The 1130464-nt window shown below is 29.1% G+C and overlaps 12 protein-coding genes across 29 annotated transcripts; 4 read left to right on the forward strand and 8 right to left on the reverse strand.

Moving 5' to 3' along the window:
* Positions 1-8782: 8782 nt before the first annotated feature.
* On the reverse strand, positions 8783-116163 carry DAAM (disheveled-associated activator of morphogenesis-like protein). 3 transcript variants are annotated; one of them, XM_043044586.3, is made up of 25 exons: positions 116007-116163; positions 63643-63858; positions 56345-56434; positions 54673-54738; positions 50046-50134; positions 49004-49139; positions 46703-46900; positions 46410-46624; positions 41514-41580; positions 41297-41414; positions 39915-40047; positions 37759-37885; positions 37565-37687; positions 33822-34017; positions 32648-32751; positions 32452-32559; positions 31680-31877; positions 27868-27974; positions 24759-24847; positions 19756-19970; positions 17698-17759; positions 13813-13873; positions 11241-11372; positions 10968-11138; positions 8783-10122 (listed from the first exon to the last, which is right to left on the reverse strand). In XM_043044586.3, exons 2-25 carry the CDS (start codon positions 63835-63837, stop codon positions 9805-9807), a joined length of 3318 nt encoding a protein of 1105 aa, XP_042900520.1. In that variant the 5' UTR covers positions 63838-63858; positions 116007-116163; the 3' UTR covers positions 8783-9804. The 3 variants fall into 3 exon arrangements, with proteins under 3 accessions (XP_042900520.1, XP_042900514.1, XP_042900512.1); XM_043044580.3 differs by lacking the exon at positions 116007-116163 and adding an exon at positions 107709-107834; XM_043044578.3 differs by lacking the exon at positions 116007-116163 and adding an exon at positions 82342-82469.
* Positions 116164-132601: 16438 nt separating this feature from the next.
* LOC107440008 (BTB/POZ domain-containing protein KCTD9) lies at positions 132602-183010 on the reverse strand. Of its 7 annotated transcripts, none has more exons than XM_043044628.3 (12): positions 182773-183010; positions 167311-167418; positions 157757-157878; positions 154222-154265; positions 151204-151348; positions 145238-145434; positions 141124-141191; positions 139097-139195; positions 137961-138110; positions 135450-135555; positions 133869-134002; positions 132602-132911 (listed from the first exon to the last, which is right to left on the reverse strand). In XM_043044628.3, the coding sequence occupies exons 2-12, from the start codon at positions 167356-167358 to the stop codon at positions 132795-132797; spliced, it is 1230 nt and encodes a 409-aa protein (XP_042900562.1). In that variant the 5' UTR covers positions 167359-167418; positions 182773-183010; the 3' UTR covers positions 132602-132794. The 7 variants fall into 7 exon arrangements, with proteins under 7 accessions (XP_042900562.1, XP_015908287.1, XP_042900566.1 ...); XM_016052801.3 differs by lacking the exon at positions 182773-183010 and adding an exon at positions 168564-168638; XM_043044632.3 differs by lacking the exon at positions 182773-183010 and adding an exon at positions 168204-168561 and having other exon boundaries at positions 133869-133987.
* A 21206-nt stretch (positions 183011-204216) lies between these two features.
* Positions 204217-437138, forward strand: LOC107439832 (1-phosphatidylinositol 4,5-bisphosphate phosphodiesterase epsilon-1). Its single transcript, XM_087155060.1, has 47 exons — positions 204217-204280; positions 252517-252579; positions 273119-274090; positions 282717-282780; positions 293238-293431; positions 305230-305516; positions 310173-310320; positions 313125-313365; positions 327134-327240; positions 327324-327348; positions 331669-331946; positions 334973-335248; positions 342463-342516; positions 342891-342998; positions 353245-353364; positions 353440-353577; positions 362955-363243; positions 364467-364711; positions 366982-367127; positions 367211-367457; positions 372303-372487; positions 374824-375427; positions 376758-376868; positions 377354-377427; positions 377946-378181; positions 380414-380619; positions 381417-381539; positions 383855-383959; positions 386404-386511; positions 396649-396765; positions 398421-398573; positions 400868-400982; positions 402391-402486; positions 403305-403406; positions 403485-403593; positions 406252-406379; positions 410218-410381; positions 413073-413231; positions 414409-414511; positions 415991-416121; positions 416588-416704; positions 417995-418180; positions 427080-427130; positions 427202-427342; positions 428566-428727; positions 431290-431353; positions 436773-437138. Exons 2-47 carry the CDS (start codon positions 252547-252549, stop codon positions 436883-436885), a joined length of 7935 nt encoding a protein of 2644 aa, XP_087011186.1. The 5' UTR covers positions 204217-204280; positions 252517-252546; the 3' UTR covers positions 436886-437138.
* Positions 437139-444001: 6863 nt separating this feature from the next.
* On the reverse strand, positions 444002-459745 carry LOC107440031 (uncharacterized). The gene is made up of 2 exons (XM_016052811.4): positions 459524-459745; positions 444002-445156 (listed from the first exon to the last, which is right to left on the reverse strand). Exons 1-2 carry the CDS (start codon positions 459624-459626, stop codon positions 444144-444146), a joined length of 1116 nt encoding a protein of 371 aa, XP_015908297.1. The 5' UTR covers positions 459627-459745; the 3' UTR covers positions 444002-444143.
* A 13496-nt stretch (positions 459746-473241) lies between these two features.
* LOC147801849 (uncharacterized) lies at positions 473242-474457 on the forward strand. The gene is made up of 3 exons (XM_087154514.1): positions 473242-473635; positions 473783-474084; positions 474179-474457. Exons 1-3 carry the CDS (start codon positions 473242-473244, stop codon positions 474455-474457), a joined length of 975 nt encoding a protein of 324 aa, XP_087010640.1.
* Positions 474458-498389: 23932 nt separating this feature from the next.
* Positions 498390-690624, reverse strand: LOC107455833 (uncharacterized). The gene is made up of 12 exons (XM_043044639.3): positions 690482-690624; positions 593985-594518; positions 592835-592994; positions 544579-544629; positions 539481-539621; positions 515952-516046; positions 514102-514210; positions 513943-514027; positions 513014-513151; positions 504583-504750; positions 503068-503275; positions 498390-498681 (listed from the first exon to the last, which is right to left on the reverse strand). Exons 1-12 carry the CDS (start codon positions 690490-690492, stop codon positions 498531-498533), a joined length of 1851 nt encoding a protein of 616 aa, XP_042900573.2. The 5' UTR covers positions 690493-690624; the 3' UTR covers positions 498390-498530.
* Positions 690625-747294: 56670 nt separating this feature from the next.
* Positions 747295-772467, forward strand: LOC147801850 (uncharacterized). The gene is made up of 2 exons (XM_087155023.1): positions 747295-747450; positions 771076-772467. Exons 1-2 carry the CDS (start codon positions 747413-747415, stop codon positions 771344-771346), a joined length of 309 nt encoding a protein of 102 aa, XP_087011149.1. The 5' UTR covers positions 747295-747412; the 3' UTR covers positions 771347-772467.
* Positions 772468-795680: 23213 nt separating this feature from the next.
* Positions 795681-853256, reverse strand: LOC107455839 (MFS-type transporter SLC18B1). Of its 6 annotated transcripts, none has more exons than XM_016073552.3 (14): positions 852919-853256; positions 845882-846070; positions 841142-841237; positions 839091-839164; positions 837515-837662; positions 834049-834117; positions 831824-831911; positions 825793-825938; positions 821619-821717; positions 811540-811631; positions 807331-807426; positions 805447-805521; positions 802770-802863; positions 795681-796227 (listed from the first exon to the last, which is right to left on the reverse strand). In XM_016073552.3, exons 2-14 carry the CDS (start codon positions 846065-846067, stop codon positions 796084-796086), a joined length of 1407 nt encoding a protein of 468 aa, XP_015929038.1. In that variant the 5' UTR covers positions 846068-846070; positions 852919-853256; the 3' UTR covers positions 795681-796083. The 6 variants fall into 6 exon arrangements, with proteins under 6 accessions (XP_015929038.1, XP_015929039.1, XP_015929037.1 ...); XM_016073553.3 differs by having other exon boundaries at positions 852699-852967; XM_016073551.3 differs by lacking the exon at positions 852919-853256 and adding an exon at positions 849628-849767.
* Positions 848107-848481, reverse strand: LOC147801851 (uncharacterized). The gene has a single exon (XM_087154515.1). The coding sequence runs from the start codon at positions 848479-848481 to the stop codon at positions 848107-848109; it is 375 nt and encodes a 124-aa protein (XP_087010641.1).
* Positions 853257-861349: 8093 nt separating the features above from the next.
* On the reverse strand, positions 861350-941449 carry brun (trafficking protein particle complex subunit brun). Of its 2 annotated transcripts, none has more exons than XM_016073546.3 (25): positions 941312-941449; positions 940971-941084; positions 930155-930343; positions 925517-926234; positions 920535-920797; positions 918338-918465; positions 914688-914756; positions 906754-906825; positions 898174-898302; positions 898024-898093; positions 895374-895467; positions 894600-894776; positions 889579-889730; positions 887717-887802; positions 885723-885849; positions 883142-883352; positions 882357-882442; positions 880181-880318; positions 880038-880108; positions 874381-874523; positions 870675-870975; positions 868380-868473; positions 865647-865745; positions 864647-864771; positions 861350-862718 (listed from the first exon to the last, which is right to left on the reverse strand). In XM_016073546.3, exons 2-25 carry the CDS (start codon positions 941038-941040, stop codon positions 862479-862481), a joined length of 3852 nt encoding a protein of 1283 aa, XP_015929032.1. In that variant the 5' UTR covers positions 941041-941084; positions 941312-941449; the 3' UTR covers positions 861350-862478. The 2 variants fall into 2 exon arrangements, with proteins under 2 accessions (XP_015929032.1, XP_071043905.1); XM_071187804.2 differs by having other exon boundaries at positions 940971-941063; positions 941312-941437.
* Positions 941450-943583: 2134 nt separating this feature from the next.
* On the forward strand, positions 943584-1015138 carry LOC107455835 (protein FAM91A1). The gene is made up of 22 exons (XM_016073548.3): positions 943584-943897; positions 949823-949907; positions 955382-955533; positions 955610-955667; positions 958337-958404; positions 967891-968013; positions 968380-968470; positions 971669-971731; positions 972394-972500; positions 975502-975540; positions 976658-976767; positions 980309-980409; positions 982528-982619; positions 985772-985858; positions 987458-987675; positions 992706-992793; positions 994244-994354; positions 997083-997196; positions 1001727-1001781; positions 1006344-1006770; positions 1012374-1012443; positions 1014872-1015138. The coding sequence occupies exons 1-22, from the start codon at positions 943826-943828 to the stop codon at positions 1015007-1015009; spliced, it is 2469 nt and encodes an 822-aa protein (XP_015929034.1). The 5' UTR covers positions 943584-943825; the 3' UTR covers positions 1015010-1015138.
* Positions 1015139-1018940: 3802 nt separating this feature from the next.
* LOC107455837 (uncharacterized) lies at positions 1018941-1125722 on the reverse strand. 4 transcript variants are annotated; one of them, XM_043044692.2, is made up of 27 exons: positions 1125492-1125722; positions 1099696-1099969; positions 1092793-1092982; positions 1087046-1087110; positions 1086151-1086260; positions 1083610-1083796; positions 1079600-1079783; positions 1073671-1074318; positions 1070472-1070572; positions 1067652-1067852; positions 1062862-1063060; positions 1058837-1059018; positions 1054855-1055145; positions 1053263-1053388; positions 1049765-1050017; positions 1046289-1046568; positions 1045253-1045418; positions 1041911-1042279; positions 1040644-1040781; positions 1037479-1037700; positions 1037211-1037408; positions 1033473-1033707; positions 1032396-1032586; positions 1030925-1032312; positions 1023260-1023327; positions 1019218-1019286; positions 1018941-1019129 (listed from the first exon to the last, which is right to left on the reverse strand). In XM_043044692.2, exons 2-27 carry the CDS (start codon positions 1099874-1099876, stop codon positions 1019042-1019044), a joined length of 6330 nt encoding a protein of 2109 aa, XP_042900626.1. In that variant the 5' UTR covers positions 1099877-1099969; positions 1125492-1125722; the 3' UTR covers positions 1018941-1019041. The 4 variants fall into 4 exon arrangements, with proteins under 4 accessions (XP_042900626.1, XP_071043759.1, XP_042900631.1 ...); XM_071187658.2 differs by lacking the exon at positions 1125492-1125722 and adding an exon at positions 1115212-1115322 and having other exon boundaries at positions 1032399-1032586; XM_043044697.2 differs by lacking the exon at positions 1125492-1125722 and adding an exon at positions 1115212-1115322.
* Positions 1125723-1130464: the final 4742 nt, after the last annotated feature.

Consider the following 1130464-nt stretch of genomic DNA (forward strand, 5'->3'; position numbering starts at 1 on the left):
TTTATTTGTGTGGTTGTGGTTTATTTACGTCTCACTAGAGCTGCACAATGGGCTATTGGCGATGGTCTGGGAAACATCCCTGAGGATGATCCGAAGACATACCATCACAATTTAGATGGCACTCCCGCTTCGGTAGCCCAACAATCTGAGCGCGAACTCGAGCACTTTACGGTAGAACAGTTTAACGAGGACCAATACCGCACACCCTCGGTCCTTTCGTAGACTGATCTAAGAGATCACCCACCCGCAACCAGTGATGCTTGACTTCGGTGTTCTGCTGGGAACCGCATCTTAATGATCAGCCCACTGAGTGCGGAACTTATTTATTTATTTATTTTTTGGCATCATACTTACTTAGTTAACAGAATCCACTGATCAACTTAGATAGCTTGGTATATTCTTGTATTTTTTACGTTTTACGTTGATAAAACTTATCCCTTGCATCAGGAATGGTATTCAAATTGAATCTGGGATCTGGCATTGAAAACTTCATTAATTCAGGAAAGAATCATTATAGACCCGTCGATCCTCGAGGGATTTTCTGTATTCAATTATAATTACTCTTCAAATTTTTTTTCGATTTTTTTCAACAAAAAAATCGATTTTATTTATTGGTAAAATATAAAAAGTTGATTTGATAATTTCAATTAATGTGCCTGAAATTCCTTTTATAATATTTAATAATTACTATTGATACTTGAGAGCATGAGTTGAAGGCGTAGGAAACCACCCAGGAAATATTCTTTGCTTGGCTTGTCGGCCTTGGCTACTTGATAAGAAGAATATTCTTTTCTTTTGCAACTGCTGTCGATTATATTTCTTTCAAATGTCTACAAAACCAAATAATCAAAACATATTATAGCATTTACTCATACTCATTAGCTAAAAGCAAATTTAGTATGAGAGTAATACTTGAATTTTATTCTTTAGATTTTCATTGACTTTAAGCAATTCTCTAATTAATTCCATAGTTTTGTTTTTATTTAACTATTATATTTATTTAGTTAAAACAATTTTCTTTCTCTTTAGCGAACATATTTCTCAGACCTGTTTATTTTCCCCGAGATTTCCTTGAATTAAAATTCGATATAAAACTAAATAATTATTTCAGCTTGTTTATAGCTGTTATAGTGGTATACATGCATTTCCATAACTACAAATCTGAATGTTATACTTGGCACTAAGTGGATGGTTAACAGTGTAAAGAGGGTTTCGTCTTAAGACTTCCGATTGATTGTTATGCCATAGCTTGAAAAAGGGCGCCATCAAATATTATTTATGCTTGCAGTGTTAACGTTATTTTTTAATTTCAATGAAACAAACAGCATAAGACTCCACAAGCATGGCTATACCCTGCAAGATGCAACCCAAAAAATAATTAATGGTGGTATTTTACACAAATATAGGCGATCGCAACGCTCGAATCTGGGGAGAAGACCGGTTCCTTTCCTCCTCTTTTCAGTTGTATAAGAATGTACTATCATATTTTTCCTTTTTAATTAATAAAAATGTTTTTTGAAATTTCCATCATGCTTTCTTTTAGAGCTATCTTTAATGTGGTTTTCAGTTTCATATAATTTTTCGATTTTAATCTATATGAAAATCAAGACAGAAACTAACTTACTTCTTCTATGACTCTCCACACGCTACTGGTGAAAGTGTTGCCATTGGTAGAGAGTTCTGCTCTACGCCACCTGTAGCTCATTTCGATCGCCAATAGACAAATAAGGGATAACACTCGAAACATGGTATACCCTACACTTTATGTTGGGTTATTAATTTTCTTAAGTTTGTTTTACGCTCGCAACCAGTTACAATTTATAAATTACTCTTATGAATGATTAAATTACGCGCAAATTTTTAAACATAAATCGCATTAATAAGATTAATTAATATTAAGCCTGTTTCTACAGCGCCTCGTGAGCATCGAAAGTTTTCTAAATTTCTTCCAGTTTTAGGAAGCTAGTTAATGTTTAAATTCAGTCAACCATCCATACCTGGTAAAATTGAGTGGGTGTCTTGAGACAAGAAAATGGGTTCAGGGTTCCCGGTAATGAAACTCTTTGACCGGTAACCCGGTACATCTTTACAAATAACATAATTAAATTTAAGCGCAATAAACAATTTGGTTCATAGATCTTCTCTTGATCTGTTTACAAAATCTTGACCTATTTTATAATGAAAAAAATACTAAATTTGATAATTGATATGAAGCCTTTAATGTTTTAAGTCTGGATAAAAACTTGGAACTAATTAAGAAATATATAGCATTTAATATCAAACATCTATTGGGTCAATTCTTTTTAAAAGCATTTTTAATTTTGTATGCTTTTACTCATAAAGTAGGAATTAATAATATAGTACCAGTTAAAAAGTTTGGTACCTTTAATAGGTACTATGTTAATAATTCCTATTAATATAGCACCTAATAAAGATACCTATTAAAAGGAGTATAGTACCTATTAAAGAGTTCAAAACAGTAGTACCTAATATCACCATTGAATAAAGATCAATGGCATACATAATAGTGTGGCGAATTTATAACATCCCTCCTCATCCAAAAAAAAAAAAAATTATAATAATAATAATAATAAGATAATTACCTTATATTTTATATTTTTCCAAATTTATGCAGCAGTTAGTTAAGTGTTAAAAATAAGTATTTTAAATTTGATTGTCTTGAAACAATTGCAATACATAAAATGTCTAAATTTAAAAAAAATTATAATTTATTATCATAATGCTTGTTAAAACATGATTTTTGTAGTTCATCTAATTGAATTTTGGAATCTTAAGTGTTTAGTAAGTGAATTTCATAAAAAACAAGCAACAAAAAGTTCGTTAAAACCTTTTTTAACAGTAAATTGAGAAGGTAATTGCTTATTTAAATTCATACTGCATAATAAAATTGATGTACCAAATTTAATGCTTTAATTTTTAAAACAACCAATTATGTTTAAAACTAAAAAAGTGAAATATATTTGTTAACCAATTTCTTGTACAGTAAGGAACCGATTATCCGGAACGATCGGGACCATCGCTATTCTGGATAACTGATTTTTCCGGTTTTCTGAATCGCTACAAAAAGCCGTTTTTTTATTGTTAAACCCAACTAAAAAGAAAAAATTATTTTTAGAAATAATCTTAAAAAGAAGAAAAAACGATGAAGTAATACACTAATGATTAATTCCAAAATGATGGTAAGGTGAACAGCTTTCAAAAAAGAAAGAAAAATCCTAAAAGTTTATGAGGAAAAAAAAAAAAATTTTAAAAATGGCGGGAAAATTTATCGAATTTCGTTCCGGTAATTTGGTTTTCCGGTTTTCTGATTTCCGGATAACGGGTTCTGTACTGTATTAATAATTTTAAAAGATTTATTACAAATTATTACTTAATATTTTTTAAATGAAAATATAATTGAAATTTGCTCGTTCACAAAACTGCTGAAAAAGTGATAACTAATTGATTTAGATAGATTAAAAGTATTTACACAAAATTAAGTATTTTCTTGGTGTATAAATATCTTCATTACTCTTTCCTCCATTCTATATTATATATATATATATATAATGTTGTGGCTACTTATCCAATAAAATTTGTATTTGATCATTTAAATGAAATATATGTATATTTATCAGCAAATGAGGCATCTATTTTAAAATTTAAGATTCAAATAAACATTTTTTTTTAAATTTGAGAAAGAAAATCTTTCAATATTAAAAATAGAGCTGCATAATTTTTGCTACAAACCAACATTGAAATAAAGGAGAGTACAATAAGGAAATCAATATTTTTATTAGAAGCCCTTTTTCATGCTAAATGTAAACAGATAATTCATAAAAATGTATAACTACAAGAAAAGGAACTATAGTTTGACTTGACTCCATTTACAAGTTAATGGCCCAATCAGTTCATTTGATATGTTTACCTAAAACAACTATATCAGAGATACAAAATTTTTAAAATTCAAGCTTAAAAAATGGCATGTTATCATATGCTTCATAACAAACAGTGCGATTGTAGAAAATCAAATATTTCAGAAAGCAATCTTACAGTACACTATCATGTTTTATTTTTCTATGTAAACATTTCTTGAGGTTATTCATCAATAAAAATTTATTTAAATAAAAATTTAACGAAAAAAGTGAAAAATATTTTGTATTTTGAAAACAAAATGAATTAGTGACAAAAAGTATTCCATTCCCATTTTACAGATTTTAACAAAGAATTTTATCACTATTTTACTTTGAAATTATGTATAACAGTAACCTTTTTATAATCAAAAAAAAATTTAGGATTCGAAGGGAAACTTGAAAATTTTTTGATATGAATTGTTTAGTTACTAAACTTATTAAGCTTTATACAGTAATTTTTTACTTTTACAAAAAATACATTTATTACAGAGACTTGTTATGTTTGCATGTTACAGACATGCAAACTGTTCCTTTATACATTTTTTGCAGGATAAACAGAGAAAACTACTCCTCACAGAAGCTATTATTTAGATTAAAAATTAATCTCTCAATTTTTATCAAGTTAAGTATCAAATTTAAAGTATCAGGTAAATACTGCATGACTAAGATTACATTTGCATCATTGTCTGAAATAATAACACGATAACTTCTTTAAAAAATTTATTTTACTGCTGTAAAAGTTTTAGAAAAAATCTCTTAGGATTTTAATTTTAAAAATTGCCTTATTACTGTTTATTGTTATGCCCCTTCCCTTTAAAAAAAGGAATAAACAAGTTATAAATTTTTATTTACACAATAAAGTTTTTAATTGCAATATTTAGTTTGGAATTTTCAATAAACAATCTTTCTTGAAATAAAGTTAAGAATGAAATCTTAAAGTATATAATACATATTTGTTCATTATAAGCTGTGTATATTTACATTTCATCATAAAGTCTATGAAATATATACAATTCCAATTTGTAAATAATTTAAAAGCTTAAAAAAAAGCTTGGAAATTAAAAACAGAAATTTTTATCATTACATATTTTTATCATTACATAAATGACATAACCTTTCATTTACCTTAAGAAAATGGGTAATGCATAAAATTATGAGTATTAAGTATTATGTAATAATTTAATTTTCAGATAAAAACATGCATAGTTTATTATGATTTTGACCTCTAGTAAAGTGTAAGCTGTTTCTGTACCTGTGTTTAAATATATGAATACAAATACATATTTTTATAAAAATGTTCTGTTATAAGACTAAAAAAACATGTTATACAGAAGATGGTGTATAAAAAGATTGATCACAGGTATTTATTATGAAAGAGCACTTTAATAAAAAAAGTGAAGGAAAAAAAACAATGAATTTCCTCAGAGTTGCAAATGTCTTCACCCATTAAATACCAGCTCTAACAAGAAAATCATACTATCTCTAACTATTCAAAGACTAAACTTAAATACACAAACAAATTACATACATATTTATATATATGCACCGAACAAAAGGCAGGAACATTCATTTAATCAAACTAGTCATAAGCATTAAAGTGTTTAAAGCACATTTGATTTGAAATGCATATTTAAATATATTGCATGTAAAGATGTAAAAATTTAATTCAACTATTGTAAATAATTAAAAATATTGCAACATTGAAAAAATTTCTTTTCACAAAATGCGTATAAATATATATATAAAAAAACTTATAGTAATCTAAAATTATAAATAATAATAAGAAGGCTATTCTTTCAAATTTCATGTGGCCAAATAGCTTTGCAACACTCGGATCAAAAAGCGGAAATTGTAGGCTCTTCTAATTGTTCTCAAAATTCCATTTAAGACAAATATTTTTTTTTAAAATCTTGCTTGCCTAAATTTTTTTTTTAAATCTTTCTTGCCTTAGAATAATATTTATGGAAGTTATGGTTAAATATAATTTTAAAGCTCTAGCCCACATTTCATACAAAAATTAGCTTTTAGTGGAATGTTTCGAAAACATAATGGAATGTAATTTTGTTTGAAAGTTTCATTTGTTCAGACAAAATATCCAAATAAATGTTTTTTAGATCTACTATTACGTTATTGCCTAAATATAATAATCATATAAAATTTTAACTTGGTCAAAAGTTTGAAATATTGTCTTTAAAAGTCCCTTTGAACAATGTATAAGCAAACTCATCTTTACATAGTACAGTGTAATATACATAATGCAAATCTAGAAATATGAGGTTTAGGGTTATATAGATCATGTCATATACCATTAAGTTTTACCTTTTAAACATTGTGATACATATCTAGAACAGATCAATATTTAAATGTTCTAAAATAATTTTTAAATGCAAATTATTTTAAAGCATAAAGACTCACACTTAAAATACACTTAAATACTTCTTGATTACACAAAAAAATTAACAAAAAAATTTAAATTAATAACAAATAAAATTTTTAATTTTGGTTTGCTATAGAAATTTTAACCTCATAGCAAATAATTTTTCTTCCAGCCAGTGAATAGTTAATAGTTCCTAATCAGTTTCAGAATTGTCTTTAATGGAATTTCCATTGCTTACACCTACAATATTAATGTAGTTAAGGAGAATTGCAGTTTATATAATTACGTATTACTGATCTTCTGTAGTTAAAAAAAGTGCTTTAGCTTGTATGAAAAGTTCTTTCTTGTGGACTTCTCAGGAAAAATATAAATTAATTTTTAAAAAAATATGTCTAAAAAATCTATAACATTAGCTGATATTTATGATAAATAAAAAGTATAAAAAGCATAGGATTGCATTTTTAAAACTTAAAATTAAATTTGCTTTCGTCTTACAGAATTAAGAACTTTTAATTTATTTTTTTATTTTATTTATAGTTTATGGCTAGTGAGGATCTCCTGACGAGGAACTTTTGCACTACATAACATGACTGGATATATTCCATTCATAAGGGTGTATTAGTCAAAAATCAAATGCTAATTTTTTTGAATTTCCAATTAGATCTCTCAACTAAATTTGAAATTAGAGCAAAATTAAATATTTAATTTTTTTAATAAACAAACTTTTTTTGTTATATAAGAATTCATCCTGTTAACTACTTTAGCAGTTTTTCTGACCCTGATATGCTAAAAATTGATATAAAGCTCAACAAAAGTAAACATTTTTTCTAATTTGCATACTTAGAAAATAAAAGAAAAAAGAATTCAATTCAAATATTTTCTAAAAGATTAACAATTTTATCAACTTCTGAAAATATTTTTAAATTATCATAAATCAAAATTATACGGAAATTATACTTGAGATAAATGCTATAAAGTACCTTGAAAGCATTTTCTCATTTACTCAAAATTACAAAGGTTATACAAACCAGACAGTAATATACTCTACAAATTTAAAAGAAAAAAACTCATACAAAATTAAAACTTAACACTAATCATACCATAACCGGCCAAAAGACCAAGTTTTTGTCAGTAGCATTGTATTGTATTGAAAAGTGTTGGTATGTTTAGTGTTAAAATATGTATCTAAATTTAGCTTCTTAGTCTTAATTCAAACTTTTAATTTTATAAATATAACTAAGTTTTAATTCTTATTTTTCTTCAATGTATCATATCAATTTTATATAGATTAATGTATAGATTTTATATCAAGATCAGAAAGCAATACTCTCAAATAAAAATAGAAAATTATGTAACAAAAAAATTAGAATTAAGAATAAGGTTTTAGGCAATAAAATGAAGAAATTTTAGAGAAATGCTATACAAAATAAATTGTTTAAGTTTGAAAGAAGTAGGAAATAAAAGATTCAATAATTGTTTGTACTATAATGCATAAAATAACAAGATATAATTAATTAAATATTATAATTACTTTCAATTAGCTTCATAGAAAATTTAAAATATTGATCTCTAAAACAATTGCACATCTTTGACTCAATAAAATAAATATTTTTACTTGTAAACTTAACAAAAATCTTCACAAATGTAAAATAAAGATGAATTCAATAAAATGCAAATTTTTACACAAAAACACTTTACACATAAGTGGAATGAAAGATATATTTACAGCAATAATATATATACAACGGTGAAATGATCAACAAAAATTCATCATGCATGCAAAAGAAAAAAATCGTAGAACATGGGAGATATTACATCACATGGATAAACACATAAGGTTTAAAGTGCTTCTACATTATTTAACATTATTAAATTACATTATTAAACAGAACTTTGAATTATAAGGACAAATCTTGAATGATTAATATTATTTCATGATTAAATCTTTAAAATAAATATTTTAATTGATATCATAATCAAAATCATAAGTATTTTATTGAACTTAAAAATGAAGAATGCTTATTTTGCTCTTATTTTCCAAGATGTCCTATTTTTATTTTTTTATAACTTATTTCTTAAGCGAAAATATTTTATAAATTATTACTAAAATAATTTTTACCGAATTTTAAAATAATTCCTGAAGTATAAATGATAAAGCTCTGACCTGAAAATGTAATGCCATAGTAATATAAAATTTCAGATTTTAGATTCTTTTTTTAATTTATGTGCTTAAATTTCTCTAATTTCGATACAAAAACAATAAATTCTTTAAAATTACAATTTAAAACATTTTTTCCTTATTTAAAATAAATCCGGAATAACAAATTTTGATAAATGAGAGGAATAATAGTTATATCCTCTAGTTCATTCCTGTTATATTTTCAGTTAATTTTTAACACAGTAAATGTATTTTAATAATATTTTATTTGGAATGACGTTATTTTTAAACTTGTGTATGTTTTTTATATTTTTAAAATAATTTTTTCATATGTTTCATAAAATGATTTAATGCATAGCTTAAATCATTTTTTATAATGTTTCTAAAAAAATGAATAAAATGACTTTGTTTTTATTGCAAGCAATTTAAATTGATTAGGCACTTAGCTGAGGGATTGGGTTCATAATTTTGCAGAATTCCATCTAAATTTATTTTTGTTTTATTACTTTGATTATTATTGTGCTGTTTTACTGCATGTTACACTATTTTATATCCTGCATTGTAGCTTTTTATTATGAATGATCTGATTTCAGAAAATTCGTGAAATTACATACTCATATCTTTTTGGAGCTAGTGTGTATAATAATGATTCTTTTTGAAAATAAACATTTCCATTTTCGTCAAAATTTAGACAGCAAAACATAAAATAAGTCAAATTAGCAGTTAATCCCAATTGTAAATTTGGATACTCATATTTCTGGTCAAAAAGAATTAAAAGGAATAATATATTCTATACACAAACAGTACAAAAAAGTGTTTTAATAACAAAGTAAAACTATATTTTGAGTAATTGTTAAACAAAGTTTTATTTTGTAACGTAAGAATTCTTAATTTTTTTACCCTTTTCTTAATCTTAGTACCTAGCGCTGTTCTTGTTTCTAGCTGTGTTCCTAGTACCTGCTTTTGATTTAAAAAAGAAAAAGAAACACCATTATGATTAAAGTGAAAGGCAGTTTTGAAAAAAGGATTACATTATAATTTTTTTTAAATGTCTTCATGAATTAGTGGTATATGAACTGCAAATTACAAAAAAAGGATTGGTATCTAGATCACTTTTAGTAATTAAAAACTCATTTAATAATGGGATGATTCACAACATCTGACTAGAAAATTTGAGGTATATAGCACCCAATAATTTAACATTCTTGATAATAATTTACAATACATTCAGTTAATCTTTCATATTCACAATTATTTAATTCTTCGTTCTTAAAAAAATGAAACATTGTTGTTTACATCACAATTTATATGCAAGATTTACTGCAATAAAAAATTCTTATGAAAAAGGAAATAATTTAAACTTTGAGTTTCTGACTAACAACTCGATCTCTACTAGACTCTCTTTGCATGCTTCTCCACTGCAAGTTATCACCAGTAGAATTACTTGAATGATGTACTAGCATTGTTTGACTTCCTTTCCTTCGGTTTCTCCGGCTTTTTGTAAAATCTTCCCCAAATACATCACCAGTTCTGAGAGCTGATATTAAATCATCAAATTCTCCTTTTTCAGAGCCAGCTTTAATTGCTTTTATTCCATTAATACTGCCATTTCGAACTCCTGATGATCCTTTGGATCCATTTTCTTTATTTGATCTATCAGAATGGATTTTACGCTGAAAGAACAAATTTATGCTATTAACTAAATAGATTATTAGCAGATTAATATAACTGAGAATAATGTACCCTACACATATAACTACACTTATGTGTACTGATTCAAATTGGGCAAAGATTATTATAGAACAGTATTTAAATAATTTCTAAAGGAATAATCTATAATTTGTATTCAATATAGTTACTTAAATAAATTCATGATCAGATTAATGTAAACAAATATTTCAGATATTATTCATATTCATCTCCGTTGACGATTTCATTTTTAAACAATTTCACTCATGGTTGACATTTAGTCAGGAAAAAACCTATATCTTCTAGGACACTGGAAAAAACTGGTCGGAATACCTTTTCTCATTCAAGATATCTCTGCGATATTGAATAAGAACATCTGTGAGATATCCAGATAATATATAAAATAGATATCTGGGTGAGGTCCTTTTATCAATGTGATAAAAGGACCTCAATGTGATAAAAGGAATGTGCTGAATATCTCATGATTATCTATGATAAGTCATATATATTTGTCAGATGTCTCTGGGATGTACAGCAGATAGCACAATACAAAAATATCTATTGGACATCACACAGTTGCAATCCCTGGACTTATAGCATACTTCCTAAATATTCAGATATCTTCCAGATCTCTGTTGGACTTGAGAAAATTCAGCTCTTTTTTGTATAAAAGATTTCTCAAAAATTACTTTGGGATATATACAGCTTTGTGGATTATAAGGAAAATAACTTTAATTCAACTTTACTAAACAAAGAATCATACTTTAAAATATCAAGAAATTTTCTCAGAAAGCGTAGAAAGTTGGCAGCCGTGAAACACTTATTTTACCTCAGTGTCTTGTTTTGCTCTTTTTACTTCGTCTTCTCGTTTGCGACGAAATGCTTCATTGTCTTGACGAGCTTCATTAAATGAAGTTAGAAAAATATCGAAGATAGCAAAGAATTCATCAGGTTGCATGTGAGATGGATCTTCACCAAAATGCTTCACAACTTGATCATACTGAAATTTTAAAAAGTGAAAATAAACACAAAACCTTTACAAAATCTGATTGATAGTGCTATTAGAAATTTTTATTATTCATATGAACCTTTCCTTACTTACCCTTTGTTTCATTTCTTGAAAAGCATCTTCTAATTCAGATATTCTATATGTTGCGGTTGTAATGAATTCCTTCATAACTGGGACAAATTTATCACCATGTTGAGGGGGCTGAGAACGGTGAAACTCAAGTTCCTGGAAACAGAAACATGTCATTTAGAACATTGTGGTTTTAAGAGAGGTTTGATAAGTTTCCTGCCAGATTGTAACACCAAAAATGTTCCTAATCTTTGAGACATTTACAAAAGCATTGTCAAATTTTTGCTTACTTCAAAACCAAAAATCAAATTTATGATTTCTACTAATCATCCCAAAAACTTTTCATTAGTATTTCTGATTTATATTTCATAGCAAAAGTCTTCATATGCTACAATGAAAAAAATTTCCTATCAATTAATTACCAAGATAAAGCTATTATATCAGAGATTAAAGACTAAGAAAAATAAATAACTGCTAAACAAATTCTAGATTACATTTTATTAATAAATAGGATATCCTAACATGATAATTAAAATAAAAGAAAAATTGCATAATTCTACTGCTATATAATTTTAAAAGTAAGAATCTTTAAAACTTTGCATTTACAGCTCAAAATATAGCAACAGAATTATAAAATTTTTCTTTTGTGATAAATGTGATCTTAGGATATCACACATATTAGTAAAATGCAATTATCACATCTTTTTTCTGAAGCAATTTTCTTCTACCGAAAGATATTCATACACACTCCTACATCCTCAGAAATTCTACCACTCATTTTCTAGTTTGCAGTGCATGCATATATGTCTTCACCCAAAGAGCATGAAAATGCAAAGTGGCAAATTTGAAACTCACTCGACTGGTCAGGTGAAAATTTACTATAATAAAGCAGTTTTTTAGAACCCAGAAATTGAATTTCAAAAAAACTTGTAAACTTCAAGTGTGTTTTTGGCACAAACTACTTAATTTAATAAATTTTTATGCAAAGTTGAAAATTTTAAAGTGAAATTTTCATTAATGTATCTTAATTATTGAAACTACATTAAAAGCAAATCTTGTAACATTCTTACATAAGTTTAGTAAAAAACATTTTTTAATGTAAAAGATGATGGAGGAATCTGATGTTTTATATTTATTTAAGCTTTAATATTTGACTTAAAGTTAATCAGGCTTTACCATAAATTTTCTCAACTAGTATTAAAAATGTGTTATTTTATGAAAAATGTTGGCAGCTGCAGTGAAACCCTTTATGAGAGACATGAAATTTAAAGCTATTCTTGTGATAGTCAATAACTGTTATAGATAAGTAACAATTATATCTCTTGAAATTTAGAATCCCTAATAAGCCTTTTAAGACTATAACTTTTTTTATCATTTATCCCAAGAAGTTCTTGGATTGGTAAACTACTGTTTTATTTCTAGAGTCAAAATATCCTCAAGACTGGTTTGAAAGGCTGTATAAAAGTTCTTTAAATAAAAGAGCAATACAACAAACTCAAGAAGTTTAAAAAATATATTAGTAGGACTTTAACATAATCATGATCTTTGTATAATCAATGAACTCTAAAAAAACAAATTTTTTTATTTTGTCAAATAAAAAATATATTACTTTGGTTCACTATTTATTTAAATATTTTATACCTTCCCTTAAATATAGACAATGAATGTGCAATACAAATATTCTAAGAGTGAGCTGCTTATTTATAAAACTTGAGTATACAGTATATAAAGAATAGAATGTTTTCACCTGAACTCAATCAGATTCCAGAATTTAGAGGTGTCACAGAGAGATTTTTAGGACTTACAAGAAAGGCTAGGCAAGTACTCTTTGAGCTGCCAAGTTCAATGTACTGTAAGAAGTTGTAGCTTTTAACTATCAACAATTTGTGATACAAAGATGAAATTTGATAGAATACTCAGCTTTTGGACTAGCTTCTTATATAATCACTGGGAAGATGAATATTGATATGAAGTAACTTCAATAAAATCTTTACTGTTGTATTTGAAAAAGCGAAATTAAAACAAAGAAAATAAAAAAAGTTTGTGTTTTCTGCTTTAGTTAATTTCTAGGTCATAAAATCATAATTTAAAAAAAACTCTTGGACTCTTATCACATAATTTATAAAATATTATTCAAAATAATTCACATTTTATAAAATTAAACAACTTCCAATTCTCCCAGAAAATTTTATTCCGTGGTTGGAACTTGTAATGGAGAATTTATGTCTGAATGTCCTTCCTGCTTAGGAAGCATTCATACTGCATGCGATAGCCCTAGACACATGTCTTAAAGTTTAGAAACTACGTGTAAGATGCCAATTGCACTGATTTAAGGTCACATATGTGGGTCCCATGCAGTGAGAATGTTCAATTCTTTATATCTGTTTATGTTCTTATGAATATGGGGTCTAATGCAATGACTAACCAGTTACAATAAGAAACAACAAATTATAAACTATTTGTACTAGATAATATCTATTTTGGTTGACAATAACAATTCAAGTAATTAAATAGATTAGTTTAAAACAAAATTTGTGTGGAAATATTTGACTGGAAATAACAACAAAAACAAAATATATTTTAAGAAACTGTGTACCTTTTGCACTTCCTGCAACCCAAATTTCAGGCTCTGTATTTCTTTTGTGAGCTCATTGAGGCTAGATATATAAGAAAGGAATTATGAACACTGAATAGTTATTTACATTTGCAGAAGTAAATACTACTTAAGATTTAATTAAAAATATTTGCGAAAATAAATGAAAAAACCAAATTGTACATTTTTTGAAATTTTTTTTTAAGAAAGCATGAGAATAAAAGATTATTTTGAATATGTTTTAAGAAAGACATATTCAATACAAAAGTATTCCAAACTTGAAGTTTGAGAGGACAAAACTTATTTTGTGGTGCGCTATATGTAAATGCTTTTTAAATAATGATTTCTCAAAATAACTTTTCCTATATTTAATGAAAACCCTGCTTCACTTGAATAAAAGTCTGTGTATAAAGGTTCAAGAAGAATTTCCTTATAAGAATAAGGCATTTTAAAAACTACAGAGAGAATGGAAGGGTTGGGGCAGAGAGTGCCTTAGCCCCCTCACATTTTGTATGCAAGCCTTTTAAAGACTACAATTTTTCAATAAATATTCTTGTATAACTAAATAGATAATTTTTGTATATAAAAATAGATAAGTTTTTTGTCGTAATTAGAGAAAAAGAAAAATGACTGTTTCATGAGAGCTTTCAAATCATCCCATACATCCTTATGCTGAATGGGGGGAAAATTCTTAATTTCAAATATCATAGCAGAAAAAAAGTGCATTGTTTGAAGGAGGGAAAGTGGAACATGGTCTGCCATTCGGGATGAGTTCGAGCTCACTTATGAAGGTCCTGACCTGAATTATATTCCAAACGCACCAGAGTCTGAGATACATAGGATTATTTAGAGCCAGAGCCATTAGGTCTTACCATTTGGCCTTTGATGCCTAAATAAGGAAATTAGTCATTAAAACCTTTTTCTCCTCTAATCTGTAAAACAAAATACAAAGAGAAAAACTGAATCAACTGAAACTTTCGGATGACTAAAACAAAAATTATGAAAGAAGATCAAAAAGTAATTTGACAATTAGTGTTACCCTCACAAAGCAAAAGTAGATCATTAATTTTTTTACGTATAAATTTTACATTTATTGAGCCCAACCAAAACCTTTTTTCAATAACCAAACTACCTAGATGCTGAGCGTATCACATCTTTATCTCCCATATACGAATTTTAACCCATAGAATACAATTATGAGAGTCATATGAAGTTTTGTTTAGCACTGTCAAACACTTTTGATTCCAGGTGTCTTAAGTGAACTATATACAGCGCCTACTTTAGATTTCTTACTGAAGGTAAGTAAATACAATATGAAATTTAATTACCAATATTATAATATGGGATTTATGTATAGTATTATTTGATTTATTTTTCTGGTTTTCTAATGTACAGTGCACATAAGATTTAGGCATTTTTTCTTTTACAAAATTAAAACATAAGTTCGCATATTACCATATAATATTTCTATTTTGTGTGTATTAGTACACCTAAATTTCTATCTTATGTCTCTTTATCTTTGAAAAGTAAAAAAAAAAAAGTAAAATTAGATAATTTTTGTATTTAATTTTTTTGTACAATTCTAAAAGAAAAAAAAAGACTATTTCAAGAGAGCTTTAAAGTTTCCTTAGCTGGAACTGCAACCAAATCATCCCTTACTCATTCCCCGCAAAAGGCAATTGGCTTCCCTATATTGACTGATGGGAATATTCTTAGTTTCAAATGCCTAAGCAGAGAGAAAAAGCATGGGAAGAAGAGGACGTGGAACAAGGTTTCTTATTAAGGACTTGTTTGAAACCAGGCAAAGCAAATCAAAGCCAGAGATAAATAGAATTACTTGGAGCCTGGGACATACTTCAGATGAAGGTTTAAAAGGAAATTAGTATCAAATTTCTTCATCTATTCTTTGTGCATGGTTAATATTATAATTTTTAAAGCTTAAATGAATATCATTGTGCAAATAGTTTATCTAATCATTGTCACTCTATGTCATTGTTCTAAAAACTTTTTATGGAGTTATTCTAAAAACATCCTAAACAATTGTTATTCTTAAAACAATTTCTGGTGTTATTAATGTACCCCTCCTGTAAATGGACAACCCTTGTCAGAAGAAAATTTTTTCCCATTGGACAATTTTATCCCGAGAGTGTCCACTTAATCAAGGTTTCCTTAGATATCATATATTAACTATACCTTGAAAATTTGAACAATTGCCAGTAGAAAAACAAGCTGTTAGATAAAACATAGGTAAAAATATGCCTTCAGAGAAGATATTTTAAATTAAATTTATTTAAGTTATATAGAAAGGAATCCACAAAAAAACTCTAAAGCTTAGCTCGAGGGCAACTCTAACTCATGGTTTATCAATCACTGAAAATATTTTACATCACTACTGTGAACAGCTTGAACCAGTCATTACCGGGATTAGGATTTGCCAATGGTTTTCCTCTCTTTGTCATTTTTCTTCCTTTTTCTGTCACTTTACAATATTTAATTTTTTTGAGATAGCTAAAAAACTACAGCATGCCAAAAACTTTTTACAATACGAAGTAAAAGTTATATGTGAGGTAAAAGTAGTTGTTTTTAATACGAAATGAATTTAGAGGAATATAATTTTAAACAAATCAATTTATATGATAAGGATTGAGATGTGGTACTGACAACTTAGCTTTTTTTTTAACTGGATTACTAAAGAATGATTTGCTTTTTTTTGTAAAGTAATAAATTTTACTATTCATCAGAGATCATTTTCTTCAATTGTCTGAAATTAAGAAATAATAAATTTCTTTAAATGTTTCATACAATTTTTATTTACTAAAAGCATCTTTATCAAAGAAAAAGCGCTATTATTGAAAAAAATTCAAAAATATTGCCTGCTATACAGTTTTTTTATATGATAAAATCAGAAATTAAAATGAAATTATTTTTCAAGAATAATGAGAAATTTAGAATAAAAAAAATTGTGAGAAAAGGATATTTACTTTTTTTTAATTTCGCAAAAAGTAAACATTTTCAAAGCGTGCAGTTAAAAAAATTAATAAAATTTATATCAATTAGATAAAATAATATATTTCATTTTAAACCTATGTACTAATTTTGGCTCATGAAATTAATTGATAACTAAATTAATTAGTCAGTATTGAAACTGGCTAATTTCAATTTCATACATTTATTAAATTCATCATAATCTCATTTTAACCAAGATGGTGAAGATTAATACTGTGGTAGATTTATAGCTTGATTTAATTTCAAGTAGTATGTCTTCTTTGTCTTAAATCACCAGAGTAATAGAAAAAATTTAAAATTTTCTTGCACAAAATTCCTCAATGATCCAGTAGTTGAAAAAAAGAATTTCCTTTTTTTTCATCAACTTTAAATTTTTGTATCCTTGTCACTCTATTGTTTCTGAATTTCTTATACACCACTGTGGATAATTTTAACTTTAATAAACAAGATCAACATATTTTAATAGCTTTAATAGAGCACACCTTGAAGTTACAGTTGCCAGACAAGGACAGAAATATAGTATGTCTGCTTTTCTAGAGAATAGTTAGTACAATTCTATATTAATTTTTGTTATGATAGAAATTCTGCAGAGTGATTATCTTGAAATATCTAATTTTATTCAACAAAAAATTATTCAATATGTTAGAATCATTATATCAAATAATTATGTTCTTACTCTTACTTTAAAGTAATTAATTTGGAATGAAATAAGCAATAGTAAAATACATTTTGACATACAAATTAAGTTACATATAATTCGGAAACTCATATTAACTTAAAAAGAGCATAAGGATTTTAAGGAATTTAAAATTTAAAGAAAGAATCTTTAGTTAAGAAAATTGAGAAATTTCTCACGAAATAAAATATATGAGTAATACACACTTGACTTTTGCTGCCAGTCTAACATGATGAATATCTTCTTCAATTTTTAAAACGTCTTTAAACTGTAAAAAAAAATTATTTTACTTGTTTAATCGTTTCACAAATTTTGGGAGAATATTTCTTCTTTAATAATATTTCTCTTGCTAATTACATGAAAAAAAATTATTTTCTAACTCAGAGAAGACTACAGATTAAATCTTAAAAGGTTAATAAATAAATAAATGAAATATAAAGTTTACTTTAATTTGATTATGATTTTAAACCAATCAATTAGAAGCAAAAATTTTGATACTGTTCTATTTGCTATTATCAAAAAATGTACCTTACATTCTTAGTAATCACACACTGAAAAAATTTGCTACTTTTAACTCTGGTTACTGCCTGAAAATCCGATTACTAGATGATCAAAAGTTATTAACGTGTTCTCTTTTTTTTAGCTCTGTGCATTCATTAGAAACCTGATAAAATACATAGAAAAAAAACTGCTGCTTTAAAGGAAATGCCAGATTCAGCTGCAATCATTACAAAGTCAAAATCTACACTGTTAAAAATTTGGAGAACTTTATAGATTTGGTCATTAATCTCTGGAACTTATAGGAAAATTTTAATGAAATTCGTTTTGGATAAGTTGATATAATATTTAAAAAAAACATTCGATGGTTATAATATACATCATGACTATGAGTTACATTATATGGATGAAACAGTGATTATAATACGTATAAAATGAAAAAGTGGTTAATTAAGAACACGTTTCACTTTTACACAGATACAGGCTGATGTACTGATTTCATAATGGAAATAAAGCAGTTTAAGAGTTTCTGCGGAAACTGGTTCTACTATCTCATTAAAGCTGTTTTTAGGCCCTGGGTAGTAGCAAGGATTGCGGGGTTCTATTTTAATTGTTCTCAATTCTAAACATGTACTACTATAAGTTATATTCTTTAAAGTTATGATCCATAAAGTTTATGTTCCATAAAACTATGTTCCATAAAGCTGAAGATCAGAGTGGCCAATTCATCTGGCGAATATCTTCAATTTCTAGAAAATTGCGTGATCAGACAACTCTGAGTGGGTGTCTATTGTTGGTTAAGGCAATCATAGAGCACTTAGATTTTATCCACATGTCACACACTAGCTAATTGCCCTCTCTAAAGAACATCGAAAGATTTATGATCACTTAGTATGATGCTAGCTAAGAAGACTTCCTCTGCTATAGCAATTGATTATTTAGTTGGTAGGTAGATAGTGAGCGCCTGGCTTGAATAATTCATAATTATACATGTGGAAAGAGCCAGGAATTTTATGCCACCAGATATCCAAAAAAATTGGACATTAAAGCAAAAGAGGTTTGATTGTCTTGATAGGCATAATGTTGAATGGTCATTGACCCATTCATGTCTTTGAAAAAGGTATGTGGAGGAAGTCTTAAAGTTCAATGTTAACCTTTACAGAATGGAATCAGGGGGCGATTTCATTTTAATGGAAAGTGAACAGCCATCAAGCTCGCCTAGTTGACACTTTTTTAAAAAGAGGGGACATTTGTCAAATCGATTTTCTAGCCAGATCTCAACTTTTTTGTTGTATTAAAATCTGGTCAGTTATAAACTGGGCAACCAAATATGAAAATTCTCTTATTTTTGACCACTAGTGTATTCATCTCAAAATTTACAGAAGTGACTAAAGCAATTGCTGTTTTAAAATTGACTAAAATTTGAACAAATATCATTTATCTAACTTAAAAAAATCGAGTTCTAATATTTTTACATTAATATTTCTAATACATACAGCCTTTATTTAAAAGAAAATTTTTTTCAATGCCTCAAATCATAGTATACCTATATTTTCAAGTATAACTGTGATCCTTTTTGCAACTTTAAGGTTCTTTCCTTTGCTTGCAATGCAGTAAGAAGTTGTACATAAATTTTTAAGTTCAATAGAGCTTGATTTGGATTTTTTTAGTTTAATTAAGGGGGACGTTGTTTTTCATCTTTGTAAAAGTAAAGATTACAATAAAAGCAACCATGAATCTGCGTTAAAGTAAATACAAATACCTACTTTTTTCTCTAAAGTATCAATAATATAATGTAGTAAAGTCATATTCCGGTTTATGCTTGATTTTGTATCAGCAATTCTGTTTAAGCTAGATAAATGGAAACCAGAAGCATTTCCTCGTGCACCACGATTCATGTAGTTTCCAAATGCCAGAATTAATTCAAGAAGTCTTTTTAGTCGTTTGCTTCTCTGAAGCTCTTTGGATGCCTCAGAAACAGCTGAAAAATTTTGAATTTTGATTTCACTTTAATGGAAAAGATTTTATAAAGACTATATTATATTAAAAAAAATTTAAAGCAGTAAGAAAACTATTAATTCTAAATCAATTAAAGCTGTTTCAAAAACTAATGTAATGGTACAAAAAAATAAGAAAACAAATTATGTGTGCACTACATGTATTTAAAATGAATGTTGCAAAGACATTCATGCATTTTTCAAACAAAGAGAAAAACTTATCAAACCAGCTATTTCAGATTTAAAAATAAGAATATCAAAGGTTTATAAATAAAATTTAATCGTCCTAATTGTTTAAGATTTTAGAATCTAATAAATAGAAAACTAAAACTAGAACTAATAGAAAACTAAAAACACAAACAAAGACTTTCAATTGAAAAAATAAACTCTAAATGGGGGTAAATTCACAAAAAGATATATTAAACAAACAAGATTTTTCTTTAATTAAAAGAAAGATTTCTTAAAAATAGAAATACTAAAAAATATAAACATTGTTGCTTTTTTGGATAAAGAATGAAAATTTATTTATTAACAATTATTATTTTTTAATTTCGCTTTACCTAAAGATTATAGAGATGTTTACGTTAAAGGATAATGGTAAGAATATATTGCTTTTATAATTGGATGACGTTTATTTCATTGTATGTTTAGTTTTAATATTAAATAGTTATGTAGTGAAATATTTGTAATGCTTATCATGATTTTTTGGTTCTTATTCATTGTTAACTCAAATAAGAATTCAAAAATTCAGAAAAAAATAAATTCAAGTATTTATTCTACAACTTTGTAATAAATCTTCAGAATATTAGAAAATGGGAGTTGGCAGATATATGTGCATTTATAAAACTTTATAACATATAATACTGAAAAAACTTTATGCTACTTAAGTTTAACGAAAGCGGTTGAATGTATTTAAAATTTGGTTACTTTTAATTTTCGAGAATTTATGGATTTTTATCTTTAGCCTGATACAAAACAAAACTTTTTTTTTATGCAAAAATATCAAAAGAATTTCCTTTTACATTTAATAAAGGACAAGTCTTTTGTATTAACAATAATGTGCACTAAGATTCATTTCTCTCATAAATATTTTTTTCTTCATATTTTCCTCCTTGTATCTGTTTTCTTCTCTCATATATGATAAAGGTCACCATTCATTGCATTAATAGATTAGTTACAAAATATTTTTCTTTTCGTTTAATTGCATCAAAATGTAAGGACATGATATTAGAAGCAATTTTCTTTGAATAACACTGACAATAAACAATATTTTAAGCTTGTGAGTACTTATATTATAAGCGTTGTGTTTATTACATTAATTTTGAATTATTTGACTGAAATTTGGGACAAGTATCTGCATTTTTTAATTTTTATTATGTTTAAAATAATATAATGGTAAAATAATGATAATGGCAAAAAAATTCTTTGATTGACTTAATGTTTAAAATTTAGCTGAAAAACATCGACATTATGGTTAAAAAAAATGGAAATCAATGTAGAAAAGAATGTGTAAATTTTCATCTGAAAACTCCTGTATATTTTTTGTAAAAACAAGACTTGTAAATACCTAATACAGCTTTTTCTATGGCTTATTCATCAATAACAGAATATCAGAAATTTGACTTTAGCATCAGAAATTTGACTTTTTTTCAATTTTTGTTTTTTTTTCCTTTTAAAATGCCCATTAAAATGTTCACATGTTACACCTTTGTTTGTAAACCTTTTTACTATGCTTGTAACACACAATCTCTAATCAGCAAATACAGGCAATGGTATAGGTTTGGTTTAAACAAAAATAAATGTTGTGATAGCATTCTGAAAATAGTAACTGATAGTCAAATTTTGACCTTTAATACTAAATACAGGTTTTTAAGTTAATGTTAAAAAGTATGTTTTTTCATCTGATTTGTGTGCAATTACATAATTGTGTAAATTTATTTTGAGATAAAACAATGTTTATTATCCTTATTTTGGCATTTTAATTTAAATGTTATGTAAATTCCTTTGCAAATATTGTTGGTGTAGAACTAAATAATTATAGTTAACTGTTAAAAATTTCTGATGCCCTCACATAAAATTATTTTTACAATAAAATAAAATATTGACAATTTTTAAAATATTTGATGTTTTCCTGGTTTTAACCCTTAAAAATTTCCTTTCGGTGCCTTCGGATTTTGTTTCAGATTTTTTGTTTAGTAGAAACTGAAAGAATAAAGTTAAATCTTTCTCCATTGAAAAAAGTTAAAGAAAATTTTTGGAAGTATCTTTAAAAAAATTTTAAATTATTTTCTTTATTGATACAATCATTACAGAAAATGATAATTTAAAGATTCAAACAATTTTATTTCAATCTTGAATAAACCCTTAATAAAGCTACAGTTTTATTTTTTAGAAATAAATGACATATAGCTATATTTAAAATAGTAAGAAAAAATATATTTCTCTTAAGTTGAAATTTCCACTCAATTCAAATGAAAATATAACTTTATAATTATATAGTGTGGTTTTCATAATATAATTTTAGATAACGAATATTGTATGATAATTGTGAAATTACAAATGATTAGAGTAAAATAATAGACGACTTGAGATGAGAGTTTAATAAAACATGTTTTATAAAGGAACAAATTCAATTGAAATTCTGATAAAAAGGGCTCATTTCCAAAAAGAATGGGAATGTGTTTAAAATTACAAATAAACACTTGAAAAAGAAAAATTATATAAAAGTTAGCAGAAAACTCTTTGTATAAATAAAAGAATTATCAATAAAAGTTTAACTACAAGTATTTCTTCGTTAAATTGGAAATATTCATTTATGATGGAAATATTTTTATTCCAGTTTTTGTGATGAGACATTGGGTCTAGTTTTTATAGAAAAAATAATTATCGCAGTAGTGGTAATGTTCTGTTGTACGTATGTCTTTTGTAAAGAACATTTATTGCCTATATAGAGAGCATTTTGAAATTTACTTCCTTGGCCATAAAAAAAAAACAAAATAAAAGGCTGCTCCCCTTAAAGGGAACAAGAGATGCCTTAGTAAAAATGGTGAAAAATTTGGTCAATAATGGACTGAGGGGCAAAACTCCCTAGTCCTAACTTCAATAATTTAAAATAAGCAGTTACTGAATTGTTCCCAATGGAAAGTTAGGAGCATAGGAAGAGATCCATAGTTATAGATTTATCAAGAGATAAAAATAGCCAAAAACAAAGTCAACCCTGCCTTAATAATATTACATTTTAACTAATTTGGTTGCAGCTAAATCACCAAAAAGACCATGAGAATTAATATAACCCTGAAACTGAAACATTTTTGTTGTAAAAGAAATAAAATAGCTTAAGGAATAAAGAGTTAAAATTAGATTTTGATATTCAATTTAGTCACAACAATGAATTAAGGAGTTATGCATTTGTATTGAATTAAAACATCAGCCGTTACATTGATTGTTAAGAAGAGTATAATATATATTTACTTTTTATAAAATGTAATAAAAATTAAATAATTGGTTTGATTTAATTACAATTGACTAAAGACTAATTGACTAAGAATGACTAAAAAAATTACATTTATGAAATTAAACAAATTTTAAATGCTAAGAAATATGCACTGCCTAAAATGGCACCACATCATTCATAAAAAACCAGCTGGACACAAAGTATAATTTGCAGTAAGAGGAAGAAAAATAGATGATAGCAGAATTCAGTAATATAATTTTATTTAGTATATACTGCTAAGTAAACAATGAGTGAATGACATCATAAAGCTACTGATACACGTTGTATTTTACTGCTTCACAACAATACAGAAAATTAAGTAAATTTATAATGCTGAAATATTATACTACCATCCAAATCTTCCTCTTGTTTATTCCAAAAATAATAATTGATGCAAGATAATAACAGAATATATAAATTAGATAGCATCAAAACTTATGCAAAATATTACAACAAACTCTAAATAATATTATTTTGTACAGAACCTAACATTACACGATGCAAAGAAAACAGTGACTATTTTGACTTTCTAATATTTGAAAGTTGTGAGAAAGTTGGATTTTCTGGCTTTCTAATGTCGAAGTGGCATATAAAAGTTAAGAAGGAAGCTCAAAGTGAAATATAAAAGTTAAGAACATTAACTTAAATAAATAAAAAGAAACAGTTGAATATCAAAACTTTTAAAAACAGGCTTATTTAATAATTTGGCAGAAGAAAATTAAGTTCTATACATACATCAGACTATAAATTGTTAATTATTCATACTATATTCCACTTAAGTCTTTATATTCTGCAAATTTTGGAGTTTGGTAAACATAAATTAAAAATTTGTAATAGACTATTTTTTATTGATCAAAACTTTATACTAGAACTTTATATATAGACAGGTTATGTCTATGAAAATCTGAATAAAATATCAATTCCAAAGCAGGGTTTAAATGAGAAAATTTAAACATCGTAAAAAATGAGTATTGAGAATAAAATTAGAATTACATCACATGCTCACTTATTCCATCAGCAAATATAAAAATTAATGTTATGCATATTTCTATGAGAAGATTTTTTTGTTAATGACCTAATATAAAATATTTAATTTTGAAGAATTTTTTTATAACTTCAAATTTAAAAAAAAAAATATCCTTATCATCAAAACAAATTACTTTGAACAAAAATTAGAAATACGTTCTTAACAAAAATTAAAATAATCATAAAAACGCATGGAAATAATTTTAAATACAAATTATGCATTTTTTGACAATAAAGTATAATAAGAAAATACCTTCTATTTTTGGTTTTGAGTCGCTCACTCTTTCTTGAAATTTTTTTTTATAGAATAAAGTTCGAATTCTTTGTTCATAATGAACAATTCTGAAAAAGAAAATTTTTTAAAGTGAATGAAATTAGTCATTGCTATTTATTTATTAGAAAAATAACAGCATAAATAAAATAACAGTTAAACACTCACAGCCTGACAAAGGCAGGGGCATACGGGGCAGTTGCGCTGGTCCCCAAATCGAATTGAAACTTTATTTTAGGTTACCTTCATTAATAAACTTTTTTTAAACAAAATATCTGTACAGTGTAGAATCCATCAGTTTTATGTTAGCTTATTGGCTTAAGTGAGCCATCGTAATTGCAAAAATGAATTCTGCCCTAATGTCAGCAAGGATATGAATTTATTTTGTGTAGCTAGATGACGAAGTCAACAATCAAAAAACTGCATTTGGCATGGACATAGAATTGTCAGAAAATGAATATCATGGACAGAACGATATTTCGTCTGACCATTGGAGGGGGGGGACTTTATAGCTATTTTAGGTTCTAGTCAATTTTCTTGTTATAAAAAGTATAATGAGGTGAAAAGTTTAAATATCTCCATAAAGTTCAATTCTTCATTAGTGAAGTAGTGAAGCAGAGGAGGGCCCCTAAAGAAGTTTTTGCCCCAGGCCCCAATTAGGCTAAGTCCGGCCCTGCAAACACTTTAAACATTATGAATCTGCTAGATGACTAAATGTACAGAAATCTAGTAGTCACAGAGTTATGCAAAAATTTAACAAAGAAAAACTGTCAGCTAATTCTCTCAAAAACATAATTCTGCAGACAAAATAAAATTTGATCTAATGATCAGATTTTCAAATTTAAGTGATAATATTTGGTTTGATAAACACATAGGATATGATAATAAAGGATAATAATTAACAAAATTATACAGACACATGAAAACATTTTCTTTGAAAAAAAGATCTTTTATTGATGATTGAGGATACTTACAGTGACATATAGGTGGTATGGTGAATTGGGTATTGTTAAGAGAATTGTCAAAATTTTTAACTAATTTTACTTTTTTCATCTTAGGGGTACTGACACTTGTACTATTACTAAACGAAACTCAGTGTCACTACAGCCCATAGAGGGCTGTAGTGCCACGGGCGTCCATGTACTATTACATACTCCTTAAATTTTTTAATACATCGTTCCCATACTAATTTGAGAAATTTTAGCATGTGTTGTGCTTTAAGAATATCAATAGAAAAGAATACTTAATAGAATACCAATAATTTTAAATTTAATCATTGACAAATATTATTCTGCTAAAAGCTTTTGCTTCAATGCATTTTAAAATGAACAAACTGAGAGTATTTTAGTTAATTAATTTAGCATGATTTCATTTTTGTTTCATAAAGCTGCAGAAATGGTTTAAAATAAAGTCAGCTAATTGACTATTTAAATAATTACAAATATTTCAAGTACATTTAATTTAAATAAACTATAACTTTAATCATAACATTAAAAAAGTTGAAAAAGGAGATTCCTGATTGAGATGTACAGGACCTGTAAATTGTGATGAACTAAAAAAAAAACATTTTCTACTTAAAAATCTAAGGTGAATGACACTATTTTAAAAATATATATGATTTTATTTTGATGGCAAAAAAAAAATCTTTATTTGGTAAGGAGCCACAATAAAACAATTTGTATATTTTATCACCTTCAAATAAACTGTACATTTAAAACAATTACATAACATATTTTTAATAAAAAAAATTTCCTTATGTTAAAAAAAACAAGCTACTATGATTTTCTCATTTAAATTAGTTTTTAAACTTATTATTAAATTTTGATAAAATCCAAACTGCTTTGAGCTATTATTAAAAGTTGCTTCGATGTAAAAGTTAAATTAATTTTAGCTATTATCTCATTTGTCTTTAAGTGATTAATATGTATTTCTTACAAACTTTATTTTTACATGCAGTAAAGCATTATTTATGTTTCTCAAACATTTCTTTCACTTATTCATTTATTATTATCATTTATCATCATTTCTTTGATTATAACTTTTATTTATTATAACTGCTATTTATTATTTATCTCTTTCATTTATTTGTCATTTCAATAGTAGTCCCAGTTTATTCTTAATCTACGCAATAAAAAAAAATTTTTCATGATAAAAACTATTGGTTATAAGTTTTATTTTTTGAAGTATATAATTGTTTCACCTGGATTTAAAAATTTCTAAGCAAGGCTCTGAAAAAGAATCCCAGCCCCACAGTTTCACCTGAGTGAGTACCATAAAAAGGTAAGGGTTAAGGATAGGGATTTGTCATTTCAGAATAATTAAATTGTTCCTGGAAAAGGAATGGGGTATGCATAAAAGATCAGTACTATCGAGAAACTTTTTGCAGTTTTATTTAAAAATAACTTCATTCTTGAAATTTCACATCTCTGAGTGCAATTTTTAGAGATATTCCTACAAATCAAAAATTGTTTTAAAAGCACAAAGCAATTTCACTAAAAGCACAAAGCAATTGTAATAGGTGTTTCGCTAACTATATTAATAACTACCCTGATTAATAACTACTTACATCAATAATATTAAATTTAAAACTAATACTTATTATTTTATAATGAATTTATATTTTGTTTACTTTTAAGTTATATGTCCTTTGGCTTATACATTATATTATATCAGTCCCCTGAAAGACATAAAAGATGCTTTACTGTTCTATAATTATTTATTTTGCCTTTCTTTAAAAATGGTAATTTAATGCAAAAAAAAGTTAAGAAAATTTTCTTAACAAGGAACTTTAATTATTAACTGAGACTACAAAAAAAAATTATTTTCTAATATTAAGTCACAAGGAATTTAATATTAAATTGAGGAATGAAGGGAAAATTTCATTCAATGTGAGGCTGGTAATTTTCAGTAAAAATAAATTTTCATTTCGGCAAACAGTTGGATTTTCATGCTATTTCAAGCTTTATTGTATTACAATTCAATTTTAAATATTGTAGAAATAATTATATTAAGTTCTTATTTTCTGTAAAGAAAAATATACCTTAAGTTAAGCTTTAAACAAAATCACTGAAGAGAAAAAAATAAGACATACTTGCTTATTTCAAATAAAAATCTATCAGCTCTAGCCATATTATCAATTTCCATGCTATGTTCTTCCAAAAGGACTTTTTCCTCATGACTAGGCATAAACTTCAAAAGCTTTAAAACAAAAATAATGATATGAAATAAAAGATTATAAGAAAAAGAATAACATACATGTTGTTACGTAATTCCCATACTTAATAAATAGTTTTAAAATCCTTGTAAAAATGAAGCTAAAAAAATATATGCAATATGAGTTGCACAGGGTTCCCACTCTTTTATCAAAGCAAAAATTAAGCACTTTTAAGGACTTTTATCAAAAAAATTAAGGACTTTTTTTGTAGAAATTAAGGACCTTAAAAATGATTATTTATCATCAAATAAAACATCATAGATTAATAATAATAGATTAAAAAAATGGAATAGCTTTTCTTCAACTCAGTCATGCTTTAAAAAATTTAAAAAAAAACTAAATAAAGAAATGTTTAATACAAATAATCTGTATTTAATTAAGATTAAATTGCATTTAATCACCTCACATAGCTTTTAAGAATATAAAGAAAAACTCAAAGAATTCAGATTAAACATTAAAATTTTCTATTTTAAAAATAGGAAGAAATTGTGTTAACAGATAGAAATATATAAATTAAGATGGTAAATTCATTAAATTAATAAAAAGAAACTAACATTAAAGAAACTAACAAATATAAGTTTATTGAGGTTAAGACAATTATTTTAAACCAAGTAAAATCTAATTATAATAAGCTAAAGATTTATTAAAATCACAAAATATAAAAAATTTAATGATTAAAATCAGAATATATTCAGTACCTAATAATCAGGAAAAAAGAAATAAATAAACTACAAGGAAAACTTATTAATTAAAATTAAGAATTGAGAAACAGAAATGATAATTAAAATAAGTGCTAACATAAATATTGAAACACAGGACAAGGCAGGATGTAATGATCAATTGAAATAAAAATGAAAAAATTCCATCTAAAAATTGAAAATGAAATGAAATAATTCATTAAGTACAAAATGTATTGTGAATGAAGGGGAAAAAACAGCAAAACATAGTGGAATCAGAAACATCATTCATAAAAAAAGATGGAATTAGAATTTCTCCAATTAAAAAGTATTGTGTCTTGTATAGAAATTAAAGGAACTAAATTAATCGACGATAAAAAAAATTTGTTCTTAATAAAGTATTGTCTGAAATTATAAAACAATAATTTGTCAAATAAATCAAAGGCAATGAAAATTGGATGCAAATATGGTTTATATATATATATATTACTTATTATAAAATAGGGAATAATGAATAGTGATTTGGTCAAATAGTCAAATATCTGGCCAAATAAAACGGCCACCTACCCAGTGATCAAACAACATTTTTAAAAAAAAATCCTTAAGAATTTTTATTGTTTATGTAAAAATAGGCCTGGGCATTGTAAGAAATTTTATATCGTGATTGATCGTCAGTCAGACATCGCGATGTATCGCAATTTAACATATGTTTGAAATTTATCAATGAGAGATCTTAAAACCAATCAAAAATAAATTTATAACAAAAGAAAATGCTAATTCTAAAAAAAAAATTTATTCTATAACATCAATAGCATTGCTTAATTTTTTCAATTAAAATAAAGATGGATTGACTTAAGACTGTCTTAAGGATTGACTTGCCTTAAAGTAAAAACAAACACAAGCTTTATTTAAATTTTTTTTTAAATTAAAAACAACTTAGATTTTTTAAAAATAATAATAAAACTGTTACAAAATATTTTACATACATTACAAATTAAAAAAAAAAGAAAATGTCCACTTAAATAAAACATTTTTTAAATTATTTGTTGAAAAAAAAATGTGCTTTTGAAACATTGTTAGGCTTTTGTTAATTACTTATTTAAAATAATAAAGTTGTATTGACTAATGGTCAAATGGTTTTAATGTAAGTTTTTTTATTTATTTATTATTATTTTCCTTTCTGAAAATGAAATAGACTAAAGATTTAAATGTTTAAAAATAATACTCACTATCTGACAAATTATTAAACGAATATGTATTGAAGGAATTTTTAAAAAAAATATAGATATATATTCTATATTTAAGAGCACTATTGCTAAATTATTGAAAAGCGTTAAAATATTGCTTAACTTTTTATTTATTTTAAAAAAATTTAGTCATTTTAACTAACAACCAAATTAAAAAAAAAAGAAAGAAAGAAAGAACACAAACTCTGTTTCAATTTCTTCAAAAATAAAAGCAAATTAATTAAATGTAGGCTTTGTTCTAATTTTTTTAAACTAAAAGCGACTGAAGCTTTATTGGTTTAAAAGCTTATCAAATTATTATACTTAAAAAACTAAACTGAATGGCGCGACAGCCCATAGAGGACCAAGGCCTACTATGCCCAGATTAGTTTTCTTAACCTTGGGCTCTGGGGTGCAACGTGAATTAAATATATTTTTTAAAAAAAATTACTTTTTATGACAAAATATAAATTACTTAAATACAAAATATATAAAATAATAAATTGTATCACTTTTAAAAAAATTGTGGATATTTTCCCAAGATAAAAAAATTGTTCCAACCAACTAGTGATACTAGAAATTAAGGACTTTTAAGGACCGTGAATCAAAATTAAGTACTTTTAAGGGCCCTTAATTTTCAAAATAAAAACTAAGCAGTTTTTAAGGACTTTTAAGGACCGTGGGAACCCTGTTGCAACTTAAAATTTAAGTTAAACAGTGAGGTCACTTAAATGGTGGAAAAACCAGCATTACTTGAGAACTTTTTTCAGGGTGATAACTGAATTAAACAACATTCTGAAAAGAGCCTTTTTGTACAAGTAATGTACTGTAATTTTTTTTTCTTCTTAAGCGTTGCTACACAAAATGGCTAGTGTACAGTTTTTTTTTCGCTGAAGACTTACTTCTTGAAGGGTATACGGCTGGACCGGTAGAACAGAGAATTTTTAAGTTAGGATGAAAAAACCTTTTTAATTTACCGCTGGTGCATTATAAGAAAACATTCAAAATTCCCTGGAACAATCTCTAAAAAAAACAGTTTATAGCAAGAAATCAATGCAATCAAATGAAGCAATCATTTATACTTCTGTAAGGAATATAATTTTGAATGCACAGTTTAAATTTGAACTCAATAGGTGGCGAGCTGTTATTATAATAAGTAAGTAAAATATAGTCTTAGGAAAAATGCTTTTAAAAATTTCAAGTTATCATGCTTATATATTTTACCAGCTTATAAACTTCTAGGTACATCCTTCTAGTGAATTTAGGCATCTCTTAAAGAAACCATTTTTACTAAATTCCGAAACTCCAACATTTTTTTAAAATATTCAAATTCTATGTAAACATGTTTTGCAGAAACATTAAAGAAAAAATTAAGAAACAGCAAAGAAAAGAAGCTTATTGTTATAAACCTAAAAAAGAATCAGACTGATTAGAAAATATTTGTGAATTCATAGCAAATAGCTGAATTTTTCAACTGATCTATGACATATGAAACCCACAAGGGAAGAACGGTTTAAGAGAAATGAGAAAGCTGATTCAGAGAAAAATGATTTTTTCAATTTTCTCGGAAAGATAGGGTTTTTTCATAGTACCGTCCAGCCTCACTGTATAATAACACTCAGAAAGAGACTATTTTTCACGTTATTACTTTGTCAAAATTAAGTAATGCTCAAAATGCAACAGATGGAGATCCAATTGTCCTTTTTTGAGAAAAATTGACTTAAACTGATCTTCCCCCTTTGGTCTTCATATACATACTTATATAATAAAAATAAATAATAAATACCTGCTCAACCATATCTTTTGGTAACTGTTCCTTATTATCCATACTTAGAATTGTTCTACAAATTTCTTCATTTGAGAGTCTTAATTTTGATAACAATATTGTACAATTTTGAGCACGCCTACCATCAATGACAGAGAGTTCTCTTGATTTGGCTTTAGTCACCACTGCTGGTATATCTTCTTCAACTGAACCAATGCACTACAAATTTCACAAGTACATTAATCACAAGTACTTAAGAAAAACATAATGTGCATTCATTTAAAAAAATGCAAAATGCTGATTTTTTTTCAGAGAAGGTGGAGACTTGTTAATTAGGGTGTATTTAAAAGTTTTTTCATAATTTTGAAACTAAACTAATGTAGAAAAGCTGTTTCAAAGAAAAACTGACTGGTTTAATTTTGACAAACCAAATGTCAAAAATGTTCTTTTATAATTACCAATAATGTTGAGAAATTCATATTTCACTACTATATATATATATATATATATATATTTCATCACAGTTTTCAGATCAGATTAGAAATAAACAGAAAATCTCAATATTTACAATCATACAAAAGTTGTACAACGAGAAGAAATTTTAGTACAAACCAAAATCTGAAATACTTCATAGCTTAAAAGGAATATTACATATGAACGTACACAAAAAAATTGAGAAAAAAACACGGAATATCTTTTTAATTTTACCTTAAGTTTAATTTTATACATTAAATTCAACCCAATAAAAAAAAAATTTTTTTTCAAATTTTTATGAAATTGAAAAAAATGTTACCTGTTGTTTTTGATAAGCAGAAAATGTCTTATCAAATTCTTGCAAATCAATATCTTTGTACAGTTTTGTGTCATCAAGTTCTTCCCAAACTGTTCCCTCCAACTTGCTCTACAACAAAATAATTACAAAACATTGGTTATATCCTTATAAATTATTTTTTGAAATGTATATTAATAAGCAAGTTTGTTTTTCTTACTTCTGGTAGTTTACACCAATTAAAAGATTTCAATGGATTTGATGGTTGAGGAATATTTTTAGACATCACTCTTGACAAATTTAAAGGTTTGTCATTTAATGAACCTAAAAAATTTACATAATTCTTACAGAAAATAATCACAATGAATCAATTAATAATAAATCAAAGAAGATACACAAAAACATAATATTCAATAAAGTTTCTACAAATTAAAATCATTGAAAAGTTACCATACTAAAATATTTGTTTAAAATTCATTTAATCCTATAAGCATTGAGCTCCTGGGTAAAATTGTTCAAAAGTTTCCTTGTAATACACTAATAACAAGGGGAACTGATTTTCTGATGCAGTTAAGTTTGCAGCTAAGAAATCAGAAAAAGCCAGGACTAACGCACATAAAACTCGATGAAGCTAAGAAGAAAACCTAGATTTCATTGAAATCATCTCTAATGCCTGCTTTTTACATGAATGTTTCTTTATTTCTACCAAGAAAAAATTTTTAAATCTAAAGATTGTCATTTATGTGCAGAGTTGTCAGAGAGTGCAGTTTTAAAATTTAGGAATTTTGTTAACTTTATAACAGATTTTTTTACATTTGTATAAATGGAAAACTAAGTTAATAAATATATAATTTTCCCCTTATTTTTTTTTTACCTAACATGTCATTTTCAGAAAATTCAACATTTATCAACAACTTTATATGCCTCGATATACTTCTGGTTTTATATCATAGTCAACAACTTGGGGTTAAGATATTGTTATTGATGTGCATCGTCAGCGAGAGAAACTTTGGATTAGATTATTATTTAAGTGCGCGATTGACAGAGAGTATAATTTTAAAAATTGCCTGCTTTATAATGGTAGTTCCTGAGATTGGAAAAAGTTTTAGTTAATATACGTAAAATTTTCACCTCAAAACTGTGCTGTCTTTTATCTTACGTATCATTCTTACAAAATTCAATATTTACCAACAATCTTATTTGCCCTAGCGTACTTATGGTTGTATGTAAAACCATTTCAAAGCATATAAATACTTTTAAAATTTTCATATAACTACTAAAAAGCATGACAGAGTTTTGTGTATCCTGACTGCATAACAATGATAACAGAATATTATATTGAAATTGAATGCATTAATATATATTGTATTTATGAGAAATAAAGGCTGTATTACCAATACGAAGTGGAGGTGGTGGTGGAGGTCCAGGTGGTGCTGGAGGGGGATTTGGGGGTAACGCATGTGGAGGTGGTGGTGGAGGACATGGTACTATTCCAGGTGCTGGGGTTATTCCAGCTTTAGCATCATCAGATAAGCATCCAGCTTTAGCCAAATTTTCCACTTGAGTCCTTTGTTGTTTTTCCATCTCAAGCTACATTTAAAAAAAAATATGAATTAAATGAAGGGTATAGAAAAGTTTTGATTATGAAATCTTAAAATCAAAAAATAAAGTGTCTTAATAGGTTTGAACACTCAGGGATTTTAAATTTATGAGTTTTATTTATTTATTTTTTGTTTGAAAATTGCCTCAATACTCAAAATGATGTAACAAAAAGTATATAAGCAAGAGATATGTCCAAGTAAATTAATCTTGTATTTATGCAAATCCACTCAGAGATCACTGAATGTATCCATAAAGTTTCAAAATAATTTATTGGAGCTATATCTTTTATGGTGACTAGACTGAAAACTCGATGAAAAGGAATCATTGGAGGAGAAAAAAAAAATTTAAAAAAGCCCACATTTTAACATGTATGAATATATATATATACCGTAATTTCGCAGAGATAGGCCACGGCGTAATTGACTTAAAACTTGAAAATTTAGTAGGAAGGCGCATCTAACGGGGTGGCCTATATAGTATTACTTTTTTTTTCTTTAAAACATTTTCTTCCCAGAAACCACACAGGAAATTTCATCATCATTTTTTCCACCTGTTACTGTGCTTTCTATTTATTTTTTCATGCTTAATGTTACTCCAAAGAATGGTCAGAGCACCTGGAATTTTCCCCTCCCTACACTCCCCAATCCTTTCTTAGAATCACTTTCTGGAGATCACTATCCACAAGAGAACAAAGTCTCTCTTTCCCTTCTGCCATATGAACAGCTATTGAGTGTAGAAAATGGAGTGGAGAAGTGTAAATCAGAAAGGAATGAATGAAGGAAATCAGGGTGGGGACAGTGATAACTTAAACTGTAAAACAAACGCTCCCCCCCCCCCCGCATTTCTTAGGAAATATTACTCCCACTTGTCATAAATGCCTCTCTCCACTCCCCTTTTTTCTTCAGCTGCTTGTTAAAAACATGTGAATGTTTGATGAACAAAGGGTGCTGAAGAGCTTGGGATAACCTTGAATAATCTTACAATTAAAATGTTCCAGATGAATTTCAAACTTTCAACTGAGGGTCAGTGAAGAGGGGGAAAAGCAAAGTGTGTGAGAATTTTAGACAGGGATAAAAGAAATACCGTCCTAGGGGAGTCATTTAAAAAAAATTGATTTGAGAAGCAAAAATAGGGGGAGGAATTGCTAAAAATAGAAACTTGTTTTAAATGCTTTGGAGAGCGCTTTTTATTGTTGATTTTTCATTGCTCATATTTCTATCTGATTTAGACCATCTTCCTCAGCTTATTATTATTTTTTTTAATCCATTTATCTTCAATTCTGATGTGTTTTTGTTTTATTAATGTTTTTTTTTTCGATAATATTTTTGTTTCGTTTATACTATTTTCGTTTTGTTTTAACATAAAGTTATCCATTTTAAATGCCTCGGATCAAAAAGAAAAATTATGCAGCTGCGTTTAAGCTGTCAGCATTTAAAAGAGAAAAAGAAATTGTGATAAATGACTTCAAAAAAGCGGAAATCATCTAGGGACAAAACGAAACCGAAAGGGAGGCTGAAAGTGTGAGTAACGGAGATTAACCCGAAATAAACAATGTACTAGTAAACCTAATTTGCTCTGTTACAGAGAGTTCTGATTTTGAGGAATTTTTAAGTGCAATGATATGAATATATAGTGATAGGTGATATCTAAATAAATAATTCTTTAGTTCTTCTTTGAACAAAATTTGTTTGGATTTATCTTTTATATCTAAAACAGGATTTTGGATTGTTGATTTAAAGGTATGATCGTTTTATTTTTAACAATTTTCAATCTTCTTTTAATGGTTTTTGATGTATTATTTTATTTATATTTTAATGGTTACTTCACATTAAAATTAGAAAATGCTATATTTTACTTAGAAAGTTATTGAAATCTATTTTAAATACTAGGATTGCTTCTATTTTTTTTTTTTTTTGTATATTCAATACCCTTTTATTGGTTCTTATTTAACTATTTAAATTATATAAATATGTGCATTTAGAGCATGTGTTAACTCTTTAATCAATACCTGCGTTAAGTTCAAAATTCGTTAATTGCTAAAAATTTGGCACGGCGTGTACGATGGTGTTGCGTATCCGGGGAAAATCTTTTTCCTTCCTGCCAATTTTTGAGGGTGCGGCGTTTCTCCGCGAAATTACTGTAATTTGTTTTGGTGAATTATATTATTTTAATAAACAATTTAGCTTTAATCATTTCAAATATGTGGAACATCAAGCTAACAAACCAGATAAGTTGCATGTCTTTATTTATTATCATATCTAGTATTTATCTCCTATAAAAAATTTCTATGGTAAGGTTGATAGGACTTTAGAATTTCATGCAAAGAGTTTCATAATGATCACATTTAATATATATTTTTAGAATCATAGTCAAAAATTTAGTAAAAATATATACATATTTTAGTGGTTGCAAATTAATATTTAGAAAAAGAAGCAACAGACACTATCAAAATTTGAAGAATCACTATTGAGTATATCAGAATTCATAAAATTTATTGCCAAATAAATAGAGACAAATTTAAGTTAATTATTACAACCATGTTCTAGTTTTATTTGGTAATTCATAGGTTTTGATGTTTCAGTCTAATATTCTCCAACATTAATTTCTCAGACTTTGAGAGCTTTTTTTTATATTTTTTTTCCTGCTTAAATAATAATTTAGCTATGTTCAAATCTTGCAGTTTTTTAACTTTTTTTGGCAAGGATTCTAAAAATACGGATTAGGGGTGAGCATTGCAAAATTCCTTACAGAGTTTGAAGTATTTTTTTTTCTGTTTGGTGATTTTAGTTTTTTATTAAATTTTTAAAACTACAGAGGAAGGTGGTATTTTTTTGCAGAATTAGTTACTAAATAATAAAAAAATATAATGATAGAAATAAAATCATTTGAGGTATATTTTGTTAAGTATATACAATGCATGCATACAGAAAACTTCTTTCGCACCAATTTAGAGAGAGATGAATTCAATAAATTAACTTACAGTTTAAAAGTAAAATAATATTGAAATAAATAATTTTAAACAAAAGCTTGTGAAAGGTTGTGCACACTTAGAAAACAAAAGTAACATATTAAACACATTTTAAAATAAATTAAGGCAAGAATAAGTTCACATTAGAAAAGCCAAGTTAAGCTTACTTCAATAACATTACTTTTTATTAAGCTGATGCACATAAATTATACATAAATGAATTCAAAAACATATTATAAACCTTTTTATTTAACAAATTATTTATAGTGATTCAGATAAAGAAAAAGTTTAAAATCCTAAATTTTCAAAAAAATAAATCTGGGATTTATGAAAGAAAATTTATTTTCTTAAATTTACAAGGATAAGCAAGAAAAATGCATTGTAAATGCCGAGACATAAAAAAAATTTGTCTTTTTAATTCTTTTATGCATCTGTTTCTCTTCTCATACAGAAAAACTTATATATTTAATATTATTTTAGAGTAATAAATTCTTTAAATTAAAAAAAAGATTTAAAAAATCTGATACATGGTTTATTGAAATATCTATATTTTAAAGATAAACATACCACTAGATTCAACTCATTCATTCGATATTCTAATTCTGAAATTTTTTGTTTGGCCTCTAAGTGTCCCACAGTCTCTTTTTCGAGCTTCATTTTCATTTTATTTAAAGATGACTGTAGATCCTCCTAAAAAAAAATTATTTTCATTAGCTCTGGCAATTTATAAATAAATTTTACAAGTAGCAAATATAGCTTACTTTTTCTTGTGAAGATTGCTCCAGTTCTTGTTCTTTTTTGGATAATTGATTAGATAATTCAATATTTTCTTGTTCTAAGGTTTCAGCTTTACCGTTAGCTAGCTTTACTTCTTCTTCAGTTGCTAACCTTTAACATTCAAAATTATTCAAAGATTTAACATTTATTTTAATATATATTTACCTTACTATACTAATAATTGGTATACTTCCTCATCAATTACTATACTAATAACTATACTAATAGTTGGTATAATGATAGGTATACTTCCTCGCGTGCCCTTTAATAGGGCAGGTCGAGGCAAATCTTTACCTTACCTTACTATACTGCATTTGAAATACATTGTGATCATTAATAAAATGGAAAACATAAGCTATATTGCTTAATAATATGGCCCTAGACTTTGTGACATAGGCAACCCTAAGTTATATTTTTGAGAGGAAGAAATTCTCCTTTTACCGAAGGAAATTTCTAATTTGACTGAATCATTAAAAAGTATGTAATATCTTAGCTTCAATAAAAAAAAAAAATTTCTTACTAATATTTTTCCATTATGTTAATTTTTTCCACCAATATATAACTGAATTAATGACTTAATTCTTAATTATTCTAGTCAATGAGATGTGATTGGTCAGTAGGTTGGCATTGAACTGTTGTGAAGAACTGGGGTTCAATCCCCAGTAGCAGTTTGAACCCCACCCAGCTTCAGATTGATGGTTGCCAGTTTTTTTGGGAAGTAAAGGCTGTCTTAGTATGTTGCTGACCATATTGCTACAATCAGCAATCACCATATTGTGGAACCCTAATATCTGTGAACCCTCTTGCACACAAAGAGCTAATCTAGAAACGATTTACTTTTATTCTAGTCAATAAAGAAAATAACGAACCATTTAATAAATATATATAAAAAGATAGAAATTAATTCAAAGCTAAGATGAAGACAATTTTTCACTCTCTCAGGTATCGAATAACATAATTTAGTAATCAGCAAATCTCATCCAAAACTGGATATAAATAAAAAATGTATTCTGAGAATCTTCAAAATGAAAATATAGTTTCAGTAGTTAAAAATTTAAAAAATAAAGAATAAAAATTAATTGTAAATAAAAAAAATTGCTGACTTATTCAAAATATCTTCATGTGTTGAATTTAAAAAGTTAACAATAATAAAGTAGGTACAGAAATAGTAAACGTGAATTTATGCCTAATACTTCCAGTTAATAAACACAATAATTAATAATTATTCCATAATTAAATAAAACCAGCATATAAACAGAAGAAATAAAAATGATTTTTTAAAAATTGTATTGATAATTTGAAGTATGAATTACTAATTTTTATTCTTTTTCTAATATTTTCTGATACATTATACCAGTTAGTTGATACTAAAATAGTAGTTATAAACAATTTTTTTAAGTTTTTTTACAAATACTTCAAATTAAAATAGTATAAACATTTAAAGAAAATTAAAAACAATTATCTATATATTTATTTGCCTTTGTTGATATACAATTTAAACTGTAAAAAAGCATGTACTATTGGTAGTATTTGTAACACAAAGCATACTAAAACCAGTCAATACCTTTCTATCCAAATTACTTTTTTAATTTATGTAAATATATAAATTATGGACGTCAGCTCTTTCTGAAATCATTTTCATAAATTCAAATGCTTAAATGAGAGTTTTTTTTCACAACTGATACTGTCAACACCACACCAAAATCATAATTCTTTAAAAAATGTTATTTTATAAAACATCTTAAAGTTTACTATTCTATATACTGTACAACGTAAGGCATAAAAGCATATACCTTGTATTTTAGACTATGTGTGACATTCACATTTTGATTGTTATGTGTGGCATTCCTTATCATATGTATGACATAGATAAAGAATGATACAGTTGATCAAGGAGTAATTAAAAAATATGTTCAAGTAAAGGTTGCCAAATTTGCAGATTTGTGTTTTTGTTACAAAAGGCTTTGTTTGCTTGTAAATATCCAATGAAGTGGTTATAAACATACTTCATTAAGCATGTAAAGAACAAATAAAATATTTTCTTGTACTGTTTATTCCGCCCAAAAAAGACAATATTTTGAATGACAATAATTAATATTCATAAAACTTTCAAAATTTTCCATGAAATGAAATAACTTACAAGTGAACTATTTCTCGGACATTGATGTTAATAGGTGAAACATCTGGATTTTCTCCATTTTCTCCTTGAAGTATAATTTGTTGCACAATTCTATCAAATAATAACCAATGTTGAGGGCAGGCACTGAAATCCACTGCAAAGGATAAAAAAATTGCTGTGTAAAAGTATAATATAAAAAAATTGTAATAACTTAGAGCATTTTTTTACTTACAAAAGAGCGGCTTGATAAAAGCAATTTCAAATTTTTGTTAACAATTGTATTTATTTTATTTTTGAAATAGCTTAAGTTATTAGAAGTGTGTGTTTTTTGCAAATACAGCACAAAATAAAATATTTCCCAACCAAATTAATATGTTTTGTTTCTATTAACAATATAAAATCTTTACCATGGTTTATATGTTTTTGATGATAAAAACTATTTTAATGCAAACTGTTTTGATAAAAACTATTTTGATAAAAATTATTCTGATGAAAACTATTTTGATGGATTTTGGCTCTTTACAGCATTTACCAAAATTAGATGAGTTCCCAAACAATCTTTGAAAAATAGATCGATCTGATCATAAAATGTCTCAATTTACAGCATCTACATATATTAAATAGAGTGTAGAAGGAAGAAAAATTAAATCAGGGCAGTTCTTATGTCTCAAAGGGCCCATGACAAAATTTGCATTAAATAATTTTCATCTAAACTATATTGATAATATGTAATGATTTTTTACAGAACTCTGAAAAGAAAAATATTCAATACGTTCTGAAGAACACAGAACTGATTTTTTTAAAATTTATTGCTATTCACCTCATTTCAATAATCATTATATTGATTTTTGACACATCATTTATTTCCAACGAATATTTTAAACATGATTGCAGGGATGGGATAGACTGGCCCACCAGGACAATTCTCAATGCACCCTTTTCAACTGGCACCTTGCAGCCTGGTTACTTTTAGTTGGAAAAAAAAACTAAAAATAGTAATTTATATCAATTATGTTTTGAATCTTCGTTTTTCAGAAGAAGAAAAAAGAAAATAATGATTTTTAATATTTTTCATTTATCTACATTCTTTGTTGTTTGCTACCCTTCGCTGAGGAAAAATCTTTTTTTTTCTTTTTGCTCCATCACACCACAATGGGAAAGCATAGAGAGAAAGCAATTTTTGTTTTGTTTTTTCTTAGCTAAAATATTTATTTAAATCTCGAATGTTAAATACCTTTCTAAAAATATATCAAGAATGGCCATTCTAAAACATCCTGTAAACTAAAAGTTTCATAGCAAAAATGCATTTTCTGGCAAAGAGAATTATGCAAGGAAAATGCATGACAAATATATTTAAAGATATACTCTTAATGCAAGACAAATACATTTGAAGGTATACTTACAAGGTAGTTGAATGCAATGATACAACAATGAAAGCAAATGAGGATAAGCGGGTGTATGAGATAATTTCTTTTTCAGCAATTCTAACATGCTTTTAACACTCTTGGTATCAATATGAACCTGTTTTAAAGAAGTAATTTAAAATATAAATCCTAGAATTTAAATTTTTTGAATTAAATTTTAATCAAACCTTTATATATATTATTTTAATATACTTACACATTCAAATTTCCGAGCCATTTCTTTCTCATCTTCATTTCGCACCATTTCAAAAATATCTAAATGCCTAAAACATTTAATAATTTATTTATCGATTATTCAAATTCAGTCATTGAATGCAAGAGTTTTGAAAGTCATTTATTTTACACTCACCATTTTTGATTTGATAAGGTTTCAGTATTTACCTCATAACTTCTTCCCAAACCAAACACATCTGCCTAATGCGCCACTAAAATTTGTTTAGTTTTGTTTTTCTTAATGAGGAATTTGTTAACCTTTTCAGCATAACTATTGGTCATAAATATTATACCATAACTATTATAATTATTATAACATTATTATTAGCCAACATATAGCTATTAACCATTGATTTTTTTCTAGCATTATTGGTTCAATTTACAGGAATTGATCCTACAATCTAATAAATATTTCAATTTTTAACTCTAAAGATTTGATTATTTAACAACATGATCAAAGATCCGGTTCCCAAATTACTAAAAATTTAAGAGATCAGGAGATAGTTATTTCTAACTTGCTAATAAGATAAATTTTACTAATCTTTAACCAATTTATTCACGAGAAAATTAATTGAAGGCATTCACTGAATCGCTTGACATTATGGGCTTTCTTATACTATTGGTCAAATCAAATGTGTTCTTAAACCTCATCTATATTAAAGATGCATGCAAAATCAAGATATTAGATCTCTTTTGAACATCTAGCATTATTGGAACATTAAGGATCACTTGAGTTTTTCAGCAACATTCCAAAATTCCTCTTTTTCTTTTGGCCTGAACTTCTAGGAATATTTTTTATTCTATTTTTACTTTTGCATTATTTTTACAACTAATTATCTCATTTGTTAAACGTTAAAAAATCTGCTTTCTTTTTAAATCCTTTTCATTTTTTTTTCAGATTAATTTCTTAACCCATTTATACACTTGTTTTCTGTTTTTACTTCAACTCAAATGATTCTATATTTCCTTTTCATTTTGTTGTTTGGAACTGATGATGGTACTCATTAATAGTAGTTAGTCTTATTAGTACTTATAATAGTCTTTCCAACTTGTTTATTTGATCTTATTAACCCCCAATGCCTGGAAGAGTGGTCCTCATGCCCGTCAACGGGGGGGGGGGGGGGTCTCGCCCCCCTCCAGCGATATCATCCAGGCGGCATTTTTTTCTCTTCTCTTTTTTTTTTACAAGCCAAAATTACGACTTTTCCGAAATTCTTTCACTGTCGGATTTTTCATCGATGATGAGATTTAAACGGATTTCAAAGTTATTTAAGTTTCGTCCATTTCGGGATTTTGTCCCAGACCCGACTTGTCAAATCTTGCTGTGAAATGTGTTTTCAAATTTAGCTTTTTTTTTCTCCTCCAAGAGTAACCATTTATGATAATTCGAAGCAAGATGACTGATAATACTAGCCAAAATCCCAACTTTGCCGAAATTCTTTCGTTGTCAGATATTTCATCGGTGATGAGATTTAAGCGGATTTCAATGTTATCTGAGTTTCGTCCATTTCAGGATTTTGCCCCAGACCCGATTCGGCAAACCTTGCTGTGAAATGTGAGTTTTCCAATTCAGTTTTTTTTCTTTCCTTCAAGAGTAACCATTTATGATAATTTGAGGCAAGATGACCAATATTACAAGCCAAAATCTCAAAAACCATTTCTCTCGTATTATTATTTCCATGACACAGTCTTAAATTTTAAAAAAATTTAGTGATCTTAATTTTTAGTTAGTTATTAATGTATCATAAAATTCAGATATTAATTCTCTGAATAATATTAACTCTTAATTAGAGGTTTAAGTATTTTTTAAGGGAAGTGTGATGAACTTACATGAGTCTTTTTGAAAGAATTAATAAATTTTAAATGAAATAATCATGGCAGTGATGTAAGCTTTTTTTTTCTTTTACTTTCAAAATATTGGGAAAAAATTACAAATAAGAGTACCTATTAAAAAGGATTCTTTATTATTCAAAATATCTTATTTATATTGTTAAATTCTGTTTAAATAGCACAAATTATTAAATAATTTATATTTTCAATTGGTATATATAAAAGCTATTTTTCTACTATGAATTTTTTTACTAATTCCAAATGACTTTAACATTTAAAAAAAAAAAAAAAAAAACATTTAATTTGTTAACTACCCTTCAGCTCATAATTTTTGAAATTCTCTGATGATTGGATTATTATTTGAGTTAAAATGTTTTTAACCTAAAATAAATTGTTCAGGGCTCAATTCACATCTTTAGAACAATTAATCATCACAACAAAATTTGATATTCTCTATGGAAAATAGTAAACATATATGTGATCCTCAATTCACCTTTATGAAAGTTTCTGTTTTAAAAATAAAATATTATATTTTACTTTTAGATTTTTTTTTTCAAGAATCCTAAGAATTCTGAAACAGTAAATTGAGCTACACTCAGTCGAATCGACACTTCAATCATTTTATTTGGATGGTTGCCGAGTTCAAAGTATTAAATGTTGTAATATTGGATTCATTAATTATTTCAATACAAATATGGTAAAAATAGAGGAATTCTTCAATTCCGAGTATTCACGGAAAAGTGGCAAGTCTGTTTGATCAAGCCGTTACCGGCACTATGACCTTGTGAAGCTCAGACAAAACCCCGGAGATTTCTGTCAAGTTAAAAAATCGAGGATGTTTTAAAAGTGGTTAGCTAGAAATGCCTCAAGCTATATTTTCTCACGTTCTCTCTTACTGTTTCTAAGAAGAAAGACAATATCTTTGTCCATGTCGTTAAGAAGGAGAAGAAAGGGGCTCAATGCACATGCTTATAACTCATCGAAATTATTTCAAAATAAACTTTGGAAGCTCAAGTTTTGTGGCACATTTGAACTCTTTTATTTGTTATGTTTTACCTTTGATTATCAAGCTTTAGCCAAATACAAATTGTATATATATATATATATATATATATATATATATATATATATATATATATATATATATATATATATATATATATATATATATATATATATATATATATATATATATATATATACACATATATATATACATATATTTACATATATACATATATATACATACATATATATATACATATATACATATATACATATATATACATACATATATATATACATATATACATACATATATACATATTACATATATACACATAGATATATATACATACATATATATATACATACATTCCGGTTTTTTTAAATAAAATTTTATCCTTTTTTTGTTGTTATTTTTTACTTATTATTTCCCCCCCTTTTTCATATGTCTATAATTTTTCTTTGCTTTATCTTCATTTTGAACTTATCTAATGAGTTCTGTTTACTTGCAGCTTATGCGCAATAAATGAAACTTATTGTTTTTCTTAACTTTCTTCGTGTTTTCTTGTATTTATTTATTTATTATATATACATATATATATATATGTATATATATATGTATGTATGTATATGACAGTCAGCAAAATAAACTTCAACACCCCCCCTCTCAAATCAGTTAGCGACGGGCCTGATGGTCCTTACATAAAAAAAACCCTATTTTTGAAAAATGTGTTAGTTATACCAGGTGAACACTTTTTCTGTTATCCTCACTCTACAATTAAAAAAGCACTGTGCTTGAACTTCAAAGTCAACTAAAATTTAAAAGATCAATATGCTATGCATAATGAATTCATAAAGATCTAGCTACAATTAATAGTAATTCAAATTCATCCTTCGCTGTAACAACTAATAGTAATCAAAACTTGTCTTTAACTGCAATCGTTCTTTTTCAACCAAGCGAACTATTATGTTTTCAATTGTTACCAACACATCTGTCTTTCTACTAGGCTGACTTAATGACAATAAACTAAGATTTATTAATCTTCAGTTGTATTTATAAATCATTTCATAAAATAAATTAAATGTTTTTCAGAGAGTTTCAGACAGATCATATTTCTGCAAAATAAATCCTAATATGGAGATGCTTAGGCTACAACATCTTTATTTTTTTTATTTTGAAAAATAAAAAAGAACCATAACTTAAAAGAATATATAATTCAATTTCCTTTTCTCTTTAGTTGCAAAAAATTCATTTTATAAAAACTTTTACTTCAATAACTGTGCCTTTAATTTTTTTCTATCCACACGGCTTAAGCAAATGCTGTGTAGAGAGTCCCTCTAGCACACGATTGTTACATTGGAAATTGTATAGGTTCGTCTCAAGAATTTGACGGCACAAGATTTGTACAAACTGCATTGGCCAGTTTATTAAGGGGCCGCCATATTAAATGTTTTAAATTTTTATGGGCAGGGAAAAGACCTATTCACCTTGCCCTTGTTCGTGTCCTGCTTTTTCTGCTCATATCATTAATTGTATTAGTGTCTCTCTATGAGGCTGTTGTGGAGTGGGGAGGATGATGGACTAACAGATAATGAACGGATGGTATCATGGACATGATCTAGGTGTTCCTGGACCAGAGGGCCCCAAAACAACATGTCCTTGAAAACCTTTATTTTAAAAAAACGTTTCTTAGAAAAGAAACTGCAGTTTTAAGAGGATACTAGGCACTAATGGGTTCAGCTTTATTGCCATTATTCAAACCTTTTCTACTGCTTTATATGAAACCAGGTTTTTTGAGAGGCAGAATTGGAGCAACATTTATATTTTCTATCTTCTTTCACATTTACATTTCACAATCTTTGCTTATTATCACTTTTGAAAACACTAGCTCATTCACAGAAGTATAAATACAGAAAACTACACATTAACTTTGCTCACTTGTACCTTTTTGCTTTTAATATGCTTTTTAAATTTAGTCCTTTAACTGTCAGTCTTAATTCAATAAATACAAAATCCCATTAAATTTTTTAAAAATATTCTTACCTATCAAGGGTTGCATTTTCATGACGCTTGAGACTCTCCATAATTGGTTGTATTCCTAACATTAAAAATTCGTATCGCAGATGCAACCGGAATTCCAAATGATCTTCACCTGGTCCGTAATTGATGATTGCATTAATAAAAGACATGATGGCTGTTTTCAAGCTAACCTCATCATGGTACATACTAGTTTTTCGTCCCAAATCATTTACAATAGTCTGGAATGAAAATGTTAAAGGGATTCATGCCGATTAACATTAATGAACACAATAATAAAATGATTAATAAAATTGTACCTGGAAACGAGTTCTTTCAGCAGCGAACTTTTGAAAGTGGAGCATAGACTCTAAAACTTTTTTATGTCCACCAGGAACTAAGCACATAGCTCCTAAAATTTCTAAAACAGCAGTTTTGGTTTTCATGTTTTCAGTACTGAGACTTTGAGCAATAGTATTTATGGCAGTTGGATGAGCAAGTACATAAGCCCGACCATTCTAAAATGAAAAAAAATAAAGCATTTTGTAAAGATTAAAAATTAGCCAAGCATAAAAAAGTTTTTAATTATAATTGCTAAATAATATTAAAAACATTTTGTTCAGTTTGAGAAGTGTATTAATATAAACCTTTGCCATTATGTGTGTGATTACATTCCCGCCTTATTACTTCAAGATATTCATCTCAAACTTAAGAGATTCTAGTTTGTATTTAATTTTATGCACTCTTTGATATTGAAACTTTAATACTAGTTCTAACCAAAACTTAAGATTTTTTTTTACTTTTTGCATTTTATATAATGTGTTGAAGTAATTAAATGAGTCAAAAAATTTGGGGACTGTTTATCATACTAGCTTATTTTAAGCATAGAAAATTTTATTAATTTCATTAAAAAAAAGTTTATAATGTTGGTTTAGTAATAGTCTAATGATGGTTGAAAAACAGTTTACTGAATTGAATAGAAATTATTGTATCTTCTTAAATTGTGCAATTTTAAATAATCAAAGTTAAATGTAATCAATTGTATACTTGCCTTGCTCTTCTGCTTTCAAGGAAATTTTTCTATAGTGTTTAAAGTGGTAGCAAAATTTATGTTTTGAACATTTCATTTTAAGTTTAATAAATTTAATTTTAAATCATTTTCACTACAACTATTTAAGAAAAATGTATACATAATATTGTATGAAATTCACTAATCAAGTTAACATTCTTTTAAGTCCTGACAGAAGTTTAAAAATACTATCTATTTCAGTTATTATTTTACTACCAGTTCAAAGAGTGTAGAAAATTAGAACTTCCAAGCTAGCAAGTATGCAGTTGAATAGTTTGTAATATTATTATTATTATTATTATTTTAGAAAAGAGCTATATTTATGAAATTTTATATTTCAAGAGCTAGCTTTCTGTCTAATTTTCAGATTTTGTCATATAAAATTAAATTGTTTAAGATGTTAAAGCTCATGTACTTAAAAATTTAACATTTTTCATTATTTAATGAAGTAAATATTTTCCCCTGAAATAGATAAGTGAATTTTCTAAACAAGTGCAAAAGTTTTGTGATTTGTTTTACTAGTTTCAGAGATATGACAAAGAACTTTAAAAATAAATATAGCATTAATGGTCACTAAGATTTAACTGCTCTTCTGACAACACTATTCTGATCCTTTTCTCCTGATTGAAAATCTGTATCGGTAAAAGAGAAGACATGTTTATTCCAAGATAGCGCCAATTAGATTTTAATTTGGTAACTTAAATCACGCACAATAGCTACTCAATACATTTAAGATTAGAAATTAAAGCATTTTTCAACTGACATTGGTTGTGAGCGAGGAGGTGATGATTGTTAAGACTCAAAAATTTTGTGATCAATAGCATGATGGTGGCAATTTGGTCAGCATAACACATACAGTTACCTCCTCCTAGATAAACTGGAACCCATCAATTTTAAGCTAAGTGAGCTTCAAGGTGCCAACAGAGATATCCATCAGAATTACTAAATAGAAACTGCAATACTAAGTATTTTCCTTCCTAAATGATTAAAAAATTTAAAAAAAACTTTTTTTTTATATTCAATTTCTGAATTTTTCTAAAATTTGCATATAGATTGCTTAAATCAATTATTATATATTAAGGACCACTTTAATTTTTAACATGTTTTAATTACTAAGATCTCGTTAAAATTATCAAATAATATAATTGTTTGCAAATATGAAAAAATTTTTTTTTCGTTTTCATTTTAATAGGAGAAAATTTATTTATCTGTACTAATCCAATACTTTCAAAATTATGTATTTTTTTGTTGAAAAAAAAAGTATTTCTGCCTTAATATTTAGGTACCTTCATTAACAATGACTATTTCCTAAATAATTAACACTTTAGAGGACTAAACTCTAGTGAATAAATCAAAAGATTTTTCTACATGTCCACTCAAAAAGCTCCTTAAAACATTTCAAGAAAAGATTATCTCTTTGTAAAATATGATAGATTTATTTGTACTGTTAATTGGTATAAAAAATATCCTCCATTCTTTTTTAGCAGTTGAACTTTTTATTCAACTTTTTTGAAATGTTAAAATTTTTCATTATAATACACAATATACTTACTGAATTATTCATGAGAGCTTTAACACACCCTATTAGTGAGGTGTGAATAGGACTTTCTGCTGTATTGTAATCCATACTGAGTAAAAAGTTCAATATTCCAGACAATCCATTTTGTTCTAAAAACCTCGTCACGAAGCTGAAAATAAAGTTATCTTTAAAACTATATGATAATTTAGAAAAAAATTAGTTTTTCTAAGCAATTTTATAAACATAAATCCTTATCAGCATATATTAGCCTTATTATCAGATTGTATTAGCTTTATTATCAGATTATAAAAAAAATATTACAATAACGAATATTTTAAAAGAAAAAAAATTAAATTAAAGAAAGCTTGAACAATTAAAAGGTTGTTGATAACAGTATTATCTAATGACCCCTCATAATTTATATATTTGGAATTCTTGATAAATGCTATAAAAAATCTGATGAATAACAGTCGATGAAGGCAGGATAAAAATACAAGTAGTTTTTTTGTTTGATGAAATTTGAAAAGCTCTTTTTCAAATTTCAATCTTCTTTTAAATTCTCTGTTAACTCAACAAGTTGTGTTTTTTAATCTTCCATTCTTTGTTAATAATTTGTCAAGTTTTGATGACAATTTTCCTTTCTAATAACTAAATACAATTACTTTCCAACCTCAAAAGCTCAAGACATCTCAACCTCTATTTTTCAATAATTTCTCATGGGAATTCTATATGTATAAATTTATCAAGTGTAGTGGTTGCAAAACAACCTGTTTCATATTATATACATGGACTTTGCGTTACTTACCTAATTTATTTCAAGTAACCATGTGACTATGTGATTACAGTATTCACAAGACATTTACATTTGGGAACAAATTGTAATAAAAAATGTAATGAAATGAATTTAAATTCATATTGGAGCAGTTTAGGAATGTGCTACAGCCCATAAATTTTTAAAATTGGAACAGAATTACTAAAGAGGTCAAACACCTTTTTGGGATTTGTTGTAGATGCTCTAGTCCCATGCCATTAAATGTCACCACAATACTTATGCAAAAAGGATTTTAACTTTTACCTATTTGGTTGCGTCCTTAATGCAGTTTTTAAGTTGTCTAAAAGTTTTGCACGGGCTATTATTTCATCTTCTTCTCGTGGAAACAATAACTGAAATATACAATAATAAAATTTTTTATCCTGTTGACTGAAGCATAGGGATAAATACTTAAAAAACTAACTATAATGTAAATTTTGTGAATGGAACAATAACATATATTTCAAAACTTACTTTAAATATTATAGGGTGATTCAATAGAGATACCAACTGTTTTTAAAAATACTGTCTTAAACATGAATTTCAATTGTAACTAAATAGATTATATGGTTGGTAATGTTACTGATACAAGTACCAGAAGTTATCAAATTTAACATTTTTATAAAAAGAAAACCCCATGTTATTTTAGAATTTTTTTTTTAAATGAAACCGGCAGCATTGAGAATCACCAAATGAAATAGAGGTAAATTAAATGTACTTAATTCATATATACTACAAAATATTAAAAAACAGTTAATGCAAGATAAACAAGATACATTTTATTGTCAGGCATTTGCAAATAAATTTTTGAAAGTTCAATTTTTGCACTGAAACTTTAATCTATGTTTCAAATTTAACATAACTAGTTATAGTTCATGTTTAATAAGCTTTGTATTTCTAAAATAGGGTTGATGTTTGTTGCAATTACATAATAGAATTTATTATGAACTGTTCAGCATGAAGACAGATGCTTAATTTAATGCTAAAAAATAAAATTTAGTTTTCGAAATAAGTTCAGAATAAATTTAATCTGAATGATTATTTACATGCAAATTAAGTCTTTATTCATTATGTAAAAAAATTAATACAAATTTTTGAATAATGGTTGATAAATAAATTCATTAGTGTTGTGATTAATTCTTCTGAATAAAGTTTTGAAAAACAGGAGCAAAATCTAAAAACTATGCATTTTCATTAAAAATTGTGAACCAATTACAGTAATTGATTACAAATATGATTAATTGCAGGGATTAATTACATAGTAATCAACTACTACTTATTATCATAAATATATAAGCAATGGCAAACCAAATAATCTTACTTTCTCATTATAGCTGTTTTGTTTATTAGTAATTATAACAAAAAGTGAATCAAGATTATAAAAGATCATGGCCTACTACTACACGTAATCCTGACTACTGTTTTAAGCATAAAATAAGATTACAAGAAATCAATTCTCAGTAATCATAATATAATGGTTATTAGTAGGCTTAAATACAAGTAATTATAATGTACGGCTACAGCAGAAATAAACATAATTATAATTTCAAGTGAAATTGATTGCATCGTAACATTATTTGGTTTATTGGATTGAAACTTTTAAACATTGTATTACATACAAAAATACATGCATAAATATAATGTACAAACTCAAATATATATGCAAATTGTATATACATGTTCAATGAAAGCATTAAATATATCATTTGTACAATTTTAAAATAAAATAAAAAGGAATTCTGGTCTTTAGGAACAGATATTGAATAGTCTTTTAATCGAATAAGGGAATAAAATTACCTTTTAAGCAAACAAAAAAACTTTTTCAATGAGCTTTATTTTTAATTGACTAAAAAATTGTTTATTTTTAAATGATTTATTAATATTCAAATTTCTTAAATGATTCCCATCTATTGACAATGAAGTGTTTTAATTCATTCAGTCATTTATTTTTTTGTTTGTTTTATTTATTTATTAATTTTATTTTATTAAAATAAATGCACTCGTTTAAAATGAAAACAATGCTGTCCAAGTTTCATAAACAGTTGAAAGTTTCGATTTACAATTTTGAGAAGTAGATCCCACTTCAAATTAAAAATTTAAAAGCCTTATTAAATATAAATTTAGAAGTCTTATTAAAGACAAATTTAGAAGCCTTATTAATTTAACTTTACGCATAATGACAAAAATCAAGGATTCATAGCTAACAAAATAAATTAATTTGGTGTATGAAATATAATATTACAAATTAAAAATATTCCATATTTAGGGGAAACATGGAAAATCGATCATATGGGAGGTTGAACAATTCTTTTTTTTTCATATTTAAATATTTATTTAACTAAATTGCAACGCTATATCAAGCAGAATCACATATTCTATCTGCCTATTAGTAGTTTCCAAGTAAAATCAAAATAAAATAGAAATATTGCTAATATATTTAAGTATCCCATGCTTGTTAGACTATTTTAATTACCTAAATAAATTCTCATCAATGATTTAATTTTTTAGGTTAGAGAAACATTTTAGAAAAAATATAAATTAACCAACTTTTTGTTATTTTTTCATCACTCATTATGTTAAATGAGAATAATTCTGAAACAAACATGGGGGTGGTAGCACATTGAGTTCCACCTACACCCTACACAATCAACCATCCAATATCCAACCATTCAATTTTTATAGGGTTTTTACATAATATTTAAAGCTATTTACAAAAATTATCAATAGAATAGGATTATTTTGCTCACTGCATTCTTATGGTTCCTTTTTTATATTAACAATACATTTAAAGGCTGATTTTTAGAGAAATGAGATTTAACTGATCTAGATCTTAGTGTTGGTTGGATCTCTAGTTTCATGTTCACATATTTTATTTGAAGCATTTGTGACAAGTTTGACAAACCTTTTCAAAACACGGGACTGAAAGAGAACCTTTGGTATTTTTCTGTGAATGGTACCAGAACTTATGAGTGATTTAATATTATCCTCATTTTATTGTCACAGTATTAAGGGGAGGATATACAACACAAGAAATCCAATTAAGGATTTCAAAGTAATCCAAAGCTTTAAATTTTATCTTCCTAAGTACGAAATTTGGTCTTTGCTTAACATATTTCTGTCAACCAACAATATCTGCTGAACATCTTAATTGCAATCACCTTAGATCATTGTCCAGAAGCCTTAGCAAATTATGCTCTGGTTCCTTTGTCCTATTCTCGACTGCTCACTGTTGTCAACCCAGTCCTTAGGTTACATAGAAAAATCATCTTAATATTAAGACAAACTGTCCCCAAAAAAGACTGTTCGAAATTTCAAACTACTGAAAATAAATTTTAACCTTCGGTTTTCTTTAAAATAATTAATTGGGATTCTTGTGTGTTCTCCTTCCCTAATGCTGCACCACTTAAGTGAAGATGATATTAAAAACACATTATAAATGACACTAATTGCAGTACCAAAATAACATAATTTATCAATCACTTTCATTTACTGTGGAAAAGTGCGTAAAACTTGTGACAGAGGCTTTAAATAAAATGTGTTAACAGAAGCTAGAAATGGATATATTCATGTAAGTCTAGATCAGTTAGGCCTCATTTCTCCAAAAAAATTAGACTTTAGATGTGTAGTAGATATAAAAAGGGAAATTTAGCAATGCAGTAAACCAAAGAATTTAACTTTATTGAAAACTTTTGTTGTCACTGCAAATTTAGTAAAAATACTTCACCAAAAATTGGATTGTTAGTTAGGAAGAATGTGGGTAGAACTTACTCTATGCGCAACCATCTTCGTGTGGTGAGTTTCAGGTTGTTCTGATCTTACATATTGAGCAAAGAAAAATTATGCAGGAAAAATTATGAAAAATTAATAAACTTCTGATTTTTTTCAAAAATTGTCATACACCATTGTTAACACCATTTGCAAACATAAAAGATTAAATTATTAATCAGAATTTAATTTGTTTAGTTTATTCAAACTATCAAACAAGCTTAAAAAATTAAACAGCGTTTCTTTCAAAAGTAGTAATCAACTTAAAAACACAAATAAAGATGTGATTTTTTTAAAGTTTTCATTTAATTTTAAGTACGATGTGTAAATGGAAGACATTAAACAATTATAAAATTTTTTATGCTGCTTCTGTTCTTATTACAATGGGAACACTTTCGGCTTTAAAACGTTACAAATTTCAGGTTGATTTTTTTTTGATCCACTGTATTATGCATATGCTACCCAATTCACTATTTTTAGATTTAGCTCTATGTTGTAGACATTTTCATAACATATTTACAGTTGACTTTCAAAAAGTTTTATACTCACAGTTTAAAAGTTATAGTTTTAATAAGTCTTGTTAAACGTACTTCAAATAACAAATATAAAATATTTTGAAATCATAATTCAATAGTATTCATAAATAATTGCAAAAACTTTGTAAAGCAATTCAATTTCTATGAACATTTAACTACATGTCCTGTTTACCCACTAATGTTAAGAACACATAATTTTTTTAAATAGACTATAACTTACTCTCTTCTTAAATTAAGGATCAAAGCACTATCTTATTGCTCTCAATATATGTTGTATCTTCTCAACTCTATAACATCCAACTTACTTAGTGTTATTTTTAATTCATAAAAAAAATTATGTATATTTATTAATAGAAAGTACATGTTTCTGAGTTGGACTTCAAAACTGTAATAATCTACACTTATCAATGAAAATATCTAAAATAGGCCTCTCAAACATCAAAGATATTTGTACATATGAAGATTCTCTACAGACTCATGTTGTTTTATGGTATTTAAATAAAATAATTCATGTTAAATAAAATAAATATTAGAAATTTAAATAAAAGTACTTTTTGAGAAGTATATCAATATATATATTGAATGTATACCTTGGCCATTGATGTAACTTTTTCTATGTAATAATCTGGATAATGGGTAGTGGGTTCATTTTGCTCCTGCAATGAATAAAAATATATAATCTCAATTCCTTTTAATAAATTTGATAAAATACATAACATGTTTTACAAAGCAATATATTTAAAATAGTAATTTTTTATACATGATGCAAAAATTCATGCGGGGTTTGTCAAAAAATAATAATTTTGATTTACTTTATCTTGAAAACATGTAAGCAAGTCTGAGTTTTATAAAAGTTTATCAGTATCTTGTTAAAGAACAAACTTGACTAAAGATAAAATATTTTCCAAGTATAAAACCCTCCAGGATTTAAAAAGTTTTTAAAATAATATGTTCAAAATCTTACCACCTGGGAAAATGAATAAGCACTTAAAATTTTGTACAGTCCCTAACAATCCAGTATTTTGACAAAAAAACAAAAAACAAATTTATATTCAAAATTAAAAAATGAAATGCTTAGATAAAATAACATTCTTTGTGGAAGTTCATTAGACTGTTCATTTTATTGGATGCTTTCTTTTGTGCGTGTGTTCTAATAAATTTTTTGGGGTGGAAACTTTAACTTGCATTTTAAAAAAAAATCATGATTTTTTTTTTTTTCAAAAATTGGTTAATAAAAAACCCTGCATTCTTTCATAACTGCACTTATCGAAAAATATTTAGTTTTTCATGGTAACTTAAAAACTTTAGTTTCAGATGTACAACCTCTAAGAATATGCCTTTCTAAAAATAAAAATAAAAACTTTCTCAAGAAAGACGCAAAAAGTTGAAGACTGAATAAATTTGAAAGAGATGTTCTAGAATAACAAACAAGTTCATGTAAACAGGAATAAATATTTCTAAATAATTCTTTATGTTTAATATATGCCATTTTCTTTTTATTAAAATCCATTTTAAACATGATGTGTGAATTATACAGATGTAAATTAATTTTTATAGCAAAGTGTGGTTTCTTAAAATAGTGAAGTAGTCACTAAATTTTCAAAGTAGTTTGTAGTCCCTACATTTAAAAAAAAGTAGTAGCAGTTAACTAAATTTGTCACAAAGTAGTTGTAGTAAACTACAAAAATAATGTAGTTTTTCTGACCACTCTTTTACTTCATCTTTTTGAAAGAATTTTAAAATTACATTTTGAAAAGCAGCAACTATAGAATACTCTAAACATGGTTAGTTTCTCTATTTATTTTTTGTAAAACCTAATCTAAGGATTTTATTCAAACTCTTTATAGTTCAGCAATGTTTCTAAACTCATCTATACAGGATATTTCTTGATGATCTCCCCTTAATACGTATTTTTAGAATTCTTGTCAAAAGTGAAGTAAAAAACTCAAGATGAAGATGTAGTATTTCAGTTAAAAGAAAAACGGTAATAAGATGGGATTAAAATGCAACGAAACCTGTAACGTTTCTAATACCACCTTATTTGACAGTGATTTACAGACTTCAATGGAGATTTTTTTCTTTCTTGAATAAATATTTAATTGCGTTCATCAAGATGTATATTTTTACAACGTCATATTTGACAAGGATTGAAAAATATGCATTAAACTTTTTCTTTAAAAAACATTTTATAAAAAAACTATGACTGCACAATTCTTTAATTTATCCACTTTTTAGAAACAATACAAAAAACTTTTAACTTACCATTTTTTTGCTTAAATAAAGCTGCCATTTTTTCTCTGGTGGTAGATTAAACATAACTTCTTTTTTGGGTGCTGTAAGGTCGAGTTCTTCCTATAAAAATTAATAACACAAATTTAAATTTTAAAAAGGTTTAAATAAAGAAATTATGTGTTTTATCAATTAAAAATATTAACTGAACAACTTAAAAATAACTTTCATAAATTGGGTGAAATAGCATAAATTTAAAATAAAAAAAAGGTAAACATATTTTTATCATTCTTTGATTTATTTTATATAAAATTAACATGTGGTTAAAGCATAATTTTAAAGTGCAAAAGAATTTTCTGAAAAGGGAATTTTAAATTTGCTTAAAATCCCATAAATCATTGATTTTATTTAAATTTTTAAGAAAACAAAAGACAGTTGTTTTAGCACTCAAAGGCAATATAAAAAACTTCTACGATTACCAGGAACACCCATATGTTTGAATTTAAGGGGAGGGGGCTCATTAAAGAAAACGACAAATAGCTTAATGAATTAAAAAATTAATGAAAGGAAATTTTATCTATTTAAATATTTTTAACTTAATTAGCTGAATAACTACTAATTAATTTAAATTAATTTCACTTTTAATTATACATGATTAATCAAATACGTATATGTTTCATTAAGCATATATTCTCTGGTGGAAGGCGGGCCCCTTCGGCCCTCCCCTATGGGCTCCCATGACGATTACCTTTATTAAATATTCTACTATGCTTTTGTTCTTTGTGAAACTATAAAAAAAAAACATAAAATAGGAAGAAAAAAATGAATAAACTGCCCACAAATTCCCTTATTAAATAACTAATGCTTTTAATATGGGAATTTTAGTTATAATACAAAAAAAAAAGTTTAAGGAATGAGAAATTAAAAAAAAAAGAAGCGAGTTAAAATATATGAAAAAAAAAAGGAAGATTACAGATAGGATGAAGGAGGCAATGTGGACAAACTGCCCATATAAGTTCTCACACAAAGCATGTTGTGCCACTAATATTTAAATATCAAAAATAAGGAAAATATTTACATGTCCATTTTTTGTAACGTAGAATGATAATAAGGAAAAGACAATTTTAGAAATCCTCCCTTACATACCCATATATCGAAAATAGAAAAGGTGAAAAAATCTGTAGCAGTAAATTTAAAATATTTTAGATTTCACTTATCTTTCAGCTTATTAAAAAAAAATCAACATTAAAAAATAAAATTCTTTAAAAAGGTATAAACATCGAGTAAACAAAATGAAGTATTTAAGACAATGAAGATTATAACAAGATAATTCTTTCTAAACCATCAGGTCATTATAAAAGCGAGTATATTTCTTTGCAGCAAAAAGAAGAAAAAAAAGTTTCTGAAATTTTAAGCTAAAAATCGTATTATTGCTTGATTTGGACCTTTGAAAAAATTTGCGTGCCTTAATAACATTGATTTTATTTAATTTTATAACCGTCGTTGAACAGTCGACCGGATTTTTAGGTTTACGACTATTAATGTTCAACTACGTATCCTTGTAATTTTGAACCCAATTCAGAAGACAAGGGAACTCCTGGATCAAGTATTGGGAGAAACTTGCCTTCGTGGAGGAATTTTTGATAGAATTAACCCGCATTTGCGTTACATGGCGAGAAAGACCACGAGACTCTCCCACGGTTAGCCTGACGGCAAGGGGACTCTAACCCATGATCCATCTACTACTGAGGATATTTCACGTCAGCACTGTGGTCGGTGCAAGCCGGATGTGGATTCGCATCGATCAGTCATCGCTGGGAATAACGCTGTAACAAAATAAAAAATTGCTAAAGATTTCCACATCAATTTTGAATTCTCATTTTTCATTTTTAATAACATTTAGTAAAAAAAATGAGAATTCAAAATTGATGTGGAAATCCTTAGCAATACTTTAGTCTAAAAGGACAAAATAAATCTTCAGTTCCCACCGCCACGACACGTAAATTTTGTTGACATATAACTAATAAATATTGGGGATCGAAATGGGCTGCAGGTGGCGTAGAGCAGAACTCTCTACCTATGGCAACACTTCGCATGCTTTCCCCATTAGCTTGTAGAAAGTCATAGAGGTAGGAAGTACGTTAGTTTCTCTCTTGATTTTCATATAGATTAAAATCTTTTAAGTTGGAAAACTATATAGAACTGAAAACTACATTAAACATAGTTCTAATGAAAAGTATCACGGAAATTTTAAAAAATATTTTTATTAAATAAAAAGGAAAAATATTAAGAAAAGGTAAAATATCGTAGTACATTCCTATACAACTGAAAAGAGGAGGAGAGGGAAGGGAGAAGGGTTAAAGGCATGAAACCGGTCTTTCCCCAGATGGCGTATTCGAGTCTGGTTTAAGGTGTAAGCCCAGTAAGCGGTTGTGCTGGGCACCTATTAAGAAGGACGAAAGAATGTGGTAAGGCTAGATTAAAAGGAAAACAAAAACTATATTTTCCCCTTTTAACAGTTTTTTCTTCACTTGTTTGTAGAAAAAAGCTAAAATGCACTAAAATAAAATATTGAAATACATTTAATATTTTGGCAACAAAATAACCTTAAACTGTATAACATTTCTTGTCTTTTCATCATGAATTGTAGCGTAACTACCACTATAAATATTAAATACCAAATCACTAGTATATAAGACATGTTAATTAGACTCTATCATGAGGTACCTTTTGATAGATGAAGGTTGACAAGGTCGATTAAAACATTCCCCTCAATGGTGACCTGAGGACGTGATATGACCTCGGCAACATCGATGGATGGTCCACATTAAACAGTTGATTTGCTTAAAATATAGCGCTCAAAAAAAAAAAAAAAAAAAAAAAAAAAAAATTATAATAATAATCATAATAATAAAAATAATCCGGTGAAGTAAATAAGTCTCCCAGCCAATAAACAAAAATGAAGAAAAAAATAAGGAGCGAAATGATATAAATAAACAAAAATGAAGAAAAAATATGAGCAAAAAAATAAATAAAATAATAATAAAAAAAAATAAATCAATCAACTAGTGGTATTCGTTCATCGAATTCTATCACAGATAAAATTCCAGAAGGGGAATAATATGGCGTAACTACCACTATAAATATTAACTACCAAATCACTAGTATATAAAACATGTTAACTTGAAAATCGACATCCCAAATCTTCGCGGCAGTGTACCGAGCTGCGAAGAATTTTTAACGTTCTTACTAACTTGACTCTACATTCCCCGAAAAATCCAGCCCTGTGATAATTTACGATTTGCAGGTGCAGATGATATAGAAACTCATTGAGTTTCCTTCTACGTTTATTCAAGAAAACCCTTTGGGGGTCATCAACTTGCCTTTAATAATTTAACCTTTCACAAGTTTCTAAGAAAAATTTGTTTGTGAAGGTAGGCGGTTCCTCTGTAGAGAAAAATGGAAATATTAGTGTTATTCACAAGTACCATTGATGCAAATTTTATAAGAAAAAGAAATAAGCAAAAGGTGGTTTCTGAGTTGTCAGAAAAATTAACAAATTTCTATATGTTAGAAGAAGGGAAAACCCTCCTTGAATTTCCTGCTGGACAGAGCTTTTAAAGAAAGTATCCCACAAAAGTTTTGATTATCTTTCAAATTATAAAAGTATATCAGCAATTACAGGTTACTCTTTGTTTCATCCTAAAAGTAAGAACAAAGTTTATCATTTTCCTTCAGTTAAATAATTTTATACATTTTTCACTCTTCAAAATGTAACTATTAAGTATTTTATAATATTTTTATTTTATTTTATCAGTACATGATTTGCTTAGAATGCTTTACTTTTAGTTAATTTTAAAATACATAAAATTGCTTTCCTTTTAATTATTATAAAATAATGTGAACTTGTTAGATTATAATTTTTTTTCTTTGAAATTAGTTATTAAATTTTAACTTTTTTGCCCACTTTTCTATTGCATTTTCTTTCATTTTTTGGTGATTTAAAATGTTTCCAATTTAAATTAAAATCATAAGTTAATTATGCTTCAATTTTATTCACCAAATTTGTTAACACAGACTTTAAAAGAATTATATATGTTCAAAATTTTTGATTTCAAAATTTTATATGTTTCTATATTTTTGTTACTTTCTTATTCCTTTTCTTATTTATATATTTTTGTTACTTATTTTTGTTACTGGTTTGTATTCGTTGTTATTTTTTCTATATTTAACTTAATATGTTAAATTTGAACAAAATTGAAAGTAATAACATTGTTTACCGTCTTTCGATAAGTAATATAAATCTAATAAAGTAAATTATAATCTTAAGTCTATGCTATTTATTCAAAAAAGAAATTAAAAATACTGGTTTCCCTTCTTATTCTTATTTTTTTTAAATTTAGTGACTACATTTATATATTAGCTCATTTTAGCTCTCTTTCTGAATTTTTTAAAATAGTAATTAATTCAAAAATTTCTTAAATATTAACAAATTAAAAAATATATCATATTTAGTTTTTTTTCTAAAGTCCTACAAAAATTTTTAAATATTTTTAAAGCGTTAATTTTTTACTTAATTTCTAAGCATTAAATTTATAGTAATTTTTAATTTTCAAGTTTTATGATTAATCTAATCTTTTTTTGCTAATGCAGTAGGTGAAATGGAAAGTAATGTTTTCACTTAATTGTAAAATATATTTAAAGAAGATTTTTTTTGTTTGTTTTAATCTATAATGTCACGTTATCTGAAACCTATTGCAAGCTAGCTTGCTTTGACCCAGGGCTAAAGAGAATAGAAGGGCTAGTTCACTCCGCTTTTAGAGCTGAAGCTACTATTTCCCTCCTCATGACGTCACTGTGTTCACAGATCTCGGAAGATCGCACGCAAAGATATTATGATAACTTTGCATCTTTCTCTTTGTAAAAATAAGTTAGACTTTTTCTGGTTATTAGCTTTCAAACTTTACATAATTAACACATTATTTCCATTCATAAACATAGTTTAAAAAAACTTTCTTGGCCATTATATTAAGAAAATACAATTTTAAACTTATAAAAATATTTTTCTAGTTGGCGAAAATGACACTATAAATACTTTATTTTAAAAAGTTCAGTTTTAACTTCAATTATTAAGAAAAATGAAAGCATATATCGACACTTTTTTATCTACATATTCTTTTATAACAATAAGTTGAGTTAAATTTAGAATCCCCGATTTTAAAACATGCCGTTAATAGCAATTTGTTCATACTTAATCATTAGGAAACATCAACCTTAAACGCTAATTACTGAAACAAAATAATAATTTAGGTACATAACGACATTAGAAATTTCACAATCGTTTATAGATATTTAAATTTAAGATGATATAATTTATAGATATTTAAATTCAAGAGAATATAATTTTTAAAAGAATCATAAATATTTAGAATAACTACATTAAAAAAATAAGTTATGAAATTAGGAGAATTTCAACTGTACACTATATATTTTATTTATACTTTTTACTTACGTTTTAATTTTCTTTGACTTTATCCATTTTTTTTCACATGCCTTTCTTTTTGAAGTAACGAGGCGGTTTCTATTTAGATAACGAATTTTTATAAAAGTTCTTAACGATAGAAAAAACGTATTGCTGTTTTATATTAACTGTGTCATTTCGGAATCCATTCTTTACATAGTTGTTCATTTACTTTAGGGAACAAGCGGAAAATTTTATTTTTTCCCTTTGTTTTACTATCAGTTATCAATAATTTTTGCAAGTTGCAATCGCGCAACTGGCATTTCGTTAATAGTTTTAAAATTTTGTAAATTCACGGCAAAAACTGAGGAAAGTCATTATAGAAAATAACAAATGTCTTAGAATATGTCTCAAAAAGAAATGCTCCAATATTAGTTAGAGCTAGTAAGGCCGAACGTTCTGTTCTTGAAGTAAAAGTGCGAGCTTTGCGCCAAAGTGACGTCACTAGAGAAAATCGGAGGATTGGCGCGGAGAGAGTTTCTTCAAAGGAGTGAACCAGCCCTTCTATTCTCTTTAGCCCTGGCTTTGACCCACAAAGGGCTGTTATGTCAATAGAAGAAGAATAAAGGGTGTTTTACTCCGTACATATTTATTACTATTATCCTTAATGGAGAGAATGTCAAAAATATTTTGGTTTCTACTTGAAAATCAGCTCGAACTGGCCCTGTAATATGAAAGTTCTAACTATATTTTTAATATAAAAATGTTTTCAAAGTTAAGAGGGCGCTATATAGCAGTTGAAATCCTCTATGGCAAATTCTCTTTCACTTACATAATTAATTTGAAAATATAAAAAAAAATGAATTAAGTTTCAAATGTAAAAAAAAGCATCTTCAGATTAAAATGCAAACAAATTATAAAAGGTATATGCAAACAAATGCAATGTAATGCAAACAAATTATAAAGGTATATAAATTATATTAGAATTACACAGTGGGGAAGTTATCTTGCAATGTATTTTGAAAACATTTCTTCAGCACTTTATCTTGTTAACTCTAGGTTTACTTGAACAGACCATTTTCTAAACTTAAATTTTAATATATGTGAAACAAAATTTGCCTTGAAAAGTTTCTGTATAGCTTCCTCTTAAGTCTTCCAATTGTAAAATCAATCGACAAAGAATCTTTATTAGATAGCGTAAAAAGAGCGCTAACAAATTATGTTAGGAAATTACATAAAAAGTGACTAAGCCATGAAGTTTCAAATACTGAAAAGAAAATATACAAATGAAAATAAATTGTTGAATGATAACTTAGGATTAAGCAAGGAAGAAGTTCTCTTCTAATAATCTGTTTGCATTTTAATGGTTAGAAGTATTTTTGTTCAGCAATTGTAACTTCATGACTTATTCTAGGTTTGCCTCAACTTACTTTTTCTTTCTATTAAATTTTAAATCAGTTACGCAGGAAAAAGATAATTTTCTTCCGCGGTATAGCGTCTTCCGTCCGCAATCAAGCCGGTTTTCAGTCTCGCCATCCTTATTAGTAATCCATTAGATCTTAATAGCGTTTTGCTTCTTCCTGGCATAAATATTAATTAGCGATTCTTCATGTGGAAAGATCAAAAATGGTTACTATTTGTGGACAAATATCTTATTGGTTAAACCTTTTCAAGAAGATTGTTGTTTTTTTATTTATTTTAGACACACTCTTTTTCAGCTGCTGGTAGGACAAATACATCAACTAGGACTATAGGATATTTGTGCATACAGTCGAGATGCGTTAAAAAACATCAAGGACATGAAAACTTAAAAGATCACGTGGGAATGAGATGTGCAGAATATGTTTTTGATACAAAATATGATACTTACCACTAACTCGGCAAATTTTGAATTCAATTCTTCTTCTTCAGGCATTGGCTGTGTAGGAGTAAGAGGATGTGGTTGTAAGTTAATAATGCCACCATTTTCTACTACATGGTAAGTTATTTCTGGAGGTTCATTGCTGCCAAAACAGCCACAGAAGCCTTTGCTTCTTCGTTGCGCAGGCATTGTTGTTTGGGGCATTGGAAAAGTAACAAGGAGTTGCTAGGGAAAAAAAATTAATGTCAAAATATCGTATGTTCAAATATCGTATATACAGATATCGTGTGTATTGTCAAAATATCGTATGTAGGATGTTTTGTAAGGATTAATTTCTTTTTTCAGAATGTTTTAAAAATGTAAAGAGCTATGCAGATTAAGGATTGCAAATTATTATACAAGTGAAAAGGAAAAAAAAAACATTTCAAAACTATAACCAATCACTATTGAGGTGGGAAGAGTGAAGAAGGGATTAAAATAAATAAAAACCACTTAGTCTAGAGGGATATGTTCACCTTTCATTCGGAACTCTCTTTTTTTATCATCACATAAACTGGTTTTAAATCATTTTAATTCCTCATTTGCTCTTTATAAATAGTCGCCTGATAGTTAATTCTTTTCTCGCTTAAATATTGTTCTTCAATCCCTAATGTACGTAGCTTTTTACTAAATTCTTAAAATTAATTCTAAAAATACGCATTAAGGGCGGTTATTATGAAACACAGACAGAACTGTATTAAAAATAATGTTTTTTGGTTCATTCAAAAACTACGCTTGTTAACTAATATCAATTACGTTGATTACCAGATCGAATAACTGCACAAAATTTCGTAAATCTAGCTTAAAAACATTCATGGAGATAGAGACATTTTTATAAAATTTTTTCGATTACGTTTTCTTATAACAACAGCAGAAATATTCAATAAAATTAAACAAAATTTTCAGAATACGTTTTCATTAATAATAAAAATATTTTGAAATTAGAAAAAAAAATCGTTACAAATTGCGCAAGCTATGACTATCTATAGTGATATTTTCATACGGCGCTTGCGCGTTAAACATTAAAAAACGTTTTTTTTTTTTTTAAATTTGCTTTAAATTGTATTTGATAACTTATGAAAAAAAGTCTGAATTCAATGTCCTGAAATTTTGAAAAGTTTCTAGCAATTTTTTAAGAAGTTTTTGTTAATTTAGAAAATAAGCTTTCGATAGCAAGGGATTTTTCACAAATTTAATTTTGTACTAATAAAGAAGATCTATTAAAAAATGACATGGGCATTATATAGAACCACACTCTATTTAATTATGTTTTATTTCACATGTTTCCTAATACCATTATATTATTGTAGGGCATTATAGTTTGTTTCACAAAATGAAATTTGTGGAAAACCCCTTTATATATTTAAAGCTTTTTATTAAAAAAAAGTACAAGAGCTACTTATAAATTTGCGAGAAACTTTTTAAATTTTTAAGATATTCAAATCTGACTTTTTTCATAGGTTACCAAATACGATTCTAAATAAAATTATGAAAAATTTTGTTTAAATGTTTTCAGCGCATGCGCAGTACGAATGGACACAATACACATACACACAAGGGTTGGACAAAAGCATGGAAAGACTTCGATGTTAACTCATTTTTTCATATTTCTCAAGAAATAATCCGATAATTATTTTATAACTTAAAAAAAATTTAAGTCGCGCGATTTCTCATATATATCAATAAAGCTTTCATAGGTTTGAGGGACAGACAATAAATGACGAACGGAAAAGAATGTTTTTGAACTTCTTATGCCAAAAAATAAAGAGATATGCCTTATATTATTTACTATGGATATGTGCAATAACTGAACAAAATTTCGCAAACCTAGCTTAAATATTCATGGATCTAAGGACATTTTTATAAAAAAAAATTATTATTTCGCCTTACATTTTCTTACTGCTGAAATATCCAACAAATTAAAACAATGTTTTTGGAGTAACTTTTAATTAATAATAAAAATATATTTTGAAAAAAAAATATAATAATTTCGGAAAGTATGAGTATTTAAAGTTATTCTTTCATCATACGCATGAGTGAAAAAAAAAATTTTTTTTCCTCATAATTTTGTTTTGAATCGTATTTGGTAACTTATGGAAAAAGTCCGATTTCTTGAAAATGTAAAAAGTTTATAGCAATTTTTAAAGTAGCTTTTGTACTTCGAAATGATAAGAGGTTTTTTTTCGAATTTTTTTTTGTTTCTTAAAACAAAATTAAATAAAAAATAATAGCCTAAAATGATGGTCCGGACAACATAACGGGATGGTATTAGGAAAGAAAAACAGTTTAATAGAAGCCATATAATGTCATTTTTAACAAATCTTGTTTAATGGTACAGAAAACCATTCACAGCTTTCTTTCCAAATTTACAAACTGCAAGAAGCCTTTTAACATTTTCAAGATATTCAAATCGGACACTTTTCATAAGTTACCAAAAATACGATTCAGAACGAAATTAAGAAGAAAAAAAAAATTAAATGTTTTCCGCGCATGCGCTGAATGAGGAAAACTTTAAATGCTCATATCTTTTGCATAATTTTTAAAGATTTTTTTTTTCAAATTTCAAAATATTTTTGTTTCTAATTAAAAATTACGCTAAAAATTTCGTTTAATGTTATTGAATATTTCTGCAGTAACAGTAAGTATATATATATATACATATATATATATTTTTCATACATAATGTGCACATGTTTGGCGTTTGGAATATTCATACACAATTTCCAAAGTATGAAAAACAACACTGAAAATTAAAAATGAGAACACTTTTATAGCATTTTTCAAAACATTTTTGTTAATAAAACACTAGGTATAAAATTCTTGTTTGCACAAAAAAGTTTAGAAAAAAGTTTTAAAATAATCAAAGAAAAAATATTTTCTTTTTCTTGAAATACTATAAATCGCGTTAAAATCGATTCACTATTTGCTGAGATGAATGTGCCATAATATTTTCTTCCGTGAAGTAAGTAAACTCAAAGACGAGACGCTAATTTTTGACGAAAGTTCTATTAACATGAATAGGTATAAAACTGAAGTCACGAAATTACGTAGCGATTAAATTATTTCTGGTGCAAACAACAAGTTACGTTCATTACTGGTTAAAACTTTTTTAAAAAAGATTATATCTTAAACAGCGAAGTTAACTCAAAAGCATGAAATTGCATATAGTATTAGTTATTGAAAATAATGTACAATACAATAATAATAAAATTATGGAAAAAATGTTGAAGCCAAGCCAAAAAAAAATTTCATTTTAAAACGACAGGTCTACGATAAATTTATCACAGTTGAACATTAAATAAAATAACTAGACCTAAAAAGAAATAACTTACCTACAATTCAAAGAGAAAATGACACTTCGTAATGTTAGTCCGTTCAGATTTTAAATTAAATGTTATTTTGGATGCATTTGAATAAATGGCTACACACCACTGAATGCGGTTGGACTATTTTTATTTTTGGAACAAAATTACTCATCTGAAACCTTTAGGTTTAACAACTAATTAACTTCCTCGTTGGTCACAATAATAGATATTTGCGCTGATTTTTTTTCTCCGAATGTACTACAAAAATCACACCTTCAAATAATTGCGATTTATGTAAAGTCTGTTTTTAAATTAAGTCAAAGTTTATTAAAACGCTGTTTCTTAATGAGAAACGACCAAATTACTCTGTCAAAATAAAAAGGCATTTATGAGTCATTATTTTTGAAATTCCGTTTTTTTTAATATATATCGAGATATATAAGGGTTTGAATAAATTTAAAAATATTGGCAAAAATTAATCAATTTGGGCGGATATAAAATAGGAGTTAAAAGACGAGAAATACCCCCAAGTTTTATTGGGTAATAATACTAGTTTTTATGTTTTACAATTCTACATTGCAATTTAAGTGTTAGATTTTGATAGCTTTTCTTTTGCATTATTTTCAACCATGTAATAATTTTTTTAAATATCGTTTTCAACAAGGATATTAGAACAGAAATAAAACTTTTTATTTCTTTAACTAATCGACAAATTTGTATTTTGTTTAAAAATTCATAGCTTAAAATGGTGTCAAAATTTGCATACCTTACGATTTTTGAGCAATTAAATAAAATAAACAATTATAAAATTTTTTTTGCATGTCATTAAGATAAATTAATTTGATTGTGTGCAAACATTTTTTAATTACCTTAACATTAAGGGGTCCAAGCTCTCTTAACAAAACTATGACCATTTGTTTTGGATTGCGATTAATACCCCTTATTTAAATGGTCAAAAGTTCTCATCCATTGAAAAAGAAAAGGGATGTTTATTTAGAAAAAATACTTTTTTTGTAGATGATTCCGAAACATAAATTATCGTCTGCTCTAAATAATTAGCATATTTGAGGTCACCTCTCTGATTCATTAAGGTTGGCTCTTAGCTCGTGAAAATCCGATTATTAGAACAAAAGTTTTCTGGGTAACATTTTGTTTTTTTTGTGTATATAAGGGGGGAGGCACCATTCCCAACGATTGCGGGAAACAATAGTTAAATTATTTACATTTTTCAATGCTTTGTATTATCACATTTAATAACAAGTTAATTTGCTTATTTATGATTTCAACAAAAAATTATTAAAATTATTGTGAAAAATACAAATACCTTGCTTGATTGACTGAATAAATTCTCAATAATTGGCGGGGGGGGGGGGGGAATGTAACTCTAATAACACTCTTCATATAAATACTCTCTGTAAAATCTTCATATAAATATTGGGACTTCACGTCCAAGCGCAACTGTCTAAGTGCATGTAATGAATACGAGTGACACATGCTAAATATGCTAAATAATTACTGTGACGATGATTTAAGTTACGAAATCAGACACTGAAACATTCTTTTTGCGAATTCCTCTTTTTCGAAGATTTTGGATCGCAAAATATGGTCTCACTAGTTAAATAAGGAAATCAGTTTAAAATTTAAGCCCCGTAATGTAATTTTTACTTTTAGGTTTTTCGTTATAAATTGAAAAATCATTGCATGGATTAAAAGATTTTCTTTTTTACAATTTAACGATAAAATATATATATATATATCTGCAATCTGCTCTAATATATAGTATATATATACAGAGATGCCAACTTGCTCCGGACGCACGATTCCAGAACTTTCTCGATGTAAATTAAGAGTTAGTCAGTTGGAATTGTCTGTTGAAGTAGTTTCTAAGTGAAACTGATTATCTTAGTGTTTAAAATCTATGTGACTATGTTATTAGTTAATTGAAGTTTGTTTCTGTGTGAAACTTGGAACCTGTGTGGTTCGATCCTGTGAAACTAAATGTTTCTGTGTGAAACTGGGAACCTGTGTGGTTCGATCTTAATTGTTTAAGAGTCTGTGTGACTCATGTTATCGTTAAAGAATAAGCATAATCATTAAATGTCTTGATTGACTTTATTAATGGTAACCAAGGCATTTACATATATATATATATATATATATATATATATATATATATATATATATATATATATATATATATATATATATATATATATATATATATATATGAATACACACTCGAGAGCAGATTGCTCCATTTACAGTGCTCCTCAAAAAGTTATGGCAAGAACAAAATTTTAAAAAAAAGTAATAAAACATTTTTTGTTGAATGATATGATATGTGATAAAAAATGATCAATCATTTATAACCGTTGAGGTGACTTTATAAAAAAGGAAGTCAGCATTAAATCTGTCAGTTATTGGGCAAAAGAAATTCATAATATAATCTGCATTTTCTCATTAAAATTTATGTTTAAAGGGTACTTATCGGTTGTAAGGACAATGAGTTGACTGCTTTTTCGAGGTATCGCCGAAACGAACATGAATCCTTACAACTAACAAGTACAAATTTTAACATCATGATGTTTGTCAAAAAATATCGATATTTTCCAATTTAACATTGGTAATTATTTGCAGGATATTAACTTTCTTAAATGTTTTCGTTACCCAACAAAATTACCCGACTAATTTAACAATGGAGATAATTTGTTGGATATTAACATTGCTAAGAATTTTCGTTTCACTTTGGAATCGTATTAAATAAAGATCGCTGTATCATCGTATTCGATCATTACAGTTATCAATGATGATCACGATTTTGATGCCCCTATATATGCAGGGGTGTCCCCCCATTTTCGCAAAAATACATGTAAAATTATTTTTAAACAAAAATTTGTTAGCTATACTTGTTGTCTACCTCAACTCGGTTCACTAATTAAAATATTTTGTTAACATTTTAAAATTAATATTTTGAGAGAAAAAAAATAGATTGCTATGTCAAATTGACAAGTGTTGTTCTCTTTAAAAATTATATCAATTTAATAATCAGTTCGATTTAGGGTGTTAGCCCAAATTTACTGTAACTAAGCAATGTTCAAATTTGACAAGATATCTTTAAAAAAAATAAATTTATATACAACGATTAATTTGAAGTGGGCGGAATGAATTTTATAAAATCTTAGATTTCTTTTAATTATACATGTCCTACGATAGTATATATTATTCATCAATTAGCAATACAATCTCTGGCAGCCGTGATGGTTCAGGGAATAGAACATTCGCCTTCCAATGAGGTGAACCTGGTTTGAATCCCAGCGATGGCTGATCGATACGAATTCCGCATCAGGCTTACACTGATCACAGTGCTGACGTGAAATATCCTCAGTGGTAGACGGATCATGGGTTAGAGTCCCCTTACCGTCAGGCTAACAGTGGGAGGAATTCGTGATTTTTCTCTCCATGTAACGGCAAATGCGGCTTAGTTCCATTAAAAAGTCCTTCACAAGGACAAATTCCTTCCAATACTTGACACAGGAGTTCCCTTGTCTTCTGTACTGGGTTCAAAATTACAAGGCTATGGAGTTTATCATTGGTAGTCGTAAACCCAATTTTTTGGGTCTGCTGTTCAACGACTATTATAAAATAAAAGTTCTGGGTGTTAATAAGCTACAAGTATTTTCAAACATGATGAAATATTTCCTCACAATACAGTTTTTTTTCTTTAAACAAATCACTTTTTAAAAAAGTATCTTTTCTTTTAGGATTATCATATCATAATACGGTAAGTGTTAATATTGACATTTTTAAAACTCATTTAAGAGTATGAAATATAAACATTAAAAAGTATAAAACGTCTACCTAATCCTTGTATTATTTACTATTTGTGTCTCCTGAGTATTCCTAAATAAATTTATAACAGTTGAAGTTCGCTTCGTGTAGGCGAAAAAGAACGCCTTAACACAACGCTAACAAAGTTGCTAGTTTGTTTTATTATCCATTAAATGCGTCATTGAGCTAATTAGCATACTTGGTTTGCTTATTTGTTTTGAAAATTTGAATAATAAATTTATCAGTTATACCCTTTTCGTCAAAATTTCTTGTAAAGGGCCGGTATAGCCTAGTTGGTAGGGCACTGGGCCCATGTCAAGAGGTCGTAGGTTCGATCCCCGCCGAAGATTCCCCGTGTAGTAAATGGTGACTGATGCACGTTAAATCTGTCGAGTCCAAGTCCTCCATGTTCCCAGAACAAATCAGACCTCTTGGGGTACTGATCCAGGAGTTTCCTTGTCTTCTGAATTGGTTCAAATTACGAGGCTACATTAGTTGAACATTAGTAGTCGTAACCCCAAAATCGGGTCGGCTCTTTAACGACGGTTATAAAATAAAATATAAAATTAAAAAAAAAAATTCTCGTAACGGCCAAGAACTGAAAGTTAGAACAAGCAAGAAGCAAAAGAAAAAAAATATTTCAATATAAATAAATGACTTAACTCAAGCGCATCAGATTATTTTCCTGTTATCTTCAGAATGTTCTTAAGAAGAGTAGTTCGTTCTTTAGTTTAAATTTATTATATTTTATTTTCTTAAGAGCAGAGAGTTTTGTGTTTTTAAAGGCTTTCGTTCATGCGTTTAAAATTGAAAAGCAAAGTTCAAACACCCGCCTGTCTAAATGTTGAACAGTGCGAAAAAATATTTATATTGAAAGACATAATGATAATAATAAGAAACTAAATACATAATCCTTTGAAAGCAGAAGGATGATCTTTTGAAAAAATAATAATAAAAAATGGCAAAAGCCTTAACTAAAAGAGTTGCTGCAGACAATTTATGAGGATTTTCTAAATCATCCAACAGTAGATGTTATGAGCATTTTTATTAAATGATAAAAAAAAAAAAAACTATTAATTCAAATACGATGAGATTTAGTAATAAAACATTCGAAACTATGAAGAGTGCTTAAATGATTTCTATTTTTTTTCCAGTACTACTGCGCAAACAATAATTTAAAAAAATTTTTTTTTAAACTCTCATTTACTTAATAAAATTTTTCACTTCAAGTAACGCAAGAAATTCTTTATTATATTTGAGAGTTAAAAGTACAATAAAAAAATGCATTTATGGAAATAATTTATTTTGAATATGCTCCAGTTATTCGGCTAAGTATACTAAAACTTGAAATAAAATTATTTTTTAAAATGTAGTCAAATTTTTAATAGATAAATATTTGGCTCAATATTTTATAAAGAACAAAATAGGATTTTCAAACAACTTTCATAGTAATTATGTTTCCGATCATTTAAATATTCTATACATTTAAGAATAATTCGTCAGAAATACACAATGGTGGACCCAACTACAATAAACAGTGGTTAACTAAATCCAAAATCTTTGAAAAGATATTAGCCCATTGCAATAGTATTGCAGAAAATAATAATTGTACAGCACATACTTTTTCTTCATAAATTCCTCTACAACGAAGTTTCCTTACCACGAATTTCCAGAAATGCTCCGGCGAAATATTTTAAACAACTAAAATGTGCAAATTTTTGGTTAATTATGCTTAACACAGCTTAAAAGGACGCCATACAGCGGAAGAATTCTCTTCAGCCTTCATTACTAATTTGAAAGAAAGAAGTTCAGTCAAAGTTTCAGCTGCTAAAAAAAATACTTGAAAATAGAAATTATTAGAAGAGAATTTCACCGTTGCGTAATCCTAAGTTACCTTTTCATAATTTATTTTCTTCTGTATATTTAAAAATTTTCTTTTCAGCATTTGAAACTTCATGGCTCTAGGTTTGCCTGAAATCACTTTTTCTACACTTTATATTTTAAATTAGTAATGAAGAAAAAAGAGAATTTGTGAGGAAAATTTATGGCGTCCTCTTAACTGTAACGAAGTGGTGTATCACATTCTGTGAATCATTTAGAAGTAGTGGTAAGTAAAAACCCTATATAATCCCTGGCAAAATTATTAGACACACTGTAAGATTCCATGTAAAATCTTAATTATCAGGTGATACTATACAGCTTTATTGTTTTTACGCGGTTGAAACCGGTTTCCACTTGTTTAAGTTCGTGTATCAATTGGTGACACTAGACGATATATAATATAAATTCGACAATTTGATAAATTAGACGATATATTATATAAATATAAAATATTTATTGTATCAGGTATAATATTATTATATTTTTATAATTAGACCAAATTATTAGACGCGCTGTAGTGTTTTAATAATTACATGTTTTGCGCGAGTTTATACGCAATACTCTTATATTTAAACATAAATGTAATGGGTTTTTATAGAAATTTTCTATATACTTCCTATTTGTATTTATTTTTAACGTATTGCATTACAATGTTAACCAATTAATACATGGACATAAACCGGTTTCAGTCGCATAAAAACAATAAAGCCCTTACAATAAGATTTTACATAGAGTGCGTTTAATAATTTGGACAGGGACTGTAAATCGAATTTTCTGAACCAAGAATGATCCATTAAAAGACTCGAAAATATTTATTCGCTGTCCGGATCAATATCTGAATTTCGTCCTGTAACGAAATTTTTAATCTGAACAGTAAATAACATCCAAAATATTCACAACGAAGCGAATGTTTCTCTGTAGCGAATTTTTTAGACGTTCATCTTTTCCGATATTTATCTTTTTTATTTTCATTATTTATGAAGAAAGTTTCATTTCAAAATTCTTGAGCAAACAATTCACTCTCTTATATACCTGTTTTCGGAAATACTTTTGTATTATTAATTCTATAGAACTGACTAATTTTAAACATTCCTTTATAAAGAATTTATTTTAATTATAAGTCATCTTATCACTTGGGTCAAAAATTATGTCATTTGAATACCTGCATAAAGGAGCTCTATATAAACAAATTAACAGAATATGAAATTTTGTTAGTTGAATAACAGTTTGGATTGCTAAATACGTCTATTACAACAGAGTTTTCACCCGTTTAACTATAATACATTTTTTATCATTCTACCTTCATCAAAATTAATTTAAAATATTTATTTTCGCTCATTTTTTTTTCTACGGCAGGCCTTTACCTCGGAAGATGCCAGAACTGATATACAGATATTAATTACTATTATTAATTAATAAATTTGTCATTCTCCTTTGCCCTCCATTGTGCGAGACTGTATATTTCTATATCTTAAAATAAAGGTAGAAGTAAATACTTATTCGAATTTATTATGATACCTTCAAATAAATTTTTCACAGTTTGTTTTTATCAAAATTTAAAATGTTGAAAGTCCTTCAGAATAACACCAAATGAGCGAGAGGCGCCAATTTCGGTGTATCATCTGGTAACCCCCTTGAACAAAAATATGACGGCAGCGCATGCGCTTTTGGGTTTTGTCATCACTCTTTTTAATACAGGCACTCTAACGCTACCCAGTGTGCACCTGTAAACCTGAATCACGGAGGCGAGCAACATTGCCCACTCGACACTGCCACAGATACCCGTTTATAGGGTGGGCCTCATTCACATTTCACGCAACACCCAGAAACATTCATGTCAGAATTCGAACCCTCTATGATTGGCTTTACAGTCAGACACGCTGACCGATCGGCCACCTGGCCGACGAATTTAAAATTAGGGATAAATAATTACGTATGTATATTCTTTTTTTTTCCTTCTTTTTTTAGGGATCGAGGAGTTGGCCCCGAGCATGCACACACCTCTGCTGTTAGTAAAAATACATTTCTACAAACAGAAAATGGTATAATTTTATCAAATATTTACCCCCTAAATTAGTCCCTGGTGCCCGGTGACTGATTGGTAGCGCTTCGAGCTTTCGTGCCACAGATCCTGGGTTCGATCTTCGGACGGGGCAAGGTTGAATCAGCCTTTCATTTCTTCAGTAGGTCACTAAAATGACTACCAAGCATACTTGGGCACTAAACATTGGAAGTTCCGCTTCCGGCTGACCACCCAACCGGAACATCTGCCCCTGCATCCCCAGAGTCCAAGGTCAAGAAAACTGAGATGACCTTTGTCCTCTATGGGCAGCAATAGAAAAGTTATAATTTACTGTGTGAAAGATTTAGATAAATCAATTTAACGAACCATAATAGATAAGTTATAATTTACTATGTGAAAGATTTAGATAAATCAATTTTACGAACCATAATAGATAAGTTATAATTTACTATGTGAAAGATTTAGATAAATCAATTTAACGAACCATAATAAATAAGTTATAATTTATTATGTGAAAGATTTAGATAAATCAATTTAACGAACCATAATAGATAAGTCATAATTTATTATGAGAAAGATTTAGATAAATCAATTTAATGTTTTGATAAATGTCAAAAAAGCAACGTATGGAACCGCGCTATTATTTTAATAGAAAATAGGTAAGAGGCGGTAATTTAAATTTATAAACCAATCTACCCTAACAATAATATTTCAGCTATTGGAGTAATTTCTCATATTTTAATGAAATATTTCTGTAATAAAATGCCACGTATAACATACACAATACTGATAGTTATTCCCAGAAATTTATTGTGATTAGTTTATTAGAAAAGTATATTGCATAAGGGGTCGTTCAAAAAGTACGTACATCTCGAAGGTGTACGTACTTTTTGAACGTAACCTTCGTACGGAAGTGTAACGATGAATCCTGTTGTTCGAAATTTCGGAGTTCAATTCTTAAACTTGTGCCTAACAGATTTTTATCAGCGCCTGTGCCCATAGCACAAACTGATGATGAACGGTAATGTACGAAGGGGGGGGGAGGGAGTTAAAATTTCTCCATTTTTGTGTACGTACTTCTTGAAGTAGTGAATATTTAGTGAATAAAATTCCGAATTAACTGCTGTTATTGTTTCTATCTTATGAAAAAAGCCCTAAAGGATTCGAAAAAGGATTATTCTTTTCAAAAAAAGAAAAATATTTACAATGAAATATTTTTGGAAGTTATTAGCTAAATAAACTAAACGTTTTGTGCAATAAAATCAATTTCCGTCGCACTATTTAAATAATAAAGTTTGAAACTGAAATAGCGTCAGTGATGATTGCTGTCATTTAAAAACAAAATTCCAAAACTATAATATCTAATTTTTCCATTTGTTTAAGTTTTCAGTTTCGATTTAAAAAAAAAAGAAAGAAAAATTGCAATTCGATTTTAAGTACTTTAAAGAACCCTTGCTTAGCGGAAGTGATTTTGAAATGATACACTCAAGTTGCATTCAAACAAATAATAATTAATGTTCTGTTACGTAGAGTTCTTATAAAAGTAAATAGATTTACTTGATTCATTTAACTAAAGAAATTTTATAGGCCAGCAATGTGAAGAAAAAAAATTTGTTTTTCTGTTCTTCCTTTTTAATGAATAAAAAATCTGGACATAACTTCAGTTTCATTCACTCATAGTTAAAGCAGTCATTGGATGTTGTATTTAAATTATTTGCAATATATTACAGCAAATATAATCGTTTAACTCAAAACATTATTTTTCAAATGTGATTACCATTTGTTGTTATTCATTGCCACTTTATTTAAGTTAATTATTTAAGTTTATTAAATTAATTAAGTTTATTAAATTAATTAAGTTTATTAAGTTCTTTAAGATTTTTTTCCCAGTCGTTACAAACTCTTAATATTAGATTATTGGTCGGATAAATTTATTTTTAAATGATTGTATACGACAGCATACAATTTTAAACACACATATATAGTGCCCCACAAAATTTTCAATTTACTACCTATAATATTCCAAGGAAACCTTGAATTATTATTTATAGCAGAGATTGATGAGATTTCTTTATCTGAAACTAATTATTCTTTATTTAAATCGATATACAGTCCCTCACCAAATTATTAGACGCACTATAAGATTCTAAGTAAAATCTTAATTATCCGGTGATACTATACAGCTTTATTGTTTTTACGGGACTGAAACCGGTTTGCACTTGTTTAAGTTCGGGTATCAAGTGGTTCAATTAGGCGATATATAATATAAATTCGACGATTAGATAAATTAGACGATATATTCTATAAATACAGAATATTTATTATATCGGGTATTATATTAGCATATTATAATAATTAGACCAAATTATTAGACGCACTGTAGTGTTTTAAACATTACATGTTTTGCACAAGTTAATGTGCAATACTTTTATATTTAAACATACAGATAATGGGTTTTTATTCAAAAGATTTTTTATATACTTCCTATTTGTGTTTATTTTTAGCGTATTTCATTATAATGTTAACCAATTGATACAAGAACGTAAGCAAGTGTAAATCGGTTTCAGCCGCTTAAAAGCAATAATGATGTTTAGTATCACCTGTTAATTAAGATTTTACATAGAATCCTACAGTGCGTTTAATAATTTGGCCAGGAACTGTATATATAGCCAGAGATAATTCAAATGTTAAGAAAAATTAAATACAATACCTTAAATTGTAACTTTACTAGATTTTTCTTTTGTCAATATATTTTATAAAACTAATTTTTAGAATTAGCTAATTTCGATTTATGAGAATATTGAAAATGACGCTTAGTGGGTAGAGGGAAAAAGTCGAAAACTTACATTTTAACTAAAAGGAAAGGGATGTATTTTTTTAAAAGTCTAATAATATTTTCTTTATGTGTAGTTTAAGAAAACGAATAGATTAAATTAGGCATAAATAAGAATTCTAAATACGAACTAGAGCTTCCCAACAAATTTAAAACAACAAACTAATTTCTTAGTGCTGCCAATCATTTTTTGATGATGCTGTAGAGCTGAAGAATTTTTATAAAATGTAATCAAGTAGCTTTACTTATTTTTATGAAATGAAAGAATAAATTTAATGACAAATTATACTTTTTTTTTTAATTTTAAAAACACTTACGAAAGCTAAGAGTATTCAAATGATTGTATACAATTATAAATTTTTGGAAAGTTATAACGTTGTGTAGTAAATATAAATACCCAAGAGAAAATTCCGAATGATCTGCTTTCAATTTTGTTTCTTTTTTTCCCGACTTTTTTTATAGTTAGTCAGTACTTTCACCTGTTCGAACATGAAAGGGGAGAGGGACGAACTCTCTATTTACTCTGTTATTACATAGATTTATAAGCTTTTCTCTCTAGTTATACGCAATACAAATAAATCTGAACTCAAATCAAGTACTGCTAGCACCAAATTTACAAAAATAAGAAAATGTTGAAAAAAAAGAGCAATTAAAAAAAAACCGTAACGAATGTAACGAAGAAAAAGGATAAAATAGAATAATAATTTTTTTGCTTGCTTCTGCACAAAAAAATAAGAAATAAAATATTAAGTGTAACTTAAAATAATCTAGTTGATACAGTCTCAGTTAATTTTCCAAATACTACAACTTATATCTTAAAATGTGTTGCCAGAATTTCTAAATGTTTTTTTTTTCTATTTTATTTTTATTTTTAAGTAAGTAGATGTAAAGACGGAGATTTTCAAATAGCACTAATAACGAAACAGTAATAATAAATAACAGCCGGCTTTGCATCCATTTTCCTAAAAAAACTAAGAAATTGATGCAACGCATTTTAAAATAAATTTTAGAAAAATTGACATATGTGGGAAATTAACTGAAATTATATCAACTTGATTCGTTACACCAAATATTTTATTACTTATTTTTCGTACAAAAATATAGAAAAGTGTTTTTTTTTAAAAAAAAAAAATTGTTTTATCTGAAATTCTTGACAATGCAGCATGAAAGTTGTTAAAGCACAGGATGTTCTGCAATGGTCAAGTATAATGCGTTCTTTAATGATAAAGTATATGTTTAGAATTCTTGTCGGAAATAAGTAAAAAAAAGTATTCAGATTAGGAGACCACTTTTCAGACAAAATCAAATTTCCTGAGATTTCCAGAGTAAAATTAGAAAACTTTTACAGCTCTCCAAAGCTTAAAATGTACTTGTTTTTAAGTAATTTATATAAACACTGCATTAAGTGGGGGAAAAAAAAAGAGTCCATTAAACCTTTATTTTATGCTTAAAAATATCAAATTATTTAACAAAAACTTATCTTTTTTGCAAGCTTAAAATAGATTAAATGATTTAAAAAAATTTAACGCTTGGAAAGAAATTTAATTAAATTGAAGAAAATATTTTCCTCAAAGAAAGTAACAGCAAGGCTAGTTAATTAGAAGCAAATTATTGAATAGAAATGATGACAAGAAAATCATAGTACCCCAGTATAATGGCAATAAACAGAATTAATGCTTAGTATGCAGATTGAAAACCTGAGAAATAATACAGAGTGAAATGGTAGCAATGAACTGTTACATTCACAGAAATTTAACAGCAGTTTATAACAGCAGTTTAACAGCACCTGGTAGCAGTGCTGTAACATTTGCTGTAAAATACAAAGGATTTTTTTATAATGTGGCCATCCTGTAAACAGTATTCAAACCAGGTAAAAACCTGTTATGGAAATCTAAGGAAGGCGGTTCTGAAAACATCAAATAATGTCTAAGTGAAACGGAGCAATTGAAAGGTTATTAGAAGAAACACATCAAGCAATCGAACTAGTTCTTATTTTCTATGCCCCGCTATCTTTAATAGCCGTAACAAAGATTATGTTTTTTCCTGCTTAAATACTAATTTGCCTACAATGATTACTTTTGTTTTTAATGATGATTCTAAAATTCGATATTTAACCCTTTGCTTACATGTGTGATGAAGTCCGTCATTCTGGTCCACCTGTTATAATAGCCATAAGCAAAAAAGATGATTGATGGTTACTAAAAACCTTGTTTATTAAACAATAATACAGTTCGCCTGTCGTCCTTGCAAAAAAAGACGTTATATCGGGACGTCTGAAAATATAATAAATATTTAATCATAGTTAAGTTTGTTTTAATATAATACTTTACAGGAAGATAATGGAATGGTTCCTGATAAACAACGCGAAATTATGTATTTTTTATTTTATAACCGTCGTTGAAAGCCGACCCAATTTTCGGGTTTACGACTACTAATGTACAATTCCGTAGTCATGTAATTTTGAACCAAGTCCAGAAGACAAGGAAACTCCTGGATCAAGTATAGGGAGAAATTTGCCTTCGTGGAAGACTTTCTTTGATGGAACTAACCCGCATTTGCGTTACATGGAGAGGAAGACCACAAGAACCTGCCATGGTTAGCCTGACGGCAAAGGTACTATAACTCATGATCCGTCTACCACTGAGGATATTTCAATTCAGCACTGTGATCGGTGGATTCATATCGACCAGCAATTGCTGGGATTCGAACCCGATTCACCTCATTGGAAGGTAAACGCTCTATCCCCTGAGCCATCGCAGCTCTGAAGTAATGTATAATTTGACCATAGATCACTATCCCCTAGGATTCCTGCACTATAAGAAAATTCAAGTTAACATCTCGTGCACGATAAACAAATAAATTTCTTCAAAACTTGCTAAACAAAAGATCATATCTCTTGGCCACTGTATTCGAACCTTTTAATGGGAGTTAAGATACTTCCATGGAATAGAAAACGGGACTTGCTGTACATGCCGCTTATGGGTGATCGTATTATACAACGTATGAGAAAAATAAATATTGTTTATAATTCTGTATTTGTAAAGTTTCATCATTTGGTAACATTTTCTGCTATATGATATCTTAAAAGTAGAGTAACGTTTAAAAGGACATATGAATGTACGTTTCTACATCTTTTCAAGCAAACAAACATCACATTTTCATGCAACAATAACAAGAAGTTGTTTAAATACATCAAACTTAATCATGAAACTAATATTTGAAATTGAAAATAAAAAAAAGATTTCGAAAACTCAACATTTTACAAAACAGATTACTTAAGCAACTAGAATACATTATTATTATATATATATATATTTTTTTTTGAAAAATATATAATATGAAAGCATATTTGATAGACAGCAAATTATTTAACACAATTATAGAGGTATTTGTGCAGAACAATGTTAAGGAGTCTGTAGTTAAAAAGTTCTGAGACGCGTTTTCACAATTAAAGAATGAAATTTCAAAAAATATATTTGTACAAAATCATAAGATATCTGGGACTCCTATATATATATATATATATATATATATATAAACATTTTGTGAATCGGACGTAAAGGATACCAAGTCGCAAAAATGTAAATTTTAGGAGAGCAGATTTTAATATCTTTTACTCCTAGAGGAAGTTAAACAGTCTTTTCTCTAATTGCTTAACTTGTTTATTTATTATGACAGGATATAGTGTTCTATCACAAGATAGGGTGAAAAACCTACAACCTGGACATAGCATCAACCATTTCAGAAACAAATGGACTTAGTGATTGTTTAGTGTTATTTCTAATTGCCTAACCTCATTGTTTATTATGACAGGACATAGTGTTCTATATCACTAGATAGGGTGAAAAACCTACACATAGTATAAACAATTTTAGAAATAAATGGACTTAGTCTTCGATACCGCCTTCATACAACATTGTTTAATGTTGTATGAAGATGTAATGTTAACTAAGAAACTATTACAAATGTAATATATTAATTTGCATTATATTAACTCGTATCTAAACAAATTCGGATTTGGAATTTATGAGTTAAAAGATAAATTATTTATTAATATGACAATTTAATCAAATGAAACATTCAATAAATCATTTATAAGCTCAAAAACGTAATAGTTTGTGATAAGTTAAAATTAAAAAATATTTGAGTAATAATTATAATTACAAATATTTGTCGAAATAATTTTTTATAAGATTCAAAATCTTTTTTTTTTTCTTTTTAAACCTAATCGATACTTTTTCTTCTTTATACCATTCTGAGGTATAATTTAAAGAAAAGAAGTTACCAATGTATAAGCTTAACATTATCTGAAATAGGTTTACATAAAAATTTTTATTGAAGACAATTGTCGTATATTTCGCATTCATATTCGATAATAAATTATAAATAAAATACAATTGTAAAAAAAAAAAAATATATACAATTATTTAATCATTTAAAGACTTCTACATGTTTCAACACCAATATTTTTCCAACTAAATATTATTTTTCTTCAAATAAAAAAAAAGGGCTAATTTTATTCTGAAAAAATTTATATAAATAGATGGCGCTTAAATGTTAATAAAATATTGAAATCAAAATGCTCAAAAAAGAGGAAAAATGTGTTTTTAGCGGCTTTCCTTAAAAGAAAAAGATGTTTAATCTATATCATTTCTAAGTATCATCTATTTTAAATACAAAATTAAATTGACAATCATTGCATTCGATAATAATAACATAATTGTAACGGAATAAGTTGAAACCAAACACATTTTCCTAGGTTAGAAACGTGCCATGCCAAATAGTAAAAGTAAACTAACCTTAATGTGGGACTGTTCCATGGTTGTGTTTCATATAACATACACAAGCCATTCTTCCTTCAATTGACGCATGCGTCATCTCATGGTCACGTGATGTTCGATCCGCAGCTTTTTCCCGTTTAATTCATAGCACGCGAATCTTCCCTATAAGGGGGGAGTTTCTTCCCAAAATAAAATAATTGATGAAACGCTTACATTTATGTATCGCACCGTCAGTGCTAATTGTTATGAATCATCAAAAATAATAGGATTTCTTTTTCAATTTAAATAGAAATTTTTAATTCCTTAAATAAAATATTTAAATTCATTAAAAAGTTTCTTTGAAAAATTATTTTAAGAGTAATTAAAAAAATTTTTTCTTCAGAATTTTAAAATATTACTTTCAAATTTTTAACAAATGTAAATTATTTGTTTGCCTTTTAATTTGAAATGAAGCAAAAGAAAAACTTTTAATGGCAGGGTTATTTTGTTTTCGTTCGCCTTTTTAATTTAAATGTAGAAAGATTATTTCCTAAAATCGCGGGTTAAAAAACAATCTAACACATAAATATAGAAACGTTTGTGTTATTCTTACATATTGTTAGCTTACATTAGACGCATGGATATTGATTTTAATGCATAAAATGCAATTTTTTTTATTAAGTCGAAAAAAAACTTAGTGATATTACAACAAAGAAAAATAATTTTACATTCACTAAACATATTGTAAAATGTAAATTCCCTAAATGAATCTAATAATGCTATAAGATTTAAACATAACCACAATTTTACGTGAACTGAACAAATGCTAAGCTGAAAACTTCTCTCTGGTTAATTTTTTTTTCAGAAAAAAATCGTATTATATTTACATTATATAAATGAATTTTTAATAAAAAATTGCCTATTGCAAATGTCCATACATATTTTTTATGCAATAAATGATCATGAGCAGGGCAACAAATTTCAAGTTTTATTGATTATACTTTATTAATTAAATTTGGACGTATTTGTAATACTTAAAAATTGTATAAAGTACAAGAAATAATAATGTAAAATATAACCATACTGATAGTTTAAATTGTATTTTTTAAAAATTACACCATAATTTTACAATGAACATACAACTAATTTAAAGGGTATTTAAAAAAAAAATGCCACAATTTCACATTGTTTTGATAAGAAATGTTAGGGAAATCAAAAATTTTAAGTTAGGGAAAATTATAAAATAGGGAAAATTATAAAATAGGGAAAATTATAAATTTATTCCAAGCGATAGTTCTCCACCGTTTTTATAAAATAACGATGAGGTTTAGTATAAACACATACATGATTTATCAGCAGTTTTATTGGAGGGGAGAGAAAGAGGGTAATGTCCCCTCCCCGAACAGCTGTTCCCTATTGCATAGTCGACATAGAAGAGTTTTATTTCTAAATAATTTTGGCACAAATCCAAACAAATAATCAAAAATTGACGAATATGAAGGAAAAAAAAATTGAATTTGAATACTCTGTGTTAAAGCTGCCAAAGCATAACAGTGGAGTACATAAAGATTTTTATTATTTTATATTTCAGGACTTATTTTATATTTCAGCGAGAAAATGGAATCAATAAATAATTTAATCAATAACATACATTTAACACACAAATACCTATTATAATATTTTTCAAAAATTTCAAAATTCCCACTGTTTTGAAATTTGGTGATAAATAAGTCAATTACATCTCTATTGGTTCTAGTAGTAAAACAGTTACTAGCTAACGCAATAGTTTTCTGTATCACACAAATGAACTACCGTCATTCGGGGCTACTTTGTGCAGGATTTCGCAGTTTTTGAACTTTGACATGTAAAAAAACTATGTTAACTCAAACTTTAGTAAAATTTATCGATATTATATTCATAACTGGACTCAGACGAGTGAATTTGATCAATATTGGCATTATTTGTATGTAATATTTACGAATAATAAGTCAAAACATACCTTGCACAAAAACATCAAGATATGTAAAGATATTAGTTTGAAAATAATTTTCAGCGTTAAAAAACCATTTTTTTTTGAAGAATTTTTTCTTAAAAAGAATGTTTATTTCAAAACATTTGAGTTTAAACAAAAGGAAACCATATACATTTTTAAACATTGAAATGGATGAAATTTTAAAAATAATAATTATAACATATTCATTAACATTTATAATATTGTTAAATTTGAACATAACATCCTTGAATGAACATGACAGAACTTGCTCTTCAGTTTCTGTCAAAATCACCTGATGTCCTATAAAATATATTTTTATGTGTTAAATCGTTTGATTAATTCATTAGAAAAATCTTTGCAGAAGAAAAATAATAGTTTACCAAGAAGTTTCACGTGTTTCTTGTGAATTTTATTTGAGATAGTATTTCTGTGGATTTTGTACTTCCGAGAAGCTTCTGCAATCGACATACCACCAGCAACTGCTTGCAAACATTGTTGCAGCTTTTCTAAAGTGTAATTACGGTAGTTTCTCGTTCCAGGTATTTTTTTATAACGTCTGAAAATTTTTCTGTCGAAAAAAAAACGAATGAAACTTTGCACAAAGTAGCCCCAAAGTGCATTTTTTTTCATTTTCAGTTTATTTGTTATTCATTTTCAAATTTTTTTAACGCTAACATGATATTATTGTTTATTAATATATAAATAAAAAAAATTTCACTTACGACAATTATTTTATCAACGTCTTTGCATTTCACAGCTAAAGTTTTCACGCACACTTTTCGACATCCGACGTCCTCGGAAAGTTGCTGACAATGGATGAACGAAACACACTCTGAGATTGTTTTAAAATTCGAAAAAATGTTTGTAGTAATAGAAGAGACATCTATCTTCAAATTCCACACATTTTTAACGTGAAATGAACTTAATACTGAATAGCAGCACTTGAAAAATGCCAAATTCGAATTTGCACAAAGTAGCCCCGAATGACGGTATAATGAATACGTATTCTATTCACTAAGTAAATTGCAGACAAATGCGTTAGCAGAAATTTCTCAGGGGGGCTTCTTGTAAACAGGGAAAATATTAATTAAAATTTTTCAAAAGTGGTGCACAAAAATTCTTTTTATTTTATTATTTATTTGTGAAAAATATTTTTACATATGGGCCTCAAAAGTTTTCGCAATCAATTCACTTATTCAATGAAAGATACTGAACCAATTTTTGACAAAAAAATTTACTTATAATAACTTTTAAAACATAAAAAATGAATGAAACTTAAGTTTTATTTAAATTATGCTTTGAGGAGAAACGAAAATACAGTGAGTTTTAAATACTAACATTTTATCAACTATGAGATTACTTTTTTCGATTACAAAAAACAAAAATAAAATTATTGATTACTGCATTAAAATCTTTTTCGTCCTTTTAATGAATCGGGGTCTATTTTAAGAGGAATAAGTTGAGCTTTTTATGAATCGGAGTCTATTTAAAAGCTTAACTTATTTCTCTTTAAAAAAAAGATATTTAAATAAAAATATATTACAGAAGAAAGTAAACCCATAAAAACAGCAATTTTTTTTCGAAAAAATTCAATTAATTAAGCTTTATTGTTACATTAAATTATTACATAAAAAGATATAATTTAATAGTTAGCTTTTGTTTTACTTTCTGTAGGATACTTTTATGATATATTTCTTCCCGTTTTGTAATAAATTTTTTTTTCACTAGATTCCAATCAGATGTGCCAGATAAATGTCCAAAAATTACGCAACTCAAATTTCTTACCATCCTCTTAATTTTTCATTGTAATCAAAAATTCCGATCTACGATAGCAAAACCAATTATATATTTTACATAGACGATAAAGAAAGAAAATCATAAAATATTTTCTAAAAGATAAAATTAATTATACGAAGGAAGGCTCATTGTCTGTCACGTGATGACCACTTTCAGAAAACGTTTTCGGTTGATGTTCGTGTTTCATATTTAGAATGTGGTTTAGAATTATCGTTTGCAAAAACATGTTTAGAAAACAATACAATTAAGAACAGAAATAAAATAATCAAATAAAACAAGTGAAAAGAATTTGTTATAGAATAAAAATTATTTGTTTGTCTGGAGCATTTTTTTTTATTTTTAATGTTCAATATATAGTATTTTCAAATAATAATTTTTATTATTGATATAGATTGAATTATGTCTTTTTTGATTAAGTATAATTATAAAGTAATATTTTTTAATGCAACAATTTTTTTCAACGATACTAAATAAAAGTTTTATTAGAAATTTCTACAACGATAAATGTGTGTATTTTGGAGAGTATTTTTAACCGCTCCACTGATAATGCCGAATAATCTCGGATTCACATAGAATGCCATTTATTATCATTGCAAGAAAACTCAGGCTTCTTAGAAATTTTCAGTGTAATTTGCTTACTTTTACTCAGCGAAAGAAAATATTCTCATTTTATTGGTTATTTGTGAAGTTTTGGTTGAGAAATTTCGCCTTCACCTCTAAAAAATTTTAATGTTAACCTTTAATGACTAATAGCGAAAATTGATTCAAAATAAAAAAGAAGTATACTTGTAGCTTTATGTTGCTTAAAGAACAATGGTTTCCAAAAAAAAAAAGCTGAAAAATTTAGCTGTCTTACATTTTCAAAGATTTATAATATTTTTGAAGTAAGCAAAGAAAGTATATCAGTTTAAGTCTTTATATTTAAAAATCGAAATTTCTTCCGATTTTTCTACTTTCAAAAGATAGGTCAAGGAATAATTTTTGATTTTTTTAAGAATTTACAAGAATAATATTTATTTTTTTAAGAATTATTTTACTATTATTTTTTTAGGAATTACTTTATTATTATTTTATTATACATTTCCAGCGATTTATATTTCTTAAATAAGCAAATAAAGTATATCAGCTTAGGTTCTTATACTTAAAAATCGAAATTTTTCCGGTTTTTCTACTTTCAAAAGATAGGTCACAGAATATTTTTTTTTATTTCTTTAAGAATTTATAAGAATTCTTAAGAATAATTTTTTAAAGAATTATTTTATTATTATTATCACATAAATTATGCAGATTAGGAGTATTTGTGCCCCCTGATGATAAGTTGGAAATTTATTACTTATTTTATACCATCAAAATTAACTTTATTTCTGCCGCTACTTGTAAAAGTGGAATAAGTTCATTTTTTGTTTCTTCCAATATCGAGATTTTTAAGTGTTTGAATGAATTCAAAAATATTGGTAACGATTAACTATTTTGGGAAATATTTTTAACACTATGATTTGATAAACATAAAAATACAACAATTATTATTTAAATAGTTAATAAATAAATAATAAATAGACTATTTTTTATCTCTCAATGCACATCCTATCATCATCAATGGCTCGCCAGCCCAGGGTGGGCCTTCTTAAGAAGTTTCTCCAGACTAACCTTTTTCCTGCTAGCGTTTTCCAGTTTTTAGTTTTTGAGACCTAAAGGTCTTTTTCTAGGCCAATGGCTCATATACTTAAACATTAATTTGCGACCCCAAATCTGCATATATGTTTAGCTTCATTTTTACAAGGATTCTGAAAATACAGTGAAACTTGCGCGAGTTGTCAACTTATGGAGCATCGCTTTTATGTTCAACTTAGACAGGTGGGTAACTCATAAAGGAAAATTTTTTAAAGTCTTATATTATTGTATTCATATTACCAACCAATATATAGATAGCTCAAGTTGCAAAGGGTTTGTCGTTTCCTCTTATTGGACACTTTACAATAAATTTAGACAGGTTTCACTGTATTAGTATACTTACTGTATTAATTATGCTTCTTTCACTCCTTTCATTTTTACTTTTTATTTTAAAACCATCGTTGAACAGCTGACGACTACTCCTGTTCAACTCCATAGCTTTGTCATTTTGAACAAAATCCGGAAGACAAGGGAACTCCTGGATCAAGTATTGGAAGAAATTTGCCTTCCTGGAGGAATTTTTGATGGAACTAACCTGCATTTGCATTACATGGAGACCACGAGAACCTACCACGGTTAGCCTGAAGGCAAGTGAACTCTAACCTATGATCCAATAACCACTGAGGATTTTCCACGTGAGCACTGTGGTCGGTGCGAGCCGGATGCGGATTCAATCATCTCAAAAATAATCCTTCAAATTTAAAAATTTCATTCTACTGCTTTAAGTCACAAATTTACGTCATCTTGAAGCTCGGCTTAGATTTTTCTTTTACATTTTCTTTCTCAGAACATCTGTTTAAACTTAAAGTAATTTTTAAATAAGTTCATCAATTTTTGACCCGCAAGTAAGAAGTTCATCTATTCCCTGTTAAAAGACTTATGACAAAGTCGAAAAAAAGAAATCGCGATGTATGACTGTTTATTCTACGAAATCGTAATTGGTATCTCTTGCGAAATTACTCAAACCGACATCGTTAAAATTACAAAAGTTTTGTCACATGAACAATAATGCGAATAATTTTATCATAATGTGAGCATCGAGCCAAATTCTTAGGTCTCATACTATTGATATATATTCAATGATTTCATTTAATTGTTTAGCTTAAGCAGCGATGGCTCAGGGTATAGAGCGTTCGTCTTCCAATGAGGTGAACGGGGTTCGAATCCCAGCGATGGCTGGTCGATACAAATTCCGCACCCGACTTGCACCGACCTCAGTGCTGACGTGAAATATCCTCAGTGGTAGACGAATCATGGGTTAGAGTCCCCTTGCCGTCAGGCTAACCGTGGTTGGTTCTCGTGGTCTTCCTCTCCATGTAACGCAAGTGCGGGTTAGGTCCATCAAAAAGTTCTCCGCGAAGACCAATTTGTCCCAATACTTGATCCAGGATTTCCCTTGTCTTCCGGATTAGGTTCAAAATTATAAGGCTACGGAGTTGAACATTAGTAGTCGTAAACCCAAATTTGGGTCGGCAGCTCAACGACGGTTATAAAATTAAATATGAAATAAAATTATTTAGCTTATCTACATCCTAATAAAAAAAAAAACTGCATTCGAGTAAAAATAAATAAATACGATCATTGAATTTAAAGTTTATAAAGGTATATGTTTATTATTATTATTATTTTTTGCCTAGTAGGAAGTTAAATAATATTAAATAACAGTTTTTATATCAGAATAAAACTTTAAAAAAAAATCTCTAATTACAGTTCTTCGTTTAAAAAGAAAATAAATTGCATAATTACCCCCAACGCTAAATTAATATTTTTTAAAACAATAATGTAAAAGGCATCATTAAATAGCTACACATTAATATTTAAGTTAGGAAAGAAGAAACTACCGAACAACTGCCTAAGTTAATAGGAGAAACTAAGGATTCAAGTAATCAAAAACCAGTTTGTTAGAGCAGCTAAGAAAGCCTTTTAGTTTCATAACAGAAATAAACTCATTATTTCCTTTTGGTAGCTTATTTTGATAACATTCATTTTTTCCACTTCATTTGGATGTATAATTATTTTATTCTTAAAATCTCCAACAAATTAGAAGAGATTTATCAATAGATAGTTTAAAAAATTATTAAGAAGTCCGATCTTTAAAAGGTTTTTGAAGAAAGTTCTGGAAGGAAAAAATAAATTTATGAATCATACTTTTCTTGTTTGAAAATTCTCTATTTTTGTTTCTACAATTTGAGATAAAACATGTGGTATTCTTGTTGGTTATATTTTGGTCTTTTCAGTTCGCATATGTTATTTATCGAAGGCATGCTGATTATGTTACTTAATTACTATTAGCTTGGTTTGGTATAGTTATTTTCATACTCGTACACTCAACTCTTATAACGCCCTTTTTCGTTCTTTACATTCAACCCTAAAATGTAGTCAGAAATTTAATAGTTAAAATGTGATTTATCAAACGATGAATATTAATTATTTTACAACATTTATCAGAACTTGCACAACTTATATATACTTTTACAATTTCTCCCTTATTCACGCATTAACAGGAAGTGAAGACTTTTACAATTTCTCCCTTATTCACGCATTAACAGGAAGTGAAGAGTTTTTATCGTAATTTCGTTTTATATATAACGTGATATTTTTAAATATATTGAATATAAAAAGCATTTTAAGGCTTTGTTATTTCTAATAATCATTCAGTATTAATATAAATTTAATTTGAGAAAAACTTGACAGAAAATAAAATTTGAACTAGAGAGTCGAAGTGAAAATTTTATTTACCTTTTATTTTATAATCAGCTTTGAACCGTCGAATCAATTCTGAGTTGACCACTTTTAACCTTCAACTCCGTAGCATTGTAATTTTGAATCAAACGCAGAAAACAAAGGAACTTCTGATTCAAGCATTGGGAAAAACTAACCTCCGTGGAGAACTCTTTGATGGAACTAACACGCATTAGCGTTACATGGAGAGGAAAACTACGAAAACATTCAACGGCTATCGCGATAACAAGGATGCTAACCAATAATACGTCTACCACTGAGGTCGCAGTGAGCCGGGTGCAGAATTCATCTCGTCCAGTCATCGCTGAGATTCGAACCTGCATCACCTCATTGGGAGACGAGCACTTTAACCCCTGAGGCACACGAATTAAAAATGACAAATGGATTAGATTCGCTTCTGTTTCTTTTATTCACGTTTCCTAAATCTTGAAAATGGGCACCTATTTTTAAGAGCTTCCTTATTAGTATTTTCTTGAAGAGAATGAAGTTTTTATTCAGGTAACATCTTATCGCTTCAGTTTTTGGGATTACTTATTTAATAAATGATTTATTATAGTGAGGTTTAGTCTTTTTGAATTTATTTTTAAATGATGAAAGAATAATAACCATTTACCCTATCCAATTATGTGTTATTCATTTAATATTAGTTATCCTATTCTAGTTACTTTTACCTATTCAGTACCATGATCACATGTACAGAAAGACCTAACTTTTCATCTAATGATTGGTTCTTCATTCTTAATGGTTCGAAGGGGTGAGATATGCTAATTAATTAGAATAGACGATATTTTAAGTTACGAAACTAAACACAAAAGCTTACTTTCTCTGAATAAGCATACCTTTTTTTCGACGGATTTCTGATATCCAAAATATAGGGGATAGCCGCAATATGGAGAATAGGGTCCCCATAGTTTGGTCAGGCGAATGATCCGATGTTTGAACTCCAATGTTAATTTTGATTTTTACGTATTTCACCATATCTCGAGAAATTTCATAGGGAATTGAAAAAACTTTAGCACGCAATTCATTTATCCAAAGATTATTCCATTCAAAAAGTAAATGTTAGTAAATATTTATTATTTTTTGTTATTTTATAAAATAACAGTTAAAAAAATTTTAAATTGTAAGGAATACAATTTTTTGCAGAATAAGAATGAATCCTAATACGTGAGGATCCTATCATTAGATCATAAGTTATTTAGAAGTTTCGTTTAGCTTTCTTCTTTTTTTTTGAGGGGACTTAACTAAATCGCACTAATTAAGCGAGCACCTTCATAATTTTTGATTTAAAATTACTGCATTTTCTCGCACTATGACACAATCTCAATGGGACTCATCTTAAACTTTCGAATTAAATTACAAAATCAGACACAAAAATGAACTTTCTCAAAATAAGTATACTTTCATGTTTTGCTGTTGACGGATTCTTGAGATATGGAATTAGCCTCCCAATAGTTTGAGCGAGCTTATTAATGGAACTTCACTTTATGTGGAATTTTCTTTTTTTTTTTTTAAGTATATCCTTTCTTCTTACGACATCAACGGTGCGCATGCGCATTGAAGCTACAAGACATCTCTGTTTATTTCACTTTTATTTAACTTTTAGAGAGAAAAAATATACCGAGACACACCACTTTTAAGTAAAATGCTACACTTCCTTATTTTCTATTGAGAAAATATACTACCTTCGCTGGGTTGTCCTTTCTTCAAAAATCGTCATTACATTGACTCCCAATGCTAAAACGGGTTTTACGTTGAAGATTATCGGTTTTCATTGGACTGCTAAGGTTACGTTACCCAACTAGTCGTCTTTGTTAAGGTTAAAACTTTGATATAGGCGATCGCAACATTCGAATATAGTTTGTCTAAAGTAAGAGCTCCCTGAGCCATTCGTCTGGACCGGTGCCTATCGTAACGAGGTATTTCAAGTAGGGTGTAGGGTCATTGTTTAGGACAGGTTTAGACTCGGATCGGAGTGAGAATCTTTTTCATCGGTCTAGTGTGTTGTGATGAGAAGTCGCCCTCCCTGAAATACACTGGTATTGTTTCCATGGCAGCAGACGGTGTGTCAGGAGTTCTTACCGTAGACAAACTATACGCCATCCGGTTCCATGTCTTTAGCCCTTCTTCCTTTCCTCTTTTTTTCAGTTTTATATGAACTACGATATTTTTCCTTTTCTTAACATTTTTTGTTTTTAACTAATAAAAATATTTTTAAAATTTTCACGATGCTTTCTTATAGAGCTATGTTTAATGTAGTTTTCAGTTCCAGATAGTTTCCCAACTTAAAAGAATTTAATCAATTTAAAAATCAAGACAGAAACTAACGTACTTCTTTCTTCTATGACTGTCCACACGCTACTGTTAAGAGCATGCGAAGTGCTGCTCTACGCCACCTGTAGCCCATTTCTATCACCAATAAACACTAAAGCAGTAGGTAAATTAGCGTTGTTACATTTTGTGCATAGATAGATTGGCTTCAGAATTTCAGCATTAATTGTTATTCCTACTATGGATTTCAGCGTCTGCTTACACATTCAGTCTCAATATTTAAAATTTGGATAGTAATAAATTAAACATTTAGTGCTAATTTTTTTTTCTTTTTTAATAATTATTTTTCACACGTCATGTCTGTGCACATCTTTACCTTAACAGCATAATTTCATGAGGTAAAAAAAAAAAACATTCAATAAAGTATACTCTCAAATAAAGCATACTCTAGTATAAAGTATATATCTCAAAGTTGAAGGGAAATTTCGAGTTAGCGAGTTTTCGTAAAAATTAGCTAGGAACTAAAAGTGTTCTAAAAAGTAAAAAATATATTCTGAAATATTACTCTAAAAAGAACATAATGAAAAATAAACGTATGAAAAACTACTAATAAATATGTATATAATGATAGTTGCGACTAAGTATAAATACAGCAATCATCATATTGTTTTTAAAAGTAAAACAAAAATAATTATGCAGAAGTAGAAAAGAATTGGTTTATAATAAACTTAAATTGTGATTCTACTGAAAAATTTCAATTTCGAAAAAAAAAAAAGATCGGCTTAACAAGGTTTTGAGAAAATAGGAATTCAAATTAACATTAAATAATGCCATGGAAAAAATATTTTAATGACATATCAAGGTTTTTGAGATATCGAGAGTATCTATAATTATGTATTTACAGTTCCTGGCCAAATTATTCGAAACATTTTCTTATCAGGTGATACCATACAGGTTTTGACGCGAATGAAACTGGCTTGCACTTGTTTGCTTTCGTGTATCAATTGGTTAACATTGTAATGCAATACGCTGAAAATAAATACAAATAGGAAGTATATAAGAAATCTCCCGAATAAAAACCCATTACATGTATGTTTAAATAGAAAAGTATCGCGTATAAACTCGTGCAAAACATACAATTATTAAAACACTACAGCGCGTCTAATAATTTGGTCTAGTTATTACAATATACTAATACAATACCCGGTATAACAAATATTTTATATTTATATAATATATCGTCTAATTTATCCAATCGTTGAATTTATATTATAAATCGCCTAATTTAACCCATTGATACACGAACTTAAACAAGCGCAAACCGGTTTCAGTCGCGTCAAAACAATAAAGCTGTTGAGTATCACCTTACAATTAAGATTTTACATAGAATCTTAAAGTGCGTCTAATAATTTGGTCTAGTTATTACAATATACTAATACAATATCCGGTATAACAAATATTTTATATTTATATAATATATCGTCTCATTTATCCAATCGTTGAATTTATATTATAAATCGCCTAATTTAACCCATTGATACACGAACTTAAACAAGCGCAAACCGGTTTCAGTCGCGTCAAAACAATAAAGCTGTTGAGTATCACCTTACAATTAAGATTTTACATAGAATCTTAAAGTGCGTCTAATAATTTGGTCTAGTTATTACAATATACTAATACAATATCCGGTATAACAAATATTTTATATTTATATAATATATCGTCTCATTTATCCAATCGTTGAATTTATATTATAAATCGCCTAATTTAACCCATTGATACACGAACTTAAACAAGCGCAAACCGGTTTCAGTCGCGTCAAAACAATAAAGCTGTTGAGTATCACCTTACAATTAAGATTTTACATAGAATCTTAAAGTGCGTCTAATAATTTGGTCTAGTTATTACAATATACTAATACAATATCCGGTATAACAAATATTTTATATTTATATAATATATCGTCTCATTTATCCAATCGTTGAATTTATATTATAAATCGCCTAATTTAACCCATTGATACACGAACTTAAACAAGCGCAAACCGGTTTCCGTCGCGTCAAAACAATAAAGCTGTTGAGTATCACCTTACAATTAAGATTTTACATAGAATCTTAAAGTGCGTCTAATAATTTGGTCTAGTTATTACAATATACTAATACAATATCCAGTATAACAAATATTTTATATTTATATAATATATCGTCTCATATATCCAATCGTTGAATTTATATTATAAATCGCCTAATTTAACCCATTGATACACGAACTTAAACAAGCGCAAACCGGTTTCCGTCGCGTCAAAACAATAAAGCTGTTGAGTATCACCTTACAATTAAGATTTTACATAGAATCTTAAAGTGCGTCTAATAATTTGGTCTAGTTATTACAATATACTAATACAATATCCAGTATAACAAATATTTTATATTTATATAATATATCGTCTCATTTATCCAATCGTTGAATTTATATTATAAATCGCCTAATTTAACCCATTGATACACGAACTTAAACAAGCGCAAACCGGTTTCAGTCGCGTCAAAGCAATAAAGCTGTTGAGTATCACCTTACAATTAAGATTTTACATAGAATCTTAAAGTGCGTCTAATAATTTGGTCTAGTTATTACAATATACTAATACAATATCCAGTATAACAAATATTTTATATTTATATAATATATCGTCTCATTTATCCAATCGTTGAATTTATATTATAAATCGCCTAATTTAACCCATTGATACACGAACTTAAACAAGCGCAAACCGGTTTCAGTCGCGTCAAAACAATAAAGCTGTTGAGTATCACCTTACAATTAAGATTTTACATAGAATCTTAAAGTGCGTCTAATAATTTGGTCTAGTTATTACAATATACTAATACAATATCCGGTATAACAAATATTTTATATTTATATAATATATCGTCTCATTTATCCAATCGTTGAATTTATATTATAAATCGCCTAATTTAACCCATTGATACACGAACTTAAACAAGCGCAAACCGGTTTCCGTCGCGTCAAAACAATAAAGCTGTTGAGTATCACCTTACAATTAAGATTTTACATAGAATCTTAAAGTGCGTCTAATAATTTGGTCTAGTTATTACAATATACTAATACAATATCCAGTATAACAAATATTTTATATTTATATAATATATCGTCTCATTTATCCAATCGTTGAATTTATATTATAAATCGCCTAATTTAACCCATTGATACACGAACTTAAACAAGCGCAAACCGGTTTCCGTCGCGTCAAAACAATAAAGCTGTTGAGTATCACCTTACAATTAAGATTTTACATAGAATCTTAAAGTGCGTCTAATAATTTGGTCTAGTTATTACAATATACTAATACAATATCCAGTATAACAAATATTTTATATTTATATAATATATCGTCTCATTTATCCAATCGTTGAATTTATATTATAAATCGCCTAATTTAACCCATTGATACACGAACTTAAACAAGCGCAAACCGGTTTCCGTCGCGTCAAAACAATAAAGCTGTTGAGTATCACCTTACAATTAAGATTTTACATAGAATCTTAAAGTGCGTCTAATAATTTGGTCTAGTTATTACAATATACTAATACAATATCCAGTATAACAAATATTTTATATTTATATAATATATCGTCTCATTTATCCAATCGTTGAATTTATATTATAAATCGCCTAATTTAACCCATTGATACACGAACTTAAACAAGCGCAAACCGGTTTCAGTCGCGTCAAAGCAATAAAGCTGTTGAGTATCACCTTACAATTAAGATTTTACATAGAATCTTAAAGTGCGTCTAATAATTTGGTCTAGTTATTACAATATACTAATACAATATCCAGTATAACAAATATTTTATATTTATATAATATATCGTCTCATTTATCCAATCGTTGAATTTATATTATAAATCGCCTAATTTAACCCATTGATACACGAACTTAAACAAGCGCAAACCGGTTTCAGTCGCGTCAAAGCAATAAAGCTGTTGAGTATCACCTTACAATTAAGATTTTACATAGAATCTTAAAGTGCGTCTAATAATTTGGTCTAGTTATTACAATATACTAATACAATATCCAGTATAACAAATATTTTATATTTATATAATATATCGTCTCATTTATCCAATCGTTGAATTTATATTATAAATCGCCTAATTTAACCCATTGATACACGAACTTAAACAAGCGCAAACCGGTTTCAGTCGCGTCAAAGCAATAAAGCTGTTGAGTATCACCTTACAATTAAGATTTTACATAGAATCTTAAAGTGCGTCTAATAATTTGGTCTAGTTATTACAATATACTAATACAATATCTGGTATAACAAATATTTTATATTTATAAAATATATCGTCTCATTTATCCAATCGTTGAATTTATATTATAAATCGCCTAATTTAACCCATTGATACACGAACTTAAACAAGCGCAAACCGGTTTCCGTCGCGTCAAAACAATAAAGCTGTTGAGTATCACCTTACAATTAAGATTTTACATAGAATCTTAAAGTGCGTCTAATAATTTGGTCTAGTTATTACAATATACTAATACAATATCCAGTATAACAAATATTTTATATTTATATAATATATCGTCTCATTTATCCAATCGTTGAATTTATATTATAAATCGCCTAATTTAACCCATTGATACACGAACTTAAACAAGCGCAAACCGGTTTCAGTCGCGTCAAAGCAATAAAGCTGTTGAGTATCACCTTACAATTAAGATTTTACATAGAATCTTAAAGTGCGTCTAATAATTTGGTCTAGTTATTACAATATACTAATACAATATCCAGTATAACAAATATTTTATATTTATATAATATATCGTCTCATTTATCCAATCGTTGAATTTATATTATAAATCGCCTAATTTAACCCATTGATACACGAACTTAAACAAGCGCAAACCGGTTTCCGTCGCGTCAAAACAATAAAGCTGTTGAGTATCACCTTACAATTAAGATTTTACATAGAATCTTAAAGTGCGTCTAATAATTTGGTCTAGTTATTACAATATACTAATACAATATCCAGTATAACAAATATTTTATATTTATATAATATATCGTCTCATTTATCCAATCGTTGAATTTATATTATAAATCGCCTAATTTAACCCATTGATACACGAACTTAAACAAGCGCAAACCGGTTTCAGTCGCGTCAAAGCAATAAAGCTGTTGAGTATCACCTTACAATTAAGATTTTACATAGAATCTTAAAGTGCGTCTAATAATTTGGTCTAGTTATTACAATATACTAATACAATATCCAGTATAACAAATATTTTATATTTATATAATATATCGTCTCATTTATCCAATCGTTGAATTTATATTATAAATCGCCTAATTTAACCCATTGATACACGAACTTAAACAAGCGCAAACCGGTTTCAGTCGCGTCAAAGCAATAAAGCTGTTGAGTATCACCTTACAATTAAGATTTTACATAGAATCTTAAAGTGCGTCTAATAATTTGGTCTAGTTATTACAATATACTAATACAATATCCAGTATAACAAATATTTTATATTTATATAATATATCGTCTCATTTATCCAATCGTTGAATTTATATTATAAATCGCCTAATTTAACCCATTGATACACGAACTTAAACAAGCGCAAACCGGTTTCAGTCGCGTCAAAGCAATAAAGCTGTTGAGTATCACCTTACAATTAAGATTTTACATAGAATCTTAAAGTGCGTCTAATAATTTGGTCTAGTTATTACAATATACTAATACAATATCCAGTATAACAAATATTTTATATTTATATAATATATCGTCTCATTTATCCAATCGTTGAATTTATATTATAAATCGCCTAATTTAACCCATTGATACACGAACTTAAACAAGCGCAAACCGGTTTCAGTCGCGTCAAAGCAATAAAGCTGTTGAGTATCACCTTACAATTAAGATTTTACATAGAATCTTAAAGTGCGTCTAATAATTTGGTCTAGTTATTACAATATACTAATACAATATCCAGTATAACAAATATTTTATATTTATATAATATATCGTCTCATTTATCCAATCGTTGAATTTATATTATAAATCGCCTAATTTAACCCATTGATACACGAACTTAAACAAGCGCAAACCGGTTTCAGTCGCGTCAAAGCAATAAAGCTGTTGAGTATCACCTTACAATTAAGATTTTACATAGAATCTTAAAGTGCGTCTAATAATTTGGTCTAGTTATTACAATATACTAATACAATATCTGGTATAACAAATATTTTATATTTATAAAATATATCGTCTCATTTATCCAATCGTTGAATTTATATTATGAATCGCCTAATTTAACCCATTGATACACGAACTTAAAGAAGCGCAAACCGGTTTCAGTCGCGTCAAAGCAATAAAGCTGTTGAGTATCACCTTACAATTAAGATTTTACATAGAATCTTAAAGTGCGTCTAATAATTTGGTCTAGTTATTACAATATACTAATACAATATCTGGTATAACAAATATTTTATATTTATAAAATATATCGTCTCATTTATCCAATCGTTGAATTTATATTATGAATCGCCTAATTTAACCCATTGATACACGAACTTAAACAAGCGCAAACCGGTTTCAGTCGCGTCAAAGCAATAAAGCTGTTGAGTATCACCTTACAATTAAGATTTTACATAGAATCTTAAAGTGCGTCTAATAATTAGGCCAGGGACTATATATTTGATCATCTATTTTTGAATAAATTGGAGCTTACTTTAAAGTAAAAATTCAAATATATTATAACAGAGTTCATTCATAATATAAAAAAAATATCAATAAGGAATTGTCTTTAGTTTTATATAGTATTAGATTAGATTTAAGTTTTTTAAAAACAAAAATTATGTTGATATCTACCTACTGTTTTTTTTTTTAATGATAGAAATTCTATTTGGATTTAAAGTAAGAAAATATTTTTGTTGAAAGATTTGTACGATAAAAATAGTTTTGTAATGGTTCCTCATAGAGAGGTCAATATAGGTTAAATAGTCTTTTCCTGCCAATTGTCTCATAAACCACTGGGTGACATTCACTTCAAAACTCTTTATTGAGAAAAGCAAATAATTAAATGATCCCTTTAAGTTGATTTGCATAAAACGAATCGATCAGATTTGATTCATTCCATTTGAATCAATTAAACATAATTTAACCGGTCATGAACTTATGCATTGAAAATGCGCCTATAATCTTATCGCTTTTGCACTTTTGCCTTCGTGACTTTTCTATTACTTTATTTGTATTTTGTTTATTTTAAGTAATACTTGTTGCATACCGTTATCTACCACAAAAAAATGTATAGCTTTATAAGGTTATCGGATCAGAAATTATAAGTACAGTGCGCGAAATAAAAAAAAACCTGGCCAACCTGAATAACTTTTGATCTAATGAACGGATCTTCACGTTTTAGGACTCAATCTTAAAAGGTTTGATAGGGTGACCTTAAATAAGCTTATTAATTACTGCAGACGATATTTTAAATTAAGAAATTAGACGCAAAAACGTACTCTCTCTGAATAAACACACCTCGAAGAATTCGAATTTTTGAATCTCAAAATATAGCAATAATTTGGGAAATGGGTCCCAATAGCTCGGTCCCCTTAATCTTAATTTTACTTTTTGCGTATTCCGCTATGTCTCGAGAACTTTTTAAGTGAGTTGAAAAATGTTTGCAAACAATTATAAGGTTCATTTATCCAAACATAATGTCATGCAAACAATAACTTTTAGTAAATATTTATTGCTTTTTATTATTTTAATTAATAATGCTAAAAAAAATTTGAATTGTAAGGTATACAAATTTTTGCATAATTTTAAATAATATTTAAAATTATGCAAAATATATTTAAAACATGGCAAAATATAAAATTTGAGCAAAATCGGTCGAATAGTTCCTGAGAAATTAAATTTTTAATATCTTACTCTTTCGAAGTTCAATTTCTCAGGAATTATTCGACCGATTTTGCTCAAATTTCGTGTTTTATAATGTATAATAGCGCAAATGATGCGAAAAATTTTATACCTTACAATTAAAAAAATTTTTCGACTGTTATTAAATGATATAAAAATAAATATTTACTAAAAGTTTTTTTTTTGCATTGAATTATCTTCGGATAAACAAGCTTCATAATTGTTTGCTACAATTTTTCAATTTGCTTAAAAAGTTCTCGAGCGAAACACGCAGAAAACAAAATTAAGATTAAACTTTGGAATGCTCTCCTGACCAAACTATTAGTACTATATATCAAAGATTGCACCTACCCCCTATATTTTGGGGGTCAGAAATTCAAATCCATCAAAAAAAAGAAAAAAAGGTATGTTTATTCCGAGAAAGTATATTTTTGCATCTAATTTCGTAACTTAAAATATCGTCTGCACATATTAATAAGCATATTTGAATTTACCTCCTTGAGCCATTAAGATTGAGTCCTGGAACATGAAGATCCGATGATTAGATAAAAAGTTATTCAGAGTGATCCATTTTTTTTGGTGCACCGTACTTGCGCATTCAATGTATTGTATTCAGTCATAGTTGTTTATTTCTGCAAAGACTGTTGCGTAGTTAATTCGAAATAACTGTGTTTTACAATTTAAAGAAAGTATCTAAAATTTTGGTATTTCTCAAAGTATTTTTCAATATTCTTGAGTTTGCTGGCATAAATGCCGGATTTTGTGCAATAGAAAATATCTCCAGAGAAGAGTTTTTACTACAGTTAGTAAAACTTGCCGAGAAATCCGTTAACAACCAAAAGAAAGAACCAATACAAAACGCCTAAATATACTACAGATTCTTATCCTCAAGACGTGTCTTCAGTAAGAACTGCTGCTATGGAAACAAGAATAGCGCATTTCAGGGAGGGTCTCTTCACTTTAGGGCTAACACAATAGACCGAAGAAAAAGATACTAAACAATGACCCCTACTTCAAATACACTGGTTATCATAAATTAAGGAAAAATCACAAAAATAGCGATAACTCTTTCAAAAGTAAGCCAAACCGTGCAAAATTTGCATATGTTGTCCACTAAGAGTAGCTGAGTAAAATTGCAATATGCAAATTAGTGGCGCTGCACTCGGCTTACGTCATCTGCCTGGAGCATAAAAGTCCAAGTTTGAGAGAAAGCACACAAATTTTACTGTGATTGCGACATTGAAAATCTGAGATAGCCAATTCGTAATAATGACCTCTAGGCATCATTTGCCTGAAGAACAACGATGGAGAGCCATCGGGAGACTAGAGGCAGGGCAGAGTCAATCAGAAGTGGCCAGATGGCTAAATGTGAGTCCATCTGTGGTTCATAGACTTTGGAGGCAATTTCAAACCACAGATTCGGCATCTAGGAGGTTCAGTCAAGGACGGCCAACTGTTACGACCAGTGCCGATGACCGATATTTGACATTAAGTGCACGCAGGAATAGAACCGCTACTCCGACACATCTTAGATCCTCTCTTGCTGCAGCCACCGGAAGGTTGGTGTCAACGTCAACTGTGCGCAGAAGGCTCCACGAAGGTGGTCTGTATGCGAGACGACCAGCCATTTGCGTGCCGCTCACATCACGCCATAGGAGAGACCGTTTGCAGTGGGCCCGACAACATGTCCACTGGACGTCAGATCAATGGAGGCCTGTTCTCTTTACGGATGAGTCCAGGTTTAGTCTAGAAAGTGACAGTAGACGTTATTTGATATGGAGAGAACCTGGGACCCGTTATCATCCATCAAACATCCGTGAAAGAGATGCATACGGAAGAGGCAGTGTCTGTGTTTGGGGAGGCATATCCTTAGGAGGGCGCACATACCTCCATGTCTTTCCAAGGGGAACCGTGAATGCTCAGGTTTATCGAGACAACATCCTTGATGCTTATGTGCGCCCATATGCCGGGGCAATTGGTGATTGCTTCCTGTTACAGGACGATAATGCAAGACCACACAGAGCTCGCATTGTTGATGATTATCTTCAACAGGAAACAATTACTCGCATGGAGTGGCCAGCTCGATCCCCGGACTTGAATCCTATCGAGCACGTTTGGGATGCTCTAGGGAGGCGTGTATCTGCCATCAATCCGCCCCCTCAGACCCTTGCCACGCTTGCAACTGCTTTACAAGAGCAATGGCTCTCACTTCCTATTGAACTGATAGACCGCATAATTGAAAGCATCACACATCGCTGTTTGTGCTGTATTGCTTCTAGAGGCAATCATATTCCATATTAAAGGTACTTTTTCTATTGCAAACCGATACTTCCAATTTGTTTATTTTATACATGTGCTAATTTCTATACTACTATTAATGTCTGATAATTTCTTTTTATGTTGTTTAATACCTTACTATGTGTTGTATATTGTGGGTAAGTTTCATAAAATTCCATGTGTAATTTCTTGAGTTATCGCGATTTTTGTGAATTTTCCTTAATTTATGATAACCAGTGTAGTTATACCTCGTTACCATAGTCACCGCCACAGACGAATGGCTAGGGGAGTTCTTACTTCAGACAAACTATACACAAAATACCGTAACATTAAATCAATAACAGGTAACGAGAGCTATACCTTAGATATGCTAATTAATTAAAGACGATCCTTAAGTTACGAAATCAGACAAAAATTTTATTTCCCTATCTCTAGAAATAATAAAGAGAACTTCTGCTCATAATTATAAACTTAATTATGAAACGATAATTCCGCGTACATTTTTTTTACAATTACTTTATTACTTTCTTTATTAATGGCCTAAATCGATTGAACACTTTAAGAAAAATTTTCACACATAAAACTTTTTAAAATTTGATAATTCAGAAACTATTCGACCGATTATGTTCAAATTTAGTATTTTGTCATTTATAATTAATTACATATTAAAAAAATATGCAAAAAAATTTTTTATCTTGCAATTAAACATTTTTCGACTATTAAGTAAAATAATATTTTTTTAACGTGGAATTAGCTTTTGATAAACAAATTTTATAATTGTTCGGAAGAATTTTTCGATTCACTTCAAAATTTCTCGAAATATAGCGCAATACATAGAAATTAAGAAAAAAAAATCTTTCGACTGTTAACCTTATTTTTTTGGTTACGTCTACCTCTCATATTTAGAGTTATAATTTGTTTTATTTAATTTTATAACCGTCGTTGAACAGCCGACCCAACGACTACTAATGTTCAACTCCGTAGCCTTGTATTTTTGAACCCCATCCCGAAGACAAGGGAACTCTTTGATCAAGTATTGGGAGAAATTTGACTTTTTGATGCGTTACATGAAGAGGAAGACCACGAGAGCCTCCCACGGTTAGCCTGGCGGCAAGGAGACTAACCCATGATCCGTCTACCACTGAAGATATTTCACGTCAGCACTGTGGTCGGTGCAAGCCGGGTACCAGTCCTCGCTTTGATTCGAACCCAGTTCACCTCATAGGAAGGCGAACGCTCAAGCCAAATTTTTTTTTTTTTTTTTTTTTTTTTTTAAATTTTTTTATTTTTTTTTTTATTTTTAAAAAGGCATTCAGAGAAGTATATTATTGAAGTTGGTTTTGTCTGAACTAAACAATTAACTGATTTAAGGCCATCGGACCATTAAGATTGATCCGATCACTAAATCAAAAGTTATTTAGGTTTTTTAGCGTATTATAAAATTCTTCAATGATGGCAGTTTAAAAAAAAAATTCCCGCTGGCAAACATCTTTCGAGCCTTCAGAATTAAGTTTTGGGTTTCAAAGAAACATTGATTTGCTCTCATTTGGTAACTCTAGGGAGATTGTCTGAAAAGGTAACACTGATCTCCTGTCCCATAATCTTTATTCAGTGATGGAACATGCATCTAAAATATAAAAATAGGGAAGTAATTTAATTCGATATTAATCACTTTCTTAAATTTACTACTTACTCATAACTATCACTGAATATTAACATTATCAAGTATTTATATGTAAAACGAAAATCTTCCGAATATTCGTTTAATAATAAACTGAAAGAAATCAGTAACAATATCTCACTAATTTTTATTTCTATTTTAAAAGTTTTAAGCACTGTTCAATCACTGGTACTGTTTTAAAAAGAGTAAACGAAATTTCAAATTGATTTGGTCTTGATATATAACATGGTTTCACTTGATTAACAAACATTTTATGAAACATTAGCATTGAAAGGAAACTTTGATAAATTAAAAAGTGGCATTCTGAGCTATGTAAACACGCGTTTCAAGCTTTGCCCGTTTTCTTAAACAGGCATTTCTTGTCCGTTTTCTAAAATATGAATTTCAAGCTATGCCCGTTTTCTGAAACAGGCATTTCATGTCCGTTTTCTAAAACACGCATTTCAAGCTATGTCCGTTTTCGAAAACAGGCATTTTTTAAGCTACGCTTGTTTTTTCAAACGTATTTCAAGCTATGCCCAAAATAAAAAGCTCAACGACGAACCTTTCAGAACTAACTTATTCAAGTCTTCGAATCAATGGATTCAAATCAATTGCTCAAACCAAACGACTTAGCAATAAATCAAACGCTCATTCACATGATTTGAAAAGACTGAATTCCCGACTAATTTAGTTTATCGAAGTAGATTTCGAATTTTTTTTTTCCTTCCCCTTTTACTCGCATTTTTCTCTTTCCAATTTCAGTGTTCTTTCCCTTCCCCCGCCTAATTTCCCATGTTCAAAGCTGTCTCAATTTAACTACGCATGAGGTATTCCCAATAAAAAAAAAACTCTTTCTTCTGCTTTACTACATAGAATCAGGACTTTGGAGTAGGAGTAAAAGAATATTTTGCAGTCAGAAGTATTAGCTAGACTGCTTAAAAGTTAGATTCTATAAGTTAAAAGAATCTTGCGAAAATTATTTAGAAAAATATTTATAATTAGTATGCTAAAAAAATATCCCCCAAACGAATATTATGTCGATTATTTAAATTGTAACTTCAAAATTAATTTATCACATTTGAACGTTTTTGAGCCAATGTTTGTTACAGCTATTGAAAAAGTACATAAATTCCAAAATCAAAATTATTCAAATTAGTTGAAAAGTTAGTCAGAAAAGATATATAATTTTATATAACATACAGTCGGACTTCTATTTAAATAACTTCCCTTTTGCGAATGTTTCAATTTTGCGATTTTTTTTTTCAGGGAACCATTTGGAAATTTTTTTCATAAAATAACTTCCAAATAGCGAAGTGAATTTTCTAATTAACGAACTTTTCTTTAAGATCCACTTTCCCTATTTCCCAAAATATTTGGGAACATTTCAAACGTGTTAATGCATTTTATGGGGGAAATGACCTTGACTGGATTTTCGAAACCACTTAGCTTTTAAGAGTAAACGGTAAAATCCCTTTTCTTTTTTGCTTGCATTTCAAACGAAAAACTCTGATAAAATGAACGGATTTTATCAGTAGCAATTAAACTTAAGAACGCATGTGGTAATGTACGTTTAAAATTATTTTTATAATAAATGTAGCTATAATTTTATGCATAAATTTACCTTTTTTTTGTTGAAAATGTATGTAGCGTGATAGTGTAACACTGGATAATGTCTTGCTCTATTCTTGCTTTCCATACAGATTTCTTTTATATGGTTAAGATTTATAAAATAAATAGTAGATACTAGTTTACAAGATAAACGTGTATTAATTGCGATTTTATTTATGTCTATATTGAAGCTTGTTTTGAGTTATTTAAAGATTTCAAAACGTGATTTTTTTTATTTAACGAATTTTCCATACAACGAACAACGATTATCGGGATTTAGCGACATCGTAAAATAGAAGTCATACTGTATTTGTAATAGTTCCTAGTTTCAGAATACTCTTTAGGGAATCTTCTCGTCATACGATGTTTAAGCTGTGCTCGTGAGGAAGTCTTCAAAAGCTTTTAAAGAAATATAAATCAATGAAATCAGCTCAGAATTAGATGATGCTTTGTACAAATGGTCTATTCAAAAAAGGAGAAAAACCGATTCCGAGAAAGGTGACTTGACAACTTTTTGTTTTATTTTGCTCTTTGTATCTTTGCTTCTTTTATCTCTGTTGTATCTTTGCATGCAAAGTTATTGCTAATGTTATGAACGCTAAAATAGAATTTCAAAAAACTGATACAACAGAATTTAGTTTTTAATTTTTTTTTGCAATCTGTAGCTTACCATATAAAGATGCCAAATTTACAAAAATCCTAATTTTGAAATTTTTGTCGCTTACGTTAATTTTTTAATTGCACGGCTATATATCTGTCTGAGGCAATAGTGCAAATGAATTTTAAAATAGTTGATAAAAAAGACGCTTACTTGAATAGTATATTTTTACTACCACTACAATATTTGTTTATTCAAATTACTCATAGAACAAACTATTTTGACAAAACCTTATGACTAACTGGAAACAGAGTCAAAATGCATCAGCAATTTTTTTTTATTCTACTCTTTGAAAAAATAGATTCATAAATTATATTCTAATTAACGGATTTGTATCAATCGCCACGAGTTATAATTTTGATCAACTGATTTGGACTAATTAGTTAAAATCGATAGTTTCTAATTAAAATCACAGAAAAGAGACACTTATTCGAACTAGCACAATAATAGATAAACAGTCTACCATCGAATTAACATTCGATTAATCGATTCGAATTAACAGTGAAGTAAATATTCGAATATACAAGTCTTAGTGATTCGAAAAATTTTCTTTCTTACATTGTCTTCTCTTCAATTAATTAGTTAAATCAAAACAAAAGTTTTCCAATTTGTAACATTACTAATTTGGTACCAGTAATCTGCTTTACTTTGCTGATTGGGTAAAAACAAACATGATAAACGTTTGCACCAAGCTACACTTGTTTGTCTAAAACTGTAATTTTAAAATCTTAAATCAAACAATAATAGAAGTACATTATCAAAACAAAATACCTGACATTATAAAGAGAAGTTTGCGGTGATTCCGTTAGAGCAACAAATCTTATACCGAAAGAATAAAATTTGGAACAAGATTACTTTTTTCTCAACTAACTACAATTTCAACAGACAGGCCAAATGAGAGTCCTATAGCGCATGCGCATAATAAATACGCGCTTCTTGCACAAAAAACAGGATTTATATTTTTAACTACATATTATTGTTTTTAATTATATATTACTATTTCTAATTATGTATTACTATTTTTAATTATTATATATTAGACAAAATACCCAACTTAGTGAACAACGTTTGGACCAACTTAAAAAATATATATATTTAAAATTTTTTTTCGTATACCTTTACAAAGCGATTGCCTGTGTAAAAATATAATTGCGTACTACTTGGTGCTGTCTCTCCTATCTGTCCTCTTCTACTTGACGAAGGTTTATAAGTCTATTTTGAGTACTGAAAATTTATGTAATTGCAATAACCAATAAATCTATCCTTGTTGGATGGAATTTTTAATTAAAAGGAAATTTGATTAGGATTTGAACCGTAAATAATAATAAATAACCGATAATAAAACAGTTTTATTATTCCTTGTGAATTTCGTTTCACAGTAAAAATGCACATTAAAAATATTTTTCAATAAGTAAAAAAATGCTAAAAATTAAAATTTATCTTTTTTACTGCAATAAATAAAAAATTATGACTAAGCTCAGTAAACCGAAGTTTTGTTTAGATTTTTTTTCCTAAATTTCTAAAAATTTTCTTTAATTTCTAAAATTTCTTCTAAAATTATTTTGAGTTTACTTTCTTCTAAGCTTCTTGGCAAAAATAAAATTTTTCTGTCATTTTTTGAAGCTTTGGGCGTAGCAAGATATATTGTCTCTTTACTGGGTAAATCATTACAAAAGTTCTTCAATGAGAAACATTACCTATATTATATATAAGACCTACAAAATTCTTAATTTCACAGGTATAATTGAAGAAATGATTCATTCTCCTTCAAGAATTCATTTTTAGGTTAGCGTATGACGTAGAATAGGAAGTACAACAATTTGGCGATTTAATCTCAAAATGGGTGGCATTTCAATATCATTCTATAATTTATTTGTTAAATTAGTTCTGAAACACTTTTTTATTGATTAAATAGAGCGTTTGCTTTCCAATGAAGTGAACCGAGTTCGAATCCCAGCGATGGCTGGTCGATAAGAATCCACATCCGGCTTGCAGATTCTGACGTGAAATATCCTCAGTGGATCATGGGTTAGAGTCCCTTTGCCGTCAGGCTAACCGTGGGAGGTTCACGTGATGTAACGTAGATGCGTTTCATAAAAAAAAACCTTCACGAAGGCTCCCAATACTTGATTCAGGACTTTTCTGGATTGGGTTCAAAATTTCAAGGCTACGGAGTTTAACACTAGTAACCGTAAACACACTTGTTCAACGACGGTTATGTATTAAAAAAAAAAAATTTGAACGTATAAAAATTTTTATGCTTTACAAGTTTTTCATCTTTAACAAATTAATTAACAACAGTTATATTTAATTCATATAAATTCCCCGTTGTATTATATATTTGCCTTTGAGTTGAAGGTTTAGAACTTTTTGTGTAAGAATTATTGTATTTTAACCAATCATTCAAAAGTTATGATGAGAAAATATGACGTATTAAAATAATTCGTATAATATAGTATATATAGAGAGAGTATAGTATATATGAGTAGAGTATTGCTTTTTGAACATATGTATGTATATGAACAATATATGTATGCATGTGCAATGTATGCATGTAAAATAAGCTTAAGAAATAAAAAAATTGTTTGCTATTATAACTTTTGATTGGTCGGATTTTCATCTTGTAAAGTGTCTAACAAATCTCCTAAAGTATTCGTGGCGAAATATGCTGGCCAAAAACGTACTTTTTCAGAAAAAAAAATTTTTTTTTCCTTCTAAAGTTCGGATTTATCACCGTCCAGGATAGGGGAATAAATAAAAATTTGAAGCTTTCATAGTTTAACCTCTATAACGGTTCAAAAATTTATTGCTCTAAAGTTATGTGTCACGTTTCTATTTATATCTTTTCAATGTTTGCTTAAACTACAGTAATTTTTTCACATTAAACCCTCAAAACAAAGACACATATATGTTGAATTTTCATTCATTAATTTGTTAGTGATGAAAAAAATTTGAAGTCTTTTTGGAGGAATTGGTGTTTCGTTTAGAAGAACAAATTTAGAGCGTTATCACTCATATAATGAACCTGACAATGACTCATATAATGACGACAAAGAATAAAATGGACATGCCACGTTATCAGAATGAATGAAGACCACAAAAAGAGTTTTCAATGCCAGACCAGTTGGCATACGAAAAAGAGGCAGGCCGAATTTGAGATGTATAGATGACCTCGAAAAATACCTTTTGTTCTTAAAAACTAAAAACTGGAAAACGCTAGCAGGAAAAAGGCTTGCCTAGAAAACCTTCTTGAGAAGGCCCACCCTGGACTGAAGAACCATTGATGATGAGGAGGAGGACTTCATGTTATACGTCATATGAGTTAACCCATAAATGAAAGAGCGAAATTATGAAACATTTTTTAGTTTTTGTAGGCAGGAAACTGGCAGATCTATTTTTTTTAAATTCGATGTACTGTTAAATTATGTGTTTTATTTTGAGAATATAGTTCCAATCTTCTTCACACTAGCAACAGATTCAATGAAGTTGTTTTTTTCTTTGTTTACAATAAAGCTTTTAAATTTAACAGGTTCCAGTTTCTATATTAACTAAAATTAATAAAGAAGGGAAATCTTAACTATAAAATTCTAAATAATTCAGCTCTTTTAATGTTTTGAAATAAATGCTAATGAAATATTGAAGAAAGTCGTGTTAATGGAACTTAGTGATGCAGCTACTGCGGAAATATGCCTTCCGTGAGTGGGGAAAAATGACAACTAAGTGATTTCTCCGTATATAAAAAGCACTACCGTATTCAGTACAATATTCAGTTGTTTGTAAACATGTTTAATAATTTCAAGGGTGAATAAAAGGCTGCTATTAATTTTAAAAAAAGAAAGAAAAAAAACTACTCATGATAATGTCATTCTAGCTTTCACTTAGTCTTAGGAAATTCGCTCATTTAAAGAATATAGATTATGAATAAATCAAATTACAATTTTTTCTTTTAAAAATGATTAATGAAGCGAAAATGATTATTTAGTGTTGGTATCTACAGTGTACCAGTGTAGTTATCTATCGCCTGTAGTCACACAATTAGGACTGGGCTATAAATCGATATATCGCGACATATCGATTTAACGCCTATATCGGCAAACCGATACAGCAACTTTCATTCCAAGCGATGCATCTGAAATTTGATTTAAGCCGTCGAGTGAAGAAGACGATATAACGATATAGCGATACACGCAAGGACTTTCTCTTTCGTTCCGATGCCAACTCGCGCTGTGGAAGACGATATTGTTTCGTTATGTTGAGACGGCCTTGACTGATGAGCGGTAGAATCAGAATCACTTTTGAGACTTTATATCGTTATATCACATGTTCGTTTTTGCACCTTCGCGATTTGAAATCGTTTCTTGTAGATTATTTTCAATGGGATTAACTTCGTGATCGCTGTCGTAACCTTGTTCTGAACGCAATCTATTATTGAAAAGAATTTATAAAGAAAAGTTTCTTCATTAATTAGATAAGTTTTTTATTTATTTTCTGACAAAACTTTTTTTATATTTTTAAATGTGAAAATTATCGGAAATCTAATTTAGGGCACCCATAAGGAATTAAATTACAAAGTAAATAAATTTGTTAGGTTATTTTTTTACTTTCTTTTAATTTATTAAAAACCTTTCGGATAAAACTTCTAATAATTTAATGGGCTTCTATTACTGATTTTAAATTTATAAATCTTGAGTTGTTTTTATTTTTAGAAATAAAGTTAAAACAAAACTTATTTTTTGGACATAAGTCAATAAACTTTATTTGTTCAAAAGAATTTGAAAAGTTTGCGAATTTTATTCATTTCTTTTTTTTTTTATCAATTACTACTTCGTTTTATTAGAGAGTAAAATCATTATTTTTTTTAATTTTCGTTTTATATTATTAGTTAATTAGCTAAATATATTACCGAATGTCACAATTCTTTTGTTTCTATTTTTAAGAATTTAATTAAGAAACTTTGCCTTACTTTGTTTTTCGTTCGTTCATTATTTAATTTAATTTAATTATTTATATGAAATAATAATAAAAATAGTGTTTAAGAAGCATTTTTTTTCTAAAATTTATTTAGCTCTTTGTTTTAAGCATACAAATAATTTTTTAACGAACTTATTTTTTAAATTTTGTTCCTATGCTGTTAGGTAAATATATTGATAAATTTCACTTTTATTTATTTTTTTATTTTTAAACTAAGAAATCTTTTGTTATTTGCGTGATCATTTTTAGAAAATATAACAAAACTTGTGTTTACTTCTTTATTAAGAATTTGAACATTACGATCGAACTTAATAATTCTGTAATTATTTACGCATAATAGTACAAGCAAATATTGATTTGTTAAAAAAGGTTTCTTTTTTTTAAAAAAAAAAAAAATATTTTTAACACTTTGTTTTAAGTGTATAATGAATTTCTTAACAAACTTTTTTTTTAATTTTTTAAATTTTCTTTCAATAATTTCAGCTAGATATCTTTATAAAATTCCCTTTTTATTTTTAAACTGAGAAATCTTTCAGAGAACGAAAATTTTAAGAAATTATTACAATTCTTATGTTTACTTTTTAGTTTAAAATTCGAACATTTTTAATTTTAAACTTCGGCTTTTAGTCAATCTAACTTTTATTTTAATTAAAATATATTTTGAAATTTTAAAATCAGCTTTTGTTTAATAACAATATTTTTTTTCATTAAGGGTGTTTTAAGGGTTAACTTAAATTAAGACTGCTTATACCTTATAAACGATAAAGAAGTGCAAATATTTCATTCTGTATCTACACACATTTTTTCAATAAATATTTTAAGTAAGATTTGTACATCTTAGTCAATTTATTTAATATCTTTCTTTAGCAAAACATATATATTTTCAAATTTATAAATTGATTTAAATCAATATGCGTATGAAGTCTTGATAGAAATCTGACTTTCTGTGCCTTAAAGTAAATGAAATTCAAAAATACTATATCGCGATACATCGCTATATCGCGATGCAAAACTGACGATATATCACGATATATAATTTCTAATATCGCCCATTCCTACACACAATATATAATTTTGTGCACTTTATTTTATATGTTAAAAGCTAATCATTAAATAATTACGCTATCAGTTTTCAGTTTTTTTTTTAATAACTGAACCTTAGTAGGATGGAGGAGCAATTGTGATAACTTCTCTCTTTAAAATCATATTACTTTCAAGACAAAAAAAAATTGCAAATATTAAGTTTTGTTTTTTAGTTCTTATGAATTAAAAAGGAAAGAATTATCTCGGAAATGGAATGTTATGTTAAGGCAAAACTGTTCCGGTCACTTAAACTCAAACAGCCAGAAATAAAAGAAGTAAAATACTTTCTTTTTCGAGCTTTTATTGAGGAAGTACAATCTTACTACCACTTTTAATTTCTTTTATTAATATGAGGTCAGAATTACTTCATAGCGTGGATAGTTCACGCAATGAATAACTTAAAAAAGCACTTCAACCAATTTTCTTAAATTCGGGATCATATTTTACTTCACTATACGAATTGAAAGATTTTTTTTTTCGCGATGGGCACCGAACTTCCGTTCTTTACCTTGGAAGAGGCCAGAAGTGTTGCTCATTTAACATTACCCAGTGGGCACCTGTGAATCTAAATCACGGAGGCGAGCAGCATTACCCACTCCACGCTGCCACAGATACCTGTTCATAGGGTGGGCCACATTCACACAACAGAGAACGACACACAGAGAGAGAAACATCCATCCTAAGCGGGATTCGTACCCGTAGTCACTGGCTGCCGCTCGACCATCTGGCCGGCTACTAATTGAAAGTTTACACTATGAATTACTTAAATTCCGAATTGATGTTTTACGGAAATTTCATTCTACCGATGCCAAAAATTGGTGACATTCCATTTTATATGCATTATGTTCATTTTTCTTTGCAAGCTCCCTTAATTGTCAGAAAATAACGAATATCTTAAAATTGAAATAAAAAAGACTACAATTCTCCTGTTTTGAATGACTATTTTGACTTGCCTTGTAGACTCAACGGGGAATTTTTGCAAGGAAAAAAAATTAAATAAAGTGCAATAACTTTTGATGTTACTGAACAGAAATTTCAACAGTGAGCTGTCAATAAGGCAGTATGTTGTAGATTGTCACCAAAAGGGGTGACATAATCCATAAAAAGAACCGAATTTTTCTTACGTAAAGAGGAAGATAACTTAGCCGATGGTCACACACATACGTTTATTTTTTAATTATAAAAAGGGCTGAAATTTTAAGAAAGAAAAATTATGTTCAATTTTATTGTTTTATTTTGATATCAGATACAAATAAAAGTGTTTTCAATTATGCCTTGTTTCTAATAATATTGCTCACTCAAACACCAGAAAAATGCAGATACAGTCAGACTTCTATTTAACGAAATTCCATATTGCAAATTTCTCTATTTTGCGATTTTTTTCGAGAAACCAAGAACAATTTGGAAATTTCTTCGTAAAATAACTTCCAAATAGCAAAGTAAATTTTATATTTACGAACTTTTCTTTGAGATCCACTTTCCCTATTTCCCAAAATATCTCAAACTTACATTTTATGGGGAAAATGACCTCAAATTGATTTTCGCAGCCCTTTAACTTTTAGAGAAAGCAGTAAAATCCCTTTCCCTTTTTGTTTGCATTTCATAAGGAAATTTAGCTTTCATTAGTTGAAAGTGTATGTAGCATGATAGTGTAACACTGGATAATGTTTTGTTCTATTATCAATTTCCATGCAGATTTCTTTTATGGTCAAGATTTATAAAATAAAGAGAAGGTAATAATTTACAATTGCTATCTTAATTATGTCTAGTGTTTATGAATTTAAAACATGTTTTGTGTTGTTTAAGTATTTTAAATGGGGATTTTCTATTTAACGAATTTTCCACATAGCGAACTTTTTATCGGGATTTAGTGACTTCGTTAAATAAAGGTTCGACTGTATTTCTCACAAAAAACATATCGTAATTGCAAATTTTTCGTAACATACCGTACTATATACAGTAACATCGAGCTTTTATTGTAACTGCCCTGAAATCCGTTATCTTGCAACTTTTCCCAGAAGACAAGGGAACTTATGAGTCACCTAATGAAGGACTTTTTGAATAAAGCAAATCCACATAAGAGTAATTAAAACATATTTTTTTAAAACAAATTAAAGGAAGAGCAGTTCCTTTAATTTGTTCAACAAGAAAAATTAGCTTTTCACATAGGATTGAATAGATAAAAAACTTAAAAATAAAACATAAGATAAACATAGATAAAATAAAAAACTTATCAATAGCTAATTTTTATTTTATTTAATTTTGACGATATTCAAACTGGACAGCTATCCTAAGTTGTCTATTAAAATGAAAAATCAAACTACCAAGCAAACAAGTCTTTTTTTAAATTTCTTTACGCAAGCGCAGAATAAATTTTAAATAATTTTTTTCAAATTTTATCAATATTTAAGTCATAATTAGCAACAAAAGAAAAAGTAAACCTTTCTGAGTGTAGAAAACGAAATGCATTACATAATAATGAAAATTTTGCAGATTACAAAAAAAGGGGTCAAGAAAATATTATTTTGTTTTTCCTTCTTTCAAACCTTCTCGAGACTAAATCAAGGGTAACTAATTGCATAATCCTTAGCATACTCAAAGTTACAAAACAATTTGTTCAATATTTACGAAATTTGAGAAAAATGTCAAAAACGGAAACTGACTGTCTATGTAACGGTATCATGGATACATCGGTTAAAAATCTTGAAAAATCCTTGTCGCCCCGCAATTCATCCGTTTAACCCGGCTCTAGCCCCTTCGCCTGAACGTGCCTGGACATGTCCCTGCGCACATGCGCTCTAGCTGTGCTTAATTAAAAATACTGAATGCTGCACCGTTTTCTTAGTTTAATTGGTACAAAATCACAGTTCTAAAATAAAAAACTAAATCAAATTAAATTTTATTGAATACTTTCTGCCTTAAATGTTCTTAATTCATTTGAGAATTTTTTACAATTCTAATAAAATTCTAAGCTATTATTTCTTAAGTTTAAATTTAATTAAAATTTCTATTTACCTGATCAACGCTCCAAATAGGGCATTGCTGAGAAGATAAATTCTTTGATTTTCCCAGTTTGTACGGGGGTACGATAACGGGAGATCAACTTAATGATGCTGAGGAAGATTCGCTTCTCCTCTTCAGCATCCTCCTCTAGTTTTCAAATGTAGGAAACGATTAGCGCCCTCTATCGGAATCAAATAGCTTAAAAACGAATCTTCTCTGAAAATCTATCTGTTATCTCTTAGACGCAGAATTTTTATTTAACTTATTTTTCACATTTTTTTTCTTCATTATTTTCAGTTAAAATAAGAGAAAAATATTAGATTTACCATTGTAAAAATGTATGGCTATAAAATACAGCATAAAACACTGGTGTCTTTTTCTGCGTTAAAGGTAAAATCTGTCCAACACGGTTCACTTTAAAACAATAAGTTTTCAAATTTGCAATTATTTGGATCTCAAAGAAACAGTTATTCATTATTGATTTCTTTTTCATTTACAAAATCAATTATTGATACATTTTTGAATATGAATGATTTTTTTTCAAACTACTTTTACAGATTTTATATTTTAGTACTACCTAATTTTATTTCGATAATCTAACAAATTTTTAATAACTATTAAAATATTTTTTTTTTATATTAAAACGCACCAAAATATATTTTTGATTGTAATTTGAGCGTCAGAAAAAAATACATAAAAGGGGCACCGTTGTTTTATCTGCATCAAGGGGTTAAAAGGAATTTTTTTTTCAAACTACTTTAACGGATTTTATATTTTACTATTAATTCAATTCCTATAATCTTACAAATTTTTAACACCTATTAGACTGTTTTTTTTTTTAAATTGAAACGTACCAAAATATATTTTTAATTGTAAATTGAGCCTGAGAAAAAAAATGCATAAAAGGGGCACCATTGTGTTATCTGAGTCAAAGGGTTAAAAACTGTTTATCTCTCTCGTTAACCTTTTATTGCTATGCTTGGTTTCAAACAAAGACAAATAATTTTAATAAAAAGCGAAAAATGATCAATCAAGCTACAAGAGCTTATTGATATCAACTGAGATTGTTTAGAAAAAATATAGTGAAATTCAGTGTCGTAACCTCGGGGCCCTTTCATAAACTTTCCATCTTTAACAGTCATTTTAGCATATTAGTATCATGTTAGCGAATATATTTATGAAAACAAGTTACTTTTTCACATATAAATTGGATTACAATATATCGTAAGTTTTCCACCTGGTAAAATACAAAATTTGTGCGATATCGAATCCTGAGAAATTAAATTTTAAAAAAGGCGTAAAAATAAAATTCGATTTCTCAGGAACTATTCAACCAATTTCGCTCAAATTTGTATTTTTTCATGTCGAATTAAATACTTTAAAATGATGTAAAAAACTGTATACCTCACAATTCAAACTTTTTTTAGACTATTATTAAATAATAAATATGTACTAAAAGTTATTTTTTGCATGAAATTATCTTTGGATAAAAAAATTTCATGATCTTGTGCAAACTTTTTTCAGTTACCTGAAAAAGATCTCGAGCTGTGACAAAATACGAAAAAATAAAATTAACATTTGGGGGTACAAAATATGAATCGCTCACCCGACCAATCTATTGGGACCATATTTCCCAGATTACGGCTACCCCTATATACGGGGGGTTAGAAAATCGAAAAGTTATGTTTATTCAGAGAAAGTATGTTTTTGTGTCTGATTACGTAACTTAATATAGAGTATTGTCTGCACCAATTAATTAGCATATTTAAGGTCACACCACCTTTTAAATTGAAATGGCCATGTAAAAAACGGAAAACAAAGTTATTCAATTGATAAATAGAAATGTCCCCATTTTGAAGAAATGATAATTTATAATTCTGATGGTCGGATAAATTCTTTTCATCCATCAAATGCATACCTTAAACTCAGAAAAAAAAAAAACATATACAGAGTTCGCAAAGAGTTAATTAGCACAAATAATTACTTTGATTATCCTATATGATTTTGATTAAAAAAACCAATACTAGGGTAGTGTTGAGCGTCCTAAAAATATGTTGTTTTTTTCTAATTAAAGCAGCTTCTATTATTGATAATAATAACATTTTGTAGAATTTCTTAATGAAACTTTTGTATTAAAAATATTTTTTCGTTATTTTAATTATAGTATAAGTTAAGGTTAATTTTTTTGTATTGGAACCTTTGTTTATATAAATTATTGTTGGTGTATAAATGATATTTTATATGGTTTATTTCAAATAAAAGAAAATAAATGTGTAACGGATTTAGTGTTTCAGCTCTGCTTTACATAAAGATAAGAATAAAGTTGTAAATTTAAACGATTATTAATTACTCAACCCAATCGTGATGTTTTGTTTTTTAAATTAAGAGTTTTTCTTCTTCTTAAGTATAAAAAACTGCAATATGTACCATTTTTTGTCAATGAAAGCAAAGGACATGAAACTAGTTTAATTTCAATAAAATAAAGATAATGCTGACCCTGAAGAATCTATATAAGAAAATCTCTCGTAAAAGAATTATCGAAACAACGAAATAAAATATTTTTTCTTTATTTTTTATCGACTGAGAAACAGTGATTTTTTTTATGTAACAGTGAACTAAAATACTTTAAATGATGACATCGTTTCGGTTATTTTCATAGCTTTTTTATTAAATTAAATGCATTTTCTTATAAAATTAAAAAAGATTTTTTTTTTATAAAATTAAAGGTTGTATTTCATTTTTGAATGAAAACAAAGTTGTTAAAAAACCTAAAAAATTCGTTCCAATTTAAAAAATTTAAAGGTCTTAATTTGAAAAATATTAAAAAAGAACAAAATCCATGCACACAATAAACAGTAAAATCATGAACTAAAGTATACTGAATAAATAAAATTTGATTCACGAACATAAAAAAAAGCAATTTTTATGTGACCATTCTTATCAAACAATTCTAACATTACATAAATACACAATTTTAAATGTATTAAATAAGTTAATGCAAACATTTGCTTACCTCCTTAGAAATAAATTTACTTTTGGTTTTCTTGTTTTCCGAAGAAAAAGTTTATTAAGAACTGGAATTATGGATATTACGATTTATGTTTTAAAAAAAAGACAATTGCAAAAAGTTTTAATTAGTCTAAATTAAAGTTGAATTTTAATTTCAAAAATCGAACAAAATAAAAATTAACAGAAAATTTATATCTGAATTAAAAATAGTTAATTTAAATAATGCAATTAAATGAGCTAAAACCCGGAATTTAACAGAGAATGATAGAACGTCTCAGAAAAAGTCTCTTGATAAAATGACCAAAGTAAATGTCAACAAGAGTCATCCCCTTGGATCCCTTAAAAGCTCACATCTGTTTTCTTAGAACATTTAGACAATTGCTTGTTTAAGACAACTTATCGGACATATAGATGGTTCTGTAAATATATGACATTTTATAAAAGTACAAAACAGCCTAGGGTCATAAAAATGATGAAAAGGCAATTTAAAGAAGCAAAAGGACATTTTCCCATAGCGTAAAATGAGATGGCTATTTTTCGAGAGCTCAGATTACTGTCTCGGTTGGCGGTCTGAAGGTGTTGAGAGTCAAATGTATATATTTGTCAGTAAAGGATGCATTTTATCATAGCTCTATCCAGGGAAGGGTAAAAGAGAGGCAATTATTTTAGTTTTCTAAACACTTGTTATATTTTTTTCTGCTGAGCCCTTCTTTTGGGTGTATTTTAGTTTTAAATTTTTTTTTAAAATAAATTAAAAGTTGTCATATGTAGAAAAAAATGTAAACAAAATAGACGTATTTGTCTCGGGTCGGGAGGGGGGGGGGGTTAAATTTCACTTGAAACAAAAGGTGAAAAAAAACAGTAGTTTCTTTTTCTGAAATTACCAATTCTATTTTACTTTATTGTTGAGAATGTCAAAGTTTCAGAAGGGATGACGCACATTATTTTCCCCCTCAATCAAATTTCAGAGGAAAATAAAGTTTCCCTCTGAAAAGTTTCCGTCAGGGCTCCGGGTCAAAAATATGGAGAAAACATGAAAAGTATTAAAGAGTTATATAAATAGAAGAAGAAAAATAATTAAAATAATTTTTTTATTTAAAAAAATATTAAAAAGCTGGAAAACAAAATAATAAAAAATATATAATCTCTTCATCAGATCGCACGATTATATATTGCATCGATATAGCCAAAGCACAATATATTTATAAAATAGTGCGAGTGTATATATATATATATATATATAGTCAAAACTTGAGCAGTTTTCAACGCATTTTTTTTTTTAAATTTTAAAACAATAATTTTCCAATTATTTTTAAGTTGCTTCAAACATTTTGTATAATGTTATTTAATACTTTTAAATTAGTAGCAAAAACACTTAAGGCAAAAAAGTTAGTTTTTATAAAAGTGCTCTTAAGTTCATAAATATTTAAACGAAGTCTATGAAATTTTATGCAGTTACTGAAAATAACTACTAAAATAATCGATACAAGTTACAAGCTTATTGCTTGATTCTTTAACACAGGGTGTTCAAAAATACGTTATTTTTTGTTTGTCCCTCAAACCTGTGAAAGCTTGAAACCTTATAGCTAAGTATGAAAAATCACATTAACCAAACACCTTTAAAGTTACAAAATAATTTTCTTAAACATAGAGGATAAGGAATAAATAATGGCAAAAAAACTTATTACCATTTTTCTTTTTAGATATGTTTACGTTGTTCATTCATACCTCACCCAAAGTATATCTTTGGATCATTAAGTATTTCTTTTGAATAAATAAAACATGAGGAACAAAATAGTTTATTTTAGAATGCTTTTATATCTACGACATCATATAAATGATCACTTTTTGATGCTCCAGTTAGATAATGAGTTCTAACTCCGCTTACCATTTTCACTACTCATTTATATGAGCTTTTAACTTTCACATTTTAATTTATTTTATAAAATGGAACATGGTATTTTAAAGGTAAAAACGAATTTTAGATAATATTTGGATTCTTATGTCATAATTATTAAATATTAGAATGGAAATTAATACTGCATAACCCAATTGAAAACAAAATTAAGTAAAATATTTCTGCTTGATACAAATTATCTGTATTAAAAACACGAAAATCTTTCTTTTTTAATGTTAAGCCTGAAAGATTAAAAAGACTGAAAATAGGTTACTACTAAAAATAAAAATAAAAACTAAAAGTGCTAAATAAGAGCTCCGAATCGATTGATTTGGTTCTGTGTAAATGACAATGTATTTATTGCAAGTATGAAGCAATTATTTCACCTATATGAGAGGTGCAAAACAGTAGAAACTCTTCATGGGCTGAAGGAATGGAGTAAATATTGTGGTGTCAATGGTGGGATTTGAACCCCTGATTAGCTGGTCATGAGATTGACATCTCGCAGCTAAAGTATATACCCAGCTTCAAGGAGCTAAGTGGCTTTGTAAGGGGTTCACCAATCACTTACAAAGAGCCGCGATGGCTCGGGGGGTAAAGCGTTCGCCTTCCAATGAGGTGAGCCGGGTTTGAATCCCAGTGATTACTGGTTGATAGGAATTTCGCATCTGGCTTGAACCGAGTACAGTGCTGACTTAAAATATATTCAGTGGTTGATGGATCATGGGTTAGAGTCCCCTAGCCGTCGGGCTGACTGTGGGAGGTTTTCATGGTTTTCCTCTCCATGTAACGCAAATGCGGGTTAGTTCAATCAGAAAGTCCTCCATGAAGGCAGATTTCGCCTTTTACTTGATCCAGGAGTTAACTTGTCTTCTGGATCGGGTTCAAAATTACAAGGCTAAGGAGTTGAACGTTAGCTGTCGTAAACCCAAAAATTGGATCTGCTGTTTAACGACGGTTATAAAATAAAATAAAATCACTTACCTTTAACTGCACGCTTCCACCATTAAAAGCACAAATCTTTCCCTTGTCTGCTGTATATATAATATCCTTATGACATTGACAGTGTGACAAGATTGTGACCATAAGCTTTGTCGGATCCAATGGTATGTTACAGTGGATATTTGCGTGTTTGCATTCAGAGTTCGTTCAAGATGAATTTTGTTATATATGACCACTAACTATAAAAAAAATATTTTTAAATTTTTTTTTATAACATGAAATTTTAACTATTGTCCAACGCTTTAACTTCGTAAATTAAAAAAATTTAATAATATAGTCGCATTTACTTATGATTTTTACCCGTTGGCTAAATGGGTGTCGTTTTGAGTTTGATGACGTGCACACCTTATTTGGACGTCAGCACATAATAACACATGTTAGTAAACAGTGCGCATGCGTCGTCATTGCATGCGTTGCTATGGCGACCGCAGCTGTTTGATAATTTTTTTTAGAATTTTATTTTCACCAACAGTCATTCTTAATGTATTTACATAATAATAATTTAAGGTATTTTTATATTATTTTTATCATTAACTTATAATTAGTGTCTTGACGGTGATTTTAATATAAATAGGAATACTGAGGAAAGAAAAGTATTGTGTGACGTCTTGAAACACGTACATAGGCAGGATATATGAAAATCAATCCGACGACAAACATCAACTGAGACTGTTTTTGCAACCCATGACTTGAAATGTGGCGTTTATCTGAGTCAAACCAGATAAAAAAAAGCATTTGACCAATGGGTTCAAAATTGACCAATTGAAGTGTGGTTAAATTTAAAATTGGGGTCTAATACTTATGCTTTATAGATATTTAAATAGACGTAGGTTGCGTTAAAATATTTAAAACTTAGAAATGCATTAATAGATTTAAAACTGTATTTGATTTCCAACTTGCAATGGAAAGTGAATTGACGTTGGAGGAAAATATTGGGAATGCGATTTTCTTATACCATATCTCTTCATAGTCCAATAAAATTAAGACTTTTTCGTCGGAAAGATATGCCTAATATTTTAGTTCTATAGGAAGCTTTTTATGTTATTATAAATAATAATTAAAACTCCCCCCTTTTTTTTTCTTTTTTGTTGTTGAAGGAAATAGTGGTGATTTGTAGGGAAGAATGCAATTTCTTCTTGACTACAAAATGAAGCATGTTTTCTGATCTAAGCTTTCCCACTGAATTCAATGAGACCAATCCCGAGACAATCGGACTAGTGACTTAGAAGTTATAAGCTTTTCATGTACAAAAAGTATATTCTTGTAAGTGTATATATTTACGCGTTTTGCATTGTTGTACAGACAAGAGAGGTATTGTGTATTTTTTCTCATTTAATCGAATGAGGTCAAAAACAAATAAAAGAACGCTAATATTTCAAAAGTTGAATTTTTTATATGTATAAAATGCACTATTTTTGAATTATACCTATTATGGAGAAAGCCTTGTAACTTCGAAATTACTTATGAAATCTTCTCAAATTTTTTCTCATTCAATTATGTAAAAAACAAAAATCATCAAAAAATGTACCTCATGCGTTCAGATAGCCCTTGCATAGCAAAAGAAAAAGTGTACAAAACAATGACAAAAAATAACACTTTTTATGTATAAAACTGCCTTTAAAGCATTTGTTTTACAGACGAGCGTAGAGTTTCATTCGATTCAGCGCAAAATAATACATAGAAGACAATGTTCAACTTATTTAAATTCACAATATCAGATGCGTTAATAGATACAAGCACAAATTTGTACTTTTTGTACATAAAGCCTTTATAATTTCCAAAACTGTAATTTGTAAACTATTAGTTAAATCGTCTCGGGATTGTTGCCATTCAATTCAACGTGAAAATATACATAAGAAAAGAATGCCCCACTTGCCTGTTTAAAATGCATGAATGAAAAATGAGGCAAAGGGAAATCAGACTTAAGGTTTTTGGAAATTAAAAAGTCATCGACAAATGGACGGGGAAAATTAAATATGGCACCATATATACAGGGTGTCTCAGTTAAATGTTTCAGAACTCCTAAGAGGGGTAGAGTGCATCCTGACTACTCGAAGTCATATAGCAATGTGGGGTCGAAATTTTTTCCAGTGGCGGTAGATGGCGTTGTACGAAAGTTCCGAGCTTTCCAGTGCGTTGGCCTCCTCAGTCACCCGACCTATCATGTCTTGCTTTTTATTTCTGGGGTCATATGAAAACACTGGCTTATGGCACCCCTGTTGACAATGCTGAGGAGCTGGTTGTAAGAATCGTAGTAGCTGCCGGAGAAATTCGAGATATGCCTGGAGTATTGCAGAATGTTCGGATGTCCATGCGCCGGAGATGTGAGGTGTGCATTGTAGCCGGTGGCAGAAACTTCGAACACTTACTTTGACCCATGTACCTTATGCTTATTTCAATGCATTATTAAAACGATTTTTCACTACGGTCGATTACGGTTACAACGATTACGGTCTCTTTTCTTTATGGTGCTTCTATGTACATTACCGCTTCGGGAATGCATTTCCGACCCCGCATTGCTATATGATTTCGAGTCGTCAGGATGCACCCTACCACTCTTAGTAGTTCTGAAACGCTTAACTGAGACGCCCTGTATGTATGTATATATATATACACTGAGTGGCCAAATTATTATGAACACCCCTTCAGTACGCTGTTGGGCCACCTTTTGCCCGTATTACTGCCTTAATTCGTCTGGGCATGGATTCTATGAGATGTTTGTAGATGGTAGAAGGTATGCCAGACCATGCTCGCTGAACTGCACTTGCCAATTTCTGCAAATTTCATTGTACTGGATCCATCTGTCTGAGCGCCCGTTCAATTTCATCGCACAAATTCTCAATTGGATTGAGATCTGGGGATTGTGCTGGCCAACGAAGCAAGTTAAATTCTCCGTCATGCTCTTCGAACCATCTGAGGACAATGCCAGCTTCATGACAAGGAGCGTTGTCCTGCTGGAAGTATCCATTCCCGCCAGAGCACACCATTGACATAAACTTATGTACTTGATCTGCGATGATACTTAAATACCCTTGGTCATTAAGGCGTCGTGGTACAGGAATTAAAGAACCCATACAATACCAAGAGAACAGTCCCCATACCATAACATTGCCACCACCAGCTTGAAGTGTCGTGGCAATGCAGTTGGGATCTATGCTTTCGTGCTGTTTTCTCCATATTCTTATCATGCCATCTGCGCGATGCATTTGAAATCGCTATTCATCGGACCACATAACCCTCTTCCAGTCATCTACTGTCCAATGTTTGTGCTCCTTTGCAAATTGGAGACGTCTGCGCTTATTTAAAGCAGACAGTAGAAGCTTACGAACAGGTCTTCTGCTTCCATACCCTATACGGCGCAATGTGCGTCGAACAGTCCGTTCAGAGACGTTCACAGTTGCTCCTTGATTAAGATCACTTGCAATTTGTCACACTGTTCATCTCCTGTTTCGCAGCACAACCCTGGCCTGCCTTCTCTCTGATCGAGCATTCAGTACCCCTGTGACGAACACAAGTCTGACGTTGAGACCCGGTTTTTTGCTTGATTGTCCATTCTTTGTACACATTAACAACTGATGCTCCAGAACACTTCACAAGTGCAGCCGATTTGCTGATACTCGTTCCGACACATCTCGCACCCACAATCATTCCACGTTGAAATTCAGTTAAATCACTTTTCTTTCCCATATCTGAGCAAGCAACACAGTATAACTGATTACTCACTTGTCCAGCATTCTCGTGTTATAGTTATCTTGCCGTCTAGCGGCAGCTCTGTGACGCAGTAACTCATTTGCATAAAACTCAGAGGTGGTCATAATAATTTGGCCACTCAGTGTATATATATATATAATCTTACTTACCAACATAAATAATAGACATTTTGTTCAATAACCAAACCGGATAAAAATTTCAAGAAGGTATGGGGCCCACAATTAGCGAATGAAACTGGTGATATTTATCTGAGAAACTCTGGAATAAATTTTTAATTCTTATTTATGACTTTCTAGACCCTCTAAGACTACGAAAAGACCCTACACCGCTGAGCGGAATGGCTATAACATGAGTCTCATATTTAAATGAATTTTTCATTCTGAAAAAAAAAAAAAAAAAAATAAACAATCTTTAAATCAGTTCTAGTAAAGACAGTTTTTAAGGATTGCAAAAAAAAATTTTTTTATTCTCAATTTCTTAAAAAAAAACAAGTTCATTTTGAAACTTTTACGTTTCTTATAAGGAACTAATTCTTAATAAAAATATGCTACCTTTGAATTTTCCTACGCAGTGATTAATTCAAGAACAGTGCAAGAATCTAAAACACACAATAGTTTTACAAAACATATGGTATCTGTACGCCCGCCCTTTAAATATATCTTTAGAATTAAGGGGGAAATATATGTAAATTACAACTGTAAAATAGTATTCAAGCGAAAAATAATAGATGACGTGTCACTATTGAGGAAGCCGATATTAAAATCATCTAACAGGTGTTTCTAATACAATCATCTCAATTTTCTTTGGCTATAAACAGGCTCCCGATAACTTAAATCTAGACTACTTTGTATCATTTGGCTGGTAGTATTTTCTTTCCTGCTCGGTTAAATATTATTTTGCGTTTAAGTGTAAATTTTTTTTTTACCTCCCTCTTACACAAGGATTATAAAAAGATATATTAAGGGTAGGACTGGGCTATAAATCGATGTATCGAGACATATCGATTTAACGCATATATCGGCAAGACGATACAGCGACTTTCATTCAAGGCGATGCATCAGAAATCTGATTTAAGCCGTCGAGTAAAGACAACGAGAGCAAAACGATATAGCGATATAAGAACGATATAGCAATATAAGACTCTTCTCTTACGTTCTGATGTCGACTCGCGCTGTGGAAAACGATGTTCGTTTCGTTATGTTGAAATGGCCTTGATTGGTGAGCAGTAGAATCAGAGTTTTGAGAACACATATCGTTATATCGCATGTTCCTTTTCGCACCACTTAGCTTTTTTTTTTCGTTGTCGCGACTTTACTAGTAGATTATTTTCAGTGGGACTAACTTCGTGATCGCCGATGTTACCTTGTTCTGAAGGCAATCTATTATTGAAAAGAATATATAAAGAAGAGTTTCTTCATTAATTAGATAAGTTTTTTTTTAAAAAAAACTTCTTTTTATTTTTAAATGTGAAAATTATCGGCAATCTAATTTAGGCTCCCATAAAGAATTGTATTTGTTAGGTTATTTTTTTACTTTCTTTCAATTTATTAAAAACTTTTTGGATGAAACTTCTAATAATTTAATGAGTTTTTATTACTGATTTCAAATTTATAAATCTTGTTGTTTTTATTTTTAGAAATAAAGTTAAAACAAAATTTATTTTTGTCATTTGGATTTGGACATAAGTCAATTAACTTTGTTTATACAAAAAAAATTGAAAGGTTTGCGTATTTTATTCATTTTTTTAAATTATTTAGCACTTCGTTTTATTTTTTAAAAATATTATTATTTTTTATTTCTAAGAAATTAAATCTTACTTTGTTTTTCGGTCATTATTTAATTTAATTTAATTATTTATCTGAAATGATAAGGTCCCGCAGTGGACTGATCGTTAAGACACGATTCCCTGCAGATCACCGAAGGCAAGCGTCACTGGCTGCGGTCAGTGTGCTGGTGAGTGACCACTTGGATCAGCCTGCGTAGGGACCGAGGGTGTGCGGTATTGGTCCTCGTTAAACTGTCCTAACGTAAAGTGCTCGACTTCGCGTGCAGGTCGTCGAGCTACCGAAGCTGGGGTGCCATCCCATCTGCAGAGGATCAAAATTGTGATGGCATGTCTTCGGATCATCCTCAGGGATGTTTCCCAGACCGTCGCCAATAGCCCATTGCGTAGCTCTAGTGTGACGTAAATGAACTATAATAACTGAAATGATAATAATAAAAAATAGTGTTTTAAAAGCGTTTCTTTTTCTAAAATTTATTTAGCACTTTGTTTTAAACATACAAAAAATTTTTAACGTTTCATTTAGAAATTGAACATTACGATCGAACTTAATAATTATGTAATTATTCATGCATAATAGTACAAGAAAATATTAATTTGTAAAAAACGCTTTAAAAAAAGTTTTTAACACTTTGTTTTACTCGTATTATGAATTTCTAAGCAAACAATTCAATAAATATTTTAAGTAAGATTTGTACATTGTAGTCAATTTATTTAATATCTTTCTTAAGCAAAACATATATATCTTCAAATTTATAAATTGATTTAAATCAATCTGAGTATGAAGTTTTAATAGAAATCTGACTTTCTGTGCCTTACAAGTAAATGAAATTCAAAAATACTATATCGCGATGCAAAACTGACGATGCATCACGATATATAATTTCTAATATCGCCCAGTCCTAATTAAGGGTGATGATTGAAAACATCCTGTATATATAAATTAGTAGGTTAGGCTTACAATCAAGAGCTCCCATGTGATGAATAGGTCATTATAAAATATTTCTTTTTTTTTTCTTTTACGAGAATAGCATATGCAGACTTTCAAGGTCATGTTTAGAATTTTTTCTGTTTACAGTGTAAACAAATTTGTTTTATATTATGATTTTATTCATTTTAGTAATATTTTCAAAATGCATTTAAAAATAACAAAACACTTCCAACAAAAGGTATGCCGAATTCATTGTCAATATTTTCAATGCATTTCATTTAATTTAAAACTGTATTATAATAAGCAAATTGCAGTCCCCTTAGTGGACTTAAGAAAACATCAGGACACTCCTTGGTACAGTGTATATGTATCAGATTAATTTTAAAAATAACAAATAACTGACAAAAAATAATAAAATATACTATTTTTAATTCTAGACCTATTTATTTCATTCTGAAAAAAACAAACAGATTCAGCAATTTTTCTAGCAGAATTCTTCGATTAATAAAGCACGCAGCAACTCATAACAGTTTGAGATCATCAATATATAGGAAATTTTAATGGTACTGTTCATTAGAAAAATAATCAGTATCAATTACTTCATATTCCTTTATACGAATATCTATTTAAAATTTGTAATCAAGTTCATGACTTTTAAATCAAATGTTTTAAAGTGGGGTTTCAATAATTTCGAAACCAAAATATAGTGATTATATGTCTTATTATTCGTGTTAAAAGTAATTTTCTGGATGAACAAATAATGAAAATAAAAAGATTTTAGTAGTAATCCTAATCATTCGATTATTCAAACCGATTATTTTAGAACTACATAAGTATTCACAGAAAATGGGATGTTCTAAAAACATAAATATCAAGACAAAAAGCTAATAATAAAGACAAATTATTTTTTATCAGAAAAATCAGGACCACTACAAACTTTTATATTATTAAATTTTAAGCTCTATTATATTTAAGTAAATAAAAAAGCAGATTATTAACTCATTAGTACTGAAACTTACTTTTACTACTTTATATGCAATCCATGTCATTTTTGCACCTTTTATCATTTAAGTAATTTTTAACTATTATTAACATAAAATATATAAGACATGGTGCCTTAAATATATTAAAATTTCTATTGATTCAATGGGTTAAAAAAAACAAGAAATGTATGTAGCATAAAATTTAATTAATACTAATATTATAAATTGTATACAGCTATTGTTTGAAAACCAAAACCTCTGCTTAAACGAAAAAAAAAGGGGGGTATTTTTGGTAAAACTAGGTATTTCGTTTCCTTTTTTTTTTTTTTAAAAAAAAAAGCTGTTTTTTTTTTATTCATCCTGGTTATTTTACATCCGAACAGTTAACCCAAATTTCTTTAAGAAAATGTTAGCTTAAATTCAGTTTTTAATAAAAATCAAAAAATAAAAATTATATTTCCATCTACGTTGGAGCAGGTTCTCGTTTTACACATGTGCAATCGTTTTGTTATTCTAATCATTTGCATGTTTTGCCTCACTTTGCATTTCTTGGAAGTTAGGTTCAATTAGCATAATTCTTTCAGGGTATTATAATTTTCCGAGGTATGAGTGTATAAAAATTTGTGAACAATTATTGTTCCTATCATTAAAGAAACTCAAATTTTTACATTCATCCCAGGTGTTTGCTTCGGTTTTAAAATTATAAAAGGCTACAAATACTAGCAGCATTTTTTTTTAATTCTACAATACATTACTCAAGTAATGAATGTAAAAGCAAAACATAAGTTTAAAATAAAACTTCTTTTTTTGAAATCTTATTTTTTCTATTTATAATTATATTCCAAAGAATGTAAGAAATTTTTTTTTCAAAAATGCCTACCCTAATTATGAGAGTTCACCTATGGTTTTATTACACTATAGATAATAAAACCAAATAGTATGCAAATCAAAGGATTTAAAACTGAACTCTACCAGAATAACACACTCATCATTGATTTGTATAAATGATACCTCTTTCTGTACTCTGTAATTCTGTTTCCTTTCTGAAAATCCTTTTATATGTACAGCTGTCATACATTTTGAAAGGCTCTAAAAACAGGAGAATAAAAGACCCTGCTGTTAAGAACTTTTTTAAATAAAAAAAAAAAAAAATAAAGTAAAAAGAAAAATCTACTAAAATCATATTGATAAAAGGATACAGGATATTGAACTTAAATAGGATACAGGATATAAGAACTTATTTAAATAAAAAAAAAAGTAAAAAAGCCCCTACTAAAATCATATTGCTTAAATTTCAACATAAATAAATCATAAATATAAGAAAGAAAATTAGGAAGCAAAAAAAATATATATATAACAATCACTATTTAATGGGCCCCAATAACAGGTGATATGAAACCCCTTTGTGAGTGCCAATGACTTTGTTGGAATTATCAATGCAACATTCAACATCAATAAATCCTAAGTATAAAAAAAATAATAATTTAGAAAACTAAAAAAAAGAATTTATTTAACGGGCATCAATAAAACTCTGCTTTAGGGGCTATGAACCCTTTTTGAGTGTGTCAATAATGCACCTTGTTAGATGTTATCAAGGCAACTTTGAACATTTCATTTTGTTCAGTTTAATATGATGTGTTGAGATTTCCACAGCTATTTGCATATTGCCTTATAATGTTGTCTTGCATCTGCATAATGAGATGCCCTTTTTAATAAGCTTCTCAAATTGAAACATCATTGATTGTTCAATACAGTATCTTCCCCATTGTGGACTATAAATGCTCAATGCATGGCAGACTTAACATCAAATTATGTAGTTAGATGAATACTCAGCAAGGTAGAAATATCAAATGCCTGTTAATGTTGCGCAATATTTTGAATAAAAGTATAAGCTTCAAAAAGTGTTTTGATTATAAAAAAGCAAAAATCTTTTTGATTTTATTGCTTCAATAAAGTTTAAAGCAAAAGTTATTAAAATATTGATATAATTAGAGAAATGTTTCTCTAAATATTTTTAAATTATCAAAACAAATCGTAATCAATACTTTTAACTTATTGGCAGTATCGTAAATGAAATTTTTTAAATTATTATTTAATATATTAGGGTACTTTGCATACTCTACTCCCCTAATTTGTATGGTGCTTAGCTTTATATCCTTTAACAAATTGCATTGTTTGTTAAATGAACTTTAAAAAAAAGTATCATCAGCTAGGAAATAATTTTATTTCAATTCGACAATGTGTTAAAATAAACAAAAAATAATATTTTGATAACATAAAAGCACACAATAAGTATGCTCATTTTAAAAAAAATAATTTAAAGTAAAATTTATTTAAAATTATTAGTTAAAAATTATTAGCATAATTATTCAAGAATAAAAACTTACTAAAAATTATTTAAATTAGACAAACAAATCTAAGCATTAATAATAACTTTTTTGACATTGAATAGTAACATAGCAAACATAAATCTCATTGCAAGCAAGTATAAAATTCATTCCTCGTCCATCTTTATCCATTTAATTAAATTTAACACTAAACTATGTAATAACAAAAATTTGTATAGCATAAAATGCAAAAAACGAAAGAATAATTATAAATATCTCAAGTAAGGAAACAATAATTAAACATAATTTTGAAAAAAACATTATTTTCTATAACAGAAACAAAATATATAAAAGATGTTTCATTTAAAAAAATGTTTATGTAAACAATACTCCCATCAAGTTTGTAAAATTATTTTGCTGGAATATTGCATATATTTTTACTTAATACTTTTAATTAAAGATTTTTTAGGAGTACAGATAAATAGGAATCTTTCACTATTTATTGTTATACTTTCACTGTTCGTTAATAAAGAGAACATGAGGCAGGCAGCAACATTGTTAAAAGTGTGACACCCAAAAAGGAAGTAACATGATTATTTCTGGAGGGTAGTTATTTGTCTTGTCTGATACTGCAAGTCGTTATATCCACTTATATCCTTGAGTTACAAAGATTTCAAAGTTTCCAGTTATTTTAATAATAGTTTACACAAGAATAACAATATTTTTAGTATTATTTTAATAAATGCCTTTTAAGTTTAAAAGGTGTTTATTTAAACGTTAATTTAATGCAACAAAACAACCAGAGCAAATGTTTTTTTATTCCTTTGATCAAACATCTAAGTTAAGAGCCAACTTGAAAAAAAAGTTAAAAATATAAAATGATGTACACAAACAAAAATCAAAGCCACAACAATATTTCAGTCTATGAAGTAAATATTGTAAAGCAAAAAATATGCTCTAAAAATTGTGAAAAAACTAATTTATTTTGAGTAAATTGTATGTACAAAATTTTTACAATGTGATCTGAAACAGAAAAGCATCAAATAAACTATTTATGTAAGATAATTGCAGAAAACCAAATATTTTATGAATGAAAGAATGAAGCAATTATAAGTAGTTAAATATACTAGATAAGTAAATTACACATCATTAGTCTTTTATCGTATTGCTTGTGACATATGAAGAGGAGTCAACATAAGTTCAAAAGCTGTATCTTTTAAATTAGCTCCTCTAAGATTGGCTTCATGTAAGTCACTACCAGAAAGATCACAATTCTAAAAAACAAGTAAAATAAAAAGGTTAGAAAAAATTAAAATAGAGTTAGATATCAAATAGTCTATAAATTATTAGGTGGTTAAGAATGAAATTTATAGATTATAATATAGCAAACATTAACAGTTTATAATTTGAAATGGGCTTATTATTTTACTATTTATTTTTCTAGATAGAAAGTCCAAATCTGATTGTCACTTGTGATGAAAATATCTCCAATATGATAACCACAAACAATCAGCACAGTGGATGGACCAGAATGAATCACCAAAACATACTCCAAAGCATGATATTCTTCAAAAGATCCATTATGAAAAGATTAAAAAAGGTGGGATCTATTACGATTTCATGAAATCTTGGCTCATCGCCAATACATCAACTCTTATCTTATTGCACAACAATGTGCTAGAATACACAATTCACAAATAGCTGTGTCAAAACTACACGTATTGAAACTTCTGAACCTATATTTATCCTCACCGGGCCAAGTCTCAAATGATGCTACAAAGCCACTTCTATAATTTGGACAACTTCTTAATAATAAAATAATTTCATTATGACAGAGTTATAATTTGAATATTCCGGAAATTCATCGACCACCATGGTATTAAAACACAGGCATAGACAACCCACTATTTAAATAGCAAAAGAGTGCAAACAATAATTAATACTTTGATGAATAAAATAATTATTATATTTGTAAGTTATCAAGCAACTTTGCCTTTTCTCTAAAATGTTATATATGTATAATATAAAAACAAAAAGAAAAATCGAATTTGTAAATCATAAAAATTATAAATAGAAAAACATCTTAAATGTCTTCACAATGAATTATAATTATTCATTAGCTTAAGAATAAATAGAAATCCTAAAAATTTGATAAAATTAATTAAATTTGATAAACTAAAACTAGTTAGAGCATATTAAGTTTCTGATAACCAAAATAATAATGATCATACTTCAAGATCAGCACCAGCTAGAACAGCACCCCGAAGATCACAGTTCTGTAAATTTGCATTTTTCAGAGTAGCTACTCTCAAGTTGACACCCGCCATTTGACTTCCTTCCAAAACTGCACCTTTCAAGTTTACACCTACATAATTAGAAATCTAAGACTAGTTTGAAGCATATTTGTTTATTATGTGATGTATGTAAAGGAAAAATTTCATGACCTCTTAATAACAGGGTGCGTAGTCAGATTTTTTCAACAAAAAATAAGCACCGTTTAAGTATTTTTTAAGCACTCAAAAAGTATTTTTAATCACTTTCCAAAAAAAAAATCATAATTAGGATCTGTGCAGTAATAAAAATTATTTTTTAAGTTCGTAATTTATAAACATAAAATCAATAAAATTCAAAAATATTTCCAAAAACTTTACGTAATCACAATAAAAAAACTAGTTTCTGTTAAATATTGCAGAGAAAATTTTGAAAATCAAGCATATTTCGTAATTTAGAACAACAATCAACACGGCAAAGAAAATTACTTTTCAGAAGATAGAAAATTAAGCTGTTTTTACAAACCCTTTTAAAAAACGCTATGCACCCTACCTCCTTATAATATCTTTTCAAAATTCTTGCAAAATATGAAGCAAACATCTATACACAACAGAGCCTCAAATAAATATTTTAGTGAAATGTCTGTAAATTTTGATAATCATTGAGTTCGTAAGAAGCAAAAGGTAGATTGTAATCATCATTAATCGTCACATGGCAATGTAAAATCGTTATGGATCTTGATTTAATTTTCAAGTGGGCAATTTTTAAATTTCATACACAAAACTCCTTGCTGATCAGAATAATGAAAATTACTCTGACCAGTAAAGAAATTTAAGAATAATGAAAATAAAAACATTATACAAAAGGGATAATCTAATATAATCACAAGGTGATCTGCCTGTCATAGGTTGCCAATCACAGCTTTAAACTTAGTGATTGGCACAGTGAACTAGGAGTGTTTGACAGGTTTTTAAATTTCATTGATAGTATAGGTCATTCCGTTTCTGGAGTAAGAGTACTTTAGTCTGTGTTGAAGGTTGTGACGTATTTTCTTTTTGTCTTCCAGTATTCATAAAGTTATTACGATGGCATGATTTATGGCATTCGGTACTAATGTAAAATTTAATATGTATGATCAAAATACTCATAATATATGATTTGAATGATTATTTACATGGTAATACTGGTTTGAGTTACTAGTTAAGTACAGTTAAAGACTAGTTTCAGTTACCTAAAGGCATTAAAAGGTATACAAGGAAAAATAAAATAGGCATAAAATTAAGTATGTAAAGTAATATTCAAAACATGTAACCACATACACAGCTTTCACAATTACTGTACAAGGCTTGGTCAAACTGGGCTTAATCTATGCTTTTGAATCAAACGTACAAAAGAGTTTACTATGCATACACTTAAAGGGGAAACTAAACACCACTCCTATTTTGAATGATTATTTCAAATTTCTCTTTAACTATCGACAAGAATAATACTTATACAAATGATATTAGAGCAAACAAAAAATTAGCAATTCTGTAACCTACCTTCCATATTAGCTCTATTTCCGGCAGGGTCTTCCATATTACAAGACCTTAAATTTGCACCTTCAAGATTTGCACAAAGCATTTTTACACCTAGTAAAATTGCACCCTACAAATTCACAATATTATTACTCATGTTATCACTTAATGTATTCAACAATACACGAAATTAAAAAAAATATTAAACTAGTTATTACAAATAAAATACAAAATATATTTTCCCCTTTACATCAGGCGCTTAGTCTATAATAACTTTTAGAAAATATTACATTGCTTTGTATTTGTATTTTCTTTTGGATAATTAAATACACTAAGTGGACAAATTTGTTAAAATTTTTTTAAAGAATTGTCTGTACATATAGCCCACAAGTAACCCACTTTTTCTCTTAACACACTCAACACAATACATACCACCTTCTAAAAATAAAGCACATTTTATAAACCTAACATAAGATAAAGCAAGGAGGCTTTGAAATTAACTTAAGAAACCAAAAATTTATTAAACTGTAAAAGATGAACAGTAACTTGAACTTTGTAAACAGAATAATTAATGTATAAATAAAATATAAATTAGTATTTTATTAACAATAAAAACAAATTCTAATGCCATTGAAAGTTGGTATAAAAAGTGAACAAACCATATCAAGGAAATGGTAAGCTCCAAAATTATTGAAATGTTTATATTAGATACAGAAACTTCAAAAAATTACAGTGGCCTCTTTTTACTCTCAAGGGGGAACATTTATAACTTTATAGACTGATATCTGCACTTTAATTTAATGAAAATATTTTAAGTTTTGCGTAAAGCATTTTATGTAGGGTTACAAGATTGTTACAGAAAAAAAAAATTCTCAGAAGATTTATGAAATGTTTTAAAAATTTAATGAGAATACAATTAAAAAGATATACAACATACACACTAAAAAACATATGCATGGTACAAAAATTAAAATAATACCATGTAAAACACCTGAAAAATTATTTCTGTTTTCTGTAAAATAATACTAATACTGTATATTATACAGTATTAGTATTATTTTACATGTAAACAGAATTTCAGTACGAAATATTGAACATTGATATATTAATTGTTGTTTATATTTTATCTTTCACTTCATTTTATTATGTTCTAACACAATTTTATAATTCAAAAATGATCTATGAGTGTCCATGCTGTTTGCAGGCACTAAAATGCAACTTAGGTCAATTTGGATAATATTCTGTCATAAATTTACAAAACTGGATCAATTTCCATCCCTCAGCATGTAATTCATTGACTGTTGCATTGTCATTATTAAATTTGTACGTCCTTAATTATCTGGGTACTCTAAAAATGTAATTTTATTATTGATCTACTTTCCTTAAATGTTTCCACATTTTGAATTTTTAAATTTTGGAAAAGTACTGATTGCCATTATAATGTAAGTAATAAATTAAAAAGAAAAGGCAAAACTCAAATTTTAAAAACATTCCCTGCAAATTTATCCGCATTAAAAAATGCTTTTTACCAACTTGATTTGCACAATTTCAATAATGTAAATTGCACAGATTGATAATTTGTGCAAAATTGTACCACAATCTTAGGAAAAAAAATGTATTTGTTGCAATAAAAAAAAAAAATTCCTTATACATTAAATAATGGCATTTTTTAAAAATTGACAATTAAATTTTTTTTTAAATAAAAACAATATGTTCCAGAACAGGAAATAAGATATGTCTTCATGCCACAGAATTAGCTAATTTATATTTATTACAGTATTCTTATGGATATTTTTGATGTCAATGTAACTTAATTTGAATAAATGTACAAAACCAGCCATTTGCATTAAAAAAAAAAGACTTCACATATTGCTGAATAAAAAAACTAAACTTAACTCAGTTGAGCATCAGCCCACTGAATAAAGGTGGAGAGTAAAGTTCTTGAATGAGTTTTGATAGAAGAAACCTTACCCACTTTTTAAAATATTTCTCAATTGAATTTATGGGGACAAAATTTTGTCCCAAGATTTTTAATTGTAAAAAAACTGTGTTATGTGAAATTGCTCTGCTTGTGGCTGTAGTTAAAGAGGCACATTATCTAATGAGTTTTATCCACATTATCTAATGAGTATACCAACACATTAAGTGTCGCACCAAATAAATGACTGTTAGGAACAGTGAAAAAACCATAAATTAATGTGTTAACTGGAGATTTGGAACTGAAGAACATGTTAACTGGAGATTTGTATTAAACATATCCACATTAATGTAAGACCACCAAATTTTACAGTTTTAAATCTTGCTATTTTAAAATAATATGTGATGATTAAAATGTGATGAATTTGAAAAAATTCAATTTATAAAAATTGCTAAAAGATTATTTTTTTTTATCTCTGAGTGGGTGGGTGTATATACAAGTTAAATTAGATTTTAAAAAAATTAATTAGATTTTATACAAATAAATATATTAAAAACCAAATTAAACTTCCCCAGCATCTACTGGAAAGTTAATAAATGAGGAAAGAAATGACCTACTTCAAGATTAGCATGAGATAAATCTGTTCGTTCTAGACAACAGTAACTGAGATTTGCTCCAGATAGCTTTGCTTCATGAAGGTTTGCATATTTAAAATTTATGTGCCTTAGATCTAATCGAGACAAATCAGCATGGGATAAATTTACACCCTATATACAAAAGATATAAAATTAACAAGCAGGATAAAAATTATGGCTCACAAATAAAACACGTAAACTCAGAGAATATAGTAATCTCTCACATACAACATTTTTTGAACCTAATACTTTACTTTCATAATTATGTACCACACTAATAATATTTCTGCACTTAAATACACAAGACTATTTTATTATTTAACAATGTTTAGAGACAAAGGTGCAACATTTCTGCTAGATTTCATTTTATTTGCTAAATACCTCAATAAGGAGTCATGAAGTGAATTAACTATCATTTATAATCATTGATGTTTTTTGTTTCTTTTAATTTATATTATTGTACGTTATAAATAATAAAACCACCAAAATTTAAGCTTTTTACATTAATTCCTTTTGTCAATTTATGTTTTTATTTAAGTATTATATTCATTTACTTGAAACAGTTGACAGCATTATATTTCTCAATTAGCCTGTCGCAAGAACAACAGTAACACTTTTGTAAACATGCAGTAAACAATTTTTGTTCATGAGGATGCCTGCTATGCAAAGGTTCAATTTTTAAGAAAGAAAAAAAATACTTATGCATATTTGTAAGTTCATGATCACACATAAAACAAACACTTCCCTGAATGTTTGTAATCACTTAGAAAACGAATGATTTTTTGAAGTTTGTTTCAAACCAAATTACAGTGCTCCTGAGCATAAAACTACTTAGAAAATGAATAAAAAATTTCATTGAGAGTTTTTAAATAAATAAAAGTTTTACTATTATTTTTCCCTTCTTGCACTATGTTTCTTAATTAGGCTTCTCATTAATTTATTCAGATCCTTTATAGTTATCAATGCATAGTCAGAAACGGTAAGTATTAATGTTAAACAGCACACACCATATTTCTTTAATAACTTATGGATGAAGTCAGTCCGAAAAATGTGAAATATAATAATTTAATTTATTAGTGATAAACTAGAATATAAATTATCAATTCAAAATTACATACCTGAAATCTCAGTTCAGTTGCATAAGACGTAGATATTAATGCATTTATAACATCTCGGCGAGTAAGAGCTGCACCATCAGAAAAAGAATGTTGCTCTTCCTTCAAAAGAAATTAAATTAGCAATTATTATAGAAACTAATTTCTACAGTACATAGAATTTTATCTATTTTTCATCATATCACTTAAGTATGTTAAGTACTTAATTTTTTATTAAGTGCCACTTAATTAAGCTGCAAATAAGCTAGAATAAATATTTTATTAAATGTTACATGTAGTTTAGCGAAGCTTTGATGAAATAAATCAGAGATTTCTTTTGTCGAATTATGCTCAAGATAAAAATCCATTTAAATAATAAATTTATTTTTAAAAATCGTTTATGTGATCATACAGAAAAACTGTTTGATAATACAATAAAAGAGTAAAAAAAAAGATTTAAAAAAAATAAATCATATTTTGTTTATTACTTTGTTTATCTAAATTTAATTATTAAAGGAATATCAAGTATAATATATTTTTAAGCCATTAAATATTTCCTTTTTAAAGCATAATTTATACACAATTAAGATTAAGGGGTTACAGCACCCTCAAAACAATTGTTTTTTTTTTTTTTTTTTTTTTTAATAAACAAATGATTTTTTGGCTGCCTTACATGCAATACTTAACTTCCCAATTTCTTAATTGTCATAAAATTTTTATCTTTGCATCTTTATTTTAATTTTCCTTCAGTCTTTTTTTCTAAATATCTACAATTAACGCAGCTAAAATTTTAAGCATTCATTTGCTTATTATATCAATAAGAACATTATCTAAGGCTGGTTACAGGTTACAAGCAGAATCAAACATTATCTAAGGTTAGTTATGAGAAAAAACAAATATAATTGCAGGAGAGTTTATTTCAAAGCCTATCTTTAATTGACTAGGAATTTAAATTAAATGTTAATGTAACATTCACCAAAAATAGTTCAAATGAAAAAACCTAGGCAAGTTCTTAAATTATAATTTTGCTCTTGGCTTAAAAGACAATTACCCTTTCGCTTAAATATTTATAATTTGTAAATAATGCAGATAGAGATGAATTTTCTTCAATGTGTTTCAAGTGCTAATATAAGTATAGAATGTTTTCAATACTTTAGTTTTCTAGTTAATGCGACATCTTAAATTTGTATAATTATCAAGTTTCGAATAAGTCACTTAAGGTAGAAAAGACAAAATTGAAGTCTTGATATTAAATATATTTTCATACATGACATTTCCTATTTCGCTAGAAATGATGTATTTAATATTAATATATTCTAACAGCAAAAATAAAATATAGCAACGTATTCCAAGAGCAATCAATTGTCAGACAATTGGTCATGGAGGTTAAGGAAGGCTTCATAATTCTTCAAGGCTATTGACATGATAGTGGCAATGTGACCAGCAAAGAACAGGGACACTGGCTGCCTTATTTCTCAGACAAACTGGTAACTATCGACTGGAAGTTGGACATGATATTGAAAAAAAGCATATAAAAGTAGTTATGTGTATATTTTTATCACTAAACTTTGCATTAGTAAATAAAAAGTTCTAAATTATTTTATTACTTTAGAAAGATTCTGTTCTTTGTAATTATTACTCAAGATCTCTCTAAAAGCATAATAAATTATTTTTAATTATAATAAATGTTATTTTAATTATTTGAACCAATGATTTTTTTTTAAATATCAAGTGTTGAAAATGATGATTTTAATTGTTGGCACACTGAATAGGGGAAAAAAAAAACAATATTCAAAGTTTCTTTTAAGTAACAAATACAAAATATATTTTTAATTATAATTTTCCTTGTTGCATACTGCATTTAATGTTCCATTTGAGTGCTTTTATTAAATTTATTTTTTAATTTGTAATCTAATTAATTCAAAATTGAATGATTTCAACTCTATTCTATTTTAACTATTTGTATCAAACAGTTATAACTGAACAGAGGAATATCGTAACATTTTGAAAAATAATGAGAGAAAAAATGTGAAACAAAGAAAAGCTATAACCTGCACATTCTTTTCTAGTATTTTAACCAAACTTTCAATGCCAAAAAATCTTGCTTCTTCTAAAACACCTATAACAAAACACATCATTATTTCATGGAATTCTCTAATTCTTAAGCGCAGTATAGAATCTTCGCTCAAAAAGTATTTTAAAATTTAGTTACACATAAGCAATAGTTATTTGAAGTTTTAATAAAGAATTATTGTTTTCAAATATAATTATTTGATTTATTTTATTAAAATAATTTTTTATTTAAATTGATACCTAGTAAATACCTTATGAGTAACTGAAGTCATTAAATATTTAATTAGATTTATTTTAGGCGTCACAATTTAAATATAGTTAAATGTATAGTGGAAAAAATTACACCCTGAATAACTTCTGATCTAATAATTGAATTGTTGTATCTCTGAAACAATTTACAAATAAAAACATTTTTGCACACATTTATAAACCTGAAATAAGCTAAAATAGCTTGGAAAGAGCATAAATAATGTCACACAAATAATCACATGATCATTTTGGTACTCTAAAGAAGCACTTTCTTCAGTGTCAAAACATAGAATAAAAAGAGAGAAGCGCAAAGATGAAAAAAAAAAATTACAAACACATGCATTAAAACAAAGAAAAATGGGATTAGCCAAGTTCAAAAAGGACAATCAACAATTGAGCCACCCGAAAGAAAGTATGGTGGTAAGTAGTAATGCCTGATATTACAAGAAGGGTTGGAGATTAAGTAGCGGTGCTATATACCGAACAAAAATAATTATATGTCTGTCTATACAACATTATTTACACCCTCTTTTTAGTTTAATTCATACACATCATAAAGTTAACATTCTTTATATGGATTACTAGCCACCTGATGTAGCCAGTTGGTTTACCAACACAAACTCAAAACTACACAGTTCCTCATTGTCATCTACCTGCAAAAACTACCAGCCTTGCAGATACATGTTATCTCCTGTAGCCTTTAGTATCATTGTTCTAAATCTGTAATAATTGCAATGAATGCATTGCTGTGATAATTGCATTTGATATGCAAATCAGAAAGACAGAAATTGTCTATGTGTAATATTTTAGGCGAAATTATTCCTAAAAATATTACTAAGAGTGAAAATGGGAAAAGTAAAAATAGTGTGAGACATAATAAATAGCATTTATATTTTTAGTTTCTTAAATATATTGACCAAGGGTCATTCAACTGGTAGTTATTTTGCCTACACAAAATCCCCACTTCATGTTCCATATTGTTCATTATCAACACAAATTTACTTATACGTTTATTTGTGGCTCCATACTGACTGTGCTACATTTCTCCAAATCCATGGCATTTATATTGTTAGAGAAAATAGGAAGAGTAGAAATTGCCCCCAGAGAGTTTAATATGCATAGAGTACATACATAAAATCATCTGCAGAATTTTAAAAATGTGTATAGATCCATACGTTGATATTACAGGGAATATATGAACACTTCAAACTCTCAACAAACATATAGTACACACAATAGTACCTTTTACACTGTACAACATATAATAACAAACAATAGTACCTTTTACATAGTACAACACCTTTAGTACAAACATATAAACAAACATATAGTACCCACACCACATCTTTAACATTAGCTCACTGACAGTGATGCATGTTGAATATGTAATACTCATTATTTTGAGTTTTTTAGTGTAGTCTCTGTGGTGAAAATAGATTTTTGAGAAAATGATTCAATAAAAAGAGGCTTTTGAAAATTCTTTTCTAATTTTTATTTTTAAGCTTTAATCCTTGAATTAAAATTAGACGATAAGGAATTACATAACTTACAATTTGCATTACTAGATAGTTGGTACAGTGAGAATTGAAAGCTATTTACAGTTTTTGTATGCTTTTGCAAAATTTTAAGTAGAGCCTGTGAATTTTTCTGTAGTCTAATTAATTAAAGACAAAATTAATAATTAAATGTTATTCAAATAAAATACTTCATACTAAATGCCTATATACAAAAAATTATTTATTTAGAATCCAGGAACCCTTTCAAAATTTTGATGAAGAATTATGTAACATTTGAGAGGCACTTAAATGGTAGCAAGGAAAAATGCAAATTGCATCAAAGAAAATTGACCATATTCAGGGCTCACGCTAAGGACTTCAAATTATTAGCCAGTAAATTAGCCAAATATCAAAAATATGACTAAAATTTCAAAATTCTTAGTTAAAAATTTTTTTCTAATAATTCTTTCCCCCATAGAAAACTTCAAAACAAAATACACATTTACTAAAAATTAAATTATTTAACAAAATTAAATCATTTCGAGTCATTTTAGAGCTGAGGAGGAGTAAATGAGCAATGAATGGGAGAGACAATAAAAAAAGTAGATGTTTTATCATTGAGGAAATGAAATACATATAGGTTGGAGTTAATTTTTAATAACTACTTAGACTAGAGCAGTAATATAAAGTTAAACCTAAAGCAACATTACATTATTGTATATAAGAAAATACAATATGTATATGAGAAATATTGTACATATATTTGAAGAAACATATCTTCTGCAAAAATGGTTGTTAATATGAACCTGACTACCACTTAATTTTGTTTTATCGACGCAAACTGTATGGAAGAATTTTGTCACGTCATATCACATGATCCGGCAATGAATGAGGTAATCTGTGTTTTATGGTAGTTTGTCTCATGCTTACATAAACGCTCTTGTTGCTTACATTATCTGGACTATTAGTTCAGATAATGATAATTTTAGTGATTATGCAACGTATTGTATCTAACAAAAATTACTGAAATCAAATAAAAATATACAGGATTTGTACAGAATAATTTTTTCAGGATTGAGGGGGATATATATTTTTCATTTGATAGAAGAAATCATTCACAAACACACAAATTTACGATTTTATTGGCTTTCACGAGGCGGAGAATGTTCAGCGCAGGCTCTGCATATTTCTAAAAGTTATATTTTTTATTGATTTCATTACATGTTAAACAAGATTAAGTAGAACCAAATAATAAAGTAGAATTGAAGGAACTAGCATGGAAGCATGCTTTACATTATTAAAATCATAATTTTACATAAGGAGTTGAAAATATTCAAATCGCTAAACCCTCCAGGAATGGAAAAGATCTCCCTTCTCACTTTCTGTGAAATCAACTGACAGAATTAAAATAGAATACTTTAAAAACCAACTTTTATTTATAATAAAAAATGTTATAGAGCATTTTTCAGACTGTATTTCTAAACAGAACTCTTTTGTTGAAATGAAAATTCAATTCAAATATGCACAAGGAAATTTAGAATCTGATAGGCACATTTTAAGCAGACCTGTTGAATTATATGTAGTGGGAATGGTCCTCAAGTATCTGAAAATGATGTGAAAATTAATATTTATTGATTTTTTAACATGCTTTTTTTCCAAACAGAATTATTTTAAATATTGAAAACAAAATATAGCCAAATAATGATCTCATGAGGAAACTATGAACTGAATGTTTGTAAAGTGAGCAATTGAGTGAATATTTACAACATAAATGTTACAAATGAATGCTGTTAAACACTTATATTATAAACGTTAAAAGTAAAAGCGATTCAAAACATTCTTTGCTGATTTTGAGATACAGAACTCATCCAATGAAACTTTTTATTATTATTTTTTATATAAATTACAATCATTTAAAAGCACACTATTTTTCGAAGTATTCAAAATGTATCATTTTCTCTCTTAATAATTTTTTTCTCCATTACACACTGATTATGATATTGCAATAAAAATATAATACTTTTATTTTTCTTTCCTGTTTCTGAAAAACTTTGTTCTCTCAGATTAATTACTTCTATGCCATCTAAAATTAATAATCCATAGCAAGAGGGCTCAACCAAGCATGAACTCCTGTTCTATTTTTTTATAATAGATTATCAGTAATGAGGAAAGTAAGTGTCATAGGGAAAAAAAGAAAATGCGACCTTTCCTGAATACTCTGTGTGGTTCCTAATAAACCGCAAAATTGAGTAAAAATTATTAAGTTTAAACAAGAATCTGTTTTAGGGGGAACTTTATAAATGAAGAAAAATTATACATGAAAAACTAAGAAAGACAATATTTGTACCTCTTGGATTAGTGGTTTTATCAAGTATTAATTGACCATGCCTCAAATAATTCAGTATAGGTTCAAAATAGACAGGACTACGGTCAATAAGAAAAGCACCATAGTTATCAACTGAACTTGGGCGAAGAAGTGAGCTCTCTTCAGATGCTATCATACAGGCAAGCATAGAGTTTGGTTCTTTGGTCAGTAATGTACTTCTAAACATAAAAACAATAATAATAATTAACTAATTGAAGTTTTAAAGACTATGTAAGTAAGCAAAGACATAACTCGTAAGAACATAAAAAGCCCTTCATGATAAATATTTATTTATAAATGTATTATTTATTACACTAGAGGGTGAATTTAAAATCCTATACATCAAAATTTAATGGCTAATAATTCAGTAAAAACACATTAAATTTTGATTTCCTTGAAGTAGCTAATAGCTTAGATAGTTTTGAATGTATTTCAACTGGCATCTGTGACCTAGTGCTCAGGTTTTTGAAATCTGTCAGTAGTGTGTCAGGCAATGTCTAATGTGATTTTTGTTCAAGGGCATAATAATTTTTTATTTTTTACCAGAATCAATAAATATACATTTTGGAGGGTTGTTTTTCAAGTCAGATTCTTATGTCATTAAAGAATGACTGTTAAAAATGAAAGGTGTCATATTTCAACTAAGAATGTTGCACCTTTGTCTTTGTTGCACTTTCATTTGAACTCACAATTTGGTGCTACTTATATGGACTTTTAAATTTTTGTGCCCCTTTAAACTCAGCTTATACATTTGATAAATATAAAAATATGAATATGCACACTATATATTCCAATAATATATATCCAATATGAATACTTAGCTTAAAACATTTGAAATCATGAAACTAATTAACTTATGAGGAATTTATACTAATAATTTGTATCAACAGAACATCATGAATTTTATCATGATAATTTATATCATCAGAACATTTGTATCATGTTATTTTGGCAAAAAGTCATTAACAAGCTTCATTAACAGCAATGATGTTAACAATTAGAAAATAAAAAATGCTGAGAAAATTTCAAGGTGTGCCTACTTTTTGCATTTCTTCATACTCACTAGTTTTTTTTTAAACATTTTTTAGAAGAAAAAATTCTGAAGTTTACTTTAAAGTATGAATTTCCTCACGACTCTACATGCAGTCCAAGTTTGTACAGTAAAAAATGCTGCCATTAAAAAGCTTATTCAAAATCTAAAGTAATATACTGTAAGAGTATATAACAATCAAAAAGTAATATACTGTAAAAGTATATAACAATAAAAAAGTAATATACTGTAAAAGTATATAACAATCAATAAGTAAACTAAACTCAGCGGCGCGACAGCCCTTAAGGGCCAAGGCCTACTGTGCCCATCTCAGTTTTCTTGACCTTGGGCTCTGGGGTGCAGGAGCAGATGCTCCGGTCAGGTGGTCAGCCGAACGCAGAACCCCCAGTGCTTAGTTCCCAAGCATGCTTGGTACTCATTTATCGACCCACTGAAGGGATGAAAGGCTGAGTCAACCTTGCCCGGCCAGAGAATCGAACCAGGGATCTGTGGCACGGCAGCGCGAAGCACTACCGCTCAGCCACCGGGCGTGTCAAAAAGTAATATACTGTAAAAGTATACAACTTTTTACTTTATTTCATAAAAATATACACGGTCAAAAATTGAGAGTATAAAAGTAACAATTTTCGAAAAAGTCAAAGAATAGAAATTTGGGATCACATTTTATAAGAAGCAAAGCTGTGATGAGTTCTTTAATTATTTGCATAAAGTTATAAATGAATATGGGAAAAGATTTGAGCTTTTCTGTAATAAATGAGTTGATAGTTGCATAGAAATGTAAAAATTAATAAAAAAACATTTTGGAATATTTTTTTTATTACTTGAGATCTTATTTTAGGGACACTTATTCTGGTACATTCAAGTTTCCAATTATATTCTATCTCAAGATGCTACTCTTGCTTTGTTTACATTCTGTTCTATGTCATATTTTCATTTTTTATTATTATTTGTTTTATTCATTAATATGTGCTCCTTATTACTGTAGTATCATGATTATCCAAAATTATTCCATCAGAATAACTCTGTTAAATGTAGTTAATTCACAATTTTTCAGACACTTGGTTTTTCTTTTTATCTCCTTTTCTCAATTAATAATATGCAGTGATGTATTGAGTATTCTAAATAACTTCCAAGTTGTTATGCTCATAATAATATAGTAAGGCAAAACCTCTTTTGTTATTTAAAGATATCCAAAGAGGATTAACTATTGCAACTCACAGAGATAAAAGAGCTGTTAATTATGATAAAAAATTTTCATTGCTGAATATATGAACGGAAGAAAGGGAATTACTATTTGGCACAACAATATGTGGGGCATTTATAATAGGAAACATATTTTGTAGTGCTTGTCTCACAAGCTAGTAATTGAAGTTTGCTTTGATTTTTGTTAAAGAATCTAATAATTATTACTTAAAAATTTTTTGTATCTACTAATCTAGTTTCACCATCATGGTTTTCAATTCTGCTAACAGGAAACATGCAACATTATACATAATTATCCCAACTTTTGAAATTTATTAATATGTGATGATTATAACAATAAATTTTTAATATTCAAAGCAGATTTTATTCAAAAGTTTTCAAAGAATCCAGGTTTTGCTGTATTTGTCTGTTCAGTAACCCATATCATTTCCATAGACCAGGGATGGTGAACCAATGGCACGCGACACAATATTTTGGGCACTCCACCAATCACAATTGTTGTTACACTATGAATTGTTATTACACAAATGTTATTACGCTATGAAGCATATATAACAATTTAATTAAAATTCACAAACAAACAAAATAATAAACAATTATCAATAAAAAATTAATACTAAAAAACAATTAATAACCGTAAAAAACAAACTAACAATAAAAAACAAGCAAAAAAAAAAAAAAAAATCAACAGTCCTGCTTAAACTAACATCTTACAATCTAATATAAGTTATTGGTCATCTAATCTGCAACAACAGAAGTCACACTGATGTTACTTTAAGTTGAATCACGTGTATAACTGAGACATTGCAAAATGTATTTTTTTTCAATGTAAATAAAGAGTTTTGAGTTGATAGTATTTAGTATTATTATTTTCTCACTAATCATGAAGTAAAATTTTTTTGACGGCACGTCTATGACCTCATTAAGCAATTTTTTTAGAGAAAATGGCACGTTGGTGTATAAAGGTTCGCCACCCCTGCCATAGACTTTAATACCAGTAGTTAGAAAAATAAAAGCAAACACAGCTAATTCACTAAGTGATGTGTCATTACGACAAGTAATAGATGATTTGATGGGATGGAAAAACATGCTTTTAGAATTTAAGATATACTATACAAGTTTAAATCCATGAAGATTTCATCAAAATTTAGGTAAAATAAAAGAGATTTCATTTCAAGTATCTTCAAGAAAGTGCTAAGATAAGAATCAACTAAATGGGATGCCTAAAAACAATTTACCATACTTGTTGAATTTCTGGAAAATCTCATCAAAAGAATAATTGTTGAATCATGTAAATATATAATAGTTTCTCTATCAGGTACTTTTATCTTATTTCATAGTCATTTTTTAATATTCCAGGTGTGAAATAAAATTAAATCCTTGAATATAATTAATAATTTGTACCGTAATTTATGGAAGAAACGCCGCACCTATCGTAAAAGCCGCACTTGTGATAATGAGACTTAAAAGAAAAAAATCATGGTAAACGCCGCACATGTAAACGCCGCACCCATAATAACGATTTAGCGGCAAAAGTGAATATATAACATTAATTCCTTATAAATACTACTAATGTTTTAAATTAAAATATAAATTAAAATTTATAAATGTATAATTATAATAAAATCAATAATGAAATCTGCTATTGTATATTTTGGACAAACTGCTCAGAACAACATGTTACAATCGGCTGTTGGTGCCATCGTTAGGTAAAAAATTTAAATAACTATATTTATATTACTTTAATATAAATGATTTTTTTTACATCACAGTATAGGACCCAAAATTCGACACTCACGGGACCGACGAAATTCCGTATTTCGGAATTTGCAGAATTTTGGATCTCTTCCGGAAATTCCAATATGGCGCCCGTATATTACGATAATTCAATTACGCTGTTAATTTCAGAAGAACCAATAAATTTAGCTAAGCTTCAATTGTAGATTTTGATGGGGTGAATTTAAAACTGTCCCATCTTTAGAAATTTCATTGATTAAAATAATAATCTATAAGATATAATCAAGAAGAAATAATCCGAAGGATAAATAATTCAAGATGAAATAATCCGAAAAAGAAATAATCGTTTCTTCTTCAGAGCGCGATCATTGTTCTCGTTTTTTCTTTTACATAACATTTTATTTTAACAAAAGATGCTCACCTCGGAAGAAAAAAAAAGCTAACAAGGAACTACAAAAAAAGTAACAATTAATGGCAAGAACCTAACAATGAATAACTACAAAAAAGAAGCAAACAACTAATAACGATAAAAAAAAACCAAGTTAACAAGTGTAGCAAAAAAAAATAACAGTTAATGAGCAATAAAAGGATAAATAAATCGAATTTTTAAAAAAAAAAAAAGCAGCAAAAGGGATAGAATTCATTTTGTACACCAAGTGAGAAAGAAGTTTCAATGTCAAAAGGGTGTGGCTAATTTATGGTCAAACAGAAGAGGGAAATGGGGGAGGGGGACAAAACCAGTAAAGCACTTGTCAAGATTGATTCATCAGTTTCTCCCAACTAGCATTTCTTTATTTTGTTCATTGGAAATGCAGATGTTTTTACTTTTCAATTATGTTTTGTTTGATACAGATTTATTATTTTTTCTCTTCATGTTTTTATTTTTAAAAGATAAAATATAGTTACTTCCTTCAAGAGAAAAAAAATCCAAATAAAACGAAATATTACTTTTTTTTTTCCTCTTATCATTAAAATTTCTTTAAAAGAAAAAATTTTGGTCGGATTAAGTGCCGAATTTCGGGTTCCATACTGTACTACATATTTATATTTTATAAATGTTTTTTTTAATTTATTTATTTTTTGGAAATATACCTCTTTTTATTTAAATAAGAAGATATCAGTTTATAAGTCGCGTCCATAACAACGATGTATAAATATTAGCAAATACTAAAAAGAAAACTTTCCTCAATTTAATTTCTCCACAAAGCACGTTGTAACAAAGTGAGAAAAATGTGAAAGAGCTATCAACCATGCGGTTTGGTGGGAACTAGATCGAGATCAACCCACTTTCTTTAAGGGGTGGTTAGTTATCAATAGTGACGCCATCTTTTGCCATAATTCGCAACTATTTTGATTAAAAAAATGTTTTTCTTTTGAAAAATTTATTTTTAAAATATCGTAAAAGCCGCAATTAAAATTTTAAAACTTTTAAACACGTAAGCGCCGCGGCCTTTCTTCCATAAATTACGGTAGTTTATTTATTGTCTTTAAATCCAGGAGATGAATACATTTTGAAATTTCCTTATTTCTTAAGATATTTATCAGAACTTGCTGATTTTTTAATAATTTTGGGAATGAGTTAATATCATTTCCAATAATAAAGTAGCTTTTATTAAGCACATTATAACTTTCTTTTAATTTCTCTCTCTCTCTTAAGAGAGTTTAAAGACTAGTAATAATAAAAACAAAGGCTGTTTCCTACACAGAAAACTTTATCAAGCATAGTTTAAGAATTTATTTGCAATTTTTATATGAAACTTAAATGACATGCGAGAGTAACAAGCTTTTTATTACATAAAGCTTTGGTAAACATTTTAAACTTTTAATCCACTGTGATATACCATCAAAAATATTACAAAATCGTGCAAGAGACAACTGTTTCAACCTTTCGTAAATTTCACGAATCATTAAAACTCCAGCAGGTAAATGATAGATTTAGAATAAGAATAGTTTTAACCTTGTAGTTGCAAAATGTCTTCCACCAACATTTAAGAGCAGCCAATCTGGATTTGAAACAGTTTCCTTAGAAATCAAGGCAGCAGGAGGCCTATGTGAAGCAAACTGTTTGGAAATTGGTTCATTTGAAGTTGATTGCACAATCTCTGTAACAAAATTACAACTGCAAGGATTACATTAAAGTATAAATTTTTTTAACATAAAATTAGAATGAAAATTTAAACAATAAATGAGATTTTCCATTCTTAACATAATAAACATGTTATACAATTGACAATATTTTAAGATAATACCAATAACTATATTTTAAGAATAACTGTTACTATCGGATAGCTTTACAGGCAAATTTTAAAACATGCTTTGTAATCTAAGATTAATAAAAAGTGAATGAAGAAAAATTGCGAAATTCATCTAGTAATATGCTATCAGTCCTATACTGGAAAGTAGCAAATAAGTGTACAATAAAGAAACTAAAATTATATTGATAAGATTACTTTTCTCTGAAAACTCCAGTATAAAATGCTTCTTTAATATTTTTTTTAAAATTTGAGTATAACAGGGACTTTACAGATAAAACTTTTCACATTTTACCTGGGGTTATCCATATAATATATCATTATCACTTTTTGAGTGATTCCGAACCCTTCTCCTTTAAAAAAAAAACATTGTTATCAATGACCAAAAGTTCCCTTTTTGCCATTTTAGAAGAATTTCTTTCGTTCATAATTTTAATTCAATTATTAAAAGTTATTAAACTTAAAATACACCTTTCTCAATTATTTAAATAATTTTTGGATATTTTTAATAAAATTTAACACATTAAATATGAAAATATTATTCCAGGAATAAACTGATATAGGTATCAATAACAAACTTCCACTACTAACATTAAACAAAGTTGTTTTCAACTTCCTTTATGTTAATAGAAAAGCAATACTTTGAATAGTATTATTAACACTAAAAAAGGAAGTAAATTTTTTCTTCCAATAAATAATTTTGAGTAAGGATTTTTCAATTGAAACTCTTATTTACAAATAGTTTTCTGTTGTTGTCAAAAGGCTGTTCATACATCGTACTAACCAAAATTTTTATGTTAAAAAAATTCAATTTTAAAATCTAATAAAAAAACTGATTTTAAAAAAATTGAATAAAATAGTTGCTTATTCTAAAAATTAACCCAAATTCAATAAGTACAATATAGAATAGTGGATTAACTAAATTCTTCAAAAAATTTTTTTAAAAATTATTTTACTCATTGATATTTTTTAAAAAATGTTCAAAATGTTTTACATTCTCAATGAATGCAAAAAATTAATTAGCAGTTATTTTAATTTAGAAAAAATACAAGTTTATACTTCAATTTTTTTTAAATAAAACTTTTTAAACATAATAACTATTTATTAGCTAAATATTAGAAAATGCAAACCTCATTACAACATAAGAAAAAATTAATAAGCAAAAGTAAAAATGGACAGGGCATGTACTAAGAATGCCAAGTAAAAATTTATCACACATTTCTCTCTCTTGAACCCTTGATAGCAAGAGCAAAAGGAGGGGGGGGGGGCAAGAATTACTTGGCAGAGACAAATACAGACAGATTTCAACAGAGTAAAATTTAAAGGATTAGAAGACGTCAGATCTTAAGTCAAAGATCTGCAGGGTTGCCACTCAAATCTGGAAAAAAAATCCCTGTTTTCCCTGTATGTATTATACACAATATGTTAAGAGGAAAAACACAATCACTGTGTTCTTGTATAAGCTGTATTGGAAAAACTATATTAGTTGTAATTGCTGAAAAAATTTAAGGAAAAAAGGAATAGTTGAACATACTTAAAGCAAATAATGCTATAGTAAATGAACTAGTTTAATATAGCTGAAATATCATCCTTAAATGTCCCATAGATTGCACTTAGAGTGGTTACTATTTTTTAAAAGATGGGAAAAAGAAACAAAATTCCCTGTATTTTCCTAGTTTCAAAAGAGAAACTCAAAATTCCCCGCATTTTCCCTGTTATTTTAGGTAATTTTTAAATTCCCTGTGTTTTCCGTATTTTCTCTGTTCTCCCTGTGGAGTGGCAACCCTACCAAAGGCATGACAAAGAAGGCTAGATGCCTTGTGCGCCAAATAGTTTGAAGAGCCTAAGTAAATAACTGATTTATGTCAATTTATTGAAGTGCACATGTGCAATTAGTATTAAATGTAGAACAGCACTTGTTCACTTCTGGCAGCATTTTAAAAAAGGAAAAAAAATTTCTCGTTCAACAAAGGCACTTTAATTGACTTTCAAGATAATAAATAAGTTGCCATAATCGCAGAATAATTTATTTTGGGAAAAAAATGCACACAAGTTTAGAAATTTAGCTGCAATGAAACTGAGTAGAGATTTTCTGTAAACAAAACTATTTATTATAAAACTTATTCAGAATAATGCTTGATGAGAAAAATTATTATTTTAAATAAACAGTATAATGAAAACACGCCCAATTTCAGCTTTAAATGTTGCAGTTAGCAACAAAAATGCACTGGTAGGGATGCCTTGTTTATACTTTTTAACTCATCTCCTGCATTAAAATTAATAATGTTGCAGAAAAAAATTATTAAAATTAATAATGTTGTAGAGCCCATGTGTAGCTCAGCCCTTCTATAAAGTTCTAAAACTCTGTTGCTAATTTGTTGTTGCAAAAAAGTGTAACAGGGCTTATCCCATTTCCAGCTTTTTATGAGAAAAGTAAAAAACTAAAAAACATAATATTTTCACAGGTAAATTTTGAATATTTAATTATACTTTAATTAAACAATTCAAAAGAAAGTGAGAAATTCATTTTATTTAAAAATACATAACAAAGTAACTTTTTTTAAGTGATTCCACAATTATGAAATTACATATAAATTATTTTAATTAAGTAATTGAGTGAAAATTTATAGAAGGTTTATTTTGAAGAAAAACTACTTCTTCAAAGGAAAAAAAAAAGAAATAACAATACTACTACAAATTAAAATTTATAACTGTATACATACCAATAAATGGTTCTCCAGAGGACACATACAGCACATCAGCATCTCTAAAAAAGGTAAAATTGGTTTTTAAATTAAATGAAAGCAAATATTCAACCACAAATATGAGAGTTTTAAATGATAGAGTGGCAACACAGCCCAGAAAGTTGCAGATCATTTGATATATGGAACAAGGATATTGAAGTAGTGATGTATACTTAATACAGTGAAATATTGTATTACAAATTATTATTTTAATTTAAATGTCAACATTTATTCTCCAATATGGCTTAGATTAAAAATTAATTTCATTTTGGATTTAGATATACTTTTCTGAGTTGTAGTATATGATTAGTTAAGTTATCAAGTTTTTCCACACAAGCCCTGTGTAATGGGGATAATGAGGACAAAAACAATTTTTCTTAAAAAAATTATTATGGAAAAAAGAAACAATTTTCTAATTCCAAATAAAAACCAGTATGTGTTTCAAAATAAATTATTTCAAATTTCAATCTATGAAAACGAGTTAAAAATATAAAGCCGTGACAATAGAGATTTTCAACAATTTTCAGTAGCTCTTAAAAATAAATAACATTTTAATAAAATACTGCATATTAAACACCTTAGCATATTAGGTTGAGTCATTAATAACTACAAATATTCTTTGTAGTTTCTTTTCCTATTTCAAGAGAACATTATAAACTTTAAACCTAAAGCAAGGCTTCAAAAATATCAAATTTTGCCTTACCAACAAGTTACACGCTCAAACATTCTTTTCAAATGAATATTAATAAAAGCATATGAATATAACTATTATTAATCTGTCAATACATAGGTATTTCAGCTTTTATATTAATATTTTTAGTGCATTACCATCGAGATTATTTTTTAAAAAAAATAAGCATGATAAGTGGAATAAAAATTTTGAACTTTTTTCATATAATCTATGTTCTTTAGAACAATTATTTAATGACCATTAGAACATCCAAATAGAACTTCTCATTCAATATATTAACCAAACTTTTGTTTCATTTTTCTTAATTCTACCAAAACTACTCTGAAAATAGGTGTTCAACATTGTTGAGCTTAAAAAGCAAAAATTTTTTTCAAGAACAATGAATAGTTAAAGTCATCATAAAATTATTCACATCACTTTTTTAAGCTACCGCCAAAAAATTTGAAATATCTTGAATTCTCTATGAATTAAAATGAGTGACAGGACCTAGTATACCGATACTAAATGGTCCTAAGGATAATCTATGGTGAAATATTAACTATTTATCATTATTGGGAATTAGACGTGCACGAAATCCTCACATGGAAATCAATGCCTCCTGTACATATTCATAACCTTTGTAATTTTCTTCACAAAAGATTAAAAAAATTCAGTAATTATATTTCCCTTGTTTAAAATTGTATTCATTCTTTTTCTGAAGTGTCATATTTGTGATTGTAATTCTAAAGGCAGAAGAGTAAAATAAAGTAAACTCTGAATTATCTGCCAGGGGATTATCCAGTTTACAAATCATTCAAGCTCTACTTTTTTTTTTTGCAATGATAAACAACATAGCATTTAGAATTGAAAATAAATAAATTCATAATGTTGGAACTATTTTAAGAGTTTTGACAACAACATACTAGTAAACATTCATGCTCGTAGCCCAGGTGTTCAGAATTAATCAAATAATGAATCTATACTTAAACATCGCAGCATAAAAAACAATACCTAAGTAAAAACGAGCCCTCTTCTTCCTTGTCAGCGCAACAGTCCCTTGCAGGCCTTGGCTGCCTCAACAGCTGACAAACGTGAGCGCCTCCTATACATGGCATTTCCCCTCCAATTTTCAAGTCATTTTTGATATCGTTGAGACATCTAGTAGGGGGTCTACCTCTGGGACGGGATCCCTCGAGGTTCTTGAAGGTAACGATTCTCATGGCACTATTTTCAGGGCTTCTTCATAGATGACCCAGCCACCTCAGCCTATTGCTGTGGATTATTTGCGTAATTTGGGGCAGCTTATAGAGTCCGTAGAGCTCAAAGTTATATTTAGTTTGCCAGCATCCCCTTTCTCGAATTGCGCCAAAGATAGCTCTGAGGAACTTTCTTTTTGAATGTGTTCAGTAACTGCTGTATATCTGAATTTAGGGTCCAAGTTTTGCTTCCGTAAAGCGAGTATTGAACATGTGAAAATGGGGAGATATTCATAAATAGTAAGACAACATGAGTCATGTCACCTTCTCATGATTATGTTGAACTACAAATGCAGAATGAAGTTCAAATTTCGATGAATCAAAACACCCATCAAAGCAGTATCTTCTACTGGATCATATTGTTATTATTCAAAGCAGTGATATTAATAGCAAGTACAGAAACTTATTTTTTTCCATTTAGCTTTCATATGATGAATAGGAATGAATTATCCTCAGTCATTTATTTAGTCAACATGTAACACATTATTGGAACTCTTATCAGTTATAAAATTGATAAATGACAAATAAGTATGGTCCCCACACAACCTTTGATACACCTGAAGGAAAAAGAATGAATCAAAGGTTTGAATAATTTATGGGCCATATGCAGGATTTTAAAATTGTTACTGACAAAAGTCTCTAAAAATTGTGTATGTACAGTAACTCTTTATAAGAACTAATTCTCATGTTTCAGACATTGTTTTGTGTATTCTTTTTTCAATAGTGTATGAACTCCCGAGTTAGACGTTTGTTTGTGCCTGTTTTATTTCAGCTTCCTGCCTTTCCAGCACCAAGAAACAAAGTTGATAGGCTTTTTCATACAGCAATAATAAAAAAATGTAAAAGAAGAAAATGTGAAGAAAACTGCAGATAATAAAATACATGATTTACATTAAAAAAATTGATGACGTGTGTCTTTTTTAAGCATTTGCAGATTATATGCGAATTCGCTTGTACAGGTTAGGTGGGCCACTCAATTCTGAGGATAATTGGGAGTCTACTGTATTCCACTATCCCTCTATTGTTTCGGTGAAGAAAAAAATTTAAAAAGCTAGTAAAGTACTGAATAACTGGCTAAAGTTAATATGTAGTATTAAAAAATATCCTTAAAAAAACTTAAATGTATATGAGATCGTACTTTATTCACACATACAAAAAAAAAAAAAAAAAAAAAAAAACTGTATAAATGTCAATATTCCACCAGTTTCATAATTCTTTTTAAAGTGTAGCATGTTTTTGCCAAATAAAATCCAGTACTTGAGTAATTTACAAAAGCTCAAAATTTACAAATTCTCAAAATTACTCACAATATAGCAACTTTACATTATAACATCAGTTTTAATTGACCTACTAGAACAGTTGTAACAAGTCTCTTTATAAATAATACATTTTAATGAGCTACATTGGATGTATTCAAATGATAATTTATATTATGATTTATCATATAATAAAGCTAATAATTAAAAGTATAACTATATAACTTACTAAATGATTTCAGTAAAGCAATCTGGGCAAAATCAGTTTACTATGTATTAAAACATTGCATAATTTAAATTGTATTAGCACATATTTACAATGTATATCTTACCTTATCAAATTAATATCATCTACTTCTCCTCCTTGAGCAGTGTACATTATTTTAGCGTCGACATTTAGTTTTTTCCCAGCAGTTTCCAGAAGAGAATTAAAAGAACTTGTTACTAGAATAACCTTCAGAAAGAAAAAGTAAAAATTACAAGAAAATTTAATTAAAAAAAATATTATTTTTTAATTAGCATGGAAATAACATAAAACTTATACTCAGAATATATTGTATACATAAAATAAAAAAAGAGGACATGCACTAAACATTATGGAGAGAGATATTAAATTACGAGGTAAAGTGGTTTAAAAATAAGTAGAAATTTATAATGAGTATAAAACAAACTTTCAATTAAGCGAAAATTTGTAAACATTAAAAAGTAGTATGTACCTTCAATAAGAAATTTTTTTATTTCAAGACATTCATACAAAGAAAAGTATTGTTTTGGGTATTAATCCAGACAGAAATTACAGACTTAAATCATTAATAACAAAATTTAAGACCTTTAAATTGGAGCACAATCAGGGTATCTGTTACAATTTAGACTTTCAAATCCATGACTGATTCCAAGAATTTTTCATCACTTAAGGAAGTTACTATTTTCTCCGACAAATACACAATAATAAATTTAAAAAAGCATAATAATAACATTAATTGAAATGATAGGTAAAACCAAAACTGTTATACTTTACATTTTCATATTTATAGATTTTAAATTTAAAGAATAGAGTAAAGAAAGAGTTGAAGCAATAAAATAGCTGGAAAAAAAAAGTAAATAATAATTTTTTCTTTTTTTCTTCAGAATTATATTTCAAAGATACTTTTCTTTTTCATCGGAAAAGAAAGAAATACTCCCGATTTTTTCTGTTCTCATTTCGGAATAAATAAAAAATTCGCCAAAGACTGGCTTGCTTCAGCTAGAATTTAAAAATGATAAAAATTCTGAAATCACAGAAGTTTAAAAGATAATTTGCTCTAGAAATGATATTTTTTCTTTCATTTCTTGAAAGAACAGCATAATTTTTTAAAGAACATGATAAAAACATTTTATATTTTAATACAATATGATTGTGAGTGGGGATTTCGTTACAAATTACTATATTTGGAACACCATGAAATGGGGCGGGGGGGGGGGGAATTCCATTTTAAAAATTAGATTTTTCGGCGACCTAAATCCATGACTTTCCATGATTTAAAAAAAAAAAAAAAAATAGTTAAAATCATGACATTTCATGGCAAATTTTGCTCAATACCGAAATTCATGACTTTCAGGTGCGCGGATACCCTGACAATGTTCACTTGGAAGAACGTTAAGAATTGTTCGATGAAAAAATATCACAAGAATGCCATTTTTATTGATAGAGTATGATTTTTAACATATTATGAGAAACCTTGTGGCAGAATTTTTTTTAGCTGTCCGTGACAAAACTCTTTAGCACTAATATCTTCTGCAAGATACTTTCAATGATAACAAACATATTATAATTTTTTTTAAAATTAAACATCTAATAATATGGGTGATATTTTTCCATTTTGTTGGGGGAGGGGGGTCCGCACAAATTATTTCCTCCTTTGCATTTCGTAAACACTCATTAGGACTGGGCAATACATCGATTAATAGGAAAACATTGATGTTGTGTAATCATCGCCCATCTGATGCTTAGGTTAGCGTCTTTTACGAAGCATTGGAAATTCCGATGTACGCGTGATGAGTACGATGTTTCCCGATGCCGCGAAGAGCGATTCCTCAGATTCAACATCGATGTTCACAAGTGCGAGCGAAAAGCATTCCCCCCGATCCCAAGGCAACATCGATTGCCGTGACGATCTTTTCCCGTGTGTTTCTTCCTTCGCGAATTATCAAGTAACGATCTGCTGACACGATGAATTCCAATGTGACTAGGAGTGAAACTAACTCATCGCCAATGAAAGATGAAGATGTATTTTCTTCAATTTGTGAAAATCCAAGAAAAGAAAGGATTCTCTGAGGATTATTTATGGTTTGCTATTTGATAATAATTTGAGATCATTTTTGTCTTGTTGAAGAAAAGATCGTTTTTGATCTGTTAAAATAAGACTTTCTGTTTAATTATTTTTTTACCTATTTATTTTTCTTTGTTAAATCTGAAGAATCGCATTCCTTCAATATGGATAAAATGTTTTCATTAATAATTTTGCATAAAGCTGCAATTTTGCATATTGACCACGTTTTCAATTATTAAAAAATTATTATTATTGTTAGAAAATATAAAAAAATCTAATAATTTTGCAAAAAATTTTGGCAAACGAGTTTTTAAAAGCAAATTTTCTTTTTAAGACAGTCGTTTCGTTTTTATCTCTTAAGCATTTTCTTTTTCGACTTGACTGCTTTTCGATCTTCTTTATTTATAACGATTTTTATAAGAGTGTACAGTTAAATTTTATTTTCGCGAAATACAGTTAATAATACATTAGGTTAGCAATAATTCCGAAATTTTTTTTAAAAATAGTTGATTTTTACAAAATTGAAGCCATAATAATTTCCATCGTATCTTTTTCCAAGAAATTTTGTTTTTATACTAGTTTTTCGCTATTTCTTCTAAAATATTGAAGGTTACTACTTTCAATATTTCTACTGCCTTCAATAAATTATTGAAGGATATTCCTCAAGAAATTCTGGAGAATGAAAGGCCAAAAGGCTATGCACATCGGCTGTTCTAAGTTTTCTATCCTTCTCAATCCATAATTTTTTTTTTACCTTTTTCTATTACGTTTTTTATTTTTCTGTTAATGACGATTTTTTAATTGTTGGCTCAAAGCGCATTTTGAATTTGATTTTTATAATCTTTATTTTAATTTTATTGTTACAGTTGGCTGATATACTTTACGGCAGGCTAATACTTTTGGTCTATTGATATGATTTTTGCGTATTAGGACTTAATCTTTAGTGGTTTGAGGGAGAGACCTCAAATATTCTAATTAGTTTAAGCAGACGATATTTTAAATTACAAAGTGAGGCACAAAAACTTACTTATCTGAATAAATTTTTTGACGGATTATAATTCCTGACCCTCAAAATATAAGGTGCAGTCGTAATCTGAGAAATATAGTCCTAATAATTTGGTCAGGAGAGCGATCGAAAGTTAGGATCTCTTGAAGTTAATGCTACATTTTGCATATTTCGTCATATCTTGAGAACTTTTTACTCGAATTGAAAAGTTTTAGCACAAAATTATAAAATTCATTTATCCAAAGATACTTTTATGCAAAAATGATTTTTTATTCATTTTTTTATCAGTAGTAGTCGAAAAAAGTTTGAATTGTAAGGTGTACAATTTTTTTTAAAGAAAATAATTTCTTATTTCAAAATAAAAAGGTTGAAAGAAATTAGTTGAATAGTTTTTGAAAAATAAATTTCAAAAAAATCTGACTTTTTTAAAACCGATTACTAAGTCAAAAGTAATTTTTTTTTCATGCACTACACTCTATCCACAAATATTAATTGCTAAAATATTCATGTTAAGATAAATTTATTACTATATAAAAGCTGAAAAAAATGCACCAATTTCTTCTAATTTTATTTTCTAGAAAAATTATTTCTTAATGTAATAATTTTTTAATGTGTTTTTGTCTAAGATACCTAACCATCTTTAAGAATGTAGAAAATGAACAATAATTTTTGTTTGACCAAGGTTGAAATACTATTCTTTTTTTTTACCCTTCTTAATTCATCCTTAAAGATAATTTATCATTTTTTTCAAAGCTGCATGTAAAATTTTAATGAATTATTCGTTTCACTAGTCAATTATTTATTATTATCTTCTTTCTTTAATTTAAAGATGTGTTGTGCTTAAATGAAAAAGACAGTCTATTGAATTATTTTAATCCAAAAGAAGAAAATAATCAAAATAAAAATAATAAATAAAAAATAGAAAAAAACACATTACAAAAAATATTTTTTACTAAACATTGATATACTAGGCTATAAAGTCATACATTTAATTTACTCCTATCCTTACATTTTTGCTAATGATTATATTTTTTATATAACTTTATTGAAATTAAATACAACATTAAATTATAAATCACTTAGTTGTTTATATATACCTATAAAATGAATATAATTCATATAATGTTAGTTTAATGCATTTTGGCAGACTTTCACTTTTTATAAATTTTATCTGTATGTCCCTCTCTTGAAATCTTACTCTCTTTTTTCCCCAAACACACAAAGTTTAAATTCTAAAAATCCAATATATATATTTAAAATTTCAGTTTTAGTCTTACTTTACAGTAGCATCAAATAAATAAAAAGCTAAGTTATGCAAAAATGCAAAATTTGGCAAAACCAAATGTAAAACAGTAACGTGACATCGTAAAGTATCGAAACATTGTGATGTTTGAGTGGCGATGCATCACGATGCTGAAATCCTAACATTGCCCAGTCCTAATACTCATCACAGTAAAAAATTGAAAGCGTCAAAAAGTGATTACCTATATGCAGAATTCAAATATTATGAGTACATTTCTGGTGAAAGGTAATTATTTTCACTTTTTAAAAAGAAAAATCATTCTGCAAGAGCTCTAATGTTCTGCGACAATGTCGCCGGGTCGCCGCGATTCTGCCACGGGGATGAGAAATATTACATTAACTAAACATCAGCTAAATTCTTTATTCTTATAAATTTTTTAGGATGAAATTTTAATTCTTTTTTTTTCTTTTTATTATTTAAAAATATTTTTTAAAAGCATTTTAGCAAAGAGATCTAAATGCTTATACTGCAAATAACATATTATTACATGCCCGTGAAATCATCCACCTTTCATTAACCTTCGTAAAAAAAAAAAAAAAAAAAAAAAAATACAGCCTATTCTCAGACGTGCCAACCTAGCAAAATTAACATTCAGGAGTTTCCCTAACAAGAATTCAGGAGATTTCAGGAGGGGTAAAAAAAGGTGCATGGTATGCAACATTTGGCACTTCTAAGGAATTTTAAGTAAAAAATTTATTAAATATAAGAATGCAAGAAATTTTACACACTAATAGAGCAATAATTGTTTAAAAATATTAAATGGAAATAAAATAATTAAAGACAGATTTAGCAACACAAAACTATATTAGGTAGATACTCTTTAAATAAATACCATTTCCTTAATAAAACATTATTCAAAAACCCGACACTGTAATAAAAATACACAAAAACTTTTAAAAAATAAACAAATTGAATAAGTATTTTATTTTAAAAAACCAATTCAATACTAATGTCTGTACAATAAAGAACCAATTATCCGGGATGCTCGGGACCATCGCTATCCCGGATGTCTTAATTTCCCGGTTTCCTGGATCGACAAAAAAGTGTCGTTAATCGATGTTTTATCAAACCCAAATTACAAGGAAAAAATGTAAACACATTTTAAAGTAAGAGAAAAAAGAAAAGCACTCCTAAATCTAAAAAGGAAAAAAATTGTAGAAAAATAAAATTTAAAAGAATAAAAAAATTTGCAAGTTTAGACAAGAAAAACAAGTTTAAAAAATAATTACGATTCCTAAATCAACTAATAAACAAAACCAATGATTAAATAACGCAATATATTTCATGGGGGGGGGGCGAAAATAAAAGGAAAACCTATTAATCTAAATAAAAACAACACTTGAAAATTATCGAACCGAAACGATAGTTAAAAAACGGCACTAGCATAAATATTAAAACCTAGAACAAGGCAAGATCAACGGACTTTAAAAAAAAAAATAATAAAACTAATGAAAAAATTTGGTAATACAAATAATTTTATTGAATGCAAAATTTATCATGAAAAAGAAAAAAAAAACGTAGTGGAATCAGAAAAACGAAACTGCAATCTGCTTCATAAAATAATTGTATGCTTAAATTAATAAACAATTCTCCTTTTTTTTTTTTTTTTATAAAAACGCGATTTTTAATTAAAGCAGGTGTGATTCCACATCAAGAAAAACTTGCGAATGATACCGCACTTCCAAAGAATCAGAATTTATTCAAAAGAAAAACATTTTATTTTTATTAATCGATGTCAAATAGATAAATATATTTTTCTCTTTCATCTTCTGTTCACTGATATGCATGTGCAATGCATTTTCCCACCCCCTCGTAAATCAAACTAGCAAACGAAATCATCATGCCACTCCTTTGAGTTTAACGACCTAAAAGAGAATAAAGATCTAAAATCTTCAAGGTCGCGGAAGAAATGACGTTTCTCTGGGTAAACGGGGAAAAAAATTCTTCCCTTCCTCACATTTTCCTCTACTCAACTTCAAGGATTAGTCCAGTTTCCGCTTTTTTTTTCATATCGTTTTAGTTCAAAATGGCGGGAGAAACGAGCAAATTTTTTTTCCGGATTATCTGGATACCAGATAAATGGTTCTCTACTGTATGCATGAAAAAAAGAGTTGCAGACTTAGCTCTCCGCAATTAAGTCTTGCTAAAGTCATTGGTACATGATTTGTTGAAATTGATCCATACTTCCGTTTCGACTTATGACATCCTTGAATTTTTTTTTTTTTTTAAATATACGAAGACTAAACGAATAATTGATATCACGTTGCTAGTTTACGAGCTTGTTGCCAACCGTGGAAAAATACGCATTAAAAACTATAAAAACAGCAAGATACAATATCAATTCCAACTATCGAGAGTACGAGTTTCCCCACTCCTGAACGGACGTCACTCGATAACGACATGTGACGTCATTGCATTCAACTCCACACGAAAGAAGAGGAAGATTTCACCCGCCCCCAGTGTAAGGGGGCGGGTGAAATAGGAGTGTTTTTAGAGGTAACGTTGAAGAGGGGGGGGAAATAAAGCATGTTCAGCTACGCTTCAGGCAGATGGTAGTTTGATAAGAGGGGATGGAATTCAAGCTGAAAGAAAAACTTACCTTCGCACTCGCGGAAAAATTAGGTAATTTTGAGTTTGGCCGTCGATCGCAGTAAAATTCGGGAGTTTTTCAAATCAATTCCGGAGGGCGGGAGAATAACTCAAAATTCGGGAGACTCCCGCAAAATGCGGGAGAGTTGGCACGTCTGCTATTCTTGAAGAATGCGACTAAAAGCCCTATTTAGGAAACAAAAATTATTTCTTTAGAAAAAGGTGAAAATTTATCTCTCAATTTATCTCTAATTATTCTTCATTTAATAGATTTTTTATTGCTAAAAGGCAGTTACATTCTAGAGCTCCCTGACCTATAAATACTAAATAATGTTGAAAGCAAATATCAGTAATTCATTTAGTCATTAATTTGACTTGAAATTCACAATTTCATTAATTTTCTTTTTTTTTTTAAAAAAAAAGGATCAGTAATAAATGTTTATAATTTATGAATAAAAGGCTTTTTAAGGCATGTTTTAACTCTGACAAATAAGCATACAGAGGTTTTTTTGTGGGAAGTCAGTTCATGTTAAATGGCCTTTTCTTAGAAAATACAGAATCAATTTTCACATTTTTTTGTTTCTCATTATGTTGCAAATTATTATTAAATTATGGAATAATAGAAGAAGTTTCAAAATTTAAATTTCTTATTATATACTTCTTATGATATAAAAATGTATACAACTCATTAAAATAATAAAGGAAATCTAATAAGGAAAGAATGACTTTCCAATCAATTCAAATGAAATTAATAAAAATACATTGAATTTTAATTGGTATAGAAAATAACTGAACTTGCAAAGAAAATTGAATAAGTTTTAATTTTTTAAATATTTTAAAATATAAAGTCAACTCTTTTAAATTTGAACTCAAAAGGAAAATATACAAAATTCATAAATAAGGTTAACAGTAGGAGTGGCTAAAATAAATCAATGCTATGTTGAAGTTGAAAGGATATTTGCCTAGTATAAAATAATTTTTCAGCAGAAAAATCTGTGTTATTAGAAGAAATTATTAGGACTTCTTACAAATAATTAATGACAAAATCAGACTTTCTATCATTGTAGAAAATTAAAATCTCAACAAGGCTTAGTTAAACATGGAAAGTGTAACACAATTTTATTTCTGAATATTGTTGTAGATATTAAAGTGACCAAGAAAAAAGATGTCAACCCCTTCTCAAATATGGTCAACCAGTAGGAAGGAAAGAGGGTATGGCTTGAAGATGTTTACAAAATTGATTGTTTTTCAGACCCTGTGGCAGAATTTTTCGAGCTATCTGTAACAAAACTCTCTAGCACAAATATTTCTCTGTAAGATACTTTTAATAATAACGAACATATATGATACTAATTTAAAATAACAAATGCACTGGTTTACAAACAAAAAACTATATAATTTGCTTTTAGTTGCACATGTAATAATTTCTTATTCTTATATTATGATTGATATTCCAGCATTGTGCTGAGGAGGAAACACACAAATTACTCCATTCTTCACATTTTGCAAATAATCATTACAATAAAAAAAAAAAAAAATCATGAAATCTGTAGAAGTAATTGCCGAAAAAAATTGACGATGAAATCACGCGAGTTGAACTCCTCAAATGCTTGTCTCATTTCGAGATTAGGTTGCTGTAATAAAAACTATCGTATAAAAAATATCGGACTTAAAAACTCTGGAGAAATCAATAGATATAGGTGTCAAAAATTCAATAGAATTATTGCCTTAAAAAGTAAATACTCAAATGCACGATTTGAATTTTCTATATTGTTTGAAATATATCGGGATATTTAAAAACCACTTGAAAATCAATATCAATAATTGCCAAAAATATAATTGAAACATTAGATTGCTTTACGATACTATCTGCGTAAATTGAGCCTCTCAAAAAGTGATAATCTAAATGCACGATTCAAATATTAGGTGTAGATTTCTGAAGAAAAGAAAAGTAATTGTTTTTCTTTTACTTTGCAAAAGAAAAATCATTTAGCGAGAACTCTGCAACGTTCTGCGACAATGTTGCTGCGCTTTTGTCACAGGGTTTTCAGGAAACATTTACGATAGAGTGGTGCTTAAAAAAGGATTTTACAGCAAAGTTGTATGGTGAATAGTTCCTGAAAATAAATGAGTTTTTGTTAAAACCTACATTTTTAACTGATTTTGCAGGACTTAAAGAGAGTTTAGCAAACATGAAGACGAACACAATTTACTTTTTATTATTGTCCGAGCCACTTTATTATCATAAAAAACCGATGTCTCTCCATCCCCAATCACAGTCTACGAATTGGACAGGGGGGAAGGGACATGAGAAAGACCAGTTCCCAAGAAGTTAAATATAGAAATAATTAAGCCAAAACTAGAAATTATTTAAAAGTTGTGTTTTAGACAAAATATGGTTACTGCCAATCTAAGATTGGCAGTAAAAATTTTTTTTAAAAATCTGTTGGTAAAAAATTATATTTATCAAAAATGATCATTATTTATCAAAATCTTTGAATCAAAATTTAAAGTTTATCCTATTACAGTAGATAATTTTTTTTTCTGTTTAAAATATTAATTTAATAAACCAAAATTTGCATATGGATACTTAGAATCAGGATTATATTGTACTAATTTTTTTTATTTTTTAAATTTGAATTCTTAGTTCAGAAGATATAGTATAGAAATAATTTTTACCTTGCCATTTGTAGAAGAACCATTTTTAAAAATATTAACTCTCTTCATGCTGTCTTGAATCTTCTTTTTTGTTCATGCTACACAATTTAGACAACAATTTTAATTTATCTAGAATAAAAGAAAATGTAGCCATTTTTAATATGACATAGACTCTAATTGTAAACAAATGATGATATATATATATATATATATATATATATATATATATATATATATATATATATATATATATATATATATATATATATATATATATATATAAATTCAAATAAATTTAATTTCAAGTAAAAAAAAAATTTTACTTTTTATTCACAATTGAAAAAGAAGATACAATAAAAAATAAGAATTGTATAAGAAAATACAGATTAAAACATGAGAGTCAAACTACAAAACTAAATCAGCATACCATCCCATTACATCAATTGGTGGTCTGGAGGATTACTGATAACTATTCTATGGTGGCCATAATGAAATTTTAGTGGTCATATACCTACGTTAATTTTGAGCCTTGACTTTAATGGTCATGGTGTATTATTTCTGCTAATTTGAATTTAATCAAGGACCTAGGACCAAACCAGAACACTGTTTTCCTTGGAGCTCTAAATTTTCCTATGCTCCGGGGCTTATTTAGTTTTTTTAGGCGATGCTATTGATGTTATAGCACTTTTGATAATAATGATTTTGATCTCAATATCCATATCAATACACCTGCCAATAAAATTAAAAAAAAGTTTTCAAGATATGGCATGCATGCCAGATCTGGCAAAAGCATGCCAGAAACCAAACAAAGAGAGAAAAAAAAACACCACATGTAGAAGCAATTGAACATAACTTTTTTAGGTTTATACATTTTCATTAATCAAATGTAAGACTTTATAAATAGTAATAATTACTTATTTTTAAAATCCTCAAGATTTAATTATTTTCTGAATAATTACTCAGGATAATATAGAATAATTTCAAAGGATTAAAGCATAATGTCAAACGAAACATGTTGAACTGCACGTATTCATCATATATTATGTCAAACACAATGCATTTGAGTAAGCAAATTGTGATAACATTTTGAATCCTTGAAGGAGTTTAACACAGAAGTAAATAAAGATTGATAAATTACAAGAATTTTGATTTCTAATTCATATCATCATTGCAGCATAAATCTGTTTTAGCAATTCGATTACCGCTATCGATAACATTACCATGGTGATAATTTAATAAAAACAATTTGCCCAAATAAAATAGAGTTTGGTTACCTATTTTTGTTCAACTAAAGGGAACTCATTCTTTAAAGATAGGCCTACAAAGGTTCCTCTTTATATGCCAAGGTCTAGACAGAGAATGTTTATAACATGAGCATTCTCGCTGCATTATCATTTTAAAAGAGCGATTTTTACTTTATACAAAAATCGTATTTATAGAAATCGTAGTGAACTCAATGATGCCGACTAGAACCTGCTGATTTATGACTTTTCCGTTAGTAAATATTCGAGATCGCAACGCTTGAATAGTATATTTTCTGGCTTTTATTCACTAAGTTTTCATTTAGTTCTATCAGAGTCATTGGAGGACGTCATTTTTTTTTTAAGCAGCAAAATTTCCCTAAGGAAAATGCAGAGAAACTGCAGAATATTGGAACTGCAGAATTTTGCAGAATATTGGTAAATTTTTCTGAAACAGAACACGCCAAACATTTGAAGAACAACTTCTCAATAATTTTTACCTTTCTATTATCAACATTTCGATTTCTCATACTGTTGCAGATGTGCGTATTACGGTAAAATAAATTTTTTTTTTGTGTCTTCCATTACAAATTAAAGTGAAGTCAACATTGCTGATTTTATTCCAATGAATAAATATGATTTCAGAACGTGCAGAACTGCAATATAAAATAATTTTCTATAATAGTTTTCTACGTCTGATTAAGAACTTTAAGACTTAAAAAAAGAAAAAATATGAAAGTTTTTTATTTCAAAATGAGGAATTTTTAGAATCGTTTTTTTAATCATAATTATTCTTTGCACATCCACATGACCCGTTGCATCGCATCCGCGGAGGATTGATTTGCAAACATAATCTGCTGTAACAAAATTTTTTTTCTTTCAAACAATAAAATTTTCCAATCTCAGAAATACAAGTGTTGCAAAACAATGGTGTGTCCAAGTTATTTACAAATAAATCTTACAAATCACAATCACTTTTTAGCCACCAGCGGTATGCATAAATTTTGGAATTTCTACAATTGTCCATTATCAGTATTTGGTGGTGTCCACAGGACATGAATGTATCACTCCAAGAATGTATTAAATAGAATCGTGGACACCCCGACACCACTTTTTCAATGTCCGCAAAGGGTATACCCAGGTTTCGTAATATTATATTTGTATACTACCTGATATCTATATATATATATATTCTAAAGGTTTATAAAATGAAAAATGAAAACTTTTTTATATCTACATTCTACTTACCGTACAATAGTTCATTAATCAAGCAATGTTTAATTTCGAAGGGGGTTTAGTTCCCCAAACCATCCCCAAAAATACGCCACTAACTTGTACCCTTTGATCGCCACACGGTTACTAGCAGGATGTAATTGCAGCATTTTTAAATACACGTTGAGCAATATTGGTTTTACATCCCTTATGAAAAAATGGAGGTATAAATGAGGTATAAACGAGGTATATTTTAAAGGTATAAAGGAGGTTGTTGTTTAAATACGTCGTAAAGGTTGAAAAGGGTGCAAATGAATACCTCAAAATCAACCTCAAATATACCTTAAATATACCTCCAGAGGTATACATGTTTCAGCCTGAAGTATATTTTTTTACACTTGTGGAAGTATTTATTCAACAACCTAAGGTGTGTCATTTTACACTTCAGGTTATTATAAATCAACCTAAGGTGTATTTTGTTCGACTTCAGGTAATTATTTTTCAACCTCAGGTATCTAATTTTATGCTTGTAGAGGTAGATATTTTTCAACCTATGGTGTGTCATTTTACACTTCAGCTTATTATAAATCTACCTCACGTGTATTTTGTTCGACATCAGGTAATTGTTTTTCAACCTCAGGTATATAATTTTGTGCTTGTAGAGGTATATATTTATCAACCTGTGGTGTGTCGTTTTACACTTCTGGTTGTTATAAATCAACCTCAAATGTATTTTGTTCTACCTCAGGTAATTATTCTTCAACCTCATGTATATAATTTTATGCTTGTAGAGGTATATATATTTCAACCTAAGGTGGGCCATTTTACACTTCTGGTTATTATAAATCAACCTGAAGTGTATTTTCAACAATTGGAAAGGTTATTTTTAATTAGCGCCATGTGTTCCATGTTCTACCTTAAGTTATTATTTCGTAACCTCAAGTATATATTTTTGTATATTTAGAAGTATTAATTTATCAACAAAAGATGTTTTTTTTAGCACTTACGAAGGTGAGGTGTTATACGGACCACCTAGTTTATAAATTTTTAGACTCACTATATAAAAAATATAATATATATATAAAGATATTATATATATTATATGAAGAATAATGTACATTACATTTTTTTCACTAGTAGAGATCATTTATCAACCTGAAATTTTTAATATTAAACCTTCGGCAGTAATTGCTTCTTTTGTTAAGCTATAAAAGAAAGTTTCAAATGCATAATTCTTCTATAATTTTAATAGATTGATTTAAATCATCTTAAAATAACACTTATCCAAATTCTACAGTTAGTAAAAATTATTTATGGGAACTCATACTCGTATTTTTAGAAGATAGTTGTCTAAGGTGCTTGAATTTTTAAAGCTATAAAACTACAAATTTAAATAATTAGTCAGCTGAAATTCAAAGTACTTTTATTTAAAACTAAAATTTTTACTTTTTTTACAAATCAATAAAATTATTTTAAATACTGTTTCCGTCTACATGCTGAAACTTGTAATTATTGGAACCTAAAAGGAAAAAAAAAAAAATCAGTAAGAAAGTCATATTTACAATAATAGTGGCAGGTCTTAAAATATTAGAAAGTATTTTTTTTATCATTTAAATTAACTGGATGAAATTAATTTTCCTTTTCAGATAAATATCTTCTGCCATTTCTATTCAATCCTCGTAGCTAAAAAGCATGACATGTATCACAGCCACAAAATAAAATACACTGAAGACAGTATTACCATTAACAACATTTACAGAAATTAAGTCTCGGACCCATTTTGATGTTTAATAACTCATAAAATAATAAAGATAGATTAAAATTAATAACATAAATGGTTAGATAGACTCAAAAACTTTCATGAACCTTGTCAATGAACTTCCACGTGTGCCCCCTTCGTCGCACGGAGAATATCAAGTCGATAGTCAATTTCACGCCAGGTAGCGGCAAGCATGTCGGCATCCACAGAGGCTGTAGCGGTTGTAATTCTGGCTTTTAGGCCATCAATGTTCGACACGATCCTACTGTAAACATTGTCCTTTATAAATCCCCCAAAAAAAAAAGTCCAGCGGCGTAATATCAGGTGATCTGGGTGGCCAAGGAATTGGACCTCCTCGCCCAATCCATCTTCCTGTAAAATGGTCATTCAAAGAACTACGAACGATGATACCCCAATGAGGTGGTGCACCATCTTGTTGCAAAAAGACATGTGGCTGAAGCTCTTCTAGTTGTGGAAATACGAAGTTTTCCAACATATCTAAGTATACGACTGATGAGATTGTCTTTTCTGTAAAAAAGAAAGCTACCTCTCGTGAAATTGACTATCGACTTGACCCCCTCCGTGCGACGAAGGGGGCACACGTGGAAGTTCATTGACAAGGGTCATGAAACTTTTTGAGTCTATCTAACCATTAAAGTTATTAATTTTAATCTATCTTTATTATTTTATGAGTTATTAAGCATCAAAATGGGTCCGGGACTTTATAAACACCCTGTATAATTCCACATCTGTAACATTATGGTACTTGTAAGTTTAATAATTAGATTTCCTTCCCTTTCTGTTTTAAAAATCTTTAAACTCAATAAACTTAGTCTATATTTTTCAACTTTTTGTCAGACTTCATGAAACTAGCAGCTTTTTTTTAAATTTTTGACGCTGATTCTGAAAAGGATTTATGTTATTGTCAATGACATCAGAGTTTCTTAAAAAATAGTTATTTTAATAATTTTTAATCAATGTAATCAAGAATCTACAATCGTTTAATAAATTAAAATTTTAAAGTAATGTACCAATTTTTATTCTTTTTTTACACTCACTCGAATAGAACAAATTACAAGCTGATAAGGAGCATTTATTTTAAAGTTGTGAGTAATTTTGTGAGGAAAATGTCTAAGAGAGAATGATTTGAAGTAATACTTTTAAAATAAGTTGAGTATAATATCTCCTATATAACTTATAATACCGAGCAGAATAAAACTAATAGTTAGTTCTTACGAAGACTTGTTTAAATATAAATACACATCCCATAGGATGAAACTCAAAATAATGCATATTACTTTCAACAATAAATGTTTTTATTTGCAATTGATTTTATTCAATTCAGGATTAAAATTGCATACTATACTGACTTATTTCTGAAATATTTAAGATTTCCGAAATTCGCACATTTTTGAAGTAGTGAACCATAAACAGCTGCATGAAAAAGCTCATAACCTTGAAACAAATTGTTATATAAACTTGAAATCGGACTTAATTTCATTCTGCCCAATATTCTAATAAGTAATAACAATCTGCTTAGTAAATAATTAACGTGGGTAAAATGCGAGAAAATAACATGTAGTGAAAATAGCAGTTTTGTGATCAAACAAGAAGAAGTGAGCTAGCACAGTTACTAGTTTTCAATTATCAAATATCTAGCAAACTATTGTTATCAACAATTACATAAATTCTGTAGTTTATTAGGAGAGATTACTTTTTCTTTTAGGTATAAATTCAGAACTATATCCCAGGGGAAGGCTGAGCAGTAGCTTGCTTGTCTCTTCTTCTGCGCCGCCGCGCATGTGCTATTTACAGCCTAGGCCATCTCAGTAATATCAGGGAACTGTGGATAAGCTCTGTAAATATATATATATATATATATATAAGTTCAAAATGAAGAATAAAACAAAGAAAAAATATAGACACATAAAAAGAAAGGGGGGGGGGAATAATAAGTAAAAAAATAACAAACAATAGTTTATATAAATATATAATAAAAAAAAGAATGAAATTTTATTAAAAAAACCGGAAAAAAAAGAGATATAATCTTTTCTTCAGCTCACACGATTATATCCGCAAAAACAGAGTGCTTTCTGATATTGTATCAATAAAGCCAAAGCAAAATATATTAATACAATAGTGTGAGGAGCACTCAAAAAATTTTTTATAAAAATAACAATAAGTAAAAAAGATCACAAAAAGTAAAAATAACATGTAAAAACAGAAAATAAAATGAAATAAAAGGAAAAACATTAAAAGGGGGCTATAATATATTTTGCGGATATAATCGTGTGAGCTGAAGAAAAGATTATATCTCTTTTTTTCTGGTTTTTTTAATAAAATTTCATTCTTTTTTTTTTTTTTTTATTATTATATATTTATATAAACTATTGTTTGTTATTTTTTTACTTATTATTCCCCCCCTTTCTATTTATAAAATATTTTTTTTTTCTTTTTATATATGTCTTCTTTGTTTTATTCTTCATTTTGAACTTATCTAATGAGTTCTGTTTACTTGCAGCTTAAGCGCAATAAATGAAACTCATTGTTTTTCTTAACTTTCTTCCTGTTTTCTTGTATTTACTTATGTATTATATATATATATATATATATATATATATATATATATATATATATATATATATATATATATATATATATATATATATATATATATATATATATGTATATAAACTTTGTATATATATATATATATGCATATAAACTTTGTATATATATATATGCATATAAACTTTGTATATATATATATATATGCATATAAACTTTGTATATATATATATATATGCATATAAACTTTTTATATATATAAACAATAATATAAACTTTGCAACAAATATATAAACGATAAGCATACAGCTATAGTAGAATTTCAAAGCAAAATTGCTAGTATAAAAAATTTTCAATTTTCAATGATTTATTTATAAGAGAAATTGTGAACATTTTTCTCAATTAATCAGCGTGCATACTGCTACGTTAAAACATATACAGTTAAGCAAAATAAAAAGAATAGTTCTATTTGACTGAACTACAAACAATAAAATATACTGTGCATAACCTGCTGTAACGATTCACCAGTAATGTTACCCAAAACAGTGACGAGAAATATTTCGGTTATTCTCTCTTATTGCTAAGCCTACAACGATAGCCTCTAAGAATATCCTCCAACTTAAATTATTTAAGATCAGGACGCGTCGTTAAAACAAAAATAATAAAATTTAAGTTTCAAAATTGAAGCATATGTGATTAAAAGTGATAAAACTAAATTAATAAATGTCAAGCACACTTACCGAATTTCGAATAGACTTTCGATTGTCAACACACACGCCATTTGCCGGCTCGCATGGAACTCTGGGAAGTGAGTTAGTTAATATGAAGTGTACTTTAAGCAACCTTAAAACAAGCTTAGGTATAAATAAAATGACTTCAACACCTCAATAAATACCTCACTCTCTTTAGTTGAAATAAGGTATATTTTTTTATACCTCATAAATACCTCAATATCGTTAGTAGAAAAAAGGTATATTTTTTATACCTCGTAATTACCTCACTCTCGTTAGTTGAAATAAGGTTGATTTTTTTATACCTCATAAATACCTCTTTTGTTACAAGTGTAAGAGAAACAACCTCGTATACCTTAAAAATCATCTTATCAGTCTGGATGATTTGGAGTGAATTTAAAACAACCTCAAAACAAGCTGAAGTATTTATAAATCAACCTCGTACACCTTAATTACATTCTTAACGAGGTATAATTTTTATTGCTGTTTTCTCTGCAACCTTAAATATACCTCAAATATACCTCAAAACAACCTTAATACCTCAAAAATACCTCAAATCAACCTTAAATATACCTTAAATTTTCATAAGGGATCCTTTTGCTCTTGAGGAAACTCTGTCGGTTTTGAAAAAAGTGCATGCATATTTTCAAATACAAACTTGGCAGACTGAATGTGCTTTGTGCACTTGGGGTGGCCCATTGATAATTTGATATAAAGTGGCTCCTCCTCGTCCATCAAGGAAATGGCAGCCATTTCACGAACGTGGAATTTTTCATCGATGACAAATCCATAGAGTTGGAGGATTTCGCAAATGTCTCGACTATTGACCATGATTGCTAAAAAAGACAATAGCTTTCTTCAAGAAATGACTTGAAGAACAAGATGCTCTGGCACTGAATCGTTGCTTGGTATACCCTTTGTGTGACATTGGAAAATGGGGAAGTCGACGATTCGATTTAATAAATTCTTGGAGTGATACATTCAAATCCTGTGGACACCACCAAAGACTGATGATGGACAATTGCGGAAATTCCAAAATTTCGGTATATCGCAGGTGACTTAAAAATGATTGTGATTTTTAAGGTTTTTCCATCCCTTTTCTTTTGTTCTGAAAAATTTATTTAAAAATATCTATTTGGAATAATTAATAGTTTTTTTTAATTGTATTTAATTTTTTAAATATTCTTTTTAAGTTTTTTTTTCCTATAAACGTCATAGGGGTTTTGTTCTTTGTCCAGGTTTTGAGTTTAATTTTGTTCAATTGATTATTTGCTTTTCAGGTCAAATTTAATTCTATGCAAAGTACAATTAATAATTATTTCATGGTGCATGGCTCGTCGCGCGCCCAAACAAGAAGCACTGATGTTAATCTTGACTTGGGGAATACTTCGGATAAAAAGATACTAAGTCAAATTTTGTGTTTAAATAAATTAAAAAATATAAAAAAAATTTAAAAATTTAAAAATAAAAATTGCAAGACTTGTCCTTTAGTTGATAATTCACAAATTGACTGCCATTTCAATGTTTTATCTTGTAAATGTCTTAATATAGTTTATTTAATTCAATGTAATTGTTGCAATTTATGTTATATATTGGTCAAACTAGTTTAGAATTTCATAAGAAAATCAATTCTCATAGATCTGATATAAAACATTTCAATAATAATAATAATAGTAGTACAACAGATTATGAAATTTACATTTTCAATTTCATGATTGTGATAATGTTACTCTTTTTATTTTGGATTTTATGGATAATTTAGATAATAGGCTTGATTTGGAAATTATTTATATTAGAAGTCTTAAAACCCTTTTTCCTTATGGTTTAAATAGTAAATTTAATTATGAAGGTACTATTGATATCGATAATTATTGTGTTTACGATAAATTTAAAGTTTTTAATTTACGTAGAGCTTTTAGTTCTATATATAAATATAAAAGTGGTGTATAGGTAAGGGGACTGGAAAAAGTTTTGAATTTGATGAATTTTCGAAAATTTGTAATTTTTATGTTAACCTGAATAATACTTTTTTTTATTAGGAAATATATTTTCGGCTTTAAAAATAAAGTTCTTAAAAATTTCTTTTTTAAATTTGGGAATAAAATTAAATTTGATATTGAACTTATTAAATTTATTGTTTTTGATTTGGTTAAATCAAAGCTTGGGATTGATAAAACTGATTTGCTTCTCAAAAAGGTTTCTAATGTTCAGAAAGTTTTTTGTACAATTAATTTTCATGATAAAAAATGTGAAAATGTTAGGATTTCACAGGCTATTCATTGTTTTTCCGATATTTTTCCTTTAAAACAACTTAATGTTTCAGCTGCCTATAAATATTCCTCCACTTTAATAAAAAAGGTTTGTAACTATAATTTTTTAAGTCGGAATTTAAATTATATTTCATTGTCTGATTGTCATTGTAATGATGAAGAATTTTCTCAATATATTGATAAAGATTATGGTCACGTTATTACAGGAAATTTAGATTGTTGGAGATCAAGATTTAATTAGTATTTTGAGAAGGGGTTCAAAATTCAGAACAATGTGTAAAATGAAAAACCATGATTTTATTTTATCGTTTAAAAGAGATCTTGATTTTTTCATAGCTAAAATTTCTAGGAAATATCATTGGCCTGTTGAAGATTTTACAGAATGGAAAACAAAAATATTGGAAGAAATTAAATATAATTTCTTTAATTCCAGGTTTTGTACTTATCCCAGTGATACCATTATTGATTATGAATTGTTTGAAAAGATTAAAATTCTTAAAAATAAGTTTATTATTACTGCTGTTGATAAAGCATCGAATAATTTTCGTATTGTGCGTAAATATTTTTTAAAAAAATTAATCATTGGGGAATATAATGCTAATAATACTTATTTTAAATTAAAGGAAGATAAAAAGTTATTGAAAAAAGGATAATTGCTTTTAGTAAAAAATTAAAGTTTAAATTGAATAGAATTACAACGAAGAGCCATCACATTATGACCACCCTGCTAATAACGTGTAGGACCACCTTTAGCTCTCAAAACTGTTAGCACCCGCCGTGGCATTAATTCCACAAGGTGCTGATAGGTAGTCTGGGGTATCTGGTACCAAGCGCTCACCAACTAGTCCTGCAATTCCCTCACATTGCGAGGGGGTAGCGTGGCAGCACGATTTTGGTTTTCCAAGTAGGACCACAAATGCTCTATTGGATTAAGGTCAGGTAAATTTGGGGGCCAAGACATGACTTGAAAGTTACTGGAATGCTCCTCGACGATTCGACCTTTATGACATGGTGCATTATCCTGTTGGTAAACATCATCCCCCGCAGGAAAAACTGTTGCCACGAATAGGTGAACCTGGTCTGCAACTTTGTTCAAGTAGCTTACAGACGTCAGGGATTGTTCTATGAGGATGATGGGTCCTAATATGCTACATGAAAACATTGTTCCTGAGCGAGAAACCATGAAAACCTGGGCGAGCCCATTGTTATAGATGGAGGGTAGTCATAATGTAATGGCTCTTCGTTGTACTTTTCCATATTTATTTCCTATAGTTAAATTTCATAGAGTAAAATTTAGATTTATTACTTGTGGTATAAATTGTTATAATTCTAGTATTAATAAAAAGTTTTTTAATTTTCTTAAAATTATTTTACTTAAGATTAAAGAAGAGGAAAATATTGTTATTGATAGTAACGTTGATGTTTTGAATTTTATTAATAATAATGTGGTTTTTAATATTAATACTTTTGACTTTGAAAATTTGCACACCAGTATATCACATGCACAAATAATTGATGTTTGTAGTGGCATTTTTGATAAATATTTATTTAATGAAAATATTGATAAATCTTATTGGATGGATATTTGTAGGTTTAATTTTCTTTGAAAATGTACTTTTTAATGGCCTTAATTTTTATATACAAAATGTAAGGATTCTGCAAGGTGATTCTTTTTCTGGTGCTTTTGCTAATATTTTTTTTGCATTTTTTTGAAGCTAAATCTAGCGAGTTTAATGATTTTAAAGCTTTTAGATATATTGATGATTTAATTTTGTTTAATTGTGATAATTATGATTTTATTTTTAATATTTATCCTAAAGAATTGGTTTTGAAGAAGACAAATGAAAATTGCTTAAATGTTGAATATTTAGATTTTAAAATTGATATTGTTGATAAACAAATTATAATTGGAGTTTTTGATAAAAGAAAAGCATTCAATTTTAAAGTTATTTTTTTCTGTAATTTTGAAACTAATTTGTGCAGTAAAACTTTCAAAAATTTAGTTTTTTTCTCAATTGTTTAGAATTAATAAAATTTTTAATTTTTCTTCTGAATTCAAGAAGCAACCAATAATTTTTTAAGAAATTTAGAAAATAATGGTTTTCCTTTTAATTTTTGTAATATTGATTTTAAAATTAAGAAAATGATTGAGAATTATTAGTTTTTTCATTCAATAAGCCAAGATCCAAGTCTTAATTGAGTTGCCACGGTCAAGCTTTACTTGATGTCACTAATTTCTGGCTCTTTTTTAACTTCTTTTTTCTTCTTCCTTTTTTTCCTTCTTTCTACAGCGCAGGTTAGGGAGCGTTGCTTTCATTTTTATTTAAATTTAGTTATGTCTCGCAGTCAGCTGTGTTATTGGATTTTTGTTTCAAGTAAGATTTTGTAAGTACTATTCTTATGTATTTGTTTTGTTTTTATTCCTCAGTATTTGCTTTATGTATTTTATATTATGTAATATATCCTTTTCCTGGACTTTGGCAAAACCTTTGGGGTACAGAAGAGAGAGCAATTTTAGACTTTTTGTCGTGCTTCCTCGATAGAAAAGGTTTTGCTTTTATGACTTCCGGAGCTGGTACCCCCTGAAGACGTCAGCTTCGGTTATCATATTTATCCAATTTTTTTTTCATATTTCAATGCTTCTTTTGTTTCAACTCCTTTCGGATTCACTGCTGCTTCGCGCGTTTTACCACAGGAAGTATAATTATTTTTAATAGCTTTTAAAATAGGGAATTCTTTTCTTAATTTAAAGACAACTAACTTCATTAAGCACAATTAAATTTTAAAACTTTACAAGCATGATATAGTTAAAAAAAGTTTTGCTTTGAGAGGAATACAATTTAGAAATAAATATCTCTCATTAAAAAAATTATATTAAAGAAAGCTTATATTTGAAAAATAATAATTTTTTATTAAGAGCAAGACAGTATAAGTTTAGTTAGTTATACGCATTCTGCAATAATCAATAAAATAAAATTCTCAAAATAAAATGTATTAATTAAAGAGCCAAATGATTGAGATTAATTATTTCTAATAAAATTATAACAATTAAGTTGCATAGTTTGGTTATTCATTCAAAAAATTAGTGGTTAAGAAAAATCATTGATAGAGTTACATAATGTTGCACTGTCCTGGAATTCAATAAAAAAAAACTTCTGCTTTCTTTCATAAATTTTCAAAATATTAAAACGCTATTAATTAAAATTGTATTGCAAACTATGTTTGTATGTATAGTATTCTATGCATAGAACAATTAAAAAAATAAACCGATAATAATAAAAATTTGCACACTGACTAAAAACTCTTCTTTTTATTATTTTTTATTCATATTATGTATATAAGTTACATTATAAGCTCATTATACTATATTTAGTAAAATAATAGTTACAAAAACGAAGTATTCTAAATAACTTTTGATATAACGAACGACTTATTAAACAACGGATAATTTTAAAATTGTCTTATAAAAAATAGTGTTCTTTTTCTTTATTTCAATCTCGTAATTCATAGTAAATTGCATAATAAAAAGTACATTTTGTTAAGTGGAGTGGAATTTTAAAGGTTAATTACACTTAATGGTTGAAGTTGATATACAAATAAAACATAAATTTATAAGTTAAAAAAAACGACTAACTTTGAAGCTAGAAATTTGTAATTAAAATTTTAGATAATTTTGTTTCTTGTATTTTTTTACAATATTTTGTTATTAATAAATAAATAACAAATTTACTGAAGCTAATTATTCTCTCGCAAACAAAGCTGTTCATAATATTTTTAAAAAATATAATACATAACAATCTAAGAATATATGGAAAAATTTATCTATTTTAAGGATAAAATTGGTCAGTTTTTTCTAGTACTATAGCCGAATTAGTTCAGCTTCATAGTTAAAATATCCACAAAAACTTGATAAAAAAAAAGATGATTCAAAGTGATGATTTTTGCAAAAACAATTTCTAGAAAAACAAACAAACATGCAATCTGTTTAAAAAGAAAACTATGCAAAATTATAGCTAAACATTATGAAATTTTTTTTAACAATTTTCTGCAATTGTAACAGTTAAACTGGAATGATCAACTGCAATGAATTCTATCTCTTCAGACCTTCAAAAACTTTAATAGTGTTTTTAGAATTTTGTAACAAGCTGGCAAATTGTTGAAAAGATTAAAATAAAACAATGGTATGGTTAAGTGTAAGCTTCCAAAATAAATAAATTAATTAATAAATAAACAAATAAAGGAAATCATATAGGCTCATAGAGCTATACAGGATTAGTAACTTCTGATTTCAGAATTAATTCCCATGAAATTTTTAAAGATGTTTTGCTTTTCCATTATTCGTTATTTCGAATTTAATTTTTTAATTAATGGAGCGAAAAAACTTTTCTCAGCACTCTTAATAGCATCTCTTAGCACTTCATGTAATAAATAAAATTAAAAGTTAAAATATTTTTGTAAGAAATTTAAAAACCTGGTTCTCAACATTTTAAAGTTTGCTGCTTTCTTTATGCTTTTAATTACAATAACAATACAATGACAAGTATTTAATTACACAACGTTAACTAATTGTTTTTGATCTATCAATGCCCAAATTTAAAATAATTTAATTTGTCTTAAAGATAATGGCTTGTTGCGATAACATTTTTAAGCCAAATTAATGATTAAAATCACAACATATATGATGTTAATAATATCTCCAGAAATTTTTGCATTGTGGGGGTGCAAGTATGCAAATAGAAAAATCTAATAAAAATATTTCAAAGAAATCAAGTTTTTTTTTTAAATAAAAAAGTATTGTGTGTGAGCTATCAGAAATTTTCAAATACAAATTCAATACTACCAAACCGAAGGTCCTTAGCTTGAAATTTATATTTTTAACATTATATAAACTTAAGTGGTAAAACAAATAATTAAAATAATAATCATTTAAACTATTTGCAATGTTTTGCAAAAAAAAAAAAAAAAAAATAGGCTTTACTGTTGTATTAATATTTTGCGGAAAGCAAACTTTTTAGTTGTTTATAATATTTTAAATTTACTAATGTAATCTTTATGTCATGACATAAATAATAAAAATATCACAAAAGAATTTTTACCTTTTAAAATATAAGTAAAGCAACATTTAACGAAACATAATTTTTAATTTACTAGATTTTACGTAAGCGTTCTTTTAATCTCTATCATTGCAGTCACAATTTTGAATATATCTGTCGGATGGAAAGAAATTAATGCATTAATTTAAATAGTTAGAAAATGATTACTTACAATTGAGGTGACTCAAGTGAATGGTAACAACGACTGTTACGATCAAGAACTTGAACTCTCTCTTTTCATTAGCCGGAACAATCTAAGCTGTCTCTGTAGTACGACGCGATGTGCTAATTCACATTCACCTTCTTTATACTTTAAAATTTTCGATGTTTATTAAATAAAAGAATATAAATTTTAATGATTAGTCTCCTGAACATTAACCAACCACCACAGCGGTGACAGCCGGATGTTAAAATATTAAGGAGATTATGTTTTAGAAGGAATATCTTGTTTCATTTTGGATTTCGGAAGTTTCATAAAAACGGTACTGTGGCTTTTCAATTTTTGTTTCTTAATTTCTGTCGGAATGCATACTTTACATTAATTTAATTGCATGATATAGGCATTATTACATAGTTAATATGCAGCCAAATAGTATTGAAAATACTTACACAGATAAGGTAGCACTTAAATTACCCTTTCATCCCCTACGACAAATGCGAGAAGTTTCTACAGATTCTTTAACTGGAGATTTTCTTAAAACAATATGGCTGCAACTTTTACCCTCCAATGTACAATCTATTTTATCAATTTTAACTGATCAAACGCTGGTTAAATTGGCTTTATTAGCTGATAAAATACTAGAATCTTCCCTACCCAGCAAATAAATTTCATTTAACAAAACGAAGCTAAGACCGATATAAAAAATGATTCACTTGTAACTCTTGAAAATCAAATTTCAGAGCTCAGCTTACAAGTAGCGAGAATGTCAACACAGTAATACAGTCTCCGATCAATTTCTCGAGGTCGTTCAAACTCAAGGGTAAGTAATAAATCAGCAAAACGTTCATTTTATTTTTATCATTTTCGGTTTGTAAAAGAAGCGGTAAAATGTAAACAGCTTTGTTCTTTTAATTCAGGAAACGAATAAGCGCCTTCTGTTTTGCCTACAGATTCCATGGCTAATAAATTAGGCAACAGATTATTCATTTATGATAAATATGCAAATTTAAACTTTCTTATGGATTCGGGAAGCTCTTGCTGTGTTCTGCCTATATCTAACTGTAAAGATAAATATACGCCTAGCAGCATAATGTTATATGCCGCAAATAATTCAATCATTAAAACATACGGAACGAAACATTTAAAATTATCATTTAACCTCCGTCATTTATTTGGATGGATTTCATTCTCCCCAATTTTTGGGGCAGATTTTTTTAATGCATTACTTGTTGATCTTAAGAATAAACGTCTTATTAGTACGAACACTTCTTTAAAGTCAATCGGCTATTTTGATAACTATTCTTTATAGTTCAAACTATATCTAATAATATGCCTTTTCAAAATTTACTACAAGAATTCTCGGATACAACTAACCAAGCACAAGAAAGAAAATCTATTAAACATTCTACCGTTCATCACATTGAAACACAAGTCCACCTGTACATTGTAAGGCACGTCGCTTACATTCGAAAGTTTTCGAAGCAGTTACGTGTGAGCTTTCAACAAAATGCGCGAAAAGGAGGCATGTCGTCCTTCAAAAAGTCCTTTGTCACATGTTGTTATTAAAATTTTTAATCTAAGACCAGTTGGAGATTATCGACTCTTAATCTCAAAAACCGTCCCGGATGGATATGGCATTCCTTATTTGCATGATTTTGCACATGCTCTCTATGGAAAATTAATATTTTCAAAATAGGATATTCTCCGAGCATGCTATCATATCCCAGTTCATGAGGCTGATATGCCTAAAACCGCAATAGTCACCCATTTTCACTCGAGACATTTCAGCGTTTTATGGATGTATTTCGTGATCTACTTTTCTGCTATTTGGTACTTAAATGATATTTTAGTCTTTAGCAATTCAGAACAAGAACTTATTCAGCATCTTACAGAAGTTCTTAAAAGACTCCGAAATTAGGGTCTCACAAAATTTTCACATTAAATGTATAACTGGGGATACTTGAAATTTCTTTTCTAGGGCATTCAGTGAACGATAAAGTTATCACTTTTCTTGCTGAACGCATCGAAGTAATCGACCAGTTTCATAAACCAACAACGATCGAACAATTTAAGCGATTTTTAGGCATATTAAATTTTTATCGTAGGCATCTACCTAATCAAAGCTTAACCCCGTCCGGAGAAAGACATCTACCTAATAAAGTTAACAGTAGTTCAAGAACCTTTACATGATCTGTTAAGAGGTCACCCAGCTAGAAACAAAATTATATAAGGGACCGCTACCTAAGGGTTCGAGAGCTGTAAGGGGTTACTTCAAGGTCCACCCGTCTCCCGACACTCACCTCTGCAGACTTCATTGTTGGTGGGGCATTGCACTAACTGTTTGGTAGCGATTTTCAACCTCTCGGGTTTTCTCTAAAAATCTTATTTCTAGGGAAACGCGTTACAGCGCTTATGATCGGGAATTGCTCGCGGTATATTTGTCATTTACATAACGTTTTAGACATATGCTTGAGGCACGTTTGTTCACTATATATACTTATGATAAACCCTTAACTTATGCTCTGTGGCAGAAATGGGACAAATATTTGCCATGTCAACACCGTCATCTTGTTCATTAGTCAGCACCGACATTCCTTTTATTAAAGGGAGCAGAAAATATATCTGCTAACCTTTTATCTCGAGTTGAAACAATTCGTACTCCTACTGCCGCGGACTATGACGAAATCGCCGATTTGCAACGAGAAGATCCTGAACTAAAATTCATTTTGAGTACGAACGCGTCACTAAAATTACAAGAAGTTCTCATTCCTGTCTCCTCCAAAAAACTTTTTTGTGACACAAAATTTCAAATCATTCGGCCATACATTCCACATTCTCATCATCATGCTATTTTCAATACATTCCACAAATTGCCACATCCTGGCACTCGTGCTTCATCCAACCTTGAACTACATCTAAACTAATTCGTTACAAATTTGTGTGACCTTCTTCTAACAAAAATTGTGTAAAGTGGATTCGAGAATGTCTTGCCTATCAGCTATCGAAAATTAATAAACATACTTGTAGTCGGGTTGAATCAATACCCATTCCTTCGAAAAGATTTGATCGTGTACATTTGGATCTCATCGGGCCACTTCCGCAATTTAAAGAATTTCGCGTGATAAACCGTTATACACGTTGGCCAGAAGTTTTTCCTGTAACAGACGTGTCAGCAACCACATTGCATCAACATTTTTGACTGGCTGGGTTGCACATTTTGGCATACCAACCAACCAGGGGCGGATCCAGAAATTTTCCCTGGGGGGGGGTCATAGACTCAGATTCCCCCTTATGCCCCCTTAAATAATTTTTAAAATATTTTATTTCTTTTGTAAACTATTAAAAAAATAATAATATTAATTATTATTATTTTTTGGGGGAAAGGGGGGTCATGACCCCTATGACCCCCCCCCCCCTGTATCCGCCACTGCAATCAACATCACGACTGATAGAGGAACAAATTTCGAATCATCGTTATACACCCTGATGAAATTAATTGGAATTGAACGTTGTCGAACGACAAGCTTTCACCCACAAAGCAATGGCCTGATAGAATATTTTCATCGGTTGCTCAAAACAGCTTTGAAATGCCATGCGACAACAGAATGGATAGGTGTTCTACCAGTGCTTCACCTCGGTTTGCGTTCCACAGTAAAAGAGAGCATCGATGCATCCCCAGCTGAACTAGTCTATGGTGAAACTTTACGCTTACCAGGTGATTTCTTCCTTCCAACTCCAAATGATGATCCTCCAAAAGAATTTGTCTATGAATTACGACGTCTATTCCAAGACTTGCGACCTCAAACTATGTTACACCATGATAATCGTTGAATTTTTAGACATCCTGAACTTAAAACTTGTTCTTACGTATTCGTCCGTTCGGACTCAGCTAGAAAATCTTTACAACCTCCTTATAACGGACCATTCAAAGTCAACCGGAGACACTCTCCTCATACGTGACAAAAAAACAGACTATTTCTATTGACCATCTCCAACCAGCATTTGGAATATTTCCATCCGAACCAAACAAGATCTAAACTCCTCCCTTAATAGAAAAGAATCTATCAAAGGAGCCTCCGGACAATTTAAAGAAACCCGAACAACGGACTCATCTGGCCGCCTTGTTAGTTTCCCTGTTAGATTCATATCTGTTCCCTGATACTGGCAAGGGAGTGTGCGGTGAATTAACTTAATCGTAAACACGACCATTACGATCAAGAACTTGAAATTTCACTTTTCATTCGCCAGAACAATCTAAGCTGCCTGTGTTGTATGACGCTCTGTGTTGATTTAGATTCACCTTTATAATTTAATATTTTCGATGTTTATAAAATAAAATAGAAAATCTAATGTCTCCTGAACATTAACCACCACATAATCAACGAAGGTCGTTTATCACTCTAATAGAAATCCAGTTTTTTTTTTCTTCGAAAAACAGAAACTATTTCTTTAACTGATCATCTTTCATTTATTTTTCTTATGTTTACATTCTTAATTATTTCTGCTCTACAAGCTAACATGAATAGCTTCAACATAAATTCCGTTTTTCTCAACTAATTTTGGCTAATCAGCAAAAGAATTAATGAAATTGGACGAAAAGCGAGTTAGGAGTTAAATTTTGTGAGATTAATAGGGTAAAAATCTTAATCATCTTTCGTAACCAAACATATAAGTAAGCAAACTCAATGACCAATCTTCCCTTTTTTAAATTCTTAATTTTTTTTTTTGATATATAATTTAACTAGCCTTAAACTAAAAATCAATGATGCTGTTATATCAAACCAATTATTTTCCATTCAAACCAGACCCTTATTATATTTAAATGGACAATTTTGTTATTAAAATTCAACGAAAAACATACTACTTCAGAATCAACGGGAAACGTCATATATGGACGTCAGTTCGGTTTTAGGAAAATTCCAGACTACGATTCAGTAGTCTAGCGTTTTTTAGCAGGACAATATGATAGCGCATCTACTATCTGATATTAATGAACGTTGTTTTGCTACCTGGGAACAGTTGTTATTCATCAAATCTTAATTACTCTTTTTTTTCTTTGTTACACCATCGCAGCTTAATCAACTAAGTTAGGGAAAACGTCGATCCCCGTAAGAGTTCGTATGGGGATCCATCCAAAACAGAAAATAAAACTTTTATCTGATAAAAAGGAAATCATTTTCAGTATAGACTTAAAAATAGATGGCAGCACTATTCGAAAGAAAAGGACATTTTAAAACTTAAAGAGAAACTATTACTAAAGCAGATGATAGAATTATTTCACTAGGTTAAATGAAATAGTTCTGATACAAAAAAAAAAAAAAAAAAAAAAAGGAAAAACTTCTTTTCGTTAAAAATTTACAAAATTTTGAAGAATAAAGGATAAAAAAAAATTTAAGTGCCCAAATAGTTCTTGAGCGGTAAAATTTCAAAAATATAAATTTTTAAAAATTCTATAACTCATAAATAATTTAACCGATTACGTTGAAGTTTTGTATTTTGTCCTTTAAAATTACTTTATTTAGAATGATATAAAAACTTGTGTATATCATACAAATTTTAAACAATATTTGACAAGCTAAATCTTCTGTGCTTAATTTTTAAACACTTTTGATTTTAAACTTATCTATATTTTTAAACAATCTGAGGATATTTACTGAAACAAAATGAAAAAATATCTACCCACTTTGACATCGAATTTCGCAAGCTATAGGTGGCATTCATTTTATAAGGCTGGATCGTTCCAAATTTTCGTGAAATAATACTATTATATATACATGCATACATATATATATATATATATATATATATATATATATATATATATATATATATATATATATATATATATATATATATATATATATATATATATATATATATATATATATATATATACATAATAATAAATGCGGCTGTGTGTCTGTCTGTCTGTCTGTAATCACAATATATCGCCCCAGAAGCTTCGCCCAGGCACGAAACTCGGCACATAATTGTGTTTTGACATAATGAAGAAGTACTTTTTTTCTTTTTCAAAAATTTTGATTAGTTATTTAGTTATCAGTCATTTTGTAAGTCTATGCTTTTCGTCTGCTTTTTCGTCTTCAAAGAGCCATATTCAAAAAACTATTAAAAATGCATATACTTTTCCCCACTCTTATAAATGTATGCTAATGCGAACCTCACAATTGAAATATTAATTTTCGACAACTTAAACCAATAATATACGAAGGAATTAATAATTTAATTGTAAAGTTCGCATTAGTTTACATTTATTAAAGTGGAGAAAAGTTTAACTTCTGTATTAAAAATGTGGCAACATATTCGATACGTAAATAGAACGCTTCGCTTTGATATATTTGTCGCTGCTCATAATTGTTATAATAAGTTTTTCTTCTTCTTTCCACGCTCTATTTTTTTTTTCTTAAGCGAAGACGATAATTTTTATAGCGATATTGTAGTACTTTGTACAACTAAAAATTCTTTTCACAACACTTTAAAAATATTTACTTTATTTTCTTTATATATACAGAGAACAGTCGGCAAAGAATTCGATTAGGTTGAAAAACATTTCGCTAAAAAGGAACGAATTCCAAAAGAAAAAATAAACAACTTAAAGAATAAAAATGCTGATGCCAGCCAATTTTTTGAAAGTTAACTTAGAAATAACAAACCAAACGATGTTAAATAACAAACCAAACGATGTTAACAAAATGACGTAGAAAGCGCAACTAGATCAAAATTATACAAGCACAACTAGATCAAATTATAATACCTGAGTGCTTGACGTAACAGATATAGAAATAGAATTTGATACTATAAAAAATTATATAGAAATAGAAATTGATACCATAAAAAATTTATTCGTTTTCGTGTTCTTTTCATGTATTTAGCATTTTAGTTTTTTTTTCTTAAGCGTTGTAGCTATATAATTTCAAACATCCTCAAGAGCTATAACACATCTGCAGCAGAACTGGATATGAAGACAAAATTGCTGGACAGGAACACTTTAATTGTCCACTAATCTTCAGATTTCCGGCTATGTTTTAAAAAACTTTATTTGTGAAAACCTTTAGCTTGGCGAACAGCTGGGCGCCTTTGGCGGCTAGTATATATATATATATAAAAGAACAGAAAAAAATTCGAAGAAAATTAAGAAAAACAATAAGTTTTATTTACTGCGCGCATAAGCTGCAAGTAAATAGAGCTCATAAAATAGTTCAAAATGTAGAGAAAGCATGGAAAAAATTACAGAACAATGATAAAAGGGGGAAAAAGAAAAATAATAATAAAAATAAAAATAATAAGAAACCGGAAAAAAATCCGAAAAAAAAAAATTAATAAAAATCCGGAAAATAAAAGATATAATCTTTTCATCAGCTCACACGATTATATCTGTAAAAAGGAGTGCTTTGTATTAATAAAGCCGAAGCAAAATATATCAATGTAGTGTGAGAAGCACTAAAAAAAAATTTTTTTTTTGCAAAAAATTTACAACAAATAAAATAGAACAGATTAAGTAAAAATATCACGTAAAAACAGAAAATAAGATATGAAGAAAAAACAGAATAAAACATGAAACGAAATCCATAAAGCGAGTAGCGAATTCAAATGAACTTACATGAACAGGAAATTTCTCAAGAATGATTTAAAATATTTTCGTAACAAGATTGTCAGATTGCAAAATATGAAACCAAAAGCGTAAATAGAGAGGTTTTGCATTAAATTGCCCGTTCATGTAAGTTCATTTGAATTCGCTACTCGCTTTATAGATTTCGCTACTCGCTTTATAGATTTTTGCAGATGAAAAGATTATATCTTTTATTTTCCGGATTTTTATTATTTTTTTTTCCTTTTTTTCAGATATTGTTCCGGTTTCTTATTATTTTTCTTTTTTCCCCTTTTTCATTGCTCTGTAATTTTTTCCATGTTTTCTCTACATTTTGAAATTAAAGTGACGAATATGAAAGGTAAATAATAAATAAAGTGAAATGAAGACAATACTTTCTTGAACTTCAGAATAACAAGCACGGTATAATTTTTTATTTTATTTTGTTTCCAAACAAGGTAAACAATATTCTAAGTATAATTTCAGATTTAAATTTTTCCTGTAAAACTGTTTTTTGTATTTTATGTTTTATAATTTAACTTACACATTTTCAAAAAAATGTTTATAAATTTTTATCATCTTGATTGAAGAGTTAAGTTAAATTGCGTTATTATGAGGAATACTTCTTGGAGAATAACTTCGTTGTGATCTTCAAACAAAAGACTTGGAACTGAAAAAAATTTTAAGTCATAAAAACTGTTGAAAATGAAAATCTTAAATTTGCTGATAACGCTACCACAGATTTTTAATTGTGTTATATTTTTACCAAAAGTACAAATGTGTGTTTTTTTTTTATAATTCATATTACTTTTATATAGTGCTAACGTTACAAATTTTATTCTTTTCATTTTATTTGTGCTTCTATCGTAGGGAAGATTTTGCAAATAGATAATAATTTTAAAATTTTTGGATTGTAATTAAAATTTTCGGGGAGGGGGGATGTAACATCAAAAGCTTCAATTAATCTTTTTATGTTATTCCATTTCTGTAAATCCTTTTCTTAATTTTTATTCAGAACAAAATGCTTTCTCACAGTTTTAAATTCACATCTGTCCTTTAATCTATTTTTGGCTCAAGTATGCATTAATTAAAAGCAAGACAATTTCCCCTTTGCTCATTGTGGGAATCGCGCGACGTATTTAATAAACCAATTGTAATTACTAAATTTCCCCTATTCCCTAAAACGAAGCATTTTGTGGATTTACTTTGCAAGATTTTCCCTAACTTATATCGAGGAGTAAAACTTTTCATGACCCCTTTTATAGTTCTACTTATGTAAGTAAAAATGCAAAGGATTGAATTTTCTATAATGCTTAAAGCTACTTGAGGTTCATAAAATTTCGTGAGACAGACAACAATCCATGCTTATAGCACAAATAGTATGACCAAAAAAATACACTGTAAAAAAACTCGGTAAATCTTTAACCAGCATTTAGTGCTAAGTTTCTCATTATCTGAAAATTTAGTTAAATGAAGGATCATTTTATTTCAGTTACACCATAAATTGTGAAGTATGATCGAGAAATATTTCCACGAAGCAACTGATTGCACCAAAATTTGATAAAAGTCCCAAAACTTTGACGGTGGCTGTAAACTAAACTATATTTGTTTACGACAGCATGTTTTCTTTAGAACTCGGTGTATCGGGACGACTAATGCATGTTGTTTCAAGTTTCTACTTATTTAGTTTTGTAAGTGGCTTATTTGCATGAATTCATTTCTTTTATGTTTTAAACTTGGCTGGAAGTATAAAATTTAATTTGTTTGGCCATAGTAGAGGTAAGTCATAAAATAACTTCTTACGGTAAATAGCTTCTTTGGCGTCGCTATGGCTTTACCTTCAGATCAGGTGAGCTGGCTTCGAATACTACCAATGGTTGGTCAATACGAATCTTACCACTGTGCTCACTTGAAATATCCTCAGTGAATCATGGATTAGACTCCCTTTGCCGTCAGGCTAACCGTGGGAAGTTCTCGTCGTATTTTTCTCCATGTAACGCAAACTCGGGTTAGATTCATCAAAAAGTCCTCCACGAAGGCAAATTTCTCTCAATATTTGATCCAGGAGCTCCCTGGTCTTCTGTATTGGGTTCAAAATTACAAGGCTACTGAGTTGAACATTAGTAGTCGTAAATCGCAAAATTGGGTCGGCTGTTCAACTGCGGTTATAATATAGCTTCCATGACCTGCATTTGAGGTTTTTAAAAATAACCAGAATCCCAGGCCTAGCATGATTGTTTCTTTCTCTCTCTCTCTGTGTTCTATGTCCTTTCTCCTTCGTGTGTGGATGTGACCCACCCTATAAACGGCTTGTGGTTGTGAGAATGGCGTAGCAGAAGTCGAATTCCTAGCCATAGATGGCGCCGCTGAAAAACAGGAACAATCGCACCCCCACTGCCTAAACAGGCATACGACTAAAAAAAAAAAAAAAAAAAAAAAAAAAAAAAAAAAAAAAAACAGTAATGGTGCAACCTTCCTCTGCTTTTATAAAAGAAAAAAAAAGAAAGAATGAAAATCGGTGTTTTGTTTCTTCAAAACACCTGCTTTTGGTGCAATCTTCTACTGTTATTTGGAGCTAGTAAAAATATCATCAAAATATGGTAAAATTTAGCTCCATTTTATGCAGTCAGCAAATGAATACTAATTTTTAGTGCAACGAAGCACAGAATTTTTAATAGTGCAAAAACTGTATTTTATAATTAAAATAATTGTCAGTTCTTTATGAGCAAAATTCAGATGAGAAAAGTAGCACAACAACTTTCCTCTAGGACTAAAAATATTTATGGAATACTTTGAAATATAAGTAATTTTGTTGAAAACATGTTAAAGATTTTGAAAAGCCATAGGGACATTTAATGAATTTTTTTAATAAAATTTTTTCACCCAAAAGACATTAAAATCGGTTTTTATATGAAGGAATATGCGTCATACATTTCATAAATGTTATATAATATTTATACGTCATATATTTTTTATGATATTTTGTAAACATTTACCAATAAAAATATTTAAAACATTCAAAAAAATTTTGTTCTGTAGAAATTTTATTTTTATTGAAAATAATATTGACAATTTATGAATTTTTCAAAATTTTCTACACCTCAGGATTTCTTAAAAATCGATTTCTTATGAAAAAAAATGGGAGTCATACTTTCGCAAAATAATGACATATGACTAAAAATATATTTGTAACTGCTGTAAAAATTTGTTCAAAACTCATAAAATCTGAGGAAAATTATGTGTGTCAGATTAATTTGAAATTTTTTATTCATTTAAAACTGATTTGAAGTGAAATATTTAATATCATATTTTTCAAAAATACCATAATGATAAATAACAAACTAATTTTCCATTTTCCCCCATAATATTAAAAAATGTAAAAAATGCTTTGATGGTGTTTAGAAAATACCTTAGGGGAATAAAAAATACGTCAGGGGAATGGTTTGATCAGATTTGAACATGGGATCTTTTTTATCAAAGAAAGAATTTATCCTACTAACTGGCTTACTGTTTCTGGCTAGGAAATCTTTATTAACCTTTTTAAATTGAAGACAATTGAAGGTTGTCTAATAAATGAGTTCAACTATTACGTAAAAGGGGCTACAACTTATAAACAAGACTAAAATCCCTAATTTTTTAAAAAACATTTTCAATTTCAAATGTAACAAAATTTAAATACAGCAAACTTAAAATATAGGTTAAATTTGGGAATTAGAGAAAAATTCTTCAGACAATTTCAAGCTTCAAGAATTTTAACCACATAAGAAAAACACGAAAGATTTTTAAAGAACATTCAACTCAAAATTTTAAATATTAAATTAAAATGTAATTTGGTTAAATGTAACATCTTTTGTTTGAATTTCATCTTAAAATTGGATTACTAAAATCGAAGTTAAGATGGCCCCTTGAGAATTAATTAAGCATGCAAAAAGGGAAGGTGTCTGAAATGTTCAAAAACATGCTTATGTAATAATTGAAGGACTCAATACTTAACAGCCTCCTATTTAATCTATAGCATTAATGTGAAATATCTCGAAGTGTGATTAATAAATATGATTCAGTTTGAGAAATAATATATTTTTTTTACTTCAATTAAAGAAAAAGGAGAAATTATAAATTTTTATGCATTTTAGCTGACACATGGGAACAAAATTTTTTTAAGAATACATTTGTACAGAAAGTATTTACTGAAAAATACAACTTCAAAAATTTCATTTCTGCAGTTGGTTTGTTACTGACATTCAAATAAAAGAAAAAGCAAAAGTTGGCAAATTTCGAAAATCAATTTTCTTTGTATGATAATAGTCATTCAATTTCTACCGTCTTACATGACATATATATATATATATATACAATACATATATATATATATATATATATATATATATATATATATATTCGATACTCCAAACATTGATGTTTCTTCTGATCTATCGTCAGTAAGTAATAAAATATCGAATAAATGTAATTATATCCACGAAAAAATTAATATCAAATCGAGTGTAATAAATATTTCGGACATTCACGAAAGCGACTCTGTGATTGTTGACATTCACCGGTGGAAGTCAGAAATAAGGGTATTTAGCAAATATTTCGACCATACACCAAGCGACTACGTGAATGTCGACATTTTCGAGACTTCGGTCACTCACCGTAACATATATATATATATATATATATATATATATATATATATATATATATATATATATATATATATATATATATATATATATATCATTCAGTTCTCATTTCTAATATGATAATAGTCATTCAGTATCTCACGAGATGGTCCAAAATTATTTTTACATTATGTTTAAAAATATCATAAAGGTACCAGGTTTGAACCTGAGACTTTTCGCAACACCTTCTAGGCATCTTTCCAACTGAACTCTTTCTTCTGATTTGGTGAAGAATAGACACTTTATTAAAAACTTTTTCATTGTTTCCAGCAACTTTCTTGAAAAAATATTTATTTTTTCAATCTAAAAAGAAAAAAAAACACAATTACAAGAGCCACCTTCCTGGTTTTAAGAATTAGAGAAAAAAATTACTCTACCAGTGCCGAGATTTGAACCTGGAATCAGTCCTATCACAATGAGATATTTTTGAAAGAGGACTGAGTCTTAGAGATCTTGGAAGACAGATTGAGGTATAAGGTAAGACTTATTTTTTTAAAATTGTTGATTGTTACAATTTCTCTACTTTATAGGCTTTGCATAAGAAAACAGAATTAAGTGTGAGGTATGGTAAGAGGGCATATTTTACCAAGTTTTTTTTATTTATTCTTTATAACCGTTGTTGGGCTTACGACTACTAATGTTCAACTCCGTAGCTCTGTAATTTTGAACCAATCCAGAAGACAAGGAAACTTCTGGATCACTACCCCCAGAGGAAGGATTTGTTATGGGAACATGGAGGTATGACTCGACAGATTTAACGTGCACCACTCACCATTTACTGCACAGGAAAGGGTATACTTTTTTAAGTACTTTTCAATCAAAAAAGTATTTTTGATAAAAATGCAATAATTTTTCTGTATGTGTAGCAGTTTTTATTTTACATTTTATAAGAGTTCAGCAGTGGGCTGATCGTAAGGACACGGTTCCCAGTAGAACACCGAAGTCAATCATGACAGGTTGCAATCAGTAACCACTTTGATCAGCCTGCGAAGGGAACGAGGGTGTGTGGCATCGTTCCTCGTGAAACTGTTCTACCGTGAAGTGATCGACTACGCTCGTTGGTCGTTGGGCTACGCAAGCAGGGGAGCCATCCCCTCTGTAGAGGATCAAAATTGCGGTGCCATGTCTTCGGATCATTCCCAGGGATGTATCTCAGACAGTTGCCAATAGCCCATCGTGCAGCTCTAGTGAGATGTAAATAAGGAACCGACCTACATTATATAAGAAAAAAGTAATGGAAAAATGCAATTAAAATAAAGCATAAAAAAACTATAATAATCAAGAAAAGTTTTAAATGAAATTTAATTTTCTTTTATTTAATAATAAAGTTGCTTGCTACATGGCCTCGCATTAAAATTTTTTAATTGAAAAAAGTAATAAAATGAAATTATAATAAAATAGAATAATGATAAAACAATAATAAAATAATAATAAAATCGTTGTTGTTGTTTCTTATCCTCTAATTTTCTGACGAAGTCAGACAAGATCCAGTAGGTTGTTGACCCTCAAAATGTCGATGACAAGAAGTGGAGAAGCATATAAGTCCTCCTTGGAAAGGCTTAAGCAGTCGAGGATATGTTCGGCTGAGGCCTGCTGGGCTTCACATTTGGAGCAGACTGCATAACTCTTTCTTCCTTTAAAGTACGAGAGACTATTCGTGTGTCCACTTGCCAATCTGGAAATAGCTGTTTGAGATGCTCTATCACCTATATGAACAAGTGAAGAGCCCGCTTCCTTGGACGCATACCAATGATGAGTTTTTGATAGATGGCTTTTGATTTTGGACTGATACTCTGAAAAGGTAAGGGCTGAGGACGAAGATGTTAAATGACTGCAGCCCTCCTTGGTCAAGCGATCTGCTTGCTCTTTTCCAAAGATGTCAACGTGGGATGGTATCCATTGAAGATGAACGTCGTGGTGCTTTGAAATAAGTTGAAGTTTAAGAAGGATGGAGATGCTTGTTTTGTCTCCAACTTTAGTCCAGTTGTGTAGGTGCTGAAGGGAGCTGCGACTGTCCGACAGGATCCAAAGATCTCCGAAGTCACTCTCGTTGATTATAGCATCGATGCCCTGTTCAATTGCGATTAATTCACTTCGAAAGACTGAAGTGAAATCAGGATTACGGAGAAAGATGGAGTAATTTTGCCCAGATTTTTCAATGAAGACGCCGCTACCAGCTAGGTTTCCCAGTCCACTACCGTCTGTGTAATTTTTTACGGCGTTTTGTGTAAATTTCCAAAGCTAGCTGCCTAAGTTCAGCTAGAATATGATCTTTCTTTGTGACCGGAGCAGAAAAGCTGAAGTGGAAATGGACTCGTGGGATTCCCTCTGAAGGATTCAGACAAGATTTTAAGGAGTGGGGCTCAACGTCTTCAGAAGGCAAATGCAGAAGTTCAGCATGACTGAATGGACTGTTTTTCTTCAGTCGCTGATTGTTGCGCCAGTTGTTAAGGTAAAGAGTGGTTCTATTGTGCTGACCATAGCTAGAAAGTTTGTTGAAATAATTGGTGAGATAAGCCTTTCTTCTAGTTTTATAATAGTAAAATAAATATAATAATAAATATAATAGTAACTAATAAATATAATAGAAAAATAAATATAGTAATAAAATGAAATAATAATGAAATAAAATAATAATAAAATAAAGTAATAATAAAACAAAATAATAATAAAATAAAATAATAATAAAATAATTATAAAATAATAAAATAATCCTAAAAAGCTGAATAATTTTTTAAAAAACAAATTTTTTTTTGAACAAAGCATTTTCAACTCTTTTTAAAAAGAATTTTTTAAAAAGTAGGACCAACCCGCCCTTTCATTGTGTTTTTTCAACTTTGTTGAAAAATCGATCTATATAGGATATTCTCAGCTCCATAAACAGGTATTTTGGAATCTAACCCAAAAGAAAAAAGAACTCTTGCAAACATTGTGATAAAAACTCTTTTGAGGAGTACTTCTTAAGCTAGAGTAACTGAAACGTGATTCGCAATTAAAAACTTTAATGTTTAAGATTGAAAATATTTTCTGACGTTAAAAATTTTTTTAAACATATTCCTTCCCCTTTAAAAATTTAAATTTTTTTTGAAAAATTCCAATTTTTGAAACTAAGAATTGCGTTTGTTTATTTGAATTCATCTGGTGTACGATTTGAGGATAATTTTTTCCAACGTGGGGTGCTTGTGTAAGAATGGAAATTATATTTCTCAACATTTTCATATCTTTTGAAATATTTATAGAACAGCTTTAAAAATTTTTTACTTCTACATAAAATAGCCAAAAATAGTAAATAGGAATCATATTTTTTACAAATCTCCTTATGTCTAGAAATATTTATCGAACGGATTTAAAATTATTTTACTTTTACATAAAATAGAAAAAAATAGCAAGAAAGAATCATATTTTTTACAAATCTCCTTATGTCTAGAAATATTTATCGAACGGATTTAAAATTATTTTACTTTTACATAAAATAGAAAAAAATAGCAGGAAAGAATCATATTTTTTACAAATCTCCTTATGTCTAGAAATATTTATCGAACGGATTTAAACTTATTTTACTTTCACATAAAATAGAAAAAAATAGCAAGAAAGAATCATATTTTTTACAAATCTCTTTATGTCTAGAAATATTTATCGAACGGATTTCAAATTATTTTACTTTTACATAAAATAGAAAAAAATAGCAAGAAAGAATCATATTTTTTACAAATCTTCTTATGTCTCGAAATATTTATCGAACGGATTTAAAATTATTTTACTTTTACATAAAATAGAAAAAAATAGCAAGAAAGAATCATATTTTTTACAAATCTCCTAATGTCTAGAAATATTTATCGAACGGATTTAAAATTATTTTACTTTTACATAAAATAGAAAAAAATAGCAAGAAAGAATCATATTTTTTACAAATCTCCTTATGTCTAGAAATATTTATCGAACGGATTTAAAATTATTTTACTTTTACATAAAATAGAAAAAAATAGCAAGAAAGAATCATATTTTTTACAAATCTCCTTATGTCTAGAAATATTTATCGAACGGATTTAAAATTATTTTACTTTTACATAAAATAGAAAAAAATAGCAAGAAAGAATCATATTTTTTAAAAATATCCTTACGAAAGGAAATTTTATAGAACGTCATAATAATTCATTTTAATTCTTCCAAAAATAGCAAAAATAGCTATATACTTTTGCAGATTCGTTATACAGGATTTCAGTCAAATAAATAGTGCAGAAAAACTACTTTCCGTGAGCTTCTTATGCTGTTTAAAATTCATTCCTAAGAAGGGACTTCAAGCAATAAAATGTTAAAACAAACATCTATATATTTTTGTAGATTCGTTACACAGGATTTCAGTCAAATAAATAATTCCGAAAAACTACTTCCCGTGAGCTTCGCAGGCTTTTTAAAATTCATTCCTAAGAAGGGGCTTCTAGCAATAAAATATTAGAACAAGCATCTTTGTACTTTTGTAGATTCGAAATACAGGATTTCAGTCAAATAAATATTGCGGATAAACTACTTCCCGTGAGCTTCCTATGCTGTTTAAAATTCATTCCTATGAAGGGACTTTTAGCAATAAAATGTTAAAACAAACATCTATATACTTTTGTAGATTCGTTATATAAGATTTCAGTCAAATAAATAATTCAGAAGAACTACTTCCCGTGAGCTTCTTATGCTGTTTAAAATTCATTTCTAAGATGGGACTTCTAGCAATAAAATATTAAAACAAGCATCTATGTACTTTTATAGATTCGAAATACAGGATTTCAGTCAAATAAATAATGCAGATAAACTACTTCCCGTGAGCTTCTTATGCTGTTTAAAATTCATTCCTAAGAAGGGACTTTTAGCAATAAACTATTAGAACAAGCATCTTTGTACTTTTGTAGATTCGAAATACAGGATTTCAGTCAAATAAATATTGCGGATAAACTACTTCCCGTGAGCTTCCTATGCTGTTTCAAATTCATTCCTAAGAAGGGACTTCTGGCAATAAAATGTTAAAACAAACATCTATATATTTTTGTAGATTCGTTACACAGGATTTCAGTCAAAAAAATAATTCAGAAGAACTACTTCCCGTGAGCTTCTTATGCTGTTTAAAATTCATTTCTAAGATGGGACTTCTAGCAATAAAATATTAAAACAAGCATCTATGTACTTTTATAGATTCGAAATACAGGATTTCAGTCAAATAAATAATGCAGATAAACTACTTCCCGTGAGCTTCTTATGCTGTTTAAAATTCATTCCTAAGAAGGGACTTTTAGCAATAAACTATTAGAACAAGCATCTTTGTACTTTTGTAGATTCGAAATACAGGATTTCAGTCAAATAAATATTGCGGATAAACTACTTCCCGTGAGCTTCCTATGCTGTTTCAAATTCATTCCTAAGAAGGGACTTCTGGCAATAAAATGTTAAAACAAACATCTATATATTTTTGTAGATTCGTTACACAGGATTTCAGTCAAAAAAATAATTCAGAAGAACTACTTCCCGTGAGCTTCTTTTGCTGTTTAAAATTCATTCCTAAGATGGGACCTCTAGCAATAAAATATTAAAACAAGCATCTATGTACTTTTGTAGATTCGAAATACAGGATTTCAGTCAAATAAATATTGCGGATAAACTACTTCCCGTGAGCTTCCTATGCTGTTTAAAATTTATTCCTAAGAAGGGACTTCTAGCAATAAAACATTAAAACAAGCATCTATGTACTTTTGTAGATTCGAAATACAGGATTTCAGTCAAATAATTAATGCAGATAAACTACTTCCCGTGAGCTTCTTATGCTGTTTAAAATTATCCTAAGAAGGGACTTCTAGCAATAAAATGTTAAAACAAACATCTATATACTTTTGTAGATTCGTTATACAGGATTTCAGTCAAATAAATAATTCAGAAAAACTACTTCCCGTGAGCTTCTTATTCTGTTTATAATTCATTCCTAAGATGGGACCTCTAGCAATAAAATATTAAAACAAGCAGCTATGTACTTTTGTAGATTCGAAATACAGGATTTCAGTCAAATAAATATTGCGGATAAACTACTTCCCGTGAGCTTCCTATACTGTTTAAAATTTATTCCTAAGAAGAGACTTCTAGCAATAAAACATTAAAACAAGCATCTATGTACTTTTGTAGATTCAAAATACAGGATTTCAGTCAAATAATTAATGCAGAAAAACTACTTCCCGTGCGCTTCTTATGCTTTTTAAAATTTATTCCTAAGAAGGGACTTTTAGCAATAAAAATATTAAAACAAGCATCTATGTACCTTTGTAGATTCGAAATACAGGATTTCAGTCAAATAAAAAATACAGAAAAACTTTTTCCCGTGAGCTTCTTATGCCTTTTAAAATTCATTTCTAAGATGGAACTTCCAGCAATAAAATATTAAAACAAGCATCTATGTACTTTCGTAGATTCGAAATACAGGATTTCAGTCAAATAAGTAATGCAGATAAACTACTTCCCCTGAGCTTCTTATGCTGTTTAAAATTCATTCCTAAGAAGGGACTTCTAACAATTAATTGTTAAAATAAACATCAATATACTTTTGTAGATTCGTTATATAGAATTTCAGTCAAATAAATAATTCCGAAAAACTACTTCCCGTGAGCTTCTCATGCTTTTTAAAATTCATTCCTAAGAAGGGACTTCTAGCAATAAAATATTAGAACAAGCATCTTTGCACTTTTGTAGATTCGAAATATAGGATTTCAGTCAAATAAATAATGAAGATAAACTACTTCCCGTGAGCTTCCTATGCTGTATAAAATTCATTCCTATGAAGGGACTTTTAGCAATAAAATGTTAAAACAAACATCTATATACATTTGTAGATTCGTTATACAAGATTTCAGTCAAATAAATAATTCAGAAAAACTACTTCCCGAGAGCTTCTTATGCTGTTTAAAATTCATTCCTAAGAAGGGACTTCTAGCAATAAAATATTAAAACAAGCATCTATGCACTTATGTAGATTCGAAATACAGAATATCAGTCAAATAAATAATGCAGATAAACTACTTCCCGTGAGCTTCTTATGCTGTTTAAAATTCATTCCTACGAGGGGACTTCTAGCAGTAAACTATTAAAACATGCATCTATGTACTTTTGTAGATTCGAAATACAGGATTTCAGTAAATAAATAATGCCGAAAAACTACTTCCCGTGAACTTTTTATGCTGTTTGATATTCATTCCTGAGAAATGACTTCTAGCAATAAAATGTTAAAACAAACATCTGTATACTTTTGTAGATTCGTTATACAGGATTTCAGTCAAACAAATAATACAGATAAACTACTTCCCGTGCGCTTCTTATGCTTTTTAGAATTCATTCCTAAGAAGGGACTTTTAGCAATAAAATATTAAAACAAGCATATATGTACTTTTGTAGATTCGAAATACAGGACTTTAGTCAAATGAATAATTCAGAAAAACTCTTTCCCGTGAGCTTCTTATGCTTTTTAAAATTCATTCCTAAGAAGGGACTTCTAGCAATAAACTATTAAAACAAGCATCTATGTAGTTTTGTAGATTCGAAATTCAGGATTTCAGTCAAATAAATAATGCAGATAAACTACTTCCCGTGAGCTTCTAATGCTTTTTAAAATTCATTCTTAAGAAGGGACTTCTAGCAATAAAATGTTAAAACAAACATCTATATACTTTTGTAGATTCGTTATACAGAATTTCAGTCAAATAAATAATTCAGAAAAACTCCTTCCCGTGAGCTTTTTATGGTGCTTAAAATTCATTCCTAAGATGGGACTTTTAGCAATAAAATATTAAAACAAGCATCTATGTACTTTTTTAGATTCGAAATACAGGATTTCAGTCAAATAAATAATGCAGAAAAACAACTTCCCGTGCGCTTCTTATACTTTTTAAAATTCATTCCTAAGAAGGGACTTCTAGCAATAAAATATTAAAACAAGCATCTGTGTACTTTTGTAGATTCGAAATACAGGATTTCAGTCAAATAAATAATGCAGATAAACCACTTTCCGTGAGCTTCTAATGCTGTTTAAAATTCTTTCTTAAGAAGGGACTTCTAGCAAAAAAATGTTAAAACAAACATCTATATACTTTCGTAGATTCGTTATACAGGATTTCAGTCAAATAAATTATGTAGAAATAATACCCTTTTGAAATATTGTTTGAATATTGTTGAAATATTGTCCTTTTGAAGTATTGCTTAATGCAACATCAGAGTTGAAGAAATTGGAAAAATTTGCTCGAGTTCGGATATTTATTATTTGTTCTATTGATTAAACGAACTAGTTGATCTCATGAAAATTATTAAAGAAAATATTTATAATTATTGCATGAACAAAAATATTACTCTAATGAATAATGTGAAAATTATTTGAATTGTTACTGATCACAACATTAATGTATCATATTTGAACATTTGTGAGCTTATATTTGATTTCAACATTGAAAAAGTACACAAATTCTAAAAGCAAATATATTAGCTCGATTAAAAATTTATTTAATAAGATATGTAAATGAACTTGATGCATCATTTGAACTAGTTTTCTAGTTCCCAAATATTCCTTAAAGAATTTTTTTGAAAAAGATTTTTCTAAATGTGTGAGTCTGCTTCTGAGCTATCTAGTTCTTTTCTTTCTTCTAGCTTCGTACAATTTCAATATTTTGTACAAATATATTTCGTTACGTTCATTTCTTGAACTGTTATGTTATAATGGGAAATGTAATTTTAAATACTCGTGCATTATAAGTTTAAATCAATATTTATTAGAAAATATACTTTATCTTATCAAATTTCAATATTTTTATTAGAAAATATATTTTATTTTATCAAATTTCTATGTTTTGTACAAATATAATTCGTAAAGTTTATTTCTTGGACTGTTATGTTGTAATAATAAATGTTATTTTAAATACTCGTGCATTACAAGTTGAAATCAATATTTACTTAGAAATTTTACTTTTACTTTATCAAAATTCAATATTTTGTACATATGTAATTCGTAAAGTTTATATCTTAAACTGTTATGTTATAATGGGAAATGTATAAGTTGAAATCAATATTTATTAGAAAATATACTTTATTTTATCAAATTTCACTTTTTTGTACAAATATAATTCGCAAAGTTTACTTCTTGAACTGTTGTGCTGTAATAGAAAATGTTAGTTTAAATAATCGCGCATTAAAAGTTGAAATCAATATTTACTATAAAGTAAGTAAATTATACTTTTAAAGTAAATTATACTTTCATTTTATCAAATTTAAATATTTTGTACAAATATAATTCGTAAAGTTTATTTCTTTAACTGTTAAGTTATAATAGGAAATGTAATTTTAAATACTCGTGCATTATAAATTGAAATCAATTTTTACTTAGAAATAATTGGAATATTTTTATCTCTAAAAATGGTAATAAATTAAAAGTCTATTGGTCTGAATGCAATCTGATCGAGTCAAGTATTTATAACATTTTATTAAATGTATTGATAGAAGTGTTCTTATAATCCATCTAATGATGTAGGGAAGATTACATTTCCGCTAGGGAAACCATGCCAGGGTTTATTCGGGTAACCCTGTTGACCGTCTTACCCGGTCGCCAAATCTCGCAGAAACTGTATCGACCGAGCAGCGGCTCGCAGCTCTACAAGATCGGTGAGTTCCACCCTTTTCTTCATTATCCATCTTCTTACTTACTTTCCTTCACTGAATGTCAGATGCCACTTTTTTATAGCACTCATTAAACCAATTAAGATTTATTATTTAATTAGTACAAATGCGAGTAATAATAGTTTGCAGAAAAACCCAGGGAACAACTTATTTTTGCTTGCACTTTATTTCTATCTATAAATAAACATTACAAAATCTTCAAATCGTTATTACGTTATTTTTAGTAAAATTTAAAGCTATTCAGATAAATAAGAGAGACAAACATTTTCTTACACTTGTAAAGAAGTAACAAATAAGAACTCCATAATTATTGATTATGATTTTTTCCCCCAAAACAATAAAACTTTTGAAATGTTCAAGATTCTTTTTTTTACATAGAAAAACTTGAGTAAAGTTTAAGTGTTCTAATCATTAAGTAGTAGAAATCACTAGACATTTTTTTAGCAATTTTTATCTCGTAACAATATCAAAATAGTTCTCTTTTATCTTATAAATGAATTTTAAAATAAGTTATAAGTTAAACACTTTCCATGTTTGGAATATTTACTGTCTTAAAATTTTTTTAATTCAAATAAAAATATTATGGTTTATTAAATGATGTTATAAGACATTTTCTTCGGTATTTAATTAAAGTAGTGAGATACATAAATTATTTAGCATGTTTTCCTCAGGATTTTGGTTTCAAAAAATAAACAAATTACATGAAATTGATTTTAAATTTGGTTGCATGAGAAATATATAAATTATTCGACAAAACATTTGTTGTATCTATTGTGTTATAAATTTTTTTAGGATATGACATAATACTTAAATGATAGGAAATTTATATAGTTATTTTGCTCAATGTTGCTATCACCACCTTAGAAATACCTTTAAATAGTATTTAAGATAATATTCGTTGTAATCCAATTATTATTGAAAAAAATATAGGAGAACGAAACTAGTTAGCATAGTGTTTTTTTATATTTCGATCAATTAATAATTGATTAATTTCTTTAATTTTTGATTTATCGATATTTGATTGATCGGTAATGATATTGTAATTAATTGAGATTTAACAGATTGATAATAATATTTCGATTAATTTGATTTTGGAAAAAAATACTTAGGGAAAATATGGCTTGAAACGCTTAACTACATTTAAAATGTATTGATGAATTTATAAATAACATAACTGTTTTAACTGTGCAACGGGGTCAATAACCCCCCCCCCGAGTAAGTTTACGTAGTATAGTGATTTAAAGGAAAAAAACTCACAAGTTGCAAATTAAAATTATGATAAGTACTAGAAAACAAGCACTTTCATTGCTAACTTAGTTGCTAAAACTTTACTTTAAGCACCGTAAATAATTAATAAAATGAATATAAAAAATTAAAATTATGTGTAAAAATTAGAATTATGTTTTAAAAGATAATTGATTTCTAAAATACTTTAAACCAGCCCTATAGCTTGATGTTTCTCAGCCAAAATGCCAACTTGCCACGTTTGTTTCACCTAAATGATTGCCTCCCTGTTTTTCAAACATAGCTCAAACACTCATGCAATTATTATCATCCATTTCATCTAATTTGTTGCAACTAATGGGACAGCTGAAAATTTTTTTTTCAGGCGATACAAAATAAATTGCTGCAGGGTTGGCATGATTTATTAAAATCTCGATTTAAATCACTTGATTTTTTTTAAAAAAAAATAGTTGATGATCAACAGTGATTATTTAAAAAAATTCACTGAATTTTCGACTGAAAAACTAATTTTTTTAAGTATTAATTCATACAATATAATTAATATATAGTGCATTCATTGTATTAATCATACCCATTTTGTTTTATGCTTATTTAAACACAAGTGCTTTAAAACCTATTACATTTGTAATCATATGTTGTATTACATGTGTTACATGTGTTGTGCATATCAAATTAATGAAAAGACTTGTTCAGCTCATAGTGACTTAAAATAATTGCTTCTTTTTTCAGTTATGTTTTCTGATCTAAGCTAATTTATTCTTCATTAGATATCCAATTGACAAAATGTTACCCAATATTTATGATTCATTAAGTGCTTGAAAAAAATAACTATGATTTTATTAATTCTTTGATTAGTTAGTAGCAATTAAATGATAATTTTAACCATTTTCGTGAGAAATATAAAACCGATATAAAAAAAAAAGAAAAATCATGATTTTTTGCAAACTCTGCTTCGCTGTTAGGAAATCAGAAAAATTGCCCTTGGAAGTTGTCATCTTAATGAAACGACATTAAGTGAGGAAACATCAAGCAAAATAATAGTAACGGTAATAGCCCAGAAGGTAGATATGAGTTTTCTTTTATATTAAAATGCTCCCCTTTCACGTAATTTTGCATTATGTTTTATGCGCAGTCAAATGTTGAAACGTACTATAAAATTACACTATGCATGACTCGAATCAAACGATAAAATTAAGATTTAATTCTTTGCGCTAAATATGATGTTATGGATTATATATATTTTTTAATAAAGTTAGTGCCTATAATGTTTTGCTATACACATGTATGTTTTATTGAATCACAAAACTATATACACCAAGTACAGCTTCCACAATTAAAGAAAAGAACAACTTTATATATTTTGATCTAATAATCGGATATTTGTGTACGTTGAAGTCTAAGAGGCGTAATGGTATAAGTTTCGAAATCTGACAAAAAACATACTTTTTCTAAATAAACATATTTCTTCTTCGACATATTTGGATTTTTAAGCCTCAAAATATGGGGGGAGTCTCAATCTGAAAAATATGGTCCCAAATATTTTTTTTGGAGGATCGTCCAAAATTTTGTCTTCTTTTGTTTTACTGTTTGTATAATTATCTCTGAAACTATTTAAGCGAACAAAAAGTTTTACACACATTTATAAAATTGTTTTTTTTAAAGATAATTCTTCTAAAAAGTAATTTTTAATAATTATTTAATTTTTTTAGTTTACTTTATTGATGTACGAAACCTTTTGGTATTTTGTAAAGTGAATTTTGTAAGGTGTACAAATTTTTCTCTAATTTTAAACTGTCATATCAAATATCTAAGTTTTGAGCGGAATTAATGAAGTGTTTTCTGATTTTAAAAAAGTTTTATTTCTTCAGAACTATTCTACAAATTCCATATAAACTTATGGTCTTATTGGTGAAGCTTTCAAAGCTGGATCTGAACTTTTAACCCTGACAGCAATTTGGTTTAAATTTAATTCGCAATCATTTTAGAGTAAATAAATAACTCTGTTTTGTGACAATTAACACAAATTGTTGAAAATGTTTCAAAAGTACCTTCCAATCATAAGAGGCAATTTTGAACAGTCATGCTATTAACAGAGCCAGTTTAACACCAAACAGCATTTTTAGACTAATGTTTGGATGTTTACTAATAAAAACAAGAGTATAATTTTCGAATAGGATTGATACTATCCTTAACAAATGATATCAATAGATAGTTATATTTTACTGCTTTACCAGAATATTTATTGCAATCATAATTTTTTACTCTTCTAAAGAATTGAGTTTAGAAAAAGTGCCAACAATCTTTCAAACAAAGATGGCAGTTAACGTGATAAATTGCTTTGATTCGATAAAAAAAAACTGAAGCTTTAGCACGTCATTTAATCATTTAATTTGATGCGTGATCAAAATATAGTTTGCAATAATAAATAAATGCTTTCGGATCTGATATCGATATCTACTGAAGATTTTCTTTCGAATGTTTTCTTTTTACGCTTGAAAATAAACTAGTGTCTAAAACTAGATTTTATTTGACAAGTCTGTATATAGTAATTAATTTATTTCACAGTAATTTATTTAAAATACAGTAATTAATTTATTGTATGAAATGTTTTATCTCAAATATTTTCCTTTCTTTTTATTTTATCTGAATACTTATAAAGATGAAATAATATTTCAAACCTAGTTTTCGTGATCCGAGCCTTTGACGAAGTTATATAGACTTCCAATGAATTTTCCTAAAAGCCTGGAAAGCTCGGAGGGTCTATGTTTGAAACCCTGCAACGGCTTGTCTCTCCCTCAAGGATTCTGGTATAATTAACGTACTGTATGATAATGACATTTCTGAAACGAGACGTAATTCTTGTTAATAAAACCAAAATATACTGTATTTGAAATATTCATTTGGTAATTCATAGGGAGGCGGTTTATTAGAAATTCTGATTTCACACTTCTTATTACCATCATTTAATAAAAAACACAAAACTGAAAATTAAATTTCACCAATAATAAATGATTTTTATGTCATGCTCTAAAATATCTTTATAAAATTACCAAATTTTATCACATATTTTTCCTGACAGCATGGTAGAGATACAATATTTTATTGTTAATTTTACCAAGAATCATTACCGAAGCTGTTTGGTAAGAATTTTCGTGCTTTTTGGTACTCGCATAGAGAAACAACACGGTTAATCTTACCATAATTTGGCTGCTTAGACTATACTTTCTTTCTCAATGCATCGTTCTCAGTTCTGGCGAAAATATTTCCAGTTGTAGACGGATCGCATTTTTGAGTCCCTGTGCCTTCAGAAGAACCATGAAGGTTTGCGTGGTTTTCCTCTCTATGTAACGCAAACTCTGGTTAGTTTCACTTCAAAGGCAGTTAGGTGATGAGTTTTCTTTTGTTCAGCATAGGTTCCAAGATATAAGGTTTTCAGAAATGAAAATGGATAATGCAGCAACATATGAATCAGCTGAGCCCGGCTCCATGGACAGTGCACTTGCCTCCTAATGAGCCAAGCTTGAATCCCAGTGATGGTAGGGCGATGCTAATTATCCCCCTAGCTCACACCAACAGCAGAAAATATCCTCAGTCCACGCATAATGGTTTAGAGTCTCTTGCCGTCAGGTTAACCGGGAAAAGTTTTGGTGGTTTTCCTCTCCGTGTAAATCAAATGCTGATTAATTCCATCAAAAGTTCTCAATGAAGGCTAGTGTGCCCCAATGCTAGAACCAGTAGTTTCATTGTCTTCTGGGGTGGAATCAAGATTACAAAGCTATGGGAGTTGAACACTGATTATCGTAAACCTAAAAATATCAGCAATTTAACGCATTTACCTCCAAAAAATATTTACTGAAAATTTTCTTTCGAAATTTTAAAAATTAGATTTCTATTTAGTTTTTATAAAATTATAGAAAGTGAAAGATTACTAAATTTTATATAGTGTTTTAAACTTTCTCTTTTTGTGCTTTCAATAAGTTTTATAATTTATATCATACGCACGATTATATCATACACATGATCTTAAATTTCAAGCTTTTTTTGATAAACTGAGATCTACAGTAAAAAATAAGTATAGTCAAACTACCTGAATGAGAACTCAGTAATCTTTAAAGAAACGATTTGAAAACGGTAAAATTAAAAATAAAAAAGATTTTGTAATACGTGATAAAATCATTTTATCCTGATACCTTAAAGCAGGGTCAGATAGTGGGTGTGACAGTCAGCCATTAATGGCATCTACATGGTTTTTCCTAACTGCCAAAACGGTTCCACTAGGTGTAATTTTTATAGTAGTAAAAATCTTTTTCATGGTACATTTCAGATCTTTTAAGTGTCTATGAAGAAAAAAGAGCCACGAAAGGCTCAGGGGATAGAGCGTTCGTCCCATCGATGGCTGGTCAATACGAATCCGCATCCGGCTTGCACCGACCACAGTGCTGGCGAGAAATATCCTCAGTGGTAGACGGATCATGGGATAGAGTCCCTTTACCTTCAAGCGAACCGTGGGAGGTTCTCGTGGTTTTCCTATCCGTGTAACTCAAATGTGGGTTAGTTCCATCAAAAAGTCCTTCACGAAGGAAAATTTCTCCCAATAGTTGATTCAGGAGTTTACCTTCTCTTCTGGATTGGGTTCAAAATTACAAGGCTACGGAGTTGAACACTAGTTGTCGTGATCCCAAAAAAATGGGTCGGCTGTTCAACGACCGTTATAAAATTTAAAAAAAAGTATTTTGAAATCCAAAACATACTAAGTTCTTAAGATTATCATTAAAAAAATCTTTTTCGTTTCAAAGAGAAATAGCTTAGCTTAAAAGTAATTCCTCAGTAAATTCGATGATTGTATAAATCGTCGGTTTTAAACTAAGCGTAATTCTCGAAACTTAAAATGTTGCGGGTTGAAATAGTAATGCATTATAAATATCGGAATTTTAAAAGAAATGTCGAATTGTCTGAAAAAAGTGAACTGTCAAAAAACTTCAAAAAAGCGATCGAAATTAATCTAAATCGAGCTTACTTAAAAAGTGATTTCTAAAATACGAAACTTCCTAGCTATAGCTATGGCCATGAAATCGTAATAAAAATATCGGAATTGAAAAAAAAAAAATACTTGGAAATAGCCGAGAAACGACAAATAGTTGCCTGCAGAGAATAAAGACTATCGAATAAGAGGAAACAAGTGACCGAAAAAACGATTGGAAAATGAAAGGATCGTTGCCAGTCGAATGTGTCAAACAGAGTAAACTCGAAATTCGTGTGTTGTAATTAAAATATCGTATTTCTAAAATTTATGTGGAATGGGTTGAAAAAAAGAACCGAATAAACTATCAACCGTTAAGTTACGAATCGGATAACTCTAATTCGAATGTCGTAATAAAATCGTCGTATTTGAATTTGAGCGTGAAAGGGGCCGTAAGAAATTATAAATAACTTTCGAAAAATCTATCATCAAATGACTTACAAGTGTGATGTAATCATACTAATAGAAAGTGTCAAAAAGTGATAACTAAAATTCGAAATTCGGACGACGCTATCGCATTAAAAATATCGCAGTAAATCGAATGTATCGCATTTAAATATCACATTAATGGAAATCGCATTTTAACTATCCGAATTTGGAAAACCCTGTGAATGGGGCCAAAAATATTTGGTTAGATTTACACTGGTGTAAGAAATTAATGACTAACGATCACTTATTTCGAATTCTGCTTTAGAGTGTAGGATAAGAACCATTTATTTGGTTAGATTTACACTGGTGTAAGAAATTAATAACTAACGATCACTTATTTCGAATTCTGCTTTAGAGTGTAGGATAAGAACCATTTATTTGGTTAGATTTACACTGGTGTAAGAAATTAATGACTAACGATCACTTATTTCGAATTCTGCTTTAGAGTGTAGGATAAGAACCATTTATTTGGTTAGATTTACACTGGTGTAAGAAATTAATGACTAACGATCACTTATTTCGAATTCTGCTTTAGAGTGTAGGATAAGAACCATTTATTTGGTTAGATTTACACTGGTGTAAGAAATTAATAACTAACGATCACTTATTTCGAATTCTGCTTTAAAGTGTAGGATAAGAACCATTTATTTGGTTAGATTTACACTGGTGTAAGAAATTAATAACTAACGATCACTTATTTCGAATTCTGCTTTAGAGTGTAGGATAAGAACCATTTATTTGGTTAGATTTACACTGGTGTAAGAAATTAATGACTAACGATCACTTATTTCGAATTCTGCTTTAGAGTGTAGGATAAGAACCATTTATTTGGTTAGATTTACACTGGTGTAAGAAATTAATAACTAACGATCACTTATTTCGAATTCTGCTTTAGAGTGTAGGATAAGAACCATTTATTTGGTTAGATTTACACTGGTGTAAGAAATTAATGACTAACGATCACTTATTTCGAATTCTGCTTTAGAGTGTAGGATAAGAACCATTTATTTGGTTAGATTTACACTGGTGTAAGAAATTAATAACTAACGATCACTTATTTCGAATTCTGCTTTAAAGTGTAGGATAAGAACCATTTATTTGGTTAGATTTACACTGGTGTAAGAAATTAATGACTAACGATCACTTATTTCGAATTCTGCTTTAGAGTGTGGGATAAGAACCATTTATTTGGTTAGATTTACACTGGTGTAAGAAATTAATGACTAACGATCACTTATTTCGAATTCTGCTTTAGAGTGTGGGATAAGAACCATTTATTTGGTTAGATTTACACTGGTGTAAGAAATTAAGAAAATTTGCAAACTTGGTCGATCATCTCTAGAACTACTGAACCGATTTTAATGAAATTTGATATGCACATACATTGATACAATACAAAACAAATAACCATTCAACAATTGTAATACACACGCATGATCGTGAGTAACATTCGTTGGAGTCGGAAGGTATGAAATGGTCATTAGACAATTCAGGCCAATTCCCAGGGGAAATAATCTATATCTATAAGAGGGGACCATATCCCCTATCAATCCATTTTTTTGTTTATTCTGCAACCACTGTTTCATACTTTCTGAGTCCAACGAGTGCTGCGTACGATCATGCGTGTGTATTACAATTGTTGAATGGTTATTTGATTTGTATTGCATCAATGTATGTACATATCAAATTTCATTAAAATCGGTTCAGTAGTTCTAGAGATAATACAATCCAAACAATTTTAGTCCGTCCGAATTCACTCATTTCATTGTTATTAGTGACATCAAATATCTATTGCTTTAAGATTAGAATTGATAAAACCATATCGATATTTTTCTAGGAAGTGTATTATCTTTATGTTTATTATTTTACAGATTAAAATTGTAAGGATTTTAAAATTTATATGATTATTTTATATAGGAATATAAGAGTAACCCATTGTAAGAAATCTTATTATAGTAAAAATTCATTACAAAGGTATATAAAATTTCCTAGAATTTTTTTGGGAGCTTTATTTAATTATAGATGTAAACAGTGGATGGAAGATACTCCAAGAGTCGTCTTAGCTTATAGGAGTCTGCATGTTTATAGGGGGTGATTCCCAAAGTACAGACTTTTTCGACTTTTTTCTTCTAATAACTTTTCGGTTATGATGCAAAAATGAGCTCCGTTTTTGTTCATTCTTTTTAGTTTTCTTCAAATCCTCAGTTTACATTTTTCAAATATTTTTACTACAGTAAAATATTACCTATTTCATTTAATCTGTGTTTCATTTATTTTTGTTTTTAACAAGTTGCTTGCAATAGTTTTATTTCAATTATATATTATTTGATTTTTATAAATAATTGCATTCTTAAATCTATTCACGACACTTCGCTGCAAAAATATTTATTTATTAAATAATTTATTAAAAAATTCAATTGAAATTTTCATCTAAATTAAATTTTATTCATTAAAGTGTATATTTAATTCAATTGTATGTGCATATTTATGTACTAAACTTCAAAAACTCCGTAAAATTTCAATAATCGATTTATTTAATAAGTTAGTGATCTCTACAATTTTTAATATCATTCTATTATTATATTGACTATAAAATAATTATCAATAACAATGAGAAGGATGTCTAATTTCCCAAAATTTAATAATTCTAAACTTATTCCTTACACCCTATGTTTAAAAAAATAAAACTAATTTGTTTTCGTTCAATAACTGAATAAATTAAGTTAAACTAAAAGTTAGCGTTAAAATAAAATAAAGTTAACTGAAATTCTGCTTTGATTTAAATAATTTCAACTTAATGAATTTAAAATTGAAATACATTTATTAGATACTTAAAAAGAGTTAAAAATAGCTCTGTGAAATAAAATAAGTTATTTCCACACTAAATTGTTTCATTTCAAAGTCTTTGATTTTTACATTTGACAGTTGAAGAAATAACAGGCATTAATAGTGGATGCTGGGTTAAAAATTGACCATAAGCAGTCAGTATTATGTTATAGAAATTAAGTTAATTTGAATTTTTTTTTTTTTTTTTACAAAAGCTAGTTTATTTTTTGTAAACAGTTTTATACATTAAATTTTCGATTAAAATACCTAAAAGTTTTGATTTGAAGAAAATTAAGTGATGATCAGTAAGAGAGAATTTAATTAAATGCGAGTGTCTTTTTTATTTTTTTTTAAATTCTTTTTATACTATTTAATTTCTTATATGATGATTTCTACTACAATAGAAAAGAAAAATGTTACAGATTAAGCAGCACTGAAAAAATAGCATTAAATATATATTTCATTAAACATTAATTTATTCTGCTAAACTTATGTTTTAAGAATACTCTGTTAGAATTTTCATTCTCAAATTATGGTAAAATAACCGGCAGCAGTCTGTCCCTCCGATTAACCGTAAAGTTTACAGTAAAGAATATTTATCGCTTTTGCGGTTTTGAAACAGTTTACAACTAGTAGGGTTATAAAATCAGGAATACAAAACTGTACGGTATTTTAACCATTTACAGCTACCATGGTTTCAAAGCCGTAAAAAAAGAAATTTAACTGAACATAGGAGCTCGTTAGATGATGGGCATTGCAGTACACTGGAAATTCCTTATGTGTGTTAAAGGGTCAACGCTGGGACTCGAACCCCGGCTCCGTCGGTCATGACAGATTAACTCTCTCGGCTATAATATGCAAGCAGTTTCAATGAACTAAGTTGCTTCATTAGGTGGGATTAGTTGGTACAATAAAATTCTTGTTATTTAACCGTTTTAGGTAAAAATAGTTAATAAACGATTTTTCTCACTTTCAATAGTTTCATTACCATCTTATTCATTGTTTATGGCTATTTGACTGCTCTGTTTAACTATGGCAAAATAAAAATCAAATAGATTGTTATTTAGCTATTTTTTCCGAGAAATTTCTAACAGTATATAACTCAAAAGTAAAAAATAAAACGACATTAAAAAAATACAGTATTTCATGCTTCAAAAAAATTAATTATATAGATTTATTTTTCTGAAAATAGTCATATCAATACGGATTGAATTTTGGATTAATTTAAAGTAACTATGTATTTTTCTTCTTTTAATAATTTTTATAAAATGCTCATATGCTTACATGCAAAACTGAACGTTTCGATACTAACGCTTTGCCCTCATTTTCAAAGTATAGCAATCAAGCGTATTTAAATACTAAAATTGACGTAAAAAAGGAAAGCGAAATTGAACAAAGTGAAAAAAAAGAAAAGATTACTGGGGTTACTCGGGGCTTTTGGATCCTTATCGACAGGAAGTAAATTAACTCTTTGAAGAAACAAAAATATCTGAATGTATAACACAGTTTTAATAAAATTCTCAGTTTAATATATCACTATAAAATTATTTGTCAACAATATTTACACCAACATTTAAACCAAATGTTTAATTTTTTTGATATTGCAGTTATATTTGTTGCAAAATGTTTTTGTTAAATAATTAATTCTGCTTGTTGCTGAGTAGAATAGAGAGAAATTCAAAAGCGATTTTTATTGAAACCTCCGTGTTTTCTCTTGTAATCAAATACGTTTTGATATTTTCAATCCCGCTTTTATAATTTTGATAATGTTTTGTCTTTGTCTACATATTAATGTACAACCTCTAATGTGTATGTACTTTCTCTAGGATTTTGAAAACATAAATTAAGGGGACATTTTTTTTCTTCAAAAATTGGAAAGCAATCAGTTGAAGACATTATTATGGGTAAATCATTGTCCTCAAATTCTAATCTTGAACGGATAAAAACATTCTGGTAAAATTACCGCGATGTATGGTAATGACATTTCTGGTGAAAAAAACCCATAATTCTGGTTAATAAAATTAAAATATACGGTACCATTCCTTTTATAGTTTTCCCGTTCATTTTATAGTGTTTTCCCGGAAATTCTGCTTTTCAAAATTATACTTCTGATTACCACACATTTAGTAAAAAATATAAAACTGGAAAGTAATAAATGGTTTTTATGCCATACTTTCACATATCATGGTAAAACCATCAAATTTTACAAAATTTTATCTCATATTATAAAACCAGATTTTATTGTTAATGCTACTAAATTAATTACGAAAAAATTTCGTTTAAAAATACGGAGCTATTTGGTGCTCCCAGAGACTCAGAAACACTACAAATTTTACCACATTCTAGTAATTTTGACCATATATTTTTTCATTGTATTTTATTTCACTATTTCTACTAATAAAAATATTATTATTAATCATATTTTACTATCAGTTAAGAAAAAAAATTACGTGTCTTCCAGCTTAGAGTTTTGTTACGGGATATTTCGAAAATTTATCTCAAAAGTAAGCATTTATTCTTCAAATTTGTGAATGAATGCATCGTTTTGAAAATGCATTGTCTTAATCTCTTAGAAACTCAATTTCAAGAACAGAATTTTTTCTTGATAATTCATTTCGATTTTAAATGCAATAATTCTTGAACATGCTTTAAAAATGATTTATTTTCTTACATTTATAATTTTTTTAAGAACTGATAATCATCAGAAATATGAAGATGAATAAGGAAATTTCTTCAAATCCCGCCCCTCCAAATTTCACAAACTTGCTATGTGTATGTGAGTAGGAGTTTTTCTCTAAAAGGAGAAAAAAAATGTAGGGGACAACATTTTTAAGAAAGAAGTAAAAATTCTGAAAATTTTCGCGTTTAAACTCTGTTGATAAGTAAAAATACCAATTACCACTGCTTTTAATACTGCAAAGCTAACTGTAAAGTTGATTTATTATCGAGTAATATTTAACAAAGAGTAAAATAATCACTTAAACGGAGAATAAAAAGTCATCCTGTGAGAAAAGGAAAACCAATAAAGGGATTTATTTCTAGTTTACGTTTGTATGTCAAGCTCTACAAATATTACTTATTTGAATGTTTTTTTTAAAAATGATTTTACAATTCAAATAGTTCTTCTTATGGATCTTGCTGCTTACATTTTCATAGATAGCAGCACTCAAATGTAATTTGCTTTATATATTTATACCAATTAGTTTGTACGATAAAAGCTGAAAGCACATCCATTATATTTTTTCGACTTAATTTTTTTTAACTGTTAAATTAGTATATCTAATTTTAACGCAAGATTAGTTTATTTTACTTCATATTGGTAAGTTTGCTTTCTTTTCTTCTTTCATCTTAAAATTCATTTACAATTACACATTTTTCAAATTTTCAGAGGCATAGACATTATAAAGAGTTATTTTTATCATAGGATAATTATTCTTTCTTTTGAAATGGCTCTCTCTCTGTCATAAAAAAATGCGTCCTGGTGAGAAGCTTTACGTTTTTTAATCATTTTTTAAAATTTTTATTTTCTAATTATATTATGTTATTTCTTGTTATACATATGCATATACATATATACATATACATATATATGTAACGCAATAAAGAAATAAAGACAAAAAGAATAAAAAAGAAAAAAAGCGAAAAAATTAAAAAGTTTTATTTACTGCTCATAAGCTGCATGTCTATAGAACTCATAAGATAAGTCCAAAATATCGAGAAAACATTTTCTATCACTTATTTGTCTTCATTCCCGTCATTCGAGTCTTAAGAAAGGACATTTATTTTCTTCATATTTTTTGAAGCCAATGAAGTTTTTACCGTCAAGTAGAATGGATCTTTCTTGATTATTATTTTGATCACAATCTTATGCTGAACGAAGCCAACATCTGTAAATTATTATTTCAACAGGGACCTTCAAACATTTAAAAAACCATGGCACCTACATTAAAATATATAAGTTATTTTTAACTTCAAAATCAAAGTTTCAAAACTTACCAGATATTTTAAGTTATACATTGAAATTGATTATTTAATACTGTGGTGAATATAACAGTAATAAAATAGATTTATCTTCTTAGTTTTTCTACCTTCTTAAGGATCTTACGAATTCTGTTTCACAGGAGACTATTTTATATATATATATATATATATATATATATATATATATATATATATATATATATATATATATATATATATATATATATATATATATATATATATATATATATATATATATATATATATATGAATACTTTTATACCATGTTTGAATTTCTTAAAAAATACTTTAAAGACTATTTTATAACTTTTTTAGAAGTTATGCATTTTTGCACTTTGCAATAAAGTTTTAAGCTCTTTCAGAGGTTTGAGGCATCGACAATAAATAACGAAAGAAAGCAAATATTTTTGAACACCCTATGCCAAAAAATCAGGCAATAAGATTGTAAGTTGTATCAACTATTTTGTTAGTTATGTGGTCAAATTTCGAAAATCTATCTTAAATATTTATGGAAATATGATTATTTTTATAAAAAACTTTCTTTGTCTCATGTTTTTTTTGTTATAACTTTAAAAATAATCAATAGAATTCAAAATTTTTTTTGGAGCAAGTTAAAATGAATTGCAAAATTATCGTTGTAAAACTTAAAACAAATTTGTTTCAAAATGAGCAAAAAAAGAGGTATTTAAAGTAGTTCTTTTGTACAGTGCATGTGCGAAAAAATTTTCAAGCAATTTCAATGTTAAAAGTTACAAGCAATCAAATATATATATATATATATTTTTTTTAACGGCAGGCACTGAACTTTCGATGCCGGAGTTGTTACTCATTTAACGTTACCCAGTGGGCACCTGTGAACCTAAGTCACGGAGCAACATTACCCACGCCACACAGCCACATACCCGTCTATAGGGTGGGCCACATTCACACAATAGAGAACACACACAGAGAGAAACATCCATGCCCTGAGCGGGATTCGAACCCGTAACCATTGGCTTCACAGTCAGGCACGCTGACCGCTCGGCCACCTGGCCGGCACAATCAAATATATTATGTAGTATTAATAATTACCCTTCTTTATAGAACCGAACAGCAAGAACAAAATAAAATGTCATCAAAAACCCCGTATCGTTTATACTATCTTTTAAAAAGTACAAAAAACTACTTAAAATATTGTTTGAAACTTTTTACATTTTTAAGTTATTTAAATCAAATTTTTTCCATTAATTGAAAAATATGTATTACTATAAAATTATGAAAAAATAATTATGAATTGCACAGTTAAAATTTTTATATATTTAAAAAAACATGCTATCAAATACTAATTACAAGAGGAAATATTTACTTTAATCTTCATTTTTAGTTTTTCATCACCCCAAAAACTAAAAATTTTTTCGCATCTCAAATTCCAAAAAACTAGAAATAAAAAGTTAAAGTTGAAAATTAATTAAGCACTTTTTTGCAATATGAATTAGATGGCTTATTAATTTCGCTTATTCTAAATAAAGAAAACTGCATTGTTAATTTGTTTATTACGTGTCGCAGTGTAATTAGTTTTAGGATATGTGACAATATAATAGCTTATGTCAAATTTACTTGACGCATACAATTTGAATTTGACGATTTTGATGAAAACATACATATTTTTGTAACAGAGAAAGAACTGTCTTTTTGAGACAAAAATGTAATTTTTTTATTCGTTCCTTATACAGCCATGAAACCATTTATTTCTCCGCGATTAAAATATTGTCTTTCTGAAAATCCAATATATTAGACAACATTTCGAATAATTCAATCATTTTAAAAATGATGTATTAAATTTTTCTTTCGATTAATATGCTTTTAGAAAGCCTATGTAAAAATATAATTGGATTCATCCTCGTAAGTTGAAGATTTTAATGACTATGTAAAATAATAAGAAAGAATTCGATTTAAGTTACCTTTTAGACGATTTTATGGCACATGAATATCGTATTATTTAAATCTGGTGGATTATGTTTCATGTTCGAAATGTAAAGAAAGGCACTAAAAATATCCTGCTATTGGTCTGGAAATTAAAATTTACAGGGGTGATTGTATTCCGGGTGTATCTCGGAATTCCCGGGGTATTCGTATCATCGTTCTAGGTTTAGAAAGTGGAGCATTTAATTTTTCTGCGAATTTCGCACAATTCCGCGTATTTGAAGACTGTTGATTCACGAATTTCCGCGAATCAAAACTAATCAAACATATGAAGTCAAAATTAGATGAAATTTTCCCTGAGTTCGGCAATCTAAAATTAAAATTTGAAACTTTCACTAGGGCACGTTAAAGAAACGTTTTTATACACGTGACCGCCAATTTTATTCTTTTAGTTTATCAGAATGTTTGTCATTTTTAATCTTTGAAAATACGCCGAAAACCTCTAATATCGCGATTTATATTCACACCGATTTTAATATCATATATAGATTTTCGTATTTGCCTGAAGTTACTCATTGTGAATCGTATTCAAAAGATTACAAAAGCATTCACCGTGATTCGCATAAAAATCAAATATCGCAATTTGTATGCACGCGTTATAAAAATCCAGCATTGCTATTTGCATCCACACGTTTTTAAAACTCAATATTGCGATTCTTATTCGCGCATTTGTAAAATATCGAAAATCGATTTTCATATTTATACGTGATTTTAAAATGACACTTTGCGAGATTTGTATTCTAAAAATCGCATCCCGATTTTAAATTCCATAGTCACGATTCTTTTTCTTAAAAGAGTTACTATAAAAGTGTGAATTGGTTGGTCATCTTAGTTCAAAAACATGTAGAGTAAATAAATTGAGTTTTTGCTCATTAAAGTTTTAGGGTTTCTCACTTTGTGTCGCAATCACTCCTGAATTTAGCATTTTTACGTGTAATAATTGAAAATAAATAAAAAATTTCAATTACAATTTAATAATTGTCTTGCAAATGAAATTTTTTGTATCACATTTATGATTATAAAAAAGGAAATATGTTCTAGGTAGGAAAAAAATCGCATTTTCTATTATTATTTAAAGGATCTGAGGAGGATAATAAGAGACGCATGATAAAAAGAAATTGATTTTCAGCAGTTTTTTTAAAGGCTTCAAACCTTATCGCTTTCTTCAGTCATAAGCTCTTATCAAACACAACTGATAAAAAGCGCTACTTTATAAAATAATCCATTGTTATTTACCATTTAAATTTTAATGATCCTGTTCTTTTATAGATTCAATTTTTGTAAGAAACAAGAAATGAGTGACAGTTCCGGGCATTCTAATAAATTAAAATTAATTAATAACAGCTGTATACATATTAAAAAAAGAAAAATATTTAATCCATTTGACAATTATGATACTGTATCGATATATTTTGCACCGTTTCCCGAAAATCCTATAATTTAATATTCAAATTTATATGTACGTTAACCGTAATAAATTAAAGCTGGTGAACAATTTTTTTTCCTTCTTTTCAGTCGAATTTTTAAATATAAATTTTAAAAATAAAAGGGACAAAAAGAAAAAAAGAGAAAAATGAAGAAAATTAATAAGTTTTATTTACTTCGCATAAGTTGCAAGTATATAGAACTCTTAAAATAAGTTCAAAATGTAGAGAAAACATGGAAAAAATTTCAGAATAATGAAAACAGAGAAAAAGAAAATTAATTAATCAATAAATCTAAAAACAAATTTAATATTACGAGTATAATTTCTTTCATAATAGTGCAAAATTAAGTTAGCTAAAAGAGATGAAGAAGAAGATCCTTGTGGTATTCCATCAATTTTAAGAAAAATATCTTTCCCATTGTAAAGATAATTATTAAGAAGTCAAAAATTAATTAGAATTTCCCAATATTCAAAATCTTAACTAAGGATATTTTTAAAATGGTACTAATTAAAAACGGCATCTTTTTGTTTAGAAAGGGGGATGTTATAGAAATGATCCTAGAGAAGGATCCAGATTATCTATTATGATGCTTTAATAATCTATTTTCAAGATTATACAATTTTATTAAGTAATATTTACCCCGAGAAATTAATCTTGCTTCGTAATCATGATGATAATATTTATTATAATTTTTTTTAATTTGGGTATTATAAAAGAAGAAAACATCTGCTTTGTTGATTTATACGATAAAGGAAATAATTTTAATATAAATAAACTAATTGCTTGGAAATTCTAAAAACATCTATTTAAATACCATTTTTAATCAAATGAATAGAATTAAAAGAATATGTAGTAATGTTTATTTATCCAAAAAACAAATAGATAAACTCTTTCAAAATTTGATAAAAAAACAATGGATGCCCAACTAAAGAAATTAAATTCTATATAAAGTCATTGAGCTAATTATATGTTATTGTATATAAATTTACTAAAAGCTTTTATATTAGTTTACATAATTTTTGAAATGTGCAATCCATTTCAGGCAAATTCGTGGCAAAAAATATGTGCAAAACAGGCAATTCATGTTTCTCTCTCTCTCTTTTTCTTAAATAAAAGTTAATTTTCTAAAATCAGTAAAATTGTATAATTAAATATCAAATTAATTAATTATAAACTTCTTTAAATTATCCAGTATAATATTACCTTGCACACATCCATTTTAAGCCCATCCTTGTTAACTAAGAATCAAACGTGCTTTAGTACTGCAGTAAGAACTCGCTGTAAAACGAAATTCCTCTATTTACGCTTTCATCTCAATTTGCGCTTATGTTTTCGTATTTTGTAATATGGCAATCTTATTACGAAAGTATTTTAAATCATTCTTGAAAATTTACGCCTTCATGTAAGTTAATTTGAATTCGCTACTTGCTTTATGGATTTCGTTTTATGTTTTGTTCTATTCTTTTCTTTACATTTTATTTTCTGATTTTGTACGTGATATTTATTACTTGATGAGTTCGATTCTATTTTGTTTCAAAAATTTTCAAATGCTCCTCATACTATTGTATTCATATATTTTGCATTGGCCATATTGATACAATATTCGAAAGCACTCCTTTTTGCGGATATAATCGCGCGAGCTGATGAAGAGATTAGATCTTTTTTTTTCCGGATTTTTATAATTTTTTTAAATAATTTTCTTCTTCTTTTCTTTATTATTCTGCAATTTTTTCCATGCTTTCTCTACATTTTGAACTACAATATATGCATATATATATATATATATATATATATATATATATATATATATATATATATATATATATATATATATATATATATATATATATGTTACGGCCATTTCGCGAAGTGGCCACGATGTTCCAGCCAAAACGTGATGTGCTCATTGAACATGGCCATTTTGCTACTTTTTTCATATCTTTTGTATTTCTAATAACTTTTACGTTACAGAAAAAAAATGGTAGTGGTATGTTTTTTCACATACCAGGTGGTACGGTGGGACCACAATTTCTTAATATTTGTTTTATAGAAGAATAATATTGCCCCTTTTGTTTTCTTTTTTAATTTAAAAATATAAATCTTCTAATTTAAAAATATAAAAAAATTGACTAGTTTTTAAATTAAAATTTTAAAAATTTAATTTCTTACTTTGTCTCAAATGGCCACATCCCACCGCAGCTAGTAATTTTTAAAGAATGAAGTTATGGTTATACAGAGCCAATAATACGTGTCAATGATTTTTTCTTCCAACTTTGGCTGATCCTCCCATGCCACTTCGTGATCTGGCCGGCCAATTCACGAAATCAGGAAAAATCGGACATTGGCCAGCCAATTTACAGCGTTCTTAGCCATTTCGCGATTTGGCCGTAACATACATATATATATATATATATATATATATATATATATATATATATATATATATATATATATATATATATATATATATATATATATATATATATATATATATATTGAATAATTTTTCATCCAGGGTAAGCGTTCACGGTGCTTTTCTATATATTTATAGAATTCTTGTCAAAAATGAAAAAAAAAAAGAAAACCGCTAATGAAATCTAACGAATCACCAGTAATGAAGTAATAGATTGAAACATCTATTACTTTTTTGAAAAAAAGAGTAAAGCACTAATGAAATCTAACGAATTACCAGTAATGAAGTAATAGATTGAAACTTCTATTACTTTATTGAAAGAAAGAGTAAAACACTAATGAAATCTAACGAACCACCAGTAATGAAGTAATAGGTTGAAACTTCTATTACTTTATAGAAAAAAAAGAGTCAAATATTAATGAAATCTAACGAATCACCAGTGATGAAGTAATAGATTGAAACTTCTATTACTTTATTGAAAAAAAGAGTAAAACACTAATGAAATCTAACGAATCACCAGTAATGAAGTAATAGATTGAAACTTCTATTACTTTATTGAAAAAAAGAGTAAAACTCTAATGAAATCTAACGAATCACCAGTAATGAAGTAATGGGTTGAAAACGTCTGAACCAGTTTGATTGCTAGATAAAATGCTGAACTTGTTTCTAATTATCACCATTAAAGGATCATCAAGGAAGACTAATAGGGATATATTTTGAATTCATTTTTTACTCTTAAAAAAATAATGATAAATAATGATTAATAATGAATAAATAATGAATAAATAATGAATAAATAATGAATAAATAATGAATAAATAAGGATAAATATTGAATTTTACTCTTTGAAAAAATAATGATAAATAATGATTCTCTTAGGAAATGTAAATAAATCAAGCTTTTTCTCAGTTTTAGTGAAAGATAAGTTTTACACTTTAAATGCTCAATGATGATTCTAGAAAAATATATTTTTAATTAAAAATTTTTATATGAATTTGATATAAAAATGACTTTATTTTTTAAAAAAAGTATAAAGTGAACAAAATAATTTCGAAATGTATAAAAAAATTCATATTTTAAATGCAGAAATTCATATTTTATTTTAAATCCATATTTTAAAATTTAAAGAAAAAATATTAATGAAGAGCTATTTTTATTTTAAATAAAGAAAAAGTTTAATTTTACTATTGTAAGTTTAAGCTAGCAGTTTAATAATTAATTTATTTACTTTGCATTGGTGCCTAAAAAATATTACAGGATAATTTCATTTCTTGCTTAAAAATATTGTATAGAACAATTCTGACTAAAATCTTTTAATGTAATATAGGAACAAGGGGGAAAATCAATTTTTTAATAAGTAAGAAAATAAATTGAAATATTAAACATCTAATCATTGACCCAGATTTGGCATAGGTAGAAAAAAATTAAATTATTTTAAGCTCTTCCTTTAGTTTCTGAATGACTTTTCAAAATATGTGGGGAATTCAGATAGTGTTTAATGTTTAACAAATTCCTACCTTAGGTAAACATAAAAGAAATTCACAATCATATTCTTTGATGAGGGGAAAGGATCAAAATATTATTAAACATAACCCCCCGAAATCTTTTCTCAAAGTAAATGAATATAAACTAATATACTTTTCAGGTATATAATCCAATCAGATAATATTATTTGAGATTTCTTTTTATTTGCAGCTATGATTAATTTATTTTAATGTAATATCATTGGAAATCCTGCAGGAAAAATTAAAATAAACATTTCCATGTGCCATCATCTAATTTGTAGATTTAGCAACTGTCAATTCTATAGTTAGAAGAATATCAACTCATTCGGCCAAAAAATTACGTTTATAATTGAAATTTCAAAAGTCGAATATGAAAATGGAATGTCCCCTAGCACTAGGAATCGAAATTAAATAGTTATAAGCTATTTCAAGCAAGTTAGCGTTTTCCTCATACTCGAAATTGTTTGAAAAGGTATTTTTTATTTATCGATTCCTAAGTTTATTCTACGTATATTTCAGGCTATACTTTAGGCATATTTCGATCGAGTTTATTTTTACATCTTTATTTGCTTAAAATTATTGAATAATTTGCTTAAAATAAATTATTCAAGCTGTATGATTTATTGCATTTTTAGCATACTAGTAAAAAGGGCTTCCATCACATATCCTTAACTTCGATACCGCTATCATTGAATAAATGGAATAAGCTTAGATAAATAATAATAGTTAAAATTTTTCTCGTTTTAGCTTTCAAGGAAGGAATAATCTGTTTCATCCAAACAGATTTCAATTCTGGACATAACGAAATTATTGAGTAGGTTCCTTGGAGCGATATCATTCTTATCCTCTTTTGACGAAATATATGAAAAATTGGTTTTCACAGTTTCTGTAAAAAGTATGTTAATCTTCACGCTGCATATTTTTTCTATCAAACTAAGGTTCAAAATTGTGTATTTTTTATTCCTTTTTTTAAATCAAATGCAATTGTAAAATTGGCACGGCTTCGGAATCTTTTTACAAATTTCAATTTTTAATATTTGCTGTTTAACAAAATAAGGCATTTTCCTAATAAAAAATCATGCTATAATAATATCCTGGAAATCGTGCTGAAGTTGAAAAATAATTTAACAAAAGTAAATTTTTTCAACATCTTTTTCTTAAAAGAGCAACTTTCTTAAAATTAACTGTGTAATATATAAGTTTAAAACTTAAAAAAAAAATTGGGTTCGAACTAGTTCTTATGAAAAACAAAGCAAACAGTTGTGGTTTTTTGAGTTGAACTAATATGTATTTACTTTTCACAAACCAAACAAATAAGAAACAATAAAGTAAATAAATAAATAAAATTTGTTTTTTCAATCTTGGAGAAAAGGGTGGACTTATTTACTACGATCAGTCAGACGTTTTGCACTGAGTAACCTAAACATAGAAAATGATTTTAAAATTTTATCGGCTAACTGGCTACAGTTCTGAGACTTAAAAAAAGAACTTAGCAATTACTTACAACCAGTGTTAATTTTAAGAAAACTTCTAAGTACCAATAAAAATTAAGCAAAATAGTTTAGGATATTATCTGGAAAAAATTTACGTGGTATCATAAAGAAGGATTAGAAGATATAATGAAATAATTAGTTGGATAGTTTTGCGAATCACATGCGGCCAGATAATTAAAAATTTAATTTCGCGATTGAGATGTTATTTCGACATTTAAGATACTGAGATATTTTAAGACACTTAAAAATTTTGGCTACGTATTCGACAGCTTTTTATGTTCGGTATCTTTATACTCTTTGTAGTGACTTATAAAACATCAACCCTATTTTAGATAAACTATGAAGTCACAGGAAACAAAAAAAGCAAAAAAAGACAATCAATAATTTATATTCTTTTTTCGAAAAAAATGGTATGCGTAGTAAATATTCAGCTGTTTTGCATCAAATAATTTTAAACAGCGGAATGTTTTTAATTTCTTAACAAGATTTTATTCTCAGTTAGCAGGCAATCATTCTAAGTTTTCTTTTAATAAAAACTTGCGAATAATTTAAGGAACTTTACTTTAAAGGAAAACCAAAATTAAAGTACCAAAAAATTAATAAGTATATTAATGAAAAAATAATATACGTGGTGGCGTAAGGAATAAGATTTTTAAAAATGTTGAAATTTAATTCAATAATTGGTTCTGCGAAACAAGCGCGGACAGTAGATTAAAAAATTTATTTTAAGATTAAGACAATATATAAGATGTTGAGAAATTTCAAGAAGCTTAAAAAAGTTCTCTACGTTTTTATATTTATAATTATAAAACATATATTGAAGAAATTATAAATATATTATCCCAAATCTATGCATACGTATATAATTGAAATCGTATGGATTTTTGAAAAAAAAAACAAGCTAAAAAACAAAATATAATCACATTAAATATAAGCTCAATCTGATGTATAATCATATTCTATCAGAAGCAAGTTTTTATAAAACTCGACATTTGTTGAATAAAATGCTTTTTATTCCATAAAATGTTTCTTATTCACTAATATGTTTTATTCTAATTTCTTTACTAAATTACCAATAAATTTTTAGACAACTAAAGAAGAAACATCGTATTTTATATGAAAAAAAAAGATTACAATCGGTTATCAGTGAAAAAAATATGAATGAAATTTTACTCTATGCGCGTAAGTCAAGTTCCTCTTGTAAGTTAACCACATTTTAATATTAATCGCCCCAATTAAATATTTCTTCATTGTCAAATTTTTTTTTTTTAAATAATCAATTTTAGTTTTTCTCAGTTTCTGCTAAATAAAAACAGTTGAAACTTTAGGTATTTCAATAGAAAAATATGTAGATTAATATGATATGAAAAAATTCACACCTCATGATTCAATACTTTTTTCATTCCCAATTAAATAACAAAAAAATAATAAATAATTATTAAAAATTATTTGTTGCATGAAACTGTCTTTGAGTATATGAGTTTTATGAGTGGCTGAAATTTATTTTGAATTGTTTAATTAGTTTTAAAAATATGAATAAAAACGCAAAAAGTGAAATTAATACTAAGGGGTCCAAACTTTGAATCGCCCTCCTGATCAAACTATGGGAACCATATTTCCCAGATTGCGGCTACTCCCTATATTTTAAAGATTAAGAATCCAAATATGTGGAAAAATATATGTTTATTCAGGGAAAGTATGTTATTGTGTCCGATTTCAGAATTTATAATAGTTAGCACTAAATAATTAACAATTGAAGTCACCCTCGGGAGACATTAAGATAGATATTTAGTACGAGAAAATCCGATCATTAGTACGAAAGTTATTCAGGGTGATATCTTTTTTTTGTCGACTGTACATATGTACAATATATAGATATCCATTCAATGTATGTCTAGTGTATGTTCAATATACTTCTGTGCTTATTTACAATATATACATGTACAATTATTGTATCTAAGAATATACACGCAATGTTTGCATGAATACTATTTATGCACACTATAGATTATACATTTATGAGGTAGATAAAGTTATCTTATAAAAATAAATTTAAAGAAAGGGTAAACTAATTCAGCATTCTTTCTGTTAGTTACGAAACTGCTTGTAAAATGATATTTTCAAACATAAACCGAAACTTGAAAAATAGCGCAATTAAAATGAATAAAACTATAAATAAAATAGTCTTTATTTTAATTATCTATTTTAACAATATTAATCTTTATTTTAAATAAATTACTAAATTATTATTTATTCGGCTAAATTATTTAATGTTACTATGTCTTCTTAAATTTATTAACTTTCGATCGAAAAAAATATTTTCACTAATAATAATCCGTTTTATTTTCAAAAAGAATTCGAGAGCAGTGCAGCAATTTTATTAAATCGAACAAGCTCACAAGATGTTTCGAAAAAGTAAACAAAAACCGTAAAAGAATTGTCTGAAACGCATTTTCCAGCAATGCACCGTCTACCTCATTATCCACTAAATATAAATTATCCACTAATTTATCCACTAATATAAATTATCCACTAAATATAAATTATCCACTAAATATAAATTATCCAATAATAATTATCCACTAAATATAATTATAAATTATCCACTAATTTTTATAACCGTCGTTGAGCAGCCGACCCAATTTTTGAGTTTAAGATTACTAATGTTCAACTATGCAGCCATTTAATTTTTTACCCAATGCAGAAGACAAAGGAACTCCTGGATCAAGCATTGGGAGAAATTTTTCCTTCGTGGAGGACTTTTTGATGGAACTAACCAGCATTTGCTTTTCATGGAGAGGAAGACCACGAGAACCTCCCACAGTTAGTCTAACGGCAAGGGGACTCTAACCCATGATCCGTCTATCACTGAAGATATTGCACGTCAGCACTGTGGTCCGTGGGAGCCAGATGCAGAATTCGTATCGACTGGGATTCGAATCTGGTTCACCTCATTGGAAGGCTAACGCTCTATTCCCTGAGCCATCGAGGCGAAAATTATATATTTTGTAGTTACGCCTCTGATATAGTCTATGGCACAGATTTTTATGATAACTTTCTTAACAAAACTGCTTTCTGGAAGTTCGTCGTTTTAAAAAAGTCGCATAGTTAAAATTCGATTTCTCTGGATCTATTATCTGGATCAAATTTTGTACTTAGGCAAATGAAATTGAATTCTTCAAAATGATGTAAAAACACCTTATATTTCAAAATTTTTCCATCTGTTATTAAATAAAATAATAAAAATAATAAATATTTACTAAAATTTATTTTTTGCATGGATTTATCTTTGAATAAACGAATTTTATAATTGTGTGCAAAATGTTTTCATTTCGCTTAAAAAGTTTTCGAGATATGGGGAAATACCCAAAAAGTAAAATTAACATTGAGGGGTCCAAACTTTGGATCGCTCTCTAGACATTTCACAGATTGCGGCTACCCCCTTATATTTTAGAGGCTAGAAATCAGTCGAGAAGAAGGTATGTTTACCCAGAGAAAGAACGCTTTTGTGTCTGATTTCATAACTTAAAATATGGTCTGCATTAATTAGATAGCATATTTGAAAACACTCTTTCAAACAATTAAGATTGAGTCCTAAAACGTAAAGATCCGATCATTAGATCAAAAGTTATTCAGGGTAATCCGTTTTTTTTGGTGCACTGTACATCCTGTTTTCTGTGTTTTAGTCTAAATGAACAAAAAACTTTGAGTTTTCCATTAGTAAAAATTGACATAAATCCAAATATGGCCAAGAATTACAAATTAATAATTAAATATTCATATTATGTTCTTTCTCAAAGAAAACAGTAAATGTTGTAGAAAATTGTCTTTGAAGCAAAAATGGGCTCTAGTAAGGAATGAGTTAATCTTTAACTGCAATGCATCGGGAAACGAAAACTAAACTTGAAATTGTTCTATCTAATGTAACACGTCAACTGAAGATTTAGTGCAGAATATTCTCTCCAGAATTCAGGATCTGTCAATCTCATTTTTAATCAAATAATTATATATAATTTGCAGTAATATTTTTCTATCAAAAAACAACAAGATAAACTCTTCCAAAATTTGATTAAAACAATTCATAATATGTCAAAGCATTGAGCTAATTATGTGCTAAAATTATCAGTTAATTTATTTACACACAAATTTTTTTGTTATCTAAATTTATACATCTACCTTACGCATATCCAATTCGGGCAAATCCATGGCTAAGATTGTTCTAGTATTTAATGAAAGAATTTTCAATAAATAGTAATAATTTCTCTAAAAATCATCATACTTAAAATTGAACCTCTTATTAATTATAAATTTTATATTATCCAGAGTTATATATAATTACCTTGCTCAAATCCACTGACGGGCCAATCCAAGGTAAGAGACAAATCATATGTGATTCTGTACTTTAGTAAAAAGGCATCTTAAAAATATATATCTCACTACCCTCTATTTACGCGTTAATTTCATATTTTGTAATCTGGCAAATTATTTAGGAAAGTATTTCAAGATGTCTTTAAATCGTTTCTTGAAGATTTCTGTAAGTAAATCTTTTTTCTTGCTCATTGGTTTATATGTGTGTTATTTGATGTTTTATTTCGTATTTTGTGTTGCAATGGTTGAGTCATTTTTTCAAAATGACCTTTAGGAAATGAAGTCTGATCTTGCTCATTGGTTTGTATGTCTGATAATTGGTGCTTTGTTTTGTATTTTGTGTTGTAATAGTGTTATTTGGTGTTTTATTTTGTATTTTACTTGAAATTGCTTTGTTGGGTTATGTTTCGTGCTTGGTATGCTTTATTTTAGTATCGATTTCTTGGTGTTCATCAGACTATTGTATTTATATATTTTGTTTCGAATATTTTAATACAATATTAGAAAATACTCTAATTTGAGGATATAATTGTGTGAGCTAACAATGAGATTATATCGTTCCGTTTTTGTTTTCTGACTTTTTAATTTTTTTTGTATCTAAATTATTTTTTAACAATTTTTCAATCTTCTCTTTTTAAAAATGCTTTTCCTTTTTTATTCCTTTCCTTGTTTTCCTTATATTTTATGATATGGGTTCGATGTACTTACAGCTCTTGCGCAGTTAATAAAACTTATTAAATCATAATTTTTTTGTAAATTTCTCTTTTCTCTAATTTTTTCAGTCTCTTTTTTTGTGTTTATATAACTATATCTATCTATCTATCTAAATATGTATATATAAGCTGATGAGAATTTTTTTTCTCCGTATACACCGTAATACATTCCTCCAATTAAACATATTTTTTGGTAAAAAGAAGAAGAAAGACGCAATTTCTTAGCAATTGTTTTAATAAAAATAGCCTAGAAAATAGTTCGGTTGAAGGAACAACAAATGATCCCCAAAGGTAAAAGACCCAACTACAAATATAGAACAGACATTTATTGATTTATGGAAATTGTGGTATTATTTTACGTCTTTTCTTAGAATGTTTTTGAGAAATGATTTCAATTATTTCCGCAGACAATTTTTCAACATTTTTCTTTACTTAATCAAATAGTTCGTAGAAAAATAATGTATTTGGAAAATATGATCCCTAAAGGAATTAAAGATATCAAAACGAAAAATATTTCTGTAGAAATGAATTATAATATTTAATTAATTTTAAAAATTTTACTTTAATACTAATTTTATTTCTCTTCTCATATGTTGTTTAGATTTTAATTGAATATATATATATATATATATATATATATATATATATATATATATATATATATATATATATATATATATATATATATATATATATATATATATATATATATATATATATATATATATATATATATATAGCTCTATTCTTTATACGTGGCTGAAACCGGTTTGCACTCGTTTACGTTCGTGTATCAATTGGTTAACATTGTGATGCAATGCGTTAAAAATAAAATAGGAAGTATATAAAAATCTCCTTAATAAAAACCCATTACATGTCTGTTTAAATATAAAAGTATTGCACATAAACTCGCTCAAAACATTATTAAAAAATAATTATTAAAAAACTACAGTGTGTCCCATAATTTGGTCATTTGGTCCAATTATTATATTAGTATAATACCTGATTTAATAATTGTTCTATATTTATGTATAATATATCATCAAATTTATCCAATCGTCTAATTCATTTTATATATCTTTTAATTTAACCAATTTGTACACGAACGTAAGCCATTGCAAACTGGTTTCAGTCGTGTAAAAAGAATAAAGCTGTATATTATCACCTGATATTTAAGATTGAGACATAGAATCTTATTCTTACACACTCACACACACATGTATATATATATATATATATATATATATATATATATATATATATATATATATATATATATATATATATATATATATATATATATATATATATATATATATATATATATATATATATATATATATATATCATTGACTTCAGAAAATAATCTTTTAATTGGCATCTTGACTTTTTATGGCTCTTTGTGAAAGTACGAGTTGTACGTCTTAAAATCAATAACAGAAATCTATTTTAAGCTTATGATTTACCATAGAAAGACTCGTATGAGACATTCTATATAAATATGTAGCCTGATTATTATGTATTATATGCATATATATAGCCTGACTGCGAAGCTAATGGCTGCGGGTTCGATTCCCGCTCAGGGCATGGATGTTTCTCTCTGTGTGTTGTTCTATATTGTGTGTTGTTCTATATTGTGTGTTGGGTGAATGTGGCCCACCCTATAAACGGGTATCTGAGGCAGTGTGGCGTGGGTAATGTTGATCGCCTCCGTGACTTAAGTTCACAGGTCCACTGGGTAACGTTAAATGAGTGATACTTCCAACATCTACCTAGGTGAAGAACGAATGTTCAGTGCCTGCCATTAGCATAATATACAGGGTGATTCAAAAAAGATGGGCAAAATTTTAGTAAGTGATAGTACACATCCAAGCAAACAATTTTTATCAAAGAATGCATGGTCAAAAACAAAACGTAAAGGTGCTGGCGCATTTGGAAAGTTGTTAGATGCAAACGTGAAGACTCCATTCCTGTTGCGAATCTTGACTTGATATGTTTTTAAACAGAGTACCTGTATCTCACTCCTTCATCTAATAATCTGGTATAATGAGACTAAATGGCTTTGGTTTGGAATAGATTCGAGTGTTGGCCGAGAAGCCTCTATAAAAATTATAGTCATATCTGAGCATCCTGTTGCGAGTTACTGCGCTGCGTTACTTGCTGCCAAGCTTTCGGCCGCTGCGAACACTTATTGTAATCACACACCATTAAATTTGCTTTTATAACTTAACTTCTTTGATAAAAATTGTTTGCTTTGGTGTGTACTATCACTTCCTAAAATTTTGCCCATCTTTTTAGAATCACCCTGTATATATATATATATATATATATATATATATATATATATATATATATATATATATATATATATATATATATATATATATATATATATATATATATATATATATATATATATATATATATATATATATATTACTATAAGTAGAGAATACCTACTCTTATGATCAATATTGAATAATTACATTCACAACTAAAAAATATTGAGAATGATAATGTCTTGGATATGTATAGATTATATATCGCGAGTGTTGATATTTTCTTAATTAGTTACAAAAGTAATGATCTATGTAAAAATAATAGAAATAAATTAGATCGGAAAAATATCGTGAAATATTGGTATATCCTGACTTTATAACATGATATTTATTAATCAACCAGCTATACTGAATATAACATGTTTGTAGTATCTTTAATGTGATCGCTATTAGTAGAGTAAGTGTAGGCTATATACACGTGAATCCGAAACTGAATGCAGATTTCTGTTGAGAATGGGAATTTATCAACCCACACGATAGCATCATCTTATGATTTTAATGAATTCAAGATATATCGCTACGAATGTTTCAATTTTGATCATTAGAGATGATATTCTTGAGCAGGGCCGGATTTAAGCTTGGTGGGGCCCTAAGCTACTGAAAATGATGGGGTCCTTATAAGTTCAATTCCATTTCTATACACCTAAAGTAAACTGCCACTATTTTTTATTATTGAGTATTAACATTATATTATTAAAAAATTTTATAATATTACTTTACTGTTAAATATATTAATTGTGATTAGACTATTATGTAGAACCTTTTTTTTATTGCACATATTTTTTGAACGAAGGGTGGAAAAAGTTACGAAAGAAACACATTTTAAGCACAGAGTAAAAATTTCGCGTGCTGGGCCACTATATATTTAACAGAGGTTTTTTTTTTAGATTCATTTTGAATATATTTTATTTGCAATTTTTAATGATTTTTTTGCGAATTTTTTTCTCAATTGTTTTTTCTTTACGTTACAAAATCTATAAGACTTAGAAACATGAAATTTTGAATGTGCGTAGAAAATATGCAAAGAGTTAGAAAGAAAACAAGAAAATACAATTTGACTATTAGTTTTATTTTTTTTTATATCCGCCGTTGAACAACCAAATCAATTTTGAGTTTACGCCCTATCAACCAGGCTATCCCGGCCAAATTTATTAGTTTATTTTATAACAGTCATTGCACAGCCGACCCAAAGTCGAGTTTACGACTGCTAATATTCAACTCCGTAGCCTTGTCATTTTGAACCCAATCCAGAAGACAAGGGAACTACTAGATTAGTACCCAGAGATATTTATTTGGTATGAGAACTTGGAGAACTTTGTGACCCCAACAGATTTAACATGCACCAGTCACCATTTTACACATGGGTATTCTTCTGCCGGCTGGATTCAAACTCCCATTCTCACGAACACGAGTCCATTGCCCTATCAACCAGGCTATCCCGGCCAAATTTATTAGTTTATTTTATAACAGTCATTGCACAGCCGACCCAATTTCAAGTTTACGACTACTAATATTCAACTCCGTAGCCTTGTCATTTTGAACCCAATCCAGCAGTCCCTGGAGCAGGTGAGGGCCGTTACATTAATACTGTTTGTAAAAATAAAAAGAACATTTCGAAAGCTGATATTATTTAATTGATGTTTATATTGAAAATATTTCTTCATTATTTTTGCTTTCTTTTTAATTATTTTAAGTACATTTGTTAAATTTTACTGCAAGAAAAAAAATTGTCATTATTTATGTAAATTTTTGGCTTATATTATTATATCTCATTAGTGATTCAGCATATTTCTAAACTGCTGTTTGTAGAAAATGCAACACCATGAAGGAATCATCAGAATCAAATGAAATTCGCAGCAAATGTCAATTATAGGATATTATGCAAATTAATAAAGTTTCAGAGCCATCGCGCGTGCGTGGCGCGCGCAGCGCCCTCTGAATTGATGCTGAAAGCGTATAAATAAAGTGCTGTAGCGGGACGTTGAAAATAGTCTATGATTATTTGTTAGTGGCAAACGTTTAGTGAGACCTGAGTATGCCTCCACGACGGAAGAATAAGAAATTCAAGCAACTTACGGAGTTTGAACGAGGGAGGATAATCGGCCTTCGAGAAGGAGGATTTTCCTATCGCGCAATAGCAGCTCGTATGCAGCGGAACAGTTCCACAGTGATGCGAGTTTGGAAGCAGTGGACCGACGAGCACCGAACAACTCGAAAAACAGGCACTGGACGACAGAAGGTGACGTCAGAGCGCGATGATCGACACCTGCTCCGCATGGCGGTGAATGATCGCACAGCTTCCTCCAGGCAGCTGGCAGCACATTGGTCTACTGCTACAGGTGTACAATTGTCGGCTTCGTCAATTCGTCGTCGTCTGCTGCGCCGTGGATTGCGTGCAAGGGTGCCATTATACAGGATTCCCCTCACGGCGGATCATCGACGGCTGCGTCGGCAGTGGGCTCTTGAGCACAGAGACTGGCGAGCTGATTGGCTCCAAGTTGTCTTTTCAGATGAATCACGCTTCAATTTGTGGACCCATGATGGCCGTGTTCGTGTTAGACGTTATGCCGGTCAACGCTGCCTTCCTGAGTGTATTATTGAACGACATAGTGGTCGAACATCCGGAGTTATGGTCTGGGGTGCGATTTCGTATCATGGACGATCCAATTTGATACGAATTGAGGGTAATCTCAATAGCAACAGATACGTCCGTGAAGTGCTACAGCCCGAAGTCGTTCCTTTCCTTCAAGGCATCCCTGGAGCTATCTTTCAGCAGGATAATGCACGCCCACATGTTGCGCGGACTGTTAGAGACTTCTGTTCAGCACAACGCATGCAACTTCTTCCTTGGCCTGCTTATTCGCCGGATATGTCGCCTATTGAGCACGTGTGGGATATGGTTGGTCGGCGTCTCACTCGTGATCCGCGTCCTGCAGTTTCCAAAGACGAACTTTGGTTGCGCATACAAGCGATATGGAATTCTCTTCCTCAAGCAGATATTCAACATCTGTTTGACTCCATGCCACGTCGTATAGCAGCACTTATTGCAGCGCGTGGTGGCTGCACCAAATACTGATTTCGGACGCTTAATTTGTTTCTTTTGTTTTGAAAATTTCATCATTTATTTGTATCAGTACAAGTCGTTTCTGCATTAAATTTCATTTGATTCTGATGATTCTTTCATGGTGTTGCATTTTCTACAAACAGCAGTTTATATCATTTTTGTTTCGTTCTTAATTAATATTAATTGGTTTGCGACAGTTAATTTGTATACCTCTTTTACTACATTTTCGAAAAGTTTAAATATATAATATTGAGGATTTTAACTGAAATGAAATTTGCTTTTTTTGTACGCCTCTTTTATTGCGTCATCATCACACCCACACGCAACTGTCTACTCTAAATAATGCTATATAGAATGAGATAGCAAAACAAACGTGTGTAGTTATTTAAATTCTTATTCAAAAGTATTAGTTAATTTTTTTTTTGAACTGACAATTTCGGTCCTTTTTTAGATATTTTAAAGTGCTATTTAAAACTGCTGCATATCACATGAAAGCATTAAATATATCATTTGAACAATTTTAAAGTAAAATAAAAGGGAATTCTGATCCTTAGAAACAGATATTAAATAGTCTGATGATCGAATGATGGGGCAAAAAAAAAAAACTTTTTTACCTTTTAAACTGAAAAATTGTTTATTTATAAATAATTTATTAATACTCAAATTGCTTGAAAGATGATGTGTTCCCTACTGATGACAACGAAGTTTTTTGTTTTATTCAGTCATTTATTTATATTTATTATGTCCGACAATGTAAAAAAGAAAAAAAAAATGCATTTTGTGCTTCTAAGGCCCCAGCTCTGAATAAAAGTTTAAAAAAAGAGGGGGAAAAGTAGGATCTGGGGACCCTTGTCATCTCGGGGCCCCAAGCTACAGCTTATACGTAAATCCGGCCTTGTATTCTTGGCATATAGTTGTATTGCAATGTTTAAAAAAAATCGCTACATCTCCCAGCTCAGAAAATAAGTCTATTTTTGTTTGCATTTATTCTCATTTGAGGGGAAATTAGCAGAAATATGTGAAATTTGCATAGGGCGGAAGCAGATTGACGAATTGTTTAATATTAAGCTGCTTTAGATTCTTTTTTAGAAACACGCGCATCATCAAATTTATTCAGAATTTTTTATTCAATTTAATCTTATAATATAAATAAATAAGAATTTACATTTTCGGAACCTGATCTCAAATGTTCTCAAGTATTCATTTAACTAGGTACTTGAAAATCGTAATAAAACTTTGTTAAGCAAAAGTTATTCTTTTTTTGAAAATTATTATTAACAATATGTTTGATTTTACATTGTTGAAAAAGGAATCAGGCCTTTTTTTCGCTTACTTTTTATTCTTAACGTATGTATATGTTAATTTATATTATTGATATTAATGATATTTTTGAGTAAATTTATGCATCAGAAGTCTGTTATTGCGACAAAATGTAATATGAAAAGTACTGTAAGTAAAACTGCCTATAATACGTTACCATCTTATTATTGCAGATACTACTATAGAAATAATGGCTAGGAAAAACAATTCATTCAATATGTTATATCATTTAATGTTTCTAAGACTGCATATTTGTGGTAATAAGAATAAAAATGTGTGGTAATAAGAAATTTAGTTTTGAAAACCATAACGTTAACTATACCTCCAGAGGCATAATTTGTTGTGGGAGCATGGAGGACTTTGTGGCCAGACAGCTTTACCGTGCACCAATCACCATTTACTACATGCGGAGTCTTTGGCCGGCTAGATTCGAACTCCCATTCTCACGAACGCGAGTCTAGCGCTTTGCCAACTAGGCTATGCCGACCTATTTTTCTTTGTATTAAGATTGTTTTTATTAAACAATTACTAAATAAGTCCAAATAAATTCGTAATATCTAAAATATTCCATTTGCAAGAGTAACTTTTGTTATTTTGTCTTTATACAAAAGACTTGAAGGGTCTTTTCTAAATAGCTGCGGGTTTACCAGTAAGGGTTTTATTAGTTTATAATTGTAATTAAACAATAAAACTTGAAGGAAGTTTCACTTTATCGCTTAGAGATCTGAAAAAATCCGTCGAAAAATTTTATCTGTAATATTCTGAAGTATCTGATCCTGTAGTCCAAGACTTTGTTTTATAATGATTATGCTTAAATAGTTTTAAAAAAGTAAACAAAATGCTGGTTTAGTTTAACATTCAGTAGGCTCACTTTATGTTCATTTTCTCACATTTTAAGTTATGTCCACTTTCTTATATACGCATTTTGAGCTGTGTCTATTTACTTAAAAACGGATTTTAAGCTAAGTTTATTTTCTGAAATATGCTTTTTGAGCTATGCCCATTTTCTTAAATACTTTTTTTGAGCTGTGACTATTTTTCTTGAAAATAATAAATATTTATTAAAAGTTATTTTAAGAATAGAATTATCTTTGGATAAATGAATTTTAATAATGAGTGGAAAAAGTTTATAATTCGCTTAAAAATATTTCGAGAAATGGAGAAATACTCAAAAAGCAAAGTTAACATAAAGGGGTCCAAGCTTAAGTCGCTCTCTTGACTAAACAATTGGGACCATATATCAAAGAATGCGGGTACCACCTGCATTTTGAGGGTCAGAAATTCGAATCCGTCGAAATAAAGGCATATTTATTCAGAAAAAGTACGTTTTTGTGTTTGATTTAATAATATAGATCTTAAAATATCGTCAAGATCCGATCATTCGATCAAAAGTTATTAAGAGTGGTCCATTTTTTTATTTTACGCTTTGTACATTTCCTTAGATGTAATTTTGTGATTTTTTTAATTAATCCTACAGCTTTATTGCCCTTAATTGATAAACTAAAACAACACATTTTCCTATTTGTTTTAGCACCATAGAATTTTTTTTACAGAATTTCTAAATAATAGGAATGTCTTGAAAATTGAAATTTAACTGAGATCAATAAAACTCATACAAGTGAGTATAAGAGTATGCAAAGGATATATTAAAAAGAACCGTTAAAATTACCCCCAGGAGAATAAGTTTAAAATTTTAAATGCTTTTGAGAATAACTTAAAAATTTAGCAAAACACGTAAGAAGATGACTCAAAACTTTGTTTTATTTAACGTTTGGGAAGAATTATCATCGATACATAAAAATATGTTTTGATTTACACAAGCAACGACAGAAACTTTTGTGATTACTGATACGAAACAGATTATGATTGTGAATTTTTTTTTAAAAATTGTCAATTTGGCGTGTTTTTATCTACGAGATGAACATTTTAAAATTCTATGCATAATTTTCAATTTCTAGGAAATTTTTATGAGCATAAATAATAGAGTGAAGTAACTTTTTAAATATTAGCAATTAAGGTAACTAATGCTTTTGCAAAATTGCATCTTTTTTTCATATTAATGTTTTAAGCCATTTTTAGAATTAGCATAGACTGCGCTAATACATATTGGTTAACTTGTCCTAATAGTCATGAATAACTGTTGCATTAATTATTCTTATCAGTATCAGCATTTTAGTATAAGCTTCTTTAACGATATTCTTCTATAAGAGTAAGTTATTAATTGACAATAAATCCACCATACAATTGAATCAGAATAATACTTTGTTTGAGACACACCCAATACAAAGAATAAAGACTCTTTATTTTCGACTTTAATTTGATCAATTTCTGTTACTCATTCTATTCATTTGCATTCCCGTTTTGGTTTTACTTTCGTTTTTCTTTTTTCTTACAGTGAAGTTCTTTTTTATTTATAGGTTAAGTAAATAAAATAATTTAAAAATAAAAAGGGGAAAATTTTCTATTTATATTTTAGGTAAAAACTCTGCAGATTTTAGTCCTATTTTGAGACAATTATTAAAATTGTTTAATTATTAAAAATTGTTATATTCAGTAGTAAATTCTTGATAAGTTGCTTATTAATATTAGTTACTTTCAACGCTATTGGCAAGCAAGAAGTTTAATGGCCTAACGTCTAATGTAACTGGCATTTGACAAATAAAATAAAATATTAGTTACTAGCGTGTAAAAATTTTATATCTTATATAAAAGCGCTAATTTGCTAACTCGTAATGATATTAATTAATTAATATGGATTTTTACAATTGCTGTGTTTCTTAAAATCTAACCTAATCTAATCTAACCTAACTTTTCTTAAATCTAACCTAACCTTAAAATCTAATTTATTTTTTCAGAATTCTTGTTAAAAGTGAAGTAATAAGTACAATTTTTAGGAGTCATAAATTAATGCAAGATAAAAAATGCTATTGAAATCTTGGGAGCCACTACTGTGGAAGGTGGGACTAAAAATGAGAAAACGTAATTGCAGGAAGAAAAAAAAAGAATTATTAATTGATAATAATTCGAAACACTTCAAAATTTAATCCTGGTTAAAAAGGTTTTTATGTCCCTTTTCACAAGAATTAGTTGTCAGATTTCTTTTTGTTTATTTTTCCCCAAATTAATGTCAATTTGTTTTAACTGTATAGAAAAATTGTATCACACTGTATTGAACTGTATGGCAAAAAACAAATTTTTGTCAATTTTTAATTAAAAAAAACACTAAACTAATGATTTAATAACTTATTATTAATAAATTTTCTATTTTGTGTGAGTAAAGCTTTAAATTTTTTTTGAAATTTAAATATTAATCTTGTAATTATTATTTTTTTTCTCGATAAGTAAAAAGTTTGCTGCCCTAGCCTTATTAGGGCTTATGGATGGATAATGCCCGGCTGACCAACCATTTCGGCTAGACCGTGGCATTTATTAAAAACTACATACAAAATTACAAGTGAAAAGAAATTATTGCTCCGGGATGCCCATCTTGTAATGCATGTGCCGATTGGATCATCCCTTATAGTGAACCGAAAATGAGACAAAATCATATAAAACATTAAAAGTCATTGTTGTATAGATGTTACCGGCAAAGTTTGAAATCCGGCATTCTACAGAATGCCTAGGCATTGCATATAATGCCTAAAACTAGCCGTCAATGTATGAAATGAGTTATATTTCACACATTTCCAAGGCATTCTATAGAATGCCAAATGAGAAATCGGCAAAGTATAAAATACATCTCCGATTTCAATTCAGTTCTGTAATTCAAAATGTCATTCAAGCCTGCCATGTTGCATCAAGTAGGTTAAATTCTTATTTTTTATATGAAAAATTTGTTTCTCGTAATAAGAAAGGCATAAATTATGCTTTGTACAACTTTCGTTTTTCTTTACGCATTTTGAATAAATTATTTTAATGCCACTCTCATTATTTTTACAGAGTAACATTTTTATTTTTGAGAAATTCACATTATTTACATAATAAACTCATCAGGACATTTTTTTCATACTTTGCCTAAATATCATTTGCCATTCTATAGAATGCCTAGGCATTATATACAATGCCTAGGGAAAGTATGTAATACTTCTCATACTTCATACCTTGCCTAAAAACATCCGGCACTATATGCAATGCCTAGGCAATCTATAGAATGCCGGGGTTTCGTACTTTACCGGTAACATATACATAATCAATTGGATACTGTTTTAACAAATCCACAGTTAACAAATAAAATTACAAGTAAACAGTGTCCCCGTTGAAGAATTGTAAAACAGTAAAGATTATAACTGAAATCCCATCTAAAAAAGGCAGTAGGCCAAAAATAGTATAAAATTTTTGAAATAGTAAAGTAGTAAAATTTAAAATAGAAGTAAATACTAAAAAGGCAAAGGCCAGGTTATAAAATAAATTAAATTGTCAAAAATGAAATACACTGAAGAGCAAAAAAAAACTGGTACGGGCATGAGTATGCAAATAAAGGGCTATGAAGCCAATAAAAGTACAGTGCGGCGATCGGCAACGCGTATATAAGACAACGAGTGTCTAGCACAGTTCTTAGATCTGTCACTGCTGCTACAATGCCAGGTTATACAGATTTAAGTGAGTTTGAACGTGGTGTTATAGTCGGCGCACGGGAGATGGGACATAGCATCTCCGAGATAGCAATGAAATTTGGATTTCCACGTAATTCCATTTTACGAGTATACCGTGAGTATTGGAAATCCACCAAAATCCCCAGACCTGAACATTATTGAACATATTTGGTATGCCTTGCAACGTGATGTTCAGAAGATATCCCCACCCCCTCTTACTCCCACTGGTTTATGGATAGCCCTGTAGGATTCATGGTGTCAATTATCTCCAGCACTACTTTACACATTGATCGAATCCATGCCACGTCGTGTTGCGGCACTTCTGCGTGCTCGCGGGGGCCCTACACGATATTAGGCAGGTATACCAGTTTTTTTGGCTCTTCAGTGTAGTATTGATAACAAGAATTAAGAAATCATTAAAATTATAGTGTAAACATTGAAAGGAAAAAAGATAGGCGAGGTGTGATATAAGGAGAGAATATGGGGTCCATATAGTCGTCAGGTGCTATAGTGTCTTCAAAACTTCTTTTTATGATAGTTTTAATGACCAGCATCTGTTTTTTTTTGTTTTGCACCAAATCTCCATAGCTCCTCTTTTATTAAGATAATGAGAATTATTCCCATTCAGTTAACAGATGTGTAATGGTTTGAAATTTGCCATGGTGTTTGCAACTAGCTGATTTCTGAAATATTCTTGATTGCTGTTGGCCAAACTCTCCGTTTAAATAAAAGTCACAGCTAAGCAGTTAATCATTGGGTATGTTTGCCTCCCATTGAGTGAATTATCCTGAAATAACGCTCTGCTGACCGTCCTTAGTCTAGTTTTAATCTAGGGCTTAGTGAAAGGACAATTAATGTCCACCCGATTGACCGTTGTACCATCTTTCGCAAGAGCTTTCTCGTTTCTTGCCTTTCTCGAATGAGCCTTCATCCAATAAAAACTATAATTCTGTTCAACCAGTTCTTTTTATCTCTTCGACCAGTTTAACTGTTTGTATTGGATTTTCGAGCAAGTTTAACGAGAATTTGCAATCAGTAAATATGGCCGAATCTTTGATATTAGGATTTTTGAGCCTGTTTGTAGCCATTTTAGTGCAGTTAGCTCAGCGGGGTAGACACTAGCGTCATCATTGAGCCTTGCTGATTTTTGATGAATGGTGCGGTTGTTGAGTTTCACCACAAACCATATCCCACCTTGCTCTCAATTTCTGATGTTGTTGCATTTTGCGTGATTGTTTTGCTTCCATCTGTATAAATCTCGCAATCTTTACCACTCTGTGACCTATGCCCGCAGGTGATCATTCTATATTGTACTGGGTTATATTTGTGAACTGGGTTCGTGTTATATTCTTTCAGATTACTGATTTGATAAGCAGCATCAAAAACATTTGTTTGGTGGGTAATCCAGTTTTGCTTTCAATTGTTTCTCTGATCTTAAGGTGTATGAGTATGATGCCGGAGAGTAAGCCTCCATACTGGTTGTTGAATAGCATATAGTGATTTTTAGCAGTGGAATTCTCTGTATAGTATTTAATTTATTATTCATCTTAACATTATTGACATGCCAGACGGAGGCTCAATATGTGATTTAACGTTCTATGGCCTGAATGTAAAACAATTTCAGTATACTCAGTCCCCAGGTTGCTATATTGTTTTAGTTTGCGATAGAAAATTGTGATTTTGGTTCGAAGGTCGTTTAGATGTGGGGTCTCCAGCTCAACTGAGGGTCCAGGATGACCTCTAGATATTTGAGAATCTTTTCATTTTTAATATAGGCCGTCGGAATGCTTTTCATTTTGATGCAAGGTAGTCTTCGTACAATATTGGTATTTTTAGGGAAGGTGATAACCTTTGTTTTGTCTGGTGCAAAAGTGAGTCTGTGGTCCTTGACCCTGTCAGTTAAGGCCTCAATGATTTCCGTCCCAATTTTATCAACTCTATATAGAACTAAATTTTTAGTAAGGAGAAAGACGTCCTCGGCAAAGGCCAGCAGTTTGGATTATGGAAATATAAAATTGTCTAAAATGGAATTAATTAAAATTAGCCACAATATGGGTCAATAGGAAGAACCCTGAGGAACATCAATATTTGTTGGAATCGAAAGGTTGAAATCTTTAAAACAATAACCGAAGCGACGGTTGTTCAAAAAGTCTAAAATTAAAGTTAGTGCCGAGTCGCCGAGACCCAAACAGTTGATCTTATTTTTAAGTTTACTCCAGCTGGCAGAGTTAAAAGCATTCTTGATGTCCATGGCTACCCCCACAGAGTGTTTTCCCTCTTGTTTTGCCTCCCTGATGTATTTTACGACGTTTCTTGGAGCATTTTCTGTTCCCCTGGCCCTCTTGAAGCCGTATTGTTCGTTGTTGTTCTCCAGCAAATAAGATAATCTTTGTGTGATCAATTTATACAATATTTTGCCCCAGGTGGGAGGCAGGGAAATCGGTCTATAGTTCTGCGGTTGTGTATGATCATTGTTAGATTTTCGTATCAGGCATATTATTGCTGATTTCCAGTTGTCTGGATAACACTCAAATTCCATGCATTTGTTTAACACCGCTCCAAACCAATATTTGTTACAGTAGAGGAGATCTTTATAGACCTCAGCGGGTACTCCGTCCGGTCCTGGTGATTTTTTTGACCTGATCCTCTTCATGAAAATCTTGATTTCCGGAATCGAAAACGGTGTATCCCTGGCACCCGTTCTAATAATGTCGATCTCTTCTAATAATGTCCTGTATCCATGAAAAGTAGTAAGTTAGAATGTTATTAATCAATTCCCCGAAATCTTCAGTAGAAGTACCGTCTTGACGTTCAGTGAGTAAGTTATAAGGTTTTTTTGTGTTTAGGTTCCTAGCTATTTTATAGGGTTTTCCAAATGCCGAATTAAAGGTAAGTGCACTAACATATGTTTTCATTGTATTTCTTTTTTCAAATCTTATCATACGTCTGTATTTGGCAAGGTTTTATTTGAATTCAGTTTTGAGTTTAATTCTTTGGTCTTCGTTGAGTTCTGGTTGATATCTTCTTCTATGTACAACACTCAAGATACTCTTCTATATACAAAGATGTGTACAACTCTTCTTCTGTACAACTCTCTTTCTCATTGTATTTAGTTGAACGGACCACCATAAGTTCTTTGAGCTGGTATTTCCTCCGGTAAAATTAAATTTTACGGGCTTACAGATGGTAATAATATCATTCGCACAGTTATTTATGAACTCGTCTAGACCGCCTTTGTCAGTAACAGAGTTAACCTTATATTTATTAGTTAAAGTGTTGAGTACGGTTTTCAGTTCAATCCAGTTTAGTTTATTGTAGTGGCGTCTATTAGATGCCTGTGTATTAGGTATGGTCGTCATATTTCCATCAGGGACGAAGTCACATACTAGTAGTTCGTGATCTGATCCGGTTGTTTGATCCATAACTCGATAATTTCTGAATTGGTAGTCATTTGCGATCATGAGGTCTATCCAACTTTTCCCTAGAGTAGAATTGTAGGTAGGTAGTCCGTTTGGTTCATTGAGAATAATCAAATCAAATTGTTAGACCAATTGGTCCGAAGCGGTGTGTAACAGATCCTTCCCATAATGGGGATTATGTGTTGAGATCTCCACAGAAGAGGAATTTGCGTTTATCGTAGCTGATGACCATGGATTCAAGTTTTAAAATATAGAGTTCTATCGGATCACTTGGGGGGACGCAAATCGAAACGAAAGCGTGGTCTGAGGAGTTGAACGTGTAGCCGATAGCCTGTATGCATTTCTCTTTTATGATACTAAACTCCTCTAGGTGATCATAGTTGACTAAAATAGCGGCCTTTTCCCGCTGATCAGTGGCATAGATACTGATGTTTCCTGAGAAGTCGGTGATTCAATTAAATTGGTTAAAATATCGTTCGTTTAAGCCTAATATATTGAGGCTTTGCTGTTCATTGTCATAATTCAGCTGAGTATTAACAGCCCTTGAGTGGTGTAGATTTAGATGTCCGTATGTTTAACTACCTCGATTGCGTCTAGCCATAATTTGTTCTTTTCTTCTGTAGTTCTCTGGCTCCTTCTATTTGCCTGCAGCTTCTGTCGTAAGGGTCGTGGTTAGTGCCATATGTCAATTCGAAGCGTCTGTTGGCTGCTTCGCATAATTTACAGCACGTGCTGATGTGGCAATCCCTGTCGTAGTGTCCAGTTTTGGAGCAATTCTTACATACCTTCTCTGCCTTGCAGTCTCTTGCAAGATGACCAAGAACTGCACATTTGAAGCATTGCTTCACTCTGAAGTGATTCTAGAAATTGTGTCTTCTCCATTTCATATTGATTCTGTCCAGGTTCATGATCTTGTTAAATGATTCTGGGAGGATCCAATTGTTTTTTCTCTCTGCCAGCTCTTAGAGGAAATTTAACATCGATGTCTTCTCTGTCTATAATATCGTTTTGGTTGATAATGGTGTCAGTTAGGTATTCCTTGTCACATTCTCCATCAATACCAAAAATGATGACAGAAAGGTTAATTAATTTTGGTCTGCCGATTGTGCAGTTTTCCGCTAATTCATTGCTGTTTAATTCTTGTCCCAAGATTTGTAAATCTCTTTCATTGGACGATTGTATAAGTATGCCACAATCTCTGATTTTTGATATTCTTTTGATACCGCTCTTAAGTTTATTGGGGTAAAGTGAATTAATGGAATCCGATTTAGTTTTATCTGACAGGATATCTCTCGAAGTTGGTTTGAGCAGTTTAATGTAATTCCTGTCTCTTTGCTGGTGGAACGGCAGGTAAGTGCCCTTTTTACTCTGCCTTAAAACATCAGCTTCCTCTACTAAAGCAGTAATTTAAAGCTAGATCAATTAAAATAAAATCTAAGTAGAGTTTAAAACGTTAGGTAAAAGTAGACAGTCAAAATCAAACAGAGAATAAAAAAGTAAATTGATAAATTAAATCTTACCAATTTCGATTGATAAAAATCAAACGAATAATTGAATGAATGATATTGATAAATATCAAAAGTTAAAAGTAAAGCGTAAGGTAAAAAAAAACACAGTTAAAACATTTAAAATCTTACTGAGAATAAAGAAGGTAAATTGATAAAAAATATACAGTCAAGATATAAAATTAAAGCACTAAATGAATACAATCAAAGTTAATATTGATATAGGAAGACGAGCTGCTTCTCAATCAGCACTGGATCGCTGGTTAGCAGGATCTTCTACGCATGCGCACAAAGTCGTCAATAACAGATCGATAAATACACAGTCGGGACACAGCAATAGAGTCACAATGAGCGTAAAATAATTATCAAAATGAGTACCCCAGTAACATTTGAAACACCAATGTACATCACCTGTCTCACCAAAACAGTCGGCATAATATGCCGATCAGTATCAATTTAGATTGGAGAAAAGTACCTTTTTATCCACAATTGAAGTTATCAGAATTAGTTGATCACAGTTGCATTCGATCAGTGTTTCCTTATCTTATTAATGCCACAAAAATGGAACTTTTCAGTTAAAATTCACTCCAATTTCAAAACACTCAAAATGAAGAATAAATACTCCTTAATTAACGTTATAAATCTAAGCTCAAAAGCAAACAAACCACAGCCACCCTTTTTTTACTCAATAAAACTAAATTGTGCTACTGTATAGTTTATAAATGTCCCTAGCAGACATCGGAAAACATTCTTATACTAACTTAATGTTAATCACTAGCAATTTTCAACCCATTAAGCTTTATTAGGGCGTCTTGAAGTTGAACCCAACTTCAATTTGAGGGGTACCAGTTTGTCTGGGTCAGTGCACAATGTCTCCATCATACTGTTAGTCTCGAAATGGTGGATCCTTAATCTCCATGGTCCTCATGGCTCATAACGGATGGTTGTGGGATAGTTTTACCTTTTTTTAATGTATATGTTACTATAAAACCCCGAAGTCTGGTAAACCCAAGGTTTTACCGGTAAAATCTGAGATTTACCAAAGTGGCTACCTTCTGGTTAACGCCCTATCGATGGACTAGTTATTATAGGATTTTCCATTCACACACCTATTGGGTACTGTCCGGTGAAAGAGGGCGTTAAAATATCGGCAAATGGCGGTGAGGGAATTTGAGACTACAAGGCGACGATTATAACGGGAAAATATATACCGGATAGTGGCCCTTAACCTTATTTATTGATTATTATGTTTGGTGTTTGATTTGTCGAAAAAATAAAAAAAAAAACATCACTAACGGCCCATAATTTAAATTTTTTATTGATAATATAAATTATAAAAGTGATATGATTTAAGATTATGTCAATGGAACTATCTTACAATTATTTTTCAAAGACTTGTAAGAGTTAAAAAGAAGTTATATTTTTGCCAGTTTATAAATAAAATCTAAACGTAACTAATGCACTGAAATAAAAACTGACACCAATGAACAGGTTTCCCGATAACTGCTGAAGAATAATTTCTAAAAATAATTTTTAGCTGTAATTTAAAAAAAACAAACCTAATATCGAGCTTCTACCGGAAGGCAATTCCTAGGTTTCACAGCAAAGATCTTATGGCAAAAATTAAGTTTGATCGGTAAAATATAGGATTTACTGTACTTAAGGCTTTTGCGGTAACATATATTTTGCTTCGTGTGCCATTTTATGCTACCAAACATTGGTAAAAAAAAGCAAAGCATAAGTGAGAGTATTTACACTGATGAGATATGCCTGTTTTTTAGTGCAGACGATAATTTATGTTACGAAATCATACTCAAAAAATACATATTAATTATACCTTCACTGTAAAAAATTCTGGATCAATTTATTATAAAAAGTATTGGCATCCCGGGTACACCATCCATAAAATTTACTTTACCATAAAATTTTAAACCGTAATTTTTACAATAATATTAATTTCATTATAATGACGAGTGAATTTATAGTAAATACTACTGTATATAAAAATTACAGTATACCAGATTCTTCGTTTCTTAAAATTTTACGGTAAAAATTGATTTTCTCATAAAAAGTACCATGGTAAATGTACCCGCGGACCAGTACTTTTTGAAGTAATTTAAATATTTTCAGAGTAGAAGTCAAAAAGGGCATTGAAAATTTTGGTGCGCTTTCAGTTATTATTACTCTTTGAGTATTTTGCCATAGATCTATTGCTATAGCGCTGAGGAAATATTGTTGCACAAAATTATAAAATTCGTTACCATGCACATTTATTCATTTAAAAATTACTTATTAATTATCATTAGTTATACTCAAAACTAAGCAAATACTATTGTATAAAAATTATTGTGTACCAGATTCTTCGACCCCCTGAAATTTCATGGTAAAAATGAATTTTATGATAAAAAGTATCGTGGTAAATCTACCTGAGGGCCAGTACTTTTTAACGTAATTTATGTATTTTACAGAGAAGAATTTATTCATTTATGGTCTTCTGCTAGAAGTAGAATTTATTCATTTAAAAATGACTTTATTATTAGTTATAACTAAAGGAAGAAATAAAATTTTGTAGAGAATTATTACTTTAAAGAAATCGCTATCAAGCATAGTAGTCAAAATGATTAAATAACCGTTTTAGATTTTATACTGAATGTTATAAATATAAACTTATATTATAAACTTATATTATAAACTTATGTTATATTATAAACTTATTTTTTAATCTATAGTTACTTACACTGAAGAGCCAAAAAAACTGGTATACCTGCCTAATATCGTGTAGGGCCCCCGCGAGCACGCAGAAGTGCCGCAACACGACGTGGCATGGATTCGATCAATGTGTGAAGTAGTGCTGGAGATAATTGACACCATGTATCCTGCAGGGCTATCCATAAACCAGTGGGAGTAAGAGGGGGTGGGGATATCTTCTGAACATCACGTTGCAAGGCATACCAAATATGTTCAATAATGCTCAGGTCTGGGGATTTTGGTGGATTTCCAATACACACGGTATACTCGTGAAATGGTCGTACGTGGAAATCCAAATTTCATTGCTATCTCGGAGATGCTATGTCCCATCTCCCGTGCGCCGACTATAACACCACGTTCAAACTCACTTAAATCTCTTTAACTTGGCATTGTAGCAGCAGTAACAGATCTAAGAACTGTGCTAGACACTCGTTGTCTTATATACGCGTTGCCGATCGCCGCGCTGTACTTTGATTGGCTCCATAGCCCTTTATTCGCATACTCATGCCTGTACCAGTTTTTTTGGCTCTTCAGTGTATTAGAAAAACAAATAAATTTTGAAATGGAACTAATTTTTGTCCAGAAATGCAGTCTTGAGTAAATTACCTTAAAAATCCTAATGCTTAGTTAAATTCTACTACATTTAGCGAGAGATTTTTCTAGAATATTAAAGTGGTAGCAAAAGTTACTCTTTGCTATTAAATTTTCGGTATAATAAAATTGAGTCACAATGATTTCTCTACAACGATAACTAACAATTTACACAAATATATAAAACCTGATAGTGGTGCGTTGAAATTCTTATTTTATTTTAAAATGACGTTGAACAGATAACTCAATTTTGAATTTATGACTATCAAAGTCCAGCTTCGTAGCCTTGTAATTTCGAACTAAATTTTGAAGAAAAGGGAACGTATAGCTCAAGCATTGGGACAAATCTGCATTCATGTTTTGATGGAACTAACCAGTTTTAGATAGAGAGGAAACGCTTCGCCGATTGCAAGATGATTCGAACGTATGATCTATTTTAGCACTGATGATGTTTATGTCAGCGCAGTGGTTGGTGCGAGACGGGAGCACAATTCGTATAAACAAACCATCGCTGGGATTCGAACCTGGATCATTTGGATCGAGCACTCTATCTCCTGAGCCAGAATGGCTCGTTAAGTGATTGCAGAATTAAACAAACCTTACTTATCTTAATTGATATCACAATAGCTCTTTAAATATTGTAGGACTCTTCCACCTTTTTACATTTTTTATCAGGGTTCCTAAAGTTGATAGAAAAATTTATTAGTGACAACAAAAATAAGTTGAATCATTTAATAAATTAGTGCCCTCCACTATATGTTATTTTATATATAAAAAGAGTAAAGTCGTAAGGAAATGCATCAACGTACCACTAAGAGACTGTGTTAATATGGACTCATACTTAATGTTCACACTATTCTCGTGGAGGCATTAGCTCGTGTAAACTCCTTATTGGTAAATTAATAAAGAACAAATCAAGTATGATTGTTAAAATAAGCACATTCATTCATCATATAATAGTTTCTATTATTTAAAACGAGTAAAAATAGTCAAAGGTAGCAATTAAAGTGAAAATTAAGAAGTTACTTTTCCACCATTTTTTTTTAAAATTTGGTGCTTAACGGAATAGTATTCAGTATTACATGAAACACAGTTTTGCCATCCTGCCAAATTTTGACTGATTTCACTTGTCAACTCGAGACCAATGTCCAAGCAAGTTAGAGCACCTTTTTTAGTATTAGTAATAATTATTAAATTGGAAAATACTCTAAAATTAATGAATGCTGTTGATGTTTTTTAGAGAAATGTCTCCGTATGTTCTGAATGTGCCATGAGAAGTGATGACGAAGAGGAGATTCAAGAAGTAAGAACATTTTCTGTCTCTTTTAATGCTTGAGAAATTTATTTAGTATACCTACCACGGCTATCAAATACTGACCCCTTCTGATCACTGTCTTGAAATAAAACCTTCATAACACAAGTATATGACTAAGAGATTCTCTTCAATTGCTCACTCTTAGAATTTTCATTTTTAAATTATGGTGAAATAACCGGCAGCAGTCTGTTCATCCAATTAACTGTAAAGTATACAGTAAACAACATTTGTTAACTTAACGGTTTTGAAACCGTTTACAACTAGTATGGTTAAAAAAACCATGAATACGAAATTATACGGTTATTGAACTCTTTACAATTAGCATGGTTCTAAAACTGCAAAAACAGAAATTTTATTGGACATAGGAGATAGTTTAGCAGCTTTATGGTGTTGCCATCTTTGCGTATCGTATTCTAACAGGCCGCCAGGGCCACAAATTGCGGAGTGCAAGCCACTTGAAACTTTTCATGCGGAGGAAATATAGTGATGTCAAAGCCGGGATTCGTACACCCGTTCTGTCTATCACGAGATTGACACCTTAGACGTCTCGGCTATAATGTGTACCCATTTATAAGGAGCTAAGTGGCTTCATTTGGTGAGTCAAGTTGGTGTGATAGAATTCTGGTTGTTCCGTATTAAGTGAAAACAGTTAATAAACGATTTCTCTCACAGTTAACAATTTAAATACTATCAATTTATGATTCTTTGACTGCTTTATTTGAATATGGTAAAATAACAATTAAATAAATTGTTATATAACGATTTTTTTCTGAGAAATTTTTAACAGTTTAGAATCCTTAATAATATTTTGTAAATTAAATGATCAGACATAAACTAGAATATTTTTGTTAAAATTTTGTTTATTAGGAATAATTTCGTTTTGTTGGAAAAAGTTGATAAGTTCGTAAAATTTTAAAACGTAATACAAAATGTTAAAATTTGAAGTAATGCGAGGTTTTAAAAACTATTGCTACAATTGTATTCAATAATATATTCTCTGAATTCAGATTAACTAAATAAATAATAACAATATGCATCACTTTTTTTCGTTTATTGTCTGTTTCGCAAATGAGAAATGTCTATATCCAAACGCTTTATAAACAATAAGATTGAAAAAATAATTCGAGTTGAAAAATAATTCCGGCTAGCTAACCTAAAAAAGTATTAAATCATTAATAAACAAAACAACTGTACTTCACCGTTCCTTAAAATTAGATGTTATTGGGATCTAATTATTTTGTATTCGGTCTCTTAAAAATGCATACTCCAAGTTATTCATTTTAAGCGTATAATATTTAAACGTCACTTTTACCTTTTAATTTTTTAATAAGGTAGAAAAAGGAGTTAGATTTTTTAGTTTTTCATTAAAGTTTTATTTGTGTAGGGTATTGTTTTAAACATATAAAAGTGTTAATTTTTTCTTAGGGAGCGATGAATTTTGCAACGATATTTCATTAAAAAAATAATTTATTCACTGGGCAATAAATCTCCTATATCTAGTACTAATCTAATATCTGATCTAGTAATCTCTAAGAATAAAGAGTAAAATAATTATATAATAAAATATAAATTAATCATAATAATCATAATAAAATAAATTATAATAAATTGCAAATAATATAAATATAAATTAATATAGTAATGAAAATATAAATTAATCTCTAAGAATAAAGAGTGCACTTTTTTGAGAGACTAATTTATATTTCTTATTTTAACAGTTTTATCTTTTTTCATAAACTCACAGGTTCTTCGTTCATTTCCGATTTCACTGCTCTTCCTTAACTTTTAGTCAGCATAGCAATTTACAAAATTCAATGATGAATCCATGGAGATTTACAAAATTCATTGATGAATCTCTGGCGATTAATAAAATCTATGGGGATTTGCAAAATTCATTGAAGAATCCATCTTGATTTACAAAATTCATTGGTAAATCCATAGCAATTTACGAAATTCATTGGTGACTGCATAACAATTTGAAAAATCCCACACAAAATCTTACTTTTTATTAACAATCATACATTATGTTTAACAAATTTTTGACTTTTAAAACATGCATCACTTAGTTCGAAAGGTAATCGAAAATTCTGGATAGTCAGAAAATAGTTTAGTTACAAGAATAGCCGATTAATGTTAATTTCACTCTGGAGTCATTTTTCTTCAAATCAAAACATTTTACACATACGTAGTTTTAATACTAGTCTATACAAATATATTTCTATGCAAAAAATATCTTATAATCATTAATTATATATAATTGTTTGGTTAATAATGTTTGTACACTGTTAAAATTTTCATTCTGAAATTATGGTAAAATAACTGGCAGCTGTCTGCCCATCCAATTAACCGTAAAGTTTACGATAAAAAGCATTTTTTTCCTTTATGGTTTTGAAACCATTTACAGAAAGTATGGTTATAAAGCCATGAATACGAAACTATACGGATTTTTAACCATTTACAACTAGGATTTTTCAAAAACGTAATTTTTTTTTATTTATTTAACTAGACGTAGGAGCTCGGCTTTTCGTAAAATAATGGGCATTGGAGAGTGCCGGACACTGGAAATTCTTCATGTGTTGAAGGGTATGGAGGAAATATTGTGGTGTCAACACTAGGATTCGAACTCCAAATCTGCAGGTCGTGAGATTGACAGATAAGCCCTCTCGGCTATGATATGTAAGCATTTGCAAAGAACTAAGTAGCTTCATTAGGTCGTTCTATTTGGTGCGATATTAGGTGAAAGTAGTAAATAAACAGTTTTTCTCAAACTTACCATTTTATTTATGGTTACTTGACTGTTTTGATTAAATATGTAAAATAACCATTCAATAAATTGCTATTTAACCATTTTTTCCGAGAAATTTCCAACAGAGCAAAAATTTTAAACTGTATGGTTAAAAAAAAGTATATTTTACCGTACATCCTTCAGGAAGAGATGAACAAGTAAATTTTTTAACTTCTTAAAAATTTCAGATAGGGAAGAAAAAATAAGCATTTTCTGATTTTTTTTAAACTGATTTTCATTATTTCATTTAACTTCGATTAAAGAAATATCCTTTTGTAAAGAAGTGCTAAATACAAAGATGGTGAGTCTGCAAGCATCAAAATAGCATACCTGAAAGAGAGAGTTGATGAAAGAATTGAGACGAAACACGTGCTTTAACTTCCTGCCTCTTTACTTACTTTCTATCGAAGCTTGTATTGTACTTTCTTTCAACACTCTTTGTCTAGATATTAGTTTAAGAGAGAACAGTAAAAGCCTGGAAAAAAAGAAGCATTTTTCTTATGAATTTTGCAGCGATGAGGATAAACTTAACTTAATAATTTTTTTAAATCTTATTGTACGCATTTTAATCTTCATTTTATCATTATTCAAATAGAAATAATAAAAAAAAATATCAAATATATAATACAATGCTTATAGCTTATTTTTAAAATTATCCATAACTTGCTGTAATCATAAGTTGAAAAAAATCATCCAAATTTGATTATGTTCTAATTTTTTATAAACTACATGAATGTAACTCTTGTTACACGTAAGATTTTTTCAAAAAAGGTTTTTTTCACAAAATGGTGATGCTTTTTAAAAAAAACTAAAAAATGACAAAGAATAAATTGCATTTTTGTAAATTACTCAATACTAGTTAACCCAAATAAACAATCCCTTCGTACAACGAAAACTATACTTGTTGTGAACATTGTGTCAAAATTTCAAGAACTTGGGGGTGAAAATTGTACTAACTAGAGATACAGGAAGTAAGAGAAGCATAGTTTCGAATAAATTGCTTTCAAAGTTTTGTGTTTAGTTGTTGGAGCTTATTTTTAAAATTATGCATAACTTGCTGTGCTTATAAGTTGAAAAAAAGTCATCCAAAATTTTTACGTTTTGATTTTTTTTAAAACTACATGAATCTAATTTTCGTTGCACTTAGGATTTTTAAGAAATAAATATTTTTCACACAATGGCGGGGTAGTGAAAAAAAATGACACTAAATAAATTACATTTTTGTAAATTACTCAATACCATTTAATCCAAATAAACAATCCTTTTGTACAACGAAAACTATACTTGCAAACATTGTGACAAAATTTCAAGAAAATTGGTTGAAAATTGTATTAACTAGAGATACAGTAAGTAAGAGAAACATAGTTTCGAATAAATTGCGTTCTAAGTTTTGTGATCAATGTTTATAGCTTATTTTTTAAATTATCCATAACTTATTAATAGCCATAAGTAGAAAAAAAAAGTCATCCAAATTCGATTTTTTTAAAACAATATGAATGTAATTTTCGTTGCTCTTAGGATTTTTAAAAAATAAATTTTTTTCACAAAATGGAGCTGTTTCGAAAAAAATGACCCAAAATAAATTACATTTGTGTGTCATTTTACTCAATACCAGTTTACCCAATTAAACAATGCCTTCATAAAACGAAAATTATACTTATTGTGAACATTGTGTCAAAATTTCAAGAAAATTGGTTAAAAATTGCTAGAGATACAGCAAGTAAGAGAAATATATTTTCGACTATATATAACGTTCAAAGTTTTGTGATCAATATTCCATACAAATATATAACATTTTACAACTAACTATAATGCATCAATATCAGGTCCATAAGATGCTTCTTAATCATTTTCAGCAGTTTGAAGCGTTAGTTTACACCTTTTCTTGTAGATTTACCCTTGTTGAAGCCTCATATGTTTTTAGAGTGCACTTATCTTTATTTTGAGCATATTTGTTTAGCTGCTTCTCTTACATTTATTTCGAACTGATAAAAAGTAGCCAATAACCTTTGGCAACATTCATGCTAAACTATTACAGTTAAATAAGTTGCAATTTTAGCTATTTATATTGAAAGTACCATTATTTCTTTTTTTGTCACATAATCCAATTTAATAAAATATTAAAAATGATAGTATTTTACTAAAATGTTTTGATAGGGGTGAGAAAATCCATTAATGGACTGAGCGCAAAAGTTGCTTGTTCTTACATGTCACAGCGCGCACATTCGACATATTATGCTGCAACTTCTATATTTATGCAAAAATCAATTCAATAATTTGGTTCAATAATCTTAAAACAATAAACTACTGAGAAATGCAATAAATGTTTTTTTTTAATGTTTTGAAAATTTTATTGCGTTGTTATTCCTTAAAGTTTTAAGAAAACTTCCAAAAAAATGTTTAAATCAGTTATTCTACGTGAAAATATTTTTTTAACTTGAATCATTTGTAAATGCTGAAATTTCAAAGATTTTAATTGAAATTTTAAAAGATCATTAAGAGCCAAAGCGTATCAAAATTTTTAATATCTTCAATAACTAATTGTAAGAGAAAAATTTCGCAAAATTTATTCTTTTGTTTAAAAAAATATCGACAAAAGCGAAATAAGAATTATCAATAATTTGTTTTAAATGGAAATGAATAAAAATTATTTTTCTTCTTTTAAATCGGGGTTTAAAAAAGTTTCGCTTAATCACAATTTTTCTTTAATTTTCTTTGTCATTGTTTCAGAATAACAATGTTTCTATTTCTAGTAATAATATTTTATTACTGAAACCTCATATTGTGAACAACGATAACTATTTAACTCATCCTTTACGAAAGAATTAAGAACAAGTTATATTCCTTCGTAGTTGTAGTTTTTGATATACTCATCACTGTGTTTAAAAGAAAGATAGAAAATAATTAAAAAGTATTTTTTCATTATTTATTTCCTTTTCATTTTTCTTTAAATATTCTAGTCGTGGTTTGTCATTGTTTTAGAATAACAATGTTTCTATTTCTAGTAATAATATTTAATAACTGAAACCTTATATTGTGAACAACTATAACTATTAAACTCATCCTTTACAAAAGAATTAAAAATAAGTTATATTTCTCCGTAGCTGTAGTTTTAGATATACTCATCACTGTGTTGAAAAGAAAGGTAGAAAATAATTATAAAGTATGTTTTCATTGTTCAAGGGCATTTTACATTTCGAAGAATTTAAGAAATTATTGCTCCAATAAATAAAAGAAGATGATTTTGAGATAGTTGGCTGTGAATTTATGGTTGAATTCCTTTACTTTTCGCTTTAGTGAATATTCAGTTTTTGTAACGCTAGCTGTTTTCAATATTTTTTGAATTCTTTCAGGAACTTTCATTTAATTCTTATAGAGTTATATTAATATATTAGTTATAAAAAAGAATTATTCTTGATTTATATTATTGTATCCACTTTCACTGTAGCGAAAATTTAGTTTCTTTAACATTAGTTACGTTTAATGCTTTATGATTTTTTTAACAAGCGTGTTTTAATTTTTAGTGATAAAAAGTTAATTATTTTCTATCTAATTACCGGATCTACTAAGAACACTTTTTACTAGAGATTAGGTACCAACTTTTTTTGGTGTCAATTACGAGTTTACACAATTGTTTATCAGTAACAAACTGATGCTAATTTAATAGATTATAAATTATAGGAAATTGATTATTTTTATAGAACGGATACGAAATGCAATGAAACTGTTTAATTCAATGTTTCTAATAATTATGGTATTAGATATTAAGTCGTCTAGTATGAACAGTCAAAGTTTGTTAGGAGCATCATGCAACCAACAATTTTTCCTTTCGGGAGTCACTGATTTTATTGAATTTTCGGAATTAAATTCCAGAAAACATGTAACATTACGGCTACCTTGTGTCAAAATTTTCTTCTATTGTCACAAAAATGTTTGTACGAAAAACCTTTTTCCAATAAAGCAAAAATATTGCAGTCTCAAACCTTTAATCCTAAAAGGGTTAAAAATTATTTTTTGAAGTTTTTTTAAAAAGTATCGTCACTCTACCATAATGACGTTTTAGGTGACGTTACTCTAGTGATAGGATCAAATTGCATTGCCCATTAAAATTTCATTTCAGGTAGATTTTAGCTGAGCATACGAGACTTTGCGAAAAGAAACCTTATAATTACCTAGATTTAACATTATTTTCACCTTGAGACTAGCTTTATTAAAGGTTTTTTTCACGCTTGAAAACCCTAAGCCAACCTCAATTTAAGGTTTTTATATAAAAGTTTGCTTCCATGGTTCTGGATTAGGGTAATGTGCGTAGAATAGAGCAGATTGTCACAGATCTTGTTTTAAGGTTTTTAAGGTTTACACGTAAACCGCATTACAAACCTTTTTAGGTATACATTAAAAGGTTTTTGCTTAATGGAAATAAATCTTATTTTGCTATCTGAGAATTGTTTTTGCATTAAAAATTTAGAAAGAAGTCAGCCTAGTGAGGATGATGTTCTCGTAGCTTTGCCAATCTCATTTGGGCAGTGTGTTGTTTGTCAAAGTCATGCAATAAGACGACTAATCTAGGCTATTTTTCTTTTAGCTTTCGCATCATTTCGCATTTTTATTGTGTCTGGCAAACCATAGGTTTCATAAAATAATAATGGATTACACTTGCGCTAGAGCACCAAATACCCACAATCAACTTTTTATCTGGTGAATATTAGGATTTGGAATGGGTTTTTTGTTCAACAAACAGTAAAGTTAACTAACACCAGACCTGAATATACTATTAGTATTTCGCAGTTCTGGAGAAGCTCACAGTGGGAACTCACGCTTCACAATAGTGGAAATTTCCGATCATTCCCTTATGGCAGAGCTCAACAGATGACTCTAACTGGTCAACATTAGATGGCACTGCGTGCGCCAGAGACATAAACTACAACTTTCACTTCGAACTCCTGCTAACAGTGGAAAAGTGACACTCTCTCCTGACATCAGGCTCGACATACACACGTAGAAGGGGGCCGTTCTTTTATCTAATATTTTGTTTATGTGCATCCCAGAAATTACTTTCATTAAATTTTATATTTGTTTAATGCATTCTTAAGCTACATGGGCACCATTTTCAATAAAATAAATTTGTAAAGAAATATTTATGAAATTTTAGAGATTATGATTAGGACTGGGCGATATAAGAAATTTTATATCGTGATGCATCGTCAGTCTTGCATCGCGATATGGCGATGTATCGCGATATAGTATTTGTGAAATTCATTTACTTGTAAGGCGCAGAAAGTCGGATTTCCATTAAAACTTCTTACTCAGATTGATTTAAACCCATTTATGAATTTGATGTATATGTTTTGCTTAATAGAGATATTAATGTTATATTTTTTAAAAATGATAGCGCAATTAACGAAAGATTTCTTAGTTTAAAAATAAATAATAAAAAAATAAATAAAATTGAAATTTATCAATATATTTACCTAACAATATAGAGAGAAAATTTTAAAAATAAGTTCATTAAAAATTATTTGTATGCTTAAAACAAATTGCTAAATAAATTAAGCAAAAAAAAAACACTTTTAAAACAACACTATTTTCACATAAATAATAAAGTTAAATTGAATAATTACCGAATTCTGAACGAAAAAACAAAGTAAGGTTTAATTTCTTAAAAATAAAAACAAAAGAATTATGATATTCGATAATATATTCAGCAGACAATATTGAAAGAAAATTAAAAAACACGATTATACTCTTTAATAAAACGAAGTGCTAAATGATTTTAAAAAAAGAAGTCGCAATCGCAAACATTACTAATTTTTTTGAATAAACAAAGTTGATTGACTTATGTCCAAATCCAAAAGTTTTTATTAAATTAAAATAAAGTAAGAAATAGCCTAACAAATTTAATTACTTTTTAATTTAATTCTTTATGGGCACCTTAAATTAGATTTCCGTTTGTAATAAATTCAATGATGTAAAATAATACTTGAACATATAATATCAAAATTAATTTTCACATTTAAAAATAAAAAAGAAATTTTTGTTTCAAAGAAAAAATTTACCTAATTAATTAAGAAACACTTCTTTATGTATTCTTTTCAATAATAGATTACATTCAGAATAAGGTAACGACGGCGATCCTAAAGTCCGTCCCACTGAAAATAATCTACAAGAAACGATATCAAGTCGCGACAAAGAAGAAAAAAAAACTAAGAGGTGCGGAAACGAACATGCGAGATCACGATATATGTTCTCAAAACTGATTCTGATTCTACCGCGCATCAATCAAGGCCGTTTTAATATAATGATACGTACATCGTCTTCCCCAGCTCGAGTTGGCATCGGAACATAAGAGATCCTTGCGTGTCTTGCATCGCTATATCGTATATCGCTATATCGTTCGTCTTCATTACTCGACGGCTTAAATCAGATTTCTGATGCATCGCCTGGAACGAAAGTAGCTGTATCGGCCTGCCGATACAGGCGTTAAATCGATATGTCGCAATACATAGATTTATAGCCCAGTCTTAATTATGATAATCTTTTTAAGCTGGTGAGGTATGTAGCATTTCAACAACAGAAAAAGAACAGTAAAAACTATGCCAATGTCAAATGATGAGCCGTTAAATTTGACGTATTCAAAATAAAAATTTTCTCTTTGATGACTTTAAATGTGTTTTTGAAGCACATTCGCAAAAATAAAGATAAAACATTTTGAGTTCCTTCGACCTGAAGCAGAATTTTGAGATCTATATAGCTGAAATGAATTGTCCGAAATAACGTTCTAACCTCCAGGAAAGACCACCTCCATGTAGCCTCTATTTTCGACCACTTTTGGTGTTGAAGAAAACCTCTCCCAGGGGACGTTTTAATGATCTCTTCTAGCTGCAAAGGGAAAACTTCTGCATCAAATGCGGAAAAAGTCTATAAATATGGAAACAAAAAATAAGTAGATTAAAGTGAATTCGAAATATTTTTCTCTTACTCAGAATCTCTTATTCAGAAAGCTCCTTTTGACAATACAACCTCATGCTGCAGTCATAGTGCATAATGCCATCAATGATTTACTTCAAGAGTTGAAAGATAAATAAGAAAGAAACAAACGCATCTCTTCTCATCTTGTAAAGCCAACTAATTTTTATGATATAAAATTAACTTAATAAAAAAACATTATTGTTTATTTATTTAAAATAGCTTCATCATTCATAATTGGTAAATTTCGTTTTACACATAATTATATCAGTTGGGATAATTTTTATGGACGCTAGATTTTGATAAGACTTTTCATGACGCCAGCAGATGTGGCATTTCCGCACCAAGGAAATGATACTGACGAAAAGGCGTTTGTGAAAATCATGTACCCTCGATTAAAAGTTTGAAGTCTATGAGGGTAATCTCTAAGAACGACCAACCTCCATCAACAACTATTTTGCTGTGGAACAGAAACGCTCCCGAGAGGTTTCACTGTATCAAATTTTTTAAAAAATATCTAATTTTTCAAAAAATCTTCAGTTTGACGAGTTTTTCCTGTTAGATAAAAATCTAAGGACATCGGAAGATATTCCAATAGCGGTCTCAGGAAAGGTTTAGGAGTGTCTTTAACTAAATAAGAACGTAATTCCTCATGTTTTAAAAAGGAAGAGAAGCCGTATCTTAACGAGCTGTGATTTCCTTCAACAGCGTCTCAATAGAATCGGTGCAACATTTTCCTCCTCATGCCCTGAGATGGTTCTATGAATGGACAACATCTCCTTATTTGTCCCAAATTCAAAGACTCTGGAGGTTGCTTTATTTATTCAAATGTTTGCTTATTATATAATAAATTTCATATAATATTTCATAGTCTTAACCTTTATGTCTACATATGCGTAGAGTAAGAACTACATTAACTTGTACAAAAAGTAAAATTGACAAATTTGATGACTTTATTTGTTTAATAGGTTTATGGATCGCAACCTTTGCGAAAGAGGCGTGGCAGCTCAGGGGACAGAGCACTCGCCTCCCAATGAGGTGACCCGGGTTCGATCCCTGCGACAGTGGGTCAATTAGAATTCCGCACCCGGCTCGCACCGACCACAGTGCTTACGTAAAATATCCTCAGAGGAAGATGGATCATGGGTCAGAGTCTCCTTGCCGTCAGGCAAACTGTGGGAGATTCTCAGGGTCTTCCTCTCCATGTAACGCAAATGCGGGTTAGTTCCATCAAAAAGTCCTTCACGAAGGAAAATTTCTCCCAATAGTTGATCCAGGAGTTTACTTTGCCTTCTGGATTGGGGTCAAAATTACAAGACTACGGAGTTGAACACTAGTAGTCCTAAATCAAAAAATTGGGTCAGCTGTTCAACGATGGTTATAATATAAAATAAAAAATACCTCGAAATAAACTTTTTACAATAAGCATTATCTCTCAAAAATAATAAAATAACAAAATATAAATTTCAGATCATTTCAAAACCTATAAAAAGCGCACATTTTCCAATATTTAAATTGTTTTCATAAATATTTAAATTTAGTAACGATCTGTTTTGGTTGTTTTTACTGGAAGTTATAGTTCTGAGTGGTGTGTAAACCCATTCGAGTAAAAATTTTTTTTTCAAAAACTGTTTTCAAATTTGTCTAGCGTAAAACTATTTAATAAACTGTTAAAAATAATTTATAAAATTTATAAATATTGCAGCTCGAATACCTCGATAGCACAACGAAAATTCAATAAAAATCATTAATACTACAAAAAATAGTAATAATGTAAGAAATTTTTTTTTCTCTAACTTGATATGCTTTTTCTTTAACTCGTTGTTTTTTTACTATCAGAGAGCTAAGAGGATGAAGGGGTATAGTAAAATTTTTGAATAAAATTGAAATTCTTAAAAAAAAAGTTCTTATTTAGTCTTATTAACTATATTTAGTATTCCGTGCAGATTGCCTTTTTGTACATTTTTTTCCATCAAAAATGAAAACAAAAAAGTATACATATTGAAAGTCTCAAGTGAATATTAAAGCAAAGAAAAAAAAACGCTTTCTAAATCAAGTTACAGCAACAGAATTCAGATGGAACAGAGAAATTGCAAATTATAGCAGAATGAATTCATTTTAATGCAAGCACGCAAAATCTTTAAGTAAAGGCTACTTTCATAAAAAATTTGCAAAAAGAAGAAAAAAAAATTCAATTATTAAGGTACACGGTTAAAAATTCCGAACCACGTAGCACCAAAAATTAGTATTCATTTGCTGGCTACGTAAAATGGAGCTCAATTTCTCCATATTTTGGTATTTTTACTCAGCGAAAGATTGCACGAAAAGTAGGTGTTTTAATGAAACAAAAAACTACTTTCTTTTCCCAAATTTTGGTGCAGTCAATTGCACTGTGGAAAAATTTCTCGATCATACTTCACAATTTATGGTGTAACTGAAATAAAATGATCTTTCTTTAACTAAACCTTGGGAAACTAAGAAACATTGCACCAAATACTGGTTAAAGATTTACCATGTTTTTTTTACAGTGAAGGAATTTAGTAGGTCAATAGGAATTTTCAATAAGTTAAAAGTATGATCAAAATTGTATTAGATCGAAAATACTAAATAATTTCAAAAAGTTCCTTATTAAATTGTTTAATAAATGTTTCTTATGGGTGTTGAAAGGTCTTGCAAAGCTGGCAGAAAGACACAGAATGTTTGAGAACTTATGATTTGCATCATAATAGACATATCTCTTTGATATGTATTTCGAAATTAAAAAAAAGAAGTTATAATAATAGAGGAATAGTAATAATAATAAAAGAATTGCACCTGATGGAGAAGACATAGGGTTTCTTTCAAACTTCTCTGTGAAAATTGTCACTGTAATGGATTTGAAATTCGCTGTGCAATTTGCGTTGAATTATAATTTAAATGAAACCTAAACAAACCTCATCAAGAACATCTGACGGTAATATAAATGAAATGGAGGTTAATAAACATCTGCATTCGTCATTTGTTTCCTCGTTATAAATCGTCTGCGTTCACAAAATGTATCTTTTTTTAAATATGACCTGCGTTTTTTTTTACCTTCCTAATTTAAAAAAAAATTGTAAGGAAATATTATTTATCTCTTTTAAAAAACTTGATTATTGTATGTTTTTCCTTCGAAAGTTTTTTTTTTCAACTTATTATCTAGTTTCAATGTTTAAAAAATGTGTTTGAAACGTCGCGTTCTTTTGCTTTTCTTTTAAATTATTATTCCTCTGCTGACAAATAATCCTAAATATAATGAAAGATGATGTGAGATTCATGAAAAGAGGAAAATTAGTTAAATTTATTCCTCTTTATTTCCATGCTTGTACAACTACTCTCTGATTTACTCATTGTATGATAAAAAGCATCAACAAGCCTAAAATATAGAATTAATTGTTAGGTTATGCAAACAATTTCATAACCAACAACGGCTGCCATCTAGTGGTATAATTCCAAGTCGAATAATAATCCAAACGGGCCCAGGATATGGCTTGTTTTCGAATTAAATTGAGATTTCACAGAATAAAATATACTATACCAAGTAAGAGGACATGAATTTTTATTAATCCTAACTACGTATCTACGTCATCTAAACTAAGAAAATGCAAGAAGCTCAATTTTTAGAAAAAAAGTAGATACGACAGGTTTTCGGGTTAATCGACTCATTTGAAAAAGCGAAAACTTGCTGAACGATGGCAAACGCTTCTGATTCCTTAAAAAATGACTAAATAAATTCATATTTACATTCTAAATATGAATAAAAAATAGAAATTTTTTTAATTATCATGAATTACCGACTAGCTTTTGAGAAAGACTTCGTCATTTTGGTCTTTGGTTTCTTAATTAGAAGTTTTAAATTAGCGATTATATAATTAATACTCACTTTTGCGTAATTCTTCAACAAAAGAATGAAACAAATACAGTCTCTGGCGAAAATATTAGACACACTGTAATAATTACATGTTTTGCAATACTTTTATATTTAAACGTGCATGTAATGGGTTTTTATTCAGGAGATTTTTTATATACTTCCTATTTGTATTTATTTTTATTGTACTGCATTACAATGTTAACCGGTTGAAAGACGAACGTAAACCAGTGCAAATCAGTTCCAGTCGCGTGCGTCAGTTGCGGACGTGTTTCTGTGGCTGTGCTTGTTTCGCAGATTTATACTACGCAGTTATTTCTTTATTATGAGTGCAGTGTATAAATAATCAATTGGAACATTTTTAACATGGGTGAAAGAGGCAATCTTTCACCATGTAAAAAAGCTGAAGTAAAGGTGTATTACAGTAGAATATTTTTTAAGAATTTTTAGAAAATGAAACTATGGAGAAAATCTAAAACTTATAGCTTCCCTTCATTAAGAAGGAATGTTGATTCTTTGCAAATCAATAATTAAAAAATAGAAATAAAAAATATCCCTTAAAAATCCTCTAAATTAATCAACCTCAGATCATGAAATTTCCACTCATAAACTCGCCATTGGCGACCAAATATTTAGGATTGGCGAGTAAGTTTTGTCTTATCAAAGTATCATTCTTTTCCTAGAGTTGTGAGTTTTCAGTTGACAAATATCAAAAATGAGAAGTAATTGTTTCAGACTTAAATAAAGGGAGATTAATTAAATGTGAAAATATGTAAAGTGCACAAAAAAACAAGATATGCCACCCTGAATTACATTTGATCTAATGATCAGATTTTCACTTTCTCGGATTCATTCTTAATGGCTCGAGAGGGTTAACCTCAAATATTCTAGATAATAAGCGCATGTGATATTTTAAGTTACAAAATTAGACACAAAAACGTACTTTCTCTGAATATACATGCTTTTTTTATTTTGACGGATTCGAATTTCTGACCCCCAAAATATAGGCCGTAATCTGGGAAATAGGGTCCCAATATTTTGGTCAGAAGACAGCTTCAAAATTTAGACCCCTTAATGTTAATTAACATTTGAGCAAACTCGGTCGAATAGTTCCCGAGAAATCAAATTCTAAATATCTTTCTCTTTCGAAATTAAATTTCTCAGGAGCTATTCGACCGATTTTGCACAAATTTTGTATTTTGCTGTATAAAATCACTTTCTTTAAAATCATGGAAAAATTTGTATACCTTAGAATTAAAATATTTTTCGGTCATTTTTGAATAAATAAAAGAAAATAATAAATATTTACTAAAAGTTATTTTTGGCCTGGAATTATCTTTGAATAAATGAATTTTATATTTGTGTGTAAAAAATTTTGAGTTCGCTTAAAAAATTCTCGAAATATAGCGAAATACGCAAAAAATAAAATTAACCTTTAGGGGTCCGAACTATTAATTTATCTTTTTCTACGTCCTTTTATGGTTTGGATCAACAGAAATTTCTTTAAATTACATTTGTTAACATATTCTGTGGGCTTGGAAACAACAATATAAAATATGTTTTTAAAAAGCAGTTTAAAAAAATCTCTTTTTATGTATAAAGTTGCATAGTAAAAGAAAAATGATTCATTTTTCTTTTGACATTTATTCAGCCGTATTATTAAGACATTTATTCAGCCGTAATTGTACCCTTAATTGCAAAAAAAAAACAAAAAAAAAAAAAAAAAAAAAAAAAAACCCAGAAAATTTCAAAGAAAAATTAAATTTTTATGATTTGGTTTTTGTTAACTGCGCTTAAACTGAAAGTAAAGTACATAGAACATGTGAAGTAAGATGAAAACACACACACAAAAAAAAAAAAAAATCTCGGGAGTAAGTTCTACAGTAAAATCATGATTGATAAAGGTTAGTCGTTCTTAGAGATTACCTTTATTGACTTCAAAATTGTTATCGAAGGTACCTAATTTTTTTCAAACGATTTAAATTTTAGTCAGTGTCATTTTCCTGGTGTGGAAATGCCACTTCTGTTTGCGTTATGAAAAGACGATCGATGAATAAAATTTAGCATCAATAAAGATAATCCTAACCGATATAATTACGTACAAAAACAAATTTACAAATTATGAATGATAAAGCTACTTGAACTAAATAAACAATTATGTTTTTTGTCAAGTTGGCTTTATATCATAAAAATTAGATAGCTTTAAAAAATTAGAAGAGATTTGCTTATTTTGTTCTAAATTCTTTTCTAATTTAACTTCGAAAAGTAAATCATCAGCTTTAATGCACATCAGTAGGTTGTATCGTCAAAAAGAGCTCTATAAATAAGAGCCTCATACAAATATTTTGAATTTACTTATTTGCTTCGTTAATTTTTTTTTTCGCCTTTCCTTACTTTATCATTTGATGCAGATGTTTGTCTGCAGCTAGGAGAGACCATTAAATCTTTCCTTTTAATGGTCTCTTCTAAAGGTTTTCTTCAACTCAAAGTATATGGAAAAAAGTGGTCGTAAATAGAAGTGGTCGCTACATGGAGGTTTCTCTGTATTTAGCTATTTGAACGTTATTTCGGACTATTTATTTCCAGGGCTAAGGAGAATAGAAGGGCTAGTTCACTCCTTTGAAGAAACTCTCGCCGCGTCAATCCTCCGATTTTCTCTAGTAGCGTCACTTTGGCACGAAGATCGCACTTTTACTTCAAGAACAGAGTGTTCGGCCTTACTAGCTCTAACTAATATTGGAGCATTTCCTTTTGTGACATATTCTAAGACATTTGTTATTTTCTATAATGACTTTCCTCAGTTTATGCAGTGAATTTATAAAAATTTAAAACTATTATCGAAATGCCAGTTCACGCGATTAAAACATGCAAAAATTCTGATAGAAAAACAAGAGGAAAAAATATAATTTTCCGCGTGTTCCCTAAAGTAAATGAACTACTATGTAAAGAATGAATTCCGAAATGACAAAGTTAATGTACAACAGCAATACGTTTTTTCTATCGTTAAGAACTTTTATAAAAATTCATTATCTAAATAGAAACCGCTTCGTTACTTCAAAAAGAAAGGCAGGTGAAACAAATTAAAAAATGGATAAAGCCAAAAAAAATTTCAACGTAAATAAAAAGTATAAATAAAATATATAATGTATAGTTGAAATTCTCCTAATTTCATAACATATTTTTTAATGTAGTTATTCTAAATATTTATGATTTTTTAAAAAATTATATTCTCTTAAATTTAATTATCTATAAATTATATAGTCTTAAATTTAAATATCTATAAACAATTGTAAAATTTCTAATATCATTATGAACCTAAATTATTGTTTTGTTTCAGTAATTAGCGTTTAAGGTTGATGTTTCCTAATGATTAAGTATGAACAAATTACTATTAACGGCATATTTTAAAATCAGGGATTCTAAATTTAACTCAACTTATTGTTATAAAAGAATTTATAGATAAAAAAGTGTCGATATATGCTTTCATTTTTCTTAATAATTAAAGTTAAAACTGAACTTTTTAAAATAAAGTATTTATAGTGTTATTTTCGCCAAGTAGTAAAATATTTTTATAAGTTTAAAATGGTATTTTTTTAATATAATGGCCAAGAAAGTTTTTTTGAACTATGTTTATGAACGGAAATATTGTGTTAATTACGTAAAGTTTGAAAGCTAATAACCAAAAAAAGTCTAACTTATTTTTACAAAGAGAAAGGTGCAAAGTTATCATAATATCTTTGCTTGCGATCTCCGAGATCTGTGGACACAGTGACGTCATGAGGAGAGAAATCGTAGCTTCAGCTCTAAGAGCGGAATGAACTAGCCCTTCTATTCTCTTTAGCCCTGATTTATTTCAGCATTATTGTATATAGATTTAAAAATTAAAGCTCAGCTTCAAGGCACTCAAAATGGGCCTCTTTTATGTTTACTTTTGCTTCAAAAACACATCCAAAGTTAGATGATCAAGGAGGCAATTTTTATGTTTCAAATTTAACTGTTCACGATTTGATATTGGCTATTTACCGTTTTTTTCTTTTGTTGAAATATCTCACCTGCTTAAAAAGATTATCATAATCTCTAAAATTTTAAAAATATTTTTTTCCAATTTTGACATTTCCATTTTTGACATTTTTTTGTGTTTCCTCATTTGACTTTTTCCGAATTTGGTGCAGATGTTTGTCCGGTCACTGGGAGAGGTTTTAATGGCCTCTCCAAAAGGTATTCTTCAACACAAAGTTTTTTTGGAAAGAATTCCGTGCCTCATATATATATATATATATATATATATATGTTTTTGTATAATTTTATTACTTAAAAAACAATATTTTAACTTTTTTCTTGCTGTTTGTATGCCTTACCATAGTCATGCATAAATATAATTGGATTTATCCTCGTTTGTCGAAGTTTTAAATCACAATGAAAAATTATAAGAAGGAGGAGAAATTTGATTCAAAGTACGTATTTAATTGGGCAGTTTAATGACGTATAAAACATCTTATTATTTGAGTTTAGGGGATTCTTTTTCCTTATTAAATTGTAAAATATTAACTATAAAATTACCCAACAATATACAAAAAGTGCTAAAAATTAAGGTTTATTATTTTTATGTAATAATTAAAAAAACTATAAATTGTGTATTATGTTTTTTGTAAATTATTTAAAAAAATATTTTGTTTCATATAGGAATTTACTTTTTTATATATTTCATATTACATGTTCCATATTTCCTACTAAAAATTGCATTTTCTCTTATTATTAAAAGCTTGAATCTTAGGAGAATATAAATATACCGTCAATTGATTTTAATACAAATAAACTTAGTTGAAAATATTGAGTGTCAAATAAATTAAAGAAGTGATTCACTCTAAATATTTTTTTTCATAATAAATCATTTCCTTAATAAAAATACTATCTTAATTATTCGAAGGGCATGCCTTAATAATTTTGAAAATTTAGAGCCATTTTTTTAAAGAAGCATCAGAGAGGTATGGGGGGTTAGAATACTCGATTATGTACTCGATTATGTTGGAATTTTCAGGCTAGACAAATGTTTCTACGGTTAATTATTCGACTTTTATATAATATGATCTTGAATTTTGAGGCCTGCACTCGAGTAATTGTATAAAAGAAGTAATTGCGGAAAAGCTGTAAATTGTTTCGAAAAATGTATAGTTGTAGTTTATTTATGTCACATTAGAGCTGCCCAAGGGGCTATTGGCGACGGTCACGGAAACATCCCTGAGGATGATCCGAAGACATGCCATAACAAATTTGATCCAGCAGAGGGGGTGGTACCCCCGCTTCGGTAGCCCGATGACCTGCGCGCCAAGTCGAGCACTTTACGATAGAATAGTTTAACGAGGATCAATACCGCACATCCTCGGTCCCTTCGTAAACTGATCCAAGTGGTCACCCACCCGCACACTGACCGCAGCCAGTGATGCTTGATTTCGTGTCTTAACGATCAGTGCACTGCGGGACTTAAAAAATTTGATTCAGGCCTAATAAGAATACATAAAGTTCACGCTCCCCCCCCGAGGTGATCTGTTGTCTTAATCTAGGATTTACTGAGGAGGAAGGGGCAAAGAGTGGCAAAACTTACACGTTGCTATCTAAAAAAGTGATATAATATCTACTGTTTGCAAAAAAAAAAAAGAAAAAAAGAAAAGAAAAAAACACGTGTCTTATACTTTTACATAAAGAACGTACTCTGAAAATTTCAAGAAAATCAAAAATGTCAAGTATATCCAACTCTGATTTGATTGATTTGCCAGATATTTAAAAAAAAAACTATTTCTTAATCAGCTCTGGCCATATTTTAAATACAAAATTATAAATAAAGAACGCACTTTCTCTTAATAAACTTACCTATTTTTTAGTGGATTTATGTTTCACCCTTAGATTATGGAAGATCAAAAATTGCACTTTCACTATGACACTTATTCATTGCACATGAGACTCAATTACGTAAGGATAAATCTAAACAAAAAAAAAAAACTTAAATCCATAATTTTTTTAAATTTTTTTAATGAGAATTAAAATTTCATTCAATAATCAAACTAATTTTAAAGTGTTTAATTCTGCGTTTATCAATTCTGATTGAGATTTTGATATAATTTGTGTTTATGCCAAACATGAATTATAAAGTTCGAAGCCATAAAGCCTTTCTTCATTTCATATATGAGAGGGATTCTAAAACGGTCTAATGACTATGGAACATATTTTCAAATTAGAATTTTGGTTAATTATTAGCTTTAGAAATTTCACGTTTCTATACAAGATTAAATATTGTCATAAAAATTTATATTTTTTTTCATTAATTCTTTGACACGGACACTGAAAAATCTGAAATTTTAGCCTGACAGACACGCCCAGTTATGTATAAAATAGATTTTAGGTAATCAAGGGGCAGAATTCTTATACTCTCAAAATATCCTTTTCAAGGAATATCTCTTAAGTTGACAATATACATACAAGCTCTGATTAAAAAACTAATGCAAACTCTTTCAATTATTTAAGGAGAATTATGTGGAAAATTTGATTCTATTTTTTAAATAAATGTTTAACATTGCAGAAAAACTTTTGAAAATACAGCAAATCATCACAATTTTATTGACAATGGCAAAATGTTTATTGAAAGAGCAACTTGCAAGACACGTTTTTACTTGAAGGGGTATTTTAAATTGTTGATTTTGTATATAGTTGTAGCTTAAATTTTTTTTGTTTTGAAAAAAGCTGTAGCTTTAATTCTTGTTTTTTGAAAAAGTTGCAGCTTAAATTGTTGTTATTTGAAAAAGTTGTAACTTAAATTGCTGTGTTTTTCCAAAAGTTGTAGCTTAAATTGCTGTTTTTTTGAAGAAGTTGTAGCTGAAATTGTTTTTTATTTTCAGGAGAGTTCTTTTATGACCGTCCAAAATGAGCATCCGTCCTATGAATGGCTCCTTCTAGGGAGCTCTGCATCGGATTCGCCACAAAACTTTGAGCAATTGTATAGTGCTATCAGAAGAAATGATGTTAAAGCGGTACAGAAGATTTTAGAAAATCCTTTAAATTCCGAAAGCCTTTGTGAAATTTCGGATGATGAGAAAAAGTCGCATAAGATTTTAGATCGAAAATTGTCTCCTGGGAAAGAGCTTCCACCTATCTTTGCAAATGCACTTTTCTTAGCTATAGAATTTGAATCATTTGATGTTGCACAATCTCTTTTAGAATATGGTGTAGATCCCAATTGTTCCATTTTAGAAGGCAGCTATCATTCAAACCGTTCTCAAAATAGCGGGTACGTGTGCTCACGTCAGTGCCTGGATTCATATTTTAGAACAGTATTTGTTACACCAGAAGGAAAGACTATATTTTACGACGAGCATTATACTCAAGAAATATTTTTTTCCCTCGCACCTTTATTTTTAGCCGTAGCAAAAGGAAATGCTATAATGGTTCACTTACTTTTACAGTATGGTGCATCTCCCAAAATTAACGACAAACATGGTGTTACACCTTTACATATTGCTGCTTTACAAAACAAAGTCTCCTGGTCATGTATTCGTCTTTTATTGGAAAGAGGAGCCCCCATTGAAGTAGCAAATAATCATGGAGTTACTCCTGCTCAGCTTTTAAATCCTGATCTTAGTTTACTGCAGAGATCTTTAATAGAAGATGCATTTAGTTGTTTCTTAGCTCATCCTGTCTCCAAGGTAGAAGGAGAAGAATCTTTTCTCAGTACGGGAAATACATTTCGGAATCATTTCCTTTTAAAACGCTTTCAAGACAACAAATCCAAAATTTCGAAGGATGAGGATAGTCATTCTTCTGTACAGCGTAGCAGTATAGAAACAAGTTCTCATATCGAAGAAGAAGAAACGGTAAGATTTAACATGTTTAATCTCTTGCATTGAAAAGACGTGCCACACACGTCAACCATACTTTTAGGCACAAATCACGTTGTTCCGCCGTGCAACTGAAAAAAGAACAGTGTAAGTTTTTTAAGAAAGATTTCGAGAAAAGCGTCTCGTAGCCGTTTGTCTTAGCCATTTTAATGACATAAACTCGAAAATAGCTTAACGTACAAAAATGTTAAATTACAAAAAAGTCTTACATTTTTGTCTGTTACACTGTTTTTTTTTATTGCATGGCAGTCTACTTCTTGGTAGGAAAAAAAAAGAAAAAAGACAGAAATAAAAAAGGCGTTTGTCTTAAAGGAGTAGAAAATATTGTTTCAATATTTATATAGTCATCGAACGCATCAGTTGCAATCGAATGTTTTTTAATATATTTTTCTTGAACGGTAATGAATTTCTAGCCAGTGCAAATGGTGCTTTTTCGAAAAGCCGCATTTTAAGCAAAATTTTAGTTTTAAATAATGCCCAGCTGAAAAGAATTGTAGACTTTAAAATGGATTTTAATTTCTTAAGATAAAAATAACGGATAATACCTACACTGGTGCAAGAAGTTAAGATAATTTGCAGACTTGGTCGATAATCTCTAGAACTACGGTCTGTCCTGTTCGTAGAAGTGAGCAGGGCGTAAATAGCAGGTCTTCTTGCAAACAACCCTCTCTCATGAAGTCATTTGGAGACAGTCACCCTTGATACATGGGTTCCTGTGGCAGCATACAAGTCACGAGGAAGCTGAGAAGCTGTAGCCCCTCTGTTACACTTAGCTATTATGGACAATTGGTTATCTTCTCCGGCCGTCGTGGCTCTTGGACGACCTTGACCAGGCTTTCTCTCAATGGATCCGATATCCTGGAACTGTTTTCATAAGTTACACACGACGCTGGGCGTTAAATTGAACTCTCTATAAATCTGGACCTGAGATTGGCCTGCTTCTCGCCTCCCTACAATTCGCCACATCATTCCATCATCTAAACGTTAGTGGCTACTCATTTTTACTGCCAATTTGAATTTATCCCATTGCTGCAAAATAACACCAAGAAATTCGCCGAGGTGTACTAACGAGCGAAATGCGTCTTAACTTACGCTCACTTATAAAGCCTGTTTCTCTACCGGTTCCACCTAAACACACGTGTACTCTTACGTATTTGATTTACAAGATTTGCATTTTTGTCTAGAAGCAATGGTTTTACATTCAGTTCAGTTCTTTTTATGAAATTCGATAAAGTGTGCAAATTCTCTTAATTTATTTCACCAATGTAGATAAAAAAATCATTATCAGAGTTTTTCGAAGCACTTTCACCAAAAACTAAATAAATCAAAATTTGTTATCGACTTAAATTATAAACTGTCCTAAGGTACATAACAAGGCATTGATCTGGGTAAGTCAGTTTTATAAAAGTAATTTTAAGCCAATAATAAAACACTCTATTTTTTAAAGTGCCAAATTAAGAAAATACACATAAATTAAAAAGAATTAAGAATATACACACATACCGATGAACGTGGACATTACAGATATGTTTTGTTTCACACCAAGTAATATATTCTGCGTGAATGATTGTCTGGAAATTTCGAAATTTTGATTAAAAACAACAAAATTTTCACTAATTTTAGTTAGATAAGGTACTTTAGGTACTTTTATTTACTTCACACTAGAGCTGCACAATGGGCTATCGGCGACGATTTGGGTAACATTCGTGAGGATGATCCAAAGACATACCATAGCATTTTTGATCTTCTGCAGAGGCTGCTTTGGTAGCTGGAAGACCTGCGCGCGAAATCGAGCACTTTGCGGTTGAACAGTTTAACGAGCACCAATACCGCAAACTCCTACGCAGGCTGATCAAAGTGGTCACCCACCCGTTTACTGAGCACAGCCAGTGATGCTTGACTGAAAACCGTGTCTTTCGATTAGTCCACTGCGGCCATCTAAAGATTCTCCATTTCCCCCCCCTTCCCTTCAAACTAACTACATAGATGACTCGGGGGGATAGAACCTTCTAATGAGGTGAACCGGGTTCCAATCCCAGCGATGGCTGGTTGATACGAATTCTGCATCCGGCTTGTTCCGACCACAGGGTTGACATCAAATATCCTCACTGGTAGACGGATCATGGGTTAGAGTCCCTTTGCCGATAGGCAAACCGTGGGAGGTCTCGTGATCTTTCTCTCCATGTAACTCAAATGCTGGTTAGTTCCATCAAAATGTCCTCCATGATGGCAAATTTCTCTTAATACTTGATCCAGAAGTTTCATTGTCTTAGCACATTTGGATTTTGCTTACAATTTTAATAGATAAAGAAGTAAAGTTTATACCATTTCCAGCGTCGCATACGCATGCTCTAAAGGTTTTTCTGATCCACTTCAGAAGAGCAAAATGTAGTAAACTGTAACTACTTCGTTAAAAATGAAGTGAACTGTTTTTTAAAAGTAGTTATTGCAAACTACTTTCGAAATGTATTAACTACATCACTACTTTAAGGAGACGAACTTAACTGGAGAACTTAATTTACAACTGCATTCAAAATGGTTTTGAGTAAAAAATTGGCTTCTATTAAACATGAAGAATTATTAAGAAATATTTATTCATGCTTACATGAGCCAGTTCATGGACGTCGTAACCAGAGCTGTCTGAATTCTTCAGAAATTAGGGACCATTATTTTGAGAAAATATTATCTATATAATTTCTCAAAGCACTGCATAAAAAATTTAACAAGTGTTTGGAGAACTACAAGAATTTTCCCCCTTTGCTTTATTAGTAAATTTCCTTTGATGGGCAATCTAACGCTCAATTCTTTTTCTCCATGCACTTAACTGATTGAGATTAATTCTAAGGTATCCCTTAACTTTCAACAACACCCAAGGAAAGTCATTTGATACCTCAAACATAGTGGCCTCAGTTTAAGTTATGGGAAAATGTTCTTCGCGTTTTGAAATACTCTATTTCTGGAATTCGCATTTCTGGAACCCTATGTTATCTTTTAAAAATGTTGGATATCGACAGAACCATCCCTTTATTGGATATCTCTTAATAAATTATCTCAAGCAGGAAATAATCTAGAATTTCTAGGAAAACAGACGTATTTACATTTTAGGGAATGGGGAGACTCGTGCTAATATTTTTTATTTTTCGGTGATTTTGTGAGGAAAATTTCTCTGACATTCTAAATCTTCGCCTACAAAGCGTTCAGATTTCGATTCCACCATCATTTAAATTAGATATTCCCAGTCATTTATTAAAACTAATCTTTTGATTTCAAGAACTCATTAAATAAATCCATTTCTTGGAAGATAAGCCGGATGTTTGTGCTAAATTATGTTGTCTGTTTATGTTTCATAGTTTATATACCAAATATATTTATATCGTACATTAGTTGATGAATTTACATTTCATTGTTCGCATTTTTAATGCATGGAGTTTGTTCATATTTTATATTTATGAAATTAATGTAACGTTTAAATTTTTTAAATTATAAACAAAAAATGAGAATTTTTAGGATTTTTCAAAAACTTTGTTTTCTTTCATATATTAAATGTCGCGTGTAAAATTAATTTAGTTAAAAATTAGTTTCACTACTTCGTGTGCTCTACTCACAACCACTGGTGTTGAAGGATTATTCTAGTTCTTACAATATTGTAGGAATATGAAAGTTTGTCAATAAGCCTTTTTATGCATTCTTTTATATTATACTTTAAACTGGAGCAGTGATGCCTCGTTTAGCCGGGGCTGTGATGTGTCGTTGGGGATAAAGCGTTTGACTTCGAATCAGGCGAACTGAGTTCGAATCCCAGCAATGGCTGGTCGATATGAATTCCGCACCCGGCTTGCACCGACCACAGTGCTGGCGTAAAAGATCCTCAGTGGTAGACGAATCTAGGGTTAGAGTCCTTTTTGCCGTCAGGTTAACCGTGGGAGGTTTTCGTGGTTTTCCTCTCCATGTCACGCTAATGCGGGTTAGTTCGATTAAAAAGTCCTCCACGAAGGCAAATTTCTCCCAATACTTTATCCAGGAGTTCTCTTGTCTTCTGGATTGGATTCAAAATTACAAGTCTACGTTGTTCAACATTAGTAGTCGTAAACGTGAAACACTGGGTCTACTGTTCAACGACGGTGAAATACTTTCAACTTTTGGTATAGTAATAGACATTGTTTTCCATTGAATTATGTATGCGCACTTCTTCGATTCAAAGCTATTTAGTGTATCTTGGAGGACAGCAAGTCAAAACTCAATCTTCTTGGAGAGAAGAATATCACTGTTTGGGCGAAGTACATACTTAGCTGACTGAACTGCGTCAGAATGTTAATTTTATTGCTAAAAATATAGAAGTGACGAGATCATAAGCATTGGACTACTAGCATATTGACACATCAACTCCCCATGAAAAGCTTCCAGTAGCGTCCTTTAAATTATTACAATGTAAATTATTTCATTTGGAAGAAAACTAGTCCAGTTGTAAGTAACAAGCAGGGGAATTCTTTTTGTGATAAGGCCATTAAGTTCAGAGAAAGCCGTATATCCTCTACAAACACTGGAAAACTGAACTAAGCTTAGGGTTGAGCGGTGCAAACAGAATTCTAAGATAGCATCTGAGCACAAACTGTAACTAGTTTACATCAAAGTGGTGTTTCACTAAGTTTTTCACTACAAGGATAGTTCTTAGTGTAGAGAAACATCCTAGAAAGTTTATTTACACTACTTGGTGTAAAGTCTCTATGTTTGTTATTCAGTAAAACATATAATAAGATATGATAGACATAAGAATCAGTAAAGTTACTTTTATAATTTCAATCTGAAGCAAGAATAGTCCCGCAGAGGACTGATCGTTAAGACACGATTCCCAGCAGATCACCGAAGTCAAGCATCACTGGCTCTGTAGTCAGTATAGACTTAGAACAGACTGGTCCCATAGCAGACTGATCTTAAAGACACCATTCCCAGTAGATCACCGAAGTTAAGTCTATTTGGCAGCTGTCAGTGAGCGGATGAGTGACAACTCTCATCAACCTGTGAATGACCGTACTTTCACTACATAAACAGTGGGTGGGTGAGGACTTGTATCAGTCTACGAAGGGACCGAGGATGTGCGGTATTGATCCCCGTCAAACTGTTCTACCATAAAGTGCTCGACTGTCTACTCTGCAGAGGATCGAAATTGTGATGTCTTTAGATCAGGAATTTTTCCCAGACCATTGTGCAGCTCTAGTGCTACACAACAACAACTGTAGCAAGAATCATAAGTTCAGGATGAATATACAATATTTCAGTTTGTTTACCAAACACACATATAAAACAGACAGAATATTAATATGAATTTGAACAAAGTTAAAGTAAATCGAATACAATTGAAAGATTAATGCAAAACATCTGTGGACATAAATATTTTTATTATGCAAACAATAAAGCATATATAACAACATAACAAAAAATATACTTGCATTTTATTAAAGTTTTAATGAGTAGTTTGTCAAATGAATGCGACTGTTGTTGTTGTTAATTTACGTCGCACTAGAGCTGCACAATGGGCTATTGGGGACGGTCTGGGAAACACCCCGGAGGATGATCCGAAGACATGCCATCACAATTTTGATCCTCTGCGGAGGGGATGGCACCTCCGCTTCGGTAGCCTGACGATCTGTAAATAAATGCGACAAAAAAATTTAAATTACTTTGCAAATTATCATCCGTACTCAATATTTTCTATAAATCATTAAAGAGAATTTATAATTACTTGGCTATAACCGATTTCTCAATTAAATTCTGACAAGAAACACTCATATTTCTCCGATACACTTCATGTAATTAAACCGCCATAATGGCAGTATCTTGAAATCGCATAATCTTTAACTTCTAAAAAATGTCCCAAAAGACTCGTTACACGTTAGAAACAGGCCTTCCCTTCATTTCACACAAGAATTCAGTTAAATAGTTTAAATATACACTAACTATTCGCTAAATTTACAGAGCCCCGAAAATCACCATTTTATGCAGTTGTTTTTTGTTTCAAATATGGGTGATTCTTTTTAAACATGACAATTCGGACCAAAACATTTCTTCAAATGCAAAGTCTTCAAAATAATCTAAAATTTTTTTTGTATACTTCTTTAGTTACACTTATTAATATCTTACAGACAGCAGTATAGTTTATTGACATTTGCTCGAGAAGAAAAATAAAATGGAAATTCACCAAATCTTGAATGCCAGGAAAATGACATACTAGCTTAGAAGTTTAAAAAACAGTCATTTTAAGTTAATAGTAAGCAACTCAACTTAGGCCTTTATGTTAGATGGACCATAAATTGCTTAAATTAGTTCTTTATATCCACTGTAGGAAGAATAAAAAAAATTTTGTTGCTGATATGTACAGAATAAAATTGTGTATGATAATCAATCATTAGATAAATAAATAACTTCCATTACACTCAAGCATATTACAATCATACATAAACTTGGTAATAGGTTAATATTTGCTTTCCCTCCTTACAGTATTAGCAGTTTAAAAAAATCTGGTAACACTTCAATGTTCTGGCATTCATAAGCCAGGAAATTGACAGCCAGGATAATGACAAATTCGCCATTTTATAGCATATAACTTTACTTTAATTTAATATTTTGGCCCAAGACGTTTATATTCTGCAGAAAACAACAGGATTTCTTAAAATAACTCAGACAAATCTATGTAGTTTATGGTATTAATGATTTCAAGAAGACAGGAAAATGACAACACAAAAACCTACTCACCCTGAAGAATTTTTTGAAGTAGATTTTGAACCAGAAAATTGGTTCTTTATTCATGCAACAAGACATGTTCATATAGGAGGGTATTTAATTAATTTATTAACATTAGATATTGATCGCTGGCTCTATCTATTTTGGTTATAAACCACTAAATAAAAGTAGCCAGGAAAATGACAGATTTTCTAGGGACAAACAAATTATTGACAGAACAAATTATTTTAAGCGAATTTTTTGTAAATAATAACCCCTGCGTATATTCTAGAAATGCTTACACCGGTTGAGATAAAAAAAAACTAGATATTGAAAAATTTATGGGAAGTTTTGAAGCTAGTCATTACTAGAAACATTGTTTGGGACATGCCAGGAAAATGACATTTTGAAGTTCAATTAAATTTTTTAACTATACAAAACAGTCAATGCTAGTGCAAAGTCATTTTAAAATGCTAACCGCAATGCTGTTTATTAATTTTTTGAAAAAAGTTCTTTTAGTATTTTAGTTATAGATCTTAGAGCAAGGGACAATGAATTGTCATATTTCGTGAGAATTACCCATATATATATAACGGCCGACCCAATTTTCAACTTCGTTGCCTTGTAATTTTGAACCCAATCCAGAAGGCAAGGGAACTCCCGGATCAAGTATAAAGAGAATTTTACCTTCGTCGAGGACTTTTTGCTAGAACTAGCCCGCATGTGCGTTACATGGAGAGGAAGACTACGAAACCCTCCCTCAGTTAGTCCGACGGTAAGGGGACCCATGATCCGTCTACCACTGTGGTCGGGGCAAGTCGAATCATTGCTGGGACTCGGTTCACCTCAATGTAAGGCCATCACAGCTCATGAGTTGCAGATTAGTGTAATCAATTATTGGTGTTAAGATTTAACTTTGAAGTGTTAAAGACAAGGTTCGGTTTTAACTGGAAATTAAGTAATTCACAATTGTTTAGAGCTTTTCAACTCGAATAGATATTACACCTCAGTTTTCAAAGCGTTTAATAATAAGTGCTGAAATAAAATCAAATAAATCATCGATTCAAACATTGTCGAAAATGTTAAAAAAATTTTCTCGACAGAAAAGTCGATTAAACTAGTATCAGGTTAGAGCAAATATGATTTTAAAAATTGCCCACCTGTTTCATTGAAATTCCTTTGATAAATATATTTATTTAAGCCAGTTATTTTTTTCCTGAAATAAGGTTTCCCTTTGATTTCTTTTTATTTTTCCATCTATCTCAGTGGGGCAATTTTCTGATTCGCTAGATTTTACAAATTGAATTTTTTTTTTTTAAATAAAACTTCTCTTTTAGTCTGTTGAATAGTTTTATGCTCGGAAAATAAAAACAAAAATTCTTTTCAGTGATAAAATTTTCTTTCGTTCATCCAGATCTAACTTTTGCTGTGATTGGCTAAGTTCGTCGCGAAAAATAAAAATAATGTGAGTGTTGCTATTTTGTTTTTAGAAATGGAGGTACAACAAGATGTTTGGAAACGGAATCCTTTTAAAAGCTTGTTTCTCAGATCTTTAGAAATGATTAAAAAAAATCAATAAGTAAAATCGGCGGAATGATAGGTGTTCAAGGCCACTTTACTTTAGCTTGAAGCAACACTTGCATTCAATATTTATTACACTATATATATGAAATATTGAGGATATAAAATGTTTTTTTAAAGTCTCATTTTGAGGTTGTGGTGAAACGATATTCTGGTAAAACACTTTTCAAAAACCAACTTTCAAGAGGGCTCTTAATAGAAAGTGTCAAATTTTAAAAAAAAAATTATTTCTCTTTTTCATCTTTGTGTGATTAAATATTTATAGCGAATTATTCATTATTAATGCAAAAATATATTTTTTCAGATTGAAAGTGTTGATCAAAGGCGACGAAGTAATACTAAGTTTAAATTAAAAGGCTGTACTTCAAGTAAGAATGTTTTTTTATTTATTGAAAAAAGAATTGTTGAATAAACACTAATGCACATTTTTAAAAATTAAAAGAATTGATTTTCTCCTGGGAGTTTTGCTAACAATGCTTTTCATGAATGTTTTTATAATTTTTGTCAAAAATGAATGGGAAAAAGTATACTCCTTAGGGACCGTTGATACATATTGAAGCAAGGAGGAAACAAAAACGATCAAAAATTTGTAATATTTGAAAATTTGAAAATTTGTTCCAGTAAAGAAGATGGGCGGTATAAAAACATAAAACTAAGTTTGATGACTTCATAAGACTTCGAGATGTTTCGAATAACCACTTTTCAATTTTTCTTTGTTTCCTCTGGCAATCAAACAGGTTTTGTAGATAGTGTTTTGCTTTAATGTTAATTAGCGACCCTTGACGTGCATATTTGCTTTTACTTCAGATTTGACTATACTCTTTTTAAACAGACTAAACATCACAAGTTTGCGTGATTTTCCTACTCTCCACATTTCCCCCCTCTTCGTCACCAGTTTACTTGACTTTTCCACTCTCCACATTTTTTTTCTCTTCACTTCCATTGTTCGAGAAAATCTCGTTTTGTTCTCACGGTATTACGGTTCAGTTAAAAGATGAATATATTTTAAAAAATCTAGACTTACCTAAAGGATGGAAGGAGAGAGGGAAACGTAAGAAGAGTGGGAAACCTAGAGACGAATATTCTATTTACAAAAAGTATAGTCATTTAAAACTGTGATAATTAGGGAACATCCGATAGAAGGGAACACTTTGCTTTTCGAATTGATTGTAAAAGTCTATTCTAAAACATAACGCTATAATGACTGAAAAGCTTTTGTCTCGATACACATTGTGTGCGTCTCTCAGGGATTATTTTATTTTATTTTCTAATCCTTTCATTAATAATAAGCCTATTTTATTTATGCTGAAAAATTATACCATTTTATAATTTTTAAAATTTTATTGCATTGCAAATGAATCAGATTTTAAAATACCTTTTATTAATTGAATACTTATGAATTTTGAAATCGTTTTTAAAAAATTCATTTGGATGTCATAAATGAAGTGTTCGAAATAAAAAGTAGTTTATAATATTTGAGAAGAATTATTTTAATTTTTTCTTATTGTAGCTATTTTGTTTCTTTAAACAGGCAAAATCACTAGATTTTTTTTTCTAAGACCCAGCGACCCATATTTTGGACAATATTTGGTATAATGTTGAAGAAATATTATTTTATTTCCTGTTTCGTGTATGCCTTCACGAATCAATTGCCTATATAAAAATGCTTTATTCTTGTTTATCTAATTTTATAATTAAAATTTATAAGATAAGTCTCGTAACAGAGTGTAAGGTGTGAAAAATAAAAAAAAGGACAACCCTGAATAACTTTTGATCCCTAATGATCAAACGTTGTAGGACTCAATCATGTTTTTCGAATCTCTGTTGGCAAGGAAAATAAAAAAGCCTCAGTTTAAGTACCTTACACTTGAAGCAATGTGATGACTACGTATATCCTCATGCCGTGGTGAATTATCCCGACTTTAGAATGAACAAATACAGAGCCGGATTATACCTTTCGTAGGCTCTATGCATAGCCCTTTTTTGGCCCTTCCCCCACTCCTCCCCTCTTTTCAAAATATATGCTAAAATTTTCTTGCATATTTTTTTAAACATTTTTTTAAACATTTTTATTAATATGGATTTTAATTTACAAATTTGTTTATCGAACTTTATCTGCAATACCGACATACTGCCGATATTGCAGTTGATATCGATAATACCGTTATGATTTGTTCGCTCGATAACTATGTAAACACTTTACGTCAACAATACAACAACAAACCAGCAAAGAAAACAGTGAAATTGATAGTGATATTTGTCGATTCTTGAATCAAATGCAGAAGGAGAAAGATCTTTCTCCAGATAAAAATTGATAAAAAATTATTTGCGTTCAACAATGAATCAAGATCGTTTGGCATCGCTCGAACTTATGTCTATTGAATACGACATTTTGCTTAGTTTGGAATTCGACAGCATAATACAAGATTTCGTTGAATCCAAAAATCGCAAAAAAGTAATATCATAAGATTCTGCAAAATAATTTAATACCGAAAAATATTATATTTTTATTTGTATCTTCATAATTTTGTGCAAAATACACTTGTTGTTTTTAAAGCTAAATTATTTTTGTCAACAAAATTTTTTCTCCCAAGTTTTTCGTAGGCCCCTGAATTTCGTAGGCCCTAGGCACGTGCCTAGTGTGCCTATAGTTTAATCCGGCCCTGAACAAATAGCTTAAATATATTTAAAGTTATTTAAATTTTTAAAAATCTCCAATTAGGCGACATTTTCCCACCTAGATGAAAATTATCAAAATCACTGTCACTATTTTTGCAAACTTTTATGAGCCTAGGTAATGCAGCATTGGAGTAAGTTTATTAGACCAAAAACGCTTTTCATTTTCCAAAAAGTGTTTTGCGCCATTTTCAAAATAAGTATTTACACCGATAGCTTTAAATAGGCTAAACTTGACCTAACAGTGATGAGATCGTAACAAATCATCATTTTATATGACGACAGAGCCATCGAAGAACAACTGTTCGAGGGGGTGATATCAATAATGCTAATTAATTAGGGAAGACGATATTCTAAGTAGCGAAATCAGACACGTACTTTCTCTGAATAAACATACTTCTTTTTCAACGGATTCGGTCATCTGACCCCTAATATATGGGAAGTAATTTCAATCTGAAAAATATGCTTACAACAGTTTCTTCAGGAGAGTGCTCCAAAGTTTGGCTCTAAGTTAATTATACTTTTTGCGAATTACACTCGGGAACTCTTTAAACGAATTGAAAAATTTTTGCACACAGTTATAAAATTCGTTTATCGAAAGCCAATTTCATGGAAAATATAATAAAAGTTACATAAAAATAGTCATTTTAGTAAATATTTCTTATTTTTTATTAGTCTATTTAATAATGGCTAGAAACGTTTTGAATAGTAAATAATAAAAATTTTTAAATCATTTTAAGAAAGGCAATTTTAAATGGCAAAATATAAAATTTATGCGAAATTAATCGAATAGTTTTATCGAATTTTGAAGAAGTCGTATGTTTAAAATTCGCAGGAACTATTCGACCGATTTCGCATAAATTTCGTATTTTGCCATTTAAAACCTCATTTTGTGCGATATCGGTCGAATAGTTCCTGAGAAATTGAATTTTAAATATACGGCTTTTTCGAAATTGGATAAAACTTTGTATTTTGCCATTCAAAATTTCATTTTCTTAAATGATGTAAAAACTTATATACCTCACAATTTAAAAGTTTGTGGAATATTATTAAATAAAATAATAAAAATTAATAAATACTTTCTAAAAGTTAATTTTTGCACGTGTAAACAAATTTTATAATTGAATGCAGTTTTTCCTAATTCATTTAAAAAGTTCACGAGATATGGCGAAATATGCAAAAAATTTAATTAACATGAAGAGACTTTGGATTGCTCTCCTGACCAAACTATTTATTTTATAATCGTCGTTGAACAGTTGACCCAAGTTTTTGGGCTTTTGACTACAAATGTTCAACTCCATCGCTTTGAAATTTTGAACCCAAATCAGAAGGCAAGGGAACCCCTGGATCAAATATTGGGAGAAGTTTGCCTTCGTGGAGGACGTTTTAATGGAACTAACCCGCACTACATCCAGAGGAAAAACACGAAATTTTTTCACGGTTAGTGTGACGGTAAGGGGACTCTAACCCATGATCATTGAGGATAGTCAGCACTGTTGTCGATCGGGATTCGTATCGACCAGCCATCACTGGGATATTAACCCGGATCCCCTCATAGGAAGGCGAACTTTCTATCCCATGAGCTAAAATAAAAAAAAGTATTTGCCATGAATCATTAATATCAATCTTGATATAAAAATAAATTTAATAAAACTTTCAAAAGACCTGACATCAACGATAAGAAATCGCCTTATTTTATGGGATTGGCCGGCTTTTTTCAGTTGTCATTTGTTTAGTGAATATTTTGGTAAATATATCCACGATATATATTTATTTTAATAATAAATTCATCGACTCTGACCTTAAAAGTACTTCGATCCTGTAAGATCATTTAATTTTTTTTTTTTTAAAATATTATTACAACAGCGATTGAAATTGATGGAATAAATTCAAAATGGAAATTAACATTCTTATTAATAAAATAATATTACTATAATTATAATTATAAAGATGTACTAAATCTAAGAAATCAAAGAAAATACGACACTTTTCGGAAAAGGAAATTTAAAATCTTCGGAATAGTTTAATTTAGAAAAAATCATTTATGAGACTTATATTAATACCTTATAGAGAGCAGATGTTTAATCGGGAAATATTTAAAATCAAAGTTAATAAAATGTTTAGTGCTAGGAAAATGACAAAGAAGTATAGAATTAGAATTAGCAAATTCATGATCATCGCACATAGAACATATATAATTATAGGAGACAATGAAAACAATTTTCAACTATATAATACACACTTATATTGGATTTTTTCGAATATAACATCTTTGTGAAATTATAACAATTTTAGTAAAAAACGCTGAGATTTGAGGATATTGTATTGCAGACACGTTTCTACATTGTTAAAAAAAAGGTTCAACGTTTCACCCGAAAATTGGTTCCAATATAATAAAACACTCGGTGAGAAGTTCTACCAATGTTTTGGTGCAGTAAGAAATATTACTTTTATAGTTAAACATTGAAATAAATCCAAGGTTTTTCTTTATACCCATTTTTCTGTGAAAGGTCGAACCAGGTTCAAGGTTTGACTAACAGACAAACCTTGAATCTGGTTCGTACGGAATTTTCGGTGAAAGATTGAACCAAGTCTTATGTTTTTGTTGCGGCTAATTTAAACGGTGAGAGGTTGAATCAATAGGTTGACGTTGCAGTCAAGGTGCGTGGTATGATCATGAGAGTGTAATAAGATATATGACTGATGTCTCCCCAAACCATAACTCCAGGAGTAGGTTCAGTGTGTCTAGGCCGGAGACAGGTCAATAGCAGGTGCTCACCTGTCCTCCTTTTAACCAATATACGGGTATCACTGGTACTAAGACATTCCCGTTCTTTTACTTTATAACTGTTTGTAGCTATTTAAATAGAATTATAAATTATTTTCAGCTTTTTAACAAATGATAAAGTTATTTAGATGAAAAATGTAGATTAAATGGGCAACTTCAAAGTTAGAGCATTCAAGTAATCCAATGTCAAGTTTAAACTTGTTCTTAGTTTAATTCACCTAATTTTATCTTTCGTATTTAATTTTTGTTTATAAAATATACTTTTTTAAAGTTTAAAACTCAAAAACAAGACTATTTCTACCTTATCGTCAGTTTCCTGGCATTTGAGGGCCATTTGTAATTGTATATCTCTTTATCTTCTATTTTTGGGCCCTTTTAATTTCAGTAGTTAACCGCTCCTTTAAGAGCTCACATTATATAATATATTAATAATTTATAGTAAGCAGGAAAATAACAGCCTTAAACGCTTTTTAAAACCGCTTTTAATTGATTTTTTACTGAAACTCTCCTTTCGGTTTCTACTGGCAGACATATATTGGGAGATTTAATGTCATAGAATATTTTTTCAGAACAATTCATAATCTAATATTCCTCTAGTGCTAAGTGAGATATTATTATATTCCGGTCAGTAAAATAATTCATTTAGTGGCTGAAAGTCCTTCATTAGAAAGCTTACTGGAAAACTAACTGTATTCTTACTCACGAAACATATGGATGCATCCAAGTTTTCGTGGCCAGTATTTCGATGAAATTTGTTTCAAGATTTGGGGATTTTTATTTCGGGGTTTTTATGTGCAGGTAAATTGAATTCATAGTTAAAATTTTGAAATACACTAAAAATACGCAAAATAACAAAATGGCGGCTGAAATATGGCGAGCAAAAAAAAAAAAAAAAATTATGTAGTGCGCTTAAATAATTAAATATAGCAATTAAAATTCAATAATTTTCGTAATTTTGTATTAAAAATGAAAAGCAAATTATATTTCCGAAGTAATATTACAAAATAACGCGAAAACATGAAGAAAAAAACATAATTTTTGTTTTTCGGTATATTTAGTCCACCTTTGCAAAGTGGGGCAGGTTTTTTCGAAAGAAGAAACATCAAAGAAGACAACAAAAAAAAAGTTTAGCTAATTACGGAACTTTTTGGAACTAATTTTCGAAAGTCATTCAAGCATTGCAAAATGTCAAATGATAAGATATAAACTATAAGTTTGTCAAGAGTATTATCTAATCCAACAAATTGAAAAGTTGTATTATTATTTAACACTAATTACTCTGATAAAATTGTAACAGTAAGGTGAAATTCCCATATATATTTCTGAAATAAAAATTTAAAAGTTACATTTAAAACAATTTTTTTAACACATTTTTCATTAAATTGTACTCTTGTTGGTCCAAAAAGTAAATTATAATGTTTGGAATGATTATGAATACTTAATTTGGGATATATTAAAACTGCCTACACATATTTTAGTTGAAAAATTAATTATTTACTCTTGGCCAAAGATCATAGTCTTCTGGCCCACAGTGGAATGAAGTGCGAGAATAACGTGGGTCGGAAAAATAATTTTCTGTTTCGGATCACTTAGTGAAAATAAGTTGCCTATTGTTATAAGAATAAAAACGACTAACAAAATAAAAATCAGTTCATATCGTCCATTCGCGCATCCTTCTCAAAATTAAGAAAATCTTGAAAAAATCGCGACTTTTTAATTTCTTTACGTTGGCTAAAACTTTTGAAACAAACTTGCTTTTTATGCTCGTTTTGATAATTTTAAAATCCTAGAAAATTAATTTCTGATCAATAATTTAATTTTCCAATGTGCAACTCTTTGCTAGTTTTTCTAGATTAGAACTACTCAGAACAGACCACGTGACATCACTTTTATGAGGCATTGTTTCAAATAAATTTCTGGAAACGCGATATCTTTCAAAACAAGTAACTCATCGAAGGTAGTTTTTTAAAAGACTTACCTGTCTAGTGCAGGCAGTTCATGCAATATATAAAAATTCCCATAGAATGGGCAAAAAAAAAGTGTAGTTTCGAAACGCTTTAGTGCGGAAAAGTTGTCTTTTGTAATAAGAATAAAAATAGCATGAAGGATTTAAAATCAACCAATATTTTCCGTTCTCACATTCTACTTAAAAATAATGAAAACTTTAAAAAAAATCCCACATATTTGAATTTTAAATTGGCTAAAACTTGAAATAACTAAGCTTTACTTTCTTATGCTTGTTTGCTATTATTATATTAAGCTGTAGGTAATAGCTGTAAATATAATGTAAATACCACACTAAAAAGGACGATTGGTTGGGTAGGTTGTAAGTTGAACTTGACTTGCAAACGTGGCTTGCATTTTCACGTGGGAAGCTCTGGGTAGTATGCTCTGGATAAGCTGGGTTCCTTTGTGTCACACATCGCTCTGACACAAAGGAAATAAAGAAAAATTAGTAAACTTTTCTTGGATCTAAGTTTAATACCTTGGATTTTCAAACCCATCTGACAAGTATAAAAAACTAAGCTTGATTTTTTCAAAAGTTTTATCAAATTTTAAAATAAAAATAAAAATGTGGAATTTTTTCAAGTTTTCTTTAATTTTAAGTAGAATGCGCGAACGGAAAATATTGGACGATTTTAAAATTCTTCATGTCATCTTTATCCTTGTTACAAAAGGCAACTTTTCCACTCTAAAGCATCTTGATCCACTCTATTGGTTATTTAAGATATTGCATGAACTGCCTGCTTACTCGCTGGATGAGTTAGTCTTTTAAAAAGCTACCATCGATAAGTTTTATGTTTTCAAATATATCATAGAGGTTTTCGTTTCTAGAAATTTTTTGAAATAATGACAAGACTTTATAAAAATGGTGATTAAGTATTCTTCCTTTTAATTAGTTTCTCAGCTATATAAAGAAGCATTTTACAAGCTTTACTATAACAGAATATTTATATTAAAGGAAATATTATAAAGTTAAAATTTCTTAATGATTTACATTTTAAATCAGTCACTAGACACTACCTTTCTTTTTATGCTTAATGTTGATTTTTAAACTATTTTAACAAATCTCTGGGTTTTATCCTTTACCTAAATTTCCAATAATTTGTAGAACAGAGCATTGGTGTTAAGAAAAGTAGACATGAATTGTTTATTTAAGGTGGAAAGTTTTCTTTTGGAGGTCCCATTGTAGAGCTTCTATTAACTGCCATTTCTTTTAAGCAAATGTTTTTTTTTCTTTGAAAATATTGGTTGACTCGTAATTTCCCCTCTCACTTGAAGTGCTTCTCTTTGATATTTCTAGAAGATTTTTCCTTCAAGGTCTTATTTTGGAGATTTTCGGAATCTTTTGATGAATGGAGTTATTTTAGGCTCATGATTTTTATGTACTGAAATTCTGATGGCTTCGTTTCTTGCAATCGTTTTTGTTTCTTATTTGGCTTTGTTTCTTTGTTTTGTTATTCTCGTTTATGTACCTTACAAGCGAGAGGCAAAGCATTTTCCCAACTTATTTCCTTTTTTCCTGACTTCCATTCTTATATTTCAAGGTTCAATAAAAATTATATATATATATATATATATATATATATATATATATATATATATATTATCACCCACTTCATGCGCACCTCATCATGCCTACCATTGCGCACCTCCTAACCCTTTAACTAAACAGTGGTTAGATGAGATATTCTAGTTGTTCCCGGGCAGCTAAAGTGTTTGGAGTCAGACGGCCTCATCATTCGTGCTAATTGATTTGTGTTCTGTCCTTTGTGATTTATAAGATCTAACTTGAAGAAAAAACAAGTCATTTCCATCCATAGACGAAGCCGAGGTAGCTTGGTTTCTCTTGGATGATTGGTTCTCGAGGTTGGTTGGTTCTTTATTTAACATCTTAGAATGATTTCTTTATGGAAAAGATTTCCCCTATCAGGGTCTTGCTATTTGGGCCGCAGTTTTGCTAGCTGTTACCTCATGAAAAAACGATGGTTTTTCGATAACTTTTTAACCAGGGATTCTGAAAGGGAATATCCTTCACTTAATCAAACGTCATCCGAATGGGATCTTTGATTTATTTTAACAGATGATGCTATGCAGACTTTAAAGAAATTTTGGCATTTCCTTAATCAACATATTTCCAACAATAACCCATTAACTTCAGAAAATTATTTTTTAATTCGCATATTCACTTTTTATGGCTCTTTATGAAAGAGCGATTTCTACGTCTTCAAATAATTAAGAGAATGTATTTTTATCTATGAATTAATGTAGAAAGACTCGTATGAGACTCTATATTACACACACGCACCATATATATATATATATAACTCACAATTTGCTAAGAGGTTCTTACTGACGTTTCAACATCATCGACAAATCAAAATACATTGATACAATAGTTAGGAGATCACCAAAATATGAGATTGATTTTTTTCGTTAATGTAATTTAAACAAGTGTAAACCAAATAATAAATACGAAAACACATGTAAAATATAGAAATGTATAAAAAGTCGGAGAAAAAAAGCATGTTTCCTACAATAAATGGTTTAAAAATATATATCAATAACTATCCCTGTTTATAAAATACCTATCTCATTACTTGATTAGCTTGGTTTTGCCTGACTTGAATACGAGCATAGAAGCAACGGTTAAATTAAGTTGAATAACTCAATTTTTTTTATCTTATTTTGAATATAACTTTTTAATTGAATGGTTTTTATGGAATTTAATATCATTAATTTTATTTTAATTAAATGCTGCAGGAGTTGATTATTTGTTAAATTTCCAAGTGTTCACACTGAAGTTTAGGGACTAATTTAATTTATTGGTTGCCAGGAATTTGCTTGAATTAGATTCGCACATGATAACTATTATATTAAACCAGATTATTCAAACATTTTTACTAGGAATACTCCCATTAATATTTCATTTCAATTCAATGTTTTTCCTTGGAATTTAACTACATTTGTTGTACAATCATTGTTTCAAACGAATTGTGGAATTGATGGTCAATTTGTCTTAAGATAAAAAAATAATGCTGCGAATTTCTTTAATTCTATTAATTTGGCTAAAAATATTATTTATTTAGACGCTATTAAAAATATTACAAACCCATTCAGTTAGTTCCCTGATTAATACTCATTCAATTTGGAAATTTTTTTTTTATTTAGATGCTATTAGAATATTACAAACCCATTCAATTAGTTACCCCATTAATACCCATTCAATTTGGCCAAAAATATTATTTCCTTAAATGCTATTTAAAATGATACAAACCCATTCAATTAGTTTATTTAGATTAAACCTATAAAATAATTATTTAATTTTGAGTGTAATTTAAAATGTTATTTGATTTTTAGACGGATCATGTCGAATAACTCAAGCTAAAGTAAATTTGGAGGTTTTGACAAAGATGGCTACAAACGCAGAATGTCTTGCCACACTAATATCGAACTTTCATCTTCATTTACCTTCTATTATTGAACTTTCGGACAATGTAGGTGGTCATTCTCTTGAAAAACCTCTAGCTGTATTTCTTGAGCAACTTTTACAGGTACGTAAAAGATTTTAAAATACTCCAAATTTACAATTTATATCATAACCGTCGTTGAATTTTTTGGGTTTACGAGTACTAAAGTTCAACTCCGCAGCCTTGTAAGTGTGAACCAATTCAGAAGACAAGGACACTCCTGGATCAGTAACCCCAGAGGTATGATTTGTTATGGGGATATGGAGGATTTTATGACTCGACAGATTTAGCATGCATCAGCTACCATTTACCACATGAGAAGTCTTCGGTCGGCGGGGTTGGAATCCACGTACTCTTGAACATGGGCTCAGTGCCCTACAAACTAAGCTATCCCTGCCCAAGCAAGATTTATTAATCATTTTGAAAAGATTGCTATGTCAAATTGGCATTGATAATGTGCTGTTCTCTTTAAAAATTATATCAGTTTAATAATCAGTTCGATTCAGGCTGCTGAGCCCAAATTTACTGTAACTAAACATTCCTCAAATTTTACAACATATCTTTTAAATAATTAATATATATACAAGGATTAATTTGAAGTGGGCGAAATGAAATTTTTAAAATTTTATATTTGTTTTAGTTATACATTTCCTATAATATACATTATTCAGCAATTAGCGATCCAATGAGGCGAACCTGGTTCGAATCCCAGTCGATACGAATTCCGCATCCGGCTTGCACCTACCACAGTGCTAGCGTGAAATATCCTCAGTGGTAGACGAATCATGGGTTACTGTCTCCTTGCCGTGAGGCTAACCGTGGTAAGTTCTCGTGGTCCTCCTCTCCATGTAACGCAAATGCGGGTTAGCTCCATCAAAGAGTCCGCCACAAAGGCAAATTTCTCCCAATACTCGATCTAAGAGTTTATCTGATCTTCTGTATTGAGTTCAAAATCACAAGGCTACGGAGTTGAACATTAGTAGTCGTAAAGCCACAAAGTTGGGTCAGCTGTTCAACGCCGGTTATAAAATAATATAAAATATAAAACAAAATGAAAAATCATTAAGAGAATATTAAATTCCAAAGGAAAATCTGAAATAAACACGCACTGTTTTGCTATTTAGTCAGCAAATGTTTCGCCCGAATCAAACTTTTTCAGGCCCAAACATTGTTTTCGAAAAAGGAAAATATATGAATCCTTCTTGGTAAAGTAAAAATTTCATTTTCTTTTAAAATTGGACAAAGTAGGTGGTCATTCTATTGAAAATCCTCTAGCTGTATTTCTTGAGCAGCTTTTACAGGTACGTAAAGCTTTTTAAAATACTCCAAATTTACAATTTTATTTTATTTTTGTGATCGTCGTTGAACAGCCGACCCATTTTTTGGGGATTACGGCTACTAATGTTCAACCCCGTAACCTCGTAATTTTGAACCCAATTCAGAAGACAAGAGAAATCCTGGATCGAGTATTGGGAGGAATTTCCCTTCGTGGAGGTCTTTTTGATGGAATTAACCAGCATTTGCATTACATGGAGAGGATGACCACGAGAACCTCCCACGGTTATCCTGACGACAAGGGAACTCTGACCCATGATCCGTTTACCACTGAGGATATTTCACGTCAGCACTGTGGTCGGAGCAAGCCGGATGCGTAATTCGAATCGACCAGCCATCACTGGGATTCGAACCCAGTTCATCTCATTGGATGGCGAGCACTCTATCCCCTAAACCATCGCGGTTCCAGAAATTTGCAATTTATACCAATCATTAAAAGAATATTAAATTCCAAAGAAAATCTGAAATAAACATGCTCTGTCTTGCTATTTAGTCAGAAAATGCTTCACCCGAATCGAATTTTTCAGGCTCAAACATTGTTTTCGAAAAATGAAAATATATGAATACATCTTGGTAATGTAAAAATGTCATTTTCTTCCAAAATTGTAAAAAAAAAAAAAAATTTTAAAGATTGAAAATTTTCAGAAACTCTATTGCCCATTCGCAAGACTTGCCTGACAAGGAAAAAAAAAAAAAAAAGCAGATTTTAAACTGAAAATTGGCAACGAAAAATTCAAAAATAATTAAGGGGGAAAATTGAAGCTAGAAAAACCGGGTAAGCTAGAGAGTATCAGGTTCTAATTTGCCTGCCGTGTTAAGTCTCTCCAATTTGCCAACAGATTAAACATTTAACTGCTCTAAAAACGATCAGTTTGGCCTATATTTTTTCCCTGTATCAAAAATTCATCTAAAATTTATAATCCATGAATAATTTTTAATTTATAAACATTTTTATAATCCCTGATAATGCAGCGTTAAAGTCGTTTTACAAATATTAAAAAATTGAATCACAAAGTCCCGCAGTGAACTGATCGTTAAGACACGGTTCTCAGCAGATCACCGAAGTCAAGCATCACTGGCTACGGTCAGTGTGCGGGTGGGTGACCACTTGGATCAGTCTGCGTAGGAACCGAGGGTGTGCGGTATTGGTCCTCGTTAAACTGTGCTACCTTAAAGTGCTCGACTTCGCGCGCAGGTCGTCGGGCTACCGAAGCAGGGGTGTCATTCCCTCTGCAGAGGATCAAAATTGTGATGGCATGTCTTCGGATCATCCTCCGGGATGTTTCCCAGACCGTCGCCAATAGCTCATTGTGCAACTCTAGTGCGACGTAAATTAACAACAACAACAACAAAATCACAAACGCTTTTCAATTTTACATGAGAGTAGCTTTCATTCGCAATCTCATTTTGCGCCATTTTCACAATTAGCATACACTGTAAAAAATGTAACTTAGCACCCAAAATGATGGCAACCATTTTACATCAAAGTAGTGTAAATAAAACGCCAGAAGGGCTTCCTTCGCCGAGCGATATCACCCGCCAAACGCAATGTGAAGCGTGGAGGTGACGGGTTTGAATCCAGTCGTAACCCTGAATGTATTTATTGTGATGTCCTTCTCTAAATTGTTCTATCTGACTTTCTACTTGACAAAGGTTTATAAGCCGAAATTGAGCAAGCAAGTCTGCAAATGCATGTAATTTTAATAAAGAATTAAAGCCAGACACTGAAAAAACAGTATTGTAATATTTCTTCAAATTCAATGTTGATTAACCCTAAAAATTACGTAAAGGAGAAATTGTTTTAAGTTAACACCAATTTAAACTTTCACATATAATTTAAATGGCACATGAAAGCTCTAAACACCTATAATGTTAAAATAAAATAGTTTACACCAAGATCACGTGTCCTTCTCACACCAAACGGTAAAGGGGCCTCCCTGGCCGAGCGGTATCATCGGTCCAAACGCTCTGTTAAGCGTGGAGGTAGCGGGTTCGAATCCCGCCGTAACCCTGGATGTATTCTTTGTGATGTCTTTCTCTGAATTATTCTATCTGTATTTTCTACTTCACAATGACTTATAAGCCTATGTTGAGCACACAAGTCAGCAAATGTATGTAATTTCAATAAATCAATAAATCAATAAATCAATCAACCAAACGGTAAATATTTCAGTTTCCGAAAACTCCAACATTATTGGACATAATTCGTAATTGTGTCAAATCGACTGTTGGCGAGTGTTTCTTTTCAATACTGCTTTTCATCTTCAGAAACTCAAGTGTGCAGTTAAAATATGCACAGTAAAACATTTTCTTGGGCACCATCTTTTTGGGTAAGTTGAAGTTAGCTAAATGCATTTTTACTGCAGTTATCGGGTAAAAAATTATATCAAATTAACAAAATAATAATTTTTTAAAAGAATTAGAGAGAAAAATAGAACTGAAAATGTTTTTTAAGGTAAATATTTCTGCAATGGAGCATTTAAATTGATTCTAATTCGTATGAAAATATGTGTTTTCAAGTAAATAACTAAACAGAAAGAATAAATACTGATAAAACTAAATTATAATAGAGAAAAAGTAAATAAAAAATGTACTCTGCAAAAATGTTTTGTTTACCTTAACACCAAAAATGATGGCAAATTTTTGTATGTATGTATGATTTCAGTTGTGTAATAAAAATATTTATTTTTGTTTGATTTTCATGTGTTTGTAAACTTTATTAAATCTTAAGCCTAGTTCGAATTCAGCTCTATGTGATACGCGTATATTTGATTTACCAACCAATTTTATTTTAAGAATCAATGTATACATGCAGCATAAATTACTGATGCCCACTTAATATTGAAACTTTTCTTACTGAAATTATAAATTTAAAATTTTTATTTTATTTTAAATTTATTAAAATTATATTAAGTGTCAAATTCTTTCTGAAGCAGTCTTGCACTTAATTTCTCCTATGCATCATTAAATCAGACTTTACTTTAGTGTGGTGTAGAAATTGAGAATATAATCATCTAGTGGCATTAGTTGATTCATAAGATAATGATTTGATGTTGTACTGTCCGCTAAAAAAAGATATCACCCTGAATAACTTTCGTTCTAATGATCGGATTTTCACGTACTAAGTGCCAATCTTAATGGTTTCTAGGGGTGACTTCAAATATGCTAATTGTTTATTGCTAACTATTAATTAAGTTACGAAATCGGACACAAAAACGTACTTTCTCTGAATAAACACATATTTTTTTCCTCACATATTTGGATTTTTAATCTTCAATCTGGGTTATGTGGTCTCCATAGTTTGGTCAGGAGAGCCTTTCAAAGTTTGGACCCCTGAATGTTAATTTCACTTTTTGCGTTTTTAGTCATATTTTAAAAACTGATTATGCAATTCAAAAAAAAACTTGCCCCCTCTCATAAAGCTCATTTACCCAAAGATAATTTCATGCAAAACATTTTTTTAATAACTATTTATTATTTTTTAATATTTAATTAAATTGAGGATGAAAAAATTTTGAATAATAAGGTATGCATTTTTTTATATTATTAATCTGCGTATTTTTCAATTTAAAAATCTAAAATTTCAACTGTTTTTATTCAGTAACAGCTGAGAAAAATTAAAATTAATTATTTTTAAAAAAAATAATTTGGCTACAATGAAGAAATATTTAAATGGGGTGATTAATATTAAAATGTGATTAACTGACGAGGAACTTGAATTCGCGAGCGTAGCGTAAAATTCCATTCATATTTCTTTCGTTGATTACCGATAGTTAATCTTTTTATTTTTAATTTTTTGAGACAATAAAATACGATGTTTCTTTTTTAGTCGTCTAAAAATTTATTTGCAATTTAGTAAAGAAATTTGAATGAAAAAGTTTACTGAATAAAAACATTTTATTCAACGAATGTCTAGTTTTATAAAAGCATGCTTCAGACAGAATATGATTATACACCAGATTGTGCCTATTTAATGCGATTATATTTTATTTTTTAATTTGTTTTCTCAATAATTGATACACTTTGAATAATATACATGCGTATGCATAGATTTGGAATAATATATTTATCAATTTCTTCAATATGTATTTTATAATTATTAATACGAAAACGTAGTCAACATTTTTAAGCATCTTAAAATTTCTCAACATCTTATATATCGTCTTAATCTTAAAATAAATATTTTAATCACCTGTCCGGGAATGTTTCGCAGGACTATTTTACCAACGATTTATTCTTTACGCTACTACGTATATTATTTCTTGATTAATATACTAATCAATTTTAGTACTTTAATTTAGGTTTTCTTTAAAGTAAAGTTCCTTTTTATATTATTGTCAAGTTTTCTTAAAAAGAAAACTTAAAATTATTGTCTGATAGCTAAGAATAAAACCTTGTTAAGAAATTAAAAACATTCTGCTGTTTAAAATAATTTGATGCAAAACAGCTGATTGCTTACAAAGCACACTATTTTTTTCTAAAACAAAATTCTTGATTGCCTTTCTTAGTTTTGTTTTTTGTTTCTTATGACTTAAACATAGATCATCTAAAATAATGGTGATGTTTTATAAGTCACTAAAAAGAGTATAAAGATACCAAACATAAAAAGCTGTCGAATACGTAGCCAAAATTTTTAAGTGTCTTAAAATATCTCAGTATCTTAAATGTCGTAATAACATCTTAGTTGTGAAATTACATTTTTAATTAGTATCTGACCACTTGTGAATCACAGAACTATCCAACTAATTACTTCATTATATCTTTTACTCTTTCTTTATGATACTATGTAGATTTTTTTCCGGATAATATACTAAACTATTTTGTTTAATTTTTGACTTTAGCACGATTTCCAAGATATTATTATAGTATAATTTGTTGTTAGGAAAATGCCTTATTCTGTTAAGCAGCAAATACTAAAAATTGAAATTTGTAAAAAAGATTCCGAAGACGAGCCACTTTTAGAATCATCTGATTTAAAAAAAATGCAATAAAAAATACGCAATTTTCGAACTTATTTTGATTAAAAGAAAAAAAAACGCGGTGAGAAGGTTAACATACTTTTTACAGAAACTGTGAAAGTCAATTTTTCCTATATTTCGTCATAAGAGGATAAGAATGATATTGCTCCAACGCAACGACTCAATAATTTCGTTATTTCCAGAAGGAAATCTGTTTGATCGAAACATATTATTCGTTGAAAACTAAAACGAGAAAAAAATTAACTTTTATTATTCATCTAAGCTTATTCAATTTATTTAATGATAGCTGTATCAAAGTAAGGGATATGCCATGGAAGCCCCGTTTACTTTTATACTATAAATACTATAAATAATATAAATTGAATAACTTATTTTAAGCAAATTATTTAATAATTTTAAGCAAATAAGTGTGTAAAAATAAACTTGATCAAAATGCTCCTAAGGTATATCCTAAAATATATGTAGAATGTAGATGTGCTTTATGTCAGATGTGTTTAATGTAGATGTGTTTTCTAGACTATCGTCAAATATATAAACCTTTATTGCGACCCAATTTAAGAACAAAATTTTTTCAAAATTGTGTCTACCCCCTCCCTATTTCAAGGGTCAGGATTTCAAATATGTAAAAAAAAAAATCATGTTTATTCAGAGATAGTACGTTTTTGTGTCTGATTTCGTAACTTAACTAATAGTAGCACTAATTAATTGACATATTTAAGGTCACCCCCAGAAACCATTAAGATTGACACTTAGTTCGTAAAAATCCGATTATTGGAGCGAAAGCTATTCAGGGTGATATATTTTTTTTCTTTTTTTTTGCGGACTGAACACTAGCCAATCTAAAACTAAATAGACAAAATTAATTGTTTTAATTAGGAGTCTAGCACTTAATATCCAATGCATCATTAAAACCTGACTTTACTTTAGTGTGGTAAAGAAATTGAGAATATAATCATCTTGTGGCATTAGTTGATTCATAAGATAATGATTTGATGTTGTACTCTAACCAGTTTAAAACTAAATGAACGGAACTAAAATATATATGTTATCTTAGTGTGTATCTTAGTGTAACTAATAAAACTTAGTGTAATTTCTCAAAAATTTTCGTTATAAAAGGATAAACACGTGGCAAAAGATTATACTATCTAATTAAAAGACAGCATCAACAATTAATGCCTTGCACCGATTTCTAAAAATAGGGAGACTAATGGTAAATACATGCAATAGTTTGGGGATTATTTCATTGCAGTTCTCCATGCCCCCCCCCTTTTCAAATTTTGTATGAGAAAATAGAAGCATATTGAACTGTTTTTCATTTTCAGTTTTTGTAACAATATTTCATGGTAAAAAATGAGTGATTATTAATTACCAAGAAAAAAAAGATATTTGATTTATTACCAATTCATTCCATCTAAATTTTTTATAATATTAATATGATTTATCAGGTCATCAAGAAAACGTCTAGTAACTTTTTTGAAAGGTTACACTTTTAACCTGTCTAAACAAATTATTGTAAATATTAAAAATAACCTTTTTTTCTTTTTTGAAAATTGATTTTGTAGAAATGGAATGGTCAGAAATTCGTTCTACACTGTAAAAAATCTCGGTAAATCCTTAAGCAGTATTTGGTGCATAGTTTCTTATTATCCCAAACTTTAGTTAAATGAAAGACCATTTTATTTCAGTTACACCATAAATTGTGAAGTATGATCGAGAAATATTTCTACGGTGCAACTGACTGCACCAAAATTTGGTAGAAGAATTAAAACTTTGACGGTGACTGTAAACTAAACGATATTTGTTTACGACGCTATGTTTTCCTTACAACTCGAACTCGGTGTATCGGGACGACTCATGCATGTTGCTTCCCCTTATTTAGTTAGGTAAATGGTTTATTTGCATGAATGAAAGTTCATTTCTTTTATGCTGCCTTTTGAAATTTGGTTGGTAGTATAAATGGTTAGAGGTATGTCATAAAATAACTGTTGTTGTTGCTTATCCCCTTGGTCTAGAGCCCTAGACCAAGTCCAGAAGATCATGTCGCATCAGCAAGTCATGGACAGTCTCACCATCACTCATCAGTTGCCTCACAGAGGCAACAATGCAATCCAAAAGATGAGAAGCGATGGACAAGCAATGACAATAGGCATAAGTCTTTTCTTTCACTCTGAAGGACAAACACTTTATATGGCCGGTCCTAAGTCTTGACGAAGCTGTTTGAGCAAATCTAGGACAAGTGCACTGCAGGGATAATCCGGGGCATTTGGCGGCATACCAATCTTGATCTGATGGGTGCTTCCACGCTGAATTTACCCTAGCTAACTTCAGGGAGTGAACCTCAGACACTAGTAGTTTAGAGGAAGGGGGAGTAGCAAGTTCACTCCCTTCCTTGGCAAGCCGATCTGCAATCTCATTCCCATAAATACCCACATGGGAGGGGATCTACTGCAAGTGCACCGATCTGATCTGAGACAAAGTAGTCAATTTGATAACGATTTCCTGTCCCAAATTTCCCAAGCTACTTGGCCAGTTCTTCAAATATTAAATTGAACTCTTGCTATCTGTTAATATCCATATGTCAGGTACGCCAGAGTCCATGGCTATAGACTCAAGGCCTCATTTATGGCAATTAACTCTGATCGAAAGACCGAGGCATGGTCCAGGTTTCTAAGTCGGCGGTTGAGCTCTCCTTCGCCTGTTCACGTAAAAACACCACTGCTCGTTCTACCGGAATCAGACTTGCTTCCGTCCGTATAGACGACCAAGGCTCCGGGAGGGATGTTATTGATTACTTCTAGAGCCAGCTGACGTAGCAACTCCGGATGTTCAATTTGCTTGGTAGAATCGATATTTAAGTCATCTTTAAAAACTACATTAGTAAGAGAAGTATTAGGTGTCAATAGATTAAAAAGAGGGCATGACTCGACATCAATGTCAGTCAGGCCCTGTCTCTCCATCAAACTAAGAGGGCTGTCCCTTTTCAGCCACTGATTGTTTGTCCAGTTTGATAAAAATAATGCCGTTCTATATAAAGTAACTTTTTACGGTAAATAGTTTTGTTTGAAGAAACAAAACACCTACTTTTGGTGCAATCTTCTACTGATATTTCGAGTCAGTAAAAATAATAAAATATGTTAAAATTAAGCTCCATTGTATGTAGCCAGCAACTAATACTAATTTTTGAAGCAACGGGGTTCGGAATTTTTAACAGTGTACTATAAAGTTCATACGTTGAATTGCAGACTGAAAAAAACTTTAATAGTGCATTAAATTTTAGTGTTTGTTGATTGTATGATTAGTCAGACAAAGAATAATCATTAAAACACAATACAAAGAGAAATATGCATCAAAAGAAATTTATTTTTTGTTTGGCTATCAACTTTATAAATCCTGAATCATCGATCATAGTAGAAATTACAACAAACTGGACGAATTGATGTAAAAACTTGAAGGACCATATTGATAAACAGATTGACTCCTACCTTAACACGTTCACGCCGTGAAAAGTGAAAATACTGGTAGAAGAACTATCTCAATATTAGATAATATTCGGGAGGAGTTAATCTATTCTCAACAATAACAATTCACTTATCACGGCGAAGAAGCAATTCAATATAAAAATTGCATCCGTTGAAAACAATTGGTAGTTATGGATTTTTATTATTCCCGGAAAAAAGCTAAAAAATGAAATTCATTTGTTACCAGTTTTTACTCCGGTGAGCCGCCAAGATGAGAAAATCTAGCGTGACCCACCGGTGGGTCACCCCGGCTTGAACATGTTAATGCAAGCCAATACTAGACGACGCATTTCACAAAGAACTGTGGCAGAAGAATCGGAGCATTCTTTGTAATTTATCAGCCCTCTCTGACTACCATTTCTTCTCCAATTTTGGCCATTTTTTTGATAAAATGAAAACAGTTTAATTTTAAAAAAAAATGCTTTTCATTGATTCTTGTCCACCAGGGTTTAATCTCCCCATTTAAATGACAAAAGTGAATAGATAATATGGAGGCAATAAAGCAGTATCCCATCATGTGTAAGCTACAAACAGACTTCGTATTTTCCTTCTAATTATATTATTTCTTTATAATATTAATTTGCTGTTAATGCTGCTACTAATTTGAGTAAATATCTAAAATTAAAATCAAGTAAATCATTAAAGAAAAAAAATTCAGTTTCAAAATGTAAAATAATGGTATAATAAGATGGCGCATAATCTGTTCTCTTGACTTATGTGTATAGAACAGATTTCAAATGAATTGCACCAACAGATGTAAGGATATTGCATTTAAAATGAAGAAAAATGATGAATAAACACAAAATATTTTTAGTACTATAATGAATCAACTTCTTCATTGCAACACACAGAATAAAAAGGACAAGTGCTATCAAAATCTGACAAATCACTGTACACTGTTAAAAATTAAATAAATATTACTGTAAAAAATATGATATTAAATTTTACGGTAAAATGGATTTTTACGAATGCTGAGTTGAATAGGCCAGTACTTTTTAACGTAATTTTAATCAGAATTTTTTACAGTATAGGATTTAACCAGGGGATGTAAACTATTATTTTAGAGAGGAAATAGTTTTTTTTTTATCTGGATTTATTTCATTACTTTTTGAACAATTAAATTAGTTAAATATATAATAAAACAAAGCATTAGTCGATTATCACCAACACTCAAAGTATTCAATAGTTTTAAAGGGACTATTTCATGCTGTAATCTAGATAAGACAAGGAATCCAATCAAGTATATCCATAGAGCCCACCTACACTGTTAAAAATTCCAAGCCACGTTGCACCAAAAATTAGTTTTCATTTGCTGGCTACATGAAATGGAGCTCAGTTTTACCATATTTTGGTATTTTTACTAGCTCCAAATATCAGTAGAAGATTTCACCAAAAGTAGGTGTTTTGCTGAAACAAAACACCTATTTTCATTCTTTCTTTTTTTTCTTCCTTTTATAAAAGCAAAGAAAGGTTTCATCATTATTTATTATTTTTAAAGCGTTTAAATGCAGGCCAAGTTTGCTATTTACCGTAACAAAACTATTTACCATAAGTAGGTAATTTTATGACATTCCCCTAACCATTTTTATACACCCAATCAAATTTAAAAAGGCAACATAAAAGGAATGACTTCTAATTAATGCAAATAAGACATTTACCTACCTAAATGAGTTGATATTTGAAACAAATTGAATGAGTCGTCTCGATACACCAAGACGGAGTTGCAAAGAAAACAAGTTGTAAACAAATATCGTTTAGTTTATAGTCACCGTCAAAGTTTCAAGTCTTTTACCAAATTTTAGTGCAGTCAGTTGCACCGTGGAAATATTTCTCGATCATACTTCACAATTTATGGTGTAACTAAAATAAAATGATCTTTCATGAACAAAACTTTGGGATAGTGAGAAACTTTGCACCAAATACTGGTTAAAGATTTATTAAATTCTTTTTTTACAGTGTACTCCGAGAAGTTTTTTTATTCAGTGTTTGGACATTGTGTACGTGATTGAATGTGTTTCATAAAATATTTAACGATATTTTTCTTTTTTAGACAACTCATGAAAGCATCAAGAAAAGCAGAAATTCTCAAATTTTATGCATGGTACTTCGTATTTCTATCGGTTGTCTTCGTGGTGCTCAGTCAATGCAATTCTCAGGATTACTAGTCATGAATAAATTAATTGATATTTGTATAGAATATAAACTGTCTTTAGGAAATGAACAAGATGGAATTGAAAATGTCTTATCGGGATCATGCGTCACCTTACTACTAAATACCTTGAATAATGGAATTACTTTACACAAAAGACAAAAAAGAAATTGTTCTCCATACAAAAGGTAATTTCTATTGCAGTGGCGAGCATTTACTAATTATTTTGATATTGTTGCTTATTTAGAAAATGCCTCGCAATGCGCATTCCGTACGCATTTCATGAGATGTCTGTTTGAGTGAAAAATTTAAGGACAGAAAATAATTAAGATTTGTTTTCTTATTCATATAATGCTGAGCGTTCAAATGGTGAACTAATTATCTCAATTCGGATAAGCGAGATAAGACTTGCTGCACTGAGTTTTAAATACACTGTTGGAAGAAATTAAGAGAATTTGCAGACTTGGTCGATGATCTCTAGAACTACTGGACCAATTTTAATAAAATTTGATCTGTACATACATTGATACAATACAAAACAAATAACCAGTCAATAATTGTAATACACGCGCATGATCGTGAGTAACACTCGTTGGAGTCGGAAGGTATGAAATTGCCCCAGGACAAGTCAGGCAAATTGCCAAAGGAAATTAAAAACTGCCTTATTTCAAGTATGAAATCATAGGCAAGTATGAATCATATCAAGGCATGTATATCACGCTGTTTTGTTTATTCTGCAACCGCTGTTTCATACCTTCCGACTCCAACGAGTGTTACGCACGATCATACGCATGTATTACAATTGTTGAATGGTTATTTGTTTTGTATTGTATCAATGTATGTACAGATCAAATTTCGTTAAAATCGGTCGAGTTGTTTTTGAGATAATCGACCAAGTCTGCAAATTCTCTTAATTTCTTGCACCAGCGGAATACGGAAAATTTAAATGCTCTTTTTCTTGAAAAATGTTTTCTTTGTGTTTTTCTAACTATAACATCTGAAAAAACTAGAAACAAAAACTGCATAAAATTTGGACTATATGTACTCCGAAGAATTTAGATAAACATATTTTTTAGAAAATAATAAAGAAAAGAAATCTGCATTTTTTTTTACGATCAGTAAACTTGATCATCATAATATAATAAAATTTTAAAGTATGAAAAATAAAACAAGCTTTGTAAAACTAGTAAAAATAAATTAAACTTTAATAATATGATATCATTCTATTTTCGTTTAAATCAAAAATTAAAATTTCTTTGAAATCATATGCATTTTAACTCGTTTTTAAATAACTCATAGAAAATTTTTGGGTAATTTTTTTGTATATTTATTAAATTGTATAACTGTAAAAATAATTTTAAAAAACCCATTACTTTTCTCTTAAAAAAAGTATCTCAGATAGTCTTAAATTCCAAGCAAGAAGGGGCGATAACTGTTCCGATATTTTCCACCTTTTCCTGAGACGTCGATTCCGACTTATATCCGATGAAAATATTCTGAATCGTAGGAAAATATTAATATTACTAAGCAAATTTTATTTATAAATAATATATTTCTATGTTTCATGTACGATTAACAATTAAGAGAATTTTATTCAAAATTACATCTAATAATGTGACATACTAAATAAAATAAAAAATTTAAAAAATGTGTTTGTATAAAACATTAAAAATGCATAAAATCATTATAAGAAAAGAGTCACATACCTCACACGTGAATTCCAACTTATATAAGCCTTTCAATACAAGAAAATTCTTTAGAGAATATTCATAAATTAGAAATCCATGAATTAGTGAATTACAACATATATAAGCCTCTTAATACAAGAAGATTTCATAGAGAATATTCATAAAGTAGAAACCTATTACAAATGATGCATTAAATAAATTGTATATCTTTTTAATTGACTTTCCAACTTAGTTTTGGAATTTATGAATCTAAAGATAATTTACTATTTATTAATATTGATTTTTTAAAAGTTTCAGATTTTTTCTCCTTTCTTTTTGAATAATTCAATAAATTTCCAAAATTTTAAAATGTGGTAAGTTATGCTTGTGAGAAGTTACAAAAGATATAATGGTCAAAATATGCTTTACAGAAAATTTGAACAATATTTTTGTTTACTCAATTGTAAAACGTTAAGTACCCTTAACAGTGACATATATTCCAGAAATATGGATCAAAATTGACATTTTTTTTACTGTTTTATTTTGTTCTTTATATTATTATAAAAGTTAGAAAATGGTTTTTTATTGCAAAAATAAAATTTTAAATGCAATAGCATAATTTTTTACATTCACAAAAAAAAGTAATGGATTACACACACATCTTATTAAATTAGAGCAAATGAAACAAAATTTTGAAGTTAAATATAATCTTACTAGTATAATATAAAAACACAACTATATGAGTTTCAATACATAAATTTTACATATCTTTTGCAGTTTGGTATATCCCGAAACTAATTAATAAGTATTGTATTTTCAGTAAGGAATTTTGGTTGAGCCCTCAGCATTCCTGAGCCCCCCTCTCTCCTCCTCCTTCAGTTCAACCTTGACTATATCACATATAAATCACATGCATAATTTTCTTAAGTAGTAAATTAAAATTTTCCATAATGTTGATATGTGTACCCAGTCTGACCGGCGATTTGACTTTTTCCAGAAAAATTCTTTTTTGAAAAAAAAGTAGTTCCTCAATAACTTTTCAGGAATGATATACTTTACACCACTAAACAATTAATGTCGCGATTAAATCTGACAGTTCCTAGGGTTGAACAGTTTTGTTCCAACAGGCCTTCGAATCTTAATTACCCGGTCTCACCCCACTTTCCCCGGCATTTTTTTTTATTTATTAATTTGTATTCAGTCAAATAAAACAATTTTTTCAATGTATTTAATAGAGGTTTTATGTTTTTTAATAATTTTTAACAACCACATTAGAGTTGTTATTGGTTTCAAATAATTAATGACATAATGCATACTGACGGAAGAAAACTAACTTATGCCCAGAGCGCCAAAATAAATAAATGAACAGACCACCCTGAATAACTTTTGATCTAATGACCGGATCGTCACTCAATCTTAAGGGGCGACCTCGAATATGCTAATTAATTAGTGCAGACGATATTTTAAGTTACGTAATCATACACAACAACGTACTTTGCTCTAAATAAACATACCTCTTTTTCGAGGGATTCGGATTTTTGACCCCGAAATATAGGAGGTAACCGTTATCTGGGAAATATGATCGCCATAGTTTGATCAGGAGAGATCAGGATTTTGGACCCCTTAATGTCTATTTTAATTTTTGCGTATTTCGCCATACATCGAGAACTTTTAACACGAAATGAAAACTCTTTCAAAAATTATGAAACTCGTTTATCCAAAGATAATTTCATGCAAAAAATAAATTTCAATAAATATTTACTATTTTTTATTATTTTATTTAACAATAGCCGAAAGAGTTTTGAATTGTATAATGCGTACAATTTACTTCTTCATTTTAAAGTATCCAATTTTACATGGCAGAATACAAAACGTGAGAGAAATCGGTAGAATTGTTTCTGAGAAATTGAATTTTAAATATACGACTTGATTATTATAATATTTATATTTTAAAACTATATTTCAAAACTAGATTTCTCAGAAACTATTCAATCGATTTCGCTCAAATTCTGCATTTTGCAATGCAAAATTAAACACTTTAAAATGATGTAAAAAATTGTATACCTAACAATGCAAAACTTTTAATAATTTTGTAAGACTTTTTGATCATCATTAAGCATGAGGTCGTCACCCATTAGTGAAGCTCTAGTGCGAAGTTAACAACTGCCATTAGTGAAGCTCTAGTGCGAAGTTAACAACTGAAGCTAAATTAAATAAACTTTTCATTTATCTCTGACGCTAAATTAAATAAACTGAAGCTAAATTAAATAAACTTTTCAGTTAACTGACGTTGCGGTAATTCCACAACTACAATTTCTGAGATTCTGTTCCCAAACAATCTAATAGACAAGGATTTCGACAAACTGGCTTTATGAAGGTCATTTTGAGGAACTCTCGTTTGCGTTACATGGGGATGAAAACTTTCCATGTCTTACATGGAAGTCGAGTTTTCGAATGAATTTTTAATATTCGTATCCATTGCGTGCTACTCAACTCTGCTCTAGTTGATGTAGTGTTTTTAAAACGATCTTTTTTAAACGATATTTTTACTTTCGAAATAATTTAACAAAATGTTTACATACTATGCGGGTTCTGAAAAGATAAGAAAAATGTTTTTCGGAAAAGTTTCTTAAATAACAACCATTAACCATGGCCAGAAAATGAGAACTCATAAGAAATTGTTTTATAAAAAATTATGAGAAAACATTTATTTCATGTGGTTATCGTAAACTGAAATAACAGCTTATTTTCGAACTCGTCTGTTTGTATCTTGAAAAATGAAATTTTCTTGAAGATTTATGTACCATATTAATAAAACTGATCTTTTTTTTTTCATAGCTCATATAAACTATTTGAATAGTTCACTTAATGGCCACCCATAAAATACTTGAAACCTAACTTAAAATTTTTAAACTTAACACTTAAGAAATGGTCTCAATTCCATGTTTTTGCAGTCATCCTATTTTAAAATTAGTGCACTTCCACCTTATTTTTTGCTCCCAAACGGAGACGAATCAAACTAGAGAAATAAAGAAAAATACCTTCATTAGGGTATCTTAAAAATAAAAAAAAGCAAACCATTAAATCAAACAAGAATTTGAAGTATTCTGTTTTGTATAAATAGTAATTCTTTTTTTTTTAAAAACAGTTTTAAAATTGTTTTGAATAATTCCATAGATCCCGACCATGTCACTATCATTGTCTACAGATTTTAAGTGGAAGAGCATTGCTATATTGTTGTCATCTCGAGTCTGTGCAGAAAAAACTAATGGAAGAAGCAAACCTCAAAATTCTAGTCTCTGCAACTGAAGCCACTTTGGATCCAGTGAGTATTTAAAACTTGTCTAGAATTTCATTCATTTCGGTTTTTCCTTTTTAAATGCTTCAATACTAAATGAAAAGAACACAATTTTTAAACTCTACCTTGCGAGTTTTATCTTTGATGAGAACAATTGTAGCATTTAAAAATTTTTTTAAACTGTAGCGTTTTTCTGTATCAAGCAATAAGTTCTTTTACTTCTCATTTACACGAGGCCAACATCAGGCGCATGACGTCACAAGAGGAACGAAAACCTGATTTTTCGTGTCCTAGCTTGATTTCAAGTAAGCATTATCGGGTGAAGAATCAGAGTCAGGCTAACCTTGAAAAGTGGGATTCGTAACTTCAGAAATGATGTAAGTTTGATATACCTTTTTTCAGTCTTTTTTTTTCTAACAAGCTTGTGACGTCAGAAGACTGTTTGTTGGCGTCTGTTTTTAATCCTCGTGTAAATGGAGTGTTACAGGGATTAATGTATTAGTATCAGTATGGGAATGTAAAGGGGAATCGACTGATTATGTTTATTATTTTTATCAGTCAAACCCCGTTATAGTGAACATACAAGGGACCGAAATTTTGGTTCATTATAACCGGGAGTTCACTATATCCGCACTGTAAACAATTTTAACTAATTTTATCAAGCTGCTCCCTTTTATTACATATTATTTAAATAAATGATCAATAAAAAGAAATACAAAAATGATTAAAAAACAATATGTAGTTACAAAAAATGTGTTAACTTTTTATGGATTTTTAGGGAAAACATCTGGGATTTGCTGGGATTTCGTATTCGCTACGCTACCGAGAGTTTGCTAGAGCGGCAAGACTTTTTGACCCGGGAGTTTATTGATTATGTATTCAAAAATTAGATTTGTTGATTCAAAGGAAAACTTTCATTGACTTGAAACTCATCATTTTTGGCATAATAGTCCAGGGTCGGCAAAGGCTCTATTTGGAAGATTTCGCCAAGACAAGTTATTTTTTGACCTGTACTATCAGTCTTTTTCCCAGATCACTCTAAAATCTGATTCCACAGAATCAAGTCATTGTTGTTCAGGCCTCCTTCTGTTTTGGCTAGTGAAATTAGTAGTTCTTTTTTGGCTTTCGCGTGTGTGTACAAAATTTTTCTTTCCTGGATTTGTTTTGTCGATTACAACAATATCAACAGTCCAGTTTATACGTTTAATTTTTGGGGGAAAATATCGGAATCTTTAAAAGCTTTATAAACAGTTTTAGGTAAAGGCCATTTCCTTTGAAACCGTTTAGAATTTATTTTATAACCGTTGCTGAATAGCCGACCCAACTTCGGTTTTACGACTACTAATGTTCAACTCCGTAGCCTTGTAACTTTGAACCCAATCCAGAAGACAACGGAACTCCTGGATTAAGCATTAGTAGAGATTTGTCTTCGTGGAGGATTTTTTGATGAAACTAACCTGCGTTGCATGGAGAGGAAGACCACGAAAGCCTCCCACGGTTAGCCTCACGGCAAGGGGACTCTAACCCATGAACCACTGAGGATATTTCATGTGGTCGTTGCAAGCCGTATTGACCAGCCATTGGTGGGATTCGAGCCCGTTTCACCTCATTGGAAGGCTCTATCCCCTGATCCATTGCAGATCGTTTGGAATGCTAATGAGAACTTTTGTTGTAATGATTTTAACGATTTTTAGTTAGAGGCCATGTTTTTGAGCCATACAGTAGGATTGGCCTAATAAGAGTTTTATAGATTAGAATTTTTTTTTAATGATAAAATCTCAATAAAGTCCAAAAACCGTTTTTTTTTTTTGGACAACGAATTGTAATTTTGAATATTGCTTTTCGAGTTAACCAAAGTTCCAAGGTAGTTAAAACCATGCATCGTTTCAATCTCATACTGGCTTTATAACTAGTTTTTGAGAAGCGGAATGCTTCTCCGTAATTTAAAAAAATATTGAATATTTGAATAGAATAGAAGTACTAGGAAACGTATTTAATTAACACTAAACATACCAACACTTAATCAAATAACCGGACTTCATGTTTCTTGATTGAATGTGTGAAATACGGATGTTAGGAAGGAAATAAACTAAAAAAACTTTATTATAATTAATTAAAATTGTATATTGCCAATTTTTATGTATTACAAACACAAAGAATAAGAATTTTTATTTCATTGCTCAACGTTTTTTTTAGGTATACAGGGTGTTTATATTGTACATTTTTCTTCTAATTGTTATTATTTCTATAATTATTATAATTATTCTTATAATTATAAGAATATATAAGAATTATAATTATTCTTATAATTAATATTATTTCTTCTAAGAACTTGTGTCGTCTTGATTGTTTCGACATTTTTCTGGGTAAAAACTAACGATTAGTTAGAAATGTAGTAAAGCTATCAAAATAAAACATAAGCTACTTACCAAAACATTTAGTTTTTGTCACTTTTTCTTACACAAAAATGCCAATCTAAAATTTTAGGTACTTTCTTGAAGTTTGAGTTCGCAGTTATTCTGATTGAACTAACTACTCATGTCTTTGCAGAAATGCGTAACTCATTGAATGCAATACGTTGAACACGCATTACATCGTAATTTTTGATCCGATAACCTTATAAAGAAATAATTTGTTTTCCCGGTCAAACGAAGGATTGTGGTAGAAATAGGTATATGACAAGTATTATTCGAAACAAAAAAAGAATAATAGAATATAATTGTTAGTCACAAAAACGATACGATGATAATTGCATTTTCGATGCAAAAGTTCTTCATTTGAGCGGTTATGGTGTTAATCAAATATGATATTAATTAGTGATATTATTTCAGGAACTTTTGTGCCTCGCCCTTCAAGCATTAGCTATTTTATGCATGAATCCAGATTTCCATAAAGATCTCTTGGAGTGTGATTTAATTGAAAACTTGACGCAGTTAATATTACCATCTGATGAATGGTTTCATGAAGGTCAACCATTTCTTTATGCTCGTTATGTTAAACATCATGCAACAAGGATTTTAGTCTATTTAGATCAAGATAGTCATATAAGAAATAATCTTTTTCAATTATTAGGTAAGTATTTCCTTATTTTATATTTAATTGCCTTCGTGTATGTCTGTTCGGGTGGAATTTTATAATCGAACTAGCTACAGACTTCAAATTTAGCACATTCTTCAGATTTGGATGAAAATGAAGAGAAAGAAGACATACAAAGTAAAATAAAATTAAAGAAAAATTTATATTTTCGCGATTGTCTTTTGTTTGTAGATTCGATTATTTCAAATTAGTTGAAAGGTTTTGTGTACAGTGAGGGAAAAAAATTGAGATTTTGGAAGTGAGTACAAAAAAAGAAGAAAAAAAAATCAAAATAGAAAATATTTTTAAAAACCACGTTTTTGTAATGGAGAATATTAATTAAAAAATAAAAATTTGAAAAACGAAAAACGTGGGGCGCATGAAATACATAACAGTACATATACACATTTTCTTACTCATACACATGCACAGCCACATACCCATGCATATATTCCACATACACATCCACAAACATATTCCACATACCGATACAATTGCAATTACAGACATACATTCACATATTCTCATGAGCACACATACGCACACTAATATAACATTACTGTTGTGTATTTCATGCTCCCCGCGTTTTTCGTTTTTCAAATTTTTATTTTTCAGTTATTATTCTCCACTACAAAAACGTGATTTTTAAAAATATTATTTTTTATTTAGATCATCATGGACAAGAAAGTAAAATTAAAAAATACTGTTTTTGATTACTTAAGGCTACAGCGGACTCTTTATAGGTTTTTCTCAAAAAAATTAATTCATTGCTGTAACTTACAGCAATTTTTTAGCAATAATTTGCAACAAACTTTAACTTTATATTTTGATAGAAAACATAAAAAAAATATAATTTGATTCATAATTCATGGTATAACATCAAAAGTTTAAGTGAGCTGCTTACACTAAACTTTTCCTTAAATTCTATAATTATTTATTAATTATTTACATTTCCCTTCAAATTGTAGGAAAAAAATTTACACATTTACAAAAATTCACAAATTTCATAGAGAGTAGAAAAATCAAGTTTCGACAAAAAAGGAAAAAAAAGAACCTGAAAACTGTCCCTCAATGAACATTTTGGAACATTGAGCTGACTATAAAATATGTTGTGACACTCTATTTTGAAATTTTCTCTCTAGAAATTTTTTTTATTGATCTAGAGAGTGTGTCAAAAAAATTCATGGGATAGTCATCAAAATTACAGCGCATGGAATTATGTCAATTTCCAGTTAGATGCAAAATTTTTGTTTTGAAAGCGAAAGCAAAATAACACTAATATTGTCAAATGTTTAACAAATTCTTATGATTCTAATAATTAATATGTGCACCATGTTTGTGTATCGACTTTTAATAGATGACTAATATTCGTAGAATCACTTTTTTACGTACCCTCTTTATCCGATATGTGAAGTTTCTAAATAAAATTTACATAACATAGAAAAATGCTTCATGATTTCGCACTAACTGAAAAATAACTTTGCGAGAATGTGTGCGAAAATTAAATAACTTTCTGAATTGTGAGAATGTGTGTAAAAATTTTTTGAATTGGTAAAGCTAACGCTCTTTCTGTCGTATAGTGAATTCGTAGAAAACTTTACATTTAAAAACTTCATATTTTTATGGATTAAAAAACTTAATATTTTCAATTTTATTTTCTGGAAAGAAATATGATTTTAAAGAGAGAAATTAAACGCATGCTTCTCCATTCATCTAAAGAAAAAAGATTAAAAACTGATAGTATAATTATTTTATGATATTATGATTATGGCCTCTATGATAAAAATGAAGAGAGCAAAACTATATGATGAGGGATCATTGAGATAGATAATTAATATAAAGATTTGGAATTGTAAATATGTGGTTATTAATTTTTGAAGAATAATAATGAAATTCTATTATCATTCCTTTCATTCATCACGGTCTATATCATTGGTGTGTAAAAAATATTTATTGTGGGTAGAAAGTTTTCAGATTTCTACATCCATTCAGAACAGACGGTTTTTTTTTTATCAAACGTGACTTAATTTAATTTTAAAACCATCGTTGAACCGCCGACCCAATTTTTGGGACTACTAATGTTCAACTCCGTAGCCTTGTCATTTTGACCCCAATTCAGAAGACAAGGGATCAAGGGTTGGGAGAAATTTTCCTTCGTGGAGGATGGAACTAACCCGCATTTATGTGGAGAGGAAGACGATGAGAACCAACCACGGTTAACCTAACGGCAAAGGGACTCTAACCCATGATTCGTCTACCACTAAGGATATTTCACGTCAGCACTGTGGTCGGTGCAAGCCGGATGCAGATTCGTTTTCGCCAGCCATCGCTGGGGATTCGAACCCGGTTTACCACATTGGAAGGAGAATGTTCTATCCCCTGAGCCATTATGGCTCAACATAACTTTATTATTCACATTTTTCTTAGTTGAGCAAATTATTTGTATTCACAGTAAAATATTTATTATAATAACTTATATAACTGTAAAAAATTATGCACACATTTTTCTTTTTTAATTTAAAGTGAAAGCTAATATTCACTTAGTTTAAATGTAAACATATAATTTCTTTTATAATGGTCCCGCAGTGAACTAATCGTAAAGACACGGTTCCTACTGGAACTCCGAAGTAAAGCATCGTAATCGAATTAAAGGTCAGTAAGCGGGTGGATGACGACTTTGATCAGCCTGCGTAGGGACCTCGGGTGCCCGGTACCGGTCCTCTTATAACTGTTTTACCATAAAGTTCTCGACTTCACGCACAGGTATTCGAGCTGCCAAAGCAGGAGAGCCATCCCCTCTGCAAAGGATCAAAATTGCGATGGCATGTCTTCGGATCATCCTCCGGGATGTTTCCCAGACCGTTGCCAATAGCCCATTGTGCAGCTCTAGTGCGACGTACACGCCTACCTTCTTTTATAATGCGAAAAAAAATTTCGTGACTTCAATGTTCAAATTCGAGCGCTAATGTGTGAAATACGACCGGAATTTATTTTATTTCTTAAGTTGCATAATTTGAATAAAAAAATATCGTAATCGCTAACTGTCTCTCATTTGTCACGAAATATCTTTATCAATGTCAATTTATCTTTTATAGGTTCCAATAATTGTCTCTATTTTATTTATTTTGATATCATTATTATAAATTTCTATCTACGGAAGATCCTCTTGAACTAAGACATTTTAAGGAATTAATAGTTAAAAATATGTTATCTGATAGAATTAAGATGAGTGAAGCTACGGAGCCCTTGGGCAACTGAAGTGCTGTCGTTAGTAGGTTATTCCGGAGTAGAAGCTCTAATAGACTTAGAGTCGGGCTTTAATCTAAATTTGTGGAGCGAAAAGCTCCAGAATAGGATCGCATGTCGCATCCATAGCAGGAAAAGAAGCATATCGGATAAGTATTTGGTGATCTGAATTATTAAAAAGTTAGGGATGGAATACTCCCGAGTCAGTGAAAGGTAGATTACTTATAATGTTTGGAAGGAATTCCATCTAAGAAGAGGAATGGGATTATGGTCTCGGATATCAAGGAGTAAATCTTTAATAATTGGATGCCAGCTTGAGCAGAATCTTTGACTTTACTGAAAAATGAGGCATTTAATTTATTGATGTATTCGTGTTAAAATCTTTCCTAATGGCTTTATCTGGTAGATAATAGAGGAGCCTCTGTAAAGCGACTTCGGAGTTTATTTTGTATTGTTTCCACTTCTTTATTTGCGTTTGCTTAACGCATCCCCAGGCTGGGTATGCATACGTCAAGATTTGAAGCTAAATGTGATGAAGAATTTATTATTGGCCTTAACTGTAAGCTGCATACTCCTTATTTATGACTTTTTTTTTAACTTTGAGGTTCCAAGTAAGTCTATCGTTTTATGATAGTCTGCTTGGTTAACTAGTGGGATAACTTGATTAAATACTATCACATTATCCTTGATACCTCTGTTCCTCTTTTTACCACGAATCAGAGTCAGCTCTGATTTGTCTGCATTAAGTAATATTTTAGTATCGGCACACCAGGATTCCGTCATAAGGTTATAGATATTATTCACAGCAAGATTTTTGCATTTAGAGATCTGATAGCTATAGCTGTATCATCTGCATAATAGGCAATAAGATAGTTTCTTTGACTGTTGCAGGATGGGAAATCGCTTGTAAAGATTAGGTAGAGCAGTGTTTCCCAAAGTGTGGTACGCGTACCCCCAGTTTAGCGGGGGTACGTGCTCTTATGCGAAATATCTTGCAACAAACAAGAATTTCAACAAATTTTACTTAAAAACAAAGCTAGCCATGAAAATTTACGATTACGTATTTTTCTATAGGCTAATTTTTTTTCCAGATTTGACAATTAATAATTAGTGGTGTCAACAGTCAGTTGGGATTTTTAACTTTTGTGCAATTTTTTTTCTAGTAAAAAATGCATTCATTTTTTTATTGGTGGTACACAGCGTTACAAAAAATTTAGAAAGGGTACACAAAGGCCATAAGTTTGGGAAACACTGAGGTAGAGTATTGGTCTCAATATAGTACCTTGCAGGACTTCTGCATGTATATTTCTTTTATCAGAGAGGTGGTCGTTTAGGCGGATTTAAAATGTTCTAATGTTTCAGTACGAATCTATAACTTTGAATATTGAAAGGGAGGTTTTGATTAATTAATTTAGTTATGAAGGCACTATGTCAGCCTTGGTCAAAGGCTTTGGCCACGTCTAGCATGAGCAGGGCGGTGGTTTCTCTTTTGAAGATCCCATCACTAATAAAGTCGATGAGGTGTATGAGCTGTTTCGTTGTGGAGTTTCTTCCTATATCCATATTGTTCCTTTTTTATAAGGGTAAGTAAGGGTTCGAGCCTGGTAAGAATGATTTTTTCTAGCATTTTGCCTAAAGTAGGTAGGAGGCTTATGGGTCAAAAGTTCTCCGGGTGTCTAGAGTCTTTTCCTGGCTTTGGTATAAAGGTAAGTATAGGTTCGAGCCTGGTAAGGATGATTCTTTCTAGCATTTTGCCTAAAGTAGGCAAGAAGCTTCTGGGTCGAAAAATCTCCGGGTGTCTAGAGTCCTTTCCTAGCTTTGGTATGAAGGTAAGTAATTGTTCGAGCTTGGTAAGGATGATGACTTCTAGCATTTTGCCTAAAGCAGGTAGGAGGCATATGGGTTGAAAGTTCTACGGGTGTCTAGAGTCCTTTCCTGGCGTTGGAAACAGCATTATAATGGCGTTTTTCCAATTGCTAGGATAGTAGTTGTGATTTAGGCATACGTTATAAATTACTATAATGTCACTGATATAATTCATTGGAAGGTATTTTATCATTTTGTGATTAATATTGTCTTGGCCTGGGGATGTTCTGTTATTTAGTATCTTGATGATATTGCTGATCTCATCGGGATTTACTTGGTTAGTGGGATTTCGACTGCTATTGCTATTGAAATAATTGTTATAAGCTAAGTTGACTCGGTCTTCTTGTTGCTTGTTACTTGGAAAGGTATTTAAGAAAAACTGTTTTTCGATAGTATCGGCAAAGATGTTGATTTTCTCGTCATCGCTGTATACATTTTTATTGTTGTAGATAATAGGTTTTTTAATAGCTTTGGTTGATTTTAGTTATTTTGTCATTTTCCATATTGCCTGGTCACTTATATTTAGGTTGGAGACTTTATTATACCAGCTTTCACTTCGAAAATTTTCGCACAAGTTTTTTATTTCTTTGGTGAGCTTGTCAAACTCTCTTTTATCTGCAAGATTTCTATATTTTTGCCTCTGCTTCCTAACGATGCAGTTTTTGTAGCAGATTTTTCTCTTTCATGTCTTTAGGGAGTTTGTGATAGTATTATTAGTGATTGTTGTGGCTTCATTCTGGATGTTCCTTTTCACTATTCTTGTACTACAAGGTACTTTTTTGAACTATTGATTACTTCGTTTTGGTGAGAGAATTTGAAAGGATCAGTCAGAGTGAGATGTTTATTAGAAAGACATGGCGATGAAAGGGAAAATAAGCGGGTTCAGTTGGATGCTTTCATTCTTGTTGTTCACTCTCCATATGGTATTTTTAACATTGAGATAACAGTTCGTATTTTCAGGAATTTTGATTTATTTCCAGGTTTATTGCATATAGCTGTAAATTTAATGAAATTCTTATCGTTCCGGTATAATGGAATGGACAACTCTTCCATCTCTAGAAGTGGAGCTGTAAAACGTGATGCCGAGACTTCTTTTTACGAAAATGGCAGTACCGCCACAGTTTGTATCTTAATTGCATATTTTGCGCGAGTTTATGGGCAATATACTTTTACATTTAAACAAACATGTAATGGGTTTTTGTAGGAGATTTTTTTTATTTACCTCTTATTTGTATTTATTTTTAACGTATTGCATTACAATACTAACCAATTGATACTCAAACATAAACTAGTATAATCCGGTTTCAGCAGCAGCGTCAAAACAATAAAGCTATAGAGTGTCGCCTTATTATTAAGATTTTACATAGAATCTTCCAGTGCGTCTAAGAACTTATCCAGTTGATCTTTGCCTCACTTAATGCTTCTCGTTGGGAGATGGCAAGCTGAGGCCGAGTGAAAGAAATTTTGACAATGGGCCACTGTGCCTCATCTATTTTTGTAGTTCTCGAATCAGACAGGTGCATTGGTCAGGTGTCCAAGGATGTATATATCCTTGTAATTAGCCTCTCTTTTCAGCGTCACCAGACAAAGATAAAGCTTCATTGTTTTACCGTCATTCTTCTGACTTTGATAACTTGAGGGAATTTTTCTAACAAAATTTTATGTACATCTTCATCAGAGAAAATTAATGGAACATATCTTATAATCTCTCTAAGGTGGCGTTCGGAGGGGAGTGAATAGATATAGAAGCCTATTTCCTTATCTTGTTGGACTTCTATTTAACGAACTTCCATTTTGCGAATTTCTCAATTTTGAGAATTTTTTACAGGAACCAAGAACATTTTGGAAATTTCTTTGTAAAATAACTTGCAAATAGCGAAGTCAATTTTCTATTGAACGAAATTTTCTTTGAGATCCACTTTCCCTATTTTCCAAAATATTTCGGAACATTTCAAACTTGTTTACGCATTTTATGGGGAAAATGACCTTAAATTGATTTCTGAAGCCACTTCACTTTTAGAGAAAGAGGTGAAATTCCTTTCCCTTTCTGTTTACATTTCAAACAAAAAACTCATACAAAAGTAACGGATTTTATCAGTAACAATTAAACTTAAGAAAGCATGTGGTTATGTATGTTTAAAATTACTTTACAGTTATAATTTTATACAGAAAATGAATGCGGCTTTAATTTTATACATAAATTTTGTTTTTTTTTTAGTTGAAAATGTATGTAGCATGATAGTGTAACACTGGATAATATTTTGCTCTATTCTTGCTTTCAATGCAGATTTCTTTTATGGTTAAGATTTATAAAATAAATAGTAGATACTAGTTAACAAGATAAAGGTGCATCAATTGCTATTTTAGTTATGTCTGGTGTTTTTGAATTTAAAACCTGTTTTGTGTTGTTTAAGTATTTCAAAAGAGGATTTTCTACTTAACGAATTTTCCATATAACGAACTTATTATCGGGATTTAGCGACTTCGTTACATAGAGGTCCGATTCTGAATAGTTTTATGAGCTATTTCCGTCCTAGGTTTAATAGTAAACTTAGCATACGACTTTTTTGCTGTATAGTCATCAGTAATGTTATTTTCTTTGGCATATTCGTAGAAGGCCTTATAGTCAAATAATTATTGGAGGATGTTTTACATTTTTCTTTGTAGACTGGAAAAATGTTTCATTTGTGGCAGTTTCCACGTGATCGTCCATGTCCTCAGGTGTAAATGTAACGTACGTTTTGCTTGTAGCATTTAGTTTTTCGGGTGATGCCTTTCTCTTTTTGTGGATGTTTTCCACTGAGTTATCTGTTTCCATTAGCATCCTGATCTTGACATACCTTCGTCTAGGTTGATCCGTTGACTTCTTCGTCTAATCCTAGCTTGTTCTTAAGAGTGAAGCTATATTCATTGCCATTCCTAACCTTATTGGACACTCCCAGGCCGCCCGTGCGGCTCCGGCGTCCCTGTCGATGCCGCAAGGGTGCCGGATAGTCCCGCAACTCATGAACGTGGCTCGGCCGCTTCCCCCATTTCCGGTTCGAAGAGCCCTGATAAGGGCTGAGGTGAATGGGCGGAGAAGGAACTGCATGCCCGACTGCCCGGAAGACTGAACCCGCGACACTCGGACTGGCTCACGGTCTCATAAGCTGATGTTTATTCAAATGAATATAATTCTTCTAAAATGGGTGAATTCATAATTATATTATTATTATAATAAATTCGAAACACTTCTAAACCAAATTAGGCAAGTTATTATTATTTTTTTTTAACTTTATGCGTGATGTTTAATTTTATATGTTTTGGTTTTAATCTTATGTGTTTATGTTTTAATTTTATGCGCTTTATTTAATTTTATTTGTAATTGCCCTTTTACACAATTTAGTTTAAAAGTTTTAGATAATGCTTCTTAAAAACTATAATATTATACGATATTCACTCTAAGCGTGAACCAACGATTGTGCTCTGTACGACAAGAAGTGAAAATTAAATTTTGAAACAAATGTTTAAACCTTTGCTAACGGTTGGTACTATAAATGGACTAGAATAACTTCATCAGGCTAAACGCCGTGAGCAAAAGGTTAGCCTGACTCTTAAAATGGACAAATTTCTAAAGACTACGTGAAAACTAGAATTAAATTAGCACGTACTCCTTGAAGTAAAGTTTCAATGTTTTTTTATTCAATAGCAGCCCTTTATTTACCCTTTAAATAATTAAACCTATTTACAAACAATTTAATATTGTGCTTAAAACAGTAGTACTTTTTTTTCAGATACAAAGAAAGCACATAGTCTCCAATTTCTGCAAATATTTTTCTGCGATACTAAATTCCTCAATTACGGCAGAAATTAACTTATTTTTGCTCTCATTTATAAACATAAATACATAAGTATCAGATTATTTACATGTTTTATTAGTTTATATATTCTGATGGTTAAAATCCTTTTAAAACACATTCTTAATCGAAGAACCAAAAAAATTGCTTTTTTTTGCTACATAGTGACTGTTGGTTGGCACGTAGAAGAAAAAATAGCGTTGCTTTGTTAAGATTTAAAATTGATATACAGTGTTTTCTTTAATATTTTATTCGAATTTAATTTAAAGCATTAAAACAGCTGATTGCGAATTGTCAGGAATTTTATAGTAAAAATTTCAATTTCTCCGCCTTTTAACAATTTTGCCTGATCCAGAATCGTAAAATTTGTGCTGTAAAATTTGAAAGCAACGCAACTTTTTCAGGAATAAACTGTGTTGTTGCTTAAATACTCATGAATACGGTTAGAGTATATTCTAAAAAAACTAGTTAAAAAAAAAAAAGAGTTATCTATCAGTTTTTTATCAGAAAAATTCTTGAAAATATATTCCTTTTTTATTTTCCCAGGTGTAAATGATCAAAGAAAATATTATTTCATTTATGGGCTAAGTAGGTACTTTTATTTACGTCGCTCTAGAGCTGCACAATGGGCTATTGGCGACGATCTGGGAAACATCCCTGATATGTTCCGAAGACTTCCCATTGCAATTTCGATTCTTTTCAGAGGGGATGGCGCCTCTGCTTTGGTAGAAAGACGACCTGCGCGCAAAGTCGATCACTTTACAGTAGAACAGTTTTACGAGGACGAATACCGCTCACCCTCGGTCCCTACGCAGACTAATTAAAGTGATCACCCACTCGCTCACTGTCCTTTGCTAGTGATGCTTAATTTCGATGCTCTAATGGGAACAGCGATCATTCCACTGTGAGTATTTCGAAATTTCATTGACAAAAGCAAAAGCCAGTGTCACCCCCTCGTTTCGGTAAATTCTCTAGTTAAGGTCCTTTTTGCATTCTTATTGCACTTGACCACCTAACTTAATAGAATTTGGATTATCTCTGAACTATTTTCTTGCGATTTTGTTATTGATCGATTCTCTGAAATATTTCATCAATTATACGGGAGTTATTTTAAAGCTTGAAAAAAAATGCCGTAAAAATGTTAATGAAAAATTTAAGTAAAAAAAAAAATTACATTTTAAAAAATTTTCGCGAATCGCAGCCTTTCGAAAAATGAACGCTTTATAAAAAAAAAAATAGTTACAATTTTACTGAAATTCGCCTCCCAACAAATCCTTTAGTATGTTTAACTAATACACGTTTCCATCATACAATTTTTCATAAAGTAGATAAAATCTTTTCCCGAAATTTGTAAATATTTTTTTTCAAAATAAAAGAACGTTAAAAAAATGTGAATAAAACACAACTGAAAGTACATAAATAGACAGATTTATCCACGTTATTTTATGCTACACAAAATATATTCTTTGTTGAAATCATTTCAGATAAAATTCTTTTATATCGTCTAAGAGACGTGAATGAAAGATGCACTTTAATATAAATTTTACTCATTTTTATAAATATCTGAAACATATTTATTCAATACAGGGTGTCCTAAATTAAATTAAGATTTTCAAAAATTATAACTAGATAACGATAAGAATCAAGGTAAGATTTCCTAAGAAAACAAATTTTGCAATAAATGCATGTGATGAGCCATACATTTTCCCATTTAGAATTCCAGCTTTTAGTTCGAAAATTTTCTGAAAGAAGGCGCTGTGACCTATTTTTTTTCATTTTGTTTTGACTGGATTGATTTCATGAAGCGTTTATGATAGCTGAATTCTGATCGAGAGTATTTGTGTATTCTTTTGCTCAGTTGTCCAATTGTTGTTGGTTTTACAACTGATAGTGGACATTTTGAAAGTTTTATAATGTCATTCATTAAAAGATTTCGAAATTCTCAAATTTCTGATTTTCAAGCCTTTTTTAAGACAGTATTTTATAGCATTTCTATCTGCTGCGCTATTAGTTGAAAACTAGTTGTCCACTAAAATTCGACTTTTTTTTTTCTTTGGAAAGTATAAACTCAAGATTTTTTTTATGAAAAGCTTAGTTATATTATTATAGAAGATAGCTGAAAACTCCTCACCTCTCCTCTATACGCTTATCTGTTTCATTCTTTTTTCTTTCTTTTTTTTTAAAAAAAACTTTTTTAACCGTCGTTGAGCAGCGGACCCAATATTTGGGTTTCCGAATACTAATGTTCAACTACGTAGACTTGTATTTTTGAACCCCATCCCGAAGACAAGGGAACTCCTGGATCATGTATTGGGAGAAATTTGCCTTCGTGGAGGACTTTTTGATGGAACTAACCCGCATTTGCGTTACATGAAGAGGAAGACCACGAGAACCTTCTACGTTTAGCCTGACGGCTAGGAGACTCTTACCCATGATCCTTCTACCACTGAGGATATTTCAAGTCAGCACTGTGATCAGTGCAAGCCGGAAGCGGATCTACCAGCCATCGTTGGGATTCGAAACGCTCTATCCCCTGAGCACGACTTTTGAGGAAAATGGGGGAGAATTGAATTTTTTCCAGACAAGCAAGTAATGCCGTTGTATTGAATGAGACTGATTTCGAGACGATCGGATTATTGGAGTTATAAGAGTTTTAGGAATAAGAAGTGCAAATTTGTACTTTTATCAATTTACTTATCTGATATTTCTATTGAAACAAGTAAGACATTGACTCTGCATCAAATGAAACTATACATTAGTCAATGAAACAAATTGTTTAAAAATTGCAATTTTACTTCATTTGACACTTAAGTATTGACTTTACATTGCTCCCCAAGGACTATCAAAGCATTTAAGGTGCAAATGAGAAGGTGAATAAATTTTGAGCAGACTAAATATGCCATTCTCATTTTATTCCCATTTAAATCTGAAAGAGTTTAAGCAAACAAGCTTTAAAAAATAATGTAAGTTTATACATATGCTTGCATATTCCTTCAAATGTATCTTATGTAAATTATATTAATTAATGAGATGTAATTTATTGAGTAAAAGGAAAAATGACTTTAAATGCTTTTATATTGTTTCTATCTTAATTTTTTTTTAAATTACGATTTAACAAAAACTTGTCGGCAATTTCAAATTTAGTTCATAAAAAAATATCAATATTTTCTTGTCTTTTGCAGTGCGTAATTTTTTTAATTATTAAACCAGAGCAATTTCTTATTCTGGAGCAATTTCTGCCCCAGAATATTATACTTATAATTTTCCAGAGAAATCTCTATTTTGGGATATTTTTTTTAACAAATTTTATAAGAAAGATTGACATCAATAAATTAATATGTTAGAAAATTTAAGATTTGGAAGTATTTTACTTTTTTATAATAATCAGCAAAAAATAAAAGGTGCATTTATTTATGAAATTTATGAATACAATTTTAAAGTTTTACAATCTTAAAGATCGAAATACTTTGCAAAATTACTTATAATTTATTTATTATTATTACTTTATAATTATTACTGAGCTAAATTTTTTTGTCCTATTTTAATATTATATGCGTTGTTTATTTGTAAATAATTGCAGTGTTTGTGTTTAGATTATTTCCGCTTTGACTTTAAATGTATATCATGCGATTCTGAATGAATTCTTTACAACCTATTCTAAAATAAAAATGTTATGAATGTGCCAATAAATTATAATTTCTTTATTTGATTCTTTTCTGCAATGATATAACATATTTTTATTTGTCTCTTATTCGTTTCCGCATTAACATGTATCATTTCTTATTTTCAAATGTATGATTAAATCTAATATTTGATTACATATTAGAAAATAATATATTATATACTTAAACAAGCTTTATTCTTTTGATGTTAAAAATAGTTATGATGAATCAAGATTTAGAATTAAAAGAAAAAAAATTCTTATTAAATCATTTTCTATTATGAAATACACATATATTGCATCATAAAAAGCATCTAAGAGTCCTCCTACATGTTCATGTTATTGAGTTATAACGTGATAAATAACATTGATTTATTCTAATAAAAAGCTAAAAATTCACCCCTTAAAAGTATTTAAGTGCTATTAAATTAGTTAAAGCAAAAATATTTTACGTCGCTCAAAAATTTGAACTATTTTTTAAAGTTTTCTCTTAATGCAAATCTGAATACCGCGTTATCATATGGTTCGATAACAGTTCCGATGATGACGTCACAAACCTACTGAGAAGCCTTGATTCTCGGGGGCTATGGTTATGTTCGGTAGAGAATCAGTGGTGTCATCTATATTTGAATGTAAGAAATATAAATTTTAAATTTCGGAAAAAAGGAAAATAATTAGGTCTATAAGTATTTATGAAGCAGAACAAATGTTGATTTATAAATTATAGTAATTTAAATTAGTGAATATAAATAATAAAGAGGTATTACCATTAATAAAATTAATCTTTGGTAATATGATTTAAAAATAAATTAAAATATATTTAAATAATAAACTGTCATTTTTTTAACATTAGATACGAATCGTATCTAATAATATAAAAATAATAATTTAATATTTAAATATATTTTAATTTATTTTTAAAACATATTACTAAATATTAATTGAATTAATATAAAAACCTTTTTATTACATTAATAAGGTTAATTTATTTTTATTTCATGTAACTAAACATTAATTTAATAACTCCGGCTACTAATACATATTAAAATATATATTTTATGAATCATATCTAATGTTATAACAATGCATTTATTTAGCATTATTATATATTTATTTATCCAACTATTATTTTCAAAAATAATTTTAATCAACATAGAGAATGAAGTGAAAGATCCAGATATTGAATATATTGAGCAAACAACTATAGCAAAAGATACAACTGAGTCTACTTCATTAGAAAACATCATGCTCTGGATACTCAAAGTATGCATACAATTATTATTTTTTTTTCATTGCATACAATTATTATTTGAATAGCAAAAATCTATTTGAAATTTCTTTTTCAGATTTCACAAAAAGATCACTCCCATAGTAAGTTTCATTTTGTTATTTTTTTTTTAAATTTATTCAATAAATAATATTTGAAACTATACTTAAAATGATTGTTGAATTTCGTTAAGGTCGGAATCAAGGACCTCAAATGATTGTTATATATCATTTATAAAATCAGAATGAAAGTATAAAGTGACGGAGTATAAAATGAGGAATTTCAGTCTCGTATTGGAAAAATTAGCTCAAAATAGTTCATTGTAAAAATAAAAATAAAAAACATTATATGAAAGAGGAACTCTAGGGCTAACATAGCAGACTGAAGTCCTTCGCTGATCCGAGCCGAAACCTTTCCTAATCAATGACCCCTACTTTAAATGGTTATATCTCGTCTGAACCTGTAACGGTGACTATAATGAGGTATAACTATTTAAAGTAGGGGTGAGGGGTCACTGTCTAGGACAGTTTTCAATTCACGTCAGCGAAAGAAACTGAATCTTTTTCATCTGTCTAGAGTGAAGAGAGGATACCTTCCCTCACTATTCTTGTTTCCATTCTTGTATTCTTGCCTCAGACTTTGTGGACGGGGGGAGTTCTTGCCGTAGACAAACAATAGCGAAACTTTAAAATATCTTTGATCTGGGGATTGCGGGGTCCTGGCTTCGTCAACATTGTATAGCCACCCCAAAACCAAAAAAAAAAAAAAAAAAAAAAAGGATTTGTCCATCTGCTGGTTTAGTTATTAATTTTTCAATCTTAATAATCTAACTAAATTTTTGTGTTTTTTTGCTTAAAATGGGAATCCAATGGAAGATTTGATTGATTATGCTAATGATCACTTTCCGTTGGGAAATTATTATTACTCTTTGAGTAAGGTTGCTTTCGATTAATTTTTTTTAATAATATCGATTAAGTGCTTTATTGGTTTTTTGTTAAAATTTTATTTTTATTTTAAAGTTAGTTAAAATTTTAAAAATACCGGCTATCTTTGAATTTTGCTATTTAAAAATTTTCGGCTAATTTAGTTTACATTTTTATTTTCTTTTAATTTTAATTTCTTCAGTTTAAAATAAAAATGTGTGTCCCTTACTCTCAAATTCTTTCGACAGCAATTATATTTAATAATAATAAATAACTAACTAAAAAAATTCTTTGTATAAATTCGCGTTTAGATTAAAAAAATGTATACTTGCATGAAAAACTGTTTTGATCCTCTTGAATAGTTCCAATGATGAAGTATACTATAATTGAAAGCTATACTGCAGCTATATATTTCGATCACTCTTATGAGCAGCCTATAATGTACTTATTTTCTAAATTGCAGCAAAATCGTTCTCCAAATTACAATTCGATTGCCATAGAATGCACATTAAGTTGCTCAATCTGTCGAATGCTCATAAGTATAAACTATTGTGTACTAATTTCACAAAATGCAGTTACCAATTTCCATGTTTTTAGGGTCCAAAGCGTCCAATTCCCTAAATTCATCGGAGGGAAATATATATATTCAAAGAAATTAAGATTTGTGTCAGATTTCTAAATTTAAAATGTAATCTGTAGAATTAAATTTTTATTTAATTTTATAACTGTTGTCGATTCAATTTTTCGGATTTCTGACAACTCCAACACCATAGCCTTGTAATTTTCAACTCTATCAAGTGAACTCCTAGATCAAGTACTGGGAGAAATTTACCTTCGTGGAGGACTTTTTGATGGAACTAACTCGCGTTACACAGTGAGGAAAGCCACGGAAACTTGCCACGGTTAGTCTGAAAGCAAGAAGACTAACTCATGATCCGTCTACCATTGAAAATATATTACTTCAGCACTGTGGTTGGTGCAAGCCGAGTGCGGAATTCGAATTGACCTGCCATTATTGGGATGCGAACCCGGTTCACCTCTTTGGAACGCAAACGCCTGGTTGGCAAGGCGCTGGACTCGCGTTTGTGAGAATAGGAGTTCGAATCCAGCCAGTTGAAGAATCCCCGGTGCAGTAAACGGTGATTGGTGCACCTTGAATCTGTCGGGTAACAAAGTCCTCCATGTTTCCATTATAAATGATGCTTCTGGGATTACAGAATAGGAGACACGTCGTTCTCTGGTTTAGGTCGAAATTACAATCTTTGGATGAATGAATGGTTGAATGTATGAGTCCGCTCTATTGGGTGTGATGTATGGGTGTGGTAGAAGTCAAATTCTTGGCTACAGATGGAGCCACTAGAAAACAAAAACATCTGCTGCCCTTTCCGTAATGACCTACGATAACAGCAACAAGGTTTCGAACCATTAGAACTACTGAAATTCTTCGATTAATAATAAGTAATAAATAATCATTATTACTGCATCGATGTCTTTGAATAAAAGACAATTATATCAAAACAGTTTTTTGATTCGTTAAAAAAATCTTTAAAATTTTGAGAAATAGACAAAATGTAAAATTAATATTAAAGAGTCAAAAGTTTTGACCGCTCATCTGAATAACTCTTGGAATCATATAATAATATTTATCGCTAATCCCTTCCCTATTTTCATGGTCAAAAATTTAAAACCGTGGATAAAAGTAGGTGTGTATTATAAAAATAAGAGTGTTTTTGTGTCTAGTTTCATAACTTATCTAAAATATGGTTTTTATGAATTAGCATATTAATTGTCATCCATTTGCATTTAATTTATAAAAATCCGATCATTATATTAAAAGTTATTTAAGGCACATTTTTTTGACCCGTTGAGTCTCATATCATTCACTTTTTGAGCCATTATTTTTGAAAGTTACGCAAATTTATTTGGAGCTAAAAAAGTAGTTTATTTATTTGTTATTTTTTTTAACGATATTAATGATCATTTTTGCATTTTCATATTTTATCAAATTATAATGTTAAAAACATCATCCAAATTGAGTTACCATTTCCAGTTTCTTCAATTTCATTCAAACACTAAAACTTAAAGCAAATCGGTTATATAGCACTTTTCAAGTGAAATTAGTCCACTTTCAGAAATAATGGCACATTTCTGAATGGCACTTACCAAAAAACATTGAAAAAATCTTAACTATTCATTACTCCATGTTAAGAATATTTTTTCAAAACTCGTAGAAAAAAGTATAAATAAGAGCGATTATTTATCAATATTCTTTAAAAAGAAAATAAAACATTCACAAGGCGTCCCGTAATCGCCACTCACTATGTAAATTTTTGGAATTCTAGTCTTAAAAAGGGTAAAAGAGAAATATATACACATTAATGATAGGAAATCAATATATTTAAATAGTAAAAGTAATTTTTTTTTTAATCTGACAAAATAGTTACGAAATAAGCAGGATACAAAAATGTTTGCCAATTATCGGACACATCTTCAAGTTTCATCCGCATTTAAGAGCATCCTGGAAAACTCTCGTTGCCAACTTGAATTTGAAACATCATACTAATCCATCTCCCTCAGTGTTGATATTGGGTACTTAAGCATACGATGACATCTTGTTCGTATTTCTGGCATTTTGATCACTAACCATAACATTTCAGATTTGTTATGATCCAGGGCTTTTCCTATCCTATTTCATACCTATATAAGCTGTCCAACTGTATGTTGTCCGTACTGTCCTGACCTTCTTAGATACAAAACAATCCTCGCAGTTGCCTTGGCCAACACATTGATCTTTAAAACATTGAAAGTAGTTAATGGTTGCCTAGTGATTGACTCGTAACTACTTGCCAATTACAACAACCAACCACAGTGCTGACGGGAAATATCCTCATTAGTAGACGGATCATGGGTTAGTCTCCTTGCCTTAAAGCTAACAGTGGAAGGTTTTCGTTTTTTTCCTCTCCCTGTAACGTAAATGCGGGTTAGTTCTCACAAAAAGTCCTCCACAAAGGCAAATTTCTTCCAATACTTGATCCACGAGTTCCCTTATCTTCTGGATTGGGTTCAAAATTACAAGGCAACGTAGTTGAACATTTGTAGTCGTAAACCCAAACATTGGGTCGGCTGTTCAACGACGGTTATAAAAGATAAAATTATAAAGCATTCCATACAACCTTTGTTTAACTTCTTGTACAGACGGAAAAATGCTATTATTATATATATATATATACGTTATGTTTGAGAGAAAAAAATGTATGTTTAACTATATGTTCAATAACTACCATTCTGATATTTGTATTCCTTTTTTAATGCAGTAATTTTAGTGTTCAGCAGTGTATATTTAGAGTGGTAATAACGAAACTTCATGCTATTTTGCAATAACATTCTTTATTTCTTCTCTTCGATCTAAGGATTGGTTATATTATTAAAAAGTGATTCAGTTAGAAACAATTTTAAACGAGCGTTTAAGTAGAGTATAAAAACTCTCTTTTTTTTTTCCAGATTCAGAAGAAGGGGTTTATTTTTATTTATCAGCCTTACCCCTTTTTGCCAGTCCTATTATACTATTTAGGCTTTTAAAACATCACTTTTTGACCTGCCGTAGTCGTACCACTGTATCAACTTTAAAAGGAACATTATCTCAAAAAGAAATATCATTTCGAAGGCGTCGAGGGAAGTTACTTTTCTCTAGTTTACGCAGAAAAGAAAACTCTGGTGAAGCTGCTGATATTCTTGCTTTTCAAAGAGAACTTCTCAACTTGCCAACATATGATACAAAGGTTAGTAAATATTATAGAGATTTCAATCATTATTCGAATCAAATATTTGAAATTAGGTTTCATCAGTTTTTAGGAAAGTTGGATTTTTGTCACATAAAATATGTGAGATCTGTCTAACCAGAATGATTTCACGAGCCACTTTGATCACAGCGGTCTTACTTATGGTTAACATGCTTTTAAAAAAGTGTAATATAAATGATACCGGATAAATATGAAATGGTGGCAGTTTATGGAATGCCTAGGTATTGTATGTAATGCCGGATGTTTTTAGGCAAGGTATGAAATGTTACATACTTTCCCTAGGGATTGTATACAATACCTAAGCATTCTATAGAATGACAAAAGCTATTTAGGCAAAGTATGAAAAAAAAAACGTCCTGATGAGGTTATTATGTAAATGATGTGCATTTCTCAAAAATAAAAATGTTATTCTGAAAAAATAATGAGATTGCCATTAAAAAAAATTATTCAAAATGCGTAAAGAAAAATGAAAGTTGTACAAAACGTAATTTATGTCTTTCTTATTAAGGGAAATCGTGATATTCGAAACAAATCGGAGATGTATTTTATACTTGCCGGTTTCTCATTTGGAGAGTGCCTAGGAAATGTGCGAAATATAAATTGTTTCATACATTGCCGGCCAGTTTTAGGCATTCTATACAATGCCTAGGCATTCTATAGAGTGCCGGATTTCAAACTTTGCCAGTAACATGAACGCTAAATACTGTCATTCAAAGATAATGAAATTTCGAGTTGTGTTGAGTTAAATGTTTGTTTTTCCTTTCCTTCTCTCAATTTTTGTAAATATGTATTTGAGTTGACTCCCACATCTTTGATGGTTTTCTTCTTTGGCATCAGGTAAGAAAGTCTTTTGTAAATTCTTCGTAAATTTTGTAATTAAAAAAAATGTTTTGCAAACATATATGGATCCAAAAAAACTTAAAGCTCGTTCAGAAAAATATTTTAATTTGAAATAGTAGTTAGAAATAGTGATAAAACTAGTTTTTGACGCATTCTCGCGGCAAACCCAACCTTCCAGTATTGTTTGTATTATGATGAGTAATCTTCCACTATTATAAAACAGTTTGCAATTGTTTACAATTTTGTCGAAATAGGAGGCGATAAAGATTCTATTGACGAGAATAGTAGCAATTATAAAGAATTAATTAGATAGGACATGAAAATCCTAAAATTATAAATTATGAAAAATAATTTAAGAAGGTACTGGTGAAAATAAAAATAAAAACCATCTTGGCTTACTTTTTTGTTGTAATCCTTCTATGTAATTTTTCCTGCTGAATCGTATTGCTACACTTTTATACTTTTTATGATAAATGGATATACTAAGGAAATGATTTTAGTACAGGTTCTTAAGTATAAATTTAAAGAGTCAGCTTCCAGTGAATTCGGAATAAATGTAAGTAGTGAATATTGATTTATATTTAAAATTTATTTTGTATAAGTGTTATATATAAATTAAATATATTTAATATGCATAATTTCTAATTTAAAGAAGTTGTTAAAATTAGTAATAATAAAACTAAAAAATATTAGAAAATGTTATAAACAGGCTTTAATAATGCTTAAAGGTTAGCTTTATAGTAAGCACTGATCTCTGCTTGGTATCTGGATTGCTTCAAGTCCATTTTGGTGACAAATGGGGTAAGAGGGAGAATAGGATTACCAGAATTCTAGCTCTATCACTCTTCCTAGAGTGATATTAGGTTCTGGATTGCTGATTTAATGCTTGAAGCCCGTTTTGGTGAAGAATGGGGTAAGAAGGAAAGCAGGGTAACTAGAATTCTCTTCCGTGGGCCCGCCTTATTTCTTGGCGATACCAATAAAAGAAAAGTAGCCAAAATTTATTCATTATAATAAATAAATTTGAAGCATAGTTTCGTTTAACAGTGTGAGAGGTGGAAATCTTAATTAAAAGAATTTCCTAAAATTCAGTTATTTTTTTAGTTAAAATGATTCGGTAGTTTTAAAATAATTCTCTGAGAGTGCTGTCATTTTCATGGAGATCATTGCTAAACACAAACCTGGTGAGTTAGTAAATTTGGCAGGCTTCTCTTCTTACAATTAGATTGTACTATGTTAGCAATCCTTTAGAAAACAGTGGTCAAAATTTGTTTCATATCATTGTTGCTTTCATGGACTATTATGGAGCTCAGAATAACGAAAGGATGATGGACCATAAACTTGTGTTCCCAATTAACCTTAATTTCGGTTTCCATGCACAAACCAAGGCAAAACATTGGCCAAACTTCACCAGAAGGTACAGCTTAAATTTAAGAAAATTATTCTTAATTTTAAATTCAATTTTTTATCGTAATTTAAATTTTTTTTATTTAATATTGTTGTAAACATGTAGTGAAGAGCAAATGCTTCTATAAAAATAAAAGATACGCATGTAGATATGCATGTAGATATTTAACAGCAAAGTCGTGCTAAACATGAATTATTTCAGAACAAAATAGTGAGTAATAGCACGATATTTAGTGGCGTTTATGTGAATGTAATGTTTGTATTAATCATCAAATTGGGGTTGTTTATAGTGACAGTCAAGGGCTGCTGTGAAGAAAAAAAAATGTTTTTGCAAAGGGCAGTATCAATAATTGATCTGCCAAGACCAGAACATGATCTCCAATAAATCTATTGCTGTTTATTGATAGAATGTAATCGACGAGTTAAGTCTTTTGACGCAATTCGAGTAACCCAATTGTGGCGTCACATTATGCCCTGAAAATGAAACACGTTGTTATATTCTAGAGAATGTATTTTTAGAACGACTTTACTCTAACTTTAAATGCTATTATGTGATCTGGTAGATACTCTATCTGTAAATGATGATATCCACACTGTTGTTCTTGCGCCGTTTCGCGTGTCCTCTTTTCAATTGGGTAACTCTTCGCCACTACAATTTTCGAAACTGGTCGTATTAAAATTGTTTACACACACAATTAAAAGACTTAAAGTTTTGAAAATGTATTTCTTATGCTGAAAATAATAATTGTCTTCCTTAGCCACCCGTAGAACGACCTCGCTCCTGCTCAGTACCTAGAGTGGATAACACACATTTACTATCAAGTTATAATACTGTGAACAGCCTTTTTCGAAGTACTATCTCTGAAGAAGAAGAATCCATTTTTGATTTATTTCTAGAATTATCTAAATATTGTAAAGGAGAATTACTTACCCACGCATCTGGAGAATTAAGAGACTTTCTTAATATACTTACTTCACTAGGAGAACACTATGGTGATAAGGCAAGACAACTTTTTTCTGCCTTTGATTTGCAGGTAATTATTTCTATTTTCCCTTCCTCTAACTTATCATTGAGTTAAAACAATATTAAGGCTACAGTGGACACCCAAAATCGTAAATATCCCTCGAAAAATCGATTTTCTAATTTTGAACATTTTATATTAATTAAATGATGCTCTATCACATACAAAAAGAATTTTTCATATTTGAGCAATTACGAGCAAGCTGTAGGCTAGTTTCGTTTTCTTACTTTCATGCCGCACCCCACCCCTTTGTTTACATTTCTACTGTCACCTGAAACCTCATAATTTTTAGTATTTTTACTCATTATTACTCATAATTCAGCATTTCTTACTCATAATTTTTTAATTTCTTTTTATTAGTTTTATAAGTTCTGTGTATATGTTATCAAAATTGATCATTTCAATGAGCAAATTTATGAAAAATAAAATAATTGCATATTTTATGGCAATTTTTTTTAATTCTTTTTATTGTAATAATGTATTCTCAAACAAAAATTTCACATCGAACTGGAAATTTACGTAGTTCTATGCGATATAATTTTGATGACTATCCTATGAAACTTTTTTTGACGCACTCTGTAGATCAATAAAAGAAAAAAACTTGTAGAGAGAAAATTTCAAAATTGGGTGTCACAACTTATTTTATAGTCCTTTCAATGATCCAAAATGTTAATTGGGGGACGATTTCGTGTTTTTTTCTTCCTTTTTTGCCGAAATTTTCTTTTTTTACTCTGTAAGGAAAAATGCGTAAATTTTTTCCCTACAATTTGAAGAGAAACGTAAATCGAGTTGAAATTAGCAAATTATCTTTGAATTTAAGGAAAAATTTAGCTTAAGGACCTTATTTAAACTTGGAAATAAATTATATATGTTCTTTTAAAAAAATTTAAATTTTTCATGTTATACTATGAAAATATGAACGGTACAGTTATGTGTCAAACTATTTTTTTATGATCTCTAATGAAATAGAAACAATCCCTGCTAGTTACAGCAATGTACATTACACTCTGGCCGTAAATGGAGAATTTGTTAGAAAATTTAATTATAAAATAAATGATCTTTCTTTTGTTATTATTTTCAAGCAACATACTAAAAACGCTACCACTAATTTCAGATAAAAGAAACGGAATTTTTTTAACTTATGAATTTAAAAAGTACACGGAGCTTCTAAAATGTAACTGTACAACATGCGCTCATGCACTTCGTTTGAAACACATATTTTAAAAGTAATATCTATATGTTTCACTTATTTTTTACCTTTTCATAATAAAATTTATTTTGTGCGTTTCTGATACATTGATGTTTTGTTTCATTATCGGCACTAGCTAGAGATGGATAACGCTGAAGCTAATTGGTATAAATAAATGTTACGAACTTAGAGCAGATAACAAATTATTCCAACTTTGTTGAATATGATGAAAAGGCTCATATGTTGTAATAATGACATAACGTGATATATTACCTCCTCTCTGTTTTATTCTTTTTTAACTACACAACTTTAATTTCACTAAGAGATGTATAGTTCACTCCTGCTTTTTTTAAATTTAATTTTTTTTAAAAATTAATTTTGTTCTAGGATTACTGAGTGGGACATTCTATACAAAACGTGATTCTAAATAATCAGAAAAGAAAAAAAGAACATGATGTTTTTCATTTTTACAATACATACTTCCCCAGTGTTCAAGAAAGGCGATAATGATTTTATTAAACGATAGTTATAATTTGATTTGGTATTACAATGATTCCGTTCTTTCAGGTTTGATTTCAAAAAGCGGCTAATTTTATAAACCAGTGAGTCTTTTAAATAAATAAAGAAATAAAAATACCTCAAACGATCTTCTTTGAACTGGCAATTTCTTGAACGAAAAAGTTAGTTTAGTAAAAAAAGTTAGCATAGTTTTTTTTTAAAGCTTTTTTTGCGTTATTAAAATCTTCTAATGTCTGATATATATATTTTCTTTGATGTCTGCTATCTTTTGTGCAACATAAGTTTTTTTATGCAACATACAAGTTTTTTTTCCGAATAACTTAGCGGTTATTCCAGTTTCCTCAAAATAAATAGCATATGCGAATTCAGTCTTTCAAAATCTATAAAAATTTGGTTTTGTTTGATAAAAAGATTTTATGTTACAAAAGGTTGCATTTTCCCGCAAGACCTTGAGTATTTCCTAAATGCACTGTATAAACTTTTAATATATCTCAACGCTAAAAATGGTGGCAACTACTTTACATAAAAATGGTTCTCCGTTACACCAAGATTCCAAAAGCCAAAGAGAGTTCTTGGTGGGTGTTTAAAAACACCAAGAGTATTCTTTTGCACTTCTTGTTATATAGTACCTGTTTAGTGTTCGTGATGTATCGATCTATTAATCAGAGGACTGTAACACACATAATAATTTATTTACAAAATTAATGATATAAAAATTGACAAGATCATTGTAAAGTGACAAGGAGATGCGCCCTGCTCCAGAGCTGAATGGCAACAGAATTCTGACAATTGAATTCTGAATAGCAACTGATATTGACTTGAGCGCCGCCTTATGGCTTAATTCTTAACAGTACCATTTTTGTTATTCAGTTCCATTAAAATGTATAATTGCAGTTAGAAATGATACAAAGAGTCAGTAAAGTTAATTTTACGATACAATGTAAAGTAAGAATCATTCCGTTGGGATGCATGTATGCAATATTTCTTAAAATAAAATTAGTTTGACACACAGGACTGAGAGAACATTAATTTGAATTCAGTCAAGGCTTAACGGAAATTACTTAAAGTTAAATATTATAAAAATATTTGATATAATTGAGAGATTTAGGTAATACTAATGAGAACATAAATATCTTATACAACTAAACAACAGATACAACTATACAACTATGTAACATTCTACAACTAAAAACATGCATGTATTTTGTAACAGTTTGTATGAGTAGTTTGTCAAATCAGTTGAACAAGAAGAATGAAATTACTTGACCAATAATTGAACACAATCGATATTCTTGATTAATCAGTAAAGAGGGTTAAAAATTACTAGGAATTAAATAGTCTATGACCAGTCTGTCAATTCAATCAGACAAGAAGAACTCATATTTCACCACTGCAAACGCCATCCTGGCCGCCATATTGTCATTGTCTTGAAATCGCACAATTATTCGCCTTTAAACTTTTAATAAGGTTCGCAATCATTTGTAAGGAGTTTAAGACATGCCCTACCATCATTTCTCTCTTTAGTTAAAAAGTTTAAGTATACAATAATTATTCACCAAATTTACGGACCCCCGAAAAACACAGCCTATTTCACCACCGAATTATTAGCGATGAAGGGAGTAAAAAAAGCATCTGAAATTGGTTATGCGTTATCAATTATTGGTGTTATTTACTCCCTTTAAAATGGGTGTATGAGAGTTTGTTTCGGTATTAACTTGGAATAAAATTATCATACATACAATTGTTAGAGTTTTTCAACACTAGATTCAGATAAGCATCGTTTTTACGGGATAGAAAAAAAATTCAAAGCAATATTCAAAGCAATAATTCAAATGTTAAGAAAATAACAAGTATATTTCTATCATTTCGTATACTTTTACAAATATATTAAAAACAGTACAGTAACCATAGATTCAGTAGAGCAACTAAAAAACACCGTGTACTTTCATGAAATTATTTCTGTTTTCTGGTGGACAAACTCTGAATTACACTTTACAAGTCAAGAAGCCTACCATACTGGTGTCTTGTTGATTAATTAACGGCGCCTCTGTAGATAAGTTTGTTTACAATGTAAACTCTCTAACGTTCTTTTATTTTTAAGCTATCTTTATTTATAGGACAGTATAGTTATAAAAATTATTTTTACTCCAGCTTATTATACGTTTACTCATACCGTTCAAACAATAATGATTTAGCCAGACAAGTAGCGCTGCTCTATTTAGTTTCGATAACCTCTGCTTACAGTGTAAAACCGGGTACTACGTGTTCCGGAATCTTTCCCCCTTGATGTGTATTTATGCTGGGCCCATGAAAGCTGCAGTACTGCGGAGGAAGAAGATAGCTACATAAGAATGTGATCAAAGGTTTTTCGGGCCTCAAGCCAAAGTTTATTACGCGTCCCATCCTCAAAGTACAAAAAGCCTCATTTCGTATTTTGTAATATTTTAAAAGACCCTTAATTCCAAATTGTAGTTTTGATATACTTTATTTTATACTTTATAACTATGGTTGAAGAGCCGACAGAATTCTCAGTTTACGGTTATCAATGTTCAACTCCGTAGCCATGCAATTTTGAACCCAATCCAGGGGACAAGGGAACTCCTGGATCAAGTATTGGGAGAAATTTGTTTTCGTATATGAATGTTTGATAGAATTAACCCGCATTTGTGTTTCATGGAGAAGAAAACCATGAAGACCTCCCACGGTTAGCCTGACGGCAAAGGGACTCTAACCCATGATCAGTCTTCCACTGAGGATATTTTACGTCAGCACTGTGGTCGGTGCGAGCCGGGTGCGAATTCGAATAAACCAGCCTTCGCCGGGATTCGAATCCGGGTCACCTCATTGGGAGGCGAGCGCTCTATCTCCTGAGCCATCATGCTTCTAGTTTTGATATAGATAAAAAGAAGTTATTTTCTTTTGAAAAAACACTAATTTTTTATAGAGAATTTTGGTCAGCCTTTTTTCTCTTCCACGTGAGTCAGCCTTGACTACAACACGTGTAAATTATACATATAATTTTCTTAAATATAAATTTGAAATTTCTGCTAAAATTTTACGGAAATTCTAGTATTTCTAAATTTCCTATAGAGTCATTAAGTATTCCCGGTTTGTTTCACTTTTTCTGAAAAAAAATTCTATTTTAAGAAGGTCTTTTCGAAACTGATATTTTACACACAACTAAACAACAAATATCGTAGGTTAAATGAAATAGGTCTGCTTTAACAGGCCTTCTAAACCCTGTATTACTCAACCTTTCCCTATGCGTACTAACTCGATACAATAGAAAACATAATACGAATTCTATGATACCGTGAAAGGAGAATCCTGTAATCACGATCCTGAACAGGCTAAGACACCAATCTTTTAACATCTCATTTATTATCCATAAAACTATGGGGACATTCAAATTTGGATTCCTTTGTCAACAAAAATAAGCAAATCATTCTCCCATAAGAAAGTCCCCTGTTTTCTGTTCATTTTGGGATTCAAATGGGATGTAACATTGCATTAATTGAATTTTGAAAAGGATATTATTTATAAAACTTTTGTGTTTTTTCTTCAGTGGTAAATTTTCTTGTCCTCTACACTCTTAAAAATTCCTAATCACATTGCACCAAAAATTAGTATCCATTTGTTGGCTATATAAAATGAAGCTCAATTTTATCATATTTTGGTATTTTTACTAGCTCCAATATCAGTAAAATATTGCACCAAAAGTAGGTGTTCTGAAAAAATGAAACACCTATTTTCATTCTTTCTTTTTTTTCTTTTATAAAAGAAAAGGAAGGCTGCACCATTATTAAGTATTTTTAAAGCGCAGGCCGAGGTAGCTATTTACCGTAACAAAACTATTTACCGTAAGAAGTTATTTCATGACATACCTCTAACCATTTTATACCGCCAATCAAATTTTAAAAAGCAACATAAGAGAAATGATATTTAAATAATGCAAATAAGTCATTTACCTACCTAAAAAAGTAGAAACTTGATACAACATGCATTAATCGTCCCGATAAAGCGAGACCGAGTTGTAAAGAAAACATGGCGTCATAAAAAAATATCGTTCAGTTTACAGTCACTGTCAAAGTTTTGTGTCTTTTGCTAAATTTTGATGCAGTCAGTTGCACCATGGAAGTATTTCTCGATCATACAGCAAAATGTATGGTGTAACTGAAATAAAATTATCTTTCATTTAACTAAACTTCGGAACAATGAGAAACACTGCACCAAATACTGGTTAGAGATTTACCAAGTTTTTTTTACAGTGTACTGATTTTACTTTGAAATCAAAATTAAAAATTTTCCAATTGTAATTTCTTTTCACATTTTTTTTGTATTTAAAAACATGAAAGATTAGGGAGTTTTAATATCCTACTTAAATATTGCTTAAATCTCTCGTCAGCAAAAATTAACAAATCACAAAACCCTTAAGTGCTTTCAAAATATTATCCTACTAATATAAAGTTATGAGTAGATATAAAGTTGAAGTATAAATCAGTTAGAAATGAGTACAGGCTTATTGTTAATAAAACGATAAGCATTATTTTTCGTTTATGAAAATTTTATAATAATCTTAAGAATTCTGGAAAATAAAATTACTAATATTTTTTGTATCTGTTCTATAAAGGTGATTATAGATTCGACAATAACATAAATTATACACGCTGATTTACTGATTTTTTTTTCATTTTTATTTAGAATATTTGTTTTTCTATATTATGCCTTACACCTTTTTCATAATTTCCAACCTATAAGAGGTGTTTTGATGCAATTATGCATTTCACTCAATAGTTAACAGAACCATTTTTAACTTCATTTTCTTCATCGGCTTTAATTTCTTCCTTGTTGGTTTTACGTTACTTGATTATTACACCCTCTTTTAACAAAAGTTATGACATTTAAAAGTGTAAATATATTACTTTTGGATAAAGGATTCATTTTAGCTAAAAATTTGTGTTACATTTATAAGTGCCCAATAATATTGTGTTTAAAGCATCAAAAAGTAGGGAAAAAATGTGCTATTTGAACCTCCAAACGTTTTGAATTAAAAATCAATCAACCATTTGCAATTTTTAAAAATACATTTATTCAATGCGAAAATACAATATTCAATGCGATTTACATGCCATATTGTGAAGAGTGTTTTTCTTTTAAGCTTCGGGATCAATTAATTTATGGGGAGAAAATTACGTTTTAAATTTACCGAACATATTTTTTATGATTTTCAGACACCTAAATGACAAATAATTTGACGGAAAAGAACAGAAATCGAATTTTAGCAATTATATGACATCTTTTGCGAAACAATCAAAAGACGAAAATCAAAACATTTCGTTGCGTAGTTTTTTATTTAATGTTTTTATCGTTATTTTATTATCTAAAAAAATTATAATTCTTATATTTTATCTATAGTTCAATATTGCTGGCATAAGCAGGTTAAAGCTGTAAAAAAAAGTAATAATCTTACCATTTTATTTAAAGTATGTAAATTAATAAAGTAAATTCCATTTGGAAGGAAAATGAAAAAGAAGATATAGAAGCAGACGAGATTTGTGAAGAATATGAAAGAGTGAGTATAAATTCTTTTTCTTTATAAATATGAAAACAAAATGGTATTTATGATGAAGCACACTTATTTTAACGGATACATTTACAGTTAAGCGAAACAATATTCTGTTAAGAGATTGATGAACGCGCATTGCACTCGATGTTACAAAAGGCTCTTTCTTTTACTCGGGTTAAGACGAAAACGGAGTTTTGATTGGCCGACGTATTACTAAAGTGAAGTTTTTTTTTAACTGATAATATAAGTGGTTGTCTACATGACGCCTAAAAACATAGTTTGTTTTCGCTGAGGATTAAATAAGTCACCATTCTATGGTAAAATATTCTCTTAATATTTATTTTATACATGAGAGACATCATCTAAATAATATTTTTCAGTTGCAGAGATTAGTGGTGAGCGGGGATTTACCATGTTCCAAAGAAGAAGCAACACTATTAGCCGGTATTCAATTAAGAATCGAAGAAACATCCGACCAACGGACCGAAGTAAGCATTTTTATCTTAACACACAATATTCATATTATAATAATTTTCATATAAGTCGAGTCTTTAATTCCTTAATATGTTAAGACCCAGCACTTAATATACATTTGGTACGTCACTCTCTCTATATATATATATTTATAAATTCATATATATATATATATATATATATATATATATATATATATATATATATATATATATATATATATATATATATATATATATATATATATATATATATATATATATATATATATATATATATATATATATATATATATATATATATATGGGTTATTCTCACAAAAACAGTCATTTTCATGTCCCCAGTACATTTTATGTTTGTTTCACAACTTACGAAAAAAAAAAATTTCAGGGAAAGTGTTATTCACAATGCAGGCTAACAAAAGAATAAAAATAAAATTATCAATTTTTATTTTTTATTTGTTTTAGGTAACTAAAATATACCAATATGTCATTCCCTCACTTGTCCCCACTGTTGATTTGAAAAAAGAAAAAATTGTTTCCGAAATTCAAAAAAAAAAAATAGTTTACAAATTCGCATTTTTTATTTCAGAATATTAAAATGTAGAATTCAGAAAATCAGTTTTAAATGTAATTTCTGATAAAAATATTAACACAGCACTATTTTAAACTTTGTCCCTAGTGTTTCGCATCATTCCTTCACAACAAAGTTCTTATCACTTGCATTCTTCTTAGAATAAAAATATTGTAATAGAAACTTTAGCAGTTAACAACTGGCATCATAGAACAAAATTGCAGTATGTTTCCATCTTCAACTTAAAGAAGCTTTGCTGTGGAATAAATTTGAATGAATCAAACCAGGTAAAATTTTTTACATTTGTCATTCCCTCATGTCGTTTTTTAGAGTAAAATAAAATACAATTTCATCGAGAAAGTGGATAATTATATGTTGCTTTCTTCTATGAATATATGTGATTGATTTCAGAAATTAATTAGGCCTAACTGTTATTTTTAAATTTTATTAAATTTGTCATTCCCTCACTAGTGTATAAGGTGAGGGAATGATTCAAAATGAGTATACTTTTAAATTTTTTTTGTTCAATCGTGCCAGCCAATTTTATTTCCCAAGCCTGTAAAAACTATTAAATATATAAAACTGAATTATAATAAATATTAGATATACTTAGTATGTTATTTTCAAACTTAGTCATTTTCAAACTTGAGGTAGCTGTAACTTAGAGAAAAACATGTATTAAAATAAAATGTCATTCTCTCACTTTTTAAATAGTCAAATTAATTAATTAATTTAAATATTAAGTATAATTTATAGGATATATACTTTCTTTATAATGCCATTACATATTTCTATTAATATAAAGAGTTTCAGAGCTTTTTATTCACTTTACTTTTTTAGGATTTTATGAACTGAAATTGACAGGTCCCGCAGTGGACTGATCGTTAAGACACGGTTCCCAGCAGATCACCAAATTCAAGCATCACTGACTACGGTCAGTGTGCGGGTGGGTGACCACTTGGATCAGTCTGCGTGGGGACCGAGGGTGTGCGGTATTGGTCCTCGTTAAACTGTGCTACCGTAAAATGTTCGACTTCGCGCGCAGGTCGTCGGGCTACCAAAGCGGGGGTGCCATTCCCTCCGCAGAGGATCAAAATTGTGATGGCATGTCTTCGGATAATCCTCAGGAATGTTTCTCAGACCGTCGCCAATAGCCCAATGTGTAGCTCTAGTGCGACGTAAATTAACAACAACAACGAAAATGACAGTTTTCGTGAGAATGACCTATATATATATACATACATATATATATATATATATATATATATATATATATATATATATATATATATATATATATATATATATATATATATATATATATATATATATATATATATATATATATATATATATATATGGGTGATTCTCTTTAAACATGACAATTCGGACCAAAAAATTTCTTCAAATTTAAAGTCTTCAAAATAATCTAAAAAATTTTTTTGTATACTTCATTTCATTTATTAATATCTTACAGACAGCAGTGTAGTGTATTGACATTTACTTGAGAAAAAAAATAAAATAGAAATTCACCAAATTTTGAATGCCAGGAAAATGACATATTAGCTTGGAAGTTTAAAAAACAGTCATTTTAAGTTAATAGTAAGTAACTCAACTTAAGCCTTTATGTTAGAAGAACCATAAATTACTTAAATTAATTTTTTTTATCCACTGTAGAAGGAATCAATTTTTTTTTTGTTGCTGATAAGTACAGAATAAAATTGTGTATAATAATCAATCATTAAATAAATAAATAACTTTGATTACATCCAACCATATTACAATCATACATAAACTTGGTACTAGGTGATTATTTGCTTTTCCTCTTTAGAGTATTTGCAGTTAAAAAAAATTTTGGTATCACTTCATTGTTCTGGAATTCATAAGCCATTTGCCATTTTATAGCAATTCGCAACAAATTTGCCATTATATAGCATATAACTTTACTTTAATTTAATATTTCGGCCTAAGACGTTTACATTCTGCAGAAAACAACAGGATTTCTAAAAATAACTCAGATAAATTTATGTAGTTCGTGTTATTAATGAATTCAAGAAGCCAGGAAAATGACAACACCAAAACCTACTTATCTTGAAAAATTTTTTGAAATAGAATTTGAACCAGAAAATTGGTTCTTTATTCATGCAACAAGACATGTTCATATAGGAGGGCATCTAATCATTCTATTAACATAAGATATTGATTGCTGGCTCTATCTATTTTGGTTACAAACCACTAAATAAAAGTAGCCAGGAAAATGACAGATTTTCTTGGGACAAACATGTTATTGACAGAAAAAATTACTTTAAACGAAGTTTTTGTAAATGACACCCTCTGCGTATATTCTAGAAATGCTTACACCGGTTGAGGTAAAAAAAAATTAGATATTGAAAAATTTATGGGAAGTTTTGAAGCTTGTTATTATTGGAAACGTTGTTTGCGACTTGGCAGGAAAATGACACTTTGAAGTTCAATAAAAAAATTTTTACTATGCAAAGCAGTCAATGTTAGTGCAAAGTCATTTTAAAATGCTAACAGCAATGCAATTTATTATTTTTTTTAAAAGAAAAGTTCTTTTTGAATTATAGTATTAGATCTTGGAGCAAGGGACAGTGAATTGTCATGTTTCGTGAGAATCACCCATATATATATATATATATATATATATATATATATATATATATATATATATATATATATATAATCATCTTGTTATCAGGTAATACTATACAGCTTTATTAATTTTCAGCGACTGAAGCAGGTTTGTACTTGTTTATGTTCGTGTATCAATTAATTAACATTGTAATGTAATACGTTAAAAATAAATACAAATAGAAAGTATATAAAAGATCTCCCGAATTAAACCTATTACATGTATGTTTAAATATATAAGCATTGCAAATAAACTCGTGCAAAGCATGTCTTTATTAAAACACCACAGTGCGTCCAGTAATTTGGTCTAATTATTATAATATACTAATATAATACCTGATATAATAAATATTTTATTTTTATATAATATATCGTCTAATTTATCCAATCGTCGAATTTAGATTATATATCACCTAATTCAGCCAATTGATACACGAACGTAAACAAGGGCAAACCAACGCAAACAAGGGCTATAAAAATATTCAACAATGTGCAGAAAATGCTAAGAATTAAAGTTTATTATTGGTTAAGAAATAATTAAAATAGCTTAAAAAGTTAATTGAGTGATTTTCAAATGTTGATACAAATCGCTTTAAAAATTAAATTTATCATTGTTGGTGATTAAAGATGATTCTTGTATATGTCCTGCACATCTTCGAATAGTAAGAGTGAAAATTGAATTTAAATTTAGACCTGTAACTATGTTATAAGGTATTAAACTAAAAAACAAATTAACAGGTAACAAACCGTATAAGTTTCACATAATTGAATAATTTTAACTACAACATGTAAATTTCTTAAGCTTATGTTATCATTACTCAAACGTGGTTTACATGCATGAAGTAGTCAATAAAGTTTCACCAATTAACTTTCAAATGTTGAGACCTTTTGAAATCTTCAAAAGTAATTTTTCATTTAATGATTGTTTATTCCTTTATAAAAGTAATATTTAAAAGTGGTGGTTTCATGAATGATTCTCTTTGAGTAACACAAAATAATGTGCCAGAAAGTTTTAAAATTAAATATAATCTGGACGTATTATAAAATGCATTTTTTTCAAAAACATAAGTGTTTTCAAATTATTTTACTGTTTGGAAATTGATTAAACATATAAAGAATCCTATTTTCCTTGATTACTTTATATGAAAATTTTAATTAGAAAATAAAACGTTCGAAAATTTTTTATAATATTATAACTCTTAATCGTGCGTATGTATTTTTTGGAAAAAACTTAAGCCAACAGTTTATTAAATTCTACAATAAAAAAAAAGTATTCTTCTGTTGGATATCAAAATTTGAAATCTTCCCAAATAAATTTACTTGGTTAATTTTTTTTAGTTTTATTATAGTTTATAAACTTCTTCTAAGTTTCATTAAGAAATTTTTCTGCCATTATTTGGAGAAACAATGACCTGTTATACGCTGTCGTACAGGAAATGCCCCCTTTCCTCTTTCAACGGATAGATTAACAGGTGTTGAACAGTTGACCCAATTTTCAATTTACAACTATTAGTATTTCGTATCCTTGTAATTTTTAACCCAATACAGAAGACAAAGAAACTCTTGCATCAAGTATTGTGAGAAAGTTTGCCTTCGTGGAGGACTTTTTGATGGAACTCATTTACGTTACATGGAGAGGGAAACGATCAAAGCCTCTTACGGTTAGCCTGACGGCAAGGGGACTCTAACCCATGAACAGTCTACCACTAAGGATATTTTTACGTCAGCACTGTGATTGGTGCTTGCAGGGTGCGAACCCGGTTCACCTCATTGGAAGGCGAGCACTCTTGAGCCACCTCGGCTCAACAGAGACTAAAGTACACACCGGGAATAATTTTATTATTTATTGGCCAAATATTGTCAGAGAAATATCGTAGAATAACAACATTGATGTACAGTGCAACATAAAAAAGGTATCACCATGAATAACTTTTGATCTAATGATCAGAGTATTACGCTTCGAGGGGGTGGTCTCATATATGCTAATTAATTAGTGGCAGAGGTTATTTGAATTATGAAATCAGACTCAAAAACGTACTTTCTCTGAATAAACCTCCAAAGTATGGGCCGCTATCTGAGAAATAGGGTCCCCATAGTTTGGTATGGATCCCCTTAATGTTAATGAGAACATTTTAAGCGGACTTTTGCACGCATTTATAAAATTTGTTTATCCAGTGATAATGTCATGCAAAAAATTTTTTTACTTCATATTAATTATTTTTTACCATTTCCTTTAACAATAGTAGAAAAATTTTGAATTGTAAGGTATACAATTCTTTACGTATTTTAAAGTATGCAGTTTTTTCATAGCAAAATACAAAATTGCCACCATATATTTTGAACTTGCCCAGATTGGAGATTTTATAATTATTAAGTTTGGAAAGTACATATGACCAAACAAAATCCCCTTAATACATAATTTCATAATCCTTGTCAAAAATAGAGTAAAAAAATGTAAAATCGAGAGTCATAAATAAATATCCAAGAGAGGAATCATTACTGAATAACTCAAAACCTGTTTAATCATAGAAAAACAACAACAGAGGAGAGGCAAGAAACACTTTTCTAAGCTAATCAAACAGGGATTGAAAACTGAAACTACTCTGTCTGATTTGTATGATATGAATTAAAAACAATAATAGAATCGTTGTCGGACAGCATGAAACAGTTTAAAATCAGAACTTATTTTTATGTTATTCTCTGCTTCTATTTAGACTTTCCTTAATTTTTAGTGGGGTCTTATTCTATTTTAAAAATTGAGATTAGTAAAAATTTAAAAAGGAAAAACTGAATTTATATAAGTTTGTTTTTAAAAACATGAAATATATAATAAAATTGCTTTTGACATAATTTAGTGAAATACAATTCAAATTAATATGAGCAGAATTTACGTGTTAATTATGGGGGAACTAATGTAGACACGGGGTTAATGTCTACAGTTGGAACGCGATGGCTCAGGGGATAGAACGTTCGCCTTCCAATGAGGCGAACCGGATTATAATCCCAGTGATGGCTGATCGATACGAATTCCGCATCCGGCTTGCACCGACCACAGTACTGACGTGAAATATCCTCAGTGATAAACGGCTTATGGGTTAGAGTCCCTTTGCCGTGAGGCTAACAGTGGAAAGTTCTCGTGGTCTTCCTCTCCATGTAACGCAAATGCAGGTCATTTCCATCAAAAAGTTCTCCACGAAGGCAAATTTCTCCCAATACTTGATCCAAAAGTTCCCTTGTCTTCTGGATAGGGTTCAAAATTACAAGGCTGAGTTGAAGAATAGTAGTCGAAAACCCTAAAATTGGGTCTGTTGTTCAACGACGGTAATAAAATAAAATATTTCTCAGTAAATGTTTGCAGATTGCCAAAACTGTGTTCGTATGCAGTTGCATGTTTACACACTTGATCAATAAACGATCAATAAAATTTAAAAAGTTTTATGGGTATAGTGTCTATAGTTATGGGTATAGTTTTTATGGGATGAAGATAAATTCAAATTAAACATTCTGATTACCACAAATGTTAGACTTCTATTTTTTCATAAAGCGTTTTTAATAATACAGAGTGGCCGAGATAAGAAGAGGCCCGGTGTGAAATATAGAAAGCTCGACATCACATACAGTATGACTCGTGGTCACTTTTATCTTGGCCACTCAGTTATTCATGAATTACATATCTTAATAGTCACTTTTCAGTTGCAGTTTTTTTAAGTAACTGATAATCAGATCTGACAGACAAATGATTCTGCGACTTTAGTGTGAACATGATAATTTTGTGGACAATTCTGTGAAAATAATGTGGGTTAATTACTAAAACTCATTTTTTACTTGATTATATTTATTTTCTTAATTTGATTATTTTTGTAAAGTATTTAATCTATTTTACAAAATCTTACATATTTCCGCTTTACTTTTTCAATGCATAGTTTATGTATTTTTTTTTACATATTATACTTTTTTGTGCTTATTTTAGCTTTGCTTTACTATTTTAGCTCTACTTTTTTGAATTCCATCAATTTTTGTACAGCGGAAAATTTAGTATTTTATGGAATTTTGTCCGCACTTCTAAAATTCTATTAATGCAACTAACATTAAATAAGGATTTGTCATTAAATATTGGTTTGGTTTTTGTTTCATTATGTTGACAAGCTACTTTATAAAATATAAACTAAATTTATTCTCAATTCCAAGTAATAAAATGATGCTGTACTAAATAAATATTAAAAATGCACTTCAAACGAAGTAGAATCTTTGAAACAATTTTTTTTATAAAAGAAATTAGATTCATTTGTTAAATTAAAATTTGTTAGGCTTTGACATTAATTGAAATAAACATTGTTAAGATTTTTTTTATTCAATTTAAGATTAAAATTAGAGTCATTTTAATGTTTTGGAAGAAGTTAATTAAAATCTAACTTAAGGTGAGAAAGTTTAAAATGACTCGTTAATTAAGAAAGAAAAAAAATAATAAAATAATAAATTTTTAGATTGAGACCCTAGAAGATAAGACATGGCTGTATTCTGAAGGCTTATTTATTTTTAAAGAATACTAGCTAAAATAAAAATTCATTTAATTGGATTTTATATGTTAGTTTTTAATAGTCCACAAAAATTTCATCTAAAAAGCTGACATATAATTAATTAGTTGTCATGGAGCTATAAAATGTCCTCCATTTTAAGATGCCTTATATTTTGTATAGAACGGTTAATTTTGTTTTGTGGGCTATTAAACAATCATTTTGTATTATTAACAATGACACCGGCATTATCGGGGATCAACACCATAAAAATACGTTTTTTTTCACATGTTTCCTTTTACCATCACATTTTAATGTACGGAAGATTATTTTCAAATCGAACTTTTTTCATTAGATACCAAATATGATTCATTATAAAATTTTGAAAACAAAAATTAAATGTTTTCCGGGCATGCACAGTATGAAAAAACTACTTTAAATACTCATATCTTGAGCTCTTTTTAACGAATTTCTTCATGTTTCATAATGATATTAATTAAAAATTGCTTAAAAAAAGTTTTGTTTAACATTATTGAATATTTTTAAAGCTTCAGGGAAATGAAAAAACAAAATTTAGTTGTTTTTTTTATTAAAAAAAGAAAAAAAAACGTCTGAAATTCTATAAATTTAACCAGTCTTGTGAAATTTTATGCAATTATTGCATGCAATAACCAAAGTAATAGTTACAAGATAAGTTTATAGCTGTACTTTCTGACATAGGGCGCCAAATCCACATGAGGGTAATTACTTTGTTTTTCCGTGCAGATTTGTATTTTGAAATCATAGAGATAGAATTATTTAGGAAATTATTCTAGGAAAATAAAGGAAATACCGATGGACCTAAACGAAATGTATCAGTATAGAAAGATTCAGAACTTGACATTTGCGATGCGCCTATATCGTTCTGTTAAAAATATGAATAAAACCAGACACACAAATTAATGAAATATTTTTGATTTAAACCCAAAACGCACACGAGGGCAATTATTTTGTTTTTCCATGCAGATTAATACACTGGTGTAAGAAAGAGATTTTGCAGACTTGGTCGATTATCTCTAGAACTAATGAAATTTGATATGTATATACATTGATACAATACAAAACAAATAACCTTTTAACAATTGTAATACACACGCATGATCTAACACTCGTTGGAGTCGGAAGGTATGAAACAGCGGTTGCAGAATAAGTAAAAATGAAAATGAGTTAATAGGGCCATGATCCCTCTTACAGATATACAGGCCTTGAAGCGTGATTTCATACTTGAAATAAGTTTATCATTTCCTGTGGCAATTTGTCCCACTCGGTCAGCAACGCTGTTTTCATTCCCTGGATGCTTCTCGGAAGGGGGTAACGAGCTGCAATTCCCCTTCCCAATGCGTTCCATACGAGCTCTATAGGGTTGAAGTCTGGAGATCTGACTGGCCAATCCATCCGGTGAATATCCTCACACTCTAGAAATTCGTCAACCAGAAGAGCTCTATGTGGTCTCGCGTTATTGTCCATTAAAATGAACTCACGTCCAACTGCACCCTTGAAAAAGAGAACATAGGGCTCCAAGACCTCCCCCATGCCTCACACCAGTCACAGAGTCTCTTTTTAAGACATGGAGAGGTGTGCGGCCATCCAACATGATGACTGCCCAGACCATTAAACCTGCTCCGCCATAATGGTTGATTTCGCGGACATTGGAGGATAGGTAGCGGGTAGTTGGTTCTCTCCATATGAACGGACGGTGAGAATCGGTGTTTAGGCAGAACCGGGACTCATCAATGACGAAAACGGTTTCCCATTGATTCATGCTCCAATCTCTATGCTCTCTGCACCACGCTGAACGGACTCTTCCGTTCGTAGAAGTGAGCGCGAAGCCAAAAGCAGGTCTTCTTACAAACAACGTTCTCTCAAGAAGTCGTTTGGAAACAGTCACATTTGATTCACGGGTTCCTGTGGCAGTCACGAGTAGGTCACGGAAGTCACGAGTAAGCTGAGAAGCTGTAGCCGCTGGATTATGCCTCTCTATAATGGACAAATGGCGATCTTCTCTGGTCCCCGTGGCTCTTGGACGACCTTGCCCAGGATTTCTCACGATGGATCCGGTATCCTGGAAATGTTTTCATAAGTTTTACACACGGCATTAAGTTGAACTCTCTACAAATCTGGACCTGAGATTGGCCTGCTTCTCGTCTCCCTATAATTCGCCACCTCATTCCATCATCTAGATGTTGGTGGTTACTCATTTTTATTATTACAATTTTAATTTAACATATTGCTGAAAAATAAAACTAGAAATTCGTCGAGGGAACTTACGCGCACTTATAAAGCCTGTTTCTTTACTAGCTCCGCCTACACACACGCGTAAGCTTACGTTTTTGATGTACAAGATTTGCATTTTTGTCTAGAAACAGTGGTTTTTCATTCAGTTAAGTTCTTTTTGTGATATTCAATAAAATATGCAAATTCTTTTAATTTATTTCCCCAGTGTATTTGGAAAGCGAAACGATAGACTTATTTCTGATTCTAGGGAAATGAAGGGAATACCGATGGACCAAAACCAAAAGGATCAGTATGGAAAGATTCGGATCTTGATATTTGCGTTGCCCCTATGTATCGCTCTGTTAAAAATATGAATAAAGCCATAAAGGTATGTTGATTTCATAGTTTTCTTCTTAACTTTAAAGAATGCACATTTTGAATGATTTTTATTTTTTAATTTTAGGATCAAAGAAGAAAGTTATTTCATTCTCATGTTTATGAGAATGAGTTTCATTTAAAGAAATTGTACATACAAAATTGTAAGAGGTTACCTGCTTATGGATGCCGAGTGTATCAAGTAAAAGAAAAATCCAAGAAAAAGGTAGACAAACAAGGTTTGAAAGATGATTAAATTTGATTTCCAAATTATGAGCTATCTTATTGATTTATACCAGGACAATTGTTAAATATATAAAAATTTCGAGAAAATGTCTTTTTTAAATAGCCTCCAGAAGAGAGCTCCAATATTTAGGAGAAATTTTTAGAAGCACTTTGCTTTGAACCTTTAAGAGAAGCAGTGATCGAGCAAACATCTCCACCAAATGCCCAAAATGTCAAACAAGGAAACACGAAAAAAGCAAAAAAAAAAAAAAAACATATAAAAAGATTAAAATGTTTTCAAAATATTTGCGTGAGGCTGTTATTTAGAAAGCTCTTTTCGACGATACAACCTCATGTTGTAGTCATGTTGCACTAAAGACGATACTATCAATGATTTACTTCTAGAGTTGAAAGTAAAATTAGAAAAAAAAAGTTCTTTTAGAAGAAACAAACAAACTTCTTCTCATCTTTTAAAGCTAAACTAATTTTTGTGTTATAAATTAAATGCAAACTTAAACAAAAAGCATACCGTAAACCGGGGCGAGTCTACCCATCCTGGGGCGAGTCTACCCATTTTAGTTTTATTTAATTTTCACTATTTTAAATTGCAAATAAAAAAATTTTTACCGACGGAGGACTTAGTTCAGACTCTAAGGAAGATGGCGCTGTAGTAGTTTGATCCGTTTTTATTTATTTGGTGTCTTTTTAACCGACCTGTTCAAACGTCTTTTGAGAGATTTGTATTGAAAATCAGGAAACTTTAAGTTCGTGCTCCGTAAGTATATTATTATTGTTACTATTTTCACTTTGGTTAAGTGATAAACTTATCTAAGACTAAGATTACATTAATTTTATATGAAAAAAAACAAGAAGAATGTAAGTTTTGCTGTTGTAAACAAAAGGCCAGAATTCGCGGGGCGAGACCACCCATTCGTATTTAGTTTTAATAAAGCATAATAATATAATTTAGAACTTTGTTTATATTAAAATTAAGTCATTTTAAATGAATTTGAGCATATTATTTTTATTCTGCATTGATAAATTTATCATTAATCAGAAAATTTATAGGTTAAATATAAATGTAAATATAAAATATGTTCATTTTACCTATTTTTTCAATTTTTATATTACAAGATTTTTATATTTCAATTTTTATATTACGAGAGCTCATTCAACGAGAAAACATTGTAAGAAAAATCACACCTCCCAGAAGAATGGGAAAAGGATTTTTCATGATTCCCAATGTTTGAATTTCGATTTTGTTAATAATCTTTAATTATTATTATTTATTAATTATTTAATTGTAAATTCATATTAATTTTAATTTATTTTTTATCAACAGTAATCAGAAAATTTTTTTATTTTATAATGTTAATGATTATAAAAACAAAACTGTGATCAAAATGTGATAATCGATCAAATACTCAATTTGTGTTATTTTATGAATGAAAAAATGGAATATACACTGGTTATCATAAATTAAGGAAAAATCACAAAAATAGCGATAACTCTTTCAAAAGTAAGCCAAACCGTGCAAAATTTGCATATGTTGTCCACTAAGAGTAGCTGAGTAAAATTGCAATATGCAAATTAGTGGCGCTGCACTCGGCTTACGTCATCTGCCTGGAGCATAAAAGTCCAAGTTTGAGAGAAAGCACACAAATTTTACTGTGATTGCGACATTGAAAATCTGAGATAGCCAATTCGTAATAATGACCTCTAGGCATCATTTGCCTGAAGAACTACGATGGAGAGCCATCGGGAGACTAGAGGCAGGGCAGAGTCAATCAGAAGTGGCCAGATGGCTAAATGTGAGTCCATCTGTGGTTCATAGACTTTGGAGGCAATTTCAAACCACAGATTCGGCATCTAGGAGGTTCAGTCAAGGACGGCCAACTGTTACGACCAGTGCCGATGACCGATATTTGACATTAAGTGCACGCAGGAATAGAACCGCTACTCCGACACATCTTAGATCCTCTCTTGCTGCAGCCACCGGAAGGTTGGTGTCAACGTCAACTGTGCGCAGAAGGCTCCACGAAGGTGGTCTGTATGCGAGACGACCAGCCATTTGCGTGCCGCTCACATCACGCCATAGGAGAGACCGTTTGCAGTGGGCCCGACAACATGTCCACTGGACGTCAGATCAATGGAGGCCTGTTCTCTTTACGGATGAGTCCAGGTTTAGTCTAGAAAGTGACAGTAGACGTTATTTGATATGGAGAGAACCTGGGACCCGTTATCATCCATCAAACATCCGTGAAAGAGATGCATACGGAAGAGGCAGTGTCTGTGTTTGGGGAGGCATATCCTTAGGAGGGCGCACATACCTCCATGTCTTTCCAAGGGGAACCGTGAATGCTCAGGTTTATCGAGACAACATCCTTGATGCTTATGTGCGCCCATATGCCGGGGCAATTGGTGATTGCTTCCTGTTACAGGACGATAATGCAAGACCACACAGAGCTCGCATTGTTGATGATTATCTTCAACAGGAAACAATTACTCGCATGGAGTGGCCAGCTCGATCCCCGGACTTGAATCCTATCGAGCACGTTTGGGATGCTCTAGGGAGGCGTGTATCTGCCATCAATCCGCCCCCTCAGACCCTTGCCACGCTTGCAACTGCTTTACAAGAGCAATGGCTCTCACTTCCTATTGAACTGATAGACCGCATAATTGAAAGCATCACACATCGCTGTTTGTGCTGTATTGCTTCTAGAGGCAATCATATTCCATATTAAAGGTACTTTTTCTATTGCAAACCGATATTTCCAATTTGTTTATTTTATACATGTGCTAATTTCTATACTACTATTAATGTCTGATAATTTCTTTTTATGTTGTTTAATACCTTACTATGTGTTGTATATTGTGGGTAAGTTTCATAAAATTCCATGTGTAATTTCTTGAGTTATCGCGATTTTTGTGAATTTTCCTTAATTTATGATAACCAGTGTATAATAAAGTTATGAATTTTACTTCATAAATATCCTATATAGTAACTAAAATAACAATTTAATAGTAAAATTTGATTATTTACAATGTTAACATTCATTTTTAGTAGAATGGGTAGACTCGCCCCATACGAGAGATTTGTCAGCAGTTCTATAAAAATATACAGTAACAGCTTAGCTGTTAATATTTTCTAAAATCGATTTCACAGCTTTAAAGAGGGATAAATAGCGATTCCGAAACACCTATTAAAAGCCTTTTTTCTTTAATATTTACAAAAGTTTGACCACTTGAAAGTTGACAAACTGAAAAAATGGGTAGACTCGCCCCAGTTTACGGTAATTGTTCATTTATTTTAAATTCATAAATTTGTCTTTACACATAATAATATCAGTAGGGATAATTTTTATAGACGCTAAATTTTATTCTTTTTCATAACGCCAACAAAATGACTAAAATAAAAAGCTTTCTCGAAAATTCCTTCGATAAGAGTTAATGGAGGTAACCTCTAAGAACGAGAAACCTCCTTTACTATGGGACGGAGAGTTGACGCTCCACAGACCTTTCATTCTATAGTATTCCTTTGTAAAAATGAAAAACATGCATCTTAGATGTCCAATGAAAAGCGAGATTGATCAAAGCAAAGGCAGCATTAAAATATTCAATTTATTTTACAATGCAGGAAGATATCCCACTAGATAAACAAACTTTTTTTTGCTTAAGTCGAAATTTTATGCAGCTTCACTTAAATATTAATTTGTAACCACTAATGAGAGATTACTTTATATTTTAAAAAACATTCTAAAAAATCGTATTGAACAGAGAGCGGTTCAATACGAATTCAATTCGTAATTACTGAGTGATTTGTGTAAAAAAAAACGGACGGAAAAGTTAGTATATAAAATATTGTAATTAGATAAATTAGAAGAAATAATATGGAATATAAATACTCTTAATGCTTCACAACGCATACGTGAACATTTCCCAACAAATTGCAGTGTCGCTATACTCCGTTTCATTTTAAGTTGGCACTGGACAGAAACATAGAGGACAGAAAGGCAATGTGGACAGAAAGGCAAGTAGATAGGAGTGCAGCCGTTGTCATGGAAACTGGGTTACTCTTTAAGTTAGTTGGGGGCATAAGGTAGCAAAAATGGAGAGAAAGTGGCCAACATTGGCGTTAAAGAAAACCAAGTGCCGATTTTTTTTAAAGAAAAAAGAATCTTACTAAAATTTTGAACACAATACAGAAGAGAACAAGATTTTTTTAGAGCATTTCTAATAATAATTGATTTGAGATATTAATTGTAAGCTGATTTCTTATTATGATCTTTAAAAAACAGATATTCTTATTAATAATTCTAAACCAAACGAAACAAGTTTTAAACGAAACAAAATTATATTTGAAAAGGTAATTTTTTTTATTAAATCTAAATTTAAAAAAATACACAGACGCTCATAAATATTTTACTTTGGATACTTATTTTTTTATTCAATTTTTTTATTATAGATTTCTGTATATTAATTTATCCCACATTGGTATTTCGTGGGGAAAGGAAAAGTCAACATAGACATGAAATCATTGATCATGAAAAAAGAAATACGTATGTTTTATAATATTTACCGTTCACACTCTTTTCTGAAATGTTTTTTTTTTATTATGAAAGTAATTTTTTTTCCTGAAATATATTCGCTTCAATGAAACAAAAGAACTTACCCAAAAAGCCTCTCTATTAGAAATCTCTCTATAAAAACCTCTCTTTAAGAGAAGATTGCCTTTTTCTTTTCTCGAAAGAAAATCGCAAATCTTTTAGAATCAGATATAAAGCGTAATTGATAGCTACAAGAACGAACTAACAAGGGATAACTAACAAAAAAAAAGCAAAAAATAACAATTAATAAGTATTAAAAAAACAAGCCAGCAATAAATAACTAGAAAAACCAAATAACAGTTCATAACAAATAAAAAAAAACAAGACAAAAAAACAATTGAGCGATGCAAGCTGGCTGACCAGTGTGGAAACATAGCCAACGCGCCAGTTCCTCGTACTCGGAAACTAATTCATCGCCAAACTAAAACATCTTCTTCTTTGTACATTCGCTTTCCTGACAAAGTATTTATAAGTTAAATACATGTAAACATGATGAAACTTCTAATACATGTTTCAAGATAAACTTTTCTTATTATACAATATTTATTTATATTTGTACGCACATTTAAACTGTAATAAATTCCGAAATAGCGAGGAACTACTTTTCAAATGCGTAGTATTACATTTCCTACCTTTCCCCGTCGAGTCAATTGGCGCCTGTTCTGTTTTTTTTTACTTCCTATGCTGATAAACTAAAAAAGCTGAAATTATATACAATTTCGCTCTAGAAAATAAAACGCTCTCTTTTATATCTCAAGAAAACGCTTTAAACTCAACATTTTATCACGATCAGGGTGAAAATGTTAATCTAAAGAAAAATCTTTTTTACATGTCAGATCTTTTCCAATTATAATTATATATTTTATAGAAGTTTTTTTCGTTAGAAATATTATATTTTGCAGATTAATCTCTTACGGTTCCATGCTAATTATTCTAATGGCATCAGCCTTTTACTTTGTATTTCGAATGCTTAGTGTATCAAATCTCATAATGATCGGTATTAAACTATGAAATTGTATATAAGTATCTTGATGTTTATAAAATGGATATGAAATAATACTTAATGTTTTTAAACCTTTAAAGCGTTAACAATTTTAAAATTTTTATATTAAGTATGGCGATTAATAAAAGGAACTAATTTTGAAAATTAACCAATTTTAATAATATAAATCTTCTATTGTTATAAAAAGTCATTAATTGATTTCTTAATAATCTTACTTTCGCAGATCATTTAACTAGAAATTGAATTGAAAAAAATGTAAGTCAGAAGGTGATCAACTCAAATTTCACCAAAAATCTCCCTTTTTTGCATATCTTAAGATATAACAAGATGCATAATTAGAATATATAATGAAATGCATATTAAGATGAATAAACTAATGCGCCAAGGGAATATTCAAAACTGAATAACTTTTGGAGAAATTGCGCAGCACAGAGTTTCGTAGACAGAAACAATATAGAGTTGTGTAGTCCATTATAGAATTGCACACTTTAATGCAGAGTTGTGTGGACCAATATAGAGTTGTGAGGACAAATACAGAATTGCGTATATCAATATTGAGTTTGGAAATTAGATAAAGAGTTGTGTAGGCGATGGAAATTTGTTTCAACCAATATAGAGTTGCGTAGACGTAACTTTATAGACTTAATAATACTTTAATGTGACTTTTGCGTAATTCTATAGACTAATTCAAAATTCTGTAAGCCATTACAAAGTTGTGTAGATTATTACAGATTTGCGTAGATGTTTACGGAATTTTTAGAGTATTTAAATGCGTTACCTTAGAAACCAAATTTTTTAACCTCGTTCCAATGAAATGTCAGAAACTTTTCTTATTATTTCTATTTTGTTTTTATGAGTTTATAAGTAATGTCATTTTCAAGAATGTGGAGTAAGGTGTTTTGATATCGTTGTTTTGAAATGTTTATAATCTTCAAATAATTCTTGTTTTTCTATCTACATTAAAATAAATAAATAAAAGGAAAAAAGTTAACTTTTGAAAAGTGTTTCCCTCTACATCATAGAAAATCCAAAAACTTTTTTTTTCCCCCACAAATGATTAGGTATATTTTGTAATATGTAACCAAGGCACAAAAAAACTCTTTCTTTTCTATAATCATTTGGTGTTTAGACATTAAAAAAGAGCCCATCTTCAATGAGTTCTCAATCCACTTCTTTGAAGTGAAACTCCTTGATTTATTAGTTCCCTTTATGTTTCTTTTTTCATAGATGACGTGTCGACGATTTATTCCCATTAACAGACAATATTGACGTCTCAATATTATGAATTCTATAGATCCTTGCATATAATTTACGTTCGTAGAGGAAAATAATAACCTTTCTAAGACCTCGTAATTTCACAGTTCTGTTTATCGGAAGCGATCCCTTCTCATAATCTTTCACCTCATCTCTAACCAAAAGATGCTGCTTTACGCGTTTACTGCCTCTAAAATTTGCTCGCCTTCTCAATGAAGCCTCTATCTTTACCTTAAAGCAATCGCTGTAGTGTGCTTTCTAACATTAGTGATTCAATCCATAGAAAATTAATCTCACAATCTACTAAACTCTCGAATTCGAACTTCAATAATTTATTTTATCCGAAAATCTCCCAAGTTTGAGTTTTAAATCTTTTTTCACCTGTAAATAAACTAAATTTTATCAACTTTTAAGACCCTGTTGCTGATATTAATTTCGGGAGCATTATTAAATTCCGCGTCCTTGTGGTCTTGCGTATATTCTACATACTAAACGGACCCTTAACATTAAAGAACACGAAAAGAAATAATTAAAATCAGGAGTTTATCTGATCTTACATCGCTATACATAGTTGGAATTCTAATCACACGTTTGAGTTTTCTTCTGCTAAAATCCTTCAACAATACTCTTCGTCTACCGAAACTGATTTTTTGAGAGTAATTCCATATTTTAAAAAAGTCTAATAATTTAGTTTATTAGCTTTCTAATGTCTCATCGTTTCCCAACAAAGTCTTTTCTAATTTAATCTGTTGAGCATTGGGGTTACCGCTAATTCTCCTCAAACCTGTTTCATATCTTTTTATTATATTGTTCAAACTTATTCCTCTGTCCCTATTGGTTAAAAAAATTTTCACCTGTTTGTCTCTTTAATTCTCTATCATCATTTAGAGAGCACCTTTTGACCATACAACCTCAGGTTGCAAAAAGAAATGCACTATCAAGGATTTACTTTTAGAGTTAAACGTAAAAGTTATTTCAGAAAAAAACAAGCATCTTAAACAAACAATCCACTTTTCAGTCTTTTGGGTACGTCTTTTTCATGAAGCCGACAGAAGTGGCATTGCCCCATCAAGAAAATGACAGACTAAAATTAAAAGCGTTTGCGAAAAATCATGTACCTTCTATAACAAGTCAATGGAGGTAACTTCTAAGTACAACCAACCTTCATTAACTCCTATTTTACTGTGGATAGTGGTCACTCCCTAGAGGTTTCACTGTATATATTATATATATATATAAACACGAAAACAAAATATAAAATAAAATAAAATATATACATATATTTTTTTTATGTGAAAACATAAAGGTTCTCTTCAGAACTCATTCCTTTACGATGGTAAATGAAATATTTCAAAATAAAGAATAATTGTACAACTATCCTAAGATAAAAATTACTCCTTACAATGCGTCTATATTGCTAAAAAATAAAAATGCAATTGAAAATGAGTTTGAAAGAAAAGAAAGCAGAAAACAAACTTACTGACCTGGAGTAAAAATTAAAATGTTTTAAAAATCGATATACTAATCTAACATTTAACAAAAATTTCCACTTTCAAATAGGTAATCGTTGTAGGAAGCTGTAGGCAGATGTCATTTATATATATAAATATATATATATATATATATATATATATATATATATATATATATATATATATATATATATATATATATATATATATATATATATATATACGAGGGTTGTAAATTAAATAGTGGCAACTTAACCTTGAAACTCATAGAAGGGCGGGCATGAGCAAATAGGATATGGGAACGGTGAGGTGGCGCTGTTGTCGATGTGTAGAGTGCAAAATACAAGCGATCTGCTTAGAAGGGTAGTTGTTGTGTGGCGTTAAAGTGAAGAGTTTCGTTTCTATCACTCTAAAGCATGTTTTCAAAAGGTGATCAGCTGTTGTCGCTTAAAATCGAGGTTGCCCGTGGTAAAAATGCAACAGAATGCTATCGAGGATTAGTGGAAGCCTGTGGGGCAAATGCTTTACCGTATTGGACAGTAGCACGATGGGTTCAAGCATCTCGTCTTTTTCGTAATTAAGCCTTTTGAAAACATGCTTTAGAGCGAGGGAAACGAAACTCCTCACTTTGACGCCACACAACAACTACCCTTCTAAGCAGAACGACTGTTTTTTGCACTCTACACATCGACAACAGCGCCACCTCACCGTTCCCATATCCTATTTGCGCATGCCCACCCTTCTGTGAGTTTCAAGGTTAAGTTGCCACTATTTAATTTACAATCCTCGTGTATATATATATATATATATATATATATATATATATATATATATATATATATATATATATATATATATATATATATATATATATATATATATATATATATATATATATATATATATAGTGCTAAAAACATTAAACATTATGCAGTGTTGTGTTTTTTTATTTTAAAATTTATTCTTGAGATCTTCAAAGTGAGTTTGATTACAGGCCAACATATTTAAAGTTATATGAATAATTGGTTATTTTGATTTTCAGGTTAATCGGCTTTTAGGTATTGGCGTGGAAAAGTTTGTACTTCTGGACAGTAAAAGTCTTCTACTCAGTAAAAGTCAATTGTCTAGAGATTTGGAACAATGGCGAATTGGTGGTGGTCGATCACATGACCAAATTCTCCTGGAATTCCGAGCAACCAAATGGTCTTTCTCAGCTGCCTCAACTAGTACCCTTCAGTCTATTAGCAGAGAATTGTGGGAAGTCATGCATGATGTAGATACTCGTTTTGTTCAAGACCATATCCTATTATCTAGATGCGATATTGATACAGGTTTATTCATCTAAATCATTTCTTATGCATATTTTCAAACAATTAATAATTTTTTTTTTAAGTTACGCTTCCGAATTATCTTTCCGACTTTGGTGTGTAATTACGTCTTAAATAAGTAAGCTGTTTTACTTGATGATTTATGAACTTCAAAATGTTTAAGATGACAATGAAAGATTTTGGTCTAATAAAAGTCATAGAAAATAATTTTAGATCTGACGAAAGTCTTTGGGACGGGCGAGTCTTAAATGCATTCTCAGGGTGGCTCATAATTTGAGTAAAAAATATGAAACAGATAGACAAACTATTTCGTTGGAAGTTAATTTATGGATGGGGTAATAATAGTTTGGCTTATTTTGTTCGCCACTACTTTGTTCAAAATAAAATATTATATGGTTACACTTTGAACTATCTTGAATAAGATATGTTAGAATCAAAGTGAAAGCAAAAATAAGTCTATCAAATTAGCCACATCCGCATTTAAACGACAGTTTATATTTTTTCCTTCCTGAATCAGATTCGGCTCCTTATGCATTTATGACTCTCCCGTCTCGAAGAAGAGGTTAAATGTATGTTACTTAGACCGTGCTTGTAAACATAACTGCAAATTGGCAAAACCCGAAAGCAAAAAGGGTCAATTTTGCAACATATTTTTAAGTACTCTCCTCGTAGTAAGTTGTACAACCTATCGATATTTTCAGCTGTCATCACAAACTTTACCAGTTTTCTCAAACTTGCGAATCAAATTCTTGAATGTTAGCAAACTTTGACCGGTTGTCTTTGGCTTGTACTCGGTCGCTAACTTACTTTGAGGCGTAATCCGGCTGTTATTGTTCACACAGAGGCCTTCAAAACTGATATACGCTCAGGCACGCTGTACCATAACATTTTCACTTGCAAATGTCTGACAACATCGAGTTGCGTGCGCATATTGATTCCCATCATGCCCTGCGGCTAATCACGAAGCTTCAACGTTAACCGTTCAGAAGTTATGATGATCTTATTACATATAGCTCAATAATTGTTACCCGGTATTTAACACATACTATGAAGAAGGTTGGAACTTTTTTTTCTCCGGAAAACTGTGTTTTGTCAATTTTTTAGCTATTTTCACTACACAATTATCATGCTTTGGGAATCTTTTTTTTTTTGACTAATTAATCATTTCATATGTTTCGACAGTTCAAGCATTAAGATTCCTGAAATTATATTGTATTTATTTCTAGAAATCCGCAGGTCGGTTCTGTTGAAACCTCAAACTGATTCCTATATTGTACATAAAGAAGAATTAGATTCCCTTCAAAAAATTCTTCATTTTCCTGAAATGGTAGCTTTACAAATGGGTCAAGTGGAATCTGATATGTTTTACAGTGTTCCTCCTTTTCATTATGTTCATCAGTTGACTCTTCCTTTATGTTTAAATTCATCATCTGAAAATGCTGTTCAGCAACTAGTCAAAAGATTCCAAGAGGTATGGTTGACTCATTTGTTTGGTTCCTGTATATAATGTTACTTTTTTGCTTATTCATGATAATTCGCATCATATAACATAATTTTAAACAGTAGTAGACTGATCATAGGTTAGAATCTTGCCATCAGGCTAATCGTGGGAGGTTTACGTTGTTTTCCTCACCATGCAACGCAAATATGGGTTAGTTCCATCAAAAAGTCCCCCACGAAGACAAATTCTTCCCAATACTTGATCCAGGAGTTCCCTTGTCTACTTACCTTGTCGAAATTTTTTCGGCTGACCCTTAAAATCGTTCATTTTGATCATATTAACATGTATAAAGTTTTATATCTCTTGGTAGAAAAAAAACCCATCCTTACTTGAGGTATAATTGTCGATTTTACAGTGGATTGGTGGTTTAGATGATGGATTTGAAGCAACGAAAGCTTTAACGAATGTAATTTAAACATTTTATTTAATAAATCTACAAATCATAAATAATTTGATATGTTCGATGCTACATAATATCAATATCATGTGCATGGATCCATGGTGACTCAGGGGACAGAGCGTTCACCTTCCAAAGAGGTGAACCGCGTTCGAATCACAGCGATGCATGGTTGATACTAATTCCGCACCCGACTCGCACCGACCACAGCGCTGAGGTAAAATATCCTCAGTGGTTGACGGTTCATGGGTTAGAATCCCCTTACCACCAGGCTAACCGTAGGAGGTTCTCGTAGTTTTCCTCTCCATGTAACGAAAATGTTGGTTAGTTCCATGAAATAGTCCTCCACTATAGACAAATTTCTCCCAATACTTAATCCTGGAGTTCCCTTGTCTTCCGGATTGGGTTCAAAATGACAAGGCTACGGAGTTGAACAATAGTAGCCGTAAACCCAAAAATTGGGTCGACTCTTCAGCGACTGTTATAAAATAACAATCTTTCATCATCCTTAATGTCTGAGACTTATAATTTTGAATTCCGTTAGTTCTCGAATCGATAACATTCTTACTTATTTCTCTAAAGTGTGCTACAAAATTATAACATCATATAATTTTTTTTATAGTTAAAAATAAATAAATGAAATACTTTTATAATTATTTTCGCCTTCAGAATTTTAAACTATATTGCCATGTACTAAGTCTAACAATATTTGATTTCAATTAAGCTGATTTTATGACAAAAATAATAAAAGTGTAAAAAATGTCAAAAATTAGCTTCAGCCTCAAATTCGATAATTTTATTTATTGTAGTTCTAATTAAGGTTAACTATGATTGAAATTGAATGATCCTAATTCTAACTTGCGCTGTGGCATTAGTTTTCTTTCTGCCAGAAGTTTCGGGATTGGTAATGAGAATCATGTATAAGCACTCGATGAATTAAAATACCCAAAACATTTTCAGTGGATTAAAGATTAGGCTATGAGCTTAAGTAGTCCATCTGTTTAGCTTAATCTGTTATTGGTGTTAGTAAGTTTATGCTATGATAGATCCATGAACTTGAAAAATTACTTAAAATATCCTAGCTCTTCGATATGAAAATGATAATAAGTTATCTTAGAAGTCTCCAAATCATTATCTAATCTTTCACCCAAACTCATCATTTAAAGCGTGCTAGAATCTTCTTGTAATTTTTATTAATCTGTGTCATAATAGCTGGAATTATATCATTACTTCTTTTGTCACTCCAAGTAGCAAAAATGCATTTTTATAAAAAAAAAATATTACGCAAAGCAAAATTATTATTTCAATTCGATGAATTTAAGACTATCACCGGTATTGCTGAGTGTTTAAGGGATTGAACTATTATAGTGAAAAATTGGGACTCGATCTTCCGTGGCGGAAGTCCACTTTTTTCTTTAATCTAAAGAGTATTATTTTAATTAAAGATGAACTCTTAAATTACACATGATTGTTTTCTAACCCAATGTTTCCTCCTTTCTGGATAATTATTCAGGGTATAGTTAAGTGGAATAAACCTTTTCGTTAGAATATTTTTTCCGAAGAGTACTATTTTAATTGAAGATGAGCTTTTGGATAGCACAGATTGTTTCCAAACCAAATTTTTCTTCAGGGTTTATTTAAATGCAATAAACTGTTTTATTAAAAGATTTTTTTTATCTAAAGGATATTATTTAATTTGAAGATGAGCTCTTGAATATATGATCTTGAACAATGTTGATGAACATGATCTTGAACATGATCTTGATGAGCTCTTGAACATGATTGTTTCCTAACCTAATTTTTGTTAATCAAAGAGAATAAAAAAAAATTATTTGAATTGCAGGTGAGCTCTTGGATAACGCACATGATTGTTTCCCAACCAACTCATAGTGATAGAAAAGCTATCTTGTCTTGTATTCTGAGAGTCGCGGCTACTTGTTGGAATATGAATAATTTTAATTCAGCGGTGGAAATTTTAGCTGGTCTAAAGTTGGTACATAATTCTCATACATGAAAATTTGATTTGTGTTTGCATAATTGGTAATACAAAAAGCATATTTTTCTTTCCACAGATCCGAAAAACTCAAACCATTTTGGCTTTCCCTACCCGAGAAAGAAAACATCAAGTGCTTGGAAAAATTAAGTAATATTTTTCTTCAGCACCAAATATCTGATGAATATGAATCAGCTTTACAAAAAGCATCTTCTGCTGGCAGAATCATACCTTTCTTTGGAGCATTTCTACAGGATTTGAGGAATATCCTTAAAAGCACACCAAGCTTAGTTGTCTTTTCTCCTAGTGAACCAGGAAAATTATCAGTAAGTAAAATATCTTTTGTTTTTTACACACTTTGGTATAATACCTATTCGAATTTGGTGTATAAAACTCAAAAAATTGTGTGAATGAATACACTGGTTTAAGAAATTAAGAGAATTTGCTGACTTGGTCGATTATCTCTAGAACTACAGAACCGATTTTAATGAAATTTGATATGCACATACATCGATACACTACAAAACAAATAACCATTCAACAATTGTAGTACACACGCTTGATCGCGCTTAACAGTCGTTGGAGTCGGAAGCTGTGAGACAGCGGTTGAAGGATGAACAAACTGTGACATTGTGTTTTTCAATTTCATTGTGTTAACAATTCAATAATTTTTAGATTGGAAATATATATAGTACCTGCAATCAGTTTTGTATTTTTGCGCTTTCCCTTTTGAAGTGCTTTGGAATGTTCTCTCCCCTTCAATTCCTAGAATCGCAGGTAGTCGGCTTTCTTTGTAGTTTCCACGCGGGACCATTTACTTCTACACTTTTTCTTATTTCATAACCGTAACTACTTTAATTTTTAAAAACTTTTACTTTACCTTTCTACTCCTGTCCTAACCGCAACTTCTAATTTTCATTAACTGCAACTCATCTTTAGCATTTTCCCGTAAAAAGACACCACTTTTCTCAATTCGTGACATTCGATTCTTGTATAGCTTCGGCTCCGTGTTCCCCCCTCTTGGGTGTTGAAAGAAATGATGCAGATCACAGTTTTTTTTAATTTTTTTGAACCTAAAATGATTTCTCGACATCACTCTCGCCATTATGCTAATGAATACAATTTCTGATGCGACTGCATAGTGTCACGTAGACCATTTTTACCAAACATCAATCCCACCATTATTCTGAGGGAAGCCATTGTTTCTGAATGTCTCTCGTAGACGGTTTCTCATCGAAATGATCCAGCTAAGCTTCCTCGGTAGCTTTGTTTTTTTCTCTGAAATCCTGAACCAAAATGATTTTCCGGAGGTAAGGTTTTTTTCAAGCGTCGTATAGTCCATTCAAATACGAAATGCTTTAGCAGTGCATGCTAGAGATTCCCGATCATCACTCTACCACCGTGACTTTTGTGTTGTGCTTCATATGATGCTTTTAGGACACCAATAAATGAATTTTCTGACATCATCAAAAATGTTGCTATCCTAGACTCTAGGTATTATATTTTCATTCCTTTTTTTTTAGATTGTGATGATTTTTTGGGATCATTGTAGCGCAACTGTTTGTCTTATATACGTAACTGGTTAAATTCAGTTTATCATTTTTAAGATAGTTCATTTTTTTAAACTTTTACCCAGCATTATGACACAAACAAAATTGCTTAATATAGGGTATGGTTCCCTCTTACAGATATACTGGTCTTGCAGCGTGATTTCATACTTGAAATAGGGGCAGTTTATCATTTCTTGTGACAATTTCAAACTTTCCAACTCCAACGTGTGTTACGCACGATCATGAGTGTGAATTAAAATTGCTGAATGGTTATTTGTTTTGTATTGTATCAATGTATGTACACATCAAATTTCATTAAATTCTGCCCAGTAGTTCTAAATGTAAACGAAAAAGTCTGCAAATTCTCTTTATTACTTACTCCAGTGTATTTTATTTCAAGTTAATACCGAATCAAACTTACACGCTGTGTGTTGAGCTGTTTTTAAAGGGTGTAGTAGAATTTAAATATAAATTATCGAAATACTTATGCAATTCATTTATTCTTCTCATGAATATTACTTTTACTTTACTATTTTAAACTTAGCTGATTTTATTTACTGACTTTAGCTTTCACTAGCCTTTTTACTGTTTTTTAAACTTTTAATATTGGTTGCTTCCTTTAAAATTCACGGTTGTGTTGATTATACGCAATTTTAGCCTTCGTGATTTTAGTTGGATCCCGGACACTTCTGTGGGTTTATTTTTAAAATGGATTTTAACGTTTTTTTTTCTACTTAATATTAGTTTTATAAGATTATTTACTTAGTATTAACTTAATATAATATTAAACTTTTTATGGGTCATTTGACCTATCGACATACAACAAGTTAATGCCAATTTACAATAACAACATTTGCCATAAATATTCCTTATTTTTTAATACCGTCGCTAAACAACCGTCCCAATTTTTTTGGATTTATGACTGCTAATGTTCAACTCCGTTGACTTGTCATTTTGAACCCAATCCAGAAGACAAGGGAATTACTAGATCAAGTATAGGGAGAAATTTACCTTCGAGGAAGATTTTTTTGAGGAAACTAACATACTTTTGAGTTACATGAGGAGGAAAACCACGAAAATCCCCACGTTTAGCCTGACGGTAAGGAAACTCAATTTGGTTTTATCTTGAAATAAAGTGCTGCTGCATACAATTGCTTGCGTCAAACAGAATTAAAATAAAAGAGGTGGTACATCACAGTTTTTACAGTTGATTGTTTCAGCTGCTTTTGATAATGGTATAATCGACACCAGTTTAACATCAAATGAAGTTTTAAAACTATGCTATTTAAATGGAACTGTCCTTTTTTTAATACTCTTAATTATCATAAAATTGGAACAGACTTCTGAGTAGTCACAAAAACCATGATTTTGCTTAACATGGCAAATAATTTTAGTTGTAAAACGAAATGTTTTCTGAATTAATTTTTTTCTGTAAGCAAAATGTTTTAACGATTTAAATTAGTAATTTGTAGTTATCCTACATGGAGAGCAACTGATAATAGGCTTGAAACTTTTTAATGTAGCAAACAGAGCCACAGTGACTCAGGCGATAAAACATTCACCTCCCTCTGAGGTGAACAATGTTCGAATTCCAACGATGGCTGGTTGATACGAATTCTGCTCCCGGATCTCACCGAATGCAGTGCTAGCGTAAAATATCCTCAGTGTTGGTTTAGAATCCACCCCTTGCCGTTTGGCTAACCTAGGGAGGTTTCGTGGATTTTCCCTCTATGTAATGCAAATACGGGTTAGTTCCACTGAGTCCTTCACTAAGGCTAGTTTGTTTTAATATTTGATCCAGTTCCCTTGACTTCTGGGTTAGGTTAAAAATTACAAGGCTTTTTAGTTGATCACTAATAGTCGTATACTGAGAATTGGGTCAGCTGTTCAACTTTGGTTATAAAATAAAGCAAAAAATCATTCAATATATATATATATATATATATACCAGTTTCAACTGTGCAAATTAATTAACAATTGATATTAATAAAGTTACTCAATAAGATACAAAAGTGTCTAGAATCAAAACAAACTTAACTTTGCTTTAGTAGATTTTGTCCACCAGAGTTACATAAAATGAAATTACCGAACTTTCTGCAATTTATTGATTAACTTTTGGCAATCCTTTTGTCACCACCTCATTTTAGCAAAATTCGTTTGAAAATCACTGATTATTTTATAAATGTTTGATTTTTATAGAACCCTATATTGCTTATACTATAGGGATCAGTTCTGAAAAATCAAAAGAGCTGGAAATAGAAATTCAAAAACATTATGTGCAGAAACCTTTTTTTAAATAACTGAAAAAATCTCTGAAATTTAAGCAAGAACGAAAAAGTGAATGTAGGAGGCATTTATAATCCGAAGAATGTTATCAACGTTTTAATAAAAATATTAAAGCGGGATTTTATTTATTTATTTGAATTGTGTGAATCTCAACGTGTAATTTTTAAATAATGTGGATACGAATTTCGACATTTAATTTTAAAATCATGTAAATACGAATCTCGTTGTTTCATTTTAAAATGACATGAATTCTGATGTAAAACTGTTACGTCACTTGTCATAATAGTAGTGTTTTAAATAACGTGAATACGAAGCGCGATATTTGATATAAAATCGTGAAAATACGAAACACGATTCGTGATCTCGTAAATAGAAATAGTGACGTATGATTTTTGATCATGTGAATGCAATTTCAAATCACGTTTGCATTGGTAGGTAAAAGCGTATAAACTAATAATTTTTTTTCCTCTGTAAGTCGAAAAATCGAAACTTTATTTGAAGAGACAGATTATAAATTTTTTCTTCTTTAGTAATAGTAGAAAATTTTATCATGAATTAATTTTAATTATATAGGTTATTAAAATTAAAACTAAACTAAAATTAAATTCTACAGGTATACACGGTAATTATATTCTTGTGTATAATATACAGTTGTGTTGACTGCCAAACATGGGGAGTAACTGCAATTTGGAAATTATGGTTCTGATATTTTGGTTAGAAGAGCTATAGAAAGTTTGGGCCCCTTAATTTTAGCTTCACATTTTAGATATTTAAGGAGGAAATTAAAAAAGAAGTCATATTTTAATTTTTTTTTAATCAATTTTCGACCAATTTCCATCAAATTCATGTTTTTGTTTCATTATAGTTTAAAATGGTCTAGCAATTTCTCTTAGAATTTAAGAGCTTTTTTTTAACTAGAACTAAAAAACTTAAAGGAACAATTAGAAAAATCATTATTTCTGTGAAATTATCTCTAAGTAAATAAAATTCACAAGTGCAATAATTTTTTGAATAGCGCAATTAGCTTTAGAGACATAACCAAACATTATAAAGGGAACAAATGACAGTACCAAACATTTGACTGCTGTGTGTAAACATGCGCAGTCATATTTTCCAGATTACGGCAACCGTCATGCATTGACGATCGAAAAAAAAGACTTAATCAGAGAATGTGCATTTTTATATCTGATTCCGTAACTCAATTAAGAATATTTCAGGTTAACCCATTGAATTAGTAAGATTGATTTTAAGTTCATGAAAATCTGATTATAGAACAATAATTATTCAGGATGACTGCTTACTGTACAATTTTTGATTATGTATGTTTCGTTACAGTTCATATCAGATTTTCAAGGAGAAGATCACTTTTCATCTCGTATCGGTGTGGGAGGATTAATAAATAAGGATAAAATCAGAAAAATACACAATGTGTTAGAGAAAATCGATACCTTTCACAAATACCAATCAGAGGAAAAGAATTCTAAACATTCTGAAACAACTGAGACTATGAAAATACGTTGGTAAATATATACATTTTAAATATTTTTTACATTTAATAAAATGCATTTTTATTCTATCATGATTTTTAGTTGGAGAATACTGTTTTTGTTAGCACTTTAGAATAAAAGTGATGATTCAAATATGAATTCAACAAAATTAATACATTATTTTTATTAATTTGATTTACGGTAACAGGGCTGATTTGCCAATAGAACAGTATTACGGAGAGCTTCTCCTTTTTGACGCAGCTAAAAATGCGTGTTTACAAAAATGGGCCTTCTACAAAATGCGTGTTGAAGTAAATCGATGAAGTTCGAAATGCGTGTTAACGAAAATGAACAGAGACCAATATTCGTGTTCAAGGAAATGAAAAAACTCGGAAAGCATTTTTTTTTTAAGAAACGACATAACTATTTAAAGAAATGGACTTTTGATTGCTGGCATTCGTCATAAGATTTGATTGATTCTATTTTTCAAACTTCCATTATGAATATAGTTTTTTTTGTTTTGTTAAGAATCATTCAATGGCAGTTCACAATATTTAATGTAATATCATGATTTGAAAGCGCAAAATTACTTCTTTATTTCTCCCAGTTAAATCGCTCATCACAAGGAATCCCCGGCTAAAGTGTAAGTAGTAGTAGTAGTTATTGTTCGGTAGCGCTTTTTATTTTTGTCAATAGGTGCTGTACCGCAGTATGACAAGGTTACCTACCCGACAGATCCAAATAAATTAGTAATTCATGCGATTCCTTTGCCTCCTATATTATTTAGAACATTTTTTATAAAGTTATTTTTTCTGAAAAGATATTAAAAATAAACTTTTTATAATGTTGTCACGCGTTCAATAAATTTATAGTGGTTTAAATAGAATTTTACAAACTGCTTTCACTATACTGAATACGATAAGATGTCTGAATAGTTACGCCTGGAATATTATAGACCCCGAAGTCCTGAACATTGCCCTGTAATGATTATGCCTAATGTTTAAAAAAGTAAGCACGAAATTCCTCGTTTAGTTGTTAAATTTTGGTCGGGCATTTTATTTTCATTTTATAACCGTCGTTGAACAGCCGACCCAATTCTTGGGTTAACGACAACTAATGTTCAACTCTGTAGCCTTGTAATTTTGAACCCAATCCAGAAGACAAGGGAACGGAAGAAATTTGCCTTTGAGGAAGACTTTTTTCATGAGACTAACCCACCTTTGTGTTACATGGAGAGGAAAACCACAGAAACCTCAGACGGTTAGCCTGACGGTAAGGGAACTCAATTTGGTTTTACCTTGAAATAAAATGTTTCTTCATATAATTGTTTGCATCAAGCAGAGCCAAAATAAGAGAGATGGCACACCACAGTTTTTACAGTTAGTTTTTACGTTTTGCTGCTAAATTTGGGTTGAAAATTTTATTTTATTTTATAACCGTCGTTGAACAACAGACCCAATTCTTGGGCTTACGACTACTAATATTCAACTACGTAGCCTTGTGATTTCGAACACAATCCAGAAGACAAGGGAACTCCTGGATCAAGTAGAGGGAGAAATTTGCCTTCGTGGAAGACTTTTTGATGGAACTAACCCTCATTTGCGGGTCATGGATAGGAAGAGCACGAGAACCTCTCACGGTTAGCCTGATGGCAGGGGGATTCAAACCCGTGATTCCCTTACCGCTGAGGATATTTCACGTCAGAACTGTTGTCGATACAAGCTGGATGCGGAATTCGTATCGAATAGCCATTGCCGGGATTCGAACCCACTTGACTTCATTGGAAGACAAACGCTCTATCCCCTGAGCCATCGCGGCTCTGGTTTGAACATTTTTGTTTTATTGTAAAACAGTCGTTGAACAGTCGACCCAATTCTTGGCTTACGACTACCAATAATCAACTCCGTATCTTTGTAATTTGATCCCGATATAAAAGACAAGGGAGCTCCTAGATCAGTACTCCCAGAGGTATTGATTTGTTATGGGAACATGGAGGACTTTATGTCCCGACAGATTTAACATGCCTCAGTCGCTATTTACTACACAGGGAGTCTTCGGCCTTCGGGGATCGAACCACCCGCGATCATTTCAACATGGGCCCAGCCTTTGGGTTGAACATTAAAAAAAGAAAATGTATTTTTTTTATTTATTTATTAATTTTTTTTTTTGCTTAGTCCTTTTGCTTAAGCACACATTTTGAGCTGAGTCACAGATTTTGAGCATTTTGTTAAACACGCATCTCAAGTTGCGTCCTAAATAAAAAGCTCATCGAATACTTATTGTTTTATTTCAGACATTGGGTATAAATAATATGAATAAAGAAAAATTCAAATATAAGTGTATAATTAATATGAAACATATTTTTCTAGTATGTGCTATGAAGGAAGTCTTTATGAAGTATCTTCTAACAGTTTCTTGACTAGCTGTGAAGATTATTTAGCCATACTACATCATGGCTGTACTGTTATTCATTGGGAAGAAGATCGATCCGCTTTAGTGTGTTTGAGACTGGAGAAAAATAATGGAACATTGACATGGTCCAAACCTCTTTGGAGTTCATTAAGATGCAGTGGCATTCAGGATTATAATTTGGCACATTCGGAATATGAACCTGTTCTGGATGTTGTTTATAATTCAATCGAAGAAGGATTTCTTGATTTATTTAAAGTAAAAGAAATTTATTTAGTTGATAGAGATATGGGTGATGTTTCTAAACGACATGGAATTCCAGAAAATATTGATAAAAGCTGCCTTCGAATATTGTATGGAAACAGCCTATCCGAAAATCATTTTATGAATTTTGTCGCCCCAACATTAATTATACATCAATGCCACGAACGTCTTAATTATGTAGTTAGAGAATTAAGAAAGCAGAAAGCCTTATGTGATCGAAGGATATTATGGTTGAAAGAAAAGTATTTTCATCTCTTTTACGCTGTCTCTAGAGGACCAATGCCTGCTGAAGCTATTCAGGTTAGTAACAGGCTTTATTTGCTGCTTTGACTTATTAGAAAAAAAAACGACCAAGTACGCCAGGTTTTTTTTTACCTGGTCTAAAACTGTTAAAATCATTAAATAATTCTTAATTTTGTTAACCGTGAATATAAGCGAATCCGTGTACAAACTCTAAATGCTCATTTTCATTGAAAATTTATCCAACATGCGTAACTCAAATATAAGCTGATTTAAAATAATAATATACGTATACTCTGAAATGCCATCTTTTTAAGTAACATTCAATTTTACGTTTGGACTTTTCAATTCTTTACTATTTTACTTAGCCATCTTAGTTTATTTGTTTATCTTTTTTAAGAAATGTATTTTGTCTACGGTAAGAACTCTCCCCACCACAAAGTCCGATGCTTCTATGGAAACAAGAATAGCTCATTTCAGGGAAAGTAGCTTCTCTTCACTCTAGGGCTAACGCAATAGACCGAAGAAAAATATTCTCTCTTCCTATTCTAATTCCGAGCCAAAACCTGTCCTAAACAATAACCTCACACCCTTACTGTGAAATAGTTATACCTCGTTACTATAGTCACCGCCATAGATCCAGACAAATAGCTTGGGGAGCTCTTACTATAGACAAACTATAAAAAATCCACTTTTGTTACCCTCCTCTCTTCTCAAGTCCTTCAACTTACCAAGCCGAAATGATGTCAATCAGCAATTCAAAGTTAATGTGAATCGAGCAGCGAGCGCTATCTATATTCTGAAGCTGGCATGTATATCTTTTTAAATTTGTTTACTGTATTCAGAGAGAACATAGTATTAAAAATTATTTTCCTCTCCTGCATGTTATTTTCTGACAACTGTTATTTTATGTACCCTTTGTATTGTATCGTTTTTGTGATATTTAGTGATAAAGGATCAACTAACCGAAAAATAAACGAGATTTCAGCCGATCTTATGCTTTTGAAAATTATCTATAAATATTCGGCATTTATTCGGAAATATACGCTACTTTTATGAGACCTAAAAATACAGAAATGAAGTAATAATTAAAATACATGCACTATTTAAATTAACATAATTTAATTCTAAAACTCTTCCTTTAAGAAAAAAAAAACTGTTAATTTTCCTGATATTAAAACTTTGTGCCATTTTTATTATCAGCGTAGAATGCGCTGGTCTAAGTTGGACATTATCACCTATGACTTAAAAAAAAATATCGCTTTGTTCTTTAAAAAGCGTTCTAAAACACAGCTTTAATACAAAATACCATTGGGAAATATTCAAAAATCATTTTTATCAGTATCCATACAAAAAATTGCTTGAAAAAGTTTTTTTTAAATGATTTTAGGTTTTTGGAGGAAGAAAATGGACACTTGGAGCTATTGACTCATTGGGACAAAAACGCATGACTGCGAATTCTGGAAAACTCAGAAAGAAAAAGTCCCAATCAACAATACGGGTAAAATAAGTTCTGAAAAAATATATCTCTATTAAATCTAATATATATGCATATAATATCGATATTATATATATATATAGATATTATATATATATATATATATATATATATAGATATTATATATATATATATATATAATATCTAATATATATATATATATATATATATATATATATATATATATATATATATATATATATATATATATATATATATATATATATATATATATATATATATATATATATATATATATATAATATCTAATATCTAATATATATATATATATATATATATATATATATTAGATATTATATATATATTAGATATTATATATATATATATATATATATATATATATATATATATATTAGATATTATATATATATTAGATATTATATATATATATATATATATATATATATATATATATATATATATATATATATATATATATATATATATATATTGATTTTTATTTCTAGGATTTCAATCTTCAAGCAAGTATAACTTCTTCGCCTAAATTAAAAAGCTCAAGTGAATTTTCTTCTTCAATGAGGTTAGTTTTATTTTTATCTCTTCCATTATTTCATAATGTCAAATTTTAAGAATTAAATTCAGCTAAAACTATCTAAATTTAGCCATTATCGAGATGATGCCATGAGGTTGCTAATAATGGTCTCATTATTTGAGTGAAAAAAACTAGAGCAGTATCCTATAAGGACCATCATAAAACTAAAATAAATGATAGATTTTCATAGTCATTAAAAAGTTTTTAGTGTAACACATTTTTTAACAAAGACTGAATTTATTTCGTGAAAACATTAAAAGGTTAAAAAAAAAAATCCAAGTAAATGTTGGTAGAAAGTTTGAGGAGATCATGAGGCATAGAAAACAGAAACATGTTTGAAGTGTTCAAACCTCTATTACTCGGTATATAATAATTATTGCAGTTTTTTAATACTAGCCTAGTAAATATTTATCCTGTTAAAATTTAATCGAATTTCGTCTTTTTAAGGCACTTAAAGTATGTTTTACGATTCTTTTTATACCATTATTAATTTTAATTTGTTTTAGGGACAGTAAAGATTCTCCCCCACGTATTCCAGCAATAACTCATTCCAGTGAAATGGATTTAATTCAATTTGTGGAATTATTTCGGTCTTTTATGGTAAGATCGAGAAAAGACATACATTCACTCTTTGAACAAATTGCAGCTTCTAAACCAAATTTTCCTGACTCAAATGATTCTCCTGAACCTAAAGTTGAATCCATAGACGAGCCTAAATCTGATGAAAAGAAAAGTTATTTAGGTATAAATCAAATTATTCATAATTTTTTAAACTGCAAATTCAAACTGCAGCGAAACTTATCTTTTAATAAGGAAAAGAGGAAAACCAACAGATTCACATTTAAAATCACTAATTTTTAATTTATGAAGAAATTATTTTATATTGAGGCATATTTTTAGTAAATAATAATTTTTTAATTCATAAATTAGGAATTTGAAACTTGCGAAGCTGCTGCAGACAATGACAGAGTTAATTTTATTATTATCTACTCTATTTGAAAATTTTCATCTTAATATTAAATGAAACTTAACTTAAAATGTTGCTCATGTTGACCCATTTACTCATGTAGCAAACTTAAATTCGATCTCTAGAGGACACTGATTTTAACGTCTGCATGGAATTGATTTAGTTTAGGATTAAAAAAGTTGAAAAGAAGGCCTTGACTTAAAAAATATCATGTTTTTTACGTTTTGTAAAATATTTTAAGTATAAAAATAAAAATGCAAGCCGGTTTTTACGTGTTATAGCTAGAACATCACTTATATATCATTCATATTTTCATTCATCAGTTCATATTTTTTGTCATATTTTTAAATTACAGTTTTTAGATTGATTTTTTTTGTATTTAAACTTAATAATAAAATTTTTTTTGCTGTTGATACAGATCCTATAATAAGATAAAAAGGTCACGTTAATAATAAAACGAATTAAAATGGATGTTATTTTAAAATAGTTATTTTTAATGAAAAATATTCATAACAGTATTTCTCCTGAGATATTGATTTATTTTGGCCAATTAATTAACAACTTTAAATGAAAGAAGAGAAGTAATTAATTATAAAGAATGCATGTCAAATATTTATTTGGAGACCATCTTTAATTAAATATCGATTCCGATTAAGATTCCCAGTTAACAAAATTAAATATATTACAATGAAGATGCGATTCCTTTGAAAAACTTTCCTGTTTATCTGGCTATCAAGTAGGTTTTGAGGTTTTTCATTTCCTCCTTTTAAACAATGCTTCGTCAAAATTTGATAACGTTTTTTTTATATTGTGAGATCTAATATGAAAAGACTTATAAAAGACATATATGTACACTCTATAACAAAAAAATCGACGCACCACGAAGGAGTTGTCCGATTGAAACGGAAATTGGTGGATAGGAAGACAACGTACAGAATAGTAAATGATTAAAATTTCAGAACAATTGAATAATTTATTACAGAGTTACAATAACAAGTTCAATAAGGTGTTGACCCGCCTCTAGCCCGGATACAAGCTGCCACACGGCGCGGCTTAGACCGATAAAGTTCCCGGATGGTCTCTTGCGGTATTTCCTGCCACATTCGATCCAATTGTCGAACGAGGTCATCAACATTCCGTGCCAGATACAATCGCCTTCCCATCATATCCCAGACATGCTCGATGGGAGAGAGATCTGGTGATCTGTCAGGTCAAGGAAGAGTTTGACAAACTTGCAGACAGTTCATAGCAACACGTGCCGTAGGTGGTCTGGCATTGTCCTGCTGAAAAACCAGCCCAGGGAGCTGCAAAAGGAACGGTAGCAAAACAGGTCTTAGAATGTCGTCGACGTACCGCCGTGCAGTAAGTGTACCTCTAATGACGACCAAAGGGGCATGGCTGTCAAAGGAAATGGCACCCCAGACCATAATGCCTTGTTGAGGGCCGATATGGCGTGCAATAGTAAAGGCAGGATCCCCCCCTCTGCCCTGTGCTTCTCCAAACACGTCTTCGATGTACGTCAGGACACAGTTGGAAGCGGGATTCGTCGCTAGATACTATACGTCCCTAGTCGGCATCATTCCAGCCTGATCTGTTCAAAACATTCATGCATACGAAATTTCAAAGCAATCAGATGATTGCTTCCAGGTGCGTCGATTTTTTTGTAATAGAGTGTATATCATAAAGATTTTAAAAATATATATTGAAGGGGAAAATTTTGTGCACAAAAAAATCCCTTAATGAATCAAATTCTGTTAACTGTCTTTCTATTCTTAATTCGGTTTTAAAATCAAATATATTATCTATATTATTTCAATAATTAATATGTATTGAAGGTGAATAATTAATATACATTGAATATATATTGAAGGGAAAGATTCTTTAATAAATCAAGAAAGAAAATCTTTAATAAATCAAATTCTGTCTTCTGTCTTTCTATTCTTCATGTAATAAAATCAAATATATTATCTATATTACTTCAATAATTAGACGAAGAATTGTTTATAGGCCTACTAACTAGAAACACGTCAATGGATTTAAAAGATCAGCACAAGAAGATCTTAGATGCAATAGCTACAGCCAGCATTGTCAGCAATAGCGCTGGTGTAGATACATCAAAAACATTAATTTTGGATCTTCAACAATTTAAATACTTTCTAAGAGAAGAACAAGGTGAAAAAAAATGTGATCAAGAAGTTATCCTTCTCATACAAGTAGGAGTTTTATTTTAATTAAATAGATAGAAATTCTCTTTGTAAATAGAATACACTGTTAGAAATTTCTTGGAAAAAATGGTTAAATAACAATCTATTTAATTGCTATTTTACCATATTTAAACAAAGCAGTCGAATAACCATAAATAAGATGGTAATGAAACAGTGAGAAAAATGGTTTATTAAATATTTTGTTTTAAGCCTAAAACGGTTAAATAAAAAGATTGCAGAAACTAAGCCCACCTAATAAAGCAACTGCGTACATATTATAGCCGAAAGAGCTAATCTCATAACCGACAAAGTCCCACCTTTGGCATTCTTTCCAGTGTCTCCAATGCCCATTATCTAACGAGAAGTCTAAATTTCTTTTTTTACGCTTTTGAAACCATGGTAGCTGCAAATGGTTAAAAATCCGTTTTGTGTTCATGATTTTATAACCCTACTAGTTGTAAACGATTTCAAAACGGTAAGGGGGATAAATATTCTTAACATTTACGGTTTATAGGATAGACAGACTGCTACCGGTTATTTCACTATAATTTTGGAATGAAAATTCTAACGGTGTAGACGTCTCAAACATTCACCACTCTTTTCCCCTCTTCGTTAACATGCTACCCACAAATCGTGTTTTTCCTCCACACTAATATAGTCGCACTTCTTACTGAAACATACGGCCATGGGGAAAAAGCAATAATTTGCCTAACAGTGATAACAAAAGGGGGAAAAGTGTGAAGAGTTTGAAAAGTGAGATGCCTATTTAATTTTCACAGAGTATAATAATTTATTCTTTTCTAAAGTGTCACGAGCCAGATATTGAACTAAGACGAAGGAATTGTCTTTCGTTTGAAGGATTTGCAAGATATTTGATGGATAAACGTAATTTTATGTTTGTTCCTGAACATTTAGAACCAAATGAAGAAGTAAGTTGTCTTAAATTTGGATTTATACTACAATTTAAGTTTAGAATAATATTCGTGTATCTTATGGAATCTGTTTCGAAAATATGATTTTTGAATATGCAGAGAATATTTTTATTTACTGTACTGAGATTAGTAGTCAATTCAAATAAGGCAAGTAAGGTTTTCTAAAAATTGCATGGCTCATTTCATATTTTTTTCACGCTTTGTAATTTGATTGACGAATCAATTAACAGATTGTCTAGTTACTGCTACCTGGAAAAATCTTGCCTGTTCATTAAATTCGTTAATCTGTTAAACAATGAGTACTACTTGGTTCAAAATTCAATCAAATAAAAATATTTAAAATGATAAATTAAAATACTAGATACTAAGTAGTTTTTATTCCTGCTTCAGCGTTTGTTCAAAAGTACATTTTTTATATACGTTTCACTTGTCACAATTATTAATCTAATAATAACTATAATAATAATAAGAAGAAAAAAATTGTTTTATTTAGGAGTTAAATCAATTATTTTTTTAAATATTTCTAAGAATTAAATATTGTTTAAATTTGAATTCCTCAGATTATGTTGCGTTCACAACTTGCGATTTTTTTAAAAACTTTTTTAAAAGTTTTAAGTTGGGATAATTCCCTTTTCTTTGTCAGTTTCCTCGTTATTTGATGTGAATTTTAGTATAAATGTTGTTTTAATCGCTCTTCATAGACAAATATCTGCCCAAAATCTGCTGACGAATTCTGACGAAATATCTGCCAGATCACGGAGAGTCTTTGAAGTCAAAATTATGCTTTTTAATTCGGCACACCAATCACGAGCGCTTCTTTCAGTTATAGCATCCTCTCCATGCACAGCTCAAATGTCTTGCGACATTAGAATTATGATTAAAACAAAAAGATGCCTAAAATGCTGAAAAAATAAATAAAAAAAAACATGGATTTTGCGGTAGATTAAAATATACTTTGCGGTTTGTTAAACTTAAGGAAAGAAAATGGTGATGACTTACAGTCCCTTGCCAAATTATAGACGCACTATAAACTTCCATGTAAAATCTTAATTATTAGGTGATACTCTACAGCTTTATTGCTTTCATACGACTGAAACTGGTTTGCTATCGTTACGTTCGTGTATCAATTGGTTAAATTAGACGAAATACAGGGTCTTTATAATTAAAGTTCCATTTTGAAATGGCTATAAAAATAAAACTACCCGATCAAATGTCATCAAACATGGTAAATGTCTATAAAAGGTCATGGGATTTTAGTTCGCGCAAAAAAAAAAGAAAAAAAAATCAAAAATTCACCACCAGCGGAGATTGGCGCTGTATGCAATAGTGTTAAACAAATGTGAAATATGCAAATTTGTTTTACACATCATGTGACCTTGCAGTTATAAAAGTGAGGCGCCTTGTCTGAGCTGTCAGTGTTCTGAGTCGACTATGTCTGTTACCATGCAACACCGTGCTTTGCTCGTGAAATGTTACTATGAATGCGACAGCAATGAACGGAGGGCTTTACAGAAGTTCCGTACTGTAAGAGGAAAACGCCGAGGTCCAATGACACAGCATGGTTTACAGCAAATTTACGGTAAAAGACGTGTAAAACAAATTTGCATATTTCACTTTTGTTTAACACTATTGCATACAGCGCCAATCTCCACTGGTGGTGAATTTTTGAACTTTTTTTTTTTTTTTGCGGGAACTAAAATCCCATGACCTCTTATAGACATTTACCATGCTTGATGACATTTGGTCAGGTAGTTTTATTTTTATAGCCATTTCAAAGTGGAACTTTAATTATAAAGACCCTTTATAATATAAATTCGACGATATGTTATATAAATATAGAATATTTATTATATCAGGTATTATATTAGTATATTATAATAATTAGAATAAATTATTAGACGCACTGTAGTTTTTTAATAATGACATGTTTTGCACGAGTTTCTATGCAATATTTTTCTATTTAAGCAAACATGTAATGGGGTCGTGAGATAATTCATATGCTTCCTATTTGTATTTAGTTTTAACGTATTGCATTACAATGTTAACCAGTTGATACACGAGCGTTAACAACTGTTTCAGCCTCGTAAAAACTCTAGTTTATTCTTTAAAAGCATTATTCCATTTCTGTTCAGAGATGGTAAGTGTGGACCAACGCATACTTATAGCATGAATCACCATTTTATTTATTACATACCCCGTTAACAATTATTTGCGCTTTTTTTGTTGCCATAATCTTCTTTTATGACAATAATTTGTTCTTTAGATAGTGAGTAAGTTTAAATGAAATTCGAATGAAATGTAATATTTTTCAGATTATGGATGAACCATTGTCTCATTATTTTATTGCTTCTTCTCATAATACTTATTTGACTGGCCATCAATTGAAAGGAGAATCTTCTGTTGAACTCTACAGTCAGGTATTAAATATAATTATTAAATCTTTAAGGGGTCTTTCGATCTCATCGAGGGGATATAAATGTACAGAGCACAAGAAAAAAAATGGACCAGTCTGAATGACTTTTGATCTAATAATCGGATCTTCTAGAGTTTTAAATATACGACTTTTTTAACATTTGATTTCTCAGGAACTATTAAACCAATTACGCTCAAATTTCGTATTTTGCCAAATAAAATTTGATACATTAAAATGAAGTGAAAAATGGTATACCTTACAATTGAATTTTTTTTAACTATTAAATAAAATAATAAAAAGTATTAAATATGTATTAAAATTAATTTTTTTCGTGGAATTAATCTTGGATAAACGAATTTTATTATTGTGTGCAAAAATTGTTCTATTCACTTAAAGATTTTTCGCTCTCCTGACCAAGCTATTAGGACCATATTTCCCAGATTGCAGCTACCCCTACAATTAAGGGGTCAGAAATCCGTTGAGGGTATGTTTGTTCAGTACGTTTTTGTGTCAGATTTCGTGACTTAAAATATCGTCTGCACTAAATAATTAGCATATTTAAATACACCCCCTCGAACCATTAGGAATAAGTCCTAAAACGTGTTCTTTTTTTCTCCTTTGGTGAGCTGTACAACTTTTATCAACCTTCTGTAGATTGTCTTTTACAGGAGTTTAACATTAACACAGACATTTTTAAAGTGTAAATATTTTTTTGGAAAAATGCTGAAATGTTTATAATTAAATTGTCTTTGGAGATAAAATTTAAAGAAAAATTTATCTGGAGCGTACGTTATATGTTCTAAATCTCATTTTAATGACTTGAAATAATGACAGCCAAATATGTATTTTTTTAAAAAATCTGAATTAGCTTAAAGATATTGAAACATAAAAAATATTTTTATATTCCAAAATTAATTTTAAAAAAATATTGGATCTCTATGAAAAAAAATTTTTTTTGACCACTAAAAATTAAACATCCAATATTCAAATGTTAGAATAAATTTAAGCGACATACAAATTTAAATGATCAATATGCGCTCATAAATGATGCTATAATTTTACTTTATAATCGTCGTTGAGCTGCCGACCCAATTTTGGGTTTAGGACTACTTATGCTCAATTCCGTAGCCTTGTAATTTTGAACCCAAGACAGAAGACAAAGGAACAACTGGATCAAGTGTTGGGAGGACTTTTTGATGGAACTAACTCGCCATTGTGTTACACAGTGAGGAAAACCCCGAAAATCTCTTACCGTTAGCCTGAAGGCGAGGGGACTATAGCTCATGATCCGTGTACCACCGAGGATATTTTACGTCGGCACTGTGGTCGGTGCGAACCGGGTGCGGAATTCTGATTGAACTGCCATCTCTGAGATTCGAACCCGGTTTACCTCATTGGAAGGCGAACGCTCTATCCCCGGAGCTACCATGACTCAAATGCTATACTTTAAAACTTTTACCGGAAATTCGACAAGAATTACCTATACTCAAAAAAGAAGGAAAAAATCTTAAATATGCTGGGATTTTACTGCAAAGGCTTCATTGAATCTCATCAATGGTCCAAGAGTTATCAAATTTTAATCTTTATCCACTATCATATTGTTTAATCTTTGTCATCTTGTAACTTCTATTTTTGTAAATTTTATAAGAGATAATCTCGTTAATATTTTCATTGAAATAAACCGATAATCGCTTAAATATTTTAAAAGTTCTTAAAGAGTGTATTTTTTTGTATACTTTGATACGAGACGTACCTAAACCACTAGTCTTAGTAAAAGAACTTAGCAAGTTGTTGTTTTAAAAACATGTCACTGTAAGTACAAAATACACTGGTGTAAAAAATTAGGAGCAGACTTGGCCGATTATCTCTAGAACTACTGGGCCAGTTTTAATGAAATTCGATTTTGATACAATACAAAACAAGTAACCATTCAACAATTGTAATACACATGCTTGATCGTGCGTAACACTCGTTTGAGTGGGAAGGTATGAAATTGCCCCAGGACAATTCGTTCCAGTTGCCACAGGAAATGATAAAATGCCTTATTTCAAGTATGAAATCACGCTACAACACCTGTAAGAGGGGACCATACCCCCCTATAAACCCATTTTTTTAAATTCTTTAACCGCTGTTTCATACCTTCAGACTCCAACGACGTTTGCGCATGATCATGCGTGTGTATTGAATAATTATTTGTTTTATATTGTATCAATGTATGTACAGATCAAATCGTTCCACTATTTCTAGAGATAAGTGTGCAAATTCTTTTAATTTCCTTCTCCAGTGTACTAATTAACCTCACTAAGCCCTTTTATAAAAGTATTAGTAAATGTAATTTACGATACATAGTAAATTTAAAGCTATGTAATCTACTCCAAATATTACGTACCAAATATTATCTATAAACTGTGTTAATAACTCTAAATGCATCTTATCTTTAAATTTCAGGTCCTTCTAACAGGGTGTAGATGCGTGGAGTTGGACTGCTGGGATGGAGATGATGGAATGCCAGTTATATATCATGGTCATACATTAACAACCAAAATTCCTTTTAAAGTGAATATTTTTTGATTTCAAATGGTTTGCATTTTTTAAATATTTCCTCGGGGGAATTTCTTTTCTGGACATAGCGTGAAATGCGTATTTAAGAAAAGAGACGCAATTAAAAAAAAAACAAGCTAACATTTAGTAATTAGCAAAGAAAAACCTGACATGGAATTACAAAAAAAATTAACAATTGATGCAGAAAAATAAAATTAATAATTATAAAAACAAGCTAACAATGAATAAAAAGCAAAAAATTAACAGTTAATAATAAATTAAAAGTTAATAACTAATAAAAACATAAGGACAATTAAGAAACACGAGTGAAAGAAATTGATATAAAGATCTAAGGCAGTGTTTCCCAAAGTGTGGTACGCGTACCCCCAGGGGTTCAGGAACAGTTTAGTGGGGGTACGCGTTCTAATGCAAAATATCTTGCAACAAACGAAAATTTCATTTAAAAACAAAGCTAGCCATGAAAATTTTCGATTACGTATTTTTCTATTGGCTATTTTTGCAGAGTTAGCAGGTAATAATTAGTGGTGTCAACAGCCAGTTGTGGTTTTTAACTTTTGTGCAATTTTTTCATAGTTAAAAAATGCATTAATTTTTGTATTAGTGGAACGAAAAATGTAGAAATGGTAGACAAAAGTTTGGGAAACACTGCCCTAAGGCAAGGGGACTCGAAAGAGCTAGTTGACCAGTGCTAAAACATAGCGCCAATTCCTCGGAAACTAATTCCTCGCCAAACACCTTCTTTGTACATTCGCTTTCCTTAGAAGGTATTTATAAATTAAATACATTTAAACATGATAAAACTTCTAAAACAAGATACACATTTCTTATTATTACACTCATTTAAACTGCAATTTATTCCAAAATAGCAAAGAACTACTTTTCAAAGGTTTCCTACCTTTCCCTGTAAGATGAAAAGAAGTATAGTGTTGACATGGAGCTTGAGTAGCTTCTTTATTTATTGGTTTCTGTGAGATATTGTAAATCTGCAATACTTATTTACACTTCCATGTGCAATTGCACAATGAATATTTCAGGGGAAATTTATAAAAGAAGTAACTTTCTCTTTTTTTTCCCAACATATTTTAGTTTCAGAATTTCAGCAAAATATTATAATTAGTCTGAATTTTTGCATCATTCCTTTACAACTAGTGGTATCAATCTCAATAAAAAATTTAGCCTTCATATTAATTAACTTTTTATAGGTTTTAGAAAATTTAAAGTAAATGTTCGATTAAATTTGTTAAAATAATATAATTCAATATAAATTAATTAAAAAAGAAAATAAAGTTTTTAACATAAATTTATTTTTGGCCGTATTTAAAACTACAAAAAAACATCGGCGCACTCTGCCGTCTTTTCGCTTGTTAATTTTTTACACTGCTCCAGTAAAAAAACTTCGCTAAGGCCAAGAATATAGAAAGGGGAAGAAGTTCAGCTTTTCGAATACGTAATCAACTCGGGGAACTGCTCGGTTCGTCATGCTATACCAGGAAAACAACTTACAAGGTCTCATTACTTACATTATTTCAAACATGCTAATCAAATAGTACTAACTATTAATTAAGCTACGAAATCAGTCACAAAAAAGTACTTTCTCTGAATAAACATATACATATCTATATATTTTAACATGTTTGGAATCCTGTCCCTTAAAATTGAGGGAGTAGACAAAATTTCGAAAAAATTGGGTCGCAATGAAGGTTTATATATTTGGCGATAGTCCCAGAAAATAGCCAAGTAAAGTCACCACCGTAAATGAATATTTTAAGATAACCTGTAGACTATTCGTTGTTAAGCAACCAAGTCCAGAATATAAGAAAAAAATTTAAAGTTCTGTGATTGCTCAGAGAATTAATAAGAGTTAATAGGAAATATCTCGAAGTTTCTAGAGAATAGAAGATTTTTAAGCTGATTTCTGTACAAAAAGTAAAGAATTTTACTGTTTAATCTCCCTTGGAGGAAAATTTGAAACGATTTATTAATTATTTATAATTTTCCAAGCTTTTAGAATTTGAACACATGATTTATGTTGTTTCTATTTAATTTATACGAGGATTTCATACAAAAATCAAATTTACATAACTTATTATAACTATGTACAAAACTTTAGGGATAATCATTTTTACAGCTTTCATCGAGTCTTCTAGGCAAAAAAAAGTGAATAAAAAATAAAATATACCGTAAACCGGGGCGAGTCTACCCATCCAGGGGCGAGTCTACCCATTTTAGTTTTATTTAATTTTCACTATTTTAAATTGCAAATAAAAAAATTTTTACCGTCGGAGGACTTAGTTCAGACTCTAAGGAAGATGGCGCTGTAGTAGTTTGATCCGTTTTTATTTATTTGGTGTCTTTTTAACCGACCTGTTCAAACGTCTTTTGAGAGATTTGTACTGAAAATCAGCAAACTTTTAGTTGGTGCTCCGTAAGTATATTATTATTATTACTATTTTAACTTTGGTTAAGTGATAAACTTATCTAAGACTAAGATTACATTAATTTTATATGAAAAAAACAAAACAAAAAGAATGTGAGTTTTGCTGTTGTAAACAAAAAGCCTGAATTCGAGGGGCGAGTCTGCCCATTCGTATTTAGTTTTAATAAAGCATAATAATATAATTTAGCACTTTGTTTATATTAAAATTAAGTCATTTTAAATGAATTTGAGTATATTATTTTAATTCTGCATTGATAAATTTATCATTAATAAGAAAATTTATAGGTTAAATATAAACATAAATATAAAATATGTTTATTTTACCTATTTTTTCAATTTTTATATTACAAAATTAACTTTTTTTATTTAATGCAAGTTAAATAAATTATTATTTATAAATTGTTATTACCTCCCAAAAGAATGGGAAAAGGATTTTTCATGATTCCCAATGTTTGAATTTCGATTTTGTTAATAATCTTTAATTATTATTATTTATTAATTATTTAATTGTAAATTTATATTAATTTTAATTTATTTTTATCAACAATAATCAGAAAAAAAATTTATTTTATAATGTTAATGATTATAAAAACAAAACTGTGATCAAAATGTGATAATCGATCAAATACTCAATTTGTGTTATTTTATGAATAAAAAAATTGAATATATAATAAAGTTATGAATTTTACTTCATAAATATCTTATATAGTAACTAAAATAACAATTTAATAGTAAAATTTGATTATTTACAATGTTAACATTCATTTTAGTAGAATGGGTAGACTCGCCCCATACGAGAAATTTGTCAGCAGTTCTATAAAAATATACAGTAACAGCGTAACTGTGAATATTTTCTAAAATGGATTTCACAGCTTTAAAGAGGGATAAATAGCGATTCCGAAACACTTATTAAAAGCCTTTTTTCTTTAATATTTTCAAAAGTTTGACCACTTGAAAGTTGACAAACTGAAAAAATGGGTATAGACACGCCCCGGTTTACGGTAGTAATTTTTATGTACATTCACAAGGTATAATATAATTTTCACAAAGTTTACGATATTTATTTTTTCTATAAAACAAGAAACTGCTGAATGTTTAGTGGCATTTTAAAATACATTGTAATATGTTATGTTTAGGAATAACATATTGAAATAATATGCTGCATATTGTATGATTCTTTGTTTAAAAAATTACTTCATTCTGCCAGATATTTAAGTTACATGGCTTTCTTTGGATAAAGATGACTTGCAAATGGCTTATGTTTCGATAAACATTCTAAAACTTTATTTCTCAAATTCATCATAAAATGTCGCACAGCATGCTCTTCGAATACGATAAGCTACATTTATCACCGAATATTGCTACTATGATTTCTTTGTTTTCTTATGTACACCTGATAAGATACTCTCCTTTTTCGTAAGGTCCTTAAGATACTGAAATGGAGGCACAAAAGCTTAAAACATGAAGTATGTAATTTCATTAACTCAAAATATTTGGTCTCATAATTTTAATTTTAAAGTTAAAGATAACTTTTATAGATACAATATTGATGGTACGGTTCTCTTACGTTTTTAAAGTCCACGTGAATCCTGTTAAAATATTAAAATGCAAATACTTTTACCAGCATAAAATCCTTATCAAAATAATTATCAAGACCAAAAGGTAAAATAGTATAATTCATGATAAAAACTTCACTGGCTTCAAAAAATATGATGCAGGAAATGAAAGTCGACATGTTTGGAGAGCTCAAATATAACTTTCAGTTTACTTTACTTAGCTTTAACTTTAACTTTAACTTTACTTAGAACTTTAGAGTGTTCAAATATAACTTGTGACTTTAATTATTGGACGCTCAAAACATGTCTACTTTTATTATCTATTAGTTCTTAAATCAATGAAGTTATCTTTTCGATTCAGTTTCTTGGTATTATTCATTTAGTAACACAATATATTAAATTACTTCACTCGATATTAAAAAAAACTTTTACTTAATATATAGGCATAGGTTCTAATATTGAAAAAATAATAATTAGTCAATACGTTCTAAAAAAAATCAATGCAGTACAATTTTTTTTTACTGCGAGCCTTAATAAAATTTTTAAGGGCATAAAAAAATTCTGTTTACAATTGGAATTTCAAAAGTCGATTGTAAAAATGGAATGTCCCATAGAACCAAGAATCAAAATTAAATAGTTACAACGACAGTTATTTCAAACAAGTTAGCGTTTCCGTCCGACTCGAAGTTGTTCGTAAAGGTATTTTTTATTTATCGATTCCAAAGTTTATTCTACCTATATTTTAGGTTATACTTTAGGCGTATTTCGATCGAGTTTATTTCCACACCCTTATTTGCTTAAAATTATTAAATAATTTGCTTAAAATAAATTATTCAAGCTGTATGATTTAATGCATTTATAGTATAATAGTAAATGGGGCTTCCATCGCTTATCCTAACTTTGATACCGCTATCTTTGAATAAATGGAATAAACTTAAATAAAAAATTATAGTTGAATTTTTTCTCGTTTTAGCTTTCAAGGAAGGAATAATCTGTTTCATCCAAACAGATTTTAAATCTGGATATAACGAAATTATTGAGTAGGTTCCTTAGAGCAATATCATTCTTATCTTTATGACGAAATATATGAAAAATTGGTTTTCACAGTTTCTGTAAAAAGTATATTAATCTTCTCGCTACGTAATTTTTTCTATCAAAATAAGTTCAAAAATTGCGTTTTTTAAAATAGTATTTGCGAAAATTCAGTATTTTTTGCAATCTGGTGTATAATCATATTCTATCAGAAAGCGAGCTTCTATAAAACTCGACATTCATTGAATAAATTATTTTTTATTCAATAAAATAATTTATTCAATAAAATATTTTATTCAAATTTCTTTACTAAATTACGAATAAATTTTTAGACAATTGAAAAAGAAACATCGTATTTTACGCTAAAAAAAAAATAAAAAAAAGATTAGCAATCGGTTATTAGCAAAAAAAATATGACTAAAAATTTTCGCTATGCACGCGTAAGTCAGGTTTCTCATTAGTTAACCACATTTTAATATTAATAGCCCCATTTAAGTATTTCTTCATTGTCGCTGAATTATTTTTCTTAGAAATAATTAATTTTAACTTTTCTTTCTTTCTTCTACTAAATAAAAACAAATGAAACTAGAAAAATATGTAGATAAATATGGTATAAAAAATTCGTACCTCATAATTCAACAATTTTCATTCTCAATTAAATTAAATAATAAAAAATAATGAATAATTATTAAATATTATTTTATTAATAATTACTAATAATAATTATTTGAGAAATAATTATAAAATTTTTTTTTTCCTTTTGCATACGTCAACAACAACATTAAGCATGCGTCAAATATTATTTTTTGAATGAAATTATCTTTGGATAAATGAGTTTTATGAGTGGGTGAATTTTATTTTGAATTGCTTAATTAGTTTCAAAAATATGACAACAAAAAATAAACGCAAACAGTGAAATTAAGATTAAGGGGTCCAAACTTTGAATTGCTCTTCTGACCAAACTATGAGGACCCTATTTCCGAGATAGCGGCTACTCCCTATATTTTGAAGATTAGAAATCCAAATATGTAAAGAAATATCTATGTTTATTCAGATAAAGTCTGTTTTTGTGTCCGATTTCATTACTTATTTAATAGTTAGCGCTAAATAAATAACATATTTGATGTCACTCTCAAGAACCATTAAGACTAACACTTAGTACGTAAAAATCCGATCATTAGAACGAAAGTTATTCAGGGTGATAGCTTTTTTTTGCCGACTGTACATTACCTGCAAACCGGTCATTGGACAATTTTACATGCTGCTTCCCAGTCATTTTGTTCTTCCTTTCTAATATCAAAATGTGTTTATTACAGATTTAATTATCATGGATAATATAAATGTATTCTCAAAGAAAAATCTTAATTAATAGTAAAGTACTGCTTAGCCATCGTGTAAAAATAAAGAATAAACCATCGATAAAAAAAAAGAGAAAACTTTTTTTTCTTCACCGCAACGCTTTCCCAGTATTGGTTAGGAGGAGAGGAGGGCACTTACCCATTTATAGAATCTCTACTATTGTTCCTTTATACATAGGAACCACAAATAACCTTGGAGGTCTAGTTTGCATTAGGTTAATGAAAGCTAGACTTGTATAGTTTGTCTGCGGTAAAAACTCCCCCGTCACAAAGCCTGAGGCCGTCTACTGCTATGGAAACAAGAATAGCGCATTTCACTCTAAGGAATACACAATAGACCGAAGATTCCCTTTCTCTCTAACCGAAACCTGCCCTAAACAGCGACCTCACATCCCTACTTGAAATAGTCATTTTTCGTTACCGTAATCACCGCCACGAGTCCAGGCGAATGGCTAGGGGCTTTAGACAAACCATATATTCTTTAGCTAAGGTATGCAGTTTGTCCATTAGGACTATTGTATCATCAAGTTAAAGTTATGTTAACTAAAAGTAATTCAACCTAAAATTGCTTTCATATAAATCAAATTGAATAATAGTCTTCTAAGTGGATACCATTTTGTTTTAACGGAACACAGTTGAAGCAATAGTAACCACCGTCAATGAAAAAAGCCCCGCTAAATGACGAAGTTAAAATGGAACATACTTAATTGATTGTCTTTAAAGTCTCTTAAATTGTAAATTTGCGAAATTTTATGTTATTTATCCCTTTTTCAAATCGGCATTTGAACGGTTAAATACGCATTTTGATCGGTATCCATTTTATGAATTATGAACAATATCCATTTTCTTAAGTGCGCTTTGAAGATAAGTCCAGATCCGATGCGTTTTTATTTTCTCATTAATTTCACAACGCACTGTGAAACTAAATCACAAATTTATTGAGAACGTTACTCACTATCACTAAATTACTGAGTGCGTACGTTACTATCAATATTTTGCAGTAAATGGGAAAAAGAAGGTTATACAGTAAATAAGAAATACAATAAAATACACTCTATAACAAAAAAATCGACGCACCAGGAACCAATCATCCGATTGCTATGAAATTTCGTTTGCATGAATGTTTTGAACAGATCAGGCTGGAATGATGCCGACTGGGGACGTATAGTCTTTAGCGACGAATCCCGCTTCCAACTGTGTCCTGACGTACATCGAAGACGTGTTTGGAGACGCACAGGGCAGAGGGGGGATCCTGCCTTCACTATTGCGCGCCACACCGGCCCTCAGCAAGGCATTATGGTCTGGGGTGCCATTTCCTTTGACAGCCGTACCCCTTTGGTCGTCATTAGAGGTACACTTACTGCACAGCGGTACGTCGGAGACATCCTAAGACCTGTTTTACTACCGTTCCTTTTGCAGCGCCATGGGCTGATTTTTCAGCAGGACAATGCCAGACCACATACGGCACGTGTTGCTATGAACTGTCTGCAAGCTTGTCAAACTCTTCCTTGGCCTGCCAGATCATCAGATCTCTCTCCCATCGAGTATGTCTGGGATATGATGGGAAGGCGATTGCATCTGACACTGAATGTTGATGACCTCGTTCGACAATTGGATTGAATTTGGCAGGAAATTCCGAAAGAGACCATCCGGGAGCTGTATTGGTCTATGTCACGCCGTGTGGCAGCTTGTATCCAGGCTAGAGGCGGGTCAACACCTTATTGAACTTGTTATTGTAACTCTGTAATAAATTATTCAATTGTTCTGAAATTTTAATCATTTACTATTCTGTACATTGTCTTCCTATCCACCAATTTTCGTTTCAATCGGACAGCTCCTTCTCGGTGCGTTGATTTTTTTGTTATAGAGTGTAATTAGTTTTAATTTCGATCGCCGTATGAAAAATAGGCATTCATGTAGAAAACGAATTGTAGCCTCGAAAATTCATTTAATTATAGCACATATACGCATTTCCTTTTTGTCAAGCATATGTTCAAAACGTTCATGTGTTCATCTCCACTATAGGAGAACTGGAGATTGTGAGTTCGATCCTAGCTGCCAACTAAACAACTGACTCCTAGACGCATTACACTGCACGCTAAATCTACTGTGGCTGAAAGTCTTTTCGTTGTTTGTGAAGAAACAGCTCCTGTTCGTGTGCTACAACGTCGTCTGGCAGTGGTCAAAATTATGTGACATACTCTCCATGTCTGTTGTCATGAAAAACGGGGCTACATGCTTGAATATGGGTGTTTAAAACTTGTAGTGAATTCAACTGTAATATTTCTCAATCTATTGCAGCAACATGACTCAATGCTTGCTTTCAATGCAGTTTTATGTGAAAAGCATTTCCATCTAGCCTTCCAGTTTAATTCTGAATTAATCTCTTTTTCAGCTCTTTGGTTGGTAATGACATGTATGATTTTATACCAGTAATAATCACTCAAAATTGCATTGAATTATTTTTGTTAAAGAGAAGCGGTTGGTGAAAATGTAAAAAATTGTTTTGTGTAAGGAAAAGTGAGAGACTGAGATTATATTTTTTTATTAGTGAAAAAAATTAAATTATAAATTGTTTTAAAACTGTTTCAATGCAACCGTCAAATATATAATGCACAGTAAAACATCCAGGTACGATGACTTCTATGTAGCGACCTCCGTTATTTACGACCGCTTTTGGGAGGCAGGGAATTTTTTCCATGGACTGAAAAAAACCTTTAGAAGAAACCTCTCCCAGTGACCGGGCAAACCTCTGTACCAACAATGGAGGAAAAGGTCAAATAAGGAAACACGACAAACATATCAAGACAAAAAATATTAACAAAACAAATAAGTAGACATTTAAAATATTTATGTGAGTCTCTTATTTAGTGAGCTCTCTTCATACAACCTCTGGAAGAGGTTGTATGAAAAGATTGAGAGGTTGTATGATTCGGACTTCATCTTGCAATCCACGAAAGATGATACTATCAATGATTTATTTTTAAAGTTGAGAGCTAAATTTAAAAAAAAATATTTTACGAAAAGCATCTCAAACAAACTAACCACATCTTTTAAAGCTAACTAATTTCTATGATGTAAAATTAATTGCAAATTTAAACAAAAAACAGTTCTATTATTCATAATTGGTAAATTAGTTTTTACGCATAATTATAGTAAGGATAATTTTTAGTGACGCTAAAATTTATTCATCGAACCGGTTTTAATAACACATACACAAGAGGCATTTTCGCACTAAGAAAATGACGCTAGTAAATATTAAAATCGTTAGGGAAAAAGACTAAGATTAAAATAGTTAGCGAAAGCGACTGAAATGAAAATCTTAAGTGAAAGCGACTAAAATTAATATCGTTAGCGAAAACGACTAAAATTAAAATCTTAAGCGAAAACGACTAAAATTAAAATCGTTAGCGGAAACGACTTAAATTAAAATCGTTAGTGAAAATGACTGAATTTAAAATCATTTGCGAAAACGACTAAAATTAAAATCGGTAGCGAAAAATCGTATGTTCGATAACATTTTGAATTGAATGGAGGTAATCCCTAAGAACGACCAACCTCCATTACTGTGGAACAGAGAAGTGTCGCTCCTGAGTGGTTTCACTGTATCTGATTATAACTTTCCAGTTCAAATATTGAAATTTTCAAAGAAGACTTCCATGAGCATGTTTGAATATGGTTTTGCAATAACCATGTCTTTCCTTATTTACATTCAAAATATATAAATAAATTGTTTAACTTCTTTCAGAATGTAGTGGAAGCAATCAACAAAAGCGCATTTGTAACATCCCCCTATCCAATTATATTATCTCTTGAAAACCATTGTTCTCTCAACCAGCAAGCAAAAATGGCATACATATTTAAGGTAAAAATTTTAAAATTTCAGAAATTTCATTGAGCTAAAAAAATCAATTGATATTAAATTTTCATTAATTCTATTTTGTTATTGACATTTTCAGGGAAAAAGTTGCTTTAAATTATCCTCTTGTTTTCTTTAAAGTGATAAAAAAATCATGTACATGATAAAAAAATTAATGAAATTTTCTAGATTAAGGTACTGTAGATACTTCAGAAAGAAAAATGTTACCAAATAGGTCACATAAAATGTAATCAAAGTCATTAACTGAAATACATCATCATCATAGCTGACCAGACAGCCCAATGTGGACCAATGCCTTCCTCTGAAGATTTTTCCATTAAGACTTCCGATTTATCGTTAATCACTAATTCCTTTCATTAATTGCAAGAAAATCAGACTTCACCGAATCAGCTCATCTCAACCGCAACCTTCCCCTCTTTCTAAAATGCAATATCTTTTTTTTATTATATTGTCATCACTTATTCGAATCACTTGGGCCATCAGATTCATTCTATTTATTTTTATGTATTTAATAATATCAGGTTGTATATAAATCTTGCTCAGTTTAAAGTTAAATTTCCTTCTCCATTTATTGTTTACACCACCAAATATCCGCAAAACCTTTCCCTCAAATATTGCGATATAACTTTCTTCCAGTCTTATTATTCATGCGTTAGAAGCATATGTCAAGACCAGCTTCACAAGAGTTATGTGAAATAAGTACTTTGTTTTTCTAGATTTGATAAATCTTCTTTCACACCCTAAACAGTCTATTTGCCCTAAAAATTTTATTTTCTTTCAAGAGACATTCTGTTGTCAATTAACTGAAATACACTTCCCATTAACTGCAATAAATACTTTTAATATTATATTCTGGGCAATGAAGAAAAATATTTCTAAAAATAATAGTTTTAAATAATTCTCTTAATTAAATATATTTTTTATCATTTAGTATTTAAAAAAGGTAAAAGGAATCGGCTCACTGCAATATGCTGCTTTCAAATTAGTGAAGTAATTTAAAGTTTCTGTTAAAGTATTCTGCATACTATCATAGCCGTCATCATAGATAGGAAAAAATCCAGTAGATTGTACAAAATAAAATGAAGTTCATGAAAATTGTTAAATAATGTATTAAATATTTTACACATAGGGAATTTTAGGGATTTTTAGAATCATCAAAAGTAGAAAAACTGCAATATTTTCCAGTTATGATTATTATTAAATAAATTTCAAATGTTACGCATTATGTTTACACATAATTTTGAATAGCGATAGGCGTTTAATTCATTCAAGATAATTAAAAAATTTTTTAATTAATCTAAAAAGGGAATTCTGGATAAAAATGAACTAAAAATTTTAGAACAAAAAAAGGTTTAAACTGATTTCTATAAATGAGGCTCGCTTTATTATGTATTAGTAATACTTATTTAAGTACTTAAGCAAGCAATATTCCGAACAAAAATTCTATTTCAAAGGGCGATTTTTTCAGAAAACTTATTCAATTATAGGGAATTTTGTAAAATGTACAAAAAGCAGGAGAATTTTAAATAAACCAGTAGACCAAGAGAAACTGGCAAAATCCAGTAGTCTACTGGAAAATCTATTAGAGTTGATAGCTATGATAATATTTTTTTTGTATTAACTTTTATTTTGTTTTTTAGAGTGTTTTCAAAGATCGACTTGTTACAAGATTTCTCTTTGATACAGATTATTCAGATGATCCTCCACTCCCTTCTCCTAATCAACTGCGTTATAAAATTCTTATAAAAAATAAAAAGATGCACGCAACAATTACACTTTCTTCTAGATTTCGAGTAAGTCATTAACATATTTCTTTAGCTTTGTCAAAACTGTTTCTTTTATTAATAAGCTACTTCTAAAACCTACAGATAATTATGAATATATATCTTACTGTAAATAACCGAAATTGGTGGTTCCTTCCATCGGGGAATGTTGACAATCGCATAGTCGCTTTGGTAAACATATAATTCGTTCACCAGGAGTTGGCTCCGTCTTCATCACGTGGTATGCTATATCGCTATTTTTGGGAGAAGGATGCCAGGGCTAAAGAGAATAGAAGGGCTGGTTCACTCCTTTGAAGTATCTCTCGCCACTCCGATCCTCCGACGTCACTCTAGTGACGTCACTTTGCCTCAAAGCTCGCACTTTTACTTCAAGAACGGAGCATTTGGCCTTACTAGCTCTAACTAATATTGGATCATTTCTTTTTGCGAGATATTCTAAGACATTTGTTATTTTCTATAATGACTTTCCTCAGTTTTTGCAGTGAATTTAAAAGAATATAAAACTATTATCGAAATGCCAGTTTGCGCGATTGCAACTTGCAAAAATGCCAGTTTGCGCGATTGCAACTTGCAAAAATTCTGATATAAAAACAAAAGGAAAAAGTATAATTTTTCGCGTGTTCCCTAAAGTAAATGAACAACTATGTAAAGAATGGATTCCGAAATGACACAGTTAATATAAAACAGCAATACGTTTATTCTGTCGTAAGGAACTTTTATAAAAATTCCTTATCTAAATAGAAACCGCCTCGTTACTTCATAAAGAAAGGCAGGTGAAAAGAATTAAAAAATAGATAAAGTCAAAGAAAATTAAAATGTAAGTAAAAAGTATAAATAAAATACATAGTATATAGTTGAAATTCTCCTAATTTTATAACATATTTTTTAATGTAGTTATTCTAAATATTTATGATTTTTTTTAAAAATTATATTCTCTTCAATTTAAATATCTATAAATTATATCATCGTAAATTTAAATGTCTATAAGCAATTGTAAAATTTCTAATGTCATTATGAACCTAAATTATTATTTTGTTTCAGTAATTAGCGTTTAAGGTTGATGTTTCCTAATGATTAAGTTTGAACAAATTGCTATTAACGACATATTTTAAAATCAGGGATTCTAAATTTAACTTAACTTATCTTTATAAAAGAATATGTAGATAAAAAAAAGTGTCGATATATGCCTTCATTTTTCTTTATAGTTAAAGTTAAAACTGAACTTTTTAAAATAAAGTAATTATCGTGTCATTTTCACCAATTAGCAAAACATTTTTATAAGTTTAAAATGGTATTTTTTTAATATAATAACCAAGAAAGTTTTTTTTTTGAACTATGTTTATGAACGGAAATAATGTGTTAATTACGTAAAGTTTGAAGGCTAATAACCAGAAAAAGTCTAACTTATTTTTACAAAGAGAAAGATGCAAAGTTATCATATCTTTGCTTGCGATCTCCGAGATTTGTGGACACAGTGACGTCATGAGGAGGGAAATCGTAGCTTCAGCTCTAAGAGCGGAGTGAACTAGCCCTTGTATTCTCTTTAGCCCTGGAAGGATGCGACCAATCCTGAACAAGGTTGCTATATGGCGATCGCATAGCAAAAATATTTATTTCTTTATGTGAATTTTTTTAACATTAAATATGTCATAAATTCGATATTTCTCTATTTTGAGAGAATAGTTTGTCCCTTTTGAGACATTTCGCTGGGAAAACAGCAGTTTTTAAATTAAAAATATATGTAATTACCTAGAGTGACGAATGGTATAATAGCAGATGATAAAGCGTAGTAAGGGACTTGAATGTTTGCTCTTGACACTGATTAAGGGTTGTCTCAATTTCAAGGGCGGATACGTTTCACTTCTTACTCCCGCGTTGAAATGAACACTCCATCCGAACGAACTATACAAGTTCTAGTTAAGTGACACTGCCCGGTATGTCCTACTTCAGGTCAAGGGCCACTGCCTTGTATGCATTTAACCGTACTTTGAAGATCTATTCTCAGCAGATTTCGAATAAATGAATGTCAAATCGGATATAACACATATTTTGGACGTTGATATTCACTTGATTTCGGTCATTCACGCTGACATCAAAAAACTTGAATCTACGCATATCATCCTCCACAGTCATTAAAATGTTCATTTTTAAAATTGATTCTTTTATTTATTCAGTAACCTCTAAAGCCTAAAAATGGACATCCGATGAAGAGGATGATTATGAACATATATTTATCATCCTCTTCAAATATTTCTTTAACCATGTCTATTGTTTATTCATTATTATAACTTTTATTTTTTCAGCAACCTCTAAAGCCTAAAGGTGGACGTACAGACAGTATCATATCAACAGCTAGTACCGATGAAGAGGAAGATGACGATGAAGAGGATGATGATGATTATGAATATATACTTGATGGTATATAATTTCTTAATGCATATTATTTGTTATTGTACAAAATGGCAAAATTGGTAGTTTTCTATGAATTCTTCATAAATTTAAATGACTTCTAGGATGGAAAAATGTTTTAGCACGTTTTCAAATAAATACCAACAGATTTTGCAGGCTTTTTTCCAAATCTCATTCACCAAGAGAAATGAAATACTGGAGAACTCGAAGGAAATGTAGAATTTTAAATAATAATGAATTAAATGGACTTAAGAAAAGACAAATATTTTAAATATAAACAAAACATTTTTTAAAAAAATTGCTAATTATTTTAATTTAATATATCTATATATATATATATGAATATGTAAATATATATACCAAGATTATTTTACTTAGATGACAATCAGGCTAGTAAATAGGAATTGGCTGGACTTTAAAGTGGACAAATATTTTAAACGTTTAAAGTATTTTTTTAAGAAGGTAGATATTTTGTCAGTAGACAATGCTGAGATTTTTTAACCTGGAAGAAAATTATTAAAATTAGTTGATGCACATTTCGATTGAGCCCCGATAATGCAGTATCAAAGTCATAAAATTTTAAAGTATATACTCACGCTTTCAATTTTCAAAACTCTGGGGGTTTCTTTGTTGTATTGGTTCATAAAATTATAACCTTACTCAAGTTTTCCTTCATTTTATATAAATAAAATACTTTTATTAATACCTTCTCTGATACAACTTTAAATTACATTCTTATGAACTAGATCTAACAATTTTTGTATTTCAATTAGTTATACTTTGTAGCAAGAAAAATAAAAGGGTAAAAAAAGTGAGACATTCCTGACAGGAAATCACGGCCTCACAGTAGATAATTTCATTTATTTTAATTTTAGAAAATGTAGAAAATTTAAATTTTGATTTAAACCGTATTACCTTTGTTCTGACCAAACACAAAATTATAAATACACGTACAAAGAAGGATTTATAAGTAGGAGCAAGTTTTTTTCAATAGATTTTTAAGTGAGGACTTTTATGAATTACTTGACGAATTAAAAATACTTACTATTAATTATACTTACTGTAAAATTACAAATAGACGTACAAAGAAAGAATTAAAATTTATAAGCAGACTCCAAGTTTTTTTCAAAGCATTTTTAAATTAGGATTTTTATGAATTACTTGACGAATTAATATTACTTGCTAAACAAATTTCGAAAGTTATATTTTACTTGAACTAATGATTGGAAAAGCAATTTTTGATTTTGTGGATTTTTTTTATTTATTTTATTTTTTATTTCGTTTAAATGACTCACAGCACAGCATTGTAATTAAAAATATTGTATTTTTCTTAGATCTGAATAATATTATGAATAAATATTACTTTTCCATATATAATATGATTTAATAAATAGATTAACTGGAATTTATATTTCAGATCAGGATAAACAAGGAAAGGTTGAAGATGAAAGAAGTCAGATTTGTCCCGAATTATCTGATTTAGTCGTATACTGCCAAGCAATCAAATTTCGAGGTATCATTTTCTGCCTAATTTATATAACAAGAAATTTACCTGAAGTATCTATAACAAATCATGCAAAAAAAATTTTTACTGCTTGGTTTTTTTTTGTAAAATAATATTTAAAAAGCAATTTATATATATAAATTTAAAAATAGAATTGTATTGTTTTAATTTTCCTGAATTGAATTGTTTTATTAATCCTGACACTATTGTATTAATATATTTTGTTTAGGCTATATATTTATTGTGCTATATATATATATATATATATATATATATATATATATGTATATGTAATTGGCGGTAATATTGGGTGGCTCATCTGCGTGATGGCAAAATATTTCCATGCTGTGAATATCTGCTATGAGACTGTGGAGGAAATGAAAAGTCAAAGAAAGCCAACATTCTTCAAATGAGTGTTAATCTCAATTCTTTTTCTAACAATATTATTGGAAAAATAATTTGAAAAAAAGTTTATTGGTGGAATTTTGGACCCTCCGTTATAGTCTTCGTTACTGACCATCACTATCTATTAAAACATCTGATAAACATTGTCCCAATTTGCCAATTGAGTAACTGAAACGGATGTCCTTCACTTGAGTTGTTGTCTTGCACTCAATGAGGTAAAATCTTTGTGACAAATATTAGGAGGCTGGAAACTAATTAGATTATGGACCATACTGTAAACTGACTTTTTGTTTACTAGTTCATTGTTATTTTTTATTGTTTTTTCTGCCTTTCTGTTGTTTTGTTTCTGATGCTTGTCTTTGTAATTTGACATGAGAAATAAATGATAATAGAAATGTTAATGGAATTGTTGTAAATTAAAGGATTTGTGCAAGAAACCAGTCCAACAAATTCTATGAAAGTTAAGAAAATGAACAGTCGCAAAAGTCTTTTATCACTACCTGGAACACCCCCTTTGGCTTCTGGTAAGAATTGTATTTTGCGTATGTGTTTTATTCAATAATATGACTTTTTTCAATTATTTGTTCCAATATTTATTTTAGAATTAAAGACGGATTCTTTGAAGAAACATACTGCTCCATGTCATAAGGTTTGCTCCATGAATGAAAACAAAGCCAAAGCTCTTTGCAAAAGACATCCCTTAATGCTCATTACATATCCTTTTTAATATCAAATTATTAATCTTAGAAATAATACAAAATGCGTTGAATATGTGAGTACAAATCATTCCGTAAAATCATAGCGCTTAAAACTTGTAGATTAAAATTTTGTGAAAATGTGAAATCTTTAGCAACTTAAGTACAAGTGTAAAACTAGGATAGGTTTCAAGTGGTTTTATCAATTTAAACTTGAGAACACTCTATGCCCATTAAGTTTAAGATACTCCATTATAATTAAGTTTTACATGAATTTGTAAAATACTTCGATAAAAATATTAAAAATGTCTTGAATGCGTTTAAGCGCTTAATTATTTATTGCAATAATAGAAAGTTTTAAAAATGTTATATAATAGACCAGTGTTTCCCAAAGTGTGGTACGCGTACCCCCAAGGGTACGGGAACAGTACGCGTTCTTATGCGAAATATCTTGTAACAAACAAAAATTTCAAAAATTTTTATTTAAAAGCAAAGCTAGCCATAAAAATTTACAATTACGTATTTTTCTATTGGCTATTTTTTGCTGAGTTAACAGTTAATAATTAGTGGTGTCAATAGCCAATTGTGATTTTTAACTTTTATGCAATTTTTTATAGTAAAAAATGCATTCATTTTTGTATTAGTGGTGCACTAATACAAAAAAATACAGTTAATAATTAGTGGTGTCAATAGCCAGTTGTGATTTTAAACTTTTGTGCAATTTTTTATACAAAAAAATGCATTCATTTTTGTACTAGTGGTACACTAATACAAGGTTACGAAAATTTAGAAAGGGTACACAAAAGTCATAAGTTAGGGAAACACTGTAATAGACGGATTGACGAAAAAGTAAATTTTTGATCTACCAAAACTTTAAGATAACCATTTAAATTTGCAGTTTCACTGTTGTTAATGTTACATTTCCAAATGCAAATCTTTTTGTGCAAATTTAAAGGATAACATTGAAACGAAGATTTATCACTTAATAGATACCTACGGGTTAGTATTTAACTCCAGATAATAACAATCATCTTTTTTCCTAACCTTTTGCTTATGGCTGGTACAACATATGGACCACATGTGATGGTACACCGTAAGCAAAGTGTTAATTATTTCATTTAAGAAATCTAAGTTTTGGTTTTCACTTTTCTGATTTTCTTTATAATAATTGACTTCAACATATTAAATTTTAAAAAACCTTTTTCTTTTAAATCTATTCTTCTACATCTAATTCTACGAAATCCATTTTTAACACAGATTTTGAAAAACAATATTTGAAACAACTGTTTCCGATACACCGTGACATCGTTTTTTCTTTTCTTTTAAAAATGTAATGTTGTGAATTTTAAATAGTATTGAGTTGGCAATTAAGTTCTCGGAGAATTTTTTTTCTACAGTTTAAAGTATTTCAATTTCGCTGCAGTTCCTCTTGTCATCTCTAAGCAAGTTTTCGTGCAGAAATTAACTCTTCATCGAACTTAACTGGTCGGACAAAACGACATGCGTCTTTGAGGAGAAAATTTTTATTTTAAAATTTGATGTACCAACCACAAGAGGTCCTTTCAACTATGGCTGTCTCCATACACTGTTAAAAGTCCCAATCCACGTCGCACCAAAAATTGGTATTCATTTGCTGGCTACATAAAATGGAGCTCAATTTAACCATATTGTGTTATTTTCACTAGCTCCAAATATCAGTTGAAGATTGCACCAAAAAAGGTATTTTGAAGAAATAAGGCACTGATTTGTATTCTTTTTTTTCTTAATAAAAGCAGAGGAAAGTTTCACCCTTATTAGGTATTTTTAAAGCGTTCAAATGCAAGCCAATGTTGCTATTTACCGTAACAAGACTATTTACCGGAAGTAGGTTATTTTATGACATGCCTCTAACCTTTTTATACAGCCAACCAAATTTGAAAATTCAGCATAAGAGAAATGAGCTCTAATTATTGCAAATAAATCATTTACCTACCTAAATGAGTTGATACTTGAAACAACATGAATGAGTCGTCCCGAAACACCGAGGCCGAGTTATAAAGAAAACATAGCGACGTAAACAAATATCGTTCAGTTTGCAGTCACCGTCAAAGTTTTATGTCTTTTACCAAATTTTAGTGCAGTTAGTTGCACCATGGAAGTATTTCTCGATCATACTTCACAATTTATGGTGTAACTAAAATAAAATGATCTTCCATTTAACTAAACTTTGGGATAATGAGAAACATTGCACCAAATACTGGTTGAAGTTTTGCTGAGTTTTTTTACAGAATTCAACATAAATACTATAGCCAACTTTTGCGACCTTAAGAGCTTTATTTAAAAGCAAAAAGAATGAGGTATCGTCGAAAATGTTCAGTTTTCAAAGCATGATATTCCATTTCAGTGATCTGAAAGTTTATAAAAATTACCTAGAACAAAAAAAATGGGTAGAACAAAACATCTTTTTATAAATGAGCTGAAAGCAGTATGCAAAAAAAAAAAACAGTTATTGACTTGCAGAATGTTGAAATTAAAAAAAAAATGGCGGGAGCTTAGCTGCCAACTCAATACAATAAACTATTTTTAAATATTTTAGTTATTCTATTGTATTCCAATGTGCCAAAACTCATTTAAATTGTAATATAGAGCATGTATGTGAATTTATTCTAATAAGCGGAACTTCTTTAACCTCGCATACTCATTGTGAATCACATTTGATGAGAGCTTATCCAGCAGGAATACGTATTGATTCGTCCAATTTTAATCCTGTTGTGTTTTGGTCTTTTGGGATCCAGATGGTAGCGTTAAATTATCAAACAGAGGGTAAATTTGAGTATTTAAAATATTATATCAACAATAAGTGAAAAAAGATATCATCCTGAATAACTTTTGATTTGTTTTTCTATCTCTCTCTTTCAAAAGCAAGAGGAAATGGAAAAACTAAACCCAAATTATTCAATATTACAAGGTGCGCAAAACACCATATCGCGTAATATTATGTCAAAAGAATAAGTAACGAGTTAATGATTCAATTTATATGCCTTAAAACATGATTTCTTAGATTCAGCATCTAATATATTAGACAATGTTTGGTATTACTTAAAAAGTAATATTTTATGATTTTTCTGTTTATGTACTTCTGCAAAGCGATTGCCTCTGTAAAATGTAATTGGTTTTAACTTTGGAACTTTTAATTCCTTATTTCTCGACAACTTTCTCAAGGAGCTTTGTCCAGACCAGCCTTCTGTTCCAATTTCTCGGGGAGTGAAGACAGGTGCTTCCTTCCTGCAATGTGGTTTGCCCATTTTGTTTGTTGTCGATTCATCAAAATAAGGTTGATTATAATAGCGATTGAGTTCCAAATTTGATCTTCTTAGTCACGTGTCTTTTCTTTTGAAAGCCAAAAAAATTGTTCTTAAAACTTTCCTTTCAAAGATACCAATCATATTCTCCTCAGACCGATCAAAGCATAAATTAATATTGATTTTATAAGACTCTTGTACAATAAAACCTTTGCTTTTCTCTTGATTGCATTCGTTTACAGATGCTTTCGTATTCCATTTCTGTTGTTGATTTCTTAGTCTAAATAAGTGAAGTTGTCAACAGCTTCAAAACTATACTGTCCGGTTTTAAACTAGATATTGTTATAACAAGATTTTATGCAAGGTATTATTTTCGTTAATTTTCATGCCTTCCTCGAAAGCCTCCTTTTTTAAAGATAAAAAAGCTTGTCTTAATGCTGTAGGGCAATAATATCTATACCATCAGCCTAACAATTGTACTGATTTATTAAAGATGTATCCTCGGATATTGATGATCTTATAATTTTTTCTATTTCTAGAATAAAGAGAAAACACGCATTTTATCGAACACCGTTATTACCATAAATCCTTCTGTATTTTGACATATCATGTCATCAATCTTAATAACTCTGAAAATTATAAGAAATTTGATAACAAATATTGGTTGGCATATCTTATTATTTGAGTCGAATCGATTTTGTTGCATGACCAAAATTTGAAAAAACATATTTTCATCGTTCAATACGTAAAAAAAAAAATTGCCAAATATAAAAACTTATCGTTGTTCTATGCAGTAATTAAAAATAATTCTAATGTAATAAAATTTAATTAAATGCAAGTTTTTTTTAAAAAAATCTATCGCATTTACTCAAGTTACATATTTTTAATTGAAATTTGCATTATTTAAGGCTCAGGTTAAACAAATACGTTATTAATAAAGTTACGAAATGCGTTTTTCTCTAAATAATCATACTACTTTGGTCATTTTCTTAACCACTAAAATGGGGCAAAGTTGCTGCATTTAATAATTTAGGCTGATAATTTAGTTAATAACTGGCCCCCAATAATCTAGTAAAGAGAGCTGAGAAGTATTTGGACACGATAATTGTTAATTTAACTATTTGTATTTTTGATCGTATCATACAACTAATACAGAAAAATATAAAGTTCATACAGTCACTTGTGAATCTGGTTCACCCACAGATCAAGAAATAATACAGATAAGAAGTAGTTCTATACAATTATTCACTTAATTTTATAATGGTCAATTTTTTTTAAAAATTTTTTTCTTTGTTTAAAGAATGATTTTTTTTTAATATCATATTCATATTATGTACTTTGTTATAATGAAATCTGAACTGAAAAATATTTCCATTGTTTAGATATTGAGAAGAAGTAAAATTAAAAATAGTTCTCTAAAATAAAAATTTACGAAAAGGGAAAAAAAGTGAAAGATTCATTCCTGTGATCTTTTACTTTCAAATTTGAAAGTTAAGTATAGACAGAACTGTGAAATATTGACGACGGTTATTTACCAGACGTGGATGTATAAACAAACAATTTCAATGTTTCTCTTAAGCTCATAATTTTCAAAGAAAAAGCCTATATTTTTTTTTATCTTTATCTAAAAAATAAAGCAGTAGAAATGGTGATATATACTGACATTCTATTGGCAGCATGTTTTTAACGAATATTAGTTGAATATAATACAGTCTGACCTCTATTTAACGAAGTTGCTGAATCCAAATAATAAGTTCGTTATATAGAAATTCGTTAAATAGAAAATCACCTTTTGAAATACTTATTCATAAACACTAGACATAATTAAAATAGCAATTGATACACCTTTATCTCGTAAACTAGTATCTACTATTTATTTTATAAATGTTAGCCATAAAAGAAATCTGCACGGAAAGCAGAACATTATCCAGCATTGCACTATCATGCTACATACATTTTCAACTAAAGAAACAAAATTTACCTATAAAATTATAGCTGCAAAGTAATTTTAAACATACATTACCACATTCGTTCTTAAGTTTGATTGCTGCTGATAAAATCCGTTAATTTTGTTTACGTTTTTGTTTGAAATGCAAACAAAAAGGGAAAAGGATTTCACTGTTTTCTCTAAAAGTTAAATGGCTTTGAAAATCAATTCAAGGTCATTTCCCTCATAAAATGCGATAACAAGTTTGAAATATTCAGAAATATTTTTCGAAGTAGAGAAAGTGGAGCTCAAAGAAAATTTCGTTAAATAGATAATTTGCTTCGCTAAATTATTTTACCAAGAAATTCCCAAGATGATCTTGGTTCCTCGAAAAAATTTACAAAATAGAGAAATTGGCAAAATGGAAGTTCGTTAAATAGATGTCTGACTGTATTTGTTCAAATCTCTAAACTTAAGTAAGATTAGACCAGCAGACAGCTCGAACTTCTAAGACTTAAAAGGAAATAATATAGAATACTAAAAATTTTAAGGAATTATGATGTCGCTTAAATATAAATTCTTTCTTCATCCTCTTTCCTACTTACACCTAATTAATAAAAAAAAGATAATTTAGGTTTTTCTCCTCATGTTCAATAAAATCAGTTGATTGCTTTATAGAAAAATACGTATATTTAATAATGGATAAAAATAATTTATTCTTCGAAATTCAAAAATATTTCTGCCCTTTTTAAATTAAATAATAAAATAATACTTTTTGATAGTATATTTTATGTGCATTTTTTAAATCTTTTCTTTTTAATTGATCCGATGGCTACCCTATACTATATCGATGGCTAGTCCATTGTATAGTCATTTATAAAGAGCATATCAGGAAAAATAACAAGAAAATATTTTTGCAAAAAAATATCTTTTTTCAAATAAATAATAATAAAAGTTTTGAACTGTAATTCAGACATTTCAGTCTTTTTTTTTTCTTTTTGCTTCATCACCAACTAAAGGCAAATAATAATAATTTGTCTAGGTTACTCCTTATTGTTGGGTACTTAAGACAAACCACTATATTTTTTGTCTGTAGATCTAAGTTTTATAACAATATATATAGATGATAAATATACAACAATAAATATAGACAATAAATATTTCTCTAAAATGAACGGTCTTAAAATAATAGATGTCTTATTGGAAAATTTTCCTATGTAACCCCAAATGACTGTATGCTTATTTAGAGAAAATAAGTTTTTCGATCGGATTTCGTTACATAATAAATGAATTAACTCTAATTAGTTAACACATTTAATGTCCAGTTTTCGAAAAATTTTATATATAGACTTTTGAACCTTAGTACTTAAAAATGCGTTTCTGGGTGACATTTGTTCACTGTACCAACAATATTTTTTAAATGATTTTACAGACGGCTGTTTGCATATTAATTCTGCCATGTTTGAACAAAATGGCTCTTGTGGATATGTATTGAAACCTCGAACTTTATGGGACAAAACACATATGATGTATGGACGATTCAATCCATGGGAAAAGAATTTTGATGGATTTCATGCTATAAATTATTCAATCACGGTAGGTATAAATTCTATAATATTTCACTTTCTTCTGGGTGTACAGACTGACTGCTTTCAAGATATCAGAATCAAAGGATGATAGGTTAATAATACAAACGGTATATCTATTGTGAGAGCTGTAAAAATTATATACAGTAATTTTGGAATTTATGTGAAAAAGTTACCAACTGGAGGCGAGGTAAGGAATTCTCGAAAAAAATACAAAAGCCTTAAAACTGTAATCAATCCTGCTATTTGAGTACCAGAAACACCCGTAGTTCCATAGAATCGACAGTTTAAACCTCCTAATCCTGTACGAAAAACTCCTTTCAAGTTTTAACGCTAGAAATGATCGGTCTGGCACCGATGGTTTGAGGCGCCATCTTTCGGCAACCTTTCTATTGCGACTAAATTTCAAAATTTTTACAATTTTCTTAGTATATAAATAGCATGTGTTAAATTCCCTCATCGTTCTTTATTTTCGAGATTATTTATATTTCGAAATAGTCACTCATCTTCTTAACACATTGTACCATGTTTTTAGAGTTTTTTTTTCTATATGTCTCTTACTCGTGTATTTTTTTTTTTTTTTTTTTTTTTTTTTTTGCTGAACAGGTTTAATAACTCTACTAAATATATAATACAAAGCACTAATGTAACTTTGATGACAGCAATAAAGCTTTGCCCAAATGAAAAATGGAGATGTTTGATAGCATCAAAAATACAGTAACTATAGCAGCAGAGCCACCTTTCACGGTTTCAAAATAAGACAAGAGAAGTAGTAGCAGACTGCCTGTCTTTGATAAACCAGTTCAAAGCGGAAGTAGAGTCAGACAAAATCGTCTTCTTAACAGTTTGTGCTAAACATTGTTCGCTATAGACAGCAATCACGCTATGATTTATTTTCGTATTTTTCTCTCTTTCTGACATTAAAAATTGCTCCGCTATGCGTTGCTTTCGTGACCCCTTCTCTTACGTGAATTGATTTATCATTTAAACGCTATCTAGAGCACTTATTTTGCCTGTTATATTGCTGTTATCGATAGTGAATTTTCAAGTGTATTTATTCTTCATTTGAACAGCCCTTATATTTATGATGAATAAAGCTTTGACCTTATATTTAAGGATTTCTATAAATTGGAAAGGTAAACTCACATTAATTTTTTTAAAGTAGTAGTTTGGTGACGAAGCGAACGTATTGTTTTGTTTCAAAATGTTGATTCAATTGTTAACACAAATACATTAGTTGGGTATCCATCGTTTTTTATTAAATTTTGAAAGAATATGTCTATTTGTTTTTTGGATAAATAAACATTATTACACATTCATTTTATTAAAATTGGTATTTAAATAAATGTTTTTAAATAGTATTAAATAGTGTTTTCTTTTCTTTTAATTTTTTAAATATTTTTGAAAATATTTCATTAATAGTTTTTCTTCTCATCCTTAAAAATTATTTAAATATTTTTTTATTGTTTTCTTGGTATTTTAATATATATAGATAATCTTTTTTTCTTTTTAAAAGATGACCCACGTGGGAGAGTAACGACATTATGTATGCTTGTCCTTCAGAGCTAGAACACCATCGACCGGTATATACGCTAAATAGATCTTATTTTTTTCTTAATTTAACTTTTTAAAAACTGTCTAGGTGTTACTTACTTAGCATAAAATTGGGTTTATATGGCAATTTTTCTTAAAAGAGGGGGGAAAACTGAACCTAGGTGTTCCAGCAGAAAGACTGCAGCAATTTCTAAAATGAGAATTCTTCTGATACCGATCCACACTACGCATCAGTCAAGAAAACTACTAACGGTTACAGTTAAATTAAAGAATTCTAAATTTGAAAAACTCGAGTCAATAAAAGGTTAAATTTCACTGTTGTTAGAAATGAAAAAAAGTTCAATTTAACGAATTATTTCAATTAGTTAAAAATTTATCTAAAGTGAGATGCGACAATAATTTTAAAAAATTCCAAAAAAAAGTCTAAAACTCATTCTTCTTTCATATAATGCAAATTTGTAATCGAAAATTAAAGTTTTTGAAGCTCTTTTAAAAGTTCTGCCACCATTAAAAATAAAAGGCCACAGTTTGAGTGTACCAAACTCACATGCACACCATTTATTTCTGAAAAATATTTACTTTATTTTAAAAGTGAAAAATATTTGAAATATTTCAAACATTGTTTTTATTTTTAATTACAAATTTATTGATTAGATTTTTTAGCACTATGTAAAAATCATAAAAATCAATTGATAACCCTAAATTTATGCATACTTTTGTGAACATAACGAATGCAGTGGCGGAATAATTTCTGAAATATTTCTCTTCTTTTCTTCATATTGGTATTTTGTGCCATTTTAATATCTATCATATAGAGCACTGGCTAGAAATGGTCAAAACTTATCTCAACAGTTATCTTATGGCCAGAAGTGGCAAAAAAAATTCTCAAACATTCACCTTGTTTTTGGTTAAAATTTGTCATAACTTGTATCAACTGTTCAACCTATTAGAGAAGAAATTGTAAAAACTTAACAAAATATTTGCTAAAAAATATTTGCTAATTTCATAGAACGTGTTTAAATAAATTTTTCCATTAGTTACAAAATAATATGTAATATAATTTTAATCGTATAAACATCTAAATGTATTTATACTATCCAAAATGATCCTTTTGTTCATAAAACGTATTAAAAATAAGTGTTTTTAGATTATATCAGGACAATATGTTTGTCCAAATAACTTTGCTGGCAGTCCTGTTGTTGAAATAGAAATAACTGGAATTCCAACTGATTGTAATCGCTTCAAGACTAAATTAGTTCAGAGAAATTCAGCAAATCCTATATGGCATGAAGTATTAAGTTTTCGAGTAAGTATTTTCTTTGTTTGTTGACCAGCCGTTTAATTTTAACCCTTTAACCCACGTGTATTTAATTTTCTAGGATATTTTTGATGTCAAAATTAGAAATTAAATATATATATATATATATATATATATATATATATATATATATATATATATATATATATATATATATATATCTGCGTGTGTGACCAAAATCAAGAGAGCGTCGACTTTCACCTTTGAATGTCAACTATCACATAGTCGTTTTGGTGAATGTCCAAAATATTTGTTATATCCGATTTGATATTAATTTATTAGTGGATATTATTGCATCTATTCGATATTTTAATATCTGCCGAGAATAGATTAGAAGAAGCATAAATGTTTGGAGTACCAGTTAAATGCATATCGGGCAGTGGCACCTAACTTTTAAAAAAAAGTGTATTACACGAGCGAGTGTATTACAATAGTTGACTCGTTTTGTATTCTATCAATGTATGTTCAATTGATCCAGTTGTTCTAGAGATAATCGTCTGTAAATTTTCTTCATTTCTTGCACCAGTGTCATTTTGAAAAACAATGGATATTTTTCTTGTTAACTAAAAAAAATAAAATGGAAAAAAATAATTTTTTTAAAATTAATCAGAAATCTTCCGAAAAAAATAATTCACTTAAAACATAAAAAATTTCTATGTTCAATTAAAATAGCATATTCTTCATTTTAAACAAAATGTTTATTTTAAATCCTCTGTAATTATATTCAAATGTCATCCCTACAATATTCAAAAGAATATGAAATTTTTTAAAAAAAAATTGATTAACAAATAAAATAGAATGCAGTTTTTAAAATATACTGCCTATTTATTCTTATTACAAATGGATATTTTTTAACAATTTCGAAACAAAAGAGCAAATAGCTTAATAAAAACAGGCTATTTAAATAAAAAATTGTAGTACAACAACTTTAATCATTATTTAGAATTTTAACTGAAAAATTTATTGAAGTAGCATTTTTTACAACGTGTGCAAAGCAGCAAATAAAAGCAAAACTTTTCCTATTTTTAAATTTGCTTACAATTTTTACTTCATTTTCAGTTTACTACGAGAATAAATTTGTTTTTAAAAGTATGTTTATTAAGTTTTATAAAAACAAAGAAAATTTCCCTTCTGAATTGTAATTAACTATGTCAATAAATTACAGGTAACATTTGTTGAGCTTGCTTTTCTTCGTTTCGTTGTCATGGATATGGGATCCAATCATTTGACAGCTCAGAGAGTTATACCTTTATCCAAACTTAAACAGGGTAATATTTTTAGTTATATTAACGTATTTAATACATTTTCTTACTCATACTTCATAGACTATATATGACAGTGGCATTGATTCATGTACACTCCTCAAAAAATAAGTGGATTACGCTGAATAAATTTTGATCTAATAATCGGATCTTCACGTCTTAGGACTTAATAGTTCGAGGGGTTGCCCTCAAATAAGCTGTTTCTGAAATTTTTCCGAATTTTTTCTGAAAATTTCAAAGCAATAATTTAATAATTAATTTAAAACTGATCCAAAAGTGTTGTTTAATTTAATTAAGTTATAGCAAAAAAAAAATAAGAGAAAAAAAATAGCTTTTTATAAAAACGTCCATATTTTCATAAATGTTTATGCCAGATTTACGAAATTTTGTGTAATTATTGCATATTTATTTATGAAATATTTACCCCGACCTGCCCCAATTTAGGGCATACAGGTAGTAATTATTGCATATATTAACCAAGATAATTGTTACAAGTTACGAACTTATTGCTATATTTTTTTTGACATAGTAGATTTAAAAACACTATTTACCGTTTGTAATTTATTGTCAGTCCCTCAAAACTCTCAAAGCTTTAAACTTTATTGATACATATGAAAAATCGCTCGATATAAATATTTTTGATTTTATAAAATGATTCTTTAAGTATTTCTTGAGAAATAGAAAAAAATTTATTAATATAGAAGTGTTTCCATTATTTGTCCACCCCCTGTAGAACAGAACTACATGAAAGGACACCATTCATGTGAAAGCTTTCCATTGAATAACTGTTAAAACCAAAAAAGAAAAATTATTAGTAACATTTACAAATACATTTGGGCTCTAGAATATCTAATTAAAAAATATTTAATTACTCTAAAAATAGAAAAATTAAAAAAAAATTCAAACAGAATTGCTCAGAACAGTAAATATAGACTTATCTTCTATATTTCATATATTTGATCTTCGAGAAACAAACAATACTTTTGTTTTATGAAACAGTAATACACAGAAAAGCTCTGACATGAATGCATGCTAGGAGTTCTTTAAAGAAGCTCAGTATTGCATTCCTGTTTCTTTGGTTTTAATTTTAATTAAAATTCTTTAATGTGTTTATAAATTTAATATTACATGCTAATAATTATAATACTTTCAATACATAATAGTCTGAAGTATAACACCATAATCAATTATAATACTTTCAATACATAATGGTCTGAAGTATAACACCATAATTTGGATCAATTTTTCTTACTGTAGAATATTTTTTGAAGTGCATGACAAAATTCATGCTCAAAAAAATCATTTTGATAGACAAGCGTATGATATATTTTCCGAAAATGTATCATTTCCTTCATAAAAGAAAAAAAAAGTTAAGACTGATCTATATATAATGCATAATGTATCATTACCTTCGAAATGTATCATGTCCTTTGTAAAAAAAAAAGTTAAAATTTATCTCTACGTAATGTATATTCTCACATTTAGGTTATCGTCACTTGAGACTAAGAAGTCCACAAAATCAACCATTACCAATATCTACTCTTTTTATTTATTCCACGTGGGAAGAAGAAGGTCTTAATATACCAGAGAAGGATGCCACTGGCCCACCATCGAAGGTTTTTATCATTTTCATTATTTACAAATTAGTACTAATATTTATCATTTCTATTTGCCTAACTAATACGTTGCTTAATTCCATGCATTGATTTATACGTCATCATCAATCGCAGTTTAAAATTGAAATTTTAGCAAACTTTTATAAAATTGTAATTATTGTAAATTGTAAAGTAAATAATTTACGTTGCAAAATTTGGCTATGCATCACAACACTTTTGCCACTGAGAGTTTTTGTTTTCTTTTTCCTTTTTTTCAAAATAAAGGGTCAGATTTTTAATTTTTTTTAAAGAAAGTGACTGCAACTTTGATAATAAAAGAAAGCTTTAAACAATTCAGCTTGAAAGATTTCTTTATTAAAAAATATTATTATACCGAAATTATTATATTTCTATTCCATGTATTTCCTAAAATAAACATCAAGTCTGCATTTTTATGGGACAGTATAGCGATTTTTCACTTTTTTAGCCTTTACCAGTGAAGAGAAAAATGTTTTTCCTCGTCGTATTTGACGTTGTACCTGATCAACCAAACACAATACTTAAAATTACTCAAGAAAGCACAACAAGAGACGTTTTAATTCAGGTAAGATAATATTCTTACTTTCATTATTTTCAAGGATAGTAATTTATCGTTTAAATGTCATTTCAATTTCCATCTTTTAAAATGACATCAAATGTGTTTGTCAAAGATTTCTGATGAATAACTTTTGATCTAACAATCGGGTTTTCATGTTCTAAGGTATAGCGCGAGGAGTAGACCGTTAAAATATATTAACTAATTAGAGAAATAGATAATTTGAGATAGAAAATCAGACAGAATCTCCTCTATGTACACACCTTCCAATGAGGTAACCTAGTCGCGATGGCTGGTCATTATGACTGGTCGATATGGCTGGTTGATATGAACCCGGTCCAGTGTACACCTCCTTGATGTGTGCCTATGCTGTATCTGCGAGAACTTCAGTACAGCGAGGGAAGAAGATAAGTACATCCAAGGTCTAACAAAGGTCTTATGAGCACCAGGACAAAATTTATTGAGGTTCCCATCCTCAAAACACAAAAGGCCTCATCTTCATATTTTGTAGAATGTTTGAAGATCCTTTGTAGTTTTTATACAAATATAAAGAAATCATCTGCCTTTTTCTTTTGAAAAACATTAGTAAAAATTTTATTTTTTGTATTAACTTTCGTGGGGGCTCTTAGCCATTCCGGGGCTCGGGACAATTGTGCCCCTCTTGAGTGCAGTCTTGAGTACATCACATATAAATTACATGCATAATTTTCTTATACAATGGAAATGTCTACTACATTTTGATTGAATTTCTAGTATTTCATAATTTTCCATAGAGTTAACGCGTGTATCCGGTTTTACCCTGCTACTGGGTAAGTTTGAGATATGAATGGTTTGACATTTCCTAGAAAAAATCTTTTATATAAAAAGGATTACATCTGAGAGTTTTTAAGAATGATATATTGTATACAACTATACAATAATATCTTAGTTAAATCAGATAGTTTCTAAGTCGAACAGTTTAGCCCCAGCAGGCCTTTGAATCTTAACTACCTGGTATTAACCTACTTTCCACTATATTTCGGTAGCCTTATCTTTTTTTTTCTTATTTTCTTATAAAAATTGAATGGAGTGTAGTTGTTTTTAAATATGTTTCTTCTTAATTAATGTTTGTACTTTAAATGACGCTTGACCGTTAATAAAACATATTTTTCTGAGTATATTTTTAAAAAATCATTTTTTAAAAAAAAAATATGTTTTGCTGTGTCTTATAAAAGTATGATTTGGTTAAGCCTCATTTTTCTAAACTGATTTCGTTTAGATATATGTTTGTCCAACTCTGATAATTGAGTGATTTATTAGGCACTAAGTAAACGTAATAGTACAGATAGTGTGGAAGATTTTGTATTAATTGAAGAAGTACAATCTGGTTGGGAAAAGAAAAGTACTGGAAAAAGCCGTCGCATTCTTGATATGAACGAAAGACCGCTGGAAGCACAAGCAAAATGGAAAGGAGAAGGCCGATTTATTTTGAAGAAGTTGACGGACGTAAGTTTTTGTCTATTACAAAACATTCATGTTCATTCATTTCATTTTCATGTACATTCATTTGTTCAATCTCAATGAGTAGCTGGTAGTTAGTGGTCTTTTAACACCAAAAATGGTGTCAACTACTTAACACCAAAAGTGCAGTTCTGCAACTTAACTGGTGTAAAAAATTAAGAGAATTTGCAGACTCTATAACTACAGGACCGATTTTAATGAAATTTGATCTGTACATATGTTGATACAATACAAAACAAATTCAACAATTGTAATACAGTTGCATGATCGTGCGTAACAGGTCAGCAGTTTTAGAATTAACAAAAAAAAAATGAGTTAATAGGGACCCCTCTTACAGACCTTGCGGCGTGATTTCATGCTTAAGATAAAGAAGTTTATCGCTTCTTGTGGCAATTTCATGCCTTCCGACTTCAGTGAGTGTTACGCACAATCATGCGTGTGTATTACAATTGTTGAATGGTTATTTGTTTTGTATTGTATCAATGTATGTACATATCAAATTTCATTAAAATCGGTCCTGTAGTTCTAGAGATAAAGTCTGCAAATTCTCTTAATTTCTTACACCAGTGTATTTCTTTGCAATACCTTGTGCAAAGCAGTAGTCGGTAAAAGCTGCATTATTTGTGTAGTTTACTACATTTACAACTATTTTGTTACAAAATTTGTAGCGACTACTTCTCTACTTTAAGAAATCGAACTTTGTTGGAGAAATTGATTTGCGCATTATGTTCAAAATGGTTTTGAATAAATTAAAATTGACTTATATTAAGCATGAATTATTTAGAAATATTTATTCATTTTTACATGAGCCATTTTGTAGTTCTGAAACATTTTTTTTTCTATTTTAATTGATTTAGTCTTCAAATTTTTATGCCCTTCTTGACAGTGAATATTTAATTTAGGAAATGCTAGGAAATTATCCTATAATTGCAATTTCGTTAAGTGCGTGTTTAATGTTCTTTTATTTCCTTTCTTTGAAATAACACTGATTTACTAGTGTACATTCGCATGTGAAAGTGTAACTAAAGTGATAAATTGTCTATTATTTATAATGGTTAACTTAAATATTAGTTATATGTGACTCTATATACCCAATATTTGTTAACTCACAGAACTGGGGCATTTGAAATTGCTTTCTTTGACAGACCCGCGAAGATTTGTAGTCATCAAATTCGAAAAGTTGTTGCGTTGGAACCCTGTTCATATACTAAACGAACATAAAAGTAGTCAAAGTCAAATCTCTACAATCTCACTAATGGCCAGAAAAGAAATTAATGAAATACTTAATACCTAGTTTTTATTTGAGGAAAGAAAATCTTACTCCCACTTGCTTATTTTATTTTTTTTCTTCTTAATCCTGGAACAGATATACTTCACAACGCGAATTGATAAATTTACACAAATAGTAATTTGGAAACATTTGCTACTATTTTTCATTTATTTCATAAATTTGAGTCACCCTACTGTACTAATTAGTAGGTTTTCATGCAATGAAAAGCAGCAGTGTGAGTGATGCTTGCATAAACCAGTTACTACCAATGCCAAAAAATATCCCATTTTTTATGCCAAATGTTCGTTTGTCTTTGTAGACGACCTCCTTTAATTCACACAATTTTGGGAAATTCAGTTTCGGGGGTTATTTTTCTAAGCTAAATCGAATGCAATGAAAAATTAATAGGTTTCTTCAGAAATATTGCGTTTTTGCGTCAAGTTTGTTCAGAAATAGTGGGTCAAAATAAGCATACTCTGAAACAGTTACAGCTAACTGTTATACATATTTCAGGAGATATCATCAAGGAACTCATTCGAAAGGTGTTTCTCCCTCTTTCATTATATCAGAAACAAAGATTGGTGTAGTCAAACACTCTTTTAAAATACTTGGTATTAGTCACCATTTTTGAAATTCAGTCAAACTAAAATATAGAATTACTGTAAGATATGATACACATAAGAATCAGTTAAGTTATTTTTTTGCGATGAAGTAAGAATCATTAATTTAAGGCGCATATACAGTCCCTGGACAAGACGCACTCTAGGATTCTACGTAAAATCTTAATTATCAGGTGGTACTATACAGCTTTATTGTTTTTTTGGGACTCAAACCGGTTTGCACTTGTTTACGTTCGTGTATCAATTTGTTAATTTAAGCGCTATATAATATAAATTAGACTATAGAATATTTAATATATCAAGTATTATATTGTAATAATTAGATCAAATTATTTGACGCGCTGTAGTTTTTAAATAATGACATGTTTTGCACGAGTTTATAGGCAATATTTTTCTATTTAAGCATACATGTTATTCGGGAGATACTTCCTATTTGTATTTATTTTTAGCATATTACATTACAATGTTGATACACGAACGTAAACAAGTGCAAACCGGTTTCAGTCGCGTAAAAACAATAAAGGTGTATAGTATCACCTGATAATTAAGATTTTACATAGAATAGTCTAAGAATTTGGCCAGACACTGTATATGCAGTCATTTTTAAAATAGAGTTAGTTTGTTAATCAATCATACACTCACATAGCACAGAGAGAACGTTAAAATGAATTCAAACCAGAAGCGAATAGAAATTGATTATGATAAAATTATTGAATACAATCGCAGATTTATGTAAATCTTTTTATAAGTGGATCTTTTTCATACGTACCAGCATTTTATAACAGTTTACTTCTGATTCTTTGAAATAGGCAGAGTAAGGGCGAAAAAAATTTTATCTTCCTCTCGCGCTCGATAGTAAATAATCAAAATTTTTCATCTAATGCAGGGATGGGCAAACTACGGCCCGCGGGTCAACTGTGGCCCTCTGGAAGGTTTTTTCCGGCTCGCGGATAGAATTTTTATTTGCCGATCAGTGGCAAATATAAACAATATACATCCATTTTCTTGTCGACTATGTTTAAAATTATTTCTGTTTTTACTTTTTCAATAAAGTACTGATGAAGTATTTGCTTTCTCTATTTTTGTTCCACAAAACATAAATTGATGGAAGTAGTTAGCTCAGACAGCTTCAATTGGTAAAATGTTGAAAGCAGAAGTTCTTTATAGAATAGCCGTAGATTGACTCCAACTAGCGCTTGTCTCTCTCGAGGAGCTGACTTATGGAATCTAATATAGGTAAATTGCACTTCACATTTGGCAGACTGCGCATTTTCCGCTCCAAAGAGCGGACAATCTAACAATCATCTGAAGCGCTGTCTTATAGATCTCGCCTAAAAGTTTCTCCCCTACCTGAATGATTGAGGAGGTGGGCGGAGGAGCTCTATTGAAAAACCGCACCTGTTCCTGTAGATGATTACTCGCCAAATTTTTATGATGCCAATGACGATAAAGGGTCTCAAATGGAAAACCGATTTCCCTCCGTTTTGAGAGACATAGTTGATTAATTCTTCCTTTAGTGGGAGAGTGAAACTTGTGGAATTTTTCGGATACGCAAGGGATTTTTAGGGATTTGAGTTAAAACATTACACGACATTTCCGAGTGTTTTTTTATGGGTACCGTTCAAATGACAAGGGGGGGGGTGTACTCCGATGCTAACTTTTTGAAGATTATCTATACATATCGTGTGTCTTCGTGCATTTTTTATACTTAAATTTGAAGGGCATACTGCATTGCATTATCCGATTGAAAATGCTGGGAATAATCAAACTGTAGCATTTGCTTTTTTTTTTTTTTTTTTTTTGAAACCTCAAAATGATAGTAAAAAATAATCAGTATACCACAATGATAGTTATTTATGGAATTCAAGTGAAGATGCTTTATGATTAAAATTTTCTTACTATGTAATATTCAAAAAACTCATGAACATTAAAAGACTCGATTAAATTTTTTTTTTTTTACAAAATCATAAAAAAAGAGCTAATAGTGGCACTTCTGTTTTATAAAGTAATGCTTTCAATTTTTTTTTTTTTTTTTAATGAATGCTTTTGTTGCTGTTGATTCATTTGTCGTCGTCGTAAAGTGTAGGCGAAAAATTACAAAGGTAGCATATTAATAATCTTTTGACGTAGATTGGAGAGTGGTGTCCGTTTTAAATTTTTTTTTCCTGACACTCTAATTATAAGCAAAAATATATTTAGGTATTTTTTAACTTTAAAAAATACTCGAATAGTTACTAAAAATTTGTTTAGATTATCAGGAAAAAACTTGTGCATTTTTTTAAAAGCGTTATTCGAAAGTTTTTTTTATAAAATTGTATCAATAATTCTTACTCAAAAGTACATCAATAATTAATTTTGTAATTTCAATAATCCTAAAGGCCTTTCACACAAAAATTAGTTCTGAAATTAAGGGTTTCCTTGTCTTCTGAGTTGGCTTCCTTGATAAAATAGCAATCACATGGTATATCTTTTCCCTAATCTACATGATGATTAGTTTGGAGTGGAGACGTGATTTTCATTACTTTTTAAAGAATGCATTAAATTCTTAATCACCTGTTTAATATATAATAAATATATAAAAATTATAAATGGATGAAAATGTTACATTTCTAAAATTATTCAGCGCATGCATAGAGGGAAGAAACTACTTTAAAAGCTCATATCTTGAGAAATTGTTAACAAATTTTTTATATAAACTTTAAAATAGCAATTTCAATAGTAATTGAAAATAGTTCCGAAAATGTCGTTGATTATCTACAGAGTTATAGCCCAAAAAGATGCAAGAAAAAAATTACTATTTTATTAAAATTTTAAGTATGGAGGGGTTTGCAAACAACAACAAAAGTAATCAATGCAAAATCTTTTACTTCATCTATCCATCATCAATCTTTTTTTAATCTTTCATTCAAATTAATTGCTTTATTTTTTGGCATAGGGGGCTCAAAAATACTTGTTTTCGTTTGTAATTCATTGCTGTTTTTTGAAAGCTTTGAAACATTTTTTTTAAGTATGGGAAATTTCATGACCTAAACACGACTAAAGTATTTCTTGAGAAATAATTATAATTGGATTTAAACTACTTTCTTTTAATTCTGCTATTCAAACTTTTTTCAATGTCTCCTACCTCATAAATTATTGGTCCAGTTTTTAGTAGATTTTTCCATGATTCAATGTTATTTTGTGACATCTAATAAAAACTAAAAGTTCAACTTTACTTTTAAAAGAATTTTAAAAATGTAGTTTACAGGCGTTGTTTATTGGGATATTCTATGTGTAAAAAAAGTTTTCTGTACATTTTTTTTTCTTTTTGTATAAAATATAATTTCATTTCAATTTTAAAAATTTTTTGGATTGATCAAATTGATTTACATTCCTTCATTTCGTATGACAAAAACCAACTAACTATATTTAATTTATTTTAGTAAAAGGTGATTTTTCTGAAAGCTAATAAATTGTCGAAAAATTTATTTGCGAAAAAGAACAATTAAGTTTTAAAAAGAAAATCTTCAGGATCAAGATTTTTGAAAAAGTAAGAAAGAAACTTTGGGTTTGGGAAAAAAAGAGAGTGAATTATAAAACCGCATTTAACAATGTTGTGCTTAATAATAATAAATAAAATTGTAGTGAAAATATTTTGTTAATACCATTAAAGACTATTGAATAATTTCTCAGTTCTGACATGATTCCTCAGTACTGAACATGAATTTAATTTAGTTCTTTAGTTCGCAAGTCTGTATCACGGCTTGAATATCAATACATAGAAATAATTTCAATCATTATCCCATAAAATCTTGAAAAAAATTTATTATTTCTAATTGGGTATAATATAAAAAAAGACAACTACTTCCACTTAGTAGGGATAACATTTACCATGACGCAATGCTAAATTCTATGCCACTATCCACATAAATCAGTTATTAATCAAAAATCGAATATCAATTACTTTTCTTTATAATGCAATAAAATCTGGCGAGCAGCTATTTAAACGATCAAACACTTCGTTTGTTTATTTGGGGCTTGAAGTTAGGCTCGCAGAAAATGCCGTTCATGGGTTAAATTTAGTAGGAATAACACAACCTGTGACGTAGGCTATAGTATACCCAATTATGTTTTTACGGTGCAGTTACTATATTATGTTAAATTCTTATATGTCATTCCTCCATAAACCTCATTCATACAGACGATAAATTTTATGGTTTAAAATTATTAATCATAATACACTGGTTATCATAAATTAAGGAAAAATCACAAAAATAGCGATAACTCTTTCAAAAGTAAGCCAAACCGTGCAAAATTTGCATATGTTGTCCACTAAGAGTAGCTGAGTAAAATTGCAATATGCAAATTAGTGGCGCTGCACTCGGCTTACGTCATCTGCCTGGAGCATAAAAGTCCAAGTTTGAGAGAAAGCACACAAATTTTACTGTGATTGCGACATTGAAAATCTGAGATAGCCAATTCGTAATAATGACCTCTAGGCATCATTTGCCTGAAGAACTACGATGGAGAGCCATCGGGAGACTAGAGGCAGGGCAGAGTCAATCAGAAGTGGCCAGATGGCTAAATGTGAGTCCATCTGTGGTTCATAGACTTTGGAGGCAATTTCAAACCACAGATTCGGCATCTAGGAGGTTCAGTCAAGGACGGCCAACTGTTACGACCAGTGCCGATGACCGATATTTGACATTAAGTGCACGCAGGAATAGAACCGCTACTCCGACACATCTTAGATCCTCTCTTGCTGCAGCCACCGGAAGGTTGGTGTCAACGTCAACTGTGCGCAGAAGGCTCCACGAAGGTGGTCTGTATGCGAGACGACCAGCCATTTGCGTGCCGCTCACATCACGCCATAGGAGAGACCCTTTGCAGTGGGCCCGACAACATGTCCACTGGACGTCAGATCAATGGAGGCCTGTTCTCTTTACGGATGAGTCCAGGTTTAGTCTAGAAAGTGACAGTAGACGTTATTTGATATGGAGAGAACCTGGGACCCGTTATCATCCATCAAACATCCGTGAAAGAGATGCATACGGAAGAGGCAGTGTCTGTGTTTGGGGAGGCATATCCTTAGGAGGGCGCACATACCTCCATGTCTTTCCAAGGGGAACCGTGAATGCTCAGGTTTATCGAGACAACATCCTTGATGCTTATGTGCGCCCATATGCCGGGGCAATTGGTGATTGCTTCCTGTTACAGGACGATAATGCAAGACCACACAGAGCTCGCATTGTTGATGATTATCTTCAACAGGAAACAATTACTCGCATGGAGTGGCCAGCTCGATCCCCGGACTTGAATCCTATCGAGCACGTTTGGGATGCTCTAGGGAGGCGTGTATCTGCCATCAATCCGCCCCCTCAGACCCTTGCCACGCTTGCAACTGCTTTACAAGAGCAATGGCTCTCACTTCCTATTGAACTGATAGACCGCATAATTGAAAGCATCACACATCGCTGTTTGTGCTGTATTGCTTCTAGAGGCAATCATATTCCATATTAAAGGTACTTTTTCTATTGCAAACCGATACTTCCAATTTGTTTATTTTATACATGTGCTAATTTCTATACTACTATTAATGTCTGATAATTTCTTTTTATGTTGTTTAATACCTTACTATGTGTTGTATATTGTGGGTAAGTTTCATAAAATTCCATGTGTAATTTCTTGAGTTATCGCGATTTTTGTGAATTTTCCTTAATTTATGATAACCAGTGTAGTAATAACATTATGATCGATTTCATTAAATTTAATTGACGTAATAATTGTACTCAATGAAAAATTAGATTTGAACTACAATTAAAAAAATTCTTAAAGATTTCAAATATTTATTTAATGCGATTGTTAATAACGACTTCCAATGCTTAAAAAAAATGTTCTGATAATTGAAATTTTATAGTTTATTTAAAATTGCAGAAACACTACATAAATCTATTTCACTTCGCTAGACAAGATAAGCTATTCATGAAATGGTGGTAAGTCAAGGTCAAGCTTCTTTCATTCTTAGAAAATTTTCCCTCTGATAGCTGAGACTTTTTCCCTCTCATGACTAAGACTTCGATTATACACTTGCGGACAGGAAAAATCCTTCTTCATACCAGGAGAAATAGTAACCTTGTTATAAGAAAAGCGCCAAGAGAAATAAACTATATCATGCCAAGAGAGTATTAAGCCAAGCCCGTTCTAGGGGGGCTTTTTAACGCACCTGAAAGCAATTATCCTTATCTTGACAGCTTAACTTTAGGCGAGGTCTACAATGAACCATCTGAAGCAGTCGTTTCTAAATACTATTCCAAAGTTTTACAAATCATTACCAAAAGCTAGTTTCCGAAATTTAATATTTCTTGCTCAGAAAATCAGTGCATGTTTGCTTAATCTTATATATGTGAGCAAGAGTTTTCAACTATGAACCTTAGAAAAAATCATTTCAGAAGTAGACTAACAGCAAAGCAGTTAGCCTTGTTCCTTAAAATAAGCATATCTCACTTCCAACCTTAATGCAAGGAACTTTTAGAAATGAAATCGCAATTTCCTTCATCTCACTAAATATTTAAATTAAAACTTGCATATCACCTTTTTTTCTTAAATTTTGAAGTTTTTACTTGGCCCACCAAACATTTTTTTTTCCTTGATTTTTGGCCCCTCGACCAAAAAAGTTTGCCCATCCCTGATCTAATGATTTCCATAAATTCACTAACATAGGAAAAAATAATTCATTAATGGAGTAAATGCGTATGATTTTTGGTGCAAAATTTTTCCAATTAGTATAATAACTACACCCTTAAAAGTGAGTATGAATGCGGGATACGGTATTAACTTAAAATAAAGCATTCATTCACAGAATTCAACACCTAAGTTAGATAGGTATTGCACCACAGTTTTTGTTATATTCAGCAAAATGAGCTCAGTTTTTTTGAAAAATTGTAAAAATGTGCATTAAAAACAACCCAATATTTTATTGTGAGATTAACAAGTAAAGTGAATGTAATTCGCCTAGGATCCGAGTACTAGAGCATGGATGAGCACTCTCTGTGGAACGATACATAAGGTGAGTAGTAATATTTCATTCTTTGATATGAAGTCATTATTCTGGCTTTGGTTACAGTTCTGTGTTTCTAGGTATCTAGTGGAAATGAAATTCAGGGCTGGACAGATGGTAAAGAAGTTTTTTTAGTTTGCATTTACAACGTAGCTCCTGATCAACCTTATGCTGTTTTAAAAGCACCTGTTACAAGTACGGCTCAGGATATTATAGCGCAGGTAAAGGTTTAGTGGATAGCTTTAGAATGCTTACAAAATATTCTCCCGATTTAAGTTATTTTCGTATGCCTCTTTTCTTACGAACATTTTGCTTTTTTCGAGTTAAACCTATTTTTAGCCACTATACTATTCTGAAAATAGCGCCAAAAGACAGTTTGAAAAAAAAAGCCAGAGTTTTGTAAAACTTAAAATCGTTTGTTATCTAACATTTCAATATTTAAGAAGTTATTTTAACATTATAGTATCTGGACTTGTAGAAATTTTCAAAAATTGAGAATTATTCATTGATTTTGATAATTTCTATCTAGGTGGAAAAATCTCGCTAAATTGGCGACTATTAAATGAGTTCAGCTGTTTTTAAGATATTCAAATTAATTGTCTGTTTGAGAACCAGAATAATTCATTAGGTTTCCCATGCCTCAAGTATAAGGCACTTAAATTATGGGTTTTTTTTTCTTTTTTTTTTTTTTTTTAAGTTTTCTTGGTGAAAGAGCTCAGCGTGTTGAAGATTTTTTAAAATAGATTTTTTTAGGTATGATGTATTAGATGAAATATTTTTAAGCTTTTTGTCTAAACTTTTAAAGATTAACTAAATCTGTTGTAAACTTATCTTAAGTTGTTTTTATTAAAAATAAAATATAAATCCATTTTTTCCTCCTTTTTTGCTAAAATGTCACTTAAGTGATATCGTTTGTGTACATTATACTCTTGAAAATTATGAAAAATATATATTAACACTAATTGTTATCTATTCATAGACTGATGGATGTTCATTTCTAAGCAAATTATGCCATTTTTGCCCTTGACACAATCTATAATCACGGTATGATCAAATACTTAGACCTTAACATAGTCATATGCTATACTGGAGAAGTTAAATTTTTTTACAGATTTAGATAAAAATTAGCTTAAAACTTAAGTTATTACTTAGTATTTAACTTAATACTTAAGTTAAATACTTAAGTTACTGTAAGTTATTCTTAGATGAGGGATAGTCTTTCAATCAAAAATATTTTTAGATGAGGGATAGTCTTTCAATGTAAGTGTTTCTTAGATGAGAGATAGTGTTTTAGTGTAAGTTATTCTTAGATGAGGAATATTGTTTCAATGTAAGTTCTTCTTAGATGAGGAATATTGTTTCAATGTAAGTGTTTCTTAGATGAGAGATAGTGTTTTAGTATAAGTTATTCTTAGATGAGGAATAATTAATTTCTTTCTTCTAGGCTCTGATGAAAGCGAGACGCATTGAGAATCCAAATGAATTTGTTTTACTTGAAGTGCGGCCAGGGTCAGAAGGACGGGTGTTAGAAGATTCTGAGAATGTATTCTTAGTACAACAGAAATGGAAAAGCAAGGAATGGTTTGATATGAAAGAAAAAGAACAGGTAATAATCTCTACTTCTTAAGTGTCAAGAATCACTATCAAAATATGTCGAATGAATAGTGAGAAAACTCTTTTACAATAATCTTTTAAAAGGACGCCATACAACGGAACAAAATTTTCCTCCTTTATTTCTAATTTAAAATTTGAAGTTTAGTTTCAAATACTGAAAAGAAGTTTCAAATACTGAAAAGAAAATTATTAAATATACAAAGGAAAATAAATTATTAGGAGATCGGTGAAGTTCTCTACGAATAATTTGCTTGCATTTTAATATATTGAAGTATTTTTTTCAGTAACTGAAACTGTGACTTACTCTGCTGATTTACTGCTGATAAAGTCACTTCTTCTGATTTACTTCAGCAATGACTTCCTTTATGTTTGCCTACTTTATCATTCTTTTAAATTTTAAATTAATAATGAAGGAGAAACGAAAATTTTCTTCCGCAATATGGCGTCCTTTTAAGAGGGTGTTATAACCTTTTCCTTACGGCTGCTACAATATGTGGACCAGAATGACATAATCATGATCAGCGCCGTAAGCAAAAGGTTAAATCAAAATTTTTCAACAAAAAATACAAATTTGACACCAAAATTTTGTTGATACCTCAAAAACTTACAAAGTTATTAATTTTTATTCTAAATCACTGTCCGACTAGCCAAAACTCTTTTTTCTTAAAATCAATATTTTGAGCTTTCGTGTAAGATATTTGTACAGTATCAGACTATCGCCGGTGGCAACACCCGGTGGCAGAGTGGTAGCGCTTCGCGCTCCCGTGCCACAGGTCCTGGGTTCGATCCTCGGGCCGGGCGAAGATGACTCAGCCTTTCATCCCTTCAGTGGGTCGATAAATGAGTACCAAGCATGCTTGGCAACTAAACACTGGGGGTTCCGCGTTCAGCTGACCACCTGACCGGAACATCTGCTCCTGCACCCCAGAGCCCAAGGTCAAGAAAACTGAGAAGGGCACAGTAGGCCTTGGCCCTCTATGGGCTGTCGTGCCACTGAGTACAGTTTTTTTTTTCAGACTATCGCAGCTACAGCCTAAAATTTTGTGTATGCTTAAGTTACAACGATGGATTTATTCGATTAAAGTAAATTTTACGATTTCGAGTAATATTATAATATTAATTAATTTATATAAAACGATTAGTTTTAAAAAAGTCAAGTTTGATAATTTTAAAAAGTTTAAAAAAATATTTAGTTTCATAATATATCTATGAATTTATTTCAATAAGTTGTTTTAATAACAGGTAGTTCTAAACATTTTAAAGCATTTTGCGCTGTGCGCAAAATGATGGTAACCATTAAAATGAAGTAGATATATTTAAAATTTTTGAATCTGTAAGAAATAATTAATTTTCAAAATTTTATAACTCGAGAATATCTATTTATATATATGTTCCTACTTATAGATATTTATTGATATTTCTAAAAGAATCTAAATTTTAATAATCTTTTTTTAAACGAGACCCCTTTACGTCTCCTTCTTATCTTCAGCAATCAAACAAGTTTTGATATTTTCAGCCCTCCCTATGTCATTAGGGATTTTGATAGCTTTTTCCTATTTTCAAAGCTGAAATAGTAGTTTTCGCATTTTTGACATTATTTTTAAAAAGTTTTTTTTAACAAAATATACTAATAGCGGTAATTTCTTCTAATAGTGAACTGTAAACGATATATTTAAACTTTTTATCGTTAAGGAAAAAGTAATAATCATATTTTTTTAAGCAAGCCGACTTTTCCGGCAAATATTGCCCAGTATCGAATTTACAGTCCAGCAGAGAAATGAAACATCTGATTTTAAAATTAGAAAGGCTGATTGAGGAATAAAATAAATGGCATTAGATTTACAAAATCTGTCAATATTGATACAAAAATTTTGTAAATTAGTTACAAAATTTGCCAACAAATGGCGCATATCCTCATTGAAAAGAGCGACCAGTTTTAGCGTTGAAACCGGATTAGGAGGTACCGTATTATTGTCGTACCGGATAAAAAGGAACTATGTACTCTGTGTGAAACATCGGTATCTGGTATACTAAAATAGATTTCAGGCATTTATATTCTTTTCGAGATCTCTGTAAACTGTTTAACACGAAAAGTCCAGTATTTTCCCTCTCTCACGATAGATTTTACCAGTAGATAAACTAATTAAACCACATCCCACAGCTCATTTGACAAAGCACTACTCAACCAAAACATAACTCTAGTGTCCATAACCTAACGAAAAGATCAACGGAAATTGTCATTACCTAACGAAAAGTCTAAATTTCATGTCCAGTCAAATTTCCTTTTTAGAATTTTGAAAACCATTCTAGTTGTAAATGGTTTTAAAACCGCAAAAGTAAAAAATATTCTTAACTTCGCAGTTAATTGGATAAAAAAAGATCTACTGGTTCTGTAATTTTCGGATAAATTTCTAAGAGTGTGTGCATTAAATTCTTTTTGATAGGTTATCATAACTTTTACACATTATATATATTATTAATAATTATAAAAGATATTATTATATCTTTTACTCAGAAGTTCTTCTTTCTCATGATGAATAAATTTTGTTTTTAGCTAAAACACGATAAAATCGTTAAAAAGAAATCTGCTTTCAGCAAATTCAGACATTCAGAAAGAGGTAAGACAATTTTCTTAACTGTTATTTTTAATTATTGGAAATAAAAATCAGCACTAATTTTTAATTTAAAAATCTGAAACTGCAGTTTGTATGCATATAACTGAATCTCACATATATCTCCAAATTGTTTATTAAAAATATCAATTATTAGTGAAATGGTTCTGTTACTTTTTATTTCAGGCTTAAAATGTTATTTATATTTCTGTTTTAAAAAAGTAACTGGTTGATACAAAAAAAAATTATTTAAAGCGATTTTCTTCCTGACCCTAGACAAAACTTTTTTTCTAACTGTTTTTTAACAACTTTGGATACCTCATTTGTTAGTAAGTAACTCGAATAAATGATGTAAATTTACCTAAAACAAAATTTACGATTTAATTCATCTCAAATTATTTTGAAGCACATTAAAAATAAATTTTTTTAGACTTTTCGTTTCCCACTTCTTTTAAATTTCAATTTCAACTTCTTACGAGTTTGATTTCTTCCAAATCCTTTTTTTCTTTCTTTTTCTGCATTTAAAAGACTGAAAACAAGTAGAATTTATCAAGGCATTGCATACAACACTCCATCCCCCTTGTTAATAAAACTAAGCAAATCGCAAACCCTTTCACGCCCTCAAGAGGTTAAAAAACAAAATCGAGTTTAAATATATACAAAATAAGCCCAAAATAAGACAATTTAAACATTATAAATCATTCGTATTCGCCACTAATTACCGTTTTAATTGAAATACCCCTTGTCTTGAAAGGATGATTTGGCAAAAACGAGTCAGTAGAAAATAGCAAATAAAACTTTATTTTCACAATAAATACCTTCTGAAGCAATTTTTTTCAAAACAATGATATAAAAAGTGATCTATTTTTACTTTATTTTAAAACCGTCGTTAAACAGTCGACCCAATTTCGGTTTACGGCTACTAGTGTTCAACTCCGCAGACTTGTAATTTTGAACTCAATTCAGAAGACAAGGGAACGTTTGTGAAAAATGTAAGGGAGGCACTGTTTACAAAAGGCCAGGAGCTATATTCTGTTCATCGAGAACTGATAGCGTAAGCAATCGAAAAGATTTGCTGTTTATCGCCAATATTCTGCCGCTTTCTCGCTTAGTCGGGGAGGGATTCTTTTCATATTGATTATTATTCAAATTAGTGCTATTTGTCATGATCTTAGCACCAATCAGCCAGCTAAAGATAATATTTACTTTGCTTAATTTCATTGTCATTTCTTGTTGAGCAGAGTATAGAGTCAATGATTGGGGGTATTTGAAAATGCCAACAGAGCAATTTAATCGAAACGACCCTGTAAATATTCTTGTGGAGTTATTCTGTTGCCCAACAACACTAGATCACATACAGCTAAGACAATGAAGGAGCTTTGGTAATTATATCCTACACTGTTGAAAATTCCGAGCCACGTTGCACCATAAATCGGTATTCATTGGCTGGCTGCATAAATGGAGCTCATTTTTACCAAATTTTGGTATTTTTACAACTTCAAATATCAATAGAAGGTTGCACCAAAAGTAGGTGTTTTGAACAAACAAAACACCGATTTTTATTCTTTCTTTTATAAAAGCGGGGGAAGATTGCACCATAATTAGGAGTTTTAAAAGATCTCAAATGCCAAGGTTGCTATTTACCCTAACAAAATTATTTATCGTAAGTAGGTTATTTTATGATATACCTTATGGTGAAGGTAGGTTCAGGGTGCCATAGATATGTTGAGATGGTGGAATATTAAGGTGTGGGTGGAAGCTTGTACAGTATAGTGGGCCAGTTGAGGAATATTAACAAATTGAAGATTGTGAAGAAAACAGAAGATGATGAAAATTAACAGTTGAACCGGATCAGAATTAATAAAAAGCTTTTATTTCATATAGTTGCAGAGCTCGAGATACAAGATATAAATAATATTCAAAGGAATTTCAGTTGAATAAGTTTTGCATAACAATATTAAAATAGGACAGGCCATGGGAGACAAATCCCCACGACCTGCCTAATTAAGAGCCAAATTAAAAAAGTACGTGTAATTTGTTCCCAACGGACACCGAAGCATGGGTAGGAGATCCAAAATTGGCGAATTAACAAAATATAGCCAAAACAAAGCCAACCAGCATATCAATATTGGGGCTGAAATAATACCTTGGCGATCACGAGTCGCCAACAAATTTATGAGAATTATTACAACCATGCAACTGAAACATTTTTGCGGTTAGAAATTAGAATTAAAAAGTTATAAATAGATTTTTGTTTTGATTAGAGGCGACAGTGAATTAATAAGTCTGCATTAGTAATGAAATAAAAAGTATCCGTTACATTGATCTATAAGAGAAGGATATATATTATATGTTCATGTTCGTTTTTAAAAGGATAAGTCTTTGATTTATTTTAAATGTAATTCTATTAATAAAAGAAAGCTTAAGTAATGAAAGATATTTTAAAAGATAGAAAATAAATATGTAATGCCAATTGTGGCATCACATACCTCTAACCATTTTATGCAACCAACTAAATTTAAAGAAGTAACTTAAAAGAAATGAAGTTTAATTAATGCAAATAAAACATTTGCCTATCGAAATTAGTTGATACTTGAAACAACATGCATGAGTCGTCACGATACACCGAATCCGAGTTGTAAAGAAAACAAGGCGCCGTAAACATATATCGTTCAGTTTACAGTCACCGTCAGTTTTGTGCCTTTTACCAAATTTTGGTGCAGTCAGTTGCAGCGTGGAAGTATTCCTCGATCATACTTCACAATTTATGGTGTAACTGGAATAAAATGATCTTTCATTTAATTAAACTTTTGGATAATGAGAAACTTTGCACCAAATACTGGTAAAAAAGATTTACCGAGTTTTTTTTACAGTGTATTATGGCTATTATTATTCATTAAATAGGAATTCTGAAATTCACATTTAAATTAGGTGATTTTTCTCGTATCCAGTGATCGGCCCGAACAGCAACAAATTTAGTTATCAAACGCAAAGGGAAACTGAACATAAGCCTTTGACGCAGATTTTTTATTAAACATATTTTCATTATTTTGAATTAATTTAGGTCAAAATAAATTTAAAAATTATTATATTTAGCTATTTAATAATTTATTGTTATGAAATACGACATGTCTTTTTCTGTGTTGAAGGTAAAATCTTCTAAAAAAAAATTTTTTTTCAAATTTGAAGTTATTTATATTTAAAAGAACTGTTATTCATTGTTAATTTTTTTTTAATTTTCAAAATCAATTATTGACAGATTTTTCAATATGAATGAAAAATAAAACATTTTCAAACTATTGTTCTTTATATTTTAGTATAAATATGGATTCCAATAATCTAAATAGATGTTTTTAGTAACTATTGCACTATTTTTATAATTAAAAAGTACTAAAATATATTTTTGCTTGTAATTAGAGAGTCAGAAAATAAAATGTATAAAAGGAACATCGGCGTACCATCTGCGTCAATGAGTTAACTACTGTTGACATTACTTTTGATATTGTATTTATTGAAATAGACTGGTTATTAATTGACAGTATAAATTGATTTATCAATTTCTAACCTAAGAATACACTGCAGTTTTTCTACAGAACTGAAGTAGTTTTTCTAGATTCAGCTGCAGATTTTCTGTAGTGCAATCTTAACTGCAAAAACACTGCAGTTATTTTGAAGCTAATGTGAAGTAAACTATCAGTAATTTATTTCCAAAAAACTTTTAGCTACTGTCTACAAAATTACTGTACTTTAAGTGAAGTCACTTTAATATCATAAATTTAAAAAAAACTGAAACATTAAATTCGTAGTTGTTCTGCAGTAAATTTGAAGTAATTATGCAGACAATGTTTCAGAAGAATATTTTTTGATGAATCTGCAGAAAAACTACAGTTACTTTGTATTGTTGTAAAATTGAAAGAGTTTGATGTCTTCAATCTTGCTTTCCTCGTTAGTAAATCAACTTTTTATAATCTTTACGTCTTTTTTTATAATATATTAATATCTTATATTGAGTTAATAATTCTGAACATATATATTAATAACGGAGATAACGTACACTGTCTATATTCATAAAAGAAAAATTCATAAAATACATACTTGATTTAATGGTAATTATTGATAGTTCAGAAGGCGTCGAAAACTTTTAAGTAAACTTTTGACACAATTCAATTAGTTTAAAATATGTCTAAAATTAAGTATTTAAATATTTCTGTATTTTAGTAATTTTATTACTAATTTTATTTTCATTAATTTTCATTATTTATTTTTGACTTAATAAAGCTGATTTTGCCCAAAGTTTATGGTAAAAACAATATCAAAGTAAAGGTAAGTAGTTAATGTTAATTAGTTAATTTTTTTTATTCGAATTCTTACTAAACTAGGATTATTGCCGAACAAAAATTATACTTATTTTATCTAATCAAAACGAATTTTTCGTTTGGATTTTAAACAAATTTATATCTAAAGAGATTGCAAAATTGAATTTTAAACTGGATTTCAGCTTCAAACCTCTCCTTCAATAATTTATTAATTTCAGTCTGTTCTTGATTAATCTTGATTTGTCTTAAATTAATTTAAAACAATATGCCTTCTTTATTACTTGAAAATAAAGCTTTTTAAATTAAACAAATAATTTTGTTTAAAAAAAATAACTCATAGTATTTTCAATTCAACCTAAATGAACATAAGAGTTATAGAACTGCTTACTTTAAAAACTCGTTTAGAGCTTCTTGCTTTTAAAAATTAAACTTAAAAGAGAATTAAACTTAGGGAGAAAGATACTCAAATCTACATTGTTAGGAATTTTTGGCAAAAAAGGGTTAAATAATAATTCATTTAATTGTTATTCTACAGTGTACCGTTTAGATTACCATAAAATGACGCTATTCAAACTCTGAGAAAATTTATTAACTGTGTTTTCACCTAATATGATTAAACCAACAAAAACTTTATCCGTGCCAAGACGGCATTTAGTTCCTTACTTGTGAGAGGGATAATCAGTCAATCTCACGTCAGACAGGTTGGGAGTTCGAAACCCAGGATTCAATGTGGTGACATATTCACAACATAAACGTTTCACGAGTGTTATACTCCCTAATTTATACATCTGATCATGAAAATAGATCAAATTTCGAAACAAAAACTACAGTTTTTCCGATACGATGGGTGGTACCACTAAATACTGACATTTCTGTACATTTACTGTAAAAAGTTTGAGGTTGGTACTTCTACAAAACTACTGCAGTTTACAAACTGCAGTAATTTTGTAGTGTTTCCACTTCTGTAGCGGAATTGGCCAAATCACCAATGTATTCGAATTGCTTTTTTTCTTTCTAGATTTTCTGCAGTTTATTTTTAGCTGGGTTCTGATTAAACATATTTGTAAGTAAAGGTAAAAAATAATTTTATTTTCTATAATTTATTTTAGCATCAAGTAGTGGATTCCACTCTTCTTGGAGACAAGTACACAGTGAAGGAGAGGATGATTATAGAGAAAGTGTGAAAAGATTTTCGTTAAAAAAACTTAAAACTTGGAGATGACATAAAAAGTGAATGTTCCTATGAGCACAAAATAGCACAGCTTCTTCCACAGAAACTTGTAGAAACAACGCACCACCTATTTATTTTATAAAATATCACAGACAAAGTATAGTAATCATAGTAAAACACAAAGTTTATACATGTAACAACAGAATTTTTTGTACTTTTAAGTCTCCAAAGGAGAATCTTTAAATAGAAAGTATATTTCATAAGCTGTCCTAAAAGGGAAATCTAAAAATTAACATATCAAAAATGTAAAACAATTTTATATTTAAGTGTACATTTTGTTAAAATAATTTTTTCATCTTTATAAATTCGTCATTTCAAAGTTTGAAACATTTTTAAGCCTTTTTTCATAACAGAATTGAAAGACTTGGGGACAATAACGACACCTTTTCAAATGCGCCATTTTCCTTAATATTGTTTTCAGATAAGTACGTTTTGATATTCTGGTATTTCCACCAGATGGCAGCACAATACACCGAAACATCTTATTTGCAACATTAAATTGATTTTCCTGAATTTCCTCCAGATGGCAGCATAATACACCGAAACATCTTGTTTGCAACATTGAATTTTTTTCCTCATTGAAACACTCTTTAAAGAAAACTTAATATTGCGCGACTTAATATTTTGTTGTCCCAAGTCCTGCAATCAAAGGATTTTAATTTTATAATTCTGTAAGAAGGGAATAAACCACGAGACATTGATTATAAGGCAGATATGAGTAAACAATTTAGTAAATTATAAATTAAGTGATAATTATTTACATATTTTCAGTTACAACTTAAAACAAAAGTTCATAAATAAATATTTGTTTTTAAGATGTGATTTTAAAAAATCGTCCGAAATTTCCAACTTGTAATTGTGATCACTTGTATTTAACTTTTATATTTCTTCGAGGGTTAAATCAAGAAAAAAGTTATTGTTAAGAATGAAGTTCTGTAGTGTGTACTGGATATATATTCTTACAATACATATATTTAACTCTGAAAATAATGTTGTGTGTGTAAATAATATTGTTTATATAAGCTTAATATCCTCTATTAATTAAGGAAATACTTTAGATCTCGTAATATAATTTATTTAATGCATGAAAGACTTGAGACGGTAGTTTACAAACAATAATGGAACTGACTATTTTAAAAACAGGCTGTTCCCAAATGACTACCTTTTAGAATCCTTGTCAAAAAACATATGTAAAAATGTATATACATTACGAATTAATATTTAAGTGATGGAAATTCAACGACCTTATTTAATGTCGCTGTTGAGGGAACCGGGACTACAAAATATTAAAGCCTATTTGATTAAGAAAGCAATCGAAAAGGTTTTAATGTTTTGTAGCCCACATTCTTTAATAATAATTCTACACATGTCAGCAACGTTTTTTTTCTTGACTTAAATATTAATTTGTGACCTGATATTTTATTTTTGATTCTAAAGTCTATATCAAGAGTGGTCATTTAAGAACACCTTGTGTATTTAGTGCTTAAAAACTGCAAATGGGAGAATATTTAAAAACTTTCCTTCAGTTCCTTTTTTTGCAAATTTTTCATTGAAATTTAACTGTTTATACCTCATAAATTGATTATTAATTAAAGATTATTTAAATAATTAATTAATTTATTAATTAAATAATTAATCAATTTATTAATTAAATAATTAATCAATTTATAAAAAACTAAAATTATTCCTGGTAAAAAATACATTCAGCTCACAAACAGTAAAACAATTCAAATGAGTTATACCAGTTATTTTTAAGACATTATTATATAATTTAATTTAAAACGTTGACTTTTTTCACAAATTATTTTTAGTAACAAAATGTTTCTACTTGCATGTGAGAAAAAATAATTAATTTAAAAATAAAAACCAAAAATATTAATAAAAAAAGAGGCGTTATAACAGATATAAATAACGAATTTGAACTTTTAATGCATTGTCGATAAATTATTTTGTCATATAAAATTCATTACCACAAAAGTATTAAATTGTGCCAAATTACATTTTTGAGCATTTTTTTACAAAATAAAAATAAATTTATTTCATATCTGATTTTTATAAATAACTTGCGTAAATTTTATCATATGTTTTCAATGTCAAGAGAAATATTATTGCTTTACCTCTTTCCCTAAAAATACGCATAAATTTATAGTAAATAAAATTTTTAATAATGCCCAAAAATATATTTTTAAAAATGAACATCAATTCAATGATTTACAATTTTATATATTTTTATATATTTTTTATATGTTATTATATATTTTTTTTCAAAAATATTTACAATGATTTATAGTTTCTCTTATTTATTCAGTGACATAATTTTTAATTTTATACTGTAGGAGTAAAGTTTATAGATTTTAATTGATTCTGAAAACATCTGCATATAAAACAAGAAATTATTAAAACAATTGTAAATCACACAATTTTTTTAAAAAATTTGCACATAATCTTTCATTTAAATTGCATGAATTTTTAAAAAAAAACAAATATAACTATTAATGTTGTGAGTAAATGAAAAATAAGCATCAATTTAAAAAGTGATTTTAAAATATTTCACTTTATATAAGTTTATTTACTTTTAAACACAGTTTGGTGAATTTGTTGTAAAGAAAATAAGTTGTTTACTACAAACTTATTAATAAATATGTTTTAAATATTAAGCATCTTGTTGTTGTGGGTGCAAATGTATACTTTTTTAATTGTGAATAAAACTTCTCAAGAATAAATTCTTGAGATTTGAATGTTAAATATTGTATTTGTGGCATGAAGAAAAATTTCAATGAAATAATCATCAAAATATTCCGAATAAAATTTTATATATTTAAAAAGTTTTGTGTCTCAATACACAATTATATAAAGCAATATCATTTAATAGATGTTGCAGTTTCTCAGTTCTATACAAATACTTAAATTACGTTTTCTCATAAACACTGTCCAAAGCATTCGGTGGCCATCTAACGATGATTTTAAATCTTAAATCAACTAATATTAAACTTAAAAAACTTTAAATCAACTAATATTTATTTAGGAGAAGAAAAACATTTTATAGACATGATATTATTTTAAAACAAGTAGTTTAGTTTAAAATATTTAATTATAAAAATGAATTTGCTTGTAGGAGGAAAAATATTTTATGGACATTATGATATTATTTTTAAGCAAATTTACTTATCAGATATTAGGATGCTTAAATTCTACCAATATTCTTTCTACATACGAAAGATAATACAAACACTTTATCGTACATTATTCTTTTTTACCATACATTAATTTTCATTTACATAAAATATAGATTAAGATTTTTTGAGAATTATATATAGTCTTCTTCTTCTAGTGAAATAGGGTATTTTTTTATCCTTCAAGTGATTACAGTCCTCATTTTAAGAACATCTAATCGAGGAATTCTCCCTTGTAATCCACATCTACATGCCACTACACATGTCTTATACTCTTTGTAAATAGAATAGTGTCTCAAGGTTGCACAATTTTCCCACACTCCACACTTTTCCCCTCTCCGTTTCGATGGTAACGGAAAATCATTTTATTTCTCCACGGCAGAACGTTTCAGTTCGAAGTGGAAATATATTAAAAATCACCAAGATTTGGGGATGCCATGGTAACGAAGAGGAGAAAAGTGTAGAGAGTGGGAAAATCACGTAAACTTGAAGAGCATAATTCCTTACCGAGAGAAAATGAATTATGTGTCTCTGTGGGAGAACTGTATATTAAATTAAAAAGGAAATATTTGAGTTTCCAAGTCTCTAACATATTTTGATTATATAGTTATATTCTACTGATATAGTTATATTCTACTTGATATAGTTATATTCTACTGTGGACAGAGAAAATAAGCTATAATGATAATTATTGAAAAATATTTATGCTATATAGTAACTTTAAGAAATAATCCTTATTCTTATTACAAAGTTTTTAATTCTTATTTTAAAGTTATAAAACTATTTAAGTGAAATTACATAAATCAAAACGCACTTTTGCAATAAGAAAAAAAAATTGTCTTCCATTTATTTTTTAAACTTTCCGACATCTTTCATAAAGCATGCAGGCTTATGAAAGAATTATTATAAAACAAATAACCAACGGCTATTTACATCGATTTTCAGAAAAAATAACTAAAATATAGAATATTAACTAACAATCCTAGTTATTTAAACAGCTGTTTTGTTATTTACTCAAAAAGTAGAAAATTAATTAATTCTCTTGGCTTTTAGATTTCTGAAAAACTTTGGTCCGTATATTTTAATACCTTTAGCGTTTTAAAGGTAAGTTTATCATAATATTTCATTAATAATCATAATAAATAATTTTATGCATTTTATAACTTAAACAAAAATTTCATCTTGCATTTAAATACTTAAACAATAGCATTCTCAATTTTGAAGGAGAAATTTTTAGTTTAGTTATGTTTTAATTTATTGGTAGTTTTTTCATTTTGAAATAGTTGCAGATTCTGTTTGAAGTATCAAAACCCTCAAAACACCAGCAATTCTATTATATTTCAGAAATAGAACTTTAACTATAGTACACTGAAATATGCACGATTTAAAGTGTGAATAAATTAGTTGCAAAAATAAAAAATTTGCACTTTAAAAGCAAAATAATAATAATTATAATAATTTTTATTAAAACTTTTGATTTTTTGGGTTGCTATTTTTACATCAATTTTAGCCCTTATGAGTATCGTTATCGCATCGTTTACCAGCTTAAGATGACAATGTACATTCATGACAATGTACAATGTACTAATCATGACAATGTACATTGAATTTTTACTGCTTGTTTTCATCACTTCATATTTGCTTCTTTGTTAACTTTGGAATGTGTTCGAAAATATTGTCATTTTAAAACTTTTGTTTGACTCAAGCACTTGCTTAAAATTTGTTAACACTCAGTTTACATACATTCAAACAATTGTAATTTACTATTTTTACATATAAGGTTTAAATCATGACACTGTAAAAAAAGGTAGGTTAAACATTAACTATGTACAAATAAAGCTGTTAAACTGTAAATAAAAGCGATTGCTTTAACAAAAAATATTAAGCTCTGTAAAAAACAACGTTAAATAAACAGAAAATGTTAATATTTACATATTATTCTCACTTTCAAATGACAAAAAGTAATTAAAAAATATGCCCAAAAATTTGCTTCCCAGAAGGGAATCAATCAAAATTTCTGGTGTTTTTCTCAAACGTAATATAAAAATCTGAGAAATGGCCTAATATGACAAGAAACAACTATTTAAAAACCAACTGTATTGTAATTGGTTCAACACTCTGAACCAATTAAAATAAAGTTGTTTCACTGTAGTTACAATTACAATATGGCTACTATAGTTACAATATGGATCGATCATCTTAAATTAGTTACAGATGAATATTTGCTGACTCACATTATAAGAAATAAGGAAAAAGAAACGTTCGCAAATGTATATATTTGTATGTTTTATATTAAAATTATTATTGTTTGTTATTTAACGAACAATAGTGGGAGTTTATTATATGACTCTCTTTTTCACACACTTCAATTTGATTTCTGGATGACGAGATTCAAAATCAAACAGGTTTTGATCCCCCGTTCCTTCCAAATGAATCGTAATAATTCGCCACATTTTTTTATCTTGTATGTTTTGTTTTGTTTTTCCTCAGTAAGGCATTAATTTGCGATTGCTATTTTTTTCTAATTGTTAAAAATTAAAAAAAGAATACTTTGATAAGAATTTTAAAAAGACTTGCTTTAGAGGGAAGATTTATAAAGATTTTTTTACTTAGTAAATTTACAATGCTTATTTTACTTGACATTTCCAAGCGATGGCTTGTTATGTTGGAACCTAAGACCTGTTTTGTTATTCAGTAATAACAGTACAACACATTTCTAAAGTTAAACTTACCCCTGGTTATATTTAAATAAAAACTGTAATTTATTAATCATTAGATTATCAGTTAGGATTATTTACGAAAATTAACAAAAACAATTACAACATGTAGAAACACTCTAATAAAATCATTTAAATAACCACATTTTAGTCAACAGTTAAAATAACGAATTTTTGTTATTTTTCAGTATAAATTCTACATCCCCTGATTGTTCATGGACAGCAAACCATAATACCTTGTTGCAACCATAGTACACATGAAAATATGGTATAAACCGACAAAAATCTGTGCTAATAGCCAGAACGTAAATCAAGTTTTTATATTATATTGAAAGTAATAATTTCAAATACTAATAAATAAATATATGCTAATATATAAATATTAAATAATAATGATTATGCTAAAATAAAATGTAAGTTATAGGCAGTAAGTATAGTACTTCATCTATTTTTGTTGCTATTTTATTTTATTTGAGAGATTATCTTTTCTGAACAAATTTTGAAATAGACTTATTGAAATTCTTACATAGTGCAATTATTATTTTAATTTTTATATTACTAAATTTGATATATTTTGTTCAGAAGGAAAAATAATATTTTTTTTCAGCTCTCAAAAACGTGCATTAAATTCCAATTATAACATTGAATTAATTTAGAGACGGAATGGACACAAGGCATTAAAGTTTTTTACAAAAGGCATTAAAGTTTTTATATAATACAATAACAAAGAGTTCTTGCACTTCTAAGTAATTCAACTTTAAATTTGCCTTTTTTCTGTAAGGTAATTATAACATAAATAATTATTAGATATTCGTTTTCTCTTTTTTCGAGAAACTTAACAACTAAAGAGTTAATAGCTTTTGCTAGCATGCAGTGATCTAAATTTTGAGTATAGTTATGTATTAATAGGGCATTTTATTTTTAAAATTTGTTGATTTATGCAAAAAAAGAAGTAATTTAATATTTAACATAGACTATTATATATGAGAATAATAATAGTAATACCAATACATAAATGCAACTTTTTATATTTTTAACAGTTTTCGAAGCAGTTTTTGACGTAACGGTTTTATCTATGGTTGACACAGTCAGAAACTTGCCAACCATGAACCATAAGAAAGTTAACTCGTATTTTCGTTCAACGTTCGTTCATACTATGGTTTGAACAAAAATATGGTTTAAGCTTGCAACAAATTTGCACTATGTAGACTGATGTTATGATTCAATCTTTAAGGACGTGTCGAGATATTGTTACGCAAATATACAATTTTTAATATATTTTTATCACAGAATTTGCTTCAAAAAAAATCCTTCGGGTTGGTTAGTTCTATGATTTTGTTGAGAAGCATGGTATATTAATTATGATAACAACATTCCATTTCCATCAGGATTGTTGTCATTTACAGAACGTCCATATTTTTTTGTCTTTTGTTTCAAATGAACTTTCGCGTGACGTTTTTTTTCGTCACTTCTGGCAAATTTTCTCCCACATATATCACATGAAAAAGGTTTTTCTCCAGTGTGTGTGCGTATATGTGTAGTTAAATGATCGGATCGACTAAAAGATCGCATGCAAACTTGACATTGGAATGGTTTTTGTCCAGTATGAATTCGAATGTGCCTCGTTAATTCATCGCTTCGGGAAAATCTTCTGTCACAGGGATTGATTGGACAAGCGTATGGCCTTTCATGAACTGGTGTCTTACTAGGGCGATTAGGATATTTCCGTGGCTTTACTGGAAGAAGTTTGAGTGGAACTGGACTGTTCTGGTAAGCTTGATTTAATATCTCATGCCCTTTACTTGTAGATTGATTGTATTCCGCAAGTGTGGCTGACCCTCTTACAGATACCGTAGAATCTAATTTAAACGGCGTTTCAGACACACTAGGACAAAGGTCACTTTGGGTCCATTGTTGTTTCGTTAAAAAATGCAATTCATCTGGACTAGGATTTATGAGTGATTGTGCTGATGAGGTGGTAAAAAGGGCATCTGTTGTAGATATGGAACATGAGCTATACATTGGGGGATCGAAATGTGCATTTAAGTGCAAAAGCAACTCTTGCGACATCGGATCTGGAGCTAATGAAAAAGCTGATTGCGTAAGGGCTGATTCATTAGTTTGAAAAGAAGTTGTAGCCTCGGGCAATGGGTATTGTGATAGTATTGCACCAGTGGTACTTAAATTTGTAAGAGGTGGCATAATATTTAATGATTTCTCTGAACTCAGCCACAGATTACTTTCTTCCGCTCTAATTGATCTTGAATTGCTGGGGTATGCTTCTCGATAAGATGTGCTGGCAATTTGTGGTTGAGAAACGCTACCAGGGAACATAATAGAATCAGATTTAGCTTTATCATCCAATTCTTCACCTGAAAGTTAAAGAAAACTATTAGAACTAAATGTCAAAAACATATTATTAATATTATTCAAAGCATTTATAAGAAATCAGTCATATTTATTTTCAGATATCGGTGTAAACTATGGATATAAAAACAAGAAAAAATATTAAAATTTATTCCGTTCTTTTAAAATTTAGCTAAAACATTAAAATGGCATATATTTTAAATTATTTAGCAGCTAGGATATTGCTTTAGATTTCGGCTAAAAAAATTTCTAATCATTTTCTCAGTTCAAAATTTATTATTATTCCTTCATGAGTTAACTTTTTTAATAACCTAGAATCGAAGCTATCAGGTTTTTTTCAATAAATAATTACAAAAATTTAAACAACTAGCATCTATTGAAATTTCTTCAGCAAAAATCCTTCAAAAACCTTAGAAAACAAATTAATAAATTTAAAATTTATAAATGTGAACAATTTATTGTTCTATCTATAATATCCATTCCTCGATTTTGTTGCATTGTCACATCTTAGTCTATCATCCATCCAATGTTTTCCCTATTTCAGCTTGAACGGATACCACTAGTTGATTCATAGCTGTTCTGTGAGAAGCCGGGAGAGCTGTATTAAGATCACCGTACTTTTGAGTGCTGATCGTGAAAGCTGTATTAAGTTCACGGCCGTTTCCGCTCCTGCATTGCCATTAGCAGTCGAGTGTATACAGGCAACTGGTGTGTGTTTGAGCGAGACTTAGTGGCAACAGCGTGAGTGGGACAATGTCACAGTCACAAATAGCGAATCAACTGTTCAATGTGGACCATCTATTCATGTAGGCGTGTTCAAATCGAAGAGTCTGTCGCGGTAGGCGTGCTCAGTGGAGATACCAATGTGGAGAGAGTCACATCGATAATGTAACATTATGAAAAGCTAATTCAATATAGAATCGAGTTAACATGTCTTATATACTAGTGAATTGGAATTGTATTTTTGTAGTGGTAGACACACTACAAAGAGTGTTGAAAAGCTATTGAATTAAAGTTCAAATATGGATACTAAAATAAAGTCGAAGCTGCCGATTTTCACCGAGTCGGATACCTTAATGTTAATTTATTTTGCATATTGAGAGTACAAATTAGTTAAGTCCGTTTTTTTGTGGTCAAAAATACATTTATTTCAGGACAATCAAATTATTGTCTATCGCTGGCTACTACTTTTTCCCACCTCTCAGGCAATTTTCGAATTCCATCTTGAAAAAATGTCTCGTCTTTTGAGGCGATCCAAGTTAGGAACCAATTTTCAATTTCTGCGAAAGAAGTGAACCGGTGACCTTCGAAATCGTGCTGCATCAGTCGGAACAACTAGTAATCAGAAGGAACAATGTCCGGCGAATACGGCGGGTGCGGTAAAATATCCCCTTTGAGCGTTTCCAAATAATTTTTTATGACTTATGCGACATGAGCCTATACCGATCACCCGTAATGGAATCGCCGGGTTGTAGCAGCTGATAGTATACAACACCATTCTTGAAACGTCTAAACCATTCCCTACTTGGAGCACTGTCACCACAAGCATTCGATGCGCTTCAGCAGCACTTTTCTTGCAATTAAAGTAGAAACATAAAACCTCCCGCAAATGCTCCTAGTTACCACAAAATTTGACATATTCAACAAAGTAAAAAAAAACAGGGTTTTTGTATGAAACTCAAAGCGATATAAACTGAATATTATTGACAGATATCTAACCTCTCTGAAACCACCGAAACCAGCTGTCAATATGAAACATTCATAACAGCCAGAGCTATCTTTTGAAAACAGACCGAACTAATTTGTACTCCCAATATTTCACTATATCTCTGAGACTAATTGAGTAATCAAAAAGAAATTTCTCGCAATTTTCAGTCACGTTTATCCGAAGATGACTCAGTATAAACAAGTTATTTATTTTTTATAGTTCAACGAATTAACAATTAAGTAAACTTTGAATTGAAACGTATATAAAATTTTATCTTGTTTTATTATGTCATCGAAAATAAAAATGACTTTTTTGAAATTTATTTCCTCAACATCAATTCGCTTGATTTCATTCAAGTTTTGTATTTTATTTAAAATTAACTTGTTTAAATCAACGGTAATATCGTATATCGTATGATCCAAATATATCGCATGATCCAAACAATTTTTCATCATTATTAATTCAAAATTTATTATTATTTTAATTCAAAATTAATATTTTTATACGTGAAAATATTTTTTGATAAGCAAAGTTTATATTTGAGTGCAAAAGGTACTAGATTTGCTTAAACGTTTCTAGAGGTAAAAATAAATTAACATTTATTTTGAAGTCTAAACTTTCGAACGATCTTTTGCCTTTACTATTTTAAAGATATATTCATCAGATTTAAGCTATCCTTCATATTTTGAAATTAACGAATCTCAATTTGTAGAAAAAAAAATTTGAAAAAAAAAGTTCATTTTTGCTTCTATTTTTTAACGTATTCTGCACAACTTAACTTATTTAAGATTAAACCCACAAATCATAAGAATTTCATTTCAGTATGTAAAACTTATAATAATCAGATGAAAAACTTCGCGCTCTGTACAATGAAAGCTCTCTACATTTTTATTTAATAATGCCAGCACTGTATATTTTCATTTAACAATAAATGCATAATTGCAATTCAGTTCTTTAAAAAACATATTCCATTTTGCTTTGTCTCTTAACAAACTGTGACATAATCTTCGGGAAATGTACAGAAAATATTTTTCTTGTGTATCTTGAACAGTTTAAAGTAGCCTTAAATGTATCAACAAGATATATAAATAAGATATGTTTGCGATCATTTATTGAAATTATGCAAACATTAACTTGCATGTGCATATTCACTAAAAGCTTACGGCTATATCACAGAGACCAAATAACTTGTGACCTTCTACTTTTCTTTATTTTGTAATCCTTATATTGTAATTATAGAACACATTCATTAATATCTTTCACAAAGTTAAGTAAACGACTCTGTTAGTCAAATTTAAGATTAAACAGACTTTGTAAAGTTTATTTTATATTTGTGATTTATTTGTATATTTATATGGGAGATTCTTTTTAAATATGATAATTCGGACCAAAAAATTTCTTCACATTTAAAGTCTTCAAAATAATCAAAAAAAAATTTTCGTATACTTCTTTAGTTACATTTATTAATATCTTACAGACAGCAGTGTAGTTTATTGACATTTACTCGAGAAAAAAAATAAAATAGAAATTCACCAAATCTTGAATGCCAGGAAAATGACATACTAGCTTAGAAGTTTAAAAAACAGTCATTTTAAGTTAATAGTAAGTAACTCAACTTAGGCCTTTATGTTAGATGGACCATAAATTGCTTAAATTAATTCTTTTTATCCACTGTAGGAAGAATCAAAAATTTTTTTGTTACTGCTATGTACAGAATAAAATTGTGTATTATAATCAATTATTAGATAAATAAATAACTTCGATTACACTCAAGCATATTACAATCATACATAAACTTGGTATTGGGTTAATATTTGCTTTCCCTCCTTACAGTATTAGCAGTTAAAAAAAAATTTGGTAACACTTCAATGTTCTGGCATTCATAAGCCAGGAAAATGACAGCCAGGTTAATGACAAATTCGCCATTTTATAGCATATAACTTTACTTTAATTTAATATTTTGGCCTAAGACGTTTATATTCTGCTGAAAACAACAGGATTTCTTAAAATAACTCAGATAAATCTATGTAGTTTATGTTTTTAATGATTTCATGAAGCCAGAAAAATAACAACATAAAAACCTACTCACCTTGAAAAATTTTTTTAAATAGATTTTGAACCAGAAAATTGGTTCTTTATTCATGCAACAAGACATGTTCATATAAGAGGGCATTTAATCAATCTTTTAACATAAGATATTGATTGCTGGCTCTATCTATTTTGGTTATAAATCACAAAATAAAAGTAGCCAGGAAAATGACAGACTTTCTTGGGACAAACAAATTATTGACAGAGAAAATTATTTTAAACGAAGTTTTTGTAAATAATACCCTCTGTGTACATTCTAGAAATGCTTACACCGGTTGAGATAAAAAAAATTAGATATTGAAAACATTGTTTAGGACATACCAGGAAAATGACATTTTGAAGTTCAATTAAATTTCTTAACTATACAAAACAGTCAATGCTAGTGCAATGTCCTTTTAAAATGCTAACAGCAATGTCATTTATAATTTTTTTTTAAAATGTTCTTTTAGTATTATAGTATTAGATCTTGGAGCAAGGGACAGTGAATTGTCATATTTCGTGAGAATCACCCATATACGCTAAAAAACGATTATTCAACCTCCAATTATACCTATTTTGATGCTTGCTTCCTACATCAGCCTTCCAACATTGTTGATTCTTTTGCGAATTTATTTTTTCCTCTATGAACTATTAATTTGAAACACCCAATGCCGCAAATTTTTTTTTTGCATTTCCGATAAGGATTTGAAAAGTACATAATAAGGGAGGATTATACAGAACACCCAGTACATTGTGTGGGAGTGGAAAAGGATTTTTCTTTCAGAAAAGAAACCGAAGAATTGTAGAGAAACCTAGTTAGTTAGTTATTTTAAATGAAACCAGAGAAGTTTTGAATTAAGATTTAATAAAAACAAAGTATTTGAATTTATTGAATAATAGCGCAAAAATATGGCTTAATTCACTCCGTTAAGGCAGTTCGTAGCCCTGTTTCTATAATTTTAATTTGTTTCTGAATTCGATTGCTTCTGTTTATTGTCATTAAAAAAATATTACTTCTTATTGAAAACCAAACGGTAAGATTGCTTACTAAATCTGGATCATCTATTTTCATACCCAACTATCAATTAAAAATATACTTTTATTAACTATTTCTTATAAGTTCTAAATAAAAAAAAAACGTATTCTTAAAAAGGGAATTTAATGTTCTGATTATATAGTTTTGAAGAATAAGTAAAATCATTAAATCTAAATTCTTTTTATACATACATGAAATTTTTCAAACAAAAATAGTAAGGGAAAATTATCAAAATTTGACATCCTCTAATCTATTAAGTTTTTTTCTCCTAATATTCACCTGCATTTGTCTCTGCCAAATCATTCTTGGTCCTCCCCTTTCTCTTCTGCAATCAGGGGGCCAAGAGAGAAGAATATATCTTAATTTTTATTGGATTAATGGATTGACTAGGCCATTGTAAGATATCAATCTTTTCATGTATAAACCGTTCTTTCACAAGCTTTGTGGTGCTATTGTCCTGCCAGAATTTCTAATTTTGGTGCATAATTTGGTGTGCGTTCGATAGAAGACTGTTTAATAAAATGCATCGTTATACGAAGCAATCCATGATGATATCGCAATAATGCCAAGAGATTTGAAAGACACTCCAAGCCATAATACTGATTTCACAGTGTTTCTCAGTAAAAATTTAATATTTAACATTATTCTTGTTTCTGCTGGACATCGAATATTTTTCCTGCCATCCCTATAATTTAGTCAGGGGTCTGTCCAGGCATTTTGTGAAAGGTACGTTTTTGTAAAATTATGAAAAAATTACGCGGAATTTGTGAATATAAAATAAACGTTAAGTCACATTCTTTCAACCAGGGTCCGTTTTTGTGAATTTGTGCAAATAAGGTCCGTTATTGCAAGAAAACTTTTTCAAGGAGTTTTTAAATTGTAAAGACATACAAGATTATGCTCAACACTGTAAAATTATGAATAAAAAAATTAAATTTTAAAAAATAAACAGCAATTGCAGCTACTAAATTAGCGATGCAACATATAAATATTTGGTATTTAGCCTATACTGCTGAACGCAGAATATTCATTTCGGACGAATAAAGGAAGAAGCGTCTGCCGAAGACAAAATTTAGTTCGTTTACATCTGTCTTTCTGTCCCCCTCCCCTTCCTGGGAAGGGTTTATTCGATTAACAGAACAATAATGAAGATAAACAAATTTGTGAAGGGTCCGATTAAAAGATAAATTATTTTGTGAAGGGTCCGTTTTTAAGTTAAAATATTTTGTGAAGGGTCTGTTTTTATGAAAAGATATTTTGTGAAGGGTCCGTTAACGGACCCACATTTCTTCTAAACAGACCCCTGATTTAGTATTCCGAATAAATTGAATTTGTATTCATCTTCTACTTTTTTTGAAAATTTTAGATTTTATTTAAAAAATCTTGAAAGTCCAGTTCAAGTTCACTTGTACTAATATTTACAACACTTTCTTTGCGTAACTCCATTGTAATTTGAGCTACGGTTTTTCTTGAAGTCCTACAGTGCTTTACTATAGGGCTCTCTTTTTCCATTATTTTTCGTTTTCTACTAGTTTTAGATTTGCATTTTAAACTATATGAACTTTCATTATTATTTAACAGAGTATATATAGTATAGTTTTCAATTGATAATTAAAACGAAATTTGTGGAGGAACCACCTTCTTCTGATAACTTTATTAATCTTTACGTAACTCAAATATACGTAATGGTAATTTCGTTAAAACAATTTAAATGTTAGTGATAGAAATATTTAGGGCTCACTAGATTATGGTGACATAACGAAAATAATTTCCAAATCTAACATTAAAAAAAACATTGTCGGAGAGAACTTTTCCCTTAAACATGCATTTTTACCGTAAAATTTTAAGGAGCAAAAAGTCCGATAAACCATAATTTTTACAATAAGTTTTACCGAATCACTGCCATTAAATAAATATTACTGTAAGCATTACAGTACAAATTTTCCTATCAAAATTTGATTTTACGGTGAAATGATTCTTACGGAAGTTGTAGTTAGGGTGCCAGTACTTTATACTGCAATTTGAACCAGATTTTTTTTACAGTGTAGTTTAATTTAGTTTTTATGTAAACATGTGTTTTTACAGTGCGCAATGAAAAAACGGACCACGCTGAATAACTTTTAATCTAATATGTTCGGATCTTCACGTTCTAGGACTCAAACTTATAAGCTCGAGGGGGTGACTTTAAATATGGTAATTAATAAGTGCAGACAAAATTATAAGTTACGAAATCAGACCAAAAACGTAATTTCTTTGAATAAACATACCTTCTTTTGGATGGAATCGGATTTCTGATCACCAAAATATAGGGGGTAACCCAATAGTTTGAAGAAGAGAGCGCTCGAAAATTTCAACCCCTTAATTTTACTTTTTGCGTATTACACTACATCTTGAGAACTTCGTAAGCAAATTGAAAAATATTTGCACACAATTATAAAATTCGATAATCAAAAGATATTTCCCTGCAAAATATAACTTTTAGTAAAAATTTACAAATTTTTATTATTTTATTTAATAATAGTCGAATAAATTTTGAATTGTAGGGTATAACATTTTTTACGTCATTTTAAAAACTGCAATTTTGAAAATACAAAAATACAAAATTTTAGCAAAATTGGTCGAATAGTTCCTGAGAAATGGAATTTTAAACATCTGACTGTTTTGAAATTCAATTTCTTAGGATCTTTTCGACCAATTTTTCCAAAATTTTGAATTTTGTCATGTAAAAATATGTTTTTTAAAAGTTCTCGAAATAAAACGAAATACGCAAAAAGTAAAATCAACCAAACCGAAAACGTATCAACCAAAAAGGAAATGGAAGATTCCTTTGTTAACCAATGATTTCTACAAAACTTCTAGACTATAATTTCTTCCCTCATCTCTAGACGAATTTTTTAATGAAGACTTCACGGATTCCCAACCTTATTTAGCTCACTTTGCAAGTCAAATATTTTTCACTGCCCTCCAATATAGTTTCTTAACAAAAGTTTATTAAACATTAATTTCAGTCAGAAAATTTAGTCAAAGAAATCAAAGAGAATTGCAATGTAGCTTTTCTTGAGATTTTTCAAAATAAGAAGTAGTTGATAAAAAAACCGCATTGTTCAAGAGACAAACACTATTAAAAATTAAGTGGTTTATATTACGTATTGTCCAAAATAAGTCGGACTGTTTTTATTCCACCATGAAAGAGAAGAAAAAAATTTTTAAGAAAACTATATTGTATATATATATATATATATATATATATATATATATATAACGTCGTTGCCGAGTGGAAGGATTAAAACAGGTCTTAGGCCGGGAAGGAGGGTACAAAATTTATTTATTAATTATTAGATAGAACAGTCATGAGAGTGTAAAAGTGAACACGAAAAATTGCGCTCCTTGGTTATATGTTAGGGAAAATCTTGCAAAGTAAAAACTGTAAAATGTTTCAATTTAGGCAAAGAGGGAAATCTTAGTAATTGCTATTGGTTTCTGAAATATATCGAGCGTTTCCCACAGAGAGCAAAAGGAAAAATGTCCTGCTTTTAATTAAATGCATACTTAAGCCAAAAATATATTTAAGAACAGGATGTGGCCTTTAAAAAGTGTGAGAAAGGATTCGATTAGAATAATAATTAGGATAACATAAAAAGATTAATTGAAGCTTTTTATGTTACATCCCCCCTCGCCAAAAATATCCAATTACAATCCAAAAATTTTAAAAATTATCAATTTGCAAAATCTTCCCTATGGTAAAAGCACCATTAAAATTAAAATAATCAAATTTGTAACTTTAACAATATATAAAGTAATATGAATTAACATTTGTACTCATTGTAAAAATTTTAACACAACTAAAAATCTGTAGTAGCATTATCAGCAAATTTAAGATTTTCATTATCAACAGTTTTTATGAATTAACAGTTTTTTTAGATCCAAGTCTTTATTTGAAGATTACACCGAAGTTATTCTCCAAGAAGTACCACAGTACCTCATAATACCGCAATTTTTGAATTAACTCTTCAATCAAGATGACAAAAATTTATAAACATTTGTTAGAAATGTGTAATTTAAAATGTAAAACACAAAATACAAAAAACAGTTTTACAGGAAAAATTTCAGTCTGAAATTAAATTTGAGTATTGTTTACCTTGTTTGAAAACAAAATAAAATTAAAAAATGACACAGTGGTTGTTATTCTCCAGACCAAGACTTCAGTATTGTCTTTTTTTTTCACCTTATTTATTATTTACCTTTCATATTTACCACTTTAATAGCAAAATATCCACACAAAAAAAAAAAAAAAAAAATTTCTGTTTTATGTCCAAAATTTGCCTTCTGTAACATTTTTTCTTTTCTTTCTCTCTTATTTTTATTTCTACTTTCTGTATTTTTTATACTTTTATTTTCTTTCTTGGTATTTTTATTGCAATTATTAACCTGGATTTCAGGAGAAATGTGTAAAGACAAGTTGCTTTTATAATCCGAAAAAGTGATCAGTTTTCTCCGATTTTGCATAACACAACCCGTTTAACACAATTTATCAGTAAGTGAAACCCATAACAAAGCTTTCAAATTTAATATGGTATTAAGGTAAATCAGTTTTTAATTTTTGACTGACCTAGCTATTTTCCTTATTTTTAATCTGAAGTACAAGTTTGGTTAATTTGCAAATTACCTTTTATTTCTTCTTTTTAATTTTTTTTTTTTTCATTTATCTTTCTTTCTGGACATAATTTTATTTTTAAAAATTTTAGTTCGGATATTTTTTAAAATAATTTTTGTGCAGATATCTTAATAGGTAATTTAATTTGTCACAATCGGGTGTTAGGAAATTCTAATATTTTCATTTCTTTTAAACGTGTTTTTGAAGTGTATTTCGTTATTAAATTTTTCAATTTGTGTTTGATCATTTTCCTATCTGTATGCTGGAATTAAAGTTCAGAAATAAAGAAACGATTCGTTTATGGAAATTACTGAGCTAGAACAGAGCTATGAACTAATTACCAACGTTGGACTAAAACATTAATGTCTGGCTTCACATTTCAATTCAAATTCTAAAAACAAGTATTTTATTCATTTTCCAAAGTATTTGTATGAGTTTTAACTTTTTATAATTCAATTTATAATTTTTGTCACACCGCAATTGCATTCATATATCAATATCAACAATTATTGTAGTTGCATTTAGAAGAGAAAATTTTTAATGGCATTTTCATCTTAACCCTACACACTATATAGTAAAACAAAAATATAAATTCTACCAATTAATAAATCATAAAAACTGTAACACATTCAACAATAAATATGGAAATAATTTCTCGAAACATTTTTTATGCCAATCAATTCACTGAAAATAAAAATTTCAAGAAAAAAAAATTAAACAATAAATATAATCAATGTTTAAAAAAAAAATTGCTTCAATTGAAACATCAAGTATGAGGGGAAAAAAATTTAAAATCATAATCTAAGATTTTTGCTATTCACATGAGTACCTTTTTCTTTATTAATCAATAAAAATTCAAGAAATTGTTTTATGAGAATAGTAAAAAAAATTAACAAAAAGGAAACATGAAAAAGTTCGAATTAGTTCAAAAAGATATTTTGAAAACCGCAACATCAGAGATGAAACTTGATAGGAAAAAAAATTGTTTCTTCGATTCCAAAACACATTTTGAAAATCACAACATCAGATGAAAGTTGTTTTGTTTCTTTGTTAAGAGGAATCATAAATTAACACCGATAGTAAAGGAGAAATTGAAGCTTATTTTTCTTTGAGTTGTACACCATTCCGGGGTGTGAGATATAAAATGCTACAATTTCCGGAAGGGATAAGGTTTCAAATCGAAAACTTTTTAACTTCTATCAGGAGTCCAATGCAGATTTTCTTTTTTGTCCAAGAGAGGAGAAAAAGATCGAATTCAGCTTACAGATAACATAAAAGCTTTTTATGTTTTATATATATATATATATATATATATATATATATATATATATATATTAACATAAAATAAAGATTAATGTTTTGTAACATGACTTATAATAAAAGTCTTACAAGCGTAATTTTGAACATATGTTATTGATAATTTTTTTTATTCAAAAATACAAGAAATTTTACTTTAAAATATCAAAAAATACTTATTTCATTAAAGTTTCCTTTTAAAACTTTTTAAGGCTGTGTTGTTCCATACTAGACAGTTGCTCCATATCATGAACAAAGATTTGAAAATTTAATCAATTGTATTTATAAAACAGCATAAACCACAAAACGTCGCAAAAAAAAAATCCAAAATGAAAATAAATTTAATCCAAAACTAAATTCGTAATTGACCAATTAATGCATTAAGTATTCACTACAATGATAATTTAAATGAATGTTAGGTCTCATGTATATTCATTTATAATTAAGAAATGAACTATTCCAACTATGCTAAAATCTATACTGCAACCACATTTGAATTTTTTTTTAAATAGTTATTCAGAGGAAAAAAATATTAAATAACATTTAACTTCTGTTTTATTAAGTATTTAGAAAAATCAATAAATTTAACGAAAGAAACGGGATAGGTTAATCACAGTAACGATTTAATAAGAGAAGTATGAAAGTGCACAGTTTTATGATTAATTAAAAATTAGTTTAAGATAATTAAAAAAATTAATTTCCATAGATAATTATCATTTTTGATACACATAAAATAACATTAAATTTTTCACTGCTAAGAAATAAATCGAATTGGATATGAAAATGACAGTTAATTTCGAGGAAAAATGCAAGTAGTAGTTGCGTTTCAAAATCAAGCTAATTTAATTAATGAATATCTAGCCCATATTATTACGGAACGATGTATAAGGAATACATCGTATCCTTATCCACTGAGCCGTTGAAACCATTTGTTCATTAATCTATTAATGGTTAAAACAATACAAGTGAAAGTTTTAAAAAAGGTAGCAAGAATAAATGACGTGTCTCCTTTTCATTAAAGTTATGAATATCAAACTTTTAAAGTAGCAATGAAAAAACAAATTACAGTACAGAACCCGTTATCCGGAAATCAGAAAACCGGAAAACCAAAAAACCGGAACGAAATTTGATAAATTTTCCCGCTATTTTTTTTTTTTTTTTAAATTTTTTTTTCCTCATAAGATTTTAGGATTTTTCTTTCTTTTTTGAAAGATGTTTACCCTAGCATCATTTTGGAAATAATCATTAGTGTATTACTTCGTTTTTTCAAGATTATTTCCAAATATTTTTTTTTTTAGTTGGGTTTAACAATAAAAAAAACGACTTTTTGTTGCGATTCAGAAAACCGGAAAAATCAGTTATCCGGAATAGCGATGGTCCCGATCGTTCCGGATAATCGGTTTCCTACTGTAGTAATTTTAATATAAAACCCTTCTTTTTTAATTTACTGTCGCTTAACAAATAAAAAGTTTTTCGTGTGACTGTACGTGCAAGTGTAAAACAGTTTTGTTAAAAAATATGTTGAACTTATAAAGTGACATAGTTAAAAAACATGTTAGACTCATTAAATAAAGTGATTTTCAGTTAAGAAAATATTTTGCAATTTACTTCTTGTTTTTTATACATTTTAAGATGTTCCCATTACCTTTTAAGCTATCTAAAAATAAAAAGGGGATTCTAATTTTTATTTATTTATTTTGCTTTTGTGCCCGCTGTACAAAATGTCTTATTTTAATCAGATGATAAAACTTAACCTCTCGAGATCAGAACTTTAAATAAGAATGGAAAATGCGATTCTTTTTTCAAATATCTTAATAAGCTCATAAATATGATACAATATAATTTTTTCAGAAGAATTCGATTCATTGAACTTAATTAACTTTTTAGTGATTTTTAATTATTAGATTAAAAGTTTCACTTTTTTCCATAATGATATTTTTAATATGTATCTCTTAAAAATTTGTTCACGCATACGATAGACTCACAATATGCCATATAATTGTCCGAAAGGTTACTTGAATTCAAACATTTCTGAAACTTTTTCATCGTGAATAAAAACTTCAATTTACGAAGGCAAATAAAATTATGCTTTTAGATAGACAATCAATTTGTAATGGCACAAACAGAAAAAAAAACATTAAATAAAATTTTTGGTATGATACGAGTGCATTAAATATTGCTCAATATATTGGACGCAGGGATATTGTAATTTCGCATAATTAAAAATATCTCTTATAGTTCAATATTTCTAAAAATAATTTTAATTACCAAACTTTTGATCGCAAATAAGATGTAAGATATATGTTCCATAAAATGAGTTTAAAAATATGTGTGCTACACAATTATAAAGCTTTTTTAATTACGTGTCATTAAAGAAGAGAGTTAATTTACATCTTATAGTTAATTAAATTTTTATTTACATCAATTAATTAGTAATTATTTACATTGTCATTATTATCTATTAATTAATTTACTAATGATAAAAAATTTTGAATTGTAAGGTAGTAAAATTTTTTCATATTCTGACTCTTCAAATTTTTTGAAAATACTTCTTATTTTTAATGCTATTTGATTGGTGAAAAATTGATTAAAATATTAGTTTGAAGAGCTAATTATTGAATGGTTATGAGATAGTACTTCATTGTATCATTATATTGCCAAAATTTCAGTTATTTGCAGCAGTTATTTATTGTAGTTTATAAATAATTATTTACATTTTTGTTACAAAACAATTTTCTGAATTAATTCATTAATCATAAAAATTTTTGAATTGTAAGGTATTAAAATTTTTTCAGAATTTACAAATTTTTTGCAGAATTTTCAAGTCTTCAATGAATGATTATGAGATGGTATTTTATTTTATCATTACATTGCCAAAATTTTAATTATTTACAGCAGTTATTTATTGTAGTTTTATAAATAATTATTTACATTTTTGTTACAAAACAATCCTTTTTGGGAAGCTTAATACATAAATTCCTTTGCAGATGTGTAGATAACTCACAAAAAAATTTGCATAAGAATAGCATAAATAGCATAAGAAAAAAAATCTTAATTTTTTAAGATTTGTGAGGATTTTCTTAAAAAATAAGCACTTTTTCAGAGAGTCTGAGCTAAAAAAATAAAATAAAGAAAGAAAAAACAGAACAAAATTAAAAAATTAAATACGTTAATTATACATAACTCTGCGTGTTTAATGCATGCAATTGAATGCCAAGACTATTGATTAAAAAAGAATGAATCATCGTTGATCATCTACCATGTATCGTTGATCATTTATCATATCATCGTTGATCGTATGTTGAGCTCGGAAAGACTTTAATTTAACTTTTGCATATTTCGGAAAATGAAGAGTTTAGTTGAAAACATCGACTTTATTTAGTTTTGCATAGAAGAAAATCTCGTTCGATATCTTTACCAATGAAACATATGTTTGACATTTTAAATTTTCTTAACAAAACAAAATTAAATTTAAGCATTTTTTTTAGATAAAAATAAATAAGGTTAAATTAATTTCAACCATACTATTAAAAATAATTATTTTAAAATCTAAATTCATATAAAAAACTTTTTTGTTCGGAAATAGAAAAAAAAATTAATTTTTGACTCACCTGTTGAAAAAAGTGTGAGTAAAGCCTCCCCACTCGGAATACCCGAGCAGGAAGGTCCGTCCCATCGGGGGTCCCCCGTTGTCACAAATTCCTCAAGAATCATTATAAGGTATCCTAATATTTATCATTTTATTAATCACTCAATATCTTACCCTATCATCAGAAAAGAAATATTATGAACTGTTTTCGCTCAGACTGAAAGTTCATGAATGAACAACAGTTCCAGCCCACTTTCCGTATTTGGAAAGTGTTCTGTAAATGTGACCAATCACAATCTTTACGTTTATAAGTGACGTTTTGAAACGTAGAACTTCGTCAAAAGACGCGTTACTATTTATTTGATGTCGTGTATGGTATCTAAAATTGTTTTAACTCTTTTATTCTAAAACAGAAACTTACCAATCAACGTTTTTTGAGCATTTTATTGAGTAATATAATATTTGTGTAAGAGAGAAACCTAAAAACGCGAAATGAATAAACTTTTTAGAAAAGAGTGCATCGACTCTCTTCGTGTCGTTGAAGTCCATATATGGTAGCCGAAGATCTCCGAAGAAAGCCGAATGCATACGTCATAAGTATAGCGAGGGATGAAAGGTGAAATTTTTTCTTTATTTTAATTACTCTTTAGGAGTGGCTCAGTTGCGTTGGAGAATTGTGTGGGCGATTAGACAGCGAAGAGTTCTCTACTTAAACTTCGGTGATAGAAACCCCAATAATTTAACAAACAAATGATTTCAGAAAACGTTTTACATGCTTGTTTTGTTTTTGTTGCTTAATTTAAGAAAATTTAAAAATTGTATTATGCTTGGAAACTTTACTTTTGTTTTGTTTAAAAACAATTATGTTTAATACCTCATAATACATTTTTATATAGTTATTGTTTTTCAAAAGGTAGCGTTAAATTAGTATGAACAAAAAAAAATACTTCCGAAAGTTTTTATCACTAGAATTTTTATTTTTAAATGAAATTTAGTTGTTGTTTTGCCGCATATCTCTCTAAGATGTTAATTTTCAGGTAAATACGAGATACTTGTGAACTTTTCCTGCATTTTTAGTTCTCGTTTAGATTGTTAACACTGTAGTTCTTGCTTCAGACATAGTTTTTAGCACCGTTTGTTACCTCGAATAGATATTATCGTATATTCCTCTTAAATTTTTCTTCTTCATGCTATTACAATACAGTATTCAGAGTACAAACAGTGAGTAGAAAAAGAGGGACCACCCTGAATAACTTTTGATTCAATAATCCAATCTACGCGTTTTAGGTTTTTATAGGTTCGAGGGGGTGACCTCAAATATAATAATAAATTAGTACAGATGATATTTTAAGTTGTGAAATCAAACTCAAAAAAGTACTTTCTCTGTATAAGCATACCCTTTGTTTGTGTTTGATGGATTCGGCTTTCTGACCTCAAAAATATAGGGGTTAGCAGCAATCTGGGAAATATGGTCCCGATAGTTTGGATCCCTTAATGTTAATTTTCCTTTTCATCACCATATCTCGAGAAGTTTTTAAGAGAATTGAAAAATATTTGAGCACTATTATAAAATTCGATATTCGGTATTGTAAAATTCACACAATTATAAATATCCAAAAATAATTCCCTCCAAAATTTAACTTTTAGTAAATATTTATTATTTTATTTTATAACAGTTTAAAATAATTTGAATAGTAAGATCTCTAATTTGTTTACATATTTTTAAAATTCTTATTTTACATGGCTAAATACAATTGAGCGAAATCGATCGAATAGTTAAGGAGAAATTGAATTATAAACGTTGGAATTTTTTAAAATTTGATTTCTAAGGAACTATTCGATCAATTTCGCTCAAATCTTGAATTTTATCGTGCAAATTTCGATTCTTTAAATTGATGTAAAAATTGCATACCTTACACTTAAAAAGTTTTTCGACTTTTTCTAAATAAAATAATAAAAAAATATTAAATACTTACAAAAAGGTAATTTTTGCACTGAACTACCTTTGGATAAACGAATTGTATAATCGTGTGAAAAAAATTGTTTGATTCGCTTAAAAAGTTCCCTAGATGTGGCGCAGCAAAGCGTAAAATTAACATTCAGGGGTCCAAACTTTGGACAGCTCTACTCACCAAACAATTAGGACCCTATTTCTCACATTGAGACTACCCCTTACCATATATGGCTTTCTAAAAAAAAAGAGATTAAAAAAAGAAAAAAAATGCTTATGTTTTTTTAATTTATAAAATTAATGTGACATATATATGCATTCGCAGCTAACTTCGTGTTTAAATACTTTTATCTTTTAAAATTGTCATTCCTGAAAGGAAAAAGACGGCTCTTTTGAAGAAGAGCTTCATAGTAACAATATTAAAACAACAGTTTGTAAACCTTAAACAAAGCTCTTTTAGATGGCGGGTGCGAAAGGTCTCGTGATGTGAAATCGCAGGAAGATTTATTATATGATGCAGGTTATATGATGTAGGTATATTTTATTTTAAATTACATTATACGATTATATTATAAAATTATATTATAATATTCTTCCGAATTTAAAAATAAATTAATGTCCATAACTTTCAAAATTAAAAATAATTAAATAAATAACAACAATTTTACAAAAACATTAAAGAACATAAGAATATTATTCAATAAAATTTTAGGTTACTTTGAATTTTCGATTTCCTAGAAATGTACTTTTAAATCGTTACTTTTTTTTGTTTAGAACTTGTACTTTTACTTGTACTTTTTACTCGTTACTTTTTAAAATAAGAACTTTTTACTTTTTACTCGTTACTTTCTTTAAAAATACTTGTACTTTTACTCGTTACTTTTTAAAAGTAACGTTGCCATATATGCCCCTTACATACAAAAGTTGCAATCCATCGAGAGAAAAAAGAAAAAGTCCGTGTTTTTGTTTGATTTCGTAACTTCAAATATCGTCTGTACTAATTGATTAGCATATTTGAATCCGTCCCCCCTAACCATTAGGTTCTGGAACGTAAATATCCAATCATTAGATCAAAAGTTATTTAGAATGGTATTTTTTGCGCACTATACTATTTTTGTGCAGCAGAAAAGGTTCAACTCGCCTTGAGTTTACTGTCTCTCCATTACGTTTCAATGATAGGATGTACTAAGTGACAAATGATTCATCTTAAATTTGCAGACCGAATAACTTTGATCTAATAATCGGATTTGAAAGCTCTTTATTCTTTGAGAGCCTTGCGTAAAATATGCTATTTAATTAGAGCAGACAATATTTTTTTATGTTACAAAATCGGACACTAAAACTCACGTTCTTTGAATAAGGACTTTTTTTTTTTTGACTGACTGACTGACTTAAATTTTGTACAAAAGTGATCGAATAGATTTTAGCGAATCAATTTTTAAAAAAATCGATGGCAATAGGGAATAATTTGATATTTCATTTTCATCGTCCTTTTCCTTTCTAATGTGTTTATAAATTTCATCTACATGTTTTAAGTCAGTGTTAAACCATTTTCACCGCAGCTGAAAAAATTCGTTAATAATTTTTGGTGAATGTAAACTTAATTGGCTAAATACAAAGTTTGAACGTAATCAATCGAACAATTCCTTTTTTAACTCAGAAACTATTCAGCAAATTTTGTTCAAATTTTGTATTTTGCCATTTGAAATAAGTTTCTTTAGATTAATGTAAAAATATTTATACCTTTAATTTGTAAAAATTATTTTGCTAAGATTATATAAAATAATTAGGAAAAAAAAACTAATAACTATTAAAAATTATTCTTTGCAAATGAAATTATCTTTGGATAAATTAATTTTATAACTGTGTTCAAAAACTTTTCGATATACCTAAAAAGTTATCGAGATATGGCGAAATGCGTAAAGAGTGAAATTAATAGTAAGAGATTCAAACTTCCACCAACCTCGTGACCACATTATCGGAATTTTATTTTCGAGATTGTGGCTACCTACCTAATTTTGAGAGTCGTAAAGTCATTTTTCTCTTAATTTCGTTTTCAATACCTTTGTCATTCTGTTTACTATACTCTTAACCAAATCCATACTCATCATAAGATTATAATTTCAAAATCATTTTTCTCTTAATTTCTTTTTCAATACCTTTGTCATTCTGTTTACTATACTCTTAACCAAATCTATGCTCATCATAAGATTAAAATTTCAAAGTCATTTTTCTCTTAATTTCTTTTTCAATACCTTTGTCATTCTGTTTACAATACTCTTAACCAAATCCATGCTCATCATAAGATTACAATTTCAAAGTCATTTTTCTCTTAATTTCTTTTTCAATACCTTTGTCATTCTGTTTACTATACTCTTAACCAAATCTATGCTCATCATAAGATTATAATTTCAAAATCATTTTTCTCTTAATTTCTTTTTCAATACCTTTGTCATTCTGTTTACTATACTCTTAACCAAATCTATGCTCATCATAAGATTATAATTTCAAAATCATTTTTTTCTTAATTTCTTTTTCAATACCTTTGTCATTCTGTTTACTATACTCTTAACCAAATCCATACTCATCATAAGATTATAATTTCAAAATCATTTTTCTCTTAATTTCTTTTTCAATACCTTTGTCATTCTGTTTACTATACTCTTAACCAAATCTATGCTCATCATAAGATTATAATTTCAAAATCATTTTTTTCTTAATTTCGTTTTCAATACCTTTGTCATTCTGTTTACTATACTCTTAACCAAATCCATACTCATCATAAGATTATAATTTCAAAATCATTTTTCTCTTAATTTCTTTTTCAATACCTTTGTCATTCTGTTTACTATACTCTTAACCAAATCTATGCTCATCATAAGATTAAAATTTCAAAGTCATTTTTCTCTTAATTTCTTTTTCAATACCTTTGTCATTCTGTTTACAATACTCTTAACCAAATCCATGCTCATCATAAGATTACAATTTCAAAGTCATTTTTCTCTTAATTTCTTTTTCAATACCTTTGTCATTCTGTTTACTATACTCTTAACCAAATCTATGCTCATCATAAGATTATAATTTCAAAATCATTTTTCTCTTAATTTCTTTTTCAATACCTTTGTCATTCTGTTTACTATACTCTTAACCAAATCTATGCTCATCATAAGATTATAATTTCAAAATCATTTTTTTCTTAATTTCTTTTTCAATACCTTTGTCATTCTGTTTACTATACTCTTAACCAAATCCATACTCATCATAAGATTATAATTTCAAAATCATTTTTCTCTTAATTTCTTTTTCAATACCTTTGTCATTCTGTTTACTATACTCTTAACCAAATCTATGCTCATCATAAGATTATAATTTCAAAATCATTTTTTTCTTAATTTCGTTTTCAATACCTTTGTCATTCTGTTTACTATACTCTTAACCAAATCCATACTCATCATAAGATTATAATTTCAAAATCATTTTTCTCTTAATTTCTTTTTCAATACCTTTGTCATTCTGTTTACTATACTCTTAACCAAATCTATGCTCATCATAAGATTAAAATTTCAAAGTCATTTTTCTCTTAATTTCTTTTTCAATACCTTTGTCATTCTGTTTACAATACTCTTAACCAAATCCATGCTCATCATAAGATTACAATTTCAAAGTCATTTTTCTCTTAATTTCTTTTTCAATACCTTTGTCATTCTGTTTACTAAACTCTTAACCAAATCTATGCTCATCATAAGATTATAATTTCAAAATCATTTTTCTCTTAATTTCTTTTTCAATACCTTTGTCATTCTGTTTACTATACTCTTAACCAAATCTATGCTCATCATAAGATTATAATTTCAAAATCATTTTTTTCTTAATTTCTTTTTCAATACCTTTGTCATTCTGTTTACTATACTCTTAACCAAATCCATACTCATCATAAGATTATAATTTCAAAATCATTTTTCTCTTAATTTCTTTTTCAATACCTTTGTCATTCTGTTTACTATACTCTTAACCAAATCCATACTCATCATAAGATTATAATTTCAAAATCATTTTTCTCTTAATTTCTTTTTCAATACCTTTGTCATTCTGTTTACTATACTCTTAACCAAATCCATACTCATCATAAGATTATAATTTCAAAATCATTTTTTTCTTAATTTCTTTTTCAATACCTTTGTCATTCTGTTTACTATACTCTTAACCAAATCCATACTCATCATAAGATTATAATTTCAAAATCATTTTTCTCTTAATTTCTTTTTCAATACCTTTGTCATTCTGTTTACTATACTCTTAACCAAATCCATACTCATCATAAGATTATAATTTCAAAATCATTTTTCTCTTAATTTCTTTTTCAATACCTTTGTCATTCTGTTTACTATACTCTTAACCAAATCCATACTCATCATAAGATTATAATTTCAAAATCATTTTTTTCTTAATTTCTTTTTCAATACCTTTGTCATTCTGTTTACTATACTCTTAACCAAATCCATACTCATCATAAGATTATAATTTCAAAATCATTTTTCTCTTAATTTCTTTTTCAATACCTTTGTCATTCTGTTTACTATACTCTTAACCAAATCCATACTCATCATAAGATTATAATTTCAAAATCATTTTTCTCTTAATTTCTTTTTCAATACCTTTGTCATTCTGTTTACTATACTCTTAACCAAATCCATACTCATCATAAGATTATAATTTCAAAATCATTTTTTTCTTAATTTCTTTTTCAATACCTTTGTCATTCTGTTTACTATACTCTTAACCAAATCCATACTCATCATAAGATTATAATTTCAAAATCATTTTTCTCTTAATTTCTTTTTCAATACCTTTGTCATTCTGTTTACTATACTCTTAACCAAATCCATACTCATCGTAAGATTATAATTTCAAAATCATTTTTCTCTTAATTTCTTTTTCAATACCTTTGTCATTCTGTTTACTATACTCTTAACCAAATCCATGTTCATCATAAGATTAAAATTTCAAAGTCATTTTTCTCTTAATTTCTTTTTCAATACCTTTGTCATTCTGTTTACTATACTCTTAACCAAATCCATACTCATCATAAGATTATAATTTCAAAATCATTTTTCTCTTAATTTCTTTTTCAATACCTTTGTCATTCTGTTTACTATACTCTTAACCAAATCTATGCTCATCATAAGATTATAATTTCAAAATCATTTTTCTCTTAATTTCTTTTTCAATACCTTTGTCATTCTGTTTACAATACTCTTAACCAAATCCATGTTCATCATAAGATTAAAATTTCAAAGTCTTTTTTCTCTTAATTTCTTTTTCAATCCCTTTGTCAGTTTCAATACCTTTGTCAGCAAATTCTTTTAATTTCTTACACCAGTATATAACCAAGCATTATGAGCTCCAATTGCAACTCTTCATTTTTAATTATTTAGTTTTTATTTTAATTGTGTCAAAACATATTTCAAATACAGAAAGCAAATTACTTTCAAGAAAATAATTTTTTCTTCGCATTTCACTTTGAATAAACATCATTTGATAGTATACAGTTTCAGTGGCGTACGCAGAATTTTTTCTAGGGGGTGGGTTCATAATTTTCTGAAACTACTAAAAGAAATTGGAGTATGTAATAAAGCACTATTATTTCCCTAATTTAGACAGCTAGACAATTTTGACTTTTTATTTCGACAACATTGTTTAGTTAAATTTTGTTTTAATTTTTAAAGCTTAAGAATATATTTTTTTTTATAATAAGAGGTAAAATATTTTATTTTTATTAAAAAGTAGGGATACTGTAACAGCAACCTAAATAATAACCGTATAAATGTGAATATTCCATAGAAAACCAATGAATTTAACCAAAAAATAACTTACCAACAAATAGGGAATTAAACCAGTATACAAACACGATAAAAATTTATTGATTTATACAGTAATATCCAAACGACGGGGTTTTTTTGCAAGTTCGTTTAAAATGTCTTCTACAGCTGGGTTAATTTTCTATGAATGCTTAAGAGCGCCAATCCATTCATTCTATTATTTCCCGTAGAGTTGCGTAAATAAGTCTTCAAACAGCGTTAAGTCGAAAAGGATCTTTCGTTTGCACTCGTTGAAACAGGTAGAACGACCAATATTTCTAGGAGTTTGAAAAAATTTGGTGTTATATCTTTATTGCACATTCCAAGAGCATCCGCCGCAGTTTTTGGAACACTACCTCCGTCTTCACTATTCCTTTTTAATCTTTTATACCAGAGTTTTAGTTCAGACTTAAGGCTTTCTTTACAGGTATCCAAATCTTGAGCGTAAAATTCCACTAATGCTTCAAAAGCCTTTATGTTTGAAGGTTGGCAAATGAAAGGATCGGCAGGTAGGAGACACTGAAATCCTTTCAAAATATCACAATGCGATACAAGTCTAATTGTGTTATAAAATTTTCTGTAAATGGAATAAAAACACTAACTCTGAAATATGTTTAGGATGTCGATCAGGGAAAATTATCGCGTCTTCTAGGGATTTGCATGGAAATGGATCTATCAAATCTATGCTTGTTTTTTGCAGGTATCTACAGAGATGGATTGTTATGAAGAAAACTTTGTAAATGCACAAAAGAGATATTACGAACTGGCAATTAGATACAGTAAAGAATTAGTCTGGGTAGCTGATTCCTTCCATTTTGATATTTTTTGTAGTGTTTCGGCGATAGGCTCGAAAAGTTCCACCACAGCGGTTACTGAGTCGTATCTTTCCATCCAACGGGTTGCACATAGCTGTTTAATTTTCTCCCTCTTAGATAGAGCTGGTTTCCATCTCCTCTATTGCTGAAGATAGGACATACTGTCTTTTTGGCCTATTTAAAAAGTCTTATAATGTTTTAATTGTCCCTAAGCAATTTCTAATGCCAGTTATCTCGCATGAATTTGATGCAGCCAAATTGAGGCTATGAGCAGAGCAATATACATAGAGTGCTGATGGGACAATACTTCTTACGTGGGCTTGTACACCATTAATTTCCCCACTCATTGATGCAGCACCATCGTACCCCTCTCCACGTAACTTTTTATATCAACTTTCATAGACTGTAATTGGTCTAATATTGTTGTTGCTATTGCTTTTCTGGTTAAGTCATGCATCGAAATGAATTGCAAAAACTGTTCGGTGATGTTAAAATTTTCTTTATCGACATATCGAGAGCATAACGATAATTGCTCTATACCTGCAATATCAGTTGTTTCATCTGCAAGAATGGAAAAGCAAGTTGCATCATTAATCTTGCTGACTAGTTTTTGCAGGATTAAAATATTGCAAACCTCAATAACTTCGTTCTGAAATCGAGGGCTGGTATACTGAGCACTTTTTCTGCTTGACTCTAAAATGTTCTTAAGAGTCGAATCGTTCTTACTCCGGAAACGAAGCAATGCCCGAAAATTTCCGTCGTTCTCTTCACCTGGTTGTTCAGCAATTATTCCCGAATCCTTATGTCCTCTTAGAGCGAGACCTTGATTTCGACAAAATAGGATGGTTTCAATGATTGGAGTAATGTTTTTTCTATTTTCTAATTTTCTTCTGCTTGCTACAGGTTTCATCTTTCCAGGTAAAATATCGTTTAATGTCCCAGCAGTTTCGATCGATTTTTTGTGATAAAGACATTTCTCGTGTTCAGAAAATCGCTCTACAGCATTTTTCCAGTTGTTAAATTTTGCATTGCACAGTTGGCCTAAAGGTTGCTTTCCAGAACCGGCACCACTTTGGGCGTAAAATACACAAAATTTGCAAAAAGCACCACCCTTAACCTCTGAATATGCAAGCCATTTCCAGCGATAAAGACATTTGTACTGAAATTTCAATTTTCTTTTTCCTTTTTCAGGAAAAAACAAATGCTGGATTGGGTTCCCAAACATTTTTAAGTATATCCAGTTTTTTATTCTCGCATGTATTATCTTATGAGAAAAAGTCCAATGTCATATGGGTGGGAAGTAACACTTTGAGGGCCGCTTTCACATTCATCAGATTCTGTTACGCTAGAAACGTTTTCTTCAACGGAAGTATCACATTTCTGTTCAACAGAAAAGCTTACATTGGTACTAGATTCTGTCACCTTGTTAATAATATTTCTCCATATTAATTATAATTTCTAAAACTCAATAGATGGCGCTCTGCGCAGTAATGTAAAATCATATCTATGTAATAATAAATCATTTCTATGTAAAATCTAATCAGTTTCCTCCATGACACTGTACCATTATCATCATCCTTTTGTTATTAAATATATATATTATGTTAAAAGGCGTTTGTTATGATTGAAACCCCGAGATCTGAGATCACATCACCGTATTTAATATTGGCGCCCAACGTGGGACTAAGAATTTGATTAAAGGTGAGTGCACTTGATTTAAATAATGGATTCATACGATGATTTGAAGAATAAAAGGAAAACAATTCGCTCTTTAACAACTCGATTGATAACAAAAATGGAAAATTTAATAAATGATGATAATGTGGAATCTAAAGAAAAAATCGAGGAATTAATAGATTGTAAGGAACAGTTAATTGATAAAAATAAAAGTTTAAAAGCAATAAAAAATCGAATTGAACCACTAATTAAAAGTGAGGAAATAGAAACTGAAATTACTGGAATTGAAGAATATTCTGAAAAAATAATAATGTGGCAATCTCGAATCGCAAGATTTTTGAGAGAAAACAATAAAGAAAGTAGAAGAGGAGAAGAATCATTTAACAGCGCACAATACGAAAAATCTAAATTTGTTCCAGACAGTAATGCAGTTAAACTTCCAAAATTAAACATAAATAAATTTTACGGGGAAACAACATTATGGCTTGAGTTTTGGAATCAATTTCAAATCGTGACCCATGAAAACGAAAGTTTAAGTGAGGTACAAAAATTTACTTATTTAAAAAGCTTACTTGGTGGAATTGCATTAAATGCTATTAAAGGGTTTGCTTTGACTAAAGAAAATTATATGAAAAGTATAGAATTGTTAACAGATAGATTTGGGTGTGAAGATTTAGTGATTAATAATCATATGAATCGTCTATTAAATCCTAATCCCGTAAAAAATTCTAGTGATATTAGAGCATTACGGAATTTATATGATAATTTAGAAGTAAACATTAGATCTTTAGAAAGCTTAAATGTAGTCTCAGGAACATATGTACACTTATTATGCCCTATATTATTAAAACTAAAACCAGAAGAATTAACTTAAGAATACAACAGCAAACGAAAATCAAAATCAGAATTTAATGTTTCGGAATTAATTCAATTTATTAAGGAAGAAATTCAAGTACGCGAATCATCTACATTATTCCATGATAATGCTAAGAAAAATAAACACTATAATTATTATAATTCCAGGGAAGTAATAAATAACAAAAAAACAGTTCAGATCGAATATTCCCACAGCTTCAGCATTGGCTACTCATGTAAAATTTAATTGCGTATTTTGTAAATCAGAACATGATTCATTTATTTGTGAAAAAATGTCGGTTTCTGAAAAAAGAGATAGATTAATGCGCGAAGGTCGTTGCTTTAAATGTTTCCGTAAATCACAATCACATTTAAGTTCACAATGTAGGAGTAAAATTAGTCCTTGTAAAAAATGTAATAGTAAATCTCATCACGAAATAATTTGTTTTGGAATTCCGAAAACTCAAAACGAAAGTTCGCAAGAAACCGCAAAGAAAAATACAGTTGTAGCCAGTGTTTCTGATGTCGAAGAGGGACAAAAAGGGGAATTTCAATCAGTGTTTTTACAAACATGTGTCGCGAATTTGCATTTGGCAGACGAAACGCAGGAGATAAATATTTTATTTGATTCCGCATCGATAAGGTCATTCATTACTAGAGAATTAGCTAAAAAGCTTAATCTCCCGATAATTAGAAAGGAAAATTTATTAGTTTATACTTTTGGAATCCGTGAACCGCAAGAAAAAACATATGATATAATAAAGGCGAGTATAAGCAATAAAAAATAGTCTACTCGAAGGTCAGAGTTCGAATTATTGGTTACAAGTACCATAACACGTGCATCTTTCCCACCGCATAATAATAAAATAAAGTTGCTGCTTAAGGATTTAGCGCTTACTGATTTATGTCTTTCGAAAGGAATAAATTCCATTGATATATTAATTGGAGCAGATTATTATTGGAAACTCCATACTGGGTACATAAAGGAGTTGACTAAAGATTTGTTTTATGTCGAAACATTACTCGGAGGAAGCATAACTGGGATTACTCATTCAGATTTAAGAAATGACTCTATCATTGAAAATTTGTGTTATTGTAAGGAAAAATTTAATTGTGAGGAATTAACTAGCGAAAATAATTCTTGTGATGATAAAAATTTACAGTTACGGAAATTTTGGGATATTGAAAGCTTAGGCATAAATGATAAAATTCAGAATACACCTTTAGAGCAAGAAACTTTAAAACAGTTTGAACAAAATATAAAATTTCAGGATGGCAGATACGTAGTTAAATTACCATTTAAAGATGAGGTAAACATTTCTGACAATTTTAATTTATCTAAAAGAAGGTTAATTAGTTTAACATCGCGTTTTAATAAAAATCCTTCTTTGCATGATAATTATGCTAGTATTTTTAAAGAGCAATTATCGGAAAGAATAATAGAACCTGTTAATGATAAATCAATAGTTCCAAATATGGTTTATTACTTACGTCATCATCCAGTAATTAGAAATGATAAACTACAAAGTTACGGATAGTTTTTGATGCTTCGGCAAAAGAAAAAAATTGCTACTCTCTAAATGATAACTTATTATCGGGTCCCAATCTAAACCCTAATCTTTTAATTTTACTATTAAAATTTCCCGAGTTTAAAAATAGGATAGCAGCAAGGTAGGAATAATTGCTGATTGTGAAAAGGCTTTCCTACAATTGTTAATTGATGAACATGATAGGGACTATCTTAGATTTCTTTGGTCAGAGCAATTCCCTCCCAAGAAAATTGAGGTTTTTCGCAATAGAACCGTAACTTTCGGAGTAAAATCATCAAAATTTTTACTGGCTGGAACAATAAAGTATCATATCAAAAATTATAAAGAATCTCATCCTTTGGTATGTAAGGTTTTAAATGAAAATTTGTATGTCGACGATCTTATTACTGGTACAAATACGATTGAAGATGGACTACTATTATCCAGGGACACTAAATTAATATTAAAGGATGCATCAATAAATCTTAGGAAGTGGAAGAGTAATTCTAAGGAGTTATGCCAAAAATGGCAAGACACAAAATTTGAAAAATATCCTAGTGAAGAAATTTAGGATTAATTTGGAATACTTTAAGGGATGAATTTAATTTAGATTTAAGTTCTTTAATTGATTCTTTGGAAAATGTGAAAAATACTAAAAGAGGCGTATTACGCATATCGTCGAAATTATTTGATCCAATAGGATATATAACAGTATTCACGATTAGAATTAAAATTCTTCTTCAAGAAATATGGGAACAAGGCTTAGAATGGGATGAGGAATTCGCAGATATTTTAAGACTGAAATGGGAAAAATGGTATAAGGAAGTAAATGTATTAAAGAAACTTTCACTACCAAGATATTATTTTCATGAAGAAGATAGCTGTTCCGAAGTAGGGAATTATAAGATAATTGTATTTTGTGACGCAAGTGAGAAGGCATATGGAGCGATTGCATGTATTCGATATGAAAGAAATCAAAATTTTTACGCAAGCTTTGTTCTTCAAAGGCACGCGTTGCACCATTGAGGAAGTTGAGTTAACCAAGATTAGAACTGATGGCCACTCTTATAGGTTCCAGATTATTGGATACTTTAAGGAAAACGTTTCAAATAAATAACAACTATATTCGATATTCTGACTCAACCATAGCCCTTAGTTGGATTCGAGGAAATGCAAATCAGTGGAAGACATTTATTTCAAACAGAGTAAGTGAGATCCAAACTTTAACAGATCCTACTAATTGGAAGTACATAAAGGGAAATGATAATCCAGCTGATACCATATCAAGAGGATGCAGTGCTAATGATTTGCTCTCAAGTGCAATTATTTTTAATGAACCAACATGGTTGACATTAAGCGAAGAAAAATGGCCGAAAAATGAAGAAAATTTTAGAAGAGCAGATGTAGATGAAGAAAAGAGATCGAAATTTATTGCAGTTAATTATGCAAGTGAAAATAATGTTCAAGATTCAATTTTCGATATCCACAAATTTAGTTCTATTAGGAAGGTTTTCCGAATAACAGCCTGGATTAGAAGATTTATAACAAATTTGAGACTGAAGAAAGAAAATAGAATCAAAAATGTTTTAACTGCAGAAGAATTAGAAGAAGCTGAAAACCTTTGGTTGAGACACGTACAAGCAAGGAACTACAGTAAGGATATAGATTACTTAAAGGAAGGGCAAAATTTATCGAAGTGCTCAAAAATCAGAGACTTAAATCCGTTCATTTCTACCAAAAGGATTCTACTTGTCGGTGGAAGACTACAGCACTCCAATTTGAACTATTATGAAAAACATCCAATACTATTACCATCAAAAACTAAATTTACAGAACTGATTGTGAAAGAAGCACACGAAAAGACCCTACACTCTGGTATTTCAGACACACTAACACAGGTACGAGAGAAATTTTGGATTCCGAAAGGTCGGCAATTTATTAAGTAAATAATTGGAAGATGCGTCGTATGTAAAAGATTCAATGTTCGATCAGGAAGAGAAATTTCCTAAAGACAGAATAGAACAGTCACCTCCGTTTTCAGTTACTGGCCTGGATTTTGCTGGAGCCTTATTTGTGAAAGAGTCTGACATCATGCTATGTACCTGTGCAGTTACACGAGCGATACATCTGGAAATAGTTCCTAGTTTAACAACTGAAGCATTTTTACTTGCTTTTTGTCGCTTCATTTCCAGAAGAGGACTTTGTTCTGTTATTTATTCAGACAATGCTCAGACGTTCAAACGAGCAGAGTTTGAATTGAAAAAAATGTGAACTATTTTGAGCAGCTATGAGGTGAGTAATTTTATTCCTCAAAAGGAATAAGGTGGAAATTCATCGTTGAAAGAGCACCCTGGTGGGGTGGATTCTACGAGCGAATGGTTCGTTCAATGAAAATCATTCTTCGGAAATTACTGAGGAAAACATCTTTGACTAGTGAAGAACTCGAAACAGTTCTATGTGAAATAGAAGTTGTGATTAACTCGAGGCCTATTACTTACGTGATACAGACTCTCCAGATACTTTTCCCACATGCTACTTGGAAGACGATTAATAAGTTTACCGTCAGTCAAGTTACCCAGTACTGACTGCATGATTGACAAAAAAATGATAATTAAAAAATTTAAATATCGAGAAAGACTTATAAATCAATTTTGGAAGAAATGGAAAAGGGATTATCTTTTAAATTTAAGAGCTGTCAATTATGTAAATTTGGATAAAGGTAATCAAAAATTTAAGGTAAATGATATTGTTTTGCTTCATGATGACAAACTTCCAAGGAGCATGTGGAAACTTGGAAAAATTGTGGAAACATTTCAAGGACGTGATAACAAAATAAGAGCATGTGCTTCGAAAACAGATACGTCAATAATAAAACGTCCTATAAATTTATTATATAATTTAGAAGTGAACAATTAAATTAATATGAACATTCTATTTGAACTTTAAATTCACATTTATTATTATTTGAACATTTTATTTTACAATATTACTTAAGATAATTATTTAACTTGCAAATTAAGTTTATCTTAAGATATTATTTGAACTTTTTTGATTTAAAGAAAATATGCATACATATATATTTTCTTGTTTAAATGCATGTTTGTTAAAAATTGAAATATTTTGCATGTGAAAGAATTTGTGTTGTGAAAATTGCTTGATTTATTATTCATGATATGATAATTTAATTTCATCAATTGATATTTACTTAAATTTCAATAATTTCATTTATAAGGTAATAATTTGTTAAAGGTTTGAACTAGTGCTCATGAAACATATTATTTTTAAGAATTCGATTAATATTGTTGCATTATAATCTTTATATAATTAAGAAGGGCTCATATTGTAGAAAAGTAAGATTATATTATTTTTTAAATATTGGTACCTTACATTTGAGAAAAATAACTTTGATTAATATATGAAATGACTAAATTGTATGAGAAATGACTAATCAGGGGGAAGTGTGTTAATAATATTTCTCCATATTAATTATAATTTCTAAAACTCAATAGATGGCGCTCTGCGCAGTAATGTAAAATCATTAGTTTTCTAATCAGTTTTCTCCATGAAACTGTACCATTATCATCATCCTTTTGTTATTAAATATATATTATGTTAAAAGGCGTTTGTTATGATTGAAACCCCGAGATCTGAGATCATATCACCGTATTTAATACACCTCACTAATTTCAGGTCGTGATTTTTTCTCAAAGTAATTAAAAATTGTTAAATTCTTGAGTTTTGACATCCTAAAGATCCAAGAACAGCAAAAATATATACATATATATTGGCACAGAAATATCCGCTAAGCTACGATCTCAAAGTTTCTGGGCTGGAATGAATAACCTCAACGAGCACAGTATCTCCAAAACAAAACAGATTTAGCGACGAGTTCCGAAAGACAAGCGGCAGAGATAATTCTTAGTCTGACTAACTAACTCCACTGTTCCCCCTTTCATCTAATTTTTTTACCGCATCTACAAAATTCTCGAATTGTCTCAAAGACGACAGAACGTCTAGGATTCCAGACCTCGCGAATGCCAGCCAGTCTCGAAAACTATGGTGACTGGCAGGACAGAAAGGAACCAGCGATCGGGGTTCGCCCGTAACAGTATCACGTGAATTTGGTTTCAAAAGTACAACCCTATTATAGTAAATGTTTTTTCAGTATTCTGAGAAATACCGTGAGAAAAAAAAGTAGGCATGAAGCAAATAAAAATATATAGTCTTAAAAAATAATAGCCAGCATAATTTCCACTAAAATTTTTATTTCTGTCTGTATTATTTTGTAAATTCACTTTGTCTGAGCTCAAGGGGGGTGTTTAAACCCCTAAACCACCACCCCCCTTTCGTACGCCCCTGTACAGTTTGAAATTTATAAAATTGTTAAGCACGTTGATTTTGAATCGTTGAAAGTTTTTCAGAACATGAACATCTTGTGTGTTTCGTTTAATGATGGACATCCCAAAAAGTGTTGGTAAATGTATACTTTTTTTTATTTTAAATAAATAACTATTTTTTGCATGAAAGTATCCTTGGAATCACGAATTTTACAATTTATTATAATTCTATTTTAGATTCGCTTAAAAATTTTCTTCAGATATGGCAAAATGCGTAAACAGTAATAATTACAAGAAGGGGTCCAAGCATTCGACCCTTCTCTTGGCCAAACTATTTTGATCCTATTTTCTAGATTGCGGCTACCACTCAAGTTTGAGCCGCGATGGCTCAGAGGATAGAGCGTTCGCCTTCCAATGAGGTGAAACGGGTTCGAATTCCAACGATAACTGCTCGATTCGAATTCCGCATCCGGCTAACACTGACCACAGTGCCGACGTAAAATGTCTCCAGTGGTAGACGAATCATGGGTTAGAGTCCCCTTTTTTGTCTGGCTAACCATGGGAGGTTCTTGTGGTCTTCCTTTCTATGTAACGCAAATGCCAGTTAGTTCCAACCAAAGTCCTCCTCAAATGCAAATTTCTCCCAATACTTGATCCAGGAGTTCCCTTGTCTTCTGGATTGGGTTCAAAATTACAAGGTTAGCTGTCATAAACCCACAAATTGGGTCTGCTGTTCAACAGCGGTTATAATACCGCTCAATTTTGCGATTCATGAATTCAAATCCATGAAGCAAAAAAAAAAAGGTGTCTTCATTTTAATGAAAGTACGTTTTTATGTTTAGTTTCGAAACTTAAAATATCATCTGCGCTAATTAATTAGTAAATTTTAAACTCGAGCCATTAAGAGAGAGAAGGTGATTTTTAGATCCTCTTTCAATCTATACAACTGCTGTCTGCAATACAAGAGAATGTTTTCACGAATCTTTGTTTAAAGGCTTGTTTTTGTGATAAAATAAAGTTGTAGGGAATAGTTCGACAGTCGGACCTTTATTTAACGAAGTCGCTAAATTCCGATAAAAAGTTCATTATACGGAAAATTCGTTGAATAGAAAATCACCATATGAAATACTTAAATAACACAAAACAGGTTTCATGAACACTAGACGTAATTAAACTAGCAATTGATCTTGAAAATTATTATCGACTATCGAATTGTTTCAAATGATTTTATCTTATGAATGTTTGGTGATTCCTTCATCATTTCTGTCTTCATCTTTACAATTTAACAATGCTTTGGTCTTTTCAATTTTCACACTGTCCAAAATGTAAGATTCACTTAATGTTTCTGTGGTTGCAGAATCAATAAAAAGAAAACCATTAATCAGTACATCATCGTTAATTTCGTGGTTCTCTCTTAGCCACATTTTTCTTCTATAAGAATGCCATCCTCGTCCTCCGAGCTAAGAATCTTTCTTTCGCAAAACTGTTACGAATAGTACGATCTGCAACATCATAGTTTCATGCTTTAGAAGTTTCTGTTATGCTTTCTCGTAAATTGATTTTTGGCATGGATTCCTGTATGAAAGGCTAATAAAAAGGGATTTTACCGCTTTCACTAAGAGTTAAGATGCGAAAATCAATTCGAGGTCATTTCCTCCATAAAATGCGTTTGAAATATTCCGAAATATTTTGGGAAATAGGGAAAGTGGCTCTCAAAGAAAAGTTCCTTAAATAGACAATTTACTTCGCTATTTTACGAAGAAATTTCCTAAATGCTCTTTGTTCTTGGAAAAAAGTATCAAAATAGAGAAATTCGCAAAATAGAAGTTCGACTGTAGTTAGAATTGTAGTCTTACCCATCTTCTAATATTACCCGTCTCACTTTCAAGGAGCCGACTGGCCTGTGTAGGGGTTAGGGAACTGCCCTTGCATCAGGAAGGTTCTCGGTTCGAATCTCGGGCAAGGCATGGATGTTCTTTCCTTCTCTGTACTATCTGTCCTTATTGTGGGAGCAGCGTTGGTCCACCTAATATGGTGCCCCTGAAAGAGAGGCCAACAAATCTGCCCTGTGAATGCCTGAATTGACGAAAAAATATTAACACAGGTGGTCATTGGAAAAAAAAATTAGTGAAAAACTTACCTCAATTTTGCCGCCCAGGTGATCGAGTGGTTAGCGTGCCCGACTGCGGAGCCGATGGTTGCGGATTCGAATCCCGCTCAGGACATGGATGGTTCTTTCTCTCTCTCTGTGTTCTATGTCCTTTCTTCTTTGTGTGAATGTGACCCGCCCTATAAACGGGTTTGTGGCTGTGTGACGTGGACGACACTGCTCCCACTGGGTAACGAGAAGAGAGTAGCAGTCCTGGCATATGAGGCCAATGGGACAATACATCCCAAGTGCCCACCATTAAAAAAGAATTTAAAAAAAAATAAAACTTATAAGACTGTGGATTAATTGCAGCCAATCTTTTCAGTAATCCCTTATGTTGAATATTGCTTATTTAGCAATACCAACAACTTTCCTTGGCGAACCCATCCCTTGATTACTCGAAGAACTAGACAAATAGCTATTTTTCCCTTTAACTACACTTTCTAATAGTAATCAAGAGATGCAATAGAATAAGAATGTGGCATGTTCTAATATCTTTCACAATAAGAAAGTAGAATATTCTCATATCTTGAGTTTCACTAATTATGCCATTTTTATGTGCTTAAGGGGTCTCAAGGGTGCTGAGGTTTAAGAAAAAGCAAAATATTTTAATAGTTTTCGACAGGATGCAGTTAGTTTAGAAAAAGTATTTTGTTTAATTTTTTATTTTATATATTTATTCTAAGATGCATAAATAAACTGGTGTAAGAAACTAAGAGAATTTACAGACTTCGTCGATTACATACATTGAAACAAAACAATACAAATAACTATTCAACAATTGTAATCCACACGCATGATCGTGCATAGCACTCGTTGGAGTCGGAAGGTATGAAACAGCGGTACCAAAATATGTTAATAGGAGGTATAGTCCCCTCTCACAGGCCTTGCAGCGTGATTTCATACTTGAAGTAAGGCAGTTTATCATTTTTGTGACAAGTATAGTCCCCTCTCACAGGCCTTGCAGCGTGATTTCATACTTGAAGTAAGGCAGTTTATCATTTTTGTGACAAGTATAGTCCCCTCTCACAGGCCTTGCAGCGTGATTTCATACTTGAAGTAAGGCAGTTTATCATTTTTGTGACAAGTATAGTCCCCTCTCACAGGCCTTGCAGCGTGATTTCATACTTGAAGTAAGGCAGTTTATCATTTTTGTGACAAGTATAGTCCCCTCTCACAGGCCTTGCAGCGTGATTTCATACTTGAAGTAAGGCAGTTTATCATTTTTGTGACAAGTATAGTCCCCTCTCACAGGCCTTGCAGCGTGATTTCATACTTGAAGTAAGGCAGTTTATCATTTTTGTGACAAGTATAGTCCCCTCTCACAGGCCTTGCAGCGTGATTTCATACTTGAAGTAAGGCAGTTTATCATTTTTGTGACAAGTATAGTCCCCTCTCACAGGCCTTGCAGCGTGATTTCATACTTGAAGTAAGGCAGTTTATCATTTTTGTGACAAGTATAGTCCCCTCTCACAGGCCTTGCAGCGTGATTTCATACTTGAAATAAGGCAGTTTATCATTTTTGTGACAATTTTATACCTTCCGACTCCAGCGAGTGTTACGCACGATCATGCGTGTGGATTACAATAGTTGTATGATTATTTATTTTGTATTGTATAATGTATGTACACATCAAATTTCATTAAAATCGGTTCTGTAGTTTTAGAGATAATCAACCAAGTCTGCAAATTATCTTTATTTCTTACTCCAGCCGATTTATAAGACTGCACAATTATAATCGCAATTTTTAAAATCTCATTTAACCAATAATTAGTTTAAAATTCAAAGTTAATCAAAGTTTAAAATTTTAGTAAACATCTATCTTATTTTTAAAGTGAACATAATTTTCCACGCCGTAAAAGATTGTTGAAAAGTTTAAAACTACTTGTCTACTTGTACAAATTTTTTGATTAAACAAACTCATAGGTTGTTTAGGAAAATAATTCTTTTTAAACCTCAAGAATTATTTTTTTTAAATAATAAAAATCAAAATATGCCTATCATAACATATGATAAATAAAGTACATACGAAATTTTAGGGCTGTAGCTGCATTTAAACTGAAAATATTTAGCACGAAAACTAAAAATATTGATTTTGAGGAACATGAGTTTAACGTTTGTGGATTGGCTTAATTCTGTGAATACGTGCTTCAGATAAAATTCAATAGTCACTCCAAAAGTTTACTTATAACTTATTAAAATGATAGTTTTCTTTAAAACTGGTCTATAAGAATACAAATTTTATTTATTGTTTACGCTAAATAATGTTTCAATATATTTTGAATAATATGTGTATAGTAATTACTTTCAACCTTAAATCTATAGCAATAAAATGCAATAAAATCAATTAAAGTAATATTTTTGAATAATTAGACATATATTTTATTTTGGCATTTAAATACCGCCATTTTGAATTGTATTCTGATTAGCAAATTGTATTCTGATTGCAAAAAATCTATGTTAAAACGAAAATATTCACACTAATTTTACAACCGTCGTTGAACAGCCGACCTAGTTTTTTGTGTTCACAACTACTAACCTTCAACTCCGCAGCCTTGTCATTTTGAACCCAATCCAGAAGACGAGGAAACTCTTGGATCAAGTATGGGGAGAACTTTGCCTTCGTGGAGGACTTTTGGATGGAACTAACCCGCATTTGCGTGATATGTAGAGGAAAGCCACGAAACCCTCCCACGGTTAGACTGACGGCAAGGGAACTTTAACCCATGTTCCGTCTACCACTGAGGATATTTTACTTCACCGCTATGGTCGGTGCAAGCTGGGTGCGGAATTCGTATCAATCAGAGATCGCTGGGATTCGTTCCCAGTTCACCTTATTAGAAGGTAAACGCTCTTTCCCCTGAACTATCACGGCACACTAATTAATGTTATGTAGCATCGAGCATATGAAAGTATTTTTGATTTGCAGATTTATTAAATAAAATGTTTAAATTATATTGCTGGAAACCATCAGTCCACTGTAAAATCGAAAATAATAGCTCAAATCAGCTTTTCAACCAAGAGAAAACTTTATACATCTTAATATGATCAAAATGAACAATTTTAGGGGTCAGCTGGAAAAAATTCCTTGACCTAAAATTAAAGATTCCCAGATATATATGTTCCAAAAGAATTTATTTTAATTTCTTTCATTTACTATTTAATGTTTCGTTTCAGAAAACAACGAAAAATTATTCTACTTTACTTTGATCATTGAAAATATCTATAAGGGTTTTTAATTTTCAAAACAATAGTGCCTTTCAATTAATTTCAATAATAAAAATTTTTAAAAATAATAAATTAGCTAAACAAAAAAGTATAGACGTTAAATCACACACAAAAAAAAGGTAAGTTGTTTCTTAAGAGTCAGCATTATAAATGAATATTTATCTTATTGTTTAAAGCCATCAGTTTCACTTAATTTAGAACTTGCGGCGGCTCAAAACATTTCTCAGATAGTCTAAAAACACAAATTATTAAAATATTTTTTCCCAAAATGTATTAAGTTTTCCCTTTTGCAGAACGTGTAGTGCTGCCATCTATGGGAAAAAGTGGACTTAGGAGAATAGGAAAAATTAAAGATAAGGTAGAAAATATATATATATATATATATATTAACAATAGGATGGAAACTCTTTCAAAGCATCAATTCAATTAATGTATTAGAGACCTATCAATAAAATTCAATCGATTTCACCATATATTTTCACAAACTTAAGCAATTTATTACAGAAATGTAGAAAAGAAAAGTGAAAAGATATAATTTTTTAGATTTTTTTCCCCTTTTTCTTTTGCCCCAATGAAACTATAATAATTTAACACACACTTACAAAACAGATCATTTTATATCCTGATAACTTTTATTATTTTTATTTATTTATTATTTATTTATTTTTTTCACACTTGATGTTGCAAGTGAAACTACTTTTATACATCGATCGCATTTACTGTTGAAAATTTTTTTTCTCTTGAGAAATTTTTATTTCCAGTGAATTGATTGTTTTGATTGGCATAAAAAATGTTTCAAGAAATTATTTTCATATTTATTGTTTTATGTGTTACAGTTTCCATGAATCAGTGATTAGTAGAATTTATATTTTTGTTTTACTGGTGTTTAGGGTTAAGATAAAAATACCATCTAAAAAATTTTTCTTTAAATGCAATTACAATAATTATTGAAATTCAATTTTAATATATGAATGCAATTGCGGTGTGGCAGAAATTTTAAATTAAATCAAGAAATGTTGAAACTAATGAAAATAATTTGGAAAATTAGTAAAATACTTGTTTTTAGAATTTGAATTGAGTCCAATGTTGGTAAATAGTTCATAGCTCAGTTCTAGCTCAGTAATTTCCATTAACAAACAAAGCTTCTTATTGCTGAGAGTGAATCCCAACATAAAGATAAAGTGACCAATCACAAATTGAAAAGTAATAGTAATCAAATACCCTTAAAAATACGTTTAAAGTAGAAATGAAAATATTTGAATTTCCTAACACTCGATTGTGACAAATTAAATTACCAAAGATCTCTATACAAAAATTACTTTAAAAAATATCCGAACTAAAATTTTTTGAAAAAAAAAATTATGTCCAAGAAGAAAGAAAGATATAAAGTAAACAAACAAAAGATAACTTGAAAAAATTAACCAAACTTGCACTTCAGATTAAAAATAAAGGAAAATAGCTAGATCAGTCAGAAATTAAAAACTGATTTACCTTAGTACCATATTAAATTTAAAAAGCTTGTTTTGGATTTCAGTTAGACATAATCTGTGTTAAACGGGTTGTAATGTAAAATCTGAGAAGACTGATCACCTTTTCTGATTATAAAAGCAATTTGCATTTACACATTTCCTGAAATCGGGGCTAATAATAGCAATAAAAATACAGAGAAAGAAAATAAAGGTATAAAAAATATAGAAAGTAGAAAGAAAATAAAAGAGAGAAAAGAAAAAATGTTATAGAAAGCAAATTTTGGACATAAAAATAAAAAAAATAAATAAAAGATTTTTTCCCCCGGATATTTTGCTATTAAAGTGATAAATATGAAAGTTTAATAATAAATAAAGTAAAGTAAAAAAAACAATACTGAAGTCTTGGACTTCAGAATAACTACCACTGTGTGATTTTTTTTTTTTTTGATTTTTTTTTCAAACAAGGTAAACAATACTCAAGTTTAATTTCAGATTGAAATTTTTCCTGTTCAACTGTTTTTTTTTTTGTTTTTTTTTTGCATTATAATTTACACATTTTTAAAAATGTTTATAATTTTTATCATGTTCGAAGAGTTAACTTAATTGTGTTATTATGAAGAATACTTCTTATAGTGAAAAAACTGTGTTGTGATCTTTAAACAAAATACTTTTGAAACTGAAAAAACTATAAAGTCAAAAAAACTGTTGAAAATGAAAATCTTAAATTTCCTGATAATGATACAACAGATTTTTTATCGTGTCAAAATCTTTACCATGAGTACATATGTAAATGTTTTATAATTCATATTACTTTTATATATTGTTAATATTACAAATTTGATTATTTTGACTGTGCTTCTATCGCAGGGAAAATTTTGCAAATAGAAAATAATTTTTAAAACTTTTGGACTGTAGTTAAAACTTTTCGGCGAATGGGGATGTAACATAAAACGCTTCAATTGATCTTTTTATGTTATTCTGTTCCGTAAATCCTTTTATTTTATTTTATTATTTTAATCGAAATTCTTTCTCACAATTTCAAAAGCCACATCCTGTCCTTAAATCTATTTTTGGTACAAGTATGCATTTAATTAAAAGCAGGATATTTTTCCCCTTTGCTCTCTGTGGGAATCGTTCGACCTATTTCATAAACCAATTACATTTACTAGATTTCCCTCTTTCCCCAAATTGAAACATTTTACGGATTTTACAGTGTAAGATTTTCCCTAACATATAATGAAGGAACATAACTTTTCGTGTACACTTTTATGACTGCTCCGTCTAATAATTAATAAATAAATTTTGTACCCTCCTTCCCGGCCTAAGACCTGTTTTAATCCTTCCACTCGGCAACGACGCTATATACATACATACATAATATTATATATAGACACACATCACCCTACAATAATGGAGAATTTTTTTTTTTTGGAATTTCTCAAGAAATACTTAGAGGACATATTTTTAATTTTAGAAGTGTTTGGTTCATGCTATTTTTGATGCTTTCCAATAAAGTTTAAAGCTTTCAGAAGTTTTAGGGATAGACAATAAATTACAAAAGAAAACAAGTATTTTTGAACATCCTATGCCCAAAAATAAAGCAATAAGCTTGTAACTTGTATTGATTACATTGATTGTTATTTGTACTGACTGCATAAAATTTCGTTAATCTAGCTTTATGGAGATATAAAAAATTTTACAAAAAAAAATTTCATTCTTTTTTTATTTTTCTATTATTATATAAACTGTTGTTTGTTATTTTTTACTTACTATTTCCCCCCTTTTTTTTCATATGTCTATAATTTTTCTTTGTTTTATTCTTCATTTTGAACAACACAGCCTTAAAAAAGTTTTAAAAGGAAACTTTAATGAAATAAGTACTTTTGATATTTTAAAGTAAAATTTCTTGTATTTTTGAATAAAAAAAGGTATCAATAACATATGTTCAAAATTACGCTTGTAAGACTTTTATTATAAGTCATGTTAAAAAACATTAATCTTTATTTTATGTTAATATATATATATATATATATATATATATATATATATATATATATATATATATATATATATATATATATATATATATATATATATATATATATATATATATATATATATATATATATATATATTTTCTTATTGCTGTTCAGTCATTATAAGGAAGCGTGATTTGCAATATGACATAATAAAATTTGTGAAAAACCCTAGATCATTTCGAGTTTTTTTTAAATAGTACAAATACTTCTTAGAATATTGCTTAAACTTTTTTTCAATTTTGAAATATTTAAGTCATATTTTTTCCATTAGTTGCCTAATACAATTTACTACAAAATTATTAAAAAAATTAATTTTTTTTCTGTGCAAACGCAGTACAAAAGAATTACTTTAACCACTCATATCTTGCGCAATTCGTAACTTTTTTTTTTCAAATTTTAAAACAATAATTTTGTAGTTAATTTTAAATTTCTTCAAAATTTTTGTTTAATTTCACTGAATTATTTGAAAGTTATAGCGAAAAAACATTCGATAAAAGAATTAGTTTTTTTTTGTATGATTATATTTCATAAGATGATAAGATTAATTTTTTTTTTTTTTAAGATTAATAAAATTTGTACAGTCATTGCAAGTAACAGCCAAAGTAATCGATATAAGTTACAAGCTTATTGCTTAATTTTCTAGCATGGGATGTTAAAAAATACTTATTTTTCTTTCGCTATTTATTGTCAGTCTCTCAAATCTATTAAAGCTTTAACCATATGCATGAAAAATCGCATACACTTGTAAATTTATAAAACGATTCTCTAAATATTTTTTGAGAAAGATCGAAAAATGTAGTACAGAAGTGCTTCAATTATTTTGTCCAACCCTTTTATATTATTTTCTAGAAAACTCAAACTAGTAAGTAGTGCCATCTATGTTTACAAAATGATAATAATGGTTAAAATGGTAAATAAAGAAGTTTTACTCGTAGTATTCTCTCTGTCGAAGTTTATACATCGAAAAACATTCAAATACTAATTTATCTCTTGCAATAACTGTGTTTTAACAACAATTTTGGATCAATTAAAAATTAAATACACAATTACACGCATCTTGGATAATTAAATATAATTTGATGAGATATTTGTCGTGTAACATAGTTTTTACTTATTATTTTATCTTTTTTTATAATTGGCGTAGAACAGACCAGGGCTAAAGAGAGTAGAAGGGCTGGTTCACTACTTTGAAGAAACTCTCACCGCGCCATTCCTCCGACTTTCTCTAGTGACGTCACTTTGGCGCAAAGCTCGCACTTTTACTTCAAGAACGGAGCGTTCGGCCTTGCTAGCTCTAACTAATATGGGAGCATTTTTTTGTGACATATTCTAAGACATTTGTTATTTTCTATAATGACTTTGCTCAGTTTTTGCAGTGAATTTACAAAAATTTAAAACTATTATCGAAATGCCAGTTTGCGCGATTCCAACTTGCAAAAATTCTGATAAAAAAACAAAAGGAAAAATGCGTTTCCTAAAGTAAATGAACAACTATGTAAAGAATGGATTCCGAAATGACACAGCTAATATACAACAGCAATACGTTTATTCTATCGTTAAGAACTTTTATAAAAATTCATTATCTAAATAGAAACCGCCTTGTTACTTCAAAAAGAAAGGCAGGTGAAAAAAATTAAAAAATAGATAAAGTCAGAGAAAATTAAAATGTAAATAACAAGTATAAATAAAGTATATAGTATATAGCTGAAATTCTCCTAATTTCATAAAATATTTTTAATGTAGTTATTCTAAATATTTACGATTTCTTTAAAAATTATATTCTCTCAAATTTAAATATCTATAAATTATATCATCGTAAATTTAAATATTTATAAACAATTGTAAAATTTCTAATGTCATTATGAACTTAAATTATTATTTTGTTTCAGTAATTAGCGTATAAGGTTGATGTTTCCTAATGATTAAGTATGAACAAATTGCTTTTAACGGCATATTTAAAAATTAGGGATTCTAAATTTAACCTAACTTATTGTTATAACAGAATATGTAGATAAGAAAGTGCCAATATATGCTTTAATTTTTCTTAATAATTAAAGTTAAAACAGAACTTTTTAAAATAAAGTATTTATAGTGTAATTTTCGCCAACTAGTAAAATATTTTTATAAGTTTAAAATGGTATTTTTATAATATAATGGCCAAGAAAGTTTTTTTGAACTATGTTTATGAACGGAAATAAAGTGTTAATTACGTAAAGTTTGAAAGCTAATAACCAGATTTTTACAAAGAGAAAGATGCAAAGTTATCATAATATCTCTTCTTGCGATCTCCGAGATCTGTGGACACAGTGACGTCATGAGAAGATAAATCAACTCTAAGAGCGGAGTGAACTAGCTCTGAGAACAGCCGACCTAATTCTGAATTCGTATCAACCAGCATCCACTTTGATTTGAGCCTAGGTCACAGTAATTCTGAATGAAACAAGAAATAAACATTATCTTTCCACTCGCAAAGTATATCACAAACAAGTTAGATGATTATTTTAATAGACCTGATATTGGCGATTTTTAAATTTTTAAGTTAAAAGTAAATATTTACAGACTTATTTATTAAAGAGATCAAAGTGTAATGTATGATATGACATCGAAATAAATGTAGATATTTTTTTTTTCTTTCTGGATTTTATAATGTAACATGAATTTTACAAATTCCTAGGTACGCCACTGCTAAGAAATGTATATTCCGCAGTGTATTTGATGAAAGCTAAGATAATAAATGATAATAAACTGATCGTAAATAAATGATTATTCTATCGTAAAGTTAGCTTTACTGACTCCCATGTGTATCATATCATTATTGTAATTATAGAATTTAGCGTTACTGATAATTAAAACAGACACGTAAAAAAAAATTCTTGTAAAATTATCGAACTGTATAGTAATGACATTTCTGATAAAAAATAAATAAATTATTTAAAAAATAAGTAAATGAAAAAACATAGTTCTGGTAAATAAAACCAAAATATACGGTATTTAAACGATTCATGTTGTAATTTTTGAATTCATATGGTAACGGTTTACCAGAAACTCTGGTTTTCAAAATAATAGATCTTACCACCACACATTTAGTCCAAAATGCAAAACTAAAAAGAAAATTTAACCGAATAAATAGTTTGTATGCCACGCTCTAAGGTATGAGAAAGTTACCACATTTTATCTCAAATTATAAAACCACATTTTATTGCTAATTTTACCAAAATCATTACCGAAGCGTTTCGATAAAGATTACTGAACGTTTTGCTGTTCCCATTGAGCCAGCAACACGATAAATTTAACCACATTTTCGTAGTTTTGACCATACTTTTTTTCTCGGTGCAATTAGTTTATAGTTCGTTCACCAGGAGTTGGTACTTGGCTCCGCCTTCATCACGTGGTATCCGAGGTATTTCGCTACTTTTGTGAGAAGGACGTGAGCAATCCTGAACAAGGTTGCTATTTGGCGATCATGTAACAAAAATATTTATATCGCAATTTTTGTGAGCAATTTTTAACATTAAATATTTCATAAATTTGATGGTACTTCTCTCTTTTGAGTGTGAATAGTTTGTCCTTTTTGAGACGTTTTACTGCAATATATTTAACGTAACGAAAGGTGTAATAGCAGATGTTAAAACGAAGTAAGTGACTGAAAAATAATTCACTGTTTGCATTTGGCGCGTGTTAAGGGTTGTCTCAATTTCAAGCGAGGAGATAGAAAAGATATTTTCGTCCGAGGAAATGGAGCCGGTGAACGAACTATACTAGATCTAGTTAAGATCGAGTTGGTGGACGAACTATATATATACATTCTTGTTTTATCAGGAACTATCTCTTGGTATAATAAAACACCAAAAGTCGCTACACCCTTTTCATATAAAGTAGTTACCACCACTTTTCATGTTGAGATATACTTTTCAACTGTGTTGTAAATGAACACATCCCTGCAAGAACTGTTGGTCGAAACATGTTATGCAGTAAAATAAAGATTGATTTTTGTTATGCATCACCTGCATTAAGGGCTCTGGATAGCCTGCTTTTCCCTTTTTATGCAAAATTTGTCATTTCATGTTAGCTGTGAATTTTTTCACTCTGTGCCACACTTGCCGTCAGGCTATAATCGTGGGAGGTTTTCCTCTCCATTGGACGCAAATACGGGTTAGTACCACGAAAAAGTCCTCCAAGAAGGCAAATTTCTCCCACTATTTGATCCAGGAATTCCCTTGTCTTCTGGATTAGCTTCAAAATGGCAAGACTACGCGGTTGAACATTGGTAGTCTTAAACTCAAAAATTGGGACCTCTGTTCAACGACGGTTATAAAATATTACTTAATAAAATTGACTCTGTGGGGAGCCACGGTAGCTCGGAGGGTAGAGTGTTCATTCAGGTGACCCAGATATGAATCCCGGTGAGGGCTGATTGTTGTGAATTCTATTAAAGGTTTTTATCGACCACAGTGCTGACGTAAAATAGCTTCACGGGTAGACAGATCATAGGTTAGAGTTTTCCTTGCCATTGGGCTAACCGTGGGAGGTTTCCGTGCTTTTGTAATGCAAAATCAAATTAGTTTCATCAAATTATCCTCCTCGAAGACTAGTTTGTCCCAACCACCAATGGGATTGCGGAAAAGTTTTCTCTTTTTATTTATTTTTAGTTTGCTCCGTAAGTGGCTGGGTGGCGCAGTTGGTTTGTCGTCGGCCTCCTGAGCCTAAGTCTGCGGGTTCGATCCCCGGCCCAGACACCGGATTTTTGGGATGCAGAAAATCCTTAGCGACCATGTCGTATGATTATGCGGCATGTAAAAGATCCCTGGAGTGCCTTATTGGCTCTTGGCATTTCTGGCAAAATTGAATTCCTAGTGCACTTTAGCATCCAAATAGAGTCTCGGTGCTGCCATCTAGTGTGGCAGAAACTAGACGTCCAAATTAACATGACCAACGGTATCTCACCCATTGTGGTGGTCTCTGAAAGAGTGGATACCACCATTGGAGAACGCACTAGGTCTGCTCATCGGCAAGACCGATTGTGCAGCTCATTGGAAAGAAAAGTTTGCTCCGCATTTTGACACTATTGACAAACGGCACTGTACTGTTAATAAGGATATTCTTTTGAAAATACATAATATCATACACGTTGATTAAATATGCTAACATATTTTGTTTGAGAAAGAAAAAATAATAAAATGGCCTTGCGGAAAGGTAATGTACCCAAAGATAAATGTAGAGTTGCCCAACAACCGGTTCGCAGGTGACGTACCTCCTGACAGTAACTTAGGTCACTTACGCGCATGAGCTGGATCTTAGTTAAATCTGTTGCTCACCCTGTAAGTTGTTTTTCTGATAGCGCACTGAGCAGTTCCTTGCCTTAGTTATGGATTCTGGACTTATTCTTAGACAATGGTGTTGAACATTAATTTAGATTGACTGTTCAACACCAGTTATAATTTAGCCTTGTTTGATTTTTGACATTTATTTTGTCTGACATTCTAGTCTGATATTTATATAAAGCAAAAATATGTCACTAACATCCCATATGTCATTAACATTGATAAACAAAGAGGCCTCTCGACAGAACTCCTTTTAATTATACAAATAAAATGACACAATTCACCTGTAATCATCGAAATATGTAAAATCACCATCGAATTAATAGAAATCGGTTTTAGATTCTAGATCGTTAAGACACGATTCCGAAATCAAGCATCACTGGCTGCGGTGTATCCACTTGGATCAGTCAGCGAAGGGACCAAGGGTGCGCGATATTGCTTCTCGTTCTACCGAAAAGTGCTCTACTTCGAGCGCAGGTCTACTGAAGTGGGGGTGCAGAGAATCAAAATTGCGATGGTATATGTCTTCGGATCATCCTCAGGGATGTTTCCCAGACCAATAGCCTTTTGTGCGGCTCTAGCGAGACTTTAATAAACTTGAACAAAATTATGCCACTACAATTCAGAAATCAGTGATTTTCGAAGAATAGTTGAATAGTATACAATTGTCGGTCTTCATATATATCTTTGTTTTTGTGCAGAATTTTTTAGCATCATTTTAAAAAAATCTCAAAAATAACAATAGCGTTGTTTTAAACTCCTTCACAAATCGCATTATTATATTATTTAGAAGTTATAAAAATTATCAAGCCCTAACCCTAAAGCTCAATGGATGTGCATAAAGAAGCGATCTAATCTATGAAAAAAGAATCTCTTAATTTTTCACTTTTTTTAAAAGTTATCAAATAATATTATATCATCGAAAGTTTATTAAGTATTATATATATATATATATATATATATATATATATATATATATATATATATATATATATATATATATATATATATATATATATATAAGGAAAGTTAAAATCAGAAATTCAAACTAAAGTTCAAAATTGCGAGGGCAGGGGCCTCTTAAGTTATTTGAATGAATATATCTTTAATCAAAAACTTAATGTAGTTTTTAATTCAGTTGTATGTTTTTTATCTGATTTTTTAAATAACGAGCTGTCAGCGAGCCTGCTTGTGTAAGAAATGGTTTACGAGTTCGAATCCCGGTCAGGGCATGGATGTTTCTCTCTATGGGTTGTTCTCTATTGCGTGATATGTGAATGTGGCCCACCCTATGAACGGGTATGTGCGGCAGTGTGGCTTGGGTAATGATACTCGCCTCCGAGTACGATACGCCGTTAAACGAGCAACACTTCCGGCATCTTCTTAGGTGAGTCAGTGCGTGCCATTTTAAAAAAAAAAAAATTAAAAAGAGTCTTTAATGCAATTGGCCTCAAACCATGGTATCCTTTTATTTAATCAAGAAATTTAGATTTGATAAATATAAGGTTTTTTACACTAGTTTTCGTATTAAAATAAGATATAAAAAGAATACAAAAGGAATGGAAAAAAGCAAAATTTGGCAGACTATTTTCTTAAATTGCGTTACTTTTGCAGTATGACCTAAATAATTAAAAGTTAATTTTCAATAGCATCTTATGTATGTCATTGAGTTACTAGTATACTCGAATATCAGTATATCGAAGTATATCGTATTTTATAACTAAACTAAACTCAGTGGCGCGACAGCTCATAGAGGGCCAAGGGCTACTGTGCCCATCTCAGTTTTCTTGACCTTGAGCTCTGGGGTGCAGAAGCAGATGCTCCGGTCAGGTGGTCAGCCGAATGCGGAACCCCCAGTGTTTAGTTCCCAAACATGCTTGGTACTCATTTATCGACCCACTGAAGGGATGAAAGGCTGAGTCAACTTTGCCCGGCCCCAGGATCGAACCAGGGACCTATGTCACGACAGCGTGAAGCGCTACCGCTCAGCCACAGGTCATCGTTTTTTATATCGTATCTAATATATCGAATTTTGCAGCATGACCTAAATATTTATAAGTTAATTTTCAATAATATCTTAGGTATTTTATTGTTATTAACTACTTGTATACTCAAATATCAGTACATCGTAATATATCGTATCTTGTTTCTCGAATTTCGCAGTATGACCTAAAAAATTAAAAGTTAATTTTTTATAATATCTAATATATTTTATTGTTATTAAGTTACTAGTAAACTCGAATATCAGCATATCGAAGTATATCTAGTATATCGAATTTTGCAGTATGACCTAAATCATTAAAAGTTAATTTTTAATAATATCTTACATATTTTATTGTTATTAAGTTACTAGTATACTCGAGTATTGCTTTTATTTTCAGACAACTGAATAGGGCAATAAAGAAAAAAAAATGTCGTATTGCAGTGAATCTCGTGTTTTTGAATTCGTCCATCCTGGTATGTATTTTTTAATGTAAAGAAAAAGACAAAGACTAAAGAAATTTCGGAAGCAATTTATTCGAATGGTCTTTGTGCCAGAACTACTGCCTAAGTTTGCTAACACATTTCATTTCATCAATAACACATTAACTAACTATACACATGAAGAATAAAGAGTCTCAACTTGAGCAATATTTTTTTTCTTTTAATTTAACAAAAAATGACAAGGTTGACAGTTTCACATTTTATTTAAAAATCAATTTTCTTCTTTAATCGTTTTGTATCTCATGTATTCTTATAGATTTATTTTGTCAAGCTATTGGTCAAACTGATCACACACAGAGTTGTCAAAAGGACAATCGAGTACTTTGATAATAAAAAATTATAGGGGTCAATTTTCATGGTGTGAAAAATTCGTTGATAAGTGACCGACGCCACACGTGTATTCTCAACGAACATGACGTTATTATGACGCAACCTATAACTGAGACTTAATTTTGGCTGCGGAAAAAATTCACGTAATGATGATGCTTAAAAATGGCGCCTCATTGAATATTGATTGATTCCTTATCTTTCTGGCTATAGTTTAGACTCTAAAGTATCGTTATTTGGTCTACATCAACTTCGAATTGATATTTTTAACTCTGTATCAAGGATTTATTCAAATAAAAGATACGGTTGTATTAAAAATGAATATTTGTCTTATTTCGAACTAGTAGTTTGAATTTTGCAAGATAAAATTAGTCCTAATCAAAAGCATTATTGCTTAAAATGTATGATTTTGAAAGTTAAATTCAAGGATAATTTGACCATAAATTTTAAGTTTCTTATTAAAAAATATTAAATTTGATGTATAATAATTTAATATATAATAACAAAGAAACAATATAAAGATGCGGATGAACGAAATAAAGTAAATAAAACTTCGTTTTACTTGTAGTTTTTAAAATCCGAAGAACATCCTTGATTTTTTTAAAGTTAAATAAGTGTTTTTTTATTTTATTTATTTCTTCTTTTTTTTTTGAAAATATAGTTGAAAAATTTAGTAACTTTTTTACTATTTGAATAAATAATTTAGTAACTTTTTTACTGATTAAATAAATTTTTACTATTTTGAGAAAATAAGACGTTTTTGGTAAATATGAAATTCCTTCATCCTTATATCTAATAAATGTATAGATTTAGGAAACTTAATTCGATACATTAATTTAAAATCTCAGTGGTTAAGGATTAATCAAGTCAAAATATTTCATAAGATTAAAGAAAATAAAAAAAAATAAATTCTTTTATACAATAAGTTAAAGTTGCGTTATAAAAGATTTTGGTGTACAGTCGCCACCTTTTTTATTGCTGAAATTTTTTACAGTCTACACAGTGTGTAGTCACATTTTTTATTTAACTTTTTCACTGCTATAGTTTTATTTATTTATTCAATTTTTGCTTGTTTGCTTACTGACAACACGTATTTTTATATGAATTAGAATCAATTTAGTTACTTCATTGCAAAAAACATTCGTTTAAAAAACAGCATATTTTTAGTAATATATTTGCATTAATTCTTTCAAATAATTTTTTTTTTTCATTTTTATGTAATTAAATAACGATAACCACAGCTCTGAAGTTAAAAATGTATTCAGTTTAAATGATCCCTTAAAATGGTTGCAGCTATACACCAAAATATTTTACTACAGTGTATTTCAATAAAATTTAATCATAGCACAGTTAAGCCTTACACTTCCATAAACTTATTAATAATTAAAATAAAACTATATTTAAAAACAGAAGTTTGAAATATAGAAAAAATTTTCATATAGAACTATTTAACGAATTGTACCAAAATGCACTATTTACATGAATATTTTTTTCACGTTAATAATTTATTTAAAAGAGGCATGCTTAGTGATCATTATGTTACTTAGAAAAATTACTATTACCCTCTGTATCGAAATCAATAGATTTTATTTTTATTTGTTTGATTTAGTAGAACTTTAATTATACAAACTGATTTTAAAACACAGTCGTAAATAATAAACATTACTTCACTGACAATGCAAAGAAATAAATAATGTATTAGAGGAACTGCTTATTAAAATTACTCTTAAATTTTAATAATTAACAAAGTAAAGTGAAAAAATTAGAAAAAAAAAATTAATATAGGTTGCAAAATGTCTTTTATTTTTATCGTTTTACCTATTTTGAACGACGCAAGGCTCAGTTTAGTGTTATAGAGTATTTAAAAACAAAAAGACCATATGGTTACCAAATGGTAAAAAGTACAAAAACTCAGGTAAAACTTTTATAGATTTCATTTCGATAACGTAAGCCAGTTTCGTCTTGAACATTAATTTCGATACAGAAGGAGTAATAAGCAATTAAATTATAAAAAAAACTGCACATTTCCAAAAGCTTTTAAAATATAAATTTTTGCTCTTCGGGTTTAATTCATTGTGATCATCAAATCTCAGACACCACTATAATTAATTATTAATAATACGTGACCACAAAAAGTTTATTAAGAGTTAAATTCAAAAGTTTTCTGAAATATTGTTTAAAAATATTTCATGGAACGGTTCAGAATAGACTTAGTAGCAAAAGAGTTCTAAAAGTATTTTTAATCTTTTAAGAGAATTCAAGATATTTTTAATGCGAAAAATTAATAAATTTTATCTTTATCAAATGAAAATTTCAGCAGATAATTTTAATATGTTAATTATAGCTACGTATATAAAGGTTGCTATTTATACATCCGGAACAATAAAAACAATGAAACACATTTAATTTTTTTCTAAATGTCCTCTGTATTGATTGATACACATTTGCATATTTTTTAACCATTTTTCATAACATTGTTCCCGTTGAAAAACGATTAATAATAAAATAAAATTTAATGTTTAGCAAAATATTTCTGCTCTGAACGCTACACTTTTGCACATGTTTAAGCTGATTTTCATAGCATTGTTCCAAATGCAAAACGTGCGTTTATTAATAAAAATATTTATTCTCTTTAAAAAAATATTCTCTGTGATAACAGATGCTTTTTTTGCATACGTTTAAGTCAATTTTCTGATATCAAAAGAAAGAAAAAAAAATTGCGACGAATGTTAAGCACTAAATACCAGTTTCGGGTACAAGGAAAGCAACCTAAGAATAACAATTTCAGCTAGGGACACGATATCAACGCATTTAATAACGCCAATTCAAAAATATTTATAACAGAAAGAAATGTGTTTTTTTAAATATTAAAAATACTTTTGTGGCTACTTTTGCAAAGAAGTCAATCGGAAGCAAAATACAATAAAAGAATATTGCAGTATTTGAGTAATATTTAAAAATAATTCAAGATACAAATTATAACTAAAAATAACAGCAAAAAATATAATTCCATTAATTCTCTTCTATCTGTTCCTTCGCATTTGATGATGAGGATTATGGGCAGTCTTATTTATCTCCAGTTGTCCTATTTATTTTAGAGAACATTACATTAATTTATAATATGAAACAAATAACAGTCACCAAGAAATGTTAAAGCAACAATGTATACTTCCACTCATTAAAGAAAATTGTACGTAACGAAGCATTTTTTATACAACTTTGTTTTCTTTTGATGAGATAGTTAATCTTTTGTATGAATGCAAAAAGTTCAAAGGTTTATCAATTTAAGAAATAATTATACAAGGGTATTTAGAGGTTTATTCACCAAAACAATTTAACTTATTTGAAATAATTGGTGAATAAAAGAAAGTTTGTTTTCTTTTTCTTTATTCCATGACACGTATGCTATCCAGTATGACAGCAGTAGACCTATAATATTTATTTATTTAGAAATAACTGTGTGTATGCATCCATTTGAGATGCTGCCTAGACTGAAAAGAGTGACCTATTTGGGTTAGTATTTGGGTTTTTCTGAAATCCTAGAAATTGCTTCAGTATATTGAAACCTGTATCGGTACACTAAAACCTGTGTAAGTTGACCACTTACATTGCTTTAGCGGTTGATGAGTGGATGTTTTTCAATATCCCATTTTTCATTTAATGTTATTTTAAGACAGATTAGATGCACTGTGTTATTCAGACATTTCTCATATATTATCATTAAAAATAAAAATAAATGTTATTACTTTTTTTTTAATTACAGAGAGAATTACTATTTGTTACATAAATTTAATATTAAACTTATTAGTTTCAGACAAACAGATATGCATATTTTTTAAGTTTGCTAAAATATCATATTTGATACTCTCTTAAAATATTAAAAATAATATTTAGGTATACGTACTGCATATGCAGAAGAACGCATATGCAATTATGAAACTTTGTATTATAATCATTTCAACATTTAAAATTAATTTAGTACTTCAAAACTTAATTCTTACAAAAGCTCTGAATAGTTTTCTATAAGGTCAACTCATGAAAAGATTTTGATTAACTTTTCATAATATTTCACTAATGCATGAAAATTTTAACATAAAAGCATAGAAATTATCTGAAAAAGTATTTTTTCCAATCTACTTATGAGTTCGATATCACCCTTATGCAAATATGACATATTTTACAAGATAGACGAGTGGTGAGGTTAAAAAGATAAATTTGATAGTTTAAAGATAAATTTGATTGATTAGATAAATTTGGTTCTTGACAATAGAGATCAACTTAAACAGGTCAATTCAGAAGAGTGATCAACTTAAACAGGTCAATTCAGAAGAGTGATCAACTTAACAGGCTTCACTTTACTGGTAGTGTAAACATAAAACGTGTAAGGTTGTAAATTGAAAGTTTAGTGCTCAGAGAAACTGGAGATGGGTGTTCCATTAATGTAGTAATTTCAACGATGGATTTTACCCGACAAAAAACCTAATTCGATTCCTTGGATCATTCGTTTCAGTCTAACTGAAATTCCAGTCTGGATGGCAGGACTAATTGAAATTTTTCTGGGTATAGATAATGTAGATTTCCGGTTAAACAACTATAAGCCACAATATAAGCAATCCATTTCTTTTTCAAAATCCTTCTCAAAACAAAAATGTTTGAAATTCACCGGTTTGAAACTGACGATATGTATTTTCTAAAATTTACTGACTCACAAAATGATATATTCACAAAACAACTAAAATTCGCACATTTCTAACAAGTAGAGAAAATCTTCGCTATCAAATATTACTCTTAGCAGCAACTAAATTGATCAATAAATTTAAAGAAATAGTTCATGAAACAGTGATGAAATATTCTTTTTTTACATTTAGAATCACAGGAAGTTTTTTAATCGTGCTCAATACTGTGGTAAGCAACATTTTTCGTTCATAGAAAATTACCACTTCTGTTCATTTGGCACAAAGTGTCCTTGGAGTTCAAATAAAAACGGTTTTTATGTGGCTTTAGCAGAAGTATTGTTTGGTGGCGGTTGGTCTGATAGACCATTTGAAGTTCCTGGATGATTGGTACTAGATGAAAGAAGTGGAGATATACTAGCAGGATTGACTGACGATTCAAGCAAACCAAGTCCCCCTTCTCTGTACCTGAAAATAAAATTTCTTTTATATTTTATGAATTATATTTTATTAAGGGATTTAACTCGTCCCTGCTCAAATTATTAAACTCACTATAAGATTCAATGTAAAATCTTAATTATCAGGGTGATACTATACAGTTTTGACGCGGCTGAAACCGGTTTGCACTTGTTAAAGTTCGTGTATCAATTGGTTAACAATGTACGTTAAAAATAAATACAAGTAGAAAGCATATAAAAAACCCATTACATGTATGTTTAAATATGAAAGTATCGCTTACAAACTAGTGCAAAACATGCAATTATTAAAACACTACAGTGCGTCTAATAATTTGCTCGAATAATTATAATATACTTATGTATGTTATGTGTATAATTATAATATGTTATGTTAAGGAAACTGTAACATTTATGTTCTCAAATTAAAATTAAAAAAACCATCTTTTCCACATTAACTTGTATCATATTATTGTACCTAGTAACAACTGAAACACCCTTTAACAAAATCATAACATATTGGTAGAATTGAAATTAAATCAATTGACATTATTTTTATTTTAATGAAAGAGAGTGAAAGTACTAAGAAAATTAATGGTGTATTATTAATAGCACTGGAAAGAGTTAAGAATTTGTTACTTATTACGTTACAGCTACTACGATACGAAACCATGTTTGTTACAAATTTATAGAAATGTCTGGAGAGGTTATAGTTATCCACTAAAAACAGCATTTGTGCCTTTTTGTCTTGTACAAATAAACGAACAAGATATTTTTCTTTCAACAGCAGAGTTTACCGTTAGTGCTATTGCTCTTTGGCATTTTCCGTATTCCAAGTGCAAGGTTAGCGGCATTTGTCAGTATGGTAGCGGTAGCCAAACATAAAATGATAATAGCAATATTTTCTTTTTTCATTGAATCGCTTCCTGCGATTTTTGTTTCTTGACCGGGAAAGTACAAAACCTGGATTTTTTGTGTCTTTAAATGTAATGAACGAATGCAGCTAAATTTCGAAATCTGTACTTCCAATGGCTTGATTCTCTCTAAAAGCTCATCGTTTGAATCGGAGCAATGACATCGTTCTTGAGTTGCCATTTTCTTTACCCTAAAAATTTCATTCCTTGAGCTCATATCATTTATTCTATCCGCCATTTCGACCAGTTTTGAAATTTTTCTTCACCTACAAGTAATATGTTTCTAATAGAATCGGGCAGTTTTTACAGTTAAAGAGTTCTAATTAAATTTTCTGAAATATCAGACCTAGCAATTGATTTTAGTTTCTGAAGAAGCTGGCTTTTTTTCATATCGCCAAGTTTAATTCTGGTAATTAATCTGCGTATTTTAACAACTGCAATATTCTGTAACAATATCATAAGATATTAGTAGAATTAAAATTAAATCAATTAACTTTATTATCATTTCAGTGAAAAGGGGCGGAACTACTTAGAAAATTAAAAGTGTGTTGGTAATAGCAATGTAAAGAGTTAAGCTTTTGTTACATATTATGTTACAGCTACAGCGATACGAAACCATGTTTGTTACAAATTAATAGAAAGTCTCGGATAGTTTTAACATTTATGTTCTCAAATTTAAATAAGAACAACCATTTTTTCCTCATTGACTTGCATCATGTTACGGTATTTAGAAGCAACTGAAACAGTCTTTAATAATAGTTTAATATATTGGTAGAATGAGATATATTTTAAAATTACGTTTATAGAAACAAAAAGTGAAAAAATATTATGCCTACTAAGCCTACTAAGATGGATGATCCACACTGAACAGTTGACTTGCTACTTGTGACTGCAACATTACCCACCTCCTCGTGTTGTTGCTACTCAGTCTCGATCAACACAACGTTGGCCTGTATCCACTCGACTGCTAATGGTAACACAGGAGCAACCACGACCGTGAGCGTAATACAACTCTCACGATTAGCAAAAATACGGTGATCTTAATACAGCTCTCCCGGTTTCTCACAAAACAGCAATGAATCAACTAGTGGAATTTGTTCATCAAATTCTATCACAGATATAATTCTGGTGGGGGAGTACTGTAGTGTATCTACCACTACAAAAATACAATTCCAATTCACTAGTATATAAGACATGTTAACTCGATTCTATGTTGAGGTACCTTTTCATATATGAAGGTGGACTTTGTCGAAATCTACTCTCCCCTCACGTTCATAGTTCAGCAACGTATTTCATTATATTTCACGAGCGATGTTTGCAACGTTTCACAAGCGATGCAACAAATGCTTTTTTTTTTTTTAAGTAATAACTTTAATTTTCAGCGAATTGTTAAAATAGAAAGAAACGTACTTCATTGCAAGGTAATATTTGTTTCATAGCTTTTGCTTCTTCATATATAACTTTAATTTTTTAACTGAAATAATATTTTTGATTCAATATGAACATGAGCATATTCCATAATCATCACTTGAATGAAATGCTAGCTTAAACAAGAAATCGACACTATTCAACTAGTGAGCACAAAAGTCGAGAGATTAAACTGGATACAAACAACCCAGAAGGAACGAGGACAGTTGCTGTAGAAATCACTATCATGTCACAGATTTACCGTCTTCAAAATTCCATCAAATACTAGGAGCACGGAGTCTTTCAAAGACAATGCATTCAACAACATTTGATACAATTTTATTACTCAAAAAATTTAATTTCGAGATTATTTTTTCTATTTGCATGCCTTTACAAAGCGAATATCAAAGTAAGAATAGAATTGGATCGGTGCTTTGTCGTGGGTTGGAGATTTGAATGACAATGAAAAATCAGAAGAAAGTTAAGAAATTCGATTTAAGTGACCTATTAAAAAGTTTTATAGCATACAAATATCGTAATAATTAAGTCTAATGGATTTTATTTCATGACTAAAAGGACTAAATACTTACAAATATCTTAATAATTAAGTCTGATGGATTTTATTTCATGACTAAAAGGACTAAATACAAACAAATATCTTAATAATTAAGTCTAATGAATTTTATTTCATGACTAAAGGGACTAAATGTAAAATTATCTTTCAATATGGGAAAAATTATAAAAATTAAAATTATAATTTTTTATGCAATAATTGAAATTAACTAGAAAATCCAAACAAGCTGAAGTATTTAAATTTTTTTTCAAAAAAAAAAAAAAAAAAAAAATATTGCATTTATGAGTTTAAATTCTTCTAAGCTAAAATCGCATTTTGTGCTATAATTAAAACTCGGGTCTCATGAAGCTATTATGCGATCTATCTATTCTAAATAAAGTGAATGTGTAATATTTTTTAAAAAAAGAACAGATTCATAATGTATCAAAAAATAGGAAGTTGTCAGTGATGTGTTGTCATTTATGGACAATAATAGAAAAAGCAAAAGTACCACCCTGAAGATTGACCCTCCTAAATTACTTATCTGTCGGTGAATTGAAATCAATGGACAACAACACTATGTTGATAGTAAAGTATTATTCTCAAGATTGATACTCCCAAATTGCTTATACTTCGGTGTGTTGTTATCAAGGGTAAATAACACAATAATTTAAATACAAAGTATCATTCTCAATATTGGCATTCTTGCTGCTGTTGTCGTCCTAGGCCATTAAGGCAAGTGGTGCGATCACTTGTTTTCCAGTGGCGCCATCTATGGCCAAGAATTAGACTTCTGCCAGAACAATAGTCACGCATGCTTATAGGGCGGACCCATTCATACATCCATTTATTCATCCACAGATAATGTACTGTTTACCTGAGACAGAGAACGATCAATCTCCAATTCAGTACCCCCAAAGGAATAATTTGTTATGGGAGCATGAAGGACTTTGCGACAAAACAGATTTAGTGTGCACCAGTCACCATCCGTTGTAAACTTACTTATCCATTTACTTATCCGTCCGGATCCATTCATACATTCATTCACTTATCCACAGATAGTAATTTTGACCTGAACAAGAGAACGATCCATGTCCAATTCAGCACCCCCAGAGGTATAATTTGTTATGGGAACATGGAGGACTTTGCAACCAGACAGATTTAGCGTGCAACAGTCACCATTTACTTCACGGGAAATCTTCAGCCGGCTGGATTCAAACTCCCGTCCTCACGAACGTGAGTCCAGCGCCCTGCCAACTAGGCTATCCCGGCCCCATTTACATTCCTAAATTGCTTTTACGCTGCTCTGCTGCAGTCAATGAACCACAATGCATTTGGTCAAAATCAAAGAACCATTACTCCTCTAAGAAAAAATGAATGTCATTTCAGAAAAAAATAAAAAGATAAAAAAAGGTTTCCTTATGCTTTTTTTCCGTGTTGGCTTTCATGTGCTGATCAGAACAGAAAAATTTAAATTATGAAATAGCGATATATATTTATTAAATTAAAAAGAAATATGTCGTACCACATATTCCTCATTTCTTGTCGCCTTGCTCTCATTAGCTGTTTATATTCTGAAATGCGAAGTTTTTTGCCATCAACAATACACGTTCTTTTGGGTCGAGGTCTATACCTGTAATCTGGATGTTTTTCCATATGTAATCGACTTAAACGGGATTGTTCTTCATAATATGGTTGTTTTTCAGAATTTGTCATTGCTTTCCATCTTGCACCTACAAAAATCAATCATATTTAAAGGCAAACAAAAACTTGAATCATAACCGAATAACAAAACCATTTTGATTGCTACATGAAGTCACTCATTATAGTTTATCAAAGCAATTAATATAGATCTAAATGCATTTAGATTTTTGAAGCAGGCAGAAAGTAATTTCGACAATATTAGATAATGAAAGTTTTAACAGGAAATCCTCTTACTGGGGCACCCGACCATCAGAAACACGAAACCAATCAAGGTCTGTAGCTGCACATGTCTATACTGTGGTGTAATAGCTCTTCTGAATTTGATATTGAACAACTCGTTTTATTTCGATTTAACATTAAATCAAATGTTTACTATAGAGGGAGCTGTTAAATCTAAATACCCATAATGGAGAACACCAAAATCAACAGAATTCACACCATTCATAAATAATTTCGCTATCGAAAACACCAATTTTGGGATACTTTGAACATCGTCACTAGGTTCTTCTTAATCGAGAATGAAGAGGTGTGAATTTGTCAAACGTTTGAACACTGCTTTGTTATGAAAAGACATATCGATGAATAAAATTTAGCAGCTATAAAAATGATCAAAACTGATATAATTATGTGTAAAAACAAATTTACCAATTATGTAAAAACCAATTATGTAAAAACAATTATGTTAAATTAATGTAAAAACAAATTTACCAATTATAAAGCTATTTTAAATAAATAAACAAATACTATTTTTGCATTAAGAGGCATTTAATAGTTTCATAGTTATGATGCATTTAATTTTATATCATGAAAATTAGTTAGCTTTAAAAAATGAGAAGATGTTTGTTTGAAGTGCTTGTCTTTTTTTCTAAAATAACTTTTTTCTCTAATTTAACTAGAAGCAAATCATTGATAGCATCGTCTTTAGAGCACTCTGATTGCAACATGAGGTTGTATCGTCAAAAAGAGCTCACTAAATAAGAGCCTCACGTAATTATTTTGAATGTAATTTAATCTACTTATTTCTTTTGTTCAATTTTTTGTTTTTATATTTTTTCGTGTTTCCTTATTACGCATTTGGTGTAGATGTTTGCCCGGTTGCTGGGAGAGGTTTTGGCGTCCTCGCCTAAAGGTTTTCTATTCAAAAATTTCCGTGTCTCTCAAACCGGTCGTTACGTAGAGGTGGTCCCTTCTGAAGGTTTAACTGTATGTTAAAGTTCGTCATTAAGGATTTGGGATATTTTAAACACCTTATGAGTGATCACGTGACAAAATCTGGCACAAAGTTTTAAAATTATTTACAAAAAAAAAAACGTTAAAAATTTAGGACACAAATTACCTAAAATTTTGGATATATTTGAATTGTGCATGTCTGGACAAGCTTTAAGAATTTTTCGCCTTTCGTCCTTCGCCCATACCATAAACGCATTCATTGGTCGTTTAATGTGTGGTTTACCATCGCCTTCTTTTTTAGCTTGACGAATAATTTTTGCACCAAGTAGTTTGCCTAGAAAAGAATGCTCATTAAGTAAATCACATAAAATAATTAGAAAGGGGAATGACATTATAATTTAGTTTTGTAATATTCACTTCTATGTCAGTTTTGCAGATTTCGGAGAATTTTTTTTTTTTTTTGCATCAACAGTAAGACTCGGAAGTGAGAAAGGTATATTGTATTTTTCGTCGACGCACTTGTGAATGAAATGTTGATTCGCAAACTATACACTTCAACCCGAATAAATCAGGTTTAACCCAGTTGTGCCTAGCGTTCTTTCATAGAAATGGTTTGCTTTTTTCAAATACGAAAAAAAGAAATGGTAGCACAAGTGGTTCATTTTTAGGGTTAATTTTGCAGAAACAAAAGTAACTCTGTCTACCATTATATATTAACAATATAAACTTTTATAATTAGATCTGAAGTAAGGATATTATTTCCTTTGAAATTAAAGTGGTTGGTAACAGAAAGAAATATCCACTTTGTATAAATAAATATATACTACCACTATTTTCAGATCGTAGTTTTTCATATAAAGACCACTTTCTGTGTCTGGGCATAAATGGGAAAACTTAAGTGTTACGACGCAGAAAAAGAGTGCTTTATTATAGTACTGAAACTATCTACGTCTACATGTCATTATTTGTGATTTATTCATATTAAAAGAACAAACACATTTAACAACTTTAAAGTGAGTGGTAACAGAAAAAAATATCGATTTGGTATAAATAAATATGTACTACCACTTTTTTCAGATAGTAGTTTTACATTTAAAGACCACTTTCTGTGACTGGGCATAACTTAAGAGTTACGATACAGAAAAAAGGGTTTTATTATAGTACCGAAACTATCGTACGTCTACATGTCGTTATTTGTACTTTATTCATGTTCAGGGAGCAAACACCTTGAATAACATTTGATCTAATGATCGGATTTTCACGTACTAAAACTCACTCTTAATGATTCGAGAGTTAAGCCTTAAATATACAATTTAATGAATGCAGACGACAATTTAAGTTGTCATCGGTATTCCATTCAAACATATCTTTCAGAATCAAACACAAAAACGTACTTTTGTGAAAAACATATCCTTTTTACGACGGGTTCCTGACTCTCAAAGTATGGGCCTCGATCTGAAAAATATTGTTCCAATAGTTTAGGAAAGCAATCGAAAGTTTAGATCCATTAATGCTAAATTCACTTTCTTTTGAATTTTCTCTATATCTCGAGAATTTGAAGCGAATCAAACACACAATTACAAAATTTTTTAATCCAAACAAAATTTCATATGCATTTTCAAGTATGCAGTTTTTTTATGAGGGAAAAAAAACAAAATTTCAACGAAATCAGTCAATTTGTTTCTTAGTGGACAAATTTTAAAAAGTCTTATATATAAAATTTGATTTTCAACTATTCGATCGATTTAATTTAAATATTGAAATTCATCATTCGAAATTGAACATTTTGAAATTATGTAGAAATTTGTATACTTTAAAATTAAAAGTTTTCATGAACAATAAATAATTTAATATATATATATATATATATATATATATATATATATATTGCATGCTATCATTTTTGGGAAGGCGAATATTATAACTGCGTGCAAAGATTCGCTATAAGAGTGTTTGATATTTAGGGTTTGATATAAAAGTGTCAAACGATTTCTCCCTTACTTGTTGGGACCTCATTCTCGAGATTGAAGCTAATTCACCCCTCATATATCGGGAGTGAGAAATGTGTTTAAAAAAAAAGTGTTTATTCAGAGAAATTGCGTTTTTTCTTTTATTAATTTAATGACTTTAAGTATTGCCACTCTAACTAGTTTGCATATTTTAGTTTAAGCACTTGAACCATCAAGAGTCAGTGAATAGTTATATAGGAAGTTTTCCTTCTTTTTTTCGCACTGTTCTTTCCTACATTAACTCTCCCGGAATCAAGTCAGTCATTTTCTTAATAATCTGAAGAAAAAAAAAAGACCTTCCACCTCATGTGTTAAATATTTTTTTCAATTGTCCTCAAAAAAAGATAAGGGTGCAATTTAATTAAATCAAAGTGAATTGTGAACAATTCTGATTTTCGCATAAAAGCAAGATTGCTGCGTTAATAATTCCTGTTTATTCCTGTTTCCATTAGCGATTTCGTCAAAAATAGTTCAGAAAATTAAAGTGCATCGTGAAAAGAATGCGAAAAAAATTCATTTTTTAAAAATTCTTTTGGTTACTTAATAAATAATTCATTAAAAGTAAATTTATGCGTTATTTAATTAAACGATAAGAGTTAAATATAAAATAAACATAAATGACTTCGATCAAAATTATTTTTATGAAAAAATTATTTATCATTTAAAAAATTTTTTCCAGAAATAATTATTAGAAAATACATTTTCAAGAACATTTCAAGAATTTATTCTCGACTTTGGTGTATAATAAAAAGTTGTCGGATATTTAATTTATCTCAGCGTTATTAAGTTTCAATAAAATTTATTTAGATTTACTTACTGTACTTTACTACTAATAATTACAAATATAACCCTTATTAAAGATTTAAAATATCAAGATGAATTTATATTAACTACTATTAGAATGAGGTAAAATATTGTGCAGTAAAAAACAAGTCAATGATACTTGTATGATAAAATTAATCCAATAAATTATATTTTGTTATTGATTGTGAATTTTTATTTTATTTTAAATTGTGATAGTGACGCGCTTCCAAATTAGAAAACTGTCTTTTTAATTTTAATGATATTATGAAATAATAATGTTTACAAATGTTAGAAATATTTTTATTCCTTTATGCTCATATACCGTTTAATTTGTACAAAGCAAAATGATGATTTCTTTTTCAACTTCAATGTTAAAAGTTTTAATTTCATGATAAAATCTTTTGATATGGCGGCAGTAAATATGATACTGATAATAATATAATACGTATATAACGTATACTAATAATAAATATAATACGTTACAAATTATAAAAATTGAAAATTAGTAACACATTTCAGCAAATCTGTTGTATCAAAAATTAAACTACAATATATTAATCGGGCGTGTTGCTTTCAGAGAAATTCTCAGCTGCTATTCCTTTTCAATTTATATTGAATTGAATTGTTATAGTTCATTACTTATTTGAAATCATAAATTGCGGCTGAAACAAAACGAAGAAAAGTTAACTAAAACTAACCTTAGCAATGAGTTTGACTGACAAGATTTTTTTATTATCCTCACTTGACTCTACAGTTTCATTGTTTTTATAATTTAAACACATTAGTATAACTTAACTTAATTTCATGATAAAACCTTTTGATTTGGCGGCAGTAAATATAATACTGACAATAATATAATGCGTATATAACGTATACTAATAGTAAATATAATACGTTACAAATTATAAAAATTGAAAATTAGTAACACATTTCAGCAAACCTGTTGTATCAAAAATTAAACTACAATATATTAATCGGGCGTGTTGCTTTCAGAGAAATTCTCAGCTGCTATTCCTTTTAAATTTATATTGAATTGAATTGTTATAGTTCATTACTTATTTGAAATCATAAATTGCGGCTGAAACAAAACGAGGAAAAGTTAACTAAAACTAACCTTAGCAATGAGTTTGACTGACAAGATTTTTTTATAATCCTCACTTGACTCTACAGTTTCATTGTTTTTATAATTTAAACACATTAGTATAACTTAACTTAATTTCATGATAAAACCTTTTGATTTGGCGGCAGTAAATATAATACTGACAATAATATAATGCGTATATAACGTATACTAATAGTAAATATAATACGTTACAAATTATAAAAATTGAAAATTAGTAACATATTTCAGCAAACCTGTTGTATCAAAAATTAAACTACAATATATTAATCGGGCGTGTTGCTTTCAGAGAAATTCTTAGCTGCTATTCCTTTTAAATTTATATTGAATTGAATTGTTATAGTTCATTACTTATTTGAAATCATAAATTGCGGCTGAAACAAAACGAGGAAAAGTTAACTAAAACTAACCTTAGCAATGAGTTTGACTGACAAGATTTTTTTATAATCCTCACTTGACTCTACAGTTTCATTGTTTTTATAATTTAAACACATTAGTATAACTTAACTTAATTTCATGATAAAACCTTTTGATTTGGCGGCAGTAAATATAATACTGACAATAATATAATGCGTATATAACGTATACTAATAGTAAATATAATACGTTACAAATTATAAAAATTGAAAATTAGTAACATATTTCAGCAAACCTGTTGTATCAAAAATTAAACTACAATATATTAATCGGGCGTGTTGCTTTCAGAGAAATTCTTAGCTGCTATTCCTTTTAAATTTATATTGAATTGAATTGTTATAGTTCATTACTTATTTGAAATCATAAATTGCGGCTGAAACAAAACGAGGAAAAGTTAACTAAAACTAACCTTAGCAATGAGTTTGACTGACAAGATTTTTTTATAATCCTCACTTGACTCTACAGTTTCATTGTTTTTATAATTTAAACACATTAGTATAACTTAACTTAATTTCATGATAAAACCTTTTGATTTGGCGGCAGTAAATATAATACTGACAATAATATAATGCGTATATAACGTATACTAATAGTAAATATAATACGTTACAAATTATAAAAATTGAAAATTAGTAACATATTTCAGCAAACCTGTTGTATCAAAAATTAAACTACAATATATTAATCGGGCGTGTTGCTTTCAGAGAAATTCTTAGCTGCTATTCCTTTTAAATTTATATTGAATTGAATTGTTATAGTTCATTACTTATTTGAAATCATAAATTGCGGCTGAAACAAAACGAAAAAAAGTGAACTAAAACTAACCTTAGCAATGAGTTTGACTGACAAGATTTTTTTATTATCCTCACGTGACTCTACAGTTTCATTGTTTTTATTGTTTAAACACATTAGTATAACTTAACTTAGATTTCCATTGGAAGAAAAGTCGTTTTCTAAAGAAAAAAAAAGAAATAAACTCCCTTAAACATTTTCTACCCTTGATTGCGAAAAAATGTAAAATGTTTCAATGCTACCATCTATGAGCAGTTTTGAAAGCTAATTCAGTTATTAAGTTTCTAATATTTAAATCTATTACGGCGATTTTCTTCAAAATTTTAATTTTCTGCTGAACGATTTATGCACAGTATTTCATTGAAACAAACTCCCTTAAACATTTTCTGCTCTTGATTCCGAAAACATGTAAAATGTTTGAGTGTCATGCTGCCATCTATTGGCCGTTCTGAAATCTAATTCAGTTATTAATCTTTTTATACTTAAATCCATTACGGCGATTTTCTTTAAATTTTAATTTTCTGCGCAACGATTTATGCATCGTATTGAAAGTTAATTCTATCATTAAGATGTTAGTTCAGTTATTAAGATTCAGTTATTAAGATTTCCATACATTTTTCTACTCCTCGTGTCAATTTTAACATGAACGTTCATACATTTAAGATAACGGAAGGTTTCTTTACATTCCTTCTTTTCTCTTCAATACTTGATCAATATTTATTTGATATTTAATATTTGTTAAAAATATTATTCTAACAAATAAAAAGATTTCCATACATTTTTCTACTCCTCATGTCAATTTTAACATGAATGTTCATACATTTAAGATAATGGAAAGTTTCTTTACATTCCTTCTTTTCTCTTCAATACTTGATCAATATATATTTGATATTTAATATTTGTTAAAAATATTATTCTTACAAATAAAGAGCGGTGTTTACAGCAGTATAAAAAATAGAATTTCGATTAAAAATAGCCTATTTTTTGACTCATCGTTTTGTTTAGAAAAAAAAATGAGAAAAAAAATGAATTCTACTAAAAAATGAAATAATTTATGTATATTGATTCCTTTAAATTCGATGAGGTGGTGCAGCTAGGAAGTTTTTCTAAGTTGGGCTTTTAAATTGTACATCCTTCAGTTTTCAATAAATGAAAATTAAACGGTTTACCACTTTTAAGTATAAATATTGAATATAAATTAATAAGTATAAGAGCGTGAGAAATATTTGGAGGTTTCCTAAAAAATATATTCACTAAACATCATTTTGAAAACATCTAGTATTTATTTTATTTTATTTATTCATTCGTTATTTTCTTTATGCACAACTGACCTAACTTCTTAAAATTTAGTATACATATATTCAGTATAAATATATATATATATATATATATATATAATATACATACAGAGCCGGATTACACCTTAGGCACAGCCGTTTTTGGGCCCTCCCCTCCTACCCCCACTCCTCCCCTCTTTTCAAAATATATGCTAAAATTTTCTTGCATACTTTTTTTTACATTTTTATTAATATGGATTTTAATTTACAAATTTGTTTATCGAACTTTATCTTCAATTCGACAGCATAATACAAGATTTCGTTAAATTCAAAAATCGCAAAAAAAGTAATATATTAGATCATAAGATTCTGCAAAATAATTTATTACCAAAAAATATTATATTTTTATTTGTATCTTCATAATTTTGTGCAAAATACACCTGTTGTTTTTAAAGCTAAATTATTTTTGTCAACAAATTTTTTTCTCCCAAGTTTTTCGTAGGCCCTAGGCACGTGTCTAGTGTGCCTATAGGTTAATCCGGCCCTGTATACATACATTATATTATATATTTATATATATATATATTTGAATACCTTTAATATTTAAAAAATTTCTAGCGATTTTCTAAGTAGTTTTCGTATTTTTTAAAGGAATGCTCATAATGACTAGGGGTTTTCCACATATTTCATTTTGTGCTATTAACATGATTTATTAAAAATGATAAAAATGATTTTGTACTATTTACAAGATTTATGAAAAGTATTTTCTTTTCTTCTATTTTCTTTTCTTATTGAATAACATTCTGGTGTATGAACGTTCTTTGTAAGGTATTATCATTTGTTTTTAAATTCTTTTGATACTGAATAATTTTTGTTGAAAACCACCTAATCATTTTGAGCTTTCTTTTGAAAGTATGAAAACTTTTAAAATTGCTTGAAGCCTTTTAAATTTTTAAGATATTCAAATTGGTTTTGTTCAATGTTCATTAGTTGCCAAATACGAGTCACTACAAAATCATGAAGTTTTTCTTTCTTTATTTCTAGCCGAACTACTTTAACTACTCATATCTTTACTGCTCATATCATATCTTACATAGTTTTAAATGATTTAAAGCAAAAAAATCATATTGAATTTTAAATTGCTATAATTTTTTTTTTTACTTTTATTGAATACTTTTAAAGTTATAGCAAAAAAACGTAAGAAAAAAAAAATAGACATTTATAAAAAATTTCCATATTTCCATAAATATTTAAGCTAGGCTTACGACATTCTGTTTAATTATTGCATATAATAATAATAAAAGGGTGATTAAAAACATTATTTTCCATTTGTAATTAATTGTTGGTCTATCAAACCTCTAAAAGTTTAAACTTCATTGATATGTATGAGAAATCGCATGATCTAAACACATCAGAAGTTAAAAAATAATTCGTTAACTATTTCTGGAGAAATAGGAAAAAATTTATTAGCATAGAAGTGTTTCCATCATTTTGTCCCCCCCCCTATTATATATATATATATATATATATATATATATATATATATATATATATATATATATATATATATATATATATATATATATATATATATATATACACTGAATGTTATTTGCTTCATATTTTTCCTATCAAATCTATTTTTAAAATTATTTTGTACGATTTAAGCTATAAGCCCTGTTTTTTATTGCTAAGTTTTGTTTCTTTGCTAAGTTTTGTTAACTGTTAAATTAGTATAACACACGTAAAATTAGTATGCTACACGCCGGTAAGTTTGTTTTCTGTTTTCTTTTATTTCATACTTATTTTCAACTGCATTTTTTTTTCTCACCAATATAGAAGCATCATAAAAGAGTAATTTTTATCTTAGGATAATTGTTCTTAATTCAGAAATATAGAATATATTGTAAAGGATGTGTCGTGATGAAGACCTTTACGTTTTCTCATTAAAGGTTTTTCTATTTCATCTTATTTTATTCTTCTTCTTTGTGTTTATATATATGGATTATTTTTTAAAATTGCTTTTATATATTTTTTTATATTTTATATATTTTTTGCTTTAGTATATTTTTTAAAATTGCTTTCACTGTATTTATGTCTAAAATAGATATGATCGATGCTGTTTATGTATTGATGGGTATTGAGTTGACTTTGAAGTCAACAGCAGGGAGGACGTACTCTGACAGGTGATGATGCTTTCACCTTTCTTGTCTGTATCACTGGATTCACTGTTGTCTTTACGAACAGGTGGTAGATACATGTGTAAAGGAAATTGTTTTTCTCCCAATGGAAGACTGCTTTCTTTCATCAGAGGACCTGAAATCACAGAAAATAATCTTTCAATTTCTCAATTGTAACATTTCTCATGAAACGCGTTTCACAAATGGTACAAGTAGGACAGATATGATTTAATCCGATAGAGACAATCTGCCACACCAAAGAGATACGGTTAAAGATAAAACATTAAATGGACAGAAAATAAAAATAAAAAATTAATGATTTAGAAATATTTTAAAAATATGATATAGTAGCCAGATCATTGAAAATAGAGTGATAGAGGATGTGGACTGTCTCCCACATTCATAAATATATTTCATGCATTGTCATGAAATTCTGGGTTTAACTTAAATGGTAATGATCTTGCTGCTATAGTAGCAATAGTGATATAATTGAGCTATAGTAGCTTCAATAACGAGAAATTAGTTCAATTTTAATATAATCAGTCGTATTATATTGTCTTCAAAGTGACTATGAAATGTCTACGACTAATTTGCAGACGTTTTAAAGGCAAATTATCCTGAAAATTAAAAAATGACTATGAAATGTGTCCTCAAAACATATGCAGATATTTTAAAGAAAAAGTAAAATTTTCGAAATATTTGAAGATTTCTGAAGAAACTCTTAAAATAAATTTATCAAAAGATATTTTTAAATTATTTTTTAGTGAGGAAACTCTGTCGGGCTAAATTTTCTCTGTTTTGACATCTTTGTCATTTTTTCTTACCGAAAGAATTACAAAAAAATCTTTTATCGAATATTTACTTTTAGTACCAAATTTCTATTTTTATCAGAAGTTATATTTGAAAACTAATCATAAACATTCTTACCAACAGATAAAGCAGCAGGATGAGCTACTAAATGACTATTGCCTCTTGCTTGAAAGAATGGATTTGCCAGGAATGATTGTGCCATCTATAAAAAGAAGAGATTCTCAGAAAATGTGCTCTCATTTTATTTTTTGCTTTAAATTAGCAGAATAAACTTACGGGATAGGAAGGTGGTAAAAGTCCAGCTACTGTCGAGCCTGCTAAAGACACTACTGAATGGGATGATGTAAAAACTGGAGCAGTAGATGCAGAATCCAGAGCTTGAGAACTAGAATAGACAAAATGTTATGATATAACATTTGGCTGCTTCATATGCTAACCTTTAACCCGTTCTAGATCGGAAAAGCAGAAAAGTTCTTTTCCAGGCTCTCTCAGAGCCTCCGAGTATTTACTAATACGAGATGTAATACGAAAGTACCAAACTGAAATCACTTCTGTGTGGCGCGGTAGTAGGAAAGATTCGTCTCATAAATGATACAGTGGGGCATGAAGGGAGAATCACGGATATGAGATTACGATCCTGGAGGGTTTAAGTATTAGTAAGGTTGCAGAAACCTGTTTGCATTATTTTCTAAGGGTTTTACGAAATGACGCTTTCTATCGATAAATTTGGAGTCTTTTTGGACGAACTATTCGAGTATAATAAGAATATTTTACCCAAGTCAAAGTTTTTAATGGTTTTCTATTGATGGACTAACATAATCTTGATGGTAACCATCATGAACCATTATATTTTTTGATGGTAACTAACATAAGTAACCATCACCTCAATGTAGGAATTCGGATTGATTCGTCCCACATAAAAATAGCAACTTGTTTTGATGCTTTGTTCATGTTAAACCATCACGAATATTCATCATAGTATCTTAGAAATCAAATATTGGAACGATCATGAACAAACATCATCCCAATGTAGGAATTCGGACTGATTTATGATAATTCAATATAAAAGAAAACTATTTTGATGGTATATTCCAAGAAAAACTTCCCTTAAGCCATCATGAAGTGTATAGTTGGAACTATCATGAACCATCACGGATTGTTGGTCCATGAAAGTCAAACTTCTTTTGATGGTTAATCATCGTCGTATTAAAGTAGTATTTTTCATCATGAATAGCACTGAAACCAACATAAACCATCAAAATGTTTTGATGGGACCATCTGGAATTTTGTCTTGGGAAGAGTCAAATACAAGTATATTTAAATAACCCTTAAAGAATATGACCGCTAGAACTGCTAATTAAAAAAAAACTCACTCGCTCGTGTGACACTTGAAGTAACTTCCATATACATATTTGAATTATTCATGTTATTGTAGAGTAAATTATAATTAGATGCTGAACTTTCTTCCCGAACTTGTGACTTTCGGTTTTATTTCGGACTTAATTTAAATTAAAGATTGATTTCACTTCACTATTTCACACATAATGAATTTTTAACTGGCTGATTCATAACCTATCTCATTTCTCGAACCTGCGATTTCTGATCGAGTTTCCTTCCCGTAGAATTTATATATTTCTGCTTCGACTATCTGAGTTTCGTTGTATAGGATTCCTTTGACATTATTCTTAATTCTTGTTACTTTTTATGAAGACGATCATAGGTGTATTACTGTTTGTGGTATTTTGCCAATGGTCTGCAGAAACTGCTCTTGCACTGATTGCATGGTAAGGTTACCCTGATGAAACTGTCATACATGTTAATACATTCAAGCCTTCTATTCAGAGCAATTATATATGATATGCAATTTACAATAATATAAAAAGATAAAAATAATAAAAAGTTTGTTTGCATGCAGATGTATATTAGTTATTATTAATAGTGTAGGGTCCAGTTAATAGCAACATGGCCTACAGTTTTTGCTGTTTGCCACGTTTGTATATTTCTCGTATAAATATTAATTTTCGATCATTAATGATGTTTTTTCTTAGATAGATTTGAAAAATATAGATTTAAGGTAATCAATATGGAACACTATGTAAATTTAATTCGCATCTTTAAGAACTCACCTATTTTTTGGCTTACTGAGGTTAAGCGGCGTGTCACTTCCACTTGAAGGTGCATAATTGGTCAAAGGACTTGGAATTAGACCCCAATGCTGCATCTAGATAAATATTAAAAGATTCAATAATATACCGGGAGTCAAACAATTTATCACATTAAATTCCTTCTAATCAAACTATCAGGGTTTCAGTTTTAGTCAAGAGCATATTTTACCCATTCTAATTAGTTACTTCAACCTACAATTAAAGTTTCAAAAATATAAGATAAATGACCCAAATATAGGCATCTCTAGGAATTTTAATTATTCCAATTTTTCTATCATCAGATTAAAAATTTGTAAGAAGGTCCATGCATTTATCTTGCAGAGGCTAACAGGAAGAAGAAGAGAAACACCAGAATGGAAAACGTTTATTAGTTACAATAATGGATACTGGGAACTTCATGTCGGGAACTTATGCTTATGTTTGGAATCCTTATACCTAATAAATTTTAAAATGATGTAAACAAAGCTTAAAATCAACTTAAAATGGAATTTAGATTTGTCACAAGATGGACACATAAATAATAGATTTCCCTTTCTTAGAAGGTAATCTTCGTGGGTTTTGAACCAAGACCTTCTAGAAAAGGGAAGGCCTCTGCATGGATCAATTTAGTAGTCAGACGTAGTCAATTTAGTAGTTTAGTAGTAACATAAAATGTGCAATGGAGGGAGATACGAAATGTGTCACAACCCAAGTCAAAATTTTTGATGGTTTGTTAATTTTGAACCATCAGAAATTTCCATCATAATTTTTTAGAAATCAAATGTTGGAATGATCATAAAGCACAATCATCCCAATGTAGGAATTGGAACTGATTTTTGATGGTCCAACATTAAAAAAACAAAAAAAAAAAACAAAAAAATTTTTTTTTGATGGTATATTTCTGACAACCAACAAGAATTCCCATTAAACCTGTGGAAATAAGTATAGAGTACTGCCAGTAACTATAGAGTATGCTTTTGAAGGTTTTGTCGAGAAATCAGTTAATTGATTCCTTCTGCTCTGGATACGAATTACGAAATTGAAACTTCTAAAAACACACTTAAGAGGTGTTTTCTCGCAGCATCTTGTATTTTAGGTGAAAGTTTTGATGTTTTTTGCACGTTTGATGATGGAGTGTCGTACAATATAAGCAATAACCTTTCTTAAAAATATAAAATATAGGGGTCACTTTATTGCATTAGGAGAAATAGTGCTTGATAATTTTTATAGCATCTTTAGATTTTTTTCTCTAAAATTTAAAGCAAGAAAGGGATGTGATTTCAATATTTGAGTAAGAGATTTAATTCTGCACATTTGCCTGTTTTTAGATTTTTAAAAATTAAATTTTATTACAATTTAAACAGGCTGCTAAAATTTTTTTTAACGTAAATTACTCAAAAACAAGCATATTTATCAATACCTTAAAAGCAAACAAATATATAATGCTAAACTACTTTTAAAAAAACGCTAATTGCAAAAATTATAGTTTAAATCTTATTTTATAACCGTCGTTGAACAGCCGACCCAATTATTTGGGTTTACGACTACTAATGCTCAACTCCGTAACCTTGTAATTTTGAACCTAATCCAGAGGACAAGGGAACTCTCGGATCAAGTATTGGGAGAAATTGCTCTTTGTGAAGGACTTTTTGATGGAACTAACCGGTATTTGTGTTACAGGCAGAGGAAGACCACGAAAACCTCTCACGGTTAGCCTAACGGCAAAGGGACTCTAGCCTATGATCCGTCTACCACTGAGGATATTTCACGTCAGCACTGTGGTCAGTGCAGGCCGGATTCATTCCGACCAGCCATCGCTGGGGATTCGAACCCGGTTCACCTCATTGGAAGGCAAACGCTCGATCCCCTGAGTCATTTGGACTAAAAAAAAGAAAAAATTATATTTGAATTGTTTTGTCAGAAAAAAAAGGAATCTCTAATACAGCACACATTATATTATCTGAAATTATGATTGGATGACTGTCTTGTATTTAAAATATTTCAAAAGATAATGCCAAATATAGTAAATAAATATCCATCAGCAGGTCATTTGTGAAAATTAAATGAAAATGATTAAAATCTTTTTGTCTCTACCCCTACGACACTTGACCTCAGTTAGAATGAATAAAAAAAGATTCTGTTTAATCTATCTTAAAACAGATAACGCAGTTAGTAATTTGAAATCTATAAGAAAAAGGCTTTTGTCCGATATTAAAATTACATTTCCTACTTAGAATCATTTACTTAAGTTTCTGCCCCCCCCCTCCCCGTGTGGTAGGTGCAATTATTTAAGCAACTTGGTGAAAAGATTTTAATTTCAATAAAGAAACAATAAAACTAGTTGGTATCTTTCATTTGAATTCCTTTTAATAATGTATTTTTCTTTTCGCCGTCAAGAAATAATTATGATTGTAGCAATTGTGGGGACTAGCGAATGAAGCGAGAAGGGGTGGACCATTTTATTTATAAGTTTTAATCACACAATAATATAAATCACACAATTTATTTATAAAATAAATTGTGTGATTTCTAAATTCATATTATAGTACATTTCTTTTAAGGTGTAAGTTTTTTAAAACCGTATATTATAATTCCAATTTAGTATATTCCATTTCGATTTCAGTGTAATAAATTTCATTTTGATTCCAATTTAATACTTTCCATTTTGATTCCAATTTAATACATTCCATTTTGATTTTAATTTAATACTTTCCCTTTTGATTCCAATTTGATACATTCCATTTTGATACCAATTTAATACATGCCATTTTGATTCTAATTTAATACTTTCCATTTTGATTCCAATTTAATACATTGCAAAACTATTTACAAGCTTACAAGATATTGATTAACTGTTGTTTGTTTATAAAGCGAAATATATCCCTTAAAAATAATACTAATTTGATATATGCTCTAACGTGCTTTTGCAATAGAGCAAAAATATTTTTTAAAAAAAGGAATAAAAAAAAGCTGAAAAATATACGCATTAGTTCACATTTATAGAAAAAAAAAGAGATTGAAAAGAAAAGTTGCAAAAAAATTCATTTTTTTTAAGTGTTTGTAAGGGACTTGCTTAAATCAAGTTAAAACATTCAACTAAAATAAAACTTTCTTTCCTAATGAGAATCAATTAAATCCATCAATATATTAATAAAATGGATCAGACATTATTCCACAGATAAATTCCTACTTAATCATAAATTTTATTGTGAATTTGACGATTTTAAAATACTTTCTATTATAATCTTTTCAACCAATTTTGCATTACGAGCCATTGAATTTCTTCCAACGAAGCGCTAAAAAAAAAAAAAAAAACACTGCTTTTTCGAACAAATGCTTTAAATTGCAAAACACTCCCCCTCGATTCTTTTATTCACCGTTCGTTGTCATTTATGTACAAAAAAAATTGTCTTTATCACGCTATATTTTCTTGTTGTATAAAGATTGGAAACTGAATTATCGTTGTAATGAAAAATAAAAGCTAAAGAAAGAAAGAAAGAAAAAAAAAGCAAAACAATTGGAAGCCTATATAAGAAAAGAATGAAAGAATAATTCGAAGTCGAGCATGAATAATGAAAAAAGAAATTAATTAAATTTTTATTGAATGGTAGGCGCCGAGATGTATAGAACAAAAGCAAATGATAAAAGGTTTTGAAAATGGGAGAGATTAAAAAAAATTGCTTTCACCTTAGCATTAAGTTAACAGCTAAGTGACATGAATAATATATTCGAGAGAAAGGCTTTTCCAACTATTCTGTCGGGACACGGTTAAATGAAGACCGTAGATATAAATGGTCAGGAATGACTACTCTAAAAAGAAAAATCTTTCTTTTCTAACTTCAAATTTCCACTTAAGATCTAATGATTCATTCTCCCTTGGTACGCCTTCCTAAAAATGCCTGATTATCACTAAAGATATTAACTTTTATTTCTTACTATAATTAAAGCTCAATCAGAGCTTATTTATTATCAGTTTATATTTCCCACATGTGTTCTTAAAATATTTCTTCGAATAATAGAAGATGTAATTCATTAATTCAATTGCAGCAGACTGCTTCAGAATTTTTAGTCTTTCGTGCTAATGACACTGCTTTTATAAATGTTGAAAATGATTTTAAATGATTTTCAAAGTTGAAATGTATACTTTTTATTGATATAGGTCACTGCATTGACATCGAGGATACTGATACATTTCGAATCTTTCTATTTGCTAACTATAATTTTTCTCCAGCGATAAAAATAATTAAAAAGAAATAGCATTTTTTTTTTTGCAGTTCAAGCTGTGATATATATCTTTACATCTAATCGGCCGTCAAAATAGTTTTTTTTTTTGAATTAAACGGTTTAACTTTTTTAAACTTTTGTAGTCATATTTAATTACATATTTCATCAAAAGCCTAATTGATTTAAATGAACAGTATTGCTCTATACTTGTGATGCCAACATAATATTTCCTAGCTTTTAAATTTCCTTCCTTTCATGAAATCCTACACACATACATATTCCTTTTCACTCCGAGGATAGGGCTTCTATCATAGCTTTCTATCTCACTCTTTTTATGACCAGATATTTTGCCTCTCTCCAAATCTTTCCTATTGTTTTTAATTCGTTTATAGTCATCCTGCGGTAAGTATTTTTGGGCCTTCCTCTTTTTCTATTGCCCTGAGGGTTCCAATCAAAAACTAGTTTTACTTTAAATTTTCCAGTTTTACGTAGAGCATAACCAATCCATTTCTATTTACGTTTCTTAATTTTCTGATCAATTGGTTTCTGTTTTGCTTTTCCAAGGATTTCTACAATACAAATTTTATGAAACCAATTGATACGCAAGATTCTTCTTAAACAGTTGTTATTGCGAAGTTTTTTCACGGTATTTTTATTGTCGTGCCCTGTCTCAGATCCATATAGTAGGACAGATTTAACATTAGTATTGAAAATTCTAATTTTTGTTGAATTTGGTATGTTTTTGTTTTTTCCGAATTTATTGAGAATAGCGTAACTGCTTCGGCTTTGTTTAATCTAATATAGTATAAAATATAATAAATTATAATTTAATGAGCTCTCCCCTTCGTTGTTATTTATACTTCCAAGATACGTAAAACTGCTTACCTCCTCTAGTTTATTATTTTCTAAGAATATGAATGTAGTGAGTCTACCACTACAAAAATACATTTCCAAATCACTAGTATATAAGACATGTCTACTCACTTCTATGTTGAGGTACCTTTAGATATATGAAGGTTGGCATTGTCGATATCCATTCTCCCCACATTGGTGACCTTCGAACTTGATATAAACACGCCTACTTTGGCACAAACTCCCACTTCGAATTGAACACGTTTATTTCGATGGATGGTCTATATTGAAAAGTTGACTTGCTACTTGTGACTGCAAACTTATCCACCTCCCAGCTCTGTTGCTACTCAGTCTCAATCACAAACAGCGTTGGCCTGTATACACTCGACTGCTAATGGCAACACAAGAGCGACCTCGACCGTGAGCTTAAAACAGCTCTCACGATCAGCACTCAAAGTCCGGTGATCTTAATACAGATCTCCCGGCTTCTCACAAAACAGGCGTGAATTAAATAGTGGCATCCTTTCATCGAATTCTATCACAGATATAATTCTGGTAGGGGAGTACTGTAGTGTGTCTACCACTACAGAAATACATTTCCACTTCACTAGTATATAAGACATGTTAACTCGATTCTATGTTGAGGTACCTTTAGATAGATGAAGTTTTGCATGGTCAATAATTACTATCCCCACAATGTAATTTAATTGCTTAGGATTATTTTTTAAAATTTTAGTTTCATTTTGGTTGATACCAAGCCCCATTTTTAATCAATACGGCGTTATTATTTCATTATTATAAGTGTTATATATATATATATATATATATATATATATATATATATATATATATATATATATATATATATATATATATATATATATATATATATATATATATATATATATATATATATATATATGTATGTATGTATGTATGCATGTATGTATGTATGTAAAACAAATTGGTATTCCTAGATAAATCAATAAATCCTGTCAATTTTGTGTATAGAAAAATAAATATTTCAAAAAGTGATCTAATTGAGGCGAAGTACTTAAAGATACTTGCATTTACATGGCTTATTTCCATAATGCTTGTCCTTCAAAATCAAAAAGATTTCGGAAAAAAAGTTTGCCATCGAAAAAGTGAATTAATCTGGAATTAAACTTTTTTTTCAAACAGGATCAAAAGTGTTTTCCTTTAGTTTTATAATAGATCAAACTCCCAAGTCACGTGGCAAAATAAAATGCTAAAAAAATGCAAATAATTTTGCGAGACGAAATGCAAATTATGAATGCTGACACAAGACTTCTTGGTTGAGTATAGTTAAGGTTATGATAGAAAAGGGAATCCAATTTATGCACACAAACAACGAACACATTAGGCAAATTTCGTTCACTTTCTAAAAAAAGAGGAGGAAAGTTTCAAATAACTAAACAATATTGAGCATAATAAATGCGTGCACAAAAACCATCAATAATAAAAAAGGAGAAAGTAATAAAGTCTTTGCTTCAATTCTTCTGAAAATATCTCTATGCCTTCCTCTGACTGTTTTACCGAATAAAGTTATGAGAGGCAACGCCGCTTATTATGCTTTTCCAAAGACGACGCCAACTTTAATGCACATCTAAGAGAAAATTCCATTTTCTAAGATGACCGTGTTCTAGAAAAACTTGGGGAGAGAAAGAAAGAAAAAAACTCTCGTTCATCTGTTTGAGCCTATTTACTTCTATGAACATTTTTTTTTCCCCTTCTAAATATAAATCTTTATTTAACACAGGAGATATTCCAGATGCACTTTTATTCCACGAGAATAATTATGCGATTTTTTTTCTTTATTTTCGAAATTTAAGAATTCAAAAGGGGAAAAACTTTCTTGGAATAAAGTAAAAAAATGATCGGTTTAAGATGACGTCAATAAAATGCAAAAATTATGAAATACGTTTGCTACTATAATGAAAACATTCAATTCTTTTGCATCGATCCTCCATCTTATTTTTCGAAGAAAATAATCAACACTTCCGTCTAAGGTAAAATTATTAAGGTAAAATCTCTATTGAAATTCAGGACTTTATGTGTCGTAAAACAAACGCGTTAGTAAAAAAAAAAAAAGCATTAATTCTTTGAAAAGCTAATTAAAATCAGTGAAGACGAGTTAAACTTTCGGCTTAGTACTAGCAAGGTAATATTCAGGACTGTGTGCGTCTTACAAAAACGCAGTTAAAAAACCACATTGAATCAGCGACGATGATCAGTGAAGCCAACTCAGCACTCTCAGCTGAATTTTATTAAAGAATTCTTTAGAGTGTAGTTGAGGCCTATTCGAATCAATTGATAAATTGATTCACAAGTTGTGGTGGTACGAATTTTGCCTTTTTAGAAAAAGAAACATTTTCATGGATACATTATTTTTAATGTAGAGAAAATCGAAAGAGTGGTTAGTTCTATGCATACTATTCTTATACTACTATGTACATTTATGTAGATATAAATAACTTGAGTGTGTAAACAGCATTTTAATCTATGTTTTTAAAACGAATCAAAGTTCTACATAGAATTCAAATTATTTTAATGATGCAAAATATTATATCTATAGATAAATAGATAACTGAAGTATGCGCAGGAACATTTTAATCAATATTTTTGAAACAAATCGAAGTTCTTCGTAGAATAAATTTTATTTTAGTGCAGCTGAAAATATCATGTTCTAAAAGTGTCGGTTTCAGCACAGATCTTGAAAATTGGGGAAAAAACTGTTTTTGAGCAAACATTAACTGATTAAGTTCGAATGATTTTTTTCCAGCAATTTTCTGGCCTTTCATATCGTTAATGATTGACAAACAAATTCTATAATAAGCTTCCACAAACACAATTTAACAACCAAATTATTTAAAATGTCTTTGACTTATTCAAAAAACAAAAGATACCTATAAAAAAGCTAACCTAAAAACCGATACCTAAAAACCTATAAAAAAGAACGCGGTAAATTTTTAACCAGTATTTCGTGAAAAGTTTCTCATAATTCCAAAATTCAGTCCAAAGTGAAAGTTTATTTTAGTTACACCATAAATTGTGCAGTATGATAAGGAAACAATTTCATGGTGCAACCGATTGCACCAAAATTTGGTAAAAGACGTAAAACTTTAATGGTGACAGTAAACTAAACGATATTTGTTTACGACGCCATGCTTTTTTTTTACAATTTTTCTTTACAACTGTTGTTTCGAGAATCAACTTATTTAGGTAGGCAAATGCTTAATTTGCATGAATTAAACTTCATTTCTTCTATGTTGCCCTTCTAAATTTGGTTGGTGGTATAAAATGGTTAATGGTATATCCTAAAATAACCTACACGACCGATAAATAGTTTTGTTACGGTAAATAGCAAGCTTGGCCTGCATTTGAGTGCTTTAAAAGAAAGTAATAATGGCGCAACCATCCTTTGCTTTTATAAAAGAAAAAAAAAAGAATTGAAATGGATATTTTGTTTCTTCAAAGCACCTACTTTTGGTGCAACATTTTATTAATATTCGGAGGTAAAAGTTGACCTGGTGTAATGGTAAAATTGACCTCCATTTTATGTTGCCATCAAATGAATATGGCTCGGAATTTTTAACTAATATTTCGAAATGATGTTTGAAAATATATTGCTTGAAAAAGTCGTAAATTTCCCGACTGCATCATGTCAAAAGCTTATCAAAATCTAAAATTATGTGTGATTAGTGTCTTAACAATTGAATTTATTAAAATATTTTGTGAATAGAAATCAATTCATAACCTAACTTTTGAGAAGTGAGAAAAACTAGTTAAAACAATTTTTAAAAAAAATTTTAAATAACATAGTACGCTTACAAGCTCATGTGTTTACTAAGCAAATAACTTATAATTTAAGCAATTAAGAAAAGAATTCAAAATATTAATGCAAACAATTAACAAAAATAAAAATATAAATAGCATCCAAATGGAAAAAATGCGCTAAGCAGCAGAGAAACCAAGAGGAATAAAACACATGAAACGAAGAAAAATTAGTAAAAATTGAAAAAAATTAGTAAAAATTGAAAAAATGAAAAAATATGACAATCAAGGCTGACATCAGCCCTGAATTGTCACAAAATTGCAAAACTCTTTCTATCGAGAAAGCTAAGACAAAAGTCAAAAATGCTTTCTCTGTACCCCAAAAGTTTTGCCCCGGTCCAGAAAAAGAATACAAAAATACAAGAATAAATAGTGAAATATGTAATACAATGCAGTTTAATTTACAGAAGCATAAAACTGCTTTATGCTTCTGTAAATTAAACTGCATCCTGATGACGTCAGCCTTGATTGTCATATTTTTTTCATTTTTTTCAATTTTTACTAATTTTTTTCAATTTTTACAATTTTTTTCAACTTTTACTAATTTTTTTCAATTTTTACTAATTTTTTCAATTTTTACTAATTTGTTTCAATTTTTACTAATTTTTCTTCGTTTCATGTGTTATAATTTAAGCATTTTCCGACCTATATAAGTAGTTAAAACAAATTTAAAAACAGTACGCTTACAATCTCATGGGTTAACTAAACAAATAACTTATAATTTAAGTATTTTCTAACATATGTAAGAAGTTAAAACAAATATAAAGAACTTAAAACAACATAGTACATTTACAATCTTATTGGTTAATTAAACAAATAACTAATAATTTAAGCATTTTCCGCCTTATGTCAAGAATAAAAAGTTAAAATAACGCTTCCAATCTAGCTAAAATCCTTCTCAAAAGTGATTGTATAAAAATGATATTCATAGTGCAGGATGAGTGAGGAACAATAGAAGGATGCTTTTCAAGTATTTTTGTGTGGGGTTTTTTAAGGATTCCCATCAGAATTTTGTGAAGCATTTATTAGCTCTGTTTTGAATCAATGTGGTTTTATGTGGAGAGGGAATGAAGCGTGCGTAAGTGTCTAACGGGAAGAGGCACGTTTCGATATCAGAGGGGCTTTTCTAATGGAAATAAAACTCCCCCCTTCAACCAAAAAAAACTCTTTTTTGAATAGGTTTTGTAATGAGGGATCCTCTTGAAGGGATTTTATACTAATGCAATATGGAGACAACCCATTAAATGATATTTTAAGAGACTAACATAATCCAATGATTACTAAAGTATTTCAAATCTAAAGTATTTAAGTAGTTTAAACTTTTTTTTTGCGTTTTATTACTTTTTATACTATTTCTAAAAGTTTAAATTGCATATTAAATCGATAAAACATTTGACAATCATACTGAATGGTTTCGATTGATGTTGTACAATGGGTGTTCCATTAAGACAGCTCTTAATATATATTTTCAAATTCCTTGTCAAATATGAAGAAAAATAAAAGCATTAAGGGTTTCAAATTAATGCTTAAACAAGGAAATAAGATTTTAAAGAATTACTACTAAGAAAGGTGAGTATACACAACATTCAAATTGCAGCCGATAGAAGTTGAAAAATAATTGTTAGAAGCATCTTCTTTTATCAAATAGTGTTTTTTTTTTCATTTCTATTAAATATGTAACTACAATTGTTTCGAGAATTTAAATGCAAAGTATTGAGTTTAAAATTTCGAATTAAAATTCCTTTACCACTTTTTTTGAAGAAGCAAAATTTTCTTTTGAAATTTATGAAAGCAATGATTCATGTGCTTCGAAAAGCAGTTATAGAGAATAAGTTTGTTCCAATAAAAATTAATTTTTTCATTTATTATCATTATTCGCTAGCAGAAAAAAATATAAAAATTTTATGTTCATGTCTGAAAACTTCAAAAAGTATTGAATTTAAGGTTAAAATGTTTTCAACCGAAGGAAAATCATCTAAAGAGGAAGCTATTCCGCAAGAAAAACTTTTAAAGTTAAAATTTAGTGAAAAGAGGTAAATTGAGAGTAAAGTTTCAAATACTGAAAAAATTGCCTTCAAAATATCAAAATACAAACGAATTATTGCAAGATACACTGAGTAATATTAAGTAATTTTGACATTAATTGCTTAAATTTTAATATTTTGAAAAAGAATTTCAGCGTTTGAAAATTCATAGTTGGTTTAACTGAACTCTTTTAAAATGTCAACGGATGTGAATTTAGCATGAAAAATTCCTCTTAAGAAGTTAAACTGTCCATGTTTTGTAGAATATTTTGAATCTTCATATAGGAAACATTTATTCTCTCGACCCCACTAAAGTCTCAAAACGGTGGAAATAAATTTAATTTTTTAATCCTTTTTACTTTATTTTCACAAATAAACTAACGATGGATTCGGTTGCATCTTTTGAAAGACCTTCATCCAATCATAACTTGATAAGTAAGGTGCGTGCGGTATTCTCTTTTTATTTATTTATTTGCGAGAAATTTTCTTTGGATAAACGAGATTTATAATTATAATATATTTATAATATGACAAAAACTTTTCGATTCACTAAAAAGTTCCTTGATATGGCGAAATACGCAGAAAGTAAAATTAACTCGAAGGGGTCCAAACTTTTGACCGCTTTTCTGTATAAACTGTTGGGACCCTATTATCCAGATAGCGGCCTACTTCCTATATTTCGAGGGTCGTTAATCCAAATCGATTGAAAAGAAACTGCTAATGCATTTTTGTGTCAAAACTTTCTTCTGCACTAACATTATTTCCCCGAACCATTAAGGCAGAGTTTTATTATGTGATAATTCTATCATTAGATCAAAAGTTATTCATAATGATCAATATTTTTTTGTGTAAACTGTTGGGAATATTTTTATTCAAATATGTACATTTTAAAAAAGCATTGTTCTTTGTATATTATTATTTATACTATTAATGTATTATGATAGACAGAACTTTTTTCGGCTCCAGCAAGTATTACCATTTTGTTTTATTTAATGAAAGGACTCTTAAAACGGACACTAGGTACAAAAATAGGTTTATCTATAGATTTTACAACTAAAGAATTTGAATGTATTGTTTTCACTCTTTACTTCAAGAGAAATATTTTATTCGTTCTGACCACAAATGTAAAGGAATCAGAAGATTCTGCATTACATTCTGCACTACAATTACTCAGGAATTTTTTTTTTTTTTTTTTGAAATTGAAAGTTGTAGTTATGGCGACAACTTTGATAAAATCCTGCATACTACTTCATTAAATATTAATTTAGAACAATACGTGCATATTTTAAGAAAATAAAGGTAAAAGTTTCCGGCAAGTTATGTGTTTAGTCACAAATTATTATTTAGCGATATTTTTTTCTAAGTAATACTAACAAACCCTAACAATTTAAACGAAGTTCCAAAATGTATATTTCTATGAATCATAAATAGGTAATAGTTTAACTTAGAATATGGGAAACGGTTAATTAAATAATCTAAGTAATAATATCGTCATAATCCAACACTTAGATGAAAAAGAAGATGAGCAAAACTAGCTCTATAGAATGCTTGTAATATTTTGCTAATAAATATTTAGAAATAACAATTATGTTTATGCACTTGCCAAAATATTGACAACTGGCTTTTTCGAGAGACTATTACGTACATGTAAATTAATAATTGTGCTCATTTGTTTACTTCATAATCAATCATATTAATACGATAATTTTGTATGCAATTAAAAAATTCATTAACTGGTTTCTCAATAAGTTTTTAACGCATTTGTAGTAACAAAAAAAGCACTACAAATATTGTTTAAGAATAAAAACATTTGAAGCGTTACTTGTAATGACTAAACATATTTTTCCAACAGATTAGTTTAGTCCTTTAGCGCTATTTTTATTTCTAATTTAGTATATTGTTTTAATTTCTGGATTAATTTGGTCTCTTAATATTGTTTTTATTTATTTTTATCATTTTCATTAAATTGTAAAAGCCAAAATCATAATTTTCAAATCAGTGTATGTTTAAAATTTTAAGGCAAAGGTTTTAAGATATAATCGAAGCATATTTTTAAAAATTACTGTAACGTTCCATCATATTGCTTGAAAAACAATAAACTTTTAAAAGAATTGCAGCAAAACTAGAGAAATAAAAATCTTGAGTAAAATTTTGTTGACTAAAAAGACACGTTATGGTATTCAATATTAATTATTTATAGTTTGCTAAGCTTGTATATTTTGTACAGATAAAGTTGCTGCCTCATATTTTGAACTTCCTCTGAAAATAAATGGCATTTCCTACCTTCGATTTCAAGGGAAAAAGTTCCTGAATTTTTATCTTACAAAAGACAGTTTTAGAAATTAATTCTCTCAATTGCACAGTCAAGTTGATACTTTTTGGACATCAATATTTTCTACAAGAGCTTATATTAAATTAATGGTGGCTAGGTTTTTTTTGTTAAAAAAAATGCGACTAGTGACGACACAAGGGACATTTTAGAAATTAATATCTCATATTGTCATTCTGAATTCATGAAATACCGGGATGCATTTCTTGCATATCAATATTTTTATAAAATACTGGCATGCACTTTGACTGTTTTTCAAATTGGTCTTAAAATCGCAACTGAAATCACAATTTTAAAGTGAAAATGAGACTGACTTTTAAGAATCAATGATAATGAGACTTAAAAAGATAAATTTAGAAATACCAAGCGTGTATTTTAAAGACAATATTTCTTAGGAGACCTTAAACATAAATTTAGAACATAAGAATTAGAATATAATAATAAGATTTAGAACATAAAGGAATCTGCAGCAATCAATTCTTAATGAAACCACCCCCAAAGTTGGCCTGATCTTGATATTGAGAGGAGGGCTCTTTCTTTTCTTTATTTTATACATTTACTTATTTTGCATTTTTAATAGCATTTTTATATTTTTCTAGTTAATACATTCTGAGATTTTGGGCATTTTTTAAGAATTTCTTTTTCAAAAAAGTAGTTATTTCCGCTTCTAAAAAAAAATCACTCCAAGAAAATAAATTTTTCAACCTGTACTTCACTGAAAAAAAATATTTTCGAGAGAAATGTAATAATAAAAAAAGGTCAAACGAAATTAAAAATGAAAATCAAAGGAATAATAATGAAAAAAAGTAGTTTTTATTAAATTCAAATAGATTATCACACACTTTTTCAAATTATGCTTCCCTGGAAGATGTTGATAATTGCTAACAATAAATCATCGTCCATAATAAAAAGTCTCAAATGTGTTAAGTTCAAAACGACGCATCTTTCCACGTTGATGATTGCGAGCAATAAGTAATCCTCAATAATAAAAAGCTATTAAAACAAAGGTAATTTAAAACAGTATTTTCTAAGAAACAAAAAAAAAATATTTAAACCCAAAGCTGAGAATTTACAATCTGTAAAAAGAATCAAAATTTCTATCATAAAACAAATATGAGAAGACAAAACGTGACTGTCGTAAAAGAAGAAAGAAAAAAAATGATTGGAAATTAAAATGCCTCCGTTTCTAGTCTGAGTTAAATGTTTTAATTCTTTTGAAAGATAAAAAGGGAATTTTTTCGCCGACCCCTTGGAATTGTAAATCAGTGTATAGATGGAGCAGAAATAATTGCCATTCCACTGTTGCTCTCCAATTGAATCAACATAGAGACATCTTTCATGTCTTCCGACAGCGCGGGAACAAAAGGCATCCATGAAATATTAAGAGGGAAGGGGAGTAGACTTTGAAAGCATTCCAAATGTTCATTATTCAATCGGGCTACATTAAGACATGAAAAATTCATGCAGATGAAGTGCACGCCAACAATAGGGGATAAAAGGAAAAACAAATCGCTGCTTTCTTTTTCTCGGTGGTTGCGGAGAGATTCGGTAAATTGACTTTTCCTTGTTCCTTCCATCTTTTGTCTCCAGAGGAACTCGGCTAAAGGTAATCGAAAGTGACTTTCTCCTCTAATTCAATAAAAACTCCTCAACTTTTGATTGCATTTCTTGCGCGGACACTCAAAATTATAGGCGCCTCCTTCAACAACTCCTTTCATTCGGATACATGTTTAGCAATTAATTCTTATTCTATGATAAATATTTTCTTTATAAACTTGTGAAATTATTTTACCAACATTGTTGCGTTGCACAATTCTATTGAGCTCTTTCTGTAATTTCTAAATTTTGAATGCAAAATGGCGCAATTCTGTTACTTGACAAGTATTTTATTGACTTCCAATTTGATAGGAATTTTATTGACTCGGATTTTCACTTCCTTGATTCATTTCGAACCATCGATTAAGAGAGTAAGCAATTAAGAGAATACTTATGAAAACTGCAACGCAACACTAAACTGAGAAAACGAAATTGTCAGTCAAACAAATTCCCCCCTAAATAAACTTGTTGAATCCCATCAATTAATATCAATCCGTACGAAAGAAGTTACGGAGCTAAAAAAGAATAGAAACGAAATAGTAGGGATCTTTATGCCAACTACCATCTGAAAGTGGGATCTTCGGAAAAATCTAATATTTATTCAGAACATTCCATTTTATTTAATAGCCACCGTTGAACAGCCGACCCAATTATCAGTTCACGACTACCAATGTTCAATTCCGTAAACTTGTAATTTTGAACCCAATCCAGAAGACAAGGAAACTACTAGATTGAGAGAAATTTGCCTTCGTTTATTTTTTATTTTTTATTTTATAACCGTCGTTGAGCAACCGACACAATTTAGGGTTTACGGCTACTATTGTTCAACTTCGTAGTGTTGTAATTTTGAACCCAATTCAGAAGACAAAGGAACTCCTGGATCAAATATTGGGAGAAATTTTCCTTCGTGGAAGACTTTTTGATGGAACTAATCCGCATTTGCGTTACAAGGAGAGGAAAACCACGATAACCTCCCACGGTTAAACTGACTGTGAGGGGACTCTGACCCATGATCCATCTACCACTGAGGTTATTTTAGGTCAGCACTGTGGTCGGTACGAGCCGGGTGTGGAATTCGTATCGACTGGGATTCGAATCCAGTCCACCTCATTGGGAGGCGAGCACTCTATCTCCTGAACCACCATGGCTCTAAACATTTTATTAAGAAGAGCTCGAGCACCTTTAAACTTCGTTGTGACAATCCTTATCTCAATAGAGAAACTTATTAAAGCATTTCTCGCTGCAGCAATTTTGTAAAAATAATTTTTCTTAAACCATTAGAATATATATATATACGCACGATTCGTTAATTACGTAGTTTAGTAAGCACTCTGTATGTAATTAAAGTTAAAACTAAGGAAACAAACTAGCTTAAAATTCTCGTAATATTTAAGGAATTAAAGTAATGCTTAAGAAATAATAAAATATACATCTCGTAACTGGGTATTTATTTTGTTTGATTTATTTTTGTCTCTTTTCCTTGAAAGAAAATTTAAATGAAAGTAGATTCAGTAGCAGCGCCTGAGGAAGCCAGGATGAAAAATGCATTAAGAACATTCTTTTGGGAGGTTTAAACGTCGTATTTATTATCTTAACGTGTATTTTATTTTTACCTTTGTACTGCACTTTTATTGTTTAGTAGAAGTAGACTTTCTTTTTAAAAGTATCGATTTTTCCCATCTGGTAGTGCCTAGAATATATAAAAGTGTGTTGCGAAGTTCAGTTTAACAAAAATTGAGCAATCTTAATTTATAACCTGAATAAACTCGAAGCAATTTTCTGTTTCGTGAAATGTGAAAACATATAAATACAATGTAAAATGATAAATCTAAAATGCGTGTAAATAACACAAATAAAATTTTAAACATAGAATATATATTAATATTATAAATGAAAAATTAAATGTAAACTTTTAAAATATGTGTAAAAAAACTAAAAAGAAGGCAGAAACTTAGTGATTTAAAATGCTATTAAAATTAAGTATTTTGATTTATTGTTTCATTTTTAGAGGGATGTAGATTTAGATAGGAAATGTGTATTTTAAGAGGCATACTAAATCAGATTTTTTTGTGACATCTCATTTTAAAGTTGAAATTATATTTTAACTTGATCATGATTGACATTCTCTTCTAATGGGCAAATCATTTGTAATTTTTCTTACTTGTCCTTGCATAGTTTCTACCGCCATTTACCCTGAGTTAGGTCAAGTTATAGTTATAGAAGTTATCATTTATTTCGTTTATTTAGAAGCAATTATGTTATAAATTACCAAAAACTACAACTTTCTTTGGATACGTTTATTATACATTTTTAATACATACCATAGACTAAGGAAATTGTTAAATATATAAAGGTTAATTTAGCACTTTTCTCCTACATCGAATTCTTTAATCTTTACGTTTTATAAAGCTAAAAAAAAAGATTAAATTATAGTTGTGATAAATTTAAATAATAAATTTTACAATTGAGTAATAAAATTAAATATTACAGCAGGTTTTTGCATTTTACAAATATTTTTAGGACAATTAATCTACCGAATTAGAACTCTAATAAAAAATGCTTTGAAAAAATTTTTTTTGTGTGTATCTTAAACCTGAATTTTCAAATTGTATTAGTATCGATTTGGCAAAATTTCCGCAATTCCATACAGTTTTTGTTATGCACAAATTTGCACTTGTAGTGCAATTTGCGTCACAGAAAACAGTGAGAAATAGATAAATTGTTTTGTAAATATCATTCCATAGCCAAAAAAATAAATAAATAAATAAATAAATGAACTAAGTATATAAAAAAAATTCGACTTGATTTTCAAGTGAGAGTATTTCACTTATTTAATCTTAGTCCTTACTAAGCAAACTTCATCTAAGTTGCTTAAAAACACATCCTCAAGAATGAGATAAAAAAAATCTTATTTGGAAGGCAAAACAAATGGTCACCAGGGCGACTAAAGATGAGAAATGGCTATTAGCAAAACATTTCAGGATCACCCCTTCAAAACTGCATTTTTTTCACTATCATTTTTTATCGTTACGAATAGTTTAAAATATTCTAAAAATTAATTTAGTTCACTCATGTCTCTTTAAAGCTTCCTTCATTTTTGAAATGTTTATCATATTTTGAAAATTTCTCGAAAGGCTTAACAACAATAAAAATGGTCATATGTTTAAATAAAAATATATGGAAAACATCCGATGAATGAAGAAGTGAAGAGAGAAGTGAAAATGGTGGAGAAGGAAGCTGTTACGAATGAATTAAAATAAATTTGTTTAATTTTCAATAAATATTTTGTCTTATTTTTATAATTGTTTTATTCTAAATATATATTCATTTTAATTTGAGGGTGCATGTAGTCATTTGAGATATATTGTGCGTATCCTATTTTTTGTACAGAAAAAACAGGAATAATTTTGCGACAACTTCTCTCTATAAAATTATTTAGTATTGACAAAATGTAATGAAAGATCCTTTTAACATTTCAGATAAGTTTGAAACTTTGAAAGTGAACATTTGTGAGCATGATAAAGGAGACGATCATCATCTTAAGTGATGTAAAGAGCTGTTGTCTACTTTCAAACATTCATTTCTTTGAGTTCAATATAACGATTTTCGTCTCTTAACGCACCGAGAGAAGATTTATTTGAATGAAACTACATTCAATAAAAGCTCTTATTTACTTTGGACGAGGTCAAGTCTTGCTGCACAAATTAATCCTTTAATAAATGATCGAAACGAGGCTCTTTGTTCAAACCTCGCAGCGGGCAGTTGACTTACTCAAGAATCAAAGCAAACTCTCCCAAGTCTCTTCTAATTACATCTCGTCCTTTAGAAAGCGGTACTTGAGAGTCGTCCGACCCCTTCCGTTCAAGACATTGTTAAGGGTGGATAGCCCCCGGCACCCACCGCTATTAAATAAAGAGAGTCTGATTTGGAATCGGCTAAGTGCTGAAAATGCTGCAAGGCATTTCCAACCGCTAGAGAGGCTTTCTTTCCATTCCTCAAATTCAATTTAGATTTAACGCATTGTAATTAAAAACTTACCAACAGGTTGAATTCCTTTAGTTTTATCAAAAATATAGGAAACATAACAACACCCTATCTTCGTAGAATTTCCTTGTCCTCTTTTCTGTTTTTTTCCCTCTTTCTGTAAATTTATTAAGTCATTTTTTTATTACCATTAATACATATTTTTATGATTCTTGTAAAAATGTCAAGCTAGAGCATCCCAATGAAGATACATGCAGAGTGTCCAGTTTATGACTAACTGACATCTCAGAAACAAAAGAGGAATGAATATCGAAATTTTGGAATTTAGTTGTAAAAAACCATCGATGATCAAAGTGATCAGTTGAATCATTAAAACGTGAATGGAAGTTGTCGTACCCGATCAAAAGGTTTAACAGCCTGTGTTTCTGGTACTGGAATATCACAGGTTATATTACAGTCATTTGTATAATTTTCAAGAACTTTGTACGGAGTACAGCATCATCTTTTGGCAAATTTTGTAATTAAATTCCAAAATGTTTGCAGAAAATTTTTACAGCTTTCATGATAGACACACAATTTGTTTCATTTGTCCTTTGTTTCCGAGATTTCAAAATCAATCAGTGGTCTGTTAGACTCCCTGTATGAATAAAACTAAACAACGTGAATAAAGCCTAAATATAGGCTCATGAAACAAAAATTTTCTCATTGTCGAGACCCAAAATGTGCTTCCATATTGAGGAAGGTTTTACCGAACAAAACTATATATCTGATTTTTGTGTCTATAGCTATGCTTCATTTAATGCTTTCGTCAGCATTAATAGGTAGTCATAACTACATTAATAGGTCGGTTAAGGTTAATTTTTGAAGACTCAGATGAAATTACGCCAATTTTGTGTATAATATGCTATTTTTATAATTCCTGTGAGTTTGCAACAGCTATTCATTGCTGTTAAATCAAGTTAGCGCCCTCTATGCTCATTTGAAAAATGTCAGGAATTTTGCTCAGTAAAAATGAAAAGCCATTGTTTTGTGAAAAGGAAAAGCATTTGTAAACTAATTTTCTAATAATTTAAAAAAAGAGTCGTGATTCCCCAGGGAATAGAGCATTTTCTTTCCAACGAGGTGAATCGGGTTCGATTCTCCGCGATGGCTGATCGATACGCATTCCGCATTCGGCTTGCACCGACCACAGTGCTGACGTGTAATACCCTCAGTGGCATACAGATCATGGGTTAGAGTCCCCTTGCCGTGAGGCTAACAGTGGGAGGCTTTCATTGTTTTCCACTCCATGTAATGCAAATGCGGACTAGTTCCATCAAAGAAAAGTCCTCCACGAAGGTAAATTTCTACCAATACTTGATCCAGAAGTTCCCTTGTCTTCTGGATTGGCTTCAAAATTACAAGGCTATGGAGTTGAGCATTAGTAGTCATAAATCCAAAAATTGGGTCAGCTGTTCAACGACGGTTATAAAATAAAATAAAATATTGAAAAAATAACTTCAACATTGATTTTTTTGAGTTCATAAAGACTTCATTTTCATTTGATTTCGATAATGTAAGGCTAGGGGGAAACATTTCGCCAAATTGGTGGATTTAAAAAAAATAATAATAAAAAAATAAAAATTTAAGATAATTAAGTAATTTGCCTGTTCCAATGCCCAGATATTTCTTTACTGAAGCTTAAAATTACTACAAATAGCTTGAAATTATTACCTTGCTTCAAATGTAAAACACTTAAACTGTGCCTGTTTTTATTTTCTTTGGTGAAAGAGCTTATAAAAAAATTGTTATAATCAAATTCAAAAACGCTATTTTGGGGTAATTTAAGCATCATTTGTACAGCTATAAAATAAATAGCATATTCCAAATCAGCACTTCAAGAACTACAGAAAGTATTTTATTTTAGATCAAGATTTTGTCAGAAACTTGATATTAAGTTACTTTCCTGCTTTTAGCACAGATAAAGATTAGTGCACTTCTCGATGAAAGTTATATTCGTCAATCTACTGCAATGATCCACTGACTTAATAAGTAATAAATAAAGACTTAAAATAAATAAATAAAAAAGCTTAGTAATAAGTTCAATGATCTTTAGATACTTTATCATACAGATTTGTTTTAAGACTGTTTGACGAAAGGAAAAGCTACAATGGATTCCACAAATCAGCACTAATTTAGTTAATACTTCCAAATAATTAAATGCTTAAAAATAAATTAATGTTTACAAAATATTAAATTGAAATAAATGATAATTTTCAATAGTAGAATGGCTTTATAACAAAGCAGTGGATTGTAAACAATACAGTGAATGAGTACTTTTTCAAATACCTAATTGGATAACTTTTTTTATATTTTATTTTAACAGAATTTTGTTTCAATTTTAGAACTTTTTGAAATATCTAATTAGATCACAACTTTTTTTATTTTATTTTATCAGAATTTAATGTCAATCTTCGTGTGAGAAAATTTGGGCTCAAAGCATTTATGAAATAAAAGTCTGTCACTTAACGAGTGATTCCTAATCAGACTATAAATGATTTCGTGTCATTCTTATGTAATAAACAATAATACTCATTACTAATGAAATCACATAGTTTAATGGAATTTCCAGTGAAACTAGTGAAATTTGAATTAATCTGGAATATTATTAACGAAGATTATAAACAGATAAGATAAAGATTGTCGTAACATTTCCGTATCAGGGTCATAAAAATTTCATACAAGATTTTTAAATCAGCACCTTTTTTTTAATTAAAATACTGCGAATGAAAAGAATTAAACTACTGAGAGTTTAGGATTGTTAAAAAAGAAGCAAAATAAGTAAGCAAAATAAAGAAGTAAATTATTAATTAAGAAAAATCATTTTTAATGGTTGAGATTTATTTTCAGCATTTTTGAGTTATTTCATGAACAGTAAAAACTGTAGTGTAATACCTCAGCGAATATGGCGTTGAAAAAATGTGTGACCAAATACTGTAGTTCCAATTAACACTGAATCAAACGTTTACAAACACTTTAAAGGGTGTACTTAAATCAAAACACCAATAATGGGGTTACACCAAGTTCAAACATATTTACACCATGTATGAGTAATTTTCGACTCTGAAAACACCAATTTTGACGTACGGTTAGAAATAATCAGATGACAATGGTAGATCACGCATGAGATTATCACTTCCACTAAAGGCATGTGAGTTTTTAGTTGTTTAATAGGTTCTTATAAAATAATGTGCATAAAGTTGAAAACTATGCTCAATTATTTTGAAATAATTATGTTGTTTTATTATAATTTATTAATAATTATTATTTTCCTTATATTAAAGTTCTGTCCTATTCTATTGTATTGTAGTATATCTACCATTTCAAAAATACAATTCCAATTCACTTGTACATAAGACATGTTAACTCATTCTATGTTTTTGTACCTTTTCATACATGAAGGTTAACTTTGTCGATAACAACTCTCCTCACATTAGTGACCCGGACGTGATGTAAGCATGCCTATGAATTGGCCTATGCCTATAAACCTGTATGAACTGGCGTTATCGTTCATAAAGATGAATTTCGGTTCAATTGCTCTGTGCAAAAATCTCGAGATCTCATCCTTATATCAGTGACCTGTAAGGGTACCTGTATCGAACGCATGAAGGTTAGTATACCTGCATAGCCATGATTCCTGCTCAGACTATCAGACCACGTAGACCATAGCGGTCCTTTTCGACAATGTAAGAAGGCAGATCGCGGCTTTTTTCCAGATGAGAACATCTCTCTGCAACTCATCACTGAAAAGATCCCGACCCCAATCATTTTCAGTTCAAGACAGGTGTTCTCGGTACCGTGCAAGACGATTCTTTTTGTGATTACCAGTAAGAGAGATGCAGACTACAAAAAACTTGCCACCTACATTAAGTCTTTCAGCTACTGTTCCTGTTGAATTATACAGGTGATAAGACAATTGTGTCGCCGTCGTGAATCTATCTCTTTCAGTTAGACAGTCTGCGTTGTCGCCCTTTTGCAGCGTTGACTAAGTCGGCGTTCCAGTCTCTGTGAACTCTTTCCACAGAGTGGACACTACATTTCACAAAAACTCTACATCAGATAGCCTGTCATTGGCCCATTTCAAGTCTTAAAACTATGCGCAATCTTGTGGCATCGTCTGGACAATGCCGATACTAATCTTGCGCAGAGAAAGAAAGTTTAAAAAGAAAAATGCTAATGATGCGTAAAGAAAGAAGTTTAAGAAGAACAATACTAATGATGCGCAAAGAAGGAAGTTTAAAAAGAAGAATATTAATGATGTGTAAAGAAAGAAATTTAAAAAGAAGAATATTAATGATGTGTAAAAAAAGAAATGTTCAATGTGTGCAATGTTCAATATGAAAATGCTCGTGCGCAAGTTTTTCTTCACCAATCCTACCAATCAGTGAGATTCAAGAACTGGGATAGTGTCGACGAATCATCCAATTTCTTGGAGGAAGAAATTCCTCCAATTTCTCGGATTCAAGAACGTAGACAGTGTAAACAGCCTTTAGTCCAATACCAAGTCAATCTATATTTTATCTTTTAATTAACATATTAATTATAAAACCATTTAGTTTAATAATTTCAATTAAATAACACTTCTGTAAACTAATTTTGATAACTTACTATAGGTGAGTCACTATTGGCAGCACTCTTATGACTTGGAGTGGAGGCTTGGGATAAATTATTTGGTGAGGCATCAGAAATTAACAAAGTACTTGGAAACTGAGCTTCGGTCAAATTTTTTCCATCTCCATTTACTCGATTCTAAAAAGGAAACATGATATTGATATATCAAGGTAATGGTAATACTCACAATGAATGCAATGCAATGGTAATACCCACCTAAATAATCACGTTAAATAAGTAAGCAACAAATAAATTCTTTCTACCATGTTTTAACAGTCACCTTATAAATTCATAGAAATTGTTCTTATTTCATTATCATACGTTAAAATTTTACTCCTTTTAACACTAAATTTCATTAAAACGGTATGTACAGACATTTTAACATTTAATTAATACACACAAATAAGGTCGATCAATATATCCAGAAAGGGTTACGGATTTATTTTGTTCCTTTTGAAGAGAAAGGTTGATTTTGCATGTTAGAAAACAGTTGTGTCCAAAGATTTACTTCGTACTTTGCGGAGAAATTATTTTTGCAAGGTAAAAAAAACTGTTAAAACTTAGGCTGGTGATTTACTTCCTAAGTTTTACGGTTTTGTGCAACCAACAATGCTTCCAGTTTAAAACCATTTAGTTTTAAACCCAGTTTAAACACATTTTACGGGATATTTTTAAAGTGGAGAAGGACCTAATTTTACATTCTAATGATACTCTAAATTCTCTAATTTTTATTCTGACAATCAAAATTAGAAGGAAAATGTTTGACTATTACTATTAACACAAATCTTTTATACTTTAAGTATCAACAGATCTGAGGAATTTAATGTTTCAGAATTATTTTAAACAGAATTCTCAAATAAAAAGGTCATTCCAATTTTTTTAAATGCATTTAAAATAAAATAAATATCAGTAATGAACATAACCTTCTAATTTTTATAAAAAGAAATATTTAGTATGGAAATACTTGTAAAAATAAAAGTTTGCGTTGTCTTGGAGTCCACGCTTTATCATGTTAGAATGCTCAAAATAAAATGAATGAATCTTAACTCGGCTTTGCTGAAAAAATATAAAATGTAGATGTACTTATTTGTTATTTGACGAAAAAAATTATACAAATTTATTTTCTGTTTTTTAAGTATTTTTCGCAGAAAATAAAATTTGTCTAATGTATCATTATTCGCTATGAAGAAAATGCATAAAATTACTTACCAAAAATTAAAAAAAATATATAAATAATAACAAAATATTCCTTTGGTGTGTAACCATTCATATCAATCGTTTGTTCATATCCATTTATGCATCTAAAAACTAAAATTAAAAGAAGATTTGAAACACAAACAAAATGAAATAAATAAAATAAATAAAATTAAATGCATTAAAACAAAGAACTGATGCATAAAAACAATGAACTAATAAATATAGTTATAACAGAGCATTCAAGCGAAATAATAATAATAATAATAGATAGACTCAAACAAAATATAATAGTTTCGAAAGCACTTAAATGTTTGAATAATGAAAAGAAAAACTTTAAATCAGTATGGCACTTAATATTTAGTTCTTTGAGTGAAAGTTTAATATATAACAATTGAAATTAGTGATTAAAATTACTTAACTCCAATTAAAACTATTTTAAAAGCTTTTTGAATTAATAATTACTGACAAAAACAAACATATTTGCATAAATTCGTGGCAAAAAATTTGCTTAACAGAACAAATCAAGATATAAATTAATTGGGAATTTCTATAGTTCCGACAAAGTTTTGAAGAAATTATTTGGTACATTTTATTACACAAAAAAATCTGAGTTTGAAATGGAAAACTGCTTTATTTTCTTTGATGTCTAAAATCAATATTGAGAAGTTGCAATTTTCAATGGATAATACATATATTTTTCAGATCATTCGTTGGTTTCGCTTATATAATTAAATTTTTTAAGCAGTATTTTCTTCAAAAAATATTTATAAAATTTAATTTGCTTCTACATTTACAAAGCTTTAGATTTTATTTATTTCACTTTTTTTTCTTCCTTTTTTTTGAAAATGAAATTAATATCTATTTCTTATCTGTTATTATGTGTGTGGGACACATTATTTTAATTAGTTTTTATTTACATAAAGAAACTTTTGTATGAGAATGCTTAAAATTGAATTTTTTTTTTAAGGGAATAAGAAAATTATTTTAACAAGTTTAAAAATGACATAAATTCTTAAAAAGGGTTTCAACAATATTTTTATTTATTTATTTATTTATTTATTTATTTTTTTTTTTGTAAAGCTTGATAAAAGTTTATCGAACTTTACAACGTAGATTACCTACCGTTGCATCTTGATTATCGGGATGGAAATGAAAAGTATAGTATTAAATTGAATGATTTAGATATACTTTACAATTATTTTATAATTTAGTATATACTATTTGCACTTGTCTTCAGCGAATTTTAAAATTGATTAACACAAATGAACTTGATAAATATGTACAAACATGCATCTAAAGACTAATTAATTTATAAAAAATATTTAAATGCATATAACGATGAACTGCATACTTTATTTAAAAATTTAAAATATAAAATTGAGTGATATTTAAGAAAAATGAAAAGAGAGAAATTAGTTTTCAATGAATCTTGTTGAAGATCAATTTTAGAAATGCTATATACATTCATAATATTATTAATGAAAGTTTTGCTCAAAATATAATTAATATTTCTAAAGACTTTGACATTTCATCTAAAATACTTCTTCGATGAACTAAGCGAAAAAGTAATTATGTGTTACATTTCTGTGACAGAATCCTTTTTATTGTAAATTTTTCGGTAGTAGTTTAGCGTATTTCACGTCTCTGCAATCTTTATTAATGAGACAAAGGAAAGTTCATATTTTTTTATATTAAATAATTTCAATCCAGAAGGTTTTCAAGATTTAATTTTAAAATATTATGAACTTTACGTAGACTTACAGTTACAGAATCTGCTACACTATAAAAAGTTTGGGTGTATTGTTGACACCAATTTTGGTGAAGAAGTGAATTCAGTTTTTTTTTACAGTGAATGTATCATTGTTACTGTTTTATTTATTTATTTTTTATTTGCCAATTTATTTATTTATTTACTTTCTGTTCTCTGACAACACATATTTTCATGCGCATTAGAATTAATTTAATGGTTTCATGGCAAAAACGTTTTGTTTAAACAACAAACACATTTTTAGTAATATAGTAGCAGGAATACTTTAAAACAAATATTATTTTGTCGATTTTGTGTAATTTTTTGCATAACTGCAATGATGTACTTATAAATTTATTAAGTTTTCCTCAGCACTAAAAAGTGGAGGCAACAATAAACTAAACTACGTGGCGTGACTGCAAAGCGTGTGCCAAGACCTACTGTACCCATCTCAGTTTTTTTAACCCTTGGGCTCTGGGGTACAAGAGCAGAATCAGGTTGGCTGGTCAGCCTAACGCGAAACCCCCAGTGTTAAGTTCCCAAGCATGCTTGGTATTCATTTTATCAACCCACTGAAGGGATGAATGGCTGAGTTAACCTCTCCTCCCCGAGGATCGAACCAAAGACCTGTGGCATGACAACGCGAAGCGCTACTACTCAGCAACCGGGAGTCAGGAGGCAACTATATTTTATTTTATAATATAACCCTCGTTGAACAGCAGACCCAATTTTATGGGTTTACGACTACTAATGTTCAACTCCGTAGACTTGTAATTTTGAACCCAATCCAGAAGACAAGGGAACTTCTAGATAGAGTATTGGGAGAAATTTGCTTTCGTGGAGAACTTTTTGACGGAGCTAACCCGCATTTGCGTTACATGGAGAGGAAGGCCACGAGAATCTCCCACGGTTAGCCTGACGCCAAGAGGACTCTAACGCATGATCCGTCTACCACTGAGGGTATTTCACGTCAGCACTGTGGCCGGTGCAAGCCGGATGCAGAACTCGTATCGACTGGGATTCGAACCCGGTTCGCCGCATTGGAAGGCGAACGCTCTTTCTCCTGACACATCGCGGCTCAGGAAGCAACTATACACTAAATTTTTTTTGCAGCGCAATGCGTAGTTGATTCCTTATCTGCGTTTGTAAACGTACATAGCTTCAGTATACCCATGATACGCATTTTTAGAAAAGCATGCCCAAAAAGTAGTAGGCAATTAAACATGTTAGGCAAAGTATCACCCATTCTTAACATTTTCGGAAGTATATCCACGAAACAGTCCATTGAACCGAAATCAACAAACAATGTCAAGCCTCTTACCATAAGTGAAATCTGCAATAGATAACATGGTAATGAATTTGAAGGACAAACGATTTAAAGGACATTTGAAAGACAACCCCTCTCTCGACGGGACCATATTTCCCAGATAGCAGTTACTCCTTGTGTTTTGGGGGTCAGAGCCTGTCGAAAAGAAGATATGTTGATTCAGAGAAAGTAAGTTTCAGTGACTGATTTTGAAACTTGAAAAATATCATCTGTTCCAATTAATTAACATGCTTGAGTTTACCCTCTCAAACCATTAAGATTGAGTCCTAGAATGTGAAGATCCGATCATTTGATCAAAAGTTATTTAGGGTGATCAGTTTTTTTACGCTTGAAAGCCCGAATTTATTTGATTCTTGCTGCTTCGTTAAAATGGCTAAAAAACGTAAGTTAAAAATTTTAATAAATATGTGTTACTATCTTTAAACAAAATACAATATTAACTATGATTAAAATAATTACACGGTAATTGACTGGACAAAAAATTGCTACCAATAAGTTAATGAAACTTTTATTATAAGTTTGTATTATTAATCTAATATACACTAAGAGCTTAGATTTAAAACAATAAAACTTTTATAACTTAAAGAATTAAAACAGGTTTAAAAAAATAGTCAGCTAAAAATTTAGAAACCTTGAAAAACTATTTCCATTTTTTAAAATTCTTATAACAGGAAATATTTACAGCAATTTTCTTTTTGTTCTATATTTCTCGGATGCAATATGAAAATTCCTTTTCCTTCTGGAATAGCAAAACTTGAAAGAGACTATATATTTTTGGATAAAATTTCTTTTTACTGTAAAATATGAAAATAAATAAGACTTACTTTCAACTGCTGCCTCAATTCTTTCTCCTTATATTGAAAAATTGGACGCTCCTGAAATGTTAATGATTATTAAAGTCAAAATCATTTTAAAGAAAATTTTTTAAAAATCATGTAAGAAGTTTCGCATTACTTTTATTTTTCAACCAGCTTTCTTAACTTGTAATTCGACAGATATTGTTCTTTACTCGATCAAATATTAAATTTCAACTTATAACGTGCATATTTTTACAGCATTTTTTTAACAAGAATTCTAAAAATATTCATTAAATGTATTGATTAGAAAACACCTTTTTACAAAACCAGTATAATACTAAGTAATTAATTCAAAAACATTTTAAAGAATATTTGTTAAATATCAGTCGAGTTATTCTGATTTTTAAGAGATTCTTTGTTTCATTAAAATTTCGAATTGTCCGATTGTCATCGTATAAAATCACTTAACTATATGGTATTTGTAATGAACACTTTGTTAAAATTTTGTTGAAATTTAAATGTTTAAAAAAGTGTTTGTAAACAAAAACTTCTCTCCATTTTTTTTTTAAAACTTTCCCCAACCGCCACAGCTGTTTCAGAAAATGTTCACCGAGTGTGCTTCTGTAAGTCATAACTAAGCAATTATGAACTGAAACAAAATTTAATTTTGTACATTTCTAGAGAAATGCTTAAAAATCATTCTGATATCAAAATATTTCGTACGTCATCATTAGGCTGTTTTATGTCAAAGTTGAAAAATTTTCATCGCATAATTCAGTTTTGCAAAATATATCAGCAGGAGAATTGTGATTGTTATGCAGTCACGTAAGCTTATGTCTAAAAATCACGCTTATGTCTGAAAATTACGCTTATGTCAGAAATTTTTAAACATTTCTAAAGAAACGTTTAAAAATCATTCGGATAACGATATATTTTTGTTTGTCGTCATTAGTTGCGGAGCTATTTTGTGTCAAAGTTGAAGATTTTTTATAGCGTAATTAATTTTAGCAAATTATACCAGTAGGAAAATTGTTTAAATGTAAATGAATTTGTTTATATGTAAATGAAAACCTTATTATTGAAATAATTTGCAGCGACATAAACTCTGATAACCTAGGATTAAATAAAATATCAAAGAGTGAGTTTCAGAATCCTTTTAAATTTTAAAATCATGATCATAAATGATCAACTTTTTTGCCGTATAAATTAGTTTAACGATAACTTTGAGCAGAACTATGAGCAGAAAAAACATTATTAAGTGTCATTTAATTGTGTGCCCTTATCTTGTTGGATTGCAAAAGTCACCTATCCATATTAAATGATGGTATTAATAAGAGAATTTCCTGGTATAATGGCTAGTTTTTCTTCCAGGGAATAAACTACCATATCTTTTTTCCTAATCGATTGCTAACAAAAATGGATTAATGACAAGTTCTAAAGGATTTAAAATGGTTATTACGGCAAAATAATTGCATTGCTAAGTGTGATTTCATTGAATGCAATTTTTTTGTTACATTACAAAAATCCCCAACCAAATTTTAAAAAAAAATTTAATACTATAAAAATTTTATTATAAAATGGCAAGATTTTTGGCAACTCTTTACTACTAATCAATTACAAACATAATGGTAATAATATGAGATTCTAAAAGATTTAAAATAGTTATCAACACAAAATATAAACTATCAATCGGAATATCTAATATTAAGTGCCATTTAATTGAGTGCCGTTTTCTTGTCGGATCACAAAAATCACCTACCAATAATGGGAATATTATGAGACTCTAAAAGATTTAAAATAGTTATCAACACAAAATATAAACTATCAATCGGAATATCTAATATTAAGTGTCATTTAATTGAGTGCCATTTTCTTGTCGGATCACAAAAATCACCTACCAATAATGGGAATATTATGAGACTCTAAAAGATTTAAAATAGTTATCAACACAAAATAAACTATCAATCGGAATATCTAATATTAAGTGTCATTTAATTGAGTGCCGTTTTCTTGTCGGATCACAAAAATCACATACCAATAATGGGAATATTATGAGACTCTAAAAGATTTAAAATAGTTATCAACACAAAATAAACTATCAATCGGAATATCTAATATTAAGTGTCATTTAATTGAGTGCCGTTTTCTTGTCGGATCACAAAAATCACCTACCAATAATGGGAATATTATGAGACTCTAAAAGATTTAAAATAGTTATCAACACAAAATAAACTATCAATCGGAATATCTAACATTAAGTGCCATTTAATTGAGTGCCGTTTTCTTGTCGGATCACAAAAATCACCTACCAATAATGGGAATATTATGAGACTCTAAAAGATTTAAAATAGTTATCAACACAAAATAAACTATCAATCGGAATATTTAATATTGTTAAAAAAAAAAAAGCTTCCGAGATTAAATATTTCATGTTATTCCCAATACATTTCTTGGAAAAGTTTTCTCGACACTTTAAATTGCAGAGAAATGCATGGAGTGTAGGGAAAAAAAGAGGGATTAAGTCTAAAAAAAAAAAACCACAGTTGTCATGCGCTATGATAGTTGGCATGTTAGTAGCATTATGTGACTCTTGGGGCTTTCCCCTCTCCGAGTATGTACTTTTCCCTCTCTGAGTCAGAGATTCGCTTTTGTCTCTAAACATATGGAATCAAATAACCACTGATAGATAGACTAAGAGAATGGTACGTGACCCAAACTGTCACAGACGGAAAATCTCGCTTTATAGTCTAAAATATTTAGAGATGGTGGTGGATAAAATACGACGAGTGATTTACGCAACGATTTTTTGCAAGCACTAGGGAAGGAATGAAAAATTATTCATGAATCCTCAATGCACTCTCAAACAATGGAGAACAAATCTTTCCTTTCAAATGAAACACTTTTCTTAAAAGCTTTTTTAGAATTGATAGAATAAAACATTTCTCTTGAAATACAAATGTTTGGTGAAAAACTCTTTAGAATGAAAAATTATTATTTGAACTTATTTATTCTAGTAACTAATAGAAAGGATTTTAAAGTTAATAATACAAAGTAAAAATTCCGAATAAACGGTCTTGTCACATGTTTGGGAGTATATTGTTTTTGAGAAAACTATTTATTTATTCTTATAACTAATAGAAAGGATTTTAAAGCTACCAATACAAAGTAAAAATTCGGTATAAACGGCCTTGTGATAAAATACAAGACCCTAATACGAAGTAAAAATTCGGTATAAACAGTCTTGTGATAAATTACGCGTGTTTGGGAGAATATTATTTTTGAGAAAACTATTTATTTATTCTAGTAACTAATAGAAAGGATTATAAAGCTACTAATACAAAGTAAAAATTCGGCATAAACGCTCTTGTGATAACGTGTGTGGGAGAATATTATTTTTGAGAAAACTATTCACTTATTCTAGTAACTAATAGAAAGGATTTTAAAGCTACCAATACAAAGTAAAAATTCGGTATAAACGGCCTTGTGATAAATTACGCGCGTTTGGGAGAATATTATTTTTGAGAAAACTACTTATTTATTCCAGTAACTAATAGAAAGGATTTCAAAGCTACTAATACCAAGTAGAAATTCGGTATAAACAATCTTGTGATAAAGCACACAACCCTAATACAAGGTAAAAATTCGGAATAAACGGTCTTGTGATAACATGTGTGGGAGTATATTATTTTTAAGAAAACTATTAACTTATTCTAGTTACTAATAGAAAAGATTTTAAAGCTACAAATACAAAGTAAAAATTGGGTAAACGGTCTAGTGATAACATGTTTTGGGAGAATATTATTTTTGAGAAAACTATTTCTTATATAAAACTAAAGCTAAAATATTTTTTTTCTTCTAAGTTTATATTAATATTTAAGGAGTTATCTCCACTTACAACTAAAACATTTTGTTTTTAATGAGCAAAAATATATGAAGGTTTTCCTACACAAATAATATGTTTTAATATTGCACTGTTGTAAGAAGATTTGGTCGAATATCTCTAGAACTACAGGACCGATTTTAATGAAATTTGATACGTACGTGCATTAATACAATACAAAACAAATAACCATTCCAGAATTGTAATACACGCGCATGATCGTAAGGAACATTCGTTGGAGTTGGAAGGTATGAAATTGCCACAGGACAATTCAGGCCAATAGCCACAGGAAATGATTAACTGCCTTATTTCAAGTATGAAATCACGCTGCAATGCCTGTATATCTGTAAGAGGGGCTATACCCCCCATTAACCTATTTTTTTTGTTTATTCTGCAACCGCTGTTTCATACTTACGGACTCCACCGAGTGTTACGCATGATCATGCGTGTGTGTGTATTACAATTGTTGAATGATTATTTGTTTTGTATTGAGTCGGTGTATGTACATATCAAATTTCATTGAAATCGGTCCAGTAGTTCTAGAGATAATCGACCAGGTCTGCAAATTCTCTTAATTTTTTACACCAGTGTAGTATAAAAACCAAACTGTCAATCATCATTCAATTAGGTAATTTTTTAAAGGTTAAGATGTTTTTACTCGATTTTCCCTGAAAAATGCTAAACATACTAATACATTTTGAAAAATTAAATGATTTTAAAAATTATGTTACTCATGCTACTTTAGGTGGAAAAAAGTTTATTGATTCCCAACAGGTTATTCTGTAATAACCATCATCATATTTGTGCTCACAATAAAATGAATTTAAACTACGCAAATTAGTATTGAAATCAGAAAATAAATAAATTTACACCAATCACTATTGAGGATAAATAAACGGTATTCAGAAGCCAGAGTTGCACCACATTTTAGTTTGAGTCTTGAAAAAAATGTGAAAATAATTCTCGTAAAGTTTTCGTTAAAATTTCTAGTTCGTTTTTCCATGTTATTGAAGAAATATATCTTTACGTCCATCAGCACATCTAAAATAACATTCAATTAAATGCTCGAAAGTTATTATTTTGTGACATAAATTTCCGACATACAGTAGAAACAACTAAAGGGGGAAATAATAAATTATAAAAAATATTTCAATAAGTTTTATTTATAAACTTTCTCGAATTTGTCTAAAAATAGAGTGAAAAATCGGAAATTAATAAATATTTAATCTTTAGTTTAAGAGTGTTTAATTTTGCCCAATAATATGTTATATAACATAAAAAATGTATTAAAATGATTGTAATTTTTAAATTTTTTTCTTTTTGAAGTTCACTTATCTACTTTAAATTTTACTCCTGAAAATTATAGAGAAGTGAAATGACTCCTTAAAATTTGTTTTTGAGTAACAGTGCTTGAATATTGAGTTCTGAATAACACTGAATCCTTTCTATCCCCTCGATTCAAAGATTCAAAACAACAAGGATTCAAAATTACAAGGATACATACAATAATTTAAAACATATATAATTATGATAGAGAAATCATTCTGAATTTTTCTTTCTTCAAATAACCATTACATTGCTTTTCCACTTAACTATAACCATCTCGTCAATATTTTTTGTATGGAACATTTATTTAATTTAAAAATAATTTGTTTTGTCTTTTTGAGTCATTTTTTTTAATGAAAAGGCTTTTCAATTCCACATTTAGTCAATGAATATTGCAGTAAATTCGTCCTTAAGGTAATGTGACCTCCCCCAAAAGGCGAATGATAACAAGTGCGTGTCAATAAAAATCCTGAACGCGATGCAAAATTCAAGAAATGAAGGGAATTTTTCCACTCTGAAATAAATCAGAAAACTTTTTTCTTTTACTTTTTGGCACACCAAGACGTGGCAGTCAGAGCATGCGCAATTAAGTTTCTGGAGTTTCCAAACAAGAACTGCATTACTCTTGAAGGGGTTATACTGCTCTAGAAGTCCCTTTTTTTTTAATGATCTGAGCTGTAAAATATATAAGGGTCATTTTTCAGAATGTGTGATATTTTTTCCCGCTTACTATTGATCAATTCATTTTTCTAATAGAAATTTAACTATTCAAGCGTTCCCATTACTCAATTTAAAAGCATATTTTGTTAGAAATATTTTGACTAACAGTTCATTTTAATGTGTAAAATGCTATTTCTGCTCTTTGTCCTACAGCAGGGCTGGATTACCCATTATGGCAGACTAGGCAATGGCCTGGGGCCTCCAGTGATTAAGGGCCCCCTTAAAAAAATTTTTGAAAATAAATTTAAAAAAATTAAGAAAAACAATGATTTTTTTTAAAAAAAACTCAATTTCAAATATATATTAATAAAATACAATAATTTTCTTTAGTTCCAATTTAACATAATAAAGTAAAATTTTATTTATTATTACTTATTTTTATTTTAAATATGCTTTCTTAAATAAAAAGATATATAAATGCTTTTATATTTAAATAAATAAAAAACATATGAGAAAAAAAATTTAATCTAATGTCCCCAAAAATTTGAATGGCCTAGGGCCCCGACGCTTAATCCGGCCCTGTACAGTCAAATATTTAAAACAAATTTTCAATGTGAGCACAAAGCATGTTAAATATTTACTGCGGATATTTTTGTTGACGTACCAGAAATGTATATTACGTTTTTCGTAAATTCTTTTATATTTTCACAATTCATTAGGAAAATACTGTTCTCTGTTCCATAATACGTTGGTAGATCGATTATAAATGAGACTTTTTTAATAGCAGCAGACGATTTTTTATTCCCATTGTAAAGACGACAATAAAACTTTATCTAGAGTCTAAATAATTGTTTCTCGTTTGGCAGCATTTAGTTCTTTGCAAGTTCTTTTTTTCAGCAGTTTGAATCATAAGTGAGTTTAACGTTCCTAATGCAGTTGCACAATGAATTATAATTTAATTTTTAGTCAAATGTCAAATCTGTGTGGCTAATTCCTCAAGGTCTAGCTGCAACCTAGACCATGTCCAGGAGGTCGTGAATCCTCAAAAAATCATATACAATAAGGGGTATAGTCATAAGATCCTCATGCAAAGTGTTCTGTTGAGGCCTGTGTTGACAGACACTTGATGGACACACGATTAGATTTCTATCCATCATTATATCTGGGGCTGCCTGCGTGTCTACTAATGAGCTTGAGGATGGTGTTCTGGACAGCTCTATCACCCCCAATCTTGAGGGCCTTACCGGGAGTTTTCCCATAATACCAGAAGTTGTACGAAGGAATCCTCCATCTTGTCTGTTTTGCAATCTTAATTTTAGAGCTTATTTCAGAGAAGGATAGCTCGACACCTGAAGTTGATGCGCAGAGGTTCCGTTTTTCCAAGAGTGTCAGCAATTTCATTGCTTTGAAGGCCCATGTGTGATGTCCAACCTATTGAAATTTTGCGCAGTTTGGCAATGATACCCCGTCAAGGGCTCAAGTAAGCAAATGGCACAATTATTTGAACAAGGCCATGTAGAAGTTAAAAATTTGTCTCTTGCCCTTCGACAAAGAACGAGTCTTACAACAGAGAATATTGACCAAGTTCGTGACCTTATTCTTAATGGCTGACAACGGAAAGTTCGAGAAATTAGTGCAGAGATGAGTAATGGAAGTATGCAAAGCATTCTCTATAACGATTTGGATAATCGAAATATTTCAGCAAGATGGGTACTTAGAGTTTTGAACACAAATCAAAAGGATGCATGAAAATACAATTGCCAAAAAGCAGCATAAAGTTACAGTAACACAGCAAAAGTGAACAGTATTACACTGGAAAACAGTTGAAATTCTTCCATATAGCTTGGACTTGACAACTTCGGACTACCATTTGTTTGGACTCCTGAAAGAAGCCTTAGAGAGAGGAGGGGAGGGGGGAGATTTTAATCCAATGAAGAGGTAGAAGATTTTGTGCGCAGTTATTTCACTATACGGCATACTTCTTTCTATGCGACTGGGACTCTATGCGACTGAATTCTATGCGACTCTTATACTCAAGGCTGAGGAGACATTAAAAGTCGTATACTCAAGATTGGGTCAGCTGTTTAATGACGGTTATAAAACAAAATAAAATGAATTAGTGCAAATATTTTATGTTACGAAATCAGGCACAAATTCTTTCTCTGCCTTACAAAGCCTTTTTTCAACGGATTAGGATTTCCAAATCTCAAAATATGGGGGTGTTGCTCAATTTGGAAAATATGGTTCCATAGTTTAGGCTTCAGGCAGAAGAGAGGTTACTCAGTTTGGGAATGAACAGTTTATTTTTCTATTTTCGTAATTCGCCATATCACTGCAACTAATGTAGAAATTTAAGAAGTTTTGCACATAATTGTATAGTTTGTTTATCCAAAACATTTCCACGTTAAAATTCTTCACGACTACTATTTATTGTTTTTATTATTTAATTTGAAAATGATCCTAAATTTTTGAATTGTAAAGTGTTAAAGTTTTTTCACCCATTTAATCTACGTAATTATTAATGACAAAAAAGCAACGTTTGACGTTTTTGAGATGACAAAATATGTAAAAAGTCTAACTATCAATATATGCCCTCAGGTTTAACCTGCCTCTTGCCCTAACTATTGGGACCATATTTCTGGCTTTGCTCATATTTTGACACATACATTTTTCCGACAATTAGGACCCGTTAACACGTAGGTGGAAGGCACAATCTGGAAAATATAATCACATTTTATTCACAGAGTATGAACACCTTATTGTTAATTTCTTTTTTAGGGTATTTCGACATATCTCTGAAATTGCTTTGGTGAATCAAAATTTTCGGTGTCATCCAAAGGTAACTCGAAGTAAAAAACTACTTTTTAAAGATATTAACGATTAAATTTTATTACTTAGATTAATAGAGTCGAATTTAAAACTGGTTTGAACGATGTAATTGAAAATGGCAAGTTTCGAAATGTGAGCGAAATCAAGGTGCTTAAAGGTTTTTATTAAAAAATTTCCACGACAATAAAATATGATTCATTAATACGTTATAAAATTTGGTAAATGTGGTAAAATTTGGTAACTTTTTCATGATATCTTAAAGCATGGCATAAAAACCATTTATTCAGTTAAATTTACTTTTCAGTTTTGTATTTTTTACTAAATATGTGGTAATAAAAACTATTATTTTGAAAACCTGAATTTCCGCTTGACACATACCATAAGAATGGAAAAATTATCAAATAAATAGTTTGAATACCGTATATCTTGGTTTTATTAATCAGAATTATATATTTTTTCTACCAGAAATGTCATTACCATACATTACAGTAATTTCACCAGAACTTTTTCTCTGGGAAATAAGTTATAACAATTAAAGTATTTTCTCAAAATGTACTTTCTCTGAACAAACATACCATTTTTTTGACTGATATGGATTTAGACTTTTGAAATATGGGAAGTAGCTTTTGTCTAAAAAGTAGGGTACCAATACTTTAGTCAAAAGAGGGTTAAAAAGTTTGTGACTATCAATGTTAACCTTTTTTGCTTATGGCTGGACCACATGTAATGGTTGTCTGATACACCGTAAGCAAGAAGTTAATTTTTCCACATTTCTAAATTTTTTAAAACAGATCGAAAAATTTTCGCACAATATTATAACACTCATTTCTCTGAAATATAAATCGTGTAAAGATTATTTATAACAATTGCTAAATATTTTTATGATGTTACTACATAGGAGGCTAAAGCAGCATTATGTGGTAAAATTTATAGTATTTACGTTATTTTAAATTATGTCATTATGAATTACAAACTTCTTTGACTTCTTTGAAAAACTGCAGTCAAATAGGCTTGGATACATCTGCAATTTGATTGACCCACTTGGCAAGCTAGACAAATTTATCGCTAAGTAATTAACTTACGAAAAATAGATATTTCCAGACTCGCTTGAATGCAAATTTTATCAATAATTGCTAACAAATGCAAAATATACATTAAATTTTGATAGTTTAGAAAAATAAAAGTTCCTTTCAAATGCGCACAAACAGCCAGGCCATAATGGTAAAGCGATCCATATGGTGTAAGATAACATTTCCGGACGTGAGTTGCTATGCTATTTTCAATGTGCTCTACCTCCCTGCCAAGTTTGTAACTACTGTACTAAATCATTTTCACTCAGTAATAAAACTCTCACTTTCGACGATTTAGCAATCCTTGAGTAGTATTCCGTCAATTTTGAGAATCATTTCGTCACGAAATCACGCGATTTGTGGTGAAACGCGAAATCTTAAATACAGGACGAAAATGTTTCCTCAACTCTATACCTCATCGTAATTCATTGTGAGACATTGTTAAATGGCAAAACTAAAATAAAGACTGCGCAATCGAAAATAAAGTGAAAAATGTTGCCTTCCAGCTTGTATGCGGGTCAAGGGCTTGGCTTCGAACCAAGAAGATCCGGGATTCGAATCCAGCTTCGAGCATGGGTGTAATATATGTCTCTGTGCTATCCGTCCTTGTGTTGTATCACCCATATCGTGCACACGATAAAGTTATTATTAGAAAAGGTAGATACTTTAGTCGCTATAAAGCTTTTTTGGGGGGAGGAAGTAGAATGAGGAAATATTTCTTTAATTTTGACAAAATTTGTGTCCTCGAAGAAGTGATGATAGTTATTTCGTCAGTTTGACGAAATTTTGCTGGGAGCATATACTAGGAAATGTATTCGTCGAAAAACGAAGAAATTTTCGTGATATATGGGTATCCATTTTTTACAGTGTTGCAAATCAAACTATCTTTTAACTATTTTTATAAAACTAATTATATACCATAATCAAGTGTCATTCTAGTTTTTATCTCTATAAAATTTAATGTATTGTGGACGAAAAGTGTTGAATTTTTAAATTAATTTTTAAGCTTGACATTGTTAAAATATAGACAAGAAGAGAGATGGATGTTCAAACAAAGTGATGATATTTCATCTATCAATATTGACGATCTACTTTACGAATAATACATAAAGCAGCGCTTCACATTTCAAGGAACTAATGCAGCTATTTAATATTAAAAGCATGAAAACATCACATACATAGAAATAAAATCTTAGATGCTTTCTTCTTCTTCCTTTTTAGATAAGGATAAAAAGCTTTGATTTATTTTTGATTATTTTAGAAAAAATGGTATTAAATAAATCTCTTAAATGAAAGCTTTCAAAAATTAAAATTATTAAATGTAATTTATATTACTATGCTCTTAGATAATACTTGAAAAAATAATGTCCCCCGAAATTTGTGTAGCTATAATCATTAATCAAAAGCCATACCGTTCTCCAACAAATGCTTTATAATCATGCACAATTATAAAGATATGGTTAAATAAATTTCGCTAGTTTAAATATTTTTCGATCGCAAATCACTCAAATTAATAGTTCAAATTAATAATAATTAATAGTATTTGTTACTCAAATCAGACATTTTCTTACACAAATTATTTTTAGTGAAAAATTCCCTTTTTTATTTAGGTATGAATTTTTGCATTTTAATATTTTTGTATTCAACTATTAGTTATGCGATAACAACATATAATAATTAAAATTATATTCATTTGCAAAAGTATGCAGTTCTTACATAATATTAATTTAAAAGTTAAAGAACAACAAGTTTGAAGTTCGACAGAATTTGTGGAAAAAAAAGTTGTTATCAGAATTCTCATCGAAAAATGAATCGAAATATAAATGATGCACATAAGAAGCAAATGCTTCGATAATAAATAGGTCTTACTATTTATTATTGTATTAATTAAAAAACAATAGCTTAAGAAATGCATTAAAAATATTCAAAGATTGTAGAGTGTGCAAAAAAAATAAATAAACTTAACAGGTATTAATAATCTTTCTTAAAGGTTCGAGAATCTTGCCTTAAAAAGGTAATTAATTAAATCAGACACAAAAATGTAATTTTATTTTAAAAACATATCTTTCTTTTTTCGGTAAATTTGGATTTTTGACCCTCGAAATATGAGGGTATCCTCAATCTGGAAAATATGGCCCAAATGGATGGTTTTTTTATATTTTTTATGACCGTCGTTGAACAGCCGACCCAATTTTTGGGTTTACGACCACTAATGTTCAACGCCGTAGCTTTGTAGTTTTGAACGCAGTCCAGAAGACAAGGGAACTCCTGGATCAAGTATTTTAGAAATTTTGCCATCGTGGAGGACTTTTTGATGGAACTAATTCGCACTAACGTTATATAGAGAGGAAGACCCCGAACTAACCCTCATTTGCGTTGCATGGAGAGGAAGACCTCCCGCGATTAGCCTGACGGCAAGGGGACTCTAACCCATGATCACTGAGAATATTTCACGTCACCACTGTGGTCGGTGCAAGCCGGATCTAAAACTAAGCACATATGGTGCCAGAGGTTAAAAAGACTTCCGGGTTACTGATTTTTACGTCTAAGCTTGAAAAAACGTAATATACTTGTAGTGTTTTCAATATAACACATTCTTTCAATCCAACTCTCACCGAAGCAAATGAATTAAGAAGAATCCGCAAACTTGCCATGATGCTACCCAAAAAAATAAGAAACGGTGCACACAAATATTGTCAAATTAGGGATAAACATGACTTCACATGTTGTGATATTCATTTCGTTAAGACTCACAACCTGTTAGAATTTACTGAAAGCTCTTATGAATGGTAAAATTACGCATAACACAGCTCATATTAAAAGAACCTGTTCACACTTCCCCTCGTAAGTTTAACATAAGCTGAGGGATACAGCGGAAGTTTTCTTCCGGTTTTAGGAATCTTGTTATTGTTTACATTCATTCAACCCTCTATAGTTTAGACAGAAGAGAAGTCAGAAATTTGACCGCTTCAAAGTAAGGGAATAGAAAAATTTTCACTCACACTTATTAAATTGATATATTCAAACGATGTAAAAATGAATTTTTATAATTTTTATTACTTTTTATAAATTTATTTAATGATAATCAAAAGACTTAAAATTGTATGGTTTACATATTTTTACATCATTTAAAAAAATAGGTATTTTGAAAACTTTGAACAAAGTATTAACAAAATATGTCGAATAGTTTGCAGGAAATCTAATTTTAAATATACGACTTGCAATTTTTCGAAGCTCTGTCGCCAAGGAAAATAAAAAAGTCACAGTGCCTTTTAGAAGCAACGTTATTATTTTAAATTATCTATGTATACTTGCATTTTAAACTATATATCTTGCTATGAAGAATTATCTGGGCTTTAGAGCAGACAAATAACTTAAATATTTTAAATTTATTAAACGTTTTTAAAAAAGTCACCAAATTGGTGATATTTTCCACCTAGATGAAAATTATCAAAATCACTGCCGTATTCTCATTTATTGTACATTTTTATGAGTCCAGGTTAGCTCAGCATTTGAGTAAATTTTTAAATATTAAAAAAGTAGACTACGAGCGCTTTTTATTTTCACAAAACTGTGGCTCGTCTCCATATTGACGTCTTGCATCATTTTCAAAATAAGCGTTGGCTTTAGATAGGCTAAACATGACCCAACAGTCCTGAGTAACAGTTGTGAACTGACATCAGTAATAAAAATTTATTCAAAAGAAAAACAGCTTTACGATGGTATCAATGGAATATAGGGATGAATCGAATGCAGTATTGACGTACAATGCGCAAAACATAAATAAATAAATAAAAACGAATCTCCCTGAATAACTTTTGATCTAATAATCGAATTTTAACATGCTGGGAGTCAATATTAATGGTTCTAGGGGTTAACCAAAAATATGATGATTAATTAATGCGTACAATAGTTTGAGTTACGAAAGCAGACACAAAAACGCATTTCCTCTGATTAAACATGCCTTTTTTTTGACTGAGTTGCATTTCTTTATATATGAAGAAGTTGCAATCAGGGAAATATAACCCCAATAATTTGATCAGGAGAGTGGCCCCAAAGTTTAGAACCAATAATGTAAATTTTGCAGTTTTTGTATTTCGTATACCTCGAAAGCTTTTTAAATGAAAAATTTTTACAAACATTTATAACATTTATTTATTATACATTTATTAAGATAATTCAATGTAAAAACAAAAATCCTTTTTAACAAAGATTTATAATTTTTTATTATTTTATTTAATGATAATCGAAAATCTTTTATATTTTACTGTACATAAATATTTACATTATTTTAAAGAATACAACCTCATTTGACAAAATACAAAATTTTTATGAAATTGGTCGAATAGGTCGAATATGTATATGATATTTATATATGCAATGATTTATATATATATATATATATATATATATATATATATATATATATATATATATATATATATATATATATATATATATATATATATATATATATATATATATAGAGAGAGAGAGAGAGAGAGAGAGAGATATCATTGTCAAAAACATTTCAAGTGTTTCAGGCTATATGGGAACTCTAAAAAGCACGATCATTTTTACCAAAGTGTATTGGTAATAATTTAGGTGAAATTAACAATAAAATAATCTTGTGTAATGAGTGTTCAAATTTAGTCATTGTATCTTTAAAACTTCAAGTATGGCATAAAAATCATTTATTCGGTTAAATTTACTTTTGTATTTTGTACTTTTTTACTAAATGCTTGGTAATGGAAAGCATAATTTTTGAAATTAGAATTCCCGGTATACTTTTACCATAAGAACAGAAATATTACCAAATGATAAAACCTTACATTTTGGTTTAAAAATATGATGACAGTAATTTTAACAGAAATTTATTCTCTGTGTATAGGACAGTAGTCTTTTTTACATGTGATTTTTTTATACTTCATTCTGAAAAGCAGTTCATTATAAGGAAACTGAAGAATGGTCCTCGAAGAATAACTGTTCCTATTGATTTTAATGAGTAGGTTCAGTTATTTCTTAAAAATTTTTAATGCAATAAATATTTAAAAAAACATGAAATTTTTATTATTTTCATTGAAAATACAAAAATATAAATAAAATATAGTCGACTTTTCTCACTTTAATCTACTTTTTCTTCCAGTTTCTGATTTTTCATAAAAACAGCTCTTTTAAAACAATGTTTTCGAAAATAATTGCTGTTTGAATCAAAGATATCAGTTCGATCTGGGGTAACAATCAATTACAAGTGCTATTTGTGTAATTTTCTGCAATAATTAGTAAATTATATTTCGTTATTATTTGAATAATTTTCGAAGAGAAAAGTAAGCCTTGTATAATATTTCGACATTTGAAGAAGAATATAAATTTGAAATTGCTCTAAAAACATAATTATCCAGTATTAAAGATTTATTAGAATGATTAATGCTTAGTACGTGATGGGCTTATTTTTCAACAAGGTAATGTTTACAAGAAAAAAAGAACTTTGTCCCATGGTAAAAAGCTCTTTGTAAATAGAAAACTATTAAAATCATTGAAATATATGATATTTTTTTGCATACGTTTTGTATTAAAATAACTCTAATATTTATAATCATATTCCAATAAATAGGATATTTAAGTTAAACAATAATTTTCTTTTAAACTAGTCCATAAGTTTCAGGTTTTATTGATTTATTTTTTTCTTGCTGTAATGCAATAATAAATTTTAGATAATATATGTATAGTTACATATCGGTATTAAATGCAATGAACAATAATAAAATACAAAATTTTTTGAAGCAATATTTATGGTTTATTAGACGCATTCAATTTTAACAAGTTAAAAGCCGCCATTTTGGATTTTCCATTTTGAATACTGCAATTCTAACCTTAGATTCTTAATTAATAACCTCGAAAAACCCGTATTTTGAAAAAAAATTTTAAATATAGATTCAGTGACAGTTTTTGCCAGCTTTTTCCGACTTCCGACAACTTTGCGACATATATATATATATATATATATATATATATATATATATATATATATATATATATATATATATATATATATATATATATATATATATATATATATATATATATATATATATATATATATAGTAAGAATTTTTGTATTTAATAATTAATGATTGAATAATAACTTAGAAATAGTCAAAATGAATTTTATATATAACTTCAGAATCTAAAAAATTATCTTTAAAAAAATTCAACAATAATATTGGCAATTGGTTGATACTTTGGGTAAGTCTTTTGTGAAATTGAACATCATCAAGTAATGTGTAGCCTATTAATCATTAAAAATCCTATTAACAAAAAAAAATAATGAAAAATATTTTGATTCCTACAAATAAAAACTTTAGCTTACTAATTTTTGAAAAAGTCAAATTTGGAGATAAAATTTGACAAAAAATTTTGATTATTTACTAATTCTATCCATTTCAAGTGTAGTTGAGTTAAAATTGGGTTTGTATTTGTTGCATTTATGTTTTTTTCTTTTAGACAAAAGTTAGTTTGTAAAAAAGATGTAGAAAATAAAATCTGGTTTACAATGCATGAAGAGATATTCATATCAGTCTATTTTAATTGATTTTCATTATTATTATGATTATTATAAAAGGGATATTACAGATCTTAAGTGAAAATAAAAATTTGTATTTTTAATGTTACAAAGGGAGAAAAAATGCTTTTATCAGGGAAAAAACTACTTTAAAAACATCCTATCAAATTACAATAATTCATTTAATTCAATTCTATAAGAAGTATTTTTATCCTTTCTTTTAAATCAGAAGAATATACGAGGAAAAACACTTCTATTGAACCAAGGGTCGTTAATTATTTATTCGATTTCGACCGTGAACACAGACAGAATATTTTTTGAGAGAGGACTCTGAGGGTTTTGAAATCAAACAAAAAGCTAATTAAATAAATTCACTATAAGTAAAAAATCTCTGTAAATAAAACAAAATCCAGCTTTTGATACAACTAGGTTTATCTCTGAATAATCATTGCAACATCTCCCTCACAGAACACAATTTTTTTAATTAAATATCTAGAAATTCTAAGAAAAACGAATATAAAGCTCCTTTTGCAAACAAATTACCGTCTTCTTTTGGATTGATATTGTTTCAGTATTTCTTTCGAAATAAGAAAAAAAAGCTTTTTTTTAGATGTCAGGAGAGTACACTCCTCCAAACTAGTATAAAAGATTCGATAAGTATTTTTTGTCAAAAAAAAAATCTATTTTATTTTTAAAAATAAACACAAATAACAGAATTTCATTTCTTCTACAGAAAAAACGCATTAGTATATTTCTTCTAATGTATTGAATTACTCTATGAAATGCAATTAAAAATTAATTTTATTGTTAGTTATCAAATTATTTTACGTGAAGCTGATACACATAACAAATAATTAATTTAATATTCATTTTCATAGTTGAAAACTTGAAAAATTCCTTGAAAAAAAATTTATTTTTTTGGAAAAATTACGAAATTATTTGTATTAAAAATCAAAATAACAAATTTTTATAGGCAGAATGTATGCCTTGGAATTTTTACATATTTTTTAATACAAGTGAGACACAATAATCAGTTATTGTCACTTATGAGACGATGGCAAACATAATAAATAATTTTTGTATGGAATTTCAAAACAAAAGTTTATTAATTTTGAAGCATAGTATTTTTTTTAGAAGAAATCCTACTTTATTTGTAAAAATAAACACAAAAAACAGAATTTCATTTCTACTGCAAAGAAAACGCTTTAAAATATCACTTCAAAAGTATTGAGTTTTTCAATGAAATGCAATCGAAAAGTAATTTTATAGTTAGACATAAAATTATTTTATGCGACGACGATAAACATAACAAATAACTTATTTAGCATTGACTTTTCAGAGTTGAAAACATAAATAACAGAATTCCACTTCCTCGACTTAGAACTCGTTATTTTGTTCACATTGCATTAGGTAAAATTTTGCACGGAATCTCAACATCGAAAGTAACCGAAGTATTAATCGCAAATCAGGCTGATTTTTTAAGCCTTTTGTCTTTTCTATTAAAAAACAATTGTCTATAAAATTCGTTTGACGATTTCAGTTTAGTTGTGGAGTTAAAAAGTTTTGAAAATATAACAGTGGGTGAAAAAAATCTTTAAAGAATCGCAAAAAATTGCAATAACCAATCGGTAGAATTGTTTTATGATCTTAAAAGCGAAATAATAAAATATAGGGGAAAGTGAGATAAGACTGGATAGCTTTGAAACTAAACTGTTCGACCTAGAAATCCTCAGATTTAATAAAGATATTCATTATTTAGTTGTGTACAATACATCATTTCAGAATTAAAAACATTAAAGTACTATTTTTTTTTTTTTTTTTTTTTTTTTTTTTTTTGTAAATGAATTTTTTTTTTGATGATAAATTTAGAAATACTAGAATTTCAGCGAAAAAGTAGTGGATATTTCTATTTTATATGACAATATAAGAAAATTTACATGTGATATTGTACATGTGATGTAGTCAAGGTCATACTTAAGGAGGGGGGAAGAATGAATGAATTCCCGACAAAAAGTCCTAACAAAAAATATAATGCTCATTGCTTAGTTTTTTTAATTGGAAAATTACCGGGAGTTTCCTTACGTCTTTATAAGAACTTCAATTTTATAAAAGGAGTCTTCAAAAATTCTACATAATAATAAAATAAAGCTTTTCGTGCGTTAAGGAAGGGCCTGTAATAAATATTGTCCTGAGGCCAGTAAATCAGCCTTGGTTATCTTCTTCCTCCATTGCGCTGCAGCTTTCGTGAACCCAGCATGAAGGGAAGTTTTACCCCAGAGAAAACAAAAAGGACAGTACTACTATTGAACTAAATCCTTATTGTTTGTTAGGTTATGAATCTTTAGTATACGTATAGTATGCTGGACTCAAAATAATTCTTATAACTATAATGACTTATCTTAATGACTTAAATAAGTTTAAAAACTTAAGAATATCAGAGAGTTGACATAACGAAACAAACTGATCTACACAGACGTCGAGAATTAATTAATAACAACATGCCAATATGGTAGATCTTAACTAATGAAGTATAATTCAGAATTTGTCCGGTAACTTATTGAGCATATAATTATTTCGTACGGCTACCAGACAGTTCTTGGTTTTCTCAATTTGAATTTAAACTCTCTTTTTGCAATAAATATCAGTCAATGTGCTTAAAAACAATCTTTAGAAACAGATTAGATATTTTACGAAAAAACAACATAGATAATTTAATTGTATTTTTTAGAAAAACTATTTTGTCTGAAAAAAATCAAATAATTCTATTTTTATACAAATATATTTAAAGGGAAAATTAAAACAAACCAAAAATGTTAGTCAACCTTGGATCAAATTTATTTTAAATCTATCTAATCAATACTATTAGAGTAAAGAAAAAATCAGTAGCAAGTAAATAAATTTTTAAAAAAAAGTGTTTACTTAATTATAATGCCATTGAATTGAATTTTGAAATAAATAATGAAAGACTATTTTTGATTACCAGTTCGAACGATTAATAGATTATTTGAATATATATTCTCCCATTTATTGTGTTCTACTTATAATACCTTACTCACTTTCAAAAAGAAAATTACAACAAAACTCAAGATTTTATTCAATTTTAAATTTTTTTTTCAAGCTTATTTTAAGATTTAGTCCATCGAATCTAAAGAACATCTATTTAGTCTATCTAATCTACTCTTAATTTAAAGAAAAAATCATTTGCAAATAAATGAATTTAAAAATAAAAGGTATAACTTTTTAAAGGGCCGTATTTTTCAACGTTAACCACAAAATAAACAAAATTACGTAATAAATCATTTAAATAAATTGTTTTTTTCAGAGTCAAAGTATATTAATTTTGAAAATTCTGGTATTCTATTTTTTAAAGATTCCTACCGCTCAAAGAGTTACTAAAAAGGCTCTTTAAATCAATTTTGAAAGAAATAAAGAGTCTTTTTAATTACGTGTTTGGACGATTAACAGAATATACGTACTCTTCCATATGCTGTGGCCTACTCAACTATTCTAGTCAAATTCAAAAAAGAAAATGAGTACAAGACTCAAAATTTTAGTCTAATCAATACTATTGATCAATCTATCTAATCAATACTATTGAAATGAAGGAAAAAAAATCATTATCAAATCTATAAACTAAGAAAAAATCTCTCGTTTAATTAAAAATCTCTTTGAATGAATTTTGAAAGAGTATTTTTAATTACCAGTTCGGACGATTAATAGATTATTTGAATATATATTCTCCCATTTGTTGTGTCCTACTCATAATAAATTCCTTTTAAGCAGGATTAGACTCGCCTGGACGGAATATCTTTCTGTGATACTTTCTTCATTCCGGAGATGCAAATGAAGATCCATGTTAATTGCTTCACTCCCCAGAATGGCCCAAGTTTTCCCTAACTTGAATGACACATGGCAAAGGAAGCAACTACAATGGCTTCTGGCTTTTTTCAATTAGTCAAGCCCCATTGAGTTGGAGTCATAGAAGCGTTCAAAAGCATCCACTCATAAATGCATACACAGAAATGGAGAAGAGAGGCGATGATAATGGTGATAGGTAGGAGGACATTATCACTCGAGAACAGAGCCATTAAGATGCCGCATACCTTTATTGGATGGGGATATGAATAATAGTACCACCAATCACTTTTTTGATCGAACTTTTTCAAAGAAAAGATGCTTCCAAGAAAGAAACATTTATTTTCTTGCAAGAAATATATTATTTAGAAATAGTAATTACAATTCCATTGGAATTGCTTAAAAATAACAAATTTCAAAGTAAAATCAGTACACTGTAAAAAAAAAAAAAAAACTCGGTGAATCTTTAACCAGTATTTGGTGCAAAGTGTTTCATTATCCCAAAGTTTAGTTAAATGAAAGATCATTTTATTTCAGTTACACCATAAATTATGAAGTAAGATCTAGAAATATTTCCACGGTGCAACTGACTGCACCAAAATTTGGTGAAAGACGCAAAACTTTAACGGTGACTGTAAACTGAACGATATATGTTTACGACGCCATGTTTTCTTTACAACTCGGTCTCGGTGTATCGGGATGACTCGTGCATGTTGTTTTAGGTTTCGACTTATTTAGGTAGGTAAATGGCTTATTTGCCTTTATTAAAGTTCATTTCTTTTATATTTCCTTTTTAAATTTGGTGTTCGGTATAAAATGGTCAGAAGTATGTCCTAAAATAACTTCTTTACTGTAAACAGTTTTGTTACGGTAAATAGCTACCTTGGTCTGCATTTGAGCACTTTAAAAATACCTAATAATGGTGCAATCTTCATCTGCTTTTATAAAAGAAAAGAAAAAGAAAAGAGAAAGGATGAAAATAGGTGTTCTTCAAAACACCAATTTTTGGTGCAACCTTCTACTGATATTTAGAGCTAGAGAAAGTATCAAAATATTTTAAAATCGGGCTCCATTTAATGTAGCCAGCAAATGAATACTAATTTTTGGTGCAATATGGCTCGGAATTTTTCGCAGTATAGCTCTTTCGGCAAAGGAAAATAAAAAAAGCCTGAGTTCTTGAATCTAAAGCAAAGCTAGAATTTTAATCAGCCGTCTTTTCTTCAAAAATTAGAACCGACAAATATCTTTTGAAAAGTTAGTAAACTTTCAAAAACGCCATTTTTGTGCATTTTTGGATATTTCTGAATTTTTTGGAAATTTTCATGATTCGAGACAATGCAGCGTTGGAATAGCTTTTCAAATTTTAGAAAAATAAATCACAAATGATTTTTATTTTCACAAAACTGCGACTTTTCCTTAGATTGACATTTTTATCATAATTAACACAGAGGGAGCTGATGAAAGATATATTAAAATATAGAATGAAAGATTAGGCACTAAATTAAACAGTCATAAATGACTGTTAAAATCACATCAAAGTATTATTCATGTAAAATCTTTGCAAAATAATGGTACAAATTTGCAGTAGGCTTAGAAGTATATCAGCTGGAACCCTGGTTTCTTACAAGTTGAACTATAGTACTGAATTATCAAGTATAAAAATTACGATGAAAGGGCTCGGCTTAGTATCATATAATATTTATATCAAATTTAAATGGCATTGTGGTTCAGCACGCTTTGCATTTCCTAACCGTGTAGATTTGGTCTTATTTTAATAATATATTTATAATATTTGGCTTTCACTCAAATTTATAGTTTTGTATAATAAAGAAATGTGAAGTAATAGGAAACTATTATTTCGAAAACCAGAGTTTCCAATGAACCATCAATGACGGACGCAAATATTACCAGCTAAATTATTTAATTACTATAAATTTCGATTTAATCACAGGAATTCCTTTTTTTTAAACCAAAAATGACTTCACCATACAAGTATGGTAATTATAGCAGAATTTTTCTCTCGGTGTATTTATAATATCTGATTTGATTTGTTCTGTCACATCAAACTTTCATTCTTTACTAATATTAAAAAGTGGATGAGTTTTAAAAAAGAGCGAGTCGATTATGTTCTTTTTTCAATAAGGAAATAATAAAGAAAAACAATCGCTTTACCCTATGTGGAGGAATATGACGTTTTACAGGAAACAACGATGCGTAATTAAGGAAAATAATGTGCTTCTTCTCCTACTTAGCTCTAAATTTTGTTTCAAAAAAGTAAATTATTCGTTTCAAACTAAAAGAAAGAAATTATTGATTTGGGGAGGAATGAGAAGCGTGTACAATGATGTAGCACAGAAAATAAATGAAGACATTTTGTTTGAAAAGCCTTTCGAGGATTCTCCTTGTGTTTTAAGATGCTTATATGCGACCTGAAAAGTTACAACTGGTATTAATAAGAGATTTTTTTTATCATCTATTCGCGTATGGAGGAATTAGGCACGGATCCATTTTAAATGTCATTACCTCAAAACAACGCCTTCAATTTTCTTTCGGTGGCTCAGAGGATCCAATAAGGTGAACCGCATTCGAATTCCACACCCGGCTCGCATCGACCACAGTACTCATTTAAAATATCCTCAGTGGTAGACGAATCATAGGTTAGAGTCCCCTTGCCGCCAGGCTAACCGTGGGATGTTTTCCTCTCCATGCAACGCAAATGCGTGTTAGTTCCCCCAAAAAGTCCTCCACAGAGGCACACTTTTCCCAATACTTGGAGAAGTTTCCCCGTCTTCTGGATTCTGTTCAAAATTATAAGGCTATGGAATTGAACATTAATAGTCGTAAACCCAAAATTGGGTCAGCTGTTCAACGACGGTTATAAAATGAAATAAAATTTTCCTCCGAGTCATTTGAAAATCTTATATCAATAAAAAATTATTAGTTTCCGTTGCACGTAAGAGTTTTTTAATACATTTTTTTAGTAATTCAATTATTAAACCCTAAATGTATCGGCTTTTTTTAGTTCAAAATATCGCCAATATGTTGACGTCACAAAACAAGTACTATCGCCAACCCTCAACAGCACGAACTTCCATAACATAAATTTTTTGATATGACGAATAAAATCTGAATTCCCTATTAGTATACTAGGTTATAATTAGAAAAAAATCTCTTTAAGGCTCATACATTTCTCGGTAACACTAGAATTCACGAAATATTTTTGATCAACAAAATTTTTTTCCTGATTTCAGAAGAATTTAAAATACTTTTTTTGAATTCTAATTCTCAAGAACTTTTATTTTTTTTTAAGAACAATTTCATGAATAATTTCTTTAACCTTTAAAGCACCTCGCGTTGTATCTATGAACTGGTTTCTCGAGTCTAAGAAGACACGTGCAAAGAATTTTATCGTTATAATAAAATTTTATTTTAAATTTTAATCTGAAACCACCTGAAATTTTGCATTAAAATTAATTTCGAATCAATGAAACATAATTGGAAAAAGTGAAGGCCGATCAAACTTCCCAGTCTTTTGCAAAGGGAATCGAACCCCGATCCATGATCTGAAAGATAAGTACTCATTCCACCACACACACCGACTGGACTTAGTACAAACTGTTTATCTGCTTATTAAATAAAATATTAAGGAATTAAAAGCCCCATAAAAAATAAATTGATGTGTGTGTTTTCGTTCCTGCGACCTTTTTCCAAGAGAGAATGACAGTAAAAAATGTTGTAATTGATCTACGTCGCCCTACAGCTGCGCAATGGGCTATTGCCGGTGACTGGGACACATCTTTGAGAGTGATTAGAAGACATGCTATCACAATTTTGATCCTCTACAGAGGGGACGGCACCCCTGTTTCGGTAGCCCGACGACCAGAACGAAGTAGAGCACTTTACGGAAGAGCAGGTTAACTAGGACCAATACCGCACACCCTCGGTCCTTACACCCACTGATCCATGGGGTCACTCACACTCACTGCAGCCAGTGATGCTTGACTTCGTTAACTACTAGGAACCTTGTCTTAGCGATCAGCCCAATGAGGGACAATAAAAAATGCAAATTGCTCATTAAGAGCATTTATTCGATTATATTTATAATACTTAAAATCCATTTTGCTTATTTATAAATAATGATGTTAAAATTACTATACGAGAGGTACAATATTGTTACTATTAAGTAACAGAAAAAGGATATTATTTTACAAACAAATTATACATAATAATTAAATTACAAGCAAATATTACTTATTACAAATACAAATCAGATATGATATTTAAGAAAAATAATGTAATTTCTTTTGGAATTGCTCAAATTCCAATTAATTCATTAATTTTTCAGAGACACTCTGCAAATTAACAGAATTATTCAACGTAAAATTAAAATCGTATTGCTTGAAATGATATTTAAGCATTCGAGCAGCTATTAATTTTAATAAATTTGAAAAAAAAAAAAAAAGAATCAAACACGAAACATTCTTATAACTTTTAAATTATTATGTCGATATTTTTGAAAAAACTCATTATAATTAGATCTATTTAAATTAAATAAAAAATAGAATTTTATTTGAAATATGCAGCTTATTTTTTGTTTAAACTAAGTGAGAAACAAATTACTCTAATAATTGATTCCAAATAATGCATTCCAAATAATGTGTCAAAATTTACACATTAAGTCAAAATTTATAATACCAAAATGCTGTTTGGGTTTATTTGGAATGTTTATATCACTAAATTACAGTTCAAATTTTCCTTAAAAAAAGAATTTCATAATTCTTCTATCCCTTTTCCGTTTTACAATTTCTGTTAAAAAAATTCTGAAAATATTTTTCAATTATTTATTTCTTTGAAAATGACTATACAAAGCTGTAACAAACATTTCTATTTTGATTCAATTTAAAAAAATGTTTCTCTTTCAATTGATTGTAATGAAATTTCAAAAAAGTCAAAATTATTTTTTTATTCAAATTCATTTCAAAATAAAATTTTTAATTCATTTTAATAAAATTTTAAAATTACACTAGTATTTTCTTTCTGCGTCAAAATTCCTTTTAAAATAAGTAACATAATCTCAGTGAGTGTTATTTTGCTGATACTGATGATGTAAAGCTGTAATACAAATTGTTCTCTAAATTAAATTTCGTAAAATTTCAAAAAGAAAAAAATATAATAATAACAATAATAAATAACAGTACTTTTTTTTCTTTCAAAATTCTTTTTAAAATAACTAACATGATATACTATTTAGCGTATTTTTATTTATTTATATTTTCGTTGAATATGATGATACAACAAAAAATCTTAATTTCAATAAATTTCGTGATGTTTCAAATAAGTAATAAAGCTATATAAAACAGTTTAAAAATTATTTTTACAATAACTAACACTATCTCCTATTGACATCTTTAGCTGATAATGAGGATACATAATTGTAATAAAAATTCTTCTTCCGTTTAAATTTAATGTTATAGCAAAAATAAATAATTAAAGCGATATTTTTTCAAAATTATTCTAAAAAAACATTCACAATCTTTCATTAAGCATTCCGTCCAAAAATTTATGGTGCAAAATCATAATATAAATTTTATCAATGAAATTTAAAGAAATTTGAAAAACAAAGTAGAAATTATTATGTTTAAAAAAATTTTTCAAGACAATCTCTAGCTGAACTTTATTTTCCAGAACTTAATGACAAAACGCTACAATAATTATGCTTAAATTTTTAAAAGGACATGATTTTGCGTATCAAAACTCAACAAAGAATTCTGGAATTGAAAGTTACTTTGTTTACACAAAACTACATTGTAAAATGTAAAGTCAAACATGTTCAACAAAGAAAAAGAAATGAAAAGTATCGTTTTTTTAAAAATTCTTTAAATGTGACAAAATATTTTCTTCGGAGTGTTTTTCCTTACAACTGCTAACCCAAAGCTAGAATACAGATCTTCCTTCAATTATTTTGAAATTCAAAAATAAATAAATAAAATAAAGCAATCAGCTTTTGTAAATCTACTTGAGACAATCTCCTACAGAATGTCACTAACTGAACAAATTTTAAAGGTATTTTAAATAAATAGAAAAAGAAATCTACAGATAAATACAAAATTTTTTTGCAAAAATTTATGGTGTAAAATCATAATACAAATTTTATCAATGAGATTTAGTAAAATTTTAAAAATAAAGTAGAAATTATTATTTTTAACAAAAATCTTTCCAGACAATGTAAAGCTGAATATTATTTTCGAGAAATTAATGACAAAAGAGTACAATAATGCAATAATTACGCTTAAATTTTTAAAAATATGAATTTATTTATCAAAATTCAGCTAAGAAGTCTGTACTTGAACGTTGCATTTGTTTACACAAAACTACATTACAAAATGTGAAGTCAAACATGTTCAACAAAGAAAAAATATTACGTACTGTTTTTTTAATTCTCTTATTGTGACAAAACATTTCTTTGGGAGTCATATTCCTTGAAATTGCAGACCCAAAACTAGAATACAGGTCTACTTTCAATTATTTTGAAATTCAAGTAAATAAATAAATAAAATAAAATAAAACAATCATTTTTTTTTTAAAGACAATATCCTACAGAATGTTATTAACTGAACGAATTTTAAATAAATAAAAAAACAAAAACATTCTACAGATGAAAATTCAAAAATTGAAAATACTGAACTCTTATAAAAAAAATCTTCTCTCAATTAATTTAAATGAAATATTTCAAAACAACAATAGAAATTTGAATTAATTTTAATGAAATTCTGAAAAGTTAATAGTGAAAAAGCTAATTGCTGTTGTTAGGAGAATGAAGAGTAGAGATTACTTTTCATAGCCATAGAGTAAGTCTGTAAAATCCTGGGCCATAAGATGTTGATGAGAAAATTATGAGAGCGGATTAGGAGGGACTCATCAATGGAGACATCCATAACGTGTTAATCCGAGCCTGGATTAATGTATGTCATCATGATCATCCATATGAAACAGGTACTTAATCCACCCCTCCTCAATTCAATCATTAGATAACAATATTTCCCCTCTCTCTCTTCAGTACTTAGTAGTTTGTACAAATAAATCATTGCTGCTTTTATTGATTTTCAACAACATCAACTCATTATATTTAGCAGCTTTTCAATCTTAATTTTTGAATAGAACCTTATCAAATAAATAAATATAATTTTATTTTAATGGTTAAATAACAATTTTACTAGGAAAAGAGCATTAAATTTTATATTTGCATGCTCTTTAAATAAATAAACTCTACTACTATAACAATCATTTATTAACACCACATTGATTATATATACTTAATTTAACTTTTCTTCAACAAAAAAGTTTTAAAAATAAAGTTTTGAAGACAATTTTTTAAAATATTTCTACAGTTAGCGATAAGAGAAAATTGTACTATGAAATGTTCAAGTTCTCGTCAAAGAAAGTTTTTGACAATTTTTTTTTTTTTTTTTTGTACTGCAAAGTTTAGTTTGTACAAATGAAGTTAGTTTGTGCAAATAAATGATTGCTTTTATTGATTTTCAACAACATTAACTGATTACATTTCACAACGTTTCAAAATTTTGATCTTAATTTTTGACGAGAATGTTATCAAATAAATAAATATAATTTTATTTTCATGGTTAAATTAAAATTTTATTTGGAAAGGATAGTTAAATTATATATTTGATTGTCCTTTAAATAAATAAGCAGTACGACTATAACACCATATTGATTATAAATACTTAATTTTACTTTTCTTAAACAAAAAAGTTTTCAAAATAGACAATTTTTATTTTTAAATGTTTCTGCCGTTAGCGATAAGAGAAAATTGTACTATGAAATGTTCAAATTCTCGTTAAAGAAATCTTTTTTTTCTTTAGCAATTTTTTCTGTACCGTTACCGCTTGGTTATTTGTTTGCCCTTTGAATAAATAAATTTTGCACTCATAATAATGATGTAAAAACGCCGTATTGAATGAAAATACTTAATTAATCATTTTCTTACCTTTTTTAACATAATTAAAGCGTGCCACAAAATAAAATCACTCGATGATGTTTTCATATTCTCGTGAGAAAAATAATAATTTTTATTTTGGCCAAAATTTATTTACGTTCTGAACAGTTTGACAATTGTCCAATTGTCAAACTGTTCAGAACATTCGTAATTTAGGAAGGCAGAAAAATATATATATATTTGTCTGCTTATATATATTAGAAATTCTTTCTTTTTTTTCAAAATTATAATACTTATTACCACACATTAGCAAACAATAAAAAACTTAAAAATAAGTTTAACAGCAAATAAATGGTTTATATGTCAAACACTAAGGTATCATGATAAAATTATTGAATTTAACGACATTTAACAAATTTTATCATTGTTTTAAAACCATATTTTGTTGTTAATTTAACAAATTCATATCCTTTTTGGAGTTCCGTGTTCACATAGAGGGGGTAAATTTGACCATATTCTGGTAGTTTTGACCATACTTTTTATTTTTTATTTTAGAGTGAAATATGTTAGTGCTTTCGGCGCATTCTGACAAAAATAATGAGCATAAAATTGTGCTGATGAAGGTTTATTATAATTCTGAAATATAATTTATGTCATATAAAGATATTTCATACCAAATATTTGTTAGATAGGAATTTTTTAAACAGGAAAAAGGACGGAATTGCGGGAAAAGTTGGTATGAGCTGTTTATATATCTTAAAATATTCATGAAATCATCTTTTCATCCTATATGACGATAAAATTGAGCATAATGATGAATCTAGTACTTCTACAAATTGTATACAGAATTATTTTCAGTCCTATCATTGTAAATATTCTGAAAAAAATTATATTTATGGGATACATTAAAGAGTAAGCTATTTTTTTTCTCTCTCTTCTTTTTCACGGTGAATCAATATTTATTAATTTGATCTAATGTTATATTAATTTTATTAATTTTATAAGTTATGATCGAAAGTTATTAGAAGAAAAGTTAGGATTGATCAGAAATGCATGAAATAAAACACACACAGGGAAAAAAAATACTTGTAAAGTAATCATACTGTATGGTAGTAAAATTTCTGGTTAAAAAAAGTTAGTTTTGGTTAATAAAACTAAAACGTGTTATATTTAAACCATTCCTTTACATTTTTTCCGTTTATATGGTAACTGTACACCAAAAATCCTGATTTTCAAAAGTATTGTTCTTATTACGACACGTTTAGTAAAAAATGCAAAAAGGAAAAAGTATTCAACAGAATAAATGGTTTTTATGGAGGGTTGTAAGATATCGTGATAAAATTGCCCAATTTTACTACATTTATTAAACTTAATCACATATTATCAAACTATATTTGCCAAATATCATTATCAAAGCGCTTCGATAGAAATACCGCTCTTTTTGTTGGAGACGTTTTCAAAAATTAAAAGTAATTTAACTTGTTCCTTTCACGTGCTACTGAAATGCCTGCTAATTGAAACTTTGTGGCCGCTATCGCTGACTTCTTATTTTATTTTATAAACGTCGTTGAACAGCAGACCCAATTTTGGCTTTGCGACTACTAATGTTCAACTCCATAGCCTTGCAATTTTGAACCCAATCCAGAAGACAAGGAAACTCCTGGATCAGTACCCCAGAGGTATAATTTGTTATAAGAATATGGAGGATTTTATGACCCGACTGACTTAACTTGCACCAGTCACCATTTACTACATGGAGAGTCTTCAGCTGGCGGAGATCGAACCCATGACCTCTTGGACATCCTGGGGTAGCCTATCTGCCAGGCTACCCCAGCCTCAGACTTGCACTCTTAAATCCGTTACACCAATTTTCAAGGACAGCAAGCTCCGAATACTTAGATAATGACCCAATTGCAATAAGTATTTTCGCCAATAAATATTGCGCCAACCGTGGAGGCTCAGGGGATAGAGCGTTCACCATCCAATGAGGTGACCCGGGTTCGAATCCCAACGATGGCTAGTCGATACGAATTCAACACTAGATTCACACCGATCACAGTGCCGACGTAAAAGATCCTCAGTGGTAAACGGATCACGTGAGAGTTAGAGTTTCCTTGCCATCAGGCTAATCGTGGAAAATTTTCGTGGTTTTCCTCTCCATGTAACGCAAATGCGGATTTGTTCCATCAAAGTGTCCTCGAAGTCACATTTCTCTCAATACTTGATCCAGGAGTTCCCTTGTCTTCTGGATTGGGCTCAAAATTACAAAGCTTCGGAGTAGTCGCAAATTCAAAAAATTGAGTCCGTTGAGTAATTGATTGTTCAACGACGGTAATAAAATAAAATAAATATTGCGCGAAAAAAAATTGTATAGCATTTTCTTTATTTCCCTTTGGATTATTTAATTTTAATTTTTTTCCCTTTGGATTATTTGACTTTAAATTGGATATTTATAACACTATGAAAATATACTATTTTAAGAAATAATTTTATTAGTTAAAAATACAATTCTCTTATAAAAACTTCCCTATTCACAAAAATTTTAATTTTTTTTTAATTTAAAAAGAAACAGTGATATTGTTTCATTACTTTATTTTAAAATTTCTTATAGCATTCATAAAATTGTATTTAAACTTTAGCATGGCAATTTTGAGTTTATGAAGAGAAGTTTACTGGTAATCTACAATTGAACTTTTTAGTAAAAAGTAGAAAATTAATATATTATGTAGAAGTAATTACTATGTTAAATTAGTTACTACACACATTATCTGTAACACAAATCTTCTTTTCATATAACTTTATGATTTTAAATCGGTATTAATCATAACATTAATAAATAAATCTTATTTTCGTATAACTTTATGATTTTAAATCGGTATTAATCATAACATTAATAAATATCCTTTTCCTTTAAAAGGATTAAACTTATTAAAAACCACACCTTCTGGTTTCATCACAATTTAACGCCGCACCATATACGCAGTATTTGTACATATCATAGGGTTCGACATTAGTTTTTGATATTAAACTTTAACTGCAAATTAAACATTCTAAATTTTCTACATTGTGCAGATTGAATCTCTCCGAATATGATGTTAAACAACCCAAAAAATTGTGTAAGAAACATTTTAATTCAAATTGATACCAAACTGAGCGTTTATATACAATTTAATGAACGTAGTTAAATCTAAACATCAGTAATAGAGAATGTTTACACTAAGCTCACGCGCATTCACACCATTTGTTAATTATTTTCGCTTCATAACACACAAATTTTGGCGTACTACGTCAGTAGATAGTGTAAGACTGTTGTTGTCGTGAAGCAAAAGTTCACTGTTACAAAATGTTTTTAGTTGCGTAATAAGGAAACTTTTATTTTTAAATAACCGTCAATTGTATTAAATAATTTTACAATACTTAGTTTTTATTCTCTTCTGCTCTGTCAATCCTAATTCGAATTCTCTGTGCTCACAGTAACATATCGTAAAGATTAATTTACTAATTCTTTTCTGCGTCCAATGTCTTAAATTTTAGTGTTTCAGAAAGTGTAAAGGAACATTTTGAGTGTTAACCTTGGTGTTTAAACACACAAAAAATTACTCTGGTGTTCCACTTCACCACTCTGCGACCTTTTTCAGTGTCATAATATAATAATTCATATATAAGATACAGTAAAAGAGTGCCAAAACAATTACCTGTATGCACCAAAATAATTTATTTACCTTACAAAATGTGTTAATTAATACTCTAAATTTATTTCATTCATGTTGCAAAAATTATTTTTATTAACTTATTTTTAGTGTTGTTTAGAAAAGAATTTTGTTTAAAGAATATCAGATTTCGTATTTTTTTTCCTTCGCTTAAAAAAAAGGGATTTTTTTCTGAATTTTTTTCTTTTTTTTTTGCTTAACTACTTCCTTTTATTAAAATAATCATCTTTATATATTGAATGCATAATGGCATCTCGAATAATAACATACCCCAAAATTAATTATTCTGCGCGCGTCGGTGTTAAAACACAAAAGAATATCCCTTATTTCCCAGTTTGAGACAGGAAAAAAAAAACCTCATCGGACTAAAGAGATGCTTACAATGAGTTCAAAAATAATAAGCGGGACACGTTTTATTTATTGTTGTTTTATTTTTATTTTTTATACCCTTTGCTCTCTTTCGTTAACCGGCGACTTGACTTCAAAGGAACTTATGGTTGGGTTTTTTGGAAGGATGGAAAATGAGACAGACTTTGTTCTGAAAGAGTCCTTTTATTAAATTTAACTTCCCTTTATTTGTATTCCCCGCTTTTACAACCAACGATCAGCAATAGCTTTGATGCTGCCAGGTCAGCGATTATTCCGCTTTTTTTTCTTTTTTTTTTCTTCCCCCTTTCACAATTCAGTGAGAATGGATTTCAGGAGAATCTTTTGAGAGCTCATTTTTTTCATAATATCTTTTATACTTTTTTTTTAAAAAAAAAATAGTTATTAGTTTCATGCTTTTAATTTATATTTTCGCCAAAACAATATTTAGATTTAAGGAGAGCCGTCGATTTTTTAAAAAAATTTGGATGTCGAAGAAAGTCTATAGTTTCTTTTTATAAACCGGAGCTAAAAAGCGTGCATAAATTCTCCTTCGCTTATTCAATTGTTTTCTATTCAATTAGTAATTATTTGTGTAATTTATTTAAAGTTATGATTATTAAAAAAGTTAATCAACAAATGTGGATTAAAAAATAGAATTTATTTGCTCAATTTTAGTATATTATCATTTAAATAATGCACATCATAATAATGTATTTCTAAATTATATTTTCTTAATAGCTTGCATACTTTTTTGAAAATTTGTTATTATTTTTAAATTTTTAATTTATATGTTTGCAAAAATAATATTTATATTGAAGAAAAACCTCCGATTTTTTCGAACTGTCGAAAAATATCTATTATTATTTTTTACTCTAACCAAAAATGCTTACATAAATCTTCGTTTGTTTATGTAATAAGTTCATGCTTAGTTCTGATAAAAATTATTTGTATAATTTATTTAATATGGAAACGAAAAGCTTAACAAAAGTGGAAAAGAAAAGCTTAATTGGTGGCATAAAATGTGGTACAAAAATTAAATTTATCAGCCCAATTTTAATATTCTTCTGATTAGATTGTTAACTTCTATAGTTTAAATAATAAATAATTCCATAGAAATGTCAACAAAGTGGCAGAAAATTAAGTATTAATTGAAAAATTGTCACTTTATTTGTCATACGTACAACTATGAGAACCTAGTAACAGTTTTGGAATATAGCATTTACCAATCATACCTTGAAGAGACTAACGCATGAATGTGTGAAGTCAGATCACATAAGTCGTAAATAACTTCATTATTTTATTTATTTATTTATTTTTTTTTTTTTTGAATATTGCAAAATTATCTTATAAAAGCTGCAGTTTTTTTTTATTTTTATTTTTTAAATATTCCTTAACTACAATATTTTTAAAGTGTTTTAAGAAAATTCAACAGCCATGTTACGCTAGTCATAAAAAATACTATTTAAAACCTCAATAAAAATTTTTGAGGTTTTCTGTTTTGCTAGGTATACCATGTTTACATTAAAAATAATTATCATAATTAAGAACAGGGGTTGCGTGACTTACTTATATATTATACTTTTGTATATCGCCCTCTGCAAAACAACAATCATCCAGACACTTTAGTGGATATCAGTAATATATGTACAATACAATGTTTTCTTACTAAAACCAGAAAATTTTGACATTCTCTTGCACTTATTGTGAAATTTTGAACGAAATATTTTGTTAAATATTTCTCATATACGCCAAATGTCAACATTCATAGTGTCATACATTGATAGTGGAAGTTGAGTTTTTTGTTAATTATTACTATTTCTTTTATTGATCAGCAAATGTCAACAGTTACTGATGTATAGTAAAAATAATAATATCTAATAAAAACTTTTTTTTCAATTTCCACTTAAAAAATATAGATTATTACAACAATTTTTTAGCAACATTCATTATCAATCAATTCAATATTATTATGAAAGAATGATACATATTAAGAATGATTTAAATTTCGACATTCTATGTACAAAGTCAACGTTCATAACTTACGACAACAAGCTGAAAAATATAAATAAATTTTCTTTCTTTTTATAATAATCAATCGATCTATTTTAATAATGTTTATATTATGTTGAAATAAATCACAAATGAACCTATCATAAGTTTGGAATTGCATAATTTACTACCCATGTAGCGTGATACGTAAATTAAACGTAACTTTTAGGGAAATTTTTGACGTACTGTTGACGTAAATAGTGTGCACAAATAAAGCACTCATTCTTATCTAGCAAAAAGTGGTTGATAAAGTAATCTTAAAATAAACGAATTTCCTTACATAAAATAATACGTAAATTTTATGTGTTTCGTAAATTTAATTCAGTTTTAAGTAAATTTTACGAATGCTTAGGAAAATTATAAGTCTTATAAGTCTTATATTACCTTAAAATTATAAAGGTAAAATATAAGTCTTTTTAACATAAAATTGATGGCTTTCTGCTGTGTGGGTACTATGTTGTACTTAAATACCTTGGAAAGTAAAAGATGAACAATTTAAGTAAGTATGTCAATATAAACAGGTAACTTCACCGTAAAAACTGTAGTGTGATATCTCTCCAAATTCGTAGCTGAACAGCCCAAAAATTTGCGTGACGGGGAAATTAATTTCAAATTAACGCAAACTAATTAATTTCGTTTCTGAAATTTTATAAATGTCGTTGAACAGCCGACCCAATTTTTTGGGGTTTACGGCTGCTAATATTCAACTCGTAGACATATAATTTTGAACCTAATCCAGAATACAAGGGAACTCCTGGACAAAGTAATGGGAAAAATTTGCCTTCGTGGAGGACTTTTTGATGGAACTCACCCGCATTTGTGTTACATGGATAGGAAAACCTCAAAAAGCTCCCACGGTTAGCCTCGCGGCAAGACGACTCTAACCCATGATCCGTTTACCACTTAGGATATTTTGCGTAAGCACTGTGGTTGGTGCGAGCCGGGTGTGGAATTCGAATCGACCAGCAATCGCTGGGATTCAAACCCGGGTCACCTCATCGGAAGGCGAATGCTCCATCCCCAGAGCCCCCGCGACTCCCCATTCTGAAATTGCAAGTTTTGGTGTACTTTGAATATCTTCAATAAGTTGTTTACAGTCGAGAACGACATTTGTGAGTATGATTTCGTCTAGCACTCTGCAATGCCGAGCAAAAGTTTGCCGTTAATGTATGTTTTTAGTCGTGTAATAAGAATAATTATATTTTAAATATCTGTCAAATACATTCAACAATTTATATTTCACTTCCGTTCTGTTAAGCCCTCTTTAAATTTGTATTTTGGTGATACTTCTGTGTTATGTACAGATTTGATTTACAAACTAATAGAAGCGGTCAATGTTACAAGGGGGTATCTTACAAATCTGCACTTTCGAAAAAAAACAATAAAACTGTCTCGGTTGTAGAAAGATTGTTTGAATGGCTTCCAAATTGTTGGATTATCTTCTTTAGGCAGTCTGGAAATATACTCAGTATTTGATAATCGGTGATTGATATTCCAAAATAAAATACCTATTTTCGTAAAAATGTTACATAACCCCTTTTAACATTGTCCTCTTCAATTATATTTTAATAAATCATGTATCGCTTTTTTTTGTGTTTTGGGAAATCAAATTTTCAAACTTTGATAGCTCGGAAAATAACCAATTTCGTTCAAGTTTTGTATTTCATCGTTCGAAATTACAGACTTAAGTAATGTAGAAATGGGTATTCGAAATGTGTATATGTATGTGAAATATATAAAAAAAAATTTGACGTTGTTAAATTAAGTAATAAAAATGATAAATAATTATTAAGGATTTATTATTACGTGGGATTATCTTTGGATAAACTAAATTTATAAGAAAAACTTTTTCGATTGACTTAAAAAATTGACTTCATATGGTGGAATGCGTACAAAGTAAACCGCTCTTTTCACTAAAATATCGGGATTTTTCATGGACTATGAATGAGTCCTGTAAAATATTACTGTTATTTTTATAGCAACTTTAGTTGTATTTCTTTCTATGACTGGTGACGATAAAATAAATCCCTTTTGCTTTGATTGTTTTTAGCCAAGTACGCCAAATGCCTACTTTGGTGATATTTCCAGTTGGATTCACAATATTCGATGTAGTTAGCTTGTATTTTTTACATAATATTAGTTAACTTTTATATTATGGTAGCGTTGAGGATTAATTCTGTTGAAGCGAATAGATTTGAAGCCAACAATTTGAAGCAGGGAAACTTTAAAAAGACCATCCTTTATTTAAAAAGTGCTAAAAGAACGTAGTTAAAGATTTAGGCTAGATTTATTAATTTAAAGAATTTATTAATTATTCATTTATTAATTTTCAGAATATAATATTAAAAGTTAGATTTATCTATTATCTAAGAAAACTGTGCAAATTGTCAAGTATATTTTTATCTGTATTTTTTTCAATATTAGTTTTGTAGAACTTATATTTAGGATGAGTTAACAAAATTAGTTACGATGCGTTAATAAAGACAAATAATGTGATTAAATTAAAATTTATGTATTCAATAGTATATTTGTTATTCAACAGTATTGTATATTCAATAAAAATATTATTTATATGGTCGCGAAATATTATTTGAAAATATTTTGCATTTCTATGATATACGCTTATTTTATTGATTTTATGTTACGGCTTACCCTAACATCCAACTATTTTAATTTTATCTGTGCTCTGATAGTCAGGTTTCGAGCTTAAACTAATATTAAAATTTATTCTTAATAATTTTTGCTTTATGAGCTTATGTATAAGGCATTCGATATATATCCTACCGTCTTCAATATTCAACAACAAGGAAAGATCTTTGTTATCGTTATTTGTTTCAAAAATAAAAATTTATTTTCTTATGGCTCATCAATTAAATTATTTAAACATACGTAACTTTCAATAGTGTTTTTATATGTAGAAAGCATTTATGTTCCTAAGTAGCTGAAATATTCCTCACTAAATTATACTAAATCCCTCACTAAATTTATTGCTAAACTAGACCCCTAATTTACAGGCATTGTCGGGAAATACTTCACTCCGGAATAGCGAATAGTTCACTACTCCGGAATAGTTGAATAAAAGCAAAATTTAATAAAATTTCTTTGGACTTAATATTGAAAATCTAAATTTTTCAAACAATAGAACAGAGCCGCGATGGCTCAGGGGATAGAGCGTTCGCCTTCCAATAAGGTGGTTCTAATAATACGGGTTCGAATCCCAGTCGATACGAATTCCGCATCCGACTTGCACCGACCACAGCACAGTGTTGACGTGAAATATCCTCAGAGGTAAACGAATCATGGGTTAGAGTCCCCTTGCCGTCAGGTTAACCGTGGGAGGTTCTCATGGTCATCCTCTCCATGTTACGCAAATGCGGGTTAGTTTCATCAAAAATTCCTCCACGAAGGCAAATTTCTCCCAATACTTGATCCAGGAGTTTCTTTGTGTTCTGAATTGGGTTCAAAATTATAAGGCTACGTAGTAGAACATAAGTAATCGTAAAACCGAAAATTGGGTCGGCTGTTACGACGGTTATATATAAAAAAACAACAATAGAACAACATTACTAACGAAAAATCAAAATTTTACTTTTTTTTCAACTGTATGCATTAAATAGTCATGATCTAATATGATTTTCCAAAAGAATTCAGTTTGCTGGTAGTGAAACAATTACAATATATATATCATATATATGAACTGATTTCCTTATTAATATCTTATTGTTTAACAATTTTAAATTTTTAACAACAAATCTAAAAATTTTATTCAAATTTGCTTTAATTCGATTATTTGTTACATTCGCTTTTCCGTAGTTATATCAATAAATTGTCAGTATCAACAATATCAGTAAATTGAGAGCCAACTTCACTATTACAATTTAGAGTGTAATATTTCAGCTGCCTTGGAGCGTTAATACTTGCTACACATAAGAGACACTGAAAGTGACTAATGTTTAACTACGCGGTAAAAAAAGAAAGAAAAAATAATTAATCCCGAAGTGTTTCTGAATATATGGGGCAGCTACGGTGCATGTAATTCTCAAAAACGATTCTTAATATTTCAGAAAACTTTTGTCAGAAACATTTCGCGGTACTTCAGAAATATTTTGAATCGATATTCGATGCCAACTATCAAAAGGTATCACAAAATAGAATCGAGTTAACATGTTTTCTATATTAATGAATTGAAATTTAATAGTTGTATTGATATCTACGATACACACTGTAACTGAATCGGAGATTCAGTTTCCTATTTTTTGAAAATAAAAAAATAAAAATTCTCATTCGGAAACCTAATATTAATTGAAGCTCTCTGAGATTTACAGAAACAGTTTTGTCGAGTCAAAATTAGTTTCTGAAATTTTTTACAGTGTAGTTTAACTAACTAGACACTGTCATAAGAAATAAATTTATATTTTTGTAACAAATATCTTCCGTTATCATTGAATAGCTAAAACGATAGGATACATATATGTCTTTTAACTTCTATGTAATCTCATAAAATACAAATTATTAAAAATAAGCTTAAGCTTGAAACCTTACAATAAGAGTTCAGAAAAAATCTAAAGAGATGGAAGCTAAGATAGCTCATTATAGCATAAAATCAATAAAATAAACACATATAATTGAAATAAAAAATATTTTCAAAAAATATTTCGCACGCATACAAATAATATTGTAATTAAATACACTGTTTCTGTTTTTAATTTAATCGCATCCTTTGTTTTCTGCAAAGAAATTTAATCTTTTTTAAAATATTATAATTTATCGCAAATATGAATACTACATTCTACACAACTAATATTAAAAAAATATCATTAAAAATAAAATCTCACTTGACAACCTGCACAGTTTTCTTGGAAAATTTATAAATTTAGTTTCGTAAATGAGTTCTTCTTATAGCACTATTCTAATATTCGATGTTCTTTTTTAAGTTTTCCAGCTTCCTAAATCAAGTTTTCCAGTCCTTTCAAAACCAAAGAATTCTATCAGCTTTAGCAGAATTCAATTGATTTTTAATCCGCACCTCTACCATAATGTAAAAGTTAACATTATGTAAAAAAAATACGAGCTAACCACATTGAATCTTTTGAAACCAGCTTATAATGGCAGCAAATGATTCAATTGGCAGAAATCGTTTCGATTGGTTATGTGGCTCAAGTGATTAAAACTACTGATTTCAAAGCGAAAAGTCATTTCATGAATGATTACAACACCGTCCCGTAAAAAATGCATAAAAAGTTGCTGTAAAAATTACAGCAATGTTTTTCAGTGTACCTTTATCAATTATTAAGACAATAAATTTTGATTTAATTTTTTTCTTTTTACCACATCGAATGTTTTGAAACCAACTTATAATGGCAGCAAACGATTCAATTGGCAGAAATTGTTTTGATTGGTAGTGTGACTCACGTGATTAAAACTAAAGATTTCAAAGCGAAAAGTCATTTCATTTATCGTTACAACACCTTCCTGTAAAAAACGCATCAAAAGTTGCTGTAAAAATTACAACAATGTTTTTCAGTGTACCTTTGTCAATTATTAAGACATTAAATTTCGATTTTATTTTTTTCTCTTTAAAACTATATTTTAATGATCTCTGCAAATAGCGACAACAGTTAAGTTTTTTTTAAAAAAATAAACTATTTTTTATTAAATGATATGTTTTTAATTTGAAATTTTAATAAGTATGACCCTTACTTGCGTAAAGTTACCTAACTGCTCGTAGATGCGTTTCAATCCTCTACTTTTGTTTTTGATTAATAATGTTGAAAGACAATATTTTAATTAAGCAGTCGTTACTTTAATGTAACAGGATTTTAAAATAAAATTAGAGAAAGTAACTATTGACATTTATAATCTGCCCATAGAAGTGTATAACGTTCGATCCTATATTTTTGTTCTAGACATAGCCCCTAAGAAAGGTTCAAAAAGACAAAGACGATGAAATAAAAAATTTATCGTTTCGTCCCCGTTGCTTCAAAAATCTTATTTCTAGGAAGTGCTTTCTTTTCTGAAGATTCCGTCAACGACATTTATTGAGAGAACGTGCATCAAAGTACATTCAGCACTTTTATGAAACTAAATTTAAATTCTTTTGTTGTTAAAGGAACCCGACAAATAAGCTGAATTTTTATAATACATATAGACTTCGTGTCTCTTTTGCTATAGAATTAATATAAATTTTTAAAATAACATTGCAAAAAATGTTAGTGTTTCTTAAAACCAAGAATAATAGCAACAATTTTGGGCCAGAAGTGGTCTTTTGAAGCAACAGAGATATTTCTTGGTAAAATCAAGGACAATTCTCGGTGTTGCGAAACACCAGAAATGTTACCGGAACGCACTAGTTTTGAAGTTAAGTATTTGTCACCATTTTTGATGTTCAGTATCACTAAAATTCAGAATTTTTTTTGGTATAAAGATTAAACATTTTTGTGCAAAAAGCTTTTTCGTGTTATCATACACTCACTCTTAAAATAATATCTACAGAACAAACAGGAAATTAAAACGAACTCATCCTAAAATTTTCCTTCTTGATACAATGAGCTGGTTTATATCCATCATTATTACTTTAATGAACTAATTTCATCCTAATTTATTGATTGTTCTAATTAAAATCCTGATACAATGAAAGAGAAAACTTGATTTCTTGAATTTTATCCAAGAATTTTCCTTCTTGATTCCATGATTTAGTTTATATCCATCATTATTACTTTAATGAACTGATTTCCTTCATTAATTGTTTTAATTGAGATCCTAACACGATGAAAAAAGAAACTGAATTTCTTGAACTTCATCCTAGAATTTACCTTCTTGATACAATGAAATAATTTATATCTCTCATTATTTTCCCTACACTACTTTACTGTAAAGTAATTGCCACCATTTTTGGTGCTGAGATACTTTTAAACTTTTTTACAGTGTGGGTTTTGCTATCAACTGGAGATCTCGTGTACTGTAATGAGATCTACAAGTGCACCCGACATAACCAGTGTTTGAACCAGGCTCTACAGTCTCTGAGCTATTTCAACTCAGAGAACTGTAAAAAAAAACTACACAGTTAAGAAACTCGATAAATCTTTAACTACCAGTATTTGGTGCAAAGTTTCACATTATTCTAAAATTTAGTTAAATGAAAGATCATTTTATTTCAGTTGAAACCTTAAATTGAAGTATGATCGAGAAATATTTCCATGGTGCAACTGAGTGCATCAAAATTTGGTAAAAGATACAAAATTTTGACGCTGTAAACTAAACGATATTTGTTTACGACGCCATGTTTTCATTGCGACTCGGTCCCGGTGTATCGGGACGACTAATGCACGTTGTTTCAAGTATCAACTTATTTCGGTAGGTAAATGCCATAATAAATGTCATTAATTAAAGTTCATTTCTTTTATGTTGCCTTTTTAAATTTGATTGTTGGCGGTATAAAAAGGTCGGAGGTATGTCATAAAATAACCTACTTATGGTAAATAGTCTTGTTACGGTAAATATTAACCTGGGTCTACACTTAAGAGCTTTAAAAATACATATAAATGGTGCTACCCTCCTTTGATTTCATAAAAGAAAAATTAAGAAAGAATAAAAATAGGAGTTTTGTTTCGCCAAAACACCTGCTTTTGGTGCAGCCTTCTACTGACATTTTTAGCTAGGAAAAGTACCGAAATATGATAAAATTGAGCTCCCCTTTATGTAGTCAGCAAAAGAATTTCAATTTTTGGTGTAACGTGGATCGGAATTTTTAACAGTGTACTTTAAGTACTCTTAGTCGGTTTGGAAAAATTAAAATTTTTCCCCAAAATCAATTAAAACCTAATGACTCTTCAAATCCATTTAGGCAATTCTTGTTAACTATAGAATAGTTGAATCTTAAGGGGATTTCGAAGTTCCTAGTTAAGTTTTTATTTATTTATTTATTTATTTTATTCGTAATAAATTTTTACTATGTTACTTGAAGCAATAACAATTTCAAAGTTATTGAGTTCGTTTACATAAAAACAATGTAAATGTTTTTATCTCTTTATGTATGACTTTAACAGCAACTGTATTTTAGAAGGTTCTCTTTCAAATGTTCTAAAATTCATTGCTTTCAAATGTCGATATGGCGACCGAATGATACACTATAACTAAATCAAAAGATTTTTCATTTTTTTAAAGCAAAATGTAAAATTAAGGATTTATCATTATAGTAATAGTTGAACATCATTTGTTATTTTTAAAAAAAAATATTTGAAGTACACTTTTCTCAATCTTTTACTCAAACTAATAAATTTTAATTGTTCCTTTAAAAAATTTTGCAGATTACTTAACAGATTGACTGGCTAAATGAAGAAGAACAACTAAGATGTAATATATATAGATATAAAAAATTTTTTGCCGATTGTTAAATATAAATATACTAAATTTTTGAAAATATTTCCTTTTTGAATTTATAGCTAGTTTGTAACCAGAATATTTTTTTTGTCTCATGAGAAAAATAAATTTCAAAAAAAAAGAAAAAGGAAGGAGGAAATAATTTTACATCAGTAAGATTTCTACAGACATCTTATTAGGGATATAATGATTTTATTTATGTCCCCCGAGGGAATCAAATAAATTAAAAACAAAAATAATAATGATAAATACAGAAAATAAATAAATGATCTATCTCTTAATATTATCGTATTTTTCATCTCCGGAGAAAAAAATAAAATTCAACAAAAAAAGTTATATTTTTAAGTATTCCAGAAAATTACGAAAATCTTAATCACTAATATATTGCTTTTCATGTTTTTCAGGAAAAATGAATGAAATTCATTTAAAAAAAAAAAAAAAAAAAAAAAAAAAACAGTTCTATTTTATGCGCATTTTAGAAAATCATGAAAATTTTTTCCTCGTATATGTAGATTTTCTTATCTACTGAAAAAAAATAATAAAATTCAATAAAAATTTTTGAACGTTCCAGAAAATCATGAAAATCTTTCTAACGAACATATCGTTTTTTATGTCTCCCGAGAAAAACACCATTTATGCTACAAAAAATATTTCTTTCGAAAAGCATGAAAGCTTTGATCCTACTAATATATCAATTTTTATATGTCTCCTGGCCAAGGGAAAACAATAAAATTTATCAAAAGTTCCATTTCTAAAAATTCGGCAAAATCACTATAAATCCAGAGACTCCTTTTATAACGATCGCTTTTTTCTGTTTTTCTAGAAGAATTTAGCAGAAGTTCTAAGAATTCCTCAAAAATCGTGAAAATCCAGAGACTTCTTTTATAACGATCACTTTATTCTGTCTCCCTAGAAGAATGAACTAAATTCAGCAAAAGTTCTTTTTCTAAGAATTGCTGAAAATTACGAAAATCCAAGGATAATATTTCTCAAATTACAGAAACTCTGATATTAATGTTTTTAAATCTCTTCCGAAAAAATAAAATAAAAAAATAAAATAAAAAAAATAAATAAAAGAAACCAAATAAAATTTAACAAAACTTCTAAAAACTGCAGGAAAATACCACGAGATTTTTTTAACAACTCTTTTGAAGAAAAAAATATTCTGAAGATGAGATTGTAAATTCATCTCCATTCACGATTTCTTTGTAGTGAGAATCATATTTCATTCTAAAAGAGTAATGCTTTTAAGTGACTTTAGAAAATTATCTTCTTATTGAACTATTATAAGAATTTTTTTATGCATTGCCCATACCACACCTACATCTCTAATGCAGTTTTGAAATGTTTACAAATTTATTTTTCGGAGCTGGCTACTAAATGAGATATCTGTGACGTACGTCACTTATTGAAAAAATTTTAAAAAATTTTCATGAAATGAATTACAATTGAAATGAAATCTTTCGGGCAATATAAAGATTAGCAACATTTTTAAATGGTTAAAAAAATATTTTTTTGCTTGGAAAACACCAGTTTTCCATGATAATATGTTCAATATATTGTACTGTCATCAAGTGTAAATTCCAATCTAGAAACAATACTAAGGATGAGTTTGATTTATAATTTTGTTATTGCAAAAAGGCCATTATTATTGTCTCAAGCTGTTCATACGTTAAATTTAATTCGTCCATCCATTATTGTACTTGATCATTATTTTGTAAGACAATGTAAAGTTTGAATTATAATCAAAATAAATTGTGTTGGGCTTTATATGTAGTATCTCAAATCTGCGAGATTTAGCTTAAACCGCAATTTTTTTTTAAAAGTATCAATAATAAAAATATAAGTAAGTTTATTTCCTGATTTAAGAATACAACTAGTGGTCATTATTTTTGTAGTTTACAACAACTACAATTACTTTGTTACAAACGTAGTTAACAGCAACTGTAGCTACTTTTTTTTTTAAATGTAGTGGCCACAAACTACTTTAGAATTTAGTAACTACTTCAATACTTTAAGGAGACGAAATTTGCAGGAGAACTTACACCTATATTCAAAATGGTTTCGAATAAGAAATTGGCTTACATGAAACATTAGAAAGAATAATTAAGGAATATTTGAGCTTATTTCAAAACATTTTTTTTCATTCATTTAACATTCAACTTTAAACCTTTTTTGACAGCGACTATTCAATTTAAGAAAGGCGAAACTATCAAATACTTGTTTAATGTTCTTTTAATTCCTCTAAGAAATGAAGTTCCTTTGAAATAACCTCACGAGTGTGCAGGTGAAAGTGTGTGATTAGTTATCTATTTTACGCAATGGCCAGTTTATGTATTAGTTATAGATGGTTTTAAATATTTAAATACGTAATATCTATTAACGCTCAGCTGCAGCCATAGGATCATTTTCATTGCATCCATTGAAGGACCCATTTGTACCCGTAAAAATTCGGAAAATTACTTGAGTTAGTAGAGCCCTCTTATTATTCTTAACTAACGTTAAAAGTAATTGACAGGATCACTACTAACTACTGCTTTTTTAATTTTTTATTTTTTTATTTATTGAGTTTTTGATTTATTTATTTAATTTTTTTTTGTATCGCTACACGATTTTTTTAACACTCACATACTAACACAACTCATAAATACCTATTCCTACCATAGCCGGTCGACTTCTTGATTGAATGTATGAAACATGGATGTTAGGAAGGAAATAAACTGAAATTTTTTTTTATTATAATTAAACAAAATTGTATATCGCCAATTTTTGCGTATTACAAACACAAAGAATAAGAATTTTTAATTCATTGCTCATCGCATTTTTTACATATACAGGCGTTTCCAGTGTACATTTTCCGTAAACGTATTGCTTCGAATTATTATTATTTCCATAATTCTTATAATTATAAGAAGATATAAGGATTATAATTCTTATAATTATTCTTATAATTAATATTATTTCTTCTAATAACTTGCGCTCTTTTGACTGTTTCGACAATTTTCGGGGTAAAAACTAACAGTTAGTTAAAAATGAAGTAAAGCCATCAAAATAAAATACAAGCAACTTACCGAAACATTTAGTTTTTGTCACTTTTTCTTACGCAAAAATACGAATCTAAAATTTTAGGTACTTTCTTGAAATTTGAACTCACAGTTATTCTGATTGAACTAACTACGCAACAGTCTTTGCAGAAATCGAATGCAATACGTTGCATACGCATATGGCCAGGAATTCGACTTCTGCCACGCCATTCGCTCAACCACAATCCGTTTATAGGGCGGGTCACATTCACACACACAGGAGAAAAGACATAGAACACACAGAGAGAGAAAGAAACATCCATGCCTTGCCCGGGATTCGAGCCCAGGACCTTTCTGATGCAAGGACATTTCCCTGACCCCCACACAGGCCGGTCGGCGTAATTTCTGATCCGATAACCTTATAAAGCAATATATTGTTCTAAAGGTCAGATGACCGGTAGTGGTAGAAATAGGTTTACGACAAGTGTTATTCGAAATACACATAATACAAAAAAAAAAATTATAATAATAGATTATTAACTGTATATAATTCTTAGAAAAGTTCATGAAGTCAGATGTGCAAAAACGATAAGATGATAAGCTCATTTTCGATCCAAGAGCTCTTAAATGGTTATTTGACCGGTTATGGTACGTTTAGTCTTTAAAAAAAAGTAGCGCGCTACACTACAAACTACGAAAAAAAGTAGCGAATACAGTAGTTTCGTTACTTGTAGTGGAACTACTGAATAAACCACTGAATAAACTACTGAATACGACCACTGAATAAAAATATTCTTAAGTGTTTCTAGTTTTTTTTTTTTTTTTTTACAATAACTTACCTCTACGCTTTTTTTTTCTTTCTATTCTTTGGATAAGCAAGTTATAGAATCTCCCACGAAATGATGAAGAAGTCCAATCAATGCAACCATTCTTCAGAAAGTAAAGAAGAGGAAGAACAATTGTAATCATCCAATGGTATTATTGGGGGCAGGCAGAGAAGAAAAGAAGGGGATTGGTTGAAGAAAAATACTTCAAGATGATCTAAGGTAACAATGCTTTGGGCGGAACAATGCAGGAGGCGCATGCCCAATCCTTTCACGGGACCTCCTTTCTCTGAGGTAGAAAAAATTTACCTCCTTTTGATTCATTAAAAAGGAAGACACCTCATGCATGCTTTTCCTCATGACTAACAATTATAATGCATATTGTTCGATTCCTTCTTTTTCAATTGTTTAAATACAATTTAAGTGACAGCTTACTTTCTTTGCTCATTGAATTTCGGTGCTTTGAGATTATCCCATCGACCGTTTTCGTACTTTGGGATCATCCCGTCGACCGTTTTCGTACTTTGGGATCATCCCGTCGACCATATTCGTACTTAGGGATTATCTCGTCGACCGTTTTGCACTAAACCAGATATTATCGCCAACCTAAATTTCTTATCAATCTCATTTTCATTTAAACATTTTTGGTCCTATTAAAAACTTTTTATACTAAGAATCGTTCTGTTTTCCGAAGCTTTGGATTCGGAGTAAACCTGATTCAACCGTAATACAGATGAAGGCAAAACTTATCAAGCATTTCGCTCAGTTACTGCTATATCGGTGGAAAAAAAATAATGTGACTAGAAATCGACAAATATTTTAAATGTTTAAAAAGAAAAACTACTGAACTTAATTTAATAATTGCTAATTTGTCGATTTGGCAGCTCAAATATTACGTACGCATGTTTTTTGGCAATTTCAGGCTTATCCTCCCTCATTGTCAGAAAAAGTTACAAATTTCTACCATGTTTACGTAAGAAATTCGCAACGCTCTTTTTTTGCTTTAATCCAATTTTAAAATTTAATTAAATTGAAAGATATAACTTAGCATAAAACAAAATGCACACTTTTAATTTATTTTATTAAATTTTGAAACTTCTTTTCCCAAACTTATCTTTTATTTCAAATTTTTTTGAAGTGTTTTATTCATGCCCTGAGCCGCAATGGCTCAGGGGATAGAGCGTTCACCTTCCAATGAGGTGACCTGGTTCGAATATCAGCGATGGCTGGTCGATATGAATTCTGCATCCGGCGTGCACCGACCACAGTGCTGACGTGAAATATCCTCAGTGGTAGACGGATCATGGGTTAGAGTCCCCTTGCCGTCAGGCTAACCATGGGAAGTTGTTGTGGTTCTCCTCTCCATGTAACGCAAATGTGGGTTAGTATCATCAAAAAGTCCTCTACGAAAGCAAATTTCTCCCAATAGTTGATCCAGGAGTTCCCGCGTCTTCTGGATTGGGTTCAAAATTGCAAGGCTATGGAGTTGAACATTATTAGTTGTAAACTCGAAAATTGGGCCGGCTGTTCAATGACAGTTACAAAATAAAATAAATAGCGTTTTGTTCATGCCCCTCCCCCCTTATCATCAAAAATAAGCCAATCACAACCCCTCTCCCCTTTAAGTGGATACTTAATATCTGAACAGCCGAGATTTTTTTTTCTTTGAAAGTGATTAAAATCAATGTCTAAATTTCTGTAATTTCAAGCACTCAATAACAAATACTTTTTTCATTTCAAAAGCAATCGTTTCACTGTTTTTTGTCTGAACATAAAATAGTAGGAAAAAGTACCTGTTGTTGGGTGACAAGCTGTTCTTTAAGATGTTGTAGCTGATTGATCATGTCAGTAAGGCAACGTTCTTTTTCTTTGATATTGTCTCCTGATAAGGCTAAACGTAAGCAATCGCTTTCCATCATACTTAATGGCGCTTCATTAATTGCAGGTGGTATCCTAAGAGAAATCAATCATTTTATTTCCGAACACAATTTTCAGTTCATTGACGATTTTAAATACAATATAGACAAGAAGAGTTAACCCATTATTGTATGGCCACAAAAGGTGGTTTTAAAAACACCTGTAAGGAAAAATTGGTTGAACAAGTATGTTTATACCAAAGGGATATTATACCAAATAAATATTATACCAAACGAATATTATACCAAATTGATATTATACCAAATAGATATTATGCCAAACGGATATTATACCAACTGGATATTATACCAAATGAATAATCTTTTAGTTTGTATTTGCTAATTTATTTCTTCCAGACCAGAAAGTGAAAAACCATTTTTGATCCCTTTGAATACACACAGAAAGCTTCTTGTGCATTCTTTGTATTTAAATCTTGTAAAACTAAGTTTTAACTAGTTTTACAAGATTAGTTTTTACTAACTATTTCTAAATTTTTACTAACTCTTGTAAACTGAGCTAGTAAAAAGACAATTTTACTAACTCAACGTGTGCTCTGAATTTATATGCTGCGAGCCTGCTTACCACAATCAATTCAATTTGTGGTCAGATAATAAGCTGTGAATATGGATATATATTGTGTTATTAATAACTCATATGTAAGTTTAAATTAAGACCAAATAATAAATTGTGAATGTATGGGAAGTAAATTATCTTTTAAATAAATCATATGTGAATCGATTCAGTTTGAGGTGCAAGTATAATTCTCTTATAAATGACTCATTTGTAAATCAATTCAAATTGCGATGCAAGTATAGAAAGCGAATTCTCTTATAAATAACTCATGTGTGTATCAATTCAAATTGAGGTGCAAGTATTGAAAGCGAATTTTCTTATAAATAACTCGTATGTGTGTCAATTCAAATTGCGATGCAAGTATAGGACATAGATGTTTGGATCCATATAAATAAATCGTATGTTGATGCAGTTTGCATAGTAATAAATGTAAAACAAAAAAGGAGTACCAACCTGATAGAAGGACTCGTGTTAAAATATTCATTTTCACCAGAAGAAGATGTTGTAAGTCTTCTTAGTACATCATCCATAGTCCTTTTACCTTGATCAGGAGAGAAAATAATCTCCTGCTGTGATGGGTAATGTATTTGACTGTTGTGAGGACCGTTATTTTCTAAAAGAGGAGGTTTTTGCAAAAAATCGCAGGCAAAACTATTATTAAGACAAGATTCTGAATCGGAGTCTGTTGTAGTTTCAGATCTAGTAGAAGAAACACTTAACAATAACCTATGTTTCCTAGAGGATGTAAGAATCATTCCGTCACTAGCTAGACTGTCACAAGAATCTTGGTCAAGAGATGCTCTTCTGTGTCGCACTTTAAAAGAGTCAAAAGTATTATTATTATTTAATAGTTCTTTGGATTCTGCATTCTGTTCATCTTCTAGATCTGCTCTAAATATATCTTCAATTTCAGATTGAAGATCTTCGTTCTGTAGTCCATCCGCTGGCAATTTAGTTGGTGGACTTTTCCGTTTTGAGGACATCCTCCTAGAAATAGAAAAATTTCTCTTTAGAGCTTACCATAACACTGTTTGAAATTTCTTGGAAAAAATGGTTAAATGACAATTTATTTAATTGTTATTTTATCATATTGAAATAAAACAGTCACATAACCATAAATAAGATGGTATTCAAATTGCTAAAGTTGAAGAAAATCGTTTATCAACTACTTTCACCTAATACGGTTAAACAACCAAAATTTCATCACAGCAACTAGGCCCACTTAATGAAGCCACTTTGTACCTGGCAAATGGGTATATATTATAGTCGAGAGGGGTAATCTGTCAATCTCATGACAAACGGAGCAGGAGTTCAAGCATTGACACCACAATATTTCCTCCATTTCCCTCAACACATGAGAAGTTTCTAGTGTCCGGCAATCTCCAATTTGTGACCCTGGGCAATTAGAATAAGATACACTCATCTTATTCTCGCATAGATGGCAGCACCATAAAGCTGCTGAACTATACCTGTAATGTCTAGTAAACAACATTTCAATGGTTTTGAAACCATGCTAGTTGTAAAGGGTTAAAAAACCGTAAAGGTAAAAACTGCTCTTGACCGTCAACTTTACGGTTAATTGGATGGACAGACTGCTGTCGGTTATTTTACCACAATTTTAAAATGAAAATTCTAACAGTGCAGATCATCTAAATATATAGGACTATTTTATCTGAAAGAAAAAATGTATCAAACTCAAAAACCCATTAAATATTGAGTTTTTTTTATCTGAATGTTATTATGTTATCTGAAAGTAAAGAAAATATACTTGACTTAACTAACGGTGTCACTCCTAAAATAGTTTAAAATTAAGAAACCAATTTTTTTTTCACTTTTCATAAGAATAAAAATTATATGATTTAAATATTTACTGAATATTACTGCTTTTTCTTGATTTTCAATTAACCTCCTGAAGCTCAAGCTCTAAATAATTACAAGTAATTTGCTAAATTTTTACGGAGAAATATGTAGCTTCGAAAAAAATATACTTAGAGAGGCATTTTTTAAAAAAACATTTAAATAGTTAAACTTAATTGTTTTTTCAGTTATTTTAAAAAATGGCTTAAAAAAATCATGAATTTTAATTTTTAGCATTTTTTAAAAATTGCAGAACATTTTTATAGCGATTTTGTTTTGATATTTTGTCAAAGAAATAAGATTGTTTATGCTGAAATGATAAGATATGCCGTAAAAATTTCCAAAAAGTTGCTTGAATCGGACGTCTTAATTTTCTTTTCAAAGATTTTTCATTTTTATTAAAAAAAAATTCTAAAGAGAAGGTTAATTCAATTGCATTTCACGTAGAGAATCATTTCGTAAAGGCATACAATTTTTTTTTTTAAACTGATAAAATTAAACCAAATATTAGTCGTTGGAATTTGGGAGTTTTTCTGAAAATAAGCAATTAAAGCAGCACCCAGAAAACAAAATCTGCGTACTTAAGCATGTAAAGAATTCGAAGGTATTGTAGGAGAATTTGAGATTCTCAAACTATTATATTTTCCTTAAGAAAATCTTTTCTTAAGGACATTTACTGAAAATACACAATTAAAGCGTCACATAGGAAACAAAATCCAAGTACTTAAGCTTATAAATAATTCGGAGGTATTGTAGGGGAATTTGAGACTCTCAAACTATTATATTTTCCTTGAGAAGAGATTTTCTTAAGGACATTTACTGAAAATAAACAATTAAAGCGTCACATAGGAAACAAAATCCAAGTACTTAAGCTTTTAAATAATTCGGAGGTATTGTAGGGGAATTTGAGACTCTCAAACTATTATATTTTCCTTTAGAAGAGATTTTCTTAAGGACATTTACTGAAAATAAACAATTAAAGCGTCACATAGGAAACAAAATCCAAGTACTTAAGCTTTTAAATAATTCGGAGGTATTGTAGGGGAATTTGAGACTCTCAAACTATTATATTTTCCTTAAGAAGAGATTTTCTTAAGGACATTTGCTGAAAATAAACAATTAAAGCGTCACATAGGAAACAAAATCCACGTACTTAAGCTTATAAATAATTCGGAGGTATTGTAGGGGAATTTGAGACTCTCAAACTATTATATTTTCCTTTAGAAGAGATTTTCTTAAGGACATTTACTGAAAATAAACAATTAAAGCGTCACATAGGAAACAAAATCCAAGTACTTAAGCTTTTAAATAATTCGGAGGTATTGTAGGGGAATTTGAGACTCTCAAACTATTATATTTTCCTTTAGAAGAGATTTTCTTAAGGACATTTACTGAAAATAAACAATTAAAGCGTCACATAGGAAACAAAATCCAAGTACTTAAGCTTTTAAATAATTCGGAGGTATTGTAGGGGAATTTGAGACTCTCAAACTATTATATTTTCCTTAAGAAGAGATTTTCTTAAGGACATTTACTGAAAATAAACAATTAAAGCGTCACACAGGAAGCAAAATCCGCGTACCTTAGCCTGTAAAGAATTCGGAGGTATTGAAGCTCTCAAACAATTATATTTTCCTTAAGAAGGGATTTTCTTAAGGACATTTACTGAAAATAAACAATTAAAGTGTCACACAGGAAGCAAAATTCGCGTACCTTAGCCTGTAAAGAATTCGGAGGTATTGAAGGAGAGTTCGAAGCTCTCAAACTATTATATTTTCCTTAAGAAGAGATTTTCTTAAGGACATTTACTGAAAATAAACAATTAAAGCGTCACATAGGAAACAAAATCCAAGTACTTAAGCTTTTAAATAATTCGGAGGTATTGTAGGGGAATTTGAGACTCTCAAACTATTATATTTTCCTTTAGAAGAGATTTTCTTAAGGACATTTACTGAAAATAAACAATTAAAGCGTCACATAGGAAACAAAATCCAAGTACTTAAGCTTTTAAATAATTCGGAGGTATTGTAGGGGAATTTGAGACTCTCAAACTATTATATTTTCCTTAAGAAGAGATTTTCTTAAGGACATTTGCTGAAAATAAACAATTAAAGCGTCACATAGGAAACAAAATCCACGTACTTAAGCTTATAAATAATTCGGAGGTATTGTAGGGGAATTTGAGACTCTCAAACTATTATATTTTCCTTTAGAAGAGATTTTCTTAAGGACATTTACTGAAAATAAACAATTAAAGCGTCACATAGGAAACAAAATCCAAGTACTTAAGCTTTTAAATAATTCGGAGGTATTGTAGGGGAATTTGAGACTCTCAAACTATTATATTTTCCTTTAGAAGAGATTTTCTTAAGGACATTTACTGAAAATAAACAATTAAAGCGTCACATAGGAAACAAAATCCAAGTACTTAAGCTTTTAAATAATTCGGAGGTATTGTAGGGGAATTTGAGACTCTCAAACTATTATATTTTCCTTAAGAAGAGATTTTCTTAAGGACATTTACTGAAAATAAACAATTAAAGCGTCACACAGGAAGCAAAATCCGCGTACCTTAGCCTGTAAAGAATTCGGAGGTATTGAAGCTCTCAAACAATTATATTTTCCTTAAGAAGGGATTTTCTTAAGGACATTTACTGAAAATAAACAATTAAAGTGTCACACAGGAAGCAAAATTCGCGTACCTTAGCCTGTAAAGAATTCGGAGGTATTGAAGGAGAGTTCGAAGCTCTCAAACTATTATATTTTCCTTAAGAAGAGATTTTCTTAAGAACATTTACTGAAAATAAACAATTAAAGCGTCACATAGGAAACAAAATCCAAGTACTTAAGCTTTTAAATAATTCGGAGGTATTGTAGGGGAATTTGAGACTCTCAAACTATTATATTTTCCTTTAGAAGAGATTTTCTTAAGGACATTTACTGAAAATAAACAATTAAAGCGTCACATAGGAAACAAAATCCAAGTACTTAAGCTTTTAAATAATTCGGAGGTATTGTAGGGGAATTTGAGACTCTCAAACTATTATATTTTCCTTAAGAAGAGATTTTCTTAAGGACATTTGCTGAAAATAAACAATTAAAGCGTCACATAGGAAACAAAATCCACGTACTTAAGCTTATAAATAATTCGGAGGTATTGTAGGGGAATTTGAGACTCTCAAACTATTATATTTTCCTTTAGAAGAGATTTTCTTAAGGACATTTACTGAAAATAAACAATTAAAGCGTCACATAGGAAACAAAATCCAAGTACTTAAGCTTTTAAATAATTCGGAGGTATTGTAGGGGAATTTGAGACTCTCAAACTATTATATTTTCCTTTAGAAGAGATTTTCTTAAGGACATTTACTGAAAATAAACAATTAAAGCGTCACATAGGAAACAAAATCCAAGTACTTAAGCTTTTAAATAATTCGGAGGTATTGTAGGGGAATTTGAGACTCTCAAACTATTATATTTTCCTTAAGAAGAGATTTTCTTAAGGACATTTACTGAAAATAAACAATTAAAGCGTCACACAGGAAGCAAAATCCGCGTACCTTAGCCTGTAAAGAATTCGGAGGTATTGAAGCTCTCAAACAATTATATTTTCCTTAAGAAGGGATTTTCTTAAGGACATTTACTGAAAATAAACAATTAAAGTGTCACACAGGAAGCAAAATTCGCGTACCTTAGCCTGTAAAGAATTCGGAGGTATTGAAGGAGAGTTCGAAGCTCTCAAACTATTATATTTTCCTTAAGAAGAGATTTTCTTAAGGACATTTACTGAAAATAAACAATTAAAGCGTCACATAGGAAACAAAATCCAAGTACTTAAGCTTTTAAATAATTCGGAGGTATTGTAGGGGAATTTGAGACTCTCAAACTATTATATTTTCCTTTAGAAGAGATTTTCTTAAGGACATTTACTGAAAATAAACAATTAAAGCGTCACATAGGAAACAAAATCCAAGTACTTAAGCTTTTAAATAATTCGGAGGTATTGTAGGGGAATTTGAGACTCTCAAACTATTATATTTTCCTTAAGAAGAGATTTTCTTAAGGACATTTACTGAAAATAAACAATTAAAGCGTCACACAGGAAGCAAAATCCGCGTACCTTAGCCTGTAAAGAATTCGGAGGTATTGAAGCTCTCAAACAATTATATTTTCCTTAAGAAGGGATTTTCTTAAGGACATTTACTGAAAATAAACAATTAAAGTGTCACACAAGAAGCAAAATTCGCGTACCTTAGCCTGTAAAGAATTCGGAGGTATTGAAGGAGAGCTCGAAGCTCTCAAACTATTATATTTTCCTTAAGAAGGGATTTTCTTAAGACTAATTTATCTTTACTAAATATTAATATTCCCTTTTAATCTATTGCTATTAATTTATGCATTAATCATCCTAGTATCCATACACTTTTTCTTAAAAACTTACTTTATCAGAAAATAAGCGAGTAAAGCTTCTCTTAAAAAAAAATAATAAATAAATAAAATGTATAGACTTCCACGAAAAGAGGTGAGAGGTATTGTAGGAGAATTAGAAGCATATTTTTGTTCTTAAAACAAACTTGTGTAGATATTAATAATTATGAAGTTGATTGCAGTGAGAGTGAAATGGAATACCTTTTATTGAAATGTCACCTTTCAACCACAAACATCCGGTCATCCATTTCTTAAGCCGAAACAATCTTTGACAATAACTAATGTTGCGCTATATTGAAAGAAGCTGGAAAGAGGGGTCATTCGTCATGTGAGCAGAGTGACCGCTCCTCTTGGGTCCAAAATCTCGGAAGCGTATTGCTTAATTCAGTGAACACAGTGTAATATGGGGGCTGCTTCAATAGGGTGACAAATGGTCAAGAAGAAATTGTTTCGACGCCCTAAAAATGGCAATCTATATTGTCGGTAGATGCTTTTCAAGAAACTATTTTCTCTTTCATTTTATCACACTATTTAATTATTTATGTCTCCGTATTTCGATGAACAAAATTCTTCTAGAATTAAACAAAAATTTAAATCTAATCTCTTTCTTAAATTTTCATTGGTATTAAAAGGAGTATAATAATCAAAATCAAGTTACAGCTTTCATTTAACACTGGAAAGGCTGAAACTTAGTATATATACCTATATTGCCCAAAAGCAGTCAAAATAACTACATTGTGAAAGAATAACTAATGTGTAAAGAATTTTGTTTAATTAATTTTGAATATTTTTATATTATTTACAGTTATATAACAAGTTATTAATAAATATTAACAATAAAAAAAAATTTACTTCACTTGGAAAAAAAACGATTTATGCATTATTATTTGTATATTTTTTGCAAATAAAAAAGCAGTTAAAGAAGTCAAAATGACTTCTTTGCGAAATCTAGTGTTAAATTGGAAATAAATGAATAAATAATTATATTGTCCGTTTAGTATTGTATATTTAAATATTAAAGTTGCTCAGACGGCTCTATGATATTTTGATAAACTGTTATGTTCATTTTGCACGAAACGAACGTAATTGAACCTACGCCATTTGAAGCAAAACATCCCCAGGTGAATATGAAACCTCCACCTAATAGGCACCTACGGAATACTTTTTTTTTTTTTAAATTATGCTAATAATACTTCCATCCATCTGATCCATCCAAATTCAACTTTTTTTTTTCATCATAAAAAATTATTTTTATCCATTTCTTATCCCCGGTCATGACTACCTGACTCTGGTTTAATTGCCTTACTTTGTCCCTCTAAAACAATCGAGGTTGAACCGGCTACATACATGAATCTTCCCGGCCTTCTACAGTCCATGGGCAAATTATTAGACGCATTATAAGATTCTATGTAAAAACTTAATTATCAGATGATATTATACAGCTTTGTTGTTTTTAAGCGACTGAAACCGATTTGCACTTGTTTACTTTCATGTATCAATTCGTTAAATTAAACGATATATAATATAAATTCATCGATTAGTTAAATTAGACGATATGTTATATGAATATGGAAAAAATTTCATATCAGGTATTATATTAGTATATTATAATAATTAGACAAAATTATTAGGCGCACTGCAGTTTTTTTATTTTCTTTTTTTTTTAATAATTACACGTTTTGCGCGAGTTTATGTGCAATACATATATATTTAAAAATACGTGTAATGGGTTTTTATTCAGAAGATTTTTATATACTTCCTATTTTTATTTATTTTTATCGTATTAACGTATACGTATTTTTAACGTATTTGTATTTATTTTTAACGTACTTGTATTTATGTTTTACATAATTGATTTATGGATGTAAACAAGTGTATACCTGTTTCATCCGTGTAAAAACAACAAAGCTTTATAGTATCATCCGATAATTAAGATTTTACATAATAATAATAATTAGAATTCTAATAATTTAGAAAGTCTAATAATTTAGAAAGGGACTTTAATTGTGTTATACAGAATTTTCTTTCTTTCTTTTTTTTTTTTTTTTTTGGACAAACATTTGAACGCATTATTGGAATAGGTTTTCTGGTTTAGTATTTCCCAATGGATGTAAACTTCTTTTATCACGCGAAGCCATAGCGTCTTTCCTCAATATTCTTTTTAGCATAATTGTCTTTCAATTTTAAAAAAAATTGATGACTTCTACCTTTCATCTTCTTATCTTTATTGCACAAGTAGGGCTACTTATTCTTGTTGAAAAAAAGGTTTCAATCTGTCCTCTTTCGTAATCAGTAAACCTTTCACCTTTCTTCATTTTCACAAATAGCACCAAAATTTCGAAGGAATATATGACAAATTCACATCTGTACAGTCCCAGCCAAATTATTAGACGAACTATAAAATTTTATTTAAAATTTTAATTACCTGGTGATATTATACAGCTTTATTGTTTTTATGCCGCTGAAACCGGTTTGAACATGTTTACGTTCGCGTATCAATTGGTTAACGTTATAATGCAATACTTTAAAAATAAATACAAATAGGAAGTATATAATAAATCTCCCGAATAAAAAGGCATTACATATATGTTTAAATATAAAAGTATCGCGTATAAACTCGTGCAAAACATGCAATTATTAAAACATTACAGCGCGTCTAATAATTTGGTCTAATTATTATAATATACTAATATATTATCCGATATAATAAATATTCTATATTTACATAATATATCGTGTAATTTATCCAATCGTCGAATTCATATTATATATCGTTTATTTTAACCAATTGCTACACGAACGTAAACAAGTGCAAACAGGTTTCAGTCGCGTTAAAACAATAAAGCTGTATAGAATAACCTGATAAAATACATAAAATCTCATAGTTCGTCTAATAATTTGTCTAGGGACTGTATATTATGTTATACTTTTATAACACAAATGGGTGAAACGCTAATTTCTATATACGCTATGAATTCTTGAACACTTATCATGTTAGAAAGTCACACTAGAAAATACTCAAAAATAAAAGAAAAACTATAAATTTAGTATTTTGAAGTACTATAGTTGTTCTCAACATGCTAAAATCATTATATGATTAATATCCTGTTCAAGTTTCAAAATTTATTAAACCGAACTTTCGTTCGGTTTAACATCTAAACATTGGCTTTTTAACATTGTTTAGATTTCTTAGTTATTGGTTTTTTAACATTGTTAGAATGTTTAGATTTCTTAACATCTAAACATTGGTTCTAAACATTGGTTTTTTACTTCGATTCAATATCCGTTTGATCTTGCACCTACATATGATACTGACTGGTTTGATCACATGTTTTGAAAGCATAATGTACAACTTAGGCTTACCATTGATTACATTGAGAATGATTTCTGTGTTATCTGGTAAAGTATACTTGCCCTTAAACGTGATTTTAAATATAATTAAAGAATAATTCGGATATCCTTTAAATCCACATAGTTTCATTTTCTGCCCAATTTTCAAACATTTTCACGCTAAATATGGATCCAAGATTCTTGCTCATTTTGAAACACATTTTTCGATGAGGAAAAAAAAAACGTTAAATCGCTCATACACTGGTTATCATAAATTAAGGAAAAATCACAAAAATAGCGATAACTCTTTCAAAAGTAAGCCAAACCGTGCAAAATTTGCATATGTTGTCCACTAAGAGTAGCTGAGTAAAATTGCAATATGCAAATTAGTGGCGCTGCACTCGGCTTACGTCATCTGCCTGGAGCATAAAAGTCCAAGTTTGAGAGAAAGCACACAAATTTTACTGTGATTGCGACATTGAAAATCTGAGATAGCCAATTCGTAATAATGACCTCTAGGCATCATTTGCCTGAAGAACTACGATGGAGAGCCATCGGGAGACTAGAGGCAGGGCAGAGTCAATCAGAAGTGGCCAGATGGCTAAATGTGAGTCCATCTGTGGTTCATAGACTTTGGAGGCAATTTCAAACCACAGATTCGGCATCTAGGAGGTTCAGTCAAGGACGGCCAACTGTTACGACCAGTGCCGATGACCGATATTTGACATTAAGTGCACGCAGGAATAGAACCGCTACTCCGACACATCTTAGATCCTCTCTTGCTGCAGCCACCGGAAGGTTGGTGTCAACGTCAACTGTGCGCAGAAGGCTCCACGAAGGTGGTCTGTATGCGAGACGACCAGCCATTTGCGTGCCGCTCACATCACGCCATAGGAGAGACCGTTTGCAGTGGGCCCGACAACATGTCCACTGGACGTCAGATCAATGGAGGCCTGTTCTCTTTACGGATGAGTCCAGGTTTAGTCTAGAAAGTGACAGTAGACGTTATTTGATATGGAGAGAACCTGGGACCCGTTATCATCCATCAAACATCCGTGAAAGAGATGCATACGGAAGAGGCAGTGTCTGTGTTTGGGGAGGCATATCCTTAGGAGGGCGCACATACCTCCATGTCTTTCCAAGGGGAACCGTGAATGCTCAGGTTTATCGAGACAACATCCTTGATGCTTATGTGCGCCCATATGCCGGGGCAATTGGTGATTGCTTCCTGTTACAGGACGATAATGCAAGACCACACAGAGCTCGCATTGTTGATGATTATCTTCAACAGGAAACAATTACTCGCATGGAGTGGCCAGCTCGATCCCCGGACTTGAATCCTATCGAGCACGTTTGGGATGCTCTAGGGAGGCGTGTATCTGCCATCAATCCGCCCCCTCAGACCCTTGCCACGCTTGCAACTGCTTTACAAGAGCAATGGCTCTCACTTCCTATTGAACTGATAGACCGCATAATTGAAAGCATCACACATCGCTGTTTGTGCTGTATTGCTTCTAGAGGCAATCATATTCCATATTAAAGGTACTTTTTCTATTGCAAACCGATACTTCCAATTTGTTTATTTTATACATGTGCTAATTTCTATACTACTATTAATGTCTGATAATTTCTTTTTATGTTGTTTAATACCTTACTATGTGTTGTATATTGTGGGTAAGTTTCATAAAATTCCATGTGTAATTTCTTGAGTTATCGCGATTTTTGTGAATTTTCCTTAATTTATGATAACCAGTGTATATTGCATTTAATTTTTGCTATTATTAATATGATACATATTGCTCTTATTAATATTAAAACATATTGTTCAACATAGTTTTACTATTGATTACATTGAGAATGATTTCTGTGTTATCTGGTTAAGTATATTTGTCCTTAAACGTGCTTTTAAATGTGATCAAAGAATAATTTGGATATCCCTTAAATCCAAATAGTTTCATTTTCATGTTAAGAATAGATCCACGATTCTTGCGCATTTTGAAACATATTTTTCGGTGCGAAAAAAAAGAAAATAATAAACGTTCAATAACACATATATTGCATTTAACTTTTTGCTATTATTAACGCAACACAGAGTGACAAGGAATAATTTAAACGAAGCGTAAAACTAACATTTTTTTTTTATTCATCACCAAAGTTATAAAATGTTTTAAGATACGTATTGATCTAAGCACACATCCGAAGTATAAAATGTTTTAAGTAACGTATTGATCTAAGCACACATCCGAAGTATAAAATGTTTCAAGTTACGTATTGATCTAAGCACACATCCGAAGTATAAAATGTTTTAAGATACGTATTGATCCAAGCACACATCCGAAGTATAAAATGTTTTAAGTTGCGTATTGATCTAAGCACACATCCGAAGTATAAAATGTTTTAAGTTGCGTATTGATCTAGGCACACATCCGAAGTATAAAATGTTTTAAGTTACGTATTGATCTAAGCACACATCCGAACATTTGCGAAAAAGTTGTTTGAGTTGTCCATGATCCTGCTCCTGAGCACTCAAGAAAAATACAAATCTAATTTTCCATTTTTCCCTTTTTGTTTTTGTCTTAAATAAATCCTTGTGCAGGGAATGGAGTAAAATATCAGTAGTTGAATAGTGGCCCATAGAACAGAAAACTTTCGTGAATCGTTCATAGGTTTGCAAAGGCTTAAAACTAAAGTGGATCACTTAGAAAATGTGTAACTGCTTTATAGGTATTTGTGCATATTTAAAAGATTCGTAGTTATTTTTTTTTTATCGAAAATTAAAATATATATATGTTAATAGCAATATTGCATATTATTATTAAAAACGTTAATAATAAATAATGTATATGTTCTTAGAGGGAGGCTGTTGTCTTTGTGCCGGGTTCTTCATCCAACAACATGCATTAGTATGTAAATATTCAGCTTTTGGTTGTTCAATAAATTTTTTATAAAGTCCAAAAATCGGCATCTTTATCTTGAGTTAATTCACATTAAAACATAATTTCTGTTCAAGAAATTAATAATTTTGTACTTTTTATGTAATTTTTCAATGTAAATAAATTATGGATATCTGTATGATGTTAATAGTGTTTTACTTGTTACTAATAATATTGAAATCCGCCATTAAAAAAAATCGGCGTTATTTATTCCTATTAACAATAATCGTATATTTTTTATAACCATATACGTTGCATCCTATTTATTAAAAATATATCCGGGGCAATTAAACCTAAATTTAGATAAATATCGACTTTAATCCCTCTCCCGACTTTGATCATCATAAAATATTTCAATGATATTTTTCGATAAACTGTATTGGTTTCTCAGCAGCATTTCTTATTTATGAACCATGCTCATTATAGCTTTTAACATATAATTGAATTAAAATAAGGTATTAAAAAATAAAATAGCTACCGTCCCAATTTTGTAACACATCAATGAAATTCATATATTTTCTCAATATTTTGTAAGAATAACGTCTATGCTTATAAATGCACATTAAGCCGTGGGGGCTCAGGTTATAGAGCGCTCGCCTGCCAAGGAGGTGATGCAGGCTCAAATTCCAACAATGGCTTGCTGATACGAATTCTCCTTCCAGTTCTCACTAACCTAAGTCCTGACGTAAAATATCCTTAGTGGTGGACGGATCATAAGTTAGAATTCCATTCCCGTCTAGTTAACCATGAAAGGTTTTCGTGGTTTTCCTCTCGATGCAAAGCAAATGTAAGTAATTTAAATCAAAAAGTCTTCGAAAGTTTGTTTCAGTACTTGATCCAGGAGTTCCCTCGTCTTCTGGGTTAGTTATATAATTAAATGAATATTGATAGCCGTACATTTAAAAATCAACGCCGGAATAAAATATATAGGCGTAATATGAACAATATGTTCAAAACTATTTAAATTTGAGATTAAAATTATGTACTTTTATGATTAAGATGAAAACTGGATCATAATTATAATAATTCTTTTACTCAGTAGTATTTGTAGAGCTCGAGATGCAAAAATTATATTTTATCCATAATAATACTTTCTAAGTTAAATAATAAATTTTGTATAATAATATTAACACGACCAGCCTAATCAAAAGCCAAATTAAAAAGTGATTGAGTTGTTCCCAACTGGCAGTTAGGAACTTTGGAGGCGATCTTAGGTTGGCAATTTATCGATAAATAACATCGCCAAAAATAAAGCCAACCCCCCATAATCAATATTAGGTTTGAAAATACTTTGGCGATCGCGAATCACCAACAAAACTGTGAAATTAGTGTAAGCATGAAACTGAAACATATTTGTGGTGAGAAATAAAGAATAAAATAGATTTTTGTTTTCCATTTAGTGAATTAATGAGTCGACAATAGCATTGAAATAAAAAGTTTGTCGTTACATTGAGCAATAAGAAAAGAATAAAATATTTTACGTTCACTTTTTATAAATGTTAGTAAAAAATTTATTAATTTATTTAATTTAATTGCAACTCGATTAAGAATGATTAAAAAAATATATAAGTTTAAGACATTAAAGAAATTTTAAAAGCTAGGAAATATGTAATGCCTATTGTGGCATCACAGCATCCTATTATTGTCACCTTGAACTTTGTTTTTTAAAAATAAAATCCCCTCTCATTTCCTTATTTATCGATTATTTTAATTTCGAAAGAGAAAGCTGTTTCAAAAAAAGGCTTTTATTGAATTCTCAAAAAGTAATCTCAGTTGTTCATTTTTCACTTCCTAATTGTGGGTTTCCCCTTTAGTAAAGGTTAAAGAGCAATTTAATAATAGAACATGTGTGTGTGTTGTTGTTAGGGAGTCAATATTGTGTGTTGTCAGATAATGAGTTTGTGCCAGGAAGAAGAAGTTTGATCCATTACTTTAGGGTATGAAGTTTAATAAAGGAATGGGAATGCGACTAATGATGCATGAAGAGAAAGGGAGGAAAAGATCTACCTCATATACATATCCCGACCGATTTCTTATGAACGTTAAGAATTGCCGTTTCGGTTGGCCAACTATTTCGAGGCAGGGCTTTTCACAATAGAATGAATTCTTCGGTTACCCGACCCCTCTAAATCACGTAGGTGTGCAAATAAAATCTCTTTTTAGGGGAGGAATGGAACAAGGATCTCTTAGGAAAGAGAAAATTTCTTCTTTCTTTATTTAGAAAAAAGATTAATAGTCGAAAGAGCCTTTTCTGCCATCTCTCTGCTCATATACATAATGTTTAGAATAGTTTTTCATACTTAACTAATAAACAAGGTATTTTCTTATTATTTCTTCCAAAAAGTTGGAATTATTTTTATTAAAATCCGCTTGTTTTTGTTGTCTTATTTAGTTCTTTCAGAGAATATAAAACTTTACTCTATCTTTTTTACAGATTTTCCAACTCCAATAATTTTCTTATTTATTTCGTTCTTTGTAGTACAAACATTTGTGTAGAAGAAAAAGCCATGTATTTGTAAACTAATTAAAGTAATTTTAGTTACTTTTACATGAAAGCATAACCTTTTTAAAAATGTTGAGTAAAACTGCAAATATTTTTGTTTATACTTTAAAACAGAAATGTTTTGAAATTCGTAGCGTTTGACTTTTTATATTATTGCTTCAAAGTTTCTAATTTTGACAAAAAATAAAAAAAATATTTTGAACGAAATAATATATATATACGTCTAATATCTAAAAGTAAAGCAACTTTTTCGCAAAATTATATTTTCCACAACAAAGCAAAATACACGAAAAAATTAAGTTATTTAAAATTTTAAAGATATTTTTCTCTATATTACATATATAAATAAATTTCGCTAAAATATATTTTTTCTGCGCACAAAAAAAGAGAAGAAAAAAACAGTCTTTTGAAATTGAGCTTTGTTTGAAAATTGTTTTTCGAATGCAAACAATTTAAAATTATTGCTTTTTTAAAAGAAATGGAACATGTCGTTCATAATTTTCGTTATTTTGGTTGAAGAAAATAGAAAAATAATTAATGATGTTTTATGTAATGATGTTTTTGAAATGTAAAAAGAATTAATGGAATGCAGAACTTGTTTCATATTTTGTGTTTTTTCAATTGAATTATGTATCCGTGAAGTACTAAGAATTTTACAGATCTACAAACTGTTATTGTTCATAGTGCGAATATCGGTTCAAAGTTGTTTTAAATGAATCATTTATTATTGGGTTGATAAAAAAATATCTCTCAGCATCTTGCTAACGGAATAAAGGAGCATTGTCAAAAATATATTCTTATTTAGAATGTAGTGAAATATTAATCTTTTGCATATTAATGGTTGCATTTTTAATTAATTTAATTATGTGTAAACTAAGATCAATATTTGTTTTAATGAGAGTAAGAGAGTTAAACTGTTTGATTTCTGACTTTTGCGAGAGGAGACTTAAACTCGATTGAAATTTTTATTGAATCCTTGCAAAATATTAACACTTAATAAATTGTTATTTTAAATGTTATATTTCTGATTTTTATGTATCATTAGAATTAAACGTGTTTAATTTAAAATTACGGTTTTTACTACAAAAGTTGAAAAAATGAAATTTTACTGATATATTTCACAAAATATTGAAATTTTATAAAATCAATGTAGGAAAAGGCTCTTATATAAGCATGTTATTGCAAGAAAATCACTATAGTTTAAAAACTATATTTTTCAATATTTTCCGTCAATTACTGACATTCAAAAAAATGATTAATTTCATGATTAGTTATTCACTCGAGTAATATTTTCCCCCGTAATTTTGTCTCCAAAGACCAGGTTTAAAAATTAATCTTTTTTTACTGAAAATATTTTGAACTACAAATTATTTTTAATGCACTCAAAAATTATAAAATTTATTCAGTAATTAAATATTTCGAGTGAGAAAAAGCTTGCTAATAATTTACAGACATGTTTTTGATCTTTTTTAATGAAAAATGTTACATTTTTATTTTTATCTCAAATTAGGGTTTACAGCTATGAACATCAGTGCTAATAAAGCACATGTTATATTTCAATATAAAATTTTAGTTTTGCCAAAAAAGAGGTAAATTAAAGAATAAAATTTAGATCATCTTCAATACGATGCATTCATTTTGCTTTGTTACATATTTCCAAATAATAAGTATCCAATTTTACATAAGAATCTTATTTTTGATATACAAATTTCAGCTACACGATTTCAAATTCAAATCTTCTAAAATATTAGTGAGAATTACTTTCCTCTTTACAACAATTCAATTACCATTTTTAACTATTTATTTTCAAAGGCAAAATTCAATTAAAAGAATTATTAATTACAAGAATTATTACTTACAAGAATTATGAATTAAAGGAATTATTAATTATACGAATTATGAATTGAAAGAATCTCTTTTAGTGATATGCTACATGATTCGGCCTTTAGAATATTTATTTTAGACTCTAAAATCTGAAAAATGCTTTCCAATTCATTTTTTATTCTTCTTTTCATTATTGAAACGTTAAGCAACACTATTTGAAATCGAAATCTTTAAAAATATTAGTGAGTTGTATACTTTCATCTTTATAGCTGTTCAATTATTACTTATAACTATTTATTTCGAAAAAATCAATTAAGTTGTGAATCGAAAACAAACATGTTATATGCAACATGAATTCACATTGGAAGGTGAATTAGGAAGGTGTTTCCCCATTTCTTTTTATTTATATTGTCACTTTAATTATTAAGTTTCAGCTATACTATTTTAAATTAATATATTTTTTTAAAATATCAGTGAGTATTTAATAATTTAATTATTATTTATAACTATTTATTTGTGGAACAAAATAGAATAAATGAAATGCTGAGGTCTTTAATCTTTTAGTGCGGTCTTTAAATCATATAGAATATTAGTGAGCTGTATATTTTCCTCTTTATAACTATTTAATTATAATTTATAAATATTTATTTCAAGAAAATCAATTAAGTTGTGAATTGAAAAAAAAATCTCTAAATTATATGCAACATGAATTCACATTGAATTCAGACTTTTAAATTAGGAAGGTGTTTCCCCATTTCCTTTTATTTATATTGTCCCTTTTATTATTGAGTTTCAACTATACTATTTTAAATCAATATTTTTTTTAAATATTAATGAATATTTTAAAATTTAATTATTATTTATAACTATTTATTTGGGGAAAAAATGGAATAAACGAAGTGAGAATCACGCTGAGTGATTTCAATTTTGTTGAGGTCTTAAAATCTTTTAAAATATTAGTGAGTTGTATACGTTCCTCTTTATAGCTATTCAATTATAATTTATAACTATTTATTTCGAAAAAATAAATTAAACGGTGAATTATAAAATTAAAAGGAAATCTCTAAGTAATATGCAACATGAATTCACATTGAATTCAGACTTTTAAATTAGGAAGGTGTTTCCTTATTTCTTTTTATTTATATTGTCCCTTTTATTATTAAGTTAGAGCTACACTATTTTAAATAAATATTTCTTTAAAATATTAGTGAATATTATTATTTATAACTATTTATTTGTGTAAAAAAATGGAATAAATGAAGTGAGAATGAGGCTAAGTGATTTCAATTTTGGTGAGTGAGGTGTGGTTCCACCGGAGCAGTATTTGATGCTCCGAGTGTTTTCTCATAACAGGTCATTAATCGCATTTGCCTAATTTCCTCGACTCTTGCCTTATTAAGGAAAGTGTGCCGCATACCAAATGCTCCTGCATTGTGCTTGAAAGCACAATAATTCACAAACTTTGTTGCGAATATTATTTTTGAAAATTCCGCCGCTTTTCCGTGTGGCTGCCACCTTCGGAGAAGCGCAATTAATTATTTCCGTTTTGTTGCTTCGACAAGACAATCATCAGGAAAGGGGCATTTTAAACAATGCTTGAATGAAGGCCTTATTAAAAAAATCCTCCAAAGAGACTCTTTAATGACTTTACTTTAATGGCATTTTGTGAAGTGCATTTAATTTAAAAATAATTGTTCGCAGTTGATTAATCTTGAAATTCATTTTTGACATTGTTTTTTAGCTTTAGTTGTTTCGAAAAGAACTAAAATGAACAGTGAATATTTAGGTATGATGTTTGCAGAAGCTGTTGGTTATTCCATGAACAATAAAAAATAATTTAGAAAGAGTTTTACTAATTTTTATACTTATTTTAGTGTTTTTTTCCCTTTGTAATAAACTACCTAAAAAAGTTTTTAGAGTACAGTGTGTACAGTTCTTAGTGTAAATCATTCTGGAACAATTGTTTTTAATTTTTATTTTAAAGTCATTTATTTACCAAATAATGTGACTGACATTTTTTAGCTATATTTTAGTATTATCAAAAGCAACATCTTAAAAGTGTATAGTTTGTCCAGTTCACAAAACTAGTTTCCTTAATTGGAGTACTGATCACCTGAATTGGACTACTTATCACCTGAATTGAACTGCTGGTCACCTAAATCATATATCCATTATATTGTATGTAATTATTCTTTTTTCCAATGCCCACCTAGAGAATGACCTTTCGTCATACTGGCATCTGAAGGGCAGATTTGTTAGCCACTCTTTCAGGGCCACCATATTAAGTAGGCCAACGTTGCTCCCACAGTAAGGACAGATAGTACAGAGGAGTAAAGAACATCCATGTCTTGCCCGGGACCCAGAACCTTTCTTGTGCAAGGCCAGTTCCCTGTCCCAATACCAAAAGAGAATTTACTGCTTATACTTCATGAACCCAACTAAAAATTACATTTTATTTTATTTCCTTCAAATACTTCGTTTCATCAACTGGAAAAACTGACTGCAAATTTTTATTTTATTAGCCATAAGCTAATTGCACTACAGTTTAGCTAGGGAATTCATTTCATAGTTCGCAACAATTTGATAACCTTGTCTACAGTGTATTTTCTCTGTAATAATTGCTATGTTAATATAAGATTTATCAAAATTATTTCTCGATTAAAATATAAACATTGTAAAATTAACTTCAATAATTTTCACTATGATCACCATAACTGAAAGATTTATCTGATTTCTACCTGATTTAAAAGTAAGCTGAATATTTTTATTTTATGCAGCAAATTGATAACCTTCTTTTCAATATTTTTTCATATAATAATCATACATGAAAGATTTTTCAAGATTACTTTCTCAATAGAAAGTAACTTCTACAATATAGAAATGTTTTACAATGAGATGGGATTATTTGACTAACACATACGGTTTAATAACCGTTTCATAATTGGGCACATCTCAAAAGGTAGAACAATGAAATTAACAACAACCAATTCTGAATTTTATTGATAATTCTACTCACGCATAATACTTTTCCACTTAAATAAATTTAACACTATGATAACATTTTTCAAATAATTTTTGGACAGCAGTTTATCTTAAATGATAAATTTATGGAAAATAACTATTAACATTGTCTATGTTACCGTGAATGATCGAAATCAAGAGAATGTCGACTTTCACCTGGAAATGTCAACAATCACATAGTCGCTTTGGCGAATGTCCGAAATATTTGTTATATCCCATTTGATATTAATTTATTCGTTTATATTATTATATTTATTCACTTATTTTAATATCTGCTAAGAATAGATTAGGAGAAAGATCCGTGCTCGGAGTACCGGTTAAATGCATAATGGACAGTGACAAATGACCTTTAAAAAATATTGATGCAGGTCATGCCGGGCAGTAGCTTTTAACTAGAATATTTCGGACATTTAGCAAAGCCACTATGTGATTGTCGACATTCACCACTACAATCATCCATTTCCGTCATTCACAATAACAGATTTTTTGGACAACCCTTAATTCCACGTGTTCTCATAGAAACATTTCCTAAAACAAAAATATATAATCAAATATTTGAAGGATAGATTCGTTTCACTCTTGGTTACTGATAGCGGGGATCTCTTTTGGACAACGAATAAAATGTCAGCCATCACTTCCAAAAAGAATTGAATTTCTATTCATCCCTCCGAAAGACCTTCTTCTAATCTTTAGTTATGAATGCTTTATGCTGCTATGCAAATTTCAGTCGGAACATCCTATTCTTCGCCAGGGCGACAGGTTTTTTTTTTGGTCTCCTTTTTTAAAGGAACCCATACTCACGATCTACTGGAATTCAGATAACGTCTTATAGTGTGTTTATTCACTGTGAGTCCATGTTCGGTGGTCATCTTCTTGCATATTTGATTGGTGCTCTTGTTTGGGTCAGCAGCCGAATTTCATTAACACGTCTTGATGTTAAGTCATTTTTCTTGGGAATCCTGATTTTTAAGAATGTACACACTTTTTCCATTCTTCCACTTCTTAACTAGCTAACCAACAGTTGATTTTGGAATTCCTAACTTGGTGGCAGAATACACTGTTAACAATTCCGAGCCATGTTGCATCATAAATTAGCATTCATTTGCTGGCTACATAAAATGGAGCTCGATTTTACCATATTTTAAAATTTTCACTAGCTCCAAATATCAGCAGAAGGTTGCACCAAAAGTATTCGAAGAAATATAACACCTGTTTTCATTCTTTCTCCTTTATTTTTTATTAAGCAGAAGAAGATTGCACCATTATTAGATACTTTTAAACCTCTCAAATGCAGGCCAAGGTAGCTATTTAACGAAAAACAAATTGTTTACCGTAAGAAATTATTTATGACATACCTCTAACCATTTTATACTGAACACCAAATAAAAGAAGCAACATAAAAGAAATGAACTTTAATGAATGCAAATAAGCCATTTACCTAAATAAATAAGTGAAAACTTAAAGCAACATGCATGAGTCGTCCCAATACACCGAGACCGAGTTATAAAAAAAACATGGCGTCGTAAACAAATATCGTTCATTTTCCAGTCACCGTTAAAGTTTTGTGTCTTTTGCTAAATTTTGGGGCAAATCATTTGCACAGAGGAAATATTTCTCGACCATACTTCACAATTTATGGTGTAACTGAAATAAAATGATTTTGCATTTAACTAAACTTTGGGATTATTACAAACTTTGCTCCAAATACTGGTTAAAGATTTACAGAATTTTTTTTTTTTTTTTACAGTGTATGAAACTTTTTTCTCGGCTTCTTCAATACTCAAAATACGAGTCTCCAAAGGCGTGTTTTTCCCTGTCTTCATACTGAAGCTGATAAAGTAAACACCCATATTTTCCCTTAGAAAACAGAATTCTAATGCCTTAAAGATAACTCAAATGAGTTTCGCGTATAATAACGCGAAGTTAGTTTCGAATACAACAATCCAGCTAAAAGATTTCAAAACTGTCTCTTCGAAGCATCGACTATTCTAGAACATTTCAGGAATTTTCATATCTCTTCGTCTTCTTTCAAATCCCCATTTCTAGCCTAGCTAGACAAGGTCCATCCACCTTCAAAAAGTCTAAAACAAGTAAGGGTCTTTCAATTAGGTCTTGTTTTAAAAGACCGAGGCAGTCCAGCAGATGTTCAGGGGATGCCTGGGCCGAAGAGCACTTGGTACAGAGGGCAAAGCACTTTTCTCCTCCAGAGTACCTATTTTCATATCTGTGCAAAGTTATCGAAAGTATAAGTCATTTGCTTACAGCTTGTATCGAAAGAAAATGATCAAATCATTATTTAAAAGGCAGGAAGTGTATTTAAAACTACATATCTTGCGTGGAATTTTTTCTGTTGAAACCACTGAGCTTATGAATCAACCGTCGAAATTGTCTCGGAGTTATTAAATGATATTCAAATCCCTCATAAATCGGCCGAAAAAAAAATTTTCTGCAAATTTTCTATGCTATTATCTTAAGTCTTAGAATTTCACTGAATTTGTAAGATAACATTAAAAGCTAATTTACAACACTTTCTGAATTGACCATTCTGAAAAACAATTAAAAGCTTTCGTAACAAGTAGGTTTGTAAAAATATCGAAACAAATTTTAAAATGTTGAAATGCATGTAATGCTAAGATTTTTATTTGCATTTACGTTGCAAAAATTATTATATTTGTCTTTATTTTGATTGATAATGTATATGAAATATATGAATAACATGATATACATAAATGTATATAAGAGTAACTTGATATAATAAATGATAAAGAAAAAAAGAACAGAGCCTCACCTGTTACAGAACTTGTTAACCACAGAAGCAAAGCATTTATGTATCCAAGTGCAATTCATTTTGTCAAAAAATTTCTTCTTTAAAATAGTTTATTTACAAAATAAATTCTAAAACCACTTTATTCTAAAACCTCATCTTTATTTTGATTGATTGAATTATATAAGTAACATGATACATATAAGAGTAATTTAATATAACAAACGGTAGAACAAAAATCAAGACTCATCCCCCTTTATAAGTTAATCAGCTGAGTTGACTAAGCTATTCAAGCTAGGCTATTAAGCAATAAAGCTATTTAAGTGGTTAAATTACATAAATTTTACTGTCATAACGACTAATACGATATAATGCAAAAAAAATTGGACACTGAATAACAAACAATTATTTTCAGAAACCATTTTATTTCACTCCTATCTCCGATTTCAAAATACAATAGAAATACGCGCAAATTTATTTAACCCTATCCAATTCCCTGGAGGTTCTACGATATTTCAATTACAAAAATAAGAACATATGCTTATTAAGACAGAAATTGTAAGATCTCGTAGGCTCAAATAAGCTTCATTATTCCCAATAAAGTATATAAAAACTTCCCTTAAAAATTTCGGAAAAAATAATGCCGTGAAACCTTTGTAAGTTGATGCTTTAATGGTCAAATTATGGAGGGTGGTGAATCTGTGTTTTATATATATATATATATATATATATATATATATATATATATGTGGGAATAAAATATTACAAAAGTAATGTGGATGGAAAAACTACATTACTTTTGTAATTTACTACAACTACATTATTACAAATGCAGTTAACCGTAACTGCAGCTACTTTACTACTTTAAAGAGACGAACCTCGCTGAGGAACTTAATTTACTCCTATATTCAAAGTAGTTTTGAATAAGAAATTGACTTCTATTAAAAATAAGAAAATATCGAATTATTCATGTTTACATAAGTCAAGTCAACTGGCCTGTGTAGGGATTAGGGAACTGCCCTTGCACAAGAAAGGTTCTGGGTTCGAATCCCGGGTAAGGCCTGGATGTTCTTTCCTTCTCTGTATTATCTGTCCTTACCGTGGGAGCAGTGTTGGCCCACCTAATATGGTGCCCCTGAAAGAGTGGCCAACAAATCTGCCCTTCAGATGTCTGTATGACTCAGGTCATTATCCAGGTGGGCATTGGAAGGAAAAAAAAATTTTTACATAAGCCAATTTGTTATTTCAAAAAAAAAAATTTTTTTTTCAAATTTGTTCATTTAATCTTCAACTTTTTAAGCCTTTTTAGACAGCGAATATTTCATCTAAGAAATGAGATATGAAGAAATGCTCACAATTTTTAATTGCTTAATGCTCTTTTATTTCCTCTAAAATTAAGTATACAACGAAAATACGCTTTCTTCCTTTAAAATAACATCAATATTTCACGAGTGTGCATTCGCGTTTAAAAGTGTAACCAAAGTTATCAATAATTTTTCTTTAAAATGATTAATATATTAAATATTAATTATACGTGATTTTAAATACTTAATTTCTGTTGTATAAACTAAGATTTAGAGCAAGCCTAAATTTATATAGATATTGTCAAATCACTAAGGGATTTAGGTTTACTCTAAATCCTAGTTTACCAAGTTACTGAAATTCTAATACTTGACACAACAGCTTAGAAAATCACTTATTATTTTTATTTCGGTCCACTTAGCATTCAATAACTATCTTAAACAGGTTTGACTTAGGTCATCGTATAAAAAAAGAGACAGGTGGTCAGGTTACAAAGTTCTGTTTCGTAATACAGAGCAAATAATTTGGTTCTTTGTAAAAGTGGGTAATTTACAAGATTTCACTATTACATATTCAGATGTTTATTTCAGACTAAATAGTAAATATTAAAACTGTCTCGAATCGTTCGGAATAAATCAGTTGAATGATGTTTATAGTAAATGGACATGATATCTAATGATTCAGAAATATGCCATTATGCGTGGAAAAAAAATCAGTATTTATTTTTACCAGATTATTGATGCAATATATAATCAAAACGTTTAAAAGGAAAGCGCCTTTCAATGTAATTCAAATGACTCACCAAAATTTTTTCTCGACAATACATTAGATTTTGAAAATTAGTTAACTGAAAACTAATTGTTTCAAGGTCTCGAGCAAATTGACTTAAAATGAGCTAGATGAAGTTAAAAAGGACCCCAACTCATGCAACGCGAATGAAATTGTAGTTTAATATGTATGCAATGTGATGTAACTGCAAATGTAACTCAAATTTAACGTCAATTTATACTATTGCTTTGCAATAAAAACATACAAATTTGAGAATTGAATGTAATTTTACTTTATTATGTTTTAATGGACTAACTTCTTTAGTTGCATAACAATTGTACCATTACTGATGGTTATTTATTGGCTACTCTTTCTCACGAGTTTGCGAATTATAATATATTTATGCTTTCTACCATAGATATATTATCAATACATTGTGATATATAGTGTATGTATTAACTACTTTATTAAATATATTATCAATTGTTTTGCGTAAGTCATATTGATAAGCCGTTTTGACTTGAGGGATAGAGAGCTGCCCTCCCAATGAGGTGACCCGGGTTCGATCCCAGCGATAGCTGGTAGATTCGAATTCCGCTCGCGGCTCGCACCGACCCCAGTGCTGACGAAAAAATATCCTCATTGGTAGACGGATCTTGGGTTAGAGTCCCCTTGCAGTCAGGCTAACCACGGAAGATTTTCATGATTTTCCTCTCCATGTAACGTAAATGCGGGTTAGTTCCATCAAAAAGTCATACACGAAGGAAAATTTCATCCAATATTTGATCCAGGAGTTCCTTTGTCTTCTGAATTGGGTTCAAAATTACAACGCTACGAAGTTGAACAATAGTAGCCGTAAACCCTAAATTGTGTCGGTTGTTCAACGACGGTTATAAAATAAAGAAATAAAATAAAAAGCCTTATTGATAAGTGGCGGTTTATATAACAGAAGAAATTTTAATAAACGATGTATATTATATAATTGCAATTCTAAATTTTCTGTTTTAAGTCAACGGTTCCCAACGAAGGGGGGAATTACCCCCCTGAGTGGAATTCCATAGTTTCAAGGAAAGGGTTTCTCTGATTACGCTTGTTATCTGCTGCAAACTTCTTTGTATCTTTAGAAAATGGATTTAGGGTATTCTTCTCTGCTGAGAGATTGAATTTAGTTTGCCTGTTAAAAAATTTCTTGATGTTTTGCAAAACGAATTTTTTGGAAAAAAACAGCAAAAGTGAAGCAAGAGAAATGTTTGGAGAACAGAAATTTCGTCTTTAATGCGCAAGTCTTACTGATAAGTGGTGGACATTACTATCAAGACAGTCTTTTAATTTGTATTGTCTGTACTTTGTGAGTCAAGATTCTCAATTACGTTACAAATTAAAGACGAGTTAGAGAAAAAGATAGGCAGGTACTTTATTTTCGTCGCACTAGAGCTGCACAATAGGCTCGAGTCGACTTTCTGGGAAACATCCCATCGGTAGATTCGAAGATATGCCATCGCAATTTTGATCTTCTGCAGAGGGGATGGCTCTCCTGCTTTGGTAGCTCGACGACCTGCACGCGAAGTGGAACACTTTACTGTAGAACAGCTTAACGAGGACCGATACCGTGCCCGTTCGGTCCCTGAGCAGGCTGATCAAAGCGGTCACCCATCCGCTTAATGACCGCAGCTAGTGACTTCGGTGATCTACTGGGAACTGTGTCTTTACGATCAGTTCACTACGGGGCAGAGAAAAAGATAGGAACTGATTTAAATTTGCTGGCACTATTCCATGTATTGAAGAATTAGTGACTATTACAGGCATTCCATTTAACGAATAACAAGTTGTTTTTCTAACCTAATATTTTTCGTAATAACTTTATTTATTTCCCTTCAATAATCAGTTTATAAAAGAAAAACTGTGAAAGTATGTACATCAAAATTATCTATGTTTAAAATAAATCGGGAACCACTTTTTAAACGAATTAATCAATTTTTGTAGTTAACGGTTAAAATTTAAATTAATAAATTTTTTTTTTTTTTGAAAAACCCATGTGAACTATTTACAAAAAATTCCAGAAGGTATATTTTATAAAACTTATAATCACATAATGATATTTCAATGAATTTTTTAATGTGTTGTTTATATAGTGAATCCTATCGGGAGGGACCACTCTCCGTTCCACAGTAAAATGGTTGTTAATGGAGGTTGATCTTTCTTTGCGTTACTTCTCTCATTGACTTCAAAATGCTATCGAGGGTGCATGATTTTTCGCGAGCTATTTCAATTCTACGCAGTGTCATTTTCTTGGTGCAGAAATAACACTTTTGTTGGCCTCATGAAAACCGGATCGATAAATAAAATTTAGCATCAATAAAAAATGTTTGATATAATTATGTGTAAAAACAAATATACCAATTATGAATGATAGAACTACTTTAAACATATAAGCAATTATGCTTTTTGTTTTTAAGTTTGCATTTAATTTATATCATAAAAATTAGATTACGTTGAAAAATGAGAAGAGGTATGTTTTTTTAGGATTTTTAATTTTTTTCATAAATAACTTTTTTTTTCCTAATTTAACTTTTAACTCTAAAAATTAATCATTGATAACATCGTCTTTAGCGCACTCAGATTACAGCTTGTGGTTATCGATCTTTCAGAGATCGTCAATAAGACCTCTCTAAATAAGAGCCAATACACTTAAATCTAATTATTTGTCTTATTACTATTTTTTGTTATGATATTTTTCCATGTTTCCATACTTGACCTTTTCCGCATTTCGTACGGAGGTTTGCCTGATCGCTGGGATAGGTTTTGATGGTCTCTTCTAAAAGTTTTCTTTAACACTAAGTCTATGAAAAAAATTCTGTGCTTCCCAAAAGTGATTGCAAATAGAAGCTGCACAGAGGAGGTTTTTTGCAGGAAGTTTTACGGTAATAAAATTATTCCATTCTACTGAATGTACAAGTATTTAATACAAACTATTTTTCATAAATGATCGCAAGAATTTTTTTTTTTCCTTTTTTTTTTTTTTTACAAGATGTAGGTCAAAAACTCACTAAATAGAAGTAACAGTAAGGAAGTCGCACGGCTGTCTAAATTATTGGAATTTTGTTTTTTTGAATTGCGCCTAGACTTTGAAGGTGGTATTCACAAGTTCTTCCAAGTGGGGGGGGGGGGATATAACTGCTATGAGAAAGTTTTTTTTTTTGTGTCTGATTTCGTTACTTTTCACAGATAGCTAGGCATTTGGCATAGGGTGAGTCGGGGTAAGATAACCAAGTGGGGGGGGCACACCCCACAATTTGCATTTGATATATTAGGTGGTAACAAAGTGGTCGAAAAGTGAAGATAAGTTAAGTGTGACACATGCAATTCTAAAAACCTAAAAAATCGTGAGAAAAAGTTACAAATTATTTCAGGTAACACAAATTTGCGAGTAGTGTCAGTCCTTTCAATAAATGCATTTTTTTTCATCGGATTTCTGACACTCAAAATATAAAGAAAAGTTACAATCTGGGAAATATGGTTTCAACAGTTTAGCGAGGAGGGCGATCGAAAGTTTGAATCTCTTAATGTTGATTTTACTTTTCGCACATTTTGACATATATCGAGAACCTTTTAAGCGAATAGAAAAAATTTTGTCTTCCCTTATATAATTTATTCACCCAAATATAATTCCATGCAAAAAAATAATTTTTGTTATTATTTGTTTTTTTTTTAAGTGTTTTGTTTAACAATGGTCGAAAAAATTTTGAATAGAAAGGCATGCAAATTTTTATATCATTTTAAAGAAAGTCATTTTATAAGGGTGTAATACAAAATTTGAGCGAAATCAGAATAGTTTTTGAGAAATCTAATTTTTAATATACGACTTTCTTAAAATTTAATAATTCTGGAACTATTCGACTTATTTAATTAAAATTTTGTACTTTGTATTTGAACCATTAAACGTTAGCTCTAGTACGTAAAAACCCGATCATCATATCAATAGTTATTCAGTTTTTAATGCGCAATGTAGATAGGGCATTTAGTAAGCTAACTGGGCATTTTTATTTTGTTACAGTTAAAGAAAATCATTAATTATGTTCACCTAATCCTTTCTCTCCCTATGCTATAATGGTGCTCTTCAAACCATAATATTGCATTTCTATAGTTCATGAAAATTTGATAAAATTTATTTAGAGTAACTTCTTCATTTATATTTAGCTTCTCCATTCACTCAATAAAGGCATTTAATATTTTAACATTATTTTTCTTTGATAGAATAATAATTAGAATTTATAACATTACATTGCTTAATAGAAAAGCACAATATTTAATTTAGTTTGCAGACGTGATTTATTAGATTAATCAATAAAGAAATAACTTTGACGCTTTTTAGGAAAGACGTCTATTTACTTTATTTGAATTAATAAAGATATTATTTTTCATATATTCAATAAATATTTTGAAAATTGCATCAGAGTGATAAGTAATTGAATGCTGACAAACTAAAATAGTTATTTTATAAAAAAAAATTTTAAGTTTGAAGAAACTGGAAAACTATATCTTGTTAGATTTTCAATAAATATTTTTGCAATTATATGAATGTAAGAAAACGATTTGAGTGCAATTTAAAAATAAAATTTAACAGGCTATATTATTCTTTTATACTGTACGACATAATTCGATTATTAATACTACTTTTTTTATATTAACTACTTAAACAATAATTGTAAAAATATAGTTAAAATATGCAATCAGGACACTTTTTGGCAAATAATTTACTAGGAATTTTAAGCAAAATTCTACGCACTAATATATTTATAAATTTAATGCACAACCTTTTAAAGTGTTTGATTTCATTTCTGTTTTAACACAGAATGTGTACATGATGCGATTAACACAGAATGTGTATATGTGTTATTAAAACAATTTATCTTATCAGAAATGAGTACATGATCTTTTGAGCTTGCCACGATACTTAATAATGAGTATATGAGGTTTTAAAATTGAACTATGTTTGTTTCAAAGTTATTTTGACACATTTTTTCTCATTTTTGAGAAACCATTTTTTAAACTGTATGCTTGAAATATCAATGTAATATTAATTGTTATTATAATGAAAGAATGTAACATATAGCTCGAAAGATTACATTTTAGTCTATTTAAAAGATATGTGGATAAAAATTTGTTTCTTACATGGATTCAAATTTGTTTCTTGTATTTTACATCAATTTAAAATCAATGTAATACGAGGCTATTTCTATTATTTTATTTCTATTATTTTATTTCAACAATAATGCTAGACGCTTTATGCATTTAGAAGTTTTAAGAAAATTAATCTAATAGTACCAATAAAAATATATTTAAGATAGATTGAGAAAATAATTATATGATTTCTTTAACTTTCACATACGCTTACTTCTTAAATTCGCGCCCTTTCATTATTTTATGAAATTAAAACAATTGCAATTATTATTATTATTTAATTTTTTGCATTTCAAATAAATATTAAGTATCATTCACAACAACGACAGTTTGCTGGTTTTCTAGGGTGCGTTTTTAATGCCTTTCAAAAAATTTGCCAAATTATAGTACACTTTCTGCTATGAGGTATATTGACATTTCATTTCAGAAATTTTAGTAATCATATAGATATTGAGTTTTAAATTATAACAATTTAGTAATCATATAGACATTGAGTTTTAAATTATAGTAATTTAGTAATCAAATAGATATTGATTTTTAAATTATAGTGCGTTTTTAAATTACAGTACACTTTGTGATATGAGGCATTTTGACATTTCAGGTCAGAAATTTTAATAATCAAATAGATATTGAGTATCATTTAAACAACGAGAGTTCGCTGCTTTTCCAGGGTGGGTTTTTAAATTATATTACACTTTCGGCATTGGGGCATTTTGACATTTCATGTCAGAAATTGAAGCTTTTGTAGTTCAAAGCAATAAAAAATTACAACAAGAAGCATAACAAACACAATTTATAAATTAAAATGATTTATAAAATTTAAACAATTACAATTATTTTTTTTTTCTTTTTAGTTTTCAGCATTTCAAATAGATATTGAGTATCAGTCACAACAGCGAGAATTTGCTGGTTTTCCAGGGTGCGTTTTCAAATTATAGTACACTTTCTGTTATGAGGCATTTTGACATTTCATATCAGAAATTTTAGTAATCAAATCGATATTGAGTTTTAAATTATAGTAATTTAATAATCAAATAGATGTTGAGTTTAAATTATAGTGCGTTTTTAAATTCTAGCGCACTTTCTGTTATGAGGCATTTTGACATTTCATGTCAGAAATTTTAGCAATCAAATAGATAATTGAGTATCATTCACAGCAACGAGAGTTTGCTGGTTCTCCAGGGCGCATTTTTAAATTATAGTGCACTTTCGGCATTGAGGCATTTTGACATTTCGTGTCAGAAATTTTCATTTTGAAATTGAAGCTTTTGTAGTTTTGTAAAATAAACAAAGCAATTTATTAAATTAAAACAAGTACAATTATTATTATCATTATTATAAAAAATTTTTTTAGTTTATTACATTTCAAATAGATATTGAGTATCATTCACAACAAAGACAGTTTGCTGGTTTTCTAGGATGCGTTTTCATGCCATTCAAAAAATTCACCAAATTATAGTACACTTTCTGCTATAAGGCATTATGACATTTCATGTCAGAAACTTTTATTTTGAAATTGAAGCTTTTGTAGTTCAACAAAGGTTAAAAACTTTTCTATGAATTGTATTTTCCTGATCACAATTTAAAATGTAAAATAAACAAATTGTGAAGCTAATTGATTTTTTAAAAAAAAAGCAAGATGATGGTGGTCAATGTCTAATAAAAATGGCCGATTGATTGTTGGCACCCTAACAAAAGCCATTGTTGGGGAGTGGGGAATGTAAACATTGTGGGTGTCAGCTACAATGTAAAAACCCCTCCACAATGACACACGAGTAGATAGAGTCGTCGACAATATTAAAGGGAAGGGGGGGCATGGATCCATTGTGCTAAGGCGGCTGTTACACAGCAGGGACTAATGGGGGGGATGCGGGTCATCCGACCACAATGACTGCTGCTCTTCATCGCCAGTGGTCGCCGGCAATGACTCACAGAATGAATTAATGATGAATAGAATATCTCTTTCAAACCACCGACAACTTCTGTGAAAAGAGAGGGATCATTCCCATATTTATTCATCGACTTTAAAAAACTCTTAATGCTCAGTTTTATTATCTGTACAATTTTATGCACATAGACTGCAATAAAATGCTTAATCTTTTACTGCACTTGTAATTCGAGTTCACTTTTTTTAATTCAGATTTTATAATTTTTCGAGAGTTTATTAATTTAACTCTATTATTTTAAAGTAATAATATGGTATAATCGATTAGCGCTGTTTTAAATAATGTATTTTTCATTAATTTATCGTCACATTCAACTATTCAATTATAATAAAATTTTAATTTATTTTAAAAATTAAATTAGCTTATTTCATTTTCATTGGAACACTTCGAACAACATTAATTTGTTGTATTGTATTCATCATTAATTTGTTGTATTGTATTCATCATATTTATTCATCCAACTCTGACTTAAAAATTAAAAAAACTCTTTATGTTTATTCTTATTATCTGTAGAGGAAAGTAAGATTTTATAAACACAAACTGCAATAAAATACTTCTTTTGATCTTTTACAGACTACATTAGTATGTTGTATTGTATTGTATTCATCATCAATTTGTTGTATCGTATTCATCATATTTATTCATCTAACTCTGTCTTAAAAATGATAAAAATAAAAATAATTAATGCTTTTTTTTATTTATTAACTGTAGAGAAAGTACAATTTTATGCGCACAAAATGCAATAAAATGTTTTCTTTCATCGAACTCCTTTTACTCCATTTGACTTCATTATTTTTCATTATTATTTTCAATTCAGATTTTATAACTTTTCAAGTGTTTATTAATTTAACTATTATTTTAAAGATCGTATGGGGAAATAATTTTGTTATAATCGCTATTTCAAATAATATATTTATCATTAAATTATCGTCACGCTCAATTATTCAATTATAATAAAATTTTAATTTAGTTTAAAAATTTAAATTATATTATTTCCTTTTCATTAGAACACTTCAGACTACATTAATTTGTTGTTCTGTGAAAGATTAATAATAGGTAAAATTTTAGATTATTTCGAAAATCTATCAGACTAAAAGTATTATGTTTAAAATCTTACATTTATCATTAAATTATAGCTACTCTTGATTTTAGAGCTATTGTCGAAATATTAATTTGTTTAAAAAATTGTATTAATTTATCAATTTTCTATCTGAGTTTCGGGTATTTCTCAAAAGTGGGAAGCATAACAGATTTAAAATTTAAACTCTGACAACAATTAGGTTTGAATTTAATTCGCAGTAAAAATTTTAGGAGTGAATTTATAATTTTTGTCTAGTGCAAGAAATTAGCAATAAGTATTGCATAGTTTTCTATAAATACATTAAACAATATTTTTCTTAAACAAAAGAGCCAATTTTATACATTCTTGTTTCGAACGGAGCCTATGAAAGACAAAAAAAAAAAATTATATATATATATATATATATATATATATATATATATATATATATATATATATATATATATATATATATATATATATATATATATATATATATATATATATATATATATATATATATATATATATATATATATATATATATATATATATATATATATATATATATATATACCAAGTGGTCACCGGGTGGGTGACCACTTGGATCAGTCTGCGTAGGGATCGAGGGTGTGCGGTAGTGGTCCTCGTTAAACTGTGCTACCGTAAAGTGCTCGACCTCGCGCGCAGGTTGTCGGGCTACCGAAGCGGGGGTGCCATCCCCTCCGCAGAGGATCAAAATTGCAATGGCATGTCTTCGGATCATCCTCCGGGATGTTTCCCAGACCGTCGCCAATAGCCCATTGTGCAGCTCTAGTGCGACGTAAATTAACAACAACATATATATATATATATATATATATATATATATATATATATATATATATATATATATATATATATATATATATCGAAAATTCATAGATTTACTACTTTTATTTTATAAATGATTTTAAAATGGCTCAATGGGAAGTTTAGGATTACTAAAATTTCAGTGAAAAAGTATCCGTCATTTTTACTCTATATGACAGTTTAGGAAACTATGCATGTAATTTACATGTGATATAGTCAAGGCCGTATTCAAGTGAGAAGAGGGGAAAGAGCGGGACAGCTGTCCAGGGGCCCAACCAAAGTTCTTTAGAAAAATATAGTGTTTATCAAAGTTTTTTCTAAGAAAAATGGCAAAGAATTTCTTTATATCTTGAGATGTTTCCCTTTCTTTAACATGCATTTCGAGCTGTGTTAATTTTCTCAAACAAACAATTCGAGCTGTCTCCATTTTCTTAAACACGTAATTTAAGGTGTGTCCATTTGTTTAATCGTGCATTTCGAGCTGTGTCCATTTTCTTAAACACGAATTTGAGCTATGCTCGGAAAAGAAGCTCGCCGACGGTACACTTTTTAGATTTTCAAGGCTATTATTTTCGATCTATATTGAGTTCCTTTGAATCTTCAGATAGAGCTGCAAGGAATTATTCAACTTCAAAATCGACTAGTTCAGGTCAAATGAATTACCTTTGATTTTTTGAAATAGTTTAGGAATTACTTTTAATGTATTCAGGAAGGATTACTAATTGTTTCAAAGCAGCTTAACTTGAAAAAAATTTTATTTAATTTTTAAGTAAGTAAAATAAACAACAGGAAATTAAAAAAATTTTATTTCTCTATATTATTATCACTTAATTTTTTTTAACTCTATTAAATCTATATTTCTATAAAAAAATGAATTGATTATAAAAGAATGTTTGAAAAAATGCATTTAAAAAAAAAAAAAAAAAAAAAAAAACACTTTATTTTGTGTCTTAAACAAATTAATTCGAGATAAATTTTTCAAAATTTAAAATTAAATTTTTAAAGTTACGAGCTGTTTTTATTTAGAACCATTCAAAGAGGTTGATATAGAAATTGCAAGAGGCTGAACGTGTCTATTTTGGAAAAAAGAATTTCCTTTTATTTGAGGTGAATTCCAAAACCACTTCTCTCATGTGAGTTCTAATAAATTTATATTAAATTCGAATAAATCATAAATTAAAATTGGCATAACTTATTGTGTAATTGTTGGTTTTACGTTTTTTATATAATAGAATTTGGAAATTTTCTAGTATAAAAAAAGAATATCGAATTTCAAATGTCTAATTTAATTATCGTTAATATATCGTCCATTAATATTTGAGAAAAATTCAAATTTCATGTGCAACTAAAACTTAATCTGAGAATTCAGTAACGCTGTTGCTTTGATCTGGACATTTTAAATTCAGTTTTGTTTCGGACGTAAAGTCTATTTCTGTTTAGTATTTAATGCCTTCAAAAAAAATTTTAAAAATTTTCTCGGTAATCTAACTAATCGAAGTTTCTGAATAAATATTTTGAATTAAAAAAGTAAGCAGTACCAAAAAAAGCAACAAAAAAAAAAAAGAAGAAGAAAAAAAAAGAAAGAAAAAAAGAAGGAATTAAAATTACTAGAATTATAAAATTACAGAGGATTATTAAAATGACAGATATTCAGACGATAATTAAAATTACAGGTAGACAGACGACAATTAAAATTACGAAATCATATACAAATACGCACTTTTTCTGAAAGGACACGACTTGTTTTCGACGAATTTAAAATTGTGATCCTCAAAATAGGGGAGGGGGTTTGTCGCAATCTGAGAAATATGGTTCCAATTGTTTAGGCAGGAGAGCAGCCGAAAGTTTTGATAACCTTAATCTCAATCAAGATATTGCTTCTTCTTCACAGAATACTTACATATACATGTACACACTGTGATAACTATTTTTACATATCTTTGGTAGAAGTATTTTTAAAAAAATATGAACTGAAAACTTTTAATTTTTAAAAAAGTTTTATCATTTTTGAGTAAAATCTTTCATAACTTAAAAAGTATTCCCGTTAGAGCTAAAACATTATCACAGCATACAGCTGATATAATCACAAATGTACCCAAAAAACTTCAAAGCAATATCATGACTAGTTGCTAGAAAAGGTACATCGAAATAGGTCAGTTTTAGCATTATTGGCATATGACCTACCGATTTCCCTTAAGCAACAATTATGAAATTTGTTTTATCCAAAGATAATTCCACGTAAAAAATAACTTACAAAATTCTTTAATATCTTTTATTTTATTTAAAAAAAATAGAATTAAATATGAAGAAATAATTTTTAATTGCAAAGAGAACAAATTTTTACATTATTTTTAATTAAGAATTTTATATGCCAAAATGCAAAATTGGAACGAAATAGTTCATATAGTTTCTAAATTATTCAATTTTAAAAAGTCATAGCGTTACAATTCAATTTCGAAAGAATTATTTGGCCGATTTCGTTCTCCATTTACGTTTGTCTTTTAAAATCATGAAGTAATTTTAAATACCAACTGCTCAAATTAATAAGTATATTTAAGATTAGTCCCTTAAGGATTGAATCTTAGTACCTGAAATTTGAAGATAGGAATTCAGATTTTTAACACCGGAAATTCCTTTGATAGGAAGTTATTCAGAGTATTCACTTTTTTTTCGCATTGTACATCAAAATTAAGTTTGTCATTCAAAGGTTTTGATCTGGACAATATTTTGTAATTTTCTTTTTTAAATAAAAATATAAGCTAACAGCAGCAAACATGGAAATTTTTACAGGTAAATCTTATTCTTAAACACTCTGGTGTAAGAAATTAAAACAATTTGCAGATTTAGTTGATTATCTCGAGAAATACAGAACTAATTTTAATGAAATTTGATGTGTAAGTACATTGATACAATGCAAAATAAATAACCATTCGCAATTATAATACACGCTTCATGATCATGCGTAACACTCTTTAGAGTCGGAAGGTATGAAACAGCGGTTGCAGAATAAACAAAAAGAAAAAAAAATAGGCTAATAGGGAGTATGGTCCCCTCTTATACAGGCCTTGTAGCTTGATTTCATACTTAAAATGAGACAGCTTATCATTCCTGTCCCCAATTGGCCAGAATTGTCCTAGGGCGATTTCATACCCTCCGACTCCAACGAGTGTTACATACAATCATACGTGTGTATTACAATTGTAGAATGGTTATTTGCTTTGTATTGTATCAATGTATGTACAGATCAAATTTCATTAAATTATGTCCAGTAGTTCTAGAGATAATCGACCAAGTCTGCAAATTCTCTTAATTTCTTACAGCAGTGTATTTTCGAAAAATGTTCGTTAAGGAAGATATTTTTTAAATATGAGGATAGAAATTGCCATTGCATTTATTTAGATATTGTAAATAAGAGTTTGTTTTTCAAAAAAAAAATTTGATGAGAAAAAAAACTCTCAACACTCAAATTGAATTGAATGTGTGTTTAGTGGTACTTAAGAGCACGCACCAAACAATACTATACGCTCAAATAATTTTTACATCGTGTGTACCACGAGCAAACTTGCGTTCTTCTTTTAATTTTGATTGGTTTCTGTATCGTATTAAGAGAATTTTAGCGATATGCAATCATAAAATATCTAGAAGTTGTAAAATGATAAAATAATTTTAGACAGTATATAAATTATTTTAGAGAATTTAAAGAACAATATTTAATTGTAATTCATTTTTAAAAAATATATTATCTATCTATAAAAGACCCTGATCATTGATTGAAATAAATTATTATTTATACAATAATATATTATCATCATTTTGACACAATTACAAAATACTTGCTAACTTGTATAATTATAGCTAAATTTGTATTAATAACATAACAATACATAAATAATACATTACATTATAAAAGAGGCATCCACTTTCCAAATTACCTTTTCCAATTAAAATAAGCACCACTGAACTATCTGATAGATCGATAAAACAATTATTACCTCTACAGCCCATTCATGTCAATATACTGTGTGCTGAAACATACCTGTATTTCAAATAATAAACAACATCACATACAACCCTAATGTTTCTAAGAAATGCACTGACAATGAAGGTGTTCGTCACCCGGGTGGAATATTTTTTTTCTAAAATCTTATTAGAAATTTATTTTTCTCCTATTTCACAATAACTATTCAGTTATCAAAAACTACAATTCTTACCTTGAATAAGTCGCCAAGTTGAATTCATTTCGCAAACAAAGAGCACTGTTGGCTGTTACTCTGATCTATTAAAGATTGCTTTTTTACTTTCGTTGAACACTTTAATATTTATTCTTTACAAGACTTAGTTTAAGAAATGAAATTTTTAAATAAGACTAAAAATTCTGCTGTTTTAAGTAATAAATTCAAAAGTTCCTTCGTGATTCTGCATTTTACAAGTATTTTTTAAAAATATCAATTTATTAGCTGAATTCATACTCTAGCAAGAAATCGTTTATAAGAATTTTAAAGACTGTTTTTCGAAAGCTCCGTCGTAATATAAAAAGATTTTTTTTTTTTTTTTGCAAATAATATGCTATTCTTTCCACTACTGTGAGTTTACAACTGTTACTCATGACTGTTAGGGTCAAGGTAGGTCATGACTGTTAGGTTATTTTGAAAAAGGTGCCAGACGTCAATATGGAGAAAAGCCGCAGTTTTGTAAAAATGAAAAGCCCTTTTAGTCGAATTTTTTATTATTGAAAAACTTACTACAATGCTGCATTACATGGTCTCATAAAAATTGCTAAAAACTGAGAATACGGCAGTGATTTTAATAATTTTCTTCTAGGTGAAAAAATATCGCCAAATTGGCGAACTGGAATTGGAAGTTCAATAATTTGGCGCCAATTGGAAGTTCAATAACTTTTAAAATATTTAAGTCATTTGTCATCTCTGAAGTGAAAGGCCCTTAAACCTAAAGAGAATAGAAATTTTTACTTTTTCTGATTATTAGATTTCAAACTTTACATAATTATAATTAACACATTATTTCCGTTCATAAACATAGTTCAAAAAACTTTCTCGGCCATTATATTAAAAAAATACCATTTTAAACTTATAAAAATATTTTACTAGTTGGCGAAAATGACACTATAAATACTTTATTTTAAAAAGTTCAGCTTTAACTTTAATTATTAAGAAAAGCATCTATTGACACTTCTACATAATCTCTGACAACTATAAGTTGGGTTCAATTTAGAATCCTGATTTTAAAATAAGCCGTTAATAGCAATTTGTTCATACTTAATCATTAGGAAACATCAACCTTAAACGCTAATTACTGAAACAAAATAATAATTTAGGTTCATAATGATATTCGAAATTTTACAATTGCTTATAGATACTTAAATTTAAGATAATATAATTTATAAATATTTAATTTTAATTTAATTAAAAAAAATCATAAATATTTAGAATTACTACATTAAAAAATATGTTATGAAGTTAGGAGAATTTTAACTATATGCTATATATTTTATTTATACTCTTTATTTATACTTTTTATTTACGCTTTAATTTTCTTTGACTTTATTCATTTTTAATTTTTTCGCCTGCCTTTCTTTTTGAAGTAACGAGGCGGTTTCTATTTAGATGGTGAATTTTTATAAAAGTTTTTAACGATAGAACAAACGTATTGCTGTTTTATATTAACTGTGTCTTTTCGTTTGCAATTCGTTGAATCCATTCTTTACATAGTTGTTCATTTACTTTAGGGAACACGTGGAAAATTATATTTTTCCTTTTGCGATTCTATCAGAATTTTTGCAAGTTGCAATCGCGCAAACTGGCATTAGATTAATAGTTTTAAATTTTTGTAAATTCACTGTAATAAACTGAGGAAAATCATTTTATAAAACAACAAATGTCTCGGAATAAGTCTCAAAAAGGAATGCTCCAATATTAGTTAGAGCAAGTTAGACCGAACGCTCCGTTCTTGAAGTCAAGTGCAAGCTTCGCGCCACAGTGACGTCACTGGAGAATAACGGAGGCTTGGCGCGACGAGAGTTTCTTCAAAGGAGTGAATTAGCCCTTCTATTCTCTTCAGCCCTGACTTAAACTACGGTTTTTTTTAATTTCCTTGGCGACAGAGCTTCGAAAAACAGCATTAAACGTATACCAACTGTATTATTTATCGCTTATTTGGCAAAATATCTACGATTCTTTACAAAGTTTTTTGCCTTTGCTTTCCTTTTTAATAATTTATCTCTCCGAAACCAATACGAAATAAACATAATGTTTTGCATATATTATTTCCTAATCTAAATAATTATCTATATAAAAAAAATATTAGCTTGATTAACGAGTAACACTTCGGGTATCTTACTACTTACTACCTTACTACTTCACACGAATACAATCTGTTATTCAAGCACAAAGATATTTTTCTTTGCATAATTTAGCATACACAGCAATATTTTATTTTAAATTTTCTCTTTTTAGAGCAGCCACTTATCGACGAGGCTTTTTGTTGCTCAAGATTTCGGATCCATTACTTTTTTCTATTGTAGTGAATCTTCTCTCCGGACTTGTAATATAGTTTGTATACAATAAGAACTCCCCCCGCCACAAAATCTGCTGCTATGGAAACAAGAATAGCGCATTTCAAGGAGGGTAGTTTCTCTTCATTCTGGGGCTAACACAATAGACCGAAGAAAAATATTTCCTTTCTCTCACTGACCGGAGTTAAAACCTGTCCTAAACAATGACCCCATTTGAAATACTTATCTCGTTACCACAGTGACCGCCACCGGTCCAGACGAATGGCTAGGGGAGTTCTTTCCTCAGACGAACTTTACATCTGCTGCTCTTGCCAAAATTATTTTTCTATGTAAAACAGAATATATATTTTCATATTACAATACTGCGAAAAAAATTAACTCTAAAGCTTTTTTTTAAAGCTACGATCCAAAAACATATTTTATTCGTTTTATCGACTAACGTTTGATACAAAAACAGATGAAAACACTATCAACAACTACAGTAGTACGGTATTTCGTAGTACGCTTTTGATGAAACCAATCTGAAATGCGCATTAAAAATATTGCAATTGTTAAATATTCCAGTTCATAGTGTAAGATTTTTTTTTTTTTAAATGACCTACCAGTATAATGTTCTAAGAAATTTGTCCTTTAGAGATCCTTACCAAATAAAAATTTGAAATAACTCACCTGTGAATCTGAATTTTCCTCTGGGCACCTACAGAAATTAAAAAAGAGTTGTTTGTAAATTTGAAAGATAAAAAAATACTTACAAATAACATCCACCATTTTAAAATAAATGACTGATGTGTTGAAAAAAGAATGTGTTCAACAGTATTTAATTTTTTTAAAATTACTACAATAACTCTAAAAGTTACCTTTTAAGTCGTAAAAGGCAGTATTTAAACTTTGGACAAAAAATTAGAAAAAATAGAAAAACATTAAACCTTACTTTAAACGTACATCAAAGAAATGTTTTGATAAATTTATCTATTTCCAGGAAAATATTTGTTCTAGCAAATTTTAATTTATCCTAGCAGTTTTTATTGCGAAAGGATTTTTAAAGAAAACATTCTATTGATATAAATTTTTTTTTTAAATGTAGCAAATAGTGTTTTTTCGAAAACTCTGTGTTGAAAAGCATTTTTCTGAAAAGTAATTTCACTTATTATTTTGTGAGTGAGCTCTAAGAATCATTATGAGTAATTTTTTGTCTTGTGTTTTCATGCACTGCAATACACGTAACTCAAAGGTTAAACCTTAAACAGACTTTTAACAGGCGCCACAGGCTAATGAATTAGGTTACAAAAATTTACCTAAATGACATATTTTTTCCGACACTGTCGAATTCTTATAGTTGTGAGAGCGAATAATCATATTTTGAGTATTCCTTCCAGAAATATTCAATACATTAATTCAGATTTTAGATTCTTCTTTATTTTAAAATAACAAAGTTTATTATGATGTAACGAGGCAAGCCAAAAGGTTTCAATCATTATTAAGTCAAATACTAAAAAATAATTGTTAGTTATTATTTTTTTGCATGAAATTAGTTGTGTAAATAAAATAAAAGAAGTATATAAAAAAAAATAACTTATAAATAAAAGAAGCACAAATAATTAAATTATAAAGTATTTTTTATATCTGTCGTTGAACTGCCGACTTTGGGTTTACGACTACTAATGTTCAACTCTGTCACCTTGTAATTTTGAACCAATCCAGAAGACAAAGAAACTCCTGGATCAGTTCCCCCAGAGGTATGATTTGTTATGAGAACATGGAGGACTTTGTGACACGACAGATTTAACGAGCATCAGTCACCATTTACAACACGGGAAGTCTTCGGCCGGCGGGGGTCGAATCCGCGACCTCTTGGACATGGGCTCGAATTCCCTACCAACCTGGCTATTCCGGTCCAAATTATAAAGTACTGCAAATAGCTCTAGAAACATATCAATAACAATATTTGTCGTAAACATTAAGAGAAACGGATTTTTTTACTACTTTTCAAGAACGGCCTATTTAAGATTACTTTTTAGCTTAATTAATAACATAGATAAGGTGAGCTTCCTTAAACTTTAAAGATAAATTTGAATGCATTTATTATTAAACCAAATACTAATTACAATATTATTCACTCTGTATTACAACACATTTAGTTAAAAATACAAAACTGAAAATTAAATTTAACAGAAAAAAATGGCTTTTATACCATGCTCTAAGGTATCATGAAAGATTTTACCACATTTACGAAATTTTATAACATATCACAAATCCTTTTTTTATTGTTAATATTACCAATTTTACTAAAAATCCTTACCAAAGCGCTTCGATAAAAATTACCGAGCTTTTTGGTGTATTCATAGAACCAAAAACACGGTAAATTTTGACCATTATTTTTTTCTCAGTTTTTCGTAAACGCAACAGTAAATAAAAATTTAATCTAATAAAATGTTTGATATAAGTTTATGTTAAATTGCATGTTAATTATTACATAATAACATGTTAACAAGTAAATTATATAAACTGTGGACACATTTTCCTTCAAAGAGTTTAACCAATATTCCTCAGTTTACAATATATTTAAACTTAAATCTTTGATGTAGCAGATTTCACATGCGCAGTTTGTACGCTCCTTTCTTGTGAATCATTTGCTCTACTTTAACAATTACGAGAAGTTACCTTTTTTTTTCATATTATTTGAGCTTGAAATAAGTATTCTAACACAACAATTTTATCTGTGACAAATTGAGTAATTTTTTTCTTCAAATTTTTCTAAATTTTAGATTTATTTTTAATTTTTAAAACTTTGCTCAAAAAAACAAATTTTAATTTTTGCATTTTGATAAGATGGAATGAAAAATTTACTAAATGTGCTTGTATAAAAACTAAAGGTGATTTTAAGTTATTATTTTTACTTATGTATTAGCTTACATAATACTTATTGTATTATCTCGTTAACATTTGATAATTATATCTTATTATTTACTTTCATAAATATAAAAATTTTAAGTAAAATTTCCTCCTCCTATTATCCCTAAAATATCCTCGTCCTATATCCTCCTATTAAAGTAAGTTTGATAAAGTAAAAAAACTCTTAGGGTATAACTTATTTTTATCCAAAGTTTCATATGAAAAACTTACCTTCGAACTTACCTCAGTGTATCAGACTTCAATTATTTTGTTTACTAACTTTTTTTAGATGCTAAGAGAATTTATCAGAAAATGCTTTTTTTTTCTTAATAAATCCTTTTGAAAATGCAACTATGCAGCCCTATGCAACTTTATGTTATATTTAATACTATGCTCTAGGATTACTCCTTAATATACAGAAAAAAAAAAGAAAAAAAGAAAGAAAGAAAACAAAAAAAATAGAACACTTTTATAACTTTTTATCTTATGATCGAATTTTCATGTACTAAGAAGAAGATTGAAAATAGCTACTCCAAATGTGTTACTGGGAGGTTAACCGCAATCTGGAAAATATTTATCCGGAAAATACTTCACAGTCTTGTAATTTTGAACCCAATCCAGAAGACCAGGGAACTCTTGGAGAAATTTGCAGTCGTGGAGGGCTTTTTTGACAGAACTAACCCGCATTTGCTTTACATGGAGAGGAAAACCACGTAAACCTTCCAGCGTTAGACCAAAGACAAGGGGACTCTAACCCACGATCCATTTACCATTGAGGATATATTTTACGTCAGCTCGGTGGCCGATGCGAGCCGGGTGCGGAACTCGAATCGACCAGCCATTGCTGGAATCTGAGGGGGGGGGGGGGATTCACCTCGGTGGAAGGCGAATGCTCTATCCCCTGAGCCACCACGGCTCTTTCGTTTAATTATTCCTTTCATGTAGTTTAGGCACTGTAGCAGTCGAAAACATGGTCCCCTTTCAACATTAATTTCATTTTTTTTTTGTTATTTCACCATATTTCTGGAAATATTTAAGCAAATGAAGAGCGTTTTGCTCAGAATTGTTGAACTCGTTTATCCTAAGATACTTTCACGAAAAAAAATAAAAATTTGTTATTTAATTTAATAAGGATCAAAAGGTTTTACGAAGTAAGGTATACGAATTTTCACATCATTTTTTAGCAAGTAGCATTCAATGGTAAGATATAGCTTTGAAGAAAATTGGTCAAACAATACTTGAAAAAGGAAATTTCGAAAAAAGGGACTTCCTAAAAAATTTATAATTCGGTAAATGCTCTATCAATTTTGCTCAAATTTTGAATTTTATCATTTAAAATTCCACAATTTGAAAGGCAATTTGAGAAAAAAAATTTTTACTTATATTTGAATTTTACACCCTACATAGAAAAGCACAGAATTTACGACATACTTTAATGAAATGATTTATGACATAGTTTTTGGAAATTATGAAACCAAAATGGAGACCATTTTTACATCGAGTTTTGTTTTTTTTTTCCCGAAAATAATGCTTTCTTTCGTTAGTAAATAAGATAGTTTTGGTCATCGCATTTAGTTCAATTTATAAATGAAACATATTGCTGGAACTATTTAAAAGGTGAAGGCAAACGTACATTTTTCCTAAACAGAGCTAAATTCCGTTAAATTAATCACATGGAATATTAAAAAGAATATCATTTTGAAAAAAAGCTTTGATAACTACAATATATTTTTAGCCTTAGTCTATAATTATTTTACCCCGTCTCCCTCAACAAAACACAATCTGTTAACGATAATGGAGGCCTGTTTATACCGTCCAAGTTCTTAGACGAATATTGATTGAAATTGAGAGAATCATGCTTTGCTTGGATCGTGTAAGCGATCATCCAAGTTCGTGTTTCTTGGATGATAGTAGAGCATGTCCAAGTTTTTCCTCCCTTAACTAATCAGTTTCTTAAGTTTAATGACGTCAACAGGCAATCATCAGATTCTGTCATATTGTTGTCCGTTTTCATATATTTTAATCCAATTAAATTAATCTCTTAGGGTATATTTGTGTTATTTTATGATTCATGTAAGTATGATTTTATAATGTTGAATATGAACAATGCGCATCCGCAGGTTTTTCATCCGACCAATCAGTGACATTCAAGAGCTTGGATAGTGTCATCCAATTCAATTCTTGGAGAGAGAAATTGCTCCAAGTTCTCGGATTCAAGAACTTAGACCGTGCAAACAGGCCTAAAGGTCCACAAATTAGAGACAACTGACATTACGGAGTCTACCTTGCGTACCAGCCACCTTTATTTCTTGCGGCTCAAGCTATTGTCGGATATTATATATAAAAGGCTAAATCTATTTTTTAACAAAAAGGAAATTCTATTAAATGTGTCATTATCAATAGGAATAAAAATTCATTAAATAAAATATATAATCGAAGCAAAATATAGCGTTTCAATTTGAAACTACTGCATGAAAAAAAAATTTAGATTTCATGGTAAGTAGAATATTTGTGTACAATGGCCATTACTATTAAAAACTAGCTTTGAGCCGTGGTGGTTCACAGGATAGAGCGCCAGCCCTCCAATGAGGTGAACCGGGTTCGAATCCCAGCGATGACTGGTCGATTCGAATTCCTTACCCAGCTTGCAGTGCTGACGTAAAATATCCTCAGTGGTAGACGGATTAGGGGTCAGAGTCTCCTTGCCGTCAGGCTAACCGTGGTAGGTTATCGGTGGTTTACCACTCCGTGTATATATGTATTATATTTAACGCAAAGGCGGTTTAATTTCATCAAAAAATCCTCCACGAAGGCGTATTCCGCAAAAAAAATTTCCGCCATATTTGATCCACTTCCCTTTTTTTCCGGATTGGGTTCAAAATTACAAGGCTACGGAGTTGGAACAATGGTAGTCTAAGCTTTAATTACTAGCTTTAATTTCAAGAACGATTTAAGGATTCGAGCTTTTAGTTCGATGAATGATCATTTTCCCATTTCCCCCATTTCCAACTAATATAATGTTGATATAACCATAATGCAAATTAGTTAAATCATGCTAATAATAAAATCATTATAAGCAATATTAATAATACAGTAAGCTTTAGTTATATTATTATATGAAGAAAAGAAATTCTGGTGAAATCTCCGCACTATATTGCTATAATCTTTCCAGTCAAATAAATAAACAAATAAAACAAATTTTGATATTAAAATCTAAAATATACGATCTTTAAATCATTTACTTAGTAATATTTCCTTGTAACTGATTATCGGAAGTTTTGGTTTGCAAAATAATCGTTCTTATTACCACACATTTAGTACAAAACTGAAAAGCAAATTTAACCGAATAAATAGTTTTTATACCCTGCTCTTAAGTATCGTGATAAAATTACAAATTTTACCACACTTAACCAAATTTTGTTATGTATTATAATGCCATTTTTTATCGTTTATTTTATCATAATTATTAACAAATTTCTTCTGTAAAAATTACCACGCTTTTTGATGTTCCTCTAGAGCCAGAAACACGGTAAATTTTTCCATATTCGGAACTTTTTCTCACTTTATATACACAATAATTGTTGAATGAAAAAATAATTGATAAATCAATCAACCTTTTGAAGTTAATCAATATTTTCTTTTCTTTTTTTTTTTGTTACTCTAGTAAATTTCGAAAAAACTTGCATTTTAGTAAGTATATATTATATCATCATATTTCCCTGAATGTAAACTTTTAACGCCATTTTCCCGTTTCTATGTTTAAATTTCTCGAAGCAGTTAAATAATGTGATAAAATTGTTAATTTTTTTTACGCGTATAATTTTTCAGCAATTTAACACCATATTTTAAAATATTTAATCAGTAAGCAACAATCACTCCAAAAATCCAATTTTTAATGCTACAATAACGCTAAACCAAGCTCTAATAAAATGCATCGTTTTAAATTGAGTTTTAAGTTATTCAATTTCTAAAATACTCCTTATGCTAAAAGCATCCGCGATCGAAGTATTTAAATCAGAAAATCTTTTGAAAAACTCTAAAGCTTCTTAAATATGTAAAAAAACAATAACAAAATTAAAAGAAGTTTTTATTTAATAACGTGATAGTTTTTGCAGCGACTAGAGAAGAGGTAGCTAATATATGTCGTATATACAAACAATCCATTTGTTGGTCCTCTGTTCAAAAGTTTTCTTCTTATTTATCCTATTTGTTGACTGCATTTTTTTTTTTTTAGTATCCCTCGTGTTTGCATTCCTTTTAGCAAGTGTAGCACCTATTAATTAACAATCTCTATCCTAGGGCGGTAAAATAAAAAGCTTCTTCTAATGCACGAGAATGGATTTAATCAGTTTTTGTTTGAAGTTTCTCTCTAGAGAATTTAGAACGGCGTCAAAAATTTCACTATCGGTGAGAATAAAAAATTAATGTTTTTTAAAAGAAAAAAATTCTTAAGATAAAAGAATGATTAATGAAAAAATTATACAAATTTGTTGATTATGTCGCCTAATTTATTTGGTCTTGAAATGAGAAGTTCGTGACTTCAAGGAAAAGAACTGATAAAAATATTAAACTTTCGAAGTATACGGAGTTCTTTTTTGGGTATAGATAAACTTGGATTCATAAAATTTTAGTACAACATAAAAAAACTCGCTTCTTTTTAAATCTTCATTTTAGTCTATGTTTAACGATTGTTTATTTTTTGATTTCTTCCAATTTTTATCGCTTTCGACAAATTTTATTTTATTCATATAATATAATTCAGATAAAAATAAAGCATTTCTTTAAATGCTTTAATTTTATTTGAAATGTTGAAGAGAGGAATTATTTCATGCGGAATGACTAATAGAAAAGTAAAAAAAAAATTGCAAAATTATGTCACCAAATTTCTTTCGAAATCAGTTTTTGTTGAAGTTTCCTCTCTAGAGAATTTAGAACTGCTTCAAAAATTTCATTATCCGTCAAAATAAAAAATTAATGTTTTTTAAAAGAAAAACATCCTTAAGATAAAAGAATAATCGATGAAAAAATAATATAATTTTGTTGATTATGTCGCCTAATTTATTTGGTCTTGAAGCGAGAAGTTCCTGACTTCAAGGTAAAGAACTGATAAAAATATTAAACCTTCCAAATATACCGGATTCTTCTTAGGATATAGATAATTTTGGATTCATAAAATTTAAGTACAACATGAAAAAGTTCGCTTCGTTTAAAGTATGATCTTGATTTCAGTCCCTGTTTAACGATTGTTTATTTTTAGATTTGTTCCAATTTTTATCAAACAAATTTCGACAAATTTTATTTTATTAATATAATATAAATCAGATAAAAATGAATCATTTTTTAAATGCTTTACTTTCATCTGAAATGTTTAATGCAGAATGATTAATGAAAAAGCATAAAAATGTGTAAATTATATCACCAAATTTCTTTGGTCTTGGTCGTGAAACGAGAAGTTTATGAGCGGAAAGGAAAGAACTGATAAAAATATGATACTTACAAATTATATGAGTATTTTCTGAGTATAATAATTTAGGAGCAAATAATTTAAATACAGCTTAAAATAGTTCTTTCTAATATAGACTAATATTTTCATAAAACTGACGAAAATTAAAAAATTTTCAGAAAGGTTAAGCTACTTTTTTAAATATTTCTATCTTATTTATTTTTTTGCTACAGGAATCTTCTTTTAAAGTACAATCGAAATAATAAAAACATTTGAGGATTGAAAACATATTGCGGCTTTACGCCATAAAAGAATAGATTAAAAAGTAAGCAATATGTTTAAGTAAAAAATATAAAGCGCCGAAAATTATCAACAAATGAGATTTTTGTTTTATAATGATTTTAAATGCTTAAGATTTAAAGAATGAATGTTAAAAATATGAAATAATCAAAAAAATCATTTATTTAATAAAATTAACTTCGATTACTTTATTTATAATAATAATTTTAAAAAAACGTTTTGAATATTAAAAAATATTTCAGTGCATTAATAAAAAATTTTTATGCTTTTAATTTTAATGAATTTCGAACAACACATTTTAAAATACTACGTAACTCCTAAACGTCGTTATTTCATTTCAGAATTCATTTAGAAGAGGTTTCGAACCTTAAAATATGCTTCTATAATAAATTTACGCAAGGCGCAGTGGGCCTTGGCTCTCAATGGGCTGTCAAGTCACTGAGATTAGTTTAGAGTTGTATAAATTTAACCATGTAAAAGATATTACGAAACCAATACTGTATATTTTTAAAATCGCAGTTGTTTTGACACGTGATGTCATTTGGCAAATCTACCGGCAAAAAAATTGTCTATTCAAATAACTCTGTTAAAAATTTTGAGGAAAGTATAATTTTTTAGAAAAAAAACTACTTATTAAAGCTAAAAAATATTTAAAAAAATAGTAACAAAAATTTAAAAAATATATTAAAAATTACTCTAAAATTAAAAAAAAAAATTCATTTAAATTATTAAATTGAGTTTAAAGACTAAATGGACTAAAATGTTTCAGTTGTGAGCATATTATAATAGAAGGAAACTAAACACACAATTTTCTATGTTTATAAAGTCTCTCAGTACTTTGTACTGAGAATCAAATTTTAATGATACGGAAATTTCAATTTCGTGATAAAAAACGAAAGGTTTTATTTTAGCTCATTTTAATTCATTAAAAAAAAATTGTGATAAGAAAAGAAGAATCCTATTGGCTTATAATGCATAAGAAATACTTCCACGCACAGCAATTCTTTGTTGCTTCTGTAAAGTAAATAATAAAGAAGAACAATAAAATAGCACACCATTTTTTTTGTTGGTCAAACATGAGTAGGTCAAAGGCTCGTTTAAAGGGTAAGATCAGTATTGAGTAGGGCAGTCTTTTCGAATGCTGTTTTGATGTCTCAGGGGCCGATCCCTCTGGACTTCTCCTCCTAATGGACTTTCCAAACTAGTTGAATAGTAAGGGAAACCCTCTAGAAGTTGTTGTTCTTGCTGGTCAGTTCTCACCCCTGGAGATTTCGTTTCTCTCCCAGGCAAACTTTATTTTTTTCCCCCTTAGACTATCGATTTTTCCCCATTACACATCAATTCACGTATTAAATATACAAAAATCTATCTAATATATATATATAGAACTCATAAAATATTGAGAAAATATGGAAAATAATGAAGATTAGTGACAACAATAGAAGAAGAAAAATTTTCAAAATAAAATTATTTCTAAAAGATATTTTAAAAGTTTTTTATTATATTACCGTGATTGACCGAAATCAAGAGAATATCGGAGAATGTCAACAATAACAAAGTCGCTTTGGTGATTGTCCAAAATATTTGTTATATCCGATTTGATATTAATTTATTCATTGGTATTATTATATTTATTTTATCTGCAGAGGAGAAACATCAGAGTTCGGATTACCGGTTACTGGGCAGTGGTATTTGACCTTAAAAAAGCATTTATATAGGCATACCGGGCACTAGATCTAGTATATATTTCGGACATTTACCAATATGTATAAACACAAAGAAAGCCTGGATAATACTTCTTGACAGGACCCCTAAATATTTTAGCTATGTTAACGAGATTCCACCCAATTATTGCGAATAACAACCAAAATAATTGTTACGGGCTTATTACAATATTTTATGGCATTGTATTCAAAAATACTTGTTTTTATTCGCAATTTATTACATGTCTCTTACAATTGAGAAATCTTTAAAATTTATTGATAAGTATTAGAAATCGCATGATCCTCTCAAGTTATAAAATAATCCTTTAAGAATTTCTTGAAAAATTTAACTAAAATAAATCAACAAATACAAATTAGCAATTTGCCTTCTTAAAATATCTATCTTATGGTAAAAATATTCTTATTAAAAATGAAGGAGAATTTTTTTTAATTTCTAATTTATGTTACAGTTAAACATAAATAATATTTGTCATACCATAACACTTTGATTTTTAAATCAAAATTTACGCTATAAATAGTTTATACCTTATGCTTAATTTTATCACGTTAATCCATTAGAATATCTTTTATACGTTACATAGTTTGTAACTGGAAATTTAGTACGTAGGCATATTTCTAAACTTGATTGTCAAAAATCATGTATAATTTTTTAATTGCATCTGAATTTCAATGAAACGCATGAATCTGAGGAAAGTTAATTTGCCATTTCAAAACTTTCAAATTTTTGAAAATCATAAAAGAAATTGCGCTTTTAATGTTATTGAAAAATTCATGTAAACTCTGAAAGCTTTTGCACAGCTTAGAGGATGCGTTAAAGAGTAATTACCCTGAACATTTTTTAAAAAAATCATGAATATAGTTTTTATCAATAGAGCTATTTTAATTCTTGAAATATAATCTCAAACCAGGTTTGTACAAAGCGAAATGGTAAATGAAAGAAGTTTGAAGGTTTGCAGTAACAGTAATTTAAAAAATACTCGATTTTGTCCAAAAGTAACCATTCAATTTGAATTCTTTTTATATAAATAGATCAGCTTAGAAAAAATGCATATTAACTTTAAAAAAAATTACTTATTTGTCAACATTTTCCAAATCTCTGCTATTCAGATATAAAACGAGCTTTTCCTGAATACTACAGTATTAGATACAAGTGACATCATTTAGTGAATATTTCAAAACAGTTTTGAAACTTTCATAGAATGAAAATACTGTACTGATAATCCAGTAGTGACACCATTTCATAAATATTTCAAACTGCGTTAAGATTTTTTAAATTTTAATAAAATGGAATTACCGCATTGATTATTCAGTAGTTAGTAACATTCGTGAATATTTCAAACTGTGATGTGAGCTTTGAAATTTTCACAAAACATTTCAAACGGTGCCAGCCTTTTGAAAAATTTTCACAAAATTGAGTAACTGAATGGATATTCCAGTTATGATACGTTTCGTAAGTCTTTCAAACCACGCTAGCAGTTTTTAAATTTTCGTAAAAAGGATATTCTGTACTAGCAATACAGCAATAAGTACAATCTGTTTTTTCAAGAGTGTAAGTAAATAAAATTAATAATAGGGGTTTGAAACCAGCAACGATATCGATCTCAATAAAATATGAGGATTATTATTATTTTTAAAAAATGTCACATCATAAAGTAAACGGATGACATTCATTTTTGACAAAAAATAAATCCATTGGATGGTTACAATACTCAACCCTTATATGGAGGGAAATATCCCTCCCACTGTCTCAGGGGACACTTAAAGCTACCACCGAACTATCCCCAGAGATTTCTGGAAAAGGATGTTTCCTATCAAATTAAATGCTTAGACTATTTTGCTTGCATGGTAGCACTTCAAAATTTCATCTACACTCTCTTAAAACATATAAGTTCTGACAGGCCAATTTCATCTTATCAAAAACTACATTTTCAGAAATGACGTCTTTCATTTCAGTGGGAATATTTTTAAAATAATATGTTTCATGGAACGATAATGACATTTAAAATTATTTTTTAAAGAAAAAGAGTAAGAAATTAGGAGACCTTTAGGATTTACCCTTTCCTTTAATTTATCATCGTAAAGTAAGGGATCTTATTAGGTATTTTAATTACGAAACAAATTAATTAAGGATGTAATTGAGTCATATTTATGTTCAGAAATTGTCATAAAATAATGATTTGAATATTTAGATAGAGTTATCTTTTAAATGATAATTTTCCTATTTTAGGAAATGTTAATGATCATCTCATATGTATAGCCACCCTATCTAATAATATATATATATATATATATATATATATATATATATATATATATATATATATATATATATATATATATATATATATATATATATATATATATATATATATATATATATATATATATATATATATATATATATTTTTTTAAAGTGCAATATTTTTATTGTTTAAATTTTTTACTTATATTTTTCTTATGTACATACTAATTTTTAATCGCATTGCACACTTATCGTACACTGTAAAAAAAATTCTTGCACACTTGCCCCTTCTTTGGTGTTTAGGTAGAGCGAAGATTTTTTTTACAGTGCATCTAGTCATATTATTATTTATTTATTTTTCTTAACTGTCATAGTTCTTTTTATTTATTTATTTATTTATTTTTATTTATTTACTAACAGCACATATTTTCATGCTCATTACAATCAATTTAATGACTTCATTGCAAAAAAATTTCGCTTAAAAAACAACCAATTTTTAGTAATATATTAGCACTAATTCTTTCAAGCATTTGCTATTATATCAATTTTCCAAGATAACTACAGTTCTGTTGCTATTTTAAGCGTATAACAAATGCTTTTAGATCATTATTAGAAGATTAAAAGCGAATAATTGTGAAATTTCAAGACAGGGACAAGATGGTTGAGAAGAAGATGGTTTCTTTTTTACTTGAAGTGTACTTTATGTTGGATTTAATTGACTAACTCGTCGAAGCCTATTTACCAGGAAAGTTTTGTGGGGAAAGTAGTTATCGACTATATCAACCTTCATCAATGAAAAGGTACCCCGACATACAGTTAACATGTCTTATATACTAGGGAATTGGAATTGTATTTTTGTACTGGTAGACACACTACAAGTTTCAATCTTTTTTCTCATTGAGGAAAAATATTGATTGTGGTCATTTATTTGCCAAGTAATTTCAATCTTCTTGTTGGATTGATTTAACAAACTATTCACACAGTTATAAAATGAAATGCATGCTATTAGTTTTAGTCTCATAAGATTTATATAACTCTGACGATTGTATAAAATAATTTTATAATGTTTAACTTCTATTCATTTCAGTTTTGTTCGAATTCATAGTAATATTCCATGTGCTTTGTGTATGTCTGATTAACAAACTAATTTTGACTTTAGAAATACTGTAATTATGCATCCTAAATTTATGATTCTTGTTTCAGATTGTGTCATAAAAGTAACTTTACTCTTATGTATATCATATCTTATTGTAAGTATACATTTAAGTGTTAAATTTATAATTCTTGTTTCAGATTGTGTCATAAAAGTAACTTTACTCTTATGTATATCATATCTTATTGTAAGTATACATTTAAGTGTTACTGAATCACAAACATAGCGGTAGGTTCCTTTACATCAAGTAGTTTAAAAGAACATTTTAAGTGTTTAACTACACCAGTAACTATCCTTGATTTTGGTGTTGTGGAGCACTTAGTGAAACAACACCTAAGTGTAAAGTAGTTGCCATCATTTTTAATGCTCAGATACTCACAATTTTTTTACAATGTAGTAGTTTTACGGAGATGAAGTCAGCAGTTTGCAACGAACCATATTTTCCAATTAACTTGAGATAAATATTATTTATTCATTTATTTTTTTGAAAATCATATATCAGATATCAAAAGTAGCACTCTAGATCAGGGGTTTCCATCTGGCGGCCCGGGGGTCGCATCCGGCCAGCGAAGCCTTTTTTGTGACCCGCGAACTAAAATATATTAGTTGTCATTTTTTTGAGGACAATTTTCGTAAAATTTCTATATGGGTTTAAAATACTTTTCTCGTTAATAAAAGCCTAATTTCTTCGTTTCTGTCAAATTTAGCATACCAACGGTGCTAAGAAATTTATTTTTTAGGTTTTGCATCCAAGAAAATATTTATTCAAATTCAAATACAAAAATAATCGTGTATGTTGCTCTTTTTTATTTTTTTTTTTTTTTTTTTTTTTTTGTATTTTGTGAATATAATTTTCTCGAAGAAATTCTCCGATTTAACTTTTTGAAACCACTCATTTTGGACAAAAATATTTACACACACATTTGTAAATTTTAAATTTAAAATGTAAATATCGATTCTCTGGTGGTTGCAGCAGACAAACCTCAATTTTCTCATTGAATATTTTGTGTGCTACTATGCAAGTTTTAATACCTTAACTATTAGATATCTGTTGCATATTAATTGTTTAATACATAGGTGCACATTAAAGTTATTGTAGCCCGAATTTTTATTATTTATTTATGTCATTAAAATTAGTATTAATAGCAATTAAATATTTTTAAAAATCTGCTTCTTATTTTAATTTGTAATTCAATACTTTTGTTTTGTACAACTTGGTAAAACTCTGACAGTAATATTTAATGTTTCTTCAAACATAAAAGAGTCCTACAAAAAATTTTGATAAAGTTGCGGTCCGCCATTTGATTTGTGTGTTTAATTGTGGCCCCCGGCCTCATGTAAGTTGGAAACCCCTGCTCTAGATTATACAGTCACTGGTTGAATTATTAGACACACTTTACGATTCTTTGTAAAATTTTAATTATCAGGTGATACTGTACAGCTTTATTGTATTTACGCGGCTGAAATCGGCTTTGCACTTGTTTACGTTTGCGCATCAATTTGTTAAATTAGGCGATATATGATATGAATTCGATGATTAGATAAATTAAACGATGATATATTACATAAATATAGAATATTTATTACATCAGGTAATTAGTATATTGTGATAATTAGATCAAATTATTAGATTCACTGGTAGTTTTTTTTAATAATTACATCTTTGGCACGAGTTTATATGCAATACTCTTATATTTAAACATATATGTGATGGGTTTTTATTCGGGAGATCTTTTATATACATCCTATTTGTATTTATTTTTAACGTATTGCATTACAATGTTAACTAATTGATACACGAATGTAAATAACTGAAAACCGGTTTCAGATGCGTATAAACAACTAAGTTATATATTATCACCTGATAATTAAGATTTTACATAGAATCTTTTAGCGCGTCTAATAATTTGACCTATATTTCGAGACAATTTATATCTTCATTCATATTTCGAAATAAAAGTGAATGAAAATAGATATGTAGTGCTTTGTTTAAGTTTTCTGTTTTATGTAAAGAACTATGGTAGAAAAAGAAAATGTGTCAAAAACACCATTTAAATTTTTAAAAAATAAAAAAAAACATGTTTTTATAAAAATGCATTTATAATTTCTTTTCTTTTTGCTTTAATATAAAATAAAGTAATGGATAGGGTTAGTGAATCTAAGCTAAAAGCATGAAACGGGAAATATACAGGAAATTAATCCACTACAAAGACCGGATTGAAAATACATATGGTTAATACCCGAGGAAGAAAGCTTCTGTTGGCGAATCCTCTTTCAAACATTTCTTCCCTTGTTTTTATGATTCCTCTTGAAAGCAACTTTTATTGAGGGGTCCTTTTAAAATCTTTTAACATTTTGTTCCCATAGATAGATTTACTACTTTTAAAAGAAATATCCTTCCTGCTTTTGATGCCCTTTAAATAAACTTTAGTATCAAACAAAATTAGTTTTATTAAAAATATTATTTAAAGAATTCTATTTAAAAGTGTATTATATAATGAAAATGTTAATGATTTGCAATAAAATCATTTCAAAATAATTCGACTGGATCTGTTAAAAGCAAAGAAATCAGAGCAATAAAAATAAGAGATAATAATCGAGTTTAGAGAAATGATACATTTCTGACCATACCGCGGAAGCAAATTCTCTTTTTACCTTCATTACTAATTTGAAGTGTACAAAAAGTGACATACTTAAAGTAAGTTTCAAATACTGAAAAGAAAATTTTAAAATATACAAATGAAAATAAATGACTATTAAGGATTACGCAATGGAGAAATTCTCTTCTAATAATTTATTTTCATATTAAAATTTTCTTTTCGTTATTTGAAACTTTATGACTCACTCTAGGTTTGTCCGAATTTACTTTCTTTTAAACTATTAATGAAGGAGAAATTGTGGCGAAAATTTTCTTCCGCGGTATGGCATCCTCTTACAGAAACCACTTTCGAAATTCACCAAAGAACAGAAAATGACCCAATCTTCCAAAAACGATTGTATTTTGACTTCAATAGCAGGGCAGGAAAAATCCTAAAATTTTTGCATGCCTTTTTAGGTATGTTAGCCAACAAAATACATGTCCGAATGAGACTTTTAGATACCTCGACACATTTTTCGATTGCATATTAATGAAAAACTACTTATTAATAATCGGTCGAAAACATATCATATCCAGGGATCAGGATTTCAAATTATTAGCCACTAAATTACCCAAATATCAATAGTATTAGCCAATTTTCAAAAGTCTTCGCCAAATGCAAATCTGAAAAAATTTTCTGATTAATATTTTCCTATAGAAAACTATTTTACGATGGTTTGATTCAGGCTTATATTATTTGGAGCCAATTCAAATTGGTTCTGTGGTGCTTTTACCGAAAATTATTGTAATTGAATAAAAAAATACTGATTTGTTTAGAAAAATTTATTTTGAGGATCGGCTTAAATATATATTTTTCTTTCCAGTGGAAAAAATATTTCGCCAATACTTTCGTCAAAACACATTTTTAATCACCAAATTTGCGATTTTATAGCATTTGGTGAGGTAGCGAATGCTTAGCGCAGTCCCTCATATCTATATCTCTTTAATTCTTATCTCTCTCTCTTTTTTTTTTTAATCTCTTATCATATCATCTCTTATCTTATTTTCTCTTTCATTTTAAAAATTAAATCTAAAGTACTTAGCATTCTTAACAAAGAAGTATTAAACATTATTAACAAGAAAGTATTAAGTATTTATGGAGAAACTTCTGATATATTCTTTTTAATACAAGGCGGAAAAAATTTTGGAAAAAATATTGCATGTATTCTGTAAATACATTTCGGGTAAGAAAAAAAAACGATAATTCAGGTAAATAAACCGAAATTTAAGGTCTTTAAACCATTCAAATGGTAATTTTTCAGTTTGTTATGATAACGGTTTACTGGCTATTCTAGTTTTCAAAATTATAGTTCTTATTACCATACATTTAATAAACATAAAAAACTGAAAAGTAAATTTATCCAAATTAATGTTTTCCATGCCATGATCTAAAGTATTAAAATAAACATAAATACGTGGATACTTCGAGGGTTATGGTAGGATTCGAACCCGCTACCTCCATGCTTAAATTTAAGCTAAGCTAGAAATTTAGTTTAGCATTGTCCAGGCATTCGTATATTTACAAATAAGCATTTTTTTTATAGTTTTAAGGGTGGATAAATATTACCTTATAGCTTACATAGAAATGAAAATAACTAACAGAAGAAATATATTGTGAACAAGCGTTCACTAAATAAAATACAGGTTATAAAATTATGAAATTGAACACTTTTGCATGATTATACTACATTTGAAAAAATGACGAATTTTTTTGGTGAAGTTAACAAATTTTACCTCTTTTACTACCAAATAGCATAATAAAACCCTATTTTATTGTTAATTTTATCAAATGTCATTACCAAAGCCTATTTTTTGGTATTCCCATAAAGCTAGAAAACATGGTAAATTTTACCTTATTGTGGTAGTTAAGACTATAGTTTTTGCACTCAGTGCAACGAAATAATACTGTCAAAGTTATTAAGAACAATCCGCAAGTGTTTAACATGTTAATTTTACAAAAATATTATTAACTTCCATATAAAGTGTTTTCACAGAGACAACCTCCCTCGGTGAAAACTCAAAAAACCAGCGTCATTAACATTTTTTCAATAAACATCTTGGCAATTTCTATTAAATTTTGAGGGGTTCTTAATTGTTGTTTTACAGTAATTATTATTCTATTTTACGATATTTATAATCGAATATGTACTCACCTGACAGGACATATAAGGTTAAAAATAAATGCCCAAATCAAAATTTTTGCATGTCTCAGGTATGTTGAGCAATATTATTTTCGAATCCTGATCATTAGAGCAGTTGCTTATCTGTTGTTGCTGTTGTAGTTCACTTACGTCGCACTACAGCTGCAGGAATGGGTATTGCCGACGGTCTGGAAAAATCCCTGAGGATGATCCGAAGACATGCCATCACAATTTTAATTCTCTTTCAGAGGGAATGACACCCCGCTTCGGTAGCCTGACGAAGTCGAACACTTTACGGTAAAACAGTTTAACGAGGATCAATACCGCACACCCTTGGTCCCTACGCTGACTTAACCAAGTGGTCACCCACCCGCACACTGACCGCAGCCAGTGATGGTTGATCTGCTGGGAACCGTGTCTTAGCTATCACTCTACTGCGAGATTAGTTGTTTATCTATCAATATAATAATTTTTTGTTTGAATATTATTGAACGATATATTAGTAAAGAATAAAAACCGATATTTCTAAATCCGATTCATTGGTTTTAGTTCCCCATACCGAAAGATATAAAGATTGCAGAATAGAATCTTTCTCAACAACACTTAAAAATTGGCTAGATGCACAAGACAAGAGAGATTTTTTTAAATATATATATGAGGAAATAATTTGAAAGAGTGATTTTTCAAAAACCCTTTATATGTTATCAATAATTTGGGTAGAAAAAGAATATCATTTTGATGATGTGAACAAATGAAAAGGTAAAAATGTCTTTGTAGTTGTTGGCAGGAGGAGAGATCCCCTTGAGATAATAGTGGTTTTTAATAAAGAAGATCTCTGTTTCCAACTTTATTTGATATTCATTTATTCTTGCTGTACATAATTAAACAATGGGAGAATACTTTTTTGTTTCATCTCGTAAGCGAACTTTCACAAACTACAATTTGCATACATTTCTGATTCGATTAAATTCTTTCTGAGAGGTTTGAAAAGGTTTTCCTTTGAATAAAGAGTGCAACAAGTATCCAGAGGCAACCTGATGCTACGATCGATAGAAAAATTCAACAAAAGAAAGTTATGCCAACATTTATTGATTTCCTTTTAATTCAAAAGATTCCCACTAAAAAGTCAGATAATAGAAAAGGTTATTTGCGAGAATCAATTGAAAATAAATAAATTTTCCTTGACTGTTTCATAAATACAAATATTTCAGAAGAGATCTTCTCCCAAAAGATTTCCTCAAGAATGTAGCTTCCAAATAGAACGAAAAAAAAAAGCTACATTGTTTCACAATTCGGATTTTCCATATTTTCGAGTTGTTTTAAATATTGGTCAATAAAATCTTTTACTTTTCGTTAAATCGGACAGATTTTATTTGCGTTTAAATTAAGCTGTTTCTTTAATTTTTTGTACATTTTAAACGGTAGTTGAGGTGCGCGCAGCCATTCGAGTGATTCTGTAAAAATTTCCCTCTTCCTCTTAAAATGCAAAAAGATTTTATCCTTAGAAATATTAAAATAAAAATAAGTTTGATTCATTAGCGGTTATTTTAATACAAGCATAAATTAAAACATCTATATAAGATGATAAATTCATCGTACGTTTTAGTTAAGATGATATTCAATTATCTTCGTTTATATATTTTTAGAATTTTTCATTTCTATGTAACCAAACAATAAGATAAATATTATTATGTATTTAAAATAAAATTTCATTGATTATTTTAATTATTTTGCAGTGCATCCCCATATTTTCATAAAAGAAAGAGGTGATTCAATATTTTTATTTAAAAAAACGTTGAATCTTAATCAGTGTTTTTCAAATAATACATCTTTTGTGGTAGGGTTTTTAACTAAAAATATATATTTTTTCATATTTACATATATTCATATATATTTTCATTTTACTTTAATCTACTAGTTTAGGAAAAAGCATGCTGAATTTTCTATCCAAATATCGCAAGTTTGAATCCTGGCTCAATGTTTCTACAGTGTAAAAACTATGGTGTCATACCTCTCCGACTTTGGTGTTAAGAAACTCTACAAATTGTGTGAATGAATCAAGTTATAACCGAATTTAGCGTTCTTACAGATTTTAAAAGGTGTAGCTGAATCTTAACACCAATAGTTGATAAAGCTTACACCAATTTGCAACTCATTGGTGAAGGAAGCTCCGTAAATTTGGTGAATAAATAGGGTATAATTAAACTCCTTAACTAATAACGTGAAATAATGGTAGGGCATGTTTCAAATGTATAACAAATGCTTTTGGACCATTATTAGAAGTTTAAAGGCGAACAATTGTGCAATTTCAAGATAGAAACAAGATGGCGGATTGTTTATATTAAGTGCACTAGTGAAGTGTGCTATTAAGTTTCAATCCTCTTTACTGATTGATAAATAATATTGGTTATCGTCAATTATTTCCCAAGTAGTTTCTCAATCGTAATGTCGGACTGATTTAACAAACTACTCATAAAAACTATTATAAAATGAATGTATATATTTAGTAGTATAATAAATTAGTATTCACATAAATCTGTCAATCGGATAAAATAATTTTGCAATACATAACTTCTATTCTATGTGGTTCTTTTAGAATTCATGTTAATATTCTGTCTGTCTGAATAACAAACTAATTTTATTGAAGAAATATTGAATATGTGCATCCTAAATTTATGTTTCTTGCTTTATACTGTATAGCGAAATTAACTTAACTTGTTCTTATGAGTAACACATCTTAATGTTGTTATAACTTTTCACTGCTTTTATTTATAAACTACTTTACACCAAGTAGTTTAAAAGAGCATTATTGGCTACATCAGGAACTATCCTTGGTTTTGGTGATGTGGAATACTTAGTATATATATATATATGCACTTAATCTTAAAACAAAATTAATTTGTTGATCAAATACACATCACTGGAGAAAGAATATTAAGATGAATTCATACTAAACTTAACGAAACAGAAGCTAATAAAAATTAAATGTAATAAAATTATGAAATACAACTTACAGATTTATGTAAATTGTCTTATGAGAGAGAACAAGGTTATTTTTATTACGCAGCGAAAATCATGTATGATTTTAGTAAAAGTTAACTTGTGTTTCCGTTTGTCGTTCAGCATCGAGAAGAACATCCAACTTCTCGTTCTCGATAACAACTCAGATGCTAATATTAAACAACTGTTACAATTACACCTTTTTCAGTCTATATAATCTTATCTAAATCAATTAAAAATATCAGGCATCAAGCAATATTTTCTTTCTTGAAGAACTGAAAATTCAGCATTTTCTTACCTTTCATAAATCTCCAAATGTATAGCTGTTAAATGTAAAATAACTGCATAGTTAATATCAGCATACCACCTACAATTAAAACTAATTTTGGGCATCAAGCATTAAAAAAAAATTGTAATTCAGTGGTATGATTCCAATAACCATCACTAAGATTAAAAATGTACGTAAAAATATAATAAAAATTGTACTAAAAAACATTTAATGTATCTTAACAACAAAAATAATGACTACTACAAAAAAAATACTGTAATGAAACACTAGAAGTATTCTTTAACACTTCTTTTGATGCACAGTAGTTGACATAATTTTAAGTGTTCAGTAACACTAAAGTTTATAAAATCAATAAGATATGATGCACTTAATAGTGAGCAAAATTATTTCTGTGACGTAATTTAAAGTAAGAGCAGTTAGTTCAGAATGCGCAACACTAATTTTTAAATAAAATTAGTTAATAAATCAAACGTACGCATAGCACAGAGAAATTATTAAGAAAAATTTGAATTAAGCTTTGCAAAACAAAAGGAGGAAAATTAAATATTATACAATCATTTTATTTAAAAATAAAGCGAATTGTTCTTATTACAGAACTGAAAATATACACTCATTTTGTAACGGCGAACTTTTATTATTAAACAGCATTAAAGACAACAAACTCACATAATCTCGTACTCGATTGTAAAAAATCTTCTGACGATATCCAAAGTAAGAGCTGTGGTGGTTGAGGGGATAGAACGCTCACATTCCAATGAGGTGAACTGGGTTCGAATCCCAGCAATGGCTGACCGATACGAATTCCGCACCTAGCTTTCACCGAACACAGTGCTGACGTAAAATATCCTCAGTGGTTGGAGTCTCCTTGCAGTCAGGCTAACTGTGGAAGGCTTTCTGTTGCTTTTCTCTCACGTATATATGCATTATATTTAACGCAAATGCGGCTTAATTTAATCAAGAATTACTCCACGAAGGCAAATTTCTCCCAATACTTGATCCAGATGTGCCCTTGTTTTCCGGATTGGGTTCAAAATTACACGGCTACGGAGTTGAACAATGGTTGTCTTAAACCCAAAATTGGGTCGGTTGCTCAACGACGGTTATAAAATAAAAAAAACTAGCTTTAATTTCAAAAACGATTTAAGATCGAGCTTTTAATTAGAAGAATGATTATTTTCCTATTTCCCCCATTCCCAACTTATATAATGTTGATATAACCATAATGCAAATTAGCTAAATTATGTAAATAATCAAGCCATTAATAGTAAAGTTAATCATTTAGTAAGATTTTAGTTTCATTATTATATGAAGAAAAGAAATTCTGGTGAAATTGCCGTACCATATTGTAATAATATTTCTAGTTAAATATATAAATGAATAAAGCATAGTTTTGTTATTGAAAACTAAAATATACGGTATATGATATTAAAACTAAAATATGCAAATTTCTCCCATTGCTTGATCCAGGAGTTCCCTTGTCTATTGGATTGAGTTCAAAATTACAGGCCTAAGGAGTCGATCATTAGTAGTCGTAAACCCAAAATTGGGTCGGCTGTTCAACGACGGTTATAAAATAAAAAATAAAATAAGAAATCCAAAGTACACCAAATTTGTAGTTTCGGGAGCGAAAATAATTCACAAATAGTGTAAAGGTGCGTTAAATATGGGAAAATAATTTGCCATGATAGATTTTTAGAATTAACAACTACACCCTTTAAAATATATATGAAAGCTAGATTTGGCATAATTTGAATAAAGTGTTACTTCACACAATTTTCAGGGTTGCTCAATGCAAAATCCGTAAAAATATTAGTTTTTATAATGTAAAAACAAATCCAAAATATTATGATTTCCATCGCAGTCACCGAGAATGAAAAAGACTTTTGTTGTAAAAACATATTTTCACAAGAATTAAAAAATGAGGAATGAATCAATATTATGATTTCTACAGCCATCACTGCTACTAAAAATGTTTATTGTTCCAAAAATATATTTTTGAAAGATCATGAATATTCTGATTCGAATAGCTATAACTGAAATTGAAAGTGTTTATTGCTGCAAAAACATTTGAAACTCATAAAAATTGAGAAAAAAAATCAGAAACTATAAGAGTGATTTCAATAACCATTACTGATATTGAGAATGCTTATTGCTCTAAAAATTAATATTTTTGCAAAAACTTGGAACAATTCATGAATGCTATGATTCTAATAACCTTCTTTGATGCTAAAACTATAGATTATTGCAAATAAAATCGTCTGAATTTTAAAAGAAATAAAAAATCATGAACGGAACTGAAAAAAGACCTATTGTTGCAAAAAAAATTTTTGCAAAAACTAAAGAACACTAACAATAGAACAAACTAAACTCCAAAAGCCATCACCAAGATTTTAAAGGCATAAAGTTGAAAAAGCGTCTGAAGTTCGGAAAAAACTGAGGGAAAAAACATGAAAATTATTATTATTTCATATAGTCTAATTGAAATAAAAAATAGTTCATTACGAAAACATCTGGATTATATTTTCAAAATATCAGTTGCTCGTCCAATATTAATTGCTCAAAATATCAACTGCCGTTAGTCATCGCCAAGATTGAAAAAGCTTAGATTATTACTTCAAACAGCCATACTGAAATAAAAATAGTGTATTGCGAAAACGTCTGGATTATATTTTCAAAATATCAGTTGCTCATCAAATATTAATTACTCATCAAATATCAATTGATCATCATGATCAATTGCCATTAGTCATCGCTGAGATTGGAAAAGCTTAGGTTATTGTTTCAAACAGTCATTATTATTATTATTATTATTTCAAGCAGCCATTATTATCATTTCTAACAGCCATTGTTATTATTATTATTTCAAACAGCCGTACTGAAATAAAACTGGTTTGTTGCGAAAACATCTGGATTATGTTTTCAAAATATCAGTTGCCGATCAAATATTAATTGCTTAAAATATCAATTGCCATTAGTCATCGCCCAGATTAGAAAAGCTTAGATTATTATTTCAAACATCCAATTCCGAAATAAAAATGGTTTATTGCGAAAACATCTGGATTATATTTTCAAAATATCAGTTGCTCATCAAATATCAATTACTCATCATATGTAAATTACTCAAAATATCAATTGACATTAGTCATCGCCGAGATTGGGAAAGCTTAGATTATTATTTAAACAGCAATTATTATTATTATTTCAAAGATCTATTCTGAAATAAAAGGGGTTTATTGCGAAAATATCTGGATTATATTTTCAAAATATCAGTTGCTCATCAAATATCAATTGCTCAGAACATCAATTGCCAGTAACCATCGCCGAGACTGAAAAGACTTGGAGCTATAAAAGCGTTTGAAGTTCGCTAAACCTGAGAGAAAAACATGAAAATTATTATTTCAAGCAGCCTTACTGAAATAAAAATGATTTGTTGCAAAACGCTTGTATTATATTCTCAAAATATCAATTGCTCCAAATATTGCTTTGTGCTAAATGTAGTACATTTTATAAACCTACAGTGACTAATATCCTTTATAAGTGTGTGTTCTAAAGCGAAGAGGAAAGGTGGTTGCTCTTTAATGCATTTCTTCACACTTACAGCGATCATTTCAGCTCTGTAAGTGCTTCCAGGCAACCATTTACACACTCAGTGTCTCTAACAGCTATATATATTATTCATTTGGCAAACTGGTTAAGTGCTTCTTCAAAGCGTTTAATTTCTCAGCGCTATCATTGTTAAGCTTCTATATTCCAAATAAATAGCATCGGTTAACTCAATTGTTCTTTCGTTCTTTTTTTTTTTTTTAGACTGATTGTAGTACTAGTAAATATTGACACTGAATGCTGATTGTTTTAATCGAAAGTGGTTTAAATGCTGCATCTTTTCTAATGTATTAGATAGCATATTTGAGTTGGTTTCGGAATCAGCGCTATGAATCACCGTAGTGATTCAATTATTTGAGTCGTTATTTTGACAATGATTTAAACTTGGTTCATCTATTATTCACTCCATGGGTTCCCTTATCTATCGGTCATTTAGGTTGACTCTATTGTCCTCATGTTTTTTTTTTCTTTACTAATTTTAAGCTGATTTTAATACTATTAAATATTTTTTTACTCAAAACGGGTTTTAATGTAGAATTTTGATCTTTCATAATACATTTGCTGGTATATTTGAGTTAATTTTCCAAAAGCATTATATATTCCTCTTCTATTGTGACGAAATTCAAATCACATGTTTTAATTCAATTTTTAAAACTTTTATCTGCTTTATGAATAAAAGAACACAATAAATTTTGTCCCTGTATTCCTTTTTGTAATAAGAGATAATATTTTAAAATTTCAAGTATGAAGTCATTTTTGTTAGGCTGTTACTTACTTGAATAAAAAAATCTATAAAAAAACATTATGGAAATACAGAACCTAAGCATATTCATTGCAAACAAGCTATTTATAAAATTATAGAGAATGGAATGTTTGCTTGATGCAAATATGTTTAAATTGCTGAACGGCATCCAAATTATTTTTTTAGGGAAATATGCAGATTTTAGGAACGCTTTCTAAAAGTTCTTTTACCAACAAAAAATATAATCAGAAAAAAATTGCGACTATGATTATAAAAGACAAAAACTCAACTGCCAAATACTATATTAAAAATTTCTATACTACAGAGCCGTAAAACTAATAAAAAAGCTCCCATCAAACAACAGATTAAGAAGGACAATTTCCACTTTTTACTTTCTTACATAATCTGTCTTCAGAATTATTTTTTAAAGAAAAATTGGTCAAAATGGTATTCAAAATAAGTAATTATCATTATTATTATTTTTTTTTGATTAATGGCGGGCACTTGGATCTATTTCCCATTGGCCTCAGAAATGCTACAACTGCTACTCTCTTCTCGTTACCCAGTGAACACCTATGGTCAAGCCACGGCGGTGGAGCAGCATCGCTCACGTCACACAACTACAAACCCGTTTATAGGGCGGGGCACATTCACACAATCACACAGAAGAAGGATATAAAACACAGAGAGAGAGAGAGAAAGAAACATTCATGCCCTGAGTGGGATTCGAACCAGTCAGGCACGCTAACCACTCGTCCACCTGGTCGGCAAGTAAGTAATTATTAAAAGCTATTTTTTGCATACAATCATACTTGGATAAAATATATTTATATTTTACATCCGTCGTTGAATAGCCGACCCAGCTTTGGGTTTACCAGTACCAATGTTCAACTCCATAGACTTGTAATTTTGAACCAATCCAAGAAACAAAGAAACTCTTGGATCAGCACTCCCAGAGGTATGATTTGTTATGGGTACATGGAGAACTTCGCGACTTGACAGATTTAAGTAGCATCAGTCACTATTTACTACACGGGGATCGAACCCTCGACCTCTTGAACATGGCTCAAAATATATTTATAATAGTGAGCAAATATAGTTTTATTTGCCTTCTGGGATACGGCGAAATATGTAAGAAGTGAAAGTAATATTAAGAGGACCAAACTTTCGGCTGCTCTACCTGAACTATTTGAACCACGTTTCTCAAGTTGCGGGCATAGGTCGAGATAGTCTGATTAGTAGGGCACTGGGCCTATGTCCAAGAACCGTGGGTCCGATCTTCGCCGGCCGAAGACTCCCCGTGTAGTAGACAGATGAACGCTAAATCTGTCGATTCGCAAAGTCCTCCATATTCCTATAACAAACCAAAACCTCTGGGGGTACTGATCCAGGAGTTTTCTTGTCTTCTAGATTAGTTCAAAATTACAAGGCTATGGAGTTGAACACCAGAAGTCGTATACCCAAAATTGGGTCGACTGTTCAACAAGGGATATATATAAGTGGTGGGCATCCCCCATACCCATATTTTGAGAGTCTCAAACATACCCAAAAAAAAGAAGAGGGATCCAGTGAAAGTATGATTGCGTCTGATTTGGTTGTTTAATTAATGCTTGGATGTAATTAGTGAAAGGTTGCTTAAAGATTGGTATGAAGATAGCTGAAGGAAGAGGAATGAAGAGAGTATAAAGGTTGAGGAAGGTTTGTATGAAAGTAGCCTTTACACCTTCTTTCTTTATTTTTTTTAAAATGTGTTTTAATATATTGATGAAAGAAACTGATAATATTTTTGTTTATTCACAGGAAAAAATTTTGAAATTTAGTGTATAATATAGTTTTAATTAAACTCTTTCTAAAATTAAAAAAAAAATTAATAAGTGATTTTTAATTAGTCAAAAACAGTAATTGTAGAGATATATTCATACAGTATTAATAACTGAAAACAATTGTAAAGTTGTAAATAAGTGGATAATTTTTTTTTTTTTTTGCGATGTTCTTAGGTATAGACATTCAACAATTTGGGGGAGACACTTTAAATGATCTTAAACATCGGGACAATTATCATTTTAATAGAGAACCACGTAGGATAGCATAACGTGACAATTTTCTGGAAAGTGAAAGTATTCGCCGGATGAATTGGTCTACCAAGTCTCCAGACATCAACTCTATACATTGCAAGAGGCTCTGCAGAGGATAATTGGAATTCGCATTCCTTGCCGAAAAACCATCTAAAGTTAGAATAGAGCTCTGCTGAAAAAGTGAGAATAATGAGAGCCTCTTGCAATATGTACAGTTGGTGTCTGGAGACTTGACTGGCCAATCCATCCGGCGATTGAGCAAATAAAATGTGTTATTATAGGGTATGGTCCCCTCTTACATGCATACAGATTTTATAACGTCATTTTATATTGTAAATAAGGCAGCTCAGAAGTTTTTGGGGACAATTATTCTCACTCTTTCAGCAGATGGCTTTTTTTTGGGGGGGGGGGAATATAATGCGAGTTCCAATTTCTCTCTGCAGAGCTTCTTGCAGTGCATAGAGTTGAGGTCTGGAGACTCGGCTGGCCAATTCATTCGGCGAATACTTTCACTTCCCAGAAAATTGTCACACTGCGTGATCCTACATTATCTTCTATTAAAATGATTACATTACAATGCTTATTGTACTCCTGGTAAGCAAGTACAGACCCCTAATATTTATTCTTTATGCATAAAATCATATGAAGTTTCTCTTTCAAATCGTTGTATAGACATTCAACAAACTTAAGAACATCACAAAAAAAAATTTCAACTAATTTATAACTATAAAAAAATTTTCAGTTATTAATACTGTATGAAAATATGATTAAAATTACTATTATTGAATTATTAAAAAATCACTTATTCAATCAGTATTATTAATTTTAAAAAGAGATGAATTAAAGAAATATTATACGTCAATTTTCAAAATTTTTCCTGCGGATACACAAAATGTTTTTCAGTTTCGTTCATCAATATATTACAAAACTTTCTTTAAAAAAAATAAAGAAAGAAGGTGTTTAAGCTGTTTTAAAACAAATAAGCAAGATGAAGGTAAACATAAGTATACATATTATCGATACACAGATCAAATAAAAAGCAAAAAGGAGCAGTTAACGATATTTATTAATTTTAGTCATAGAAAAAAGATTTAAAGAGTTCTCTGAATAAGAAGCTGTTTATTTTTAGTGTTCAAAAACTTTTCAGGACTATTTTAAATATATCATAAAAGTTTATTAGCTGAATACAGTGTTTCAAAATCTCAATTTTTTCTTTTCCCTACATTAAATAATATTAAAGATCATGCATAAATCGCTTTTATCTTTTTTTTTTTGCTTCATACTATTGCTAGTATTTACATTTTAAATAATTTCGCATGTGTGTGATCATTAACGCCTAAACAAATTTATACATATAATATATTTAATTATTTTCGGCGTGCCTCTAGTTTTGTCTAGAGCTTATTGTCCAATTTTGTTTAATACCTATTTTAATATTAGAAATTATTCTTATTTTTTAAATTTTTTAATAATTTTTAACGTGTGTGGATATTATTACAAGTGCATAATAATAGTTTTATACACACAATGTATATAATTCTTTTTGGCTGGATCTTTAATTTTATCGAAAACTAAACAACTAACTCTGTCTAAAGTCTATTTTTTAAGCTAAAAATTATTATTATTATTTTTTTTAATTATGATTTACGTGCGGGCAAACACTATTATAAACGCATAAAAATAGTTTTATATGCACAATATATTTGGTTTACTAATAATCTTTAATTTTACTTAAACCTTACTCTTTTGGCTAGAAATTATTATTGTTATTTTTTTTTCAATAATTCTGCAAGTGTTTAACAAGCCTTAAAAACAGTTTTATACACACAATATTCTTGGTTTGTCACTAGTTTTGTCTAAAGAATATTTTGTTGTGGGACTTTAAGACTCCCACCCAAAAAAAAAAAAAAAAAAAAAAAAAAAAAAAAAAAAAACATTATCTTCTAAGGTTAAAGTTCAGCGGGAAACTTTCTTTATTATAGTAGATAGCACTTTTTTCTTCTTTTCTTACTGGTCATTTACTTTTTTACGATAGTTGTTGGTTTTTATTCTATTTATTTCTTATCTGTGTTTCTTCCAATCATCTTTCTTCTTTTCAGGGATGAATCATCCAACAATATACTCTCTTATACATACAAAGAAAGAATAACAAAAAAGAGAGAACAATATTATCCGTGTCAATCCATTATATAGATGACCTTTCAATTTTTTTTAACTCAAATGGGTACTTTTTTTTTTCTTCTTCAAAAATGACTTCAAAAATTGTGTTGAAAAATATCAGGATATTTTACTTTGAAAATTTTTTTATCAGTTACGTTTTAGGTTTTTGTCGTTAATAACAAATCGTGAAATTTATCATCGAGTTTGAAACCACATAAATCTTCAGCTAAAATGAGCTCAATGTGGAATTTATTTCAGAAAATTTTGAAGAATATTTTATATTCTTCAAAAATTTACTTAGAGTTTACTTGTTTGTTTAAAGTTAAATATTTTTATCAATAAACGGTTTATTAAATCATTATTTTTTAAACCGAATCCGTAGTCCGTTTTTTACAGTTATAAGGAATGACCTTCATTTAAACCACCTAAATTTTCAGCTCAAATGAGCTCAATGTAGAGCTTTTCTCAGAATTTTTTTAAAAAATAATAACAAATATTTTATATTCGTCAAAAACTTACTTAGAGGTTTGTTTGATTAAAGTTAAGTATTTTTTTTATCAATAAATGGTTTATTAAATCATTATTTTTCTTAAAAAAATCCGTAGGCCCTGTTTTACAATAATAACGAATGACCTTTATTTAAAAACCTAAAAAATTAAAAATATTGAAAAGAAATGATGATATAATAAGCAAGACAGAGGAGGAGAAATCAAATCTATCCGATATCGGTTAGTCCCATAAAAATGGAAGATATTACGAATAATTAGTACAAATATTTGTCACATTTACTACCAAACAGCATGGTCATAAGACCATATTTTATTGTTAATTTTACCAAAAGTCATTAACAAAGCGTTTTTTTAGTAAAAATTTACCATATTCTGGTAGATTGGATCATACTTCTTTTCTCAGTATATGTGAACAAAAATATTTCTTGAATGAATACTGTGACATTTATTCGAACTATAATTTATCACAAATTAATTTTAGCACATTTGAATGTTTTTGAGCCCTTGTTTATAATTGAACTATTGAAAAAGTACGCAAGTTCCTAATGTATTTAGCTCAGTAGAAAAGCTAATTAAAATGATCTGACTAACTCCCTGGCATTACAGTCCATGTTGGACAATGACCTTACTAACAATTTTTCTTCAAAGTCACTTGTCTCAAGCTCTTTGTTTCCAGTTTCGAGCCTTTAGAATCTTAAGGTCTTTCTCCTCCTCGTCTAACCATCTCTTGGCCGGTTTTCCTCTTTTTCCTTTGGCCCTGGTACTGCCCCCTGAATACCTTCTTAGTGCCTCGGTTTTCCTCCATTCTCTCAAAGTGTCCTAGCCATTGAATTCTCTATGCTTTTACATAGTTGATTCCTTTAAATAGTCTTGAAATTTTGAAATTGCATCGACTTCTACACAGATCACCCTCTTTGACAGGTTCAAAAATAGTAATTAAAATGATTCACGTTATAACATTTCTTCAAAAAATAAAAAGTTCAATTTATCTGCTTATATTTGTATAGTTTTATCTTTCTTCAACTTGATATTTTACGTGAGGTACTCCGAATGATTTCATTCTTCGCAACAACCAGTATCACACATTGTGTGTGCTAACAATTAAATATTTAGGAGAGAAAACTTCAGAAGATCGATCTTAATCTTTGACGCATTTTAAAACATTTTCTTATAACTATTGGCTGAAATTACTTTATAAAACTGTTTTTTGATATTCATGCATGTGAACGGAAAAAGAGCAGCCCAGAAAAAAAAGAAAAAAAACATCGAAAAAAAAATCATCTTGCAAGCAATGATATGAATTCAACATATATATATATATAGAGAGAGAGAGAGAGATAAGGCGAAGAAAGTTGAGGCAAAACAAGTTATAATTCCAAGAGGAGTTTATAACACTCTTTGGTGAAAGAGCACCCTTTTAGGGGGAGATCTGTAGCAGATTATTCTTTCCCTCCACATAGTCGAATGTAGTTCGCAATTAGTGCTACCTCTCAATAAAAATCTTTTCTTTTGTTCCACAAATAAAAGTTATGAAAGGGGGAAATGAGAGTGAATAACTACATAAAGGGAAAACAATGAAACTAAATGTACAATGGGTGTATATTAGTTTCACTCTAAACTGCAAATATGAACCTTATTTTATTATTATTATTTTTTTTAATGTATCTTTGGAAGTGAAACTATCCATGGAAAACAAATTAGAAATATGCTTAGATAACTATGCTTTGAAACGGAAAAATATTTTAATGTAATTAAAATATTATTAAATTTTTTATAAACAGTCTAAATGCAAATTATTATAATCATGAATAATTCTTAATTTTTGTAGAACCCAAATAATACATTGTTGCAGTAATTTCTCAACCATTAAGAAAATAAATCACAAACGTTTCCACAAAACTGTGGCTTATCTTCATTTTCACATTTTGCTCTATTTTCATAATCAACAGAGGGAGCGCAGGCTGGAAAGGAACAAAAATTAGCCTGAAAGTAATGAATAACTGTTAAGAACTCATAACAGTTCTAAAGCTAGCATTTTATTCATTATTTATTATTATTATTCATTAGTATTATTATTTATTTTTATTTTAAAGAGCTTTTAATGAACTGCCTGCAAAGAAATGCTGAGATTTAATGTACGACCCTAAAATTATTAATAAACTTTATTTAGATTAAATGAATGCCAACCCTGAATCGTATTCATCGCTCTACTTTTAATATCACTCAAACATTACTACAAAAATGTGTTTTATTATCTAATAACTGTCACAAATTTATAATAGTTTTAAAACAAGCACATTATTTTTAGAAAACTTTTTTTTCTTTTAACGAAAGAGCTTTCAAAGAACAGTTTTTAAAAAAATGCTGAGTTTTAATGTAATCTAAACTAACTGGGCAATCATAAACAGATTAAATTGATGCCTACCACATGAATCGTTTTGATAGATACAGTCGCTGGCTAAATTATTAGACACACTATAAGATTTTAAGCAAAATCTTAATTTTCAGGTGATACTATAAAGCTTTATTGCTTTTACGTGACTGAAACCGGTTTGTACTCGTCGTGTATTAATGGGTGAAATTCGACGATGTATAATATATATTCGACGATTAGATAAATAAGGCGATATATTATATAAATATAGAATATTTATTATATCAGGTATTATATTAATATATTATAATAATAAGACCCACTTATTAGAGGCACTGTAATGTCTTAATAATCGCATGTTTTGCACGAGTTTATATTCAATGCTTTTATACTTAAACATACATGGTTTTTATTCACGAAATCTTTTTACATACTTCCTATTTTTATTTATTTTTAGCATACTGCATTACAATGTTAAGCAATTGATACACGAACGCAAACAAGTGTAAACCGGTTTCAGCCGCTTAAAAACAATAAAGCTGTAATGAGATTTTACATAGAATCTTATAACACGTCTAATAATTTATCCAGGGACGGTATATTATTTTAATTATATAAAGTATTTCAATCTTTAATTAATTCCCTATTCTAATATATTGCGTGGATTACATAAAGAAAGAAATCAACTTTAAATGATACCATACCTAAATATCATTATTATACAATTGAAGATATTTTTATTACAGTCATAATAATTTTAAAAACATTATTAAAAAAAAAGCAAAAGTCTTTTTATAGCTATTAAGAGGAAAGGTGCGACAATGAATGCTTTTAATTTCCGACGAAATAAAAATTTTGAAACAATGTTGAAAAAGAAAATGGAAAGTATCGTTAAAAAGGAATGTTTTGAAAAAGAATATTTAATAAAAAGCCATTAAAGAAAAAGAAAATTTATTGATCATTGCACATAGCTTTTTCCATTGTGAAATGGCTTAGATTTGTGACCGAAACTAATGGTCATCTTAAAATGCAAAACTTTAAAGGGGAAAAAAAGTATTATTGTCTATGATTTAAAGATATAATCATAACTGCCAAAGAAACGTATTAAAGAGCACTTTCGTATTCTAGTAATGATTCTTTTTTAAGAATCTTTCAAATGGATTCAAAAAAGAGAGAGTTAACAGATAGAGTTTGAAAAACAAATGCAAAGCTTTTCTTTAAGATGAATGTAAAGGATTTACTTTTTTGGAGCAAAAAAAATGTCGATTCATCGGGCTAAACTGCTGTAGTTATTTTTTCTTTACATCAATTAAAGAAAAGATTTGAAGCTCGCTTTGTGCTTATTGTTAGGGATCGTATAATAATTAACGGGGGAAACATCTGATGTATTTTTAAAAGAGACGTAATTTTTTCCTTATATTTTATAAATACTTCAATTTTTCGCTATGATGATAATTTTCTGATCACTCTAATTAAAGAGTTTATGACAACAGAAACTACATTTACAAATTGTTTTTTAATCATTTTTTAGAGCGTGATCTTTACATCTCCTCCGTAATTCGAATCCTTCTATACATTATTCCAGAGATCGAGTTTCTTACATACCCTACGGGGCATTCTTTTCAGGGCATTATTTCCAATTCCAAATTAATATATATATAAATTGTAAGTCTAGGATATATGGCCATTGTCACTTTAAATCAAAATAAAAGTAACTAAGAACAGGTATACGAAAAATCTTTCTGCATATTTGAAATTTTCACACCAGTACTCAAAATATTTTTTTATCAAAAAATAGTGAAATATTGAGAATAAATATGAAGAAAAAAAATTTTAAATTTAAACTTACAAGTGGAGATCTCTCCTTAATGTCAAGGAGAGATGACCATCTAATAAAGTAGTTGAAAAATTAATTTAAAACTTTGAAAAAATAACATTTGCACAATTAACCATGAACAGCTTACGATTAGTTGTAAAAATAAATGTTAACATGGAAAATAAGTAAAAGTATCGAAAAAGTAAATCCAATGTACAGATTTAATCCATCAACGTAACATAATTTAGATAAAGGTTTTCGAAATATGTACAATCGCAGAATAAAAAAAGGAGCATCCTGAATAACTTTTGATCTAATAATTGGATCTTTACGTTCTAGAGCTTAATCTTAATGGTTCAAGAGGGGGAACTCAATCACGCTAATTAATTAATGCAGACGATATATTTTTAAGTTACGAAATCTGACACAAAAACGCACTTTCTCTGAATAAGCACTTTTTTTTCGATGGATTTGGATTTTTGACCTACAGAATATAGCAGCAATCTGAGAAATATAGTCATAATAGTTTGATTATGAGAGCTGTACAAAGTTTGAGCCCCTAACTTTACTTTTTGCGTATTTCACCACATTTCGAAAATTTTTTAAGCGGATTAAAAAAAAAAATTCACACTATTATAAAATTTGTTTATCCAAAGATAATTCCTTGCAAGTTATAACTTTTAGTAAATATTTATTATTTTCCTTTGTTATTATTATCCTCTGTTGTTCTACATGTTCTGTTAATATCAAAACACCTATTTGGCACTTCTGTTGAAATTCTTCTTTTGAACCTATAATTACTGGTATGTCTATACAATGAAAATTTTCTCCTAAACATGAAGACCAAACTTAAAGCGTCGTTTCGACATTTCTTTTTATTCTAGAACGATGACTGGACAGTGATTACTGTTTTAAAATAAATGATTTTTCTTACTAATATGAATCTTCTATAATATATAAAGGTTTTGTCATTTTATAAAGGCTATGTAATGAAAGTATAAAATTCTATAATACGTAATAGAGTATAGGCCTAAATCTAAATATTAGCCTATATTAGCCTGAATCTAAATTTGCAACGACATTTGACAGTAAATACTACTTTTGGGGAGAACTTTTACAGAGTTTGATAGAGAGTTAATAGTACTTTTAGACTTATTTTTACAGAGTTTAAGTAGAGAGAGCTTAGAGAGATTAGAGTTGGTTAGAGATTATCTGTAACTTTATTACAAAACCAGAATGTTGAGTTAAATCTTATCACAATGTTTGTTAAGTATAAGATTTAGACAAATTTTCCAGTCGTATTGGAAAAAGAGGGGGGGGGGGGGTGGTAGTTGAAATTTCTAACTCCGACTTTAACTTCTTTGAAATTTTCACAACTGAGGCAGTAAAATTTAAAAATGTATTTGTATAAAATACTGAAATTGGGCCACACCATACTGAGAAAAAAATAGGGTCAAAACTATCAGAGTATGAACTACCAGAATATAAACTATCAGAATTTACCATGTTTCTGATTCCATGGAAAGACTAAAAAGGTCGGTAATTTTTAGCAAAGCGCTTTGGTATTGATTTTAGAAAAATTAACAGCAAATTATGGTTTTATAATAAGTGAAAAAATTTGATAATTATACCATGATATGTTGGAGTATAGCACAAAAAATATGCTTTCCGTCTTTATATTTTTTACTGAATGTGTAGTAATAAGAACTATAATTTTGAAAACCATAGCATCTGATAAACTTACTATATGGACTGAAATTTCACCAAACGAACAGTGGTTTAAATACCGTATATTTTGATTTTATTAACCAAAATTATGATTGTTGCTTTGTTTGTTTTTTACCAGAAATATCATTACTAATCGTGCACTATTACAAATAATACATTCTATTGATATACACTCATCTTTTTAATTTACTTTTCACCTTAGTTAAACATATTTGATCTTAGAACATATGAATCAAAGGATTACATATAATAATCTATTTATTAATACAAATCAATAGTTCAATCATAAGCTCAAAAATGTTCAAAGTTGTTTATCATAAGTCAAAATTTAAATAATTGTCATAATATTATTTGAGTAAATTTTTTTTTATATAATTAAAAATATCTGTGGAAATAACTTTCATAAAATTAAAACCTTCTTTTAATATAAAATCTAACAACGGAATCAAACAAATGTTTCCCACTCCTTCGGCAAAACTTTCCTTAATTCCGATTTAGTATTGAAATGAATAAGGTTTGTTATGCACAATTCTGTTTTAAAACATAAAAGTTAATAATGGTGGAATTTTTTTTTCTGAAGATAATTTTAAAGTAATGATTGCATATTAACAAAATGACAGGTGACAAATCAAAGACAGGTGACAGGGAATCTTATCAAACACTATACTGTTAGAAATTTATCGGAAAAAATGGTTAAATAATAATTTATTGAATGGTTATTTTACCATATTTAATCAAAACAGTCAAATAACCACAAAGAAAATGGTAATCAAACTGTTAAGTTTGAGAAAAACGGTTTATTAAGTGCTTTCACCTAATACGGATAAACAACCAGAATTTTAACGCACCAACTAGAACAACCTAATGAAACTGCTTAGTTCTCTGCTAATCCTTACATATCATAGTCGAGCGGGCTTATCTGTCTATCTAATGACCGGCAGAACTGGAGTTCGAGTCCTAGTGTTGACACCACAATATTTCCTCCATTCCCTTCAACCATAGATATAACCCTATATTAGTCCCTGCCTTCAACACATGAAGAATTTCCAGTGTCCGGCACTCTCCAATGCCCATTACCTTACGAAAATCCGAACTCCTACGTCTAGTTAAATAAAATTAAAAAAATTTGCGCTTTTGAAAAATGCTAGTTGTAAATGGTAAAAAACCGTATAGTTTTGTATTCATGGTTTTATAACCATACTTTTTGTAAATGGTTTCAAAACCATAAAGGAAAAAAAATGTTCTTTACGGTAAGCTTTACGGAAAATCGAATGGACAGACAGCTGCCAGTTATTTTATCGTAATTTTAGAGTGAAAATTTTAACAGTGTGAAATAGACATTTATGCCTGACGAATGTTTATAAAATATGCTTAAAAAAATATTATTCTTGTTTCGCTCTATGCTAAGCATTAAATGATCCCACATTACCCTTTATCAGCTAAAAAAACTTTTATAATTCTTTTTCGTGCTCTTCTTCTTCACGGCCACCTATCTTCATTGCAAGTTCTGTCACTATTTTAATCCACAGCCTGCGTTACCTTCTAAAATCGATTCTGATGCTGTTTTCACATCGTCTTACATAATATTAGTTGAGAATCAGTCGATAAAGTATTCCCTTATCTTTATGTTATTTCTTTCTTTTGTATGATCTTGGTTTTCACAGGAATGAATTTCCCAAAGAATCTCCTACTTTAAAAAAAAAAAAAATTCCTCTTTTGAGAGTTTTGTTCTTAGGTATTAAGTTGTAACCCTTAAAAAAATAATTTTTATCTGAACACAAGGGCGACAATTACGAATCGTCATTCAAACACTTATATTCAACAAGCACCAATACATTTTTGTTAATTAATGTCTTCGTTATCGAAATTAAGCTATCTGACTAAAGCTCAGAATTGGGAGTGCTTAAAGTTTTTACTTTACTGTCTATCTGAATTTTGAATAATGGAAATGATTTACAATTTTTTAAGAATCTAGCAGACACCCAGTTAGGAACGTGGATGTAACTACTACTTTAGCATTTTATCAAATCTAAAAAGGATTTTTTTTTCAATTTTGATTTTTAAAAAATCGCATTATAAAATAATAAACACGTTTCATTGAATACACTGGTGTAGGAAATTATAAGAAATTGCAGACTTTATCTCTAGAACTACTGCACCGATTTTAATGAAATTTATATACAGTGATACAATATAAAACTAATAACTATTCAACAATTGCAATCCACACGCATGATCGTGCATAACACTCGTTGGAATCGGAAGGTATGAAACAGCAGTTCCAGAATAAACAACAAAAAAATGGATTACAGGTATACAGGCCTTGCAGCGTGATTTCATACTTAAAATAAGACAGTCTATCATTTCCTGTGGCAATCGGCCTGAATTGTCCTGTATCAATTTCATACCTTCCTACTCCTACGTGTGTTCAGCACGATCATGCGTGTGTATTACAATTGTTGAATGGTTATCTGTTTTATATTGTATCATTGTATGTAGACATGAAATTTCATTAAAATTGGTCCAGTCGTTCTAGAGATAATCGAACAGGTCTGCAAATTCTCTTAATTTCTTACAACAGTGTATTACTCAAGTTTTTGAAAAACTCATATAAATTGGTTTAAGATTGAAGCAGACTGTCGATGCTTAGAACCATAATATGACTTCAATTTTCTACTCTTAAATATTATTTCCATTCAAAATCTCCCCTTAGATCGCGTAAGCAAGCTTCTTTACAAAATAATATTGGAACAATATAAAGATGACAGCAAACTACAATGATATTATGGTTCATTATGCTCAAAAATGTTAACACTGTAATATGTTACTACACTGAGAAATAATATCGTCAAAACTACCAGAATACAGTATAATTTACTGCATTTCTGGATCTGTGGAAACACCAAAACACTAGGTAATTTTTACCGGAGCGCTTTAGTAATGATTTTAGTAAAATTAACTGTAAAATATGGTTTTATAACGTGTGATAAAATTTGGTTATCATGATACCTTAGAATATGCTACATTTATCATGATTACTTGGAACGTGGCATTAAAACTATTTATTTGGTTAAATTTAATTTTCGATTTCGCATTTTTCACTATATGAGTGATAAGAAGAACTATAATTATGAAAACCGTTACAATGTGAACTAAAAAATTATTAAATGAATGATTTAAATACCGCATACTCTGGTTTAATTAACCAGATTTTTTTTACCAGAAATGTCACTCCTGTACAGTACGGTAATTTTACCAGAACTCTCTTCTCCGCATTGAAGTTACCTTTGTCTCAACCTTATGCATAAAAATAAACTTTTATTTTTAAAATAAATATCTTCTCAATGAATGAAGTTTTTTTCAATGTCTTCTCAGTTGTTAATTTTTATATGCCTAATTAAACATTTTATGTATAATAGGAAAACTTGCTTATATTATAAATAATCCAAAAAACTAAAGCGAGATATATGAAGTTAACACTTCATATGTTTCATAAATTTAAAAGATGGAAAACGTCGTCAAGTTTAAAACATCATTAAATCTTTCCCATCCTGAATAGCGCTTGGAAATGCATCATGCTTTGAGTTGCCTTTTGGCTATCCAATTTTTTCCAGTTTTAATGACTTTTTCTTATTTCCATTTTCTTTTCGTTGCTATCTTTGCGTTTACTTTTTCAAATCTATTTTGATGTCTTCATTCACGTCTGATGAGTCTTGAGAATATGCGCCTATTTTTGAGCGCTTTAAAAAGTTGACTTTTTTCACCTTTAAAAATTACGATGCAAATTTAGCTTTATTAAGTAATTTATCTCTAGTTTATACCCCATTTATGTTGTACTTAAGAAAAGACATATGGAACAGTTTTCCAATATAATCTTATAAAATGTAGGGAAAGCAAAAAATAAACAAAATATGTGTATCCCTATTTACGGTTTACAGGAAGTGCTTCAAAATGAAGTGAAAAAATGTAATCTATTAGTAAATGTCTATCTGCATAATTTTTCGTCATATGTTTTTATTCTTTTTTATCGCAACAGGTTTTCGCATTAATTCAGTGAATTTCTCATTAAACCCATTGAACCATTAGAATTACATAGTTATTATTTTAAGTATAAAAATTGTATTTTTAGAAAGTTTTAATTTGTTACTAGAAGGTTTTATTTATTTATTTTTAAAATTAATATATGCAACGAGCGTTTTTGTTAAATTACTTCAATACTTTTCTCAAATCAGTAATTTATAAATGATTATCTTATTTTTATAATTTACAAAAATCAGGATCAAAATTAGATTCCATTAGTCATTTTAAGTTATATTGATCTATAAAATCTTTTAAATCATTCGGATCCTAACTTAACAAATTCGCGGTTAATTTTTCCTCGATTAAAATGAAAGCGAATACTAAAAAGTTAACACCAAATATAACACTCATTACACACTTTAAAGGGTGTCTCAACACCAATAATTGAGAACACCAAGTTTAGATGCATTTACTCCATTAATGAATTAATTTCGCTAATTGTGGTGTTTGGAAACCGTCAAACGACAACGGTGAATTGTTTACAATTGAGCACGAGAAGGTGAAAACATGTTGCCTGCACATTACACAAAAACAGAAGTTAAATGCTATAAGTGGCATGTATGTTCTTAGTTGTGTAAAAAAAAAAGTTTTTATGATAGGATTTGCATAAGATTACTGTCAATTGTATTAAGTTATTTTGATATATTTGATTTTTATTCACTTTTGTTCTTTCAATCCTAGTTGGAATTCATCTTTGCATATCTGTATGTAAAGTAACACGCTATATTCCGCATAACAAAATTAATGATGGTACGAGTCATTTAATATTTTACTTAGAAACAGCATAAATTGTATAAAAACAATTATAGGTGCTTTCAGGGTCATAAATCTACAGAATTTGTATTGAAATGTATGCTGTTCTCCTTGAGAATTTTTCAACTTTCTCTTTGTTCCTATTTTTATTCTAAGAATTGGCTACCAAAAATAATGGGATGATTTTTACAAATGGTGCTATTAATCATCATTATTTATAATTATATTATTAGTAAAAAAACGAATTTGTCTTGCTTTCTATTATCACTGCAAAGCTTTGAAAATGGCATATGAGGTTTGGATAAAATTGGATAAAAAAAAAAAAAAAAAAACGATTTTGTCTTGATTTCGATTATCACTGCAAAGCTTTGAAAATGGCATATGAGGTTAGGATAAAATTGCATAAAAAAACGATTTTGTCTTGATTTCTATTATCTCTTCAAAGCTTTTAAATAATAAGAGAGAATATAAAAAAAAATATTTTTTAAGGACTGTATTTATGTTTGTGAAGTAAAATATATTTTGATTTCTTCGAAGATAATGTAAAGGAGATAATGAAGCAAAATGTTCTTTGATTTCTTCTAATTTTTTGTAAAACCAAATATTTTTTATTGTTTAAAAAAAGAATTTTTTTCCTTCAAAAGTTAAGGAAATGCATTTAATAACTTTACAGGAAAATTTAAAAAAAAAATAATTATAGATTATATAAGCTCTTTTTTATCGGAATTAACATTCAGTATAACAATGCTGAATCGAATATTAGTAAATTAATATGAAATTATGAATAATATAAATTATGAATTTAAATTTTGTAAAATTCAATTTACGATCAAATTAATGGAATCTTTTTCTATAAACAGCAATAGTCATAAAAATACCCGTACCAGAAAATTTACTAAAAGATTTAACCAAATTCGTACTAGATTTTTGAATTTAATTTACTAACAAATTAAACAATCGTTTAAAGAAAAAATAGTTGAATCATCATTGATTTTTTGTTTAAAGGAATCAAATATAATAAATCAAGACAATAAATATTTATTACTACTCACGCTACTAGCTATTAATTATTAAAAATATCTCATTTATTTATATAATGTTTGATTATCGATATAATCAAAAATGTTTCGTATAATCTGGTGTAGTTTTTGCTTATTCAAAATATTACGCAATAATATCTCAAGAGCATCATTAAATCCAACATTATTTAATTAATAATCTGAAAACTAAAAAGTAGAAATTACAATTATTTTAATTAACAGTTTTTTTTAATTCTCAAGAAGTAATTCACTCGCTTCCAAAGAAAAAAAAATCAATTTTTCTATCAGCGCAATTTAAATTTAAAACACAATTCAAAAATTTCTATTTCTTATCTCTTCAACTGTTATTTTTATCCGATTTTCAATATAATTATTAAAAGCAATATGAAGCAACTTACATAATTAAAAAGTGACTTAAGACTTTTTACACTGTCAAAATACGATCTGAAAAGCTCGAAACTGTATTTTAAATTTAAAACACAATTTAAAAGGTTCTAATTCTAATCTTTTTAATTTTTATTTATATCCGGTTTTCAATTTAACTATTAAAAGCAATATGAAAAGCTCGCAATATGAAAAGCAATATTAAAAGCAATATGAAATCTCGTTGAAAAGCTCGAAATTGTATTTTAAATTTAAAACACAATTTAAAAGGTTCTAATTCTAATCTTTTTAATTGTTATTTTTATCCGATTTTCAATTTAATTATTAAAAGTAATATGAAACAACTTAAATAATTGCAAAGTGACTTAAGACTTTTTACACTGTCAAAATACGCTCTGAAAAACTGGAAATTATTTATAAAAAAGAAAAGAAAGAATGGAAATTCTAATTTCCTGTAACGTTTGAATTCTTTTCGATCCAGTTGTAAAGTTCTATTTGGAAGAGAGGATCGACCACAATAACGGCTTTTGTAAAAGGAATCCCTTGTAGTCTCTAGCCGTTTGCCTCGCTCCCTTGTCCGCAGAAGAATTGAGAGACAGGCGCGGCAATCGTTTGCCGAACTAGTGTCGGCGGGCGTGCCTCTAGGGATGGCGTTCTAAGTGGAAGGGTGTTTTATTTGAGTTCTGATTACTTATTAATGAAGCTTATGCTCAACTCTCCTTAAAAAATTCCCATTTTGAATTTGCAAAAAAGGGGGGAGGGTTGCTTTACATTTGAAGAGTTTATTTCAGAAGTCTGTTATTGACAGATTTCACAATTTTAGAAAATTGAGGAGTCTCTCTAAAAAATTGGCAATTGTCGTGAAATTTCTTTTTTGTTTTAAAAAATCGTTCCGAAAAATAATTTTGCTTAATAAAAGTAGATAGTTAAGTAAAGTTAAAACAACACAATCAGTAAAAATAAATTAATAAATAAATAAACGGCAGTTTCGTTACTGTTGGCTTCATCTGATCAGGAAATGAAGAATCAGTATGAAATAAAATCAGATCAGGAAATTAACAATCAGTGTAAAATAAATAAAATAAAATCGAAGAATCAATCAGTTTGAAATAGATTAGGAACTAAACAATCAGTATGAAACAGATAAATTAAAAATATTATTTTCCAACAATCCTTTATTTTTTAAACCTTTGTTTAACATAACGTGATTGCAAACGAAAAGTGCGTAGTAGGAAAATTAAAAAATGTAACGATAATATTTTTATAAAAATCAAAATTCAGCAATTATAGGATCGCTTTAAAGAACTGAATTATCATTTTCATCTAATTATTAAACTTAATGTTGAAATGCATTCAATTCGGTGTTTCGAAATTGTCTTACATTACTTTTGCAATGAATTCCCTTCAAAATTGAATAAATAAATACCACATATGTTTGAAGTATTTTAACAACACAGTCTCTCTCTCTCTCACTCTTAAGTTTTTCAATAAAAACTTTCTTCATCATTCTTTGAATTATTCTATACTCCATTTTCATTGCAAAACCCATAAAAGGTAGTTAGAAAATTTTTCCGAAATTTTTTAAAGAGTCTTAATTTTGTTCTAAATCCATGCAATTTACACAGTGTTAACAGTTAGAATACAAACATTATAGCATTAATGTAACTCTTCAATGTTAATTTTTAAACTCTAAAATAATTAGAAGAATTATTATAGATATTTAGAGATTATTTTTAATAAATCAACATTTGAGCGATTTCTAGCCCATCCCTTAACAATTCTTATTCTAACCATGGAGAAAACATGGAGTTCTTGATAAAAATCAGTTAAAGCAGATGATAAACAAATGGTTGTTATGCAGGAAAACATTTTGTTCAAATGGGAAAAAATTTAAATTCATAAACAAAAGTTTGCTTAATTTGTAACTTAAGATTCGTAATAGTAGACAATAAGACATTAGTAAAAATTTTTGAGGGAGCAATTTCTAATAATAATATTCAATTCAATAGGGTAAAACATCCGCTCAAAATAAATTAATTATTAAAAGATTCATAGACAATAATTAAGAGAATTAATAAAGTGAAACAATATTTTATGAAATCATTTTTTATAAAAATTGGAAAAAATTCACTGCATATATCGCGTTGTGCCTAGAAATATATATAAACATATTCTTAAAATGAGTGATGAAACTTGAACACACTTTCATGAGCATTAGAATTAATTAAATGGCTTCATTGTAAAGAATTTCGTTTAAAAAAAATACGTTTGCACTGATTTTTTAGTAAAGCTATTATTATGTTTATATAAATTTTTGCACTTTAATAACAGTTCTGTACCTAAAAATGTATTTAGTTTGCCTCAATACCAAAAAATATACACCAAAATATTTTGCATTGCTAAGAATGAAATCGACAGTTCATTTGCAACATTTTTTTAAATAAACCATATACTAAATTAGTAATTACACTTTATTCATTATTTATAAATATTTATTGTTAATATTATTATTTTACATTTTTCAAAAAATCAGCACCCTTTTTTTAAAGTCATATAATGCTGATTCTTACATTTTTTTGCATCTCAACAGCACCGAAAACAAAAGCAACTACTTTGAGCTTTAACTTATAATTGCAGTAAGATATTATACACGAAGAATCAGTAAAGTTATTTTTACGATACATTATAATGTAAGAATCAGTAATTTAGGGTACATACATACATTAGTCTTTTAATACATTAAGATAAATTTGAACTAAGCTTAACGAAATGGAATCCTAAATTGAATGTTATAAAATTACTTAATACAATTGACAAATTTAAGTAAACCTACGAAAACATAAGTTTCCTTATTACACAACTATAAGGAAAAAGCAAACATGCAATTTACAACAGTTAAATTTTATTTTTTGTGGAATGTTCAGCAGAGTGCGAGCGACAACACATTTTCACCTTCTTCGGATCACTTGTAAACTATCAACCATTGACGTGTTTTGACGGTTTTCAAACTGACGCCAAAATTGGTGAAAATAATTCATGAGTGCAGTAAACCTATCTGTGATCGATCTATTATTGGTATAAAGATTTAACTGCACACTTTAAAGCATGTGTGATGGTTTGATTCTGTAATTACTTGAAATAAAGTATTCATTCATACTATTTTCGTAATTTTTACTCTACAAAATCAGACAGTTAATATACCATATATATATATATTTTTTTTTATAGAATATCATATTTTCTCGCGATAACTTTTCGAAAGTGCCCTCAGCTAAAATTAAAGAGATTTCTTTTGAGTGGCTCTCATAACATAACAAACATAACATTAACAACATATCTTGTTCAGACAAAATAGCAAATCCACCAAGAAATTGTATACAACTGTTTCAATAAATTGATAATCATTCTAATCTAAATTTTTATTAATTTCGGAAAATACTTTTAGGGGAAATAAGTGAAAGCTCCTTAATATTTTAAATAACAAATATGCTAAAATGTGTGCTCAAAACATAGTACCTCTGTCGCATAAACAATGACTAGCGACAGTTCATTGGCAAAAACTAATTTTAATATGAAGAGGAATTTCGATATAATGGTATGAGGAAAAATGGTTATTTGTGTTTAAAGAGTCTACAAATCTTTTATAAACAGTAATTGTTTATATTACGGAACAACAAAAACGTTAGAGAAAGTGACATATCAAATTTTATTTACGTTAAGTGAAATACTGTAGGGTTAATGTGGTTAGTTAATAACGCTCATTTTATTTTTGACTTGAAGTAACCAAAAAAACTGCCAATATTTTATGCCTACGACGTCGTGGCATGCAAATGATTAATAAATCCAAGATGTTAGAATACGAGTCGTCGCACTATTTTGCATATAAGAGGACTACCATGGCCACTGATTTAAATTACTTCACCAGTTAAATTTACTGCTAAATAGCACAATAGTTTTGCAAAGATTATATTTTACAAAACTATTTACCATTAAAGTTAGCAGAATTTTTTGCAATGTACAATTTTTTTACTGTCTATCTTGCATTAAGTTAAAGAAACAAACTTATTCTTAAACTCGCTACATTTTGGCATAAATATAGCTGGCTTATCGCTTACAAAGCCTATACAATATAATTTGCACAGCATAAAGTTTGTAGATGGTAGAAATTAAAGCAAAACTGCAGAAACTTCAATTTGTCTTAACGTCTGCCCATTAGAATCTACAGTTTAATTAATGGTGTTATCTTTTGTCGAAAGCTAGGACAAAGTATCGCTGGTAAACAAAGTTTACTGTCAAAAATTAATACGTTCTTTCGTTTTAATATTTTTCTCATTCCAGAATTTCCGCTAATAACAAAGCAATACTCAGAAATAACTTATTGCAGAGACGAAAATCGCGGTTTTACCAAAAACGCTATCCTGAACAAGTTGAAAATGGGGCTTATAATCCTAGTCAGTTACAAAGAGAAAAAAAGTAGGGTCAAAATAAAACTTGCCGTGTTTCTGGCTCTATGGGGGCACCAAAAAGCTCTTTAATTTTCACGAAAGTGCTTTGGCGGAATTAACAATCAAATATGGTTTTATAATATGTGATAAAATTTGGTAATTTAACATGATACCTTAGAGCATGGCATAAAATTCATTTATTCGACTAAATTTAAAATTTCAGTATTATCATTTTTTATTAAATGCATGGTAATAAGAGCTATAATTTTGAAAACTAGAATTTCCTATGAACTGTTACCCTACGAACGGAAAAATTAACAAATAAATGGCTTAAATACAGTATATTCTAGTTTTATTAACCAGAATCATGTTGTTGTTTTTTTCACTTGAAATGCCATTAACATACAGTAAGTTAATTTTACACGATTTTTTTTTCTCTTTGTAGCATTGCTCTTCGTTCATCTGGAAACTCAAAATTATTTTCCTCATCCTTTTAAATTATTCTAATCCTTTGTCAATAAATATAAAATGCTTTAAATGATGTTAGACTGTGTTATTAGTTAATATATATATATATATATATATATATATATATATATATATATATATATATATATATATATATATATATATATATATATATATATATATATATATATATATATATATATATATATATATATATATATATATATATATATATATATATATATATATATGAATAGAAGTTCTTAGAACTAAAAGAAACATTGCATTTTAAAAAAAAGTTATTCTTAGAAACAAACAACTTTTGCACTAATTATTAAATTAAACTATGGCATGACGTAAATTTTTCAGATTATTTTAACAGTATATTGTTTCCAATTTAGAGCAAATTTTACATACGAATATATAGTGTTTCAATAAAGTGCATATAATTTTCTTAAAAAAATTGATTCATTCCGTAAGGTCATAACATTTCAGATTTTTTAACATGTTTATGAATTTTAAAATAATTAAAATATAAATGAGTAGACATTGCTTTGTTTTTTCGTGAGTATTTATAGTGCAATCAGGGATTATACATCCAACTGAAGCAAGAAGATGCAATTTTTTAACAGTTATTAATAATTAATTATGCAAATTAATATTGCGATTAGCGGTAAATTTTATATGAGAAAATTTTTACGTTAGTCACTATTATAATGTTGAATAAGTGATTATATATAACTGTATAAAAAGTGCACCTTTATGGTCTTAAAAGGTACGTTTAGTTTGCCAAATAAACGCAAAATTTCTTTGACAGAACCGTGTTAGTTCAGGGGATTGAGCGTTCGCCTTCCAATGGGGTGAACCGGGTTCGAATCCCAGCGATGGCTGGTCGATACGAATCCGCATCTGGCTTGCACCGAACACAGTGCTGGAAATATCCTCAGCGGTAGACGGATCATGGGTTAGAGTCTCCTTGCCAACAGGCTAACGGTGGGAAGTTTTCGTGATTTTCTCCGCCATGTAACGCAAATGCAACTTAGTTCCTTAAAAAGTCCTCCACTAAGGCAAATTTCTCCCAATACTTGATCTAAGAATTCCTTAGTCATCTAGATTAGGTTCAAAATTGCAAGGTTACAGAGTTGAACATTAGTAGTCGTAAACCCAGGAAATTGGGTCGGCTGTTCAACAACGAACAAAAAACGTTGAAAAAAAAAAGAAGAAAGATACATCATAAATATTCAAGAATAAAATAAAACAATTTTTGACCAATAAAGGAAATGCAAGTTAAATGCTGTAAGAAATTGTTTATCAGGCTTTAGCTCAGTCTTCCACTCACTAGGATCGACAACAATCAAAAAAAGAATATGATTCATGTATTTTGTGAAGCCACAGATAAACCCAACTGTAGATTCCCGTTCAGAGAGGGGGAAAGAACAATTCACTGCGATTGAGTAACAATTACCCAGGATTTTAGCTGTAAGAAATTCGATCACTGGTTGGGGGAGATTCAGGGCTTATTTCTACAATAGCTTTCAAAATCTCCCCATTCTTAAAGTTGGAGAACTAACTATGTACTTTTATTAAGTACATATTTTTTTATTTCATAAATATTTTTTTCTTAAATATCGATTCTAAAAGTTGTATAATTAGTTTATTCTAATTATATATTTTATGCCATATAGTTGCTAGACTGAAATCAAGAGAATGTCAACAATTTATTCGTTGATGTTATTAATTTATTCGTTGATGTTATTAAATTATTCGTTGATGTTATTAATTTATTCGTTGATGTTATTAATTTATTCGTTGATGTTATTAATTTATTCGTTGATGTTATTAATTTATTCGTTGATGTTATTAATTTATTCGTTGATGTTATTAAATTATTCGTTGATGTTATTATACTTATTCAATATTTCAATATCTGCTGAAGATAAATTATGAGAAACATCAGTACTGCTTAAATGCATACTGGGCAGTGGCACTGAACTTTAAAAAACATTGATATAGGGCATACTGGGGAGTGGCACTTAGTATATATTTCGGACATTTACCAAAACGACAATGTGATTGTCAACAACCATCGGTGGAAGTCAACAGCTACCAATTTACAGTAACATAGTTGATATCAAGTTATATCATAGTTGATATCATAGTTGAATCCTTACAACTTTTTGGTATTTTCCTCATCATACTTATTGCATGGCAGAAAGATTGTGATATATATTTTGAAAACCAGGAACTAGAATTTCAAAAACCAGAATTTCCCGTAAACCGTTACCATATGAACGTGCAAATTACCAAATGAATGGATTAAATAGAGTATGTTTTGATTTTATTAACCAGAATATGTTTTTCTTTTTTCTTAACCAGAATTGTACGAAACAGTTCGGTAATTTTACCAGAATTCTTCTTCATCGTGTAGAGATGCTTATAAGTATGTCAGTCATCTTCTTTATATAAAATTACAATTTTACCCTTTACTATATTGGGTTAAGTAGATTGATATCTACATTTTTGTCAAAGCAAAGACTAACAAGGATATTAAGAGATGTATTTGACACACTATGAATTAAAGTTTGTACAATTAAATAAATAATGCGAAAAGTTACTTATAGGAAATAGTTCCGTAAAGCACATCGTATATGTTTTTAGTGTACTAGTCAAAACTCACAACCAAAAAGTTGTCAAATTTCACAACCAAAAATTCAACTAATACAAGTTATTTAATGGAGAAAATAAAGAAAAATGTTTTTAAGATCAGTCAAATGACAGAGGAGCATTAAAACCTGTCTGATTGTTGGTTTAAACTTAAAGGAGTATCTGATAAACTTCTGTTTTCTCCGTTCATCAAACACGTCCTTGATTTATCAGACTACGATAGCAAATTTTCAACCCTCACTGCCATACTTTTTTGTCTTCATTAAGGGCAGGTATTACAGAACATCCTATATATGAATTTTCAAAAGTCAATTATTTTTCAATCCACGTTGCCACGAGTTAGTTATTATTTTTACAGTTTCCTAAGAATGCAACACAAAAAAAGAGCTTATTTAACCCTGTATATTTAAAATGCTTATTAAAATATGTTTTGTGGATTCATAGCTTTTTATTAATAATAAATGCAATAATTCTTATTCTTTCGAAATTTCTATAAATATGTTATAATAATAACGTTCATCTCAATATCATTCTAATGCATCTAAATATTGTTATAGATTTATGGCGTATAACACTTTGAAACAATCGTTTTCCGCGTTACATAATGGTATCACATTATATAACAAGTTCCATTACATTTACATAACTATTGTAGATTCAAAATATTTGATCGCATGCCAATGGGATTGCTCTGGCCATGAAAAGGTAGCTACTTAAATGATATATATATATATATATATATATATATATATATATATATATATATATATATATATATATATATATATATATATATATATATATATATATATATATATATATATATATATATATATATATATATATATATATATATATATATATATATATATATATATATACACTCACACACACACTCACAAAATTTCATCTCTAAAGAATAAAAATCAAAGAGAAAAAGAAAACAAATTATTATTATTAATGACAGAATTGAATAAAGTAAAGTGAAAAATAATAGTTAAAAAGAATTAAGTTGTCGAATGATTATTTAAACAATTATATTAGTAATATTCGTAATACGATTCTGATCTTAACGCATTAAGTTTAAACTTCAAGCTTAAACTTCAAGGTCAAGTCTTAAAATAATTTACGAGGATTCGTTATTTCTTTTTAAGAATCAGAATTATTCAAAATAATAATAATAATAATACGCAAAAAAAAAATATGAAAATAATTTCACATAGACGCCTTTGACTTATCTCTTTTTCTTTTTTGTATCAACATTTTTAGACTGGTTGTTTTACACACGATTTTTAAGTTAACGTAGCAATTATTTTCATTTCCGTTTAAAACTTCAAGGTCAACTGCTAAAATGATTTATAAAACTTCTTTATTTCTGCTTAAGCTCTGAAATTGTTCGAAAAAACATTTAAAAAAATTCATTTTAAATATGCATATTTTACTGGGGGGTTTTTTCTCTTCTTTTTTTGTATTATAATTTTTACATTCGACGTTTTACAGATTTAGATCTAGATGCAGCAATATTTTTTGTTTCCACTTTAAACTTTAAGGTTCATTTCTTAAATCAATTATAAAATTTCTATATATCTTAAACAATAAAATTTTTCAAAAGAAAAAGAAGTCATATATAGTTGTATATAGTTATCATGTTGATATTTATAGAAGAAAGTATCGTATCATAGTTGTATACATGAAATATAGCTATATATTTCATCTATGCAACTTTAACTTAGCTTTTTCCACTTTAAAACTTCAAGGTCAGTTTCAAAAATAAATAACAAAATATGTTAATTTACAAACAGTAATCGCTTTATATATAATTTATAGATAGCTACTCGCCTTATAGACATGTTTTGTATTTTGTTCTGCATATTTCTTAAATTTTATTTTCCGTTTTTTGCCTAGTAAGTTTTATTTCGTATATTTTTTACTTAATGTGTTCTATTTTCATTAAAATTTTTTTAGTGCTCCTCACACTATTGCATATATATTTTGCTTTGGTTATAGTACTACAATATTTGAAAGCACTCCATTATATCCTTATATCCTTTCATTACTTTGTATTATATATATATATATATATATATATATATATATATATATATATATATATATATATATATATATATATATATATATATATATATATATATATATATATATATATATATATATAATAATCTTTTAAAAATATTTTATTTTTATATTTTTTTTTTCTTCTCTTTTCATTAATCTTTATTATTATACATGTTTTCTCTATATTTTTTGATTTCATAGCTGTTCTTAATTTAACAACACTTGCTTATTATCATTCTTCAAAATCAAGTGCAGCAGTTAAAACAGGCTATTCGAAAATAACGTGCAATTATTGTTAAAAACTTTTATCTTCAATTTGAATCAAATATTTGTTTTGTTTTTGTTTTTTTTCATTTCATTTTCTTTAACTGCGACATTATTAATATTGTTTATTTTTATTTTTTTAACAAAACTTTAAAGCGTTTAAAGTAAAAATCATTACCCTTTAAGTATAAATTCAAATGTTAAATTATATTTTACGTTACACAGCTAGCATTTTGCTTGTAATCAGACGATTGTCATAGATTGTGATATTTATAATTGTCGCCAACTAAAATATCTAAAATTTAAACTCTGAATCATTTAATAAAAGACTTTAAAAAGAAAACTATTTCAGTTGCATGAAAGTGTTCGAAAGCAAGTGAAACATCCGTCTAAAGAATTCCCACAATAGTGGTTATTGAAGGGGGAATTGAGAGGAACCTGTTGCCGTCCCTTGAGGGGATGAATGAAAAAAAAAAATACAATTGAAACGGTACAAAAGATAGAGGATACAAAACATTTATTTCCTCTAGGAAAAGAGTTTTTGTTATGAGCTTGTGTCGGTACTAAATGCATTTTTTTCTTTCAAGATTGGATGTTTTTTAAGAGAAAAATTTATTTTATTAATTACATATTTTATATTTTTAACGCATTTTTAAAATTATAATTTTTATTCACTGATGGATAAGGGAAACGTAAATTAAGTACTATTTGTTATTTCTTTATTACTCATATTTCCAGCACACGTAACTTTTATTTAGTATATTTCTTATATATATATTTTATACTATTATATATTATATGTCTGATATTATTATATATCTTATATTATTATATGTCTTATATTATTACGTATCTTATATTATTATATATCTTATACAAAATTATATTTATTATATTTCTTTAATACAATGAAATCCGTCAATTTCACTACCTGTCGAAGTTGTCCTCGATTTTTAAGAATTCAATTTATTATGCATTATTATTATTATTATTAATAAAGACAAAAAGGATAGAAAGAAAAGTGAGAAAAATGAAGAAAATTAATACGTTTTATTTACTGCACATAAATCATAAAATAAGTTAAAAATATAGAGAAAACATGGAAAATAATGAAGATAAATGAAAACAGAAGAAGAAAATTATCAAAATAAAATATTTTTAAAAATAGTTTTACAAAAAGTTTTTATTTTAAAAAAATATTAAAAAAACAAAATTACACATACACACACACATATATATATACATATGGAGATTAAAAAATTACTCATACATCTCTCAGTTGAACTGACCAATAAAGCAATGCTCCGCATTGGGTTATCAAGTGGTCAAACTTCAGGTTTCTATGATTGTTCATGATATTCCGTATTTGTTGTCCGTTATATATACATATATATATATATATTTATTTTTTTACTTTTCCATAATTTGGAGAAACGAGGTTGCGTGACTTTTAAAAATAAATAACTTTTAAAACTGCTTATTGGTATACATTTAGTCATATATTTTTCGAACTTGCAAATCCCACCTTTTTAAAACATTTTAACATGGCTTCACATTTCACCTTCAGTAAATAATGTAAATATACACTTATTATATTTTTCATTAAAACTAAAGTATCTTGTCGAAAAAAATTTATATAGCTATTATAATTTTTTGAATTTAAGTTTTGTATGTTTTAAAATTAATTAAAAATAAATAATCATTTTTTTATTTTCCCGTATATTCTTACTTTTCTTTCAAGTATATTTAAATAAATGGAACTATAAATAAAAATAAAATGAATGATCTCATAAGAATTGAAGATCCCAAAAACTACATTCCACCCACACCCCCATCATAATAAAAAAAATTAAACTATGCCTAAAATGCTTTAGAAATATTTGCTTTGAGAGTATATAAAAACAATTTCAGCGAGAACAGTTCCAAATATTTAAGTTAGTATGAAATTATTTATTATGGCTTTAGAGGTATGAAAATTTTTTTTTACATTGGGAAATAGAAGATACAATAAAATTTAAAAAGAAAATTTTATAACAAAAAAGAGAAGTTTGACACTTTTCAATAAAATTTTTGATTCGAGTCCCAATTTTTTAAATTTTGCTGTTATTTAATTGTACTTTTATATTTATTATTTTCTATAAAAAAAAAAAAAGAAAAAAAAAAAAAACAGAGGATGAAACTCAGTGATCCCCTGATGAATACTCGTTAGGTTCTTCAAAAGATCGAAACTCACTCTGTTACAAATATAGTAACATGCTACAGTTATATAATTTGAATATAACCAGTTATATGATTTGAATAAAAGTGTTCTACTTTGTTAGTAACAATGGTAAATGTAATGAACAACCCCTACTTTTGTTATAGAAATAAATATAAAGAAATCGTTTTGTTCCCCATTTTTTAAAACTCAATTTTATTTTCATATTTTTTTCTCTTTATCCATTACAAAAATATGAAATCGAAAATAAAAGAAATCGACTACATTATGTTATTTATTGATTGATTTCTAAGTACTGTCCTAGCAAAAACGCAACTTTGAAAAAAGGTCCATGAAACTGAATTTTGAATAAATTTTGAAACTGAATTTTGAATGAATGAATTTTTATTCAATTTTTAAAAAGAATTTGTCGGAGAAACACAAGAATATTTGTGAAGCAAAATAAATATTATTCTTAATCTTCAATCTAGAGAAGAGATAATAGAATAAGAGATAATAGAATAAGAGATAATAAAGTAGGTAATATAGATAGAATTGGAAAACATAATCAAAATTTCTAAATGAAGAAAAAATCAAATGCAATTTTGGAGCATTTTAAAGTTCAGAGAGATGTTTCAAAAGATGTTTCAATTTATTAAATAAAAATTAAGACATTATAAGTATCAATGCAATTTGTATACCTAATTAACCCTTAAAATGTATTAATAGCTTTGTACCATCTTAAAGAAAACATTTTAATATAAAATAATTTTTCTATTTAATTCTGTTTTTAGGGTTTTTAGAAGATTTAAAATACACATTTCAACTTTTTTAAATGAGATTTTTCCGAAGGAAACCCTTTAAATGTTGAATTAACAGGGCAAATTACTAGAACTATTTCCAGGTTGAATAGTGTTTCCTAATTTTATAACACAGAAAAAAAAAAGAAAAAAAACTAATTTGTGGTGCCAGAAAGGGCCCAGGATCAACCTTAACCTAAGTTCAATTTTTAAAATTAAGGCGAGTAAAATTTAGATAACATAAAATATAAAAGATTATTCTGAAATCACTACTCTTTAGCTACTTGCATTTTCAATTGAAAAGTATTTTGTTTAAAACCCACGCAATAATTTTAAATTACATTCAATTAATAAAAAAAGGGTTACCATTTATTTGCAATATGATAAAACAGAAAAAGTGAGTTTTTAAAAAAATTTACTTATTAACTTAGTTATTCGGAGCAATTAAATGAATAAGTTTAAAAAAATAATTATGTATTTTATTTATTTTAGCAACGAATGTTTGAATATTTTTTTTATTTACAATAAAAGTGTAAGAATTGAGAGGTCATAGGAAAATAAGATATTCTCAAGATGTTAAAAAGAAAAGAAAATAGGATATCTTTTATGTGGACATAATAAATGGAAAATAAAAAGAAAGTGTACTTACAAAATGGCCATCAAGACTATTCAGGACTAAGGATACGACAGTCCTGTGTTTGCATCACCTTATGTCGGTCTGTTCGTTTGTCGGACTTTGTTCAACTCACACAACAATGGATTTCTCCAATAGGAGAAGAGCTTCTCCTTTCTACTCCAATCGGAAGGTTAGAAGGGAGGAGCTCTAGGTGGTTACACACCAATGGTGAAGGTTGAAAACAGTCGAAAAAGATTGTCACACCTCATCCACCCCAGCACAATCATTGGTACAAACTTTTCTATTTCCTGAAAAGAAAAAGATTTTCAAGTATTATTTCCGCCTCTAAACTCATAAGTAAATGCTCTTGCAATTGTTATTCAAAATTATAACCAAATAACAATAGGTCGTCCATTCCAAAGATGCGAGCAAAATAAAATTTCTATTGCTTTTATGAAAAAACGAGATTTATTTCTTTAGCGGAGAATATTTATTTTGTGAGGGATAAAACGATTTATTTATATAGAATTCTGATGCAATGGTTTTTTTTCCGACAAGGTTTCTTTATACTAAACTCGACAGATCAATCATTTGGAATTTCTTGTTTGAATGGACAATTGAAAATGAAAAATAATTATTTAATACAATTCAAAAATAACCTTTTGAAGATTCTTCAACAAACCTTTTTTTTCGGAAGCTATTATTTGAAAACTAGTGTTTTCTGTTATAGAATACTTTGAAGTTATAATTGAACATTTTTAACAATTTTAATTTAGAAAGTGTATACTAAAGTAGTACTTCAAAAAGAAGAGAAGTAAAGTAATAATTTACTTAATACAAAAGAAGCCAATAATGATGAGCAACTAGATTGTGACAGGTTTAATAAATCTTTCTGGACAATATATTAATTAGATAACGTGACACTCGTCTATTTCTTTCTCAAAGATAATCAAATTAATATTATAATACTCTTTGTGAGATCGTGTTGGATATAGGCTCGATTTGGGGATTAGATTTAATTTATACTATTGTTGAGAACATAACTATATCCTACACTTATAAGCAAATTATTACAACAGTAACATTATCATAAATTTAACTAAATATTTCAGCATAACATAGCAAAATAATTTATAAAAATAATGCAATACTTTTCATTTCCTAATTTGATAAAATCGACGGTTATCCAACAAATGAAATTCAATTCTATACAAAATCCTTTAGTAAATTGTGTGTTAAATTTAATAAATGAATATATTTATGTATATAAAAAATTAGATATTAAGAATATATCTTGATTATTTATTTTGATTATATTTTTAATTATTAAGATTATGTTTTTAAGATTATATTTAAGATTGGAAAATCATGTGCAAATCCGATTCGGGTAAATTTTTGATAACCAAAATTGATTGATTTATCGTTTTTTTTTGTCACTACTTCACCAGGTTGAAAATCGTTTTGATAACAGAACTATATTCTGTTAAATAGTTCAATTTTAAAGTAATACATATATATATAATATATATATATATATATATATATATATATATATATATATATATATATATATATATATATATATATATATATATATGCATATATATATATATATATATATATATGCATATATATATATATATGCATATATATATATATATGCATATATATATATATATATATGCATATATATATATATATATATGCATATATATATATATATTCACGATTCACGATAAAGAATTTTAGTTCACCTCAACACCAAAAATGGTCACAATTATACACCAAAATTTTCAACAAAGGTCCAAAAGACTTTAGAAGTCATTCAAATATTAAGTAAGCAAGTTTTCGGTCTTTCTAGCTTTCCAACAATAATTAGCAAATTTCAAAACCTCTCCCATGCTTTGTAACCCCCTTGTTTTTTACTTTGACTTTAATTAGTCTAATTAATATAATTTTAAGAATCTAATATTGAGAATTTTAAGTAGTCTATGGTTATTTAAATAAAATAAGGATGGTTATTTAAATAAAATATGAAACTTACATAAATATTTTTTGTTTCAATTTATTTTACAAAATTTGAAACTTTTAGAAGAATTTTTTCTAATTTTTTCATATACTAATTTTTGATACGTTTTTCAAGCGTAATTGTTTTTTAATTTTTCTTGATAATTTTCTTTTTGTTTTTAAGTGAGCCGGACGTAAGATATCTTAACTCATGAACTTCTTTCTTCATAGGAAGTTAACTTCTTTTTTCATTTCCTTCACTGCAGAGTATTTCTTGTTATAAAATATTTTCTGGTAATTTTTAAGAGAAATTTATTTATTCATTTTTAGAAATTCATTATTTTCGCAGGAACTAGAAAATTTAAAAAATTCTTTTGCACTTATATAGCTCTTCTCATACATAATCGAAAAAACTTGTTTTTCGATTAACTTGAGTTACGTGTTGCTGAACCGGACGTACTCTTCCTATAGAAAGACTCTAAAGGCCGGGATAGCCTGGTTGGTAGGGAACTGGGCCCAAAAGTTCGTGGGTTTGACCCCGCCAGCCCGTGTTGTAAATGGTGACTGATGCACGTTATATCTGTCGAGTCGCAAAGTACTCCTTGTTCCTATAACAAATCAATACCTCTGGGGGTTCTGATCCAGGAGTTTCCTTGTTTTCAGGATTGATTCAAAATTACAAGGCTGCGGATTTGAAAATTAGTAGTCGTAAACCTAAAATTAGGTCAACTGTTCTACGACGGATATAAAATATAAAATAAAATGTAGAAGGATTTCTTCAAAGAAAACTATATAACAGTCATTTTGTTTTGCATTACTTTGAAAATATTTTTTTTTGCAGTTTAGTTTTACAATAAAGAACGTTTTTCAGAGTTTTGAGTTATTCTTATGTCTTAATAAAAATAATTATCCTTTCTGAAAGGGAAAAATCGGTACTTTTTTAAGATGCCAATATATAAAGTGTTACAGCAACGCATAAAAGCACAAATAATACAGCATAAAATAGGCTAACATTCGTTTCACTACTATAATGATGATATATTTTCTATTGTTTATGTGTTGTAACTTGTTTCTAATTCTTATACATTTCAGCATTTCTCTTTTTTTTTTATCTGTTCTCGTTATGATACCGCTATTTCCTGTGATGTTTTCTTTCATGTTGTTTCCACATTAACTCTTTAAAAAGCTTTTGAAATTGATTCACATTCTCAAAAACAACATTTAAAAAGATTTTTGGGGCAGCATGGCCAACTCGTTAAAATCATTTTAGCTCATTAGTGGTCTCGCCCTCATGAGATTAATTAATACTCACTGCATTCAGTTCAAATCTACTGGATAATATTGAAAAATCGTTAGCATCAATGGGAAAAGCGTTCCTTCAATTTGGAGCTATAATAGTTTAGTCAGGTCCTAAGTTTGGCTCATTGATGATAATTTCATTTTATCCTTCATGGTTTCTGAACACTTTAAGAGAAAAATTTTTGGAACCCGTTTCAATTCACGACCTAAGTGTACTCCTATGGAAAAATATGAGCAAGAAGAATTTTTTTAGGAATGTTTAATAGAAGTTTTGCAAAATATTTTGAACTTAGGTGTATATAATACAGCCATGACATCGTCAAAAAAGACAGTTATTCAATGTCATAAGTTTACATTTGAGAGGAGAATAAAAAGTAACAAAAACAGTTACATAAATATAGTTTATCAAAAGTAGGAATTCCCCTAGCCCTTCGTCTGGACCCGTGGAGGTGACTATGGTAGCGAATTATAATTATTTCAAGTGGGGTGTGAGTTTAGGACAGGTTTTGGTTTGGGTCTGCCAGGAAAAGGGAATCTTTTCTTCGGTCTATTGTGTTAACCCTAGAGGGATGAGGAGCTACATTCCCTGAAATGTGCTATTCTTGTTTCCATAGCAGCACACGGTTTCAGACTTTGTTCCGGGGGGAGTTCTTACCGTAGACAAACTATACCTCATCACCAATGAAGTGTAACTGCGTACCCAAATAGTCAGGTCTAATGAAGAATCGAAACTGAGCCATAGATTCACTGTGAGACCCGTCGAGAATGATGCTTGGTCAAAGATTTATGCTCTTCTTATTAGTATAACATCTTTCAATAATTGTCTATTGAAATTAATTGAACTTTTTCTTCTAATAGTTGTTGACATAAAACTCTTGGTATTATATATAGAGCCCTTTTGACTGGTTAATTAGTTCTCTTATAATTCCGCGAAAATTGGGATTCCACTGGAAAGCGTTATTTTTATTCAATGAATGCAATTCATGCATCGATTTTCTGCATTTTATACATATGAAGAGTGTCTTAAAATGCCAAAATTCAATAAACTTAATCCAAAAACTCTATTGAGCAAGCAGTCGTTCTTGAGATAGAAAGGATGACGGCATCTATAAATTTCTCAATGGAACAGAAAAGTTGTACTAAAGTGACACAAATCACATTTATTTCACAATTGCAGGTTATTTTGACAGCACCCACTGGGAAACAAAAGGTGAAAAAGGTTACGAAAACTACAGCATTATCCTGTTCTGGATTACAGGAATCATTAATAAAGACTTCAATCAGTGTGTTTCAGGATATGGTTATTCATTGTTTCCAGATCAAGCTGATGTAGAATAGTGGTGGAAGTATCGTGCTTCACAAGCTCCTGCTCTAGGCAACTGGATTATAGGAATCATCAATAAAGACTTCAATCAGCATGGTTCAGGATATGGATATGCATTGTTTCCAGCTCAAGCTGATGTAGAATAGTGGTGGAAGTATCATGCTTCACAAGCTCCTGCTCTAGGCAGCTGGATTGCAGGAGTAATCAATAAAGACTTCAATCAGTATGGTTCAGGATATGGATATTCATTGTTTCCAGATCAAGCTGATGTAGAATAGTGGTTCAAGTATCGTGCTTCACAAACTCCTGCTCTAGCCATTTAGATTGCAGGAATCACCAATAAAGACTTCAATCAGTATGGTTCAGGAAATGGATATTCATTGTTTCCAAATCAAGCTGATGTAGAATAGTGGAGGCAGTATCGTGCTTCACAAGCTCCAGCTCTAGGCATAATGTTATATATTATTTTAAACAATCAGATTTTACTTGATTCTCAGTTTGGAGAAAGAAGTTTAGCCTTAAAGCTCTTTTCCGATATTCTGGATGAATGGAATTTGTATTAGGACTTAAGGTTTCTACAAGTATTTAATATTTAGACCAAAAATTAATCAACTTAAATTTTCTAAATCTGATCTATTTTGATTTTAAAATTTTCACTTCGAAACAGCACACTTACTTCGAAAAAGAATCTACCGCGGAAATAATTTGACTTTTCGGTAGGGATTTTAAACCCAATAAATCGGTAATTGACTATTTATGCAGTTTTCTTCAATGGTAACCTTGTCTTGAATAGTAGTGAAGTTAGGCCAAAACTATGCTAATAGCCTTTGACGAAATTGTAAACGCTATTGCTTTTAATGTGCAGCTGAACAATATTATAATATACGGTTCAAATTTCACTTTGTTGTTTTGGTAAGTATCTTCTTGGAAGTAGAGCACATTCAGGTTGCCTATTAAATGCTCTGTGTACGTTTGAAAAAACTCATTTTACGTGAAAAAATTGTGTGTGAGGAATGGAAATGATGTCATGGTTAGGAAAAATTGTGCTTCGATTGCATTTTTGGAATAACATTCCATCGGGTCTTATGCATGAAGTTATTTCAAATTCGAAAAAAATCTTTGTTTCAACTTGCGGGAAAAGACTTACTGTATAAATGTAGATGCTAATGAGGTCATACTCTTCGCAGGAGCCACGATAGCTCAGGGGATAGAGCGATCGCCTTATAATGCGATGATCCGGGTTCACCTCATTGTAAGGTGAACGCTCAGCCTTACAATGGCTGGTCGAAACGAATTTCACATTTGGCTTGCACCGAAAACAGTGCTGACGTGAAAAATTTTCAGTCGTAGACGGATCATTTTTTAGCTAACCGTCAAGCTAACCGTGGGAGGTTCTCGTGGCCTTCCTCTCCATGTAACGCAAATGCGGATTAGTTCCATCAAAAAGTCCTTCACGAAGGCATCATTTGATCCAGAGTTTCCTTGCCTTCTGGATTGGGTTTAAAATTACAATGCTAAGGAGTTAAACATTAGCAGTCGTAAACCGAGAAATCGGGTCGGCTGTTCAAAGACTCTTATAAAATTCACTTTATATGTAATAATAACAGAACATTAAATACAATTATTGTAAGATAGTGAGTTAAGATGAATTTCATTTAAATGTAGTAAAGCTTGTTTAATGGCTCCTATAAGCATCCTACTTAATTCCAGTAGACACAACCTTTACTCTTTAATCGAATTCAATCAATATTTTCTAAATTTTTATTTTATTTTTCGACTGCTTGACACGCTTGAAATCCTTTCTTGTAAACGCTTTCCAAAATTTAAAATACCTGAAAGGATTTCTATGATTTTACAGGAAGCAGCACTATAATAAAATCTGTGTAGGATTAAAATGTAAATGCATTTTTTTTATATACTTCAATATTGAAACATCAATAAAAGAAATACTATACAGGGCAATTACAAAATAACTTTAGATGTTCTGACTTCTGAATCATAGTGTTATAAATTTTTATCAAAATATACGTTTTCATCATTTCTGAAACCATTCAAAAATTAAAAGTTTGATAATTTTGTAAAAATGTTAGCAAGTTTGTACAACTTATACAAATTAAAAAAGTGGAATTCTAAAATAATTTCTAATCAAGCAAAGTCTTGTACAAAAATTATCAAATTCCGCTAATGATAACTGTTCCATTAACGCTCCTGAAGCTTTTAGCTCCCTTTTATTGCCTTTAAAAATACAAAACACGAATTAAACAAAAATGATAACCCATCTCAATTGTCCTTTCTTCTGCGCCAAAATCGCTGAATGAGAGGGAGCACGTGACTGTGGAGATGTATAGGACAATGAGAAATGGGAAACAGCCCGTTTGCTCTATTTGTATAACAGCTCTATGTATAAAATACACAAGGGAAGTTAAGGGACCTAACTAAGTTGTTAGGACCAGATTTTCAAAATTGCAGCTGCTATTTTGAGTATAAAAAATATTAATCAGTCGGAAAAAAGTTATGTCTATTAAGAGAAACACATTTCCGATTTTAATTTGTGTTTATATATATATATATATATATATATATATATATATATATATATATATATATAATCTTTTTTCCCCACCATATGTCTAAAAAATATATTTATTAAAAACCTAAAAACAGGCAAAAGTGCTAAACTGCAAATTATTGAATTGGTATGAAAAGGGGAGAACTCAAATTGCGAATTGATTGAGGGCATATTTTGAAAGATACTGGCAATCAGAATCAAGGTCAATTTATTTGTGAAAATTATATAAAAAGGACTCGACTTGCTTCCACTCCTTCGACAGAGTTCAGTCGAAAGAAAGAGGCCTCTTAAGACTAGATCAAATGTTACCCATGTTTTTTATTTATTTATTTATTGCACTGACTTAATTGACATTAAGAGGATATCTGGTAGGAAGAATTAAAAATTCTTTTATACAGTTGACTCCCTTCTGTAGTTACGAGTGCTCTAACCCCTGAGCCATGGCGGCTCAGAGGATAGAGCACTCGCCTTCCAATGAACCGAATTCAAATCCCGACAATGGCTGGTTGGTTCGAATTCCGCACCCGGCTCGCACTGACCACAGTGCTGATCTAAAATATCCTCAGTGGTAGACGGATCATGAGTTAGAGTCCCCTTACAGTCAGGCTACCAGGGGGAGATTTTCGTGGTTTTCCCCTGCACGCAACGCAAATGCTGTTTAGTTCTATCAGAAAGTCCACCACGAGGAGACATTTTTCCAAATACTTGATCCTGGAGTTTGGACCATTTTGTTTTAGATAATATCTTATGTTTAGGATAAATGACCCATTTAGTTTTTCGAATTTGAATTATAGTCAGAAGTTATTCTCAAAACATTCAGGGCCTTCCTTTATATTTGTTTCCAATATATATAGTTAGAATTCTAGTCAAGAATTAAAATAAAAAAGGAGTCACTAAGTAATACTAAACAAGAAAAAACAAACATAGGTCAAAATGGTGATGATAAAAATATCAAAACCAGCTTGATTGCTGGAGAAAATTTAGAGATGCTTCTAATAATCATTTTCAACTTCTTTTTGATTTTTCTGGCAATCAAATAAGTTTTGATGCTTTCAGTTCCATTTTCCACAATAATGAGTCTTTATAGTTAGCGTATTTGTTTTTCCTCGCCTACATATTAATTTACAACCCCTGATAACATGCGTTCTTATTTTTATTTCATTTTTGACAAAGATTTTAAAAATTTGTCTTAAAGTTGGTATTTATGGAAGAATCTGTAAATTGTCATTTTCAAAACCAACGGACATTAGCCTGAACTATTAAATTATATGCATTAAATTTTAAGCTTTTAAACTTTATTTAATTGCAGAAATGAGAATCATATTTTCCTATTTCTTAAAGGAAAAAAAAGGTTTAAGTTATTGAATTGTTTTTAATAAATAAAGTGTCGTTTATGAGTTATTTTATTTAATCGATTATTTCAACAATTTAAATTTTCTACTTAATTACAGAAAGGAGAATATCAAGTATCGTATTTTCCTATTTAAAAAAAATAATTGAATTGTTTTTTAACAAATAAGATGTCTTTTATAAGTTATTTAATTTAATCTATTACTTCAACAATTTTTTTAATGATATTTCGTTTTAAACATTAAACGTCATGAAATAAATTGGAAAAGAATTCGATTTCAGACTCAATTAAAGAAAACCACTGATTTTCGTATGGAAAAACAAAGAAATGAATTCGTTCAACCAACTTTCACAATCATTAATTTCAGAGTAAGCATGAAATTTGCTTTTTACAAATGAGAAATTAAAATACACTCGAAGGAAGGAGAGCAGGATATGTCCTCATTACGAAAAAATATTTACATAAATTGATAAAAAAGAGGCAAAACAAACGTATAAAGACAATCTGAGTAATTAGCTGAAATATGATTGGGGAAAGTTTTTGTTTCTTGCACGTATCTCTCCAATACAAGAGGCCAATTAGTCGTCCCTTCCCACTCTTCCAATTGAAAAGGCCACACAACAAGTAGACGGATAGATTCCCAGAATATTTAGACCCTAAATAACTTTTGTTCTAATCATCAGATCTTCAGATTCAATTTTAATGGTTCGTAGGACATTTTTTAAATAGTCTAATTAATAAGTGAAATCTAAGAATGAAGTCATAAAATCAGACGTAAAAACGTACCTTTATTTATTAATTTTTTTCTGACTGGTGTTTGACTCTTAAAGTAGGGTGGATATATAGACTCCATTTGAAACAGTGGTGTGAATGGGGGGGGGGCGGGAACAAAGGTGCATCCAAATGACGATTCATAATAGATTATTATTATTAAATTTTTATTATGCAAAATTCACTTAAGCCAAGTATTTTATGAAGAATTAAACGTAACTTTGAAACAAATTTTATGATGCAATCTCTTGTTATTAAAATTTAAATACTATCTGCATTTAAGAAAAATTATATAAAATTACTCTCGTTCGTACTTTAACTAATATCATTAGATCTTATAAATGGGAAGTAGCTTACTATTTTTCGCGATAGTGATGATTAATGTTTTTTCTGACAATTGTTTTTTAAATTTTTGTGCCTGCATGTGTAACTCAGCTTAATTTTTTCAGTCACTGTTACATCAATTAAAAAGAGTAGAGGTGTGTTCATTTTTACCCTATTCATGTCTAACATTCTACGGATGGCTCACCGTAAGAAACTAAACACAAGTGGAATTCGTTGTAAAACGTGTGGCTCGCTACTTTTGATTTATTTTTAAGTCTAAGCCTAAGAAACACGTCATCCTATATTGTTCCTCAGTTCAAAATATGACTATTTATGATTGAATTTGTTTATCTATTTAACATTAGCTGATAACATAAGAAACTAAAAGAAAAAAATACCTCAAAAGATGTAAACCGCTACATATAAAAATAAGTAGCTGTTGTATCGTGATATAAATCGATATATCTTATCATATCGTGATACAAATTTCGATGAGTATATCTCATGGCCAATTATAATACATAAAATACAGAATAATCTTGTGAATGATAAAATTATGCGTAAATTTAAATTTAAACTCAATATTCAAACTTCCAAGAATATCAAGCCTGTGTTGTTCGTTTTCTCAAATGCCACTTGCCAATACCAGCAAGCCTGTTTGGTGAAACAAAGCGACTTTAAGGAAGAGGGTGCGTTTTGTGTTTTTCGTTGGCGCCCTCTGTGGCCAAGAATAACGAATTCAGCCACATACACGACACTGCCTGCTTATAGGGCGGATCCATTCATACATTCTTCCATTCATCCACAGATCGTAATTTTGGCCAGAATATGAGAACTATCAATCTCCAATTCAGTACCCGATTTGTTATGGGAACATAGAGGACTTTGTGACCCGACAGATTTAAGGTTCACCAGTCACCATTTACTACATGGGGAGACTACCGCCGGCGAGGATCGAACTCACGACCTCTTGGACGTGAGCTCAATGCCCTACCAATCAGGCCTGTTCATTCCTCATATCGTAAATAAAAGTGGAGGGATATATCGGATGTTTAGGTTTTAGAATCTTCTTATAGTTTACCATATATTACATAATTGGTTTTGTAGTTATTAACAATATTCATCCTACCCGTTATTTTTTAAAAAGCTGTCAGTTTTTGTGTGACCTTTTTTCCAGTTGTGGTGTCACCTTTGAATATTCGTTTTTATTTTGGATACCATAGATATTTTTAAGATTTAAAGATTAACTTAAGGCTGGTCTGAGAAACATCCTCGAGGATAATCCGAAGACACGCCGTCACAATTTTTATCCTCTGCAGAGGGGATGTCTCTTCCGCTTAGGTAGACCGACGATCTGCTCGAAATCGAGCACTTTGCGGTAGAACAGTTTAACGAAGACCGATACAGTGCACCCTCAGTCCCTACGAAGGTTGAGCAAAGTGGTCTCCCACCCGCTTACTAACCGCAACCAGTGATACTTGACTTCGGTGTTCTACTGTGAATCGTGTATTTATGATCAGTCCACTGCAGAAAAAACACATAGCACTTGATTCCGTTTTCCAAACTTCTCTTGAGAAGCGCTCTTTATTTTTAAAAGAATAAATTTATACACCCTAATAAGTTCGTAATGTGCTGTTGTCCATTTGCTTAAATCATTTAGTGCAGTCTTTAAAATTAGTCTTTTTTATAACATATTAAAATTTAACATTTCTTTTAACAAGATTATCATGGATGCTATAAATTTATAAAAATCATCGTTATACGAATTTAGATTTTTTAAAACTTCATCGTTTATTGTTCTGAATACGAAAAGATACTTGAATTGAAGCTGTAAGGTACACAGCCACCCCGACTCCGAAGTCCAGGGCTTTGTCCCTTCATGATTATGCTTACACTGTTATCAATTTTCATGTATCTGAACACCAAAAATGTTGGCAACTATTTACACCAAAGTGGTGTTTCACTACTGTTTGTCTACGATAGGTACTCTGCCAGACATTCGTCTGGAGCTGTGGCGGTGACTATGGTAACGAGGTATGATTATTTCAAGTAGGGATGCGGGGTCCCTCTTTAGGACTGGTTTCGGCAAAAGAAAAGGAGATCTCTTCATCGAAGTCACCCTCCCTAAAATGCCCTCTTCTTGTTTCCATAGCACCAGACTACCGCAGACTTAGTGGCGGTCAGAGTAACTATCTTAGACAAACAGTAAGTGCTCCACAACACAAAAACCAAGGATAGTTCCTGGTATAGTGAATTGTTTAGAATGTTTTCTACAGTAATTGGTGTAACGTAATCATGTTTGTTATTCTGAAACATTAACATTTGTAATTACAATAAGATATAGTACACGTAAGAATATGATACACATAAAAATGCACAATACTGTTTTTTTGTTGTTGTTGTTTAGAATTTGACCTAAATGTGGGAGTTAAAATTAATCATAAAATCCTTTTCATAATAATTTAGTCAGAAAATCAGTTGAAAGCTCGATCTCTATAATGTTGTTTTAACTTTTCGCGTTTTTTCCATTAAATTAATGGGAAGATTTTGCATCATTAAGAACAATCTACTCATAAATGACGCCATGCAAAAGAAGGAGACAAAATGCATTTAATATTTATTAGTTTTTTTTTATTTAAGTGTTGCACAGCACAGCTCTCTCTCAAAAAAAAAAAAAAAAGGAAAACAATCCGATATATTTTGATAGCAATGATGGGATTTTTAATTAGTATGAGTCAAACTTAATGTTTTGCAGGCCTTACCTCAAACCTATTAATTTATTATGCTAATTAATAACAGCAATCAGCAGAATCAGGCAGAAAAACGTACTTTCTCTAAATAAGCAAATATTTTTTAACGTATTGGGTTTTTTGACTTTCAAAACATGGAGGGTAGCCGCAATCTGGAAAATATGGTTCCAATAGTTTTGATAAGACAATAAAGCAGTCAAAGTTTGGACCCTTCATGGTGAAAAAAATTTTGGTAAAATTACCGTACTCTATGATACTTAACGGCTCTCTCATAATAAAACCAAAATATACGGTATTTAAACCATTTGCTTGATAATTTTACCATTCATATGGTAATCATTTATCGGAAAATTCAACGTTATAGTTTTTATTACCACACATTTTGTAACATATGCAAAACTTTTTTCTTTTTTAATAACGGAGCACGCACTGAACTTTCGCCTTAGAAGATGCCGGAAGTGTTACTCATTTATCGCTACCCGGTAGGCACACGTGAATCAAAATAACGAAGGTGAACAACATGACCCACGCCACAATTTCACAGATACCCGCGTATAGGGTGGGCCACATTTACACATTACACAACAAGGGACACCAATGGAGAAACATCCAAGCCAAACCCGTAGCCATTGGCTTCGCAGTCAGGAACGCTAAACACTTGGCCATTTGGCCGACACACATACAAAATTGGAAAGCAAATTTAACCGAATAAATAATTAATACCAATATAAATGTTAATGCTAATATCACTTCTTTGCGAACTTTTTAAGCAAAAAGATGCAAAAATTTCCACACTCAATCGCAAAATTCATTCATCAAATAATAATTCAATTAAAAAATAAATTTTACTAATTATTTATAATTTTAATTAACTTAATTATTAAAAATCAAAAAACAGATGAATTGCATAGTGTACTCATCTTTAGATCAGTTTAAAAAATGATTTCTAATAACAAAATACAAAATTTGAACGAAATCGGTCAAATATTTTCTGAGTTCCAATTTTAAAAAATTATATACTTAAAATTAGATTTCTTGAGAATTATACGACCGATTTCTTTCAAAGTTTGTTCAAATTCTTATTTAATTATCATATTTAAGCTTAGGCCCTATAAGATTCAGCTTTAGTAGGTGAAAATCAGATTATTAGACTAAAAAGTATATAAGGAGTTTGATCACTCTTAGCATATTCTCAATGATTCATAAAAAGAAAAGAAAAATATTCAGACAAAAATGTATTTTTACTTATGAAGTCTCGTAAATTAGAGAAACAATCTGAAGATATACTTCAAATGCATTGAAAAACAAGTGAGACCCTATTTATTATACTAGAGATTATTATTTTGGAAAATGACTCAATTACTTTAAAAGCGAACATTGTCTCATAAAAGTTCGAAATAGATATCAAAATCAATAAAAGAAATCTTTTTAGAATGAAAAAAGAAAAATCTTTTACTTAATTGCTCTCGCCTATTTCACAATAAAACCACCCTTTCAAAGAACCCATTTTCTTCCCTAGAAGGAAATTATAAAAAAAATGTATTTTCAAAGCATATGATGATATCACTTTACTTGAAACTTTTATAACCTCACACAACTTATCTTGAAAGAATTGTTTTACATATGAAAGACCATCTTTGATTTCAGAATTTCTGGCACCGAATTAATATCTTAGTAAAAGGGAAAGTAATTATTTTTTATTTTACTTCTGCGGTCAATAAAAAAACTTTTGTCCACACAATATCAGTTTATACTAATTTGATACAAATGTAAAATTTTCATTCCGAAAAAGATTTGTTTCAGTTCAATTTTTTAATGACACCGCCAATTCAATAAGAAGTCGTTCAATTTATAACTATTCCTTAGACTGCATTTTTTAACATTTTAAGTATTTCCATTTGCTTTTGATTATTTCTTTTATGTTTATTCTTATTGAAATTTGTAGTCAATTTAGTAATGATTTTTTTTTTTTAAATCTTTAGAAATAATTGTTTCAGCATTTCGGACGGCATTAATAAGGTAATAATTATGTTAATAAAAAAATTAAGAAATGTCTCACCAAAAAAAAAAAAAATTTTTTTTTAATTATTTACTTTTCTTGCATTTAACTGTCTTATCTAAAATTCGAGATTTCTTACATCCCTCTGTTTCTCACTTTAAGAGAAGTAAGTACCTTGAGGAAAATACTTTGTATGATAAATAATAGAAACAATAATTTTTTTTCAAATGACAATTAAAATAGTTACTCAAACTCTGTTGTTTTTGAGCTAAGATTCGAAGGACTGCTTTTATCAACATAGATATATATATCTAGATAGATAGATAGATTCAGATAGATGTATTGAAGAAAAGAAATATAAAATATAAATTCTAACCAAAAAAACGAATGCGTACAGAATGAAAGTCTGAAGAAAAATTCAGAGTTTAAAGAGTAATATAAATTTAAATTAACTATTTTGATTAAAGACAATCTACAGAGTTTGAACGAAATCTTAAAACAAAGCTATTATAGTACATAATATGATTCAATATTTATTTGGTATACTTCAAATATTATTTCCATTTCCTGAATTATAAGAATTTTCATGAATTTTAATTTTAAAAAAAAGCTTTCTTTTTGGTTTTTTCCTAAAAAAAATCCCCTAAACAAACAAATTTAAAACAAAATAAATTACAAACAGTGAGTAGTTAAAAAATTCGCGTTTTCCTCCACTTTTCAAATTTTTCATGATGCAATAACATTGTATCTGGATATCAAATGCATGGAGCTAATCACCGAAAAAACGACGAAAAATAACTTATATTTACGATGAAATATGCACAAATAAATTGTATCATAAAGTTATTACTTAAATACCTGATTAAAAACTCACTCGTCATCATAACGATACATGATAACGTAACGATACACGTAAACGATAAACTGTAATAACGTAAATAAAATGAACTAACGGAATCGTCAAAATCACGCTGAAAATCATCGTAATAATTGAAAAAAAGGCTACTTGATCTAAGCTGTTCGGTCTAGAAATTGTCAGATTTAATCAATATCTTCCTTGCTTAGTTGTGTATGATATGTCATTCCTGAAAATTCATGGATGAATTACTTTTTTTATAAACGATTTTTTTCTTTCAGAAAAATAAAATCACACGGTCATACCCCACTAGTGGAGAAAGACATGGTGCTCATGTTAACTCTATGGAAAATTTAGAAATACTAGAATTTCAATAAGAACAACACCAGCACACGACCCCGCGGCTGTCGTAGCTGCAAAAACAGATAGATATCTGACAAAGATAGCCCTTCACTGATCCCCCAGCTTCCAACCCCTAGCCCCAGCAAATCCAACGCCTCTAGAGAGGAATTAGTACCCCAAATCCCTTCTAACAGAGTGTAAAGTTTTATAAGAATGAGAACATGAAATTGTATACTTGTTACAAATTATTAGTTTTTCAGATTTGTAGTTCGCAAATGTTTTTGATTTCATATTTAAATTATATATTATTGCTTTGCATGTAATTTACATTGAAAGTTATAAGTATCGTTATTATTACAAAACAATTACAAAGCTCAACAATATCGAGTAAATTGACGTACACTGTTAAAAATTCTGAGCCACGTTGCACCAAAAGTTGGTATTCATTTGCAGGCTACATAAAATGGAGCTCAATTTTACCATATTTTGGTATTTTCACTAGCTCCTAATACCAGTAGAAGGTTGCACAAGAAGGTGTTTTGAAGAAACAAAACACCTATGTTCATTCTTTCTTTTTTTTTCTTTGATGAAAGTAGAATAAGGTTGCACCATTATTACGTATTTTTAAATCCCTCAAATGCAGGCCCAGGTTGCTATTTACTGTAGCAAAACTATTTACCGGAAGTAGGATATTTCACGACCACCAACTAAATTTAAAAAGGCTACTTAAAAGAATTGAACCTCAATCGATGCAAATAAACAATTTACCTTCCTAAATAAGTTGATACTTGAAACAACATGCATTAGTCATCCCGAAACACAGAGACTGAGCTGTAAATAAAACATGGCGTCGTAAACAAATATCGTTTAGTTTACAGTCACCGCCAAAGTTTTGTGCCTTTAACAAAATTTTGGTGCAGTCAAATGCCCCGTTGAAATATTTCTCGATCATGCTTCACAATTTATGGAGTAACTGAAATAAAATGATCTTTCATTTAACTAAATTTTGGGATAATGAGAAACTTTGCACCAAATACTGGTTAAAGATTTACCGATTTTTTTATAGTGTAAGTTGTAGTTAAAAAATGTTGATGCATACTACTTCACTGAATAAAGGTTAACCTAGTTTCTTATTATTTAAATTACGACATAATACCTTAAATAATTCTATATTGTACTGTTTCAAATCGCATGTATAATATTACAACAATAAATTTCTTTTGATAAATTTAAAGAGGAATCATAAACCTTTTGTGAAATAAGATTAATTCTTTGGGCGAATATATTGTTTGATAATTTAGATAGAAAATCTCGGTGTGGAATAATGTAAAGAAAGCTAAGTGGATTCTTTTCCCCCTTGCTCAAGGGTGAAGAGATAACAAGAACGACTTTGAATCTACTTGAATAGCTTTGCATGGAATCCCCAATAAAGCTCGAGAATATTATCCACTTTTAAGCACTCCACAAATATAGTTTTCCCACCACAATTCAAGTACTGCTTTCATTAGATTGGACACTGAAAATAGGAATTTCATTTAATTCTGTTTCATCTTAAGCATTAGGTGTGTCTTATTAACCTTTCCACTACTCATCAAAAGTACATTTTGATCACTTTATTATTTGACAATTTGAATGAGTTAAAATATTACATCATAGCCAGTTCTGTTTCATTTGATTATAATTTATAAAAGTTGATGGCAGCTCCAAATATCTGATGCATTCAGTGCATCAAGATTGAGAATTGCAAGTCAACCCATAGCTGAAATCGTCATCATACGAAGTTTAGTGGCGCTTTCTTATTATGGACTAACTGTTCATGCTCATTTAATAGTTAAGCTTATATATCTGAACTATTTTAATTTTGCATTTATTTATGCTTTTTTAGTAATTAGTGTCAAAAATTTCATGCAAAGAGACCTAGAAATATTTGTTATAGCTTAATTTATTGATTTGGCACCTAAGTTAGAGATTTCTGTTAGTGAATCGTCAAATCAATAAACTATGATTTGAAATTTCTGCAATTATTAGAAAACAGAGAATAAACATAAAAGTAGGATAATTTAAGTAAATAAAAGTACACACAGACAGTTAGACCACAATAAGGAAGCACTCCTAGTGGCGTACAATGACATTTTCGGCCAGGCAAATGCCACGAAATTTTCAATCCTTATAATGCATGATGAGTTAAGTCATTATCAAACTTTTTTATTTTATTGGTCTAGCATTTTTGTCAATTGGCATGCAGTACATTTTAAACAAGTGAAAGTCACAATCTTAATGTTTCTTTTAACTTACAAAAGAATGCACATAATCTGAATGTTTTAAGACGTGGTTCTTTAATATGCTTTAATTGGAAGCTTCAAATAGAATGAACAGAGTCTGAGAGATTCTTTTCACTTTTTTCGTGGAAAAAGCTACACTGGGTCGTTGAAATACGGCAGAGTTTGTTATTACTTACTTAGGCTCTCTACGTCGCTTGGTGGATAAGGCGTGCAGCCTACTTCTTTATACCCACCAATCTTTGGCATGGGATCAGGCTTCCTCTTATCCCTTAAATTTTTCTCTTTTAATCATTTGTCGCTACCAAGTCATTATTGATCTTCCTCTTTTTCTCTTCCCATCCAAGAAAGAGAAAGATGAGCTAATATTTCTCATGGCCTTCTCAATACGTGTCCCGTCCGCGAATTGCCGAACCATACCATAGATTATAAACTTGGCGATTGCAGGTGGAATTGGCGATGGATTACGCGTAAATGTGGTGGGAGAACGAAATTACATTAACCTAAACAGTGCAATTCGATATTCTTTTTCTCCTCTTCGACTAGCCATGATGAATAAAAATAACTCATTAATGCTTTTTAGTAGAAAATTAAAAAAGAAAATGACCTTTTTATTGTTAGGATCACTTTACAAATACACTGTATTTATATTTTATTAAACGCAATAATTTATATTTTATAAAACGATCTAGTTTTTTGATATAACAGATTTATTTTTTTAATTTTTCTTACAAGAATTGTGTTTGCGAAGAAATAAAAATAATTTATTAATGAACCATTCACAAAAAATAACGTAACATTTTAATACTATGTTTTATTGGAACGCTTTTTTGAAGAATTAATTCTATTTAACTTTTATTGTAAGAAAACATAACCCGTTTTATTTTGGTGATATTCTCTACTAAATCAATACTCTCTATAAAAGAATAATGTAAGCTTTTTTTATAAAGATTTTTTTTTCAGAAATTAACAAAGACATATTATTTACTAGAAAAAAAATTTGAGTATTCAAAAATGTTATCACGCTTTAAAGAAATAGTTTCTTGCAAACGAAATAATCGATATTTTTAAAAAAAAGTTTGAAAGTGTTTGTTTCATTACTAGAAGCATTTATTGTAAAAAAAATATATATATTAAATTACTTTTTTTGCATACATTTATTAAATTACTTTTTTTGCAATGAGATTTTGTAAGAAATTCTAATTTTAATTTTACAAGTTATGTGAAAAGTAAATATCTTACAATAGTGGTAGGGAAGTAAGGAAATTCTAAATCTAAGGTTTGAGTCCTAGAATGTTAACATCTGATCATTAGATCAAAAGTTAGTTTCAAATTTTTTTTTGTTTACTGCTCACTGTACACTAAAACGTGTTTTTTTTTCTTTTGAAATTTTGATTTTAATGTCATTACTTCAACCTCCTTCGAGTTATGCTTACTAAATTTAATCTCAACTTTATTTTACTCTTCACTTTTAAACTGGGAAAGACTTTTTCTCCATTTGTAAATTGTAAAAAAAGTTATTAATTTGATTGCGTAAACAGTTAATTCATTAAAATTGGGCATTCTCAATTAATTCCTTTTAATAGTCATTTATATTATTAATAATAATTATTTACACAAAATTATCATAAAGGAAAGTTTGATTAGAAATTTAAAAGTTTTTGCTGCAATAATTAGGGAATTTCGATTGACAAAGTTCAAGTAATTTTTTTTCCAGAGCAAAATGCATTTTTATTTAAAAGGGAACAATACTGACTTAATATTTATACTAGAGAAGACTCTCTAATCGAGGACAGAAAAAAATTTCTCTTTTTTTTTTCTTTTCCACAAAAAGTTTAAAACTTAAACTGTTGTTCTTTCATTACAAAGCAATCGTATAATATTCTTGTATCATGTTAAACTTTATGACGTAGTTACTTATCTACCGTTTTACAATTATAAAATGAAATAATTATTGAATTCTACTTGCATTTTAAAATGTAATACTCAATTGTTCAATGATCATAAAATTGTTCAATGACGATTATTATCATAAAACTGTGTATAATGAACATTTCAACTAAAATACGTAATTAGTACAAAATAGCTGCAAAAATTCTCTTAAACATTTGTAAATATTATATATTTATAAATTTCAGCTTTTCGCATTATTGCTAAATGATCTCTACGTCGAAAAGTATTTAAAGAATTCCATAATAACTGAAAATTAAATAAAATTTTAAAAAAACTGTTAATGGTTATTGAGCAGAACCATTAAGTTTAATTAATGAATATAGAATTGGAAACAATGTCTCTGCTAAACAATAAAAAATTTTTTTAATCTTTTAAGTAAACAAACTTTATTGTAATAATCATTTCATTATTAAAGATTAAAGATTATTGTGAAATTATTAGTTTCAATTAGTGGATGAGTAGGTAAAGAAGTTCACTACTCGAAATACATTTAATGAAAGTTATGAAAATATAGAAGGGGTTATAGAGGTAATAATATATAATTTTTTTATCTTAGTTTTATTACGACCTTCTAAAAAACGCTAATAAACACAATTATGTTAACAGATACAAACGATTACGTCGGCGCTATAACAAAAAAAATACGCTTTATATTTCATTTAATGCAGAAGAATCTAACGAAGATCCGCTTAATTGAAACTCTGAAATGTCGCACCCATATATAACTTGGTGAATGAAAGATACGTGAAACCGAAAACAAAACAAAAACATAAGCACACAGCTGTTTGGTGATTTGCGAGAACGCTCCTTTACCGCCAATACAAATTTTCGCCAACCCTTTTATAATCTATGGTATGATTTGACAATTCGCGTCCCGTCCATTTCCGTATTCCCTTATTGATTTCATCTTTTATTGTAGTTAGGTTAGCTTTTTCTAATATTGTTTCGTATCCAATTTTAACAGGCAAATATATTTTTAAATTTATTCTGAAACAGTTATTTTTAAAAACTTTAAGCTTTTGGATGTCTGATTTTATAAGGCAGCACCATTTTTTAGAGCCATATAATAACACTGCTCTGATATTGCTTACAGATATTTATTTTGGTTCTGTATTGAATACTAGTCGACTGCCAGAATTATTCTGAAATATTTTCGAATGCTATCTGCCTCTACTCCGATGGAACCGATATTGGTGAATTTTTCTACATTTTCGTCAACATTAATTTCATCTCTGAGATCGTCATAGTTTTTACTTACAAATATTTTCTTATCATATTCATTAACTTCTTATCATATTTAATAAATGTCTCATTATCAGGGTATATTGATGACATTAGCACGATGTCGTCGGTCTTCGAGGAAGGAAGCAAATCTCCTCTTCTTTGGCCTGCTGTTGTATTCTTCGAAATTTCAGACAGTAACAAGGATGAACAAGAAGAAGAAGAAGAAAAAAAAAACATCAGATAGCACTAATTTTGTCTGATACCAGTTTTTACTTCAAAAAATTCGATTATAATTCCATGCACTCTTGATTTGCAATTATAATATAGATGTTTTATTATATTGGCGAAATTTTTAGGTAATTTACAATCATTCAAAGTGTCCCATAATTTGTCTCGATTCACTGAGATTGATGAAATGGATAGGGCGAGTTAAATTAAAGACTATTTCTCAAGGTAAAAATTTGCTGTAGAGTACTATTTTTGGGCGAAATTTAGTTTGTTCTGAAGTGTTCATTACTTTCATGTTTAAAACGATTTAGTAAAATTCTTGAGAATACTTCTCCAGGGATGGACCTCTCCTATTGTCATAGCTAATAAAGTTCACTATTAGATAATTATTGCCTCTTTTGCTTGGTACAATAAAATCCTAGAATGGCTCACCTCTTGGCGACTTTTCAAAATCTCGCCAAGTTGGCGATTATTACTGAGATCAACGTTGCGTTTTGATTATTAGAAAAACAATTTAAACTATTGCAAATTTATTAAACTATTTTCAATAGAATAAAAAATAACTTACCTTTTGAAGCCAGAGGACCCTTATGACCCCACGAATGAAAGTACTGTAGGCGCATAGAGTTAAAAATTCACTTGTCCTGCACTCTCTATTTTCAACTGGTACAGCGCAACAACAAAAAATTAAAAAATAAAATAAAGGTAATAAATGAAATAACGGTTAAAACAACGAAAAAATAACGATGATTCTAACAGCAAGAGATCAGAAGCATAAATGGTGAAAAAATAAACCCGTTTACCTCTTTTCTAACGAAATCAAACTTTCGCGTAGGTATACATATCAAATAACTAATCAGGTTTAAGAATTGTGGTGTGATCGGATGTTCAAAATAATCTTTCGGAAACATATATTGGCGAAATTTCAAAAACTTGCTTGGCGAGATTTTAAAAAAGTCGCCATGGGGTGGGCTAGCCCATTTGGTACTTATATTGCACCGAGTTTATTATCAATAAATAATTAATTTATAGAAGTAAAGGCAATGGCTCAATCTATAAACAGATGGCACAGCTGCTGTACATATGCTTTTGATAAGAAATCAAAGAAAACATTTAGTATTGACTTTTCTCAGTATGATAATAGAATTATTTTATTTTATTCGAGATTCAATGATGCAGTTTATAATAATTTCAGCAATTTGTTTGAACATAGGTAGGATAAAATATAGATTTTTTTTCAGAAGTGATAGATTATAAATAAAATGTTATTTGAAAAACGTAAGAATTATTTTATTCTGTCAGTAATGATTTTCATAGCAAAAATTGTGCACGTGTTTTTTCTTTACTTTTTAATAATTATACATAACTAATTATTATTTTAGTTTCCAAATATTAGCTTCTATTTTTTCTCTCTTCTTTTTTCCTTAAAGAAATAAACTAATATTTCCTAGGAAAAGAACACTAAAAAAATTAACTAAATACTATGCATTTTGCTCTAACGAATCCAGAAAAAGAAGCAATTATTTTAAAATAAACATTTAAAGTGTTTCTTCCATTCATAAATCACATTTTATGGTATCATATGATCTCGTTTTTGCAGCCATTTTTCCCCTTTTCTCCCATACATTATTCAATATATGTGTTGCGCATAAAAATAGACACTTTAATATATTTTTTCAATTCCATGTCTTTTTATCATTTCTAAAGTAATATTTCAATTGAATCGGGGAAACGTTGCGAATTGGATGTCTATGAAGACATTAAGTAAATATCACTTCAGTAAACATTTATTATATAGATCACTTTTTACCCAGAACCTTCAATCATAAAACTTACTTTTCATTAAAAATTAAATAAGCAAGAAAGCGTTCATTATCAGATTCAAATAGAAAAAACTTCAAAGAATTATCTATCATGTATGATGAGATATTTTAAGCTATGAGACCTACACTGTGAAAAAAAACTCGGTGAATCTTTAACCAGTATTTGATACTCATTATCCCTAAGTTTAGTTAAATTGAAGATCATTTTATTTTAATTGCACCATAAATTGTGAAATATGATCGAGAAATACTTCCATGGTGCAACTGAATGCACCAAAATTTAGTAAAAGACATAAGACTTTGACGGTGACTGTGAACTGAACGTGATTGTTTACGACGCCATGTTATCTTTACAACTCGGTCTCGGTGTTTCGGGACGGCTCATTCATGTTGTTTCAAGTATCAACTCATTTAGATAGGTACATGTTTAATTTGCATTAATTAGAGTTAATTTCTCTTATGTTACTTCATTAAATTTGGTTGACTGTATAAAATGGTTAGAGGTATGTCATGAAATAACCTACTTCCGGTAAATAGTTTTGCAACGGTAAATAGCAACCTTGGCTAGCATTCGAGCTCTTTAAAAATACCTAATAATGGTGAAACATTCCTTTACTTTCATAAAATAAAAATAAAAAATAAAAATCGGTGTTTTGTTTCTTCAAAACTCTTACTTTTGGTACAACCTTCAACTGATATTTGGAGCTAGTGAAAGCATCAAAATATGGTAAAACTGAGCTCCATTTTATAATGCCAGCAAATGAATACCGAATTTTGGTGCCACATGGCCCGGAATTTTTAACAGTGTAAATCAATGCTCTGAATAAGCTTGAAACTTATTTTGTTTTATAGGAAATTGATAATAAAAAGATATTAAAATAATATTTTTTTAAGAGTTTTAAATAATTTACGGTTCTTCAGGTAAGATTCTATGGCTTCTAATACTATGGGTTTTGAAGAAAGTTTTTACACTATATAGATCTAAATCTGCACTTAAAATAATCTCCAAGCATTTTACAAAGAAATAAGAATGTAATAAGATTTTTTTACAAGCTGTCAAAGATACCCACAAGCACAAGTATTTTGCTTTCGGTTTGATTTTTTTTTACCTATCTAGACCTAAATCTGTATCGATGAACTGAAAGTGCATTTCACTTTTATCAAAAAAAAATATTTTAAAAAATAAAAAAGCTAATAAAAAATTTTTCTACAAAAATACAATTTATAACTTTTTTGCTTAAAATACGAATCAAATAAAAAACCTTTAACAAGTAAATGCACAATTAAATATTTATTTTTGTTGTACAGTTTATTTATTTGATGGAGATTTAATTCGCACAAAAAAAATTTGTTTCAACAGAACTGCAATTTTAATACTTATTCGTTTAAATTACAAATTAAGTAGCTCTTTTTAACCAGTAAACATGCTATTGAATATTTATTTTGGTTGCTTATATTTTGCTTAGCTTATACTTTGCTTATAACTTATTATTAGCATATAGCTTATATTTTGATGGAAAGATATTTGCGTCATTTTTTTTTATTTTGTTGCATTTTATTTAATAAAACCTACATTTTATTATTTACATTAATCCAAATATGTTTTTCTGAGAGAGAGGGATCTCATTTTGAGTTATACACTTTATTTTTATTAATATTAATTTACATCTTCAGTTATATTTTTTATCTCTCTTTCAATTGAAAAGCTACTTCCTTTAACGTAAAACATTATTATAAGAAATACTTTAGTTATAACAAATTCTTACACGTTGCAAAATGCAAAACCAATATATTTTCTTATAATCTACTGTCAAATCGTAAACTTCTATTCGATTAAAAGCAAATTATAAAATAGTAAAATTGAAATTTGGTAAAAACAACGTTCAAAAATCGCAAATAGTAATTTTTTTATTAAAACCTTAGCGTGTTTCAGTCACCCAGAAGTGACAGAGCTCTTTAAAAATGTAAAACCAGTCTATTTTACTATAACCTACTGTCAAATCAAACACTTCTACATACTTAAAGCAACTTATAAAATAAAAAAAAATAGAAATTGACTGAAAACAAGGTTTAAAAAAATCACAAATAGTAAATTTTTTATTAAAACCTAAAGGTGTTTCTGTAAGACAAAGGAGTACAATAGGACAAATGTCAGGAATATGAAAGCAGGGATGATATAATTTCGCGATCACACTAACTGCGATACAGTTTAGAAGTGACACTAAGTCGATAGCTAAAAAAAATTATGATTTATGAATATTTGATACAGCGGTGAGATTATTAACAATAGAATTTTTGTTTTTATTGGTGTAGAAACTCTCTAAGAAATCCAGGTAAATAAGAGTTAATCATTAAACTATTTTTAAATTTAAAAACTGTTGAAATATGCGCATTTTTCATAACTAAAGTTTTCTTAAATGTACTTATAAATAACGAATGTTGAAATCTTCCTCTAACTTAACACAGCCTTGAATCATTAATTAAATTTTGCTACAGTTAAAAAGTAAAATAATTTAGAAGCATAATTATAATTATTTAAAAGTATAACACTGGCGTTTTTTGTTGTATTTACACAAATACTTGATCTAGCCTAATTCGGGTATGGGGATTTCAAATCTGAAATTTGTTTTGATCCTAAAACTACAGAATTTTTTAAAATGGCATTTTTAATCTCTTTTTGTGGAAATGTAGAAGAGGGGTCACGTAAATGTTGCGAAAAACTTCTGGGGCACTTCATCTAAATTAAAATTGCGTAGAAAACCATGCCCGGAAATATCATCGTACGTTCTCTATAATGAACTCTTCAAAAGTACTCGAAGGAACAGTTCATGATAGGATCCTAGTGGCGTATAATGACGTGGGTTCTTACGCAGATTTAATCTTCATGATGTGTCCCCTAAAAGTTTGTCGCAACATTTGCGCTTTCATCTGTCATACATAACATTTTGTACATTTCAACAAAAAATAGACTAAAAATGGCATTAAAAAAACTGTAGCTTGGAGAGAGGAACCAATTGCAGATTTGAAATCAGCGATATGAAAGTATTTAAAATGTGTTAAAAAAAAACTCATGTTACAGGGAAAAAAATTTTACATTGTGTAATTAATTTGCAATGTCTTCTCTTTGCTACGTGGTTAAACATTGCCACAAAAATCATTGAAACTTCGCTGAATTTTAACACTAGGTTTACGGGACGCGTCATTTTGACGAATTTCGAGTTTTGCAAGGAAAATTATAAAACCGGTTTGAATTTTTATTTTATCTCTTTTAATGACTTTTAACCATTGATCGAAGCAAATATATATTGTAGGCTATTTTCTTCAAAAGCGTTGAAATATTGAAATTCTCTATGTGATATACCTATCTCTACGGATATGCGTCAATTTGACGCGATCACAATTTAGACAAAATTTTGGGAAAACAAGCAATTATCACATCAATAATAAATAGGAATGTACCGACAATACTTCGATTTGTTATCCTATATCGTTATCTCAAATAAAACAAGCGATATACAACTGTTGCCAATTAGCAATAACAGAAAGAACAAACGCAGAATGTCAATTGATGTCAGAGTGTCAGATTTCGAAGATTTCAGTTGCTTAGTTCGAGTATTGAAACGTAAAATACTAGAATATTTCATAAATATATATCTCATATCGTAATTTTTTCTTATAGTATACAATTACATTGGTTTCTTATTGCAGAGATGCCAACAGCTCCGGACACACCAAAATAATTAAAAGAATGGTAAATAACAACTAAGTAAGTTTTGAAAATACAAAGTGGTGAATTATATAAGCCTATGAATTATTTAGAAATAGTGGTGGATAAAAATCTACTAAATTGAATTTATTAAATTAAGAATCACAAATATATGTATTCTTTCATACGTCGAATTGACGCGTGTTCGTAGAGATAGGTATATAAGAAACGTCTGTAAACCTAGTGTTAAATATAGTTATAATCAGATGCAATCTTATTATAATAATGTTGTCTTGAGGTTGATTACACGATAATATGGGTCAACCTAGCATGGTTCTGTTTAACATTTTAATTTGAATGATAGTAAAGTTTAACGTTGAGCTGATTTTTCTGGGAATGTATTGAGAAACAGTTTTTCTCGTATTAATTTGTTGAACTAAAATAACATAAATTACCTATTAATAAGATAATAAACGATTTAATGCTAAAATAATAAAAATGTTTTAGTTTTTTTTTATGTTGAGGGTTATTGTAAAACAGATAAAATTTCTCACTGTTAAAATTTTCATTCTGAAATTATGGTAAAATAACCGGCAGCAGTCTGCCCTTCCATTTAACTGTAAAGTTTACGGTAAAGAATGTTTTTCACCTTTACGGTTTTGAAACCGTTTACAACTAGTATGGTTATAAAATCATGAATACAAAACTATACTGTACTATACTGTATATACCATTTACAGCTACCATGGTTTTAAAACCGCGAGAAAAAGAAATTTAACTGGACATAGAAGCTAGGCTTCTCGTTAGATAATAGGCATTAGAGAGTAAAGGACGCTTGGAAATTCTTCATGCGTGTTAAAGAGAATGGAGGTGTCAGCGCTGGGACCCGAACCCCGGTTCTGTCAGCCATGTGATTGACAGATTACTTCTCTCGGCTATAATATGTACGCAGTTGCAAGGAACTAAGTTGCTTCATTAGATGGGCTTAGTTGGCGCTGTAAAATTGTTATTTAACCGTTTAAGGTAAAAATAGTTAATAGACGATTTTTCTCACTGTTAATAATTTTATGACCATCTTATTCATAGTTATTTGACCGTTTTGTTTAAATATGGTAAAATAATAATTAAATAGATTGTTATTTAGCCATTTTTTCCAAGAAATTTCTAACAGTGCTCAATCATACATTAAATAACGCTAATAACAAGTTATTCTTACTCATAGAATTAAAAATTGTCACATAGATTCTAAAATTCATTTTGAAATATTCTTTTTTTTTAATGCTTGTCATTAAGATTGAACCAAAAATATTTACGTTAATACAATTTTTTGTAACATTTTTTTCTATAATTTTTAAATTACATCATTGACTAGACAAAATAATTGTGTTAAGGCTAAAGCTACTCGTAGAAAATATTGCGGCGTTTGAATTTAATCAACACATTGTGTGAATACATTGCCCTTACATTTGCGATGATTAATTTGTATAAATAAGAGCTTTAAATAATTTGAAAATCATAACAAAATGTAGTGAATACAAAATACAAAATACATTTAAATATTTTCGACAGTTATTTATATTGTTTTTATCACTTTTAAGTGTTTTCATTTAATGTTTTTATTTTTCTAATTTTTTTTTCAGCACAAGACGATAAAGAAACAAACTAGCTTTCATCTAAAACGAAAAATAATGAAATCAAAATAGAAACTCGAGAAAGTTTGCTTCAAAAAATTTAAAAGAAAACCACTAAGCACTTAAAATATTTTAATTTGTTCCTAAAGAGCGTCTTAAATATATGACAAATCATAATTTAATTACTGTTGTTTGCTTTTTTCCCCCTTCTGTTATTTACGCTGTATAATCTTTTGCTGCATAAGTTCTTTTTACATACATTATTCGATTTGGCAAATATATTTAAATAGTTTACTTGTGTTGACATCCCTCACTAAATAAAAAAGAAAGCTTTTAAAATGAATCTTCTAACAATTATCTTTTCATCTTATTAAAATATATTTGAAGTTAAAAATGTTCCATCATATAATTAGCGCCAGATTCTCTGCTCTTTTCACGTCTCGAACTCATTCCTTTGATCATTAAGGCAGCAGCTATTTAAAAATTTCAGAAGCAGCTCCTTCGTATTGTTAAGATTTGTTTTGTAGCTAATGGATTTTGCATTTCGCATCCTAATGCTATTAATACCAAACCGTTGAAAATTTTTCATTTACTCAAAATTTCGTCTCAACTTGTCATCCATGTAATTGAGAAATGGAAAACAGATCTATCTACCTTGTTAGAAGTACTTTAAGGTTTGTTATTCAAATTAACAGAAAGACGTTCGCTTTTCCTTTGGGACTATAAAAGAGCGATCATAATATGATGTGGAAAGGAAATTCTTTACAAATATTTACTTCAAATTATTATTACACTATTTGCTGACCACTAAAAGGTTTCTTTTTTGATACAATTTCTTCTCTTATCTATCAAAACAACATTTTTTTTAAATAATAAATATTTAGCTGTGAGTTTAATAAATTTAAAGTTCATGAGAAGGAGATGGAACATGACTCTAAAAGTAAAAAAGCTATATAAAATTTACCAACAATACTCTAGAAAACAAAACAATTATAGGCAATTCTTTTTTCAAAATAGTTATTTTTAATTGTGCAATTCTTTTATTATACAATTTCCTTTCTTACAAAATTCTTATCCATCAAAACAACTTTCTTTTTAAATAATAAATATTTAGCTGCGAGTTTAATAAAATTAAAATGAATGAGAAAGAGATGGAACATGACTCTAAAAGTAAAAATGCTATGGATAATTTCTCAACATTACATTGAAAAACAAAACAATTATATGCCTCAAGTATATTATGAAAATAATTTATGTTTAGTGTAAAAACTTTCACGTAATATATTTCTGAATTTATTTGGGCAGCTCCAAAAGCTGTGTTAATGAACAGTTCATTTCAAATTGATACCAAATCAAGTATTGCAGTTAAAACTAAACACCAGTAATGTACAATGCGCAATGACGAACAAGCTCACACCGTTCACGAAATATTTTCACCTCTGAAAACACGAATAAGATATCGTCAGACGGCAAAAATGGATTGTTTATAACCGAGAACGGGACAGTGCAAGTTTCTTATTGTCTGATAAGTTGTTGCGCATCCCTAGAAACATATGTTCCTGTTTCAAAATACATGTTTTTAATTGCGCAATAGAGACAATAATATTTTCATTGATACATATATCTATAAATTTTTTTAAATAGTTTTGTGGCGTAACTACCACTACGAAAATTAATTAAACATCAATTCACTGGTATAAGATTCTTGGCAATGCTTAATTTCTATCGCCGTTTCATTCCTAATGCTGCGCAAACCCAAGCTGTACTTCATGATTTTCTTAAAAATGCTCAGAAAAATGATAATAGGTTGGTAAATTGAACTGATGAAGCTACATCTGCGTACGAAAAGTGCAAACGGGACCTCGCCAATTAAGACACATTGGCATATTTTCCTTCAGCTCATCCAATCTCCATTACAGTCGATGCTTCAGAAGTTTCCTTAGGAGCAGTCTTACAAGTGCACACGCCAGATGGTTCACGGCCTATTGCTTTCTTTTCACGGAAATTAACTCCAGCTGAAAAGAAGTATAGTACCTACGATAGGGAATTATTAGTCATCTACTCTGCCATACGACACTTCAGATATTCAGTCGAAGGGAAATCTTTTTCTATCTTCACAGATCACCGTCCACTGGTATACGCTTTTAGGAAAAAGCATGATACTTGTTCGCCAAGACAGTCACGACAACTCGACTACATTTCCCAATACACCACAGACATTAAGCATGTGTCTAGACAATGTGGTAGCTGATACCATGTCTAGGATAAACGGTATTGTCCTGGCTACTGCAAATCTGGAAGATATTGCTGAAGCTCAACAGGATGACCAGGAACTACAGAACCTATTGGCACATTCATCTTCGTCACTTCAGTTACAGAAAATGGAAGCTCAGCCGAACGTTTTCCTCTACTGCGACGTGTCAAAAGACCTTGCGCAACAGTAAGTGCCTGTCAATTATCGAAAGATTAATTTTGACAGTTTGCATGGTCTTTCACACCCAGGGATCAATAGCACTAAAGTACTGATCAAGCAGAGATTTATCTGGCCGTCAATAAACCGAGATATTGCACACTGGACACGTTCTTGCATAAACTGTCAAAAGTCGAAGGTTCAAAGACATACTAACAGTCCCTTGCAAAGTTTCAAGTTGCCTGATCACCGTTTTGAACACATCCATATTGATTTGGTTGGAACTCTCCCACCTTCAGAAGGCTATCGTTACTTACTAACCTGCATTGATCGTTATACTCGATGGCCTGAAGTCATACCCATCTCTGACATATCTGCTGAAACTGTTGCAAAATGTTTCATTACTAATTGGATTGCCCGGTTTGGAGTACCAGCTATAATAACAAGTGATCAAGGCCGACAATTCATGTCAAAATTGTTTGCCAATCTATCGTCCATGCTGGGAATAAAAAGAATACGGACCACGCGGTATCATGCTATGGCGAATGGTATGATTAAACGCCTGCATAGAACCTTAAAGCAAGGTATTATGTGCCACAACAAACTTCGATGGATCGAGACTCTTCCTGTCGTTTTACTAGGAATCAGATCAGCATTCAAAGATGACTTGAAAGGTTCCTGTTCTGAAATGGTTAATGGCACAGGTTTACGCCTACCTGGTCAATTTTTTTTAACCCTTCCACAAAACCCATTGAAGAGTCTACTTTCATTGAACACTTGCGGGAGACAATGGAAAAGCTTACACCCGTTCCTGCTCATGATCATTATCGTCAAACCTGTTTCGTACATCCCGCCTTAAAATATTCTACTCACGTTTTCATTCGAAAAGATTGGGTCAAACCTCCATTGACCCCTCCATACGACGGATCTTTCCAGGTACTCTCTCGATAAGGTAAGCATTTCACTCTAAAAATTGGATCCCGTACAGCTACAATTAGTTTAGATTGTCTCAAGCCTGCCTTTTTAGAAACTTCCATTCCTTTGAATTCTTCAAAATTCGAATCTCAACCTCAAGTGTTTACCAGGAGTGGTAGACGTGTGAAATTTAGAATTCTCTAGTTCCATACCTCCAGTATTTGGAGGGGGAGTTTCTGTGTTGTAATCATCGTACTTGATTCGAGAAGTTCATGCTCTGGCGAACCTGAAAATTTCAACATACGCTCAAAGTGTTTTTAGTTCCTTAAACTGAACTGAGGTTCAAGAAATAAAATGTGATTATCGTAAAATTTCGTTACCATCGAAACCATCGTGATACTTTGTTCTTTTCTTTACTTTTCTTTTCTCTTTTCGCAATCTGCTATACGTTTTTCTTCAGTTATTACTTGCTCGATTATTCTTGCATGTTTTTAATAAATTTTCATTAAAGTTATGTTTAAATTTAGCATTTCTCCTTTTTGTTATCTTTGGCGACAGACTTAACTAAACATGCAGACTTATAATAAACGCAACCGATTTCTCGCCAAAGTATTATAATGTTTAATTTCAATCCACTGTTTTATTTAGCTTAGTAAGAATTCATCTTAATATTTTCCCTATGATGTGAGTTTGGTTGGTTTCCAAACTAATTTAAGAATTAGTGAGTGCACTGTCAAAACTGCTGAGTAATTTCATCATAATTGATCGTAAAAAAAACTGTAAATTACGTGAATTATTACTTTATTTCAAGTTAATACCGAGTCAAGAGTTCACATACACTTAAAACAGTGTAATTAAATATCTTCTTCAATTATTGATTAAACTTAAATCAAGCTAAATTGGTAACAGGCTAGAAGTTTTGTTGTCCTTTTGAATGTTTCGCAAATTCTGAAAAATAAATTTGAATAGTGATTTTATTTGTGTTAAATATGATAGAATCGATGACAGAATATAATAATTAGTGAATTTATTAGTGACAGAAACAAATAATTAGTGAATTTATTTAATTACCTACACAATTTTTATAGATATCAACTTTTTATTCGATATATGGACATCGAAGTCTAACTTTGGCTAATTTAACGACCACAGAACCTTCAGGGTAGGAAGATCATAGTCAATTATTTAATAATTCATTAATCAATTATTTTTAATTTTTGTACATAAAAAAATAATAATATATAACTTGAAATTAGTCATTCCATCGTCTTAAGAGGCTCCTTTCTTCGCAATCTAACTCAACTATCGAAAGGGTGGAGACGGGAAAAGAAAATTCCAAATATGCCTCTTAAACCTCTTCGTTTAATTGTCAGGAATAAACTGATGCTAGACAGAGCCTGACTAGGGAAGGAGGCAGTCGTCCCGGCCCCCTACATCAGAGGGGGCCCTCAAATCGAATAGTAAGTTCATTTTACGCTTCCTTCTTTAATGAACTTTTTTTTAAACAAAATATCAGTACAGTGTAATATCCGTCAGTTTTATGTCAGTTTCTTCATTAATCCAATCTATATTTTGTAAATTCATGGCATTCTAGGGAGAAATTAAGCTAAATTTTCTCAATTACGATGGACATATTTCACCAATCAAAATACTGTATTTCTACACATCGCAAAATGCGATATCTTTACAAAACTACAGGCTTCTGGTTGGATTAATGGAGCCATCGTAATTGCGAAAATTTAGCTGAATTCCGCCCAAATGTCAGGAAGGATATGAATTCTTCGTAGTTAGATGACAAAGTTAACAATCAGTAAACTACATTCTGCATGATGGACATAGAATTGTCAGAAAATTAATAAAATGAACAGAACGATATTTCGTTTGACCATTGGAGACTTTATAGCTATTTTAGATTCTAGTCAATTTTATTGTTATCTATAATGAGGTGAAAAGTTTAAATACCTCCATAGAGTTTGGTTCTTCATTACTGAATTAGTGAAGAAGGTTTTGATCTGGTTCCCAATTAGGCTAAGTCGGGCCCTGATCTTAGATATTTACTTTGTTCGGCAGTATCTCAAAACGCACGAAAAAAATAATAAATATAGTGTCTTTTACTTTAATCACGCATAAAAAATAAAAATATATAATTTGAAATTAGCCATTACTTAATATTAATAGTTTCCAAGGATTTGGGAGAAATTTCAATTGGGCGGAGCTCTCAGTAAAGTCCGGAGTTGGAATCGAGAATCAAGTCCATAAGTCTAGATTCCACACGAGGAAATGAATATAAATTGATGGGGAGGTATTCCCCAAGCTGTGGGGTTCATTGATTCCCCTTGTTGCTCTATCATTGTCACACAAGTGATGGGTAATATTCCGAGACATCCTTACAAAGCTCAGTTATCTTCCTCCTTCTTTTATTTAATTTAAGACTGTTATTTCCTTTTATTTAATAATATGCTATTTTTAAAGCTCTTGTGGAATTCGTAACGAAGGTGTAGATGATCTGAAAATTCCTAAAAATTTAGAATTGCATGGTATTATTAAGTGATCAAGAGCAAAAATCAAAATAATGATGATGAACAAAATGAATCAATATGATGATGAGGATCAAAATTAAAATGATTGATCATCATTTTGATGATCAAAATGAGAATCAATCAAAATGAATCAAATGAAATGATGTTTGATCAAAAAAATGATCGAGAAAACCATGACTAATACCCAATAAAGGAAAAAGCAACCTAAAATGAAAGAAAGAATGATGCATTTATCATCAGCATCCTAGGCCTGTACAGAATTATTTGGTCAGCATTTGTCTCTAGCTAGCGCCCTCTACGCTCATTATAAAAATTAAATTTAACTATAAATGAAATTCACTATTTTTTAAAAATGAAAAATGCTTTAATACTCTTGATTGAATTTTTACTAAGTGACTCTATCCATATTGCTTAGACCCGTAAAAATATGAAATTTAGAATTAAATTTAGAATTAAAAATTTAGAATTGCATGGAATTATTAAATGCTTTTTTTTAATATTCTTAAAGTTGTAAGATTGTCCATTGTTCAAAAGCAGATTCGAATTAGAAAACTCTTTTCATAAACACTTGTTGTTGGGTGATGTTTAAAGTAGCAACATTCAAAACGAAAATTTATAATAATTTATAAAGAAAAAAAATTGGCTGGGCTAGCCTGGTTGGCATGGCGCTGGACTCATGTTCGTGAGAACGGGAGTTCGAATCCATCTGTCTGAAAACTCCCAGCGTAGTAAATGGTGTCTGGTTCCACGTTAAATCTGTCGGGTCACAAAGTCCTCTATGTTCCCATAACAAATCGGGTACTGAATTGGAGATTGATAGTTCTCATATTCTGGTCAAAATTACGATCCGTGGATGAATGAGTGAATGTATGAATGGGTCCGCTATTAAGATTTCCGTGTCATGATGCAATTCAAATCTTTTTAATTATTGTTAGAAGATAAGATATTTAAATAAATATAGTTCATAAATATTTTATAAAATCCAAAATTGCTTTTGAAGGGATTGAGTATATAGCTCGTAGATATTAAAAATGTCCTTATGATGTTATAATTAAAAAAATTCAATTATTGTTCGAAGATACGTAATAAAATATAATTCATTATTAAAGTTCTAAAAGTGTTTTTTAGAGAGTTGAGCAAATAGTTCGAAACTATTAAAAAAATTCTACGCAATGCACATGAAATCTTAAATTCTTGTTGGTAGAATTTTAATGTAATATAATTTATTAGGAGTTCTACAAAATCCAAAAGTGCTTTTAAAGGGGTTAAGTAACTGGTTTAAAACCGTTAAAAAATTCTACTGAATGTTATTAATTCAATTGCTGTCGGGAGATATTTATGTAATATATTTTATCTTGAATTCAACAAGATTCATGAGTGCTTTTAAGGAGATTGAACATCTTTATTGAAACTATACAAAAATTCTATGCAACGTTATAATTGCTCAAAGATATTATTTTTATTATGAAGTGCTTAAGATGAAAAAAAGGATTGATTCTAAATAGGTTGAGTAACTGGTTCGAAACAGTTAAAAATTCTATGCAATATTATTAATTCAATTACTGTCGGAAGATATTTATGTAATATATTTTATCTTAAATTTTGCAAGATTTGTAAGTGCTTTTGAGGCTATTGAACATCTTTATCGAAACTATTCAAACATTTTGTCTAACTTTATAATTGATCAAAGATATTATTTATCCCGACGCGCTTAAGATAAATAAAAAAGGATTGATCCTAAAAGTTCTTCTAAATAGGTTAAGTAACTGGTTCAAAACAGTGAAAAAATTATACGCAACGCTATAATTGATCAAAGATATTATTTTTTAGATAAAAAAAGAGGATTTAAAGACATTTCTTTAAATTCTTTTGTTTTTATTCAACCTTTTTTTTCCTGCTCCTTTCTAAGAAAAAGACGAGTTAAAATAAGATCCATTTCTCAGGTCTAAATCCCCGAGATGCTCACAACAAAATATCTTGCAAGAATAAGCAATTCAGGAAAAATGATATGTCATGTTTTACACACACTTTTTTATTCCCCTTCTCTTCCTTAAATGCAGTCACAAAATAGGTCTGACAACAGCAAATATATACTGCTTATCAGAATCCTTTGGACTGTGTCGCCTCTCAAAATGCGGACCGCGTAAATCTCAACAACCGGGATATTCCATCGATGTTTTTCAAAACATTTCTTTTTTTTTTTCCTCAGGAAAGATGGGATTTTTGGAGTGCGGGGATAAGCTGCACGAGGTTATCCGATGGGGGTGGAGTAATCCAGGATGCAGGAGAAAGAAAGCTTTTCGGAATAACACCGCCTTTGACGCCATTTCCACCCTTTTATTCTCTGTCATTACAGCTCTTCGTTGTCAAAAATATCTCTTTCAAATAAAAAATAGTTCTCTCTTTCTAATATTAGCAACATTTTCTCTCCTTTTTTTAACATTTTCTGTATTTTTTTTTACATAAATATTTTTATTTACAGTCCCTGGCCAAATTATTAGACGCAATATAAGAGTCTATGTAAAATCTCAATTATCAGGTAATACTATATTTTTACGTGACTGAAACTGGTTTGCACATGTTTATGTTCGTGTATTAATTGGTTAAATTCGACGATATATGATATAAATTTGGATATTGGTTAAATTAGATGATATATTATATTTATAAATATTGAATGTTTATTATATCATGCATTCTATTAGTATATTACAACAATTAAATCGAATTATATTAGACACACTGCAGTTTTTTAATAATGACATGTTTTGCACGAGTTTGTATGCGATACTTTTATATTCAAACATAAATGTAATAGGTTTTTATTCGCGAGATTTTTCATATACCTACTATTTGTATTTATTTTTAACGCATTGCATTACAATGTTAACTAATGGATACACGAACAACTTCATATCAATTTCAGCCACGTAAAAACAATAAAGCTGTATAGTGTCTAATAATTTGGTTTGAGAATTCTTTCGACAACCCTCCCAATTAAGGATTTAAATGACCGGAAACTAAAATCTAAATATAACTATAAAAATAACCTTAAATGAGATTGTTAATGAGACCTAAAGAAACGCAAATTTCCAGCGATTTTTGCCTCAGCGAAAGTGAGTATGTGCGTAATTATATAAGATAATAAATAACTACACAAAGCATAATTTCGCTTTATGTTAAGAGAGTTAGAAAACATATTCTAGTACAAAAATTTCATGTTTATATAAGGTACTGAATAACTGGACAAAGCGTAATTTCGCTACCGTATGAGCGTTAGAAAACATGTTCTAGTACAAAAAATGTCATGATTAAGTAAATTTATTATTTTAAAGGAATTAATTGTACTGCCAGCGGTACATAAGAACTAGAATGAATTACTGTCCAGAAACGAGAAATTCTAATCAATCGTGTTAACTACACTAAATTACATTCTAAAAAAGTCATAATCAGTTGATAAATATATAAGTTTTTGAATAATTAAATATCATTGTCCGCTAATTGATGTCATGTCGTCACTCAATTACATTTTTTCAATATTGGAATTTCTGAATAGTGGTACATAGTTTAGAGAAGAAATATTAGCTAAAAGGAGGATAGTGTATGTTTTTTGCTGCGCAGATTAAAGCAAAAAAACAATGCAAATAAAGCACAAATAAAAATACAAAAAAAAATATGTGTTTTATTTGTGTTTTGTTCGCCTTGTTTTTTACTATATCGTATGAACATTAGCAAACATGTTCTAGAACAAAAAATCTCATGTTTAAAAAAAATTATTATTTTAAAGGAATTAATAGCACTGCCCGCGGAACATAAGAGCTGAAATGAGTTACTTTTCAGAAACGAGAAATTCTATTCAATCACGCATCATAATTATGTTAAATATTCTAAATTACATTCTAAAAAAGTCATAATTAAAAAATGCACGAGATTTTGCATAATTAAATATCATTGTCCAGTAATTGATGTCATGTCGACATTCATATACATTTTTTAAGAATTGGAATTTCTGAAAAATGGTACACACTGAATACAGTTTAGAAAATAAATATTAACTAAAAGAAGGAAAAGGTATAGTTTGTGCTACGTTGATTAAAGAAAAAAAACAATGTAAATAAAGCACAAATAGAAATACAGAAGAAATTTATGTGCTTTTATTTGGATTTTATTCCCGCTGTTTTTGCTTTAGAAACATTAGCAGCTGTATATGTCTGGTTCAAGCGTTTTCGTGGTAAGTTCTTTAATATTGTTACGTTTGTAACTTTCTATGTATATATAATATTTTCTAACTAATACTGTCATGTCTGTACTGTTTAATATCTAATATGTCATGTTGGTTACTTTCATTAGTTGTATAAGAAATATTTACTTATTCAACTAAATAATTTAGCTCTGATAGGTTTTAGTCTGATTCAAATAGAATATTGGATTTTTTGGATTATTCAAATAGAATATTTTATTTTATTTTATAACCATCGTTGAGCAGCTAACCCAATTTTATGGGTTTACGACTACTAAAAATCAACTCAGTAGCCTTGTAATTTTGAACCCAATCCAGAAGACAAGGGAACTCCTGAATCGAGTATTGGGAGAAATTTGCCTTCGCGGAAGACTTTTTGATGGAACTAAGCCGCATTTGCGTTATATGGAGAGGAAGACCACGAGAACCTCCCACGGTTTGCCTGACGGCAAGGGGACTTTAGCCCTTGATCAGTACACTAATGTTTTTTTTTTAAGATCAAGTGCCACTGCCTAGTACTGAGGACATTTCACATCAGCACTATGGTCGGTGCAAGCCGGATGCGGAATTCGTATCGATTGGGATTCGAACCAGGTTCGCCGCTTTGGAAGGCGAAAGCTCTATCCCCTGAGCCATCGCGGCTATCAAATAGAATATTTTATTTTATTTTATAACCGTCGTTGAACAGCCGACCCAATTTCATGGGTTTACGACTACTTACGTTCAACTCCGTAGCCTTGTAATTTTGAACCAATCCAGAAGACAAGGAAACTCCTGGATCAGTACCCCCAGAGGTATTGATTTGTTGTGGGAACATGGAGGACTTTGAGACTCGACAGATTTAACGTGCATCAGTCACCATTTACTACACGGGGAGTCTTCGGCCGGCGAGGATCGAACCCACGACCTCTTGGATATGGGCCCAGCGCCCTACCGACCAGGCTATCCCGGCCTCCAAATAGAATATTGGATTTATTAGATATACTAGGTCTAGTTAAGTGCCACTGCCAGGTATTCCCTACACTAATGTTTTTTTTAATATCAAGTGCCACTGCCCAGTATGCATTCAACCGGTACTCCGAACTATCTAATCTATCCTCCTAATCTATCCTCAGCAAATATTAAAATATCGAATAAATAATTATCAATTAGGATGTAACAAATATTTGGAACATTCACCAAAGTGATTGTTGACAGCCACCAGTGAAGGTCGACATTCTCCTGATTACTGTCATTCACGGTAACAATTGCACAATTTTTATTGTATTCATATTTGAAACTGTTTTTCGATTATAAAACTGAGGTTTAAAAAAAGTGACCAACGAGATATGACTTTTGAAATCTCCGAATGACGTGACTGAAGTATTAAATGACGGAACTTAGAAATTAAAGAATTTTTTTCAAAAAAAAAAAAAAAAAGAACCATACAAAATCTTGACTATTGTAGCGACATCTTCTTTCTAAGTCCTACACGTTTCATCATGATGTTTCATTTATACCTTCTTCTTTACTTTTATTTCCTGCCTCCAGATTCCAAAGCTGATAGCAAAATATTTTTGATAAAAAATTAACCATTCCACCTCAACTAGTTCTGGACTACTCAAAGTTTTTGAGATTTACAACGATACTTTGGAGCCTGCTTCAAGTTATCACTTCATAATATAGTACAGTTCAGTGTTGAATAACGTTAAAAAATGAGGAAATTCGAAGTCAATATTCTGTATTACAGCATGGCCCTATTTCTCCCCTTAATATTGACCCATAATATTCAAACTGGACCACGTATTATATTACCGGGTACAAGTGTACACTATTCTTTTTATAGTATGTCCCATTTCTTCAACGTTTTGAGTCATAATACTTCAATGGCATGGCAATTCACGTGGGGCATACTTATAAACTCTGTTTATTTTCCATAAAGTTTTTTTTTCACTTTCTTGATCTATTAAGACGTTTACGAACTTCTTCATACTTGAAAAAAAGGTTCAGTTAGAAACTAAGCCACAAACGAAGCGAGAATAACGCTAATCAACAAGTAATAGGCTGTTGTAAATCCTGATTGTGAAGAGGGGATAAAAAGCGTCATTTAACGGATATAGGAATGGCCAGTTTTGAAAATCAATGGCTGGTTTGTAAGCACGAAAACTCAAGTGTTTAATCATTTTCAGAAATGACACATTCTCCTGATTATATATATACATATATATATACAGTTACGAGAAGTCCGTTGTTGCAAAACAATTCAAGTCACCATCAAAATACTTAAATTTACGTTGCAAATATTGTTTTTTGGAAAATAGATTTTCCCGCTGTTTAAGGGAGCAAAGTATTTCGAAAAGAGGAAGAAATTCTTATTTATTTCTGGTATCAATACAAAAAAATGAAAAACTATCACCATTTATCCTTCTTACAGCTTTTTATGTAACCTTATATCTAACCTTTTATGTTTATAAAGCAAGCATGTCTTCAACTATTTTTAGGAAAATCTTGATGCACATTTCAAAAGAATACGCCCTTTTTTTAAGCATTTATCTATAATGCTCGGTTACTTAACAGTTTACAATTAGAATCTTAGAATCAACATTCAGTGTCATCAATTACCTTCCATTATTCACTATTATATTCAAGTCCTTTTTAATATTATATATATATATATATATATATATATATATATATATATATATATATATATATATATATATATATATATATATATATATATATATATATATATATATATATATATATATATATATATATATATATATATATATATATATATATATATATATATATATATATATATATATATATATATATATATATATATATATATATATTATTGTTAGATTTGAGACTAGATATATTAGATAAGATAAATATATATATTATTTAATGTAATATAATATTAGATAAATATACATTAGATATATTAGATTATTATTAGATTAGAGATTAGATATATTAGATTAGATTTACTATATTGAATAGTTGTAGCAAACTTTAATTGCATTTAAAAGAGTACGAATACAAGTGACAATGTCTATTACAATACAAGTGACAATTTTCGCAAAAACCAATATGCATTAAGACTTATTTTATTCTAACATATATTATTGGATGCAAAAATATTAAGAGTCAAATTCAATCATAAAATTCTGAAAAAGCAAATTTTGTTGTGAAATGTCATTGAGGGATGAAAAATTTCATTTCAAGAAACTACAGTTTATAAGAAATAAAGAACTAGAAATTCAATTAAACAACAAAAGTGAAAAAGGAACAACATTAACCGATACGAAAAAGAAAAATGGTTTTGTTATTAATGATAAGGAAATATTGACTTCGTTTTTCATCGAAACGGTATTTCTTGTTGAAGGGTGGAAAATAACTTCTTATGTAAATTTCCATAATGGAAAAAAATTTCATTTACACTAAGTGTTTACTAAAAATGTTTCAGAATAAGAAATTTATTTTTATTTAAGTATTTTATGTTTGTAGGACTTAGTACAAACTCGAAAAAAGTAACAAGGAAGACACATAAAAATCATTCTAAAAGAAAATTAAAGGGTTGCATAATTAGAAATCATGGAAAAAAGAGTTAGAAAAAGAGCTAAAAAAGCCCCTAATTTATTATAATTGAAATTTAGTAAAATCCAAGTTGAAATTAATTATTATTATCATGTACCGGTGAGATTTGGGTCAATAAACAAAAATTTAATTTAAATAAATACATATTTGAATATTATTTCATAAATACATATTGAAATATTATTTTTTTTAAAAATTAAGATGCAATTTTAAATTTGAAATTGACTCAAAATTTACTTTTGGTACTTTATTAATTTTAATTGTAAATAAAGTTATACAATAAATAAAAGAATTGTTATAAATTACGTAGTAGTTTATAGTAATCTCTCAGAGAGTCAATCCTTTGATGAGTTAAAAATATTAACAAAAATAATAAAATACTTTAGTTTAATAAATTTTTTGAAGGAATAACTAGTTATTATTTTTATATATTACTATAATACTATTTCTATATTATTTTCTCAGAATACAGTAAGTGTAATGTTTAAAATATAAAAAAATTTTACTTCTGGTAATCATTTTGTTAAAAAATGAAAGTATGTAGTTTTGAGAATAGTATGAAGTGAAGTTTCTATAACCGTAGTTGAAGAGCCGGCACAATTTCTTTGGTCTACTACTACTAATGTTCAACTTCGTAGCCCTGTAATTTGGAATCCAATCTAGAAGATAAAGGAACTCCTTTATCAATTATTGGTGGAAATTTGCATTTGTGGAAGACTTTTTGATAGAACTAACCCTCATTTGCGTTACCCATGGACAGGAAAATCACGAAAACCTTTCACAGATAGCCTGTCAGCAAGGGGAACTCTAATCCATGATCCGTCTACCACTGCTTCAGCACTGTGGTCGGTGCAAGCCGGATGCAGAATTTGTATTGACCAGCCATCGCCTCATTGTACTCTATCCCTTAAGTTATCACTGTCAAAATAATTTTGCGTTTTTTGGGCAACTTAACGTATCTTTTAATTTTGTCTTTTTAACATTAACCAAATATTCAAAATCTTTCTTCTCCCTTTATGAATACATGTCATTATTTTTAGATTTCTTCCGCTAAAATTATTTGAAACAGTTAACAATTCCTAGCCAAGTTGCACCAAAAATTACTATTCATTTGCTGACTACATAAATGGAGCTCAATTTTACCATATTTTACTATTACTTACTAGGTATTTTTACTAGCTCAAAATATCAGTAGAAGAGAGCACCAAAAGTGTTTTGAAAAAACAAAACACCTACTTTCATTCTTCCTTTTTTTTTATAAAGGTAGAGGAAAGTTGCACCATTATTAGATATTTAAGGCGCCCAAATGCAGGTCAATTTATTGCTATTTACCGTAAGAAGTTATTTTATGACATACCTCTAACCATTGTATTCCTTCAACCAAATTTAAAAAGGCAACATAAAAGAAATGAACTTTAATTCATGGAAATAAGCCATTTATCTAACTAAGTATGCAGAAACTTTGAAACAGCATGCATTAGTCGTCCCGATACACCGAGACCAAGTTGTAAAGAAAACATGGCGTAGTAAACAAATATCGTTTAGTTTACAGTCACCGTTGAAGTCTTGCGTCTTTTACCAAATTTTGGTGCAATCAGTTGCACCGTGGAAATATTTCTCGATCACTTCACAATTTATAGTGTAATTGAAATAAAATGATCTTTCATTTAACCAAACTTTGGGATAATAAGAAACTTTGCACCAAATACTGGTTAAAGTTTTACAGAATTTTTTTTGCAGTGAACTGTTCCCTTATCATTGATCCAGATTGATGGTAAGGTTTTAATTTTTTTTTTAAATTCTAATAATTACGTTAAAGAACTTGAAGTATCCTATTTTGTTTCAAATCTTTGAAAATACTCTATTTTATCTCCATTTCGAATATGCAATTTATCTGACGCTTACTTTCCAATATTATTTGCTTCAAAATATTATTGAAATGGCGAGAGAAAAAAAAATTTTTAATCAGTTTTTCTCAATTATTTCCTAAATGGCTAATTACACACACTATCAGCTAATAATTCTTAAAAATTCTTTTAAAAACAAATCTGCAATACACGATATAAATTATGTTTTCTTTAAATAACCCATTTCCTTTTCTAAAAAGAAAAAAAGTTTTTATTAACTGGTCCTATAATATTAGGACGTTGATTCTAAAAAAGAAATTCTTTTACATTTTGAAATATAAATCTGAAACGATGGATAAAGATACTATTTTCTATAAATGTTTCACGATTGTAGATGAAAGAATATAAATATTTGAATCCAAGACATTATTTTTCGTGAATACTCCAATGGTTATGCAAAAGCATCGATGAAAAATCTCTGTTTTAAATATGAACTTTGATATCATCCATCCGATTTAAATTATTTACAAATATAGAAGAATCTATTTTATCTGTTTGAAGATTCAAACATTTTGATAAAGAAAGAAACGAAAAATAAACATATCCTGAAACAGTTAATTGCATCGTGCAAGTCCAGCGCTTGCAGACGCTTTGTAGAGACCGACACTCCTAGAATAAATATTTTCCTGGACCATCCTATTTAATTGTCTCTTTCTCCTTTGAGAAGGTACCGATAGTTTCACAGTCTACTTCTTTTCGGCCTTTTCTTCTCAATGCATCTAAAGTGATAACGCCTTCTAGCAAAGGGACTTTTGCCGATTCCAAAATTTACACTCCACAAGTGTCGATGCGATGCGGAAGATCAAAGGGGAAGATCTTCAATATGTTATTGTGTTCGTTTAGGTGGTGATGAAAACGGGAGAATTGTTGCCGCTCCCGCTTCTTTTTTTCTTCTTCTTTTTTTTTTATCCATCGCTTTCATCTCAGTTTCTTTGAACGCTTCAATTACCCTACCTCATTTACAAATTGTTTTTAAAAAGTATCCTCCAACACAATTATACATGCCACCAATTCATTCTTTCCGATGGATGCACAAATCTTCTCTATTATCGAGGGAGAAGAATTGAAATATTTTTCCCCTTCTAAAAGTTCAATTATTTATGATATATATATATATATATATATATATATATATATATATATATATATATATATATATATATATATATATATATATATATATATATATATATATATATATATATATATATATATATATATATATATATATATATATATATATATATATATATATATATATATATATACAACAAAATAAATAAATACAAGAAAACACGAAGAATGTTAAGAAAAACAATAAATTTCATTTATTGCGCATAAGCTGCAAGTAAACAGAACTCATTAGATAACTTAAAAATGAAGATAAAACAAAAGAAAATTATAGACATATGAAAAAAGGGGGGGGGAATAATAATGAAAAAAAATAACAAACAACTTATTAGAAGAAAAAAGGATGAAATTTTTTTTAAAAAAACCGGAAAATAAAAGATATAATCTTTCCATTAGCCCACACGATTATATCCCCAAAAAAGAGTGCTTTCTGATATTGTATCAATGTAGCCAAAGCAAAATATATTTTTATACAATAGTGTGAGGTGCTCTCAAAAAAATTTTTTTGCAAAAATTACAGCGAATAAAATAGAACACAATAAGTAAAAATGACACATAAAAACGGAAAATAAAATAAAAGAAAAAGAAAAAATAGCATAAAACAAAATCTCTAAAGCAAGTAGAGAAATCAGATGTACTTACATGAACGGGAAATTTTTCAAGAATGATTTAAAAATATTTTCGCAACAAGATTGCCTGATTGCAAAATATGAAAACAAAAGCGCAAATTGAGTGTAACTAGAGGAATTTAAAGTGCCGTTCTTACTGCATTGCTGAAGTGATTTGTTATGCTGTGCATTGATTTGTTAGTTACCAAGGATGGGCCCGAAATGGATGTGCGCAAGGTAATATTATACTGGATAATTTAAAAAGTTGACCATAAATAATTTTAGAAAATAAATAAATATTTATTTAAGAAAAAATATAAAATAGAAAAGAGAAACATAAATTGCCTGTTTTGCAAATAATTTTAGCCACGGATTTGCCCGAAATGGATTTACACATGGAAAAATTATATAAATTATCAAAGAAAAAAATTTTTAGTAGATAATTTTAACACGGATTTGCCCGAAATGGATTTGCACTTGGAAAAATTTATAAAGAAATTTTTAGTAAATAATGTAACCCACGGATTTGCCTGAAATGGATTTGCACATGGAGAAATTATAAAAATTAACAAAGAAAAATTATTTTAGTAGATAATTTTAGCCACGGATTTGCCCGAAACGTATTTGTACATGGAAAAATTATAAAAATTAACAAAGAAAAATTTTTTTAGTAGATAATTTTAGTCACGGATTGGCCCGAAATGGATTTGCACATGGAAAAATTATGTAAATTCTCAAAGGAAATTTTTTAGTAAAGGAGTTTTTTAGTAAATAATTTTGACCACAGATTTGAACAAAATGGATTTGCACATGGTAAAATTATACAAATTAACAAAGAAATTATTTAGTAAATAAGTTTGGAAATGGATTTACCCGAAATGGATTTGCACATGGGAAAATTATACAAATTAACAAAGAAAATGTTTAGTAAATATATCCACAAAAATATACGATTAATTCAATGATTTTATATAAAATTTTATTACTTTAATTGGATATCCATTGTTTTTTTTTATCAAATTTTGAAAGAGTATATCGATTTGTTTTTTGAATAAATAAATATTACTACATATTCTTTTAATTCTATTCATTAGATTAAAAGTGGTATTTAAATAAATGCTCCTAGAAACATTAGAATTCCAAGTAATTAGTTTATTAATATTAAAATTAAAATCATTTCTTTTATCGTATAAATCAACAGAGCAGATATTTTCAACTTTTATAATACCCAAATCCAAAAAATTGAAATTAACTTTATCATCATGATTATGAAGCAAGATTAATTCCTCAGGGTAAATATCATTTAATAAAATAGTAAAATCTTCAAAATTAAAGACAATTAAGTCTTCAATATATCTAAAAACAAATTTAATACTAAGAGTATAATTTTTTTCATAATAATGCAAAAATAAGTTAGCTAGGAGAGATAAATAATTAGATCCTTGTGGTATTCCATCAATTTAAAGAAAAATATCCTTTCCATTGTAAAGATAATTATTAAAAGGACAAAAATTAATCAGAATTTCCCAATAATCAAAATCGCAACAAAGGATATTTTTAAAATCATAGTAATAATTCAAAAGGACATCTTTCAGTTTAGAAAGCGGAATACTATTGAAAAGATCCAGGAAATCAAAAGTCGCAATAGATTTAATTTTTTAATGTTAAATTAAATCTAAAATCGGCTGATTATTAGTTATAATTTAAGAGAAACCTTCTTTAAAAATATTGTTAATAATTTTATTTAAGTAGTTAGAGAAAATGGTGCCAGGTTTAGTTAGATAAGTATTAGATCCACATGTGATAGTTCTAAATTTAATAGGAATTTTATGAAATTTAGGACTGATAATTAAGTAAGGAAATTGTATATTGCTAATTTTAATTTTTAATCTCTTATACAAAGCTAAAATTTTTTTAATGATAATATTATTATTGAAATTGCTAAGTTCAAAATTTTTTACTATTTTTTAATTCCGTATTTAAAAGTTCAGCATAGAATTTTTTACAGAATATAGCATAATTATTGTTAGCTTTGTCTATGGGAGTAATTACAAAATTTTTCTGAAGTTGCTTAATTGATTGAACAATGTTAGAAAAATTTTTTGAATTGTTACTCTTATTTAAATTATCCTTATTATTGAAAACAAAGTTCTTAAAGTAATAATAAACACCCCATTTCAATTCTGTTAGCATACCTAAAGGTAAAGAGAATCTATTTGATATCTTTAAACAAAAACTATTGAGATCATTAAGAAAGTATTTTAGAATTTCATTGATTGATATATGGTAAATGGGTCTAAATTTTGTGCCTTTTATCATTAAATTCCTAAGTTCCAAGTTTTCTATAATATTTAAATTACCAGTAATAATATGTTTATGATGTTTATCAACAAAATAAAAATATTTCTCTTCCTCACAGTGACATTCATAATCGGATATATTAATACTCCCTAAATTTTTCTTATATCATTTATAATTTTCCTTTGTTTTATCTTCATTTTGTACTTATATATATGGTGTCAGTGCATGAATGCAAATCATAGCACAACATATAAATTGGAAATTTCAAATTTCAAATTTATAATTTTTCGTACCAAACATTATCATTTTTTCCATTTAAATACACCCATTTTAACTTACTACTAATAGAACAATCTAATATTGGAGCAACAAAGCTTTTTAATTGATTGGAATTCGATGAAAATATTTTTTATAACTATTTTGCATAACCCTATGTATATATATCAAATATGAAGTAGTAAATATGAATATACATGAATTAGTAAAAAAATTTTTAGAAAAATTAAATTTTGCAAAATACCATTGTACTCTCTCTTGTAAATACACCCAAAAGGTGCCAACGAAAAGTAGACAAAAGAAAGAGAAAATAATACAAAAGGATTAAAATAATAAAAAGTGCTGTAACTCATCTGCATCCAATAACACCGGCACTTTTTATTGTTTTTATCTTTCTGTGTGGTATATATATATATATATATATATATATATATATATATATATATATATATATATATATATATATATATATATATATATATATATATTTACATTGTCTTAAAATTGGAAGAAGGAATTGCCTTAAAATTTTAAACCAGTTTTTAGCAACTACTTCCTCAAAAGCTATATTTACGCTTCTAGTTATATGCAGCACTTCAATTATTGTCCAATTATTCTCGATTATTCATGTAGACTAAATGATAATTCCTTAATTAACTAATTTTTATCGTTTTGGAAGTGGCGGATTATGTAATAAAGCACTGTAAGTAATATCAAAAATCATATTAAGATGGCTTTAAAAAACCTTATGATCAATAGCGGGTTATTATCCGCAGTTTCAGTAATCATAATAGTTTTAAATTTTCAAAATGACAATATTAGGATCTCATTTAGTCTCAATGATCTATTTTTTATCTTCATTATACTGTGAATAGGCTTCTTATTTTAATATTAATTTATCGTCATTCTTTTCCAGTACTATTTCTTAGTTACTTTGAATAAGATTTCGTTAAATTATTATTTTGAAAGAAATTGTTACACAAATACTAGTGCAAACGCACAAATATTATTATAATTCAAATTTAAAATTTGATTTAGTGAAAATAAACTTCATCGAGTGAATTAATTACACTCATCTGTAATAGAAAAAAAATCCCAACACTATCTTCTTTGAAAACATGTGTCGTGAATATAATGGAATAAATTAAAGATAAAAAAAAAGATGTTCTTTTGTGTCAGACGTTATTAGAGATAGGAAAAAAGTTAGGCAATTATTAGAGCCTAATGTCCCTTTGGAAAGAACGTGAGCATCTCTTCTACCAAAGATATAATTGCTTCCAGGCATCCCCAAGACGGATTATTCCATTTTACGCCTCTTGGGGGATTGCAACATTCGATAAGAAAGATAACAAAACCCTTGACATATTAAAACAAGATCTTTGATTAAAGAGAGAAACACGAATTAATGAATTCCTTTGCTAAAAATAGATTACTTTTTAACAAATTATTGCTCTTGTTTATTTAAAATATTTTACATTTAAGTATTTAGATGAGTAGTTTAAGGAAATGTTGAAATATATATATTTCAACATTTATTAGGCCCTCTGTAAGATTCTATGTAAAATCTTAATTATCAGGTGATACTATACAGCTTTATTGTTTTTACGCGGCTGAAATCGGTTAGCACTTTCTTACTTTCTTGTATCAATTGGTTAACATTGTAAAGCAATACGTTAATAATCAATACAAATAGAAAGTATATCAAAAATCTCTTGAATAAAAACCCATTACATATATGTTTAAATATAAAAGTATTACATGTGAACTCATGCAAAACATGTAATTAATAAAAAACTGCAATGCGTCTAATAATTTGATCTAATTATTACAATATACTAATATAATACCTGGTATAATAAATGCTCTATATTTATATAATATATCGTCTAAATTTTCCAATCGTCGAATTTATATTATATATCGGCTAATTGAACCAATTGATACACGAACGTAAACAAGTGCAAACCGGTTTCAGTCGCGTCAAAACAATAAAGCTGTTGAGTATCACCTGATAATTAAGATTTTACATAGAATCTAAGAGTGAGTCTTATAATTTGGACAGGGACTAATATATATATATATATATATATATATATATATATATATATATATATATATATATATATATATATATATATATATATATATATATATATATATATATATATATATATATATATATATATATATATATATATATATATATATATATATATATATATATATATATATATATATATATATATATATATATATATATATATATATATATAAGTTCATAACGAAGAACAAAACAAAGAAAAATAATAGACATATGAAAAAGGGGGGGGGATATAATAAGTAAAAAATAACAAACAACAGTTTATTAAAAATAATAATAAATAAAAAAAATCAAAAAAAAAAAAAAAAAATCATGAAATGTTAATTAAAACACCGGAAAAAAAAAGGATATAATCTTTTCTTCAACCCACACGATTATATCCGCAAAACAGAGTGCTTTCTGATATTGTATCAATAAAGCCAAAGCTAAATAAATTAATACAATAGTGTGAGGAGCACTCAAAAAAAAAATTTTTTTTTTTAAAAATAACAACAAATGAAATAGATCACAAAAAGTACAAATAAGTAAAAATAACATGTAAAAACAGATAATAAAATAAAATAAAAAGAAAAAACATTAAAAAGGGGAGACTATAAAGCGAGCAGCAAAATCAGTTCAACTTACATGGACGGATATTTTTCAAGAATGATTTAAAAATGTTTTCGCAGAAAGATTGCCAGATTACAAAATATGAAAACAAAAGTCTTCTATATATATATATATATATATATATTACTGTGAATGACCGAAGACGTTCACAGGTGAATATTGGCAATAACATAGTCGCTTTGGTAAATGTCTGAAATATACACATATACACTAGGTCTAGATAAGTGTCATTGCCCGGTATACACTTGCCGGTATTCTCTACTCTGAAGTTTAAAGGTTCAGTGCCACTACCTAGTACACATTCGCCCGGGATGCTCTACATCATTTTTTTAAAGTTCAAATGCCCAGTATGCATTTAACTGGTACTCCAAACACTGATGCTTCTCCTAATCTAGCCTCAGCACATATTAAAATATCGAATAAATAAAATAAGTATAATAATATCATTGAATAAATTGATATCAAATCGGAAGTAACAAATACTTCCGACATTCACCGGTGAAAGTCGACATTCTCTTGATTATATATGTATAGCACAATAAATAAATGCAAAAAGGACAAATAGAAAGAAGAGAAAAACTGATATAATCGTGCGAGCTGATGAACAGATATCTCTTTTATTTATTTTTTCTCCGGATTATTATTATTTTTTTTTAATAATTTTCATCTTCGCTTTTTTCATTATTCTGTAATTTTCCATGTATTCCCTGCATTTGGAACTTTCTAAATATATATATATATATATATATATATATATATATATATATATATATATATATATATATATATATATATATATATATATATATATATATATATATATATATATATATATATATATATATATATATATATATATATATATATATATATATATATATATATATACATATATATCTATATGTGTGTGTGTGTGTGTGTGTATATTTATTTATTATTTAGTTCCAAAAATTTTCAAAATTTCTCCTGAATTTTCCATATATTTCAGTCCTGTGACAAATTTACTACGCCGGTTACGAATAACTATTTTAAATTGCCAATAATTGTAAAAATTGTATTCTTCACTAAAATGATTGACTAAAAAGTGTTATTTAATGTGAGCATCAATTGTGTAGCGTGTTCTGTAGATAAGCTAATAAGCGGTAAAGATAAAAGGAGTGAAAGTGGAAAACTATGTTTCTGCAATGTGAATGGGGTTGTAAATGAAGATTGGCAGTGTGAAATGCGCTTGTCTCTAGTGGCGATTGTTGCCAACACTAGGGAATGATAACTAATATGACATGTATGGACTTTCCATGTTTCAACCTACAATCATACTGTCAACAAATGTCATTTTTATTTTACTTTCAATTCAAATTGACATTGTATAGTGTATTTAGTTGTCTTAGATTAGTTTGTATTCAAACATGCTCGAATAACTTTCCGCATTTACTACGCAATTTTTATCGAATGTAATGTTTTATTAAATTCACTGAAAATATTTTTTTTAATGTGTATTTTGTTTGTCAATTTTCCTTGCATAGTTTCGGGTTTTTTTTAAAAATTTTTTTTCCATCTGTAGGATACCATGTGTGAATGAACCTGAAACAACTAAATTTTTATTTTATGAATTTAACCCATTGACTCGAACTTAGAAATATTATATAAATAGATTTTAACAAATTCGTAAAGGAATCTATCAGATTAATCGCTTGTGTATTCCTATATGTATTAGAGACATTTCAACAAAATACTTTACATGCATATGCACTCTATGGTACAACAAATTATTCTCCGATGCTTAAAATGAACTTTATTTTATTAAATTTTTACAGAGATGATGTTATTTATTTATTCTACTGTAATATCTCTCATATGTTTCGAGACAAATGAAGTAAAAATATCTGACATTCAGTAAAATCATCATATTTAGGAATTTTGATGTAGGATGAATTTCACAGCAGATTTCGCTGATTTAACTGATGAATTTAATCAACAATTTGATTCAATCAATCGTTGATTTTGATCAAAATATTTTTTAAGGAAATTATCGATTAGAAATTAATTGTAAATCTATTGCTGTGTTAATAAGTTTGACATTCAGTAAAATCATCACATTTTCGAATTTTTATGTTGGACGATAATTTGCCGTGTTTGACAGCAGAGTTCGCTGATTTAACTGATGAATTTAATCAACAACTTGATTAATGATGTTTTAATTATAAATATATTTGTGAAATTTAACATATTATTAACAGAAGTTTTTGAGGTATCTTTTAAAAAATTAAAAACAAATTACGTTTTAAAAATATCTGATTTAGGTAAAATAAATCGAATTTGTTTCGATTTTTGTAAAAAAATAGGAATGTAAAAATGTAGGAATGAGAATATTTCATAATTTTGCGAGTGATATAATCGAAGTTACTTTGTCAAGTAAAGTTGATGAAAATTACTTGAATTAGCATTCAAAAATGTTTTTTTTATTTTAGGTAATTCTTAGGTTGAGTATACCCATATACCAAATATTATCAAATTATGCTAGAGACGTTCTCTAAAAAAATTCTAAAAAATAATTTCTGCAAGAAAAATTAGCTTTTTTTTTTATCTCAGAATAGCTGCAGCGACTGCTGTTGAAAAGTTCTAGTTGCAGCGAATGCTTAGAAAAAATTTTGAACTAAAACAAACTCTTGGAGAAAAATTTATCCCTTGTCACAAAATACTCAGTCGTTTTTTATTACAAATTTTTAAAAATTATGAGTCCAATTTTGAAACAGCCTGATTTTAAATTCCATGTTCGGATAACCTCTTTATCCGATGATGCAATTTAATATTTTTACAATTCTGAAAACTTCTTAGAAGTTCAATCACTCAATTCATTCATTCATTTCATTTTTGACATTCAAATCTTTCGAATATCTTGATAACTCTAAACAGAATTAAAAAATGTTAATTGATATTTTATTACTTCCGAAAGTTTGTTAAATATGAATTTATTTGTTACAATTGAATAAAGCTATGGCCGGGATAGCCTGGTTGGCAGGGCGCTGGCCTCGCGCTCGTGAGCTCGTGTGAACGGGATCCATCCAGCCGTGGTCAATGGTGACTGGTGCACTTTAAAATATGCCTTGGCACAAAGCCCTCCATGTTCTCATAACAAATTGTACCTCAGGCGCTGGACTCGCGTTCATGTGAGCGGGAATTCGAATCCATCCGACCGTAGTAAATGGTGACTGGTGCAAGTTAAAATATGCCGGGGCACAAAGCCCTCAATGACCCCGTAACAAATTGTACCTCTAGGGATACAGAATTGGAGATTTATCATTCTCTGGTTCAAGTCAAACTTACGGATGAACGAATGGATGCATGAATAGGTCTGCCCTATAAACGGGAGTGACGTATGAGTGTAACAGAATTCGAATTCGTGGTGATAGATGGCGCCACTGAAAAACAAAAACGCATCCTCTTGCTTTAATGGCCTAGGACAACCAACAACATTAAATAAAGCTAAAACAACGTTAAAAGCTGAAACATAACACTCGAAGGCAACATTCTCTTCAGTGTTGTACTCAGAAAACTAAAATATAAAAAATTTTTATGTTTCGAAACTGTGTTCGACTTTAACAAAATACTGAAATGGTGGTATGTCTGTTTATATGATATTATTTGCGTTTTTTGTCACGTTCTTTTAAATTTACATTCAGCACAAAGTTAAAAATTCCTTATCTGAAAGATGATTATTATTTAAAAAATCAATTGTATTTTATTTCATTTGTATCACAAGAAAGAATTTTCTCACTATTATTAATATAAATTTTTTTTCTGTTCAAAAATTGTATGAAACATTGCAATTGCTACTCAGTTGTTTTTCCGGTGCAAACATTTACAAAGAGTAATTTTGGAGCAACTTTTACTTAAAATTCCGTGTTTGTGAGCACATTTGTTCTGAGAAGGAGGGATGACGAAATTAAATCTTTTTAGAACTTCTCTTTATCGATTCGATTACTCAAATCTTACAATTTCTTATCATTCGAATTTTTGGAATACTGGGAAAGAACTTCATCTTGATAACTCGAAGGAGATATCATAAAACAGTTAATTTAAATTTTAATAAATCCGAGGGTTTGTTAAATATGGATTTCATTGAATAAAGCTAGAAGAACGTAAAAAACAAAATACCATAAGGAAACATCCTCTTCAATGCCGCACTCAGAAATACAGAAATTTTCAGTGTTTCGACACTGCATTCGACTTTAATAAAATACTGAGACGATGTTCTTTATATAGGTGGATTTGATTAGAAATATAATACAGTCAAACCTCGTTCCAGTGTTCTTTCGTTTTTCAGTATGTGATCCAGTCACAAATGCTAATCTTTTGCTTTAAAAATGCTAATGTTTAGTTCGCTTTAGAAACTAGCAGGTTCCCGCCATTCAGAAATTCTACTGATATTTCCCCAAAATACTTTATTTTATAACAGTCTCTGAACAGCCGACCCAATTTTTGGGGGTTTCACGCCATAGCCTTGTAATTTTGAACCCAATCCAGAAGACAAGGAAACACCTGGATCAAGTATTGGGAGAAATTTGCCTTCGTGGAGGACTTTTTGATGAAACTAACCCGCATTTACGTTACAAGCAGAGGAAAACCATGATAACTTCCCATGGTTAGCCTGACGGCAAAGGGACTCTATCCCATGATCCATCTACCGCAGAGGATATTTCATGTCTGCACTACGGTCAGTGCAAGTCGGATGCGGAATTCCTATCTACCAGCCATTGTATGGATCGATCTCGGTTCAGCGTATTGGAAGGTGAAAGTTCTATTCCTGAACTATTATGAACCTGAACCTGAACTGAGTATCCTGAAACTATTATATTTTGAAAATTAGCAAGTTTCCAATAATAATTGGAATAGAATTTAGTGAAACTTTAATTAATAATGAATTAAGAATGTTGTAACTGTCTGAAGGGAGATAAAAGTAGTCGTAGATAAAATCTTCGATTATAGTAAATGATTTTCTTATTGTCCGTTTGACAAAACCCTCTTTTTCAATAAAGTATTCTAAAATCATTACATTTTGAAAATTAACAAGTTTCCAATAATAATGAGCACAGAAATTAGTAAAAATTTAATATTGATAATGAATTAAGAATGCTGTAATTATCTGAAGGGAGATAATTTCTCTTTGTAGGAAAGATCTTCGATTTTAATAAATGATTTTCTTATTGTCCGTTTGCAAAACACTAATTCTTTTCTAATTAAATATTATAAATTTTTCAAACAACTTTTTAAATGTAACCACAACTAATATGAACAATCGGACATTTATTTCCACAATTTTACAGTAATAAGGATGATTAATTGTTAAAATAGTACTTTAAAAATATTTTTCAGAAACAAAAATTTCGAAAATTAGACGAATTTCATCTCAGTAATATACAAAATGATTAGAAAACAAAGATCAAATTTCAAGGAAAAAAAAAGCCTTTATACATTTTATTAAGATCTATGAACTGTTTTAATTTAAAATAAGTATTATAAAAAGACTTCCACAATAATGATACATTTTGCTTAGTAAAAACTCTATTTTAATTATTCAACATAGCTATTTAGTTAACGATTAAAAATGCATGAAATTTTTAAACAAACATAATACATACACAAATCTGAATTTCGAGACACTGTTCTTATCTATAACTATCATACTTGTAACAAAATAAAACATTTTGAAAGATAACTAAAATTTATCTTTATAAGAACCCTTTTAATCATTGCTACATAAAGAGATCATTATTTTTAATCACGAGTGCATTGTCACAAAAATGACAGAGATAAGGATAATTGGCTAACCGTATCATCAATAAACATTCATATTTAATTTCAGTGGCAGAAGAACGATGATCAATTCTGACAAGAGATACCAATGATAGATTCTTTCTTTCCTTTATTCATGATACTAAGGTAATATTACTGATTATATATATATATATATATATATATATATATATGCATTAAATAGAAAAGAATTACTTTGCAATAAAATTACATTCTGATTTTTCCCAAAAATTAATTTTCTAATTCGAAAGAAATTCGACATATTTCGTGATATCAAGAGTATATATATATATATATATATATATATATATATATATATATATATATATATATATATATATATATATATATATATATATATATATATATATATATATATATATATATATATATATATATATATATATATATATATATATATATATATATATATATATAGGTATATATATATATAGGTATATATATATATATATATATATATATATATATATATATATATATATATATATATATATATATATATATATATATATATATATATATATATATATATATATATATATATATATATAGGTATATATATATATATAGGTATATATATATATATATATATATATATATATATATATATATATATATATATATATATATATATATATATGGGAGATTCTTTGGAAACATGACAATTCGGATCAAAAAATTTCTTCAAAAAGCCTTCAAAATAATCTAAATTTTTTTGTATACTTATTTAATTACATTTATTAATATCTTACCAACAGCAGTGTAGTTTATTGACATTTACTCAAGAAAAATAAATAAAATAGAAATTCACCAAATCTTGAATGCCTTGAAAATGACATATTAGCTTAAAAGTTTAAAAAACAGTCATTTTAAGCTAATAGTAAGTAACTCAACTTAAGCCTTTATGTTAGATGGACCATAAATAGCTTAAATTAATTCTTTTCATCCGCTATAGAAAGAATCAAAAATGTTTTTGTTGCTGATAAATACAGAATAAAACTGTGTACAATAATCAATCATTAAATAAATAAATAACTTTGATTGCATTCAACCATATTACAATCTTACATAAACTTGGTATTAGGTTAATATTTGCTTTCTCTCGTTACATTCAACACTATTTAAGAAAATTTCTGGTAACTGCTTCAATGTCCTGGCATTCATAAGCCAGGATAATGACAAATTTGCCATGTTATAGTATTTAGCTTTACTTTAATTTAAAATTTTGGTCTAAGACGTTTACATTCCGCAGAAAAAAAACAGGATTTCTTGAAATTACTAAGGTAATGTAAATAGTTTATGTTATTAATGATTTCAAGAAGACAGGAAAATGATAATATAAAAACCTACTCACCTTGAAAAATTTTTTGAAATAAGTTTTGAACTAGAAAGTTGGTTCTTTATTCATGCAACAAGACATGTTCATATAAGATGGTATCTAATCAATCTATTAACATAAGTTATAGATTGCTGGCGTTATCTATTTTGGTTATGAATCACTAAATAAAAGTCAGGAAAATGACAGATTTTCATGTGACAAACTAATTATTGACAGAAAAAATGATTTTAAACGAAGTTTTTATAAATAATACCCTCTCCGTATATTCTAGAAATGCTTACAACGTTTGAGATTAAAAAAATTAGATATTGAAAAATTTATGCGAAGTTTTGAAGCTAGTCATTATTGGAAATACTGTTTGTGACATACCAGAAACATGACATTTTGAAATTCAATGAAATTTTATAAATATTCAAGGCAGTCGATGATAGTACAAGGTCATTTTGAAATGCTAACAGCAATGCTATCTATTAAAAATTTTTAAAAAAAGTTATTTTAGTAGTATATCACCCTTAATGCTTCTAAAGTATTTCGCAATTCAAAATATAAAAAATGTCTCAGCATTTATGGAATTATTTGCATTTCTTTGAAGGAATGAACCATTGCTCCTTATTTCTAATTTTAAAAGACAACTCCTTTATGGTGTTGCAGTTTTTACAAACTCGTAAATATAAAAACTTCAAAACCATAAAGCTAACTAAAAATATTTGTTCATTTTTGTTTGCGTACCCAAGCCAAAAATGTACTTTACATTTGATTTAGCACAAAAATCTAAAAATAAATATTTATTTTCTAATAGGTCATTTAACCATTTTTTTAATAATGTAACAATTTCAATAAATTTTATATTTCTCTAGTTATGATTTTATTTTACTTCTTGAGATCTTTAACTGTCTTTAAGCACAGCTGAGGAATAGACAGCCATGAGAGACAACTATTTTTCATCAAAAACTGCTTTATTTAGGGGGAAGATTAATAACTTGATTGAACTTTTTTATTATTTGGCTATAAGCAATAATTAAATAAATCATCAACATTTTTTGAAGCTGAAAATTCATTACAGATTACAATGAAATTACGGTACAAAGTACAGGCATAAAATATTATGAAATCCGTTTTTATCGAAGCACGTTATGGAACAAAAATGTGATAAACCATAATTTTTACAGTAACAATTACAGTAAATTTACTGAATCACTATAATTATTGTTGTTGTAGTTGTTGTACTTCATTTACGTCGCACTAGAGCTGCACAATGGGTTATCACTATAATTAAATAAATATTACTTTTAAATTATGGTATAATGTTTTACAGTAAAAAATAAAAACGGTTTTTTGGTAAAATGGATCTTACGGATGATGCCCCTAAATTACTTCCGTAAAGTGCCGGTACTTTACACCGTAATTTGAACCGAAATTTTTTGCAGTGTATGCTAAATGAGAATTAAACAATACTAAAGGATCTAATTGACAGGCTAAAAAAATATTTTTGCTGCAAATTTATGTGACAAGGCATAGATGTTTTTCTCTGAGTTCCCAGTTTTCGTTCAAAAATGTTTTGACAGATTGTACTGCAAGTCCCTTCAACCTTTTTTTACCGTTGTGTTTTGCTTAGCAAAAGAAAAAAAAAACATGTTTACGACATATGATCGTGGCTGATGATTGAAATAAATCGAAGCGAATTCAAGATTTTTAACACTTTGATTCACAGGTTTATTACTTGCATCTGTTTGTACACTGGGAGATGCCCTGACATATTTATTTGCTGAAAACCATTTTATTGTTATAAAATCCGTCAGCCTCATTTCACACTTGAATGCATGCGTCCACTATCAAATGGAATGCAGAGTTAATACATTGTTCAAAAATATAAACCAGTATATAATGCTTCAGGAAGTGTTAGATATATTTCTAAAAAATTTAAAGAGTAGAAAAAATCATTAAGAACAAATTTATGAACTATCTGAATAGGCGAAAAAGATCACTGTAAACATACGGAACATTTTTTAGAGTTCTCATCAGGTAATATCTAAAAATCCTTCTTCTCACGAGGTCGTCAAGCTAAGATTTTCAGCCCATTTTGTACAATCTGGATAAAAAGGTTTCTTAATTTTGTATCTTATTTTGTTTTTTCTGAATGATATCTTGATATTTTGTGACTTCAACAAAATACGTTTAAATCATGCTGTTTATTTAAACGTACTTACAATTATTTGACAACATTCTGAAATATTTATTCCAGTGCTAGTTAGTTTCATCATGGAGTTGAAAAATTTTTGGCTACCCCTTTCACTTTGCTTCCCTTATTTCATAGACTATGTTATTGACATATATATTTTATAGACTTTACAATACAAGTACAAGATAGACGCTTTAAATTTTTTCCTTATTCTTGAATAATTACTCATCTGAACACATTTAGAAACATTATTATAAATCGAAAAAGGCTTCGCAAGCACAATTTCCTTGAGAAATAAATGTAACATAAGTTTCGTTTTCAATTTTGATAACTACTTCGATTGTTGCCTATATCACTGTTATTAAGTGCCAAATTAACAATGCAATTAAGTAATCAAAATTATTATTTTTGAGATGAATTTAAGTTAATTTGTTTACTTTTTAGTTATACGTCTTTTAATTTATACGTCATTTTATATAGGTCTACGGAAGTTTATAGAAATGGGTCTTTACTACTCTTATTTTATATTTTACTAACAGCTTTTATTAATCTGCAAACGCAAATTACTGTATTGAATATGCTAATATATATTGGCAGATATCTTTTCATTTATACGTCATTTTATATAGATCTACGGAAGTTTATACAAATGGTGCTTTACTGCTCCTATTTCATATTATACTAACAGTTTCTATTAATCTGCAAACGCATATTACTGTACAGAATATGCTAATACATATTGGTACCATACCATATATCATAAAGAAATAACAGTACACTGAATAATGAGAAATAGTACACTGAATAATGAGAAGTGCTCCATAGTAAAACATATTGATTTGTTAGCAAATAAAATGATCGAAGCTCCTAACGAGTGTCCTCACTAATTGAATAGAGTGGAAAAACTTTTATTGTTATATTGACTTTGGTAAGCATTCTCGAATATATTTTATTGATTTATCCGATGTTTGTATGCATGATGCTTAATATTAATTCTACTATTTTTTAATTAAGAAAAGAATTCAAAATATTAATGCAAACAATCAATAAAAATAAAATTAATAAAAATAACATCCAAATGGAAAAAATGCGGTAAGCAGTAGAGAAACCAAGAGGAATAAAACACATAAAACGAAGAAAAATTAGTAAAAATTAAAAAAAAATAGTAAAAATTGAAAAAATGAAAAAATATGACAATCAAGGCTGACGTCATCAGGGGGTACCAGCCCTGAATTGCCACAAAAATGCAAAACTCTTTCTATCGAGAAAGCTAAGACAAAAGTCAAAAATGTTTTCTCTGTACCCCAAAAGTTTTGCCCCGGTCCAGAAAAAGAATACACAAATACAGGAATAAATAGTGAAATAAGTAATACAATGCGGTTTAATTTACAGAAGCATAAAACAGTAGAATAAAAAAAAACAAGACAAATATAGAAGGAAAGTAAAAAAGAAAACTTACTAGTCAAATACAAAATAAAATAAAATACGTTTTAAATACAAAAGCTAATACATTCATTAGTATAAAACAAGACAATTACAGAAGGAAAGTAAGAAAGAAACTTACTTTGATTAACAAGAATCCAAATTACTGAAAATTTCACAAACGACTGCAAAACATAAATACAATAGACTGAAAAATGAAAACAACTCCCCCAAAAGTGCGGGGCTAAAATAAGGACAGCAGTAAAGAAAGTAGTGACGTCATAAAACGAAAAAAAAAAATACGTGACAGAGAAGAATTGAACAAAAATGGAATTTTAATCAATGAAAAAAGCCTAATAATTTTTAATCATTTTCTTAATATTACAATCAATATTACAAAAATGATAAGGAAAACCATTATTTCCTAAGTTTTTTTAAAGGTTATTAGTTGCATCTTGAAAACTTAAAACATTATTACAGATTCTAAACTATCTTCTAGACATTATTACTAATTCTAAACAATTGAGAAAAAACCAAATTTTTGAAAATTTTACTACATAAATTAGTTTCAAAATTATAGAAAAAAATAACTTCAAAATTAAAATTAAAATTGATTTTTCATTCATATATTTTTTCATTTTTTCAATTTTTACTAATTTTTCTAGTATTTTTTAAGTTACTCGAATATGTAAAAATAATATCGAATGTTGTGCTTGATTTAATAACACATATTGAATATCTGCGCAAAACACCAAACCATTAATTTTAAATAAAATAATGAAAATAAATGTTTTTAATTGAACAAACACGTTTAAGAATTTTTTTTTTATGTCTTTTATTTCGAAAATGTCTGGAGACAACATAATAAAAACACGAGTTTTTATTTTCCTTCCGATATTTTGTTTCTTGTCAACATATTTCTTGAATAATTAAATTAATGTATAAAAATTCCAAATTAATACTAAAGTAATTAATAATTAAGTAGTACTAAAGTAATTAATAGTTTAGTACTAAAGTAATTAATAGTAAATTAATTAATACTAAAGTAATTTTAATTTAACAATAAAATGTTATCTTCCTGTGTATATTTTCACTTGAATTGTCAAATAAATGATGAAAATGATGACCGTTTTCAACTGAACAAAGCTCATATTAATTTTAAATGCATCTTTCATTAATTATATAACATTTTACTTTTGTTTCAACTTATTTTATTAATTCCTAAATTAAACTTGTTATATATTAAAAAATAACTCTAAATTATTATTTTTGAAAAAAATTTACCTTTATGAAAAAAATAATCTTTTATCTTTTTTGTTATTTTGTGTAAGATTTTAAATAGAATCTTACTCATAAAGGATACAACTTTTATAGTTTTCTGTTGAGACAATTATAAATCAGAATTAAATTTTATTAAATACTATTAATTATTTTAATATTAAGAAATAACTCTAAATTTTTATTAAAAAATGTAGTTTTATTAAAAAAATAAACTTTTATCTTTTTTGTTATTTTGTGTAAGATTTTAAATAGAATCATATTTGCTAAGAATACAACTTTTACAACTTTTTTATTGTTGAGACAATTATCATTCAGAATTAAATTTCAATAATAAACCTGCATAATACTCTTTTTTTTAATTTTAGTTTGAATATTTTAAATATGTTAAAATAAATATATTGTGCAAAAATAAATTTCAATTTTTAAACGATTATATTATGTAATAAACTCTTAGCCATTCGATCAATTCATTGGAGCAAATTAAAAACATGGTTATTCCAAACACTACTATAAGTAAAACGAAAATACAAAAAGATTCATTAAAAAATTGTCAAAATTGAACAGAATACTAAAGAAAATAGTTTCTTATACCTTCATAATACATTTTTTAAATTTTAGTTTGGATATTTTAAATATGTTAAAATAAATATAGTGTGCGAAAATAAATTTCAATTATTAAACGATTATATTACGTAATAAACTCTTCGTCATTGGATCAATTCATTGGATCAATTCATTGAAGCAATTTAAAAAACATGTTTATTCCAAACACTACTATAAGTAAAATAAAAAAAAAGATTGATTAAAAATGGACCGAAATTAAAGAGAATATTAAAGAAAATAGGTTGTTAATCGAAAGACAAATATAGAATTCTAAATAAAGTGCTCGTATTTATGTAAAAACATTGTAATTGTAGATATCCCCTTTAACATTATTGAATGATACAATAGTCATCATTAGTGAGGAACCAAGACAAAGAAGGGTAGTTTGTTCCTGCTTGTTGTTCGAGCACAATATCAAATGAGGACAATAGTATCAATCAACCTTCCCCACCATTCAATCAATGCTACCTTATTAGCTTTCCTTTTTTAGTAATCTTTTTGTGGTTCCCTTTCTAAAATTTCATTACTATTTCGAATAAAGAGGACAAATATATTACGAAAAATAATATTATTTATTAACAATTGGAACTATTTTCTAAAGTAGTTTGTAATTTTCAACAAATTTCTTATGTTCCCAATTTAATTTTGAATACAAAGCAATTATCACTTAAACTGTTTTTATAACAAAACATTTCTTATTAATATAATGTATATCTTAAATAATTGCCCTGTTAATAATTGCTTTGCATTAAACTAGTATATAATTGTTTGTAAATGTATTTTATTTCTTGTTAATATTACAGAATTAGTATCATAATTTCCCTGTTAAAAATATAATAATTCTTCATAATTGTAAATAAACTTCTCTTGTTTCCTTTTTAATTCCAAATATGAAGGAAACATCACTTAAAATGTTTCTTTTTATATTAAAATATTTCCTACAAATATGCTAATACTATCTAGTTTGAGAATTATTGCCATGTTAATAAAATGAAACTAGTTTGTAATTCCTCTTGTTACAAAATTAATATCGAATGCGAATAAAATATAGCGTAAAAAGTTTTATTTTTATGTTTTCGTTAACAGTAATATATATATATATATATATATATATATATATATATATATATATATATATATATATATATATATATATATATATATATATATATATATATATATATATATATATATATATATATATATATATATATTTACGTGATATTTGATTTGAATGATTTGAAATAAAAGGGAAATGTGACTGAAATGCTTTCTGACATTAAAATTTTTAATGTAAAGTTAATTGAAATTAACATGTTGCTAACAAAGTAGTTAAAATCTATCAGTAAATTGAGCTTTAAATTAATTGGAATTTAAATACGTCATATTTATGCTATTTAAAATATGCAATAGAAGAAAAAAATGTTTTAAATATATTTACTAAAAAGAGCTTTACAAAAGCAATTTTAAGGATTGCTTTTCGAATGCATGATTGTGAATGCATATGCTTTATGTATCACATGTGACTACTACTTGAGTTTTTTCATTTATTTACAATTATTATTATTTCAAAATAAGTAAACTAGACTTTTTTTTCAAAATTTGTGGTTTACACAATCGACTTACCCCATATTATTTTACGATGCAAAAGAGTATATTATAGGTCTTATTTTCAACATGAAATTTTTTGCTTTACTGGAAGGTTTTTTCTAAAATATGATTTCTCATGTAAGTAAATATTTTTTTCGGTTTAATGGTTTCCAATAACAATCTCAGAAATTTAAAATTAAATACAAAACCGCGTGGTTTTTTGAGGAACCGTATGAACTTTCAAATATATGACAAAACTGCTTCCGCATCACATCAGAGCATTTTGGAAGTTTATATTACTATCAGTCTGTAAGGTAAATATTAGTGCAAAATGCAATCTTTACAATAACATTTAATCATTTGCATTGTATGGCGGGATGGTACAGGTGTAAGTGTGTCCTGGGTTTACTTTTCATCATTGTTAAAAAACTCACTCTAATTAATTTTGAAAATTAAATATACCCATTTTAATGAAATTTTCGTATTCCTAAAGACACGGTTTCTTTTAAAATGATAAAAACTTCATGAGTATTTTTTAGTGAAAATTTATGGATCAGAAAGTTTCTTAATGGGGTTTTCTTTGAATGAGTTTTAAACAAATTTGTTTCTCTAAATTGAGTCCACTATTTTAACCGACTTTTCGATCACTTCATATTAACCAGAAGTGTCATTGTTAGTGGATTTATTGCCTTTGAACTTATTCAAGATATCAAAATTTCATGTTTTCTAACATATATTGTAGAGATTCATATATGCTGGTTTATAGTAATTTAAAGATCTTGTGAGCTGTCAAGTGAGTCACCAAATCATTAAATTACTATATAACAGCTAGTTCCAAATCATTTGAATATGAAACAATAATTATTAGACAACATGCATGTAATTTAGTTAACCAAATAATATAAAAGATTAATATAATTTAGTAAACCAAATGTACCTGTTCAAAGGCACACGAAGAAGCAGTTCATTATAGGGAAACGACGTGCTTATGGATAAGCTATCGATTCTACCTCCACTTAAGGTTTGTGTCAATATTTATTGCTCACCCTGCATATATTTTCACTTTCTATGTTATGTTATGTTATATTATGTTATGTTATGTTATGTTATGTTATGTTATGTTATGTTATGTTATGTTATGTTATGTTATGTTATGTTATGTTATGTTATGTTATGTTATGTTATGTTATGTTTGGAAAATAATTTAAAATCCTAAAAAATTTCATTCTTAGTCAATATATAACGTTTTCCTATTTATAAAATTAATCGATTAATACAAATTATTTTAGTTTTTCAAAATTTAATAGCTAATATATTATCATATTTTTCACAGTTCTAATGTTTATTTCTGTTGTGCAATGCTTTAAATGAAGTTTAAACCATTTGTTTTTAAAAATTAGTTTACTTTCTTCTAAATTTATCAATGAGATATTTATAAAAAATAATTAATTGTCTACTTCATTAAAATAATACTTATTGCTAAATACTTATTAATGAAAATAATACTTAAACAAATACTTAGTTTTACTGTTCTGTTATTTATTCTTCCTTTTAACAAATGTACCGTTTAACTAATTAGATTTTTTTTTTAATATTCATAAATTCTATTCATATTTTTGTCACTTTATTTAGATCATTCTTAAAAAAAAAGAGTTTTACTATTGAATCCCTTTTTAAAAAAAATTAAATGCGCTAATTAAAATTATACACATTTTCATGAAATATTTTTGTTTTAAAAGAACCCATTATATTGTGGTTCAGACTGCATGGATAAATTCTATTTAAAGAAAAATTATGTTCACAACAATTACTGAACTACACTGTAAAAAGTTCCAGATCAAATTGCGGTAAAAATTACCAACACTCAGTGTGCCGGTATTTCAGTGTACAGTATGACAAAAATCTGTCATACAGTAATTTTCATAGCGCTACTTACTATAAAATCACTGTAATTAAATAAAAGTTCCTGTAAAAATTATGGTATAAAAATCTATGGTTAAAATGGGTTTTACGGTAAAAGAAATCTTACGGATGATACACTCATGGCTCCAGTACCTTTTACCTTAATTTGATCCGGAATGTTTAACAGCGTTAAGTTTAGATTTTGGAACGAGATTTTTTCTTTCTTCTACTGTTGAAATGTGTTTGGTATTCTTAAATGGATAAAACAACTTCTAAACTGCTCTCCCTCCATGGTACCATTATTTTTTTTTTCATAATTTGATCCGTAATGTTTAACAGTGTTAAGTTTAGATTTCACGTAGTTGGAACAAGATTTTTTCCTTCTTCAACTGTTGAAATGTGTTTGGTATTCTTAAATGAATAAAACAACTTCTAAAATACTCTCCCTCCATGGTACCATTACTTTTTTTCTTAATTTGATCCGTAATGTTTAACAGTGTTAAGTTTAGATTTCACGTAGTTGGAACGAGAATTTTCCTTTCCTCTGTGTTTGGTATCCATAAATAAATAAAACAAAATCTAAAATGCTTTCCCTCGATGGTACCAGTACTTTTTTTCATAATTTGATCCGTAATGTTTAACAGTGTTAAGTTTAGATTTCACGTAGTTGGAACGAGATTTTTTCTTCCTTCTACTGTTGAAATGTGTTTGGTATTCTTAAATGAATAAAACAACTTCTAAAATGCTCTCCCTCCATGGTACCATTACTTTTTTTCATAATTTGATCCGTAATGTTTAACAGTGTTATATTCAGATTTCATGTAGTTGGAACGAGAATTTTCCTTTCCTCTGTGTTTGGTATCCATAAATCAATAAAACAATTCTAAAATGCTTTCCCTCCTTGGTACCAGTACTTTTTTTCATAATTTGATCCGTAATGTTTAAGTGTTATATTTAGATTTCGCATAGTTGGAACGAGAATTTTCCTTTCTTCTGTGTTTGGTATCCATAAATAAATTCTATCCATAAATAATAAAACAAATTCTAAAATGCTGTCACATAAAAAATAAGTAATTAATATTTCGGCGATTATTAAAAAAAAGATCCCTGTAAAAAGGAAATATGAATGTGATTTCTTTTGCTTGGTCATAAGAAGTGTTCATTTTTAGTTGAAGAAAAGAAAGCAACGTAATCTAGTTCTGGTCATGTGACTCCTTTATTTGAGCGTCAAATCTGTTTCCGGAAAGGCTATTGTCCAAGGTTTGGATAGAAAGCCGTTGACAGGCCTTCACAAAAACTTGCTACAAATAGGGTCAAGCGAGGTGAAGCATGTAATCAGTTAGGTGACAGGGAAAGGTATTAAGAGCTCGGCTGGATGTGACAATCAGCACTGACCACTCCAAATCCTCAGAGAGGGATCATTTCTGCACCAACACCTTCTCTATTTTCTTTACTTCAACTTTTAGATTAAAACTAAAGAAAGGTCACGATTCATATAGTAGAGCCTCTCATTGAATAAAATTGATTAAAGAGGTCGTATTGTAAGAATAAGCAAGATTAAGTTCTTGAAAGTACTTTTTTTTCGAAACTTTCTGTCATTTACACTATAAAAAAAAAAAAAATCTGTCAAAGAACAGAAAATGTCGGTATTTTGAAACGCAGGAACTTTACTGTAAGGCTACATCTCTATCTTGGTAAAGGTCAAAAACGACACATTTTTTTCAGTAAACAGATAAAACCTGTGCTCATTGATATAAATATTATTTGTTAGGAACAAGTATTTCTGTTTCAAATACGAAAAACTTTAGTGTAAAAAAATAACAAACAAGGCACTTTGATATTGTTCTCTCTTCCCGCTAAATATAAACTATAATGCAACAAGTTTCGGTTACTTTACCTCACCTGTTTCATACAAGTAAATCACAATGATAAATTAACGGCTGCAACTATTTGAAGCTCTACATCTCACCTTCTTTGTATCTTGTTCTTATGGCAGTTAAATCATCTAGTTATGAGCCCAAAGGTACTTGGTTCGATCCCAGCCGGCGGTAAACGAACATTTTTTTTTGCAACCTTCCCATACTTAACCTTGACTGCGAACAAGCGACTCAATGGCAAGCACGATTTTGCATCAACTGTACAGACTTTTATCGTGCCTAGACATTCTCAAAAAATCTGTTATATAAGAAAATTTTCAGGCTGATTTTGTAACAAAAACTTTTTGTCAACTTGTTTTTTATATAGCATACAAAAACTCCCTAGCAACTTTGCATTATATGAAGACTATATTTTTATAGTAGCACTTTGGTTATGAATTATTTTAAAATTACTAATTAAATCTAATTTTATCATTATGCAAGGGAATATCAAATTTAGTAAATTCAAAATTATCAAACTGCATTACTAAACAATAAATATGAAAATTACTATATAAATACCATTACAACGAACTACTCAGAACTCAAAAGCTAGATAATTCATGCGCTTTGCTGTTACGTCATTAGGTAACGTTATTTGCTATTATACTACGTCATCTATCAGTTATGCCTTAGTAATCTTTTTCTTTCTGTTAAGTGCAACAGTTTTTTTTTTTTGATGATTACTGGTTAAATATGTATACATGTGTGATTCGTTTTTGCAAATAAATTTTATCATACCTAAAATCCATAAAAATATCAAATTACCATTCAATAATTTCGAGTACAAAAAAAAAATGCTGCTAAAGTTATTTTTATTTATTCTTTTTTATTTATTTATTATTTTAACCAAATATCTTTGGAATCACTGAGATAATTTCTAAACTCAATTAAAAATTGCGTATTCTTATTAAACAGGTTATTGTTCCAAATGTTTTAGCAAGGAATTGGTAGATGTCACGGTTTTCTTAGGCTATATCATGCAGCAGCTAGGAATTTTCATAGAATTAAAAATGCATGTTATAAAAATATATATTTTAAGAAACATTCCTAAAAGTTTAAAAAATTTTTAATTGAAATATGCAGAAAAATCCAACAATAATAAACAAAATTTTCAAACTTTCCTTTCAAAAATAAATAAATTAAAAATTTTAAAAAATGAATAAAACATTATATTTACAGCACGATATTTAAACTTAAATTATACGATTAGTTTATAAAATAAATAAATAAAATAGAACAGTTAAGAAACCTCAAACTCTTTGAACCGAATAATAATAATTAAGAACGGACTCTGGTTTTACTAATAAATTTTAGACAGTAATGACAAATAAAGTTTTTAATTAGAATTCTCCATTTCTATATTTTGCGGGTGATTCCATTAGGGGATTGTTAAGTATAATTATTAAAACACTGATTAAAACTAATTTCCCCGATTATTCGATAAATGAAGAAATATGCAATAAAACTTCTTCTGAATCAACTTGAGAAGTTTTGTTAATGAAATAATCTTCATAAAAGGTTGCATAGAATATCTCATCTATAATTGTTAATAACACACAGTCATAACCATTTTTGTAATGCCCTACTAATTATTATTGAATTCTCGCACCTATTTTTTCTCCCCTCAATATCTTGGCTCCCCCCCCCCCCAACTTCCTCATTGAAAAAATTAATAAAGAATAAAATGCAATATTTATAACGTGGCACTCAACTTTAAATTATGCGATTTATTTGTAAAAAAAAATGTTTAGAAACATTAAGCTTTTGGTCCTAATAATAATAATTAAGAACATTAAAAAAAATTTTCCAAGTTAGTGAGCATAGCTTGATTTAATGTTTGTGAATGGAGAAAAAGTAAGGATTCTTCCTCAAATAACTGAGAAAGTAATTATCGTAGGTGGGGTGGTTTAATTAAACTCATTACGGGTTATATCTTAGCTCGGAGAAAGACTCTAGGACGAGATTATTCCCTAGGCGGCTCATATGATTAAGAGAGGACCGAGGACTTTAATGTCTGCTAAACATGCACTGATAATTTGACTTTTATTAGCTTATGGATCGGTACATCATTAAAAGCTGATAATTCATGCGAGGGTTTTATTTCTTGAATTTAGAGAGGGGACAATTTTTTTTTTTAGAAACAACTTCTTTAATATTCTTCAAAGACTTCAATCAATATATCAATTGTAAATCAATTCTTTGCATCCGAAGAAAACACTCCTTACGCTCAATGTGAAATGAATAAGCTTAAGACATTTTGCAATATGTAATTTAGGTGGTTTTGTAGGGATTATACAGTCCATGGGACCAAATTATTAGACGCACTATAAGAATCTATGTAAAATCTTATTTATCAGTGTGATACTATGCAGCTTTATTATTTTTACGCGGCTGAAACCGGTTTGCACTTGTTTACGTTCGTGTATCAATTGGTTAACATTGTAATGCAATATGTGTAAAAATAAATACAAATAGGAAATATATTAAAAAATACTGAAAGAAATCTCATTACATGTATGTTTAAATATAAAAGTATTGCATATTAATTCGTGCAAAATTTCTCCTAAATGCTTGATCTAGGAGTTCCCTAGTCATCTGGATTAGGTTCAAAATTACAGGGCTAGGTAGTTAAGTGTTAGCAGTCATAAACCCAAAAATTGGGTCTGATGTTCAACGACGATTATAAAATAAAATTAATTGATATGACAAAGATATTGCAATTAGTTTAGTAGTTTGAGTGATAAATGAATCCTTAGACAATGTTTTAATTAAATATTAATCAAAAAGTCGACGAAGACAAATTTCTTCCGATCTAGGAAATCCCTTGTCTCCAGGATTGGGTTCAAAATTACAAGGCTAGGTAGTTAAACGTTATTAGTCGTAAACCGAAAAATTGGGTTGGGTGCTCAACGACGGTTATAAAATAAATTTAAAAAAGAAATTGATCCGACAACGATCATTCTATGCAATGAATAAGCTCAAATTTTTGCAATGCATTTTGCGATTTATAGTTTCAGTGATACGCGAATCCTTAGACAATGTTTTAATTATATATTAATTATATACCAATGACTAAGTTATTCTTTGCCTCAGTCACCTAAAACCATACAAGTGAATAAGTTTTTTAAGTCTACACAGAGTTGCAGAATTTTTTATTTGAGTAGCTCAAGTCCTCGTATCCTTCATATGAGTTAACTAATGGCCAGAAAGCCAATAAAATATTAATTACTCGATATATTAAATCAATCATTCTATGAAATGAATCAGTTTAAAATTGCACAAGGTATTTTGCAATTTGTAGTTAGAGTGTTTCCGTATAATTCAGATGCCAGAATCCATAGGCAATGTTTCAATTCTATATTAAATCTTTTATTTCTGCATCTTTCGCCTCAGTAACACACATAAAGAAATACCTTGATAGTCTACTCAACTTTGTAGAGTTTACTATTTTGAATGACCCAGATCTTCGTATAATTCAAATGCTTGAATCCAATAAGATTATAAAATATTAATTGCTTAATACGATCAAAATATCCATAGTTCATCCCACTCAGTTACTCAGAATGAGCTTAAAATTCGATGCTGCGTAGAAAAATTTGTAGTTTATATATTTATTTATAGTTTTGCATCGATTCTGTCTTCGCATTCTCATATACATAAATTAATAATGTTTTTCCATGTGTTTATTATACACAATAAAAGTGAAAAATCTTAAAAGTTAAAGTGTCATTAAAAAAAGTTAAAGTTAATCTTAAAATAAAAGTGTCAAAAAAGATATGTTTATTTGAAAAATAAATAAATAAATAAAATAATGATATGTTTTTTCAGCAAAAGTGGTCATTTGTTACTGTTTTTGCAACTTTAATTATAGTCTTCATTAATTTATTACTATACATTAAGTGAATTAATCAAGCTTAGTAACTTCTGCTTAAGTAGATAATCAGCAATCAATATTTTAAATTATCATCTACATGAGAATTCATTGCTATATCTTAGGTGAATTCATCAAACTTAGTTACCTCTGCTTAAGTAGATAATCAGCAATTAATATTTTAAATTATCATCGACATGAGATTTCATTGCTATATTTTAGGTGAATTCATCAAACTTAGCAACCTTCGCCTGATTCTCCTCAGGTGGTAACTGTATAGAGTACGAATATAATATAAATATGAAGAGACATTTAGATAATATATATTATAGTATAAAAAGATATTTAAAGTGTAAAATTTCATTCTGTACTACAGTGCAGTCACGAATTTTATTTCCGCACTTTTAGAATTATCATTCTGAAATTATGGTAAAATAACCGGCAGCTATCCATCCATCAGATTAACCATAAAGTTTATGGTAGGAGCGTTTCTTTACCTTTACGGTTTTAAAACTGTTTACAACTGATACGGTTATGAAACCGTGAATACAAAATCATACGATTTTGAAACCATTTACAACTAGCATAGATTCTAAACCGTAAAACTAAAACTTAAACGAACATTGGATCTCCGTGATGCTGAGCTATTTATGCGTGTATGATAGTTTCGTATTTCAATTGTCCAGGGTCACCAAGTGCTGGGTACTAGAAACCCTTCATGTATTGAATGAATGGAAGAAATATTGTGATATCAACTCTGTGATTCGAACCCTTGCTCATTTTTTGGTTCGTTATTTTCAATCCTCCATTCTGAACGAAATGACTTGTGAAATTAAATATACCGTAAGCGTACGTAACTTTGGTCCTTTTTTTGCAATTTTATGCCAGACAGAAAGAAAATACTAGTAAAAAGATTCGAGTATAATTTCTTACAAATGTCTCTTTTTTAGTAAATGATAAAATAATTCATAAGTCAATGAAAAGGCTTTTATAGTTAGTATTTTAAAATTGATAGATTTTTACATTATAGGCTTATACAAAGTAACCGTTAATTGAACAGATTTACCTAAGTACCCTTGAATTGAAATATTTCGTTATTTGAACAAGCAAGGGTAACTAATTAGGATATTATTTTCTCACATATTTTCTATAATATTTTCGCATCTTCGTAAATTTTTCACTACCACACGCACTAAAAAATATAGATACCCATAAAAGTATAAAATCTCATTTAATTAAGTTTCTTTCTATTTTTGCGAAATTAAATATCCCTCTTAAATACTACAGAAAAAAAAATTATTTTCAATTGTTAGATGAAAATATAGGAAAATTTAAGATATAGAAGTAAACTATTCATACTGTTAACTCATTGGATTCTATTAGCATTCATATTTCTTCCATTAACATTATGTGGCAGAAATTTCCTTAAACAGGAAATTTATTTACGTAAAACATAGAGAAGGACATTTAATTAGTTTCAAAATGAATTCAACGCTGTGGGATAAATCTCTCTCGACTCATTCTCTTAAGACTAAATGAACCATTTGCAGTTCTATAATTCATTTGCGAACATAAACTGGCTGCTACCAATTATTCCCACCTCGACACATAATATTTGAAATGGTGCGGAAAAAAACCCTAGTGGAAGGTTTATTTCATTCTTGCATCTCATTTCAACTCATTCTCGAATAATCAGAAAAATTAATCAGTCAAAAGTATTTTTAAAAGAGCATCTTTCATTCAAAATTAGAAATCTTTAACAGGATTAAGATGAGGTGTATTTTCCCATCTTTCGAAATAATTATTTGGTCTTTGTATATTATGTTAATTTGTTAAGCACATAATTAAAAATAATGTTTCAAATTTATGATGCATAATTATTCTTTAATTGGATTTATAATTTCTTGCAAACCCCTCTGAAGAAACTATAAATTCAAATAAATATATTAATCAGGTGTATTTTCTCTATTTGTTTAAAAATTTGTAATTATTTTGTTAAGGGATGATATATTAACAGCACTAATTAAGCACAGATTGTAAGCCCAAAATTAAAGCAAAATAAAAATAGGCTTTAATTAATTTCTTATCGGAACACCTATAAAAAAAACTCTAAATTCAAATAGAAAAATTGACTAAGTGTGTTTATCCTTAACACATTTGCTTAAGAACTTTCAGCAACGATTTAATTTTTCTTACGTATTAACTATAATAATAAGCTAAGCTTATAAAGCCCGAAATTCTTTCTTTAAAGTTTAAGCAGTATAACTGTTAAAAAATGGCTTGAATTGAATCTTAAATTTATTGAAACATATCTATAAACTTGCTACATACTATAAACTCGCAACACCTACATACTATAAACTCGAATAAAAATATTGGCTTGGTAGAAAAGGTTTTGTGTTTTTGTGACTTCCGGTACCCCCTGACAACGTCAGCTTCGGTTGTCATTTTTATATTTTCATTATTTTTTTCTTTAAAATTTTCTACGTTTATTTATTCTGTTTCTACCATCACCATATTTATTCTGTTCTTACCTTGTTAGATGTTTAACACCATCTAACAAGTCTACTAGCTAAAGCAACTAATACACAGAACCGTAATAATCACTAAAACAAAATTATAAAAGAAAACAATTAAAAAGTTCAAAAATAAAAATGAAAAAGAAGGAAAAGTAAGTAAAAAATTATTAAAAATAAAAAGAAAAAAATGAAATTATAGAGACTAATTAATCACGAAAAGATATAACATCTTTTTTCATATAACTGATATAACATGAGATAATATTCACAAAAATTAGAGCTTTCTGATATTGTATAAATATTGCCAAAGCGGTATATATCAATTTAATAGAATAGCTTTTCAATCTTCTCTTTAATATATATATATATATATATATATATATATATATATATATATATATATGTATATATATATATATATATATATATATATATATATATATATATATATATATATATATATATATATATATATATATATATATATATATATATATATATATATATATATATATATATATATATATATATATATATATATATATATATATATATATATATATATATATATATATATATATATATATATATATATAGATGTGTGTGTAACAACTTATAATAACGTTTGCATAGTTATATATACCAATATTCAACCTTATTATACACCTTTTAGATGCTATTTTTTCTTATACATGTCATGATACAATTTTCGTAAGACATGAAAGAATGATAAATGTAAAAAACTGTATTTGATTTGAAGAACTTAAATGGATTCTACAGACAAAATTTCAGTGATTTGAAGATAATAACATGCTGCAATGTTGTTAGTAAAGCATTAAAATTTTTAATTATGAGTTTTTTATTACTCAATGGTAATTTTGAAGGGTTAATATATCGTTGTGAGGAAATGAAGCAACATACTATGGACATACATTAAAATAATGCTGCGACAATATTTCATTGCTCGAACTTTTACAAATATTGAATTTAAAATTTGTTTTTCTGAACTTTATATTCCAATATTAAAATGAAAAATACTAATTTGTAAACTTAATGTTTAGTTTCTTAGAAACAATTTTTTTGAACAATATATGATTATGTTTTAATAGCATGGAATAAATAAAAAATATAAAATAAAGACCTTTTTTTTATTATATCAGTAAAATATATTCTAAAAGATATTTTTCATCCCATAAATTATGCATAAAAAATTCCCTGGAAATACGGAAATGACTGAGTTTGTGAGAATATTCCATGTAATATTTCTGAAATAAATAGACACATAATCGAGTTCTTCAACTGTATTATATTTCTCTATATCTATTGTCCAAATGTGCATATTGAAATACATTCGAATATGTAAGCAAAATTTGCATCTTGAAATTACTCCATTCTGAATTTGTGAATTATTCACAAGTTTAAGTAGATATATTATGAAAACTATGAGAGTTATTTACTTGTCTCCTACAAGAGCAGATTCATGAAAATGAAACTCGATCGCTTCATATTTATTCTACAAAATGCACTATTATTTTCCAAAATTAGGAATATTTACTGAGGCATAATAACGTATAAAAAATTTTATGATTTTCTTAACACATTTTCATTATTATTCCTTTGCTTCAAACAAATCATAGGGAATAATAAAACAGCAATTAGTCTCACGCCTTTTAAGAGTAAAATTTTTGAAAACGCTCAATACTGAAACGCAGTTTTGATATTTTGTCTTTTAGTATTTGACGTTTAAAGAAATTCTGAACTCGTTTATGAGGTACAGTAAAACTCTCACAAGTTGTGATTTTCTAAGAATGAATAAGTAATTAGATCTCTATGTCACTCAATTTGAGCTATGGCAGTGTCAAGGGTTAGGAAAGTGTTTGCGTTACCTATCGTTTTCAAACCTTGTTTTTCAATTAAACAAAAAAGAGTTATTAATAAATATATTTAACGCATAAAAAGCATTAAAGAAATAAAATTTAATTATTTAAAAAAATTATTTCTTTGAGGAAATTAAAAGAATTTTTAAATAATTTATCTTTACATTGTAAGAAAACAAAGACAATCAGAAATTTATATTTTTTCTAAAATGGAAAAATTTGTTTTTTACTGAAGTATTAGTAAATCAGTTCATTCCGTGGAAACAAAATGTGAATGATTTGAACAGTAAAGAGGGCTTTAAGTGTTGCAAATAAATTCTTTTACGTTCATCTAGAACAAGTAGTTTCTGATAAAATTATTAACCACTAGATGGCGTCTCATAATGAAAAAGTAATTCAGAGTCACAAGGTGGCTTATAATGTAAATGCAATACAGATTGATTTAAGAATTTAATGAAGGCAGATGTAAGCCTAATGTACCAAAATAATTTTTTTTATTGTTTGAAATGAGAGCTCATCTTTAAATTTTACATGAGTTCTGCAGAAACGTTCGCTGAAAGTTCACTAAAATAAATTGCATTAAGCAAAACAAAATGTGAGAAAAGTTTTTGCAACCGCAAATTGACACAATTTCTTTTCCAACTTTAATTTTTGTAGAGCTTTCTGTAATGGAAAAATTGTATTTTGAAGCAATGAATTTAAGAGGGTATATCATATTTTTTGGCTATATTTTTACCATTTTTAACCGCACTATAGAATTTATACTTTTAAGATTCAAATTCTAAACTAAATACATCACTGTTGAATAATCTTTCTGTTCTAATTTAAATTTTCTGTAAATCAAAATCAGAATGTTAACCAAAACAGAAAATTTTCACCATTTTTAAACAAGGCAAAAACAAAAATATGGTTATCACAATGGTGTTGAAAGGTACAAATATACATTTACGGAATTCACGATAAAATAGCCGGCAGAAGTCTGATTTCGTATCCGTAAAGTTTACGGAAAGGAACATTTCTTTAACTTCACAGTTTTGAAAACTGCTTACAACTAGTGTGCTAAACAAAATCGTCAATGTAAAACTATATGGTTGTGCAACCATTTACAACTAGCATGATTTAAAAACCAAAAAATAAAACTAAACTAGGCATTGGAGTTAGGTTACATTAATGGATATTGAAGTTAGGATGCAGTTCAGTTATGTTTTGTCAAATGAACTGTGGAATGTCGCTTAAATAGTTTATCTGGAGGTGTGATCTATCCGTAAAGAAATCGAAAACACTAGACTTCTCCTGTTAAGCAGTTTCATGTTGCTGAAATTTATGAATTTTGTGTTCTATAGTCCAGGGTCACAAATTGAGGAGTACAGAACTCTTTTTGTTTTGATGAAATAAAAAAAATATTGTTATGTTAACGGTGACATTCGAACCCTCAGTCAGTAAATCATGAGATTTACAAATTCGCCCTCTCTGCTATTGCATGAACCCAGCTGCAATGAACTGAGTGATTTCATAAGGTGGGTCTAGTTGGCCCAAACAAAATTCTGGTTGTTTAATTATATAAAAGTAAACAGTCAATAAAGGGTTTTTCTCACAGTTAACAGTTTGAATACCATCTTTTTTACTTATTTGACTGTTCTGATTGAATATGATAAAATAACAACTAAAAATATTGTTATTTAGCCATTTTTCCGAGAAATTTTTAACGGCGAATGTGTTAATCTAGCACACAGGTTTTTAACTTAACATGGCATAAAATTATCTTCCCAACAATACCCCTAAATGAAACATACGGATCATTTGGGGCACACAATGCTGGTAAGATGTTCCGTGCTAACCACCCTTAACATAAAATTCCAGAATTCTTATTAAAAATTAAGGATAAAATACTTCATATTAATCATTAAAGAGAAAAGGAGTCTCATAAATCAGTATCCTCGATAGATCCAATATATTGGACTATATTTTGTACAAGTTTATGATTATTATCAATCATTACAATTTTATCTTCAACAATTTTTTCTCTTTTGAGGATCTATGATTTGAAGTTTTGGGTAAATCATTTAAAACTAAACATTTCACAAGATTTTTTAAACTTTAATTTTATTACAGTTTAAATTAGGGAAAACCGATTTGGATTATGCTAAAAAACATTTCAAGCTTAATTAGATAAAAGCAAACGTCTAAAATTAGGCATATGTATAACATTAAATTACCTTTCAAAATATGTTGATAGAAGAATTTAGTTGATATAATCCCTCAATCCAATGATACGGTTCCCAGTAGATCATCGAAGTCAAGCATCACTGACTGCGGTGAGTAAGCGGGTGGGTGACCACTTTGATCAGCCTACGTAGGGACAGAAGATGCGCGGTATCGGTCCACGTTAAACTGTTCTACAGTAAAGTGCTCGACTTCTCACGCAGGTCGTCAGGCTACCAAAGCAGGACAGCTATCCCCTCTGCAGAGGATCAAAATTGCGATGGCATGCTTTCGGATCATCCTCAGGGATGTTTCCCAGACAGTCGCCAATAACCAATTGTGCAGCTCTACTGCGAAGTAAATAAAAACTGCAACTAATTTTAACAGAAAAAAGAAATAAGTAGAGAATTTGGAATGCTACCCATCTTATACCTCTAATTGCGGCAATTGTCTAATAGTGAATTAAGATGACAGCCATGCTTCTAAAAATACCACCGAATCCTTTCCTTCTTTTAGTAGTTGAGTTTGGTTGGGAGGAACTCTTTAAGGTTGTCATTATGAGTTTGTCTCTTTAAGTTTATTTAAAATACTCTTAAAGATATCTAATTTGGAATTTTGATGGAATTTTCATATGTTTAACGAAATAAAACGGTGCATAAATTAGATCGAAATTAAGCTTTAATAGTAAATAAGAAAAAAAGTTCACATTAAGAGACACATTTTTAAAATGAAGATTAAAACACTACAACTATTACTACATCTAGTGTAAATAGGACCGGTTTAAATCATTAGGAAATAACAAGAATGTCAAAAGAACACACTTTTTAGAAAATAAAAATGTTAACATACCTTTTCTACGGAAGGGATCCTAATGTGGTATTGTATCAAAACCTATTAAATAAGTAAGTACTAATTGATCTCAATATTTTGCCCACGCTATTTATAGACAATTTTATGAAGAAAAAAAGAATAACAAATAATTTAACTTCTCTTAGTTGTCTAAATATTTTTTTTCTCTCTTAACAGAAGTCACTCGTTCTTCGTCATAGAAGGTGCCAGAAGTGTTGCTCATTTTAAGATACCTGGTGAACATTTTGCAACCAAAGTGACGAAGGCGAACAACATGACCCACGCCACATTTCCACAGATACTCATTCATAGGGTGGACCACATTTATACACAGCAGAAGACAACACACAAAGAGAAACACCCATGCCCTGAGCAGGATTCGCAGTCAGGCATGATAACCACTCGGCCACCTAGCCGGCAGTTGTCTAAACTTTATACATTTCAATAACGAATTAAAGGACTCAACAAACTAAATATTTTTAATTATCACACTATATCCAACAGGAGGGATTTCTCATTGTCGTCTTTAAACGTGCCAGCAGATTAGGTGCTTTTTCTTAATACACAAGAACGGGTAAAATCTAAGACTGAATATTTTTAATTCTGAGACATAATTTTCTGATTTCGTGTGGTTTTTTGGCGCAAACGAAACCATAAAGTAATTAAACACTGCCCTAAGCTAAGCTGTGCTGTGCTTGTAAAGATTTATCACGGCCTATCTGTGCAGATATTACAAATAAATAGCCCTATTTAAAACCCTACAACTGAGACTTGCAAATCACTAAAAATTGAAAAAGTTTCATCAAAAAGCAATTTCATTACTGGTTTTAAACAGCCGGCTATATGCCGTTAAGAACACCGTTACCTTGTTATGTGGAACCCAGAAGACAAGGGAACTCAAGCATTTAGACCAACTTGTTTCTTGTGGAAATTTTGTGTAAAACAAACCCGCACTTAAGTTATATGAAGATGAAAACCTCTTACAATTAGTCGAACAACGTAACTCTAAACCTCGGAACACATTTTTTCGTCAGCACTTTTGCCCTTGCAAGGTAAAACTCGAAATGACGAGGTATCGTTTAAATTCAAACTTGAGTCAATCCACCGAGCTATTCAGAATGAGGCCGAACTATTCAGAATCAGGTTGAGCTATTTTATTTTATTTTATAAGCGTCGCTGAATAGCCGCCCGATTTTTTGGGTTTACGACCACTAATGTTCAACTCCGTAGTCCTATACTTTTGAACCCAATTCAGAAGACAGGAGAACTCCTGGATCAAGTAGTGGGATAAATTTGCCTTCATGGAGGACTTTTTAAGGACCTATCTTGCATTTGCGCTACACGGAGAGGAAAACCAAGAAAACCTCCCATGGTTAGCTTGATGGCAAGGGGATTCTAACCCATGATCCCACTACCACTGAGGATATTTTACAGCACTGTGGTCGGCGCGAGTCGGGTGTGGAACTCATATCGAACAGTCATTGTTGGAATTCGAACCCGGTTCAAATCATTGAAAGGCAAACTCTCTATCCCCACAGCGGCTCCTCTTATGTGTCATTGCTATAAACTTTGTTTTTTCCCGTGTTTCAATATATATATATATATATATATATATATATATATATATATATATATATATATATATATATATATATATATATATATATATATATATATATATATATATATAACGTCGTTGCCGAGTGGAAGGATTAAAACAGGTCATAGGTCGGGAAGGAGGGTACAAAATTTATTTATTAATTATTAGACAAGAGCAGTCATGAGAATGAGTAAAAGTGCACACGAAAAGTTGCGCTCCTTGGTTATATGTTAGGGAAAATCTTGCAAAGTAAAATCCGTAAAATGTCTTAATTTAGGGAAAGAGGGAAATCTTAGTAGTTGCTATTGGTTTATGAGATAGATCGAACGTTTCCCACACAAGAGCAAAGGGAAAAATGTCCTGCTCTTAATTAAATGCATACTTGAGCCAAAAATAGATTTAAGAACAGGATGTGGCTTTTAAAAGTGTGAGAAAGTATTTCAAATAGAATAATTAATTAGGAAAAAGTTTTATAGCAGAGAAACTAACACAAAAAGATTAATTGAAGCTTTTTATGTTACATCCCCCCTCGCCAATAATGTTTAATTAGAATCCAAATATATATATATATATATATATATATATATATATATATATATATATATATATATATATATATATATATATATATATATATATATATATATATATATATATATATATATATATATATATATATATATATTAAATCAGTCCCTTTTATATTTGTTTTGATACCATAAGCCTGTAGAGTGATCTTCTGTTTTTACTCATTTGGAAATTGTTTCAAGATATTTGAAAGCAGAAATACAAATGTTTCCTTACTTATTCTCATTATTACAAATAATTTTTAATAATATGTGTAAATGCAGACTAAATGATTATTGCAAATCATTGTTAACTGTTTTTAAATTTTAAAAAGTGATAGAAATTTTAAAAATATCGCAAAAGTTCATTCATTTGCACTAATTTTTAATAAAATACATTACAGTTCAAAAATCAAGTTCTTGAGATACTTAAAAATTTTCACGAAAAACAAATAACTTGATATCCATACAGGTCAGTTCCCACGTATATTTGAATACCATAAAGTTGGCTTGGCTGCTATACGTAATACGGCTTTATTTAAATATTTCAGTTTCTGTGCTGCTATCTGGTGGTGAGTTAAAAAAGTTTTCTGATAAGCATTTCATAGAAAATTTCGGAGAAAACAGGAGACAAACATGAAGTAATTGTGAAGATGAAGCAATAACATTCTTTTTTTAAGGAAGGATCTAAATTTTAATAAAAAACAATGTTCAAATGCTATAAATATTTTGTACCTGTTTAGTGGAAATCTTACAAGAAAGGCAGAATGACACGTAAAAAGTTAAAAGTTAAATAAAAATAAATTAAAATATGCTTCAGAATAATAAATTGGTTCATATAAACTAGAAAAAGTAGTAAAATAAGGCTATTATATTTTAAAATATTTTTAGGAGTTTTTCTTTCAATCTTTATTGTTATTTTTTTAATTCAGAGTAAACTGAAAATCGATCTCCAAAAAGTAGCTAAATAGGGACTACATTTCAAAACCTGTTGGTAATCACTATATTTTAAAAAAACATTATAGTTTTAGTTAACTTTAAAGAAATGCATATTTAATCTTGAGTTTTAAAAATTTAAAGTTTATTGCTTTTTTATGAGTCAGAAAATATGTAATTTATAAAATTCAAAATATTCATTTAGGTTAAAAAAAATAGCCCATATTTCAAAATTTCATGTATGTATTTAAAACAAAAATATGATTAAAATTAGTTAGTTGTTTTGGCAACAAGTCAGAAATTTTGGAAGCAAGTCGTATTTTGAAGCAAGCAAAATTATTTTTCATAATAAAACATGAGCGTGCTTCCCACGTATATTTGAATACTATAAAATTATTTCGCAATTATTTTTATTTAATATGAAACAAGTATTCTTTTTTAATAATCCAAATGCCTGAAAGTCTTACGCTGTAACTATGGTTAAGAAAACTAAAATATATAAAAAATTATTTGCTGTAGCGTGTGTTTCAATTGTTGAAAAGTGAAATTCAATTGAAAATAATTAAGTTCGAATCTGCAGCAAACCGTCAAGTATTCTCCTTATAATAAGTGGAAAAAGTAGCATGATTCTGCTCATCGGGATTTAATAAGAGAGAATAGAGGTAGAAACCGACAACGAAACTTCTATTTAGAAAAACAAAGCTTCTGTTTTGTGACGATTAAGTTTCTGGTCTTTCGACGCTCAATTGAAAAAAACAAATTCTATAAGACACTCGGACAACTAGCCTAGACATTATTATGTACAGATTATGTACATTATTACACATTATGTACAGAAGTACAATTTTTCACTCGTACTTCTAAAAGTATTTGAGGTTATTGTTTAGACAAAAGGGGCTCTGAAGTATGATTTCGAGCTAAATCGAATGAAGTCAAACATAAATAAATTGGGCTAATAGTGCAAGGATACTTATGTTTGGATAGTGCTATTTTTTTCTCTCTCCAAAAAGAAGGAATTTTTCTGACGTAATTTTTATGCTGAAATGAATAAGAAAAAACTCGGGTTAATGGGATAAGAAGTTTAGGAGTTGCATATTCATAAAAAATACTATTTAAAAATAGTATTTTTAATTTAAAAAAAAAACGCTACGATTATTGAGATATTAAGTCCTATTGGTTCTTCTAATGTTTCATCGAATTCAGCGTAAAAAAAAATCAAAGAAAGCAATACCTCACTTGTCTAGATAGATGCATAGATTTAAAATAATGAGAAATTATACTTTTTTAACATAAAATTTTTATAACTTTGAACCATCAGTTCGACCATTTTGAAATTTATCTCAATCAGTTTAGTGTACAAATTGCACCGAAAATAAAGTCTCATAGGTCTAAAGAGTATGATATATAGCTTGTCTAAAGTAAGAACTCCCCTAGCCATTTGTCTGGACCCGTGGCGGTGACTATGGTAACGAGGTATTTCGAGTAGGGGTGTGGAGTCATTGTTTAAGTTTAGGACAAGTTTTGGTTCGGGTGGGCGAGAGAAGGGGATTCTTTTTTTTCGGTCTGTTGAGTTAGCCCTAGACTGAAAAGAAAATACCCACCCTGAAATGCTCTATTCTTGTTTTCATTGTCACAGACGGACTCAGACTTTGTGACAGGGGCCAGTTCTTACCGTAGACAAACTATAAGTCTTCCCCCTCTCACCAAACAAACGCTTGGATGTCGCGCGACTTTTTATCACTTACCCTGAGGAGGGTACTTAACTGTTTTCCGCAGGTGTGAACCATTAGTCCGAATGTTGGGGTTTTGTCGTTTTTTTAAAACTAGTTTTATAGTACTGGACGAAATTCCCTAATTATTTTTTCTTATAAAATTGAATATTTATATCACATTTGAAAGCAATTCTATATCATATACGCACACAGTTAGACACTTTTCAATAATATGGTTACAATTTATATGTTCAATAGTATAGTGTAAGTCATAAATTTTTAAAAATATTTGCTGTATTAATATCAAATTTCGCAAAACCAATTAAAAATCTACTAAAGATAACCAAAATTGTCGTAAAATTGATTAAAACTGCTTACAATGTTTTGAAAAAAAATCTATATGCATTTACAAGGAAAAAAAGAATGGTATGCACAATTTTTATAGAATTTTCAAAAAAAATAAATTAATTACAAAGTAATTTAAGCAATTTTAGTTTATTTCTAAAAAAGGATCTAAAATTTAATCAAAAAGATAATCTAAGATTTCTACTCTACATAATATATACTTCAAAATGTATGAACTTCTTTATTTACTTGTTGAAAAAATCTGAAATATCATCTAAAATCTGTGGATAATAGTAAAAATTTGGGGATAACTTCTATTTTATAAGGATACGAATTTTGTCAAAGGCATTAAGCTTAGTGCAACATATTTAATTCGAAAGAAAGATAAATTGGAAAGCATAATAAATTAGAAAATATCTATTAGAAAGTATAATAAAAAAATGTTTTAAAGAATAAATTGTCGACCATTACTAGGGTTCAAAGACGAGACACGTGATTGATAAGAGCAACAGAGCATTAGCCCCAACGTTTGGAACTGTTAAAAATGTTTTCAAAACTTTCTTAAAAAGAAAAAAATGTCACGAAAACAATTATAAGGGTGTTTTTCAAAGCTCTTTTGAAATAAATAAATTAGTTTTGAAAAAGAAAAAACTCACACACAGTTTGAGAGCTGGAAATTTCATGCAAAACTATCATTTTAAACAACATGAGTTGACAGAAAACAATTGTCTAGATTTTAAAAAGCCCTTCAAACCTTTAATTAGTCATTAAATGACTGACTAAAGCACTAAATTACAAGCTAAACCGTGTGTCAAAGAAAATAACATTTTATTTTATTTTTTTTAAAAGGGTATTCTTCTTAATTTTTCTGTGTCCTTAAATCCAATAGGCTTCTTCGCAACCTTTTGAGTACATAAAATAAAACTCTAGATAATGTTATATCTGACACAGATTTCAAATTTAACTGTAGTTTAAATAAAACTTCTACGCATGAGATCATATTCAAGATATTTCTAGCATTTACACAATTTTATGTACATTAGTGCAAAAAATAAACAATACAATTTCGAAAAAAAAAATTACTCTTTTACTTTAGATTTGACACAAAAAATAATTACACCAGACACAATATAATACAGTCAAACCCCGCTATAGTGAACACGGTTTATGGTGAACTCCCGTATATACTGAACGAAATGCTCGGTTCCGTGCCTTTCTATACACGTATAATGTTATTTTTGTGGATATAGTGAAGTTGGATATAATGAACTTTTTTCTGTCTTCGACTGATTTTTTGCTTCATTTTTTTTTTGTAAATAATTTTCAAATTTCTTCCTCAAAATAAATACATATACCGATTTTTAAAACCATCTATAGAGGAGAATGTAGCGATATGTATTTTTTCTTGTTTTTTTTTTTTTTTTATCTCACTTTCCCATCCCTAAACAAACCAAGCAGATGTTTCCAACCCAGGCAGATGATGCACCCATAAGTTGTTAGTGTGTTAGTGGGATCAATATGCATTTTCTGTCAGAGGGAATGAGTAATTATTCATTATTGGTCAAAGGGTTGGACACTAATATGTGTTTATAAGGCCCTCATTTCAACACCTTTTTGCTCTCAGTTCAGTTAAAAAGATACCTGCAAACAAGTGACTCAAATTTAACAATGACGAGCAGTAAAAGTAAAACGTTCTCCATTGATGATAAAATGGGCATAATCAGAAAAATTGAAAATGGAAGTAATCAAGTTGATATTTGCAGGGAATATAAACTATCCAAATCTACAGTTCGTAACATATGGAAAAAAGGGCAACTAACAATTTCTGCTCATGAAAAAAAATTTAGATGTCAGAAAAACGTTGAGAAAAGCAGATCACAAGGCTGTTTAAGAAGCATTACTGAAGTGGTTCAGCATTCGAAGAAGCAGCAGTTTTCCAGTATCTGGACAAATGTCGATGAATTTGCAAAGAGATTTTGTGCGACTACTTTTATATGCTCGAATGGCAAAATAAACAGGTTTGAAAAGTGTAATAACAGAAATTCAAGAAAAATTTCCTGAGAGTCAGGTAGTGCTTCCTTATCTGATGGTTGAGGATTGCTCATCAGCTGAAGATTAAAATTTTTTTTTTGTACGCAAGAGGAAGACTAAAAAAAAATAATAATAAATTTTTTGCTACTACATAATATTTTACAGTCATTTATTTGAATAATGTGTAATAAAAGGGAGGAGTTTGTTAGCCATTAGTTAAATTGCCTACTTAACGGATGTAATGAACTCCCGGTTATAGTGAACCGAAATTTCGATCCCTTGAAGGTTCACGATAGCGGGGTTAGACTAATAACAAAACATAATAAAATGAAAAATAATAAAATACCCGAAAGGTTATTTAAAGGACACATAATAGAGTTTAAAGTACTAACTTTAATCAATTTTCTGCTAAAATAACAGCCCAGTTTCGTGAGTTCTTTTTTTGAACTTGCATCAAAACACTAAGTTGCTTTTTCTAGCAATCTTTCGTCCCGCAGTGGACTGATCATAAAGACATCTCTCATAAAGACATTTTCTTTCTTGCGTTGCTCTTTAAATGATTATAAACATTTGAATGTCTCTTTCTTACATATATTTTTTCTTTAAATTTTAAAATGATTAATATTTAAAACTAGAAAAGTCAATTGTGTGAAAATTTGAAGATGCATATTCTGATATAATTTGGCCATGTGCATTATTTTATCCATAGAGAAAAAATAACATCATAAAAATGCTAAATTTTTTGTTATTTAAAAAAACTAAAACTATTATTTCTTTTCGAATGCTTATGTTTTTTTTTACTGATTACGAAAGTGAGGCAAGACTCGGTTTTGTTTTTCTTCCTCTTGCGTTGCTCTTTAAATGATTATAAAAGTATTAACATCTCTTTCATTTATACATTTCTTTTTTTAAATTTTATAATGATAAGTATCTAAAACTAGATAAGTCAATTGTGAAAACTTTTGAAGATGCATATTCTCATATAATTTGGCTATGTTCATTATTTTATCTATAGAGAAAAAAAACATCATAAAAATGCTGAATTTCTTATTGCTATTTAAAAAAATTAAAACAATTATTTCTCTTTCGAATGCTTATGTGTTCTTTTTACTCATTTAGAAAGTGAGGCGAGACTAGATTTCGTTTCCCCCCTGCATTTCTCTTTAAATGATGATGAAAATTTGAATACTTGGTTTTTTTCATATCTATTTTTCAATTTTAATTATTTAAATCTAAAACGAGATAAGTTAAATGAGCATTCTCGTATAATTTGCCTAATGGCCTAATTTTATTTAAAGAGACAAAAACATCATAAGAATATTGAATTTTTATTATTTTTTAAATTTTAAAATTGTTATTTCCGTTTCAAATGCTGATAAAATATCAGCAACTTTAACTCAATTATAAGGTGAGAAAAGTTTCGTTTCTCCCTGCATTTCTTTTTAAATGATGATAAAAATTTGAATACAATATTTCCTTCACATTTTTTTTCAATATAAAATTATATATATTTAAACTGGATAAGTAAATTGCTTGAAATTCGGAATATACATATTCTCTCGTATAATTTGATACTAAACACTCTGCAGCTTTAAGGTAGCGGGTTCGAATTCCGCCGTAACCCTGGATGAATCTTTAGGATGTCTTACTCAAAATTGTGCTATCTTTTCTTCAGATTGACAAGGGCTTATTAGCCATACTTTGTAATGAGCTCACAAACTTACATATGTATGTGTAATAATAAATAAAAAAATTAAAAGGCATTCGCGCGTATTACGGTAGAAGTAATGCTTTATTTTCGTGTCCCTCAGTGGACTGATCGTTAAGACACGGTTCCCAGTCGAAAACTGAAGTCAAGCATCACTAACTGCGGTCAGTAGAGCGGGTGGATGACCACTTTGATCAGCCTGCGTAGAGGCCGAAGGTGCACGGTATCGGTCCTCATTAAACTGTTCTACCGTAAAATGCTCGACTTCGCGAGCAGGTGGTCGGACTATCAAAGTGGGGGAGCCATTGCTTCTGCAGAAAATCAAAATTGCGATGGCATGTTTTCGGATCATCCTCAGGGATGTTTCCCAGACCATCGCCAATAACCCGTTGCGCAGCTCTGGTGCGACGTAAATAAAGTACCTCCCTACCTAAAAATCGGTAAAGTATAACATATCGATTATCAAAATGTAATCAAGTAACTCTTCTATTTAAACTTCGTATTCTTATTTTAATTAGTTAACAATTAGGCACTCTTTATTTATTAATATTATTTTGTGTGTGTGTTACATTGGCTCAATTAACATCTTTAAAGCACAAGTTGACCTTTTTGATCTGAAAAGAAAATTTTTTAAGGTGTTTATAGAAAATTTTTGCAGTAATTCCTGTTAATTCCTGACAAAATTATAATTTAATGCCAAATCTTTACTGTGAATCAAACTTAATTTTACTGTTATACTCTCCTCTTTTAATCCTGCTTACTTTGTTCTGCGAAGAGACCAAGAGTGAACGGTATAGATCCTCGATAAATTGTTCTACCGTAAAGTATTCGACTTCACGCACATATCATCGGGTTACCGAAATTGGGAAGCCATGCCATCTCCTTCTGCAGAGTATCAAAATAGTGATGGCATGTCTTCGAAATATCCTCAGAAATGTTTCCCAGGTGGTCTTCAATTACCTATTGCGTAGCTGTAGTGCACCGAAAATAAAGTTGTTGTTGTAGTTCATTTACAGACGGTCAGGGAAACATCCCTGAGGATGATCCGAAATCATGCCATCACAATTTTGATCCTCCGCAGAGAGGATGACACCCCCGCTTCGGTAGCCCAACGACCTGCACGCGAAGTCGAGCACTTTACGGTAGAACAATCTAACGAGGACAAATACCGCACAACCTCGATCCCTACGCAAACTAATCCAAGTAGTCTCCCATCCACACACTGACAGCAGCCAGTGATGTTTGACTTCGGTGATCTGCAGGGAGCCGTGTCTTAACGATCAGTCCACTGAGGGACACGAAAATAAAATACTACTTCTTCCGTAATACACGCGAATGCATTTTAATTTGTTTATTTATTATTACACATATATATATAGGTTTGTGAGCTCGTTTCAAAGTATGGCTAATAAGCCTTTGTCAATCTGAAGAAAAGATAGCACAAGTTTGAGTAAGACATCCTAAAGATTCATCCAGGGTTACGGCGGGATTCGAACCCGCTACCTTAAAAAGCTTCAGAGTGTTTAGTATCAAATTATACGAGAGAATATGTACATTCCGAATTTCAAGCAATTTACTTATCTAGTTTAAATATATATAATTTTATATTGAAAAAAAATGTGAAGGAGAGATTGTATTCTACTTTTTATCATAATTTAAAAAGAAATGCAGGGAAAAACAAAACTTTCCTCACCTTATAATTGAGTAAAAAAAATATCAGCATTTGAAACGGAAATAACAATTTTAAAATTTAAAAAATAATAAAAATTCAATATTTTTATGATGTTTTTGTCTCTTTAAATAAAACTAGACCATTAGTCAAATTATACGAGAATACTCATTTAACTTATCTCGTTTTAGATTTAAATAATTAAAATTGAAAAATAGATATGAAAAAAAACCAAGTATTCAAATTTACATCATCATTTAAAGAGAAATGCAGGGGGGGGGGGAACGAAACCTAGTCTCGCCTCACTTTCTAACTGAGTAAAAAAAACATAAGCATTCGAAAAGAAATAATAGTTTTAGTTTTTTTAAATAACAAAAAATTGAGCATTTTTATGATGTTATTTTTTTCTCTATAGATAAAATAATGCCCATGGCCAAATTATATCAGAATATGCATCTTCAAATTTTCACACAATTAACTTATCAAGTATTAGATATTTTTCATTTTTAAATTTTAAAAAAAATATCCAAAAGAGATATTAAAATTTTTATAATCATTTAAAGAGCAACGCAAGAGAAACAAAAATGAAACCTAGTCTTGTCTCGCTCTGTAAATGAGTAAAAAAAACATAAGCATTCGAAAGAGAAATAATAGTTTTAATTTTTGTTAACTAACAGTAAAAAATTCAGCATTTTTATGATGTTTCTTATTTTCTTTATAAATAAAATAATGCCCATGGCCAAATTATATGAAAATATGCATCTTATAATTTTCACACAATTAACTTTTCTAGTTTTAAATATTTATCATTTTAAAATTTAAAAAAAAAATATATATATATAAAAGAAAGAGACATTCAAATGCTTATAATCACTTAAAGAGAAACGCAAGAAAGAAAAAAAAACGAAACCTAGTCTTGCTTCAACTTAGTACAAAATATATAAACATTCGAAAGAGAAATAGTATTTTAAGCAACAATAAAATATTTAATATTTTGATGATGTTTTTTTTCTTCTTTAAATTGTATAATCCCTTTGGCTAAATTATATGAAAAATATTATGAAAAATAAGTAAATAAAGAAGTATCTTTATGAGGAAAATACATGTATGACCCTTTTCTAAATCACACTTCCGGGAAAACAATCTTTCTTTGTTAATGGGAAAAATTCTTCTAATCTTATTACAAATGTTCTTACATACTTTCTTTTAAGAATGGCTTTATTATTCTTTGACCGATAAGCCGGGTTAGTCACCTCACCGTCTCTTATGATACAGAGGATTAGTACTCCCTTCTTCTTTCAAGGATTAGAGGCAGTGTTTCGCAAGATAAAATCCGGATTATTTCGGACACCCGTCACAAACAAAACCATTTAAACAGAATTCGATTATCACTTTAGTGCAGTATTTTCTCACTAAACTCCTGATTTAATAACATTTCTTGGTATTATAGATGAATTATATTTTTTTTATTACCTCAATATCTTTCACAAAATATCGCTTTAATTGTTAAAATCTTAAAAATTATTTACTATTATAAGACAATTAAAATAATTATGCTTATTATTATATTCATTACAACATTTTATAATTTATTTTTCCATACTTAGAAATTCAATGTGTTACCCTCTGCAAAACAAACAAAACCCCTTATTATTTTTCCTCTTATGGATTTACGATTCACAAAGTTTTCAATTCGCTAGTTTTTAAGAATATTTTCCCCGTAACAATTTAATACAGAACTTACACTGTAAAAAAACTCTGTAAACTTTAACCTGTATTTCGTGCAAAGTGTCTTATTATCCCAAAGTTTAGTTAAGCGAAAGATCATTTCATCTCAAATAAAATAAATATACGTATATGTACTAACACGTGAAATCAGAATATCAAACTAAAAATCCTATTAAGTTCAAGTAACAAATAAAAAATGACTTTTTAATTACACTTTTGAGACATTATAAATCGTCAAAAAACTAGGACTCAAAAATAATTATTTTTTCTTAAATTTTAAAATACATAAGTGATAAATAATAAAATTAATAAAAAGTGCAATGTTGAATTCGAATATCTATTAGATACATTTTATCCACTGATTCGAATAAAAATATGTCTGATTCTGCCAAAGATTTTTTTCTCTGGTAAACATCATGAAGTTTTCAATAGGAGACGAAATTGTAACAGTAAGTGAAATTTTCATAGTAAAACTTTTCAATGATCTGGCTACAAAAAGAAACATTATTTACCAAACGGAACCTGTTGACTACAGGTAAATATATCTGTTAAAAGGAACCATATAGGCGAAGAAGAAATTGATCAATAAAAGAAGATTTGTTACGTGTTTAAAGTATCTTAATTTTTTAGACTTAAAAGCAGATGTGATCAATTTTTGAAGAATAGTTTATTTTTGATCAATTGTATCCATGTATAGCTTTAACCGATATCTGTGAAGGCTTACATTCATATAGTCACTTGTGTGAATCTCTGAAATATTTTTCACTGACGTCGGTAAATGTTGACATTCGGTATACACTAGTGGTGACTATTCAACATTTGTAAAATTATATTCAACGAAATCATTTTAAAACATTATTTCGCATTTACATCGGCAATTCTTGATACAATTTCCTACGCAGTGACCGAATTTGTTTGATAATTTATTTTTGTAAGTTATTAAATATTTTATTTTAAAATATTTCTTGCGTCATATTATTTGTTATAGAACTCCCAGCAAAATTATTCTGCAGATCTTCATGTAAAATGACCCCTTTTTTCTGTACTTAACGTTTACATTCCGGATGTTTTTTTATCACTTTTCGATGATGATTTTAAGACAATGAATTTGGCTTAAAGGAAGGGATTATTTTTACAGTTCAAATTGAGCGATGAAAATTTCTGAAATATGAGTGTTTGTAGTAAAAAGGGAGCATTATTTTCTCTTTAAAATGATTGGTTTGGGATAATAAATTATTTAATTAATAATTTAATGATAATAAATGATTTAATAAGTAAATAATTACGGAAGTAACCCGCATTTTGGTTGCATGGAGAGGAAAACCACGAAACCCTCCTATGGTTAGTCTGACGGCAAGGGGGCTCTAACCCGTGATCCGTCTACTAGTGAGGATATTTTTCGTCAGCATTGTGGTCGGTGCCTGTGGAATTCTAATCGACCAGGCATTGTTGGGATTTGAACCTGGTTTGCCTCATTGGGAAGCGAGCTCTCTATCTCCTAAGCCAACGACACGGCTCAAAACTTAGGCGATTGAAAAGATTTTCCATATTTCTTTTAAAAGTTCTGACAAAAGAGGCAGAGTTGGTCACCATATAATATCAATTAGTGTTGATGAGATATTTGTGGGAGCGTCCAGATACTTCCACTATGATACAGTAGTGACTCATTTTTTTAGGTCTGTTAGTTTTCAGTTCAATAATGTTACTTAAAAAAATTTATTTAAAATAAAATACATTTCTTTTAAGCAAAACAGAACTATACTATCAGTAAATTGAAACTTTAAAGAATGGAGCACATTGTGCGTCAAGTTTATTTCGATAAAAAAATTTATTTTTGCTGTTTTCCACGATTTTCTGTTCAAAAATTTATATTTCATTTGATTTTCACATACAATAAAAAACAGTAAGTGGCTTTACAAACTGACCATCTATAATTTATTCCGTATTCAAGAAATATTCAACAATTAACGCATTTTTCTTTTTATCTTTATGCATTTTGTGCAATGGTTTAAGCTTGAATGTCCTTGAAACCTTTAAAGTAGAGGATAACATATATTTAGTGTGACCAACCTATAATACCTTATAAATTATTAGAAAACGATAAATTTGATACTAAACTTGAAAGGTAAAATTTTTATTTCGATTTTTTCTTAAATTTGTTATTTGTGTTTTATATAAACTTTTCATTCCTATCGAAATGTTAAGAGTTATATTCTAAATTTTGATCGCTTTAAAATTTAAATAAAAATAGCGTTAAATATTAAACAAGAAATGACCTTAAAAAGTTTGATTTTAAAGGACACTTCGGGGAGTTGCAATATTTTTCGTTACTTAGAACAAATATAAAATTCGGGGAAAACTCATATTCCAAGCATTATCAGTTTGAAAATTAAAAAAGTGAGATCAAAAATTGTGCTTTTAGGAATTTTTATGGATAACTAGATCCAACAAGAAATTTTTTGTAAATTTCAAATCTCTATTATTTATTCTCCTTTATTTTTTCCCGTTGAGAAATAACCAAAATTATGTAATTATTATTCCTATAATCATAATCTCTACATTTATTACTCTACGGGCACATTCCAGAATTTGTAAAAATATTTATCGAATTTTTAAGTATTCCGTCTTTCTTAAACCAAAATAAAGTTAAATGCAAAATATGAATTTTCCCAGATTTTTTGGAAAAACAAATTTTTTAGAAAAAAATTTCGTTCAATGTGAATTCGTGTTCAACATCCCAAAAAACATAAATGCGCAAAAATAAATTCCAATTTTTCTGGATCAGCGATTGCTTGAAAAATGAATTATTTGGGAAGAGCAGAAAAGATTGATTACATAGGAAATAAGGTTTGCAAAACAAAATTCTGTAATTTTCAGTGATTTTTTTGTTAACCCCAAATCCCGCTGCAGTACTAAAATGTTTCACCTTCTCCGAACAACACTATTATTTTCCTTTCACTCAAATCCTCCCACGAAAAAAAATCACACTTCACTAATCAAAATTTGGGGCAAATATTTTTTTTCAATTAGAGACTGTTTGAGAGAGAAAAAAGAGCGGGAATTTGTAGAAAAATCGGGTTAAAAATTCTAAAAAAAGCTATCATTTTTATTTTATTTTTTTAAATTAATTTATCTATTACAATTTTGAAGGAATTTCCCCAAATTTTCCTCACTCCTGTTGTTGGTGATACAAAATATAAGATATTAAATGGTAAAAACATGTCTTTCCTTTATATCAAATTCGTGCTCTTAGAATTATCGAAAAGTAATAAATATGGGAATGGGGAGGTATTTCCAACAAATGATGGGGGAAAACTGAGATCATTTTACAAGTCTCAAACATATTTTTTCTTCTTGTAACGCAGTGTAATTTGTTTGTGTAATATCGTAAGAACCTGGGAAGATAATTTCTTAATTATTCCATTAAATGAAAATTTCATTTCTTAAATGGCACCTTTAAAGAAAGTTTTTTTCTTCTTTTAAATATCTTCATAAATGAGTAATGATTTGGATACAGGAAAAAATATTTTTTTCAAGTATCCAAAAAATCTGGGAAGATAATTTTTTAATTATTCCAATAAATAAAAATTTCCTTTCTTAAATGGCACTTTTATAGAAAGCTCTTTTAAATATCCTCCTAAATGAGAATATCCTTTCTTAAATTGTTCAACTAAATGGGGAGATCATTACTATAATGTGAATAGAAGCCTATTTAAAAAGAATAATGATTGAACACTAATAGTAAAATATTTGAAGAAATACTTTCAACGATCGATAATAGCTTCAAAAACTGCGTATCTATTTTTTAGATAACAAAACTGGACGAGTGCGCAAAAGAAGACAGAAACATCTCAAAAGAAAATGATAAAAAAAGTGTGGTGTCTTACAGATGAGAAGAATCAATAAGGATGAATTCTATTTTGAGCTTCACAATAGGTCTAACTTCAACACCCTCAGTATTAGTAGAACCCCCCCCCCCTCCCCACTATACCAAAAACCTTTTATTCTAGTCCTGTGAATTCATTTCATTCTTCTTTTCTTTAGTGAAAAACTGAAAAGAAGAGGCGAAAATAGGTTGCATCACGTAACTGATCTATGTGAAAAGACAGGTTTCTATACTCTAACAATGAAATCCTTCTTTAGAGAGAGAAAATGATATTAGGAAGCGAAAGAAAATATAGATGGGGAATGGACAATGGCCACAATTTTATCACAAAAGAAAGATCATTTTTTTTTCTCCATCAGAACGAGATTGTGTCATTGAAGCAAAATATATTTTTTGACAAAAAAACATTTTTATAATTCTCGAAATCATTTTTATGCTTTAAAAAAGTCACAGTTTTGTAACAAATCTCATCATACGAGTAAATAGCTTTTTAAGTTACAGTCGGACCTCTATTTAGCGAAGTCGCTAAATCCTGGTAATAAGTTCGTTGTATGGAAAATTCGTCCAATAGAAAACCAACCTTTGAAATAATTAAACAACACAAAACTGGTTTCAAATTCATAAATAATAGGCATAATTAAAATTGCAATTGATACACCTTTATCTTGCAAACTATAGTATCTACTATTTACTTTATAAATCTCAACCATAAAAGAAATGGAAAGCAAGAACAGAGCAAAACATTATCCAGTGTTACACTATAATGCTACATACATTTTCAACTAAAAAAAAGCTAAATTTATGTCTAAAATTATAGATGCATTTATTATAAAAGTAATTTTAAACATACATTAAAACATGAATTCTTAAGTTTAATTGCCTATGTTAAAATCCGTTCATTTTGTCTGAGTTTTTCATTTGAAATGCAAAAAAAAAAGAGAAAGGGATTTTGCTGCTTTTTCTAAAAGTCAAGTGGCTACGAAAATAAATCCAAGGTCATTTCCCACATGAAAAGCGTTAACAAGTTAGAAATGTTCTGAAATATTTTGGGAAATAGGGAACGCATATCTAAAAACGCTCGTTAAATAGAAAATTCCTTTCGCTACTTGGAAGTTATTTTACAAAGAAATTTCCAAAATGTTCTTGGTTCCTCGAAAAATATCGCAAAATAGAGAAATTCACAAAATGAAAGTTTGTTAAATAGAAGTCCAACTGTATATGCATAAAAAAAATTAGCTTTGTCAGGAAACACATTTCTCTACTTGAAAGCACTAATGTCCTTATAAGATTTTCTCACCATCTTTTATTTTAATGAATTCAAAAGGTGGAATCATAACACAAACTTTAAGGGCAGATAATTTCAATTCAAAACACAATTAAAATTTTACAGTAAATTCATAATTCCCTCTAGTAACAGAAATTAATATATATTGTTGCAAAAGTTTCTTAAAAAGACCTTAAAGCTCTTTTTTTTAACCAAAGGGTCGAACATTTATGATGTTAACTGATCCAATATAACACCAAATTTTTGTAAAATATTGTCTAGATGTTAACAAATACAAATATGAATAAAAAGTTTAAATAGGGCTGTTACTTGATAATGTCCTGAACAAATGGCAGCAACAGATGTTATATTTTACTGTGTGAAACGTTTTAAGAAAAAGCAATTTAGTATTTTGATGCATGTCCGAAAAACTAACGTACCAAACCTTGCTATTATTTTTACAAAAAATGGATTTAAGTAAATATTTGAAACTTATTTATCCATCTTTAAAGTATTTTTTCAAATAAAGTATTATCTTACGTTCTTATGAAATTTTCTCTAATAATAGCTGCTTTTTTATTTGTGAAATATAAAATAGTTCAAATCACGCAATAGCGATGGTTTTTTTTCCCCAAATAATGTGATATTCAAAAATTGAATGAAAAAAGTTATTATAGAGTAAATTTAATTTAAATATAGAAAAGTATATTGCACAAGTAATTCATGCATGTAACATAAATATAATTCAAAATTTGCTTTCAAAACAGTGCAAGTACATATAGACTAAAAGATTTGTGCAGCAAAAAATTCTATGGAGTTGGAGTCTAAAAAAAATTTGTAGGAGTGGGAAAAAATTGCTCTGGATAGTTAATTCCTATAGGTAAAAAGAAAAAATGAAATTAGTGATCTTATGAAAATTATTTAGACAAATAGTTATAATTTGTATGTAAGCAAAAATATTACTTTTTAACGTCTGTGAGCCTATGTTTGATTGAGCTATAGAAATAATACTTCCAAAATCAAATTTATTTAGTTAATTTGAAAAGTTAATTGAATAGAAATGCAGTATTAGTATAGTTCACTAGCTCCAAAATAATCATAAAAGAATCTTTTTGTAATAAGATGTTTATAAATTTAAAAGATATGGATATATAGTTTTTTCTCATAATACAATTTCAATACTTAATGCAAATATATTTTGTAAAATTTATTCCCTTAGCTGGACGCTTCCTTAACGTTATAATACGAAATGTTATTTTAAGTAAAGTACCTTCAAATCTTATCGTTAGTGTATAAATTGAAATTAATATTTACTTACTAATAATATTTAAATATTTCAAGGTTTTGGTAAAAATTTTAATGGAGTCTGATTTGAGCTTGCAGAAAAGTCTGGAGTTGGAGTTAATTATATATCATTTCACTGCCTACTCTATTGCTCTGTTTAAAAATAAGGTGATTTGTAAGTAACAACTCATATCAAACGATTTAATGCATGCAAAACTTTGCAATTAATTTATTTTTATAAAAATAAGTAATTTTGTTTACAAACGATATTCTTTAAAAGCATTATTGCTAGAACAAATATCACTAGATTTAGCAACAATCACAAATCATGACAAAAAGGAAAAACAAGAATATTGAAATTTCATCTAAGTAATTAAAAGAATAATTCAATTATATTAAAGGATTTTAAATTGGTTAAAACTATTATGCTATGAAATCTTGTCATTTTTAGGGTTAATAGAATTCCATGAAGAGGCTTTTATAATAAATAATTAAAGGGTATTGTTATTCAATTAAAAGAGGAAAAAATAAACACATGAACAAAAACGACTCTGTACGCGCTTTATTACTAAATTGTCTTAAAAACGCGTTTGATTGATTTACTTTTTGGCTTTTATAAATTAAAAATAAATAAAAAGTTGAATGCTGTCTTTTTTAAGCAAAAATTTCATTAAAAAAATATTAAGATTTAGCAACATAAAAGGTTTATATCAATCTTTAAAAATCAAAAACACTCGATAATGAAGAGCATTGTTTAAAAGAATTATGATTTTTCAAAACAGGAAATATGCTTTAACAGAAAGAAAAAAATGTTTTCTCAAAAGTAATTCAAAACAATACCTAAATTTTGAAAACGTTTGAATGAATTTCCACATAGTTTGAAGGTTATTAATGATAAATAAAATACGCGTATTTTATGAAATAGGTACCGAAATCTTTGTTTCCAAGATGTATAAACATAAAGCGGTTCCTTTGGTAGTATCCAATTAAAAAAACTCAAAGCAGGAATGCCATTAGTCGGTATGCCAGCATAAAAAGAAATAAATTGCAACAATCTTTCCTTCATTTAAAAACATTCTATAAGGAACGAACAATTCTGAAATATTTCGAAGTAAAATGACTTTCTGTAATGAGACTTCTTTTGAATATCCATTTACGGTGGTTTGGTCCAATTTCTTTTCCTCTAAACTTACTCACACTAAATTCAGCCACGCATTCTCAAATCCTATAGAAAGAATCCGCACTAAACTTATATAAAATCTCTTTTATTTAGATTGAAGCGCAGACCTACCAATTTAATAGAATATTTCTTTCTTTTTCCTTTGATATCGTAAACAATTTTTAAAGGTATAACTTCAGCACAATACTACATGCATATTTGTATTACCAATTTAATAGAAAGTTTATTTTTTCTTTGATATCATAAACAATTTTTAAAGTTGAATTTCACTATATTTTGTGATATGGTAAACAATTTTTAAAGATGTAACTACGGCATAATGTGTCTCACATATTTGTATTACCAATTTAATAAGAAGTTTTTTTTTATATCGTGAATAATTTTAAAAGCAGAACTTCACTATATTATGACTTATATATTTGTATTACCGATTCAATAGAGCATTTTTTTCCTCTTTGATATCGTAAACAATATTAAGGACTCTACTAAGGCACAATGTGTCTCACATATTTGTATTATCAATTTAATAGAAAGTTTATTTTTCTTTGATATCATAAACAGTTTTTAAAGTTGAATTTCACCATATTTTGTCTTATGTATTCGTATTACCAATTTAATAGTATAATTCTTTTTTTCCTGTTTGATATCGAAACAATTTCTAAGGATGCAACTAAGGCATAATGTGTCTCACATATTTGTATTACCAATTTAATAAAAAAAGTATATATATGGTAAATAATTTTGAAACAGATTTTCACTACATTATGACTTATATATTTGTATTACCAATTTAATAGAACATTTATTTTTTACCTCCTTGATATCGTAAATAATTTTTCCTGATACAACTAAGGTACAATGTGTCTCACGTATTTGTATTACCAATTTAATAAAAAGTTTTATTTTAATATCATAAATAATTTTTAAAGCAGAACTTCACTATATTATGACTTATAAATTTATATTACCAATTTAATAAAAAGTTTTTTTAATATGGTAAATAATTTTTAAAGGAGAACTTCACTATATTATGACTTATATATTTGTATTACCAATTTAAAAGAACATTTATTTTTTTCTCTTTGATATCGTAAACAACTTTTAAGGATACAACTAAAGCACAATGTGTCTCACATATTTGTACTATGAATTTAACAGAAAGTTTTCTTCTATGATATCATGAACAAAATTTAAAATAGATTTTCACTATATAATGTCTTATATAGTTTCATTACTAATTCAATGAGATATTTCTTTTTTCCCCTTTGATATTTTAAGTAATTTTTAAAGATACAACTGAAGCGCAATACGTCATACATCACAAATTTTTTGTAAACAAATTTTAAAAATAGAATTTCAAAATATGTCATACATATTTGTATTACCAATTTAATAGAAAATTTATTTTTTCTAAAGTACTGTAAACAATTTTGATTTTAAAAAAATTAAAAATTAACTACATTATATTTTAAATATATGTATTACTAATTTAATAGAATATTTCTTTATTTTGATATCGCAAAGAATTTTTAAAGATACAACTAAAGCACGTGTCTTACATATTTGTATTACTAATTTAAGAAATAATTCTTTTCTTCTTTGACACCATAAACAATTTTTAAAGATATAATTTAAGCGCAATGCGCCACACATATTTTTACATTAAATCAACAATTTCAAAGAAAGATTCTTTGATTCTTCGAAACATAAACAATTTTTAAAAATAGATTTTCTTTATAATCCACCATATATATTTGTATTAATTTTTCTATGTTTTTAAACAAAAAAAAGTTGAGTCATGCAATTCTCTTTAGAGGCAATAGAAATTTTGAAACTTCAATTTGAACAGAATTTTATAATTTAATATTTATATCATTAAAAATTGCATCTACGATTTAATAAAATTTACAGGAATTCGAAATATGAATAAATAATTAAAATTTTCTGCTCAAAAAAATAGGTTTGGTGGTTTTGTTTCAATGGTATTTTTTATTATTCTATTCATTTTTATCCAGATTTAATAAAAAATAAATAGACAAATAAACAGACATTCAAACAAGTCATTTTTCTCCGGCTTCTCAGGAGTTACTTACTAGGCTGTAATAAGCTAGGATGAACCAATGCTTATAATTATGTTCTAATTTGTATAAATAAGCCAGACTTTGAGAACCAGTCGAATCTTTAAAAAATCAATCAAGTGAGAATCAAGTGATCAGATTTTTGGGAATCAATCAAATCAATGAGATAGGCAAAAAAAATGACCAAACACAAATTAATAGAATCGGGATACATTCAAGATAAAAATGATAACTTTCAGTAAAAACTAACACCCGATTTCGTCAAATACTTTTAAATGTCGACACAGGTAGTACTTTAAATATAATTTCAACTAAAACTTTTAAAACATTTAAAGTCTAAAGAGAAAGGAAAAACTTTGTGAAGGTAAAACAAACGCAAAGTAATTTGCAATTTAACCAAACTTGCCCCTTAAATCATAAAATTGGAAACCTAATTATATCATTCGGGTTTCATATATCCAATGTTGATTTACCTTACGCAATATTAAGTTAAAACCTTGGCTTGGGTTTCATTTGGTGATTGATTGTGTGAAACAGATGCAAAATGGGAAGATTTTGATCACTTTCTGATTATAAAACCAACTTGTTCTTACACATTTTTCCTGAAATCCAGATTAAAGATAGCAATAATAATAATAAAAAATAAATCATAAATAAAAATAAGAATGCAAATTAAAATAAAGAGAAGAAGGAATCAAAATCAAATAACACTAGCGTTGACAAAAATGTATTAAAGATAACAATAATAATTTTTAAAAGTGTACATAAAAATTTTTCCATTTCAAATAAAAACTTCATTTGAACACGATTACAATAGCGTGAAAATAGTGCTCTTTAATATTGCATTAAGATAGCAAAATACATCAATTCAATAGTGTGAGGTGTACCAGAAAGAGAGGGTCTGATTCATAAAAAAAATTTAATTAAGTAAAAATATTAGAAAAATTTAAGAACAATTCAAAATAAAACACAAACAGGAACATTTAACGGAATAAATACGAACTTTATATCTTTCTATTTGTGTTTTATTTTGAATTTAAATCAAATTTTGTTTACGACTCTCTCTCTTTTTTGTGTGGGAATGAATTTGAATCAGGCTTAATAGAACTGAAGCGGATAGAAATTAAATATTATAAAATTGGAAGATATTTAAAAATTAAAACTTAACTATACTTATTACACTAAAACTAAAAACATACATACATATTATAACAGCAAACGTTTGTTTCTGTAGATGTGTAGCATCGTGAGCAACAAGCCATCTTCTACTACACTGTAAACAATATACAGATCCAAAATGCGTTAAAATTTCATTGCTATCTTAATGTGCGCGACATTCCAATATTGGTGCTAAGATTTAAAGTGTTATGAACGCTCGACTAGAAATAAAGTATTCCATAACACCGCTTTTTGGAAACACCAAAATCGACCCACAGTTTTTACATTGTAGTTAAAGAAGCGGGAATAATCTCTACACCTGTTTTCATTATTACTCAAGATTGAGTATAGCATCAGAACATAAAATAAAGGATGTTGTATAAAAGATACCTTCAAAATTTAAAAAGAAATTGAGATAGAAATTTAATAATCTTCACAGAAAAAAATTAGAGGCGAAATAATATAGTAGTAGATAGCGAAATAATATAGTAGTAGAATATAGCGTTCGCCTTTCAATGAGGTGAACCGAGTTCGAATCCCTGCGATGACTGGTCGATACAGATCCGCATCCGGCTTGCACCGCCACAGTGCTAACGTGAAATATCCTCAGTGGTTGACGGATCATGGGTTAGAGACCCTTTGCCGTCAGGCTATCTGTGGGAGGTTCTCGTGGTCTTCCTCTCTATGTAATGCAAATGCGGGTTAGTTCCATCAAAAAAATCCTCCACGAAAAGAAAATTTCTCTCAATACTTGATCCCCTGTCTTCTAGATTGGGTTCAAAATTAAAAGGCTACGGAGTTGAACATTAGTAGTCGTAAACCCAAAAATTGGGTTGACTGCTCAACGACGGTTATAAAATAAAGCAGAGACGAAAGAATAGATAACAGGAACAAAATTTTATTTCTGTGTGTGACAACTCTCTCAGACAGCTGTTTCATTTGTGATTTTTACTTTTAGACAAAACTTTATTTTAGTATATAATTGTCTTAAATTTTATTTTTTTTCCGTTTTAACAAATAATTTATTAAAAAAAATTAATGAATGAGTTTTTAACTCGTCTTCAACTAGTTTTAGAACAATGTGGCCCAATAGGTTACTATGTATGTATATACATAATAGTGTGTTGAATAACCTTAAAATGAGGAAATTCGATGTCAATATTCTGTATTACAACATGGCCCCATGTCTCCCCAACCCGAGGAATTAATTATAGGCTTATTAGGGGGCCCACAATGTGGCCCTTTGTATGTATTATATAATAGCGTGATTTTTAATTTTAGACAAAACTTAATTTCAGTACATGATTGTCTTAAATTTGATTATTTTTTCCGTTTAACTCAATTGCTAAAAAAAAAATAGTAAACGAGTTTTTTACTCGTTTTCTAGTAGTTTGAAAGCAAATATACGTCATTCTAATGAGAAAAATGCTTAAGGATTCAAAATCTATCCTCTTCCTTCTTAAATGTCCTTAATTTTTCTATAAAGCACGTGTTTTAGCGGAATAGAAGACTATAAATAGAATAGGCGAAATATAAAGCGAATAAAGACTTGCAAACTGTGATGTTTAAAACATTTTGTTAAATTCATTCCTAATATTGAATAACAATAAGCAAATGTAAATACTGTCACTAAAGAATTGTTTACAATCACTTTATTTTATTAAAAAAATGTCTTCTTAGAACACTTTTTACTTGAGAATTGCTTACAACCATTTTATTTTATCATTAGGAGAATTTTTAATAAAGCTTCTTACTTGAGAACTGCTCACAATCAATTTATTCTATTCTCAGAACAGTCCTTTAAGAAAACTTTTTACTTGAGAATTACTTACAACCATTATTAGAAGAATATTTTCATTTAGCTTCTTACTTGAAAACTGTAGACAATCAAAGTAGATTATTATCGAAAAAGCCTCTTACAAAGTTTCTTACATGAGAATTACTGTCAATTTCTTCTGTTATTAGAAAAATATTTTAACAAATCTTCTTCCTTGAGAATGGCTTTCATTTATTGTGGACAGAGTATTTTAACATCTGGTCTTAATTCTTTTGATCATTTTTTACAACACTTTTTGAATCTAATGAAATAGCAATATCAAATGATTTGTATTTGTCTTTTTCGGGAGTTCGAAATAGTTTGCTACCTCCTTTTTCGGTCATGATTATAACGCTCAGAAAAGCAACCTAAAATTAAAACAAATTTTTAATGGTATGTTTTAACGATGAATAATTTTCTTTTGCAATTGAACATATGTTTTTGGTCTATATATTTGATCTTTCTATATATAATTCTATATAATCTAGTTTTGGTCTTTCTATATACAATTCCTTATACATATAAATTCCTTATAGAATTCTTTCTTTAAAAAAAAAAAGAATCAAGAACAAAACTCATTTTTTTTAAGAATGACCTAAATAAAGTGACAAAAACATAAATAAAATTTGCAAATGTAAAACAATACTAATTAATTTATAGTTGTTAAACGGAAGAATAAAATAACAGAACAGTAAAAATAAGTATTTGTATTAGTATAATTCGATTATTTTAATGAAATAGACAATTAATTATTATATTTTACAAATATCTCATTGATAAATTCAGAAGAAAATAAAATAATTTTTAAAAACAAATAGTTTAAACTACATTTAACGCAGCAGCAGGAAAAAAAAACAATAGAACTGTGAAACATTATATTATAATATATTAGCTATTAAATTTTTAAAAATGAAAATTGGTATCAATTTTATAAAGAGGACTAAGAATAACATTACTTATTTTCCAAACTATGACCGAAATTGGTGGTTGTCGACTTCCACTGTTGACAATAACATATGTCCCAAATATGCCCTACATCAATGTTTTTGTAAAGTTCCCGGTACGCACGTTTCTCCTAATCTACCCTCACCTCAATATCAAATAAATATAATAATATCAACGAATAGGGGAATGGGATAGCCTGGTTAGTAGGGCACATGTCAAAGAGACAGTGGGTTCGATCCCCGTGTAGTAAGTGGTGACTGATGCTGGTTAAATCTGTCGGGTCACAAAGTTCTCCATGTTGCCACAACAAATCAATATCCCTGAGGGTACTGATCCAGCAGCTCCCTTGCCATCTGGATTGGGATCAAAATCACAGGGATAAGCAGTTGGTAGTCGTAAACTCAGAATTGTGTCGGCAGTTCAACGACGGTTATAAAATAAAATATCAACAAATAAATTGATATTAAATCGGATATAACAAATATTTCAGACATTCACCAAAGTGATTGTTGATATTCTCTCGATCATTCAATGTAAAATATATATTCCTTACAGAAATGGTAAAAAATTAATTTTAAAAAAACTATTCACTCATAGCTATCAATTTTATTCTATAAATAACAGCTGTAATAAACTGATAACTTTGCAAACGTATGACTTCCAAGCTGCCCACTGTTGAAAACTAAATTTTGTAAGAATGGTCACAATTATTGTTAAAAATGTTAAAAAATAATGTTAAAAAACAATTATTCAGCTCTCCCGGTTACAGTAAAAGAAGAAGAGAAATAATTTTGAAATGTCAACAACTACAATTTTTAAATCAGAACATGATCCTCACTTGAAAAGAGTTCAGGGGAACGATGCTTTCATAATTAAAAGAGACCGCTAAAAAGAAGCAGAGATGCAAATGCAGCACATTTGTATGCTTTGTCTCTTAGTCTCCGTCCACCTTTCCATGCTAAAAATATCGTCCAACATCCATTTTAAGTTTTTAATCTGTTTCTTGAAGGAAAATATTAAATGGTGTCATATTATGGCAAATTTATTTTATAATACCCCTGAATAAGATACATGAAGGAAAGTTTAAACAAACTTTTTTTCTTATTAACATCTGATTATTTTTTCACATATTATTGATACAAATAATGTAAAACTGATACATATTGATAAATAAATGGCAATACAGTCCGACCTCTATTTAACGAAGCCACTAAATCCCGATAATAAGTTCGTCATATGGAAAATTCATTAAATAGAAAATCACCTTTTGAAATACTTAAACAACACAAAACAGGTTTTAAATTCATAAACACAAGACATAATTAAAATAGCAATTGATACACCTTTGTTTCGTTAACTAGTATCTACTATTTATTTTATCAATCTTAACCATAAAAGAAATCTTCATGGTAAGCAAGAATAGAGAAAAACATTATCTAGTGTTACACTATCATACTACATACATTTTCAACTAAAAAAAGCTAAATTTATGAATAAAATTATAGTTGTGTTATAAAAGAAATTTTAAACATACATTACCACACGTGTTCTTAAGTTTAATTGCTTCTGATAAAATCTATTGATTTCGTTTGAAATGCAAACAAAAAGGGATTTTACAGCTTTCTTTAAAAATTAAGAGGCTTCGAAAATCAGTTCAAGGTCACCCACAATATGCGTTAACAACTTTGAAATGCTCTGAAGTATTTTGGGAAATAAGAAAAGTGGATCTCAAAGAAAATTTCGTTAAATAGAAAATTTACTTTAAAAAAAATCGCAAAATGAAAGTTCGTTAAATAGAACTCCGACGGTATACTCACTGTGTGCGCTTAATAATGGTCTAAAAAATTTTGAACTATACGGTATAAAAAATTTTATACCAGTTTGATCTACATAATTTTAATTAAAAAATAAAATAGTTGAATACTTTCTAAGTGAACCAATTATAAAAAGGCATTTTATTTAAATTACGCGAAAATTATTCAAACGATTTCGCACATATTTTATGTTATGTTAATTAACAAAACGTACATTAAATTGGTGTGAAAAAGTTCAACTATTATTAAATAAAATAATAAAAGTAATAAAAGATTAAAAATTATTTTTACGTGCGATTGCCTTTTGATAAACGAATTTCTTAATTGTGGGCAAAAAATTTTTAATTCGATTTAAAAACTTTTGCGTTTCAGCGAAATGCGCAAAAAAATGAAATGAACTCTAAATTTTCGACTGCTTTCCTGCTTAAAGTCCATATTTTTGCAGTTATATTTTGAGGGTTAATCAATAAAGATTTATTAAGGCATATTTATCCAGGCTTACATGAGCCAGTTGTTATTCTAACAATTTTTTTACGAATTTGCTCTTTTAATCTTCAGCTTGTTATGCATTTCTTGACAGCGTGTACTTAATTTAAGAAATGCCAAGAAATTATGAAATATTTACGATTTTGTTAACTGCATAATGCTCTTCAATTTCCATTAAGAAATATTAAAAAAGAAAATATGTTTCCTTCCATTAAAATAATTATTCTTTTATTGTTTCATGAATGCACCAAATAATAAATGGTCTAGTCCAGTGGTTTCCAACCTTTTGTGGACCATCGCCCCCCTATTGGGGTTGGCTGACATATATCGCCCCTTTCTCTTTTTGCTCAAGAAACCATTCATTGTTGCTTGTGAGCAACCAGACACTGAAAATATGCTATATTATTTGATTTTAATTTAAATTGTAATGCGAATAAGGAGGCACATTTATCCTGTCATTTTTATCAATTCAAAAAAATTGTGCATTTTTTTTTTCAAAAAGAAATGATATTTAAAACGGAATAATCAAAACAAAAGTACATTTTTTTCAATTCATATTTTAATGTAATCAAGAAAAAGTTAAAACGTTAACAACTAAAATTTGAGAAAAAAAATGAAGAGGGAGAAAGTACATTTTTACCACTTCAATAACTGCCTTGTGCTTGGTGTATTTCAAGTTAAAGCTTGAATGTCAGATTTTATGCTCGTCAGATTTAAACGCGGGTCTCTTTTGAAGCAAATGTCCAACCTATCTCTTTGCTTTGTGAGCAGCTGGAAGACAGAGCTAAATCCTCTCTCCACTAAATATGTTGACGGGAACGAGATGAGAAGCGGTTCAGTTTGTTTCCACAATTGTGGATAAGTGTCCATAAGCTTTACCCAAGCTAACTCGTAACCGTATTTTTTAAAGACGACTTAAGCCTCACAGTCATACTTCAAATCTAAAATCTCAGTCTACAAAGAGGAAGTGAGCTTATCCACAACTTCGAAAGAGAAAGGATCGAAAATCCAATCCGGAATTTCTAATTTCATCAAATCTTTAAATCTTGATTCCATAACTGATCAAGGTGATCAGTAAAAATTAAGATTTTATTTTCGAGAATCTTGATATCTGCCATTGAACACTTTTTAAGAGTTGGAAATTGCATTAGCTCTTTGCAACCAATGTTTGACTTGTAGATATCAAACTTGGCGATGAATGAAGATATGATTCCCTTAGCCTTGATAATGTTCATTTTATTTCCTTAAAGTTTAACGTTGATTTCCTTCATTTTTTTCAAAACTATGAGTGAGGTACGCAGTTTCCAACTTGCGTTGCTTCAAACTCTCACTTAAAACAGGATCAGTGGTGTCGAGAAACTCAGTAACCGAATCCAGCAATTCGAAGAAACGGCTCAGTTTCCTTTTGAAAGTCATCTCACTCATTTCTCAGTCATTTTCATAGCAAAGTTCTCAGAACAAACGGTTATTAGGAGAACTAGCTTTTATTTTATTGATGCCAGAAATAACCAATTTTTCGCAGCAAAAAATTGACGATGAATGACATAATGAATGGTGAGATAACTTCCGGTACTTCTTTTTTAAGGTGACCCAGAAACCTAGCATGACAACCAGACATGGTTGGAGCACCATCTGTTGCACAAGCACTTACATTTGTGAGGGAAATTTCTTTTACCTTAAAATAATCTTTGACCAATTTAAAAATCGACGATCCTTTTGTATCTGTGCTCAAAGTTCTTGTAAACAACATTTCTTCGTTAATCTCCTTACTCTCATTTATGAATCTCACGTAAGCTAAAACAGCTTTGTTATCTATCACAGTTGATTCATCAATCTGCAACGCAAATTCACCTTCTTTCAGAAATTTGATGAGCTTTGATTCAACGTCGGCGGCCATCTCATCAATACGCCTGGAAACAGTATTATTGCTCAGAGGAACAGAGTGACTTATCAGATTTCCGCCTGCGATACCAAAACGTATGACGAAAACGATCCTGCACTTGAATTTTTTTTAATTTTTAACTTTCACAATTCTTTGTCTACACCAGAACCATAGATTTCATGTATATTTTCAATTTCAATCTCAAATAGTTTTTATTATTAATATTATTAGCAATTTTTATCTTTTGAGTACTCGTCGCCCCCTGATCGCCCCCCTAAGGATTATCGCCCCCTTGAGAAGCTCTATCGCCCAAAGGTTGGGAACCACTGGTCTAGTCTTAATGGTTCAGATATGCTAATTAATAAGTGCAGACTCTATATTACGAAATCAGACACGCATTTTTTCTGAATAAATATACTTATTTTTGCTACCGATTCGGATTTCTGACACCTAAAATATAGGCCTCAATATATGGTCCCCCCTTAACATTAACGTTACTATTTGCTTATTTCGCCATATCTCGAAAAACTAAATCGAAACATTTTTTTCACACAATTCGTTTATCCAAAGACAATTCCATGCTAAGTATAATTTTGTGTAAATATTTCATATTTTTTTTTATTATTTCATTTAATACTTGTAAAAAATATTTTGAGATATGGCAAAATTGGCAAAAATTAAAATTACCATTAAGAAATGCAAACTTTGGGACGCTCACCTGACCAAACTGTTTTGATCATACTCCCCCTATGGCCCCTATATTTTGGGAGTCGGAAACCAAAAACCTTTGAGAAAAAAAAGTATGTTTATTCAGAGAAAGAGCATTTTTGTTTCTGACTTCCGAACTTAAATTATCGTCTGCTCCAATTAATTAACATATTTGAAGCCGCCTCTTCACACCATTTAGATTGAGTCCTAAAGATTCAAGATCCAATCATTAAATCAAAAGTTATTTAGAGTGGTCCGTTTATTTATTTATTTATTTTTGTTCTCTGTACATTCACATATGGTCAAAGTTAGCTATTATTCGTAATGGCTAGTTTAAATATTAGTCATACTATATGATGGTAAGAGGGGAATCTTGAGATGCAATTCTTGCTCATAGCAAGAAGATTTGCTGCGTTTGAAAATTACTTCTTCACTAACGTTAAAGGTAATTGCCAAAAACTGCTGCAAACTACTGTTCTTTTTCTTTGTAAAGCCACTTATTTTATTTTTAAAAAAAACTGGAGCATTACACTGCAAATTGCAAATTGCAAAAAAAAAAAACAAAAAAAAAAAAAAAAAAACAAAAAAAAAAACTTTCATTATTACGCTACATCCTACTACACCTTATACGCTACATCAGACTAGACTACATCTTATAGCCCTGATTGTTATTTAAGCAATAAATTCTTTTCACGAAAAGATTTTTAAATGAACTTTAAAGTCTCTGAATATTTCAAAATATCATCCAAAAAGGAGTCTATAAATATCATCGAGATAAAATTCTTTAAAAAAAGAGAGAATGTCCGAAAAAAAAATTATTCAAAATTATTAACCGATAAAAAGGAAATTAGCCTTTTTTAACGATGTATTTATTTAATAGTTCAAAGTAGAAAATAAGCAAGATGTATTTTATTTAGTAAAGAAAAAATTATTTTAAATTATTTACTAATAATTAAAGTAATGAAGAAAAATAGACCTTTCTATCGATGCATATTTAATAGTTCAAAGTTAAGACAAAGTTCTAACAAGATGTATTTTATTTACAAAATAAAAAAAACTACCCTTGATTACTTACCATGGTTAATTCAATAACTAAATAGAGTACGGTCCCGTATCTGAAGCCCCACGTATCTAAAATCACTCCTCCTATAGATGGTCCAAACGCTGAACTATAAAGCAATACATTAATTTGAAAAATTCATTAAATAGAAAAGAATAGCAATGTTTTCAAATCCATGATTTGGTGATTTTAATTAAGATAACATACTTAACAAAAGAAAATTAAAAAAATGTAAATACCTAAAATTAATTAAATTACAGTTAACTTTAAAAACCTAAAAGTAACCAAATTTAAACATTATATCATGCTTGTCAGGGTACAAAAAAAACGTTACTTATCCGATTATAATGAAACATATGTGAATTCCTTTGAAAGAAACAACATGTGAGCATTTAAAACAATAATTACTTTCATACTGCTCAGAAGAAGAAAAAATTCATCATAAAAAAAGTCCAAATAACGTCAAAATTCAAAAGTTGTGAGATTATGACGACACACACACACACATGTGTGTGTGTTAACACGAAGGCTGTTCTATATAATACATCTAACACAATTTTTACAAGTAGATAAATTAAAATTATTTTCAATTAAAAGCTGACTTAATTGCAGTTGAATAAGAGCCTAAAAAGGCTGGAACATAACAATTTAGTTGTATTATAAGGAATTTTTTTTAAATACATATTTATATGCTTTTACATTTACTAAAAGCATAAAGTAAATTAATTTTAATGCTTAAAATTTTATTTGGAATTTTATTCCAATAATTAAAATAAAAAAATATAATTAAAGGAATAGTTTTTTTTAATAAACAGTATTTATTTAGGGTTGATAAAGGAAAACTTAAAATATTTTGAGGAAGTAGGAAAAATTGATTACTGAAAGACGCAGAAAAGTATTGAAAGGCAATTAATAAAAGCACCGAGTTTCATCGCGCAATAAAACTGGCTTTGATTTTCCCCCCATTTTCTTTACTATTGATTCAACTGATTTCAATGAAGTATCTTCTTCCCTTAAGTATGTATTTTTTGACAAGGAATCTAAAGAATGTGTGTTAAGGGAGCTTCATAGAACACCCTGTATACCGCTGTTAAAAGATTAAATTACGTTTGGCGGAAAATTAAAAGAAAAAGTGCTAAAAGAAAATATATTTTTTGGAAGATTATTAATTGCAGAAATTATGAAATAATTACCTCAGAAATTTTGATATGTGTGTAAACAGTATTACAGTTGCATGTAAGAGCTACTAGCGTAGAATAAAGCAATCTCATGAGTGGGTTTAATTTAAGAACATTTCATTTTGCCCAATTATATTATCATCAAATATTCATTATCAATTTCCATTTTTAAACTTGTTATGGACAAGATATATTCTTATTTCATCAAGTTTGCACGAGTGTTTCTTTCATCTTTTCCATACACAGCACAATTAGCAGTTTTTATGGATTTTGATTAAAAGGAAAAAGAATGAGGTGTCGAAAATGTTTTGACATTCCATTTTAATGATCTGAAAATTAACCCAAATTAAATCTAACGAAAAGCAACATATTACATAGATTCTGGTAGAACAAAACATATTTTTTCAAATGATGTAAAACTTTATGCCAAAAACATTTAATACAGTGTGTTTAAATTTGAAAAAACTTAGATAGACCCCCCTTCCCTTGTGATGCCTCTAAATACAGCATAAAAGTAAATAGCATAAAATAAATACCAAAATTAAAAAACAAAAAGGCTATAGCATAAATCGTTCCACTTTTAATGTTAACTCAACATGAAAAAATTCATAAAATAACGTAAATTTTAACGGGCCAAAATTTTAGTAAAACAAATTTGCTCAATACATTACTCCCTATTCAGAACCCTGTGGAAAGAGAATTGATTTTTAACTTATGAATTACAAAATAGTTAGATAAATAAATTATTAATTCTAATAAAAAAAGTAGTTTTTATAACTAAATATGAGTTAGTACCATTATTGAGGTTTTGCGAATTTGTATTCCATGGTGATTGTATGATATTAGCAGAAAGATTGACTCAAAAAACCAAAATCATTTCTATGCAAAATGTAAAAATGTCAAGTTTAGTTTTATGATCAATCTAATACTATCATGCTGCCATCTATTGACAAACTATCGAACAACTTTTTTATTTTGTGCTAAGCGTATAAAGAAATCATTTTTATGTAATCAACCTTGCTAAAATCATGAAACGGACAAAATAAAAATACTTTCACCAATTTCCTAAATTAAATCTTTGTTTTTTAAAAAGGAAACAAAATATTTAAATTTTGCGATTTTGTTTTCAATATTTAGAAATTAACGCCTTTCTTCAAAATGGTGAACTATATACCATTAACGTCACTTATCAAGTTTAAAAATTAATGCATAGTGCATTACGCAAATAACGCCTCCTTCTTCAAAACTATTTTTATTTCTATTTTTACTTTAAAGTGATATACCTCCAAAACTGAAAAGATATGTATAAAATATGTATATTTTATGCATTTTCAAAAAAGTATAAAATAAGTATGAAATAAAAGTATAAAATAATTATATTATAATATATATATATATATATATATATATATATATATATATATATATATATATATATATATATATATATATACATATATATATCAACTGAAATTTAGCAATTTAGCAATCAACAGGTAGAAATAATGACATACCCTAATGCTTTAGATGAGGTAATTATTGAAGTTATTATACCATAGGTACCTAAATCATCTGGAAAACCATAATTTCTAAAAAATAATTTCAATAATTAATCAAAGATAGTGCAAGACGCGGTGCAAAACTGAAACGTAAATACAAAACTGAATTTTTTTTTTATAAGTAAGGAATAACCATATATTTGATGCCCTATGATTTTTTTTAGTTTTTAATATAGAGATTGAATATTTATATGCTCAACTCTTTTTACCTTCTAGTTATTCGATTTTTTTTTTTCGAATCTTAAGCTGGAAAATTTATTATTTCTTGAAAAAGATTTATTATTAAAAGTCATTATAAGTTATTTTAAGTTTAAATATATTACAACCGCATGCCATAAAATATGAATTTGAAAACTTAATGAGCTCTAAAAATTGGGGTGAAGAAAGTTGACATACTTGGAGCGCACAAAACATACCATTATCAAAAACCACGTAAACAAGAATAATTGACGTGTTGATATATCAAGATAGCTCGAGACATGTCAGCTTTTCTACATTAATTTTTAACTGAAGTGAAATTTTCCCATCCACAAGTACATCTTTCTGCTTCTTTTCTTTTCACGGTTTCATTTTCAATTGGGGTCTTTTTACAGGTACTTTTTTTAAACCAATTGATTGTACAGTGTTAATAATTGTGGCGCGATTATTAAACATCAATTCGCTAGTATATAAGACATGCTAACTCGATTGAGGTACCTATTGATAGATGAAGGTTGACAAACGTCCTCCTGTTGCTTCTCAGTCTCAATTACATACAACGGGATCCTGTACACACTCGACTGCTAATAGCAACATCACAACCGTGAACTTAATACATCTCTTGTAGCTAACGCTCGAAACCAGTGAACTGAATATAGCTCTCACCACCAGGGTCTGGTAACCTTAATACAGCTCTCCCGGTCTTTCGCAAGTAAAACAACTAATCATCGAATTCTATCCCTGATAAAAATTCTGGTGGTGGAATATCGCGGCGTAACTACCACTGCAATTATTAAACATCAATTCACTAGTATATAAGACATGCTAACTCGACTCTATATTGAGGTATCTTTTGATAGATGAAGGTTGACATGGACGAAAGATCCTTTTCATAAAAGCTTTATTTACTGTATACGTCACTGGCTAACAAAAGCACTGAAGTAGTTTTTTTAATTAATTGTAATTTTTTTTATATTTACAATAAAAATGGTTCATTTCTGTTGCTTTTTATGAAAAGTAAAAATATTTTGACTCATTTAATGTTGAATAAAAATTGAGTTAGAAATTATAATTTTGTGTATTATTTCTTGCTACTGCATTGTTACAAGCATATTTGAAACGAAATAACTGTGTGAATTTAAAAGAATCTTCGTTAATGCATTTTTCAAGTTTGAATGGAATGAAAATAAATGCCTATATTTTTCATGATGTTTACATTTCGTATTAACTCTTATTTTTATAAAGCATTAAATTATGTTACGAATTTATATTAAACGAGTAAAAACTTACTTAAAAGTGGTTAAAATTTAAAGAATATTATCCACAGATTATTTTTTTTTAAATGCATATACAGTCCCTGACCAAAAAAAGCTGAATAGTATCACCTGTATAGTAAGATTTTACATAGAGTCTTATAGTGCGTCTATTAATGTGACCATGGACTGTAAAATATTAGAATTGTAAGTACTATTTCCCAACTTAAAGATTTGCCACTGATAACACTGATAATGAAGTTGGAATAAATGGCTTGAACACCCGGCCTCTCGATTTTTTTAAAGATAATAAATTTTCGTTTATGTTCTTTGTCTTCTAGCCAATCCAGAATTACTTTTTTACACGTGATTCAAAAGAGAAACTTACTTGGCAGAATAAAGTGCTCCAGTAAAACAACTGACTGTCTTAGAACCAGCTGCAAATCCCATTGAAGTCATTGCTAAACCAATTAAGCAAATGCTTCTAAAACGAGAAGAAAGTTGTTTCAAAAGCCAAGAAGTAAAAATTGCCTTTATCTTTTAAAAGACACTGTGCGTTGCAGGACTCGAACATTATTTTACCCAACTAGCCCAGGGCATTTTAAAAATTTCGATTAGGCATGTATTTTTTAACTTTACATACCCTGCCAGGCATATAATTATTTAATCAGAATTACCGATAATGTGCCCTTCAAGTTTTGGCAAAAAGTGCCAAGATATAGGATGGGGCCAATAAACAGCACCAAAAGAGGAGAGGGAAAAAAATTGATTATAGGTAAGATTTAAATATTACGGAATTTAATTACATAAATAATAATTAAAAAAGCAAAGTTGGATTATTCTTTTTAATTCCCCTAATCATGCGTATTTCAAAAACGTTCACTTTAATCACCAGGCGTAATATAATGGTTAACACATTATTGACAAGACGTATCATATGCTGTCTTTTGATAAGCATACGTTGTTGACCGGAAACATCATATGACGTCCACCGATAACCGAAAGTAATTGTATTATTATCGATAAATGGTAATTATAATTCAAATCCTTAATTTGCCACTTTTTCACTACATTTGATTCATTTACATACATTCACTACATCCATTGGCATATATATTCCTAGCTACCAACTTTGAGCAGCCATCGCTGGGATTCCAACCTCATTGGAAGGCCCTTGAGTACATTGATATGGAAGAAAGTTCTATAATATGCATTCCTAAAATATGTCAACATGCCCCAACAAAATACATGCCAGAATGAAATTTTTTTGAATTCAGACCCGAATGATATGGTAAGTAAAAACTATAAGATTTTTTCCCAACCCTGATGCATTGATTTCAGATTCAAAATCGAACAAAAAATTTTCAATTGTTTATCAAATAAACTATATATATATATATATATATATATATATATATATATATATATATATATATATATATATATATATATATATATATATATATATATATATATATATATATATATATATATATATATATATATATATATATTGATTACTTATTTCTAATATCAGTACACTACAAAAGTAAGCAATCATTTTTATTCTTATCATATTAATAATTTATTGGGACAAATTACGAAGCCGCGAGAGTCTAAAAAAAATTAAAACACAAGGTTTTAATATTAATCTAAAAAGAAATTTTAAAAAAATCATTTTAATATTATTCTGAAAGTTTTGAATAAATTTGAAATTGAAACTAAACACTCCAAAGATAAATATTTCCCTGTAAAAACATCTGAAAAAAGCAAACCCTATCAATTTTTATTCGTTTAAATTTTAAAAATTAGTAATTTTTATATCAATCGTGTAATTTCTGTCACACACAGATTTAAGTTTTACACTTTTTTAATTGTAAAGTTTACATACATGTCAACAGAAAAAACTTTCAAAACCTGGGTTTCATTAATTTTCGCTTAATTAATCAAAAATGCAATTCGAAAACAGAAATTAGATTTGCTGCTGCTAAATTTTATAAATAAATCGAATAAAAATTGCTGGTGTTAAGGTTTCTAATAAGAGTTGAAAAAAAATAAAGGGAAAACTGATTTTAGAAAACTTTAATATTTATTCACTGTTGAATTATGTAAATATAAATTGTGCAAAATAGAAATAGTGGAATATAATAATAACATTTGTTCCAATGTGCGAATTTTTATGTACTACGAAGCAGTCTTAACAGTTCGAAGGGAAAATTTTAAATATGCTAATTAATTTGTGCAGCTGATAATGAAATTAGCAGTAATGAAATTAGTCACTAAAACACTTGTTTTTCAACGATTACATAATTTTGATCCAAAAATCTGGTCAGTAGAAGCAATTTGGAAAAAATTATCCTAAAAAGTAAGTAAAGAAAAGAATAAAAAATTAGAAGCCTTGAATATTTAAGTTTTACTCTTTGTATATTTCGCCACATTTAATGAGCTATATAAGCAAATCAAACGTTTCTGTGCTCTAAGTTATCAAAGTATTCTTAAGCAATACAAATTTTTACAATTTAAGATAACTAGTTTTAAATTAAAAATTTGATATTTTTAGCGAAATCAGTTCAACAGTTTCTAAATAATTTAGCAAATATACACACACAAAACACACCTGTTATTATTATTACAATTAACTAGGTTCTTTAAATTTATGATTTTCTTATTCTACGCTTATAAACACATTTCTATGCAATTTTGAAGTACGTGTTCTTTTCTTGAAAGTAAAAACTGGAAGTGTTCTTAGATTTCTTAACTTCTATATTTTTTGAGGCTAGATTATGATCTCTGAGATATGAAGAAATTGAAAATAAGTTCGTTTCATTTATTTGATTTCCTAACTAAATTTGCACAAATTAGTTAACTTTCACGTAACTTAATCACTGATCCTTACTGGATATTTGGAAATATTAAGTAATAAATATATATATATATATATATACAGTTCCTGGCCAAATTATTAGACACTCTATAAGATTCTATGTAAAATCTTAATTATCAGGTGATACTATACAGCTTTATTGCTTTAACGCGACTGAAACTGGTTTGTACTTGTTTACGTTCGTGTATCAATTAGTTAAATTAGGCGATACATAATATAAATTCGATGATTGGATAAATTAGACGATATATTATATAAATATAGAATATTTATTACATCACGTATTACATTATTATATTGTAATAATTAGATCAAATTATTAGACGCACTGTAGCATTTTAATAATTACATGTTTTGCACGAAATTATATGCAATACTTTCTATATTTGAGCATATACGTAATGGTTTTTCATTCAGGAGATTTTTTATAAACTACCTCTTTGTATTTATTTTAAACATATTACATTACAATGTTAACCCATTGATACACGAACGTAAACAAGTGCAAACCGGTTTCAGCTGCGTGAAAACAATAAAGCTGTATAGTATCACCTGATAGTTAAGATTTTACATAGAATCTTATAGTGAGTCTAATAATTTGGCCAGGGACTGTGTATATATATATATATATATATATATATATATATATATATATATATATATATATATATATATATATATATATATATATATATATATATATATATATATATATATATATATATATATATATATATATATATATATATATATATATATATATATATATATATATATATATATATATATATATATATATATATATATATATATATATATATATATATATATATATATATATATATATACCGAAGAGCAATTACATTATGACCACCCTGTTAATAACATGTAGGACCACCTTTAGCCCTCATAACTGCTAGCACCCGCCGTGGCATTGATTCCACAAGGTGCTAATAGGTAGTCTGAGGTATCTGGTTCCAAGCCCTCAGCAATTGGTCCTGCAATTCCCTCACATTGCGAGGGGGTAGCGTGGCAGCACGAATTTGGTTTTCCAAGTAGGACCTCAAATGCTCTATTGGATTAAGGTCAGGGGAATTTGGGGGCCAAGACATGACTTGAAAGTCACTGGAATGTTCCTCGATGATTCGACCCTTATGACATGGTGCATTATCTTGTTGGTGAACACTATCCCCCGCAGAAAAAACTGTTGCCATGAATGGATGAACCTGGTCTGCAACTATGTTGAAGTAGCTTACAGACGTCAGGGATTGTTCTATGATGATTATGGGTCCTAATGTGCCCTATGAAAACGTTGTTCCTGGGCGAGAAACCATGAAAACCTGAGCGAGCCCATTGTTATAGATTGAGGGTGGTTATAATGTAATGGCTGCTCGTCGGTATATATATATATATATATATATATATATATATATATATATATATATATATATATATATATATATATATATATATATATATATATATATATATATATATATATATATATATATATATATATATATATATACACATTATCGAAGTATGTCACTGCAAAAAAGAAGAAAGCCATTGATTTTTAAAACTTTACAAGAGTAGTTCTTCTCAAAAAGCAAAAATTGCAGCTTAATACATGAAAATCTGTTCATTCGATCAAAAATCATTTTATGATTTTTGCGTGTTGTAGGAAATTAAAGTATGAGAAAATTAACTTACGGTTCCAAAGGAATAAATGGCACTGGTCCAACGAGCAATACAGCAGTAATAAAAAAAATAGATCCTACTAAATTTATGACGGTGCTCCTACACTGCAAGAAAAATGAAATGCGTTTTATTTCATCAGAAGTATTTAATTGATTCATGCTTTTATTTTTAAATTTAAAAAATTTATGTAAGGTACGTATTATTTCATTACGCGACTTTCTTCCATAATTATCGCTTATAATAAATTTTTACGAATTTGTTTTTTAAAAAACAAAAAAATAGGTTTTAGTTTGAAATTTAAGCAAGGGAAAAAAACCATTTTAAAGGATTCTTAAAGAAGAAGGTGGATTAAAAGCAGACTTATTTTCCTTTCAACTTTATTTTTTCCTCAAGACAATTAATTAAGCTTTTATATTTCCCCTTTTCTCAACGATGGCTCACCAAATTTCTAAAACGTTTTGGTTTTTTTTCTCGCTTAAATATTTAAATTTTTGTTATTTTGTTTTTGACAAAGATACTAAAAATATATAATAAGAGTAGTTCTTATGAAACACCCTGGATAGAAATAGATATGCCCGGATATAACTACCCCAAATATGTAATTTTTTCCTAGAACTCTTGAAAAAAAAATTTAAAAAAAGTGCATACATTAGGGTAATATGTTAATCAGAAAGAAAGAAAAAGGTGAATCACTGGTGGGAAAGGCAAAGATCTTCAAAATCACTTTGACTGTAAAAAAACTAGGTAAATCTTTAACGAGTATTTGGTGCAAAGTTTCTCATTATTCCAAAGTTCAGTTAAATGCAAGGCCATTTTATTTCAGTTACACCATACATTGTAAGTATGATTGAGAAATATTTTCACGGTGCAACTGACTGCACCAAAATTTGGTAAAAGGCGCAAAACGTTGACGGTGACTGTAAATTGAACGATATTTGTTTAAAACGCCATGTTTTCTCTACAACTCGGTCTCGGTGTTTCGTGACGACTCATTTATATTGTTTCAAGTATCAACTCACTTAGGTAGGTAAATGTTTTATTTGCATTTATTAAAGTTCATTTCTTCTATATGGCCTTTTTTAATTTAAATTTGACGTTCCTTATAAAATGGTTAGAGGTAAGTTATAAAATAACTTCTTAAGGTAAATAGTTTTGTTACGGTAAGTAGCTACCTTGACCTGCATTTAAGCGCTTTAAAAAAATTTAATAATGGTGCAGATTTCCTCTTCTTTTATAAAATAAAAAAAATAAAAGAGAACGAATGAAAATAGGTGTTTTGTTTCTTCAAAACATCTTCTTTTGGTGCAACCTTCTGCTGATATTTGGAGCTAGTGAAAATATCAAAATATGGTGAAATTGAACTCCATTTTATGTAGCCAGGAAATGAATACTAATTTTCGGTGCAACGTGGTTCGGAATTTTTAACAGTGTAAGCGATAACGAAGAGCGGAAAGGGTATTTCATTACGATGCATGAAGAAAAGCCCAACAGACATCATTACTATTTTTTTTTTCCTTATAAAATGACCTCCTAAATTCGAATATGATACCCGTTTTCTCCCACCACCCATCGTTTTATTGGGACACCCCTACCCCGTGTTACTTACCTTTCAATAATTTTATAACCTTCAATTTTTTTTTTTTTTTTTGCTGGAAACAAAAATGATCAATTTTACCATTAAGCTTCTTTTAATTGTAGTTTTCTACAGTGATGTTTATTAAGATTAAAGGCCCGGTATTATCTCAAAATTTTTTTTTGGTTAAGTATCGTTGCTCGGTATACCTTTAAACTCTAAGAAATAAAGCTCTCACTTTTGATAATTACGCAATATTAGGTTAGTTTTGAGAATCATTTCATCACGTAATCACGTGTTTTGTGACAAAACGCGAACTCTGAAATACATGACGAAAATGTTTCGTGAACTCGGAACCTCATTGCAGAGCATATGGGGAGATTGTTCCACTGTGTTACTTCTTGCTTGTTTTACAACGTTTGGCTCCGACCGGGTGCTCAGGGAACTGATCTCCTGTCAGAAAGGTTCTGGGTTCGAATCCCGGGTAAGGCAAGGATGTTCCTTCATTCTCTGTACTATCTGTCTTTACTGTGGGAGCAGAGCCACTTTAAGAATGGGCCCAATGGACCGTGGCTCAGTGCCCCGAGTTTCTGAAAAGTCTGATGTTTTATCACATTAATTTTTTTTTCATCCTGACTAATTCGTTATTCTAACTGATTTGTTAAAAAAAAGTGTTAGCGAATGAAAAAGATTGAAATGAAATATTAAAAGAAGTAATTGGTTCAGCCATACGTCTCATCAATAGAGACATGTTGCAGATGATTTAAAAATAAGGAACTACTGCAGATAACCAGGAACTTGTTTTTCAAGGGGGTGGTTCGTTTTACTCATTTACTACACCTGCTGTACAATTCAGGAAAAGGGGATTTTTGTACTCCATTCAATAGCAAATGAACAATACTTTATGTTTTTTCTTATTTTTGAAAAATTTAAATTATTATTTGACATAAAATTTGAATTATGTGTTTCAAGTAATACCAGTTTTCCTATAACGTATTGACCTTACCTGTTTTTTGAGAGGCACTTTCTTATAAATCTAATAAAAATAAAAGTTTAAAAAAAAGCAAATGTTGTAAAGGGATATTTTTTTAAATAAAAGCAATATAAAATTATTATTTGAACTATTAAAATAATTATTACGAATAAGTAACATTCCAAAACTTTTTTTGAATTAAAAGAATAAAAAAAATATTAACAATAATTTTATATATATTGCCGAAATTCATTTATGAAATTAAAAAAAATTCATAGCAACTATTATATATTATTATTAAATAAAAAAATTTCATTTTATGACGACATTTTTTACTCAGGAAATATATTTTTACTGTTTTGGAATTATTATTGCTAAAGAAAATTTTCCTTAGTGTAAAATTAAAGTATAAAAACGAAGGAATCATGAAGCTGAAGCACTAAAAAATATAAATAAATACTTCCATGTAAATAGATGGTATTACTGGGGAATGAAAAACTAGAAGAATATTATAAAGAGTATTGTAAATAATAAAAAATCCAATCCCAACCTATCCTTTACAAAAATTTAATCCTCAACCTTGATTCAAATTATGGGCATAAAAATAACTTTTTATATTTTAATAGTTTGTTTATTTCATATTTCTATGTTTTAGTATATTATTTAAGAGAAATGTTTGTCTGTAAAGTTAAAGAATATCAGTAGTTTAAAAATTAAGAGAAAGAAATTTGAAGAAATTATCTATTATTTGAAGGAATCTATAAACTTTACCTGTTTAGCATCAATGATTTCATTTCGTATCATTTCTTCTATTTTAGTTCAGGAAACTTTTATGTTATTTTAGGGAGTTTTAGGATTTCTTCATTTTTTTTACTGAATCATTTGCCAATCATGAGCATTAAAAATGTTGTCTTGAAAGAAATTGATTTTAATGATATGACAAAAAGCAAGAAAAGTATTGTTAACTTAAACTTTTAATACAAATAATCTATTAAAGCTTTTATAATAATGTATTGCTTTTTCAATTTTAAAATAAAATAATTTTTAAATAATAATATTTTTCTTTGCTAAAATTACTCATAAAGGGCTCCCAAATAAAGAAAGGCCCCTAAAAACATAAAAACAGCCCTGTGTGGGAGCAACGTTGGCCCATCTAATGTGGTGCCCCTGAAAGAGTGGTCAACAAATCTGCCCTCCAGATGCCTGTATGACGAAAGGTCATTTTCCAGGTGGACATTGGAGAAAAAAAAGATTAAAAAGGATAGATTTTTTTTAATTATCTAGGTTTTAATATTTTTAATTTCCGGGTTTGTTACATACTTTTCATTAAAGCTCTTATTTTCTTCCTCTTTAGATTCTCTATATACAAAAATATTTTACCATAAGTTTTACCACAAGTTACCATAATTAAGAAGACCACAAAAGTCATTTTTCCTCCCTCAGAAGACATTCGTTAAATTACAATTTTGTTTTTTTTTTATATCTAGTAACATTCACCTCCTGGTATGCAAACATTTCTCAATTCATTTTTAACAGGGATTATTTTTAGTGTACATTAAGGGTGGTCATTAGAAAATACCCTTTATATTTATATAATACATTAAACATTTTTGAATAAAAGTTCACCAAAGGAGTAAGAATTTGTGCAATGATAAAACGGTAACAAAAAACATTAATGTATTAATACATTAATGTAAACCCTAGCAACAATTATATCTTGGCCCCAATAGGGTTTAAAATAGGTTCAATATGGGTCCTATATGAACATGTTATGAGGAACCAATATTGGGATGCCTAGATTTTTTTAATATTGGTCCTATGCAGTGCCAATATCGGCCTATATAAGGCCAATTACGGCTTTATATTGGCTGAATAATGATTATAAAATATCGGGTGAATATGATAATGCTATATAGGGCTGATATTGGTTGTAAAGTGGCAGTAAAATATCAAGTGAATCGGACAATTCTATAATAAGGCCCATATTGGAGAGATGTCGACCTTTTGTACCCTTATTGAGCCAAGATTTGTAAATATTGGTCCAATGAGAGCCCAAGTTATTTTGCTCCTAGGATATATATATATATATATATATATATATACACTGCTGGCCACCGAAAAATGCAACACCCTGAAGGAAGCATGCAAATAACATGAAATTTACAACATGCATTAGCGGAGGTGAGATATGCAAATGATTAGAATTTCAGCGCATACGCACAATACGCGCGCCTGTGCCGCCACTTCAAAGCGCTATTTAAGGCTTAGAGATTTCTAGGATTTCAAGTTCGGCTCCTGCACCGGGTATTATGGTATGGGGCGGCATTGGATATCTCTCTCGTACTCCTCCAGTACGCATTACCGGTACTTTAAACAGCCATCGCTACATCTCCGAGGTGCTGGAGACAGTTGTCCTTCCTTACCTTCAGAGCTTGCCCACAGCTATTTCAACAAGATAATGCGCGATCCCACGTGCCAAGCATTGTTCAAGGGTTCTTCGTCAATCACCAGATTGAATTGCTTCCCTGGCCAGCTCGCTCTCCGGATCTTTCGCCGATAGAAAACATGTGGTCCATGATTGCTTAACGATTGACCCAGATTACATCCCCAGCTGCCACACCAGATCAACTTTGGCAACGTGTGGAAGCTGCTTAGTTTGCTGTACCCCAAGAACACATCCAGAGTCTCATGAATCAATGCCGAGGCGTGTGGCAGTGGCGATCTCCAACAATGGCTGCTACTCTGGCTACTGATTTTGGCAGGAACCACACTTCACAGAAGTCTATAAATTTAATCATTTGATACTTGGTCAACATGTTATCTACAAAATAAATTTTTTGTGATATCTCTTGTCCTTCTTGGTTTTGCAATTTGAGTGGCCAGCAGTGCATATATACATATATGAGTGATTCTTTCTAAACACAACAATTCGGACCAAAAAATTTCTTCAAATTTAAAGTCTTCAAAATAATCTAAAAATTTTTTTTTGTATACTTCTTTAGTTAAACTTATTAATATCTTACAGGCAGCAGTGTAGTTTATTGACATTTGCTCAAAAAAAAAAAAAATAGAAATTCACCAAATCTTGAATGCCAGGAAAATGACATATTAGTTTAGAAGTTTAAAAAACAGTCATTTTAAGTTAATAGTAAGTAACTCAACTTAGGTCTTTATGTTAGATAAACCATAAATTGCTTAAATTAATTCTTTCTATCCACTGTAGGAAAAATAAAAAAAATTTTTGTTGCTGATATGTACAGAATAAAATTTTGTATAATAATCAATCATTAGATAAATAAATAACTTTGATTACATTCAAGCATATTACAATCATACTTAAACTTGACTCCTTACAGTATCAGCAGGGCAATTCCATGAAAAAGGGGAAAAGCATTGGAAAATTCAAATAAGAATAATGTTATCATTTTGGATGTTTTCTGAATTAGAAAGGTTTGAAGTTTGATAATTTATAATTATTTTTTTGAGAATTTAGTTTTTTAGTGTTGGTAACCCATTGAACATTGGCATTTACTTGTTCTGATTTGGGTGAAGAACATGGTCAGTTTTTGAAAATCAGTAAGTTAACATTATTTTAATTTCAAAATGTTCCAAAGAATAAATATTGTTTATTACGCTTAATAGAATTATTGTGCAGTGTCAAAATAAGTTTTTGTTATTAAATTCACTTAATTATATAAATTTCAACTAAACATTAATGCATGTAACGTAAGTTACCGAAAACTAGGAAAAGTTTTTGTGTGTAAAAATAAACAAGTGATACAAAAGTAGGAATATTATTTTTTCTTCCTTAGAGGCTAACACTAAATAAGCAGCAATAATTTTCTTTTCAAATATTACTTATTTATTGTTTTGCGCCCCATTCAATATGTGTAACGTAAGTTACTGACATGCATGCAATGTAAGTTACCATTGTGAAATGAGTTTATTCCTCTTGAAAATTGGCATACAAACTAAATAAGATGTATCCATTTACAATACCAAAGTTTAAATAAATTATCACTGCCTTAAGATATTAATTTGAATGAAACTCTTTGCTTTAAGTTATTAATTTGGATGTTGGCATTCATATGTTTTCAAAGTTGAGCGAAATCTTTCGACAGGCACCGGGAGTTAAGGATGTAGTTATAATTAGAGATGCTAATGATAGCAAAAAGAAAGTACAAGCACGGCATCTTCATCATTCAGTTCGAGAAATGCACCAAATTTTTATGGAAGAAAATCCAGAATGCGAAATTGGAAAAACTAAATTCTTTGAGCTCCGTCCAAAGCATGTCTTGCTTAGTAGCAAACTTCCAGGCAATGTTTGTGTTTGTAAGCATCATGAAAAGTTCGGACTGACTAAGGAAGCCTTCAGCAAAATTTATAATGTTCCATCTTACGAAATTCTTTAGAAATTTATTTTATGTTTAGAAAAAACAGCTGAGTGCGAGTCTCTAGAACAGATGAGTGGAGTGTCTAGTCTATTCTCAAAATCTCCATAGATTAAAAACATTAAGCAGATCCACCATTTAAGAGTACAAGAAGGCATACCAGAAGAGTTTCTTTAGTGAAAGATGTTGAAAAAGAAAATGATGAATTCAAGATAAATGCTGGGGGTTGATATATGGTTAGATAGGAGGACGTGTTATATCCTGGTGTAGTAATGTCTGTTGCAGAGCAAGAATTTAAAGTCAATGTAATGGCTGCTGTGGGAATCTATTGTAAATGGCCAGAAAAAATAGATGAAATATTCTACCAGAAGGAAAGCATGGTGAAAAGAATTGAGCCCCCTGTACTAGTCAATAACAAAGGACTTAATAAGTTTGCAGCTATGTGTGAATCAAAAGTATCTGAATTTACTTTATGTACACTTTTTCTCCCTTGCACTATACTGTTTAAATAGCTTAATTTGCATTTGTACATTATTTGATAAAAGTTTGATACAAAGGGAATTTCGTAACGTAAGTTACTGTAACGTAAGTTACCCACTTAAAAAATTATATTTAATTTAACTTTTGAAATAAAATCTTAAATCTAGGCATAAGAAATATTTAAACATGTCAGAAAAATGATACATATAATCTTAATCATGAAACTTTTGTATAAGAACAGAATTTTGCCTTCAAGTATATTGAAAATTTATGCTATTCCTTTTTCTGTAACGTAAGTTACCACACTAATTTTAGGCTTTTACACTGTTTAAATTGAAAAATAATAATTATTTTAATTAGATTCCTTTTGGTTTTGATTGTAATTTTAAGAAATCACTTTATTTTAATGTGCGTATTCATATTATTTGTTTGCTTCTAAGTTCTCAATGCAATAAAGTTTATGTGAATGTAACGTAAGTTGCCGTGGAATAGCCCAGCAGTTAAAAAAAATTCTGGTAACACTACAATGTTCTGGCATTCATAAGCCAGGAAAATGACAAATTCGCCATTTTATAGCAAATAACTTTAATTTAATATTTTGGCCTAAGACGTTTACATTCCGCAGAAAACAACAGGATTTCTTAAAATAACTCAGATACATCTATGTAGTTTATGTTATTAATGACTTCAAGAAGCCAGGAAAATGACAACACAAAAACCTACTCATCTTGACAAAATTTTTGAAATAGATTTTGAACCAGAAAATTGGTTCTTTATTCATGCAACAAGACATGTTCATATAGGAGGGCATCTAATCAATCTATTAACATAAGATATTGATTGCTGGCTCTATCTGTGTTGGTTATAAACCACTAAATAAAAGTAGCCAGGAAAATGACAGATTTTCTTGGAACAAACAAATTATTGGCAGAAAAAATTATTTTAAACGAAGTGTTTGTAAATAATACCCTCTGCGTATATTCTAGAAATGCTTACACCAGTTGAGATAAAAAAAATTAGATATTAATAAATTTAGGGGAAGTTTTGAAGCTAGTTATTATTGGAAACATTGTTTGGGGCATACCAAGAAAATGACATTTTGAAGTTCAATTAAATTTTTTAACTATACAAAACAGTCAATGCTAGTGCAAAGTCATTTTAAAATGCTAATAGCAATGCTATTTATTAATTTTTTTTTAAAAAAAAAAGCTCTTTTAGTATTATAGTATTAGATCTTGGAGCAAGGGACAGTGAATTGTCATATTTCATGAGAATCACCCATATATATATATATATACTATATATATATGTATATACTATATATATATATATATATATATATATATATATACAGAGACAGAGAGACGTCCATAAGCTCACCAGACAAAAAATTAGTCATCCTAGTTGCTCAAGCACCGATGAATCGTTAAATTTCATTTGATGACGCAGTATTCAAGTGACGTGCTCAACTACGTGTGTACTGCCTCAATCTGCTCAAAGGCAAATATGTGAGATAAAGGCAGTGAGATATTTTTGTTTCAAGGCGAAATTGTGTGTAAATATGGGTAAGTGTAAGGATGTGACAGAGTAGATTAAAAGGGCCCATTGGCCCTTTTAATCCCTTTAATTGGAGTTTAGCCGTGTCCACTGTCATACGGTGAATGAAGTTGCTGGATTTGTTAGTGTTTCAATGCGGATTGTTTAACGTGTCTATAAACAGTGATGTTAATACACGTGGTCACGAAAGACATCATAATTGTGGTCGGAAAAAGATCTTGCATGAAAGGGACCGGAGACGTGTTTCAAGAGTTTTCAAACAAAATCGCTTCCAAACCCGACAGGAATTGCTTCAGTTAGTGAATGAAGGTCCACCCCAAAATGTTAGTGAAAGAACAATGCGACGGGAGCTGCATGCATTAAACATTTGGAGAAGAACATCTCGTAACAGGCCATTGCTCACACGGGCACATAAAGTTGCGAGACTTCAGTGGGCTAGAAGTCACAGAACGTGGACAGTTGCTGACTGGCGGAATGTAACATGGTCAAACGAATCACGTTTTTGCCTTTATCCAAATGACGCATGTTGTCGAGTGCACCAGATGAAGCATTTCATCCTGACTGAATGCAAAGTCAGGTTCAAGCCGGAGGTGGGTCTGTCCTGTTTTGGGGGTGTTTCTCTTATTATAGATCGGCCCCTTCACTGAGTTGGCAAGTAACATGAACCAACAAGTGTATTTGAACATTTTGGATGATTAGGTGTTGCCTTTCAGTCATCATTTTCATGAAGAGTATGATATCGATACCCCTATTTTTCAAGATGACAACAGCAAAATTCATTGGGCAGGAAGAATATGTGACTGGTTTTATGAACACTCAGACACTTAATTACATCTCGACTGGCCTGCCTGCAAAATTACCTAACTTGAACATCATTGAAAATTTGTGGGACATGTAGGAACAACGGTTTAAATGCTGAAATCTTCGCAATTTGGTGGATTTGCGCCATCAAATCCTCAGCGAGTGGCTTAAACTTGATTATATATAACTTTATATATATATATATATATATATATATATATATATATATATATATATATATATATATATATATATATATATATATATATATCAATTGAAATTTAATTTTATAGAAAATAAATATATTTTTGCTTACCATTCTATCATGAAGCCAGCCCCAAAAAGGTGACGATATAGCATATATCAGACCACAAGAAGAAAATAGCAGTCCAATATAGAATTTTGACAAATCCGTCTGTAAGAAAAAAACACCTAATTACTTTTACCATTTTAAATTTATTCTTCAAGAAACGTAAGGAATATTTAAATTTACAGATTTTCTTTAATTGAGGAAATAGGTGGTCATATTCTGTAAATTTATTACCAGAAGCTAATATTGTCAAAATTGGAATATGTTTAAACGTTAACAAAATTGAGAAATTTCCAGAGTAATTAAAGAGGAATTGAAAGAGAGCTGTTTGAGTTCGAGAGTTACTTTTTAAAACCATAATAAGTATTAGATTAAGACCTCCTCGTTCATCCAAAGTTTGAAAAAACTAATTAAAAGAATTCGTGCTCGATGCACTTCGAAATTAGTTATAATGGAGACGCTCTGTATCCAAACAAAGTATCCAAAGTATGAAAAAACTAATTAAGAGAATTCGTGTTCGATGCACTTCGAAATTAGTTATAATGGAGACGCTCTGTATCCAAACAAAGTATCCAAAGTATGAAAAAACTAATTAAAAGAATTCGTGCTCGATGCACTTCGAAATTAGTTATAATGGAGACGCTTTGTATCCAAACAAAGTATCCAAAGTATGAAAAAACTAATTCAAAGAATTCGTGCTCGATGCACTTCGAAATTAGTTATAATGGAGACGCTCTGTATCCAAACAAAGTATCCAAAGTATGAAAAAACTAATTAAAAGAATTCGTGCGCGATGCACTTCAAAATTAGTTATAATGGAGACTCTTTGTAACCAAACAAAGTATCCAAAGTATGAAAAAACTAATTAAAAGAATTCGTGTTCGATGCACTTCGAAATTAGCTTTATTGGATACGCTTTGTATTCAAAATGAGAAAAAACTATTCAAAAGAATTCACGCTCGATACTCTTCAAAATCAGTTAAAATGGAGACGCTCTCTATCCTAAGTATCCAAAGAATGAAAAAACTAATTAAAAGAATTCGTGTTCAATGCACTTCAAAATTAGTTATAATAGAGACACTCTCTATCCAAGGTATCTTGAGTATGAAAAAACTCATTAAAAGAAGTCGTGTTCGACGCACTTCAAAATTAGTTATAAGGGAGACGCTCTCTAACGATATAAAATAGCGTTTAGTTCATGATATCTTTATAAATGCTGTGAGATCAGAACTTTTATTTGTAATTGTAAAGCATATGTCTTCAATGCGTAGCCCGCGGGCAATTAGTGGCTCTCGAATAATATTTTAAGGATCCGCCGCGTGATCAGATTCAGCGTTAAACAAACCTACACAGAAATTTTTATTAGGGCATATATTACTTAACTAATGCAAAACTTCTCACGCTTTCTAAAGTTTTTTAATTATTGTTTGAGAGTCGTGGTGGCTCAGGGGATAGAGCATTCGCCTTCCAATGAAGTGAACCGAGTTCGAATGCCAGTGATGGCTGGTTGATAAGGATTCCGCATCTGGGTTGCACCGACCACAGTGCTGACGTAAAATATCCTCAGTGGTAGACGGATTATGAGTTAGAGTTCCCTTGCCGTCAGGCTAACCGTGGGAGGTTTTTGTTGTTTTCCTTTTCATGTAACGCAAATTTGGGTTAGTTCCACCAAAAAGTCTTCCACGAAGGCAATTTGCTCCCAATGCTTGATCCAGGAGTTCCCTTGTCTTCTAGATTGGGTTCAAAATTACAAGGCTACGGAGTTGAACATTAGTGGTCTTAAACCCAAAATTGGGTCGGCTGCTTAATGACGGTTATAAAATAAAATTATTGTTTGAGTAAGTAAACTTATTTTTTTACATTCAGTAATTGTATTTTCGAACCGTTTTAAAAGTGAAAAAAAAATTAGTTCTAAATGTATGGACAAAATTTTACTTGCTTCTTCTATCGTATTCCTTATTACTGTTTCAGAACTAAAATTTCGTCACGAAAAAAAAAAGATTCAGAATAAAAGTATTATTAACTGCTTTAATATACCCAATTTAGAACGAATTACTTTTTTTTAAAAAAAAAGTTATTAATAAGTAAATGAATAAACCCGCTGCGAAATAAAGAGTAATTAGCTGATTTATAACCATTTGAGCAAATTTGACTTCTGACCAATTGAATATAATCCTTAACCGGAATTCTCAAATAATTCATATATTTGATTTCAAAATTTTTTGAATTCAAATAATTAATACATTCGGTTTCAAATAATTGGTTTATGATCAGCAAGTTTAAACCATTGAATGAAACCTAAATAAAATTACATAAGTTCAAGAGTCTAATTAAAAAACCAAAATAGAAATCCAAATTGAAATCCAAGTTCCAAGTCTAATTGAAAATTGAAATCCAAGTTCCAAGTCAAAAATTACATAAGTCCAAAAGTCTAATTAAATAACCAAAATAGAAATCCAAACTGAAATCCAATTTCTAAGAATAAATGAAAATTGAAATCCTAGTTCCAAGTCAAAAATTACATATGTTCAAAAGTCTAGTTAAAGAACCAAAATAGAAATCCAAATTGGAAAATTTTTAAAGTTCAGTAAATCAATTTTATCAGTAAATCAATTAAAAAGAAAAAGAGAGAAAATTCAAATGAGACAAGTGCAGATGAGTCGATGAAATTTTATTTCATAATTTTGTAAAGTTTTGTAAACAATTATGAGAGCTAAAGCTTAGCAATTGAACACAAAATAGGGTGGACCATGAGTAACATGGCGAACCCACTTACATATGCCTATGGCTTAAAACAACGATTCGATAAGAGAAAGAACAATATCATTAAAAAAAATCATCGTGTCAGTTAGGTTTTTTTTTTCTGGGCATGTCTCAAAATGCATGTATAAGAAAATGGAAACAGCTCAAAATGCGTGTTCAAAAAATTGGGCATAACTATTTAAGAAAATGATGAGACAGCATTAGATTCCGTTTTTCAAACTTCTCTTAATTTTTTTTTTCTTTTCTTAAAAAAAATAAACTAATGGATTCAGTAAATTCGCAATGTGATGTTATCCATTTGCCTAAATCACTCTAGTACAAAATTAGTAATTTTACTTTTTTCAAATTTAAATAATGAATTTTCTTTTATTTTTCAATCAATATTCTAAGTTTTTATTATATTAAAAATTATATTCTAATTTATTTTATTTTAATTTATTATATTTAAAATTATATTTTAGTTAATTATATTTTAAAAAATTGTGTATTATAAGAAAACAAAAGCAAATACTGTGTAACAAAATTTGTATTTTCAGTGACATAATCCTTCTCAGTTATAAATAGTTCTTTTCAATTTATCCCTTCCTTCCTTCAATCTTTTTTAACAAGAATTAAAATGTAATTGTAATTATATTTTTAAAATTAAACTTATTAGAAACTTAAAATATTCGTTGCGAAAATAAAAGAAATTCAGTTAAACTCATTAAAAAATAAATTACTAAATTACTAAGTAAATAAATTACTAATAAATAAATTTTCTTAATTAACTTTTTCTTAATTAACTTTTCTTAATTAACTTAATCTTTTAATTAAAAAACAAAAATAATAAAAAATTTCTTAATTTTTTTTTTAAATTTAAATTTTGTAAAAAAAAATTTAACTTAAAAAATACCATTAGACATACTGAATAGTTCTCAATCTTGTTAGAACACAAATAAAAATCAAATGCCGCAGTTTTACTATGAGCTTTAAAAAAGCTTTAAGAACCCCTACTATCATTTGATTATCATATTACATAATCAAAATTATTACAAAGTATCTAAGCATTTGTAGTATTTCAAGTAAGCTGATGCCATTGATAGGAACCTAAATAAAACTACCTAAGTTCAAAATAGAAATCCAAATTGGCAAATTTTTAAAGTTAATTTAACTCTTTTAATTTTTACTTGGCAGTAAATACGTTCTAATAATACGTTTCAAATTCAAGTTGAAAAAAAAAAAATTTAAAAACTTGAAAGAATATATATTATAATAATAATAATACAACATAGATATATGTATCAACATATATAACTATACTTTTAAGGTACTTTATTGTCGTAAGAGATGTTCCCTAAATCCCCAACATTAATTTCAAAGGACAATAAAAGAAATTACTTGTTGTTTTACATTCACCATCTGCACAAAATATATTTACCTGCCGCGTATGTGGCTCCAATCCTACTACCATATACCCAATGAAACTAGAAGTTGAGAAAATGCTGAAAGCAAAAATTAATATTTTGGGTTTCATCCATACTTTGAAAATGTTTCTGAATTTCGTAGGTTGTTTTTCCTTTCTTTCTGAAAAAAAATAAGTAGAATATAATAACTATATGATAGAATTAATGAAAAAAAGATTTTAAAAAATTAAGCTAATAAGAAATTAAGAGAATTTGCTGACATGGTCGATTATCTCTAGAACTAACTGAAATTTAATATGTACATACATTGGTACAATACAAAATCGCAACACACAAGCATGATCGTTGGAAGGTATGAAACAGCGGTTACCGAAGTATGGTCCCTTCTTACAGGCCTTGCATACTTGAAATAAGACAGTAGGCCTGAATTTCATACCTTCCAATTTATACCCGATCATGAGTGGTTATTTGTTTTGTATTGTATGTACATATCTTTCAGTAGTTCTAGAGATAATCGACTTACACCAGTTCAGTTTTATTTTTGCCTTCGATCAATCATACTAAAAAATAATAATAATAATTTGAGTCCCCCATAAAAAGAAGAAATGGCACCAAATGTAAAATAAAGTCTTGAAAGCATGCAAAACTTTTTGATATAGATTTAGACGCGTTGAATGGCACTTACTTTGAGGTCACGTGTGTGCGAATGTTATTCCCTCTTCATCCCCGAAAAAACATCAGAAGGAATAATGAGAATAATAGATCACCGATGGTTAATATATTTTTTCTGAGACTTAATTACTTGAAATTATTACTTTACAATTATGTTGGCCCGGGGTATTAAGATTGGGTAGCTAATTAACAATCCAGAGGCCTTTACGACTTGCTCTCTTCGTTGAAAATTTTCCTTTTGGCTGTAGTTGATCCCAATTATACTGCAAGCTGTTATTTTTATTAAAATATGTTACCTGAACTATAAAGAAGTCAAAGATCATGTTTTTTTTTCTTTTAAGAAAATACCAAACATGAGAGCGGATCGCTAAAGGCCATTGGATTGGACAATATCGATCGGGCATGTATTTTTAACCCTTAAATTAGTACCCGACCCAACAAGTAAATTTTCATACAGAAATACAATGAAACGCCCCCATAAATTTTGACAAATATCGCGAGAGATGCCGGATGGCGTGTATAAACGGTAGTAAAGTGAACTAAACAATTAGGTTTGATAAAATTCAAATGTTACTGACTGAATTGAGTTATAGGAATGAGAATTTATGAAACTAAGTTAATTTATTCTTTTTAATCCCCTAGTCAAATTTATTTTTATTCAAAATAAAATTAGCCCAATCATTATGCAATGTGAGCGACAAACGTAAGAACGACATCGACCTGTATAACTCTTAACTTGAGATCAGCTTCAAATAATGAAAGGGAAAAAAACATTTATATTTGGTAAAATTCAAATGTTTCTGACTGAATCGAGTTATAGGAATGAGAATTTATGAAACTAACTTAATTTATTCTTTTTAATCCCCTAGTCAAATTTATTTTTATTCAAAATAAAATTAGCCCAATCATTATGCAATGTGAGCGACAAACGTAAGAACGACATCGACCTGTATAACTCTTAACTTGAGATCAGCTTCAAATAATGAAAGGGAAAAAAACATTTATATTTGGTAAAATTCAAATGTTTCTGACTGAATCGAGTTATAGGAATGAGAATTTATGAAACTAACTTAATTTATTCTTTTTAATCCCCTAGTCAAATTTATTTTTATTCAAAATAAAATTAGCCCAATCATTATGCAATGTGAGCGACAAACGTAAGAACGACATCGACCTGTATAACTCTTAACTTGAGATCAGCTTCAAATAATGAAAGGGAAAAAAACATTTATATTTGGTAAAATTCAAATGTTTCTGACTGAATCGAGTTATAGGAATGAGAATTTATGAAACTAACTTAATTTATTCTTTTTAATCCCCTAGTCAAATTTATTTTTATTCAAAATAAAATTAGCCCAATCATTATGCAATGTGAGCGACAAACGTAAGAACGACATCGACCTGTATAACTCTTAACTTGAGATCAGCTTCAAATAATGAAAGGGAAAAAAACATTTATATTTGGTAAAATTCAAATGTTTCTGACTGAATTGAGTTATAGGAATGAGAATTTATGAAACTAAGTTAATTTATTCTTTTTAATCCCCTAGTCAAATTTATTTTTATTCAAAATAAAATTAGCCCAATCATTATGCAATGTGAGCGACAAACGTAAGAACGACATCGACCTGTATAACTCTTAACTTGAGATCAGCTTCAAATAATGAAAGGGAAAAAAACATTTATATTTGGTAAAATTCAAATGTTTCTGACTGAATTGAGTTATAGGAATGAGAATTTATGAAACTAAGTTAATTTATTCTTTTTAATCCCCTAGTCAAATTTATTTTTATTCAAAATAAAATTAGCCCAATCATTATGCAATGTGAGCGACAAACGTAAGAACGACATCGACCTGTATAACTCTTAACTTGAGATCAGCTTCAAATAATGAAAGGGAAAAAAACATTTATATTTGGTAAAATTCAAATGTTTCTGACTGAATTGAGTTATAGGAATGAGAATTTATGAAACTAAGTTAATTTATTCTTTTTAATCCCCTAGTCAAATTTATTTTTATTCAAAATAAAATTAGCCCAATCATTATGCAATGTGAGCGACAAACGTAAGAACGACATCGACCTGTATAACTCTTAACTTGAGATCAGCTTCAAATAATGAAAGGGAAAAAAACATTTATATTTGGTAAAATTCAAATGTTTCTGACTGAATTGAGTTATAGGAATGAGAATTTATGAAACTAAGTTAATTTATTCTTTTTAATCCCCTAGTCAAATTTATTTTTATTCAAAATAAAATTAGCCCAATCATTATGCAATGTGAGCGACAAACGTAAGAACGACATCGACCTGTATAACTCTTAACTTGAGATCAGCTTCAAATAATGAAAGGGAAAAAAACATTTATATTTGGTAAAATTCAAATGTTTCTGACTGAATTGAGTTATAGGAATGAGAATTTATGAAACTAAGTTAATTTATTCTTTTTAATCCCCTAGTCAAATTTATTTTTATTCAAAATAAAATTAGCCCAATCATTATGCAATGTGAACGAAAAACGTAAGAGCGACATCGAACTTTATAACTCTTACATGAGATCAACTTCAAATATTTAAAGAAATTCAAGCAAGTAAAGTATCTTTTGAAATTCATTCCCACATAATTTTTAGTATTTCGCTTCGCTACTGTTTTGTTTTGTCTCTCGGGATAAATAAGAGAATTATTCAGTAATAGATATATTGCTAGTTTATTGTTTTTTAATAAATTGAAATGAAAACTTGGCTATTTTCAGCATTTTTGTCTCTCTTTAATACTTTTTATGATGATTTCATGTGTGTAAAAGTTTCATTAGGTATGTATTTTTAAGAGTACCATAACTGACAGGCATACAAAAATTTTGAAATTTTTCAAGATCTACTATTTTATATGTATAGCATTTATTTATTGTTAAATGTATTTTTATTTCTTAAATTTTAAATGTTTTTAAATTTACAGTCCCTGGCCAATTTATTAGAAGCATTATAAGATTCTATGTAAAATTTTAATTATCAGGTGATACTATACAGCTTTATTGTTTATATTGTTATTCTGATATTATTGAGTTTTACTGTGATCTCCAATGCAGTACCCCCAGTACTCAGTCACCATTTAATACACGGGGAGTCTTCGGCAGACGGGTTTCGAACCCACGAACTCTCGGACATGGGCTCAGCGCCCTATCGACCAGGCTATCCCGGCCTCACAATAATCCCTTATGAATTAGAAGCAACTATTAGTCTATCAACTTGGTTATGTATTCGGTGAAATACAATTTATAAGAAACAATGTCTCACTTGTCTAGATAGTCTAGTTTTAGCCTCCCCTTGCATCCTTCAGTAAAATGGTGGTTCAAGTTCGCCTAGGGGAAGAACCACTTCAGTGCTACTCTAGAGTAGCATTAAAGTGGTAAAATAAAGTAATGTAGTGTGTAGAACTGGGCTATAAATCGATATATCGCGACATATCGATTTAACGCCTGTATCGGCAGGCCGATACAGCGACTTTCGTTCCAAGCGATGCATCAGATATCTGATTTAAGCCGTCGAGTAAAGAAGACGAACGATATAGCGATATACGATATAGCGATGCAGGACACGCAAGGATCTCTTACGTTCCGACGTAACTCGCGCTGGGGAAGACGATGTACGTATCGTTATACTGAAACGGCCTTGATTGATGAGCGGTAGAATCAAAATCAGTTTTGAGAACATATATCGTAATCTCGCATGTTCGTTTCCGCACCTCTTAGTTTTTTTTTCTTCTTTGTCGCGACTTGATATCGTTTCTTGTAGATTATTTTCTGACTATTTTTTTTTATGTAGACTATTTTTTTTAAACAAAACTTTCTTTTTTATTTTTAAATGTGAAAATTAATCTTGATAATATATGCTTAAGTATTATTTTACATTATTGAATTTATTACAAACGGAAATCTAAATTAAGGTGCCCATAAAGAATTAAATTAAAAAGTAATTAAATTTGTTAGGCTATTTTTTACTTTATTTTAAATTATTTAAAACTTTTTGGAAAAAATAATAATTTAATGGGTTTTTATTACTGATTTTAAATTTATAAATCTTTAGTTGTTTTCATTTTTATAAATAAAATTATAACAAAACTTATTTTTCCTCTTTTGGATTTGGACATAAGTCAATCAACTTTGTTTATTCAAAAAAATTAGTAATGTTTGCGATTGCGGCTTCTTTTTTTAAAATCATTTAGCAATTCGTTTTATTAAAGAGTACAATCGTGTTTTTTAATTTTCTTTCAATATTGTCAGTTGAATATATTATCGAATATCATAATTCTTTTGTTTTTATTTTTAAGAAATTAAACCTTACTTTGTTTTTTCGTTTAGAATTCGGTAATTATTCAATTTAACTTTGTTATTTATGTGAAATAATAATGATAAAAAATAGCGTTGTTTTAAAAGTGTTTTTTTTGTTCAATTAATTTAGCACTTTGTTTTAAGCATACAAATAATTTTTAACGAACTTATTTTTTAAATTTTATTTCTATATTGTTAGGTAAATTTCAATTTTATTTATTTTTTATTATTTATTTTTAAACTAAGAAATCTTATTACGTTATTTGCGCGATCATTTTTAGAAAATATAACATTAATATCTTTCTTAAGCGAAACATATACATCAAATTCATAAATTGATTTAAATAAATCTGAGTATCAAGTTTTGATAGAAATCCGACTTTCTGCGCCTTACAAGTCAATGAATTTCAAAAATACTATATCGCGATGCAAAACTGACGATGCATCACGATATAAAATTTCTTATATCGTCATGTCCTAGTAGTGTGTCTACCACTGCAAAAAAATACAATTCCAACTCACTAGTATATGAGACATGTTAACTAGATTCTATAATGGGGTACCTTTTCACAGTTGAAAATCGGCATTGTCTCTGACTTCTCTCCCCACATTGGGGACTTTCGGACGTGATTTGAACACGCCTTCCTAGACAGAAACTCCCACTTCGATTTGAAAACGCCTACTTCAATGGATGGTCCACATTGAACAGTTGACTTGCTACTGCTAATGGAAACACAGGAGTGACCATGACTGTGAACTTAATACAGCTCTAACGATCAGCATTTGAAAGTACGGTGAACTTATTACAACTCTCCCGGTTTCTCGCAAAGCAGCAATGAATCAACAAGTGGTATCCAATCATAGAATTCTATCACAGACAAATAATTCTGGTGGGAGAGTACTGTCTACCACTACAAAAATACAATTCTAATTCACTTTTATTTAAGGCATGTTAACTCGATTCTATGTTGGGGTAATTTTTCATACATGAAGGTTGACATTGTGACTCTTACCACAATATTCTAAAATAAATTTTATTTTAATTACCTGCTTCGGGAAGAAGAAACATTATAACAACTGCATCGATTAAAATCACAGTTCCAATACAAAAAAAGGGTAATTGGAAACCCCCAAGCTATAAAAAAAAGAAACATTAACGAAATAAATTTAACAATAACGCATAAAATAAAAATATTAAGTAATAAATTAAAATATGCCATATCTAATTTCAAACAGATACTCAAAAAATGAAATAGCTATATTATCAAGAAAGAAATTACATGTTTGCTCCACCTATCAATCCTGTAAATTTAAGTGAGAGTGCTAAAAATTTAATACAGTCTGACCTCTATTTAACGAAGTCGCTAAATTCCGATAATAAGTTCGTTATATGGAAAATGCGTAAAATAGAAACTCACCTTTTGAAATACTTAAACAACACAAAACAGGTTTTAAATTTATACACGCTAGATATAATTAAAGTAGCAATTGATACACCTTTACCTTGTAAACTAGTATCTACTATTTATTTTATAAATCTTAACCATAAAAGAAATCTGCATGGAAAGCAAGAATAGAGCAAAACATTATCCGGTGCTACACTATCACGCTACATATATTTTTAACTAATGAAAGCTAAATTTGTGCATGAAATTAAGGTTGCATTTATTTGCTGTATAAAATCATAACTGCAAAGTAATTTTAATCATACATTACCCCATGAGCTCTTAAGCTTAATTGCTACTGATAAAATCAGTTAATACGGTCTGTTCGTTTGAAATACAATCAAAAAGGGATTTTACTGCTTTCTCTGAAAGTGGCTTCGAAAATCAATTCAAGGTCATTTCCCCCATAAAATGTGTTAACAAGTTTGAAATGTTCTGAAATATTTTGAGAAATAGGGAAAGTGGATCTCAAAGAAAATTTCGTTAAATAGATTGGAAGTTCCAAAATGTTCTTGGTTCCTCGAATAAATTTGCAAAATAGAGAAATTCGTTAAATGGAAGTCCGACTGTATCTGAATCATGGTACAAAGCTTGAAATAATTTAAATGTGAAAAATATGTCAACGGAAGACCTACAAAATTTTAACTGCACTGGCAATTTTTATAACACATTTTATACTTTAATTTTTTGAAACAGCTGCAACAATATGAAGTTGAATAATGAATAGCTAATAATAAGTAGCTGTAATCATAATAATAGCAATAATAATAAATAGCTGTAGTAAAATAATAATAAGTAGCCAATAGCTGTAATAATAAATAGCTGTAATAACAATTAGCTGTAATAATAAATAGCTGTAATAACAATTAGCTGTAATAATAAATAGCTGCAATAATAAATAGCTGTAATAATAAATAGCTGTAGTAAAATAATAATAAGTAGCCAATTATAATAGCTGTAATAATAAATAGCTGTAATAACAATTAGCTGTAATAATAAATAGCTTCAATAATAAATAGCTGTAATAATAAATAATTGAAATGATTCTTTAAAATTGCGTTTCTGAAAGTGCTAAGAAAACATTTCACTTAAGAGAACTTTGGCTGTTTGTATTGATGCTTTCTCGTATTGTAATACAACAAAAAATCTTAATCCAAAAAATCAACTTCACTTTATCCCAAAATCTTAATAAGTATCTAATTTTTACTTTGTATTAAAAAGATATAAGAAGAATATATTAGTTCTGTCATCACGAGATCCATTGCAAACTCCATGAGCTAACTGCGTAGATAAACTGCTTTGCGAGATCTGTCCATTGAAAGAAATAAAAACTTTTTAAATCGGGTGAGCATGGTGGCCAGACAAACAATCCACCACTCCCAAACTATATCTTTGCATCTAATTAATCCTCGTGGATTGTTATACAATTCTCGATTTCTATAATGTGCCTTTCTTCCATTTAAGCTATAGCTATATTATTGAGACAGTTTGTATAGATTTAAAATATATAATTTTTGGCATAGATTTTATAACATTCAAAGCTATTATCTTTTGTTGTTTTTAGAATAATTCACTAATGATATTTCAATTTATATTTGGTTATTACAAACAAGAAATTAATTATTACATCAAAACCATTAAATTGTACTCAGTCTGCAGAGGATGCCATCTATTCATTTGTAACTTTTACTTGTAATATTGTCACAAATATTAAATTCAATTCCGTTTAGTAAATAGACGACAACAATTTCTAGCATGTTAACTTAATTTTCTTTTTATTAGAACTCATCAAATGTCTTTTAAAAAGGTAATAAAAACTAGTCTTACCTCGTATAGAGCACCTCCCAACACAGGTCCTAAAATATTTGCTACACCAAGACACATTTCTAAAATAGCCTGTAACAGAAACAAAAAAGTATTTTTTCTAGCAAAGATGCTCTGAAAGGAAAAAAGTTAAAATTGTTGGCAATATAATCGAGCATTTTCAGCCACTCTCGTACGTTTATTCATTTACATTTAATAGATATGTGTATGATATGGGGTGTCTTGGTATCACTCTTAATACTTTTGAAAATTTTATAACAGTAAAATGTTATAGCTTTAAAGTGTTATAACAATATCTCAAAGATAACTCTTAAATTATGTATAACAGTTAACTCTAACCATGACAAAATATGCTTATTTTGACCAAAAAATGCACTTTTTCTGAAGAAACATACCTCTTTCTCATCAAATTTTGATTTACCACCCCAAAAATAGGGGTTGATGAAACTTTAAAAAGCTTGTTTTTATAGTTTAACCACTGGTTTATATACAATGGTTTAATGTTTTGTTACTATAATGCTATTTTAATTTGTACAGTTCTCTTCGCATATTTTGATTGAGTTGTTAAATTATAATATTTCTTTCATAAAAAGTTATAAACCCTCAGCTGTAAGACAAAAACATAACATATTGAGGAATTTAGATAAAATAAATAGTTTTTATGAATTAGTTTGTTAATGATGAGAAAAGTTTTGAATTGTAAGGTACACAAGTTTTTATATATTTTAAAATTTCAATTTTTTTTAAATGAAAAATCTAGTTTTTAATTCGATAATTGTCATTTCATTAATAAAAAAAAGTTCTTAAAAATAAATTAAGAATTGATAATGGAATGGTGATGAAATGGTATTCCATTTTGTGAATATATCGCAATATCTACTCTACCTCATTCGAAATCAGCCTATAAAGAAAAAAGTTGAATCTCTTCTTTGATCATTAATTTGTGAAATTTAGAAGCGCTTTTGTTTTAGAGAGTTTTCAAACATAAAAACTGGTAGATATGTGGCGTCTATCAGTTTAGATAAAATAAATAACTATTTAGATAAAATAAATAATTTTTATTAATTAGTTTGCTAATGATGAGAAACGTTTTGAACTGTAAGATACTCAAGTTTTTAAATATTCCGAAATTTCAATTTTTTTTTAAAACAAAAATCTAATATTTCATATCATTTGATAAATAAAAAAGGTTCTTAAAAATAAATTAAGAATTAATAATGGAATGATGATGAAATTGCATTCCATTTCGTGAGTATATCGCAATATCTACTCCACGTCATTCGAATCAGCCTATAAGGAATTCCCTTCTTTAATCATTAATAATGGAATGATGATGAAATGGCATTCCATTTTGTGAGTATATCGCAATATCTACTCCACGTCATTCGAATCAGCCTATAAAGAATTCCCTTCTTTAAACATTAATAATGGAATGATGATGAAATGGCATTAAATTTTGTGAGTATATCACAATTACGGTATTAGAATGTTATGCTAAGGCAAAATCACTCCGCCTATATAGCCAGTTTTCTCAGTTTTTATTTGAGGATTAATTTATTTCATTAATCTGGGATCAGATTTACTACATAGCGTGGATTGATAAGGTTATGAATGTCGTAAAAATGATTATCGTAAACCACTTTTTCTTTATTTTACTAACCCGAGGTCAGGCTTACTAATCCTCGTAGGTTGACAAATTTACCCAATAAATAATTGTTTTTTATTTACTTGTTTTAAATTTAAGGTCTTATTTACTTTGCTGTTCGAGTTTACGAAATTAATTACTTAAAAGGGCAGCAATATGTAAATCTGTTTCTAACAATGCAGAAAATTAGCGAAATTCCATTTTTTATGGCGTTTATTCTTCTTTTTAGCCCTGCTTGATTGTCAGAATTTTGTGAAATTTGGTTTCAGGGGATTATTTTTGGGAGGATGAAAAATAATTTTTTCGCCCCTTCAGAAGAAGTATGTTTTGTCAAAATAAGCCGCCACGGTTACACTTGACTGTTAAATGAATTCTTTGAGATAACACTTAACGGAATCCAACTAATTGTTCAAAAGTTAAAAGGGTGATGAACAAAGGTGCAAAGTATATGCATATTAGTTCATTCTTACTGATTCATAAAAAGTCATTTCGTAACTCTGTAACAAAATAATATTGTACATTCCACTAGTTTTAATTTCAAAATTTAGATATTCGAATTCAACTATATTACATGTGTTTATCCGCATAAAAAGTACTTCAAAGTATTATTTAATTTTTAACTTATGAATTGTCTAGTAAAAATTATCAAACTTCGATCAAAATATTCTTAACTTTTGTCCAGCTTAGTTAAATACTAAAGATGAAAAATAAAAATTTGAAAATAATAACGTTTGTTAAATAAATAATAGCAAGAAACTGAAACGGTAAGATATTACCTAACTTCATTCGCTTCAAAAATATATAAAAAACACGCAAAGCAGGCACCCATTTTCCAGACTTTCTAGACGTTTCACATCTGTTTCTATTCTCCTACTGTCACTTCCTATTTATATATTTTTGAAACGAATGAAGTTTTAATCAGAATAAAGTTTTAATCGGGAAATAACTTTTGCTTCGAATTTCGCCGATTAATGCCTGTCTATATGAGGAATGAAGATAATATCGCACATATGCCACATTCTGTAGATCTATCGTTCGTTCATCAAGTGTTGACATTAGACTCCACCTCCTCGGACGCTGAGTTCATTTTAGAGTGGGAGTAAGAGGAGAAACATCTCCGCTCTTGAAATTGAGACAACCCTTAAAGCGTGCCAAACGCAAACAGTGAATTCTATTATACTACCTTTCGTTACTCTATCTAATTAAACATATTTTAAAATTAAAAACGGCTGTTTTACCAGCAAAATGTTTCAAAAAGGGCAAACTATTCACTCAAAAGAGAGAAATATCATCAAATTTATGAAATATTTAATGTTAAAAATATACACATAAAGATTGTGAAACAAATACTTTTATCATACAATCGCCAAATAGCAACCTTGTTCAGGATGGTTCACATCCTTCTCCCTAAAATAGCGAAGTAGTATCGTCGGATATCATGCGATGTAGGAGGAGTTAAATGCCAACTCCTGGTGAACGAACTATACCAAGGCGAGAGAACCATTCCTTCTGCAGAGGATTAAAACTGTGATGGTATATCTTAGGATTATTCTCAGACTATCGCCAACAGCTCATTGTGCATCTCTAGTCCGATATAAATAAAGTACTACTACTACTCAACTTAATCTATAACAATTGTATATAATATTTAGTACTGTATTTTTTTATAGCATATCTTCTGATTATTCTCAGACTATCGCCAGCAGTCCATTGTGCATCTTTAGTCCGAAATAAATACAGTACTACTACTACTACTTAACTTATTCTATAACAATTGTATATATTAAGTACTGTATTTTTTGTACAGACATATATTTTACTCACATATGTTGCTCCAACATTTTCTTGAAACTGTGAAGCAACTATTGTTCCGGCTGCTATTCTAATACAAGAAGCAGCTACACCTTCGCACGTCCTTACAACGAAGGCTAAAGCAATAAATTCGCCACTTTTCTTCACGAAATCCAGAACTCTAAGATACAAACATCAAATTCATATATATTTTTGAAAATAAAATTGATCACATATAAATCTTGGGTTCTAGACATCATTGTCCGTCTACTCTTAGATTAATTTTTTTTCCGAAGCGGAGAGCTTTAACTTTAGAATAACATAAAATCTTAACTTATTATGCTGTTGTAATAGTAAAAAAATTATACATATATACACATATAATTTAGAAATTATATATATATATATATATATATATATATATATATATACCGAACGAAGAGCCATTACATTATGACCACCCACCATCTATAACAATGGGCTCGCCCAGGTTTTCATGGTTCCTCGCCCAGGAACAATGTTTTCATGAGGCACATTAGGACCCATAATCATCATAGAACAATCCCTGACGTCTGTAAGCTACTTCAACATAGTTGCAGACCAGGTTCACCCATTCATGGCAACAGTTTTTTTCTGCGGGGGATAGTGTTTGCCAACAGGATAATGCACCATGTCATAAGGGTCGAATCGTCGAGGAACATTCCAGTGACTTTCAAGTCATGTCTTGATCCCCAAATTCACCTGACCTTAATCAAATAGAGCATTTGCGGTCCTACTCGGAAAACCAAATTCGTGTTGCCACGCTACCCCCTCGCAATGTGAGGGAATTGCAAGACTAGTTGGTGAGCGCTTGGTACCAGATACCTCAGACTACCTATCAGCACCTTGTGGAATCAATGCCACGGCGGGTGCTAGCAGTTTTGAGGGCTAAAGGTGGTATTATTCTCATATATATATATATGAGCCTATATATATATATATATATATATATATATATATATATATATATATATATATATATATATATATATATATATATATATATATATATATATATATATATATATATATATATATATATATATATATATATATATATATATATATCAATTAATCAACTTTGAGCAGCGATGACTCAGGGGATAGAGCGTTCGCCTTCCAATGAGGTTCAAAATTACAAGGCTACGAAGTTGAACATTAGTAGTCATAAACCCGAAATTGGGTAGGCTGTTCAACGAGGGATAAAATAGAATAAAATAAAGACTCTTCAATAGCTTAGTGGAATAACAAAGGCGAAATATGCATCTGTTATTCATGATGAAGATGGTGCATAAAAATTCTGAAAAAGTTCACGAATGATATGCTAGTCCATATACAACTTTTGGGAGGTGGTGCTTTTCAGTTATCGAAAACTTTTTATTTCGCTCCACCCTACATTCTCTTCCCTCAAAAAGATTTTGTCGACTCATGAAAAAATATATGTCTTTTCTCTTGTTCCATTAACTCTTATTCTAATTTAGAATTTTAAGTAATTATGTATTTAAATTTAAACTTTTACGTTAAAAGTTTAATATTGTGCATTTTTTTAGTAGAATGTAATGATACTCACCCAAAAAGAATGCTCGTTATTCCTAATACAAAGAATCCAGTATTTAAAATAAATTTTGGAGTAAGGGGTCCAACCTAAAGCAATATCAAAAAATGAACAGTGCGCAAAAAAAAAAATAATAAACACCCTGAGTAACTTTTGATCTAATGATCGGATTTTCACATTCACGTTTTTCACATTCACTGAAAAACGTTTTTAAACGAAATGGCATGTTTGAGGTCACCCACCTGAACCCTTAGGAATGAGGCAAATCCTATTATTAGATCTAAAGTCATTCATGATGTTTCATTTACTTATTTATTTATTTTATTTTATTATTTACTTTAGGTTTTTTGTATATTTTGTATAGACGATACCCAATGTAGTGTTTGTTTTTGACATATTTACAATAGATGTGGAACAATTACTAAAGTATACCTAAAATTTTCAACTTTTTACATTACTGTGGCCAAAAAGTTTAAAACAATTTATTATTTATACACTCATACTCAAAAGTTAAGGAACACATTCTAACCCATGAAATTATGTAACAAATCAAGTGAAACTTTTTATGGAAATATATGAAAGTATGGCAAAAATAATGATAACAAAAAGGAAAAGTGTAGGTACCTCCCTGAAAGACCAGTGGGGACAGCCCACTTTCAAGAGGGTTCTCTTCATTTATGAACGCGTAAAGAATCAAAGTTCAGAGTCAGAAAAGAGAGTCCACTGAGAAGGTTCACGTCAGTCTCTGGAGAGCTGGGATAAGTTTTTAGAGAGAATAATTTCATTTTTGTAGATGAAAAACAAGTTATCGAAGCTGAATATATTTAGAGGATACAGAGGCCAGATCTTGTCTGAGAAGCTCTTAAAAGAGTTAGCCACCATTCACTCAGACACCTCCAAGGGATAAAAACGGGTATTAATTAAAGAATCGAATTTATTCACCCTTATATTTCATGTATTAAAATAAACAGCTTGAGAAGTCATTAGAAGAGCTGCATGCAAAATAAACACTCCACAAGTGCGATTTCACAACATTAGATCTGGACCAAATTGTTTTAATGCTTGTGCTTTAGTTATTATAATTTTAGGCACGTTCGGGTGTAGCTGCATACAAAATTTCATTAGATTTTGTTCATTAATTCTTGAGTTAACCTCAAAATTGTGTTGATTTCTGACCTTCTGACATGAGGGTTAACAATTTTCCAACAGATGGTGATGTAAGTCACTTCAATCGCTTTTTATTTCCGTCTCGTTTTTGATGTGCAAAATAATTCGTCCTTCGTTTAAGACATGTAATTGTGGCTACGTCAAAGATATCTTAATGTAGTTTTCATCCGTTCAAAGATTTCTAAAAAATAGGACGGAATTTCTAATTGTTTTTCCTTGATTAATAGGTTTACTACTTGTTGAGCCATCTAACGAAAAGAAATAATTAAAAAAGGGAACTCTTGGAAGCCGCATTTATGCCTATCACATAAGAATTATATTTTTAACGTTTACCGAATAATTAGTGACACCCTGTATGTCGTTACTATACAACGTCAATGAGTTTTTAAGTCAAGACACTGCATGAAATGCGTGTTTACGTAAACGGACAGCAAAAAAAAACGAGCCTTTTCAGTTTTCGAAACAAATTTAACAACTAAAGAGAAATTACGTGCTTACTTTTCCTAACTCATTTAAACACTGAGCATAATCATTACGCGGAAAAAGTCTCGAACTTCCGAGTTGGGATGAATGAATGTATTACAGATGTAACTTTTCATGCAATGTCTTCGTATTCAGAACTGTAAATGATAAAGTGAGTTTTTAAACTCTAAATTCCTACAACTTACATTTACTACTTCAATTATAAATGACAAGATCGAAAAGGATCAAAACAGTGTCTTTGATTTATAAGCCCCTCTTAAATATGTGTTTATTTCAGAATTATTGTAATTTTTAAGAAATCTAAGCTGAAATGCTTTTATTGAAATTGCACAAACATTATTGAAAATGGAGATCTAAACAATAAAAAAGCTATTAGAGTATCAAGATTTAGACAATTATTCATAATTTTCTATTACCAATTTTCCTATCAAAGGAGCAGTAAGAACAATTGTAATATGATAAACTCCGAATATCAAACCATATTCAGCTGCTGTTGCTCCCTTTTTCTCTGCCTAAAATAAAAATAAATATTAGTTAGCAAAGACTAATGCAATCTGTCGCGAAATTTCCATCTCTCTCTCTCTCTACCATTTTTCAAGCTAAACACACTGAAATTTTTCATGTGGATACCACATTTCAATGAAAAAAAATAGGTTTTGCCATTTTGTCACTGAAACTGTGACACTGAGATCTGGATAATAGTTATAAACATCAATCTATATCTTATAATGCCTCTTTCAAAACATTTTCTCTAAAATTATGCCATGTAGGAATAAATACCTTACACCATGGGGTATAGTTAAAAGAGCATCAAAAAATATTCAGCAAAATTATTTTATAATCACCTTATGTAACACTTTACCCAAATTTTATTCTACTTCAGTTCAACATTATTTACAATTTTATTAGTACAGAAGTAGTCTTAAATAATTAATTCAGTTACAAAAGACTGTTTTGGTATATCTATTTAATGTGGGCAACTTTGGTGACACTGTTCACATCCTAATGGTAAACCAGTTCCATTATCAAGTTAAATACCATGTTTCTACAATTTTCCATCTGGGTATTTTTTTCTGATCTATTACAATTTGATTTGAGTTTGGGACCACTCCTTTCGATGTGGAAGTGGTGAACTACTTCTCGACAAGAATTATCAAGAATGGATTACATAGAGAATGTCGTTATATTTGTCGACTCCATCTCGGCAATCCAGGCTGTTGATTTTTTAGACTCTCTCGGAATTAAAAGTTGCAAAGAGAATTTTGGGCTACTTTTGTCCTTAAAAAAGAATATTGTGTTACAGTGGGTTCCTTCTCACTGTAATATCTACGGAAACGAGATGGCAGATCTTCTTGTTTAAAAGGAACTGCTATTTTACAGAGCTCCCAGAAGAGAAATTCCTTACGCTTCTATAAATAGAATAATTAAAAACACGAGATAATTAAGAGTCATGAAAATAATTTAAATGAAAAAATTGGTGGTCTGGAGGGATATTCTGAATGAAATCACCCGAGACGGTTGTTGCCTTCAGGTTGGAAACCGGACACGACTACCTTGCCGCTCACCTCCATAGATTTAAGATCTTTCCCGATACAAACTGTGTCTTGAGTGGGAGGACTCCCCAATGAATGCTGAACATCTGGGTGTTTGTCCTGCAGTTACTGGCAACATCTATGGAATGCTAGGGAACAGTTGCAAGCACTACTGATTTTCTGTTTATGTTTAGATTTCTATTGTTGATATTCTATTTAATATATTTCTTTCTTCTAATTGTTTTGGTATTTCGAATATTTTGTCGTTTTTCCTTATGGGTCTGTGTGGAGTGTTTTTACACTCAAGCGAATGATATATATCAAGTGCTGCTGTTAGAAATAAAATAAAAAAATAAATATTTAAAAAAAATTTCCATTTCAGCAGCAGTGATGTATACCTGAAGTGTTGGTATTGGTGGCATATAAACGCTAGAAGAACAAATTTTAAATACCTTCAATGCCAACTTGGGAAGAATGAAGTTTATGTAGCACCAATGCCAACAACACCGTAAGTACACATCACTGCTTTTTTTAAAAGTCATTGGTACTACATAACAAAACTGGTTTACCGTTAAGATGGGAATTTATGGGTGCACGCATCATACATTTGTAGCATATACCAGAAAATTGAGGAATGCAAATCTTTCCGTACATCACCGATCTTCGCATTTTCAGTAATTAACAGTAACTTAACAGTCCTTTAAAATTGGATTAGGTCAGCCATGTAGTTATTTTAAATATAATAAATTATCTGAATTAAAACTTATCGAATACTTGTAAATAAACAATCCTTTGACACTGGTTAAATCATTCATACTCCCCCTGTAATTATTTTCAATATAACAATTTACAATTAATTATTTGAATTAAAATTATAAATAGAACTATTTCTAATTTTCTAAACGAAGTGAACTCAGACCCTTTTTCCTCATATTAATTTAAGAAAAAGTATGTGAATACCCTAGGGCTGTTTATAAAATTAAATTATTCTTTTAGAATATCTGAGTTTGGTTTTATTTTTTGAAATGTATTTTTGTTACCTGATTTTACCTCCTAAAATTTTTAGTATTTTTGAAACTTTTTAAAATCTACTGAAAAAAATGTAAATATACTAAGAGTCTTAAAAATAAAAAGTGGTAATTAATTACTACAAAATAAATTTCAGTAAAATATAAGGCAAAAAGAAATTTTTTTTGGTTACTTAATAGATACAGAACTCTTCTCCATAGGAAGACACCAAAAGGATCTCGCCATAAGAAGTTGAAAATAAATAGACATTGATGAATAATATTGATTTGGGACATAAAGAATCCACAATCTCTTTCCTTTTTTATGAACTGCGAAAACCGAAATTAATGAATTTGTTCCCCTAATGAATTTCCGGACAATGTAATATATTTATGTACTTGTCAATGATAATTAACTATAAAAATCATTAGTCTTTGAATAATAACGAACAATGGCCTTATCAGTCTAGGGAACATCAAGTACACTGTAAAAAATGGATACTTAGATTTTACTTTTGACGAAACCTTTTCCTGGTATATGTTCTGAGCGAATATTTTGTCAAAGTGACGAAATAACTATCTTCATTTCTTCAAGAAACGAAATTCGAGAAAAGTAAAGAAATATATCGTCATTCTACTTTTGTCAAATTAAGAATTTCTCTCGCAGATTTTTATTCTATTCATTAGGAAATATAACCATGAAAAAACATATAATATAGATCTCAATTAATACTAGAACACAAGTAGAGATAAAATTTTTTTCCAGTGCCCACCCCTATTATTGACATTCGGGAATCAGAAGGGTAGATGTGCTGACCTTTCAGGGGCACCCTATTAGTTGACCCAAATTTTTAGAGTACAAGGAGAGAAGGATCCGTGACTCTGACCGGGATTCGAACACAGAACCAGGAGATCAGCTCACTGATCACTATACATCCAATCGGAGCCTAATGTTGAAAAACAAGCAAAAAATAATAAAATCTCCCCTAATGCACTGCAATGAGGTTCCCAATTCACGAAACAGAGTTCGCGTTTTGTCACAAATCACTTGATTTCGTAACGAAATAATTCTTAAAATTAGCATAATATTGCTTAAAGATTGGTGAATCGTCAAAAGTTTTATTTCTTAGTGTGTAAAGGAATACGGAGCAATGACATTTAACCATAAAAATCTTGAGATAAATAAACATGAGTGAAGGAAACACCTGGGAAATATATACCGGGCAATGAAAATTTGCCATAATAAACATTATTGTTGGGATAATATGAGGCAATGACTCTTTAAAAACACCTGTGTAGGGAATACCGGGGAGTATATAAAAAATTCAATAGTGCACACATTTACCAGAAGACATAGTCGTTATTGGTAAAACCGGTTATTATTACTTATGACTGGATAATAACCAAGAAGAAATATGTTGACCATTGCCCGGTATTTCCCACACTGAAATTTTTTTAAAGGTTAAGAGCTATTAACTGGTGCACACTTTCTCGATATTCACAACTTTTTTCTTAATATATCCTAATTGGAAATTATAATATTAAATAAATATTAAAATATTAAATGAATTAACATTAAATCGGATATTTCAAATATTCAAAGCGATAATGTGAATATCGATAAAAAGTCAGAGAATAAAATAATTTAATATGATTTTAACACTCCACCACGTTTCTTTTTTTCTAGTCACACAAATCGTATTCTAATTTATACAAACAAAATTTGATTCAACTTGAAAGAAAAAAATACTTCTGCAAGTGATGAATATAAACCACAACCAGCAGAAATGAAGAAAAAAACAGAATTGACAAAATATAAGAATACAATTTAAGGAGGTTATTACTTAAACATAAATGTTTTTGAGAGGGGAATTTACAAAAAACTATAGATTGACAATTTATATTTAATTTTATAAATGTCGTTGAACAGCCGACCCTATTTTTAGAGTTTACGACTACAAATGTTCAACTCCTCAGCCTTGTAATTTTGAACCCAATCCAGAAGACAAGGGTAACAACATGACAAGGGCAAAGTAACATGTTGAAGGTTATGAACTTTTCAATAATGCTAATAATAAAGCTCTGCATTACTCCATCAACACTAATTCGAACTCAATATTTCCTGATTGATAATAATAAATTCTTCTTTGTTAATAATACATATGACTCATACTGTTAAAAAAATAAAAAGGTTAATGTGAATGCATCGTTTGACAGGTTGATCATTTATAAACGTCGTTGAACAGCCGATCCAATTTTTTGGTTTACGACAACTAATGTTCAACTCCGTAGCCTTGTCATTTTGAACACAATCCAGAAGACAAAGGAACTCCTGGATCAACGATTGGGAGAAATTTACTGGAACAAACCCTCATTTGCGTTACACGGAGAGGACAGCCACGAAAATCTCTCAAGGTTAGCCTTACGGCAAGGAGACTCTAACCCGTGATCCGTCTACCCCTGAGAATGTTTTTCGTCAGCACTGTGGTCGGTGCTAGCCGGAATTCGTCTCTACTAGTCATCGCAGGGAACCCGCTTCACCTCATTGGAAGACGAACCTCCCCTGAGCCATCGCAGCTCTGACAACTTATATTGGCGTTATTAAAATGGCACTTACCTCTGCTGGAAAGAATGGAGCTTGCAATGAAGCAAGAGATCCAGCACAGAACTCTCCAATAGCCAGAGCAAGAAGAGATACTTTTTGAGTTGAGTTATATTTTCTCTTTTTATCACTTTTAGAATCAGAAACAGCACCATAATTAGGCATTTCTTCTGACTTTTTGGAATCTTTAGGATCGTTCATCTTCTAAATGAAAAAAAAAAATATCCTTGCATGTGTAAAAGAGCCATCTTCGAGTATCAAATCTTCTCATATACCAAGTTATCAGACGCACTATAAAATTCTATGTAAAATCTTAATTTTCAGGTGATACTATACAGCTTTATTGTTTTGACGCGACTGAAACCGGTTTGCACTTGTTTACGATCGTGTATCAATTGGTTCAATTAAACGATAGATAATATAAATTCAACGATTGGATAAACTAGACGATATATTATACAAATATAGAATATTTATTATATCAGATATTATATTGGTATATTATAATAATTTGACCAAATTATTAGACGCACTGTCGTCTTTTAATAATTCCATGTTTTGCACGAGTTTATATGCAATACTTTTATATTTAAACAAACATGTAATGGGTTTTAATTCAAGAGATTTTTAATATGCTTTCTATTTGTATTTATTTTTAACGTATTGTATTACAATGTTAACCAATGCAATGTACAATACAATTTGTATTACAATGTTATACAAACGTAATCAAGTGTAAACCAGTTTCAGCCGCGTAAAAACAATAAAGCTGTATAGTATCACCTGTTAATTAAGATTTTACATAAAATCTTATAGTGCGTCTAATAATTTGGCCAGGGATTGTATTTATAAAGTTCTGCATTCAGATACACGAACTTAACCGTAATCAAAAACTTTAGAATCCTCGTAAAAAAATGAAGAGAAAAAAGCAAAGGGGTGTCACAAAACAGTAAACTGTAGAATAAAAAAGGGTGTGATGAAAAAACTTACTTGGTGAAGTTTAGAGGTGTGTTTAATAATCAGTTTTTATGTGCACACAAGAAAAAATTTATTTTAAGGGTGGTCATTACGGATCACCTGGCATATTATGTTTCTAAAGTTATTTATTATTATTATTATTAGTTTGTAATTCTTTTGAAAAAACAATTTTTGAAACCTTTGGTGTCTTCAGAGTGTCCAAAAAATATGGAAATTATTCAATATCTCCAGAAATATGCAAAAAATTTAAATTTGGTGTTTAAAATATTTACATATACAGATGGCGCTGTAATAAGCAAAAATGAAAACTGGGTTATTTGTTTTTAAAAACTTTTACTTAAAACTGTTCTCATCAGTATCAAACCAAAAATGCCAAATACACTGTTAAAAATTCCGAGAAACGTAGCACCAAAAATTAGTATTCATTTGCTGGCTACCTGAAGTGGAGTTCAATTTCATTCTACTTTGGGTTTTTTACTGGCTTCAAATATCAGTTAAAGATAGCACCAAAAGTACACTATCTGGCCATTAATGACCGGACACCCCTCATTTCGGATACATGAGGTGCTAGTATCAAGTCAGTAGGGCGTAGGGCTGCCACGCACCCGAATCACAGCTTTAACCCTTCTAGGAAGGCTATCCACTAGGGGCTGGTACACGGCGGCAGGTATTGCCCGCCATTCCTCCTGTAGCATGGCGAAGAGTTGAGTGGTGGTTTTGGGGCGTTGTGGTCTGGCCCTCAACAGGCGCTCCAACTCATCCCAGAGATGCTCAATTGGATTGATGTCGGGACTTTGGGATGACTAGTCAAGCTCTTGCACCCCCATTTCATCAAACCAGTCAGTGATGGCATGTGCTTTATGAATGGCAGCGTTATCGTGTTGAAACACAAACGGGCCATTACCGAACTGTTGCCACAAAGTGGGAAGCGCCGAATTGTCCAAGATGTCTCCATTACCTTCTGCGTTCAGGGTTGCACGCACTAACACCAAGGGTCCAAGGCCAAACCATGAGAAACAGGACCACACCATAATTCCTCCAATGCCGAACTTCACAGTGGGGACAATGCACTCCGGTAGGTACCGTTCTCCGGGCATTCGCCAGGGGCACACCCGTCCATCAGAGTGCCACAACATGTAGCGTGACTCATCACTCCACATAACGCTTTTCCATTGCTCTACTGTCCACTGGCAACGTGCTCTGCACCACTGAAATCGGTGGCGGGCGTTTGATGGAGAGATGTTTGGCTTATGTGATGCTGCTCATCCATGGAATCCTTGTGCAATCAGCTCCCGACGAATGGTACGTGTACTGGCAACACTACAAGATGCAGCCCGGAAGTTGGTAGCGACAGTGTCCAACGACATTTGTCGGTTTGCTTTCACTACACGTCGAAGAGATCGTCGATCCCTGTTGGACATTATTTTGGGCTTGCCGGGTCGGGACTGCGGTTTTATCACTCCCTCTCGTTCCCATTTCAACACGACGTCACCAACTGTTGACCGTGGTATCTGAAACTTGTCGGAGATGGCACGTATGGAATGACCAAATCGGTGGGCGCCTATGATCATGCCCCTTTCCGCCTCATTCAGCTCTCGCCGTCCACTCAGTTTCACTGTTAACGCACGTATGGCCATCGCCTGCTTGCGAATGGTCTCTCCCTCACCACAGGTTCCGTATTTATTCCGCCAGGACGAGTCCACCTGCCGTTCAAGGGGTGTCCGGTCATTAATGGCTAGATAGTGTAGGTGTTTTGAAGAAACAAAACGCCAATTTTCATTCTTTCTTTTTTTTTCTTTTATAAAGGTATGTCTTTTATAAAAAAATTAAAAAAAGGTTGCACCAGCAATAAGTTATTTTATGACATACCTCTAGCCATTTTATACAGCCAACCAAATTTTAAAAGGATGCATAAAAGAAATTAACTTTAATTCAGGCAAATAAGCCATTTACCAAACTAAATAAGTAGAAACTTGAAACAATCTGCATTAGTTGTCCTGATACACTGACACCGAGTTGTAAAGAAAACATGGCGTCGTAAACAAATATCGTTTAGTTTACAATCACCGTCAAAGTTTAGTGTATTTTACCAAATTTTGGTCCAGTCAATTACACCATGAAAATAATTCTCAATCATACTTCACAATTTATGGAGTAACTGAAATAAAATGATATTTTATTTAACTAAACTTTGGGATAATGAGAAACTTTGCACCAAATACTGGTTTACAGTGTAAGATCATCAAGACTGTTTATTTTTGTAAAAAAAAGCTTTTAAATACTATAAAAGAGTTCTGTTTTGGATATCATATGAATTGAAATAATTTTTAACAGAAACATAATGCCAAAGAAAGGTATAACAGAGAACGTGAGTGACAGCTTTACTAATCTTTCTGTTAAATAACAGAATTTGTCTTTTATAGGAATATTATATTTTAAATTTGCAAAGAAATATGAAAATTTAAAAAAAAAAATTTATTTTGATTATTCCTAAACAAAAGAAAAGCATTTCCAATTCTGCTAAATTTTATTTTATTAGTTCAATATATAGTTAACTCTAATACTTGAGAAACTGCCTAAAAAAGATGGCGATCGAAAATTGTAAATCCACCTTACGTCCGAAAAAATAAATATATAGTATTTTAAACAATGCCGTTTAATTATTTTAGTATAATATTTTGAAAAATATGATGCAAGATTTTTTAAGCGTACAATTTTATGATCATAATGCAATAAATGCTGATAATAGTTATAAAAATATCATAAATAAATATGATTTTTACCTTCCTATGGAAGAAATAGTTGTCCTCATAGTCGTAACCTTAAATGAAATGATCATCTGACTTGACTGACGTAAATTTTACAACCTTTGTTTTATGTTCTAAGTCATGAAATAAGTTACAAACAAATCCGGAAATGAGAAGAAATTAAAAGAAATTGAAGAAGAAATAAATTTCTGCGGAAAGTTATATATACAGTCGGATCTCTATTTGTCGAAGTAGCCGATAAAAAGTTCCTTATACGGAAAATTTGTTAAATAGAAAATCATCATTTCAAATACTTAAACAACACAAAACAGGCTTTAAATTCACAAACACTAGACATAATTAAAAAAGCAATTGATACATCGTTATCTTGTAAAATATTATGTACTATTGTGTAATTTTATGTACTACTATATTGTTTCAAATGATTTTATCATATGAAGGTTTGGTGATTTCATCATCATTTCCGTCTTCATCTTTGTTTCCGCACAATTTATTGCTATATTGTTTTTATTTTTCGCACTGTCCAAAATATTTGATTCGGTTAATGTTTCTGTGGCTTCACAATCAATAAAAATAAAAAAATCATTAATCAGTACATCATCGTTCGTAGTTCTGAGGTAGGATTTGTAGGACTGTGATACATCAATAGTAAATAACCCAAAATATATTGAGTATTTAAAATTTAGCATCTTTTTTTTTTTCTTTAAAAATGAAAAAAAAAAATTTGTCGTGAACTTGATATTAATATAAAAAGTAAACTCAAAATATTAGTTATGAAAGTTTCAGAATCGATATTCTGCATTAAATGAAGTATATAAAAGAAATTTAAGTACTATTTATTATCTTTTTTACACATTTATTACTGAGTATACTGGAATAAATGTCCCTAATTTTTGCACAGCTTCATACTGATCAGTTTCATTTTTGTTTTGTTTTTAATGAATTTTTTTTAAATTCACTTTAAGATATGAATTTCTTTGTGACTCAACATGCAGTCTAAATTTATAAAGTCGAAATGAATATCATTCGAAAGCTTATTCAAAATATTAATATGAAAAAGTTGTGACCTTAGAAAATTTTCAAGAGAGTAAAAAAGTTTAAAACGAGTTAGAAATTGGTTTTTCGTACTCTAAAAAGAACCAGAAGCACTGGAAAACAATTTATAGAGGGGCAGTAAAAAAAACGGTTTGGACAGAGAACGTGATCAAAGCCTAGAGGAAGAATTAGGCGCAATCCATGTCTATCAGTTTGTGGTATTTCAAAAAAAGATGCATATGTCATTATCAACGAAGATTTACAGCTGAAACCATACAAAAAAAAACAACGGTCTTAGCAGCACACAAAAGCAAATTAGAGTTAAAATGAGCACGTCGACACAGGATATTTTCTTCTCGGGTGAAAAACTTTTTATCCAACTGCAGAGTCACAACCAACAAAACGATCATGTTTATGCAGCAAAACTTAAACCCAAAGATAAGTTGACAATAGAACAATACCAAAATGCATCAAAAGTGATGGCATTGGGTAGGATTTTCCGAAAAGGAAAGCTTTTTTTTGTTGATCAAGGAATTAAAATCAACGCCGATTACTATTTGTAACAAGTCAAGAATATATATAGGGGAAGAAGGTTAGCTTCCGTAGGCATAATGTAAACCAGTCCTACAAGGTTTTGGTGTGTTCCTTGTGTATAAAGGAAAAAAAAAACAATTTCTAGAGGCACAGCAGCTGAAGTTCTTGAAAGGGGTTTCCAACTCAATAGGGGTTGGAGAGAAAAAGAAAAGTTTTCTATTTTTATGTAATATTGGTCTGCTCTACATTTTGACACTATTGATAAGCGGTGCTGTACTGTTAATAAAGATATTCCTTTGCGAAATCATTTATATCATAAATGTTGATAAAATATGCTAACATATTTTGACAAAGAAAGAATAAAATGGCGTTGCAAAAGGTAGCGTACCCAAAGATACATGTAGAATTGCCCAACAACCGGTTCACACGTGACGCCTCCTGACAGTCACTTCACTTCTTATGCGCTGGATCTTAGTATTACATATGATGCTCTGTTAAATCTGAGTATGTTGCTCACCTTGTAAGTTGTTTTTCTGGTATAGCATACAGAGCTGACCAGTTCTCAGGGTTAGTTACTCATCCTAAAAGCTGGACTTCTTCTTTCCTCTATGTCCCTATTGTCTTGAAGAAGCACTTGATTGATTCTGATTTATTCGAAGAGCAAACAAGACTCAGAGTCTGCCCGCAAATCCCCGATCATCAGTACAGAACAGTAGTCTGCCTCTTTTGCCAGATTTAAATCCACTTGATAATTTTATGAAGGGGTATATGCTCTCTAAGATTAGAGTATAAAAGGATTGCGAGTCGAGAAATTCCAAGAACGGTTGATGCAGGTTCTAGAAGAAGCAGTGCGTGTCAACTGTAATAAGTTTCTCATCATAAATGAAAATGGGGAAAGTTTGAACTTTCATGTAATAACTTAATCGATTGTCATGCAGATAATTGATAAAAAAAATAATTTGGAATATTTTTTATTACTTAGACTGCTTTAGGGACATTTTATTTTAGTACACCCTGTAAATTAAATTAAATAAAAGTAACCAAACCAAATTTTCAGTATTTCATAAAAAATTTCTATTTTTTATGTCACGTGCAGGGTAAAAATTTATGCTTATTTTTTTCCTTATATAAAATCTCGCCTTATATAAAATAGGATTAGATATTTTTTAAAAACTTACCATGATTAAATACTATTAATATATAGACATATTTTGTAAATTGACATATATAATAGATATATTTTGTAAATTGAAAATATGTCTCCTAAAAGTAGATATGTAGTGACTACATTTCTGAAGCAGTTAGTAATCACTACATTTTTAAAAAATATAATTATGGTTATAGCCATTGAAATTAAGTATAATTGTAGTTAATTACAAAACACATGTAGTTTTTCTAACCATTTGCCTGAAGCTCAGTGAAATTCATGGGAAATAGCTACACTTAACAATATCACTGTCGACCAGTGCTATTATTAATTTTAAAAACAAAAAGATTTGTTGGAATAGATTAGTTACCTTCAATAAATAAAATACTTTTATTCATCTCGCATTATATACTTCGCTATGACACACTCACAAAGACTAATTTTTTTTTCTTTTTGCGTCAAAATATATTTTAAAATTATAAATATACTGAAAATAATTGCATAGATACTTTTGACACCACTATAAAAACTTAAGGATAAAATAAACGCACAAAAATCGATAACGATTACAGTTCAAAATTTTACCTTACCTGAAAAATTTAAGACAGAGGAACGTAAAAGAAAACTCGATAGACGATCACATTCTTCTTATTCTCTCAGCTGTACCAACAAGTTTGTAAAATAAAAATATTTATAGTCAATTATTTTATGTAAACAACTATCACCTTTCTTAGAGCATTCGTTTATCAACACTAAAATTAAAGCTAATTGTATAATACAAAAACAGAATTATCCTTTTTAATGCTTCTAAACGCGTGATGCTTGTTTGAAATATTGCAGCCAAAAATATTACCATGTAATATATTGCATAAATTTAAACAAAAACTACATTTAATAAAATAAGATTTTTACTTATCTGTCTATGTCGAAATGTTGTGGGGAAATGGTAGCATTTACAGATACAAAATGTAACTTTGTTGACCTATTAAAAACGATTTTTAAAATTTTCAAGCGATTTTTGAATTTTCAATAGGATAAACATTTGAGTTCTTTCTTATTCATTTCTGAACTTCTAATTATCAGGACGGGGGATTTTTTTTCTCTGATATCATTTAATGATTTTAGCTAAGGTGCAAACCAAATGACAAGACGCATTTGATTTCCGTCAACCACCTCCCAAGCCGCGGTGAGTTTGTGGGCGAGAACCAAGGCTCCTGGTTAGTTAAGGTAAATACGTACTTAATTTACATCACACTAGAGCTACACAATGGGCTATTGGCGACGGTCTGGGAGTTTATGGTTTCGAGATTTATTATTGCTAACTAGATAAATCTTAACTTGAACGGGTTGTTAATTTTGTCCTCTTAAAATGAAAGAAAACTTATTCATTGTTAAGTAAATATTTGCAGAGATGCCAACTTGCTTCGCTATGTAAAAAAATATTTTCTAGTTGCAACGAAGCTATTTTTAATTTAGTATTTTTCATTTTTAGTAATTTTTCCACCACCACACATCAAAAATTCAAAGTATCATAAGAAGGCATTTTTATTGCCTTCATATGATATATTCACTGTAAGTTTTACTTATTTAACTCACTACTAATATGTTAAAACTTTTGCAGAAAGTGGAGTAGTTGGCATCCCTGTATTTGTTTCATAAATTGTGTTCTTTGATATTCGCCAAAATATTTATTTTTTTAATGAATTAATATTCTTGATATTACTAGTACTAGACCGGATAACGAAACGCGGAAGTTTTGATGGAGGAAAGGGTACTAGCACCCGCTGCTGAAGAAATTCCATCCCAACCATTATTTCAAATAAAATTTATTGCAAAGTAATCCCATGGTTTCAAAAATAATAAAAAGGTGTAAACTTTTCGGCAGATGATATCGAATACTGAGACAACATAGTTAGGAATATTAGGTAAATATGGCAGGGAAACGCTAAATGAGGATTGGTTATAGCATGCCTCATACGCGTACACTGTTATAATAGATCTCAAAATTCCACATTTGAAGAAAAAAAATATCAATCAAACAGTATCTACAAAATGTGTGTCTGTGTATTGTTATATATATATACATATACATACATATATTTAAATGTATTAGCTATTTTTAATTAGCTAAATTTAAACTGATGCTTTCCCACAGGGATGCCCATCCCCCCAAGACTGATAGAGAAATCCTCCCCGAAATTAGGAAAATCATCCTCATTTCCTCAAGCAACAAAAATATATGCAAAATGTTTTTTTAACAATTTTTTAGCAATATTTGTTTTATCCCAATTAGATTCACTGATAGAAATACTTAATAAAATATCTTCAGAAAATAAAAATAATAATATGTAGAGAAAAAATACTAAAAAAAAAAAGTCTCCTAGGATCGTAATGTAACAACGAGACAAAGCGTTGATTTGTATTTCGCTTTAAAAATTATATCAGTTTAATGAGCAATCTGATTCAAGCTGTTGAGGTAAAGTATTAATGCAATTAAATGTTTATTCAAATTTAACTAGATATTTTTCAAAAAATTAATTCATATGCAAGGATTAATTTTAAGTACACGGAAAGGAATTTTTTTAATTATACACTGATGAAAAAAAAATCCCAAAATCAAGAAGGAGTTGTACTAGAAAAACTAAATTTGGTAGGCTTGTTTATACAACTAAGATGGCTAAAAGAGGCTGCTCTGAGATGGCAACTACCGACTATGACCTCACTTTTCAAGAGATTTTCTCAGTGACGAAAAATAGAGACCGGCAGGTCTGGCTCTCCCCTCCTGCCCATCCCTGGTTCTGTAGGAAAAGACCAGGATGTGCATTGGATCTTGAGGCTGACAGACAGGCTCAAACGGCCGCCTCAAGATTTATCAGTGGGCACCTCAAAAGCATGACCTTTGAATGCGGCCGCAAAGTCTTTCCAACGTGCACCAAGTGCCATCTGATGCCGGCCTCCCCCGATCATATCCTCGACTGCTTGGGGCTCGCTCTTGCGGACATCCGTGATAGCCCACTTCTGGTGCTTGATTTTGCTAGAGTCCACGGTCTCTTGGATTTGATCTAGCTGTCGCTAGATCCTGAAGGATTGGACACAACAACAACAATACAACTAAGAGATGTCTATTCAAATTTCGAGCTTGGCTCTAATAGAGCCACCGTGAACATGCAAATCAGAGTTGTTTTAAATAAGTGTTCTACAGTTCGAAAGCGTTATTTTTCGTTAAATTTTGACATAGTGAGTTGCTGTTGGTCAAGATTGCCTTTAAGAAGACGAAGAAGCCATTATCAACAGTTCCCTGACTTTGAACGTGGTTGCGTAATAGAGCTGCGAGAAGGTGGATTTTCTTTCCGCGATACTGCAGAAAGATTGAGGAGAAATGTATCAACTGAGCATGATTTGATTTTATAACCATCGTTGAACAGCCGACCCAAATTTGAGTTTTCGGCTAGCAATTTTCAACTCCATAGCCTTGCAATTTTGAACCCACTACTGAAGACAAGGGATCTCCTGGATCAGTATCCCCAGAGGTATTGATACTGTGCATAATTATTGGCAGCAATGGTTAAGGGAAAGTACTGCTTCAAGAAGACCGGGTTCTGGGCGACCAAACGCACTACTTAGAGGGAAGAGACCGCAATGTACGGGGAATATGGCTTTGCCACACCGTACTGCGCCTGCATCAGAAATTCGAGCTGCAGGTGACACTGCAGTGACACAAAGCGGCTACTTCAAGTACAGCGAGACGCCCCGTAGCTTGTATTCCTCTCCCTTCAAACGACTGACGCTTACGATGTGAGTGGTGTCGAGTTAGAGCTCACTGAAGGAAAGAGTGGAGAATTATTGTATTTTCCGATGAAAGTCGATTCTGTCCTTGTGCCATTGATAGCCCTATATTTTTTAGAAGGAGGCCATGTGAACGCCTACTACTTAACTGTCTCCGGCCTACACACACTGGATCTATATCTGGAGTTATGGTCTGAGGTACAATTTCTACCACATGACAGCAGGAGCACTCTTGTGGTAATTCCACACACCTTACTGCAAATTTGTACATCTACCTGGTGATTCAATCTGTTTTTTTGCCCTTCATGAGCAGCATTCAAGGGGATATTTTCCAGCACATAACACTTACCCTCATACTCCTGTTGTAACAAAACATGCTCTACATGACAACCACATATTCCACATATATATATATATATATATATATATATATAAGTTTATAACAACCACATATATATATAAGTTTATGAATTTCTACTACACAATGCCTTTTGAGAGGCTTTTCCAATCCAATATAGTTTCAAACTGTCAGTTAATTATGTCTTTTTAAATAATCAAATAAACAAAAATTGAAAACATAAATAATCTATGTTTTATTTGCTCATTTATCATAACAACCATTCTACAAAAATGAATGGTTTTTAAGAATTATTTGATAATATCTTAATTATGGAAACAATTGAATTTACAACAAACTGTAAATTTGTTTGGAATGAGTCCATCCAAAATGTAAAATTATTACTATTTTCAAATACTACAGACAAATTTTAAATATACATAAAAGAATATAGATATTCAATTGTAATGAGTTTATTTTAAATATTCAACATAATAATAGTAAATAAATATTATATATTAGAAATTCAAATGTTGCTGCCCTGTGAACAAGTAGCATTGATAATGTTTATTAAACAAAATGCATTTGAGAAAGCTAAATGTGAAATGGTTTTTAATTTATATATTAAAATTTTAATAACAAAAAAATAATTAATCTGACATGTTTAAAATATAACTGCTTTAAAATATATGCTAGCTTTGATAAATAATCTCGTTTTCTAAATGCATAATTTATGAAAAGAATAAATATAATTTATGAAAAAATCTGCAGATTAAGTTGTTAAATATAATTGCATTTTTGCAATAAATTTCGATATATGTATCAGAATAAAATTTATTACTTATTTGATAAAATGCAATTGAAAATAATAGTTAATGATATCTCACATAAATTATCCTTTATAGAAAAATAAATTCAAAAAAACAAACAAAAAAAAAAAAACAATTAAAATAGGACATAAAATGGGTGCAACATTTCTCAATCTTTCCCTGCTTGTACATATTAAATTTTTAATTCAATACTTTATGACAACTTTAATTAAATTTTAAGGATTAATAAAATTACACTTAATAAAACTTTAAGATGTTTTATTAATATCATAAAAAATATAAACTAAAAACTCCCCAAAAGTATGCTGGAAATCTTTAAATACACATTATAAAAAGATGAATGAATTATTTGCTACATGTGTTCAGCTCAAGATCAGAATGATCATAAAGTATTATGCTAAATATTAATGCATTTAAAATTCAATTTCCCTGAGACAATGACAATTATTGTATTAATGACCAGAAAGTATAAAGTGTACTTTATTGAATTCAATACCAAATACAAGGTGATTAAAAGATATTTAGAACCCTGTTTCTAAAAAACTACTGCCGGATTGTTTAATTAATCAAGATATGTGCAAAGTAAACTGCATCAGTACTAACAAACTGTTAAATTTTTAGTCCAATCAGTAGAAAATTGCAAACGTTTTTGTGGTAGTGGGTGCATAAAATATGTTTGAAGAAAATGTGCTTGAAGCTTTTCTGCTTTAATTGTTAAAGCTTATGAAATATATAAGCATGTTACTGCAAAATGCGATATATCATTTTAATCTAAAATAAATTTTACTGTATACTATTAGGACAATGTACTCACATGTTCATTCTGTTGAGCAAAGCAACAAAAAAAACATCAATTTTTGTAAATAGAGAAAATTTAAAACTCTCTAAAATTAAGTGGAGTGATTTGAAAACTTCACTCTCTTGGAGGGAATCTTAATCTTTTATTCCACTCAATGTTAAAATGGCCAAATTTGGTGATTTGACTTTCTTTTTCGTATAATGTACATTTTAACATAGAAATTTTTGAAATTGACTTAAAAAATAAATTTTGTATTTTCTGAGAAAGGACATAGGAAAATTGTTCAAGTGCACCTGTCTCCTTATATTAATTTAAAATTCCCACAAACTTTTTAAACATTGTTAAAAAATTTTATAAGAAACCTTTTCTGGAATAAATATAATTTAATATAAGAGTAACTTTGTCATATTTGACTCCCTTTATACATTAAAAATCTTATAGAAAACTTTTTATTAGTATAATTATTTAAACTAAATAAGCTAGTCTTAAATATAAAGTCTAACTATAGTATAGTCTTAAATATAGTATAGCTAAGTCTTGAGGAATTAATAAAGAAATAATAAAATTGAATAACATTGATAACAATGCTTATTAATTATCATTCTTTACTGAAGCAACACTAGTTGAGAAACGTTGCATTAAGGAGAAAATGTTTAGAATCAACAATTTTTTAAAAATAATGTTATATGCATGAAATTACAGTTGATTATAGTTTATGTAAGATTTCTATCTTGAAATATGGCATTTATATACAACCAAATTTGCAGTTATAATGCATAAAAATCTGTAAAAAACATATAATTTAACGCTAAAAAATTTAATAGTAAAATAAAGCAAAAAAAGAACTAGAACAAGATCAATTGAATATTTTAAAGTCACTAGCACAAGTGAAAATAACATATACTCTGCCGAAATTGCATTTTAAATTATTTCAAGTAAAATGAAGGAAATACAGTATATAAAAAAAAATCACATATCATAACAACAGCACATATCATGTTTGGATTTAAGGTAAAATATAATTTTTGTAACTCATATTAAGCCAATAGTTTGACTAAACAAAAAAATTATTAATTTTAGTTTTGTAAATTCATTCGCAGGGGTGCTAACTTTCCAAACAAGCTATCACCAATTAAAAGTACAAAACCCGAGAAATATATAGAATGAGTGCTTATGAAATTCAATTTTCATGTGTTAATCCTACTTAATTTTATATAGGTATAAAATATCAATAAATTTATGCATGGCCTCACTGTTAAATAATAAAAAAAGTAACACTTTGATAAAGGAACTAAATTAAATTATGCAATACAGAATTTCAAACTTCATTAGAAAATTAAAATCGATTACTTTGAATTAATGTACAAAATGTTTTAAGGTGTAACTACTAAACAAAAAAATATAATTTCATCTTAGTTTCTTAACTTCATTATCAGGGGTGCTAACTTTAAAAACAAGCTGCTATTAATCGAAAGTACAATAATGCAGAAATATATAGAGTGAGTGCTTATTACATTCCAATTAGAGCAATTTTAAAGTATATATACTACTTAATTCTATATAGGTATATAATATTAATAAAGTTTGCATTTACTTTACTGTTAAATGATAAACAATGTAATAAAGTTTGCATTTACTTTACTGTTAAATGATAAACAATGTAACACTTAGATAAAGGTTCTAAATTAAAATTATGCAATACTGAAATTTTATACTTAATTATAAAATGAAAAACATTAAATGATTTCATTGAATCAATGTACAAGTTTCTGTCTCAATTAAAGCTAGACTTTATTGCCTTTTTACCATCCTGCATTTGAACCATAAAAAAAAGTTTTGCTCGCAGCCTTTCAGATTTGAATTTCTGTTTGTTTGCTTTTGTATAATGAGAGAGGACTAAATTTCATACTTGGAAAGGGATACAGTAAAATTTCTTTGATATTTTTTATTTCGTGATTCTATCAAATCATTTTTGCTTTTATTTATTGCTTTTAGAATTGTTTAAGGAGTAGAAAAAAATTAATGTTAATTAGTTACAAACATCCAAATTTTTATAATTCTGGGTAGTTAGGGAAAAATATTAATCTAAACAGATTATTACTGAAATTTTCAAAACCATAATTTTTATTACTTAACCATAAGAGTGTAATCTTGACTACGAAATTATAGCAATTATAGATACATCATTATAGTTGGCACCTCTGCATTAGTGACAGATACATATAAATGAACAAATGATTAGGAAAAGTCAGGTTTATTTTGGGGAAATCTTGATAGGTAAGTTATATTTTGAAGAAAACATTTGTCATAAGTTAATTGTATATTTTGACAAAGAAAAGTGTCTTAAATGTTGCTAATTAAGATCGCAGGAATATTACAATTTTTCATTTAATATATACAAATGTAATAAACCTATTAGACGAACAAAAATAACAATTACATAATTTTTAAAATTTTTCATTTGCTGTAGGAAGCAACAATAAGTATAACAAAATGCTGATGCTGTTAAAATGCTAACAATGAAAAAAAAAGCATAGCACAAATTCATAACAAAATTGTACATAACCATAACTGAGTATCTAATCAAACCATAAACAATTTAAACAAATTTAATTTATAAGGATCATACTGTGTTCTCATTCATAACAAGAAATGCAAAATTTGAAAATAGTTTAATATAAAGAACAAAAAGTAAAAAAAGAATGATGTAAAATAAAAATGTTAACAATTAAAATGCAAATTTCAAATCTTAAAAAGGATCCCTAATTAAAATAAGACTAAGAATGAAATGTATGACAAACCTTCTCAGATAGTTAAATTTATAAATATACCTTAATGAACCCATTGCAAAAAAAATTGTTATGGCATAAAAGTTTGAACATTATAACTTCATATCTGTTTCTTAGATTAAGATATAAATCTAAAATATTCATTTTTTACTCTTACTAAATCTATATCATTCAGACTGTTTTACCCAATAAAAAGTTTCTGCATTCATAACAAAACTTATTTAAAAATTTTCAATTTTGCAGAAACTATTATTGTAAAAAATAAAACCCAAAAAGTTGATTTGTCTTAATTTATTTTTTTAAAAATCAAGCTTTAAAGAGCCAAATTTTTTAGCATAAATCTTTATTTACATTTATAGTATATCCTATTTTATTGTACACACATTTTGTTAATTACAGCAAACGATTGTGTATTATTTGTAAACTAACTACAAAAAATTACACTAGAAAACAAATCTTTTAAATTTACAAAACCCTAAATTTCTTTCTTTTTTTTCAAACAAATCAAATAACAAATCAAAAATTGAATATTTAATATACCAGAGTTCAGCTAACATTTTTACTTTCTAGCCTAACAGTAAACTCATAATTTGGCCTATATTTTTCTGTTAACATTTAAAGACTTTTTCTTAGACAAGTTAATTTTCATAGTAATTTTTGTTGCTTCTAACAGTAGCTCTATTAAAACATATATTGAGATCCTGATAATCCAAGTTAATTTGAACTGATACCAATACAGATTATTTAGAATAAACAAATTTTTCAAACTTAAAGAAATATGCTTAAAAGCAACTAGTATTTTTAAGGAAATGAGATTATTTTAAAAGACACAACTTGATGACAAACTGATGTATAAAGAAAAAAAAATTACATAAATGAATTATTGCTTTATCAGTAAGTTTCTCTTCACAATCCTATAAAGTAATTTTTCAACGTATTACGAAATCAAATCTATAGAATTAATTAAATTTACTGCATTTATTTTTAAATTAAACAAGAGAGTATTAAAACATGTTATTTGAAATGAAAATAATTTTCAACATCTTAAAATCAAACATTTCTGACTCATTTTGGATTAATTCATTTGGATTATGGTTTTGGAGACTTAGATTATCAGGACTTTACTGTATAGGAACAATAATAAACAATATTTTCAGAAAGATAATTTAGTATTGTTCACTGGTCAACAAAAAGTAAGAATTGGAAAAACTAAAATTCTTAGGGTGTTCTAGCAAAATTTTGACACAGACAAGATTGAGAATACTGAGTTGCTTAACATGCAACACACGACTCAGAAATCCCATTTTCCAGAATACCGATTTTTTTACCTTATTCCATCAAATGCTCTATATGCAGTCTGGAAATTTTTTATGCATCTACTTTGAAATTTATCTAAGTTAAGTAAGCTATTTTCTTCCAATTTTGTAAAAAATAAACTACTAGAAACTTTTTAGTAGCATATATGCCTTTGTCAAAACATTTACTAGAATCAATTCTAATAGTTTATCCAACACAATTTTTGTTGCCAGTGTTATTAAACACAACTTTAAGAGAATAAGATTATATCAAATATCAATATACATATATATAGTTCTTTGATCAAGAATATTTAATCCTCAATAACTGATATATCAATGGAAGGAGAGCCTTTTTGTATTAAGCAAGTGTGCTCCCATGCATAAGTATGAGAATTACTATTTCCAGAATGGAATTCATTACTAGGTGCTATTTTCATCACATCTAATATAAGAGTTGGATTGTTATGACTGCAAAGAATATCAAGTTTGTAGATACCAGAGTGAAAAAATATAAATCCACATTCATGAGAAAATTCTTCGTGAGGTTTAATCTAGAAAAAATAAAAATAGAAAATCAATTTTAATATATGTTATATACATTCCTAAGCATAATATAACCAAAGAACTTTATTCTGAGTTTTTGTGTATTTTCAAGCAAAAGATAGCAAAAAAAGAACAAACACAGGAAATAAAAAAAGTTAAAGAATAGAATCAGAAAAAATATTTAAAAAGCATTAAAATTTTGTAAGTAGTTATTTTATGAATTAATATTACTTCTGTTTAAATGTAGCTTCATGGGGTAAAAAATATCAAACTTAATATTACATAATTTACAAGAGTTTTTTAAATATTTATTTTACTTTTAACAAGGAATTATGTACATTGCTAATATATCAACAAGTCAAAAAATGTGGCATTTAAAAATTTTCAAATTATCTAAGGATAATTAACACTACAACTAACAATTTAAATCTAAGTAAGATGCTCTGAATTGCAAACAAAAGATGCTTCATTGTAGCATAATCTACGACAGCTTCTGGATTTCATTTTCACCGCTAATCATATTAAAAGAACTGACTAGAAGAATCTCTACTGCTGACATACCACAGAATGAATGAATGAATGACCAGAAAACTAATGGAGATGTTTCTAAATCAGGTTTGGAGAACCAGGTTTGAAACGTTTTCTAAGACTTATCATCTTGGATAGAGAGCTGTGATTAAAGAGGAAACTGAAAGGGGAGAAACAGATCTGAGGTATATTACAGCATACACAGACTGCTGAGACTTGTTAGATGGCTCGCTTTAAAAAAGTGCACTGATCAGGTAGAGGTGAATTTAATAGCGAAGTAATAAAGTTACTTTCAGACAGGAGTTAATTCATTTTGCCTATAAAGCATGAGAATCCATTTCAGAAGAAAAAATTATTAATTTAGATCAGGGGTTTCCAACTTACATGAGGCCGGGGGCCGCAATTAAGAACACCAGTCAAATGGCGGGCCGCAACTTTATCAACATTTTATATAGTACTCTTTTATATTTGAAGGAACATTAAATGTTACAGTCAGATTTTTATCAAGTTGTGGAAAACATTAGTATTGAATTACAAATCAAAATGCAAAGTAGATTTTTACCTGAGAAATAAATTTTTTGCACTTTCAGTATGTTAAATTTCACAGAAACGAAGAAATTAGGCCTTTTCTAAAGAAAGAAAAGTATTTCAAACCCATAAAGGTTTTTTACGGAAATTTTCCGCAAAAAAATAAAAACTAATATATTTTAGTTTGCGGGCCACAATAAAAGGCTTCGAGGGCCAGACCTGGCCCTCGGGCCACCAGTTGGTAACCACTGATTTAGATAATGTATTTAATTCCCAATAAGAGGAAATTAGCATGGCATCAGGAGAAGCTGATGAATTGAGGATGACTCTTATATTTCCTTTGATGGATTTTCAGATTAAAATTCATTGATCGCTATACAATAAATGCTTATAATTTTTTCTTTTAACTAGCTTTTATTCTTCAGTCAATGTGTGTTTCACAATGGCACTGGTATTTTCTAGTTACAGTTAAGAATAAAGATAAGTAAAGAATTTTAAGTACATTTTACTTTTTATTTTGATAATGTTGTAAATTTGTTTTACTTATGTTCATACTTATGAATAAATAGCATTCCTCAGTATTGTTAATTGAATCAACTGAGAGTAAATATCTATCTATCAATAAATATGAAGAATTTTAACAAAAATTACTTTTTAAATTATTACCAATTGGCAATGCACAAACACATGAAAAAATTAGTTATCCTGCTACTAATTATTTTTAAATAGTTGAGAGATGTATATTTCTACTTTAGTAAATATGAAATTTGGTTATTTTATTTACTGTAAAACCTTTAACTTTTTTTAGTGATTTTTAATTACCAAATGATTTTTGAATTTTAAACTTATCAAGCTATGAATGTTTTCAAGATTTGCTCACCTCTTCTATATACATTTTTTCATTCCCAATGATTGCTCTTTTGTTATCTAATCTATGACTTTGATGTCCATTCTGATGGTCTTGGTAATCACGAACAAACAAGTATAAATCATAAAGTGACACATCTAAGAAAAATGCAAAAAATATTAATAATCATAATTAATCTAATATAATCATAATTTAACATCTAATCATCTAATTTAACATCTAATATAATCATAATTTAACAAAAACGATCAAAACTATATGAATTTGCAATGGAATCCTCATGAATTAAGCACCTCAGAAAAAGATAACTGAAGTTCGAAATTAGTCTTTCCTTAACATTGAATTAAAAATAACAGAATAAGAGAAAACCATTAACTAAGAACATTATAAATAACTGATGAAAAAACTATTGTTACGCTATGTGTAAGTAGGATGAAATCGCTGTGAATCAAAAGCATTAAAAAGAAATAAAGTGAACAAAACAAGTAAAAATGTTTTTAAGAAAATGCCTCAGAATTATGATGAAACCAAAAACACCTGAAAACTATTTTCCAATAAATTATTAACAAATAATTGTAACTCGAATCCTCATGCACATACGGTAATAAACTTAAACTAATAAAAAAAACATCAGAATTTTAAACACCACAGGGAAATAGCTGAAAAAGCAATGTGGATTTATGATGCAATCGCTCAAGATGGATTCGTCAGCGTCAAAAAATAACTCAAATTTGAAATAGCAAGTTATAACACTATCGCAAAAAACACAGACAGATAAGAAGACACACAGGAATAAATGACACACGGCTAACCGATTAGGCTTTTATTATTAAAATAAGGCATAACTTAAAAATTATGCTTTTAAGAAATAAAAATATTTGATTCCCAAAAAAATTCTACAATAAAAATGGAAAACACATAATAATCATACAAGTATTACAACTATTGCGACTTTTAATGACTAATTCAAATAATATTGCATGTAATAAGATAAAAAATATTGTTCACCCACCTGTAACATTGTTAAGTTTAATACTGATAGTAATAAAATCTCCAGCAAGGAAACAGAAATCTTGTTCAGCTTTGTACAATCTACCATTTACTTTGATATCTAAACAAAAATACACAACAGAACTATATATAGGGTTGACATAATTAAATTTCCTCTACTCAGAGGATAACACAAGGCATACTGTGGTCCAGAATGGAATAAAATTTGAGCAAGAGACAAAGAGCATGTACTAATTTATAAAATAAAATATTACTGAACGTTTTTCATTGGCCTTTATTTTTTATGTGACTCTTCAAAAATATTTGTAATTGATCTGAGCTGAGCCTGGCTAGTCATGCTGGCTAGACAACCTGGCTAGTCTGGCAAGAGAGTCGAAGAGAAAATAATAGCATTAAAGCTGACTTGCCTTATTAATACTTTGAAATTAGGAAAAAATGCAAGTTGCACCCATTTATCCTAAAAATTTACACGTATCTGGTTTAAAAAGTAATACAGTCACTTACCCCAACTATATTTATCCTTTCATCAAAATAACCAAAAACCTCTATCAATCTGGCCTTAACACATTTGAAGGACAGCATTATTTGGCTTAACCTACTATAAAAGGCATAGGAATCTGACCAACGGAAGAAAATACACACCCTTTAAGTAAGGAAATTGTCCAATCAACATGGGCTTATTAGGTTCTGCAGTGGCACAAACTGTTTTGATATAAGAGAGAGTTGCTGAGGAACATAATACTCATAAACCACACCTGTAAAGAGCTTTGTAATTTCTTCATTGGCTTATCTTCAGGTTTTTATTAACAGAACTAGTCTATTTCAGTTGTGGTCAGCCTTATGCTCTTGTGCCTTATGTTCATGTGTGGTCTGCCTTATGCTTATGTTCATGTGTGGTCTGCCTGTGGTAGTTCAGTTGTGGTCTGTCTAATGCTCATGGGCTTTGCCAGAAACATTTTTCTAAATTGATAATCATCAATTCTGGCTAAATGACCACCCACAAACTCTGTAATTTTACAAATTTTCCTACATCAGGTTGTCTATAGATCTTGTAGAATTTTAAGTTTAACTTCTCCATGCTGTTTAACTGGAACCCTCCCCAGTATGAAGCACACAATATTTTTCTAAAAATTCCCATAAGCTTACTTATCACTTAAAAACAGAATGCAATTCTCTGGTGTTTAAGGCAGAACAGTTCTACTAAGACTTTTAAAAATAAAACGTTTAGTATCTATTTCCACTTTGTAACTAGTGCCACATATTTATAATATATTTTTTTTATTTTATAAATCTGAATATATAATTTCAAGCTTTTGTTGTTAAAAATTCATGTCAATCTAACCCATAGTCCTACACAGCCATCTGAATAATAAAAGTTTAATTTTAATAGCTATGTATTAAAGTGAAAACATAAAAAATTCTCTTACAGTGACAATCTTACAGATTTTATAAGCAGTAAAGTATTTATAATAGAAAATATAATCACAGTGCCACATCTAACAAAAATGACACATTTACTCAACTCAATTGCTTATAACTTTTATATCCGTGTGATTTTAAGCCAAGCAATGCTTTTAAACTAAGCAATTTAGATATGATAGCACAATGTGGTTAAAGCACTAGACTGTCATTGTGAGGAAGTGGGGTTTGATCCCCAGTGGTGGCTTGAAGCCCACTAGCTTCACTTCAATAGGTACTAGCTTCTCAGGAAAGTAGAGGAGGTCTGTGCGCAGTGCTGACCACATTACCAAAATCATGCTGGTGGTCACAAAATTGTAGACTTGCTTTACTTTACTTTTAATTTAGATATGATGGAATGTGAATAAGAAGCTGCTGTCTTAGTTTATACATTTGGCAGTAGGTGTCTATGGGGCTCAGAGCTTTTCTGGAGTGAAAAATTAAAATAAAGAAAAATATATAAAAAGTTAATAATTTTTTTTTTACATTTTAAAGTACGTTGATAGTTTGTTAACATTCAATTCCTTTTACTGCATTATTTTTCTGAAAAGTATAGATGATTGTATGATAGTGTGTTTCCTTTTAAGAATTTTTAAATAGGCTTAAATTAAAACAAAACAAAAAATGCATTCGGAATATTTTTTTGAAGATTTCATTTTATAATTATCATTTGAAAGTTCTGTCTTCACGTAAATTATTTTATTCCTTATTATTACTTCTCTGTGACATTAACTTTGGTCCCTTCTCTTTCCCAAAGCAACTTTGCATAGACATCATAACTTTAAAAACATTGCTAATTTTTTTTTTCAAAATCAAATACTTGGATTAATTATTGATAAAACTCAATAACATAAAGATAAACTTTTGGTATGCATCAACTAATGAATTGAAATTTTCTCCTGAAATGAATTCTGAAAATTAGCTACAATACCATTGGTGTAGAAACATTGACTAACAGCAAAGGTAGTGATTGTAAAAGTAAGAATGCAGCCACTTTTGGTACAAGAAAATAGATGCATCTCAAACATATAATTGTAGCGATAAATTCATAGGTCCCACAGTCTTACTTTTTAAAAATTTTGTGTCCTACTTTTTAATATTAGATATTCCATGTGATGTAAGCATGTCAGTGATAGCCTAAACTTTTAGTGATATTTTAATAAAATCTTGAAAGGATTTGTCCAAGAAAAACTTCAAGATCATTTTTCAGAAACTAAATTATAAAGTGCTTAGACACGTAGCTTTGAACAGAAAGAGTAAAGAATAAGATAATTACCCCATTCAATAGGTGATTTAAAGATTAATGCTAGCATATCATCAGTCCAACTAATTTCAGATATTGACGCTTGTCCACTAATTTCTAAAGATGGGTATCAGTGTTAAGGTAGCTTTAGTTTAATATAACAATTAGTTAATATAATGTCTGATCGATAATATTAACAAAAAAAAGAGTATTAACTCCTAGCTTTCTAAATATTATTATCTTTCTTTTATGTGCATTTATTCCTAAGATACATATAGACAGGGTTAAGTTATGTTAGCTAAAGTGTCAATAAGTGACATTAAAGACCCCATTGATTAGCATATAGAGCATGCTAATCTTGCTTTATTGTGCTTTCTTTTAATTTCTTCTTTTTTTGTACAATATGCAAAAAAGCGAAATAAAAATAAAACACTTCGATAACTTTCGATCAGATATTATTTCATATATATTTTAAGATATTGAGAAGTAAACTTAATGATTAGAAGTGCAGTTGGAATTATGAAATGAAATATACAACTTGCTTAAATAAACATAATTTTTTTTTACAGATTTAAATTCTTAAACTTTAAAAATAGGAAGGTGGCTGAAACCTGGTTTAAATAGTTTACCCCAGACAGTAGATCAAAATGTTAACACTTACAGTTTACTTTTTATATATTTTTATTCATTAAGTAAATTATTTAAATGAATCACAACATTTTGCACATAATTATAAAACCTATTTATTCAAAGATCATTCCTTGTAAAAAATACATTTTAACTATTATTATTTTTTGTTTCAATAATGATTGAAAAAGTTCTGAATTATAAAATTTCAAAAATGTTATCTCCTTTTAAAATGTGAAATTTTAAATGGCAAAATTGAATAAAATTAGTCAAATAGTTTCTGAGCACTTGAACTTTAAAAAAAGTCAGAATTTTAAGCATTTCAACTTTTGAAAACAATAATAAAGTTTATATTTTGTCTTTTAGAAATACATAGTTTCAATACACTTCAAAAGTTTTTTGATTATTATTAAATTTAATAATAAAAAATTACACATTTACATAGTCTAAAATGAAGTAAAAATTTATACTGGACTGAAATAATTCTAAATCCTTTTTTTCGCATTGCAGAAATATTTTAACCTTGCATAAATTAGAACTATTTCAGTACTGCATAATTAAGTCATTCTCACACAGAAAAAAAACTAGATAATCATTAAATTAAATTTTAAAAAATAATAAAGAACTTTAAAAAATTATGCATAACATCTTTGGGTAAACGAGCTTTCAGGGTTGGGTTTTTGCCGTCAAAAACTGGTTTTTGACATGACAGTGGTAAAGACTGTGTTTTTACCGGTAAAAACCGTCAAAAATCTACTGTTTTCTTAAATTTATGCCATATAGCGGACAATATATTATTTTCACATAATTGGAAGAATCTGGAATTGGAAAAATGGAAGAATCTGTTCTTAAATATCTTTTAACAACTTTTTTTCTAATTTTATTGCCCAAAAATTAATTAATTTTAAATTATAAGCAGTTAAACTCAAATAAAAATACAGTTTTACCAAAACTATGGGTTTTTGACGTTTTTGACAGAGGGGTTTTTGAAATGACGGTAAAAACCGTCATGTGTCAAAAACTTGCCAACCCTGCGAGCTTTACAACTGTGTACAAACGTTTTGATTTGCTGAAACAGTATCATAGATACAACTACATAACATGCAAAAAGTGACCATAAAATTTCATGGGTCCAAACGTTTGACCACTTTTCTTAATAAACATTTAGAACACATTTTCTAGATTTCAGCTACTCTCCATATTTTGAGGGGCAGAAATCCAAATCCGAAAGAAGGTATGCTTATCGAAAGAAACAACACTTTTGTGTCTGATTTGGTAACTTAAAATTCAATTTGTAAAACTAATTTGGCATATTTAAAGTTTTTACTTCAAATAAGATTACATAGGTAGGGGTATGTGAAAAACCAACAATTAGATCAAGATAATAACTATTCTAATGTTCTGCATTTAATTTTGCAGACTGAACACATATATTAGTTTTAAATTATACATTTAGGAGTCTTTAACTCTTTAACTGCGACATTGCTTGAGCAAATTTGTTTCCCTGGCAATCATTGTTTCAGCATTAAATAACAAATAAGAAAATTAATTTTCTGTGACAGTTTGTAAGGTAAGCAGAGTTTAAAAATTGAGAGTTAAGGGGTAAAATAAAAGTAATAATTATAGTGAAAAAAACCAATGCTTAAAATATCAAGAATAGTGCAAAATTTTCATTGCATAAAAACTATTATAAAAGGATATTAATGTCCATTGTAGATCAACTAAATTAACTAAATGATCTCGACATGCAGCAAATAATTTAGCCTTCTTCTGGTCATGAGGATCTTCCATATTTTTCCACAGATGCCCACAAATGTCCATTGATGACCATATATCTCCAAAACTAGCAGACATAACTGATAGTGGACATCTTTCGACGGGAACAGGAACCCTACATACATCGTGAGCTTCAATCAATATCCTCTTATTCGATGTATAGATCACTTCCATCTCATAGGCAGTTGAGTTCTGTATATCAAGGACTAGATAACAATGTGTGGGTCTAAAGTATTGATTATAATTAATTAGTTCACAAAAAATAAAGTACATGAAAAAATAATTTTGAAAACAAATGTATGATATTTACGTAGCATTAAACATTAAATCTTGAAAAAAGAGTGTTTAATGAATTAATAGATAAATCAATCCAACAACATTTGTTTTGCATTTGATTACAGTAGAACATAAGCAGGGGTGATTGTGAGCCCAAGTCAAAATTCCGGAAAATTTCTTGAGTTAAAAAAAACGAAAACAGTTTAAATTGAAAAAAATTTAAGCAAGTTTTTTTCCTCCTTTTTCTTAACCCTTTCGAGCCGACTGTCACATATATGTGACAGCAAGAAACGCGCTCACTTCCCGGCCGACACACCCGCGTGTCAGAGAGTTTTCTCGTTCACCCCCAACCGTCACATATTTGTGCCAGCGTTTTGGAACGTTTTAAAAAATGAAATTTCTTCCAAAAGATGGCATTGTATGTCCATATGGTTTCAGATACATGTAGATTTGACCTTCTACTCAAGATGAAAGTACATTCACGTGGTTTTTAGGGGAAGGAGAGGAGGGGGGGAATGTTTTATGAGGGCTCTTTAAATTAGCACGTGATATTTATTTACAGTAAGTAAGGGAGTTTTTTTTATCTCTCGCTACTTTCGATTTTCGGATTAGTTTTTAGTGGATAATTAGATCTTGTAGGCTTGAATTTTTTTTCTTTTTACCGTTAGAATGTCGAAGCGTCGAAAATTTTTAACTGAGCTGGAAATAGAGGAAATTATGCGAAATATTTAAACTTATTAATATTTATATTACATTTAAACAAGAAATAACTTAAGTAAATAAAGTATCCATAGAAATATATATAAAGCATATGTCACTTAAATACTCTACAGAACAATATTAAACAACGCGCTGATATTTCGGTAATTTCATGGAATTAGGCTTAACATCGAAAAACCCTCCGGCCCTGGGGAGACACACGCTAGAGAGACTGCCGGCCTCAGCGGTAAGCGCGCTTTCGCGCTTTGCGTCGCGAAAGGGTTAATGTTTCTTGGTTTACATAAAATATATTTAAAATTTTACACGCCTATACCATTTACACATACCTATGATGACCTGGAAAAGTAATTAAAATTTACAAATATGTCTTTCTTTCTTGAGTTTATGATTATAATAACTATTTACTGATAAAAAATGAATATTAATCACGAATATAAGCTTAGAAAGTATCTGTCTCTCCCTTACAAACAAATAAACAGTGTTTTTAAGTTCCACCTTTGAAAATTTGATTTTCGGAAACTTCTGCGATCAATGATTTTTTGAAACGTCTGGACCTTCGATCTCCGGAAACTTCCGGATCACTGCTAGCAAAAAATCCGGAAATCCAGATTTTTTCCGGAGCACAATCAGCCCTGCATAAGTAAATGACTTCCTCAATTGAAAATTTTAAAATTCTGCATTTGTAAAATCATGTTTTTAAAAAAGAAATGAAAATGGCTTACTGAAAATTCTGTATATAAGAATATCTGGAATTTTATAATATAAGAATATTACAAACACTCATTGAAAATCTTAATTAGTAAATGATCAAAGAACAGTCATTTTTGTGTTACATAAAAATAGAAGACAAACCTATCACGTTTAGATTAATGAAACTATGTAGGTGAGTAAATACAGTACAGAACCTTTTATCTGGTGTCTAAAAAAACGGGAAACCAAAAAACTGGGAAGATTTTTGTGTTTTCCCACCTTTGCGAACTAAAACAATAGCAAAATAAAGAAATTCCAGTCATCCTTGAAGTTGAATATACAGAAAGGTTTGGGGTCTTTGATTTATGAGGTGGAAATGCACTACAGATGCTTATCAGAGAACAGAAGGTGGAAAGGTATTAGAAATATACATTACTATACTTCACAATGTAAATATAATAAAGTAAAAAAAGTGAAGTGGAAATACAAATCTCCCCATTCAATCATATGCAAAGGAGCAACAGACTTAGATAAAATTAATGAACCCAAAATCTCAATTAAAGACCTTTTTATTCAAATTATTAACTCTTGTAAATAGTTTTAACCCATTTCGACGCCACCTAATTCTGACGAAATTTATTCGAAAATTATTACATTTATTAAAAGTTTTAATTTTTATTTCATAAAATATTTTAATCGTTTTTAAAGAATAACTTAACTCCAGAATAGACATGTGCAAACAAAACGATGATTAAACAAGACGTGCCAAGATCTTATGCTTAAAATCCTGTGATCCACCTAAAATGGATAATATATGTAGCAGCAAGTTGGAAAAATGAATTCCGAAAAGTAGCTCCCTCTGTCTAGTAGAAATACCAACAGCTGTCCATCCAATTCACAATGCCTAAAAGCCAAATAGAATTATGTAATCCCAAGGAAAGTGCGACTGAACAAAGCAGAGAAAGAAATTCTCAAATCTTTCCCTGCCAGATTGAGTGTGGGGTAGAATGGAGAAATCTTGATCTTTTTCGTTTTGTTTTTTATCTATGTTTATAATTTCCTAAAATGAAATCAGCATCTTGTAAACAAAATCAGATGAAACAAACGGTGTTGTTTTTTCTCTGATTTACGAGGTAGATATATAAGCAAATAGAAATGATTGGTAAATTAAAAGAAAAATACTTCGTTATGCTTTACTGTATAATTATAATAAATTAAAAGAATGAAGTGAAAATACAAATTTTTAATTGGAATAGTAAGACAGCTAAAATACGGCTGTTTTGTTTTTAAATATTAAAGTAGAAATATAGTTAAGCTGCATGTAATCATTTTTTAACCATCCAGAAAACCGGAAAATACAGACATCCGAGATAGTGATGGTCCCTAGCATTCTATATAATTGGTTCTCCATTGTAGTTCTATTTCCTGCAATTCTGTATGAATAGCTGTTGATGATTGTTGTTGATAATTTTGTATAAGCAGTAGTTAATGATAAAATAGCAATTATGAAAAATTCTTTATACTTGTTCACTTTTAAGGAGTGCCACGATTGTTATTCAGGAAATTTATATCTTTCTAAATTTATGTTAGAACTTCAACAACATATATCATGGACTTTAAGTTGATCCTTTTAAAGCCTGAATTTATGGTATCACTGTGATGTAAAATCCTCAATTTTCCTATTTCCTAATTAGCTACTAGCACCATTTTTCACCTTATAGGTAAGTTTTTAAACTAAATTGTTTTTTCCCATTATCTTCTTCCCATTTAATTCCTATTTTCTATATCAAATTTGACAGGAGTTTGACAAATATATCACACAGATGCCTCAGAGTACACTCAGTTTAATGAAAATATTCTGTTAGAAATAGTTCACAAATACAGAAACGTAAATTGCTGTAATTCATTTTCATAACCAGGAAAATATATATACATCGTAACTTACATTTCTGATGGAATAACATCCCATTTTGTTATTAAAATTGAAGAAAGAACTTCAACAGTTAAAGCTATTGCACATCTCCTACAATAGCCAGCTTCCATGCCAGGACCACCAGAGTACTGAATTTGCAGAACAGCTTCAATTACCTATCAAATATTAAAATTTTTTAAATGAAGTAGAAAGAACAATAAAAATAAATAAATAACCAGGAATATTACACACAATTAGAGAAAGCACATAATATAAAACACTTTTCAAAATGACTTTAAATCTATTTATATGATAGATAGATAACACTGGTTGAAGACTTTTGAATGCCACTGTAAATTTTCAATTTAATACCCAACAGATGGTTATATTAGCTTTCTAAGAGATTGCAAATATTGCTGCTGTCTTAAAAATAATTGGATTTTTGGAAAATTATATTACAAATGGAAGAAAAATTAACAAATTATATAAAATTTCTAAAATTCATAAAAAATTAAATAATTATGGAAAATGGCATCAAACTAAAAGAAAAAAATACTTTTTAATGCAAATTTTATACATACATAAAAATATTATTCTGACTTCAATTGTTCACTAAATTTAAACTCAAAATTAATGTTTCATTATTTAAACATTGGCAAGTAAGCGGTTCAAGAAAAATAACCAAAGTTAAGGTAAGTTGTAGATTTTTTTGCAAGGTTTCCTCACTACCAAATATTTCCAGGTACCTGCATTTAACTATTTATCTTAGGAAAACTCTCTATCGTCTCTTATGAAGTATTAAAGAAAAATTTATTTAACTTAATAAAAATTCTATTATATTTTTTGTTTTCAAAATGGTACTATTTTTGTGTTTTCTTTTTGAAAAAAATCTTTCCAACGCTTTAATTGTCTGACCAGATTAGGATATAAACAGAAAAGTAACCCCTATTCATTATTCCTGTTCTTGTTTTCAGGGTTGCCACAGTAAAAAATGAACAAAAATAGTTGCTTTTAGTAGCCTCAAGCATGAAAATAGTTGCCTAAAACTATGAAAATAGTTGCCTGAACAGGAACAAAAATTTATCAAAAATAGTAGGCAAATAACTAAAATTATAGCTTGATTGTCAAACACTATTATTAGGACTGGGTGATGTCAGAAACTTTAAATCGTGATACATCGTCAGTTAGACATCACGATATAGTGATGTATCGCAATTTAGCATATGTTCAAAAATTACCTATGGGAAATCTTTAAATCAATCAAAAATAAATAAAAAGGAATAAATCTAGTAGAAAAGAAAATATTAATTCTAAACATACTTTACTATGACATCAATATCATAGCTTAATTTTTTCAATTAAATTAATAAAGAAGTCAAAGTAAAAGCAAACCCAAGCTTTATTTTATTTTTCTTAAATTAAAAATGATTTAAGATTTATTGGTTTAAAAATAATAATACTGTAACAAATTATTTTACATACATGCATTAAAAATTAAAAGAAGAAAAAGAAACGAAAGTGGAAAACAAACCAAAGAAATGTTCACTTTAGAAAAAAAAAATTTTGGTTTGTTATTTGTTGAAAAAAAAAACATGCTATTGAAACATCAATAGACCCTTTTTTATTTATTTATTTAAAATAATAAAAAGTAGTATTAACTAATGGTCAAATTCTGTACATAATAAATGCAAAAATATTTTTACTTATTAATTATTATTTTCATTTTTGAAAATAAAATCGACTAAAGATTTATTTGTTTAAAAATGATACTGACTATCAAACAAATTAAGAAACAAACAAGTATTGAAAGAATTTTAATAAAAATTTTAAAAAAATACTTTAAGTACTAATGTTAAATTATTAAAAACGTCAAAACATTACAAAACTTTTTTTTTAATTAAAAAAAAAATTGTTTTAACTAATAGCCAAATTTTTTTAAACTTTGTTTTCATTTTCTCAAAAATAAAAGCAAATTAAATAAAAGTAAGCTTTGTTTTAATTTTTTTATAATTAAAAACGACTGAGCATTTATTGGTTGAAAAACAATCAAATTATTATACTTAACTACATTTAATAAATTTAAAAAAAACTAACTTTTTTATAACAAAGTTGAATACAAAATACCCCTATTAAATTGTATTGCCTAAAATAAAAAACAATAATTGAAAAAAATCAATGATTTGATCTATTGAGTTCAGAACGAAAATTTAAGATAACAGCGATTGTGCAGCAATCGCAAAGTAACAGTAGGTCTACTAAAAATAGACAAGAATCGTTAAACCCAGACAGAAAAAAATGGAAAGAAATAATGCAGAACAAAACGATCGCTGCAAAAGTCTCACTGAAAGTAATTTACAAGAAACCCGACAATTATTTCCGACGAAATAAAATGCACAACGATCGCAAAATAAGTCCCATTGAAAATAATCTTCAAAAAACGCAAAATCCCAAACACAAAAATGGACATAAACTATGCATTGCGTTCTATATTACAATGCTGACCCTCGCACGAAACCGGGAGTTCTGATTCAATTCGCTTTTCGTCATTCAACATCACAAAACTAACATCATCTTAATAGCAAAACGCTATGTACATCTCTGCAGCAAGACAAAATCAAAATCGTCTTCGTTAGTGCGGTAACAGCGTTAGCCTAGTCAAGGATCCTTGCATATTAAATCGTTAAAGCGCGATTGTAATCTAATTCCGGTGGCTTAAATCAGATTTCTGATGCATCGCCTAAAACGAAAGTCACTACATCAGTCACTATTGATATTTCGCGATACATCGATTTATCGTCCAGTCCTAACTATGCTCCAATTAAAAGTTTTGTACAAAAAAGGTATACATATTAGAAAATAGGTACCTAAAGAAAAGTCGAATTACAATAAAATATGAATGTTAATAATAGGAAAAAACAATTAAAAATAACAAAACTGCCCCTCAGAAAGAACATATAACAAGTACTTTATTAAATCCAATGGAAATTTAAATTTTTGGCTCTTTGGACATAAAAAAGTTTGTATAAAAGTTTGCTTTCTTTTATTAACGTTCTGAAAAGTAACGTTCATTTTTGCGAAAAAACTTCGCCAAGAGTAAAAAAAATCTCTTAATAGTCGCCTATTCCTGAAAATAGTTGCTTTTTTTGCCTTTAAAGTTTGCTTTCTTTTATTAATGTTCTGAAAAATAACGTTCATTTTTGCGAAAAAACTTCGCCAAGAGTAAAAAAAGTCTCCTAATAGTCGCCTATTCCTGAAAATAGTTGCTTTTTTTGCCTTTAAAGTTTGCTTTCTTTTATTAATGTTCTGAAAAGTAATGTTCATTTTCGCGAAAAAACTTCACCAAGAGTAAAAAAAGTCTCCTAATAGTCGCCTATTCCTGAAAATAGTTGCTTTTTTAGCCTTTTCAGACAAAAAAAGTTGCCATAATCGCCTTAGGCCGAAAATAGTAGCAAATAGTTGCATTTTAGTAGCCTATGGTAACCCTGTGTTTTATTTTTCTGCAAGATAGCAATGATGTAGTAATGAGTTAAAATTCAAAGAAATTTTATATAGGCACAAAAGAAAACATAATTCTAATAACTTCTCTTTTTATTTTATGTTATTGATATTCAACATTATTCTGAGTAGAGATTTCCGGTTCTAAATCTCACTTGCTTTTTTTTCCCCTCATTCATTTCCCTCCATTATGGAGAAGACAAAAACTTTTTCTCTTGTGATCTAATCTTGGCCCAGCTGGACTAGGTTTAGGGATAACGTCGGATTAGGAGATCAGTCTGTATTAATTGATAATCTATATATAAACAAATTTAAAGTAGGTGTGAACATTTGTCTTACTCCATGTGATTACTCTGTATTTTATATGAGATTTCAAAATATCTTAATAAATCTTTAGCAAAAGAAAAAAATCTTTTTATAAACTTTTAAAAATTTCATTTATTTAAGCTTTATTAGGGAAATAGTTAAACTTGCAATGTATTTTTTTGGAAATTTGACTTTCTTGTTATTAATTCATAATGTCAAAATTGCACTCAGATATTACTGACATTTAAAATAAGAGATTGTGTGTATTAGAAATTATATAGCTAGGTTCAAAAAAATTTTTAATTTTTGATAAAAGTCATATTTACTGAGAATTTTAGAAACTTTGGCTCTGCAATGAACTTAATATTTCACAAATTCATTTTATATTACAAAAGGTAACTGTTTTATGGTGATACAGTTTGGTTATGTAAACTTTAAAAGTTCTTTTTTCATTGCATTTTAAAAGCATTCCTTAGCCAATTATGTGCTCAAATCATAAAAAAGTTTCTTTGATTGGTAGCACCAAGAAGATGGTCTATAAAAACAAGTGCTCATTCACACAAAACTCAATTCAAAAAATATTCCTGGGAAAATGTTTATATTCACTACTGGCAACTCTTCTTACTTCACTCTAAGGCAACTGAATTACCATATCATAATTTTACTGGTACCACATTATAAAATTTCATCACTAAGGCTTTTATATATATATATATATATATATATATATATATATATATATATATATATATATATATATATATATATATATATATATATATATACAGAGAGAGAGAGAGAGAGAGAGAGAGAGAAACAAAAGTGAATTAACAATAAAAATTCAAATAATGACTTGAAATGAAATAAGTGAAAATCATTGTATTTACAATAAAGTGTAAAGAATTTTAATAACAAAAATTATGCAAATACTTTATGCAAAATCATTTATAATGTAAAAGAAAGCTGAATTAACACATTCATTTAAAATATTTGTAAATTTCAGTTTGAAAACATTCTTTTTGCCTTAGTGCAAATTACACATTTCCAACGGTTGTAGCATATTGATGGTCATTTTCTGTAAGTTTGTATGACTAAAGAGGTTTTAAAAGCTTTCAAGCCTTCTGCAAATGTTGGTAATAGTTTTGGCTCCATTTAGCAGTTTTCATCAGTATTACTATGCACTTCTTAAGGCTTTACAACCATTTCTTGAACCTTTAACATCACAAGTTTTAATGTTTTCATCATTTGATGCATTAACAGCAAGTGAGATATTTTAGACATTTTATTCAGAATGTAACGAATCCTCATTTTCTTCTTCATCATTAGCATCCGGAGTTACTATTTTTCTTGTAAAAATTAAATTAATCTCAAAAATTTTTTCAAATGTCGGTAGAATTTATAAATGATGGACACAGGATGTGGCAGGGCCAATAAAATAAAGTGATACAAATGGAAAAACTAAAAGGGCAAGAGTAATGGATCAAGGCTCAACTGTATTTGATTTCTTCAAATCTAATGATTAAATTACAACTCCTTTTACATAAATAATTTGATTAAATTTAGTCAGAATAATTGGCATACTGACCTAAAAATTTGCTTATTAGAGTCAAAATTAAAAACATTTAAAATTTTTGTTAATCTAAAAGAAACAAATCTTTAAACTTTTCCCACCTACCATTATATATAAATATAAATAGTACCATTTCAAAGTGCTTTGAAAATGAAACTTTAATATGCTAGCAGCTTTGACATATAAAATTTTGCATGAGATGGCAATCTGTTTTGTACAGAGTTAATACAAAGTGAGTCTACATTTTTTCTCAGGACTGTATTAGAGTAATATAAGTCTTTAAAATTGTAGCAAAAAAAAAGTCAACTTATCTGTTCACCTTCGTAAGAACGTGTTCCGGAAAGTTTCGTAAAGATGGGAACCCTGAAATTTTGGTACAATGAGATTGCTCTAAAAATAAAATGAAACTATTAGATATCAAAAATAAAGAAAGAAAGAAATACAATACAAATAATATAGTACCTTCTTTTGAATTAATAGGACAAATGAAATCACCAATGGCATTTATATAGAGAGTGAAACTAGCAGCACTTCCAACAGGAATTGGCAACTGTGAGTCAATGTTTTCTTTGCTCCAAGTAAAAAAAGAATGTTCAGTTTCTGCAGAATAAGAAGAAATAACATTTCAGATTGTAAAACTAAACTTAAAGTGTACATTTAATTCAAAATAAGTCAGTATTTAAGAATGGAAAGTGGTAAACTTCATTTTGAAATTAGTAAATTTTTAGATTTGCAGCTAAAACAGAATAAATTGCAGGAAAGTATTTTTAAATTTTGATCAGCTAGAAATTATAACTTTTAATAAACAATTTGATAATAAAAAGAGATCTTAAAACAGGTATAATTACAAATTTAGAAAAACCAAATGATAAAGATGCTAACAGAAAGAACAATCACATACTCATATACGTTGTTTCTAATGTAAAATAGATATATTTCTAGATTAGATTATGGAGAATATAAATATTCTCCATTTTAAAATACTGTTAAACAAACAAAAGTTTTACTTAGATCAATTTTCGTTTAATTTAGAAACAGTAACACTACAAAAAGGAGCAAATCATACACGATTATCAAAATTTTTATTTATAATTACATTCCACAATTTTTTTTATTACAAACATATTTCATCTTCAGTTATTTTGTGTTTGTTTAAAGCTAACATAATTTCATACATCTTTTGATTATTTTAATAGCATAGTACAACATTCAACATCTACTATCAATTTATGCTTCAGTTTTAGCTTATGGAACAAAATACTGAGCAATCTCCATTTTTAATATTATTTGTGTTGTTTCCAGTATTTTTTTTTTCATTTGTTCCACTTCAGCTTTTGGAGAAACAAGATTGCTCCGGGTAACAACTTTTTATTTCACTTTTATAACTTACGCTGCACTAGTGAAATCTTATTGTTGCCAGGACTTTTATGAGGTTTTCCTTTAAGTTAACATTTTTAATCCCACCATACTTACTTATTTCTGACTTATATATCTAATGCAATGTACATATTACTTTAAGATTCTAAAATGTTTCTTTTCATTTAAAGTGAAACCTTGTTCATAATTAACATTATTATATGCCAATGACAACAATGCCTTAATAAGAATGTGGCAAATATATGAATTTTCAAATTTTCTGATTTGTCAGCAAATGATGTATATTTGAGAGTAGAAAAATCGTAGCACAATGGCTACAGAAGAAATGCTATCTCCCATTTTAAAAAGTCAAAAAATTCTACAGTTCCTTCTCAGTCCATTCGAAGATCAACAACAGCGTCAATACTAGCAGGAACGGATTTGCGATATCGTACTGTAATATAAAAAAATAATTCTAATTATTTGGAACTATGTTATGTCATTATTTTAAACTGTTACTGTTTAGTTCTTAATTATTTTATACTTTGCATAGGATATAAGAAATCCATGAAAGCTTAATGTATTTTAAGTCAATTGTTTGATACTAATTTTTAATTTTTAATCTGATTAAGCTCACAAATGCTTTTTTTCTAAAGTAACATAATTTTAGTGTAAACAATTAACTTTCTTGCTGTGTAAATGTAACTAATCCTTTACTATCAACTGAAAATTTAAATTTGACTGCCATTGTTTCCGAGCAAAAACTCTGTTAATGTTAAAACCTAGAGACAACATAATATGGAATTATAAATGAAATTCCATATTTCTATGCAAATAAGTATATTACACAATGAAATTGGTAAAAATAAACACTGAAATGACAAACATTTAAATAATCTAAAATCTGTAAAACAGTAAGTTTCAAGCTCTGTTAATTGATAGTTTGCTTTTTTTTATTTAAAGTATCTATAAAAACATGATATTCAGTCTGAGAGCATTAAAAATTTTGAAATTTAATGTAAAATTTTGTAACATAATTGTTATTTACATACAAAGCAGTCTAGCTTGTGAAAATTTTAAAAAAAGAGAGAGAGAAAAGAAAATGGAAATTCTCACATAACCCTTTGACAACAACATTAAAAGGCTACTATTTAACAAAAAAAAAATACTACTATTTAAATTTTTAATTTTATGATGCATTGTAAAACAGGTATTACTTCTTCCAGGTCAAAAAAGATTTAATGTATCAAAAAAGATTTAATTATCCTCAGATCTTTCTTACCTTTTTTTAATTTTGAATGCATACTAATTTCTAGCCATTCTATTGGAACCTTTCCAGTGTTGGAAACAGTAACAGTACATTCTTGGCTAAAAAAATAAAATTGTATTTTAACACAATTGTCCATAAGCATGAGCTATTTTCTCCTCATTTGAATATTAACATAGCAGAAAAGGTTAAGTATTTAAATTTTATAGTAAAAGCACACTAATTCAGAATTTGACAAATCAGAATCAATTGATTCAGAAATTATAGATTGGAACATTTGAAAATCTATTGATCAATGGTAGATAGATGCTCCTTCCTTAAATTTCACTCAAATATAAGTAAGTTTTTAATGTGGAAATAAGTGCTACTTTCTCATTTATCATTATAAAAGATCAAAATGATAAGAATAAAATTAACACAAAAAGCTCCAAACATGCGTCTGCTCTCCTGAATTTTTTAGACCATAGTTTTCAGATTGCCACTACACCCCATACTATGAGTGTCAAGAATTCAAATCCATTAGAAAAGGATATGTTTATTCAGAGAAAGTTTAGTTTTTGTGTCTGATTATGTAACTTGAAATAACAATTAATTTGGCAATTAATAGGCAAATTTTAGCTAGCTATTGAATCATCAAGTTTGAGTCATACTGCATAAAAATCTGATCATTAGATCAAAAGCTGTTCCTGTGCACTACACACCACTTCTTTAAAATTGATTTATCATTTAAAAAGTAGGCAGAGCTTTTTGAATTAAGAAGTAATTTCCTACTATCGCTTGACATAAGAATACATATTTACCTCACACCAGAGTACAATGTTGTTGTTGCACTAATAACAACAAAGCTAGTATCTCCAAGCGATGAAAACATGGAAGCTTTTGGTAATGATGTTGACACTTGTACTTGTGGAAGCTTGGGTATAACATCAACAGAAAAATATGGCTGCTTTATGGAAGAAATATCTTTCAGCCGACAATTGTTTTTTACACCTAATACATGAGTTGTATAGCCTGAAAAATGAAATCCGTCTTTTTTTAATGAATTATTTCATCAAAATAATTAACAACCAAAAACTAATGAATAAATAAATATAAGACTCATAAACAGAAATAAACTGCTCTTTAGTATAAGCTGTAATTATTGATACTTCGAAAGCATATTTCACTGTCTAAAAAAATATAATCTAAAAAAATAAGCAGGAATATGCTAAAGTTTTCAATAAAATAATGTATTAATATTTATAATATTTGGCACTGAAAAAATAAATAACGAAAAATGACAATACTGTAGAAACAAAGTAGAGAAGCTAAATACCAAAACAAAATATGGATAGTATGATTATTTACATTTTAGTTTATTTATATGAATAGAAATAATACATTAGCATTGTTTTTCACTCAACCATCCTTATTTTTACACAACCTATATTAAAATTCAATCAAAATATGAGATAATTCTTTTCTTTATGAATATCAAATTTAATCATTAGAGTTATTTATATTTTTAATAGTTGGATAAAATAGGGGTGAGTGAGGCTTCTTTGAACAGCTCGATTACCACTGATAATTACAAGTCAAAATTTTTCTAAAAAAAAATTTTTTTCCTAAAAGTCGGGAAAGAAAATAGAAAGTACTTAACACAAAGAAAACTTAATATAATTTTTATCAGAACTTTAGAACATGACCATTAGTCGATTATACTTTTTAAATATTTGATGATACATTTATTTATATATAGTAGATAAATAAATATATAGCAAACACAATTATTTTAATCCTAATTTATTAAAATATTTTTTTACTAGCTAGCTCAAAGAAATATATATTTTCTGAATCTATGAAAATTTGGTAGTAGTTAGACATTAAACAAGCTATCATCGTGAAGGACTAGATGAAAGGCAGCCGATGTGCAATGGTGACTACATAGTCACCATAATGTCATTAGTCTCAAATTGAGGAAACTTACTTTCTAAGGCCCCCTTTGGCCATCAACTGGCTGTTGCAAGTATATATAAATTATTAAAGTAATCAATCGTGAGTAATATCATAATTAATTAATCAATATTGACTTCAGCTAAGGGATTGCTAGAAATTTAAGATTTGATTTGAAAATGGTAATATATACGAAACAAAATCCTTTAGTAAAATTTCTGAATTTTTGATGAAAAAGCTGAATTTCAGTCAAAGAGTGAAAAAAAATTTGCCAAATTGTGAATAATCTCATCCTTAGTTTATGGAGGGGAAAAAAATATTATCTAGACCAGTATGGGAAACATAGCACATTTAAGTATAAAAGAAATAAATTCCATGTGGCAACCCATAGGCCATGTGGAAGTTAGAAATTTATTATTTCATTAATTACAGACATATCTGCACATCAGATATATGAGGTGTGACAATTAAATAACTGGACAACGCATGCCCTACGCCAGCGTTTCTTAATCTTTCAGTATTCACGGCCCAGCTTTTAATCATAATTTTCATTGTGCCCCCGTTTACAATAAAATGTAAACAACAATAATATATATTGAGTATTTTGGATTCTGTTTTTAAATTATTTTTAGCTAACTGCCAAAACAAAAGTAAAAGCAAGCTAATGTTGGTGAGATATCACATCTGGCATTTTGCTAAGTGGGTGGTGAACAGATGAAGCGAATGAAAGCAGGGAAAATTTAAATATTATATTTGAAATGAAAGTCAAACAGGGAAGTAACATTAAAAAATATGAAAGTAGAAAAATTCGTTAATGAAAGTTAACCTAGACAGGGTGAGCTAAATTTAGAAACAAGGAATACATTTTTTCGAATAATAAAAGAAATAAAACAGAAGCGTGACTAAATAAAGGGGGGGGGGGAAGTAATGTTTGTGGAAGGGAATTCACACGATTGATGTTGTCTTGAGCATCTGCAGAGCAAATGTTTTCTCATAGGAAGAAAGAAAATGCTCGATAACGCAATTCCAGCCAGTCGCATTCGAGTCGATCCTTCTATCGCTATTGAATCTATCATGAATGTGTATGTTATATATGTTTTTGTGCCAATTGCAATTTACCATATTAAATATTCACAATATAAATATTTTTCACACCTATAACGTATATAATAGGAATAGGTATCTGCCTATGTTGTCATATTTTTCCTTGTATATTTATCAGTTTGAGAGTCTCAAAGTTCGTGTTTTTTTTTCTTTTCTTCTCACAAAATTGGTGTTTGTACATCTAGAAAGGTAGAGAACAGTTGTTTTAGACTATTTTACAGCTTTCTTAACCAACTTGACCAAAACTAAATTCTAAATTTTAGCATTTGTATTCGTCTTGCGGGCTACAAAAACACTACAAAAATATAGTATATATGGATGTGAATAAAAAACTATACAACAAACCTAATATTTGAAGTTCTCCAGAATTCAGAGGAGTTCCTAATAAATTAACTGGATATGGTCCTGATTCTGCAGGCAAAGAAAGACAAGCAGGGAAGCTCTCAAACGGTATATCATCAGCTAAAAGGCCCTACAACAACACTCTTTCAATCATTGCTAAAAATTATTAAGTACAGAAAAAACTCTTACAAATTTTAAAATTACTAAATTGGAGGAAAATTTATCTACATTAAAGGAAAGCAGTCAGAAAAAAAAATTAAAAAATTAAGATCAGAGAGAAAGAAATACAGAGATATAATTGGATACTTTCAGTAACCTTTATAGAAGGGTGAAGTTATAAAAAACAATATGCTGCATCATTATACAGGTCACACTTGAGAAAAACATTACTAAAATTTTCTTTAGCCACTTTTAAGGAAAAATAAGAACTTTCAAGCACAAAAAAAAAAAAACAAATTTGGCAATAGTGTATTCCCGTGACTTCTTTTTTCAAGGCACAGATATATAATGCAAAGCAGTATTTCTATATACCACAGTTATTCTAATATAAGCTGCCATTAATTTTAAGTCGCACCTCAAATTCTCAACATATTTTTGTGAAGAAAAAAAATAGTGTGTAAAGATTTACCAACGTCCAATACTTACAAAATTAAAAAAAAAAACTGAAAATAAAAATTTATAAGAAGTAAATATTTAATTAATTTTAACAGTATTATAAACTTTTAAATATATACATCAACACGTAATTGCTCAAACCATTTGTATCATGCTCCAAAAATAAATCTGAAAACTCAATTTCCACTATCCAACAAATTTTTCTGCCTTCGATTTTAAGTCACCCCTTACTTTCAGTAGCATTGACATTGGAAAAAGAGCGCACCATAGATTATAATAAATATGATATACATTTTTTATATCAGGGATCGAAAGACGAAAAAAATTTTTAGCTAAAGAGCAAACAGTGTACTGCTTAAATCCAGCTTAAAATTAACACTGCTTCTATACATTCTTTTTTTCTATACATTCTTTTTTTCTATCTTTACTAAATGGGGTGATTAGTTAATTACATGGCTGTAATTATTTATCAGAAATAGGAAATTAATCCCAGTTACAGATAATGTAATCAATGCTGATAAATAAATGAAAATATATTATTTTCAGATTCAACAATTTGAAAATAAAATGTTTACAAAAAAAATATAGATAAAGGAAATGGAAAAATTAATATACTGCTCTGATTTAATTATAATTTCATATTGGAATTTAATATGCATGTGCATACAGCCACTAAAATTGCTGACATTGGTGTTCAAAAGCTTTTCTTGTAATGCCAAAACTTTAAAAAGTAGTGATTAAAAATAAGAAAAAGAATACCATTTTCAACAGAAACTTATTTTGGTCACTATCTCAGAATATTTTTTTAAAACTTTTTTGAATAAATCCATTATGATTGCAGTATTTAACTTTTAAATACATATAGGCTATGACCTTTTTACCAGAAATTACTGTAGTAAAATTTTTTTAAGTCGAATAGCATAAAGCTAAATCCGTAAAAAAAATTTAAGTATTGCTATTGGATTGTTCAGCATTACTTTGCTTACTATAAAATTTTTTTATTTATTGAATTTTAGCATACTGTGTAATACGTCATACATACTGTGTAACACACAAGTAAAACATAAAATGAATCTGATGCTTTTAATTTATTCATCATGCAAAAATTCAGGCAAGCATATATATATATAGTACATGCAGATTTTGAATAGAGACAACCAATATTTTAAAAAAGTTGCATTTAAAATGTAACAAAAAAAGAACATAGAAATAAAGTTAAAAAGTCCATATATATATAGTTTTTAATATTTCCTTTTACTAGCATATTTTATTATGAGCCTGACATTAAGAAGAAATCATGACAGGTGTTTTAGGTATCTTAGCAAGAATTAATTTTTTAATTTAAAATATTGTTAAACAAAAGTCAATAAAATAATTTTTACCATGTGAGTAACTTTAAGCTCAAAAGGTAATGGATTAAATACTTGCAAGGCAACTTCACAAACATCACCTTCAACCCATTTAAAATCTAAAAAATGAATATAACACAGATTACATTAATAATCTACAGAAAAAAAGCAAGAAAAAAAAGCAACCTTGAATAAATTGCAATTAAAACAATTTTAACTTTTTCTGTTTTAAGTAAAATGATTTTTTTCATAAATTATACTTCAGATATAGATTGCACTTGTGTAGATTATTCATATTTAGTGGAGGAGGAAATATCTTTAAATCAAATTTCTGAAACTAAGAATCATACATTAAAACTGCTATGACTGAAAAAAAAATTTCCCACAAGGGGAGCAAGTTGGTATCTTTGCATTTATCTCATTGAGAAAAAAAAATCTAATAAAAGTTCATTTTAAATGGATTTGGCTCTTCATATTTTTGTAATTCATTTAACGTTTTAAACTTAGTTTCACTATTTTTGGAAAGATCAAAGTATTTCAGTCCCTCAATACAAATTTGAACATAATGAAATGACTTCAATCTCTTTAACTTGACAAACTCAGCAAGAGGAAAATCAATTTGTTGACTATCACTCTGGGCATTACCATTTTGCAGATTACTGACAATTATGCAAGTAGAAAATTTAATTGAAAATGCAAGGCATTGTCAATGAGGTATGTTACTTCTTTAAAAAAATGTCATAACCTTGAACTTTCATGTATAGAGCTCGTGTTAAAAAAAATAAGAAAAAAAAACATAGTGTGAGCATAAATCCAATTGATTTTTGATCACATTTTTTACTAAGTTCTCTTCTGTGATATTAAACTTATTTGATCATAAAACAACTGAAATAGGATAAAAATCAACAAAAAAAAATTTAAAAACAGAGAAAATGGGTAAAAAAGACAAAAAAAAAGATAAAAATCCACTGAAAAGTAAAAGATTCTTATTTCTGGGTCAAAATTCATCTCAGAAAAGGGAGTAAATATACATATTTGGCCAAAACCACATTTTTTAAAATAACTTTCAGCTTTCCCATAATTATTTCCGGGTTCAACTTCTTAGGAACAAGCCTACATCCCAGCTTTTTAACTGAAAGTTTAAGATCAGGAAAGACTGAAAAATAGCTTATAAACATGTATCACATATCTTAATTGAAAACTTAGAAACATGTTAAATTTCACTAACAGCAATATAGGAAAACTATAAGAAGATTTCCTATCAAAGAAATTTGCCTAATTTTCAGTTACATACTAAATTTTAAACAAAATCCTTCCATAGAAAATCTTTTTTCTTCGCCTATTTTTGTGAAAAAGAATACTAAGTTTATGAGGTGTATTGAAAAACAGACAATATTAAAATTTTTTTGGTTGCAATTTGCTTAAGGTTAAATGTCATTTTCAATGAATAAAAGAAAAAGTAAGCAATAATCTATTAATACTATTTACGTGGTAATTACAATATTATGAAATTTTATATTATACGGCAAAATTATGACACATTTACTATATATTTTTTTAAAGTTTTGCCAAATAGTTCTGTTATCTCAGAAAAAATAGTTAGAGCTTTTCGCCACAGTTACTTAGTTATACAAGTACCCTTTATTGTAAACAAAATTTTCAAAATTCGGCATCAGAGAAACTTTTATTTTATAGACAAATAAGGTTTCAAAAAGACCTGTATTTTGAATATAAAACAGAATCTTAATTAGGTACTTTAATAACATCTTAGGCAACAATCTTTATATCAAGTTTTTTTTTCACTAGACAAGATTTAAATTTAAAAAGAAAATAAATACTAATGAGGAAAAAAAAGCATATGAAAGCATGTAATAGAATGAATAAAAAATAAATACCTATTTTGCATTTATCTTTGGCATTCTTATCTCTATCTCTATGAAAAGGTGTAAAAATAAAGATTGATTCTTGAACTGTGCTTAATTTTGAATCAAGTCCTGGCATTTTTACAGGCCTCAAATGGGGAGCAAGATTTTGGAGCTTGAAAGACCTTGAACAAGATATAAAAACATAATAAGCATTTCAAAACATTTATTTACAAATCAATTATAAAAATGCTTGCTTTGAAAAATATTTTTTTAAAGATAATTGTATAGGAATAAATAAAAATTCATTAATTACAAGAAAATATTGAATAATATTTAAATGTTAAACTATCTCATATAATGATGAAAAGAATTCTCATATGATTAATATCATTTCCTACCTTAACTTATTTATGAGACCTAGAGTTCTTATTCTTTTTTGAAGAAATAGGCTGAACCACTCAGTGGTTCCCCTTGTGGGCCTCAGGGCTGAACCACTGACTACAGAAATGCCCCAGCATGATAGCAGGGCAGTGTGTCCTTTGAAGAAGTACTGTTTTTGCTGACATGCTTACTTTGAAATGCCGTTTGGTTTTTATTTAACTTCTTTCATATTAATTCAAACTGTATATTTAAAACAAGTCCTAGTTAACAGTTTATACCAGTTATTGATTTTTTTTAAGTTATATAGTCCTTGGCCAAACTATAGAACACACTATAAGATTCTATGTATAATCTTAATTATCAGATGATACTATACAGCTTTATTGGCTTTACTCGGATGAAACTGATTTGCACTTGTTTACGTTAGTGTATCTATTAGTTAACATTGTAATGCAATACATTAAAAATAAATACAAATAGGAAGCATAAAAAAATCTCTTGAATAAAACCCCATTACATGTATTTTAAAAATAAAAGTATTACGTACAAACTCATGCAAAACATGTAATTATTAAAAAAACACAGTGTATCTAATAATTTGGTCTAATTATTGTAACATACTAATATATTACGTGATATAATAAATATTCTATATTTATATAACATATCGGCGAATTTATATTATATATCTTTTAATTTATCGTGGCTAGGTGGCGCAGTTGGTTTGTCGTCGGCCTTCTGAGTCCAAGTCTGCGGGTTCGATCCCCGGCCCAGACACCGGATTTTCGGAATGCAGAAAATCCTCAGCGGCCATGTCATATGATTATGCGGCATGTAAAAGATCTCTGGAGTGCCTTATTGGCTCTCGGCATTTCCGGCAAAATTAAATTCCTAGTGCACTTCAGCATCCAAATAGAGTCTTGGTGCTGCCATCTATTGTGGCAGAAACTATACGTCCAAATTAACATGACCAACGGTATCTCACCCATTGTGGTGGTCTTGAAAGAGTGGATACCACCTCTGGAGAAAGCACTAGGTCTGCTTATCGGCAAGACCGTTTGTGCAGCTCATTGGAAATAAAAAATTAAAAAAATCTTCTAATTTAACCAAATGATACACGAACGTAAACAAGTGCAAACCGGTTTCAGTCATGTGAAAACAATACAGCTGTATAGCATCACCTGATAATAAAGATTTTACATAGAATCTTATAGTGTGCCTAATAATTTGGCCAGGGACTGTAGTTTAAACTCTTTGGTCCCAGTAACAAATAAGAGGAAAATTAATTTGTTAAATACTTACTGAGACAATACACTGTATCAAACTGATGTTTGTTATAATATAGCCAATATAAACACCTATATTAGCGTACACGTTTAGATGAGCTCTCCTTCCTGCTTGAGAAAACTATATCAGATAGGGAGGTTGCTCCTGCGGTATTTACTGACATTGAAAGTGCGTTTGATAAAGTCCCTGTTGAGACTATCATCAATGCACTTGGGAACAGAGGCATAAATTCAATAATTACCAGGTCGATAGCCAATTTGCTATCCTCTAGGTATGTTTGTTCCTTTTTATTGGGTGCAAGCATGGGAGTGCATGCAACCTCAGGATGCCCTCAGGGAGAGGTTTTGTCCCCTATGTTCTAAATACATACATATATATATATATATATATATATATATATATATATATATTTATATACATACATTTTAAATCATTAAATAAAAACCAATAAAAGGATATTGAATATAGAAAAAATTGAAATAATCCTACTACATAAAATAGATTTCAATAACTTTCTAAGTAAATATTAAGCATTTTCTAATTTTAATTTGAAGTAACCATTAAAATATCAATCAAATAATTAATGTACAAAAATCATTATGTCCTGGGATGATTTCAACTTTCTTGAAACTATTTGTCACAGTTTTTTTTTTTTTTTTTTTACAGCTTTCCAATCTTGGGACACCTATGCGGCGACCTCCTCATAATTTGTGTCTCATTGTGTCTGGATTTAGTCTAGGAGTGGATACTGTGCTCCATCCAGTTCTCCCACAGTCGCCTTTCATCTTGCTTGAATGATGTATCAAGAGGTTGATGTATCTTCGTTAGGCAACCAGGGATGATAGCAAGTTCTGTGGGCATTTTTTTACACAAATCTTTAATAGATTTCACTTTATGGGAGCGCAGCAAGTCGAGGATCAATAATTCGCTTGGCTGGAAAAAAGGACCTTTACACTTCCAATACAGAATTCTGTTCCATTCATGTCTGGATTTAGTCTAGGAGTGGATACTGTGCTCCATCCAGTTCTCCCACAGTCGCCTTTCATCTTGCTTGAATGATGTATCAAGAGGTTGATGTATCTTCGTTAGGCAACCAGGGATGATAGCAAGTTCTGTGGGCATTTTTTTACACAAATCTTTAATAGATTTCACTTTATGGGAGCGCAGCAAGTCGAGGATCAATAATCCGCTTGGCTGGAAAAAAGGACCTTTACACTTCCAATACATCAAATCCAGCCACTGCAGCACTCTATCCTCGCACATCCACCCCTTTTTGTTTGCTCTAATAATTACGTCTTTAGAAAAATCTCCTTTCAGTATGGTTTTCCTCTTGAAGATAAGCAAAGAGGAAAGCTTCTCCCCTGTTACGGAACATCCTAGCACACAGATAAAGGACATTTTTCTGTGGCCTGTGGTCACTATGGCCATGGATTTTGTCCCTGCTTCTTCCACAGTCCTGTTGGTGCTGAATATAGGAGCCAACTTATTAAGTTTCAGATATTGCAGACATCTATGGTAAATGAAGAATTCAATTCACAGAAAACTGTATATTTTTGTTTATTGAAGAAGATAAAACTTTAAATGTAAAGAAAGAAAACTACACTCTACAAAACTAAACATAACTCTTCAAGAAAAGAACATAACTCTATGCAAAGCAAAACATAACTAACTAAATACAAAAACACCCACTTCCTTCTAGCTGAGACACAACAGGAAGTGACACAATTTCCCCCAGGAAGTGACACAGAAGAGAGGAAAACATTTGTTTACATTTTCCAACAGTTGGGAGGGCAGTCGAAGAAAAGCAGAACCTTGTCCATGTTTATTAATTGTCTGTGATTCAGTCCACGTTTCTCTATCTTTTTAGAGACAAAAGTTAAAAAAGAAGCTTTTTTTTCTATCCAATCATTGGCAATCTTTGACCTACTGTGGTTTTTTGGCGCACAGACAAGTTCTTTCGCTTCATGAATCTGAAACACCAATTCGGTCCTCCTTTAAAATCTGGAATACCCATCTGGATGGCAATCAATTTTGCTTGTATGCAAATCCACACTGTAGAGAGGGACAACCCTTTGGCCCCATGTTGCCAGATTATCCTCCAACACAGGCCACCCAACAGTGCCATCGTGCCGAACACGCTTGGTCTTGGGTAGTTGAGATAATATTTCCTTTTCTGACTTCCATATCCGTATGCACCGTTCATCAACATACAATTCTCGAGCAGCACCCTGATTTCTGATTTTTTCAGTTCTTTTAATTGCGGAGAGCTTAAATGCAGTCGTATAACTTTTCCTCTTAATGGGAGGCACTTGAAACTTATAACTTAAAAACAGCTTATATTGAAATTTAAATAAAACAAAAATTAAAACAAAACAAAAAATTAATGAGACAAAAACACTAATGAAACAAAAATATTACCAAAGGAAAAATATTAACAAAACAAAAATATTAACAAAACAAAAATGCAACTGAAGATCAGAACTGAAGATTAAACGATAAAAAAAAAGCTAAGGAAGAAAATTATCGAACTCTTAAGACAGAAATACGAGCGATGGAAAAAACAACAAAGAAAAAGCACTCCTCTCCCAAGCATTTAAGACAAGTTTCTATACTCCCCTTTTCCTCCCCCTACTTTCTCTTCTCTAATCACACTTCAGAAAACAGATCTTTTACTGACTCCGCCTAGGAAGATGTAAAATTCTCCCACGTTGCTTTTTTCCATCTTCACTGACCTTTCGTTGAAAGTTGGAAATTCTTCTTAAACAATTTAATTGTAAGAATATTCAAGGTCATCCCAGGCTCATCAGCACCATTTATTCATCAAACATTCATATGTTTTTTACTAGCAGCTGAAAAAAAGGGGGAGTGGAGAGGCATCCCATGCTTACAGACAAAAACCATGACAAGTGGAAGAGACATATTTCCTGAAAAAAAAAGGGGGGTAGAGAGAATCTGTTTTACTAGGAACATCATCACTGGCACCACCCTGATTTTCTTTATTCATTACTTTCTGATTTATGCTTCTCCACTCCTTACCCATTCCCTACACTCAACATCTGTTCCAGATGTGTTGACCATTCTTTGGAGTAACATTAAGCTTGAAAAAATAAATAAAAAGCACTAATAACAGGTGGAAATAATGCTGATGAAATTTCCAGTGGGGCTTATAAATGCAAAATTTTCTAAAGGAAAAAACAAAAGTAATGCTATTTAGACCACCCCGTTAGATACGTCTTCCTATTAAATTTTCAAGTTTTAAATCAATAACAGCACAGCGTGTCCTTGCGAAATTATGGTATTTATAAAATTAGTTAATAAAACAATAAAGCATGACAAAATATACTCTTAAAAAATGAGTAGAAACAAACAAAAACATAACATACTTGACAGAAGGCAAACTAAGCAGGTTAACAGGTGGAAGTACTAGTCCATTATCTAAAATTAATGGCACAGGTGCACCTTCACATTTAGCAGTTAATATTTCCAGCTGATGACAAATTTCTTGTTGCTCACTTGGTGCCAAATGATTCAGTAGTGTATCAAGTAAAAAAGTGAAGTGCCTATAAATAAAATCCGTGCATTTTAATAGATCAGGAGATTTGTTATTTTAAACACAAAGATAAAAATTCATTAAAATTTTAAAATGCTGTATCATTAAATCCATCAGTCCTATCATAAAATGAAATTCAGTAAACAAGAAGTTATGAAATTTATTACTTTTTATAAAGCTAAATACAAGGGGATATAAGGGTAGAGGTCATTATGGGAGAGGAAATTTTTGGCAGTGATATTTTTACAGCCAAAAAGAGGGGTGTGTAAAAAGTGTTCACACTTCATTTAAAGAGTGGTCTTCGAAAACGACAAAATACATTTTACTTTGTTTTTAATTCCTGGCATAACCAGTAAAAATCCACGTATTTTAAATCTGTACTATAAATATGAGTAAAGGAGAATACATTCTAAAAAGCCGAAATAAAACACAGGGCATAGAACAGGAAGAAAGTTTTGAAGATAAAAAAAAATAGGACTGGTTATTCCAAGCAGATAATTTCTATATTTAATTCTATCTCTTAATACAGCATTATTGTATGTGAGTATAAGGTGTATGAGTGAAGAATTGAAGTTATGTTAAATTTTAATTATAGACTTGATATTACCTAACAGCTACTGCTTGATTATCCATTTGTTTAGCAACACCAACAATATCGAGTAACATTTGAATTTGGATGCCAGGCCAGCCATAAAATATATCTATAAAAAAATACAGGAGTGTTAATAATGTAATCAAAGCGCTTGTATATTTTCAAACAAAAATGTTATAGCAAAGGTTTTTTTTTTCAATTTTGTTAGCTTTACAGCTTTCTGCTTATGATTTACTAGTATTATAACTTTAGGGTGAAAAATTAGTTCTTGTTATTTTATTATCAAATAATATCAGTCTCTTAAAAAAAATTAAAAAAATTATATTTAAAATTTCTAAAAAATATAATGGTTGGCATTAAAAAATTCAACAAAGTAATGATTTTTAAATTAACATATCAAATTAATATTTCATTGAGTTATGCTTTTTTTCTATTTTTTAGAAAATTGATCTTTAAACAAAATATTCAGTAAACTAAATAAAAAATAATTCAAATACAGATAATTTATCTAGATATAAGATTAAGTACAAATTTATTGACTAAATTTTGCATCCCTGTCAAAATTACATGAATATGGAATTTTGTGGTGATGAAGCTCTGTGATTGTGGACTTCTCTGGACCCCACATGAAAAAATGTAATTAGTGAATGATCCCTAAGTCAAGTTCAAGGATTATAGTACTAATTTATAAATAGAACAGAGTGAGAACGTCATTGGCTGGCCAATGACTAAGACAATGGAGCTTCAAAAGATGAAATTAATAAGAGAAATAAATGCATGATTCCTTCCCACTGAAAAGAGTTCAGTGTAGACACTTGCAGAAAGACAACGTATAAAATGATTTAATCAAATATGTAAAATGATTGGCACTTTCATATGCTACAGACTGACAGTATGTAGAAATGGATCATGGTTGAATAAATAGGGAAAACATAGAATGGAACAATGTGAAAACCAAGCAGTTTACGTAATTTACGGCACAAATCAACATGGTAAAGAAAATAATCTTATTTTGAAAAAAGAAAATTAAGAACTTTTTAAAAATACTCAATGAAAAAATCGCCATTAAGGGTTTTTTAAAAACGAAAAAGGAAAATAAGCACCTTTAAGTACTTTTTAAAAGCGTTATACACCCAGTTACATATGAAAAGATAATTAAAGAGATAATATTGTCACGTTAGTTAAAAAGAAGTCTTATTAATTTCGCTTTAGTTTTTCAAGCAGCCAATATAGACCTTCCAGAGAAAATATGATAATAAAAATGAATTATCGAAAACTGACAAATTAATACATATATTTTAAAAAAATAACAGCTTTAAAAGAAAATGAACATATACTGTGAAGATAAAATAATATTGAAAAGATTGTAGCAATAAAATTTTTTACAAACCTTCTAAGTCAATATGTTAGTACAACGATCTATTGTAAGTTGACAAAAAATTAATACATCAATTTGAAAAATAAAACAATTTAATTAAAAAAGGGATAAATGAAGAAGGAAATTAATTTATATTGTGAACATAAAATTGTACTAAAAAATATCAATAATCAAATCAAATTGTTTACAGTTTCTGTGAGACAAAAGATAGTAAAAAGCATCAACTGAGAATTGACTGAAAAATAATACAACAAAAGCGTGACTATCCAAAATAAGAATACTTGAATGTTGAAAATCTTTGTTTTTAACATTATCTTCCAAAAAAAAAACCTGGTTTAATAAAAAAAAATTTAAAAAATGTAAAAGTTTAATAAATAGTGTATAAATGACAATAATTATAAGGAAGATTCTGTCCATAAAAATTAAGGATAAATAAAAAAAAATGAAATTCCAATCAGCAATATTCTTGGAATTTTTATTCAGTGTTCTTTTAAATATTGTAAGAAGTTGGTAAAATAGTTCAAATCAGGGTGCATAGCCAAATCTTTCAACAAAAAATAAGCACCTTTTAAGTACTTTTTAAGCACTCAAAATTACTTTTAAGCACTAAATATATTAACAAAATGCAAAATAATTTTCAAAGACTTTACATGATGATGATAAAATAACTAGTTTTTGACAAAGAACTCTTTTTTTAATTATATTAGCCATTATAAAATGTTCAAGGAATTTTTCAGTTCGATATCAAAGGGTGGAAAAAGAAGCCTGAAATTGAGAATGCAGCAGAGTTGCACATGAGAGTGCAATAATCTCACCGAACCCAGCTCAGTAGACGGACATGCAAACTCGCAAGTATTTCATCAAACATGTAAAATGATTGACGCTTTCTAAAGCTATGGACTGAAATGGATTGTGGTTGAATGAATTGTGTAAATGTTGAATAGATCAATGTGAAAAACACGCTTTTGCATAATACATGGCAAAAATTAAAATGGTAAAGAAAAAAATCTCATTTTTGAAAAGAGAAAATTAAGCACTTTTAAAAAACACCCAATGAAAAAGCACCTTTAGGGCTTTTAAAAAACGAAAAGAAGCACTTTTTAAAAACGCTATGCATTATGTCAAATTGCATAAAAGACACTTTAACAGTACTAACTTTTGAAAAATAATGTTAAAGTGTAAGTACATTAACATTGTATTAAGTACATAAACATTATATTGACACTCAGAAAAATCATGTTCCTCATCATGTTCATGTCATCCATATTTTAAGAATTGTTCTCTTACCCCTAGGAAAGTCTTTGGCATCAATAGGAAGACAATAACCTTCAAAAGAATGGAGTAACAAATTATAGCACTGAAAAATACAAAAAATAATTACTGAAAGAAGCAAAACATTAACAAATTTTCAATATTATTTGCAATCATATTAGATACCTGTATCCAAGAAGGATTTGGATTTGTAAAAGAAACACAACGCATAGCTGCAATTCGCTTAAAGAAAGCAGCTTTTCGATGGAAACCCATATCTTCATATGTTTCAGATATTGCTTTAAACCTAATAACCTATTAAAAATAAAGTTATTCAGTTCATTAATACCTGAAATCAAGTACTAAATTAAAAATTTTGAAATAAAAAAAGCGTTTATGCAAAAAAAAAAAAATTAGGAAGAATTTCTCCAAACATTCAAATATTTTTTAATTTATATGAAGTTAAACAGTTTTAGCCTTCAACCAACAAGAGAATTTGTAAAATTTTCATTAACACCAATTAAAAAGCATCCTTAAAAAAATAGGACGAAATACAAATTGTGCATCACTGCAAACCCTAGGGTAAGATATACTCTGCCCCTAAAATTTCAGTTTATTCAATACAAGAATGAATCAAACAGTCTTGGGATATTTAACTAGTTAGTGGTAGCCATTTTAGCCTATAGACTGATATTCTTTTTTTTAACCCTTGTGACCAAAGGTACATTGGAAAATTGAAATTGTCTGATAATCAGAAGACCTTTCATGAAGAGTCAATGTGTGGAACATTGGCATAGTCTTGATTTACAATTTACCAAATCTCCAGATTTACACGGAAAATTTTATTTTTTAAGTAATAAAATGCATACGTTAATACAGTACAGAACCATTTATCCGGTACCCAGAAAACCGGGAAAAATTTTGCTTGGTTTTCCCGCCATTTTGAACTGGAAGGATGGAGAAAAAATGCGGAAGTGTTACTCATTTTTGAAGTTTAGTAGGGAAAAAGGTGGGTGGGGGTATTTTTTCCACCATATGTCAAGAGAAAACTTGATTATTTCTTCTGTAACCTTGAAGTTCTTTAGAACGGGAAGGGGCAGGAAAAGGGGAAACTTTTTATTTTCTTCCTTGCATTCCAAAGAATTGGTGGTCTTCAGATAAGCTACCGTTAATCAAAAAGAGAGTGGCATGCTGTTTTCCTTTTCTCTTTGATTTATGCGGGGGGCGGAGAACAAGCATTGCACATATCGTTGAACAGAAAGTGAAAGAGAAATAAAAAGAAAAATATATCCCTATAGATTACTAAGTAAAAAAAAAAACTGAAATGGAAGTACAAATTGGAATACAAAAACGATTAAAAAACGGCAAATTTTAGTTCAATAATAAAGTAAGAATATAGTTAAGTTCATCATTTAAGAAAAGATTAAATTTTATCATTTAAAAAGTAATCAGAATAATTTAGCAAAATAAAACTTTGAACATAATTGGAAACAATTGTCAGAGAATTCGACACTATTAAATTGCGAGATTTCGCTTCCGTTTTCAGAACTGTAATTTGCACTTGCGCAACACGGAATTTTAAAAAAAACACCGAATTTTACTGGACCGACATTTTTTTTAGCATCTTTAAGATTCTTCTATTATTCTTAATCATTTCTGGAATGTTGTCTATTAGAAGTCCGAGTCAAGGAACTTGAAACTTGTTGACAGGTTAGATTTTTTTTTTAATCTTTTATTTTTTTTTCCAGTTTTTTCATTTTTGTTTTCCGTGATTTATTATGACAAATTAATGTTCTATAATTTCTGACAATACATTATTATTACAATTTAAAACGTTTTTTATTTTTTTTTTATTGTCTGTTATATTAATTTATTTGACACTAATTAACGAAACAATATTTTTCGATTAAATAAATTCAGATTCTTTCGTTTAATCATGATTTCTCTTCTATTTTCAAATTTTGCTTGATGTGGAATCGCATTAGCTTTCGTTAAAAATCCTCTGATTTTATTAAAAAAAATAAACGGAAAAGATTGTTTAATAATGAAGCATACAATTATTTATTACTAAAATTAGACGATTATTTTATGAGGCAGATTGCTGCTTTCTCTTTTTAAAAGCAATTTATTTCTGATTTAAATACCCTTTTTTTTTCCTCTCGCCATTAACAATAAATTTCGTACTTCATAAATTATATTATTCATGAATTTTAAGATAGTTTTTTTTTAATGCAGTAGATTTTATAATCTCCCGGTTTTAATATTTATGATAGAGCCCTTTCTAGTTATTGTTTCCATTTGGTAATTTTCTAGCATTGTTTTTTTTTTTTATTTAATTTGTTTTTATTTAGTTTATTATAATTTTCCTCAACTTCAATTAAATTATTAACTTCAATTAACTTTTATATTTAATAGTTTCCTTTTGTGTTTGTTTGGTATTATGATCAAAATAAGTTATCTTTATTAATTTTGCTGTTTTACCATCTTAATTTATATTTTTCCATCTATCCATCGTATTTATGATTTAATTTTTTTTAATAGAAAATCTAAATACATTGCATTTTTTATAATTTTTTCCCCTTCTATTTTTAAAAACTTTTGCCAGTTGATTAAATATGTTTTAATTTCATTTAAATATAAATAAAATGTTGAATATTTCATTAATTTAGTTGTTTTGGGAGATGACTGTTGAAAAGCTGTTCTTATTAATTTATTGATTAATTAGTTCTCCCTTAAGATTTAATTTTTTTTAATACTTCAGGGGACAATTTATTTATTTTATACCTAAAGATTAAAAATATAAGTTTTTATAGTTTATCTATTTTTATTAGTTATTTATTTGCCTATCTGTTGGTAAAATACATTATTTTTTAGTTATTTATTCTTTTTGTGATTAAACTTAATAAATAAGGATCAACTTAAAATAGGGATTGTTTATATATTTGTTAGTTTCTTTATAAGATGGCCTGATATTAGATGCTAAAAATATGCTTTGTTTTACAAACTTATTGGTGCTTTTCTTTCCAATAATATATTAGATTTTAATTAGCATTTAAATTTTAGGCTTTTTTTTTTCAAATCAGTTTTAAAATGGCACGCAACATAAATAAGATAATCTTGCTATTTTTACAATGTAATATAACAACTACTTGACCTGTCTTAATCCCTACCAACCACCTTCTGTGAAATTGATGACTCATGGGACATCTGGTCTTTACTGTTAGAAGGAATAGTTTAAAATAATTGCACATCTTGACCTTCACTTCCAGATGGGCACATATTTTACACACAGCTTCATTTATTTGACATTGGTTCCACCCCCTTCTCTGACATTAGTAATCCATCATTTATCTACTTGTGTGAGGATTAGTTAAAAAGGCGAAAGCTTAGAATCTTTTTTAGTGTGTGAAGAATTTATTTTAATTTTGGAATTTTATAGCACATGTCGTATATTTTGTGATCTTGAAAGAAAACGTCTTCGTCTATTTCAACCTCTAAAAAAAGAAAGCGCGTGAGTTTATCGATACAATCGAACGAAAGTAGAAATTTTAAAAAAATTAGATGAAGGTTCTTCAGTAAAATCTCACAGTGAGATTTATAACGTAACTCAAACCATTTATGATCTTCGAAAAGACGGTCAAAAGAAAAAAATACTGGCTCTATTTTCAAATTCAGAGCGAGAAGATGCAATGAAAAATCGAAAGACTTTGCATCAGGCAAAAAATGAGGATGTCAACAAAGTATTAATGGAATGGATAAGACAGAGAAGATCAGAAAACTTTCCTTTAACTAGACAAATAATTATGGCTCAGGCGAAAAATTTTCATAATGAGCTTGGCATAGAAAAAAAATTTCGAGTACAGCATAAGATGGTTTGCCAGATTCAAAGAAAGAAACGGCAATCGATTAACAAAATTTTGCGGCGAAAAAGCCTCAGCCGATATAAAAGCCGCTGAGAATTATGTACATTTTGTGCTGAATGTGGTTCAGACTCAGAACTTGACCCTAGAGCAAATTTTTAAAGTTGATGAAATGGGTCTCTATTACAAATATCTACCAGATACTACTTACACTACAACAGATGAAATCAATTCTAGAGGTTTTAAAATTGCGAAGGATAGGCTGACATTATTAGCCTGCGCGAATGCAGCGGGCACATGTAAATTGAAACTGACTGTTGTCGGCAAAAGTAAGAATCCCCGGGCATTAAAAGGTGTTAAAGTTTTGCCTGTAGTTTAAAAGGCTAATAAAAAAGCTTGGATCACACAGGAACTTTTCACAAAATGGTTCCAGAAGGAATTTGTGCCTAAATCCCATGAACATTGCAAATCGATGGGATTGCCCGATGACTGTAAAATTGTTTTGTTTTTAGACAACTGTACGGCACAACCACCTGCAGCCGTTTTAACTGCCAATAATATAGAAATTCAATATCTCCCCCCAAACTACACGTCCTTGGTATAGTCTCTCGATCAAGGCATTTTATGAAACTTAAAATGCCGTAATAAGGTTGAGTTTTTAAAGAAGCTGATCGACGCAGCTAATGAAGGAAAATCCATCCAAGATTTTCTGAGAGCATTCACCGTGAAAGATGTTATATGGTTGTCAGTGAAAGCATGGGAATTTGTTTCCCATGATACATTAACTCACCAGGGATGAGATTAGCCAAAAGGCAAAAAAGCTGAATTTCCACGATAGTAAATTTTACGCAAGCGCAACCCTTTAATAATAAATTCCAGACAGTTTAAGGTAATAAATAATGTGCTGACATACAATTGTGTACTAATCTATTATTATATAAATGATTACATTGATACTTAACATTTAGTGAAAACAAAAATTACCATATGAGAAAATAAAGCTGGAAATTATATTTTTCCTCAGTTCACATAAGAGATAATTATTACTTGAAAAACTACCTGGTTTAGCAAATTAAAACTACTGAGAATATACATTAATATTTAATTTCTTTTAATAAATACTGTTATGTGATTTATAGCAAATATATCAGTAATATTACTTTTTAAATTATATTGGAAAAAAAAGTTTAACAATGGACCGAATCATTATGTTCATATTATAGTCTAATCTAACTAGAGCCCTTTGAAACATATCAATAACAGTGAAGTAGAAATATATAGTAACTCCTTAACATACTAAAATTGCTATTTTAGTTTGAAAAATTACATGACAATCAGCAACTGTTTAGATAATTGTTTTTTATTTGATAAGAATTTTGTATTTTATACCATAAATGACAGCAATTGTAAATAAAATTTTGATGATGAGTTAATTAACTCTTTTTCCAAAAAAAATTGATTTAATCCCTTTTTAAGTGATTGCTTTTGTTTGCTATATTTAGTCGTTAGTCCATCTTCAAACATCTTGTGACAAATCCTATTTTTTCTTCTTTGCAAGCATAGAATGTAAGTTTTGAATATATTCCCTTCCAGTTTCTCTGATGTTGTAACACTTACATATACTAATAATCGTCGTTAGAAAAACAGTCACCTTTATAGTAACTAATTTTAAAAAAATTTACTTCTTACAAGAATCGCGATAGTTGATCTTAAAATTGCATGAATATGAATAACAATTATGGATTTTGAAATCACATGAATATGAAACTAGATATACGATTTTGAAAATGTGAAAATACAAACTGGGATATAGAATTTTTAAAACGTGTAAATACAAATCACGATTGATAATTTTTAGATTGCCTAAATACGAATAATGATGTGTAATTTTTAGATTGCATAAATAAGAATCATGATGCATAATTTTTAGAATGCAAATCTCAATGCCTTATTTCAAAATCACTTAAATACGAAAATCAATGTTTGATATTATAAACCGCATGAGCAAATCAAGACATTGAATTTTAAACTTTCGTGAATACGAATCGCTACATAGGTTTTTAAAAAGGTGTAAATACGAGTCACAATATCGGATTTTTAAATCTCGTAAATAAGAATCGCAACGTACATTATTCAAATCGCGTGAATAAGAATCGCAACACGCAAATATGAAAAGCTATGTTTGATATTAAAATCGTGTGAATAAGAATCGAGATATTAGCAGATTCCAGGCTTGGGACCTCTAAAAGGCTTGTCAGAAGCAGTTTCGTTTGAACTACAAAAATCGGATCTATCTGGAGGGCGGGTAAAAAATTCGGAAAATCTTATCTGCTGCAAGCTAAAATAAGTAAAAATGAGAAAGGATTGGTAGCTATATAGTTTGAATTTTCCGTTTCTCTTTGAAAATCGGTGAATTTTTTGAAAAAGCGGAATACTTATGAAAAATAAGTGAAATTTTTAGAAAAATCTGAATTTTTGATTTGAAAAAAAAGTTGAAATTCAAGAGATAAAAAAGAAAAAAGCGGATCTATCTGGAGGGCGGGTAAAAAATTCGGAAAATCTTATCTGCTGCAAGCTAAAGTAAGTAAAAATGAGAAAGGATTGGTAGCTATATAGTTTGAATTTTCCGTTTCTCTTTGAAAATCGGTGAATTTTTTGAAAAAGCGGAATACTTATGAAAAATAAGTGAAATTTTTAGAAAAATCTGAATTTTTGATTTGAAAAAAAAGTTGAAATTCAAGAGATAAAAAAGAAAAAAGCGGAAATCCGCTAAAAAGCGGAAAAATCTCATCCCTGACTCACGCATGGCGGAAGTTAATTCCGACTTGTATTTTTTTAGAAGATGTTGACGACTCTCCTTTTGAAGGATTAAAAATTTCAAAAGAAAAAGATTTCCAAAATGAGCTCCGGGAATAGGCTCGAAAATGGTTAGAGCGGGACCTTATGTCAGAAGCAGAGATTAATGAGTGGTTTAATATCGATAATGACGTCCCAATTGTAAGCGAAATGACCGATTTCGAAATTATTCAGATGGTGTTGAACCCAGGCGCTGAACAAAAAGAAAGTGACAACGAAGATGAGGCTGAACAAGTTTCTGTCATATCTAATGAACAATGCATCGAATTATCAAAAGAACTGATAGCTGGAATGGAACAGAAATCATTTATTGAGGAAACTCATGTAATGACTGTTTATAAAATCCAACAGTTGTTTCTTAATCAGAAATCAAAATTTCGTCAGCTAAAAGTTTAAAAAATAAATATATGCAAATTTTTTATTTTTTAAACTTACTTTTCTTGTCAAAACTTTTAAATTTTATTAAATGTCATTTTTCTATTCTTTTAAATGTTATTTTTCTTTTTTTTAATTTAAGAGAACTTTTCTTTTCTTAAAATGTTTTACTTTGTTTTCATTGTAATTTGGGTTCGATGAAACAAACATCGATAAACTAAGTTTTTTTGCCGATCCAGAAAAGCGGGAAATTCAGACATCTGGGATAGCGATGGTCCCAAGCATCCCGGATAATTGGCTCTCTACTGTATATATGTCTTAGTTTAACAAAGTAAATTTATAGTGGTTATAAACATCACTTAATATAAATAATTTAAATAAACCTATAAAAGTCCTAACAATATTCTTTAAAAATATTAAGTGTTTGCATAGTTACTATAATTCCTGCTTACAATTAGTATATTGCTACCACTACTAAGAATCTTAACCTGGTGTAAAAAATGACAGCTATGCAGTGGTAAAGTAACTAATGATATTACATAGTTTAATAATTGATTGAAATAATCAAACATTATGCAAGAAAACAACTGATGATTGTTTTTCTTAAGAGACACATTAAAACTTGGGACTACTTAACTATAATTACAACAATGGCTACTGAAAAGTTACCAAGGCATCATTGAAAAAAAATCAGTTTCTTTACAACAGTATAATACATTAAAAGAATAGCAATTTTTTTTTATTATTTGCTTTTAATACTATTTTTCAATAGATTTGGATCCTCAAAGTATGAGAGTAGCTTTAATCCAGAATACATAGTTGCAATATTTCAGACAAAAAAAAAAAATTCAGGCCCTTAATGTTAATTTAACTTTTTATGCATTATACAATATCTTGGGAACTTTTACAGCAAATATTTTAAAAATTATTTAATTTTTATAATAATTTATAATTATAATAATTAACAAAAGTTCAAAATAATATACTATTCTTTATTTTTTAGTTTACTAATAATCAAAAAAAGTTTGAATTGTAAAATAGGCAAATTTTTACACCAATTTAATCTGCATAATTTTAAATGGTTTGCAATGTACACAAATTTTTTCCCCTATTTAATCTACGTAATTTTAGATAATAAATTCCAAACATTGAAGGAAATCAATCAAATTGTTCTTGAAAAATAAAATGTAATAAAAATACATCTTTGAAATGGGAAAATACACATGAAGTGAAATTAGCATAGGGGTCCAAACTTTTGACTGCTGTTCCATTTAAACTAATGGGACCATATTTGCCAGATTGCAACTGCACCCCCTTGTCTTGAGGATCAACAACAAAAGTATATTTATTCAGAGAAAGTATGTTCTAAAGTCTCAAACCATCAAGATTGAGTCATAATGCTTGAAAATCTCATCACAAGATCAAAATTTATAAAGGTTTGCTCTTTTTGAGCAATGTACATACAAAAGAACATTTGAGTACAGAAATTTTGAAGTAATATTTTATTTACTAAATTGGACAAAATATAATATTTCCGTTATAGTAAAAAAAATTTCTTAATGTATCTCTCTTTCATTTGTGGTTTACAGATTTTATAAACAATATTTAATGTTTTCAAGTTCTCATACTGAGTAAGTTTTATTTTTCCCATAAATTATTAATATAGAAAAATTACTTTTTCTTCTTCTGTTTGATTCAGTGAAGTAAACACCACATTCTGCAAAAACTTTGAAGCTTCCAGATTTTTCTAAAAACATTGAAGTTATATTAAGAGGTTCACTCAGTTAATTAATTGAAAAATTTAAGATATTTTTAAACTAAATTTTTAATAATTATTTTCATTAAAAATAATTATTAGAATTTTTAGCTAAAACGAACAACACATAACAAATACAGTTGAGCCTGTTTATTTCGAACCTATTTATCTCGAAAATCACTGTATCTCAAAATTTCTGAAATTCCCTACATTTACTGTCTAAAATTAATGTATTTTCCATGTTTATGTCGAATTTTTTTTTTCCCCTTCAGAACCTTCGTTTCTTGAATTTCTAATAACCGAGCACAAATGTCAAAACTATTTTTATCAGTAGAACTTGCAGACAGATATGAATTTTGTGACCCCACAGGAAGTAGGGATGAACAGGTTGGGGCTGTTTCTTGGAATTTCAATCACTACCCCTGCAACTTCCTTAACTAGAAAGGAATACAATGATTCTGGCAGTAAGTGAGGGGTTAATAAGTAGTTTAGCTTTTCAACATAGTTAAGAAAGCTAAGAATAGAAATTCATTTTCATCTCAAAATTGCAACCAATGGATCAAAGGATAATTAGAAGTTTTAAAGTGAACTATAAAAAACCAACTTGTAGATGCCATCGATGAAAAAAGCTCTCTAAAGGAGGTCTTAAAAAACTGGTTTCAAGGATAGTTGTGAAGGTGATGAACAAGAGGTTGAAGGCATCAGTAAAGAAGAAGAAACTGTTGATGCTGAAAATACAGTGCAGATTTGCCAGAATGGAATGCAATAAAATATGGATTTAATGTTAATATTAATTTGAAAGATTCTTAGTGGACAACTGCCTGACAACATGCGGAACATTGACAGATGCGGAAATCATAGATAATGTCAAAGGAATATCAGATAAAGAAGGTAAAGATCATATTGATGAACGAAAAGTGAATGCATAAGAGGTAGAAAAAGTTGCAGAATTCTTATAAACTATTCTTTAATCCCAGGAAAAAGTCGGATATGAGGAATTTGCGCTCTTTCTAACCTTAAAAGAATAATCGAAACAAATAAGGTTATACGTCAAAAATCTTCAAAAAAAAATTTTCAATGTTAAATGTATGTTTAAAAAATGTTATGTAAATAGATGTATGTGGTATAATCAATTTAAAGAAATGCTTATATTTTTCTACTAAAAACAATTAAAGAGCACTTTTAATAGAATTGTTTAATTGAACTTAATTTCTTTAAAGTACCTGTATAACCCGAAACCACTTTATCTCAAATTTTTCACCTTTCCCCTGAGATTCAAATAAACAGGTTCGACTGTATAACAAAAAAGCAATTTAATACAATAACTAACAAAAAACATAAAAGTTCAAGCAACAGAAATTTTTAGAAGTTGACAACAAATTCTTTTAAAAAAATTTAGCAGAACAGTGATGTAATAAATTGATATTTTTTCATTAACAGGCAATGCTGGATTATCAAGAACTCATTTAAGCTGAACTGTTGGTAAATGTTACAAAAAATATTTTTAAAAAAAATCATACATTTTCTTTTTAGCTCAATATGGAGTTCTTTAGATCATTTGAAGTCCATATTCATACTTTCTTATTCTGCTACCGTTATAATTCTGCATAGTAATCATTTAGTTATAGATTTTAAAATAAGTTTGGAAGTTCAAAAAATCACTTTACAAAAAGGTTATAGATCTTACAAAATTTCTTTTCAATAAAAGTGAAAAGTGTTAGAGATGCAGAATGATCTTATAGAATTTTAATTAAGTTTGTTCTTTTATATTTTTCTTTGTAGATCAATAAAAATGAATGGCATTATGAAAGAAAAGAAGTTTATGCTAAGCATAGTAAAGAACATTTCACAAAAGGATGAGCTTTTGAATTAATTCTAATAAAATAAAAAAAGGATAAATTATTAGATTTGTATTTCAATTAGAGCCTATTTAGAATTTCTTTAAAGGAAACTCGGCATCATATAATTACTGATACCTTGCTAAAACATAGTAAATTATGTATTTAATAATTTTTTAGATTGCTAGTTAAAAGTTAAGTAAGTAATAAAAATAAAGCATTAAAATTCTTTTTTTTTCACCATAAAATTAATACGCATTTAAAGTATTAAACCTTTCACTTTTTACTACTCTGTTATTTTTGTTTACTGCTCTGTTAATTAATCTGTTATTTTACTACTCTGTTAATTATATAACACATTATTATCAAAATTTCTCCATTTTTGAGCTCTAGACAAGTAGTGAAACAGGATATTCCACAACATAACTTGCAATAGAACAAGAAAAATTATTTCCAAATACTTCATAACAACAGGATGGTGACAATCAGAGTAAAAAATAATAATAGCCAAACTATTTTGTTATCAATTTACTTGTGGGTGGGATAATTCTTTGAAATATTTAATTCACCACTAGTTATGATGAAATAAAAATTCTATAATTTAACTTTGAACCAATACAAATTAGATACTTTATAATTATAATGAAAGCAGATTTAGATCTATTTAATTAACCATACCCATATTAAAGTCAACACTATTTAACTCCTCCTGATTGTTGCTTAACTTAACAAGAACTATCTGTTCTTTTATATTTGGAATATTAATGCTATTAGCAGTGTGTAGAGTCTGTTCTTTTTCTAGGTCAACATGCATGCTTTTAACATTGCAGGCATTATCAATTTCTACACTTCTGACAAAATAGTTATATTCATCCCATCGATTTTCCTTTTTTTTATAAACTTTATTATACAGTTGAAATTTTTATGATTAATTAAATATAACTTTAAAAATAACAAACAAGTTAGTAGCATAAAATCATTAAAATTGGTCAAACCTGCATGACTATATTAATATTTAAGTCTTATGCAAATGAAAAATAGATAAATAATTAAAAGAAAGTTTGAGACTGAATTTCAGTTGTTTTTACTTTTTAAGACAATTTTAATAAAATAATTTATATTAACTACATATATTAAGGTACATAAACGATAAAGTCCATTCACGTTTGCACAATCACGCAATCATTTTTACACACAGTAGAATTCAAGTTTTTTGAATACTAAACAACCATTAACTAATTACGCTAATTTTCTTAAGTAATGATAATAAATAAAAAAAACTTCATATGAATAATTAGGTGAAAACAAACAGAAGAAAAACTGATTGAAAACAAAATTGTGGCTGAAGAAGAATTAAATAAATTAATTGTGTTAACATTACAACAAAATAATACTGAACATACCAACGATAGCTGAAAAAAATCATATCATTTTCAACAATAAGAAAAGGTATTCTAAAATGCATAATATTAAAACTAGATCCTTTTAATAAGATAATGTCATGAAGGTAGAAAAATTTTAATTCAATTTCATTCAATGAGAAAATAGTTATAAACTTACCCATGGGCGCTAAAAGAAAAAAAAAATTTTTTTTTATTCTTAACAATGCATGAAAAAGTAAATATTTAGGCCAATTGCAGAGTAAGGTGGAGCGGAAAAAAAAACGTTTTCGATAATTGAAAAGCACTACCTCATAAAAGTTGTATATGGAGTAGTATATCCCACGTGAATTTTTAAAAAAAATTTATGAACCATCTTGATTCCTCACAAAAGCCTTACAAATTTGAATTTTTTTTAAAAAAACAACAAACTTTTGAAAATGTAGCAAATTTTCACAAGTTTTCTGGAAAAAAAAAAATTTTTCCATAAAAAAAAATCTTCTATATCCTACACTGACAGATTCTTGATCCGGCAATTTCAGCATTTTTTTCTATTCTAATATATATATAGTTATTTCTAATTTTCTAATAATATATATATTAGAGTATGTATATGTATATACATACATGTATATACATATATATATGCATATACATGTATATGTATATACATATATACATATATACATATATACATATATATACATATATATATATATATATATATATATATATATATATATATATATATATATATACATATATACACACACATATATATATATATATATACATATATATATATATATACACATATATATATATATATATATATATACATATATATATACATATATATATATATATATATATATATATATACATATATATATACATATATATATATATACACATATATATACATATATATATACATACATATATATATACACATATATATACATATATATATACATATATATATATATATATATATATATATATATATATATATATATATCAGTGGCATTGTGACGTCTGGTCATCACACGATGCGGCGATGACAGAGCAATATTTCAGAGAATTAGATAGAGTATTTTGAGTTTAAGTACAATTTAAAAAATATGATTTTTCTTAAAAAACAAAAAAATTCCCGGTCAGAAATGTGTAAAAACCAAAGAGAAACCTCGCGCAATTTGTAAACTTTAATGCATCCAAATAACGTTTATTTTTCCTGCCTCAGTGACTGGTCCCTACCCACCCCGCACATCTTTTTATCCAACTAAAAGTACGCTATTCACCGCAGATTTTTGCGCTTCGGTTGGACAGAAACCAAGAAGCTCTCCCACTCTTCAAGTGAAGGGGTTAGATTTTAACAAGAACAACGTTGCTGTTTCGTTATCTGTTGTACTTTCCTGTTGTTATGAAATGTTATTCAGTTAAAATTTCTCTTTTTTTTATTTTGCAGGACTTTTTTATTAATTTTTCTCTTTCATTATATTGTATATTCTGCTTTTTAACTGAGATGGTTTAGTTAGTAAATCGAAAGTTTTGGGGAGGGAGTTAGATCATAAGTTAGAACAGCCAACTTCCAACATGCAAGTGTTTTTTAGATATTTCTGTTTGTTTGGCGAGTTTGTTGTTCAGTGATTTTTGTGTCTTGCTGTGTCAAAGATATTTTTATTAATTGAGGTGGCGATTTGATTATTTTTTTGTATGTTTTTGCATCGTCATTGAATATTCGTATGTGATAATTCAGTGTTTTCATTGAATGAACTGAAATTTTTTCCCCATTGATGCCCATTTTACTGATTCGAACATGGCTGAATCGGATATATACTCCAGAAAAAGATTTGAGGAAAAACTGCATATTGTCCAAAATGGTAGACCTTGTCCATCACTCAAAAATTTATCGTCTAAAGTAAAAGAAAGAGGCAGAGACTATACCAGACACTTTACAGTTTCTAATTATAATTCTCATACTTGGCTCTGTGGCAGTGAAAGTTTGTCCAAACTTTCTTGTTGGCCCTGTCTTTTATTTTCCGAATCCAAAAATGTTTGTAATTTTAGTGGTTTCAGAAATTTGAATGAATTAACCAAATCAAACAAAGCACACACATTGGATTCTGAATCACATCTTCAGTGTGTAGTAGGCCTGTATAATTTTGGAAAGCAAGGAAAAGATGAAGGTATAGACAAAACCCTCAAAGTTAATAACAATTTGCATAACCAAAAAGTTAAGAAAAATCATGAAGTTTTAAAACGACTCATAGATGTGACATGTTTTCTTGCCAAACAAGAATTACCCTTCCGAGGGCACAATGAAAAAACTTCCTCTTTATATCAAGTAAATTATGATGAAACTTTAAATCTTTTAAGACTCTATGATCCAGTTTTAGCAGAACATTTTGAAAATTCCAGTTTTTAAAGGCACTTCAAATGATATAAAATACGAACTGATTAGTATTATTAGTGAAGAACTGATAGAAACTATTAAACGAGAAATAGAAGAAGCAGATTTTGTAGCTTTAATGTTAGATGAAGCGTCGGATATTAGAAGAGGGTCACAGCTCTCAACAGTTTCGAGATATGTTGTGAAGGGAGACAGCAGTGTTACAGAGAGGTTTGTTGGATTTACCGATGTAAGTGCAGGCCGCACATCTAATGGTTTACTTGAGCACATACAGAAAATCGTAAGTAAATATAAACTGACTGATAAATTCGTTGCTCAGACATACGATGGTGCTGCTGTAATGTCAGGCCATTTGTCAAGTTTACACAAAAAGGTTACAGATATATATCCAAAAGCTCTATTCATGCACTGTTATGCTCAGGTATTAAACTTGGTTTTATCTCAGGGCATGAATGATATTTTAGAATGCAACAAATTCTTTTCAATACTAAGCACAATTGCAAAATTTTCATTGTATTCTAGTAGGCGATCATTTGCAATGCAGGAATACTTAAAAAAAGTATTCCTTCTTTTGCTCCAACAAGATGGTGCTTTACCTCAAGACTGGTGATTACGGTAGAACAGTACCGTGAACATATTATTGATTTTTTTAAAAGCATTTATGAAAGTTCTGATGATACCTTGGATGGGCCTGGTCGCTGTGTTGCCAATGGGTACTCCTTGTTTTTGAAGAAGTTCGAGACTGCCTTTTTATTAAATCTGTTTTCACCTTTGTTTTCCCGAACAGATTTATCATTTCAAATGTTGCAGGCAGACAGTATCAATATATTGTCCTGCTTAAATGTTATCAGAGACTTTCAAGAAGTCTTGGAGAATGCAAGAAAGTGCGATGAGAGTGACATTATTAAATATTCCTGTAATTTGGAAAAAAACTGTTTCAGCGGCAGGATTACCGAAAAATTCAAGAAAAAGAAAAGTTCATGCTAACAACGAAAGTTCACTGACTTTAGAACAACGATATAGAAAGCTGTTTTATGAAGTAACAGATAATTTACTTAGTCATTTAAGCAGCCGGTTTTCTTCTCTGAAAAAATTGGCATTCTTTATCTTACTAAATCCTAAACAGTTGAAGAATTTTTCAGAAAAAAATGGCTTCCTTGAACAACTTTTAACTAATCTAGGAGAATTATATCCACACACCTTTGATATGACAGGGTTGAAAAATGAACTGATTGCATTTCACCGGACTTCTACACTAACGACAAATGCCCACAAAAACTAATAAAATTTCTGAAAGAAGAAAATTTACGCTGAAATTTTTAAACTCTCCAAATTAATTTCGACCATTCCTGCAACAATAGCACCAGTAGAAAGGAGTTTTTCCGCCCTTAAAAGAATTCATACCTACAAGAGGTTCTCACAAACAGAAGGCAGGCTCAGTAATTTGGCCTTGTTGTCCATTGAAAAGGAACTGTTGATGTCTTTAAAGGAGAAAGAAAACTTCTGCATCAAAACCACTAACAAATTCGCTTCAAAAACAAGAAGGCTGGAGTTCATGTATAAGTGAAGGTAAGATTTAAAGTTTCTTTCTTGAACATTCAACCATTGCATTTTAGAGTTAATAATTTTTCACCACAAGCTTAAATAATTGCGATGACCACCGAAAATTTCCAAGCCACGCCACTGATATATATATATATATATATACAGAATCATGGATGCTATATAGCATATCTAGAGAAGAATTTTGTTAATTAATATAGTAATACAAATTATTTGTTTTCAAACACTAGCATTCTTGATATTATACCCTATATTCTTACACTCAAAAGTTACATCAACTACAAAGATTAAAATAATTCAATGTGAAAAGATTGATAACTAAAACTACAAAACTGCATGACACAAAAAAGAGAAAAGAACACTTAATTAAGCTTCTGCTGGAAGCATACTTAAGGGTCCATAATGTAATAAATTTAGAAAGATAAAATTGAAAACAAAGTATAACTAAGACTAACATAATGCTAGAAATAAAATAAATAAAACAACCTTTCTTCAAAATGACATAAATAATTCTTATTCATTGTCAATTTTATTCTATTTTTATTTATAGGTAACAAAAACATAGGTATAATTAATAAAAGTTGCCTTATTTCTCACAAAAACAAGGTAGAAAATTTATTTAAATAGCTCAAAAAGTAAAAATATATACAAATAACTTACCTCATGGACAGCTAGAACTTTAGCTGCTTTCATGCTACACTCCAGTTCAACAATTGCTGCAGCTTGGTACTAGAAATAGATATTTAAAAAATTCCAGGGTAAACATGATTTAGATGGCTTGATTTTCTTTTTACAAAAATCATTAAGTCTAATGCTTGTGTATAGATACATATTGGCATAATAAAGCCTTCAGCCTGTACATTCTTAGTTAATTTTTTTCAGTTTTTGGCTGTTACAAAAAGTGAAAAAGAAATAATTTTCATTTTAATTATTTTAATGTAATCAAAGTAATATAATCTTACTTCTTTTTTATTGTTATATGAATAGATATTTGTCAAAATTAAAACTAAAACAAACTACGATATTTTAGATTTCAAAAATATGCAGCTAAAAGTTTTCTATGTTTGACTTTGAAACAATTATCGCCATGCCATCACAAACGCACAACCCCTCACTATTTCTGTCATAAATATTTAGTTAGCATAAAAAACACATTATGGGTACAGTTGTTGCAGTTTTTTTGTAAGCCTCTAACAGTGTTATCTACTAAAGACTCTTTAGAACTTTCAAAAAGTTTTTTATACAACTCCTCCTTAAAATTGAAAATTTTTGCCTCAATTTCAACTACGTATCTAGTTATACTGCAAGATATATATTTCAAAGCAGGAGTTTGTTCACATAACATTCCTTAAGAAACACGTTTATTTCTGTTAACTATTGCAGTAAGAACAACTTTCCCTTTTCATTTTTCATAAGATTAAGAATGGTTATTCTTAGAAACATTATTGAAAGCATCCAAAACAGATAGTAGGCAAGTACAACAACTTTAACTATTCTCCCTAAAAAGCTTTTTGATTCATAAAAGGGTTTTTCCTTCCTCCAGAAATGAGATTTCACTGGAAATAACATCGAAAAGTACGTAGGTCACATAAATAGTAGTAGGTACATATGACGTAGATCATCTGTCAGACCAAACAATTCTACTGATTATTTTTTATCTTAGGAAATATTTGTACAGTAGAGAACCAATTATCCGGGATGCTCGGGACCATCGCTATCCTGGATGTCTGAACTTCCCGGTTTTCTGGATCGACCAAAAAGTGTCGTTAATCGATGTTTTATTGGACCCGAATTAGAAGGAAAAAGTGTAATGCATAAAGTAAGAGAAAAAAGAAAGGTACTCCTAACTTTAAAAAGAAATGGTAGAAAAATAACATTTAAAAGAATAAAAAAAATTTGCAAGTTTAGACAAGAAAAACAAGTTTAAAAAATGCAAAATTCTCGTATTTATTTTTTAAAAGTAATTACAATTCCTAAATTAACTAATGTAAACAAAACCAATGGTTAAATAATGCAATATATTTCATACCTAATGGATGGTGTTTTCTACACTAGGGAATGCTGCAAGCTCGGTACCGCCTAAATTTCCAGGTTACTGTTTCCGTTGTATTTTAAAGTCATTTGGCATCATTGTGTTTTGAGATTCTTGCAAACAATGTATTTGATTACTTACTACTTGTGTTTACAATGCTAAAAGTGTTAACACTAACGTAAGATGGTGCACAGCTTGCAACAAGAATAAACAGTAATAACTTATGGAACGAGGCCAAATCAAGACTGCCAAAAAAGCAAGTTATTCAAAATCTAGCAAACATGTCACCTTTTATAACAATTTATCTCTATATAACTAAAACAAATTTTCACTTCAAACTCACCAGAATTACATAATAACATTAATATCTTATGAAATTTGGCAGATTTGAGCTCAGAAATCATCTAATTTATTTATTTCATTGAAAACAAAATTATCCGTTTGAAAATATCGCCCCGCAGAATAACGTGTAGTAAGCAGCAGCAAACTTTCTAACCAGAACCAGAGCAGGCATACAGTTCTAGATTGTTATTGTTTATATTTCTACTGAAAACACCATCCATTATACGGGGGAAACGATAAAATAAAAGGAAAACTTATTAATCTAAATAAAAACACTTGAAAATTATCGAATCGAAACGATAGTTAAAAAAGGCACTAGCATAAATATTAAAACCCGGAACAAGGCAAGATCAACGGAATTTTAAAAAAAAACCTTATGATAAAATTTATGAATAAAAAGAATTAATTTATTGAGTGCGAAATTTATCGTGAAAAGAAAAAAATATCAAACGTAGTGGAATCAGAAAAACAAGACTGCAATCTGCTTCATAAAATAATCCTATGTTTAAATTAATAAACAATTCTCCTTTTATTTTTATTTTTTTGCTGATAAAAACACGATATTTAATTACAGCAGATGTGATTCCACATCAATAAAAACTTGCAAATGATACCCCACTTTCAAAGTATGAGAATTTATTCCGAAGAAAAAGATTTTATTTTTATTAATCGATGTCAAATAGATAAATATATTTTTCTCTTTCATCTTCTGTTCACTGATATGCATGCAATGCATTTTCCCTACCTCCCTCGTACATCAAACAGAAAACAAAATCAGCATGCCACACCCTTGAGCTTGATTGACGACCTAAAGGAGAAAATAAAACATTCCTCCCTTCCCTGCCTTCAAGGTCACGGAGGAAATGACGTTTCTCTGGGTAAACAGGGAAAAATTTTCCCGGTTTTCTGGTTTCCCGGTTATCTGGATACCGGATAAATGGTTCTCTACTGTACTTGAAAGAGCTTAAGAAAATAATACTGGAATCATAACTTATTCATAAACCAAAACTAAAAAAATAAGGCCTATCAGATACGCTTTTTAAAATGCCATGCTATCATAAAAACTAAAGATTATATGCAAAAGTAAAACATTGAAAATAAAAATCAACCTTAATTTTCTAAAGAAAATTTTAAAGGAACATCTCAGTTTTCCAATTACCAGAAAAAGTCAAGAAAAAGGAATTATGTCTAACGCAAATGCTCTTGAAAATTGCCGGGTTATAATAAAAATGTCTATAAAATACTTTTTTTTTCAAAAAAAAGAGAAAAAAAGCTAGATAGAAACAAAAAACGTTCTTAATTTTTTAAATGAAATTCTTATGCAGAAAATCTCAGTATAAATGTTTTTATATTGCCATATTTTTAGAAGAAAAAAAATTTGCTATAAAATAAAGTTTATTAGTAACGTTCATTAAAAAAAATGCTGTGTCATAATAAAAATGCCTATAAAAGGAAAAGTTAATTAAAAAGAAAAACAGAAAAAACAAATTGTTCTTAGTTCCTAAAACAAAACTTTAACACTGAAAATCATAGTTTTCTATGTTACTGGTTACAGTACAGGGAAAAAGTGATAATAAATTAATAGTATGAGATGCTACGTTAAAATGCTGCATTATAATGAAAACAGCAAAAATGGAGAAAAAAAAATTCTTCTTAATTCTTAGAATTAAAAGTATCGAAAAAATGACAAAATATACTAGTCAGAATATAATTTTTTAAAAAAAAGCAGAAGTGCCAAAACTTGTGGTTCAGTATAAAGTAATCTAGTTTCAATTCTTCAAATTTAGTTTTTCCATTTGTTTTCTAGAGGATAAATTTGCAAGCCATGTGCAGAAACATGGATTTTAAAATTTAAGAAATTTGTGTAAAAACCATATCTTATAATAAGCAATACTATAATATAGTTGAAAATACGCTTTTATATTATTCTTTATACCTTTTGATAATGTTGAATAGCTTCTTGATACTTTTGTGACAATTCAGAATAGTTCAGCATTTGTTTACCAAAAGTTTTGATATCTTTGGAATCAACACCAAGTGGAAGACTTTTACTGAGAGCAGCAACTAAATACCGTAAAAAAAAAATAATACATAACAACACTCAGAGCAAAAATATTCTTATTTTAAAATAATTAGAGCAAAGAAATTAAAAAGCTTAATAGCTAAACAAAAATTCCAACATTGAAGTCATACACATATAACATTACATACTGCGATATACATGCTACAGTGGGCCAAAAAAACCTAAGTTTTTATTTTCAAAACACAATAGTGCAGGAAAGAAGTCTTATGTAAAAATATGAAATTTGGCACAAAATGTTTTAAAATCCGTTAATATCTTCTGGTCGAGCATAGCTATTAAAGTTTTTTAAAATTTGACAAATTTAGAAATTTTTTAATCCTGCTTAAAATTGTGCAATTATGATACTGTAGTCATTTATACTTATTTTATAGGTTAAAAATGTAAAAGAAATTTTAAAAAAAACAAAATTGGCAACAAAAAAATTCTGGTTGCAAAATGTGTTGGAAAAATTGCTAATCATTCATATTTTTTCCTATTTTGTTTGTCCTTAAGCAGAATCTTTTAGTCTTAAGCAGCATTCTTTACACTTGCTTTGCATGCCATATCATTTTTCTTTCCTTCTGAACTTATAGTAGAGGGTTTAATATTGTTTTCATTATGTTGTATCTGCTAGTAGAGCTGAGTAGTTAACAAACTATTTGCTCTTTTTGCCACTTTAACTACCATCATAGTTCATTATTTTTATTTCAGATTTTTTTTCACTGAATTTATTGAAGAGATCGAATATGATAATTATAAGACAGGCTTTTGAATGCCCTATATTCAGTCACTCAAAAAATTGTTATGAAAGTAAACTACCTGCTGCAATTAAATAACAAATTTGCATCAATTTGACCTAGGTAGTTCAACAAAAAAAAAAATTTTTTTTCTTGCAGCAAAAACTGTTCATACTTTTATTTCTAAACAACTTATATAAAAAAGAATTAACATCTCAATAACAATTCAAGTGAGTGAGAGGTTAGGAAAAAAGCTATTTTTCTTCAGATTAAAATAGAACTTTTGTAAAAAAAAAAAATTAAAAAAAAGTTTAACAAAAATCATATAAATGATGAAGTCTATATATGATATTTATAATGATTATGGCAAATTTTTTTTAAATTTAAACCAGGATAATTCTTTTAATCAGTTGAACTGTAGTTGGAATATCATTTGGATGATTGATCATCACTGATACAAAGTTTTTTTTTTCTTTCTGTTTTATAAAAAAAAAATTCTGAATTGAAATTTCTCAGCACATCACAGACAACATTTTTAATTTTTTTTAAAAAATTCAAATATCCTTCAATTGATTTTAAAGTGCAAAAAAATCTAAAAGTGCTTAAAAGTGAAGAAAAAAAATACATGCGTAAAAAGGCTATCTCACATTGGTTACTATTGAAGACAAAAATTCAAAACCTAAAACCTAGAACTCAATACAGTGACGGCCAAAAGGAGGAGAAAATAACCAAAGAAATGGGAATCATATTTAATTGTGGTCGATTTAAAGTAAACAAAATTTATCTGACACGAGTATACAATGAATCTTTCGGTGCATATTTAGAGCCTGTGCTAAGTATTTAAAATTATTAGCCTAAATTATCCAAATATTAAAAGTATTGGCCAATTTTAGAAAGTCTTTGCCAAATGCAAATTTTAACAATTTTTTATATTTATTGTTCTTTCCAGAGGAAAAAATCATTCACCAAAACAAAACTTTATTTGCCAAATTTACAATTTTATCGCATTTGGCGAGTGGCAAAGGCTTAGTGCGGGCCCTGCATATTTATTGTTACAAGGCAACACTGATAATTGAATATGTGCTTGAATCTTTCAAAATTAACAAAAATGAGTAAATATTCATATTACTAAGAATATTGATTTGTTTCATTTAAAAAGTATTAAAAAATGTTATGTTTAAAAAAAACATATGAAAATTAACATGAAAAAATATGAACTAAGATTCCATGCTGTTATAGTAGAAAAATTAAAGAAGCTGATAAAACTTAAATTATAAATAAAATTATTTAAAAGTTTTTCCTTCTATCAAAATATAATTTAGTGGAAAACTTACTTTTCTTTGACCTAGAATCACCAATTCCAAAAGGAAGAGATGATATTCTTTTAAAATCTTTGTTAGAAGGTGGAAACATCATTATCATGGAAGCAGCACACTGTCCTTCATAAGCTGATGCAAGCCACAGCCAATCTTGACCAGATTTCAAATATTCAACTGATGAAATATAATGAGCAAATGCTTCAGAAGGCAAACCGGATTGTAAAGCTAAGTCACCAATGTGTTTTTTCATTCTACCTAAGCACCTTTTTTTATACAGCCTAAAAACAAAACAATTTTTCTGATTTCTTGAACAAAAAAAATTTGAAAATCTTGTAATAAACTTCTTAATAAAATGATAAAAGAAATAATAATAAAATAATCTTGTGATAAAATGATATTAGTATACAGGAAAAATAAAGTTTTCATAAAAAAAATTTTTTTTATTAAATTGCAGTTAAATTTTGCACTTAAATAAAAACAAATTGGGTACGGTACAATACAAGGGTTCTGCAATAATTACCCTTTAAGTTTTACCAGCTTTAATTTTTATTTCCTCAAATCTATGTAAAACAGAGCTGACTCACTACAGTGCATCACATATCCAAAAAGTAAGTTACGTATTAATGAATTTCCTATATATAGGATGCAGATTTTTCAATATCAATGTTAAGATTGAAATACTGTAGAAATAATGTAACAAGCACAAACAAGTTAGTAAGACAAAGAGTTTTTGTTGCTACAGTCTATGCTAGAGGTGCACAACCTGCTCTCGACGCGCAGTTCACGGCAGCACCTGAATAAAATAAAAAACTATAGTTTTTTTCCTTTGAAAAGAAATCAAACATTTCGAATTACACATTTAAGCTTTTTATGTTCCCAATATTAAACAAAGTAGTGTTTTACATATTTTCTCTGAGATTATTGCTACAAATTACCATTTTATTTTAAAAATCCCAATTTTTTTTAATACATTATTACGATATATAAATTTAAAATATTAGTAATCGCTGTATATGTGCCGGATATCTCAGCTTATTATTTGCACTAGCTCTTTGTTATTTTTGCTACAGATATGAATGTGGTTTTTAAAATTGTGAGAATTGTAGTAAGTTTTGACTTATTTCAAGTTTTGAATCATGTATTCAAAGTAACTTGCAAACTTCATCACAAATTAAAATGACTTTTGGCTATTTTTTTGCAGTTATTGTTACCAATTTCCAAATGATTTTTCAAATTTTAATTTCGCACAATATTAAAACGAACTGTGAGTATCGAATTGCGCATTCATATAACCAGTTCTGTTTGCTATTCCATAGATTTAATGTTTTTTTTAATACACATTAGTACATCTAAGACATTCATTTCAACATAGTGGCTGTAATTTTTTTTCTCATTTATGAGGAAATCACTTCACAAATAAGTGCTAGGCATTTTCAAAATTAAATGCTCCAATTAAAAATAATTCATTTGATAGTAAAAGTTTCAAAGAAATTATTTTATCACTGCTCTTTTGAAAATAAAAATTAGCATGACGTCTGATATACAGACAGATGCCTTCTTAATCTTGGTGAATTTCTTTTGGTACATCGAGTTTAAAAATCATACTTTTCTTATTAGAAAATTTTATTCTCTTTTTATGTGAGCAGTTTTTTTTTTTTTAGTGATTTGTTTTGCAATAAAATATGTGGTATTCACATTCTCATTGATTTTTTTCTTTATTTAGATTTCAGTTTTCTGGGCATAATTTATTTAAATAAAATGGTAGGTAACAATGTTTGGTTTGACATTATTTTATCAGTTTAACTCCTTTTTTAGTATAGCCAGCTTTTATCCAAATTTGTCCATTCATATTTTTTAAGCATTTCAGTAACTTTAGATCAAAATTTGAATTACAGCATGAATAACATAATGTAAGAAATGATAGGAATAAAAACGACAGGATAAAAATGATAGGAGAAAAAAAATTACTAATCCCAGTTGACCACCTGCTTAGCAATGCACTACAAATGATCATATTACACAGGTTTCACTGTTCGAACTTCTAAGTTTGTACAAATATCAATCCATACTAATTTAATAACTGCTTTAACTACAGGATAAGCTAAATCACGCACACAATAAAATATTGAAATCTGTGACTTTTTGGAATGTAGGGGCAAATAAGATTTGTTGAAGTATTTCAATAAGATTTTAAGAAGAGTTCAACAGAAACATTTCGCTAGTGAATTAAAACAATTAAAGGTACCTCAACCAATTAAAGCTAACAGCAAAATTATAACTTCAAATCAGTTCATAGGTGACAATAGTATAGTGAGGGTCGGAATAGACTAAGGAATTTTAATCCTGCTGAAAATGTGAAATATCCAATAATCTACCTAATGATCATCAAATTACTAAATTCAAAATTAACTTTTATCATGAAATTTATTTGCACGGTAGTTTTCAATATTATAATCTTCAATAAGGCAGACATATTGCATAATAAATGCCAAAGATAATATAACAAAGTTCTCACTCAATTTTAAAAAAAAAAAATTCCCTGACTTCAGGTATTTCAGGAAAATTTCAATACAAATTCAAACCACATTTTATATAAACTATGCCATTTTTCATCAGAAAACTTTAATTGTTTTTTATTTGTAATGTCAAGTATTAGATTTTGCAAGCAAAAAAAAATCATCATTGAATGAATATGAATACATGGAAAAGTTTCACCAAAATGTGGAATACTCACACAATAATTGCATTAGATGCTAAAATTATTTAAATCAAATCTCAACAGCTGATTAATAATACTGACAATCTTAAGACTGGTTATTTTAAGGTATGATGAGGGTATTTTCTAGGTTTTTGTAAAATAAAAATGCAACTTTCCCTGACTATTTCTTACTTTTTAGAGTCTAAATAAAATTCACTGACAATTCCAGGTTTTCCCTGCTCTCCCTGACCTATAGGAGCCCTGATATAAGATGCTGATGGAAATGTGTTAAGTCTTGCAGTTCTAAATGAATGACCAATCTACCTAGTCCAAGAATCTCCCTGCCAAGAACAATTTCTAAAGTTGTTATAGATTTTACTGGCCTGTCTCTAACAGAATGAGAAAGAGAAGAACATGTTTAACCAACTAAGAGCTATATTGATTTGGTTTACAATGAAAGCAATTCCTTTAGAAATTTGCCTATAATTTATTGACTGAAATATCCATCACTTTTCTACAAAGAATTAAAGCCAGAAGAGGGAAAACAGCAGAGGTTTATAGTGATGATGAGATAATTAAGGCCTACAAAATTTGTAAATCATAATTATTGTAATAATTGAAGAAAATCCTGCAGAAATCTTGAGACAAATTTAAGGATTATGCAATCTCAAAAAGTATACAATGATTTTATTATTCTCTTGCCATTTCACATGAAAATCTGCCATCAAGTTCATAAAATTCTATCTAAAAAGAACAATGAGTACAAGAGTATTTCACTTTGATCAATTAAATTGAGGTTTATTCATCCTATTCATTCTACCTCAACAGACCCTTCAGATTTAACAACCTTTACACAAAGTCATTTTTTTGTAAGCTGCCACTCATCAGAGATCTTAAAACCTAATTTGATGAAAGAAAAACTATCATCTCTTAGGTGGCTGCACATGCAGCAGTTAATGCAAAGCTTTTGGAAAAGGTAGTTCAATGACTATCGTTCTAATTTGGAAGCAAGAGATAAATGGCATCTGATTCTATTCAAAGATAATAATTTACCCTTATTAAAATAGAAACTTGCTAAAGTTCTTGAAGTTCCTCCTGATCTAGAATAATCAGCGAGAGTTGTTACACTAAAGACCTCTAATAATGTGCTAAAACATGAAACTGCTATTAAATAACACATAATGAAGACTTAGATAACTTTTAATATTCATTTCAAGCAAAATGCATTTAATTAGCTATTATAGCATTATTTACCTTACAAAATATCTACTGATATTGAAGTTATTAATGATTTAAATTGATTGCATATATTCAACATTGATATTTGTATTAATTTTTGTTTAATGTTGATTTTATGTAGGAAGCATACATACAAGTGCATATAATTTCTAATTATTCTCTTACTTTTGCTTAAATTTAGTTAATATTTCTAATCAATGATAGCCTTTGTAAACTTTTAGAATTGGTTATAAGTTTAAATTTTCAAATCAATTAATATTGCTTAAACTTAATGGATTCTTGTAACTGTATATGTTAAAATAATAATCTTTCAAGAGCTATGTGCAGAAATATATTTCTTAGTTAATAAGAGAGTTAGTTATATTCCATATGGTTATCATGGTATGGTATCATACTTTTTATAATTCACTTACATATAATTAATTTATATATAATTAAGCTATATATAATTAATTTATATATAATGCATTTATATATAATTCATTTATATATAACTTATATAAATGCAATGGTGTGGTCAAAATCATTTTAAATTAAATTTAAAACTCCAAGAAATAAATCGAAAGCAAAAATTTCAAACAAAATGTATGAAAGTTGGAAGCTATGGTGATGCCAAACATAATCCTGTGATATTCAACTATATAAGTGTTCCAGAATTTATGATGGTTTTGAACGTCTGGCTATGTTTACATAGTTTCAAAGCAATACTTTTATTTTATATTTGGAATAGATAGCAATACCTGTTTCTTATAAATCTTTATGTGTTGTTTTGTGATTAAACTTTTCATGTTTGTTTTAATAATCTTTTGTTTCATTTGAATTAGATAATTCGCTTAAGACACAGTCACCAACTCATTTTCTAGCATGGCTTATAATTTTTAAAAAAATATAACAGCAAACCATTTACAACCATTTTTTGATTCTGAAATGAATCTGTTGATTCAGTTTAAATTAAGTAGGTACATTATATTTTATTTTTGCTCACAAATTCAAACATTGAAAAACTAACACAGATTTTACATAAAATTTTTTACAAAATTTTAAATTATAAAAATCGTACCTTGTATCAGTGTCGATTCCAACAAAATTCTTTTTTTCAAAAGGTGTAGTCAGAAGTGGTATTTTTTCCTGTTTTTCAAATGAGCGATTTAAGCGTTTAGATTCAAGAATCCAATAAATTGAGTTAATAAATTCTTTTACATCCTGTTTTAATTGATCACAGCTATCAGTACCAGGATAAATAATACAATGAATACTATTTGAATTAGAGGTGGATGGAATTATTAGTTTTTCTGAGCCAGATGGAGATGTATCTAAATCTATATTGTGGGAAGGGCTTACAGGGGAGTCACTAGACAAGCGATTTAAATCTATCTCACTATCATTGAGTTGAAAGTTTTCAGTAATACCATCACCAACATTTGGCAAAGAACAAAAATCTGGAGAATCATTTAATGAAGAAAATAACTCATTGCTGTTTTCATGTCCATCATGATTTGGAGAGTTTCTATTAAATAAACTATCATCATCTCCCAAATGACTTTTTGGCACAGGTTCAACATTATCCCTAAATACTACATGCTTCGAGTTATCTAAAACAGGAGTACATTCTGGAGATGGTACATCATCTTCTGGTGGCCCATTAAGTTCTGAAGGAGAAACACTATCAGTTCTGAATATGAAACATCGTGAGTCAAACACTGAATTACTGTACTCATCAAGGAGTGCACTGTGTTCTTTGGAAAGGTCATCAACATTAGATTCTGGATTGCCTTTACCTGGAATATTAACTATAATTACTTGTCAGCAACTCTTTATTTTAAAAAAAATTGCCTCAATATAAGACATGCCAACATTTAGGAAAGTCTATCATTTGCAATGGAATAAACACAAAATACTTCCTTTTAGTCCAAAATAAAATTCTTCAATTTCAAGTACGTAATCAAAATATTTTTTTTTACACAACACAAAAATAAAGAATTTACTAAAACAAATTATACAATTAGAAACTTTAAAATAATTTTAAACTTTCCTTTCATAACCCAGAACAATATTAAATTCTGTTTATTCATGAAGTTTTCATTCAAAGTATTTTTCATCCAATTAAAAAATAACCAGGGTGTGTTGATTTAAATTATGATTTATTACTTTAAAATTAATAATCTTATATTAAAATGATTTGAAAATATGAACTGAATAATTGATGATTTCTGAGGAAATTATTATTCAAATTATGAATTAATATATTATGATTTAATAAATTTAAATCATAATTTCATTGAATTTGATGATTTTCAGAGTTCATTTTTCTTTTAAAAAAAAATCCATAAAAATCATTGTCCAGCGTTAAATTTTAACTTCAATTTAATAAAGACATGCATTTTCATTATAATAACATTTTTGACTAGCTCATACCAAAAAAATTTTCATAAATAATGAAGTTCTATAAGAATAAATTTACAATAATGTTTAATTTTCGACTTCCTGTAAAGTTCACAGAGCGAGAGCCTCATTGTTTCATTTTTAAAAACTCCGTGAAAATAAAGCTCGCTTTGATACGGTGTATGCGACTGGTTAGGCTTACCACACAGCACTATTTGACCTAACACGTGCTACCTATTCATAAAAGACAGCTGGCAGAAAAGTTCCTCTTTTGCTTAGATTGCAACAGAACAGGGCTTGCATGGTACTAGCACCTCTTCTACCACCTCCATTAAGGAACAAGCAACTGACACTCCTTTTCTCCTACAGCGTTTCGGGATCCCGTCATGCTCTCGAGAAAAACGTTCTTCTTACAAACTGGGTGGGAAGCGAATTCTTCTATGTCATAATAGCAATCTGCGGAATGGTTCCATTGCAAGTTGAAATGCATAATTCACCCAGGGTTTATCGTTTTTTAAAGGGATACAGAAACAAAATTTTTAAAGGCAGAGAGGAGAATCTTAAAACTTATTTTTGTTAAAAATATTTTGTGAAACTACCGTTTTTCCTAAAGTTGAAATTGTGAAAGTACCGCTAATCGGTTTTAAATTTGCCTTGGACAGACCCTTGTAGCCTGAAATATATTTTCATTAAACACTTTTAATAATATTTCAATTATAATTATATTGATAAAATTTGACTTATTATAATCTTAAATTCTTAAAGTACCTTTAAAATAACAAAAAGGAAATTGATTTAAATAAGAAAAAAAATATGATATAAATCAAATTTTTTTGATTTATTCTTTTAAAAAAGTCCAAAAAAAATTATGAAAACTATAAATTGTGATGTTTTGGATACCATTATAACAACTTGATTGATTGAACAAGAGAAACTTTCAAAAACAGCAATGATTTTAACACATTGCAAATTTTGTTATGGTTTTCAAATCTGGAAGCATTTACTGAAATAAAGCAGTAGCATAATTAGGTGTTCAATAACAAAATTAGTGAATAAAGCTTCAGCTTTAACAACACTTAATCATAATGTTTCACAATATATCAGGGTTTTTTTTATATATCCATCGTTGAACAGTCGACCCAATTTTTGGGTTTACGACTACTAATGTTCAAATCCGTAGCCTTGTCATTTTGAACCAATCCAGAAAACAGGAAACTCCTGAATCAGTACCCCTAGAGGTACTGATTTGTTATGAGAACATGGACTTTGCGACTCAACAGATTCAACCATAACTTAAAGAGGAGTCTTCAGTCAGCCTGGGATCGATCCCACGAATTCTTGGACATAGGCCCAGTGCCCTACCAACCAGGCTATCTCGGCCTCAATATATCAGTTTCATTTTATTTTATAACCGCGGCTGAACAGCCGACCCAATTTTGGGTTTACGACTACTAATTTTCAACTCTGGAACCTTGTAATTTTGAACCAACCCAGAAGATGAGGAAACTCCGGTATCAGTACCCTCGAGGTATGATTTGTCATGGAAACATGGAGGACTTTGTGACTTGACAGATTTGACGTGCACCAGTCACCATTACTACACGAGGAGTCTTCGGCCGGCCTGGGATCGAACCCATGAGCTCTTGGACATGGGCCCAGTGCCCTAGCAACCAGGATATCCCGGTCCTCAATACTCAATATATAAATTTTTTTTTTGTTTTTTTTTTATATCCGTCGCTGAATAGCCGACCCAATTTTGGGTTTACGACTACTAATTTTCAACTCTGTAGCCTTGTAATTTTGAACCAATTCAGAAGACAATAAAACTCCTGGATCAGTACCCCCAGAGGTATGATTTGTTATGGGAACATGGAGGACTTTGTGACCCGACCGATTTAACGTGCATCAGCCACCATTTACTACACAGGGAGTCTTCGGCCGGCAGGCATCGAACCCACGAACTCTTAAAATGATGCTTAATGTTCACAGTACTCTCCATTCTGCTGGTAATTATAACTTTTTCTACATGCACAAAAGCAAAAATGAGAGAAATTTGCATTTAATGTTACAATTTCATGTGTTAAACATTTGCTGTTGAATAAGGTATATTAAGGCATTTTTCCGGATAACAAATTATACAACAGTAATATCTTGTGATTTGAAGTTGAAAGCTTATATCAACTTCTTCAAGCTTATTTTCCCAATCTTAAAATTTTGTAATGGAATAGCCATCTTAAAAAAATTCATTAAATGGAACATAGAAATAAAAAATAAAGTTCAACAATTATTTGTGTTTAAGAAAAAAACAATGCTAACTATTGTAGTTTCTTTTTTGCATTGCACTAACTAATATGTGCTCAATTTTTTTTTAAATTTAAAAATAGAAAAAACATTGTTAAGCTCTTGATATAGCAAACAATAATGTTGACAAATCAAAATGGTCAAAAATCTAGCATGATAGTCATGAAATCATAATGCATATGAAGTTTTTTAATGATATATTTAAGACATTCAACTACTAACTAAATGTATATAAATACAGACAAATAAATAAGTACTAATATACAAATACATAACTGACAATAATTATTACAACTGTGGTACCAATTTCTCCAAGAATGATTTTGAACTTACAAATGATAAGAGGAAAGCAATATAGTTATTATTGGTGTTCATAATATAAAACTCATTTAATGTATAAATTTATGCAATGGTGTAATACATTTAGTCTCATTAAAATTATTAAAAAAATCAACATTTAGCTAGTCAGTCTTTAACACTCCAAATGATGAGCCTCAGGGTAAAAAATGTTTGGGATTCCTTCTGTTAGGCACTACCCTTCTATTGATCAACATGAAGGAAGCTGGTTTTTTGATACAATGAAACTTGTTGCTGAAAGTTCAGAAAAGCAACAACTAATGCTCAGAAGGTGATTTCGTGTTCTTAAAATGTGAACAATCATATGAAAAAGTATAACTGCGGGCTAAAGAAAAATGTTTCATTTTATATTCACATTTTTTTTAGATTTATCTTATTAAGTTTTATTTTATTAAGAACTGTCATCATCCTAAGAAATGTTTAATTAAATTCAATTAAATCAAAAATATAGTAAAATTATATTGTTTTATTTTTTATCTTGCAGTAAAGAAGATCTTATAATGCAAACCTAGAAATGTGATTGCAATGTAATTGTAATATAAATAATTAAAGAGTGAATGGAAAAAAATTCATAAAAACTCAAAAAAGTCAATTAAAAAGGCATAAAAAATAAATAAGAAAACATTTTAATTAATTTAAATAAATTCTTCATTCATACCTATGGATATAAGGCCAACAACCTTTCGATATGTTTGAAAATCACCCCATTCATTGTTTTTTGAAGAATAATTATTCTCATACCTTAGCCAAATGCAACGCTGAACTCCAGATTCTCGAATTTTTATATACTGGACTTGTTTGATTTTTTCAAAAATCTTATGAAAGGATTTTTTGCTAATTTGGTCACCTGAAAAAAAAATAATAAATAACTCTGCTATGCAAAATGGTTTCATTAATTTAAATCAACTGATTCTTTTTTAAAAAAATATTTGACTAAAACAAAATAATTTTAAAAAATTAGTTTAAAAAAATTGTTTCTTAAAAAATTTACAAGCATTTTAGCATTAAAAAATAGTTTAATTTTTCAATTAGTTTTAAAGTTTTCCAATTTATTCAAGATATACTGTTGCACTTTAAAGTTTCAATAAGAAAAATTTTATAAATAATGTGTAATAAATTAGAGCATATTTGCATTAACATTTTAAAACTCTTTTAATGCTTTTTGATTCATTAGAAAGCAAACAAAGTAAAAAGTGAAAGTTTAATGCAAATTTTGTGCATACACACAATTGTAAAAAGTAGTTACAAAATGAGTTTTCTCTTTAAAAAATTATAATAAATAAAAAAAAATCTTGATGGGGAATAAAAAGTTTTACCAATTCTTTATGTTAAAACGTCAAATTTAATTTTAAATCTTAAAGTTTCTACAATGCTAAAAGAAAATCATCCTAATGTAGCATTTAAAAAGAAAACTGTCCAGATACATAATGTCAAAAATGTATAGAAACAGTTAAATATCCTGAAAGATAAACATGGATCAAATATCTAAAAATATACTTGTAAAATAACTACAAAAGATGCATTCAATGATACTACTTGGGAGGGGGGAGGGGACACCTTCAAAATATTAAATAGAAGTCCTTTATTTTACCATTGCAGACTTTGATTTTCAAGAAAAAAATTCCCAATTTATTAAACAGGTGTTAAGTTTTTATCAATAGAGGGTACTATAATTGCAAAATGAAGATGGCATGAAGATTATTTGAAATAGAGATATCCTGTTAGACTAAAAGTAAATGAAAATATACTAGTTTGATAATCTGACAAACATATCCAATCCCACCAAAATTGACTACATCCCTACATCTTATGGCGACTTTCAGGGGGGGCCTAGTTTGGGAGAGAGATGTACGATTAAATTTTTGACGAAACCCATCTATCGGCAACATTCACAATAAAAATATGCCTTTTAAATCAAAAATAACTTATGGTGTACAATCAGTGGATTAATTTTAGTACTCACAATCGAGTTTTAAAGATTGAATAGTAAGAATAATACAAATATAACCAAATAAGAAATGAATAAAAAAACTGAGGAAATACTATTGAATTTTGTAAAATTTTAGACATTACAATTCCTCAATCATTGAATTCCTTGTTTATATCATTTTAAATTATAATTAACATCAAAAAACCTTAAGTTAACTAAATGATACCATTTTAAAATTAAAATTTTATTAAAAAACATTCCAGCATTCTGGTTAGTCATTATGAAAGACATCAGATATTTTGTTATTTTATGTATGTTATAAATATAAATTAATTTAATTAATTAAGCTTTAAAAAGCTTAATTAATAGAATGAATGTCTAACTCTATTATTTTCTGATCAAATCAAAATTTATTCAAAACATTTGTCAAAACCAACTTTAAAAATAAGTGGATTTGTTAAGGTAATAGGGTAAGATTTTATAGGTACCTAAGTAGATAGAGAATCCTGAAATAAATATTGCTTTAAAAATTTAAACAACAAAGTATATGACAATAACAAATCATAAGAAATTTCTGCAAAATAAAAAAATTTAAATATTTATGCAATTATATTTTGCCTGAATTTTCAGAAACTGGTATTCCATGTCAGACTATCAAAATCTAATGGTATTATTCAGAAAATAACATAATAAAAGGAAGAAAATTAAAAAAGAAAAAAAATATATTTAAGCAGTTTATTTTTAATTTTAAAAATTAAAACTTATTATATCTATATTATATTTCACAATAAATTAGACAGCAATCTAGACCAGTAGTCAGCAACACTTTTTCAAGTGGGTCATTGTTCAAAAATACTTTTTATATTACTTCTATTTCAGATCATACATTTTCTTAGAAAATATATGGATATCAATATAGCATTAAAAGAAAATAGCATTTAAGCAATACATTTACAAGGGTCTGTATAGAAGAGATTTAGGTCCGTTAACGGACCCTTCACAAAATAACTTTCATAAAAACGGTCCCTTCACAAAATATTTTAACTTAAAAACAGATCCTTCACAAAATAATTTATCTTTTAATCGGACCCTTCACAAGAGACACTCAATAGACATTTGCGTATTATTGTAAATGGGCTGGGAAAATCGACTGATGCTGAGTGTTCAGCTATTATGGATATTTTCAAATCTACTGGCAATCGACGTATATTGCTCTAATATTTTGTTAATCATGTTTTTCTGCTTTAATTCTAAGGCTAAAAAGTCAAAAAAAAAAATTATACATTTAATATGTTGTATTCTAAAAGAATATTTCTACTTCTACAAGCATCGTGTATACATTCTTATTGATATCAAATTATTTTTTTTTTTGTAAATAAATAATTGAGCAATTTATTATTCATAAAATTAGTTGATAAAATATTATGTAAATAAAAATAAACTAATGTCAATTTTTAAAAAAAATATATTATAAATTTAAGAATTGTTTAAGTTTACTTAATGTGTAACACATTAGAAGTGATACATAACTAAGATGTGTTATTTACAATATGTCAATTGAAATTAAATATGTGAGTGATTTTGCTTCCAGTATTCGCACAAAATGAATATTCTGTGTAGTGCAGTATAGGCTAAATACCAAATATTTGTATGTTGCATCTCTAATTTAGTAGCAATAGCTGTTTGTTTTTGAAATTTTAATTTTTTTAATTGTAATTTTACACATTGAGCATAATCTTGTATTCATTTATGATTTAAAAACTCGTTGAATAAATTTTTTGCAATAACAGGACCCTATTTGCACAAATTCACAAAACAGAACCCTGGTTGAAAGAATGTAACTTAACGCTTATTTTATATTCACAAATTACGAGTAATTTTTTTCACAATTTTACAAAAACAGGACTTTTCACAAAATGTCTGGACAGACCCCTGATTTATATAAATAACACATAAATAAATACTATATTAGACTTACTACTTTCTTCTAATAACATTGATAATCACACATCAGTTTAACTGGCTGATATCTCAAGGTCAACTAATGAAACATAAGGCACTTTGAAATAGGTTTAGCACATGTTTTATACTTGCATGAGTTGCAGAATAATAGAATTTCATCATTTTGCAACACTTTACAATATTAACACACTGGGTACTTTCAATTTGGACATGGATATAACCAACAATAGCTGGCTATCGAAAATACCAGGTGATCGCCAAGTTGAAAAATGAAATGTATAAACAAAAACTTCAAATCACTTGTTTTTTCAGCAGTTGTGCTATGAATTATTAAAATCATAGATTTGCCTTTCATAACATATGGAAATATTTATAAATAAATGCAGTTTCACTCTTTATGCAAAGACATTTCATGTTCTTTAAACTATACCATTTACTACAGTGGACAAAATTTGTCACATAACTGATCACCTTGATAAAGTAAAAGAACTGATCTATTTTATGAATCTTTGCCCTAAAACTCTTTATGCAAAGTAATAATAAAATAAACCAAACATCAATCATTGGTGAATCTTTAAAAGAAAATACAGTCAGAATAAGGGCAAGAAAAATTTGTTACCAAAGATGGGAAGAGATACAGTATATTCAACTGAACACGAATCTGAATATTCCAATTTTTCAGACTTGAAACAATGCAGATCTTGCAAGACATGTGCACGTGAAATTTTGCTAGATTTTAAATCATGTTCTTGCCGGTACACAGAATTATTTAAAACCTGCAAACATCTATTGGTGATACCCTTAACAGAAGTAAGTTGTGTAATAGTTTCTTGAAATTATGATTTGTTAAAATTCAACTTAGGTTGAAAGTTAATGTCTCAAAGCATCAATCTTACTAAATTTTGTTGACTCTGAAATAATAATTGATAAACTTTGTGAATCTAGGTTAGAGATGAGACATTTGCTTATGTCATAATTATTATTATATATTGTAAAAAATAATAATCTTTTTTACTTAAATATTGTGATGGTTTTATATAAGTACACTCATGCACTTTTTTCCTAAACCATCTCCTGGCATCCTCAATGCCCCAGCACAGACCTGCTCTATTTTAAATGATTTAATCATGTTGTCATTCTCTGGGAAGGATAGCTACGAAGTCTTTTTCTTTTTATACCGCCAGATGGCGTTCTTTTTAAATTTGTATGTGTTTGTTTGCTTTTTGTTAATAAAACTTTACTTTCTGTCTGAATCTCGATCCACGGACTACAGTTGGCAGCATGGCTGTGGTTTTGAAAATTATGACGCAGTAAAAACTTTCACTTAGTTTCGCCGTGCTTTACATCGTTTGGATTCCAAAATCAAAATGAACAGGGATCTGCCGAGTATCCCACTGCTGAACAGTGAGAACTTTTATCAATGGCGTATTAAAGTCAAGGCTTTGCTGACATTAAAGAAAATTGCAAATGTGCTAACTGAAGAAGCCCCCGTTGATCCAAAGTTGCGGGAACAATGGACATTAAACAATGATGACGCAGTTGCATACATACAACTATCGCTTTCTGATGACCAAAGTCTTCAGTTCGCAAACGAAACTAACGCAAAAATTCTATGGGAAAAAATTCAAAGCACATTTACTGGTAAAACAGAAGATCGAAAAATCGATGCAAGTAACGAAATAAAAAATCTTGAAATGAAAGAAAATGAAAATGTGTCAGACTATATTGCAAGATCACGAGGACTTAAAACGAAATGTTCATCACTTGGACTGGAAATTTCTGAAAGAGAACTTGTTTACTATACTGTTAGAGGTTTGCGAGGAAAATTCGCAAAAATTAAAGAAATCCTGAAAACCCAACGTGAAAAACAAATGGATGAGATTATAGAAATACTGCGGGAGGAAGAGAACAGCTTATCAAAATTAAAAAATGAAATTCCTAAGCGAACAGAAGCATTCGGAGTAAAATATAAATATGAAAATAGAAGCAGGAAGAAATGTTTCATCTGCCATAAAACGAATCACCTGGCTAAAGACTGCTATTTCCGAAACAAGAACGAGGGAAATCAAAACCAAACATCTCAAGAAAAAAGAACATTTTCGAACTATAAATCGGGCATGAACAAAAACAATAACGCTCATTGTGCATTTGAAAATCAAGATAAACATTCTAGCGAAAATTTTGCACTTACCGCAGAACAAGAACAACACCAAATAAATTCTAAAGCTACCGGTAAAAACAAAACTGTTTTTATTTTGGATTCTGGTGCTACTTCACACATGGTAAAAGATTTAAACTTTTTTGAAAACATTAATCATGTTAATGGGATAATACAATTAGCAGGTAAGAAATCAAATTTAATTTCTAAAGGAATTGGCATTGTAAAAGCTACAACAACAGTTGATAATTGCAGTAAAAATCTAACAATATATGATGTAATATATGTACCAGATTTACGAAACAATTTAATTTCAGTATCTAAATTAATTGATAAAGGTTATAAAATTAAATCTAATGGTAATGATATTTTGATTTTAACTAATGATAATCGCAGTGTTTTAAAAGCTGTAAAAGTTAACAATCGTTTTGAAATTTTAATGGAACCGTGTAGTAACATTTCACCTAAATTTATTGATTATAATGATGTAAACAATTCTGAGTTAGAATGTAATGAAGTAAGTAATCTGGATACTTATAATATTTGGCATAAAAGACTATGTCATTTAAATCCACAATACATGGTTAAAATGCAAAATGTTATAGGCATAAATTTTAAAGATTTTGAAAATTATCATTGTGAATCTTGTGATATAAGTAAAGTAACTCATAAGAGTCATCCATCAGTTAATATTGCACAAAGTAATTCTGTATTAGAGTTAATTCATGCGGACCTTGCAGGCCCTATAAATTGTGATTCATTAGGAAATTCAAAATATTTTTTAGTACTAGTGGATGATTTTTCTGGGATGTACTTTTCTTATTTTTTAAAGCATAAAAATGATGTATTTGAAATGTTTTGTATGTTTAAAGAAAGATATGAAAATTTAATGAATAAGAAAATCAAAAGATTCAGAACAGATAATGGTCTAGAATTTGTCAATAACGAGATTGATAGTTTTCTAGAAAAATACGGAATCATACATGAAAAAACAGTACCGTATAATCCTTCGTCAAATGGACGTGCTGAGCGAGCCATAAGAGTATTAGTAGAAAGGGCGAGAACATTATTATATGAAAGTGAATTACCATTAAAATTCTGGGCTGAAGCAATAAATTTTAGCACTCACATTTCTAATCTAACACCGCGTAAAAATAAACAAAATCTTCCGATTGAAATATGGTCAGGAAAAGAACCTAAACTTAACTACTTAAAAGTATTTGGATGCGTCGTTTATTTTCATATACCTAAACAATTCCGAAATAAATTTGATGTTCCGGGAAAACGTGGGATTTTCGTCGGTTATTCTAGAGAAAGGCGCGCGTATAGAATATATGATGTCGATAAAAATATTGTAATTGAAGAGCGATCTGTTAAATTTAACGAATCATTAAGTGGAAGTAAATTTCTAACAAACAAAAATGAATGTAGCATATGGGACATTGAGGATTTGACCCAGTTTAATATAACTCTACCACAGATCGAAACTGAAACCCAAAACTCCCCTCCAACTGAATCAAGAAGTGAACATTCTTTTTCTCATAAATCTTCTCAAGAAAGTGCTGATTCACAAAATGAAAATAATCAAAATACTCGTGCATTAAGACGTTCTGAAAGAATTAAAAATAAAATATCCGCAAACGCGAACTTAGCCTTGAAAGGATCATCTATTCCTCAAAATTATGACCAGGCGATAAATAGTAATAAATATTCCGAGTGGAAAACCGCAATGGAAAACGAACTTCTTTCGATGGAGAAACATAAGGTTTTTGAATTAATTGAGAGGCCTAAGAAGGATAAAATAATAAAAAGTAAATGGGTGTATACAATTAAAAATGACGATAATAAACAAAATAATAACAAAATTTACAAAGCGCGACTGGTTGCAGCAGGGTTTAATCAAATTAAAAATGTTGATTATTCTGAATCATATTCACCTGTGGTAAATATTGAATCATTCAGGTTATTAATTGCTTTATCAGCAAAATTGGATTTATTTGTTAAATTTTTTGACATTAAAACTGCATATTTATATGGTGATATTGATGAAACTCTGTATATGGAAATACCTCCAGGCTTTGAAGATAAATATGGTAAAAATAAAGTGTGTAAATTAAATAAAAGTATTTATGGTCTACCTCAATCTGGTAGAAATTGGCATATAAAGTTAAAAAATGAACTTAAAAAGATTGGTCTCACTCAACTTGCATCTGACAATTGCGTATTTACTAAAATTAATGATAATGATTTTTTCGCAATTTGTGTATACGTAGATGATTTGGCAATATTTTCTAATAATTCGAAATTATACAAGGAAATTATTTCAAAACTTAATCAAACATTTGAATTAAAAGAAACAACTAATAATTCAAAATTTTTAGGCATTGAGATTTCACGAAAAGAAAACGGAATTGGTCTATCTCAAACTCATTACATTGAATCTTTAATGAAAAAATATGGTTTGGAAAATTGCAAGAAAACAAATATTCCCATAACTAAAGGTGAAGATAGATGTTTTAATCCTACTGATGATTTAGTAGATCAGACTGATTATCAGGAAATCGTCGGTGAACTTTTATATTTAGCAAATAGAACCCGACCTGATATTGCTTTTGTAACTAGTTATTTATCACAATTTAATAAACGTCCAGAAAAAAGGCATTATGTTTTGGCTAAAAGGGTTTTGAAATATTTGAACGGTTCAAAAGATAGAATCTTGTTTTATAGTAGAGAATTTGGTTTTTTAAACTGTAGTGCGGATGCAAGTTGGGGCAATGCAGAAGGAGGAAAATCTTTTTCAGGTTGTGTAATTATGATAGGTAATTCTCTTATAACATGGAAAAGTAGAAAACAAAGATGTGTGGGACTATCAACATGTGAAGCTGAATTATTTGCTGCAGCTGACACAGCTCGAGAACTTACGTGGATAATAAATATGTTAAATGAAATGAACTGTAAAAAATTTATTGATGCTCCTGTTACTATGTTTTCTGATAGCCAAGCAGCTATTGACTGGTTGAACAATGGTAAATCTTCTAACAAAACCAGGCATGTAAATCTTAAATTTCATTTTGTAAGAGATATGATTGAAGATAAAATTTTAAAAACTGTTTATAAGAATACGAATGATAATATTTCTGATTTTTTAACTAAAGCTGTAACTTTTGAGAAGTTAAATTTTTCATTGGAAAAAATAAGTTTAATTTGAAATTTATGTTAAGATAATTAATATTTTATATGTATATTGTTATATGTGTTAAAAAGTAAAATCCTTCTCGCAGGGGGAGATTGTTGTCATTCCCTGGGAAGGATAGCTACGAAGTCTTTTTCTTTTTATACCGCCAGATGGCGTTCTTTTTAAATTTGTACGTGTTTGTTTGCTTTTTGTTAATAAAACTTTACTTTCTGTCTGAATCTTGATCCACGGACTACAAATCAGAATTCCACATTTTAAAGATAGCTTTTTTAGCAGCTTTTAATACTGATTTCCAAATGATCTCTAAAATTGACTTTTTTAAGTATTATATTACTATGGCACACAAATTTCCACATTTTAATTCTATTTTAAAAATGATTTAATTTTTTTTCAGCATGAGTTGGAAAATCATCTGGATGTTTTGAGAATATACTGTATATTTTTGTAGTCACTTTGATTATAGTTTCAAGATACACAATTTCACAATAACAAAAAAAATGCTTAAAATATTCTATTTTATAAGTATGATTGTGGTAAGCATAAAAGAAAGATATTTATTTCAATTCTGAGGATAATGTCTATGGGGCACCTTAGGACTAATGTCTCACTTTTAGAAATTAGGGATATTTTCCTATTGGTATCCGTCCTTGCCTACTATTATAGCAAAATAACTTTTTTAAAAAAATGTATCAGTTTTGTCAGTTTCCTCATACTGGTCTTTACCAGTGATTTTTTTTTTTTACTTATTTTCTTTAGTTTCTCACAAGACGCAAGCCAGAGGTCGCTACAGTGGAAAGTCGTGTATCCGGAATCGGTGGGACTTCCGGGAGTCCGAATACTAGATTTTTCCGTAGAATAGACCCGCAAGGTAAACAAAGTTTAAAACGATCTAAATCTATGAAGCAAAAACTAAATAAATATTATTTTTCGGGCAATAATGTTTTAGTATTACAATTATATCTAATCAATCAAAAACAAAATATTAGGAAAAAAATAATTATTGCTTAAAATATAGAAAACTAAAAAAATTTGACAATTATGAAAATATTTATTGCTCTCTCTGCCATTTTGAACTAGAATGATTAAAGCAAGAAGGGGAAATTCCCGTCATTCATTATGGTGGGTAGGTAAAGAAGAAAAATTCATTTCCTCCTTATTTGTCATTCAAGTTGAGGGCGGGGAAATGACAAATTATTTTTTTCTCTCTGATCATTGGCTATCAATCAAGCATGAAGGCCTGGCATGCTGATTGGGTTCTCTTTATTTTTTCTTATGTGACTGAAAGTGACTCCTATTCCACGTTGACGTTTACTGTGCTTACTCTTTTTCACAGTATTTCTTCTTTCCCTAACACTCTAATAAAAAGGTTCCATGAAATGTTTCTTTTACTAGCTAGCTGCATAGGAAAGAAGGGGGAGGGGAATCAGTTATGTTCTTTTTAAAACAAATCTCCCTCCTTTCCCGCATTCCAGAGGAGGAGCATTACTAACGGTCACCCGACAGTCTTGGTAGATCTTCTCTTCCTCTTTCTGGTGATTTATGGGTTCAATGCATAAATAACTTGAAGCTAGAAAAGGAAAAAACGTGTTTGTTTTATTTGAGAGGGGAAGATGAAGAGATGTCTGCTTATTTTGATTGTTAAAAAGTGTCCGGGAAATCAAACCTCCCGGCAAAGAGACATCCAGATATGGGACATTACACTATATAATTTGTCGATTATTTTGGTATAGGCACAAATTGAGAAATATTCCCTATAAAATTCTTGAAAGAAAAAATTCTGCACTTTCTACTGAAAATCAATCTTTTATTATACGCTCACAAAATTGAATTAAAGGAAAATATATCAATCTTCAGATATGAAGATATAGTTTAATGATATAAAATTCAGGTATACTAGCCAAAACAACACAGATTAGTATAGCTAGACATTATGATACAAAAACTAATAGAGTATTGATTTTTAAAAAAAAAGAGAGAAAATCACAAAACGTCTCAAAGTAATAAAACCTAAATTTATTTTCTAAGTAAAATAAATTCCCTTGGAAAGCCTTAAAAATTCAAGGCCTCTCTTACTAAGAAAATTTTAGTCTTTTAAAAATTATACGTAACTGTTACATGCAAAACGATAGCACAAAGTTCATAAGTAGCAGAGGAGTTCATCATGAGAAGAAATAAACTTTCTTTGGATCGGCATAAAAATGAATTTTGTTCTCTTGAAGAAGGCTTACCTATTTGTTTGACCACGACAAGTAGAGTTCTGTGGTCCTCTGCACATAGTTTATATTCAGGAATACTCATATTTATCTCAAAGGTAATTCATACTGGAATGATAAAATAAAATCCTATAAAAGAAATAATTTTTCTTCAATTAAAAAACAATTAAATTATAATAAAATTATGTTGATCAAAATAACCTCAATAATTAACTTAAAATTAAATAAATAGATTATTCATGTGAAACAAAACAGAACTAAAGAGATCGTTCATTAATACGATCTTAAAACACTAAAATCAAATAAAAAAGTAAGACATATATAAATTTAGCTATCAAATATTTTTTTAATTTTACTTTTCTGAACATGACCAAAATGACTAGACGCTGATGAATATCACATTAGATTGTACTGACAAATGTGCTTAATGTCTTTAAAAGGCATATTAATAATAAACAAACACAACATATGACTAGTCTTATTGTTGCCAACCTACATTAAAATAAAGCTACGGAAATTTAAAAATAAAAATTCTTAGAGCATTGTCACTGCATGCGACTCGCATATGCTATCACATATCCATGTCATTTACGCATGCGTGAGTAGTATGTGATTCTCACTGAAAGAAAATTTTTCGCATTCAAACGAGAACCTGATTTAGAAAATTATCCATACCAACCATATTATCTAACATCCCGATTTCCCATGGGTCCTAAAGACTCCATCCGATTTCCTATGCAAACCATTCTTTTTGGAAAAAAACTTTGCCATCAGTTTCTCGTTTGTGTTGTTTCTAAACATTCACACCCAAGTCAATCGCATACTGTGTGAATGCTCTTTTAGTGAACTCTTTCCTTGCTCTTTTAGTAAACTCTTTCCTTTTAGTGAACTCTTTCCTTGCGTCTCATTATGACGTCACTTTTCTTCACCTAGGGAAAACCTGCAAACACTCTCTTTCGGACCGATTTTGCTAACGAATTACGATTTTCCTACAAACTGAAGTAGTCCTACGTCACTTCTTAACACTTCCCCTAACAGTTTCCCTGGGCCGGTGGAATGATTGGATAACACCTGTAACGCCGGATAACAGGGCGTCAAACGATACCTAAATTTAATGTTCTCGAAATTATTCATTTCCATTAATAAAAAAAAATTAATAAAAAAGAAGAAAAACTATTATGCCGATGTGGTTCAGGGGATGGAGCTCTCACCTTCCAATAAGGTGGCATTGGAGGAATTCTGCTTCGGGCTCAGACCGACCAATGTGCTAACATAAAATATCCTCAATGGAACACGGATCATTGGATAGAATCCCCTTACTATCACCCCCTTACTACACCCCCCTTACTACAAACTGTGTGAGGTTTTCTCATTTTTCCTTACACGCACTCAGGCCTAACCACTGGGCCACGCCATACACGGTGTTCCCCCGATTATTTAGCTTAAAGAACCCTCTTCCGGTCAGTCAAACAAAAAAGTTTTTTGCCCATTGTGGGTCCCCTAATTGCTCTGTAAGAAATGCTAAAGTATCGAAAATATTGTAAAAGAAGTTCAAAAATATTATAAAATAAAATAAATTTATTAATTTTCCCGGATTTTTCCATTTTTTATAGAATTATTCGCTATTTCCCAAAGGAATTTTTTTTTTAAACATAGGTACCTCTAAAATATCGAAAAACACATTAAAAAAATAATATAATGTAAAATAAAATAAAGAAAAATTAGAAGAAAAATTAGAATAAAGAAAATTGCGGCCCATTGCGTCCCCCCTAATTGCTCGATAAAAATTTACTTTGGCATGATTGTTCGGCCCATAGAGCCCTACTTTCAGCACGAGAAATAGCGAATAATGCGTAAAATACTTGTTTTTATATATAAAACATCTTATTCACGCTAAAGTATCGAAAATATTGTAAAAGAAGTTAAAAAATAATATAAAATAAAATAAATGTATAAATTTTCCCGGATTTTTCTATTTTTTCGCATTATTCGCTCTTTCCCGAAGGAAAAAAAATATGTTTTATATGTATAGGACCCTTTAAAAAAATCGAAAAACACATTAAAAAAATAATATAATATAAAATAAACAAAAGGAAAAAAATTAAAAATTGACCACGGCTGGGATTCAAACCCACGCCAGCCCGCTTTGCGATAACAACTGAGCCACGCTATTCACGGTGTTGCCACGACAATTTAGCTTAAAGAACCCTCTCCCAATCAGTCAAACAAAAGGGTTTTAGGCCCATTGTGGGCCCCCTAATTGCTCTATAAAAATTTCCTTTGGTACTGCATTGGACATTGATCATTCTATGGTTCAGGTCAAAATTACGATTTGTGGATGAATGAATGGATGCATGAATGGGTCTGCCCTATAAACGGGTGTGACGTATGGGTGTGGCAAAAGTCGAAATCTTGGCCCTAAATGGTGCTTCATGTAAACACGAGGAATCATACTCCCTCTGTCTCAATGGCCACGCCAAAAATTTCGCCCTGCGCATGCGCAGTTGCTCAGCCGGTTGTACCCACAGACACAAGTGAATAAACTCCGGGGAATAGTGACGTCACCGTCTCTGTTCGAAGGCTGCAAGTTTAGGGGTCCATCCATTGGTTGGTAAAAGTCCGGCATTTAAGACAGTGCGTTAGATTTTTCAACTGTAACTGCGCGTGAATTGCTCCCTTATATATTATTTTAGATAAATGTAAAAGGAAGTGGATAAACAGAAATAGGTTGACGGAAGCATATTAAGCAGTCTGTATGTTGTTTAGTTTATTTTCAAAATAAATAGTTTTATTAAAGGCGATTTAATTCCTTGGATTCATGTAAGATTGTTTGATCATGATTTTTCTTTTGTTTTAAAACATTTTTGAAAATGAATGGAGACGTTGAAATATACATACGCCAGAAATGCCCGTGGACGAAACTTCCACCTTCTATTAAACAGGTTACAGATTCTTCATCTTTTATAAGCTACTTTTTTTCTTCTTATTTTATAAAAATTGTATTTTTTAAATTTAATATGCTAACTTGTCTGGTTTCTCATTGATAAATTGACAATTTTGCCTCCCTAAATAAAATTAAAGCATAGCTTGAAATGTTTCAGAATAACTATTTCTTTTTAATAGCATTTTCTTTTCATGTAATAATTTCTTTTTTTTTTTTTTTTTGTTGATCTATGATTTTCAGGGGTGCCTTAATTACATTTTCATACATTTCATAATTACACTTTCATATAATTACAATTAAGAAAATTGAAAAGGTAGTTTTAAGGAGACATGGTAATTTAATTAATTATTAAATTATTTAAAATTAAAGAAAATTCATAGTTTGTCTTAAAAATGATAAAGAAGATTTCCATACTGATCTGCAACAGAATAATTACCAAGTGTTACCGACTTCCTGTCAGTGGTCTACAAGAAATTAAAAAATAAACCACACAAGGGGATTAACTTGAAGGGTAAAATTCACCACCACCGCTGGGCAAACATCTCCATGTTTTTTTTTTAATAAATAATTGCAAGTTAAAGATCCATTTGGTGCCTTAGCGATTGTAGTTGGTGTGACAGATCACGATTAGGAAACTTCTCTAAATGATAAAAATTTTATGGAACATATTTATTGCAGATATAACATAATTTTACTTTTAAGTGTAAAATATTATTTTGATGGGTATAATAAAATTGAATAGATGTTTGAATAGTTATAATTAAAATAAGGCCGTTGTTTCTGTGTTAAAGTATTTATATATATATATACAGTAGAACCCGTTTAAGAAGTTTTTCAAGGGAGTGGAAAGAAACGACTTATTAAACGGGAAAACTTATTAAACGGTGAAACTTAAAAACACATTAATAAAAAACTAAAAAATTTGAAATTGTGTAACTTATATTAAATTCTCAGCCTAATGAAATAAATATTGAATTTTAATATTCATTTAGAAAAAAAATTGCTAATAAATAAAAACAAAGTAGCCTTCTTTATTTTTTGTTTCATACAATGTAATATACGTTGTTACAATAATTGACTAGATTTCTGTGAGAAAAAATCGTGTAAAGTGGTTTGTTTTTGTCTTTTCTCACCTACCTTTAAGTGAAAATTGTCCAACTGCTGTAAAAATTTAAACATTTCCGGGGGTACATTTTCAACAGTGTAAATAAATTTCCTAAAAGTATCCAGCCCTTTCCTGGCATCAGAAAAGCTAGGTGGTTTAGCAATATCTTCTGCAGTTTCACTGAATTCTTCTGTATCATTTGTAACATCACAAATATCCTCTAATGTCAGCATATCACAAGGTAAAATTTCGTCGTCAACGGATACATATTCTTCAAACGATGCTGTGAAATTAAGTTTATTTTTGAATGACTTCCAATCATTAACAAAATTTACGTTTGTTTCTTCGTCTTCATCTGATATTTCATATTCAGCTTCTAAGAGATATTCTTCAGTTGTATCTCCGTCAGAGAATCCAGCTTTCCGAAAACAGTTAGCAATGGCAGATGGTGTTATTAATTCCCATGCTGATACAATTAACTCAATCGCTTCTAACGTATTGACTTTTTTTAGCTCTCCAGTATTTTCAAGTCCTTCCAGCATCCGTTTCACAAGTCGCATTTTATAATACTGCTTAAATACCTTAATAACTCCCTGATCCATTGGTTGTAAAACAGAAGTAGAATTTGGTGGTAAGAACTGCAACTTGATGTTAGTGTACTTATTCTCCTTTGAATGAGCAGCGCAGTTGTCTACGAAGATTATGATGTTTCGTTTTTCTTTTCGCATCTTACTGTCTAATTTTTTTCAAATACGTTTCAAAAATTTTAATTGTCATCCAGGATTTTTGATTACTGTCATAATCACAAGGCAGTGACTTAACATTTCGAAAGCATCTTGGTTTTTTCGATTTACCGATAACTAAAATCGGTAATTTTTCTATACCATTCATACTGGCCCCAACTAAAATTGTCAAACGTTCTTTACTGTTTTTTTCCGCCATGACAGGGTTCACCTTTAAAGGCAAAAGTTTTATCTGGTAAAAGATTGAAAAACAGTCCACATTCATCCATGTTAAAAATGTTCTTTGGTTGATACCCTGAAATAATTTCAGGTAATTTAGCTTTCCATTCTTCAGCTTCTTGTAAATCAACGCTGTTATAATCTCCTTTAATTGTTTTATAAACTAGACCAGCTCTTTTTTTCATCCGATCAATCCATCCATTGGAAGGCGTAAAATCAACATTCAATTTCTCCGCAATCTCTAATGCTTTTCCTCTAAGAAGAGTTCCGTTGACAGGTATGTTGGCGGATCTTGCTTGTTTAAACCATATCATCAGTTTCTCTTCAATATTTTCGTATTTTCCTTTCTTCACTTTTTTTACTTTCTGGGATGCACCGGAACAAGAAGAGTTTAAGATGATGTCTTTCTTAGCAATAATGCCATTTAACGTAGTAACAGGAAGATCTAAATTTTTTGCTATTTGAACTCGTGTTAATTGAGGATAGCTGTCAACAGCTTTTAAAATTTTTACTTTGTCATCAATAGATAGAGCTTTACGCTTAATGCCTTTACAGGACATTTTCCACAAAAATCAAACTTTTTACGATGATTTTTAAGATAACATAAGCGCCTACACTAAGAAAATTTTCAACGAAATGCTGCTAAATGTTTAGATGTATCTTTCTCTTCAGTTATTGAATGGGTGTGGACAGCAGTGAAGTTCGTGAATCACCAGGCTATTCATTTAAGGTGGACACAATGACAAAGCTATTCCCTACATTCTTATCAGTTTCATAGTTCATCTATAGGTTCACATTCCTTTGCTCACACCTGTTCCTGATAAGTCACCTTTCTTTGTAACAAAGGAGTGATGAAGGTCAGTGGTCAGTACCCATACATGTGTTTGTAAGGGCAAGTTAAAACTAAATAAGACATTTTAAATAAAATTTTAAAAAATTGAAATTAGGAGTGGAAACTTCTTAAACGGGAAAAAAACTTCTTATAAAAGTAAATTTAACATTATGGTAATTGGTTTTTTTAAAAAATAACTTCTTACGCGGGAAAACTTCTTAAAAGGGAACTTTTTAAGCGGGTTCCACTGTATATATATATATATATATATATATATATATTATAAACAAAGCTCTCAATTTTTAAAAAAAGCTATTTACTATTTATCAATATAGTCTTTTATTTGTGCTGAGAAGAAACAGTTTTGTAGTGGGAATATTTAGGTTTGTAATTTCACATTGTGTAGGCCAGTATTTCTCAAACTTATTACTTTTGTGTACCCTTTATAAATTTTTCGTAATGCTGTGTACCACTAATAAAAAAATGAATGTATTTTTTACTGTAAAAAAATTGCACAAAAAATAAAAATCACAACTGGCTGTTGACACCACTAATTATTAAGTGTTAACTCTGCATAAAATAGCCAATAGAAAAATACGTAATTGTAAATTTTCATGGTTGGCTTTGTTTTTAAATAAAATCATTTGAAGTTTTCGTATGTTGCAAGAACGCGTACCCCCGCTAAACTGTTCCCGTACCCCCATACCACACTTTGGGAAACACTGGTGTAGACATATAATCTGTTTTTAGATTTGTGGGGATAATAGTTAACGACAGAGTCAACTTTCATCTAGGAAAAGGTACCCCAACATAGAAGCGAGTTAACATGTTTTATATACTAGTGAATTGGGATTATTTTTTGTGTAGTGGTAGATACACTAAAGTACTCCTCCACCAGAATTATATCTGTGATAGAATTCTATGAGGGGTTACCACTAGTTGATTCATTGCTGTTTTTGTGCGAAGTCGTGAGAGCTGTATAAAGATCACCGTACATTTCGAGTGCTGATCATGCGAGCTGTAATAAGTTCACGGTTATGGGCACTCCTGTGTAGCCTTTTAGCAATCGAGTGTATACGTTGTGTGTGATCGAGACTGAGAAGCAACAGCGTGAGGTGGACAAAATCGCAGTCACAAGTAGCAAGTCAACTGTTCAATGTGGAAAATCTATCAAAGTAGGTGTGTTTAAATCGTAGTGGGAGTTTCTGCCAAGGTATGCGTGTTCATAACACATCCACGTCACCAATGTGGGGATAGTGGTTAAGGGGCCGTTCAAAAAGTACGTACATCCCGAAGGGGGGGAGGGGATTTGCTATTATGTACGGTTTTGTACGATGGGGAGGGGGGGAGGTATTATACAAAGTACGTACTTTATAAACATACACCAAGTTTAAATTTGACTTTATCCTACACACTCCTTAAGTAAATATTTAATTTTATTTAAAACATAATTATTTTAATTTTTATGAAAAAGGGGGGTAGACTAATAAAATGTACATACTCTAAGGGGGGGGGGAGTAAGACCTTATGTACGGTAATGTACGAAGGGGGGGAGGGGTTTGAAATTTCTCCATTTTTGTGTACATACTTTTTGAACGGCCCCTAACGGCAATGTCAACCTTCATCTGTGAAAAGATACCCCAACATAGAATCGAGTTAACATGTTTTATATACTAGTGAATTGGAATTTTATTTTGTAGTGGTAGATACACTACGATATTGCATTTGAATAATTTTCTTTTTTAAAAATTTTGCTTTACAGCTTCATTTTCAGGAGAGACATTATAAATTGTTACAATTGTATAACTGTAAAAACTTTGCGCTAAACTAAAGCTGTTGCAATATTTTAAAAATAAAAGTATAATTTATTAGAGTTATGCAGTTGTTTCAGTTTCATTGAAAATAAAACCAGTAATTATTAGCTGCTTTTTAAATTTCTCACTATGAAATATGCTTAAATTTAAAGGAGTGAGAACAACCAATTATAATTACAAATGTAAGTTATTATAAATCAAATAATTTGTAACATTTGGGAACCTAATTTTAGCTATTTTGAATTTTTTTCTTTTAATATGAAAATTTAAGAAATACAAAATATCACATTGTTCCAATTTTGAAATTTAATGAACTAAATAATTTCTGGTTGCTCTAAATTTTAGCAAACCTCACCTCATTTGGCCTTCATTTGATGAATATCTTGGCTTGGTCACTAAGTAATCCTATTTATCTCAGGTTGGGATTAAAATTCATCAGGCTGGCTCAGATATCCAAACCCAAGCTCATCCCTAGTAAGGACTTTTTAAATAAGCTGTAGTAGATCTAAGTGTTCCCCATATTTAAAGAGGTATAAAACTAATTTGTATCATCATTCATGTTGGCGACCATAGTGTTAAAAAATTTCAAACAATTAGTTTTGTTTTTGGTAGTAGTGCAACATAGATAATTTAAAAGAGGATTTTTGAATTGACTCAAATAACCATATTGTAACATCTATTCTGAGTCATTTTAATTCTTAAATAAAGAACTTGCGATATATTTTTTCTTTTTGAAAGTAATACACAATAGGTGCTTTAAGGTTTTATGCAAAAGCAGGTGATATCCATAAATTCGAACTTTTTTTTTTTAAATAGAAAAGTATCGCAGTAATTAAAGATTTTTTTGAAACTGTCCATAATATGTTTGATGTCCATTCAATTAAGAAAAATCCTATAGTTATTTGATTTAAATAAAATATATAACTGATTTTAAAAACTGAATTGTTTTTTCATTGTGGGACATTACTTACTTGAGAAAAATAAAGGATTGTAAAAATAAATAAATAAAAGAAAAAATCCTGCAATTTGGTAATGATTGTGAAAGGCTATAAATTTTTTCGATTGTCTTCAAGACGTTAAGTTGTTCATTATAACTGAGTAAATTATAATGTGATAAGACGAGTCTATATTTTTCAAGAACTTTCTTTTTAGATTCTTTTCTTTTTAATTTGAAATTATTTGTAACTGAAGCTGTTTTCTTTCTTTATAGGTTCTGGGTGATTCACAAAAAGCATATGAAAAACAAATTATTAAATTCAGTATTAGAAATCAACTTCGCTTCAGAAGTAATCTTGGTAAGTAGAAATACATTTTTATTTGAAGATGAGTAATGAGGAGGTTTTCTTTCTCTTCCTTTTTCATAACTCAACAATTTCTAGGATATTATTTCCTAACCAGTTGTTCAACCCTTTTGGTTTTTGAAGTGTATAAAGTGAATGTCGAAAATACATTTATGTAATGGCAGAATTTTAAAGTGGCTAACATAAAAAATTGAAGAAAAATAATAAATTTGCATTCCTATATTTACTACCCTACTACTGGTTCAAAAATATTAATTTATTTACATTGATCATTTGTTTTCTTGTATGTTCAATATTCTTGGGTTGCACTTGCATGCTTAGTTGGCAATTTTCGTAAATTAAATTTGTCATTACAAGGCATAAATGCCTTGTGATGATTGACAGGCTGAAAGAACACGTGATTCTAGCATGACAGAAAACTACACAGGGTTCTACTGGAAAGAGGATTCAAGAAAAGTTTTCCCTGGCTGAACTAGGCATAGACATAAGACATAATATTTTGAAAAGTGGAATCCTACTCCAAGTTGAGTTCAAAAGGAAATTTAAAAATTTAAAGAAAGAGCTAGTCAATGTCCTGGGTGAAAAATTCAGTTGCTTGGCATTGTTTCTTACAAACACACAAATGATTCTTTTTGATGCTTTTGACTGTCAGCCAGTTTCTGGACGTCTTAAAGATTTGTGCTACCAAAGCTTGTGGTACTCTAACGTGTAGTGGCCCGCCGGTGGCTTTGCTGGGTCATCATGTGTGCTAAGTACTCTTGCCTGCTTTTCCTCTGGTGCTATTCAAATTCCATCTCTACGATGCTCATCATGATTTATTGTATGGGCTAAAAGTGCCTAGGACACTTTAAAAAATATCTTATCTAACAGATGGTGATATTGAGGCACATAAAACAGATAAAAAGTTTAGAGACCTGTCTATTGAAAAAAGGAAAAACAAAATAGTTCTCAAAACCTGTTTCTAAAGAACATTTTTTGTTGACTTTTGGTTCATTAATAATACTTTTCTTCCATTCATTAACATTTTGTTATTTTTTCCATTACATGATCTAAGCATTTGACATAAATTTATCTGAAAGATAGGTGTAGAACTTGAACTAAGGCTGGAGCTGACAGACATTGTGTTAAACTTCTAACTTCTTTCTTCCATCAGATAGCCACAAATATCCATGAAGAGATTTTTCCAATTGAATGTACCGTATTTTCTGGTGGAATCGGTGCATCGTCGCAAGCGCCGCACATTGATAAAAACGAAAAATTAAAAAAAGTTATCATAGGTGTCGTAGAGGCGCTACACCATGCATATCAGTATCCTTATAGAAGAGACCTTTAAATTACCATTTAGAATATTGGTATGATAAAAAAAATATTATACATTTCATAAAGTAAAGTTTTAATTTCTAAATTATAAAAAAAAGACAAAAAATCCGTTAACAGGTCCGCTCACTTATGGCCGTAGACTGATTGTTTAGGCAAGACTGAACGATAATTGTTGATACGGGTTAATTTGGAATAAGCATGTATAATAAATAAATAATCCCTTTAAATGGTCTGAAAATTATGTGAAGTACAGTAAAATATTTTCAAATACATAAAATAATGTAATTTTTAAATTATTGGGGGGTGGGGTGGGTGGGAGAGAATAGCCTAAAATGCAATAACAAAGAGTTTACGTGAAAAAAGTTGTCTTTTTTACCAAATAAAAGAGCATCAAAACGATATAAAATATAGATATTACCAGTTGGCACTGCACCAAAAAATAAAGGTGTCATGTTTTACTTCAGAAGAGCAAATAATTAGCAGCAAAAAAATATTTTTGTGCTCAGTGGCACCAATAAAACCTTGCTTTGGGAGAGTGGGACTTTGAGAGAAAAAGGTTGCAAAATCTTAAATTTTAGGAAAGTAAATTATTCTTCGATTATAAAAAAATAATTCAACCATATTTAGTGGAAGAATTATTGTTGCAACTGATTACATAAATCAGTAAAACCATGTAATAAGAAAAATAAAATGAGAAATTTTAAGCTAAAAATTTATTAAAATAAAAAAAGATTTAGAAGTTTATTACAGCTAACAATTTGAGGAAAAACTAATAACAACGAAACAACTAATAATAACTAATAACAAAATAACTAATAATAACAAAAATAAGAAATAACTAAGCATACACCCAAAAAATTCTCAAGATTAAACGAAGCGGAAATGAGTTTCACTTTCACAATCTTTGGGGGTAGAATTTTAATGGGTAGAATGCCCTTGCTTTCAGTGGAAAAAACACAATATGACTCAGCTTAGAAAGAGAGGAGAGGAAAATGTTAAAAGAGAGACGTACCCCACCTTCTCCGCTTGTTATTTCTACTTGAGCTGTTTAGGAGGAATTGATCAGTAATTTTTTAAAGGGGTTGGGTAAAAGAAACAGGGATACTTCCTTATCTGTTCCAATTACGATTGCCTAGGTGCTAAGTGGATTTCTAGATTGTGATCTTTCTTTAAGCTGGGGTTGGATACAAGATGCATACCTTTTAAATTGGTCTCCTTATACAATGTTTTTTTAAAATTATTTCGTTTATTTATTTCCTTAGAATTAAGAATTGGCGATTGTTCTGCTGCAGATCGCGATGTGGGCATATGTTTTGTCGACTTCGTTATATTTTTTTATTTAGTTTATTTTATTTCGTTTTATTTTTTATTTATATAATTTTTTTTAATAGTCTTTCTGTCAGAAAATTATTTAATCTTAATTAATTTTCCTTCATAAATGTTTTTGCTACTAAAAATAAATTTCGTCGACCTTTTTTCGATAGCGCCATGGCACTTTCGCCGAAAAATACGGTATCTTTTACAGAGGAACAGTTGGTTTATTGAATTGATTTTTTATCCATTTTTATTTTACTATGTCTGTACAAAGATTTACAATTATATTTTCATTTCTTGTTGTGAACTATATTGCAGCATGGAAAATAAATGTGTTACTAAACTTTATTACAATTGGAATACCTGTATCCAGGATTGTTGGGATTTCGGCAAGCCTGGATCATGATTTTTCTGGTCTTTAAAGTAAACAAAAATCAAAAGATGTGTTATTCAATATAAAAGTAATAAATAAATGTAAATTAACATCAATTTGTATAAAATACCATTTTGTTATTAGTTAAATTTCATTAATACAACTGAAATATGTTTAATATGATAAAATAAAAGTCACAAATAACATTAAAACAAGCACATTACAATAACATTAACATTTAAAAACAAGCTTCAAAATAGAAATTTCCTGTTTAATTAAAAAATGTTTAGCAAAATAAAGTAGATTTTTCAATGAAAACATTTAAAACCTAAACTAAAGCCTCTGCCGGTGTTTCTTTCAAACATTAATAATATTCAGCTTCATTAATATTCATAATTTATTCTCCTACTGAAGTTTGTCTTTATTTAACAACTCTAGTCTTTTTAACCACTCCTTAAAGTAATGTAAATATTTAGCTATCCTGAATACTTCTAGAGAAAATTAAAAAAAAAAAAAAAGAAAAGAAAAATTTTTATTAAGAGACTACAAACCTAAAAAAATTATTATTTTTTTACAAAAAAGGAAAAGAGATTTGTTAATTTTGATTCTTAAAAAATGCTTAGAAAGTAGATGTTTCTTGCAAATATGTCTGGCTAGAGGACTTTGTACTGTATTTTATTATCTATTACAATTAATTCAATTTTTAGGCAAGGGTTTGCACTGAGAAGAAGAGACCGAGAAATACTGCTTTAGAAGAGAGATTATTATTTTTTTTTATCGCTTATTCACTTATTAGTCTTTTTTATCATGTTAATATATTTATGAAACAAAAGAGTATATTATTGAATTGTTTATTTAAAATAATATTAATTAATTCTTAAAAAAGTTTTTTTTTAAATATTTTTAAATGATTTAGTTGCTTTTAACATGGTGCATAGCTTTTTTTAAAAGTGCTTAAATGTGCTTATTTTGAACTGTTTTTTAATAGCTTTTAATGGTGCTTATTTTGTTGAGTGTTTAGAAAAAGTGCTTAATTCTCCCTTTTCCAAAATGAGATATTTTTTCTTAACCGTCTCGGTTTTCGCCACAAATTATACAAAAAGCATGGTTTTCACATTGTTCTATTCAACGTTTTCACTCAACCACAATCCATTTCGGCATACCATTGGTCCTTAGCGTATGAAGCGTCAATCATTTGACATGCTTGATAAAATACTTGTGTGTCGTATGTGCATATACTGAAGTGGATTTAGTGGGAAGGATTTTTGTGTTCTCATGTATTATTATTTTTAAATTTTCCAGTACTCTTAAGTTGTTATATGAAGAAACTCAATAATATTTAGAGGCAAGATTTTAAAAAAGTATGAAGCGTGAGACTTTAACTATATTAAATGCTGCAAAAAATCTAATGTTATTCAGATTTGTCATTCAAAAAACTTTAATCCATCTCTTAATGATTTTATTTTAAAAAAATTATCTCAGATTTGTTAAATATTATTAGTGTAGAGACCATATAATAATTTCCTTCTGACAAAAATATTTACCCTCAGTCCTCATTGTATTTACATTTCAAAATTATTTAAATTTTTTTAATCATTACATTAAAGAAATACTGAACCAAGTAACAAATTTTAATAAAAATTTATTAGGGGCCATTTACTAATTTACAATTGTAATATGAATTTATTAAAGTTTTCATAGTTTGTTCAAATCTTTACATATCTTTATAAATTTGGTATGATCAATAATATTAATCTTGATAATGTTTTGTTGAATATGCTTTTATAAGTAACTTTAATTTAAACATAAAAAAATGCACTCAATAACCTATTTAAATGATAGTTAAATTAATTATACTTTTGAATGAATTTTTTACATAATTATTTATAGTATATATCAATTTAAAAAACAGAATGACACTCAATATTAAATTCATTTAAAATTGTGCATAAATTGTTTTTATGATGGCTAATATAAAGAAAAGAGTTCTTTGTCAGAAATTAGTTACTTTATCATGATCATGTAAAGTCTTTGTAAATTATTTTGTATTTTGTTAATATATATATGAAAAACTGTTAACAATATGAATTTTTTTTCTTATTAGTGTGCATATCCTAAATATGATATTTTAAGTGCTTGAAAATATATTTTGAGTGCTTAAACATTTTTTTTGTTGAAAAATTTGGCTATGTATCCTGTTTTAACTTAAGGTGCAAAATATTATGTAACCTTTGTTTTTAAATAAGCCTTAAAAATAGTTTTTTTTTCAATTCTGTAAAATTGGTAAAAAAAAAAGTGTGAAACTGAGCAAAATCTGTACAATGCTATAAGAAGTAATTGAGTATTCTCAAATATACGAAATAAATTAAACTGAAGCTTATCTCATGGTGTTAAATAAAACTTTGATATTTCTGGAATAGTCGGTTTTTAATGTTTTATTAAATGAAATGATTAATTTCAGTGAAAGCTGTGAAGAAAGATGAACGTGCTTATTATGAAGAACTGTTGCAGTACAGCCGAGAGCATTTAATGCTCTATCCTTACCATCTATCTGATTTTGTAGTTACTGGAATGCGTATTACTCCTTTTCAATACTACATTGCCATGATGCAAGTAATGTTTGTTTTAATGTTATTTTCAAGCATGCATTAATATTAAGATTTGTATCTTATTTAATATTTTACTTTAGGATTTAATGGAACAAGAAAGAAGTTATGATTCTCTTCCAAATTTTACTGCCACTGATTGTAAGTACAAGCATGAATCTTTGTTAATGTCTAAACGAAGTGAATTGTTATTGATTTCTTTATTATTTTTAGTAGTTTCTTTATATAAATATGTTATTGTAGTGTTAGGATTCATTAGAGATTATGTTTTAGTTAGAACAATCTTACTGTTTAAAATTCTATTTTGTATTTTAAATTCATTATGATTGCATAATTTGGATGAGAATTATTTTTTATAATAATAAAGATACTTATTTCCTGTTCTGATTGTTTTCCCCTGAAATTTAAACAGTTTGGTATTGAACAGGCATATGAATATTGAAGATACAAAGGATGCCATATGTCAAATCCAGGACAAATAGTGATCCCATGAAAGATCATTTAAATAAATATCTTATTTTTCTCTTAAATCTTGGTAAAAAATTTAATGCTTTCGTAAAAATTTCATAATTCAATTTTACCATTTGCTCTAGAATTTTTTAAAAAAAAAATGTAGTACCCGTTTTTTAAATGTTTCAATTTTTAAAATGAATGGCTTTCATTCAATATCAATATTTACATACTTTAGGCTTATGTTTTACAACGTAAATATTTTAAAAACTGTTATATGAAGTTTCATATAAATTTTTTTAAGAATAAATTGAGAGGAAATATGATAAATATTGTTGACAAATATCACATAGCACAATTAAATTTGGGTTTGATAATTAGTAAAATAATTGAATAAAAATGTTATTTGTTAAAAAAAATGAATTATATGTGTTACCCAATACATGTGTATTTTTCAAGCTGTAATTTTTTTAACATAGCGACTTTTTGAAATTTAAATAAAGCAAAATATGGTTTATAGTTTAATTAATATTTGTTTAAACTCAATTTTCCATTTAAAATAAAAAATTTTCCTTATACCTCTTTTTGCTTTTTTGTTCCTAATCTTATTTATATATCTTATTATATATTACCTCTTCTTTTTTCTTTTATTATTTTTTTATAAAATGAGTTTTTGAGGTATAAAATTACACTACATAATTTGTTATAATTTAATTAGAAAGAAATGAAGTACTCTTACTGGAGCTAGTTGTTGGCCAAGGGGGTCATGAAAGTTAAGGTTCAATGATTTGATATGATTGGCATCTTAGGATGATGCCTCTCATTATTTCTATGTATATTATCAATGCATTTATTTCTACTTATTCCATCAATTGTTGTTATTCATTAGTCTGAAGCTAGATAAGTCTTTAGGTGCCATCAGGGTTAAAACTGTGGCAGCTAAATGCCATAATCACTGTGCCATCTCGGCTCCTAATGATTATTGTTTCCTACCTATCTGTATTTCTTTTAATTCCTACGATTAAATTAAAGTTCATTATGAATTATTTTGACCAAAAACACCCTTTTTTATGTTAAAAATTTTGATATTTACTATTATATATTTATGATAAAAAGAAACTGAATTTAGGGAAATTTGTTATTGTATTATATAAATATCTTGAAATATTTTAACTTAAAAACTAATTTTTATTTTATAATGATTAAAAACAAAAGAACACCATTTTTTATCTTGAAAGTATGATATACATTGTGCAAATATTAAAACTTAACTGTAAAAAATTCTTGAAATTTGCAAAACATTTCTCTAAAAAATGATTTTAATATAAATTTTTAAAAATTTTATATATGTATACATTAAAATCCTGGTTTTACACTCTCCGTCTTGTATGCTTTTCTTTTCTTCATCTTTTCTTTAAAAAAAAACTTGTTCATTAGCTTTTTGTAGTTTTTATGAGATTCTTTCTATTCTATCTCACTGTCCTTTTGTCTGTGATAGATGAAAGGAAGTATAGGAGCTTAAATTATAAAATTTGTGAGTGGAATTTTTTCCATCTAACTTCAACCATTAAATCTTGTAATTACCAATCATTTAAAGAATGTTACACTAAACAATTCGTTAGGTAATTGTGTCTTTTTCTTGATTTTCATGACCTGCAAGATGCTTCTAAGGCAAAAATAAATGATCTGGAGGCTCTGAATGTAAATTCCACAGCCTTAGACAGTGTCGACTCAAACGCATTACAAATGGGTTCAATAAAGATTCTTGGCTTTAATTGTTCTTCGGTTTCCAAAAGGGAACATACACCCTTCATAATGAAATGATATTTCTGAAGTTCTTAGAAGTAGATGACTCATATATCAACTGCAACACACATATTATTACTTTTCAATTCCTTCAACATTTGATTTAATACCTGCTCCCAATACTAGTGAGGAAAACGATGAAGATGAGCAAAAAATCAGAAGATGCACTTACAACTGATCTAGAGTTTGAAGCATAGAAGCTCTAAAACATTTGCGAATGTGAACCTTAAAGCAAATTTGCTAACAATAGTAATTATTAAGAGTGATATTGTTGAAATATTATCTAAAAACAAAAAATATGTAAAGTATACACATTTTTTTTAGTTCATCTTATAAGTGTCAATTTTTTAAAAATATGCTTAAATTTCTTTTTTACCCCGACTCTAAGTTATTATGCATTTCTTTAATGCTAGTCCAACAGGAAACGTAAAATCAGGGTTCCACTGTATATATATACATTATTCTTTTCTTAACTGTTAAACTTTTATTTGTAGAAGCAGTGCAGTATTTGTTTTTTATATTTTCTCCCATTCTGAATTCTGTTTGTTTCTCAGGCCTTCGTCTGTTAGGAATTGGGCGAAATCAATATATTGAGCTTATGAATCGATGCCGCTCTTCAAAGGTATGTTTTATTTTGTTACTTTATCTTTTTATCGTGTTGTAACTTTAAGATTGTCATTACTGTACTTATTTTAAATTATAGTTGGTTTATATTGAAAGTTTCTGCATTTGAATGTTTTCTATTGACTTATAATTTGAAAAAAAGTCATCCAAATTTGATTCTGTTTTGATTTTTGTTTAACTACCTGAATGTAGTTTTTATTGTTTTTCACAAAATGTCAAAATGGTGGTGTTTTGAAAAAATTTAAAAGATTGTTTAAAATAAGTTACCTTTTCATGGATTTACTCAATACCAGTCAACTCAATTAAAAAATCCCTATGTTCAACTAAAAATTTATTTATTGTGAGCATTGTGTAAAAATTTAAAGTAAATCGGCTGAAAATTGCACAAGTTAGAGATGCAGCAAGTAAGAGAAAAATAGTTTCAAGTTAATTGTGTTCAAAGGTTTATGGCCAATATATATAATTTTGCAACTAACTAGAATGCATCAATATCAGGTTTGCTTCTTCTCCATCATTTTCAGCAGTCTCAAGTTAAGTTGTCCAAAATTCTGCACTCATCTTTATTTTGAGCATATTTTCTTTTGCTGCTGGACCTACATTTACTCCTAATGGTTCCGAAACTGTCAATAACATTTTGCAACCCTCATTAAAAATTTTTACAGCTAAATAGGTTGCAATTTCAATTATTCATATAGAAAGTACTATTATTTCTTTTTCTTGCATAATGTAAGCAAATTATTTCAATAAAATAGTTAAAATAACAATATTTCACTAAAATGTTTTCATAGAGTGAGCAAATCTATTAATCACCTGAGCTCACAAGTTCACTTGTTCATGCATGTCACAGCATGTCCTGTATCATGCTTGACATTTTATGCAACAACTTTTGCATTTTTACGAAAATCAATTCGAAATTTTGGTACAATGATCTAAAAATGATAAACTAATATAAAAATACAATTTTATTGTGTTTTTTCCCCCTTAAATACCAAAAAAGCTATTTTTCTATATTTTTTACAATGCCTTGTTAAAAAATAGTGTTTATAATGTATTGTCAAATATTGATTTGGAGGTAATTACTTTTCTGCAGGATATAACATACATACATCAAGAAGTTTTTAAAAACCAAAGTCAAATGTTCTGTAAGCTCCTCACTTCTCATTTGTTTTATTATTCTGTTTAATGAGCTTTGATTAAAGAATATCAATCAAAAACTGCCCAAACATGAACATTTACATTTTAAGAAGTGCAACTAAATTTTGTAAATTTACTCCAAAATGTTTATAACTAATTGTTTGATAAAAGACAGTTTTTTAAACCATCTGAATAAGAATCGACATGCAAAAATACATGCAAATATGAAATGCGGTGTTTGATTTTTTAGATCATGTGATTACGATTCATGATTTCGGATTTTAAGAATGCGAGAATATGAATTGGGGTTTTTGATTTTTAAATTTTATGAATATGAAACATGCCATTTGATTTTTAAATCATGTTAATTTGAATTTTTAATGGGTAATTTTAAGTTGCAAGAATGTCAATCGCAGTGAGTAACTTTTAAATGACGTAAATCTGAATTACAATTTTTAATTTCTTTAAATCATTTAGAAACAAATCGCAATCATGCGAATACAAAGCATTTTGTTTGGTTTTAAATTCGCATGAATACAAATCGGGATATTGGATTTTAAAAATGAGGGAATGTCAAGTCTGGATTTTAGATTTTCAAATGCGTGAATACTAATTACCACATCTGATTTTTAAATCGGGTTAATTTGAATCACAATGTGTTATTTTAAATTGCAAGAATACGAATAAAGATGAGTAGTTTTCAAATCACATGAATACGTAATTCGATATTTGGTTTCTTTAAATGGCTTGGTAACAACTTGCAATGACTAATTTTAAAATTGTGTGAAACCAAACCGTAAAGCATGTTTTCGATATCGTGTTTCATATTTGAACTTACTTTTTGGAAGGGACCACTTTTGCAAACAATTTTGTGAAAGGGCCATTGTTTAGAATTTGAATTTTGTGAAGGGGCCTCAAAATGGCCACAATTTTTGCCTAGATCAATCTCTGCTTTTGAAAAATTAGTCACTAAGTCTTCCATGTTCCCATAAAAAATCATACGTCTGGGGGTACAGATCCAGGAGTTTACTTGTCTTCTGTATTGGTTCAAAATTACAAGGCTACAGATTTGAACATTAGTAGTCGTAAACCCAAAATTGGGTCGGCTGTTCAATGACAGTTTTAAAATCTTTAATGCTTCTAATGACAGTTATGACAGTTTTAAAATCTTAATCCTTTGATTAGTGTTTCTCAATTATGAATTTTTTATTTTTGAATTTAGTTAATATTTGCATTGTTTTTCTTCTAATTATGTTTGTAAACTTGAGTTTTAAATCTTATGCTTGTGTTTTGTATTGTGGAGTAGTTAAAAACACTTATAATAACTTATATAATTAAATAGTTTTTGAAGTGTATTGGGTATATATGCAGGAGTTATAACAAAAATGTTTCTTTGAAACATTGTAGATATTAGCTATATTTATAAACATCTTAAGGAAGATATAAGATCCTATCAACTTGCCTCCAAAGTTTTGTTTAAAATTTCTAATTTAAAGACATATTTATAGAGCCACACTATATGGAAAGAGCATAAATGACGTCATGAATAGACATACCATAAGTTTAGTTCTATAATGAAGAAATGCAATAAAAATGCAAAATTAAGGAGGTAATCAAAGAGATGGAAACAAAAATGGCAAAAAGAAGTTACAGCAATTGAAAATAAGGCAGTTAACCTATAGGGTTATGGGCACAAGCTAATCAAATAAAATAAGGAAAGTACGAAAAAAGATGTGGATGGTAAGGTGAAACCCCAAATGTTGTTCATAACGAAACTATTATATTTAAAATTCTATTTTCTTTCATTTCTACATTTTGTAAAATTTCAGGTTCTCACCCTACTCTTAACATATTTTTTCTAGTCTCCATTCTTTTTTGTCTTATTAAAAGTATTTTCTTCTAATGAGTTCTCATCAAGTTCCACATACAACCTAACACCCCAAGAGTGAACATGAGTTGTAAGTTTTTATACTTAGGTGCTTGATGACTAATGCTTTTAAGATTAATTTATTTCTAATTATAGTTTATTAGAGCATGGTTGTGATTAACGATTACAATAAGTGAGACTAATGAAAAATAGAAATAAGGCAGGGCATGAAATTTCAGATCTAAAGTTTGAGCCTGACTAAAATTTTTTCTTGCTACTATTTTCATGTAAAGTATAAACAGTTTTTAAAATATTAATAGATGTGATGTAAAGAACTGTTAGGTGGTCATGGATATGAAAAGAGATGTATTAGTGTAGAAACTCCAAAATTCAGGCATATTGCTGAAAATTAATATTAAATAAATATTTATAATAATATTAACTTGGAAGTAAAGTTTCAATGGTACCAGTATCATAAACATATCATTAAAAGTCATTAAAATAAATAAAATATCAGAACATTAAAGTATAAAAAATTTTAGCACTTCATCGCTGCCTTTTGGCATTAAAATGCCACTTGTCAATTGCTGTTCTCAGATCAAGCTCTGATAGGAAGGAGTGATGATCTATAGCAGTGGTCCCCAAACCCCCAGGCTGCAGACCATTACTGGTCCGTGAATGAAATGTACTGGGCCACCATAGGAACATTAAATTATTTCCATTTTATTTACTGTGCGAACTTTCTATGGAGGAGAGCTGAGAGATGTCACCTAAAGCCGCGCCAATATGCATATGTAACTATATTTAATTTTGAAGACATGTTTAAATATAATTGAATTAAAATTATTCTCAGTGGACTGCGGAAAAATTATCAAACATTAACCGCTGATCTTTGAGTAAAAATGTTTTGCGATTTAACATTTAGCATTAATTAATTTTATTTGAATCTGTTATCTTTTACCTAAGATTCATTTATGAAGTAAGAATATTTAAATTTATATGGCAATTAAAGTGTACTTATAACACGATATTGTAACAAAAATTTTTATGAAACAAATATTTGGGTTTTATTACTTACTTTAAACTTTAGTATAAAATTGAAGTGCAACTGTTTTTAAGTGTCTTGATCTAAGTGATCTACATTTAAGTGTCTTGATCTAGATCTAAGTGTCTTGATATTAGTATATACAGTAGGGAACCGATTATCCGGAACGATCGGGACCATCGCTATTCCGGATAACTGATTTTTCCGGTTTTCTGAATCGCTACAAAAAGTAGTTTTTTTATTGTTAAACCCAACTAAAAAAAAATATTTGGAAATAATCTTGAAAAAAACGAAGTAATACACTAATGATTATTTCCAAAATGATGGTAAGGTAAACATCTTTCAAAAAAGAAAGGAAAATTCTAAAATCTTATGAGGAAAAAAAAAATTTTTTTTTAAAAAATGGCGGAAAAATTTATCGAATTTCGTTCCGGTTTTTTGGTTTTCCGGTTTACTGATTTCCGGATAACGGGTTCTGTACTGTACATGATCATAAAAATTGGCTTTTGACTTTTCTACCACTGATAGTAAATGCAATGAGTTTTGTCCAAAAAATTAAAGAAATTTAAAAAATTGAAGAAGTTCTATGGGTTAGGAAAACCACTGAATTAATCAATGAATAAGACTTCGACTTTCATTAAATCATAATCCCTGTGGTTGAATTTTTTCGAGTTTTCTATGACAGTTCTCTTTAGTACTAATACCTTTCTGAGAGACATTTTTAATAGTAGCAAATATATATGTTACTAATTTAAAAATACAGCAGTGTTTTCTGTTTGCAAAAAATGCCTTCATTTATAGAACAGAACAGTATATATTTTTTTAAATTATAAATGTAAGAATTTTTTTTTAAAATCTAAATATAAAGGAATGCATATTCTTATATTATTGTATTCCTTTATATTATTCTTATATTTATTACCTGTTCTAAAAAATATTTATATCGTTAACTTTTTTAAATTTTTGCTTTTTGGAAATTACTTTTTATAATATCTGTCTGAAATTCTAGCTAAAGCCAATCATCGCAGAATTTATTTATTCTCAAAAGAAAGTAGAAAAAAATCAGGAAATTTTTTTCCCACTTCTGATATACAAGAAAGACATTTTTTGAGTATAATTCTGCAGATAAAAAAACCCAAACTTCTTTGCTTCCCAAATAAAAAATCTTTCTGCAGGAACTCTGTAATGTTCTGCAAAAATGTTGCTGTGTCTACCACGGGGATCATTATTATGCATTATTTATTAGCCTTTTCTGTCTATCCAGGCATCGAAGAGTTCAATTAAAATAATTTTATAATAATTTTACTGTGTCTACCACATAATAAGTCTTTCTTTATTCTTGCGATCCTTGAGAACAAATATGATTTCAACTTATAGTTTAAATTTGGATCCTAGAGTTTTCATTGTTGATAAATTCAAGATAAGCATCTTTTTTATACTCTGAAGATAAAGGTAGAAGTTTGAAATTAAATATTATTTGAGATAAAAGGGAAAAAATTGCATATTATTAATTATAAATATATTTATTAGTCATGCATAAACTAACTATTACTAGATATAAGAAATGCTCTTTCAGTTGTAAATTACATATTTTTAAAAGTTATCATTATGTATATACATATCAATGCATATTAATAACAATGAATAATTACTTTAATTTCTTTATCCATCCACTTAACATTGTTTTTCAGAAAAAAAATTGTTTTGTTCACTACTACTTAACAAGGCAATTTTTTTATTATTATTTAGATTGGTTCTGACTGATAGTTTCAAATCTGTCTATGAATTAGAATTTGACTTTCTAATTATCTGTTATTTAAATTAATTGATCACCATTAGTAGTACAATGTTTGTTTACTAACTTCAATACTTTTATAGTAAAAAATGGATATTTACATATTATAATAAAAAATGTATTTGCTTTAGGACTGTTACTTTTTTTATTTATTGTCTTTTAACTTTTGTAACTTGAAAGACAAAATTACTCGTCTTCCAGGAATATTCCCTGTGCTCTAGAAGCGAGAAAACTCGTCCTTTATGCAAAATTTTTTCAATATTATAGCAGTGGTTCCAGCGACTTATTTACTAACATTTCGCATAGATTATTATTTTTATTTAATTTTATTTTTATGCCTGTAAACACAAAGTGAGAATTGTTATTGATTTGCAATTGGTTGTTATTTTTTAAATTTAAGTTAACAAGTGTTAAAGAAATTTGCTTTTTATTTTAAATTAAATGTAGAAGGTGAGACAAAGGCGCATTTTTGCTGTGATGTAAGTGTTAATATATTGCCTTTTAATAAGCACCCAAACAAGCATTGCAGTTGTATAAAAATGTTAGCAGGAATAGGTGAAATACTTGAGTGAAACTTTCTGACTTCAATACTTCTACTTATTTTTTATAAAATACTTTTTTAAGTTCTTATTTTTAATTTTTTAAATCAAATATGGTCATTTCATTTCATTTTTTTTTATTGTAATAACATTTCTGCAAAAGAACAATATAATTTTGTAACGCCGAAAAGCAAAACACATTTTTAAATTCTACGAAGTTTCTCTACAAAGTTTTAAAAAAAAATCTATGTAAGCTTATAAAATTAAATTTTTTATATATTCTATATATATATATATATATATCTATATCTATCTATCTATATATATGTATATATATATATATATATATATATATATATATATATATATATATATATATATATATATATATATATATGTATATATATATATATATATATATGCATATATATATATATATATATGTATATATGTATATATATATATATATATATATATAATATACAGTGGAGAAAGAGTTATTGTTGTGGAAATATTTTGCGGAATGATGCATACTAGTACAATTAAATAGAGTATTGCTGTTTTTTAATTTTAAAGTCCTTTCTTTTAATTAAACTAAATTTAAACAATGTCATCAACAAGAAGAACTAATTGGACATCTACAAAAAGAAGCCAAATTGTCATATTGAGAGAAAATGACCTCTCTTATGCTGAAATTGCAAGACAAGTTAGTGGTTCAGTGACTTGTTCTGGTGTACGAAAGTTCTGTTTACGTTATGAAAAAACGAAATCAGTGGAAAATGAAGCCAAATCAGGCCAGAAAAAAATGCTCAAGTGCTACCGCCGATAGAAAAATTAAACGGCTATGCCTTCAAGATAGAAAAACTTCATCAGATGCCATTAGATGTGAAATGTATTGCAGTAAGTTCAAGAACAATAAGAAGAAGGTTATCAGGATTTGGACTACAAGCTAGAATTCCAAGGATAAAACCATATTTAAATCAAAAGCAAAGCAAAAAACGAGTTAAGTGGGCAAAAGAACACATTAAATGGTCAGAAAACCAATGGAAGCAAGTAATCTGGAGCGATGAGAGTAAAATATTGCTCTTTGGTAGTGATGATAGAAAATACGTGAGACGTAGAGTAGGTGAAGCACTTCATCCTGATTGCATTGAAGCAACTACAAAAAACCCAACAAATGTTATGATTTGGGCATGTATGTCTGCAGATGGTGTGGGCCGAATTCAAGTGATTCTTGGCAACCTGAATGCCAAAAAATACATCGAAACTGTCCTGAAACCAAAATTGATACCTTCCATCCGGGATCTCTTCCCCAACAACGAAGTGTCCCAACGCAGGTGTCGATCATCGCGCTCTGACGTCACCTTCTGTCGTCCAGTGCCTGTTTTTCGAGTTGTTCGGTGCTCGTCGGTCCACTGCTTCCAAACTCGCATCACTGTGGAACTGTTCCGCTGCATACGAGCTGCTATTGCGCGATAGGAAAATCCTCCTTCTCGAAGGCCGATTATCCTCCCTCGTTCAAACTCCGTAAGTTGCTTGAATTTCTTATTCTTCCGTCGTGGAGGCATACTCAGGTCTCACTAAACGTTTGCCACTAACAAATAATCATAGACTATTTTCAACGTCCCGCTACAGCACTTTATTTATACGCTTTCAGCATCAATTCAGAGGGCGCTGCGCGCGCCACGCACGCGCGATGGCTCTGAAACTTTATTAATTTGCATAATATCCTATAATTGACATTTGCTGCGAATTTCATTTGATTCTGATGATTCCTTCATGGTGTTGCATTTTCTACAAACAGCAGTTTATATATATATATATATATACAGTGAAACCTCCTGTTATGGACACTCCTGCAAAACGGACATCTCTCAATGCGGACATATTTTCAATTCCCCGGGAATTTTCTGTGAATAAACCATTATGTATGTTCTCCGCAAAGCGGACACTCCCGTAACCGGATGTGGACACTCATTCTTGCCCTGAAACATTATTTTCTATCTCTTCAAACCGGGCACTACTTTTTCTAAGTTTGAAAAAAAGCTATTTCGGTTTTAAATTGCAAGGGAAAAAATGCAACTTTTCGTCATTTTAAAAATATGTAAATTTTTTGCCTTAATCATAACTAAAAATATTGTCAAGCTATTTCAATACTGAAGAGTTAGTCTTTCTCCTGTCACCTCTGTAAACAAAGGAGAAAAAATGATACTGCTCTCTTGAAATAATTCGGACAGTGGCATCTTTTAATCTTTTCACCTGGACCGCACAGGTTATGAGTCCCCTCGAGTTGAAATGACATCTTAAATGCTCTCAATGCTTCTTCCCCATTGAAATATTTTTAAATTTTGTAATCAATTTGAAGACTATATTTAACACAGCTGGGGTAAAAAAGAGAACAGAAATATAATCTTCGATATGTTCATATTAATGAAACACTTATTTAGACACTTGATAGCTGATCAATTGTGAATAATCAGTTCCATAGGTCCTAATGACTTAACTGTGAATCATGGGAGGTTTACTTTCAAGAAGGTATTAACCATGTTCCCTCTCAAATGAAAGGTTGGTGTAAGGGGATGTAAACCTAATAATTGAAATCGACTGAGGACTGAAAGCTCCAATTGGGTATCATATGTCTGAATTGAGTATCTATGCTAATAGGAAAATTGTATTCATTTATCTGTAGCTACATCTAGAATTATGTATTTATATCAAACTTCTTAATATATATATAAATATTAATATATTATTTTTCATCTTTCTTAAAGTTTAAATAAATATCCTTGTAGTTAGTTATTGTAAATTATTCAATTATTTTGACATCTTTGAAAATATTCTAAAAACAACAGTGTTAAACTTTGTTATTAAGGACATAACGGACAATTTTTTTGGTCCCTTGAATGTCCGCTTAACGGAGGTTTTACTGTATATATATTTGAAGGCTTTAACCATTATGTTTTTTTAAAAGAAATTTTTTTTTAAATAAATAACCTTTGTTTTTTTTAATTCAGACTTTTTTTCTCAACATCAGACTATTACATTCATTGAATTAATCCCATTCATATATGAAATTTTATTCACACTTATTCTTTTCTTTTTAGAAATTTTTTGGGGTTCGACGGAGACCTGTTAGAGAATTACTCCCACCAAAACCTATAGCATCATTAGTAATTGAACCTTGGTGGATTGTTCATGTTGGTTATGTTACAGAAGATGATATCAAAGTACTATTTAGATTTATTAGTTTTGTTAAGTTGTTTACATCAAGTTTTTTTTGGTATAAATTTATTCAGAGTAATTTGATGTAGCTTTTAAAAATAAAAACCTATACTAGTAAATTTTACGAATTTCATTTAAAAAAAATGTTTTTGTTTGAATAGAATAGAAGCTCAAAAGCAGAACTTTACTTTTTAAAATTAAAATTAAATATGTCTTTCATCATATTTTTAATAAACATCAATAAGAGGCATGAAACATTTCAACTTCATAAAGAAAATGTTAGTACAGTTCCTAAAGTGTTGTTTTATCACAAAAGTAGATTTTACACTGGACTAATCAAATGCTTATAAAGTTAAATTGTTTGTTTACAGATTATACCTGAAAATGAAAAAAAAATTATCGACAAGATTATAGATCATGGACCTCAAAAATGTGGAGATTTGAATGCTAGAGATGTTAAAGGTAAGTTGATAGTACCTTAATTTTTGGCATACCTGTTAAAAAAGTGATGATGTGATTATTGAGCAGATATTTTTAAGTGCATACAAAACAGTTTCATATTGCCCATAATAGAGACGTCTACATTCTATATTTCATTGAATTAAAATGCACTGGGATGTTGAATATTTAATTTTAATTTTTAAAAATCTTGAAATTAAATTTTTAATTCCTTTGAAGAAAATATTTTATTTAACTCTTTTATAGCAATATTTGTGCCAAATTTCAAGATTGTATTCCTTTGGGATCTTAATGAAAAAAAAGAAGAAATTTCATTTTCTTTACCCTACTTCAATTACTAACAAAATAAACTAAAATTGTGTACATATATAATTTATTTGTGAAATAGCTTTTAATGGACAATTAATTCTTCATTGCCAAAATTAAAAGATTTAAAAAAAAAGAAAAATGTAAAAAACAAAGAAAAAATCTCAAATTCTGAAAAAAAGAGAGCATTTTATTTTCCCATTAGTTGCTTCTATGTCTAATTTCATAATGGTATTAATATGTTATCATAAAGAAAAAATATGTATACTTTCTGTTTCACCATACTTGTGAATTTTTAAAAAAATAATAAAAAACAACTTATATGTAGTTCTAATACAGACATTTCTTCTTTTTATGTAAAATTTGTTCTGCTCTGGCCATCTCCACTTTTGAAACTTGATATGTTCTGCCTGTGTTAGGAATTTATTTGAAATAAAGTTTTTTGGTATTCTCAAAATGTTTGATTTCCTTGTGTATGTCAAAGAAGGTGATGGTCCATTTGCATGAAGAAAAAAAAATTCTTCTTCAACCTGATTTTTTGAAGGAACAACACCAGCCGCAACTTATTGCTATATGCACAAGTTACATACCTCAGTAATTTCTTGAAAAGGCACATCTTTAATAAGAGAATTTATTAGAATTTTTTTTCAGTGTAGTTCACACACAAAAGAAATATATTTGATTTTTGGATTTGGCAGTTGTTAAAAGTGATAAATGTGTGGAATTTTTGAGTGCTAACAATTAACGCAGTTTTCTCAAATTGAAATTTTATTAACTTCTTTTCTTTAATATATTCATGATTTATCGCAAAGAAAGTGATGGGTTGCAGATATTTTGTTCCTCATTGAAAAAGTTGATAATGGATTAAGATCTGATTTTCCAATGGGGCTTAAAGACTGTCTTTATCTGTAATCTTATACCATTGAAAACATTTTTTTGATGTACAGTGTGAAAAAAAATGACCACCCTGAATAACTTTTGATCTAATGACTCTATTTTCATGTTCTAAGACTCAATCTTAATGGCTCTTCGTGTTGACCTCAAATATGTTAATTAATAAGTGCAGGCAATATTTTAAGCTACGAAATCAGACATAAAAACATACTTTCTCTGAATAAACATACCTTTTTCTTGATGAAATCGGATTTCTGACTCCCAAAACATGATAGCCGCAATCTGGAAAATATGGTTCCAATAGCTTGATTTGGAAAGTGCTCTTAATTTTGGGCCCCTTAAGGTTACTTTTTACCTATTTTCCTAAATCTGGAGAATTTTTTTAAGCAAATTGAAAAATTTTGCACACAATTATAAAATTTGTTTATCCACAAAATAATATTTCCTCTCCACTCCCACACTTCTTATATTCAGTAACTGTTCAGACCTGGCTCACAGATGGAAGAGCGGGAGAAAACATTGTTTTCTTTTTAAAAGTGATCTAAATAAAGTGATTTCGAGAAAGAATGTGGATGGCTGTGGAGAATAATTTACATGCCTTGCCCATTCTTTTGAGTTACATTAAGCATAAGAGAGAAAAAAATGTTGGTAGCAGGAGGAAAGGAGAAAATGCTGATGATACTTTGGAGCTCAGTTTCAAATTAGCGAAATGATTTTCAGAAGAAGAAAAAAACAGTTATATGCTGCCTTGCATATACATGTTCTGCCTAAATTTTATGTTTTAAATCAATAACATCAAAACAAAATCTTTGCAAAACTACTCTTCTAAAAAAGAGTGACCAATTATTAGGATTGACTTTAGAATCTTTCCATATTATCAGTTTTGTTTTAAAAGAGAATATGATAGTCAGTAGCTCTCACCCAAAACTCACACACTTCTTATTTAGACATGAAATATTGAGGTTAGAATTTCTGTTCTTTTCTCTCATCTGTATTTAACTCTATATTCTTTCTTTATACGTTTCTTTTTTCCCCTTTCATTTATCTCCCTCTCTTTACCTTTTTATTGCATCTTTTCTTTATTATGAATTTATCTTCATATGAGTTTCATTGGCTATTTTTGTTTTTCACCTACCATGCTCTCTGTGCTACTTATTTTCATAGTAAATATGAATAATAAGTGTACCCAAGGTCGAATACTATTTACGTTCTTAATTTCCATTTGATCTTTCTGCAAATAAAAATAAATGCTTTTTTTTCGTTTTGGGTATTTTCTTTAGTCAATTATCATCTTAAATTTATTATCTTAATTGCAAACAAGTTCAGAGACTTTTTCAAAGCTGCTGAATTACTAAAAAATGCATTTTTTTTGTCACAGAAGGGAAAGGGAAGAAGATAACGCTATGTGTAATAAAAATATTCATAAAAGAATAAGTTAAAACTCTTGCAAATTGCTATTAAAAAATAAAACCCCTATCTCAAATGTTTATATTGTGTACCCTACACAAATCTTTATATATATACGTGTTTTTACTAATATTCATGTGTTTACAATGCTTTTATAGTCAATATTTTTAGTGTTTTTAGATTTTGCCTAAATTTTTCAAATGAAGAACTTACATCAAAATTTGAAATGGAGTTTAATTTCTTATAGAATCATTTCAAAAGTGTCAAAATTTTTCTTAAAAGTTAAAAATGTATTGAACATTTATAAAGTACACTTAGAAACTTAGTAAAATTGCATTTTAATCTCTAACCATTCTTTTAGTTCGTAATATACATAACTTCTACTGATTACTGATTCAACTTTGTTGCACTACATGCCCTTCAACTAATTATGCTGTAGGTCTTATGATGTTCCTTGAAAAACTTTTTTTAATTATTGCTGAAATTAAAATTTTTTTTCATGTGTCTAGCTTGTTAATTTATTTATTTCCCCTTTATTAATCTGCTGTATGTTCATAAAATATGTACAATTTTTTGAATATTGCTTTTCTTTAGCTTTATACCGAAGAGGTCTCATATACCTTGATGTACCAATTGATGACAATGATTATGTTTGTGGTAAGTATTTTCATACATCTTTTCTTTATTTTTTTATTATTTAATAAATAAATTTAATATGTCTCTAGCCAGTATGGCAATGAAATATATGAATTTAACTTGGGCATCATAGTTGCCCAATTTTTGACAGGGGCAAAATTGAAATATACATAAAAATTTGCTCAATTTTCTTCTATATAATAAAAGATTTTTTTAAAATTTGTTAACTTGTTTTTAACTTAACTGAATTTAAATAAAAGATGATTCATAAATTTTTCTCTATTTGTCTGAAATATTGAGAGAGACTTTAAGAAATTTCAAATTATTGAGGGGACATATACCCACCATCCCTCACACCAACAGCGTCCTTGGCATTAAGGCATTTATTTAACACAAGGTATTTAAAAAAACTTAAACTTACATTGCAAAAATATTCAACTTACAGCTTCACCCATTTCACATGCTTAAGACCTGGCTCTGACTCTACCTGTAACTTTAATTTACAGTAATTGTCTGTAATTATGTTTGAAAAAATATGACTATCTCATGTTGATCATGAGCTCTGGAGAATAAAAAAACTACTATGTTAACTTTTCTTAGCTCCTCCATTTCTATTCTTATACTTCTAACCCCCCCCCCCTGTTATGATGTTTTCTAACAAAAGCCTTTATACATTTCTGTAGTTCCTCCTCTGGAAGGATTTGTGATGAACAGGGTGTTGGGAGACTATTTGGAAATACTTTTATATAAAATATTTGTTTCCATTGATGAACATACACCTATTGCTGAAGTTAGTACAATTTTAAATGTTTTCATGTTTATTTAATATAATGAAAAAAATACTTTAAGTATTATGGTATTTTTGAAACATTTGACCTGTTAATTATTTGATCTTATAAATTTATGAAACTTTTTAAAATTAGAAAGTATTATTAAAGTGTTTTTGTCTGTAGCATTTAAAAATTGTATGTATTTTTATTTGTGGAAAGCAATTAAATCAGAATTACAATGCTTAGCAATGCATTTAAAATTCTAAAACTCAATCTTGAAAGATATGAAGTTAAATTAAAATTTCAGAAATTGTGCCTAATTATTAATATGATAAGAAAATTGAACTATTTTACATACCATTTTTAAATCTTTTCCTATATTTTATTGCACAAAATATTTTTTGAATACATTCATAGTTTATAATGACAATTTATCATGGCTTGTTTTAGTGTGAAGTATTTTGTTTTTCAATGAATGTATAAATATTAATCCAATTTTTAAGTTATCTTCTAACAGTCTTGAGTAAATGTCTATTCCCCCACTTAATTTTCAAGGAAATGCAGGCCTAATATGAATTGATGCAATAAATAATATAATTTAAGTGTGCCTGTTGCAATTGGTTCAAATTATTTAAAAATTTTGTTTTCAAGTTTTAAATTTAGGGTAGTTTCTGGAGGGATGTTCTTTTTATATGCATGGGAGGTATGCTACCTACCCTCTAATATCCAAAATATTAAGAGGTACCATTGCTAAAAATTGGACATTTTTATTTTATTTTAACCATACTTTTTAAAATTATTTTTTCCTAATATCTGAAAAATATGACAATGATACTTAAATTATTTAATATCAAAATTGTAAATTGTTAAGATAAAAAATTATAAATCTAATTAAAATGGTTAAAATTATTAAATTATTACAAAATAATCATTGAATAAATAATGTGGTTAACTTAGAGAAACTTGACCTATGTAAGAAGGAAGGAATACCTTGCCATTGCAATCTTGGCGACATCAGACTAACCAAACAAGCTTTAAAATTTAGACTAAAAGAACATGGTAGATAAGTCCATCATCAAGAATGCGATAAATCATTTATTGCTGCATATTCTTGGAATCTTAGAAATAAATTCAATTTCAATAATACTAAAACTCATACAACACTCTCACATCAGCTCATTTTTTCTCGGAATTTTGTTCTTTTCCATATGAATGCTGATTTCCTTGTTAATGACATGAGTTCCTCACCATATCTCCACAGCATGTCTGCATTTTGCCCTGATTTGCCACTCTTGGCCATTGTGGTTTTCCTAGTTTTGTTTTTTATCTTTATTTAATTTTTTATTTCATTTCGGGTTTTTAGGCTTTTTCAATTTTATTTTTCACTTTCATTTTTCGTTGGCAACTTCACATTTCCTGTTTCAAATCACTTTTGCATTTTTTATTCATGTCTAGCGAGTCTTTAGAATGAGCATTTATTTTTGAGCGGTCAAAACACATTCACTTTCTTTACAATCCATATTTTTTTAAAGCCAATGAAGTTTTTACCACCAAGGGCGCCGTGCTACATTTCGGTCTTGATCATTATTTTGACAACAATCTGATGTTTGTAGAAGCAAGCATTTGCATATTATTATTTTAACAGGGTTCATGTAGACCTTAATTAAAATTTCAGAACTCAAGATTTTGTAACTAGATATTTGGAATTATTATTGAATGTTATGGTAAATATCAACATTTATAGAATGCATTTATCTTCTAACTTTTACTGCCATCATTATCCTTTTTTTAGACTATACCAAATATATAGAGCTTCCTATCTCCCCAATTTTTGATCTGTTTTTTTCAAAATTTTGTCTATTTTGAAGATCAGGAATCCAAATATGTAAAAAATATATATGTTTATTCATAGAAAGTATGTTTGTTGTATAATTTCATAATTTAATTAAAAGTTAGCACTAATTAGTTAGCATATTTGAAGTCACCCCCTGGAATCATTAAAAATAACACTTAGTTTGTGAAATTTGATCATTAGAATGAATGGTACTTGTGGTAATATCTTTTTTTTGCACTGTACAATGAAGAGTAAATTAAATAAAGCTTTAAAAATGATTTATTCTAAATTACTTTTGTCAGAGCAAATCATACTTAATTATTTAAAGACACAAATATATACAGTAAGTTTTAGAAGCCCTTGCATTTCAATAATCATAGAATCAAATGAATGTACTTAAAATATGTTTATTAAAGAGCAAATTATTTAAAAAATTTCATGCCATTCTTATCTGCAATATTAGTGTGTGTTCTATAATTTTATTTCTATAGTAAAAACTTTCATTGTCAATGAAATTAGACTTTAAAAAAATCTAAACTTAAGAATATTGTTATAAATTAGATTTTTATAAATATTTTCCAGTTTTAATCTATAATTAAAAAAAAAATCAAATGATTTAATATTTCACAGAACTATAGGGATGGGGTGTTGGAGATGTACGTTTTTATTTTTATGTGGAGTACTTGGGTACTTCTACTTTCATTTTAATGGAACAAGTCACAGCCTCATACAGTTCATCTGGTTTACCATTTTCTTGAAAGTGAAGGGATTTGCTAGATGGATTGATTAATAAGTTCTCCAGTCTTCCTCCCTCAAGAGCCTGTCTGCTACACTCTTGGGAAGGCAATTACAATTGACAAATCTCCTTCTGCAGCCATCTAAAACAGTGAATCTCCTCTGGAAAACTGCATTGCGGAATAAGTGAGACCATTTTTCAGAGAAGCACACTAACTGTCTTAATTTCTGCATGAAATCATGATGTGAAGTCTCTGTGTTGTTGAAAATAGACTAGAGAGGGACCATATAATTTCAACATATTTAGCTTAATAATTTGAATTTTTTTTGGAATTAATATTGGCATAGTCTTAGATAAAAGTGTAGCTTTTAGCACTAATATTAGTTGGTTTTTTTAAAATTATGAATATAAATTAAGTTGACTTTCTGTCTTATCTTATTTTTGTTTTCAGCTTGCCAATGTTCTTCAAGTAGAGCTAGAACTTGTTAAGGTATGTTTTTTTTCTTTTTTAACTTACATGTCATATGTAAGAGGATTATATTCCACTTTTTATGTAATTGTATCAAGTTTTCTTACTGTTTTATAATTCAGTTTTTGGTTTTAATTTCCATCTTATTTCGTATTTGGCATACTGGATTAACATATATTAATATCTCATAAACTGTTAAGTAACTTATATATTTGATGTTAAGTTGATCAAAAATCTAGTCACAAGTATTCTTTGTTTCTTTTGTTTGAAGTGGGCAGATGTTAGCAGTATTTTTTGAAATCTTTGCAAGTTTTTAATATCTTCTAAAAGTAGATAAACACATTAATTTAAACTAGGTAATGATTATTTCTTTAAAGTGGTATTAACAAAAACATTTAAGTGTCATAACTAAGTTTTAAGTTTAAAAAGTAAGATTTAAGTTTAATTTTTTGTGACCTTTTTTCCTTAAAAAATCAAAGGTATTATAAATATGTCTATCTTTCCTTCCATTATTTAAAATTGAATAGTTCTAAATATCTACTTAATCTTAATATTTATAATTGAATATGTTCGCAGAACTAAAGTTCTTTCAAAAGGTATATCATTATAAATGTAAGTTAAATGCTCAAGCATTATGGTGAAATTTATAACCTGAGTGATAGTCTCGACTTTCTCCAGCTTTTAAAAACAAACCGTGAAAAACATGCTTTTAAAAAGTAGAGCTTTTTAAAACAAACTCTGTTGTCAGAACTGTTTTCTTTAGTGATTGAAGAAATAGTGAATATATGCTAAATTGAGTTTTAATGCAAGCTATTATATAAAATATAAATAAAATTAATCTATAAAGTATAGGATATAATTAAATGTTAAACTTATTTTTTATTTTTTAAACGATTTTTTTTTGAGGTAGCAAGAATTGTAAATATGCTATAACAAAGCTATTTTTATTGATGTAGAAATGTAATTTTTTGTCAATTTAATATAATTTAAATGCTGATTCATTAAAGCAATATTTTTTTTTTCATTTTCAAAACTAGATTTTTTTTATATTAACTTCTTGTGTTTACTGAAGATCAAATTTTAATTTTAGTTATGAGAGTTTATTCTATTTTATTGATTGTTATTTCCTTTTTATTAGAATGCAGTTTCAATGTACTGCCGATTGGGGTTTGCTAAAAAGAAATGCCAAGAGGATGTAACATCTTTTCATTCTTCTTGGGAAATGCACTATTCTTCTAAGCCTCAGAAGTAAAGCAAATTTATTTGTTTGAGACAAAATTGAATCTGTTATTTATAAAAAGCTGTTTGTCTGGATATTGTGTGTTATTCTTAAAAGTATTAGTGTTTTAATATCAAATTATTTTGAAAAAAAAAAGCCTGAATTATAGTTGTAAGTAAAAAAGGAACAAAAACAGATATAATAGGAAAAAAAGATAGGAGAAATAGAAGAAAAAAAGTTTTTAATTTGTAACTTTAACTTAATTACTAGAACATTCTTTTAGTGTTAAATACTTGTTTAGATTTAAGGGAATTTGAAAGCCGACATTTATTCTACATAAGTGATTGTTCAGTATTTAATTGTAGGTTTTTAAATGCTATAATTGATTTTTAGTAATTTTTCTCCTTCTAAAGAAATTGCTTTGTTAACTTTCCTAACATTCTGTTTATTTGGAGGTCTCTTGTTAATTGAGTTTTTACTGTACTACTAAATCTTGAAAGTTAAAATGAAACATTACCATACCCAAATGTTTTTGTAGTTTTTTTCTTTTTTTATCTTTCGAAACTTCTTTTAAAATGACACATGGTAAGGAATTTTATTATTTTTAGTTTAAAATCGTGATTTTAGACTAATGAACTACTCTCCGTTTTGTTTTGTATTTTGTGGCATAGTGAACTTAAATATCCCTGGAACATGTTCTGTAATTTTCCTAAACAACTATACTATTGTAATAATTATGTGATGTTTTGTGAATCTAATGAAAAACATACTTTGCATTGCTTATTTTTTAATAGTTAGAATAACAAACACCATTTTGTAGATTTGAACTAAGAAGTTTTTGCGAAGAAAAAATTAACTGCTTACTTAAAATCTACACACACTTATGTATAAAACTTACAAAAATTTAAGTTTAAATAATGTGTAATCATGGCATTCTTTTCTTAAAAACAATTCTTAAATAATTAAGTTTAAATTGAACTATGAGGTTAGGATTTTTTTTTAAAGTATTCCAAATTTTTTTTTATTCAAGACAACTTTCATGCTATTTTTTAAATATCAGATGTTGTGTTGCTTTTAAGAGGAGACTAGATCAAAGAAAAAACTCTTTATGACAAATTCTTTTTCACCTATTTTAGTGATTTAAAATTTTAAGTCTGGAAAAAGTGAATTAAGGTAAACCAAGAGTAAATCATAGAGTTTCAAATGCCGAAAAAATTTACAATATCAAAATTGCAACAAATTATAGAAATATGACTCAGAATTAAGCATTGGGGAAGCAATATCCCTGCAATAACTTGTTTGCATTTTGATATTTTGAAATTTTTTTTTATCAGCATTTGAAATTTCATGATTTGTTCCAGGTTTACCTTAACTCACTTTTTTTTAAAATCTTTGAATTTTAAAATAACAATAGTAGTAAAAAAGTCATGTAAAGTTTCTCCCGTGGTTTATATAACATCTTTTAATGAATGTGGAAAACAAAATAGAAAGAGGGAAATTGACTTATCATGATGGATTTTTTCTTTCCTATAGAATGTTATTGTTAAAGTATACATCCCAGTTTTTGTTAAAAATTCAGAATAAATAAGTTAAATAATTATGTAATTAGCAAGGCTAACATGACAGCTGTGACTTTATGGCATTAGATATAACACAACAAAATAATAAGAATTTATTGAATTGCAAGAATATGATTACCTTGTGCAAAATATAGATATATGTTTAACAAATGTAACAGACAAAGAGTCTGAGAAATGAATAACTTCGATACATATAGATCATGATGAATTCAATATCAATAATGAAGTATGTTTAGTTGTTCTTGAAATAATAAGCAGTTTTAGAGTCTAGATTGGTATGTTCCTATATTATGCTGCTATGATACAACAAGCAAATATGTAGACTAGCTTTAGAAGTTTCAATGTTTAAGAGGCTATATATACTAGCTTGAAAGCTTGAACTGTTTTAGTAACAGACTGCTGTAGTTTAAATGGATAACATGATAAATTGTTAAAAAATATTTAAAAACCATATGAGAAACTGACAAAATGCATTAACCTTTTCATTATTTGTTTCTTTTCCATTTAGAGTTGTTCAAACGTTGCTAAAAGAAAGTTTTAATAAAACAAAAAGTAGAAAGAAAAAAAAAAGATCTCAACAATGCAACCAAAATACAACTTTCATCTTCTATTTTATTACAGATTTTTTGAAGCAACATATTTTTATTGTTGGTATGATTCTAAAGCAAATAAAAATAATTGTTATAGAAAATATGAACCATTTCAAGAATGCATATGAATCTTCAATTGAGATTGTGTCATAATTGGCCAATGCTCAATATGTTCAAAACATGCTTATAAGCAACCCTCTTTTGTCTTTATATTATTATTATTATCTCCAATTTGTTTCTTTTTACCTTTAATAAATAGAAATAAAATTATTCACAAGGGCAATTGATCATCTTTCAAATGTCTGAATAAATGTTTCATTTATATGAACAACTCAATGATAATATTTTTATTTTCTTTTTTTACTCCATCTGTGTTAAATATAGTCTTTAAATTGATAAGAAAATGAAAGAAATTTTCAGTGGGGAAGAAGCATTGAGAGCATTTAAGATGTCATTTCAAATTGAGGGGTCTCATAACATGTGTTGTCCAGATGAAAAGATCAAGAGATGCTGCTGTTCGAATTATTTCACAGGAGCAGTATAATTTTCTCTCCTTTCTTTGCAAAGATAAGGCAAGGTGATAGGAGAAAGATTGATTCTTTAGTAGTGGAATAGCTTAACATTATTTTTAGTTATGCATAAGGTAAAAAATTTACATGCTTTAAAAATGGTGAGTTTTTTTCTTGAAATTTAAAGCAGATTTTTTTTTTTAAATTTAGGAAAAGTAGTGTCTGGTTTGAAGAGATGGAAGGTAATGTTGCAGGGCTAAAATGACTGTCCGCGTCCGGCAATGGGAGTGTCAGCTTTGCGGAGAATGTACATAATGTTTTTATTCATAGAAGATTCATGGGGAATTTAAAATATGTCCATATTAAGAGACGTCCGTTTTGCAGGAGTTTTCACTGTATATGTATATATATGTGTGTGTATATATATATGTATATATATATGTTTATATATATATATGTATATATATATATATATATATATATATATATATATATATATATATATATATATATATATATATATATATATATATATATATATATATCTTTATCATAATTACAGAAAAAATATTTTACCAATATCTTAATTCGAGATTCTGTCCTAAGTTAGGTAAACATTTTCCTTTTCTTTAAAAGTGTTATGTGAATAAATCATAAAAATAGTGATAAATCTTATTATAATCAATTAACCACTCATCTTTGAAGACCATGCTGATCAATTTAAAAGGAATGTTGCTCTAAGGTTTTTAAAATTAAATTTGGTGAGAAAAAGTAAAATTTTGTCCTATTAGATTCATATTTCAAGTTACAGGATTTGACTTGACTTTTTATTGTTTAAAAAAATTGGTTGTTAAACCTTTTTTTTTTTTAAAAAAAAATTTAATTTTTCAGGTTAAGTTCTGATGACTCAGATGAAATGCTTTTAAAGTTTTCAGACTCAGACAGTTTTTATTCTGGCCTCATTCATGATGTGTGGGAGCGAGCTGACTCAGGTGTGAATTTTATCTTTAGTTTACTATATTTTACTATAGTTTTTTCGAAAGAAAAAAAAATTTAAACTCTAATATTATCTCATGTATTTTTCTCAAAATCACTTTTCATCATCAATTACTTATATTTATTTTTGCATGAAGAAAAATTAGAGAATTATAGCTTAGAATCAAACTTAAGACTCATGCAGGAAGCGATTAAAAATTGTTTGAAAGTTTAACCAGGACTGCAGCCAAAGTATAAAATAAATGATAATGGAGTGTGATCTTTAAATATATAATTGAATTTCAAAACCAGCTTAGTTTATTTCAAAAACTTACCCCGCATCAGTAAATAGTGTGGCAGGGGGCTAGGCTTGTGCATACTCCCCTGGTTACAAGCTATATTTATCCAGGCTTCCAAAGCAAGCCTACCTCTGCATTGACTCTGAAAAATAGCTGCAGAAGGTATCTAAGAAGCACCTGATAGGAACCAAGAAAAATTAATTTATTTTAGAAGCAAAAACATTGCTAAACTAAGTCAAATTCTAAAAAATATGATGAAATGCATTCTGCGATTTCAGGTAAATAAAACTGCCACATAACACAGTAAAAGAACAAAATGAGAGAAAATTACGCAGTTAGTGTAGATTAGATTTAGAGGTTGGGCAGCTCTAAAGAGCAGGGCACATCGACCAGAGGTCCATTGTACCCAAATCCTAGATCAGAATTAACTAGAAAGCCTTATGGCTGAAATGAAATTTAGCAAACACCTTACAGGAACATCTTGCAGTTCCCAGGCCAAAATGCAGTGTTTCCCTTAAATGCTCAAATCTTTGAGCAGAATAGACCTTACAATCACAAAGTATGAGATCACATCATCACATATGAATCACAAAGTACACAGTTTGTGTAACACTTAAACATATGTCAAACTATCTCTCAAGCATGCACACTCTCTCATCACAGGAATATATCAGCTTTATCCCTCAAGAATTCTGATACGAGTTGACTGCCATTCAAAGGAAACCAAGAATTAGCATTTCATCACTATGGTCATCTTTTGGAAGGATGAGATGTTACTAGGTTTTGTGAGCAATACGGTTCGAGTCACTACAATAGCTCCTATATTATTAAAATATACATATTTTAATCTTTGAACAAAATTACAAATTCTTCAAATTTTTTTCAAGCTTACTTCTTTGTCTCTTGTTTGATTAAAAATTTTGTCATAAATGATTAACATTCACTAAGTAAAAAATACATCACACATATTTCAATTAGAGATGTTTTTTTCCTGCATATTTAAACATGCAAATCAGCACCTGCATTGCAAATCAGCTTTATTAGGCTTTGGTTTTAGGAAGTTGTTTGGGCAGAAGTGATGATGTATTAATTTTGCTTGGAAGCTACTTACCTTTTTTCCAGGTATAAAAACTTTTTTTAATAAAAACCGTGAATAAAATTTAAATTAGATATCAATGTTTAATGAAAGCATAATTTCATTCTCACAGTTGTATAGTCTAACAACTGTATAGTGAAACAATTTTAAGACTCACAGCTGTGAAAATTTTATATAACTGAAAAATATGTTATATTTATGCTAAAAAAATGTTTTTTTTTTTTTTTTTTTTTTTTTTTTTTTTTTTTTTTTTAAATTTATAACTTGTGAAGGTTTTAGTGTGACAATACCATTTATTCAAGCAGCTTTTTAATAATTAGAAGCAGTTTAAATAATTAGAACGACTGAATGTAATGATTTAATTTTATTGGATTCTTAATTACATGCATTTAACATTATTTTGTTCTTTATTAAATGTCTATCAATTCAAATATTATATAAGGTATACCAAAATGAAAACGAGATTGGAGCTGTCGGGGCACTTTATTAAATCTTAGTTAATATGTTGATAGATGGTTTAGCAGATTTCCCAGTTAACCATTTTGTATCAGTATTCTCATTTCTGGGGAGTTGTTTCCTATTTCATTGGATGATGGATTCTCCCAGGTCATCAAATTTTTTTTTTCAATATTGCTACAGCTAAAATCTCAATTTCATTTAGGCACAATCTTACATAGCACCTGTTATTAACAGTTTTCCTTGTACTAAGAATAACTATATCATGCTTTTTTTATTTTCAGTGCCTTTATTTTCTTCAACTGCATCAAAACGTATTGGATTTCTATTTGATTCTACTCTTACGGCATTCTTGATGATGGGAAATTTATCGCCTGTTAGAGAAATTTTTTCTTATTTCTTATTATAGTTTTTGTAGAAAGTAAAGAAAAAGTCTTACACTTTTGAATTTATTCATATAATTTCTAATTTCTTTAGGTGTGTTAAAATAATTTGATTACAGTCTGAACTAAAGATAAATTATAATTAAACTTTATAAAAACTAAACTTTTAATATGGTACTATAAAAATGTGTTAGAATGATTCCAAGAAACTGAGTTTCTTCATAATATTACATACTTTAGAGCCACTTTGAGAAACAAAAATCTGCTTGTGTTCTCTTCATTATTCAATAAAGAATTACAATTCTGTACAAATTTGCCCCAGTAGACAAGGTTAAAATGGATCAGATCAAAAAATTGGATTAATAATATTCACTAATTTAGGTATTGTGAAGGAACACAACTAAATCTTGGTAAAGAAAATTGAATTTAAATAATTTCTTATAATTTATTCTATATTAATTGTTTATTAATTAAAAACATTTTGAAAGATAGCAAAAAAATTATTAATTAAAACAAATACTTGAGGGGTAAAAGTGAAGGAAAACTAGAAATTACTTATACTGATCCATCACAAACGAGAATTAAGTAAATAGTATTTTTCTCTAGTATATGACCAGCTTCGATAACTACTAAATATAATTATATTTAACCTATTATCTTGTTAAAACCTACAGCTGACTAGTATAAACTGAATAATTTTCATCATAATTGCATGACTTATATGTACTAGTTTTATTCTTAGAAGTACACACTTATATGTTGTTTAATAAATGTTAGTTAAATTACAAAATCATGAACTAAAACATACTTAAATAGGAATCAGGAGTGAGAGTATTCTGTGTGTACCTGGAAATTCTCGGTTTTTAGTATCATCTTTCTGGGTCTTCAAACTAGGAGCAGGGAATGTGATTTGTATACAAATTTCGCAGAATTCTGCTTGTTGTTGTTGTACCTGATGATTTAGATTTTGTTTTTGAGGCTCCTAAGTAATTTTGCTAAATCTTGTTGATTAATTGTTAAATCAAGTTTAAAATTTTTTTTCCTTCACAGTTTGTAGATAATGCGAAAAGAAACTCTTAACAAAATATAAATTTTGAGCTTGTATTTTCAAAAAAGATTTTTTAAAATACTAAAAAAAATAAAATTGGTTGTAATGGAAATACATTAGAAAAATGAATTTTCATGTATTATATTGACTATGTGCACTTACTTTATGTAACTTCAATGTTTCAACTTCATGTTTCAAGTAGAAATAACACTTAAATACCAAAAAATTATTTTGCTATTTTTTTTAGTTGGTCTGCTCACCATAAGAATTGAACTTTGTTGAAAACCCACTTTTATGGGTTTTAACATTAATTGTAGAAATGATTTTGCTTCTTTTTAGAAAAAAAAACTTAAAAATGAATATTTTTTATTAAAGTTAAGGTCAGAGGGTGTAATTTACTAATAGAAACAGCTTCTTTTAGAACAATATACATCCTACTTGAGTATGGAAAAATGTTTTCTAAATCATTGTATTGTAAAAACTTTCTTTTAATTTTTCAACAATTTATGGTTTTGTGAATTTTTCAACAATAGAGAAACAATGTAGTCTTACTGAAAAATTCCCCTAAAATGTTCATTTAATGTAAAATTTTTTTAATGGTTAAAAATATGTTATGCTACTTTGTTTCTGAGAGGTTAATCAAATTTATAACTTGAATAAGTTTCCTTTTTTTAAGCTTATATTTAACCCTGAAGTTAATTGGTACATAAGGTAATTGTTAATGAATAGTGGACAAAAAGAAAGATTAAACATTTTTTTGTGATGTCATCAATAAAGTGTTTTGAAAGATTTATGATATATTTTATTGCAAATTTTTAGATTAAAATGTTGAAAATACAATTATTTTTTAACTAAGTGATATTTAATCGACAAGTTGGATTCTTTTCCTCTTCAAATTTTGAGCATAATTTATTTTTAAAATCTTGAATTTGATTTTCTGAAAAAGCATCTGAACTTCTTTTCTTGGATAATTTTTTTTGCATTACCTTGTCAAACATAAATCAAATTAAAAATTTAATTACTATGAAAAAGGAAATGAATTTAATGATTATATTAATAAGTTTAATGAAAAATTTGTTATTAGTAATAACTATGCAAATAAGTTTTGTGCAAAATGCTTTCCGACATTATTTATCCTAAGCCACAATTTATTTGGAAGTAAAAAGTAGTAATAGTACAAATAAGCTTTGGCCAAAATTTTTCCGATTATTTATCCCTGATTTCTGGTGGCTCAGGGGTTAGGGCACTTGCTTCGCAATGATGTGACCCAGGTTTGAATCCCAGCGGTGGCTGGTTGATACGAATTTTGCTCCCAGCTCGCATAGACCACAGTGCTGATGTAAAATATCTTGTGTGGTGGATGGATCATGGGTTAGAATCTTCTTGCTGTTGGACTAACCATGAGACGTTTTGTTGGTTTGCCTTCATGTAACACAAATGTGAGTTAGTTCCATGAAAAAGTTCTCCACAAAGACTAGTTTGTCTCAATGCTTGATCCAGGAGTTCATATGTCTTCTGGGTCGTGCTTAAAATTGCAAGGCTATGGAGTTGAACATTGATAGTCATAAACTCAGAATTGTGTTGGCTGTAGAATGCCAGTTATGAGATATCATTGATCCATTCTCAAAAAATGTTGGGTATCATGTTAAGAAATGTTTTTGATAAATGTATTTAAAGTTTTTCTGGTATTGTCACTGAGTTTTATTAGTTTATCTGAATATTTCGACTGCATTTTTTTAGTTGCTTTTAAAAAGTATTTTAAATATGTTTTTTTTTTACAACTTTCAACTGTGTATAACCTTTTAGTGAATTTTTCTTATATTTTTAGATTACCCAGTTTTTGCATATCAATAAGAAACTAACTCTCTCAATGTTTATTCAGACTTTCCCTGACTTTTGGACTACTTGTTTTCTTGTAATAAAATATAGTTTGTTCCCTTATTACGCAATGAAAAAATGATGTATACTAGAAAATTCTCTCATAAGCTTTTGTTGTGTTTGGTGTTAAATAAAAATAAATTGAACGCATGAGAAACTGTACATTATTTTCTTGTTAATTGTATTATTTCTCTGCTTACGCTTCAAAATTCTTTCCAGGGATTAAAAAGTCATGCTGTAACAATGTTTGAAGTTGGGAAACTATCTGATGAATCTATGGATAGCTTTCTGACTGAATTATCTAAGGTGAGAGATACTTTATTTCTGACAATATTATGAAGTGTACAATCTGCAAAGTAATAAAGCAATAACGTTTTATCTAGGTATTGGACTTTCAGAAATTAAAAAGAAATCTATATAGTTTAAAAAGTTAACCTGAATTTGCTTTTTTGTTTGTGCTTGCAATATTTTAAATTATGAAGAATGCAAAAATGAATTTCCTCAGAAATATCTTTATTTGATGAGATTTTGATTTTTGACCTTTGGAATATGAGAGGTAGATACAAACTGGAAAATATAGTCCTGATAAATTAATCAAAAGAGAGCCCAGTTTTTACCCCTTAATGATAATGTTACTTTTCATGTACTTTACTATATCTCTGGAACAGTTAAGAGTAATCAAACACATAATTTTAAAACACACTCATCTAAGCATAATTCTAAGTAAAAAATTATTTTTAATGATTATTTATTTAATTAAATAATAATCTCAAAAATTTTTTAATTATAAGTTTTATGTATTTTTACATCATTTTTGAACTCCATAATAATTTTAAAGTATGAACCGATATGCTAGCCTAGTCTGTCAAATCTGCTTTTGAGCATTGTAAATTTATAAAATATGACTTTTTTTTAAACTAAACATAAAAAGATAACTCAAAAATTATTTAGCCAACCTGTAGTTTTAAAAGTGAAAATAAAACTTTCTTCTTTAATACTTTTGAATGAAATTGCAAGGTGTGTTTAAAAATTCGATGAATAGCCACATAAAATAAAAGTTATTTTTAAAGATTGCATTTATCTCAGAAACATTTAAAATCAATCTAAAAACATATTTTTCTCTCATTATTTCCTATTGCGTTAAATTAATCGTAAAATTTTTTTGCTTAACTGTTGTTGAATTAGATGCTTGCGGAACACAATTTGTTATGTGTTGGAAATGTTGATAGTTATTCTAAATCAGTCAGATGTACACTCATATTACATTCACTTACATCACAATGTAAATATGAAGGTTTGAGGTTGTGATGTTTTCTGTAACAGACCTTCTCAAGAGTTAAGTTTTCTTCACAGAGAAAAGTAAAAGAGTCAAGAGTTTTCTGTTTCTACTAAAAGTTTTTCTGAAAGTTTCTATGTGCCTAATGACTGATTATCTGCAGAATGCTCAGTAAAATTAGGAATTGGTGAATGACACTGAATCAATATGTATAAAGGGTGAGACATTCTTAAAATCTCTTTCAGGTCTACTTCCCTTAAGAGTCATGTGCACGGCACATTTAGTTTTTGCATTAAATCTTGTTATTTATTTTAATCATTGTAAATAATAATCACAACCCATTTTGTCCTCATAAATGTATTAAATTTAATCAACTTTTTGATACAAAATAAACTAAAGTTAATTAAAAAGGTGCAGTAATCCCATTTCACAAGATTATAGACAGTTCAGTTTTTATCAAGAAAAAAAAAGTAAGCATAATTCTTTCATGTTCCAATTGATTTTTTTTCTTCAAAAAAATATTATTAAATATTAAAATTTGTGGTTATTTTAGATAACTGATTAATTGAATCCTAGATAGCTAGGCTATTATATGATACCATAGTTTAAACAAATTGTTTATTTTTCAGGTGGCCAATGTGGGAGAAGGTGAAGCAAGAAGATATTTTGATCATGCTTTTTCTTTACGGGATACAATAATATTTCTTCGACATAATAATGAACTTTTATATGATTCTAAAAATGATATAAGTGCCTCTAATCCTATTGGATTGGATTTACTCAGATGTGAGAGCTTGCAAAATTTAGATCCTGAAACCTGTTCACGACTTTTATTAAAAAATTATAGGTATATTTTTTTTAACCAATAGTATTAATTATTTGAATTTATATATGTACATACAATAATTGTTCATTTCAATGAGTAGGACATGTTATTTTATGTTTATTATGAGTTGAAAATTTCTTGTCTCTCGCTTTTGCATCAAGTTATTTTTGACGAAAACACGTTTGTCCTCTGTTTAAGTGAACAATATAAGATGGGTAAAATTGATATTTTATTACTGATATCAATAAAATGAAAAATGAACGTTTTACCATTCTAATACTTACAATCTTAACCCTTTCAATCAACAGTCTACAACCTATAGGCAAAAGCAGATAAGTATTTTAAAAGGGAAAGAGCTGAATGTGACTATTTTTTTAAGTATTTTAATTCTTTTGCTAATTCAACATTAAATATTTGCAATTGCTTATTAACACACATTATTATCTGTGATAAAACTTAGATATATGTCATTCAAAGTGAAATTGAATAAGGAAATCTCATCACATATTTTCAAGAAAATAATTTTCCTCATAATTAATAATAATTTTTTTCATAAATAATTTTAATCATCATAATTTTTTCAGAATTTTTAGGCCAAAACTATAATTAAAGGGTTATTTTGAAAATTGACTCGAATTAACAATAAGGCATAACTACAGGCAATGGCTTGTATATTAAAACTATCTATCTTTTTTTCTGAGCCAATTTTCTCAATTTTTGTGCCATTATAAAGAAAAAAAGGCAGCACTTATGTATTTAAGTTATTGAAATGCTAAAAATATTTATATAAGGTTTTAAAAAGTTTTATTGACATAATGTTTTCGGGAATTTGTTTCACAAATCTCAAGAATTTTTTACAGTAAAGTAACAATTTTTCCCATAATGTTAAATATCATACTTATTAACACTCGAAAAATCAAGAGGATGTTTTCTTTTTGTCATTAAAATTTCTTGACCTCAATTTTATCTTATAATGGTAAAAGTTATATTTTTCCATATTAAAAATCAAAAGGGTGTTTTATGTTTTTGGTCGGTAAAAAAATAAAAAGGGATTTTTAGCGAAAATGATTTTCTTATGGCACAAAAGTTTCTTGATCTTATTATTTTTTTTTACATAATGATAAATGTATAAACTTTTCAACATAGAAAACTTCATAAAGTTTTTTTATTGGTCATTTAAAAAATTAAGAGCAGTTTTTAGCTCAAATATTTAAAAAACATATTAAGGTGAACTAACAAAGTTCCCTGATATTAGTCAAATTAAGAAAACACCCTCTTGATTTTCTCATATTGAAATATATGACATTTATTTTTACAAAAAAAAAAGGAGTTGAAGAAACTTATTCGTTTTTGTCTCTATATCAAAAAACCGTAATAGTTATTACAAGTTGTTACCTAATGTTGTTGGCAAGTGAAATTACTTTATGATTAATTTTTAATTGATTATAATATTTAATATTGATTATTGATAAGTTTTTGTGTTGCACTTTCTCTATTTCTAAGTTAAAATATTTTTTTTTCAAGAACAGTTGATTTTTATACAAATCTAGGTATCACTTCATTTCCTTACAATCAACAAAATGTGCGTATAGGAAGATATAATAAATCGAGATTTTATGAACAATATGATTTTTTAAAAATTGACTTTTAAGGAACAAAATAATGATGATTGAGGGAGAAGCATAGAGGTTGGTGAGTGGAGCCTCCTAGCACCATAAAAAATTTTGATTTATTTTGGCAGAAAACCACTTTTTATTTTTTTACTGACCATAAAAAAACACTTTATTTTTTCTACATTGAAAAAATATGGCATTTAACATTATGAGGAAAGAAAATAGAGATGAGAAAGTTTATTCTTGAGCTGCAAAGAAATCATGAAATATTTTAACTACAAACCACTTTTATTTCTTACTGACCAAAAACAAAAAACACCCTCTTGATTTTTTTTTGTTGAAAAGAATGATATTTAACAGTATGAGAAAAAAATGGAGGTGATAAAAGTTGTTGCTTCTCAGTAAAAAATTCTTAAAATTTGTCAAAAAAATTCCCCCAAAATTATTTTAATAAAACCTTTGAAAAACTTATAAAATACATTTTTAGCATTTTAATAGCTTAAATACATAGCGCTGCCCTTTTCTTTCTAATGACACCAAAATTAAAAAAATTGGCTCATAAATAAAAAAAGGTGATATTTTTAACCTACCTAACCAGTCACCATCTGTATTTATACCATTTCCTTAAATTGAGTCAATTTTCAAAATTTTCAATTTATTATATTTTTGGGTCCAAAAAATCTTGTTGTTTTTCATCATTTGACATTTTCTATAAAATATGTACCATTTTGAAAATCTGTGACATGACAGCTATTGGTTGATTTTGCTTGGAATGAGAAATATGCTTTAGACACAAAGCAACTCAACAATCAAGGCTTACAAGGTCAAAATCACTAAAAAATCTAGCTAATATTATATGTTTTCTTTGATGGGGAGGCTGTGGTGCTTTATGAATTGCTAGTGATTGAGTAGACTGTCCTTGATCAATATTATTTGATTGTTTCGTGGGAGGTTTCTGTTAAGCAATTAATTGAAAACGAATTGGAATATTGCTAAAACTCATGAGTTTTGCATTAAGACAATGTACCATCTTTTTCTGAATTATTAATCAAATTTTACTAAAACATGCAACAAATACACTTCTACAAGCACTGCATTTTCCTGATATGTTAATCTGTTATTTTATCTGTATGGTTGAAATAGCCTTTTTGTGGTCATTGTTTTGAATCCATTAATTCGGCCAGGAAAATTTTTTCTATGAACTCCAAAGGGCATTCCCAAAAGTCATTGTAAGGCATGTTTAGGTAATTGCAAATAAGGTTGGCAGAAATGTTTGGAAGTTCAAAAGGAGTATTTTGAAAAGGAATTTTAATTAAAACTAAAGATAAATTAATATCTTTAGTTTTATGCAACCACTTGGATTGTTTTATCTTTTAGAGGATTAAAAAAGTCAGCAGGTCAATTGAACATCCAAAATCATCATAGTCAGATAATTAAAAATATTTAATAGCTCAGATGTTAATGCTTTTGACTATTTAAGATACATAATTAAATTCCCGCAGTGGACTGATCGTCAAGACACAGTTCCTAATAGAACACCAAAGTCAAGCATCACTGGCTGCGGCCAGTGTGTGGGTGGGTGACCACCCCTATGGCAGAATTTTTTTTGAGCTATCTGCGACAAAACTCTCTAGCACTGATATTTTTCTGCAAGATACTTTTAATAACAAACATATATGTTACTAATTTAAAACAACAAAAGCGCTGTGTTCGCAAAAAGAACTAAATAAATTTTTTATTGAACATATAAGAATTTTTATTCTAATATTATGGGTGATGTTCTCGCAATTTGTTGAGGGAGGGGGATGCAGGAACTATTTCCTTCGCATTTTGTAAATGATCATCATAATAAAAAAATATAATTAAAAATCATGAAATCTGTAGTAGTACTTGCCGAAGAAAAGATTGGAGACGAAACCACGCGAATCGGACTCCTCAAATGCATCTTTCGTTTTGAGATTAGGCCGTTGTATTAAATAATATCGTATAAAAATATCTGATTTAAAAACTATCGAGAAATCAGCAGCAGTAACTGCCAAAAATTGTTTAGAATTATTGCCTTAAAAAGTAAATACTTAAATGCACGATTTGAATTTTCCATATTGTTTGAAATATATCGGGATATTTTAAATCCCTGTGAAAATTAATATCAATAACTGACGAAAATACAATCGAAACATTACATCGATTTACGATACTATCGGTGTAAATTGAGTACTTCAAAAAGTAATTACTTAAATACATATGTCAAATATTACATATAAATTTCTGAAAAAAGGAAATTTTGTTTATTTATCAAAAAAGAAATCTTTCTACAAGAACTCTATAACATTCTGCGACAATATCGCCGTGTCGCGGCGATTCTGTTACGGGGTGACCACTTTGATCAGCCTGCAAAGGGACCGAGGATACACGATATCGGTCCTCGTTAAACTGTTCTACTGTGAAGTGCTCAACTTCGCACACAGGTCGTCGGGCTACAAAAGCAGGGATGCCTTCCCATCTGCAGACTATAAAATTGTGATTGCATGTCTTCGGATCATCCTCAGGGATGTTTCCCAGACTGCTGCCAATAGCCCATTGTGCAGCTCGAGTGCAACGTAAACCAACAGCAACATAAATAAATGTGCTATTTATTTCATTCACCTTAGTTTATTTTAACTTATTTTAAATTTTTTTCCTTTCAAGTATACAAATTTTGATTAATAATTTTTTTAAATTGACTATGTGCCTTATTTCTGACAGCTATATAATATTTTACTTTTGATAACATAGCTGCCAACCCTATTGAATTTTCCCAATTAACTACTAGGTATTTCCAGCTTTCTCCTTATCTAATAAATTATCTTGGTTTTTATATATTATCTTAAAGTGGGAAATGTTTTGAAAAAATCTTTACCCAAAAGATTATTTGCTTAGCTTATCCGTTTTTCTCTCTGTTTTGTGTTGTTGGATGCTAGTTTTCTGACAATTTAATTTTTGCATATTTAGTTTTTGAATTTTATGCTTTTATTTCATTGATCTAAAAAAATTTGTTTTTACTGTCAAATATTTTAATCCAATAGCCTTCTTTGTTGGGGTAAGGGGAACAAAAATTGCCAGTTTTCAATGCAAGAAATAGTTTCTCAAGTTTAAAATATCTTCATATCTTAGACAAACTTATGCCCATATTTTTTGTACTAAAATTCGTATAAACTAGATAGCTGAAAATTTGGCTTAATTTTGCACTATATGTTAATAAAATAGAAGAAAATGTTAAAAATATCAGAGTTTTCTCATTGAAACACTTTCTTATTTGCATCTCAACAATGACTGTATGATGTTACAGAAAAACTAAATTTATCCTCTTTTTTATTACTGTTGCGTGTTAATTATTTTCTACATTAATAAGTATGCTAAAAACTTTTATAATGAGTAATTAATATTTTTATTTTTAAGTTTACTGATTTCAATGTCTCCATTAACAAATGAAATAAGACCTGTTAGCAGCTGCTCTCCAGCTCACCTAGGACCACCAATATCAGAAGTGAGTAGAGATTATACTTAAATTATATATACTATCCTACAGCATCTTGTGGAATGTCTAAGATAGAGTTGGGTAAAATGCTATTGATTGCAACTGTGATTACAAATAGTCATAATTTATGATTACAATGAAATAAAATTTATGATTGCTAGTACTCATAATTTTCAGTGAAGTAACTATTTACCACTATTTGAAGTGCAATTTCAATTTAATATATTTCTGCTCAGATTTCTTTATGTATATAATATAATAATGATTGTAGTTTTATGTTAAAATTTTTTTCTCTAAAAGTCTTAGTAATATAAAAAAAAAAAAATTAAAGTACATGTAAAATAAGAAATATGTATGCTTAATATCAAATGAAAAAAAAATAGAGATATTTTTGTATTATTAAGTATGCTGAAAACTTTTATAATGAGTGATTAATATTTTTATTTTTAAGTTTATACATAAATAGTAAAATATCTTCATATCCTCGGCAAACTTATGCCCCATATTAAAAGTCAGACCTTGTCTGACATCGTCAGGCATTTGGAGGATAAGCCACAGTAACAGAAGAAAATCCTTTATCTGACAGTAAAATCAACTCTTTTCATTTCTTTTTGTTTGAAATAAAGAGAGAAAAAATTCAAACTTCAAAAAATTATATTAAAAAAATTTTAGTAGGCACAAGAGTGGGAAAGTTATATTGTAAGCAGTAGAAGGATATAAAATGTTAAACTCTAACAACATTAGGTACTAAAAGTATGAAAAAAAATCAGTATTGTTAACTAAATCTGGAACAATGAGGAGGACATAGAAAGGCCACTTAAGCATTCTCAGAGTTGTGGGTGTTGTATTTACCTAAAGACGAAAGATTTTCAAGAAAAATATGAATAATTAAATATTTGAATGAAAAGAACCTCCTGATATATATTAGTAAATTGAGTTTTTACAAAATTTGTGAAAATTTTGTACAATTCTATATTTAATAAAAATAGAAAAAATTATTGGGTGGAGTGCAGAAAGAAGTCTAATTAGACATGCGATTTCGATTACAAGATTTGTAAAAAACAAACAACTGCTGCCCAGCCTGTTGAAAAAATTGCTGTGCCAGAGCATCAAACGTAATTCTTATAACTGTTTACATAAGATTTGCATAAATCAGATTATAAAAAATGGTCGCATTTGAACCTTGTTTCTTTATTTAACTAGCATTAAACGTAGTTGCTAGGAATTGCTACAAACTACTGTTTTTTATATTGTACTTCTTATTAGACTACTTTTTTTTTCAAAAAAGTGGCACACTACACTACAGGGTGAGGTAAACTGTTAATCAGTGTCTTATTTATTTGTATTAGTGTAATTTTGTTTCTAATGTGCTTTAGTTATTAAATTATCTTAAGTATATTAAATTTTTGTGATGTCTTAGTGTTTATAACATTGCTTTAAACCTGAATATTTTATTTAGATTAGCTCTGTTTGGTTCAAACTTTTCATATATTTCATAACAAAATCTGGTCCTCCTTCATTACTCTTAACAAAAGGTACTCGTCTTCGAAAACTACCTGAAGTATTTAAGGTAAATATTTTATTTATAGAAAGTTCTGAGATAGTTCTCTTACATATAAAGGCTGCAAATATTTTATTGCCTTCAAGTTTCTATCATAACATATAAATCTTCCTAAATTGTGATTAATTTATTACTCATTACACTTATTTGAACTGAATTTTTATATCAAACGCTAACTGAAGCCCACTTAAAAAGGTTTTGACACAATTATGAAACCTTTGCCTTCATTGAATCTCAGTCTTCATTCTTAGATAATGAACTTCAATCTTTAAAAACAAACTTCAAGTATTGTAAAATGTATAATGTTTTTTCATAAAAAGCTCACAAATTCATTCTCTAAAAAGGAGTATTCCCAAAAATTACTGAATTTACGATATGACAGTTAGATATTGGTACTTAATTTAATTCTAAATTATAAAATATCTTATAATTTAAATAATAAAAAACATTGAAAGACGCAATTTTACTAATTCAACACTATTTTAACTTACATAAATGTGTCTAGAAGAAGTACTTTTTCGAATGAGAATTATTTTATGTACAGTGCATAAAAAGAATGTGAACAAATCATCCTGAATAACTTCTAAGCTGATGATTAAATTTACATGCTATAGAACTTAAACTTAAAGGTTCACATAGGTAACCTCGAATTTGCTAATTAATTTGTGCAGACGTTAAGTTACGAAATTAGACACAAAAACATACTTTCTCTGGTATAGCTAAAAAGGTATGCTAATGCATACCTTTTTTTTTGTTGACAGATTTATATCCCTGATTCATATAGTGGCATATATATAGGCTAGCCTAACATATAATGGCTAGCCGCAATATGGTCCAAATAGCTTGGTCAGGAGAGTGGTCCAAAGTTTGAACCTCTTAATGTAAATTTAATTTTTTTGCGTATTTTACCATATCTCGAGAACAATTGACAAATTTTTGCACACAATTAGGAAATTCATTTATCCAAAGATAATTCTATGCAAAAAATAATTTTTGACAATTATTATTTTTTATTAATTTATTTAATAATGATCGAAACAACTTTTAATTGTAAGCTCTAGAATTTGTTATATTTAAAGAATAATTTTAAATTGCAAAATTTAAAATATGAGCAAAATTGGTCAAATAATTTCTAAGAAATCAAATTTTGACCATACAACTTTTTAAAATTCGATTTCTCAGAAACTACTTGACTGATTTTGTTCAAATTTTGTATTTTGTCTCATAAAATGTATTCTTTGAACATGATGTGCAAATTTATAAACCTTATAATTCATAATTTTTTTCTACTATTAATGAATATAATAAAAAAATAATTATTAAAATTTTTTTTTTGCATGGAATTATCTTTGGATAAATAAATTGTATAATTGTGTGCAAAAATTTTTCAATTCACTTAAAAAGTTCTCAAGACATAGCAAAACAAGCTAACGTAAAATTTATATGAAGAGGTTCAAACTTTAAACCACTCTCATGAACAAACTATTGGGACTATATTTCCCAGATTGTGGTTACTCCAAATCCTTCAGTAATCCAAATGCATCAAAAAGTACATATTTATTCAGATAAAGTACATTTTTGTATCTAATTTCTAAACTTAAAATATAGTCTGCACAAATTGACTGGATTATTTGAGGTCACCCTCTCAAATCATTAAGATTTAGTCTTTGTACATGAAAATCCAATCATTAGATTAAAAGTAATGCTGAGTTATTCGTGCACTGTACAGTGATTATTTTAGGTATTTGTTTGTGGTAGTAAAAAAATACTACTTTTTTACTTCCGTACTTTCATGTATAATACTGTTCTTAGGTTCCTACTATTAAACATAATGTCATGCCAGACCAGGGGTCGTCAAACTTTTTTGATATGAGGAACTATAACAACTAAAATCGGTTAAAATTTGCTCAAATTTTTGTGCAGCTATTGAGTATTGACTACACAAACTGTTTGTCTTACCCAAACTTTGTATTTAGTTTTTTCTTATTACAGCATATTCTTACATTAAAAAATTAACACTTTGTAAAAAAAATTGCATTTATTGCTGTCATAAAGCATAGTTATCGCAAACTGTATCTGAATATATTTTTTTAATGTTATCAAATGTCTGGAGTTTAGACTTATTTAAGAAAAGGGACTGTTGTTTTATATCAATTTTCTTATTATTCCAAATATGATGTTTTAGAAAATAATTCTTTTTGATTTCTTTCTGCATTTTGGAAACACATGAGCTTTTCTGATAAAGATAAAAATATGTATGTAAAATGTTTCATTATTCTTTAATTGCACCAGTTTGTAAAAACACAAAAATTGGTGGAGTACTTTTAAACATAAGTCACAGAATGAGCAAAAAGTTCCTAAATAAAAGGCCTTTATTTTGACTATGGAGATAAAGTAAGAAAAAAATTACACGATATAATTATTTTACATGAATGTGCCCTTGTCCTTATCTTTGTCTTCTTCTTTTCTTAAACAAGGCAGAGTTCTGGTTGAGAGTTAAAAAGGCTAATAAAGATTGTGTAAAAGTGATGCAAGCATGTCGCAATATTAAGAACCAAAAGAAGTTTTAGCATTTTAACTATTGCAAATGTTGTAAAGCTTTTGATGTGATGATGTATGCATAATTCTTTTTGGTTTTTGTATTTGTTTTTTTCCCTTAAAAGAATATTTGCTACAGAAACTTATTTAAATGTGTTTGATAATTGTTCTCATGAAAAAATTATTATTTTTAATTCAGGGTCATGAAAAGCTGTTGGTGACTACCTGGGCTCATGATCCTAGTACAGTCCTTATGTCAAATGCTTTGCCAATACTTAATGATGCTTTAAATCATTCAGCAGTACTAGTGCAGGTAAAATTTGGGTATATTTTTGTATCAAGCTTATATTGAATAGGCAATCAGCTATCTAAAATAGTATAAATATTAAAGATATTTTAGGGTATACATTTTTAAAAGTGTGCACAGGATCCAAAATAATATTTCAATTTAATTCAAAAGTTGTACTTTTTTATTTTTAAATAAAATTTTGAGAAATTCTATTTTTTTAATGAATATAAATGCTGTGTGAAAGTGAAAAATGTCATCTGTATAACACATTTTTATGTTGATATTTAATAATTGTTATAAAAGTCTTCTTAAAATACAAAAATGGAACAATTGTGTATTTTTTTTCCTACTCAAAAAGGGCTCTCACTTGAAGACAGTTTTAAGGATTCTTATAGTGACCTTAATTTTCTTTAAAACCCTTTAAAAAGTCAAAATTTATTTATAAAGCCTTAAATTTCATTCTTACTTGACTTAGTTTACCTTTTTTTATCGTATACCAATTTTCATTGTTGCTTCTAATGGAATTTTGACATTCTTGAGTTCTGCTAGTATTAAATAGACTTAATAGTTGTGAAATTCTAATAATTTTATGTGACAAAATGTATGAGTAAAAAGTTACACTTTTCATTTATGAAACCCTTATAACTTTTAAATTTTTTGTTCTATCACCACAGTTTTGATCTCATTCAACTCAACATAAAATAAAATACATTACTTTCCTACATAGTAATGTCAGACATGAAAACAGTTATAAGTACAAAACTGTTTTTTTTTTTTTATACATAACCAAATTTATAATTCTTGAACTATTAGTCCAATTAATTTAGTTTCATATGATTCTTCACAAAAAATACACCAGAAATGATGTATCACTTCGAAATAGCAATGTTTAATTTTCTCCCCACTAGTAGTAGATAAATTTTTACCAGTACCTTAAAACTTCAAAGCATACTTGTCAGGCCTTCTATATATTAGGCCTTTCATGCACCATTCTATTTTGTAATTAAACATAATATTTCTGGTGAAAATTTGATAAGTTAATTTTTTCTATACTATTTATCCTGTTACGTAATATTTATCTGATCTTAAATATCCTATTTTTAGGAAATGAAGAGAAACACTCTTACATTTAAAGATTTTAATGTCCTTTTTTCATGTAACTCTTATATAGTTTCGTTATAAAATGCATGTTATAATATCTTAAATAATGCTAGATATTTTTTAAAAAAGAAACTGTCCCCCCCACCCTAACAGAAAAGAAATATTTTATGTTATGACAATGCTATGTAGCAAAAAATGTAATCCTGAATTAACTATAAAAGTTACTATCATAATACTTTATATCTCTATTAAATTGTTTTACCAATTCAAACAATAACTTGAACTAATTACTTACAGGAGTTTTTCCAGTCTTTAAAATCAATGTGCACTTGCATTTGAAACTTTCTATTAATTTCATTAATTCTTAAATTTTAGCTAAAATGTTAAATGTTATTGTTGATAGGAAATACATTAATATGAAATGTTAAAGTTTTAAAATGACTTACTTTACTGACAGTAAAGAAGGAGTTGTTCAAATTTCCTCCCCAATATCCAATAAATTAATTTTCTGGATTTCTTAAGACTACAGTAAACAGTTAAAATTTGTCTCCGGATTAGGTTTTTGCACTAAATAATAATACCTTGCAAAATAAAATAATAATAATTATAAGTATATTAGTTTCATTAAATTAAGTGATTCTAAAAGAATCAATGTAAGCATTTTTGTGTTTTGAACTATTAAAAGAATTCTATTCTATATCTGCTAGAATAATTGATAAAACTTGAAAGGTAAATGCATTGCTGTGTGGTATACATATATACCCCATGATTGCAGATAACTTGTATAAAGTATTAATATTAGTAGAAGAGGAGACTTACTATAATAGCTGTCAAGAGAATTAAGGACAACCAGAGCTTATTTTATACAATCTCAAAACATCTCTTGCAACTATTTGATGACACTTTCAGTCCTGTAATACTGTTTTGATAAATATTATAGAAAGATTTAAACACACTAGTATGTGATTTTATATTCTTCCCTGATTTTCGCCATATTTCACCAAATATCACTTGATTTGATTAAATAAGAAAATGAAGCTTCTTTACCAACCATAGTGTGTACCTTCCAACTAGTATGAAATATCTATAGTTTCAGAAAATATTTTTTGTATTGGTTGCACAGACATTGAATTTTAATAAATTTGCTACAAACCTTTGTGGCATAAATCTCCAAGTTAGAGTTTGCCTCCATCATAGGTGCTAAAATCTTTCTAACTTCATTGTGTATTACAATCTCTAACATGTGTGGTGCAAGGGAAGGAAAATATTGATTAATTTCTTCTTTTATAACTTGACTTATAATCATTAGTCGTTCTTGATGTTTTTCAAGTCATGCAACAACAGTACAGGGTATCTGTTACACCTGGGAAGTCATGAATTTCGGTATTGAACAAAATTTGTCATGAAATGTCATGATTTTAACTATTTAAAAAAAATAATCATGGAAGGTCATGGATTTAGGTCGCCGAAAAATCTAATTTTTAAAATGGAATTTACCCCACCCCCCAATTTTATGGTGTTCCCAATATCTGAATTTGTATCAAAATCCCCATTCACAGTCATATTTTATTAAAATATAAAATGTTTTTATCATGTTCTTTAAAAATTATGATGTTCTTTCAAAAAATGAAAGAAAAAACTTCATTTCTTGACCGAATTATCTTTTTTTAATCAATTTAAAATTCTAGCTGAAGCAAGCCAGTCATTGGGGAATTTTTTTTATTCTGAAATGAGAACAGAAAAATCAGTAGTTTTTCTTTCCTTTTCGATGAACAAGAAAAGTATCTTTAGAATATATTTCTGCAGAAAAAGAGAAAAAAATTATTTGCTTTTGTATTTTTTTCAGCTATTTTATTGCTTCAACTCTTTCTTTACTCTGTTTTTTAAATTTAAACTCTATAAATATGAGGATGCAAAGTATAACAGTTTTGGTTATACCTATCATTTCCATTAATGTTATTATAATGCTTTTTTAAATTTATTATTGTGTTTTTGGCGGAAAAGATAGTTACTTCGTTAAGCCATGAACAATTCTTGGAATTAGTCATGATAAGTCATGAATTTGAAAATCTGAAATGTAGCAGATACCCTGGCAGTAACACTTGGTAGCTATTCAAATCTTTTTCGAGGGATTTTCTGTTGTTGCTATTTCTCGACATGTTGGCACCATTTAATAATAATCTCAGAGAGTTAATGTTCTTTGTAAGTAACACTTAATAAATGTATTTTAAAACACCCTTCATAAGATAAGCCACTTTATCATCCTCTCTCATATTTTAATTTACTCTGTGACACAGAGTGAGGATAGCATGGATATAAAATGGGCTGGTTTTTTTCGGAAGGCGAGTGCAAGTTTTTTATTCTTTTTCAGTGTGGTGAGCAGGTTGTAAGCTATCTGTAAATGTGGTTTTGAGATAGGTTTTAAATACTTGTTAACAAAGCTTTATTAGTTTTGAACCACTATTTTGCTGTACCATTAAGAAAAAATATGGGCATTAGCTAAACACTTTTCCTCATGCCAGTTCCAACATTGTCATATATTTTTAAACTCTATTCTCGGGTCTTGACCTGATTCTCTGGAAAATTCAGAAGATTAATGTGCCTTCACTTTAGAGTTTTCACAATTGTTGACAATCGATCACCTTCTTTCTTATTTCTTGTCTCAGACATTGTGAATTCTTTAGGTTTTTATCCTTGAAATCAAGGGCTTCTTTGTAGAATGACTTCCAGAGTTACTTATCTATCCGGCACCTTCAAATAATGTCATGTAGAAATAATGGAAATTACGCTGACAAGTAGAACAGATTTATTAACAAATTTCAAGAATGCAAAGAACATGGTAACTGCCATTTCCACTTGAAATTCGTGAACTTTTTTACAGTATAATAAGGAAAGGGAAATGACGTAAGGGAATATTCTAGAACATTCTATAATTAATAACTGAAATCTTAAATTACATATTTGCATGTTAGTAATCAGGGTAATTTGGAGAATTGAACTCAGAACCTCCAACTTGCTAGATGAGTACTTTTTACAGCCGCTTGGCCATGCTGACACTTTGTGCCAATATGTTCTGTAATAGCTGCAAACAGATTTTAAGTTTTTAATATTTCTTGTTTGAAATAGAAATAAATTTTAGCCTTGTTCAGTTGTCTGATTAGACTTAATAGAAAACTAGAAAACATGAGAAGTAAATTTGTTTTATCATTAATTTTAGAATTATGTCAGCAAAAAAGCCAGCACCCTTTTTAACTTGATTTTTACTTTTATTGTAATACTATTGTTTTATACTATTTTTATTCTATTGTGATTTATTTTTATGCTTGTACAAATAGTTATTTTTTGATGTAAGGTTAATAGTAAACTCCACTGGATTGAACTTCTCTACATCTTAATGTATCATTCTTCTTATTTATCATTCTTCTTATTTATCTTCATTTTTATTTATTTTAGGGTCAAGGTAGTCAAACAGATTTCTTTTATATCCCTTTTCCTTTTTTAGACAGTGGTAAGTGTTTTAACATAAAAATTAAAACAACTATAGATTTATTGCTTAGAAAACAATGATAAAAATTCTAGTAAAATATTTTACTTCCATACCTTGAAATAAATTTTTGAATACAGAAAGAAAAAAAAGGAACGAAAATAATTTTAAATTTTATTAAAGTAAGTGTATATCAAATATATAAAGATAGATTTAAACTTGTTTATTTTTGACTTGCTTTCATGTCCCATCAAAACTACCTTATCCAGCATTCTACACTCTTGATTACTTAGCAAAGTTAAATACTACTGCATTAAATATTGTTCAATTTAATATAAAAAGAATAAGGTTTAATTTTATGAATTATTTGTTCTGTTGTCAAATATTTTTGATAAAATTGATGTTTTAATTTTAAGTGAAACATGGATAACAGAAAACAAATTGGATTTCTTCATTATTCTAGAGTTTGATACATTTCATTGTTACAGATCATATTTTAGATCAAATGAAATTAGTGTTTATATCAAAACCCAACATGATTTCAGAGAAATTACTTATTATTTTGATTTCTCTCAAATTGTTATTTTGCCTTGCCCAATGATTTACTCAAATTAATTATACCAAGCATATTCAGGTCCTATTCTATTAATAATGAACTGAAGAATTTTTTGCTTTAAAAATTTTAAAAATATAATATTAATTGGTAATATAAACATTAAAAAACTAAACTCTTCTAAGCACAGTTATGATTATATAAATATAGAAGCAGTTCCGATTATATAGTTATTATTTTAGAAACATAAAAAATTGGTTATTCTTTTTTAATTAATATTTTTTGAACCATTTCTCGAACTTGTATCAATCATACTTTATTCTTTTATACCAATTTGCTTGTTGAAAATGCTTTTCTTGTATGATTAATCCATGTTACCATAGATCATTACCCTATCTTGTGCAGTATGTAAAGTAATATTACATCCCTACAGATCAAGACTAACGAACTTCAATTCAGTAAACTACAAAAACTTAAAATTTTTTATTAAAAAGACAACTTTAGTTTTCATTTAAAAAAGAATAAAAATAATAATTAAAAAGATAATAAATTTCTAAGTCGGATTAAATCTAAGTAAAACCTCAACGGGTTTAATCTAAGTAAAACCTCCACAGAAATTTTATTTGATATCCAAATGATAATTTTTACAGCATCACCTACAAACAAACTGTTTAAGTACTTAAATCTGAAATTAGAAAAGCTAAAAACATTTATTATCTGCAATTTTAAATAGAGCACTATCAGTAAAAAGTGGAAAGTAATAAACCAAATAATTAATCAAAGTAGTAAAAATTCTTCTCGATAATCGATCTTGATGTCTAACAAGACAATCTGCTTAATGTTCATATTGCCTCATCAAACTCTATAGTTTCTTTTACGAACATCAACTACATGAAATACTTAACATGCAACCATAATTCATTTTTTTCTGTTCTGAAATTAAACCCATTGAAATTTTAAAATTAATAAAAAATTTAAATTATTAAAAAAAGTTGCTCCTGTAACAAAACAGATATAAAATCAATAAGAATTCTTGCAAGTAATTGTGGCAATTCTTTGATACATTTATTCAAAACTAACTAACAGATAGTATATTTTGTTTCCATAACTTATTAACAAAGTGATATAAACAATTTGTCAAACTATGTACCGATTTCTGTATTATCTATATTTAAGTCTTTAAAAAACTATGTAATTTCCCAGAGATACGCTGTCCTAGGATGTACGCCCCACCCTCAAAATTTGACAAAAAATAAGAGCACCATCAGATATGTAGATTATAAAGAGCACCATCAGAGATTCATACAAAAATTAATTGCATGAATGATCACTTATTAAAGTCATGTGTTACAAATAACAAATTATATACAAAATAAATGATTAAACGTTTAACTCATTAAAATGATTATTATTTATGCAATAAATTAATATATGTGATCTTACATTAAATCAGAAATAATGCATTTCAATAATTTTCTAATTGTACTGTGTGCGATTGCACAATTCAAATGGAAAACTATCACAGCTGCATTATGTTAATAAATTTTATTTAAAATACTCAATACAATATTATGTAAACAAAGTGAAAACCTTAAAAAAATTGAAATAAGTTATTAAAATATAATAAATTGATGAAAAGAATTTTAATCATCACTTAGTTGTAATTTGATTCGAAATGCTACAAAAAATATTAAATATTATTTAATTATTATTTATTATTAAAAATTTTATTATTATCATTAAAAATATTAATATTATTTAATTAGATTAAATAAATTAGATTCAATCTATTTTGCTTAATCAAATTAAATAAAACAGATTGAATCTTGTTTTACGCATAATTGTGCTACACAGAACAATTACGAATGCATCCCGTTTCTTATTACTAATTTTATATTTACCATTTTCTAATGATAAACAGCCAAAAACTTTTGAAATAATTTTTAAAAGATATAAGGAATAAATAGTTTCATTTTATGTTAAATTAAAGTATAAAATGATGGAGAGCATGTTATATCTCTTATAAAAAATTTATAATATCCAAGTTTTAAATAAATCAAATGAATAAACAGCTAAAAATTGTTAAAATAAATGCTAAATATAGAATAAATAAACAACAGCGATCTTTAAATCATCAAAGAGAGAAAAAAAAAGCTGGGAGGAAGCCGACGTGCTAAAATCTAAGGCCTGCATTCTCCTTTTATCCGCACTCTCATCATGTTGCATTATTTTTCGTAATTATGTCCAACTGTATGATTGTAAATTTTAGCTTGCGCATAACTTGACACTTTAATGTTTATATTTGCACATTGTTAAAGTTTTCTTTATTTTAAATTTCCTTTTACAATAAATATTAAATCCTGCACTCACTGAATCTTTGATGTAGAGCTCCAAAAATGGCCTGTTTACTTTATTTGTGTTGTATTGAAATGTTTTTTTTTCAAAATAATTTTATTATTATAAAACGAAGTTCTATTAGATATTTTGTTATTATGTTTTTGAAGAACGTCAAATAAATGAAAGTTTAGACAAAGAAACCAGGAAGACTAACAAAATTAATAATGTATAAATATTTTTAAAAAAATCAAGAAATCACCAAATGTACTTTCCTTGATAAAATTTATTTTTTCCTAAATATGTTGCTTTCAGAATGTGTTAACCAATTTCAAAGAAAAATTGTTAAGCTGAATACGAAACAAAAAAACAGGAAAAAAGAGTATGCATTAACCCATTTTAAGCCAAGCATATAAATGTTATAAAATGTGCTATTATTTTCATTAAAATATGCTTACATTACATTCACTAAGACGCAAAAAAAAATTCATATATAGAAAATTATATTTTATTTAAGAAATAAAATGGTGTGCCATTCACCAAATCAATGAACAAACCATTTAGTTGAAGGCTTGCTTTTTTATGACATTTGTTTTTTTAATTTCATTTACGGACTTGCAATTTTAATCGATCATAAAAATATAATGATAAATCTCAAAAGGAATAATTATATATTTTCAAAAAATTTCATTTGTCAATAACCATTTTAAGTTAAAAAACTTTAATAGTTGAAAAATTTCTCAACAGTAAGTGTTTACTCCAATTGAATTACTATTAATTTTGGTGTGTCTTAAGAACCCTTGACAATAGCAGAAAAACAAAATTAGTGAAAAATGTGTGCGAAGATGATTGTGCTCCGGAAAAAATCCCGATTTCCGGATTTTGCACTAACTGGAAGTTTCAGGAAAAAGCCATGATCCAGAAGTTTAAAGAAATCATCAATCACATTTATGTATAAAAATTCTTGTACATTTTATTTAAAAATATTAGAACTAGAATTTATACTTGGCATCTCTTTCATTTGTAAATATTTTCTCTGGTAGAATAATAAATGTGATTAGAGATAAAAGTAAACTTATACATAATTATTCATTTAAATTATGCTGCATATAATTTATTTCGAAATTCATATTTTGAAAATATCAATGATTTAAATTTGTAAAGACATTACTTTTTTGAAATGCGTCATTAATTATTTTACTCAAGAAATTTTCAAGATTTTCGAGTTGAGCTCACAATTACCCCTGATGTATGTCACAGTGTTAATAAAAAAATATTTATTAAAATGGTGCGTTTGAACACCTCTGGCCAAAAATGGGTTAAATTTTACATTTTATGCATTGCCAGGCAGCAGTACGATTAAAACAGCAACTCCTGATTCAACTGTCTTGAACTCTGTATTGTCGATTAAACATGTCTTAGAGATATTGAGCATTACCTTTGTATTTCAACAGCATTGGCCAGTACTATCACATTTTAAATCATTATTTTGTGTTTGACTTTATACTAGCAACTTAAGTACATGTTGCAGTGCATTAAGAGTAATAAAAGCCATTATATTGGGTTAACATTATGTCAATTTTTTGTGGTATATTGTCCATCCCTACACCAAACACTTTTGTGAAAGCAATTTTTTGTTAAATATTATTTATGTGTAATGCATCTCGACAATTTTAACAAATATTTTTTTCTCAACCAGATGATGGATCTAGTGAAACCTCATTGAATATGCACCCATCAATAAAGAAGCTCATGAAAGATGTAGATTTGTTACATAGCTGTGGGTACATAACGATGATTAATGTAAAAAAATCAAGTACAGTTTTAAAAAATCAAGATAATTTTAATTTTTCTTTGGAAAAACTTAATAGAAAATTAAATTCCATTGAAAACAATGGTGAGATTCAATGCAACACAGAACCTTACAAATCCAGAATGGATGATGACAGTATTCCTTTTACTCTCAGTGATTCTACACACCTTAAAAAGGAAGAAAATGTCTTAAAAAGGGATGAAAAAGATTGGATATTGTTAGACTGTTCATTTGGCATTCCATTGTTCAATGGCCTCTTGAATAAAGAGGTTTGCGAAAGAATAAACACTCAAAAACTTTGTCATGGTTTCAGGTAAATTTTCATGTTTTCTAAATATTTACTATTATTCAATGTTTTTAAACTTGATTATTTTGATCAGAAACTGCTTTTTTCAATTTTGTTTTACAAGGTGTCTTATTAGTCATGAATCTCAAAGGGGGTCATGGAAGTTACAATTTTTTAAAATAAGTTAAGAAACTTTTTCTTTTCAAGCTCTTTTATAAGTGATAACCTGAATTTGAAACTTGCGTGCGTAAGAACATCGTATTAATGATATTTAGATCTGAAAATGGCCAAAAAATGATAAATAACTACAGAAAAGTACAATTGGAAAACAATGTTGCTTACATTGCGAACTGAGTTGTTAAAAGTTATACCTCAAATTCCAAATTCATGTGTCATAATAACATTGTATTAAGAACACCTATATTTGAAAAGCTATTAGGAAATTCATAAATACACTACCCTACAATAATGGAAAAGACACTTTTAGTTTTTGATATTTTTTTGAATTTCTGAAGAAATACTTAGAGGACTATTTTGTAAATTTAGAAGTATTTAGTTCATGCGATTTTTAATACTTTGCAATAAAGTTTAAAGTTTTCAGAGGTTTGAGGCACCGACAATAAACTACGAAAGAAAACAAGTACAGTCATCCCCATTTAATTGCATATTGGATAATTGAACAACCCGCTTATATGAATAAAATTTAATGGAACCAAATCATTCTATATGAAGCTAATGTTAAACTTTCCCGTTCAAACGAATATTTGTTATTTTTTCTCCCCTGCTTAATTGCATAAAAAAGGGGTACTGAAATGAAATTTATTTTTTATTTTTGAGAAATGTTTCACCAGCTAAAAGGGAATAATGGAAATTTTTAGTTAAAATAAGGATACAATAGATGGTCATGTTAATAGGGACTTTCTGCTCATTAGTTGATCTAAACAGGTGTTAGGGGTAAAGTTGAAAAATTAATCTAATCTTGCTGCCTGTTATACAGTGAAGTAAACAAAGGGATTTTACCCCTCTTTGACTTATTTCACTCACATATCATTTAGAATTAGAAAGAGGTACAGAGTGATTTGTTTTGTGGTCAAGACCTGTGGTCCCCGCTGGTGTGCTATTAACTTCGATAAGAAAAAGTTTCAAAAACCTAACACACTAGTGTACAATGTGTCTTTCTCTTAAGTAGAATAATCACTGATTACGCCATTGAATAACTCTGATTTGGGTTGCAAGTTGAGTGCGAAAAAGTTTGGTTTTGAATTAATTGAGGGAAAAAAAACAAAAAAAAACAATAAATCGTGGAAACCATAAATTTCAAAAAATCCCAAACTAAAATAGAGAGTTAATTTGGAATTTCTCAAGTTTTGAGGATTAGAAAGAAAATTAAAAAGTAAATAAGTAAAAATCAAAAAAATCTTAATGTATTTGAAAGGAATACTCTAGTCATGAAAGTCTTAGTAGAAGCTAAAAGGGAAAATCTAATTTTGATAAATTGACGAATTAAATGGGTATAAAAACAGTCTTCAATTGTAGATTTTTTCGGAAGGGATCAAATAATATTTTAGTACCTATATTATACTTTTCCCTAACATCGATTTATTTTATGTAACTTTAAATGACATTTTTATTTTATGATACTAACACAGACAGTTTTAATTATAATTGTTTATTGATTATTTAGTCCAAACGCTTATATTATGCATTAAATACCATTAAGAAGCAAAATTTAGCAAAAGTTTAAAATTTTAAGATTGAATATTGTACTCCCCTTTTAATCAAATAACCCGCTTAATTGCATAGATTTGACTGAAACCGATTGTATTCCTTTCAGCTGGGTTTACTGTAGTTTTGAACGCCCTATGCCAGAAAACCAAGCAATAAGCCTGCAACTTGTATTTGTTGGCAATTAGTATGTTAATCTCATCCCCTTTATTAAGTAATTCCCTATTATTTAATACTAAGTAATTTTCCTATTAAAATATATTTTAAGTTCAAATCATTAGAATATTGAATGAAATTAAAAAACTTATGCTATGGATGTTTGTTTACGTTTCCACCGGCATGGGTGGGAATAACGTAACTCTTGACGTAGTCGTGACGCCAGATAGCAGTCATTCAACTTTTAGCCTATCAGCGATCGACACTTGTCCAGGGCTTCGCTTCTGAATATAGGTTCGCTACTGAATATAAAAGGAGGTGTTTCTGAAGCAATTTTCTCTTTGGTGTTTCCCTTTTTACGTTGGGTCTACTCTTCACAATAGGTTAACTAGTCGGATGCCGGAGGGCAAATATGTAGTTAATAGTATCAGCCAGTATATCACAAATAAGTCTTTTAATTAATTGTTTGAAAATTTTTGAGATGAATAAATTTTGAATTATATTTTAAACTTAGTCTTTAATCTTAGTTATGTTTTCTATCAGTCTACTCTTTTCTTGTTAATGGGAAACAGCTGTTATACTGTACAAACAGTACTTTGGTTGTTATTTGCAATGACTGCATAAAATTTCCTTAATCTACCTTAAATAATTGTGCAGATATAAATATTTTTTATAAAAAACCAATTTCTTTTGTCTTACGATTTTTTGCTATAACTTAAAAAAATATTCAGTGAAATTAAACAACATTTTTGGAGCAATTTAAAATTAATTGCAAAATTATTGTTTTAAAATTTGAAAAAAATTTAATAAAAAATGTGCAAGATGTGAGTATTTAAAGTAGCTCTTTTGCACAGCACATGTGCAATAAAATTTTTAACTATTTTTTCATAATTTTGTATTGAATCGTGTTTGGCAACTAATGGAAAAAATTTAATTTAAATATCTTAATGTAAAAAGTTTCAAGCAATTTATTAAGTAGTTTTTGGACTGTTTAAAATAAAACTCAAAATAAGCAGGGGTTTTTCACAAATTTTATTATGTAGTATTGAAATTGCACTACCTTATAATGACTGGACAGCAGGATCAAAATTAAATATGGGGGAAACCCATTACAGTTTTGAATTTCTTAGAAAATTGCTTGAAACTTTTTACGTTTTAAGATATTTAAATCAAATTTTTCCATTAGTTACCAAATATGAATCACTATAAATTTATAAAAAAAAATAATTTTAAAATTTTTCCGTGCATGCACAGTTCATACAGAACTACTTTAAATACTCATATCTTGCGCATTTTTTAAATTTTTTTTTAAAATTTAAAAAATAAAACATGACAAAAATTTAGATATTAAACATGACAAATAACCTATGAGAGTGTGGGAAAAATGTCTATTCTTATTGAGCAAGGGAGGAAATGACTATTCATATTGAGCAAAGGGAGAAATGACTATTTATTCTTCTATGCATCTCATAATAAATGCAATCAATTGCTTTAAAAAGTAAAGTGATAAAGAACGAAAAAAATAATTGGTAATTGCTTGTTTTTATTTCTTTATAACACATATTTTTCAAAAGTCTTCTACTTATCAATTGTAGCGAAAAAATGATTGAAATTTTCATTTCGCATTACTAAAGAACGGATAGTTTTAATCGCTTCGTAAGCATCCATCCGTAAGCAAAATAAACCAAAGTATTAGCTGGTAAAATTTAAATTTTTTTTTTATCTCCACCTGTAGAAATGCAATTCAGCAATATAAATTTTTTAGAACAACCTATGTGAGTGTGGGCGAAATGACTACCCATATTGAACAAAGGATCGATAATGAGTGGTCATTTCTAACTAAAACACATTTCTTTACATTCATACCCAAGAGGCACCCTCCTAAAGTAAAAAAAAAACTTTTTATATTAGAGAACAAACGGGCTTTTGTTGTTTCCTGTAATGGCCCCTTTCCGTTCTAGAGATTCAGTTCATACAGCTTTTTTATTGGACTGCAGTAATGTTGCAATTATCAACAAAATAACAAATTATTCATAAAACTTACTCTTATGGATATAGAACTGTAAATGATCAGTTTTCTTACTTGTCAGAAGAGAAATAAATTTTCTGTTCAAATTAAAAAAATTTTTTCTAAGGGTAATAGAATTCGAGTTTATCTTAAAAGATATTTCACGTTAAACGTGCTTGTGTTAAAAGTATTATATCCGTATTCAATCTAAAGTGGAATCGAAAATTAGTTCACGTTAAAAGAAATTCACGTTAAGTGTGTTCACCTTAACTAGGTTCGACTCTATATATAATTCAGTGAAAAGATCTCCATGCAGCTAGCCAAAGAGAAGTTGTAAAAAAAAATTCCATTTGTATGCAAGGTGACAATAGAACAGGAGGTTACAAACTGAAAAAAAGTTAAAAGAAGCACAAGAAAACATAAAAAGAAGTTAAAGCAGTCATTTTGTTAGCTAAATAATACAAAAGATGAAATATTGGAATAGAGTGACACATGGAGTGAACTCTGATATAAAGAACCGAGGTTATATAAGAAATGAAAGCAAAACCTTCATAACCTGATCACCTGCCTATCTTGTATGTTGGTAGACCACTGAAATAAATTATATTTGTCTAGGAGTCTTATTGAATGCTATTCTAAACCTGTTCCAAACCTTTCAGGAGTTGACCAATAAAAGAAAAAAAAAGTCTTAATTTTTTATACTGTTATACCTGTTATGTATTATAATTTCTCTGAATTGGAATAAAAGTAATAAAAGCCAACTTAAACCCTTTTGTGATTTGCTGGTATGGGAAAGCTATTAGGGGCTTTTGTACCAGATAGGTTTCTAAGTTAATATAAAAAATTCAAAATCTGTTCAATTTCAAAATCTAGAAATGAATATAATGTTAAGTTTTTTAATTGTTTATGTGTTCTTGTCTAATGATATTTCAAGAAATTGTGTAAAATTAATATTTGATAAACATCATTAACAAAGTATGATTTTTTTATGGTTAAATTTTTAATTTTATCACTGTTCATCAGAAATAATAATAAAATACCATATATAAATCTTTTTATTCCTTGTTTAAGTAAGTAATGGTTGGAATCAAATCAATAATGTCTGTACTTGCATTATTACAAAATTTTTTATTTTTATTTCATAGCATTTTTCTTTTCTTTATCTGTTAGACAAGCTTAAAATGAGTTCTAAACTAGCATGAATTTACTCTGTAGCATTTTTAATAATTATTCAATGTGCTACAGGATTTTTTGTTTCATTTTGGCTTTAAATTTTGTGTGGATTTTAGAAGAAAAAATTCACACTTTGCTTTTATATGTATGTGATTATATGACAGTGTTTCCCAAAGTGTGGTATGCCAGGGGTACGGGAACAGTTTAGCGGGGGTACGCTTTCATACGCGAAATATCTTGCAACAGACGAAAATTTCAAAAAATTTTATTTATAAGCAAAGCTAGCCATGAAAATTTACGTTTACGTATTTTTCTATTGGCTATTTTTTGTAGTTAACAGTTAATAATTAGTGGTGTCAGTTGTGATTTTTAACTTTTGATCAATTTTTTTATAGTAAAAAATACATTCATTTTTTTATTAGAGGTACACAGCGTTAAGAAAAATTTAGAAAGGGTACACAAAAGTCATAAGTTTGGGAATCACTGTTATATGAGGAAATATGCAATAAGTTTTTTTAAAATATCCCAAACTTTCTACAAATAGTCATTAAGATTTCTTTTTTAATAGCTTGAAGAATCTAATTGCATCTAATAGGAAATTGAGTCTTCTGGTTTTAAAATTCATTTCCAATTATCAGGTAAGATTATCATTGTGTCATTTATGTTCTTAATTAAAATATTATTAAGTGAGATGTCTTTCCATTAATGTTTCCATTTGTAGTTTAATCTAAGTTTAAAACAGTTTTTTTAATATATCAGCTTTAACAACAGTATGTAACAGTAATTGTTCAGTTAGATAAAAATACTTGTAATTACTTTGCAAAGCTTTAGGCTGAATGGTTCTAGATATATTTTAAATGTGCCAATCCAAAATAAAAACACCTATAAATTAAGTTACAAAAGCAATTGCAAAAGTACACTATCTCTAAATAAACTTAAATTTTTTTCGCAAATTCAAATATTTAAACTTCAAAATAAGAGGTAGCTGTAATCTATATAATGTGGTCACCCATCTAGATAAATGGTCCATCTAGAAGGATGGATAATTTTGGTCCTTGCATGTTAATTTTCCTTTTTTTTTATATTTTAACATGTCTTTGGTACTTATATTTTGCAACTATTGTAAAGCACCATTTATATGTTTCTCATTTACACTTTTTTTATTTTATTTATGAGTCTTTTTATTGCAGTCCGAAATAAAAATTTGTGCAATGTTAAAATAGTTAATTTATATGATGAAAAAAAAAACTTAAATTATCGGTTATTCTTCTTTCTTTTAAGTACTATATAAATATTTATCCTGATTTCGAGATTTAAAATGAGGTTCTAAGAAAGAGTTTTTCTCCCCAATTTGAGCTGAGTAATGGTCATAAAAAGGTTAGGTCATAAGAATATGAGGGGTAATTTCAAGGTCACTATATTGTTTGCTGAGAAGGAGTAACATATGCACAAATGCAATAAGAAGGGCAGTACAAATAGACACTTAGCAATTTTTTTCCTCAAATGAATTTTTTTTTGCATTCTTACAGCTCTGAGAAATGTTTAGTAATATTTTTTGAATAAAAAAAAATTTCTCGAAAATGCAAAATAATTTCATTGAAAGATAAATGTAACATGTTTTGCTTTCATTTTTAATTTCTATCTCTATTATTTTTTATATTGATAATATTAAAAGCGAAATTAATAACTCTATTACATTATCAAAATTATTGTTTTTGCTGTTAATTTCTGTTAGTTTGTTCATTTTCAGTTTTACATGTTTTTATTCACACAAGATTTACATCAATGTCCTGAAAGACATATAAATGAGGCTTTACTATATTAATAGTTTTTCTAATCCAAAGAAAATTTCATAATTTTTTATATTTTTTCATTTTTGTAGTGTATTACATAATTAAGTTTACGTAAAAAATTTCATAGCTTATAGTTAAGTAAATGGTTAATTAAATAATAAAAAATAATAAAATATATTGTCAATCATGAAATCATTTGTTCCAGAATTCATTCAAAAAATCATATTAATATGGTTTTTTCATATTATGAGATTTTCCTATGTTTGATGAAACAATATTAGTCTAGCTATTTTTGATCATTAAGAAATTTGTGACAAGTGTCTGCTGGCCATGAAATATGAAGTTGCATCAGTATATCAGAATTGAATTAGAAGTTTTATTTATTTAATTTTGCTTAATTAAATGATGTTTTTATAAAAGATATGATGAAACTGATGAATTAAAATGACCCTGGTTGTAAATTTTTTTGGTTAATAAGCAAGTAAGCACATGGTTTTTGTTTCTCTGTTAAATGGGTAAGTTAATTATTCTATATAAAATATTTTGCAATTTAAAAACTGTCATTAAGGTTGAAAAAAAAATTAAATTCTAATTTTGGTTTTGACTATTCATTCCATTTTTATCAAATTTGATTTGAATTACACATTTGGAACTACACAATTATGCACAAATGGAATTACACATTTGCATTAAAATTGCTTATGCAAGAATAGAATAGTTTAAATTATAATATTGGAATATTTATATTTAATAATGTAATTTACATTTTAGTTATAAATTTTAACTATTTATAAATGAAAGTTCTTTCTATAGAAAAAAAAAGCCACAAAACCTATAAAGGTGGTATACAAGACAGTTCCAATAATTTACTCTTTATCATCTCATCACAGTACTAATTTAGTTTACAATTTTAAATAAAAAAGGCGTTTATCAATTTTTGTTAGATATGTTCTAGAAAATTGCATTTCTGCTTTACAGTTATTATTAACAGTAAAAACAAGAAGGACAGCCCTTAATATTTTCATACTAAGAAATTTATGACTAAGGAAATAGAATATTTTAATTTTGTATACCATTCTTAAAAAACTTCTTGAGTATGCTACTAAGTCTGCTGGAGTTAGTTTTTATTGCTCTGTGTTACTAACCTAATTGAATACTTTTCTTCTTAATTCAAAGTGTACCTGTATCTACTATTTTTTTTAAAAACTTATTTGTAAATTTTTTCCACTTGAAATATTAAACTTCTGTAATTGATACTGATTTGATGTTTCAGCCAATAATTATGAATCCTGATAGTGGGCGTTATTCATCATTCCCTCCTAATCGCCCAGGATGTGATATGGAACTTCCATTACCTTCCATTAATTTATTTTTTTGTGATGGTCAGTTGTCAATATGGAATAAAAAGTAATTTTATTGTTTGGTTTTGTAGTTGAATATATACTCTTTTAATGAATATATTTTTACATGCACTCTATTTTGAAGTAAATACAAAGTTTGTTCAGTCTTATTACTTGTGAAATAAAATATTTATTTTAAATAGTTTTGTTTAATTTGCTTGCTGACATTAAAAGTTATAACTTATTTTAGCTGTACATAATTTTTATATTAAAAATTGTAAACTGTTAAATTTTTTAATTTTTTCAAATGCTATTTTATATGCTTTTTTCTTCTATAGCATATAAAGTCAGCTATAGTTTTGTATTAAAACTAAATCTTTCAGTTTAGCTTTATGTACACAAGGTTATGATTTCAAATCCTGTTTAGGGTACCAATTTCTGAGTATCTAACTAATTTATTTATATATATAATTTTTTTGTGATAGGCAGTTGTGGTGTATAATTAAATCATAGCTGAAAAAATATTTAATCAATTTTAGCCAAGTGATGCTTCACTTTAATACCAATTTGAGGGTACTTGTCTATTTTGGTTAATTATTTTTATCAAATGTAACTATTTATATATTTTTATTTTTTAGAAAAATAGCTTGCACATAAAGAAAATAAAGAATAGAACAAGGAATTGAATTTACTTACTTCCAGTGATTTTGTATTGGTGACTTTATCGACAGTGCCGTTAAAATGGCATATTTAGTAATTGACAGAACTAACTTCGATAACTAATTTAGTAATTAAAAGAAAAATTTGAAATAACGAGATTTTTTTCAAATTTATATTTACATATGCGTAAAAGTTTCATTTAAAATTACACTTTATAGGTGAAAAATCCAATGGAAATATGTTGGTTCAAGGCTGCCATTTCCGATAAATAAACATGCGTCAAGATAATTACCTAGACCAAACATTGTCAGATTGTCCATAGACCTGACAAAGCTATCACCCCTTGAGCCCCAGCTTAAGTATTGGACCTTCCTTAAAGGTGGGGCCGTCTGACCCTATGCCCTTTTGAACAACAAAAAAAAAAGCATTTTGAAATATTAATATAGTTTTAAAACATACTTTGTCATAATATGTCTTATTCTTAACATTATGAATAAAATATTTTAGAATTTTATTTAATGAATAAGTTTGAAGCTATGTAAGCGTGTCACAATTTAAATAACTATCGGGAACTGCATCTTTAGCCTAATACATGTCATCAAATTCTGAGTTTTGAGTGTACAAAACCAGGGCTCCACTTGCAGAAGTTTGAGACCAAGGGCATAATTGGTATTTCAGGTGTTATTAAAAAAGCCCCGACATTTACGTAATTAAGTGGTTTTGTAAGTAAAGTTAAAATTTTTTCCTTCTTTTAAAATTTGCATAGTGATTTAAGTATTATAATAAGTGTTATTTTTTATTTTTCGTCATCAGGCTTAATTTATAACATTGTCCGTTCAGCCTACATATCTTAGATAATATGGATTTGACGCATATAACAGGAAGCATGCATAGTCTTACGGTGGGTTACATATTTTTTAATAATTATGGAAAAATGTTATTTCTATTGTTTTTTGTTTTTCATGGAAGGTTGACTGAATGTAAACACTAACAAGCTTCCTAAAACTGGAAGAAATTTAGAGAACTTCCGGTGTATCTCTCTGCATATGTTATTCTTATGAGGCGATGTATGAACAGGAGGAAGTTTTATTATTGTGATTTGTGTTTAAAATTACTCGTAATTTTACCATTCATCGGAGTTTTCTGCAATTTATAAATTCTAACAGGTTGTGAGCCTGAAACAATTTTAACAAAATAAATAAACTAAACAAAAATCAGTGGCGCGACAGCCCAAAGAGGGCCAAGGCCTACTGTGCCCATCTCAGTTTTCTTGACCTAGGGCTCTGAGGTGCAGGAGCAGATGTTCTAATCAGGTGGTCAGCCGAACACGGAACCCCTAGTGTTTAGTTCCCAAGCATGCTTGGTACTCATTTATCGACCCACTGAAGGATGAAAGGCTGAGTCAACCTTGCCCGGCCCGAGGATCGAACCAGGGACCGGTGGCACGACAGCGTGAAGCGCTACTCCTCGGCCACCGGGCGTCGGCAATATTAATATCCAAGTACAAATAAAGTGTAAGGCTTGCAGTGTTTTGAGTGTTATCCCTTATTTGGCTGTGGAAAGTAGTGCTGTTTTCTATATTTTGGGTAGCATTACAGCAAGATAGTGGAGTCTTCCAAATTCATTTGTTGTTTTTTTTGTTGAAAGTTAAATTGAAAGAATGCGTTATATTAATAACACTACAAGTATAATAATTTGATGCAATTTTTCAAACTTAGTAAAAATCAGTTGAAAGTAATAACCCGGAAGTCTTACCATGAATTTTGACTCCCAGCGCCGTCTGTTCTTAGCTTTACATTGTCAACCATCCATAGTAATGAAAAAAATTCATTTTAGTTCTTTCCCCTCAAGGGATTTGCTTTATTTAGTATACACAGGCTTGTTTGTCTTCAAATGCGCTTAGTTTATAGGTCTGTCTTCAAAATTGACCAATTTTTAAATGTAATACATAAAAAGAAGAAGACAAAAACAGACATATAAGAGATATAAGTATATTTATTATTTAAATTTTAACTTTTTGATCCATATTTTGATCTTAATTGTACAGAAATTAAATTCTTCTTTTACGTGTTAGACTTAGTGAATAGCATTTTCTGATCAGTCATAATTTTACTTTAGAAAATGCATATTATAACTAAAGTAACTAAGCTGAGGAAGCAATATTACCAATGCTGGGTAAACCTGTTTTTTCGACAGAGCTGTGTACTAAATTATTTTGCTGACTCCGAGGAGTTAACAAATGAAAAGTATTGGGTGATGCCTAGGAACTTTTTTTTAAAACAAACCTTAAAATATGAATTTTCCATAATTTTGTAACAAATGAAAAGTATTGGGTGATGCCTAGGAACTTTTTTTTAAAACAAACCTTAAAATATGAATTTTCCATAATTTTGTAACATCGTTGCTTGTTACACAGCACAAAAATATATCATGGAGGGAGTAAATATATCATGGAGGATGTAATGATCTCATCTGGTAATGATGAGTCTGTAATGATGTTTTCATGTCATTAAAAAATTGAGAAGGAAAGGCCTTTTCAGACCTCAGAATTAAACCTGGGATCTTTTCTATAGCAATGAGCTATTCTGCCATCTCTAATCCACCTTCTGATTCAGAGAGAACACACACTCTTAGCATAATTTTATAAATAATGCGTTTAGCACTAACTATACTTATGTGTGTTTTGAAAATAAATATTTCTCTTAAGTACTAAATCTATATGTAGGCATCTTTGGAAAATATGATCCTTTATTCTATTATTCAAAATTAGTTTCAACAGAATCCCATCGTTCCAATAATTATATAAAGAAATATATAATAGAATGGTAATTATATGACATTTTTAACGATACACTAGATTTAGAGCAAATAAGAAAAACTTTTTTTTTTCCTCTCTTTTTTTTAAAAATGTTTAATCAGTATTTTCAGACGTATATTAGCTTTTTTGTAAAATTCGGCTTCCATCATTTCATGAAGCCACTTTCAAAAGAAGCCTGCTCTGAAAAATATAATAAAATTTCACTAAGTTTAGCAAACTTGGTCCAAGAGTGTGTAAAAGCAATGCCGGCCCATAACCCTGAAAAGTGCCTTTTTATTTTTGCTTGTGACAATAACAATTGAAGTAAAATTCTTTACTCACTCTTGAAACATATGCAATTCCTTGCTCCAATGATTTTGAATACTAAGTTTAATTTTTCCCCCTCCATCCACTAGATTTTTTATCCCCTGGCCTAAACTATATGAAATTAGTGAGAAACCAAGTGATAAGATTTTATTTTCTATATTCGTCTCGGGCGAAATTATAATGGTTGTTTTCTAGATATCACATTAAAAACAATGGAATGCATAGGAAATATATTTATTACACATTAAAACACAAAAGCAGACTAACTACACAGAGGGAATGAGCAATATAAAATATATATTTGTTATGCCAATGTGGTCTACTCCTTGTTGAAGGCTTCCCATTCTTCAGCAGAGGAGCTTTGTTGAAGACCTAGAAGAACAGTTGTTTCACTGCTGGAGTCATCACTAAGAAAAAAGAAGAAAGGGTAGAAGGGTAAGCTACAGAAGGGAAAGGAAATATAGTTAGGTATGGTAGGAATAACTATGGATGAACCTGAGGTCATCTTCCACAACTGCTTCTTGTCTTCGTAAGCATGGGTGCATTTCTTCTTGGGAATCAGTTCTGTAAAATATATACCATACCTTAGCATAAAAAAGTTTAATCTAACGATTTGTGAAAACATTTCAAATAACTGGTGATTCCAAGATTTTATTCTGCATGGACACATAAAATTAATTTGTGGACATTTTGATTAGAGTGGACCAGAGTTATTATTGGCTCCATCTAGCTGAAAAATTTTACATTCAGCAAATGTAGTTGATACCTGTATTAACGTGTACCATTCGCTGATCATTTCAGATTATATTGGCAAGTGCTAAAGATCTTTTTTTTAATTTTTAAATTAATGAGTAATTTTTTTAATCTATTTGATTGGAAAATAAAATCTTAAAATATTTATATTTGAAAACAGAACTAAGATTTGTAAGAATCAAAATGTCATTCTGATTTAAAAAAAAAAAAAAGAAAATTTGTAAAGCTTAAGAAACCAAAAAAGTGTTTGTGAATTGTAAATGGAACCAGTCTTTTCATTGTACTTATCACTAGCCTAAAACATATGTAACAGGTCCAGTTAATATAAATATATTTCCCTTTGGACTATGTCTCTTAAAATATATAATAATTTTTATGTTCTTAGTAAGCTATAAATTTTTATAATGTTCTTTGGTATAACGTTTATAATTAACTTTATTTGTTTATTCTTTTTTTTTGGGGGGGGGGGGTTGCATGAATATCCAAGTTCAATTTTCAACTAACAAGTTTAAAAGAAAAGAACTTAAAATGAGAGTTATCCTAGGAGTAATGTCCTATAGTCCAAGTTAAAACATATGATGGTTCAATGTCCTCTTTCAGATTAGCGAATTGTATAAATTTATTCATTCTAATTTTTACTTAATTTTTCCAAAATGAGTAAATAAAATAAAGGATAATTTGAAATAAAGAAGTAGAAATGTCGGTTATTTTTCTGTTCTGTTGCTTAAAAATATAATTTTTATTTAAGTTTTCCTAAATGAATAAATAAAAAGTAATAAAAATAAAGGATAATTTGAAATAAAAATTGAAATTTTTATAGTTTTATTTTATGGAATTTAAATTCCCTTAGATTTTTAAACATGTTGAAAAATAAGATCTTAAAACAACCATTCTAAATGAAAGTTTTATTATTTTAATATATTAAAATAATTTTGAATTTTAAGATATAAAATTAAAATAATTAGTAGTAAATTGTACCAAAATCTAAAGTTTGAAATAAATGAGCTAAATAGTTTTTGAGAATTAACAATTAAAATATGACTTATTATTAAAAGTAATAATTTGTTTAATTGGTATTTCTCACGAACAGTTTAAATGATATATTTTAAGTTTTGGTGCAAAAAATAAGTAATTAAACATGAAATGAGAATTCTTATATGTATTTTATTATTCAATATTTTTCCTATTTTGTACTAAAAAAACTGTTTACGTCGATTTATTGTCCTAAAATTATATTGAGTATATATAACTGTGCAAAAATCTTCAATTTGTAAAATTAATTGGGATGAGATTGATTCGAACTTCAAGATATGTTTGGAACTTCATATAGTCGAGGACCTAAGAATACACAATTGTTGCCACCTTATGTTATATTTAGAAAGTTTTATGAAGCTACGTAACTTGATTTTGTTAAAATGTACAACACTGCTTTATAAAGTAACTCATTGGGGTGAATTCGTTCTACAACGGAGAGAGCATTATAGTTATAAAAGTGCATGAGGTGATATATATATATATATATATATATATATATATATATATATATGCATACAATGCTTGGCAATTGCTAAGGAACAACTGATTTATGTAAAGTAGCGTTCCCGACAGTCCACCAATCACCGTAAAATCAAGCACAGAGAGCGTGGTAGAGCAGGACCCTTTATCTGTATAAAGGATTGTGTACACAAGCTCTTCATTCATTTGTTAACTCATGCATGCTGTTAGGTGTTTAACCAATATAGAGCCGTAGGTTGTTGAACTTATTTCTGTGAAATTCAGTGTTTCAATAATTAAGTGGAAAATATCAGCAAGACATCATTTGAGTGTTTACAATCGTGGAAGAGCAGTTGGAGTACTGGAATCAGATTAAAGTGTCACCAATGTGGCAACAGAAATGGGAGTGTCAAAAAGTGCCATGCGATTAGAAAAGGCCACTGAAGCTGAAAATGCTATGTGAAAGCTTGCCGGTGGTCATGATACGATCACCACTCCTCAGGAGGATTGATATGTATCCCTAGTGTTGAAAAGGAACAGAAATGTCACTCGCAGCTGCAGACCTTGCAACCACTACCGGCACACAGGTTTCTGCCAGATCAAACTCACAGTGATTAAATCAAGTTGGTTTGTATGCATGGATGCATTTCGCTCAAACCTTGCCATCGTCGAGAAAGATTACTGTGGCGTATGAAACGTATCGCTTAGTGTTAGCAACAGTGGTCCAGAGTGATGCTCTATGGCGAATCCCGTTACACTGTCACAAATTTTTCTGGCCACCATACAGTATAGAGAAAGAGGGGGATCAACATAACAGTATATTCACGAACGGGATGGATGTGACCCCGGCGTGCTGGTGTGCAGGCATCATATCTTTGAGAGAGGTAGCGCTACATTCCAGCATCATCGCAGAGAGATTATTCTTAATCATGTTTGTCTTTTTAGAGGTGAGGTAGGTCCAGAATTTCTGTTTATAAACGACAATGCGCGGCCACACAAGAGCGCTGATGCATTAGGCACACTATAAAGTAAAGGTTTTGTCCTTATGCAATTGTCTGCGTACTCCCCGAACCTGAATCCTATAGAGCCTACCTGGGATGCCCTTGGCAGGCCTTTTTCACGAAGATGCTCTCTCCGAATTGAGAGAGGAGTGAGGCACTATCACACAAGGATACCCCGATAGTTCAATAGATAGCATGGTTAAAAGATGCAAAATATGCACCAGTTTCCGAGGTAATCATACTTCGTCCTGAGATACTCATACCTGTTTTATTCAGGCAAGAGGAACCATTTTTCTTGGTTGTATGGAAATCGTCTAAGTAGAATAATTTTTAGATTTAATTTTCATATTTTTCGATGTGGCAATATTTGTACCATTTTGCATTATGATAAATGCTCATTGTCTCCATTAAATATGTACTTAGTATCATTTCTTCAATCAATGTTTATTAATTATTATTCCGAAAAATGTAACTGTTCCTTAGCAATTTTCAAGCAGCGTATATATATATTATTTCGACATATTTATATAGACAGTATGCACAATTGAAATAGGCTTCAAACAAGATTATACAAGCACGCAGGTATACTTATATTTTGGAAAAAAAAAATAGGCTGAAAAAAATTGATTCATGGTAAAGTAGCTAGGCATTTAAATTTTTATAATAGACCCTCAATTATCTGCGAGTTCCGCAAAGAAATCGAAAATTATATTGCACGTGATTCATAATTGACCTCGATGGCCGAATCGAGCGGAGTGCAACTAAGTATTTTTAGGTATAAGCATTTTTATGAAGTATGTATGTACTATTTTTTCCCATTACTTGTTTGCGTAATTTAGACGTTGCACAAAGATTTCTGTTGTATGTTTAAAACATGTATAAATTCATTTTAAATTTATTTTTAGTGTTTCCACCTTATTTTTTGAGTTTTTTCGTATTGTCCGTGGTGCCTTTTGTCACCCAATTCAGCCGAAAATCAAAGTTTTACTGTACTTTAAAGGTTCTTATATGTAGCATTTCTCTCAACAATATATCATCACGGTGCTACCATGAATTGAAAAAACACATTGAGTAATTCTTAAAATTTGAGCATATTATAATAGTTTTCAGTAGGAGTATCATGCTTTATGTATTTTATATTTCTTCATAAGATGTATTGTTATTAAATAGAGATTAAAATACGAAACAGTGACTACTTAAACTTTAAACCAAATATGCTTTCTCAAAATGGCATATTGAGTCAAAAGCATACCATTTAAAACCAATTACTTAGTAAAAAGAACATTTACTTCATGGGCTTTTTCTTTAATTCTTTAGTTGACTCAGAACGCTCCATTTTGTGCCACTCCCTAAAAGTCTAAAAATAGAGTAAGAATCACTGAATAGAATAATAAAAGAATGATTACTTTTACATAAATTAGGGCAATTACTTTGGTTTTAACATTTTTTTAAAATTGAATTAGATGGTATTTCAACCTTCTACGAAGATGGATGAAGTGTAAATCAGATTTTTTTTAATAACTAAATATTGAAATATTACTTACAAAATATTAAAAAAAATTATTTTTCAACATAATTTCCTAGAATTTCTGCACATTTTTCCCAAAGTTATGTAAGTTTTTTTAAAGTTTTTTTTTTTATCCCGGTGGCTAGAAAGAAGTAGGCTGTGTAGTGAACCAATTGCGCAGAAAATCTTCTGCCTTTTTATTGGATTAAAATCTCTTTCCTTTCAATGCTTTTTAAGGGGTCCAAATAAATGGTAGTTTGTGGGTGCTAAGTCTGAGCTATGCTGAGGGTATTCAATTAGACTGGGCTCTTAAAAATAATGTTTCATCTGAAAATGAAGTCGTGTTTAGTCATGAAGTAATGGTTGTCTTAATATATATTTTTAGAATTATCTTGAAAAAAATTAGTAAAAGAGCGATGTTCATTATTTTTAATAATTTTAATATATTATACTATAAGTTTATGCGTTTGAATCGATTGCAATATTTCAAATATAGAAAATGTTTATATTCTCTAAGTATATTTTAGTTCAGGGCTCCCTTAAAATTTTATGAATTTATAGATCTTGGTGTAAAAAGTGTTGAAAACCCTGATCAAGGCCTAATTATCCCACAGGTCCACGGGTTCTCGGCACAGTGTTTAAAGAGGCCCTAAATGCCTGTTATTAATATTTACTTTAACAGTATAATCTTTGATGTGCTAACTTCTACGTGTTGTTAAAAACATCGTTATTGGATTTATTATTAATTACTTTAAAGAACATGTGGCGTTGCGGTCTGAAATGCAAAGTCCGAACTACGAATCTCTGACGTTGGACTACGTCGCTTGCAGCCGATAATTGACGTAAACCTCATATCTGAATGGAGATATGCGTGAAGGGCGAAATCAGCAAAATGCGCACAGTATGTTTTGGATATAACTTGGCCGCATCCCCACAGCTTGCTCTCTCTCCCCGTCGGTTCTAGCTAGCAGTCCCGCATGTTCTCGCCGGTTACCTTTTCGCAGTTTTTTTCTATGCTGCTTCAGTAGTAGGCGCCTCACTAGAGGGGACGGAAGTGACGTCACAGTCAACCGGTGCTTATTTCTGCCTCAACCGGAAGTTGCCTATTCCTGCCCGCCCATAAACCGGAATTGACTTATTTCTGCCCGCCTACAACCGGAAGTTGCTTATTTCTGCCCGCCTGAAAATCGAAACTTCGTCTGCAGCGTCATGGGGACCTTATTTCTTTTTTTCTTAAGCCTAATGTATTTTTAGTTTCGGTTTCTGTTTTTAATTTAGTTTCGTTTTTTTAAATATTATTTAATTTATTAGTTTTTTGAGGGTGGCAACACTTATTATTTTTATTCTTAGTTTTTAAGGATGGCAACACTTGTAAACTTTGTTATTTGGGGGAGATATTGAATATTATGATGTTATGACGTCATCTTTTATTACATTATAAATAAATGATACCATGCTTTTGATCTAGTGGCGCCATCTATGTGGGAATAAAATAACTTTAAATCTATTTTATTATTTAAATCTGTTTTTAATATTATTTAAATCTGTTTTTAATAATATTTATTAAATATAATTAAGGCTGAGGATCGAACTCACGCCATCAAAAAGCCTTCGTGGGTCAGTAGTTGGATATCATATCCACTGACCCACGAATGCTTGGTTAGATATGCGTTAATAAGTTAAACTTTTGTATTTTGAACACGTGTATAAATGAAAAAAGGATTTGATATCGATATCATCCTACAGTTTAATCGATATATTTAACACTTAACCTTTGACAGTTATTAAATAATTATTTCTGCCCCTCTTAATGTTATTATAACTTTCTCTGGATGGCAACGGTACTGACCATACACGTGTTAAGGTTAAGGACGTTTTTAAATCAATGGATATTATTTTTATAAGATTAGATATTTATCAATTAAATATACAATTGCAGATTTTATTTTATTACCGTCGTTCGGATATACGGCTATCAATATAGTCTTTGTCATTATTGAACCCAGAAGACAAGAGAACCCCTAGCTCTTGAGACAATACATGTCTTCGAAGTCTTTATGCGTGTCTATTTTTTCACATATCTACAAAATAAAATAAACGCTATTTGAATATCATACTACTTTAACATCAATGAATTATTAAAAAAAGTTAACTATAACTATATCCTATCCTATATCGATAACTATATCCTCATGTATATGGATAATTTCTGTCCGGGACGTATGGGTTTTATCTGTATTTCATTAGTTAATCACAATTGTTAGGATGTAGCTTATCTATATACATGAGGATACAGTTATCGCGGCCCTCTCACGGTCTGTCAATATCCGTTAATATATAGTGAGATAGTTTTAAATTCGACACCTAATTTTAAAATTAAGTAAATTTTTATCATTATTATAATATCAAATAAGAAAATTAAAGTACTTATAGGCACAATGAATTAATTACGTAATAGTGTCCTTCATTAAAAGCAAATGACGAAAAAACTATACGAATTCTAAAACGAATAACAAAACTAGTGTTAGTTGTTTTCTATTATTTAAAACATTATTATTTTCTAATATTTACTTGAATCACACTTACACTACTCCGGATTTATAAAAATATTTTTGTGAAAAAATAGACACGCATAAAAAGAATATGGTTCAACATTTGAAAATTCACTCAAATGAAAAAGACATTAAATGTCATTTATGTGATATGGGGTTTAATCGAAAGTGTAACTTGAGTAGACATTTAAAAAATCATGAAAAATCGAGAAACTTTTGAATGTGAAGAATATAAAAAGACCTTTTTCGAAATGATAATTTAAAGAGACACTTACTGACTCATTTAGTTTCGCATAAGTTTAATTTGTGTAGTAAATTTTTTAAGTCAAAATCTGATTTACTCAATCATATCCGATCCATTCACACACCGTCTTGTTCAAGAAAAAAGAAAGATCATTCCACAAATAACAATAAAAAGATGAAAAAAATTGTGAAAATGAAATTGGAAGTGTTTAAGAAAGAGACAACGAGAATTAGGAAACTATGAAGTTGTGATCGAGTCCCACATATGTCAAGCTTTTTGGAAAGATTTTTCTGCTAATTCATAGAGATAGGAGTATGGATGAATTTTGTAAAAAGTAGTATTTGTCCTTGTCCCGCACTCTGAATAGTTCATTGAACCATCGAATTCTCCTGCCTTTATGATTTAAAATTAATGTTTAAATGATTTTATAGAAAATATTTATTGATCTAACTTAAAGTAATCATCTTAAAACCTGAACGAGCTAGGAAATAATGTAGCATTTTTTTTTTTTTTTAACAAAATTTTATATTTGTTTCAGAAAATATTACTATATGTTTTATGAATATATGTTTTTGCAAAAAATTTTCTCTTTTAAGAAAATATTTTAACTTCTTGTTAAAAATTTGCAAGTTTTATAAAAATATTTCAAACTTTTTAACAAAATTTTCTACCTTTTTAATAAAATATTTATGTTCCTTACAAAAAATTTTCTCTTTTAAGAAAATATTTTTACTTTTTGTTAAAAATTTGCCAATTTTATAAAAATATTTCAAACTTTTTGACAAAATTTTCTATCTTTTAATAAAATATATGTGTTTCTTACAACAAATCTTTTCTTTTAAGAAATTATTTTAACTTTTTGTTAAAAGTTTGCTAGTTTTATAAAAATATTTCTAACTTTTTAATAAAATTTTCTATCTTTTAAGAAAAATATTTATGTTTTTACAAAAAATTTTCTCTTTTAAGAAAATATTTCAAACGTTTTAACAAAATTTTCTATTTTATCAGAAAATATTCATGTTTTTTACAAAAAATTTGTATTTTAAGAAAATATTTTAACTCTTTGTTAAACATTTTCTATCTTTTAAGAAAATATCTATGTTTTTACAAAAAGATTTCTCTTTTAAGAAAATATTTTTTACTTTTTGTTAAAAATTTGTTAGTTTTATAAAAATATTTATGTTTTTGCAAATAAAACTTCTAGTTTGTCAGAAAATTCCACATATTTTTCTGAAACTTTTTGTATGAATTATTAAAGAGTGCAATTTTTTCTTGATAATATAAACTTTTTCACATGTGAAAATGCTCAATAAAGACAAAATATATTTTAATAAAATAAATAACATTTTATTCAAAGTTTCATCCAACCACTTCTGCGAGCATACATCATATGTTTCTTAACTGAGAAATAGTTGTATTCCCACGTTCTATAACAATTATGAAGCACTATGTTATACTTTTTATTATGCCTAATTGATAAAATGTGGATAAACCCCAAACGTCCCGGACAGACATTATCTTTGTAAAATTATGTGCGAAAATAGATAACATGGCTCTCCCAAGTTCTGTAATCAGTATCCGTTAAAGGTTATATACTTTTGAATTTACTCGTATTTTCAAAATAAAGTAAGTTATTTGCATTATTATAATATTAAATAATAATAAAATGAATATGTTTTCAATATAAGTGAATTTAAAACGGCAAAAATTCGCATTACATGTTTCTTACATTTAAAACAATTTATTTGAAATTTTAAGTAAATATAATATATAATTGATAATATAAATATGTCGTTACTCATTTTCTAATAGAAAATAAAATTAAAGTTATTAATGTATTTATTTTAATAAAAATATGATTGAATAAACACCGTAGATATATTGATATATATATATATTAGTTTTTAATTAGATAATAATTTGTTTCATAAATGATTTATAGAAAACTAATAAAATTCATATTTCCTAAATATCTATATTAATATGTGTTGGAGTTCTTGCAAAACTAAAAATTAAGTGAAATCAAAGGCATCTGCTCAGTTTTCAACTAACAACCATTCATTGCTAATATCATATTCATTTTTTCATCATTAGTGTGATTGCGTAATATAACTACTATTTATGTTAGTATTTTTTCAAAATGATGAAGCATTCAACGAAGCCAAGTCCCGTACTTGTCGTCATACTAAGTGTAGAAGGTTTTCGTGGTTTTCCTCCTCATATAACATGGGTACTCACAAAGTCCTTTTCAGAAAATATTTTTATTTTTCTAGAAAAATTTTTAACATTTCAGAAAATTTTTTAACATTTCAGAAAATATTTCTTATTTTTATGAAAATTTTCAATCTTTTAGTTAAATATTTTTGCTTTTTGTAAAAAATATCCTAGTTTTGTAAAAATATTTCAAACTTTTTATTAACATTTTCCAATTTTCAGAAAATATTTTTATTTTTGTAAAAAAATTTCTAACATTTCAGAAAATATTTCTTATTTTTATGAAAATTTTCTATCTTTTAGTAAAATATTTATGCTTTTTGTAAAAAATATCCTAGTCTTGTAAAAAATATTTCAAACTTTTTATTAACATTTTCCAATTTTCAGAAAATATTTTTACTATTGAGGGTAACTTTCTAATATTTTTATTTTTGTAAAGATAATATCTATCTTTTAAGAAAATAATTTTATATTTGTAAAAAATTTCTAGTTTTTTAAAGTAAAACCTTAAGTTTTTCCTTTGATCTCTGTACATTCACAGGATACTGGTTAACAAAGCCAAGCCCACTACTTGTCGTCGGACTAAGCGTAGGAGATTTTCGTGGTTTTCCTATTCATATAACATGGGTACTCACAAAGTCCACTTCGAAGACATGTATTGTCTCAAGAGCTAGGGGTTCTCTTGTCTTCTGGGTTCAATAATGACAAAGACTATATTGATAGCCGTATATCCGAACGACGGTAATAAAATAAAATCTGCAATTGTATATTTAATTGATAAATATCTAATCTTATAAAAATAATATTCATTGATTTAAAAACGTCCTTAACCTTAACACGTGTATGGTCAGTACCGTTGCCATCCAGAGAAAGTTATAATAACATTAAGAGGGGCAGAAATAATTATTTAATAACTGTCAAAGGTTAAGTGTTAAATATATCGATTAAACTGTAGGATGATATCGATATCAAATCCTTTTTTCATTTATACACGTGTTCAAAATACAAAAGTTTAACTTATTAACGCATATCTAACCAAGCATTCGTGGGTCAGTGGATATGATATCCAACTACTGACCCACGAAGGCTTTTTGATGGCGTGAGTTCGATCCTCAGCCTTAATTATATTTAATAAATATTATTAAAAACAGATTTAAATAATATTAAAAACAGATTTAAATAATAAAATAGATTTAAAGTTATTTTATTCCCACATAGATGGCGCCACTAGATCAAAAGCATGGTATCATTTATTTATAATGTAATAAAAGATGACGTCATAATATTCAATATCTCCCCCAAATAACAAAGTTTACAAGTGTTGCCATCCTTAAAAACTAATAATAAAAATAATAAGTGTTGCCACCCTCAAAAAACTAATAAATTAAATAATATTTAAAAAAAACGAAACTAAATTAAAAACAGAAACCGAAACTAAAAATATATTAGGCTTAGGAAAAAAAGAAATAAGGTCCCCATGACGCTGCAGACGAAGTTTCGATTTTCAGGCGGGCAGAAATAAGCAAGCGGGCAGAAATAAGCAACTTCCGGTTGAGGCAGAAATAATCACCGGTTGACTGTGACGTCACTGCCGTCCCCTCTAGTGAGGCGCCTACTACTTGCTTCAATGTTAAAGTGGTTAAGTTTTATATATGTTAGAACGTTTTAGTTAAATTTACAAGTTTCCTAAATGTTAATAAATATAGTTATTTATTTAAACTTAGTGTTATTTATGAAGAAACCTATAATCCGTTCTCGGAAACATTTTCATGTGGAAGGCTTTTTCTAGAGTTAGATTTCTTTTTAGAGTTTAAGTGGGGACTCTAACAAAGATACTAAACAACCCACAAACAAAAACTATTCTGTTTCCGTGCTTATGCTATATTTATATGAATAATAAAATTAGAGTTCGATGTTCTTACTTATTTTCAAAAATATTATAAGTATTCTATATAAGATTCATAATCCAGAATTTTTTTATATCAGAAAGAGGTAAGCTTTGTAAATTTTTTTAGATATTTTTCTAATATTTTGGGCTTTTTTAAAAAAGAGTAAGGCTGCTTTTTTTTAATTGAGACTTTTTGCCTTTTAAAATGAATCGCGGCGCATTTCTAAATGGGGCACTAAAAGGAAATGGGCCAAAATTCACCCTGATATTAATTTATAGATCTTTTGCAGTTTTAGATGAATGGCTTTTGGGTAATGGTGTAAAAAAGTTTAACCCATAAGTATAAACTTGCCCTAAGTGACCATTTCCATTAACTTAAAAATTTTTTCGCATATGAATGAGAACTTGATTGGTGAAATGTATTCACCCACAAAAAATTTGCTAATCAAGTTCTCTTTTCGAGGCAGTTTTTTTTTTGTATGCGAAAAAATCGCAGGCTGTTAGAACGGTTCTTTAGTCGAAACTCAATTTTTTAAAAAAAATGTTTACCTTTTCTGGTATTCTTGAGGTATTTGTAGATTGCAGGGATTCAGAGGAAGAAGATACAGCAGATCTAGAATCGATTGTTGCAGAATCACCATTGCTTTCTGATAATGAACTTTTTGGACCGCTGCTGTCTTGAAAAGGCATGGGCGATATTTTATGTCCTCCCGAATCATGTCTCTTGACTCTTCGACTTTTTTGACGAGATTCGAAGGATTCATCACTTTCTGATGAACTCAGGCGAGACCTTGTTTCGTCTCTTATTGGAGTACCAGCTGGTGATATGACAGGCCGATGTTTTTTAGATTTTTCTCCTTTTCTCAAACTTGTCCTTGGACTTCCTTTTATGCAGTTATTTTGAGTATTATTTATTGAGCAAGTGAGTAGGTCTGGTTTTGAAGAATCAGTTATTATTGGTGAGTTTGGAGGGGAGTTTATATCTCTACTTCGGTTTTTACACTCAGAAGTCTCCATACTAATACCTTCATCATCAACAGAGTCATCTGTACTTGTTGTTTGATAAGAATTTCTTTTACAAAGCATTTTATGTTTGCTTGCAGTCCATACTGGCAATTTTTGTTCGAACATCACGTTATTTGTGTGATTTTGAGTATGGCAATGGCAAGCAATAGTAGGTGGAAATACAAATGTTTTATCACTTCCTGTAATATATGTCATTTGAACTTCATGAGGTTTTTTAGGTGAAGTAAGGTCCATTTTTCGGTTCGGATGAAGATTGTGCTCTAAGTCATCTGTTATAGGGCTACTCGAATTACAACGAGATAAGCCAGGACTAGATATAGAGGAATATCCAGATGTACTTAAATTAGATTCAGATATAGTCCTATCTGATGAAATTACTGCTAATGGACTTAAATACATCATTGATTTATTTGGATTCGGAGTCCTAGGAGGACTAGCTTCATCCGAGTCACAAGAACCCATATTAGAAGTTATTAAAATTTTTGGCAAATCAACTGAATACTTTCGAGGTTGCGTGAATGATGGGATTTCTCTGTTTTTTTCTTGTTCATCGGATTCCGCAGTAAAAATATGGATTGTGGGTACAGGCACTTCAAGGTAGGAACTTTTTCTCGGACTTTTATTATTGCTTTCACATTCGGAGTTTTGTTTTTCGTCTGAATCACAGGGGTCTATTGTGATACAAATTGCGGGTGGGTTTTCAGTCGGTTTAACAGTAACTGCATCAGTATCGGACGCCTTATCGGATTCTATCGCAATGGGAGAGACATCTGCTTGTATTTCACTTGTATTAGGTTCTCCATTAATACTTTCTGATGATGACATATACTCAAACGATTGCTCTTGAATTGATTGAATTTCAGAAAATGACTGTCGAAAGGTAGATATGAAACTTGTTTCCTTTTTAGCACCTGCAAAACAAAAGGTCAATCATAAAGTTTAATCGACACACACATTTCATTTTACAGTTCTGTGACAGAAAAAAGTGGTTTACTGCCATCTGACTCTTCTGCCGAGCTATGTGCACCAAAATTCATTTTGCCTTCTCTTAATCTGAAGAAATCATCCAAACTAACTCGGCGAGTGTCTTTGTTTGAATTTATCAGGGATGCTAAAATTCGAGATTTTTCTTCTTCTTTTTTCAGGGCTTCGTCTTTCGGTGGTTCATTTGAAGAAGTCGTTGCGCTAAGGGAAAAAAAAATTCTGTAACTAAGCTCCTTTGTTCATTTAGCTCTTTATAATTAGTTATTAGAATTTTAAAATATATTCTTAAATAAAAAGGGACACTGAAATTTTAGTTTTTGATGATGAAGGCCTTTTACAATTACTGTTAATGCAAAATATGTAATGCTGCATTCCAGTTACAAAATTCTTTTCTTGTCAATGTTATGATTTAAATGTAAAATATATCTTAATATAACAGGTTTTTTTTCTACAGCAAAGTTATTTTTACAACTTAGCTATTTAAATTTCAAAAGTTTCTCAAGACTAACTTCTGTTGTTTCTACTGTAAGTTCAAAAGATGATCACCTTGAATAACTTTTGATCTGATGATCATATTTTCATGTTCAAAGATGCAATTTTAATCGTTTAAGATATTGATTGACAAATTCTACTTGTTTGTATTGTGGTTGTATGTTACCTGTTTGATTGTATTATAAATCAGAGACAAGAAGAACTTTCTTCAAATAAACATATTTTCTCTTAACTGTAGGTTGAATTAATGTTTTATATAATAATTTTTTTTCCATAAAAAGCTCTATTTGCATACATTAAGCGACCCTGAACGAACCTTGAACAACTTGTCACGAAGTCTAGACATTGAAATATTAGCCTAATAAAATTTTATCTTGAGCCAAAAATTCCTTTTTTTTTTAAATTTTAGTTAACAGGTTTTGCATTTTAGAGGAAAAGAACTGTCATATAAAAAGATAAATACTTTATATTTCATTCTAAGTACTTTTTTTTTATAGTAACAAGGTTGTCACGGGATATTAGCGTTTTAACATAAATATTTCTGTATTATCAGCGTTCGTTTAAATGGTATCTTAAAAAAGAAATTCTTAATTACCTTGTTCCCGGTGTAGATGTTTTATTTCTTTTGGATGAAGCCCTTCGAAGAATGTTATCAAATAGAAATGATCGGGATTGGTCTGGTGTGGGACTAGGACTACAGGAAATGCTAAGAAGGCTGTTCTTCCGAATACGACTGATAAATGATTTTGGACATGTTTGCGGACTTTCAGTTCCTGGGGTATGTTGATTTGAACTGCTCAAACTGTAACGTCCTGCTGGTGGTGAAGGCTCTGCAACAACAGCATATTACTGAAATTAGATATATATAAAAAGAAAAGAGAGAAATACTAAGCAATAAAATGTTTAAAATATAGAGAAAACATAAAAAATAATAAAGATTAGGAAAAGAGAAAATGAAAACTAACTAAAATTAAATATTTTTAAAAAATATTTAAAAAAAGGAATTTGCTTAAAAAAATTATTAAGGAGTAGGAAAACAAAATAACGAAAAGATATAATCTCGGCATCAGCTCACACGATCATATCCGCAAAAAAGAGTGCTTTCTAATATGGTATTATTATAACCAAAGCAAAATATATCAATACAATAGTGTGAGGAGTACTCAAAAAAATTTAAACGAAAATAGAACACATTAGGTAAAAAAATACAAAATAAAACAAATCATGCAAAAAACAGAAAATAAAATGTTAGAAAAAAACAGAACGAAACAGAAAACGTAATCTATAAAGCGAGTAGATAATTCAAATGAACTTACACGTACCATAATCTTTCAAGAATGATTTGAAATATTTTCGTAATAAGACTGCCAGATTACAAAATATGAAAACAGAAGCGTAAATAGAGTTTGAAGCCTAAATAAAGGGATCTTTTATGGCGCGTTTTTACTGCAGTACTGAAGCAAGTTCGATTTGTTAGTTACCTTGGATTGGCCCGAAAATGGATGTGCGCAAGGTAATAATATTATAGGTTATAAGTTCAAAATGTAGAGAAAACATGGAAAAAAATTACAGAACAATGAAAAAAGGGAAAAAGAAAAATAATAAAAATCCGAAAAGAAATATGCGAAAAAGGGGTGAATTAATAAAAATCCGGAAAATAAAGGATGTAATCTTTTCATCAGCTCAAACGATTATATTCACAAAAGGGAGTGCTTTCTAAATCTGTATCAATATAGCCAAAGCGAAATACACTGGTTATCATAAATTAAGGAAAAATCACAAAAATAGCGATAACTCTTTCAAAAGTAAGCCAAACCGTGCAAAATTTGCATATGTTGTCCACTAAGAGTAGCTGAGTAAAATTGCAATATGCAAATTAGTGGCGCTGCACTCGGCTTACGTCATCTGCCTGGAGCATAAAAGTCCAAGTTTGAGAGAAAGCACACAAATTTTACTGTGATTGCGACATTGAAAATCTGAGATAGCCAATTCGTAATAATGACCTCTAGGCATCATTTGCCTGAAGAACTACGATGGAGAGCCATCGGGAGACTAGAGGCAGGGCAGAGTCAATCAGAAGTGGCCAGATGGCTAAATGTGAGTCCATCTGTGGTTCATAGACTTTGGAGGCAATTTCAAACCACAGATTCGGCATCTAGGAGGTTCAGTCAAGGACGGCCAACTGTTACGACCAGTGCCGATGACCGATATTTGACATTAAGTGCACGCAGGAATAGAACCGCTACTCCGACACATCTTAGATCCTCTCTTGCTGCAGCCACCGGAAGGTTGGTGTCAACGTCAACTGTGCGCAGAAGGCTCCACGAAGGTGGTCTGTATGCGAGACGACCAGCCATTTGCGTGCCGCTCACATCACGCCATAGGAGAGACCGTTTGCAGTGGGCCCGACAACATGTCCACTGGACGTCAGATCAATGGAGGCCTGTTCTCTTTACGGATGAGTCCAGGTTTAGTCTAGAAAGTGACAGTAGACGTTATTTGATATGGAGAGAACCTGGGACCCGTTATCATCCATCAAACATCCGTGAAAGAGATGCATACGGAAGAGGCAGTGTCTGTGTTTGGGGAGGCATATCCTTAGGAGGGCGCACATACCTCCATGTCTTTCCAAGGGGAACCGTGAATGCTCAGGTTTATCGAGACAACATCCTTGATGCTTATGTGCGCCCATATGCCGGGGCAATTGGTGATTGCTTCCTGTTACAGGACGATAATGCAAGACCACACAGAGCTCGCATTGTTGATGATTATCTTCAACAGGAAACAATTACTCGCATGGAGTGGCCAGCTCGATCCCCGGACTTGAATCCTATCGAGCACGTTTGGGATGCTCTAGGGAGGCGTGTATCTGCCATCAATCCGCCCCCTCAGACCCTTGCCACGCTTGCAACTGCTTTACAAGAGCAATGGCTCTCACTTCCTATTGAACTGATAGACCGCATAATTGAAAGCATCACACATCGCTGTTTGTGCTGTATTGCTTCTAGAGGCAATCATATTCCATATTAAAGGTACTTTTTCTATTGCAAACCGATACTTCCAATTTGTTTATTTTATACATGTGCTAATTTCTATACTACTATTAATGTCTGATAATTTCTTTTTATGTTGTTTAATACCTTACTATGTGTTGTATATTGTGGGTAAGTTTCATAAAATTCCATGTGTAATTTCTTGAGTTATCGCGATTTTTGTGAATTTTCCTTAATTTATGATAACCAGTGTATATCAATACAGTAGTGTGAGGAGCACTAAAAAAATTACATCAAATAAAATAGAACACGTTAAGTAAAAATATCACGTAAAAACAGAAAAGGAAATATACAGAAAAAACAGAATAAAATATAAAACGAAATCTATAAAGCGAGTAACGAATTCTAATGAACTTGCATGAACGGGAAATTTTTCAAGAATGATTTAAAATATTTTCGTAACAAAATTGCCAGATTACAAAATATGAAAACAGAAGCGCAAATTGAGGTAAAAGCGAAGAGGGGTTTTGTTTTATAGTGCGTTCTTACTGCAGTACTGAAGTGCGTTTGATTTGTTAGTTACCAAGGATAGGCCCGAAAATGGATGTGCGCAAGGTAATATTATACTGGAAAATTTAAAGAAGTTGACAATTAGTAATTTTAGAAAATTAACTTTTATTTAAGAAGAAAAATAGAAAGAAACATGAATCGCCTGTTTTGCACATAATTTTAGCTACGGATTTGCCCAAATGGCTTTGTACATGGTAAAAATTACATAAATTAACGAAGAAGTTTTTCAGTAAATTTATTTTCAATAATATACAATTAACTCAATGATTTTATATAGAATTTAGTTGGGTATCCATTGTTTTTCATCAAATTTTGAAAGAGTTCGTCTATTTGTTTTTTGGATAAATAAGCATTACTACATATTCTTTTAATTTTATTGATTTGATTAAAAATGGTATTTAAATAGTTGTTCTTAGAAACATTAGAATTCCAAGTAATTAGTTTATTTATTATATACATATAGTTTATTATGCATATTACTTCTCAATTTGTTGTCCACCAAATGAATAAAATGAGATTAAACAGCTATTTCTAAGTTTTATTGAATTCAATTTTTAAAAATGATTGCGATGAAAAGTAAATGTTTTTAACAATAATAATAGTAAATATTTTTAATATGAAATCAAGATATGAAATCAAGATTCCAATGTGCATGAACAACGGTTCATGCAATTCTAAATCCTTATAATGTTCCCTATCTTCCCATTATTTCTTCCTAATCGAAATACTTGCATTGAATAGTGATTCTACTCATCAAATAAAATACTTACGATATTTGCTTCTTTCAATTTCTTCAGCTAAGAACTTTTCAATTTTATCAGCGAATTTTCTTTTTATGCAATAAACACAAAGGATGATAAGCAAAACACTAAACACTGTTATAAGGCCTAACCAGAAAGGCTCTTCTAGCATACGCTGGCTGAGAGGTCGATATGGAATTCGCATCACAATTTTCTCACAATGAGAACCTGAAAATAAGAATTGAATTCTATATTCAATGGAAACGTCAAGTTCAATAGATATGTGATAATATGGTACCTTCAAAGTCTTGAATGCAGCGACAGAAAAAGCTTCCATTCCGAATACTACAAATACCATTTGATTGACATGGATTAGGTGAGCAAGGATTGATTGTCATTTGGCATTTCTTTCCCTCATATCCAGGTAAACAATCACACTTCCAGCCATTAGAGGTGAGATTACAAAAACCGTTTTCTCCACAGATATTCAAATCACACCAAGTTAGGTGGCAAAATAAGCCTGAAATCAAAATACTTTCTTCCTCAAATATCTTTAATAATTAGAAGATCAATATTAGATGACTAATGCGGAAATCTACATGTTTTAATCTATTACGAATATTTGCCTCACACCTAAAATGGCTGAAGAGAAATGGAACTTAAGCATTTTTATCTTATTTAGAAGAATTTTAATACGCATAAGCTCAATTATTTCACTAGCGCACACATATTTGCATAGATATTTTTTTACGCAACTGAAAACAAACACAATACAATAAGATTGATAGTTCATAGAAATGCAAGAGCTACATATAAGAAGAGTAAATTGATCGTCCTGCACACGTATTTACATGTACTTTAAGCTAAATGTAATAAGATCTAAAACAAGTTGATAAGGTTAATATTTTAGAAACTGTAAGGGCTATGTGTAAATAGAGTAATATTTTTGATTTTGGTATTTTTACTCAAAATTAAATAAGATAAATAAGTTAGAAATTATAAGAGTTACGCCTAAAAATGTAAACTGTTTGATTTGAGACATTTTTACGCACATATTAAAGTATTTTTTTTTTCGCTTTTCGAAAGATAATTAAAAAAAATTGACAAATTCCTTAGTTCAGAAGTTATATGGGGTTTGTTTAAAAAAAGTTAAATGCTTGGCTTCGATTTATTTAGGTGCAAAACCATCATAACTTAAAAACCTTTATCGACTTGATTTCATTCGATTAAGCAGAAAAAAGAAATACACAGAAAATCATAACTAATTTGTCTTGATATCAATGTCAGTGTAAGAGGAATAGCAAAAGGAGAAGAAAAAAAACTAAAATGTTCTTCAATTTCATAAAGCTATTATAACTTCTAAACTATCAATTTAACTTTGATCTCATTCGATTCAAAGGTAAAAATACACAGGAATTAATAGTTTTAATTACACCCCTATTTGATATCCCTAGTCAATTGAAAATGGTGGCTGACATCAGGTTAGGGGATATATTTCAGATATCCATATTGGGTATCATATATAGATATCCCAATATGGATATCTGAGATTTTCCTTTTACAATCAAACAACTTTTAATACAAGTTCTGGCTCTCCCCTAATTAATCCCGTATTCACCTATTTAAGAACTGGTCTAAATGAACTTTCAACTAACCAACTATGATCAGTCGAATTAATTTGACACTTTGCTTAAATACTGCATTGAAATTAAGTACCCCAACTATTCATATTAATAATTTTTTAATAAGGTAGCTCCTAAGTAGTTGAATAAAGAAATAATTAGCTTTAAAGTTGTGGCCCAATATGGATACCTGAAGTCTCAAGAGATGAGCTTAACCGCCATATAAGAAAAATCTGCATAATATACCTTTCCGAATAGAAGCCCAGTCGTGTGTAAGCTGAGAGTTTCCTTAAAGATTTACTCAAAATTAAAAAAAAGCATGTATGTTTGACGAAATCTAAACAAGTTTCCTAAAACCGGAAGAAATTCGTCCAAGGTATCCATCCGCGAATGTTATGCTTACAAGGCGAACATGGTTAATATTTTAGGAAATTTTATTAATGGGATTCATGCTTAAATTTGCTCGTAATTTTACCATTCATAAAAATTTCCCGATATTTATAAATTTTAACTAGTTATGAAACTAAAATAAATTTCAAAAAATTAATAGCACAGCATAAATAAAATGTAAGGTTTGTTATGTTTTGAGTGTTATCCCTTATTTGGCCATATTTGTGCAAAATTTAACCTTTATTTTTTTGGCAGCAACGCATAGCATGCTTACAAAGTTTTCAAAATCCTTATGTTGCTTGTTTCGTTGAAATTTAAATTTAAAAAACGAGTTATATTATAAACACTGCAAGTATAATAATATTTGATGGCACCTTTTTTCAAGTTTAGGCGTAAAAATCAATAGGAGGTAGTATGACGTCTTACGACGAATTTTAACCAGTAGCGCCATCTGTGCTTAGCTTTACACAGTTTACCATCCTAACATAAGCAGACATAAAATAAACAATAAATTTAACACGCTTGTGGGTAACTTGCAACTTCCCAGTCGTCTTAGTTAATTTTTTCAGAAATAAATACTCAGCGAATTCTGCCCTTTCTACTTCAGTTCCTGCCCTTTCTTTTTCTTAAGCTATTCAAATTACCAGTTCGGACTGACTTGGCAAAAAACCAAAGTAAATCAGATGCTAACACAGAAAACTTTCTGAATATTGAAGCTAGCACGTTTAATTTTTTCTTCTCGTTTGCTGTTTTATGAGGAAAAATGAGTGACAAAAAAATATTCCGCTCTTATTGTCTTTTTTATGTGCTTTTTTAATTGATATTTTAAGGTGTTTTACTTATAATTTACGTTATTATATGCTTTAGATGCGGCGTTTCGTTAATGCTCGACAAACAGAAAAAATAATTTCCGTTGACGATCTCCGCGAGAAACTTTCAAAAAGCTTTAACTGAAATTTTTTTTCCAAATTCCCTGCTATGCTGACAGAGAATTTTGCTACTCTATGACAATAACTGTCTCTACAGCTCAGATCCCCGCTTTATTGGACTCTTTTGGTTGGGAAGTTTTCGACCATCCCTCCCTACAGTCTAGATCTTACGCTGAGTGATCTTCATCTTTTCCGATATTTCAAACATAATTTTGGCGGTAATCACTACAAGTATGACGAATACGTGAAAAAGGCTGTGACCTCTTGGTTAGCGAAGTAGGTGTCAAGTTTGTATGAAGAAGGTATTCTAAATCTAGTTATAAGGTGGTATGATAAGTGTTTAAACAAACTTGGCAGCTATGCTGAAAAAAAAAGAGAAACGTATGTAGAATCTGAAAATAAATTTGCTTTCATTGGGTTTTTATTTTCATACTTAAAAAACAAACCTCATACAATCTATTGAATATTTCTTTTAAGTACTGTCATTTTCAATTTTTATCACATCAAACAAAAACTTCTCACCCGTGTAATATGCGAAGCAATGACATTTATAAGAAGTTCCATTTCTAATACATTGACCACCATGTTGACAAGGATTTGGATAGCAGGAATCGATTGAACTAGATACCAATCTTCTAGTTGTATTCAAATATTGATCGTCTGAAATTTTTTTAGAGTAATTAATGAGAAACTAGTTAGAAAATTACAAACAAAACAGTCTGACATATTTTAATTTAAATAAGCAATAACGAAGAAAATTTTTATTGCAGATACATCATAGAATGATAAATTAAATTAAATTATTAAGAAAAAGCAAATAGAATAGAAAATTGTTAATGATAATCAACAAAAAAAAATAATTACTGAGCAAACTCGATACAAATTGTTTTGTGTAAAAATTAGTTTTTTTTTCCTTGTCATTTTAATGGTTATAACTTAATAAATATTCCATTGATCATGCTTGTTTTGTTTTGCTGAAGAATTGTTACAAAAATAACATGATTTTTGTACGTTGTAATATAAACAAAATGAACTTCTTAAGTCAAGAATCATAATTATAAGAGCAATAGGCGAAAAAATTAGATTGAATGATGAAAAACAATTACAAGTGAAAAGATAATTACTATTTGTAAATAATTAAGTACTGAGAAATAGCTTTTTCAGGAAAAGTATGGTGAATGATCACCTTAATTAAAGACTAATGTGATTTTTAACTGGTTGTACCTCTGGTTAAGCATTAAATAGATCTTTAAATTATTACTTATGCAATATATATACATAAATGAAGTTAGGTGAATATGGAAATGCTCGGATTTACAATCACTTGGCAGATTTTGCAGAATGGAAAAGTTAATTTTGAGCTTAAAAATCGTAAAAACGCATTTTCAAAATTTGAGGAGACAACCGGTTTTGCAACTGAATGATACATTTATAATTATTCAAAATAAAAAAGAAATAACAAAATCAAAATAATGATTCTTAATTAATTGGATTTCCAAGTGCGTGGAAAGGCACTCTCTCAATACCTCTGGTGGGTGCCACGGTGACACACTTTGAAAATTATTTTCCTAAGTAGAGTTTAAGAAGTATTAAGGTACTACTTACATTACATTGGAGATATGATTTAGGTATTTACATTGCATTATGTAAAAGTATTTACACTACACTGGAGGTATTTACATCGTAGATATGATGGTATATTCTTATATCTAGTGCATATTTTCAATGCCCCATAAAGTTTCATCGAAAAAGAAAATTACACAAATATATCATTGCTGAGTAAACTCACCTTTCTCCACTGAATATTCAAAAAAATAAGAAGGCAAGCTATTGTCATGATTCCAAGATATAATTTTGAGCAAATGAAGCACTGACCAAATTCCATTGCCTAAATTAGAGGGACGACAAGGACTCCAGATCATGAGAGTCTTAATGACAGCATAATTATCTTGAATAAGAACACCACTTCCCTCGCATGTTGATGGTACTTGATGAGTGAAATTGAGTAATTTTAAATGAATTTTATAACCTATAGGTGCCAGTAACCTTTGACTATAGTTTAATTCAGTTGGCTGAGGAAAATTGAAATTCATACTGTAAATTCTGCCTCTTTTTCTTGGATTAAGATATAAATTGCTTTCCAGTGTTCTCTCAATCCCTGAAATAAAAGAGTGAACTGAGGCATAAAAAACACTTATTTTTAACAATTTAGCAAAAAAATAAAAATAAAATAGGGCATCTTTATAACTAAAGCTCTGATTTAGATGACATTCGCATTTATTTGTCTCTTCTGGACACTTTCACTCTTTCAGGACATTTTTTTAAAAATACTTTTTAAGGTATTTTTCAGATATTTAAATTTTTCTTTATTCTTTTAGATATTTTTGGAATCTTTCGGGTATTTTTGTTAAAATTTTGGGACATATTTTGAAACTTTTATAATTATTTGATCATTTTTACATCTTTTATATATTTTGACTGAGTTATACTACATAATGCTTTACACCTTCTAGGAGAAAGATGAACATCATCTCCATCACTGAAAGATTATATATATATATATATATATATATATATATATATATATATATATATATATATATATATATATATATATATATATATATATATATATATATATATGTGTGTGTGTGTGTGTGTGTGTGTGTGTGTTTCTGTGGATGACCGAAATGGGTGTTTGATGACTTCCACTGGTGAATGTAGACAATTACATAGTCGATATCCTATCGCAAATGTCCAAAATATATACTTGCTCTAGTTAAGTGGTATACATTTGTCCGGTATGCCCTACAGCAATGTTTTTTAAGGTCAAGTGCCATTACCCGTGATGCATTTAACTGGTACTCCGAACACTGATGTTTCTCCTAGTCTATCCTCATCAGATATTAAAACATGGAATAAATATAATAATATCAACGAATAAATTAATATCAAATTGGATATAACAGACATTCGGACATTCGCCAAAGCGACTATGTGATTGTTGACATTCACCGGTGAAAGTCGACATTCTCTTGATTTCGTGTCATTGACGATAACATAACTTTATACAGACCTTGGCCAAATTATTAGACACACTATGAGATTCTACGTAAAATTTTAATTATCAGGTGATACTATGCAGCTTTATTGTTTTTACGAGACTGATACCGGTTTGCACTTGTTTACGTTCGTGCATCAATTTGTTAAACTAGGCAATCTGTAATATAAATTCAACGATTGGATACATTAGACGAGTCAGATATCAGGTATTATATTAGTATATTATAATAATTAGACCAAATTATTAGACGCACTGTAGTATTTTAATAATTGTATTTTTTGCACGAGTTTATATGCGATACTTTTATATTTAAACATACATGTAATGGGTTTTTATTTAAGAGATATTTTATGTATTTCCTATTTGTATTTACTTTTAGCGTATTGCGTAACAAATGTTAACCAATTGATACACGAACGTAAACAAGTGCAAACCGGTTTCAGTCGCGTAAAAGCAATAAAGCTGCATAGCTGTATATATATATATATATATATATATATATATATATATATATATATATATATATATAAAGAGGGAGAGCGTCTAGAGTTCTTGCACACAGGAGATTAGGCAGGGTGGAAGAAGATGCTGTTTATTTAATCATGTTGAGAAAAAAAAACGAAGTAAAATCCTACTACGATCATACCTACTACGATCTTTTGTGTTACCTTAATGTCCATATATGTTATAAAGGGATAATTTTACAATTATAACAGGCCAGAACAATTTCTTTACGGAAAGCATTGATCATGATTCATTCTTTAATTTATTCTTAGAAGAGGATATTGACTGATTGCAATGATTTTGTTACCTACATTGACATTTAACTGATTTATATTGTGGAGGTAGGACTGGATTGTGTGGAAAATAGTGGACAATCTCTGAATTATCACTTTACTATCAAAGAAAGACTCCCTATATTAGCGTCTTGTGGTTCATTAATTCACGGCTCCACTTTGTTTTACTAGATTAACTCTGTCCTCTTGTTTTTAACTTATCCTTATTTAGTGGTCATTAGAGTTATAAAAGTTTGTTCATCTTATTATACATTTACTTAAGATTCATACCCTAACAAACAATAAGGAATCTGTGTTTTGTACCGATAACCTCTGCTCTTGGGGTAAGACCGGCATTTTGTACAGATTTAAAGATATTTTTTGCAATTTTCTTCTTTTTTTTTCGAAAAAAAAAAAGGATTAATAAGTACTATATTTTTGTAGGGAATTTTGATCCGACCTTCAGCAATCCTAAGTCTCAAGACAATTGTCTCTCTTTGAGTTCGGCCTTGACTACATTGCATGCAATTTTATGCATAATTTTGTCAAATTAAACAGAAATTTCTGTTACTTTTTTCACAGAAACTCTCAAAATTTCCTGTAGAGTTAACATTAATTTCAAAGTTTAATGAAAATTATACCTTTGTTCATTTTATTATACATGTTGTAATATTATTCATTAGATAAAATTTCATAAAAGAAAACTTTCAAATTTAAACGTGCATTTAATAACAGGGGAGTTTGTTTTTATTGTAAGGACATTTTTGGTACTTTTAGAACTTTTTTCGCTATTTTTAAGGACAATTTTAGATCCGGAATTAAGTTGTAACTTTTGCTCTATTGATACGGTTTTCTCGTCCTACGATACTCTCTAATAATACTGACTAGTGATAGGAATTAGCATCAATTACTGCAAAAATTATTTACAAATATCTTACAAAATTCTTTTTCTAACGATAAGGGCCGAATTTTGGACATTCATACTGTTAACTGAGTCAACATATCCAAAAAACATTTTTTAAAAAAATTGTTTTTAGATGTTTAAAATTAAAATTAAATCTTAAGCAAACAGTAGCTTTATTTTATTGTTTGACATATTCTAGCAATCTAAATGTAATAAACAAAAAAAAAAAACGCTTTAATTTTCAAAGTAATTTTTCAGATTAGAAGTCATAGGAAAATACAATCGTTCGTTTTAGAGGGGAGGAAGTGAAGAGGAGAACTCTTAATTATAATGGATCCTCCAATGTGAATAATTTTATGACGAGCATATTATAATAATTGAACTTACAACTTTCAACTGTGATATTATATCCTCTGTAAGTGATACTTGTGATTGTAGGTGTTTGAAGAGTATGAAAAACAAGACGAGCTTCATTTCCATAAGTCATTAATTGAGTTCCAGGTAATAGATCATCTCCACTTAGATGGACTCTCTTCGTTTCATCTAAGCCTATCTGTCAAAGAAATATTGCAAATTATGAGTTTACTTCTAAGTTATTTGCTTATTAAATATCAGTACACATTTTTTGCGTCGTTATGACAACAATTTTTATGAGTTATTTCGATCTATTTAAACAATAGACAAAAAAAAGAGGCGAAAATTTTGAAATTTTTTTTCCTTCAAAATTCATGAAATTTTCGTCAATTTCGTTTCCTGAGCGATTCTAAGAGCTAAGATTTCCTCACATTGAAAAAATTACTATTTTCTCTTTTTTGAGGATAAGAATTTTGTCAAAAGCATGAAGCCTAGAGCTGCTTATCGATCAATAAAAACTCAGTTAGGAAAAGAAGCATGGAATGAAAACTGTATGAATGATAAGTTTTCTAGTCATCATCAGCTTCTTCAATTGAGAGCACTAACCTCTTTACCGTCTTATTTGTATCATTCGAACTTCTTTTCGAAATTATTTGAAGCTTATCATTATTATTTTCCTTCAGTTTTTCGTAAATATTAAAGTACTAAATTAACAAATGAAACGAAACAATACTATCTTAAGCTTAAAAAGCCAAAATAATAACTATCTTAATAAATTATTGTACTAATTACTAAACTGTAAACTAATCTTATTTGAAGAATTAGTGAGTAAATATATCTCAAATTAATGATTCTTACTTCATCGTAAAAATAACTTTACTGATTCTCATGTGCATCGATAAATTTTAGTGTTTCTGAGCCCCAAAAATAATGGCAACTACTTTACATCAAATGAAGAGTAAAGGAAAGTATTCGGTGTTTAACTGCACCATGCTTAATTACATTTTTTGTATAAAGTAGCTGCCACCATTTTTAATGACACACAAGTGCAATGAAGATTTCACAATACCTCTAGTTTGTCTTGAATTCTCATCTCTAAGTCTACTATAGTTAACAGAAGTCGCTTCGTTGGATCAGGTGCAATGAGGGTAAGTCTACATTCATGACCTCCCAGATATGTTCGTGGATATCTTAAACTGCTGATATAAGTTTTTTCTAAAACTAGTAGCCTCCGATTCAAACAGGCAGAAACATCAACTATTTCCCAAGAAGCTGCATAACCAGATGTTGTAATCGAGGAATCAGAATGAAAGTTTAAATAGACTTTATTTGTGGGTGACATGAATTCCCTAAAATAGATTTTGATTATCACATGAAGGGGCAATAAAGTCAAAGTTATTGTTTTCATATTGGTTAATGTTAAAATATGGCAAGTAAGTACATAAATACTATGTCATAGTGATAGCATTTACATTTTCACTATGACATAGTATTTATGTTCATACTTGCCATAGATATTTATTTGATTCCAATGATGGAACGCAAATTTTGCTAGGAAAGAAGTGACAAAAAATTGTATTCTTTAATATTCTTTAAATAAATAAACTAAAAAATTCTTCTTAATAAGCTGATTTGTTGATCGAAATATACTTTACTTAACTAGTATTTTGAACAATTTCTTAAAAAAGCTTTGAAAAGATTTAGTTTTTTTTTTATCAATTTGATTTTTTATAAGTAACTTTAGATTAACTGAGTTTTGAATTTCTTTCAATTATGAGTTTCTGTTAATTTAGATAACTTAAAAAAAGTTCTGCCGAATATAATAGTGAACTTATAAAATAATGAAGGAAATCATTGTCCAAAAGCATGTCAGGGCTTTTACTGATGGATCTTCTGACTCCACCTTCACCAACGGAGGTGCGGGAGTGGTACTGCTCCTTCCTGATGATCAAAGACGAGAATTCGCAACTGGTGCTGGAAAAATCGCATCTAATTTTACAGCAGAATTGATAGCCATTTCTACGGCTATCGAAACGTACATCAATCTTGAACCTTCGGAGCAGCTTAGTGGTATCACCATCTTCAGCGACTGCAGGTCTGCCTTACAGGCCCTCAGCAAAGGTACCTCAAGCCTTGTCCTGAATATCATAGAACAACTTGGACAACTTCAGCGCCTCCGGAAAAATTGCTTCTTGCAGTGGATTCCCGCCCATGTGAACCTAGAGTTTAATGAAATAGCTGATTCCTTGGCTAAAAATGCCAGAGATCTAAATCAAAACTCAATCCCAACCACGTTGGCAGATGCAAATGCTTATGCAAAGTCAAGACTATTCACCCCTTTAAAAATCAAAGCCCACGATCAAATAACTAATCTTGACATCGATAGGAAGACAGCCACTACTCTCATCAGACTAAGAACAAAACATCATAAAAACATGAAAATTTCTACAGATAAGACTAGAAAATATCAAAACTGTGGCAACTGTCTTAATGTGGAACTGACACCATATCATGTTTTTAACTGCCCTGCAGTCGCTGCAGGCAGACCTCTTAAACTACCCCACAGAAGAGGATTTGTATTCTTTTAATGCCATAGAAATAACAAAAACTATTCAAGCACACCATGAAATATGATTCTATAGAGGATACGACACCAACCAACCATTGTCCAAAAGTAAATTCTTCGATATCACTAATCAAGATTATAACGAAATACCTAAATCTACAGCCTTAAAAAGCATATATATTAAAAATAATTATAAAATATTAAAAAAATGATTTTTTTTAATTTCAAAAATTCATTTTTAGAACTTGTTTATTTAAAATAGTGATTCTCAAAAGCAATTCAACAAAAGCTGATGAAGATAGAAATATTTGGCTTGCTTTTTAGTCCGATTAAAACTGGAGAATTTCTTTTCACGAAGTTTCGAAATTAGTTTAAAAATTCTTCAGCATATGTCAATGATAATAGAAAAAAGTTATAAAACCTTGTTGTCAAAATAACCACCATTTGAAGCAACAATGTCGATTAGTCAGATGACAAAATAAATTAACAAACGCCCATGCAAATATTTCAGTTGGAAATCTGACATGCCGCAAGAAATATTGTTTTATATTTTTTTTATCTGTTCAGCAGTGGAATTTGATAAAGATTTGATGTTTTTAAATTCAGTGAAAATAAATTAACTACTTTCGGAATAATTTTTTAAACTTCGGAATAACGCCTTTTCATAGAATTATCCCCTTACATAGGACATGAGAGAGAAATTTTTTAAATTCGTCCGTGAGTTTTAATCTTGGACACAGCTCGAAATGTGTTTTTTAAGAAAATGGACAAAGAAAAAATTCGCCTTATCAATGTTCAACTCAAATTAAGCAACTAAACGAGGAATTTCGCACTTTATTTTCCTTATTTTTTTAACACTAAGCATAATCATTAAGGGGGGCAGAGTCTCAGACTTCGGGGTCAGGTACATTACAGATGTATTTTTAATAGCGTATTCAGTAAGTACACTGAACGATAAAGAGGTAATATAAAAATATAAATACGTGCAACGTCAATCTAATATCTATTATATATTATATATTCATAGGATCTGTGATAATTTTCTAAAAAGAACTGTTGACTTTTAATATCCTTTCAAAAAAGACAAATTTTTTAAAAAAAATGTACTATATGATCTAGGCAAATGAACGTAACACATTACGAATTCGGATTCATTAGTTTATTCCTCAAAAACAATTTTCATAATAGAAGTTCGGAAACGGAATCAAAATCCATTTTTTTTAAATAGCTATGTCCATTTTCTTAAATATGCATTTTGAGTTCTGTCCATTTTCTTAAACGAGCTATCGAGCCTTTTTAATAATCACGCATTTTGAAGCAGTTCCGAAGACTTATTCTATTGAGAAGCTACTGGAGGTAATCGTGTAAGACAACAGGATCTTTCCATGGTAAATCCTGTTTTTATCTTTTAAAAGACACTACCAACTTTTCCGGACAACAATATCATTATTTTGGAGTTTCCAGATGACCTTAAATTCAGTTTTGATCTCAGATCCAGAGTTTTTCTAGACTAAAGGAAAATCTTTAGTTAGCACATGCACATGTGGCAAAGTTAGCACATGTAACAAATATAAGGGTGACTTTGCAAGTTAATTCGCCTCCTGTTGTCATGAACTCCAACATGACTAGGGATCCATTCGGGAAAATTTTTCTTCCCATTTTCATTAATATGGCCTAAAGTTTCTTTACACAAAAAACTTCTTTGGAAGAGGAGTCTGAAGCGCTCTCGAGAATTAACAACGAACACAGTGCTTGCCGAAACAAAATGCTGGAAATTGACCCCTCTTCATTTTGCTTAAATTGAGTTGTAAATCATTGGTAATTTTACGGACTACCAATGAATAGAGTTTTTTTTTCTGAAATCAAACAATGCGTTATTTAATCATATTTTGGTTATTTATTTGTTAAAGATTCTCCAATAAAATTGGCATTTAAAACTTTATTTTAACTTAAACTTTGTTTCATATGAAAGAACTTACTTCTTTTCTAGTTGTTCTCCACATACTCGGTTCCCTTCTTCATTTAAGTCAGTTTTTAGAATAAGATAGTCGTACAGGCAATCTTCTTGCCATTCAAGATCAAAGTGGTGGAAAGTTAGCACAACACGGGAATTTGGTGGACCAATGATTTCGACAATGTAATTCAAATTGTTGAGGTAATTCGATGGATAATTAACAGATGTTAAATTGCCTCTCGTTTCACTTACACTTTTGTTCAATCCATCAGGTAAAACTAAAAATGAATGAAAAATTAGATTTCCATAATTAATATGGATGTTCAATGTTCATACAGTGTTCATACGAAGTTTCTTTTCTCAAGCTTTTTCTTTAATGAAGAGCAAATTGGAAGCTTTGTAAACACTTTCATTTTACGAATTTTATAGATTTTGGCATATTAAGATAATGTTGCATTGATAAATAGGACTAAAACAAGATATCCAGAACTTAAAATTTTTCTTCTAAAATATCCCTTAGATTTTTCTTTCACTAAGCTCTTCAATTAACTTTTTATATGAACCAAAGCATAAAGTTAGGACCTTTAAGACAGCTTCAAAAATGAATTGCAGTTTTGTTATTATATAAAAAAAATAGCAAATGTTACTCATATGTTTTTAAATTAGTTAATCAGAGTTCGGTTGAAAAACATGGCTTATTTACTGCTTAAAAGTTTTCAATATTCATTATTATCTGATGAACTATATTATCGTACTTTTAAAACCTGATTACATGATAATATGGCTCCACTTTGACGGAAACATTATTTGATTTTACTTCTTATTAAGGTCAAAGAAAATTTGTGCTACACCATGTTCTAAGATACCGATAGTATTGTTCAACGTTGAACCAGTTTTTCTTAGAGTATATATACAAATACATATTTACGACAAGTGATTCACTTCGTATCCCACTTGGACAAAGAAAAAGAAATCGAATATTTAAAAAGCGAGAATAAAGGAATCGCACTGAAATAAAACTACTACTGTTAATAGCCAATCTATCTACCATATTTATAAATGTTTTGAATTATATGATGTTTAATCTATGATAGCTTTCAGTTCCGTAAACTTAAATTACCTACTATTGGAAAATACAGTCCTATTGAGGATACATCTTCACGTTTTCGTGGAGATTGAGATCAAGGGAAAGCTATACCATACAATTACATGTTTTTCTTTTTTTATCCAAAACCTATTTCCATGAAGATTTTGCAATGTGAATAGAGATGTTGACTTACTGGAAAATCCAACTTGGTTGCCAAATCTCACTGCAGCGGCAGTAACTTCCTTTGGCCAGAAAAAAAGCCAGGTAAGAAGTTAATCAATTTAGTCAAAGCTTTCCCTGCCCGTTTATAAGTCTCAACTTTGTTGTCTGTTGGAGAATATTTGCTGATCTACTCTCATGTACTTCCCACATATACGTAAAACAAGCAACTTGCGATATTAGAGAATGAAACTGTATCCCGTGTTGAAAGTTATCCATAAGCATAAGAGGGATAAAAAATTTGGATGACCAAGATAGTCTAGGGGCATTGTATGAGGGCAAGAAAAAGGATTAACCTGGTTTTCTCCGGCTGAAAAATTACCGATTTCCAAAAAATGCCAGAATTCCAGTTACTGCCATTCCTGGAAAGAGTTGGATTTTACAGCGGGACAAAGCTTCCATTCTCTTTGCAAAATATTCTCGAAAATGGGTTCTGTATAATAGGGGGTAGATCATGGAATGGCCTGCCTCGTCTCGATTCCCAAGGTGAGGGATATCCTCAATAAAGCTGTATATGGCAATATCAGATAATTTCAGTCTGTGGCAATACTTAAGGTTACCATCATTAAAATCTGGAATACTCTCGGGATTAGTAAACTGGTATACAACATCGTATATTCCAAGTCATATGATGCATATATCAGTTGAAGGTTCAGCGTGACATTTTTTTCCCTTTTTAAATTTTTATTCTGCGAGTGAAGTTACTCTATTTCCTGTTGGGGTGATTCTCGATCTACATCAAAATGAATACTTAATATTAAAAACCAAATGTTAATTAAAGGAGGTTGACTTAAACTGTTTGGCAAAGCTCTAATGGAAGAGTACGAAATGAGCAGACAATTTAATGAAATTGTTGACGAGTTGTTGAATTGTTTAAAGAAAATGTAATTGGAAATAAAACTGAATATAAAGGAATATTCTATGTCTCAGATGGCTCAAAAACTAATCACCTGGTCAGAGCAACTTCCTTGAAATACCTGGACAAAGGAATAGTTGAAGCATGGAAAGTCAGATTTAATAACAAGAGAACAATGTTCCAAGCAGAGAACTTAACCCTATTAGCAAACCTTAGTATCTGGCACTCACACACTGTAAAATCTTGAGTAATTTGCAGGTCTACACTTGAAACGGTAAATTCTGCATCCGAAAAGATTATAAGAGGACAATTAAATGTAAATTTTCTGAAAATTGAACTTAATAGGGTAAATCACGCGATAGTCTGCCACAGACATCGCAGTAAAGCATCAACACTGGTTGACTTTAAAGATAACCAAACCACAAGTTAAACCATCACTAATGCTAACAGATTGGTAAGCAAGATGGAATAATTTTGATAAAAGTAAGCTAGATAGAGAAATTTTTTCTAAAAATCCATTTTTTTTAGCTATTTCTAAAACTATATTTTATGTGAACTGATGAATTAAAATAATTTGCAGCAACCAATACCAAATTTAACAAAGTGTACTGTTTTTGCTAAAAAATTAATTTTTTAAAGATTATAGAAAATTTTAAAAAGGAAAGAAATATATTTTAACGACATTATAAATAATTCGGTAGGTAGGTAGGTATTTTATTTACGTCACACTAGAGCTGCACAATGAGCTATTTTACCGTCGTTGAAGAGCCGACCCAATTCTGGGCTTACGACTACTTAGGTTCGACTCTTTATCCTTGTAATTTTGATCCCAATTCAGAAGACAAGGGATAACCTGGATCAGTACTTCCAGAGGTATTGCTTTGTTATGGGAACTTGGTTGACTTTTTGACCCCGACAGATTTAATGTGCATCAGTCACCATTTACTACTCTGGCAGTCTTGGGCCGGCGGGGATCGAATCACAATGAGCTATTGGCAACGGTCTGGGAAACATCCATGAGGATGATCCAAAGACATGCCATCACATTTTTGATCCTCTGCAGAGTGGATGACTCCTCCGCTTTAGTAGCACAATGACCTGCTCACAAAGTCGAGCACTTTACGTTAGAACAGTTTAGCGAGGACCGAGTAAAAAATTCGGATGAGAAGATATGCTCCTTAAATCAAAAAATAATTAAATTTTTTATTTTTACTTTTAATGCTGAAACAATGCAGTAACATATATTAAAATATCAGATTTCTGAAATATCACTTAAGAAATGGGTAAGGTTTTGCATATTGATATAGGTAGGACGACCTTAAAAACTATGGCTGAATCAAATGGTTTAAAAAATGTTTTACCGATCGAGGGCTTTTGGCAAATAAATCTACCCGGATGATTGCAATTTCTAGCAATCCATCGCATAACATTGGATCCACGTAGTTGAATTGCTAAACATGAAGGAAACTCATCAGAGTGGGAAATGCCTAAAACAATAACAAAAATATATTATTAATTGACAGAATAACATTGCAGTAATAATACAACGCATAAATAATACAATACAATAATAATGTAATACAATATAATAATATAATACAATAATAATACAATTGTAGTAATAATGAAATAAATATAGCAGTATTGATACAATAAATGTTGAATACAAGGTTTTAGAATTGCAAATTCAAACAATAATTTTAGTGGAAAGCATTATTTATAATAATAAAAGGATGAGTTTGTGTGTCTGTCTGTGCGTCTTTCTTATAACTTTAGAACCATTTGTGATTTGGACTTGAAATTTGAGTAGCAAGTGAAACGGGAATTTTAACCCCTTTCCACAACCCTGAAAAACCATTCAAAATTTCAACTAATCCGTTCGGAAAAGACGTTTCAGACCAAATTTTTCTCGTTGACATAGCATTAGCCATAACTGTAAATTAAACTGGAGACGATTCTGTCTTCAAATATTTAAAAGATAATATCAGTGATGTTTGCTAGTTTATTAGTTTGCTAGTTTACTAGCTTACAGCTTCATTTATTGAAAATAAAAGAGCTTATTACAAGTTCTTTAATTATTTTTCATTCTTTATATCAAGTAATCTCAGACATGGGCCCAGCGCCCTACCAACAAGGCTATCCTGGTCTGCATGCTTTGTTTAATTTAATGATAACGTAAAGGAAGGGCAACAAATAACAATAAAATAAAAAATTGGAATTTTTATTCCTTTATTAATTGTATCGGCATATGCTTTTCAGTTTCGTGAATGATTTCTTTGTGTTGATGAATACCTAATTATTAATTATTTAGTTTTTTGTTAGTCTATACGAAGAGCACGAATTCAGTTAGTTTAAAACTTTGTGAAAAAGTGAAAAAAGTATGGCCAAAGCAACAAAAATTTGGCAAAAATTACCGTGTTTCTGATTCTATGGGAACACCAAAATGCTTGGTAATTTTTACCGAAGTGCTTTGATAATGATTTTTGTGAAATTAATAATGTTGTTACTTATGCCACTTGCTAATCAGTAAGCCCGATTGAAATTAGGCGAATTTTTAAGGTAGCCGTAAGTTTCTTGTTTTTTCCGTGGCGCCATCTATGGCCAAGAATACGACTTCAGCCTCACACAACACATCCCGTAAAATTAATAATAAAATAAGATAAAATTATTAATAAAATATTGTTTTACATTATCTGATAATATTTGTTATATGTCTTAAAATTTGGTAATTTCTCGTAATAACTTAGAGTACGGCTTGGAAACAATTTATTTGGTAAAATTTGCTCATCAGTTTTTTTATTTTTTACTAAATGTACAGTAACAAGAATTATAATTTTAAAAACGTTATTTCCGGTAAACTGTTACTATATCAAGGGGAAAATTACTAATTGAATGCTTTAAATATCGTATACTATGGTTTTGTTAACCAGAATTCCGTGAACAATTGACTCACGTTTTAAGTTGATTGTTCTTCCATCAATCCATATCCATGTATTATTGCTTGTGATATAGGCACCAACCCAATAAACAACTCCGGACATATATCCATAAGTGCTTCGAACCAAGTTATCAAGAATTGTTACTTCTTCCTCTGTTTCAACAACAGCTAGTTTGGCTTTAGCTTCTGAACATATCTGGCGAGCTGTCATCCAACTTGTTTCTGGATAATTGACTACCAAATAACATCTCTCATTTTTTAATTGGAACATCTCATTGTCGCACAAAGTATTTTGTTTGGAAACGTCTGTAAATAAATATTAATTTTAATGCTTTGAAAACAATGATTATTTTAGACAAGTTGATATAATTTTGTAAACCATATTTGTGTTCAAACAAGAGCATTTTGATAAGGTAATTTCCATTTAGGTTTCTGCATATTGTAATATTATTGAGTAGAAAGTTGTAAACTACTAATCTATAATCAATATAAAGTAACAGTTTTATGCGAAAATTTCACCTTTCAAAAAACAGTGGCTTATCATTGTATAGATCTTTTAAATTTTATTTAATAGTAGTCCTTTACGCATAAGGATAGTTTACTTTAAAAAAAGCAATAATTATAAAAATTATTTTACGGATACATAATTTCTCTTAATGTTAGTTCTTTTAAGAAGTCGTTGAAATTTAAGAAACAAAAATTATACTGATGTCATGATACTTGAAGTGTCATAATATGACGTATCAGGATCTCATATCATGATACATGAGAAGTTTATTGTTTTCAGGGAACAGCAATGATCGAGAAATCACTGGTCATTATCAGAAAATAATTATTTTTCTTGTCATTTCCTAAGGAAAGTAATGATTTAAATAAGTGTAATTTTTTTGCTATTAAACTTTGTTTTATTACCATCTGTGTTGTAAAATATCTTTTGCTCAATTTTTTTTTCGTTTCTCTGTTTCAATAATGCGGAATCGATAAAATGCGCGGCGGTTTTCATATTGAGGAATCGTGCATTAAGACATATCGGACTTTTTTTCGTTCGTGCTTTTTAGTTTTCATTGTTGCGCTTTTTTAAATGTCCGATGTATAAATAAGTGTTTACTTTTGTTTTTATTAAAAATGGGTTGTTTTCATGCACTTTTAAGTTACCAATAGGTTCTTAAAAAAATTTTAAAGCACGGGAAAAAAATTTTATATTTGCAATTGTAGTCCCAATTCTTTTTAGACAATTTATTGTAAGGTGAGCTATTGCAAGTTTAAATGTTGTATCAGTCATAATTTTTTCACCTATGTAGAATGAAGAAATTTCGAGAAATTGTGGTAAATAAATTCATGAAAGGAGAGCAGCTGAGCAGAACTCTCAGAGAGTTGGAATCTCTGGGGTGCAGATTTATTTACAGAGCTATCATAAAGCATAATGAGCTGTCCTCGGTCTATGACATTAAAAGATCTGGCAGACCGTGGTGTATTCGGACAAGAAAATACTGTGAAAAAGGTCAGGAAAAGGATACGTCAAAACGGACAAAGATCTACTAGAGAACTAACCGATCAGCTCAAAATATTGAGAGGATCAATGCTCAACATTTCGAGAAAAGACTTTTGGTGCAAGGCTTGAAGAGGAAATAAAATTCACTAACTTTCAGAGTCTTGTATGGCTCGCTGAGGATGAGTTTGTAATTTCAGACGAGATATTTACCGCTAAGTTTACAGCTAAGTCTCCACCCCCAAAATGATAGAATATCGTCGGCTTCGATTGATAACATCCCTGTGAGGTAGCATTAGGTTCCGCGTTATGAAAATTTAAAGGGCTATTTCAGAAAAAAAAGAGGCTAACTCCCCTAAGTTGTCATTGAAAAGAGAGTAAAAAGCAAAACTCAATATCATAAAACTGAGGGTTTTGAAATATTTTACTCTCAAGTGCCCAGAGTATGTATGGGGCAGAATGTTTCTGCCTTTAACAAGATAGTGCTCCTTCTCATACAGTGCGTGTTATTCAGGAGTGGTGCAGCAAACATTTATCTGTCCGGGGACGAATGGAACCCAACATCCCTGCTCTGAACCCGCTTGATTATTTTGCTTAATCATAAATGATCTCTCAACTGAATAATTATAAAATCACCAATTTTAACAAAATCAAACGTGTAATTCGAAAGATATGCCAGGAAATATTAATGGAAGACTTGCGCACCACATGTGATAGATTTGAAAAGAGACTTAAGCTCGTTAAGAAAGTTAAAGATCTTATTGTTCCAAAGCCTTTATTGTAAAAAAAAAAAAAAAAAAAAAAAAAAAAAAAAAAAAAAAAAAACCTCAAGGATCGGTACTTTAATTTTCGGCAAAACTTTTCTGTATGATATAGTTAGTACTATTGTAATAAAAATTTGGAAGTGTATCAGAACTTATTGGGTCACCGTGTATATATATGACCAAAATCAAGAGAATGTCGACACTCACTGGTGAATATCAGCAATCACATAGTCGCTTTGGTGAGTGTCTGCAATTCCGAAATATTTATTATATTCGATTTGATATTCATTTATTCGTTGATATTGTATTACTAATTCGATATTTAATTTCTGCTGAGGATAAATTAGAAAAAACATCAGTGTTCGGAGTACCGGTTGAATTCATAGTGGGCAGTTGCACTTGACCTTAAAAAACACTGATGTAGGACATACCGGGCAGTGGCACTTAACTAGACCTAGTATATATTTCGGACATTTACCAAAGTGACTATGTGATTGTCGCGACATTCACCGATGGAAGTCAACAACTACCAATTTCGGTCATTTAAAGTAACATTTGTATAATAATAATGTAATTGTTTAGCATTATTTTCATTAAAAATATTTATTACCATACGTTTTAAAGTAGAAGTACATTTTTTGTTACATTAACCGATCTATATTATATCGTCCTTTTTCCCTGCCTTCCTCCCTAAAAGCGCAAATAATATCCAATCCATACAACTTACTGAGTTGCTGTACCAAAAGTAATAAGAAGTTACTAGTTTTGAAATTTTGTCGATAAAATAACAGAATGAAATTTTAATGTATATGAAAGAATAATATTTTAATAATATTAAAAAAAGAAAATCAGCCGTTGAAAATAAAAAACCCTTTAGAAAAAATGGTGAAAATAGTTTTATACGGTTAAGATAGTTTTGTATGAAGAACTAAAGAATTTCTCTTAGTAGGTGAGGAAGAAAGTTATAATTAATTAACATCTTGGTCATTCCACACTCAAAATAATGAAAAAATTGTGTGCCTACGACTTTAAACTTTTTTCGATAATTTTTCAATTAAATAAAAAAGATAAATAATTAGAAAAAAGAAAAACATTTTACTTAGTTTTTGATGAACGAGTTTTATAGTTGTGCTAAAAATGGCCTGAATTCCTTCGACTTTAATGTAGCAAAACTTACAGAAGTTTAAATATTAAGTTAAGTTTTTGACTGATTTCCTGACTAGACTATTAGGGCTTATCTATATTGAGAGAATTTTAAGGGACAAAAATTTGAGATCATTGAAAAAAAATATATACTTTATTCATAGATAATGTGATTTTTTCTCGTACATAAAAAATTTCGAATGCACTATCTTATGAGCAATAACAAATGCAAGTTAATATATATAGAAATCCGATTATTAGCTTAAACGTTATTGAGGGTTACTTCGCACAGCTGATTCACTAAATTTGAAATAAAATAAAAATCATCATTTAAAGAAACATTTTCTAAAATTTTTCTTCTTCCGTTTTTAAATTTTGAGAACTGCAAAATTTTTGTTGAAGTTTTTTAAAAGATTGAGCAAGAACTATTATAACAATAAAAGTCAATCAAATCGATTATTGTCATTATTATTGATAATACAATTGTATGTTTATTATTATTTTACTATGAACTTTGTTGTATCTCACCTTTATATGAGCTATTGTTGCTGATGAAACTTAAGAGAAATATGGTATTTAGTTCTTATATCATAAAAATTACCTTCATAGAGGGAAATCTCAACTCTGAATCCTTTAAAAGAGTGTGAAAAATCAGATGAAAAACTCATACGTAATATATGCCCAACAGAAATGTACGTCAGAAGTTTGATTCTCTTTTCCCAGTCGCCACAACGTTGTAATTTCTGGTTGCCTTCCATTATAAGAAAGACATCATATTCACAACTGAAAGAATCAATCAATTACTTTGATTTTTAAACAAACTATAGATACAGTTTTGCTGCTCAATAATAATACTAGAAAGAAAAATATGAATTTTTTGTTAGAAATTTTGGTCTTTTAATGTAGGCTTAAAAGTAATGAATTTTAGATATACACTTTTTCATATTTTCATTCGATTAAGGTATAACTTTCACCTTAAACGCCACTTTAAATTTAAGATCAAGGGCAATAATAAGAACAAAAAAGTTTAATTTCAAAAGAACTTCTCAAATGGTATACCTCATGAAGAAAAATAAAGTGTCTGAATAACTTTTGAACTTATGTTCGTTTAGCCTATATATGCTCGTTTAGTGGCAAATTTAGGGATCAAGAAGGCCAAGGAAGGGAAGTAATAAAACGGTGGCATTTTTGTGACACCCTTGCTGTGTGTGCGGTCGTGGATTGCTTGTAGAAAAATGGTTCCTGAGTGCCTTGCCATAAATAGCAACATATGTGACTGAAGGATGTCACGAACGTACCGCTGGACTTGTCATGGCGCTGTGGATCAATATTAGGTTTGAGTGTGTGTCGCATATGATGGCACCCCATATCATTATACAAGCTGTAGAAACAGTGGGCGTCTGTACAGCGTAGACAGGATTGACACCTATCCACCTTTGCCTCCGCGTGATGTGCTGTCGCTCTCAACGGGATAGGACTGCAACCGAATAGAAGCAGGTCGTCTTTAGTTATAATTCCAGATTTAATTTGGCGGTGAGGACCATCAAGTACGAAAGTGTATTGTTACGTGGTGAAAGCATCAATCCTGCTCTACCGTTTCTACAGCTTGTGCGATGGTATGAGGTGCCATGGACATGGACGCCGGCACACAGCTCTGAATTTATGTCCTCGGTGGGGGCATCTATCAGAAAAATACTGTGGCCTGGAAAACAGACAGATACAACAGTGACCTACCACGCTTCCCCCTATGATCGAGTCCTCAACCACGGGCCAGCAACTGCAAGGTCGCCACCAGAGCTACTCCCAATGTCTGACCCTATCTTCCTCCAGGATTCCTAATTTATTGTTTATTTATTATTTTACTATTATTGAGAGATACAGGTAATTTCAGGATTCAGAATATGGTATGGGGTGTAATCACATACGACACATAATCACCTCTAATAATGATCCAAAGCACCGTGGCAGACCAGTGATGCGTTTGTGACATCCGGCCACTTGTGTGTCCTGCAGCAACGTGTCAGAGCTCCCAGGAGCCAAATATTCAAAAGGTTTAGTAGCCATTTCTCAATGCTCGGCCAAACACAGAAAGGGTACCACAGGAATGCCTTCACCATATTGCCTGCCCGATCCCCTGGCCTGCCCGATCCTCAGGTTTGTCATCAAACGAACATAACTGGGACCACTTGGGACGGCAAGTTGGACAGCCTCTGAGTTTAGTCAGTTTGGGATTTTTAAAGCAACTGTGGAGCGAGATGCATCCTAATGGTCTTGTATGCTTCAAGGCCTGACCGTATCGCATCTTACATTCACGCATATATATATATATATATATATATATATATATATATATATATATATATATATATATATATATATATATATATATATATATATATATATATATATGTATATGTTTTTCAACTTTGTGTGCTTGTAGAATATATTAATTTTCACTTAAACACAAAGGTTTATATATCAAATTGAAGGTAATTTATTGTAGAATTTAATAATGAATACAGTATTACAATATCTGTATTACAAAAAAAGTTGTGCAACTAATAGTAAGATCTATCTTAGATTTGCATTTTTTTAAAGTGATACTTACACAATCAATACTTAGTAGGATAACCCTTATTTTTTAAGACAGCTTCCCAGCTTCTTTTCATTGAATGAACGACTGTTTGAAGTTCATCTTTCGTTATCACATGGTGCCAAGAATCAATTATAGCTTCAATAAGTTGTCTTTTATTGGATGGACGTTTTTTTCGTGCAAGAATTTTCAAACGTCGCCACAAATTTTTAATTGGATTGAGATCAGGACTTTTTCTTCGCCATGGTAATATATCTATACCTTTACTTTGAAACCATGCTTTGCATACTTTTGCTGTGTGGCATGGAGCTGAATCTTGCTGAAAAATAAATGGTGCGTTGTTGGTGAAGAGATCCCGGATGGAAGGTATCAATTTTGGTTTCCGGACAGTTTCGATGTATTTTTTGGCATACAGGATGCCAAGAATCACTTGAATTCGGTCCACACCTTCTGCAGACATACATGCCCAAATCATAACATTTGCTGGGTTTTTTGTAGTTGCTTCAATGCAATCAGGATGAAGTGCTTCAACTACCAAAGAACGATATTTTACTCTCATCGCTCCAGATTACTTGCTTCCATTGATTTTCTGACCATTTAATGTGTTCTTTTGCCCACTTAACTCGTTTTTCGCTTTGCTTTTGATTTAAATATGGTTTTTCCTTGGAATTGTAGCTTGTAGTCCAAATCCTGATAACCCTCTTCTTATTGTTCTTGAACTTACTGTAATACCCGCTGCATTCATTTCACATCTAATGGTATCTGATGAAGTTTTTCTATCTTGAAGGCATAGCCGTTTAATTTTTCTATCGGCGGTAGCACTTGTGCATTTTTTTCGGCCTGATTTGGCTTCATTTTCTACTGATTTCGTTTTTTCATTACGTAAACAGAACTTTCGTACACCAGAACAAGTCACTGAACCACTAACTTGCCTTGCAATTTCAGCATAAGAGATGCCATTTTCTCTCAATATGACAATTCGGCTTCTTTTTGTAGATGTCCAATTAGTTCTTCTTGTTGATGACATTGTTTAAAATTAGTTTAATTAAAGGAAAGGACTTTGAAATTAAAAAACTCTATTAAATGTATTTAATTGTACTAGTATGCATCATTCCGCAAAATATTTCCACAACGATAACTCTTTTGCCATCCAAATAACCTAAACTGTAGTTACAGACATTTGATTGGTCCTAAGAACAGTGTTTGTGATTGGCTAGTACGCTTTTATTACAAGACACGTCTTTATTCAAAACGATTTATGTTTGTTTGTTCTACTAAAATAGACATAACTTTTTTTGTAATACAGATATTTTAATTCTGTTCCTGTTATTAAATTTCACATTAAATTACCTTCAATTTGACATATAAACTTTTGTATTTAAGTGAAAATTAATATATTCTACAGGAACACAAAGTTGAAAAACATGAAACTTTCAAAAAGTGTCCACACTTTTGGCCACCACTGTATATATAGGGCACTCGGTATGTTCATGTTCTGGAAATTATAGGAAAAGAGTTCATTCAGTAGAGAAAAAATGCTACCTGTATGCTGTATTATGATCAAACGTATATGTGTTTCAGTGAATACCTAGTGAACGTATGTTACACAACTCTTTGAAATAATGTAAAAAGTGCTTTTTTGAAAAAAAAAGATTGAGAATTAATGGTTAAGCAGAATTGATGATTTTTAGTTTGATTAACAAACTTTTAAAAAATGCATCACTTCAAAACAAAGTATTAACATTCATATTTTTAATGAATACAAATGTCTTGTTTTGCTAAAATAAGTTTCAAAATTGAAATAAATATAATCTTTTTGAAAAAAGTGCAGGAGAGTGAACGAGAGTTAAAGGGTTAGATTAAGGGAACAGTTGGTCGGTCTGTCATGGAGTCCCTTTTAAGGGAAGAGTTGGTGGAAAGGTGATCATGGAGACTACTTTAAAGATGTTCTGAAAAAATGTATTTTTTTTTTTTGAAAAAAATTTTTTTGGTTAATACTTTATGTGAAGAACGCACTTTTAATAAAATCTTACCTTTCACTTTTTTCTAAGACAAAATCAGAAAAAGAAAGAGTAATCCTTTGTCCAACGGGTGCTGATACATAATAATGGCATTCAATATTATTAGGATAATTATGAGGAAAAGAAGGAGATGTTAGAATATCACGTGGGTGTTCCCAGGTAAGATTGATTGTTTTGTTGCATTCAGGTAAAGATACAGTCTCCAATTTAACTAAAATAAAAGAATAAATTAAAAACTTTTTACAATTCTGAAATTATTACTTTTTAATTGTTGGAACTTATCAACTTAGATAATTTCAGAAGAATGCTATTTTTTACACGTTAAATAATTTCCATTAATCAGCTTACTTTTTTGTGTGTTTAATCCAGGATATATTTTTGAATTTACTTAAATGCTTGAATTGTAACATTAAACTATATTTACTCAGACACGATTGCTTCACAAATAGTTGATTGGCTTTCATTACATCACAAAATTCATAACTAGAAAGTTTTAGCATCTTTAACTTTTAACATTTAGCAGATAGTGAAAGTCTATAATTCTCCACAAACCAAATTTGCTGGAATCACAGTCAAAATACCATAGTTTTACAGATTATCTAGTTACACATAGTTAAAAAAAATATTTTCAAGTACAGTCTCAACTATTATTTGAAACTACTTCGAAATTGTTTCTCTTCCGTAGTTACTTTTTCAAAATTTCAGACAACCAAGTTTCGAGTTATGTTAATTTCGTGTTTTACAATGCACAAAGCACAAAAATTACATTAATAACTTTTGACGTAATGATCTAATTTTCAAGTATTAAGACTCAATCTTAATGGGTTGAGGACTTAAGCTTAAATATGCTAATTAATTTGTACAGAAGCTACTTTTTAAGTTACATGATCAGCCACAAAAATGCACTTTCTTTGACATAACATATAAACATAAACTTTTTCTACAAATTCGAATTCTTGACCTTTATAATATGGAGTAGGAGTGTAGATAATTGCAATATGAAAAAAAAAAAAAACAGATTTAAATAGTTTAGGCAAGAAAGACGTCGAAAGTTTAGACCCCTTTATATTAGTTTCAAATTTTGTGTATTTCGCCATGTCAAAGAAATCGTTATTTGAAGTTCTTTCTCAAGACTTATTTGGCCAATTCCCTTCAAATTTTAGATTTTATCATTTAAAGTTACATAAATTGAATTGGTGGGAAAATATGTATAATTTTTCATTAAAAAATTCTCACTATTCGAAAACAGTAATAAATAATTAAAAAAAATTTTTTTTTATATGTTACGATCATTAGCTAAACAAGGTTTAACTCTCTGCCAAATTTTTTGACTTATTTTATTAGTTTCCGAAATGTTACAAGTTACGCAAAAAGAGAAATTAACATTAACAGGTCCAAGCTTTCGGCAGCTCTCCTGTCCTAACGTGGTTTTACGAAGCTCGTTCATCAAGGAAAATAAAAAGAACCACAGTTTAAGTGCCTTACACTAGAAGCAAATTTAAATTCATAATTTTTATCTGTATATGCCATCCTGATGTAAAAAATTATCTGGACGTAAAGAAGGGACAAAAAATTTAAATATTTTTAAAGTGATTAAACTTTTTTAAAAATCACCAATTTGGTGACATTTTTCCATAGACAAAAATGATCATAATTGCCTTATTCGTAGTTTTTGCTTATTTTCGTGAACCAAGAAAATGCGGTATTGGAATATGTTTTTAAATATAAAAAATTAGACCACAAACACTTTTCATTTTCTCTAAACTGTGACTTTTCTATATATTGACGAGTTGTACCATTTTCAGAATAAGAATAAAGCGCTGGCTAAAGACAAGGTTAAAGAAAAGAGAATGGCTAGTTAGAGCTGAAACTACGATTTCTCTCCTCATGACGTAACACCGCAAACAGATTTCGGAGATCAGATCGCAAGCGAAGATATTATGAAAATTTTGCATCATTTTCTCTGTAAAAATAAGTTAGATTTTTTTCTTGATGTTAGCCTTTAAACTTTACACTAAAAACACACTATTTCAGCTCAAAAGCTTATTTAAAAAGTTTTTTGACCATAATATTAAAATAAATACCATTTTAAACTAATAAAAAAATTTTACTAATTGCCGTAAAAGACGCTATAAATACTTTTTTTTTTAAATTTTCAGTTTTAACTTTTATTTTTAAAGCAAATTTAAGTATATATCGATACTTATATATTTCATTTTTTTACACACATATTTTTTTTAATCTACATAAACTTTCGGCACAATTTTTAATCAAATTTAAAGTCTGGAGCACAAGATGATTTTGCGCACCATCGCTTTAACGTACTAGCACTTGGTAGAGGTAGGTCAATTTTAAATTTCCAAAAATCATATGCTTTTGAGGAAAGAGAACGTATAATAATACGTTGTGAAATGTCCTCAGTTGTCCACCTGACATTTGAAGTACCCTTGATAAAAGATTGTATTTGACCTCTTGTAAAAACTTTTTTTTTTACACTGTTTTCAAATTATGCATTTTCTTAAAAGCTTGTTCCTATTTCAACAATTCCCTTCTTTGCTCATAATTTCCGTTTCAGAATTTTTTTTTCTGGATGCGTTCCACCGTTTCATACCCTGAATTGATATGTTTTTTTAAAAACTTCATTTCTTCATTATTTTTATTTTTTAAATCCTTTTATAAGGTTTCAATTCTCTTTTTGAGTACTTTAATTTCTATTTCTAATTTAAAGCATTTGTCACAATTTGTTGTACTTAAAAAAATTTTATTCATAGTATTTAAATTGCTTTTCTTTGGGCTTAGAGTTTTTAATTTGTCCAATGCACGAACCAACACTTTGCGTTTATTCAATCTTTCTTGACAAGAAGAAATTGTTTGTAAAGAAGAAAAAGGCAAATTTATTCTCGGTATTGCAAAAGGTTTTAAAATCATTCCAATCGGCAATCCAAGCAAACGATTTCTCATATCTTCATAACCTTCTTCCAAGAAATGCTTACTGCATATTCGTGCATATTTTATATTAACTGGATCATTTCATTTGCAACGTTGAAGCCATTTTTTACATAGTTGTTCATTTACTTTAGGGAACACATGGAAAATTACATATTTTTCTTTTGTGTTTCTATCAGAAGCTTTGCGAGTTGTAATCGCACAAACTGGCATTTCGTTAATAATTTTGAATTTTTGTAATTCACTTTAAAAAACCGAAGAAAATCATTATGGAAAACAACGAATGTCTTGCAATACGTCTCAAAGAGGAATGCTCCAATATTATTCAAAGTTGGTTAGTCCCAACGCTCCGTTCTTGAAGTAAAAGTTCAAGCTTTGCACCACCGTGACGTCACATGCGAAAATCTTACGTGTGGATCGGCGAGATTTTCTTCAAAGGAGAGTGAACCAGCCCTTCTATTCTCTCTTTAGTCCTGGACTAAAGATAGGCTAAACTTGACCTAACAATCATGAGTAACTGTTGCAAACTGGGAGCAGTTATGAAAGTAGTATATTATTCGAAAAAAAAGTAATTTCATACGACGATGGAGCTTTCGAAAAACAGCCTTCACTATGGGGATCTAATTTCAGAGATAATGGCGGCTTCTAATGGGGATCAAAAATCTTAATCCGTTGATAATAAAAAGGAATGTTTATTCAGAAAAAAGTACGTTTTTAAGTCTCATTTCGTAACTTAAAACATCATCTGCACCAATGAATTAGCATATTTAAGGTTAGGACTACGCACCACTTAAAATAAGTCCTAGTACGTGGATATCCGATTAAATAAAAAGTTATTAAGGAGTTTGATTTTTTGCGCACTCAGCGTTTCTCAAATGATAAAGAAAAAAAGTGTGACGAGACTGGTAGCCACTATTTCTTCAATGTATGACAACGCTAATTTGAAGGTCAGCTGAAAGATGTATTTGAATATTTAATATTCGTCTGATAGTCTTAACATTCATCTTATAAACTTTTGTCAGTTTTGGGAATTAGAGATTTAAAACTTTGATTCCTTTAAAGATGTTAAATTTTATTATTGATTTATATTATAATAAATATTTAACAATTTCTTTTAAGCAAAATTTTTTGTTTGACGTAAAAGAAGGAAGCATGTTTTTAATTCATAGTCTTTGTGACGAATGATTAGTTAACACTTATGTAACTTTATTTATCTAGGGCTTAAAAAAAGTGTTGCTGAATATATAAAACTAATCAATAAATCCTCGCCAAACATTAAATTTTTAAACCCTAGACATTTTTGCACTCCAGGACATTACCTCGCACACCACTGAAAAACTAAGTTTGTCCGAGATAATTCTGGATATGTGGTTAGCCTAACTATAAAATGCTTGGTAAAAACGGAGGAAGTAAGCAGTTATTAGGTAAACTACAGACATGTGAATAATAATAACAAAAAAACATGAATTATTTTACTCAAAAGTGCCAACAGTCTTTAAAGACATAGATGTAAAGTGTTAAACAAAACAAAAATTAGTTCCTCAACATAAACTTCAAGGTGATACAAAAACTGTAATTGAAGGTAGGACAAATCGCAATTCATGACGGGAAATGTCTTAATGCCGCTAGAGCTGCCAATTCTTTATGGACTGCTTGTTAATGCTCATTTGAACAAAATAAATCTAGCTCCTTCCCTTATGAATCTAGATTATACTAGTTTTATAGCGTAAAAATTGTCTTCCAAGAGGTTTAGAAATAATATTTTTAGGGATATTTCAAATGCATCTTAAAATTGTTGAATATCAGCGAAACATATATTAAGAATTATTAATTACATTTATTAAAAAAGCTATTACCTCCCGGTTTTAATCGTTGGCAAATAAAAGGATTTTCCACTAAGCAATCTCTATCATTCCAATAAAAGCGTTCAGTCCTTCCTTCTCCTTTACTTGGATATTTAAAAAGATTTCGAAGTTCAACACAATTCTGATGAGATAACCCATCATCACTCGGTTGCAAACCATACCATCCGTATTTTTCCCACCCAGGAAACCAATCTAAAAACAATTATTAAATAATGTTAATGCAACATCCAGATAATGTCATTGTAGAACAGTTATGTGAAGTACAAATCTAATAGAAAAAGCTACAGCACCTGAAACCTAAAGTATAATCTAGCTATATTGCTGAAAAAGATTGCTATCACTTAAAACCGATAAGCCTTTCAAATGCTTAAATGGTTTTTTAAACATTTGGATAATAATAATAATAATAGACACAAATAATCGGAACTTTAGATAGATTTTTTTTATAACAAACAATACATGATGAGTACTATTTTTTAAATAATTAAAAAAATGGTAACGTTCAATACTTTTTTTTGTTGAAAAACTGAATTTTTCTTACAATGTTTTTTTTTTTTTTTTTTTTTTTTTTTTTTTTTTTTTTTTAAATGGCGGGCACTTGGGATATATTGTCCCATTGGCCTCATATGCCAGGACTGCTACTCTCTTCTCGTTACCCAGTGGACACCTGTGGCGAAGCCACGGCGGTGGAGCAGCGTCTCCCACGTCACACAACCACAAACCCGTTTATAGGGCGGGTCACATTCACACAATCACACACAAAAAGGAGAAAGGACATAGGACAGAGAGAGAGAGAAAAAAAACATCCATGCCCTGAGCTGGATTCGAACCCGCAACCATCGGCTCCGCAGTCAGGCACGCTAACCATTCGGCCACCTGGTCGGTTTTCCTACAATGCAACTTTGCTCCATTTTTATTTAAGGCGATGGTTCAAAATGGAAGAAAATGAACAAATATGAGTAGAATTTTATTTATCAGAAATTGAAGCTTACACCAGAGATCAAATGACCGGAATTTCATGTATTTTTACTTAATCTTAACAGTTCTATTGAGGTTGACTTTAAATGAGCTAATTAGTTAAAGCTGACAGTAAATAGAGTCTCAACATCTTATACAAAAGAGATACTTTAATTTCTAAAGTCTCTTCAAAATAAATGTACGGGTGGCAAGATTACAAAATAACGAGCGTGCAATGCTGCTCCTTTATAATTTCAAACTTCCTTATGGGGAGTGGATCATTGTTTTTTTTTCCTTTGCTGGTCTTCAAAGCTTCGAAATGCATCATTTTCCCATCACTGATATTTAAGGCAAAATTTTATTGCCTGGTATTTCCAACATTGATGACTTTAAAGTAATTCCCTGTATATACTTGTCTGGTGTTCCTTACACTGAACAAGTTCAATTGCCCAGTATTTCCTATACTGACATTTTTTTCTAATATTAATTGCGTAAAACTCCTACCCAACTTCGGGAAATTTTAAAATATTTTCCAACTACTCAAAATTAAAGGAAATATATATAATAATATTAAAAATAATTCAAAGTGTGTCAAACTCGAAATGTCTAAATTCTTTTAAATGCATTTTGTTTCAAGAAAAGTAATGCTTTATATACGATTCTGTCTGTTTTATTTCTGTCTTCCGTTACTGTTTCAGGTAAAATGCTGACATAGATTCCGTACCCTTCCCCACTTGTAACATATAAGGAGCAATCCACTTCTATAGGTAGGAATTAGAGGATCTCTTGTTGTTTTGTAATCTTCTGATGGGAGAAATTTAACCAGGAAAGTTTTAAAATATCTTGTTGTTATTTTTGTTTTCTGGATATTTGTTGTGCGAATCAAAAGAGTCACAAAATTCCAAATAATACAAACTTATTTTATTTATCATCTTTTATTGTATACTTTTACAATGATCAATGAATTTTAAAAATTTTAATTCCCTAAATTATAATAAAAATTCCACTTGAACTGAAATAAAAAGGATTAAAAAGTGATTATTTTCATAAGAATTCTATTAGATTATGATAAAATATCTAAATTGCTTATCTGAAGTAGACTTTTTAGCATTTCAATAATATTAACAGTGTTTCATATTAGCTTTTATTTCTTAATCCAAGGTTTATAGTCTGGATTCAATCCATCAAGGATAAAACTTCATATTAAGATGTTAAATTAGACCGTGCACTCTGTATGGGATTCACGTACCTCCGATAGCCATCGAGATAAAAAGGAAACCTGATAGGTGAGTTTTTCACGGGAAAATGTATTTCACCAATCAGATTCTCATTCTCGATTGGTGATCGGAAGTGCGTGAATCACATGCAGTGAGAATGGCTCCGTAACAGGGAGAAAGGCGAAAGTGGTTCAGAAAGAATGGTTTAAGTTTATTTTGAATAAACGAGATGTTTTTTCTCTTTTTTTTCGATTTTGATTATTTCTTTAATTTAAAGCTTATCTAGCGGTTTCTACGGTATTTCTTTCTGTCATTGTCTGATTGGTTTTTTAATGCATGCTTTTATACAAACAAAAGGAGCAAGATAAATGTTTATTCAAAATTATATTAAGAGGAGTTGATAGGCAGCGTTCATTTGTTGATTATAATTTCCATTGATTATGAAGTTGTTGCTCAAATATTTATTTTTCTTGCTTAATAAACTTTCATGTAAATGAAAATATCACTCTTGAATTTTGCTTGCTTGGCAATTTTCCACTAGGCCATAAATTCTGCTAGTAAGACACTATCATGATTTGGAAACAACGAATGGCATAAAAATTGCGAGACATCAACAATAAACATATGCATAACTTACATATAAAATCAAATTCTTGTCCGTCAGCCCATTCGTAGCAATTTTCATATCTCAGGTCATTGGCCCCAATCCAAAATGCTCTGTTTTTTTCAAACAAGGGTCTGAAAAATAAAAGTTGATTTATTTTTGCGCCAGTAAAATGATAAATATTGATCTTAAACTAAAGCCTCATACTTAGATTTTATGTAGGGTAACCCGTAATCACCACCCTTAATATATAACTTTTGAAAACTAGTCAAAAATGAAATTAAAAGTGAAATATATATATTTTAAATTGCAAATACATATTTTAGAGAAAAAGAAAAAACCCACTATGAAATCTGCCAGATTATTAGAGGAACTGAGAATATCAAAACCAGTTTGATTGCTTGTTGAAACTTCGTACCAGTTCTTACTGCATCCGATCTCTTTTCATGAGCTTGCGCAATGTTTAGAAACTACATGTAAGAAGAACTGCTGAACACAGTTAGAATGGAAATGTGTTTCTAATAGTCATAATCATATTGTAGTCATGATTATATTCGTCGCACTAGAGCTGCCCATTGTGCAGCTCTAGTGCGACGTAAATAAACTACAACTCAACACTTCTTTGTTTCTTCCGGCAATCAAGCAGGTTTTCATAGTTTATTTCCTTCTTCTTTACTATTAATAAGATATTGGTAGCATTTTCATTATTTCCCAGCTCGGAAAGCCCCCCTAATATAGCACATTTATTATTCAATTATAATTAAGGATTCTAAATATGTATAATAAAAGCAACCATTATTGAACACATTACATTGTAATTTATGAGAACAGTCTCTCCCCCTCTCCTATAACTTCATAGAAAATTTTCTATTTTCAATTTACTTCGTCATATCTCAAACAATGTTTTTAGGTATTGTATTACTTATTTAATTATAAAATTTGTACAACTGTGTAAACAGTTATGAGTCTTGGTACCATTTTGAATTAGAAAAATTTAAAAATTATCTCATTAAATTTTACAAGCTCATCTATTTGAGATTAGTTTAAGATTAAAGCATACTTCAGTGTGAAACAATCATGTATGTTATTCCTTATAAAAATAAATATCCAGCTGTTTATAATTATAGACTGTATAAATTTTGCAATATAAGAAATCTTCAAAAAAGTTTCGGCAGTTTTCTGGTGCTAGTTTTGTTTTTATACTATGTTTTTTCGACCCCGAAATGACCGATGTTAGAAAATCGGAATAAAAATTAACAGTGATTTCATCAAACCAAATTTCAAAATTAGTTGCAAAGTTCTTCGGCAGATGGCACTGTTAACTTTTAAAACTTGAATTGTGGAATCAATAATTGAAATGCACGATCGACTCCCATTCCAGATTTTATTGAGAGCTTGACTCCGACTCATATTCAGTAAAAATTTCCACCAAATCCCAGGAAAGAATTAATATTATTATTAAGTATTAGTTAATTTAAAATTTCACATTGCTATTTTTTTAAGTGCGATTAATTAAAATAATAAACTTTGTTTGAAATTGCATTTTGTATTATAACATAGCAGTTGAATAAATAAAGTTTAAAAAATGCATTTGTTCAAAATATTGAACTTGAACCATACCATTATCCGAAAAAAAAACTACACATCAAAATCGTATATGCACACCCGCACAGCATATCTTAACATCTTATGACAAAAATATTAGTGAATTTTCGTGAACTAGGAAACTGTTAAAAAAGGATACATTACATTCAATCATAAATTTTTTTATGTACTTTAGTAACTAAGCTAAATAAATTTGGTTTTGGAATTTTTAAATTAAAAGATAATTCATTTGTTAATCTCGAGTTTTGAATAGTTACAAAGGTTTTCTGCTGCTTTATCAATAGCTCGGTTAAACATGGGCTCAAAATCGTTCAAATGTGATTATTTAAGTTTGTGATAAGTACTAATTTAAATAATCATTATAAAATTCATTCCAGCAATATTTTTGTTTATTTATATATAATTTTGATCAGATCTGAATCTTTTTTCCCTCTTTTAACCCACTGTACCTAACTTTTAACTAATCGGAGTTGAAAAATTTTCCGACTTCTGCAAAGTTTTCTCGTCGAAATCGACTCTTCAGCTCTGATAAAAACTACAAAACAATGATTTAAAAATAACCACAATTTGAAGCATCAACGCGGAGGACAAAATGAACAGTTGGTTTAATAAAATCAACCAGAGCGAAGTATAATCAAATCGGTGAGCTTTCGCAGACGAATTTACTTTACCAATCAGGTTCTCCCTCGACGGTTATCGGAAGTGCATGAATCTCATGCAGTGGGAATAGCCCTTAAGAGGACGCTATACTTGTATGAGAAACTTTTCACATTAAATTTTCTTTCTCTTACAGAAATACAGTGAAACTTCCCCCGAAAGACCATCTTTATGTGGTAGTCACCTTTATTTACGACTACTTTTGTAAGGCACTGAATTTTCCATCGTGTCCATTCCATCATCGACCATTTTACTGTAGAACGGAGAGTGGTCACTGCCGAGAGGATTTACTGTAATTTAAAATGTAAAGTATAGAAATAGTGAGTTTCGGTAACCTAGTCATGAAGTTTTTAAATGCTTTTTTTTCAAGATATAAAAATATAAAGAAATTATATCAGGATTACTTAGGATTATGCAGTGGAGAAGTTATCCTGCAATAATTTTTTTGTATTTTGATAATGTGTAAATATGTTTTCTGCATTTAAAACTTCGTGGTTTACCAGAACTTACTTTTCTCAATATTGTAAATTTGAAATTACTAATTTAGGTTTAAAAGAATTTAATACGATTTCCTCCCGTGGTATGGCACCCTCTTAAGAGAATGACAGTGTTGTTAATAATGTTTCGCATTGTTAATAATAATAATTTCCAAAATACCCGTGATATGGCGTCCTCTTAAGAGAATGACAGTGTTGTTAATAATGTTTCTCATTGTTAATAATAATAATTTCTAAAATCCAACAGATGGCGCTCTGCTCAGTAATGTATAAGGATTAATTGTATTCAGTTTCCTCTATAGTACCATGAAGAAAACTGAATACAATTAATCCTTATTCATTCATCTGGTGGATTTTAGAAATTATTATTATTAACATTGAGAGATATTATTAACAAGTGTGATTAAGTTCTGAGGATTATTAAGAAAATATATTTTTCGTCTTAATAATTAAGATAATCAAAATGTTCTTACCCATATTTGATTATCGAATCGATGAGTTGAGCAATGCTGTTATCTGTGATACTAGCTAAATGACCGTTTCTTGCTTGGCAAGCTTTTGCAGCTTCTGTCCATGTTAGTTTCTGATCATAAACTTTATAACAAAATTTTTGTCCCGATGTCCACCCAAAAAGGCAATCACTAAATAATCTAACATCATTTGGAAGCGCTTTATAAGTAGCACAAAAACCTTTTTGAGCTAAATCAGTGAGAATGTCTGCTCGGATGTATAAATGATTGCTTTTTGTTTGTAATGTGTACGTATTTATTTTTTCTTTTAGAGTATCGACACATAAATTCAATAGCACTTGATCACTCGTTGTTGAAATTTGGAGTGAATTGTTAAGACAGAAGGCACCATCAGAAAATCCTAAGACACTCAATTCCAATTCTATGGAATAACCTAAAGGCACATAAATGAAATAGGAAATATTGCAGCCGAAAAAAATTTCCGGATAACCAGAATTACAAAAATGGCCAAAAGATTTATCTGAAAAAGTTCGGTTGGAGCAAGTGGAAAGAAATTCATATTTGAGCTGGACATTTTTTATATTCCCTTCTGATTTAATTTGTAAAAAATTATTTTCTGATATGTAAAATTCTGATGAAGAGCAAGAATTCCTAAAAAAAAAAAGAAAGCAACACAGTCAGTTATCGAAACATGAAACTCTAAAAATAGGAAAATGTATGAGTTCTTTGATTGAATTATAAGAAATTGAGCAAGGGTATAAAAATATTTAGAGCATAAAGGCCAAACGAGTTATAAAAAGAATAGAGTTTATAAAAATACTATATTTTGTACCAACAAATTGTTATTATTTTTTTTGTGTAGTATGAAGCATAATTTCAAGTAAGGCAGTGTTTTCAAAATGTAATATTAAGCATAACCTCAAATGAGGTAATGCTTACAAAATGTAATTGGAAGCATTATTTAATTTTACAATTTCGAAGCATTGCTTCATTTGATATAGAATCAATGATTGTGAATATATTAATCAATGACATACATTGTAATTGCCATTTTTTTCAGAAAAACGGTGCTTTTCCGTAAATATTACCCTTAACTATATACAGTATCTGTACATAAGAAAGTGAACAAAAAACCGTAACATTGAAGGGAAATAATTTTAAATTACATAACTTATGTTATACCTAAAAATTCGCGATCAAGGAGTGAATGACTAAAAAATTAAGATATCAGAAATTAAAACTGATTGCAATTATAATTGAACTTGAAATCCTTTTATTGTTTTATTATGTGTTTGCTTAGTAGGCTCGTCACAAGATGGATCGCGATATGTAATTAAATTCCCTTTCTAGATGAAAACTTCCTTAGGAATATGAGCCTATCCCTAAGGAATGGTAATTCGCTGAGGACGAATATCGTAATGGGAGTAAGACCAATGAACAACAATTGGTTCACCCAGAGCTAGTTTCGAAAAAGAGTGATTTTCAGTTCAGTCTAAGTTTTTCCTTTCAGCCAGATGTCTTGTTTTCCGACCGACAGTCCTACCTTGATTATCATCAGGCACGAGCGGATAAACAACTTTCATGATTTTTTTTTGTTTTTTTAATTTTATTATGTAGGTTTCAAGAAAAGATGTTCAACTGGTCCTTTTTCACAACAAGCTTTGCTTTGTGTATATTTGAGAAGAAAAGGGAAACATCTTTGTACATTTAAAAACCGATTTTCGCTTATATTCAGGACAAAAATATGGCATTTGTGATAAAAATATATACATTTTTGCTTTAAGCTCGATTAGCGGTTAATTTAGTTACGTCACAAAGTAAAAACTCAACTATTGTGTAATAATTATTAATCCAGAAGATTTTTTTCTCGTAATAAACTCAAATTGAATCTCAATTGGTTGATTTTATTAATTTAACTTAATTCATGACCTTAACGTAGACCTAAGGATTACTCATAGTTATTGAAATAATTAAGTACATGATAAGAATATTAATAATAATGTTGCTTCTCTTTGTCTCCTGTCAAAATTGTTTCATGATTTCTTCGATCAGTTTCGATAGAAGACCCTGTGGCACGTGATTCATTTTGCATAGGCACGGTACAATTTGTGGCATTAAAATATACACATGGTAGCTAAAATCATATTTAAATTACTTTCAATTGTTTGCCTAAATTTTGATGGCCTAAACATTAATTTTAAAATGTTAAGCACAGCACAATTTTATTACTTTTAAAACCGCTAAGCGAGATTGAGTGAAAATTAGATTTATTTTCAGATAAAATACATGTCACATATAAAACCACTTGAAAGTAAATATAAGCACTTTTAAATCCTTAAAAGATTAATAAAGTATCAATACGAGTTAAAAATTTTTCTCCAAGTGAAAGCAAGTTTAAAAAATTTTAATTATAACACCTCTAGCATTCGACATTGAAAAAAGTTAATTGAATAAATGGTATCTGCGACGCAATCGATGCCCGTCTGAAAGACTTAGACAAAATATGTCCTAGAACCTTAATGTTTACGCTTCAATGTAAATATCTACATTTAGCATTGAGCGGGGTCGAATGTAAGGTTCGCATAAGTTTAATTTGATTACAGCAGAGAAAAGTTTAACTTTTATATAAAAAAAGGTGGCAACGTTCAGATACGTAAATAGAACGCTTCGCTTTAATATATATGTCGCTGTGTTTATTTTTTTTCATTAAATACTTTTATAAAATATCTTTTCGCTTCTTTATTATATTTCATATTGACTAAATTCCTTGTCTTTCAACTTTACCTTATATATATATATATATATATATATATATATATATATATATATATATATATATATATATATATATATATATATATATATATATATATATATATATATATATATATATATATATATATATATATATATATATATATATATATATATATATATATATATATATATATATATATATATATATATATATATATATATATATATATATATATATATATATATATATATATAAGAAAAACAATAAGTTTCAATTATTGCGCATAAGCTGCAAGTAAACAGAACTCAATAGATAAGTTCAAAATTAAGATGAAACAAAGGAAAATTATAGACATATGTTAATGAAAAAAAAAACAAACAACAAACTGATTAAAAAAAAAAAAAAAGAAAAATAAAGGATGAAATTTTTTTTAAAAAAACCGGAAAATAAAAGATATAATCTTTTGATCAGCCCACACTATTATATCCACAAAAAAGAGTGCTATCTGATATTGTATCAATATAGCCAAAGCCAAATATATTAATACAATAGTGTGAGGAGCACTCAAAATTTTTTTACAAAAATTACAACAAATAAAATAGAACACAATAAGTAAAAATAACACTCAAAAACAGAAAACAAAATAAAATAAAATAAAAAGGAAAAAACAGTATTAAACAAAATCTTTAAAGCGAGTAGAAAAATCAAATGTACTTACATGAACGAGAAATTTTTCAAGATTGATTTAAAGTATATTCGCAGCAAGATTGCCAGATTATATATTGACAGATTGCGGATATAATCGTGCGGGCTGATGAAAAGATTATATCTTTAATTTCCGGTTTTTTAAAAAAATTTCATCCTTTTTTTAATCAGTTTTTTTTTTCATTAACATACGTCTATACTTTTCGTTTGTTTTACTCTATTTTGAACTTACTTATATATATATATATATATATATATGCATTCTCCGGTGAATGTCAACATTCACATAGTCGCTTCGGTGAATGTTCGAAATATTTCTTATATCCAATTTTATATTAATTTATTCGTTAATATTATTATATTTATTTGATACATTTATATTTATTTGATATACAGTGCCCGCCGTTTATTGAAATCACTTTCGTTTTATGCTCTTTTGATTTTATTAAGCGGCTGATTTTATTAAGAGGCGATTCAACATTTGAAAAAAAAAATTTTTTTTTACGATCTATTCTAAATGCACACACTTTTAAATTTTAAATAATGACCACATTAATGCTTTATTTTAACTAATTTAATTATTTTAATAAAGTAAAACCCAACATAAGATTAAATTTACAAAAGTTTTGCAAAAAACCGATCAATGGTTGCTTGAGTTGCAGTATTTAAAATTAACTTTTCAACATCATTTGAGAGTTTATAGAAGTTTTTATAGTTTTCGATATTCCTCCTCTTTGTTTTAAGGCTTGCCGCAATACATTAAGTGCTTTTCTGACTTCCATTGAAGATGGCACTAATGAGTTCATTTCATCTTCTGAGTCTGATTCCTCCATTTCTTGATGGGAAATAACTTTGCAATTTTTGATGTCTATAACAATTTCAGAATCAGATTTTTCTCCTGATGTTTGCTGGTTATCGTCAATAGCTACGTAACGTGAAAAATTCTCGTCCATTTCATTTTCTTCTTTGCTGATCATTTCTTCGAAACAGTTATGAGCCCCATCTCCGTCTCCATTGAAGCTTCACGTTGACTACATTAGGAAGCTTATCATAGTTTTGCAACACTTCAAATTTATCTTTAAGACTCAAATCCTTCCTTTTCGGCATGCTGATAAAATTTAACACCAAACGAACTTAAAAATGATATATGCTCTAACTTTAACTATAATTTACTCAAACGGCTTAAATAATATGGAACATGCGCACAGACAGTTTTTGGAAATCTATTCATGTTCTCTGTTAAGATAGATAACAAAAGAAGCTTCTCTCCCTTCTATGGTTCATTCAATAAAAAGTAAGATAAGAATTCGACCCCCTGTTGAGTGAGATAGGTTTCTCCAAACTTCATTCAAGTCAAGGAATTAGCATTGATAAATTGATTTCTATGAACTAGCCGCTTACCACCCACATTTTCCCTTAACTCTTACACTATGTATATCACAGGAAAGTGCTAACCGCACCTGTTTCACAGGTTTGTGAGTAACTGTTGCTTCTTCTAAAAAAATCTTTAAACTTCGAAAAAATAATATTTTATAAATAAGAACAAAAAAAGCTGAAATATTGCACCTTTGATTTTAAAAAGCGGCGGCATTGATTTTATTAAAGGATGATTTTTAACATGTATTAATATTGTAACGATTCGGTTCTTGCCGATTTGATTTTATAAAGCGGCTGATTTTATTATCCGGTGATTTTATTAGCGGCGGGCACTGTATATATATTTATTCCATATTTTAATACTTACTGACGATAGATTAGAAGAAACATCAGTGTTTGGAGTATCGGGCAAATATATACCTGGCAATGGCACTTGACCTTAAAAAAACATCAGTGTAGGGTATACCGGGCAAATGTATACCGGGCAGTGGCACTTAACCTTAAAAAAACATCAGTGTAGGATATACCGGTCAAATGTATACCGGGCAGTGGCACTTAACCTTAAAAAACATCAGTGTAGGGTTAATATATCGAATAAATGTAATTATATCCACGAATAAATTCATATCAAATCGAATGTAATAAATATTTCGACATTCACCGAAGCATATCTGTGCTTGTCGACATACACCGGTGAGGTTCGAATGTAATGAAATATTCGATCTTTCACCGACGTGTTTGATGTTTGTCGACATTCACCGGTGAAAGTCAACAACCACCGATTTCGGTCTTTCGCCGTGACATATATACATATATAAAACTTTCTCTGCACATGTCTGGAAAATAAAAAATGATTAACAAAACAGCCGATAGCACCTGTTGGTATCAACTTCAACTGTATATACTGAATACAAAATTCTTCCACTGGGTGGCGCAAATAGTTACACTAGTCTAAAGTACAGCACTCTCAAAATATATATAATTTTCAGGTATATATTAAAGGTACAAATATTTATAGGGTTTCTTATTGGATTCCTAGGTGATCATATATAACAATTAAACTCAATAAAACTATTTGATTTGATAACGTACCATGTTGTATGTGCAGGCGCAATAGCTAATGGTCCCAAAAGCAATGAGTGACAATTCTTGCTAGATCTGTTTAAAAGTCTTACAAAAATTTGACGGTGGGTAGGAGCTTCAAACTCTAGAATACAGGAATCATTGTGGGATAATTCAAATGAACCTTCTGGAACTGTGACAGTAGAGTTGCATTCTAAATTATTAAAACATTTGAAATGATTCAAAAAGATTATATATCAACAGTAAGATTGCAAATAAAAACCCGAATAATTTTGGATTACATATAAAAGCTACTCTAAACAGTAAACACACTTTGTGTAAAATGATTTAAAAAATTAATATTGCACAAAAAATAAATAAATAAATAAACAAGCAAGGAAAAAGTACAAAATAATTTGAGTTGCATTCTAAAGTATTTGAATATTTGAAGTGATTCAAAAAAGGATATATCAAGATTATAATAAAAAACCCGTATAATTTTGGCTCACATATCAAAGATACCTTAAACAGTAAACACACTTTGTGCAAAATGTTTTAAAAAATTAATATTGCACAAAAAATATACAAATCAAAAAGCAAAGAAAAAGTACAAAATAATTAGAAACTCTTAAAACCGTCCAAATTGATCAATTTCTCACTTTCTCTGTTACGTGGATGCAAATATACTTGCCAATGCTCATGAAGTAGCGCGCATTTGTGTGGATGTCAATAGAAAACTCTTCGATTATACCTATGTAGCATGCATGATACGCAAATTAAACGTAAATTTTTGGAAAATTGATAATACGTGGATGCAAATATACTTGCCAATGCTCATGAAGTAGCGCGCATTTGTGTGGATGTCAATAGAAAACTCTTCGATTATACCTATGTAGCATGCATGATACGCAAATTAAACGTAAATTTTTGGAAAATTGATAATACGCTTCATACGTAATACATAATACTTCGTACGTAATACTTCATACGTAAGTCAATACTCCTCAAACGTAAAATTTACGTTATATTGACGGAATGATATCACCATTGAGATATTTGGTAAAAAAGATTTGGTATATTTTATGTAATTTTAACGAAATGTATTTTACCAACAAAATTGCTTTCGTATATTTTACGGAAGATTGATGAAAAAATATTTACTATTTAGATTTAGTAAAATTGAATCTGTATATTTTACGTGTTATTGACTAAACAAATTCACCATTTAAATTTCGGTTCGAATTTATTTACGCAAATTTTCTGATTTTTGGAAAACCATTTTTTTGCAATAATTCGTCGTTTCAATTTACATAAATTTTGACGTATTGTTGACGTAAATATTACGTGAAAATAACGTACTCATTCTTATATAGTAAAAATTAGTTGGTAAAATCTTCGTAAAAGAAATTTGTTTACGTAAAATTACATGTAAATTTTGCGTTTTTGTATAACTATTTTATGTTATAATTCGACGTTTCAGTTTTCGTAAATTTTACGAATGCCTTGTAAAATGTAAAGGTGAAATATACTTATTTTTGCCGCAAAATTGATGGTACCTGGGTGCGCATTTGAAAGGTGAGAAGTGTATTCACTGAATTTATATATTTCGGCAAAATATATAGGCTATATTGCGGCAAAATAATAATAATAATAATTGGAAAAATATATAATTTATAAAACTTTAAACCCATATTTAATATAAAAGTGAGCGGAAATCTATATACTACAAAAAATAATTATCTTCCAACAAAATAATATAATTATCTTTTACATGAACGTAAAGAGTATTTTAATTTTATTGGCTATAATAATTTAAGTCATTAAAGTGTGGAGATAGTATTATGCAAATAAAAGCCAAAGTTATGTTGTAAAACGTATCGCTAAATGTACTGCTGCATTTTTCTTGAAATATCATTTGACTCTCAATTCAAATCCATCCAGACATTAATAAATTTTTCTTGTAAAATAAAAGGCGTTTAACAGTCTTACATAAAAAACATATATAGAAAATTTTTAAAAATTGAAAATTTTAACTATTGCTGCTGCTTGATTCTTGATTCTAAACCAGCTTGTTTCCTAAAAAAATGGCTCTGAAAACTCAATTTCCATGTAAACTGTGGGAAAAATGTATCTGATACAATAATTATAATTTCTTGTAGCAATGCTGAACATTTAGTTATTTTTAAAGAAAAGTTTCTAGGTATTGAATGTTCTCATCAGGAATTATTATTTGCTATCAGTGATCGCACGTAATGTAATAATTTTTTATTTTTTATTCTAACATAGAGTCATTATGTCAAGAAGAATATTTTTATTTTGCTTAATTATTCATTTATTATTATTAAAATTAGGTGTACAATTGGAATGGTAAGGTTAAGTCTTAGCCTACCACAGCTTTAGGTGTGGTTCGATTTTCCTTGCTAAAGGCTGGTTCTTTGATTAGATTGCTATTTCTTAAATAGTTTTTTAGTAGTTAGGAATCTTTCCCGGCAAATCGGGTTCAAATACCAGTTGATACGAATTTCGCATCCGGCTTGCACCGACCACAGTGATGACGTGAAATATCCTCAGTGGTAAACGGATCATGTGTTAGAGTCCCGCATCTTGCCGTCAGACTAACCGTGGGAGGCTCTCGTGATTTTCCTCTCCATGTAACGCAAATGCGGGTTAGCTCCATCAAAAAAGTCCTCCACGAAGGCAAATTTCACCCAATACTCGATCCAGGAGTTCCCTTGTCTTCTGGATTGGGTTCAAAATTATAAGGCTACGGAGTTGAACATTAGTAGTTAGTTAACCCATAAAACAACGTTCAACGACGGGTATAAAAGAAAATAAGGACTCCAATCAGAGCCGGGATATCCACGATGGTAGGGCACTGTCTTGGCTCATGTCCAAGAGGTCGTGGGTTAGATCCCCGCCGGCCGAAGACTCCTCGTGTAGTAAATGGTGACTGATACACGTTAAATCTGTCTGGTCACAAATTCCTCCATGTTCCCATAGCAAATCATACCTCTGTTGGTACTGATCTAGGAGTTTCCTTATCTTCTGGATTGGTTCAAAATTACAAGGCTACGGAGTTGAACATAGGTAGTTGTAAACCCAAAATTGGGACTGCTGTCCAACGACGGTTATAAAATAAGGACTCCAATCAGAACCGTGATGGCTCAGGTAATAGAGCGTTCCCCTTTCAATGAGGTGAACCGGATTTAAATCCTAGCGATGATTGGTCGATAAGAATTCCGCATCCGGCTTGCACCGACCACAGTGCTGACGTAAAATATTCTCAGTGTTAGACGGATCATGGGTTAGAGCCCCCTTGTAGTCAGGTTTTCGTGGTTTTCCTAACCCTGTAACGCAAATGTGGGTTAGTTCCTTCAAAAAGATTCCAATACTTGATCCAGGAGTTCCCTAGTCCTCTGAATGGGGATAAAAATTACAAGGCTATGGAGTTGAACAGTAGTAGTTATTAACCCAATGTTCGATGATGGTTATAAAATAAAATAAGGACTCCGATCCTCTCTAATGTCTTCGATGATTTCAGAGCCAGAAAAGGGTGTTGGGGAGATTGGTGTAAATGCCCTCTGGTATCGTAAAGCAATGTTTTTGGATCAACCTTAATGCGAATCCTAAACCGTCCGTCTCTAATAGCCCATTAGTGCAGCTCTTTTACGACATTAACAACCAGATAAATAAAGAAGTAGTTTATTTACGTCACACTAGAGCTGCACATTGGGCTTCGGTCTGAGAAACATTTCTGAGGATGATCCAAAGATTCTCTGTGGAGGGAAGGGCTCCCCCGCTTTGGTAGCCCAATCACAAGTGCGAGAAGGCGAGTACTTGACGAAAGAACTGGGAACCGTGTTTTCTGATTAGTCCGCAGTGGGAAGATTAAATAAATAAATAAAAAGAAATGTGTAAGAGAAAAAAATAAATAATTAGTTTATTATAAATACTATTATGAAGATCCATTTACGTACAATTATAAAGATTAGTTGGCATTATTGCTCAAATAAATGATATAGGATGATTTGAATACTTACCATATTTAAGAAGAAAAGGTGATATAGACACATGAAATTTACACTTGTAGCAAGTAATGATATCGATTAACAAAAATTGGCATTCAGAAACAATGAACGTACTTTCACCGCCTCCTTCAATGGATGATGACATTAGAGATTCAGATGAGTTATGTATAAAAAGTGTTGCATTTACCACATTATTAATCTGTAAAGAATATTACATTTTCTTAGTACCGATCTTAATATAGATTGTTAAATTGTATGCACATTAAACATTACAAATTAATATTTAAGAAAGCAAAAAGTACAACTAGAGAGGAAAGCTTAATGAAATTTTAACTTTGACAGTTGATTTTTGACAGAATTAATCAGGTTTTCTATAGTCTTTTTTCCTCCCTTAAATATAATTCGAGCATTTTTTGCTTCGAGACTTATAAAAAAATCTGTACATATTCAGGGCCGGCCCTAGGACTTCAAATTATTAGCTAGTAGGTGAGTTTTTATATCTGGGCAAAACTCGAAATGAACGTTTACTGAACCCGAAATACTCTTTTTCAGTTTTCAACCCAAATTTAACAGTTTATTGAGGAATATGCTTTTCTTTTTCTTACTTATTCAAACACTAAGCATAATGATTGCGAGGTAAAGTCCCGGATTTAGGAGTCACAGCGTCTAGATATATTACAGATGTAACTTTTTCAGGCATTTCTTCGTATATTAAGAACTCTAAAAGTTCGAGTTTTAAAACTCGAATCTCCTACAACATAAATTTGCTATCAGTATTATAAATTTATAGTGCCCACAACAACCTTGTAAAAAAAGAGTAGTTTAATAAAAAGTAAGAAGTGATTTATGCAAATGGACGGTACGTAATGAATTTATTTGAACTAATTTATTTATTCCTTAATGAAAGAGCCATAATCATGAAAAAAGTATAAAAAATTAAAATTCATATGCTATGTGTCTATTTTCGTAAATACACATTTCAAGTTAAGTCCATTTTCATAAACACGCATTTCGGACTGTGTCCATTTTCTTGAAAACGCATTTTCAGTTGCGTCCATTTTTGTAAAAGCGCATTTCGAGCTGTGTCCATTTTCGAAAACACGCATTCCAAACTTTAACAGAGTTAAAAACTCACTAACGGTCAGCTACAATTTAAAAAAAAAAAAAAAACATTATACCTTTAATTTACATCTTAACTCGTGATGATCTAGCGTAACATTTACGTCAAGCGTATTACGAGAATTCTACAAAAATTTTTCTCACCTGAAAAAACAGGATTGTTTTCACTCTTGGCAAATATACCGCTTTTTTAACAGGAGCTCTTCTTGCGTTACGGTATATAAAAAATTCAGGCGTTAATGGGTTTAAATTCAGAATTGTGTACAATCCTTTTCGTATAGGTTATGTGAAAAAATTTTTGAGAAGATAAATACATTTTTAGAGCTTCGCTTAGAGTTTTTCGATTCTAGGCAAAATATTTACGCACTGAAAAATATATGTAAGTAAAAAATAAACGTACAACAGATAGTCCGTCGTACATTTCATACTCAAGCTATGCCAATATTTGAACTTTGCATTGATTAATTATGAATTGCAAAGAAACGACGTATAAGTGACAATCTATAAATGAGAAACGTATAAACGTATAATTATAAATAATGTAAATTTTTTTCTTCCTTTCGTAAAAACTATTTCATAATCTGATTTCAAAGGCTTCAAAATTTCACTTTGAAAAAAAAAATCGATAATTAGAGTAGTTTTATAATTATTTGAAATATCAGCAATAAATTGAAATGTTAATAGAATAATAGGAATCGTATCTATTAAATATAGTAATCATTTATTCCGTATATCAAAATGAATCAACATTGATTTTTATAAAATTATTAGATCCTAGTATTATTTCACATTCGCCCAAATTTACCATAAGCGAAAGATATTTGAAGATCAAAGGGGAAGAGCAGCTTACAACCATGAAAATTGAATCTGAAAAAAAGCGAATTTTTCGCGAGGACAGGAACAATCTTTCTTCATCACAACCTACCTTCACCGTGTAATAACTTTCGTGTAGATCCGATATTTCACGTTATTGATTTGCCAAAACCTAGTAGTCCTCAAAATGTCAATCCAATCGTCATAGAATAAATCTTGTTGAAATGGACCACCTTAATTTTCATTCATTAATATTGTTCAAATTAAAAAAAAAGTATTTAATTCTTATGAAATCAATTAATGAAAAAATTTATTTTATAAGTATCAAAAACTTATTTTTTTAAAATTTGGATCATTTGTTAAAATTTGTTAAAACTTATTTTTTTGTTTTTATTTGAATACATGAATTTTACAAATAATTGTAAAAATGTCTTTGAAATGAATTGCAGACAAAAGCATTGAAACGATGTTTTAGACTGTGGCTACGGATTCACAAGAAGTAATAATTTAATTGGAATTAACCCTTCATTGAAAGAATTGTTTGATGTAAATCTCTTAAAGTTTAAGCTAACAAAAAAAATCCTCTGAAAGGGTTCATTTCAATGATAGAATTTCACATACATCAAAACGAAGCCCTGATTTTTCTGGTGATTGTATTAAAATGGTTTTCACTGCCAATAATTCTTCGGACGTTATGATTACATCATCAACTGGTTGCATATAGTAACAATCTGCAAAAGTTTTGAAATATTAATATCATGATTTAATAATGAATTTAAATGAGTTGCAAATATTTATTTCATTGATGCATACACATGGAACTAAGTAGAATTCGAAAACTAGTGATAATAAAGCTAATATTTTATTAAATATTTTAATAACCTTCTTCAAACATTAAATTTACTATAAGTTAATTAAAAGTGAAACATTTTCAAAACTTTTTAGCTAGAAGCTATAAAACTTTATATTATCTAAATTATTTAATTACTCATTCTAAACAATTTGGGATTTTAATTGTGACTTTAACCAAGCTAATTATTTTGTTCATTATCCTTATATTTAATGTAAGGAAATCTCGGATTTTTTTTAAAGAAGTAAAGACTTTTCCTAATAATTTTGCTTGAAATAATCTCCTATTAAAAATGTCTATCTTATGAAATGTTTAAAATGATCTATTTTTAGCATATTTTTTGGACACATTTTTTACATTTAGATTTTACACACAGATTGTTTCTTTACTTTTGTATGTTTAAGAAATATTTTACTTTCCCACTCTCTCTCTTTTTTTTTAATATTTCCTTTCCTTCAACTATTATTTTTTCTTCAGGAATGAAAACCACGTCTAAGTTTTTATTCGATTAATAAAACTAATCAACGCGAAAAAAAGCATTCTATGCGGAAAAATGCTCAGAAAAGCTCAGTAAAATTGTTATTTAAAATCGCAATAAAGCAACAGTTCATCAGTTTAGATACTATTTTGAGCAACTGATTTTATATATTTAAATCAAGCTCTTACCGGAACGTACGGGAACATTTTGCAGCAATGTAGACCAAGTGTTATCATGGTTTCTGAAAGTCAATCTGTGAAAGAAAAATCAATTATAACAACTTTCTAAGTTTTTTGCAACGTATCATTTTTATAAAAAATATATTTCTAACTTAATTTGTGTACTTACAATTCAATTGAAAATACATCCAAAAATTTAGCCTACACTTATTCATAAGCAAAGTAGTACAAAATTGTTGCACTCATTGCAATATCTTTAGGGAATAGTGCTCTCACTCGGCAATGGTGCGATCTTGGTTCGAATCCAAGTTATGACTGGTCGATTCGTTCATTATGACACCGATTATAGTGCTAAAGTTTAATACTTTTACTGATATTTCCTTTTGTGACGAGGCCTGATATCAGGTCACATGAGGAACCTGATTTTTCCCTCTATTCTCCTAGCCTGCTTCCAATCAAGCATTGTCGCACAATGGTTAGAATTCGAAAAAAGCTAGTCAAAATTCATGAAGCTCTCATAAGTACTATTCTTAAGTATTTTTTAGTAAACCAAAAGTACGGAAAATAATATTAATTCAGAAATTCAAAGAAAAAGCAGAAATTGATTATATTTTCTTTATATGTTTTTATTTAAATTAAAATAATAAAAAAATCATGCTTAGTTTTTAATCATTGTTAAATTAAAAAAATAGAAAAAATTACCAAGTTTACTCTCTTATATATATATATTTTTATCAATAAAAGCAATAAGGGCAACTTTGGCCATTTAATTTTTGTATTCCCTGGTTCAGCATGGAATATTCTTTAGTTTTAGTGTTAGCGAGGAGAACAAGTGAAGATATCCTTTTCAAAAATCACAATGAAGTTGCAAAAATGTATGAAATATTCAATGACACGTAAAGCTTCAAACTACTGTTACATACAAATTATTCACAGGATCAAAGTTGAAAAATGGTTTTTAAACTTCTTAAAACGTAAAAAATCAACAGCAACAATGAAAATTATTTCGGAAGTTACACCTGATTGAAGTGTATAGCAAAAAGTCACGTTCACAGTTACGGATTTGTATTAACCATTTTGTATGGATAATACAAAAATAATAATTAGAATATTGAGTTAATGAATTATTCTATATAATTCTTCATACTTCTGTTGACTAAAAAAACATTAATGCTTAGCACTTATGACCGATTTAATTTGCTGGAGTTTTGGACAGTTCGTTCTAAGCACTGTGGGTCGGCCGTAGACAGCTCCGAGTAAGGTTGGAATTTAAGCGCGTGATGATTGGCTCTTAGCGTCAAGTGGTTATGTTTCGCCCATTCTTAAAATTATGATTCTTGACCCGTGGTGGCTCGGGGGAGGGGGCATCCGCCTTCCAATGAGGTGAACCGAGTTCGAATCCCAGCGATGTCTGGTAGATACGAATTCCACACCCGGCTCCACCGACCACAGTGCTGACGTGAAATATCCTCAGTGGTTGACGAATCATAAGTTAGAGTTCCCTGGCAGTCAGGGTAACCGTGGGAGGTTTTCGTGGCTTTCCTCACTATGTAACGCAAATGCGGGTTAGTTATATCGAAAAGTTCCCCACGAATTCAAATTTCCTCAATACTTGAACCAGGAGTTCCTTTGTCTTCTGGATTGGATCAAAATGACAAGTCTACGGAGTTGAACATCGGTAGTTGTACACTCAAAATTCAGCTGTTCAACGGCTAATATAAAATATATTTTACGTCATCATTGCGGTCGATGCGAATTCAAATCAAAATTCGTATCCACCAGCTATCGCTGGGATTTGAACTTGAGTTAGGTCATTGGGAAACGAGTGATCTTCCAAATAAGCCATCTGGGCTCAACCTTTATTTTCCCTAAACATCACCGCATATTGCCAAAAATAAAATCCAAAAAGTCGAAAATTAATATTTAACAAGCAAAAATATAGTCGAAATCACTGGTGTTTGGGTGAATCAATTTGGCAGAGTTTCTCTTATTTTTTCCCACCAAACATGTTTTGATGTTTTTCATTCTCGCCTTAAATAGTCAGGTCTAAAGAGAATAGAAGGTCTGGTTCACTCCTTCGAAGAAACTCTCGCCGCGCTAAACCTCCGATTTTCTCCAGTGACGTCACTGTGGCGCGAAGCTTGCACTTTTACTTCAAGAACGGAGCGTTCGATCTAACTAGCTCTAACTAATATTGGAGCATTCCCTTTTGTGACATATTCCAAGACATTTGTTGTTTTATAAAATGATTTTCCTCAGTTTATTGCAGTGAATTTACGTCCCGCAGTGGACTGATCAGACACGGTTCCCACCAGATCACCGAAGTCAAGCATCACTGGCTGCGGTCAGTGTGCGGGTGGGTGACCACTTGGATCAGTCTGCGTAGGGACCGAGGGTGTGCGGTATTGGTCCTCGTTAAACTGTTCTACCGTAAAGTGCTCGACTTCGCGTGTAGGTCGTCGGGCTACCAAAGCAGGGGAGCCATCCCCTTTGCAGAGGATCAAAATTGTGATGGTATGTCTTCGGATCATCCTCGGGGATGTTTCCCAGACCGTCGCCAATAGCCCATTGTGCAGCTCTAGAGCGACGTAAATAAACTACAACAACAAGCCGTGAATTTACAAAAATTTAAAACTATTAATGAAATGCCTGTTTGCGCCAACTTGCAAAAATTCTGATAGAAACACAAAAGAAAAAATATATAATTTTCTACGTGTTCCCTAAACTAAATGAAAAACTATGTAAAGAATGGATTCAACGAATTGCAAACGAAATGACACAGTTAATATAAAACAACAATACGTTTATTCTATCGTAAAGAACTTTTATAAAAAATCACCATCTAAATAGAAACCGCCACTTTAACTCAAAAAGATAGGCAGGCGAAAAATTTAAAAATGGATAAAGTCAAGGAAAATTAAAGGGTAAATAAAAAGTATAAATAAAATATATAGTATATAGTTAAAATTCTTCGAATTTCAAAACATATTTTTTAATGTAGTTATTCTAAATATTTATGATTTTTTTGAACTATATTCTCTTAAAAGTAAATATCTATAAATTATATTACCTTAAATGTAAATATCTATAAACAATTGTAAAATTTCAAATATCATTATGAACCTAAATTATTTTGTTTCAGCAATTAGCGTTTAAGGTTGATGTTTCCTAATGATTAAGTATGAACAAATTGCTATAAACGGCATATTTTAAAATCAGGATTCTAAATTTAACCCAACTTATAGTTATCAAAGATTATGTAGATAAAAAAGTGTCGATATATGCTTTTCTTAATAATTAAAGTTAAAACTGAACTTTTTGAAATAAAGTATTTATAGGGTCATTTTTTCCAACTAGTAAAATATTTTTATAAGTTTAAAATGGTATTTTTTTAATATAATGGCCAAGAAAGTTTTTTTGAACTATGTTTATGAACGAAATAATGTGTTAATTAAGTTAAGTTTAAAATCTTTAAGTAAAGTTATCATAATATCTTTGCTAGCGATCTCTGAGATCTGTGTATACAGTGACGTCATGAGGAGAGAAATCGTAGCTTCAGCTCTAAGAGCGGAATGAACTAGCCCTTCTATTCTCTTTAGCCCTGTCAAATAGTAGTGAAAAATAGGATTCTTAACTTTCAGGAATGGTATAAATTTCAGCAAGCATTTTTTTCTTTAGACTTGTAACGTCAGAAGACCGTTTTCAGGTGTTTGTCTGTTTTCAGTCTTCGTGTAAATTTAGCATTAGTGTCGTGGGAGGTTTTCATGATTTCCTTCTCCATGAAAAACAAATTTGGGTAAAAAGTCCACCACAATCGCAAGTTTATCTCATTGTTTGTTCCAAGAGTTCTATTTTTTTCTGAGTATCGAATTACGACGATGAGCATTATTGGAGGCATATTCGTTATAGATAGGCTATTTAAATGATGGTATTAAAATAAAATACCTACCCTACAGCAAAAATACATTACATGTATAAGTACATGTGTATTGAAGTCCCTAGCCAAATTATTAGACGCAGTATTAGATTCTATGTAAGTAATTCAGAAGGAGTTTCAACTCGAAATAGTAGTTTGGTTGTTTCGAATTTATGAGGTTTAGACGGACTCACTTTAACGTTTGTGAAACCGCACACAGTTTTTAGCTGAATTGACTAAAAACTGTTTAAATTCCTGATTTGAAAAACTTCCAAAATTTATTGCCAATTTATATTTATCAAATTAAACGCTATTAGTTAATCACTCAAAATAAAATGTGTTCTGAATAAAAGAAATACTTTTTTACAATAAATATTCGATGAACCATGACTTCATGAAAGGTTATTAAATACTGAGAATTAAAAGATGATGTATAACTTTCTCTCCAAATAAAAGCAATTTTTATATACCGTAAACCGGGGCGAGTCTACCCATTTTTTCAGTTTGTCAACTTTCAAGTGGTCAAACTTTTGCAAATATTAAAGAAAAAAGGCTTTTAATAGGTGTTTCGGAATCGCTATTTATCCCTCTTTAAAGCTGTGAAATTAATTTTAGAAAATATTAACAGTTACGCTGTTACTGTATATTTTTATAGAACTGTTGACAAATCTCTCGGATAGGGCGAGTTTACCCATTCTACTAAAATGAATGTTAACATTGTAAATAATCAAATTTTACTATTAAATTGTTATTTTAGTTACTATATAGGATATTTATGAAGTAAAATTCATAACTTTATTATATATTCCATTTTTTTATTCATAAAATAACACATATTGAGAATTTGATCGATTATCCCATTTTGATCACAGTTTTGTTTTTATAATCATTAACATTATAAAATAACATTTTTTTCTGATTATTGTTGATAAAAATAAATTAAAATTAATATAAATTTACAATTAAATAATTAATAAATAATAATAATTAAAGATTATTAACAAAATCATGGCATTTTTTTGTAACATTTAAATCCATTTGTTTTGCGAATATAATTTCGAACCATCGGTAATAATAAATAATAATTTATTTAACTTACACTAAATGAAAAAAGTTAATTTTGCAATATAAAAATTGAAAAAATAGGTAAAATAAACATATTTCATATTTGCATTTATATTTAACCTATAAATTTTCTTATTAATGATAAATTTATCAATGCAGAATTAAAATAATATGCTCAAATTCATTTAAAGTGACTTAGTTTTAATATAAACAAAGTTCTAAATTATATTATTATGCTTTATTAAAACTAAATACGAATGGGTAGACTCGCCCCGCGAATTCTGGCTTTTTGTTTACAACAGCAAAACTTACATTCTTTTTGGTTTTTTTTCATATAAAATTAATGTAATCTTAGTCTTAGATAAGTTTATCACTTAACCAAAGTGAAAATAGTAATAATAATAATATACTTACGGAGCACCAACTAAAAGTTTGCTGATTTTCAATACTAATCTCTCAAAAGACGTTTGAACAGGTCAGTTAAAAAGACACTAAATAAATAAAAACGGATCAAACTACTACAGCGCCATCTTCCTTAGAGTCTGAACTAAGTCCTCCGTCGGTAAAAAAATCTTATTTGCAATTTAAAATAGTGAAAATTAAATAAAACTAAAATGGATAGACTCGCCCCGGTTTACGGTATTCATCAAAATAAAAATAATAGTTAGGACTTACCCAAAACTATTAATTTTGGTAGAACAACACTTGTTTATCGTATCAATATTAGTAATTTTTTTGTATTTAACTTATAAACAGAAGAGAAATAAATACTTACAAAAATAAGAGTGAGTTATTAAGATTGAGTGGAATAGTAATTGAAAATATACAAGTTTCATTGACAAATCCTACAATTTTTGATGAATCACACAAGATGATATTAGATGAGGACAATATGAAAGTAGAAGCTGGTTCTGTTTCTAATGCAAATGGAACAATTGAATCAGAATTTCGATTCATTAGTGTAACTGCAAGAAAAGAAATTATTATTTCACTTTTTAGTACATTATCTGAGATTCTTTTCAGTCAATCGGATATTCATAACAGAGCATCAAATTTTATGCAGCAGCTATTATACTTTATTTAGTAATTTGAACGATGAAAATAGCATTGGGTGCAACATCGTTTCGTCATTTATATATATATATATAATATATATATATTCGATTCACAAACATCCCTTTAAGTGGTTATGTAGTGCTTGAACGGGGCTAAAATTACTAAATTTAATTTGTTTAAATAAATTTTACTCTGATTTTTATTTTCTTAAATTCTCAAATAGATCAAAAAACAATTTTTTGCTTCAAAATATTTTCTGCCAAAAAACTGAGAATAAAAAAAATATATGAATTTTGTAAAATACTTCTGGCAAAAAGTTTAGAAATTGGTTTCGTAAGCGATTTGCTATTGCATTTTCTTTTTTTCTTTAAAAAAGATGCAAAAATGCCTAAAATTAAATTCTGAAAAAATTTTTTGTTGAAGGGAAATACTTTTATTCTTCTAAGAAAGGAGGGAAAATAAATTAAAATTATGTTTTATAATGCGAGTAAAAAATTGCATATTCTTTTTTCAATTAACAGGTTTTAATGCTACTTAAAAAACAATTTAAAATTTTTCAAATATAATCCCTTCATTCAGTATAATTTTGTTTCCTTTTTTATTTTTAATAGAAAAATTTTCAAAATGCACGTAAAGGAGAAAAAAAATTTTTTTTCCGAAGAAGTTTCCAATTTAAATTGATTGAAAACGTAAGAAATCCATTTTGTTTAAAGCATATACACACATGAACTAGTATTGACTTTCCTAAGTATGTTTTTCCTTTATTTTAAACTTTTTTTTCAGCAAATAATGTATCAAAATAGGAAAACAAATTTCTAAAATATCCGAACTATAGTATAGTTTTATTTTTTCTTCATTTTTCAATATTTTATTCATCGTTTAATATTCATATTTTCAAATTTTTTTTTTTAATTTCAATAAATATTTGTATTTAAAAAATCAATAAAATGTTTATTGCTAAGGTTATAATTAATAAAAATATATTTCTCGCAATAATTCATGAATAAATATTTTTTTTAAAAAAAACTTTCATATTAATAAGATTTCATTTTAAATGTATTGAAAATGATTTCTTTTAAAAAAGTTTTTAAAACACTTTTATTAGTTATTTAAGCATAACTTTAAATTATTTTTACTAATAATTTCTATATTTTTAAAGCCCATATGTTCTTACATTTGTGTGTGATTTTTTAAATTAAATTTTTTCTTACTTTGGAATTTATCTATATAAATATGTTTAAAACTTAGTAGTCAGAATCACTTTCTTATTTTTTTTCATTGGAAATTTTTCAGACAGACATTTTTGAAATAAAATGAAAATGTTGCTAAATAAATCTGTCGTGTAAAATTTATTCTATAAAACTACATTGTAACTTTTGTTGCCTTTTTAAGAGTATATTAAACCATGGGAGAAATTCTTTATCGCAAATTCTGATTAACTATCATTGGTGTTTAAATTTAATGCTTAGAGTATTTCAGGTAAACCTACAGTAAACCATAAGTTTTCAAATGCTGAAAAAATGTTTTCATAACATCAAAATACAAACATATTATGGCAGGATAATTTCCCCACCGCGTCCTATGTAATTTTGATATTTTGAAAAATATTTCTGCATTTAAAACTTCATTGTTTACTGGAAGTTTACCTGAACTATACTTAAAGTTTTAAATTACTTAAATAAATGAAAGAAAATTTGACATGAAGGTATTACGTCTTGTTAAACTGTACGTTAAAAAGGACCATTAGATTAAATAAGTGAGGAGAAATTATAGGTTATAATAACAATATGAACTGTTACTCCAGGATAAAATGTTTATCATAAAAAGAAGTTTCTTTAATATGAAAACGAAAACATCAAATATACACTGAGAAAAAGTATGGCTTAAAGTAACAAAATATAGTAAAATGTATTGGTTTCTGGTTCTATGGGAAGCTCTAATGGTTTTGGTAAAATTAGCAATAAAATATGATTTTATAATACATGATAAAATTTGGTGAATGTGATCAAATTTGGTATTTAAATGTTGATACCTTAAAGCATGACATAAAAACTATTTATTTGGTGAAATTTATTTCTCAGTTTTGTATTTTTTTACCAGATATGTGATAATAAGGATTTTGAAAATCAGAACTTCCGGTAAACCGTTACTATACAAAGTAGAAAAATTAGCAAATGAGCTGTTCAAATACCGTATATTTTGGATTGATTTACCAAAATTATGCTCCTTTTTTCGCTAGAAATGCCATCATCACACAGTATGATAACTTTTTCAGAATTTTTTTCTCCGAATATAAGCACCATTAACAGATTTTTTTAGTAATTTTATGTATCATATTAAAATTTCGCTGAAAATAATTTTTTCCAGCTTTTTACTTTAATTTGTTTTGGATAAAAAAGGTGAGCATAAATTTATAGTAGGAAAAAAACTCAGTGACATAAGGTTTCCTTGTGAAGACCAACATCTGCATTCAATCGATATTTCATGTCTTCAGCATTTTATTTATTTTGCATCGGTAGTTTTTAATTCTTAAAGCAGAGACTTTCGTTTATGCACTCAAAAATTCATTCTAATTGTGTGACAAGAATTCAGATTGTTTCAAATAATTGCATTCATAAAAATGATGGGAAAAACAAAAGTATAAAAACTCCTTTTTCGAAGATGGTATTTTTCAAAAGGTGGGAACGGTTAACAACGATTAATTTTGAATTCGATTGATTTTATATTAGATGCGCTAAACATTCAGTACTTATGCATAAATAAAAATAAAATTTGAATAGCTTTTTTCATTGAGTTTTAGAATATCAGATTACCTTAAGGGATCTGACTAGTTTCGACAGCTGTTTTTTTTAAATATCAATTATATTTAAAAAAAAGAAACTAATTTACTTGCTTTATTATGCATAAAAACAGCAAAAAAATTATTGCTATTTTAAACTAAACTCAGTAGCGCGACAGCCCATAGAGGGCCAAGGCCTACTGTGCCCATCTCAGTTTTTTTGACCTTGGGCTCTGGGGTGCAGGAGGCAGATGTTCCAGTCAGGTGGTCAGCCGAACGTTGAGCCCCCAGTGTTTCGTTCCCAAGCATGCTTGGTAATTACTATTTTATTTTTCTTAAATGGTCAACTTAGCTAAAAATAAGGCATTTTTGCATATACGCTAAACACTGTAAAAAATTTATATCGCCAAAAACAAGAAAATCCTTTGAGGATTTTATTTATAAAGCTATCAATAATGTTTTGAACTATTATCTTAAAAGCGAGTGCATATACTGCTGAGTTAGGAATCAATGTAGTTAAAAAAGCAAATTTTTAAAAATTTTGAAACTGGTCTTCGCGAAAAAAAATTTATAAAAATGAAATTATGCATTTTTCTCTTAGTCTGTAGCTCAAAACACGTGTGCTTTAATCCTAAGCACCCATGAAAAATTGTCGACAATTATTTTAAAAACATGAGGCATCGTGTTTAAGGTGGTGTAAAATGTGAAAAAAATCTGATTCTGAAATAAACGCATTTAAAGTTTTTAAATCAATTTTAGTCTATTCACGATTATCACATTGCACAAAAACTTAGATAAGTTTGTAAATAATTGGAGTATAAACAAAAGTAAAGTATTTTCAGAAAGTTAAGAGTATAGGAATTTTAAATTTATAAAAAACGGAAAGTTTGTCTAAAATAATGCTTTTGCACTAGTCAATTATCTTAAGCAAAAACTTTATAGGAAAGACTACTGGTGCAGCGTGCGTAAATTTTTTTTGACAACCTTACATTTCAAAAGTAGTATTTTGTTTCAGAAATTTTAGAGAAATCTTCAATCATCACTAGAACAATTATATTAATGAAGGATAAATAAGTTCGAAGCACTAACTTTAATCTATTTTTTTGTTACAATTATTATAGTGCTATTTCGTACATTACTTTTTGGACATGTATCAAAACACTAAATCATTTTTTTTTTGAAAATCTTTTACTTAGTAAATTATAAAAATACTGATGAAGGTTGCCCCTTGAGCATCCGAAACAGCTGTCTGCATTTATAAATATTTTTGTGCTCGTTGTTTACCTTAGTTCAGTTAGTAAATTACAACTTATCTATTGCTACCATTTGTTAAAGATATTATTTAGAAATCGTTCTATCAAAATCTTTTATTCTTATTTTTATTTAGAAACTCAATTTTTCTTTTCAAAAATTGGTGTTACATTGATTCAACTAACAACTTGAAAGTCCAAAACTGGATTCCTTTTTAAGTATATTTTTTAAAGATATTCGTAAAAAACTTTTGCAATTATTTATGTTATTTCTTGTCATTTGACAGATATAAATTTACTCAAAAATTCTTGCTGTGAATTAAACTTAAAAGTTGTCTTAGATTTGTGTTATGTTCACATCTTTTGAGAAGTTCCCATTGTTTATAAACCTTTAAAACAAAAGATGATTATTGGAATTCAGACATTCTTCAGCTGAAAACCCTTAAACAGAAAAGAACATCAAAAATATCAAAATGTTTTCTTAGAATTAAAAAAGGAAACAAATAATTAAAGTATTATAAATCTGAAATAGTATTTCTTTCTTAAAGTTACAGATAATTGTACTTAAATACCTCTATTAAGAAAATCGAGTTGCAATTTTCATTAAAGTTTGAAATAAATGTCAAACGGAGGGGAAAAAAAGTCTAAAACTAAAGTAAACTCAGTGGCGTGACAGCCCATAGAGGGCCAAGGCTTACTGTGCCCATCTCAGTTTTCTTGACCTTGGGCTCTGGGGTGCAGGAGCAGATGTTCCGGTTAGGTGGTCAGCCGAACGCGAAACCCCTAGTGTTTAGTTCCCAAGCATGCTTGGTACTCATTTATCGACCCATTGAAGGGATGAAAGGCTGAGTCAACCTTGCCCAGCCCGAGGATCGAACCCAGGACCTTTGGCACAGGAGCGCTACCACTCAGTCACCTTGCGTCGAAAAAAAAGTCTAGTGAAACCAAAATTGCAGAGGAGATATTGAGAATCTTAATATAAAAGACATAAATATTAAAAAAAAATAATTTAAACTATGACAGATAAAAAACCTTCTCACGATGTAAGAAAACACACACTCTGGAATATTAAAAAAATTTAACTAAAATGAATAAAATGTCCTAAAATAAAATTAAAAAAAGAGCCCTGAAAGAGTTCAAAATGCTATCAATATATGACCTTTACTAAACTAGACTAAATAAATAAATAAAAAAGAAAAAGTCAAAAGCCAGAAGGTTATAAAACACGGTATTTCTTGTCGACACGATTTGTTTAAGTATTTAGTGTTCAGTTTGTAGGTATTTGGTTAAGAGAGCTTTAAAAATCCCCAACAAAGGTTGACTCCTTTCAAACTCTAAACTAATAAATGCCCTTTTTATCAATATTAATATTATTTTTTGAAAACAAATATATCAGTATTTTTAATAATAAATATTAATACGTTTTATACCAGATATATTTTGAAGATCACCCTTAATATACATTTTTGGAGTCCTTATCAAATATGAAAACAAAAAGTATACTTACAAGTTTTTAAACTAGTAAAAAATGATTCAAAATCTGGGTAAGCTATAAAAATCTGAAAAATCACAGTTTAAGAAGCAAATGTAATAAACAAGAAGACATATATTAGGCTGCGAGAAGAAAGAGAGATAAGTTGTAAGATGATTATTATGAATTTTTTTAATGTTCATTACGTCCAACTATACTGCCAGGGGGCTAATAATTATTTTAGGTACGCATTCATGGATCGCAGGTCTTAACAAAGTAAAATAATATAAACATTTCAAATGTTAAATTGCACCTAAAGTAGGAACAAGTATGCATATAATGTTATTTTATAATCTAATTAAATACAGTGATGAATAGATTTCATAATTATTCAGAAATTTTAAAAAAATGAAGTTTTTACACAGAGATGCAATATTGATGGATACATTACTGCATGGAATCTCAGTTTCAGAACTATTTTTATGGTGCAAACCACGCAAAAGAAATAATTTTTCAAACGAATCTAACATTAACTAAAAGAAAAGGAATTCCTGGTTTGAAATTTCAAAATTTTTGGGAAAAAAGTACAAAAAGTTAAAGTTATTAAATGTATGCATATACCTTAATATAAAATATTTAATTAATAGAAATATTACTAAATAGATATACAATTGAATTTACATAATACTATAAGATTTCGCTTGGCTAATACCAAGGTACACATACGTGGACCTGCTTGTTCTTGACAGTATTATTTTAAAATATTTTAAGTAAATATGAATTTAAAGGCTCATACATATCATAGAACTACTAAGTCAAAATTAATTTTGGAATAACTAAATTATATAATGTAGTATTTAAAATTAGTTATACTTTCGAACACGTGAATTTAGCATCTTTTTTCGAAAATCACTTCTGTTTATGTGGAATTCTACCCAAATAACTCACATGCTCCGCATCTATTGTAGAATCCCCAGAAAGCTTAAATATCTTCAATTACTTCAGTGAAGAGGTAAAACTACAAATTTTCTTGCAGCGTGTTTTTAGAAGGAAGGTCCATATATGTGGTAATGAAGAGGTTATTCGTGCAATGCATAAATAAACATAAAAGATAATATTTACCGTTATATGTTAATCCTGGAACTAGTCCCTTTTCAAGATTTAAAAAATTATGACGAAGAGTAAGTTGAAGAGATGAGTCATCATTTATAACACTATCTTCAGACGAATTGCAGAGTTCTATCATCCAACACTCCTTTAAAGATGTGAAAATAGCAATACCGAAATAGATAGCTTCCAGCATTGTCAACAGATTTTAAGTTGGATCTAATACATCTACCATTGTGCACAGTTAACTTTAACTTGTTTCATTTGAGCTTCTTTTATTCGTCATATCCTAAGAATATATTAAAAAGGTTTAACCCCTATCTTGCATCAAGAGATGTTTTAAATTAAGCTATACAGACCACAAAATATATTTCATTCTTTTATTCATTATATCTTAAGAATGCATTAAGAATTGTTGTTACCACTGTTTTTTCTCAAGAGATATAAAATTTATTTCATTGATCTAACTTTATTCAGCATATCCTAAGAATACACTAAAAATTGTTATTACATTAGTTTTTTCTCAAAAGATAATTTAAACTATAAAGACCACATAATATTATATTCAAGATTAAATGTAAAAAATTAAAATTGAAAAAATAACTTTTTTATTCTCTCTCTCGTATGTCTGTTTTAGGCAGAGGGGTGCGATTGTTCTTGTTTTCCTGTGGTGCCATCTATGGCCGAGAATTCGACTTCTGCCACACCCATACGTCACGCCCGTTTATAGGGTGAACTCATTCATATATCCATTCATTCATCCACAGATCGTAATTTTGACCTAAATCAGAGAGCGATCGATCTCCAGTCCTGTACCCCCAGAGGTAATGGTCTGTTACGGGAACATGGAGGACTTTACTACTCAACAGATTTAACGTGCATCAGTCACCAGTTATTACACGGGGAGTCTTCGACCAGCAGAGTTCGAACCCACGAACTCTCGGACATGGGCTCATCGCCCAACCGACCAGGCTATCCCGGCTGTCTTTATTCCTTAAAAATGTAATTTTATAACTTGTTTTCGTAAACGTTGATGGAATTTTTTTAAATAAGTAAATACTGCTACAAATTCTTTAATTCCATTAATTTGCGTATTACTTTTGAAGATGTGTGGGATAATTCTACAGGTGAAATTTTTATTTTACAGTTCAATTTCCGTGTGATTCTCGATAATTCTCAGTTAATAGATATATTGTTCCTTCTATTTCTATTTGAAGCAGGTTAATAATTAAACAGCAAAGATATAGTGGTTGGACAAAATTATGAAGGCACTTCTATACTAACTCCATGTAAACAATCTTGCTTTTGCCAGCAAATGTTTTGGAAAATTTTACATGGCAAAACTGTTTGCACAATCTAAAAGGTCATACTTGAAGCTGTTAGAATTGTCTTTTTTACTAATACAATCAGATACCAAATAACACTAAAAAATACATTATTTCTGAAAGCTTCCATCTTGATCTTTCAAATTGTACAAACAGTTGTGCCATGTGAAATTTTCTAAAACATTTGTTCGTAAAAGAAAGATTGTTTACATAAAAAGAGTATTAGAAGTGTTGTTCAACCACTGTAGTTCAATAACGTAATTCTATAGTTTAAAAATAAATTACTGCGAGTTAAAGATCATTGTTCAAGAGAAAAAAATAACAAGTGTGACACTAGGCACCCGAAAATAATAAATCGTAATATTACTGAATATTTGCTGTATCTGAACAAAACTATTAAAACCCTGTTTCTTTTAGGTTGCTATTACCCCTCATTTAATGAGATTCCAAATTCTTAGGAAAAAAAGGTATGTTTATTATTCTTACTCAAAGTATGCTTTTGTAACAAATTTGGAAACTTAAAATATCATCAGCACAAAGTAAATAACATACTTGAGCTTTGACCTTCTAATCATAAAGATTACATCTTAGCATATGATCACAAGAAATTACATTATTAATTTAATTTACTTTTCTTTTAGAATACATTTAATTGGTCTAATCAATTTGTCATATTCTCAAACTAATATTTTATTCCTTGTCTAATCATTTATAAATATTTACGAGGAATGAACATTAGTTTTCTTTGCAGCGAATGTCTTGAAAAAATATTAATGTCAAATTATGTTTCCCTTAAGTGATTAAATTAATGGTTTATCTTTTGAATAAATTGACAGTTTCGATGTTTTATTACTAGCTTATTATTTTAAAAAATGTGCTCCTTCTAGTTATAAAAAGAATAGTTGTTTATTATCATCATATAGTAGCATGGCAGCCGGAGCCAAGACTTTCAGTTGAAGATTCTGCCAGGACAACTTATTTTTTGACCTGAACTGCTAGTCTGTTACCTCTTTCAATCTAAAATCTGATTCCACAGAATCGAGACCTCCTTGTTTTAAACTTTCTCGTTCTTTACATGTGAAGGACTTTGACATAAAAATTTATTTACTCAATTTTTTTCATCTATTTTAGCGATATGAACAGTTAAAAGTTTTAATAATTAAACTATAATATAATTATAAATACTTTGTGGAGTAGGGTAATTCGAACAATTTATTCAATTTCTCTTAGAATAATATAAATATCATGTTGCACATTAAATATGAATTTTCAAGTACAAGAAATATCAACGATGAAATTACTTCAAATGTCTTTACCTAATCACATTTCTTCGTCATCTTTATATAAACTATATATGATATCAAACTCTGACCCATCAAAGGAAAGGATATTTAAAATATTTATAAATTCATTATGTTGATTTGCGAAATTAGATTGCCTTTCGTTTCGTTTTGAAGATTTCAATGCCTATTTTGATCTAACAGATTTAAATAACGATTGATCGAAGTTTGCAATTGGTTCTGATTTTCTCCCTTAATATTAGTTTACGGACCCTAAGGATATTTTTTTTAAACTTTCATTGTAATGATTATTAAAATTTATATTAAGAGCAGTCATTGCGAAACATACTTCATAAAAGAATATCTCGCCATCTTGGACTATAATTGTTTGAGAAAAGGGACACAGCTCGAAATTCGTAATTAGGGAAATAGACATAGATATTTAAGAAAATAGCATTTGATTCCGTTTTTCATTCTTTTCTTATGAAAATTGTTCTTTTTTTTAAAAGAATAAACTAATGAATACAAATAAATTGCTAATGTGGTGTCTTCCTTTTTTCCTAAATCACTTAATACAATTTTCTTAAATAAGTTTTTTTTGAACAAAAAATATTGACAGTCAACAGTTCCTTTTACAACAATGTCATAGGTTCAATAAATTTATAATAGTGGTATTAAATTAACGTTGTACGAATTCATAGTTTTTAGAACTCACTTTATCGTTTAGAATTCTGAATACTTAAGACATCACCTGAAAAGTTACATAGGTAATATACCTTCCAACTTCGAAGTCCATGACTTTACCCCGTAATGATTATGCTTAACGTTTAAGAAAATAAGAAAGAAAAAATTACGAAATTCCGCCTTTAATTGTTTCATTTGGATTGAGCATTGAAATGGCGCACTTCTAGCTGTGCCCATTTTCTTATACACGGATTTTGAGCTACATCCATTTTCTTAAACACGCCTTTGGTTCCGTGTCGATTTTCTTATACACGGATTTTGAGCTGTGTCCAGAATGAAAAGCTCACCGACGCTCTCTTTTTCTCTGATTCTGGAGTTATTTAGTATCAAAATTTATAATTCAAAGTATTTACCTTAATTTTTTACCAGCTACCCATAAGAGCAATAATTTCTTTAAAATTTGAAAAATACCCAAGAAAAAGGAAAGTTCCTTGGAACAGCCAACAAATCTGCGGAGGGAGAGAGATAATGTAAATGAGTTTATTTCTCTTCAAAATTTCTTATTCCATGGTTAATTCACGTGGTTATGATAAGCTTATTTTATTTTTCTGTAGTAACAGTAAACTGAATGCTTTTTCTATTCATAGAATACTTGCGTTTAAGGATATTGAAATATCCTATCAATTAAAGAAATTGTAGTCCGAAGAGAATTTTGTTTTGCTTTCCTCCATTTTCCTCTGCCTAATGTTTATATAAATGCCCTTTTGAGTTGCTAAATACTGATTTATAATCAATTCAGCAGTTAAATGTATTTATTTCACTGAGTAATCAATTCAATGTTATTTCACTGATTGTCTTCACAAATCGAATTAAGAAAACCCGGAAAAATTATAAAGACATTATTTTTGTAGAAAAATTCACAATAATTCATGTGCTTGTAAGGTTCTAAAAGATTTAAATCTATGACCTTGTGTGTTTAAATACTAATTTAGGGCTATCAAATGAAAGTAAAAGCTTAGTTAGATTTAGAGCCCGTTTCAAAAAATTATTACCCCAAAATATAAGGACCAAAATATAAGGATCTTAAACATTTGACCATATCCGTTTGTAAAGGAAACTTTTATTTCATGTTATATAAATTTGGAGTAACCGATTACAAATGCTATTGAATACAAGTAAATTACAAAAGTAATAAATTTAGTAAGTAATCACAGTTAAAAGTAAAATATTAGATTGAAATTATAGTCACAATAACTAATAATCATAATTACACGTGATTAAGATCTACAGTAAAAAATAATCAGCATTAAAAGCAGATATGATCTACCATGGCAATGTTATTGATTATTATTTATTGCGATAACCTAGTCTAAGTTGGATATTTAATAAAATAATATTTTTAAATATTTATTCCATTTGTATTTCCTCCAAAATAACATTAAATATAGTTTTATATTGAAATAATTTTCATTTGATAGAAATCGAGGTAAATAAGGAATACTTAGAAATATTAATATCAGCTAAGTATGGAAATGTATAGAAAAATTGAAAAGTTTAGAAAAATCAATACTGGGAAAATATTAAGCATTTTAAAGTATTGTATATGAATTAAGGCATCCGACTAGTTTCGAAAACTTTTTTTAAAATATTAATATAAAATTTAAAGAAAGAACTGTTTTATCTATTTTATTATGCGCAAAAGCTTATAAAGCCAGCAAGAATTATTATTACTTTTTTAATGGTCATTTTGAGGTAAAGATAAGGTATTTTTATGCATAGAGGCTAGGCACTGTACAAAAACTCTGTCGCCTAAAAAAAATCCTTTAAGGATTATATTTAGATAACTATCAACTATGTTTTGAACTATTATCTTAAAAACAAATGCATATAATACTGAGTTAAAGATAAATGTTTCATAACAATTTTTAAGAATTTCATGCATAAAAAATGAAATTCTACTTTTTTCTTAGTCTATAGTGCACAACATGTACGCTATAATCACAAATACTCATGAAAAATTTTAGAATTTTGTTTTAAAAACAACGCGATATATCGTGCTTAAGCTGATGTAAAATGTGAAAAAAATCTGCTTTTAAGATAAGCACATTTAAAGTCTTAAAATCATTAGTCTATCCACTGTTATCACCATTCACAAAAACTGCATAACTTTGTTCATAATTGGAGTACAATATTTTAGAAAGTATAGTATTTTCAGAAGGCTAAGAGAGTACAGAGATTCTAAATTTATAATAAACACAAATTAAAAAATTTGACCAAAATCATTTTTGCACTAGCACTTTAAACAAAAAAATAATGTTTGTGCAATATTAAATTTTGAATTCATTATCTGTTCAATTACCTTCTTGAATAAAACTTAGTATGGTTTTTTCATGACAAAGCATGTCGAAACAAGAAAAAGAGAACTGAAACAGTGTAAGTTTTAATTTCTAAGAAGCTAGATAATTTGTAGACACCATGCTTTTAATTTGCAAAAAAAAAAAAAAAAAAAAAAAAAAAGTACTTCCAGGCTGAATTATTTTTGGCTAAACCTACTTAATCAAGTCCTTTGATTTACATTATGTCCTCCTTAAGAGACAGAATTCTATAATTTAAAAAATACTATTTTAAGATTTCTTTGTATGGCTCTTAAAATATCGTTGGTCAGAATTTTTGATTACAATGAAATATTTTCTAAAAGGGGGAAGTCTTATATCAGTCTTATTACTTGAATATTGTAGAATTTGTTTCCTGACTAAAATGTGAACTCTACGAAAGTATACTGACTTTGTAAGAAAAAAAAAAAATTATTACGAAAGTTCAATAATTAATAATTAAGCTTAATTAATTGAAATTCCTTCTTCAAACTATGTAATTTCAAGTAAAAATAGAATTTTCACTGGAGGTTTTGACATAAAATAAAGCAAATTATTCAACTAAAAACTATATTCCTTAAGGATTCGCCTGGAATTATCCACTTACTACTGCAACATGTTTTTAAACTTCAAGTATTTTTAAAAGCTCACTTAATATATTATTTAAAGAAAATGCTCTGAATTATTGCTTCTGGTAAATTGATTATTTTATATAAAAGGAAATTTTAAAGAAAGTGGAATATTGTGCTCATTTTATCCATTATGTGTTATTTTAAAATGGGGAAATAAATATTTTGCTTAATTATAACAAATAAGATAATACTCAATATACCATTAGACTTTTTACGAAATATTTTAAAATCTCAAAAACTAAGTGCATTTGAAAGTTTACCTAATATATTATTTAAAAAATTTTTGTTTCAAATGAAGTATATTCAAAATTTTTTCTCTAGAGAGATTGATTTCTCTAAGCAGAATGACTTTTAAAAAGACAGACCATTGCGTCTCCTGTAACAAATATTAATTGTTTATAAATAGGAAATTTTTTTTTTGTTTATAAGTAAGATGACAATCGATATTAAGTTTTTTTACTTAGAATGAGAAAAACATTTTATAAATAAAAAATATCAAACAATTTTCTAGTTACAGCTGATTACATATTTTACAACCTGTTACACATTTCACAACTTCAAAAATTAAGAGCTTAAAAGTCAATTTAACATATTAATTCAAAAAATTCCTCAGAGGAAGTACATTCAAAATTTTTGTTCGATGTAGAGGTATTGTTTTTTACAAAAAAATACTATTTAAAAAAAGGTACAAGAAAGTTTTTCATATTAAATATGCATCATTCAAAAACAGAAAAATAATTACTTTGTTTGATTGTAAAATAGCACAAAATATAACTTTACATTTTATTAAGAAGTGTAGAAAATTTAGAAACTAATTATACATAAATCAAAAATAGACGCGTAATTTAGGCTATAAAAATTCTCTATTTCCAAACGATTGCTACATTTTTTAAAACCTCAAAAATTTAGTGTTTTCGAAAGTTATTTTAACATATTATTTAAAAAAATTCCTCAGAGGAAGTGCATTCAAAATTTTTGTTCGATGTTGAGGTATTTTTTTTTCTTTTTACAAAAAAATACGATTTAAAAAAGAGTGCAAGTAAGTTTCTCATACCAATTATGAGTTATTCAAAAACAGAAAAATAACTATTTTGTTTGTAACAGAAAAATAACTATTTTGTTTGTTTTGTTGAAATAACACAAAATATAACTTTATATTTTATTAAGAAGTGTAGAAAATTTAGAGATTAATTATACATAAATCAAAAAGAAAAGATGCGTAATTTATGTTATAAGTGTAGTTTTAAAAATCTATTACGACTGTGTTTTCTGTTGACGGACTATATTATTGTAGAAAAACAATTTTATCGATAAGTCACGTGATGAATTGTGTCCATTGAGATTCTATACTAAATACCACAAGAATTTGTCAGAACTCATTTATGGATCACCTGTTAACTCCGCTCATAATTATATTTTACAGTTACAGAAATCAATACATCGGAAAGGCAAACTAATCAATATTCACCTTTAAACTTTGCGAAAAAGATTGAATTTCTTATTTATCGAATTTCTAAAAACATTATTTCATTATTAATTGAAATGTTTTTGATTAAAAATAAAGTTTTTTTTTTAAATAAGTGCAAAATTTTAAATTTTTTTTTTACCTTTTCAAATAAAGAAAAAAAGGCTTTCAACTTGATTTATTATTTTCACTGAACCTTTTAAAAACATTCAATCATAAGCAAAGTTGAATCATTGAATCAATTTCTTAATATTTTCTTTAAATGTCAATACTCTAGATTAAATCGATGCAATTTGTTTTCATTGTTCAGATTATCATTGAATGTTATAATTTATATTTTTCTTCTTAAAAAATTAAATTTACTTTGATATAGATAGATAAAAAAATATTTATTTGCGTATTAATTTTTATTGATTTTTTGCATGAATAATGTCTCCTTTGTGAAAGAAAAGCGCAATGTTTATAATTTGTCTTAAATAAATTATTGATAAGCAAACAACTAACAAAATTATGCGATGTTGTTTAGAAACCATTCTGCAAGTGCAACTTAGTGGATCAATTAATGGTGAGCAACAATTAAATGCATAAAATAGTGCAACAATAATGGTGCAGATAGTGAATTATAGAAATATTATGTGCAAGATTTTTGAAAACAATTTATAAAGCAATGAAATTTCTGCAAATGACCTTTTGCACAAAGAAGATATAAACGACTTGCCTTAGCAATAAACATGAAGTACCACCGCCGTTCCAGATGCTGGAAGCTGAATTTTTCTCGGTTTGCGATGGTACACACAATGGTTGCTACAATTGATTCGTCTTGTCGCCAAATCGCCAAACTAAATGTGTGGCTTTCATTTCGAACATTATTTTGCAAAATTTAAATATTGACTTAAATGATATGTAAATTGACATTTTTAATTAACATTCACACACTAATGTTCCCATATCAGTTCATAAAAATTCCTATCTGCATTAGGAATATTTATACATGTAAATTTTCTAAAACTGATTGTTTATTGTCGTTGCCACCTGTTCCTGTTAGCGATATTTTTTTAAAATTTTATTACTTTTTTTAAAACAAATTTTACTACGAAAGGAACATTTCCTCTGAAACTATAGTTTTTTATATACAATTTTATAATCATTAGAATAAAAATTTTTTTCGAGGTAAGTTATTCGCATAAAATAATTCACATTATTTTAATTTTATAAAGGACAGCACATATGAACTGTTTGTTTGAAATTGTAGCTTTTTTTAAATTTTAAAATCGGACTCAAAAGATGTTTTTTTAGACATCAACAGCTAATACATTTAATTATTTATTTACTCTCGTAGTTGATATAAATTTCCTTCAATTTAATTAATTTATGCAATTGTTTTCCTCTTACGAATTATAGATTTGTTTTCCAGTGAGATTCTACACACATATATAACAGGTATGAAACAGAAAATGAATAGTAATTTTTAAAATTCATTTTGAGTACAATACAATTTTAATGATTGATGCACTGTAATTTATAACAAAACAATTTTAATATTTGGATTATTGTTGGTAATCATGCTTAAATATAGCCATGGATTTTCACAAAATGAAAATTAATCATAATATTTTTTTTATAATAATTGTAATGGGTTCATCCAATTTGAAGTGGACCAAAAAAAAAATTGCTTGTTACGAACTCTATTTCTCTAAAAGAAATTATATAAATTTTTTCCTATAATGTTAAGTGTTGTAGTTTTTAACACAAAAATTAAAACTCAGAACGGTGTATTTTGATTTTGTTTATAATGTTAAATATTGTAGTTTTTAATATAAAAAAAAAATAAAAAGATTTTTTATTTTGTCCTTAAAAAATAAAAAGCGAGTAGGCAAAATATTTTAAGATTGTTTAGTGTGATCTCAATTTTCTTCACATAATGTCAAACGTCATTATTTTAAACGAATAGAAAAGCAACAATAAACAAAGGATTATTTTTTTGTATTTGGTCTTTAAAAAAAGGAAACAGTAAAAATGAATAAATGAATGAACTAAAACAAGGAATTTTTCGGCTCTAAAACCTTATAAATAAATTATAATTAATTCCCATAGCCGATAATTTTACATCCATTAATTTTTTTCTTTTGCACTTTCTAAATAAATAATGTTTTATATGGGTCAACAAAATGCAAGCAAACTAGTTTATTTTAACTATCAATCGTCACATTACGGTGATTTTAACACCCAAAAATAATTTCGCAACAAATTGTTTAATACAAATTTCCAGTGTATAGTTCTCCCTCTTCTTGTTCTAGTGACATTATAATTAAGAAAATTGGCTTATAAATAAAAAAAAAAAGCTATGGAAGAACATAAGATTCACCTTTTTTAGTTAGGCTATTTTGTTAAATTGAGTCAAATTTTGAACTGACGCCTGCATCGTAGTTTTGGTCTAAGAAATTTGAAAATTATTTTAAACCTTTGTCAACATGTACTTTTTACAAATAAGTTCGTAAAAATATTTGTTATGACGACAACGGTCATTGGCTCATTTCACATGGAAATGGCCAGTAGGAAACGAGCACTGAAGAACAATGAACTAATTTTCTTAATCTGGCAGTATAGTAGCAATAAATTTTATTTCGTTGTCAATTTAGACTGTCAGGGTCTTATACACAATTATGTTTAAAAAACTGGCAATTCTTTTTATTTTATTGCAAATTTAGATTATCAAAGCCACGTACAACATCAAATATAATTATTATGTTACATAAATCTGGAAGCACAGTGACATTAAACATTATTTTATTGAAAAGTTAGACATGTAACAACTACATTGCAAAAATCTGGGAGTCATCATACACCGTCAAATACTTTTTCTTCACCTTGCTTACTTCAGAAAGGAGTCACTGCTCTTGTAGTTTTATTACCAGGTTTAAACTCACATTAAAAAATACTTAATACTCATGTACAAAATTTTACAAACATTCGCACAAAATGCCAAAGGCACGTGTTGCACTGAGAAAACTATAGATTATTAGAGGAATAGTAGTTGCAAAAACTAGATACTGTTTTGTAAAGTATCTATTATGAAACATTTTGGTAGGTTCCTTAATAAAGGACTTTATTTGAAACATTTTAATCAAGGCATGCATATAATCACTTGAAGAATTTCTTCTTAACTGCAACATTGTTCTGACTTTGAGTTGCACGTAGTGGGTTTGAATTGCTCAACCTAGTAGTTTTGAATCTGTTGCTGAATCCAACGCTTCTGAATGAATTGCCTCACAAATTCACCTTCAAATTTTATTTTTCTAATGAAAATATCCGTACCTGAATTTGCTTTTAGCATTTTTTGCTGTTAGAGTTTGAAATTTTTTTTTATAAATTTTGAAAAATTTTTAAAAAAATTTATGAAATGGAATTTAATGTTCTTTTACGAACTTCCTAAAAACAACTTAAAGTAAAGTAACGAAAAATATATATTCGGAATTTAGAGATGGTAAAGTTTGAAAAATTACATTTCAAATTTGAAAAAAAAAAAAAAAAAACTAAGGAAAAAATTTTTCTTGGAAAAAATAAGGAAGAAAAGTTCTATGCGGAAAAAAGGGAACCTAAGCCATATCTCACGTTCTAATTCAAATTAAAATATACTTTGTCCTGTTTGAATGATAATTAAGTGCATGATTTTTTAATGAATAAAATAATTCATTTTTTTAAATTCTGAATCCATTTATGTAACTCATTTATGATGAGCTTTAGCTCAAAAAACTAATTCAAAAATGTTTTATCACAAAATTATAGTGAATTTTTGAAATCCTTGAGCGATAACAGAATCATTTTTGAAAATTAAACTGAAATTTTTAAAATCGCTCTTAGTTTTACGCTCTTAGTATGAGTTTACTCGTTATTTTTTATTGCTTGAAAACAAGCAAGGTGGCAAACATACATCACGAGTGCCTCAAATGGCATGAGGAGGCATTATGTGTGGCTGGCAAACCCATTTCAATTTGAAAAAAAAAAATTTCTTAATTTAAATTTTTTTTTTTAATTTTGCTCTTTTATTGCTAGTTTCTATCTCCAGCTAAAGAGTTGGTATTAATACAATGCAATAAACTTAATTAAAAACAAACATAACTCGGATTAACTAAAGGTCTTTTATATATATATATATATATATATATATATATATATATATATATATATATATATATATATATATATATATATATATAAAACCTTGCAAATACAGATTTATGACCGATTATTGATGAGTTGGTGAAAACAAAATGTCATCAGGACAAGAGTTTTTTCGTTATTATTTGCTTTTGAAAAACGTCCCAATTTTTTTAAAAAAAATTTAAATTGTCTCATTGTAAATGAATTCTTATAATTATTCTATAATAATTTAAGTTTTAGTTTAATTCTATTATGAGTTTATGCATAAGATGAAAATTCGTTTTTTTTAAATGTAAAAGAAAAACTATTTTAAGTTAGTGGTTTTCGTATCATTTTATTATAAAGAAATCAGAAAATTATACTAAATTAAAAAGGACAGTAAATTGAAATAGAATGAAAGCGATATGAATGCAATGCAGGACTTCTTATAGGGATAGCCTGATTGCATTAATGTGGAAGCTTTTCCATGAATAACTGCTTAAAAAAGCAAAAGTGTTATTAGTGTTCCAAAGCTCCACGCGGAAAAAATACATAAAAGAATAGGAGAAATATATTCTATGCCAGGGATGGCGAACCAATGGCACGCGTGCCATTTATGGCGCGCGACGCAATATTTTGGGCACGCCACCGATCACAAAGTTCACTATGAAGCATATTAACAATTAAATAAAAATTCACAAAAAATTAACAAAAAAATGAACAATTCCAAAAAAGCAATTAATAACCATAAAAAAACAAGTTAACAGTAAATAACTAGCAAAAAAATTAACAGTTCTGCTTAAACTAACATCTTATAACCCTAATATAAGTTATTTGTCATCTAATCTGCAACAACAGAAATCACACTGATGTTATTTTAAGTTGAATTATGCGTTTAATTGAGACATTGCAAAAAAAAAAATTTTTTTTTCGTTGTAAATAAAGAGTTTTGAGTTGATAGTATTTAGTATTATTATTTACCCAATAATCATGAAGTCAAAACTATTTGTCGGCACGTCTATGACCTCATTAAAAAAATTTGCAGAAAAAATGGCACGTTGGTGCATAAAGGTTCGCCACCCCTGTTCTATGCTACTTATAATTTAAATTATAAAACAATTTATTTCCTTTATATTTTATTTACGTATTTCATCTATAATTTATTTATTTCTGCTTTAGTTATTTATTTCGTCTATTATTTATGTTATGTTTTTTTCTTCTAGATTTAACATATTTTTTCCAAATGGGGCTCCTGAACACGAACAAAACTTTTGTTTTGTTAAACAGTTATTCACAGAAACGTGAAGGAAACACAACTAATATCACATAATGGCTATAGTAGTTTTGTCATGTGGTATTATTTGATTCTGAAGTATAGTTTTATTTATATTCTTAATTTTGACTTGAAATTCCAGAGAGACATAACTAATCAGTGGCGTGCAGAGGCGTCAGGAGGCACCGTGCACACGGTGCAGTTTGATTAAATGCGTGTAATCGCTGCAAAGAAAAAGCTCTAAGTCCATGTTTCAAATACTATTTTATGCGATGGAAATTATTCTAAGGGGAAAAAAATTAGTTTCTGACAATATACAGAAGCTTCAATTATTGTGATTGTGTTTATTGCTATCATTTGCTCATCGTTATGAAAATCAGTTGGCCCTCTCTAAAAATATTAAAATTGTCACTTAATGTGTTCATTATATCATTTATTGCTATCAGTGTTATTATTCAAAATATTCACAATGTAACCTGTTCTTTTCTTTCTTTAAACAATTGTCTGAATAAGCCTTTAGATTAAAAGAATTCGATAGAGTGGTAGGGAAAAAAGACGGAACTTACAAGGATGATGCTGAAGTACCCCCTAAAAATGTTAAAATGAATAATGGAATGAAAGTGTTGAAGCGTTTAGTAAATTACCGCATTTTTTTTTAAAATAAAAAAATACGAACAATTTATAAGGGAGCATCTTAGAAAAAATTGTAAGCAATTAACAACTGAGTATTTTTTTACTATGTATGCCAATCATATGTATTCGCTTGTAATCATATGTAATCAGTTGTATTCGCGTCAAATATTTAGTAAATTTATGTGAATTTCTTAAAATTACCATTTGTTATATGCCTTAGAAGTACCTTAAAAAGTATTGTGAAGACGTCATTTAAAAAGGACATTTTATAGAATTATACATAGCTTATATTCCTCTCATTAGCGAAAACACAAAAAAGCTTTAATCTAATATTATACAAGGGTCGTTCTCAAAAGGTGGGAGCATAACATAGAAATAAACTTTAAGTTCTGACAAATAAGTTTAAATTTCCAACTCACAATAACATTTTTGAGTAAATTAATCATGCTCTCTAATGGCAGAATTAACATAAATTACTTAAAACATTTCTATAAATACTTCAAAAATATTGTTATTGACAATGAGTTTCAATTGTGGACATATATGATGTTAACTGAGTCAATATAATACTAGAAGTTCTTTTTCTTTTTCAATTAGTGTCTATGTTTGCAAATAAAAGCAATAGTATAAAGTTCAAATGAGGCGGTTATCCTTAAGAGATCGCAGCAATGAATAAGTTACCTATATTATTGCATGAAAGATTTTTAGGAAAAGTACTTTGGTGTTTTAGTACCGCAGTGGACTGATCATTAAGGCACTGTTCCCTGTAGATAACCGAAGTCAAGCATCACTGGTCACTGTGCGACTGGGTGACCACTTTGATCAGTCTGTGGAGGGAGGGAGTGAGATATCGGTCCTTGTTATACTGTTCTACCATAAAGTGCGCGACTTTACACGCAGGTCGTTGGGCTACGGAAAGAGGGGAGACATCTCCTAAGTAGAGGATCAAAATTGTGATGGCATGTCTTCGGGTCGGAAATGTTATTACTTATCTCTTTAATTATTAAATCGTAACTACCGCTATGACTTACATTTAAAAATATTGAAACAAACTTTGAAACAAAAGCATTCTTTGCATTGACTTTCGATAGTAAACTAAAAAAAATTGCTATAAAAAGTTGCTAATTTTTTTAAATAAAATTTTGAATTTTATGAAATAGCACTTACTGCATTTTTAGCCGTTAACCCTGTTAATATAAAAAGAAATGACTATGAAAGCATTGGTATATCAAAAGGCTTTTGTTATTTTAGAATAATCGAAATCTGAATAAATATTGCGTGTATTTTTTTAGAGAGTTTTAGCAATAGTGAAAAGGGAGGATCAAATTTAGGTTAGAAACGACTAAGAAAAGAATTCAAAATATAAAAGCAATTAAAGAAGACTTCCAAACGGAAAAACGCGTTTAGCTGCAGTGAAACCAAGAGGAGATAAACAAACGTGAAGGTGAAAAAATCAAAAGAATTGGAAAAATATGAAGCTGACGTCGTCAGGGGGTACCAGATTTAGATGTCACAAATGCAAACCTTTTTCTATCGAGAAAGCAAGACAAAAGTCTGAAAATTGCCTTCTCTGTACCCCAAAAGCTTTGCCGAAGTCCAGAAAAAGAATGCAAAAAATACAATAAAACACAGAAGAATACAATATAAAATACACTTTAAAATACAGAAGCTTATTCAGTAGAATAAAAACAAAACAAATACAAATAAAAGTAAGAACTAAAGCTTACTTGTGAAATAAAAAATCCTGTAACTAAGTATCCCGAACCGACTGCAAACCACAACTGAAATAAAATAACCATCAAAACAAACGCCCCCTATCCCGCGCAGTTTAAAGAAAAAAGGACAGAGGTTAAGAAAGTAGTGACGTCATTAAAAGAAAAGCCTGAGCAAGGAGACTTGAACAAGACAAGAACTTGACATTTTGCTAAGTCAAATAAAGAACAAACAATTTTCAATCATTTTCTTAATTTTTAAATCAATATTGCAGAAATTAAAGGAAAACCTAGGACCCTTATTGTTTATTATATTCATCAATGACTTTTGTCAACTCAAACTTTTTGGTAAGATAATAACATATGCTGATGATTCCGTAGTTTTGTATTCTTGCACTGATTTAAATCAACTAATTTTTCAAATTGAATCTGATTTACGCATAATTTCAAAATGGTTTACAATAAATGACTTAAATTTAAATCTAAATAAAACTAAATATATTTATTTCAGTTTAAGAAAATCAGAATTTAACTTAAATTTAAAATTTCACTCTCTCTCCTGCAAAAGTACTAATGAAAATTGTCAATGCTATATTCTACAATCTGTAAATAATATCAAATATTTAGGACTATATATCGATTCTAATTTAAAATGGAAAACACATATTAACAATTTAGTTAAAAAATTGCGTTTCGTTTTAGTTAAATTTTATCACCTTAAGAATAAAATTCATTTTAATTTTGTGAAAGCACTCTATTACTCCTGGTTTTATTCTTTAATTAATTATGGCGCAATAATATATGGCGGTGAATATAAAACTAATTTACTCCCCTTAATCTCAGTTCAGAACAAATGCTTCAAGATTATTAATTCTCTAAATATAAATAATTCAAGTGTAACTACTACCAATATATATAAACTGCTGTTTGTAGAAAATGCAACACCATGAAAGAATCATCAGAATCAAATGAAATTTAATGCAGAAACGACTTGTACTGATACAAATAAATGATGAAATTTTCAAAACAAAAGAAACAAATTAAGCGTCCGAAATCAGTATTTGGTGCAGCCACCACGCGCTGCAATAAGTGCTGCTATACGACGTGGCATGGAGTCAAACAGATGTTGAATATCTGCTTGAGGAAGAGAATTCCATATCGCTTGTATGCGCAACCAAAGTTCGTCTTTGGAAACTGCAGGACGCGGATCACGAGTGAGACGCCGACCAACCATATCCCACACGTGCTCAATAGGCGACATATCCGGCGAATAAGCAGGCCAAGGAAGAAGTTGCATGCGTTGTGCTGAACAGAAGTCTCTAACAGTCCGCGCAACATGTGGGCGTGCATTATCCTGCTGAAAGATAGCTCCAGGGATGCCTTGAAGGAAAGGAACGACTTCGGGCTGTAGCACTTCACGGACGTATCTGTTGCTATTGAGATTACCCTCAATTCGTATCAAATTGGATCGTCCATGATACGAAATCGCACCCCAGACCATAACTCCGGGTGTTCGACCACTATGTCGTTCAATAATACACTCAGGAAGGCAGCGTTGACCGGCATAACGTCTAACACGAACACGGCCATCATGGGTCCACAAATTGAAGCGTGATTCATCTGAAAAGACAACTTGGTGCCAATCAGCTCGCCAGTCTCTGTGCTCAAGAGCCCACTGCCGACGCAGCCGTCGATGATCCGCCGTGAGGGGAATCCTGTATAATGGCACCCTTGCACGCAATCCACGGCGCAGCAGACGACGACGAATTGACGAAGCCGACAATTGTACACCTGTAGCAGTAGACCAATGTGCTGCCAGCTGCCTGGAGGAAGCTGCGCGATCATTCACCGCCATGCGGAGCAGGTGTCGATCATCGCGCTCTGACGTCACCTTCTGTCGTCCAGTGCCTGTTTTTCGAGTTGTTCGGTGCTCGTCGGTCCACTGCTTCCAAACTCGCATCACTGTGGAACTGTTCCGCTGCATACGAGCTGCTATTGCGCGATAGGAAAATCCTCCTTCTCGAAGGCCGATTATCCTCCCTCGTTCAAACTCCGTAAGTTGCTTGAATTTCTTATTCTTCCGTCGTGGAGGCATACTCAGGTCTCACTAAACGTTTGCCACTAACAAATAATCATAGACTATTTTCAACGTCCCGCTACAGCACTTTATTTATACGCTTTCAGCATCAATTCAGAGGGCGCTGCGCGCGCCACGCACGCGCGATGGCTCTGAAACTTTATTAATTTGCATAATATCCTATAATTGACATTTGCTGCGAATTTCATTTGATTCTGATGATTCCTTCATGGTGTTGCATTTTCTACAAACAGCAGTTTACAAGAATTAACCTATTACCATTTCGCCATAATGTATTTTTTCGTATTTTACTCTATTTACACAACAATAAATTAATATGCAAATTAAAAACTTATGTGTCTGAAAGGAGACCAACTGAAATGTATGAGATTCCCTTCTTTACAAAAGAAATTTCACGTAAAAAGTATTTTAACTTAGCACCTAAATTATATAATAAATTACCATTTCAGTTGCAAAACATCAAAATATATTCTTCTTTTAAGCGTGCTTTATTTCAATTTGTGATGAACATTGACGATTTAGATCTCTATTTTTCACTTTAAAGGAAGCATTTGATTTTTTATACCAGTCTTGTGCCAATCCAAATGAATTTCTTATGTTACCTTTGTTATTTTTTATTTATTTATTTATTTTTTTTTATATATAGTTTCATGCATTTTTTTTTGTTTTCTATTATTACAGTGTTCAACAATATATGACGTCTTATGATGAGCAAAATAATTTATGATTGTAATACCCCCCCCTTTTTTTTTTTTTTTAAATTTCTATTTTAAATTTATTGTATTACTTTTCTTTGTCGCCTGGACAGGATTTTCCTCTTGACGACGAATATATATTCTTTGTATTTATTGTGTTTTTGTTCTCAATAAAGTTATATTTGTTTGTTAAAAAAAAGGAAAAAAAAAACCACTATCATCTAAATTTTTCAAAAAATTACTAGTTGCCTTTTGAAAACTTAAAACATTATTACAGATTTTATTAATTCTAAACAATTGAGAAAAAACTGAAATTTTGAAAATTTTACTGCACAAATTAGTATTAAAATAACAGAAAAAAATAACACTGAAATTAAAAGCTTTTCCTTCGTCATAAACACGAATTTTAATTTGTTTATCAATAATATCAATTTTGAAATCTAAATATTCAACACTTAAGCAATTATCATTAATTTTCTTCAAAGCCAATTCTTTAGAATAAATACTAAAAATAAAATCAAAATAATCACAATTAAATAAAATTAAATCATCAATACATCAAAAAGCTTTAAAATCACTAAACTCGCTAAATTTAGCTTCAAAAAAAAGTAGAAAGATATTAGCAAACGCACCAGAATTACCATGCGGAATCCCTATAGCTTGTTTATAAAGATTAAGATCATTAAAAGGTATATTTTCAAAAAGATTAAAATATCGATCCAATAAGATTTATCAATTAAATAAATATCTATCAAAAATTCTACTACAAATATCAGTTATTTGTGTATGGAGTATACTAGTGTACAAAGTATTAATATTAGAAACTTCATTATTATTGATAAAATTCAATGTTACAATAACAATATTTTTCAATTTTTCAATTCAATGTTAATCAATAACAATATTTTCCTCTTTTTTAATCTTAAGTAAAATAATTTTAAGAAAATTAAAAAAACTTTTTACTAATATTGGAATTATAACAGTTTGTACCACATGCAATAAATCTAAATTTTACTGGATTCTTATGAAATTTAACGATAGGAAATAAATATGGAAAAGTCATTCTATTTACAATTTTTCAATTTTAATTTTTAACTAAATGCAATAATCCTTTTTTCAATAACTTTTTTTATCTTCCTTTAACTTATAATAAGTATTACTAGCATTATATTCCCCAATTAATTTTTAAAAAAAATATTTACACATAATACAAAAATTATTAGATGCTTTATCAACAACAGTAATGATAAATTTATTTTTAAGAATTTTAATCTTATCAAACAATTCATAATCAATAATGGTACCCTTATGATAAGTAAAAAACCTGTAATTATATAAATTATATTTAACTCTTTCAACAATTTTTGTTTTCTATTCTGTAAAACCTTCAACGTTTCAATGATATTTTCTAGAAATTTTAGCTATAAAAAAATCAAGATCTCTCTTAACTGATAAAATAAAATCATAATTTTTCATTTTTTATTGTCATAAAATTGTTAAATCATTATCATAATAAATTAATATGTTTTATTAATTCATATAACTTATTTTTATTGTTAAAAACAAATTAGATGAAAAACACTCCATTTCTATGGGAGAACACACGAATTTAAACTTTAGAATAGATTGTTTTGATACGTGACTTCTTCAGACGTCTTCATTAAAGACGTCTATTGTTGATCCAAGAAGATGTTAGGGGGATTTTTCGATGTTTTTATTAAAGACATTCTAAGTGATTTGTACGCATATCGTAGTCAGGAAGATACAGACCATGCATATAGAAGTCAGGTTGATGAGTGGCAAGTTACTATCATTTCGAAAAGCTGATTAGAGCAGCTGTCCCCAAATGGTGTTCCGCTGAACCTTAGGGCAGTGTTGCTAGAACTTAAGATTAAAAAGTAGCGAATGTGAGCTTCAGAAGTAGCGGATTCGAACATTTTTCAGCCCAAACAACTATGTGTTATATATATATATATATATATATATATATATATATATATATATATATATATATATATATATATATATATATATATATATATATATATATATATATATATATATATATATATATATATATATATATATATATTCCACTAAATTAAAAAAATAAGTTAAATTTCAATGCTGTAGTTGTAGTTCATTTACGACTGGCGACGACTGAGAAACATCCGATGATCCAAAGACATGCCATCACAATTTTGATCCCCTGCAGAGGTCATGGCACCCCCCGCTTCAGTAGCCCGACGACCTGCATGCGAAGTCGAGCACTTTACGGTAGAACAGTTTAACGAGGACCCATACCGCACGACCTCGGTCCCTACGCAGACTGATCCACGTGGTCACCCACCCGTACACTGACGACAGCCAGAGATGTTTTATTCATTTTTTTATAACTGTCGTTGAACAGCCGACCCAATTTTTTGGGTTTACGACTACTAATGTTCAACTCCGTAGCTTTGTAATTTTGAATCCAATCCAGAAGACAAGGGAACTCCCGGATCAAGTATTGGGAGAAATTTTGTCTTCGTGGAGGAATTTTTGATGGAACTAACCGGCATTTGCGTTACATGGAGAGGAAGACCACGAGAACTCTCACGGTTAGCCTCACGGCAAGGGGACTCAAACCCATGATCCGTCTACCGCTGAGGATATTTCACGTCATCTCTGTGGTTGGTGCAAGCAGGATGCGGAATTCGTATCGACCAGCCATCGCTGGGATCGAACGCTCTCTACCCTGAGCCATCGCGGCGCAGCCAGTGAAGTTTTTATTTTATTTTATAGCCGTCGTTGAACAGCCGACCCAATTTCATGGGTTTACGACTACTTACGTTCAACTCCGTAGCCTTGTAATTTTGAACCAATCCAGAAGACAAGGAAACTCCTGGATCAGTACCCCCAGAGGTATTGATTTGTTGTGGGAACATGGAGGACTTTGAGACTCGACAGATTTAACGTGCATCAGTCACCATTTACTACACGGGGAGTCTTCGGCCGGCGAGGATCGAACCCACGACCTCTTGGATATGGGCCCAGCGCCCTACCGACCAGGCTATCCCGGCCCAGCCAGTGAAGTTTGACTTCAATGATCTGCTGGGAACCGTGTCTTAACGATCAGTCCACTGAGGGACTGAAATTTCAATGAGCTGCGTTCATAATTTCGCCAAATTCAATATTTCGTTTTAGATCAGATTACAGGTCACGTGATTTTTCCAGATGATAAGCGATTAATAATGGTTGGAGTTAAAGCTTTTTTTTCCCCATCATACTAGCCGTGCATTTTTCCATATATATCTTTGCGCTTTCACGAGTCTATGATTTGAAGCATAGATATGGAGAGATTCTGGACTCTGCGCGAAAAAACAAAACCAGAATCCAAAACTAAAGCTGATGCGTTTTCAGAAATAAAAGAAAATATTTTTTAAAATGATAAAGAAACTGTAGACTTTACAGAATCTCTCATTTTATAATAGGAAAGGAATTTTTTTTAATAAAAGTATTTCTGTGTTGTTGTTGTTCATTTACGTCGCACTAGATCTGCACAATGGGCTATAGGCGACGGTCTGGGAAACATCCCTGAGGATGATCCGAAGACATGCCATCACAATTTTGATCCTCCGCAGAGGGAATGGCACCCCAGCTTCGGTAGCCCGACGACCTGCACGTGAAGTCGAGTACTTTACGGTAGAACAGTTTAACGAGGACCAATACCGCACACCCTCGGTCCCTACGCTGGCTGATCCAAGTGGTCACCCACCCGCACACTGACCGTAGCCAGTGACGCTTGACTTCGGTGATCTGCTGGGAACCGTGTCTTAATGATCAGTCCACTGTGGGACAAGTATTTCTGTGAGATAAGTAGCATGAGATTCTCCAAGTAGCGCATTTTTAAGATTTGTAGCTTTTGAAAAATAATGAGTAACCCAAAAAGTAGCGGGTAGCCCAATTCGATTTTGTGTAGCGGGGAGTTTAAAAAGTAGCCCAATCTGGCAACACTGTTCCATAGTTAGGACTTTTTTTAAACAGTTTTTTTTAGCATTTTTGAAACCAGTAATTATATTTAGAGCAGATCAATAATCTATTATTTATTTTGTATTTCGGTTGCTTTTATAAAATTATTTAAAGTAAAATGCCATTGAAAAAGAAATGGTAATTTTTTTAAATATAATTTTTCTAATAACTTCGTTTATATTTTCTTTTAAATATAATTTTTCTAATGCCAATATATTGAGTAAATTATGAAAAGCATATGCATTTATAAAAACTGCATTATCATTTTCCATTACACTCTTCAAATCAAAATAAAATAACTAAATTTGTTAATGAGGAAATATGTTTTCCTAATAACTATTTTCAATGTATATAACAGTTATTTTTAGTTTTCATTTCAATGAAAACCATAAACAAATTCATAGTTAGAATAAATTCAGTTCCAGGACTGTAAGTGCAACATTTGGGCATAATACCTAATTTAAGTTAATTAATGAGGAAACAAAGACAGTTTCATTTCGCTTTAATAATATTTTCGAAATAAAATGACATTTTATTGGGTAATACGCTCGTAATTGTTTTTATATACTTTATTTATTATGTCGGGGTTAAGAAGGTTGATCATTTAGGGATCCATACATGAAAAAAATTGGAAATCGCTGGATTTGAGAAAAATTAAACAAAACCGGGTCCTAAAGGTTTATTTTTTTTCTTAGCCTCCGGAGATCCAATCTTTAATAAATGGCAAAAAATAGAATTTTTACTTAGAAACATGTAGTTAAGAAGAAATTAAACTCATGCGCATATAACATGTTGCGTAAATTAAGCGTAAATATTTGTGAGATCGGTAAAGTCAATATGCTTTATGTATAAATTTTACGCAATGTTGATGGAATGAATTTATTTACGCCGATTTTCTGTTTTTTTATATAACCACTTTTTCGCATAATTTGAGAATTTAACTTGCATTTTGGTGTATTGTTGATGTAAATATTATGTAAAAATAGCGTCCTCCCTCTTACCTAGTAAAAAATGGTTGGTAAAATATTCGCAAATTTTTTCAGTTCAAAGTCCTTTGTTTGAAAATCACAATAAAGTTATTCCTCATAATAACACAATTTAAATAAACTTTTTTATCAAGAAAAGAAAATTTATAAACCATTTTAAAAAATGCAAATATTCAAAAACATGGAAGATAAAAATATGAAAATACAAGTGATATGAGATATGAAAAGATAAGTTGACACTTTTTGTTAAAGAAAAAGTTTCAATCTGAAATTTGATTTTAGTATTGTTACGTCATAACGTGTATTTTTAATTTTACTTTTAACAATGAAAAACCATTAAAGCATTAAATTTAATATAAAATATAAATAATTCTATTAAACTACAATATTATTTAAATTATTCCATTTATTTTTTTATTCGTGACATAATTTCAGTTTGTCAGGTGGATGGTACCTTCGCAATTTTGATACATGTACTATTTCTGCATTTTCTTTATTCTGAATATTCCTTTTATTTATTTTATAATTAACATCAGAAGTTTACTTTATTTACGTTTTTATCTTTTGCTTATTCTCACATTCAAAACTTTATTTTCGTTGACAATTTCATCATTTCGTTAACAATTTCATCAATTTAAGATTCTTTCTTTTATTTTTATTATCCTTATTTTTATTCTTAACTTTATTTTAATTATTGGTATATTTATTGCAATCTTTAACCTGGATTTTAGGAGAAATGTGTAAAGACAATTTGATTTTATAATCCGCAAAAGTGATCAGTTTTCGCCGATTTTGCATTACAACTCGTTTAACACAATCAATCACAAATTTAAACCCATTACATTCCTTTAAACCCGATATGGCATAAGGTAGTTCAGTATTTAAAATATAAAATTCCACTGACCTAGCTATATTTCCAATTTTTAAATTTAAAGTACATGTTTGGTTGAGTTTCAAAATACCTTGTGTTTCTTTTACATTAACAAAGTTTTTTCCTTCTTTTAGGACATTAAGTTTTCAAAAAGTTCAGTTGGGATGATATTTATAGTACTACCTGTATCAATATTTAACAAGATAGTTTTATTTGTCACAATCGGTTATTTGTCACTTTTATTGTTTTCATTTTTTATTCGTATGTATCCGGATACTGTTAATTGTCAATTTTGTGGTTGGCCACTTTCTTGTTTAGGCTGGGTTTGATTCTCTGTCATAAAAGAATTAGGTTTGTTGATACAATCTTGGCCCCAATGATAAGCATTAGTTATTCCAAGCTTACGGCAATTTTTACATGGCTTAGGAGGCAACTCCTGGGAAGCGTGGGCGTAATGACTTGTTTGTTGTTTATTTTTATGAAATCTGTCACTCTCTTTTTGAACTCTAATTCTAAATTGAGATTGTTGGTTGGAATTTTGACTTTGACGGAGAAAATGTTGGTTTTGTAGAGGATTATAATAATTTGGAGACATTATTGAATGTCCAGACTATATATTGTTGTCTATACCCATTAAATTTGGATTCTTTTGTTTAGTTTGGGGTAGGACAGTGGGGAGAATTATTTTAGAAACAATTGTGAGAATTTGGGTTCATTTAAAATCAAAAGTGTTTTAACTTGTGGGGGTAGTTATATGATCATTACTTAAATTTATTTTTCGACCTAACTTTTCAGTAAAATATGTATTCAGGTCTTTAGCTTGGACAGAAAATTTTAAATTTTGAAAATCATTAGAGTCAAAAGGAGGGGAAAGATAATGAACAATTTTAACTATTTCCTGATAAGAATTACATACAATTTAGGCAGTTCTTAATATATAATTTCAAAGTTGAACCATTAATAAATTTTTGAAAATTTTTAAACTTTCATTCCTCATTTAATTTAGAATCTATGGTTTGCTTTTTGAAATGTTTGGCAGTGAATTGAACACCAATGTCGGGCTCAAAGATATGGTTTATCTTTATTTATACTGGTTGCTCTATACTTAAATTTTGTAAACTAGCATTTAATTCATTTCCAGAATTATTAGCATTGGCTTCAGCATTTTCTTCCATCTTGAATTTAAAATTTTTGCCACACCGCAAAGGCATTCAAATATTAAAAATAAATTTCAATTATTAAATATTACGTTTAGAAATAATTTAAATATTGTAGTTGCTTATTTATCTTTACCCTAAGAAAAATATTAAAACAAACTTAAATTTTACAAAGATAATCAATTAATCATATACTATAACACGTAAAATAATTAAACCAAACTAAATATCCTGAACCATTTTTATGCTAGTCAAATGAAATCAATATATTGAAAAAAAATTCCTCAAGAAGAAAATATTTCAATAACAGTAAATAAGGTTTTCAAAATGTAAAAACAAACATATCTATTAAACAATAATAATAAGTTCAATGCACAAAAAATAACCATTTCAATTGAAAGATTAAAAATGAAAAAAAAAAATTCAAAACTTATAATCAAAATCTATAATTATTTTTGCTATTTAAACGCTAATTACTTTTACAATCGTAAAATTCCTTGAAATTATCACCAAACCAAAAGCACAGATCAACACTAACAAAATCAATTTAAATGCCATTAAAATGAATCAATATATTTCGTAGATAAATATATAATACTGATAAAATTTGTTTCATAATGTTAAATACAATCAATCCAATTCAACAACACCTCAAACAACATATTCTCTTTCACAAATGGAATCCGTTTTTCAATACGCTTTTACCGTGAAGAATCACACACGCACATCATCATCAATATTTATCTGGGCGCGCGCGCACGCACGCACGCACACACACACACACTATATGTTGTTGACGTATGCCTGTTTAGGCAGAGGGGGTGCAATTGTTCTTGTTTTCCAGTGGCGCCTTCTATGGCCAAGAATTCGACTTCTGCCACACCATACGTCACACCCATTTATAGGGTGGACCCATTCATACTTCCATTCATTAATCCACAGATCGTAATTTTGACCTGAATCAGAGAACGATCGATCTCCAATCCAGTACCCCCAGAGGTATTGATTTGTTATGGGAGCATGGAGGACTTTTGCAACTCGACAGATTTAACGTGCATCAGTCACTTTACTACACGGGGAGTCTTCGGCTGGTGCGGTTCGAACCCACGAACTCTCGGACATGAGCCCAGCTCCCTACCGATCAGGCCATCCCTGCCCAATATATATATATATATATATATATATATATATATATATATATATATATATATATATATATATATATATATATATATATATATATATATATATATATATATATATATATATATATATATATATATATATATATATATATATATATATACACACACACATAAAAGGGTGTATTTTTCCAGAAGATTTAAGCTTTTGAGTCTAATAAATAGAAACTTGGAATATCGTCAACATAAATTAATTAGCATACACAGAGAATGCTTTCGAAACATTAAAATTGCATCTTAATACGTGAAAATCCGATCATTCTTTCGAAAGGTTTATCAGAATACCTGCCTGGAAGTAACGAAATAAAAAGTTTCAGCCTCCGAATCGTCCCGACCCTTTAAAATTGTTTTTTAGTGCGTGAAATTCTGATCATTCGTTCAAAAGAGTTAATCGAATGTTTCCCTTGAAGTAATTAAGTGCAAGATTTAAATCCTCAAGGCTTTCTCAACCATTGAAGTTGTAGCGTTCACAAGAATAATCAGAATATTTGACTTAGAGTAATCTTAAATTCAAGGTAAGAAGCTTTTCGAACCATTTAAAATGCATAATTTATTCAAAAGAATAATCAGAATAGTTGCCTTCGAGTAATATTAAGCGCAAGTTACGAACCCTCAAGCAATTTATTAAAATTGCATCTGAAATTCTGATCAGTCGTTCAAAAGAGTAAACAGAGTCATTTAAACTGCATCTTAGTGAAATTTCGATCATTCGTTTAATTTAGTAATCAAAATATGTAATTATGTAAGGAGCAAATTATGTAAGGAAGTGCAAGGTCTGAACTCTAAAAATTGTCACAATGTTTGAAATATACTACTTATAAAAGTATTAATGCTTGAAATTTTTTTTCAAAATCTTTGTTTAAGGCTTTCCTATTTTTTTTCACTCCAAGTGTCAAATTTTTGTCTCGTCTTATCTCACGAAGAAACTACAAATGCATCAAAAATTTATCTTATACGAATTTTTTTAAAGAACTGAATGTCTTTTCAAAATGTTTTCAATCGTGATTAGCATTGTTTATAGACGTCATTCTTAAATAACGTTTGTATCATCGTCCTAATCAATGAAACAGTAATACAATTTCAAGAGTTAGTTATGAGGATGGTTTCTGCCTCATAGTCATTTCTTCTCTTATCTACAATAGTCTAGCAATGACTTAAATTTATAAAATAATATTAACAAGAAATAACTAAATTTAATAATATTTCTTAAAATTAAAAATGAATGCTTTAAAATTAAAAATGAATGATTGTGAAGAATATTGCATATTAAGTCTGCTCATAAGGAAATAATCAATTGTCGTTGACTCTCCATGCACAAAATGGTGACTGGTGCTCATTAAATCTGTCGGGATCATTAAGTCCTCCAAGTTCCTATGATAAATCAATACCCCTGAGGAGTAATGGATCGGAGTTTGATGGTGCTCTGGTTCAGGTCAAAATTACGATTTGCGTATGGATGGATTGAGTGTGTCCTCCCTGTAAAATGAAATGTAAGATATGTATGATGTCTCCGGATCACCCTCAGGAATGTTTACCAGATAGTCACCAATAGCCTATTGTGCAGCTCTAATGTGACGTTGTGCATAGTACTCTTTGGCCAAGCGGCATCGTCCGCCAAATGCTCTGTAGTTAGTTCGTATCCAACCCTGGAAGTACCTCGGCAATGTCCTGATATCTGTTCTTCAGCATGACTAGGGCTTATAAACATATATCATTGAGAACATAACCCAGCATATTCAATAAATAAAATAAATTTGCATAGTGTTATTCCGTTTTTTAAATATATAGTGAAGCATTAAGAATCAAAAGTTTTCAGTGGTATTACATTACACCACTTTAGTACGAGATAGTTATCACCATTTTTGGTGTTTAGATACACTAAAATATTGTACAGGGCCCACAGTTGTATCCATATCATGAAAAAACACAATCGCTTTAGGGAGGTTATTTTTATAGGCTATTAAACAAAAAAGGGTAGCAACTACTTTACATCATAAGTGCTTTTCTGAAACTCCAGGCATGTTTTTTTGCACTCTTTGATATAAAGTAACTGGCACCATATTTTAGTATCCAGTAACACTACTATTTATAATTTGCATCACTAATATTTAAAATCAGCAACACAAATACCTATAATTTAAATTTGAGATAAGATACACATAAGAGACAGTAAATTATTTTTACGAGATAATACACAGTAAGAATCATTAATTTAGGATTCTTCATTTAGGAATCATTAATTAGGATAAAATGAGTATAAAATCATTCGCAGCACAAAGAGATGAAATCGAACTAGGCTTAAGAAAACGGAAGCTGCCAGTAATGTAAAATCATTTAATACAGTTCTCAGAGACTTAAAATATCCTTATTACAGAACGAAAAAGTACGATGAATTTTGTTTCAGTTGATAATTAACAGCGTTAAAAGTAACAAGAAACTATCGCCAGCTCATTCCAGATTGTGAACAAGCAACTTGCGACTTGACGTTTCTTAAATTTTTGACATTCAAAGAGGTCCAACATTGGTGTTTTCGAAAGTGCAGATAATTCTGCTAAAGTGTGAGATTTTGGTATAAGATTGTTCAATTTTTAGTGTTTGGATTTAAGTTACACCCTTTAAATCTCAAGTGAACGTTCTATTTCATGTTGACCCGGAATAAAGTGTTCCACAATTTGCTTGACATCTATAATTATAAATGTATAATTCTCTTCTACACCATATTCAGAGAGAGAGATTGATTGCGTCACAGATTTTACTTAACAATCATGTCATCTAATTTTCCCCTGGTCAGACGACGTAGGCGGCACCTGAGCTGCTATTCCTCTAAAAACTTCCACACAATGAGAGGTGTTTTAACTACGAAAGATTTAACGTGTATCTTGCTGTGTACACATGCCAGCTGCCATGATCGAACTCACTACCCCCAGTTCTCCAACCACCGGAGTGCTTTACTACTTCTTTCAGTGTTGACAGTATGAAATTATATAAAATGTTGACACGAGGAAAAATGTTTGTCGGGTAACAAAATGTTCGAGGAGTTATAACTAAAAAGAATAAAAAACTTGAAAGTGTTTTTTTTTTTAAATTCCATGATTAGTTAAAAAAAAATATAGATATTTAAAATCTTTTTCATTCATTTTAGAAGGATTTCTCATGCTGTTCTCTTTTAACTTGTCATTCAAAGTGATCATGTCGTTTTTATTATTGGTTTAGCATAAATATACGCTTAACGCTTAGATTTACTCTCTTTATTCTAAAAATATATACTTAATTTTTTCTTAACATCATCACATATAACTATAAATCTTAATTCTGAAAGATCACTTAAGTAGAACATTCAATAAATAAGAAACACATAAAAAGACAGTTTGAGAATAATCTGAAATTTTATGTTCGTAGAATATTGCATAATCTTTTTAATGTATTTTAATTGTATAGTAAAACATGCTTAACTCCTTTTGCTGATAATCGCTCATCATTTAAAAAATTTTTAATACTTTTTCAGTATAACAGTTTTTTTCTCACATTTTAAAGTTTATTTACTGTAATCAGCTAGTTTTTTTTATTGTATTTCATATTTGTTTGGTATCAATTTGTGTTGCGCTCAATTAATTACTTAAAATTGTAATAAAAGGAAACCTATCTATAGATTATAATAAAAAGAATTTGTTTCTCACATTCTAAGTACGACACACATTTAAACGATAACACTTTTTAAAATAAACATTCTTAAATGTGTGTTGAATTGGTAAAATATTAGTTTTTCGAAGCAGCTGCTCGAAGTTACTTAATAAAAGACACTTTAACAATACTTCCTGTAGTTTACTGTAGAATTGAATGAGAACTAACCTGAATATTGCTCTTAGTAAGCTCAAAGTTTTTATTATTAATTGCGAATTGCGAAGTTTTTATTATTAATTTTTTTTAACAAATCTTTTACATTTTGCATCCTAAAGACTTTATTTTGAAAGTTTTGACTCACATTTCCAAAAAATAACTAAAATACCTAGAATTTCTTTATTGTTTTAATTAAAACTTCAAACAATTTAAAATACACAGAAAAGAAATCATCTCTATATTTATTTTATTAAAAGCGTTATGAGTGATTTTAGACTAAAAACGAGTGGTCCTTCTATTGAAAACAAAAGTTTAAACTTTTCGCTTCACTAAACTTCGCTTTTTCTAATGGAAAATTTTATGATGTTTGTATGTTTTTGAATTAGAAAGAATTTTTAATTCCAATTAGAG

This window comes from Parasteatoda tepidariorum, chromosome 11 (genome assembly GCF_982258835.1).
Source record: "Parasteatoda tepidariorum strain Cologne lab strain chromosome 11, Ptep-v5.0, whole genome shotgun sequence".
In the NCBI taxonomy this organism is placed as follows: Eukaryota; Metazoa; Arthropoda; class Arachnida; order Araneae; family Theridiidae; genus Parasteatoda; species Parasteatoda tepidariorum.

Excerpts from the sequence above, each read along its gene's own strand:
- LOC147801850 (XM_087155023.1), top strand. The coding sequence starts at position 747,413 with ATGATAGATTCTTTCTTTCCTTTATTCATGATACTAAG. Across the intron at positions 747,451-771,075 it reads CCTTTATTCATGATACTAAG|AAGTCACTCGTTCTTCGTCA; the intron begins GTAATATTACTG and ends CTCTCTTAACAG.
- brun (XM_016073546.3), bottom strand. The coding sequence starts at position 941,040 with ATGAGTATTCCTGAATATAAACTATGTGCAGAGGACCACAGAACTCTA. Across the intron at positions 930,344-940,970 it reads TGTCGTGGTCAAACAAATAG|GTGACCAAATTAGCAAAAAA; the intron begins GTAAGCCTTCTT and ends TTTTTTTTTCAG. Across the intron at positions 895,468-898,023 it reads TGCCAAAGACTTTCCTAGGG|ATATATTTTATGGCTGGCCT; the intron begins GTAAGAGAACAA and ends ATTTTTTTATAG.
- LOC107455835 (XM_016073548.3), top strand. The coding sequence starts at position 943,826 with ATGAATGGAGACGTTGAAATATACATACGCCAGAAATGCCCGTGGACG. Across the intron at positions 976,768-980,308 it reads TATTCTTCTAAGCCTCAGAA|GTTAAGTTCTGATGACTCAG; the intron begins GTAAAGCAAATT and ends TTAATTTTTCAG. Across the intron at positions 1,012,444-1,014,871 it reads AATTCATTTCCAATTATCAG|CCAATAATTATGAATCCTGA; the intron begins GTAAGATTATCA and ends TTGATGTTTCAG.
- LOC107440031 (XM_016052811.4), bottom strand. The coding sequence starts at position 459,626 with ATGATTCTTGAGGAATTTGTGACAACGGGGGACCCCCGATGGGACGGA. Across the intron at positions 445,157-459,523 it reads ACTCACACTTTTTTCAACAG|GTGAAGAATTGGATGATAAA; the intron begins GTGAGTCAAAAA and ends TTTAACTTTCAG.
- LOC147801851 (XM_087154515.1), bottom strand. The coding sequence starts at position 848,481 with ATGGCCATACGTGCGTTAACAGTGAAACTGAGTGGACGGCGAGAGCTG.
- LOC147801849 (XM_087154514.1), top strand. The coding sequence starts at position 473,242 with ATGGCCACTCTTATAGGTTCCAGATTATTGGATACTTTAAGGAAAACG. Across the intron at positions 473,636-473,782 it reads TATTGCAGTTAATTATGCAA|AAGAATTAGAAGAAGCTGAA; the intron begins GTGAAAATAATG and ends TTTTAACTGCAG. Across the intron at positions 474,085-474,178 it reads TTTCAGACACACTAACACAG|GAAGAGAAATTTCCTAAAGA; the intron begins GTACGAGAGAAA and ends ATGTTCGATCAG.
- LOC107439832 (XM_087155060.1), top strand. The coding sequence starts at position 252,547 with ATGAGAAGTGATGACGAAGAGGAGATTCAAGAA. Across the intron at positions 396,766-398,420 it reads AAATGGCATACATATTTAAG|AGTGTTTTCAAAGATCGACT; the intron begins GTAAAAATTTTA and ends TTTGTTTTTTAG. Across the intron at positions 398,574-400,867 it reads CACTTTCTTCTAGATTTCGA|CAACCTCTAAAGCCTAAAGG; the intron begins GTAAGTCATTAA and ends TTATTTTTTCAG.
- DAAM (XM_043044578.3), bottom strand. The coding sequence starts at position 82,362 with ATGGAACAGTCCCACATTAAG. Across the intron at positions 56,435-63,642 it reads CAAAATTTGCCGAGTTAGTG|GAAGAACTCGACCTTACAGC; the intron begins GTAAGTATCATA and ends TAATTTTTATAG. Across the intron at positions 46,625-46,702 it reads CTGAAAGAACTCGTTTCCAG|ACTATTGTAAATGATTTGGG; the intron begins GTACAATTTTAT and ends TTTTCATTCCAG.
- LOC107455837 (XM_043044692.2), bottom strand. The coding sequence starts at position 1,099,876 with ATGCTGGAAGCTATCTATTTCGGTATTGCTATTTTCACATCTTTAAAG. Across the intron at positions 1,079,784-1,083,609 it reads ACCTTTTCTTCTTAAATATG|AATGCAACTCTACTGTCACA; the intron begins GTAAGTATTCAA and ends TTAATAATTTAG. Across the intron at positions 1,074,319-1,079,599 it reads GCGCCTGCACATACAACATG|GAATTCTTGCTCTTCATCAG; the intron begins GTACGTTATCAA and ends TTTTTTTTTTAG.
- LOC107455833 (XM_043044639.3), bottom strand. Across the intron at positions 514,028-514,101 it reads TTTTACCACCTTCCTATCCC|ATGGCACAATCATTCCTGGC; the intron begins GTAAGTTTATTC and ends TTCTTTTTATAG. Across the intron at positions 513,152-513,942 it reads TCCTGCTGCTTTATCTGTTG|GTCCTCTGATGAAAGAAAGC; the intron begins GTAAGAATGTTT and ends CTGTGATTTCAG.
- LOC107440008 (XM_043044628.3), bottom strand. The coding sequence starts at position 167,358 with ATGAAGAGAGTTAATATTTTTAAAAATGGTTCTTCTACAAATGGCAAG. Across the intron at positions 138,111-139,096 it reads CAACTGAACTGAGATTTCAG|GGTGTAAATTTATCCCATGC; the intron begins GTATGTAATTTT and ends TTTTGTATATAG. Across the intron at positions 135,556-137,960 it reads TATCTCATGCTAATCTTGAA|GGTGCAATTTTACTAGGTGT; the intron begins GTAGGTCATTTC and ends GTGAATTTGTAG.
- LOC107455839 (XM_016073552.3), bottom strand. The coding sequence starts at position 846,067 with ATGAACGATCCTAAAGATTCCAAAAAGTCAGAAGAAATGCCTAATTAT. Across the intron at positions 807,427-811,539 it reads CCATTTATTCCTTTGGAACC|AAGCATTTGCTTAATTGGTT; the intron begins GTAAGTTAATTT and ends TTCTCGTTTTAG. Across the intron at positions 796,228-802,769 it reads TAGTTATTGAATTAACCATG|GTTGCTTTTCTGAGCGTTAT; the intron begins GTAAGTAATCAA and ends TTTTAATTTTAG.